At 40.6% G+C, this 1,153,433-nt stretch overlaps 3 protein-coding genes across 10 annotated transcripts in view; all 3 read left to right on the forward strand.

Moving 5' to 3' along the window:
- Positions 1-110,593: 110,593 nt before the first annotated feature.
- tenm4 (teneurin transmembrane protein 4) lies at positions 110,594-917,152 on the forward strand. Of its 4 annotated transcripts, none has more exons than XM_063053966.1 (31): positions 110,594-110,665; positions 465,559-465,834; positions 471,629-471,898; positions 624,742-624,951; positions 679,789-680,044; positions 681,161-681,256; positions 685,496-685,734; positions 702,076-702,246; positions 710,248-710,462; positions 715,122-715,335; positions 718,300-718,401; positions 727,899-728,093; positions 756,192-756,392; positions 764,215-764,400; positions 771,260-771,286; positions 785,740-785,886; positions 786,994-787,210; positions 829,565-829,684; positions 832,466-832,727; positions 833,909-834,176; positions 838,150-838,293; positions 839,511-839,760; positions 846,662-846,894; positions 854,166-854,320; positions 861,287-862,164; positions 865,117-865,289; positions 865,988-866,223; positions 885,621-885,917; positions 887,260-888,871; positions 892,646-892,788; positions 914,429-917,152. In XM_063053966.1, the coding sequence occupies exons 2-31, from the start codon at positions 465,609-465,611 to the stop codon at positions 915,185-915,187; spliced, it is 8,502 nt and encodes a 2,833-aa protein (XP_062910036.1). In that variant the 5' UTR covers positions 110,594-110,665; positions 465,559-465,608; the 3' UTR covers positions 915,188-917,152. The 4 variants fall into 4 exon arrangements, with proteins under 4 accessions (XP_062910036.1, XP_062910035.1, XP_062910034.1 ...); XM_063053965.1 differs by lacking the exon at positions 110,594-110,665 and adding an exon at positions 275,942-276,113; XM_063053964.1 differs by lacking the exon at positions 110,594-110,665 and adding an exon at positions 277,834-277,925.
- Positions 917,153-957,668: 40,516 nt separating this feature from the next.
- nars2 (asparaginyl-tRNA synthetase 2, mitochondrial) lies at positions 957,669-1,036,310 on the forward strand. 2 transcript variants are annotated; one of them, XM_063052847.1, is made up of 14 exons: positions 957,669-957,878; positions 961,084-961,193; positions 972,033-972,153; positions 976,306-976,446; positions 985,508-985,588; positions 988,981-989,081; positions 1,004,495-1,004,627; positions 1,009,559-1,009,657; positions 1,011,153-1,011,190; positions 1,011,463-1,011,529; positions 1,013,473-1,013,610; positions 1,020,308-1,020,405; positions 1,035,113-1,035,139; positions 1,035,969-1,036,308. In XM_063052847.1, the coding sequence occupies exons 1-14, from the start codon at positions 957,723-957,725 to the stop codon at positions 1,036,111-1,036,113; spliced, it is 1,455 nt and encodes a 484-aa protein (XP_062908917.1). In that variant the 5' UTR covers positions 957,669-957,722; the 3' UTR covers positions 1,036,114-1,036,308. The 2 variants fall into 2 exon arrangements, with proteins under 2 accessions (XP_062908917.1, XP_062908918.1); XM_063052848.1 differs by lacking the exon at positions 985,508-985,588 and having other exon boundaries at positions 1,035,969-1,036,310.
- Positions 1,036,311-1,046,305: 9,995 nt separating this feature from the next.
- gab2 (GRB2-associated binding protein 2) overlaps positions 1,046,306-1,153,433 on the forward strand; it is a 286,643-nt gene continuing 179,515 nt past the window's right edge. Inside the window, exons 1-2 of one of the 4 annotated variants that reach the window (XM_063052852.1) lie at positions 1,046,306-1,046,728; positions 1,151,112-1,151,206. In XM_063052852.1, the coding sequence (XP_062908922.1) occupies positions 1,151,192-1,151,206 (15 nt within the window). In that variant the 5' untranslated portion in view covers positions 1,046,306-1,046,728; positions 1,151,112-1,151,191. Of the gene's footprint in view, positions 1,046,729-1,047,189; positions 1,047,446-1,151,111; positions 1,151,207-1,153,433 lie in introns of those variants that run through there. The other 3 variants (XM_063052850.1, XM_063052851.1, XM_063052849.1) reach the window with 3 other exon arrangements.

Here is a 1,153,433-nt window from a genome sequence, read left to right on the forward strand (position 1 = left end):
AAGTGTTCCATGGTACACCTATAGAAATAGGTGTATTAAAAATGTTTTCAGGTGTCTATGGTGACATACCATGTCTCAAACTCGTAATGAAATATAGCCACCGTCATGCTGCCTTCTTTTCAGTTGCTTCAATATGCTGGGCCCAGAATAGATACTCAGAGATGTTGACACCCACAAACTTGAAACTGCTCACCCTTTCCACTGCTGATCCCTCGAAGAGGACTGATGTGTGTTCCCTCAACTTCCCTTTCCTGAAGACCACCATCAGAGATGTTCAGGTTTCCTCTTACCCCAGCTGTGTGCACTCCATTCAAGTTCAAATTCAAGTTTCTTGTCATCATACTGTACATATATACAAACAAGCCGAACATCATTCCTCCAGACTATGGTGCACAAGAAAATAAAATATACTTCAAAGTGCATATAATGCGCAGCACAGGTAAACAGTAAACAACTCACTGTCCGAGTGACAGGACCTCGGTGGTGGTAAGTAATTATAATTCATTAGTCTCACAGCTTGAGGGAGAAAGCTATTATCCAGTCTGGGAATCCTTCATGAGCCTAATCTGGCTGACCTCACTAATCAATCATCCAGCTACGAAAGTAAATCTGCGACAACTAGGATCACAGTCTCCTCACACTCAATCCCTAACCCTGACCAATGCTTGTGGGTTCCCCTGCACCAATCCCCCACCCCTCCAGCTACAGAATATGACCAAATCAAATTTCACAAGGAAAACTGTGGCTTAAGAGCAGCTTAGAGATAGGGCGTCCTGTCGCACGTGTCATCAAATTTCTAAGCAGCCCATAGTGAATAGCGAAGATGGCTGTCAAAGCATCGGGCGGAACATAGACCAGTTGGAAATGTGGCAGAGAAATCGCAGTTGGTGCTTAATCCAGAAAAATATAAAGTGTTGCATTTTCAGAGGTCAAATGTAAGAGGAAACTACTGTGCAGTAAATTTCAAGACCCTTAGGAGCATTGGTGTACAAAGTGGTGCAGGCGCATAGCTTCCCCCAAAGTGGCAACACAAGTGAATAAGGTGGTATAAAAGGTGTATGGTATACTTGCCTTCAGATGTGGGGATGTTGAGTATAGAAGTGAGAGAGGTGTATTGCAGCTGTATAAAATTTGACCCCACGTTTGGAGTTCTGACCACTGCATTTCCAGAATGATGTGGAGAATTTGGAGAGAGCGCAGAGAGCTTTGCCATGATGTGCCGAGTTTAAAAAGTATTAGCTATCTGGAGAGTTTGGACAAACCTGGATTGTTTTCTCTAGAGCCCCGGAGGCTGAGGGACAAACCTGGTAGAAGAATATAAAATTGTGAAAGACATAGACAGGGTAGATGGCCAAAGTCTTTTTCCCAGGGTGGGAATGTCAAAATTAGAGGGCATTGGTTAAAGCGTGAATGGGAAAGTTTAAAGGAGACATAAGAGGCATTTTTTTTTAACACAGAGAGTGATAGGTGCCTGAAATGTACTGCCAGGGGTGGTGTGGAGGCAGATGATGTGAGGCATTTAGACAGGCAACTGAAAAGGCAAGGAATGGAGCATGTAGACTATGTGAAGGCAGAAGGTGTTTAATCTAGAAAAAAGTGTAAGCTGCTGCGCACTTGGAGGTCAAATGTAAGAGGAAACTATACATTAAGTGGTTGGGTCAGAAAATAAACAAAGCTCTGAGATGTCCTGATTTTCTCATGCATGATTTGCAAAAGTTTGATAAGTAGGAATAGCAAGTAATCAGGAACACTACGGAATATTAATGTTATTTTTATTTTCCAAAATAATTGAATTCAAAAGTAAGGAGGTTATGCTTCAATTATATAAGGAATTGGTGAGACTACATGAGGCATACAGAGTACAGGACTGGTGTCCTTATAAATGTAAATATATTGGAAGCATCTCAGCAAGAGTTCACTGGAATGGTATGTAGTCGTTTGAGGAAAGTTATAAAAGGTTAGATTTGTATCAGCTGGGGTGCAGAAGACTGGGAGGAATCTTAATTGAAACACAGGGAAGGTCCCTATAAGGTGATTATGGAGATTTTTTTTTCTTCCGGACAAATATAAAATGAATCATTGTTTAAAAATAAGGGTGACCCACTTAAGAACAGAATGAAGTGAAATTATTTTTCTCAAATAATTACCTAACTCTGTCATTGATAAGTGGGATCAATGCTATCAAGATGATTATTTTACCAAAATTCTTATATTTATTTCAAGCGGTGCCAATTTTTATTCCGAAATCCTTTTTTGAATATGTTGATTCTAAAATCTCTTCATATATATAGCAGAATAAAAATCCTAGGTTAGGTAAAAGATATTTACAGAAGTCTAAAAAGGAGGGTGGTCTGGCATTGCTGAACTTTAGATTTTACTATTGGGCAATTAATATTCGACTTTTAAAATTTTGGTCATGGGACTTGGACATAATTTCAAGTCCACATTGGGTAAATCTTGAACGTAAATCTGTACAAGGGTTTTCACTGGGACTTCACTCCCCTTTGCTCTTTCTAAATTGCATAAACAAGTGGATAATCCAATAGTTAAATATACCTTACAAATATGGTTTCAATTTCGAAATTTTTTGGGTTGAATCAATTTATTCTAGCAAGTCCTATTATATCTAATTTTTTTTCAACCCTCTGTAATGGATCAAACCTATTTGGCTTGGAAAACCAGAGGTATATCACGATTTTGTGATCTATTTTTGGATAATTATTTCATGTCCTTTGAGCAATCATCTAATAAATATAATTTGCATAGATCCCATTTCTTTAGATATTTACAGATTAGAATCTTTTTAAATACTGTTCTTCCTACCTTCCCGAATCTATATCCATTGAATATTTTGGAAAAAAAATTAGATTTAAATCCTTTTCAGAAAGGTATAATAGCAACTATTTATAAAACAATTATGAAAATGCATCCAGACGTATCTAATAAAATTAAGAATGATTGGGAAAGGGAACTTGAGTTTACTTTACCTATTGAAAAATGGGAAAAAATTCTTCAATTAGTTAACTCATCCTCTATATGTGCTAAACATGCGTTGATACAGTTTAAAGTAGTGCATAGGGCTCATATGTCTAAGGATAAATTAGCTCATTATTACTCCCATATAAATCCTGTATGTGATAGATGTCACTCTGAGATAGCTTCTTTAACTCATATGTTTTGGTCATGTCCTTTTTTGAAAAAATACTGGAAAGATATCTTTGATATTATTTCAACTGTTCTGTGTATTGATTTACAACCTCACCCTATTACCGCAATTTTTGGTTTACCAATGGTAGAACCAAATCATTTAACCTCTTCAGCTCGTCGGATGATTGGATTTCTTACATTAATGGCTAGAAGGTCAATTTTGCTGAATTGGAAAGAGATCAATCCTCCCACCACATTTCATTGGTTCTCTCAAACTATATTGTGTTTAAATTTAGAAAAAATTAGAAATGTCATTTATGATCCTTCTATTAAATTCGAAAAGACTTGGAGGCCATTTATTCAACACTTCCATATGATGTAATTTGACCTTTTCCAAACCTATTCTATTTCTTTTAAATATATGCAGAGAGGAGCGGAGTGGAATAACACTAATGTTTCTTTCTGGCGTTACACAACAGCCCACGTCTTTTTCTTTTCCTTAGTTTAGTTGGTTAGCATTGTTTAGATTAGGTTTTTTTTTGGGGGGGATATTTTTTTCCCTTTTTCATGCAATTTCTGTTTTTTTTTATATATTATATTTGAATTTTGTGCGATTTTGGGAGGTTTAATACCTGAGTGCCAACTGTTTATATTTATATATGTTAATTATTAACAATGAAATCCCAATAGCTTTGTATTAATACTATGTTATGTTTAACATTTTGATGTTAATAAAAAGATTGAAGAAGAAAGGAATTACCTAACTCTACTTTTTTCTCTCTTTTTGCACTACCTACTTAATTTAACTTTTTTAATATATATATGTCTTACTGTAATTTACAGTTTTCTTTACTGTTATGTATTACACTGTACTGCTGCAATATAACAATAAATTTCATGACATATGTTAGTGATATTAAAATTGATTCTGATTAAGAATCCTCCAAGAGGACTTGCAAAAGGAGTAGCGAAAGCAGGGTCTTTGAATATTTTTAAAACAGAGGCGGATAGATCTTTGATAACCCAAAGGTTAAAACATAAGTGCCAGTAGACAGAATTGTGGAGTTAAGGTTACAGTCAGAATAATTATGACTTTATTTAATGATTCCAGCCATTAATCCTACACCATCTCTTAATTCAGGTGTGCTATATTCAGACTCACCTTAACACAGAATCAGTACACAGTAATCATCAATGATGGCCTCCATTCCAGAGTAAGAAAAAAAATCTTTCGGGCAACTATAATGACATGGTCAGAAGTGACACAAACCTCTGGGAAATCTTGATTTGCCAGGAGGGAGTAGGGAAATTTAACCAGCAGAACTCTTCTCCCAATAAACGTTTTTGCCACAGACTTGTCATAATGAACACATTGTGTTGTCAGAGATACCAATCACAAGACTACATGGAAAACACTAACATCTGTCATTTTCTAAGTAAGAAACCACAAGGATGTTTGCATCACCTTTGCCATTACAGTTTGGACAGATCACTGCCTAATCCTAATCCACTCTGCCATCTTCATCCACTTGGTCTCAGAACAACAAAGGCAACAGAATATTTCCTGCAAAAAAATCATTATTCAAAGTGTGAAGGAACTGCAAAGTCAGATCTTCTCAGACAGCATCTCACAGAGAGTCTGACAACTCTCACATCAGAGGAGTCTCAAAATCTCCACAGTACTCAGACTGTCCTGAATTCTGTCATAATTAGCAACAATGAAGAGCTATCTCAGCAAGAAAACACCAACTCTTATTTGATGAGAATAACCAAGAGATCCAGGAGCTAATTAGCAACAAATTCAAAGTATAGCTTTGGAAATGGCAACATGCCTCACTGCAAAAAGCATACAGACTGTCAAAGGCTGAGAAAACCCATGATCTAAAGAACAGAAGGGAGGTGGAAACAGGACAAGAGGTTCAGCAGTTTGCTGATAATAGTGATGTTCATTGATTCTTCAATAGTGTCAAGTCCCTTTCAGCAACGTGCTAGGACCCGTAACATTGAGAGCCAAGAAAAGAAGATATTTATCAAGGATAACAGGCAGACAGCAATCCAGAAAGGATCCCTTCAAAGAATTTCTTAAGCTTCATCTCTCGATGTCATCCCACAATATACTATCCAGTCTATCCTTGCCATCAACCCACACCGATAAAAAATTGAGAAGCCCATACTACAAACAAGCGCAGCCTGGACACCTACCTGATCCCTAAAACCCAGCAGCTAAGGACTTCATTCACAAATTCACCACATCATTTCCCATATCCATTTTTATTTCAAAGGAATGACCCTGCACCCCCAACCACTCCATCTCACTTCTCTTTAACGTGGTGACATAAGATCCCTGACAGGAAAGCGCCTGTAGAATGTGTTTTCAAAATCTCCAGAAATCTGGCACACTTTCCATTTAGGATGGGAATGTCAGCCCAGTTTTGAGCTCAAGGCTCTGGAGTAGAATTTGAACTCACAAACATCCAATTTGGTGCAGGGAATCACAGCAAAGTACTTCAAGAATTTTTTCACTCTCTGAATGAAACTGATTTCTGTATGTCACCAGAGATGAATTCAATGCTATTGAATGCAGCTACTGCAAATTAGAAATGCATGCTCATTTAAGAACTAATTTCCTGATTTCTAGTCAGGTAAGTTCCTCATTCAGCCCAGTTTTGTCTCTCATCTTGTGCTGTTCCTGGTTTGGATGAGTTACCATCTGGCAGTTTGTTGAAACATGGGATAACCAATTTCCCTCGGGATCAATAAAGTATGACTATGACTATGACTATGGATCTCAACAGAAGGTATTTATTGAGCACTTTTCATTGGAACCTCTTTGATAAGCTGGATAATAAATTGATAGTATAATAAAACTTACTTGGTTCATTTCAGGAAGCATATGTTTGGTTAAGATTTCAGTTCTCCCTCCCCACCGCACCCCAAAAACACCATCAAAAACTCAGGACATAGAAGAGTACAGCACAAGAACAGGCCCTTTGACCCACAATGTTGTGCTGATCCAGCTAAAAAGTGAATCAAAAAACCCCAAAAACTAATCCATCCTGCCTACACAATGCCCATATCCCTCCATCTTCCTCATCTTCATGTGTCTGTCTAAATGTCTCTTAGAAGCCTCTAATGTGTTTGCCTCTCCGACCATCCAAGACAAAGGAGCAGAAGAAGGCTATTAGGCCCATCGAGTCTGCTCCGCAGCTCCCCCATGAGCTAAACTATTCGCCCATCTAGTTCCAATTTCCGGCTTTTTCCCCATATCCCTTGATACCCTGACTAATTAGATACCTGTCAATCTCCTCCATAAACATCCTCAATGATCGGGCCTCCACAGCTGTATGTGGCAACGAATTCCACAAATCCACGACCCTCTGGCTAAAAAATATGTCTCCTCATCTCTGTTTTAACTGGGTACCCTCTAATTCTAAAACTATGGCCTCTTGTCCTGGACTCACCCACCAACGGAAACAACCTTTCCACATCTAATCTGTTTAATCCTTTCAACATTCAAAATGTTTCTATGAGATCCCCTCTCATTTTTCTATACTCTAATGAATACAGTCCAAGAGCTGACAAACGCTCCTCATATGTTAGCCCCTGCATTCCAGGAACCATCCTCATAAATCTTCTCTGAACTCTCTCCAACATCAGTACATCTATTCTAAGATAGGGGGCCCAAAACTGCACACAGTATTCCAAATGAGGTCTCACTAATGCCCCATAGAGCCTCATCAACACCTCCTTAACTCTTATACACTATTCCTCTTGAAATGAATGCCAACATAGCATTCGCTTTCCTTACCGCCAATCCAACTTGGTTGTTAACCTTTAGGGTATCCTGCACGAGGACCCCCAAGTCCCTTTGTACTTCCGATTTTTGAATTTTCTCCCCATCTAAATAATAATCTATCCGATTATTTCTTCTTCCAAAATGTACAACCGTACATTTGTCAACGTTGTATCTCATCTGCCATTTCTTTGCCCACTCTCTTAAACTGACTAAGTCTCTGCAACCTTTCCGTTTCTTCAACATTTCCTGCTCCTCCACCTATCTTGGTGTCATCCGCAAACTTAGCCACAAAACCATTTAATCCATAATCCAAATCATCGATATACTTCGTAAAAAGAAGTGGCCCCAACACCGACCCCTGTGGAACACCACTAGTAACCGGCAACCAATCAGAATAGGATCCCTTTATTCCCACCCTTTGCTTTCTGCCTATCAGCCAATGCTCCACTCATTTCAATATCTTTCCTATTATTCCATGGGCTCTCATCTTATGAAGCAACCTCATATGCGGCACCTTATCGAAGGCCTTTTGAAAATCCAAATACACAACATCCACAGCCTCTCCCTTGTCAATCTTATTCGAGATTACCTCAAAAAAATTCCAGTAGGTTGGTGAGGCAGGATCTTCCCTTCATGAAACCATGCTGGCTTCAGCCTATCTTGTCATGCACCTCGAGGTATTTCATAACCTCGTCCTTGAGGATTGACTCCAATATCTTTCCAACTACCAATGTCAGACTAATAGGTCTGTAATTTTCTTTTTGCTGCCTCCTTCCTTTCTTAAATAGCGGAACTACATTTGCGACCTTCCAGTCCTCCGGAACCATGCTAGAGTCTATTGATTCCTGGAAGATCATTTCCAATGCTTCCACAATCTCCAAAGCCACCTCCTTCAGAACCCTTGGGTGCACCTCATCCGGACCGGGAGACTTATCTATTCTTAGTCCACTTAGCTTCCCAAGCACTTTCTCTCTAGTAATCTTGACTGTACCTAAGTTTATTCCCTGATACCTCTGGCTATCAGGTATATTGCTCATGTCTTCCACTGTGAAGACTGATGCAAAATACTCATTCAGTTCCTCCGCCATCTCTTTGTTATCCATTATAATTTCTCCAGCATCATTTTCAATCGGTCCCATATCTACACTTGTCACTCTTTTACTCTTCGTATATTTAAAAAAACTCTTAGTGTCCTTTTTTATGTTAATCGCCAACTTCCTTTCATAGTTCATTTTTTCTTTCCTAATGACTTTCTTAGTTTCCTTCTGTAAGTTTTTAAAAGTCGTCCAGTCCTCAGTTTTCCCCACTAATTTTTGCTTCCTTGTACGCCGTTTCTTTTGCTTTTATTTTTGCCTTAACCTCTCTCGTTAGCCACATTTCTGCCATTTTTCCATTCATGATTTTCTTTCTTCTTGGAATATATTTTTCCTGCATTTTCCTTGTTTCTTGTAGGAATTTCATCCAATTCTGCTCTGCCGTCCCTCCATTTAGCTTACTTTTCCAATCGACTTGGGCCAGTTCCTCTCTCATACCATTGTAATTTCCCCTGTTCCACTGAAATATTGATACACCTGATACCAGCTTCTCCTTTTCAAATTTGAAACTGTACTCAATTATATTATCATCACTACTTCGAAGGGGTTCCTTTACCTCCGGCTCCCTAATCGCCTCAGGTTCGTTACACAGCACCCAATCCAAAACAGCCGGTCCCCTGGTGGGCTTCTGGACAAGCTGCTCCAAAAAGCCATCCTGTAGGCATTCTACAAACTCCCTCTTCTGAGATCCAGTGCCTTTCTGACTTTCCCAATCCATTTTCATATTAAAATCCCCCATAATTATCTTGACATTTTCCTTCTGACACGCTTTTTCTATTTCCAGCTGCAACTTGTATTCCACATCCCGGATGCTGTTTGGAGGCCTGTATATAACTGCTATTAGTGTCTATTTACCCTTGCCATTTCTTAATTCTACCCATAAGGATTCTACCTCTTCTGATCCTATGTCCCTTCTTTCTATTGATTTGACATTGTTACTTACCATCAGGGCCACGCCACCCCCTTTACCTACCTTCCTATCTTTCCTATACACTGTGTATCCTTGGATATTCAGCTCCCAATCGCATCCATCATTTAGCCATGACTCCGTGATGGCCACAATGTCATATCTTTTAACCTGCAGCTGTGCAGCAAGGTCATCCACTTTATTTCTAATGCTGCGTGCATTTAGATCAGTATCTGTTGCCGATTTTGCTATATTTCTATTTTGCAGCAAATTATCCTGTATATTCACTGGCCTGTCCTTCTTGCCATCTTTGCTGCATAGTATTTTTGACTTATTTCTGTTTTCCTCTTCCTCGACACTAACACCTTGGTTTCCTTCCCCTTGCCAACTTAGTTTAAACCCTCCCTAACAGCTATATTAAACAATCCCACCAGGATATTAGTACCTTTTGAGTTCAGGTGTAATCCATCTTTTTTATATAAGTCATACCTTCCCCAAAATAGACCCCAATGATTCAAGAATTTGAAGCCCTGCCCCCTGCACCAGTTACTTAGCCACACATTCATCTGCTTAATTCTGCTATTCTGCTATTTTACCATCATTAGCGCACAGCTCAGGCAGCAATCCTGATATTATTACTCTGGAGGTTCGGCTTCTCAATTTTCTTCCTAGCCCCCAGTAATTTTTCTTCAGGCAGTGCATACCAAGCATCCCACACTTTGAGTAAAAAACTTACCTCCCACATCCCCTTTGAACCTATCTCCTTTCACCTTCAATACTTGCCCCCTGGTATTAGACAATATCTGTCCTGGGAAAAAGATACTCCTTGTTTATTCTATCTATGTCTGTCATAATCTCATAAACCTCTATCAGATCTCCTCTCAGCCTCCACCACTCCCAAGAAAATAACCCATTTGTCCAGCCTCTTTTGATAACATATGCTCTCTAAACCAGGCAGCATCCCAGTAAACTTCTGCACCTGCTCCAAAGTCTCAGCATCCTTCCATAATAGGGTGATCAGAACTGTATTCAATACTCCAGATGAGGCCGAAGCAGAGTTTTATAAAGTTGCAACATAACCTCTTGATTTTTGAGCTCAATGCCTCAACTAATAAAAGCAAGCATTCCATAGGCTTTTTATCTGCCCTATTGACATGTGTAGACATTTTCATGGAGCTATGAGCCTGAATCCCAAGACCTCTGTGCTCAGCAACACTTAAGGAACTTGCCCTTAACAAGGTACTGTCTCCTTGCATTTGCCCAATGAAGGTGCAGCATTTTACATTTATCTACAACAGAAACAGTAGAATTAACACATCTTCAGGAAGTCAGCATCAATCAATAAGCTACCTTACCATTTTCACATACCCTCTTCTCATTACTACCATCAGGGAGTAGATACAGGATTCTGAAGACCCACACTGAATAGTTCAGAAAGAGGTTCTCCCCCTCTGCCATTAGATTTCTGAATGGTTCATGAAGCCATGATCATCGTTCCCTTTTATCTGCACTTTATTTATTTTGTAATGTATATTAATTTTGTACTCCTGCCTCAAAACAAATTTCAAACATGTAAGACAGTAATAATAAACCTAATTCTGATTCTGATCACAATTAAAATATTATAGAAGCCCTCCCTCTATCCTCTGTGTGGTTGTTCAATGTCCCTTTCATTCAATGTATGCTTGTCTGCAGCAAATGGACTTTCTTACAAACTTAAACATAGATATCTCACCTACATGAATTGTGAACAATGAATAGTGTATTTTAGTTGCTAAAATAAATTTGCTGAAAATGAATAGTTTACTTTCATAAAATTTGAGTGTATAGACTTTAACACTAAGTAAGAATGATTATCAGTAGGATATGTTCAAGTTGGTTAAACTTTTACAATGCTTGATAACTGTGCTTTCTAGCTACAGCCGCAAATTCTTGTCAAGTGGCAACAACTTCACTGCAGAGCTTTGGATTAACAGTTGCCAAAATGTCCTCTTTGGAATAGTTTGTTCCTACACTTTCTACAGTAGTCTACTTTCATGCTTGTCTTTCTTTCATCTAGGTGAGGAGCTAGCTGTGAATATATTGCAGGTTTTGCACTTCATTTAATTCCAGAATTGGTACTTGTTCCAAATATTCTATGTGCATCACCTCATCTTCAATGAGAGCATGAAGAATGAGACAGCAAGCAATTTATCTCAGACTGCATGATTAACAGAAAAAAGCATACCAATTAGAAAACTATCTTTTTTTTGCTTGAAAGAGTAGCATTTGGAGAACAACCACTTTAAAATGTTTTCTAGGTGTTATGCAATGTGATAAATAGTGGAAGGAGCCAATGAGTCCCGTTTTATTGTGGTACTGATTGGTTGCTCTTCTATGGAGTAATTCTCCCTCGTCAGGGACAGCCTCTGGATATTGTTGTCAACATGAAAGAAGCAACACAGACAGATAAAAACACTTTCCTTTGGATATATTGAAGCTGGAGCCAGCAGGTGAGAAACCAGTATCAGTCAGTCCGTGCCTGTCCTACACCTGTGATGTTAAAAAGGTAAATGACCCGTTATCACCTATTTTCCATTCCGCAGAAACTGGACAACAAAATAGTTGTTTTATATGGCAGTTTAATGAATGTAAGACATCCAAGATGTTGTTGAATTCTAACTGTTTCATTTGGTCTTAGTAGAAACAGAAAAGGCTAATGTTTTGAGCTATAGCTTAAAACATGTCAAAGTAGTACACAATCTTAAATTTCCAGAAAATATTATTCTCCAAGCTGGTTAAATATTCTTCATGGTATAAACTCACAATTTTGAGTTGAGACCTAAAGACAACATGATGAGCATCAGCAAACAACAGCTGGAAATTCAAGCAACACACATCAAAATTGCTGGTGAACGCAGCATGCCAGGCAGCATCTCTAGGAAGAGGTACAGTCGTCATTTCAGGCCGAGACCCTTCGTCAGGACTAACTGAAAGAAAAGTTAGTAAGAGATTTGAAAGTGGGAGGGAGAGGGGGAGATCCAAAATGACAGGAGAAGACAGGAGGGGGAGGGATAGAGCCAAGAGCTCGACAAGTGATTGGCAAAGGGGATACGAGAGGATCATGGGACAGGAGGTCCAGGGAGAAAGACAAGGGTGGGGGGGATCCCAAAGGATGGGCAAGGGGTATAGTCAGAGGGACAGAGGGAGAAAAAAGAGAGTGAGAGAAAGGATGTGTGTATAAAAATAAATAACGATGGAGTACGAGGGGGAGGTGGGGCATGAGCAGAAGTTAGAGAAGTCAATGTTCATGCCATCAGGTTGGAAGCTACCCAGATGGAATATAAGGTGTTGTTCTTCCAACCTGAGTGTGGCTTCATCTTTACAGTAGAGGAGGCCGTGGATAGACATGTCAGAATGGGAATGGGATGTGGAATTAAAACATGTGGCCACTGGGAGATCCTGCTTTCTCTGGCGGACAGAGCGTAGGTGTTCGGCAAAGCGGTCTCCTAGTCTGCGTTGGGTCTCGCCAATATATAGAAGGCCACATCGGGAGCACCGGACGCAGCATATCACCCCAGCCGACTCACAGGTGAAGTCTCACCTCACCTGGAGGGACTGTCTGGGGCCCTGAATGGTGGTAAGGGAGGAAGTGTAAGGGCATATGTAGTACTTGTTCCGCTTACAAGGATAAGTGCCAGGAGGGAGATCAGTGGGGAGGGATGGGGGGGACGAGTGGACAGGGAGTCGCAAAGAGAGCGATCCCTGCGGAAAGCGGGGGGGGGGGAGGGAAAGATGTGCTTAGTGGTGGGATCCCACTGGAGATGGCGGAAGTTACGGAGAATAATATGTTGGACCTGGAGGCTGGTGGGGTGGTAGGTGAGGACCAGGGGAACCCTATTCCTAGTGGGGTGGAGGAAGGATGGAGTGAGAGCAGATGTGCGTGAAATGGGGGAGATGCGTTTGAGAGCAGAGTTGATGGTGGAAGAAGGGAAGCCCCTTTCTTTAAAAAAGGAGGACATCTCCCTCGTCCTGGAATGAAAAGCCTCATCCTGACAGCAGATGCGGCGGAGACGGAGGAATTGCGAGAAGGGGATGGCATTTTTGCAAGAGACAGGGTGAGAAGAGGAATAGTCCTCAGACCTAATCAGTTCCCCTCTACCACCACTCTGCTCCGTCTAGCGGAGTTAGTCCTTGCTCTTAATAATTTCTCCTTTGGCTTCTCCCACTTCCTCCAAACTAAAGGTGTAGCTATGGGCACCCGCATGGGTCCTAGCTATGCCTGCCTTTTTGTTGGCTTTGTGGAACAACCTATGTTCCATACCTATTCTGGTATCTGTCCCCCACTTTTCCTTCGCTACATCGACGACTGCATTGGCGCTACTTCCTGCATGCATGCTGCGCTCGTTGACTTTATTAACTTTGCCTCCAACTTTCACCCTACCCTCAAGTTTACCTGGTCCATTTCCAACACCTCCCTCCCCTTTCTAGATCTTTCTGTCTCTGTCTCTGGAGACAGCTTATCCACTGATGTCTACTATAAGCCTACTGACTCTCGCAGCTATCTGGACTATTCCTCTTCTCACCCTGTCTCTTGCAAAAATGCCATCCCCTTCTCGCAATTCCTCCGTCTCCGCCACATCTGCTCTCAGGATGAGGTTTTAATTCCAGGATGATGGAGATGTCCTCCTTTTTTAAAGAAAGGGGCTTCCCTTCTTCCATCATCAACTCTGCTCTCAAATGCATCTCCCCCATTTCAAGCACATCTGCTCTCACTCCATCCTCCCGCCACCCCACTAGGAATAGGGTTCCCCTGGTCCTCATCTACCACCCCACCAGCCTCCGGGTCCAACATATTATTCTCCGTAACTTCCGCCACCTCCAACGGGATCCCACCAATAAGCATGTCATCCCTCCCACTCCCCTGCTTTCCGCTGGGATCACTCCCTTCGCGACTCCCTTGTTCATTCGTCTCCCCATCCCTCCCCACTGATCTCTCTCCTGGCGGTTATCGTTGTAAGCGGAACAAGTGCTACACATGCCCTTACACTTCCTCCCTTACCACCATTCAGGGCCCCAGACAGTCCCTCCAGGTGAGGCGACACTTCACCTGTGAGTTGGCTGGGGTGATATACTGCATCCGGTGCTCCCAATGTGGCCTTCTATATATTGGCGAGACCCAACGCAGACTGGGAGACCGCTTTGCTGAACACCTACGCTCTGTCCGCCAGAGAACGCAGGATCTCCCAGTGGCCCACATTTTAATTCCACATCCCATTCCCATTCTGACATGTCTATCCACGGCCTCCTCTACTTTAGAGATGAAGCCACACTCAGGTTGGAGGAACAACACCTTATGTTCCGTCTGGGTGGCCTCCAACCTGATGGCATGAATATTGGCTTCTCTGACTTCCGCTAATGCCCCACCTCCCCCTCGTACCCCATCTGTTATTTATTTATATACACACATTCTTTCTCTCTCTATCCTTTTTCTCCCTCTGTCCCTCTGACTATGCCCCTTGCCCATCCTCTGGGTTCCCCCCACATCTTGTCTTTCTCCCTGGGCCTCCTGTCCTGTGATCCTCTCATATCCCCTTTGCCAATCACCTTTCCAGCTCTTGGCTCCATCCCTCCCCCTCCTGTCTTCTCCTATCATTTTGGATCTTCCCCTCCCCCTCACACTTTCAAATCTCTTACTAACTTTTCCTTCAGTTAGTCCTGAAGAAGGGTCTTGGCCTGAAACGTTGACTGTACCTCTCCCTAGAGATGCTGCCTGGCCTGCTGCATTCACCAGCAGCTTTGATGATAAGCATCAGTTCTTGTTAATCAACAAAATTGTTGACTGGAGTTTTAGCATCATTCAATATCTGATCATGATAGCTGCAGATCTACTCTGCTTCCAGAACATGGAATGAGCATCTGGGCCTGTACTCATTGGAGTTTTGATGAATGAGGGGGGAGTCTCATTGAAACTGATTGAAATTTGAAAGGCCTAGATATAGTGGACATGGAGAGGACGTTTCCTATGGAAGCGATTTTAGGGCCAGAATTTACAGCCACAGAACGCAAGGATGCCCCATCAGAACAGAGTGGAGGAGGAATTTCTTCAGCCAGAGGGTGGTGAATGTGTGGAATTCATTGCCACAGAGGCCAAGTCATTGGCTATATTCAAAGCGGAGTTGATAGATGCTTGATTAGTAAGGGCGTCAAAGGTTATGGGGAGAAGGAAGAAGAATGGGGTTGAGAGGGATAATAACTCAGCCATGATGGAATGGTGGAGAACACTCAATGTGCAGAATGGCCTAATTCTGCTCCTACTGTCTTATGGTTGTAGGTGAATCAAATTTTGAAAGAGATTGGATTATGCAGTAAGAGGTTTAGTATTACTGACTAAGGATGAATGCTTGGAAGTTATTCAGGTTTGGCATGCAAAATGAATATCCAGATTATAGTTTTTTTCAAAATGAGTGCCTGATCATAGTAAAGTCTACATCTTCAAAAAAAATACCAAAATACATTGATTCAAGAGGGTACCATTAGTGCCAAAGGCAAAGATGATTTTCTATCCATTCAAATAATATTATGGACTTTTATTTGTCAACTTGACCTACATTCAAAGCCAGGTGTTTGAGAAAAATCAATATTTTGATTTCCTTGAGACCAAACTATTGAGTGCTTTCATGCCTCAAGATTATGTTCTGGCATTCAACACCCACATTTAACAATTGCTTAGAGCTAGGAATAGCAAAATTCTTTAGAATCCAATGAGACCTATTAGGATTCTGCTGAAATCTATGGTGATGACTTTTTTTTTGCATTAGGCACAGGGATCAGTTTTATTTTGTTGCTTTTCCTCACGAAGCATTCCTACCTTCTGTCAAAATATTACTGACTGAAGGCTGCTACAAACGGCCTAAAGGCAGGAACATTCATTTGTGCTGCAAATCTTACAGTAGAACTGCAAGATTTATTAGCCTAGAAATCCCCTTCATCAGTGAATTGTCTGCGCCGATCACTGAAATTCATAGTAAGCATGAATTTACCTTTCGCAAGTTGATCATTGTCACATTACGTTCTCAAACTAAAGCAATTCTCAACAATGAGATCTTCCATGTGCAAGTGCTATAACATAGAGTGGGGTAATTGAAAATATACTTTCAAAGAACCAAAATATGTAAATTAATATCATCCAAGACAATCTAAATGATCTAATATATGCGCTCTTGTAGCAATTCTTTTTCAAACATCTCAAACGACAGCAGGTTGGACCTGGCACAATTTCCATGGAACCCGATCCAAAATCACTGGTCTTCTGTCTCTTCCCCACTGGGCTTGAGTCACAGCACCGTGTAGCAGAGGAATTTGGTTAGTGCTTACAGTTTTGTTAGTACTACTGTTCAGTGCAGAACTGCCAGCCTTTTCCCAAAATTCCTTTCCCAAATTTCCATTTAAGTAGGCATTAGCTTCATTTCAGAAGTTAGAGTGAATTCACAGAACAAAAGACCAATTGAAGACCACATCAGTTTGATGGAATCAGTATCAATTTTGAAGTAAAAAGGAGTCCTATTCCGAATATTAAGCTATGATGGAATTCGACTTGTTCAGGCCATGTAAGTACTGTCTTGACTCAAGCAATTATTTCTACTCCGACATGCTTTGGTTAAAGAGTGGAATTGTGGATGATAGGTAGAAACCGTAAGGTTTAAGTCAAACACAGGAACATGTTTGGAACGTGGAACAGAGAAGTGTAAAGGACAAAAACTGCATCTTCAGCCTACAATGTCTGTGTTAACATGATTCAAATTTAAACTAGTCCCATCTGTCTGCACATGGTCTATATCCTTCAATCCCTGCCTGGTCATGTGCATGTCTAACTGCCTTTTAAATGTTGCTATCATATCTGCTCACCACCTCAGCTGTCAATGTTCTAGCATCCATTTCATAGTCTGTTAATTGGTTTTGTGGTAATATTATGTGTGTGTGTGTGTGTTATATGTACTGTGTTGTGCACCTTGGTCCAGAGGAAGGTTGTTACATTTGGTGGTATAGATGTGTACGGTTGAATGACAATAAACTTAAACTTAAACTTGAACACACTCTAGAAATCTACTAACCTTTGTGTAAAGAAAAACTTGTCTTGTAAATCTCCTTTAAATTTTCCCTGCTCATCCTGAGGCTATCCTTTCCATTCTGGGAAAAATAACTCTGACTATCATGTCCATCTTCAGTCAGGTTGTTCCTCTGCTTCTGACCCTCCAGAGAAAACAATCTATGTTCATCCAACCTCTCTTTATAGCTTATACAGTCAATTCCAGGTAAACCCCTGCTGTGCCTCCTCCAAAGTATTCACATCCTTCCTGTAATGTGCCGAACAGAATTGCAGACAAGACTCCAAATGTGGCTTAACCAAAGTTGTACATTGCTGTAAGATATCTTGCTACTTTTTATACTCTATATCCCAAAAGAGGATGAGGAGCATAGTGTATGACTTCAATGTGTGTTGCCTCTTTCAGGAAGCTAACAGATTGTATCCCAAGATCCCTCTGCAGATCAGTTGTCCTCAGGGATCCTGCCACTGACTATGCACTTTCCTCTCATTTCTTATTGTTTTACTTTGTTCTGCCTTAATGCACTGTGCATGAATAGTAATGCAAAACAAGCATTTCACTGTGCTTCAGTATATGCGACAGTTACAACCAATTTCAATTTCAATACCTCACACTTCTTCAGATTAAACTCTATCTGCCATTTCTCCACTTATGTCCTGTTGATTTACATCCTGTTGTATCCTATGACTCAGAATTATTACCGACATATGTCGTGAAATTTGTTGTCTTTGCAGCAGCAGTATAATGCAATACATAATAATAGAAAATAATAGAACAAGTGTGAATTACAGTAATTCGACATATGGCAGTGATATTAAATCTGATTCTGATTTTGACTAAGTTTACTATTTTCTGCAGCTTATTTTGATCCTGTGCAGTAGCCACTCCCCCATCGCCCCCCCCCCCCGTACCAGACAATGATGCAGCCACTTAGAATGCTGTCCACAGTACCTTTGGTGACATACTAAATCTCCTCAAACTCCTCATGAAATGTAGCTGCTATTGTGCCTTCTTTGTAGCTGCATTGATACGTTTAATCCAGGATGGATGCTCAGAGACAATGACACTCAAGAACTTGAAATTGCCCACTCTCCTCTTCTGATTCCTCTATGAGGACTGGTGGAAGTGACAACCTTCCTCACAGTCTACTGCTCTACCTACTTTTGTGACGTTTGCAAACTTGCTAATCCATCCACCCACATTTGTGTACATATCACCAACAACAGCGCCAATCCTTCCAAAACATTTCTGGTCATCACCATCCAGTCAGAATAACACCAATCCACCATTCACCCTTTGTTTTCTATGGCCAAGCCAATTTTGAATCCAACCTACCAAGTCAATTTGAATCCCATGTACTTTAATATTCTGATTCAGCTTACCATGTGGAAACTTGCAGAATATTTTACTAAAGTCTGTACAACTTCCATTGCCTACCCTTATCAATTATTTAGAACATCTTTTATCATCCATGGTTCCCAAACCTTGTCATCCTTATCTATCTTCCTGAATTTTTACCAGATGGCATTTAAATCACTCTCATATGTCTGATGTGAACTTACCCAACCCATCTGCTTCCAATCAACTTTCCCCAGCTCTTACTTAATACTGAGGTAATTAACCTTGCTCTGATTTAGCAATATCTCCCCAAGATCCAGCCTTATCCTTATCTTTATCTATCTGAAAACGTATGGAGTTATGACCATTGTACCCAAAATTCTCACTCACCGGAACTCCAATAACCTGGCCAAGTTAATATCCCAAAACAAGGTCCAGTATGGCCCTTTCACTGATAGGACTACCTGCATTTTCTTTCAAGAAACACTCCCGAAAGTACCTAACAAATGCTTCCCTATCTAAACGCCCCTTGTCAATACTGGGAATCTACAACAACTTTGCTGTCTTTACATCTTTCCATAACCTATCTACATATCTGTTCCTCTATCTTCCATTGGCTCTTGGGCAGGTTATAATATCAGCTGATCCTAATGATTGCACTTTTCTTGAATTTTACCCATGTTACCTCACTGGATGAGCTCCTCAGGATGTCATCTCTAAGTGCAGTTATGACATTCTCCCTGATCAATAGTGCAACTGCCCCACCCTCTTTTACATTCCTCATTATCATATCTGAAGCATCTAAATGCTGATCTGCCAGTCACTCAACAAATTCTTGGTAATGGCCACATCATCATACTTCCATTTATCTGGGCTCTGTTCATCTGCCTGACTTGTAATGCTCCTTGTTTTGAAAGAAGTGCATTTCAGCCTATCAGAGCTACCATGTTCATTAACCTGGCTTTACCTGCCCTTCCTTTCAGACCTACTTGACCTAACCACTATCTTCCTCTCAATCTCTCCACTCACTGACCTATTGCCATACTAGCTTAAACACTCCCACATAGCACAAGCAAACCAAGACACAACAGACTGGAGATGCTGAAATATGGAGCAAATTGGATTGAAACAAAATATTCTTTCAATTCCTTTCCTGGCCACAAATGCTGCTTGATCCATTGAGCTCCTCCAGTACGTTCTCCATCAGGACTTATCTGTTGCTGGTAGATATGGTTTAGCATACATCAAATCCACTTATTACCCTAAATCTTTTAAGAGATACCTTTATGCCCTCATCATTAACTGTACTCCCTGTTTTTGAGCTATCTCTTTAGGTTTGTTACTGTGTCCACAAACAATGACTCTCGATCTCTTGCTCCTCTCTTTCCCATAAACACAGACACAGATGTGTGTCTCTCTCAAACTCTCTTTTCTTCCCTCTCTCTGTTAGCTCTGAATATGAATGTGAAGCAGCATCACTTATTGCCCTTCACCAGCACATGCTAGTTTAGTGTGACAGCAAACTGTGCTTGCGTTCTCACTAAGTATTAACAAAGTTGCCTCTCAGGTCACAAATATCAGAGAGAAACTGGCATTGGTGTCAAATGCCTCGAGTCATACCTGAAATGTTGACTGTTTCTCTATACCCAGATGCTGTCTGACCAGCTGAGATTTGTAACATTTTCGGTTTTTGTTTCAGATTTCCAGCATCTGCAATTGTTTTGTTATTCTTATGGTATACTGTCAGCCTCTTTAATGTGATCGAAAGGTGATTGTCATTGTGATGGGCACCACAGTAGCATAGCTGTTAACACAATGCTACTACAGCTCGGAGTTTGCAGTTCAATTCAGGCGCTGTCTGTACATCCTCCCCATGGAATAAATGGGTTTTACCGAGGTTTTGTCCCACAGTCCAAAGATGTACCAGGTAGGTTAATTGGTGATTACAAATTGGCCCGTGATTATGTTAGAGTTAAATCGGGGTTGTTGGGGGTTGCTGTGACAATGTGGTTCCAAGGGCCAGAAGGGTCTACTCCACACTGTATCACAAAATATATAAATAAGTGGTTAACTTTAAATTCTGATTAGGTATTCAGAAACATTTGTGCACTTTCAGAGTGTGCTTACAGATAGAACTCACAACATTGACATAGACTTTGAAAAGAAAAATGATGATTTGTTGTAATGCTCAGGAAAATGCTATGCAATACGTTACATCAGTGTAAAGCAAGTGAACATCAAAATTAGGAGAACTAAACACAAATGTGCAGTGGTTTAATGGAGACAAGGAAATGGAAGAGGAAGGGATAGAGTATTTCTGAATGAAGCTGAGGTAACTGAAAGCACAACCAGTAATGCATTGGTATAAGATGGAGCAATGCTGATGGTGTTATTGTAAGAAGAAAACGTTTTTCAGGATAGGGGAGAGAAGAATAGAGTTTCCATACGAAGATATTATAGGCCATGTCAAGGCCATCGAAGAATTTAAACATAAAAATGTCAGGGATACGCCTTGTGGTTTATCAACTAACTAATGTGTCAACATACGACCCTGACTTTAACATTAGGCTTGTAGCGGGGAGGTCGCCCACTATGACATGAACTTCTGGCTCTCTTCAGTATTCTGTCAGCAGCTCATTCTAGTGAGAAATGAAGGTAAATCTGAGTTCAAAGTCCTGAAAGAGAAACAAAACTTCATCTTTCTCAGCTTCTCAGACCTAGCATTGGGCTTCAGTTAAAATTGCAGTGGTACAAATGTAAAGGCTTTTTGTTGATGCCTTTGCTGACAATGGGGTTTCAAATCACAGTGGAGATTGCAATGACTTTTTGACAGGTAAACAAGTTTTGAACTTCTCAGCTGTCTGTTTCTTATGGAGTGTTACAGCTAAAATATATCGATCAGATGTCAGACAAGGGATTTGGCAGGATTTTTCCACGAGTTGTCAAGATGGAGAGGCAGAGTTTAATGTCAACATGTGACGCTAATCCCAAGAGAAGCTAATTTAATGGATTCAGATCATGTCTCAAAGAGACTGTCAAATGGGTCTTTGGAAGACCCTAGATGCAATCTTACAGGAGGAAGAGAAATAAATACACTGCTTGAAATACATTGCCTGTAAATGCAGAGCAAGTATGGAAGGAAGACAGCAGGGGCAGACCCAGGAGCCAGACAGTGGTGAGAGACTCTGTGATTAATTGTGATAATCAGTTAAATGTATTAAAAACTGCAAAGGCTAAAACTCAGATGTTTCAAAAGCAGAGCTCCCATGATTGCCAGCCTTTTTTTTCCATTGCCCAAATCTCTTTTGTTAATTCTTTAATCACACTGAAGAACAAAATGATGCAATTTTGCCATTTTCTCCTGAAGAAACAAGGGTCAGAAAAGCTTCTTAACATTATCCTTTTATCATTACAGTTTAATGCCAGAAAAATACCAGATAAATGTACTGTCTGTCAGCTAGAATTTAACAATGAAAAGGTTACAGCAATTTAAGCAGCTGAATGTTACAGGGATGCGAACAGAGATGAAATCAAAGACTTCATTATGTTGTGGGTCAGGACACTGGGTGTTCTGTGTGACACTGATGTTTCTTTGCATTAAAAAAAGATTATCTACTGTTGGATTTTATGAATAACACTAAATTATAATTGTATTCATTATTAATTATTTTTTAAAATTCTTTTATTGTTATTTTATATTAGTATTGAAATAACTTCCAGGGAATACACTCTTAGTCTACAATATACCCAGACTTCATTGGATTATCAATGCAATAAACAGACAAAGGAGCTGAACTGTCCGTACAACGGCTATATCATTTTACCCAATAACAGATATTCAGTTTGTTCCACTCACTGCCCTCTCCCTGCTACTTTAATTATCATGGCAGTTTTTTTTTCACAGTTTCTTGACCTGAAATATTAACTGTTTCTCTTTCTGCAGTTACCACCTAAGCTGCTGACTTTTTCTGGTACTCTTCATGGCAAAATCTACACTCGTATTTAAAATTCATATTATGGTGAATTTTCACTGGACCCTCCTCAAGGTCGATGTTTCCTACATGAGATGCAGAGTCCAATATTGGAATCAGTGTTCCAGATTTTGTTTGAGCAAGACTCTGTTCAGTGAAAGTTGTGAGGAACCATCACCCAGCATATTGGCTCTCCCTATTGCTACCATAGAGGAGAAGGTACAGGAGCATGAAGACATACACTCAATGGTTTAGGAACAGCTTCTTCCCCTCTGCCATCAGATTTCTGAAGGGACAATGAACCCATGTATACTACCTCACCATTTTTTTGCTCGCTTTTGAAATACTTATTTAATTTATTTATATATTAAAACAACAAATTTCATGACTGATGTCAGTGATATTAAACCTGATTTTGATTCTGAACCATTGAAATAAAAATACAGGCAATAGAACCATTTTTTTTTTGCATTTGATTAAGATACACAACAGGTTTATAAAATAGTATTTTTCTGGGAAGAATTTCATGTTGTTTTACGTTTCCTTAACTTACTCTTCTTCTGCATTTGCTAACTCTATTCAGAATCAGAATCAGAATCCAAGTCATGTTTAAAATCACCAGCATCTGTAGAAATTTGCAAGTGTTTTAGGTGACATACCAAACCTCTTCAAACTCCTAATGAAATATAGCTGCTGTCTCACTTTCTTTATAGCAGCAGCAATATGTTGGGACTAAGTTTGGTCCTCAGAGATATTAACACCCTGGATCTTGAAATTGCTCACTCTCTTGACTTGTGATCCCTGTATGAAAACTGGTGCGTGGTCCCTCATCTTACTCTTTCTGAAGTCCACAATCAGTTCTTTGGTCTTACTGACACTGAGTTCAGGGTTGTTGTTGCAACACCACTCAACCAGCTGGTATATCTCACTCCTGTATGCCCTTGTATTCAGTGCTGCACATGTATTATGGTAACTAGTCACAATAGTTGCGGGCATGCTATAAGTGAAAGGAATAAATTACATATTCATGCTTATTTCGGGGCAGTTTGCAGCTTGGGACTGCAGAGGTCATATCTTTGCTGATTGCTGAGATAACACTCAATAATGCTTAACTCTATGTTTGCTAATTACTAATAAAAGTTTGAAATAAGGAAATTCAACTCTTTGAAGCATTCATTGGAGCTGTGCACATGTTACACAAGTATATCATCTTCGTGAGATCTCACGCAGGTGGCAATTATTTTGATTTTGAATCAAATGTTTGCCACCATATACGATATCCTGTGGAGATTTCAAACATCCTTAAAAACAGTTGATCAAAAGAAAAAGGGGAAGATCATATGCCCTATCAGTTCTAACACTTCATCCAACCAGTTTATTCCTGGGAAAGCCATTATCCTTTACTTTTTCCCTCCCTATTTGTGCCTAAATGTATGGTATTTTGCATCTTATGAAATTCTCTCTGTCATACAAAATTATCATAGCATTTCAAGAAACCTGGCAGGCAACAATGATGTGAGAAATCACCATTCTGTAACACAAACCAACAGCTGGAATAGGAGAGTTGAGAGTGAGTGGGAAGTTAAACTACCTGACTTTTGAATGCTTTTTTAATTCCGTTTCACTGTATTTAATTCCAGATCTAGTGGAAGTTGTTCTGATGATACATTTTGGCCTTTAATTGGAACTGGCAGGCGGGTGGCTATCAAGACAATTAACAGTCCTAAGTGAAGCTAACAAGGTATTTTAAGATAGAATTTCATTGACCTTTAAATTTAATGCTTCTGTTCCTTGGCTGTCTATCCACCTGACAGGCAATCAGATTCCTAACTGGTTAGCTGAAGTCAGTAAAGTTTACACATTATGCGATTTCAGTTGAGAAGGATCTTAAGGAAAATTGAATTTCCAGGTTTCCCAGTGCTTACCTCCACCACAACATTTCCCTCACAGTCATACACTCACACTCAAAGCTTTGAGTGACATCAGCAATACCTCTGCAAATGGTGCATACATTTGAATTGACTTTGCTATTTATATCCTTCATATACATGAGGAGTAAAAATAGTTACGTCTCCGTCTAATTGTACAATTTATAGTAATTTGTAATAAATAGTATGTACAACAGGACAGTCAATATAACATAGAAATACAATTGTATCAGCATGAATTAATCACTCTGACAACCTGGTGGGAGAAGCTGTCCCAGAGCCTGTTGGTCCTGGCTTTTACGCAGCAGAACTGTTTCTAGGATGGTAGCAGCTGGAACAGTTTGCGGTTGGAGTTACTTGGGCCCCTAGTGATCCTTTAGGCCCTTTTTACGCACCTGTCTCTGTAAATGCCCTGAATAGTGGAAAGTTCACATCTACAGACACGCTGGGCTGTCCGCACCACTCTCTACAGAGTCCTGCGATTGAGGGAAGTACAGTTCCCATACCAGGCTGTGATGCAGCCAGTCAGGATGCTCTCACTTGTGCCCCTGTAGAAAGTTCTTAGGATTTGGGGGGCCATACCAAACTTCTTCAACTGTCTGAGGTGAAAGAGGCGCTGTTGTGCCTTTTTCACCACACAGCCGGTATGTACAGACCACTTGAGATCCTCGGTGATGTTTACGCCGAGGAACTTAAAACTATTCACCCTCTCAACTCCAGATCCATTGATGTCAATAGGGTTTAGCCCATCTCCATTCCTCCTGTAGTCCACAACCAGCTCCTTTGTTTTTGTGTCATTGAGGGAGAGGTTGTTTTCTTGACACCACTACTCCTTCTCTTTAGGCTGCCTCATTATTGTTTGAGATTAGGCCAAACAATGTAATATCATCAGCAAATTTAATTAGCAGATTGGAGCTGTGGGTGACGACACAGTCATGGGTATACAAAGAGTAAAGGAGGGGGCTTAGGACACAGCTCTGAGGGACACCTGTGTTGAGGGTCAGAAGGGCAGAGGTGAGGGAGCCCACTCTTACCATCTGCCGGCGATCTGACAGGAAGTCCAGGATCTAGCTACACAAGGCAGGGTGAAGGCTGCTGTCTCTGAGCTTCTTGTCGAGCCTGGAGGGAATTAAGGTTTTGAATGCTGAACAGTAGTCCAAGAGCAGTATCCTCACATAAGCATCCTTCTTCTCCAGATGTGTAAGGTTGGTGTGTAGAGCTGTGGCTATTGCATCATCTATCGATCGGTTGTGTCAGTAGGTGAATTGTAGGGGGTCTGGTGTGGGTGGTAGCATGCTGCAGATGTAGTCCTTGACCAGCCTCTCAAAGCATTTGCTTATTATTGAGGTGAGTGTGACAGGACACCAGTCATTCAGACATGATACCTGTGTCTTTTTGGGTACAGGAACAATGGTGGATGTTTTGAAGCAGGAAGGTACTCTGCACTGGGAGAGGGAGAGATTAAAAATGTCTGTAAACATACCCGCCAGTTGTGCTGCACACATCCTGAGTACTCGCCCTGGGATGCAGTTCGGTCCTGCGGCCTTGTGACTGTCCACTCATTGGAAACACCTTAGAATGGGCAGTGATTAAATTGGGAATCAGACATAATTTGATATACAGTATGGAAGCAGTGTAACAAAATGATCCAACACATGAAAAATTAAGCCAAATTTTTCAATTAAATTGACAGCTTTTTCAGAAAAAAGTGGAGTTAATTAGGTTTTTTGCTCTTGATATATTGTTCGGCGCTTGCGCTGAACTGTGGGACAGATAGAACCTTGATGTAGGAACAATATGGAAATTCTTTCCACGTCCGTGTAGTAGGAGTTGAAACATTTCAAAATGAACAACGTCTATTTCGTCCTGGATAGACTGGCCATCATGTTTAATTGTTGAATCTGTGGTGAATGTCTCAAATGGTTGTTTCATTCCAATTTTTTTTTCTGAAAGTCATACAAATTTCAAGACTGAGGATTGGTTGTATGAATTCAAAAGCTTCAAGTCAGACAACTAAGGTTTTGAATCTATTCTCTCTGATTAATTTTGAATCTATTTTGAGTCTATTCTCTTTGATCAATCCACTGAAATTGTTCCTAAGATACCAGTGTCCTTAAATACCAGGCCTTTCTGTATCAGCTTTGTGTTACTCCTGAATTGTTAATCCACATTCTCCAACGTAAATGTGAAAAGAGGGACATGACCATTTTCAACTACATTTAAAACATATATTGTATGTGCATTTTTCCTGTAACTAAAGTGAGGTCTCCCAAGAGCAACATTGACCAAAAAAGCCTTGCAAAGAAGCCTCCATCTTCATTGTTTCAGTAAACAAAATTTCATGTGCCTCCTCATGCTAGTCGTTACTAATATTTCTTGTTTTCAAAAAGGAAGTGCCTATGTCCTTCAATAGACCATAAGACCATATAAGACCATAAGACATAGGAGCAGATTTAGGCCATTCAGCCCATTGAGTCTGCTCCACCATTTCATCATGACTGATTTATTATTCCTCCCAACACCATTCTCCTGCCTTCTCCCCATAAATTTTGATGTCCTGACTTGGCTTCCATGGCTGCCAATAGCAATGCACTCCACAGATTCACTAATCTCAGGCTAAATAAGTTCCTTCACATTTCTTTTCTAAGTGGACGTTCCTCTAGTATCAGGCTGTGTCCGAAATGTACACATTACATTCCCCTATATCCATTCTATCCAGACCTTTCAGTATTTTATTTTCACTAAGATCCCGCCCCCCCCATTCTTCTAATCTCCAGCGAGTGCAGGCCCAGAGACATTAAATGCTCCTCGTACATTAACCCTTTCATTCCCAGAATCATTCTCCTGAACTTCATCTGGACTCTGTCCAATTCCAGCACATCTTTTCCTAGATAAGTGGCCCAAAACTGTTCACAATACTCCAAGTGTGGTCTGAGCCTTAGTAAGCCTCAGCATTACATCCTTGCTCTTATATTTTAGTCTTCTCAAATTAAATGTTAAAATTGCATTTGCTTTCCTTACCAGTGAATGAACCTGCAAGGTAACCTTTAGGGAATCCTGCACAAGGACTCCCTAGTCCTTTTTCATCTCTGATTTTTGTAATTTCTCCCTGTTTAGAATATAGTCTATGCCTTTATCCCTTATACTAAAGTGTATGACCATACACTTCCCTGCACTATGTTTCTTCTGCTACTTCTTTGCCCATCATTCCAATCTGTTTAAGTCCTTCAGCGGCACCCTCCTTCCTCAGCACTACTTGCCTCTCCACCTAAATTTATATCATCTGCGTGGCCACAAAGCCATCAATTCTATCATCCACATCATTTGCATATAACTTGAAAAGAAGTGGTCCCAATGCCAACCCCTGCAGAACAATACTAGTCACCAGGAGCCAACCAGAAAAGGTCCCCTTTGTTCCCATTCTTTGTGAATAAAATACGGAGACAAACAGTTGATCTTTCTGTGAGAACCCAATAGACATTCTGACAATTATTTTGTTTATCTGCCCATCTGCATCATTGATGCACGTCCAGGAATAAACACTTTCCTCTGAGCTCTCATTACCAGCAAAGCAACCTGATGTGTCGTTCTGCAGGTAGTCACAATGCAGACACTGCAAGAGTAAATTACCTTGTCGGCAGTATCAGCAGGCTCTTGTCCAGTCTGACTAAGTTGGTGACAGGCTGGAATATTTGTTATGGGCACATGTCACAGACTGGGTGCCACAGTAGCATAGCTTTTGTCATGGCGTTAGAGGGCATCAGGGCATCAGAGTTCAGAGTTCAATCCCAGTGTCCACTGTAAGGAGTCTGTGGAATGGATAGGTTTTCCCTGGGCGCTCTGGTTTCCTCCCTCAGTCTAAAGACATACCAGGTAAATTGATTGGTCATTGTAAATTGTCCCATGATTTGGTTAGGCTTAAATCAGGGTTGTCAGGGGTTGCTGAGGCACCGTGGTTCGAAGGACTGAAAGGACCTACTCCGCAATGTATTACTAAGTAAATAAAAATAAATAAATGTAAATGGCTCCTATTCTTTATTCCAGTTTTCTCTGCAAGACTAGTATACATGAGGCACACAGCTCATGTATGAGAGATTCAGCATATGCTGGAAATCTTATACAACACCTACTTCAAGTCACCATTTTACAAATGTGAGCACATACCTTGATATTCACAAAGAGCAGTTGAAAGACATCAAAACTGAAGATGGAATTGATAGACAGGACAAGAGGGATGGGTTTGGAAGAGGAGAGGCTTACTCAGTGGGAACCAACAGGATTGCAGGGAAGATGATTGAGGATAGAGGGAGATCGGGCTTTTCTGAACGGCAGATGTCTTGTGGAGGCTTGGGTAGTGTCATGAAACATGAAGGGAAGCAGATGGCTTTGTGGTAGATGAACATCTACAATTCCTGGCAAGAATTGTAGGAGTTGAAGGAGAAAGAATTTCATGGGGAGAGGGAAGTGAGGTTTGAATGTGTGGAATTGGCCAAACATTGAGGAAAGAGGGAGTGTGAGAGGATGGGTGGAAGAAGAGTTGCGAGGCAGTGGTTGTAGGGAGAGGAGGTCATTAATGGTTTAGCAGTGGGAGGGAGAGTGAGGATCACCAAGGATGTGAGTGGAGAGATATTATGGTATCATAGTGGGGGGGGGGGTAAAGCATATTTAGTTTGGAGGCTGCTGTGTATTTAATACTTCAGTAGTATTTGAGTGATATTGTAAACATATTGTTTGGGTAAGCCTTCTTTATTTTAATAATTCATTACAGATTATATGTAAAATTACATGGATTGCATATGTCATGATGCTACCACATGCTCCACACACACCACACTTGAAGTAAAAATGGAACTAAGACATTACTTCTCAGCTCCCTTGTTTTCCTTTCCATTAGTTTTATGTCTTGGAATTACAAAACCTAACAGTGATGATGAGAAAGTTTTAAGGGAACCCTTGATGACTACCTACCTGTTGAAGTACAACAGGATTTTCAACTTTATAAAAAGCACAGTGAGACATTCGAGTTTTAAAAAAAGTGCAGCACTTTTTTTTTACTTCAGAACTGGACGTTTTCTTTGCAAAAGGACAAGACGGTCGAGTTAAAACAAAGGCAGAAAACAGACAAATTCACGAGTACATAAACAGTGAGTACTGGGCGTTGCTAATCATAAATAAAAATGAGCAGAAATAGCTGGTTACATTGGAAAAGTTGATGTATTCGATTGCAAAACAGCTAACTGTATTTTGTATACTGAGTGAATTGATCTGTATATTAAAGCAAATGGATTAGCCAATGTGAAATGATTAGCACCCCACCCCCCGAATAAAAAATTGGGCTGAGTGATTTAAAGGCATACAGTTTGCTTCAAAGTTTGTCTGCTCCAACCAAACCAGCTGAAATGAGCTTTGCTGATATTATGAATGTAATGCAGGAACATTTAGAACCAAAAACATTGTTGATTGCAGATGCTTTAGGCTTTATCAGCAGAATCAAAAGGAAGTGGAATCCATTTCAGCATGTGTGACTGAATTGAAGAAGACGCCTGAGTATTGTCAATTCAGTGATGGGCTTAATAATGCACTGAAAAATTGTTTAGATTGTAGCATTCAAAAATGTCTCCTAACAGAAGTACAACTTTCATTTAAAAGGGCAGTGGAAATAGCAGTATCAATGGAAAAAGCAGACAGATGTGATTGAGGTAAATTCAGAAATGAAAGTGAGCATGAACAAAATTGCAATGCCTAAACAGAAACCTGCCTGGCCAAGCAAATTGTGTTACCGTTGTGGCAGGGGCTCACATACACTATAAAAATGCAGATCTAAATGTGAAACTTGCAGAAAATATAACAAAGGATGACATACCCAAAGAACATGTTGGGCAGACAAAAATAAATGGACTTCACATAGAAGAGAAAAAGATAAAAAAATCAACTTGCAGTTTCAAAAAGAGTATAAATCTGCATTCTGGAGATGAATAATCTGATAATGATGAGAGGAACACAGGAGTGAGTAGCCTTGAGATTTACAGTGTGAAAACTAACCAGGAGACAAGTAATATGCCTTAAACCAGAAGTGAATGGCAAATTAATTAAAATAGAATTAGACACTGTCCCAGCTGTTTCAGTCATTCCACAAAATGAGTTTGAATGACATTTTGAAGATACTGAATTAAAATCTGCGGATATTTAACTGAGATCTTAAACTGAAGAAAAGACAACTCCTGTGGGAATGACATTCATAAATGTGAAATACAACAACCAGCAAGCCACATTGGTCATGTATGTGGTAAAAACAGGAAGCCCAGCATTATGGGGACATGATTGGTTAAGCCAACTATAACTTGATTGGAGATCCATGCACCATATTTATGCCACATTCTCTGTAATACAGTCAACTGAAAGTGAATTAAGAAAGATACTGGATGATGGTATAGCAGTGTTCAAAGATGGCATTGGAAAACTCAAACATAACACAAAGTGTTAAATGAAATCAGAAGTTTTCTGATGACTCTGCCATAGTTGGATGTATCAGCAAGGGAGATCAGGCTGAGTACAGGGCTACGGTAGGAAACTTTGTCACATGGTGTGAACAGAATTATCTGCAGCTTAATGTGAAAAAGACTAAGGAGCTGGTAGTAGACCTGAGGAGAGCTAAGGTACTGGTGACCCCTGTTTCCATCCAGGGGGTCAGTGTGGACATGGTAGAGGATTACAAATACCTGGGGATACGAATTGACAATAAACTGGACTGGTCAAAGAACACTGAGGCTGTCTACAAGAAGGGTCAGAGCTGTCTCTATTTCCTGAGGAGACTGAGGTCCTTTAACATCTGCCGGACGATGCTGAGGATGTTCTACGAGTCTGTGGTGGCCAGTGCGATCATGTTTGCTATTGTGTGCTGGGGCATCAGGCTGAGGGTAGCAGACACCAACAGAATCAACAAACTCATTCGTAAGGCCAGTGATGTTGTGGAGATGGAACTGGACTCTCTGACGGTGGTGTCAGAAAAGAGGATGCTGTCCAAGTTGCACGCCATCTTGGACAATGTCTCCCATCCACTACATAATGTACTGGTTGGGCACAGGAGTACATTCAGCCAGAGACTCATTCCACCGAGATGCAACACAGAGTGTAATAGGAAGTCATTCCTGCCTGTGGCCATCAAACTTTACAACTCCTCCCTTGGAGGGTCAGACACCCTGAGCCAATAGGCTGGTCCTGGACTTATTTCCTGGCTTAATTTACATATTACTGTTTAACTATTTATGGTTTTATTACTATTTAATTATTTATGGTGCAACTGTAACGAAAACCAATTTCCCCTGGGATCGATAAAGTATGACTATGACTACTATGACTATGACTAAATGCCACGCCAATGTTTTTTAAAGCTCGTCTGGTTTATTATAACATCCATGATAACGTAACCAGTCAGCTCGATGGCATGGAGCCCAAAGGAATTCTTTCCAAAGTTTAAATGGTCCCCATGTGTAACACCAGTGGTCCCAGTAGCCAAGAAGAATGGGTCTGTTAAGATCTGTGGTGATTTTACAGCCACCATCAACCCAGTACTAAAAGTGGATCAATACCCTCTGCCCAAGATGAAGGATTTCTTTGCAAACCTCTCTGGAAACAAAATGGACTTAGTGAAGTCTTCTTACAGATGGAGTTGAATGAAGAGTCCAAAGTGTTTCTCACCATAAACACTCACAAAGGGCTTTATCGCCACATTAGGCTTATTTTTGGAGTAGCATCTGCACCGGCACTCTGGCAGAATGTTATGGACCAGGTGTGCAAGGCTGTCCAGGCACTCAGTGTTAGCTGGGACATCTCCAAATTCTCAAGACAGTGTTAAAAAGATTAGAAGATTATGAGCTCAGAGTATGACACAACAAGTGTGAATTCTTTAAACCAAGCTTCTCTCGTTATGTTCACACCATTGACGCGCAAGGATTACGCAAGTGTGCTGAGGAAATTCAAACAATAGTGAATCCCCCAAGGCCATAGGACATGTCACAGTTGCAGTCCTTTTTAGAATTTGTCAATTACTATAATAGGTTCTTTCTCCACCCTTGAACTCACTACAATGGATCTGAAAGAAATGGCAATGGACAAAGCAGTGTGAGGTGGCTTTCCAGAGGCCAAAGGGTGATGTCAGACACTGTATTCACACATTATGATCCACATCGTCCAGTGAAGTTTGCCAAGCACTGTTCAGGATGCCAATACATTCAGACGAAAGTTTAGAACCATTTCCTGCAGTCCCAGAGTCAACTCCTACATCCACCAGTAAAGGAGGTCCCAGAGCCTAAGACTGTTTCACAACCACAAGTCTTTTCTGCGAAGCAGAGTGATCGCATTGTCAAAAAAGACATTATCTCACAAGAGTAAGAAGGCCTCCACAGTGATTAAATCTTTAGGCCTGAATGAGACAATTTAGAATTTACTATGCTTTGGATGCCTTTATAGTAGTTGTATTATATGGTATACTGTATGTATAGTTGAAGTGCATTCTCTATTGAGTTGGAGTTTACAGCTAAGCAGGGAGGAGTGTTATGCATTTAATATTTTGGTAGTATTTGAGTAATATTGTAAACATATTGCTTGAGTAAGCATTCTTTATTTCTTTAAATAATTTACTATAATATATATGTAAAAAATACATGAATTGCACATGTCATGACACTACCATGTGAAACGTGTTTGCCTCGCTTAAAGTAAAAATAAAACTACAGCATTATCTGTCAGCTCCCTTGTTTTCCTTTTGATTGGTTTTCTGTTTTGGAGTTACAAAACATAACAGAGAAGCTAGCATAAAGTGGACAAAGTCGGAGCAATGTCGAAGGAGGATGACAAAGCAATTGAAAGATTAAAGATCGGGTGTGTATCTGTCAAAGAAATGCTTGGAGTTGTGAAGAAATTATTGCAGGAAGATGATTAAGATGATTCATGGAGTGTATTCTGTGCTGGAGAAAGACAGAGGGTCCTGATGAATAGCAAAATGTATGATAACGGTAGCAGCAATAATCACCAATAATGTTAATCTTTCAATTAAGCCTCAGACTCCAAATAGTGGCCCAGGGAACAGTAATTCCTGTTAAATAACACTGAACTAGACATTAGTCCTCCAGTCAATGAATGAGGCCTGTGCATCACAGGACAATTCTTTAGAACAAGTGGTGCCTGCTGTTTGATGTCTCTGTGCACAATTGGAGAGCTCTGATTAACTGTAATACAAGCACAGGGATCCTGCACCCAGAACCATTCAATAGTGGATTTCTTAGTAACATTCTACTGTGGTTACAAATCAGTCGAACTTATAGCCAGTATCTGTATCCTATGGAATAATTGGTGAACAGATAATATATAGACTATCTGGGCTCTCTGGAATTAATATTGAATGCCCTAACGTTAGGTAACTTGCTCTTTTGTCTGTATCAAAACTCCCCATTTGAGCCATCTGTCCATCTGTGATTTTGGCTAATTATTTTTCTCTCCATCATTATAGCCAGGACTACAAGGCATATTCTACACTTGCTATTCACAATACATAAAGCAGGCAAACATCCAATATATATTTCTAACTAATATACTAATCTGGGTTTCCAAACAAATTATTAAGTCCTGATTAAGTCCTGATCTAAAGTTGGACCATTTCTTTGTCTACTGCCATCTCAATGCATGTGGACTTGGCTCCGCAGTGAGCTAAACAACTTCTCAAAAATCATCCAAGGTGGAAGCTTTCTTTCAAGGTTTTTAATGAGATTTCATTTTGGTGAAATTGCAGAGATTTAAGTAAAAATACTTTAAGTATTAAATTCTTGTAAAGATAGTGCTGGTGAGACATGGCATCGCTTTACAGGTAGCAAACAAAACTACTAACTTTCTCTGGACGGCGATCCCGCAGCCTGTAATTTCCCTTTGGGAGTTGTGCTTTTGAACTGTCTGTACGACCTGGCATTTTTGCAGTATCCTGAAGGACTCAGAGAACTGGACCCTCGAGAATGGGGGTATGGCTGCGGCACCCATTGTTGGAGCGGACTTTGGGTCAGATCAAAGCAGTGAGGCCAGGAGCAAAGAACAAGGTCAATGTTTAGCTGACTTAAGTGTCGAGTTTAATTAAAAAGATCAAGGCATCAAAGCCAAGAGTGAAGGACGAGCCGGCATTCTGCTCAGTACTCTGTGAGGTCCACTCACCTCAGTACTGAACTGACTCTGCAGCTGTGGCCTGCAGCCATCAAGCTGCTGGACCAGCTTTACTCACCTCAGCACTGAACCGGCTCAGTGGCTGCGTATTCACTTTCTGGGACCCTGCAGTTCATGTTCTCTGTGTTATTTGTATTCTTATTTATTGTTTACATGATTTGTTCTTTTTTTTTGCACATTAGGTGTTTGACGGTCATTGTTACGTAGGCTATTTTAATGGGTTCTTTTTTTTTTGTTTTGTGGCTGCCTGTAAGAAGATGAATTTCAAGGTCATATACAGATAAATACTTTGATAGTAAATGTACTTTCAACTTTGAAATTCAACACCTGTTCCTACAATAGGCATTAGCTAAGGTAAGTACATGTTTTGCAAATTCTCCATAACTATATAGTGTAAATATGAAGCACGAAGATCAACCTGAACAGAATACTTTTTGCAAATATGTTTACTACATGTTTGTCAACATTACTAAAACAGTTAATTCTGTTTCAAGGGCAAATAAAAAGTGGATGAAGATGTACGTCTTCCCACTGTATGCTTCAAATCAGAATTTAAAAAAACTATCCACGCAGGAAGTGATATAAAAACAGCTTACATATACAAAGTGATGCTGATATAAAATGAACTGCACCTCTAGAAACCAAAACATTTTGTGTGTAAAGGTACTGCTCCACCTGCAGCATTCTTCCAGCAGTTTTTCTTTAGCTTCATATTCCAGCATCTGCCTGCCATATTCATCTACCCACCCACCACTGCCTTTGCTTGCTGCTGTAAACAAACTCATTTTCTCTTTCCCAGTTCTGACAAACAGTCTTCGATACGAAATGTTAACTCTATTTCTCTTTCCTCGAAGACTACCTGACCTGCTGAGTGTTGCCAGAATTTTCTCATTTCATTACAGATTTCCAGTATCTGCATTTTTTTTCTATTTTCATGCATATTTTTGGACTTTTCCCTATTTATTTTATCAAGGATCATCTTTCTTCACCGTATACATTTACAAGTGTTTGGAATTTGCTGTGATACGTTGGCACGACATTCAACAATTATAAAGAATGAAGAATTATATAAAGTGCGGATATAGAATAAAATATGCATAAACACGTAACCACCAGCAGGTAATTTATAAAGTAAACAACATTATAAAAAGTGGTTTAAAGTGTAAAGTGCAGTGATTGAGATTAAAGCGGGGGACTGGGGGGCTAAATAAAATGGTTGATCAGATTAACTGCGCGGGGGTTGGGGGGGGCGGGGAAGAAATTTTGAAAACGTCATGAAGGTTTTGTTTTAAGAGCCCTATAGCGTTTTGCAGAAGGAAGCTTTTAGCAGAGGCAGTTTGCTGGGTCGGTAGTGTCAACAATGACTATTTCTGCCCACATCTTTGTCCTAGACACATACAAGTCCTGCAATGTGTTGACATCCTGTAAAATCTCTTTGAAAGACTTTGTTCCCTGCTATCAAAGGGTTGAATTTTGCAGATACTTAGAATCCAAACTTACTGTTCCAAGCAAAATATACTTTTGCTTCCTTCAATACTGAGTGTGACTAACTGAGGCAGATGCTAGTAGATTAATAGTATAATGCAATAACTGTGCTGGCAAAGATGACAATGCTGTCAACTCAAGACTAGTTTGCTCTTCACTCTAGCGTGCCATTCATAAGTAAATGTTTATCTTCACTGGGTTATTGAAAAGAATGCTGCTATATTTCAGTAATGCCTTAAAGCATAACTCAAAACGTTTACATATGCATTATTTTTATATAGAATCGCACCATTTATCATTATATTGTCTAATTTGCAAGAAAATAAATGGTAATGCTGTTCAACAGAGATACCAGCTCTCTTCTGAATTGTGTAATTAGCATGGAACAAGGACACTGTTGTTTTTCACCTTCATCCAAAGAATGGCACCTCTGATCATGCTAAGGTCTCTCTCAAGTACGCTAGGATGTTCAGTGAGTTGACCTGCTCATCATCAGTGATTGATCTTGAAGTCACAACCTTCTGATACGTTAGTGAACCAACCAGCACAGCACAAACTGATTTATCTTCTGTCAAAATTATTATTTTTTTTCTCTTCAGTAACATACACAAAATGCTGGGGAAACTCAGCAAGCCAGGCAGCATTTATGGATGGTCTCTGACATGAAGTGTTAATTAATTCTCTTTCCACAAATGCTTCCTGATCTGCTGAATGTTTTATTTAATATACTGCAGAATGAAATAGAAGAGAAACAATCGCACAAGAGACTCTGCAGATGATGGAAATCTTGAGCAAAAAACACACACAAAATGCAGGATTGTGTTGAGAACTGCATTTAAGTTTCTGATTGGACTGTTCCAGGAAATCATTCTGTTTTTGAATTTACTTATCGAGTTATTGAGCAAATAAGTTTGTTAGTGGCTTTCTCCATTATCTCAGCTATTCAGATCTGCTCAGGAAATAAAGTAAATTTAGCTCAATAGCAAATGATAAGGAAAATCATCACTTTAATTTTTAATTAATTCCTACCAAAATTCACAATCTGCTTCATTTATTTATCACATGTACATTGAAACATACAGTGCATTAACGGGCATTGCCATACATTCGACTGGCAACATAGCATGCCTACAATGCTCAGAAGAACAGCACAGAATGCAATAAATCAGAACATGACAAGCAACAAGGCAACAATAGCAAAATAAGCCCCATTTTTCCCTCCCACCCACACACATACGCAGAATTTAAATCCAAATACAGATGTTTAATAAGAAATAATATATGATAATATAAAATGTTTTCTTTTGTTTTTTCTGCCAAAATGGTCAAATTTCACATGTTGTCACACCATATCCCATTTAGTCATTATGACTCCTTCTTAATACAATTCTTTGGCATCTCACAGTATTGCAGCTTCCAGCAGATACACTTTCCATTACAGTTTGGGAACTGTAATGTACGATGGAATACCTCTTTATCTGCAATTTCCCTATCTATCTACCTATCTATCTATCTATCGACCTATTTATTTATTTTAAAAAAACATTTTAATCTTAAATTGGTTTGCAAACCCAAAACTATATTGATTTCAAATTAGTAAATTAGTGTTATAAAGCAAATTGTAATCTTTCAGGCACTCCAATTTGGAATGAAGCCTTTCATGTGCATCTGATGTCTCTAAATGAGAACCTGAACTTCTTCGTTTGTTCCGCCTCCTCTTGTTTTTTTCAACTCCTGAAAAATTCTGTTTGACTCGGCTTCAAAAGTGATATCCCAAATTCATGGGATTCTCCTGACAAGACTCCTTTGTAGTATTACAAAGCAAATTTTTTTGGGCTTGTCCAGGTTTTAAAAATGTTTTGGAACCCTGGTAAAGAGTCACTCATAATTAGTTTTACTCTTTCATTGTTAGTCCACCTCCAGCTCCCAGTTCTCACCCCACAACTCCTTGAGACACTAGCCTCCAATCCCCATAGATCTCAAAGTCCCAGTAGTCCCACTGTTCCACCATCAAGGGTCGAAGTTCATATTTGTAGACTATCCATTGCTAAAACTCCACTCTCTGGACATCCCCAAACATCTCCCAAGAAGGGAATAGAATCTCCTATTTCTAACCCCAGCTCTGTTGTTTACCTGACTAGTGCCCTAAGACAATCCATTTTGTACAGCCACTTACTTGATCTCCACACAGCCCTGTCTGCCCAGCAACACCCACCCCTACCCCCATAAGATCACCCCACCAAATCAGCCCCTAATGTTCAAACTTCCCTGCTTTCCTGCAGAGCCTGCTCATATATTTATAGAATATGATTTAATAAATCAATTTTAATAAAGTCACATTAACATACAAGCATTTTACTGAACTCATGTGACTTCACTGTATTTTCTTCAAATCGTAGTCTGTCCATTGGGAATCAGCACATCCTACAAATAGCTTTTAGACGTTACTTAAAAATAAGTCCTCACATCACACCTAAGCAACCTGATAATTGGAAATTTCAATTAATAGAACAACATTTTCTGACTTTAAAAGGGTGCAAGCTTGGGCACAAAAATTAAAAGTTTCATTTCTATTATCAGTTTCAAATCAAACAGTTTTCAAAGTGGAGAGCTGAAACAGTGGGGATGATTGAAAATAAAATGAATTTATTCCTAAACATTTTAAACTGCTTATGAATGCTTTACATGATACTACTAGGAACTGTAGTTATATGAGTGATGACCGTGAAATCTGAATAGTCAAAGAGTTTAATTTGTATGGATCCTTCATAATCATGGGGCACAAACTATTAGAACACAGAAACATAGAAAACCTAGAGCACAATACAGGCCCTTCGGCCCACAATGCTGTACCGAACATATACTTCCTTTAGACATTACCTAGGGTTACTCATAGCCCTCTATATTTCTAAGCTCCATGTACCTATCCAGGAGTCTCTTAAAAGTCCATATCCTATCCACCTCCACCACCATTGCTGGCAGCCCACTCCACACACCCACCATTCTCTACGTAAAAAATTTACCCCTGACATCTCCTCTGTACCTAGTTCCAAGAACCTTAAAAAACTGTACCCTCTCACATTAGCCATTTCAGTCCTGGGAAAAAGCATCTGACTATCTACATGATCAATGCCTCTCATCATCTTATACACTTCTATCAGGTCACCTCTCATCCTCCGTCGCTCCAAGGAGAAAAGGTCAAGTTCACTCAACCTGTTCTCGTAAGGCATGCTCCCCAATCCAGGCAACATCCTTGTAAATCTCCTCTGCACCCTTTCTGTAGTTTTCACATCCTTCCTGTAGTAAGGTGACCAGAATTGAGCACAGTACACCAAGTGGGATCTGACCTGGGTCCTACTTAACTGTAACATTACCTCTCAGCTCTTAAACTCAATCCCATGATTGATGAAGGCCAGTGCACCGTATGCCATCTTAACCACACAGTCAACCTGCGTAGCAACTTTGAGTGTTCTATAGACTCGGACCCCAAGATCCCTCTGATTCTCCACACTGCCAAGAGTCTTACCATTAATGCTATATTCTGCCGTCATATTTGACCTACCAAAATGAACAACCTCACACTTACCTGCATTGAACCCCATCTGCCACTTCTCAGCCCAGTTTTGCATCCTATCAATAAGGCACAACCTGCCTTTGTCAAAGCCATGCCGACTATCCTTAATCATATTATGCCTCTCCAAATGTTTATGAATTCCTGCCTCTCAGGATCTTTCCCATCAACTTACCAACTACTGAAGTAAGACTCACTGGTCTATAATCTCCTGGGCTATCATTACTCCCTTTCTTGAATAAGGGAACAACATCAGCAACCTTCCAATCCTCCAAAACCTCTCCTATCCCCATTGATGATGCAAAGATAATTGCCAGAGGCTTAGCAATCCTCTCCCTCGCTTCCCACAGTAGCCTGGAGTATATCTTGTTTGGTCCTGGAGATTTATCCAACTTCATGCTTTCCAAAAGCTCCAGTATATCCTCTTTCTTAATGTCTATATGCTCAAGTTTTCAATCCGCTGTAAGTCATCCCTACAATCACCAAGATCCTTTTCCGTAGTGAATACTGGAGCAAAGTATTCACAAAGTACCTCCGCTATTTCTTCAGGTTCCATACACACTTTTCCTCTGTCACACTTGATTGGTCCTATTCTCTCATGTCTTATCCTCTTGCTCTTCACATATTGTAGAATGCCTTGGGGTTTTCCTTAATCCTGCTCGCCAAGGCCTTCTCATGGCCCCTTCCGGCTCTCTTAATTTCATTCTTAAGCTCCTTCTTGCGAGCCTTATGATCTTCTAGATCTGTATCATTACCTTATCTCTTGAAATTTATTTATCTAAACATCAGGGGACTGGTGATCCTTTCCATAACTGAACCAGTTTTCAGATGTTGGTTCAATATATGTTACTGTTATTTATTTGGCGACAGAGTGTGAAACAGGCCCTTCTGGCCCAATGAGTCACGTCGACCAACAACCTACTTATTTCACATTAACCTAATCACAGGACAATTTACAATGACTGATTAAACTCATAACCAGTACACCTTTTGACTGTGGGAGGAAAGCAGAGCACCCAAAGGAAACCCACACATACACGGGGAGAACATATAAGCTCCTTGCAGACGACACCAGATTTGAACTTCAAACTCTGGCACCCAAAGCTGTAATGGCAACACTATTGTGATCCCCCAAAAGGCAAACATGAAAATAGATGGCAACAACATCAATAACACTGCACAACAATTTTTTTCAGAAATATTGCTCCCTCAGAATTTTTATTTAGTTTATGATAGATTGCTTGAAGCTGAACACAAATATCATTTCAGACTACTTGTATCACATAAGAATTTGAAGAAACAAGAAATTAACTTTTATGGAATATAATGAAATTAATTGCATAATGGTGCTAATGCGTTGCAACCGCTCAACTAAGCTAAAAATGTTCTGTTGATGATTTCCATTTATACTCTGAGGCTTCTCGCTTAAGTGTCCAACAATAATCAGCCAGCATTGATAGACTCCAGTTGCCATGATACCATTTCTCCATAACTGCAATGTCCTGGTGAATCCTTTCACCATGCTTGCCACTGACAGCAGGATTTGCAGGGAAGCGGTCTAAATGAGAATGCAGAAAATGAATCGTTAGTGCATATTTCACTTCATGGTTTTGTATGCTGGAAGCATGTTGTCAAGCAGCTGCATGTAATTTGGTGCTCTGTAGTTGCCAAGAAAATTTTTAACAACATCCTTCGAAGCCATTTTCTTCAGTCCCAATAGAAGTTCTTTGAATTGCCTGTCATTGCTGACCTGTTTGATTTGTGCACCAACAAAAAATGCCTTCTTTAATCTTGGCCTCAGTTATTCTGACTTGAATTATGCATAGACAAAAATGTAGGTGATTTCAAAAAACGGTGCATGATAAGGAAATTTCATGGTGAATTTCCTAATCAACAGCTCAAAATTTATAAGACACACTAAGAAGTATTCAGGAAGCAAAATCTTTGTTAACTAGAGTAATTGGAAAATAAATTTTAAATTCAACATTAAAGAGTTTGGTATCAATCAAAATGTTTACAAGGTGTCTTCATCTTGTTAACATTTTGATCAATAATAAACTTTTTAATTTCAGTTCCAAATAGTAAGTGATCCAGAAAGGATGATATCAACTGTCTCAACATTGTGGTGTATTGTGAGTCCTTACCTAACTCTGAAAACTCCCTGATCACTATAAAAGGATGAAAAAGGATGAAATAATTTATATGTAATGGTAAATGCTCATTGCTAAGGAGTGAAATTTGACTTTATTATATAGTCTACTCTATTATATTTTCATTCTCTATATTTCTTTGTCCACACAAAGTAGTCTAAAACATAGTGGAAAAAAACACTGAGGAAGTTTGAGAAGTTCAGAATCAATCAAATGGAAAGTCTGAAATTTCACAACTTCTAGATTGATTTTAATGGTCCACATTGTACTAAACCACAGCCAGTAGTGTTATGGAGAAATGCTGATTTAAAAGCATTGTGTGAGTCAGTCTGCCCATTAAAAGACAGTACCCGTGGTCTGATGCTGGCAGTCTGACCTCCTGCGCAGCTGATGGACAGGCTGCATTCAGGGAAGAGTAGAAGTGTGCTAACCTGAGAGCTAGGAGCACTTTAGAACTAACCTAACAGCTGTACATTAACCTAGACTGAAATATTTGTGCAGATTATATGGGTGTTATTATATATTAAAAATATAACGTACTGTTTGATGGTGGGACTTACATTACTGTATTGACACCCAAATTTCCTAGCCCAGAAATAAACCATTGAATCTATAATTTCAATCCTATAGGTAACACAGAATTTAAAATATTTTGTTCTTAATTCTTCTTTTTTCATCTATTTTAATCTTCTTTTTACACTCTTTGATGCTCTGTATCAAAATTCATTCTAATATTCCTATTATTTCAGTGCCAGTTCATACATATGCTGCCAAAAATTTCAAACTCAAGGATGGCAGAAAGCTAAACAAGATGTAGTCATTATGACTGCCTTCAACAATTTCTGTACCAATCTTCTGAAGTTTCTGAATAGATTTCAACTATCCCCAATTTAACAGACATGAGCTAGAGGAAGTTGTAAAGGAAATTGAAATTTAATGTGTTCACATTCTGTCACAGTTCTTTAGAAAATATAATCACTGCTGGCTCATATAATGCATATAATAGAGAAGGAATAATGGAGTGCCATAGTCATAATCATCACAAAATTGTGAGGTTCAAGATTAGGATCGAGAGTGATCAACAAAGGCGAAGACAATAAATTCAATAAAGGCCAAATTGTGAGGAAATTAGAATAGAAATAATAATGACAACTTGGAAAGACACATGTAGATAAATAAAGAAACCCTGGAAAATCATTGAAGGAATAATAAGTAAAACTAAAGAGAATTATATAGCTCGAATACATAAAGAAGCCAATTAATTGTGGGCATCATAGATAAGTTAACTGAAAGAAAATCTGTATCTGATGAAAAATGCATTTTACATACTTGGGTGCTGAAGGAAAGGAGGACAAACTGGAATCTGGAGACAACTTATAAAGAAGAGCTAGGAATGCAGACATACTGTACATTATGAAATCAAATTATCAAGCAGTATAATCAGGAAATAGCTAAGTGCTCTATCATCACTTAGGTTAGCCTGGGCACGTCTAGTCCAGTGGTATTTATACTGCCGTTGTCCGTCCCTCATCCAATCAGGTTTCCACTATCTTTTCACTCCTTGTTTACTATTGAATCCCAGTTCCTACTTAGAGCAAGAGCTTTGTCCTTGTTAAAATTCTTTTCCTCTAGATTTATTTCAATGGCTTCCTTCACCAGCTAGTCCCAAAAGCCATTGGCATGGCACAGTTGCTTTGTGCCGTTGAAGTCAATCCAATGGCCATTGTGAATGCAATGTTCTACCATTATCAATTTCTCTGGGTAACCCAAATGTATGCACCTCCTGTGCTCTTTGATGTGGGTTTGCACCATGCAACCCGTCTGGCTGATGTACGCTGCTCCGCATTCACAGGGAATCTGCTTTACTGAAGAAATTTGGACTGCCAGCAGACATATGCGAGACACTTCTGCCTCAGGTGCCAGTTACTCTAAGACTTTCTGGACTCCTTAAGAAACAGAAGAAGATATCCCTCCTGCAGCCTATTGTCAGCACAATAGATTTTCCAACTTACTACCTCGCTAAGCATTTAACAACCATGCTGTCTCCCTTCGTTGGGGGCTGTGAGCATCATATCACTAATTTTATCAACTTTGTAAAAATGATAACCAATGTCCAGCTGACCCCAGAGGACATAATCATCAATTTCAATGTTGCGTCCCTGTTGATGAGAGTTCCCATTAAGGACAGCTTAGTCCACCTGCAGTCAAGGATTGAGAAAGGCATCATTGACCTTTCTGAACACAACTTTACATCAACGTACTCCCTCGATAAGGGGAACTACTGTGAACAAACGGATAAAGTGGCCATGGGATCTCCCTTGTCGCCGGCTATTGCTAATTTCTACATGGAGGACTTTGAGGAGAGGGCTCTGAGTTCATCGCCTTACACCCCAAATGCTTCTTCAGATACATCGAGAATACCTTCGTAGTGTGGCCTCATGGACTCCAGACTCTCCAACAGTTCCATGACCATCTGAACAGTATACATCCAAACGTTCAACTTACAATAGAGATGGAGAAGAGTGGTTGCCTCCAGTTCCTGGACATTCCAAAATGATGGAAACTGAACGGTAGCCTCTGACTATAGACTATTGGAAACCTACTCACACGGACTTATACCTCAACAATAACAGCCACCATCACGCCTCCCACCGTAGAGCGGTTCTTCCTACTTTGATTAACCATGCGAAAACTATATCAGACCTGGAGAATCTCCATGAGGAAATAAGACAATTACGCACAATGTTCCTACAGAATGGCTGCAAGGTGAAGGAAATCAATTGGGTCCTTAAAAGGGCCAACGGAAAAACCAGGAAACCTAACAATGAGGAGGAACCCATCGCTAACACCTGTCTTCCCTATATTTCCACGTTTCTGGAAGGTTCACCAGGATACTGAAGAAACAGCCGTTTAATACCATCCACAAACCCGTAAGGAAGCTCAGAGTACTGTAGAGTGGAGTCACCCTTTGGTCGCTGGTTCGAATCCAGCTCGAAGCATTGGTACTTCTTTTTTGGTCACCGTGCATGGTGATTTCCTCATAACTCAAACTCTGAACTTTGAAGCTGAAAAAAAGACCTGGGACTCAGGATAGCTGTGACTTACAGGATTCCCTGTGAATGTGGAGTAGCGAATATCCACCAAACGGGAAAATGTGAAGGCTTTGCAATGGATGTTGATGATTTCAGTTATATCGATAGACCAAAGAAGCTGCAGTTGATCTCCCTGAGACAGTAGAGGCTATGACATCATATAGAAGTATTTAAAATCATGAAGAGTGGAACTGGTGTAGATATTATTCCCTTTGCTGAAGAAATAAAGGCAATGGACCTAAGAATGAAAATTGACATGAGAAAAAATTTTCTCGCTAGGTAGCACAGAGATGCAGCCAATAGTGCTGTTGCAACCCTAGTGGTCCTGGGGATCTGGCAAATTTTAGTTCTATTTTCGTACTGATATTATTTCATTTAATTTCTCACTCCAATTAGCTTATAGGTTGCAACTTTTTAAAATAGAATCAGATGTCCATTGTGGCACAGAGACCCCCTGGCCTATCATATTAATGCAGTTCTTCATAGAGCAATGTTAGCTCTTCTTTCCTTCTGCTCTCCTTTGTCCCATTTGAACTTCAGATTAACTTTGTTCTTCCACCTTTTCATCCAGTGAGATCAAAGTCAAAGCCACATTGTCAAGTCAAACTAGAGTTTCTAGAAAGGATTGGGACCTAGAGGTAAAATAAAATAAAATGTAAAAGTAATAGCAAGAATCCACTGATAGACCAGATGGAACTCACTGCCTGAGTGCTGCTTCTGCCCGGAACATCGGGAGGACCCGGCAGCATCACAGGGGCAGTCCGGGAGCAGCGTTGAAATCTGCAGTAAGATACTGAACTTTAAATAATTTTAGAGACTGTTTCATGAAAAAAAAGAGTACTGCTGTCACTGCGTTTTGGGTCAACGCTAGCTTCACGGCACAGGAATCATCGCGCGCAAGCGCTTCTGGGAAATGGCATGAGGTTTAAGAAGAGCTCGGGAACCTTCGGGAAGGGTCGCACAGTTTGAAGACATAACGGTCTATTAGGAACGAAGAGGTGCAGGTCGGAATCCGTCTACAAAGTCTAGCCAGTTTTTTCACCTAATGAGTAGTGTCTCGTGACCTAATGTCTAATAACTAATGACTAGTGACTTATGACTTATGGCTTATGACATATGACTAGTGTCTAATGACTTATGACTAGTGACTAATGCCTAATTTCTAATGGCTAATGGTTGATGGAACTAATGGAACTATCAAACTGCCGCACTTGCAAAAAATAAAAGGAAGAAAAAGGAAAAGTTGTTTGGTCATTGAGTGGAATCCAGTTAAAAACCTTCGGGTAGACTCATTCAATCTCTTTCAAGTGGGGAAGCTGCACATGTTCAAAGAAGAAAAAGAAATCCAACTTGACAGTGAAAAACTGGTTGACCGGGAAACTGGAGGACCAGGAAACAGAAATCTGGGAGCTTTGAGCTGGAACAGCAGGAGCAATAACCTGGAATCCTGAAAAAGGAAGAAAATGAAGTTAAGATAAAACAACATCAAAGCATCATTAAAAAGTTGTACTTACCTTCTCACCTGTGAACAGCCTGCAGAGGAAATCAAACATGCCTGATCAAGCTATTGGGAAATCAGTTGAGCAACTCAAGGTACAGTGAACGACAGCAAAAAGATGATTTTCTCGTCTGGTCAATAGTATTACCAGGACCTATCAAGACCTGTCTGAAGAGGAGCTCAGAGTCAGTTTCAATAAACTCTCAATAGAAGCCGAGAAAGCCATGGAAGCCGGTGATGATGTGGAGGCCGGATTCATTGCAGAACTGCAGGCGGAGCTGAAAACAGAGGAAGTAGCTGTGTTAACTGAACAGCAGAAAGCCGACCTGGCAAAGACGGCAAATGAGTGTGAGTTGAAACTAAAGGAGGTCAGAAGCCTAAACCAGGAGACAATTTGGACCAACTTTGGAAATGTTGATTTGCTCACAGCACTACAAGCAGCAGAGGATGAATGTGAAAACATGGTTGCTGTACAACCTGTGGCAACCAGGAGGCAAATAACTTCATGCTTAACCATCTGCAAGGACTGGTAAAGACAGCAAAGGAGGTGTATGGACAGTGGAAACAATAGATCCCGCCAGGAGATTAGAAGGATCTTCAGAGTCACCTAAAGGGGCTCGAACTCCACATCCCCAAGTTGGTTTCCAAGAAGGCCCACTTCATACAGGCAAGGAGAAAGGAGGATGCTGAAAGACTAACACCGACGGCGTTGGGCTTTTCCTCCAATTTTCCCACACCAGCCATCAGATTGAAACCGACGGCCCTTCCCAAGTTTACTGGCAGCAAACGTGATTTTCACAGGTGGAGAAAGGACTGGGAAGCACTCCAGAGGCAGGGAGAGCTGACCGGTTCAAGAGAGGTGAAAAAGGTTTAACTACTGGACAGTCTTGATGACAAAATCAGAAGAGACCTTCGCCTCACTACTTATAACACTGCAGATGACATCTTCTGTGTTCTAGAAAATCGCTATGGAAATCAACCATGCATTGCTATTGAAATAGTGGAAAAGTTACAGAAAATGCTAGCTGTCAGAAGTCATCAGTCACGGAAAATAGTGGAATTAATTCAAGCCGTGGAGAAGGCACTTCAAGAATTAAGTGACCTTGGTGACACCAGTGCTATCAAAAATCCGCTGGTGACAAAATCAATTGAAAGTAAGCTTCCAGAAGCTCTCAAAAAGGAATGGCTGGTCTATGTCGCTGACAGGAGAAATGATGTGGCACCAGATAATCGGTTTGACAGTCTCTTGGAATTCCTCAAAGGGCAAGACAGCATATAGGAGCAGCTCGAGCAACTGAGGGATGAAGAGCCAAGTACAGTAGAAACCAGGGCTGAGCCAAGACATGTCAGAACCAAGGCTACCAAGTCAGGCGACGACCATGCAGGGTGTGTAGTCTGCAGTGATGGAAAGCATAAAAGGAAGCTCTACTTTTGCAAATAGTTTCGAGCGCTAAAGCTACCAGAGAAAAAGGCTGCAGTAAGAAAGTTGGGGGCATGCAAGAGGTGCCTCGAGGTTCATGATGACAGTTCATACTGCAAACCCGCATATCTGTGTAAAAACCAAGACTGCAAGGATGAGCATACTCCTGAGCATCATAACTATCTGTGCCCCAATGCTGAAATAAAGAAAAGCAATACAGGTCAGAAAAAGAGCAGATTTGGTCCAGAGGAAGATAAAGGCAGGAAGAAATATACAGAGGATCAAGAGGAGTTCTTCAGCAAACTTTCACCAAAATTGGCCAAACAATGTCATGATGTATTTTCAAATATTGCATCCAGAGCCTTCAGCACTGTGAAAGATTAACCAAGCCTTCTGGTGGAAAGTGGATTGCAAGAGCTGCCAGTGATTATGATGCTTCTCAAAGTCACAGCTAATGCTGGACAAAAAATTGGGACGTTAATTGACTTGGCTTCAGACACCAATTATATAACCCACAAGGCTGCAAGCAGACTGAACCTCAGAAGTGAGGAAATCACTCTCGTTGTCCATGGAATTGGGGGGGTGGGAACGAAGGTTCAGGTGGAGACAAAGCAGTACCTTCGAAAAATCAGAGTAAACACTCAAATCACACCAATTGGATTGTTATGGACTAGACAGCATTGCAAATGTCCACAAATATGTGACACCGAAGCAACTGCAGAAATTCTTCCCAGACATACCGCCCGATGAACTTGTGAGACCCAGAGAAATAAATTTACTCATAAGCCATAGGGAAGGTCAGCTGGCGCTTCAGAGAACCAGAGCTGCTGGAGACCTTGTGCTGTGGGACGGACCACTGGGGAAGATGGTCGGAGGAGCACACATGTCCAAGACACATTTTGCAAGGTCAATTAGAGCGGCTGCTGTAAAGTACGAGGAGCTCACCAGCAGAGTCCCAGAGCAACTTCCACCAAACAAACAGGATGGCATCAAGCTCCAGGAGTCAGGTATTTCAAGCACCAACCAGGACTTCCTACAGTGGTGGAAGTGGGATAGTACTGGCGCAGCATGTGAGCCAAAATGCGGGGGTTGCTGCTGCGGAAACTGCCAGCCAGGCGGCAAAGGAATGACTCTTGCTGAGGAGAGGGAACTTGAAGTTGTAAGAAGAGGCCTCTCCTATGTCACAGGTGACCGCCACAGGAAGGAACCACATTGGCACGCCAGATATCCTTGGTTAGAAGATCCAGCTTCCTTGCCAAACAATAAAAGAACAGTCGAGGCTACATTTCTCAGGACAGAAAAGCAACTAGCCAAAGAACCCGAGTGGAAAGCTGCCTACGCTGCTCAAGTATGTGATATGGTCGATCGAAGGGTTGCAATGTAATTGTCCAAAGACACAGTCATCAACTGGAACAGGCCAGTCTGGTACGTGAGTCACCTTATTGCTCTGAATCCGCACTCTGTCACAACCCCAGTGAGACTGGTGTGGAACAGCAGCCAAAAGTTCAGGGGCATGAGCTTGAACGACCTGCTAATGAAAGGTCCAGATGTCCTCAACCAGATTCGTACTGTCCTACTCAAATTCAGGGGTGGAGTATACGCTGCTCTGGGTGACATTAAAAAATGTACAATTTGGTTTGGTTGGAAGACCGAGAAGTGCACCCACATAGATTCCTCTGGCGAGACTCCAAGGATGAGGAGCTGGGGGAATATGCAATCACAAGAGTGAACATCGGAGATAAACCAGAAGGGTGCATTGCGCAGCTAGCAATGCGTGAAACTGCTAACCTCCCTCCTTTCGCCCACCTCAAAGAGGAGCGGCAGCTGCTCCAACATGACAGCTACATCGGTGACATTCTCACATCCCACAACAACCTTGAGCAGCTGAAATCCATCACAGCAAATGTGGAGCAGATTCTGAAGGCCGGAGATTTCGAGCTCAAGCCTTGGGTCTTTTCTGGGCAAAGTGGGAGGAAAGCGTGCAATGACAAGCTGGAGAAGTCCAAGGCAGAAACCATGGTCTTGCCAAACCAAATGCACGATGATGACAACAAGGGCACTTGGCCAGGGCTACATAGTAGAAGAGGACAAGCTCCGTGTCATGATTGTAATTAATTTCTTGAAGAGAAAGAAACAACTAGACTTAACCAAGGCCTTCTACAAGAGCAAATCAGAGACCAGACGCCAAATCCCCTGACACGAAGAGAACTGCTCAGCCAAGTATCAGGGCTGTATGACCCAGTTGGCCTGGTAACTCCTGCTAAGCAGAAGGGAGCTATTCTGGTACGAAGGGCATTCCAAGAGGCAAAGGGCGAAAGGTGTCCAGTCAAAGAGACATAGGACATAGGACTCTCAGATGGCCTCAGAGAAGATGCAATTAAGCTCTTCGAGGAGTATGTTCAACTTGGCAAGGTAAAGTTCACCAGGGCACTGACTCCCCCATGCTTCACTGAGGAACCCTGGGCAATCGCGTTCTCTGATGGAAGCGAGCACGCCTATGGAGCAGTGATGGACCTCAGGTGGAACTCAGACCAGGGCTCAATCGTCAGGTTGGTGGAATCTAAAGCCAAATTAACTCCCTTGGATCACAAAGGTGATGCTGTCACGGCAGAGATGTGTGGAACAGTGTTTGCCTCACGCCTGAGAAAGTACTTTGAGCTGCATAGCCGAATCCAAGTTGGGAGGTGGTACCATTTTGTTGATAGCCAAACAGTCCTTGGTGCAGTACAGCAAGAAAGCTATGGCTATCAAACTTTCTTTGCAAGTAGGATCGGAGAGATTCAAAACAGCACAGGGATCCAGGACTGGCGGTGGATTCCTGGTCCGCAAAATATTGCCGATGTAATCACCAGAGGAGCCAGTCCTCAAGACCTGGATGAAGATTCAGAGTGGCAAAATGGGGCAAAGTTTTTAAGTTTGCTAGTGAATGAGTGGCCGGTGAAATCAGCCAAAGAACTAGCAGCCACTGCCAGGGAAAGCATCAACAAGTTGCAAAAGAAGGCATTTGTTGCTGCTTTGTCAAGGGCTAAGCAAAGAAACAAGAACCAGCACAAAAACAGTACCAGGTCAAAACAGAACAATGGAGACCACCTGCCGCGTCAGCCATCTGAAGCCTTGTGGACATCAAGCGGTTAAGTGTTCTAACTCAACTATTCAAAACAGTTGCATGGATCTGGAGAGCAGCAAAAGAGTTTATTGGACAAATCAAGCCGTGGACAGTCCAAAGCGGGAGGCAGTTTCTTTAGCAGGAGTCATCTCAGTAAGAAAACGAGAAGATGCTCTAAGAGTCATTTTTTAGCAGCACAAGAAGGCGTAACCTTCCCAAGCACCACTATAGACAGGCTGGTAGTCTACAAAAACCAAGACTCTGGGCTGTTAGTTTGCAGTGGCCGAGTACAAATCTTCAAAGAAGATCAAGTTGGTGTCCCCATCTTGCCCTATGATGCCTGGATGTCCACACTGTTAACTTGGGAGGCCCACAATGAGAGTCATGACGGAATGGCTAGAACCTTGCTCAAGATGAGAAGAAAGGCATGGGTCATGAGGGGAAGGAACATTGCCCAAAAAGTTGTTGATGACTGCATGCTCGGCAGGAAGGCAAAAGCAAGGGAATGTCAACAAGTAATGGGTGACTTGCCACCAGAAAGAACTGAACCTGCCACACCGTTCCAGTTCACAACAGTGGACCTCTTCGGACCCTACCAAGTAAAAGATGATGTCAAGAAAAGAGTAACACTGAAAGTCTGGGGAGTGGTCTTTTGCTGCATGGCCAGCAGAGCCATCCACACAGAGTTAGAAACACCCTATCAACCGAACAATTCCTGATGGCCTATCAAAGGTTCACAGCAATCAGGGGACATCCAAGAAAGATCTGGTCAGGTCCAGGCACCAATTACATTGGAGCAAAACCAGTCTTGGAGGAGCTGTACAGATTCTTCGACGGCTTGAATGAAGCAGCCCTGCAGGAGACTGCAGCAAAAAATGGAATGGAGTGGATGTGGAAAATCCATCTGCCTGATTCTCCACACAGGAATGGTGCTGCAGAAGCTGTCATACGCATTGTAAAGAGAGCACTCCAGAGTCTTGGGAAGGGGTCTGGGCTCAGTTGCAGCAAGTTCCAGACAACTCTTCACATAGCAGCCAACCTTGCCAATGAGCGCCCAATTGACGCCAGGGTACAGAGCCGGGAAGACTGTATTCAATATGTCACACCCAGCACTCTTCTACTCAGTCGAGCATCTCAAAGCGGGGATTTCAAAACCTTTCACTTTTCCAGCTACCCCAAGCAAATGCAGTTAGAAGTGACCAAGTTCTGGAGGTGCTGGAGCCAACTCGCTGGTCCTAATTTGTTTGTCAGGAGCAAGTGGCATACTGCACAGAGAAATGTCACTGTTGGGGACATCGTCTGGTTAAGCGACCAAAATGCACTGAGGACATTTCAAGCTTGGCAGAGTCGTCAATACTAATCCAGACAGTAATGGCATCGTGAGGGACGTCAACACCAGGATCTTCCCAAACTACAGTGTTCCTGTGACAAAAGCTCTGAGAGTAACAACAAGGCATCCAATCTCTGATGGGGGAGAAAAGATAGGATCCAAGCCACCATCCTTCACAGGGACGTCAGGTGGCTGGTTGTCTTACTACCTGCTGAGGAACAGAGGGAAAGTCAGGTCAACAATACATCGTAAGAACACCGAACTGGGACCACCAAGTTTGCCTTTGAAGCTAGCAATCTCCCCAGTGTCTCCATGGGAAGATCGAGTGGGAGGTGTCAAGTCAAACTAGAGTTTCTAGAAAGTATTGGGACCTAGGGGCAAAAGAAAATAAAATTTAAAAGTAATAGCAAGAATCCACTGATAGACCAGATGGAACTCACTGCCTGAGTGCTGCTTCTGCCCGGAACATCAGAGGGACACAGCAGCATCACAGGGGCAGTCCAGGAGCAGCATTGAAATCTGCAGTAAGATACTGAACTTTAAATAACTTTAGAGACTGATTCATGAAAAAAAGAGTACTGCTGTCACTGTGTTTTGGGTCAGCGCTAGCTTCACGGCACAGGGATCATCGCGCGCAGGCGCTTCTGGGAAATGGCGTGAGGTTTAAGAAGAGTTCAGGAACCTTCGGGAAGGATGGCCTGGTTTGAAGACATAACGGTCTATTAGGGATGGGTGAGGTGCAGGTTGAAATCCATCTACAAAGTCTGGAGAGGTAGCCAGTTTTTTCTCCTAATGACTAGTGTCTAGTGAGTGACCTAATGTCTAATAATTAATAACTAGTGACTTATGACTTATGACTAGTGACTAATGTCTAATGTCTAATGACTAATGGCTAATGGTTGATGGAACTGATGGAACTTTCATAGTCATAGTCATACTTTATTGATCCCAGGGGAAATTGGTTTTCGTTACAGTTGCACCATAAATAATAAATAGTAATAAAACCATAAATAGTTAAATAGTAATATGTAAATTATGCCACGAAATAAGTCCAGGACCAGCCTATTGGCTGCCGCACTTGCGAAAAATAAAAGGAGGAGAAAGGAAAAAGCTGCACATGTTCAAAGAACAAAAAGAAATCCAACTTGACACACATTGTATATAAAATAGTTTTTCTTCTTGTATCTCTTCACCTTCTGCTCATAATTTTGAATCTATGGTTTTTAATCAACTAATGGAAACTGCTTCCTCTTGAACCCCATGATGTCTTGTGCACTTCTCCATCATCTCTTCTCAACCTTCTTTCTCCAAAGAGACCAACTCAAGCTTCTCCAGGTTTACCTTGTAGCTAAAATTCCCTCAACCCCTGAATCTTTATAGGACCTGGATGTTGTGGTGATTAGAAACATAAAATTGACTGTATCTTGTGTCTTCCACTGTTAAATATTTGTTTAATGTCTCCGCCGTTTCCATATTCCTTATTATAATTTTTCTGTCTCTGCCTTTTAGCAACTATATTTTTTATATTTTTGGTTATTTACCTTTACTTTTATTTTTCCCTCTCTTACTAAAAGTCCCACCAATAATTTTGGATGCATAATAAGCCTCTTCTTTTAAATTAATTTGCTCTAATGAGAATATACACTCAGAGGCTACATTATTAGGTGTCTACGGTACCTGATAAAGTGGTTTCTGAGTGTATGTTCATGATCTTCTGCTGCTATAGCCCATCCATTTCAAGGTTCAACATCTTATGCACTCAGAGATGCTCTTCTTCACACTACAGTTGTAAAGCGTGGTTATTTGAGTTACTATCGCTTCCTTGTCAGCTTAAACCATTTTCGCCATTCTCCTCCGACCTCTTCATTAACAAGGCATTTTCACCCACAGAACTGTTGCTCACCGGATGTTGTGTTTTGTTTTTCACACCATGCTTTTTAAACTCTAGATACTGTTGTGTGTGAAAAATGCCAGCTCAGCAGTTTCTGAAATACTCAAATCACCCCGTCTGGCACCAATAATCATCTCATGATTAAAGTCACTTAAATCACATTTCTTCCCCATTATGATGTTTGGTCTGAACAACAAATATAGCTCTTGACCACGTCTACATGCTTTTATGCATTGAGTTGCTGACAAGTGATTGGCAGATTAGATATTTGCATTAACGAGGTGTATGGGCGCTCCTAATAAAGTGACCACTGAGTGTATGTTAGTGAGAAATATTAAATATTTCCTCAAATTTCTCAAATAACTTTTTTAAAACAATGCAAAGAGTGAGCACATCTATTTCATTCTGATGAAGTGGATGTTGAATATCTCTTTACTCCTGGTACAGTAGCATCATTTTAAAAGTGAGTTCCGACATCATCAATGGATATTCCTGTCAAGGTAGGAATGCAGGTGATTTCAGCATTAAACTACACTTCATGAGTCAATAAAAATTATGTGAACCTCAAAAGCAGGTATTACTTTGAAAGGAAGATTTGTTATTAGTTTCACATATAGAGATATCAGGTACAGCTGCCATTGTTAGTTATCTTAAAATAATTATGAGGCTTTGGAAAAATATGGCCACATCATAAGATTGCGGCAATGAAGGTTTAAGGTAGAATGGAATATTAAAATAGTGGTAGAGAAAAGGGCAAGAATGAATGACAGACTACCGCCATTAACCTCACCAGTCTCTGCCGCTGTGTAGTAGAAACTAGAAGGGAGATGAAAAGGAAAGGGACTGTGTGTGATCTGAATGGAAGGCAATAAAAGATGCATGGCAGTGCAATGCACTTGGGGGTTGTCATGGTGAGTGTACAAGTGCGACAGAAGGTAAAAAGAAGGATGCGTGCTTTCTGGGGTTCCTGTTGTCATGCACAGTGTGCAACTACTCAATACCACTGAAGTCAGTGGGCACTGATATCAGAGTTTGCAGTCCAGTAAGAAATATCCGCTTCTTGAGTCCCACTTTTGTTGTAAACCAGCTTGGTGCTCAACGTCTGTAAGATGAAAGAGCTGATTGTGGACTTCAGGAAGGGTGAGATGGAGGGTAAGACCAATCCTCATAGAGGGATCAGAAGTGGAGAGAGTAAGCAGCTTCAAGTTCCTGGGAGTGAAGATCTCTGAGGATCTAACCTGGTCCCAACCTATCAATGTAGTTATAAAGAAGGCATGACAGCGGCTATACTTCATTAGGAGTTTGAAGAGATTTGGCATGTCAACAAGTACGCTCAAAAATTTCTATAGAAGTACCATGGAAAGTATTCTGACAGGCTGCATCACTGTCTGGTATGGAGGGGCTACTGCACAGGACCAAAAGAAGCTGCAGAAGATTGTAAATCTAGTCAGCTTCATCTTGGGTACTAGCCTACAAAGTACCCAGGACATCTTCAGGGAGCAGTGTCTCAGAAAGGCAGCATCCATAATTAAGGACCTCCAGCACATAAGGCATGCCTTTTGTCACTATTACCATCAGGTAGGAGGTACAGAAGCCTGAAGGCACACGCTCAGAGATTCAGGAACAGCTTCTTCCCCTCTGCCATCCGATTCCTAAATGGACATTGAACCTTTGGACACTACCTCACTTTTTTTAATATACAGTATTTCTGTTTTTACACTTTTATAATCTATTCAATATATGCAATTGATTTACTTGTTTATGTATTATTATTATTTTTTTCTCTCTCTGTCAGATTATGTATTGCATTGAATTGCTGCTGCTAAATTAACAAATCTCACGTTACATGCCGGTGATAATAAACCTGATTCTGATCCTAATTCTCCTGCAAGAAGTTATGACATAAAGTTATTCTGTGCCTTGGGAAATGTTTGAATATGCATGAGGGAGCTTTTCTTAGTCTGAGCTGCTTCTGCCTGATCAAGTGCTTCCCACTTCTTCAGTCAATAGAGAGGAAGTGCAGTGAAGAAGTGGGAAGCATTTGTTCAGGCAGAATCAGCTCTGAATTCATGAATACAAGCAGAATGAGCCATGATCTACTAGAATGTTGGAAAAGGCTAGATGACCAATCCCTGTACATGTGTTCCCAGAAAGTGTCGCCAAGAAGTGTTCTGTTAGGGTTGAGGAGGAGGCAAAGGGAACAATTGTGAGAAAAATTGGCCTGGATGCCTCAGCTACTTCGAAACAATGCCATTGGATTAACCCATTCAGACCATTTGGCTAATTTGGCATTGAATTCAGCACTTTTTGAAACAGAATACCCGCCCATTCCACTTGCACTTTGCAAGCATTTAAACCATTACACAAACAATTCAGGGGCCATGCAAGATGTAAGGCTGCCCATTGTTTCTATAATTCAATCTTGGCGATCAAGCATTGGAAATTCTCCTTTAAGAATGTCAATGTGATTTTAAATACTGATCAACTCTCTAGATTTTTCAGTCTCTTCAGAGGAGGAGTTGCTCAGGAGGAGGATTTTCACAGGTGAATTATGGAAATAAGGTTTCACCATGATTGCTGTGATCATTTACTATGTGGTATTTTTGCTAACAGCAATCCTGTCTAATTTCAAATACGTTCTCAGAGTCTTCTGAGTTGCATATATTTATTTAGTCCTCTTTTTTGCTTGTCTTCTTAAATCTGTGCTTGCATATTATCCAGTCCTCCTCTGCTAATTAGAATTGTTAAAATTACAATTCTGTGTATTTTTCCAGGGATAGTTGCAGCTTTTGTTAGCAAATCAAGCCCCTTCCAAACTCAAATATGCACCCCTACTTGTGGCATAAACAAGCGTACCACAGAAATACCAACACGTTGTCTACAAACAGTACACAGAGATCAAATATGGCAATCACCAGATATTCCTGTTGCTTTTAAATATAATGAATGAAATACTACTGGACTGTTAGATTCATATTAGAGCAAACAGATTTATTTATATGTTAGGTAATAGACGCAGCAGGCTACTAATGAAAGTATTCCACTGAGTCCAATTAGAACTAGTTAGAAAACAATACTGATAGTCTATAAAAGGTTAATGTTCCACAGTACAATTATGTAAGAGTTTTGGATGAACAGACTTTCAGAGACTTCTCAGCGCAATGATGTGCATGCTAATGTGAAATTCCCACATCCAGCTGTCAATTGGACTGAATTAAAGATCGCTGGAAAAATCCAAGGTTCTTGAACAGCAGTTCAGTCTCCAAAGCCTGCAAAAGCAAAGACACTCCTTGGAGAATTGTTGCACAGCATACTAATCAGCAATTTGTCACAAATTATCTATGTTCTACACTTGCTAATCACCTTGAACAATGTATGTTTGGAACATAAATCAACGAATAAAGCCCATTTTCCCATGGAAAGCCAGGCGCTACTTTCCGTTTTGAAGATTCATGAGGAACGAAAGCAGTCACTTTATTTATGATCATTTTAACAGAAGCCTTTTTCCTATTTGATGCAGAACAAAAAACTCCGCTTTCATCACACTTCTTTGCAAACAAATGTACTCCCACGTTTCATGTCCCCAGAAATAAAGCAACCAGATGGGAGTTTGCTAGGATATTAATATTAAAGGAAAACTAACATCTGAAAAATACTATCAAGTGATCTGATGCAGAATTTGACCTCCTTTAAAAGATCTCTGTGCAGCTCCTTCTGTCCAAAATTTTGTAGTATTCTTCAAACAGCAAATCTAACTGCTAATTCTTGAATAAAGAAACATTTTTGCAGTTAAGATAAAAAAAAATCACAATAAGATGCAAGATATTAGATGTAAGATGCAGAAAAATGGGGTTGAGAGCGATAACAAATCAGCTGTAATGGAATGGCAGAACAGACTCAATGGGCTGAATAGCCTAATTCTGCTCCTATGTTTTATGGTCTCTAAATCTATATTTGGAATTATTTGAGCAAGGAGTTTTGATGAGGGGAACAAAAATCTGTACATTGAACAGTCCTTGCTGTTTTCAATGCCCACAGGTTTACATGGATATTTCACTTCACAAACTTCACAATGATTGCACTTGCTTTGATGAGACATGATCTGTCACCAAAACATGGTCTGCAGAAAGTGTTCACTCCACAATTTCTGTTATTCAGGGTTGCTGATACAGAAAGCACAGTAAAGCAAAGTCAGTGCAAAAAAGACATTTAAAAGTTGCAAAAAAACTGTACACGATTAATGATTAAATTGGATATGACAAATTTCCTGGCTCAAATCATCAACTCGTTCTTTATTATTCATTATTCCTGTTCTTTAGTTCAGAATAATATGCAAATACTTAAAGCTCTGCTTAAATTATGATATGACCTTCAAACAAATTACTGTATATCTGAATTGTGAAGAAAGCATAGAATATTGTATAAAAATCTAATGTTGCCTTTTAGTTAATATTGGTAATTTCCATAGGATGGTTGGCATTTTTGTTTTGGGGAGAGCAGTTTAAATTCTATAAGGACTGATAGATACAGGAGCAGAATTAAGCCATTCAACCCATTGAGTCTGCTCTGCCACTTAATCGCGGCTGATGGCTACGAAAGATATATTAGACACGGTATGTTATACTTTTCAAAAGTATTTAGAGAAACAACACATGCAGGACCCATCATTGGAGGCCCAAGGTTAGGATTGCTTTGGTTTCTCTCACGACCAGTCTAGGGGAGGCACAGGTCTGACTCCAGGCCATATTCAACCCAGGAGCAGTCCTCACCGCTTTAATTTCTAATTGCGACAGGAAGCTAGAAATCACTAATCCTGCCAAGGAGTTAGTGACTACGTGCAGAAAGTAATTCATTGTCCTAACAAAGGACCCCATGAAACCTCTGCAGGTAATCCATCACATCAATAATCGTTTCCATTCTCTGATGGCAACTGAATCTTTGCATATGCTGATTCCTCTGAATGCTCCCTCCCTCCCTCCCTCCCAAACTATAACAGTGAGAATCAGTAATGTTGGTTTGCATGTGTGTGCGTGCCTGTGTGAGAGACAGAGAGACAATGAGAGGGAGAGGGAGGGGGAGGGAGAGGGGGAGGGAGAGGGGGAGAGAAAGAGAGAGAGAGAGAGTATGTGTGTGTGTGTGTGTGAGAGAGAGAGAGAGAGAATGTGTGAGAGAGAGAATGTGTGAGAGAGAGAGTATGTGTGAGAGAGAGAGATTATGTGTGTGTGTGTGTGAGAGAGAGAGAGAGAGCTCAATAAATTTATGTCAAGATCTTTACTTTTTGCTGAAAGAAAGGAGGACTCTACAGTTTGCCTCAGGGAGTTATATAGTGCCACCTACATTAAGCAAATCACCTTTTGTTTGTAAAATGCAAGGTTTCAGTTCACTTATCTTAAATTTGCATTGCAGCAAGGGACTGGAAATTCACTGATCCTCCACAGGAGGTGGTGACAGCATTCATTGTCCTTGGTGTTAAGTCCTCAAATGAGCACTACTGGTGAAGAGAGATTGAAATAATTTGTTTGAGGTCCTTGAATTATTTAATAAACAGTCCTGCCCGTGTTTGAAATTCTATAATGCTACATTTGCAGTGACCTCTGTTTCCTGCTGTCTTCTACTAAAGGCAGTTCACAGTCAGAAATTCAACAATTGTGTAGGAATTCCAACAAGCAACAGAGCTTTCAGTGGTGAGAATTGAGCTGTTTAGCGTTATGATTATGCTGGCTTCCTACCCAAGTCAAACTCTCTATGATGGTTTCCTAACTCCACTGCTCATTACCACAGAATGAGCCAGACCTTACAAGAAGACATATACTCAAAGACCTGGACAGAGTGGACGTGGAGCAGATGTTTCCATTAGTAGGATAGCCTCGGATCCAAGGACATAACCTCAGATTAAAATGATAAGTCTTTAGAACTGAAATGATGAGGAATTTCTTCAGCCAGAGGGTTGAGAATCTATAGAATTCAATACCATAAAGGGCTTTGGCGGCCAAGTCACTAGCTAAATTTCAGACAGAGATATATAGTTCTTGATTGGAGAATTCTATATTAAAGGTTACGAGGAAAGTATGGGATAATGGGGTTCGAGAAAAAACAATATCAGTTATGATTGAATGGTGGAATGGATTCAAATGGGTCAAATGAGAACATTATGAAATGATGCTCAATTATACCTGCTTCATTGCTGCTGCCGCCAACCTTTAAAATTAACGTGGAGGTTCACTGAAATCGCTGGTCAGGGAAGGGAAATTAAAGGTATGTGACCAATTTTCTATGTATGTGACTGGACATTAGTTTTGGTTGCAGATGTTTGAAAAGAATAAAAGCAGTAAGTAAATACAATTGAAGGAACATTTGACTTACCAAAATTATTGCAGGCAAGGCTCTTGGAGGAATGCATTAAGTGCAAATTCTGTACATATGTGCATATGAACATCCTTATTATGCTTATTGATGAGGGAGAAAAGCTGATGAAAATGAACACCTTAGGCCTCCCCTCTTTCCCCTCTATCCATCCTCTCTCAATAAAATCTCTGATTGCACTAAGTTTGAAAATCTAGGCCCAGCTCATTTCTAGTGACTATATAGAGCGTTCACAATTGGATCCCAACTCATAACGATACAGAATTGAGTCATCTTGCAGCAAGGAGGCCTGGTGTACTTTTACTGTTAGAGTGACAGCACTGGCAATGATATTCCAAAGTTAGCTCCAGTTTTTCAACTAGATCTTGAAGATTGGGGATTACAGTGTAACCTTTATATCATAGGACTTAAGGGCTTCATTTAAGTTTAGAACTTCATGGCCAGCAAACCTAATACCATCGCACTACCCAGGGCTTTCAATATTCAGTGGGTTTCGAGACCCTCTCTCCTTCTTATAAACTCTAGCAAGTATAGGCGTGGAGCCATCGAATGCTCCTCATACATTATTAACCATTTATTTCCAGGATCATTCTCATAAACCTCCTCTGGATCCTCTCCAATGCCAGTCCATCTCCAGTCCCAAAGCTGCTGAAAATATTGTGAGCTAATATGGTACCATTGTTTAAAGAGAGAAGCAAACACCTGCTAAACTGGAGAAAGGACAATTTTAATGGTATCAGAAGTGATCTGGCAAGTGTGGATTGGGACAGGTTGTTTTCTGGCAAAGGAATACTTGGTAAATGGGAAGCCTTCAAAAGTGAAATTTTGAGTGTACAAAACTTGCATGTGCCTGTCAGACTAAAATGTAAAGATAACAAGTGTCGGGAACCTTGGTTTCAAGAGATATTGAGGCCCTGCTTCAGACAAGGAAGTACAAAGCAGGCATAGGCAGATTAGAACAAATGAGGTACTTATGGAATATAAAAAAATTCAACGGAACACTTAAGAAAGGATCAAGAGTGCTAAAAGAAGACACGAAGTTGCCCTAAAAGACAAGGTGAAGGAGAATTCTAGAGGATTGTACAGATATGTTAAGAGCAAAAGGATTGTAAGGGACAAAGCTGGTCCTCTGGAAGACCACGGAGTCTATAGGAGTGTGGAAAAGCAACAGGATGGAAAGAGTGGGAATAAAGGGAGCCTTTTCTGGTTGGATGCCAGTAACTAGTGGTGTTGCACAGGAGTCAGTGTTGGGACTGATTTTTTTTTACATTGTATGTCAATGATTTGGATGATGGAATTGATGGCTTTGTTGCAAAGTTTGCAGATGATATGAAGATAGGTGCAGGGGCAGGTAGTTCTGAGGAAGTACAGAGGCTACAGAAGGATTTAGACAGATTAGGAGAATGGGCAAAGAAGTGGCAAATGGTATACAGTGTTGGGAAGTGTATGGTCATGCACTTTGATAGGAGAAACAAAAGGGTTGACTGTTTTCTATATCAAGAGAAAATACAAATAAACTGAGGCAGAATGGAAATTGGGAGACTTTGTGCAGGATTCCTGAAGTATAATTTACAGGTTGAGTCTGTGGTGATGAAAGGAAATTTGATGTAGAATTCATTTCAACACTGAGTCAAGTCATCTGCAGAAATTTTCTGATGACTCAGCAATAGTTGGATGTATAAAGGGAGGGTGGAAGGATGAACACATGGCCCTGGTGGAGGACTTTGTCAAATGGTACAAGCTGAATCATCTGCAGCTCAACATTAGTAAGACAAAGGAAATGATGATGGACTTTAGGAAGACGAAAGCCCAGTTTATACTTCTGAGTCAAATGTATGCCGTAGGTACCGCGTACCCTACGCCATAGGGTGACATGCACCTCCCCAAAAATTAACTCGCGTCGCGGCGACGCAGACTGCAACAACTGTGATTGGTCCACTTGGTAGCATCGCATTTCCTCCTACCATTTCAGTTTGCTTTTTTCCGCCATGTCTGTACACTGATGCAAAATAAATGGTTGGAGACGATGAATCAAATCGTCAAATCTACCTGCCTACATCCGAAAATATTTGAAATGCATTTCCTCATCCATGTCTCTCACGAAGAAACTCAACACAGTGGCATAGAAACCCCACCGCCAACTAGCGTTTTGGCGATGAATTGCAGAGAGATGCACTCACAACAACGCATGCTCACTATGGCGTAGGGCTACGCAGTAGTATAAATCAGGCCTACAGCGTAGCCCGTACGCAGAAGTATTAATCAGCCTTAAGCCTGCACTGCTCCCTGTTACTATTGATAGTGAAAACGTTGATGCGGTGAGGATCTACAGGTACCTGGGGGTGCACCTGGATGACAGACTTACATGCAGCACCAACACAGAGGCTGTAGACAAGAAGGGTCAGAGTCTCCTCTACTTCCTGGGGAGACTGAGATCCCTTGGAGTATGTAGGCCTCTCCTTCACATGTTCTACCAGTCTGTTGTCACCAGTACAATCTTCTATGTGGTGGAGTGTGAGGGCAATGGCATCAACACGGGTGATGTCAACAGGCTCAATAGAGCGATTATAAAGGCTGGCTCTGTTATAGGAATCAAACTGGGCACACTAGAGGCTGTGGTAGACAAAAAACCCTAAGGAAAATCCTGGCATGCTACCTTGGCTGAACAGAGGAGCAGCATTAGTAATAGACTAAGACAACAGCATTGCTCCAAAGAACACTATATGAGTCATTCTTCCCTCAGCCATTAGACTCTATAATGAGTCAACCTTTAGCCGGGGAAGTGATGACCCCCTCATGTTAGACTTTTTAAAAAATTTTTCCACTTCCCTTCTAATATTAAACACAAAATAATCTGCAGATGCTGGGGTCAAAGCAACACTCACAACACGATGGAGGAACTCAGCAGGTCGGGCAGCAGGACAGTCCTGACGAAGGGTTCCGGCCCGAAACGTCGACTGACCTTTTCCACTGATGCTGCCCGACCTGCTGAGTTCCTCCAGCATGTTGTGAGTGTCTCTTCTAATATTTATATCTGTGCACTTGTAATGCTACTGTGACACTGTAATTTCCTTTGGGATCAATAAAGTATCTACAGTATCTATCTAAAAGCAAGGATGTAATATTGAGACTTCATAAAGCACCGGTGAGATTTCACTTGAGCAGTTTTAGACATCTTATCTTAGAAAGGATGTGCTGAAACTGGAGAGGGTTCAAAGGAGGTTCATGAGAATGATTCCAGGATTAAATGGTTTGCCATATGAAGAGCGTTTGATGGTTCAGGACCTGTATTCACTGGAATTCAGAAGAATGAGGGATGACCTCATTGAAACTTCCTTGATAGAGTGGATGTGGAGAGGATGTTTCCTATGACAGGAGGGTCTAAGACCAGAGCACACAGCCTCAGAATATAGGGGTGTCTTTTCAGAACAGAGATTAGGAGGAATTATTTTAGCTAGAGAGTGGTGAATCTGTGGAATTATTTACCACAGGCAGCTGTGCAGGCCAGGACGTCATGTATATTTAAGGCACAGCTAGATAGATTCTTAATTGGTCATTGCAAGAAGGTAGACAAGGAGAAAGTAGGAGCCTGGGGCTGTGAGGAAAATTGGATCAGTCATGATGAAATGGCGGAGAATACTCGATGGGCAAAATGGCCTAATTCTTCTCCCATATCCGATGGTCCTATGGTCTAATTACAGTAAGGTTATATATACAATTAAATTAAATAAATAATGCAAAGAGAGAGCAATAAAAAGATGTTTTTGAACATCTTCAACCTTTTGCTTCACATTCTGACATACTCATCTACTTCAAGCATACTGGAGCCCAAGAAAAACAGGGTAACCTGCCTCAGTGAATATCGTCCAGTAGTACTTAATGTGATGAAGTGCTTTGAAAGGTTGGTCATGAAGCATATCAAATCCTATCTGAGGAGTGACAAATTCCTCTCCACTTTGCCTACCATCACAACAGGTCAACAGCAGAATCCATTAAATTGGCTCTTCACTCAACTCTGTAATACCTGGACAATGATGGAACATGTATCAGGATGCTCTTCCTTAACTACAGTTCAGCATTCAGTACTATCATCTCCTCATGGCTCATCCCTAAACTTTGAGACCTAGGCCTCAATACCTCCCTGTGCAACCAGAACCTCAAATTCCTCACTTACAGACCCCTCCACATTCACAATCAGCACAGATGTGCCACAATGCTGTGTGCTTAGCTTCCCCCCCACCCACCCCACTCTACTCATTGTGTGGCTAAGTATAGCTCTGTTACTGGATGAATCAAAAAGTGGTGACAAATCAGCACATACATTGAAAAGCTGGTTGAGCGCTGCCACGACAACAACCTCTCACTCAATACCTGCAAAACCAAAGAGCTGATTACCAGCTACTGGCTGAAGAAGCTGTAGGCTCATGAGCAAGTCCTCATTTGGAGATCAAAGGTGGAGAAGGTCAGTAACTTTAAATTCCTTCTTGCTAACACATCAGAGGTTCAGTCCTAGAATTAGCATGTCAATGCCAAGAAGCCACGACAATGTCTCTACTTTCTTAGAAGTTTGTGCAGATCATCAACAACTTTAATGAACTTCTATCCAATCTGGTTGTATCACGGCCCAGTATGGAATCACCAATATCCAAGAATTAAAAAAAAGAATACAGAAACTGGTGAACGCAGCCCGGTCTATCACAGGCAAAGCCCTTCCCACTAATGAGTACATTTGCCTGAAGCCCTGCCGCAAGAAAGAAGCATTCAACATCAAAGACCTTCACCATCCAGGCCATGCTTTGTTCTTGTTGTTGCCTTCAGGAAGGTGGTACAGGAGCTTTAGGTCCCACACCACTGGATTCCATAACAGATATTATGCTTCAACCATCTGGTTCCTGAACTGGCTTGGATAACTTCACTCAACTCTGAACTGATTCTACAACCTACCGACTCAGTGTCAATTACACTTTACAACTCCTGTTCTCAGTATTATTTTTTGCAGTTTTTTTCTTCATTTATACTTTGGTTGTTTATCATTCTTTGTTTATGGTTTTTCATAGATTCAGGATTGCATAGTGTCATTTTCAGTGCACATGTGTAAAGGAGAATGAAATAATTGTAACTTGGATCTGATGCAACACAAAAAAAAACACAAGATAAAGAACACAACAACAATAAATGAAAAATTGCAATAAATACATAAGAAAGCTAAAATAAATAGATTGATTTTTTTGTCCATAAGGTAATGCAAGGCTATTATATTTCTTTACTTTTTCCTGTAAATGCCTCCAAGACAATGAATCTCAGAGTTGAATATGGTAAATATATGTACTTTGATTATAAATTTACTTTGAACTTTGTCTTTAATTGGCCCAGTTGAAGGAAGCACAGTGTCAAGGTCTCAGCCTGGAGACCGGTGTGCCACAGGAGTTCCTGCTTGGACTCTTGCTGTTTGATATTTATATAAGCTATTTGGATATTAATGTACAAGGTATGGTTAAAAAGATGCACGACAACTCTGGCAGCGTTTGCAAGACGTAACTTCCGACAAAGCGAAATCCAATAGCATGAATGGCAGTGATCTTAACTACCAGATGAACTCAGTGCCTTCTATGACCTCTTTGAAAGGGAGAATACAACTACAGCTGTGAAGATCCCTGCTGCACCTGATGACCCTGTGATCTCTGTCTTGGAGGCTGATGTTAGGTTCTCTTTAACGAAAGTGAACCATCGCAAGGCGGAAGATCCCGATGGAGTACCTGGTAAGGCTCTGAAAACCTGTGCCAACCAACTGGTGGGAATATTCAAGGACATTTTCAACCTCTCACTGCTATGGGTGGAAGTTCCCACCTTCTTCAAAAAGACAACAATATTGCCAGTGCCTAAGAAGAATAACGTGAGCTGCCTTAATGAATATTGCCCGGTAGCGCTCACATTTAGAGTGATGAAATGCTCTGAGAGGTTGGTCATGACTAGAATGAACTCCTGCCTCAGTAAGGACTATCACCACAAGAGGTCAATGGCAGATGCAATCTCAATGGACCTTTACACAGCTTTAGACCACCTGGACAACACGAAAACCTATGTCAGGATGCTGTTCATTGACAAAAACCCAGCATTTAATACCATCATTCCCACAATACTGATTGAGAAGTTGCAGAGCCTGGGCCTCTGTTCCTCCCTCTGCAATTGGATCCTCAACTTCCTAACCGGAAGACCACAATTTGTGCAGATTGGTGATAACATCTCCTCCTCGCTGATGCACCTCAGGGGTGTGTGCTTAGCCCACTGCTCTACTCTCTATATACCCATGACTGTGTGGCTAGGCATAGCTCAAATACCATCTATAAATTTGCTGATGATACAACCATTGTTGGTAGAATCTCAGGTGGTGACGAGCGAGCGTACAGGAGTGAGATATGCCAACTAGTGGAGTGGTGTCACAGCAACAACCTGGCACTCAACGTCAGTAAGATGAAAGAGCTGATTGTGGACTTCAGGGAGGGTAAGATGAAGGAACACATACCAATCCTCAGAAAGGGATCAGAAGTGGAGAGCGTGAGCAGTTTCAAGTTCCTGGGTGTCAAGATCTCTAAGGATCTGAGAAGCACAGAGGAACATCTGGAGAAACTTCTGAAATGCCTGCTTCGCTGCCACTGCTGCTGTGCGATCGAGAATCTCTGGAGGGGAAGGCCCCAAACCCTCGGCTTTGCCTATTGCCTGTTGCCGGGGCCGCGGTCGAAGCGCTTGGCAGAGATGGTGCTCGGTGCTCGGTGTCAGAGAGCTGGTCAGAGGCTCGAAGTTTTCGGACAGACTCGGAGTCAGACTGTGGTCGGATGATGCTGCATCGGCAAGTTTGCGGCACTGGAAGCTCATGGTAGGAAGAGTTTTCTTCCTTCAACCATCTGCGTGAGATGATGGGACTTTCGAGAGACTTTGAGATTTTTTTTAGCATGTCCATGGTCTGATCTTCATCAAATTATGGTATTGCTTTGCACTGTTGTAACTATATGTTATAATTATCTGGTTTTTGTCAGTTTTTTTTAGTTCTGGTTTGTCTTGTGTTTCTGTGATATCATTCTGGAAGAACAAATTGTATCATTTCTTAATGCATGCATTACTAACTGACAATAGAAGAAGACTGCGTGTCCTCATAATCTAATCTTATCTGGTCCCAACATAGCAATGCAGTTTTAAAGAAGGCAAGACAGCGGCTGTTCTTCATTAGGAGTTTGAAGAGATTTGGTATGTCAACAAGTACATACAAAAACTTCTATAGATGTACCGTGGAGAGCACTCTGACAGACTGCATCGCTGTTAGGTATGGGGGAGGCTAATGCACAGGACCGAACGAAGCTGCAGGGGGTTGTAAATTTAGTCAGCTCCATCTTGGTTACTAACCTACAAAGTACCCAGGACACCTTCAAGGAGCAGTGTCTGGGAAAGGTAGGATCCATTATTAAGGACCTCCAGAACCCAGGGCATGCCTTTTTCTCACTGTTACCATCAGCTAGGAAGTGCAGAAGCCTGAAGGCACACACTCAACGATTCAGGAACAGCTTCTTCCCCTCTACCATCTGATTCCTAAATGGACATTGAACCCTTGGACACTACCTCACCTTTTTAAATATATAGTATTTCTTTTTTTGCATGATTTTTAATCTATTCAATATACAGATACTGTAATTGATTTACTTATTTTTTATTATTATTATTATTATTATTATTATTATTATTTTATTTTGGTTTTTTATCCTTCTATATTATGTATTGCATTGAATTGCTGCTGCTAAGTTAACAAATTTCATGTCACATGCTGGTGATAATAAACCTGATTCTGATTCTGATTCTGAAAAGTATGGTTAAATCTGATCTCTCTGCTATCAGATTTCTGAACAGTCCGTGAGTCCATGAACACTACCTCGCTATATTGCAGTCTTTTTGCACTCTTTATTTATTGCTTTGATATTTCTTAATTGTAACTTAGAGTACAATTTTACATATTGCCCGGTACTGCTGTAAAACAACAAATTTCACAACGTATGTCAATGATAATAAATCTGGTCCGATTCTGAGTGATCTGCTAGAAACAGTGCCTGAGGTGTGTATTCTAATACACTTAAAAGCCATCTAAATGAGTACATAGATAGGAGTGCATGTACTGGTGGTGTGAGTACATGGATTCTAAATTCTCAAGGAAGTGGTATTTATGAGGGAAAGATGAAGAAGTATTCTAAAGGGAGAATGAGGTAACCATGTCTGACAAGTGAAATCAAAGATTCAAGTGAAATAAAAGCAAAAGGGAGGGCATATAATATTGCAAAGATTAGTGGGAAGGTAGAGGATTGGGAACCTTATAAAGATCAACAGAAGGCAACTAAAAAGTCATAAAGAGAAAAGATGAAATATGAAGGTAAGCTAGCAAATAATATAAAAAAAAGATACTAAAAATTTTCTTCAGATATATAAAAAGTAAAAGAGAGATGAGCGAGGATATTGGACCACTGGTGGGAGACAAAGAAATGGCGAAGTAACTTAGTGAATATGTACTTTGCTTCAGTCTTCACTGTGGAAGACACTAGCAGAATGTCAGAAATGCAAGAGTGTTGGGGACAGAAGTGAGTGTTCTTACTACTGTATTACCGAGGAAAAGGTGATTGGGAAGCTGAAAAGTCTGAAAGTAGGTAAATCACCTGGAACAGATGGACCACACCCCAGGCTTCGGAAAGAGGTAGCTGAAGAGACTGTAGAGACATTAGAAATGATCTTTAAAGAATCACTAGGTTCTGGAATGATCCTGGACTGGAATATTGGAAATGTCGCTCCACTTTTTAAGAAGGGAGGAAGGCAAAAGAAGGGAAATTATGAGCCAGTTAGCCACACTTTAGTGCTGGAAAGATGTTGGAGTCTATTATTAAGGGCGAGATGTTTGAGAACTTGGAGGCACAGGATAAAATAGAACAACATTTGCATGTTTTCCTTAAAAGGAAGTGTTGCCTGACAAATCTGTTGGAATTCTTTGAGGAAATAACAGGCAGGTAGACAAAGGGGAGTCAGTGGATGTTGTTTCCTTGGATCTTCAGAAGGCCTTTGACAAAGTGCCACAAATGAGGCTGCTTAACAAGATAAGAGCCAATGGAATTACAGAAAAGATACAAACATGGATAGAAGATTGTCTACCTGGGAAGAGGCAAAGAGTGGAGGTCATTCCTGGTTGGCTACTGTGACGAGTGATGTGCAGCAGGGGTTGGCACTGGGATCACTTCTTTTCACGTTCTAGGTCAATGATTTGGATGAAGGGATTGATGGCTTTGTGGCAAAATTTGTGGGTGATACAAAGATAGGTGGAGGGTAGGTAGTGTTGAGGAAGAAAAGTATCTACAGAAGGACAGATGGATTGGGAGAAAGGGCAAAGAAGTGGCAGATGGAATATAATGTAGGAAGTGCATGGTCATGTACTTTGCCAGAAGGAATAAAGGTATGGATTATTTTCTAAATGGGCAGAGAATTCAAAAATCAGAGCTGCAGAGAGACTTGGGAGTCTTCATGCAAGATTCTCGAAAGGTTAACTTGCAGGTGGCATCTTTGGTAAGGAAGGGAAATGCAATGTTAGCACTCATTTTGAAAGGAGGAGAATACAAAAGCAAGAATTTAATGCTAAGGATTTATAAAGCATTAGTCAGACCGCACTTGGTGATGATGTGAGCAGTGTAGGCCCCTTACATAAGGAAAGATATGCTGGCATTGGAGTGGATCCAGAGGAGGTTCACGAGAATAATCCCAGGAAATAAAGGTTTAACATCTGAGGAGCATTTGATAGCTCTGGAACTGTACTTGCTGGCATTTAGAAGAATGAGGGAGGATCTCATTGCAACCTATTGAATATTGCCAGGTCTGGATAAAATTGACAAGGAGAGGATGTTTCTAATAGCGGAGGACACTAGAACCAGAGGGCACAGATTCAGAATTGAGGGCCGCCCATTTAGAACAGAGATGAGGAAAACTTTTCTTAGCCAGAGGGTGGTGAATCTGTGAAATTCATTGCCACAAATAAGTATGCAGGCTAAGTCATTGGGTAAGGTGGAGGATAATAGATTCCTGATTGATCAGGTCAATAAAGGTTACAGGGAAAATGTAGGAAAATTAGGTTGAAAAGTATTTTTAAAAAGCAGCCAGGATGTAAAGGTGGAGCAGACTCAATGAACCAAATGGTCTATTCTGCTCCTATGTTATATGGTCTTATGGTGTAAGTGTTGAGTCAATTCAGTTGCAAAGGAGTGTGTTATATGACGGGGTTGGACAGTAGGAACAGAACAGTTGGACCAGGGAACAGTGTAGGGAATAGCCACTGAAGATGTTGGCAGTTGTTTATTCGACTAGGATAACTTATACAGTTGTTGTCCCCAACTGAGCTTCTTGATATGGTAGTGACTTCGACTCAAGTGTAATTGCAAAGCTTGCAGGCAGCATAAAAGTAGTGAACAGTGGAAAAAACAATTCAGTGCTTCAAGAGGCTACAGATATGGTCCTCCAGTGTTAAAGAGAAGCAAGACAGTTCTGCTACACCTCAGCTGGAGCATGGTGCCCAGTTCTAGGCACAACAATTTAGGAAAAATCATGAAAATCATATGCACAGAGTGATGGACATGAAGAGATTATTCTCCATGGATAGATGAGATCTAGATTCATAAGGTTAGATAGGTTGGAGAAAGATCTTCCAGTCCACTGTGTCAATCCTAACCATCAAGCAAAATAATCCCATTCTATCCCTCACATTCCCTTTAAATCTCCTCCTTAGGCTAAAGGGAAAATTGAAACTTGGGTATAAGTTTTTAAATAACATTTCCAGTGACAGAAAGTTAGTAACCAAACAAAATAGATTAGTGGTGGTGGTGAAAGGACCAGAGGTGTGATAAAGATTCATCTTTGGAGAGTGAATTGTCCTAGTAGGAAATGAGCTGATTGAAAGTAAGCAGTGGGAGAAAATACAAAGGTAAAATTCAAAAGAATAAATGAATACATTTCCCAAGGTTAAAGAAGAGTATGAAGAAGAGTAGTGGACCGGAAATTTGAGAGAGAACTGGTACAGGCACCATGGCTTCCTTTTCTGTTATATCAGTCTATGATTCCAGTATTCTAATAATTTTTTTATGACTTTCATGTGTTATTCAGCCTTCAGTGTTCTTCTGCTTTGCAAAAAAAAAAATGAGGAATTAACTCTTCATTTCTCATTCATTATTCCTTCTATTCATCCACTTCAAATTGCTACTTCGAAAACACTACCTTACCTTCCAGTTGCATGTTCTGATGTGCATTTGATATATCAACAGGTCTCTTCTCTTTCCAGCTGTTAATGGACTCCCAGTGCATTTTTCACACTTTCTATCTGAATTTGAATTTGAATTTCAATGTCCATCATTTTGAGAACCGAACTGTGTGATAGTTTCAGGCAGTAAGAATCACTGATCTTATTATCATGGGAACATTGTTTAATGTAGCAATATATAATTGGTATAAAACAGTAACTGCTGGAATACACATTGGAAGTTAGAGGTTAGATACAAATCATCTGTTTGAATCTCTTACATTTGGGAAAATATTCAGCATTTCATAGGGAACAATTATTAGTGTAAGAGTCAAAGCAAATGAAGTGGCTGCTCCACCTTAGCTTATGCATTTGCTACCACTGCATAGGTTTTCTTCTTGACTAATATCCTTGGTTACCCCTAACTGCACAGAAGTTTGAGCAGAATTCCAAACATGGCACTGCATGGTGCTGCAATGTGGGATGTAGCGTCTGTGGTGTTATACATTCTGCAAAGTCAAGGAACTCTTATTTTAAATTAACTAAGGATGACATCAGCATATTCAAATTGATGTGCTTATTCGAGAGGTCAGCAATTTTAGAAGAGTCTATCTTTTTACCTCTGTGACAATGAAAACAGTAGGTGGTGATTTTGTGTCAAACATACATGAGATTCTTCTGTTTTGCTGCAGAAGATCAAGAAGAGTAGCACATGTAAAAAACACTGGCATGAGTTTTCTTTTATAAGAAGAAGGAACGCCTTTTAAGTTCATGCCGTGGGCAGTAACTTTCCATCTGCATACCAGATTCATTTTTAATTACAGTGAAAGAACTACCCACCCCACAGCCCCGTCAGAGTCTAAAAGGCGTTTAATCCAGTAATTAATATAACTAACTGAATCCAAGTTCTGCGAATACATGATAAATTAAGCTTACAGACTCACAGATCAGTAAGTTATCTTTGTACCCCAGTCAGATGCAGCTCCAAAACACAAGTTGACATCCTTTCCAGTGCAGGATTTCTTGGGACATATCTAGATCCAAACATTGCAGTACATCCAGATGCACAATATTTCTCATTCCAGTACTTGTTTCTAGGCTCAAATACTTGTGTGGTGTCTACCATTTGAAGCTCTGTCAATCTACATAAAACCAACCAAACTGACAGTAATGTTTCATTTACTTGCAGAAGACAAGTATGACTGTGTCTCAAAATGGCAGTTCCTCTCTTTCTTTAAATTATTATTCATCCACAGGATTATCAACCTTATTCCGTATACCATCTGCATTTGAATATAACATCCTCAGTCCTGTATTCATAGCCCTTCTCAATTTTGGCCCCCTGTTACTTTTTAACATCCCACTGACTGCAAATTTGCTCTATCATCTGCCTGTCCTTCCACATAGTCTCACTACACGTTGCATCTGTTTGTACACCAACAACCCCATCCTGGTCCTATCACTCAGGACCTATCAATCAACCCCTTGCTGAAGTAGTTTAAACCTTCCCCAACAGCTCTAGCAAACCTGCCCACATGGATATTGGTCCTCCTCGGGTTCAGGTGTAACCCATCCTTTTTGTACCTTCCCCAGAAGAAATCCCAATGATCCAGAAATCTGAAGCCCTGCCGCAGTTCCTCAGCCATGCATTCATCCTCCAAATCATCCCATTCTTACCCTACAAGTCAAGGACAAATCTGTGATCAGTGCCTCTATACTGTAGGGGTTCCCAACCTTTTTTATGCCATAGACCAATATCATTAAGCAAGGGGACTGTGGATAAAGGGATCTAGGAATATAAGTACATAATTCTTTGAAAATGGCATCACAGGTAGATAGGGTCAAGAAGAAAGCATTTGGCACACTGGCTTTCATAAATCAATGTATTAAGAACAGAAGATGGGATGTTATGTTGAAGTTGTATAAGACATTTGGGAAGTTGTATAAATTGGATTATTGTGTGCAGTTTTGTCACCTACATACAGGAAAGATGTGAGCAAGTTTGAAAAAGTGCAAAGGAAACTTATGAAGATGTTGCCAGGTCTGAAGGACCTGAATTACAAGGATAGATAGAATAGGTTAGGACTGTATTCATTAAAGCGTAGAAAACTGAGAGGAGATTTGACAGAAGTATACAAAATTTTGAGGGAAATAGATAGGGTAAATGCAAGCAGGCTTTTACCATGGAGGTTGGGTGGGCCTACAACCAGAGATTATGGCTTAAGGGTGAATGGTGAGAAGTTTAAGGGGAACATGAGGGGAAACCTCTTTGCTCAGAGGGTTGTGAGAATTGGAATGAGCTGCCAGCACGAGTGGTGCATGTGAGCTCGATTTCAATGTTTAAGAGAAGTTTGGATGGGTACATGGATGGTAGGGTATGGAAGGCTATGGTCCTGGTGCAGGTCAATGGGAGTAGACAATTTAAGTGGTTTCAGCATAGACTAGATGGGCCTAAAGGCCTGTTTCTGTGCTGTACTTCTCTATGACAATGACCCCAGGTTAGGATTCCCTCCTCTACAGGTTGTACCATTACGTTCCTCAAAAATACATGATAAATCACATCCAATTCTAGCAATTCTTCTAATTTGCTACCAATCTTTGCAGTATTTTATTTTGACTATCCTAAAAATACATGGGTATAGTGAAAACGCCTATTTATGTTCACACTCATTTCCTGTCTCAGTTTTGTCACACTATAATCAGCTGGGTTCTCTTTTATATTCTGGACCTAATAGATGACATAAGTCTCCCCCTTTCTTTCATTTTAATCTTCCTGCTTTTCATCATTAAGACAGTATTAGTTTAAAAAGCTTTCCTTTTCAACCAGCATCATCCTTCTACCATCTCCACCCATTACCTTGGGAGGAAGAGGTTAAACAGGCCCAATCTTCTTCCTCTTTGAAGACTCCAGTCTATGGGCAGTAGTGTGTCCACGGTTTCTGAAAGGATCATCAGGATCCTGAAGAGTTACTGGATTAATACCATCCACAAACTTTCATAAGCTTTCATAAGTCGACGGATAGAGTTTAAGCATCGCAAGGTAATGATGCAGCTCTATAAAACTTTGGTTCGGCCACACTTAAAGTACTGTGTCCTCACTATAGGACGGGTGTGGAAGCATTGGAAAGGGTACAGAGGAGATTTACCAGGATGCTGCCTGGTTTAGAGAGTATGCATTATGATCAGAGATTAAGGGAGCTTGGACTTTCCTCTTTGGAGAGAAGGAGGATGAGAGGAGACATGATAGAGGTATACAAGATATTAAAAGGAATAGATAGAGTGGACAGCCAGCGCCTCTTCCCTAGGGCACCACTGCTCAGTACAAGAGGACATGGCTTTAAGGTAAGGGGTTGGAAGTTCAAGGGGGATATTAGAGGAAGGTTTTTTTATTCAGAGAGTGGTTGGTGTTTGGAATACACTGCCTGAGTCAGTGGTGGAGGCAGATACACTAGTGAAATTTAAGAGACTACTAGACAGGTATATGAAGGAATTTAAGGTGGGAGGCAGGGTTTAAGGGTTGGCACAACATTGTGGGCCGAAGGGCCTGTACTGTGCTGTACTATTCTATGTTCTATGTTCTAAACCATAAGGTAGCTCAAATCACAGCTTATGCAGGTCAAGGATGACCTGGGTCACATGACAGCTGGCATTTACAGGATTCCATGTGAATGCAGATCAGCATATATTGGCCAAACAGGACACACAGTGGAAACCCGCATCAAGGAGGTGTATCGGTTTGAATTAACCAGAGAAATCGGCAGTGGCAGAACATTGCATTTGCAATGACTATAGGATTGACTTCAACAGCCCAAAGCTACTGAGACAAGCCAATGGCTTTTGGGACTGTTCAGTGAAGAAAGCCATTGAAAGAAAACTAGAAGAAAAGAATTTTAACAAAGACAAGGGTACTGCTTTTAGTAAGAACTGGAATCTGAATTGTAACCAAGGTGGGACAGCAGTAACTTGATTGGATGAGGACTAACCAATCAGGAAGGACAAATGACGGGGGTATAAATACCACCAGACAAGCCATTCCCAGGTATCATCCCTGATGAAGATGGCAGAGCTTATCATTGAAATTTTGGTGAAAATCAATATCTGTACCAGACTGGAAGCCTAGGGAACAGTTTATTTGTGTTCTTGTATGGTTTTTGAAGGGTTTCTCTGAAGTACCTTTATTGCTCTTTGCTATGGTCTTTTCCCAATCTGTAGTGTAACAACTGAATTACATTACTTCTTTGTTCACACAGCTTTCTAAACTGGATAACAGTGGTAATAGAACCCATTAACCTAGAGAAGCATAGTGAGATCAATAACTACTTATCAACATGCTGAGGAGCCAAAAGCAAAGGTGAAGTAAAATACAACAAATAAGATAAAACTGCAAAAATTCTAGTTTTGAAGAAAAGGGTGATCAAGCTGAATTTCGAAGTCTGCCAACTTTTCTCTATAGTTGTTGCCTGTCCTGCTAGGAGTTTCCAACATTTTCTCTAATAATAGCAAAGAAACCTTTCCTTCTGTTCTTGCAAACTATCAGACCAATTTTGAGATCCACTCAGTGGCCACTTTATTTTGGTACACCTGTACAGCTGCTCATTAATACAAATATCTAATCAGCCAATTATGTGACAGCAACTCGATCCATTAAACACATGCAGACATGGGCAAGAGATTCAGTTGCTGTACAGACCAAACAGCAGAATAGAGAAAATGTGATCTAAATGAGTTTGACAATGACTTCTCTAACTTCCGCTAATGCCCCACCTCCCCCTCGTACCCCATCCGTTATTTATTTATATACGCACATTCTTTTTCTCTCTCTCTCTCTCTCCTTTTTCTCCCTCTGTCCCTCTGACTACACCCCTTGCCCTTCCTCTGGGTTTTCCCCCCCTCCCCCCTTTCCTTCTCCCTGGGCTTCCTGTCCCATGATCCTCTCATATCCCTTTTGCCAATCACCTGTCTAGCTCTTGGCTCCATCCCTCCCCCTCCTGTCTTCTCCTGTAATTTTGGATCTCCCCCTCTCCCTCCCACTTTCAAATCTCTTACTAGCTCTTCCTTCAGTTAGTCCTGACGAAGGATCTCAGCCCGAAACATCAACTGTACCTCTTCCTAGAGATGCTGCCTGGCCTGCTGTGTTCACCAGCAACCTTGATGTGTGTTGCTTGACAATGGAATTATTGTTTGTCCCAGACAGGACAGTTTCAGTATCTCAAAAACTGTTGATTTCCTGGGATTTTCATGCATAACAGTCTCTAGAGTTTACAGAGAATGGTGCAAATTTTTTTTTTAAAAATCCAGTGAGTAGCAGTTTGGTGGGCAAAAAAATGCCTTGTTAAGAGAGAGCTCAGAGGTGACTATCTGGACAAGTTAAAGCTGATAGGAAAGTGACAGTAATTCAAATAAACATGCATTATAACAGAGGTGTGCAAAAGAGCATCCTGAACACAAACAAGAGAAAATCTGTAGATGTTGGAAATCCAAGCAACACACACAAAATGCTGGAGGAACTCAGCAGGTCAGGCAGCATCTAGGAAAAGAGTACAGTTGACATTTCAGCCAAAACATTGACTGTACTCTTTTCCTAGATGCTGCATGGCCTGATGAGTTCCTCCAGCATTTTGTCTCTGAACACAAATGTTGTTTCCTTGAAGTGGATGGGCTACAGCAGCAGACAATCATGAACATATATATACACTGTAGTCACTTTATTAGGTACAAGAGGTACCTAATAAAGTTGCCACTGAGTTTTCAAACACTTGGAAAAATGAAACAAAGATTAATAAGTAATAAATAGGCTGTGTCAATTGTTTAGATTTGGACTTAAAACTGAAAATTAGAAAGCAAAGTGCTATTAACACACTCAGAATGCTGGAGGAACTCAGCAGGCCAGGCAGCATCTAGGAAAAGAGTAAACGTCACCTATACTCTTTTCCTAAATGCTGCGGGCCTGCTGAGACCCTCCAGTATTTTGAGTGTGTTGCTTGGATTTCCAGCATTTGCAGATTTTCTCTTGTTTGTTACACTACCCTATTGCAATTTTCTCACTGTGATGAAGAGTAATTTCAAACCTTAAACTGTTGGTTCATTCACAGATGTTGACTGAATTGCTCTGTGTCCTGCACATCCCTGCAGCATAACTCACAGCATGGTGGTCTTGATTTCATGCAAGGCAAAATGTGCTACTCAGGCATCGAGGTGGTTCAGTGCATAAAACATTCTGTCCCTTTAAGCGAACGTTGTCCCTTAGAAGATAATCATTTTTCATAGACTGGTAATTGCTTGTAAGTCTTGAGGTTCTCCTGAAAGTAAAAAGCCAACAGAAGTAGAAATGATGGGGCAGAGCCAGCTATGCCTCAGCAGTACTTGCATCATCTCCAAGAGAGAGAGGTTGTGGGTTCAAATCACACTTCAATCATAATTCACTACTAAGTATTTGAGTTAGGCTAAGGTTACGGCCACACTACGCCAGATAATTTTGAAAACAAAGCTTTTTCTCTTCGTTTTGACCCTCCATCCACACTAAAGCAGCGTTTTCATCCCCCGAAAAAGGAGATTTTCAGAAACGGTCTCCAAAGTGAATAAATCTGAAAACGCCTAATATCCGTTGTAGTGTGTACGGCGTAAACCGAGAGATATAAAAACGCTGTCATGACAACACCACAACAGCAATGCTTTTTCTGCTTCTGCTTGGTACTACGCAAGCACTGCCGTACGGCTGTTATAATGCGCAGTCGGTGTGAACGGCGTGAGAGTTAAATTGTAAAGTGAGCTTTTTTGACTATTTAAAAACGCTGTCATGACGTGCTGGAACAGATGGCTGCAGTGCGGCATTTCGTTGCTTTCTTGAACGCAACCTCCCACATAACCCAACAATTTCAGAACAGACGGCAACGAGACTGAAGCCAGAAGAGTTAGAGATGTACTCACCAAATACTTTGACCCATAGCTTACTGAATAAATAAGTATACTCACTTTGCCCTGTTTTCTGTCCTTGCTTGTATGACGGTGGTTTACCTATTTATGCAAGTACTTCTCTGACAATAGATGTGTAACAGCCTAATGTAATATGGTATGGAAATACAATATAACACTGATGCAGACATGTTTTATACATTTAACAAGGTGCTTTATTAATGCAACAGAGTTAGTCAGTTTTTCAATGTTCATCGTCAGCTGGGTCATACTGTCCATGAACTCCCTGTCGGTTGCCTCCATACGCTCCAGTATTTGTTGTTTTTTAGTTTTAAGTCCTCCTGCGCGAGAGCCAAGAGCAATTCCTTTGAAGTTTTTCTAGTCTGTAACTGGACAAGCGTGCACTAAGTATACCGTTTCCTCTTTGCTTGTTTTCTGTGCATCCTGCGCGTGCCCAGTAGAGGAGATTCACCCAAATATCCGTGTTAGTGTGGACAGAGATATTTTGAAAAACGCTTAGTGTGGACGCCTGTTGTTTTTACTCGAAACTGGCGTTTTCAAAATTATCCGGCGTAGTGTGGACATAGCCTAAGATTTCACTGCTGTACCGTAAGAACGTTGCATGTGAAATGAGATTTTGAACAAAGGCTACATCACAAAAGAATGTCAGTTTTTCCCTCGTACTAATGAAAAGAAATCAATGGTGTCCTGACCAAGATTTAATCTCTCAATTTACACCTGAATTAATTACTCAGCCAGTTTCCTAGCTGATTATTGAAGACCCTTGATGTATGCAAATTGATTGTCATGCTTCCTACTCCAAGACTACTTAACGCCTAATTGGACCTGGTGCTACTGAACAGTATAAAATTATAAAAGCACCCAAAGCTTTGCCTTCTTATTACTCATATGCTTATTCTTTTTACATAGACACGCAAAAATATGTGATAAGGTTGATCAGGAATGGATCTTCTTACACCTCTGTTTTGAATCATTCATTGACCTACATGTTCTCTGTATTCTCTTCTGTTCTAAACTAATGCTTTAAACCTCAATGTTCTGCTCACAAATTATATGACGATCAATGCTGACTTTCAATTTCTGATTTCTGAGCTAACCTTCTAAAGGACTGAGTGGCCTAAGAATGAATAAAGACACATTGAGGGGAAAAGTCTGATTTTAGTAGCTTAAGGAGGCACACATATGAATATCAGCCTCCTCCCCTGTACTCGCCTCTGAATGTTCAGTGACTAAATAAATAGAAGTGTAACTGGCGGTCAAAACCCGATACACTTCCAGTTGCAACTGTCAGAGTCAGTTTTTCTTCCATTATCCTACCAGTAATCCACCTGTACAGTGAATCTGATCAAAAGTGTAAATAAAACTTCATAAGACTATTTCATGAAGAAAAGTGGAACGAATAGAACATAGAACATTACAGCAAAGTATGGGTCTTTGGCCTATGATGTTTTTCCAACCACTCCACAATTAATCTAGCCCTTGCCTCCTACACAGCCCATAGCCCTCCATCTTTCTTTCATCCATGTGCTTACGTAAGTGTGTCATAAATGTCCTTATTATATCAGCCTCCACCACCAGCTCCTGACAGTGCATTCCAGGCACCCAACACTCAGTGTAAAACCCTATCTTTGACATCCTTCTTAAACTTTCCTCCACTCACCTTAAATGGATTTCTCCTGGTATTGACCATTGCCACTGGGCAAAAGGTGCTGGCTGTCCACTGTATCTGTGCCTCTCATCGTCTTATACACCTCTATTATCCTCCTTTCACTCCAAAGAGCCCTAGCCTGCTCAGCATAACCTCATAAGGCATGCCCTCTAGTCCAGACAGCATCCTGATAAATCTCCTCTGCACCGACTCAATAGCTTTTACCTCCTTCCCATAATGAGGTAACAAGAACTGAACATAATACTCCAATTTTGGACAACTGGAGTTTTGAGGAGTTCAGAATCAGAGTCTGAAACAGGTTTATTATCAATGGCATGTGCTGTGAAGTTTGTTAACTTAGTTACAGCAGTTCAATACAATGCATGATAATACAGAAAGAAGAAAAAATTAAATAAGTAAATCAATTACAGTAAGTATAGAGAGTGGATTAAAATGGCGCAAACACAGAAATTATATATATTTAAAAGAAAGTGAGGTAGTGTTCATGGGTTCAATGTCCATTTAGGGATCAAATGCAGAGGGAAAGAAGCTCTTCCTGAATCACTGAGTGTGCCTTCAGGCTTCTGTACCTCCTTCCTGATTTTAACAATGAGAAGAGAGCATGCCCTGGCTGATGGCAGTCCTTAATAATGGACGTTGCCTTTCTGAGGCACCGCTCCTTGAAGATGTCCTGAGATGTCTTGGGTACTATGGGAGCTAGTACCCAAGATGGAGCTGACGAATCTTATGACTTCCTGTAGCTTTCTTTGGTCCTGTGCAGTCAACCCAACCCATCCACTTATCAGGCAGTGATACGGCCTGTCAGAATGCTCTCCACTATATACCTATAGAAGTTTTCAAGTGTTTTAGTTGACAAACTAACTCTCTTCAAACTCCTAATAAAATATAGCGAGTTTCTTGCCTTCATTTTAGTTGCATCAATATGTTGCGACCAGGTTAGATCCTCAGAGGTATCAACACCCAGGAAATTGAAATTGCTCACTCTCTCCACTTCTGAGTACTGGTGTGTGTTCCCTCATTCTACTAGAGTTTCTGAAGCCCACAATCAATCCTTTGATCTTACTGACTTTGAATGCAAGGTTGTTTCTGTGATACCACTCAACCAGCTGGTATATATCGCTCCTGTGCGCCCTCTCATCCCCATCTGAGATTCTGCCAACAATGGTTGTATCATCGGCAAATTTATAGATGGCATTTGAACTATGCCTAGCCACACAATCATGGGTGTAGAGAGGAGAGCAGTGAGCTAAGCACACACCCCTGAGGTGCACCAGTGTTGATCGTCAGTAAGGGGAGTTGTTATTTCCAGCCCTCACAGATTGTGGTCATCCAGTTAGGATGTCAAGGATCCAGTAGCAGAGTGAAGTACAGAGGCCCAGGTACTGGAGCTTGTCAATCAGAAACGGTAGCAATGATGATGTTAAATGCTGAGTTGTAGCATCCTGACATAGGTATTTGTATTGTCCGGGACATCCAAGGCCACGTACAGAGCAAATTAGATCGCATCTGCCATAGACCTCTTGTGGCAATAGGCAAATAGCGGTGAATCCAGATCCTTGCTGAGACAGGAGTTGATTCTAACCATAACCAACCTTCTCAAAGCACTTCATCGCCACAGATGTGAGTACTACTGGGCAATAGGCATTAAGGCAGCTCACACTACTCTTCTTAGGCACTGGTATAATTTTTCCCTTTTTGAGTTGCAATATAACCTTTCAGCTCTTGGACTCAATCCCATGATTAATGAAGGCCATCACTACATACAAGTTGAAGTCAGAAGTTTACCTTAGCCAAATACATTTAAATTCAGTTTTTCACAATTCCTGACATTCAATCCTAGAAAAGGTTCCCTGTTTTAGGTCAGTTAGGATCACTACTTTATTTTAAGAATGTGAAATGTCAGAATAATAGCAGAGAGAATGATTTATTTCAGCTTTTATTTCTTTCAACATTTTCCCAGTGGGTCCGAAGTTTACATGCACTCTTAGTATTTGGTAGCATTGCCTTTAAATTGTTTTACTTGGGTCAAACATTTTGGTTAGCCTTCCACAAGCTTCTCACAGTTGCTGGAATTTTGTTCCATTCCTCCAGACAGAACTGGTCTAACTGAGTCAGGTTTGTAGGCCTCCTTGCTCGCACATGCTTTTTCAGTTCTGCCCACAAATCTTCTATTTGCACTGGGAAAGTGATGAAAGAAATAAAAGCTGAAATAAATCATTCTCTCTACTATTATTCTGACATTTCACATTCTTAAAATAAAGTAGTGATCCTAACTGACCTAAGACACGGAATATTTTCTAGGATTAAATGTCAGGAATTGTGAAAAACTGAGTTTAAATGTATTTGGCTAAGGTGTATGTAAACTTCTGACTTCAACTGTATATGTTCTTAGTCACCCTATCAACTTGTACAACTTTGAGAAATCAGTGTATATACACCCCAGCAACACACATCAAAGTTGCTGGTGAACGCAGCAGGCCAGGCAGCATCTGTAGGAAGAGGTGCAGTCGACGTTTCAGGCCGAGACCCTTCGTCAGGACTAACTGAAGGAAGAGTGAGTAAGAGTAAGAGTAAGTAAATCCCTTACTCACTCTTCCTTCAGTTAGTCCTGACGAAGGGTCTCGGCCTGAAACGTCGACTGCACCTCTTCCTACAGATGCTGCCTGGCCTGCTGCGTTCACCAGCAACTTTGATGTGTGTTGTTTGAATTTCCAGCATCTGCAGAATTCCTGTTATATACACCCCAGGATCCTTTTGTTCCTCTGCATTGCTGAGAATCCTCTATTAAGCTTGTACTCTGATTTCGTCTGATCTTCTAAATTGCATCACTTCACACTTTCCCAGATTGATCTGCCATTTCTCCATCAAACTCTGCATCCTGTTTGTATCGTATTGTAAACTCTGACAACTTTCGACACTAACCACATATTTTTCAACCTTCATGTCATCTGCAAACTTCCACTTCCTCAGTTATTATTTATAAGAATCACAAGGAGCAGAAGTCGGAGAACAGGTCCCTGTGGTAAATCACTTTGTAATTGATTATCAGGCAAAACGTGCTCATTAACTACCACTCCTGCCCCTCTGTGGACAAGCTAAGTCTGAATCAACGCAGCCAAGTTTCCATGTATCCCATGCCACGTGACTTTCTAGATGAGCCCACTATGGTGAACTTTGTCAAATGCAAACTTTATTCTGGCTTCTGCCCCTTATTTGAGAGATGATGCCTGAGTTCTTCCAGTATTTTGTGTGTGTTGCTCAAGATTTCCTACAGAATTTCTTTTGTTTATGTTCATCACTGCTGGTCAAAATGTATATATATTTTTTTAGTTCTACATGTAAATTCACTTGTGTGTAAAGTGGAAGAAAAGTTGGAATGAATTTCCTGATTTAAGGTGGTTCAGAAACTTGCCTTGCTATTCAATTAAAGAGAAACATTTTTTCTTGTTTTTGTGGATTATGTAAATCTGATGAAGCAATTTTGTAATAATTGTATGTCTACAACAAATAAATGATGTGTTAAAAATAAATGGTGTACCACTGGCATTTGGTATACTTTTGAAATCTCAATATTGCAATTGCTTGGATAATCAAAAATCCAATTTTCACAGAAAGCATGATCAGAATAACTCTTGAAATATTATCACTGATCAAATTTGATTTAGCTGAAATAAAACATTGCCATTATTAGAATATTATTTTTTGTCAAAATGTTTCTGATTTTCAACAGTTATTTGAAGCCTTGTACAGTTTGAAAGTGTCTTAATGACCTTGGAGAGTACAAACATTCATTTACTATTTCTTGTTATGGGGCAGAAAATAAACGAGAAAAGATTGACACCTTTGCTTATAACTTTTTCATTGGTGCTGACGCCTCATTACATCTACTTTGCAAAAGTAACATTTCGATGAATCCATCACAGCAGGTGGATATTCAGAGCGGCATGTTCCAGATATCATGGGAACTAAGAACAAACCCTCTCCCTCTGCACGAATAAACCCTTAACAACATTTCGGCGAGTTATAAGATTGCAAAAATAGTTAAAGATTAATATGCTTCTCCTATGCACCCAACTCCCCTAATTTCCACATTAATCCTATGAAGCATTGGTTGTCAATTAATGCACACTCCAGCCAGAAATGATTTGAACATAGACTACTACCCTGAGATTCATTTTCTTGTGGAAATTCACAGTAAATGCACAGAAACGCAAGACATTCAATGAAAAACAACACACAACAAAGATGGACAAACAACCAATGTGCAAAAGACAACAAACTGTGTAAATACGTTTGTACAAAATGAGAAAATAATGATAATAATGATGAAAGAAGCAATAAGTATTGATGAACATGAGTTGTACAGTCATTGAAAGTGAGTCCATAGGTTGTGGAACCAGTTCAGTATTGGGGGGGAGTAAAGTTCAGTGGAGTTATCGCCTCTAGTTCAAGAGCCTGATGGTTATGGGAAAATAGCTTTTGTAAGATACTCCATTCAAGGGCATTGGTGTTTCCATACCAGGTTATGATGCAACCAGTCAGTATACTCTTCATCACACATCTATAGATGTTTGTCAAAATTTTTTATGACATTCCAAATCATCGCAAACTTCTAAGAAAGTAGAAGCGCTTTTGTGCCTTCTTTGTAATGGCACTTACGTAGTGGACCCAGAACAGATCATCTGAAATAATAACACAGAAATTTAAAGTTGCTGACCTTCTCTATCTCTGATCCCTAATGAGGACTGGCTCATGGACCTCCAATTTCCTCCTCCTGTAGTAATTAATCTGCTCTTTGGTTTTGCTGACATTGACAGAGAGGTTGTTGCGGCAACATTCAGCCAGGTTTTCAATTTCCCTCCTAAAGGCTGATTCATCACCACCTTTGATTTGCCCAACAATAGTGGTGTCATCAGCAAATTCAAACGTGGCATTGGAGCTGTACTTAGCCTCACAGCCATAAGTATAAAGTGAGTAGAGCAGGAGGAGAAGCACACAGCCTTGTGATGTCCCTGTGCTGATAGTGATTGTGAAGAAGATGTTATTGCCAATCTGAACTGTCAAGTGAGGAAATTAAGGATCCAGTTGCCTAAGGAGGTATTGAGGTAAGGAGGTTTTGGAGTTATCGATTAGTTTTGAGGGGATGATAGCATTAAATTCAGAGCTGTAGTCAATGAAGAGCATCCTGATGTACGCATCTTCACTGTCCAGATGTTCCAGGGTTGACTAAAGAGCCAACGAAATGCCATCTGCTGTTCACTTCTTGTAATAGAAGGCAAATTGGAGTGGATCCAAGTCGCTCCTCAGACTGGAGTTGATTTGCATCTCCCAAAGCAGTTTATCACCATGGATTTGAGTGCTACTTGAAGATAGCTATTGAGATAGGTTACCATGTTCATCTTAGGCACCAGTATGTTTGAAGCCTGCTTGTAATAAGTGGGTACCTCAGATTGACAAAGTGAGAGCTTAAAGATATTGTTGAAGATATTGGTTACGAAGAAAAAGAATTTCAGGATGTATATTGTATACATTTCTCTGACATTAAATGTACCTTTGACCTTTGAATATTCCAGCCAGTTGATCAGCACAAGTCTTTAGTATTCAGCCAGGTACCCCATCTGGGTCAGATAGTTTCCCTGGGTTCACCCTCCTGAAGAATGGCTTCATGTTGGCCACAGGGACTGAAATAACAGGGTCATCAGAGGCTGTGAGATCCATGAAGGCACCTGCATGTTTTGTCAGTCAAAGTGAGCATAAAAGGCATTGAGCTCATCCAGGAGAAAGCCTTGTTGTCATATATGATGCTTAGTTTTAATTTATCGGAGATGATACCATTTAAGCACTGCCATAGCTTTCGAGCATACTTATGTGGTTCAAGGTTCATGTGTGAGGTAGATTTCTGAAGGTCCTACCTCAATCTCTTGTACTTTAATTGGTCGCCAGACCTGAACACCACAGATCTGCCCCTCAGCAAATTGTGGATCTCTTGCTTCATCCAGGGCTTCTGTGGGGACACTCTCATCCACAATTGTCCGTGACAACCACGATGTATTCATTCAGATCCTCTAATGAGTCCTTGAACACGGCTCAGACGAGCAACTCAGAGCAATCATGTAGATTAGATGAGATTGGATTCAACTTTATTGTCATTGTGCCAAGTACAGATACAAAGCCAATGAAATGCAGTTAGCATCTGACCAGAAATGCAAAGAATAGTGTTATTTACAAAATAACTGAATGTAACTGCTCGTCTGCCTCCCGTGACAAAGTCATTGTTGTTCTAACCTCTTTAGCCTTTGCCTGTGTGCAGGTAGAAGGGGAATAGCCAGATGATCATATTTCCTGAAATGTGGTCTAGCTGTGGAATGGTAGGCATTCCTAATTGCAGTGTAACTGTGGTCGAGTATTGGGACCCCTGGTGCTGCACGTGATATGCTGGTAATAATTGGGCAAAGAGGTATGATGGTTATTTGATCATAGAAATAATTTAATCAGTCCTCAAAATTTCAGTAACTCACAGTATTGCAGTTAAGAATATTAACTTATGTTCTCTAACCAATTACCTCATAATTTTTTTATCATAATCCAGAATGTTTTTCTTAATTTTCACTGCAGTTTGGGGTTATTCATTGCAACAGTACTGGATATTACAGCCGTAGCAGAAGTAAAAAGGTCCAACCATATTTTTGGTATATGTAATGTTTTCCAATCATTCTTACTTGCCTTACTGTACAGCAATTTGAAGAACTAATGGAGTCTATTCTGTCAATAAGTTTTAAATATTTCTGCTTGGGGACATGGTACAGCACAGAAATTGGTCCTTCTGTCCATGATGATGTGCCAAATTAATTAAACTAATGATGCCCACATAAAATAATCCCTTCTGCTTGCACATGGTCTATATCCCTCCATTATCTGCATTGTCACGTATCTGTTTAAGAACCTCTTGAACGCCTCTATCATATCTGCCTGACAGTGAATTCCAGGCACCCACTGTTCTCTGTGTGAAAGAACTTACCTTACACATCTCTTTTGTACTTTCTCCCTCTCACATTAAATGCATGTCCTGTAGTATTGGATTTTTCACACTGGGAAAACAATGCTCGCTATCTATTCTACCTATACCTCTCATAATCTTATAAACTTCTAACAGGACTCCCCCTAGCTAGAGAACAAATGCAGTCCTAGTTTGTCCAACCCCACCATACAATACATGCTGTCTAATCCAGACAGCACCCGAGTAAAGTTGTTCTGAATCCTCTCCATGGGATACTCCACAGGTATGTGAAAGACTTTGATAAGTCCTAACTTGGAAAGACAAGTGGAGAAAATAAAAGGAGACAGAAAACCAAGCAAAATGGCACAGATAACCAAGCTGGTTTCAAAAGAGGGAAACTCAAAATACTTTGCCTTGAAAAAGTATTCAGCCCCCACAAATATTTTCACAGTTTACTGTCTCATTTTCTGAATTTAAAAATATTCTGAAGTAGGATTTTAAAGCTAATTTCCATTGTGTATCGTGTCAAATTAAAGGAAAATTCCAAAACCTGTCAATAATTTAGTGAAATTTAAAAACCAAAATTGTGAGGCTGACAAAGCATTCATCCCCTTTGTAATTAATACTCTAATTTCTCTCAATGTTATCTTATGAATTCATCCTATTTGTTGATGTAGGAAATTGGAGGATCACCTGTTCTCAATGAATTAATAAGAATAACTAACCCCCTCCCTTGGTTAGGTCCAACATTATTGTAGGTTTTCATCAGGCCAAACCAAAAGAGCATTCAAGACAGTTCAGGTCGGGGAAGTGATAATAGGGAAGCAGAAATCTGTGGAAGGTACAAGACCATCTCAAAGGCACTAAACATACTTCAGAACTCAGTGCAGTCTATTGTGAAAAAGTGGGAAAAAATTGAAACTACAGCCACACTGTCTAGACCATGCTGCTGCTCTAAAATTAGTTGTTGCAAAAAATGACATTTGTAAGAAAGCCTACTGTGAAGCAAACAGTAACTCTGGGTGGCTACAAATGGAGATGAAGTTCATGGCTTCACAATCTCTAAGGCCTTGCACAAAAAGGGTAATTATGGAAGAGTGGCAAGAAAGAAGCCCTGGCTAAAAAAAAAGCATATCATTATTAGTAAAGTCTTTGCAAAGCATCACTTAGAAGATGTGGAAGAAGATCTTGATGTCGGATGAGACTGAAGTGGAACATTTTTTGCCTCAACACTAAGTGGCATATGCTGTAAATCTAATACTGTGCACCAGTCAGGTAACATTATCTCTACTGTAAAGTATGGTGGAGGTAGCATCATGCTATGGAGATCCTTTTCAGCAGCGGTGACTGGAAATCTGGTTAGGATTAATGGGAAGATGTATACTGCTGATAAATACAAAGAGATCCTGCATTAAAACCTGCTAGCCTCTGCCAGAAAGCTTAAACTTGGGAGCAAGTTCATCTTTCAGCAGGACAACAACCCAAAGCACCCTGCCAGAGCAACCATGGAGTGGCTTCAGATGAAGGAAATTGATGTCCCTGAGTGGCCCAGTCCAGAGTCCTGATCCAAACCTGAATGAACATCTGTCACAAGACCTGAAGATTGCTGTCCATTGCCGCAGCCCAACTAACCTGGCATAGCTTAAGCAATTTTGCGAGGTGGAATGGGCAATTCTTGCTCCACCATATTGTGCTAAGCTAATAGAGACTTAGCTAAACTGACTAGTGGTTGTAATAGCTGAAGGAAGTAGTTCAACTAAGTAGTGAGCAAAGGAGGATGAACACTTTTGAACTACTGACATTTCAGTTCTTGAATTTTTAGTTTTTCATGCCTTACAATTTTTGTGTTTTTTGGGCTCTACTGCGAAAGAAAGAGCACGTGATTCACAATTAAATACTCTCAGTTAAATTGATCAAAGTGCCTGGTTGTAATACTCACTTATGTGAATGAAAAGTTGGGGGGGGGGGCCTGATATCTTTTCAAAGCACCGTATTATGGAGGATTGTCGAGATGGAGCTGTGATGACCTTTTAGACTTGGGGTCAAGGATTATCTGGTAGAGATGGGTGATAGATGCCAAAAGGTGAAGCTTAATCAGATGGTGCAGCACATGGTGTTCACGAAGAAGGTGATGAAGTACATGATGGGTCTAGGATTGAGTCAGGAACAGTTCAGTGATGCAGCTGTTGCTGGACCATAACCGAAGCACAAGAGAAACAGAGAAGATAGTATGTAGCCAAGAAGAATAATAATTCATTGGATTCAGGGATTTCTTTGATCAGTAACTTGTGAATACCTAAAGTCCCTTACTATTGAACAGATTGCAGAGACTAGGGAAACATGCAGATTAATTAAATTTGACTGAATATTTGTATACAAATACCTAATTGCTTACTTGTAGTTGAATAATCAATAGTTGATATGATACAATGAATCTTGATAGTGACTATGAGTATAGATTTGATATGTTTCATGGGAAAGCATTGTAGTATATGTATAATGAATGTGAATGTATCTTTAAAAACTACGTGTAAGGTGTGATATGTCTTTTGTTACATAGCTGAATAAAACATGATTGTTCACTGTCGATACAGGATGTTAAATGTGAAGCTCAGCTTTTTATAACTTGCCTTCCTGAATGGGAGTACAGAAGAGTCTATGGACACTACAATATGCTGTGTAATTTCAGAGCTTGCATTAGAACCTCGCTATATTAGCAAAATTTAAATAAAACAGTGCTGAAGAGGGATTGAATTTAAATAAATAGGTAAGATAGATTCCCTGTATTTATCCCACTGTCTTTTGAAGCCAAAGGAGCAAAATGAGTTATTTTAATGAAGGCGTTATAAGTTTCACTGTGGGAGACTATTATTGGTGTTATTTCCTTCTCTCTCAGTGGGGAGTTTGTATGCTTTTCTCTCAGTGGGAGTGTTATATGCCACTCTCTCAGTGGGAGTGTTATATGCCACTCTCTCAATGGGAGTGTTACATGCCACTCTCTCAGTGGGAGTGTCATATGCCACTCTCTCAGTGGGAGTGTCATATGCCACTCTCTCAGTGGGAGTGTCATATGCCACTCTCTCAGTGGGAGTGTCATATGCCTCTCTCTCAGTGGGAGTGTCATATGCCACTCTCTCAGTGGGAGTGTCATATGCCACTCTCTCAGTGGGAGTGTCATATGCCACTCTCTCAGTGGGAGTGTCATATGCCACTCTCTCAGTGGGAGTGTCATATGCCACTCTCTCAGTGGGAGTGTCATATGCCACTCTCTCAGTGGGAGTGTCATATGCCTCTCTCTCAGTGGGAGTGTCATATGCCACTCTCTCAGTGGGAGTGTCATATGCCACTCTCTCAGTGGGACTGTTATATGCCACTCTCTCAGTGGGAGTGTTATATGCCACTCTCTCAGTCAGTGTTATGGTGCTGCTTTTGTCTTGCTCAAAGTGTTCAGGGTGTTACATATCCATCCCTCACAGTGGGTTGTTTTTGTGTCTGTCTCAGTGGGAAACACGTACAGTATAAGGGTGTTATACATTTATTTCTTGGTGGTGCAGTGTTACAGCTGCTGATGGCTTTGCTCTCAAGGATGAGAAAATCACTATTGTTTTTTCCAAGTTGAGGATATATATCAGATTCAGTTCCTCTATGTCAGACAGTGAACATGTGGGTTCTGTCTGCCTCTCTGTCACATGGGAGCTATTTACTGCCCTGATAACTGTCAAATGTAAAGGTGTTGCATGTTCACTTGGTTATTGAATGTGTGCTTGCTGTCTGCTCAGTCATGCACCGTACTTGATAGTCTTCTCTCACTTATGAAGCATGTGGTCTCAACGTCTTCCAAAAGACTCATGACTGTCTAAAAAAAATCAAATCACCCCACCTGTGTTTAAGTGGGTAGCTCTTTATTTTTAAACAGTGACATTTAGTTCTAGATTCTCCCACAAGAGTAGACATCATTTTTATATCATCCTTTCAAGACCAATAAGGATTTCACACTTCAATCAAGACCTCTATTTCAAATCACAAAAAAAATTAGCAGGCAAACGGTATGTCAGCCTTCATTGCAAGAAGATTAGAGATTAGAAATAGGGAAATGTTGTTACAATTGCACAGGGTAATGGGGAGGTCATGGCCAAAGTACAGAACACAATTTACTTAGGACTTTTAAATAAATTTAAAGCATTATTTAACAGTGGTAATTCATTGACGATTATTTACTATTGGGTTTAGAGGCATTCTAACCGAGATTTGCCAGGCTAATTCCTAGGATATAAGAATTGTCCAATTACATTCGGCAAAAGAAATTTGATCTATACTTTTAGGAGTTTAGAAGAATGAGGGGAGATGTTGAGATACAGTATTTCTATTTGTGGGGACATACTTACAAGATAAGACATTTGAAGAAACTTCTTTCCTCAGAGGGTAGTGAACCACTTACAATTTTCTACCACAGAAGCTGCATTAGTTGAGTAAAGAAGAAGTACATAATACATTTTTGAAAAATCAATGATTTAATGGCTTTAGAGACTTAGCACTGACAAGGTAGTGAGACCAGTGGCAGAGCTGTCATGTTCATATTGAATGGTGGGGCAGGCCTGAGATGCTTAATAGCCAACTTCTGCTTCTTTTTTATTATATATGTTTGCACTCTTATTTCCTCACTCTTCTAAAATTCCATCTTCTGTGAAATGTTTCTAATATCCTTCCTTAAATAAGGAAACCAATACTGTATATTGTCATCCTAATGTGCTCTCATTAATATCCTATATAACTGAGGCAAAAACATCCCTAACATTTGGAGTCAATTTTGCTAGTAATGAATGATACAACCTGTCAGCTTTCCTATTTACTTATTCTACCTGTATTCTAATCATCTGTAAGTCTTGAATATGCAGATCTTTCTGTAACTACAGGTAAATCATGTTTGGAACTCAGGAAAGAATAGTTCATGGGGACTGAATACTAGACTGCACATTTTCAAAATGTGTTACATAGTGGATTGGAGACTGGCTTTTCATTTCTGAGATGATTTCATCCTATCAATAAACTGGAATTGATTAGAGTGCTTAAGGTAAAAGAACCCTTAGGGGTAGGTGTTCGTAATATGATCGAATTCACCCTGAAATTTCAGAAGGAGAAGCTAAAGTCAGACGTATCAGTACTGCAGTCAAGTGAAGGGAATTACAGAGGCATGAGAAAGGAGCTGGCTGGGATTGAGTAGAAAAGAACACAGGCAGGGATGGAATTTCTGGAAGCAGTTTGGAAGGCACAGGATATATACATCCCAAGGAGGATTAAATATTCTAAAGGAAAGATGAAACAACCATGGCTAACAAGAGAAGTTAAAGCCAACATTAAAGCCAAAGGGAGGGCATATAATAGAGCAAAAAATAGTGGGAAGTTAGAGGATTAGGAAGCTTTTAAAAACTAACAGAAGGCAATTTAAAAAGTCATTAATATGGTAAAGGTAGAATACAGAAGTAAGCTAGCCAATAATATTAAAAAGGATACCTAAAGTTTCTTCAGATACATAGAGTGTAAAAGAGAGGCAAGAGTGCATATCGTACCATAGGAAAATGATACTGGAGAGGTAGTAATTTAAGACAACAAAATAGAAGATGAACTGAATAATTATTTTGCATCAGTCTTAAACTGTGGAAAACACTAGCAGTATGGTGGAAGTTCCAGGTGTCAGGGGGCATGAAATGTGTGAATTTACCATAATTAGAGAGAAGGTTCTTGGGAAACTGAAAGGTCTGAAGGTGGATAAGTCACCTGGATGGTGTACTGCCAAGAGTTCTGAAAGAGATGACTGAAGAGATTGTTGAGGCATTAGTAATAATCTTTCAAGAATCACTAGATTCCAGAATGGTTCCAGAAAACTGGAAGATTGAAAATATCACTCCACTCTTTGAGAAGGGAGAGAGGCAGAAGAAAGGAAACAACAGGCCAGTTAGCCTAACCTCAGTGGCTAGGAAGATGGAGTTGATTATTAAGGATTATTAGCCCATAGTCAGCATAGGCTGCTCAAGGGAAAAACTTGCCTGACAAATCTGTTGGAATTCTTTGAAGAAATCTTTTAGAATTCTTTGAATCAGGATAGACAAAGGAGACTACGTTGCTGTTGTATACTTGGATTTTCAGAAGGCTTTTGACAAGGTGCCACATATGAGGCTGCTTGGCAAGCTACAATCCATTGGTATTATAGGAAAGATTGAGGGGTAACCTCATTGAAACCGATTGAATGGTGAAAGGCCTTGATAGAGTCAATATGGAGAGGATGTTTCCAGTGGTGGCAGAGTCTAATGCCAAAAGACACAGCCCCAGAATAGATGGGCGTCCATTTAAAAAGGAGATGAGAAGTAATTTCTTTAGCCAGAGAATGGTGAATCTGAGGAATTCTTTGCCACAGCCAGCTGTGGAGACCAAGTTTTTCTTTATATTTAAGGCAGAGATTGATAGATTTTTGATTGGTCTGGGCATCAAGGGATACAGGGAGAAGATAAGAGATTGGGGATGAGAGGAAAACTTGATCTGCCATGATAAAATGGTGGAGCTGACTCGACGGGCCAGATGGCCTAATTCTGCTCCTATACCTTATGGTCTTATCAGGATCAGTCAATCCCTTCAGTATAATGTTGATGTTATTCCTCGCCGTGCCTTGTGGTGCATTTCTTTAGCATCTTGTCTGTTTTTACGAGGCTAGCTCGGCACTCAGCCCAGCATGGATGGAAAGCGTGCAAGGAGCCAGTCAGATTCAAACCTGGGACCATTCACCTCTAAGTCCGGTGCTGATTCCACTACACCTCGAATCGGCTTCTGTATAATATAAGTGCAATAAATCCACAAATAAAGACACAGTTGAAAAAAATTCCCTAAACATTCAATGTAACAGGTGAAATTATTTGCAAAATATCAGTTACAGATTATAATTGTTAAGAATTGGACTTTAAATACATCATGAAAGATTTTATTTGATGTCACCTGTTACAGAATTTTGGCAATCTCTGTACGTACCTCTAATTATTGAGCTGAGTATTATCGGCTAAAGAAAGATAACGATGGAAAAGTAAGTCAAGACTGAAAGATAAAAGAAAAGTCTTCATCCTAAATTAGATCACTGTTAATAGAAATTTAAGTACAGCAAATGTAATTCTGTCTATATACAGCGCTCTGTGATTCAAACAGAACCTGATATTCCTTTTCAATTTTATGAATTATAAATAACTTCTTAATTCCATTGTTTGGTCTGTTTGCCTCTGTAAGAAATTGCCTTTTTTTCCACAATGCTACACTGTGATGATGAATATTTCATTCACTGTCTTAAGAAAACCGCAAGTTAACCCAAAATGTTTCAGTAGTGCCTGGGCTGATTGATAGTTTAGGCCTCCACATAAAAATATGGCATAATGTTGGAACTGTTCCCAGCTTGACCAGTATCAGCAGGTGATTAAAATCAAATCACCTGCGAGTTTTATGTAAAGGCCAAGGGAAGCAGGAGTTCTTTTCCATACTCCCTAAAACTTCCTTGGTCTCTTACTCTGGAGCTTCTTAGCAATAAATAAACACTTCCTCCCAGCTCTCTCCCTCTGCACCAAAAGATGAAGCTTCCTCAGATTAAACCATTGAGAACTGCAGCCCCTTCTCCCCTCCCCTCCATGTAGACTGTCTGTTGAAGACAAATGAAATCATGCTTTGCAGAGTAACTTGGATTTCCTGTTGGGACAAAAGCCACCCAAAATCCAACACTGGATGAAAGCCTCTCCAAACACCATTGTCACCTTTCCCGGTCTGAATAACTCGGTATATCCATGCTAATGGCTTCAGTTGTCATGGGAATCAGTTTGTCCATACTTTTTTTTTGTTAATTTATCCTGAAATTAAAATAAAATCTATAAACCTTTTCAATTTAAACTTCCTTTGCTTTTGCTTAATGCAAGAAAATAGCGCAGCAGGTCATAAACAGTACGGACTGACTCTGATTGCAAGCAGCATGCCTCATTAGAGTTGGAATGGTGGATATCCTGTGGTGCCTCTTGTGAGGCTACGTTGTTGCTAAAGTAGCTGGACTGCACCACTATTAAAGGTACATTATAAGATCATATAATATTGGGCTGAAACTCTGTCTGCTCCTAAGAAATGAGCAGAAGAATCTGCCAATTTTTCTCCAAAGAATTGTTCAAGGACAAAACTGGGAAAAGAACATGTTACTTAACCGTGTCCGGTTCTAATTTGTTTTTGTCTATTACATCTTCCAGACATGTGGGGGTGGGAGAGAAAATGAGGAGCTAGATTCAGAATTAGGGGAACTTTTGGTGTGGATATAGTCAGTGAGGTGAAATACGTTGGTTTTCATGCATGTACGAATAAAGGCAGTGTGAATAAGATTCAGTTATCTGGCTCATGCACCCAGTTAGCCTGTGCCAGGATGAGGCCATCCTCAGGATGGAGGGGCAACACCTTATATTCCATCTGCGTAGCCTCAAACCTAATGGTATGAATACCGATTTCTCCTTCCAGTAAAAGGATTCCACCCACTCCCCTCACCTTCCTCTATTCCCCACTTTGACCTATTACCTCTTCTCACCTGCTTATCACTTCCCCATGGGTTCCCTCCTCCTTCCCTTTCTCCTGTGGTCCATTGCCCACTCCTATCTGATTCCTTCTTCTCCAGCCCTTGAACTTTCCCACCCACCTAGCTTCACCCATCACCTTCCAGCTAGCTTCCTTTCCTTCCCCCCACTTTTTTATTCTGGCATCTTCCCTCTTCCTTTACCATCCTGAAGAAGAGTCATGGCCTGAAATGTCGCCTGTTTATTCATTTCCATAGATGCTGCCTGATTTGCTGAGTTCCTCCGGCATTTTGTCTATGTAATGCAAATCTTGACTGACAAGAGTGCTAAAGGACAAGGATCTAACCAATGAGGTTGATGAACAACTTCTCTCTCTTCTCTCCCCACCCCACAAAAACAGAGCTTTCTGACTCCCTGAGACATGCACACACTGACCAAAAGGGGAACACTCTGGTGGGCTCTGACGCTATATCTCTGCTGGAAATACTGCAATCACTTTCCCATATATCTGAGACCACTGACATTGAATTAAAGAAATAAACATCTAGATAAAGAAATAAATGTCCTTGCTGCCGAAATGCAAAATGTAGGCAAGGTCAGGATACATTCGGAAGCTATTGTCAGGACTAATTAAAGAAGAGAGATTGGGTCAATTTTCTTTCGCTCGAGTTCAGAAGAATTATAGGGGAATCTCATAGAACCCTAGAAAACTATAAAAGGTCGGAAAGGTTAGATGCTGGAAGGATATACCTGATGGCAGGGGAGTCCAGGACCAAGGGTTACAATCCAGGAATAAGGGTTGAGACTAAATGAGTAAAACTTTCTTCTGCCATGGGGTGGTTAACCTGCAGAATTCTCTACGACTGCTCACAGTTGAAGCCATAAATATATTCGAGTTATTATAATATTGTATTATACTTTTATTATATTGCTGTATTTTAATTTAATTATAATATATTGCAATATTATATTACAATTTTATTAATGCATAATATTACACTATTTTAGGGCTAAAAGTGTGTGGAAAAGATGCACAATGATGTTCCTGGGACAGGAGAGCTTGAGTTAAAAGCAGAGAATGATAGGTTGGGACATTCCCTGGAAAAGGATGAGGGGCATAAATAAGGTGAATGATTAGAGTCTTTTTTTTCCTGGGTAGTGAAACCAAAACTAGAGGGCGTAGGTTTCAGGTGATAGGGAAAAGGCTTACAGGGGACCTGAGGGACAACTTTTCACGCAGAAAGTGGTGGGTATGTGAAATGAGTTGCCAGAGGAAATTTAAAAACGCAAACACAAGGAAATCTGCAGATGCTGGAATTTCAAGCAACACACATAAAAGTTGCTGGTGAACGCAACAGGCCAGGCAGCAGGTACAGTCTAGGAAGAGGAACAGTCGACCTTTCAGGCTGAGACCCTTTGTCAGGACTGACCCTTCCCTCTCCACTGACACCACCAGCCTCCCTCCTCCTCCTCCCCCCTCTGATCCCAGTTCTCATCCGTGCCGGGTCTTTACCATCCCCTCTGACCTTCAACTGTCAGAGGCAGAGCGCTCTGTCCTCAGTAAGGGCTTTACCTTTGTCCCCCTTCGCCCACACCTCAGTGAGTTCCGCGTTCGCCATGACACTGAACTCTTCTTCCACCGGCTCTGTCTCCAAGCCTACTTCTTCTGCAAGGACTCTCCCACCCCCACCGATGACCCCTTCTCCCGTCTTCAACCCTCTTCTTCATGGACACCCCACTCTGGTCTTCTGCCTGCTCTGGATCTCTTTATTGCTAACTGCCGATGGGACATCAACCGTCTCGACTTCACCGCACCTTGTCCCCATTCCAACCTCACTCCTTCGGAACGCTCTGCTCTCCACTCCCTCGGCACTAATCCTAACCTTACTATAAAACCCGCCGATAAGGGGGTTGCTGTTGTAGTCTGGCGTACTGACCTCTACCTTGCTGAGGCTCAGCGACAACTCATGGATACCTCCTCTTATTTACCCCTCGATTGTGACCCCACTAAGGAGCACCAGGCCATTTCTCCCACACCATCACCAACTTTATCCGCTCAGGGGATCTCCCATCCACTGCTACCAACCTTATAGTTCCCACAGCCCGCACTTCCCATTTCTACCTCCTACCCAAGATCCTCAAACCTGCCTGTCCTGGTAGACCTATTGTCTCAGCTTGCTCCTGCCCCACCGAACTCATTTCTGCATACCTCGACACGGTTTTATCACCCCTTGTTCAATCCCTTCCGACCTATGTTCGTGACACTTCTCACGCTCTTAAACTTTTCGATGATTTTAAGTTCCCTGGCCCCCACCGCTTTATTTTCACCATGGATGTCCAGTCCCTATATACTTCCATCCCCCATCAGGAAGGTCTCAAAGCTCTCCGCTTCTTTTTGGATTCCAGGCCTAACCAGTTCCCCTCTCCCACCACTTTGCTCCGTCCAGCGGAATTAGTCCTTACTCTTAATAATTTCTCCTTTGGCTCCTCCCACTTCCTCCAAACTAAAGGTGTAGCCATGGGCACCCGTATGGGTCCTAGCTATGCCTGCCTTTTTATTGGCTTTGTGGAACAATCTATGTTCCAAACCTATTCTGGTATCTGTCCCCCACTTTTCCTTCACTACATCAACAACTGCATTGGCGCTGCTTCCTGCACGCATGCTGAGCTCGTTGACTTCATTAACTTTGCCTCCAACTTTCACTCTGCCCTCAAGTTTACCTGGTCCATTTCCGACACCTCCCTCCCCTTTCTAGATCTTTCTGTCTCTATCTCTGGAGACAGCTTATCTACTGATGTCTACTATAAGCCTACTGACTCTCACAGCTATCTGGACTATTCCTCTTCTCACCCTGTGTCCTGTCGAAGGGACTCGGCCCAAAACATCAACTGTACCTCTTCCTAGAGATGCTGCCTGGTCTGCCGCATTCACCAGCAACTTTTATGTGTGTTGCCATAGGAAATTGTTGAACAGATGCAATAACAGCATTGAAAAGATATTTGGATATGTAAGTGATAGAGCAATAAGGACCAAATACTGGCAAATTGGACAACCCAGGTAGGCAAGTTGGTGGGGATTGACAGTTTTGGCCAAAGGACCTACATCTGTGCTGTAAGGCTCTGTGAGCCCAAGATTCTAAGAACTGGGCATGAATTCTTGCTGTGGTGTGCATTAGTGATCAGGTGTCCTGAAAGAGATGGAGCTCAGCCACCAAATCAGTGCAAGATACATTGCACAGGACCACTTAAACTGGTTAATAACAAGAGCATACTGAGCAGTTATCCGGGGGGTGGGGAGGGGTGGAATTCACAACACATTCAAAACAAAGAAGCTGTCTCCTTGATGGGCAGGAGTAAATAGATGTGGATTATCTCTGCAGAAACAATTGAACAAATCTAGAAGAAATTATAAGTAAATCTGTTTCCCCTTTTCTCATTGATTCGGAAAGATATCATGCGCTCCGAAGGCCTGCATATAGTTTGAAGCATTATATGCTTTATTGCATTAAAATAAAGCAACTTAGTCTGATTAGGTTATGCTTGTTAATTTAATATATGGATCATGAGAAAGAGAAGGTATGTTTTTTCTGTCTGGTGTCAAAGGTTATTCAGTAGTTGGAATATCTTTTCTGCAAAGTTAGAAATTTTAAAATACAAATTGGATACTTCATAGGAAAGCTGAAACCAGCAAGTGAATTATGGCTTTTAATGAACAGTTTTTTCTGCTTATGGAGAGGATTCCATCTTTGTGATCCTGAATACTGCCCTCCATTTTAATTTAATTGTAATATCCAGAACCATTCATAGGTGAAGAGTAGAAAACCAGATGAGTGACATCAGTTGAAATTTAAATCAGGTTTGGAATATTTTATGCTTTGAAGATGAACTCATCACAATAATTATTTTTCAATGAATAGTGCTGTGCCAATCATTTTACTTAACTTTAAATTAATGTAATTGAATATTTACAAAACTAAAAATACAACTTTAATATTTTGATGATTGGCTAAGAGAATTTTTTGCAACAATGGAGTGTACAGATAAATATAATTTCAATACTGTGCTCAGAAATACAGAGTACCATAATCAGTCAGTGTGAATGTGTGCTCACGTCTAACTGTAAAACCTGTTAATTTACATTTCATCATTCTTCTCATGTTCACAGCAAGATAACTAGTAATATAAACTAACAATGTAACCTCATTTGAAACTGCATACATTGTTGGAACTTACAAAGTTTTTCTTCATGAAGACAGCTTCTCCGGAGGCGTACTAAAGCTCTGGAATATTCTATTTTGAACATTATTGTTAAGCATACACAGGGAGCAACTTGTCACATGGTACTTGTACAGATCAATATTACACATTTTAGATGTCATAGTAGAGCATATAGTCACAAAATAATTTAATTTCTCACTTAAATTATAGGCCATTCTTTGAGATTCTAATAAATAATTTCCATATTGCCATTCTACACTGAAGAAACATGGCCAATAAACATTTGAGTACCTTTGATCAAACTGTAATCTCTTCATTCCTCATTTTCTTGATGGGATGTCAATACTTAACTTGTCATGTTGCAGACGCTGAGCAAAATGGAAATCCTCCAAAATGTATGAACATCATTAGCGGCTTTAAATTAAACGCAGTAGGTTGAAAAGAGATGGAATCAGCAAAAAGTAAATCAAAGATGTTTTAATAGATTTGTTACTTCATGCTATTATCTACTAAAATCTGATGTCCAAGTGTGTTTTCAGCAGGTCACAAGCAAATTAAAAATATGTTTAAGATCATGCTTTTGGGTTCTGTAAACCAGTTGTATTTGTAATTTTTCACAGAGGCAAAATAATTGCAACTTCAGATGCGTTGGTATAAACAGTTATATTTTACATCAGCTGATTTATTATATGGAGTTTGAATGATTAAAGTTAGACCTTAAGTGCTAAAAGGTTTCATGAAAAGGAGGAACAACTCTACTGTTCTGATACTGCCTCCCAATGTTATCAGGATCACACTTCACCAAGCTGCTGAAGTTGCAGTTCTTCATCCACTCAAATCACGAGAATCAATCCAGTGAAAATGTTAAATAACTAAAATGAAAAATAGTGCACATGCCATAAATCAGATTTAAAACATAAATCTTGGAAATATTCAACAGGATAGACCATAAGATATAAAGCATAGGAGCAGAATTTGCTCATTTGCCCTATCTGCTCCGTCATTCAATCATGGCTGATTTATTTTCCTTTTCAGTCCCATTAGAACACAGAACAGTACAGCACAGGAACAGAACCCCACAATGTTGTGCCGAATCAATTAAATTAATAATCAAATGGCCAATTGAACTAACCCCTGCCTTCTCCCTGTAAACTTGAACAACCTTACTAATGCATAACCTATCAACCTCCACTTTAAATATACCCAATGACTTGGCCTCTACAGTTGCCTGTGGCAATAAATCCCAGAGATTCATCACTGTCTGGCTGAAAAAACTCCTCCTGATCTCTGTTCTAGAAGGAATTCCTTCCATTCTGATGCTGCATACTCTGCTCTAGACTATTCCACTATTGGAAACATCCTTTCCATGTCAACTCTATCTAGGCTTTTCAATATTTGGTAGGTTTCATTTATATCCCCCCTCACTCTGCGAAACTCCAGTGAGTACAGGCCCAGAGCCATTAGACGCTCCTCTTTTGCAACGTTCGCTCTAATATTTTGTACAGCTGCACAGACCAACTATTGCTTCGTGCAAGAAATTTTTACGCCACCTGAAAACTGCACAGCATTTTCATAAAATATTATATAAAAGAAATTTTCAGCTGAGTGGCAACAAGCGCTACGCGCGTGGGAGCATTTCAGTTATTACACAGCCACGCACCCATGTAGCTTAGAGGGAAGTGTGTTCATGTTTTCTCTTCATTCCCGGGATCATTCTCGTGAAACTCCTCTGGATCCTGTCCAATGTCAACAAATTTTTTCTCAGATATGGGGCCCAGATGTTGACACTACTCAAAATGCAGTCTGACCAATGCCTTATAAAGGCTCAACATAACATCCTTGCTTCCCCTTGAAATAAATGATAACATTCCATTTGCCATCTTTAGTACTGACTCCACCTATCTTTGTATTGTCCACAAATTAGGCCACAAAGTGATCAATTCTGTCATCCAGATCTTTAGTATATAAAGTGAGAGGTGGCAAACCCAAAACCAGTGTCTGCAGAACACCGCTAGCCATTGGCAGCCAACCAGTAAAGGCCCACCTTTTTCCCCATTCTTTGCCTCCTGCCAGTCAGCCAGTCTTCTGTCCAAAAATCCAAGTAAGCAACATCTATTGACTCTCCCTTGTCAATAAGAGGAAATACTGCCTCTTATTTCCTCAAAGAATTCCAACAGATGCCATGCAAGATTTCCCCTTACTTCATGCTTACTTCAGTCTATTTTATCATGTGGCTTCAAGTACACCAAAAACCCCAGCGTTAATAATGGGCTCTAAAGTCTGGTTAGCTGGCCTATATCTTCTTGTCTTTTGCCCTTCTCTCTTCTTAAAGAGTGTAGTGACATTTGTGACTTCCCAGTTGTTTTGAAGCATTTTTTTTACACAAGTGTGTTTGGAATCTGGAACATATTGACTAAGGAGGTGGTGGAGGCAAGCACTTTTCACAACATTTAAGAAGCACCCAAACAAACACTTGAAACACCTTGGCATAGAAAGTTGTGAATCAAATACACTTAAATGGGATCAGTATACAAACGTTTGTCGATAAATACAATGGTCAGTGGAGATATATTTTGTTGAATGGCTGGTTTCTGTGCTATATAAATTATAATCGCTCTGACTAGTTTAAATTAAAGCCATTAAAACATATTTTAAACAAGGTAGTTTCTTGAGAGCAATTGTGTTTTATTGTTCAAAACCTTTGCTAAGGTTGAAAGGTTACAAATGCTGTATTAATCAAGCAGAATTAACCAGTAAAACATACCAGAACTGATATGTTCTATCCTGGAATGAACTTCGGGGAATCCAGGTGTGGGAAAAATATTTTCTCTGAAATATATGTGAAATTTAGTGTTCTAATAAACCAGGACTATATGGTTCTTAAGAATCAATTAATTACATTTACTTTAATTACTCTTAATTTTTTGGTACTTGACAGCAGAGTATTCACTTTTAAAGCGTTAATTAACACTAACATGAAAGTGCATAATCATATGATATGACTTACATTTTCAAGCATATTTAATAGAGTGTAGAGTCATAGAACATGACAGCACAGAAACAGGCTCTTTGTGTTCACATTGTCCATGTTGAACTATTATTCTGTCTAGTCCCTTTGACCCACACCTGGACCATAGACTTCCATACCTTTCCCATCCATATACTTATCCAAACTTCTCTTAAACATTGCAATCAAATCCGCAGCTCTGCTTCCACTAGCAGATCATTTCACACTCTTGCCATATTCTGAGTAAAGAATTTCCCCTCAAATATTTTTCATTTCATTTTTAACTCAAGTCCAACTAGTTCTAGTCTCACCCTACCTCAGTACAAAAAGCCTATTTGCATTTACCCTATGTATATCCCTCGTAATTTTTTTATAGCTCTAACATTTCTGCCGTCTTTCTCCTATGCCCCAGGGAATAGTTCTTACCTATTCAACCTTTCCCTACAATTCAGGTCCTCAAGTTCTGGCAATATCCTTGTAAATTTTCTCTGTACTCTTTCAATTTTATTGATCCCTTTTTCTGTAGGTAGGTAATCAGAACTACACACAATACTCCAAATTTGGCCTCACCTTCAAAATAACATCCCAACACCTGTTCTCAACACTCTGTTTGATGAAGGCCAATATGTGAAAAGCTCCCTTTATAACCCTCTCTACCTGTGACACCATTTCCAAGGATTAATGATCTGATTCCAAGATCTCTTTGTTCTTCCACATTCCTCAGTGCCCTACTATTCACTGTGCATGTCTTATCTTGGTTTGTCCTCCCAAAGTGCAACACCTCACACTTGTTAGTATAAAATTCCATCAAGCTCTGGGATTTATAGACCCTGCCATTTTTCAGTCCATTTTTCAAACTGATCCAGATCCTTCTGTAAACTATGATAGTATTCCTTGCTGTCCACTACACTCCCAATCTTGGTATCATCCACAAATTTGCTGCTCCAGCTTACCACATTATTATCCAGATCATTGATATAGATGACAAACAACAATGGACCCAGCACCGATCCCTGTGGCACTCCATTAGTCACAGACCTCCAGTCAGAGAGGGAACCATCTACTACCACTGTCTGGCTTTTCCTGCAAAGATAATATTGAATCGAATTTTCTACTTCATCCTGATTATCAAGTGACTGAACCTTCTGGAATTTGTCAAAGGCCTTGCTAAAGTCCATGTAGACAGCATCTACTGCCTTTCCTTCAACGTTTCTAGTAACCACCTCAAGACTCTAGACACAATCTACTGTACCATGTACAAAGCTGTATTGACTATTCTTAATCAGGCCTTATCAATCCAAATATTCATATATCGTGTCCCTTAGAATGCCTTCCAATAATTTACTCCCTACTGATGTTTGGCTCACTGGCCTTTAATTTCCTGGCTTATTCTTAGAACCTTTCTTGAACAACAAAACAAGATAAGCTACCCTCTAGCCTCCACCTGTATCTCTGCCAAGATACCTGCAGTTTATGAACTAGGCCCCCACAAGCTCCAAGGGGACACTATGTCAAGCCCTTGGACTTATCAACCCTAATTTGCTCAAGACAGCAAGCACCACCTCTTTTGTAATTTGTATCTGGCCCATAACCTCACTACTATTTAGCCTAAGTTCTATAAAATCTGTATTCATATTCTGGGTAATTAATTATGAGTTTTTCAGTTGATTACTTATAGCTTTTAATGGGATTTATAACTATGGCATGTATAGGGTGTTCATGGATCCAATACTTATTTTAAATCTATGCTTTAAATCAGGACTAGAAAATAGAAATTTTCCTGTGTAGGGATTGTGCTAAAATCCAACTCAGAATATCAAACCTTAAGAAAATGTAGCTTGAAAGGAAGAATAATGAGAGCTTTTATGGTGTGAATGTTCACATTTTTATAGAAGAAAATAATCACCTTGCCAGGGTTCAAAATGAAAGGTCTGTTGATCTGAAAAGTTAATACCATGGTGGTGCTTTTAGAATTTTCTGCTTTTAGATTTCTGACTTTTGCAGGGTTTTTCTTTTGTCTACACAAAAATCCTTTGTATTTTTCTAATGAATGTCAGTTTGACAGCTACACATTTTAGAAAGCAACATTTTGCTTGCTTAATCTCCTCATTATGACATCTCAAATTAATGTTGGATGTTCAATAATATAAATCACAACCTATGAGTCACCTGCATCCATTAACCACAATAAAGTCATTGAAAGTAGACTCTCTTTCACTTTCACTGACTTGATATTTAATTTGCTAAACTTTTTTCTGCTTATGGGTATGAAGATACAGAAAGAGGTGTATTTGTCCCTCTTGCCTTGATCATCAATTATAACACAGCCTACAAAATACGAAGAGATATTGACAAATACATAAATGCATCTAGTACTAATAAAACCAAGCTGCAGAATGTACCTGTTTCAACTAACTTAGAATGTTCTAAGATTTTTGCTTCTAATATCTAAACTTTCTTGGCTGATCCCAAATTAAATCTCAAGCTAATTAAAGTTATAATTAAATTTTGATGAGTATATTGTGGCTGCATAATATTGTGGCCCTAATTGTTTTATAATCAGTCTTTTCCCTGACTGATTTCTTTTTTCTTCTTTATTTCTTGTACACTTCCATATGAAGCCAAAAGTCGCAAGTTGTTTGACAGTTTAATACCTCTTCTCCCTGTATGACATGTACTATACCAAGTATGCCTCATTCATTTTATTGTAGTCTGCTTAACATCATAGCATCTGCCCCATGGTTCAGTAGAAGCTCTTAAAATTTCCCAATGTTATGTGCAAGCTGATTCGTTGACTCTAATTTGTATCAAAGACTGTAGTGGTTCAGAAAGGCAATGCTTCAAGAGCAATTAGACTTAGGCAATTACATGTTTGGCTCAGTTTGTGAATGAATGCAAAAAAAAATAGCAGAAGGGACCCACAGTGACCCACATTTTGGGTTTCTCAGAAAGGATAGGAGTGCAAGGGTAAAGGGTGAAGAGGTGGTTAGGTTAAGTATTCAGTCGTAACAAGATGACTGATGTAAATCCATTTTATTGAGATGTTTATTACTGGTTTAAAGACAATAGCTCCAGTGGTTACCCTAAACACAAATTACACTCTAACATCTAATGATTTGAAATTCCTGCTTATATTTGTTGATTATATTTTAATAATTGCATAGTGGAATTTTCCACACTAAATGAGATAATTGCTGCACTTTTTAATTTCACAATGAAATAACATAATGAAGTGAGATAAAGTATTGGGTTCCTATCCAAATAATGCAGATTTAATCTTATCTCAAGTAATTACTTTCTTTAAACATTTTGTGCGTAGTCTCACTGGGTTTGAAAGTTCACAAAAGGAGAGAGGACTAGTTGAAAGCAATTTAGAAATTCAAAGATATTAGCATTAGTGAAAACATATACTGGAGAGAGTAATGAGACTTAAAACCAATAAATCCCCATGACCTGATGAGATATAACCTATATTTTTGAAGGAGACGTCTATGGGGATAGTGGATGAACAGACCGTTACCTCCCAAAATTTCCAATGATTCAGGAATGGTTCATTCAGGTTCGCACATAGCAATTATAACCCCACTTTTTAAGAAGGAAGGAGACATAAAAATGGGAACAGTAGATTAGTTAGCCTGACATAAACAGTAGGGAAAATCCTGAAATCTATTATCAAGGGGCCAGTAGCTGTACAGTTCAAAAATAATATGATGGAGCTGAGTCAACACAACCATTGGAATTGGAAATCAAGTTTGACAAATCCAGTTATATAGAACCTGATAAAATCACATCTGGAATAATGTGTGCGGGTCTGGCCTTCCAACCTAAGGATATAGACACATACAAGAGAAAATTTGCAGATGCTGGAAATCCAAGCAACACACACAAATTGCTAGAGGAACTCAGCAGGCCAGGCAGCATCTGTGGAAAAGGGTACAGTCCACGTTTTGGGCTGAGACCCTTCAGCAGGAAAAATGTTTCTGTTGGCTGTGGTATCTTGAACCAGGAGTCACTGATTCAAAAAATAGGATTGACGATATAAGACAGAAACAGAAGAAAATACTTTGATCAGAGTAAGGTGAATCCGTGGAATTCATTGTCTATGAGAATAGTGGAGGCTAGATTGCTGAGTATAATCAAATTAGAGATTGAGTAACGACTTTATGTTAGGAACATCAAGGAAAATAGGGCTGCTGCATGAAAATATTATATTAAGTTCAACGATTATATTGAATCCTCATTTATTGCTGCTCAGAACATAACACAATTATGCATGACAGGCTGAATGGCCTGTTTCTGCCTTTACCTGTTATATTCTTAGCAGCAATAAATGAAGCATCTCATTAGATTTAACCATGATTATCCTCCAACCAATTCAGCTGTCAGGGACGTGGGGAGACAAATGGCAAGTACAATTAAATTAGTTAATGTACCTGCAGTTGTTACTTACTAATGGTGCCATAGTTCATCCCTCAACTGACCAATCACAGCACAGGAAACTCAAATGTCACTACAGAATTCTGCTGATTCTTACGTCAAGTGAAAGAGACACTGTAACAGTATCTAGAGAAAGCAGTAATTTACTCAAATGGGTCACGACATATTAAGTAATCTAGTCCACTTATTTTCTCCTAGCTGGCCATTGATCAATTGGGAAATTCATGTACAAATGCAGACATGTGATGATAATTATTTCTTGGCTTTAAACACATTCTCGTTCACCTTTCACTGAAGTCCATTATTGATTGTCACACCTGCCTGAGTTGTCATGATCCAGAGGTGTGCTGATCACTGAGCAGGAAATGACTACAGCTTAATGATAATGTGACGAACCCATCTTGGGAAAGAACATGTTCTTTCCCTGTCATGAGTCTGAGCAATAAAATCGTTTATAATCCAAGATTCAAGACTCAAGTACATTTATTATCATCAAAGAATTTATAAATTATACAACCTTAAGATTCATTTGCTCGCAGGTGACCACAAAGCAAGAAACACAAAAGAATCCAATTAAATACCAACACACGATGCACAAGAGAAAGAAAAAAAATACAAATCATGCAGACAATTAAAGCAAACGACAGCATTCTGAACCAAAATTGAGTCCTCAGATCTGAACCCCGGTGGAAGTGCAAAGCCTCATTTATCAGTTCATCATATTAGCAGCACAGAGAACAGCATCCCGGGCAGGTTTCATCGCCTCAGCACCATGGAGATGACCATTGCGGAGAACGAGCAAAATCGGCTCTCGTCCCAACCGACTTCTCAATCTATCAGGGCTGGTGTTTAAATTGACCAAACAATGGTCAGCAAAAGGCTCTGGAGCCCTGGAGAGAGGAGTGAAAATCGTGGCGAGCAAGAAAAAATGGCTTTTGCCTTCAATCTAGGCCAGCATTTAAATTGTCTAAACAGTATATTGTACCTCATACTACGACCTGTGCACCTCTGCTGTGAAAGGCTCTGGACCTAGACGACACCGCCCAATGATTCACTCAGGGCCCAGATTTCGTCACCTAGCCCGAAGCCTCTCTCAGGCTCTTCAAATCAGCACATCGCCCAGAACAATCCAAACACGCACCTGGGCCAGTTGTATAGGTGCTGAATCTCCTCTGCCCAGGCTCTGACTTCTGCTTTTAGCACCCAGAGTGATCCAAACTCAAACCCAGGCCCGTTTTAGGGGCATCAGAACTCCATCTGCAACACACCATCTCGGCTCAACCCCCAACTTGCCTCATCATCACTTGCCCCTTTACTGTTTGTGGCAATAATTTAACACAATTGACCTCAGAAAAGGTATTTTTAGTTACATTTTTGGATTTCTTAACTTTTTGACTACCAGAAAGCTGTTGCACACATTGGGAAGCACCACCTTAATCTGAAATTTGGATAATGGCATCTATATTTCTAATTGTCACTGTAAACTAAAAATAATTTGTCTTAAAATATGTTTTCTATTTTCCTTTCAGACCCACCAAATGGATTTATTATGCATATATCCATTATAAGTAGTTAACAAGATAAATGAGACACAAGAATATCTTTATGAAGTATTATATACACATTAAGCAAAATATTTGAAAGCTACAGTTTATTAATATTCACTAATATTTGTGTGGAGTATAATAATAACCTTTAAAACATTTGATTTATTTTTACACTATATAGAGCATTATAACTTTATAAAAATTAATTAAGAAGTGGCATAATCTGTCTATTAATATCTTGAAGCTGTGAAAGCCATTTTTAACTGGAATGACTGACATTTCTAGGATTGCTTCAGCTAGGATCTACCATGTGCTAAGTTGCTAATGCTAGTTCTATTATTTCCCGAACAGCAGACTTGAAATATTGCCATTTAGACAGACAATATAATGCATTAAGTACATATTTGTTACGGGTAGCATCTTACCACCTATGTTATTCTTCTATCCTCCACCTGACTGTCTTTGGTTTTCCCTTGCTTTGATTTTTAAACTTAGAATGAGTTATTCGCCAAGACCTTAACTGCTAACACTTACCTCAATTCTCACTTAAACCTCTCGTGAGTGTTGACTTTCCAGTTCTTGCATTTGTGACACAGCAGCAAACAATACAACATTCAGATTTAATAACAGACAATGATTTTCAATGGGTAAGAACACTTATTTGAAACCAAAACCTCAGGAAACATACAAAATCAAATCCTGGTCTTGCTGGAAGTCTAAAATAGAAACAGAAAACACTGGAATGTTCAGTAGGTTAGAAAGTGAGTGATTAGGAAATTAGTCACTGATCTTTCATCAGTGCACAGCAGGTGAATGTTTATTGACCTGAGATGATAGCTCTGTTTCTCTCTACACAGATACTGCCTCTCACTTGCCTTGCTGTTTTCAGAATAATCTATTTTACTTCAAATTTTAACAAATATAGACAATACATGTTTTATTAAAAGTTCATTTTTCAAACTTAATGGTCTGAAAATTGTATTGGAGATTATTGGCACCTACATTTTACGCATTAACAAAAATCATGCTCCTCAATTTTTTGAAGTGATATGTGAGTAATTGTTTCCCTATTTGAACTTTATACCTTGGGGAAAAGAAATTTTGTGAACAACTGGCTAATCCTAATTAATCAGCTGTATAACGTTGTTATCTTCTGTTGTATTGTGTGTTTAGAATTAGTCATCACTATATTGTAGTTTCAATTGATTCACTAATAGTTAACCATAGCGAAGGGAAGCACTGATTATAGTGTACACTCACATGCAGATAGAACACGAACTGCTGTTATGACATATAAAGGGCAGATTAAACCAATGGGAAAGAAAAGAATTAACATTTCACCCAGTTGGTGCATGTAGTGCTTATGCTCCCTCAATGCCAATTCTTTGTTTCTTTCTTCTTTAAGTGTTCAACAAGTTTTCATCTAAATATATATATATATTATATAATCCCATATTATGAGCGATACATATAATACATATTTAAATTGAAAAACATCCCTGGACATTCCACAGAGGAATGATGGCTTTTGCAGTCGCTGAGAACAGTTTTCCTTCATTGGCAACATGGTCAAAGCTTTAACAATCAGCAAACTATTGTAAGGTAGGTGGTAACACTGTCCTGATATGGTGTTTTGATAATATAACCATTTTGCTTTAGAGTTGGTGTCTGCTTTTGGGTTTCTGATTGTCAAGTGCAGAAATCAGAATGTTATGATTGTAACATTAATATTAATCCATTTAACCATTAATCATAATGTCTGCACCTGATAATTTGTCAGACAGTGAAAAAACAGATTCTGTTTACAGCAGTGTAACTTACCCATTCTAGGGGATTGTATTTCCTCAAAAGAAGTGCATACAAAATTATGTTGTGGGTATCTTACAAAGTCTAATTTTATCACAAAGAACAGAAAACTAGCTTGAAATATTCATAAAAATACAAAACTCCATTCACACTTCTTAACTAAGAAATCACTTATAAAGCACTCTTGAAAGTAACCCAGTTGGTGAGTCAAGATCTGTCAATATGATTGACAAATTAATATTTCAGTCCCTTCATCACACCTGATAGCAGTTCTACATATGAAGCATTAACTTGTCTACTCTCCACAGTTCCAATGACTTTCTGAGTGTTTTAGCATTTAACATTTTTGTTTGGATTCTCAGCATTCAAAGTGTTTTAATAATGTAGCTGAGAACTGTTTATCATGTCTCACAAGATACTGAAAAGCATCCTGACTTGCCTAGACTCACCCAGAAGATGTAAACATCATTCTTTACATTCCTAACAAATCTTGGTTCATATTATTATATTGGTGCATTGCTATTGCTGGTATCTTCAAGCCACCAAGTACAAGTACAAATTAGTGATGCCTCAGAAGAACCACTTCCAAATTAGTATACATATTTCAAAGTAAATGTATTATCAAAGTATGCATGTGTCACTGTATACAACCCTGATATTCATTTTCTTGTGGATATACTCAATAAATCCATAATAGAATAATCGTAATAGAATCAATGAAACACCACACCAATTTGGGCATTCAACCAGTGTTCAAAGGACAACAAACTGTGTAAATTTATATATATACAGACACACACACAATATATATGCAATAAATATCGAGAAAATGAGATGTAGAGCCCTTTAAAGTGAGTCCACAAGTTGTGGGGAAATTTCAATGATGTGGCACATGAAGTTGAGTGAAGTTATCCCCTTTGGTTCAAGAGTCTTATAGTTGAGGGGAAATAACTGCACCTGAGCCTGGTGGTGTGAGTTCTGAGGCTCCTGTACCTTCTTCCTGCAGAACCATTACAATTCAAATTAGGTCCTATCAACATCCCCTTGTTATTAGAGCCAGACGTTTGAAATGAATGATATGGGTGTTTCTTCAGCTCCTGTGAATTAGTTGATCATCTCAAAACTCACAACATTTTTTTGTTATTTGGATTACCTCTGTGTTATTGAGTGTAAGGGTCTGGATTCAATGATCTTTCACCCAATACAATCACGCAAGTTGCTTGAAATACTGTTTCTTCCATTTGTGTTATTTGTAACTTACAGTAAAGAAAGGCTTAGAAATTGAGCCACATAGATATATTTTTTACCATATGTTGAAAAAAGCAGCTTATTTCCAGAGTGGAATGTGATTGCAACTATTTCTGTCAAATCGCACCACTCTGGAAATCAAACTGGATACTTCACAAATCACTCATGCATCATTATTGCAGTTCCTGTATTGATCTCAGAATGACATTAATCTTCATGCATTGAGAATTACCTAGAACTTTAGATCATATTCTTGGCCCCTTCCAATAAATTATGTTGCTGCTGTTTCTGATTAGATAGGTCCCTTGAAATTTTTAGAACTTACTTGCTTTTCTTGGCTCTCCAGTCAAACTCTGCTCTTATCTATTCTAATCCATACTCACTGTGTTGAATTCCACACTCTCCAATAACTTCTCAATGCCTAAACCCTTCACTTTGGAGTACTGTTTAATCAGTTGTATCAATATGCTATTTGAAGTTTGCTGTTAAACTGGAGAGAGTACATAATTCAAAGAACCGTTACCTGGACTGGAGGGATTGAATTGTAAGGAGAGATTGGATAGGCTGGGGCTGGTTTCCTAGGAACAAACAAGGTTGACCTTATGAAGATTTATAAAATCATGAGGGTCAGAGATAAGGTGGATGATTGAGGGGTAAGTGAGTTTAAACTTCAAGGGAATAGTCTTAAGATGAAAGGTGACCCGAAGGGCAGATTTTTCACAAATGTACCGTATAAGGTGTAAGCCGCTCATCAAAGTGGTAGAGGCAGGCACAATTACATTTACAAAACACCTAGACAGATATATGGAAAGGAAAGTATTGTGGTCCAATCATAGATGAACAGGATTAGTGGAGATTTAGCTTCATGGACAGCCTAGCTGTGTGGAGCTGAAGAGTCTGTTTCTGCGTATAACTACGTGAATCTGTGAAATAAACCCAATGTCACTCCTCCACCTACCGTTCAACCTGGGCCCCCTATCTCATCTAAAAAGTACTTGTATATTGCATTGCCAGTCCTGACCAACTTTTAACCTTGTCTCTGTAATTGCAACAATGTTACATCCACAAATGTTAATCGACACTTACAGTGTTAAAATAAATGAAATTCATCGTGTCATTCCTTCCAGGTGCCTTGTCTATCTGTGCTCTGCCCTCTAGGTCAGTTCTGCTTTGGCTGTTCCTCATTCGTAATTCTACCCTATAGGAAGCAGCAGTAGCAAACCAAAGTAGTAGAAGAAGTCATTTGTTTTTTTGCAAATTTGTCATTATCAAAGTAAATGTGAGATTGTAAAATCTTTTGTAAATTTGTCTGCTATTTACTAAAAATATCTTGTCTGTGGCTGAAGCATTTTTACATCTTGCCAATTAATCTGAAGATATATTTTGCAGACTATTTGGAAGTTTCATATATGTACAGTGAATGGCTGATTCCAAAGATAGTTGTCTTATCATTTTTGTGATTAGCTACCTGTACACTGCATTTTACCAGTGAAAATCTGATCCATAACTTTTAAGGTAGCTTCAAATGAAATTCACTTGAGTACTAAAATGACAGGGAACACAAAATGTCACCTTAGTGCAAAACTGACAGTGAACCCAGACTCAGCTTATGCCATCCCAATGTTCCAAGAACCTTGGATTCCATATAATCATATCCTCGGTCCAAATCCTAAGCCTCTGTACCTCCCTCTGCAATGGGATCCTTGACTTCCTCACCAGGAGACCACAGTCTGGCCAGGTCAGAAATAACATTTCTTCCTCCCTGTCATTCAACACTGGTGCACCTTGGCCCATTACTCTACTCTCTCTCTACACTCACATTTGTGTGGTTCGGCTCAGCTTAAATGCCATATATAAATTCTTTTCACTAACCTTCATTAATAACCTTCAGAATGAGAGTGGAAGTAATGGATGTAAATGATAGGAAGTCATTTACCTTATATTTCTGCTTATATCTTCATTTAGCAGTGGAAAATATCTCCTACTCCAGCCGATGGAGCTGCTTATACCTTCATAGTAATCATAAAGATTTTGCCCCTGATCTTCACTTACACTGTATTACACAGGACTGCTTTCTACCATTTAGTACAGTACATGGTTTCTCAAATAGGCCTTTGTGCCTTTATGAGTTAAAGCAAAAGAATGTGCAAGACAAATATATAAAATGTAAGAAACCTGAAGGGAACACAAGAATATGAGGGAAAGGTAAGGCCAGCCAACCCAAACAACGTACTACTTTAGAACACAGAACAAGAACATGGAATCATACATTACAGGAACAGGCCAGTGGCCCATGATACTAGTTCGAGCTAATCTCATCCGCCTGCACACCTTTGCTAAACAAATGGTCTTGGAAATATGATGAAGTAGTGTGTGTTTTCTGCACACTGCAAAAGCATTGAGGAGGTGAACCCATCATAAATGGTGATCAGCTCCCCTTTCAGTGCACAGCATAGGACGTTGGATTATTTGCCTCGGTTCAAATAATGCAGGACAGACAACAATGATATCTGTTACAATCCACAGCTAAATTTGCATCACCGCATCTCAGCTACATGATTAGGAACATTGGACCAACCTCGAAGGAAACATGTACCTGCAACATTGTTTAGGAGGTTATTCCAGATCATAGAAGTGTATTCAGCTCCAATTCAGCGGTGAACTGATTTCCAGCATGTTGCAGGTGATGCCTCCCACAGTTTATAGGAGTACGGGAGTGGATGTGAAGGTCCTGCTGAGATCTTCAACCAACTTGTCTATGGCAACCACAACAACTGCCAATTTTGTTTATTTTTTGTTTTGGTTTTGTTTTAATATTGTCATAACTTGTCTGGCATAATGTTTATACAAGGCAAGTCATTACATAGAGCATCAAGCAAGAATAAAGTAAAACAGTAACAATTTAGAATAACATATAAAGGCTACCAAAAGAGTGTAGTGTAGGTATGCGATAAAGTGTTAGATCATAATGAGGGACATTGTGAGTCCATCTTATCATACAAGAAGTCCATTTGAGAGTTGGATCACAGAGGGATGGAAGCTGTCTTTAAGCCTGGTGGTATGTGCTTATAGGCTTTTGTAACTTCTGCCCAATAGGAGAGAGGAGAAGAGAGAACGTCTGGGGTGCATGGGGCCTTTGACTATGCTGGCTGCTTTACTGAGGCAGTGAGAAGTGCAGACAGAGGCTATAAAGATGATTCCTGTGATGTGTTGAGCTGTGTCCACAACCTTCTGCAGCTGCATCCAGACAGAATGTTTTCCATGGTGCATTGTATAAAAATTAGTAAGAGTCGGGGGGTGGGGGGGAACATGCTGAATTTCTTTAGTCTTCTGAGGAGGTTTTGTGGAGCTTCAGTGGAAGTTTAACCCCTCCTGTGACTATTCTAGCCCTATCCATAGTTGAAGAATTATTTAGGAGCACCAAGAAAAATACAACAACGTGTAAATTTACACCACACCTACTATTATGCTACTATTATATACTTAATATATGTAACTACACTTAAAGTCAGAAATCATGCAGCGTACACACATTGTGTCTTACACGCAATGCACACATGCAAATCACAGACCCCAATCCTTGAAGGGAAGTGAAATGGGTCCTCTGCAAAGGGACATCTTTAGGTACATTCTTATTTTCACTGTAAAATTGCTTTCACTCTTGGGATAGAATTATCAATTTATCCCTTTAAAAGGGAGGTTTGACTCAAATTATCATCTCAATAATCCCCATTCTTTTAATTTCCAACTTTATTCCCAGCCAAATGCTGATTCTACTCTTTCAAAAGGAGCTAACTGAGGAGATTGAGTCAAGCAGGGCCGCCTACCTCCATCTTGAATGAATTTTGCAGGAGCACCATTGACAGCATCCTGACAAGTTGCATCTCCATCTGCTGTGGGAGCAGAAGAGCATTGAACCAGAGGTCCCTACAAAGGACTGCGAGAACAGCTGAGAGGATCATAGGGGTCTCCCTACCATCTATCAGGGACTTATCAGGAGCACTGTGTATGCAGAGCCTTTAATATTATCAAGGATTCCACCCATCCATCCAGCCTCCTCTTTGACATCCTACCATCGGATGCAAAATATAAGAACGGTTAAGATTTAATTCTTACTTTCCTAAGTTAATGCGTGTCATATATGTGTTATGTGCTTTACACCCTGGTCTGGAGAAAGGTTGTCTTGTTTGGTGGTAAACATGTATATGGTTAAATGACAATAAACTCGACTTGACTTGAAGTGAGACAGTATCAATTATTTCATCTGAAGATTTTTTCCTGCATATCTATTGTTTATGAAGAAGAATGTTATCTTAAATCAAGCATTACTCAAAGTCACTTTATTTATAATGTTTTCCTTCAAATGTGTTCCAACCATTACATCATGTGTGCTTCCCAGTTACTTTGTACTCACTCACTTTCTTCCCTTTAGTCAAATGGAGAGGTAAAACCCATCTTGCAAATTAGAAATATAAGGAGGTCAAACAGTCTTAACTCTCTTTGAAGGAGACTAAAACAGAGAATTTTATCTTTGACTCTTCATGATTACTGAACAGTCCTGAATGTACAGTCACACAAAAAGTGCTGGAGGAACTCTGCATGACAGGCAGCATCTGTGGAGACAGGCATCCTCTCTAAGATTTCCGGCATCTGCAGAATCTTTTGTGCTTATGAATAGGCAGTCTTGGTTTAATTATCTACATATCTTCGTTTTGCAAAGGAGCTGCATTTACGGACATGAGTGAAAGTGGGAAACAACATTCTAGCATGCTTTTTAGGGTTTGCAACCAAAGGCAAATTTACCTCTATCTCTTCATTTTCGTAGAATATTGAACACGGTGCACAATAATCCTGAGAGTGACACACCAGTGATCTGCTCAATAGCAAAGGAGCAACTTTTGATTTTGCAATGAATGCCATTGAAATGTAGCTTTAATTAGCCTTGATTGTAATTGAGTTGTATTGGCAGGGAAGTTACAGTAGATAATCAATGTAACACCCAATTTCTTTGTCCTTTTTACCCTTTCATCACTTTAAAGTATATGATATGAAGGATCCAATGTGAGTACTCCACCATACACGTACTCTGGAGCAGATGTGATATTCTTTCACAGAACTGCTTAGCTGATGAAAACATTTTGAATTTTATTGGTTCCATTATACTTATGAAGTGACAAGCTAAATAATGAGTCAGTATCAGAAACAGGTTTATTATCACTGATGTATGCAACGTTTTTTTGTGTTTTATGTCAGCAGTACAGTGCAATACACAAAATATACTATCGATTACAATAAAAAATATAAAATTAACTAAGTAGTGCAAAAAGAGAGAAGAATAGTGAGATAGTATTCATGTGTTCAATGTCCATTCAGAAATCTTACTGTGGAGGGAAAGAAGCTACTCCTAAAGTATTGAGTGCTTCTCTTCAGGTTCCTGTACCCACTCCCTAATGGCTGTAATTGAAGTGCACATGTCTTCATTGGTGGAGGCCCTTAGTAATGGGTGCCGCCTTTTTGAGGAATTGACTTTTGAAGTTGTCTTTGGTAGTGAAGACAACCCATGCTGGAGCTGGTTGAGTTTAGAACCTTCTGCAGATATTTTCGATCCTGTGCAATGATCACACCATACCAGATGGAGAAACAGACTCCCCTATGCTGTGCTGCATCTCCTCAATGCCTAATGAAATATTGCCTCTGGTATGCCTTCTTTGTAATTGCATCAATATGTTGGACCCAATTTAAACAATTCTCACAATAGTGGAACCCTATTAAAGGAAATAGTGGAACCCCGTAAAAGGAACTTGTAAACAAAAGAGAGATTCAATTAAAATGATTGCATTTCGCTTTTGCTTCAGAAGGTTCTGGGTTCAAATTCCATCCGATGATCATATTTCTACAAAGTAACTGTATTATGTTACATGGACTGGAGTGCCACAAGTTGTGTCCAAATCATCTGATCTAATTGAATGGAAGAATAAACTCACAAAACCTCCTCTAACTCTTCTGTTCCTATTACACAAACAGGCACAATGGCAAACTGAATAAATGCTTGTGTATTTCTGAGGAGCTATTAATTCAGAGGCTTGCCTATCTATCAACAGATCATAACAATACGATAGCACTAATCTGGGAAGATACGCAGAGTTCTCTTGGTATCATAACCAGCATTAATTTTAAACCAATACCACAAAATCAAATTAACAGATCATCACATATATTTTACTGGGATTTTGCATTTACACATTGCCTGTCCATGTTAGCTATATCAATCGTTTATTTTTTATTTGCTTTGTAATATTCCGGTAATGTGAGTTGTGCTTCCATCCTGATTGGAGACAGCCAATGTCAATTCCTAAAAGAGTGGATTTTTTCCAGTTACCTTGTAGAGCTTTTTCTTCATTTGTTATTCCCTTCTACCTACATGACTGAGGTCAGCATGTGTTTGATCCTCTCCAGTCAGAGCCCAGGCTGAGCTTGACCCAGATACGAGTATTAGTTTTGCCTGAGGCAGAATACATTTTTAACCTCTCCGGGGACAACCTGTTCTGGTCTTTTACCTTTGGTAGTGCAATATATTTGTCACAGTGATGAAGTAGAAAACGTTATGTTTGGTTTCATATATTTCAAAGCCAGCTTGCTTACTTCTTGACTGGATATTTTTCTATATACATTTCCCACATTCTCCAATGCAATTTTCATCTCTATCTGAGCATTTAGAATATGGGTACACAACATTTTTTATGCCATGAGCCTCTACCATTAACTGAGAGGCCCATGGACCCCAGGTTAGGAACCTTTGCTTTAGACTATACTACAACATTTCTCCTTGCCTTCCTGGGACATTTTATATTCCTTTTGATTCTTTGGGTCCTTGGGCGCTTTGATCCTCTTTGACATGGTCAAAAGCACCCAGCGTTTATCTTCCATTATCCACCTTAAACAACTGTCCCAGTGTTGCCTATCGAGTTATGGTAAATATGTTTCTAAGACAGGCTTCCTATCCCAGAAGCTCACAAGGCCCACTCTCCTAGTTCAATACATGCATCGCTTTTGAGCCAGCAACAGTTAGAAATGGATATGCACCCAGCATTAGAAATAAAGTGGATGACCTTGTTGTACAGCTACAGGTTCAAAGATATGACATTGCAGACATCCCACCTCTCCCGGAAGTTCCGGGAGTCTCCCGCATATGAATAGTTGCTCCCTGATGCCCGCAAATTATATACAATATCACAGAAATCAATTTTTTTGAGAGCGAGCGAGCGAGAGAAAGCAAGCGAGAGCGCGAGAGCGAGAGAGCGACCACGAGAGAGAGAGAGAGCGAGAGCACGCCATGACAGAGTGTTCCAAAATAAAAAGAAAATATAAAACATACATCACCCCAGACTACCCTAAAGTGTACCTCTGCCTAATAGGGGTCAAAAATAATAACAGTGTTGCTCACTGCACTGTTTGCAACAGTGACTTTTCTATTGCCCATGGTGGGTTAAGACTGTAAAAGACATGTTGAGGTGAGACTAACAGGTGTCATTCGTTCATTAGCATAGCTAACGTTATTTAAACTAGCTGGCCAGCTGCTAAGGAGCTACTCTATTGCAGACATCCCACCTCTCCCGGAAGTCTCCGCAAATTGATGATGCTACCTCCCTGAAATGAGTTTTTGCAGGGCGAGATGTCTGACGTTGTGGCCATCGCCGAGTCATGGCTAAATGATGGATGTGATTGGGAGCTGAATGTCCAAGGGTACACTGTGTACAGGAAAGATAGGAAGGTATGTAAAGGGGGTGGCGTGGCCCTGATGGTAAACAAAGATATCAAATCACTAGAAAGAACGGACATAGGATCAGAAGAAGTAGAATCCTTATGGGTTGAGTTAAGAAATGGCAAGGGTAAAAAGACACTAATAGCAGTTATATACAGGCCTTCAAACAGCAGCCGGGATGTGGAATGCAAGTTACAGCGGTAATTAGAAAAAGTGTGCCAAAAGGAAAATGTCAAGATAATTATGGGGGATTTTAATATGAAAGTGGATTGGGAAAGTCAGGAAGGTACTGGATCTCAGAAGAGGGAGTTTGTAGAATGCCTACAGGATGGCTTTTTGGAGCAGCTTGTCCAGAAGCCCACCAGGGGACCGGCTGTTTTGGATTGGGTGCTGTGTAACGAACCTGAGGCGATTAGGGAGCTGGAGGTAATGAAACCCCTTGGAAGTAGTGATCATAATATGATTGAGTTCAGTTTCAAATTTGAAAAGGAGAAGCTGGTATCAGGTGTATCAATATTTCAATGGAACAAAGGAAATTACAGTGGTATGAGAGAGGAACTGGCCCAAGTCAATTGGAAAAGTAAGCTAGAGGGTGGGATGGTAGAGCAGAATTGGATGAAATTCCTACAAGAAATAAGGAAAGTGCAGGAAAAATATATTCCAAGAAAAACGAAAATCATGAGTGGAAAAATGGCACAAATATGGAAAACGAGAGAGGCTCAGGCTAAACTAAAAGCAAAAGAGACAGCGTACAAGGAAACAAAAATTAGTGGGAAAACTGAGGACTGGACGACTTTTAAAAACTTACAGAAGGAAACTAGGAAAGTCATTAGGAAAGAAAAAATGAATTACGAAAGGAAGTTGGCAATTAACAAGAGTTTTTTTAAAATATATGAAGAGTAAAAGAGTGACACGGGTAGATATAGGACCGATTGTAAATGATGCTGGAGAAAATATAACGGATAACAAAGAGATGGCAGAGGAACTAAATGAGTATTTTGCAACAGTCTTCACAGTGGAAGACATTAGCAACACATTTGATAGCCAGAGGTCTCAGGGAATAGAATTAGGTACAGTCAAGATTACTAGAGAGAAAGTGCTTGGGAAGCTAAGTGGACTAAGAATAGATAAGTCTCCCAGACCGGATGAGGTGCACCCACAGGTTCTGAAGGAGGTGGCTTTGGAGATTGTGGAAGCATTGGAAATGATCTTCCAGGAATCAATAGACTCTGGCATGGTTCCGGAGGACTGGAAGGTCGCAAATGTAGTTCCGCTGTTTAGGAAAGGAAGGAAGCAGCAAAAAGAAAATTACAGACCTATTAGTCTGACATCGGTAGTTGGAAAAGTTATTGGAGTCGGTCCTCAAGGACGAGGTTATGAAATACCTCGAGGTGCATGACTAGATAGGCCCAAGCCAACATGGTTTCATGAAGGGAAGATCCTGCCTCACCAACCTATTGGAATTTTTTGAGGTAATCTCATATAAGATTGACAAGGGAGAGGCTGTGGATGTTGTGTATTTGGATTTTCAAAAGGCCTTCGATATGGTGCCGCATATGAGGTTGCTTAATAAGATGAGAGCCCATGGAATTATAGGAAAGATATTGAAATGGGTGGAGCATTGGCTGATAGGCAGAAAGCAAAGGGTAGGAATAAAGGGATCCTATTCTGATTGGTTGTCAGTTACTAGTGGTGTTCCACAGGAGTCGGTGTTGGGGCCGCTTCTTTTTACGATGTATATCGATGATTTGGATTATGGATTAAATGGTTTTGTGGCTAAGTTTGCGGATGATACCAAGATAGGTGGAGGAGCAGGAAGTGTTGAGGAAACGGAAAGGTTGCAGAGAGACTTAGTCAGTTTAGGAGAGTGGGCAAAGAAATGATAGATGAGGTACAATGTTGAGAATTGTACGGTTGTACATTTTGGAAGAAGAAATAATCGGGCAGATTATTATTTGGATGGGGAGAAAATTCAAAAATCGGAAGTGCAAAGGGACTTGGGGGTCCTCATGCAGGATGCCCTAAAGGTTAACCACCATGTTGGATCGGCAGCAAGGAAAGCGAATGCTATGTTGGCATTCATTTCAAGAGGAATACAATAGTGTATAAGAGTAAGGAGGTGTTGATGAGGCTCTATGGGGCACTGGTGAGACCTCATTTGGAATACTGTGTGCAGTTTTGGGTCCCCTATCTTAGAAGGGATGTTCTGATATTGGAGAGAGTTCAGAGAAGATTTACGAGGATGATTCCTGGAATGCAGGGGCTAACATATGAGGAGTGTTTGTCGGCTCTTGGACAGTATTCATTAGAGTATAGAAGAATGAGAGGGGATCTCATAGAAACATTTCAAATATTGAAAGGCTTGGACAGAGTAGATGTGGAAAGGCTGTTTCCCTTGGTGGGTGAGTCCAGGACAAGAGGCCACAGTCTTAGAATTTGAGGGTACCCATTTAAGACAGAAATGAGGAGGATTTTTTTTTTAGCCAGAGCGTCATGGATTTGTGGAATTCGTTGCCACATACAGCTGTGGAGGCCTGATCATTGAGGGTGTTTAAGGAGGAGATTGATAGGTATCTAATTAGTCAGGGTATCAAGGGATATGGGGAAAAAGCTGGAAATTGGAACTAGATGGGAGAATAGTGGAGTGGCGGAGCAGACTCAATGGGCTGAATGGCCTACTTCTGCTCCTTTGTCTCGTGAACTTGTGATCCACACATAAGCTGGTGGAGTGCAGTATCATTACCTTACCGCTCCTCTTGATCAAGCCATTGGCACTGTCCTATTTTATTTCTAGTTTGAAGAATGAAGGCATGAACATCAGCCATGACCTTAACACTGACTCCATTTATTTCTCAGTCAAACAGTCCACAACCATCGTGCCTGAGATAATCCCAAATCTGACCATCTGACAATATATACTCATTAAGACACAGACTTCCACCTCCATATCAACAGTTGCTGCTGTGCCTCACAGTATAAGATCCACCTTATACTGAGGTCATCATTTCTGGATTTTATTGTCTCTATGTGGTTATTCCATTGTTCTTTTGATTGTCTTTCCATCCGCAATATTATGTAAACTTCCACTCTCATGAAACCAGTTGTCTTCTGGTGGCCAGAGTTTCCAATTTCAAGTTCTCATTCTCTGGTTTGAATTATTTCTTCAAAGTTCAAAGTTAAAAGCAAACGTATGTTACCCGTATACTACCTGGAGATTCATTTTCTTGCAGGCATTCACAGCAGAACATTCAAATACAATGAATCAATTAAAAAATCTACACACAAAGTCTGATAAACAACCAGAATGCAAAATAAGATAGACTATGCAAATAAAAAATAAATAAATAATACTGAGAATAAATAATACTTGGTCTCAAGACTACGTTTTCCAGTTGAACAATAATGTAAATAGTGGTCCAAAGTGTTCTGGTGTAATGAGGGAAAGGTCAAACTAATTTTAACAGTTTAGGGAAGTGGTTTGGGCGTACTGGAAATGGGTGTAGATGAGGTTAGAGCTTAAAGCATCCTCAATGATTTAGAGCTAACCCACCCCCAACAAGAGCTTAAAGCACCCTCAGTGATTTAGAGCTAACCCACCCCCCACCCCCCTGTGTGTGCAGCTGGCAGAGCAAAGCTGTGAACACCATCGTCCCTTTAGTGTTCCACTCTGAGCATTAAAATAACATCTTCATCTTCTAGATTCTTTCCCTTCTGATCCATTCTATAAACTTCTAAATTGTATTTTCTCTGGCTGTGGGGAAACCTGATAGAAGTTTAAAAACAGAGTAGACAGCTGGCATCTTTTTCCCAGGTTGAAAGGTTTAATACAGAAGGGCATGCATTTAAGTTGAGAGAAGGATAAGTCCAAAGGAGGTGTGTCAGGCAATTATTTTACACAGAGAGTGGTGGATGCTGGAACACGCTGTCAGGGTTGGTAGTGGAGACAAATGTCATAAGACTATAAGACACAGGAGCAGAATTATACCATTTGGCCCATTGAGTCTGCTCCTCCATTTCATCATGTCTGATCCATTTTTCCTCCCAGCCCCAATCTCCTGCCTTCTCTCCATATTGCTTCATGCCCTGACCAAGCAAGAATCTATCTATCTCTGCCTTAAATATACATACGGAGTTTGCCTCCATAGCTGCCTGTGGCAAAGAATTCCACAGATTCTAGCTGAAGAAATTCCTCCTCATCTCCATTCTAAAAGGATGCCCCTCTATTCTGAGGCTGTGTGCTCTGTCTTAGGTTCTCCCACCATAGGAAACATCCTCTCCACATACACTCTAATAAGGCCTTTCACCAATTTGATGGGTTTCAATGAGGTCACCACTCAGTCTTCTGAATTCCAGTGAATATGATAGAGGTATTTAAGGGGCTTTTAGAGAGCCACATGAATGTGCGGTGAATGGAGAGATATGAACTAATTTAGGCAGAAGGGACTAATTTAGTTCAGCATTTAAATACTAGTTTTGAAATGCAGTTTGGTAGTTTATAGAATGAATAAGAAGATAAAGAATGCCAGAAGATGAAGATGCTATCTTAATGCTTAGAGTGGAGCACTGAAGGGATATTTTTGCCTACAGCTTTGCTGCCCACATGCACACACCAGGAGAGAAGCTTTTTCAGATTGGGTTAGCTCTAAATTACTAAATGTGCTTTAAGCAGCAACCTCATCTGCACCCATTTCCAGCAGGTCAAAACACCTCCAAAAGGCTGTAAAGATGAGTTTGGAATCAGGGTAGAAACAGTTTAATCCTCTCTTCACCTTATCCCAAACAACCCTCCCCTCCTTAGCCCCATCTCCTCACAAATACAAAATAGAAGGAGGGCTTTCATTAGTTTACACTGTTGTTGATACAAACCTGTCTTACTGATCCTCAGCTATGTTTCCTTATGTAACACCCCCAGTGCGATTAATGGGTATAAGCAGCAATGTTATTTTCAGTCAAGGGCGGTGACAAATCAGCATATAGGAGCCTGACAACCTCTCCTTCAGCATCAGCATAACCAAAGAGGTGAGTATCAACTTTAGGAGGAAGAAGCTGGAGGTCTATGAACCAGTCCTCAGTAGGGTATTGGAGGATTGGAGGTGAAGAGGATCAGTAACTTTAAATTCCTTGTTGTTAACATATCATAGGATCTGTCCTCGGACCATCATGTAAGTGCCATCACAAAACAATGATAGGACTTCAACTTTCTTACAAGTTTGCACAGATTTGGTATGTCACCAAAAACTTTGACAGACTTCTATAGATGTACAGTAAGGAGTATCAAAACTGGTTGCATCAAGGCCTGGTATGGAAACACCAATGCCTAGTAACGGAAAAATCTATAAAAAGTGATGGATACAGCCCAGCCGATCACATGCAAAGCCCTTCCACCATTGAATACATTCACATGTAACACTGCCAGAAGATACCAGAATCAATTTGCAAAGACCCCCACCATACAGGCCATAGCCTCTCCTCGCTACTACCATAAGGAAGGAGGTGCATAAGCCTTAGGTCCCATACCACCAGGTTCAGGAACAGTTATTGCCCCACAACCATCAGGCTCTTGAACCAGTGAGGATGATTTCACTCCCTACAACTCTGAATTGATTCTACAACCTATAGACTTGCTTTCAGGGACACAACTTTAAGTTTTCAGTATTATTTTTCTATTTGCACAAATTGTCTTTTGCACAGTAGTTGTTGTCAGTCATTAAGTATAGAATTTTGTAAATCTGTTGTATTTATTTTTCCTTTAAATTTCTGCAAGAAAATGAATTTCAAGGTAGTATATGAAAACATATACTGTATGTATTTTGATTATAAATTTAATTTGAACTTTGAATGTATTCACATCACTCTATCACAGGAGTTACTGAAAATTACATGACGTAAGATAACTATTTTCTATTAATCACATAATTTGAATGACTTTGCCTTTTGTATCATACTCTGGTGAAAACTGGCACAGAAAAAGGTTTTAGAACAATTCTGCTGGGACCCATTTTGATACCACAGCAAGCATTTATAGCTTGTAATAAGACCATGAGACCATAAGACATAGGAGCAGAATTAGGCTATCTGGCCCATCAAGTAAGTCTGCTCCACCATTCAATTATGGCTGATCCACTTTTTTTCTGTCTCCTCCTCAACCCCAGTTGCCAGCCTTCTCCCAAGCTCCACAGCTGCATGTGGCAACAAATTCCACAAACTCACCACCCTTTGGCTCAAGAAATTTCTCCACATCACTGTTTTGAAAGGGCGCTGCTCTATCCTGAGACTATGCCCTTTTGCCCTAGCCCCTCTCACCATGGGAAACATCCTTTCCACATCTACTCTGTCTAGACCTGTCAACATTCAAAATGTTTCAATGAGATCCCCCCTCATCCTTCTGAATTCCAGCAAGTACAGACCCAGAGCCATCAAACGTTCCTCGTATGATAACACTTTCATTCCTGGAATCATCCTTGCGAACCACCTCTGGACCCTCTTCACTGCCAGCACATCTTTTCTAAGATAAGGGACCTAAAACTGTTCACAATACTCAAGGTGAGGCCTTATAGAGCCTCAACATGAAATGAATGCTAACATCACAGTTTCCTTCCTCCCCTAGTTGGTGGGGGGGGGGGTCCTCAGGAACAATTTGTGATGACCATGAGATTATAATGATGAGATTTGACTTTAATGTTACTTGAATTTTACGCTTAGACTTGATTGCAACCATTTCTTGCATCATTCTAGATCTTCAACCTAACTCTTGTCAAATTTCATACTATTATATCTGGCGTGTTTTCCAGTGTGCTCCTTGAACCTTGCTCTTGTATTCTAGACCTTTTGAATTTAATGCTAATATAGCATTTGCCTTCCTTACCACCAGCTCAACCTGCAAGTAAACCTTCAGGGTGTTCTACACAGGGATTCCCAAGTCCCTCTGCATCTCAGATTCCTGGATTTTCTCTCCGTTTAGAAAATAGTCTGCACATTTATTTCTACCACCAAAGTGTATGACCATGCATTTTCCAACATTCTATTTCATTTGCCACTTTCATTCCCATTCTCCTAATCTGTCTAAGTCCTTCTGCATCCCACCTGTTTCCTCAACACTACCTGCCCCTCCACCAATCTTCGTATCATCTGCAAACTTGGCAACAAAGCCATCTATTCCGTCATCTAAATCATTTATATACAGCATAAAAAGAAGTGGTCCCAACACTGACCCCTGTAGTATACCAGTCAATAACATTATCAATAATGTTATATTGAACGTCCATGAAGCCTTCATTTTCCAGATGATGTTTGAAAAAGAAAATCTGATATGGTGTCTAATGGCAACTGACCCAGCCCGAATCCTTTGTATTTCTGTACCCCCACCAAGCAGTATTACCTTCCCAGAGCAGATTAGGCAGGGGTCAGTCTAACAGTCATCAGTACTTGTCATTGTAAAAACTCGTAACAGTATCTGGATTGGTGATCTTGGCATGAGCGCTCATATTTGTATCTCTGACAACATAGGTGATGATTATGATGTGACTATGGAGAAAAATTCTGTTGGAATTATTTTCCATTCACTCTCCTTGCCAATGAAATCTTGCCTGAGGATTGAGTCTGTTCTTATCCTGAATTAAGATTGCTCAAGGTGATCAGTACGTCTCCCTCAGGCCAGACTTTTCAGGCAGATTATCCTTCTTGTTTTCCTGCTTCAGTTCAAAACCAAATGGATCGGTAAGAGTATATGCAAATTACACCACTGAGTTTTAGAGCAACAATGAAGGTCCTCCATCTCTGTCTGTCCTTGACAATTTGGTCTTGGCGGTGTTCAGGACTTCCTTCATCATGCCAGTTGCTTCCTCGTGGTTTTCACTACTGTCAGCCATGCAAGTCCTGAGCGGAGACTCAGGAATACTGTTGCACACAGATATGGAAGGATTCTTCATTGCTGTTTCAGTAAATATTTTTCTTTGACCAGCAGGGTTCTTACACCAGAGATGAACCCCCAAACATGGAGGATTGGTGGACCACTCTCAGTCTGACCTCTACAAAAACTAAGTTTGGCATGGTTGACCCTAACAAGAGCCAAAGCACAAGGCCCTGACTCCAGCCATATAGCCTCCAAACCCTATGACAAGGTTGTGGTCTTTTTGGAGGATATACAAAGAAAGTAGATTATATTTTACCAGCCAAAGACAGCAAAATATATATGGAAGCATTATCCGTAGAATTTGACTGTTTCTAAGCAGACCAGGGTCTACAAAATAAAATGTCAGAGATGAGATGGGGCAATTATGAATGGCTAAAAAAGGGGAATTTCATTCCAACAATTCGGAATGCCTTCAATGTATGATGTAACCTAAGTCTGTCTTGAACCAAATGTGATTAATAATATGGACGCCCTATAAATTAATTTAAAGTAGTTTTAGCTTTAGTTTGAATTCTCTTGAAAGTAAATGCTGCTGGTGAATTGGGGTGAGCAGCGTACTAATTAACATGAATAAGTTACTGACACTTTTGTGATGACTATTTGAAATCAACATTAACAGTAATGGACTGTAATTACATTTTCCACAAATCCACTTACCAGGTAATAGAAAGCAGCATTAAGACTAGTTTCACTTCTATGCTATTTTTCAGCCAGTCTATTGTAAATTAGTAACCTTTTTACAACCTCACATTGGAACCCATGTGAGATAGCACTTAGGATGTTCTGAAGAGGACTGCATACTCAAAAAAGTAAACCAATGGTCTTTATAAAATCCAGAAGATTTATTATACTTATTCGAAAGTCTAGCACTTTTTTTACTTTTCATTATTTGTCACTAGCATTGCAAAGATTATTGTCTACTTACATTTATCCTTGGCTGTCCTCTGAAAGGTTGAACATAGTACATATATAGTCAAATGACAATATGTTAAAACTATTGTAGCACTGGCATAAGGATTTATGGCAACTGCTTTGTACTTCAAACTGGTTTGCTAAGATGTTTTTCCTCTCAACTGGTCACTGATTGAACTTTAATCCATTTCTATCCTGACCTCTTGGTTTTGGGCTCACAGCCAGTCTGTGATGTATACTAGGATGATTCTAAGCAGAATGGAGAAACAGAGGGATATTAGGATCCAAGTCCCTAGATCACTCAAAGTTCTCACGCGTTGATAGGATGGTTAAGAAGGCATGTGGTGTGCTGGCCTTCATTAGTCAGGGCATTGAGTTCCAGAACTACAAGGTAACGTTGCTAAACTCTGGTTAGACCACACTTGGAGTATTGCGTTCAGTCCTAGTCACCTCATTATAGGAAGGATATGGAAAATTTAGAGATGTGCAGAGATTTACCCAGATTAGAGAACATGTCTTATGAGGAAAGGTTGAGCAAGCTAGGGCTTTTTCTTTTTGAGTGAAGGAGTCCGACTGGACAGTCAGCACCTTTTCTCCCCAGTAACAAAGGCAAATACCAGAAGACACCCATTTAAGGTGAGTTGGAGAAAGCATAGGGCAGATACAAATGTAGGTTTTATTACACATTGAGTAGTGGGTATCTGTTACCTGGAACACACAGCAGGGAGTGGTACTAGAACCTAATACTGTACGACAGGAACATTTAAGAGATGCTTAAATAAGCAGATGGATGTAAGAAAAATGGAGCATTTGGGGCTATGTAGGAGTGAAAGGTTAGATTGATCATGGAGTAGGTTTACATTGGTCAACACAACAGTTCTGCGCTGTACTGTTCCATGTTCAATGATATGAAGATGGAATTGAACAGAACAATTACGCAGGCAGGTGTCTTTGGTTAGCTATACACACTGAACTTTATCTTTGCCTGTTTTGCTTTAAGCAAGACAGCCCTTGCAGAAACTCATCTCATTGATAGTCTTGGCTCCCAGCCGGGCAGAAATATAGTTGGAGGTTGTTGGTGTAGGAGGCAAAAGTGGGTGGAAGTTATAAAGAACAGATGGCCAAGAGGCCCTGCAATTTCCCTTATGAGAGCATAATGGCAGGAACATCAAACTCAGGAGACAAAGATTCTAACTCTAACCCGAGTCTGGAGGATCTTTGGATGAAATGGAGACTGGGAATTCTGATAACCATTGGAGAAATGTGAGAATGGTAGGTGAAGGGTAAATACTTCTACTACATCTACCCCAGAAGCAGCACTGCAAAAGATGACAATTCCAAAAATCTGTCCTTACTTCCCTTTGTCTTCCATATTTCTGGGGAAGTCAGCCCAGCAATTCAACTGGTATTTCTATGAGCAGCCTCATAATACAACTTAATATTCAAAATTAATATTTAATAATTAAATGGACCCACACCTCCTGGAAGTGGGTGGGCTAATTGACTTTTGCCATGCCTGGTTCCTCTCAAAGTGGGTGGGTTGAAGCTAGGCTGGGTATCTGTGTGATATCTCATTATATACATCTCATTCAGATTTGCTAGTTCAAATTAACCAATAAAAATTTAGTTGAAGTAATACCATTATATCTGGATTCCAAACCTTTCTGAGATATATAGATATATAACTCAGTGGCCATTTTGTTAGGTACTCCTGTGCACCTGCTCGTTAATGCAAATAACTAATCAGTCAATCATGTGGCAGCAACACAATGCATAAAAGCAGGTAGACATGATCAAGAAATTTAGTTGTTACTCATACCAAACGTCAGAATGGAGAAGAAATGTGAACTAAGTGACTTTAACCGTAGAGTGATTGTTGGTGCCAGACGGGGTGGTTGAGTATCTCAGAAACTGCTGATCTTCAGGGATTTTCGCGCATGATAATTTCTAGAGTTTACAGAGAATGGAACAAAGAACAAAGACACCTAGTGAGTACTATTATGAATGAGAGAGGTTAGAGTAGAATGGTCAAACTCACTCAAGCTGAGAGGAAGGTGGCAATAACTAAAATAACCACACATTATAACAGTGGTGTGTAAATGAGCAACTTTGAATGCACAACATGTCAAACCTTGAAGTTTATGGGCTACAGCAGCAGAAGAGCACAGATATACACTCTGTGATCACTTGCTGCCATTCCTTTGACCTAGTTGGTTTAGTATCAGGATTTTTAATTGGTTCAAAATTATGAGATGTGGGACTCACATTTCTGAATTCAGTAGTATGGCAACCAGGACGGCTTTCCTCTTTTATCCTCGTTAGTTTTCTGAAGCTGACTTGTGGAACACTGAAGAATAACTGTGTCCTCTTTTCTCCATCTCTCCACAAATCCTAGCAACAGTGAAGTCCCTCATATGGTGTAAGTATTACTACTGAAAAGATGCTTGAAGTAATTGGATAGTGCACAGGTCAGAGTACTTATTATTCAAAGATATTGTGCAAATTCACTTACTCTTAACTTCCTGAGGCAGCTCTCCCTGGTTTGCTTATCTGCAGATTTCTCTGTTTATGTTGTTTGTTTACGCTTTACTTTAGCAACATTGGAAGATGCATTTTTAAATCAAATCATATTTATACTGGTGCAATACCTGACACTGTGGAGTGAGAAGCTACAAGACTGAAGCTTCATCCACAAAATGGAAGAGGAACTCAGCAGGCCAGGCAACAACTATTGAAAAGAGTAAACAGTCCAAGTGGGAGAACACTTTGCCGAGAATCTATGCTCTGTCTTCCCGAAAAAGCGGGAGCTGCTAGGATTTTAATTCTACTTCCCATTCCGACGTGTCAGTCCTTGGCCTTCTCTACTGTCGCTATGAGGCCACACTCAGGTTGGAGGAGCAACACATTATATTCTGTCTGGGGAGCATTCTCGAACTTCTGGTACAGTAATGCCCCCCACTTCACCATTCACCATTTCTGTTTTACTCTCTCACCTTATCTCCTTACCTGCCCATCACTTTCCTCTGGTTCTCCTCCCCCCTTCCCTTTCTTCCATGGTGTTCTGCCCTGTCCTTCATCTCCAGCCCTTTATCTCTCTCACCAATCAACTTCCCAGCATTTCACTTCACCCCTCCCACTCTCTCAGGCTCACCTATGACCTATCACCTTATAATTCTTCCTCCCCTCTCCCACCTTCCTACTCTGACTTCTCTTTCTTTTCAGTCCTGATGAAGGGTCTCGGCCTGAAACGTTGACTGTTTACTCTTTTCCATGGATGGTGCCTGGCCTGCTGAGTTCCTTCACCATTTGTGACTCCCGGATAATGAAGCAGTTCATACCGAAATGCAGGCTTCGGCTGACAAGTGGCAAGTAACATTCGAGCCATGCAAGTGCCAGGCAATAACCATCTTCAACAAGAGATGCTCTAACCACCATCCCTTGACATTCAGTGGCATCACCATCGCTGAATCCCCCAGTATCAACATCCTGGGGGTTACCATTGACAGCAAACTGAACTGGTCTAACCATATAAACACCATGGCTACCAAAGCAGGTCAAAGGCTAGGAATCCTGCAATGTGTAACTCACATCCTGACTCCCCAAAGCCTGTCCACCATCTACAAGGCTCAGGTCAGGAGTGTAATGGAATACTCACCACTCCCCTGGATGAGGGCAGCTCCATCAACACTCAAGAAGCTTGATACCACCCAGTACAAGGCAGCCCACTTGACTGGTACCCCTTCCACAAGCATCCAGTCCCTCCACCATCGATGAACAGTTGCAGCAGTGTGTACTATCGACAAGATGCACTGCAACAACACAGCAAAGTTCCTATGGAAGCACCTTCCAGTCCCACGACCACTACCATCTAGAAGGACAAGAACAGCAGATACCTGGGAACACCACCACTTGGAAATCCTCCTCCTAGTCACTTACCATCCTGACTTGGAAATATATCACTGTTCCTTCATTCAATGTCACTGCGTCAAAATCATGGAAGTCCCTCCTTAACAGCACTGTAGGTGTACCTACATCTCAGGGACTTCTGCAGTTCAAGAAGGCAGCTCATCACCACCTTCTCACCACTTTCAAAAGTCGATAGATTCTGGCATGGTTCTGGAGGACTGGAAGATTGCAAATGTCACTTCGCTATTTAAGAAGGGGACAAGGAAGCAAAAAGGAAATTATAGACCTATTAGCTTGGCATCGGTGGTTGGGAAGTTGTTGGAGTCGATTGTCAAGGATGAGGTTACAGAGTACCTGGAGGCATATGACAAGATAGGCAGAATTCAGCATGGTTTCCTTAGAGGAAAATCCTGCCTGACAAACCTATTGCAATTCTTTGATGAAATTACAAGTAGGCTGGACAAGGGAGATGTAGTGGATGTTGTATATTTGGATTTTCAGAAGGCCTTTGACAAGGTGCCACACATGAGGCTACTTAACAAGATAAGAGCCCATGGAATTACGGGAAAGTTACATACGTGGATAGAGCGTTGGTTGATCAGCAGGAAACAGAGAGTGGGAATAAAGGGATCCTATTCTGGTTGGCTGCCGGTTACCAGTGGTGTTCCACAGGGGTCCGTGTTGGGGCCGCTTCTTTTTACATTGTACATCAATGATTTAGATTATGGAATAGATGGCTCTGTGGCTAAGTTTGCTGACAATACAAAGATAGGTGGAGGGGCCGGTAGTGCTGAGGAAACGGAGAGTCTGCAGAGAGACTTGGATAGATTGGAAGAATGGGTAAAGAAGTGGCAAATGAAATAAAATGTTGGAAAGTGTATGGTTATGCACATTGGCAGAAGAAATAGACGGGCAGACTATTATTTAAATAGGGAAAGAATTCAAAGTTCTGAGATGCAACGGGACTTAGGAGTCCTCGTACAGGATACCCTTAAAGTTAACCTCCAGGTTGAGTCGGTGGTGAAGAAGGCGAATGCAATGTTGGCATTCATTTCTAGAGGAATAGAGTATAGGAGCAGGGATGTGATGTTGAGGCTCTATAAGGCGCTGGTGAGAGCTCACTTGCAGTACTGTGGGCAGTTTTGGTCTCCTTATTTAAGAAAGGATGTGCTGACGTTGGAGAGGGTACAGAGAAGATTCACTAGAATGATTCAGGGAATGAGAGGTTTAACATATGAGGAACATTCGTCCACTCTTGGACTGTATTCCTTGTAGTTTAGAAGAATGAGGGGAGACCTCATAGAAACTTTTCGAATGTTGAAAGGCATGGACAGAGTGGATGTGGCAAAGTTGTTTCCCATGATGGGGGAGTCTAGTACGAGAGGGCATGACTTAAGGATTGAAGGGCGCCCATTCAGAACAGAAATGCAAAGAAAGTTTTTTAGTCAGAGGGTGGTGAATCTATGGAATTTGTTGCCACGGGCAGCAGTGGAGGTCAAGTCATTGGGTGTATTTAAGGCAGAGATTGATAGGTATCTGAGTAGCCAGGGCATCAAAGGTGATGGTGAGAAGGCGGGGGAGTGGGACTAAATAGGAGAATGGATCAGCTCATGATAAAATGGTGGAGCAGCCTCGATGGGCCGAATGGCCTACTTCTGCTCCTTTGTCTTATGGTCTTCTCAAGGGCAATTAGGGATGGGCAATAAATTTTGGCTTAGCTGGTGATGCCCATATCCCATAAATTAATAAAAATTGCATTCCTAGTTTCCCTTTGTTCCTTTACGATCATAGTGCTGGACCCACGAGTCCAAAAGGACTTGACTTTTGAAAATGAATCACCTGATATTTATCTGTATTGAACTCAATTTGCCATTCTTCTGCCCATTTTCCAAATTGATGTAGATCCCGTTGTAATCTGTGGTAAATTTCTTCACTAGCAGCAATGCTCCCTAATTTCATGTCATCTGCATACTTACTATTAAGGCCTGTGCATTTGCTTCCAAATCACTTATATAAATAAAAAATAACAAGGGTCCTAATACGATCCCTGCAATACACCACTAGTTACTGGCCTTCCTTCTGAGAAACAAGCTTCAACCACCACTCTCTACTTCATACCTCTGAGCTAATTTGAAAATACCTAACTAGCTCTCTCTGGAATCCATGGAACTAATCCTCTGAACCAGCCTATCCATACAGGACTTTGACAAAGGATAGTAAATGTTATCCAAGTAGATAACATCCACTATCTTACTTTTATCTATCTTTTTGGATACTTCTTTAAAAATCTCTGAACGATTTGTTGTCTATCATCATCTATATAGTGCAACTTCAAACAAAACAAAAACAAGATGCTGAAAGAACTCAGCTAGTCAGGCAGCATCTATGGAGGGAAGGAGGCAGCTATTGAACATCATGTTTATTGCTCCATATTCTGTATCTGCAGCTTCTTATGCCTTTCTAATATAATTTCATTTGGTGTAAAATGATACAATGTTGGAGAATTGCTAGGGAAATGCATTCCCATTGGTCATTCTCAAAGCAACAATGGGAATTCGCACATCTTTGGATTGGGATCTGACTGAGCTAAGTCATTGACATCTGACTTTCCAACCTTCTGATGTCCCACTACACTGAACCCCAATCCTCCAATACCTTAATGGAAACTGTGATTCAGATCATCACCAACACAGCTCAGACCCTAGTCCAGCCCTCTAGCCATACTCAATCCCCTGATTGTCCTGTTTCTGGGACTTCCAACTGTTTGCCTCTCCTTCCCTATGATGTACCTGAAACAGTGAACTGTAATTTCAACCCCTAGTCACTTTCCCTTATATACAGTATGTTCTGTTTTCCTTTTGAGTTCTGTGAAAAGGGACATTGAGTTAATGTTTAAGGTTCAAGAGCTTTCATCAAAAGACGAGATACTACCTAACCTGCTGACTGTTTTCAGAATGCTTATATTTATTTCAGATTTTCAGCAACTACACCTTTTTGAATTTTTAATTTCTTTCACATGTTTCTCCTCAGCAGAGCACCTTGGTACATCTTACATTAGACTGCAATATAATTGTGATTGATATTGTTGTTCTGCACTTTCAATATTCTAGTTCACATATATGTATCTTCCACTTATCTTCTCAGTCTACAAGGAAATAACAAACCTTTCCAATTTTATGCTTAATTGGTCCCTTGGAATGAATTAAGATTTTTTTGAGATAAGATTAATCTATTTTCAGTGATTACATTTTATATGTTGCATAGTTGCACATTGAGTTCAGCTACTACCTCACTATCTTGAACAACGAATGTTCAATTTTGATATAGTGTGCAGTATGTGTAGAGTTCATATAGTCTGTCTATGACCATGTGTGTTTCCTCCAGGTGCTCCGATTTCCTACAATATTCTAAAGATATGTGGGTTGGCAGATTATTTTGTCACTATAAACTATAATATTCACAATAAATGATCCCATGTTCTATGATTCCATATTCTTTCTTTGATTACCTACTGATTGTAAGTAGCATTCGTTATTAAAAGGTGAGAAACTGGGACTTCTTATACATAATTTTCATTGTATAATTTGGAGTTGTGGGATAGTTTACTCAACATCATATCACATTCTTTTTAGAAGTGCTCAGGGAATTCAATTCAGCCTTTGACATTGGCACATTGTCCACGTGATTTGATGTCTGTGCTTCAGTGAGTAGGAGGTTTTAAGTTTCTACCACAAATTTGCCAAACAACGGGTACTTAATTGTACTGCACATATTTTATCCGTGGGCAGAAATGAACAGAGGTTGCTAGTAATTTTATTAGTAATTAATTTTATCCCTACCTTTGCTCTTCTGATGCAGCTATCTTGCAGGTGCTATGATCAAAATAAATATTTCACCATCTCAGGTACCCTTAAATTTTACAGCTTGAGTATGAGGATCCTGCCTTGAAGGAGAGAAAGCTACATCCGTTCTGTGCAAAGCAAACCACTTTTGTCAATCTATTCAACAGCAATTAGCATTTATATTATTACATTAACAGTAAAATATTTGAGCTGTTTCCCTTGATTATCAGACCACATTGGACATGCATCCATTTCATATCAGATCATATTAGACATACAGCTATTTATTTATATGGGTGAGCATGAAGCTTGGCCAATGAGTTACATTTTAAGGAGCATCATAAAGAGGTAAGGAGTCTTTTCGTAAAGGAATTCCAGAGTTGAGAGCCAAGGCAACTGCAATGGGAAGTATGTGGAAAATCTTTGATGCAAAAGAAGACTAATGTGGAGAAATGGTATTTAGACTAGAAGAGATCGCAAAGATAAGAAAGGACAAACGGAATCTTGAACATGAGGAGAAGAATTGAAGTTGCAGTGAGTGCAGATAAGCAAACATCAAGGTGAGGAATGAGCTGGCTGTTGTAAGTGGTGTAACCCTCTGGCTCACCCGCTCGCATTCGCTTAGGGGAATCAGCTTTCGGCTGTGCCAGACTGGGTATTCACGTTTGTGTGGATGCTGTGTAATGTATACCCAGTCACAAACCCACAATGCAAAATATCAGACAGTACACTATATGCAATTAAATGATAGACTTTATGAATCTTAATCTGAATATAGGGTTAGTATGAAAATAAATAAAACAAAAAAAGGGCCCAAAATTAAAGTCCCGGTATCAGTTGGAGCTCACTCAGTAGGCATTCCTCCACCATCGATCTCCACCGAAACGTCACCGGGTCTCCTCTAAATTTCCCGACACCTCTCCCTCCTTGGATACCCGTGGGCTTGCTCTCCGAGGGGCTTCCTGCCGCTCACATTCCTGCCGGAAGTGTCCCTCTTCCCCACAGTTATAGCACAGGAAGGGACCTTCCTGAATTAAGTTCCTACAGTTGTTCGAGCAAGAAAGTATCAGTTAAATCGAAGTTTGCAAAGCAAGTAGTAATGTGAATTATTGTCAGTTTGTCGTCTTTTGTACACTGGTCATCCACCCTGTTAGTGTAATCTTTCATTGATTCTATTATAATTATTGTATTTATTGAGCATGCTCACAAGAAGGTTAATCTGGATGTATAAGGTGACACATATATACTTTGATAATAAATTTACTTTGAACTTTGAACTCTGTGTTTGCCAAATAACAGATACACTACTGAAAGAAATTGACCTGATGTCTGTCAGCAAAAGTCTCAGTTGCATTAGGATTAGCATCCATGTCCGACATGGAAAATGATTCATCTACTGTATGCCAGTGTGATTCACTGCTAGAAATGTGTATCAAATTTCCAGAGTGGTGCAATTTCATCCAAAAACCATTGTTCTTGTTCACCACAGTAATAGACATCAGATTCCAACCAAGCTTCCAGATAAATAAGGTTTAATGATCAATCAGAAAGGATCCAAATTTAAGGCTGATTTATACTTGTACCATAGCCTAGCAAGTGGGCTACACTGTTGTGAACATCTATACTTGTGCGTTAGTGTGTCTGTGTCGCGCTGCAATTCACCACCAAAGCGCTAGTTGGCAATGGGGTTTCTATGCCACTGTGTTGAGTTTCTTCATGTTGAAACTCAACACGAAGAAACTCAAACTTCAAATAATGGTGACTGAAACTGAAGGAGGGCAAACTTTCTGTGCTTGTCCAGCCACTGAGAGACGTCGCGACACGTAGTTACATTTTGGGAGAGGTGCGCATTAGGCTATAGCGTACGGTTTGCATAGAGTACAGCGTAGGGTGCACCGCTATGCCGTACCTATGGCGTACATTTGACACACAAGTATAAATCTGATAAAAAATGTTATTTGACACCTGCTCTCAGATGCAAGTCTAATGTATGAAGGTGAGGCTTGTGGTCATGTAGCAGTCCCATGCATTGATAGCTTTAGCCATCAGTGCATGACAATTGTTCCGCATCAAATGAGGAATCTTTGTCAAAAAAAGGGCATTGAACTCCCAAAATCAAAGTGGCATTTTAAATCAATTAACATAAGACCCTCGAAAATATTTTGTTGGAAACAAGACTGATGATTACAAGGCTAAATATAGACTGAGGTAATTAAATATTCTATGTGATATATGTTAGTTTTACTGCAGGAATACAAATGTCTTATAGAGAAAGTAGATGCCTTTTATTGACGAGTGTAGCTTTCAAGTTAGATGGATGTTCACTTAAAGGCTGCTCAATAATTTTAAAGCAGAAAATATCAATAACGGTCCTAAATAACATAGATCGTGGGTGGGGTAAACTTGATGGTCTCAATGACATTTTTTATAATCCATCTTTTTACAATTATGATAGAAGAAGCCAAAATGAAATGACTTGTGAAGATACAGTATATGAAACGTAAAATCCATTGAGTCCTCAAATTCCAGCCTTATTTCAAATTGGAATTTGCATTTTTGCATTTCCAGTCAGGCTGAACTGTTGCAGTGTTTGTAGCTTTCGTGCTTTTCTGAACAGAATGCTTAATCCAGTTGCCAGTAAACACACATGTTATGCCAAGATCAATTTGTGTTTTAATTTCTCATAATTGGTTTAGAAATCAGTTAAAATAGTTTTCAAATAGTTAATAACATTGAATATTGGTGTAATAATAAATATGCAATCGCCATAGGTCCTCAAGAAAAAAAATACGGTGGATTCCAGTTAATTGGGACACATCAAGACCAGTATATTTTGGCCCAATTAAGTGGGCTATCCAATTAGCCGAAGTTTCATGGAGAAACTTAAAAATGTATAAAAAAGACAAACTGAGTAACACATTATGTATTTAAATGAAATACAGAACAATTTAGAACACTACCAACAGTACTACAGAACTATAAGAGGAATTCATCTGGTGTACGCAATGAACAAAATCAACGATGACACCTACAGCGGATAATGGACCGCCTTCATACAATGCTATCCACGATTCCATCCTCCAAATCTTCATTTTCATTGCAACATTCAGGATGATTGCTGATACTTTCAAATTCTTTTTAGTTCCTTACTTGCTGAAGTAGTGAAATGGTTTCATTTTCACTCCTGATTGTTTCTGGCAACTCCAAGCTTGAATGCTTGAAACATCATTGAGAAAAACAGTTCTGAATTCTCTTACTGCTTGTTTCTTGCCAAATATCAGTAACAAAAATTGCTGCTATATGAACAAAAGCACATGCAACTGATGCTATTTGAAAACTGTTCGCTCAAAGCATCGTGTAGCATCTAATGGCTGCACAAGTGTACATGACTGACACCACTTAGATTCTCCTGCCCAAGTAAGCAGCGTAGCGTCCCAAATAAACAAAGGGAAGCCCAGAAATTTTCTCGAATAGTTTTGTTTTTTACAAGTTATGCCAAGTAAGCGCCTGCCTCGATTAACCGATGGCCCAATTTACCGGAATCCACTGTACCAACAATTGAAGTCTAGTTTTTGTAATTAGCTTATGGAAAAATGATAAAAAGGAATAGGATATTGAGTTTTAATATTTTCAGGCAGTTTAAAATTCTGTAGTTATTGAAAACAAATTACAGCCAAAACAAGGCAGCACTGTCTCAGTTCATTCAGCAAGTTGTACTCAATGCAAAAAGAGAAAATCTGCATATGCTGGAAAACTAAGAAGCACACAGAATTGCTGGAGGAACTCAGCAGAGCAGGCAACATGTATGGAAAAGAGTATAAACGACATTTTGGGCTGAGGCCCTTCAGCAGGACAGGAGAAGAAAAGATAAGGAGTTGATTTCAGAGATGGGGGGAAGGTCGCCCCACTTTTTAAATCTACTCCTCATCATTTTTCTCCAGTCCTGCTGAAGGGTCTCAGCCCAAAACATCGACTGTACTCTTTCCCATAGATGCCACCTGGCCAGCTGAGTTCCTCCAGCTATTTGTGTGTGTTGCTTGGATTTCTAGCATCTGCAGATTTTCTCTTGTTTATCATTGTAATGAGACTCTGAATCTCCTGTCATGAAAAAGAATTAAACCCTGTATTATTGATAAATGGGAGGAGGAGGTTCATAGTTAAATCCTGCTGTGACCAGCTGCAGCTTCCCTCACTTTATTTTCCAAATCCAACATTAATGAAAGGTTTCAGAGTACAGATTTTGTCTAAGCCTACAGCATCCTTTACATCTGTACCTTCTCACCATTTGCTCTTTTAACCTTTTGAAATTACATGCAGTACTTACTCGAAATTAGAGTGAAATATATGGAGACATGAGAGTTTACCAGATTAGCTTCTCAATTCTAAAGACTCTCAATCATTATGAAGGAAAGTATTTATATGCAAAGAACTTGGACATACATAGTTATTGATTTCTGTTTATTTTTGAATGGGGATCAGCCAAAATATAACTTTCGTGGCACCTGGGTGTCACTATCTCAGAGGACCTGTCCTGGACCCATCATATAAATGCAATTGCAAAGAAAACATGACAACGTGTCCACCACTTTAGGAAGCTGCAGAGATTAGGCATGGCATCAAAAATCTTGACAAACATCTATGGATGTGGAGTGGAGAGTACATTGACTGGCTGCTCTGCAGCCTAGTATGGGAACACCAATGCATTTGAGTGGAAAGTCCAACAAGAGGTTGTGGATTCAGCCCTGTACATCACAGGCAAAGCCCTCTCAACCACTGTGCACATCTACATGAAACACTGTCGTAGGAAAGCAGCATCTATCATCAAAAATCCTCACCAGCTAAGCCGTGCTTTTTTCTCGCTGCTGCCATCAGGTAGAAAGTACTAGTACTCACACCACTAGGTGCAAGACCAGTTACTCAACCAACAGAGAATATCTACACTTTTCTATTGAGACGTTCCCACAACCAATGATCTCACTTTAAGGACTCTGTATCTTGTTATTTCATGCTCTCATTATTTATTGCTATTTACTTATATTTGCATTTGCACAGTTTGTTGTCTTCTGTGCTCTTGCTCCTTCATTGATCCTGTTTACAGTTACTGTTCTATCATTTTGCTGAGAATGCCTGCAGGAAAAAGAATATCAAGGGTGTATGTGGTGGCGTGTTTGCACTCTGTGAATAAATTTACTTTGAACTATGAATATACCTGTACACCTGCTCATTAATACAAATATCCAATCAGCCAATAATATGGCAGCAACTCAATGCATAAGGACATGCAGCCGTGGTAAAGAGTATCGGTTGTTGTTCAGACCAGACCAAACATCAGCATGGAGAAGAAAGGTGATCTGAGTGATGTTGACCATGGAATGATTGTTGATGCCAGAAGTGTGGTTGGAATACCTCAGAAACTGTTGATCTCCTTGGATTTTCACACACAACGGTCTCCAGACTTTACAGAGATTGGTGCGAAAAACAAAATACATCCTAAAGAACAGCAGTTCAGTGTGCAAAAATACCTTGTTAATTACAACAGTGGTGTGCAGAAGAGCATACGTGAATGCACAAAATGTCGAACCTTGAAGTGGATGGGCTACAGCAGCAAAAGGCCATAAGCATGCACTCAGGAACGCGACCATACTGAAGGTACCTGATAAAGTACAGTCACACAGTCAAAGACAACTACAGCACAGAATCAGGCCCTTCAGCCAACTAGTTCATGCCAAACCATTCAAAATGCCTAGTCCCATCGACCTGCGCCAGGACCAGAGCCCTCCATACCTCTCCCAAGCATATATCTGTCAAAACTTCTCTTAAACCGTGAAATCGAAATCACATTCACCACTTTTGCTGGCAACCCTCTGAGTGAATACATTTTCCCTCATGTTCCCCTTAAACATTTCACCGTTCACCCTTAACCTCTCATTGTAGTCTCACCGAACCTCAGTGGAAATAAGCCTGCTTGCATTAATCCTATCTATTTCCTCATAATTTTGTCTACCTCCATCAAATCTCCCCTCAATCTTCTACATTCCAAGGAACAAAGTTCTAACCAATTCAACCTTTCCTAATAACTCAGGTCCTGTAGTCAATAGACAATAGACAATAGGTGCAGGAGTAGGCCATTCGGCCCTTTGAGCCAGCACTGCCATTCACTGTGATCATGGCTGATCATCCACAATCAGTACCTCGTTCCTGCCTTCTCCTCATATCCCTTGACTCCACTATCACTAAGAGCTCTATCTAACTCTTTCTTGAAAGCATTCAGAGAATTGGCCTCAACTGCCCTCTGAGGCAGAGCATTCCACAGATCCACAACTCTCTGGGTGAAAAAGTTTTTCCTCTCCTCCGTTCTAAATAGCCTACCCATTATTCTTAAACTGTGGCCTCTGGTTCTGGACTCCCCCAACATCGGGAACATGCTTCCTGCCTCTAGCGTGTCCAATTCCTTAATAATCTTACATGTTTCAATCAGATCCCCTCTCATCCTTCTAAATTCCATTGTATACAAGCCCAGTCGCTCCAATCTTTCAACATATGACGGTCCCACCATCCCAGGAATTAACCTCGTGAACCTACACTGCACTCCTTCAATAGCAAGAATGTCCTTCCTCAAATTTGGAGTCCAAAACTGCACGCAATACTCCACATGTGGTCTCACCAGGGCCCTGTACAACTGCAGAAGGACCTCTTTGCTCCTATACTCAACTTCCCCGGTTATGAAGGCCATCATGCCATTAGCTTTCTTCACTGCCTGCTGTACCTGCATGTTTACTTTCAGTGACTGATGAACAAAGACACCTAGAACTCGATGTACTTCCCCTTTTCCTAACTTGACACCATTCAGATAGTAATCTGCCTACCCGTTCTGGAAACATCCTTGTAAAATTTCTCTATACTCTTTCTATCTTATTTACATCTTTCCTGTAGATATGTGATGAAAACTGCACACAATACTCCAAATTAGGCCTCACCAATATCTTATACAACTTCAACATAACATCCCAACTCCAGTACTTAAGGGCCAAATCTGGAGTATTGTGTAAAGTTCTGGTCACCGAATTATAGGAAAGATGTCAACAAAATAGAGAGAGTACAGAGGAGATTTACTAGAATGTTACCTGGGTTTCATCACCTAAGTTACAGAGAAAGGTTGAACAAGTTGGGTCTTTATTCTTTGGAACGTAGAAGGTTGAGGGGGAACTTGATAGAGGTATTTAAAATTATGAGGGGGGTAGATAGAGTTGACGTGGATATGCTTTTTCCATTGAGAGTGGGGGAGATTCAAACAAGAGGACATGACTTGTGAGTTAAGGGGCAAAAGTTTAGGAGTAACACAAGGGGTAACTTCTTTACTCAGAGAGTGGTAGCTGTGTGGAACGAGCTTCCAGTAGAAGCGGTAGAGGCAGGTTCGATTTTGTCATTTTAAAAAAAATTGGATAGGTAGATGGACTGGAAAGGAATGGAGGGTTATGGGCTGAGTGCAGGTAGATGGGACTAGGTGAGTGTAAGCGTTCGGCACAGACTAGAAGGGCCAAGATGGCCTGTTTCTGTGCTGTAATTGTTATATGTTATATGTTATGTTAATACATTGATCTATGAAGACCAATTTGCCCATAGCTTTCTTTATGACCCTATCTAACTGTAATACCACTTTAAATGAATTATGGACCTTTATTCCCAGATCCCTTTGTTCTACCACACTCCTCAATGCCCTACTGTGCACGGTTTAAGACCTACCCAGTTTGGTGCACCCAGATTGCAACACCTCACACTTGTCTGCATTAAATTCCATCTGCCATTTTTCAGCCCATTTTCCCAAATGTTCCAGATCCCACTGCAAGCTTTAGACTTCCTCACTGTCCACAATACTCCCTATCTTGGTATCATCTGCAAATTTGCTGATCTAGTTAAGCACATTATTATCCAGATCGTTGACATAGGTGACAAACAACAATGGACCCAGCACTGATCCATATGGCATTCCACTGGTCACAGGCAACCAAACAGAGAGGCAACTATCTACTACCACTCTCAGGCTACTCCTGCAAATCCAATTCCAATCTAATCTATTACATCATCTTGAATGCCAAGCAACTGAATCTTCTTGATTAACCTCCCATGTGGGTCCTTGTCAGATGCCTTGCTGAAGTCCATGTAGACAACATCCACTGCCTTGCTTTCATCAACTTTTCTGGTAACTTCCTTGAAAAACTCTGTAAGATTAGTCAGACATGACCTACCACACACAAGTATATGTTGACTATCCCCAATTGGTCCCTGTCTATCCAAATACTCATGTATCCAGTCTCTTAGAATACCTTCCAATAACTTTCCCACTACTGGTGTCAGGGCCACTGGCCTATAATTTCCTGTTTTATTCTCAAAGCCTTTCTCAAACAGTGGAATAACATTAGCTATCCTCCAATCCTCCAGTACCTCACCAGTCACTAAGGATGATTTAAATATCTCTGCTAGGGCCCCTGCAATTACCATACTGATCTTCCAGAGGACAAATTTTGTCCCTCACAATTCTTTTGCTCTTAATGTAACTGTCGAGGTACTTAAGATTCTCCTTCACCTTGTCTGCTAGACCAATCTCATGCATTTTTTTAGCCCTCCTGACTTCTTTCTGAAATATTCTCTTGTACTTATTATACTCCTCAAGTATCTCATTTGTTCCTGGCTATGTATACCTGCTATGCACCTCCTGTTTCTATCTTAACCAGGGCTTCTGAGTGTAGATTGATAATACTTAAATCAGAAAAGGTTGGAAGCACTCAGCAGGTCAAGCAGCATTGTTAGAAGTGAAACAATGTTCAAAGATTCAACGGCTCAAAGGTCCAATTTAATGTCAGAGAAATGTATACAAAATACATCCTGAAATGTTTTTTCTTCGCAAACATTCACGAAAACAGAGAAATGCCCCAAAGAATGAATGACAGTTAAATGTTTGAACCCAAAAAGTCCCCCCAGCTCCCCTCCCTCCTCCTCGTGCATAAGTGGCAGCAAGTAACAATCCCTACTCTCCCCACTGACCAAAAAAAAGCAACTGCACCACCACCAAGCACTCAAGCGTGAGCAATAGCAAAGACATAGACTTGCAGTTACCCCAAAAACTTCACATTTCACCTAGTATACGACAGTCTCTCTCTCTCTCTCTCGCACTCTCTCTCCCCCACCTCCCTCTCCCTCTCTCCCTCTGTCCTCCCCCGCACCAGTAAGGGAGAAGGAGGTGTCTCTGTTTTCCCAGCGACCAGGGAGACATAACAAACAACTTGCTGGTTGATGATGTTAAAAGTCCAGTACATCGCTTTGTTCGAGCTCAGTGCCAGAAGATCTCAAAATCTCAGGTCCTCAGGCACACAGCAGATATCCCGATTCCTCCAATGACACATAGGTCTCCTGCCGTGACACCGACCTTCGATCCGCCCATCTCCAGAGCCTTGAGATCCTAGGCTTCCAAATCCAAGCCGTAATCTGAGGCTGAGCCCTTGGTGAGCCGAGCAACAACGGTCGTTTATGAAACCCTGAGAGCAGGTCCCATTCCCGCAAAGAACTGAAGTCAGCGTGTAACTCCAGGTCAGGGTCTTCAAAAGAACCCTGAAAAGGAAAAACAAAGATATTAAAGATGGAAATAGAGCTGTTTCTGAAGATGCAATCAAAGGAGTCCCCGTTTTGTCCCAAAATTCAAAGTTCAAAGTTAAAAAGCTCATTTATTATCAAAATCTGTACACACTATATAACCTTGATTTGTCTTTTTGCAGGAAAAACAAAAAAAAGTATAAAAGAACTCTTTTAAAGAAAACGCTCACACAACAAGACCATCAGACATGCAAAAAAAGAACAAATCGCGCGAACGGCAAAAACGACGAACAGCACACAAAACATTAAACATCAAACCGTAGAGTCCCTAAGAGTGAGTTCACAGCCCACGAGCCACCAAGGTGAGTAGAGCTAGTCCAGGAGCCGATGGCTGTGGCTGCAGTCACCAAGTTAGTCAGTTCGGCGCTGTGTCAATGCCTGCAGACCTCAGTCAAATAGTGCAAATAGTAAAGCGTGTTCAGCACTGAGGACACTAAGCATCAAACTGCAGCCTAAAGTGAGTCCACAGACATGAGCCTTGAGTCTTCAAGGCAATCAAACCTTGCAGCGTGGGTCTCAAGACCCCTGCGGCTTCTGCTGGCAGCAGCGAGAGAGAAACCGGTCAAATGCAGGCCGGCGGTACTGACGACCTGTTCACTTTCTGCTCTCGTCCTTGTCGATTTTAATCTCGCGCAATGCTGTAATCAGAACAGAAAAATGGAGCCAGCCACAAATTTGTATTCTGCCATTAGGAATCGGTGAAGCAAACCTCCCCCACCCCCCAACTCCGTCTGTGATGGCCATAGCTGCACTCCACGCCAACTGCGCCAGGAGATCACAGAAGGGGCAGATCGTTCAGTCGGCCCAAAATTACATTCTTAAAAGGCTTCAATCAATCCTAGTTGAGAAGAAGAATAAATTTATTTAGGAAGAAAAGTACGCAGTAGTTTTGTAAGCCATCTGCATAATGTCCCCATTGGTAGCTGGCGACATCTTGCTGGAAGTTAAGAATTCCACCAATACAATTAACGCATAGATAGGAAACAATGCTCCCTTTATCTAATGAATGTTATGGCATTTTCTGTTTTAATTTTGGATTTCCTGCAGAAATCTACTGTTATTTGATTTTCAACTGCAGAATGATTAATACTTTACGATCAAATTTTAAATATTCCAGTATGTTAAAAATACCTATTTCTTGCATATTCTTAAATAGATTTAAATTAAGTAGTACATTAGGAACCAATGATAATTCAAATAAATCTACCAAGCTGTGTGGACTTCAAATGAGTTTATCCTGAAAATAACTGTTCTCATTCTATACAATGGTTATTCATGGCACCTATTGAAAATTTTCAAGGAGTAGGAAAACCTGATGATTTGCTATAACTTAGCTTCTTTCAGTCTGAGGGCAAAAAAATGGATCTGCCACTAATTCTATTCCCCTTCTGAGGGCATATTTCTTCTCTCTTGAACCACAGGTCATTCCTGAAATGTATACAGTTTATTCTTCGCCGCAATGTCCAACCATTTAACTTTGTGTACCTCATTGGCCAACCTGCCAATGAATCACTTGTCTACAACCTTGCCCTTCCAAGTCATTTCCAGTATTTTCCTGGATCGCCTTTGATTTCCTGCTTCTGCAAACCTAAACTCATACAAAACTCTCATTTGTAAATACTATTCTGTTCCTTAATCTGATTATCTATACCACAGGAGTTCCTGACATGTATTGGATCCACATGCCACAGTTTTTAAATTCTCATTCAAATGTGCTCCCTCTGAGTAAATTATGCCAAACCTCCAAATACTTTCTTCCTCTGGTGAACTAACCCTTCCCTATTTGCCATACCTTTCAGTCTTGCCTTTAACCCGAACAGCCTTCTGCTTTCAAATTGCATCTTTACCATATGTGCAATGCACTGTGTGCTGTGTGCTTGACCCAGAGGAACCTTGTTTTGCTTGGCTGTGTACATATACAGTTAAATTAAATTTCAAGCTGAACATGACCTTAAAGATAAAAACCTTCTGGATTATTTCTACGTACTTAAAGCTAATCTTCAAAACCATTGTGCACTAGAGTACCTCTAGAATAAGTGAGTTATGATGCAAACTTAAAGAGTCTTTAGTATAACAATATTTTCTTTTCACTTCCATTGTGCAGTTGCAGTTCTTTTTATTCTTGTGTCTTGGGCTCTAAGTCCTTTGTGATTCATTGCTGAATATACAGTATAATTAAAAGAATTTCAAATTAATCAATCTTGCACATCTGGAGAAGAAAGATGCTTATGTGAGAATATTGCTCTTGGACTACAGTTCAGCATTCAACACCATAATTACCTCCAAGCTCAACAAGAAGTTTAGAGACCTCAGCCTTCACCCTGCCTTGTGTGGCTAGATCCTGGATTTCCCATCAGATCCCAGGCAAGTGGTAAGAGTGGGCTCCCTCACCTCTGCCCCTCTGACCCTCAATACAGGTGACCCTCAACACATGCTCCCCTCAGGGCTGTGTCCTAAGTCCCCTCCTTTACTCTCTGTATATCCATGACTGCGTCACCTACAGCTCTAATCTGGTAATTAAATTTGCTGACAGCGTTACACTGTTTGGCCTAATCTCAAATAATAATGAGGCAGCCTGCAAAGAAGAAGTCATCTCTCTGACACAGTGGTGCCAGGAAAACAACCTCTCCCTCAATGTCGCAAAAACAAAGGAGCTAGTTGTGGACTACAGGAGGAATGGAGACAGGCTAACCTCTATTGACATCAATGGATTTGGGTTTGAGAGGGTGAACATCAGCATAAACATCACCGTGGATCTCATGTGGTCTGTACATACCAGCCGTGTGATAAAAAGGACACAGCAGCGGCTCATTCACCTCAGACGGATGAAGAAGTTTGGTATGGGCCCCCAAATCCTAAGAACTTTGTACAGGGACACAACTGAGAGTATCCTGACTGGCTGCATCACTGCCTGGTATGGGAACTGTACTTCCCTCAATCGCAGGACTTTGCAGAGAATGACGCGGACAGCCCAGCGCATCTGTAGATGTGAACTTGCCATTATTCAGGACTTTTACAAAGACAGGTGTGTAAAAAGGGCCCAAAGGATCATCGGGAACCCGAGTCACCCCAACCACAAACTGTTTCAGCTGTTACCATCCAGAAAACTGTAGTGCAGTATGAAAGCCAGGACCAACAGGCTCCGGGACAGCTTCTTCTATCAGGCCTTCAGACTGATCGATTCATGCTGACGCAATTGTATTTCTATGTTATATTGACTCTCCTGTTGAACATACAATTTATTATAAATTACTATAAATTGCACATTGCACATTGATACAGAGACGTGACGTAAAGGTTTTTACTCCTCATGTATATGAAGGATGTAAGTAATAAAGTCAGTTCAATTCAATTCATTTTTTGGAAATTCACACATTAGTCATAAATGCCAAAAATGGCAATGATTGGAATGAGCTCTAAAACCACTGCCAGCAGCATACCAAATTTTTTGCTGCCTGCTCACTTAAATTTCAGAAGTTGGTTCGAATTATCCTGGTGGTTGCCCTTTGTATCAACAGTGTCCTTTCTCATGAGGAGCCAGTGCCAAAGGTGTGTGAAAGGTGGTGTTGATGAAGTAGAGGGATGGTCTACCCCTATCCGGTTTCAAAGGAATATGTTCAATTTTTTGCATACGTAGGTTACTCCAAGCTTTGAGAACGTTCTGCTCTAAAAGCTGGAAAAATTAATTCCATCTGTACCAACTAAATCCAGTCTAGAAAATGGCAAAGCAATGTACTTTATACTCCCAGTTGGTAGGGAATGTAACCATGCACCCTGTCAAAATGATCATAATGTTATAGCATGCAGAGCATGTTCTGGTGGTAGATGGGGAATGAGATACTGTCTACTGTTGAACCAGCAAATCCTCCAGGAAATCACCATAGGAATAAAAGGTTAATAGAGGCTGTTAGTTTCAAAGCTGGTATTAACTGATCAGCATCAGAATATTCTTATTTTTGGCAGTGGTAATTGCCATGTGCACTGTGCTGGCATCCGTTAGTCTCGCAAGACCATGTATCTGCACCTGGAAAGTCTTGCTTCAGTCTGTGTTGGTAGAGCAGTGTCTGTTGTCGTGATGAGGCGATGCTGGAGTGTCCTCTCCAGGGCACAGGCCTGGGCTAGGTTGTATGGAAGACCGGCAGTTGCCCATGCAGCAAGTCTCCACGATACCAATGTTCTCCAAGGGAAGGGCAAGGGCTGATACGGCTTGGCACCAGTGTCGTCGCAGGAGTTGCCAAAGTGAGATTGAGGGCAATGTCGGACTGCCTTAGGGACTCCAGCTCCGGATTTGTCCTCAGGGTTTACTCCCGAAGCCTTTCCCATGAGTGGGTATGGCCGCAAGGCAGTGGAGGTTTGAAATCAGAGTTTTCCCTCTCTTTTGCCCTTGATAAAATGGTGGCTGGTATCAGTGATGATACATTTGCATACTGGTGCATGAGATACATAAAGCAGAGTGCCATTGAGAAACAAATAATGGCTCTATACAGGCAGCTCTGAGTATGGTCTTCACCAGATAGCTCAGAAGAAAAATGCATGAATGGGGAGGCCTCATTTTTTTAATCTACAATTTATGCTGAGATATTTGATCGCAACCAAAGAAACAGCAATTTCCCCTATTTAGAAAGGCAGATGGAGGAAAAGTAAGACAAAGCTTCCTCTTAGGGAAAGTGTACGGTCAAGAGTGTCATAAAGAATCAACAATCACTGGAGGTTATTGTAAAATTCGATTTCCCAGTCTCACCATAATTTGGTATCAGTCACAAATTCTATAAGGAAGATGTTTGGATCCTTTTGTAAAAAAGAACAGCTGTATATAAAAGCACTGCATTTTTGTTTGCTGTTTAGCTATCATAACAACCTCAACATTTGTTTTCGATTAAATATTTTTTGTTTGATTTGTTTTATGGTACTGTCACCTTTACACATGCATATTGACACGAGGCAAAAATTGAATGCTGAATGCTATAGTGTTGATGTTGTTGGGAATGTGAGGTGAGGATCAGCTCTTTATGGGGTCAGAAGCGTATATCTAAAGAGTGGGAAAAGCATTATTATACAGAATCCATTTGCTTAGCTCTACATTGTAGAAACACTTAGCATTATGGAGGTCCCCTAAGGCTAAAATGGCTGCCATTAAAACTAGAATGTGTGACCACCCAGAGGAAATAGGATGGCAGAGAAAATAGGAGTGCAAGAAGGAACAAGGGCTCAAGGTAGATTTTTGCCTTTGTTTTATTGTTCTAGTTTGGAATTTCTAATTCCTTTTTATCCTTCACCAGTTCTTAATAATTTGTTTTTGTATACCGCACATTCAAATTTTTTATAACCTGATTAGAGAAAATTTAGCTTGAAAAATGAAGGAATAATTCATTTGTTGGTGTGTACTGTTTACCATCTCTTTTGACCTACTTTGGGAAAATTTACTCCTACTCCTTTGCTTATTTGTACAATAAGGTCTAGATCTACATATTAGTGAGCTTCCTCAGTGCCACACCTGTGACTCAGCAGCTGAAAGACATCTATCATAAATAACACAGACTTATAAAATCAATCCTCCTCCAGATGATTATCAGTCACTTGAATGAACATAGTGAGAGGGACAAACACAGAATATTCTTTTGGGTGATACTGCTCTTTAAATTTGAAAATAAAAGTGTCTGCGTATTCCATGATAGGATTCTAAATCTGCTGAATTAATTTTGAACAAATAACAATGACAACTCTTTCAAATATTTTTCTGTAAAGCAGCTAATTAACATTCAGGTTCCAGTAAAAAGCTGTTCCTATCTTCACATTAGTCCCATTCTGCAGTTTGTTTCTTTGGCCATGGAGCTTACAGAACAGCTGGTGGTATTGAGCCTACCAAATTGTTTCTCAAGGTTTATTCAAAGTTCAGAGAATAACTTAATTGATTTCCTCCATCTCCAAGCACTTCACCATTTCTCCCCCCACCCCCCATTGTCCCACAGCCAGACTCTATGCATTGTCAGAGGCCATAATTACCTCCCAGACTGGTGGCAAGAATATCAGAGGAGGGTTTATCTGTAACCATTACGCTTTCTCCATGATCTTCTCTCTGGCATCTGTTCTTCTCTATTTTCTGATCACTTGTCCTGGTCATTCTTTTTTCCAGCGACTCCATTCTCATCCCAGGCTCAATGTACCTGGCTTTCTTCCACCCTCTCTGACATCACCGAATCACAGAATCTTATAGCAAGAATATACTGCCCACAGCAATCCTCTCTACCTTCCTACCTACTGATTATCTCCCTCCTTGAACATTTTCCACACTCACTCAATCCTCTCATCCCAGATAGTAATCTCAGATAGTAGTTTGCCTCCCAGGTGCCAGGGTCCGGGATGTTTCAGATCATGTCCAAGATATCCTGCAGTGGGAGGGAAAACAGCCAGAGATCATGGTACATATTGGTACCAATGACATAGGTAGAAAAAGGGAAGAAATCCTGAAAAAAGAGTACAGTGAGTTAGGAAGGAAGTTAAGAAGCAGGACCGCAAAGGTAGTAATCTTGGGATTACTGCCTAAACCACACAACAGTGAGAATAGAAATAGAATGAGGTGGAGGATAAATACGTGGCTGAGGGATTGGAGCAGGGGGCAGGGATTCAGATTTCTGGATCATTGAGACCTCTTTTGGGGCAGGTGTGACCTGTACAAAAAGAATGGGTTGCACTTGAATCCCGGGGGACCAATATCCTGGTGAGAAGGTTTGCTCAGGCTACTGGGGAGAGTTTAAGCTAGAATTGTTGGGGGGAGGGGAACCAAACTGAAGAGACTGGGGAAGAGGAGGTTGGCTCACAAATAGAGAAAGCTTGTAGACAGTGCGAGAGGGAGGATACGCAGGTGATAGAGAAGGGATGCGCTCAGACCGAAGGTTTGCGATGTGTCTATTTTAACGCAAAGAGTGTTGTGAACAAAGCCGATGAGCCTAGAGCGTGGATCAGTACTTGGAGATATGATGTGGTGGCCATTACAGAGACTTGGATAGCTCAGGGACAGGAATGGTTACTTCAGGTCCTGGGTTTTAGATGTTTCAGAAAGGACAAGGAGGGAGGCAAAAGAGGTGGGGGCATGGCACCGTTGATCGAAGATAGTGTCATGGCTTCAGAAAAGGTGGACGCCATGGAGGGGTTGTCTACGGAGTCTCTGTGGGCGGAGGTCAGGAACAGGAAGTGGTCAATAACTTTACTGGGTGTTTTTTATAGGCCGCCCAATAGTAACAGGGATATTGAGGAGCGGATAGGGAAACAGATCTGGAAAAGTGTAATAATAACAGAGTTGTCATGATGGGAGATTTTAATTTCCAAAATATCAATCGGCATCTCGCTAGAACAAGGAGTTTAGATGGGGTGGAGTTTGTTAGGTGTGTTCAAGAAGGTTTCCTGACACAGTATGTAGATAAGCCTACAAGGGGAGAGGCTGTACTTGATCTGGTATTGGGAAATGAACCTGGTCAGGTGTCAGATCTCTCAGTGGAAGAGCATTTTGGAGATAGTGATCATAATTAGGAACAGACAAGTTGGAAAAGTGTTTAATTGGAGTAAGGGGAATTATGAGGCTATCAGGTAGGAAATTGGAAGCTTAAATTGGAAACAGATGTTCTCAGGGAAAAGTATGGAAGAAATGTGGCAAATGTTCAGGGATATTTGTGTGGAGTTCTGCATAGGTACGTTCCAATGAGACAGGGAAGTTATGGTAGGGTACAGGAACCATGGTGTACAAAGGCTGTAATAAATCTAGTCAAGAAGAAAAGAAAAGCTTACAAAAGGTTCAGAGAGCTAGGTAATGTTAGAGACCTAGAATATTATAAGGCTAATAGGAAGGAGCTTAGGAAGGAAATTAGGAGAGCCAGAAGGGGCCATGAGAAGGCCTTGGCGGGCAGGATTAAGGAAAACCCCAAGGCATTCTACAAGTATGTGAAGAGCAAGAGAATAAGACGTGAAAGAATAGGACCTATCAGGTGTGACAGTGGGAAAGTGTGTATGGAACCGGAGGAAATAGCAGAGGTACTTAATGAATACTTTACTTCAGTATTCACTATGGAAAAGTATCTTGGTGATTGTAGTGATGACTTGCAGCAGACTGAAAAGCTTGAGCATGTAGCTATTAAGAAAGAGGGTGTGCTGGCGCTTTTGAAAAGCATCAAGTTGGATAAGTCGCTAGGACCGGATGAGATGTACCCCAGTCTACTGAGGGAGGTGAGGGAGGAGATTGCTGAGCCTCTGGCGATCATCTTTGCATCATCAATGAGGATGGGAGAGGTTCCGGAGGATTGGAGGGTTGCGGATGTTGTTCCTTTATTCAAGAAAGGGAGTAGAGATACCCAGGAAATTATAGACCAGTGAGTCTTACCTCAGTGGTTGGTAAGTTGATGGAGAAGATCCTGAGAGGCAGGATTTATGAATATTTGGAAAGGTATAATATGATTAGGAATAGTCGGCATGGCTTTGTCGAGGGCAGGTCATGCTCTACTAGCCTGATTGAATTTTTTGAGGATATGACTAAACACATCGATGAAGGAAGAGTAGCAGATATAGTGCATATGGATTTCAGCAAGGCATTTGATAAGGCAGCCCAGGCAAGACATAGAGAAAGTAAGGAAGCATGGGATCCAAAGGGACATTGCCTTGTGGATCCAGAACTGGAATGCCCACAGAAGGCAAAGAGTAGTTATAAATGGGTCATATTCTGCATGGAGATCGGTCACCAGTGGAGTGCCTCAGGGATCTGTTCTGGGACCCTTACTCTTCATGATTTTTATAAATGATCTGGATGAGGAAGTGGAGGGATGGGTTAGTATGTTTGCTGATGACACAAAGGTTGGAGGTGTTGTGGATAGTGTGGAGGGCTGTCAGAGGTTACAGCGGGACATAGATAGGATGCAAAACTGGGCTGAGAAGTGGCAGATGGAGTTCAACCCAGACAGGTGTGAAGTGGTTCATTTTGGTAGGTCAAATATGATGATAGAATATAGTATTAATGGTAAGACTCTTGGCAGTGTGGAGGATCAGAGGGACCTTGGGGTCCAAGTCCATAGGACTCTCAAAGCAACTGCAAAAGTTGACTCTGTGGTTAAGAAAGCGTACGGTGTATTGGCCTTCATCAATCATGGAATTGATTTTAGGAGCCGAGAGGTAATGTTGCAGCTATATAGGACCCTGGTCAGACCCCACTTGGAGTACTGTGCTCAGTTCTGGTCACCTCACTACAGGAAGGATGTGGAAGCCATAGAAAGGGAGCAAAGGAGATTTACAAGGATGTTGCCTGGATTGGAGAGCATGCCTCGTGAGAATAGGTTGAGTGAACTAGGCCTTTTTTCCTTGGAGTGACGGAGAATGAGAGGAGACCTGATAAAGGTGTATAAGATACACCTTATAAGATATAAGATATAAAAACGATATAACATATAAGAACGTTTGTCCGCTCTTGGACTGTATTCCTTGGAGTTTAGAAGAATGAGGGGAGACCTCATAGAAACATTTTGAATGTTGAAAGGCGTGGACAGAGTGGATGTGGCAAAGTTGTTTCCCATGATGGGGGAGTCTAGTACGAGAGGGCATGACTTAAGGATTGAAGGGTGCCCATTCAGAACAGAAATGCAAAGAAACTCTTTTAGTCAGAGGGTGGTGAATCTATGGAATTTGTTGCCACGGGCAGCAGTGGAGGCCAAGTCATTGGGTGTATTTAAGGCAGAGATTGATAGGTATCTGAGTAGCCAGGGCATCAAAGGTTATGGTGAGAAGGCGGGGGAGTGGGACTAAATGGGAGAATGGATCAGCTCATGATAAAATGGCGGCGCAGACTCAATGGGCCGAATGGCCAACTTCTGCTCCTTTGTCTTATGGACTTATAAGATTATGACAGGCATTGATCGTGTGGATAGTCAGAGGCTTTTTCTGAGGGCTGAAATGGTTGCCACAAGAAAACACAGGTTTAAGGTGCTGGGGTGTAGCTACAGAGGAGATGTCAGGGGAATCTTTTTTACGCAGAGAGTGGTGAGTGCATGGAATAGGCTGCCAGCAACGGTGGTGGAGGTGGATACAATAGGGTCTTTTAAGAGACTTTTGGATAGGTACATGGAGCTTAGGAAAAATAGAAACATAGAAACATAGAAAATAGGTGCAGGAGTAGGCCATTCGGCCCTTCGAGCCTGCACCGCCATTTATTATGATCATGGCTGATCATCCAACTCAGAACCCCACCCCAGCCTTCCCTCCATACCCCCTGACCCCCGTAGCCACAAGGGCCATATCTAACTCCCTCTTAAATATAGCCTATGAACTGGCCTCAACTGTTTCCTGTGGCAGAAAATTCCACAGATTCACCACTCTCTGTGTGAAGAAGTTTTTCCTAATCTTGGTCCTAAAAGGCTTCCCCTCTATCCTCAAACTGTGGCCCCTCGTTCTGGACTTCTCCAACATCGGGAACAATCTTCCTGCATCTAGCCTGTCCAATCCCTTTAGGATTTTATACGTTTCAATCAGATCCCCCCTCAATCTTCTAAATTCCAATGAGTACAAGCCCAGTTCATCCAGTCTTTCTTCATATGAAAGTCCTGCCATCCCAGGAATCAATCTGGTGAACCTTCTTTGTACTCCCTCTATGGCAAGGATGTCTTTCCTCAGATTAGGGGACCAAAACTGCACACAATACTCCAGGTGTGGTCTCACCAAGGCCTTGTACAACTGCAGTAGTACCTCCCTGCTCCTGTACTCGAATCCTCTCGTTATAAATGCCAGCATACCATTCGCCTTTTTCACCGCCTGCTGTACCTGCATGCCCACTTTCAATAACTGGTGTATAATGACACCCAGGTCTCGTTGCACCTCCCCTTTTCCTAATCGGCCACCATTCAGATAATAATCTGTTTTCCTATTTTTGCCACCAAAGTGGATAACTTCACATTTATCCACATTAAATTGCATCTGCCATGAATTTGCCCACTCACCCAACCTATCCAAGTCACCCTGCATCCTCTTAGCATCCTCCTCACTGCTAACACTGCCACCCAGCTTCGTGTCATCCGCAAACTTGGAGATGCTGCATTTAATTCCCTCATCCAAGTCATTAATATATATTGTAAACAACTGGGGTCCCAGCACTGAGCCTTGCGGTACCCCACTAGTCACCGCCTGCCATTCTGAAAAGGTCCCGTTTATTCCCACTCTTTGCTTCCTGTCTGCTAACCAATTCTCCACCCACACCAATACCTTACCCCCAATACCGTGTGCTTTAAGTTTGCACACTAATCTCCTGTGTGGGACCTTGTCAAAAGCCTTTTGAAAATCCAAATATACCACATCCACTGGTTCTCCACTATCCACTCTACTAGTTACATCCTCAAAAAATTCTATGAGATTCGTCAGACATGATTTTCCTTTCACAAATCCATGCTGACTTTGTCCGATGATTTCACTGCTTTCCAAATGTGCTGTTATCACATCCTTGATAACTGACTCCGGCAGTTTCCCCACCACCGACGTTAGGCTAACCGGTCTATAATTCCTCGGTTTCTCTCTCCCTCCTTTTTTAAAAAGTGGAGTTACATTAGCCATCCTCCAATCCTCAGGAACTAGTCCAAAATCTAACGAGTTTTGAAAAATTATCACTAATGCATCCACTATTTCTTGGGCTACTTCCTTAAGCACTCTAGGATGCAGACCATCTAGCCCTGGGGATTTATCTGCCTTCAATCCCTTCAATTTACCTAACACCACGTCCCTACTAACATGTACTTCGCTCAGTTCCTCCATCTCACTGGACCCTCTGTCCCCTACTATTTCTGGAAGATTATTTATGTCCTCCTTAGTGAAGACAGAACCAAAGTAATTATTCAATTGGTCTGCCATGTCCTTGCTCCCCATAATCAATTCACCTGTTTCTGTCTGCAGGGGACCTACATATGTCTTTACCAGTCTTTTCCTTTTTACATATCTATAAAAGCTTTTACAGTCCGTTTTTATGTTCCCTGCCAGTTTTCTCTCATAATCTTTTTTCCCCTTCCTAATTAAGCCCTTTGTCCTCCTTTGCTGAACTCTGAATTTCTCCCAGTCCTCAGGTGAGCCACTTTCTCTGGTTAATTTGTATGCTTCTTCTTTGAAATTGATACTATCCCTAATTTCTCTTGTCAGCCACGGGTGCACTACCTTCCTTGATTTATTCTTTTGCCAAACTGGGATGAACAATTGTTGAAGTTCATCCATGCAACCTTTAAATGCTTGCCATTGCATATCCACTGTCAATCCTTTAAGTGTCATTTGCCAGTATATCTTAGCTAATTCACGTCTCATACCTTCAAAGTTACCCCTCTTTAATAGAGGGCTATAGGTAAGCCTAGTAATTTCTAAGGTAGGGACATGTTCGGCACAATGTTGTGGGCTGAAAGGCCTGTATTGTGCTGTAGGTTTTCTATGTCTCTATGTTTCTAATCTACTCCCAAACTTTCCTCTTGATCGTTCCACCCTGCTACACTGCGAGAACAATGAGGCAAACCCCAGCATGCAGTTAGTCTATGCATAAGACAGAAAATTCTGGAAACATTCTAGCAATGGAGATGCTTATAGTCAAGAGAACATGTACAACTCACACCCCTCTTTACATTGACAGCACAGCAGAGGAAACTGCAAACAGTTTCAAATGCCTGGAAGTGGTCATCTTGCACCCCTCATGGTCCCAGAATACACCCTACGCAATCAAGAAAGCCTTTACCTTCTGAGGACACTGAAGAGAGTTGGGCGATGCACATCAATACCCACGACCTTCTACAGATGTGCGACAGAGAGCATCATAACATGCTGCATCACTGCATGGTATAGAAACTGCATTGTGATGCACAGGAAGGCTTTACGACAAGTCCTGAAAGCTGCCCAATACATCGCCAGCACCACCCTACCCTTCATCAAGGATATATAACAAAAAGATGCCGGAAAAAGACCAGCAATATCATAAAGGGTCCCGCCCACTCTGCTCAGAGAATGTTTATCCCACTCCCACTAGGGAGGAAGCTACATAGCATCCATGACAGGATCACTAGAATTAAAAACAGTTACTTTGCCCAGGCAGTGAGGCTAATCAACACTTCCACCCCATAACTCACCCTACCTCACCCCCACCACTAGTACTTTATTATTTCCTGATCTTATGTACAGACACCCTTGTACCTAGCGTCACCTAATGTACATATAATCAGGCTATGTATGTAAACTATCTAATGTATTTATATTTATGGTGTTTTTATCATTATTATTGTGTTCTTTATCTTAGTGTGTGGCTTTTATATGCGGCATCAGATCTACAGTAACAATTATTTTGCTCTCCTTTACACTTGTGTACTGGAAATGGCATTAAACAATGTCGAACTTTGAACCCTTAATCTTGAAACATTTGATGGGTCAGATGACACCTGCTGAGTGTTTACAGTGCTTTATTTCAGATTTACAGCATCTGCAGAATTTTTTAAAAATTATTTGTTCAGTTAGAACATGAGCCTGCACTGGGCCTAGAATTGCTGGCCCAGTGCCTAGTGATGTTTCAGGGTTTGTGCGTAATATAATTTTGGATCTTCACATCCTCGTACCAAAATGAAAACACACATTGGAGAATTTCTGTATATCACTGAGAGAAATTTCACTGTTCACAAGTCTCTAGACACTGCATGTTAAACACCTCGCATTTTAGGTTTTGGAATACAAGCAGACTGCAGCAGGTATTGACTGAAGAGTCAATATTAGCACTCACTTTGTGTTGCCATTTTTTTCTAACATTTGTTGGTATATGTCATCTACAAGCATCTTTAAAATTAGGTTTTCAGTGTGAAAGGGGAGATGATGCTTCAAAATTTGGTGTCTCCAGTGGAAAATTTGGGGAGAAGGCCTGGTATTTTTTAAAACTTACATAAATAAATATGATTTGACAAGGCTTGCACTGCACCGAAGACAACTACAATCTATTTTGTATACGCAGTTTTACACTTCGAATGTCACATGACATTACAGCAGTTCGTCAAAGCAGTGATTCAGAACAACAGCTTGCACTTATTTACTGCTTTAAGCATTGTAAAACGTTCTTGTACTGAAGTGATATCAGGAAAAAAAGCTTAATACCAAGTAAAAAGATATTATTAATTTGGATTTTTATGCTTTTTCTTCAAAATTTTCAGATAACACAATTACTTCTCTGTCCTCCTCTCAATGTTTTAATCACCTCTGCCCCATCTGCCCACCACTGTCTTGATCAGTACAATCCAAAATCTCAAGCATAGTATTTACTGAGGAAGATATCATTAAATTTAGAGGACAAAACCATGTTAGCTGATTGGCTGGAAATTTGGCACATAAAATTTAAGCAGAAAACTGTGAGGTGATATATTGCAAACAGAAGAATGAAAAGAGAGAATACATGCAAAATGGTGCTTTCTTAAAGACAGGGCAAAAACAAAGAGATTTACCATTGCTTATAGACAAAACGTTGATGGCAAATCTGGTAAACAAATCAATTAATAAGGGAAATCACTTCATTAAAGAATAGACAAGCAGCCAGTGTAGTTAAACAAATATAAGCTTGAACTTGCTCCTAGATGGAGTAATGTCTCCAGTTCTGGGCGGAATGCTTTAAAAAGAAAGGGAAGTCTTTGTACAAAATGCTAAAGAGTTTTTTTGGAATGTGCTTCAAGATGAGAGATTACAGTTATGTAAATAGACTAAAGAAGCTCTTTGGAGTAAGTAAGGTTAACAGGAATTCATCAAGTAACAAGCACTAAAACCTCAAGAAAAGCTCTGTAAAAAAGAGAAAGTGGTTTCCAGTGTCTAAAAGATTGATAACACTGGGCAAGGACTTAGAATTTCTTACCCAATAGTCTCGGGGATTAAAATACAAATTTAACCTTCCAAGAGGAGTTGGAAATGAAATAAAGTAACTAGGTTACTTTTCAAAAGAGCTGGAACAGGCTGAATGTTTTCAATGTGTCATCCTGAGCTGCACTACTTTAAAAATTCCAAACTGCAGATGATGATCAAAGACTTGGTGACAAAAAATGTTTGAAGGAAATTATTGTCTAAAAATCATATATAAAAAAGAGAAACATAAACAACCATTTGGTCCCTCAAGTCTGCTCAACAAGATCTTGGCTGATCTACTACCTGAAATCCATTCTCCTGCCCACTTCTCATAAGTATTGATTGTCTAAAGTATAGAAATCTTGAAAATCACTATCCCCTGAGGTGGACAATCTCAAAGATTCACCACCCTCTGAATGAGGAAACTTCTTTTCAACTCAGTCCAAAATATTCTATCGCTTACCTTGTGATGGTGACCATTACTCTGGACTCAACAGGCTGAAGAAAAAATTGTTTTTACCCTTTCAGTTCCTCTAAGAATTTTGTTTCAATGAGGCTGCCCCTCATCCTGTTCAATGCTATCGCAGAAATTCAGTCGCTCCTCATATTACAGATATATCAGTCCAAGAAACAACTCTGCTGAACATTCTCTCTCTTTCTTTAGACCTTTTTTTAATAAGGAGAGAACTGTAAGCAACTCAAGTGTAGTCTCATGTATGGTGCACATGATGGTTAAAAGACACGTTTACTCTTGTGAAGATCAAATAACCTGCAGATGTGGAAACATGAAACAAGATCGGAAAATGCTGCAGCAAGTAAGGCAGGATCTGTGGTAAGAAAAACAGTTAATGTTTCATGTCGAAGGACCTTCATCCAGACTGGTAAAGAAAAAAGTACAACTTTTCATTTTTAAATACTAGTTGGGTCTTGGTGTCAGGGGAATGGGTGGAACATATAGAATCTTACTGACAGAGGAAGATCAATGTATTACCTGTATACTCAGAGTAGCAGAAGCACATTAATTTTTTTGTCAGTGTACTGCATTGGCTGTAAATGTAAAAGGGAACTTATGGACATGCTAGCAGGTCAAACTATACTAATAGAAAAACTGACCCAAAAGAGTGGCCATTTCTCTGTGGGGAAAAAGAAAGAGGAAATTGCATAAAGTTGCATAACTCAATATTGAATGTGAAGGCTACTGAAACCCCGGTTTCCTCGGGCTATGGAAGTCTAGGGAATACATACACCGGCCCCGCAAAATCCATGAGATTGGGAGGGCTCTCCTATCCCAAACCCCAGTTTGTGTGGATGCTGGGTAATTTGCTACCCTGTTACAATTCGGTGCCAAGAAATAACACTGCAGACGATTAAAGGAATTGTATTTATGAATGTTAACTTAACTAAAGGGTTAGTGAAGAAAAGAAAGAGAAAAAAACAAAAAGGGCCCATTATTATTAAACAGTCAAATTTGCACAAGTTGGAGATCAACTCTTCCAAAAGTCTTATTCACCAATCCTCAGTAAACCTCCACACCTTGCTCCATCAAATCATGGTCCCACACTGGGTAGAATCCTACGATCAGTTCTCTCCAGCACCTTCACTCTTCACCTCCTGCCGAACAAAGTCCTAACTCACATCAGTGCCACGCAAACAAAAAAGATGTGCTCCCCTGATTGGCTGGCTCAAATTCCGAAGCACCCATTATCTCTAAACATAACCCAAACACTGCTTCCGCAGAAAGACCATTACGTTAGCAGTGAAACCTTTACCGGGGCATTACACTACAGTATATGCAGATGGAAGATGATGTGAAGATGAAGCTGAGACATGCATGGTACTGCATTCTAACATTGCAGGAGACCACAGACAGAAAGGTCAAAATAAGAATGGGGTGCTGTATTAAAATGGAAGGCATCAAGAAGCTTAGGGTCACACCTCCACAAAGAAATAACAGACAGTACATTACATACGATTAAAGGAATTATATTTATGAATGTTAACTTAACTAAAGAGCGCTCCACAGAGAAACCATCCAATCTTCATTTAGCTTCTCCAATGTAGAGCGAGCCGGTTGGTGGCATGGTGGCATCAGTGCTGGACTGCGGGGTGGAGGTTCCAAAGTTCAAATCCAGCCGGCTCCCCCTGACACGCTTTCCATCCATGCGGGGTTAAGAGCTGGTGATCTCTTTGGGAAAAAAACTCACCTGGCAAAAGGCAATGGCAAACCACTGCTGTAACTTGCCTCAGACGGCAAGTTACAGAACGGCGTGGGAGGAAGTCGTCCGCTACCCAGAAAAGTTCCAGATGCGACCTACATTTTAAAAAATCTAGAGGAGACCACATTGTGAACACTGAATCAGTGCTTCACCCAGAAGGACTGCTTGGGTGTTTGGATGATAGAAAGGGACGAGGTGAAAGGGCAGGGGTCGACTCTTCAGCAATATGAAGGTGCCATAAGCCTCGAATTGGTAGGTGGGGGGGAAAGATCAGGTCAGGGATTCACAAAAAGAGTGATCCATTCAAAAACCTAAAAGGGAAGAGTGGTGGAGTGGTGGGTGGGGGTGTGGGACATGGATGTGTCGCTATTGGTGGAATCTTGTTGGAGCTGGTGGAAACTGCAAAAGATGATCCATTTAAAATGGAGTCGTACCTTGCACTCAAATTGTCTCGGTGTAAAGGCCACCATGTCATTTGCCTTTCTAAATATCTGCTGCATCTGCATAAACACAAGATGTTCTGCAGATGCTGGAAATCTTGAGGAAGACATGCAAAGTACCAGAGGAAATCAGCAGGTCAGGCAACATCAGTGGATGGAGAGGAACAAACAGTCAACATTTATTTTTCTCTCTCCTTAAGTAGTGGAGTCACAATGTTAAAATCTTTAAAATGGATTGAATTTAGCAGAGTTCATCATTTGACGGTGAATCAGCCTAAGGGTGGCGCCTCACCAGTTGTCAGAGCCATCCTGCAAGTGCACCTGGCTCCCTGAACTGGGCAGGCTCCCACTGAATTTCATAAGGGACCATGCTGTAAGAAACAACAGGGCACAAAGCTAAGCAGTTAGTGACTTCAAGACAATGTAAAACTGCCTTGATGAGGCTTTGGAAGATGCTTGTGAGACAGCAGTGTTGTGACAAGCGAAGCTGGGGTCTCTGGAAACAAATACCAGTGATTTTCAAGCCATGGCTCAGTAGATACGGTTTGGATCAAGTGAGTAACAGCAGTGAAAGCCATTAACGTCGTCAATAATGTGGAATCAGAGCAAGGAGCTGGTTACTCAGCTGCTGGCGGGGAAAGGTTGGGAGCAGAGGGAAGGTCTCATGAATAAGATGTACTCAAGACAAAACATTAGTATCCTGGATAAATAACCAGACCTTTGAATGTTCTCGGGATCTAGACTTAAATCTGCAGCCTTTTATCCAGGGTTTGCATTTGTCTATGTTATAAGTTACCAACATTTGTTATCAAACAGTAAACATTCTTCGATCACTGCACAAATTAATGCAGAATTAAGTCAAAGTAAGCTTTTTCAGTCCTCTTCCAGGTTTTCTTTCACAACCTGATGAGAATAGGTAGGCTGAAGGTGCATCCTATGCAAATAATTGTGCCATCGTTGATCTATTTGTAATTTGACCAGATGTTGAAGTGCTTGTAGTTCAATTAGAAAAATGTTTCCCCAACACTGAAGCATATTTATTCCACTTCTGAAGTTCGCTGCTTTGGTGGGCAGGGGTGGATAAATATTAATGAATTTAAGTAGCATAGAGAAATGACGCAGTAAAGGAGTGGAGGTCAGCAGAGATCAGCCATGATCATGTTAAAAGACAGAACATACTTGAAGGGCTTGATGGCCTCTCCACCTCCTATTTCCTTGTGTTTTTGATTTAAGCAAGCATCTAATCTGTACCAGTCAATAAAAGCAAGTCAGAGATAGTTATCAACAACTGCTTTGTGCTTTAATAGTGCAATCGCTGATTTACTTTCTTGGTCAATCATTCAAGAGGTGAGCAATGTCAAAGTGGGATGCTGTAACCTATAGGATGTCATCTGAGATGTGCCCAGATTGGGAAATACTCATAGCTAAGGATGAACATGTAGCAATCCTTGAAAATAACAGGTCTATTTCAATGGTCTCTCAGTAGATTTCTCATGAAACCCCTTTGCATCTGCTGAAATAATGGCAGTGATGGATATATTGGGTAGGGAATTGTGGCTCTGTGGAAATGCAATATAGAGAGCAATCTTGCAAAACCATATAGCCAGCAGATGCAAGGAGCAAATGGCAAAGAAGAAAAAACATGTGATTCTATCAACTTACATATTGTAACCTCTCCCCATTACATTTACATCCTCACATGTTGGTTAGTTAAACATAAAAATTAATGGGAAATGATGTGACAGAAACCTAAAGTACTATAACAGTCGTCTACTGAAAGCAATACAACCTTAATGAACAATTAGCAGAAAGGATAAAAGAGTGAAATTGGATTATACATTGTTGGAAATTATTTCTGGCTGAGTTTTTTTTAAATATCATATTCCAAAAAACAAGCCTTGACTGTACATTTTCACCAAGCATTGAAAGGATCCACTCAGACCTATGGAGTTGAAATGGGTGCAGTTTGGCAACACTTCCACTGATTATCAAGGGCTTTTTCTGTTATTGCAGAAGTATGTTTCCTCATCTTCTAAAGATTGGTAAGCTTTGTGGCTTTATCCAAAGTAAAAATTGAATCAAGTGCAGATGAAATTTATTTTCTGAATTTGACTGCTCGTGTTCATTCTTCTTCTGTCATAAGCTACCCAGTGTGCAGCCCTAATGAGGTAACATTATGGCTAAAAGTATACTGTGCACTGCTCATGTTGTCACACTCTATTACAAATACTACACTCTTTATGCTCACGAAAAAAGTAACTGTTTTAAACTAGTCCATGATTTTGTAGTTTTAATTGGAATCAGGTTTATTATCACTGACTTATATGACATAAAATTCGTTTTGCAGCAGTAGTACTGTGAATTACAGAAAAAATTCTATATGTTACAAAATACTGTAAATAGTGCATAAAAAAGGAATAATGTTGCAGTGTTCATAGACCATTCAGGAATCTGATGATGAATGGGAAGAAGCTGTTCCTAAAGTTTTAATTATGATCTTCAGGTTCCTGTATGTACCTCCTCCCCAGTGGTAATAACAAGAAGCAGACAGGTTCTATTGAATTGAATTGACTATTTCTTACATCCTTCACATACATGAGGAGTAAAATCTTTATGTTACATCTTTGTCTAAATGTGCAATGTGCAATCATAGTAATTTATGATAATTTATAATAAATAGAACAGTCAATGTAACAGAAATACATTCAAATCAGCATAAGTTAATCAGTCTGATGGCCTGGTGGAAGAAGCTGTCCCGTGGCCTGTTGGTCCTGGCTTTTATGCAGCATTTCCTGGATGGTAGCAGCTGGAATAGATTGTGGTTGGGGTGACTTGGGTCTCCAAAGATCCTTTGGACTCTCTAGGTGGTGAAGGTGCTTAGTGATGGATGCTACCTTTGTGAGGAACTCCTTTTTGAAGATGTACTTGATGGTGGAGAAGAAAAAATTCCCTTGAGCTCCATAGTAGTAGCTGTGTTGATGGTATTGAACCTGAAGGCCCATCAGATTTGGCTAATGTCACATCCACCTCTTGACATTATTTATTCATTTTCTGCCTCAACTCTTCTTCAGTAACTGTACAACTTGCACCAGGAGTGTACGAAGACTCTGAATCTTCTTCACTATTTTCTTGAGAATCTTGTTCTGAGTTCAAGTGATCTATATAAACTTAGTTTTGGATCTCTCCCCTTCTCCCCTTATTTTTCAAAATCTTTCTTGGAACCACGTATCTTCATTTCATAGACTTTCTGTTATCCCATTTTCTCATTTCAACCAAACAGCAGAGCTCAACAAATAAACCTAATGTCATCTGAACTACTCTTCATACACTATGCCTTGATATTTACTTTATTTCAGTTTCCTTACTTTTGCCTCACATTCACCTTCCAGATTCAGCTGCACCAGATTCAGTTTTCTATGTATTAGCATTTTCTATATATTAGCATTTTTGCAGAATGTGGCATTGATCTGTAACTCAGGGGGAAAAAAACCTGTGTTGATGGTTCATAATGAGACCTGATCCACCTTGCTCCTTTTATTTCTTCAGCTGTTGGGCTTTGCTTCCAAATGAGCCCAATGCCTTCTATGCTTGCTTTGACCATCAAAACATGGACGATGTGTCATGAACTCCCACAGCCTCTGATGACCCTGTGATTTCAGTCTCTGAGAGCATCCTTCAAGTGGGTGAACCCACAGAAAGCATTCAGCTCACATGGTTACCTGGACAAGTACTAAAGACCTGTGCTGATCAGCTGGCTGGAGTGTTCACTGAGATCTTTAATCACACACTTTGGCTATCTGAGGTACCCACTTGCTTTAAGCAGGCTTTAATTATACCAGTGTAGAAGAAAAACATGGTGACCTGCATCAGGGACTATTGTCCAGTAGCACTTACGTCCACAATTATGAAGTTTTTGAGAGGTTTGGTGCTGAAACATATCAACTCCTGCCTGAGAAGTGATTTGAATCAATTCTGATTTGCCTACTGACACAACAGGTCCACAGCAGATGGCATTTCATTGGCTCGTCACTCAACCCAGTCCACCATGAGTAAAGCCCCACTCCCCGCCATTGAGCACGTGTACCTGGTGCATTGTCGCAGGCAAACAGCACCTGTCACCAAGGACCCCCACCACCCAGGACATGCTTTCTTCTGCCATCAGGAAGAAGGTACAGGAGTTTCAGTACTCAAACCATCAGCTTCAGGAACAGTTATTACCCTTCTACCATTAGGCTTCTGAACCAGCAGGGATGACTTCACTCAACTTCACTTGGCCCATCAATGAACTGTTCCCACAGCCTATGTTCTCATGTTCCTAATATTTATTGCTTAATTGTTATTATTATTTTTTTTTCCCTCTGTTTTTGTATTTGCACAATTTGCTGCTTTTGCCCACTGGTTGTCTGCCCTGTTTGTGTGGTCATTCTTTGATTCTGTTGTGGTCAATGGATTTATCGAGTATGCCACAAAAAATGATTCTCAGGATTGTATATGGTGACATATATGTACATGTGCTGGAGCATGGCCAAGTGGTTAAGGCGTTGGTCTAGTGATCTGAAGGTCGCTAGTTCGAGCCTCAGCTGAGGCAGCGTGTTGTGTCCTTGAGCAAGGCACTTAACCACACATTGCTCTGCGACGACACTAGTGCCAAGCTGTATCGGTCCTAGTGCCCTTCCCTTGGACAACATCGGTGATATGGAGAGGGGAGATTTGCAGCATGGGCAACCTTGCCCAGGCCTGCCCCCTGGAAACCTTCCAAGTTGCAAATCCATAGTCTCACAAGATTAATGGATGCCTATATTATATATATATCTACTTCCATAATACATTTACGTTGAACAATTAAACACTCAAAAGATACTGGAGAAACTCAGTTCAGATAGCATCTATTGAGATGAATAAACTGTTGATGTTTGGGCCAAGACCATTCATCAGCACTGGGAAGAAAGGGGGAAGAAGGCGGGGGAGGAGAAAGAAGACAACCTAGAAGGTGATAGGTGAAGGCAGGTATTTGGGGAGGGCAGATGAAATAATAAACAGTGAGGTGATAGGTGGAAAACCAAGAAGATAATGCTGGCGAGTCACAGTGACACTTCGTGGGTAGCTAACAAAACAATTCTACTAAATATATATTTTTTGGGACTGTAATCCACAGCCTGTAACTTCTTGTTGGGAGGGGTGCTTTTGAACCGTCTCTACTACCCAGCCCTTTTTTTGTGGTGTCCTGAGGGATTCTGCTCTCAAGGCAACCACAACTGAAGTGGACTGATACTTTGAGCCAGATTTACATAGTGGAGCCTGGGTCCGTGAGCAGAAAATGAACCAATCTTTGGGCATTTTAAGCACCAAGCCAGATTAAAATGATTAAGGTGTCGAGGCTGAGAGCAAGAGATGAACTGGTGGTCAGCTCACTGCTTCATGAGGCTTTATTCACCTCAGCGCCTGGCTCCACAGTTGTGGCCTGCAGCCATTTGGCTTCTGGACTTGTTCTGTGGATTGTTTGCCAGTCTTTTTTTTTATTGTTTGCACGATTTGTTCTTTCTTTTCGCATTTTGGATGATTAACTGGCTTTGTGGTGTGGAGTTTTTTTGTGAATTCTAATATGTTTCTTAGATTTGTGGCTGCCTGCAAGAAGATGAATTTCAAGGTTGTGCAGTCTATGGTATACATACTTTGATAATAAGTGTACTTTGAACTGTGAAGTTTGAAAAGGCAAAGGGCTGGAGAAGAAGGAATCTGATAAGAGAGAATAGTGGACCATGGGAGAAAGGAAAAGAGGAGGATTCTACAACCTGGAGCAAAGAAACATCAAACTGCTGGAAGAACTCTGCATGTGAAGCAGCATCTATGAAGAAGAAGAAATGGCTGACATTTTCAGTTGAGATCCTGAATCAGTAGCGGAGATTATAGAGGGGCAGAAGAACATGCCCAGTTGCACTGGGTTCAAAAAGTTACAAAACAATTTCTTCAAAATTAATAATCACTGATGGTCTTAACTAACCTTTGTTTTTTTTTTCATTTTAAATTTGTAGTTTTCTGTGATCTTTGGAAGTGCTTAGGTAAAGACTATCAGTCACACTTGCTCAAGTTTGCTTGTGACCAGTTGTAGTAGTGTGAACCCCAAAGGCCCTGTTACCAGTCAAGGACAGTAAATGCATCTTCCATATAATACAGCCATAAACTCAGCTGAAAGTGCCATACTGCGCTGATTTACCAACAATCTCAGAGTTTCTAAATCACCTTTATATAGTACTTCTCCACCTTGCACTCATTTACCATTGCTCCAAACCTCATGCCCGCATTTCACAGCTTTCAGATACTGTCAGATATTAAGTAATGACAGCCAAGTAAACCAAATGTTTTCCGTTGGATTGATTCATTGTCATACATTCCCCTCTCTTTTGGAATGAAGTGGCAATGATCCAAAACCCTAGCATAGCCCACCCAATGCACAAAATGACACTCACAGCACTTAGGTGATATATCAGTAATAGCAATTCGTCACTGGATCCTTTGGATCTTTGTTTGTGTCAGTGATGTATATCTACTGCCTGGTTTCCATCTGTGTTGCCACGATCCCAAAGGCTTGTAGTCTTGCAGACAAATGGTTTCAATCCTCATGTCAGCCGTGACTTGAGAGATCTGAAAAGTGAGAAGTACTTGAGATAAAGCATAAATATGAGAAAGTCTGCAATGCTGAAAATCCAGAGCAATGTATACAAAATGCAGGAGGAACTCAGCAGGTCAGGCAGCATCTATGGAAATGAACATACAGATGATGTTTCTGGCTGAGACCCTTCTTTAGGGCATGCTTTCCACTGTGGCCAGAAAACAAAGCATTGGTGTTTATTGGCACAATTAGCAGTCCCCTTTTAACTAATTTCACTGTTTAAAATTAGTGCAACTGGTGCGTCACTGGTTCTGGGCAGAAGCAGTAGTTGCAGCATCCAAATCTTTCAGTTGCGGCAAGTACCTAAAATTACCTGCTTATTTTTTACTGGAACAAATACAAATAATTTCATTATCTCCTCTTCTAGAATCAACAAAAAAGGAAAGCTACACATCCAACATTCTGTAATAGCATTATATTTTTCTTGCTACCAAAAACTTTTTCTTACCGCCAGTTAAAAGCAATTCTGTAGAAAGCAAATTTTTTTCATTCTGAGGCTTTCTGTCACCATGGCAATTCAGGTGGTCTGTACTTCTGTCAATGGAGTAAGTTGCTTTTATACAAAACACTTCGATCTACTACATGTAAAATTATACCACTAAGGTCATCTGACCAATTTGCTGTGCAACTCTGCTAATTGTCTGCACAAAGAGATTGCTTCCTTAGCAGGAAAGCCTGGACATCAGTAGTACAAGAAGACCTTAGGGTAGGCTATGCAATTTTTGAGCTTTTCCTTCTGTATTTCTCTTCCAAATGTTAACATGATTAGCCTCAGTAAAGGAAAACAAGAAATACATTTTCAAGATGTAACTTCTCTTATGAATGCACATGATGCATAGAAACAATCAATGAAAGATTCATTTGTGCAATTCATCATATTAATTAGATGCTAGCTCTTAAAGCATCTGAGATCACTATATGATTTTGTAGAAGATTAAGCCTCGAAGAGGAATTTCATCACTTCAGTTGATAAATTTGACATCATAAGCATTTTCAGCAAATGCACAAAGGAGTATTAATAATTCAGTCAACCAAGAAACATTTTGCATTGCCTTTCTCAAAACATTAACAAGTTTTGTATTTACCATGCAAAGAATTTTCTTCAGAAAGTTATTTTAGGATGTTTTGCAGTTTATTGAATGTGTTTGTCTGATTGGGACTGAATTAAATATATGCAAATTGACAACATTTTATTTGCATGACTTTTAGTCCTCATGGTAGAAACAAGTACAGCCTTTAACCCCATTATTATTGATACCAATTAATTACCAATTGTCTGCACACTAACTGCATGATCAGAAACCTGCAACTACTATCTCAGAGGCATAAGGAGGATTGAAGATGGCCCAAACAGTTCAGTAATGCCAATAAATTTTAAGAAGAGTTTAGACTGCAAAAAAAAAATGGCTCATTGATAAAGTGACTCAGGGCAAGGTTATTTACCACTTGCCAAAATCAGTTGATGCAAGCAGTATGCTCTACAACAGAAGCTCCAACCTCATGACACTGAGAGCAGTGCTTATTCATGCAGGAAAAGTTTGAAGTGGTTCTTTGTGCCATGTGTCTTGGATAAGCTGATCTTCCCAGAAACAAACTAAGGATCTTTCCAGAGGGAACACAATTATTGATGAAATATTCATAACATTCTTTAAGGACATTTCCTAGATTTCACTTTTATAAGAGTGATGGAGGATGGAGAAAAAGAATCTGTGAAAGCTTATGAGAGGACGTGTCTTGTGAAACACTGAAAGGCATTGCATTTTCCTGATGTGTTGGGCATAGTGGGTAGTAATTAAATTTTGAAAAATATTTGAGAGAATAGCATTAACTCATTGGAATGGATGACCACTGTGCACATTTATAAACATTTCATAAGCAGAGAGTTTTGAGCTCTATGGTCAGCAGCACTGCCGCTGGGGAGAAAGAAATGGAAAATAGATGCACTGCCAGGACCATTGACTTGCTGGATATCTTGAGGGAGCAGTGGGGATACTCAAGGTGATTATCTACCCATGGGATTGATATTGGAAACCCAGAGTTGATACCTAAAAACATAGGATTGGAATTGGCTACAGAAATCAGCAGAAAAATTGTGGCCCTTAACTCATGGATCCAGTGCTGCTAGCAATTTAATTACCTCAGTAGATCAGGTAGGTTTGCACTGAGGTAAATTCAGAAAATTCTGATTTATGTTCTATTCCAACAGGCCTCTTCACCCTTCTGAATGTCTTCCTGACTAACTGTGTTTCATTATGTCACATGCATGCTGAGCAGGCCATAGAGAGATCATTAAGTCAAAAGACCAAAAGATACAGAAGCAGAATTAGGCCATATTTGGCCGATCAAATCTACTCCATCATGGCTGATTATCCCTCTCAACCCTATTCTTCTCATAAGCTTTGACATCCTTACTAATTAAGAACTTGTCTCTCTCCACTTTATATACACCCAATGATTTGTCCTGCACCGCTACTGTGGCAATGAATTCCACAGATCGACTACCCTCTGACTAAAGAAATTCCTCCTCATTTCTGTTCTAAAGAGACATCCATTTATTCTGAGGCTGTGCTTTCTGGTCCTCAACTACCACCACTAACAGAACATCTCCTGCACATCCAGTCTATCTCAGCCTTTCAATATTCAATAGATTTCAATGAGATCTACATTCTTGCAAACTCCAGTGAGTACAGGCCCAGAGCCATCAAACACTCCTCAGACGTTAACACGTTCATTCCCAGAACCATTCATATAACTCTCCTCTGGACCCTCTCCAATGCCAGCATATAGTTTCTTAGATAAGGTGCCCAAAACTGCTCACAATAGTCCATGTGCCTTATAAAACCACAGAATGAAATTTTTGCTTTTATATTCTGGTCTCCTGAAAGGAATGCTAACATTGCATTTGTCTTACTTACCACTGACTCAATCTGAAAGTTAACCTGTAGGGAATCCTTCACGAGAACTCCTAATCTCTTTGCACCTCTAATTTATTTTCTCCTTGTTTGAAAAATAGTCTACACCTTTATTCCTTCTACCAAAGTGCAAGAAAACACAATAGACCATAGAGGATATTGGACAAGGTAAGTCCAGTTGTCATTGCACAGACACCAGCGGTCCCCCACAAGTTGTGCAGAAGCTGCTTTATAACAGTATGAAGAGTAAATGTATGTGGTAAAATGTGTTTTTTTCTTGTTTGTCCACCAGACAGTGGATGCTGCTGATAAACCAGTAAATGTTCTTGATCCACAATTCCCCTTCAATTAGGCCTTGCCTGATCACATTGGGGACATAAAGTCAGTGACGTTACTGGGTCAGATGATATACATAGGCTAGAAACTGAAAATCAAAAAAATATTGCAATTGCTAGAAATCTTAAATAGAAAATAGAAAGTTCTAGAAGCACTCAACAGGTCAGGCAGTATTTGCCGAATGAGAAACAGAAGACTCTGAAATTTTTTCAACCTGGATCATTATTTCTCTTCCTCTTTCTGCTTGCCCTGCTGGGTGTTGCCAGCACTTTTTTTGTTTCAAATATAGGTTAGACTAGAAAAGCAGATGCCTAACTTAAAGGTCATTGTTGGACTTGTATGGTTTTTCTACAGCATCTGACCAACTTCATTGTCACCTTTATTGATGCCTGCCTTTTAAATCCAAATGTCACAGCTGAAACAGTATGCTGCAAGTATTCTCATGCAACATAAGTATAAAGTTTCTATCTTATGCGATTATGTAAAAGGAATATTTGAAATCACTATACTTTCAGCAATTCTATTTCCTTTAAGAGCAAATGACGTATAGTTTGGGACTGCTTGGTTTTGCTGGGAGAGGGATGAAGAACAGAAGTGCCACCTCTATCTCTGTCATTACTGGAGTCTAACTGAACTTTGCTCCTGTTAGTGCATCTTAGGCAATGCATGCAACTTAAACTAGTCCTCCATGATGGCTATATCTTCTCCCTTTTCCTTTCTCTTTATCCTTCTCTCCAGCCCCTTCTTCCTCCACCTGTTCTTCAAACAGCAACACATTGCTATGCTATCTTGTGCAAAATGTGATTTTTTTGGTCACTGTACAGTGAAAAATCTCTGAGAGAGGTGAACATGGCAAAGATTCTCAGCTGTACATTCCAGGTAGAGAGATTGTCTTGTTTGTTGTGCTGCATTAATAGGCCTTGTCACTGCAATTACTCGCCTAGTTTTCAGTGGTTAGTTTTTGTTCCATAACAATCTGTCCCAGCTTTGAAGATTGCACAGATCACAGCGGACGGGGGAATCGTGGAAGCCATCCATGTATCTTGTTGGACCTGGAAACCATCAACTTGTGGTTTCAGTCATTTAGGAAGTAGGATCTTTTCCAACTGAGTAAAAGTCCATCCTGCACTAACAATGGTTTGTTTCTGAACTTATGTCAGCAAGAAGGCAATCAGACCAGCAAATCAAGGTATCCTTTCATGCTCCTGGCATCATCCATGGAAGTGTCAATGTGAGTAGTCGTCACAAACCAGGTACTTGTTACTTGGTAGAAACATTCCACAATGACGAACCATGAATCCTGCAGGTATCCCTAGTGCAACCCGGGAATGACCTCAAGGCATAGAACTTGAAAGCTATGATCACTTTACCAGTGAAAAGTAGGGCGTGTCTATTTAGTGCAAGTCCAGCACTAGGACCCCGTAGGAACTTGCGACCGCATGGTGTAACAGTCTAAGATGCTGCACGACTGACTTTTTGACAATTCAAGTCTCTTTTTATAAGCTATGTCTAGGTGTTCCTATGTCATGAACCCTTAAGTCACACATGGCATCATAATCAACAAAATCCACACTAATCCCCAAAAGGTTTCTTTCAAAGTCTGAACCAACACAATTCCAATTGAGGCAGGGGGGCGTGGTGGGGGAGGTGGTGAACTATTTACTACAACTCACTGTAAAGCTGTAAAATTATAACAAGATCAGCATTCCACTGGTACACTTCAGAACTCAGGTAATGCCTGTGCCCTCAGCAACATCCCAACACTCAAATTAATTCCATTTGCCATTTAAAAATTAACATTCTGCCTCCTCTGTATCAGACACCCACTTGCTGACTGATGTACTCATACATTTTGTTTTACTATCAGAGGGGTTTAGACCAGCAACAATTTTTTCAACAGCATTTTCTGTTTTAAGCCATAAGCCCTCTGGGAATTATAGCCATTCAGTGCAGGTAAAATCATTTTATTTTGCCCTATATCCTATTACCATGTTGTCCAGAGAATTCCCATGCCATGTAGATCACATAAGGATCTTACTGAGAGTTCTTGATGATAAGCCTGTTCTCCAGAGCAAGACGAAAACAAGCAGTGCCAACTATTGTATGAAGGCCTGTGGGTTAAATCATCTGATCAAAATACTGTTGTGACAAATCCCAACATATTCGGCATTTGTAGCATTGCTTTAATTCACAAAACCAAGGAAATCTGTGTCAAACCTCCCAGACTGATGCTCCAGAGCATATTATTTGAATAGCTGACACACTTATTAGGAGAGCAGGGGAATACAATGCAGCATTATGACAGAGCCATCACCTTTCATCACCTTGTCAGATTGCCCCAAAGTACAGAGTGCAGAAGTTGTTAGACACATGGCAATATAAACCCTAACTGTGTACTCTCTCAAACTTCATAGCCAATAAGGAAGCAGCATGTTGAGTGAATAGATTACATGAGACCTGATGCAAATTATCCATTTTATCAATCCCTATATTTTCTGCAAGTTGTCAAAGTGTATTTGTTCAAAGAATTTGTCCCCTCTAATCTCTTGAATAGAGATAGTCAAGCAAACAGATGGCTTGTGGGTGACGAGGCATAGCCTTTGTTGCCATAATCATTGATTCCACGAAGAAGCGCTTCAGAGAGCCACATGTCTCTACCAGAGCTGTCATAAAGCTGCATAACATAGACCATAGAAGAGTACAGCACAGGAACGGGTCATTCGGCCCATAATGTTGTGCCAAACCAGCTAAAAACGAAATCAAAAACACCAAAACATTAATCCTTCCTACCTACACCATGTCCCTATCCCTCCATCTTCCTTACATCCATGTTCCTATCCAAACAGCTATAAAAAGCTTCTAATGTACTTGTCTCTACCACCAGACCAGGCAGCACATCCCAGGAATCCACGACTTTCTAAGTAAAAATCTTACCCCACACATCCCCTTTGAACGTACCCCCTCTCACCTTCAAAGCATGCCCTCTGGTATTAGAGGGCATAGGGGAGGTTATACCACTTTGAAAAAATAGGACCAACTCTGCAGCAAGTTCCACAGTTTCAGAGTAAATTCAAGAAGTTTAATTCTGTAAATTAATTGAAATTTATAAATCAGAAGCAAAAACAGAACTTCAAGATTATCTTAAAGCAATGTGACACAGTATTATTTAAAAACCAATTTCTTTAACCTACATCTGCTAGCTTGTTTTTCAAAGGCTCATGACTGGGATAAAATGTGTACCTAAATGTTGAGAACAGCACTCAAGCAACAGTTTGTGTTATTCGAGATAAAATTGCTTCCTCATGTTAAATGGTGTTAGATTATAAAACATGATTTGATCATATTCTTAGAAGTGATGCGACCTTAGATATGTGTTTTTCACCATTCAACGTTTCTCTGAGTTTTAAATAGGCATTGTCCAATTCACTCCAAAAATAGATTTGTTTGCTTAATTATTTTCCTCCTGTTCTGGAAAATGTGAATAATTTGCATCAGAAAAATTACAGCCTTAAAAAAAATTGTGCACAATATCACTGTGACAAAGCTCATGACATGTGATGTGGCAGGTGATGGGGAAAATTTGCAGCCATTGGGATGAGTTGCAGTGCAAATAAAGCAAAAAGTACCAAATACTGGTCTTAAGGTGTTATACTTAAATGCACGCAGCATAAGGAATAAAGTGGATGATCTTGTTGTATAGCTACAGATTGGCAGGTGTGATATTGTGGCCACTACTGAGACGTGGCTAAAGGATGCATATCTCTGGGAGCCGAACATCCAAGCATACATGGTGTATCGAAGGATGGGCAGGTGGGCAGAGGGGGTGGTGTGGCTTTATTGGTAAGAAATGATATTAAATCATTAGAAAGAGGTGACATAGGATCGGAAGGTGCAGAATCTTTATGGGTTGAGCTAAGAAATCGCAGGGGTAAAAGGACCCTAATGGCAGTTATATACAGGCCTCCAAACAGCTGCAGTGATGTGGACTACAAATTACAACAGGAAATAGAAAAGGCTTGTCAGAAGGGCAGTGTTAATGATAATTGTGGGGGATTTTAACATGCGAGTAGATTGGGAAAATCAGGTCAGCACTGAGAGAGGTCATCAAGAGAGAGAATTTGTAGAATGTCTACGAGATGGCTTTTTAGAACAGCTTGTTGTTGAGCCCACTAGGGGATCGGCTGTACTGTTTTGGGTATTGTGTAATGAACCAGAGGAGATTAGAGAGATTGAGGTGAAGGAACCCTTAGGAGACAGTGATCATAACATGATTGAGATCACTGTGAAATTTGAGAAAGAGAAGCCGAAATCCAATGTGTCTGTATTTCAGTAGAGTAAAGGAAATTACAGTGGCATGAGAGAGGAACTGGCCAAAGTTGACTGGAAAGGGATACTAGCCGGAAGGATGGCAGAGCAGCAGTGGCTGGAGTTTGTGCAAGAAGTGCGGAAGGTGCAAGGCAGATATATTCCAAAAAAGAAGTTTTCGAATGGAAGAAGGATGAAACCATGGCTGACAAAAGAAGTCAAAGCTGAAATTAAAGCAAAGGAGAGGACAGACAAGGAAGCAAAAATTAGTGGGAAGACAGAGGATTGGGAAGTTTTTAAAAGCATACAAAAGGAAATTAAAGCAACACACATCAAAGTTGCTGGTGAACGCAGCAGGCCAAGCAGCATCTATAGGAAGAGGTGCAGTCGACGTTTCAGGCCGAGACCCTTGGTCTCGGCCTGAAACGTCGACTGCACCTCTTCCTATAGATGCTGCTTGGCCTGCTGCGTTCACCAGCAACTTTGATGTGTGTTGCTTGAATTTCCAGCATCTGCAGAATTCCTGTTGAAAAGGAAATTAAGCAGGTCATTAAGAGGGAAAAGATGAACTATGAAAGGGAAGCTAGCAAATAATATCAAAGAGGATACTAAAAGCTTTCTCAAGTATATAAAAAGTAAAAGACAGGTGAGAGTAGATACAGGACTGATAGAAAATGATGCTGGAGAAATTGTAATGGGAGATAAGGAGATGGTGGAGGAACTGAACGAGTATTTTGCATCAGTCTTCACTGAAGAAGACATCAGCAGTATACCGGACACTCAAAGGTGTCAGGGAAGAGAAGTGTGCGCAGTAACGACAGAGAAAGTACTCAGGAAGCTAAATAGTCTAAAGGTAGATAAATCTCCCGGTCCAGATGGAATGCACCCTCGAGTTCTGAAGGAAGTAGCTGTGGAGATTGCAGAGGCATTAGCGGCGATCTTTCAAAAGTCGATAGATTCTGGCATGGTTCCAGAGGACTGGAAGATTGCAAATGTCACTCCGCTATTTAAGAAGGGGGCAAGAAAGCAAAAAGGAAATTGTGGACCTGTTTGCTTGACATCGGTGGTTGGAAAGTTGTTGGAGTCGATTGTCAAGGATGAGGTTATGGAGTACCTGGAGGCATATGACAAGATAGGCAGAACTCAGCATGGTTTCCTTAAAGGAAAATCCTGCCTGACAAACCTATTGCAATTTTTTGAGGAAATTACAAGTAGGCTAGACAAGGGAGTTGCAGTGGATGTTGCGAATTTGGATTTCCAGAAGGCCTTTGACATGGTGCTGCACATGAGGCTACTTAACAAGATAAGAGCCCATAGAATTAGGGGAAAGTTACATACGTGGATAGAGCGTTGGCTGATTGGCAGGAAACAGAGAGTGGGAATAAAGGGATCCCATTCTGGTTGGCTGCCAGTTACCAGTGGTGTTCCACAGGAGTCCGTGTTGGGGCCGTTTCTTTTTACATTGTACATCAATGATTTGGATTATGGAATAGATGGCTTTGTGGCTAAGTTTGCTGATGATACAAAGATAGGTGGAGGGGCCGGTAGTGCTGAGGAAACAGAGAGTCTTCAGAGAGACTTGGATAGATTGGAAGAATGGGCAAAGAAGTGGCAAATGAAATACAATGTTGGAAAGTGTACGGTTATGCACTTTGGTAGCAGAAATAAACGGGCAGACTATTATTTAAATGGGGAGAGAATTCAGTCATGAGATACAACGGGACTTGGAAGTTCTCGTGCAGGATACTTTTAAGGTTAACCTCCAGGTTGAGTCAGTAGTGAAGAAAGCGAATGCAATGTTGGCATTCATTTCTAGAGGAATAGAGTATAGGAGCAGGGATGTGATATTGAGGCTCTATAAGGCACTGGTAAGACCTCACTTGGAGTACTGTGTGCAGTTTTGGGCTCCTTATTTAAGAAAGGATGTGCTGATGTTGGAGAGGGTTCAGAGAAGATTCACTAGAATGATTCTGGGAATTAGAGGGTTAACACATGAGGAACGTTTGACCGCTCTTGGACTATACTCCTTGGAGTTTAGAAGAATGAGGGGCGACCTCATAGAAACATTTCGAATGTTGAAAGGCAGGGACAGAGTGGATGTGACAAAGTTGTTTCCCATGATGGGGGAGTCTAGTACGGAAGGGCATGACTTAAGGATTGAAGGGTGCCCGTTCAGAACAGAGATGAGAAGAAATTTTTTTAGCCAGAGGGTGGTGAATCTGTGGAATTTGTTGCCACGGGCAGCAGTGGAGGTCATCATTGGGTGTCTTTAAGGCAGAGATCGATAGGTATCTTACGTAGCCAGGGCATCAAAGGTTATGGTGAGAAGGCGGGGGAGTGGGACTAAATGGGAGAATGGATCAGCTCATGATAAAATGGTGGAGCAGACTCGATAGGCTGAATAGCCGACTTCTGCTCCTTTGTCTTATGGTCTTATGGACATACCCTGGAGTACTTCCCTTGCCAGTACAACAGTTTATCTCCAACAATACGAACTCTTCGTTAATGATAAGCTACCAAATGTTTTCCTCAAGGCATCATGGGAACATCATTAAAATTAGCTTTTGTAATTTTAACCTATCTCTTTTCAGTGGTGACTTCTTGGGTCATGGTATCCTCCCGACCATCCTTACCCTGTGATATTATTTATATATATAATGTAGTTGGCTGCTCTTTTTGGGTGGCCTCTTCCAAGGCCACCTTTACAGATACACTAAATATAAATTGGATGCAGGGTCTTGAAGATTGTTCTTTTGGCCTTGCTTTGTACCTAGGGACCAGATAAAACAGAACATGTTTCTATTACTTTTCCATCTCAGCCTTGACAATGAAAGTGAGCAGGATCTTTGGTCATGTGAATTCCAGAGCTGAGCCTGTTTTGAAACACATTAAGTAAATGAAGGATCCCACCATGATAGCCTATTAGAGGAATTTTATTTCAAAACATTTCACCAGTTTTGAAAATAATACTGTGGAACAATTATTCTGAAGCAACAAATTCTTAAATAAGGTGCAGTGAGAAATATATTTAAATTACTCGAAGTATTCTAGGGTCCTGTAAACTTCCTCTTTAGATGCATGGTGGATTTTTAACAGTGGAAGTGTAAGTCATCAGCGAAGTCGAATCCTTGGTCAATGGAATTATTGATTTTTTTTGCTGGCAAGAAATTCACTTTGCAGTCAGCTGTAGAGTGCAAAAGACATAAAATTACTATAAATTACAAAATAAAAAGGAATAATGTGATAATGTTCACGGGTTCATGGACCATTCAGAAATCTGATGACAGAGGGGAAGAAGCTGACCTGAATAATGGAGTGTGGGTCTTCTAGCTCCTACACCAGCTCCATAGCAAAGAAGGCCCAGCAGCATCTCTACTTTCTGCGAAGGCTGAGAAAAGTCCATCTCCCATCCCCCTCCCCATCCTCACCACATTCTACAGAGGTTGTATTGAGAGCATCCTGAGCAGCTGCATCACTGCTTGGTTCAGAAATTGCACCATCTCAGATCACAAGACCCTGCAGCAGATAGTGAGGTGAGCTGAAAAGATCATCGGGGTCTCTCTTCCTGCCATTAGAGACATTTAAACCACATGTTGCATCTGTAAAGCAAACAGCATTATGAAGGACCCCACGCACCCCTCATACAAACGCTTCTCCCTCCTGCCATCCGGCAAAAGGCACCAAAGTATTCGGGCTCTTACGACCAGACTATGTAACAGTTTCTTCCCCCAAGTCATCAGACTCCTCAATACCCAGAGCCTGGAATGATACCAAACTACTACCCTCTACTGTGCCTATTGTCTTGTTTATTATTTATTGTAATGCCTGCACTGTTTTGTGCACTTTATGCAGTCCTGGGCAGGTCTGTAGTCTAGTGTAGTTTTGTGTTGTTTTACATAGTTCAGTGTAGTTTTTGCATTGTTTCATGTAGCACCATGGTCCTGAAAAACGTTGTCTCATTTTTACTGTGTACTGTACCAGCAGTTATGGTCAAAATGACAATAAAAAGTGACTTGATTTGAGGTCCCTGATGATAGTTACAAGAAGGGGGCCACCTCTTCAGGAACTACCTTTTGTAGATGTTCTCTGTGGTGGGGAGGGTTGTGCCAGTGATGGAGCCTGATGAGTCTGCAACTTCTACAGCCTCTTGTGATCCCGAGCATGGGAGCTGCCATGCCAGGCTGTGATGTAGCCAGTCAGAATGCTCTCTACTGTACATCTAGAGAAAATTGCAAGAACATTTGGCAACATACTGAGTCCTGTCAAACTCCTAACAAAGTAGAGGTGCTGGTGTGCCTTCTTCATTATAGCATCAGTGTATTGGGCCCAGGGCAAATCCTCAGAGATGCTGACATTAAGGACCTTGAAGCACCTCTCCCTTTTCACCCCAACTCCTCAATGAAGACTGGTGCATGTTCTTCTGAATTCCCCTTCCAGAAGTTCCTAGTCAATTCCTTGGACTTGGTGCTGTTGAGTGCAAAGCTGCTTTTGTGACACCAGTCAACCAGCCAATCTATCTCACTCCTGTACTGCTCCTCGTTGCCATCTGAGATTTTACCAACAACAGTGATGTCATCAGAAAATTTATGAATGACGTTTGAGCTGTGCTTAGCCACATAGTCATGGGTGTGAAGAGAACAGAGCTGTGGACTGAGTATGCATCCTTGACGTGTATTTGTGTTGATTGATCAGCAAGGAAGAGATATTAGTGTCAATCTGTACTGACTGTGATTTCCCAAAAAGGAAGTCAAGAAGGGAGTTGCACAGCTACAGAGGGAGGTACAGAGGCCCGTGTTTAGAAGCTTGGTGATTAATTCTGAGAGATGCTGCTATTGAATGCCAAGCTGTACTTTATCAACAGTACCCTGATGTATGTTTTGCAATTATCTATGTGCTCCAAAGCAGAGAGGAGAGCCAGTGTGTCCACTGTAGATCTGTTGTGGTGGAGGCACAGTAGGTCCAGGTCCTTGTTCAGGCAGGAGTTAATTCTCGCCACAACCAACCTTTCATTACGGTAGATGTGAGCACCACTCAGCCATAGTCATTGAGGCAGCTCTTCCTGCTCTTCTTAGGCACCAGCATGGTTGCTGTCCTTTTTGAAGCAAGTGAGAACCGCTGATTCTAGCAGTGAGAGGTTGAGTATGTCCTTGAACACCCCAGCCAGCTGGTCAGCACAGGTTTTCAGTACCTAAGGGGGTACACCACTGGGGTGTGAATCCTGTGAGGGTTCTTTATCCTGAAGGATGTTCTGACATTAACCTCTGAAACAAAGATCACACTGTCGCTGGTTGCTGTAGGGATTTGCACAGGTACAATGTTATTCTCCAGTGCTGAGCTGTTCTGGACTATGGAAGAAGACAGATGAATGACTTTCCTGGAACATTTAATCAATGGTGAGAGGTGGATTTCATCTGCACCATTTAAAATTGATAGCCTTATCTGTTATTAGTTCCATAGGTGTAGTTCAAAGCCTTGTTTTGGAAGATAATTATCTGCAACTTTTATGGATATTGTCATTTCCTTTTGTCAAGTTTTTTACATAATGTGTGTCCATGTGAGATTTTAAAGTATTTCTTTTAAATTTCTTATCTTGGTCAGCCATTGTTATAAATGAACCCATTTTCAAATTGAGTGAAATGGAACCATAATCATATAGGATCTAGTAATGCATCACTGGCAAATTTGAACACAAACTCTAGAGACAATGATTGGCACAAGCCCTCTCAGGACTTATGTCAAGAAAGAAGCATTATCACTTTGTCAGAAATTGTGTCTTGCCCCATCTGCAAACTTATAAACAGAATTTGTAAAACAAAGCCAAAGAAAAAAGATCGGAACAGTGAGTTAAATTAGTTCACCAATCCCTGTGCCAATGGTTCAAATCTACCTTCACAACTAAACTTCAAAAAGATTGGTGAATCTTTAAGGAGCTGATAGTGGCAACACATTTCGAATTCTATGGTTCACTTCTGATTAATGTTTACTCTATTATGTTTTGTAGTATGCAGAAGGACATTTCTGATAAAAGCTTGGGATTCCTCTTTATTTCTAGTCTCCCTTTTTCCCAGCAGAATCTGTAAGATTTTGTTGTCATTCCATTTATTTTTCAATTTGCTTTGAACAGTAATAAAATATGTTAAAGGGTACAAGATAGTCACAGTTTGCAACAAAGTCAGTCAGTTAGCATGTTCACTTAAGTTTCCATTATTGCCCTCCTGCATCACTTGCATGTTATTAAATGTCTTCCAGTACTCACAGTTTATGAGGACTTTGGTGTGTTCCCTCGACTACCCCTTCCTGAAGTCCTTAATTGATTCCTTGGTCTTGCTGTCATTGAGAGCAAGGTTGCAACTGTGACACCACTCAACAAGCTAATCTATATCGTTACCAAAATTTGATAGCCCTGAGCACAGCTGCAAAGATCACGATGCACGATTAATTCTTCCTGTTCAGCAAAGTATAGCCAACAGCCATTTAGCATGTCCATCCAGTGCTATTGTGTTATTGGTCGGCTGGAATCTTTAGTAGTCAGCCAATACTATGAGTGTCAAGCACTACAGCATACCAGATCTCACCTTTTTAAAAGTTGCAATGTGTATCATTTGGTGAGGGTTAACTGGGAAACTATAAGAGAGGACCTAAGAGCATGCTTATTGGTTTTCAATACAGCATCTAAATCTTGATCAAGAGGGTGGAGAGAGCGTTCTTTGGAATGCCCAGAGAGCCTCCAAACATACAGTCAAAAAGCTTTGCAAATAGATATCTAGCAAGACATGTTAAAAACAAATGTGTACTCCAAATATGATTCTGGTACCCAACTAGCACCAATGTTGCCCAAATAATCGGAGCTACCAATCCAAATTTCATGCCTACAGAGGATTATCTCAGTCTAATTAACAAGCAACTTTTGGATAAGTATATACAAACATTTGTAGATAAGAAAGGTTTAGTGCAGGTGTTTCCACACTTTTTTAAGGCATGGACCAATACCATTAACCAAAGGGTCTGTGAAACCCAACTTGGGAACTTCTGGTTTAGAGAGGTACAGTCCAATCATGGGCAAATGGACTTGCCTAGGTGGGTCATGTGGACAAGTTATGGTGAAGAGCCCATTTCCCTCCTCTATTTCTCTATATCTGAAACAGAGCAAAAGATTGGTCATAAGCAGAGCAGTATTTCCTACAAAATACACCGCAGTGCTTTTTTTATATATGAACAGAAAGACTGGAAGGATGTGGGAGCTCAGTGGTATCACACCAGTGTAACGAGCACAGTAAATGACAAATTGCTTCAAATTTGTCATTGATTATTTTTTAAGTTTATCAGAGTAGTACTGGACTAGGGTAGATGAAAGACCAGAAATATTTGACCAATAATGACTCTCTTTGAGCAGCACCTTCAAAACAAGCTGTTGCTTTCACCCAAACTAAATTAACCAGGATAAAATACTGTGCCGTCTGCTGGGATTTGGCTATTATCCATTAAAGGATGGATGAAATAGCAACTTCAATAGTAGTGAGAGGGAAAATCGTGTCTTAGAAAACTGAACAGGTTTCCATCTACTCTGTGGCTTATATTAATGAAAGCAAAGGAAATAAGAGCAACCAACTGCATCCCGGTTTTTTAGCCTTTGGGATCCATCGACATTCTTTGGCTTCTTTTTATAGATAGTAAACGTTACACATTGTGACAATGTGAATAAAATGTGACATAAGGATATAATTTTGAGACTGTTTTAAATATGGTACAGTTAGCTCAGGCAACGAATCCTGTGTGTCTATTCATAGGAGTCATCTGTTCATTCTGTAGACTGCACTTCAGTAGGTCAGATCTCAGTGACTGCATAAAACAGTTTTTCTGTTATTACATTCCCAATAAAGAATTGTCTCATTCACTGATTTTCAGAACTATGCAACATTTGCCTGAAACAATTACAAAATATTTCTTGAGAATGTTATTTTACAGAGGCACGGCATTGCCAGTGGCGAAGATTGTTAGTTGACCAGCCACTTCCAGAAGAGAACATAAGATATCCACAATCTTGCACAGTTTGCATTTTACTGTGGTTTATGGGATGTCATTTACACTATCCATTTAAAAAGAGTGATGTGTATTTCATTTCCACATGTAAGAGACTACCAGGCAGAGGAGTACAAGGCTTTGCTAGGATTATAGGCTTCCTCGTGATTGAATGTGTTATTGAGCACACATGGGGCACATTGCAAACTCCAGATGGTAACTTGTAGACCTACTGCAGCAGGAAGTGATCCAATCACTTAAGAGGGAGTTAGATATGGCCCTTGTGGCTACAGGGGTCAGGGGTATGGAGGGAAGGCTGGGTTCTGAGTTGGATGATCAGCCATGATCATAATAAATGGCGGTGCAGGCTCGAAGGGCCGAATGGCTTACTCCTGCACCTATTTTCTATGTTTCTACGTTTCTAATCCCTGAGCACCTATTGTAGCTGGTTTGTGAGCAAAGCCAATGATGCACACAGGTCGTCACCCATTACCCTTCCATCAATAACGATGATTTCATTTTGAGCCGGTCCATGGTGAGGACTGCATTTGCAGTGCCATGGTAAACTATGCTGGGCTGCACAGTAATTAGGTCTTTCCACTTAGCTCAAGACTCCAGGGAATAATAGACAGGAATGTAGAGCAAGCACTCAATGCTGACAGATTGAGTGTGATATAGAGCACATACTGTCACCACCACAGTGACACTCACACAACCTACTCTGTAATCGGAAGGCAGCACTCCACAATGTAGGCACCAAGTTTCATGATGGATTGCTGCTCGAGCAGCTTCTGTTTCCGGGCCCCAGGGTTCAAGGGAAGCATGTGCGATACACAAGCAGGAGGGGTAGTGTTATGCTTTATAACTCCAAAAACATAAAGAATAATTGAAAAGAAGACAAGGAGAGCACAGGAGAATGGGTCTTCGTATTGTTTTTACTTTTAGCAAGGTGCTCCAGTATGACGTGGTGGGTCCTGCCGAAGGGTCTCGGTCCGAAATATCGACTGCACCTTTTTCCATAGATGCTGCCTGGCTTGCTGAGTTCCTCTAACATTTTGTGTGTGTTGCTTATCCTTCCCGCATCTGCAGGTTTTCTCTTTAAGTTATCCCATTCAGGCCTAAAGATTTCATCACTGTGGAGGATTTCTTACTCTTGAGGGAAAACATCTTTCCTGACAAGGGGGTCACTTTGCTTGGCATGAGAGGCTCGCAGCTGTAAAACAGTCTCAGGTTCTGGGGCTTCCTCTGTGGTAGCTGTAGGACTTGACTCTGGGACTGCCGGAGGTGGTTCTGACTGTTCTGAACACCTTTCTTCCAGACGTCTTGGCATCCCAAGCAATGCATAGCAAGCTTCACTGGATAACGTGGATCATAATGTGTGAGTACAGCATTTGATGTCACTATATCCTTTACCTTTTGGAAACCCACCCCACACTGCTTTGTGAATTGCCATTTCTTCCCAATCTGTAGTAATGAGTTCAAAGAGTAGAGCACAGTAGCCAAATTTGGCAGGAACCTGTTATAGTAATTGACAAATTACCACAACTGTGACAAAAGATGTCCTTTGCATTGGGGTATCCAACACTGTTTGAATTTTCTCAGCATACCTGTGTAAATCTTGTGTGTCAATGGTGTGACAACAGTAAGTGATGATTGTTTTAAAGAATTCACAATTTTCGCGTCATGCTCTAGACATGTCTAGAAAGATATACGTTTCTTAAGAAACTTATAGTGGGGCCCAGACAGCATCTATTAGAATAGAAGGAGAAGTGAGTGAGTATTTGAATATCATGAGAGGAGTCAGGCAAGGTTGTGTCTTTTCGCCAGACTTATTCAACCTGTATAGTGAAAATATCCTAAGACGTATCAAAGATATCAAAGGATTCACAATTGGAGGCCATAAGATAAATAATATCAGATATGCTGATGACATCATGCTAATAGCTGACTCAGAAACAAAACTTCAAGAACTACTCACTATAGTGGCAGCAGAAAGTAATTGCAGAGGCCTCTCAATCAACGCCAGGAAGACAGAAAGCATGGTCATCTCCAGAAAGACAAACATCCCACAATGTGTGATCAAGATCAGAAATACAAACTTCAAACAAGTCAACAAATTCAAATATCTTGGCAGCCTAATAACAAGTAATGGCAGGTGCGACACAGATATCAAATACAGAATAGCAATGGCAAAAGAAGCTTTCCAAAAAATGAAGACCATATTAACAGACAGAAAGAAGAGCACGTACACTAAAAACAGAATACTGCAATGCTACATTTATTCTATCCTGACTTATGGAAGTGAATGCTGGACCATTTCTCCAGCAACGGAAAAGAGACTAGAAGCAAGCTGAATTATGGTTCTACAGGAGAATGTTAAAAATATCACGGACCAGACATACCTCAAATGAAGAAGTTCTCAGAAGAGCCCAAGAAGTTCGATCACTCATACCAACAATAAGAGAAAGACAACTCAGATTCCTAGGACACATCATGCGGGAAGATGAACTAGAAAAACACATACTCTCTGGAAAGATTGAGGGGAGTAAACCTAGAGGAAGACCTCGGCTTATGTACATCAAGAGCATAGCCAGGTGGCTACACATCGAGGAAATGGAAGTCATCCAAAAAATGAAGGATAGATCTATATGGAAAACCATGGTCACCAAAGTCCGCATTGGATATGGTACCTAGTCAGACAGACAGCTCTAGATCCATAATCATCTAATTTTTTAATACTGTCCTGAGATTTTGGAGATATTCCTTGTCATCCTTACAGGTAACAAAGATGTCATCCAGGTAACACTAAGTGCCTGGTCAGCCTTGCAGCACCTTGTCCATAGCTTTCTGTCAGGATGCCAGTGCAGGTGCTACTCCAAAAATAAGCAGATTTTAGTGATAAAACACTTTCTGAGTATTTATGGTGAGAAACACTTGGGACTCTTCTTCCATATCCATCTGTTGGTAGACCTCTGCTAAGTCCGCATTGCTGAAATGTTTCCCTCCAGAAAAGTTTGCAAAGATATTTGCTATTTTGGACAGACAGTATTGATCTATTTTCAGTATTGGGTTGATGGTGACCTTAAAATCACCATATATCCTGACAGACCCTTAGCTACTGGGAGCACCAGCATTGCCCACGGACTCCAGTCAACCTTCTAATGAATTCCCTCAGCCTCCATGTGTTCTAGCTCACTGGCTACTTTATCATGGATGGTATCAGAAATTGGATATGTTTTGTGAAACTTTGGTGTGACATTTTCATTTAACACTATTTTACCCTTGATATCACAAAAACAAGAAAATCTGCAGATGCTGGAAGTCCAAAGCAGCACATCCAAAATGCTGGAGAATTTCAGCAGGGCAGGAAGCATCTATAGAAAGGAGTAAACAGTTGATGTTTCAGGCCGAGAGCATTCATCAGGACTGGAAAGAAAGAGGAGAAGTCAGAGTAAGAAGGTGGGGAGAGTGGAGGAAGAAGTACAAGGTGGTAGGTGATAGGTGAAACTGGGAGAGGGGGACGGGGTGAAGTCAAGAGCTGGAAAGTCAATTGGTGAAAGAGGTACTGGGCTGGAAAAGGGGGAATCTGATAGGAGAGGACAAGAGACTCTTAGAAAATTGTAAACCAAATTCACTAAAAGTGCCTTTAAATGTCCAAAATAAAACGACCAAAGCATAGTAGACAAGATAAAATCTGTATATTAACCTGTGTTATATTGCATAAAGATCAACCAACTGCCCTTCTGCATTCACTTGGTCCCTATCTTAGTACATAAGTGAATGTGTGTGGCCTTTGCCAGTGGCTTCAGCTTGGGTGAAGGTTGTTACCTTTCATTGCAGGAAAATGCAGCTGACCTTCAGGGAAGACAGCCTTGTGCCTGTCTATAGACTCCATTTCCTCAGCATAAGCAGCAGCTGACTGGCTGGCAAGCAACAGCAAACTGATTGGTAGAACAGCCAAGGGGCCAAAGAGCAATGCAATTTTCCTAGAAGGTTTTGGCATACCACAGAGCTGCAGTTACTCCCTCAGCTGCCTATCACCCCCTCATTTGGATCCACCTATCTTCTGCCAGCTCTTGCTCCACTCCTCCCTCTCCCCACCCTTTTTATACTGGATATCTCCCCTCTTTCTTTCAAATCCTGATGAAGGGTTTTGACCCAGAACGTTGACTGACTATTGCCCTCTTTGGAATCTCCCTGACCCGCTGAGTTCCTCCAACATTATGCTGCCCCAGACTTACAGCATCTGCAATATCTCTTGTGTCTCCATGGGATCTATCATGTCCACCCAAGGGAGAACACAAGGCCTCAGAATACACTTTTTCAAAAGTTGACACTTCTGCCAATCTCAGTGCTGCACCAAATGTCAAGGGAAAGTTTTGGAGGTGGTTTTGAATGAACAATCCTCTGACTTAATGGCAAGAACACTGTCCACTGCTCTGTGTTTCAGAGTGTTTTGGTACAGGTAAAGGCTATTTTTGTGCCTGAAGAGGTAGTTAGTTGGTGAATGATGGTGCTTGTGGTGATCAAAGTGTCACCAAAGGCTGGTGTTGCAGCTGGTGGGATGCTGCATTTTAAGATGAATTCGCTGAGCTTAGTTATTTAAGGATATTGAATTTGTTGTGGTACCACTACTAGGTCATTGGGACTTGACCTCTGCTAGTAACTTCTTCTGTACTCTGTTCCCACTACCTTCTGAGCATAAAGGACCACCTGGCCCTTGCTGTGGATATAGGACATTTCCTTCCACTAAACCTTCAGAAGCGTTTCCAGTGATTCCCAGGCAAACTTCACTCATAGAATGCTTGCCAGTCATTGTGCCTGCCCCCTTTAGACTGTTCTGACTTGTTATAATTGTTTCCAATGGTTCCCATTGAATCAGTTCAGTCAATTAGAAGGTTGAGCGTAGAAGGTTGAGGGGGGACTTGATAGTGGTGTTTAAAATTATGAGGGGAATTGATAGAGTTGACGTGGATAGGCTTTTTCCATTGAGAATGGGGGAGATTCAAACAAGAGGACATGAGTTGAGAGTTAAAGGGCAAAAGTTGAGCGGTAACATGAGGGGGAACTTCTTTACTCAAAGAGTGGTAGCTGTGTGGAACGAGCTTCCAGCAGAAGTGGTTGAGGCAGGTTCGACATTGTCGTTTAAAGTTAAATTGGATAGATATATGGACAGGAAAGTAATGGAGGGTTATGGGCTGAGTGCAGGTCGGTAGGACTAGGTGAGAGTAAGAGTTCGGCATGGACTAGAAGGGCTGAGATGGCCTGTTTCCGTGCTGTAATTGTTATATGGTTATAATTAACATTGTGCTTACAGCAGGCTGGATATTGTAAGGGATAGTTGCATCTAAAATGCCATGTGTGTCTGCAGACCTCTCAAGTTTAGACCCCTCTAGTATAGGTCTGGAATTGTGACAAAATTATATTTCCTCGTGGAATCTGAATTTTAACAGAATTTGTTGTGTGTAAATTTATGTTCATATTTCCCATATTATAATCAAAAATACTTCAGTATTTTGAGTGAGCAAAGCTGGTTATGTACAAGTTCTTTATTTTTGAAACACGTAGAAATTACCATGAAAAGAAACATGGAATTTATATTATAATTCTTCAAACCTAGAAAGAGGCGACTCACTTATCAACGCTATGCTAATTTCCAGTCTCGTCATTCCCAAATCCCTACTTATTTGCCAGTAAATTGTTTCTTTCACATACCCACCATTTCTGCCCTTATTCCCACGTCACGCACCAACAAATGAAGTCATTTACGGCAGCGGATTAATTTACCAATCCACACGTGTTTGGGATGAGGTATGAAACCGGAGCACCCATGAGAAATCCACATGGTCACAGGATGAAGCTGATACCTTCACATGGGTAGTACTGGAAGTACTAGGGTGGCAAGTTAGCATAGTGGTCACCACAAGGTTTTACAGAACAGGTAACCCAGGTTCATTTCCTGACGCTGCCTGTAAGGAAGTTGTACGTTCTCCCTGTGACCATTTGGGTTTCCTCTGGGTGCTCTGATTTCTTCCATCAGTCCAAAGACATACTGGGTGATAGGCTAATTGGTCATTGTAAATTGTCCCAGGATTAGGCTTGGATTAAATCAGGGGATCGCTGGGCCCCGCTATATCTCAATAACTAAATAAATAATATTGAACTTGGGTTGTTGGAGCCACAGGGTAGCAGACCTACGTAGCTTCTGTGCACCCTCTGCTTATTGTTGCTACTGATCTATTTACTATAAGCGCTCAAGGGTGTCATGTCACAGCAAAACATTAGCAACATTTAATTCCAGGTGTTCAAGGAGTAGGCAGATTCTGTTATTGTCCTAGATTGGTTTGGAGTGCATTGCTAAAATGATAGTACAAACAGACTCATCCGGAAATCCAATGGACTATAAAGGAACGAATATAAAGAGGCAGAGAGAGTATACAAAATAGGCAGATTGGTCCCCTTTAGCGCTGTAAAATTCTGTGCCATTAATATTGTGATTCTACAATCTCAAGATTGCCAAGCATGGTTTTGGAGAAGTGTGATTCTCACGCATGGTTTCTTCATATTTTCTAAGCTGGGACCTTTCAATTATATAGGCAGCACTAACTCAATCAATTTGAGTAAAACTGCCATGTTGTGAAAACTAATAGTAAACATCTCCGCAATACTGCCATTAAGACTCGTGCCAATATTGTGGCATTTTATAGGATGGGTCCAATGCATTTCTTTTTGCAAAGGAGCCAATGAATTATATTGTAATTCAATGGCAGTGGATTACTAAAGTGAAGACTGACTGTAAAATGCAGCCATATGCTGATGCATTATCAAAATCATTAAAACAGTACTTCCACAGATTCTGAAATTGCAGCACTCAAAATGCTTGTGTTTCCCACGTGGAGCCCTTTCAACGCTTTTCTTTTTGATGCAACGGCATAAATTCCTACTGTAGGTTTATTTTTATCTTCCATCAGCAGAACACTGCAAAATCAATTTAGATCATGTTATTTCCCAAATTTTCCCACACGACATATCTTTCTCACCAACCGCTCCATCAGCCTCCATTATGGTGACCTTATTGATTAGTTGTACTATGCAGAGAGGTCGATTCTGAGCAAAGGTTTGAAGGTTAGCCACTTCTCCCCCATCTCATCTGAGGAATCCACGGTTTATCCAGGGAGGTAAAAGCAAACTTCAGATTTAACAAAGCAGAAAATATCAGAAGACAGCAAATGTCACACCAAGCTAACATATCTTCCAGCAGGGTACAGGAGTGAAGCCAGCAGCTTAAAGTTAACAGCTCTGACTCTATGCAGCCACTACAGGATGTTAATTACACTGGCAGAGAGATGGATAATGCTGTGAACCTAAATAAAATACTTTTGCATTGCATTTGGACAGAAGATATCTTTCCCCAGGCCAATGTCAATTGATAAGAAATTGACCAGTTCCATTGATTGCACTCAAGTGAGCTGAAAATGCAAATTTATGATCCACTGAAAGAAATGTGTGTAATGAGGACACTCCAGCATCATAGCAGATGGTGAGAGTTGGACCATTGCTTTCTATGAGCTGTTAATTAAGAGTGAGATTAAAGTTACAGTCATAACAAATACTCTGAAATTAATAAATTTTCAGATGTTTAATGCAAAAGAATATTTTGTGGATACTGTAATTTAGAAATACAACAAAAAAACTGCTGCAAATACACAGCACAGCAGATGCCATCTTTGGAGAGAAGTACACAGTTAATGTTTCAGATGAATGTTTAATTAACAGGGCAGTTTTACATTTCAATCTTCACAACATGCATTAGATTACATTTTGATGTCACATATTAACACAAAGAAAAGTATCGTAGGAAAGGCAGATGAGCTCAGAGCGTGGAATTATGATATTGTAGCCGTTAGTCAGTCTTGGGTGCAGGAGGGGCAGGACTGGCAGCTCAATATTCCAGGGTTCCATTGTTTTAGACACAACAGTGTGGGAAGGAATTAAAGGAGGAGGGGTGTCGTTACTTGTCAGGGAAAATGTCACAGCAGTGCTCAGTCAGAACAGACTAGAGAATTTGTCTAGTGAGATGTTATGGGTGGAACTGAGAAACAAGAAAGGTATGACCTTTAGTGGGGCTGTATTACAGACCACCCAACAGTCCAAAGGAGGGATTTAGAGGAACAAGTTTGCAGAGAGACTGCAGACTGTTGCAAGAAACATAGGTTGTTATAGTAGGTGATTTTAACTTTCCACATATTGACTGGGAATCCCATACTGTAAAAGAGTCTGGCTATTCAGAATTTGGAAAAGGACAGAAATTTTCACTCCGAGGATGGTGATTAATTATCTCTATCCTCCAGGGCTGTAGGAAGTCAGTGCTTGATAGTAGAAAAATAAAGATTTGATACTCAGGAAAGTTAAGTCAGGACTGGAAAATGGACATGAGGTAGATAAATCATGATTTTGATGAGTCAGGAGAGCAGACTGGAAAAGTCGACGTTAGTACTCTTGTTCCTTTTCCAAAGTCACAAAGTTGAGTTTATTGTCATATTACACACACACACACACACACACACACACACACACACACACACACACGCACACAGTGCTGGAGGAACTCAGCAGGTCAGGCAGCATCTGTGCAGGAAAATGAACAATCGCTGCAAGACAACAAATTTCATGACAAATATCAATGATAATAATAAGCCTGATTCTGATAAATGCTTCCTGACTCCTGCATGCATTGTGTGTTGCTCCTGTTTATCATATGCACAAGTGCAATGAAAACCTTAGTGTTCGGTAGCCTCTCTGACAGGAGGTCTGTGACTAGTTGAGTACCAAAGGAATTGGTGCTGGGTCTGTTGTTGTTTGTCATCTATATCAATGATCTGGATGATAATGTGGTAACTGGATCAGCAAATTTGTAGATGACACAAAGATTGAGGGTATAGAGGACAGCGAGGAAGGCTGTCATGACTTGCAGCTGCATCTGGACCAGCTGCAAAAATAGCAGATGGAATTTAATGCAGACAAGTGCAAGGCATTGCGTTCTAGTAGGACCAACCAGGGTAGATCATGCACAATGAACAGTAGGGCACTGAGGAGTGTGGCAAAACAAAGGAATCTGAGAATACAAGTCCATAATTCATTGAAAGTGGCATCACAGGTAGATAGAGTCATAAAGAAAGCTTTTGGCACATTGACCTTTGTAAATCAAAGTACTGAGTACAGGAGATGGGATGTTATGTTGAATTTGTATAAGACATTGCAGAGGTCTAATTTGGAATACTGCGTGCAGTTTTGCTCACCTACCTACAGGAAAGATGTAAGTAAGGTTGCAAGAGTGCAGAGAAAATTTATAAGGTGGTTGCCAGACTGGAAGACCCAAGTTATGAGGAAAGATTGAATAGGGTAGGACTTTATTCCTTGGAACATAGAAAACTGAGGGAAAATTTGATAGAGGTACATAAAATTATGAAGGGCATAGACAGGGTATATGCAAGCAAGCTTTTTCCACTGAGATTGGGTGGGACTACAGCCAGAGATTATGGGTTAAGAGTGGAAGGTAAATTTAAGGGAAACATGAAGGAAAACTTCTTCACTCAGAGGGTCATGAGAGTGTAGAACGAGTTGCCAGCACAACTGGTGCTTCAAGCTCAATTTCAATGTTTAAGTGAAGTTTCGTATGGTTATGGGGATGGTAGGAGTATGGTGAGTTATGGCACCAGTGCTGATCGATGGGCGTAGGAAGTTTAAATGTTTTGGCATGGACTAGATGGGCCAAAGGACCTGTTTCTTTGTTGTAGTTTTCTATGAATCTATGATACTAAAAGTGAAGTTAAGCAGAAAAGGGCTGAAATAACCACTCTGAGCTAAGTGGGTTAAAATTTGGGACCTCAGTACACCTCCAATCCACCCCATGTGGTTTAGCACATATGTGCAGAGAAATATTACTCTGTGTGCACCTTTCTTCGTTTTGAATAGGGCAGCTACTTAGGATAAACACAAATGTAATGGGTTATTTATTTTTCTGCTTGTCTACAATTTATTAATTGATAAATATTTTATCTTCTCTTATGGTTTGGCAAGAAAGTTTGTTATAGCTTCATTGCATAACTTTCAGGATAACATTCTTGTTCAGTTATGCAGCTACCATAATTGACAAAAAGACAGATTATTTGCAAGACTTGCACAGTTAAATGTTGCATTACACAAGATCCTCCAAAACCATTGAAATTAATTAAACTGTAATATTCCTATGGCATGTTCCTAAAAGATTGCTATTTTTAACAATATTTTTTTAAAATCAAAAGTAGTTGTCCAATGATTAATGTATGAAAAAGATATAAAGGCACATACTTAATATTTAATTGTGGTGCATGCTGTTGAAGATTATAAGAGATTTTAAGTTTACTCTAGCTGTTCCATTATAACCCTCTTTTACTACTTCTATAAATTGGCCACAAATGTTTTTAGAGCTTGTACTTCAATTATTAATTATTAATTTATTGTCAACATGTTTATAATTTTAAAACCCATTCAGCATGTGTGCTTCCTCTTGGTGCTCCAGTTTTCTCCCACATTCCAAAGACATGTGGGCTAGTAGGTGCATCGGTGTATTGGGCTCATTTGGCCAGAATGGCCTATTAACATGCTGTATCTCTAAATTTTAAAAAACTGTCAAGGCTGTTTGATCGATATTTTAACGGGTTAGCCAGGCCCAGCTTGCTACCTCTCCCCATTTCTGGAAGTCATTTTGCAGAGTTATCTGGATTCATTGTTCATAGTCGGCATCCTCAACATGTGGATTGACCAGAAACTCAGACATGCAGTGTGAAAAAAGAACCTTTTCTTCAAAAAGCAATCACTTTTCAGGTCTGAAAAAATATCCAGTATGTTATCATATTATCCTTGTGCTACATTTATATGATCTATTATAATAAAGACCTGATTTCTTGTGAAGATTACTCAGCAAAATGTTTCCCTTGCATTAGTCAATAATGGGCTTCTTTCTTCTCCAAAGATCTTGGTGCACTCATGCGAAGCACAAATCTTTAAACAGAAGCACAAGTCCACTCATTATCCATAATTTTGAAACTCTGGTAATAACTAAAAGTACACGTGAGGGAGTTAGACATAAGAACCTTGACCGTTATTAATCTCACCCCTTTTCACACAGGTCTGCTTTGTCTCATAACCATGCTCTGATTTGAGTTGCAAAAGCAGCAAGAAATGGAACCAGAGCTGAATACCAGTGGAAGCAAAGGAAATGACCTCGAGAGCGAGGCAGATGTAGCTCAAGGTTTTGTTGTTAGATCAAGGGAAGCTTTTCTGCTCACCTCATCTTCTCTAAAACTTATAAAAGTAAGACCAACTGTGAAATGATAATATATCTCCAATGGGCTCAAAGAAGTTTTAACAAATTCATAATTTTGAATAAGTCAATAGAGGACATCCAAGAATGGTTTGATTTTTATGAGTTGCAAAGTTAATGTCACTTCAAAGTGTTGATAACTAACATACATGTGTCTTTGATCCGTGTAATTTTACAACAGACACCTCCTTGAAGGTGTTTCAGAACGGGAGAAGGGAAGCAGAGCACAAAGCTGATTTATTTTATCTAAGGGATCTTTCGTATGAAGTATGAAAATGCAGAATAAACTGTTCAACGACGCAAGAAGTTATTTTGTTGATACTTGATAAAAGATGACAGAGTTCTATTATATTTTCTACTTATCTAGCATCAACTTTATGTCCCAGTTTAAAATATGATGCTTCACGTGCAATCAGTATCTCTTCCACAGATCGATACCACAACCAGGATATTAACCTTAAATTGTATGGTATATGAACATTCTGTGAATGAGAACAAGACAGAAATACATACATTACTGGCAACAATTGCCGCAGGAACTTTGTATTCTGTTGCTAAATTCAATGTTTTGTTGTTAGATAAATGCTAAACAAAAAAAAAGTTAAGAAATATGTGGGTATATTTATAGGACTTGCTGAGAATTGATTTCTTCTGAACTAACAGCTTCTTCTCCAGTGTTTTGGTGTAATGACTGAGACCACCCTGGAGGATAGCTGATCACAATGAAGTACAGTTGTCAATTCATAGCATGACAGACGAGAATTTAAAAAACTTTTATCTCTCTTTGTCAAACTTCCCTGGGGGATTTTAAAATAGACAGTGCTCCTTTATTTAAGTGAGTCCTTTGGTCAATTTGGGCTTAGTTTTGAAAATGTGATTATCCAGTCATAGCAGTGGGAGGTATTGCTTTTGATGATCAATGCTTCTGAGCGGAATGAAACCTTTTGACTCTGAGAAAGATCAGTTTAAACTGTTGTTGTGGCCTTCACTCCATCCCACAAAGCAGCCTAGTCTGGATGCATTACTTCCCACTGCACCTCTCTCATAAAAACATGGCAACCCATCACACTCTACTGGCATCAGTTCCATCCTTCTACAATACGATGTGTTCCCTGACTCACCAAGGGCATTGTCACAGGAAACTGTTTCATAATGTATTACAAAGTTACATCTTTCCAGATTTTCCTTTTTGTTAAAAAATGATTTTATTTTTACCCTAAACACGAGAAATTCTGCAGATTCCAGAGACCCAAAGCAACACACGCACAAAGAACTCAGCAGGTCAAGCAGCATCTAAGGAAGTGAATAAACTGTTGATGTTTTGGGCCAAGACCCTTCTTCAGAACTGAAAAGGAAAAGGGAAGATGGGCAGAGGGAAGAAGGAGGATAGCCAGAAGGTGATAGGTGAAGCCAGCTGCATAGGAAAGGTATCCAGCTGGAGAGGAAGGAATCTGATAGGAGAAGAGAGGGGACCATAGAAGAAAAAGAATGAGGAAGGGACACAGGGCATCTAGCAATGGATGTGCTATAATGCTACCATTGTCATGAATTCATAACATTATAAATTAACATGCCAAGCAACTGAAATCTCCTCTATACTGACAATAATTTAAGGCCAAATAATCAAGAGACATCTTTATAGGTAACTTAAGGATAAATCTTGAACAGGGAGACAGAATTATATATCTGAACTCCAAAAGCAGTTCCGGTCAGAATGGCCCCAGTGAGCAATGATTCCTCGGGTGACATCTTTCAGATATTCAAGCATTTCAGTTTTTCTACATCTTCTACTTATTCTTTTTTTATCTTAATTTTGTTTTTGAAGCTGCTGGAGTCTGGGATTTACAGTCTGTAGTTCAATCAAGTGAGCTAGCACTCTGCTGACCCCAAAAAAAGTCTAGAAGAGAAATACGAGCATGAGCTACCACAAGGAGAAGCTCAAAGATGAGATGAGGGGCCATAATCAACTATATTTCTTGCCAATTAAAGCATCAAGGAAGATTGAAACATCGAGACAAATGCGGAGGACAACAGAGAGGCTGCTGGAGAGCCACTGGGTCAAGTTGCTACCATTGGAGAGGCCACTGTTTCATGTTGCGACATTCAGAGAGGCCACCAGTTCATGTCAATAACCTTGGAGAGGCTGCTGGATCATGTTGCTTCACCTGAAGAGGCCGCAGGATCTCAATGCTCTCTGAGATGTTATCGAAATCCTGAGATTTATGGATTGGACAATAGTTCATATTGGCTTCTTTCAGTTCTATGTTGTTTTTCATGATCTTGCCCATTCTTTTCTTGTTGCTGAGTGTTGGGCCAGGGTTTTGAGTGATCTGTTAATTTTTGTGTGAGAGAGAGGTTGGGGGGGGTGGTTTGGGGTTTGAAAGTTTTTGTTACTTCTTTACATGAGGAGGGATTGATGTCTTTCTCTTAACTACTTCTTTCTTTCAACTATTTCGTGATTATCTGGAGAAGACAAATCTCAGAGTTGTACTCTGCATACATACTTTGATAATAAAATGAAACTTTTTGAAGCCTTTTGGTATTCTCAGTCCCTTCACACTTCAGCCTAAAAATTACATTCAGTCATAGGACATAAGCATCACTGAAAAGACCAGCATTAATTGCCCAACCAAAGCTTCGTTTTGCAACACCATTTGGGAGGAGAGCTGAGAGTCAACTTCATGGCTCTTATTCAGAACATGTAGAGTTTACCAGGTAAAAACAATATTTAAGATGATTGCAATCCTTCAATGTCGCCATTACCAGTGTCAAGTTCTTAATATAAGATTTCATTTTATGTCATAGTTCAAACTCTCCAACTTCCAAAGTGTGATTGGAGAAATGCTATCAGAGTTTTCTAAGTCAATGGAACAACAACTAAGTTCGGAGTGCAAACCCCAAAGTAGAGTGCAAATAATGTCTAAGTTTTGGAATATCATGAGCCCTGTATCTAAGGAAAGGTGTGCTGGAACTGGAGAAGATCCAGAGGAGGTTCACAAGAATGATCCCAGGAATGAATGGACTGAGATGGCTCTGTCCTGTACTATCTGAAGTTTAGAACAATGAGGGGGAATCTCGCTGAAACTGAAAGGCCTGGATAAATGGATTTTGAGGGGATGTTTCCATTAGTAGGAGAGTTTAGGACAGGCTGGCACTGCCTCAGAATAAAAGGATGTTCCTTTAAAACTTGGATGAGGAGGAATTTCTTTAGCCAGAGGGGGCTAAATTTGTGAGCTGTAGGTCTAAATCATTAGGTGTATTTGGGATTGAGATTCTTTATTGGTAACAAGATTAAGGGTTACAAGGAGAAGGTGGAAGAACAATATAGAAATTTGAAAGTCCCTCATGATTAAATGAAACAGCAGACTCAATGGGCCAAATTACCTAATTCTGCTCCTATATCTTATGATCTTAAGATATATATTTTACAGAGACGATCAATGGCATTCAATTTGATTAATAATGCTACGTTTTATATGGGGATTGCAATATGGAGCTGAGAAGCAAAGACTTCCAAAGGCCCCTAAGCAGTAACAGTCATACAGGCAGAGTATAGCTCAGGAAATTACATTTAACAATGGTAATATTTTAATTATGGAAACTTTAATAATCACTTAAATGGCACGATCCAAATTATCTGTAATAGTGCAGAGGACGAATCATGGAGAGTGGAAGAAGTAGTTTACAGATAACTGTGTTCAGGAACCAGTGAGTGAACAGATTATTTCAGATCTAATATAGAGTAATGAATAAAAGGTAATTGATGATCTCACACGGAGTCTTCAGGGAGCAGTAATCATAATATTGCAGAACTTTATATAAAAATTTGAAGCAATTTAGATTTAAATTAAAGTCTGAAGCTAGAATCTTAAATTTGAATAAGGCAATATATGAAAATGTGAATTGAGTTTAGTTATTTGGAAACTACATGATCAGAAATGATAGTATTTACCCTATCTAGTCTCTCATCATTTTATGTATCTTTGTCAGATCACCTTTCTCCAGTGAAAACCGTTCCAATCTGCATAACTTCTCTCTCATAACTTAGTCCCTCAAGCCCTCACAACACCTTTGTAAATCTCTTCTGCACTCTTCCCAGCTTAAGAGCATCTTTTGTATAGCAGGGTGATCAAAACTGAGCACAGTTTTCCAAATGCAACCTCATCAACATCTGGTTCAATGGCAACGGAGCATCCCGACTCAGCGCCCTGAGTGATGAAGGCCAGCCTGCCAAAACCCTTCTTCACCACACTGTAACAGGTCACAGGTGACAATATGGTGAAAAGGGTTTTAGCATGCTTCATTTCCTCTTGAAGTAAAAGAAAGTGAGGAAAACTTGGCCAAATAGCAATTATGATAGGTTTAAGGAAATTAGATCAAAGAGAAAAACTAATAACATTGCCAAAATGCAAGAATCCTGAGGCAAAAAAAGAGCGTCAAGACATTGAATTTAAGGGTGTAGTAAGAACATGAGATCTTCTTGGCAAGCACCATGAAAGCTGACTATACATGATGTCTCAAGGTTACAGGCATCCAACTTAAGGACATCTCTACTTATATAAAAGTTCAAAATTATTATTAGATTCAAAATTCTGCCATGCATGCATATTAATCCTTACAAATGGCAAGGTGAGGTTTCGCCTCTCCCTCTCTCTCTCCAGGTTCGGTCATTTTCTTTTGTAGTAGTCTTGTGTACTTTTGGTGCCGTTCATTACAATTATGCAGAGGAATGATTACTATATCAAGTGATTTACTTTTTTGTATTTTCTCACTTATGGGCAAATTAATTAAAATAGATAACTGTAAAACTGAAATCCATTCATTACTAAAGGACTGCTTGTAAACTCTCGAATATATGCATAAGCAATAGATTAAGTAAAGCTAAGATGGAGCTTACAAGCTTAGAAAGGAGAAAGTATGCAGTATTGGAATATGATGGGAATATAAAGAAGTCTCCCAGAGTTAGGGAACTGTAAGTCCAACGTGAATGGAGAGCTGAAAGAAACTAGTGGCAATAAAACACGCACAAATATTGAAATAACTCAGCAAATTAACTAACAAACCTGTTCACTGAAAAAAGAGAACATCTCAGATTTACAATATCCTTTCTTTTCAAAGAGTAGGGTTTCCTTTCTACCACTGTCAATTTTGCCTTCATCCGCATCTCGACCATTTCACAGACATCTGCACTCAGTCCCGTTCCCCGTCGTCATAACATCTACACGGTTCCCCTTGTTATTACCTCCTATCCCATAAGCCTCCCCTTCAAGTACATCATTCTCTAATCTGAAACAGAATCCTTCCACGAAGCACATCTTTCCCTCCCACATCCCCCTTGATATTTCCATAGTGATCATTTTCAATGTGACTCTTTGTCCACTCGTCCTTCCCCACTGTTCTCCCTCCTGGAACTTATCCTTGCAAACAGGACAAGTGCAGCACCTCCTCCTTAACACCATTCAGGGACCCAAATGGTCATTCCAGATGAGACAGCATTTCTGCTTGGGCCATCTATTGTATTTCGTGCTCTAAATGTGGTCTCCGCTATGTCAGTGATACATAATACATATTGAGCGGCTGCTTTGGCAAACACTGTTACTCCATCTGCAACATGGGGGATTTCCCAGTGCCCAACTGTTTTAATTCCTCTCCCCATTCCTATTTTGACATGTCTGTCCATTGCCTCCTCTGCTGCTATGATGAGGCCACACTCAGCTTGGAGGAGCAACATTTCATATTTCACCAGGGTAGCCTCCAACCTGATCACATGAATATCGATACTTCCAATTCTGGTCATTTCAAGCCCCTCCCTCCTTCTTTCTTTTTTCCGTTACCCATTCACCCCTTGCCTTCTCATCACCTGCACATTGGCTCTCCTACTCCTTCCCTTTCCTCCATGGTCCACTGTCCTCTTATACTGAGTTCATCTTCTTCAGCCCTTATCCTTCCACCTCTCTCCTCCCAGCTTCTTACTTCATTCCCCCTCGTCCACCCACCCACATTCCCCCCAATCTCATCTATCACCTGCCTGCTTATCACTCTTCCTCTCCCCCCACCTTCTTATTCTGTCTTCCGCTGCCTTCCTTTCCAGCCCTGGTAAAGGGTCTTGGCCCAAAACATTGACTGTTTATTCCACTCAATAGATTCTGACTAGCTTGCTGAATTCCTCCAGCAATTTGCGGGTGTTGCTGCAGAATCTCTTGTAAACAGATGCTGGAAATCCAGAACAACACACAAAATGCTGCCTCCCCCACCCCCACCCTTCCTTTCCAGTCCTGATGAAAGCTCTTGGTCTGAAGCAATAACTATTTATTCTCCTCCATAGATGGTGCCTGACCTGATGAATTCCTCCAGCATTTTGTGTGTTGCAGAAACTCTAACATCAGTGATAATAAGATCATTAATATTAAATATAGAATTAGTCTTGGAGATACAGTATTAATGAGGCTGAAAGGTGATAAATCCCCAGGACTTGATGACCTGCATCCCAGGGATATTAAAAGAGGTTACTATAGAGTAATGGGTTTCATCTTCCAACATTTCAGTTTCTACAATGTCTCCCACTAATTAGAAGGTAGCAAATGCAATCCAACGGTTCATTGGAAGGATGGAGGGGGGGAAAAAGAACAATAGATCCAGTTAGCCTGATGTCAGTAGGAGAGAAAGTGCAGGAATCCATTATTCAGGAGGTAGGAACAAGTGCACACAAGAAAATCAAAGTATCAGACAGAATAAAGTTATAGTTGTGGAAGCAAAATGATATCAGACAAATCTGCTGAAGTTTTTTTCAGAATCAGGTTTAATATGACTGGCATATGTGGTGAAATTTGTTAACTTTGCCGTAGCAGTATCATGCAATTCATAATAATGGAGAGAAAAAACCTATGAATTACAGTATATATATCTAATAATTAAATTAAATCAGTAGAGTAAAAAATAAAAAAAATAAAAAAGTAGTGAGATAGTGTTCATAGGTTCAATGTCCAATCAAAAATTGGATGGCGGAGGGGAAAAAGTTGTTCCTGAATCACTGAGTGTGTGCCCTCAAGCTTCTGTATGTCTTTCCCGATTGCAACAATGAGAAGGGGGCATGCCCTGGGTGACGGGAGTCCTTAATGATGCACGCAATCTTTTTGAGGCACTGCTCCTTGAAGATGTCCTGGATACCATAAAGGCCAGTGCCCATGATGGAGCTGACTAATTTTACAACCCTCTGCAAATTACTTCAATCCTGTTCAGTAGCCTCCTCGCACCCTACCCCACCACCCACCACCATACCAGACAGTGATGCAGCCAGTTGGCCAGTTTGTTTTGAGGTTGTTTCTAGTAGATCAGGAAAGGGAGAACCAGTGGATGTGGTGTTTTTAGACATTCAGAAAGCCTTCAATAAGGTATCGTGTAAGATATTATTTAGAGCCCACAGTATTGAGGTAATACATTGGCCAGGATTAAGATTCATTAAGAGAGGACAGACAGCGGAAATAAACAGGTTATTTTCAGGTCATCAGGCTATAATAATGCCTGAGAGCACTGGATACTGCGAAGGCTATGGGCCCAGACAAAATCTCGGCAATAGTCCCAAAGACTTGTGCTCCAGAACTTGCCACACGACTAGCCAAGCTGCTCCAGTACAGCTACAATACCAGCATCTACCCAGTAATGTGGAAAATTGCCCAGGTACGTCCTGTATACAAGAAACAGGACAAGTCCAACCCAGCCAATTACTGCCCTATCAGCCTACTCTCAATCACCAGCAAGGTAATGGAAAGGGTCATCTTTCTTTCTTTCTTTTCTTTTTCGATCTTTTTATTAGTTTCATAAAAATACAAACATAACATGGTAGTAGTATAAAGTTATTGGGAATACATTGTTATAATTAACGAGTGATTATAAAACCAGATAACACTTAAATGATAAAACTCCCAATCATATAGGATACAAATGAATAATATAAAATAAAGAAAAATATCTTTAAAAAATCATGAAAAAGGGAAAAAAAGTAATAACCCTCCCCCCAAAAAATCTAATCTAAACAGAATTAATCAACTAAACTAGAAATGGTCAAACAACAGGAATTCTGCAGATGCTGGAAATTCAAGCAACACACATCAAAGTTGCTGGTGAACACAGCAGGCCAGGCAGCATCTCTAGGAAGAGGTACAGTCGACGTTTCAGGCCGAGACCCTTCGTCAGGTCTAACTGAAGGAAGAGTTAGTAAGAGATTTGAAAGTGGGAGGGGGAGGGGAGATCCAAAATGATAGGAGAAGACAGAAGGGGGAGGGATGGAGCCAAGAGCTGGACAGGTGATTGGCAAAGGGGATATGAGAGGATCATGGGACAGGAGACCCAGGGAGAAAGACAAGGGCAGGGGGAACCTAGAGGATGGGCAAGGGGTATAGTCAGAGGGTCAGAGGGAGAAAAAGGAGAGTGAGAGAAAGAATGTGTGTATAAAAATAAATAACGGATGACATACGAGGGGGAGGTGGAGCATTAGCGGAAGTTAGGGAAGTCAATGTTCATGCCATCAGTTTGGGGGCTACCAAGATGGAATATAAGGTGTTGTTCCTCCAACCGGAGTGTGGCTTCATCTTTACAGTAGAGGAGGCCGTGGATAGACATGTCAGAATGCGAATGGGATGTGGAATTAAAATGTGTGGCCCCTGGGAGATCCTGCTTTCTCTGGCGGACAGAGCGTAGGTGTTCGGCAAAGCGGTATCCCAGTCTGCGTCGGGTCTCGCCAATATATAGAAGGACAGATCGGGAACACCGGATGCAGTATATCACCCCAGACTCACAGATGAAGTGTCGCCTCACCTGGAAGGACTGTCTGGGGCCCTGAATGGTGGTAAGGGAGGAAGTGTAAGGGCATGTGTAGCACTTGTTCCGCTTACACGGATAAGTGCCAGGAGGAAGATCAGTGGGGAGGGATGGGGGGGGGGATGAATGGACAAGGGAATTGCGTAGGGAGCGATCCCTGTGAAAAGCAGAGGGGGGGGGAGGGAAAGATGTGCTTAGTGGTGGGATCCCGTTGGAGGTGGCAGAAGTTACAGAGAATAATATGTTGGACCCGGAGACTGGTGGGGTGGTAGGTGAGGACAAGGGGAACCCTATTCCTAGTGGGGTGGCAGGAGGATGGAGTGAGAGCAGATGTGCGTGAGTTGGGGGGGATGCGTTTGAGAGCAGAGTTGATGGTGGAGGAAGGGAAGCCCCTTTCTTTAAAAAAGGACATCTCCCTCGTCTCGGAATGAAAAGCTTCATCCTGAGAGCAGATGCGGCGGAGACGGAGGAATTGCGAGAAGGGGATGGCATTTTTGCAAGAGACAGGGTGAGAAGAGGAATAGTCCAGATAGCTGTGAGAGTCAGTAGGCTTATAGTAGACATCAGTGGATAAGCTGTCTCCAGAGATAGAGACAGAAAGATCTAGAAAGGGTAGGGAGGTGTCAGAAATGGACCAGGTAAACTTAAGGGCAGGGTGAAAGTTGGAGGCAAAGTTAATAAAGTCAACGAGATCAGCATGCGTGTAGGAAGCATTCTGAGATAGCTTCTTTAACTCACATGTTTTGGTCATGTCCTTTGTTGAAAAAATATTGTAAAGATATTTTTGATATTATTTCAACGGTTTTGAATATAGACTTACAACCTCATCCAATCACTGCTATTTTTGGGTTACCAATGATAGAATCAAATCATTTAACTTAACTCTTTAGCTCATCGGATGATTGCATTGGAAATGGTCAAATTACATCATATGAAAATGCTGAATAAATAACCTCCAAGTCTTTTCAAATTTAATGGAGGGGTCACAACAACACTTCTAATTTTTTGCAAATTTAAACACAACATAGTTTGTGAAAACCAGCTAAATACAGTCGGAGGGTTAATCCCTTTCCAATTCAGCAAAATGGATCTTCTAGCCATTAGAGTAAGAAATGCAATCATCCGACAAGCTGAAGAGGTTAAATGATTTGATTCTATCATTGGTAACCCAAAAATAGCAGTAGCTGGATGAGGTTGTAAGTCTGCATTCAAAACCGTTGAAATAATATCAAAATTATCTTTCCAATATTTTTCCAACAAAGGACATGACCAAAACATGCGAGTAAAGAAGCTATCTCGGAATGACATCTATCACATATAGGATTAATATAAGAATAATAACGAGATAGTTTATCTTTGGACATATGAGCTCTGTGCACTACTTTAAACTGTATCAACGCATGTTTAGCACATATAGAGGATGAATTAACCAACTGAAGAATATTTTCCCATTTTTCAATCGGTACAGTAATCTTAAGTTCTCTTTCCCAATCAGTTTTAATTTTATTAGATACATCAGGACATAAATTCATAATTATATTATAAATAATTGCTACAACACCTTTCTGAGAAAGATTTAAATCTAAATTTTTTTCCAAAATATCCATTGGATATAAGTGTGGAAAATTAGGAGAAACAGTAATTAAAAAGTTTCTAACCTGTAGATATCTAAAAAAGTGAGATCTAGGTAAATTATATTTATTAGATAGATGATCAAAGGACATAAAACAGTTATCCAAAAATAAATCACGAAATCGTACTATACCTTTGATTCTCCAGGAAGGGGTCATCAACAGTGCTATCACGTAGCACCTACTCGGCAATAACCTGCTCACGGATGCCTTGTTTGGGGTCTGTCAAGGCCTCTCAGCTCCTGACCTCATCACCTCCTTGGTCCAAACATGGACCAAAGAACTAAATACCAGAGTTGAGGTGAGAGTGATAGCCCTCGACATCAAGGCAGCACTTGACCGAGTATGGAATCAAGGTGCCCTAGCTAAAATGGAGTCAATGGGAATTATGGGGAAAACCCTCCTCTGGTTGGAACAAAGGAAGATGGTTGTGGTGGTTGGAGGTCAATCATCTCATCCTCAGGACATCACTGCCGGAGTTCCTCAGAGAAGTGTCCTAGGACCAATCATCTTCAGCTGTTTCATTAATGACCTTCCTTCTGTAATAAGGTCAGAAATGGGGAAGTTCACAGATGGCTGCACAATGTTCTGCACCACTTGTGGCTCCTCAGATAGTGAAGCAGTTCATACTCAAATGCAGCAGGGCCTGGACAATATCCAGGCTTGGGCTGACAAGTGGCAAGTAACATTCGAGCCATGCATGTGCCAGGCAATGACCATCTTCAACAAGATAGTGGCATCACCATCACTGACTCCCCTACTATCAACATCCTGGCGGTTACAGGAACTGGTCTAACCATATAAACACTGTGGCTACCAGAGCAGGTCAAAGGCTAGGAATCCTGCAATGTGTAACTCACCTCCTGACTCCCCAAAGCCTGTCCACCATCTACAAGGCTCGGGCCAGTATAAAGGAATACTTGCCATTTGCCTGGATGAGTGCAGCTCCATCAACAGTCAAGAAGCTCGACACCACCCAGTACAAGGCAGCCCACTTGACTGGTACCCCTTCCACAAGTATCCAATCCCTCCACCATCAACACACACCAAAGTTCCTATGGAAGCACCTTCCAGTCCCACGACCACTACCATTTAGAAGGATGAGAACAGCAGACACCTGGGAACACCACTTTGAAATCCCCCTCCACACCACTCACCATCCTGACTTGGAAATATATATAACCATTCTTTCATTCTCACTGGGTCAAAATCTTAGAATTCCCTCTCTAACAGCAGTGTGGCTGTACCTACACCTCAGGGACTGTAGTGGTTCAAGAAGGCAGCTCATCACCACCTTCTCAAGGGCAGCTGGAGATGGACAATAAAAGCTGGTTTAGCTGGTGACGCCCACATCCTGTAAATGAATAAATAAATGTTTTATTTTCACATCGTCCAACTATACAAAGCTAGGGGCAGTGCAGACTCTGTGGAAGATGTACAGAGGAATCATGGAGACAACAATAGGCCAAGTGAATAGGCAAGGAGGGAATATATCATGAGATCATCCAAACTGGTTAATAAAATGAAGAAAGAGTATTTTTTGAATGATCGGAGTTAAAAGGTTTTGAGAGGGGCCTTGCACAGGTATTGCTAGTACATTGTTATTCATCTTTTGCACTACTTACAGTAATTTTTAATGTCTTGCACTGTACTGCTGCCAAGCAACGACAGATTTCACGATGTGTCAATGATAATAAACCTGTTTCTGATACTGATTTTGATTCTAGTTTGACAAGTAATAAAGAGGGCATATCATTTGCTAGCCATAACTACAAGAGGATGTGAGGACAAGGCTAGTAAGATCTTGTTCCAATTATATAGAGGCCTGCTGAGACAGCATCTGGAACATTGTGAGCGTGTTTGGTCTCCCGACATAAAGAGTGCAATGAAGTTTTGCCAGATTGAAACCAGGGACGGCGGGTTAAGTGTGAGATGTGATTAAGCAGACTGGGCCTATACTTGTTGAGTTTAGAAGAATGAGAGGTGTTCTGGTTGCAATATAAAAAAATTCTTTTGGGGCTTGAAAGAATGGATGTAAGGGTAATGTTTCCCGTGACTGGCTTTCCGGGCCAGGATTCACATTCTCAAAATAAGTGGCTCGACATTTAGAATGTAAAAAAAATCTTTGGAGTTTTCTGCCCAAGAGGGTTGTGGAGGTTCAGATGCTGAATGTATTCATGAGAGGGATTAATAAATATTTAGATATTGGAGTAATTGAGGAATATACAGGTATGACTAGTGGAGGAAGTTGGCATCATGGAAAAAGATCAACCATGTTCAATTTGAATGGCAAGTGGCCTTTTCTTGTTTTTTTTTTACATTCCATGATTGTAATTATCTTTATTCCTTAAGCCAGTGCAATCTCACTTGATTCACATTTATTATGAAAACATGTATACTTCATACAAGCTTGAGATTCCTCTCCTTACAGACAGCACAAAATAAAGAAACCCAAAAGAACCGATCAAAAAAGAACATCAAACACCAAATGAGCAGAGAAAAAGAACAAATTGTGCAAACAAAAAAAAAGCAAATAGCATTCAGAACTGAAGTTTATGAAAGTGACTCCATCCACAGACACAAAGTCAGGCATCACTGCAGCCGATTCAAGAGCAGGCTACAGCCTCAGTTCAGCACTATGCCGAATTAATGGCGTAGCACAGCAAGCTGAACTGGTTCATTCCTCACCTCCCGCCTGACACACTGATCTTTTCCCAGTGGTTAAGTTGATCAAACCTCGCGTCTTTCCTCGCTCTCGGACCGGGCCCAGGCTCTGCCTCAACTTCACCTTGCCTCCGTTCTGCCACATCTAATAGCCTCCCAATTAGCTCCAGCAATGTCCATACATTGGATCAGTCCCCGGTCTCCGGCCCAGAACTCACCAGCTCGATTTGGCCTGCCATGCCACAACAGTACTGCACCTTTGATGCCAGGTTGTAGAGGTGGTTCAAAACGACAGCTCTGAAAGGGAAGTTACGGGCAGTGATCATTTTTGAGAAGAGGTGTTATTAATGAAGTATTTAGTTGTTTTCTTTGTTCTGTTGTCACCGACAAGTAGTCGCTGAGCTTCAACCAGTGCCATCTTAAACCAGACTCTATCATCTGCAGTCTCCCTTACGAACAGTTCAATCACTTTTCAACGCATCTGAGAAAAGTTGGAATTCAAACAAGCTTTAAGTTTGCACAGGATGATTGGGGGGGGGGAGGGTGTGGAGAACAAAACAGTGCAGACAAAGAAGCAAATGCAGTTAGTGCTGGCTGAGAGAGGATGGTGCAGGCTTGTTAACTGCAGTTTGGAGGAATTTTAAAAGATGAATATAGGCAGAGGAGATGGGGAAACATGGTGCTGATAATGTGAAATCAAAACACTACAGATATAAAAGAGAAGTCTGACAATACCCAGCATTTCAGATGGCTGAGGGAATATTCCAAATGGAGACAATCTATTTTATACAGTCATAAGGAGTAGAGCTTGAAACCAGGCCCCTCATCCCACTGAATCTGCTGAATCTGCAACCATCAAGTATTCAAATTACAAAGTCAATGTATTATCCAAATATGGATATGTTACCATATACCACTCCGAGTTTCATTTTCCTGCAGGCATTTACAGGAAAATAAAGAGTAAAATAGAATTTCATGAAAAAGTATACATAAGTAGACAAAGACTAACTAACACCAATGTACAAAAGAAGACAAACTGTGCAAATAGCTGTGTACATATATCTATTAATGCTTCTGGACACACCTTCAGTGATGTTCCTGGAATCATCGGGTGTTTCGGGTCTTTCAACATCATACAACCTCCTCCAGGTGACCCAACCGGGGCTGATCAGACCCCAGCTCGTGTCCAGACGGCTAGCTACTTATGACTCCATGGCTCCCCTCTTTTGAGCCACAGCCATCTTGAGGCCCTCTCTGCCGCATCGGTGGTACTGCAGATGGCTCTCCTCTTCCTCTCTCCCTCGATGCCCAAAATGCTGAAGGCTCTAACTAAAGAATGGGCTACGAATCCCCTACAACCAACCTCCACTGGGAGACACCTCGCTCTCCATCCAGCCCGCTGACAGTTGCTGACCAGTCCTGCGTACTTGGAGAGCTTCCTTTCAAAGGTCTCTTTCAAGCTATCTTGCAATAATACTGGGAACATGAGTTGTAAGGAGCTCTTGAGAGTGAGTCTATAGGTCATAGAATCAGTTCAGAGTCATGGGGAATGAAGTTATCCACATCAGTTCAGGAGCCTGATGGTTGTAGGGTAACAACTGTTCCTGAGCCTGGTGGTGTGAGACCTCCCTGATAATAGTACCGCGAGGAGAGCATGGCCTGGATGGTGGTGGCTTTGATACTGGATGTAGCTTTCTTGTGGCAGCACTCTATGTAAATGTATTCAGTGGCAGAGAGGGCTTTGCTTGTGACGGACTAGGCTGTATACAACACTTTCTGTTCCTGAGCATTGGTGTTTCCATACAGGCCACGATTCAACCGGTCAGAATACTCTCCACCGGGCATCTGTAGAACTTTGTCAAAGTTTGGGTTGCATGCTGAATTGACACAAATGTTTAAGAAAGTAGAGGTGCTGTCATGCCTTCTTTGTGATGGCAGCTGCATGCTGGTCCCAGGATAAATCTCTGATATGTTAATGGCAAAGAATTTAAAGCTATTGACCTTCTCCATCTCCATTCCCCTAATGAGGGCTGCCTTATGGAACCCAACTTCTTCCTCTTGCAGCTCTTTGGTTTTGCTGATGTTGAGCGAAAGGTTATTGTTGTTCAACCAGATTTTCAGTCTCCCTCCTATACGTCAATTCATCACCACCTTTGATTCGACCAAAATTAGTGGTATCATTAGCAATCTCAGAGATGGCATTGGAACTAAACTTAGCCTTACAATCATAAGTATAAAAAGAGTAGAGTCAGGGACTAAGCACACAGCCTGTACCTGTGCTGATGGTGAGATTTTGTTGCCAATCCATACTGACTGGGGTCCGCCGGTGTGGAAATTGAGGATCCACTTGCACAGGAAGATACCCAGGTCTCGGAACTTAGTGATGTGTTTCAAGGGGATGATAATGCTGAATGCTAAGCTGTAGTCAGTGAAGAGCATCTTCATTATCCAGTTGTTCCAGAGGCGAGTAAAGGGCTAATGAAATGGCAACAACAGTTGTCCTGTTGTAATGGTAGGCGAATTGGAACAGATCCAGGTCACTTCTCAGCCAGGGATTGATATGCTTCATGGCTAACCTCTCAAAGCACTTCATCACGATGGAGGTATTTAATACTGGACAACACTGATTATCAAGTTCTTCTTGGCATTTTGAGACTAATTCCGTCCTAATTTATTTTACCCTCCCCACATTATCATAAATTTCCCCCACCCACAGATTCCATCACCCATTCACAGTCTGGAAGTAATTCGCTGTGGCCAATTAATTAATTCTCTATCCATTGTATTCTGGAAATATAAAAAGAAATTGAAGCATATGGCTACCAGTTCTTATCACAGCATCTCTTTTTAAACAATATAATATAACTCTTAGTTAACCAGAATCAGTCAAGTCGGAAATGTGGCAAGTAACAGTGCCTTGACTATGCTTACTATTTCTTGGAAACTACTGCTTTCTATTGAGAGTCCTTTTCTAAATCTTTTTGTGCAAACAGACCTGAACATTGTTTCAGGTGTTATTTTATAAAAAGGCAAAAATAGGTTCTAGAAAGTGGTAGATACAATGCTTATAATTGTATATTTCTTCCCTGAATGCAAGAAGAAGAGACTGAGATCGAGCACAACAAACACACAGTGAGTTATCCAAGTGCTAATCTGAACTATATATTATATCTAGATTTTAATGAGTCATTTGCAGTGCCTTACAAAATAAACTTGCAAATAACAGGCATTTAGGTCCTGTAAGGCAATTGTCTTATTGAACAACATGAAGGAACATGTGAATTATTTGTTATCATGTTGCAGTGATATTATAATTTTGAATGTGGTTATTGAAGAGAATAAGGTAAAGGTATGACTGACAGGAAGCTTGTTTTAGTCTCTTTAATTTTGTATTTTGCACAGTGATCGTGAAGATGGTGTTTGTCTTTATATCAACAGCCTCCCAGATTCCTTTGGAATAGTTATGGTAAATTTAACCTCCCTCCTGCTGACATGAGACTCACTGGTCTATAGTTTCCACAGGATAATCCCCAGTTCTCTTCTTGAATAATGGAACAACATAAACTACTTGCCTATCATACGGCACCTGGCCTATGATTAGAGAGGGCATACAGATCTAGTAAACTGGGGTGAAAAATAAACAAGCATGCCCAGCCAGTCTCCTGTAAAAAGCTATTCCTTTTTCACAGGCCCTTCATCTCCGCCACCAGCCTCTGTTCCAAGGATGAGGCTTTCCTTTTCAGGATATTAGAGATGTCCTCCTTCTTCAAAGAACACAGTTTCCCTTCCACCACCCTTGATGCTGGCTTAACCCTCCATCTCCTCCATTTCCCGGACTTCAGCACTCACCCTGCCTTTGCGCCACCTTAACAGGGATAGCGTTCTTCTTGTCCTCAGCTACTACCCCATGATCCTGTGAATTCAGTACATCATCCTCCATAACTTCCACCAGCTTCAACGGGGTCCTACTACCAAACACAACTTTACTTCCCCCCACTTCTCCATTGTGCACAGGGATCGCTTTCTCCATGAAGCCCTTGTCCATCAATCCCTCCCCACAAATCTCCCCCTGGAACATGTTCCTGCAGGTGACAATTTGCACAGGGATCACTTTCTCCATGAAGCCCTTGTCCATCAATCCCTCCCCACTAATATCCTCCCAGAACATGACAATTATGCTATATCTGCCTGTTCACCTCCTCCTCTCTCATTTCTGTTAAGGGCCCCAAACAGTCCTTCCAGGTGAGACATCACATCACCTACAAATCTGTTGGGGTCATCAACTGTATCCAGTACTCCAGATGTGACTCCTCTACATTGGTGAGACCCAACATAGATTGGAGGTTCACTTTGTCAAGCACCTCAGCTCCATCCGGCAAAAATGGAATTTCTCAGTGGACTACCATTTTAATTCTTATCCTATTTCCCATTCCAACATGTCAATCCATAGAATCCTCTTTTACCACATGAGACTACTCACAGGGTGGAGAAACAACACCTCATATTCCATCCAGGTAGCCTCCAACCTGATGGCATGAACAATTTCTCCTTCCTTTTTTTTCTGTTCTTTTTCTTTTCCCCTCCCCCTGCCCTCTTCTTCTATTCCCCACTCTGGCCTCTTGCCCTTTCTCCTCACCTGCCAATCACCTCCCGTTGGTGCCCTTCTTCTCCTCTTTCTCCCATGGTCCACTCGCCTCTCCTTTCAGATTCTTTCTTCTCCAGCCACCCACCTTCTAGTTTGTCCTCTTTTCCCTCCCCTCCCCCCCAACCTTTTTATTCTGGTGTCTAACCCCTTCCTTTCCAGTCATACTGAAGGATTTTGGCCCAAAATGTCAGCTGTTTATTTATTTTCATAGATGCTGCCTGACCTGCTGAGTTGCTCCAGCATTTATGTGTTGCTCTGGATTTCCAGCATCTGCAGAATATCTTGTGTTTATGATTTGATACACCTATTTGTTTCAGTTTCATACTTTTCCTTTGAAAATCCAGATTAAAAATTAAAAAATGATTTGGAATTAATTCTGATTTCACTATTAAGAATGAAGTTATGCACTTCATAATCTAACAAGATTGTAACGTGCATTCACTGAGCATATGTGCTGTACCTTCCCATCATGCTGGCTCATAGCTTCTTTTAAAAAATCTATATTCCTCTCCCCTTTTCCTTCAATTTTAGCACTATAAATGTCCTTATCTATTATGCTTGTTGTTTATTTTTATAATAAGCTCATTCACATTATATTTCAATTATCGATGACCTGTCCCTGACTTTGAAACCCAAATGAAATAAATTTCTGCATGAACATTTTTACGTCCTAAGAAACAAGTATAAATGCACAAAAGAAAGCTAAGGCTTTAGATCAGTTTGAAAATTTGACAAATCTTTAATCCCAAAGATTATCTGGAGTGCGAAGTTTAAGCCTACCATCAAATTCCTCTGTCTCATGTACAGTAAACTCTTTCAATGCACAATTTATGAATACCATTAGGAAGAGGAGCAGCTTCTAAGGAAGCACTTTATATAGGATTCTTATTGATAAAGGGCCTTAAAAGGTCCATGTATTAGATGGTCATGGTACATCAGAGAGACTTATAAAGAGTTGGTTGTATTACCAGAGTTTTACGGCAGTATTTTAATTGCAACATGAATAGAGCTTTTCTCTCTTTCATCTTTTCAAACTTTGCAGTCTGCTCACTCAGCACCATACATCAATTTCTAACTAGGAGGTCAAGACAGTAAAGGTTTCTCAATGAGGAGCAATCAGTGTGGCTCCGTGGTTAACTGGCAATAGCTGTGATACAGGTCGAGCCATCCAGTCAGTGGAATTTTTATTTTTGCCTCAAGACAGAGTGTAATAGGGAAAAGTGATGATCATCCTCTAACTGGGGTAGACCTGAGAGAAAAGCAGTCCCTGAACACGTGCTTAATGAAAGAAAACTGGCAGCAAATACTCAGGTCATTGGATTTCCTGGACGCATTTATGCCAATCCATATTTACAACACACATTGTAAGTTGAATTATTTTCCTGATCCAGTTGTATTTTCCAGCTTTCTAAACACCTTTGTTGTGAATGTAAACCCTAAAGTTAACTTAACTGTTTGCCTTTATAATACATGTACTTGTGTGTATAGACGAATTACATAACTCGTGTGCCAGTGAACTAAAAAGCACTGATTTAAAAATGGATCCTTTTGTAAATTCTGTATCTCTTTGCATTAAGCACTGAGCCTATAGTTTATGCAAATAATATTTTAGACCTCCAGCAATGTTTCTGATACTTACCTGACATTTTCTACTTTATATTAATTTTCCCCATAAAGTCAAGGCAATGAGTAACAAACATTACCTGAGGTTCCTTCCCAGGGTTTTGTGTAAATCCGTGAGTGTTCTGGCATGTTCCCTCATCTGCAGGAGTACACAAAGAGAAAACTAAAGAGCTGGAATCATGCCCAGTCATTCTAATCAGAGCACCTTCTATTCAAAGAACACGTTGCATTCTGCATGTGAATTTAGAGAAAAATATTTATGTCACTATACAATATCTAAGTTCCTATCCCTCTTATGGCAAAATGATGGCTAAACCTTTAATAGAAGTCCCTGCCTGCAAATGGAAAACACAGGCTGAAACAGAGCTGCCTAGCAAAGAGAGATCAGTTTTATTTGTCACATGTACATTGAAATGTACAGTGAAATGCGTTGTTTGCATCAAATCAAATCAGTGAGAATTGTGTTGAGCAACATGCAAGTGTCACCACGTTTCCGGTGCCAACATAGTGCAGCCACAACTCACTGAAGCTAACCATAGACCTTTGTAAAATGGGAGGAAACTGAAGCATGCAGTCATGGGGAGAACACTCCTTACAGGCAGTGGCAGAAATCGATCCCCGATCTTATAGCAGGCACTGTAAAGCATTGCGCTAACCGCTAGGCCACCGTGTCGCTGTTAGCTTTCACCATTTCCTGTATTGTGTATGTATGTATGTATCTTCAGTCCATGGACATTGCAGGGAAGGCTGGCAAGTATTTATCAAGCCTGACTTCTCTTGGAAAGATGGTGATGTTACTTCTTCAATCACTGCCTCTGTGTCACGAAGGCACTGCTGCAATAAGGTTAAGAGGAGAGTTTCTGGATTTCCTCTTGTCAAATATCACCTGCATTACTCCCTGGCTCTACTAGGTCAATTGTACTTAGTGAATCACCACACCGTCTCTCAAATCCAAAATGGAGTCCTTGTAGCTCGGAAATATTTTGATACCTTATAGTAATTTTTTATGTGTTGCACTGTACAGCCGGCACAAACACCAAATTTTTCATGACATATGTCAGTGATAATAAATTTGATTCTGATTCTGAGAATTAAGATTGAGGTGAAAATAAGTGGATTTGAATAGAAAGGGGAATGATAAGGAAGCTTATGCTAACTATAGATTGGAAGTTACTAAGTAATTGAATGATGGGCAAGTAGTGCTCGAGAGGAGTGATTAACATGAACATGCAGTAGTCTTCTACAAACTTCTACCCACCATTGGTCATTAATTCAGCAATGGTGAACACAACGAAGAAGAGAAATATCTCTTTCATGGGAAAAAGCAATAACCTTGGATTTACCCAGACCTGACTCTTTATTTCATCCACACTCGCTCCCCCTCTCATCTAGCAAAAGTGCAGTATTATGTGTAACTGAGTATTATGCATATATTTAGCTGATGTGCCTGTCACTGTTGAATGGCCTGCAACATGTGCAACCTGTAAGGCATGGATGTGAAGCTTGTGTGAGGGTGTAGGAAGCTATATGAATATAGATTTACAGCAGATGCTAGCAGGTGTGTGAAGTGAATATGGTATGTCGGGTAATGTGTGAAACCTGCACTCTGATTTCTGGGAGGTAGTAACTGATGATGCAGTCACTGCTGTCGTGAGGTTATTGAATACATTTCATCAGCAAGTTCTGATCCTTTGGGATTTGACTCCTGGCATGGACTGACACAGCCATCATCTCTGTCTGCCACTTGGGATATATTTGAAGGATTGCTACCATGTTTTCTGCACCAATGGAAAACTATATTGCTTGAAGCAATGGTCTCTGACTGGTATTAGCCATACATGGGTTTAGCCACCACCCCCTTCCCCCCACCCAGCTGACCTGATACTGTGATTGTTACAATGAACAAGCAAAGGAAATCAGGACTGTGGCCTGTATTAGAAGAAATTGAGCACAATTTATTGCACATTGGGACCTTTCCAAATTTCCTCTATACTGGCAGAATACAGTGCCGGATTAACCTAGTAGCAAAAGTAGCATATGCTACGGGCCCCGCATTTTTGACGGCCCCGTACTAAATGCTTGCAAGCTGCAGTCTGGTGAAATCGGCATCTCACCGTATTCTCACGATGATCTGGCAATGCTGTTGTTTTCATGTCGGGGGAGCTGCCGGCTGCAAGGTGCGTTGGCTCCTTGCTGTGTCGTGGTGACCTTTGTGCTATCTCCCACGCTCCCAAGCCGCTGCAGCGTATGCTGTTACACCGCTGGAGGGTGCGCCACTGACTTTGTGCACTATGTTTTGCTATCTAGACCAGTTGAAAGATTTGTGAAGTTTTTGGATATGGAAGGTCATAGTGCTGAACAGCTCACTCATAGTTTACTTGACTTTTTAAAGGAAAATAACATTGATATAAAAGATTGCCGTGGTCAAAGTTATGACAATGCCAGCAACATGAGTGGCAAGTATAGTGGCTTACAAGCACAAATTAAAGAGCTGAATGAGTTTGCTGATTACATTCCATGTTTTGCACATTCACTAAACTTAGTTGGAAAATGTGCTGCTGAATGTTGTCAAGAAGCATTAATTTTCTTTCACTTTGTAGAAAGCCTGCACACATTTTTTTCTGTTTCTACTTAGCGGTGGGATCTCCTTTCTGCTGCACTATCTGATGGTGGTGCTCATTTGCCCATTGTGAAAAGAATGTCAGATACCAGGTGGTCAGCTCATGCAGATGCAACAAAAGCACTTTCACACCGCTTTTCTGCAATTAAACAAGTCTTGGATGACATTTCAAATAACAATGATCAGAAGGCAGAGTGTCGACAACAGGCTCATGGACTACTTTCAACCATGATGAAGATGGAAACAGGAATAATGGTCATATTGTGGGATCAAGTACTACAGCATTTTCAAATGACCAGTGCTTTTTTGCAATCTTCTGGCCAAGACCTGAACACAGCTTGTGCACTTTATGAATCCTTGCACAGATATATTCAAGCTATGCGGTCTACTTTTTCAGACATTTAGTTAGATCCTTGACTTTTTGCTCAGTGTGAAGATTATCAACAGCAAACTCGAAGAAAGCACAAGCAAAATCGCATGTATGACGATTTCAGTGGTTCCAGCGCTCTTGATCCACTTGTTGAATCTCAAACGCCTTCTCAGAAGTTTAAAAGCCGAACATTTCTTGCCATTATTGACAGCTTGTTTTCTGCCCTGTCAAAAAGACAGAAAGCTTATCTAAAGGTGAATGGTGTTTTTGGATTCCTTCATCAGTTACAGTCGTTTACACCTGAAGAGATCGTAAAGAGGTCATCAAATCTTATTAAACCATATCCCAATGATCTGGAAGAAAGTCTTGATGAAGAATTTGTGCAGTTTACTGAACTGTTGAAAACTGATCTCGCTTCTCATATTGGCGCCAAACAAGACCTTGTAGAGTTACAGTTGTACCGTTTGATAACTGACAATTCTTTGGAGTCATGTTTTCCAAATGTAGAAAATGCCTTGCGCATCTATTTGTCACTCATGGTTACCAACTGCAACGGAGAATGCTCATTTTCAAAACTGAAAAGGATTAAAAATAAACTAAGGAGCACCATTGGTCAAAACAGATTGAACAATCTCCCTCTAATGAGCATTGAACATGAACTTCTGCGTGAAATAGACATTTCCAGTATCATCAACAAATTTGCTCATGCTAAATCTAGAAAATGTAACTTTTAAATCGTAGTTTTGTTACTTTTGACATTTGAAATTGATACCTACATGTAAGTAATACTATTACTGAAGTGTCAGGCATTTGTCGTATTATCTGGCTGTATAGCAAATGAAAAAATTGAATTACTTTACTATGCAAGTAAATAATTTATGTTTTAATACCTATGCACATTTTTTTTAATTTAGGGCTCCTTTACAACATACGCTACAGGCCCCGTGCTAGCTTAATCCGGCCCTGGCAGAATACAGCTAATATAACACATCCTACTCTGAGGCCTCCGCCGCTCAGGGTCAACCACGGATGTTGTGTCCAATCTGCCTAGATTCGCAAGCCTGGGCAGTACGATATGGAGAGCAAGCTGGTGCCCATATAGCAGGCTCCCACTCTCCATGCATCAGATGAACCCAAAGGAAGAGCAGAGGCCAATACAGTTTGGCACCAGCAGTGTCGTAGGAGTTGCCAGTCGGCGTTGAGCTCAACAGGGGACTGTCTATGGGACTCCAGCACTGGATTTTTCCTCAGGGTTTAATTCCGAAGCCTTCCCCATGAGTAGGTACAGCCACAAGGCAGCAGAGGTTTAAGATCAAGTGTTTTCCTTCTCCTAGTTGACCTGCCGACTGCAGATGATGAACCCCATCTTCCCAAAGGCTCCAGTAATCCATCTTTGTCACCTCTCCTGTCAGCAGAAACAGTTCCCCTGGGCTTAATAGCAAAGCCACACGTGAAGGCCAGGAGCTGGACTTGGTTGTTAGAGGCTATTTGAGGTGCACACCAGTGGGAGCATTTAATAGATAGTGGGAGCTTTTCCCTATTACCACCCCCTGGCTTTATCAGCCTTAAGGAACCTAACATATTATCATCAGCATGAAAATAAGATTAAATTTATATTTCACAGCCAAATGACAATACTATCAGCTCCACTCACACAATGAAGACACAATTGTCAAAATCCCTTTACCACACACTGTATAAAGCTCATAACAAAATAAGATATGCCCAAGTTAGTGACACTGTGGGTGGAAAACTCATGTTGGGAATCCAAACTTTCACTGTTTTTTTCATAATTACCTTATTATGATTGCATATGATCTTTATAAAAGCCGATTCCAAACAGTTGGTTGACAGAGACCTTGTCAAATGACAAATGATGCTTGTTGAAAGTTAGTTTAATGATTTCTTAAAACTCTAAATGTTGGAAAATAAATTTTGTGATGGATATTTACTGGAAAACTCCAGATTAGTATTGTTCTGAAACAAAACTACCTTAGAGCAAAATGCTTCTGAGCAATGTTAATTTTCATTTGTATTTACCCTGTTCTCTTCTAGCCACTGACAAATCTCTACTTTCTTAAAAGTTTGCAAAGATTCAGCATGTCAGCTAAAAGTTTGATACACTTCTATAGATGCACACTGGAGAGTACACTGACAGTTTGCATTACGGCCTGGTTTGGAAACACCAAACCCCCTGAATGAAAAAGCTAATAAACGTACTGGATACAACCCCGTCCATCAAAGATAAAGCCCTCCTCACCACTGAGCACATCTACAAGTAGCACTGTCACAGAAAAGAAACATCTATCAATAAGAAACCCCACTGTCCAGGCCACGCAGTCTTCTCACTTCTGCCCTCAGAAAGAAGGTATGAGAGCCTTAGGTCCTATACTACCAGATTTAAAAACAGTTACTGCCCCTCAATCATCAGAATCCTGAACTAAAGTGGATAACCTCACTCACCCCAACACTTAACCAATTCCACAACCTATGGACTCACTTTCAACGACCCTACAGCTTCAGTTCTTAATATTATTTATTATTTATTTATGTATCTATTAGTTTCTTTTTCAATTTGCACAATATGCTGTCTTTTGTCTTTTGGCTGTTTGTCCTTTCTGTTTGTGTAGTTTTTTTTTCATTGATTCTGTTGTGTTTCTATGTATTTACTGTGAATGCCCACTAGAAAATGAATCTCAGGGAAGTGTATGGTGACATACATGTACTTTGATAATAAACTTACTGTGTGCTTTAAGCTTCAGGTATCTGCTCCATGGAGGCTGCCCTTCCTTTCATAAACTCCAGCTTGATAGTACTTGCTTGGAAGATACTCACACAAATCTTTTGTTAATTCTACACACAGGCAAATGGCAAATTACTGTAGCTAATCTTCTACTTCATCAGTAAATCAGTAGGTCAGGGTTTGGCCTGTCAAGTGTAATGGCCTGGATTATTTTGTAGTTAAGCGATCTGGGCCTAGGATGGTCAGCAGAGTTGAGCGGGAGGTTCGTTGGAACATTCCTAACGTATTCGGAGTCAGGAAAGGGATGGTATAGGGTGGGAGAGGCAGGTGCATCATTGAAGGTGCAGGCCAGAAGTAGAAGAGGTAAGTAATGCAATTGGTAATTGTAGCTATCGGAACTGTGTATTTTGACTCTGAGAATGACAAACATAGACACTCCAGGTACAAGGAGCACACTGGAAGCAGGTATCATGGAAAACATGCCAGATGTAAAAGTGTGAAATTTGACAAGAGTTAGGTTGAAGATCTGGAATGATGCAGGAAATGGTTGCAATCATGTCTAAGATATCATTCGAGTAACATAAAGTCAAATCTCATCATTATAATCTCATGGTCATTACCAATTTTTCCTGAGACCCCCCCCCCCCCACTTTTAGGGGAGGAAGGAAACTGTGATGTTTCAAGAGGACTAGAAAATAAAAGTAAGGATGTAATTTTGAGGCTTTATAAAGCACTGGGGAAGCCTTGTTTGGAGTATTGTGAGCAGTTTTGGGCCCCTTATCTTAGAAAGGATGTGCTGAATCTGGAGAGGGTTCAGAGGAGGTTCACATAAATGATTCCAGGATTGAACAGCTTGCTATATGAAGAGCTTTTGATGACTCTGGGCCTGTAATCACTAGAATTCAGAAGAATCAGGGGATGACCTAATTGAAACCTATTGAATGGTGAAAGGTCTTGATAGAGTGGATGTGGAGAGGATTTTTCCTATGGTGTGAGAGTCTCGGACCAGAGGGCACAGCCTCAGGATAGAGGGGTGTCATTTTAGAATGGAAATGAGGAGGAATTTTTTTAGCCAGAGAGTGGTGAATCTGTGGAATTCATTGCCACAGACTGTGAATATATAAGGCAGAGGTTGATAGATTCTTGATTGGTCAGGGCATGAAGAGATACGGAGGGGAAGGTAGGAGATTGGGACTGAGAGGAATAATGGATCAGCCATGATGAAAGGCAGAACAGACTTGACAGGCCAAATTACCTAATTCTGCTTCTATATCTTATGATGTTATGGTCTTATTACAGAAATCCATCTTCATTAAGTGGCTAAGAGCTCTGGATTCAGCAATAGCTCTGGGACAATATCCCAGCTATAGTACTCTAGAATTAGCTGTTCCTCTAGCAAAGATTTTTCTAGAAGTTTGCCAATGTTGTGGGCCATGTTTCAAATAATAATAATAGAGAATACAGGAAGGTGATAGATGTCTTAGTAACATGGTGCTATAACAATAATCTTTCCCTCAATGTCAGGAAAACAAAAGAACTGCTCAACGACTTCAGGAAGGAAGACAGTATCCTGTCTACTTTAATGGGTTGAGACCTCAAGTGCCTAGGTGTAAACATCATCTCCGCAGGTCCTAGTCCAACCACACTAATGCCACAGCCATGAAAGTTCACCAATAGATTTACATCCTCAGGAGGCTAAAGAAATCTGGCTTATCCCCATCGACTCTTAGCAATTTTTATCAATGCACCATAGAAAGCATCCTAACCAGATGCATAGCTGAATGGCAATTACTCTGCCTGTGACAGCAAGAAACTGCGGAGAGTTGTGTACACAGCTCAGCTTATCTCAGAAATCAACCTCCCCTCCATGGACTTAGTCTACACATCTCAAAGGCAGAGTAAAGAAGCCAGCATAATGAAAGACCCCATGCACTCTGGATACTCTCCCTTCTCCCCTCTTCCATCACTCATGCCACCAGTCTCAAGGACAGCTTCTACCCTGCTGTTATAAGATTATTGAATGGGCCTCTTGAACAATAAAATGGACTCCTGACTTCACGCTCTACATTGCTTTAATCTTTCCAATGTTTAAGTTTTTTTTTACCAACAGTTTGAGCTCTGGAATGCCATTGGAATGCCTAGAGATGTCACCTATAGTAAGTACAAGTCTAAAAATCATATGTGAGGATGCTGGTTACTACTGCCCAGTAAACATGAGTTTCATGCATCTATCATCAAATAACTATCAAGCAGAAATGTAAGCCCATTTTCAAAAAGTGGGAGACTCGTGTATCATTTTGACTTGTAAGTTAATGGTGATTAACCCTCATTTCATTATCAGAGTTTGTAAGACTGTGCAATCTCCATATTTTGAATTTCTTAAAAACTGTTTCTCCCTTTTAATATACAAACAGTAACAATAGAAAAATCAATTCATACTAATAATGGTTCTGGATAAAATATTTGTAAGAAGTAATGATTCTATTGCAGCTGATGCTACAGAAATGTAAGGATATGAAACATAAGAACAGAGTCATCAAAATTGATAGCTATGGCAAGAGGAGACAGCTCCATTGTTGCAGCTTTACGACAATAGAGCCATTTCCAATTGCTATCACAATGCCATAGCACATCAATTATATGACTGTACTAAAGAAATAAATGGTGCTATTGATTTATGAATCAACTTCCACTTATAATCTGAATTAAATCAATTAGAAAATGTCTTCACGGAGACTTGGCGTTAAATTATTTAAGAGATGGATTCCAAACTTAAGTTATTCATTCTGTGTCAATGTCAGCGTCTGAAACATAGGGATGCTCTGAGCTTTTAGTGCAGAGACCAAGTTGTTGTTCACCAATGATGTCCTGATTTGCATATTATGCATGTTGATTCACCTTCATTGATTCTGCTTTGTCAGCTTCTGCACAGATCCTTTGGTGTCAGGGGTAGAATTCCGGCAGCCATTTTAATTACTGTTTTCATTTATATGCATATATTACATGTAAATGGAACGTACAATATTGGGACTGATTATAGCTCAGTGCAACATAATGCAACAATGAAAATTAGAATCAGAATCAGGTTGACTATCACTAGCATATGTCATGAAATTTGCTGTCTTTGAGGAGCAGTACAATGCAATATATAATAATAGGGGGAAAACATGATTTACAGCAAGTATATATGTGTGTGTATATACATATATATATTATAGTTAAATTAAATAAGTAATGCAAAATTTTAAAAAATATTTTTAAAGTAGTGAGGTAACGTTCATGGGTTCAATGTCCATTCAGAAATCGGATGGCAGATGGGAAGATATTGTTCCTGAATCATTGAGTCTGAGCCTTCAGGCAAGCTTAGCGAATGTAAGCTTATTTAAAAGTGCTTGCTCCACTCTTCTTTGAGATGAAGAGCAGCAGCCTTGAGCAATGTGTGCACATTCATTTATGTTGTTGTTCACTAAGATAAGTGATAAGCACAGAGTTCTAAACAAATTCTTTATTGAAAATTGTGCACTCAACTAACAGCAACGGATGGTATAACAATGTATCAAATGCTATCTAAAATTCTTAAAGGTACACTCACAGTTATGTATACAATACCTGCAGGCTAAACTCACCTAACCTCCAAGAAAGTAGGGAGAAGAGGTTTCAGAAGGCAATCTCACGAGAGAAGAATCTGAAGCGGGGAGCTAGGAAGAACTACCCTACAACTCTGGGCTGTATGAAAAAACAAGTTTGAAGTTTGTTTCCAAACTAAGTACAAACCGAATCATAAAAACAACTGTGGCTTCCTAACTTCATCCTTAGTTATAATTACAGCAAGGTCAGATGGAAGCATTGCAATTTGCCTATAATGTAATGAACCTGTGTCAATGAAACAACTCTTGGGTTATTGAAGTTTCTGGCTTCATTTTCCAGCATACCATGTCCACCTGTGACACACGGATGGTTAACATAGTGAATTGACTGCTTATGACATTGGAGGGGAGCTGCTCTCTAGAAAGTAACACAAGTGGTTTTCACGGAGTGAATATTTGATTAGATGGTGATTTGTATCACAGCAGAAATCAATAAACTCAACCAACCACTCTGGTAATTTCACTCCCAAGTTATTTAATAGCAAAATACCTGCAAGTTGACTTCCTCATTCCCTTCGTTTCCTACCAAGTACTCATTACCATAAATCTCCTAGCTGAGAAATTACCTCATGCTGGGAAAGACATTAAACCACTAGCATGGGCACCACCTCACAACACGAAATCTCTATTCCAAAGGATGCCAAATGTATAAGTGAACTGATTTGATAACAATTTGTGCACTTAAAACCCTTCCTCCACAATGGAGATTCCTGGGGAGGATAACAGGTGTGCATCATTTGGGCAGAATGGTTTGCCTCTGCTCTGTAAATACTCCTTAATATTACTTAAAATATATAGAGTCATAGAGCAATATCGAATGATACCGGCCCTTGAGCCTAAGCAGTTCACATCGACCTTGTTGTCCATGCAGCTAGCCCCAATTTCCTATATTCATCCATATCCCTCAAGCCCCACACTTTCCATGTGCTTCCAAAAAGAAACTATTGTACCTGCCTCAACCACTCCTCTGGCAGCTCATTCCATATACCCAACACCCTCTGTGTGGAAAAAGTTGCCCCTCAGGTACCTTTTAAATCTTTCCCCCTCACCCTAAACCTATGTCCCCTGATTTTGGACTCTCCTTAACTAGGGAAAAAAACTTTCGTGAGGTTGCCTCTGGATCTATGATGACACTTTGAAATCCTATGGGAGCTTAATCTGTGATGCCTTGAATATCATGCTCACTAAGAGCAACTGATCATATGCTGATAAAGGGAGCCTGAGATAAGGAAGCATTTCACTTTCCAACTTGAATGCTTCCTGATTCGGGAAGAAGAATGAGCATATTTTCAGTGGAAATGGTATTGTTTGAGTCTGTGTAATGCAGCAGAACTTATCAGCAGATTGTAACTTTGAATCAATTGGAAATAGCCTTCATCAGAGAACTTCACTGCCTGCCCTGCTGAGTACCTCCAGCATTTTGCGTGTGTCACACAGCACAGTTTTATAATTTATTTATCTTTCAGGATCTGTGCATTGCTAACAAGGCCAACATTTGTTGCTCTTTACTGATTGCCATTGAGCAGGTGGTGTGAAGACACCATTTTGAACAGCAAGTGAAGGTCATCCCTCAACTGAGTAGGGAGTTCCAGTATATAGTACCAGCAATATTGAAAGGGCAGCAATATCTTTCCATGTCAGGGTGATACGTGACTGAAAGGGAACCCATAGGTTGTGGTGTTCCCATGAGCCTGCTGTCCTTCATAGTGGAATATGTTGAGGGTTTGGGAGAATTTGCCAACTACTTAAGGCAAGGCACAGTAGACAGTACATACTGCAGTCATTGTGCACTAGTAATAAATGTTCAATTAAACAAACCAATTAAACAAGCTACTAGCCCTGGATGGTGTTGTGGTAGTTGAGAGTTGCTAGAGCTGAACTCTTCCAGGCAAGTGCAGAGTATTCCATCACACTGCTAAAGTATATTGAACATGATAGGAAGCCTCTGGATGAGTCTCTGAAGTGAATCACTTAGCTGAAGATACCAAACCTTTGATTGTTCTTGTAGTCACAGTTGTTATGATTAACGGTGACCCATAGAATGTTGAAGGCATGAGTATGGTGGTGCTAATAAAGTTAAATATCAAGGATAAGTGGTTAGACTTCATTAGTTGGAGATGGTGGTTGTCTGATGTTTGTGTGGAGCAAATGCTGCCATTGGCAATGCCATTTATAAGGCCAGGCTAGAATGTTGTGTTGGACCTTCTGCTTGCAGGTAGGGTCTACTTCACTTTCTGACAAACTGCAGATAGAATTGAACATTGTCCAACAATCAGTGATTGTCCCCACTTTTGATAGGTGGACGGTCATTGATGAAGCAGCACAAGGTGTTTGGAGTTAAGATCATTGCCATGGAGATAGGCTCTAAATGATGTTCTGTGGCTGGATGAGTGACTATCAACAACCACTGCACCTTCCTTTCTACAAGATTTGATTGCAAGCATTGGACTACTGTGGGGTTTTCCTTTCTTAGTTTTTTGTCTATTTTACATAAATATTCAAGCGGTGATATCACCATCTTCCTAATCACAAAACCATCCTGAATTGAATTTGATGTGTTGCCTAGAAACCACTGAAGCTATAAAAAAAGAAAAAAATTAGTGAGTATAAATATCAGTTCTCAAATGTAAAAGAAGCTCAAATATCAGATTAATGTGGATCAACGCCTTCAGTGATGGATCATAAAAATTAAGTTGCGCTGTTAACCCTCCTGTCGCCCTGCAATAATGAGCATTGTGTGGTATGTGATGGCTCAGAATAGAGGCAAAATACTAACTTCGCTAGTTGTAAAATTATAAAAGTCATTTAGCATAATAACAGGCCCTTCATCTCAACCAGTCCATGCCAACCAAATTTCCATTCTAAGCTGCTCGCATTCACCTACTTTTGCCCCATATCCCTCTAAACATTTCGTATCCGTGTACCAGTCCAAGTACAATCCAAATGTTGTCTATGTGGCTGCCCTTTGACAACTCATTTCATATACAGACAATTCTCTGGGTGAAAACCTTTATCCCTTAGGCTCCTATTAAATTTTCTGCCATCACTCAAAATCTATGACCTCTACTTCTTTATTCACCATACTCTAAGAAAAAGACTGTGTTTTCACCCACCAATGCACCTCATGATTTTATACACCTATATAATATCACCTTCATTCTCCCATACTTCAATGAATCGTTTTCACCTGCTCAGTCTGTCTCCATAACACAGTCTCTCAAGTCCCAGTAACATTCTCATAAATCTCCTTTGCACACTCTTCAGCTTAATGGCATCTTTTCCTATAGCAAGGTGATCAGAACTGAACAAAATATCCCAAATGCAGTCTTTCCAACATCTTGTGCAACTACTGCACAACATCCCAACTTCTACACTCATTACCAAGACTGGCAAAGTCTAATATGCCAAAAGCTGCCTAACTCCATCCTGTCTACCTGTAACACCACTTTAAGGAACCATGTAAATGCACTCCTAGTTACTCTGTTCCCCAAAACTCCCCAGGGCCAAACCATTCACTGTCAAAGTCCTACCCTCATTTGTCTTCCTAAATTGCAACACCTCACAATTATCCTCATTAAACTCCATTTGCCATTCCTTGGCCCACTTATCCAACTGAATGAAATTCCATTGTAAGTCCTCATCACCATCTTTACTGACAAAAGTTCATCTGGATTTTAAAATCCTAAATATCAGTGAGGGAGACCATCTATCCTTTGCCATGATAATGCAACAACCTCAAAAATATTGCCAAATTTATAGTTACTCAGAAGTTTATTAGTGTTTAATCTCGAGTTCTACCACCCTTCCTGATTTCCAGAGAGTCTCAGTTCCTGACTCACTTAGCTTGCTTTAGTGCCATTCAGATTCTGCCAGGAGCCAAACCAATCACGATCATTTAAGAGTTGGTCCTGAAGTATCTTGTACGAGCTTAACTTGGAAGCCAAATGTTATAGTAATTGTTATCCCACTGCAGAGCGACATAGTGACAAGCTGAAGAACTCATGGTTTAGTTCATCATTTTTCCCAATCTTAGTAAATGTGGTGGAAATGTAAGAAGAATTTGCTTAACTAGAATAAGAGATGAAAAATGTGCAAATGAATTGACCACAATTGTAATATCTCAAAACTTTAAATGACCAAGTGTGCAAGCAAATTCCCATTTGGTGTTTCTAATTGAGGAAGATCACTGTGAGAAAAATTAATTTAAAATGGAGAGGATCAGACTGGGAAAACAGTGAATTATAGACACATTAGGTAAACATGTCAAGAAATTAATAACACCTTTAATTAATTTCTTAAGAACTTTAAGATGTTTAGAAAAATTCAGCATGGTTTTGTAAAGTCTATGTTAAGCCATTAACATGAGTGAATATTTTGAAGGGGAGCTAAAGTAGTAGAAAGGGAATCATTATGGCCATCTCTCTTTTTTCTGAAAGCAATAGATAAACTCCCTTGTAAGAAAAGATGGGAAAGGAAATTTATTGAGCAGGATATAGGCTGAATGCCAGGAGATGGAATGTATTGATAAGAGATTTATATTCAAATTGGCAGACCATAGGATCTACTGTATGTTGGAAACACTATTATCCATTTCCCTAAAATTCCCCCTAATCAGAGCACTAAAAAGGCTGCAAGGTAACAGCATCCTGATGTACTCCATATCTCTTAAATCCAAAGTCCGTGGAGTCTTTGAAATTATAAAATATCTGAAATCATAGCAGAATTCTTCTGCATTATTCAGTAAGATCATTGTCGATATGATGTTGGCTTTACCTTCATTTTCCTGCCTATACCCCATAACCCTTGAATTCCCTATGGATCACAAATCTATCTATCTCAGCCTTAAATATATTTAATAACTCAACTTCGATAGATTTTTAGGTTAGAGAAATTTTAACAGTAACAAAGAAATTCCTGTTCATCTCCATCTTTAAAAAAGAAGCAAAACACCAAGGTTCTCAGATCCCCCTGATGGGAAATATTGTCTCAGAACTAATTTACCTGTGCTGATACATACCCTTTCATTCTGTTAATATCTAAACAAGCCTTCAATATCTTTCTGGAATATACTCAGTGGTTAGGTCTCTACAACTTTTTTAGGCAAATAATCATTCTCCTTTCTGTTCTGAATGGCTTAATATCTTATCTTGTGACTTTAACCCCAAGTTCTAGACATTCCAGCCAAGGGATTGTTGTGACTTGAATCTTGATTCTAGTGGCACCTCCACTAGATCCAACTTACCTCTCTGAAAGTCACCTGTCTATCTCAACTTTCTATTTACAGTTAGACCACCAATACTCTATCCAGGCATAAACACTCAGTGGCCACATTATTAGCGTTCAGAAATGTCTTGTACATTTAGAGAAGCTCTTCTACACACCACTGCTTTAACATGTGGTTATTTGAGTTAACTGTCACTTTCCTGACAGCTTGAATAGGTGTGACCGATGTCCTCTGATCTCCCTCATTAACAAGGTGTTTTCACCCACAGAACTGCCATTCATTGGATTTTTTTGTTTTTCACACCATTCTCTGAAAACTCTAGAGGCTGCTGTGTGTGAAAATCCAGGAGATCAGCAGCTTCTGACGCACTCAAACCACCCCATCTAGCACCAACAACCATTCCATGGTCAAAATCACATGGATCACATTTCTTCCCCATTCTGATGTTTAGTCCAAGCACCTGAACATCTTGACCATGTCTACATGCTTTCATACATTGATTTGCTTCCACATAGTTGGCTGATTAGATATTTGCATTAATGAGTAGTTGTACAGCTGTACCTAATAAAGTGGCCATAGAGTGTATTTGTGCCATTAGCTCTAGCGCATCAGCCTTTTCCATACCATCTTATTTAATGGCTTTTGAAAGTCCAAATACGCTGCATCTACTGGTTCTCATTTATCCAACATGCTAGTTTTATTTCAACAAACTGCAGTAGACTTTCATTTCATAAAATCATTTTGACCGAGTCTCTGTAGTTTGACCACTTTTAGTCCCTTCCCCCCCCCCCCCGCCGCCCTTCATTTCTACTACAATTTACTAAAGGCATTCTAGAAGTAGTGTGATCACTGGTGCCGAGTAAGGTGATCTCCTAAAGGATTGCCTGTTGGTGAGTCCTCAGGTGGCTGATCCAGGATCCACATATTCTGGTACAGTTTGGCCAAGAGTAAGTGGTGGCTCTGGTTAGTGGTTGGGTCTTTTGGTTTTTCAATCTCTCCTCACGCAGTTGCCACTTGTTCTCTCTGGCACAGCAGAGATTTCTTTCATGCAGTGTAGCTCCCTCTTGAACAGATTTCATTAAAATATATTTATTGCGTGCAATTAATTCCCAGTTTTTAGATGTAATCTTGAATTACTTCAGGCTGGTTTTGATGTTATCTTTCAAGCGTTTCCTTTGTCCATCATGGGCACACTGACCTTCTTTCATCTGGGAGTAAAGGATAAGTTTGGAGAGATGTGAGTTAGTCATCTGAATGACATGACCTATCCATTGGAGTTGATGTTGCTTTATCATGGTGGAGATATTATTCTTGTTAGCCTTCTCCAGTATACTGGTATTAGTGTTTCTGTCTTTCCCACTGATCTTCAAAATCTTCCGTAAGGTTCTTTAGTGGTATTGTTCCAGGGCTTTCAGGTGCCTACTGTGGGTGGTTCATGGTTCAGCTCCATACAGTAATGTAGGAAGGACTACTGCTCTATAGATCAAAAGTTTTGTTTGGACCTGAAGGTCGCGGTCTTCAAAGACTCTTTTCCTTAATCTTTCCTAGGCTCCAGTAGCACATTTCAGGCAATGGTTGATCTCTGAGCCGATGTCTGCTTTTTAGGAGAGAATGCTGTCAAGGTAGCAAAAGTGGTTGACATTTTCATGGGCAACATTGTCAACTTTTATGCAGGGCTTCATAAATGGCTGGTTGGGTGGTGACTGAGAAAGGATGTGTGTCTTTTTGATACTCAAAGCAAGACACAGGCCATATATGTCACAGTTCCTGAGGAGACATTGGAACGCATAGAGGCAGAAAGAGTTTAAAAGAACCAGGCAGAAGCAATTGGCACATTCAGAGTTCCTCAGTTCCCAAGCAGACATTGGATTGTGCATAATTAGGCACTTGGAACAGTCCAATATAAAGAAGTTGGGTTTAAGCAGAGCAGCCATTGTGTAAGTGGGCCAGTGTTAAAGTGGGAGTTGAGGATTTTGTTTATTGAGGCTTCAGCAAGGAGAGGTGCAAGTCATAGGTATTTCTTTTGATTATTTCTTTCTTTCTTTCTTATTGCATACTTAGAGCAGTGGGGATGCCAGGCAGGATCATGGAATGAGGGGTGTTGAAAGGTAGGGAGACATCCAGTGATCCTGATGACTACATCTGCAGAAAGTGCTTCCAGCTGCAGATTCTAATAGCTATTGGAGGAGTTGGAGCTGGAACTGAATAAACTCCAAATCATTTGGAAGGCTGAGGGGTTGATAGACGAGACATACAGGGAGATGGTTACACCCAAAGTGCAGAATACAGGTAACGGGGTGACTGTCAAGAAGGGGAAAGGAGATAGGCAGACAGTGCAGAGTACCCCTGTGGCATTCCCCTCAACAGGTATACAGCTTTGGACACTGTTGGGGGTGGGGGGGGCGTAGTGGAATGATCTAGCAGAGGAAAGACACAGCAGTTGGGTCTCTGGCACTAAGTCTGGCTCTGTGGCTCAGAAGGGAAGCAGGAAGAAGAGATGACCTATAGTGACAGGCAATGGGTAAGAGCGAGATTCCCGGATAGTGTGTTGCATCGTAGTTGCCAAGCTCAGGGACTTGTCGGCAGTCCCAGGGTCACTGCAGTACTCAGTCAGGACAGAATCAGAATCAGGTTTATTATCATCAACATGTGATGTGAAATTTGTTAACTTGGCAGCAGCAATTCAATGCAATACATAATCTAGCAGAGAGAAAAAAGTAATAAATAAAATATAATAAACAAATCAATTATGCATATTGAACAGATTTTTTAAGTACAAGAACAGAAATACTGTATATTTCAAAAAAGTGCGGTAGTGTCCAAAGTCTCAATGGCAATTTAGGAATTGGATGGCAGTGGGGAAGAAGCTGTTCCTGAATTGCTGAGTGTGTGCCTTCAGGCTTTTATATCTCCTGCCTGATGGTAACAGTGAGAAAAGGGCATGCCCTGGGTGCTGGAGGTCCTTAATTATGGACGCTGCCTTTCTGAGGCACCGCTCCCTAAAGATGTCCTAGGTACTTTGTAGGCTAGTGCCCAAGGTGAAGCTGACTAGATTTACAACCTTCTGCAGCTAGAGACCTCATCTACTAAGGCTTTATGGATAGAAATTAGGAATAAGAAGGGTATGATCACATTCAAGGGACTATATTATAAATTGCCCAATCATCTGCAGTTTTTAGAGGAGTCAATTTGTAGAGAGATCGCAGATTGCTGCATGAAATACAAGGTTGTGATATCAGGAGTTTTTAAATTTCCACATAATGACTGGAACTCACATCTTGTAAAAGGACTAGATGGGAAAGAGTTTGTCAAATGTGTTCAGGAAAGTTTCCTTCATCAGTGTATAGAAGTCCCAACAAGAGAGAGTGTGATACTAGATCTCCTATTAGGGAATGAGACAGGGCACATGTCAGAGGTTGTGTAGGGCAACAGTTTCCATCTAGTGATCATAGCGCCATTAGTTTGAAGGTAACTATGGAAAAGAATAGGTGTCGCCCTCGGGTTGAGATACTAAATTGGAGAAAGGCCAATTTTGACGGTACAAGTTGAGTACCCCGTATTGAAAATGCTTGGGGCCAGAAGTGTTTTGGATTTTTTTCAGATTTTGGAATATATGTTGTGATAGCTTGGGATCACCATCATTTTCCAACTCTAAATTCATATGCTACTGGTAAGCAATCTTTGGCTTACATTCGTTCATCACACACATGTACTAAACAGGAAAAATTATTATATACTGTAGCGATGTGCTACACACAGCCCTAGAATAACCACACGGAGTCGGTGAGTTTGAGTTGCGATGAAAGAGATTTATTCAAACTTCGCGGCCCGCTTTAAAGCCTTCCCGTTCCCGCCCTCCCTGGGCGGGACTACTGTGGGGAATGCATATTCCCAGACCCTTTCCACGCGCGGGATTTTCCCCCTGCTGGTGAAGATGGCTTGGCGCCCTTTTTGGGGCCGTCCCTCTGCCTGCGCGCGCTGTTTCGTGAGCCGGTTCGTGGGTGCCGGAAAGTGGGTCGCCACATAACGCCCCCCCAGAACCAGCAATACCTCCCCCAATGTCCACAGTCTCGATCGGCCTCTGTTTGGGAGGTCTGCCCCTGCGCCGCAGTGCCTGAGCCTGGACCGGTTGCGCCAAGTCCACATGGGCCGGTTTGAGTCGGTCCACCGTGAAAACCTCCTCACCCCCCCCCCCAGTGTCCAGCACGAACGTGGACCCGTTGTTCCTGATCACCTTAAACGGCCCCTCGTAGGGCCGCTGTAGCGGTGCCCGGTGTCCGCCCCGTCGTACAAAAAGAAACTTACAGTTCTGCAGGTCTTTGGGTATGCAGGTTGGGCTCTGTCCGTGCTGTGAAGTGGGTATGGGGGCCAGGTTACCGAGCCTCTCCCGTAGTCTGTCCAGGACTGCTGTGGGTTCTTCCTCTTGCCCCCTTGGGGCTGGTATGAACTCTCCTGGGACGACCAGGGGCGTGCCGTACACCAACTCGGCCGACGAGGTGTGTAGCTCCTCTTTGGGCGCCGTGCGGATTCCGAGGAGGACCCAGGGAAGTTCGTCCACCCAGTTAGGCCCCTCCCGGCGGGCCATGAGAGCCGATTTCAGGTAACGGTGGAAGCGCTCCACTAGTCCGTTCAACTGTGGGTGGTAGGCAGTTGTGTGGTGTAGCTGTGTTCCTAAAAGTCTGGCCATAGCCGACCACAGGCTGGAGGTGAACTGGGCGCCCCTGTCGGAGGTAATGTGGGCTGGTACCCCAAAGCGTGCTACCCAGGTTGCGATCAGTGCTCGGGCGCAGGATTCGGAGGTGGTGTCGCTGAGCGGGACTGCCTCTGGCCATCTGGTGAACCGGTCTATCATAGTTAGGAGGTACTGCGCTCCTCGTGACACTGGCAGGGGCCCCACGATATCCACATGGATGTGGTCGAACCTCCGGCGGGTGGGTTCGAACCGCTGCGGTGGAGCCTTGGTGTGCCGCTGCACCTTGGCCGTTTGGCACTGCATGCACGTTTTGGCCCATTCACTGACCTGTTTACGAAGTCCATGCCACACGAACCTGTTGGCGACCAACCGGACAGTTGTCCTGATGGAGGGGTGCGCTAAGTTGTGAATGGATTCGAACACCCGCCGGCGCCAGGCTGCTGGGACGACGGGGCGGGGTTGGCCAGTAGCTACGTCACATAGTAGGGTCCTCTCACCTGGGCCTACGGGGAGGTCTTGGAGCTGCAAACCGGAGACTGCAGTCCTGTAACTGGGGATCTCAGCGTCTGCCTGCTGTGCCTCTGCCAGCGCTGCATAGTCCACCCCCTGGGACAGGGCCTGTATGGTAGGTCTGGATAGTGCGTCTGCCACGACATTGTTCTTTCCAGAGACATGCCGGATGTCCGTCGTGTACTCGGAGATGTAGGACAGATGTCGCTGCTGGAGGGACGACCAGGGGTCGGACACCTTAGTGAACGCAAAGGTAAGCAGTTTGTGGTCTGTGAACGTGGTGAAGGGCCTACCTTCTAAGAAGTACCTGAAATGCCGGATTGCCAGGTATAGTGCCAATAGCTCCCGGTCGAAAGCACTGTATTTGAGTTCGGGTGGTCGTAGGTGTTTGCTGAAGAACGCCAGGGGTTGCCAGCGACCCTCTCTGAGTTGTTCCAGCACTCCACCGACTGCTGTGTTGGATGCGTCCACCGTGAGGGCAGTAGGAACGTCCGTTCTGGGGTGCACTAGCATCGCGGCGTCTGCCAAGGCTTCTTTGGTTTTAACGAAAGCGGTTGTGGCCTCTTCGTTCCAGGTAATGTCCTTGCCCTTACCCGACATTAGAGTGAACAAGGGGCGCATGGTTCGGGCTGCTGAGGAGAGGAAACGGTGGTAGAAATTCACCATACCCACGAATTCCTGCAGGCCTTTGATTGTGTTGGGTCGGGGGAAGTGGCGGACCGCGCCTACCTTGGCGGGCAGCGGGGTTGCCCCGTCTTTAGTAATCCTGTGGTCCAGGAAGTCGATGGTGTCGAGTCCGAACTGGCATTTGGCTGGATTGATTGTGAGGCCGAATTCACTCAGGCGGGAGTAGAGCTGGCGGAGGTGGGACAGATGCTCCTGCCGACTACTGCTGGCTATGAGGATGTCGTCCAAATAGATGAATGCAATGTCCAGGTCGCGTCCCACCGCGTCCATTAGCCGCTGGAAAGTCTGTGTGGCATTCTTTAGACCAAACGGCATTCGGAGGAATTCGAAAAGTCCAAACGGGGTGATAAGTGCTGTTTTGGGGATGTCGTCCGGATGTACAGGGATTTGATGGTATCCCCGGACGAGGTCTACCTTGGAAAAGATCCTTGCGCCGTGTAGGTTTGCTGCGAAGTCTTGAATGTGCGGCACAGGGTAGCGGTCTAGCGTTGTAGCCTCGTTCAGTCTGTGGTAGTCACCGCATGGTCTCCAGCCCCCCGTTGCCTTGGGCACCATGTGAAGGGGGGAGGCCCATGGGCTGTCGGACCGTCGTATGATCCCTAATTCCTCCATCTTCTTGAACTCCTCCTTCGCCAGTCGGAGCTTGTCCGGGGGAAGCCTTCGAGCACGGGCGTGGAGGGGTGGTCCCTGGGTCGGGATGTGGTGCTGTACTCCGTGTCTGGGCATGGCTGCCGTGAGCTGCGGTGTCAGTACTGATGGGAAATCCGCCAGGACCCTGGTGAATTCATCGTCGGACAGCGTGATGGAGTCCAGGTGTGGGGCTGGCAACTGTGCTTCACCCAGGGAGAATGTTTGAAAAGTCTTAGCGTGGACTAATCGCTTCCCTTGCAAGTCAACCAGCAGGCTGTGGGCTCGTAGAAAATCTGCCCCCAGCAGTGGTTGGGCCACGGCGGCCAGTGTGAAGTCCCACGTGAACCGGCTGGAGCTGAACTGTAGCCGCACCGTGCGGGTGCCGTAGGTTCATATTGTGCTGCCATTAGCGGCCCTCAGGGTGGGTCCCGGTTCTCTGTTGCGGGTGTCGTAACTCGTTGGAAGTAAGACACTGATCTCCGCTCTGGTGTTGACCAAAAAGCGGCGTCCCGACTGCTTGTCCCAGACGTACAGGAGGCTGTCCTGATGGCCAGCCGCCGTAGCCATCAGCGGCGGCTGGCCCTGGCGTTTCCCGGGAATTTGCAGGGCGGTCTGCAGCAGCGGGCCTCCGTGCCCCACCGCTGGTGGTAGAAACACCATTGTTCGTTGGGCTCCTCACTCCCGTCGCCGGGTTTTGTAGGCTCTGCTGCCAGGCCTGGTCTGATCTGTCGTTGGGCACGCGGCTTGGTGATCTGTGCGACGGATGCCCCTCTCTCTTTCCTGGCATTCCACAGCACATCTGCTCGGGCCGCCACCTCCCGGGGGTTGCTGAAATCTGCATCGGACAGCAGCAGGCATATGTCCTCGGGCAGTTGCTCTAGGAACGCCTGCTCAAACATGAGGCAGGGTTTGTGTCCTTCAGCCAGGGCCAGCATCTCGTTCATTAATGCTGACGGCGGCCTGTCTCCCAAACCGTCCAGCTGCATTAAGCGGCGTGCTCGTTCGCGCCGTGAGAGTCCGAAAGTCCTTATGAGCAGGGCTTTGAATGCTGTGTATTTGTCGTCCTCCGGGGGCGACTGTATAAACTCCTCAACTTGTGCAGCAGTCTCCTGGTCGAGGGAGCTCAGCACGTAGTAGTAGCGAGTGGACTCCAAGGTTATCTGCCGAATGTGGAATTGTGCTTCTGCTTGTTCGAACCATAAATGGGGTCGCAGCGTCCAGAAGCTTGGCAGTTTTAACAAAACTGCGTGAACAGATGCAGCGTCGGTCATCTCTGGTCCAAATATCGTTTGGGCCGTCGGGGTCACCAATTGTAGCGATGTGCTACACACAGCGCTAGAATAACCACACGGAGTCGGTGAGTTAGAGTTGCGATGAAAGAGATTTATTCAAACTTCGCGGCCCGCTTTAAAGCCTTCCCATTCCCGCCCTCCCTGGGCGGGACTACTGTGGGGAATGCATATTCCCAGACCCTTTCTGCGCGCAGGATTTTCCTCCTGCTGGTGAAGATGGCCTGGCGCCCTTTTTGGTGCCAGCCCTCTGCCTGCGCGCGCTGTTGTGAGCCGGTTCGTGTGTGCCAGAAAGTGGGTCACCACAATACCATATATATAATCTGTACAGGGTAACAAAAGCAGCACAGCAGCATCGGGAGAATACCTGAATCAGCTGTTGAACAAACAATGGCAGGTTTGCAGACTCCACCTACAATACCATGTTTTAAATAAAAGGTACAGCACACTATTCATATTTTACACTTTTTAACTTTTATGTAAAACATTAAAACAATCAGCATTGTGGATTTGTTCTGGTGTTAGACTTTCATCAGCAATGATCTTGGGAAACTCAATAAATTTCTTTACTGTTTCATGATCAGCAGACACTTTATCCTTAAGGTTCTTTAAAATCTTTAAAAATGTAATGCCATGCCTTTTCTTAACTTTCTGCAATCAGCCTGCTGAATATTCATAATTACCTTCAACTTCCAGTTCAGTGTGTAAATATTTGCTTGCTTCAGGATCAGCATTCCATTAAGTGGCATATGTTTACTCTGATGCTGACAAATCCATTCGTTTGATATACGTTCAAGATCTTCATCTTTTGCCTTATGCAGTATTTTTCATTAACTTCTGCTCATTCCATATGTGAGGTTACTTCTCAGCTATCTAGTGTGTAGAGACCTATGTGTCACCTGGGAACTCTCCCAGCACCTTGTGGAATTTTCCATTTGTGATGTATTTGTCAGCACTCAAAAAAGTTTCAGGTCTCAGAGGTTTTTGGATATTGGAATTTCAGATAAGGGATACTCAACCTGTATCAGGAAAGATCTGGCAAGTGTGGATTGGGACAAGTTGTTTGCTGAAAAATGTGTACTTGGTAAGTGAGAGGCCTTCAAAAAGTGTATTTTGAGAGTACAGAGTTTTTATGTTTCCATCAGAATAAAAGGCAAGGATTAAACTGTGGAGAACCTTGATGTTCAAGAGATATTGAGACCCTGGTTAAGAAAGAGAAGGAGGTGCAGAGCAGGTTAGAACAAATGTGGTACTTGAGGAGTAGAAGAACTGTAAGAGAACACCCAAGGAAGAAATCAGGAGAACTAAAAGGCGGCTCCAGCAGACAAGGTGAAGAAGAATCCTCAGGACTTCTAGAGATATTTTAAGAGTAAAAGGATTCACTCAAATTCGTTCACTCAGAGGTCAGAGTGGTAATCTATGCATGAAGCTGAAAGAGATAGGGGAGATCTTAAATGGATTTTTTACATCTGTATTTACTTGGGAGAAAGACACAGAGACTACAGAAGAGATGCAAAGCAGAAGTGAGGTCATCAATCCTATACAGATTACAGAAGAGAAGGTGTTTGCTGTCTTGAGGCAAATTAAGCAGTATAAATCCCTAAAGTCTGACAATGGGTTTCCTCAGACCCTGGGGAAGGCTCATTCAGAAATTTGCAGGACCCTAGCAGAGATATTTAAAATTTTCTGTCAAGACACTGGAGCAGGGATCCAATTGCAGAACCAGTACTGTGCACACAGTGATATTAATTGAGTAACAAATCCTGAGGTACAAACAAAGTCAGTGTCAAAGTTCAGGTGGCGATCAAAACATCCAGAGAAATCCAAAAACCAGAATCAATATTCAGACAGACACAGTTCAGATACAAATGCTGGAAAGGCTCAAGGAAAATTCACTGGTGTAATCTGGCAACAAGCAGGTGAAAACACAGGACTGAAATACACTGAGCTATAAACAGAGAGGCAGATGATAGGTGGAGCACAATGAGACACAGGTGACAGCAATACAGGTAATAATGAGAGACAGAGTCGGCAGTAATACAGGGGTCGGAGTAGAGCAGGAGCAGGGACAGGAACACATAGCAAAACAAAACCACAGACGGACAGTTTAGGGGAAACACACAAAAAGACAGAGTTCAACTGGAGGTCCTGACATATTCTTAGCTACAGGTGAGTTGCCAGAAGATTAAAGAATAGCTAATGTCGTTCCATTGTTTAGGAAGGTACTAAGAATAAACCAGAAAATTATAGGCCAGTGAGCCTGACATTAGCAGTGGGAAAGTCATTGGAAAATATTCTCAGGGACCAGATATATAAGTATTTCGATAGATCGGGGCTGGTTAAGGATAGTCAACATATCTTTCTGGGTGGTAGGTTACGTCTAACCAATCTTAAAGAACTTTTTGAGGAAGTTATGAGAAAAGCTGATAAAAGCAAGATGGTGAATGTTGTCTACATCAACTTTAGCAAGGGCTTTGAAAAGATCCCATACGGGAGATTGGTCAAGAAGGTTCAGTCGCTTGACTTTCAAGATGAGGTAGTAAATTGAATTACACATTGGCTTCACAGAGAATGGGAGAAGATGGTTGCCTCTTTGACTGGAAGTCTGCGACTAGTGGTGTGCCACAGCAATTAGTGCTGGATCCGTTGGTGTTTGTTATTTATATCAACAATCTGGATGATAACGTGGTAAACTGGATCGGCAAATTTGCTGATGACACCAACATTGCAGGTGTAGTGGACAGCAAGGTAGGCTATCATAGCTTACAGCAGGATCTGGACCAGCTAGAAAAATGGCAAATGGAATTTAACACAGATAAATGTGAAGTGTTGCACTTTCAGAGGACCAACCAGTGTAGGTCTTACACAGGGAATGGTAGGGCACTGAGAAGTGCAGTAGAACAAAGGGATCTGGCAATAGAGGTACATAATTCTTTGGAAGTGGAGTTACAGATAGGTAGGTTCATAGCTTTTAGCACATTGGCCTTCATATTCACTAAGATGGCGCTGCATATGAGCTTCATTCCAAATCTACAGTATTCTACTAATTTCTGTGATTTTCTTAGCATTTTCTGTTCAAGTAGCTGATAGTCACATCAGATATGATAGATTGACCCTTCTGAATGTCAGAAAGATGGCATTTACCCACTACGTGTCACTTTTCTTACATTGAGATCCCCTGCTTGCTTGATCTATGGGAGACTAATCTCTTACACCGCCACTACCTCGGAAGAAGCGCTGGAGGTGAGGGAGAAGAGCCGGCTTCCTGGTGAGGCTGAAATGGCATGAAAATTGACCACCATTCCCTAGCATACTCCTGGCTAATGTTCAGTCCCTGGATCACAAGCTTTGTGAACAGACAGCCAGAATCTCCTATCAGTAGGAAACAAAGGAATACAATATTTTGTGCAACTCCCAGAATGTGCGTGTACTCAATCCTTTTGTTCTCCAGACCTGGAATACCTGGTGCTGCTGTGCAGACCCTACTGGCTGCCTAGGGAGTTCACGGCTGTTATCATCACAGTGGTGTACATTCTGCCACAGGCTGATACTGATCTGGCTCTCAAGGATCTGTACGAGAACATCAACACCCTGGAGACCGCACACCCAGAAGCTGCCTTCGTCGTCACCGCTGACTTTAATCAAACGTCGCTGACAAAAGTCTTTCCGAAGTTTTGTCAGCACATCCAGGAGAGCACTTGTGGAGATAACACACTTGACCACTGCTACACTCCCTTCTGCAAGGCTTACAAAGCTCTCCTTTGCCCAGCTTATGGAAAATCAGATCACTCTTCGATCCTGCTTCTGCCAATGTACAAGTAGAAGCTGAAACAAGAGGCGGCCGTCGTTAAAACCATCCACTGCTGGTCTGACCAATCGGCCTCTATGCTGCAGGACAACTTCGATGATGTTGACTGGAATGTCTTCCATGAAGAGGATGTCTCTGATTTCACTGATGAAGTCACGTGCTTCATCCGGAAGTGCATCGACGATGTTGTCCCCCGGAAGTTGATCAGGGTCTTCCCAAACCAGAAGCCCTGGATCAGTAGTTCTGAGTGAGCAGCACTTACAGCGTGACATCGAGCTGACATCGCTGGAGATCAACTAGAGCTGAAGAAAAGCAGCTATGATCTGCACAAGGCTATCAAGGCTGTGAAACAACAATATAGGGAGAAGATTAGTCAAGGTTCACAAAAAAAGCAGCACACATGATTTGTGGGGGGGTGGCTGCATACCATCGCAGACTTCAAAGCCAAACATTATGGTGTCACCAACATCGCGGCCTCTCTCTCAGATGAGCTCAATCACCTTTACACTAGGTTCGATGTCACTAATTCTGAGCAACTTGGTCATCTCTGAGGCTGAGGTATGCAGATGTTTCCGAAGAGTGGACAGTCACAAGGCTGCGGGACCAGACGGCATCCCAGTGAGAGTACTTAGTATGTGCGCAGCACCACTGCCAGGTGTGCTTACAGGCATTTTTAATCTCTCCCTCTTCCAGTGCCCTCCTGCTTTGAAACATCCACCATTGTTCCTATACCAAAAAAGACCAAAGTAACACGCCTGAACGACTGGCGTCCTGTTGTACTCAACTCAATAATAAGCAAATGCTTTGAGAGGCTGGCCAAGGACTACATCTGCAGCATGCTACCACCCAGACATGACCCCCTGCAAGTCACTTACCAACACAACGGATAGCAGATGATGCAATAGCCACTGCTCTACATACCATTCTTACATAACCGGAGAAGGATGCTTATGTGAGAATGCTGTTCTTGGACTACAGTTCAGCATTTAACACCATAGTTCCATCCAGGCTTGACAAGAAGCTCAGAGACCTCTGCCTTGACCCTGCCTTGTGCAGCTGGATCCTAGACACTGTCAGATCACCAGCAGGTTGTAAGAGTGGGCTCCCTCACCTCCAACCCTCTGAATCTCAATACAGGAGCCCCTCAGGGCTGTGTACTGAGTCCCGTCCTTTACTCCCTGCATACCCATGACTATTGCCACCCACATCTCCAATCTGTTAACTAAATTTGCCAACAACACTATATTGATTGGCCTTATGTCAAACAATAATGAGGTGGCCTACAGGGAAGAAGTCATCTCTCTGACACAGTGGTATCAGAAAATAACCTCTCCCACAATGTCGCAAAAACAAAGGAGCTGGTTGTGGATTACAGGAGGATCGGAGAAAGGCTAACTACTATTGACATCAATGGATCTGGGGTTGAGAGGGTAAACAGTTTTAAGTTCCTTGGCATCCACAAAATCACCAAGGATCTCACATAGTCTGTACACACCAGCTGTGTGGTGAAAAAGGCACAACAGTGACTCCTTCACCTCAGACGGTTGAAGAAGTTTGGTATTGGCCCCCAAATCCTAAGAACTTTCTACAGGGGCACAATTGGGAGCATCCTGACTGGCTGCATCACTGCCTGGTATGGGAACTGTACTTCCCTCAATTGCAGGATTCTGCCGAGAGTGGTGCGGACACCCCAGCACACCTGTAGTTGTGAACTTCCCACTATTCAGGACATTAACAAAGACAGGTGTGAAAAAAGGGCCCATAGAATCATTGGGGACCCAAGCCATCCCAACCACAATCTATTCCAGCTGCTACCATCCAGGAAGCGGTACCGCATCATAAAAGCCAGGACCAACAGGCTCCCTGACAACTTCTTCCACCAGGCCATCAGTCTGATGAACTCATGTTGATTTGAGAGTACTCTGTATTACATTGACTGTTCTATTTATTATAAATTATTATAAATTACTATGATTGCACATTTAGATGGAGACATAACGTACAGATTTTTACTCGTATGTGAAGGATGTAAGAAATAAAGTCAATTCAATTCAATAAATCAATATATTGAGTACAGGAGTTGAGATTTATGTTGAAGTTGTGTAAGACGTTGGTGAGAGTCATTTGGTGAATTGCATGCAGTTTTGGTCACTTGGCTGCAGGGAAGATCTAAATAAGATAGAAAGAGTGCAGAGAAAATTACAAGGACGGTGCTGTGATTTGAGGACCTGAGTTATAGGGAAAGGTTGAATAGGTTAGAAATTTATTCCCTGGAACGTAGAAGACTGAGAGGAAAGTTGATAGAGGGATGTAAAATTATGAGGGTATAGATAGGGTATATGCAAGCAGGCTTTTTCCATTGAGTTTAAGTGAGACTACAACCAGAGGTCATTGGTTAAGGGTGAAGGGTGAAATACTGAGGGGTAATTTCAACTCTATTCACAAGGATTCTACATCTTCCAGTCCTACATTACCTGCTTCTAAGGCTTTGGCTTCAGAGCCACTGCATTCCATTTGCCTACCTATACAGCAGATAGAAGCATATCAGCAGCCAGGCCAGAAGCACTGTGGCCAGCTCTGAGGCTCAATAGGAAAAGATAACATCTGGCTGAGTAATAGTGATAGGAGTCTAAATAGTTAGGGGGACCAACAGAAGATTCTGTGGCCACGTAATAGATGCCAGGATGGTGTGTTGCCTCCCAGGAGCTTGGGTCCAGGATGTTTCAGAGGGGAAGATGTAGCAGAAGATTCTCGAGTGGGAGCGTGATCAGCCAGAGGTCATGGTGCACGTTGGCACCACTGGTGTAGGTAGAAGAAGGTGAAGTCCTGCACAGCGAAAATAGGGAGTTAGGGAAGAGGCTGAAGAGTGGGACCTCCAACGTTATGATCTCTGGATTGCTCTCAGTACCATGCGCTGGCCAAGGCAGGAATAAGATCAAACTACAGATGAATGAGTGGCTGAGGAAGTGGTGCAGGGGCAGGTTTTCAAAGTTCTGGATCGTTGGGTCTCTTCTGGGGAAGGGATGACCTCTACAAAAAGGACGATTACACCTGAACTCGAAGGGGATCAATATCCTCGCAGGGAGGTTTAGTAGAGCTGTTGGGAAGGATTTAAATGAATTTGTCAGATGAAAGGGAACTAGAGTGATAGGGCTTAGGATGGGGCAATTGTTGTACAAGTAAATGAAGTGTGTAGTGAGACTGTCAGGAAGGACAGGCAGGTGAAGGGCCAAAATTGAGGGATCAGTTGAACTGTAACATAGGGGCAAAATCTAAAAGGGTGATGAAAACAGGACTGAAGGTTTTATATTTTATACACACAATATGCTAAATAAGATAGATAATGTTGTTGAGATTGGAGACATGTTTTTGTGAGCATCACTAAGTCATGGTTGAAAGAAGAGCATAATTGGAAGCGTAGCATGCAAGAATACACAATATCACAAGAACAGGCAGGTGGACAAAAGGAGTGGGGTGGCCCTGTTGGTAAAAATATGAAATCAAATCCTTGGAAAGAGGTGACGTAGGAATGGAAGATGTACAATCCTTGTGGTAGAGGGAAGAAACTGCAAAGGTTAAAGGACCCTGATGGGAGTTATATACAAGCCTCTGAACAGTAATGAGGATGTGGGGTACAATTTACAATGGGAAATAGAAAAGGCATGTAAAAAGGGCAATGTTACAATTGTCATGGGAGATTTTAGGAGAGAGGGTATTGTAGAATGCCAACAAGATGGTGTTTTAGAGTAACTTGTGGTTGAGGCCAATGTGGAAAAGGCCATTCTGGATTGGATGTTGTGTAATGAACCAGATTTGATTCAGGATCTTAAAGTAAAGGAACCCTTAGGAAGCAGTGTTCATAATATGAGAGAATTCGCCCTGGAGTTGGAGAAGCTATCGGTATTATAGTGGAGTAAAGGGAATTACAAAGGTATGAGAGAGGAACTGGCCAAAGTTGATTCAAAGGGGACACGAAGAGGGATGACTGCAGACAGCAATGGCTGGAGTTTCTGCAAGCAATTCGAAAGGCCCAGGATAGATGAATCCCAAAGTAGAAAAAGTATTCTAAAAGGAGGTTGAAGCAACCGTGGCTGACAAGGGAAGTTAAAACAGCATAAAAGCAGAAGAGAAGACATATAATATAGCAAAAGTTAGTGAGAAGTTAGAGGTTTAGGAAGTTTTTAAAAACCAACAGAAGGCAATTAAAAATTCCATAAGGAGAGAAAAGATGAAACATGAAGGTAAACCTGCCAATAATGTAGAACAGGATACAAAAAGATTTTTCAGATATATTAAGAGTAAAAGAGAGGTGAGAGTGGATATCAAACCACTGGAAAATGACGCTGGAGAGTTTGTAATGGGGTAGAAAGAAATGGCGGATGAATTTAGTAAGTATTTTGCATCAGATTTATTGTGAAAAACACTAGTAATATGCCAAAATTCGAGAATGTCTGGGGGCAGAAGTGAGTGTAATTGCAATTACTAAGGAGAAGGTGCTTGAGAAGCTGAAAGGTCTGAAGATAGATAAGTCACCTGCACCAGATGGACTACACCCCAGGATTCTAATAGAAGTAGCAGTGGAGACTGCGGAGGCATCAGTTGTGATCTTTCAAGATTCACTAGACTTTGGAATGGTTCCAGAGAACTGAAAATGTTACTCCACTCTTAACGAAGGGAGGGAGGGAGGGAGGGGGGAGAAAAGGACATTAGAGGCCATTAGCCTGACTTCAATGGTTGGTAAAATGTTGAAATCCATTACTAAGGATGAGATTTCAGGGTACCTGGAGTCAATTGATAAAATAGACCAAAGCCAGCACAGATTCCAGCAGTCAGGATAGACAAAGGATTAATTTACCTGGATTTTCAGAAGGCCTTTGACAAGGTGCTGCACATGATGATGCTGACAAGATAAGATCCTATGGTATTACAGGAAAGATTCCATGGTATTGCATGGATAGAAGAGCGGAAATAAAGGGGACGTTTTTCTGGTTGGTGTCCAGGACAAGTGGTATTCCACTGGGGTCAGTGCTGGGACCACTTCTTTTCACGGTACAGTATAGGTCACTGACTTGGATGATGGAATTGATGGCTTTGTGGCCAGGTTTACTAATGATACAAAGAAAGGAGGAGGGGCAGGTAGTGTTGAGAAAGCAGGGGGTCTGCTGAAGAACTTAGATTAGAAAAGTGGGCAAAGAAGTGGCAGTTGGAATATAATGTAGGGAGTACATAGTCATGCACTTTGGTAGATGGAATAAAGGTGTAGACCCGGGTTCCCAACATTTTTTATGTAATGGACCCCTACCATTAAAAAGGAGGTCCGTGAACTCCAGGTTTGGATACCCTTGTGTATCTATTTTCTAAATGGAGAGGAAATTCAAAAATCAGAGGTGGGAAGGGACTTGCGAGTCTTTGTGCAAGATTCCCTAAACATTAATTTTCAGGTTGAGTTGGCGGTAAGGAAGGTAAATAGAAAGACAGAAAACCTACAGTACAATACAGGCCCTTCAGCCCACAAAGCTGTGCTGAACATGTCCTTACCTTAGAACTACCTAGGCTTTACCCATAGCCCAATATTTTTCTAAGCTCCACGTATCCATCCCGGAGTCTCTTAAAAGACCCTGTCACTTCCGCCTCCACCACCGCCGCCAGCAGCCCATTCCACACACTCACCACTCTCTGTGTAAAAACAACTTATCCCTGACATCTCCCCTGTACCTACTTCCAAGCACCTTAAAACTATGCCCTCTCGTGCTAGCCATTTCAGCCCTGGGAAAAAGCCTCTGACCATCCATACGATCAATGCCTCTCATTATACCTCTGCATTGTTAGCATTCATGTCAAGAGAACTAGAACGTAAAAGCAGGATGTAATGCTAAGGCTTTATAAGGCACTGATTAGACTGCACTTGGAGTATTGTAAGCGGTTTTTGGCCCCGTAAGAAAAGATGTTCTGGCATTGAAATGATTCCAGTGGAGGTTCTCTTGAATGATTCCAGGAGTGAAAGGAAACAGAGATGAGGATGAAGTTCTTTAATCAGAATTTAGCGAAACTGTGGAATTCATTGCCACGGATGACTCTGGAGGGCAAGTGATTGGCTATATTTAAAGCAAAGTTTGATAGGTTCCTGATATTTCAGTGTGTCAAAGGTTACAGGGAGAAGACAGGAGAACAGGGTTGAGATGAATAATAAATTAGCCATGATGGAATGGTGGGGCAGACTTGATGGGCCAGATGGTCTAATTCTCCTATTCTCCTATTTTCCTATGTCTTATGGTCTTATACAAAATATTTGTTTGGAGTCTGCTATTTCCTTCTCATTAATTCCTGAGTCACCCTCAGAGGAAGCAATCTTAGACTACAGTTTTTCTTTCCACATTTTCTGTTATGTTCTTATGTTCTATGTGATAATTATAGAAGATCTTACCATCTACTTTTTGTTTGTTTTCTTAGTTTACATTCAAACCTATTATCTTTGTTGTTTTCTTTTTCAATCCTCTGATAAACGACAAAATTTATTTGCCTTTTACATTTACTACCAGCCTTAGCTTCTTTATTTCTTCACAGATGGAGCATTTTTCTCAGTCTTTCCTTCTCACTGGTATATATGTCTCTTTTAAAACTATGAAGTACTTCGTATGACTGCTTATCTATCACATTTACTTTAATTTATTTTTCCAATTCACTTTAGCCAAATCTGCTGAAGTGGCTTTGTAACTTTCTTTTAGTTTTATACATAGGTTTGTAAATCCCAAACTGAACGTGAAATTCCTTCGTATTTTGACCACTCTTCACCAAGAAAACAGATCTGTGTAGATTAAAAAATCAAAATGGCTAATGAGGTGTTGCCCTATTATATCCAAAGACTGTAGTCATACTACCGCTGAACAATGCTCTGGTTATACAACATCTGATGAACTTGGTTCATTTCTGGTCATGCACTTCAGAAAAGATATATGCAGTGTAGAGTTAGCAGAATAATATTTGAATTCTACAGGTTAACTTATAAAGAGAAGCTTAATAAACTAAAATTTTATCTTCAAGAATTTAGGTTAGTGGTGATTTTATTGGCATTTTCACAATAAAAATGGAATTGATAGAATAAATAAGAGGAAATATTTCCACTTGGACAAGATGATATTGTCCAAGAAATAAAGTCCAGCCCTTCAGAAATAGTGAAGAAAAATGCAATAGCTGGTTGACATACGGTAATTACAGTTAAATCATTTGATGATATTACAACTGAGAAGGAAAAATGATGTAAGAAGTATTTGGAAAATAGTGAAATATAAGTAGTTGGATCATAAAGGTCTTAATCCTACTGAATGATAGAACTAGCTCAAAGAGCTAAATACTTTATATACAAATCTTTGCGAACTAGTTTATTTTGAAACGGAATCTGCATGTTTACAGTTTTGACCTCAAATCTCAATTAACTTAGATATCAGATATGGGAGAAGGGGCTAGTAACCATAGTTTTGTAATAATGCCATCGTAAAACAAGGAAGCAAATCAGCCAGGCTTCGTGCACCTGATCACCACCCAATGACCCGTGCTAGTGCTGGCTGTGGCTGTGGTGTTCTTAGATTATTTATTTGTCTGCTGGTTGTAATTATGTAAGTTCACATTTGAAAAGAATAACAAACGACCTCAAATGCCTGTGGAATGATTCTCCAGCATGAGTCAGCACCAATCGGGTATTTATTACTTTAATAACTGGTTACAGATAGAGGAGATGTCTGAAATAGCAGAATTGTGCTTTGAAATATATCATTGTTGATCATAACCATTGCATTACTTATATCGATTTATTTGTTTTCTTCCTTGTCCTGTTTTCATCAATAAGAATGATTTAACACTATTTTTCTTGGAGATAGACACATAGAGAACAATGGATGAAAACAAAAGATGCTTGATCTTTGTCAGTATGAAGTCAAGTGACAGCCATCTACAAGTACACTCAGGGGTGACTTTTTTTCTTTTTGTGAGCAACTGCTAAAATATTTCCAGCCACTAAAATAAATGCTGGTAGAGATTCAATCACCTTAACAGTGCCAGGGTATTTCATTAGTCTCTGTAAGCCCTTCCAACTCAAAATTTCCCAAAGGACCAATTACTTACTGAAATATTCCATCCTCTTGCAGTTCGGCCCATCAGATGTAGCATAGGGTATTTACTTCAAGGGGTAAATTCTTCCATGATGACCAAAGAATGCTCTTGCCACGCTGTAATATTTTGCAGTGCTTTGGACAAAAAGTGATCCTTCACAATCTGAAGAGCTTGAACAGGTCACATAACATACTGGAGCAGAAAATACAAGAGAATGACATCCCACTGTATATCCAGTTCACATTGGAGATCAAAGGTGGAGATGACTAGTGACTTAAATTCCCCTTGACATTATCGTATCAGAGGGTCTATCCTGGGACTAATATATAAGTGCCACTACAAAGAAGGCACAACAATGCCTCTACTTTCTTAGAAGTTTGCACAGATTCAGCATGTCATCTAAAACTTTGACATTTTTTCTATAGATGCACTGTGGAGAGGATCCTGACTAGTTATATCACAGCCTGGCATGGAATCACCAATGCCCAAGAACAGAAAAGCCTACAAAAAAAAGTGGTGGATACAGCCCAGTCCATCATAGTAAAGACCCCTCCCCCCCACCATTGAGCACATCCACTAGGAGCGTTGCCACAAGAAAGCAACATCAAGGACACCCACCATCCAAGCCATGGTCTCTTCTTACTCCTGCCATCAGGAAGGAGGTCCCACACTACCAGGTTCACAAACGCTTATAGTCATAGTAGGAGTCATACTTTATTGATCCCGGGGGGAAATGGTTTTCGTTACAGTTGCACCATAAATAATAAATAGTAATAGAACCATAAATAGTTAAATAGTAATATGTAAATTATGCCAGTAAATTATGAAGTAAGTCCAGGACCAGCCTATTGCCTCAGGGTGTCTGACCCTCCAAGAGAGGAGTTGTAAAGTTTGATGGCCACAGGCAGGAATGACTTCCTATGACGCTCTGTGCTGCTTCTTATTACCCTTCAACCATCCTGAACCAGCGTGGATAACTTCACTCACCTCAACACTGCACTGATTCCACACCCTATGGACTCACTTCCAATGACTCTACAATTTTATTTATTTATTTGCTGTTTTTGTGTTTGCACAGATCGTCTTCTTTTGCACAGTTGTTGCTTGTCAGTCTTTGTTGATTTTCATTGGTTCTACTGTGAATGCCAGCAAGAATATGAATTTCAGGGTAGTATATGGTGATATATATGTACTTTTGTAATAAATTTACTTTGAAATTTGAACTTGAAATGTTGCTATCATGGATGATTGGTGGTGAAGCTGTCCTTCTGCAGTCAGAAGAAGCCTCTTTATGTGACCATTCGAGATTAGTGACACTCCTGTTAAAGGGTGTTGCTTACTATTGTGAAGATGAGTTGGGCCTTTGGAGAAGAGTTTCAATGGAGATGATTCCAATTTTTCACTCTGAATTCCTATCTGCAGTACAAGCTGGATTCATTTTCACCACTCACTGGGCTGGTGTGTGCCTGGAATCTCAGATATTGTTTGGAAGGCTAAATGTCTTCTTGCCCCAGGCTCTTAAATTAATGAATTTGCTTCAAACAGTCTAAAGCTTTCGAAGCTTCTCTGACTGATAGACACTAAAATTGCATTGCAGGATTTTTAAAAAGTTAATTACATATTCAAATGTGCTAAATTTCCTCAAATTCTCATGGTTTCTGCAGGCCTTTCCAAATCTATGGTGGATGGGTAGAAATAGCTCCCTTTCTCCCTAGATACATCCTCCCAGAATAAGTTGATTTCTGTCATGCACACTGCAACTTAGCTGTTTCATAAATGCATCACAGGAGGTTGGCAAATGAGTTTCTCAACTAGTCGACTATTGACTGTTTTCAACTTACATTATGGCTTTGAAGGCAGGATTCCTAAATATCAGGGAGGGATTGGAAGAAATCCTCAACTGTAGTCCACTCTTCAAGTCTTGGACAATGTTTTCTTTGGGCTGGTATCAATTGGAAGACGGAAGTTACAATCACCAAAAATGCATACTCTAGAGTTCAACTGCAGGACGAGATCATTTTCTTTGCAGGGAAGAAGGTATTTTTTAAAAAGGAAGAACAAAGGAAGAAAAGATCTGAGTAATCCGTGATGTAATGGGAACAGAACCAGACAGAGGGTGCGGCTCAGGGGGAGGGGGCAGCTTAAAAGCCATTAATGTAGCTTCAACTAAAAACCTTCAAATGATAATTTACTCTAAAGCATATAATACCAAACCTTGTCAATGGGTTTTGGAGATGTTTAAATCAATGATAAATAATTCACAAGCACCAGAGATCCCGAGATCACTGCATCACAAACTTATCAGTTTTCAAACAGAGGTTTTATACTGATTTTTACCTTAATCCAAGATTGTTTTTAACCCTGGGATAAGGATACCGGCTGTTGGTTTTCATAAGCCTCTCATAAGCTTATAAACATCTATCAGGTCTTCCCTCAGCCTCCAAACACCTCTAGTTTGTCCAACTTCTCCTTATAGTACATACGCTCTAATCCAGACAGCATCCTAATAACGCAAACATGAGGAATTCTGCAGATGCTGAAAATTCAAGCAGCACACATCAAAGTTGCTGATGAACGCAGCAGGCCAGGCAGCATCTCTAGGAAGAGGTACAGTCGACGTTTCGGGCCGAGACCCTTCGTCAGGACTAACTGAAAGAAGAGCTAGTAAGAGATTTAAAAGTAGGTGGGGGAGGGTAGATCCAAAATGATAGGAGAAGACAGGAGGGGGAGGGATGGAGCCAAGAGCTAGACAGGTGATTGGCAAAAGGGGTATGAGAGGATCATGGGACAGGAGGCCTAGGGAGAAGGAAAAGGGAGGGGGGGGAAAAACCCAGAGGATGGGCAAGGGGTATATTGAGAGGGACAGAGGGAGAAAAAGGAAAGAGAGAGAAAGAATGTGTGTATATAAATAAATAATGGATGGGGTACAAGGGGAAGGTGGGGCATTAGCGGAAGTTAGATAAGTCAATGTTCATGCCATCAGGTTGGAGGCTACCCAGATGGAATATAAAGTGTTGTTCCTCCAACCTGAGTGTGGCTTCATCTTTACAGTAGAGGAGGCCGTGGATAGACATATCAGAATGGGAATGGGATGTGGAATTAAAATGTGTGGCCACTGGAAGATCCTGCTTTCTCTGGCGGACAGAGCGTAGGTGCTCAGCGAAACAATCTCCCAGTCTGCGTCGGGTCTCGCCAATATATAGAAGGCCGCATCGGGAGCACCAGATGCAGTATATCACCCCAGTCGACTCACAGGTGAAGTGTCGCCTCACCTGGAAGGACTGTCTGGGGCCCTGAATGGTGGTAAGGGAGGAAGTGTAAGGGCATGTGTAGCACTTGTTCCGCTTACAAGGATAAGTGCCAGGAAGGAGATCAGTGGGGAGGGATGGAAGGGACGAATGGACAAGCGAGTTGTGTAGGGAGCGATCCCTGCCGAAAGCGGGGGGGGGGGGGCAGGGATGGAAAGATGTGCTTCGTGGTAGGATCCCATTGGAGGTGGCGGAAGTTACAGAGAATAATATGTTGGACCCAGAGGCTGGTGAGGTGGTAGGTGAGGACAAGGGGAACCCTATTCCTAGTAGGGTGGCGGGAGGATGGAGTGAGAGCAATTGTGCGTGAAATGGGGGAGATGCGTTTGAGAGCAGAGTTGATGGTGGAGGAAGGGAAGCCCCTTTCTTTAAAAAAGGAGGACATCTCCCTCGTCCTGGAATGAAAAGCCTCATCCTGAGAGCAGATGCGGCGGAGACAGAGGAATTGCGAGAAGGGGATGGCATTTTTGCAAGAGACAGGGTGAGAAAAGGAATAGTCCAGATAGCTGTGAGAGTCAGTAGGCTTATAGTAGACATCAGTAGATAAACTGTCTCCAGGGATAGAGACAGAAAGATCTAGAAAGGGGAGGGAGGTGTCGGAAATGGACCAGGTAAACTTGAGGGCAGTATGAAAGTTGGAGGCAAAGTTAATGAAGTCAACGAGCTCAGCATGCATGCAAAAATGGTCAGTTGATCTTCCAGAGTCCATGGGCGATAACATTTTAAACTACCCCAGAGATGTATAGCTGTGTATCTCAGATTATCCCACCTCTACCTGCTGTTCTGATGTTGGTTATGGGTTGAGTGTCAGTCAGTTCTTTCAAGCCTCCCAGAGGAAAACCACAAGGAACAGAAAGAGACTTGCCAGAATCCAGAACCACTTCAAACATCTGGAAGATCACAACAACAAATAAGAAATACTTTCAGCATGCTGATCAGACACAAAATACCTGACTTGTAGAGATGTGTTTGAAATGTAGTGTGTTTGATTTTGTTGAAGTAAAATACTGCTGAGATATTGCCAGAGGAATGTTGTATTGTTCGGATCTGAAAAGGTTCCATTGCCATTAAGTTCCAGTGCCTCTGAAATGTTCACGTTCCGTTCTTGTTTCTATACTTTGACTGGACTTCAAAACAGACGTAAGTGACAAATGAAACTTTACTGCAGCTTTTGAATTGAATATTAGGATTGTGTGATTTGCTTCACCTACCTCAAAACACTACAGTAAGGAGGATTTTTAAAAAAGTATTTGTAACTCTGTTCACCATCAGTTTATAGATCACTTTAACCATCATTAAGACGTGGAATGACTTAAACTACTGCAGAAATTATTTAACACAAGGCCAATATAAGCTGGATGTGAAATGTGCATTAAAATGTTTAGTTATACCACCTCGAATACCTCATAAAATATCAACAAAAGGCAATCCTAAATAAAGTAAATGGTAACAAAGTGTAGAACTGTCAGTGAATGAAATGCCTTTGCAGGAAAGTACAATTGAGAATGGCAGTGGTTAGTTATAATCTGTAATGCTTTATTTTCTTCAGTATGTCAATGGGGTATTGTTTAATTCTTAAAATCAACCAGATGAAACACTACAACTAAGTGGGCAGGTTAAGAACTCATGGTCCATAAATAATGCTTTGGTGCATGGTAAAAAAAAATTAGAGGAAACACATTATCAAATGAAAGTGAATTAGTAAATAGTGACAAAATATACCAATCCAGAAAATACTATGAATTCATAGGTGCATGAGTTACCTGAAAAAGAGTAAACAACTGGCAGTAAAGTAAATTCTTTGGACGGATGGGAAATATAAAGATGGATGAAAAGACAGCGTAAGTGAAGAATAAGTATGTTCTAAAAATTAAACAAGACATTGTTACAAATTTAGATTTGTATAGATCATCACCTGTACGTGACATAAACACCTGATAAATGACTTCACCTTCCCTAATATTGATTGGCACCTCCTCAGAGCAAAGAGTTTAGATGGAGCAGAATTTGTTAGATTTGTCCAGAAAGGATTCCTATCACAGGCTGACTAGGGGGGAGACCGTTCTGGATCTGGTGCTAAACAATGAACCTGGTCAGATGACAATTCTCTCGGTGGATGAGTTCAGAGAAAGTGACGACAACTCCCTAACTTGTACCATTGTCTTGGACAGGGATAGGAGCAGACAGTATGGGAAAGTATTTATACTTTATACTTTATTGTCGCCAAACAATTGGTACTAGAACGTACAATCATCACAACAATATTTGATTCTGCGCTTCACACTCCCTGGATTACAAATATTAAAAATAGTTAAAATTAGTAAATATTAAAAATTTAAATTATAAATCATAAATAGAAAATAGAAAAATGGGAAGTAAGGTAGTTCCCAAAGAAGCTGTTCCCAAATCTGGCCGTACGAGTCTTCAAGCTCCTGAACCTTCTCCCGGAGGGAAGAGGGACGAAAAGTCTGATGGCTGGGTGGGTCGTGTCCTTGCTTATCCTGGCAGCACTGCTCCGACAACGTGCTGTGTAAAGTGAGTCCACGGACAGAAGATTGGTTTGTGTGATGTGCTGCGTCGTGTTCATGATCTTCTGCAGCTTCTTTCAGTCTTGGACAGGACAACTTCCATACCAGGTTGTGATGCACCCTAGAAGAATGCTTTCTACAGTGCATCTATAAAAATTAGTGAGGGTTTTAGGGACAGGCCAAATTTCTTTAGTTTTCTCAGCAAGTAAAGGCACTGGTGGGCCTTCTTGGCAGTGAACTCTGCTTGGGGAAAGATGAATTATCATGCTGAAAGGAATGAACTTCAAAGCAAAGCAATGGGTATGTTCAGGGAAATGCAGATTGTTTAGATCTGGAATGGGTTCCAGATAAGTTTGTCTAAAATTATGAGATGCAAAGATGGGGTAGACAGTCTTTTTCTTAATGTGTAAATATCAAGTACTAGAGGGAATAAATTTAAAATGGGGTGGAGGAGGGCAAAGTTTAAAGGTGATTTTCAAGACATTTTATTACACAGAGAATGTTACCTGTGGAGATGGTGGAAGCAGATAAAATAACAACATTAATGAAGCATTTGGACAGACACATAAACAGACAGGAAATGGTGGCATGCAGACACATGCAGGAAGTTGGGATTAGTTTAATTTGACAGCATAGTCAGTGCAGAAAAGATGGGCTGAAGGGCCTTTTTGTGTGCTGCTCTTTTCTACATCATGTATCTGAGAGTCCCAATCAGTTGCTAGGGTTGATGGTGGGGGAAATAATCAAGCCATAATTGGGTTTGGCTAATGATAATCCCAAAGGTAGAAGGGTCAAATTAAAATCTTAAAGAGGATAAATTCAAACCATGTGGTGACCAGGATTTCGTGCAAGAAAAATTGCTTCATATGCATTATGAAAACTTGTTTCTGCATGAGTCTCATGCTATTTGCAGACTACACATGTGTAATATATTTTAGGTGACAGATATCCAACTGTGTGTTGAATGCTGCTTAGTGCCAAAGCACATGACTGGATGTAAGCATGTTGGACCTTAACTAAAAATAATGATCTCTGCAACCTGCCAGCTAAAGTGAATATGATTGCTTTCAACTTAAATTCAGTCTTGGTGCTCACTTAATATTGTATTACATAATTGAATTTCTAGTCTAGAGTGTCTTACATTTATGTAGGCTGACACGCATTGTCGTCTTACCTATATAGTAGTCCGATAATCCCATGTTCTTATGACTTCAGCCAGCTAAACCTGGATACTGCTCAGATATTTCTGCAATACTTCATTGGTGAATTGAGTATCAACAGAGATGCGTCAAGCCTCAACGTGAATCATTTTTACTTTAGTGCAACAGTCAGAGAGATGATTAGACAGAGATTCACTTGGTTCAGCTGCTGTAACTTATCTGTGCATAACGTTGTTTTAAAAAATGATCAGGCTGTGTTAACTGCATCAATAGATTACTTTGATTAACTTAGCTTAAACCTTCCGAAATGAATCAAGTCCAGAACTACCCCTCTTTTTACAATGCTACCTTTTCAAATTTTTGAATGCCTCTCCAACCAAATTAAACCACAAGAGGCTCCAGCTACCTCCTCCTGCTCCAACCTTTCTCCCAAAAGAGTGCATAAGACTGATTCAACAATGACCCTTGCAGAGTTATTCACAATTGGACTGTTGCAGAGGTAACAACAATACAGTTGCTGTAAAGTTAAATGATCTTTCTTTGTTTAAAGAACATTTGGTTTTGGTACACCTTCTGAAAATTCATCTCCACTTTTCATTTAACACACACAGAATGCTGGAGGAACTCAGCAGACCAGACAGCATCTATGGAAAAGAGGACATGTGACGTTTTGGGCAAGACCCTTCAGCAGGACTGCAGAAAAAACTGGAGTCAGAGTAAAACAGTGGGGGGGGGGGAATGGGACGCACAAGGTGATAGGTGAAACAGGGAGGAGGAGAGGGGTGAATTAAAGAGTTGGGAAGTTGCTTGGAGAAAGAGATACAGGGTTGGAGAAGGGGAAATCTAATAGGAGAGGACAGAAGGCAGTGGAAGAAAGAAAAATGGGGAAGCACATTGAGGGAGGCGATGGGCAGTCAAGGAAATAAGGTGAGAGAGGGAAATGGGAATGGGGAATAGAGAAGTGGGGCGGGGGGGGTCATTACTGGAAGTTCGAGAAATCGACGATCATGCCACCATACAATTCTCCGATACTTCCATCATCTCCAACGGGATTCCACCACCAAACATACCTTTCTCTCCCCCCACTTTCTGCTTTCCGCAGAGATCACTCCCTATGCAACTCCCTTGTGCATTCGTCCCTCCCCACTGATCTCCCTCTTGGCACTTATCCTTGCAAGTGGAACAAGTGCTACATTTGCCCCTACACCACCTCCCTCACTACTATTCAGAGTCCCAAATAGTCCTTCCAGGTGAGGCGACACTTCACCTGTGAGTTAGTTGGTGTCATCTATTGTATCCGGTACTCCCGGTGTGGCCTCTTGTATATCGGTGAGACCCAACATAGATTGGGAGACCGCTTCACTGAGCACCTACGCTCCATCCACCAGAAAAAGAAGGATCTCACGGTGACGACCCATTTTAATTCCACTTCCCAATCCCATTCCAACATGTCCATCCATGGCCTCCTCTACTGTTGCCATGAGGCCACACTCAGGTTGAGGAGCAGCACCTTATGTTCTGTCTGAGCAGCCTCCAAACTTATGGCATGAACGTTGATTTCTAGAACTTCCGTTAATCCCCGCCCCCCCCTTCTCTATTCCCCATTCCCATTTCCTGCTCTCATCTTATCTCCTTGTCTGCCCATCACCTCCCTCTGGTACTCCTCCCCCTTTTTCTTTTTTCCATGGCCTTCTGTCCTCTCCTATTAGATTACCCCCTCTCCTGCCCTGTATCTTTTTCTCCAAGCAACTTCCTAACTCTTTACTTCACCCCTTCTCCCCCCACCCCCATGATCCTGGTTTCACCTATCATCTTGTGTTTCTCCCACCCCTCCCCACACCCTTTGACTCCTCATCTTCATTTCTCCAGTCCTGCTGAAGAATCTCGGCTGAAATGTCTACTGTACTCTTTTCCATAGTTGCTGCCTGGCCAGCCGGATTCCTCCGGCATTTTGTGTGTGTGTTGCTTGGATTTCCATCATCTGTACAATCTCTTGTTTGTGATTGGATCTCCACTTTTCAATCCTGCTAACCGTCTAAAACAATAGTATTGTTTTTAATGTGATATTGTTTTTTCTACCCGTTTGAGCCTTAACCTCAGATATGAGAACATGTCTTTGATGAATATAAATTAATATTATACAAAATCTCTTGTGTGAAAGGAAAGCCACAAAAAGAACATAAAAGTTGTACAGTATAGCAAAAATAGATATGGGAAAGGTATTTTATGTCCACACATATGTAAGCAATAAAGAGAAACAAATGAGGAAATTATAAAATATAATGACATAAGGATTATAAGTATTACTGTTCCAGTTGTAAGGTTGATGTTCATTTCCTGCCACAGTGTGTAAGGAGCTTCTGTGTTGTTCCTGGGATCATGGGGGTTTCCTCCAGGTAGTCCTATTTACTCCCACATTTCAAAGATGTAAACACATGACGTTGATATTCCCGAAACTTTCCAAATATGTATGGTTAGTGGTAGTGAGTTGTCAGCTTGCTATATTGGTACCAGAAGTGTGGTGAGACTTGTGGGCTGCCCATCACAATCCTCACTGATTTGATTTGATGCAAACGTTGCATTTCACGGCATGTTTCAATGTACATGTGACAAAGCTAATCTTTAATATGGTCAAAACATTTACCAATTCTGCCTGCAAACAAACAAATTCAGTGTGTTTCTACAACCCCTGGCCTTTGGACATTCTGTGGCTCCTCTGCATCAAGGTTGACCCTTGAATTGCCTTGTTATCTCGTCTGTTTTCTATTCAAACTGAAATTTCAATGCAACATAATAAATTCATTAAGGTGTGAACCATTTTTAAATTGGCTTCAAATATAAATATTGTTGGCTTCAATTTTTCATATTATTTTCTATAGTAAGGCCTTTCTCCTAGTGCAACAGGGGGTCTTTTTCACTGGGGCTGGAGCTTAGCTACAGTTCACTACCTGGCCAGTTTGGCATATTATAGTGAGAACACCTCAAAAGTAGCATGGAAAGGTGAGATTTAACACAGTGCTGCTTCTTACCCTTTTATATTTTGCTATGACTCATTTTTTTGCTGCTAAAGTTCTCCTTCACTCTGAAACCAATACAGGAAACAACACAGCATCCCTTCACTTTACACTTCAAATGCCAAGGAAATTTCTGATTGTTGTTCTGGTATAACAGAACAGTTCCGGCTTCATGATTAGCAAGAATTGTCCTTCCACTGTTGCCTTCTATGATGATCAAGACATTCCATGGTTTTCTTTGTTTTGTGGCTATCTGGAAAAGAAGAATCTCAGAGTTCTATACTGCATACATACTTTGATAATAAATGAACTTTTGAAACTTTTGAACCTTTGAGTAACACTGCTGGTTCACATGGATTTCCAGATTTTCTTCTCTCCCATTTCTACTCTCAGCTGCCTGCATTTATGGCTAAGTTTAGAAGTAAGTGTAGCCCCCCAGCCAGCCTCACGGTCGCTCGGCTCGCTGTCGTCTAGGGAAACAGCCCTCGGCCCCGTCAAACTGGGTAGTAAGTTTGTGTGGATGCTGTGTGATGTACCCCACACTGCCAAAATAACAGACAATACACCAGATACGATTAAATGATTTACAGTTTATAGATATTACTGGAACTATATAATTAATAGAGAATAAAATATAAAAGGAAAATAAAAGGCGCCACACTTATCAAAGTTCAATCTCTTCATGCACAAACAGTTGGAGCTCAGGACCCTTCTTCTTCACCCTGCGACCCCTCGGACCACCTCGACCGGCCGCCTGGGATCAACAACAGTGGTCGACCAGACGCTCCACATGAGTCCGTCTCCGTCTCCTCTCCTCGCCGAACCCGTTAGTGGACTCACAGCATCTGGTCCATCCTCTGTCTCTCTCTCCCACCTTCTGCCCCAAAACCCAGCGCATACAATATTGTACAGACACACCAAAAGCATAACAACTATCGTAATTGGTTCATTTGTCCTCTTATCAATAGATAATCCAAAACAAACTGCTAGCGGGAAGGACTTTCTCAGCAGTTAACATAACAAAGAAGCCCTTTCAATTATAACATAACAAAGAAGCCATTTTAATTAGACTACGCAGTGACATAAAAAAAGAAACCCCTTACATAAGGATACTTCTCAAAGCAGCCATTATTTCAGCTAAACCATCAACTCATTTGTCCAATTATGGGAATAACAGATGACAAAATAAATTTCTCTTAACTCAGATACCTACCCTGAAGCATTTATCTTCTTGTTTATATATTTGACTGCTTTCGGAGGATCTGAGCTAAGTAAATAGTTTCAAATAGCATCACCAGCATCACTTATCAACCTGACACATACTTTGCCAAGGTCTCCCTCTCTCCGGTCTATCACCCAGTTCTGCTGATAGCATTTGTTAAGCATTTCACTTAACTTCCAGATCTTGTTGACAAAGTTAAAATGATTATTGTTGGTTAGTTTCACAAGTATATGGGTTCTGGAGTTTCAGCTGTAATATTTGAACAAAGCTAAATTCAGAATTAAGCCAACCGTAACCTGAGTTATTTCTCACATGAAGGTGGTGTGTGGAGGCAGATATGGGAAAGTAAGTAACAAATGGAGACCAAGGCTTCTTGAGAAAAAAATAATTAGCGTAATTAGCTGACAGTTTAAAAAATAAGATGAGTTTTATCAATGCTTTTAGAATTAAAAGGAGAAATAAAGAAGGAGAAACATTTCAGATGGTACCACAGCAAGTGGGAATGTTACAGTTTAAGCCTTGGACAGTATTTGTGGGTAACAAAACTGAGGATAGCACACACAGGTAGAGAAGGTTGTTGGAGAGTCAAAATGGTACATTTTGACCAGGTCTCACATAATGAAACATCATAAAAGCTTCTCCTAATCCGGCTTTTGGGGATCGCTTTTGTCTGAGGAAGATGTTTTGAAATCGTGATGTCAGCTAGTAGGAAGGGTAGCGAGGAGTTTCATTCGATGTATCCATGTGGGAACACATCTGTCGCAATGTGCACTGGAAATGTCGGAACCCAAGTACAAAGGTAAGACAGACTCCAATCAAGAGATGGCGAACAAGGTTTCTTCATAAGAATTCCAACAGAAACATCAGTGGCTCGGATGAGCAACACCACGAGATGTAACGTTCTCAAAACTAGGACCCTGCGATTAGCACTAATCAGGAATTCCTGAGCCTATTAAAATAAACTTGGCAAGCTTAAACAGGAAGTGCCATGCACAGAAGATATGGAACCATTCGATATTGTCCACAAAGCATGCAAAATCACAAGCAAGTATCTGTTAAAATTCAGTGGCACGCTGCCCAGAAAAGTAGCACTCCTCAAAAGAATTTCTAGGCCAAGAATTTTAAAAGCAAATTATTAAGGAACGGGCAGCTAATGAAGATAGAGATTCTGGACGTGAATGATTTAGTATATAACAGAATGCAAACCATGAGTTTAAGCATGTTTGTATTTACAGTGTAAGGGGGCCAGAGACCATCAGCTAAGTCAACAGGCAATGAAAATGTGCATTAAGCTCCGGTGAATGAAAACGGAGACAGAAACAGGTGATGTTGCAGAAGTGGAAGTTAAAAATCTTGAAGATTTATTTGAACAGAAAATTATTTCCCCCAGTGACACAGAGTATTCTTCCCTCAGTTATTATCACCATTATGCATTAAATGATCATTCAACTTATTATTAGGACAGGCTTTTGATATGTACCGAATAGCTCCGTTTAACTGCAGAATGAGAGGCATTGTTTTGTGGAATAATTCTTCAGCTGTGAAGCACTGACAGTAATTTCTGAAATGTGTAAATAATAAAAATGCTTTCATTTATACTGTGATGAGAGTAACTGTGACATCTCATTGTTAAAGCACGTTTAATTTTGTGTTTCATTATAAAAAAAAAGTCGCGAATGAATCACTCCCATGAATTCTGCTATTTTTCCTCGAGTAAATGGTCAAAGCTTATAAGAGCCAGTGTGCCCTAAAGAGGGACGAATGGAAATAATAACAGCTTACTCTCAACTGTTTCAGTTGTGGGTTCACCAATGCAAACTTCAGTGGAGCCTAAGGCCACTGAGGTAGAAATTGCATTGCCCAGCCTAAGGACTGGTTGGGCATGTCGGTGGGGGGGGGGGGGGGAGTGGAGAGACAAGTCTTTGTGCTGCTTTAACTTGCAGGTAGGTATCCAGAAGTGTGTGCTGATGGCTGGAGGGGTATACATCATGTCTAATAGTTAAGCAAGATTGAGTTGGGAGGGAACAAGCACATCAGGGAGCAAGAGTTGGATAGGAGGCATGAAATGGGAGAAGAAGCAGAATTTTAGGTAAGTGGCTTTATTTGGCTGGAAGCTTGATTGGGGCAACAGGACATTGGAAGGAAGATTAGTCTGTCAGACAAGAGAATGAAGGGTTGAGAGGAAGTTGGGGAGAGTGTTGAATGGGGCGGGGGGTGGTGTCTGTGGATTCTTGGTACCAAAAGGACCAGATGTAAATTGAGACTTGCCTTTGCAGTGTTTCAATACAGCACTTTGAGGTGAGCCATGCATTGTCCCAGGAATGCTCAACCACAGGAACTCTCAGAATGATTATATACAATTTCTCTGCAATGCTCAAAAAGGTTTGCTGCAGAGCAACTTGTATCATCCATTGTACAACTGAAGCTAACGTTAGCTCAGACTGAGTCATGGCTGAGGTGGCTGGTAACATTTCTGCAGTTGTTTGACTTGAAATGGTATGATAGAAAATCACTCCAGCAGAAGAATCAATTTTTATACACAGAGCAGTGAAACAAACAAGGTTTTTGCATTTGACTTTTCAAGAGTGATTGTTTATGGTCAGTGTTTTCTTCGGAGTTCTGTACAGATGCTATGTTTTTTTCTAAATTAAAATTAGCTCATGTTGTTTCTTCGGTGATCACATGCCTCAGTTTTGTTTACTTGTTGAACAAATCCTGGAGAACCTTCCACCCACATGAAATAAGAGTAGTGCCCCTCAGGCTGACACAGGGCAACTGTAGTAGGGAAAATTGCTACAATGTCTTGAGGCAGAAATCACCATGGATATGAAGTGACAATTATGCAGGGTCAACCTGATTTATTCCACTGCACAAAATTGATAATGTTGCAGTATTTATGTGATATCTAAAGGACACAGAAATACATATTGAATAATACTTTTCCAAAAGAGAAGCGGTTATCACGGCTCTACTTAACTCCGCGTTTTACTATTTCACCAGTATTACAAATTACCCCAAATCTTATCCAAATACTAGTCAGGGAGAGAAAGTGAAAATGAAGCATCATCTAACCTGGTGCAAATAAGTCAGCAAAAAATTTATTCTGTATCTATAAAGATATTTCACTTTGTTTTTCTTCCTAAAAATTACTGTGACATCAATTGTGTGTGTTAAAGACATAGTGTCATAGAACATTCCAGCACAGAAACATTCCATGGCGACCTGTTTTTTCTGCCTAGTGCAATCAACCTACACTCGGACTGTAGACCTCCGTGTCCTTCTCAGAATCAGAATCAGGTTTAATTTCAATGGCATATGGCATGAAATTTGCTGCTTTGCAGCATCACTAAAATGCAATGTATAATACTAAAAAACTATATATTACAATAAGAAAAATAAATACTGTATAATTAAATTAAGTAGTGCAAAAAGAGAACAAATAAGAAGAAAAAAATAGTGAGGTAGTTTACCTGGGTTCGTTGCCCATTCAGAAATCTGATGGTGTCCATCCGTCATTCATCCACCTATCCAGCTATTTTTTTGCAAAAATGGATGGAGAGATGATGGCTAGGTCAAAGGGACTATCTCTGATAGGGTGAGGTCAGGATTGCAACAAGGATAAGAAAATGAAGTAAGTGAATTTGCTGTAGAATAAATAATACTTCACATACAGTAGATTACTCAGAAATCATTATTTTTAGAATCAGCCTCAGAATCAAGCTTATTATCACTGACATACTATATGCCATGAAATCTGTTGTTTAAACCAACAGTTTAATGATTGAACCAATAAACTGACTATTTTTTATTCTGAGCTGTATTTTTGTCTTCATAACTGACAATGTGCTTTGACATAATCCTGGATAACAGCTTAATATGTTTTAAATATTTCCCCCATTTCATTCATTGGCATTTTTTTTGTGAAATTCACGAAAGAAAAACCGGTGGTAGATATTGATAAGAATCAGAATGTCCATTTTTAAAGGAATGTTCTCCAATTTTAATGGACTTATTGGGAGACTGTACAATTTAGGGACGCTTCAAATTAAATAAGTAATATTAAGGCAACTTTTCCACGCAGTGCCAGTGCCCTACACAGGATCTGCCTGGAAACCTATGCAGAAGTTCCTGTTTCCAGCCTCCAGTTGATGCAGAGCAACTGTGGGAAGTTAATTTGGAGAAAATCAGTCAGGAAACTGAAAAGGTTTTTCTTTCATCATTTATTTGTAATTTTCCATGTTCTTAATTGACTTTTAGTGAGTGAATGTGATTTATATATCCACAAAAATAACAATTGTATTTTTCATTTTTTAACAGGTCCTCATTGTCACTAACTGTGAATGTCAAATACATTCAGAGGCATTCAGTAACACTGGCACCTTTGACAGCTGATGGGCCTGGGGGCAAAGCTCACCGGTTGTCAAAGCTGTTCTGTCAGGGCAGCCAGCTGCCTGTGCTGAGACAGTCTTATGTTGCACTGAGCCATGCCTAAGTGCCGGGAGCCCAGCTCCCTGCGACCAGTGATTTCAGGGCAACAGAAGGACTAGACCAAAGAGCTGTAGCAGCCTAGAAAGTGTATTTGTGACATTAGACAACGGCATTAGTGGCTTTAGCATTAGAAAAACAAAGAACGTGTAAATGTTACACTTCCTTTCCCGGGTCTTGGAAAGTTATCTTCATCGATGCATTTTTGACTCCTGTTGCAAAAGATGAGATGTAAGCACTGACAAATAATAATGGTGCTTCTTTTGCAAAATGCTGTTGTTGAAGCATTTATATTGACATCTTCAGTCCTGTATAGGAGACTATTATTTATATAGTCATGATTAGCAATCACCATCCACACTAAGAAAAACAAACAAAATGAATAAAACAGTGGAATCCTCACAAACCGAGGCATGATTTTCCTCTGGTATTTCCAAGCAGTGGAGATTGCATACATTCATTCACTCATTCCCTAAATACCAGCCCTATTTACTGTTTAGTAGGGTGAATGGTGCATAGCAGTAACTTATTTATGACTGCAGGAAAAAGTGGATACACATGATTCCAGGCCTGTCCCTTCTACAACTGGAATAATAGGTAACAGTTGAAGATCTAATACAAACAATGTTGTAAGCAGTTAACACGATTTCTAATGTTGCCTCAAAGTTCCAACAATGCGAGAACCTTTTGCTCAACTTTCTATTCATAGCCAAAGGGAGGGGAAGGGAAGGGGAACGTTGACTCAGACCATGAGAGGCCTGCGTCGGGCATTTTTTCATGCCTTACAAGGCACAGATTGGAAGTTTGTGTGGGCACCACTCCTTGCACAGACACTAGAGCAATGTGTGATTAAGTGCCTTGCTCAAGGACACAAACATACTGCCACAGCTGAGGCTGGAACTGGCGACCCTGAGATCACTAGACGAACGCCTTAACCACTTGTCCACGTGCCCACACGTGGCTTACTAGCCAAAAGGGGCTAGTAAGTACACCCCAGTGACATCTGCTTCATACCACCAGTAAGCTTGTACAGCATTGATGTGCCAGCAAATTGATATATTTAGTAGAATAAGATTCTCTTTTTTCGAGTCTTCTTTCAGTGTCAGGTAGAAGCCTGAATGACTCTATGTTCAGCTTCCATTTATTCCGTAACTGCAGGAACTGCGCCAAGGAGGTGCTGTTTATTTTAATGTTAATCTACAATAAACCGAACTTGGATTTATATGGTACCTCATGTCCTTAATTATCTGCAGAAACTTTATCAAATGATATTTGACACTGAACCACAATTTGGGATATCAGAACAGTAAGCTTTATCTTCATGTAACGCCCTGGTTCGGATTTTTACTGCTATGCTGCAGGTATTTCATTTTAGCAGTTCTGTAAGAGCAGTCTGTTCTGCTTTCAGCCTGTTTGGGTTTGAGCTGAGATAAGGGGCTTTGTTGTTCAACTTAGGGATGTTGTGTCAATCAAGCAGGATGGTGGAATTGGGAGAAGGCTCCAGAGAACGTTGGGAGGAGAGGATGTTGTGACAGACGCTGTTGTGCGTTGAGGTCTTTTTGGTGGGAACTGGAAGAAGACAGGAGGGAAGATGGGTGAAGCTGCCATCCCTGTCGTACAAGGTGCTTTGTGCAAATGAATGGCTTCAAGGAGGAAGGACCAATACTCCCATGGGGGAGCCCGTTTGTTCAAGATGGATTCAAGCGACATTCGGAAGATGGTGTGTGCTTTCACTCAGACTGAGGGTCCAGCACATGAGTTAACAACAGCTTCAAGATGTGCTCCAACTTATGTGCACATGGACTGTTTACTTATAATGGGCCCTTGTGTTTTTCTTTCCTTTCCTTAATAATTCTTTGGTTAAGTTAACATTCATAAATATACTTTCTTTATAGTAGTATGCAGTGCATAGTCTGTTATTTCTTGCAATGGGCGCTTGCTGGGGGCAGTAAATTACACAGATTCACACAAACTGGGGTTTAGGTGGGTGAGACATCCCAGCCTTGTGGGTATGGTGGGACCGAAGTCCTATCTACCCTAGATGTACGGAGCCCGAGAAAGATGCTTTCTCATCGCTGGCTGAGTCTGGTGGCTGTTAGTGAGGTGCTAATAAGCCGCATCCCTCGAGACTGTCATGGTCCAGATCGAGGTCCCTTTAAATTTACCTTGTTTATGTTACCATCCAGACCGTTGATTTCCTGTTTTCCCGTGTCCCTCGACTTTGGCGATTAGAGGCAATTAACGCTCGGCTGAACCAGTAGTTTATAGTCAGCTGTTTGGCACGGGAGCGTCTACAAAGTCATCAAAGGTACGGTGTGCCGATGTCATCTGGCCAGAGCAAGCCTAGTCTCTGCCGAAGCGAGTGCCGGTAATTCGCCTTTCCTCACCGGAACAACCCTGTCAAGTTACCTCGCCGAAGCGAGCCTGCAAAGTTTCCTCACCGAGGTGGGTCCGTCAGTTAACTCGCTGGAGGGAATCAAGAACCACTGTCTACTGTTTCCGGGCCACGTCGAGAGCTCGCCACTACCCGGAGGCTCCAAGTCAAGACCCGGCTCCGGCGGCATTCAAGTTCCAAGTCAAGTCCTGGCTCCGGCGGCATTCAAGCTCCAAGTTAAGTCCTGGCCCTGGCGGCAATCAAACACCAAGTCAAGTCCTGTCCCTGGCGGCCTTCAAGCACCAAGTCAAGTCCTGGCCCTGGCGGCTTCCCAGTTCTGAGTCAAGTCCTGGCCCTGGAGGTCTGTGATTCCTGTCCTACCCCCTTGTCTGAATCCCTTCTCTGCCCCTCTTGCCTCTAGCCCTTGTCTGCAGCCCCCGCCTGCACTTCAGTCTAGTTCCATCACTGGAGCTAGATAGGTACTGTCTGGTGTTCATTCGTGTTGGTCTTGTCTTGTCTTGTCCTCGCCTCCGTGGGGTAAGTCAGGCCGTCTTGCCATTGCCCCGCGGGGGGTCATGTCCTGTTGTGTCTTGTCCTCGCTTCCGTGGGGGGGGGGTCAGGCCGTCTTTCTGTTGCCCCGCGGAGGGTCATGAGTCCCGGCCCTATGTCCTGTACCCAAGGAGGGGTCCCAGCTCTCTGTTCTGTGTATGTGTCCATGATTCTATGTACCTGCTCCCCGAGACCGAGGCTCTGTGTTCCCATGTTCCTCCTCTCCCTAGCCCATGTCATGTCCTTGCCTGGTTCTGGGGTCCAAGCAAGACCCAGGTACTGGGTCCTTGCCCAGTCTCTAGCTCAGAGTCCATATTCTAGCCTCTTCATGTCTCCCCTAGTTCTGGGAGCCGATTCCGAGTCCTAGCCCAGACCCTTGGTCCCAGCCTAGTCGTAGTCCTCAGTCCTTGTCCAGTTCGCTACTCCTGCTCCTGCCTTGCTCTCTTGGTATCAAACAATAAACTAAATCTAATTAACCTCACAAGATGTGTCTTGCATTTGGGTCCACCCTTGCTCCCAGTGCCCCCACCATTGTGACAGAGATGCCCAGTCTAAAGGGGTTTCATTTATGTATTTTTAAAAGAACAGGAGATGGGGTGCTATACAGATTTATAGAAGTTAATAGGGAGGCAGTTAAATTCAGGGATAATCAAACTGAAGAAGGAAAAGAATAAAGCTTTACTGGCTAGAAGAAAAATGCAAGGATAGAGAGAGCTAAGGCTATGTAAACAATTAAAAACAAGGCTGTGAACTTTTAAGTCATAATGTAATTTAGTTGGAAACCAGGGTAGTTTTAATGCATCATGGCTTAATTCTAGCATAATCCTTAACTGCCTCAGATTTGAGTTAAATACTGATCAAAGACAAATGTATACAAAATGACTTAGTTCATTATTTCTGGGTCATCACATAGATTCTTTCCCTTTCGTCTAAAACAGTTTCTCTATTTGGAATGTAGCACAGGTGTTCTTGTTATTCATGAGATTCTGCTTTGAATTCTGTACACAAATCTATAGTGTATGTTGTTAATGCTTTTTACCTGCTACAGCTCAATTTGCACACTGAGAAACATAATTGGTGCAATTGGGCCATGTTTACAAACTGGTTTCGGATCTATTGTTTTTTTTATATATATGGATAATATGATCAATTTGTTCTGGAGGTGTTATCATACTTCTGGGTGGATCCTGTGTCCAATGAAAAGTTTTGAATGCGGTCAGAAATCACTGCAAAAACTTCTGTTGTGCAGTTGTGCAGTTCCTAATTTACACTGAAAATTCCAATGAACTAGTTTACCGATTTGAAGTGAATCGCCTGTATCGAAAGGAGCACAAAATGGCATAAGCTTCTGCCAGCTATCTTTTTCATCATGAGATTTCTTCAGAAGTGTTCCACGTGCAATATATTGCAACACAACCCTACAACTGAACTTTGAGGTAAATTATAAAAAAAAAGACACCACAGTTTTTTTAATGGTTCCAAATTAAAGGCAAATCCCAGATTGTAGCAGGTGGGTTAATCACCACAGACAATTGGATCTATGTTGGAAGATTCTTCAAAAACGTTATCTGTTCTGACACTCTGTTTGGCTGACAGATTTCTCAGAACTGATTTAACTTAATATTAGAGCCCTTTTGGGGAATCCATACTCAGACTTCAGGACAAAAATTTAAAGAAGTATTGTTTAAGATCAGGTTTCATAATGATGTAAACCATCATATGTGCAGTTATCCTCTCATGTGTGAAATTCAATCCCTGGCTGTAGTCATATGCTGAACTGTAATTTTCCCCATGGGATACGTGTAATGTGTATACAAATTTGTTTATCACGCGTTTTATTAGTGCTAACAGCTCTGTTACACTTATCTGGAGTTAATCACAATTTGGTCTCCTAAATGTACCTTTTAAATTCAGTTTACACTCGGTGTTTGGTTCTTAAATGAGCTCAGCATTGATTGAGCTCATATACTATTGTAGATGGCATCTACTTCAACCTTAATACCAAGCTGGACGATTCATTTACAAAAATCCCTCTACTTTTCCACCCTATCAGCCAAAGGAGTTTGTTGCACAAATGGCATATACCCTCTGGAATGACGTTCAAACATCATCCTTCATTTACACACAGCCACTATTTGCATATGCTGTACTGTAATCACACTAAGAACTGAGGGAAGAGGCAAACCAAAGCTGTTCAGCACAAACCAGTCTTCGATCAAATTCAGGACACTTAATAGTGCTAGTTACCTGATAGCCCTCCAATTTACCTACCCACTCCTCTACCACCAACATCAACCTTGCACTTCTTCTAACACAGGGCTGCTAAACCTTTGGATTGCTATTGTCAGACTGCTGCTTGTGATTGGACAGCACAGCAGGACTGGTCAGAGTGACACAAGGGACTACAGATGCTATAACTTGGAGCAAGTATCAAACTGCTGGATGAGCTCAGCAGGTCGGGCAGCATTTGTGGAGGCAAAGGGTCAGTAAACGTATCAGGTTGAAAGCCTGAAATCATGACTGGTCAAATTCAGTTTTCCCTTACTGATGGGACTGAAACCTTTTCAAAACCCTAAGAGTATGATAATAAAATGAAATAAAACTAACATCTAAAAATAATTGAAGCAGCGCAGAAGAAATTATATTGAATATACTTAATCACACTTATACTCAAGTGTGATAAATAGATTCTGTTTAATTCAGTTATTGATTTCAATAAACACCAATTCTTATTGAAACATATTTTCTCTCTGTAGCTCCTTGTGTCAAAGGTCTTTCCGACATTTGCTTGTTAGCTGTTGGATTCCTGGGGTATTTCACTTATGCTTGTAGGATTATAATAAATTATATCAAAACAAATTTGTAGCTCCAAAGATGGAGATAGTGATACTTTCAGACAGGAAGAAACCTTTGGTCCATTTTCTTCTCTTGGGTATTTCTTGTTTAGATCACTTTAAGTTCTCTTGTTCTACTGTTTCTGCCAATGATTTTTTTTCCATAGGTTAGGCTCTAGTTTAGAGGCAATTAATATTGATATTAGAATTAATGTTTTGTTATATTAATATTAGTATTAATGTTTTCTTCTGTTGGCCTTAATTTGTAAATTTCTTTTTGTGCTCTAATTTTTAAAATGGCACAAAACATGCTTCAATACAGTATACCCAAACCTTCCACAGTGTTATCCACACTTATCATAGCCCCTCAAAAGATGAGGCTCAGGGAAGTCCACCTTTCCTATTCCGTCAGCTAATGGGTTTCTGGGATCAACGCCGTATCCATTTTGAAATAAGGAGGTAATAGCTACAAGTGATGATCTGGTGATCTTTTCAGATCCAAATATGGTCATAAAATGAAAGCTGATTATCATTCTGTATGATTCTTTGCTCTGTTATGTTTAACAGCCTGCAGTGATGAATTGTCCCATAAAATTTGAAGATCTACTCTGAGACATAAGTAGTTTCTCATTTATCATCAAGCTTACCAGGCATTTTATATCTGCTTCCCTCTTATTACATGCAATTCCTTGTCTGGAGCTAAAAATAATGAAGATAAGGCCAGGGCTCATAAATAGGTAAATAATTCTGAATATTCTTTGGTTCCCTTCATGGTATCAAATTTTTCAGGAGATCACATTAGAAAAACATTAGCAATAAATTCTCTTATCAACTTTGTAGAATAAACTCCGTTCCAGTCAGAAACCCAGCAAGTTCTTTCTTGAGTCCACTTGCCATAGTTTTTGAGTCATCATTGCAGCTAGAATTGTAGTTTTTGAAGAAATAACCACATGAAATTCAAATTATTCCTATTATGATTCCCAAACAATTTCTTTGGTTCCTCCCAATCTATTGAAAGTAGAATGATATATCAATAGGAGTTCAATCCAATTCTTTTCAGAGACCTATGTCAATTCTGTTGGAAATACAACAAGGTCCTCGACCTTTCTGAATAAATGTGGTTTATTGAATTAGGAACTAATTTTTGTAACTCTTCACGGCAACTTTTCCAATTTAGCTCTGTTGTTCTCATATTTCCTCAATATTAGAGGCTAGCTCTGTAATTTGAGTTTAGAAGTTCTTATTCAAACAATATAACTGACAGCCAAGTGGACATACAAATTTAGTTAAGGAATGTTCCTGGTTTCTCTTGACCATTGTTCTATGAATTTAGCTCTAGAACACTGGGAGGGGGAAGTTCTGTGAACTTCTCACCTGCAATTGATGGTATAAACCCTTATGCTTATACCAAATACATAAAACAAATTCTTTCTATCTGTGAAATTGCATAGCAGCCTTAAAAATTTACTTGTGACATTACAGGCTAACAATAAAAACTAAACGCTTCATTTAGTGAAAAATGGGATTAGCTAATTTCATGGAAATCCTGTGAAAATACTGCCAGTTTAAAATTAGGCATAGAATGAAATTAAAATATAGATATATCATTATCAGTTTTTAAGAAGCTTATCATATTTCACCAACTGAATTCAGGTTTTTTGAGGAATGATGGCCATTGTAATACCAAGAAATGCTGTTTAAATTTACTCAGAAAGGAGCACTGGTGGGGATAATTGTAATACCAACAGCTGCAGATTGGTGTTTACACAGTTGGCAAACATTTTGTTCGTTTCTCTCCGCTAGATTTAAAATGTCAGCTTCCCCTCCCTTCCCCCATCCATACCTGAGGACCTGCATCTAGATTTGAGAAGAGGAATTTTCAGAAAATGGTACTAAGTTATGCAGGTCAGACTTCCCTTAAATTAAATTGTGGAACCTCATGTGCAGATGGAGGGTACAGGGCTGCACTAACAGATCAATTGTAAAACCAGCTCTGAAAGGACATGTTGGGGAAAAAATACGTTTTCGCTTGCCCAACCCCCACCTTGTCTTTTCACTAATGATTTCCTCCCCCTTTGCAACCCTTAGCAAATGCTGAAGGATGTTATGCAAATGCAACATTAACCGAACCTATTCACCAATTCATTCCTGTAGTTTTACATCTGAAAGAATGTTTAACTTTTCACTCCACTATTCACAGGCAAGCCTGGAAACCGTAAGTCTGTTTAAGATTAGCTCGAAAGATAATACATAGGGCTTGTATAGGTTTTTAGCTGGCTTCGTTCTTGTTCACAGGGCAACATAACACTGTATAGGCCAGCAGAGAGAAAACTTTAAACCAAAGCATGATATAGTCCACGTGGTTCATTTTCACTATTATGCAGAAGCAGAAAGTCCTTTCTGTCTAAATTGTTCGAATGGAAGTCCTGCACTGCTATCGTATTCAGTTTTCAATCAAGATTAATGAAAAAGATAAGCTCATTCCTTCCAAACTTAAACCGATTTATGATGGTCAAAATCAGAATAGCTTGATTAAAAAACATTACAACCACAACAGATTCTGTTTTTAAATGATCCACATGACGAACATGTACAGCCAAACAAACAAGTCGCAAATGATGTAGTGTTAATGTGAGGCAGCAGAACACTTTGAGAGTTCCTCTAAAACATTCAGGATAAATAGAGATTTTAAAAAGATTTTATTTTCATTCAGGGAGAGCCCATTCCAAAATCTTAGCTGCAGGTCAGTAAATTAGAGATCACCAGATGTTAAACCTGATGCAGCGTGACCTTTCTCAAAACAAGTATTTTTTTTCGTCTGATTTATAATTCAGATTTAACAATGTGCAAAGACAGATGTGATTGGCAACACAGCTTTTCAAGTCACCGGTTCGACAGTCTGTACACAACGCCGGCAAAGTACACGATATTTCACATCTTTTAAATCATCCTTCACAACTATTCCGTTATGGATATATAGTGGCAAATGAATGATAAACAGCTGGAATTAGTATAATTTTGCTGGATTGTCAAAACAGTTACACACTGAGACAGAGGTATGCAATGTCAACTTATAAAGCTGGTTAATAGACCAATAATGTCACCGAAACAATACAGTTTTCACGAATGTCTTCTGAGACTACTTCTGTGCTGCTTCTTTTGAAACCGCAGATTTGCAAAACTATTCTTCTGAGACTGCTGAGTGTAATACAATAACCATTGAACAGCAGGGACCTTAAACTGCATTTAAACCCTGCAGTAATTTATTAAAGCGCTATCAATGGTGCAGCTAATGGGAAAGAGTAAAAGAACTCTCAGTGACAATTTGACACATATGACAGGCTTAATGTAATTTTCTTTCAAAATTGACATTTGTTAATGACTACTCAGGTGCCATTCCCCCTTTTCCTTTTTTTGTTTTGGTATAACCCGATATTAGACTACATGTGTGCTTGTCATTCTGAAACATGCGGGGATTGGCTGCTGCCTCCCATTCATTTAGCGAGTGAGTGCATGTATCTGAAGCCTGGATTCCGCTGAGTGTTTGAGTCTGCGAAGATCACTTAATGCCTATGAATGATCTACATCTCCTGCGCAGTTGTTGCCTGATTAGTTCTTGCTATGAGCACAGTGCAGTGTGATGTTCAAAAGGACATAAAGGGGAAGAATTCTTATCTACTGCAGAAGGGTTGTTGGATAGCCAGTGCCTTCGGAATGGTAAGCCGATATTGTCTCTGATCTGAGGAATTGCGAAGAACACGCTGTTGTGGTGCCGTATACCGTTAGACATCAGAATCAGAATCAGATTTATTACTACTGCCATATGACGTGAAATTTATTATTTTGCAGCAGCAGTGCAGTGCCAAGACATAAAAATCTATAAATTACAAATTAAACATATAATATAAAATACTAAAGAGCCAGGGATCTGGGTTCATGGAGCGTTCAGAATGTCAGAGTGATATGTGTGCTTCTTCCTTAACATGCTGGATTCATTCTACTACGTGCAATACACCAGACAGGAATTTCGTGTTATCTTAACTGGAGTAGCAAGATTTTTTTCCTATCTAGTAGTATAAGCGTCTGATACGACCGCCTGTGCTCGCTGTCTTTATGCTCGTAATTCTGTATTGTGTCCTCCCGAATAGGTAGGTCATGAGTCAGAAAGTTAGTGTTTCAAAATGAGGGCTTGCTTTTTTTTTCCTGCAGCTGTGCATTTTTTAAAACATTTTAGAATTTCTTCTATTTGTGTGCTACGTTGTAGAACGTATGCAGCAAATCTGATACCGCCACCCAGTAAACTAGAGTCTGCAATTAAACTCTTCCGTCTTGCGTGAATGTTCAATGCTGTATTGACTTGTTAGGAAGGGGGGAAAGCGACAGACGAAACTTCATAAAACAAAAAGGATATCAGAGTATTTTAAGCATCTGTAACTATTCGAGTAGCAGAATGCTGCTACTTGGATAAACATCCATTATTTGTAACAAATCATTTTGAAAGGTTTTGTACGTAACAGATTTTCAGATTCAGCACTTCCTCTTAAGAGTCAAGCTGTCCATATTCTTAGCTGGAAAGTTATATTATTTTTCTCTCTTCAATGATCTAAGTAAGTGTTTTTTTAAGCAGGAAAAACAGATTGAACTGGATTATTGGATTCCGAGTTTGCCTATTCCCGTGAGCTAAAACCAATGGGAAATAACTGATGTGTTTTTGTGTGCAGTCATGTAGTCATGTTGGCTTTGCTAACAGTTTTTTTTTAGTTTTGCTTTTAAGTTAACATCAAGGCTGGGTGTAGAGAATGCAGGGTGGATATTTTGTCATAATTGTATTTGTTGGTGTATTCAGTACTCCCCCCCCCCACCCCATGCACAAAATGAAAGGCTTTGGAGGTCAGAAGGAGAAAGTTTTAAACTAATGCTGGGCAATAAAGAACCGTTGTTGTTGTCTCAGTCTTTCCCATTCTTCCAATTAAGTCTCTATGATTAGGCAAGATTTGCCTTGTTACAGATTTGGTGAGTGGTTGCTTGTTGCTTTGCAACTCTGGAAACAGAAGTGATGTGGTCATTTAGTATGTAATGGATTCATCTTTCGTATGTGCCAGCCAGTTTCTTACCCTCATAAACTGGGTCCTGATGGTTGGGCAGAGGTGCTGAAGACACAAGGAAGATTTTAGGTCTTTCTGAAACGGCGACCACTCACCGAGCTGATCCTTAAGGCGGGAGGAAAGCGCCGATCCGAATCCTACCTGTCCTCCCAACCCATGAAAGGAATGTGCGTTCCCCTCTGATCCTGCCCGCTTTCGCATATGAAAGTTTAATGAAGTGCCCTTCGAGACTGGAGGGAAATGGTAAACGCAATTAATTGTAAAAGTCTCCTCCTACAGTAAATTTCTTTTTTTTTGCAAAACGACACAAGCTGATTCCATCACGAGTGATGATTTGAAGCGGTAGCGTTATGGCAAAACCGTTGAAAGGTTTTTTTTCAACTGATGTGCAACTACAGCCAGCAGCCGGACCCCGGAGAAGTTGGTATGTTATGTTCGTGGGGTAACAGCAGGTTCTGGTTTTAAGGCAGCGTGCCGTTAATATTCCTGGTGTGCAGAAAGTTGCAACAGACTGTAGTGTACACGTTGGTTCTCCACGCCAGGTAGAGAACGTGCTTTTACTACAGAGGCTGATCTTAAGAAAATGTTTCTTTGAATTTTACATGAGGTCGGAACAGATCATTTGGAATCAGAGTTATTCAATGGGGGAACAGACAGGGTGTGAACAGACATAGTGAGTATATCCTAAAATATGTCGGCTTGGAATTAAGAAACTTCGTTTAATTTGCTGCTGTGTGAGCTGCGGCTGGATCAGTGGAGCCCTGTTTGTTTATGTCAACCCATGCTTTTGAAGTGGTGTCATTCATTTTCAGTATATGTATGAAAACGTGGATCAATATGTTGATAAGCAAGCCATTTGAAAGAAAAGTTTTGATTTTCATTTCCAGAAAGATCATTGCGCTGTCATTTTGTTAATCAGCAATGCATAACGATATATTCATAGTTGGTGCCTCCCAGTGGTTTCAAGAAGTTGCGTCATTAATATTCAGGAAGTCCAGGATTTTGCGCTGAAATTTTCAATTACAGAGTGATGTTAACCAGGTGTAACTGAAAGTGAAAAGAAACACATTGAAGGTTATTGGAAAATGAGATAGAAATAGACACACTTTACATCAAACCACAGTAATATCTTGACAGAAATGATGTAGAGATGTATAGCGTTTTATTTTTATTTGTTAAATATTATTTATTTATACCTGAACAACAGGGTCATGCCATTACTTTTTTGATATATTGATTGAAATCTTTCTTGTTAAGTTCTCTGACTCATTGATAACGACAGCTTGTGATCTTTAATAATGAATATTAGTTGAGAGTTCGGTCATTTTATATTGCAGTTGAATCTGATCCTCTTTCCGAGCTTATTTATGGGGCACTGAATAATTGTTAGGACGAGAATACCTTAGATGATTTGCAATTTTTCCTGAAATGAGATGAAAAACTATTATTTCATTAAACCATTTAGAATAACACAATGTAGTAATTCTCTAAACAGGATTCTTTCACTCTGTTTGGGTCTGAAGAACATTGTTTTCTGACATTGCAGCTTTAATTTGGGTGTTTTCAAGTTTCAAAGCTTAAAAAGTACAAAAATTTTCATTGTAATTAGTGCATTTTTACAATATTACTCAAAGCATTGTGTCAAATCTTGATTGAAAGCTACATAAAGTTCAAACAACGAACAAAAAAATTGTGTCCATTCACTTTTATATATTTTGGAATATTCTCGCTCTTTTCAGATGAGCTTTGAAAGAGAAATTTTGCAAAATTACTGGCAGAATAGCATTATTTGCCGAGGGTGTAAAAGTGATCAATAGAAATTGAACTGAATTGACTTTATTTCCTACATCCTTCACATACATGAGGAGTAAAAATCTTTACGTTAACGTACTTGAATTTAAGTGTACTTGGATTTTACAAAAAAAATCAAAACTAATCAGGCAAATGTTACCTCCTTAGCACGAGGAATTCTGCAGATGCTGGAAATTCAAGCAACACACATCAAAGTTGCTGGTGAACGCAGCAGTGCCAGGCAGCATCTCTAGGAAGAGGTACAGTCGTCATTTCAGGCCGAGACCCTTCGTCAGGACTAACTGAAGAAAGAGCTAGTAAGAGATTTGAAAGTGAGAGGGGGAGGGGGAGATCCGAAATGATAGGAGAAGACAGGAGGGGGAGGGATGGAGCCAAGAGCTGGGGACAGGTGAATGGCAAAAGGGGTATGAGAGGATCATGGGACAGGAGGCCCAGGGAGAAGGAAAAGAGGGGGGGAACCCAGAAGATGGGCAAGGGGTATAGTCAGAGGGACAGACGGAGAAAAAGGAGAGAGAGAGAATGAATGTGTGTAAATAAATAAATAACGGATGGGGTACGAGGGGGAGGTGGGGCATTAGTGGAAGTTAGAGAAGTCGATGTTCATGCCATCAGGTTGGAGGCTACCCAGACAGAATATAAGATGTTGTTCCTCCAACCTGAGTGTGGCTTCATCTTTACAGTAGAGGAGGCCGTGGATAGACATGTCAGAATGGGAATGGGATGTGGAATTAAAATGTGTGGCTACTGGGAGATCCTGCTTTCTCTAGCGGACAGAGCATAGGTGTTCAGCAAAACGATCTCCCAGTCTGCGTTGGGTCTCGCCAATATATATAAGGCCAGATCGGGAGCTCCGGACGCAGTATATCACCCCAGCCAACTCACAGGTGAAGTGTCGCCTCACCTGGAAGGACTGTCTGGGGCCCTGAATGGTGGTAAGGAAGGAAGTGTAAGGGCACGTGTAGCACTTGTTCCACTTACAAGGATGAGTGCCAGGAGGGAGATCAGTGGGGAGGGATGGGGGGGACGAATGGACTTCGTACCCCATCCGTTATTTATTTATATACACACATTCTTTCTCTCTCTCTCTCTCTCTCCTTTTTCTCCCTCTGTCCCTCTGACTATACCCCTTGCCCATCCTCTGGGTTTTCCCCCCCTTCCCCCTTTTCCTTCTCCCTGGGCCTCCTGTCCCATGATCTTTTCATACCCCTTTTGCCAATCAACTGTCCAGCTCTTGGCTCCATCCCTCCCCCTCCTGTCATCTCCTATAATTTTGGATCTCCCCCTCCCCCTCCCACTTTCAAATCTCTTACTAGCTGTTCCTTCAGTTAGTCCTGACGAAGGGTCTCGGCCTGAAACGTCGACTGTGCCTCTTCCTAGAGATGCTGCCTGGCCTGCTGCGTTCACCTGCAACTTTGATGTGTGTTGTTTTAAAAGATAACACTTTTTTTGAATTGAAGAGGTTTTAAGTAAAAGAAAGACACAGCAGGCAATTTGAAATAAAATTTATCCTCAAGTATATTAAACTGTCTCAAGTATGTAAACTGTTTGGAATGATCCCAGTAATGCTCTGATGTACAATTTTGATAATATGTGTGTGGTTGAAGAAGAATCTAATGGAAAGTTACAAAGACTACCAGGAACTACATTCATTAAGCTAAGAATCCAAACCTTAAGTTTCTCCAAGTCTGTAATATTGTGTAGGTTGAAATCTTTTTGCTGATGGTTTTGTGTTGCTGTACTCTTAATCTATTTGAGTTGTAGTCAAAATAGTGTTCTGGGTGAGTAAGTTGCCTGTTTTCCACATAATTTGTGCCTCCGGAAATTCCAATTTCCCCTCTGAGGTTGCATATTGAACTGATTGGGAGCTGTTGTAACAAATGGATATATCAAGGGATTTGGTAACTCAACATAAGGTTTTCCACAAGGTCTGATTTTTGCTTTAAAAACACTTCACATTCTGACAACAGAATCAAGCTAAATATCTGCATCCATGCTTTAATAAGCAATTTGTACAAAAGCATAGCTTTAATCATTGAACATAATAAAGAAATTGATGTGTTAAAGTTGGATTGAAGTTTCATTGAAAGGATCAACTGTTGTCATAGCAATAATTTTTCAGCTTTGAGAAAGTAACTATATAATTCTGAACTCATGACAAAATAATTTTCCTTTTATGAATTTGTTTTCCCATGGTAAGCCATTGGTCAAACTATCTTGATTTTTAAAGTTTCTGTAGAGAGATAATATGGTGTATAAAAATCTTTCATTAACTGATTAGTAACTTTCATTTGCCTTTATTTGGAAATTTTGGATTGTTAATAGCAGGGATGATTTTAGAATCAATTGAGTCATCATAGTTTCCTCATTGTTATGAAGTTTTGCCCAGCTGGTTACTGAATTGAATTATGTCAGAGTTGAAGCAATTCCCATTGGTATTGATGAAGGGTCTTGACCCGAAACGCAGACTACTCTTTTCCATAGATGCTGCCTGGCCTGCTGAGTTCCTTCAGTGTTTTATGCGTGTTGCCTGGACTTCCAACATCTGCAGATTTTCTTGTCCTATTGATATTGTATTATTAAGGGTAAAGCATTGAAATTTTTAAAAAAATTAGGGTTTCAAGAATGAATTTTGCTTATTCTTAGCCAAAATGATTTGCTTGTGCCCAATATTAAATAATCTGAATTTCTAACTAGCTTGATTTTTATCCACTAGAACTTTATCATTGGGAAACCTAGGTAGCAGTAGAAGGTTAAACTATTTCCACTATTGGTGCTTCAGTTAAAACCCAACAAGGTTTAAAGTATTCCATGCTTGTGTTTACTGAATTTTGGCAGTATTTCTCACTTCTAGTGGTTATGACTCCAAATACCAAAATTGCCTCTAATTTGCCAAAGAATATTCCATTACTTATTGGGACTATTGGAAAGCTTCTGTGGGAAATTAGCATATTGCTCATTTTTTCATGAAACTGAGATAAGGAAATTTTGCTACCATCTTGTAGACAACTGGGGATAATACTGACACTATATTCAAAATATTGTTTCCTTTCCCAACAGTTATATTCTTGCATGGCATGTCAGAAACTGCTGCTAATACTCTTCTAGCCAAGCGATTGGCGATGTCTGTCTGACATTTATTATGTTTCTGAACAACCTACTTTTCTCACTTGAAATCTCCTGTGTTACTTTCCTGATATTTGAAACCATTAACATGCTTTCTGACATTTCCAAATTCACATTTTTGCGTCATCTGAATCAAAGTAATACGAACAAAGCCATTCATCAGTATGAAGCTGTATTTTTAAAGCATTCACAACACTCCAACTAATGGTACCTTAAATGTGCTTTTTATGTAAAAAAAAACAGTACCAACAAAGAACTTTTTAAAAGTTAGGTTTGCAGAAGACCTTTAGGGAACTTATCAAAGTCATTAGAATAATTGTCTAAACTTGTGCAAACCTGTATCAGACTTCTTGCTGTACATTTGCAATGGCATCAAAGGATTTCACGTCATAAAGTATAGGATTGGCTTGATTAATTGTGAGTAATGCAAAACTATTCCTTGTAGCCTAGCTTGGGTTACAGAATATCTATCTGATAAAATAGAATTTTCAAAAACAAAAAAAATGCTCTCCAGTTTGTAAAGAGTAATGTTTGCATCTAGCTTATCCCAGGAGACGCTTTGAGTAATGCAAACAACACATTTTTGGTATGATTACCCTCTCATTTGACTATTCCCACAGGAATGCATGGTTCTCAGTTATCTGCAACCACATTGAAAATTATGTGTGTGTATGTGTGTGGGCTCTATTAAAACCATAGCCTGGTGTTATACTATACATGGGCCCCAATAAGTGTACTGGAAAACCTGGGTAATTTATTTTTTAAATTAATATTTATTTAGATATATTAAATTGAAATATGAAACAAATAAATGAGCAAAAATTAAGGATAATAAACGTAACAGTCTGTTAATTCACACATAAAAGTTGCTAGTGAACGCAGCAGGCCAGGCAGCATCTCTAGGAAGAGGTACAGTCGACGTTTCAGGCCAAGACCCTTCGTCAGGACTAACTGAAGGAAGAGTGAGTAAGGGATTTGAAAGTTGGAGGGGGAGGGGGAGATCCAAAATATATAGGAGAAGACAGGAGGGGGAGGGATGGAGCCAAGAGCTGGACAGGTGATAGGCAAAAGGGATACGAGAGGATCATGGGACAGGAGGTCCGGGAAGAAAGACAAGGGAGGGGGGACCCAGAGGATGGGCAAGGGGTATATTCAGAGGGACAGAGGGAGAAAAAGGAGAGTGAGAGAAAGAATGTGTGTATAAAAATAAGTAACAGATGGGGTACGAGAGGGAGGTGGGGCATTAACGGAAGTTAGAGAAGTCAATGTTCATGCCATCAGGTTGGAGGCTACCCAGACGGAATATAAGGTGTTTTTCCTCCAACCTGAGTGTGGCTTCATCTTTACAGTAGAGGAGGCCGTGGATAGACATGTCAGAATGGGAATGGGATGTGGAATTAAAATGTGTGGCCACTGGGAGATCCTGCTTTCTCTGGCGGACAGAGCGTAGGTGTTCGGCAAGGCGGTCTCCCAGTCTGTGTCGGGTCTCGCCAATATATAAAAGGCCAGATCGGGAGCACCGGATGCAGTATATCACCCCAGCCAACTCACAGGTGAAGCCACACTCAGGTTGGAGGAACAACACCTTATATTCCGTCTGGGTAGCCTCCAACCTGATGGCATGAACATCGACTTCTCTAACTTCCGCTAATGCCCCACCTCCCCCTCATACCCCATCTGTTACTTATTTTTATACACACATTCTTTCTCTCACTCTCCTTTTTCTCCCTCTGTCCCTCTGAATATACCCCTTGCCCATCCTCTGGGTCCCCCCCCCCTTGTCTTTCTCCCTGGGCCTCCTGTCCCATGATCCTCTCGTATCCCTTTTGCCTATCACCTGTCCAGCTCTTGGCTCCATCCCTCCCCCTCCTGTTTTCTCCTATCATTTTGGATCTCCCCCTCCCCCTCCTACTTTCAAATCCCTTACTCACTCTTCCTTCAGTTAGTCCTGACGAAGGGTCTCGGCCTGAAACGTCGACTGTACCTCTTCCTAGAGATGCTACCTGGCCTGCTGCGTTCACCAGGAACTTTGATGTGTGTTGCTTGAATCTCCAGCATCTGCAGAATTCCTGTAGTCTGTTAATTCAAATAGTTTGGGTCTTCTCATTTTTGATTTGGAATTGACTCCAGAACATAATAAACTTTATTTTGTGAAGTACGTTACATGACAGAATTCAGAATAGTTGAAGTGTTAAATTTCCCAACTTTTCAGTGTTACTACTTCTCAGCTCAGGGTTTCAGGCAATTGATGACCAATGATCTGAATACGATGGTTATAAAAATGGATCAACATTTTTAAATTTTGGTTTGACTGCAGCATACATAGCTGACAGAGCACACGACATATTAAAACAATGTATTTCCATTTATTGATCCAACACAGTACTGACGATTCTATGGCATTTGATATTCACTAAGTACTGTAAGGATTGCAGCAGGAAAGCCTGAAATTTGTAATTAAATGATGACTTCAAATCTAAGTCGGCATACCAAACCGACGTATGGTCAAATATGGAGATAGGCACAGAACTTGTGCTTCAGGTCAATCATCAGAAATAGCTCTCAGTAGAAAAGTGGCACTATGCTAAATGCAAAATAAAAGCAACTGTTTAGCAGATGCTGGAAATCTGATATAAAACAAAAAAAGTTGAAAATACTGATTAAATAGCACAGGGGTCCCCAAACTTTTTTGCACAATATTCTTGCGGACCGACCGAGCGGGGCGGGGGGGGGGTGGGGGGGGGGGGAGTGGTGTTCAAGTAGGGTTCTCACCTGAACATGTCTTTTACAGTTAGGGTTGCCAACTTTCTCAATAAAGCAGTCAAATCCCGGGACACTTTACCCCAGGAAAGACTACCATGACCATGAAACCTTCCGCGGGCACCTGTGTATGCATGCGTGATATGCGTATGTGATGTGCACGTGCGCGTACGTGCCGATTTTTTTTTCCCCTCACATATCGGTCCTGCCTTCATCTTCTCGACTATACTGTATATACATTATTTCTACTTTATATAGGCTGTGTATTTATCTTATCCTTCCTGCTTTTACTATATGTTGTTGTTATTTTCGATTTTATGTGTTATTTGGTATGATTTGGTAGGTTATTTTTTGGGTCTGGGAATGCTCAAAAATTTCTCCCATATAAATTAATGGTAATTGCTTCTTCGCTTTATGCCATTTCGGCATGAAAGGTTTCATAGAAACGCTCTACATTAGCGGGGGAAATACGGGACAAGGGCGGTCCCGTATGGGACAAACCAATTTAGCCCAATATACAGGATGTCTTGGCAAATACGGGACAGTTGGCAACCCTATGTTCAAGTTCAACAGCGCATGACAGGGAATGAGGAAAGGTGCAGCTGACTCATATCGTTCCCTCGTGGCCCGGTAGCACATGCTTTGCAGTCCTGTACTGGTCCGTGGCCCAGTGGTTGGGGACCACTGAAGTAGCACAAGCTGAGAGAAAACAAGTACAGATTTAAGACCTTGGGTTTTGTAGATTTTTCCTGTTCCAGCAGTGACAATAATGAATTTTATTTAAATATTTTATATAATTTGTGTTCACATAAAGTAATAAGTTCAGTTAACATATTTACTGCTAGACAAATGACGTTTGAAAAATAATATCAGCTGTGCTTTGCCAGTTCTGTGCCTATCTTCTTGGGTTAATCCTGAATCTGCAAGCGTGCTTTGAACAAAAACAAAAGTTAGGCAGTTGAGTCAACTAACATTGATGTATGACCATACCTCAAAGTGTTGTACAGCAAGCTCTTTTGCTAGTTTTCAATGAAATCCACCTTATTTTCATACTGTTTTGTATTGGTGAAAAGGATGACTGAGAACTATGTATATGTGAAAATAAACTTTCTCCTTAAATTACCCAATTAAAAATAAAGGTCATGCTGGAAGTCAGGAGAATCCTCTGAGTAAATATAATATTGGTAGTTACCACTGGTAGTGTATCTCTTCCTTAAGCCATTTATTGTTACTGAATTACAGTATGTTACAGGGTTGCCTTACCAATGCTGGTCTCCATTTAGCACATTATCAAAGTTGTCATTTTTTATCTATATGCATAAACAATCAATTCAGTCAAAAAGCACATCAAAACCAAGGTAGGTACTGCTTTTGAGCAATAGAAGCAGATGAATATCTTTTGGAAGGGTCACTAAATGAGCATGAACAAAGGTCACATCTTGCTTGGCCTCATGGATCCAATAACATTGAGACTAACGTTGGTATCAGGTCCAAATTGGTCTCAATTTAGCATGCATCTCAGCAACAAACTACATGAAGTGGCAATGCACAATGTAAATTAAGCCATAAGGTGACATGGATTCGGAGTATTTTTAAAAAATATATATATGTTATGAGTAAATCAGATGTGGTTGTAATAACATTCTTGCAAATTAAGTAGTACGTTTTTTGTAAGGTGGATGTAATGATTTCAACAGCAGCATTTTTAACTAGTGCTGACTGTTTATATAACATTTTATGGCCCTTGCATTTCTAGTTTGCAAACATCATAGAGCATAGGTAAGCTGTTTGCAGCCTGTAAAACACATGAAGTCTTCTTATGTTCCTCTTGGAACAGCTGTGACCCATTTAAAGTTTTTTTTTGTAATTCACTTTACACAGAAAAGAATTCCTGAGGTATGTGTAGATTTGCAGTTTATTTCCCTGAAGAACATGATTTTATAAATAATTATGCTGCCTTTTAAAAAAATCTTAGGGTTATATGAAGTTGAATATAGTTAGATGACCATTTATTCGCATTACCTGATAGATTATTTTGCACTTTTCAGAACATGCACAAAGAGCCTGTGAGAAATTTGTTTTTGTGAATAAGGCAGTAAAGACAAGAATTTTATAATAACACAGAAACTATCATAAAAACTATTCATGAACTATGTAGTTTGTATATTTTAGTATAATTAGTATAGCATATTCTCATTGTACATGTATGACAAGGTGATCGAATGCCATTACAAACAGAAACTGAATACCTCAATTATTGCATGTTTTTTTTACAATTTTTACGCATTACAATTTTAGCAGAATATACTGCACTTCAATGCTGTCCCTGAGCTAGGGCTATGATTTGTAACTCTACTGCAACTTGAATATGAATAAAAAATTATGTGAATTAAGCTGCATTAAATGTTAGGTGCCATTATCAATGTTTACAACAGCTTATTATATGCTTCCAATTAGTCATGTCATTCTATCAGTACTGTTCTGCTAGATTTCAAATGGTGTGTGTTGGTTACTTAAATCTAGTTCTCTTTATGTTAAGGGAATATATAAAAACAGAGTGAAAAATCAGTGAAGTTTCAAATTCATAGAGTCAAGGCTTGTAACTTGGTGCTAATTGACCAAACTAGACCTAGCAGGTTTGGTTCTTCAAATCAATTTGCATTGTGGTGATTTGTAACTATTTCATTACTTAATTGTATTGGTGTCAGGACACTGGAATGAGATCATTATTCTCCCTTTTTCTCCATCCTAGTAGAGAGACACCCAACACCCAACTTGTTTTATTAATTAAATAAATAATGTGATTTTAATGGGCCTCAGTTCCTTTTGGTCAGGCTTTGTATTGTTGTTATGTTTGTCTAATACGATATCAACTATTGAAACTGTCTTTAGAAGATAGGAATAGGAATTAGGACGTTTAAAACACAGATTCTCAGTACTGTGTGAATATATCACTGGCCATTTCCCACTCCTGTCAGACGCTTGTTGCTATAATTACTGTTAATTCTCCTGATGTTATCTCATATGAGCATAAGATTCACATTGCCATGCTTAAATGTCCTGTAGTAGCTCTGCAGCCTTTTTCTGGGGCTTCAACATAGCAGCACTATGACTACTTTGCACTACAATGGACTTCTTTTTGTTGTAGTTGTGTTCCATAATTTCTTATATAATTTCAGTTTCTTTGTGAATGTAGTGTATCTGACACAACGTGTGCCTTGCACTTGTTCACTTGAGCATATGATATTAAACCTAACTTTCTCTAAATTCATTTCCCTTCCACTAAATGAGCTAAATTACCCTCCCTGAACTTTTCTGGTTTTTTACTCTTTTTGACCTCCTCTCCATTTTCCACCCTTAAAATGTATCTCTTTGACCAAACGTTCCATTGCCATTCTGAATATCTTGTAATTTGAGTGCTGTCAAATAGGACTACAAATATTTCCAAGTAATCCCTTAGGAAATTTTCGAAGTAAACTTCCATTGGAATTTGGTTGTACAGGCTTGTGTTAATAACTAGAAGTGTGTGCTAATTTTCAGCAGTGTTTCCTTGCTACCACCTGTACGACTAATCCTTAGCTCAGGTGGGTTTTCTGTGAACCTTTCTTTGACTCAACCCATTCCTCCTGACACAGCTTAGTAGAGCTGACCACTAAATGGTCTCCTTGGTTACAACAGAGCTATAAATGCAGAATGTGTTCACAAGTAATTCTGTTAGCTATCTACGGAATCTCAATTGTATCAGAGGTACCAATTTAAAATCAATACAGAGTCTGTATGTTCCACTGCATTTCTTGCTGGTATATCAAATTAATTTAAATAGGCAGACTACTATTTCAGTTAAAGCCACCAGTGGGATGACCTCAACAAAGGCTGGCGATCACTGGAGCTGATTTGAGTTTTTGGCACTATTACTGAGGGTACCTCAGGTTGCACTCGGGAGAAGATTTTCCACCAACTCTTAACCTGTCAGAGCCTGGCAAACGTGTGCAAGCTTAAGAACTGTGAGCACTCATAAAAGCTGCTAAGTCTTTGCTCCTAGCATCAGCTTGTCTTGGTAGCAAAACCACCGGAAGACTGAAAAAGGGTGCAGTGAGGTGTTAGCAGCATTTTTATACCAAACTTTATTTCCTTTGCATGGAGCAAAGTAGGTACCTCCATTTTGGCAGATTATTGAGCTTGCACTTATTAATGTGATTTGCATTATCAAAGAGCCACATACAAGTTTTAAGCAGCATTGATTTTCAAGTGCAGTAGAAGTTCCTGAATATGTTAAAAACTGAAATCAGAAAATCATGACAATGGTTCAAAAACAAAACTTTCATATCCTTTCAGTCCTGAAGAAAGGTCTCAGCCCGAAACGTTGACTGTTTACTCTTTTTTCCATAGATGCTGCATGGTTTGCTGACTTCCTCCAGTACTTTGTGTGTGTTGCTTTGCATTTCCGGCATCTGCAGCATTTCTTATTTCTGTTTTATATCTTTTAGTCTTACTTCTTCTTTATGACATATTTCCAAAATATTATTCGCGCATGAAATGATTAAAGAAAATCCATTGGAATCTTGTATCAATTTTACAAAGGCATAGTTTTAATTTAAATAAAGTAACCAGTCCTAGCACGCAGAACTTCTCCTTTGGCCTGTGGCCTTTAATCGGATATGCACTGCATGCTCTGCCAAAGTTTGACAACTGCAATATTTAACTTGTGGAAGCTGGGGAAACTTGCATTGGTCTGCAAGTATGCTGTGGGAGGATCACTGATACAAGTGCCTTGAAATTACCTATTCTGACAAGTTCAGACACGTGAAGCTATTCTTTATTGTACGTATGTTGCTTGTTCCTTGTCTTCTAGAATAGTAGCTTTATTGAACCAGATTGGCTTTGGAGCATTACATACTTTCTCTTTCTTTTAGCTTACTTTATATTATCAAAAAGTGCCACATGAGATAACTAACGTACACAGCAGCTGCCACTGCGTGTGATAAACTACCTACAACAGATAAGGGAGCAGCTAATTGCTGGCCGACGTGGATGTTGCACATGGAGCACAAATATAAATCACGGCAAGACAGGTTGGCTGTTGCTTTTTTTATAGAATCGTAATCGAGTTTATTGTCACTGACATATATCTGTCTGTGTAAGAGATTATTGGCTTGTACTATTTTTCCACAAATATTCAACAAATAAAGAAATGTATCCAATATTTTGGTAGAGATTGATGTATCCTAGCGTGCTGTTATTTCCTGTAGATTGGGTCTTTATGAAATCGATCCATGTTTGGTATAATAAGAGAATTTGCCTCTGTACTGGCTTCTTCAGTTTTATGTAAATATGGTACTCTGTAAATTCACCCTCTGCACCTTATCACAACAGAGGATGTTTCAAGGATGGAACAGATGTTGCTTTGTATTAACACACTGCCTCAGGTTTTCTTAGAAATGTTACAGGGCTTGGATGTTCAATGTGAATGAGCTTTATCTGAAATTACTAAGCGTTTAACTTAGTTCCAACTGGATATGGAAAATTGTCTAGAGTTTGACACAAATTGACAGTATCACTGAGACCAGAAGGCTGCTGAAATATTTTGCTGATGCAGTGCACCTAGTTGCTTGTTAGTGTAGTATGATTCCTCAAATTTCTGTCCTCTGGTGTCTGTCTGGGTGCTGCCAGAGACCATCAGTAGATAGTTTCACAACAGTTGAGTGTATCAGTACTAGTCTTGTACTTATCAGCTTGAAGGCCAATATAGGGAGCTGAAGTTTCCCCAGTTTTGCTTTTCAAATGTCCAACATGTGGAGTGGGCCCAGTACTCTGGCCATTAGCTTGGATCAGAGAATTCATCTCGGTCTTATTATCACCAAACACTGACACACATTTCCTTGCCTTGCAGAAAAAGGTGGAACACAATTGCAGGCACCAACAGCAGATGGGTGTTCTATTCTCCTCATTTGGAGAGGCAAGTGTTCATGATTAGAGAGTTTATCAGGCAGGGACCACAGAAGTTACGGTATACTTAAGCCTAATCAGTCATACAGTATATTATCCACATTTCTCATTATCCATCCTGATGGCGTAGTCATGTCCTCCTTACTTCTCTCCGTCTCTGCAACAATGCTGTTACCATCTCCAAATGCAGAATAATGAAGAAGCCCACTCACCTCTGGATGTAGACTGAGCAAGATGGGACTTGCTATCTTGGAGGAAGGATCTGTCTGTGGCAAATCACTTACAGGAATGGGCTAGAGCTAAACCAGGGGAAAGATTCAAAGCCCATTTATTATCAAAAAATGTATATATGGAACAGCTTCCCACAGAAGGCTCCAATGAGGGATACAGTGAGCTGCTTACAACAGAAAGCTGACTGGCAAGTACAGCTTTATGTTGTGCTGATGACTAACTTGCGGCTCTGTTTTGGGAATGATTGGTACTGATGATGACACAACTCAATCTGTGATACCTCAAGAAGAAACAAAATTTTGCTTGCATTAATATCACATCTGTCATGCTATTCCGAATAATGACCTATTAGGACTGCAGTGCTGTTTTTTTAATGCAAGTAAATCCTTTTCTGTTTCTCCTGGAATCACCTGTCAAATGTGGAGAAGAAGCATAAAAAAAATTTCTTTCACTTATCCTCCTTCATGTTGGTGTCTCCCCATTCATTGTTAGATATGCCGGCTCTTGTCGCCCTTTAAATTGAGGGGCCAGGTATGAAGTGCATTTAGTTCATCAACTCAGCTCCACTGAGCTTTAACCCCTGTACTTGATTCTCAGTTCAGCAGCAGAGTGTAAGTTCATGAGCTTCATTGCAGTCGATACTTTTACACCAGGAAGTAATGAATGTGCTAACCCATGCAATGCTGAATAGGTGTATTTTCAAACGCATAAAAAATAGGTGTAACTTTATCATCATAAAGGATGAAAAGGAAGAATGCACTCTCTAAGGATATTTTCTAAATAATCTGGAATTGTTATATAGTCTACGCCGAAATGAGCCACCAGGATGAGTGATGTTGAATATTGTATGATATCTAAAGCTGCAATTTCTTTTATTAGAGGCAGTGTTTGAAGTCTTTCAGCAATATGATTCAGCGTATATTTGTTATGCTTTTGTCATTTTGATAAGCTGCTTTAAACTGGATTCAGACTAATAAACTTATTTTATTGTCTGCTTTTATTTTGAAGAAAGAGCTGGAGACTGCTTTATAGCTGGAGGGTATTAGAGAATGCATTCTCAGTAGAGAAGCTATTTATGAAGGAAATAAAATGATATTGTATCAAAACCTTGCTATCAATTTGGGTGTTTTAAAAATAAATAGTATGAATCCTTATCAGTGGTTGCTCTGTAATTGAACATTGAGACAATGTGGAGTTGATTTGTGGCACCACTCTTTGAGCACGATCTTTTACTATAGCCTAGGTCGGGTGATTAAGCTGAAATAACAATTTTCTGCACTGTTACCACAAGACTTTATAATAGAGGCTCTTATCAGTGTTAGGAAAACCCCGCAGAATCTTGACAAACAGCTAATTGCAAATTAACTTGTATTCTACTGCTTATTATACAGCCTGCAAAGTTTCCAACCAACATCCTAACCCAAAAGTAGTTGGCTGATTAAGTGTAAGCATACAACTGTTTGATTTTGAACTAGCCAGTGTGGTTATATTCTCTTTGGTGTTTATTCCAGGATTTAGACCTAGCGAGAATGAATAAATAAACAGCATATTTCCAAGCTCAGCAAGATGTCAGATGAACTAAGCACCTTTTTTTCACATGGGCTTCTTACCCTTTTCCTTCTAGATATTGTAAGCATGAAAGATGCCAATAAATAGGCATTGATACTTGCTACAGGGTTGAAAGGTGTAAATGCTTAGAGCAGTCGTTAGTGTGTGATCAACTGGTCTGCATTATGATGTGTTGTATTGTGCTTCTTGCAGGTTGAAAGTGCACTCATCCCGAATTGGTGGAGAGAATTCCACTTCAGAACTGACTTGTAGATGTTAGAAACGCCTTGAGTCATGATGTGAATCATTAGCAAAACTATAACTATATTCTGAACTGCAACATTAGCCATTATGCAGCTGGCCAAATTAATTGTGGGGTTCCCTGTTGACCCAAACACTTTGATAGTTAATTGGATGATGACAATATTATTGAATGACAGAGGGAGGTAAATTTCAACCAAGTTTGCATTAACTCTAGTTTGATTTTCATTACCAAGAAGGTTTCTTTTTAAGCTAAGAACCAAAAATACAAGGTGCCCTGAAATGATGACCTTGGTACGACTGCAGATAAACTAAGAGCCATATTTCACTGGCAATCCTAAGCAGAACTCTCAGTATTCTGCCTTTCAAACAACAGTATGTCCTGTACCTTTGCATCTGTGCAGACAAAGAAATCTGGTACTTAATAACAGTTTCCAGAGATGAATCTGTTGGTATAGTCGTCGCATGGGGTATAGTAATATGGTCCAGTTGTGCTGTCATTTCCCCAGCACTGTGGTAGTGACAGACCTTTCTTACTCTGCGTCAGACTTTGATGCAGTATCATGGACCCCAGTGATTTCAATGAGGATTAGAGACCAAGGTGAATATTGCTTGGATTTTTAATTATTCAGCTTACTTTAAAGTAGCACCTGATGAGTTATTGTAAAAGATGACCCAGTTTTTAGTTAATTAAAATTAAAAATAATTTTTAAATTTTAATTTAAAACATATAGGTATTGGAAACATTTAAAAAGAGTTAAACATCAGTTGTGCTTTTGCAGCCAGCCCCAGCTTTAATAGATGTCAGCAAATTTAAATTCCTCTGTGTTATAATTTTGGAGGACTTGTCTTAGGCCCTGTAAGTGCAATTACGAAGAAAGCTTATCAGGACCTTCACTTCCTTTGCAAAGAGTTTGCAAAGATTCAGCATGGCATCTAAAACTATGGCAAACTTCTATAGATGTGTAGTGGAGAGTATATTGACTAGTATGGAAACACCAGTGCACTTGAATGGAAAATCCTACAAAAAGTAGTGGACACAGCCCAGTCCATCAGGGGTAAAGCCCTCCCCACCACTGAGCACATCTACATGGAGTGTTGTCGCAGGAAAGCAGCATCTATCATCAGAGACCCCCACCACCAGGTCACGCTCTCTTCTCACTGCTGCCATCAGGAAGAAAGCACAGGAGCCTCAGGACTCATACCACCAGCTTCAGGAACAGTTATTATCCCTCAACCATCAGGGTCTTGAACCAAAGGGAATAATTTCACTCAGTTTCACTTGCCCCATCAGTGAAATGTTCGCACAACCTACGGACTTGCTTTCAAGGACTCTTCATCTCATTATTCTTGATATTTATTTATTTATTTATTTATTATTTCTTTCTTTTTGTATCTACACAGTTTGTTGTCTCTTGCACACTTGTACACCCAGTTGGTGCGGTCTTTCAATGATTCTATCATGCTTATTGGTTTACTGAGTATGCCCACAAGAAAATGAATCTCAGGGTTGTGTATGGTGGCATATATTTACTTCGAACTTTTTGAGCTTTGAATCCTTTCTTCCAAATTCTGATGGGTCAAAGTCCTTCTTGCTCAATGCTCCTCACCTTAGGAACTGCGGAAATCAATTCCCTGTACGTTCAACAGGACGTGTATAACTTTACCTCGATATGAAGACAAAAAGATGTACATTACTCTACATGTGGACTTGACAAAGCTTTGTAAATTGTGGGAAGATATCCTTTCTCTTGCAACAGAGGCCAGTGTAATCTGTTTTCTTAATTGGATTGCTGTGCCTACATTTTCATCTCGTATATGTGTTTGAATATTTCTTTAAACACTTTGTCATTATTTATTTTTCATCACTCTACTTAAATCATTTGCAATGTCATCAACTTCCCTTAGCTATGCATTTGCTTTTATTTCAATTTAAGATGTTACAACTTAATTATGTCATTTTCAAAACTCCATGTTAAATGTTATGATCAGTATTTGCTGAAGGATTTGGCTGATTAGTTTCAAGTAAACTTTGAAAGTGAATTAGATTACACTATGCAGAGTTATTCTAAACCCGTATTTAAATGCATTGTGATCGGGGGAGTGGAGGTTCTAGAGAGATGTGTGCTGAACGAACAGTTTTTAGCCCTTCAGAGACAATAGATTGGAAAGCAAATGGCAGATTCTAAAGAGACACAGTAACAACCAATCCCACTTGTTCTTTGCATTATAAATATTTACCAATGAATCTGTGTGCTGCTCTTCCAATATGCTTATTAGAGTTTGAATTTGAAGAGAAGGAAAATCAATTTATTAGAAATTGCCAGTTAAGAAGTCTAACAGAGATCAAAGCACCAGCCTGACCACATAACAAGGAAGAATATTTAAATAAAGCTGGCAAATTGTATTAGGATCACTATCTGTACTGCTCCTTCCAGAAATAGTAAATGTGATTTAAAGTAAAGAAGGAGGTAGAGCTAGATATAAGAACAGAGAAAACTCTGTCAGGATAATTTGGAGAGTCCAAAAGTATAGTGGGATCTGAGCCCTCATTGCAAACATAATATCAATGTGGAATTCAGAGAAACATATTAGCTGATACCTTCTGGCTGACCAGTACCATCAAGTACTAAGTCTATGGTGGATTCCAAAGTAACTTTAAAAAATAAACAGATTTAATGCTAGTTTGCTCATATTTCTCAAATAAAAGGCTTTTATTTGATGAAATCCATTTTAGACTGACCTTGAACTGGAATGTTTTCCCCAAAGAATGTTCAGTAGTTTTAGTTCACCAATAGGAGGAAGCGAGAAGAAATGAAAATCAAAGACCCCGTTCTTCATCTTCCTCATGTGCCTAGTATCTGGATGATGTTCTTGCATCTATAGAGTTGTGTACATGAGTACTGCAGCCCTTCTTCCATGCATAAATAGAGCGTGTTGTGGGGAAACAACTGAAAATGGGAGTGGAAGCTAATCTTCTGTTCTGTGGCAAGTGCACTTGTGTTGGCTGAACAGTGTGTCTGGATTTTTAGTTTCATTCTTCTGAAGTCAATGGAACTACTATTTCAATTATGACTGCTGAATGCAGCTGTTGCATTAGTGTACATTACAATGCGACCAAGGGAGAAATTTCCATACAACAGTGTCCTCACTATGGTTGCTGGTGACAATATTCAATGTAGTTGATGTTCTTGCAAATATCAGTAACAGCCATATAAAAGCAATGAAGAATGAACATGGTTCCTGGCCTTCATTTTTGCCTTTGAGTCAGGGTACCATTCCATACCATTGCATGTGTTCAAAAATACTTTCAGAGTTGTTTCTTGATCATAAATGTGAGCCTGGGATTATTTTGTGGCTTCATTTATGATAGCCTTCTAACCTGTTCAAATTAACAGGAAAAAATCAAGCTATGATTGAAATTGTGCTATTTTTGACAAACAATGTTTAACCCTCAGAAGGCTATAACTATATGTGTAGTACTTGGACAATGGAATTTATATGCACACAACAATGTACGTTTTGGCGTTCCCAACCTGTTTCACCTTACCCTGTCGACATTTATATGGTGTATTCAATATTTTAATAATATTTGATTAATATTGTAAACGTACTGTTTGATTAAGCTTTGTTTACATAATGCATTGTGGTTATAAGTAAGAAGTATGTGAATGGCATACGTCATTATGTCACCAGGTCATATGTATGTGCCTCACTAGAGAAAAGGAAAAGAAACTAAGTAGGCAAGTATTCCGGCTCCTGTGTTTTTCTTTGATTAGTTTTTGGAGTTACAGGACACAACACTTCACAGTGGCCCAGCCTATTAACTTTCTGTTTTCAGCAGCTGTTCACATTCTGTTCCTTCTCTTCGTGTTTATGTGATTGATCACAATGTGTCGAGTGCTGAGCAATCCATTTCAGTGGAAATAATCTAAAATGCTGTTCCAGTAATCAATAGCAGATGCTGGAAATCTCAAATAAAAACAGACATGTATGGAGATGCTCCTTAGGTCAGGCAGGAACTGCGGAGAGAGAAAAAGTAATTGACACTTTATCTCTTCATAGATGCTATCAGACATTTAAGTATTTCCAGTTTATTTCTTATTTTATTTCAGATGTTTTTGCATTTGGAATTCAAGGAAATTGGATAAAAATATACAGTATGGGAAGTAAGAAATTTTTTCTTAGAAGAAACATTCTCTTAGAATTTATTTCCCTAAAGCAAAACTATACTGAATTAAACAGCAAGTTATTACTGTAAAATTAATTCTAACCAGTTGTTGAAACTAAATTTAATTTTAAACATATTTTGTTTTGAAAGTATTGTTTGAAGTCAATATTTCACCTTTGCTCATGCACTGCTTTATTGGCATTATAATGCTAGTGCTTCAGTCAGCGCACTAATGATCTGCCAAAGTTCGTAGTCTTGTATAATGTTGTTGTGTTTTTAGGTTGTCCCAGAGAAAAAGAACTGCCTTCCATCATCTTTGAGTGGATAAGTGTCCACAATCAGGATAATGAACAAATGCATGTACGTGTTTGTATCATTTGTAAAAATGTACAGTACTCAGTGCGGATACTAGACCATGTATGTGGCAAGATGTTGCTCAAATTTGTGTTTTCTTATGGAAAGGCATACTAAAATGTACAAATGTATTCAACAATAAGAAGCTAGAATGATTTAGCATAGAATAAAGCCATTCAATTCACCACATTTGTGCTGGCCTCTAATTACAAAAGTCCCCAGGTTCTTTCCCAATAGATTAGCAAATGTTGCCTTCCATATTTCATTATTTTCGGGTGTATCCACATCTCTTCTACATGTCTTCAAAAGAGAAATTTGTCCTCGTAATTAGTAGTATATTAAAACTGCAACTGAAAAAGGTTTGTCACTTTTTATGTATGAACTGAAAAGATGACAATCCTAAATCCTTCTGTTATATTAGTCCTTCATAACAATAAGTAGATGATAGAAGATTAACATAAAAATCATATGAAGTAAACTATCATATGAAGTGCACTAGTATATTTTCTAGTGAAATTAATTGGGAATAAGATCATGTTTTTATTTCAGCACATGTGCATATACTATATTAGCAATCAAAGTAATATTAATTGTGTCAGAAAGGTGCCATTAATGAAAAGTCAGTTAATAAACAGGAAGCTGTTTTATTCTAGTTATAGCTGTCTTGTCAGAAGCATCTTGCCATACTGACATTTTTCCCTATCGGTACTCCAGATTTATACAGCCTTTCAAAAAGCATTGGTTGTCATGACTGTCTTGTCATTTTTTCAATCCTGCAACAATAGCAGAAAATATAACAGTAAAAGCTTATTCATTTGTTTTTTAATCAGTCAAATAGTAAATGTGTGATAACAGCGTATATATTTTTTTGGCCTAGGCATGTCCTGGTGTTGAAGTGGCAGGTGTTCGGTGAAACATTTAAGTAATATACACCTTTGTATCTGAACTTCCTTTTTTGCTTCATAATCATAACACAAACACTGAGATACTAACCATAAATCTGTTGTGAAGCAGATTTTTTTATCTGGATTGGATTGCTGGTGTAACATAGTAAGTTTGTTGATTCTACAATCCTGTGAAATGTCTTCCTGTCACATCATATGAGTTCTGCAGTAAAGAACATCTTCTGATGTATGCTGAAGTGAAAACTCTATTGCCAGTGAATGGAGACTAATACACAAGATTTAGCCAGGCAAAAGCTAGAGGAGATTGCAACTGTTTTCTTTTTTTTGACTACCATGTCAATTTCACATAGGAAACCAACCAATCACCAGGGAGAGACATGAGCCTGAAGATGCTGCAATCTGGTGCAAATAAAAAGCTCCTGAGGGAACTTAGTGGATCAAGCAGCATCTGTTGAGGGAAATGGACAGTCATCATTTCAGTTCAACACTGTTATCTGAAATATCTCAACACAAAACATCAGCTGTCCATTTTCCTTTATAGATGATGCTGACCTACTGAGTTGCACCAGTGTGTGTCCGACAGAGTGATCAGCAGCACTGGCGCTCCACAGGGGACTGTCTTGTCTCCCTTTCTCTTCACCATTTACACCTCGGGCTTCAACTACTGCACAGAGTCTTGTCATCTTCAGAAGTTTTCTGATGACTCTGCCATAGTTGGATGCGTCAGCAAGGGAGATGAGGCTGAGTACAGGGCTACGGTAGGAAACTTTGTCACATGGTGTGAGCAGAATTATCTGCAGCTTAATGCGAAAAAGACTAAGGAGCTGGTGGTAGACCTGAGGAGAGCTAAGGTACCTGTGACCCATGTTTCCATCCAGGGGGTCAGTGTGGATATGGTGGAGGATTACAAATACTGGGGATACAAATTGACAATAAACTGGACTGGTCAAAGAACACTGAGGCTGTCTACAAGAAGGGTCAGAGCTGTCTCTATTTCCTGAGGAGACTGAGGTCCTTTAACATCTGCCAGACGATGCTGAGGATGTTCTACGAGTCTGTGGTGGCCAGTGCTATCATGTTTGCTGTTGTGTGCTGGGGCAGCAGGCTGAGGGTAGCAGACACCAACAGAATCAACAAACTCATTTGTAAGGCCAGTGATGTTGTGGGGATGGAACTGGACTCTCTGACGGTGGTGTCTGAAGAGAGGATGCTGTCTAAGTTGCATGCCATCTTGGACAATGTCTCCTATCCACTACATAATGTACTGGGTGGGCACAGGAGTACATTCAGCCAGAGACTCATTCCACCGAGATGCAACACAGAGCATCATAGGAAGTCATTCCTGCCTGTGGCCATCAAACTTTACAACTCCTCCCTTGGAGGGTCAGACACCCTGAGCCAATAGGCTGGTCCTGGACTTATTTCCTGGCTTAATTTACATGTTACTATTTAACTATTTATGGTTTTATTACTATTTATTATTTATGGCGCAATTGTAACGAAAACCAATTTCCCCCAGGATCAATAAAGTATGACTATGACTATGTTGCAAGTGATCACTGAGTTTTGAGTCAAGCATGTTGGGATTTAATTTAATTTTCTTTTAATTGAGCTCAATTGATATTGAACCACATAGATTGTTGCTTGGAACGTGGCGAATGAGGCGAACCCAAGTACGGGACACAGGCACGGAGATTGAGTTAGGATGCTTACGCGGACGTAAACGCCAAACAGCAAACAGGAGGGATGCTGACACAGAGCCCAGATATACCTTGACGCGGGGCCTTGATGCGGAGCCCTGATATGGAGCCTTGACATGGGGCCCTGACACGGAGCCTTGACTCAGAGAGATGGAGTCTCATAGGTAAACCTTGAAACTGGAGCTAAGCTTAAAACAAGCAGTTCTAAGCGGTCAGGAAACGTTAGTTATCACACAGGAAAAAGACCAACGATCTGGCAACTAGGGTTGGTAACGCCGGGGTTCTTATACTGCAGGTCCTGATGGAAACCAGGTGTGCTGTCATTAAAGACAGTTAGAAGCAATTGGGAAATTAACGGTCGGAACCGTGGCACAATCAAAGGAAATTAGAGGAATCTAGGGAATAAACGATCAGGGCCATGACAATACCCCCTTCCCTCAACGAGAGCCTCCAGGCAAACCACCAGACTTGTCCGGATTGTCACGATGGAAATCACGGATGAGGGAAGGGTCCAGGATGAAGGAGCGGGGAATCCAGGACCATTCCTCTGGGCCGTATCCCTCCCAATCAACCAGGTACTGGAGGCCCCTGCCTCAGCGGCGCACATCCAGTATTCGCTGGACGGTGTATGCTAGGTGGTCATCAATGATCCGAGCGGGTGGAGGGGGTGGCAGGAGGGCACAAAGAGCTGACAGATACAGGTTTCAATTGGGAAACGTGGAACATAGGATGGATGTGCATGGATCCGGACAGTTTGAGTCTGACTGCCGAGGGGTTGATTATACTCTCAATCTCGAATGGTCCCGGGTAGCCAGTTTCCTGGTTTCATTCTTGAGGGGAATGTCTTTTGAAGAGAGCCAAACCTTCTGCCCAGGCCGATAATCAGGTGCAGCAATCCGATGGCGATCGGCAATCCTCCAGTTGTGGTCGGTTGAGCGGAACAGGGCCACACATGTGTCTTTCCAGATCTTAAGGCACCGGCGGAGATGGAACTGAACAGAAGGCACAGCAATATCATCTTTATGAGCGAAGAAGAGAGGGGGTTGGTAACCGAGGGAGCATTCCAAGGGAGACATTCCGGTGGCGGTGTAGACCAGGGAGTTGTGGGCATACTCTACCTAAGCGAGATGGGTGCTTCAGGAAGGCGGGTTGTTGGCGGTTAGCGCAATGCTGCTTCCAAGTCCTGGTTTGCTTGTTCTGTTTGACTATTCGTCTGTGGATGAAAGCCGGACGACAGACTTACTGAGGCTCCAAGGGCTTGACGAAAAGATCTCCAGACTTGAGAGATGAACTGGGGACCCCAGTCAGAAATAATGTCAGAGGGAATCCCATAAAGGCGGAAGACGTGATGGACGAGAAGGTCGGCTGTTACACGGGCTGTAGGGAGTTTGGGAAGGGCTATGAAGTGCATGGCTTTGGAGAAGCGGTCCACCATGGTGAGTACGGCAGTGTTCCCATGTGAAAGGGGGTAGTCACGTCACGAAATCCAGCGCAATGTGTGACCAAGGGTGGCTAGGGACAGGTAGGGGACGAAGCAATCCAACAGGTTTCCGCGGGCACAAACAGAACAGGCAGAGACGAAGGAACGGGTGTCAGCGTCCATGGAGGGCCACCAGAAATGTCTGTTTAGGAGGGACAGAGTTTGATTGATTCCGGGATGGCAGGCAAAATGAGAAGTGTGCCCCCACTGGAGAACCTGCGATCGGACAGAATCGGGTACAAAGAGGCGATTGGAGGCTCCATTGCCTGGGTCAGGTTAAGTCCGTTGGGTCTCTTTGACTGTGGATTCGATCTCCCAGGTGAGGGCAGCCACTACACAGGATGGTGGAAGGATGGTCTTGGGGTTGGGAAAGTCCTCCTCAGAGACGTATTGACAGGAGAGAGCATCAGGCTTCCCATTCTTAGACCCCGGACGATAGGTGAGTGTGAACCTGAACTGACCAAAAAATAATGCCCAATGGGCTTGGCAGGAATTCAGACGTTTGGCGGCTTGGATGTATGCGAGGCTCTTCCGATCGATCCAGATGTAAAACGGATGTTTTGCTCCCTCCAGCCAGTGCCTCCGCTCCTCCAAAGCAAGTTTGACAACCAGTAACTCCTGGTTCCCTACGTAGTAGTTCCGTTCGGCAGGGAACAGCTAGCGAGAAAAGAAGGCGCAGGGATGGAGTTTTTGGTCAGGGCCGGAATGTTGGGAGGGGACCGCTCCCACCCCAGAGTCGGAGGCATCAACCTCCACAATGAATTGACAAAAGGGGTCTGGTTGGACCAGGATGGGAGCTGAGGTGAAACGCCTCTTCAGCTCTGAGAATGTTAAGTCAGCTTTGGGGTCCCAGTGAAAAAGGGTCGTAGGTGAGGTGAGACGAGTAAGGGCCGCCGTCACCTGGCAGTAATCCCTGATGAAGCGACGATAGAAGTTTGCGAACCCCAGAAATCGCTGGAGTTGCTTGAGTGTTGTGGGTTTTGGCCACTCCGCTACCACCCGGATCTTTTCGGGATCCACCCTCACTCACCCACTCTCAATGATGAGAAGCTGACTGAGGGGACATGAAACTCTCACTTCTCAGCTTTAACGAATAGTTTGTTCTCCCAAAGCCTCTGCAGAACCTCACGGACATGGTGGGTGTGTTCCTGAAGACTGCTGGAGAAGATTAAGATGTCATCCAAATAAACAAACACAAAATGGTTAATAAAGTCTCTAAGGACTTCGTTTATCAGGGCTTGGAAGACGACGGGGGCATTGGTGAGGCCGAATGGCATGACCAAGTATTCGAAGTGACCAAGAGTGGTGTTAAATGCTGTTTTCCACTCATCTCCCTCCCTTATTCTGACCAAATGGTAGGCACTTCGTAGGTCCAACTTGGTGGCTCCGCGAAGAAGGTCAATAGCACAATCATAAGGTTGGTGTGGAGGCAGGGAAAGGGCCCGTTGTTTACTAAACACTTCTCCCAGGTCGTGATACTCTGCTGGAACCTTGGAGTCAGGGGTTTCAGAGGCAGACGAGGTCGCGATGACTTTCACAGGAGAAAGGGCCGACCGAAGACGTGGAGTGACAGAACAGACTCCAGCTGACTATCTTCCAATCAGTGTGGGGATTATGGCTGCTTAACCAGGGGTACCCAAGAACCATAGGAGCTTGAGGAGAGGAAATTAGGTTAATTTGTACTTGTTCTTGGTGGTTCCCAGACAGAGTAAGAGACAGGGGTGGTGTGCAGTGACTGACTCAAGCAAGAAGTCTACTGACCAGTGCCTGGGCTTCCAGAGGGGCACTCAACGGTTCCCGAGGAACTCCGGCCTGGGAAGCTATGTTTTCATCCAACAGGTTTCCCTCTGCACTGGAGTCCACTAGAGCGGACAGAGGCAGGGACTGTTGGTTGTAACATAAAGTAGCTTGGATCTGCATCCGGATTCGGGGGACGGAAGGGAATGTTGTCTGGCTCACCAGGGTCCCCCTTTGTACTGGTGAGCCCTCCCTTTTGGCCGAAGGGGACAAGTAGCACGGAAGTGGCCGGACTGGCCGCAATAGAGACACTCTCTGCTCTCAATCTCCAGAGTCGCTCTGTGGGAGAAAGACGGTTCCGTCCCAGCTGCATGGGTTCCTCTCCCGGGGCAGTGGAAACGGCCGGGCTGGGATCTATTCTGGGAGCAGGAGGAGATGAGAGGCTTGTGCTGGTGGGAGACGGTAAACAGTGCTGTGGAGTGGCCAAAGGTGGTGAATGACCATTTCTTTCCCTATGGCGTTCTCGAAGCTGACTGTCCAACCTGGTGGCTAGGGAGATCAATGAACCCAGGCTGTCAGTATCATTCCTTGCCGCCAACTCGTCTTTCACCATGTCTCTGAGACCGTTCCGAAATACCCCTTGCAATGCCTCATCGTTCCACCCCGAGTCGGCTGCTAACGTCGGAAACTCCACAGAATATCTGGCAACACTGGGTGAGCCCTGATGGAGAGTGAGTAGCTGCTTAGCGGCATCTTTACGACTGACGGGGTGGTCAAAGATCGTTCTCCTTTCTGTGATAAAGGTGGGTAATGATGAGCAGATATCCAGTTGGTTATCCCAAACAGCTATAGCCCACGCTAAGGCACTTCCCTGCAACAACCCCATGATATGAGCTATCTTCGACTTGTCCGTGGAGTACGTGGATGACTGCTGATTGAACACCAAGGAGCATTGCTGAAGGAAGGCCCGGCACTTCCCCAACTCCCCAGCGTAGGGTTCTGGTTCAGGTACGCACGGCTCTCTGGGCGGGGGTGTTGCTGACACGTAGGGGGTTGCCAGTAGGGTTGGTTTGACAGAGATCCAGGAGTGGATGGGGTAAGATGACTGGATACACGGTCCACCTGGTCACCGATCTTCTTTACATTAGCAGACAGCAGATAGGAGGTTCTCCATGAAATCCTGGAGAAGTTGATCGTGCAGACCCAGTAGGAAGCCCTGGCTGGCGAGGGCTTGATGCAGGGTATTCGTGTCTGCTGAGTCCATAGGGGCCAGATCGTTCTGTTGCAATGGAACGTGGAGAATGAGGCGAACCCAAGTGCAGGACACAGGCACGGAGATTGAGTTAGGATGCTCACACGGGTGTAAATGCTGAACAGCAAACAGGAGGGATCTTGACATGGGGCCTTGACTCAGAGAGACGGAGTCTCATAGGTAAACCTTGAAACTGGAGCTGAACTTAGAACAGACAGTTCTAAGAGGTCGGGAAACATTAGTTATCACACGGGAAAAAGACCAACGATCTGGCAACTAGGGTTTGTAACGCCGGGGTTCTTGTACTGCAGGTCCTGAAACCAGGTGTGCTGTCATCAAAGAAAATTAGAAGCAATTGGGAAATTAACGGTCGGAACCGTGGCACAATCAAAGGAAATTAGAGGAAACTAGGGAATAAACGATCAGGAGCATGACATAGATATTTAAAGAACAGTCAGTTTACTTCATTTTGTGCCACCCAGTACTATGTTTAATGATTTGATTTTTTTATTATTTCTGAATAATGCCTGGAGCCTAAAACTATGTTACTAAATTCTTTACACAGGTGGATTGAAGGTTAAATGCACTGGCAGTTTCGTTGTGATGGGAAACTGTCTCCAGTCCGACTGGTTTCTAAGACACCTCCTTATCATCCTCTGCAACCACAATACATTTTCATTTGGTTAGTGTTTGCAGAGTTATTGCCAGTATAAGAAGTGACTTGATCAGATTCATGATTCATTTTCACAAGATACTCTGCAGAGGTTGGAAATGCAGAATAAAATGCACGCATAAAAAGCTGGTGGTACTCAGCAGGTTAGGGAGCATCCGTGAAGAGCAATAAACAATAGATGTTTCAGTCCGAGACCCTTCATCACAGAACCGATGATCGGGACTCAGGACTTTCGATTCAGTTTGCCGCTTTGTGCTGTAATCTGTTACCCCTGGAATTTCCCCCTAAAATTGATCAGGCCAGAATTCCTCTCCATGTGTCACCTGAATTCACTGCTCTCTCATTTCTAGATGTATCTTAAGTTGCATAATCCCCAATCTCTGGAATTCCCTTCATAAATCTCTCAACAACTACATCCCACCCCCCCATGTCCCATCTTTCTTTTAAGGCATTCTTTAAAATCCACACTTCTGATGAAAAATAAGTCTGAATCTTTATGAATTAATTAAATCATTGACTTTATTCAGCATAGAGAGGGGTCACTTAATTTAATTTATCATAGGTTTTTATTCAGAACTAATTGCTAGATCTAGTGCCTATTCACAAGTATGTACCTTTTCTCTATTCATATCAAGTGAGTTAAGTTCATCGAAGGTTTCCTCTGTGAAACTGATGTAGCAGCAGAAATTACTTTGTTTAAAAAAAAAGGCTTGGACATTCATTACAATTGAATACACAGAGAAAAAAACTTTAGTCAATGATTGTTGCAAGCAAGGAAACATGACATAATGCATTTTAAATGGAGTAATTCTCTGGATATTTTGAGTGAACAAAAGGCACTTTCAGAATTTTAATTGTCATGACTCACCTTGCCATTTCAATACAAAAGTCAGGCATCTGGGCAGACTCACAGCAGCCCATTTCCAGTTTCCCTAAAGTTATTAATGCTACTTCCTTAACATATTTATTTGGTTTCATTTGTAGCTCCTATGTTTGATTTGGCTTCATTAGAAGGACATAATTCTAATTTATAAAGGTATGGTTTCTGCAGGAATTCCACAGTCCAATGCTAGTTTGAGATTCATTAACATAATTATTCAGCTGAGCCATTGCCAGGGATTACCTACTGCAAATATCTGTGTTATGCATCTTGCTGAGATGCAATACCTTTCTAACCCTCAACTCACCCATTTAGACATGATTTGTAAGACAATTAATTGACTAAAAGACATTGGCAAAAAGCCCTTGGTTCATGCAATTCTCAAATTAAAGATGCACTGGAATTTTCCACAGAGAAGCTGAAGTTCTTCTCTGATAGAACCCAAGAAATCCCTGAGGTGGATGTTTAATAGAAATTTAACGAGCAAGAGCTACCTTTATGTCACATGAAGCAAGTGCATTTCCTTTAATCTGACACCTTTCTTTTGTTGAGGGGAATTAGAGCAGCATATATTGAACGTAATAAACTGATTGATGAAACCTTATTGGAAATGATTTTAGTCTTTTACTGAGCAAAACATAATTTTTCAGTGAAGTTGGCACATGTTCAAAGTAAGGCATACAAAAAACACTGCACACTGAGGAACCCAACAAGGATGATTTCAAATGATAGAATTCTAAAAACAACTTCTCTGGAAACTCTGCTTTTTATTTTAATATATGCCAGCTAATGCTAATTTATTTTCAAGGTGAAGATTGTATTATCGAAGAATATTAGTTTAATATTTCTTTTAGTGCCTCGATTTTGCTTCCGAAAATATCCTGTGACTAATGGTTGGTGAGCAAGCAGTATGATTTGTAATACTGTAATACCTTGAGTGTACATGTATACTTGGGAAACAGATTGCTGGTAAACAAAGCAATTTTATTGAAATGTGGAATATTTCTGGTGATAATTGCATGTCTGCTGAAAATACCTAGTTGGATGTCAAGGAACAAATGTGGCAGAAAATAGCTTGTATTAAACAGATGATTTGGAGAATAGTAAATGAATTTTAATTTCAGTACAGGTTCTGGGGAGTTAAAATATGCAGTTATAATAACTAGGTGTCCATGATAATCCTAGGGATTTAGACATGATTGCCAATTCACTAAGCACCTATATAATCTGAAGCTGTTACACTAACATATCTGCTGAAATAATAGGATGTTTCTCAGATAATACTTGTTATTTTAACCGAATTGTGACTTACTGCTGAGGCTAGTTTGAAATACTTTCAGTGCAGATGCTGTGTTTATATAATGTTGATGAAATGGAAAGAGTTCAAAGAGAGTAGTTTGGGAAATTTAACAAGAAATCTTAGATGAGGGAAAGTTCATTTTAACAGACCCTCTATTTCCTGAAGAAAGGAATTCTATCTCCCATGCAAAATGAAGATTTTATCAGGTTTGTCTCTAATTGTCATGATGCAGAGCACTATGTTATGAAGATATCCTCTTGCACATGAATTGTTCTCTGCAAACAACATAATTTATGTTCTTATGTCAACCCACATCGATCTTGAGCACTGAAATTTAGTGCAGTCTTCAATGTCAGCTTGGAAATATTTCATCTAGAAACAGTTATTCTTTCATAAATCTTTCGAAGTATTCAATGCTATTCACTTTTCCAGACTTACTGTCACTTTATCACATTTTGGATGTTGTGATGTAATGACTCCTCATTGTGTGTGCGGAGCAGTATACCATTGGAACATTAAAAGACCTAATAAAAAAACTCCAAACTCCAGAATGTTGGGTCTACATTTAACATTAATAACAATAAACCAGCAAGCTGCTGGATGCTGTTTGTATGTTAGCAAGATGCCCATTCCCCTTCATTACATGTCAGACTTCACCTGAAATATGTTTGAAGGTAAAACATATGAACAGCATACTGGATGGACTCCAATTTGAATGACTAGATTCTTATCAAACGTACTTGCGATTTTTGACAAAATTCTGTGAAAAGCAACTGGATAACTGAACAATCATTATGAATGAGATTGAAGATTATAAGACTGTGAAAGAGATAGAACTCATGAAATAAAATGCTGTTTCATTTGAGCAATGGGGTTTTGAGCAATCAGAGTGCATTTGGAAGCATAAAATGTTGCTTACTATGATACTGGTATATCATTATTGTTCTGATTATAAGATTGGACTGGTTCAATTTGTAACATTAAAATAATAAAGATGTAAAATTGTATTGTTATGACTTACAATATTAGACAAATTCTGGCATTCCACGTACTTATTATAGGATCAGGAAGAACTTTTTGATACTGCATTTTGTCTGTCTGGAGATTCTATTTTCAATTTTCTGCTAACTTAGTAACATTGAAAATTGGATTAGTTCTATCATTTTGCAAAATGTTTCATGGCTTTTGGGAAAATGAGTAGTATTTGCCAATAAAGATTCCTATCCTCACTGTTCGCTTTTTTTCTGTTATTTGAAATTATTTTGGTGCAGAAGCTGATATTTTGCTATGTTTTTAGTTGTTTTTTAAAGTATTTGTAGGATAGTGAAATTGCTAGGTATTGTAATTATGTTCACTGCCTTCCCATAATGTCTCCTTAACTAAGGAAGCAGTTAAGATTTAACTAAACTTAAATTGTTTCTTGGCTTGTTTGATAGATACCTAGGCCTTTGGAGAAAGGAAATGATATTCGTTATCTCATTAAGTGTTTTGCTATAGGGTTATCTGCTTCCAAGCTGTGCAGGTACTACTGCAGCACACAAGATGTTGATTCAATATTTGGAAATCCTATTTGTTTGAATGTGGGTTTTCGAAGTGCCCATTTCAAAATAGCTGCACAGTAGTTCCTTTGAGTGAGCCATGTCTCCACCAACATTAAAGTGATAGTAATCGACTGTTGCAATCCAACCTAAAGATTAACACACTTGCAATAAAATGAATACAAGATAGAGATCCAAGATCTATGGTATGGTCCTTTAAGTGAATATTTTACTGAATGTAGCCCAAAGTTCCACAGACTAAAATTAAATGTGATTCTGCTTTCCAATCTAAAGAGGACCCAGGAGCATATATAGCAATTCATGAGAAAAATAAACATCACAAAATTTTCTCGCTTATTTGTAAATATTAGTTTGAGAGCTAAGAAATGTGCAATCTTTTATATGTCGTGTGGCTGTGTATACTTTACTTTATTGTCGCCAAACAATTGATACTAGAGCATACAATTATCAGAGCGATATTTGATTCTGCGCTTCACGCTCCCTGGAGTACAAATCAATAGTAAGTATTAAAAATTTAAATTATTTATCATAGATAGAAAATAGAAAAGGGAACGTAAGGTAGTGCAAAAATCCGAGAGGCAGGGGGTGTTTGAGGGTGTTGCAATCGATACAAATTTACAGGCTATTTTTTTCTGGAGAATTCTTGCATAAGCTCAATTCAACGTACCAACATAAACATTGGTAGATTATTAATACTGCTAGTAGGCCAAAATTTACTGTACAAACTAAGCTGATTTGAGAATGTGGTGGTAAGAAACACTCAGCAGTATATATTAAATTGAATTGTATTGTGCAGGACCATAGAGGAGATCACAGTGCACTTTAAGCTCCGCTGTTTTGGTTAGTGATGGTTTCAGATGGTTCAAATCTATTGTGTGCTAAGGTATTGGGTTCCATTATCATTGAGGGTACATGTGTTCAACTAGCCTTGTTCTTCTGTTCATACCACCATTCATTAGTGACTTAGGAGAACGTTGATCTACGCTGGTTATGAGTTGCTTAGCTCTGTCTATAATGTGCATCTGATCTTTAGCAAGCATGATGTGCTCTGCTAGTAGCTTCGCCAGGCTGGCACCTAATTTTTGAATAATGTCTGATTTGATCCTCTCCATTTTCACCAATATTCCTCATTGAATTAGGGTCACGGCACCAGCTTCGTGGTAATCACAGTGTGGAGGATATAGCAGAGAATGAGGCCACAGGTTGTGTCGAATACAATTCTGCTGCTGCAGGTAGTGCATGCCATCACTTGATATGCACAGTGATGTGAAATTAGGTGTGTGATCATCATTCCTTGAATACCAAGGTAGAATAAGTACTTTGATAATAAATTTGCTTTGAATTTTGAACAGCAAGCACAGCTCAACAACAATATGTGGGATTATTCCCTCTTGATGATTCCCTCACGAACCGTACCAGATCCAGGCTGTTAGTTCTGTTCTCCTGGATGTAACTAGTAGCAGATATCCCACCCTGCAAAAACTCATTTCAGGAAGGTAGCGCTGTCAATTTGCAGGAGACTCCCGGAATTTCTGGGAAAGGTGGGATGTCTGCAATAGAGTAGCTCCTTAGCAGCTGGCCAGCTAGTTTAAATAACGTTAGCTATGCTAATGAATGAATGACACCTGTTAAACTCACCTCAACATGTCTTTTACAGTCTTAACCCACCATGGGCAATAGAAAAGTCACTGTTGCAAACAGTGCAGTGAGCAACATTGTCATTTTTTTTTACCACTATTAGGTAGGGGTACACTTTAGTATAGTCTGGGGTGATGTACGTTTTATATTTTCTTTTTTTGGAACACTCTGCCATGGCGTGCGCTCTCTCTCTCTCTCAAAAAAATTGATTTCCGGGATATTGTATATAATTTGCGGGCATCAGGGAGCCGCTGTCAATATGTGGGAGACTCCCGGAACTTCCGGGAGAGGTGGGATGTCTGCTAGTAGTAATTATGAGAAGTGAAGGCATCACCCTGAAAACACTTTGTACTTGCTTTTCTCAATCCTCAAAATTATTATCACTTCATGTCATCTGCTGGTAGGAGGTGATGATAAACAAATTTCAGGCAGAATTGAGTTCAGTGACCAGATTTGATTTAAAGGTTGGGCACTGTCTGTGTGAAGATAAAACAATCTCCCTGTGACGAAGCTTTGTTTCTTCAGGTGCTTTGGTTATAGCCCACATCCCGACGATGTGCTTATAGGTTGGTTAATTGGCCACTAAAAGCTATTCCTAGTGTGAATGAGTGGTAGAGGACTCTTAAGTAAGCTGAAAGTCAGGTGAAAGAGAAAAAGGCACGGGTAAATAAATGAGAGAATGGGATTCTTCAGAGCGTCAGCAAAACCCCAGGGGGCAAATGGTCTCTGTTTATGCCATAAGAAAGTACATGGAAAATATGAAACAGAATGTTGAAAGCTGGGGTTTATTGCCATTGAGTACTCCCTCGGTCACTCATACACAGCTGTACACATTTCTGTTGTCATGTCTGGTTAGCGTGCTCTGCCATTGGGGCATATCTTATCAGGGATGTATGATGCAGTCTGGGACATTGTTAGAAAGGTGTAATTCTGTAAGTATGATGATATCAGGCTATGACTTTACAAGTCTTCATATATTGTATTAAGCCCCATTCATTGGTCAGGAGGACTTCCCAGGGTTGACGGATATTTTTTCGTGCTCAGGCCAAGATCACTGTTGGGTGAACCATCCAGGATTCTTTCTCTTAGCAATTTAGTACAATTGATTGTCATCTACCTTTTCAAAGGTATGCAGCCAAGAGCTGGACAGTTGATTGGCAGAAGGGATATGAGGGGATCATGGGATATGGGACAAGCACCATGCTGTGTTTGCTTCATTTATAGGCCATTCTGTGTAATGACGTGAAAGCTTGAAGCAGGAATCCAGTAACACACATAAAAGTTGCTGGTGAACGCAGCAGGCCAGGCAGCATCTCTAGGAAGAGGTACAGTCGACGTTTCAGGCTGAGACCCTTCGGTCAGGACTAACTGAAGGAAGAGTGAGTAAGGGATTTGAAAGTTGGAGGGGGAGGGGGAGATCCAAAATGATAGGAGAAGACAGGAGGGGGAGGGATGGAGCCAAGAGCTGGACAGGTGATAGGTAAAAGGGATACGAGAGGATCATGGGACAGGAGGTCCGGGAAGAAAGACAAGAGGAGTGGGAGGGACCCAGAGGATGGGCAAGGGGTATAGTCAGAGGGACAGAGGGAGAAAAAGGAGAGTGAGAGAAAGAATATGTGTATAAAAATAAGTAACAGATGGGGTACGAGGGGGAGGTGGGGCATTAGCGGAAGTTAGAGAAGTCGATGTTCATGCCATCAGGTTGGAGGCTACCCAGACGGAATATAAGGTGTTGTTCCTCCAACCTGAGTGTGGCTTCATCTTTACAGTAGAGGAGGCCGTGGATAGACATGTCAGAATGGGAATGGGATGTGGAATTAAAATGTGTGGCCACTGGGAGATCCTGCTTTCTCTGGCGGACAGAGCGTAGATGTTCAGCAAAGCGGTCTCCCAGTCTGCGTCGGGTCTCGCCAATATATAAAAGGCCACATCGGGAGCACCGGACGCAGTATATCACCGCAGCCGACTCACAGGTGAAGTGTTGCCTCACCTGGAAGGACTGTTTGGGGCCCTGAATGGTGGTAAGGGAGGAAGTGTAAGGGCATGTGTAGCACTTGTTCCGCTTACACGGATAAGTGCCAGGAGGGAGATCAGTGGGGAGGGTTGGGAGGGGACGAATGGACAAGGGAGTTGCATAGGGAGCGATCCCTGCAGAATGCAGAGAGAGGGGGGTAGGGAAAGATGTGCTTAGTGGTGGGATCCCGTTGGAGGTGGCGGAAGCTACGGAGAATAATATGTTGCACCCGGAGGCTGGTGGGGTGGTAGGTGAGGACCAGGGGAACCCTATTCCTAGTGGGGTGGCGGGAGGATGGAGTGAGAGCAGATGTACGTGAAATGGGGGAGATGCGTTTAAGAGCAGAGTTGATAGTGGAGGAAGGGAAGCCCCTTTCTTTAAAAAAGGAAGACATCTCCCTCGTCCTAGAATGAAAAGCCTCATCCTGAGAGCAGATGTGGCGGAGACGGAGGAATTGCGAGAAGGGGATGGCGTTTTTGCAAGAGACAGGGTGAGAAGAGGAATAGTCCCGATAGCTGTGAGAGTCAGTAGGCTTATAGTAGACATCAGTGGATAAGCTGTCTCCAGAGACAGCGACAGAAAGATCTAGAAAGGGGAGGGAGTGTCGGAAGTGGACCAGGTAAACTTGAGGGCAGGGTGAAAGTTGGAGGCAAAGTTAATAAAGTCAACGAGCTCTGCATGCGTGCAGGAAGCAGCGCCAATGCAGTCGTCAATGCAATCCAGTGGTTTTGTGGTCCCAGTTGCTATGTAATTTTCATGATTTAATTAACTGAGCTTAAATTGCTCAGCCACGTGAGATTTGCACACATGCACCCAGATCACTAGCTGAGACATCTTTGATTACTGGTCCAGTAACTCATGTTAATGTGCCCCTATGTTTTTTCTCTCTTGTGCAATCTACCATTGAAATGAAGGTGCAAAATTCAAAATTCTAAGTAAATTTATTATCAACGTATATGTATGTCACCATATACTGTACAACCCCGAGAGTCATTCTCTTTAGGGATACACAGTAACTCCAAGAAACACAGTAGAATCAATGAAAGACCATAGTAAACAGGACAGGCAATCAACCAACATATATATAAAAAAACAGACTGTGCAAATACATATAGAAAGAGAAAAATAAGTAAGTAATAAATATCAAGAACATGAGATTCTTATATTCAATAGTCCTTAAAAGTTAATCCATAGTTTGTGGGAGCAGTTCAGTGATGGGGCATATGAAGCTTTCCCCTCTTGTTCAAGAGCCTGATGGTTTATGGGTAATAATTGTTCCTGAACCTGGTGGTGTGGGTCCTAAGGGTCCTGTACCTTCCTCCTGATGGCAGCAGTGAGAAGAAAGCAATACTTGGGTGGTGGGGGCCCCTGATGATGAATGCTGCTTTCAGGTGACAGTCTTCATGTAGATGTGCTCAATAATAGGAAAGGCTTTATGCATGATGAACTGGACATATTTCCTAGTAGGATTTTACATTTAAGAGCATTGGTGTTTGCGTACCAGGTTGTGATGCAACCAGTCAATATGCTCTCCACAACATATCTGTAGAGGTTTGTCAGTTTTAGACGTCATGATGAATCTTCCTAAGGTTTCCAAGAAACCTTTGAAGATAGAAGAGATAAAATGAACAAAATGGTGAAATGAAAAGTCATTTCCAGAGTGTAAATTGGATTTCAACTTCAAGCAGTAAATGGATCTGAGAGTATCCACCTATATGTCAGTTCATGAGAACCTCAGCAGTCAATACTCCTCTTACTTAGAGATCAAAGACTAATTTTTCTGCTGGAGAATTTGTGGAATACTTTAGCACAGAGGGAAGCCAGTTGGCTCACCAAGTGTGTCTTGGCTCTTATTACGAACAAGCCAAGTTTATCCTTGCAAATTTCTCTGCAAGAATTTATCACATTTTTGAAAGTTGGTTCTGAATCTAAATCCTTCACCCTAAAATGCAGCATTTTCCAAATCCTTACTACATTTTGCATTTAAAACAAAATCCTCACCTCTTAGGCCTTTTCCCAGTTTCTTAATTTGTGATTTCTGCTTATCTATACTTGAGCCATTGGAAATATTTTGAAAATATATTCTTTATAAACATTTGTGAAACTTTTTTACACTTTTGTTACTTATTGATTTTATTTTGAATGACAGTGCTGAATAGGTGCTTTTGGCCCTTCGAGCCGTGCCACCAGCAACCCATAGATTAAACCCAAGCCTAAACATGGGATGATTTACAATGACCTATTAACCTACAATCAGAATGTTATTGGACTGTGGGAGGAAACTGGAGCACGTGGAGGAAGCACACGTGTTCACATGGAGGACATACAAAGTCTTTACAGATGACTTCAGAACTGAACTCCAAACTCTGACGCCCCAAACAGTAATAGTGTCGCTTTTGTTACCGTGGTGCCCTTGTATCTGGTTTTGGTCTTCCCTGCTTTGAATATCTCCAGATATGAATTAGGGCGGCATGGTAGCACAGTGGTTAGAGCGACGTTATTAGAGTACCAGCAGTCCGGGTTCGATTCCTCCATTGGGCTGTGAGGGGTTTGTATGTTCTCCCAATATGTATAATAATTGTTTTGGCAGGAGGTATTTGCCACTGCACAGATATTTAAGTTTGCTGATGACATCATTGTTGGCCGAATCAAAGGTGGTGATGAATTGGCATATAGGAGGGCGATGAAAAATTTGGTTGAGTGATGCCACAACAACAGCCTCTCGCAGCAAAACCAAAAAGCTGAATATCAACAACTGGAGGAAGAAGCCAGAGGTCCATGAGCTAGTCCTTTTAGGGAAGTGGATGGGAAGAGGAACGCCAACGCTCTGTCCACCAGAGAAAGCAGTGGCCACACATTTTAATTCCACATCCCATTCCCATTCTGATATGTCTATCCACGGCCTCCTCTACTGTCAAGATGAAGCCACTCTCAGGTTGGAGGAACAACACCTTATATTCCGTCTGGGAAGTCTACAACCTGATGGCATGAACATTGACTTCTCTAACTTCCATTACTGCCCCACCTCCCCTTCATACCCCATCCATTATCTATCTATTTATCTATCTATCTATCTATCTATCTATCTATCTATTTATTTATTTATTTATTTATCCCCCCCTCTCTCTCTCTCTCTCTCTCTCTCTCTCTCTCTCTCTCTCTCTCTCTCTCTCTCTCTCTCTCTCTCTCTCTCCCCCTCTCCTTTTTCTCCCTCTGTCCCTCTCACTATTCTCCTTGTCCATCCTCTGGGCTTCCCCCCTCCACCTTTCTTTCTCCTTAGGCCTCCCGTCCCATGATCCTCTCTTATCCCTTTTGCCAATCAACTTTCCAGCTCTTAGCTCCATCCCTCCCCCTCCCGTCTTCTCCTATCATTATGGATCTCCACCTCCCCCTCCCACTTTCAAATCTCTTACTCTCTCTTCTTTCAGTTAGTCCTGACGAAGGGTCTCGGCCTGAAACGTTGTCTGTATCTCTTCCTAGAGATGCTGCCCGGCCTGCTGCGTTCACCAGCATTTTTTATGTGTGTTGCTTGAAATTCCAGCATCTGCAGATTTTCTCATGTTTGGGAAGAGGATCAGTAGCTTTAAATTCCTTGGCATTAACATATCAGAGGGTCTGTCCTTGTACCAGCACCTAAGTGCTCGACAAAGAAGGCATGACTGAAGGACTGGAAAACTGCAAATGTCATTCCACTCTTCAACAAGGTGGAGGGGAAAAAGAAAGGAAATTATAGTCTAATTAGTCTGACCTCAGTGATTAGGAAGATGTTGGAGTTGATTATTAAAGATGTGATTTCAGGGTACTTGGAGGCACATGAAAAAATAGGCCGAACTCAGCCTGGTTTCCTTTCAGGGATAATCTTGCCTGTCAAATCTGTTGGAATTATTTGAAGAAATAACAAGCAGGATAGACAAAGGCGAATCAGATGTTGTGTACATGGATTTTCAGAAGGCATTTGACAAGGTGCCATACATGAGGCTGCTTAAAATGTTACGCGCCCATGGTATTAAAGGCAAGCCAGTAGCATGGATCAAGCATTGGCTGATTGGCAGGAGGCAAAGAGTGGGAATAAAAGGAGCCTTTTCTGGTTGACTGCCGGTGACTGGTGGTGTTCCACAGGGGCCTGTATTGGGACAGCTTTTTACATTATTTGTCAATGATTTGGACGACGGAATTCATGGCTTTGTGATTCAGTGTTTGCAGATGATATGAAGACAGGTGTTGGGGGCAGGTAGTGTTGAGGAAGCAGAGAGGCTACAGAATGATATAGACAGATTAAGAGAATGGGCAAAGAAGTGGCAGTGCTCATGGACTTTGGTAGAACAAATAAGAACATAGACTATTTTCTAAACAGAGAGAAAATTCAAAAATATGAGGTACAAAGACACTTGGGAGTCCTCGTGTATGATTCCCTAAAAGTTAATTTGCAGGTTATGTGGCTGGTGAGGAAGACAAATGCAACGTGAGCATTCATTTCAAGAGAACTAGAATATGAAAACAAGGATGTAACGTTAAAGCTTTATAAGGCATTAGTGAGGCCATACTTGGAGTATTCTGAGCAGTTTTGGGCCCTTTATCTTAGAAAGGATGTGCTGACACTGCAGAGAGTTCAAAGGAGGTTCATGAAAATTATTCTGGGATTAAGGAGTATTTGATGGCTCTGGGCCTGTACTCATTGGAATTCAGAAGAATGGGGGAGGGGGATCTCATTTAAACCTATAGATCGTTGAAAGGCCTCGATAGAGACGTGGAGAAAATATTTCCTATGATGGGGAGTCTAAGACAGAGAACACAGCCTCAGAATAGAGGGATGTCCATTTAGAATGGAGATGAGGAAGAATTTCTTTAGCCAGAGGGTGGTGAATCTGTGGAATTCGTTGCCACAGGCGGCTATGGAGGCCAAGTCATTGGGTATATTTAAGGCAGAGGTTAATAGATTTTTGATTAGACGGGGCATGAAGTGATAAGGGGAGAAGGCAGGAGTTGGGGCTGAGAGGGAAATGGTTCAACAATAATAAAATGGCAAAGAGAATTCATTAGACCAACTGACCTAATTCTGCTCCTATATCTTATGGTCTTATGATAGCACCTCGTCTTTCTTCCAAGTTTGTACGGATTCAGCATGTTACCAAAAGCTTTGACAGACTTCTGTAAATACAGTTGAGAGTATTCAAAGTGGCTACATCACAGCCAGGTATGGAAACACCAATCCCCAGGAGCAGAAAGGCCTACAAAAAGTGGTGGATACAGCCCAGTCTGTCACAGGCAAAGCCCTCCCCACCACTGCGTACATTCACATGGAGTGCTGCCACAAAAATGCAGCATTGATCATCAAAACCGCCACCATGCAAGCCATGTCCTCTTCTCTCTAATATCATCGGGTAGGAGGTATCTTTGCCTTGGGTCCCAGTCCTGCAGGTTCAGGAACAGTTATTACTTGACAGCCATCAGGCTCATGAACCAATGTGGATAACTTCATTCACCAGTACTCTGAACTGATTCTATGACCTACAGACTCACTTCCAAGGACTCTTTACAACTCATGTTCTCAGTATTTCTTGCAGTTCATCTTATTTTGCACATTTGTTGTTTGTCTGTATAGCTTTGTAAAATTCTGTTGTATTTCCTTTTCCCTGTAAATGCCAGCATGAAAATAAAACTTATACAGTATATGAGTAACATGTACTGTATGAACTTCAATAATAAATTTACTTTGAACTTGCTGAAATTTGAAAAGGGATAAGGTTTATGAACAAAAGGAGAAGAATGCTGAAGTTACTTAGCAGGCCAGTCGGCAGCTGTTGTGGAGGAAGGCATGGTTCAAATTTCCAGCTGAAGTTTTAACAAGCTTGGGATGCTTACATGGAGCTGTGTTTCACACGATGTGCTTCTCTAAGGTGTATGTTCAACCGTCTCCTTTGAGTTGTGTTTTAAAATGGCACAGCATAAAGTCAATTGAAGGCTAATGCTTGTCACAGAATCATTTTGCATGATTGGCAGCTCTCTGAATCATATCATAAGGAAAAGGCCAGTTTCCAATGTACCGCCATGCTATGATTTCATAACTGTGACTCTTCTCTTGCTCAGATAAGATTTCTTTAGTAATAACTGTGATATTACTCTAAATGTAAATAATACACTTTCATTAATATGCATTTAAAGGAGGTTGCTTCAGTTGGTTTTGTTTGCATACCATAACCAACTACATTTTACGGGTAGTATCTTTAATATCTTTTTTGTTCTTGAAAACTTATGCATTTAACATCTCATTTTCTTCACATGGGATATGGTGTTTGCTTGTCAACCATCTGCTGCCAATCAGTGAAGACTGCCACTAGACAAAGGACTTGGATCATTTGTTGGCTGTTGTTTGATTCTAGTTCCATTTCAGTCATTCCTAAACCATTTTTTCCCTTTAACTAATTATGCCTCACAGATGTACTTCGTAAATGTTTATCTTTGAGTAAGACAGAAGAGGTATTCCTCTCAGAGAAAGGAAGCCATGCTTGTAGCCCAGCTTGTCCACCACCCACAGTTAGGTAATATTTCTGAACTGAATTGCACGTACAACAGACCAGAGGTCAGACATACCTCAGATCTTTCCATTGTGGATTGACCTCATTTTATAGGTCGGCTAAGTCGAAAACCGAAAATGATGAACAAATGTCAGGATAAGGATTTCATTATGGAAACTATATAATGTTCTAAATCTGTTGGAAAATTCAATCCTACTTTTTTCTGAGAATACATTACATTAATATTAATTTTGCTCTTGAAACTTAAAATATGTTGAAACAAATATGTTAATCAGCTGAAAAGTAATTGCTGTATTTATAAATTATGATATTGTTTTTCATTAGACTTTCAATGTGACATTTTAATTCTGTAATGCATAGAAAATGCAAATGAAGCATATAAATTAATGGTTTGGAGGCTATGGAATTATCTGTGTACACAGTTGAATCTAGTAGCTTTACATTCTTGTAATCTACTAGTTGTTGCTGCATGACTGCTATTTTACTACCAAATATTTTAATACAAGCACATAGTTTGTAGAAAGCAGATTAAATATTTAATTTTATCCTCACACAGTTTTATTATCATTGTACGATTACGATTGTCTGTCATTTGTCTTGGCATGGGTGACCTTTCTAATGCCTTAATCATGTTGACATTATTTTTATGATATTATCTGAGATGGGTATTAAATTAAGTTTCCTGTCAGGGCTTTATTGGGTTGCCATAAGCAACATTTCTTGTGATAAATAGAGAACATGGCATTTCAGCCTTGCTCTGTTTTTAATATAAGTCATAGGTTTACAATATAAAATCTCCCAGCTTCAGATTAATTGGGCAGTAAAAGTTGTGTTGTATGAATGCAGGAAGAAAGATATAATAAAATAATCAATGTTTATGATATATATATAAAATGGACATTCACCTCCTGGGCCAGTGGGCTTAGTTTTTTCACAAAGCTCACTTTCTAAGCACAGCAGCTGCCACTTGTAAGATCAAATAAATATAAGTAAACTTTCAACTAAAATTTGTTTAGCTTCTGCTCATAAATGGGAGCCACTCTTCAGTTCTTAAAATACATAGCCCCTCAGATTTGCTGGCTCATACATTAAGGCTTACTGCTCAAGAGGTGCAGTATAAGATAATGGGTTATTTAATTTAGCTTGTTTCAAAACAGACAAGCTGACAAGTTGCTTAGTTCAAGGAAGCTTGCAGACCAGATGGATAATATCATTTAGCATATCAAATAACAGATGTGTTTATAGTTGGAAGGATTATGTACTCAGGGAATTTAGCTTTACAGTATTAGTGGAAGGTAGCTGGGGTCTATGTCTCCATAAAGCTTTAAAAGACTTTGTGTAAAAAGCGTATCTGAGGAAATATCATAGACATGTGAATCACCCAAGTGGCAAAGAAACAATATAAATAAAGAAAGTATTTCATGTTTATTAGAAATGGGGAAAGAAACACAGGGTGAACTAGAATCCATTCCTCTGGCTTTGATTTCTGTGATGGATGACCTGTTCATCTGCATCATTGGAATATCTTTTTAGATTATAGGAATTGTACCTGTATTTTGGAAATGATTATTGTTTTAGAAATGGCTTGTAATTTGGAAATATTGTGTAGGATAGAAATCCTCTGAGTTTTAAATGTGCTTAAAGAATGTTGTTTGGATTTAAATGTGTATCACTGAAAATAAATGAAATGTGTTTTAAAAGACCTTGTTAGCTGGAAGTATCTTCTCCTTGGTAGAGAGAAGGAACCCACTTGAGTAGTAAGTATTGGCAGCAAAACTCGCCATGGTGAATAAGTGGGGAAGTGAACTAGTCATTGAAGATTGGGCAGTTACTGTATAATCTCCCTTTGAGTATTTGTGGCTATTTCTATCTGATAGGGCTTAAGGTCTTTGTTTGAGTTTAGAACTTCAGTCAGCAGACCCAATCCCCTCACATATATACAATTCTAATGTTGAATTAAGAAATCAAAAGACAGGCTAGGGAAAAATACTTCAGGGTCTGGAATTCTCTGTCAAAAATTAATACCGAAGCACAGAATATACATAACCTCAGAGGATTTGCTTACATGGAAAGGTATGTCCTGAAGATTATGGAGACTGAACAGGTAATTTCAAAGTTCAAAGTAAATTTATTATCAAAGTGTATGCTACCATATACAACCCTGATATTAGTTTCCTTGTGGACATACTCAAAGAATCCAATAACCATAATAGAATCAATGAAAGATTACACACAACAGGGCAGACAACCAGTGTGCAAATAAAAAAGAAAAAAAATTGGAAATAATAATAATAAATAAATAAGCAATAAATGTCAAGAACATGAGATGAAAAGTCCTTGAAAGTGAACAGCTCATTGATGGGCATGTAAAGTTGAGTGAAGTTATCCCCTCTGGTTCAAGAGCCTGTTGGCTGTGAGGCAATAACTGTTCCTGAACCTGGCTGTGTGAGTCTTGAGGTGCTGTACCTTCTTTCTGAAAATAGCAACAAGAAGAGAGCCTGACCTGAGTGCTGGGGGTCCCTGATGATCGAAGCTGCTTTCCTGCAACAACACTCCATGTAGATCTGCTCAGTGTTGGGGCTTTACCCGTGATAGACTGGGTCATATCCACTACTTCTTGTAGGATTTTCCATTCGAGCATTGGTGTTTCCATACCAGGCTGTGATGCAGCCAGTCAATATATTCCCCACCGCACATCTATAGAAGTGTGTCAAAGTTTTAGATGTCATGCTGAATCTTTGCAAACTTCTAAGGATGAAGAGGAACTGCCATGCTTTCTTCAGAATTGTACTTGCATGCTGGGCCTAGAACAGGTCCTCTGAAATGATAACACTGAGGAATTTAAACTTGCTGACTCTTCTCCATCTCTAATTCTTCAATGAGGACTCATGGAAGTCCAGTTTCATCCTCCTGATGTCAATAATCAGCTCCTTAGTCTTGAAACATAGAAACATAGAAAACCTACAGCACAATACAGGCACCTTTGGCCCACAATGCAGTGCTGAACATGTACTTACTTTAGAAATTACCTCGGGTTACCCATAGCCCTCTATTTTTCTAAGCTCTATGTACCTATCCAGGAGTATCTTAAAAGACTCTATCGTATCCACCACCACCACTGCTGCTGGAAGCCCATTCCACACACTCACCACTTTCTGCATAAAAAACTTACCCCCGACATCTCCTCCTTCCAAGCACCTTAAAAATGTGCTCTCTCGTGTTTGCCATTTCAGCCCTGGGGAAAAAGCCTCTGACTATCCACATGATCAATGCCCCTTATTATCTTATACAACTCTATCAGGTCACCTCTCATCCTCCTCCGCTCCAAAGAGAAAAGGCCGAGTTCACTCAACCTTTTCACATAAGGCAACATCCTTGTAAATCTCCTCTGCACCCTTTCTATAGATTCCACATCCTTCCTGTAGTGAGGTGACCAGAACCGAGCCAGTATCCCAAGGGGGGTCTGACTAGGGTCTTATATAGCTGTAACATTACCTTGTGGCTCTTAAACTCAATCCCACGGTTCATGAAGACCAATGCACCATATGCTTTCTTAACCACAGAGCCAACCTGCTCAGTAGCTTTGAGTGTCCTATAGACTTGGACCCCAAGATGCCTCTGATCCTCCAAATTGCCAAGAATTTTACCAGTAATGCTACATTCTGCCATCAAATTTGACCTACCAAAATGAAGCACCTCACACTTATCTGGGTTGAACTCCAACTGCCACTTCTCAGCCTATCAATGTCCCGCTGTAACCTCTGACTGTCATGGTCCAGTCCGTGAAGACTGCATTCTGGTTCACTGTCCAGTCCATCGATCCTTGTTCCGGGTTTTCCTGTTTTCTCCCTTGCTCTGTTGCGTGCCTCAATTGAGGCACCTGATTCTCATTTTGGGCTGGCTACATAAATAGCTCCTGGGTTCAGCTTCATTTGTTGGACTGTTCCCTTCACTTCCCCTTCCGCCAGAAGCCTTGCCTGTGTCCTTGCCTGTAACGCCATCAAGTTCAACCGCCAGAGCAAGACCGGGGCCTTGCTATGTCAAGATAAGGAACATCTGTTCTTGTTTGGAATTGTCTCTTTGTGTCCTCACCTTTGCTAGGTAGGTCTGGCCGTTTGCCGCTACCTTGAGTTAGAAACTTTCTTTGTGTCCTCGTCTTCGCTAGGTAGGTCTGGCCATTTGCCGCTACCCTGAGTGGAGAACTGTCTCTTCGTGTTCAATGTACTGTGCATAGAAAGAGCCCTGGGCCTTGGTACTGTTCCCAAGGAGGGGGTCCTGGCTCTGTGTGCTGTGTACAAGTCCCGGCCCTATGTTCTGCTCCCAAGGAGGGGTCCTGGATCTGTGTTCCATGCTCCCGTGCTCAAGACCAAGGTTCCGAGGTTTCCGTGCTCAAGACCAAGGTTCCGAGGTTCCTGAGTTCCAAGTCCAAGGCTCCGAGGTTCCTGTCTCCCAAGACCAAGTCAAGGCTTTGTGTCCTCATCCTGTCCACGTGCCTTGCTCAGCCCAGGAGTACCTCACCCAGCCCTGTGCTGGAGTTCCCTCGTCCGGTGCTGGAGTTCCCTTGTCCGGTCCAGGAGTCTCACGTCCTGTCCTAGCCTAAACCCGGATTCTGGTTCTGAGTCAAGATCCAGGTTCCTAGTCCTAACCAAGACCCAGGTTCTGGGTCCCTGTCCAGGCTCTAGTTCTGGAGTCCCATGTCCCTAGTCCAGGCTCCTTGTTCCTAGTTCCTTGTCCGGCTTCCGTGTTTCTTATCCATGTCTTAGCCCAGGCCCTGCATTCTAATCTCGTCCGGGGCCTGTGTCAATGTCCAGCGTCCTTTCTTCCTGACTCCACTTGCTTTCTTGATAAACTTTGTCCTGTTCCTAATACTTCAGTGTCTGTGTCTTGCTTTTGGGTCCACCACCAACGCCCCCTTATGACACTGACAGCCCTCCACACTATCCACACCACCCCCAACCTTTGTGTCATCGGCAAATTTACTCCACTTCCTCATCCAGGTCATTTATAAAAATCACAAAGAGAATGGGTCCCAGAACAGATCCCTGAGGCATACCACTGGTCATTGACCTCCATGCAGAATATAACCCGTCTACAACCACTCTTCACCTTCTGTGGGCAAACCAATTCTGGATCCATAAAGCAAGGTCCCATTGGATCCTGTGCCTCCTTACTTTCTCAATAAGCCTTGCATGGGGTACCTTATCAAATGCCTTGCTGAAATACAAATACACCACATCTACTGCTCTACCTTCATCAATATGTTTAGCCACATACTCAAAAAATTCAATTAGGCTCTTAAGGCACAACCTGCCTTTGACAAAGCCATGCTGACTATTCCTAATCATATTATGCCTCTCCGAATGTTCATAAATCCTGCCTGTCAGGATCTTTTCCATTAACTTACCAACCACAGAAGTAAGACCCTCTGGTCTGTACTTTCCTGGGCTATCTCTACTCCCTTTCTTGAATAAGGGAACAACATCTGCAACCCTCCAATCCTCTAGAACCTTACCCATCCCCATTGATGATGCAAAGATCATTGCCAGAGGCTGAGCAATCTCCTCCCTTGCCTCCCATAGTAGCCTTGGGTACATCTCGTCCGGTCCCAGAGGCTAATCCAACTTGATGCTTTCCAAAAGCCCCAGCACATCTTCTTTCTTAATGTCTATTTGCTCGAGCTTTTCAATCTGCTGTAAGTCATCCCTATAATTGCCAAGATCCTTTTATGTAGTGAATACTGAAGCAAAATGTTCATTAAGTACCTCAGTTATCTCCTCCAGTTCCATACACACTTTTCCACTGTCACACCTGATTGGTCCTATTCTCTCACATCTTATCCTCTTGCTCTTCATATACCTGTAGAATGCTTTGGGATTTTCCTTAATTCTGCTCACCAAGGACTTCTCATGGTCCCTTCTGGTTCTCCTAATTTCATTCTTAAGCTCCTTCCTGCTAGCCTTATAATCTTCTAGATCTCTATCATTACGGAGTTTGAACTTTTCGTAAGCTTTTCTTTTTTTCTTGACTAGATTTTCAACAGCCTTTGTACACCATGGTTCCTGTATTCTGCCATCCTTTCCCTGTATCAATGCAGAATGCCACGCAAATATCCCCTGAACATTTGCCACATTTCTTCCGTACGTTTCCCTGAGAACATCTGTTCCCAATATATGATTAAAAGTTCTTGCCTGATAGTTTCATATCAGTCAGGAACTTACTCCAGTTAAACGCTTTCCTAACTTGTCTGTTCCTATCCCTCTCCAATGTTATGGTAAAGTAGTTAGAATTGTGATCACTTTCTCCAAAATGCTCTCCCACTGAGAGACCTGACACTTGACCAGGTTCATTTCCCAATACCAGATCAAGTACAGCCTCTCCTCTTGTAGGCTTATCTACATATTGTGTCAGGAAACCTTCTTGAACACACCTAACAAACTCCACCCCATCTAAACCCCTTGTTCTAGGGAGATGCCAATCAATACTTAGGAAATTAAAATCTCCCGCCATGACAACCCTGTTATTATTGCATCTTTCCAGAATCTGCTTCCCTATCTGCTCCTTGATGTCCCTGTTACTATTGGGTGGTATTTTAAAAACACCCAGTAGTTATTGACCCCTTCCTGTTACTAACTTCCACCCACAGAGACTCAGTAGACATTCCCTCTATGACTTCATCTTTTTCTGCAGCTGTGACACTATCTCTGATCAACAGTGCCACACACCCACCTCTTTTGCCTCCCTCCCTGTCCTTTCTGAAACTTCTAAAGCCTGGCACTCTTAAGTAACCATTCCTGCCCCTGAGCCATCCAAGTCTCTGTAATGACCACAATATTATAGCTCCAAGTATTGATCCACAACATTATAGCTCCAAGTACTGACCCACAGCATCATAGCTCCAAGTACTGATCCACAGTCAGTACTTACTTGCTGGCATTAAGTAAGAGATTATTGTCGTGGCACCACGTAGTCAAATTTCCAGTCTCCCTCCTATTTGCTGATTCGTCACGACAGTGGTGTCATCAGCAAATCTGTGTATGGCATTGGAGCTGTGCTTAGCTACACAGTCACAAGGGTACAGTAAGTAGAACAAGTGGCTAAGCACACAGCCTTGTGGTGTACCTCTGCTGATGGAGATTGTGGAGGAGGTGTTGTTGCCAGTCAACTGACAAGGGTTTGCAAGTGAGGAGATCAAGGATCCAACTGCATAAGAAGGTATCGAGGCGTAGGTCTTGAAGCTTATTGATTAGTTTGAGAGGATGTTAGTATTGTATGTCAAGCTGAGGTCAATATGGAGCATCCTGATATATAATTTGAATAAGACCAAGGGCGAGAGAGGAAGATTGGAAATTTTAACTATATACTATATAGTTTTATTTATTTATATAGAGTTTTATATATAAATATACTATATATTATACAATCGTATATTAACAATATACTATATACATAGTAACAAAATAGAAATTTTAAAAATTAGTGAGGTAGAGTTTGTGGGTTTAATGTCCATTCAGAAATTGGATGGCAGAGGGGAAGAAGCTGTTCCTGAATCATTGAGTGTGTGCTTTCAGGCTTCTGTACCTCTTTCCTGATGGTAGCAATGAAAACAAGGCATGACCTGTGTGATAGGATTCCTTAATGATGGACGCCACTTTTTCGAGGCATTGCTTCTTGAAGATGTCCTGGTTACTACAGCGGCTAGTGCCCATGATGGATCTGACCGAGTTTACAACTCTCTACAGCTTATTTTGATCCTGTGCAGTAGCCCCACCCCCCACCCCACCGCCACACCAGACGGTGATGCAGCCAGTTCAAAAATCTCCATGGTACATCTGTAGAGATTTGCGAGTCTTTTTGGTGACCTACCAAATTCTGAATGAAGTATAGCCGTTGTAGTGCCTTCTTTGTAGCTGCATCAATATGTTGGTCCAAGTTAGATCCTCAGAAATATTAACACCCAGGAACTTGAAATTATTTATTAATTTATTGAGGTGCAGTGCAGAATAAGCCCTTCCGGCCCTTCAATCAATGCCTGCCTAGCAATCCCCTAATTTAAAGCTCACCTAATCACAGAACAATTTACAATGCCTCATTAACCTACCAAAGATACGTTTTTGGACAGGAGGAGGAAATCAGAGCACCTGGAGGAAACCCATACGGTCACAGGAAGAATGTATAAAGTCCCTATAGCAGCGGCAAGAATTGAACCTGGGTCGCTGGTTTCGTAAAGTGTTGTGCTAACTACTACGCTACTGTGTCACCCAGTTGCTCACCCCTTCCATTTCTGATCCCTCTTTGAGGATTGGTGTGTGTTCCTTCATCTTATCCTTTATGAAATCCACAGTCAGCTCTTTGGTCTTACCAGCATTGAGTGCAAGGTTGTTGCTGCGATACCACTCAACCAGCTGATATATCTCGCTCCTGTACGCCCGCTCATCACCATCTGAAGTCCTGCCAACAGTAGTTATATCGTCAGCAAATTTATAGATGGCATTTGAGCTGTGCCTGGCCACATAGTCATAGTCATGAGAGCAGGGCAGTGGACTACACATACATCCCTAGGTGCTCCAGCAGTGAGGTGGAAATGTTATTTTTGATCCACACGGATTATTGTCTTCTGATTAGGAAGCTGAGGATCCAGCGCAGAGGCAGGCACAGATGCATAGGTTCTGTAGCTTCTTGATCAGATACGTAGGAATGATTGTGTTAAACACTGAGCTATAGTCAATAAAAGAACCCTAACATAGGTGTTTGTATTGGCCAGGTAATCCAAGCCGTGTGAAGAGCCAATGAAATTGCATCTGCTGTAGACCTATTTTGACAATAGGCAAATTGCAGTGACAGAGGTTGCCAGTTCATTTGCTGTAAAGAGCAAAGTCCCTGGGAATTTACTCCCAGTTTGTAGTTCTGAGCCCACTGTGTCTTGATGCTGGCAGATTCCACTCTGTCTCCAACATTTAATTCCCCAGTGAAAGAAATTTCAGAGAAAACATTCATGTTAAGATGCAGCCATGCAGTATAACTAGCCAGGGTTGAGTTTCAATGCGAGGTCACCTGCAAATAGTCAACAGCATGAAGAGAGAGCACCACAATTCATCAGAAACGTAAATCCCATACCAGCTTCCATTCCTTATTTTAAACATTGACATCTTTGTAAGCATGTGCATCAGCAGTTGTTTGTACAAGTTAATTTATGTGATGCTGTTTGAATTAAGTGCTGACAGTGATCGAGTGGACTGATCAAGTCAGTGGTTGAAAATTACAGATTGGCACAAGGAATCAAATAAATCCTGACTGCTTGATTATCCCAATATCCTGATAAGTCTGCATATGTTTTTTTAAGAAACAGCAGTGAAAACCATAGGTTTAACCCAAATATTGACTTCCATAGTTGAATGAAGTTTAATTTTAGTACTCATTAATTGGCTTTGCAAAGAACTTATTTATTTAAACCAATCACCCTTAGTGAGCATAGGCCACCAACAGCAGGTCATCAGAGCCTTCTGTCCTGGGCCAGTCTTTCAAGTTGTCCCCAGGTATCATCCATCTCCTTGGTATATCCTTCCACTCCCAGGGATGTGTCCATCTCCTTGGTATATCCTTCCACTCCCAGGGATGTGTCCATCTCCTTGGTATATCCTTCCACTCCCAGGGATGCGGTCTTTGGAGCTTCTGTTTGTGTTCCTGCAGTGAGGTAGTGTATGTGGGTTCATTCAGTAATCTGATGATGGTGGGAAGAACGTGTTCCTAAAACATTAAGTGTGTGTCTTTAGGCTCCTATATCATATCCTTTAGGGTAGAATTGAGAAGAGGGCATGTTATGTATGGGGGGGGGGGGGTGCCTGAATGACTGATGCAGCCTTCTTAAGGCGTTGCCTTTTGAAGATGTCCTCTGCTGAGGAGGCTAGTGCCCATGATGGAACTGCCTATGCTTGCAACTTTCTGCAGCCTTTTTCTAACGGCCCAGGCTTGAGCCGTAACCATTGAGTGTGATCGAGATATCAGCAATCCTGGCCTACTTCTCCTTAGCAGCACCTCGGCACTTTTAAAAGAACATAGGAAAATGGGACCAGGAACAAGCCACTCAATATTATCAAGGCTGATCTGTCCCTGGTCATGTTATTCTATTGGTTGGAGCTATAATTCCTAATAACCCCATACATCAGTGGTGATCACTTCCGTTAAGAGTGTTTTGAAGTTGCACTGTGTACAGTATAACCCCTAAGAATTTTCATTTTGTCAATGGACATTGATATAGGCTAGACAATTAAAATATTATTGATGTGAAAAGCATGTATGGTAGTATTGGTTTGTTGTTGTCAATACCAAAATATAGTGAAATTTTTTTTTATGTGCCATCCAGTCTGATCTTTCCATATGTAAGTGCTCTATGTCAAGGTAGTAGTAAGGAAAACAATGCAGAATAAAGTGATATATAGAGTGACATGAGAAGGTACAGTGTAAGTATATCATTCATTCACCTCAAGCTGAGACATAGTTCTGATTCATACCCAAACAAAAATGAGGAAAGCATTTGACTAAAATAAATTGGAACCAAGTTGTACACATCATAAGAAGTGAATCAATTTATTATTTAAATGGAACTCCGAGAAAGGCCCAACTTGATATTGGTTTTGCTACATGTATATAATTGCACTGTTCCAATAAAATATTGCAAAGTGCACAATATCTGAGATGCATGTCAAATTACTTGGGAGCAAATCAGTTTTGTGGTCCTCTGATAATTTAATTTAATTCTGCGTGCAAGTTGAAAATTGTGTATTATTAAAATGCAAAAAATACAAAATGGATTTATTATCACAATGTTATATTCACAATACATTGTAGCTGAGGGATTAGCTTTTATTAAGTTTTACTGGTGAATACTTTATTGGCAAATACACAATAGTTACAATATTACCTTAGAAATTTAATGTTCACCACATGTGATTAAAATGTCTATGTGCCATAACTTCTTCTACAGTATGGCGTCTGTGGGCTTCCTGCAATTTTATAGTTTTAACAAAAATAACTTCACTATTTTGATAAGCCTTAATGATAGTTTTATTTTCAAAAGTTTTGTTTAAATTGACTCCAATGCAAACATTGTTTTGGCTAAAATTCACTTTTTCTTTCAGGATTCCTTGATAATTCAATTGTATATGTCAAACCTAAAAAATATTTATTTTTCAAACACCATTCCCAAACTAATGGATTTCTTTTAAACAATTAGCACAAGGAGTATCAGGTAGAGATGCGACAATATAAAATTAGAGCTTACTTGCAAAATCCCAGGAAGTTCATGTTATTTGTGCCATATAATGCCTTATTTTGCTACCACCATAAAAGTAATTGGATTATCTGAATCTAAGCATTCTGTATGTATAAATATGAAAGGATAAAAAAATTGCAGATATGCTGAATGCTGAATGGGGGGGAATAAAATCAAGGTTTGTCAATAAATTAAAATGATCAGCATTTTTGTATGGTGCAGAAATTGCACATTCTATTTTGGAATCTCTAAGTGCATGCATTTTGGTTTCACATTGATCATTTAGGTTTGAATCCACTGTAAGTAGCATTCCTGGAACTGTGTGATAGAACTAGCATCTGATGTTGAATGAGATTCCCCCAAGTCAATTTCCATTATCTCTTCACAAGGAGAGTAAATTAAGATGTTTTTGACAATGCTGTTCCTCTTGTGAATCTGCATTGGTGGATTACTAAGCTATCAGGTTATTTATAGCAAAGTTCAATCACTCACTTGGATAAAGCTCAAAGATGACCCTCTCATCATTGATAATTGTCCAGTAGTTACCAACATATAGTCAGCAAAAAGTCCTGTAACTCATATTACAGTAATTTGTTCTGCCTGCACTGTACTGCTGCATGACCAATGTTAGTGACAATAAACCTGATTCTGGTTCCGAAATCTTAAGGCATTTTTTGTTCAAAGTCCATTGTCTAGTTGAGATGCCACTTCATTGGACTTCTTATCATCTGCAGTATATGTAGAAATGGAACAAAATAGTATCAGGTACATAGTATTTGTAGCTGCATGTTTTCTAGACCAGGTAATAGGATTCTTGATGGCAAAGTGTAGCTTGGGAATCCTATGGTTAATTATTCCTTTCATCCTCCTTTCTTCATTTCTCCTTCTCTTTTATCAAGGATAACATATTTCCACTTCCATTCTGTGTGGGTTATAAGGTGTCCGTGTGGGACCTGCAGACTGACAGGCTTGACATCAGGGCTGAGGAGGGTAGTTTGCAAGTTAGTAAACTCCTAGTGCCCTTTTTACTGGGCTTTCACGTGCTCTCCAAAGAAGACTGGCAAAGTACTCGGTGTCATACTAGACTGTTCTTTAGTCATGGGTCATGAGATGCCAGAATTTGCTAGTGATGTTCCATATTTTCAAGAAGGAATTGCAAATATTCCTGAATCCTTTCTTCTGTCTTACTGGTAACACCAATTTTAGTGATTGAGCTTGGAAGTGAGTACCTGTTTTAGGATTCTATTGTGATACCCGATGCCCATATTGCTGCTCGGTGCAACTGACGTTGTGTAATCAAGGTATTGATGCTGGGGAAGCCTATGAAAAGACGCAGATGTTGGACTTTTTCTTCAGATAGTGAACTGGGGAATTTTATGGGCTAAGCACTACTGATATCCCTCCATACTTTGAGGACCTTGCGATAGTTATTCTCTGTCTAATGGAATTTATGCTGGGTTTGAAGTCTTGATCTTCAAAAGCAGCTTGCAGAGAGACTAAAATCTATGTTGGGAATGATAATGAATTTCACCTTTAATGTCTGTCTTTGCTGAGAGGCATGGAAGGCGGTAACGTTTTTATCAAAAGACGGGAGTTAAACAGTGGGAGGTGCTGTGGCAGAGTATTTTGTCCCCTGGTGTTGGATGTAAGGCTCTTTATCTTGGATATTTGAGTCAATGTGTCATTGATAACCTGGGGCTTAGCCTCCTCATTTCCTTCATAGCAGCAACAGAATTTGGGTGACTTTGGTTCTGGAGCTTAGATGATGTAGGGTGAACAGTTTCCAGCACGTTGCTTGTAAGAGCAAAGGTGCAGCACAGTATAAGAAAGATAAGAAAAAGCTTCATGACCATAATAGTGCTCCCTTACTTGATGTGGGTCTGCAGTAAGATTGGGTCCGCTGTAAGTAAGGATTCAAGATTGTTTAATGTTATTTCCAGTACACAAGTGTAAAGGAGATCAAAATAATTGTCTCTCCGAATCTGATGCAGCACAAAAAACACAGTAAGGTAAACAACACAATAATAAAAAAACACGATGTAAATACATAAGATAACTTATATACATTGATTGTATGCCCATAAAGTGGCGCTAGGGACAGGAGTGTCTGTACAGGTGACTCTGACAGGATATTTTAAAGTAGTGGTGGTGGATGGAGCTGCTGGGGTGGGTTACTGAGTGGAAGTGTTGATCAATTTTACTTCTTGGGGACAGTATCTGTTTTTGAGCCTGGTGTTTCTGACGTGGATGCTACGTAGCCTCCCCCCTGATGAGAGTGGAACAAGCAGTCCGTGAGCAGGGTGAGTGGGATCCTTCATAATGTTCATCGTTGACATCAGTCTCAGCATGCTAACAATTAGTCGATTTAGGTTGATTGCCAATTGAACACTCAGTATTAAATTATAAAGTACAAAATGCTGGGCTGAGGCTGCAGGATTTTGACTTGTTGGGATCTGTGGAAGCTGTGATTCCACTGTTATCGTATTTCAATGGTTGCTATATAATGAACTTTAATATACATAACTTGCCACCTGTTACAAACTCAAAGTTCCATCAAGCAATTCGAGCTGTTTTCAGCACTGGAAGATACAAACTATTGGTTCATATGTGTTTCTAATAGCTCATCATGGCATCTCCTTGGCACCCTGGAAGCAGGCAAACACCATCTAAAAAACTAGTAAATAGACAAGTGTATACGCCAGGTGTGCAGCTTTCTCGCCCCAAACTCTTCACTGAATCTTTGTCAAAGATGGAGTGTAGAAGTAAATTAGCCTTAGCAAAACTGATTTCTTCTGCTTAAAAAATATGATTTAATTTTACTGAGGGGCATGAGAGCCACAGGGGTATTGCTGGCAATGTATTTTACATGGGCATTTTATGTGGTGGAACTGGAGCTTACTTAATCTGCCAGCCTTTATTATCATAGTTAGCAGCAGTCCAGGAGTAGCCCACAAGGAATGTGAACAGCAGATTAATTCAGCATAGTTTTGAAATCTGTAACAAGTGCATTTATTTTTGTTTACCATATATATCATCTAGCTATGCAATACATGCACAAATAACTCAGAAATTTAGTAGATATAAAAATTCTCTAGTTTAACTTATCACACAATTCACAAAGATGAACATTATTCTGTAATTCTTCTTCCATGCATTACAGTTGCACTGACATTTTCTTAATTATAGTTTAGTTTGATAATGAATTATTCTTTTTAGTTGTAGTATTAATTTTTATGTACTAGTGTTCTGCAAAGTTGGTCTACATTTTTAAAATCCAAAGCTGAAATCGAACTTTGAAATTTCGCCTTGGTTTCGGTTTTGAACCAGCAATCAGATAAAAGCCTGTGAACAGAAGTAATCATGGCCATTTTTGAATTCTTTATACACACTTGAGTTGAGTGGATTCAGTATGATGCAGAGGGGAAAAGGTGACCTCCAAGCACATTCTGATGAATTGCCAGATTGAGTAATATTTTATAAAGAATGCACGAGGAAATTGAAAGAGATAGTTTTATCACCCAACTGTGACACGTTTACTGAAGTCTCTTTATACTGATTTCTCTTCTAAGATTTATTAAGTAACAGTGGTGTACTACAGAATCTGGACCATTTTATCAGTGTCATACATAAAATCCAAGGACATGCACTTAGTAAATCAGGTGTTTAGACTCCACCTCTACACCAAAATTGTATCTTTTTTTGAATCATTGTCATTGAACTATTATTTATACTCGTTGTGGGTCCTCGATGGTACAAATGTGACCAATTCTCTCCATGATACTTTAAGTGCGAATCCTGTTGCATTTAGCTTGGTCTCAGTGTTGAGGCATACTGGTTTAGAAATCTATTTGCACATGAAGCTGTGTGTGAAAATGGTGCTGTGTGGAAAGATACACCAGTTTATTTGGGCTCCCCTAATGTTTGTACACATATTTCATGCATGCACCAGTGTTTTGATGGAATAATTGCAATCCTCTTCCCATTAATGAATGTTAAGACTAATCATATCAGGAATTGCAATCCTTTTCCCATTAAAGTATGTTTAGACTAATAATTTCAGGGACTAACCAGGACTACGTGACATAATTTCGAAGATGAGCTGATCAGTAAATTATTGGGCATTTTGAAGGATTAGCACAGGAATGTGAGTGCATGTGTTTTAATAACATCAATCCTCAGGTTTTGATGGAAGTGATGGACACTGGATGGAGTATTACCAGAAATCATCAAAACTCAAAATAGTGGTTGGCAAAGGCAATCAAGGGAAATGGGCTGCAGATTGGGACTGAACCAGAGGCCATAATGTCAGGCAATACAGAGCTCAGCTGCTCAACCATGGTTTTCGGTCGGGCGCCGGACACTCAGAGAGATTTGGCGGGGGGCGGGCGCCCGGCGCTTGGCCGGAGGCTGGGGTCGATTGGTCGGCGACTTGGGCCGGCTCCCCCACCGGACTTAGTCTGGTGACGAGGGTGTGAGGACACCCAGCAGGACTGAAGAAACAAGACCTGACGAAGGGTGGGCAAGCTCCTTGTGAGCCAACAGCCATCTTCCGTGGAAGAGATTAAAGCCTCACCACGTATCTACGAATCGTATGCTATGCATTTAGTAGGAAGAGACATGATGAACTTGGCACTGCACCGTGTGCCTGGACCTGCTCAGGAAGGGCCGAGCTCAAAGAAGCGGCCGCGACTGGAGGCCAACACAGCCTTGGGCTCGGGTTCAGTGGGGGCGGCAACGGGCAGTGTCAAGGCAGCCAGCGAGAACAAACTGGAGGAGAGGCTATACTTGGTGTTGTCGTAAGATCGAAGAAGATGGAGGTGCATAGCCGCCAACCCCAGATTCGGGATGGCACCCACTGACTGACAGACAGAGCTTCACATCTGCAAAGAGAACAGTTCAGCCATCAGCATTTGGCGGCAGCTCTGTCCACACAACCCTACACCTGGACATTGTACTGTGGTACCAATTGGAGAGTGTCGTGGTTAAGGATCGAAATACTCTGTGAAGGTTGGGAACCACCTGATGACATCTGCTCCTGGCTGAAGGCTACAGTTACCTTACAAGGTAACTGGAGAATGCACCCTAACAGGTGTATGTGACAAGACAAGTTGGAAATGAGACAGGGACTCTGGAAAGACTACTGAGGGACAGGCACTCTTGAACAGGCTCTTTGCTTAAACTCCTTCCTGTTCTCTTTAAGAGATTTCTTGCCTTTGACCTGCTCAAGATGGACTCCCAATCAGCCCACTATTAAGGCTCTAATTTGAAATTAGAAGAGACCTAAACTTGTTTCAAGGCACCCAATTTTAGTCTGAATGTCCTATTAGCATAGTTAGATTCTTTCCAGCTGTTTTTTTTTAAATACTTGCAAATAATCAATGATCCCACAAATAGCACAAGATTTGACCCCGCTGCTTTTCCAAAGATGGTCCACTCTGGGACTTCAACCTGAATTAATTATCTGAAGTGGTTCAGCTTGTACATTGAGATGCCTCAATGCCTTCATCTTCAGTAGTCCCTCAGGATAGAACTTGATTTGTTGAGGCAGTACATGAGGCTAATGTAGGATCCACAGACAATCCCACTGGCAGAGCCTGAGAGAATGAGCAAGTGTGTTATATGTGAGGTGTTGCACTCCCTCCACCATTTACACAGGGCCTCCTTGTGTTCCCAGTACATTGACTCAAAGGTCACAGAGCTGTCCTTCATTAGGCAGAGGTTTTCTTCAAGGTGAGTTTGGGCACTTTTCTGCCAGGCGATCTCTTCCTGTGGCGGTGCCTGGAATTGTGATTTTGTTTGTGAATCTGTTGTCAGATTTATGTACAATCTGATCCAGTCAGGGCGGCTGACTGAATGGAGTTAGGACCTAAGTGCTGGGAATGGCAATTCAAGAGAGAATGTTTCTATATGTATATGTACTGGAGCACACAATACACGATCTGAATATGTACACTAAACGTTGCAGTTACATTTAGTGACTCATTAATGTCGCATTTAAAATACACAAGCAGTAAGTCCACAGAAGCTTTGAGATAGTAATTCATCCTGTAACATATCTTCAATTTATTGTGCTTTGCGTTCAATGTTTAGTTGTGTTGAACTCAAAGGAGTAACATTTCAGAAATCAAGTTCAATGTGCATACGGATTCCAACATTCCACGCTGAATGCCTGCAACCATGGAATAATTTCTATCTCTGAATCTCAAACAATAGCTTTGGAGGGGGCTTTTGTTTTTGCTAGTTAATCCATCCATTTTATTTTTGTCCAGTGGCCAAAAAAGCCATAATCTTTTAATTTTGAAGTGACTGTTAATTGTCCATGTGTCTTGGTTGTTCCCCAGCCAAAATGATGGCTGGAGTGCAGAAAGGAATCAAGAAGAAATACAGTATCATTTCTCTCCAACAGTCAGAAGTGCTGTTCCTAACACAGTATGGACACATTTCTTGTAATAGTGAGTAGTCTTGTAATCCTGATTACATAATGAATTATTTTATCTCTGTGCCAAGCTTTACAGTTCATCACAGGAAACCTTTAGCCATTATCTACATTTTGGACCAGTTCTACGTGCTTCTCGCCAACTAATCGGTGTAGTGCAATTGACAACATTTTTTTTTGGTTCAAGTGGGTTTAAGTGGGTTACTCAATACTCAGTAAAAGTATCAAATATAGCTATTTTATTAAAAAACATTTGATTATGTAGTCACATTATTGGGATGTTAATGATGTTTAATGTTTTATTAAATAGTAACACATTACTTAAGTACATATTCTAATTTTAACCCCTGTTTGAAGCTATCCCCAGTATCCAGCAGATTTTAACCACTGGACCGAATTTGAATGGCACAACAAGTTGTGCAGATCAAAGGCTGGGTTCACACTGGCACCAGTCTAAAGCGGCCCTCAACTAAGTAGGCCCAACAAGGTATGAAAATCACTGGAAGAGGGAGTGAGGCAAAGTTTCCATGGCCTTGGTCTTTCTTTGTGAGTCTGAGAAGGTTCTACCTGAAATTCTCAGGAAGCTTACTTCTCCAACTTTAAGTAATCTTGCATATTTCCTCAAAATTGCTTTATCTGCCGTCCCATACAAGTTACACCTTAGCAAGAATGGGATCAAATGCCATAAGCATGATGATACCCTAGTTTGTATTTATTAATTTGATTTTTACAGAGCTAGATTAGGACTTTGCCCCAGTGACAATGGAACAGACCATGGGATTATTCCACCACGCCCGTTTACTGCTGTCGTTACTGTGTGGTGGGGAATCTTTTGGAGGGTAGGCCTCAAAATCCCTGGCCTTGCCTGCTTTTGGCAACCGAGAAGGAGGTCGAATCGTTCGGACAGAGATGGTGCTCAGTACTCAGTGTCGGAGAGCTGATCAGAGCTCGAGGTTTTCTGATGACTCAGAATCGGACTGTGGTCGGCATGGCAGGGAGAGTTTTTCTTCCTTCTCCCATCTGCGTGAGATGTGAGACATTTGAGAAACTTTGAACTTTACCGTGCTCATGGACTTCTTCATCAAGTTATGGTATTGTTGCACTGTTGTAACTATATGTTATAATTATGTGGTTTTGTCAGTTTTTTCAGTCTTGGTCTGTCCTGTGTTTTGTGATATCACACCGGAGGAGATAATGTATCATTCCTTAATGAATGCATTACTAAATGACAATAAAAGAGGACTACGTGTCTTCATAATCATCATAAATAGCTTCTCTGCTCTTCCTGTACCAACTCAGGCAAGTTCAAATTCCCTTTTTATTTTTCACCTGTCCGCTCAGTCTTGTTCTTGAAATACGTAGAACGAAAGTAAACATCTTGCATTTGCGTTTAGAGTATCAAAATCCCATTGGTCACTAGGTCATGGGTTTTTTTGCCACTGAGACAGTATTTTTGCATGTTTATACTCTTCTCATTTTGTGGAGAAGAAGAATATACGCAACATATTATTAAGCATTTATTTGCACCAACTGTTATATCTGACAGAAATTACAGAGTATGATTGTAGACTAATTACCTTATTTAATGCTGTTGGGTTATACCGGCAATGGGTTCAGTAACCAGATAACTGGCAAAATAAACCAGAGAAGAGATGAAGAAATTTTACTTCATGCATGCAATAGTTATAACCTAGAAAGCACTGCATAATGGAAACAAATTCCATTATGAGTAACTTGCAAAAGTGAATTGGATATGTTCACAGAAGGCACAGAGTTGCAGAATTGAGAGACAAGAGCAGGGAATCTAGAATAATTGGTTATTTCTTTCAAAGAACCAATGCACTAAGTTGAATTGCTGTATGATTCTAAATATTCCCTTTATTCCCAGTTACTCAAAAAAAGTCATTAGTTTTTTAAGCTTTGTTCAGTGGACAGGGTATAGCTTCTGGATGAGAATGGCCTCTTTGCTTTAACATTGAAAATATTATCAAAATATTTTTGAAGTATCGAGTGAAAAAGTTGTAATGATACAAACACGGTAATGATAAAGTGCCATTGTAATCTATTTATTCAGAAAAATTATGGATTATTGTCTCCTCTTTAACATTGATTTTGTTGGGAGAGTGAAAGAACTGTTTCCTACTTTTCTTAGGCTTGGTACCTCATGATATAACTGTAAGCTTTGATGACAGGGGTAGCAACACATCCAGGAAATTTTGAAAGAGAGGCTGGTGCTGCAGCTTGCAAGGACAGGCATTTGAGAACGTATTTTCAAATATATTGGTTGCGGTCCTTGAGCAAGGGAACCATTTGCAATGTCAGCAGGCTCTGGTGCCAAGAATGACATTGTTGTGAACTATTTCCTATTTTGTCTGCTTATGGAAATGACAGTAAAGACATGTCAGATCACGGACTTAATTTGGCATTTACCTGCCAATGGCTGAACATTGTTATGTAATTTTTGGTTTGTCTCTTTCTGCACTTGTCAAGAAAGTCTCTGGTAGCCAAACAGTTTCTGACATCTTTTAAAAAGCTATTTTTATTCACTGGACATAATTAATAATAACAGTGCTTGCAGAATAAAGTTTTACTATGTATCAAAATGAAAACTGCAATTGTCATACAACACATACGTAAAGACGCCCCAAAATCAGCAGTGGTATTGCTGTCATCTCAGTGTCTGATAAGCAGTCTTGCACATCAGCAGACTGGAGCTCTGTCTCTGTTGGTGGTCATCCTTTCTCTAGAGTAAGATCATTCTTGGTCCATGTCCCACTCCAAAGTGGTTTAGGCACGAGCTCTGGGTGCACATTCTGGGGTAGTGCTGAGTGAAGTACCTCTTCTGCCCTCCCAGCACTACTTGGAAGAAGAGCACACAGGACATTCTCCGCGTTCTGGCAAATTATTTGTGCTTCACAGATCACTCTTTTACTTGTTAGTAATTAATTAAGAACCTGGTGGCATGGTGCGAAGACAATAACCTATCTATCAACGTCAGCAAGATGAAGGAACTGGTTGTTGACTTCAGAAGGAGTAGCGGACTGCATGACCCAATTTACATCAGTGGTGCGCATGTGGAACGGGTCAAAAGCTTTAAGTTTCTTGGGGTCAATATCACAAATGACCTGACTTGGTCCAACCAAGCAGAGTTAACTGCCAAGAAGGCCCACCAGCACCTTTACTTCCCGAGAAAACTAAAGAAATTTGACCTGTCTCCTAAAACCCTTACTAATTTTTATAGATGCACCGTAGAAAGCATTCTTCTAGGGTGCATCATAACCTGATACGGAAGTTGTCCTGTCCAAGACCGAAAGAAGCTGCAGAAGATCTTGAACACGGCGCAACACATCACACAAACCAATCTTCCATCCGTGGACTCACTTTACACCGCACGCTGTCGGAGCAGTGCTGCAAGGATAATCAAGGACACGACCCACCCAGTCAAAACACTTTTTGTCCCTCTTCCCTCTGGGAGAAGGTTCAGGAGCTTGAAGACTCGTACAGCCAGATTTGGGAACAGCTTCTTTCCAACTGTGATAAGACTGCTGGACGGATCCTGACCCGGTTCTGGGCTGTACCCTCCAAATATCTGGACCTGCCTCTTGGGTTTTTTTGCACTACCTTACTTCCCATTTTTCTATTTTCTATTTATGATTTATAATTTAAATTTTTAATATTTACTAATTTTAATGATTTTTAATATTTAATATTTGTAATCCAGGGAGTGTGAAGCACAGAATCAAATATCGCTGTGATGATGGTACGTTCTAGTATCAATTGTTTGGTGACAATAAAGTATAAAATATAGTATATTGCAATTTATGGGCACATACAGTGTTGTTGTATTTACCATATTACAAAGCTGATCATTCTCGAAGTGTATTTCATTGCCTGTAAAACAACTTGAGGTTGTGCAAGACGCTACTGGAAGAATATTCTTCTCAATGACAAATTCTAGATGCTCTTTCAGTAATCAGAATCAGTAATCATATGTCATGAAATTTGTTGTCTTTGCAGCAGCAGTAGAATGCAATACATAATAATAGAGAAAAAAACATGAATTACTGTAAGTATATGTATTAACTAAGTAGTGCCAAAACAAAAATTTTTTTAAAAAGTAGTGAGGTAGGTTTCGTGGGTTCAATGTCCATTCAGAAATCGAATTGCAGAGGGGAACAAGATGTTCCTGAATCGTTGAGTAGCATGAAATCTTACCATTACATGCATTTGTGATGTTCATGGCACGTTTTAAAAACGAGATTTTCCTCTGGTGATTTGTTTCTTTTTATGAAAGTCTTTTTTATAATCTTTCCTCAGATTCATAGAAGTTCCCCTTTACTGCCCAGTGTTAATTTTATCCAATGACCTCGCAATGTTGCTGTCAGTAAAGCATCATTAAATGAACGGGACATTATCAAGCCTTCAATTTTAACCTGTAACCTTTTTAGTAAAAAGTGCACAACATAACCAACTTCCACTAATTATGGAAATATATTTCTAGTCACCTTGCTAACCATCTCATGTGATTTAGATTCTAGTTTAATTCTAATTTTGATTCCATAAACACCAAAGGAAACATTATCTGCTTAGAATAGTTAATGGCAATATAATAATAACAAATCTGTATGTTGTTTGATTGGAGTACACAAATACAATTATATTCTTTTGTTTTCCTGAGTAAAATATAATATACTGTTAATCTCATCTAACTTGTAAAAAATAATACCATCTCTAAGCCACACAGATCCCATATGTCTTGTGCTGTTGCTGATCTCAATCAGGCCAAATATCTCTACCATTGCAACAAGGGGAAGTCCTCTTTTTACCATGTACAAATGTCCGGTGTGGCTACGAGAAACCAGGAACTGTGATTAATAAATTAGTATTACTTTGTTTAGTTCAGTGATACAGTATGGGAAGAAGCCCTTCCAGGCCAGTGAGCCTGTGTCACCCAATTACACTGATGTGACAAACTAACCTACTAACCTGCAAGCGTTTGTAATGTGTGAAGGAAACTGGAGCATCCAGAGCAAATCCACACAGTCACGTGGAGAATGTACAAACTCCTTACACACTACAGTGGAATTGAACCAGGTCACTGACGCTGTAATAGCATCATGCTCACCTCTGTTAATAGCAGAGTACTGTTAAATATCTTCAGACAGGGAGTCAGTTGCGGTGCTGTTGGGGAGGGGTGAAGGAAAGTGGGAAAGTAATTCACAGACGAAATTGCATCTGTGCAGAATGCATTCTGCACAGACATAATCAATTCCGCAGACACCGTCTGTTCTGTTGAATTCGCTCTACCCATCTATAATCCTTTGTACTGTATCTCTGAGCTGGATTTAAATGCAGATCCTAGATGGAAATTGATTCTATAATAACAAATCGCGGTACTTAGGCTGCTGTAAAATAATTACTTTTAACGGTAAGTCGTGAAACTATAGTTGGGGAATTATTAACTGTCTTTCCAATGTCTTTAAAATAATGGGAGGAGAATTTTGAAAGCCATGCTCAACTTGGCAACAGTCATTTTTCACTTTGTATGCCACAGGGGAATTTTTATTTCGATGGACAGCTTAACCTTCCAAGATTTGCATCTTTTTATGTTTTGCCCCATCCTTGCAAAGCTATAAACTCATGCATGCATTCACGTTACTCAGTTACTTGCAATTGTCCATCATTTACCCTGCAGCAGTTACTTGATGTGTTTCAAATTTCAATACGTTTTAATGATTCTTGAATCAGTTTATTCATAGCACAGCTTTGTGTCAGCAATTGTTCAGCCTCTTGCACTTTGACCAAGAAGTCCCTTTGTGTTTATCAATTAGAGATTTATTTACCCTTCTAACTTATTTGTACACACAAAGTGGTCTGAAATGTGCCCAATCTGGCTCATAATTTGCACTTGCCTCCTGTACATTTACTTTGGCTACATAAATGTTGTGGATGCCCATGATTCAAATCAAGCTCCAGACTCGCTGCTGCAGCTGTTCCACATCGACTAAGCCTCAGGTGGTAGATCTGTGGCGCAGACCCAGACTACTCAAACCTCGTAGTTTCAAACATCTGATTTAAGAAAGTTGCTGACTGCATGTCACAGTTCACAAGTACAGAAGTTTGCAATGCCCTGGTCTGCACAATTTCATTAGCCTACATTTTCCTTTCGTTCTGCCAGCAGCAGTATCATTTGAAACATTAATATAATAATTTCTCAAGAATTCATTGGCCTGTGAAGTTGAACCTGTGCAGTAAATTTGATTTATTGTACACATAAACAATGTTATTGGTTGTCCATCATTTGTGATGATGATGTGCAGGAGGAGTTTGATAGTGAAAATGCCATTGAACTGGGGCAGTTCCACTCTTACAGCTGCAAAAATCTTGGCCCAATGGTATGAAAAATTGTCAGGACTGGAGACTTCCTCGACTGCAGTGGATAGCCATGACGCTTTCTGTGCCCTGTCATGCCGTTTGCTCTCCATGAAGCATTGCAGCACCACCTTCTTGGCCGTTGGATCTTGTAGTTAATCTCATCCGCTCCCAGTCTGCCGGAACTGGCTTCACATACTGTAGTAGGAATATCCCTATCTTACCAGGCTTAGAGGTTCCCGGCTACCCCCACCTGGTTTAGCCTGCCTGTCGAAGCAGTTTACATGCAAACAATTACTTGGAGCCACAGGAGAGAACTGGGTGGTAGGTGGGGACCAAAAACTGGTGAGCTTTCCTGGGTGGAGCACGACAAGCCCACCACCAGAGGTCTACCCCTCCCTGGACACCCCACACACCCCACAAATGAACTATATGCAGTTTATCCAAATATTTATCAGCAATTTTTCAAAGTTAAGCATAAGGAATCCAATTTTTGAAATCACTCAAACTTTAAATCACTTTAAATTGTGAACTTTTCTAATTGTGTTGATTCACCCCAATCATAATGACAAACAAGGATGCCATCTCTTTAGTTCTTAGTCCACTGGATAACTACGGATCCAGTGGTCTGAGAACTAAAGAGATGGTATGTGGTTTGCTACATTATATATAATCTTTCTAGCATTGCTAACCAGTAGATAAAAAAAATGTTGATTTTATTTCCATATGAGTGGACTACTAATCCTATTGCAAATTTGTACTTTTAGAGGATCCTGCACCTCCAAGACTGGATCTGCTGGAGGCAGTTATGAAAGGGTTGAGAACATGCCACCATTTCTCAATATGTCTAATCCCACAGAGTATATTGGCACCACACAGGGAAAATGATCCTGGGAGTGTATCCAAATTTACTGAAGTTTGTGACTTCAAATAATGATAGATGGGGAAACGTCTCGTCTGCTGTGTTTCCCTCTCATCTTCAACAGCAATCATGACAAAATCTATAACCAAAGATGTTAAAGTAGAACATTGAAGAAAGAACAGTATTGTATGCTGCTGAGGAGAACAGAAATATCATTGAGTTCTGAAGGGAAAATCAGGTTTTATTAATCAATTAGAGTTCTTTGAGGATTTAACTAATCAAGTAAATCAGAGTATGGGTTGGAACTAGTCCAAGTGATGTAAATATTTTAGAAAGTATACACAGAAATTTTGTCAACTATGTTACAACACATAGAATCGAGGTAATATATTGACATAAATTGAGTATTTGTTACCAGTCAGAGAGCAAAGAATGAGAATAAATTGGTTTTCCTCAGTTTGGCAGGCTGTATCCAATGGTGTACCATAGGGATCGATGCCTTGGACGCCTTTTATTCAAAATCCATATTAATGATATATCTAAAATGATAAAATTTCATGTTTCCAGGTTTGTTAATGCTGCAATATTAGGTGAAATTTTGAGTAGAAAGGAGGACATAAAGTTGTTTCAAAAAATATGGGTAAGCCAAGTCAGTGAGAGGGAACATGGCAAATGTGGAGGTCATCCATTTCATTCCAAAAAATGGACAAGCTTCTTTTTATGGTGAAAGATTGGACAATGATGATGATTAAAGGTCACTGAAGACTAACATGTAGGTAATTTGGGAGATAAATGGTATGTTAGCTTTCATTACCTGAAGATTTGAATTTGGGGCTAAAGACATTTTATTTCAATTTCCCAGCCCTCGGTGGGCAGCATCTGGGGTATTGATTTCAGTTCCATCTCTCACTTAAAAAAGAATATATTGGCCAGAGAAGATCGGCAACGAAGATGTATAGATTGGTTCTTGGGATGGCAGAGTTGTAGGAGATTGAGTAGAGAGAACCTATAGACTCACTTTCAAGGACTCTTCATCTCATATTCTCGATATTTATTCATTATTTATTTATTTGTTATTATTATTTCTTTCTTTTTGTATCGTACAACTTGTTGTCTTATGCTGTCTGGTTGAACGCCCAATTTGGCCAGTCTTTCATTATTTTGTTATGGTTTTTATTCTATAGATTTATTGAGCGTGCCCACAAGGAAATGAATCTTAGGGTTGTATATGGTGACATATACATACCTTGATAATAAATTTACTTTGAACTTTTTGAACTTTGAATCTTCTTTAGAGATTAGAAGAATGAGAGGTTACCTCATCAAAACTTAGAAACGTGGTTCCACAGGGCTATTTGGTTTAACAGGATGTGTACAGATTCACTCAGTCTCACTTGCTTATACACTGGGGTGCTCTCTTCAGTTACCTGATGAAGGAACCACAACCTTTGGCCAGGGACAGATGTCGTCAGGTGGTGCTCAACCTTCGGAGTGTTTCAACCCTTAACCACTACACTCTCCAGTTGGGGGTCAGCAGTAGTGGCCAAGTCATTGCCCATCTGCTCCTGACTTACTGCTCAACTCCTCTCTCCTGCTCCATATCCAGCAAGATGCTCTTTCTGCTTCCCCCACCATCCTGCAAGCTGCTTGGCTCTTGCTCTTCTCATCAAGGCCCTGTGCAGACAGCAAACTCCATGCTGACCTTGCCGGGGACCTTCTGCAGCCGATCTCCATGGGAAATAGCCACTTCTGCCACCCCTTTGCCCCTGCACTCCTGGACTAAGGATTGGTACTTCAGGGCCTTCATCTCATGACTCCCCTCGCATCATTCCTCCCATGGTACTGTGAGCTCCACCAGGATGATTTTCTTGTCATTGGTGGACCACAGTATGATGCCTGGTCGATGTGTGGTTTGTACCACCTCCGGGAACTCCAGCAGATTGGACTTAAGCCTCTTTGATATGACTGACGTGGCTCTCTCCTTGATGAGAATGACTGCCTGTTTGTCTCTCTGCCAGCTGGTCTCTTCTTACACCTCTCCCGCTCCAGTGTACCAGCGAGGGACAGCAGGACCTTGTCGTGGCGCCGCCTAAACTGTCTTTGAGTTAAAGCTGTTTTGGATCCTGACATTATGTATGCCAGTGAACCCGGCTGACCACACAGCTTGCAGTTAGGGTCTTCACTCAGTCCCCATGTGTGCAGCTGTGATGGTATAGAGAGAGTGTCATACATAGACAGCAGAAGGAAAGAAATGCGGAAGGGATCCAGCCACCAAAGCCGTGCCCAAGTGATCTTGTGCTTGGGAAGACACCCTGTGACCACAACACCACTGCCTTCGATAACCACTTTTCATCTTTGTGGCTCCGTACCTCTGCCTGGACCATGTCATGCCTACCCCTTGCACTTGCACTCTCCCATCATTGGAAGTGTGCTGAGCTGAGGCCTTGCCGTCCCAGGCATGGATTACCAATGATGTCTCTCAATTGCAGGGAGCTCACTGCCTGATCTATAGCCGAGTTGGCAGCCTACTTTCAGCCCGACCTCGTTGTGACTCCTGCTTGGTTTATTAGCCTGTCATCAAAGCCCTCCAGTGTTAACACAACTCTACATTTTCCCACCTTGAACTCCTCCACTACCAATGATAATGGTAGCTGTAGCTGGCCTGATCTTATGTAGAGCCCCAATGAAGAAAAACTTGAGGGGAATAAGGAGTAGACTAGTCAGAACGTAAGTGAGGAGAGATATTTTTGTATATCTAGAACCTGGTGGATCTTTGGAACTGTGAAGGCTCAGTCTTTGAGTTCGTTGAAAACTGCCATTGGTAGATTTCTGAATATTGGAGGAATCGAGGGATATTCTGTATGGAAAGAGCAGGAAAGTGGTGATGAAGTAGAAGGTCAGCTGTGATCTTGATGAATGGCAGAGCAAGGGCAAATGATCTGATGACCTACTATTGCTCTTTATCTTCTATCATGAAGTTTTTGAGGAAAGCAAGATTAAATGGACACATAATAGGGGCAGCACATTGATGACAGTGTTTTTAAAATCCCTGTCACTTCTTTGAGTTGCACCACAATCATCTTGGGAAGTTGCAAATTTTCTGAATTGGATTTGTCATATTAACACCATAAATGCATGTGCCTGATAGAATGTGAGTGCCTTGCGAAGGTTGCTTTTCCTCTCGACATCTCAGTGCTTCTTTACCATCTGTAACAGTCAAGTCAGCACTGTGATAAATGATGGGTACCACTATAACAATGCCCAAGGGCAGTTTTCTTTTGGTTCAGCCATTCACTTGATGGATGTCCCTGCTACTGGATTAAATATCTGTTCCCTCCTGTATTAGATTCTAATGACTACAGTACATAATGTGTTAAGGTTATTTAACAGTATCCCCCAACTTTTGACATGCACTCACATATACTCAGAACTGTTAAGGAGTACAGGAGCATTGAAATTCTTCAACCACTTTTCAAAGTCACACATCATCCTGATTTGGACATGGTTTTCCTTAGTTATTTCTGGGTTAGACCTACATTTATTGGTCCTCACCAGTTGCATCAAGAAGAACATAGGTGTAGTGTTTCCAGTTTGAATCATTGCCAAATGTGTCATGATTTCATGCGCAAAGAAATGTTGATTCCAACTCAGAAGTTTATTTTTGTGAAAGATAATATGCTGATAATGTATTGATTGCTTAAAGAGTGGGGAAAAGATGATGCCATTCAAATTTAGTTACTGGAAGTTGCATTAGGCATTTTGGATTGTAGGGAGGAAATTGGAAGGACAAAATCCAGGAAAGGATCACAAGTTCATTGTCGACACCAAAAATACTCGTGCAGCTTTTGCTTGGAATATTTAGTTTTCTGGATTTGGATTTTGACTCTGTCAGTTGCACTAATCCTGGTGGCTTTACTCCAGTCTGCGCTGTGATAAACTCTGTGGACTAAATGATATTTAGATGATATTGTGATTGGGAAAAGAAGTACATCCAAGCAAAAGCCTGTGATCTTAGAGCTCTGAATGCCCAGTGTTCAGCTCACCACTCTGGGAGTGTGTACTTGCCATTGAACTGACTCTGCAACAGCAGCCTGCAGCCATGGGCTGTAGCACCGGGCTGGCTGTGTGTCTCTGGACTTACTCTGCAGTCCGTGTGCTGTGGATTGTTTGTTTGCTTTTTTTTTATTGTTTGCATGATTTATCCTTTCTCGCATATTGGATGTACGATTGTCTTTGTGGTTTGGATTTATTTTCATGAATTCTATTGTTTTCCTTTGTTTTGTGGCTATGTGCAAGCAGATGAATCTTAATGTTGCATAGTGTATATATATATATTAGTTAATAAATGTACTTTGAACTTTGAATTTATAAGCCAAAAGACAACAGCAATCATCGTACAACCCAAATGACTATTTCACCCACTGTTAATTAATCCATCTGCCAAATAAGCATGATGAGATGATTATAGCTCAGGAGTATATTATGCTGCTAATCCTGTCTCACTTTGAATATATAAATTTTATAAATTTATAAATTTCCATTGGCATTATCAAATTTATGTCCTTATTCAAGACTAGAATTCAATAGTACTCCATTTCCTGAGAAGTGAACTAATTTATTAAGAGTACTCCTGAAGCATATTTTCTGGAAATGTTGATAACAAGTTGAGCTTTACATATGTTATTTTGAAAAGGGCAATAGCAATGACTTTTCTGGTGAAACATTATAAGCCACTATGTTGTGGCACAAATTACAGGTTTACAACATGATTGCTTAATATGTTGATAAATGGAACAGATTTTATTTTTATCTTTTGTTCTTCTGGAGGGTGAAAGTACTAGAATTATTTTCTGGCAGTGGTGAGTAATTGGAGGCTCTGCTTAATTTTCCATTTGCTTGGACCTTGGTTTCTAGTGGTACTACAAATTCTAGCAAATAATGTGGTGAAGAGGTGGCAGGAGATGTTATGGTTTGCCTCCATTTCATGTGGTTAATGTAAGCTTCAGACTGTAGGTATTTAAACCAACTTCCCTATTGCAAGTAAGTGTGTTTTTTGTAAGTACTTACACCAATGAGAGATAGAAATGTAGTAATAATTTTCTTTTGATCCAAAGTTGATTTTACTAGGTTTCTTTTATTGAAATCTTCTTTGAAGGAATATAACATGGAAGTAGAAGGGCACCTTATAAATTGACTTGTATAACCAGTGTAATCATGCAAAGATATATATTTAGTCTCCAAAAGTGGAGGGAGTTTGATTAGGTAAAGCTGTAATTGGCTTAATCCAGGTTGTATATAAAATGTATAGAATCCTAAACACAATAAGTATGCTAACAAAAATAGCTTTGATAGTGTCAATAGGACCGATACTGTGCTAAAGGTGCAACAGGAGAATCCACTGTAGACAAAGGTATAATACGTGTCAGGATTGTGAGGAACTTTGACTCGGTCAGAGTTACGACATTTCAATATATCAGGGAAGGCAGAGCTTACTGGGTATTTTTGATACAGGAGGCAGGCACATCCTTTTTGTTAGAATTATGTTGTATTTGATCAGAGACCAAAATTAATGATTACTTTTGAAACAGACAATGGGGCACAGGATGTTGAATTACAGTAACCTTGACATTTGACCTGGATGTGAATAAAAACTTTAGCGTGGGGCTGGAAGTGTGGGAGGAATTTAAAGGACGGTAACTGCTAAGGGACTGTACTCTTTTGAAAAACAGTTATTGCTGTCCATAACAGGAGTCCTGAAGGCTCTGTTTGCTGCTGTTGGGATTAAGGATGTCTCTTTAGACCAAGGGTTCCCAACCTAATGGTTCACAGTAAGACTCATTGGCATAAAAAAGGTTGGGAATTCCTGCTTTAGACAAAATAAGCATATGGAATGGAAGGAGGAGGTTTCAGTTGGTATGGTCTGTGTGGGAACCAGTGGCGGGGGTAGAAATAGTTCAGCTGAGAGAAATTGAAGAGCAAGGTGCAGAACATTTGCGGGATCAGGTATGGATTGACTTAAACATTTAGAAATATTTCAAGGTTGCTGTCGACTCCATCTCAATTTACAAAGATATCTTTCAATATAATGAAAGGTATGTCCCATAAAACATCTTGTGCAATACTTCCTCCCACGAGATTTTGTTATCGTTAAGAGGAATAGATAGAGTGGATAGCCAGCGCCTCTTCCCCAGGGCATCACTGCTCAGTACAAGAGGACATGGCTTTAAGGTAAGGGGTGGGAAGTTCAAGGGGGATATTAGAGGAAGGTTTTTTACTCAGAGAGTGGTTGGTGCGTGGAATGCACTGCCTGAGTCAGTGGTGGAGGCAGATACACTAGTGAAATTTTAGAGACTATTAGAAAGGTATATGGAGGAATTTAAGGTGGGGGGGTGGGTTATATGGGAGGCAGGGTTTAAGGGTCGGTATAATATTGTGGGCCGAAGGGCCTACACTGTGTTGTACTATTCTATGTTCTATCATTGCAGTGTTCTACTTTTGTTGTTATTGTTACTGGGATTTGTAAGGATGTACTGTGCATCCTTAAAAGTGGCTGTTCTAAGTGCTGCACCTCCTTGAAGAACATATGGCAAGCCAGAACTATTCATAATAGGCTGTATTTAATTAATAAATGAAAGGGAGATGTTTGGTGGACATTATCAACCTTTCAAGATGTAATAGATAGCTAATGCCAACAATGTCTAACAATGTTTAATTTACGAATTAAAACAAAATTAGTGACCAAAGGGTTATCCCTGAAAGTACATCACATGATATGAAGGGCTGAGGTGTTGTATTTCAGTGAATGGAAAAAGGCTTAAACATAATGTTAGAGAAACAGTGTAATGTATGGATCTATTTCTCTTAGAGCAGTGACAACCCCCCACCCCCCAACCCTTGGCACACCATATCGATCTGCTATCCACACAAGCATACTGTTCTCCTTCGCTCATTGCAATGTGAATACATCAGTGAAAGCCAAGTGTGCTTTTATTTAATTGAGATGTAGTTGTGCACAGACACAACAAATTGGCGATGAATACCAACTTGAGTGTCGGAGAATATCACCAACTGCACCAACAGTTTTGGGACGAAACACCGAGAGCTAAACAGTATGAGAAAGCTGAAGGACACGTGAGTAATAGCGAACAGCGCGCTGAATTTAAAGTGAAAATAATGTGGCGATGGCTTCAGTCGGGAAAGTTAACGAATTTGATAGCACTAATGAAGGCTGGAAGTTGTATGTCGAGAGGATGGAACTGTATTGTAACGTGAACAGCGTGGAGGAGCAAAAGAAAGCACGGAGCTTAATGAGCTTAAGTACCTACAGTCTCTTACGCAGCTTAGTAACCCCTGCAAAGCCAGCAAGCAAGACTTTCAATGAAATTGTTACAATTTTACAATATCACAAGAGCCCTAAATTGCTGGCAATAGCTGAGAAATTTAGATTTTACAGAAGGAACCATTACCGAAAACATTACTGAACACATTGCAGAACTGCGCAAACTTTCCTAGTACTGTGACCTTAGAGATGGACTTTCTGATGCATTAAGGGACAGGCTTGTATGTGGCATGAATAATCAAAGCACTCCAATGAGGCTACTGGCAGAAAGAGACCCAACCTTAGACCGGGCATTAGCCATTACAATATTGTTAGAGACTGCAGCAAAGGATGTAGCAGAACTACAGAAAAAGAGGTTAGAATGTGAAATGCACAAAATGTCCCTAAATGATGCAAAAATGTTATCAATGTGGCAAATCCTCCCATGATTCAAATGACTGTTGATTCAAAGAAAAAGTCCGCAGGAAGTGCCACAGACGAGGTCACATCGAGAGTGAAAAGCAGACAAAAAGCACAACCGAGTGAAAATTCTCAAATACAAAATGAAGCAAATGCATAAAGTTACTGAATGTAAAACAGAATCAGGCAACGTAGAGTCTGACAAAGGTGAATAGTCATGCTTAGAACTGCATAGTATAACTGAAGCAGATCACAAAGTCATCTGGATCACTATAGATGTGTCTGATATAAAACTGAAAATGGAGCTGGATACAGGGACAGCTTTGTTCATAATTCCCAAGGCTGACTACAACTGACTATTCATGAAGAAAAATGGCATCAGGCATTTCAAATCAGCTCCTCACCACCCAGTAATGAATGGGTTAGCTGAAAGGTTTATCCAAACCCTCAAGAACAGACTCGATGGGCCGAATGGCCTACTTCTGCTCCTATGTCATATGGTCTAAGTCCATTAAAGTTTTGGACAGGGAGGACATTTCTCTACAGCACAAGGTGGACAACTTCCTTTTGGTGTATCAGAACTCTGTTCATGCAACAACAAATCAACCAGCAATTCTGTTCAAGAGCAGGAATCTGAGATCTCTGTAGGCCTCCTGAAACCAGATCTACAGAGGGAAGTGCAGGATAAACAGTTCAGCTAGTTGCCGACTGAAGCAGCAAGGAGCTTCGAGATTGGACAGGAAGTCCTAGCATATGATTACCCAGAAGACAAGTGGGCACCCAGTAGGATAGCTACAAGAACTGGACCACTGATGTACACAGTGGAAGTTGGAAATCAGACGTGGAGACTTCATGTGGACCAGATACTGGATGCTCAACCAAAGAACACACCTGAGTAAAATTGCATCCAACAAGACGGGCACATTACAGTCACCGGACTTACCACTCAGTGATGATGTCACTGACAGCAAAATGACTCCACAAACTGAGAACGCTGTCTTAGACAAAATGCCTACCAAATCTGATGGCACTCCACAGGTCATGAGGTGCAAAGAGAACGTTGTCTTTGACAAGACACCTGCCAAACCTGATGCCACTCCACAGGTCCAGAGACGCTATCCTGAAAGAAACAGAGTGCTACCCAAATAACTGAACTTTTAGAACTGTGAAGTTAATTATGGACTGTTATTGTGAAAGCATGTTTACTTGGAATATGTGTTAATGAAAGGGAAATAGAAAGTTTTGTACATATACAGTTTTATGTGGCATTAATCTAAAGGGGAGGAAGTGTAATGTATGGATCTAGTTCTTTTAGAGCAATGACTCCACCCCCTTTAGCATTAAGTATTGATCTGTTGTCTGCACAAGCACTTTTGTCTACACATGCGCGTTTTCTCTCTCTTATCGCAACGTGAATACACCAGTTAACGCCATCTCCCACGTTTGTGCTTTTATTTAAGTGATATGTGGTTGTGCACAGACAGAACAACCAGAATCAAAGTCATGTTTCCATGAATTTGATAATTATGATCCGGGCGAGCACAAGCTGCTCACGGTATTGAACAAGCCCGAAGATCCAATACTTTCAGGCCAGTCATGGCTGGTTTGAGTATCTTTTAAAAAAACTTCCAGCCTGTGTAATTTTTGTCTTCAGGTGGACGGGTAAATGCAGATAGCTTTGTGGCAGAAGATCTCCTGAAGGGCCTGGAATAAATAATTGAGCTAATTTTATCATGTTATTTCTCTCCCCATTTATCAAGCAATATTGTGCAATTGCCTCGAGTATTTATCACCAATAATGCTCCTAAACATCTGGTTAATATCAAGGATATGGCTAAAAGTATTTATTATTGCACCCCATGGAACCTGGTGTAAGTGTTTAGTTCACAGTTTGTTACCATGTGATTAGGCATGTCTTCTCAGAATTGAATAGCAATGACAGGCTCATTCTTTAGGAAATTTGAAAGAGATACAATATCAAAATAAGCACAGAATACATCAATGCCTCTTGCGATGTTGTAAATGTATATAATAACGAATGGTCAAGCGGATAAAAGGGACCAGAGTGTATTCACAGCTTTGAGATTTGGTTTGATGACATAGATCAAGATGATGTAGAGGAGTTACTAGAAATCCATGAAGAAGATCTTGCTAGAGGTGATCTGGTAAAGCTTGCGCAGCACTGTTCACAAAAGGCTATGGTGTGGAACATTTGATAAGAGCATTATGATAGAAAATGCTGAGCTTTACTAAAAGGATAATTTCCAAATGAAGTAACGAGAAGTTCAGATTTCCACTGACTACTGAAAGCTGTGTTCATCAGGCATTTAAGAACAGTCACAAGAAGAACCCACACAGTCATTATCAAAAGCTCTATCAAACTCGGATTCACCACTACCATGGCTATTATCTGAACATCAACGACAATTGTTTCTTCCTTCTCCTGATATCATTTTGATGAGCACAACCCCCATTACCACTTGTATACAAAAATATGAAAATATGATTTAGGGCAAGAGAACACCACCCCCTGAGCTGTTCTATCTTTTAATAAGATCACTGCTCAGAGTAGAATCTCAATTCTACACTTCCACCAAAAGCAATTACTTTTTCTCCCCATTAGGAAACTGCCTTAAGGAACATTCTATATCTACCATCCTTAGTTCCAAAGACTCTGAGAGGAATCATGACTGTCCTCTGTGGGTGTGCCTTTATTTTATGATTCCTCTTCTGCAAGGGGATATTCATTCTGTCAAAACCCATCGGGTCTTTGCAAGAGCCGCTAATTGTGCACCATGAAAGGTGCATTGTGTGTGTTTTAGTATCTTGAAGATTTAATTTTAGAGATAATATTCAATTATATCAACATAATTATCTAAAATTCTTTTAAGTCTTTAGCTTATTTTGGCTGAGATTCTTCAGTTCTGGAGTTTTACCAGAATCTTTGAAATTAAAGGGAAGTGCCTTTCTAGTAAGTGGAATGTTTTTTGTCTCTCTTTGGAAAGCAGCACTATATATCGAGAAATAATCTGCATTTTTTTTCATGAGCCACACAAGTTGGCATAGATTTCAGTGGATCACAGAGTGGAGTGGAAGAGTGATTCATGGTTTACTGGCAACTACCGCCAGTAGCGAGAACTATCCTGTTAGTTTACATTTCTGTAAGTGCCAGATCGATCTCCTGGACAAGTTTTACATGTTCCATTCCTCTACTCACAGCAGTATTCTGGGGAAATTGCACCACTTTAATTTAAAAGGATGCAGTGGTTTCTGTTCTTCCACTGTCAAATAGACTTTGCTTTCTGAGTAGATGTATGTTGTTTGCTTCACCACAGAATGTAAAGTGGTGGTACAGATGCAACTCGATGGCTGAAGTAGTGGTATCAGTCAATACTCTATTTAAATAATGGACCAACATTTGTTGGAGTGAAAGAAACATTGTATGGAATGCCTTGAGGTGAACTGTTTATCCTTGAATTCAAACGTTGTTTAGAATAAATCGCTGAACGCGGAGCTGATGAAAGTACAATAAGCAAAGGTACATTTGGGATTTTGGTGTATGTTATCTACTCTTTTTTGTGTAAACCTGCAGGTCAAGATCAGAGGTTGATATCATGCATACTTATCATGGATGTTTTGCTTCTTCAATTATGTAGTACAGTTAACATTCACCCAACAGTAGCAGAGGTAGTTGGTACAGATGGACCTTCACTAATTCGACTACCTGTAATCCGGTTCCTTCCATAATCCGGCACTGATCATGCTTAATGCGATCCTTCTGTAGTTCGGCATTTTCACTAATCCGGCACTCCTCAGGTCCCAATGGTGCCGGATTAGTGAAGGTCGACCTGTATCAGGTTTGATTATTGATTTTATTAGATTTATTACCCCACACTTAAATGATGTGAAATTTATTGTTTTATGGCAGCAGTATAGTACAAAGAAATACAGCAAAATTACTATAAATTACAGAAAACATAGAACAGTACAGTGCAGTAGAGGCCCATTAGCCTATGTTGTGGTGCTGACCTGAAAGTGGTAAATGATATACAGTGTTGGAAAGTGCATGGTCATGCACTTTGGTAGTAGAAATAAATGTGCGGACTATTTTCTAAATGGGGAGAAAATCCAAAAATCTGAGATGCAAAGTGACTTGGGAGTCCTTGTGCAGAACACTTTAAAGGTCAATTTGCAGGTCGAGTCGGTGGTGAGGAAGGCAAATGGCATGTTAGCATTCATTTCAAGAGGTCTAGAATACAAGAGAAAGGATGTGATTGTGAAGCTTTATAAGGCACTGGTGAGGCCTCAACTTGAGTATTGTGAACAGTTTTGGGCCCCTCATCTTAGAAAAGATGTGCTGGCATTGGTGCGGTCTGGAGGAATGAAAGGGTTATTATACGAGGAAAGTTTGATGGCTCTTGGTCTGTACTCACTGGAATTCAGAAGGATGAGGTGGGATCTCAGTGAAACCCTTTGAATGTTGAAAAGGCTAGACAGAGTAGATGTGGAAAGGATGTTTCCAATGGTGGGAGAGTCTAGGACAAGAGGGCACAGCCTCAGGATAGAGGGGCGTCCATTCAAAACAGAGATGCAGAGGAATTTCTTTAGCCAGCGGCTGGTGAATTTATGGAATTTGTTGCCACATACAGCTGTGGAGACCAGGTCGTTGGGTGTATTTAAGACAGAGATTGATAGGTTCTTGATTGGACATGGCACCAAAAGTTACGGGGAGAAAGCCGGGAACTGGGGTTGAGGAGGGAAAAGAAAAGGATCGGCCATGATTGAATGGCGGAGCAAACTCGATGGACCAGATGGCCTAATGTCTTGTGGTCTATATGACCAATCTAGCCTTCCCCTTCTACAGAGCCCATAAGTGCCTATCTACCTGTTTCTTAAAAAGCTCTATTAGACCTGACGGTGTATCCCTGGCACGTACCACACTATGTTCATTTTTTTAATATATAGTGTGAAGAAAAAGGAATAACAATGTGTTCTTGAGTTCATTATCTGTTCAGAAATCTGATGGCAGAGGGGAAGAAGCTGTTCCTAAAACATTTGAGTGTGAGTCTTAAGGCTTCTGTACTTCCACCCTGATGGTAGACATGAAGAGGGCACATCCTAGATGGTGAGGGCCCTTAATGACGGATGCCACCTTCTTTAGTCACTGTCTCTTAAAAGGACGAATGGGAGGGTTGTGCCGGTGATGGAGCTGGCTAAGTCTACAACCCTCTGCGGCCTCTTGTGATCCTGTTTATTGGAGCCTCAATTTCAGTCTGTGATGCAAATCGTCAAAATGCTCTCCACTGTACAACTAAAGAAAATTGCAAGAGTCTTTGTTAGCATACTAAATCTGCTTAAACTCCTCATGAAGTAGAGCCACTTGTGTGCTTTCTTCATGATTGCATCAATATGTGGGCCTGTGATCGATCCTCAGATGTAATACTCAGGAACGCAAAGTTGCTCACCATTGACCTCTCAATGAAGACTGCTGCACGTTCTCCTGACTTCCCCTTCCTGAAGTACACAATCAATTCCTTTGTCTTTCTGATATTAAGTGAGAAGCTCTTGTTGGGAAACCACTCACCCAGCTAATTGGTCTCACTGATGTACACCTCCTTGTTGCCATCTGAGATTTTACCAACAACAGTGGTGACATCAGTGAGTTTGTGAATAGTATTTTGACTGTGCTTAGCCACACAGTCATGCGTGTGGGGAGAGTAGTGCAGTGGGCTAAGCACACATCCTTGACAAGTACCTGTGTTGATTCTTAGTGAGGGGTACACATTCTACTGATCTGTACTGACTGTAATTAAATGCATAGTTTGAGTTCCCTACAAAGCTGATAATATGTTTACTTCAAAAGTATTGCCTATACAGATCAGTTTGGTGAATAAATTAACCTTTATTTTCCAGAAGCCTGCATTATATTGATCAAGATTAATAAAGTACAAACATGCCCTGAATGTAACAGAAATACAACAAAGGCTGTAAAATGATTGTAGTGCTTGAAGAAGAGGCTTTTTCTCCTGTCAGTGATCAAGTACTTATGGGTACAATAGTACCATTGAGCAACAAAGCTGCATTTAAAGTGTGTGTGTGTGTGTGGTCCTTTCTATCGCAAGTGGAGGTGGTTCTCCCAATGATGTTCTCTTTTCAAAGCCCCTTTGATTGAATTTCTATACATATAACAAATGGCCTTTGCCACATCAACCTGGGCTTTTCAATGAGAGAAATATTTTTCATTTGTGGTGCACTACAAACAATGCTCGACAGTCAATAAGCAAGTCTGCTCCATCGGCTCCCATACGATTTATCAGCGCTTTTGCTAAGGATAGCCAAACGATTGGGTTTCAAAGATCAGCCACTGGGATTGCTCCAATTATCAGATTTTTGTGTCTGTAATTCGGTTTCTGAATTTATTTATTCATTAAAGTGCTAATCTGTTGCATTGAACAGCGGTAAACTGGAGATTGCTGGGTCTATGGTTTGTGATCTAACCTGCACCCATTTGATCTGGTGCCAACCACACACAATGTTCATACAGCTACCCTGTTGAAGTGATTCCAGGCAGCGACAGCCACACTACCTAAGCATGTCAGCATGGATTTTCATGAGTAGCTATCACCAGCTGAAGCATGTAATTGACGTTCTGATTAAGTCCAGCCGGTACCACGTAAAAGGAGGTGGTGGAAATCGTTCCACAGGTCCTGCAGGTCTGTAGGAAAACATGGCTGAAAACATGAGGCGAAAGTAGGCTTATTGCTCTTCCAGCGTCCCGTAGTTGATGAGTTAGAGAGGTCGTCTTCCTGTGGAGCACCTTGGAAAAGCCAAAACACAGCAGGATCAGTGGGAATCAGATCCATGCTTCAAGGTCCAAAGACATGAACAAACTACCATGGGAAAAGTCCACAGTTACATAATCAAATCCTGAAGGCACCAATGGCCTTATCTATTCCACTGCATACCCGTTCTCTGATATCATGCAACTGCCAGCAGTCACAATCCTTCAGGACTGAGATCTAATATTGAAAAATACAATAATATAAAGTTCTCCTGGAACTAATTATTTAAAGCCTCAACGGTATATTTTGCAACTTCCACGCTTTGCCATCTATTAGTCCATGAGAGAGCAAACATTGTGTGCATTTTCTAACACCTTTCTCCCTCCCCCTCACCTTCTGTTGTGTATTTAGTATTTCAGTAATATTTGAGTAATATTGTAAATAACTTGGTTGATTAAGTGTTCTTGTTCGTTTAAATGTTTCATTATGGGTTATATGTAAAAGCAAGTGCATCGTTACACCACCGCGTCATATGTGAGCACCTCACTTCACGTAAAACTAAGCGTACACGAATATCCCCAGGCTCCTGTGTTTTACTTTTGATTCGTTATTTGGAGTTTTAAAGTGGAGCACCCTCCTGCTCCCTCTAAACCTCCCTGCCACCACCCTCAGTTGCCCTGGTCTGTGGTCAGTAAAGGGCTCCTGAAATCACCAACTACCCACCTCTTCCTCAATCTTGTACTTGCCTTCCCCCTGCTCCTCAGCCACTGGCTAAAGTACCTAACTCCAGCCATTGGAAAATACAAAGGGCAACAAACAACTGGAAAATTGCCCTGTGCTGGAATAACCTAATCAGCAATGACTTTAGCAGGCAACTCTCTGCCCCAGAATATTGGCAAGTTACAATCTGGATGTGGCCATATTGTATTTATTCTTGTTCAGTGGAAGGTGCGAAGAGTCTAGAGTTGAGCAAATGTTCCTTCTGCAAGTTGCCGTTCAATGGGTCTGACATTGTGGTTGAAAAACACACAGCTGATTGGTGCATAATATAGAATTCATACCTATTCATACCTATTCTGCCGGCATTGGATGTTCAGCATCATTATATCCTGGGCACTGTTGCAGATGATTTAGACACCCTGATGGAGGGATCTGCAGGTATATCAATTCAGTTGGACCATAATTTTTATCGTCCAGGCGATATGCGTGTTCTGTATATTCTCTCTGTGTTTGTGGTAGATAGGACTTTTCATCCTTACCCTGTCTCCTCTCCCCCTTTCTGTCAGATAATCCTGCACTATGGTCCTTCACGACCTCATGTAATAGTCACCAAATCACCTATCCCCGACATCAACTAATTTAATTCAACTGAAGTTTAACCATAAGCTACAGTGCTCCCCTACATGTTCTAACCTCTCAATATATCTGAATAAACAAACTCTAAGAAATCTCTTCCAAATTAATTGCCACCATGCCATATATTATGGAGAATTATCTTTGTTGGTGGTGTGATAGGAATGTGCGGAATGAGGGAAACATTCTTTATTTTGAGGCAACTCAGGTTTTCCCTCATGACTTTCTCTGCTATGCTGCTAACTATTTTGTTATTGCTTCCTGTGCTTGCATTAAACTACAAAATGTCATCACCAATTGCTGCCAATTTCTACCCTGCTCTTATCTTCCCATGGTCTGTTTCTTTCTCGTTCCTCGGGTAAATTAGAAATTGTGTGCATCTCAAGCTTACTCTCACACATAACAATGTAAACCATATCTGTTCCCACATTGCTTTCTATAAGGACTTCATTCCATTCTCTCAGGTTCTCCCTATTCATAGTATCTATTATAACCTTCCATATAACAAAGCTTCCAAGAACTGCTGGCTGAAACTAAATATAATCTGACCCATTTAAAATACGGCACAGTGCTGAAATAGATATACAAAGTGGTGACAACTTACAGCACAAAGGAGGAAAGGTCAGTCCATCACATATATGCTGGTTTTTGAAAAGAATAAAGTGCTCAGTCCCACAACTTTGACATTGAATTCCATATTTTTGGGTTACTGTCCAACCCATTCTTAAAATAATTTCTCCATCACTTCAGATTCCATTTGTTACTTGAGTGGAAAAAAAAAACAAAATCATCTCATCTTCTTTTTTGAACTTGTGCCAGTGGGTTTAAACCTATGATCCTTGGTGAATAAATTTTCATTTGAAGCAGTTTTTATCTATCCTCTATATGGAAAATCTTCCATAAGACCATAGGAGCTGAATTAGGCTATTTGGCCCATCGAGTCTGCTCCACCACTTCACCATGGCTGAATCATTTCCCTCTCAACCCTATTTTCCTGCTTTAATCCCATAAACTTTCACACCTTGACTAATCTTTAACCTATCAACCTCCTCCTTAAGTACACCCAATGACCTGGCCTCCACAGCTGCCTGTGGCAATGAATTCCACAGACACACCACCCTCTGGCTACAGAAATTCCTCCTCATCTCCGTTATAAATGGACATGCCTTTGTTCAGTCTGTGCTCTCTGGTCCTCGACTCTCCTGCCATCAAAAGACCCTCTCCACATCCACTTTATCTAGGCCTTCCACCATTTGATTGATGTCAATGAGACCAACCCCCCCACCACCCCCATTCTTCTAAATTCCAGTGAGTAAAGGCTGCTCATATGATAAGCCTTTCATTCCCGGAATCATTCTTGTGAACCTCCTTTGAACCCTTTCCAATGTCAAAATCTTAGAAAAATGTTTCAAAACTGCTCACAGTACTCCACATGAGGCTTCACCAGTGCCTTATAAAGCCTCAGAGATAATGCTTGCTTTTATACTCTAGTCCTCTCAAAATTAATGCTAACATTACATTTGCCTTCCACAATACCAATTCAACCTGAAAATTAACCTGTATGGAACCCTGTATGAGGACTCCTAGATCCCTTTGCACAGCAGGGTCTTTTTACCCCTTACAGTTTCTTAGCTCTGCCCTCAAGGATTCCACATTTCCAATCCTATGTCACCTCTTCCTAATGATTGATTTCATTTTTTACCAATGCAGAGACATCACCCCCTCTGCCTACCCACCTGTCCTTTTGATACCCTGTGAATCCTTGGATGTTAAGCTCCCGACTATGATCTTCTTCCAGCAACAACTCAGATCTCCACAACATCATACCTGCCAATCTCTAATTGTACCACATGATAATCTACCTTTATTAGGCTGTGGACCCCTATCATTAACTGAAGGGTCCATGGGCCTCAAGTTGAGAACCCTTGATCTAACTTATTTAGTATACTCTGTGCATTCAAATATAATTCCTTCAGTCCTGTATCCATCATCCTTTTCAATGTTGTCCCCCGTTTACACTGCAATCATCCCACTGACTGCAATTTTGCCCAATCATCCTCCTGTCCTTCCAGACAGTCTCACTACACTCTGTCCCTGCTTGGAAACCAACAACCCTACCACTCCAGTTCTCATCCCCTTACCAAATTAGTTTAAACCCTTCCAAACAGCTCTAGCAAACCTGTATGAAGTATTTTGGTCCTCCTCAGGTTCAAGTGCAACCTGTCCCTTTTGTACAAGTCATACCTTCTGCAGAAGGTATCCCAATATTCCAGAAATCTGAAACCCTGCCCCCTCTATCAGTTTCTCTGCCACACATTCTCTTGCCAAGACATCCTATTCCTACCATCACTGGTACGTGGTACAGACAGAAATCCAGAGATTGCTACCCTAGAGGTCCTGCTTTTCAGCTTTCTACCTCGCTCCCTAAAATCTCTCTTCGGGACCTCCTCGCTTTATTGTCATTACATCAAAATTAAAAACCTAAATTTCAGTTGCTCTTAATTTCTAACTTGTTTTAGCCTCTTGTCATGACTGAAGCCTCTCAACCCTGGTAACATATTTTTAAATTTGCTCTGATCCTATCTTGGATACTAGCATCTTTCAAGAAGCCCGGTGATGAGAATTGTTCACGTTATTCCCACTGTCTAGTGAATACAACTTCCTACATACTCAATGCTTTTCAATTCACTGGTTTTATTTGTGCACTTCCAAATCTGCCAAATATTACCATTCAGAAGTGCACGGACAGGTGACACTCTGAAACATCTTGACTTTGCAATCTGCCTCCATTTTGTTCCATTGCTAGGTCAAACACTTCGCCATCTTATCATCCACAGTGTGACACCTCCTTCAACACTGAGACCCCAGTGACTGCAAGTGGGCAGCATATCAAGGCTATGAGAGTTGGCCTATGATTGCTGTGTGATTTACTTCTGAAGGAATTACCTGTGCTGATTAGTCAACCACTGGCATGTTAAGTTGTAACACCCTCTTCCTGGAAGCCAATATCTTTTTACTGTAAAAAAGCATGAAACCATATTTCATTTCATTTCTTCATCTCAACTTTGTGCCACATAAATATTTTGTATATGGACATTGAGATCTTTTCATGCCATTTTTTAAAATCATACCATACAGTATATTTCCATAAACACAAAATAATCTGCAGATGCTGGGGTCAGATGCTGATGAAGGGTTCCGGCCCGAAACGTTGACTGTTCTTTTCCACGGATGCTGCCCGACCTGCTGAGTTCCTCCAGCATGTTGTCGGTATATTTCCTTTATTTAAAAGCCCCTCCCAAGTGTATTGTTGCATCCCTCACAGCCCATATCAATGTTCTATTTGTCACCCTGAAAATGCTCTTTGTAACTTACAACTTTACCAAGTGTTAGTCATCTGCAAACTTTAAAATGCTGCTTCCTCCACTGAGGTTTACAAAAACTACAAGGAGTACTGGATCCTGACCTGCAAAATATCTCACAACCAGATAAAAGATATCAACCACTGCTGTTCGCTCTCTGACACTGCCAACTTCATCTTAGCTCTGTGATCTTCCTTTAATTCTGCAGATTTCCTTCTTAAGAAGCCCCTGTGTGGCATTCTGTTGTTCACCTACTGCATTACTTCCTCCATTGATCCTATTGACGAACTCAACCTTCAGATGAGATTTGTAATATTAGCTGTGAAGAAACCATGATGCATGCTGAATTACAGAAAATAGATAAACACTCCTGAGTGTTGGCAAGATTGGAATATTTTTGAAGATTTTGTCTTTTGATATTTAATATTTGATCTATCACAAGAAGGTAGCATAACAGAAGGAATATGAGCAGTGAATTTTTTACACTTGTACTATGATGACATGCTCCAAAATGACAGGGTAACTCATTACAAAGCTAATATAGTGTATATGGAACATATTTGGTATCTGTTAAGAGTATAGGCTTTTGGATAATATTCTCTTAAATGATATATCTATTTATTTCTGCAACGCAAATAGTAACAGAGTGTATAACTTACGAGCTGACAGTTTGATTTCTCAATCCCATCTTTTTTATTATCTGCCACATTCCATAAAATAGAAAAAAATCTCAATATATTGCTATTTATTCATTTAGACTGAAAAGAATGAGTTGATAATCTTTGCCTTCTGAATTAGTCTTTCTAAGTGTCTCATGCTATATTTTCCTTTTCTGTAAGAGGAAGATTGTATACCATCTTCCCGCATTATTGGTTGTAGATTGTGATTGTTCCATTACACAATCAATCACAGAATAAAGACTCATCCTTGTCCTGGCTTCAGTCCCTCTGGACCAGTGTAATAGGCTGGATAATCAAACTGGTTAGTGGAGCAGGTGAGCTGGGTTAATTGCATTGACGATAATGCTCTGCCATGCAAAACTGTGATGATCACTAATACCATCTGACTATGGAATCAGAGAAAAGTGGCATAAACTTTACAAATAGATTTAGTTTATACTTTAACAATCCAGCATTGGGTTTATCAGCACAGGTACAGAGATTCATTTAGAAGTAAAACACGTTGGCCATGAAATAAAATGTAACAAAGGAATCCTAAAGTCACTACTATAGTGTTGTTTATTTTAAACAGTTTTGCAAAATACAGTGCATGCAGTATAACTATTGCTTTTATGAAGATTCAAAGTTGTACAAATTAAATTTATAGATTAAAAATTTTAAAAACAGCTCGGAGAGCGTGTTAACGAAGTAAAAATTTTTTAAAAACTAAGGGTGCATGGATGTTTTTCAGGATGCAGTGCATAACCAAATGAATAATCCAATGTGAATCTGGTGGTCAACAGACACCATCTAACTCTCTCAATCACTTTCTCTGGTTTTCTCATTCTACATTCATATCTTCCATAATCTGATTGTGCTATTGCTCACCTCTTTGAGATACATTTGGTTTGGAGGCAGCTTGAATAAGGCGCAATGGTTTGGGATTAAAGAATTCCTTTGAGAAATGGCTGAGCAAGTTGGACTGCCACTGTCTAGAGTTTAGGAAATTGAGAGGGGATCTTATTGAAATTTAGGATTCTGAATAGTCTGGACAAGCTGTTCTGGGTAAATCCAGCTCAAGGGACTTAGTTCCAGATTAAGGTGTTGCCCATTTAATATTAGTAGAACATAGAACATAGAATATTACAGCACAGTACAGGCCCTTTGGCCCACATTGTTGTGCCGACCCTCAAACCCTGCTTCCCATATAACCCCCCCCGCACCTTAAATTCCTCCATATACCTGTCTAGTAGTCTCTTAAACTTCACTAGTGTATCTGCCTCCACCACTGACTCAGGCAGTGCATTCCACGGACCAACCACTGTCTGAGTAAAAACCTTCCTCTAATATCCCCCTTGAACTTCCCACCTTAAAGCCATGTCCCCTTGTATTGACCAGTGGTGCCCTGGGGAAGAGGCACTGGCTATCCACTCTATCTATTCCTCTTATTATCTTGTACACCTCTATCATGTCTCCTCTCATCCTCCTTCTCTCCAAAGAGTAAAGCCCTAGCTTCCTTAATCTCTGATCATAATGCATACTCTCTTAACCAGGCAGCATCCTAGTAAATCTCCTCTGTACCCTTTCCAATGCTTCCGTGACCAGAACTGGACACAGTACTCCAAGTGTGGCCTAACCAGAGTTTTATAGAGCTGCATCATTACATCGCGACTCTTAAACTCTATCCCTCGACTTATGAAAGCTAACACTCCATAAGCTTTCTTAACTACCCTATCTACCTGTGAGGCAACTTTCAGGGATCTGTGGACATGTACCCCCAGATCCCTCTGCTCCTCCACACTACCAAGTATCCTGCCATTTACTTTGTACTCTGCCTTGGAGTTTGTCCTTCCAAAGTGTGCCACCTCACACTTCTCCGGGTTGAACTCCATCTGCCACTTCTCTGCTCACTTTTGCATCCTATCAATGTCTCTCTGCAATCTTCGACAATGCTCTACACTATCTACAACACCACCAACCTTTGTGTCGTCTGCAAACTTGCCAAATTACCCTTCTACCCCCACATCCAGGTCGTTAATAAAAATCATGAAAAGTAGAGGTCCCAGAACCAATCCTCGTGGGACACCACTAGTCACAATCCTCCAATCTGAATGTACTCCCTGCACCACCACCCTCTGCCTTCTGCAGGCAAGCCAATTCTGAATCCACCTGGCCAAACTTCCCTGGATCCCATGCCTTCTGACTTTCTGAATAAGCCTACCATCTGGAACCTTGTCAAATGCCTTACTAAAATCCATATAGATCACATCCACTGCACTACCCTCATTTATATGCCTGGTCACCTCCTCAAAGAACTCTATCAGGCTTGTTAGACATGATCTGCCCTTCACAAAGCCATGCTGACTGTCCCTGATCAGACCATGATTCCCTAAATGCCCATAGATCCTATCTCTAAGAATCTTTTCCAACAGTTTTCCCAGCACAGATGTAAGGCTCACTGGTCTATAATTATCCGGACTATCCCTACTACCTTTTTTGAACAAGGGGACAACATTCGCCTCCCTCCAATCCTCTGGTACCATTCCCATGGACAACGAGGATATAAAGATCCTAGCCAGAGGCTCAGCATTCTCTTCCCTCACCACGTGGAGCAGCCTGAGGAATATTTCGTCAGGCCCCGGGGCTTATCCGTCCTAATGTATTTTAATAACTTCAACACCTCCTCTCCCTTATTATTAACGTGCTCCAGAACATAAACCTCACTCATATTGTCCTCACCGTCATCAAGTTCCCTCGAATTGGTGAATACCAAAGAGAAGTATTCATTGAGGACCTCGCTCACTTCCACAGCCTCCAGGCACATCTTCCCACCTTTATCTCTAATCGGTCTACCTTCACTCCTGTCATCCTTTTGTTCTTCATATAATTGAAGAATGCCTTGGGGTTTTCCTTTACCCTACTCGCCAAGGCCTTCTCATGCCCCCTTCTTGCTCTCCTCAGCCCCTTCTTAAGCTCCTTTCTTGCTTCCCTATATTCCTCAATAGGCCCATCTGATCCTTGCTTCCTAAACCTCATGTATGCTGCCTTCTTCCACCTGACTAGATTTTCCACCTCATTTGTCACCCATGGTTCCTTCACCCTACCATTCTTTGTCTTCTTCACAGGGAAGATTTTATCCCTAACAACCTGCAAGAGATCACTAAACATCGACCACATGTCCATAGTACATTTCCCTGCAAAAACATCATCCCAATTCACACCCGCAAGTTCTAGCATTATAGCCTCATAATTTGCCCTTCCCCAATTAAAAATTTTCCTGTCCTCTCTGATTCTATCCTTTTCCATGATAATGCTGAAGGCCAGGGAGTGGTGGTCACTGTCCCCCAGGTGCTCATCCACTGAGAGATCTGTGACCTGACCCACTTTGTTACCTAATACTACATCTAGTATGGCATTCCCCCTAGTCACCTGTCAACATACTGTGACAGGAATCCGTCCTGGACACACTTAACAAACTCTGCTCCCATCCAAACCCTTGGAACTAATCAGGTGCCAATCAATATTACGGAAGTCACCCATGATAACAACCCTGTTATTTTTGCACCTTTCGAAAATCTGCCACCCAATCTGCTCCTCGGTATCTCTGCTGCGACCAGGGGGCCTATAGAATACTCCCAATAGAGTAACTGTTCCCTTCCTGTTCCTGACTTCCACCCATACTGATTCAAAAGAGGATCCAGCTGCATTACCCACCCTTTCTGCAGCTGTAGTAGTATTCCTGACCAGTAATGCCACCCCTCCTCCCCTTTCCCCCCCTCTCTATCCCTTTTAAAGCACTGAAATCCAGGAATATTGAGAATTCATTTCTGCCCTGGTGCCAGCCAAATCTCTGTAATGGCCACTACATCATAATTCCATGTATGTATCCAAGCTCTCAGTTCATCACCTTTGTTCCTGATGCTTCTTGCATTGAAGTACACAGATTTTCGCCTTTCTACCTTCCTATCTTTACACCCTTTATTCTGCTTCTCTTTCCTCAAAGCCTTTCTCTATGTTAGATCTGGCTTTACTCCATGCACTTCTTTCACTGCTCTATCGCTCCAGATCCCATCCCCCTTGAAAATTTGTTTATACCCTCCCGAACCATACTAGCAAACCTACCTGCAGGGATATTGCTCCCCCTGGAGTTCAGGTGCAACCCATCCGATCTGTACAGGTCCCACCTTCTCCAGAAGTGATCCCAATGATCCAAAAATCTAAAACCCTGCTCCCTGCGCCAATTCCTCAGCCACGCATTCAACTGCCATCTCCTCCAATTCTTACCATCAGTGTCACGTAGCGCTGGCGGCAATCCCGAGAACACCACCCTTGAGGTCCTGTTCTTCAGCCTTCTGCCTAGTTCCCGAAACTCTCACTTCAAGACCTCATCCCTCTTCCTGCCAATGTCGTTGGTGCCAACATGTATCACGACTTCTGGTTGCTTTCCCTCTCATACCAGGATGTCGTGCATCCGGTCAGGGACATTCCAGACCCTGCCACCCGGGAGATAACAAACCATGGGGGTGTCCTTCACACGTCCACAAAATCTCCAGTCTGCTCCCCTGACTATCGAGTCTCCAATGACGACAGCTCTCCTCTTCTCCGTCCCACCCTTCTGCACCACAGGGTCAGACTCAGTGCCAGAGGCCCTGCCACCATGGCTCACACCTGGTCGGTCGTCCCCGTCATCAGTTTCCAGGACAGTAAACTTGTTATTCAGGGGAATGGCTACAGGGGTGCTCTGCACTACCTGTCTGCTCACCTTCACTTTCCCCCCCCGACTGTCACCCAACGACCTGCTTCTGGCAGCCTAGGTGTGACTACCTCCCTGTAGCTCTCATGTATGACTGCCTCGTTCTCCCTTATGAGTCGAAGGCCATCCAGCTGCTGCTCTAGATTCCTTACATAGTCTTCCAGATCGCCCAGCCGTATGCACTTCTGGCAGATGTGACTCTGCGGGAGAGGGGAGTTCCCCCAAGGCTGCCACATCTCACATGAGAGGCACATCACCATCTCAGGAGGTATTGTAAAGACTAACTGGGAGCAAGCTCGTCCTTCGCCTCTCGAGTCAAAGCCTCAAAGCTCCACTCCTTCACTGGCCCACTCACGCTCTGGCCGCTTTCCACAGGCCGCTCCGTTTGAGCTACCCCTCTGTTTATTTGTTTCTTCTTGATTTTAAATGTAAGAATTGCAAATCTTCAGCATTCTCTAACTTAGTGAGCTCTGGTGATTGTGTCCCTGAACGTGTTCAAAACTGGAACAGACAAATTTTGGTCTAGAGGGCCATTCAGTGATTTGGAGAACCCAACAGAAGGTGGAGATATAAACCATAACAGATCTGCCATGATCTGATTGACCAGTGAGTCAAGTTCACAATCCAGTTTAATATCACCAGCCATATGTTGTGAAATTCGTTAACTTTACGACAGCAGTACAATGAAATACATGGTAAAAAAAAGAAAAAAGTACTGAATTTCAGTAAATATATATCTCTATTGGGCCGGTTGGTGGTGTAGTGGCGTTAGCACTGAACTTCAGGCCAGATGGTCTTGAGTTCAAACCCAGCTGTGTCCTAACCTGGGCAACAGCAGTATCTGTGCGGAAGAAAGGTCTGGCAAACTACTTCTGTATCTTGTCATGAAAATCCTATGGATCCTATGGTCCATGAGGTCACAAAGAGTCAGACTCAACCTAACGACTGAACAACAACAACAAATGTATGTCTATTAAATAGTTAAGTTAAAAATAAGTACTGTACAGTAGTTCAAAAAAAAACAAATAAAAAGTAGTGTGGTAGTGTTCATGCGTTCAATGTCCATTTAGAAATCATATGGCAGAGGGGAAGAAACTGTTCCTGAATCACTGAGTGTGTCCCTTTAGACTTCTGTACCTCCTTCCTGATGGTGACAATGAGAAGAGGGTATGTGTTGGGAGGTGGAGGTCCTTAATGATGGACGCTACCTTCCTAAGGCACCATATGACTTTCTCTAACTGGTTAAAGTCTTTGTACCTGTTTCCCAGTACATTTTGTACTTTACATTGAACGCAGTTTTCAGATGTTTAGATAACTTGAGGTGCAATAAATATGTTCTTGATCAAGTTACATTTACCCATGATATACTAAATGTATTTCTATAAAACAAAATTTTGAAGATGCCTCGTGCGAAATGATCCATTCCTCAGCAAATTGGAGGTATGGTGTTTCCAAAGATCAGCACAGACCAACCATTGTAGTTGTGATGTACAGTTCCAATTTAGCATAACAACTGTGCAGCGAAGTGAGTCAGATTTTGATTGAAACAGAGAATAGATAATATCGTACAATAAATTTGGTACAAACACAAGTGAGAAGCCCACCGCATGAATAGACATAGGAGTAATGCATGATTATTGAGTAGGAGATATAAGGGGCAGATAATGTGGGAATAAGACATGGGGTTGACGGAGTGATGACAAGAGGATTGTTAAAACTGGAAGGTGAACATGGGTTTGGAATATTGAGGCCACGATTCAACTGACAAATTAAAGATGGAATCAATATAAATGGATTTTCGGGTAAGGAGAAGGTAAGAGTTGTCGAGTAATGGGGGTGAGGTTGGTATGTAATTTTAAAGAAAAGGTAATTTTGTCTTTGAGGCTAGCTAGAATCATACAAACTGCGTCATGTCATTAACTAACAATTTACTGTTCCTGTTGCTGATTCTAAGAGCTTTCCAAGCAGATGCCAAATTAAGAAAATCCTGTGTAGCTGAAATTTGCGTCCCTCTGTTTCTGCCTTATTTCTGTGTCAGAGCATCAGTCTGACACAGGAGTAAGTCAGAAACAGAACGTAGAATTTGATAACAGATGGTCTGTGCTTTGGAGGAACGTTGTCCCTTTATTTTGTATGAAACCAGTGTGTGAATTGATGTTTAGATGTACTATGGCAACTGAAGCCAATTCAATTAGCTTTCTGAATGACATGGTGTGGTCAAGTATAAAATGATTATTGTGAAAGACATATAAGGTTGTAACCTATTAGTTCACATGACCTATTAGTTCCCCACTTTCACTTTATTTTCAGTTTATGATATGATGATAACCTCCTTGATATATGTTGCTCTGTTATTTATTTTGAAACATGATTTATAATACCACTCGTATTCCATAGGTCTTTTTTTAACTGTGACTGTGGAGCTAGTTTAATTTATTTCTTGACTGATATCGAACAGCCTTGCATATTTTATACTACTACTTTACTGCATTCTCTGACTGAATGCAGTTTAGTCTGTTTGACTTGACTGAATTTTGTTCCCATTTCCGTGAAATGGAGCTAAATTCTATTTTAAGGTTAAATTAGTCACTGACATTCACTTGTGCATTTGTTTGGATAATCTGATACCGTTGTATTTTTTTCTATCACTCTCAATTAATTTTTTCTTGTCTTTGCATGATTTGCTAGGGTTGTGTACAAAATTAACACACCCATAGCCAATTCAGCTCCATTTCAAGCCTGACATGATCTAGATCTGAGTACGTCAGCTTACTGGACTCCATGGTAAAATTATATAACGAGAAAAAGAAAACGCATCCTGTACTAACTGCACCTCACTGATTATTTCCAGAGCAGTCACCCTATCATACCTCACAGTAAAGAATCCTCATGCAATTTTTGTGGTGAAAGGTTGACTTGTCTCTATCCAACCCAGGACTGAGGATGCTCTGTAGTTTTTTTTATTCTAAACTAACCCGAACCTGTCACATGTTGAAACAGTGCATGGCACATGGAATAGGTAACAGACTCATGTCGGCACTATAAACTCTAGTTGTACCGTGGGTTAATTTGGTTACAGCTATGGATTTTATTCACACTGTATGAAGTTATTAAATCGGATGCCTTGTTGCTCTCATCTCACAAGCTCACGCCGACAATATTTTACTGTAGAAATCACTGCCTCGTATTTCATTCAGTAGATCTAAGCATGAATTCTCGTAATTAGAAAGCTGCAGGACGATAGTCAATGTTCAACTCCATTTTGCCAATTAAAGCGAGGAAGGAGATTGAAACATCGAGGCAAATGCAGAAGGTGAGCACCAGCTGCCTATCTTTTGATCATTAGTGAGATTGCTCTGCAACTGGAGAGGGGAGACTGCATTTTGATCGCTGGTAGGAATGCTCTACAACTGAAAAGGGGAGACTATCTTTTGGTCGCTGGTGACATTACTCTGCTGCCAGAGAGGGAAGACCTGCCGCTGGGCCCGGAGAATGTTACGTAGGTTTTCTGCCTTTTGGATGTGGACTTGGACTTTTGGTGCACCAATGTCAGCATCCTCCCCTTGTGTTAAACCTCCACACCGGGTTCCTGATCGGGCTCAGCTAATTCCGGTGAATGAACTACATCTCCCATGTACCAAACACTAAATATTCACTCTGCTCTGCTCTAAGCTCTACGACTGCAAGAGATTTCCAGGACAGGAAACACCTGAAGGATGTTCTTGAAACCCTCTTGACGAAATGTAACATCCTCACTAACCCATAGGAGTAACTGCCAGGTAAAAAACAGAGAACAAGCATATTGAAGGTCGCGAGCAGTGCAGTTTCACAAATTTGGGAATACAAAGAGGCAATCATGCACAACCCAGATGGCGACCCAGGATGGGTTCTCCGGGCCTGTGCAAGCAAGCTAGCTGGAGTGTTTGCTGACATCTTCAACTGCTCCTTGCTTCAGTCTAAGGTCCCCTCGTGTTTTAAGAAAGCAACGATAATCCCAGTGCTGAAGAAGAGCAACCCCCATCAACCCCCAAGTCATTCCCCACAAAAAAATTAACAGAAACAGAACAGGCACATTAACCCCCAAATCCGCCTCCCCTGCACGCAAAAAAAAACGAGAAAGATCAGGTGATAAACAAAGAATATAAAAAAAAACTGAAAAAAAATCTATAGTCCAAGTCCTGCCATCTATGACAGTCTGTGAATCTCATATAGGTTCCTTCAGCCATCTCATTTACGAGGTTTAAACACAAATCATCATCAGTCCAACCTAGAAAGGACAAAATTCATGGGCTTTTACAGGTTTTCTACGGCACCCAAGTGGAAACTCATTGCTTTATATACTTTGGTCATGGATAGCCATAAACATTTGATACATTATTATGTCAGTTAAAACTAAGTATCTTTTGTACTGGTAGCATTCTTCAACCTGAGGTAGCATTCTTCATCTTGAAAAGACCTTTTCCAATTAGTGATTTTGCTGTAGGTAGAGTGGCTTTCACTGTAAGCTGTCAGCATGTCATATCAATGGATGGGTCTGTTCTCATCAAGCATGAATTACTGTACTCAAGCAAGGTGGCTTTAATCCCTCTTAATTGTCAAACTTAATGCACTCTGCTGGTAGCATTACTTCACACAGGTAAAACATTAGCTACAGCATTTTCCACTGTGCGACAATTTACTTAGCAGATTGAATCAGGCGTGGAACATGCAAAAGCCCCATGCTTTAACAGAGCGTGAGCATCTGCCAAGTCTTCTGTTTAGAGATGCAAATAAATTGAGGTTCTCCTCAATCCTCTGAGGGCAGCTCGCAAATACAATCATCTGAGTAAGTGTCTTACCAACTTGATTGAGTTTTTTGACAAGGTAACGAGAGAGATTGATGAAGGTAGGGTAGTGGATGTTGTCTACATGGAGTTTAGTAAAATATTTGATGAAGCCCCTCATGGGAGGCTAAACCAGAAGATTAAGGTGCATGTGGTCTGCGGTGAATCCTGTTTGGGTTCAGAATTGGCCTGTGCATAGAAGACAGAGTAGTGGTTGAAGGGACTTACTCAAGCTGGAGGTCTGTAATTAGTGGTGTTCCACAGGGATCTGTGGTGGGACCTCTGCTGCTTGTGATGTATTTGAATGACATGGTCAAAAATATAGATGGCTAGGTTTGTACATTTACGGATGATACCAAGATTGGTGGAGTTGTGGATAGTGTAGAAGACAGGCAAAGAATACAGCCCGATATAGATCAGTTGCAGATAAGGGCAGAGGAATGGCAGATGGAGTTTATCCCTGATAAATGTGAGGTGTTGCACCTTAGAAGGGCAAATGCAAGGAGACAGAACACTCTTAAGTGCAAGACCCTTAACAGCATTGCCGAGCAGAGAGATCTTGGGGTCCAAGTTTGTAGCTCCATGAAAGTGGCTACGCAGGTCGATAGAGTGGTTAAGAAGGCTTATGGAATGCTTGGTTTTTATTAGATGAGCCATTGAGTACAAAAGTCAAGGGGTTATATTGCAACTTTATAAAAGGTCTGGTTAGGCCGCATCTGGAGTATTGCATGCAGTTCTGGTTGCCCATTATGGGAAGGATGTTGAGGCTTTGGAGAGGGTGCAGAAGAGGTTTACTAGGATGCTGCCTGGTTTAGAGGGCATGTGCTATCATGATAGACTAGACAAACTTGGGTTGTTTTCTTTGGAGTGGCAGAGGTTGAAGGGAGATCTAATAGAGGTTTATAAGATTATGAGAGACATAGATAGTGCAGGCAGGAAGTATCTGTTTCCCAGTGTTGAACTGTCCAATGCCAGAGGGCATGCATTGAAGGTAAGAGGGGGTAGGTTCACCTCTTGCTTATACAAATCCCTGACCCCCTTCACCTAATGCACTACTTCCAACCTCCATCCACACTGGAGCCAGTAATATTTACGTGTATCTTTCTCAGTTCACAGGGGATGTGAGGCTAAGTTTTTTACTCAGAGAGTGGTTGATGCCTGGAATATGCTACCTGATATGCTGGTAGAGGCAAATGCATTAGAAGCTTTAAAGAGACGTTTCGATAGGTACATGAACATGAGGAAGATGGAGGGATATGAACATAGTAGGTGGGAGCGATTAGTTTTTGGGGGTTTTTGATTTATTTTTTTAGCTGGTTCAGCACAACATTGTGGGCCAAAGGGCCTGTTCCTATTATTGTACTCTTCTACGGTCTGTAAGTGCAAGAAACAAGCAGAATCCATAGAAAAAAATTGGCAATTGATGTTTCAATTGGAAACCCTTCGTCCATTTCCTTTGCAATTGTTGTCTGGCCCACTCAGTTCCTGCACATTCCAGCATCCACAGTATTTTGTGTTTCCACTCATCACCGACCTTCTAGTGCCTGTCCCTATCTTCCCCCTCCACACTTCTTACCTGGCACCATCTGCAGGGCTTATATCCTGAACAGAGAGATACTGAGAAAGATACACGTAAATATTACCGGCTCCAGTGTGGATGGAGGTTGGAAGTAGTGCATTAGGTGAAGGGGGTCAGGGATTTGTATAAGCAAGAGGTATTGATGGTGGCACATTCAAAAGGAGCAGTACATGAGAGGAAAGAAAAAGGGATATCACCAAGCATTAAAGACAAGAATCAGAACCAGGTTTATTATCACCAGCATGTGTTGCGAAATTTGTTAACTTAACAGCAGCCATACAATGCCATGCACGATAATATAGAAAAATAGAAAATCAGTCACATTAAGTGTGTGTATATATATATATACATATATATGTATATTAAATGGTTAAATTAAAAATAGTGCAAAAACAGAAATAACATTCAAAAGTTAGGTAGGTTTCATGGGTTCAATGTTGATTTAGGAGTTGTATGGCAGAAGGGAAGAAGCTGTTCCCGAATCACCGAATGTGTGTCTTCAGCCTCCTGTTCCTCCTCCTTGAGGGTAACCATGAGAAGAAGGCATGCCCTGGGCGATGGGCTTCCTTAATAATGGACATTGCCTTTCTGAGGTACGGCTCCTTGAAGAAGTTTTGGATACTATGGAGTCTATTACACAAGATGCAGATAACTAACTTTACAATTTTCTGTAGTTTCTTTCGGTTCTGTGCAGTAGCCCCCCCCAATACCAGACAGTGATGCAGCCTGTCAAAATGCTCTGCAAGGTGTATCTATAGAGGTTTTTGAGTGTTTTTGGTGACAAATCCACTCTCTTCAAATTCTTAATGAAATCTAGCCACTGTCTTGCCTCCTTTATAACTGCATCGATATGTCAATAAGGGGTGCTCAACACATTTATTAAGAGCAGTATCAAGGGACAAGGACAAGATGAGTAAGTAGAGGAAGTGAGTACAGAATGAGGGTGTTATGGGGAGAACAGGCTGGAAATCTTAGACATTTATCCTGGTGCACAAGAAAAAAGGGATGGGTAACAATTGAGGTATTGATATGTTGCCCACCTCCCGAACGCAAACAAGATATTCTGGATTTCTCTTTTGCATTACGTGGACCAACCCTCATGAATGTGATGATGAGCCGACTGCAATTGCAGAATTCTGAGGGAAGCTTGGGAGTATTTCTGAATGTAAATTTGGATTTATAGTTATAAAACATAGGGAGAAATCATATTTTGTTTTTGTCAGAATTCAGAGATCCATCCATTAATCTATAACTCTGATCTCAGACACTGTGGTAGTTTTACATAAGAACAGAAGGATGTAAGAACATGAATCAGGAAATAGAAGCCATTCAGCCCCTCGTGCATACTTTACCCTTCAATAAAATCATGGCATCTGCATTACTCCAATGGCATGTCCCTCCCCTAACCCCATAGGAAGGCAAGGAAAATGGCAATTCCTTGAGTTTGGCAGTGTCCACTCCTCCTCCTTCTTATTCTCTCCTTGGCCTGGTGATGGCGGTAAAAGCTATTTTCAATCTGCTACAGTGATTATCAGTGGTCAATTCCATTCTGGTCTCTGGTACCAGATTTTTATGTACTGGCCTCCGGGATGTTGCAGAATACCCATTAACTGTTGGCTGAGCCAAGCAAGCAGAGTACTGAGCCAAATCTAGGTGTGAAGAACAGCCACTGGTAGACTTTGCTATGAAAAAGGGTGATGCGATCAAGTGAGGGATCAGGCAGTTCCATGCAACTTATCGTTTCCACCAGGCAGCCAATCAAATTGCTAATTTAGGATATCATCACTTTGGGAAATCACTGTTGTATTTCTCACCTTTCAAAGCGTTGGAAGCTGATTTGGACACTTAAACGTGGCAACTGCTGCCTCGTGTGTGTCCTGCTATTGGGAAGCAAGTCATTGCTATAAAGGTGCTATCCATGGAGAGGAGGAACAATGTGGAGAAGTTGTGGAAGCAAATAGAGTGGGAAGGCGGTGAAGGTTAAATAGCAGTTCTGGTAAATGGGATACCCTTTCATACGGAGTGGTCCAGTTGGGTTGAATAATGTAGTGCAACGGGATTGTGAAAGGGTTGCTGCCACGGTGAGCATTGGGGTACAGTTTGAATCTAGTGCACTGAGACTTTCACGTTATTTTCCACGCTAGCTTTCCACTAAAAGGGCAGCACTTATAAATCAATAAAGGTGAGTCGATGAAAATAAAATTGCCTAGCGGAGACCTTCAATCATATACGGCTCTTGACTTTCTGCCTAATGTACTCCTTTTACAGTGAGTGAGGTTTAAATGTCGTTTGTCTCATCATTTTTATCTACTTTCTGTCTATAAGTTGGAAATATGCACTGCACATGTCAATGATGTCATTATGTACTAGAAGTAACCCCAGCATGGAAGTGAATGGTAACAAGAAGCACCAAAGAGTGAGACCTCTGACAATAGCCACATGCGCAGAAACATTCACAAGACTGTTCTATGCCTGTATTTTACAGATCAAAGAATAGGTGCAATTATGTTTTGATAATTTCAGAGACTGTCTATTTGATGATAAATCAATGTCATTCAAATAGATTAAGATCTCTGCAATCTAAGGGCAGGGAATTTTAAAATATTTGGAAATGGCTGTCAGCTTTCACCCATTTTCCTGGTGTATTGAAAAGATTCCATTTTATCAATTAGCAAACAGGTGCCAGGCAAGGCCTTTGTTTCGCAGACCAAGAAAAAAATCTCGGAAGACATAGGGCACCACAGTAGTGACATAATTACAGCTCAGGGCATTTTAAAGTTCAATTCTGGCTCTGTCTGTAAGGATTCTCCCTGTGCCCTCATGGGTTTTCTCCCACACACCCAAAATGTTATAGGTTAGTAGGTTAATCAATCATTGTAAATCTGTGGTTCCCGAACATTTCTGGGTTCCTGTCCTCTTGGTTCCCAGACCACATCCCTTGCCCTTTCCAGCCATCTCTTAAAATCTATAAAGAAGTTTGATTTACAATGCACAGTGAAAGAAACTACGAACTACGAATTCAAAGCAGTGGCAAATAATTATAAAAATTATTTAAATCTATTTAAAACTACAAATATGTTTGTTACTCTAATTACAGTAAAAACAGTTTTCATCAACAGTTTTAGAGCTTACATTAATAGTCAAACTATTCACAGCTTCTTTGCTTTTTCACCTTTCAGTGAGATGGATGGGCTTGGTGCATTGATATCAACTTCTGAACATCAGGCTGAATGTTACTCATAAGGAATTTTAGATCCCCACACTCAGTAATTTGCAGACTGTTTCATTGCTTTGAAGGAAGTTGGCGACTGCACTGAAACCGCACTCCACTAAATATGGTGTTGTAAAGGCAATTAAGAACATCATGACCTTTTTCCACCAAGTAGGATAGCATTCAAAGGTTTTGTTCTGCGACCAAAAGTCTTGATATGATTTTTTGAAATATGGCTTCAACTCCAAGTCATTTTGTAGCCAGTTCTGTTCTTCCTTCATCCTTGCTGTTAATTCCTCATTACAAGTGTTCAGGAATGGATTTCTTACCCTATCTGGAATTTGGATTGAGAGCAGATCCTGAAATCTCTCTGACATGTCTTTAAGCAGCTCAACCAGTATGCTTGAAGATAATTATTGGTATTTATTCTTCCTCTTCCCACTCACAAAGGCTCAGAAATTGGAAAATCTTGCAACAGCCATGTGTGTAAAATAGGGATGACTTGGACAGAAATGTGGAGACAACTGATATGACTTTGATAAGATTCACATAATTTCTTTGCAGTTGATGATTGATTTCATTGAACTTTGTTAAAAATTTTGACAAATCAGCAATGTCATGCCAAATATTTCTGAGTTGATTACTGAATGAATCATTTGAGTCTTAAAAGAATTGTATGACCGTTTCAAAAAGTGCATGGATGCATCTGAGTCAAATTTGTTTTGTGAGCCATCTGAGTTCTGTGTGCACCAGCAACCGTTCAATCTGTTCATCGTTCTCATACAAAGCTCCCGAAATAGTCGAGATTTGAGAACATGGGACCTGCTGTGAGAATGTTATTTAATGATTTGTGCAGCTGGTCAGTTAGGTAAGATTTTGTCTGTGAATCGCACCCAGTGAATGGTAAATATGTTACATACAGCTTTGTTTCACGGAAGTAATAACCTCACAGTGGTATTCCTGTCATTGCTGGTGCCCCATCTGTTGCACAAGCATGATTATCGTGAAAGGCATGTCTTTCTCTTTGAAAAATTTGCTCAACAATGAAAAATAGTAACTTCCCCTTCATATCCCTTGCAAATAACAACGCTTGAATTATGCTTTCATCTTTTATGAAGCAAACATAAATAAGAAGTAAAGATTCATTGCCCAGCGAAGTTGACTCATCCGACTGCAGAGCAAATTCTGTTGTCCTAAGAATGTTGCTCAGTGTGTCTTCCCATCTTCAGACATTTCCTCTATTCGTCATTGAACAGAGTAGCTGCTGAGCGGAATTGCTTTAATTATTTGGTCTGGTGACATATGCAAGACCATGCCAGAATGTCCCCTCCTGTTGGCAGAATCAGGTCTTCTCCAATTGTATGGGGTTTTCCAGATTTAGTAATGAGCAATGAATTATTGTATGAAGGACACGGACCATCAATGTTTTGTTGTGAAGTGCTGGCAAACATGTTTTGAAGTGTTTTCCATGTAACACCCTGGGAAAGGTTTCACAGCTAACGTAATGGTCTTTCTGTAGAAGCCGTGTTTAGGTTATGGTTAGAGATAACGGGTGCTTTGGAATGTGAGCTGTCCAATGAAGGGAGTGTGTTTATGCAGCTGACAGAAGCTGAGGGTAAAATCCATGTCTGAAAGTTCATGAAGTGACTAACAATAAGCCAAGTGCTTTTCTGCATTATCAGAGTGTACACTCTTCAAATGATGCCTGGATGGTTTCATTGCCTCGTGAGAAAACTCTTTCATATAACAAACATATTGGCTGCTGTTGGTTGCTTGGTGCTGGTATAAATCCATATTTCAGATACTCCTCATTATACTGTCTGCTCTTCTTTTTTTGTTTGGTCTGCTTCTGCCATTTTTGTTATGGATTAACAACCATGTCCAATTGCCTATTGTTTAAGTCCAGCCTCAAGTGCTGCAATCAATACAGGGGAAAGTTATGATGTCTTAATAGCTCAGGCAAAACCTGACTCTCTGCATAAAGGTACATAAAGTGGGTCTGCGATACCTTAGTTGGGCCATGGGTAGAGAAGTGCAGTCAAGGCCGTTTGAAAGAGCAGTTAATGAACATTACCCCATTGAACACCATATCCTAATTCACAGGAATTGAGTGACACTAGACTCTCTACTATAGGCAACATCCTCTCCATGTCTATTCTATTTAGGCCTTTCAATATTCGATAAGGTACAATGAGATTCCCCCCTCATTCTTCTGAACTCCAGGGAAGTATTTGCTCAGCGCCATCAAATGGGCACCACGGTATCATAGCGATTAGTGCGACATTATCACAGTGCGGCGTGTCTGAGTTCAGAATTCAATTCTGGTTCAGTAACCGATTTAAGCCAACTTAAGCAAGTTTGTATGTTCCTTCCCATGTATGTGCGTGTTTCCTCTGGGTGCCACGGTCCAAAGATGTACAAGTTGGTAGGTTAATTGGTCATTGTAAATTGTGATTTGTCTAGGGTTAAATCTGTATGGTGTAGCTTGGTGGTGGACCAGAAAGACCCGTTCCGTGCTTATCCATCATTCCTGGGATCATTCTCATGAACCTCCTCTTGACTCTCTCCCATGCCAGCACGTTCTTAAGTATGGAGCCTAAAATTGCTTACAAGTTTCCAAGTGTGGTCTGACCAATTGCCTTGTAAAGCCTTAGCATTTATGACAATAGTAAGTCGTTATATGGCAAATTTAATGTCCAAAGGCAGTCCACAGAAGTATTATCTGACAAAATTTGACACCTAGACCTATAAGGAAATGGTAGAGCAGAAGGCAAAAAGCTTAAACTTGGGGTAGTTTCCAAAGACTGCTTTCAATGTAGAACTTAGAGAGCCAGGAGATTTGGGAAGAATTGGAAGCACTGATCACTCAAAATCTTATTGCCCTAGTAGTAAAAGAAAGGTCAGGGAAAGGATTTCTTATAACCATATGACAATTACAGCACAGAAACAGCCCATCTCAGCCCTTCTAGTCCGTGCCGAAATAATTTTTAAAAATTAAAGTTCTATTTGACCTATCAAGATGATGAGCAGGGGAGACAGTGCAGGGGTTTGGAAGAATAGAAAGAACATTAAACAATTATAGAAAAGAAAAGCTGCATTCCCTCTCCATAAATACTTAAGCTGGTAATTGTAATGTGGGAAACAGAGAGGAATCAATTAGCCCAGAGTATGGTCAGCAATGATAATAGTGAGGTGACAAAGAAGACCATCATTGTACTTCTCCAAGTATGCCATGGGATATTTTGTCAACACCCGATAGGACAGAAGTGCTCTTGTTTTAAATATGAATGTATCAGAATGAAACAAACCAAATCTGCATTACATAGAAACATAGAAAATAGGTGCAGGAGTAGGCCATTCAGCCCTTCAAGCCTGCACCACCATTCAGTATGATCATGGCTGATCATCCAACTCAGAAACCTGTACCTGCTTTCTCTCCACCCCCCCGATCCCTTTAGCCACAAGGGCCATATATTTAAGACTCCCTCTTAAATATAGCCAATGAACTGGCCTCAACTACATGACTATCCAATTGATTCAACAAAATATAAGAGGCATATCATAAAAATAATTGGTCTTTTATAAGAAGACAATCAATCTGTTGTATCTCCCATTGTTTCTTGTTTTAACCTTGTACATTTTATCAAAAATCAGCATATGATTTTGTTCATAAAGTCTCATTTCATTTTACTCACAAAATCCCAATTAATTCCCCTAAAACCTTGTTGATCTTCAAAAAATAGCCATACATATAGTTGTGTTAAAATTAGTCATCAGAACTTTTGAATGTTGTTCATGCAAATACAATAAGAAACATACAAATCCAGTGAGATTGATCTAGGAAGTTCAGCATCTAACAGCTCAACTGCCCAGTTTTTTTTTTAATCTTTAAGGATAAAGTACTGTTCTTTTGTATTTCTTGCAGCAGTGAGATTTGTATACCTGTATCCACTGCTGCTTTTTCACATCTCCCTTTTGACTTCAGCTTCAAAACCTTTCCCACCATACTTTTGATCTTCAGTAATGCATTTTGTACGGGATTTAAAATCATTTCCCTGGAAGTTCTTGGCGGAGTATGTGATCATTGTAATCAACTATGCAGCACTGAAAATCAAAAGTTTATAGTAAGTAAGTAATTTCTTAAATTAAACCTATAATTCTATTTACCCTCCTTGCTAACAAGTGCCCCTCACTGTTCCATTTATCTTTATTGCACCCTTAGAAACTTACACTGCCCACAAAGCAGGAGATATCAAGCAACACACATCAAAGTTGCTGGTGAACACAGCAGGCCAGGCAGCATCTCTAGGAAGAGGTACAGGTGACCTTTCAGGCCAAGAGATGCTGCCTGGCCTGCTGCGTTCACCAGCAACTTTGATGTGTGTTGCTTGAATTTCCAGCATCTGCAGAATTCCTGTTGTTTGCGTTTTTAAAAAAGCAGGAGATATCACCCACTTTGGAAATGACTGTTGTAAATTGTCCTGTGATTAAGCTGATGTTAAATAGGTGGATTGCTGGGTGGTGACTCATTGGGCCACAAGGGCCTGTTTCACACTGTATCTGTTAATTTAAAAAATAGTTATTTCTTATTAACAATAAGGGGGGAGGGGAACCAGAGTGTAGGAACAGACGTAGGGGAGAAGGAAGAAAAAGAAAATAGTAAAGTTGTTTGCACCGTTAGTGGTAAACAGAGAGTAAGAGGTGGAAAATTTATTAAATGCATTTATTTTAATGCTAGGAGCATTATAAGAAAGGTGGATGAGCTTAAAGCATGGATTGATACTTGGAAGTATGATGTGGTGGCTATTAGTGAAACAGGGTTACAGGAGAGGTGTGATTGGCAACTAAATATTCCTAGATTTCATTCCTTCAGGTGTGATAGAATTGGAGGGACAAGAGGGGGAGGTGTTGCATTGCTTGCTAGAGAAAATATTATAGCTGTACTCTGGCAGGATAGATTAGAAGGCTCCTCTAGGGAGGCTATTTGGGTGGAATTGAGGAATGGGAAAGGTGTAGTAACACTTATAGTGGTGTATTATAGACCACCAAATGGGCAGGAAGGATTGGAGGAGCAAATTTGTTAGGAGATAGCAGATATTTATAGTAAGCGCAAGGCTGTGATTGTGGGAGATTTTAATTTTCCACATAAAGACTGGGAAGCCCATACTGTAAAAGGGCTGGATGGTTTGGAGTTTGTAAAATGTGTGCAGCATGGTTTTTTGCAGCAATACATAGAGGTACCAACTAGAGAAGGGGCAGTGTTGGATCTCCTGCTAGGGAATGAGATAGGGCAGGTGACGGAACTTTGTGTTGGGGAGCGCTTCAGGTCCAGTGATCACAATGCCATTAGTTTCAATATAATTATGGAGAAGGCTAGGTCTGGACCCAGGGTTGAGATTTTTGATTGGAGAAAGGCTAACTTTAAGGAGATGTGAAAGGATTCAGAAGGAGTGCATTGGGACAAGTTGTTTTATGGGAAAGATGTAATAGAGAAATGGAGGTCATTTAAAGGTGAAATTTTGAGTGTTCAGAATCTTTATGTTCCTGTTAGGTTGAAAGGAAAGGTTAAAAGTTTGAGAGAGCCATGGTTTTCAAGGGATAGTGGAAACTTGGTTCGGAAAAAGAGAGATATCTACAATAAATATAGGCAGCATGGAGTAAATGAGGTGCTAGAGGAATATAAAGAATGTAAAAAGAATCTTAAGAAAGAAATTAGAAAAGCTAATTGAAGATACAAGGTTGCTTTGGCAAGTAAGGTGAAAATAAATTCAAAGGGTTTCTACAGTTATGTTAGTGGCAAAAGGATAGTGAGGGATAAAATTGGTCCCTTACAGAATCAGAACCAGAGAGTGGTGGTGGATAACTGTTTGGCAGATTGGAGGCCGGTGACTAGTAGTGTGCCTCAGGGATCTGTACTGGGTCCAATGTTGTTTGTCATATACATTAATGATCTGGATTATGATCTGGATGATGGGGTGGTAAATTGGTTTAGTAAGTATACAGAGATTCTACCGTAGTTGTACAAGGCCTTGGTGAGACCACACCTGGAATATTGTGTGCAGTTTGGTCCCCTAATCTGAGGAAAGACATTCTTGTCATAGAGGGAGTACAAAGATGGTTCACCTGATTGATTCCTGGGATGGCAGGACTTTCATATGATGAAAGATTGGATCGACTAGGCTTATACTCGCTGGAATTTGGAAGATTGAGGGGGGATCTTATTGAAACGTATAAAATTCTAAAGGGATTGGACAGGCTAGTTGCAGAATGTTGGGGAAGTCCAGAACGAGGGGTCACAGTTTAAGGATAAAGGGGAAGCCTTTTAGGACCGAAATGAGGAAGAACTTCTTCAGACAGAGAGTGGTGAATCTCTGGAATTCTCTGCCACAGGAAACAGTTGAGGCCAGTTCATTGGCTATATTTAAGAGGGAGTTCGATATGGCCCTTGTGGCTAAAGGGATCAGGGGGTATGGAGAGAAAGCAGGTACAGAGTTCTGAGTTGGATGATCAGCCATGATCATACTGAATGGCGGTGCAGGCTCAAAGGGCCGAATGGCCTACTCCTGCACCTATTTTCTATGTTTCTATGATACTAAGATAGGTGGAGTTGTGGATAATGAAGTAGGTTTTCAAAGATTGCAGAGAGATTTAGGCCAGTTAGAAGAGTTCGCTGAAAGATGGCAGATGGAGTTTAATGCTGATAAATGTGAGATGCTACATTTTGGCAGGACTAATCAAAATAGGACATACATGGTAAATGGTAGGGCATTGAAGAATGCAGTAGAACAGAGAGATCTAGGAATAATGGTGCGTAGTTCCCTGAAGGTGGAATCTCATGTGGATAGGGTGGTGAAGAAAGCTTTTGGTATCAGAGCATTGACTATAGGAGTTGGGATGTAACGCTGAAATTGTACAAGGCTTTGGTAAAGCCAAATTTGGAGTATTGTGTACAGTTCTGGTCACCGAATTATAGGGAAGATGTCAACAAAATAGAGAGAGTACAGAGAAGATTTCCTAGAATGTTACCAGGGTTTCATCACCTAAGTTACAGAGAAAGGTTGAACAAGTTGGGTCTTTATTCTTTGGAATGTAGAAGGTTGAGGGGGGACTTGATAGAGGTATTTAAAATTATCAGGGGGATAGAGTTGACGTGGATAGGCTTTTTCCATTGAGAGTAGGGGAGATTCAAACAAGAGGACATGAGTTGAGAGTTAAAGGGCAAAAGTTGAGCGGTAACATGAGGGGGAACTTCTTTACTCAAAGAGTGGTAGCTGTGTGGAACGAGCTTCCAGCAGAAGTGGTTGAGGCAGGTTCGACATTGTCGTTTAAAGTTAAATTGGATAGCTATATGGACAGGAAAGGTATGGAGGGTTATGGGCTGAGTGCAGGTCAGTGGGACTAGGTGAGAGTAAGCGTTCAGCACGGACTAGAAGGGCCGAGATGGCCTGTTTCCATGCTGTAATTGTTATATGGATATAATATGATTTCAATATCCACAACACAACAATATTTTTGCTCCCCTCTCTCCCTCTCATTTTACCTGATAGTTGTTTCCCCATGGAAAGCACATCAATGGAATGGTAATATTTGAAATTCAGATGGCCAAGAGATTTCAAATCATATCCTTCTGCCTAAATTTGGTGTTTTATACTCACAAACATTCTCATTATTTAGTTGCCCTTGTTGCTTCTTTAGGCTTTGGAAATCAAATGTTTCACTGACATTCAAAGCTTTAACAGAGTAAAGGTAATTTTCACATTGCTTTTACATTTTAGGATTGGTACCTCCTGACTTTTTTTTGTATTTGTGGGAAAGAGACAAAGTAAACATTCAAAATGGTCCCCTAGAGTCATAGTATATTCATTTTCTCCTGAAGAAGATTACACCAGTGATCCAAGTTTACTCCTGATCTCTGGTGCTATCTTATGTGGAGTTTGTATGTCCTGCCTGTGTCTATGTGGATTTACCTGCATTGTGAAGGTGTATAAGTTGTAAGCTTGTTTGGAAACTGTAAATTTCCCCGAGTGTATAGGGAGCTGCTGGAATCTGAGGGAGCTGTTGGAAACATAAAGAGAATAAATAGGATTTTGTAAATTAGTGTTTGATGGTCAGTGTAGTCAGTAGTCCATGGGGCCTGTTTTTATGTTAAATAAATATACCAGTTTATGGCTCTAACATGATAAGTGATTCTCCTCTAGGGCAAAGTAAAATAAAGAAAGAAAAACTTATGAAGATTTGGCTATCTTTTGGGAATCATTTCATTGTATCAATCTTATTTGTGTTTTTGTGCTGTTCAAGCTTCCCTGGGTCATTAGTTGAGCTGCAGATTCTGGGTTCAAGTCTTCAGACTTCCAAATACATAATCAAAGTCTGACAGCTGAAATATCATAAATCTGAATTGATTCTTCAACCTACAGACTCACTATCAAGGACTCATTCTCAGTATTGTTTCTTTATTTTCACAATTCGTCTTATTTTGCACATTAGTTGTTTGTCACTCTTTTTATGTATAGCTTTTCATAAATTCTATTTTATTTCTTTATTTTCCTGAAAATACATGCACAAAATAGAATCTTAAGGTAGTATAGGGTGACATATACAGTACATATTTTGACAATACATTTACTTCGACTCGGACTAAATGCATCCGTCCTTCGGATGAGATGCAGTGAGAAAATTTATAATGGAAAGAATGCTCTTCTGCTCGAGGGGTAAGTTGTTCTCCTTAGTGGTAAATGAAACTAATAATCTCATTGTTATCACTTTGCTGTTTGTGGGATCCGTTCGTCCTGTTGCCAACATTAGAGTTACAATGAAATGAAATCATTTAGATTATGCTTAGGCTGTGCAAGGTGTTGTCAAATGCAACTTTTACATTCAGTTATATTAATCACATTGAGCAGGGGACAACTTTCCTAAATGTGTAAAAGCAGAATGTTTACTAGGAATTCAAAAACTCTTTCCAATCCTGATTCTGAAACCTCTGATAGAATATGGACACTCAATGCAAACATTTAATGTGACACTGAATTGTCTGAAACTTTTTTGGGGGGGGAGAAAGTAATTGCAGAATCATCATTAAAGGTAGCACACCTCACCAAAATCTTTACCCCAAAATTTCAATACTCACATTTCATTGACCTAGTAATCATTTTGTGCTTCAAAATTATATCAAATGTCCTGTAGTCCTCAGAGTTGTCTTCATTTCAACAATGGAAAAATCCTTTTGCAGCATATACATTTGTTTTGAATCAGGAAACCAGTGACAATAAGATGCTGCTGAAATTCAGGAGCAGAATTGTTTTAAGCCTGAATGCACCAGGAATGTTTAACAATTATGATATCCCTTTTATACCTAGTAAAGTAGCCACTGAGTGTATGTTTGTGGTCTTCTGCAGCTGTAGCCCATCCACTTCAAGGTCTGATGTGCAGTGCATTCAGAAATATTCTTCTGCAAACCACTATTGAAACGCGAGGTTATTTGAGTTACTGCCGCCTTCCTGTCAACTTGAACCACTCTGGCCATTCTCTTCTGACCTCATTAACAAGGCATTTTTGACCACAGAAATGTCATTCACTGAATGTCTTTTTTTTCACACCATTCTCTGTAAACTCTCAAGACTTGTGCTTGAAAATCCCAGGAGATCAACAGTTTCTGAGAAACCACCCTGTCTGTTACCAACAATCATTCCACAGTCAAAGGCAATTAAATCACATTTCTTCTCCATTCTGATGTTTGAACAATAACTGAACCTCTTGACCATGTCTGCATGCTTTTATGCATTGATTTCTGCCACATGATTGGTTGATTTGTTATTTGCATCAACACGCAAGTGTATGTAATAAAGTAGCCACTGAGTGTATACCCAGGTTATAAATGCTGCGAAAATTATCTTTTGTAACAGCAGTATATCACATTACGAGCATAATAAGCATAAATGTAATATAAAGTTAAATCAATGGCTGCCAAAATTTACTTGTCTGCTTGATTAGACAAATCAGTAAAGTCTCGTGCTGATCTATGAGTTGGTCATATTGACATCACTGCAATAGGTTCCAAAAATCCCAGACTGGGGAGAGTTAATCCAAGCATCCTTTCAAGATTTTTGTTTGTTATTCTGGACTCTTTTGTGAAGTGCATGTGTGCAATCACCAGCTGAGTATGGGACAACCATGGCTGTGTCACTGGCAGTGCTTGATTAGTCTGCCATCAAAACAGAATCATTATGGTGCTAGAGGTCTGACAGTATGCTGAGAACCAAATCAATTCCTTCACTGAAGGAAATCAAGATTCAGTATTCCCACTGAGATTCCCTGCCATTTCAGCTTCTGCCAATAATGTTTCTGACAATCTGCCACCTAGGTTAAAATGGAACGTTGGGGAGAATCCCTATAGACATTACTGACAATTACTCTGTTTTCATAAAGAGAATTATTCTGTGAATTAAATCTATTTTGCTTCGAAGACCAGGGAAAATGATTCTATAAATGAATTTGCTTAGGAATCTAGATGTGCATCTGCCCACCCAGGGATACTGCCAGTCTGAAAGCTTGAGATGGCAATGGTAGTATAGTGCTTGCGACCACTGACCGGGGTTCGATTCCCATTGCTGTCTGTGCGCTCACCCCGTGATGGCATAGCATTCCTCTGGGTTCTCTGGTTTCTTCCCACATCCCAACTATGTACAGGTGAGGGTTAGCAAATTGTGGGCATGCTATGTTGGTGTTAGAAGCATGGTGACACTTGCTGGATGCTCCTCACAGATTTCTTGGACTGTGCTAGTCGTTGAGGCAAAACAATGTATTTCACTCTATGCTTGGGTGTTTCAGTGTACATATGACAAATAAACCTGAAAACCTTATCTTAATCCTAAAAGCCTGTTTCCTACAATGAAAGACCCGTACTCTCTTCTTTGGAAGATATTGGACTTATCTCAGTCCAAAGAAGTATAAAAGCAAAATAAAAGCAGGCTAAGGGCAGTTCAGAGCCTACCTAGCAGTGGTGAACTTCAGTTGCAATCACATCTTTCCAGAAGAAACCACTACGATGCTATATGTCACTTATCCAATCTGGATCATTCCGAGAGTTTGAAAGCTTGGGCAACTGCAGACAGGATAACTTACGATCTTTTGAAAGAAACCCCTGCTCTTAGTCTCAGGCCAAAATTTACACAAAACAAGCACAAGAATGACATTTTGAATGTTAAGCAAAAGGATTAATATATTATTGCTTGTAAAAGGCACATGAAATAAAAGAACAAGTAAACCTCCTTCTCTCCCCCCACCCCCCCCCCATATCAATTTAGGATTGTGCTCAATTTTTTGGATATTGTATACATCTAGCTTCTGGGTGCTAATTATTCATTCTATTCACATAATAAGTTTTGAAACTATGTAATATGATATAGGTAGGCATTTTCACATCCTGTTTAACTGATGACAATAGAGAAGTCAGCAAGGTTGGGAAAAGAGATGAAGAAAATCTGTAAATGCCATTCCTATTGGCCTTCCAATGACTAATTTTGGAATTACACTGATATTGCCAAGGGATAGGTTATTTGCCTGCCTTCTCAGTCACATTGGTAAATTTAGTCAATCTAATCCTTTTATCAGAAGGAAATAAACATGATAATGGAAAAATAGATTAGATTATTTTTATCTTCTATTACTATCTGAACACCCACAAAAGCCATCAATTTTATAACATTACTGATAACAGTTTTATGAACAAGCTATACCTACACAAATGATTCACTTTGAATGAAATTAATTCATTTTAATCTAATTCTTTTCAAAATCAGATTTTATTTTTGAATTATAAGATGCTGGTGTCTGATTCATCTTACAATCTGAATGTGGAGTTATTCACTGACAGAACAAGTACAAATTGTTCAGAATAAACAGGAAATAATTGGATTTGTATATTGCTTTTTAAAGTCTCAGTCAGAACCAAACCGAATAAACAGTTGACTTTTTGCGCCGAGATCCTTCATCAGGGTTTATCTCATCCTGATAAAGGGTTTCAGCCTGAATTAGTTAAGAAGTTGATTGAGCCTGAAAGTTACTTTTTTCCATAGATAACCCTGACCTGCTGAACTCCTCCAGCATTTTGTATGTGAATTGCTCTACATTTCGAGCATTTGCAGAATCCCTTGAGTTTCTGATTTGCTGCAGGTCACTTGTGTCTTATGACTTCACTTCTCAAATTCCTTCTACTGAAATCAAAGGAAATGGAGTTCCAAAATTGACTGTAATACAAGTTTGTTTCTATACTTAGTGGTCACTTTATTAGGTATAGGAGTAAAACCTGGTGTGGTCTTCTGCTGCTGTAGCCCATCCACTTCAAGGTCCGATGTGTTGTGCATTCAGAGATGCTCTTCTGCACACCACTGTTGTAATGCAGAGTTATTTGAGTTACAGTCACTTTCCTGTCAGCTTGAACCAATCTGGTCATTGCCTTCTGACCTCTCTCATTGACAAGGCATTTTTGTCCATAAAACTGCCACTTACTAGATTTTTTTCTGTGTTTTGCACCATTCTCTGTAAGCTACAGAGATTGTTGTGCATGGAAATCTCACATGATCAGTAGTCTCTGAGATACTCATCCCACCCTGTCTGGCACCAACAATCATGCCATGGTCAAAGTCACTTTCCCATTCTGATATTTGATCTGGACAACAACTGAACCTCTTGGCTATGTCTACATGACTTTACGCATTGAGTTGCTGCCACATCTTTGGCTATTGGTATTTCTCACAGTCTTGGTTAAAATCTTCTAATTCAGGGGTTATCTCTGTGTGATCAGCACACATGAACAACTAGATAAATAACTCCTCTCTTCAGTAAATCTGCTGATTTGAAATCTGAACTGATCCAATTTTAATCTTGTGGTTAAAATCCTCAAGATTTGACAGATATTATGGTGCACCAGGGTGCTCTCAGCATGGCAGAATTGAGTACGCAGAGTTCAAACCCCTACCATACCAACCATACCACCCCCCCCCCGCCCTGGCTCAGCAACATTTATCAAAACTGTATCTACCTCTCCTTAACTGTGTAGACTTCCCTTTCACTGACCTTTGAGGAAGAGCGTTTCAAAGACTCACAACCAATGAGAGAGAGAATTTTGCGTTATTTTTGTCGTGAGTGCACAATCTCAATAATCATTTCAACCCTCCAAAGTTTAATTGCAATCATTTTACTGTAATTCCCATCTCCATCTTTTGAAGCTGTATAAAGGCTTGATTAAGCCAGATGAATCTTTTTCTGTGGCCACTAAAAGCATTCTTTTTCCATTTTGTGCTTGCTCTGCCAAAAATCAGCACTGTTAAGTAGGAGAAGGGGAATCTGAAGAGACACTTTATCTCTGAATAAATTTATGTACCAGGCGTAACCAAGCCACAGACTGTTTAGAGTTCAAAAAAAAATCTACCATCAGAATTATGGCCTTCCTTGTATTCTGTCACAAATCCAAGCACGTCATTAACCAGGATCCTACACATTATAATGCATTACCTTTATTAGTGAATTCACGAAATCCACTGTCTAATTTTAACACATTGATTTTTAGCTGACTTTTCTCCTTCTACTCCACTCCCTCAGTAAAATGTCCTTTTGGCTTTCGTGAATGTACAAACGTACTATCTTGGTCAGAGGCCCTCGGAGAATTTTCCCACTGTGCATTAATCCTCATGTTGTCCAATTCAATTTTCCTGATGGAAATTCACCTGCCAGTCCCAATTGTGTGAAATGGTTTCATCTCCAATCGAAATATACTCTTAAAAACACAGGGGCATGTTCTGCTATTAATTCCATCTCCTTCTGGATCAAATGTTACATTGTATTTTTGCACTCCCGGAGAAATTGTGTCCTAAACACTATATTTGATTTTATTTTTTAAAAAGTGGCCTTCAAACATCTGGACGATTTAGACTTAGCACTGGATCAATCAAGTAAAGTTGGAGATGTTGACGTTGTAAAATGGATAATGTGACATTTCTTCCTTTTTTAATGAAATGCCCCTTTATTCTTCATTATAAATTGTTCTGTGACGTACAATATGTGACATATTTTAATAAAGGGTAAGTCTAGTGGGCAAGCTCTTAATAACAAAATATTAGTAGATGACTATAACTGGAGTGCAGATACACCGTGGAGTTCCTAGCCTTCAGCCAGAGCCTGACTACCCAACCCAAACCAGCAGAGCATATGTAGTGATGTTGCTTGGATGTGTATATTCTCCTGAAACATTTGGGTTTGTGTCATGTTCAGGATAACCAATGTGTACTTTAGCTAGTCCAGCTTGACTGGCAGTCATGCCTGGTAGCTCTTTTAGACAGACATGAGAGGAGAGTTTTGACCTGGGATGGAGGCAGGTCCTTTTTAGTTGATTTGGAGTTTGAATCATTGTCAGTGACAAGGGACTGAATGTGGATTGAATGTGTTGTTTCAGGTTTGCCTTTGTGTCACAGTCAGGTTACATTTACCTTGTGAGTGAAAATTTATCACAAGATCAGCTCAATACCCACAGCTGGCAGTTGGATAGTGAACGGCTTTTAAACACCAGGAGAAATCTGTGAAATTTAAAGGATGAATGGGTACAGAGGTGAGAAACAGAAAGACGATGAGCAAGTTGAGAGATGCAGCGGAATCAGGAGTGATTGCTTGGCAAATACTGATGAACATAGCAGCATGTATGGTATGCAGCCTTCACAAATAGTCTGTCGAAGAGCAGACTTTATTCACGATGGAACAGTAACAAGATATTTACAGAAGAGATGAATCAGGATAGAGCATTTAAAAATTTATGAGGTATATTACATAAAACCATGTGCCTCCTTTATTTCTGCATTAAAAATGTAGGGAAACTTGGCATTAAGCATTCCATTAGCCTGAGCGTTTCCAGGCAGCAAATTTTTATAACTATTATATCAGTAGGAAGAAAAGTATATTCTCAAAATATTTTGTATTCCTAATGATGCCATAAAATCTACCAATAAACCGTAAGATATAAGAGCTGTATTCTATCTATTACTACAAGGTATGTCATCTGAAACATCCTGTGAGATCAATGCTATTGCAAACAAACCTTGTACAAGCAGCCAACACATGAATTGTGCATTTTGAGAGAATGCTGAGTATGTACAGCTGGCCTGTCTTGTCATCAGAATATTAGCTTGCACCAAAAGCACTCGCTCCTGAAGCACTCATTTCATTTAACAGGCTGAACTAGGCAACCACCATTCACCTTTTCTGCCCCCTCACCCACCTCTGTCCCTCTCCACCAATGATGTGGCCAGGTTTTGCTCATTTTTATCTCCTTTACAATGTAGATGCCAGACAATGGATCTCAGACTCTTCCTCATACCAACACTTGGACCAAGAGCTTACCAGTGAACATCAGACCCCTGCGCAGTCACAGATCTCATCACATCAGGAGATCCCCTTTCCACACAGCCTCAATCATGATTGTGTTCCAACCTTGCACTTCCTGCTTCTAACTCTAATCCACAACCCACTAACAGAATTGTCTTGGTAGCCCAATCACAAACAAGAGAAAAGCTGCAGATGCTGGAAGTCCAAGCAACACACACAGAAGGAACTCAGCAGGCCAGGCTGTAAATATGGAAAAGAGTACAGTCAACGTTTTGGGCCAAGACCCTTCATCAGAACAGGAAAAAAAATGAGGAGTCAGAGTAAGAAAGTGGGAAGAAGGGAGGAAGAAACACAAAGTGATAGGTGAAACTGAGGGTAGGGGGAGGGATGAAGTAAAGAGCTGGGAATCTGATTGGTGAAAGAGATACAGGGCTGAGAAGGGGGAATCTGATAGCAGAGGACAGGACAGACGGCCATAGAAGAAAGGAAAGTGTGAGGAGCACCAGAGGCCGGTGATAGGTAGGTAAGGAGATAAGGTGAGAGAGGGAAATGGGAATGGGGAATGGTGAAGGGGAGGGGGAAGGGAGCATTACTGAAAGTTCAAGAGATCAATGTTCATGCCATCAGGTTGGAGGCTACCTAGAAGGAATATAAGGTGTTGCTCCTCCATCCTGAGTGTGGCCTCAACGGGACAGTCGAGGAGACCATGGACTGACATGTCAGAATGGGAATAGGAAGTGGAATTAAAATTGGTGGCCACTGGGAGATCCCATTTTTTTCTGGCAGACGGAGTGTAGCTGTTCGGCGAAGCAGTCTCCCAATATACAGGAGGCCACACCGGGAGCACCGGACGCAGTATATGACCCCAACAGGCTTTCAGGTGAAGTGTCACCTCACCTGGAAGGACTGTTTGGGGCCCTGAATGGTAGTGAGAGAGGAGGAGGAGGGGCAGGTGTAGCATTTGTTCCGCTTGCAAGGATAAGTGCTGGGAGGGAGATCAGTGGGGAGGGACAAATGGACAAGGGAGCAATCCTTGCAGAAAGCAGAAAGTGGGGTGGAGGGGGGGAAAGATGTGCTTGGTGGTGGGATCCCATTTGAGATGACGGAAGTGAGAGAGAATTATGTGCTGGATGCAAAGGCTGGTGGGGTGGTGGGAGGATGGGGTGAGGGTAGACACACACAAAATGGAAGAGATGCTGTTGAGGCAGCTTTGATGGTGGAGGAAGGGAAGGCCTTCCTTTCTTTATAGGACGCGGACATCTCCTTAGTTCTGGAAAGAAAAACCTCATCCTGAGAGCAGATGCAGCGGAGCTGGAGCAATTGAGAGAAGGGATGGAATTTTTGTAGATAGTATGGGAAGAGGTATAGTCCAAGTAGCATTGAGAGTCAGTGGGTATATAAGCTATCTCCAGAGACAGAGAGATGAGAGATAGAGAAAGGGGAGAGGGAGGTGTCAGAAATGGATCGGGCAAATTTGACGGCAGGGTGGAAGTTAGAGGCAAAGTTGATAAAGTCAACGAGCTCCTCATGGGTGCAGGAAGCAGCACCAATTCAGTCATCGACATAGTGTAGGAAAAGTTGGGGAATGATACCAGTGTAGGCTTGGAACATGGACTGTTCCACGTAGCTGACAAACAGGCAGGCATTGCTGGGACCCATGTGAGCGCCCATGGCTACACCTTTTGTTTGAAGGAAGTGGGAGGAGCCACTGGAGAAATTATTAAGAGTGAGAACAATTCCACCAGATGGAGGAGAGAGGCGGTGGAAGGGAACTGTTTAGGTCTGGATATCCATAATGAAAATAAGATTATCAGGGCTGGGGAATTTGAAATCACTGGAAAGTTCAAGAGCATGTCAAGTGTGGGTAGGAAGGGACTGAACTAGGGGAGATAAAACTGACTCGAGGTGTGCAGATATAAGTTCAGTGGGGCAGAAACAACCAGAAACAATGGGCCTCCCTGGACAGGCAGGTTTGTGGATCTTGGGCAGGAGGTAGAAATGGCAGGTGCAGGGTGAGAGAACTATGAGGTTGGTGGCAGTGGATGGGAGATCCTAGAGTTAACATTCACAACACGCTGGAGGACCAGAGTTAATAAAGTTGGTGATGGTGTGGGAGACAACGGCCTGGTAGCCCATTGTTTCTACCTGCTCTTGCCCTACTGAACTATTTCCTCATATCTTTGCTTTCTTTCTTCTTTTCTCTTATAGAACCCCTTCCACCTCTATCTGACATCTTGAATTGACTTTATTTCTTACATCCTTCACATACATGAGGAGGAAAAATCTTTACGTTACATCTCCATCTAGCATGTCCACCACTATTTTGTTAACTTATTTTCTGGCCCCACTGCCTCACCTATGCTATGGATATCCAGTGTTTATATAACTTCAACTCCACTAGGAAGGCCATCAGCCATCCCCTTCTTTCTGCAACAAAGATCCAGACTGTTTTCCTTTATACTTATGTGCCTGGCAGAACTTGTAATTCCCTGAATAATTTGTCTTTTAACTCCTCTCACTTCCTACAAACCCACTAGCTACATAGAAAGGTTTTGCGTCAAATATTGTCTGGCACACGTTCGTATTCTTTCTGTATTGTTGATGAATGCATTCCTCCTGCACTCATGCAGAACTAATTATTTTTTTCACCTTTGCTATGAACTTTCACCCTTGCTATGAACTTGCACCCTTTCCTCAAATTCATTTGGATCATTTTTGACACCATTGTTTCGTTTTTGGATCTCTTTGCCTCCATCTCAGTGATCAATCTATCCACTGATATTTGCTGTAAGCCACCAACTCCCACAACTGCTTTGTCTGCATCTCTTTCCACACTGCTTCTCATAAGAATGCTATTTATTTTCCCAGTTTCTGTTTCCATTACTTCTGCTGTCAAGATTAGCCTGTCTATTCCAGGAGATCGGCTTTTCCAAGAAACGTGACTTCCTTTCTACATCGGTTGATGGAGCCATCACTCAGATTTCCAGCATTTCCCAAATTTCTGCTCTTACCACCTTTACTTTGAACAGGACAGAGGCAGAGTTCTCTTACTCTTCATCTTTCAGCTGACTAGCCTCTAGATTCTGTGCATCATCCTCTGTTACTTCCACTAAATGCAACAGGATCCCACCGCTTGTCACATCTTGTCCTCCCCACTCCTTTACACCTTCTGCAGGAGGCCATTTGCCGTAAATCCATGGTTTGGTTGTCCATTACACCCACTCCTCCTTGACTCCTGGTACTTTCTCCTCAACCACTGGAGACACTTGTTCCTAATCTCCTCCCTCACCACCATCCATGGACCTAAACAGTCCTTCCATGTGAGCCAAAGTTCACATGCACCCACTCTAACCTTGTCTACAGTATTTAGTACTCCCAGTGTGGCCTCCTCTACATAAGCATGACCAAGCAAAAACTGGGCAACCATATTGCGGGGGACCTGTGCTCTATCGACAATGGCTGCCCCAAGCTCCCAGTGGCATTCTATTTCAACTCATCTTCCCATTCTTACACAGAGCAGTCTGCCCTCACCCTTTTCCACTGGTAGGCTGAGGCCAAATTCAAACTAGAAGAACAGCACCTTATATTTCACCAGGTTAGCCCACAACCCAATGAGACTGACACTACATTTGTGGATCAAAGGTGTCCCTTCACCTTACCTTCAGCTAACCTCTAGTCCTTCCATTTCTGTTCCTTATCCCATACTTACCCACACTTTCCCACACTTTCCCCCACCATGTCCCCTCCTTCATCTATTTCCATCTGCCCATCACTCCCTTAATAGTTCTCTTTATCGCCTTTCTTACCTATCAATTCCAGGACTTGTAGCCTTTGTGTCTTAGCTTATAACTCTCCAGCCCTTGTCTCCATCATCAATCTCTATTCCCTTATCTAACTCCTTCCTTCCCCCTCCCTTTAATGCTTTCTACACTTTATATGTCTCTATTGTGTACCCACCTATCACCTTTGCCCCCTTTCTACCGGCTAGTTTCCCTCTCTGCTGTCAGTCCTGATGCTGTACCTTGACCTGAAACATTGACAATTCCTTTGCCACACTCGTGCTCCTCAATTTGTTGAGTTCCTCCTGTTTGCATTTTACTCCAGATTAAAGCATCCGCAGTGTCTTGTGCCTGCTTACCTCCTCCTGTCCTGGCTGGAGGGCCTGAAGTAATTCCTCTTTATTCTGTGCCTCTAATTCTGTACATGATTATCCTTGTGTGCAACCAAGTGATGGAGACCAAAAGGCTTTTCTCTCTACTCCTATGGCCTCCAACCCCTTCCCATAAAAGTAATATAGCACAAATAAGTAAAGACTAATTTGTTTCCACGAATAAAAAACTGTTGTTTTTCTATAAATTTTCTTATGTCATGTTATTCTGCCATCCAATCCCAATGAGACAGGACCAGTGTGGAAAAAATAAATAGAAAAGAGGGCATTGATACATCTGGGGTTTTTAAGGGCAGACACAATTTTCTCCAGAGCTTATCAAAACATAAAAAGTTTCATGTGTCTGTGGTAGTATTGTAAATGAGACTAGAAGTCCAGGTGTCTGTGGAAACCTTGCATTGTGGGGTTACTTGATGTGCTGTAAGACTTCACTTCCATTGTTTGTAGGTTTGAGCATTTTGCATAAAAAGCAAACTGAAAAATGATATGGTCTAAGTTCAAAATTTATCTTGTTGCAAGATTCACAAACTAACAGTCATATCCTATAAATGAAAGGGCATGTACTTTATTCCTTTTCCCAAATAAAGCATACTGGTCCGAAAAACTTAACTGGAACTTCTTGAAAGAAGATCCAGTGAAACAAACAACAAGCTTGGTCTGATTTTCATGGCAAAAATGGAAATATGGTCACAAGAAGAACATTCTGATGCATTAAATAAAATAATCAGAAAGCTGCCGCATGTGTAGTTAGTGGTGTCACAGTTTTGAACAGCAATGCCTACGCAGTGTCATTATTCCATTTAGAATAAATTCTAAGCCTGAAATTATTATTAAAAATGAAAAATATATGCACTTAATTTACACCACCTATATTTGAGGTTTATAAGCATCAATTGAAGATTAATATGGCCCAAAAAGTGCACATATTTTTTCTTGCAGGATACTTGAATGTCTATCTGTGAGATTTACATTATTCTTTGATGATGCTTTTATAATGCCAAATTTGATAACCTCAATTTCAATGTAGAGCCAAGTCAGCCAGAATGACCTAGTAAGTACTGGAAGTATTAGAATGATTTTTTAATGAAGCTCCAGTCATTCATCGCCCCCTTTAATAATGGATTAAATTCCAGTCTGGATTGTACTGTAAACCTTCAGTAAATACTGAAATGTTCTAATTTGAACTAAAATTTTCATCTACATTGAAATAATTTGGCACGGAAGATAACAGTTTATCGCAAACCTTGATTGAAATCGATTATCTCTGTAATGATAGAACGTTGAAAATTTGGCATTACAGCGGAGAACAGTTGGAGAAAATTAAATGCCAAGGATTCCTGTTGCATTTCAGCTCTGCCCTCCCTAATTGTTTTGTCCTCCTCAACCGTGTCCTTCTGCTGTTCCTAAGAGGGTGAGGGCACAGGTGCAGTGACTTCTCAAATTCCTTGCTCTCCAAAATTTGTTTTGAAGTAGAAATTTTCCTTGAGTAGTGTAACAATATTTACGTTCTTCTGGAGTTAATTTAATTTGAAAGAAGTGAACACAATCACTCTATTTGAAACACATACTGGGAACAGAGAGCATGTGTGCCTCTCATGACTGCTCTACTGCACTTGTGACACTGTTAGAACAGTACAGCTTTGTACAGGTCCTTCGGCTCATAATGTTGTACAGACCTTTATAAAGCTACTCCACGGTTAATTTAACCCTTCCCTCCCCTGTAGTCCAAATCCTTCCAGTTTTCTTCTGTTTATGTGCCTATCTAAGTGTCTCTTAAATAACCCTATTGTATTGGCCATTGCTACGATACATTCCAGAGACCTACCACACACTGTAAAAAAATAATCAACCTCTTATGTCTCCTTCAAAATTTCCACTCACCTTGTATGGATGTCTTCTAAAATTAAAATTTAAAAAAAACTGCAGATATTGGGAATCTAACACAAAAGCAGAAAATGCAGAAAATATGTAACAGGTGAGGCTGCATCTGTGTAAAAGTCTCGGGACTGAGTCTGTTTGTCAGAACTGGGAAAGAAAGACATAAGAGTTACCTTTAAATTGCAGAGCAGATGGCGGGAGAGGGGATGCGACAAAGGGAATATCTATGATAGCATGAGGCTATGGTTGCCGTGGGGATGAGTTGACAGGTCATATGGGTTAATGGGGCAGCTAGGGGCAACTACACTTTGTGTTGTATGTTATTTATGGGTGGCCATATGCAGGAGTTCAGACAGGACTAATGGAGAGAGAAAAACGGAACAAATATCACAACAGGATTACTTCCAGTCAAGAAGGCCAGTTCTGTTATAGACAAAGTTACATATTACTGGAGAATTTGATGTCGCTGCACTCTTAACTGGAGACTAGAAGCCTTCCATTGCCTCTCCCTAACTGGTTCATTGCTGGTTAGTTCAGCTTTGAGCTTCTTTGAGGAAGAATTCAGTCATTTTCCTTGCCAATCCTGTTTCTACACCCCCCCCCCCCAACAACTTGATGGATGCCTTCCTGGTCCCCCATATCTCTTCCCAACACATGCCAATTTTCTGCTCAATAGCCTCTGCTGTTCCCTGTGTTCCACACTGATTATTACCACTTGCCAACAAACATCCCATACTACCCCATAATGACCAGTGACCAAAACTCACCGTCTCCAAAGTCTTAAAGTCCATCTCACAGTCCCCTACCTCTACCCTTCACAAATGGTGGATATCACAGAGGAAAAGTTGCTTGTCCACGTGAGGTTGATTCTGCAGTGCATGAGCACAGTTGAAGTGTTTCCTACCAAGTGCGGTACTTTGGGCTCTGTGCATGGTAGAGTATTAGGGCCGTGGGGAATTGCACCAATATGACATGAGTCCTGCACGATGGTCCAGGACCGATACAGGGTTTCAGCCCGAAATGTTGACAATTCCTTTCCCTTGCCCCCACTGATTCTGCATGATTTGCTGAGACACTTTGAAGATTTAGGGTTAACATTTAAAATCAGTGACCTTTCATCAGAACAGGCTGGCCACCAACCTGAAATATTAGCATGATTTCTATTTCTACAAATGCTAGATGACTTGATGAGTATTTCCAGCATTTTCTGTTTATTATAAAATAAAGAAGCTTTCAATAACTTTTAATGAAGTAGGGGTCATTCATCGCCTTTTTAATTGCGTGTTCAGTTCCATCCAGGAGTATACTGTGAACCAGCTCACTGTACCAGATTGTGTTTCATTGTGTTTGTTCAAACCTTCAGTAAATACTGAAATGTTCCACAATGGAGTAAAATTTTCATCTACATTGAAGTAACTCAAAGTATTTTTTTATAAATCCTAATTTGATTTCTAGTGTTTGTTTTGAAAGAATGTTGAAATATTTTATTAGCTTTGCTTTTTGGATATCTATCAATATAACTGAGTGTAGTCAGATTAAAGCAAATGGGGAGGACCTCTGTCATCTGACAGTTTCAAAATGGATTTTCATTGTTTCCCTCAAAACAGAGAACAGCAGGATAACTGTGACCTTTTCATTTGAATACTAGAAATTATTTAAAAACATTCATAGATTAAAAACGCCCACAAATATGCACTAGCATTTCAACTGGAAGTCATCAATCTCATGCAGTCTGGTACCACATATGACAGTCATCCCTGGCATAAAGATTCAGAATGTAACCTTACCTTTGGTGTCTTCATTAAAATGATGTATACAAATTGCGGAAGGTTTAGGCTAGCACCTTTCCCTGTGGCACACCACCTATTACCACATGAACCATCAAGACAACCATTATGCCTCAATTGTTGTCTGTTAGAGCCCCAATCTTCTCTTCGGTTCCAGTACCTTCCTTTCTAGACCATGAGGTTTTATATTTTTACTTTCCACAATGATCTTATCAAACCCCTCAGCTGAGACCAGTGTAAGTGGAGATTCAGAAGCATAGTTACGATCTCCTTTTTTAAAAAAGGATATAGCATTATTGCAGTTAATTCAAAGGAGATTCACCAGGTAATTCTGATGAGGGGCGAGTTTCTCTGTCACGTGAGGGTGGACAATTTGGGTGGATCCTAAAGGATTTTCTACACGGTCAATGTTGAGATGTTTCCACAAGATGGAGAGTTACAAGCAAGGTGACGTAGTGACAAAGAATGGCCTTGTCTCTTAAAACAGGTATACAGAAATTTCTCGAAAGGGACATAACCTTTTAAATTCTCTAGGCATGACCATAGTGGAGGCATATTTAAGATGAACATATATAAATATTTTTGAAGATTGAGGAATTCAGATTATGAGGATCTAGCACAGTAGAGGAGTTGAAGCCAGCATAAATTGGCCATGATCCTATGTAATGGCAGGGTAGGCTTAAGGGGCATATTGAACCACCCCCTCTGCTTTCCTTGTGTTCTTGTCTCATTCCTGAATCTCCACATTGCAATTCCCAGGCATGGAGCTCATAGCCAAGCTAACACACAGTGCTGCTGTTAGCCAGAGGTTCAATAATTTATAGATTTTCAACTACATTTGCCCTTTTGAAGTGAGATTTTCTTTTCTGATGAAACAGCAGAACTTAACCTTTACACGTGATCTGGTAAGCTGTTTATTTTTAAGAAAGTAGTATTGTGGAATGTATTATTCCTTGAAAATACTCACTGCGTATGATTTATTAGCAAGGGGTGAGACTTTATTATTGTCACCATAAGGTTGATAACACCTCATCATATTTTCCTGATTTATGTGGCACACACTCGGCTCTGTTCACCCTTACTGTTGAACTGCATTACCCATCCTGGCCTTTTTAGCTGGCTTCTTCGATTTCAGTAGCAGTTAAATCCTTTGCTTGAACCTATGTGTCATCTATGAGTGCTTAATGTCACTATGTGTGTGGAACATAAAGACTGATATATTTGTAAAACTATAAGTGGAGTTATTTCAAAAATATAAAGTTAAAACAATGTCAACATTTCAAGATGCAATGGACAAAGCCTGAACAGTACTTAATGATAATAGCAATTCTATTTAAGATTTAATGAAGAACTTGTATATATATCATGTAACAGCTGTTTTTCTATGGCAACGGTCCACAAATGGCAGAGAAATAATCTGCTTCCTGGTGAGATGTTTAAGGATAATATTTTGGCCAGGACAATGGGGTCCTTCTCAGCATTTCTTCAAAAGAGCATCATATAATCTCTCGCAGCTGTGTTGTATGGGGCCTCGGTTTCACACTCGAAAGGTTTGGGTGCCCAGCAGTGAACTGCAGATTCAAAGCAGATTGAATTCAAGTCTTGAAGTAGAGTTCAAACCAACAGTCTTCTGACTCAGTGAGAGAGATCCAAGTGACCTGTGTCTGTACTTTAACAATTCTGTCTGAAAACTTCAGAACCAAATAGGAAACCTGCAGGAGGAAGGTTTCATTTACATTGAAAGGATTAATCAAATATGACAAGACATTTTTATTTCTATTATGAAAGAACAGATGAACGAACACACTTGGAATAAAAGTAAATGTACATTTAACTGGATACTGATTAAATATGAATTATCAGTAAACAATTGTATTAGTTTAATATGGGGATCTGCCATAAAGACATTGATGTTAACCATGGTGAAGTATGTCGGCAGGAGATGAGTGACGGGCAGACTTTCAATCAAGAAATAACTCAACTGCTTTCGTACGTCATCCTTGTTGAGCGGCTCACAGTTCACAGGTCAGCATGAGCATCACACTTAGCTTCCAATTGGGTGGTGGCGGCTCTGACGACCAAAACTGAAGAATTGGAAAATTTGTGGTTGGAGGAGGCGGGAGAAGGGTGTTGCTTGATACGGGAATGTTGGGGCTGTATTTCGGGACATGCCTAGATCCTGCCTCCAGTCACCTTCGTGGTTTTAAGGGAGTTAAACTTGGCTGGTCACCATGAGGCACTGCTGCACCTCTGGTCTACCATCTGGTTAGTGAGGAACATTTTCCCTAAAGTATTCTTCTGATAGCCTTATTTTAATATTTAACAACAACATGTGAATGGGCACTACTCTTCCCTCCACTAAATACAGAGGAGGTTAAGTTGGTGCCAAATGCTGACATTTCCTCCAGCCTAAAGTGAACTATGGGCGGGGAAATTTAACGTTACTATTTTGTTGCCTTGCAGTCACACTGAAGGATCATAACCCACAGTGTATTAGCATTCTAATCCAAAATAATGTTTTATTTAGCATGATACATACTTCTCAAAGTTGGGCAATCTTTGCATCGCAAACTCCACTTGGACTTCCCACAGGCCATCAGTGCTCCCATTCCCACATCTCAGATCTGAACCCAATCCCATTCCTTCCTGTATCTCACTCAGTCAGAACTCTCTCACCATTCCTTTTCCCTGGTGTACCAGGAGGTGAATATGCAGGAGTGTAAGCTAACAATTAGAGTGAGACTATGTGAGAGGTAGTTAAGAAGTAGTTGTGCTTGTAAAACGTGGTGAAATTTTGGAACTCTCACCCGCAGACAAGAGCAGATAATCAGACTGATCATTCAGCCTACACACATAAAAGTTGCTGGTGTATGTGGCAGGCCAGGCAGCATCTCTAGGAAGAGGTACAGTCGACGTTTCGGGCCCAGGCCCTTCGTCAGGACTAACTGAAAGAAGAGCTAGTAAGAGATTTGCCAATATCTGGTTCAACAATAGAATATGTTTAGAAGACTATATGGCCTACCCCTTTTCATAGGATTTTAACTAGTGAATGCCACCCAAAAATGGACCGCATGAACTGGCAAATCACAAACTCCCATTGCAATATTTGACCATTTAAAAATTATAACAGCACTGTATTCTGTTACCCCCTTCCTAATGCTGATCTTAAGTTGATGAAGAGCTTTTGTTGTCTTTATAGCAAATGCACTTTTGGGGCTCAGCTGTGTCCCGGGCTGTTTGAATTTCTGCCATAAAAAATTTATTTACAATATCCACTTCAGGGTCATTTTTCACTTGATGGCTTCTATTCCTTGTGTGTTAGAATGATAGAAAAATAGATTCATTTGTCTTGAGACTTGCTCAAGCTTCATTTTGTTTACAACTGCTGAAGTACTTTTTGAAAAGTAGTTACTGTTGTATTGTTGGAGGTATGGCTGGAATTTCACCAATACGGTAATTACTAGACAAGGTGGTGTTTTGTCACCATAAGCAGAGGGCTTTTGACCAGGACAGTGGTACAAATTCCTTTTTTGAAATACTGCCGCGGTTTCTTTTGCATTCATCACAGAGTGCAAAGAAGAAGTGTCATTTAAAAGGAAAGAAACTGAATAATCTCTTCAAAGAAGAAAAATAATTAAGGGCATAATGAAAGAGCAAAGAAATAAGACTGGAGTAGCTTCAATGTATCATTATTTATTCGGATAATCTGTACATTTTCATCGGGTGGGATAGGGTCACTTCACATTTTATTGTCCAACTGATTTCATGTTTCAAAGAAGTCTATAGACTTGATGCCATTGTTTCTTGTTGTGTAAAATAGGTTAAAATTAACTACTGTACTTCTAAATATAAATTGATGTCAGTGGAACAGTATTTCAGGCACGGAGTACACTGTACAGCTGCCTCTCCATGGATGCCTTAACCACAGGCTGCAAACGGCTGAATATCGACCTGATAATACTTTGAAAAAAAACTACAGAAGACAGTCTTATCTTGCAATTCCATCAGAACATCCAGATTCCTTCACAACGACTTTAGAGTTTATACTTTTGCAACCGTTCAAGTGGATGACAGAATTGTAATTCACATTAACATATCTACTATTCTGGTCATTAGCCAGGTCTAATTACCCTGCAGACAGTTCAAGCCATGACTGTTTTATTATTACTCTGCAATTGCACAATCAGTCAAGTATATGCAAATATGAAATTAGTTCTTTTTTATGCAGATTGCTTCAAATGGTCAGGCTGTATTGAGGTTCTCAGTGGTGAAAGGTTTTCTGATTAGAAATTGCTATGAGGGAAAAATTATGTCATAATGGAATTAATATAGGAACATAAACAACAAACTCCGATCTCTGTTAAGAATTACAGAACATTCATGGATATATATACTAGTTTCGTTTTTGCCTGAAGATTTTCAGGTCAGTTTTCAGACACAGTATTGGTAAAGGTCAATATTTCTTTGTTAGTGATGGCTCTGTCTGAGTTCAGGAGATGATAAATTCCAATGTTTCATTCAGTTGCTATGTTTTGTACTTTGCAATAGGCCTGTTTGCTCTAGGTTATAGCTTAGATCACATATTGATGATATACAATAGTGAGTTGATTTGTTTTGGATAATTAAGCCAAGTCCTAGTTGAAATATGAATGCTAAATAGGGTTGATAGATGTTTCAAAGCTGATATGGCGGGAGCAGCCAACCATGACACAAAATTAAATTGGTAGCTCAAAATTAATGGTGATGTGTTAGTTGAATTTACTGAAGAGCTTATTCAAGCAATTAAATAATTATAGTTTCATCAACTGTGAATGAAAGATTAGTTTGAGGTGAACGGTGAAATCTTATGATATTGCATATGAAAACACTTGGTATATAACTTTTGCAGAAATCAGGATTTTGCAGAAAGAAGCTTGTTTATAAATAGGTTATTGTCAAAAGATCGGGTAATCATCAGTTCTTGAATGTATCCATATTTCAAGTTTTTTATCAATATTGTGTGTGGATGTCAAATGATTTTTTTAAAAACATATGGCGGGGCTTAAAGCAACATTCTGAAAGTTGAATGTTCATCCTGGGACAGTTCATAATTACTGCTTCCAGGGTTGCCCTGAGGAAGGTTTGTGTAGGGATATGTAAATCAGATGTTCCCTGTCATGACCCCACTGAGCTCTGTACCCTTGAGCTTTCTGTGTAATTTTGTTTTCATCCATTCATGTGCAGCAAACTCTCCCTTTTCAAATTTCTATGTATCCTAGATACTGACTTCCATTCATTGGCCTCTTTGTATGTATTCAAACTGTTGCAGTCCTTGAACTTCATCTGTCATTTGTTTCAGTGTTCAGTTCTTCAGAGAGCTTCACTCAGTCATAAATACTAAAATTCAACAGGTCTCCTTCTCCCAGTGGGAATCGCAGTGGGAGAGGAGGGAGTGGGTTATCTGTTTATAACAAAAATAATATAGACATGTTAAAAACATCATTAAAGTTCTTGTAGAGGAAATTATGAAAACTTCAATGCTTGCATGCCCTGATTTTAAAAAAATGCCCATACAAATTCAAAGTGAGAGTTCTGTTGAACCATTTTCACATACCAATTCACGATAGCATGTTTTGTTCTCTCACTTGGATTATTCCTTTGCTACTGAGATGTCTGGTATTTTACTTAACCCACTGGTCGGCAATTATAAAGTAAAACTAAATGAATTCATGCTTCTCTAACTTTAAAATGTAGACTTAAATGGTCAAAACCTGTATCTCCATTAAGAAGAATCCCATTGAATTTATTCGTGATCGTAGCTGTATATTAACATTATCATGCAATTTGACTCCCAAATAAATACCTAAAAAAATCGATGTAAGAGAAACATAAATCAGGAGCTTTTTTATAGCTCATTTATGCTGTGGCTGTTTATTTAATAGGGGAAAGTCTGCATCTTGTCCAACATGATTGCTGAAATATAAAGTGGCTAGTGAAGTTGTTATTCAAAAGTGGTTCTAATTCAAGAAACTGGGAGATTACCAGCAAAAAGTTACAATTGTTCAAAATGAACTGCGAACTTTTCCTGTGAGCCTTGATGACTGCCTATAATCAGACTGTCTAGTGGCCCATGTGCATTCCACCAACTTTGAACAAGCAACCAGCTGGCAGTTAAAAGGGTTTGTGCTTCATATTGAGAAATCATCCAGTCACTGCATTAACTGAATACTGGCTGCTAAAATTAACTCCCGCATAAATTAGACCTTAAGTGGCTGAACTTGTTCATGGACAAACTTCAAATTTTCAAACAGGGAAAAAGGGAATATACGGTACATTTTTAAGCTTCCAGGCTCTGGAATTCAATCTTTAGCTCTTCATCTCTGTGAGTTACTTTCTGAGTAAGTCAGTCTTTGATTAAAACTTCAACCACATATTCTAACCGTTCAATGCATTTGTGATCTGACATTGAATTCTGCATGTGGTCCACCGGTAGGGCAGGAATTTCTGAAGTTTTCCCAGGACTGAGAAATCTGTTCTATGGTATCAAGTATATCTGACTGAGGGTTCTATAGCTGCATGGAAGAAAAAGGCAAGAATAAGGTAGACTGTATTTTAATTATTCAAAATTAGTTTAATGTTGTAAAATTTTCCAATTGTGTTCTGTTGATATTTCATTTTAATATTTTTAAAAGTTTATGGCATATTCTGAGTATTATAAACATTGGCAGTTTTAACGTCTGGGAAAGGTAGATGCAAAAAAAGTTGGTTCAGCTGGTGTAGAGATCTTTTTGTGTAGAAGGCTTGTTCTGGACAACCCATGTCACCAGTTTATCTTTCTCAGGCACTTGCTACCACAGTTCTGTATCATGCCACTTATTAATAGGACCGATAGCGCTAGGAAATTCCATCCTCTGGATCCAGGGTAGGTTAGTTAGGGAGAACTTTGGATGCAGTCAGTGAGATCCACTCAGGAACTGCTCAGCCAAGAAGTAACTCAGGAGGCAGTTGTATACACCTTGATTTGGTTGGATGCACTAAAACAAAAGACTACACTAGCAGCTGTTCATTCTACTCTGCTTCCAAACAGAGCTGAATTACAGAGGTAGCATAGTACCATTTCTATCTTGCATGATTAGCACTTTGCAGACCAAGGGCAATTTTCATGTCACAAAAAAGTAAAAGTGCTAAAGTGTCCAACAGTCAGGCAGCATCTGTGGAGAAACAACTATTTTGTGGAAGATCATCACATTGAAATATTGTCTGTTTCTTTCTCCAAAGATACTGCCTGGCCAATATATTGGATATTCTATGTTTTAATTTCAGATTTCCAGAATTTCAAGCACTTCTCTTTCGTATCACATTTTTTTATGTGTTTCATTTTCAAAAGTTACTCTAGATTTTGACAGAACTATATGTGGTCTAACCAGGATTACTTTTGCGGGAATGAATTCATAAAAATGCTGCAGCAAAATGTGAATCTCTTGCTGCAGTGATCTTAACAGGCACTGCACGCTCCTGACAAATTATAATTTTCAGTTTTGTGTTTCAGTTCATTACATGAAGTGAATGAACTGAAATTGATTCTTAAAATAAGTGAAAGTTGATACAAAGTAAACCACCCTTACAATATTAAAGCTACTATGAAAATGGAGTTCACATAAGAACCATGTACTTTAAAAAATATATACTTATAATTAGCCCTTAAGAGTCTTACATTTTATATTAGCTAATTCAACTGTGGGCTACTGTGCATCCTCTGTCAGATAAAAAATTATCATCAACAGCTGCTACCCTGCAATTAATTTAGCAGGAGGTGGAAAACTCTCAGTTTTAATCCTTAAGGGAACAAATAAATGGTGACTCGAACTTCTAACAGCTGTAATGGTTGCTAGTACTTATGTTTCTTCCAGAAGCCAACTAATTTATTTTGACCTTTGCTGAAAATCATGAGCAATATTAATCAAAATATTTTGTTTACAGGTATCAGTAAGCTTAGAAGCTTTTGACTGTACAGTGTTTTTCAATGAAATATCGCCAGAGCTAATTTGGTAAATCATTTTGAACTGGTGGTTTTGTGTACATTTGGCAACACATATATAGCAGTGTCCTTTATAACTACTTTGTGATAAGGCAAGGTACTACTGTGAGAGGAACATTGATTAGATCTTTATCTTTTCCTTATTTTAATCCACTAATTGCACTTCTGTGCCATAAGCACTGTGTCAACGTCTTTAGTTTTCTTGCTTGTTCCCTAAATAAGCTCAATAATTTACTTATTTGTGGTTAATTATTGTGAGCATTCCTTCTGATATGTAGAAAACCACTTGCTGTCACTAGATACACTGCAAAATGCAGATTAGGAACCTCCAAAGTGACTACATGGCAATGGGTCACAGAGCCCAAGGGACTCTTGGGTTACCCTGTTCTGCTCTCTTCAGCATTAACACTACAGATTAGCAGCCAGTCATCTGATCAATCCAAGCCACACACTGTGCTGGGATCAAAGAATGTTGTAGAGAAGGCAGATAGTGAATGCTGATAACTTAATGTACTTTAACAACCTCAGTAATATCTTATCATCATGCTATGTTGGTGCAAGAACAGAATTCTCACTCTAATTTAAAGGTAGCTAGAATACTGTTTATATAGTACTGGATTTCTATGACTATGATATAAAATACAGTTTGTGGATTTTCTGGTCGATTTAACACATTTCATCATATCAATAATCTGCACAGCTGAAAAACTAGAGCAGCAGAGTTGCATTGAGGCACATTAATGTGCCTGACACACTGCTGCCCTCTCTGAAATGCCGTGGCAAGCCAGTTGGTTCAGCTTGAATGTCTTAGAACATTCTAGGAGCAACAAAGCTGCCAACACTAGGTACTGGGTCTGAACTTAATCAGGAGCAGGTCTTCAAGATGTAAGTTGCCCACTCCAACATATTTTGGTGAGACCCTTTACCACATCAGATCTTCCAAATGTGGAAGATCTTCCAAAATTTGGGCAGAAAGGCTTCAAATGTCAATTAAATTTCACATCTTAATAGGAAAAAGTTGTCAGATGTATTTAAACATCCTGTGATAAATTTTCTGCTAAAAGTTTTGAATAGTTATTAACTATTAAAATAATTTAAGTGCTTAAATACCAGAATAATTTAGAGTTAAATTACCTGAAAAGATCCTTTATCAGCTGCAGCCGTTCCCTTCCTTTGGGATGAACAGAGTGGCTGAAACTGTGAGGAATCCAGGAGTTGAGCACAACTGGAAAATTGCCAGTGAGAACCTTCAAGAAATGTTGGACTTTTAACAACTGTGCAGAAAGCCTGAGCATCCTGACAGATTATAGAAAAATGTCAGTCATCTTGTGCTGAATTAACAGCATCTCTCTTTAATTAGCATTATCAATGACTGTACAGGCCTATTCCTGTGGCACTTTCGCTTTTCAACTTGAGGAAAGTTTAGGATATTCTGTCTGTGGGAGTATGAGGAACAAATGATAAAGTGTAAACTGATAATGAAAGAATTAAAATTTGAATTGAGTATTCAGAATTGAGAAAGAAAAATGAGAAAGAAGCACAAAGGATGTGGTTGAATGTTTAGCTTAGAAACATAGAAACATAGAAAATAGGTGCAGGAGTAGGCCATTCGGCCCTTCGAGCCTGCACCGCCATTCAGTATGATCATGGCTGATCATCCAACTCAGAACCCTGTATCTGCCTTCTCTCCATATCCCGTGATCCCTTTAGCCACAAGGGCCATATCTAACTCCCTCTTAAATATAGCCAATGAACTGGCCTCAACTGTTTTCTCTGGCACAGAATTCCACAGATTCACCACTCTCTGTGTGAAGAATTTTTTCCTCATCTCGGTCCTAAAAGGCTTCCCCTTTATACTTAAACTATGACCCCTCGTTCTGGACTTCCCCAACATTGGGAACAATCTTCCTGCATCTAGCCTGTCCAATCCCTTTCAATAAGATACCCCCTCAATCTTCTAAATTCCAGCGAGTATAAGCCTAGTCGATCCAGTCTTTCATCATATGAAAGTCCTGCCATCCCAGGAATCAATCTGGTGAACCTTCTTTGTACTCCCTCTATGGCAAGAATGTCTTTCCTCAGATTAGGGGACCAAAACTGCACACAGTACTCCAGGTGTGGTCTCACCAAGGCCTTGTACAACTGCAGTAGTACCTCCCTGCTCCTGTACTCGAATCCTCTTGCTATGAATGTCAGCATACCATTCACCTTTTTCACCGCCTGCTGTACCTGCATGCCCACTTTTAATGACTGGTGTGTAATGACACCCAGGTCTCGTTGCACCTCCCCTTTTCCTAATCGGCCACCATTCAGATAATAATCTGTTTTCCTGTTTTTGCCACCAAAGTGAATAACCTCACATTTATCCACATTAAATTGCATCTGCCATGAATTTGTCCACTCACCTAACCTATCTAAGTCACTCTGCATCCTCTTAGCATCCTCCTCACAGCTAACACTGCCGCCCAGCTTCGTGTCATCCGCAAACTTGGAGATGCTGCATTTAGTTCCCTCATCTAAGTCATTAATATATATTGTAAACAACTGGGGTCCCAGCACTGAGCCTTGCGGTACTCCACTAGTCACTGCCTGCCATTCTGAAAAGGTCCCGTTTATTCCCACTCTTTGCTTCCTGTCTGCCAACCAATTCTCTATCCACATCAATACCATACCCCCAATACCATGTGCTTTAAGTTTGCACATTTGTCTCCTGTGTGGGACCTTGTCAAAAGCATTTTGAAAATCCAAATATACCACATCCACTGGTTCTCCCCTATCCACTGTACTAGTTACATTCTCAAAAAATTCTATGAGATTCGTCAGACATGATTTTCCTTTCACAAATCCATGCTGACTTTGTCCGATGATTTCACCGCTTTCCAAATGTGCTGTTATCACATCTTTGCTAACTGACTCTAGCATTTTTCCCACCACCGATGTTAGGCTAACCGGTCTATAATTCCCCGGTTTCTCTCTCCCTCCTTTTTTAAAAAGCGGGGTTACATTGGCCACCCTCAAATCCTCAGGAACTAGTCCAGAATCTAAAGAGTTTTGAAAAATTATTACTAATGCATCCACTATTTCTTGGGCTACTTCCTTAAGCACTCTGGGATGCAGACCATCTGGCCCTGGGGATTTATCTGCCTTTAATCCCTTCAATTTACCTAACACCACTTCCCTACTAACATGTATTTCCTTCAGTTCCTCCATCTCACTAGACCCTCTGTCCTCTACTATTTCTGGAAGATTATTTATGTCCTCCTTAGTGAAGACAGAACCAAAGTAGTTATTCAATTGGTCTGCCATGTCCTTGTTCCCCATGATCAATTCACCTGTTTCTGACTATAAGGGACCTACATTTGTCTTAACCAATCTTTTTCTTTTCACACATCTATAAAAGCTTTCACAGTCAGTTTTTATGTTCCCTGCCAGTTTTTTCTCATAATCTTTTTTCCCTTTCCTTGTTAAGCCCTTTGTCCTCCTCTGCTGGACTCTGAATTCCTCCCAGTCCTCAGGTGAGCCTCTTTTTCTGGCTAATTTGTATGTTTCTTCTTTGGAATTGATACTATCCCTAATTTCCCTTCTCAGCCATGGGTGCACTAACTTCCCTGTTTTATTCTTTTGTCAAACTGGGGTGAACAATTGTTGTAGTTCATCCATGCGATCTTTAATGCTTACCATTCCATGTCCACCGTCAACCCTTTAAGTATCATTTGCCAGTTTATCTTAGCTAATTCACGTCTCATACCTTCAAAGTTACCCCTCTCTAAGTTCAGAACCTTTGTTTCTGAATTAACTATGTTACTCTCCATCTTAATGAAGAATTCCACCATATTATGGTCACTCTTACCCAAGGGGCCTCTCACGACAAGATTGCTAATTAACCCTTCCTCATTGCTCAATACCCAGTCTAGAATGGCCTGCTCTCTAGTTGGTTCCTCGACATGTTGGTTCCGAAAACCATCCCACGTACATTCCAAGAAATCCTCTTCCTCAGCACCCTTACCAATTTGGTTCACCGAATGTATATGTAGATTTACGTCACCCATTATAACTGCTGTTCCTATAATGCACACATTTCTAATTACCTGTTTAATGCCATCCCCAACCTCACTACTGCTGTTAGGTGGCCTGTACACAACTCCCACCAGCATTTTCCGCCCCTTAATGTTATGCAGCTCTACCCATATCGATTCCACATCCTCCCGGCTTAGACCAATTAGCTTTTGTCTGTGCAAACAGTTTACTGCTGTTCTTATTGAGAAACGCTGCCTGGGTAGTCTTTTTATGAAACCTTTCAATCATGTGCGAAGTTGACCACTCTATTTTCACTCCTGCATGTAATGTATAGTTTGGTGTGTAGACAGCCATTGAAGCCAGCATCTGGCTGCAGTGAATTTTATTTAACTTTGTGTCAGGATGAAATATTCTACCATGCATTAAAAATTTATATTTTTAAAAGCTACATTTCTCTGACAGGGCAAGACTTGAATTATTCTGCATAGGTGAACATAAGTAAACAGTTACAAATTGCTGTTTTTAAATGCAAAAAAAAGTCCTTGAAGCATAATCCATTATATATAATTATGCCCTAATGTTATTTTGTAAAGTGGCCTTTGTAAAGCAGGTTGTTAAAATGCCATTCTGGGTCCCCGGTTCCACACGAGAACTATGCATCTTGGAGAGAGTGCAACGATCTGCAGGAGGTAATCCCATGGAGGCGTACTGCTATATTGGCTGAAGTCCAAATACTTGATGCTATATAAGTAGTTTGGGAATAACTGCAGTAAATTCTTCTACATCTCCTTCTCCTCCTCCTTATTAAGTCCCCTGTATCAAGGATGACTTGCTTTCCCTCTGATCTTGTGGGTTCTGAAGTGACTGATAAGGAATTAACCGACTCTTCTATGGGGCAAGAGTACCTGAGAGGATGGGAAGGTAGATAGTTAGGAGAAAGTTACCCTGGGGCATTTGTCTGCCCACAGTGCATGAATATTTGGTTCTTGGTGCCATTTCAGATGCTCTTTGTGCATTCAGAGACAGGAGTTCTCAAGAGTTGGTGTATTTTGTTTCAAGGGAGCATTGGCAGGGAATATTAGGGAATGGGGTGATAAAGTGGAAATGATGGAATTTGAGAGGGAAAATAAGATTAGTTAAGATGGGTGCTTGGTGGCTGTCATGAGTACAGTGGGCTGCAGAATTGGATAACTCTTAAATTTAAGTTCAAGTTTAATTGTCATTCGACCATATATGAATACAGCCAAACAAAGTTGCATTACTCTGAGGCCAAAGTGTAACACTCAGTATCAACAGTCACACACAGCATGAAACACATATATCGTATATAAGATAGCAAGTACATATAATCTATCAGTAAAATACAGTCATACAGATAAATATAATCCAAGACCTTGAGTCGATGAATGTTGCAGAAATCTGCAGTCGAACACAATACAGCTTGTCTTCTGCTGGGCGCACACTGGGGGGCAGCACTGACTCCAGCTTTGATGCCGCACCACACTACCTCCGGTGGAGCGCTCCGATTCTGGGTAGCTGCAGACAGGCTTGAGGCCTAGTTCTCACTATGACCGAGGCCACGTGGTTCCCCCACTGTCTGCCAATAAGGCAGTGAATCAGCATTCCACATTGACAATGTCCAACAGAGTCTTGCGATCACAAGAAAAGCGACTAAGACGATCGCTCGCTGTTAACCTGCACACCTCCTTCATGCACCATGGCCTCCAAGGCCTCCTTGATGCTGGCAGCACACGTTCCACAGCAAGTTCAGCTCCTTCTGTTTCTCTGCCAACGAGCAACTCATGGATGGGGTCCTCCACGACTTGGATCGACACGTTGACGTCATGTGGAGGCTTGTGTGCTTCAAGGACTCCATCAGGTGATGCCAACTCAGGGCCACTTATGTTGCAACAGCTGTGGACGAGATGCCAGACGAAGATTGATCCAACACCGGCTCCCAAATGAACAGACTCACGTCTGCCCCTCTGGGCCTCACTTCATCATGGATCAAGTCAACTTTGACAAAAACCAATTAGAAATGTAAAGGCAAAGTCACCTGCCACACGAAACAACAACCTGACGGGGTAGACCTCCAGTACTTTTCCTGATGTCCAGCAGGATCTTGCGATCTTAAAAAATACGTTTAAAAAGGACAGTAAAACCTTTGTTGACCCTGTTGAAGCCACTGCGATTGAATGCGCCACCATTTTACCACCATATACTCTTATGACCGCTCAAAGTGGTGAAGGAGTGATAATTCTGAGAACTTTGAGTCTGCAGATTGGAAACACTCCACAGCTCAGCTGAAGTGGCAGAAAGAGTGAACCACCTCACAAGCTGCTCACCAGCTTGACAAATCATATTGTGTACTGTAATTCTCATGCCCAAAATGATCAGACACCTCCTGTTTCATCTGTCCAAGAGTGAATTTCCAACATTGGACTCACCACCCACCTTAGATCCCACGGAACTGTAAGGGAACTAAATTCTGTTTGACCCCCCCCCCCCCCGCCCAAAGGACTGGTTGAAAAGAAGAAGAACTGCAACTCAGTTTCTAGGATTGTTTCCTTGGTACAGTGCAGGTACTGTGAGTTGAACAAAGGAATAAATGAATCAAGCCAAAGTCAAGTTTATTGTTATATGCTCAGTACATGAGTGTAGTTGTCCTGTGAAAAACTCCCGGCACGCCGCATCATTTTAGCAATATTCACAAGAAAAGCATAAATTATACACAAAATTTACAAGGAAGAGCGCAAGTATAACAAAATTAAAAAGCTCAGTGACTTTGGTGATTCTAGCTCCTGCGATGACTGGCTATTATGCCCTTAGATAATGTGGCACTTGTGAAGAAGATTCAATGTACCATGTAGGCAAACTGCAGTTTGATATGGTTAAAACTGCTGTTGGCAAAATAATTAATGCCTGGCCTTTAGCAGAAGTCTTTGTTCTTCTGTCTGACATTCAGCACACACTCAGATAGAATTGTATCATATTGGATCATGCTAGTCATAATTTGTTTTAATATTTTCAGAAGGAGAGCATACAGTTCAATTAGCTTTGCTTAAATAAGTTCTGTCTGATATTGCCACCATAGGATAGCAGCAGATGTATTTAAATCAAAATTATTCTGGAGTATTATTGTAGGTAGTTACTGCCATGCCTCACTGGCTCAAGTCTCCAGAGATTGACTGTAATTATGAAATGCATTTGGATAAATCAGGTGTGCTTCATCAAGTCTGGTACAGCATAATTTGCTAAATCTGAGTGGGAATTCTGTTGACTGTACAACTTAATGTAAAATTCATGCAGCTACACTGAACATTTATTGGTGTGTGTAACTGGCAGGGTTGCTGTGCGTTGAACTGAATTAGGCCCCAGTGTTACAGGCCGCCAGCGTGTCCTGATCTTTGCCTACAGGGATTTATTTATCATGGCCTTGCAGGAATCAGGCTCAGCATTTCTGACAGATGTTTTATCAATGCATGAGGAGGAAGCTTCAAATAACCAGGCAACACCAAAGGGCTGGACGAGCTGAAAATGCTTTCATGTACAATTATGTATAACCCATGACTCGAGGTGTCTCACACTGCTTTTACAAAATGATACTTCCCCATTCTTTTTGTGTCATCTTGTCCCTACCCACATATCAGGAGATACATAAATCCGGCATCACTAATCTAAACGCAAAAATCTAGTGGAATATCCTCAACCTGAAATGAAGTGGAGAGTCCGTCATCGTGCCCAATGCTGGCCCCCTAGGCCTGAGTCGACGTAGTAGTAGTAGTGAAATGATATCAAATCAATCTTCCTCTCTATTTCCTGCAGAGCATTTACAGTACTTCCTGTTCTTTTTAAAAGTATACAGTGGATTCTGATTAATTGTGCTAATCAGGGCAGCCACTTATTTGGGACAAGTCTTAAAGAACAAGAAGTTATTGAGAAAATAGCCAGGATTCCCTTCATTTGGGACACTGCCACTTAATTGGGACAGGAAACTGTTGCCAAACAGTTTCTAGCTAACATCAGTCGCATGAATTTGCGTGGCCGCTAGAAAATATGCTGTGATTAGAGTGAGCAATTTTTAAGTAGTGTCAGTTGAATGTACTTCTGTTCAAAAAGTAGTGATTTCTGTCACATAGTGGGCAAGAAATAAGCAGTGAGGCAATTCAGAACTGTTTTGCTCTCTGCAATTGCAAGCATTCAGGCTTGGAGATGCCAGAAAATGATCGGAAGTAAAATTAAAACTATCTCACAACTTCAACTATGAAAAATTTGAAGATGTTGTCAATTGTCTTGAATGTTACAATAGAAATGAAGATTTGGAGGATGGAGTCAATTATCTGTACTAGGTGTCTGCACTAATGTTGTTTATTTACAGTCAATCAAAAGCACACAGCAGTGTGTTAATTGCCCATCAATCCCACGATCACTGTGAGCAGTGTGCACTGGAGTGGGAAAGCTGTTGCACTGTGCTAGTTCCACTCTCTCCACCTTGGAAGTCTGATTCCAGTGGTACAAGTAGTCATCAAAAACTAGCTTCTTCCTTGGTTGCAGTGGACAGCCATGAGATTTTCTGAGCCTTATACTGCCCTTTGCTCTCTGCAAAGCATCGCAGGACTGTTTTCTTGGCTGTTGGCTCTCACTTTGATATCATCCACCCAGTCTGCCGGAGCTAACTTCATATACTAGGTCAGGCGTGTCCCTATTTCACCAGGTGTGACCCGCCAGCTACCCTCACCTGGTTTAGCTCGTCTGTCAAAGCGGTGTACTCGGATGTGGCCGATGCCTCATGCAGTTACTTGGTGCTACAGGTGAGAGCTGAGTGTCAGGTAGAGACCAAAAGATTGAACTGACCCAAAATGGACATGACCAGCCCCTTCATTGGAGGTGCTGCCCCTCCCTGGACACCCCATTCAGAGCACTGTGAGCTGGATGAATTCATCCATCAATAACTATTAGGAATTAATCCACATTTTTCTGGTACCGTTGTAGCATTGGCAGTGTTTTAATTTGTTCTGTATTTCATTTTAATACATAATTTGATACTGAGTTAAATGGTAGTTAGTCTTCTTAGTTATTTCCATGAAACTTTGGCTAATTAGAACAGCCACTTAATTGGGCCAAGGTCCTGATGGGTCCCAATTAACCACAATCCACTGCATTTTGTGTCTTCAGTATCTGATTTATTTTCTTTTAAATACCGCGTGAGTATAATATTTTAAAGTTCAGATCTGACTGACATGTCCGTTTGAGAGCCCCGAGATGATCAAACCTACTAGTTTTTAATTTGAACCTGTCATAGGGTAATAAAACCAGGTTGAATGTTGTTTTACTCTCTGGCTTTGCAAAAAGCAGGGAGAGATAAGAAACTTGTTTTTAGATGAATTGTATGTATTGAATTGAGTGCCTTAATGTTAGCTGTCGAGCATCTATAGATATTTACAGTACATCAGATTGTCTCCAAGGCGAAGGAAAACTTCCCCATCGTTTGCTCAAGTTTTCTGCTATTTATCTAATGGAATTTTAGGTTTACCTGTAATCTGAATTGTGACATCCCCATGACTCAATAAATTTTAAATTCACTTCTTGTCAGGCACAGATCTCTGTCCTGGGTCTTTCTACACTGCATCTCCTGTTGTTGCAATTTTTAGGTTATAGATTAACATCATCTTTTTATATAATAATTATTTATTTATAGCACACTTTTCATACTGATGATGTAGTTCTAAGTGCTTCACAAAAGTATAAACATGAAAGTAAAAGACAAAAAGATGTTAAAAACAAGGCTGAATAACTAGGTTTTGAGCTGGCATTTTGAAAGTGTTAACTGAGTCTGCATCCCTTATAGTTTTAGGTATTGAATTCCACAGTTTAGGAGGGTAGTTCTAAAAAGCTGACCTACCAATTATCGAGACTGTTTAAATTTAAGAGACCAGCAGAAGAAGACTTGAGAGCTCGAGCAGGATTATAAAACAAAAATGAGTGAGCAGCTTCAAGTTCCTGGGTGTCAAGATCTCTGAGGATCTAACCTGGTCCCAACATATTGATGTAGTTATAAAGAAGGCAAGACAGCGGCTATACTTTGTTAGGAGTTTGAAGAGATTTGGCATGCCAACAAATACACTCAGAAACTTCTATAGTTGTACCTTGGAGAGCATTCTGACAGGCTGCATCACTGTCTGGTATGGAGGGGCTACTGCACAAACTGAAAGAAGCTACAGAAGGTTGTAAATCTAGTCAGCTCCATCTTGGGCACTAGCTTGTAAAGTACCCAGGACATTTTTAGGGAGTAGTGTCTCAGAAAGGTAGCGTCCATTATTAAGGACCTCCAGCACCCAGGGCATGCCCTTTTCTCACTGTTACCATCAGGTAGGAGGTACAGAAGCCTGAAGGCACACACTCAGTGATTCAGGAACAGCTTCTTCCCTTCTGCCATCTGATTACTAAATGGACATTGAATCTTTGGATACTACCTCACATTTTTTTAATATACAGTATATCTGTTTTTGCATGTAATTTTAAAATCTACTCAATATATGTAATTGATTTACTTGTTAATTTATTATTATGTTTTATTTTATTATTATTGTTTTTCTCTCTGCTAGATTATGTATTGCATTGAACTGCTGCCACTAAGTTAACAAATTTCACATCACGTGCTGGTGATAATAAACCTGATTCTGATTCTGTTGTGATGCACTCAGCTCCAGTTGCCATACTCAAGTTGGCTGATGACGCCACAGTCATAAGCTGAATTAACGCTGTGATGAAGCAGCATGAGGGAAGGAGATTGAGAATCTGGCTGAGTAGTGCTGCCACAACAACCTCTCACTCGATCTCAGCAAGTTGAAGGAGTTGATTATTAAGTTCAGGAGAAGGAAATTGGAGGTCCATGAGCCAGTCCTCATCAGGGGATCAGAGGTGGAGAGGGTCAGCAACTTTAAATTCCTCTGTGTTATCATTTCAGAGGACTTGTCCTGGGCACAGTATGTATGTGCAGTTACACTGAAACCATATCAGCACCTCTACTTCCTTAGGAGCTTGCTAAGATTTGCCATGACTTCTATAACTCTGACTAGCTTCTATAGATGTGTAGTGGAGGGTATATTGACTGGCTGCATCACAGCCTGGTATGGAAACACCAATGCCCTTGAACAGGAAATCCTACAAAAAAGTAGTGGATATGGCCCAGTCCATCATGGGCAAAGCCCTCCCCACCATTGAGCACATCTGTAGGGAGTGTGCTCACAGGAACAGAGCATCCTTCATCAGGGTCATGCTCTCTTTTCACAGCTGCCATTAAGAAGAATGTACAGGAACCTTAGGACTCACACCAGCAGGTTCAGGAACAGTTATTACCTCTCAACCATCAGGTTCTTGAACCAGAGGGGATATCTTCACTCATCTTCACTTACCCCATCACTGAACTGTTCCCACAACCTATAAACTCACTTTCAAGGACTCTTCATCTCATGTTCTCGATATTTATTGCTTGTCTGTCTATCTGTCTTTTTTTTGGATTTGTACAGTTTTTTGTCTTTTGCACACTGGTTGGGTGCATTATTTCATGGGTTCTATCATGGTTATTGGATTTATTGAGTATACCTGCAAGAAAATGAATCTTAGGGTTGTACATGGTGACATATACATATGTACTTCGGTAATAAATTTATTTTGAACTTTTATGATGATGTGTCCTAAGGGGAACGTGTATAAGGAAGAGAGTAGGAGACCAAGACAGCTTTCCTGAGCAACACCAAAGGTGTATTGTATCTCTTAGAAAATGGATAGACAAAAGAAAATTCTCTGTAAGATACATGAATGAAACCAATTATGGGCACCACCTGAGAGGCCAACCCATTGCTCAAGGCAACCCAGGAGAATGTTGTGTTTAATTGTATCAAAGGCAACATTTCTATATTCTCGAAGAATTAGAACTGAGAATTTGTTGGCATCAGTGCTGAGCCCGCTGTGGATTGCTCTAAAACCTGACTGAAACTCTGTTAGAACATTGTTTTCCATCAGAAAGATGCTGAATAGGTTGAGGTAGGTGACTGGAAATTGACTCTGCTTTGGATGATTCTAATCGGTGCCGTAGTGAGTAATTGCATTTGATTTTGCTTTTCTATGGTGGGAGCTCTGGATTAGATATAGTGTTTAATTACACTATAGCTTTCTATAGAAAGCATTGTTAAATGTTGATCTTCCATATTTAATTTTGTAACATAGTAGGTCTGATTGGTCAAGAACATCCGATCCTTATCAGATGTACTCTTGGAACAACTGCTACTAAATTTGAATATGTTATGGGTGTATGATCAGTCTTTGTCTTTTTCTTCTCATGTATATACAGTTTAGATTGGATTTCTGTCACGTACATGCAAGATTAATGGGATAGTAAAGCTGCTCATCTCAGAAGAGTAATTTGATAGTTATGTCACAGGTCAACTAACATATAACTGAAGTACAAGAGCACCATTTGTTAATTTCCTTCACATAAATGTCAGCAGTATCGGTCTCTATAACCATGATGGCTTTGTGCACATTTATATGAACTGATCAAAATTTTTGAAAGATAAAGTGCTGATTTGAGTACAGATATTTAGTCAGATCATCATTTACAGCAAGATTTGTCTATGGTTAGAATTTCCAAATGACAGAGATTCTAAGGAATTATTTTGGATCAGTAATCTCAAAAGAACACCGCAATAATAATGGGAAACCATAGACTTTCGGGAGAGAGAGAGGAATCTAAAGCAAGCCCTATCATTGGAAAACAAAGTACTGGTTAAATATAGTGGTCAAGGCAAGTAAATGCCCCAGACAAAATGGGGGGGTGGGGGTAGCCCAGCATCTTAAAGGAAATGGCTGCAGAGATTGTGAATGTAATGGTTATGGAGACACCCTAATGAACTTGCAAACCACTAATGTACCGCCACTATTCAAGAAAAGGAGAAGATAGAAAGCATTAGGTTGATTAAAATATGCCATTGGCAAAATGCTGGAATTCATGATTAAAGAGGCAATTGAAAGATACTTAGGAAATCACAAGCAAAGTCAATATAGTTTTATGAATGAAAAGTCATGTTTGGCAAGTTTGTTAGTTCTTTGAGGATTAACAGAGTGGGTAGAAGAGAATAGGGACTGTAGATCTAATGTATTTGAGTTTGAATAAAGCATTTATAACAGTGCCGCCAAGAGGGTTACTGAACAAGATGAGGACACATGGAGTTACACCAGAAGTTCATAAGATATAGGAGCAGAATAAGGCCATTCAGCCCATCGGTTTTGCTCCACCATGCCATCATGGCTGACTAATTATTCCTCTCAACCCAATTGTACTGTCTTCTCTTCGCAACCTTTGACACGCAGACTAAGAAAGAATCTATCATTCTCCGCTTTAAATATACCCAATGATTTGACCTCCACCTTCTGTGGGAATGAATTCCACATTCGCTACTCACTAGCTAAGGAAATTCCTCCTCATCTGTTCTAAATGAGCATCCCTCTAGTCTTAGACTCGTTCACTATAGGAAACATCCTCTCCACATCCACTCCATATAGGCCTTTCAATGCTCAATAGACTTCAGTGAGATCCTGCCCACTCCTGCCATTCTTCTGAACTCCAGCGAGTACAGGCACAGGGCCATCGAATGCTCTTCGTACATTAAACCTTTCATTCCCAGGATCATTTCTTATCCTTTCTTACATAAGGGACCCAAAACTACAACAAATACTACAAATACTCTGACAAGTGCTGTATGTAGCTTCAATGTAACGTCCTTGCTTTTATATTCTAGTCCTCTCAAAATGAATGCTAACATTACATTTGCCTTCCTTACCAACAACTCCACTTCAAGTTAACCTATAGGGCATCCTCAACAAGGATGCCTTTACACCACTGTTTTTTGAATTTTCTTCTTGTTTAGAAAATAGTCTACAACCTTCATTCCTTCTACCAAAGTGAATGATCATACACTTCCCAGCACAATATTCCATCTGCCCCTTCTTTACCCACTCTGTTTACGTCCTTCTGCAGACTCCCTGCTTACTCAGCTCTGCCTATCCCTCCACCTATTTGCATCATCTGCAAACTTGGCCACAAACCATCAATTCCGTCATCCAAATCATTTGCATATAACATGAAAAGAAGTGATCCGAGCACTGACCGCTACAGAACTTGATCAGTCACCGACAGCCAACCAGAAAAGGTCCTCTTTATTCCCACTCTGCTTCCTACCAGTCAGCCAATCCTGAGATCCTACCTTGTTAATAGCCTTATGTATGGCACCTTGTCAAAGGCCTTCTGAAAATCCATGTAAGCAACATCTACTGACTCTCCTTTGTCTATCCTGCTTGTTATTTCCTCAGAGTTGTAACAGATTTGTCAGGGAATATTTCTCCTAATGGAAACCATGCCAACTTTGGCCTATTTTATCATGTGCCTCCAAGTACCCTGAAACCTCATACTTATTTTTGGAACCTTACCAACCACTGAAGTCATGCTAATTGGCCTATAATTTCCTTTCTTCTGCCTCCTTCCCTTTTTAAACAGTAGAGTGACATTTGTAATTTTCCGGTCTCTAGGGATTCTTGTGAACCATTCTAGTATCTAGTGATTCTTGAAAAATTGCTAATGCCTCCATAATCTGTCAGCTACACCTTTCAGAAGCCAGGGTGTAGTTCACCTGGTCCAGGTGATGCATCTTCACACCTTTCAACTTCCCAAGTAACTTCTCCTCAGTCCAGGTTTGAGTATCCGTATCTGAACTGCTATAGACCAGAAGTGTTTTGGATTTTGGTATTTATGATGAGATAGCTTGGGATCACCATCATTTCCAACTCTGAATTGATGAGCCACCGGTAAACAGGTTTTGTCTTATACTTGTTCATCACACACATGTATTTAACAGTAAAAATGATTACATACCACTAATATAATGAATATATAATGTGTGCAGGGTAGCAAAAACAGCGCAGCAGCAGCATCGGGAGAATCAGCCGTTGATCAGCAACAAACAACAGCAGGCTTTCATTCTCCATCTATGATACTGTGTTTTGGTTAAAAGGTTACACAGTACACTGCATTTCTAGTTTACTTTTTTTTAGGTTTTATATGTATAAAAGCAATCAGCATTGTGGACTTGTTCTGGTGTTAGACTTTCACTAGCGATGATCTCGACAAACTCAATGAATTACTCTGCTGCTTTGTGATCGGCAGATGCTTCAAAATTTTAATGTTGTTCCTTTTTTTAAATTTCTGCAACCAGTCTGCTGAATAGTTACAATTACTTTCAATTTTCATTTCATCATGATAGATCTTTGCTTGTTTCATGATCAGCATACTGTTATAACCATATAACCATATAACAATTACAGCACGGAAAGAGGCCATCTCGGCCCTTCTAGTCCATGCCGAACTCTTACTCTCATCTAGTCCCACCGACCTGCACTCAGCCCATAACCCTCCATACCTTTCCTGTCCATATATCTATCCAATTTAACTTTAAATAACAACATCGAACCTGCCTCAACCACTTCTGCTGGAAGCTCGTTCCACAAAACATGTTCACTCCAGCGCTGATGAATTGACGCTTTCAGTACACAATTGAGATCTTTTTTTTTGCTTTATGCAGTGTTTTTTTTTATTTTTCATTAACTTCTGATCATTACATATGAGATCACTTCTCAGGACTGTGTTGCATGGAGACCTGCACCTTCTGGAATATTCCGTTTGTGACATGTCAGTGTTCAAAAAGAATTTCAGATTTCAGATGCTTTCAGATTTTGAAATTTCAGATAAGGGATATTCAACCTGTAGTAGCAACTACACTCACTTCCGTCCCCTGATTCTCTCAAATTTCTGGCATACTGCAAGTGTCTTCCAGAGTGAAGAATGACTCAAAATAGTGATTAAGTTCATCCGCCATTTCTTTGTTCCTCATTACTATCTCTCCAGCATCAAATTCCAGTGATGCGATATCCGCTGAACCAATGTGCAAAGCATAGGAAATAGGTGCAGGCGTAGGCCATTTGGCCCTTCGAGCCTGCACCGCCAAAAGAAGACAAACTGTGCTAGTACAAACTAAACAAATAAATAAATACTACTGGGAGCATGGTTTGTTGCATCCTTGAAACTGAGTGCCTAGTGGTTGAAGGATAATAACTGTTCCTGAACCTTAGGCTACTTTAGGGGCTGCTTTATTTCCTTCACACTGTAGTTGTAGTCCCTATCTGTATTACATTTGCAGCATCTTTTTATTTGTTTGAGTTGGCAGTTATTGTGCTTGAGCTATAGTTGATGTAAAGTAACAATATTTATTAGAATATGATTCACAACTTGTTAACCATCCATACCAGAAAATATTCTCAGGCACTTTATAACCAACTTATAACTTTATAACTCTTGATTTCATCCACCATTAACAATGCAATGTGAATTCCATGGCTTTGGTACTTGCAACCTTTAATGATGAATGTGATACCACCTTAATTCCAAAACAGAATGTAAACCTTTGCAGAGTCAAATAATTTGTGTTACATCCTATTTATCGATGCTTCTGGTTAAAATTTAGCCAGAGGTACAAATTTTGAAGCAACTGTGTAATTGTTACTTTTCATCTTTTTTTTTGTCAGATCAGTATTGTGGTCCTGTAGTTTGACTTTCAATTCAAAGTGATGTTTTCTGTCATATGCACACATACATTAGTATATAGTGCCGTAAAAACCGTAACAACAGCAGCATCGTAGGAACATAGCAGAATATAAGCAGCATTCACAAGAAAAATATAAATTATTGGAATTGGCTTACTATTGTCAAATGTACCAAGGTATGAAAAGCTTGCCTTCATATTTTTCACACAGATCAATACATTACTTAGTGCATTGAGATAGCACAAGGTACAACTATAACAGAAAGCAGAAAAATCTACATCTGCAAAGAAAGAAAGGTAGCCAGCACGGGGTAAGGTCATAATGAGGTATATTGTGAGGTCAAGAGTAGAAATTAAACACAATCTAAGCATAAAGTATACAAAAACAAGAGAAAATATGCAGATGCTGGAAATCCAAGCATCACACAAATTTTTTTGTGTTGAGAAAATATACACAGTTGTTACTGGAAGAACACAATTAGATTTTAAAAAAGTCCCCTTCAATGCAAAGTGATCAAAATAGTCATAGTATTCTTAAACTCTAGAGATTAGGGTTGTACCGATTGATTCAAGAACAAAATGATCTTCCAGAGAATTGCAGACCTTCACATTGTACCAAGATTTAATCACCATATGTTTCTGGCTCAGCTAAATAGTAAGTGTATTTTCCTTTAAACTGCTGTGCAGTACCCAACTCTTGCATCATGCTTGAAGGCATGGAATTAAATAGCATGCTAATACATTTGGCAAGTTGCATTTCAGTTAATTGAATTACAGAATCTCAATTACCAGTACAATTTCTGCACTATAACTTTTAATCCTGGAAATTTAGATTTCACCCTTATTTGCTGTACTAAATGGGTGCTGTGTTTATTTCTAATGCCCAATAACAGGGCACTCTAAGGTAACAAAATCTGGGCATTTAGTTTTTTTCAGAAATGGTTAATGAGCTTTGCATTATGTTAGTCATATCAAAAGACAGCTCTTACTATGCTTGGGAGACAAGTGAGTGCCTTAAGAGAGCTTTACCCATGGCAGGCAGAATAGCTGCCAATGAGATGAAGCAATATTTCATAGAAGGAGGAAATTCATCCCTCTCTCCTCACCACTCCACCCTCCTCCAGGCAGCATTTTGTACAGTGACTGGCCCCACGATACTGTAAGGCACACGGTCATTATTCCAACAGATATTACAGCATCGTTGTCTTGTGGAATAATCACTCGGAGACAAAGCAATGATGTTTCAAGAAAGCAGAGCAATGCACACTCAGGCAAGCAAATGCAATCAGCATTACTTGAGTGTCTCAGTCCAGATCCATCAGTATATGACTCCACAGTGACTTGCTGTGATGTCTGCTTCCTGCTTTTCTGGGAATTAAAATTAAAGTTAATAGGTCGGCCTTACAACGTTGGTAAGGTAAAAATAAGTTTAGCATATGTTGATGCCATTATCATCTGTGTGAATTTTGCTATGGTTCATTTCACTAGGAAGTGCACAATCTGATTTTTCTCTGGACAGGACTCCATCACACATAGGTTCAAATTATAGTAACATCTTTTATACTTGTGACTTATGTATAAAAAAACACAGGCAATGTGTATATAACAGGAATTCTGCAGATGCTGGAAATTCAAGCAACATACATCAAAGTTGCTGGTGAACGCAGCAGGCCAGGCAGCATCTATAGGAAGAGGCGCAGTCGACGTTTCAGGCCGAGACCCTTCGTCAGGACTAACTGAAGGAAGAGTGAGTAAGGGATTTGAAAGCTGGAGGGGGAGGGGGAGATGCAAAATGATAGGAGAAGACAGGAGGGGGAGGGATGGAGCCGAGAGCTGGACAGGTGATAGGCAGAAGGGGATACGAGAGGATCATGGGACAGGAGGTCCGGGAAGAAAGACGGGGGGCGGGGGGAGTGACCCAGAGGATGGGCAAGAGGTATATTCAGAGGGACAGAGGGAGAAAAAGGAGAGTGAGAGAAAGAATGTGTGCATAAAAAAGAGTAACAGATGGGGTACGAGGGGGAGGTGGGGCCTAGCGGAAGTTAGAGAAGTCAATGTTCATGCCATCAGGTTGGAGGCTACCCATACGGAATATAAGGTGTTGTTCCTCCAACCTGAGTGTGGCTTCATCTTTACAGTAGAGGAGGCCGTGGATAGACATGTCAGAATGGGAATGGGATGTGGAATTAAAATGTGTGGCCACTGGGAGATCCTGCTTTCTCTGGCGGACAGAGCGTAGATGTTCAGCAAAGCGGTCTCCCAGTCTGCGTCGGGTCTCACCAATATATAAAAGGCCACATCGGGAGCACCGGATGCAGTATATCACCCCAGTTGACTCACAGGTGAAGTGATGCCTCACCTGGAAGGACTGTTTGGGGCCCTGAATGGTGGTAAGGGAGGAAGTGTAAGGGCATGTGTAGCACTTGTTCCGCTTACACGGATAAGTGCCAGGAGGGAGATCAGTGGGGAGGGATGGGGGGGACGAATGAACAAGGGAGTTGTGTAGGGAGCGATCCCTGCGGAATGCAGAGAGAGGGGGGGAGGGAAAGATATGCTTAGTGGTGGGATCCCGTTGGAGGTGGCGGAAGTTACGGAGAATAATATGTTGGACCCGGAGGCTGGTGGGGTGGTAGGTGAGGACCAGGGGAACCCTATTCCTAATGGGGTGGTGGGAGGATGGAGTGAGAGCAGATGTACGTGAAATGGGGGAGATGCGTTTAAGAGCAGAGTTGATAGTGGAGGAAGGGAAGCCCCTTTCTTTAAAAAATGAAGACATCTCCCTCGTCCTAGAATGAAAAGCCTCATCCTGAGAGCAGATGCGGCGGAGACGGAGGAATTGCGAGAAGGGGATGGTGTTTTTGCAAGAGACAGGGTGAGAAGAGGAATAGTCCAGATAGCTGTGAGAGTCAGTAGGCTTATAGTAGACATCAGTGGATAAACTGTCTCCAGAGACAGAGACAGAAAGATCTAGAAAGGGGAGGGAGGTGTCGGAAATGGACCAGGTAAACTTGAGGGCAGGGTGAAAGTTGGAGGCAAAGTTAATAAAGTCAACGAGTTCTGCATGCGTGCAGGAAGCAGCGCCAATGCAGTCGTCGATGTAGCGAAGGAAAAGTGGGGGACAGATACCAGAATAGGCACGGAACATAGATTGTTCCACAAACCCAACAAAAAGGCAGGCATAGCTAGGACCCATACGGGTGCCCATAGCTACACCTTTAGTTTGGAGGAAATGGGAGGAGCAAAAGGAGAAATTATTAAGAGTAAGGACTAATTCTGCTAGACGGAGCAGAGTGGTGGTAGAGGAGAACTGATTAGGTCTGGAATCCAAAAAGAAGCGTAGAGCTTTGAGACCTTCCTGATGGGGGATGGAAGTATATAGGGACTGGACATCCATGGTGAAAATAAAGCGGTGGGGGCCAGGGAACTTAAAATCATCGAAAAGTTTAAGAGCGTGAGAAGTGTCACGAACATAGGTCGGAAGGGATTGAACAAGGGGTGATAAAACAGTGTCGAGGTATGCAGAAACGAGTTCGGTGGGGCAGGAGCAAGCTGAGACAATAGGTCGGCCAGGACAGGCAGGTTTGTGGATCTTGGGTAGGAGGTAGAAACGGGAAGTGCGGGGTGTGGGAACTATAAGGTTGGTAGCAGTGGAAGGGAGATCCCCTGAGCGGATAAAGTCGTTGATAGTGTGGGAGACAAAGGCCTGGTGCTCCTTAGTGGGGTCACGATCGAGGGGTAAATAAGAGGAGGTATCCGCGAGTTGTCGCTGTGCCTCGGCAAGGTAGAGGTCAGTACGCCAGACTACAACAGCACCCCCTTTATCAGCGGGTTTAATAATAATGTTAGGATTAGTGCGGAGGGAGTGGAGAGCAGAGCGTTCCGAAGGAGTGAGGTTGGAATGGGGACAAGGTGCGGTAAAGTCGAGACGGTTGATGTCCCGTCGGCAGTTGGCAATAAAGAGATCCAGAGCAGGCAGAAGACAATGTGTATATAATTTTCAGCACTTTGCAGTTCTCTCTTCATTAGCCTAGTCTGACTGAATTTGGTTTGCATCGGCTTGCTCTGCCCCGTCCCGCACTCTCTCCAGGTGGTCCCCTCACTTTCCAGTGCAGTTGGTAAAAGATTGCTTCAATCTTGTCAGCAGTGTCCGCACAGTAATATGTGTTAATTTCATTCAAGACCCTATTCCTATTTCAAGATGTTTGATTGTGTAAAACCACTCTCATTGATGACTAACTTTTGAATAAATTGGTCAGATTGTAATGTTGAGCCTGTTTTCACTTAGCATTCACATGAAAAGCAAGTTGAGCTGAGCAGAGCATGATGCTTGATGACCTGTTTTAAGATGTTATTCAATTGAGCCACAGCTGTGGGAAGTGGGATAGTGAGTGGATTGTCAGCAAAGAATGCAAAAGTAAACATGGTGAACATTTAGTGAGCTTCTTTACGTTCTCCATGTGCCTTTAACACAGGTAAATAGATACATATTGATGCAAATTTATGAAAGCCAGCAGTAATTGTGTAGCTTCTATATATGTTACTTTGGAAGCCATAAATTCAGCCACCAAGCGTAGAAAATGATTGACACTGTCTGCATAGTGGAACTGCTCCCCTCTTTCATTCTGGAAAGCCAATTGCAAGGTTGGTGTTTGACCCGACTTCCTCCTGTACATTGCTGGCAGACTCTCTAACGGATTTATCTGTTTATTGAGATAAAGTTCAGAGTAGACCCTTCTGGCCCCTTTGAGCCGTGCAGCCCAGCAACCCCTGATTTAACTTTAAACAGGTCAGGGGACAATTTACAATGACAAATTAACCAGGCAACTGGCACATTTTTTGCAACGTGGGAGGAAACTGCAGTATCTGGAGGAGACCCACGCAGTGGCGGTGAGAACATCCAAAGATCCGGCAGGAATTAAACCCGGATCGCTGGTACTGCAAAGCATTGTGCTAACCACTATGCTACTGTGCCATCCAGTGGACTAAGATCTGCCAATGGACTAAGCACTCCATTGTGTATCAACTTTCCCTGTAGGTTAAGCATCAAACTCCTCCAGTATAGAACTTCTGAATGATCTGACAGTACAGTGGCACTGCGAGTAGTAAAGCCACTTCTTCACAACTCCCTGGTGCTGGCTGTCCCAAAGATGTACAGGTTGGTAGTTTAATTGTCACTGCAAATTGCCTTTAACATGTAGGTCGAATCTGAAGGGAGTTGATGGGGATATGGAAAAAATGAGATGGGATTTAAGCTGGTTTACTGTAAGTTAGGTACTTGATGCTCAGCACAGACTTGTTGGGCTGAAGGATCTATTTTCATACCGTAAGACCTTGAATCTGTAATGTTGAAGTATTGCTTGCATGTGTACTTGAAGAGCTGTGGCTTGCAGGAATGTGGATTTAATACCAGAAGGTAAGATTAGGTTGATTAGTTCTTCAACTGGCACAGACTCAATAAATTGTGCTCACAATAACTTTCGCTGTTAGCAGACTGATAGAACATAAAACATGGAACAGCACAACACACAACAGGCGCTTTGGCCCAGGGCCGGATTAAGCTAGTGCGGGGTCTGTAGCATATGTTATAAAGGTGCTATAAATTTAAAAAATACACATAAGTATTAAAACATACATTGGCTTTTTGCTCAATGTCTGAAAAAGTAGACTGCGTAGCTTGAATATATCCATGCAAGGATTCATAGAGTGCACAAGCTGTGTTCAAGTCTTGGCCAGAAGATTGCAAAGAAGTACTGGTCATTTAAAAACGCTGTAATAGTTGATCCCACAATATGACCATCATTCTTGTTCCCAACTTCATCACGGTTGAAAGTAGTCCACGAGCCTGTTGTCGACACTCTGCCTTCTGATCATTCTTATTTGAAATGTCATCCAAGACTTGTTTTATCACAGAAAAGCGGTGTAAAAGTGCTTTTGTTGCATCTGCATGAGCTGACCACCTGGTATCTGACATTCTTTTCACAATGGGCAAATGAGCACCACCATCAGATAGTGCAGCAGAAAGGAGATCCCACTGATAAGTAGAAACAGAAAAAAATGTGTGCAGGCTTTCTACAAACAAAGAAAATTAATGCTTCTTGACAACATCCAGCAGCACATTTCAGCTAAGTAGCGGGATCAACAAAGACTAGTGAACAATAACAAATTTATGTGACTGTCGTGGCTATGAGTGCGTGTGGATCACATGCACTCAACAACCAACTAGGAATAGTGTTCTGAAAATTATCTGTTTAGTTGCTGATTGAAACTCATTTCAGTTGGGAAATACAGGTTGAAACTCTCAGTCTAATCTGATCTTGTATGTTCCTGAGCTGGTTCGGACTACCTAAAATCAGGAAAAAAATGAGGAATCATGAACTGGGTCACATAAAACTGTTGAGTTGCATATCCCTTGTCGCAGGCTCATTGTAGTGACGCACCCTCCGGCGGTGTAACAGCGCACGCTGCAGCGGGTTGGGAGTGTGGGAGATAGCACAAAGGTCACCACGACACAGCAAGGAGCCAATGCACACCTGCACACACATACCATGCAGCCGGCAGCTCCCCCGACATGAAAACAACAGCATTGCCAGATCGCCGTGAGAATACGGTGAGATGCCGATTTCACCAGACTGCAGCTTGCAAGCATTTAGTGCGGGACCCTCAAAAATGCGGGGCCCGTAGCATATGCTACTTCTGCTACTAGGTTAATCCGGCACTGCTTTGGCCAATGATGTCTGCTGATCATGATGACAATTTAAACTAATTCTTTAGTTAGCTAGACCAAAGAACTGATTGGGGACTTCAGGAAGGGAAAATTAAGTGAACGCACACCAGTCCTCATTGAGGGGTTATCAGTGAAAAGTGTGAGCAGCATCAAGTTCCTGGGCATCAACATCACAGACAGTCTAACCTGGGTGCAACATATTGATGCAATTATGAAGAAAACATGCCTGTGGCTACATGTCATTAGGAGTGTAAAGAGATTTGATATGTCTCCAAATTCTCTAGCAAATTTCTACAGAGGAACCGGGGGAGCATCCTGATTGGTATGGAGAGCATCACTGCCTGGTATGGAGGCTCCAGTGCACAGGATCGAAGGTGGATGCATATGGTTGTGGACTATCATTGAGGGTATCTTCAGAAGGCAGTGCCTCAGGAAGGCAGAATCCATTATTAAAGAACTTCACCATGCAGGACATACCTCTACTCATTATTATCAGCATGGAACAGGTACAGGAACCTGAAGATGCACACTTACAGTTTTAGGAACAGCTTCTTCCCCACCACCATCAGATTTCGGAATGGTCCATGAACTCATGAACACTACCTCACTGTTCTTTCTTTTCACTATTTATTTTATATTTTATTGTAACTTACAGTTTTTTTATATGTCTTGCATGGTACTGTAGCCACAAAAGCAAGTTTTACCACATGGTTAGTGATAACAAACCTGCTTCTGAATCTGTCTCTACTCTGTATATCTCTCCACTCCTTGGTCATTCATTTGCCTGTGTCAAATGTCTCTTGAAAATTGCTATTGTATCTGCTTCCTCCACATCCCTGGGCACCCTGCTGCAGAAGCCTTCTGCCCTTTGCATAAAAGAAAAACATCCTATAAATCTCCTCTAAACTTTCCCATCGTCTCCTTAAGTTAAGCCTTATAGAATTTAACATTTCCACCCTGGGGAAAATACACACCAAGTAGCCTATCTCTGCCTCTCATATTTCTGTAAACTTCTATCAGGTCATCCCTCAGGTCCAAGACCCCAGAGAAAACAATGCAGCTTTGTTCAAACCTGGACCTCTTTACGACTCTTTTCGAATCCAGGCAACATCCTGGTGAACCTCTCTTGCGCCCTCTCAACTGTTGGGCAGTGAGCTCCAGTCCATTATGACTTGCTGTTGGGATAAAAGAATTCTCCCTCTGTAACTCTTCTCCAAAACAAAGAATCTTTTAAATGTCCACAACGTACCTGCCACTACCACCATCCCTAGTAATGCCTTCCATCACCCACCATTTGCTCTGTAAAGATCCACCTTTGACATGGCCCCTAGATTTTAATTCCTATCACTTTAAATTCATGCCTCTCCTGTTAACCATTTCCACCCTGGGATAAAGGTGCTGGCTGTCCATTCTATCAATGTCTCTTATTATCTTCTACATTTCTATCAAGTTGTTTCTCATCCTCCTTTGCTTCAAAGAGAAAAGCCCTAGCTCATTCAACCTTTCCTCATAAGATGTAGTCTCTAATCCAGGCAGCATCCTGGTGAATCTCTCTCTAAAGCTTACATGTCCTTCCTGTAAATGAGGGGAGCAGAACTGAACACAATACACCCAAGTTTGGTCTAACCAGAGTTTTGGAGAGCGGCAAGATTACCTTGTGGCTTTTGAACTCAATCAAACTGCTTTCTTTCTTTTTAAATCTTTTTATTGAATAAGTACACAAAAGGTAAGCCATATAGGCACTAATACACAGTTAGAATATAATATATTACAGGAAATATTAATACAGAAAAAAATTAATACAACCAGTGCAATTTAAACATAAAATAACAAGGTAATATAATAGTATACTAATTTTTATATATATATCAATAGAAAAAGAAAAAAAAAACCCACCGTGCAACTAAACTAAAAAGCAAAGCAAAGCAATGGGCTAACTAGGAAACAAGTAGAGTTAAAGTACTTAAAATCACGTCCTCAAACCCGACCTCCATTAAAAAGTTAAAAAAAAACAAGAAGGGAATATAAATATGGACCGAGAGAAAAAAAATTACATTAAATGAAAATGTTGAATAAAAGATCTCCAGGTCTGATCGAATTTAACTGAAGAATCATAAAGATTACTTCTAATTTTCTCCAAATTTAAACATAATATCGTCTGGGAAAACCAAAAAAACGTAGTTGGAGCATTAGTCTCTTTCCAATGTTGTAAAATACATCTTTTCGCCATTAAAGTAAGAAATGCAATCATTCTACGGGCTGAAGGAGAAAGATTACTGTAAATTTTAGGTAATCCAAAGATAGCAGTAATAGGATGAGGAGAGATATCTATATTCAATACCTTTGAGATAATATTAAAAATGTCTCTCCAAAAAGTTTCCAGAGTAGGACAGGACCAAAACATATGAGTTAAAGAGGATATCTGCCCCTGACATCTATCACAAAAAGGATTAATATGAGAATAGAAACGAGCTAATTTATCTTTGGACATATGTGCTCTATGGACAACTTTAAATTGAATTAGGGAATGTTTAGCACAGATAGAGGAAGCATTGACTAGTTGTAAAATCTGCACTCAGTCATCTGCCGAAATAATAAAACCCAATTCCTGTTCCCAATCTGACCTAATCTTATCAAATGGAGCTTTCCTAAGTTTCATAATAATATTATAAATAATAGCCGTTGCACCTTTCTGACATGGATTAAGGTTAATTATAAATCAAACTGCTAAGATTTCTGCCATTAACCCTGTACTCTGTCTTCAGATTTGATCTTCTAAAGTTTTATCACTTCACACCTTTCCATATTGAACTCCACCTGCCATTTCTTAGCCAAGCTCTGCATCCTATCAATGACTCTTTTTAACCTACAACAACCTTCTACACTATCCACAACACCAGCATCCCTCATGTCAGCAGTAAACTTGCTAACCCACCTTTCCACTTCCTCATCCAAGTCATTTATAAAAATCACAAAGAGCAGAGGTCCCAGAACAGATTTCTGCTGAACAGCACTGGTAACCACTCTCCAGGTAGATACACTCCATCAATTTCTTCCCATTGTCCTCTGTGGGTAAGCCAATTTCAAATCCATGCAACCAAGTTTTCCTCGATCCCATGACTCTTGACTTTCTGAATAAACCTACCAAGGGGGACTTTGTCAAATGCCTTACTAAAATCCATGTACACCACATCCACCGGTCTACCTTCATCAATTTCAATCTATCTCATGAAGCACAGCCTGATCCTCACAAAGCCATGCTTACTTACCCTACTCAGACTGTGCTTCTCCAAGTACTCATAAATCCTGTCTCTAAGAATCCTTTTCAATACATTGCCCACCACTGATATAGCACTCACTGGTCTATAATTCCCAGGGTTATCCCTATTACTGTTTCCACCCTCCAATATTATGGTACTGGTACTGTGATCAGTGAGGATGCAAAACTCAGTGCCAAAAGCACAACAATCTCTTCCCTCACTTCCCATTGTAACCTTGGGCATATCCTGCCTGGCCCTGGGGTCTTATCTGTCCTAATGCTTTAAAAAAAGATCCAGCACATACTCTTTCTTAATGTTAAAATATTCCAGCATATTTATTGAATATTCAGAGTTTTAAAAAAAATTGGTGTGAATTGAAAGATCAATTCACAGAAACACGGATTGAGCACCACTGACAACACCAAAACTTAAGCAGTTATGTAGCAACGGGGTTGACAAGTAAAAGCAAAATTCATCTCATATCCATAGTCCTTATTGTTTTATTGGCTTTCAAGCAGTAATATTTTCTAAGAGTGGAACAGTCATTTAAATACTAACACAGATAGATTCCCATTGTGTTTAAGTCATTGTGAATGGTACTTAAAGAAATGAATTCCGTTAAAAATGTATTAAATGTTTCTTTTCTGTTTGCCAAATTCAGACTTCTTGAAAATCTTCAAAATCTGAAAATACATTGCACAACAGAAAGAAATCATTTGTCTCAAGCCCTCAGGACTCAATTTTATTTAATATCTTCATTATCCCCTTGAGTCTATTTTTAATAAGAACAATAAATCTATTTCAGCAAAACACTTGAGATCCAATTGGCATGCTGGTTACTTTCGTTTGCATCAGCCATGCTAAATTTTATGAATGCAGATTCACTTGTTCAATTTATACATATTAATACTCAGATATCAGATGAAAGTCTGGTGTTGAGGTTGCAACTTTTAATTATCACTGATAGTTAAAAAGTTATTTGTGCTTAATAGATCCTGATTCACTTCTTTTTTTTGAAGTCATGATGACCTCTATTGGGAAGTGGTCTTGTTACTAATTTATCTATGAAGCCCAGGTCAGTTTCAGTTAATTTAGAAGGTTGCTAATCAGGATTATAATGTTGTTACAGTATTCATAGGACATATTGTACATAGAAAATTGAGTAGCCTGGTAACATAGTGGTTAGTGCAAATGCTTTACAGTGCTGGTGATCGCCACTTGTGGTTTGATTCCTGCTGCTGTCTGTAAGGAGTTTGTATGTTGTTCTTGTGACCGTGTGGGTTTCCTCCAGGTCATCTGGCTTCATAGAACATATAGAACATAGAACATAGAATAGTACAGCATAGTACAGGCCCTTTGGCCCACAATGTTGTGCCAACCCTCAAACCCTGCCTCCCATATAAGCCCCCACCTTAAATTCCTCCATATACCTGTCTAATAGTCTCTTAAACTTCACTAGTGTATCTGCCTCCACCACTGACTCAGGCAGTGCATTCCACGCACCAACCACTCTCTGAGTAAAAAACCTTCCTCTAATATCCCCCTTGAACTTCCCACCACTTAACTTAAAGCCATGTCCTCTTGTATTGAGCAGTGGTGCCCTGGGGAAGAGGCGCTGGCTATCCACTCTATCTATTCCTCTTATTATCTTGTACACCTCTATCATGTCTCCTCTCATCCTCCTTCTCTCCAAAGAGTAAAGCCCTAGCTCCCTTAATCCCTGATCATAATGCATACTTTCTAAACCAGGCAGCATCCTAGTAAATCTCCTCTGTACCCTTTCCAATGCTTCCACATCCTTCCTATAGTGAGGTGACCAGAACGGGACACAGTACTCCAAGTGTGGCCTAACCAGAGTTTTATAGAGCTGCATCATTACATCGCGACTCTTAAACTCTATCCCTCGACTTATGAAAGCTAACACCCCATAAGCTTTCTTAACTACCCTATCCACCTGTGAGGCAACTTTCAGGGATCTGTGGACATGTACCCCAAGATCCCTCTGCTCCTCCACGCTACCAAGTATCCTGCCATTTACTTTGTATTCTGCCTTGGAGTTTGTCCTTCCAAAGTGTACCACCTCACACTTCTCTGGGTTGAACTCCATCTGCCACTTCTCAGCCCACTTCTGCATCCTATCAATGTCTCTCTGCAACTTTTGACAATCCTCTACACTATCTACAACACCACCAACCTTTGTGTCGTCTGCAAACTTGCCAACCCACCCTTCTACCCCAACATCCAGGTCGTTAATAAAAATCACGGAAAGTAGAGGTCCCAGAACAGATCCTTGTGGGACACCACTCATCACAATCCTCCAATCTGAATGTACTCCCTCCACCACCACCCTCTGCCTTCTGCAGGCAAGCCAATTCTGAATCCACCTGGCCAAACTTCCCTGGATCCCATGCCTTCTAACTTTCTGAATAAGCCTACCATGTGGAACCTTGTCAAATGCCTTACTGAAATCCATATAGATCACACCCACTGCACTACCCTCATCTATATGCCTGGTCACCTCCTCAAAGAACTCTATCAGGCTTGTTAGACACGATCTGCCCTTCACAAAGCCATGCTGACTGTCCCTGATCAGACCATGTTTCTCTAAATACCTATAGATCCTATCTCTAAGAATCTTTTCCAACAGCTTTCCCACCACAGACGTAAGGCTCACTGGTCTATAATTACCCGGACTATCCCTACTACCTTTTTTGAACAAGGGGACAACATTCGCCTCCCTCCAATCCTCCGGTACCATTCCCGTGGACAACAAGGACATAAAGATCCTAGCCAGAGGCTCAGCAATCTCTTCTCTCACCTCGTGGAGCAGCCTGAGGAATATTCCGTCAGGTGACTTATCTGTTCTAATGTATTTTAACAATTCCAACACCTCCTCTTCCTTAATATCAACATGCACCAGAACATCAACGTCACTCATATTGTCCTCACCATCATCAAGTTCCCTCTCATTGGTGAATACCAAAGAGAAGTATTCACTGAGGACCTCGCTCACTTCCACAGCCTCCAGGCACATCTTCCCACCTTTATCTCTAATCGGTCCTACCTTCACACCTGTCATCCTTTTTTTCTTCACATAATTGAAGAATGCCTTGGGGTTTTCCTTTACCCGCCAAGGCCTTCTCATGCCCCCTTCTTGCTTTTCTCAGCCCCTTCTTAAGCTCCTTTCTTGCTTCCCTATATACCTTAATTGACCCATCTGATCCTTGCTTCCTAAACCTCATGTATGCTGCCTTCTTCCAGCTGACTAGATTTTCCACCTTACTTGTCACCCATGGTTCCTTCACCCTACCATTCTTTATCTTCCTCACCAGGACAAATTTATCCCTAACATCTCGCAAGAGATCTCTAAACATCGACCACATGTCCATAGTACATTTCCCTGCAAAAACATCATCCCAGTTCACACCCGCAAGTTCTAGCCTTATAGCCTCATAATTTGCCTTTCCCCAAATAAAAATTTTCCTGTCCTCTCTGATTCTATCTTTTTCCATGATAATGCTGAAGGCCAGGGAGCGGTGGTCACTGTCCCCCAGATGCTCACCCACTGAGAGATCTGTGACCTGACCCGGTTCATTACCTAGTACTAGATCTAGTATGGCATTCCCCCTGGTCGGCCTGTCCACATACCGTGACAGGAATCCGTCCTGGACACACTTAACAAACTCTGCCCCATCTAAACCCTTGGAACTAATCAGGTGCCAATCAATATTAGGGAAGTTAAAGTCACTCATGATAACAACCCTGTTATTTTCGCACCTTTCCAAAATCTGCCTCCCAATCTGCTCGTCTGTATCTTTGCTGCTACCAGGGGGCCTATAGAATACTCCCAATAGAGTAACTGCTCCCTTCCTGAACCTGACTTCCACCCATATTGACTCAAAAGAGGATCCTGCTACATTACCCACCCTTTCAGTGGCTGTAATAGTATCCCTGACCAGTAATGCCACCCCTCCTCCCCTTTTTCCGCCCTCTCTATCCTTTTTAAAACACTGAAATCCAGGAATATTGAGAATCCATTCCTGCCCTGGTGCCAGCCAAGTCTCTGTAATGGCCACTACATCATAATTCCATGTATGTATCCAAGCTCTCAGTTCATCACCTTTGTTCCTGATGCTTCTTGCATTGAGATACGCACATTTCATCCCTTCTACCTTACTGTCTTTACACCGTTTATTCTGCTTCTCTTTCCTCAAAGCCTCTCTGTGTGTTAGATCTGGCTTTACTCCATGCACTTCTTTCACTGCTCTATCGCTCTGGGTCCCATCCCCCTCACAAATTAGTTTAAACCCTCCCAAACCATACTAGCAAACCTACCTGCAAGGATATTGATCCCCCTCGAGTTCAGGTGCGACCCATCCAATCTGTACAGGTCCCACCTTCCCCAGAAGAGATCCCAATGATCTAAAAATCTAAAACCCTGCTCCCTGCACCAACTCCTCAGCCATGCATTCAACTGCCATCTCCTCCAATTCTTACCATCACTGTCACGTAGCACTGGCAGCAATCCTGAGAACGCCACCCTTGAGGTCCTGTTCTTCAGCCTTCTGCCTAGTTCCCGAAACTCACACTTCAGGACCTCATCCCTCTTCCTGCCTACGTCGTTGGTCCCAACATCTATCACAACTTCTGGTTGCTTTCCCTCTTGTATCAGGATGTCATGCACCCGGTCAGAGACATCCCAGACCCTGGCACCCGGGAGGCAACAAACCATGCAGGTGTCCTTCTCACGTCCACAAAATCTCCTGTCTGCTCCCCTGACTATAGAGTCTCCAATGACGACAGCTCTCCTCTTCTCCATCCCACCCTTCTGCACCACAGGGTCAGACTCAGTGCTGGAGGGCCTGCCACCGTGGCTCACACCTGGTCGGTCGTCCCCGCCAACAGTATCCAGGACGGTAAACTTATTATTCAGGGGAATGGCTACAAGGGTGCTCTGCACTACCTGTCTGCTCACCTTCGCTTTCCCCCCTCTGACTGTCACCCAACAACCTGCTTCCGACAGCCTAGGTGTGACTACCTCCCTGTAGCTCTCATCTATGACTGCCTCATTCTCCCTTATGAGTTAAAGGTCATCCAGCTGCTGCTCCAGATTCCTTACACGGTCTTCCAGATCGCCAAGCCGTATGCACTTCTGGCAGATGTGACTCTGCGGGAGAGGGTAGTTCCCCCAAGACTGCCACATCTCACATGAGAGGCACATCACCGTCTCAGGAGGCATTGTAGAGACTAACTGCGAGCTAGCTTGTCCTCCGCCTCTTCTCGTCGAAGCCTCTCGAGTCAAAGCCTCAAAGCTCCACTCCTTCACTGGCCCACTCATTCCTTGCAAATTTTGAAGACATGCGGTAATGGTTAGTGAGTTGTGGGCGTGCTATGTTCGTGCTGGAAGAGTGGTGACATTTGGACTGTGCAATGCATTTCACTGTATGCTTCGACATTAGATTAGATTATGAGGACACGTAGTCCTCTTTTATTGTCATTTAGTAATGCATGCATTAAGAAATGATAGAATTTGTTCCTCCAGAATGATATCACAGAAACACAAGACAAACCAAGATTAAAGAAACTGACAAAAACCACATAATTATAACACATAGTTACAACAGTGCAAGCAATACCGTAATTTGATAGAAGAACAGACCATGGGCGTGGTAAAAAGTCTCAAAACCTCTCGAAAATCCCATCATCTCACGCAGACGGTTGATGGGAGAAACTCTCCCTGCCATGAACCTCCAACGCCGCAAACTTGCCAATGCAGCATCCTGGAAGCACTCGACTCTGAGTCCGTCCGAAAACTTCGAGCCTCCGACCAGCTCTCCTGCACCGAACACCGAGCACCATCTCTGCCGAGCGCTCGACCCCGGCCCCGGCAACAGGCAATAGGCAAAGCCGAGGATCTGGGGCCTACCCCTCTGGAAATTGTCAATCGTACAGTAGCAACGGCTGCAAAGCAGGCATTTCAGAAGTTTCCCCAGATGTTCCTCCATGCTTCTCGTGGCTGTCTCCATCAAATCAGGATTGTGCTCAGCATCCTAGTTCACAAATACGATGTCATTCGAAGTTGCCGCGCACGCTGCGTCATGCCGCCATCTTCTCCTCCTGCCATTTTGATGTATATGTGACAACTAAAGCTAATCTTAATCATGTTATTAATCTTATTGTTACTTTTATTTTGTGTGGAACTAGTTATCACTTACAACCAAAACTGCATGCACACTAATTTACAGACTTCAATTCATCTGTATACTCAGAGTGAACTCCTGCATTCTTTATTCTAACACAAGCACTTTTGCCACTGAACAGATCATAAACATGGTGCTTAGCCGTCACTGAGATTGTATTTCATACATAAGTATTCCTTTGATCTGGATCCAGGATAACATTACTTGGCATTATTACAGTTGCATCAAACAGGAATGCATTATCTATTCAAGTGCTGGATCTGAGACTAATATAGAATTGTTTTCCTGAGGTGCATGAGGAAAAGATCTGTAATTATCATTTGAAGAATGTCTTTGCAAACATTCGCCTGCCAATCATCATGGAAGTTGTTAGCAAGTTTTTTGGGAACAGGCATGATCTCAAACAGTAAAGAAATGGATGATTTCTTTCAAAGCCTTCAGGTCTGTCATGAAAAACATTTTCAGTGAATAGGAGCAACCACAACAGATGATGACATGGTTAAGGTTTATTTAGTCACATGAATGTAATACAAGGACCTGACCTGACCAAAGATATTTAATAAAAAAAAGTTTGGATTAAAAACAGCTTGTGAAGTTTTATTAAGATTCAATTTGATAAATCTTGTAAGGGAATGCTCAAGAAAGTTCTTGGTGGATGCTTGCATTTATGTACGTACACAAAGAAGTTTTAACTCCATAGTATTGTTACATTACAATGCTCAATTTAAAAGAATTTATGCCACAGCATCTTCTACTCCTTTGAACAAGAATGGAAACAAATCGTCTTCAAACACCAGGGATTCTCTGGAGAGGAAGGACATTCTAAAACCATTTTGCTTGTCCAGTACTTAATTACATTGTTAAGAATAGTGGGTGACCACAGATAAGAATAGACTTAGGCTACGTCCACACTACGCCGGATAATTTTGAAAACGCCGGTTTCGAGTAAAAACGACAGGCGTCCACACAAAGCGTTTTTCAAAATATCTCCATCCACATTAGGCGGATATTTGGGTGAATCTCCTCCTACTGGACATGCACAGGACACACAGAAAACAAGCGAAGAGGAAACGATGTACTTCGTACGCATTTGTCCAGTTACAGAGTAGAAAAACTTTAAAGGAATTGCTCTTGGCTCTGGCGCAGGAGGACTTAAAACTTAAAAAAAACAAATACTGGAGCGTATGGAGGCAACCGACAGGGAGTTCACGGACAGTATGGCCCAGCTGACGACGGACATTGAGAAACTAACTCTGTTACATTAATAAAGCACCTTGTTAAATGTATAAAACGTCTGCATCAGCGTTATCTTGTATTTCCATACAATGTTACATTAGGCTGTTACACATCTATTGTCAGAGAAGTACTTGCATAAATAGGTAAACCACCTTCATACAAGCAAGAACAGAAAACAGGGCGAAGTGGGTATATTTATTCGCTTCTTCACTTCATTGTTAAAACAATGAACATCTGTTCCAGCACGGCATGACAGTGTTTTTAAATAGTCAAAAAAGCTCACTTTACAATTTAACTCTCACGCCATTCACACCGACTGCCCGTTATAACAGCAGTACGGCAGTGCTTGCGCAGTACCAAGCAGAAGCAGAAAAAAGCATTGTTGTTGTGTTGTCATGACAACGTTTGTAAATCTCTCTGGTTATCCCGTACACACTACGCCCGATATTTAGCGTTTTCAGATTTATTCACTCTGGAGAGTGTTTTCGAAAATCTCCGTTTTCGGGGGCTGAAAATGCCGGGTCAGTGTGGACGGGAGGGCGAAATGAAGAGAAAAAGCTTTGTTTTCAAAATTATCTGGCGTAGTGTGGACGTACCCTTAGTGAAATAAGCAATAATAATGCATTCCTATGTTTTCAATTCTTGGCACAAGGGAGCCCCATATTGGAAGCACATGGACATTAAACAAGACAGGAAGCATCAGGATTAATCTAAAAAGATGATGGGATCCTTCACGCAGTATGTAAATTTCTTCTAGTCTTTGTAATAGTCAGTGTGTTGGCGCGTGGCCAAGTGGTTAAGCCGTTGGTCTAGTGATCTGAAGGTCGCTAGTTTGAGCCTCGGCTGAGGCAGTATGTTGTGTCCTTGAGCAAGGCACTTAACCACACGTTGCTCTGCAACGACACCAGTGCCAATCAGTATCGGCCCTAGTGCCCTTCCCTTGGACAACATCGGTGTCATGGAGAGGGGAGACTTGCAGCACGGACAACTGCCGGTCTTCCATACAACCTTGCCCAGGCCTGCGCCCTGGAAACCTTCCAGGGTGCAAATCCATGGTCTCACGAGACTTATGGATGCCTATATAGTCAGTATTTGTTATAGTCACTATTCAGTCAATTAAAACTGAATATTCCCAATATAAATAAATATTTAGCTGCTGCCTAGCTGTAAATTTACAAGCAATGCTGTGTTTAAAGTCATGTACTAATCCAGAGAGGCATAAATGAAGACCTAAATGCTTAGTTTTACTGAAAAGATGATGGTACACTCATAATTTCATCCGATCCATTAACATAATCTATTACTCATATTGCATACCAGAATGACAATAGTAATTAGGACCCAGCCAATTCAAAGTATTGAATTTCAGCAAGCAATGACATGGAAATTCAACCCAAACCGTAAAGAAGCAAGCTCTGATGGAAAAATGCCCTTTTCGTTAATGCTCCATTTAATTATCCAGCTGGAGAGAGGTAAGCAAAAGTTGACAGACATGAATGATTGCAAAGACAGAAGGGTGCCCAGGATTAAAATAATTCAAATAATTTCTGCATTTAAGATTAGGAGCTCTAATGCTCAAAAGTCTGATTAAAAAGTACAGCAATAAAATTTCAGTTTGAAGTGAAGATGAGCCAGGCCATAGCTTCTGTTTTCTCATGTTTAGTTTTGCCCTGACATCAACAGTTTTTGTTAATTGGTGCAGATTAATTTGAGCAAAATTTTATTTGTTGAAAATCCGCATAAGTCATGGCTTGTGCAGAGATAAAACCGTCATGGTAATAAACTTCTGATTTTTCAGAGGAATTGCATTTTTACTGAAAAATATAAAAAAGGTATTTTCAGGATAATAGAGGCTTTTGTTTGTGGAGCTAGAGCCACTGTTCAATAAAGCTTTGTGTCTGTCAAAGTTAGTAGAAGGCAATTTAGATTAACAAAGAGACCGTTTATCTCAAAGAAATCACTTGTTTCATTCAATCCAACATATTTTAGCGTCGAACTTTCTTTCACTAGTGCTGTGAATTACACAGCAAGTTTTGAGAAAGGTCCCAGCAGTGAAAACCTGCATTGCTGAATTATGCATAAAATATTTGATTGAAACTATTGTTGCTTAAATTGGCGCAGTTCTTCAGTGGTGTCATTGTAGCTTTTGTCTGAAATAACAACAAATTTCAAAATATTACATGTATTTTCTGTCACAAAACTGTAGATAAAAAATAGATTACACATTGGATTAGCAAATCAGTGCTTCACCAACACACTGTCCACAGAAAGTTGGAATGTCTCTTTGATCTTCATATTTGGCCATTGGCCATCACAGTTTGACATGCACCAGCCAGAATTTAGAAGGCAGGTTTGAGGTGAAAAACATAGAGAGAAAAAAATGAAAGAAAGTCATCATTTAAGAATAACAAAGAATGGAGGTAGTGTCAGCAAAATTACCCATCTGCTTGCCAGGCTTAAGCAAGTGAACGGTGTTCATATGCATTTATTCAGAGAGTAACTAAGCCAAATAGACAAAATGTTCTTGAGTATGATCAATATTGGTCAGTTGACCCCAATTAGGAGGACACCAGGGATGTTCTTTCAAATGCACTGACTGATAGAAACCGCTATATTCCCCTTTAATAGCTCTAAACTAGTGCCATGGATTGTACTGATGCTGCTTATGAATATTGAGAGCTTTTACAGCATATTATGAATATTAGTATTGTGGAGTATCCCTATATAATGCAGTTCTGTGACACCCTCACTGGGGGTGTATTTAATTTATCTATCTATCTATCACAAGTTAAGAAGGCTGCCAGCATTTAGCCCTGCCTGTGCATTTGCCGTAGCCCCCTCTCAAAGGGACCTACTTTCTAGCTACAAGCGAGTGTGACGTGTTTATGAATGGATTTTCCATAGATGTCAGCCAGGTAGAACAATGTTCCCAATTTGCAACAGAGACCTTGACAGGTTGGAGAAGAGACGATTGTAGGAAGCCAGTGTGCATCTGGCTGGAGGCGCAGAACACGGACTTAAGTGGAATGGATTTTAATGCCAGCTGAAGGAAATGTAGATGAGGTCTTCTGTAAGTTTGAAGCTTGGCTGACCTCCCTAATGCAGCAACATTGCGGAAAATTGAGGTGTGGTGGAGATGATTCGCATTGAACTTATCTCTGTGGACAAAGCAGTTAAGGCAAAGGAGAAGATGTATTTGATGTTACAATGGGTCAAAATCCTGTGAGAATAGAAAATGGAGTGTGACTCATCACCCTTTAAATCACACAATGTCAGGAAAAATGTGGTTAGTATAAGCTGGTTGTGCTATGAGTAAACAAGGACTGCCATTTATCAAACAATGAGGTTGGAGTTCACACTGTGTAAAGAGCAAAATTTGTCTCCAATGTTGACACTACTTGCGAGGCTGGTGGGGGGATTGAGGGCTTTAGAGACAGTTTTATATTCAGTAGGAAGGAGCTAGGAAAAATTCTGCTCTAATGTTAGGCGCTGAGTTTTCTATTAGGCTAATCCCCTTGGTTGTATCGGTAAGATATAACCAGTCTGTAACGTTTCCACAGTTTAATCTGTTGACATATAATGTGAATGCTCTACACTAATCACCATTGGATAAAGTAGTGGAGGGTTAATGGTGGTCATTGAACCCTACGCCAGGAATAAATCAATGTCTTCGGAAAAAGGCAGAGAGGAGAGCGCTGAAAAATTACTTCCTCTTCCTGAGTACTGTTAAAGAATTATTCTCCAGAATTGTGAAGACAATTGGATTCTCACACATATATTTTGAATTAATGTATGATGTTCAAGAGCACATTTGGTTATCTGAAAGTTTAACAAAAAGCTCAGCTATTTGTTTGAAGCAGTGCCGCACCTATGCTAGTAGGGTAAAGAAAGTAATTCTATATTAACAACATTAACAGTACTGCTGCGTTGTCTGAAAATATAATTTTAAGTTGAATGTAGATTGTCATTGAGATGATGCAGTTGAATTCTTTGTAACATTTAATTTCTAAAGATGATTTTGATTTGTTGGTTTGTACACCTCAGTGAATATCATTTAAATCTAGTCTGATTTATTTTCTTTGTTGTATTTGTTGCAAATCAACCGTCACAGAGGATGAGTTTGAAGAAACAGGCCTGGTATAGTTTTCAACTCGAGTCTTGTCTCATTTTGACAGAAATTCTCAGATGCATCCATGGTAGCTGTCAGCATTTTAAAATGAGAGTCAACACTTCAAACCATGAAAATATTTTAGGATTTCACTGGGAAAATAGGTGTTTTCTATAGGATTAGATATATTCTGTTATATTCTGTTAATCATTTTCTTTTAATAGTGGACTAACAGCTGTCAACACTAATCAAACAACTGGAAAGTGGAAATGATTGCACATATTATTTTCAGTCATTACAAACTTTTCACTGCCATAACAAAAAAATAAACTAGTCCCTTGCAAAAAAATTGTTGCTGTGGTAGCAATAGAGCTGGTAGAGCTTCCTCAACTTACTTGTAAAATTAATAGACCTCTTTGCCATCAATGATACTGCATAATGTCAACAATCCCATGAATCCCCAGTCTGCTCTCTTCTTGTAAGCCAACAATGGAGTATTTTGTATAGATACCAATTATTAATGTTGTGTCCAGTTTCAGAAAAAACGTTGGAGCAACAAGAGCATTACCAAGTTGATTTTAAAAAGCTTTCAATTGCAGAAGCCACCCAACAGAACAATGAATCGGTCTATGTGGTTTGATTCTTGCAGAATGGTCAGCTAAGTAAGATTGGTTTGCAAAGAAGCAAAACAAGGGGCTAAAGGGAGAGGCCCCTGGATAGCTCAGAGACAGTGCAAAACACAACAGCTCATTTGTCTGATGCTTATAAATGATTTCAACTGACTCACATCAATAGGAAGCCCAGTTGCATGAGGACAACCTTTCAAAGGGGAAGTGAGTTGTTGAGCAGCAAGTGATAGTAGTTGTTTATTGAACAGAATCTTAAGTTGGGATGCACTTAAGAATATAGGAAATATCACGCTTCCATTTTCTTTTGTGGAATGAGAAGTTATATTGAGAGAGATGGAGCAGGAGAGATGTCTTTCCACAAGTTGCTTGAAATCCTCCAGAGATGCTGAGATAGCAGAGGGAGGAGATCATAGTGTGCAATCAACAGAAATGCTCTGGATACAGTGATGGAGAGAGATCAGTAATTTTGCAAACAAGGAGGGTCAAGGATGGTGAACATTTCTTCAAATGTTGTATCCCATTACCTCCTTCCTCTTTGACGGACCACTGGGTCAAGGATCACTCTGGCTGTTTTAGCTCTCAAGTGATTGAAGAGTTTGCTGTGGGATCTATGGACTCTGCCATAGGTGGGATAAGTGGTGCTTCTCTGGGAGGGTAGGTGAGTAGTTTAGTGCAATGTGTAGTGACTCTGCTGTTTACACAAGGCCTCCAAGTGCCTCCATCAATGAAACTTGAGGGACTCAATGCCTTCCCAGGTGCTTTTCTCAATTTTAAGCAGTCACATGACAAGAATTCACTTTTCAGTCCCTGAGATCATGACAGTTTCTCTCTAAGCGGACTTTGAGAACATCCTCCTCGGTTGTTTTTTGGAATTCTGTTCCAATTTGGAGCTTGTAGTTGACGGCTTGTTTCCAAAACCCGGTATCAAGTGCATGGATGATGTGACTCACTCATTAATGCTGGTTAAGCGGACCAGAGCTTATTTTGTTAAGTATGAATCGAGGATTGTTGAGGCTTACGGACCATGCTCTGTATCTATTAGGGCTTGAAATGAGTATTCATATGCTTCAGCATGAGCTCAGACGTTTAGCACTGTGACAAGATTTATATCCACACATTACATCTTCTGCACACCGCCAGCTTTCAGCCATCACTGATTGCATGATATTCAGGCACAATTCTGAATCGTTCAGAATCACTGCATGACAATCACTGATATGCTGATGCATTACTTTGCAAGAAGTGCTGCCACACAACTGGAGGCTCTAGCTGATAAGAGGTAATGGATAGTTACGGCCACATCATTCCGAAGGGCATAAAAGACAACCGGGTCAAAAGTCAGTTTGCCACCAGGTAGCCCTTGTTACTCAGTGGACGTTAATGCACGTACGTGATGCACTGTCTGTAGTTAAATGTTAGCTAGGTATTGATAGAGTACAATTTTTCTGGGTGAGATTCATCTCTAAATTGCCATAGAGCAATGTCACCCCAAACCATACAGAACCTACAATCCTTAAAACCCCATACACTGTGTTCACCTGCTGTAGTCATTAGCTGCATGATGTTGCAAACATTTCCCGTTCCAGGAGCACAATACATAAATTTGCATGTTACTGACAGTCACTTCCAGCCCTCACTCCTCCTTGAAATAGGAGTTGTGGCTACTGTAGGTGGCAGATATTAGTGAAGACCTCCTCTATAACACATGGGTTAACCACACGTACTTACTTGCTGAGATTCTTGGAGAATGATTCCCCTTAAAGAGCTGGGTAAGCATGACCTCCCACTCAGAGTCCTTCTCTCTCCCTCCAAACCAGCAACTGCCGGGCAAGATAAGTTTCTGGTGGGGAAGGTAATGGACACAAAAGAACAAAGAAAATAGGAGAAGGACTAGACTATCTGACCCTTGAGCCTGCCCCACAATTCAGTATGATAGTTTCTGATCTACCTAAGGCCTCAGCGCCTCTTCTTCACCAGATCCCCATAGCTTCAATTACCTGATCTTTCAAAAACGTATCTGCATTTGCCTTTACACATCTCCAGTGATCTACCCTCCATAGACCTGTGGGACAAAGAATTCCAAAGATTTACTACCCTTTCGAGAAGAAATTTTTACTCTACACCTTTCTAAACAAGTACCCCCTTGTAACTATGTCCCTTGTTCGAGGACACCTAGCAGTGAAAATATCTACTATCCACTGTACCATGTCAAACTTCTCGGAAGAATGACCATTTATCATTCTTCTAAACTCTAGTGAGTGCAGACCCAAGCTGTTTTGCCTCTCTTCAGTGGTTTTTTTGTTCCATTTAATATCAGAGAATGTGTGCAGTATACAGCCTAGAAATTCTTACTCTTTGCAGACATCCATGAAACAGAAGAAAACTCCAAAGAATGAATGACAGGAAAATTTTAGAACCCCAAAGCCCCCCCGCCCCTCTCCCACACACAAGCATCAGCCCTACCCTTTTCCCATAACCCCACCTGTACTATCAGCACCCACCACCAACCAAGCAAGCCCCCAGAGAGCCCATGATCTGCAATCCAACAAAACAAAACTGTAGTCCATAACCCAGTACTTCAACATGCCGCAGGCTCTCTCTGTCACTAACAAGGGACAGAGAGGCATCACCCTTTCCACAGCAAGCGGGAGACCAACTTCTTGATAGGACAACCATCTTATCCCTGGTAAATCTCCCTTGGACTGCTTCTATTGCTGTTATATCCTCTTTAGATCAGGGTCAGCACTCGTGAGTGCGTCATCACTAATTTCCATTACGATTGCAAAAAAACCTTCCTATTCGTAATCTCCATGTCCTTTGGAATGAAACCCAAATGCTGTTTGCCTTCTTGTTGACCTGTTGGTCTTGCTTGCTAGCTTATTGTGATTTACATGGTAAAACACACACAAAATGCTGGAGGAACTCAGCAGGTCAGGCAGCATCTATGGAAATGAATAAAGAGTTGACGTTTCAGGCTGTCATCCTTCTTCAGGACTGGAAAGAAAGGAGGAAAATGCTAGAATAAAAAGGTGAGGGGAGGGGAAGGATAGTTAGAAAGTGATAGGTGAGGCCAGGTGGGTGGGAAAGGTAAAGGGCTGGAGAAGAAGGAATCTGATAGGAGAGGGGAGTTGGACCATGGGAGAAAAGGAAGAAAGAGGGACACTAAGGTGATGTAATAGACAGGTGAGAGGGGATTCAATGCCATGACCTCTGAATTCATGCTCCTCTTATGCAAAACTTTCCAAATGTCTTTTGGAAATTTGATTGCACTACTTCTACTGGTTTCCACCTATCACCTCTCCCTGAGACTATCTCCCATCTTCGAAGAATTTAGGCTTTCTTATATGATTGGTCCTTTCCTCCTTAGTTGATGACTCCATCATTATGTCAACATTAGATACTCAACTAACTGTCCTATAATTCCCCACCTGTTGTCTCCCTCCCTTCTTGAACAATAGAATCACATTTGCTGTTTTCCAGTCTTCTCGTATCCTCCTCAAATTTAGTGGATTTTGAAAAATTGCAGTCAATGGGGCCACTCTCTCTGCAGCCACTTCCTTTGAAGCTCTAGATTACAGGTCAACAGCTGCTGACAATTGGGTTGCATTCAATCCTCTGAGCTTTTCTAATATTTTGTCCTTTATAAGTTCTTCCATGTCACCTGAAATTAACCCATCTGCTACCTTTAGGCCATTATGGTGTCATGCACAATAAACAATTATGCCGAAGATTTATTTAATGATACTACCTTGATGATACTACATGCACTTAAGTGCACGTTTTGCTGTATAAAGTGAGGAGTAGATTTTTATTTGGAGCATTGATGACCAATTAGGTAATGCTGGCATAAATTCTCAAAACGTCTGTCCAATCTGATTTCTTCTTGATGATTATTTGCAACAGATGAGTTAATGCTCTGCTCCCTCGATACAATGATGGGGTGGAATAATATGTGAATATTTTGAGAAGAAGTCATATCATACATCCCTCTCTTATTTTAGTCCCTGAATTGCCCAACCTAACCAAACTGTCAGCGATCTGTGTACCATATCCATTGGTTAAACAGATGGGCCCAACTTACTGTCACCCCATCTGTCAAAACCAGTAGGGAATTCGTTAGCTGAATGTTCAAAGTCCTATAAAAATCACTCGCAATTTAAGTGACAAGTGCACTGGTTATTGTTTCAGTGCTTTGCTGTCATTGACTACATGTTTTTATATGTTACCTTGGTCTCCTTTCTTCACAAGTCTGTCATTGCTAAATTTGACAGACATTGTGGTTTGTTAAGAATAACGAACAGAAGAAATTGGCTGACTGCAGTGATTCTAGCAATTAGAAGGTACAAGTCCCTCAGTTCTCGCACCACCAGGCTCAAGAACAGTTACTACCCCTCAATCGTTAAGTACTTGAACAGAAGGGGATAATAGCACTCAATTTCACCTGCCCCACCATTGGAAAGTTCCCACAACCAATGAACTCACTTTCAAGGACTCATCATCTCATGTTCTTGTTTTTTATTGCTATTTATTTATGTTTGCATTTGCACATTTTGTTGTTTTCTGAACTCTGGTTGGTCTCTCATTGATCCTGTTATAGTTACTATTCTATAGATTTGTTGAGTATGCCCAAAAATGAACCTCAGGGTTGTATATGCTAACATATATTTACTTTAATAGTAAAATTTACTTTGAACTTTATAAGGTTCAAATGTTCCTCCTCAGGTTCATGTACCTCAATATTTATGTTGTCCAAAGTACTATGAATTGCAGTATAACAGAGTTCCTGACACAAAGTTCAAAATTCACTTTGTTACTTACTTCAGTCTTTTTACCTTGGGAAGAACCATAAGAAGATTTATAACTTTATCTCCAATTATGCCTTCATAGAGAGGTGTGGCAAGTGAATCAATCATGGTATGTATCATCAGCCACATTAGTGGAGTGTTTATCATTCTACATTTCAAAGTCAGGAAGTTTGTGAAGATTACATAACTAGGAATAAATTTGTTCTTTCCAATTTCAGAACGATAATCAGAATCAGGTCCATTATCATTGTCATGTCATGAAATTTGTTTTACAGGAGTAGGCCAGTGCAAGGCATATAAAACTATTATGTTACAAAAGCAAATAAATAGTGTAAGGGACAAATTACAAGTTAGTGTTACTGGGTTCATGACCCATTCAGAAATCTGATGGAGGAGGGGAAGAAGCTGTTCTTAAAATGTTGAATGTAGGTCTTCAGGCTCCTGTATTTCCTCACTGATGGTAGTCTTGTAAGAATTACCACTTATAACAATGATCAGTGAGGCACAGAGAGATCTATATTTTTCAACAAGTACCTTTATTGTTTAAACTAACAAGTACGTGAATTGATACACTAAATATCTTATGTGCACACCCGCTAAGTATCCGGAATAGTCAAATAATAGCAAAGATATTGCCCGAGCAAGGGAGTCTATGCTGGCCAGGCCACGTGTTCCACACAGGGTTGCTCACGCTTGTATCGGTGATGGTTATTCTTTGAAGTTACTGCTGCCAGCACACACGAAGCATCCACTATTATATCCATTTCTTATTAATTCAAATATTGCATTCCAGTGTCATTGGCCACAGGTCATGTGTCTGACCTTTAACACCTTGGTATTGGCTCTACTCCAAGCAGCATACTTCCTCCAAACTACAGGTGTAGCTATGGGCACCCTTATGGGTCCTAGCTATGCCTGCCTTTTTGTTGGCTTTGTGGAACAATCTATGTTCCAAACCTATTCTGGTACCTGTCCCCCACTTTTCCTTCGCTATATCGACGACTGCATTGGTGCTGCTTCCTGCACGTATGCTGAGCTCGTTGACTTCATTAACTTTGTCTCCAACTTTCACCCTGCCCTCAAGTTTACCTGGTCCATTTCCGACTCCTCCCTCCACTTTCTAGAGCTTTCTGTCTCTATCTCTGGAGACAGCTTATCTACTGATGTCTACTATAAGCCTACTGACTCTCACAGCTATCTGGACTATTCCTCTTCTCACCCTGTCTCTTGCAAAAACGCCATCCCCTTCTCGCAATTCCTCCGTCTCCGCCGCATCTGCTCTCAGGATGAGGCTTTTCATTCCAGGACGAGGGAGATGTCCTCCTTTTTTAAAGAAAGGGGCTTCCCTTCCTCCACCACCAACTCTGCTCTCAAACGCATCTCCCCCATTTCACCCACATCTGCTCTCACTCCATCCTCCCGCCACCCCACTAGGAATAGGGTTCCCCTTGTCCTCACCTACCACCCCACCAGCCTCCAGGTCCAACATATAATTCTCCATAACTTCCGCCACCTCCAACGGGATCCCACCTCTAAGCACATCTTTCCCTCCCCCCCCCACTTTCTGCAGGGATTTCTCCCTACGCGACTCCCTTGTCCATTCTTCCCCCCCCCCCCATCCCTCCCCACTGATCTCCCTCCTGGCACTTATCCTTGTAAGCGGAACAAGTGCTACACATGCCTTTATACTTCCTCCCTCACTACCACTCACGGCCCCAGACAGTCCTTCCAGGTGAGGCGACACTTCACCTGTGAGTCGGCTGGGAAGATATACTGTGTCCGGTGCTCCCGATGTGGCCTTCTATATATTGGCGAGACCTGACGCAGACTGGGAGATCGTTTCGCTGAACACCTATGCTCTGTCTGCTAGAGAAAGCAGGATCTTCCAATGGCCACACATTTTAATTCCACGTCCCATTTCCATTCTGATACGCCTATACACGGCCTCCTCTACTGTAAAGATGAAGCCACACTCAGGTTGGATGAACAACACTTATATTCCATCTGGGTAGCCTCTAACCTGATGGCATGAACACTGACTTATCAAACTTCCACTAATGCCCCACCACCCCCTTGTACCCCATCCGTTATTTATTTATATACACACATTCTTTTTCTCCCTCTGTCCCCCTCACTATACCCCTTGCCCATCCTCTGGTTTTTTCGCCCCCTCCCCCTTTTCTTTCTCCCTGGGCCTCCTGTCCCATGATCCTCTCATATCCCTTTTGCCATTCACCTGTCCAGCTCTTGGCTCCAACCCTACCCCTCCTGTCTTCTCCTATCATTTCGGATCTCCCCCTCCCCCTCCCACTTCAAATCTCTTACTAGTTCTTCTTTCATTTAGTCCTGACGAAGGGTCTTGGCCCAAAATGTCGAGTGTACCTCTTCCTAGAGATGCTGCCTGGCCTGCTGCGTTCACCAGCAACTTTTATGTGTGTTGCTTGAGCATCCATTTATTGCTGTCTTCACATCAAGTGATAGTTGATAATTTATGGCTTTTTGTTCTCAATCATCAACCAGCTCGAATCACTCCAGGTAGGCACCAGGCCCAAAGTTCACAAACCTGCATGTTATATTCAACCAAAGAACAAATGATCTCCAGTCCAGCAGTTTACCTGAAGTATCATTGTGTCTTTAAAACGTTGATCATGCCAAGCATGTCAAGCTCACAAAATGGAGAACAGAGTGACTTCACAAAATGGCAGCCTCCATCCCCAAACACGTAGCAGGAATGAAGACAATTGGTCTGTTTGCTTCCACTGTCCTTGATTCATCCGAATTCACTGATTTGTAGACTGCCGTTCTTTCTGGCCAACAGTAGTAAAGTAATTAATTGAGACACCACCTCCTGAAGATGCCATTGATGATGAGCAGGGTTTTGCCTGTTGTGGAGGTGGCTGAGTTCACAACCTTTGCAATCTTTTGTGATCCTGTGCATTGGAGGCTCCATACAACGCTGAGATACAACCAGTCAGAATGCCCTCCATCGTACATTTGTGGAAATTTGTAAGCCTTTGGTGACATACCAAATCTTCTCAAACTCCTCATGAACGAGAGCCACGGCAAGCCTTTTGTAATGATTGTAACAATGTGTTGGGATCAGGATAAATCCTCTGAGATGTTGTCAGTCAGGAACTTGAAACTGCCCACACTTGCCAATGCTGATCCCTCAACGAGGGCATTTATTGGGTTGGAAAAGCAAATTCTGAACCTTTGGTTGTGAAAGCTTATTTCTATCTAAAGTGCTATATCTATATGAATTTCTGATCTGTTATGTAAATTTCTAGTTCATCTGGTAAATACGTTGTTCCCATCTCCTATCTCCTTACAGTGAAGATCACACGCATAGGTGGTAATATACACACACACACGCGCGTGTGCGCACACGCACAGCAAATTGCAAATTCTGGCGGGGCTGTTGCTGAAGAAAATTGACCATATCCTCTTAAGAAGAAACTGTGCCTGAGAATGAGTAATCAGAATATAACATATAACATATAATAAATACAGCACGGAAACAGGCCATCTCGGCCCTTCTAGTCCGTGCCGAACTCTTGCCCTATCCTAGTCCCACCGACCTGCACTCAGCCCATAACCCTCCATTCCTTTCCTGTCCATATATCTGTCCAATTTAACTTTAAACGACAACATAGAACTTGCCTCAACCACTTCTGCTGGAAGCTCATTCCACACAGCTACCACTCTCTGAGTAAAGAAATTCCCCCTCATGTTACCCCTAAACTTTTGTCCTCTAACTCTCAACTCATGTCCTCTTGTTTGAATCTTCCCCACTCTCAATGGAAAAAGTCTAACCACGTCAACTCTATCAATCCCGCTCATAATTTTAAACACCTCTCTCAAGTCCCCCCCAACCTTCTATGTTCCAAAGTGTAAAGACCTAACTTGTTCAACCTTTCTCGGTAACTTAGGAGATGAAACCCAGGCAACATTTTAGTAAACCTCCTCTGTACTCTCTCAATTTTATAGCCATCTTTCCTATAATTCGGTGACCAGAACTGTACACAATACTCCAGATTTGGCCTTACCAATGCTTTATACAAATTCAACATTACATCCCAACTCCTATACTCAATGCTCTGATTAATAAAGGCCAGCAAACCAAAAGCTTTCTTCACCACCCTATCCACATGAGATTCCATCTTCAGGGAACTATGCATCTTTATTCCTAGATCCCTCTGTTCTACAGCATTCTTTAATGCCCTACCATTTACCATGTATGTCCTATTTTAATTAGTTCTACCAAAATGTAGCACCTCACATTTTTCTGCATTAAACTCCATCTGCCATCTTTTAGCCCACTCTTCTAACTGTCCTAAATCTCTCTGCAAGTTTTGAAAACCTACCTCATCATCCACAACACCACCTATCTTAGTATCATTTGCACACTTACTAATCCAATTTACCACCCCATCATCCAGATCATTAATATATATTACAAACAACATACAAAAAATCCCTGAGGCACACCTCTACACACCGTCCTCCAATCTGACACACAGTTATCCACCACTACTCTCTGGCGTCTCCCATCTAGCCACTGCTGAATCCATTTTAATACTTCCATATTAATGCCTAATGATAGAACCTTTCTAACTAACCTTCCGTGTGGAACCTTGTCAAAGGCCTTACTGAAGTCCATATAGACAACATCTACCATTTTACCCTCATCAACTTTCTTAGTAACCTCATCAAAAAATTCAATAAGATTTGTCAAACATGACCTTCCACGCACAAATCCATGTTGACTGTTCCTAATCAGACCCTGTCTATCCAGATAATTATATAAACCATCTCTAAGAATACTTGCCATCAATTTACCCACCACTGACGTCAAACTCAGAGGCTGATAATTGCCAGGTTTACTCTTAGAACCCTTTTTAAACAATGGAACCACATGAGCAATGCGCCAATCCTCCGGCACCATCACCGTTTCTAATGACATTTGAAATATTTCTGTCAGAGCCCCTGCTATTTCTACACTAACTTCCCTCAAGGTCCTAGGGAATACCTTGTCTGGACCTGGAGACTTACCCACTTTTATATTCCTTAAAAGTGCCAGTACTTCCTCTTCTATAATTGTCATACTTTCCATAACTACCCTACTTGTTTCCGTTACCTTACACAATTCAATATCCTTCTACTTAGTGAATACTGAAGAAAAGAAATTGTTCAAAATCTCCCCCATCTCTTTTGGCTCCACATATAGCCATCCACTTTGATTCTCCAAGGGACCAGTTTTATCCCTCACTGTCCTTTTGCCACTAACATAACTGTAGAAACCCTTTGGATTTATTTTCACCTTATTTGCCAAAGCAGCCTCATATCTTCTTGTCTTCTTCTATCATTTTGCATCTCCCCTTCCCCCTCCAGCTTTCAAATCCCTTACTCACTCTTCCTTCAGTTAGTCCTGACGAAGGGTCTCGGCCTGAAACGTCGACTGATGTCCAGTCCTTATATACTTCCATCCCCCATCAGGAAGGTCTCAAAGCTCTACGCTTCTTTTTGGATTCCAGACCTAATCAGTTCCCCTCTACCACCACTCTGCTCCGTCTAGCGGAATTAGTCCTTACTCTTAATAATTTCTCCTTTTGCTCCTCCCATTTCCTCCAAACTAAAGGTGTAGCTATGGGCACCCGTATGGGTCATAGCTATGCCTGCCTTTTTGTTGGGTTTGTGGAACAATCTATGTTCCGTGCCTATTCTGGTATCTGTCCCCCACTTTTCCTTCGCTACATCGACGACTGCATTGGCGCTGCTTCCTGCACGCATGCAGAACTCGTTGACTTTATTAACTTTACCTCCAACTTTCACCCTGCCCTCAAGTTTACCTGGTCCATTTCCGACACCTCCCTCCCCTTTCTAGATCTTTCTGCCTCTGTCTCTGGAGACAGCTTATCCACTGATGTCTACTATAAGCCTACTGACTCTCACAACTATCTGGACTATTCCTCTTCTCACCCTGTCTCTTGCAAAAACGCCATCCCCTTCTCGCAATTCCTCCGTCTCCGCCGCATCTGCTCTCAGGATGAGGCTTTTCATTCTAGGACGAGGGAGATGTCTTCATTTTTTAAAGAAAGGGGCTTCCCTTCCTCCACTATCAACTCTGCTCTTAAACGCATCTCCCCCATTTCACGTACATCTGCTCTCACTCCATCCTCCCACCACCCCACTAGGAATAGGGTTCCCCTGGTCCTCACCTACCACCCCACCAGCCTCCGGGTCCAACATACTATTCTCCGTAACTTCCGCCACCTCCAACGGGATCCCACCACTAAGCACATCTTTCCCTCCCCCCCCTCTCTGCATTCCGCAGGGATCGCTCCCTACACAACTCCCTTGTCCATTCGTCCCCCCCATCCCTCCCCACTGATCTCCCTCCTGGCACGTATCCGTGTAAGCGGAACAAGTGCTACACATGCCCTTACACTTCCTCCCTTACCACCATTCAGGGCCCCAAACAGTCCTTCCAGGTGAGGCATCACTTCACCTGTGAGTCGACTGGGGTGATATACTGCGTCCGGTGCTCCCGATGTGGCCTTTTATATATTGGTGAGACCCGACGCAGACTGGGAGACCGCTTTGCTGAACATCTACGCTCTGTACGCCAGAGAAAGCAGGATCTCCCAGTGGCCACACATTTTAATTCCACATCCCATTCTCATTCTGACATGTCTATCCACGGCCTCCTCTACTGTAAAGATGAAGCCACACTCAGGTTGGAGGAACAACACCTTATATTCCGTCTGGGTAGCCTCCAACCTGATGGCATGAACATTGACTTCTCTAACTTCCGCTAAGGCCCCACCTCCCCCTTGTACCCCATCTGTTACTCATTTTTATGCACACATTCTTTCTCTCACTCTCCTTTTTCTCCCTCTGTCCCTCTGAATATACCTCTTGCCCATCCTCTGGGTCACCCCCCGCCGTCTTTCTTCCCAGACCTCCTGTCCCATGATCCTCTCGTATCCCCTTTTGCCTATCACCTGTCCAGCTCTCGGCTCTATCCCTCCCCCTCCTGTCTTCTCCTATCATTTTGCATCTCCCCCTCCCCCTCCAGCTTTCAAATCCCTTACTCACTCTTCCTTCAGTTAGTCCTGACGAAGGGTCTCGGCCTGAAACGTCGACTGCGCCTCTTCCTATAGATGCTGCTTGGCCTGCTGCGTTCACCAGCAACTTTGATGTATGTTGCTCATATCTTCTTTTAGCTTTTCTAATTTCTTTCTTAAGATTCCTTTTACATTCTTTATATTCCTCGAGTACCTCATTAACTCCAAGCTTCCTATATTTATTGAAGATCCCTCTCTTTTTCTGAACCAAGTTTCTAATAGCTCTTGAAAACCATGGCTCTCTCAAACTTTTAACCTTTCCTTTCAACCCAACAGGAACATAAAGATTCTGAACACTCAAAACTTCACCTTTAAATGACCTCCATTTCTCTGTTACATCCTTCCCATAAAACAAATTTTCCCAATCCACTCCTTCTAAATCCTTTTGCAACTCCTTAGCCTTTATCCAATCAAAAATCTCAATCCTAGGTCCAGTCCTATCCTTCTCCATAATTACACTGAAACTAATTGTATTGTGATCACTGGACCCAAAGTGCTCCCCAGCACATACCTCCTTCACTTGCCCTATCTCATTCTCTAACAGGAGATCCAACCTGCCCCTTCTCTGGTTGGTACCTTTATATATTGCTGCAAAAAACTATCTTGCACAAATTTTGCAAACTCCAAACCATCCAGCCCTTTTACTGAATGGGCTTCTCAGTCTATGTGTGGAAAATTAAAATCTCCCACAATCACAACCTTGTGCTTACTACAAATATCTGCTATCTCCTTACAAATTCGCTCCTTCAGTTCTCGGTCCCCATTAGGTGGTCTATAATACATTCCTATAAGCGTCACAACACCTTTCCTATTCCTCAATTCCACCCAAACAGCCTCCCTAGGCAAGTCCACTAATCTATCCTGCCAGAGCACCACTGTAATATTTTCTCTGACAAGCAATGAAACACCTCCCCATCTTGCCCCTCCTATTCTATCACACCTGAAGCAACAAAATCCAGGAATATTTAGTTGCCAATCACACCCCTCCTGCAACCACGTTTCACTAATAGCTACAACATCATATTTCCAGGTATCAATCCATGCTCTAAGCTCATCCATTTTTCTTACAATGCTCTTAGCATTAAAATAGATGCATTTAAGAAACTCTCCACCTCCCACTCTCTGTTTATCCTTAACTGAGCAAACAACTTTGTTATCTTTTTTAAAAACGCAAACACGAGGAATTCTGCAGTTGCTGGAAATTCAAGCAACACACATTAAAGTTGCTGGTGAATGCAGCAGGCCAGGCTTTTTTAAAGAACGGGGCTTCCCTTCCTCCACCATCAACTCTGCTCTCAAAATCATCTCCCCCATTTCACGCACATCTGCTCTCACTCCATCCTCCCGCCACCCCACTAGGAATAGGGTTCCCCGGTCCTCACCTACCACCCCACCAGCCTTCGGGTCCAACTTATTATTCTCCGTAACTTCCGCCACCTCCAACGGGATCCCACCACTAAGCACATCTTTCCCTCCCTCCCGCTGCTTTCCGCAGGGATCGCTCCCTACGCGACTCATTGTCCATTCGTTCCCCCCCCCATCCCTCCCCACTGATCTTCCTCCTGGCGCTTTTCCTTGTAAGCGGAACAAGTGCTACACATGCCCTTACACTTCCTCCCTCACCACCATTCAGGGCCCCAGACAGTCCTTCCAGGTGAGGCGACACTTCACCTGTGAGTCGGCTGGGGTGATATACTGCATCCGGTGCTCCCGATGTGGCCTTCTATATATTGGTGAGACCCAACGCAGACTGGGAGATCGTTTTGCTGAACACCCACGCTCTGTCCGCCAGAGAAAGCAGGATCTCCCAGTGGCCACACATTTTAATTCCACATCCCATTCCCACTCTGACATGTCTATCCACAGCCTCCTCTACTGTAAAGATGAAGCCACACTCAGGTTGGATGAACAACACCTTATATTCTGTCTGGGTAGCCTCCAACCTGATGGCATAAACATTGACTTCTCTAACTTCCGCTAATGTCCCAACTCTCCCTCGTGCCCCATCCGTTATTTATTTATATACACACATTCTTTCTCTCACTCTCCTTTTTCTCCCTCTGTCCCTCTGACTATACCTCTTGCCCATCCTCTGGGTTTTTCCCCCCCTCCCCCTTTTCCTTCTCCCTGGGCCTCCTGTCCCATGATCCTCTCATATCCCTTTTGCCAATCACCTGTCCAGCTCTTGGCTCCACCCCTCTCCCTCCTGTCTTCTCCTATCATTTTGGATCTCCCCCTCCCCCTCCCACTTTCAAATCTCTTACTAGCTCTTCCTTCAGTTAGTCCTGACGAAGGGTCTCGTCCTGAAACGTCGACTGTACCTCTTCCTAGAGATGCAGCCTGGCCTGCTGCGTTCACCAGCAATTTTGATGTGTTTTGCTTGTTATCTTTTTCTTCCTTTTCCCCTACATCAACCTCCCCTCTCCTAGTCTCCTTAATTTGATTCCCTCCCCGCAACCATTCTAGTTTAAAGTCACCTCAGTAGCCCTCGCAAATCTCCCCGCCAGGATATTGGTCCCCCTAGGATTCAAGTGTAACCCATCCCCTTTGTACAGGTCACGCCTGCGCCAATAGTGGTCCCAATGATCCAAAAACCCGAATCCCTGGCCCTTGCTCCAATCTCTCAACCACGCATTTATCCTACATCTCATTGCATTCCTACTCTCACTGTCGCGTAGCACAGGCAGTAATCCTGAGATTACTACCTTTGGCGTCCTTTTTCTCAACTCCCTTCCTAACTCCCTATATTCTTCTTTCAGGACCTCTCCCCTTTTCCAACCTATATCATTGGTACCTATATGTACCACGACCTCTGGCTCCTCTCCCTCCCACTTCAGGATCTCTTGGACGCGATCAGAAACATCCCGGACCCTGGCACCAGAGAGGCAAACCACCATCCGGGTCTCCTGACTTCGTCTACAGAATCATCTATCTGACCCCCTAACTATTGAGTACCCTATTACTACTGCCCTCCTCTTCCGTTCCCTATCCTTCTTAGCTACAGGGCCAGACTCTGTGCCGGGGGCACAGCCAGTGTTGCTTCCCCCAGGTGTGCTGTCCCCCCCAACAGTACTCAAACAGGAGTACTTATTGTCAAGGGGCACAGCCACAGGGGTAATCTCTATTACCTGATTCTTCCTATTCCCCTTCGTAACCTTGGCCCACTTGTCTGCCTCCCAGGGCCCCGGTGTGACCACCTGAGAATATGAAAGGAATTTTTTTCTTGATGCTTGTCCTGTTCCATACCCATAATTCTTCAAGTTGTGCAGCAAAGCACAATTCCATAGATCTCTTGTTACTTTCAGGAGTCATCTTGGTGCCCTGTAAGGAGCAGAACTTCTGTCCAGTCTTTAAGTCTCTGCAATGCGAATGAGTGATGAAATAAGTGAGGGTACATTAAATTTGTATTTCAGACACTAGTTTGGAACGTGATGTTGTTCAACATTTGTATGCCAAGCGAGTGGGACCAGACCAAGCAATTACCTGCTCCCTGAAGAATTAGTGTTTTATTCTTTTAAAACACAGTTAAATTGGATGACAAATTACCGTATTTGACATAGGTTGTAAGTGACAATACTACATCCACTGGGTCTTAATGTTCTGCAGCCTGGAAGTCTGAGTCTCTCCAGAATTGAAGTCTCTTTTGTCCCAGAAGTACATTGTGTCTCCAAAGTTTGATCTGTTTTGTGTAGATTTCATAGATTTTTATGCTTTTGGAATGCTTATAAACACTTACTAGCAGTACTAAAAGCACAACCAATGGTTGATCTCGAGCAGGGCTTCCCAGCCACAGAGTCTTTCCATTAATTGATTCCACGAACCCCTTGGCAAATGGTAAGGCTCCATGATGTAGAAAAGGTTGGGAATTCCTGATCTAGAGTGATGTTTGGAAAGATAATTCCATCAATCTGATTGGTTGAGATTCTCTTTTATTTTAAATTGCTAGCTGTAGGTAGTTACTTATTGTTTTCATTTTTAAGTTCAGCTATCTGCAACTTGCAAGTATTATAAATTTATTATCTATTATCTCTCTTCCAGCACTTTGGGTGTCATAGTTTCATGTAAACTGAAAATTATGTTGTGACTGCTGAAACTCAGTGAAGCCATTTACCAATAGGATGGCATGTGCTTTAAAATTATTTAAGCCTCGGTTCCAGTTGTATCAGTAAGTATTATTACTTGACAGTTTAACCTGGTAGGATAATGAAATCACTAGAAGGAAAGGGTATTGTCAAAAAAAAATACACCTCTTTAACTGAGAGTTATATTAAAATTGCAGAGATTTCTGCCTTCATGGAACTCTTGTACAGCTAAATCTCAGTTATATATAGTGAGTTACTGTTAAACTCAGCATTATGCCACTTGTTCAATGCAGTTCTGAATGAACAAGTATTTTTGGACTGCCCTTTAAATGCTGCTTCTATCCTTGGCCACACATTTACTATTCAGCAGGCATGGATGAAGTTCATTTATAATGTGAGAATGCATATTAATAAGAGTTTCTGCAGGGCCTTAAGGATTGCCCGTGTCAGCATAAATCAAGTGGCTGGTGCCATAACAATAATATTCATGAATTCTTTCCCAGGATCACCAGTAAATAATTTCATCTATCAGGAAATGAGGAAGCAGCACCATGTCTACAACAGTGGGGAAGCCCATATAATCACTATCACGCAATTGGTCTGTTTGTAGATTGATTTTGAATTCATTTGCCTTTTGTAAAGAAGTCTCCAGCAAAAACAGAAAAGAAATACGTAATTGCTTGCTCTATATTGGACTGCAGGAAGCTCACTGTACACAATCAGAGCACTCCATGAGAATCCCCACACCTAACAGAAAAGTGTGTGTGTTTAATAATAGAAGGAAAAACATTAAACCGATTCGTAAAGAGGAAAGGACTTACCCAACCCGTTTTTTTAATGACAATCTGTTTGAACATCTGCGTAAGTCTTAGAACTCTCTGTTGACCCTATATGTTTTGATCTCTCTTGCAGAATATCCTTCACAGCTAATTATTGATGTTGAGAGGTCAGTCAGTCAAACCATGGATGTAAAAGAACGGAAACCTTACCGATCTTTAACTAAAAATAGGCGTGAAAAAGAGCGGCGATACACCAGTTCTTCAGTGGAAAGTGAAGACATCAAAATGCCTCACAAGTCCTACAGCTCCAGTGAAACGCTGAAAGCCTACGACCAGGACCCAAGGCTGGCCTATAGCAGCCGTGTCAAAGAGGCAGTTCATCAGGAGTCAGATGAATACTGCAGACCAGGTACTTTACATTTTTGTTTTAATTTGTGATTACTGCAAAGTGCAAGCATAAAGAATGAAACCAACCAGTTAAGAGAAACAATAACATCACAAGAACAAAGACACTGTAGAAAATGAGGTACATAGCCCGATGTGTTTCCAGGTTAAAAGTAACAGTAGTTACACCCCAATCAGAAAATCCCTTCATGCATCTATTATAGAAACGAACATTTCAGCTGTGGTCCCTGGTATAAAATAAATCAGGGGACTGAATTACAAAAGAGGTGAAGTAGCTTCAAGCAGGACAAAGGATTAAACATGTGCAGAATATGCCAAGAAAGAAAATGATTAAAGGGAAGTGGGGGGGGGGATTTATTTTAAAAGAATACTAGGGGAGAGAGGCATGTTGACTGCAAAGTTAGGGAGCAAAGTGAATGAAAGCGTGGATGAAGTAAGGTTAGAGTAGCCACCACTCTTATGCGTGCTGATTTTGGAAAGATCTGAAACCAGTATTGTATAAGGTGCCAGTAAGGGCCTGTCAGTGAAGAGTGTGCGGGACAGGATGCAGAATAAAAATCAGGTTTGCTTAGATGGACTAATGGTAGATAGGTGACATAATCGGGAGAGATCAATCTTTAAGTTAATACAAACTCAGGTGAATTAATTAATCGGAGCTGCAGTAGTGTAAAAGAGGTGTAACTGTAAAATGTTAAAAGAGAAAAGAGATATCAAGATTGATGTAGATTAATAATAAAAAGTGCAGTAACAGCTAATGTGGGGCCTTTAAAAACAGATGCAGGTTAAATGAAAATATTTATAAATGGCTATCTGATAAAGGGCCATATATCCAAGTTTGCCTTTGACACAAAGATGGGTGGCATAGTAAGTAGTGTGGATTGGAGCATAAAATTGCAAAGAGACGTTGATGGATGATGTGAGTGGGTAAATCTGTCACAGATGGATTTCAAGACAGGAAAATATGAGATCGTCCATTCTGGATAAAACTGAATAGATCAGAGTTTTTTATATGGATAAATAGCTGGCAATGGTGGAACTCCAAGGGGAGTGAAACATCTTGTACACAGCTCACAGAAACGAGGTAGTTCATGACAATATAGAAAATTTCATTGAAGCAAATACTAACATCGTTAGGTAGGGATTTAGAAGAAAGAGCGAAAGGGCTTTTTTGTTTATATCAATTCAAAGCTCTGAATAAACAATACTTCTGGATAACTCACTTTAAGGAGGATGTATTTATTGCTATTTGAAAGAAATGCAATACAAATTAACTTGAATGTAAATTACAGTTGCATCTGGTATATAGAAAGTTGAAGCATAATTTCATTGAGGATTTAGCAATATTTAGAGGAGGTTACTGAATATATAGGAAATAATTACATTAAAGGGGGGCTTAGCACACAGGATTTCAGAGACAGGTTATCAAAAGAAAACATTTTTCATTTAAATATCAGAGGAACATGGACCCAATCCCACAAGAACAATGGATAGAGGCTCAATAACTAATATTTTAAAGATTTTTTTAAAAGGTTAGCTTTATTTGTCGCATGTACATCAAAACAATGAAATGCTCCATTTGTGTCGACGACCAACAAAACCTGAGGATGTGCTGAAGGCAGCCTGCAAGTTTCATCATGCTTCTGGCACCAACATAGCATGACCACAACTTACGAAACCTAAACTGTGGATCTTTGGAATCTGGGAGGAAACCGGAGGACACAGAGGAAACCCACACAGTCATGGGGAGAACATACAGAGCCTTTATAGACAGCAGCAAGAATTGAACCCGGATTGCCTATCACTGGTGCTGTAATGAGTTGAACCAACTGCTGCACTACCATGCTGCCAACGTTAATAATATAAAGGCAGAAGTTGAAAATCAACAGGCTGTAAAGGGCTAGGGAGCCAATGTATTAGGGTGCAGGCAAGCTTTGACCTGATTGCATGGTACGTTTGTGGAGTTGGCAGGTCTGATGCTGGCTTTGTGTTTCTATGAAAGAATATATTTCACTTAACAAATCATGTATGTGATAGGAAACAGTTTGGATTCCAACAGGATGCTGAAGTTTCTCCATCTGTAGACCTATCTTCAGTAAGGCCGATGGAATCAAGGCTACTGGAAGCATGATGGATGATGACAAGATGCAGTAATAGAAGTCTCAAGTTTATTAGATATTATATTTTGCATGTATGACACTAAATCTTTGATTTTTACTTTTCATACAGTGATTATATTGAGAAGGAAAGTTAGTTCAGTATCTCATTTTGATGAAGGCAAATAAGGTCACCCCATTGCTGCATACTAAAGCGTGTTTACCACATTTTCACTTGCATGGATTTCACTTTCAAAATACCAATAGTTTCATTTCAATTCACCCATCCCCAAAAAACTACATTTGAATAATGACCTTCTCGTCCTGAATCAGTATGTGAAGTTATTATATAATTCCAATCCTTGGATTCCCTCCCCCTCATAAGAGGTACATTGGATAAATATAAAAGATTGTAGACTGAATGTCGCTTTGACAATCCACTTTAAGTAACAAATCGACCTAGATTTAAAGTCATCAGTGGGCTTAGAAGTTGAAGAAGGCTTTCAGCTCCTTGTGCATATTCCACTGTCAATTCATAAGATATGATTTGCAATACCTTATTGCACCTTACCAGGAGTTGCTAAAAAATAATCAGTGATCAGTGGGGGAAAATGCATTCCAGGTAACATATGGACACATTTACTGAAATTTTATACTTGCAATAAAAGTTGGTCTGTTCAGGAATGCATGAGGATAGGTGACATCACTGAACTTGTTTACTTCAATGGCGGGGAACGGTCTACCAAAAATTTCCTCTCTTAAATTACCGCTTGGTGAAATTCAAGCTCAATTCCATAGCCATAGACATACATATCCAGTGTATTAATGTTGTGAAAATTAGCTTTATGCAATAGTAGCCGAGGACATTACAAACATAATACAAATTTTCATAAATTGTAAATAATTTACACTGACATTATATGTATATTTTCTTTAGTTTGCCATGTAAGTTCAAAGAGAGTGCAAAAAAAATATATTGTCTGAGATGGCATTATGGTTTTCTGGTCCGACCAGCCAAGATTTCGAAGTTTTTATTCACTTCAAAGAGCTGATCAAAGTGTGTCAGATGTTCTCAGTGGTTGTTTATCAAAGGTTCAAAAGCCAGAGTCAATTCAATGTCAGAGAAATGTATACAATATATATCCTGAAATGCTTTTTCTTCACAACCATCCACGAAAACAGAGGAGTGTTATCATCTCTATAATGAAATACACTAAACTATATGTTGTACTATTTTTGAAATAATATTGAAAACAAATTCACCATCAATTATTTTGTAGTCTGTGACTCTTACCAAAAATCCCCAAAATAGCCTGCTTTTTAAACAACAGAAAGCCACAGAATTTCAAATTTCCATTTTTGCAACTCTCCAGCAGGTTAGTAAATTCTAAGGGTATCTCACAGAACTATAGCGCTACATGCTAACAACAAATGCAGACACTACTTGCAGTTTTTCAGCACTTGTATTTTACCAGATCAATGAGGATTTTAATTGTTACTGCAATTTAAATAATCCAAACAACAACAATGACTGCTGTGTTCCATCGAAAGCAGTTTGGAAGATCCTATCGATTTATTGGTTCCTCCTGTTGAGTTATGCCCTTTTTTTAAAGGGCAAATAGGACTCAGGGTATGAAATCAATTTATCCCATGGACGGCATTTGTTGTAAGAAGTTTTGTTTCCAGTTTTTGTGGCTGTATTTTTCTTCACAATTTATGAGAATATCTCCCAAAAGCAACTGCTAATATTGGGGTTAATAACTACTAATGCTCACATATCATGCTGAAATCAAAATAATTTTTGATGCTACAACATGCCACTATAGTTACCCTGAACTGCTGGTTTAAAAGGACACAGGAATTGCCGGACCTGTGGAAAAGTCATTATTTGTTAGTTGTTTATGCTTGAGTCTCTGCAGAAAATCAATATGTGGTAGCCTGTAATAACCAGCTGTTTATATTTGTGGTTTATATTCAGTATCAAACTTGGAGAAGTTGTTCTTTCTTGCAGCTTGTATTCATTTTATCCTGATGAGCCATATCTGTCACAGCTAACATAGGAGACAGAGAGATGAAGAAAATTATGAAAATTGAAAGCTATCTCTTTCTTCCTTTCTTTAACAAATAGACTTTTTCCTCTGTTCAAAAATATTAAATTTTTATTCATCTTGATATTTATAAAGATAGTTAAATCTATTGGGACAGTTGGATTACAAGAACCTGATGTAAATTAAACTGATTGAAGATTGGCATGCCCATATTTCTCCTTGAGAATTATTGTACTAGTACCAGAAGTGGACATGATATCATTTCATGTTACATATGAGTTAGTATGGAGTGGTCAATTCAAAAGCATCTAAGAGATTGGAAACAACAGATAGCTGCTAAAACTTTCACAGTAACATTCTACTGGATTTTACTGAAAAAAAGTGTTTGGGTGATGTACACTGATATTAATATGAAAATCAGCCAAAAGAAAGAGACTCTATCAACTGAAAATGATCACACTGGTCAATCCCCACTGCTCTATGATGAGTCTCATTGAAATGGTATCCTGTGCTTCAGAAATTTTCTGGTATATTTTGCATTTGTTGCATATTAGCACATACGTTAAATAATAATCAGCATCAACATCTGGTGCCATGTGTCTGTGATACTGTTGCAAATATGTTCTCCATTGCCGAATGTTTACACCTATCAATAATTGCAGGATACTCCAAGAGTGACTGATCTAGTGTTTCATAAGAGTTGTGACAATAAGTTGCAACATTATGTTTTTTGCACTGACCTGTGAAGGCAAGCATGCCATATGCCTTATTCACCATGTGAAACAGCCTGTGTTGCCATGCTCATTGAATTATAACAGTTTCCCCTTAACCTCTCTGTTCACCAACATTCTTTCGTGCCCTGCCATTTACTGTATGTGTCCTACTCCCTTTACAGTTGATTTATTTTGCTGCAGACATCTTAATTGCCTAATGCCGCCAACATGTATTTTTGCCAATGATCCACTGTTCCTTCCTTGTGTTGATCCCTAACACTACATGCTTTGTCATGTAAATGTATTTCTTTTCCCAATCTCATCATTTTGTATTCATCAGAAAGAATTATGTTATTTCTTTCCATGACTAGTTTTCCAATCCAGCAGGATTTGTTAGAATCTGATTGGGCTGATTTTGATTCCTTTTTTTTAAAGAAATAATTTCAACGAGACCAGGCATGTTAGCTCCTTTTATTTGCACTTCCAAATTGTTGATATGTAGTGTATCCAGCATTGGTCGCAAAGCTAATTTTCACCTCTCTTTACTGCCATGCAACTCTATTCAATAAATTGCATTTTTTGCCGCACTTGACATCCCTTTGAGCAAATGCAGATCTTAGATATCTCCTTGCCTGTTGAGCTTTTACGTGGCACTGTGGCCTTGTTGAAGTTTATGCGTACAAGACACAATTCACAACATCCGATGTATTGGCAAACAATTTTGGCAAGGAAATCGGCTAGGTACTGTACATAAATTTTTTTATAAAATCTCTGCTCTGTCTCCATCTTTGCATTAACTTCTTTAGTGATGGAACAAGTTTGTTTTCGCTCTTAAGTATGCTTGGCAAACATAGCCTCAATAGTATTCTTAATTAAGTAACTGAGAAAATCATCAATGTGAGAATATCGCAGTATTTTCTGATTTACGGGTTGTTGTGTTTCAGGAACAAATTTTTCTCTGCATGAGTTGGGACTGACCGAAACAACGCCTCAGCTCCCTGCTGGATATCATACAGAATTAGGTCTGTCACATCGTGGATACTCCCTAAGCACTGGCTCTGATGCTGACACAGAGACAGATGGAGTCATGTCTCCGGAAAATGCTCTGAGACTTTGGGGGAGAAATGTTAAATCCTCGCGCAGCTCCTGTATGTCGAGTCGAGCAAATTCTGCACTTACTCTTACAGACACAGAGCATGAGAACACAGAAAACGGTAAGAAGCCAAAGACGTACTTCCATTCTCCCATTTTAGTATTGTAGTTGGTTATCACAAATTGTACTGCATTCATTTCAATGACCAGGGCAGCTGAACCAGATTGGACAGCAAATTTATCATAGCCTGCAAGCTAATTTTTTAACATGATACTATGTTCCAAATAAGCTTGATTATTTTTTCTCTCTCTGAAGAACTATGACCTCAAATGTATCACCACAGTCGCTGCATATGACCATTGCAATAAAAATGGCAAGTACCTTTGCTGTTCTGGCCATAAAGCCAATGCCTTTTCAGCTGAAAGAAAATCAACACAAGCTTCTGATTCACAAAGAAATGTCAAATAAACATGATGATGTCATTGCATAGTAAAACCTTTAGTGAATGACCTGTGCAATTTACTGCTATTTGATTGTTGTAATGTATAACAATCGCTAATGGGTATAACCAGTGGGTCAAGTGAATGTTTTGTTCAATTTGCCAGCCCTTTCCTACAAAAAAAAGGTGGTAGTCCTTTCTCTTTCCATTTTGTTTCCTCCATCAGTTTTTATGCAAATACACCTCTTCCCATTTTTACTTGAATTTGTAAGAGTACAACCTTATAGTTTAACCTTGAAAAAGGCTCTTTGAATCTCAATTCTGCCCTTCCAGTGAATGAGTTTAAACAGCTCATCAATCAACCTGTCCTTGTCTTTGATCATCACATAACTCAGTCAATATCCACAACGTTTCTCCTCCTATAATTATGATTTTTCACACACTACGTGCATGAGATTTTGTCTAATGTTTCATTGATATCAATAAAAATCAGACTTTGTAAGCCCATTGGTAGAAAAGTGTTTCTTTTTTCAGTCACAGGCATGAAATATGCAATGTAGAAGCATGTGCATGTTGAATTCTAGTTTTGACATTCAACTTCATTGATGTCAAAGTTGTTCATTAGTTACTACGTTGCATGTTGAGGTCTTGCAGGCTGAGACATGCTTCTACTGTCTTGTCTAGTTTGGCAGTGCGATATTACTGATTCATTGTTTCTTCTTTGGTCCATTCACTGCTTGATCTTTTTCATCTCTCTAGAATAATGAAACAACTGACATAGTAAGATTTTCATACCTTCGTATATTGTATCTTGATTTATGTTATTCCTTTGTATCTCTTAATTAAGATGATGGAGTGCATTACATATGATGAACCAACTTTATCTCTGTTCCCAAGTTCCTTGAATTCAATCTTCAAGTAGCTTCTTTCAACAAGCTCTAATCAGTTACAGAATGTTTTTCTTCTAGTTTTCTTTCTTTTTGATCCCCTTATTCTCTCCACAGTGTTAATGGCACTGTTGCAAATTGGCTTCAAGAGAATGCTGATTGCTTCTTTGCTCTTCCATCTCTGACCATTCAAACAGTTTTTCTCCAAACTGTCTCACTAAGAGCAATAACTAATATATTGCTTCCCTCACCTTGTGCCCTGTACTCATTGTTGTAGCAGTGTTTGCATTAATCCCAACAATTAAACATAGGTGCAGATGGACCTACCATCATCCTGTAAAGTCATTCTGTTTTCTTCCTCAAGATTGTTTTAGCTTTTGAAATACTCTTTTTATAATATCCTGCCAAAATGACCCTTAGCCTGAGTAGTTTGATCCCACTGTCCTAAATTAGCCGTAAGTGCTGGACTATCAATATAATGGTGAATTTAATGTACAATCTAACTTGCCTGATTTTAGAGCTGTAAATTATAAAGCAACCTCAGGCAAGGTTCAGAGGCAGGGTTGAATTCGACTATTGGAAATATACTGTTCCAAGTTGTGCTTTTTCTTCAGTTGGTTTGTAAAAACGTTGTCTTGAACATGGAAACATGAATTCAGCCCATCACAGAATGTTCATTCCTGGCCATTTTTGTTCAGGCATTTATTTAATGAAATGGTTATTATTAATTACTATATTGGTATTAGTTACTGTTGGTTAATATTTATAGCTATTATTAATTAATTATGCCAAACAAATTAAAAATGTTGTAAATGTGAGAACGCCTTCCATGATATTTTTTAAAAAGCAAAACTTATTTAACCCCAATATTTTAAAATTATAGAATGTACTCTCAAGTTAACTAGTACCTTGGAAGATGTAGCCTAACAGTGACCATCAAAATAGTCTTCAGCAACACCATTCCACTGGTGACCTTACTTGTTACACTCCATAATGTAGGGATATATGAGAAGTACACCATCCTGTCTCTGAAGCCTGTCACTTAGTGGCTGCTCTATGCCATAAGTCCATCTTTACCAATTTTCTTGGTTATCAAACATTCATTAATTACTAATTTAAATTGTATAGCATCAGTTAGTGTTTCTGGAGGTAAGTAAGAATATTAATTTCCAACTTGGAGTCCCTTCTAAATTTGCTCCCAAAGATCTCCCACTAATGATTAGACTAGGCTCCATAATGCTGCAGCTCTCAACTAGTGGAAACATTTTCCCTCTGTCTGAAACACTGCTCTTTGATCCTTAATCAAATTATCCGCTTTTGTTTGAGAAATGTCAAAAAGCTTAAACAACGGCTGATCTTGCAATTTCAAGTAACCTTACTTCTTATTCATCAAAGCTATCTTCTTGGTGATACTTGTTTTCAAATTGTCCTCGCTTATCCTTGATTCCTTGTTCATCAACTGAGGAACTCTTCTGTGCTTTCAAAATTCTTTCACTCCATTTCTACCTTGCACTAAAAATTCCTGTTTATCTTCCACTATGGTCAATATATTTGCTGGTAATCTTTTCAATTTTAATGGCTTATTTCACACTGGATGGTTCTTGTGTGTAATTTTTCAGGTTTACTGCTATGCAGCCACACAATGCTGATCTCACCAAGCTGACTAATAGCAGTAATAATTTAAACTACATGTGGTTTGATTAGAAGCACGTACATCAAAGTGCAAGCACATTATAACATTTAAGCCATAAAGTTTAACATTTGTGCTATTCTAGGTCATGTTGTTTTACCTTAAGTAGTTATTGCATATTTATAATTCTTTAAAAAAATAAGTAATTTGTTTTACATCTGAGTATTCATGCAGATCATATTTTTCCTGGTACTACATACCATATGTGGTTAAACTGCTTGCTACAATAAAGTGTAATTAGGACTCGACATAATTATCTCATTTATTCTCAACTTAAAATCAACAGGAAAATGAAAAAAAAATAAGTTAATGCTATTTCCTGGTAGTGGCCTTTCAAGAGTTCTAAAGCACAAAAAAAGCTTAAGGATGAGCAAGTATTATTAAAAGGTCATTTTGCTACTTGAAATGGCACCAACTCTTGTGACTTGTTTCTAGAGTAGAATTCTTTGAACTGTCAGAATATTTAGATTGTTACACATGGAAGCAATTTTTTTTGCCATTGGTAGAAGTACAAACTAAGGTTATTCACAGCAAAGACTTGTGTATTTCACCTTTCCATATTTATTTACTCAGACTCAAACACTACTACAAAAGACCACTGTGACAGTGAAAAGGCAATTCTGTGTAAAGTTAAAGTAACAATTGGATGCATGACAGCCATGGCAGGCATTGCACGTCATTACTTTCTGTAAGGCAAAACCTAAAAGCATAAATGGCAGTGATGCTACACTCCCTGATGAACAAAATGCCTTTATGTGTATTTTGAAAGGGAGGAGTAACACTGCACCTGTACAAAACCCCACAGAGTCTGGCAAACAACCCTGTGATCTCTGTCTCGGAAGCCAACATGAGGACGTTCTTCACAAGGCGTCAGGGCCCAACAGTGTATCTGGCAGGGTACTAAATATCTGTGCCAACTACCTGGCTGGAGTGTTCAAAGACATATTCACCTCTCACTGCTGCAGTGAGAGATTCCCATTTGCTTCTGGAGGGTATCAATAATACCAGTGCTCAAGAAGAGCAGGGTAAGCTCCCTCAATGGCTATCGTCCATTAGAGGTCACATCTACTGTGATGAAGTGACCTGAGAGGTTGGTCATGGCTAGAATTAACTCCTGCCTGAGCAAGGATCTAGACCTGCTGCAATTCAGCTATTGTCACAACAGACCTACAGCAGATGCCATCTCACTGGCTCTCCACTTGGCCTTGGAACACCCGGACAACAGAAAAACATACATCATAGTGCTGTTTATTGATTACAGTTTGGAATTCCACACTGTCATCCCTTAGTATTTAATTGCAAGCTTCAAAACCAGGGCCGCTGTACCTCCATCTGCAATTGGATTCTTGATTTCCTTGACTGGAGACCAGAGTCGGTGTGGTTTGTTAATAACATCTCCTTCTCACTGATAGTGAACACAGGCACAATTCAGGGATGCATGCATAGCCCACTTCTCTACTGTCTTTACACTCGTGACTGAATGGCTAGGCATAGCTCAAACACCAAGCATAAATTCACCAATAACACAACTGTTGTTGGCAGAAGTCAGATGGCAACGAGGAGGTGTGCAAACATGAGATAGGTCAGCTGGTTGACTGGTGTCACAACAACAAATATGCATACAACATCAGCAACAGCAAGGAGTTGATAGTGGACTTCAGGAAGGAAAGTTGGAAGAACACACACCAATTTCCATTGAGAGGTCAGCGGTGGAAAGGATGAACAACTTCAAGTTCCTGGACATCAGCATCTTGGAGGATCTATCCAGAAGATCTAACACATTCATGCAATCAAAAAAGAGGGCACACCAGTGGCTCTCATCATTAGGAATTTGGAGTTTATGGTATGTCACCAAATTTCTACTGAAGTACAATGAAAGCTTTTTGACTGGATGCACTGCTGCTTGGTATGGTGCCTCAGTGCACAGGATTGCAAGAGCCTTCAGCCGATTGTAGGCTCAGTCTGCCCCATCACAGGCACAACCCTTCCTGCCATTAAAGATGTCTGCAAGAGGCAGTTCCTCAAGAAGGCAGCAACCATCATTAAAGACCCTCACCATCTGGGACAGCCATCTTTGCATTACTACCAAATGGGAAGGGCTTGAAGAACTACATTCAATGATTTAAGAGCACCATCAGATGTCTTAATAGTCTAGGAACACGACCTCATTATTCTCGTAACATCGTAATTTTTTGTGCTTTTCACTGTTCTGCTGCTGCAAAACAACAAATTTCGCAATATATCTCAGTGGTGATAAACCTGATTCTGTTTCTGATTTGGATATTAGTATTCTTTATTTTGTTTGTCAGCTGATGAACGTAATTTCTTTGTGAATCAGAAATATTCAGAGGCAATGAAGTGATGGCTGCCAGAACTGAGGATCCATTGCAGTCCATCCCTGGGTTATGAATGCCCCTGCGTATGAATGAGCTCCCATAATATTATTAATTTCAGCAGTGCAACAAACGTACATGTATTCATTTCTATGAATAGCAGAACTAGTTTCCCCTCTCTCTCCTCTTTTTCCTCTATCAGCATTTGAATATATACAGGCTCACTGTTTTCAATAGAACTGGAAACTAAAAGTTTCCTGCATTCTATATGATCTCGGGTGCACTCCAGACTCCGAAAGTAAAACTTTCTTCATGTGTGTATTTTGTGACCATGATACTGATGGAGCAGCAGGGGTGGAAATTGATTCATCGAGAATGATTAAGTGTTTAGGCATGGAGGGATAAAACAGGAAATCTAGATTTACCCTGATCAGAATGGTTGCTGCAAGCCTGCAGAAAGAATGCAGCAGGTTTTCTAAATAGAAGAGGCTGCAGTGCCAAGGCCATTGCTAACAATTGGTTATATTTAGGAGACTTTGTAAGCAATGCTGTCTCCATTACTCCTAGTTTGGAAAGTGCAGGTATGAAGATCCTCGTAGTTCATCTTTCATTGCAGTTGGTTGGTGGGAGAAAAAGTCAGATGAGTTGAAAACTCACATATGAACATAAAAAAAAGTTTAAGTATAAACCTTTCAACCCTTTTCCAATGCCAAAAGCTACTTTCAGTAACTTTCATTTTCTGACCCCCATAGCCCTTCATTCACTTAATGTCCAAAAATCTGTTTATCTCTAAGTTGAACATTCTTAATGACTGATCCTCCATGGATTTCCATATCTCTAGAGGTAGAATAGTTGTAGAACACTACAACACAGAAGCAGGCCCTTTGGCCCATCTAGTCTATGCAGAACCATTAATCCACGTCGTCCCATCGACCAGCACCCTGTATAGCCCTCCATACGCCTCTCATCCATACACCTATCCAATTTCCTCTTAAATATTGAAATTCACTGTGCATCCACCACTTCTGCTGGCAGCTCATTCCACACTCTCACCATGTTATGAGTGAAGTTTCCCCTCATGCCCTCATGTACCCCTTAAATATTTCACCTTTCACCCTTAACTCATGATCTCTGGTTATGGTTTCACTCAATCTCAGTGGAAAAAGCCTTCTGTCAATCATCTACGTTCTAGGGAATAAAGTTCTAATCAATTCAATCTATCTCCATAGCTCAGATCCACAAGTCCCAGCAACATCCTTGTAAATTTTATTCTGCACTCCTTAAATCCTATTTACATTTTTCCCAAGGGTTCAGTCTTATTTACATCTTTCCTGTAGGCTTAAAGAATAACCACAATTCAGGAGAACAAACCCACTCTCCGTCCGGGATGCCAGATTCCTTGTTCTGAGACAGTGACGCCTGGTCTTAAACTTTCCATCATCCATCGTTTGATCTGTTAATTCTCATTAGAAGTTTGTACATTCAGAATCAGAGAGTCACACAGCACAGAAACAAGCCCTTTCACCCAACCGGTCATAGAGTCATAGAACACCACAGTGCTGAAACAGGCCCTTTAGCCTGTGCTGAACTAGTAATCTGCCTAGTTACATAGACTTGCACTCGGACCATAGACCTCCATACCTCTCCCATCCATTTACCTATCCAAATTTCTCTTAAAAGTTGTAATTGAACCCACATCCACCACATAATGCTGGCAGATTGTTCCATGCTCTCACAACCCTCTGAATGAAAAAGTTCCCCTTAAGCATTTCACCTTTCATCCTTAACTCATGACATCTAGTTGTAGTTTCACCCAACCCCAGTGAAAAAAGATTGCTTGCATTTCCCCTATCTATCTATCTCATAGTTTTGTATACCTCTATCAAGTCTTCCCTCATTCTCCTACGCTTTCTGGAATTAAGTCCCAACCTATTCAAGCATTCCCTGTAACCCAGGTCCTCAATTCCTGGCAACATCCTTGTAAAATTTCTCTGTACACTTTCAATGTTATTGATCCTGTAGATAGGTGAGCAGAACTGCACACAATACTCCCAATTAGACCTCACCAAATGTCTTATACAACTTCAACATAACATCACAACCCCTGTATTCAATACTTTGATTTATGAAGGTCAGTGTATCAAAAGCTATGCCTAAAATGCCATCTACCTGTGATGTTATTCCAAGGAATAATGGATTTCTATTCCCAGATTCTTCTGTTCTATCACACTCCTTAATGCCCTCTCACAAAGCCCTACCCTGACTGGCCCTCCCAAAGTGCAACACGTCACACCTGTCTGCATTAAATTCCATCTGCCATTTTTCAGCCCATTTTTCCAACTGGCCTAGATCCCCCTGCAAGCTTGGATAGTCTTCCTCACTGTCCAGTACATCTACAATCTTGGGTGTCATCAACAAACTTACAGTTCCAATTTACCCATTATCATCCAGATCATTGATATAGATGACAAACAACAGTGGACCCAGCACCGATCCCTGCAGCACCCCAGTAGTGACAGGCCTGCAGTCAGAGAGGGCGCTATCCACTACCACTCACCAGCTGCTCCTGCGAAACCAATTTACTACCTCATCTTGAGTGCCAAGTGAATGAACCTTCTTGACCAATTACCCATGCAGGACCTTGTCAAATGCCTCGCTAAAGTCCATGTAGACAGCATCCACTGCCTTGTCTTCATTAACTTTTCTGGAACCTTCCTCAAGCCTGAAACGTCGACTGCGCCTCTTCCTATAGATGCTGCCTGGCCTGCTGCGTTCACCAGCAACTTTTATGTGTGTTGCTCAAACTCTATAAGATTGTTTAGACATGATCCACCATATACAGAGCCACGTTGACTATCCCTAATCAGTCAGTCAGCCAGTCTCTCTCTCTTTATATATATATATATATATACACACACACACACTCACTCTCTTATTTGTTTATTTATTTATTTATTTACAGGGCCAGTGACGGCTTGCTAGAGTCCTCTATCCTAGGCCACTCTTTCAAACTGTCCCCAGGTGTAGCCCATCTTCAACATCCTTCCTCTACCAGGCAGGAGGTCGTTGGGACTGTTGTTGTTGTTTCAGTAGCACTGGGGTTTTACACGATGGGGTTCCTAGCACCATACTGAACCCTTCTCTTTCTACAGTTAGTATTGGGACAATACATGGCAGAGTTCATCAGACTCACTGGCCTATAAATTCATGGCTTATTCTTAGAGCGATTCTTAAACAACTGAACAACATTAGCTATTCTCCAATTCTCTTGTTCATCCATGGCTAAAGACATTTTAACATGGGGTTCTGTTGATTTAGACATGATAGAGTGGTAACACCTTTGCACAGTACTCTAGTTCCAACCTCATGAGATTACCACTCATTCTTTTATATTCAGGGCAGTATAGGTCACATCTCTTCAAGTAGGGCAGTCCTCTAAAGCTAGAATCAATATGGCAAATGTTTACTGTGCTCTCTCTATAAGACATATTTACTTCCTTAGTTAGGGAGACGAGACCTGTGCCTAATGTTCCAGATCCCTGATGCAGTCACATCTGGCTGTATAAGACTCTGGTGAGGCCCAATTTGGATCAGCTACCTACAGGAAAGGGACCAGTAAGGTGGATCTCATTCTCATTCTCTCTCTCTCTCATTCTCTCGTTCATTCATTCTCTCTCTCTCTCTCATTTTCTCTCTCTGTTATTTTCTCTCTCACTGTCATATCCTCTCCCTTTCCTTCTCCTTCTCTCTCCCCCTCTCTCCTCCCCCCACTTCCGCTTCCCCTTCCCTTCCAACCACCAATTTTGATCCCCTCCCAGTCCCATTCCATTCACCCACTATCTACACATTTCACGCAACAGTTACCCTCCTTTATCTGGTTCTATCTGCCTGCTTCTCTTTAAAATAGTTCCCCTTATTACCGTACATTCTTATCTGATTCCAGCACTTGTGTTTTCTCGTCCTTGCTCTTCAAGCTCCAGTTTGTCTCCACCTTCACCCTCACTTCCTGCCATCTGGCTCCATCTACCCCCACCCCCCCCCCCACACCTCCACACACTTTATTCTTACCTCTCCTTTTTTCACTCTGCTACCACTTAACCCCCACCTGCCTGTCTTCCAACTCAACTCTCCTGCGTCCCCACCTAGCTCCTTCTGTCTGTCATTCCTCACCCCTCCTAAATCTACCTATTACTTTCCAGCCCTGTCTCACCTCTCCCCCGACTACCTTCCCTCTCCACTCTCAGTCCTGATGCAGGGTCTCAGCCACACTGCCAAAAATTCCTGTCCCCTCCACAGATGCTGCAGGGTCGACTGTGTTCCTCCAGCAGTTTGTTTTTCACTTGAGCATGCAGTCCTGATCAAAAGTCTCTTAAGTGTCTTGAACCCACAGACGGCCTGACTAGGGTCTGTTCTGAGCTAACAGAGGAGGAAAGGTGGCAAGGCCTCGGTGTTCTGAGCTTTTCAGTAAACTTTGCAGTGAGCCATTCACGAGCATCTGAGAGCTGCCGTGTGTCGACAAAACGAATATGGAAATGATTGTCCTCAGGCAAAAAGAAGGATTGTAATTGCCTTGGAATTTTTCAAGCAACTTTAAATAATGGAGTAGTTGTGTATAAACGAAATGAATTAAATATTGACGGCTGGCACATTTGATAAATATTATATGCATGTATCAAAATGTCTTGATTTAAAACTTTGGTTTGTGCTGTGATTGGATTTTAGCCGTGTTAGAAGTGAATATACTACAATGCTCAACACTTTCAGACACAGGGAGAAATCAGCCAGAAGTTAATAACCTTGACTGCAGTATAGTAACCCAACCTAGGTTATACACATATATCTTTGCATGTCTGATGAGGGCAAGATCGTCCTCATTTATCTTCCATAATTATTATCACTTTTGGTTCATGAAGTACAGGAAGATAATGATCTATGTGTTGAGTCCTTAACCCTGAAACTATGGAATTGTGTCTCAGTGGAAACAAGTAGATTGAAAATTCTGTATGTCTAAAGCATGCAGCAAAATGGCATCTTACCAGCACGAGATCCCATCAACTTTTAGCATAAATTCTTGAACTATAACCTGACCGATACAAAATTGAACACAATCTTAATCTGATAATTTTTTGATGAAATATCATCCAGAAGTACAAACATATTCTCTTCGGCATCCATTTTCAAGTGTTTACTGTAGTTTACAGGGATATATAATGGCCGAGCTTTTGCTGAGAAATGGCTTATCACCGTTCACTGAGTTTACTCTTCTGACCTAAATGAAAGTTCAAAAACTACGGACCTCATTGCGTGAATGCAGAATTTCTTCTCTAAGTCTACGTCCACACTACGCCGGATAATTTTGAAAACGCTGGTTTCGAGTAAAAACAACAGGCGTCCACACTAAGCGTTATTCAAAATATCAAAATATCTCTGTCCACATTAGACAGATATTTGGGCAAACCTCCTCCTACTGGGCATGTGCAGGACACACAGAAAACAAGCAAAGAGGAAATAGTATACTTGGTGCACTTTTGTCCAGTTACAGAGTAGAAAAACTTAAAAGGAATTGCTCTTGGCTCTCGCGCAGGAGGACTTAAAAGTAAAAAAAGACAAATCCTGAAGCGTATGGAGGCAACCGACAGGGAGTTCGCGGACAGTATGACCCGGCTGATGACGAACATTGAAAAACTGAGTAACTCTGTTGCATTAATAAAGCACCTTGTTAAATGTATAAAACATTTCTGCATCAGTGTTATCTTGTATTTCCATACAATGTTACATTAGGCTGTTACACATCTATTGTCAGAGAAGTAATTGCATAAATAGGTAAACCACCTTGGTTCTTGATCCTCCAAAATATTCCGCATGGAATTTAAACTGGAGGTGGTGGAGGGTGTTTTCTGTCCTTACCTTCATACAAGGAAGGACAGAAAACAGGGCAAAGTGAGTATATTTATTTATTCAGTAAGCTATGGGTCAAAGTATTTGGTGAGTACATTTCTAACTCTTCTGGCTTCAGTCTCATTGCCGTCTGTTCTGAAATTGTTAGGTTCTGCGAAGCGCAGAATCAAATATCGCTGTGATGATTGTACGCTCTAGTATCAATTGTTTGCCGACAATAAAGTAATAATAATAAGAAGAAGAAGAAGAAGAAGAAGAAGAAGAAGAAGAAGAAAACAATGAAATGCCACACTGCCACCATCTGTTGCGGCTCCTCATGACAATGGTTTTAAAAAGCTCAGTTTACCATGTTCTCACTGCAACGGATATTAGGCATTTTCAGATTTATTCACTCTGGAGACCGTTTCTGAAAATCTCCGTTTTCGGGGGATGAAAACTCCGTTTTAGTGTGGACAGAGGGTCAAAACAAAGAGAAAAAGCTTCGTTTTCAAAATTATCCAGCGTAGTGTGGACGTAGCCTAAGTCAGCAAGATAGGCTGTGTACTGGTATTAGAATCAACTCCAGGAGAAAGCAGGGTCTCAGGTTGTTCAGATAGGAATTCTGTACTTGATCTCGTTAAGACCAAATAGCCTTCTGTTAGTTTATTGAATGCAAAGGAAAGTATTTATTCATTTAAAATGACACTTTAATGGATTATAGTTTAACATGTTCTCATTAAACCTAAAAAGTTTCTTTTTGAAGTTTTATTGACTTGTTAATTTAATTATTTTAAAGTGGTTAAAAACGTTTCAATAACCTGCTGCTGCTTGTGAAGAAGTTGTATGTTCTCCCCGTGACCGTGTGGGTTTCCTCCAGGTGCTCTGGTTTCCAGCGGTTTACTGATTGGTAGGTTAATTGGTCATTGTAAATTGTCCTGTGAGTAGGCTCATATTAAATCCAGGTGTTGCTAGGCAACATGGCTTGAAGGTCCGGAAAGGCCTATTCTGCGCTGTATCTCAATAAATAAAAATAAATGTTTTTTTTAGTTTTTGAACTTCAATCTTTTTTCAACACTTATGTTTGAGTTTATAAGTTTTTGTATGTGTTCTGGGTGTTCAAAAAGGTTTATGTCTTTGATAGGCTTGGCTGGGTCTAGAGATATAGATTAACCTACTTTCATTTCTCCCTTTTATTTTGTGTTTAGAACCACTGCACATAATATCTGTTTTACAATGTTAAGCCCTTATGACAGGCAAGTATTTGCCTCAGTGAATCCATTCAGTGTTTCAGCTGAATTCCCATTTGGAGGATCACTGAACCTGGGTTGGTTGATCTTTACTAAATTCACTGGTGAACATTGTTTGTTCTCTGCTAACTGGAATGTCCATCCCATAAATGTACTGACATGTTCATGGGTGAGACAAAAGGTTGTGGTTAGCAGACAGTAATATTTTTACAACCAGTGAGAGATCATGCTTCCATAAACTCAGTTCAATTTTTGATGGAGTATGAAATTGAAAATCTTCTCCAGTGTTTGTAATTCTGTACTTGTTTCTCCACTTCTGGTGTGCTTTCACGTTTCCCTTTTATACTGGCATAGTGAGAAAGCATAGATAAAATTTTATTTAAACTGTGTTTACTTGCCAAAGGTTTGTAGTGTAGCTAATATTTTCCCTAGATATTTTTCAGTGCATATATATCTCTTTCATTGTTGTAAATGTTAATTTGTGACTAATGGAAGCTATCCACATTAGGAAAACTTTATTCTTGTGATAATCTGTAATTATAAATGAAAGCATGAATAAGATTCACCAGCTGTGTTTTCCTCTCGAAAGCAAAAGATGAAATAATAAATATGACACTGATCTTCAAAAAAGAGATAATCCATCAAATGCTCTTAATCCTTTAACACTTTTTAATCACAGTTTGACAGGTATTTGAAATTATTCCACTGAATAAATAAGGTAAAATATGCAGGGACATGAAAAATCAGAGACAACCAACATGATTTCGGAAGGAGAAAGTCCTGCCTGCCTGAAGCGTAGGATTTCTTTGAAGAGCTAAAAGACTTGGAAAAATAAGAAACATTCAGTGGTGGTTAAATGCTTGGATTTCATGCAAAATATTTTCTTCTTCTAAATTTTAGAAGTCGTGTTCAAAGTTCAATGTACAATTATTATGAAGGTATGTAAACGTTATACAACCTTGAGATTCGTCTCTTTACAAACAGCCACAAAATAAAGAAACCCAGAAGAACCTATTTTTTTTTAAAAAAAAGACCATCAAACACCCGATGTGCAGAGAGGGAAAATAACAAAACATGCAAAGAAATAGAAGTAAGCAAGTAGCATTCAGAACAAAAGTGAGTCCATGGTCACAAAGCCCAGAGCAGCTGCAGCAGGCCACAGTCTCAGTTCAGTGTAGAGCCAGGCAAATGTTACAGAGCAGTAAGCAGAACTGGCCTGATCCTCACCTCTGGTCCTGACACTATGTTTTCTCAAACTGGCTCAGCACTTAAATTGTCCTCACTCTGGGACGTCTCTGCCTGTACCCAACCTTTCCAAATTGGCCTGGCAGTTGAATTGATCAAACTTCAGGTCTCTCAGTTTTTGGTGGACGGGAATAGCCCTGCCTTTGCCTCACCTCCACACACCTCGATCCTCGACTCTGACTTGCTTCCACTCATCTCTCCATTGTTTGTGGTGAGTTTTTACCAGAGAAAGTGTTAGTAATAAGGTACTTAGTTGTATTCTTTGTTTTGTTTGCTGCTGATAAGTAGTCGCTGGGTTTCCCCTCTTATTTCAAATATTTCAAATATTTTCGGATGTCGGCAGGTAGATTTGACAATTTGGTTCATTGTCTCCAACCATTTATTTCGCATCAGTGTACAGACATGGCGGAGAAAAGCAATTGGAAGTGCGCAGGAGGAAATGTGATGCTACCAAGCGGACCAATCACAGTTGTTGCCGTCTGTGTCGCCGCGCCACGGGAGTTACATTTTTGGGGAGGTGCACATCACCCTACGGTGTACATTTGACACACAATTATAAATCAGCCTTAAACCAGATGTGATAGATGAGAATGCATGAGGACACTTATGCAAATGGTTATCATGTGAATAACACTATGAGTTTATGGTAACTAGTGGGCAGGCTTGCAAACGACCACAACGTTCAATGTTATATTCTTGTTGTGTATAATGGCCAGATAGAAGAAATACTGTGCAAGTTGAGAAATAATACCCAGTTAGTAGTTGTAGCACATGCCAATTATCAGTTATTTTGTGCCAAATATCAAATTCAAGGTGGGGTTATAAAAGCTGATTTCAGCCCATGAAGAGATAATCAATTTAATTTAAGAGGGGAAAATATAAACTTTTGAAATTTGATAGAGGGAGACTAATATGGAGTAGAATGTGTTGAGAGATATTTTCAGGAAGGGTTGTGTTTGTAGCAGATGGGCCATTAAATTTATTCCACAGTTATTCAAACAGTCATGGTGTGGGTTAAAACTTTTAAATTAAGAAAGGTAATTTTTAATAGCTATTATTGGAACGGCCTCGCTGGTGCAACTGCAGTTATGATTTTCTTGTTTGTAAATGGGATATTTAGTTATCGGGAGCATTACAAACAAGCCCCCAGAATTAAAGAAAGCTCATGGAAATCAAGGAATAGAACTAGGTTCATTGCAAATTTTAAATAAGGCACTAAAGTGTTAATGGGATTAAAGATATTATTACTCAAGGATTTCCAGACAGTACATTAAAAGTAGGAAACTTTTGATTTGAGAATTATCTCTAAATCTCAAACAACCAATGTAATGCCCTTAGTTAAGAACAGTAGGAAAAATACACTTGGAAATATTAGGCTAACCATTGGAATCTGCTATTGGGGTAGAAAGACAGTAATTTTGACAGGTTTGATCAGAGAATAACCATAATGGATTTATATGTGGTAAGTTAGAGAAACAGAAACATTGAAGCAGGGTTAGGCCATTTGGTCCTCCAAGACTGGTTCATCATTCAATAAGGTGCTTTCTGCCAGGACAGATTTTTGTTTAAAAAAACTTTTGAGCAGATAAAACTGGAGGCAACCTATAAGCTTGGAAAAGAGATTGATTTGAAAGTGAGAGAGGGAAAATGGAGATAATTGATATGTGGTCGAATGCCTTGAGACCTCACCTATTCACAATAAATATGAATAACTGAATAAGGGGTGATTTGCTCCAGTCATTGATCAACCCTGTAAGGTAACACAGTCAATAAATAGATGAAAGTTGCACACATTGGCAGATTCGGTAATTGGGCAGAACCATGGGAGTTGTAAGAAAGTGTAAAAATAATAGGACAATAAAAGCAGGGGATTTCAATTTCTCACAAGATATAAGTATTTATATTGAATTTTGAAACACTACAGCGTAGAAGGCCATGGAACAGGTGCTGGAAAATGGAATTAAACTTTAATAGGTACTTGATGGCTGATACAGGCACAGTTGACTGAAGAACCCACTTCCATGGTGCATGACTTTAATTATAATCATGACTAGTCTGAGATTATTGGCTTTGAATCCAAACTGGACACCCAGGAGTTTATCTTAAATGATAGGATCGGTGGGTGAGCAGTGAAGTGAATTGTCCAAGTATATTAATCAATAATCACAGTGAAGTACTGTATAAAAATAAATAAGAGCTCATAGACCGGTGGCCTTTATATTAAGAGGGTGAAATACAGAGTGGTGGAGGTCACACCACTGCTGTGCAGTTTGCTGTTTGGATCTATCTTGTGTACTTTATCTAATTCTGGATTTACTATCTCTTGGTTAGGAGCAGGTGTATTTAATACAAGTCTAATAAGGGTTATAAGAACAGTTCATTGACTTGTGTTCCTTTGAGTATCAAGATTAAAGGTGGTATAACTGAAGCGTTAAAGACAATTGAGGGATAGAGATTGGACGACCACTTCCGTTACTGGGAGAGTCCAAACAAAATGGTTTCAAGTTAGGGTGAGGTCATGTTGGAGTGATGCCCACTATAATGACAGTGGAAATCTTGAAGTAGTCCCCCAGAAAGCTGCTGATATTGAGTCAGTCAAAAAAGTTAAAAGCTAAAACTTACAGTAAATCTATATGCCTGCTTTCACCCTGTATATCTGTGGATATGGGTGCTAGAAAGTTTGTGAACGCGATAGAATTTTCTCTATTTATTTATAAATGTGACCTAAAATGAGATCAGATCTTCACGCAAGTCCTAAAACTAGATAAAGAGAACCCAATTAAATAAATAACACCTTGTTCACCTATTTATTGAGAAAAATCATCCAATATTACATGTATTTGTTGAAAAAAGAATGTGAACCTTTGCTTTCACTGACTGGTGTGATCTCCTTGAACAGCAATAACTTCAACCAAACATTTCTGATAACTGTTGATCAGTCCTGCACATTGGCTTGGAAGAATTTTAGGCCATTCATCCTTACAAAAGTGCCTTAACTCTGGGCTGTTGGTGGGCTTCCTCGCATGAACTGCTTGCTTCAGGTCTTGGACTCGACCATTCCAACACAAAATTTCTTCTTTTTAAACCATTCTGTGGTTGTTGTCTTTTGGATCATTGTCTTGTTGCATTATTCAACTTCTATTAATCTTCAGGTAACAAATTGCTTCCCTGACATTCTCCTGAAATTGCCTTGACACAACTTTGAATTTATTGTTCCCTCAACAATTGCAAGCTGTTCCAGGCCCTGAGGCATCAAAGCAGCCCCAAACCATGATACTCCTTCCATCATGCTTCACAGTTGGTATGAGGTTTTCATGTTGGTATGCAGTGCCCCTTTTCTTCAAAACATAACATTGTGCATTTCTGCCAAAGCATTCATCTGTCCACTCAACACTGTCCCAGAAGCATTGTAGAACATTCAGGCAGTCTTTCGCAAACTTGAGATGTGCAGCAATGTTTTTTTTTTGGAGAGCAGTGGTTTCCTCCCTGGTGTCTTTCCATGAACACCATTCCTGTTCAGTGTTTTTCTTATAGTGACACATGAACAGAGAATTTAGCAAGTTGTAGAGATTTCTGCAAGTCTTTCGCTGTTACCCTTGGGTTCTTTATCACCTCCTTCAGCATTGTACATTGTGCTCTTGGTGTGATCTTTGCATGATGGCTTCTCCAAGGCAGAGTAGCAACATTATCGAGATTCTTTCATTTGTAGACTATTTGGAGACATGGCTCCAGGGTGACCAAGGATGGGAGCTCAACGTTCAGGGATATTCAATATTCAGGAGGCATAGACATGAAAGAAAAGGAGGTGGGGTGGCGTTGCTGGTTAAAGAGGAGATTAACGCAATAGAAAGGAAGGACATAAGCCGGGAAGATGTGGAATCAATATGGGTAGAGCTGCGTAACACTAAGGGGCAGATAACGCTGGTGGGAGTTGTGTACAGGCCACCTAACAGTAGCAGTGAGGTCGGAGATGGTATTAAACAGGAAATTAGAAATGTGTGCAATAAAGGAACAGCAGTTATAGTGGGTGACTTCAATCTACATGTAGATTGGGTGAACCAAATTGGTAAAGGTGCTGAGGAAGAGGATTTCTTGGAATGTATGCGGGACGGTTTTTTGAACCAACGTGTCGAGGAACCAACTAGAGAGCAGGCTATTCTGGACTGGGTTTTGAGCAATGAGGAAGGGTTAATTAGCAATCTTGTCGTGAGAGGCCCCTTGGGTAAGAGTGACCATAATATGGTGGAATTCTTCATTAAGATGGAGAGTGACATAGTTAATTCAGAAACAAAGGTTCTGAACTTAAAGAGGGGTAACTTTGAAGGTATGAGACGTGAATTAGCTAAGATAGACTGGCAAATGACACTTGGATTGACGGTGGGTATGCAATGGCAAGCATTTAAAGATTGCATGGATGAACTACAACAATTGTTCATCCCAGTTTGGCAAAAGAATAAATCAAGGAAGGTAGTGCACCCGTGGCTGACAAGAGAAATTAGGGATAGTATCAATTCCAAAGAAGAAGCATACAAATTAGCCAGAGAAAGTGGCTCACCTGAGGACTGGGAGAAATTCAGAGTTCAACAGAGGAGGACAAAGGGCTTAATTAGGAAGGGGAAAAAAGATTATGAGAGAAAACTGGCAGGGAACATAAAGACTGACTGTAAAAGCTTTTATAGATATGTAAAAAGGAAAAGACTGGTAAAGACAAGTGTAGGTCCCCTACAGACAGAAACAGGTGAATTGATTATGGGGAGCAAGGACATGGCAGACCAATTGAATAATTACTTTGGTTCTGTCTTCACTAAGGAGGACATAAATAATCTTCCAGAAATAGTAGGGGACAGAGGGTCCAGTGAGATGGAGGAACTGAGCGAAATACATGTTAGTAGGGAAGTGGTGTTAGGTAAATTGAAGGGATTAAAGGCAGATAAATTCCCAGGGCCAGATGGTCTGCATCCCAGAGTGCTTAAGGAAGTAGCCCAAGAAATAGTGGATGCATTAGTGATAATTTTTCAAAACTCGTTAGATTCTGGACTAGTTCCTGAGGATTGGAGGGTGGCTAATGTAACTCCACTTTTTAAAAAAGGAGGGAGAGAGAAACCGGGGAATTATAGACCGGTTAGCCTAACGTCGGTGGTGGGGAAACTGCTGGAGTCAGTTATCAAAGTGTGATAACAGCACATTTGGAAAGCGGTGAAATCATCAGACAAAGTCAGCATGGATTTGTGAAAGGAAAATCATGTCTGACGAATCTCATAGAATTTTTTGAGGATGTAACTAGTAGAGTGGATAGGGGAGAACCAGTGGATGTGGTATATTTGGATTTTCTAAAGGCTTTTGATAAGGTCCCACACAAGAGATTAGTGTGCAAACTTAAAGCACATGGTATTGGGGGTAAGGTATTGAAGTAGATAGAGAATTGGTTAGCAGACAGGAAGCAAAGAGTGGGAATAAACGGGACCTTTTCAGAATGGCAGGCAGTGACTAGTGGGGTACCGCAAGGCTCAGTGCTGGGACCCCAGTTGTTTACAATATATATTAATGACTTGGATGAGGGAATTAAATGCAGCATCTCCGAGTTTGCGGATGACACGAAGCTGGGTGGCAGTGTTAGCTGTGAGGAGGATGCTAAGAGGATGCAGAGTGACTTGGATAGGTTGGGTGAGTGGGCAAATTCATGGCAGATGCAATTTAATGTAGATAAATGTGAAGTTATCCACTTTGGTGGCAAAAATAGGAAAACAAATTATTATCTGAATGGTGGCCGATTAGGAAAAGGGGAGGTGCAACGAGACCTGGGTGTCATTATACACCAGTCATTGAAAGTGGGCATGCAGGTACAGCAGGCAGTGAAAAAGGCGAATGGTATGCTGGCATTTATAGCGAGAGGATTCGAGTACAGGAGCAGGGAGGTACTACTGCAGTTGTACAAGGCCTTGGTGAGACCACACCTGGAGTATTGTGTGCAGTTTTGGTCCCCTAATCTGAGAAAAGACATCCTTGCCATAGACAGAGTACAAAGAAGGTTCACCAGATTGATTCCTGGGATGACAGGACTTTCATATGAAGAAAGACTGGATGAACTGGGCTTGTACTCGTTGGGATTTAGAAGATTGAGGGGGGATCTGATTGAAACGTATAAAATCCTAAAGGGATTGGACAGGCTAGATGCAGGAAGATTGTTCCTGATGTTGGGGATGTCCAGAACGAGGGGTCACAGTTTGAGGATAGAGGGGAAGCCTTTTAGGACCGAGATTAGGAAAAACTTCTTCACACAGAGAGTGGTGAATCTGTGGAATTCTCTGCCACAGGAAACAGTTGAGGCCAGTTCATTGGCTATATTTAAGAGGGAGTTAGATATGGCCCTTGTGGCTACGGGGGTCAGGGGGTATGGAGGGAAGGCTGGTACAGGGTTCTGAGTTGGATGATCAGCCATGATCATAATAAATGGCGGTGCAGGCTCGAAGGGCTGAATGTCCTACTCCTGCACCTATTTTCTATGTTTCTATGTTTCTATTTTTCTTACTGTGGACCAATGAACACTCAGGAGTTTAGAAATGTGTTTGTAGCCTTTTCCAGCTTCATGCATTTCTACATTTCTTCTTCTAAGGTCCTCTGAAAGTTGTTTTGATTGAGGCACGGTGACCATGAATAGATCTTTCTTGAGAAGAGCAGGCTCTGTCAGTAACCTGACTTTGTTGTGTGTCTTTTTTAAAGGGCAGGGCACCACTACAACCCACACCTCCAATCTCATCTCATTGATTGGAACACCCGACTCCAAATATCTTTCATAGAAGACATTACCCCAGAGGTTCACTTTCCCATAAATTCATGTAATATTGGATCATTTTCTCAATAAATAAATGAACAAATTTTTGTGTTATTTATTTAATTGGGTTCTCTTTATCTAGTTTTAACATGTGAAGATCTGATCACATTTTAAGTTATATTGATGCAGGAATAGTGAAAATTATACAGGGTTCACAAGCTTTCTAGTACCACTGTACCACGTAGTATGATTCCATTGGGTAGGATAGTCAAGGACTATGTCTGCCAATGATCTATATCCTCTTTTGGATATAGGCATACATGGCTGAACATTATGCTAACAAATAACAGACCTCAATCAATAATGATAGGCAGGAATATATGCGGCATGATTATTTTCAACACGGGTGGCCCACAGGGTTGTGTTTTCAGCTCCGTACTCTACTCTGTTTACACTCACAACTGCATGGTCAGATTGCGCTCTAGCTCCAACTACAAGTTTGCAGATGATACCTCTATAGTGAGCCAAACCACCAATAATAATGAACTGGAATGCAGGAGGGAAATAAAGCACCTCATGGCATGGTGTCATGACAACAGTCTTTCCCTCAATGTCAGCAAAGCAAAAGAGTTGGTTGTTGACTTCACAAGGGAAGTCAAAGGTTATCCAGTCTCCCCTGATACTTTATATCCTCTAATCCAGGCATCATCATGTTAAATCTCTTCAATACCTTTATCAAAGCTTCCACATCCTCCCTGTAATTGAGGTGCTAGAATTACACACGATACTTCAAGTCTTTTAGGAATATAACCAGGGATTGTGAGCAAGAGATCTGGCATGTTTTCTGAAAGGCATGGTTCTGTGACAACAATTATGGCAAGCTTGACTAGTCTGCAGGACATTGCTCTAAGTTTAAACATCAATCAATCGCCAGTTCTTTGTGAAGAGAATTTTATAAGGTCAACTGATTGGGTTCAATTTTGCTTTGTCTGAATTTAGTATCGAGAGCTATTCAGGTGCCCATCTTATTTCATCCTTTCTCATTTTCTCTGGAACAGTTATGGTGCAAATGAGTGGCTATTTGGGCCTTTTCGGTGGACATTCAGGGAGTCAATTTACATCCCTGTGGTTACCACTTAGGTTGAAAATCAGTAATTGTCAGGTAAAATGTCCAAGGGGATAAAGCTCTTTGAACACTCCTTCGCCATCCTTGAGGGATAACACCTTACAAAGTCAGTTTGTTCAATCTTGAATACAGTTATACATTCCATAAATATAATCCCCATTGTTTCAGCATGATAAGGCTTTGGCCTTCAAGAGTTCAATCACCCACATCAAATAAATAAAATAGTGAGATCAAGCATTTTGAAATGAAGAGCAGGAACATTACAAATACATGGCACATCTGTCAGCAGAAAAGATTGGTTACAATTTTATGCATAGACCCTTCATTAGGAATGAAAAATAAGTGAGTATTCAAATGTACTGAATAAAATGAAAAATGGGGTGCAGTAGATGAGAGATTTAATAGGTGAAATATTCAAATAGTTCTATTCAACAGCAGTAATGAAGTGGAAACTGATGGAAAACGCATGAAAATAATCCCAATAAGCCAGTAAAAATTCATTAAATGGGTAAAAGTGCATAAAATATTAATGAGAAAACCCGCAAATATTGGAAATATAAAACAAGAATAGGTATCAGAAGCTGCATGTGGAAGTTTAGAAGGTGATTTAAATGAGTTGATAAGATGATTAAGGAGTGAATATGAAATGAAAAGTCCCAAGCAATGTTTGTCAGTGATCTGAGTCAGAGTCATGGAACATGAAAACAGCTCTTTGGCCCACGCAGTATCTGCTACCCATCAAGTGCACATTTACAATAATCCGACTTTTTTCTTCCCGTATTCACTTAATTCCCCTCAGATTCAGGCACTTCACAGGTAATTTGCAAAGCCAAAGAACAGATTAATTGATTACAGGAGGAGGAACTCCGAAGTCCATGAGCCAGTCTTCATCAGAGGATTGGAGATGGAGAGGGTCTGTAGCTTTAAATTCCTCGGCATTACCTTTTCAGAGGGTATGTCCGGGAACCAGCATGTAAGTGCCTTTACAAAGAAAGCACAGCAGCATCTCTATTTTCATGGAAGTTTGTGCAGATTCAGCGTGTCATCTAAAATTTGACAAATTTCTGTAGGTGCACCTTGGAAATACCAATGCCCATGAATAGAAAGGCCTACACATGGTAATGAATACAGCCAGTCCATCACAGGAAAAGCCCTACCCACCACTGAGCCCACCTACAATGAAAGGTACTTTTCAATGGGTGTTACATGGACTGGTAATCCAAATTGTTCTATTCCATTGTGCCTAGTCTGTGGCAAATAATTTACAAATGCAACAACGCCCCCAGCAAAGTTGAAAAAGTACAAATCACAGCCACATGACATGTAAGTGTGCTGATTATTTTAAACAGCTATTGGAATCTAAAAACAAATAGGGTTAGGTACAGTGGAGATGTCAGGGGTAAGATTTTTATGCAGAGAGCGGTGAGTGCGTGGAATGGGCTGCCAGCGGCGGAGGCGGAAACGATAGGGTCTTTTAAGAAACTCCTGGATGGATACATGGAGCTTAGAAAAATAGAGGGCTATGGGTAAGCCTGGGTAGTTCTAAGGTAAGGACATGTTCGATACAGCATTGTGGGCCGAAGGGCCTATATTGTGCTGCAGGTTTTCTATGTTTCTCTGTAAAGCTTGTGTTAATAAAGTCACGTCAGTAAAAGGATTCATGAAGCAAGTTATTTAGTAGCAGAACTTACTACCCAGAAAAGGAAAAGTCACACAGTTGATGAGAACCTAATAATGCCAACATGTAAAATTATAGTGGGTAAAATGCTCGGACAAGATACAGTATGAGGAATTCAAAAGGTTTCACTCTCAAACAGTATGATAAGTCAACGCATTGGTGACATGTCACATGATGCATTGTGATAAACTGAAAAATAACAGCTTCTCTATTCAAGTTGATAATTCAATAGATTTCAACAATAAATGTTATTATGTCAGCATTTGAGAGATTTGTAAATGATGATGAAATTCAAGAAAACATTTTCTGTTGCAATGAGGTGCCTGAAACAAAATAAGGCCAAGTGTTTTGTCTTCATATCTAAAAACAAAAGGTTTGTCTTGGAGGAACTGTGTTGGTATCTGTGCTGATGTTGCCCCATCAATGGTTGGCTCCATGAGAAGTTTTGTTTCTCATGAAAAAAAGGAAATCCTGATGTTGTTATAACACACTGCCTACTTCACAGAGAGGTGCTGATGTCAAAAACTCTTGGAGGTGAAATGAAAGACATTCTGGATGATGCTACAAAGATGGTTAACTTTATTAGACAAAGACCAATTCACTAGAGAATATTTAAAAAACCGTGAAAACCTGGACAAAGAGCACACCACTCTCTTGCTACATACAGAAATCCAGTGGCTTAGCAGAAGAGCTCTCAACAGGGTGTTTGAGCTGAAAGGTGAATTTCAGGAGTGCTTTCAAAAAATAGTAGGGCAGATTTTGCCGTGTGCTTTGAAGATTAAGAATGGCTCCAGAAACTAGCCTATTTAGCAGACATTTTTATCATATGAACTAGTTGAACAAGTCTCTGCAAGACCCTGGAGAAAATGTTTTGGCTTCAAGTGACAGGATTCTTGGATTTAAAAGGAAACCGAATCTTTAGGAAAATCATGTTGCAAAAGGAAATCTTGAAATGTTTCCAGTGCTACTTGGGCTTGAGAGTGAAGGAAGATCAGAAAGTCTAGAGTCTTATTGAAAACCACCTGGAATAACTGCAGAACAAAATTGAACAGTATTTTTTCTCCCTTTCAACGTAAGTGTGTGACTGAGTGAGGAACCCTTTCTCTAAATCTTCTGCTCAGCCTGAGAACTTCACTTTGAAAGAAGAGGAAGAACTTTGTTAGCTGAAATCTGATCATGCACTCAAGCTGAGATTTACTGACCTGCCCCTGGACAAGTTCTGGATTTCTGTGAATGAAGATTTTCATGACATAGGAAAGCAATGAACATTTTGCTGCTGTTTTCAACTTAGATGTGTGAGCAAGCTTTTTCTTGTTTAACAAGCATCAAGTGCAAGGATAGAAGTCATCCCATTTCTGCTGAAGGTGAAATCCGTCTGTGTTCATCTCAAGTTCAACCCAGGATTGAGTATTTGTGCAGCAAAAGCAAGTACAGGTTTCATATGCAGGGCCTATATTTGAGCCTGATCATGTCACTTAGTAAGAAAATGTTTTTTCAAAGTTTTGTTTAAAATTGTGTCCTGGGCTATGTTTTTATTCACATTGCTTTGGCTTATGGTTTTTTAGTACTTTACTGTTCAATACTGTCAATAAGTTTTCATGATGTGAATAGCATGAATTAAAATCAATTTACAACCTTAAACCTACTGAGCCTACGATTAGAGAAATTAAATCCCATTTTGGCTTAAGCTAGTTATTTAGCCGAAGTTTATTATGTTTGCCTTATAAGTTTTTAAAAATTTATGAAAGGGAAAGAAGGATTAATTTCAAAAAAGGTAAACTAAGCTTAACTACCTGCTTTTTTTCCAAGAAAGGTTGACTAAAAATCCATTCTCTACTCAAAAAAGCATTGAAGTATTATATCTTCAACATACTGATCACACTAACATACGGTGAGCTATAGATATAATAATTTTTACGCAGGAGTTCCCTGAGACCTGAAAATTATTTCAAGGGTTCCTGCAGGGCAAAAAGGTGGAGAAAGTTTGCTTTAGGCCATAAGGCTTAGGAGCAGAATTAGGCCATTCAGCTTATCAAGTCTGTTCCGCCATTCCATCATGGCTGATCTATTATCCCTCTCAACCCCAGTAACATTTGATGCTTCTACTAATCAAGAACCTACCAACCTCCACTTTAAATACAATATATTCAATGGCTTGGACTCCATAATCATCTGTGGCAATGAATTCTGCAGATTCAACAAAATTCCTCCTCATCTCTGTTCCAAAGGGACACCCCTCATTTCTGATGCTATGCCCTCTGGTCATGGACTTCCGTATTATAGGAAACATTCTATCCACATCCACTCTATCTATGCCTTTCAATATTTGATAAGTTTCAATGAGATCCCCTCCTCATTCTATTAAACCCCAGCAAGTACAGGCCCAGAGCTATCAAAGTCTCCTCATACATTAACCATTTAATTCCTGGATTCATTCTTGTGCACCTCCTCTGGACCCTCTCTAAACCAACACATCTTTTGATAGATGAGGGGCCCAAATCTGCTCACAGTACTCCAAGTACAGTCTGCCAATGCCTTATAAAGCTTTAGCGTTACATCCTTGCTTTTATATTCTAGTTCTGTCGAAATGAATATTAACATTGCATTTTTCTTCTTTACCACTAACTGAATCTGCAAGTTAACCTTTAGGTAGTCCTGCACAAGGACTCCCAATTCCCTCTGCACCTCTGATTTTTTGAATGTTCTTCCCATTTAGAAAATAAACTATGCTTTTATTCCTTCTATCTAAGTGCATGACCATACACTTCCCTATAATCCATCTACTTCCCTATAGTCCATCTGCCATTTCTCTACCCATTCTCAAAATCTGCAGAGTCCCTGGTTTCTCATCTCAACCTGCCTCTCCACTTATCTTCACATCATTTGCAGCCTTGGCCACAAAGCTATCAATTCCATCATCCAAATCATTGATATACAATACTGTATAAATATCTTAAGCACATATATATAGCTATGTTCCACCACCCCCACACCCCTCCTGCGATGTTGCATCTTCACCTTTTCCAAAATCCTTTGCTCTCACTAGATTTAAAAACTTGCCCTCCACTCCACATTGACAAATACAGTACTGTGCATAAGTCTTAAGTATCCTGCATTATACATGGTCTGTGCCTAAGACTTTCACACAGTACTGTATAATGTGAAAAGAGGTGACCCCGACACCAACCCCTGCAGCACTCCATAAGTCACCAGCAGCTAATCCTTTTATTCCCACTATTTGCCTCCTGCCAATTGGCCAATGCTTTATCCATGCTAGTATCTTTCCTGAAATAGCATGAGCTCTTATCTTGCTAAGCAGCCTTATGTGCAGCACCTTGTCAAAGGCCTTCTGAAAATCCAAGTAAACAACATTCACTAACTCACCTTTGTCTAGTCTGCTTGTATTTTCTCAAATAATTCCAACAGATTTGTCAGGTAAGATTTCTCTTCAATGAACCATGGTCACTTGGGCTATTTTATCGTGTGCCTCCAAGTACTCCAAAACATTGTCCTTAATAATGGCCTTCAACATCTTCCCAACCACTGAAGACCAGCTAACTGGCCAGTAATTCCTTTATTCTTCCTTCCTCTGTTCTTAAAGAGTGGAGTGACAATTGGAATTTTCCAGTCCTCTGGAATAAAGTTTTTATTATACAATAATATTAAACATAAAGGAAGTGATGTAACTGGTTGGTGTGGGAACAGGAAGGAGAGTCAAAATGGCATGCACTCTCATATTCTGCTTGAGTAGTCTACAACCCACTGGTATGAATATTGAATTTTACAACGTCAGGTAACCCACACCCTTGCTATGTTCCTTTCTCTATTCTTCTGAACCATCCACTTTTCTCCAACCTAGTATCCACACCCTTAACTGGTTAATTATCCTACACCCCCCCCCCACCCACCCATTTCTATCTGCCTATAACACATGCACTTAACCTATTGGATCTGGTATCTCCTATCTCCTACCTCATACTCCAACTGCTTCTATCCATCCATTATTCCCCCTCCCCAATTGACTTATCACAATTACTTATCAGATTCCTGCAACTACAGCCTCTTTGTATCTCCACTTATCACTTCCTGGCCTCTGTCTCTGCTTTCAATCTCTCCTCTTCCACCTGACATCATCTGCCCCCAGCAACACACACAAAATGCTGGCGGAACTCAGCAGGTCGGGAAGTATCAATGAAAATGACTAAGCTGCCGATGTTACAGGCCAAGACCCTTCATCAGGACTGGAAAGGAAGGGGGAAGAAGCCAGAATAAGGTGGGGGGGGGGAGGGTAAGCTCAAAAGTAATAGGTGAGACCAGGTAGGTGGGGAAGGGGGAATGAAATAAGCTGGAATGTGATAGGTGGAAAAGGAAATGGACTGAAGAAGAAGGAATCTGATAGGAGAGGAGAGTAGATCATGGGAATAAGGGAAGGAGGAGTGGCACCAGGGGGAGGTGATAGGCAAGTGAGGAGAAGAGGTAAGAGGCCAGAGAAGGGAAATGAAGAAGGGGGAAGGGGCAACTTTACCAGAAGTTGAAGAATTCAATGTATATGTCATCAGGTTGGAGGCTACCTAGACAGAATATGAGGTGTTGCCTGTAAATGGCCTATTGTGTCAGGAGAGGAGGCCATGGACTGACATGTCAGAATGGGAATAGAGGTGGGATTAAAATGGTTGGCTACTGGGAAATACTGCTTTTTGCAGATGAAGCTGAGGTGCTTGACAAGGTGGTGCCCTAATCTATATCAGGATCCAACTATGTAGATGAGATTGCACTGGCAGTACCAGATACAGTGAGTCGACAACCCCAACAGGAAGGACTGTTTGTGGCCCTGAATGGAGGTGAGGAAGGAGGAAAATGGGCAGGTGTAGCACCTATGCCGCTTGCAGGGATAAATGTCAGGAGGAAGATGAGTGGCGAAGGGTTAATGGACAAGTGGATCACAGAGGGAGTGATCCCTGCTGAAGGTGGAGAATACCGGGGGGGGGGGGGGAGGAGGTAAAGACATGTTTGGTGGTAGGGTTCCACTGAAGATGGTGTAAGTTGTGGAGAATGATGTATTGGGTGCAGATGCTCATAAGGTGGTAGGCAAGAACAAGAGGAACTCTCTCCCTGTTAAGACAGCAGGAAGATGAGGTGAGCACAGATCATTTGTCCCCACCCCTTTATCTGTTCATACTTATCACCTACCAGCTGCTATTTCCAATCTCTGCACTCCTGTCTCCTCACATGGATCCATCTGCCCATCATCCCCCTTCTCACCTGGTTTCACAAGTGTCTACTTCAACCTCTCTTTGCCTTCGTTATACTGGCTATCTGCCCTTCATAGGTTTTCAGCCAGAAACGCTAGCCATCCTTTTGCTTCGACAGGTGCTTTCTAACTACTGAGTTCCTTCAGCAGTTTGTATCTTGCTTATGGACATTATGTAACATCTCCATTGTCATCGATTTTGTCACTTTCCCAAGAGGAAAATGGACAAAATCTTGGCAAGAGGCATGTTTTCTGCAGAAAAGATGCGGGGAAAAAAGGAACAGATAGTTTTTGTCAGTGAAAGTGTTGGGCCCTCCATACTCTCCATTCAGTGGTAATAGTTGATATAAGAAAAAAAACTGAGAAGTGGTTTATTATAAATATTTCTTTATTTCCAGTATCTTTCCCTTGATAATTGAACATTAACAATTCTGCACTTGTGCTGAGAGATGGTGGAGAAGGTGATTATAGCTATCTGTACTGACCCCTGGCAAACAATTTAAAAATTGATTCACTATATTATTGAGATAATGAAGAAACACTGCATCTTTGACTAGGACTTTGACTGCACCTAGGACTTTCCTGTACAGATTTTGGCTTTCACCTTTCCTTATGTTAGAACAATGATTGCACTTCATTATATATATTGGTATCGAAACCTTTTGTGCCATCACAAGCAAGAGAAAATCTGCAAATGCTGGAAATCCGAACAACACACACAAAACGCTGGAGGAACTCAGCAGGCCAGGCAGCAAAGTACAGTCGATGTTTCAGGCCGAAACCCTTCTTTTGTACTTTTGTATATTCTCTTCTGAGACAATTCTATTAATACCAGTTCAGGCAAATTTACGACGAATGAATTGAACTCATTGGGGACATCAGCGAAATAAGAAATTAATATGTTCAAAATTTCAGGACCATAACCATGAACTGCTCATTTGAATCACACAACATTTTCTGTTAATTAAGAGAGAATTAAAATTTTCATAATCACAAGAAATTCTGCAGATGCTGGAAATCATAAACAACGTACATAAAATGCTGGAGGAAATCAGAAGGTCAAGCAGTTGTTTTTATCAAAGTGAAGGTGTTGGGCCTGCTGAGCTGCTGAATTCCTCCAACATTTTGTATATGTTGCATCAAAAGTTTCAACTGGTTTACAGACCTTTTTAAGATCATGTACTGCCTCCTTTATGCTTATGCCAATTTTTCTAAGCAAATTCTCCCTACCTCAAAATATTTGGCAGAAGTGACGCATCATTACTATTGTTATCTGAGATATTATTAGGATTCCCTGAATGGTTCACGCAACTTCAAGAGAAACCTCACTGGTTATCTCTGATTTCCACTGATCTTTGCCCAAAATTTCAGCAGTCAAGGAAGAGAATTTTTCAAATTTTCTTTCCAGCTTCCAATATCGAATTTAGCAACATCACTATTTCATGGTGGCATTTTGAGATCTCTCCCGGTACTTTAGCTATGAAGTTTCAGTAAGCTTAAATAAAAATTCGGAGAAATACCCAGTGGGTCAGATAGCAAATGCAGAGGAAGAAACAGTTAATATTTCAAATCAATAAACTTCCATGAGAATTAGAAAAAAAATGGGGATATAAGATAAGATTTTTTAATCATATTTCCAGTGGGCACTTAATTTGGTATAGAAATATTCCACAACCATGTATTTTTTGCCAGTTAGGTAACACCTTATTGGTAAAGTTATATACACTTCACTAACTTTATTTATAATGAAAGCACATCAAAGTTCAAAGTAAATTTACTATCAAATTACATATATATCACCATATACAACCCCGTGATTCATTTCCTTGTGGGTATACTCAATAAATCTATAGAATAATTACTACAACAAAATCAATGAAAGACCACACCAGCTTGGGTATTCAACCAGTTTTAAAAGACGAAAAACTGTGCAAATTCAAAAAGAAATAAATAATAATAATAAGCAAATAAGCAATAAGCATCGATAAAATGAAATTAAGATTGCTTGAGAGTCCTCTGGTTGTGAGAACATTTCAAGCTGAGTGAAGTTATTCCCTTTGGTTCAAGAGAGTGATGGTTGAAGGATAGTAATTGTTCCTGAATTTGATGGTGTGAGTCCTAAAGCTCCTATGCCTTCTTCCCGATGGCAGCAGCAAGAAAAGAGCTTGTCCTGGGTGGTGGGGGACCCTAATGATGGATGCTGCTTTCCCACGACAAGACTGGGTAGATGAGGTCAATGGTGGGGAGGGCCTTACCGTCGATGGACTGGGCCATATCCACTACTTTTTGTAGGATTTTCCATTCAAGGCCATTGGTGCTTCCACACCAGGTTTGTAATGCAGCCAGTCAATATCATAATCAGAATCAAGTTTATTATCACTGGCATATGTTGTGAAATTTGTTAACATAGTAACAGCTGTACAATGCAATACATGATAATATAGAAAGAAAAATAAGTATATCAATTACAGAAGTACAAATACGTATAATAAATGGTTAGACTCTGGTGCACAGCAGAAATAATATATAAAAAAGTGAGGTAGTGTTTATGCATTCAATGTCCATTTAGGAAACATGGCAGAGGGGAAGAAGGTGTTCCTGAATCGTTTAGTGTGTGCCTTCAGGCTTCCGTACATCCTTCCTGATCGTAACACTGAGAAGAGGGCACGCCCTGGGTGATGAGGTCCATAATAATGGATGCCGTCTTTCTGAGGCGCTGCTCCTTGAAGATGTCGTGGATACTGCAGAGGCTCGTACCGCAGATAGAGCTGACTAATTTAACAACTTTCTGTAGCTTCTTTCAGTCTTGTTCAGTAGCCCCCCCCTCGCCCCCACCATACCAGACAGTGATGCAACCTGTCAGAATGCTCTCCATGGTACATGTATAGAAGTTTTTGAGTGTTCCAGGTGACAAACCAAATCTCTTCAAACTCCTAATGAAATATTGCCACTGTCTTACCTTTTTTATAGCTGCACTGATAGGTTGGGACCAGGTTGGATCCTCAGAGATCTTGACACCCAGGTACTTGAAACTGCTCACTCTCTCCACTTCTGATCTCTCTATGAGGATTGGATTGTGTTCCCTCGTCTTACCCTTTCTGAAGTCCAAAATCAGCTCCTTTGTCTTACTGATGTTAAATGCAAGGTTATTGCTGCAATATCACTCAACTAGCTGGTATACCTCGCTCCTGTACTACACTTATAGTCTCCACTACACTTCTATAGAAGTTTGCCAAAGTTTAGATGCATGCTGAATCCCTGCAAACCTAAGGAAGCGGAGGTGCTGCTGTGCTTCCTTTGTAATTGCACTTATGTGCTGGGCCCAGGACAGATCCTTCAAAATAATAAGACTGAGGAATTTTAAATTGCTGACCCTCTGATCCTTCGATGAGGACTGGCTCATGGACCTTCTGCTAAAGTCAATAATCAGCTCCTTGACTTGTTATGGGACCATTCAGACATATTTTCAATCTCGCTCTGGTATGCTGATTTGTCACCACCTTTGATCGGTCCTACGACAGTAGTGTTGTCAGCGCTGGAGCTGTGCTTGGCTTCACAGTCATGAGTAGAGCAGGGAGCTAAGCACGCTGCCTTGTGGTGCACCTTTGCTGATGGAGATCGGAAATGATTTTATACCTTTTGTACAATCACATTTAGAAAGGAAAGAGGAAATATGAAAACTATTTACAAAGCTCTGATCTCTCAATTTGCCAATGTTGACATTTGAAGGAAATTTATATATGGTGTCATAAGTCTCTTATTTGGAAAAAATGACAGCATGTAACAATTTTTTAAAAAAGAACTACGCTTTGAATTGCAGAGATTCAGAATTTGCAAATAGATTTCTACCACTCCATGATTTTCCTACACAAACATTGTCTTACCCTTAACATTCTCATTATTTTTAGGAATGTAACTAATATTTAATTAATTGTCTTTAAATTTCCATCAGAATTTTGTCTAGAATTAAAAGTGCACAATCATTTTTAATGATAATTATTAATAGAATGCTAATCAATTTCATTTGCATTTAATTTCATTCTCTCTTAATTCAGGCATTCTTTCATTTTCTTCCCTTTCTATCTGTGATTTTACTGTATTTGCCCATTATAATTTAACTTAAACAATTTTCTTTCTTTCCATGTTACCTTGCAATTACACTGAACCGTAGGAAAAGTGTTACCAATTCAGCAAGGTTTTATTGTAATGACTCCTGTGTGACACAAGTTACATTCCAGGTGGAAACAGCTAAACTGTTTTCTCATTTGCATCAGAATCGGGTTTATTATCACTGACATATGTCGTGAAATCTGTTGTTTTGTGGCAACACTACAGTGCAAGCCATAACAATTACTATAAGTTACAAAGATAAATAATACAAAAAGCAAAGAAGATGAAAAAGACATCTTTGATGTGAACTAATCAGGCAAATGACACTTACATACATCAAGTGTATATTCAATTGTTCCAGAATCTTCAAAATAACATGACAACAACTAGAAAACTGAACAAGATTCTGAGGTGCAAATATTCATGATTCCCATGGTATACTCATGACTTCTACAATATTTAAAATGTGGATGACACAGAGGCACAGTTGTTAATGCTGCTACCATACAGTCCTGGCAACCCAGGTCTCGGGAGTGTCCATTTGGAGTTTGCACCTTCGACCCATGACGCTATGGGTTTGCACCAGGTGTTCAGGTATCCTTCCATGTTCCAAAGATCAGCTAGCAGGTTAATTAGCTACTCTAAATATCTGCCGTTGTGTCAATGGGTGGCAGAAGAATAAGAATGAGTTGTGAGGCATATGAGAGACAATAGGTTACTGAAAAATTATTGAGCGAATAAGAATAACACAAACTGCAGGACGAACTCAACAGGTCAAGCAACATCAATGGAAAGGAATAAACAGTCGACATTTCGGGCTGAGATCCTTCATCAGGACTGGAAAGGAAGGGGGAAGAAGCCAGGATAGGAAGGTGGGAGGAGGGGAAGAAGAACCAGCTACAAGGTGATAGGTGAAGCCAGGTAGGTGAGGAAGGGCAGATCAAGTAAGAAGATGGGAGTTAATAGGTGAAAAAAGTAAAGGAATGAAGAAGAAGGAATCTGATAGGAGAGGAAACTGGTCCATGGGATAAAGGGAAGGAGGAGAGGCACCAGAGGGATGTGATAGGCAAGTGAGGAGAAGAGAAGAGTTAAGAGGAAAGCCAGAGTGGGGAATTGAAGAAGTGCGAAGGGGTGAGGGAATGAGAATGATCGGAATACACTGACAGCCAACATTGACTTGATGGGTCAAGTCATTTGTTGTAATGCAGCAAGTTCAAGAACAAGGCAGTGAAAACAGGTAAGAATAAACATCACACATCAAAGTTGCTGGTGAACGCAGCAGGCCAGGCTGCGTTCTTAAATGTTTATTTATGAATAAACATTATGTTCATTGAATAAGGGTAATTTATCTAGTGCTTTTCAGTAACTGATGAGTGGTTGGTTTGGGAATAATATGATAATAATATCAAGAGTCAGCATCAAGTACATTAATATCATAGAGAACATGTCTAAAATAGGCAAATCCTCTGTTTGGGTAAAGCACCCTACTGTATCACTTTTACAGTATATCTCCTTCACTTGCGTGCCTTTTGAGCAAAGTTCGAGATATCAAATATTAGTTTAATACTGGATCCATTAATTGAATAGGCATTCTTGAAGCAACTACTAAATCTCTATACCTTTGGTGCTAGAGCTGTATTTACTGTCTAGTATTGAACTATTTCTCATTACTTTTTGCTACTTTGTAGGTTATCTTTAATCTTCACTTAAGCAATGCAATATCCAGTTAGTCTTTTGTTTCAATCAACACTAACATAAGCAATGTACAGTTTGATTTTTGTGGCTTTTTTTTAAGAAGTCATTTCAGTGATGTACATGGGACCGATAAAACTTATATCAACGAAGCTTTGTAAGTCTGGGTTTTTGTAATCAAATCTATAACATCTTCTTCACATTGTTGTGCATGCTTGAGATTTGTGGCATGAGATCGTACCAACAGTCCCAGATAATACATGATCAAAAGTTTCTAGAAGGAAAATGTTTTTGACAAGAGCAAGATTACTTTTTTAAATTCTATACAGACAAAAGGATTTTGTTTCCCTAACAAGTACATTAATCAAGGGTGTAATCTGAGTAAAATGAAGTGTGTGTCATACGAGGCCTTCTCGTAGCTGTTAGCAACAATATTGAATAATTGAAATAATTCAGACTTTCTTAACAGCTCTGTATATTAATACTTCCATTGGGTTAGACCACTAAATATCATGAATCAAGACACTTTCTTCCATTAATGTCAGCCTAGCTGGCTCCATACTTTGATAATCAGCAGAGAGGATAGACACTCTTCATTACCAGCTGAATAAAGAGCAACACGTCAACTATCATTAGTGCTTTCAGTTTATTGAGCAGACTTTGAAATTTCCACTTGGAGTAACTCCACTGAGATTCATGTGGGACATTTTAGGAGAGTATTTAATCACTCAAAGAATAAAGACATGCACTGGTGCTGAGTCATTATGAATCTAATGGCACATACTTAAATTGATGGCTTTATCTGTGCTCTATCACATACCAAATATCAATTCCTTTTTTACAATCACATCAATTTTTTGCGTTGAATGTTTCCCAAAATTAGAATTTTACACTTGTAATAAGGTTTGCCTTATGATAAATTAAAATATTTTAAAAACAATTGTCTGAAGTATAAAACCTTCATAAATATGAACAATAGCGTAGCAAGGGCCACCTTTTATCTAAATTCATTGTTATGATCTGCGTGTGGCTGCAAGTCCAGCCCTTATTGCCCCTCTCTAATTGCCTGGTGAACTGCAGTACACCTTCCTGTGAAGGGATAACCTCAGTATTGCCAGGGAGGGAGTTTCAGAATGTAGACCCAAGGATGATGAAGGGCCAGTGGTAGCTTTCTGAGACAAGGTAGTGGGCACGGAGGCCATTGTTTCCATGTACCTGATGATCTTGTCCTTCTTGGTGACAGAGCTCTCAAGTTTGGGAGGTATGGGTTTCCTCTGAGTCATCTGGTTTCCCCCCACTGTCCAAAGACTTGCCAGGTAGGTTAATTTGTCATTGTAAGATTGTCCCGCGATTAAATTGGGGTTGTCGGGGGTTGTGGAGTGGTGTACCTGGAATGACCAGAAGGCCCTATTCCATGCTGTATCTCTAATTAAATAAATAATGTGAGTGAATAACTGGATTGAATTTGTAGATGCTTGACACTTCTCAACTCTTTGCCTGTGATGGAGGGAATAGATGATTAGTGCACTTAAATGGGTACTAATCATATGCACTACTTTGTCATGGATGGTATCAAACTTACTAAGATGCCAATGCACATTCAAGAAAGTCTAGAGTATTCCAGCATGCACCTGGTCTTGTTCATGTAGACATTAGAAAGGCCTTTGTGAGTTGGAATATAAGACATTCTCAGAAGTGAATCCAGTCTCTAATTTGCTGTTGTACCCAAAGTATTTATGTGGCAGATTTAGTTGAGTTTCTAGTCACTGGTGAACTGTTGGATATCGGAAGACTAGGGTGACCTTAATGCCATTGAACATCAAGGATATGTTCTCTTGTTGGTGACACTTCTATAGTATGATTGTTGATTGTCACTTATATAATGCATGCCTGCAGGTAGGCATGTGGTTCTTCATTTGTTGAGGTTTCAACCTACTCTCAATTACTTTCCAAGGCTGTGGAGTGTAACACTTGCAGTGTTATCGTAAACACCAATAATCTCTGGTGTGTATTCCGTTCGATGCCAATTGACATCATCTTTGCTAGAGCATCTTGATGGCACAAATCAAAGGCTGTCACTCGCACCTCCCATCTGGAAATATGTAGATAGATTGAAATTATTAGGCTTTTTGTGATCAGACTCAACTTGGTATTGTTGGGTAAGTGCTCGGGAACTACTTGGCTGGAACCAAACCAAATATGTATTGACCTTTCATGGCAAAATGATGATATTTGCTTTGATTGATCTGAATTTATAATGATATAAGTTATGTTTAAATTATGCAAACAATAACAATGTGAATTTAGATTTTTGTCTTCAGCACAGTCTCAAGAATGGAAACCAATGCTAAGAATATCAGTCAGTCTAGAATACATAAAAGGTATTTTGCCCTTTGAAGATGTCCTCGATGATGGGGAGGCTGGAGCACTAGATACAGGAGCCTGAAGACCCACACTCACCGTTATGGGAACACTACCTCACTATTTTTCAGTAATTTTCAGTTTCACTGTCCTGATGAAGGATCTCGACCCAAAATGTTGACTGTTTACTCTTTTCCTGGCCTGCTGAGTTCCTCCAGCACGTTGTGTATATCATCGATTATTTTTCATTCTTGCGTTACTGATTCAATTTTTTAAATATGTTTCTTATTGCAATTTATAGTTGATTTTATGTGTTGCACTGTACACAAAAAACAAATTTCATGACCTATGTCAGTGATAGTAAACCTGATTCTGATATTAAGCAGTTTTCCCCAAAGTTTGAAAATTATCGTTGTGTCGTTATTGCTATCAGGAGATCGTCATTGGCAGTGGGTGAACATAAGAACATAAGAAATAGAAGCTGGAGTAGGCCATCCTGCCCATCGAGCCTGTCCCCCCATTCAACAAGATGATGGCTAATCTGTCTGTAAGCTCAGCTCCATCTAGAAACATAGAAAACCTACAAAACCTACAGCACAATACAGGTCCTTTGGCCCACACAGTTGTGTCGAACATGTCCCTACCTTACAAATTACAAGATTTCCTCATGGCCCTCTATTTTTCTAAGCTTCATGTACCTATCCAAAAGTCTCTTAAAAAACCCCATCGTATCCGCCCCCACCACCATTGCCGGCAGCCCATTCCACGTACTCACCACCCTCTGAGTAAAAAACTTACCCCAGACATCACCTCTGTACCTACTCTCCAGCACCTTAATCCTGTGTTCTCTTGTGGCAACCATTTCAGCCCTGGGAAAAAGCCTCTGACTATCCACACGATCAATGCCTCTCACCATCTTATATACCTCTATCAGGTCACCTCTCATCCTCCGTCGCTCCAAGGAGAAAAGGCCAAGTTCACTCAACCTATTTTCATAAGGCATGTTCCCCAATCCAGGCAACATCCTTGTAAATCTCCTCTGCACCCTTTCTATGGCTTCCACATTCTTCCTGTAGTGAGGTGACCAGAACTGAGCACAGTACTCCAAGTGGGGTCTGATCAGGGTCCTATATAGCTGCAACATTACCTCTCAGCTCCTAAATTCAATTCCATGATTGATGAAGGCCAATACACGGTATGCCTTCTTAACCACAGCGTCAACCTATGCAGCTGCTTTGAGCGTCCTATGGATTTGGACTAAGATCCCTCTGATCCTCCACACTGCCAAGAGTCTTACCATTAATACTATATTCTGTCATCATATTTGACCTACCAAAATGAACCACCTCACACTTATCTAGGTTGAACTCCATCTGCCACTTCTCAACCCAGTTTTGCATCCTATCAATGTCCTGCTATAACCTCTGACAGCCCTCCACACTATCCACAACACCTCCAACCTTTGTGTCATTAGCAAACTTACTAACCCATCTCTCCACTTCCTCATCCAGGTCATTTATAAAAATCACGAAGAGTAAGGGTCCCAGCACGGATCCCTGAGGCACACCACCGGTCACCGACCTCCATGCAAAATATGACCCATCTACAACCACTCTTTGCCTTCTGTGGGCAAGCCAGTTCTGAATCCACAAAGGAATGTCCCCTTGGATCCCATGCCTCCTTACTTACTCAATAAGCCTTGCATGGGGTACCTTATCAAATGCCTTGCTGAAATCCATATATACTACATCTATTGCTCTTCCTTCATCAACGTGTTTAGTCACATCCTCAAAAAATTCAATCCGGCTCATAAGGCACAACCTGCCCTTGACAAAGCCATGCTGACTATTCCTAATCATATTATACTTCTCCAAATGTTCATAAATCCTGCCTCTCAGGATCTTCTCCATCAGCTTACCAACCACTGAAGTAAGACTCACTGGTCTATAATTTCCTGGGCGATCTCTACTCCCCTTCTTGAATAAAGGAACAACACCCACAACCCTCCAATCCTCTGGAACCTCTCCTGTCCCCATTGATGATTCAAAGATCACTGCCAGAAGCTCAGCAATCTCCTCCCTCGCCTCCCACAGTAGCCTGGGGTACACCTCATCCAGTTCCAGCGACTTATCCAACATGATGCTTTCCAAAAGCTCCAGCACATCCGCTTTCTTAATATCTACATGCTCAAGCTTTTCAGTCTGCTGCACGTCTGCACTGCAATCACCAAGATCTTTTTCCATAGTGAATACTGAAGTAAAGTATTCATTAAGTACCCCTGTTATTTCCTCCAGTTGCATACACACTTTCCCACTATCACGCTGTCACATCTACCTGCCTTCTCCCCATAACCCTTAATTCCCTTACTATGTAAGAACCTATATAACTGTATCTTAAATATATTCAGTAAGGAAGCCTCAACTGCTTCCCTGGGCAGAGAATTCCACAGATTCACCACTCTCTGGGAAAAACAGTTTCTCCTCATCTCCGTCCTAAATCTTCTCCCCTGAATCTTGAGGCAATGTCCCCTAGTTCTAGTATCGCCTACCAATGGAAACACTTTTCTACTTCTATCTTATCCATCCCTTCCAAAATTTTGTATGTTTCGATCAGATCCCCTCTCATTCTTCTGAACCCAAGCGGCTCAATCTCTCCTCATAGGTTAACCCCTTCATTCCTGGAAACAACCTGTTGAACCTCCTTTGCACTGCCTCCAAAGCCAGTATATCCTTCCTCAAGTATGGAGACCAGAACTGCACACAGTACTCCAGGTGCAACCTCACCAGTACCCTGTACAGTTGCAGCATGAACAAGCACTCCCAAGTCCCTCTGCACAACAGCATGCTGCAATCTTTCACCATTTAAATAATAATCTGCTCTTCTATTTGATGAGCCATGGATTGAGAGTGGGAGGAACTTCTCGGGATGTGAATTTTGTTAATTGTCCACATACATTTAGCTTTCCAGCAAAATAATTGAACTGCATCCTTTATGCTCTTGTCTGTTTTTATCAGTATCAGTACTTATTTCATTTCTCCATCCTTGAATATTTACACATTTGATTGAACTCCGTTTGTTAGTTTGTTAGTCCTTGTGGATTATCACTTTCCTAAAGAAATTAAATTACACAGCAACTTATACAAGTATTAACCACTTTCCATGACAACCAATTGAATTTTTTTTAATTTTGTAAGCACAATGTAAGTAAAGCAGAGCAAACAATTTTTACATCGAAAGATCTCTCAAGGAACACTGAGAGAGTTTACCAATAATCTATTTCACTGATATTGCTTCAGGAGTAAATATTGGGCATTTTACTTGGAATGTTCTGTTATGATGTTTCGGAAGCATCTGAGTGTGTCACAAAGCACTTTTAAAACCTAAAATATTTGAAACATTCTCTAATGTCACTGAAGTCTTAGCATAGATGTTACTGAATCAAAGAATATTCCTCAAATCCCTTTCTGAGAGAGCAGAAAGTTAATGCTATATGGGCAACCAAAGAGGAATTTGAGATTCACTGGACCAGCATGTTTGTAATCTTGTTGACCCAAATTCTATTGGGAGATAGGTGTCCTTTGCAGCAGTGCTGATATTTTTATCAATGCTATCCCACAAACCGAAATACGAATCTTCCCTCTAAATAAATTTCTGTTCTGTTCTGTCAAGTATATAAGAGGGGTTAAATGCACCTCACCCTACCCTACACTCATTCTCTTCCTGCTGTCTGCCATGATCACTCCCACTTCCTGCACCTGCTGCAGCCTCCCAGAGATTCGGATAGGATTCAGGAGATGGATTGGTTCTCTACTTACAATCGATAAAGTTATCTCAAGGAATTTCAGTCTCAGAGTTGTTGAGGTCAATGTCAGTTTTCTTTGTACTAACCTATGAGCATTTGTTTAAGAAAGTCAATGATTTTTTTTGTAAGAATTTTGGTTCAAGTGATAAATTAATTCTGTAATATCTGTACTAATTACTTCTTGGATTCTACAGTATAGATCTATTTATTCAGTGTTTGTTCTATTAAAAATACTTTTGTACAATGGCAGCAAAACACAGTCTAAAATACTTCCACTTGTTAGAGTATAAAACCTTTGCAATGAATATTTAATAAACAATAGTCATGATTGAACATACTCTTGTTTAGCCAGAAAGGAGATGCCATATTGTGTCAAGTGTGATAGCTTCTCCTCCATCACCTCTTCCACCAGTGAACTGAGTGCTCTGAGGCTGCTTTTGAGTAAGTTTCTAATCACAACGTATTGACCTCAGACAGTAATAACCACATCAGAGATCTTGTGTCATTGATGTTCATAAAACTGCCATTCAGGAAAAGTCAGGATAGTTCCTTTCCTCCAACAGCTTCTGCCTGAGCCACTGCCTTCTTTAGCAAGTTGTTTGTTGCTCCAGATTCCAGTGTTTGCAATCTCTTGTGTCTCCAAGGGCATGAGCTACTTTTGCATTCATCAGTGTTATTTCAAGCTCTTGGTTTCTCCTGTGGTTTTGTGCTTGTCTTTCGCTACAAGTCCTCTATGAATATCCAACTTGGGTACAGCACGTACATATCAGCAAGTGTTTCAAAGACCATCAGGTTGGATTTCCCAGGCGCTGTAGGTCTGCAATTATTATCTGCTGCCTGGGAAATTAATTTGTGGCTGCATTTCTGAACTATGGCCTGTAAGTGTTACGAAGAATCGAAACCTATCATAACTTGGGGAGGACCTGCATATTCCGCATTAGAATTTCAGAGAATTCAATTTAAACCCACAAAGGTCAAGGAGTTATCTTTATAATTCTACTTTTATTCTGAAAGCTATAATTTTTTACTACAATCTATTGCTAAAGAAAGGTTTCCTCCTTCAATAATATTGTTTTTTTACTTCTAGCGTTAATACGCATTCTACAATCATTTATTTACAATTAACTTCATTCTGTGGGCTGGAGTCAAACGTATCTCATCCAAGTAGGTAGGACAGCAGTTTTCTCTGTTGCATGACAATAATCACACAGTTGTTTTGAAATGACAAGACACTAGCTATAACATGTGGTTCTCTCCTACGCATCGCTGAATACATTGACCTTTCGTGTGACAAGAGTGGAAGTTTCTATGATTGCTAATTTTAATACTTAAGCTGTTATACAAAAAAAATTATGCAGTGTGGAGAGTGAAACGTATCAATATTTTTTATTTGATGAGCTTTCTGTCAGTCCATGGGGAAAATAGAGAGACATCAAGCTTTTAAAAATGCAGAAAGGTGGGTCAGGGTGGGAAGAACTGAACGGAAGGTCTCTGATAGGTGGACTGCAAAGGAGGTTGATAAAAGGAGATAGTGAAAATGAGATGAGTAGAAAAATAAACAGTTGATCTAGAGGAGATGCAGCTAAGAATAGCAAAGTGATTATCTGAAGCAGTTAGAGCTGGTTTGAGACTATGCCCCTTAAATATAAAGTAAGCTCTACTGGAGCGATGCACACCTAGCACAGAGATGTCTGACTGGGACAGTGTAGAAGAAGAAAGCAACAGTTGACATAAGTTAGGATTGCACTTGCACAATGACTGAAGGTATTTCAGAAAGCAATGAGCCATCCTGCTTTTGAGGCTGAGCACAGTACATCAAATGTGGGAAAATTGCGTAGCGTTCACTTTGCCTAGGGTACAATCACGGGGTAATAACCCTGCCCCTTCCCAGCCAAACCTAGCACTCTCCTTTGGGTGGGTGCTGTGTGATGTGTCCCCTGTTTCAAATCAGTACCCCGTAATAACATGCCGTACACAGTATGCAGTTAAACAATTAAGATTTTATAATGTTTACTTGAAATATGGGGTTAGTAGAAAACCAAAATATAAAATAAAAAGGCGCCACTATGTCTTTACTCAGTCCTGTGCACAATAGTTGTAGCTCACGTAATACAGTATCCTCTTCCACCAGCTGATCTCCTCCAAACTCTGCCGGGTACCGATCCCCCGCTCGGTGTCGCTCTGCTCACCGGGTCACTGCATCTCTTCAGGTGCGTCTTCTCTCTTCTTTCTCATGGCGCATTCCGCCCAAATCCTGCACAAACAACAGCTTACAGACACACAACAAAGAAAAACATCTATCCCAATTGGTTAGCAAATGAACTCAAGTCCCATTATCAGTAATTATAACCCAAACATGCTGCTACAGAGATCCCCTTACCTCAGCAGTTAAAATTACAAAGAAGCCATTTTATTATAACACTACAGAGAAGCCATTTTATTAGCCTTAGCAAGTAACATGAAAGAAGAAACGTCTTACAATGCTATATCAAATTAAAAGAAGGTTAAGTAAGTCAACAGAAATGTCGTTACTCAGATGAAAGTACATTTTGCCTGGTAAGTGGGCTTTGAATAGTGGAAAAGAAGGAGGTAAGAATTAATGTATAGATACAACCATTGTTGGTGGAAACTCAGGTGGTGATGAGAGGGCGTACAGGAGAGAGATATGCAAACTAGTGGAGTGGTGTCGCAGCAACAACCTGGCACTCAACGTCAGTAAAATGAAAGAGCTGATTGTGGACTTCACGAAGGGTAAGATACCAATCCTCATAGTGTGATCAGAAGTGGAGAGAGTGAGCAGTTTCAAGTTCCTGGGTGACAAGATCTCTGAGGATCTAACCTGGTCCCAACATATTGACCTAGTTGTAAAGAAGGCTATACTTCATTAGGAGTTTGAAGTGATTTGGCATGTCAACAAATATACTCAAAAACTTGTATAGATGTACCATGGAGAGGATTCTGACCGGCTGCATCACTGTTAGGTATAGGGGGGCTACTGTACGGGACCGAAAGAAGCTGCAGAGGGTTATAAATCTAGTCATCTCCATCTTAGGTACTAGCCGACAAAGTACCCTGGACACCTTTAGGGAGTGGTGTCTCAGAAAGGCAGCGCCCATTATTAAGGATCTCCAGCACCCAGGGCATGCCCTTTTCTCACTGTTACCATCAGGTAGGAGGTACAGAAGCCTGAAGGCACACACTCAGCGATTCAGGAACAGCTTCTTCCCCTCTGCCATCCGATTCCTAAATGGACATTGAATCCTTGGACACTACCTCACTTTTTTAATGCACAGTATTTCTGTTTTTTGTACATTTTAAAAATCTATTCAATATATGTATACAGTAATTGATTTACTTATTTATCATTTTTTCTCTTCTATATTATGTATTGCATTGAATGCTGCTGCTACGTTAACAAATTTCACATCACATGCTGGTGATAATAAACCTGATTCTGATTCTGATATATATATCCATATAAACTTTCAAACAATGTTACCAAAGTATGAAATAACAAAAAATGCTATATAAGTCAGTGACTGCAGATTAAACTTAAAGTTCAAAGTAAAATTTATTACCAGAGTACGTACACGTCCCCACATACAACCCTGAGATTCTTTTTCCTGTGGGCATACTTAGAAAATACTTCAGGTTGATAAAGATAAAGAATAGCTTGTGCATTGAAATATACAGCGGAAATGTATTGTTTTCTTTGAATGACCTGCACAGTCTGAGGATTGTGCTGGGGCCAGCCCGCAAGTGTTGCCTTGCTTCCAGCACTAATGTAGCATGTCTACAACTCCCTAACCCTAACTGTATGTGGGAGGAAACGCATGGGGTCATGGGGAGAACATACAAGCACCTTGTAGACGGTGGAGGGAATCAAATCCCAATCAGGGACCACTGGAGCCATAAAGCAGTTGTTCTGCTGATAATCTTTCATCAGAAATATTTAAAAACCCAGTTTTTAAATTTTAGATTGAAAGTACATTGTCTAGACACAGAATTCCCACTCAATAGCTCAGCCAAAGAACTATTTCTAATTTAATTCTGTGTTCCATCAAGTTATAATCTTAGTATTTGCCTTAGTTCATTTGCTTGTCATAATTATTAATTACTGTCAGATGTAGAGTCCTTGCTTCAATGGTGTAACTTTGCCTCCAATGCTGCTCTTCCCATATTTTGTTTGCCCTGGAAACATATTCCATCTTTTCAAACCGACAGGTTTCAGAACTTCTCACCTCCTCCGAAAGAAGCTGTTTTTAGTTCTTGTATGTGTCAAAAATAACAGTCCAGATAGTCTGCACACTCACTATTTCATGGTAGCATCACGTAATTCTCCAGAAAATCTTGTGAGCATCAGGAAAGATCGCTGAAATGGGTTGTCTAATCTTTGTCATTGCAAGTCTATGCTAATTAAAGCAATGAAGTCATGTACTATTCCGATCACAGAGGACAAATGAATAAAAAGTAATCTGCCCTCAATAGCCAAATTTTACAATATGGCTTTACAAAAGCAGAAAGATTGCTCTAAAAATTAATCCTCCAGCCAATGAAGGATCTTGGCCTAAAACGTCAACTGTCTTTTTCCCTCTGTAGATGCTGCCTGACCTGCTGAGTTCCTCCAGCATTTTGTGTGTGCCACTCAAGTACCTGGAGCTTTTTCACACCACTATCCTAGACAAATTAGAAGGGTACACCCTCAGGCTGAAGTAGCTCTGTAAAATCTTCTTGACTCCCCACTGCCCTACTTAATGTTCTATCTACCCTGTCTATAATTTTTCTTTGCACCTCACCAACATGAAGTTCTCAGATTGTTCATGTTCTTTTCAAAAGTGGTGCTTGAGTTAGGTGTAAGAGTTTTTATTTGAATGGGCCAGTCAAAGCACAACAGACACTTGGATCCCATAGAGCCCCTGGGGCTGGTCATGTGCCTTCTGCCAGTGTTTCACAGTACCGAAGCATTCTCCTCATTGGACCATTTAATAAAAATCATTCTTAAGCCAGCAAGGTCGTAAAGTTAACTCTATTAGCATAAGGGCCATGTGGGACACTGGCCAACAACCACCCTCAATGTGATGCCAGGGTAGTGGAGTAGAAACCACAGCAGGCGATTAGGTGGAACAAAGGTGGCAAGGCAGATGGGCCCATTGTGGTCCATGCATCACATGCTGAGCTCCAAGGAGTTATTTTCACATGCATGTTTTTTTCTCTTGCCATATTTTGAGCTAAGCCCATCATCACTTTGTGCAAACGCAGCAAATAGCAGTCTTGCCTGTCACCAATATGAGGAAGCCATAACACAGAAACAAAGCTGATGGTAAGCTATCAGTAAGTTTCTTTGGAAAAAAATGGAAATGATTGATGTCAGCAATTTGAATAAAAAAACTTGCACTTTTCTCCTCACAGGAATGCTATAGGCATCAGCAAAATGGAGTGTGCAAATTGTTGACAGCAGTATAAGAGGTGGTGGAAAATACAAAGTCAAATAAAATTGCCTGATGCACTCCATCGTATATAGATTATTAGCAAAAGAATATCCAGGAATGATGTCAAAGCTATTTTCAACAATTTTGAGGCTATAATGTAATTGTATGCTACATCTTTGCAGCTGTTGGCACCATCAAAACTCTTTATTACATTGCTGTCTTTTCATCTCTCCTAGCATTCTAATTTTACTTGTGCATTACACAGAAGTTTCTGTCAATTATTGAATTAGAACAAACCTTTTTGCTCTCTACAGGAAAACTCCTATAATCCAATACACTCGGGACTTTGGTTTCCAAATTTAACAGATTTTATAGATTGTTCGATGTTATTTCTATTGATACCCCAACACCTTTAATTCATGTTTTATCAGATTTTACACAGTGTTATTATAAATATTCCAGTAAAGCAATTAAGTTTAAAAGGAGTGCAGAAACTGGGGTCCCGTGAATGGAAGGGGTGCATGGGAATATAGTGTACAGTCAGACCGTATTCCGACATGGAAGCCAGGATGCAGAAGCACTGGATTTTCTGAAAGGTTGGAGAGCTGATTATCCAAGTTTTACTGCACTTGGATTTGTTCCCTTTATTTCCAAAAGATTAATGCTAGTTGTGTTCCAGCTTCTTTCACCCAAATTAAGATGCAATTCAACAATTAAATATGACTTTAATCTTGATTTTGTCAGCTGCTAGGTCATATGTTGGTGCTGTGTGTGATCATTACTATATTCTTTTTAAATATATTCTTGACGTTGATGTACATGCTTGCTAAGCTATTCCTTCTTTGTTAATTTTTGAAGGTTTAACATATTAACAACATCCTAAAAGGTAAAAGTCAAGTTCATTGTCATTTGACTATGTACATGTATTCTGTCAAATTACATGACGTTTCTCCAGACCAGGGTGTAAAGCACAGTAGTACACGTAACATGCACATAACCCACAATAACTTAGGAAAGTAACAATGAAATCTACAAATGAGTTATGCATAAATAAACAAAGTACATAAATTAAATATTAGAGGGTACAGACAAAGTAACCTTCTGAAATATTAGATTTTTTTTGTTGGAACTCACTGGACATGTAAACACTTTGGACTTTGTTACATATCAAGTGATGTGAGAACAGTGAAATTTATTCTGACATATAAAGTTGCTCTTTCAAAGTACAATCGCCAGTAACAATTGAAAATTCTGAAAAAAAGTTATAGAGTCTAAAGCAAGCTACTGCAGCCAGATCATTTTCAACAGAAAAGTGAGGAAATGATATGTTTTTTTCACATTTTTTGCATTTATTGTAATGTTGAATGTCAATATTGGTGATTATTATTGATACTAAATAAACATTACATGAAAGCTTGTGAGCTTAACGTGTTTTGTTTCCACTTAGCAGAATCTATGCATCAGTAAAATTGCATATGTTAAAGCACTTAGGCATCACCTTAGTCTACAGTAATAATTATGAAAGCGTAAAGTTCAGTTAGATTTATGGCAACTTCAAAACAGCCTTTTTTTTCTCATTAAAATTTTTAGTTTTTAGGGACTAAGCGAGCAGTTCCATGCATCTCAGTTTCCCTGTTTTCTGGTAAATTCCATACTCATCCCAATCTGACAGTGTGCAAGGTTACACTCTGTAGCAGCTTTGAACACAACTCTTTTTGGAATAGTACAAATTGTATTGTCCCTAAAGACTGAATTTACAATATACGTATATTTCTACGTTACTAAGTATGATGCAGATATGTATATGTTTTTGAATTAATTTCTTTCAACCTTTTGTTTTCAACACCATTGCACTGATAAATAGTCTAATATTGCTTGCTTTCCCTTATTCTTTTTTGCTCTTCCTTTCACAATGTTTTCCCAATTCCACCTAAAAATTCAACTTGTATTCAATTCCTTTTCTTTTACTCTAACGCAGTTTCTTGAAGGTGAGTATTATTCTTTTTTTGTATTTTACTCACTTACAGGATGTGGACATTGTCCATAATGATCACATGGCTCCTAAGCTTAGGAGGCAGTCAAGAGTTAACTGCATAATGGATGTGGGATTAGATCCTATAAAGCATATCATCCTTTCAATCTTCCTATTTTAAAAAGCATAGCTTATTTATCTCTGCAACAAGGATGCAGAATGTTTAATTGGTGTTGCATGCTTGGCGCATCATCGTCTCCAGGAATCATCATCATAAGTCAATCAGGAATCATCACTGGTGTGACTAGTGGGTGCTATACCCTTTAAGGTATGGTCCAGTCTCAAAACGTTAGCGCGAAGATCTACCTCCCACTTTCACAACAGTTCGACAATATGATGTTGTCTCAGTCTGATTAGGCTTTTCATCTCAGTCGCTCTGAAGTGTGTTGTGCTTCTGCTGCAAGGTTTGTCATTACTGATACAATCAACTGATGGTGAAAATGGATGTTAATTTTCACAAATGTACCATTTTAAAAATGTTTTATGATAATGTGCAAACGTTTTAATGGTTGTTCATTTCAACTTTTTACTTGGGACTGTTGGTATGGGCAGTTTTATGTAAAAGTACGGTGTAAATAATTTGGCTTCATGTCACATCGTATTGCTCTGAAGAGTCTTTCTGTGCATGTAAAAATGCCAATCTAAACTTGATTTAAACCACGGTCCACAGAGGTGAACAGATAATGGTGCGGTTTCAATTCTTCTCCCAGATAACTACAGCACAAAATGAAGACTTTTGGCTCATTGCATTTGCTGCTGAGCTAAGGTTTCAATATAGCTATTGACTCTAATTCCATAAACTTACTCAATGACGGTTCTCAGATAGCAAGGTCATTGTATATCAAGCAGTAGTAAATCAAGGCAACTGGACCTGCTGTGTTGTCTAGAACACCCCACCCCTGAACAGAGGAGGTGGGGTACGACACCACCTATCAGCACTTACAATGTAGTCCGAACATCTTTATCCCAGCATCTCCACAACAGTTTGCACCTTCATTCATGCAAAGATAAGTCTAATAACCCTCTCATTACCTCTATGACTCTTAACAATCCTCATGCGATTGCTATACCTTTAAACAACTCTCAGAGTTTATAAACTGGAAAACTATCCACCATGGATTAGAACTGAAGAAGCCTCTCAGATGAGTGGCGAAACATCTTCTAGACAAAACAGCAAGGCCAGTTGCCTTGATTTATTTCTGTTTGATATAAACTTAGCTAGTCACAGCTCAAATGACATTTATAAATTTGCCAACCACGTAACTATTGTTGGCAGAAGTTCAGATGGTGACAAGGAGGTGTGCAGAGGTGAAATAGATCAGATGGTTGAATGGTGTCACAGCAACAACTTTGTACTCAATGTCAGTAAGACCAAGGAATCAGTTATGGACTTCAGGGAGGGGAAGTCGAGGGAACACACACTCGTCCTCAGTGAGGGATCAGCAGTGGAAAGGGTGAGCAGTTTCAAGTTCCTGGGTGTAAACATCTCTGAAGATCTATCTGGGGTCCAACGTATTAATGCAATTACAAAGAAGGCATGACAGTGGCAGTATTTTATCTACGGTATCTATCTATCTATCTAGGACGAAGACGAACGGTCCTGGTATTAGAGGATGTGTGGATGGGAGGGAGGGGAAATGGGGCTTGTTTCGCTGTTGTTGCTCTGTTGCGTGTTGTGTTCTGTGTTGTTCTGCGGGTGCGGGCATTGTGGGCATGCTGTGTTGGCGACAGAATGTGTGACAACACTTGCGGGCTGCTCCCAGCACATCCTTGCATGTGCGGTTGTTAACAAAAGTTACACCTTTCACTGTATGTTTCGAAATACTTGTGATAAATAAATCTGAATATGATTGCATAAGTGCAGAATGTTCTAGATTTGCTTGAAGTTCTTTAGAAGAATATTACCGGTGCTGGCAGACTTTGTTGTGACTTTTTATCCACTGCATGTACCAGTTCTTCTGAGCAGTAAATGTGTAATGCTCTTCATTCTACCCTTGTGCTTCTCCCCCTTTACATAACCCAGATGTGAAACTGGGAAGACAATATTACAAGAGCACAATGACAAAGCAGGTGAAGGCGCACCCAGTTTAACATGTGCTACCATTATCTCAAGTAGGGTTGTCATGAGGAGGATGCAAATGGAGGAATATCAACTGATGGTTTCTGCCACCTGAAGCTTGTAAATTCAAAGAGATTGTGGCTTGAGGGGGGCGGATTTGTTTGTGAGATCAACAGCAAAGCCTGTTGACACTTGGATGGTTTCAGCAACACTATTGTCTATGCTCTAATAAGCTGGCGCTCCAATCATGGTCTGCCCCAGCCCTTCCTTGCTGGTAAGCTCATGCAGTGCCTTTGTTTCCCACTGCCAAAATCCCCCATCACCTTGACCCACAAGGCAGAAGAGAATGTGTCATGCAAAGCGTTTGAGTGATGTGTCTCATTTGACAGAGTAGCAAGCTGTTGTATTCAGTGTGGTTCACATCATTGCTAAAGGTGAAGTGAATCTGTAATTGTGAGATCGTCAGAAGAGAAGTGAAGCACACTGACCAGTGTGGGATGCTGAGCTTCCAATGTGATGTTTGAGTTTGCAGTCATTGATGTTAATAACAGGTGTGACGTCATTGAAATCCTAAAGCACTTGGCTCTCATTCTTAGACCTTGACATTGGGTATTGATCTTCACAGCTGTCTGTTTCCTTTATCTTTGTACATTTTTACAGAGGGCATCCTAATCGCATCAAGGTAAATCACACACCGCTTCCTTGCATTAGGGCTCCCAGTGTAGTGTTTGCAATCATGATATGTGCTCTATTCTCTTCAGTGCCATTCTTAAATTTCTCACTCACCTTTTACTGAGGAAAGCCCATGTCAGAGTTGAATAACCACCCTCGACCATGTCTTTTACTGGGTCCCAGCGCAGCAATTGGCTTTATATCCACCATCAATTTCAAATAGCCACCTGTTCCACAACAAACTACGATGGGAGGTGGCTAGTTTTTATAATATTTTTAATAATTTTGTGCATGAAGCAATAATGTGTACATTGAACCATCAGAAAGGTAAGCTATCACTACCTCGGCTGCCCAGGTGGCTGTTTGGCATCACTGTCATTCCTGACTCTGATTTTACACACTACTGGTGAACAGTCTTTATCTTACACTTGTTCATCACACATATGTACCGATGCAGCCATTCAGTGTGTTAGATTTTCAACAAAACTCATCAACAAATTTCTCTGCTGTTTCATGATCAGCAGGCACTTTATCACCACAAATATTTAATAATGTAATGCCATGCATCTTCTAAAATTTATCCAACCAGCCTACTGAATATTCACAAAAACCTTCAATTTTCAGTTTGCCATGATAGATTATTGCTTGTTTCATGATGAGCTTACCGTTAAGTGGCATATGTTCACTTCAACACTGATGAATCCACTCTTTTAGTACACCATCGAGATCTTCATTTTTCACCTTAATGCAGTGTTTTTTTGTTTTTTCATTAATTTCTGTTCATTACATACGTGATGTTATTTCTCAGAACTGTCTGGTGCGTAGAGATCTGCACCACCTGGGAACCTTCCCAGTGCCTTGGGGAACTTTCCATTTGTGACGTCATGTCAGTGCTCAAAAACATTTTGGATTTCAGAGGTATTTGGATTTTAGCATTTCGGACAAGGGGTTCTCAACTTCTATTTATAGTGGGTTGCTGTGGATTAGATTAGCACTGATGACCATTGACATCTGTCCACCACTTTAGTAGGGGAGGGGAATGTTATTAAATTGCAGCCTATATTTGTTCTGACAGCTTCTGATTTGAAATTTCTGTTAATTTTGTTTCAGTAATAATGTTAAAGCTTTCCCCCTTTCTATTAGCTTACTGTAAAGTTTTAGCTATCTTTTATTAGTCAAGTTCTGAAAGTCAAAATAATCTTGAAGAAGATGAGCAGTGAAGACAAGGCTGAAACATTTGCAGACATGTTCAGCCATAGCTGATCCTCCTGAGAAGCCGCTTTGACCCAGAGCAGCGCCAAGACTGAACTGGATCACGTGCTATGGAACTGAGTCAAGGATGCTCGTAGGAACGTTAAGAGTCATGGCTGAGGAGCTCATCAAAATGCTTGTTTCTGAAGAGGCAGACTGCCTTGTTATCCTTCAGCACTTAGTACTGCTCTTGGCTCTCAGCATGCAGGGTCCTGTGGGTAGTTAGGCCATAAATGATCTGAAAAATCTATGTATGTTAGTAAGTTGCTAGACAGCCTGTACAGTTTCAGCCCATTGCTTGTTCATTAGATCTCTGGCTTACACTAGGACCTTGGAGTTCAGGTGCTCCCACTTAAGTTAAATCTTAAATAGCTCTGATTATTATACATAGCTTTAAGTGGAGTGTGCATTCTAAACTGGACAACTATTTTATGATGGAATAGGACATATTACTACTGTTAAGGGACATTTGAACCCAAAAGTAGAACATTGAATGTGTAATATATTTTAAAATAATTTCAGCGAACTAAATCTATGTTTGTGCTTCATCTTTCACAGTTTCGGGCCTCCTCAAACTTTGTCTTGTAAGGAAATCATTTATCGAACTCCTGCTGTGATTAAAATAGGCCACTGCCACAGAGGAAATCTCCCACTCTCTGCTGGATATGCAGTTGTCTGTAGCTCCCTGAATCTTTATCTGCTTTCAGTAGAGCATTTGGACCACATGCCAAGCAGGCTTTGACAGCTTGTCCAGCTTTCCTCTTCTCTGACAGAAGCTTGATTAGTTTTACTCAAACAGCTAGTAATTTTCTGTCAAAAACATTCTGATAAAGGACTTTACTTAAGGAATAGCATACCTCTGAAGTGATTGAGATACACAGATTAAAAGGTGGCATTTAAATCAGGACCAAGTCAGCCCCCAGAATAAAATAGCAACTTCAGTGTTTTTTCTCTCTCTCTCTCTCTCATCATTCATCAAAAAGCAGGTCATTCACTATGAATTCTCACAGGAAAATGAAAAGTGAATGATTAGACACTGATGACTGAGGAGGTCAGACTATTGAATACTTAACGCCTAACTGGCGTTTATGTCCGGGTGTGCTTTCTCACCTCCAGTTTCCTGGGCTGAGTTTTCACAGTTCATAGTCAGCCCATTGAAGGACAAAACAGAAAGATGTAAAGGTAAAGCAGCAACAAAAAAATGCAGGCCCATTTGTAGCTCAAGATCTGACTTCAGCCATGGTGAAATAGGATCATAACATAATAGCTCGATCATTCAGTAGCATAAAAGAATGCAACATGTGCAACGTTGTTCTCCCAGGGGAAAGACAGACAGTATGGGAAAGGTCTTTGAACAACTGAACCAGATCAGCTGCACCCAGAGCTGCTTTTGATCTTTGGCTTCAAATGAAATTGCCTCCATGTTGATTATCAATTCGCCCTCAATGGCAAGAAATGTGAACAGAAATGATTTGAAGCTCAGGATAATGAAGTTATGATTTAGGATGAGTTATTTATCTAAACTTCCTTCAAAAATAACTTAATTGCAAAATCTCAGATATTTCACGTAATCATGGTTGAATATGCTATGATTAGACAGTAGTGCACTGTGCTTATGAGAGGAAGAAAAGAGTAATGGCTTTAGAATAAAATACGGCTGGTACTATGAGCGAGAAATTTCCTTGTACAGATCACCATCTTTATGCATGCCATTGAATGAAAACCCAATGGCAAAATAAGGTCAGGTACTCACGAATGCTTCGGGAAATTCTTCACTGATCCTCAGCATATATGAAGATGCAAGAGAAGGCAGCTGCTGGTGTTTGGAGCAAAGAAAAATTTGCTCAATGGGTTAAGCAGCATCTGTGAAGATAAAGGGATGGTTGAATTGAGAGTGCAGATGAATGATAGTCAGTATCATGGAAGAGAGACAGGTGGGGGAGGTGAAACACAGCTTGGAAGGTGATGGAAGGAACCAGTTGAAGAAGTGGTGGATATGATGGGCAGGTGCAGTCAGGTGGGAGATGGGTGGTGTTGACACAGAGGCTGGTAGGTGAAAGGTGGAGACATATATAAAAAAATACAGAGAGAGGAGGTGGAAGGGTAGATCATGGGTGCTAGACAAAACCAGATAAGGAAGGGATTTTGGGCAAGCGGAACCAGGCGAAGAAGAGTGCAGTAGAGAGGGAGGGAGGTGATGGGGAGAGGAATGGAAAAGGTGAACAAAGAGAGAGCGTGTGACTCTGGTGGGAATGGGAAAGGAACACAGGGAGTGAGTTACCTGAAAATGGAAAATTAAATGTTGGGCTGCAGGCTACATGAGTGAGATTTGGAGTGCTGTTCTTTTAGTTTGCTTCAGGTCTCCCCGTGACAATGGAGAGAGCTGAGGACAGACGGATCAGTGTGGGAGTGGGAAGCAGAATTGAAGTGATGTGCAACGAGAATACCTGGATGGCCATTGCAAACAGAGGGAATGTGCTCTGCAAAACACTTGTCTAGTCAACACTTGCTCTTCGCCATTTTGGAGGCAGCGACATTGCAAGCACCAAATGCAGTTGGAGGAAGTGCGTGTGAATCTCTGTCTCGTTTGGAATGTCTGTTTATGTTCCTGAGGGTGGTGAGGGAGGAGTTGTAGGAACAAGTGTTGCAGCCTTTGTAGTTGCAGGAGAAAGTGCTTCAAGATGGGAAGGGATGGCGAAGGATGAGCAGATCAGAGAGATGAAGAAGGGATGGTCCTGTGAAAGCAGCAGTTAGAGGAGAGGAGAAATTGAAACCGTTGATAAAATTCCTTTGGAGCTGGCAGAAGTGATAACTAATGATATGCTCAAATTTGCACACCAGTGCATTCAGAGACACTTAAGATCTTGAAGGCAAAATACAAGAAATCTAAGACCTCTTCCCTTGCAGTTCCTTTCAGAACACAGTGCATTCTTATTCCAGGAATACAGTTTTGGTGACTACAGTCCTCTCTACCTCATAGTCCCTGATGATTGGAATCATGCTTTTCTACTGATCCTCTCCATGGGTCGCTTCCAACCTACCACCTATCTCTGGTATCGGAGTATCTGTATGTTCAGTGCATTTGTATGTGATCTACAGCCTGCCTGGTGGACCTGCGTGGGGAGGAGAGCACGGGTGGCCATGAAGACAGATCTTTAGCACTTCAGACACATAAAAGTCTGCTGGCTTTGGAAGCTGTGCATGGATAATAGCAATCGGGTTGGAAGTCTTAACACCACCCAGGCATTGGCTTCAAGGGAGAAGCCAGATAGTGGTAGTAGATGGTAGCCTTTCTAACTAGAGCCTGTGACTAGTGGTGTGCCACAAGGATCGGTGCTGGATTGGTTGCTGTTTGTCATCTATATCAACAATCTGCGTTATAATGTAGTAAACTGGATCAGCAAATTTTGTGGATTACACCAAAGTTGGGGGCAAAGTGGAGAGCAAGGGTGTCTATCAAAGCTTGCAGCAGGGTCTTGGACCAACTGGAAGAATGAGCTGAAAAATGGCAGATGGAATTTAATTCAAACAAGTGTGAAGGACAAACCAGGGTAGGACTTATACCGTGAGTGGTAGGGCACTGACGAGTGCAGGAAAACAGAGGGATCTAGGAATACTCATCTATAATTCCTTGAAAGTGGCATCAAGCTAGATAGGGTCGTAAAGAAAGCTTTTGGCGTATTGGCCTTCATAAATCAAAATACTGAGTACAGGAGTTGGGATGTTATGTTGAAGTTGTATAAAATTTGGTGAGGCCTGATTTGGTGTATCCATTTCTGGTCACCTACCTATAGGCTCCAGAATCCAGAATTTGCAGTTTCATGTGTCTCCCTCTATGATAGAACGTTTTTGCACTCCGGGTTCTGGACAGACCATTGCACCTGGCTAGTTCCAAGCTCCCCCATGCTCCTAGAAGTTCAAGGGTATGCTTAAAAGCTGTGCAATGCCCCATGCACCTTACTGTGTAAACCTTCTGTAGCAGCCACCTTCCAGCCACTTTCTGTATCTTGCCCCACAGGTTCCTCATCCCTGGCAAAAATAACACTGCATTTTTCGTCCCTTTTTCTGGTGTTTCTTCAATGCTTGGCCAATTTGTGGCTCTGGAGTGCCTGCAAGGGAAAAGGAGAGAGGGTAAGGTTGTAATGTGAGGAAAAGGAAAAGTGTATTGCTACACCATATAGCAAGTCAAAGAAGAATGAATCAGATGAAGTGAGAGGAAGTGGGTTAGAACATAGAATTATAGAAAAGTGCAGCATGGGAGCAAGCCATTCTGTCCATCGTGTTGCCAAATTAAGATAATTCCATCTGCCCGCACACGATCTGTTTCCCTCAATTCTATGCCTGATTGTGTCTATCTAAATGTCTGAGAAAAAAACTCCAAAAAAAATCCAAGTTTTTCAAAATTCTCTTTATAGTTAACACACTCCAATCCAGGCAGCATCTGTAGAGGGTAAGAGCAGTCAATGTTTCAGGCCAAGACCCTTCATCAGCACTGGAAAGAAAGAAGGAAGATTGACTGTATAATAAGTAGGGAAAGGAGTGGAGCATGAGCTGACAGGTGATAGGCAGATGAGGGAGTGGGAATGGTGAGAAATGGGATGTGATACCTGGAAGTAACAGCTATGGAATCTGATCGGAGAGGACAGTGGAGAATGGGATAAAGGAAATGAGGGGAGGAAGGTATGGGCAATGTGCTGATGGAGAGGGTGGGTGGGCGGGGTAAGGAGTGAAGGGAGCTGGTAGGATCAGGGGAAAAAAGAAGTCAAAGAAAAAGGTGCAGGGGGGATTGGTTACCGAAAAGCAGAGAAATCAATATTCATTCCATAAGGTTGGAGATTACCGAGGCAGAAAATGTGCTGTATCTCTAATCTGCATTTAGCTTGAAGTTGGCAGTAGAGGAAGCTGTGGACAGACATGTTGGTGTGGGAATGGGAAGTGGAGTTAGAATGGCTAGCCACAGGGAATGGTGGATGTAGTGAAGCTGCTCAATCTGCGTCTCTTTTGCACCCGCTCCAAAGCCTGGGTGTGGGGATCATTTCATCGTCCATACCTTCAGTCCACCCTGGCCCTGATCTTGCCATTGCCCCATTGTTTCTGCCCGCAACTCCCTCCACTGTGGAGTTAGAACCTGTACATGCACCTTTCCTCCTCCAGTTAGTTCTTGGCTCCAGCCTTTTTCCGTACAGGAAATGCCAAAATATTTTACGGAAACAAAGGCAATACACATCAGTCAATGTTAGCTAAGAGTTATGTTATGAAATGAGATAGAGAAAAAAACGTGTTTTGTAATGTGGGAAATCCCGAGTGTAGAAAGGGATATGGAGCTGAGATACAGATCGGCCGTGATCTAATGGAATGATGGAACATGAACAAGTGGCTGAGTGGTCTACCTCTGTTCAGATTATAATTAATTGGATGGTGGAAGTACTTCCCTCACTGACACATTAATCCTTAGGTGGCAGAAATGCAGTGAAACCAAACTTTTGCCCCACCCTTTTCCTTGAATACCTTCGTATCAAATACTGCTTCCAATCAGACACATAGAAACAATATTGGTCAACCTCTGCAAAGTGCTCTAATATTTTAATAAGCATTTATTTATATCCTATTCTATGAAAGTAGATACTGTGTATCACTCATTCTAACTCTGTTCTGCATCAGGAAACCAGCCTGCTCTGTCTGCTTATGTGATGCAGGATGTTGAATCCAAATGGATTAGACTGTGTCCTGGCTGATTCATCAAGTGGTGAACATAACCCTTACATGTTTTTGATAGTATAAAATTCTGCAGTTTGACTTGTTTTATATAAAGTGTTACCTACCCCGTAACTGGGTTGCCAAACCAGCAGAAATGGACCACTTAGTTGGAGCCTGGATTACTGGAACTAAGAAAGTTTTATTAAAGAAATAAGTAACACAGTACTCTAATAGTAAGGATATAAATGCAATAGGTTAGCAATGAATAAACACACATGTACACAGAACTATGATAATAGGATCAATCAAGCTCTATCGCAGTCTAGGGGTAAATGATCAGTTTCAAGTGACGCAAAGTTCAGTTCAATTTAGTTCAGTTCAGTTCGCAGTAATCGCTGTTGTGCCGCTGGGGCAGGGAGAAGAGAGAGAACGAATGAATATGCAAATCAGATTCCAAACAGACCTTCGATATTCCTCGCAGTTAGCTTTCGGGCGAGCCCTTTGTAATGTCTTCTGAGGTCACCGACTATGACCCCTCCGTTCCAGATACGATCGTTCTTCTGCGGTGAACCTGGCACCCAGGCAAGGGTGGACACACACACCAGGTTCCCGCCGACCGTATCTTTCCACCCTGTGCATCTATGGCTGGTCCCGCGACCAGACCTCCAAAAAAAACTCCACCAACTTGTGGGGGCACACCGTTTCTAGGGTCTCGTTACCTCGTGGTGTCGTGTGTCTGTTGCCTTAGCGAACCTGTCCCTTTTTATCCCCCTGCTGGGGTATTGCCTGTCCATCAAACTTCAATCAGTTAAGGGTTCAAAGCCACCGGTCTCTGACAATACTTGGAACCGTGTCTCCTTTCGGTAATCTCTCTCGTCTCTCTCTTATTATTACCTTGCATGTTCCCCCATTGTCCTCTTACCGGCATCAGTCTTCTGATAACTGGTTCTTTTGTCACAAAAGAATGACAGCTTTTACAGGGAGAATTTTGTGTCTGCATTGAGCAATCTAAAAATACCTCTCAGATGCCATGTGGGTGATATCTTTCCTGAAGATTTTTCACACATTTGAAAATGTGAGTTGACCTGCTGAAGCTATGTGGCATTGTAAAGGTTACTACTGACTTAAGCATTAGATTAAACTCTTTCAGCAAGACCAAAGGCAGGTAAGCTATTGGTTCACAATGCACTTCTGTCATATAAGAAATGGGATGGAGGAGGTCTTCCAAGTGGGTTAGCAGAGGCCGAAATGGTGGAATTATTCAAAGGACTGTTAAAGTAAAGAGTTGACAACAATGACTTGAGTGTGTCAGTGATGAGAGATTCTCATGAAGGAATGTATTAGGTAGTTCATAGGGTCTCTTTTATCCCAAGTTGCCTTTGTGATCTCGGTTCGACTGCCTTTGTACCATGACAGGCCAGTGTCAGTGCCACCATGTGTGAGTACACCATGAAATACAGCATCTTCATAAATGAAACTGTGCAAGGGGCCCTGAATCTTTATTACACAGAAGCAGAGCAGCAACTTCCTTGCACAAATGACATACAGTTCTCTGTTGCAGTGATAAGTCTGGGCACAGTGGTTTTCAGAAGTGATGACTGGTGCAAACAGTACTGACCTACTCTGAGTGTTGGGACAGATACAAGAGTGGATACTTGGCTTCAGTTTTGTGAATTCTGGAAATAGCTAATGAAGCCAGTGTAGGATCTGCTAATCTTCCATGCCAAATATGCTTTTTATTTTGCATTGATTTGGGAATGGCACCTGCCTTTCCCTCCTGGAGACATTAAGAGGGGAGAGTGTTAATGGCGTATTTTTAGGCACAGAATACGTTTGGGATTTTCACTGGGAACTGCACAATCTCTCACCATAAAGATATATTGTGACTTCAGAAAGTATGTATAGATACTGTGTATAATAACACTAAAAGCTGATGAATTGGAAGTTTACATGTATGATGCCATGCACGTCCTGAGTGCAGGAAAATTCCTCCCGCAATAAAACAACTCGGGTGTCTTGCAGAGTTCCATTTTAGCTTATTTCAGAGTCAGAAAATGCCTCCAGTTTATTGTAACTGACCTATGTCATGAATTTTATCGTTTTTCAATACAGTATAGTATGATACATAAAATTATAATAAATTACCATCAGAAATATAAAAAATAGATAAGTAATGCAGAAAGAGTACAAGTTAGTGAGGTGGTGTTCATGGGATCATGGACTGTTCAGAAATCTGATGGTGGAGGGGAAGAAGCTGTTCCTAAAATGTAGAGTATGTGTTTTCAAGCTCCTTTACCTCCTTCCTGATGGTACTAATGAGAGGAGGGCATGTCCTGGAACATGAGGGTTCTTAATGATGGATGCCACCTTTTGGTGGCACTGCCTTTTGAGTCTGCCCTCAGTGGTGGATAGCCTAGTGCTCATGATGAAGCTGGTTGGGTTTTAAAGACAAAGATTAAAAATTAGCTTGATTTGTCACATGTACATTAAAACATATGTAAGACTCGCTTCGCCTAGTGGCATGATCTCGGGGGTGGTGCACCCTACCTGGCCAAACTTTAGCACTCTTGTTTGAGTGGATGCTGTGTGTTGTGTCCCCTGTGTAACATCCATACCCCAAAATAACATTCAGTCCACAATGTGCGGTTATAAACGATTAAGATTTTATATTTAAGTATGGGGTTAGTAGAGAGACAAAAGAAAAGGAAAACAAATAAAAGTTGCCAATAATCTCATAAACATGTCCAGTGCACAAAGGTTGGAGCTCACAGATTCCTTTTCGCTGATCCTCCTTTGCTCATCGTCAACCCCTGGGCTCCCGCCCCGAGCCCAGGCCCAGCGGGTTCGGCAACTGTTTCCTCAAGCCACGTCTTCTATCTTCATCCTCTTCGCGCCTTCTCCCCCAAGCCCGCGCAAACTAACAGCTTTCACACAGACAGAAAGAGTAACATCTATCCCAATTGGTTAGCAAATGAATACAAGTCCCATTATCACTAATTATAACCCAAACATGCTGCTATAGAGAACCACTGCCTCAGCAGTTAACAGTACAGAGAAGCCATTTTATTCACCTTAGCAGTAACATAAAAGAAGAAACCCTTACACATACAGTCAAATGCATTGCTTGTGGCAAATCAAATTGGCGAGGATTACACTGAGCATCCCGGAAGTGTCACCATGCTTCCAGAGCAAACATACTATGGTCACAACTCACCATCCTTAACCATGCATCTTTGGAAAGTTGGAGGAAATCAGTGCACCCAGAGGAAACCCACACAGTCACGGGGAGAGTGTAAAAACTCCTTAGAGACAGCAGTGGGAATTGAACCGAGATGTTACAGCTGGAACTATAATAGCATTACACTAACCACTGTACTACCATGTTGCCCTCCGTCGAGTTTATACCCTCTGCAGCTTTCTCCAATCCTGTGCATTGCTGCCTCCACATTTCTAAACATCCAGCCCAAATCTCTGGAGTGCTGTTTCATATGACACACCACTGATATTTCAGTGAACCACTGGAGTATGGAGTTATCACGAATATGTATCACAAAGGCAAATTGAAAGGAAAGAGACTATTTAATTTATTTTGTTTCACGCCGTCTGTATTTTAACTGCTCTTTGAATGACTCCCAATTTTTTGCCTGCAATGTCACAAAAATTTTGGATCCAAGGCTGAATCTAAATTGAAGTTCAATTATCCAGCAAATACCTAGAATTACCCAGAATGTCATTCACCTGCCTGGACACTGCTGATCTGCTGGTTTTTTTACCTTGCCAGTCAACAACTATTAGTAACAATCTTCATCAAAGTTCAGAGGATGTGGAAGGTGACACAAGTAAAGAAAAAGGTGCAAATGTCAACTTTTTTTAGTAAGACTATCAAGCAATTGTAAGTCAAATACAGGTCTTATTAATTAACAGAACCAGTCTCAGGAGATTCCTGATTTTCTACTGCTTGTGTGTTCCTATTATATGCTAAATTATACAGTTTAAAAAGTGCCTTTTTTTAAAAATCTGGTTAATGTTTTCTTTTGAACCGATTTTATCTGTGGAAGAATAGAGATGACAATATTGGCTTGAGCGTACCAGTAATGTAAGGGGAAGTGCATCATTTGAGATTTTAAGTGGTTTCAGAGAGGTGTGCAAGGGGTCCTTTAAGAGACATTTGTACAAAATTATTCAAGATCCAACACAAATGTTGAAGAATGTGCACTGATCATATCAAATTGTTTGGCATCACCATTTCCCAAGAGGGAGAGCACGCAAAACCAACAACTGTTTGTCCGCCCATTTCCGCGACAGGTTGAAAATGGTAAGAGTTCATAGCAGGAATAAGAACAGATGACAGCATTTTTTGCCCTGCTACTTGCCTGTTTAGCACAGGCAGATGACAGTAAAATCAAGGCTATTGAGTTTGATGAGTTTCTTTTGCTTGTTGCTTCCTTGATGCCAATGCCCCCTCATTGATGTTAAGTTGAATGAACTGCTCTTCAATTAAATTATTATATCCAAAAGATGCTGCCGTGAGAATCAGACATGAATTCAAGCTTAATGCAGAAATTTGTCTTTTTAACTTGTCTAGTTCTATTTTGTTCATAGATTCATAGAGCCACATAAAAGTCCTGCACAGAATTAGGCCCTGTGGCCCATCTAGTCCATGCAGAATCATTAATCTGCCTACTCCCATCGACCTGCACCCAGACCATAGCCCTCCATACCCCTACCATTCATGTTACCTATCCAAACTTTTCTTAAACATTGAAATCGAGCTCACATGCATCACTTGCACTGACAGCTCGTTCCACACTCTTATGACCCTCTAAGTGAAGAAAGTTGTCCATAAATTTTTCCCCTTTTACCCTTAACCAATGACCTCTAGTTATAGTCCCACCTGAGCTCAGTGGAAAAAACCTGCTTGAATTCACCATATCAGTACCTCTCATAATTTTGTATACCTCAATCAAATCTCCTCTCAGTGTTCTATGTTGCATGGAATAAAATCCTAACCTATTCAATCTTTCCTTATAACTTAGGTCCTCCAACATCACTGTAAACTTTCTCTGTACTCTTTCAATCTTACTTATATCTTACTTATACAGAATATACTTATTCCGTAGGTAGGTGACAAAAATAGCACACAATACTCCAAATAAGAACTCACCAACGTCTCGTACAACATCAACATAACATCCCTTCTCTTGTACTTAATACTTTGATTTATGAAAGCCATTGTGCCAAAAGCTTTCTTTACGACCCTATCTACCTGTGCTGCCGCTTTCAATGAATTATGGACCTTATTCCAAGATCCCTTTGTTCTTTGTACTCCTCAGTGCCCTACCACTCACTGTGTAAGACCTACCCTGGTTGGTCCTACCGAGGTGTAGCACCTCACACTTATCTGCATTAAATTCCATCTGCCATTTTTCTAGCTGGTCCAGATCCCACTGCAAGCTCTGATAATCTTCCTCGCTGTCCACTACACCTCCAATCTTGGTGTCATCTACGAATTTGCTGATCCAATTAATCACGTTATCATAGTTGATTTTTTCATGACCATGTATTTCTAAGGAGGTTGAGGCTTTCCAACTTGATATTCACAGCAGGTTTTATTAAATTGCACTGACATCACAGGTTTTACTAAGTAATGTTAAGGGGCTTGCTATGATTGTTGCTGAGGGTAAGATACTTAACAAGTTCTATAAAAGTTAAAAATATTTTCATATATATATGGTCATTGTGAAATTTGTTACTTTATTCTTTTTCTGTTGATATAGATTAGAATTTGTAATATGGACTGTATTAACAGGAGTGAGCTGTATCCATAATCTTGCTGACTGGACAAGGTTTTTCAAAGTGCCGTACGAACATAATATTCTAGCATTCAAAAGCAATAGCAGGAACAGGACTCCAGCATTCTTGTCTAAATCCAGCTGGATCAGAGAAAGCACATTTAGGCTCTATTCTCATGTTTCAATTTTATCCTGGAGTATAACGATTACACTAAACTTTTTATTTCTACTGTAAACCAGCATTTTAAACTGTTCTTTCTTCACCACACTCACCTCCAACAAGTGCAAGGAACATGTGGAATTCTTGTTTGATCCAATTCAATTCTTGTTCTTGCAGTTCTATTATCAGTAAAATGCTAGATATCCAACCCCAATTTTTGTCTCCTTGGCTACTTGATGTAGTTCACTCTCCTTGAAAATACACCCCTTTCCATCAAATCTGCCAACAAACCTGTCTACCCGTTATTTCATCCTCCGTCAGGTCCAACCCGTTATTTCATCCTCCGTCACCAGCATCTGCAGAACTCCTGTTGTTTGCTGTCAGAAATATAATCCTTTAATCCTTTTAACCTACTGCCCCTTGGGCCAATTTCTGTTCTTCTCTAAAGTCCTAATCCTGCTCAGTTCTCCAAATCCATGCTCAACTTTCTCAGAACTCCAGGCTCAGATTGTTCTAATCTAGCTGCAGTACTAAACGAGCTTGTAGTAATACCACAAGTTATACTCAATAAAACCTGGTCCAGGAAAATACGATAATCTTCGTCCTCCTCAATGTCTGCAGGTTTGACATACTGGATCCTATATAAGCCACAATTTTTAAATTAGTAATATTATTAATGTTCTCAATTCTTTCCATGACATCATTCTTTCTTTTCTCTGAAATCTCTTCCAACATTATAATACACAAAAATAAAAATCTTTGAGCATTCCCAGTTTAATTGTTAAATTGTTTAAGGTGATACCTTTAGCTGCCTTAGACACTGCTTTTAGACCCTTAGCTCTAAAATAATCTCTCTACACTTTCTTGCTTCCCTATATTTTCCACCTTCGGGACTGTCAAATACCTACTGTATTTGATAAAGATTTTCATCTTCCACCCTGATATATCCCTATGTGACTGGGTGTCAAATATTGTTTGGCAATATTCCTGGGAAGTAAACTATTTAGTATATTTACGACAGTAATGATGGATCATGAAGACATGCACGACCTTTGCATTTGCTGTAAGTGGTTGGCAAAGATTATGAAAGGTGGCATAGAGTTTAAAAGCTGAAATGTGAGATTTTTCCCTTTCAAATGATCACATCATTCACTGGGGATAAAGAAAGTTAACAGTGAAAAAGATGGAACTCTCTTTATCTAGAGTAGGGGCTCCCAACCTGGGGTCCATGGACCACTTGCTCAATGGTGTTGGTCCGTGGTATAAAAAACGTTGCAACCCCTGATCTAGAGACTGTTGTACTGTGTGAAATGAAACTACAGACTGTGCACAATCGACTTCTGTTAAGCGGGAGTTTAGAGGAGTAAGGAACAAAAGCAGGTAAAGGGAACTGAGAATACAGATTAGATTAGATCAATCCTTCACCTGGGATGAATGGCCTACTCATCCTCCAATGGAATACAGTACCTAAAATATCTGCACAAATTAATGTTCTCCATTGCACTATACTATATAATTTAACAGTAGCCTTCATGATATCCTGCATGTTGTGCAGAATAAAATGGGATTTTTACTGAGTTGGTGCATGCATTTCCTACAATATATCCATAAAGTAAATTTGTCTTGTATCCAGCACTCATTACCATACTATTATATTTTTTAAATTCTTGCCGGTCTCACTGTTTTCTTTCAACCAAAGGAATTGTGAATGTGATATCTAAGGCAAAGTAAGCGGCTCTAAAACTACCAATGATAACTCAGTAAGCACATAGTAAAATGGGTAGCCCAGAAAATCAAAGTGAGACAGCAGAATTAAAATCATTGGATTTCTGAGAGGCTTCGAAAAGTATTTCAGATGCCTTTTCCCCAGTAGGCATTTTCTTTAATCTGCAAAATAAGGTCCTAAATGAAAACAGTAAAACAAAAATACTTTATACAACAAGAATATTAAATTCTGTTGACTCATCTGTTTTCTCATAAACCATGTTTTGTGTTTTGTATGTGTGACAGAGAGCGCTCAGTAAACACACTCCTCTCAAATAGTATATATATAGAGAGACACACACTCACTCACTCTCTCTCTCACACACACACACTCACTTTCACACACACTCACTCACACACTCACTCACACACTCTCACACACAAACACTCTCACTCACACACTCTATGACACACACACAAACACACTCACTCACTCTCTCTCTCACACACACACACTCACTTTCACACACACACACACACTCACTCACACACTCTCACACACAAACACTCTCACTCACACACTCTATGACACACACACAAACACTCTCACTCACACTCTCTCTATCACACACACACAATCTCTCTCACACACACACACACACGTCACTCACACACACTCTCACTCACTCACACACACACTCACTCACTCACACACACTCTCTCTCTCTCTCTCACTCACACAGACACACTCTCACACACACTTTCACACACACACTCACACTCTCACTCACACACACACACTCTCTCTCTCACACACACACACACACACACACACACACACACACACACACACTCACACCCTGCCTTGTCATTCTGCTGTTATTGCGCTGAGTATATACACTTCAATTCCTTCTCAGAATATTCTCATAATTGGTCCTAAACTGAGCTGATACACTTGGATTGGCTTTATGGTGTCTTTTCTGCCATAAAGGATGGAATATTCCATTTCTTTAGTAATATGGATGGGCTAATGTATATACATTGTGTACTGTATTTAATGTAGATACTTATGTTTATTTTGTAATATGGTTGTAACTACATTGTGGGGTGCATCAAATTCCAATTCATGTGTCGTCTTAAGTTATCTTTGTGGGTAGTTAAAGATGGTGTGTCTTAGTGCCTAATGAAATGGGGCTCTTCGCCCTCAGTAGGAGAGAGAGAGAGAGGCTGTTGGGAGTTCACACTGGACAAGAACAGAGCAATTGTTGTGTTTTCTGGTAGATATCTTCTGTAAATATTGGCAGTTTTCTTTTTACTATTTTCACAAATTTTTGTAAGATTGATTTTTGATGCAACTGATAAACACCCTTGCACGAAAGTCCTAAGCGACTCAAGTCATTTTTACTTTGTTCATGACCCACATGTTTAACAGTTTGCTACAGAGTTATAGAAAACTACAGCACAGAATCAGGCTCTTCAGCCCATCCGGTCCATGTCAAAATCATTTAAACAGCCTAATCCCATCAACCTGCACTGGGACCATAGCCCTCCATGCCCTTACAATCCATGTACCTATCCAAACTTTGCTTTAACTTTGAGATCAAGCTCACATGCACCACTTATGCAGGCATCACCCTTCAAGTGAAGAAGTTTTCCTTCATCTTCCCCTTGAACTTTTCACCTTTCACCCTTAACCCATGACCTCTGGTTGTAGTCCCACCCAACCTCAGTGGAAAAAGCCTGCTGGTATTCACGCTTTCTATACCCTCATAATTCTGTATGCTTCTATCAAATCTCCTCTTAATCTTTTATGTTTTAAGGATTAAGATCCAAACCTATTCAATCTTATCTTATAACTCATGTCCTTAAGACCAGGTAACACCTTTGTAAGTTTTCTCTGTAGTACTTCAACCTTATTTACATCTTTCCCATAGGCAGGAGACCAAAAGTGCACATAATAATCCAAATCAGGCCTTACCAACATCTTATACAACTTCAACATAGCCTCCCATCTCCTGTACTCAATAATTTATGTAGCTCAATGTACCAAAAGCTTTCTTTACCTTTGTTTTATCACACTCCTCAGTTCCCTACTGTTCACTGATTAAGACCTACCTTGGTTGGTCCTACCAAAGTGCAGCACCTTGCACTCGTCTGCATTAAATTCCATGTGCCAATCATCAGCCATGGTAGCCTTCCTCACTGTCTATTACACCCCCAATCTTGGTGTCATCTGCAAATCTGTTAATCCAGTTAACCACATTATCATCCAGATCATTGATATAGATGACGAACAGTGAAGGACCCAGCACCATAAGACCATAAGACAAATGAGCAGAAGTCAGCCATTCGGCCCATCGAGTCTGCTCCGCCACTTTATCATGAGCTGATCCATTCTCCCATTGAGCCCCACTCCCCTGCCTTCTCACCATAACCTTTAATGCCCTGGCTACTCAGATACCTATGAATTTCTGCCTTAAATACACCCAATGACTTGGCCTCCACTGTTGCCAGTGGCAACAAACTCCATAGATTCACCACCCTCTGTCTAAAAAAATTTCTTCGCATCTCTGTTCTGAATGGGCGCCCTTCAATCCTTAAGTCATGCCCTCTCATACTAGATTCCCCCACCATGGGAAACAACTTTGCCACATCCACTGTGTCCATGCCTTTCAACATTCGAAATGTTTTTATGAGGTCCCCCCTCATTCTTCTAAACTCCAAGGAATACAGTCCAAGAGCGGACAAACGTTCCTCATATGATAACCCTCTCATTCCCAGAATCATTCTAGTGAATCTTCTCTGTACCCTTTCCAATGTCAGCACATCCTTTCTTAAATAAGGAGCCCAAAACTGCCCACAGTACTCTAAGTGAGGTCTCACCAGCACCCTGTAGAGCCTCAACATCACATCCCTGCTCCTATACTCTAATCCTCTAGAAATGAATGCCAACATTGCATTCGCCTTCTTCCCCACCGACTCAACCTGGAGGTTAGCCTTAAAGGTATCCTGCATGAGAACTCCCAAGTCCCGTTGCATCTCAGAACTTTGAATTCTCTCCCCATTTAAATAATAGTCTGCCCGTTTAATTTTTCTGCCAAAGTGCCTAACCATACTCTTTCCAACATTGTATTTCATTTGCCACTTCTTTGCCCATTCTTCCAATCTATCCAAGTCCCTCTGCAGACTCTCTGTTTCCTCAGCACTACTGGCCCTTCCACCTATCTTTGTATCGTCAGCAAACTTAGCCACAAAGCCATCTATTCCATAATCCAAATCGTTGATGTACAATGTAAAAAGAAGCGGCCCCAACACGGACCCCTGTGGAACACCACTGGTAACCGGCAGCCAATCAGAATAGGATCCCTTTATTCCCACTCTCTGTTTCCTGCCAATCAGCCAATGCCCTATCCACGTATGTAACTTTCCCGTAATTCCATGGGCTCTTATCTTGTTAAGCAGCCTCATGTGTGGCACCTTGTCAAAGGCATTCTGAAAATCCAAATATACAACATCCACTGCATCTCCCTTGTCTAGCCTACTTGTAATTTCCTGAAAAAATTGCAATAGGTTTGTCAGGCAGGATTTTCCTTTAAGGAATCCATGCTGAGTTCTGCCTATCTTGTCATGTGCCTCCAGGTACTCCATAACCTCATCCTTGACAATCGACTCCAACAACTTCCCAACCAACGATGTCAATGTAACAGGTCTATAATTTCCTTTTTGCTTCCTTGCTCCCTTCTTAAATAGCGGGGTGATATTTGCAATCTTCCAGTCCTCCGGAACCATGCCAGAATCTATCGACTTTTGAAAGATCATTGCTAATGTCTCCGCAGTCTCCACAGCTACTTCCTTCAGAACTCGAGGGCGCATTCCATCTGGTCCCGGAGATTTATCTACCCTTAGACTATTCAGCTTCCTGAGTACTTTCTCTGTCGTAATTGTGACTGTGCACACTTCTCTTCCCTGCCACCCTTGAGTGTCCGGTATACTGCTGATGTCTTCCTCTGTGAAGACTGATGCAAAACACTTGTTCAGTTCCTCCGCCATCTCCTTATCTCCCATTACAATTTCTCCAGCATCATTTTCTATCGGTCCTATATCTACTCTCACCTGTCTTTTCCTCTTTATAGTTGAAAAAGCTTTTAGTACAGGTTTCCCCTGCCATCCGAAGGTAGAGGGTTCCTATGAAACGGTTCGTAAGCCGGAATGTCGTAAAGCGAAGAAGCAATTACCATTTATTTATATGGGAAAAATTTGTGAGCGTTCGCAGACCCAAAAATAACCTGCCAAATAACACACAAAACCTAAAATAATAGTAACATATAGTAAAAGCAGGAATGATATGATAACTACACAACCTATATAAAGTAGAAATACTTTTCCACAATCATTGCTGCACTGTCCACCGTAGCGAAAATCTCACGCAAACACTCTCGGCAGAAATACGGTACAAGTGCCGTCGGCAAAAACACTCTCTCCAGTAACCTTTAAGCTATGAAGCTGCCAAATCATACCAAATAACACATAAAAATACACAGCCTATATAAAGTAGAAATAATGTATGTACAGTGTAGTATCACTTACTGGAATCAGGAAGACAGCGCCGAGCACACTGATGATGGTGTGTTAGGCTGAGTCATCGCAGGTTGAGGTGGTGTAGTGGCCCCCACTGTCTGGGTAGCGAACCAATACTGATCCGCGGAGAGTGCAGCGGTAGCTGGGACGCATCCAGCACATCTTTAAGAAAAAAGCCGAAATAAACATGCTAATTAATTAGGTGCTGCCCGGCACATAAATGTCGGCCCAGATCAGAGGCGATTGTCGATTGCATCGCCTCTGATCTGAGCAGACAATTACGTGCCGGGCGGCACCTAATTAATTAGCATGTTTATTTCGGCTTTTTTCTTAAAGATGTGCTGTGTGCCTCCCAGCTACCGCTGCATTCTCCGTGAATCAGTATCTGTCCACAGTCCGTTCGCTACTGCATTTGGTTTTGATTGTTATCCTTTCCTCTTCCAATTGCATCAGCTCTTCATCTATCAGTTCTTGGTCATGGGATGTCAAAACCTTTTCAACATCATCTTCGTCAACTTCCACAAGCCAAACTCACTTTGTCCTTACTTCGTTCACCACAATCGAAACGCTTAATTATGTCTAGTTTTACGCTAAGTGTAACACCCTTATGAGCTCTTTTAGGCTTTTCCGATGCCTTGGAACTCATCTTGCAAACGGCTACTCACAGGCACGTGTTTAAGCAATGCCGGCTAGAATGCAGTTCCGAATCCGGGGCAGAGTGGCTGCTTAGGACACTGCTTTTTTTCGTAACAGTGAAAACACCTTCTGTTAGCAAAAATGGAACTAATATAGGTCTTTCGTAACAGTGAGGTTTCGTAAAGCGAACGTTCGAAAAGCGGGGGACACCTGTATCCTCTTTGATATTATTTGCTAGCTTCCTTTCATAGTTCATCTTTTCCCTCTTAATGACCTTCTTAGTTTCCTTTTGTAAGTTTTTTAAAACTTCCCAATTCTCTGTCTTCCCACTAATTTTTGCTTTATTGTATGCCCTCTCCTTTGCTTTAACTTTGGCTTTGACTTCTCTTGTCAGCCACGGTTGTATCCTTTTACCATTCGAAAATTTCTTCTTTTTTGGAATATACCTGTCTTGCACATTCCTCATTTCTCGCATAAACTCCAGCCACTGCTGCTCTGCCGTCCTTCCCGCTAGTATCCCTTTCCAGTCAACTTTGGCCAGTTCCTCTCTCATGCCACTGTAATTTCCTTTACTCCACTGAAATACCGACACATCGGATTTCGGTTTCTCTTTTTCAAATTTCACAGTGAACTCAATCATATTATGATCACTGCCTCCGAAGGGTTCCTTCACCTCAATCTCTCTAATCACCTCTGGTTCATTACACAACACCCAATCCAGTACAGCCTATCCCCTAGTGGGCTCAACAACAAGCTGTTCTAAAAAGCCATCTCACAGACATTCTACAAATTCTCTCTCTTGAGATCCAGTGCCGACCTAATTTTCCCAATCCACTCGCATGTTGAAAGCCCCCACAATTATCATAACACTGCCCTTCTGACAAGCCTTTTCTATTTCCTGTTGTAATTTGTAGTCCACATCACTGCGGCTGTTTGGAGGCCTGTATATAACTGCCATCTGGGTCCTTATACCCCTGCTATTTCTTAGCTCAACCCATAAAGTTTCTGCACCTTCGGATCCTATATCACCTCTTTCTAATGATTTAATATCATTTCTTACCAATAAAACCACGCCACCCCCTCTGCCTACCTGCCTATCCTTCCGATACACCGTGTATCCTTGGACGTTCAGCTCCCAGAGACATGCATCCTTTAGCCATGTCTCTGTGATGGTCACAATATCATACCTGCCAATCTGTAGCTGTACGACAAGATCATCCACCTTATTGCTTATGCTGCGTGCATTTAAGTATAACACCTTAAGACCAGTATTTGGTACATTTTGCTTTGATTGCACTGCAACTCATCCCAATGGCTGCAAATATGCCCCATCACCTGCCTGTCTTTCCTGACATCTCTACTGCTCACTATCTTAGATTTAATTCTGTTTTCCCCTTCCTCCGCTCAATCATTCCGGTTCCCATCCCCCTGCCAAATTAGTTTAAACCCTCCCTAACAGCTCTATTAAACCTTCCGACCAGGATATTGGTCCCGTTTGAGTGCAGGTGTAACCCGTCCATTTTGAACAGGTCATACTTCCCCCAGAAGAGATCCCAATGATCCAAGAATCTGAAGCCCTGCCCCCTGCACCAGTCTCTCAGCCACACATTCATCTGCCTGATCCTACTATTCTTGCCCTCGCTAGCACGTGGCACAGGTAGCAATCCCGAGATTACTACCCTGGAGGTCCTGCTTCTCAGCTTCCTTCCTAACTCCCGGAAATCTCTCTTCAGGACCTCCTCCCTTCTCCTATCTATGTCATTTGTACCAACATGTACCAAGACAACTGGCTGCTCGCCCTCTCCATTCAGAATATTCTGGACCCGACCCGAGACATCCCATACCCTGGCACCTGGGAGGCAGCATACCATGCAGGTATCTCTGTCAGGCTCACAGAATCTCCAGTCTGTTCCCCTGACTATGGAATCCCCTATGTCTACCGCATTCCTCTTCTCCCTCCTTCCCTCCTGCACAACAGCGCCAGGCTCAGTGCCAGAGACCCGGTCACCGTGGCCGTCCCCTCTCAGGTCATCCCCCTCAACAGCATCCAGAACAAGGTACTTGTTGCTGAGGGGGACAGCCACAGGAGTGCTCTCCACTATCCCAGTCCCTGTAGCACATCACTAATCCCAGGCCTCCAGTCAGAGAGGCAACTATCTACTACCACTCTCTGGCTTCTCCCGCAAAGCCAATTTCTAATCAATTTTACTACCTCATCTTGAATGCCAAGTCGGTTGAACCTTCTTGACTAACCTCTCATGCGGGACCATCCTTTTCAAATGCTTTGCTGGAGTCCATGTAGACAACATCCACTGCCTTGTCTTCATCCACTTTCCTGGTAACTTCCGAGAAAAATTCTATAATATTGGTTAGACATGACCTACCATGCATGAAGCCATGCTGAGTATCCTTGACCAATCCATGTCCATCCAAATACTATATCTGGTCCCTTAGGTTACCTTATACTAACTTTTCACAACTGATATCAGACTCAGCAGGCTATAATTTGCTTGTTTATGTTTAACGCCTTTCTTAAACAGTGGAACAACATTGGCTGCCGTTCAATCCTCTGGTAGCTCTCCTGTCGTCAAGGATGACTTTAAATATCTCTGCTAGGGCCCAGGCAATTTCTGCTCTTGCCTCCTGCAGGGTCTGAGGGAACACTTTCTCGGGTCCTGGAGATTTTTCCACCCTGATTTGTCTCAATACAGCAAACATCTCCTCCTCTATAATCTGTATAGGGTCCATGAAGTTGATCCGCTTTGCCTTACTTCTATAGACTTTACGTCCATCTCCTGATCAAATACAGATGAAAAAATTATTTAAGATTTCACTCATCTGTTTTAGCTCCACACATGGATTACCATTCTGATCTTCAAGAGGACCAATTTCGTTCCTTGTAAATCTTTTGCTCTTAATATATCTGTAGAATCCCTTAGAATTCTCCTTCACCTTGTCTGCTAGGGCAACCTCATGCCTTCTTTTAGCCCTCCTGATTGCTCTCTTAAGTGTTCTCTTGTATTTCTTGTACTCCATAAGCACCTCATTTATTCCTACCTGCCTATACCTGCTTTGCACCTCCTTTTTAACTAGGGCCTCAATATCTCTTGAAAAGCAATAAAACCAAGGTACTTGGTTTATTTTGAAAGGCACATACAAACTTCGTACTTTCAATACCTCAGTCCTGAAGGCCTCCCACTTGCCAAGCGCTCCTTTGCCAGGAACCAGCCTGTCCCAATCCACACTTGCCAGATCATTTCTGATACCATGTTATCTAAACTTTATGTTAAATGTGAATTGTTTTTTTGTGCTCAGATTACGACTATTTTCTATTTAATCACATAGTGTCTACGGCAAAGAAGGAGGCCATTTGGTCCTTTGAATCCATATCACGTCTGGCAAGAGCTATTAAGCTAGCCTTGCGCTCCTTCTCCTTTTCCCACTCCTGCACAGATACTTTAGTGACCCTCATTTGAAAGTCTGCCTCCCTCCCAACCAAGGGCAGTGTATTCCACATCCTTATCATTTGCTTTCATTTTATATTCCCTGTTTCTTCACTCCTCAGGCACAGGGAACAGTTTCTCTATATCCAGTCTGTCTATATTATTCATAAGTTTTAATACCAGATCACCTTTTCTTTTCTAAGGAAAACAACCTTAGCTTCTTCACTCTATCAACATGACAAAAGTCAGTCACTCCTTAAGTCACTTTAAACATATGCCCTCTAATTACTTCTGCAGGTTCTTCAAAGCTGTCACAACATTGCTAAAGTATGAATCAGAATCAGGCTTATTACCACCGGCATGTGTCATGAAATTTGTTAGCTTAGCAGCAGCAGTTCAATACAATACATGATACAGAGCAAAAATAAATAAATAAATAAATAAATAACAGTATATGTATATTGAATAGATTAAAAATCGTGCAAAATACAGAAATAATATATATTTAAAAAGTGAGGTAGTGTCCAAGGGCTCAATGGGCATTTGGGAATCGGATGGTAGAGGGGAAGAAGCTGTTCCTAAATTGCTGAGTGTGCTCCTTCAGGCTTCTGTACCTCCTACCTGATGGTAACAGTGAGAAAAGGGCATGACCTGGGTGCTGGGGGTCCCTAATAATGGACACTGCCTTTCTCAGACACTGCTCCTTGAAGATGTCCTGGGTACTTTGTAGGCTAGTACCCAAGATGGAGCTGACTAAATTTACAACCCTCTGCAGCTTCTTTCAGTCCTGTACAGTAGCCCCCCACCCCCCAAACCAGACAGTGATGCAGCCTGTCAGAATGCTCTCCCAGAAATTGTGATACCCAGAAATGGACACAATGTACTGGTTATAACCAAACCAGTGTTTTAGAAAAGTTCATCATGACTTCATTCATTTCGTATTCTGTACCTTAACATATAAAGTCCAGGATTTCAGATGCTTTTTAGCTTCTTACTCAGTCTGACTCATCTGTTTTGATGAACTGCACTCATATACCACCAATCTGCTTACTCATATAACTCTTCTAAAATGATGCCCTTTAGTGTATATTGTGCCTGACTCCTTCACCTGTTATCTATATCTTATTAGAGGGCAAATGTTTAAAGTGAAGAGTATTAGAGGAAATATATTTAAAGTGAGAGATATTAGAAGGCATATGTTTAAAGTGCGGGGGGGGGTAGATTAATTGGAACTTGAGGGGCAACTTCTTCACCCAGAATGTGACCTGTATATGGAATGAACTGCCAGAGGAAATGGTGAGGCAGGTACATACTAACAATATTTTAACTTGAACAAGTACATGGATAAGGAAGGTTAGAAGGGAATATGGGCAAATGTAGGTAAATGAAACTTGTTTATGGAATTCTTGGTCAGCATAAATCAATTGATCAGAAGGGTCTGTCTCCGTACTTGTATGACTCTAGGGTTCTCTGACTCCATGCCAATCAAATATTTTGAATTTACATTGAAGTTTGCTGCCAGTCTTTCCCATGCTCTTCCTTGGCTTTCCAGAATTTCTTCTTTTACTTGCCTCCTGGTCATTCTCTAATCCCTTTCTCATTTGGCACCGGATGTGTGCTCCTTTATTCTGCTTTACTTTATTGTCTATTTACTCAGTCACAAGGTGGAATTTTCTCTTGGCCAACCATTTCAATTCCTATACCCATTCCCATTCCAACATGTTAGTCCATAGCCTCCTCTTCTGCCATGATGAGGCCACTCTCAGTTTTGGAAGAACAACACCTCATAGGTAGTCTCCAACCAAATGACATGATCATCGATTTCTCCACCTTCCAGTAGTTCTCCCTCTCCTCTTCCCTGTTCTTCATTTCCACACTCTGACCTCTTACCTCTCCTCTTCACCTGCCTATCAACCTCCTTGGTGCCCCATCTCCTTCCCTTTCTCCCACGATCAAATCTCCTTTCCTAGCAGATCCCTTCTTCTTCAGCCCTTTGCTTTTTCCACATCACCTCCCAGCTTCCTACTTTATAACTCCCCCCCACCCCAGCCATCTGGCTTCATCTATTACTGGCTAGCTTGTCCTCCTCCTATTCCCCCCACCTTCTTATTTTAGCTTCTTCCACCTTCCTTTCCAGTTCTGATGGAGGGCCTCAGTCTCAATGTCCACTGTTCATTCATTTCTATAGATGCTGCCTGACCTGCTGATTTCCGCCATAATTTTGTGAGTGTTGCTCTGGAATTCCAAAACCTGCAGGATCTCTTGTGTTTATTAATGGTGCTTGCAAGGGTTCCTGCTGATTGTGGATAGTGGCACAGTGGCTGGTAGAAATGCTTCCTCATAGCTCTGATCGCCTGAATTCATCCCTGACCGCCAGTGGCTTCTGAGTGGAACTTGCACACTCTCCCTCTCACCATGGCGGTTTCCCTGGGGTGCTTTAGTTAGGGAACACTCTGGAATTGGGAAGTTGATATGAGTGTGGGGAGAATGAAATGGATAGGCTCAATGGAGGGTCTCAGCCCAAAGTTCATTTCTGTCCATTCAGTAGATGCTGTCTGATCTGCTGAGTTCCTCCAGCACTTTGTGTGTGTTGCTCAAGATTTCCAGTATGTGCAGAATCTCCTGTGCTTCTGTTAGAGAAGGATTAATGTACAAAATGGGTGGTTGACTGATATCTGCAAAAAGAACAGGGGAGACTGGGCTTATTGTTTGCCATGTACAGATATAGTCTGGTTAGGTTTAGATTACAAGTCTTCTACTTGATCATGGTACCCCACTCTTTCCACTGCTGTATTGCATTTGCCACATCAAAGCTGTCAGTTATTGCAGATTTACAGGCAATTTAGTATTATGAGTTATTACTTGTTAAAAATTGAACTGAGGCTGTACAGACTCATGTCAGGTATCACCGTTAAATCCACAAAAAAAACTGTTCACAATTTCATAAGTATGTGAAAAATTACTGTAATATGACAGTGCTCCAAAAATTGATAACATCTAATTTAGTCGTAGCTCTATTAAAAGCAAAAGACCACAGGAAATATGAGCTGGAGTAGGCCATTTGGCCCCTTGAGCCTACTCTGCCAGTCAACAAGATCATCACTCATCTGCTACCTCAAATACCATCCCTTGAGTCCAGTTGTGTCCGGGAAGCTGTCAATCTCTGTTGTCAACACAGTGGCGTAGTTCTAGTTGCAGCCAACACGCGCAACCCAAAGGTACTGCAGCTTCACAGTAAGGTGGCAAATGGAATATAACTGGAAAGTAGATGGGGGGGCTGAAATTCGCTGTTCCTCCTTCAATCTTCCACCAAAGTGTTGGCAAGGGATCAACAGACACAAAGGACAATGTAACTGAAAATCAGAAAAACTACAGATACCAGAAATTTATTTTTATTCTTCTTTACTGAGATACAGAGCGGAGCAGGTCCTTTCAACCCTTCGAACCACACTGCCCAGCAATCCCCCGATTTAACCCTAGCTTTTAAACATGGGACAATTTACAATGGCCTCTGTTCCTCCCTCTGCAACTGGATCCTCAACTTCCTAACCAGAAGACCATAAACTGTGCAGATTGGTGAGAGCATATCCTCCTTGCTGACAATCAACACTGGCGCACCTCAGGGTTGTGTGCTTAGCCCACTGCTCTGCTCTCTATATACACATGACTGTGTGGCTAGGCATAGCTCAAATACCATCTATAAATTTGCTGGTGATACAACCATTATTGGTAGAACCTTAGGTGGTGACAAGAGGGGTGTACGGGAGTGAGATATGCCAACTAGTGGAGTGGTGTCGCAGCAACAACCTGGCACTCAATGTCAGTAAGACAAAAAAGTTGATTGTGGACTTCAGAAAGGGGAAGACGAAGGAACACATACCGATCCTCACAAAGGGATCAGAAGTGGAGAGAGTGAGCAGCTTCAAGTTCCTGGGTGTCAAGATCCCTCAGGATCTAACCTGGTCCCAACATATCGATGTAGTTATAAAGAAGGCAAGACAGCGGCTATACTTTGTTAGGAGTTTGAAGAGTTTTGGCATGTCAACAAATACACTCAAAAACTTCTATAGTCATACCGTGGAGAGCATTCTGACAGGCTGCATCACTGTCTGGTATGGAGTGGCTACTGCGCAGGACTGAAAGAAGCTGCAGGGGGTTGTATATCCAGTCAGCTCCATCTTGGGTACTAGCCTACAAAGTACCCGGGACATCTTCAAGGAGCGGTGTCTCAGAAAGGCAACTTTCATTATTAAGGACCTCCAACACCCAGGGCATGCCCTTTTCTCACTGTTACCATCAGGTAAGAGGTACAGAAGCCTGAAGGCACACACTCAGTGATTCAGGAACAGCTCCTTCCCCTCTGCCATCTGATTCCTAAATGGACATTGAAGCTTTGGACACTACCTCACTTTTGTTAAATATACGGTATTTCTGTTTTTGCACGTTTCAAATCTATTCAATATACTTGTACTGTAATTGATTTATTTATTATTTTTTAATTTTATTATTGTTATTTTTTCTCTCTGCTAGATTATGTATTTCATTAACTGTTTGCTGCTGAGTGAACAAATTTCACATCACATGCTGGTGATAAGAAACTTGATTCTGATTCTGACCAATTAACCTACTAACCGGAATGTTTTTGGACTGTGGATGGAAATTGGAGCACCCAGAGGAAACCCATGCAGTCACAGGAAAAATGTATAAACTCCTTACAGGCAGCAGCAGAATATGAACCTGGGTCACTGCTAATGTAAAGCATTGTGTTAACCACTATACTACAGCGCTGTTTTTACTTCATCTAAAATAAAAACAGAAAATGCTGGCAACATTATTCAACTTGTCAGGAAGCTTATGTGCAAAGAGAATTAGAATCATCTTTAGTCTATGTATCAGAATAGTTTAAATCATAGACACTTTGCTTATCAACATTTTCTGTTCTTATCGCAATGAAAATGTATCTAGTTGCATTATAGGTTTGTAGACAACACAATTAAACTTGTATTCAGCAGTATGAACATTGCAAGCTAGTTAGCACAGAACTTATCCATTGATCTACATTGGTTCTTTTTAATCTTGTGATGTATTGGAACAAGGAGCAGTCTTGCATATTCCTCTCCTCCACACTGGACCAGGCACATAAAATTGCAGCTATAGAAGAAAACAAGAGATTGGGTATCTCCTGTGGTGAATGACTCACCTCTTGGTGTCCTGAAGCCTTAGTATAGTACAAGTTAAGAACGTAATAGAATATCCTTCACTTGCCTGGTGAGTGCAATTTCAACAACATTTGAGAAGCTAAGCATTATACAGAGAAAATCAGTCCACTTAATTATCACTATATCCATCAGTTTACTCCTCCACCATCATGGAATTTTCAATTAAAATGGGTGGCCAGCACATACTCCTGCCACCCTAACAGGGATAGGGTTCCTCTTGTCCTCACCTACCACTCCACCAGCCTCCACATTCAACACGTAATTCTCCACAACTTCTGCCATCTCCAACAGGATCCCGCCAGCAAGAATATATTTCCCTCCCCCCCTACTTCCCGCTTTCCGCATGGATTGCTCGCTACTCGACTCTTTTGTCCATTTGTCCCACCCCACTGATCTCCCTCCTGGCACTTATCCTTGCGCACAGAACAAGTGATACACCTGCCTCTACACCTCCTCCCTCACTACCATTCAGGGCCCCAAACAGTCCTTCCAGGTGAGGTGACACTTCACCTGTGAGTCTTTTGGGGTCATCTACTGTATCCAGTGCTCCCATCGTGGCCTCCCCTATATCGGTGAGACCTGATGTATTTTGGGAGACTGGTTCGCCAAGCACTTACACGCCGCCAGAAAAAGCGGGATCACCCAGTGGCCACCTATTTTAATTCTACTTCGCATTCCCATTCCGAAATGCCTATCCATGGCCTCCGCCACTGCTGCGATGAGGCCACACTTTGGATGGAGTGACAACATCTTATATTCTGTCTGGGTAGTCTCCAACCTGATGGCATGAACACTGATTTCTCAAACTTACGGCAATACCTCCCCACCCCATCTCCCCTTCACCATTCACCATTCCCCATCCCCTTTTTCCTCTCTCACCTTATTTCCTTACCTGCCCATCACCTCCCTCTGGTGCTCCTCCTCCCTTTCTTTCTTCCATGGCCTTCTGTCCTCCTCTATAGACGCCCCCTTCTCCAGCCATGTATCTCTTTCACCAGTCAACTTCCCAGCTCTTTACTTCATCCTCCCCGCTTCAGGTTTCACCTATCAGCTTGTGTTTCTCTCTCTCCCTCTCTCTCTCTCCCCCACCCCCCACCATGTTTTAAATCTACTCCCCACATTTTTTCTACAGTCCTGTTCAAGGGTATTGGCCTGAAACAGTGGCTGTACTCTTTTCAATAGATGCTGCCTGACCTGCTGAGTTCCTCCAGCATTTTGTGTGTGATGCTTGGATTTCCAGCATCTGCAGATTTTCTCTTGTTTGTGATTGGATCAATAACTGTTTGCCAGCTATGCTGACAACACAAAAAATAAAAGATGCAAAAAAAGCAAAAGTAAATGGACAAAAAGAACTTACTTTACCAAAAATACTACAATTCACTTTGATAATTGGTAAAATTAACCTCTGTTGAAATGTTACTTGAAAAATCAAACTGTAAAGCAAAGGAAGACCTCAGTAAAGATTTACTAAAGCCTGTCTGTAACCTTTGATGTTTCACATTTTGGTTGGAGGGTCTTTTGAGTTCTCTGTGATAAAAAACCAACCAGAGAAGACTGGATTTTAAATAAATGAGCAAAAAGTAAAACATAATACTCTATGAAAGGATTATACCAAAGTGTTCTTAAAAAGAAATAAAACTATTTTTGGCCCAAACCATCAACTGTTTATTCCTCTCCATAGATGCTGCCTGACCTGCTGAGTTCCTGCAGCATTTACAACTCTGGAAACAGTGTGTATTGTAAATTAATGATATTGTTGGTGGCCTAGCTTCAGCATTAGGTTTACAAGTAAATATCTTAGGTTAGTGTTTTGGAGTGTTATGCATTTTTGTGCAGTAATAACCTATAGGTAATTTTTAGTACATCCACACAGGAATTTTGTGCTGTGTCTGTTCAATCTAACTGCAGGATAGATTTATGTTGGACTGGAATTGCTGTGTGGGTAAAATTCAACAGATTTAATTCAGTAAAGACTTGCCTGCTTTATCGCAGAAGAAATAGAAGTAATAAAATTGACGATTTACTGATAATTGGAATTATAGGAAAGAAAACCAAAGGCAACATCTGAGTAAACAAATATGTTACTGTATTACACGTGCAATGAGTAATGCTTTATATAATCATGAATTCTCCATAATTCATGGAACAACTTGTGACTATTTGGCTGTTTTTTCTGAGCTGGCTAAAAGTGAGCAGTATTGTTCTATTACATTTGCCAGCTCTCAGTTGATGGAACTTTACACTTGCATAATCAAATAATTTTTAAAATTTTAATAAGGATTTTTATGTCAACCATCTTTTAAGGCAGTAGGGTCGAATCCATTAGCCTCTGGGTGAAATAATCATCTATTTGCCTAAGGGAATTCGATATTCCCATTCCATCTATTCTTCCTTCAGCTTTATACAGCTCAATTAAACCTCTCCTTGGTTCCCTTTGTTACAAAGAAAACAACGTCAGTTTATTCAATCTTCTTTCATAATTCTTTGCTTTCCTATGCTTTAGACAACATTATTGATGCAATGTCTACACTGTCAGTCTAGGAAATGGATAAAATGCACCATGAGTTCATATCTAATTGCTGCAGTTGGAGAATTATTAAATAATCTGGAATTGTAGGGGGTAAAGAAACAATTGAGTCTCAGTGATGCAAGGTAGTGCTGGTGAACCATGATGATGTGTTGCAGGCAGCTTACAAAGCTTCTAACTATGCTTCTTTTGATCTACTCCCACTTCAATATGCAGCCTATAATTTCCTTTTCAGTAATGTACTTTTGAACTGTTTGTGAGCTAGCAATTTCTCGAACTTCTGACGGACTTGGCGGACTTATCTCTCAAGCATGCTTTAAACAAACAAAGGTATATCACCATGGCCAAAAGGGAGAAAGGAGTGGAAGACCCCAAGCTAGGCTAAATCGAAGGGGCGTGAAACTACCTCTGCCCAGCATCTTGTTAGAAACTGTACTGTCACTGGAGAATAAAATTGAGGACCTGGGGGAAGATTGTTGTATCAGAGGGAAATGAGGAATTGCTGCATTCTCTGATTCATTCCAGACATGCTGGATATGTTGGTTGTACCCAAAGACTTCGTAATTCACCAGACGGACCATGCTGCTGATTCAGAGAAGGAAAAACGGTGGGGTCTGTGTTTCATGATAAATTCTTTAGGGCAGCGGTCCCCAACTACCGGGCAGCAAAGCATGTGTTACCGGGCCGCGAGGAAACGATATGATTTGGCGATATGAGTCAGCTGCACCTTTCTTCATTCCCTGTCACGGCCACTGTTGCGCTTGAACGCACGCGTGGTCATTACCCGTGCGTTATTCATGTCAGCTCGGGAAGGAGATCAACTCCTCGAGTTTGCAAGTGACGGCGGGCTGAAAATTATGTTTGACATAACATCTCTGCCGGCATTCTGGATCAAAGTCAAGGCTAAATATCCTGAGATAGCCACGAAATCACTGAAAATGTTGCTTCCATTTCCAACATATCTCTGCAATGAATGCAACGAAAATAAATTGCGGAATAGACTGGACATAAGGAACCCCCTTCGAGTACCGCTGTCTCTCAGCACCCCTCGATGGACTGTCTTGTTGCTGGAAAACAAGCCCAGGACTCCAACTGATTCAGCGATATTGGTGTGTTGCAATGATTTTATATGTTCATACAGGGAAAATATGTGCTGTGTGTTTAATATCCAAACGTTACTTAAAATGTTATGATGCTATTGACTTATAAGTGACTTATATAACCATATAACAATTACAGCACGGAAACAGGCAATCTCTGCCCTTCTAGTCTGTGCCGAACTCTTACTCTCATCTAGTCCCACCGACCTGCACTCAGCCCATAACCCTCGATTCCTTTCCTGTCCATATACCTGTCCAATTTTTCTTTAAATGATAATATCGAACCTGCCTCTATCACTTCTACTGGAAGTTTGTTCAACATTTACTTCAAGCTCCCCTGTCCTCCCCTGATAATTGACTTATCACTATATTCATGCAGGAAAATATGCGCTGTGTGTTTAATATTAAATAAACCCATTTAGAAACGAAATTGAGCATATTAACCACTTATCATCTATATTCTGGTCGTGATTAACACCTTCCGCCCCCAACAGAATCGCCAAAAACGATTTGTAGAAAAAAATTGGCACGTACACGCGTGCGCACTGGTGCCCACCCAAGGCTTCATGGTCATTGTAGTCTTTCTCGGGGTAAACACAACATATTTGACTGCTACTTTTGTCCGTTGGCAACCCTACCCACCCCCCCACCCCCGCTGGGTCGGCCAGTCCGCAAGAATATTGTCAATAATAAACTGGTCCGCATTGCAAAAAAGGTTGGGGACCCCTGCTTTAGGGTGCTTGGACGCAGCAGTCTTGTTCCGCCAACCTGGAACATCTAATGATTAACTAACGACCATTCGTCTTACCAAGAGAGTTCCCCTCTATGATCCTGACTGTAGTTTACATACTGCCGAAGGCCAATATTAAACATGAACTCAATGTATTGATTGCAGCCATCAGCAAACAAGAAACAGCCTATCTCAGCACCTTTTTTTTTATATCATTATCGGGGACTTCATTCAGGGTTGTTTGAAGAAATCTCTACCCAATTATCATCAACAAATCACCAGGGGTCGCAATACACTCAACCTCTACTGTACTACAATTAGGAATGCCTATCATTCCATGCCTAGACTGCATTTCGGGAAGTCTGATCACTTGGCTGTCCTCCTTGTACCTGCACATAGGCAGAGGAGAAAGAGCAAAGCTCCCGAGGTGAGGATAACAAAGAGGAGGTCACAGGAGGTAGAGAAGCGGCTCTGGGATTACTTTGAGTCAGTGAACTGGGCCGTGTTCAAGGACTTAGCAGAGGATCTGAACCAATGTACTGCAGCTGAACAGTTGTAGACAAGTATGTCCGTAGACAATCATTCAGAGCCTTCCCCAACCAAAAGCCCTGGATGAACCATGAGATCCACAATGTGCTGAGGGCCATATCAGTGGCATTCAGGTCTGGCACCAAGTAAAATACAAGAGGTCCAGGTACAATCTCCAGAAAGCCACTTCTCATACAACATGGCAATTCCAGACCATACTGGAATCACAGAAGGATGCTCAACAGCTGTGGTAGGGCTTGAATGCCATCACCTCCTATAAAGTGAAACCAACCAACACGGGTGACATCAAGGCTTCACTCTCAGCGGAGCACAATAGCCTTTTAGTATGCTGGATGAACTCAGCAGGTCGGGCAGCATCAGTTACAAACGATGAGTCGACATTTCAGGCCGGAACCCTTCGTCAGGACTGAAGAATGAAAGATGGGGAAGGATTTGAAGAATGCTCGTAGCTTCAGTTGAAAGACCAGTAATTTGAAAGACAAAGGGGTGGGGGAGGGGAAGCATTGACGTCATAGCCCTGAAAACAATGGGTAGTAGAAGAAGGAGGCGGAACCATGAGGGAGCTGGGGGAGGGGGGTAGAGTGAAATAAGGATATAGGAAGGGAGGGGAGGGAATTACCGGAAGTTGGAGATTTCTATGTTCATACCGAGGGGCTGGAGACTACCTAGACGGTATATGAGGTGTTGCTCCTCCAAACTGAGTTTAGCCTCATCATGGCAGTAGAGGAGGCCATGTTCATCCAGCGTACTAAAAGTGTTGCTTTGATCACAGCATCTGCAGATTATTTTGTGTTCACAATAGCCTTTTATGCTCACTTTGACCATCAAAACATGGAGACACCTTCACAAACTCCCACAAGCCCTTCTAACCCTATGATTCTAGTCTCTGAGGCCGATGTGAGAGCATTCTTCATGAGGGTGAAACCCTGGAAAGCATTCGGCTGGGACAGAACTCCTAGCCAAGTACTACAGACCTGTGCTGATCAACTGGCTGGAGAGTTCGCTGATATCCTTAACCTCTCACTTTGGCATTCTGAGGTACCCACCAACTTCAAGCAGGCTTCAGGTGCCTAAGACAAACATGGTAACCTACCTCAGTAGCTGTCGTCCAATAGCACTTATGTCCGCAGTGATGAAGTGCTCTGAGAGGTTCGTGATGAAACATATCATCTGCTGTCACAAGAGATCAACAGCAGATCCCATTTCCTTAGCTCTTCACTCAACCCTGGAACATTTGGGCAGGGAAATGCATATTTCAGGCTGCTCTTCATCATCTACAGTTCAACATTTAATACTATCATTCCCTTAAAACTAATCAATATGCTGCAAGACCTTGACCTCAGTACCTCCTTGTGCAAATGGATCCTCCATTTCCTCACTTGCAGACCCCAGTCAGTTCAGATTGGCAACGACATCTCCTCCACAATCTCCATGAGCACAGGTACACCATGTCAGAGTGAGTTTTTGGGTAGATGATTCATTTACACTTAAATGACTCTGGCCACCAGTCTTCTGTTTGACAAAGTACTGTGGATTGAGTTCATAACAATACATTTCCTAAAAGCTGTGAATACCAGATGCTGTTGATGCCATAGTTTGACCAGATGTTATAGTTTCGAAGACGGTATTATCTATGCTTTATAAATATGAATTGTCCTCTATGTTAACATGTAAAATACCAAATAAATGTATGGCGGATTTGACTTGCATTCCTAAAGGCTGTGAGTACCAAACCAGACATATTGGCGTCAGGAGGAATGGATGAAGTCAGAAGGTGTGATGTTTTGTATGTAGCTTCAAAAGGAACCATTGTCTGTACTTTGCAAATAGGGATTGCCCCCCTTTATGTTTAGCAAATAAATATTGAGCCCACATTGGGCTATCAGACATTTTCACCAAAAGCGTCTCTGTCCATATGATGCCTGCTGTACATTGTTGTGTCGAATAAAGAAGCTGCTTTGTGTCTACCAATAACTCTGTCTCTCTGGTGATTTCATCCTCGCCGCAACACACCACAAGGCTGTGTGCTTAACCCCCTGTTTACTCGCTTTATACTTATGACTGAGGCTACGCGTAGCTCCAATTCTATAGTTAAATTTGCTGGTGACACCTCTGTTGTAGGCCGAATCAAAGGAGGTGATGAATTAGCATATAGGAAGGAGATTGCAAATCTGGCTGAGTGATGCCACAATAACAACCTCTCACACAATATCAGCAAGACCAAGGAGCTGATTATTGACTTCAGGAGGAGGACACTGGAGGTCTTGGAACCAGTCCTCGTCAGTGGACCAGAGGTGGAGAGAGCCAGCAACATTAAATTCCTCAGTGACATCATTTCAAAGGACCTGTCCTGGGCCCAGCACATAAATCCCATTACGAGGAAAGCACAGTAGTGCCTCTACTTCCTTAGGCATTTGCAAAGATTCAGCATGTCATTGAAAACTTTGACAAACTTGTATACTGTAGATGTATGATGGGAAGTATATTGACTGGTTGCATTATGGCCTGGTATGGAAACACTAATGCCCTTGAGCAGGAAATGGTAGTGGATACAGCTCAGTCCTTTACGAGCAAACCCTTGCCCACCATTGAGCACATCTACGCAGAGTAGTGTCTCAGGCCAGCAGCAGCCACCATCTAGGCTTACTATCTCCTTGCCACTGCTATCAGGAAGAAGATACTCGAGTAGGTTATTACTCCTCATCCATCAGAGTCTTGAACCAGAGGGGATAACTTCTCTCAACTTCATTCACCCCATCGCTGAACCGTTCCCACAACCTACGGATTCACTTTCAAGGACTCTTCATCTCATGTTGTCAATATTTATTGCCTATGGATTTATTATTTTATTTTCTGTTTGTATTTGCAGTTTGTTGTCTTATGCATATTGATTGTGTGCCCATCCTGTGGGGACAGGGTTTCATAGATTCTATTGTGCTTCCTGTATTTATTGTGAATGCCTACAGGAAAATGATTCTCAGGGTTGTATATAGTAACATATATGTACTGTGGTAATAAATTTACTTTCATCTTTGGTAACCATTGTGATAAATATCCATGGTAAGCTTGATTCCTTAAAGGGATGAAAGCTGGGTTCCTTTAGCTTGTTGTTTGGCTTATATATGATCTGGGCCCAGAGGAATATAGTGGACTGTGAAATGGCCTTGGAAGTCACTAACTCCTACACTAACACCAAGAAAGGATAATATTAATTGGACTACCTAGCATTGATCCTTGTACCAATTTCAGAGACAGCAGAAGAGCTCCCAGCTCAGTCAATTTTGTAAAGCCCTTCCCTCGAACACCCACGAAATTGTGTCTTAAAAGAACTGATGTGCAGACTAGCAGCAGTCTGGCATTGTCATATTCGCAGAATCATACAACATGCTAAGTTGCTGTCTGGCCACAATAGAACGTAGAATATAGAGCACAACAGCACAGTGTAGGCCCTTTGGCCTATGAACCTACTCTAAGATCCATCTATCCACGTCAACGTAGCGCTGCATTTTTCTGTTGTACATGTGCCTGCCTGAGAGTTTTTAATGATCTCTGATCTCAGTAGGTCACAGCAGAAGTGTAGAAGTGGGAGAGAATAGCTGTAAAAGTCCTCACCTATGATTTCTGACCCCATGAAATCTCATGGCATTGGGTGAAAACCTGAATATGGAACCAGCTTTCTGACTAGAACAATGTAATCTAAAATACTACAAAATATGAATTAATTTGACCTCACCCTCGGTACTCTAATGGCCTGAAACACCTTAAACATGAACCATACCTTCAACTTGCATCTACTGTGTCTCAGCCTGAGCACAAATAACTGAGTGGATCACTCGGAGCTCTCAATTGAAAGACCTGAGTCTGGAATCCATCCTGCCGACAGCTCTCTCCGGTTTGTCAAAGCTAGCCCTGAACCCTTAGCACTTTGTAAGACAAAATTCATACTCATGACAAGTTAGCACAACCATTTCCCTTGGAATTCCCTTCCACTGCCACTCATTGATTTACCTTGCTCTTTTATAAGTCCATGAATTGATTAATTTAGAAGTGTCACTCTGTTGACAGTTATGACAATCATTTCCTGTCAAGGTCACATTGTGTACAAGTACTCCTGTACCTAGGGTCACTTTATGTACATACAGTCAGTTTATGTATATAAGCTAATCTTATGCCTTTATATTTAATATTTTTAAAATTATGTTCTTCATGCTTATTGCATTTTTTTACGCTGCATTGGATCCGGACTATCAATCATTTTGTCTCCCTTTACACTTGCGTACTGACAAATGACAATAAACACTTGAATCTTGAACAGCTATGTTTTGATAGGTAAAAGTTTGAATTAATCATCATTTTGAAAAGTTGGTGAATAGATTGTACTCCTGCAACAGTTCTGATATTTATCGCTTTTAAAAGCTGATTGGGACAAATCCAGACTTAGTGGAACCATGGATTGTGTTTTACCTGTAGAACTTGTTGACAGCAACATCACAGGGAGTTAGATTGCATGGTAGTGAAGCAGTTAGAATAGCACTATTACAGCTCGAGGCATTCCCGACTTCCAAGTTCAATTCTGGTGCCATTCTGTATGGAGCAACACTCACAACACGCTGGAGGAACTCAGCAGGTCGGGCAGCATCCGTGGAAACGATCAGTCAACGTTTCGGGCCGGAATCCTTCGTCAGGACTGAAGAGGCCCTATAAAGAAGGTGGGGGGAGGGTGGGAAGGAGAAGGCAGGTAGGTGCCAGGTGAAAAACCAGTAAGGGGAAAGATAAAGGGGTGGGGGAGGGGAAACAGGGAGGGCATAGGCAGGAAAGATGAAGAACGAATAGGGGAAAGCACAATGGGTAGTAGAAGGAGGCAGAACCATAAGGGAGGTGATAGGCAGCTGGGGGAGGGGGCAGAGTGAAACTGGGATGGGGGACGGGAGGGGGAGGGAATTACCAGAATTCTGTAAGGAGTCTTTGTACATCCTCCCTATAGAATGCATGGGTTATCTCCAGGTCTTTTGGTTTCTCCCACAGTTCAAAGACGTACTGGGTAGGTTAATTGGTCATTGTGATTAGGTTAGGGTTATTAGGTTATTTATTGCTAGATAAATAGATAATTAGCTAAGTTCCCACTGCATCCTGTTTGTGTTTTTATGAATAGCTTCTCTGGCATTCCCTTTCAACTCAAAGCCTGCTTTAAAAGTCCATGGTAGAGTCCTTTGGTTTCCCACGACTGCTGTTTGTTTCACCCTCTACACATCAATGTCACTCTTTCCCTTCCTCTCAAGACCCAGCATCTCCCTCAATCTACCATTGCAATCAAGTCAGGGTATCAACCCTTGGTCAGTGAGGGGTGCACCACAGTAGTGTAGTGGTCAACACAACACTTTACAGTGCTTCAGATGTAAGATCAGGGTTGAATTCTTGCCGCTGTCTGTATGTTCTCTCTGTGACCATGTGGGCTTCCTCCAGGTGCTCTGATTTCCTCCCAAGTTCCAAAGAGATGCAGTTAGGATTAGTAAGATACATTGGTGCCAGAAGTGTGGCAAAACTTGCAGGCTGCCCCCAGCATATCCCCAACACAAGTGATTAATTTCACTGCAGCTTCAATGTTTCTATGTGCATGTCAACATAGATTTCTCTAATTTCCAGTAACTGCTCCTCTTTTCATTTTCCCTTATCCCTGTGGCCTGTTTTCCCTCCCCTGCCTTTATGACCTGCCCATTAGCTACATGTTCCTCCCAATGTTTTCCCATTTCCTTCCATTTATTCCCCAGTCTACTGTTCTTTCCTATGTCATTCTTCTTTTTTCAACCCTTTGCCTCTTTGACCTATCACATCCCAGCCTTTCACATCATTCTCTTCTTCCCCCACCTCCTACCTTCCTATCTTCCTCATTTCACTTGGACTCACCTATCATCTGCCAGCTCATGCTCCACCTCCTACCCCCATCCATTTATTCTGGCTTCTGCCATCTTCCTTTCTAGTGCTGATGAAGAGTCTTGGCCCAAAATGTGAACTGTTCATTTTCCTCCATAAGTGCTCTGTGACCATGTGAGTTCTGACTTTTGTGTATCTTTTGTTTCATTCTTTAAAGTTCTCTCAGTGTGTCATATCTGTTCCGATGATGAGACTTTTCAACAGAATGACTTTGAAGTTCAGAGTTCAAAATTCAAAGTAAATTTATTATCAAAGTACATATATATCACCATATACAACCCTGAGATTCATTTTCTTGCAGGCATACTCAGTAAAGCTATAGAATAATATTTTCCTTTTCTCTTAGCCATGACTTTTCCTCACCATAGTTGACATGGCCCTTGACTGCGTCTCATCTATGTCCTGCATGTTTGCTGTCAACCATTCCCTTCCTACTGAAAGAAAGATTGTGACCCTGAATCTTCCAGTCACCTACTATTACAGTTTTCTGTCTCATTCCCAATCTAACTTGCCTGCCTTTGATCTCCAATGAGGACTAATATGGACATGAGAAGAAACACCTCATCATCTGTCTAGCTACAGTACAGTTCTTGGGATTTGATATAGAATCTAGAATTTCAGGTAACCATCCTTGTGCTATCACCTTCCCTCCACGGTTGTGCTGCAGGTTGTATTTTAGTGTGCTTTCTTTTTTTCTTTTCTGTCTCTAATTGTTGGTTTATAAAGTAATTGTTACTTTGACAATTTTAGTCTGCACCTTATCATTCTCTCTGTTCACTCCCCCACCCTCCGAATGTAATAGGCATTTATTTTCTTGCTTTCTTGATGAAAGGTCCTTGACTGAAATGTGACTCTTGTTTCTCTCCTCACTGATACCACTTGACCTGCTGAGTGCTTCCAGCATTTTCTGCTCCCATAATAAATTATACCTGTCCAGATGGTTATTAATGAGTCTATTACCATAAACTCAGTTGCTTTTTTATCAATTGAATGAGAAAATCCAGCTGTTTATTGCTATTCAAAATAACTGGAGACCATATTAACTAAAATTCTACTTGCACACAGGAATTCTGCCTGTGCAAACAAGATCTTATTTGGATTAACAATAACAGGGCTAAAGTTGATAGTCAGTGTCTTTTAATTTTTTTGAAGGTGATCTGAACTGTGAGATGATATGCGTAACAGAAAGGTAACTGAACAAAGGATTAGAGGGACAGGAAGCAAAGTGGCAGAGAATGCTAACATAATCTGTGTGAACTGAGCTCCATTGGCTTTGAAGCAGCAATTAAATAGCTTGCATCAGATAATATGAAGGAATGTGAAGGTCAAAATTTCAGAACATCTGAAGAAGCAATGGAACAGCTACCACAGGACAACTGACTAAAAATAAGGGATTAAATATAGAGTTTAAGGTTTGTAGCACTCATTGGTATACATCATTAGCTATTGGAATACCTGCGGAGGAGCAAATTGAAACATTAGCCATATTTTTCCAGGCATCTTTTGAACACAACTTGTGCTACAAGAAACTAAAGAATAACAAATGTTCGATGCTGTTCATAATATATAGAAAATATGAAGAAGAAACAGGCTGAGTTGAGATGTTCTCCGATCTTGGCAATTAATTTGCAAACATTTCATCAGCCCGTAAAGAGATATTTTCAGTGCGCTGTTGATTATGGGGTGTCCTCCAAATGCTTGGCTTTTATATACTTTCCAATCAACTAATTTGATGTCATTTTGGAAACTCAATTGTGATGTGAGGAGTAATCTCGTCGCTGATTGGCTGTGTGGCAAACTTCCTGCATTGTGGGCTAGAAGTTTGCCAGCATCGGGTCAAGGTGTTTGCTTACAGAACTGCTCGCTGAAAACCAGGCTTCTAGGAATTCTCTTGAATGCCGTGTGTTCGCCTGCACCATGATTTTCACATGAACTTGTGCCCCTCCTGATCTTCATGAGTAGAGACCAGGGACAAGGATCCACAAACATCAATTGCCTGTAAACCAGCATGACCATCTCTCCCTAGTCTCTAATGAACCATCAACCACCCCAGTTACATATCTTCTGAATTATTTCCAGGAAACAGGCTGTTTGACTCAGTCTCTCTATGCTGACGTTTATCATTCATTTTGACAAACTACCTTTACATTGTTCCCATTGCTCTTCATCCCTGTTTCCTAAACAACTATTCAATCCTACATTGACGATTGACATGGTTATGTTTTCTTTTAAATCACTCTGGGACCTCCCCTCTCCCTGTTGCTATACCCTCGGTCCACAAGATTTTTTGGCATATAGTCACATTTATGCTAAAACAAGAAATTCTTTAGAATGATACCGAATATTTTATGATGACAAATGGTAGATGATGATAACAAATTAGTGAGTGCAAATACATTTGCATTCTGGAAAATTTAAGGCACTATATTTTGGAGTAAAATTTATGAAAGGAATTCCAACAAAAGGCATTGCTAAAATGCTGGGGGAACAGAATAATAAAACAGAAAATGGTAGGAATACACAGCAAGTTGGGCAGCATCTGTGGAGGGTAATGCAGTGCTACACTTTCAGGTTGATTGCCATTCATCTGAACAAAGCTGCATAAACTGTGCAAATGTCTCTAAAGATCAAAGATAATAATAATATCCCATTAAAAGATAACCGAGTTTGTCTTTTTCTTTAAGTTGTGGGTATGGTTAGCAAAGTGAGAATTTATTACTCACTGCCCTTACAAGGTAAATTTTCAGCATCAGAGGGCAATAATCATATAGATCTAGAGGTAGATATTTGGTGGACTGGATAAAATACAATCAGTCTTTAAGGATTGTATAACCTAATCGATAAAGCATCTGGCTTTTGATGTTTGATACAATGGGGGCTTTCAGAGGATTGCATGCTCCGGTCCTGTCACAGCCAGTTTCATTCAGAAAGCATGGTTTCCAGGGAATCTTGGCTGCAGAGATTCAGGACTGGCTTGCCTTCAGAAGGCTGAGGGTGGTAGTAGATGGAGCAAGTTCTGTCTGAGGTCAGTAACCAGTGGTGTTCCACAGGGATCTGTTCTAGGACCCCTGCTCTTTGTGAATTTTATAAAGAACTTGGGTAAGGAAGTGGAAGGGTGGGTTAGTTAAGTTTTCAGTTGACACAGCGTTGGTAGTGTTGTGGGTTACAACAGATGCTGACAGGATGCAGAGCTGGGCTGAGAAATGGAAGATGGAGTTCAATCTGGAGAAGTGTGAAGTGATTCACATTGGAAGGCTGACTTTGAAGGCAAAGTACAGAGTTAATGACAACATTCTTGGCAATGTGGAGGATCAGAGGGATCTTAGGGTCCATGTCCATCGGTTCCTCACAGAGGCCTCGCAAGTTGGTAGGAGTTGTTAAGAATGTGTATGGTGTGTGAGCTTACATTAGTTTGGGATTGAGCTCAGGAGCTGCAAAGTAATGTTGCAGCTCTAGAAAGCCCTGTTTGGACCACACTGGGAGTATTGTGTCCATTTCTGCTTGCCTCATTATGGAAGGGTGTGGAAGCATTAGAGAGGGTACAGAGGAGATTTAACAGGATGTTGCCTAGACTAAGGGTTGAGGCTAGGGCTTTTCCTGGAACAAAGGAAGATGTGATATGACTTGTTAGAGGTGTATAAGACAATAAAAGGCATTGACAGAGTGGACAGTCAGCACCTTTTTTCCCAGTGCAGAGTGACTAATATAATAAGGCATAATTCTAAGGTTATTGGAGGAAAGTTTAGGTGTGATATCCGAGGCAGGCTTTTTACACAGAGTGGTGGATGCATGGAACACACTGCCAGAGGAGGTGGTAGAGGCAGGTATATTTAAGAGGCACATGGATGAAAGAAGAATGAAGGGCAATGTGGGAGGGAAGGAGGGTTAGGCTGATCTTGGAGTAGATTAAAAGCTTGGCACATCACCGTGAGCTGAAGAGCCTGCTCCATGCTCCACATACTTCTCTGCAACCTCTGTCATCTCCAACGGGATCCCACCACCCAGCACATCTTGGCTCCCCCCCCCATTTTCCGCTTTCTGCAGAGATCACTCCCTACGTGACCCCCCCCCCCCCCGATCATTCATCCCTCCTCACCGATCTCCATCCTGGCACTTACCATTGCTACAGTGGAACAAGTGGTACACCTCCTCCCTCACTACCATTCAGGGCCCCAAACAATCCTTCCAGGTGAGGTGACACTTCACCTGTGAGGCTGTTGGGATGATCTACAGTATCCTGTGCTCCTGGTGTCATCTGCTGTATATTGATGAGACCCAATGTAGATTGGGAGACCGCTTCACTGAGCACCAATGCTCAATCTGCCAGATCAAAGTGGGATCTCACGGTGGCCACCCATTTCAATTCTACTTCCCATTCCCATTCTCACATGTCATTCCCTGGCCTCCTTTACTGCTGTGACGAGGCCACGCTTAGGTTGGAGGAGCAACACTTTATATGCTGTCTGGGTACCCTACAACCTGATGTCATTAACATTGATCTCTCCAACTTGTGGTATTCCTCCCCCCTCCCCCTTCAATTCATTCCCCCATTCTCATTTCCCTCTCTCTCCTATCTCCTCACCTCCCTATCTCCTCCCTCTGGTGATCCTCCTCGCCTTTCTTTCATGGTCTTCTGTATTCTCCTATCAGATCCCTCCTTCTCCAGTCCTTTATCTCTTTCACCAATCAACTTTCTAGCTCTTTACTTTCCCCCTCCCCCTCGCCCAGTTTCACCTATCACTACCACCTTGTACTTCTTCCTCCCCTACTCCTACCTTCTGGCTCTGACGTCCCATCTTTTTTTCCTGATGAAGGGTCTTGGCATGAAATGTCAACTGCTTATTCTTTTCTGAAGATACTGCCTGACCTGCTGAGTTTCTCTAGCATTTTTTGTGTGTGTTGATTTGATTTCCAGCATCTACGGATTTTTTCCATGTCTGTTCTGTGTTGTACTGTTCTATGTTCTGTCTTCTCTAAAAGCCATTGATTATAGAAAGCTCGGAAAAGTGGGAAATTCACATTGCAATAAAAAAGAAGCTAAAATAGTTTTCAATTTACGGAAACATTCTGAGAGAATAGCCATAGATCTTTTTGTGTGTTGTTAGATAATTAAGACTAAAGAGGTATAAGCTGAGAATTATCATTGTAAGAATGAAAGGGGAAGGTCAGCAGTGTTTAAGAATCATGGCTTTTCAAGCAGAAATTATATAATTTATTATTATTTAAAGATCAAGCACGGTAGCAACAAGCTCGAGCAGTCCATTTACTGCCACGTGACCATTTGACCTACTATACCGTACGTCTTTGGAATGTCGGAGGAAACTCTGGAGCAACCGGCAGATACCCACCTTTTCACAGGGAGCACGTACAAACTCCTTTCAGAGAGTGACGGAGTTGAACTCAGGTCGCTGGCACTGTAATAACATTGTGCTGGCCGCTAAACTACCATGCTGCCCTCCTACACTAACACCCCGTCCTTAAAACTGAATTAAAGGAGTTCTTGAGATAAAGGCATCTTAGAGGATGGACAAATAAGGATTAGATCGATTCGGGTAAAGAGTTAGTTCTGGTACGGGATCAGTAACAAGTTCCTGTGCTATAACGCCTATATTACAGTCTGGGAATTTTTCTCTCGAATGAAGCTGAGCCTTACACTTTCCAACATTGGCAGATGGAAGCACTGCATGCTTCTAATATGCCCTGACCTTCACTTTGAGTTCTTAGCTTGAAACAGCTGCACAGAACAGCTGCAATGCACTCAAGAGGGAACAAAATCGTCCAAGGGAAACAAGTCCAAAATTTGTGATGACAAATCAAAAAGTTGTTCAAATTGAGGACTTCCTCAATAATGTTTTATGGTCAGAGGAATCGGAGAAGATTATTTTGCTCATTAGGTCCATGTTACCATTCATTGATGTCATTGGAGACATATCAGTTGAACCCAATTCTCTGTAGGCCCCAATAACTGGTTAACAAAAATCTATCATAAACTCATCAAGGTCCCTCCTCATACCTGTTCTCTGGTGAAGAAGGGTTATCAGTCCATAATGTCGACTCTTTTTCTTTCTACAGTTGCTGCCTGATCTGCTGAGCTTTTCCCAGTATTTTGTGTTGTTTTGTTTCAGATTTCCAGCATCTGCATTTTTTCTTTTAATTTTCATTTAACTGTTGAATTCCAGAGTATTCCTCGTAGAACAGTCTTGAAAGTTATATTCTCTCATCCCTCAACCTTACCCTTTTGAAAGCACTAATTGACCCTGTTTTCTTCTGTGGAATTCCACAACATCATCACACGCTGGATAAAGCAAATAACTCTGTATCTTTCAAAATGGCTGGTTTGAAAATAGTTCTCCCTGGTACTGGAACCAGCATTTCACAAGAACAAGTTTGCACTTTAAACCTTGGTGATATTGGCCACCTGTATCAAACCACCTCTCCAAGTTTTGCTTTACTGGGATCAATCTCAACTCTAGCACTCTTAGATTTAATTTACATGACTGACACAACACCAATTCCTTTTTAACAAAGACTTACAAACCTTAAATATAGACGGCTTGTTGTAACTACAATTCTGACGTGTCACTGATAATATCATGGAGGCTGACTCTCATGTATTTTTTTTAATCTAACATAAAGTCTAAGGTTGTTCTATATAGAGCAAAGAAGTTTGAGAAAAGATTTGATGGAAGTGCCTAAATCAAGACTGATTTAGACAGAATAGATAGAAGGGTGCAATCCCATCAGCAGGTCAGCGGATAGGGATTGGAGTTTTCTATTGAAGATGCAGGGGGATGTGAGGAAAAACTATTATATTGCAGGTAATTACGATCTGTGGAGATTGTAGAAGGAAACTCATCACTATCAGATTTTTCATCAACAGCATGCAGAGTGGTGTTCTCTTTAAAACTGCAACTTGACTTTTTAGCATTTTCTCTTCCTTGTGCAGTCCATTTATTTTTGTCCGTTCGACATGCTCTTTGTATATAATGTACTTTGTTGCATTTTCTGCAAATTTCATCTTGAAGTCTGGTTTTGCTTGATGTCTGTGAGCCCTGCCACAATGTTAACGCAATTTGTTCGGTTGGGCTGGTTTCTGTTTAGACGCTGTAATTTTATTCACATTCACTTTCATTCCTGATTGCAACTCATTTGTCTCTCTGTCTGCAGTTTCTGTTGAAACAACAATTTCAATTGCTCTCTTGAATGTAACCTGTGCTTCAGTTAGGAGCCATTTTTGAATGCTTTCTTTTAAGATTACACAAACTAAATGATTTCTCGGTGCATCATTGAGCCCATTACCGAACTGACAATGCTCAGTCATTCTCCTCAGTTCAGCCATGTACACTGAAGTGAACTTCCCTTCCTTTTCATTTCGCATATGAAACCAAAAGCACTCTGCAATCAACAATGGCTTCAGTTCTAAATGTTCCTGCCTCACTTTTACAATAATAGCAAAACTAATTTCTGATGGTTTAGTTGGAGCACTCAAACTCCAAAGTAAACGGTATGCCTTTAAACCCAATGAACTCAGCAAAATTGGCACTCGCTTTTCATTGGCTATTTCATTTGCTTCAAAATACTGTTCCAATAGTTCAGTATAGATGAGCCAATTACCCAATGTGTAATCAAACTCATCATTCTTTCCAATGTATCTTGCCACTTCTGATCTTCTTGAATGATTATTATCACCCAGGACTCACTCTTTATGAAGGTGGAATTTTTTCACTTTCTGCGTTTTCTTTTAAAACTTGATCATGCCTTACCTTCTGAAGAACACGTGCTGCTCTGTTTCGACATTGCTCTTGCTGCATCTTATTTCAAATGTCTCACTGCACTCTTAACAGGTCGGGTTCGTTTTAAAAATTCCTCCTTGCCAATGTTACGCTTTGTAACTCCAAAACATTAAATTAATCCAAAGGAAAACACAGAAGTCTGAAATGCAGGTCCAGCTTCGTCTTTAAGCGAGGCGCATACGTATCCCCTGGTAGCGTGATGTCGTGTGCAATCAACGTATTTTTAAATATAACCTGTAATGAATTATTTAAACAAACAGGAATGCTTAATCAACTGATTATATATGCTTACTCAAATATTATTAAAATATCAAATATACAACCTATACAATTAATTTACTATCATATGCCTGATGGACTGAATAATCTCCTTCTATGCCATAACAATACTATGATTCTATGAATTTAATTCCAATTATTTAAGTCTACTTTAAATAAATTTTGTTCAAACTCAAGTGATTTCTTCTCTAGAATTATAGTACACGTTGCAAAATATTACTTAAATGAAGCACTTTAATTCAGAACTGTTTTGCTTACTGCGGTTTCAAGCATTCAGGCTTGGATTTGCCTGAAATAGCCGAGAGTGCAAATGAAATGATTTCACTACTTCAAGAAGATAGAGACTACAAAGAATTTGAAGGTATTGACAATCATCTTGAACGTTACAATGAACATGAATATTTGGAGGATGTAGTTGAAAGCACTGTTTGAAAGCAGTCTATTATCTGCACCAGGTGTTCATGCTGATTTTTATGTTCACTAACAGTCAATTAAAAGAACACATCAGCATTCACTCAAGGAGTTCCCCCATTGACCATTATTAAGAGCTAATACATAGTTTTATAGTACTGTAGTAGTTTTGATAGTGTTGTAATTTATTTCACTTAAATACAAAATTTGTTGCTCAGTTAAACAGTAGTTTGTCTTTTCTATATCTTTGTAGCAATTTTCGTGAAACCAGCTAATTGGGGCAGTCATTTAATTGGGCCAAAATGGATTTGTCCAGATGTGTCCCAATTAACCAGAATTCACTGTACCTATTGATAATACTTATTGTTAGTCCTAACGAAGGGTCTCGGCCTGAAACGTCGACTGCACCTCTTCCTAGAGATGCTGCCTGGCCTGCTGCGTTCACCAGCAACTTTTATGTCTGTTACTTATTGATAATGATGGTTTAATTTTGTTTAGATCGCATGCTAAAGTTGAGCTTTCTGGTGTTTTTATCAGGTTAAACCTGAACAGCAGAAGGTCTACATCTAACCAGTCATTAGATGTGAAGGTGAAAAAAATCTCAGTTATAATAACCAGAAAATGAAGCCTTTGCAGGGATAGCATAAAAATACATAGATGTTTTCATAAGTAGTCAGTATTAAAGTAAGTAACGGATGTTGAATCACTAATATTCTTTTTAAAAAATTCAGAATGAAGACCTTAGGCCAAGTTTGATCTTGTGTTGGATCAGATAAAAACTTGGACGATTGGTTCATAGGATAGCCTGATTTCTGATGGGAATTTCAACCCAAAATATAAACCAGGTCCTTCAGAATTTAAACTACCATTTTTGGCATGCAGTCACAATTAATTCTGTTGGGAACTACAAGAAAATACCCATCAACAGATGAAATATGAATGAGAAAATAATATGGATACAAAAATGTTGGCCTTGCTATCCTTTTTTTTAAAAATATGAAGTATAAGCACCAATACTTGACAATCCAAATGATGCAGTATTTCCCTGATGCTAGAATGTTCAACTAGACTCATATGCTTCACCAAAACTGAAACTTCCATTCCCGCTGAAAACGAGAATGATACTAATGATATAACATCATACGTGGCAAAAGGCATTGTTTGGATAGCAGGTCTTCGTCATACTTCTCCTTCAGAAACAATACACCATACATGCATTTTTTGAAGGGAAAGACACAGAAGTGGGTGACTTCAAGGTAAACATAACCACTCTCTGTATCTGTTATGCTGATATGTCTGAGAGAGCACTGCAGCTCAACCTAGACCTCACAGCATCTGTTTCCAGTTCATTGGCCAAAAGCTATTTTGATAAATTATGTGGGTTGTTCCATTTGAAGAAAACGTATCAGTGGTGTAAAGGCCAGTGGCAAAGAAACTTCCAGTTTTCTTCTAATTTCTGTCGTATCCTGAGTACGCACAAGAAATGTGAGCTACGTTAATTTTGTCTTCTACATGGCACCAGCGAACAGCTTTCTCATTTGGCCTCAGGCACAAGAGACTCAGGTGACTATTCTTCCAAGTCAACAACTTCCTGCCATGGAAGGTGCCTTACAAACTGCAAATGCTCCTGCCTGCAGAACAACTTGCCTTGTGATAACAAGTTGTGGTCCTTCTTGTGCTGTACATATTTTCCAGATAAGTTTGTTAGAGACCAAGGATAATTATTTTATCAGTCACAGAATGAAATCATCTGAGGGGATACTGCATAGAAACAAAATCTTTGACCCATCATGTCCACACCAGTCCCTGCATACCATGAATACTATTCCCATTTTCCGGGGTCTGCACCATAGCTGTCTATGCCCTGGTGGTTCAAAATGTTTCACTGAGTACTTCTTAAGTGTTGGGAGAGTCTCTAACTCCTCCAACCCTCATCAGTGTACTTCAGATTCCTTCCATCCTCTGGGTGAAAAAAGTCTTCCTCAGATCATCTCTTAATCTCTTTCTCCTTACTTAACTATGCCCTGTGGTTTGAACACCTCTGAATGAGGAAAAGTTTCTTCCTGCCGACACTATTTCTCTCCTAGTAATTTTGTGTTTCTTAATCAGGTCCCCTCAGCATTCTCCAGAGCAAAGAAAACATAGAAACATAGAAACCCTACAGCACAATACAGGCCCTTCAGCCCACAAAGCTGTGCCAAACATATCCTTACCTTAGAAATTACCGAGGGTTACACATAGCCCTCTATTTTTCTAAGCTCCATGTACCTATCCAGGAGTCTCTTAAAAGACCCTATCTTATCTGCCTCCACCACCATCGCCGGCAGCCCATTCCACACACTCACCACTCTCTACGTAAAAAACTTATCCCTGATATCTCCTCTGTACCTGCTTCCAAGCACCTTACAACTTTGCCCTCTCATACTAGCCATTTCAGCCCTGGGAAAAAGCCTCTGACTATCCACACGATCAATGCCTTTCATTATCTTGTACACTTCTATCAGGTCACCTCTCATCCTTCGTCGCTCCAAGGAAAAAAGGCCTAGTTCACTCAACCTATTCTCATAAGGCATGCTCCCCAATCCAGGCAACATCCTTGTAAATCTTCTCTGCACCCTTTCTATGGTTTCCACATCCTTCCTATAGTGAGGCGACCAGAACTGAGCACAGTGCTCCAAGTGGGGTTTGAACAGGGTCCTATATAGCTGCAGCATTACCTCTCGGCTCTTAAACTCAACCCCACGATTGATGAAGGCCAATGCACCGTATGCCTTCTTAACCATAGAGTCAATCTGCGTAGCAGCTTTCAGTGTCCTATGGACTCGGACTCCAAGACCCCTCTGATCCTCCACACTGCTAAGAGTCTTACCATTAATACTATATTCTGCCATCATACTTGACTTACCAAAATGAACCACCTCACACTTATCTGGGTTGAACTCCATCTGCCACTTCTCAGCCCAGTTTTGCATCCTATCACTGTCCCACTGTAACCTCTGACAGCCTTCCACACTATCCACAACACCTCCAACCTTTGTGTCATCTCAGACAAACTCAGTTTACGTAAGAACATAAGAAATAGGAGCAGGAGTAGGTCTTACGGCTCATCGAGCCTGCCCCGCCACTCAATAAGATCATGGCTGATCTGTCCGTAAACTCAGCTCTATCTACCTGCCTTTTCCCCATAACCCTTGATTCCCCTACTATGTAAAAATCTATCTAACTGTATCTTAAATATATTTAGTGAAGAAACCTCAACTGCTTCCCTGGGCAGAGAATTCCACAGATTCACCACTCGCTGGAGAAAAACAGTTTCTCCTCATCTCCGTTCTAAATCTTCTCCCTTGAATCTTAGGCAATGTCCCTTAGTTCTAGTCTCACCTACCAATGGAAACAACTTTCCTACTTCTATCTTATCTATCCCTTTCAAAATTTTGTATGTTTCTATAACATCCCCTCTCATTCTTATCCGTTCTCACCAGATAACCAAAGCATCCCATTCCAGGCCAAACTCTAGTTTATCTCCTCCTCGTTCTTTCTTATGTAATCACATTCTTCTTCTTGTATGATGAAATGCAAAAGTTGGTGTTGTTGTGGCCTAAAGATGCTTTAAAGAATTCTACCATGTCCCATCTGCTCCTTGATTCTGTATTCCAGTTTATGGAGACAAATATTCCTCAAGGCCTTCTTAACCACAAGGCCTTCTTGGCCCATTTGTTGCCATCTTCAGAGATCATTGGACTTGTATACCAAGGTGCTTTGTTCCTCAATATCCCCTTGGACCCCACCGTTCACTGAGTCTTCCCTACCCCTCATTACTACTCCCATAATCACCCCACACCAGTCAAGATTAATGCCCACACAAAATAATCTGCAGATACTGGGGTCAAAGCAACACTCACAACATGCTGGAGGAACTCAGCAGGTCGGGCAGCATCCGTGAAAAAGATTGGTTGACATTTCGGGCCCGAACCCTTCGTCAGGCCCCTTCCCTGTACAGTCTTGACGAAGGGTTCCGGCCTGAAACGTCGACCGATCTTTTCCACGGATGCTGCCCGACCTGCTGAGTTCCTCCAGCGTGCTGTGAGTGAAGATTAATGCCCATCTGTCAATGCTCTGCCCATCTTAAACACCAAATTAATATCATCCTCTGGCTTTAGAATTCCCTCTTCACTATCAATGACAACACTGCTAAAGGACTGACTCACTATTAAATCAGCTGGTGAATCCACTCCAGTTGCTGTTAAAGTAGTGTCATAGCAGACCAGCATTAATTTATCCTTTTTGGGAGCTGGAATCTTCTTTAAATGACTGAAGGCAGATTTTGAGATCATTTCCATTTTACTAAAATGTTGGATTAAGAAACGTCAGAATCTATTGACTATTTAGCATTAAAAAAGAAATATCATGGCATAATTTATATTCATTAAAGAATACACTCTTTTTAAATTCTATGATACTGACATTTACGATTCCTCAGAAACAAGAAAATTGATATGAGTAAATTGTTATAATCAGTGATATTGACTTAAAAGTTTGGAGATTCATGTTGTAGAAAACTGGAATTTGTACAAGCAAGGCCAGAAAACAATGAAGTTTGGGGTTATGAAAATCACTTGACCCGATGGCTAACTACTTGTGCAAAGGTCATTAACAAGCTTTGTAGAATTAATATTGCTGTGAAACCTAAAGGTTTTTTTTTACTGTAAGTGCAACATACCCAGTTTTTCCATTCAAAACAGCATCTCAGTGGCTTTGCCCTGTCTGGAAAAAGATATTTTAACACTGCTTGGTTCGCTTTTTGACTTAATTCAGTCCAATGTCATAGGATTTCTTTCCACTCTCAAGATAGATGTCTGATAATAGATGTCTTGTGATATAAGAAATAACTGAAGCCTGATTAACCAACTGTTCAGTAGTCTTACAATAGTGGGGTAGAAGTTGTCCTTGACTCGGATGGTACGTGTGTTCAGGATTTTGTTTCTTCTGCCCAATGGGAAGGGGGACAAGAGTGAATGTCTGGGGTGGGTGGGCTCTCGTGTTCATGCTGGCTGCTTTACTGAGCCAGTGTGAAATGTAGTCAGAGTCCATGGAGGGGAAGCTCATTTCAGTGATGAGCTGAGCTGTGACCATAACTTTCTGTAGTTACTTGCCATCAAGTGCAAACAGTTGCCATACCAAGCCATTATGCATCTAGACAGAATGCTTTCTATGGTGTATCAATAAAAATTGGTGAGGTTCAAAGCAACCATGCCAAATTTCTTTGTGCTCATAAGTAAGTAGGGGTGCTAGTGAGCTTTCTTGGCTGTGGCTGGACTGTACAGGCTATTGAACTTGAAACTCTCAACCATCCCCCTCCCTCCTGCACTCAGACATTGTTATTTGAGAAATGACCCACTCAAGATGGCACTGGCAATATATGGCAACGTTTTGAAGGCAACTCTCAAAACTACTAGATGTATTTCCTTTGAGCTATGAATGCTGCAATCTGCAGCCTGTCATTTCCCTTTAAGAAACTTTCATTTGAACTGCCAAAATGAACAAGCTTCTTTTGCACATTAGTTGTTTGTCAGTGTTTCATTGTGCATAGTTTTTCATTGATTCTATTGTATTTCTTTGTTCTACTGTGAATGTCCATAAGAAAATGAATATCAGATTAGTATATTGAGGTGTATATGTACTTTTATAATAAATTTATCCTGAGCTTTGAACTGTGAGCTTTGAATATTATCTGCATACTTGCATGTGAAGTCAAAGCAGAATCTGGCCATGTAGTTGTGAGTTTATAGGGAGCTGAGGACACCCAGTAAAGGATACTTTTTGAATGCAAGTTTTTAATGAGCTAGTTTTCCATTTGATTATTATTAGATTAGATTATGAGGACACGCAGTCCTCTTTTATTGTCATTTAGTAATGCATGTATTAAGAAATGATACAATATTCCTCCAGTGTGATATCACAGAAACACAGGACAGACCAAGACTGAAAAACTAACAAGAAATCACATAATTATAACATATAGTTACAACAGTGCAACAATACCATAACTTGATGAAGAACAGTCCATGGCACAGTAAAAAAGTTCAAAGTTTCTCGAAAGCCCCACATCTCACGCAGACGGGAGAAGGAACAAAAACTCTCCCTGCCATACCCGACCACAGTCCGACTCTGAGTCGTCCGAAAACTTCGAGCCTCCGATCAGCCCTCCGACACCGAGTACCGAGCACCATCTCTATCCGAGCGCTTCGACCTCAGCCTTGGTCGCCAGCAGCAGGCAAAGCCAGGGATTTTGGGGCCTTCCCTCCGGAAGATTCTCGATCGCACAGTAACAGCGGCAGCGAACCGGCATTTCAGAAATTTCTCCAGATGTTCCTCTGTGCTTTCACGTCTGTCTCCGTCAAATCAGAATTGTCCACGGCCCCTATTTAACAGATACGATATCATTTCACCGGAGGGCTGGGTCGCGCTGCCATTCTCTCCTCCCGCCTATCTGAGTGTCGAAACAAGTGAATGATCAAACATTTTTGTTTTTATTAATCTGTTTGGCCACTAAATTGAAATAGAAGCATGATAGAGTTTCATTTAATAATTTGTACATTCACCTGGGCCCAAAGCAAAGGAGCAGTGGGTTTATTCTTAACAAATGAGCATGTGCCTTCTGGATCGGTTAGTAAATGGTGCTCTTTCAATTTTTAATGTAACAGTTGAGTCAATGACATCTTATCATTGGAATTTTGCTCTGCCAAAGCATGGCTATGCATGGAACACATTTAGCATAAAGTAAGATTGTACAAATGCCTTATCCAAGGCAGCAGCTAAAGAGCAATAAGTTATTCTGAAGCACTTTTGTGATGGTGGGGGCAGAATTGGGTAACCTGATTCTGCCAGCTTTCTGTAACACACACAAAATGCTAGTGGAACACAGCAGGCCAAGCAGCATCTATAGGAAGAAGTACAGTCGACATTTCGGGCCGAGACCCTTCGTCAGGACTAACTGAAAGAAGAGATAGTAAGAGATTTGAAAGTGGGAGGGGGAGGGGAAGATCCAAAATGATAGGAGAAGACAGGAGGGAGAGGGATGAAGCTAAGAGCTGGAAAGCTGATTGGCAAAAGGGATACAAGGCTGGAGAAGGGAGAGGATCATGGGACGGGAGGCCTAGGGAGAAAGAAAGGGGGAGGGGAGCACCAGAGGAAGATAGAGAGCAGGCAAGGAGTTATTGTGAGAGGGACAGAGAGAGAAAAAAAGGGGGGAAATAAATAAATAAAGCTGTGATAAGAAGGGGACAAGGGGCATTAACGGAAGTTAGAGAAGTAAATGTTCATGCCATCAGGTTGGAGGCTACCCAGACAAAATATAATGTGTTGTTCCTCCAACCTGAGTGTGGCTTCATCTTGACAGTAGGGGAGGCGGTGGATAGACATATCAGAATGGGAATGGAATGTGGAATTAAAATGTGTGGCCACTGGGAGATCCTGCTCTTGACAGTAGAGGAGGCCATGGATAGACATATCAGAATGAGAATGGGACATGGAATTAAAATGTGTGGCCTCTCATTGACTTCTCTAACTTCTGTTAATGCCCCTCCTCCCCTTCTTACCCCATCCCTTATTTATTTATTTATTTATTATTTTTTCCCTTTTTCTCTCTCTCTGTCCCTCTCACTATAACTCCTTGCCTGCTCTCCATCTTACTCTGGTGCTCCCCTTCCCCTTTCTTTCTCACTAGGCCTCCCGTCCCATGATCCTCTCCCTTCTCCAGCCTTGTATCCCTTTTGCCAATCAGCTTTCCAGCTCTTAGCTTCATCCCTCCCCCTCCTGTCTTCTCCTATCATTTCGGATCTCCCCTCCCCCTCCCACTTCCAAATCTTGTACTATCTATTTTTCCAGTTAGTCCTGACGAAAGGTCTCAGCCTGAAACGTCGACTGTATTTCTCCCTATAGATGCTGTCTGGCCTGCTGCGTTCCACCAGCATTTTGTGTGTTTGTTTGAATTTCCAGCATCTACAGATTTCCTCGTGTCTGAGCTTTCTGTAAGTCTGTTTTCGCAACCAGTTTACCCCATTCAAAACTGTTGAGATCAATTGATCCTTCCACTTTACACACCTCTGAATTTTATTTCACTTTAACTTCAAAATTAGGTAAATATAAAACCAAGGTAGCTGATCCAATCCCACTGGATTCTAGCCTGGTGGGTGAGGTTAAAATTATTCTGCAGGCTCTTCCCAGTATTTATCTTGCTGGCCGTTTTAATCCGCAACCTCTTATTATTCCCTTCAATGTCAAAGAAAGGACAGTGTCTTTTGCCCTACTTCATCCCGTGAAGTCCCCACATTTTTACTAATTTGAAGTCCTTTTATTTCCTCATCTCCATGTGCTCGAGGCAACCTGCTGTGCTTTAGGAACAAGCTTTTATTACACTAAGCATGAAGTACCCAGTTTATATCATCAGCAGTATGCTCACCTAGTTCCATTTGAACATACTGTTGATTGGATGACATCTGGATTTGCTAATTGTAAGTGATTAGATATCCCTCACTGCATTTAAAAAGGTTGTGAAAACTGTCAGCTAGCTAGTCAAAGGAAATGGTACCAATACTTTTTATAGTCATTAAGTTAAAGATTGCATCCACAAGGGATACAGTGTGCAAATAAACCTTTTTAGAATAATGATAATTCCAATGTTTGTCATGAAGTTGCAAATGCATTAGTGGGAACAGAACCGGCAGTTTAGTTTAGAGCAAGACAATCCTTTTTATGTCACTTTACCATTATTTCCTGGTGATTTGAATTGATGCAAATCAAGGTGGCTCCAGATTGCCTGCCACCAAAGATGTTCTTTCTGCACAAGTTAATGGAGCGTGAACATGAGTTCTGGCTCAGCACACATAGATTGAGATCTTGTCATCTAATGGGAAATGTAAACCTTAAATCTGATCAGGACTCACTCTAGTGAATCAAAATAATAATTGACACCAAGAAGATAGTGAAAAGGTCGGCTGCTGTGTGAGTTAAACTCAGCTTGGTTGATGAAATATTCCGAGTGATGGAGCAGGTTTTTCAGTGATTTCACTGAGTCAAACTCATTGATATGAAATGCAAATCCTCTATGGCATGGTTGGTTGGTGTTTATGTTTAATCTCACGGCATCCTTCTGTAGTCACAGTTTATATAACATCTGAAAGGGAAGCATAATCCTCTTTAGTATTTGTACACCTGATCTGTACAAGGTTTTAATTAGTATGGACACTGAATTTCTGTTCATAGACCAATGTGCACCAGTGGAGCCAATAAGGTGGTGACAAGCAGGAGTGGCTGCCCTCCCCAACTATCCCAGGAATCTGCCCCCACCTCAGGCCCCCAAAATGTGGGTAGACCCTCCACAACTGCCTAAATGCCCATGTAGGGACACAGGGCTCAGAGTAAAATTTTGCACCTTTCCCCCCAACCTGATTTAGAGGTTGGCTTTGCTACTTCCCAGCATACCTATTGTTAATTCTATCCATCCAAAAATATATCTGAAACCTTAATGTGCTAAATCTACTAATTCCACACTACACACAGCCATATGTGAAGGGAGAGAGGTCAGAGTACTAACATGAGTCTTAAACAAGTCCTCTGAGCCACACACCCTTTGCATGCAGCTCAGCTTACTTGGGGAACATGGGATCATTGCACTTATTTTAACGTGAATGTCTGAATGATACTTGGAATTAGTTTGTTGTTGTTGTTGAGTGCCTTCGAGTCATCATCGACTCATGGCGACCCTATGGATAATGTAATTGCACAAAGGGTTTTCATTACACAGAAGTAGATTGCCAGGCCTTTCTTCCGCGCAGATACTGCTGCTGCCCAGGTTGGGACCCAGCCGGATTCGAACTCAGGACCATCCGCCTTGAAGTCTGCTGCTAATGCCACTACACCACTGGAGTTTGTTAGGGCATTTAAAAAAAAATTGTTATTCTTGTGCAGTATATTTTGTGATACCAATTGATTAAGCATATTGACCATAGTTATCTCTCAAAAATATGCAGTAAAAGTATGAGATTTCTAGTAAGGTGGCAGTGCACTTGGACACAGTGGCTACTCCAGGTCCAAATAAAAGTGTAATTTTTTTTCTCCTTTATATCTTTTGCACAATCAAAAGACACTGCTGGACATTAAGAACAAGCAGCTCTACCCCATCAGCAAGTTGCTCAATCGTGACAGAGCTGGACTTACTGCATACTGTTTTGTTGTGTCATCAGCTGGGCGTGTTGCGTACCATTGTTGCACTGAGGTGGTGTGTGGTGCAAGTGGTTGACCTGGACAATTTTCCAGTGCTTGCAGGACACGGTTGGACATTGGTAATGTGGAATACCTCAAGTCTGGTTCATTGGCGAGGCTGATGGCAGGGGAGCTGCAAGGCCTTGGCTGTTGCGCAGACCAGGCTCCCATGTGCCACAGGGGCGCCTCCTGCAGGGGAGGAGACACCGCGGGTGGTGTGGGAAGATGAGAGGCCTTTGAGAGTCTGTTGGAATACGTACTATGTTGTGCGATGGCCCCTCCAATCAGTGCTGCTTTCTAGTGTTCACTCAGTGCTGATCTGAAGCATTCGTGTGGTGGAAGAACACGCTGGATCAGGACAACATCCCATGCACCATCAATCTACAGGAACTTGAGCTATGTTATTTTTTTGTAACTGTTTTCATAACCATATGTGCTATATGTGCTGTGTTGGTAATGTGTTTTGCACCTTGGCCCCAGAGGGACGCTTTTTTCATTTGGCTATATTTATGTATAGTTGAATGATGATTAGACTTGAACTTGGAACTTGGTTAGCATTGTGTTCTGCTTGATAGAACTGATTTTTTTGAAAGGAAAATAGTTCCTTTGATGCTAAATTTACCTTATTTACACTAGCTATTGGAAACATTGGAACAACTGAACAAGTACATAAATATGACTAATCAATGCATATTCTTATTCCTTGGCACTGGGAACAAGGGTGCAGAATCCAACAGCAGCAAACTTGTATTTCTGTATGAACAAATGTTTATTTAGCATGTTGAATTTGATCTAGATTAAAATTAGTTGGCTTAATGTCCCTTTTGACTTTACTCCAACTTTTGAGGAATTTCAACAAATATCGTGAAACCTTCAGCATTTGGAATCATTTAGTCTGTGGAGAGACTTAGTAAAACATCACCAAAGCCAACAAGTCAAGTGATATCTGGGGGGAGAAGGGAAGGGTCTCAGCCTGAAACGTTGACTGTTTACTATTTTCCATAGATGCAGCCTGGCCTGCTAAATTCCTCCACCATTTTGTGTGTATTACTCTCATTTCCAGCATCTGCAGATCTTCTCTTGTTTGTGAAAGGAATTGTCAATGTTTCAGAGTTGAAATTCTGCATTAGCTTACTGAGTTCCTCCAGCAGATTGTTTATTGCTCGGATTCCAGAATCTGCAGTCTCTTGTGTCTCCAAAAACTAGAAATCCTGCAGAAGTGACGACTGCTAAACAACGTAAGATTGTACTAGAATAGAATGAAGATCAAGCGCAGGAAATTGAAGTATGTGGGTCATCAGATCACAGGAGAGAAAAAAGAACAGCTCTTTCTTACATTGTGTTTAAAATGATTAATCCCAGGCGCATACAATGTTTCCAGAAAATTCTAGAGATGCCCTGTCACATCAGACTATAGAGAGATTGAGTCAGTATTCTTGCAAGTTTAGAAGATTACGGGTGATTTAATTGAAATGTGTATGGTCCTATGAAGATTTGACAGGTTGATGTCGAGATAATTTCAGTTGTGGTAGAGTCTCAAATAAGAAGGCATTTAAAACTGTAATTGCATAGAAATTTCTTCTCACAAGGGATATTTAATCTCTGGAATTCACTGCCCAGTGCTTAGCAGCACTTGAAGTTAGATACATTTTTGAAAGGTCAGGGGTTTATTTACTATGGGGACTTGGGCACAGAAAATAATTAAGCCTGTGGTATTTCAGCCATGATCAGATTGAATGGTTGTCAAGCGTGAGGGATCAGTTGGCCTATTCCCGTTCCTATCTTGTTCTTGGAAGATTAAACACTGAATGGTTTAGTGGCACAGTGGCATAGCAGTTAGCATAACACTATTACAGCGCCAGTGACTTGGGTTCAATTCTGCCACTGCCTGTAAGGAGCTTATACCTTTTAGCTGTGATGCATGGGCTTCCTCTGGGTGCCTCAGTTTTGTCCCATATTCCTAAGATGTACTTGTCAGTAGGTCAGTTGGTCATATGGGTGTAACTGTGCAGCCAGAACTCGTTAGACTGGTATAGACTCTTACCATGCTGTATCTCTAAATTTAAAAAAATATATATTATTGCAAATAATTTCTTCTCATTATATTGCACTGAAGAAAAAGATGGTTGGAAATTCTTCAGGAGCTAATCAGACTGTTATTCTTTCATTAGAAGTGAAGTAAAAATCCACTTTAAAGCAATAAACAGGTTTTGGTGCAAGTACATTTTACAGTGACCTGGGTGAAAAACAATGATGAATTTTCCAACCATCATGACAAGGAAGGGTTGGGGAAATCACCTCTGAAGCAGCAGTGGAAAATACTTTGGAATGACATTATTATGGTCAAAGATCTATTTCAGACGAGACAGTGTAGTGCAGATCAGTTTGAGGCCTGTGGTTCAAGCTCTTCAACAGAATGCATTGTTTACAGATAACTTCAAGTAGAGTGTCTCTGGAAATGAAGTTATCATCGACTGCTTAGAGGCTTCTTGGAAGCAAGCCTAATTGGAAGAGTCAGAGAAGTTTGGCTTTGAGTGTCTGATGATATGTGTTCAGAAATATGTGTGTGATATCTCCCAGAACAGAGGGCTATTTCTTGCTGAGCAGAATCTATCCACCAGCTGCTCCAGAAACCATCAAATGGTACGATATTTTTACAGAGCTGGAATGATCAGGACTCAGAAAGTAATGCTGCAATGGAGATCTCAACTAGAAACATGAGCTTTAATTTTAACCCTGTATGTGCTGTGGTGGGGGAGGGGGCATTAAGAGGGTGGTCATTTGTGGTCCAGACTTGGTAACTTAAAATGAGCTTCCTGAGATCGTACCCAAAGGTCACAGGCCTAAATGGAGCTGGATCAGCCCCTTGGCCAGACTCGTTAACTGCAAACCGTAGTCTATTCTTGCTGACTTGGGACAGGGGGAGAGACAAGCCAAGTCAGGCCTAGCAAGATCTCAACTGGCCTACCATTAGTTACTCCCTACAAATTCCCTGATAGCCTTTGACAGGAGACAAGGCTGGAAGCCTCTACCAAGAATGGTAGGTATTCTTAACAGTCTTTATAATATTCTGATTCAGAAATAGATGAAAATTTTAAATTTTCTCTAAACAATTGATTTTTTTCAATTTTTAAAATCTCAAGGTTGGAAATCCCCATTGAAATCAGTAGAGATTCCAGTTTTATGCCAAGTCGACCTGGTGTTTTATCATGGAGGCATATTCTGTCTCCACTGCTGAATTCTGCTATAGGCTGGGGGAGATATAACTGTCCGATAACAGTGGAAGTGGTGGATGGGAGTTCAATTGTAACATTTACGAGAAGCCTGGATAGGTAAATAGATGGGAGAGGTGTGGAGCACTGTGGTCTGAGTGCTGGGAAATGGGACTAGACAGTAGACAAGATCAACACTGTTTGGCTGAAAGGGCCTGTTTTGTGTTGAAGTGCTCTGTGACTCTGTCACTCAGCTCATATTGGACTGACAGCAGGGGCACATGGAAACCTGGCACATGTGGACTATGAAGAGCTGAGAGAGAGGTCCTAGCCTCAGGCAGGCCTGTTGACAATAATGCCGAGATTTTCTTGATCAGGGCATCATCCTTCACCACTGATGCATCATATTTGCAGTCTTGAGCATCATCACTCTGAGCATCAGTTCAGAGCTTCGTTGACAAACAAGCAACCCCTATTACCTAGAGCACCTGCTACCCCAAGTATTCCTTCAAGATACACAACAATTCTAATCAAGAACTGTATTGATGTATATCTCTATATTCTTAAGGAGCTTGACGAGAGTGGGTGCAGGCACTATGTGTTATTTCATATAGTATTATAGTGAAGTTCAGAATTTCCCTGCCTTTTCTTACTGACCTGATGTTTGTTTTACAATTGCCAGCCCCATGAAATGACTGAATATTAAGCAACTCTGAGGATTTTGTCATGCTGTTACTGGCTGACCTTAATAATGTACACATTAATATCATGGAGACAGATATTTGTAACAGCAGGATTCTTTCATGTTCATTCCTCGTATCATAAGTATCAGCAGAACAAAATGGGGAGAGAAGTACTATAGTGTGGAGCTGACACTGAGTGATTTTAGCCCAAGAGGACTCAAAATAATTTGCCAATTTGCATTGTACCTCTCTGAATAGTCAGGATGCATTCTCATGAACAAGAGCATAAATGGAGCCTTCCAAACAGCACTACTGCGCCAATATCCTTTGCCCTCCACATTTCTGAGCTTTGTGTGCTGGAATCTAAGGCTGGAAACCCCACGGTGTTTAGAGGTTACCTGCGAGGGCTAATGCTAGATCTGCTAGGCTGAGAGATGTGGACACGGTGCAGGGATGCGGGGCTCAAAGCTTCACTTACATATAGGCTGTCGAATTCACTACACCTGCTCCATATGTAGATGGACTACGGTTTCTCACCTTCTGCTGCTGGATGTGACGGAAGCTGGTGCCTCCTGTTCACTCTAATTGGCCATAGAACTTGCTAATCTTTGAACTCGTTACATCTACATTACATCTAACAGAAGGCAATAAGAGAAGCCTCGGAACAGAAGAAAAAAGGGGCAGGAGAGGCCACCCGGCTACTCAAGCCTATCCCATCATTTAATTTGATCATGGCAGATCTGCCCCCAGGCTTCATCACTTTCACATCCCCTTCCTGATGGTGCTGCCACGTTATCGAACTCTTAATTCAATTTCTCTTAGTTACTCCTTTCATGTCACTTCAGCATTTTTTTTACACTCCTTCAGATTGCAGTACTATCTCAAAGGTTCAAGTAGTTTATAATTAAAATGCATATATATCACAACATACTGCCTGAGATTCATTTTCTTGCAGGCGGTCACAATAGAACCAAGAAATATAATAGAATCCATGAAAAAACTACACACTAAGACTGACAAACAAACAGTATGCAAAAGAAGACAAACTGTGCAAATACAAAAATAAATAAATAGTGCCGAGAAGGTGAATTATTAGGTCCTTGAATGTGAGCTCATAGTTTGGGAAATCAGTTCAGAGTTGAAGTGAGTGAAATTATCCACAGAGTTTCAGACGCTTTTCCCCGTGACTGCGTGGGTTTCCTCCATGTGCTCCAGTTTCCTCCCACATTCCAACGATATAAAGATTAGTAGGTTAATTAGTCACATGGGTGTAATTGGGTAGTGCGGGTTTGTTGGTCCAGTAGGGCCTGTTACCATGCTGTATCTCTAAACTTAAAACAAATATTTAAACTTAAAATCTAAATTTTATTGCCAAGTATACTGTTTACACTGTAAGCTACATGCAAATAAAGAATTTTGTTGCACCCTAATAAATATGATGATAAACTAGTCTAAGCTGATCTTTTCTGTGCCAGTTCCTCTTGGCTCTCAATTGTCTGATGTTTCAAATGTTTATCTACTTGCTCTCCAATGATTTCAACTCCATACCTTCTGGGGCAAAAAATTCCACTTCTGTGGGAAGAACTTCCCTCACAATCCCAGTGAACCCTGTGCACCTGGAGCAACCACTATGGCCCAAACTCTCAGCACCGACATCTCAGGCACTACTTGCCAGAGTCCACCCAACACCACCCCTCACAGGCAGCCTCCTCAGAGCAACTTCGGGCTAGTAGTGCTGTCAGTGCTCCAGAGAGGTCAGATATCAGTGCCAGGTTCCCAGATTAGCAGCTGCAGCAACATAGAGAGCAAGGCTTCCTGCCAGATTCCTGGCATAATAGCAGCAGTAGCCTGAATCTCTGTCATTTTTGTTAAAGTTGTGAACATTCTGCCAGTTCTAAACAGGGTAATAGAAGCATTCACAAAAATCTATCCCCTCAAGGAAACATCACATAACCAATGTGGTGTTTCAGCTGTTAAAAATAAAATTTTTGACAAAATTTAATTTTTTTCTCAAACAATGTGAAATTTCAAATGATTATACAGATTGTTTAGGGTGAATATAAAATCCATCACCTGTGATGAAAGAAAAAAATGAGAACTACTTTTTACTGCATCAAGTATCAATTTAAAATCCAACAATGGAGAAGGTATCACAAATAGTAGATGTGGCTGATCAGAGTTGAAAGAGGTAGGATATTATCTAAACTCATTAGGAGAAACATTGTTCTTCTTGGAATCTTGGAAAAGGCACAATCTGCTTAAATGTTGAATTCAAGAGGGCCTCCCTAATGATGCAAAATTCACTTGGCATTCTACACTGAAATCTCACCCTAAGTTGTGCACTCAAGTTGATTGGGAAAAGCTCTCAATGGCACTGCCAGAAAATGGTAGAGAGAGGGAGAGAGAAAGAGAGAATCATTTCAAGGAAGTTGTTAATCAGCATTGACAAAAAAAGTGGTGGTTAAATTATCGCCGGAGAAAACTAGGAAAAGATTGCAGAGTTCGGACTGTCACGTACCCCGTGACGGGAATAAAGAACCAGCAGAGATGGAAGACACTTTGGAGTCCAGTATTGCTATAAACTAATAATATTTATTAGTAACTACACAATACAGTAATATAAATGTAGATAAATCAAACAGGTTAGCAATGATTATACATATAAGTAAGTATATTAGTAAGTGTGGAAATATATGTATGAAAAACCAAGCTTCTTTAAGTCTACAGGTAAAAAGATACAGTCTTATGATAATGAGTAAAGTTCAGTTCAGTTCATTTCGTGGTATTGAGTTGAGTAGTGATGGAGAGAGAGAAAGGGAGAGATGTGAGTCTTCAGGTGAGCTGACGCTGTCGATCTTCTCGTTGTCCTCCGAAATCCTTTAAAAACTCACCAACTGTGACCACAACAAAGGGGACCCGTTTTCTGTGGTGGAGCTATCACCCAGGCGAGGGTGGACACATGGACAACTCCCCACCAGTCAACCCCTTTCCTTTTCACTACAAGAGCACCTGATCGATCCGCCCGATCAATCCTCCAAAAACCCACTTTTTCTGCGAGCTCAACAAAGCTCATTCAGTATCCAAAACATGTGTCTGAGGTCTATATCATCTGACCTCCTATTTATCTCACCGTACTGGATACCAGCTGTCATTCAAATAACTCCTCCTTCCTTTGTCTGTGTAAGAAATGTACAAGCAGGCAAATATCCTTGAAGAAAGTATAAACAACCTGTGAACAGTGTCTCTCTCTCTCTCTCTCTCTCTCTCTCTCTCTCTCTCTCTCTCTCTCTCTCTCTCTCCCTCTCTCCCTCTCTCCCTCTCTCCCCCTCTCCCCCTCTCCCCCTCTCCCCCTCTCCCCCTCTCCCCCTCTCCCCCTCTCCCCCTCTCTCCCCCTCTCCCCCTCTCCCCCTCTCTCTCTTTCTCTTCCAAAGCACAGTTCATAGGGGTAATCGAGCACAGTTTATAGGAGTAATTCAGGACCCTGTCACAGGACAAATGAGTTTGTCCATTGTCCATGTAAAAGTGCCAAAAAATAAAATCCCTATTTGTTTTGTGACTCTTATTTCACATGGAGGTATGAGAAAAATGTATCTCTGAGCTACTATACCACACTCCAAATTGCACATTCTCAGAAAGGCTTTGAAAACTCATAAAAGATGTTAAACTTTAATTTTCAACGTCAGACCCAATTTTACATTTTGTCCTGTGGAGATGAATAGAGTTTAGTGTCAAATCTTTGTTCTCAGTAGGTTCATGCTAAGAATATTGCTGAGTTCCTTTGAAAACACAGCTAGGATTTTCAAAGCCTACCCTGTAAAATCACTGGCTATTTCACTTTTCAGTTGCCAGCAGCCAGAGTTCCACTTGAGCAGAGAACAGCAAGTGTTGTGTCCAATTGGAAAATGAGAATCAAATTCTGACTTCAGAAGTTACAAACCTGTAAACCAACCAGCATGTCAATGTTCCTAAAAAAAAACCTAAGTCAGTAGCTTTAGCAGCACCTCAAGTGCAACAATTAAATGTTTTGGGTTTTAATTCATACAAGACAATTCACACTGATATTGATCCAATCATCAGTGTTCTTAAATCTCCACACAGACTTTCACAGTAAAACAGAATGTGCACAATCTTCACTAGAAGCAATCATTAAATCATTGTAAATAGAAAACCAGATTGGATTATTAATTCTTATCAAATCAGAGGTTATGGATTAGGCAATGAAAGACAATGCCATTAGATTACCTGCTCCAGCTTGTACAGGTCGACCTTCACTAGTCCGACTACCTGTAATCCAGTTCCTTCGATAATCCGGCACTGATTATGCTTAATGTGATCCTTCTGTAATTCGGCATTTTCACTAATCCGGCACTCCTCAGGTCCCAGTGGTGCTGGATTAGTGAAGGTCGACCTGTACTTTCATTTCACTCACCACCATTCTCACTGTGTTCCCTGCCAATAATCATGATATTGATATCTCAGTGTACCTCATTTCTGAACACCTCACTTCTACTTTCCCAGTTGTCATTAAAATGATGGCAAAAGGCATTAGGAAATGTCTTGTGATCTTCCTTGAAGAGAGAGACTGTCTACGACAGAGTATGCATCCTCTTTTCAAGCCTGTAGGCCTCAGGGGTTGATATTACCTTTGAGATGCTCCTGCTTCTTCACCAGCCCAGCACTTTTGTCTCTGTGAGATACTAAAATCAGAATGAGAAGCAGTGCAAGATAATTTGGACCCATGAGGCTGACTGGGTTTTGAATAAGGTCTTGGTTAATTGTCTAATTCAAGGCTGTTTTGTCTAGTGGTTTTGATTCTTTAATGTGGACTGAGAACTGAGCATTTTCTGCAGCAAGATTCTCCTCAGTCCTGTGTAACCCAGGTTAATTAAACCCAAAGATGGAACGTTAGAAAGTTCCATCTGCAGAGGGATGAAAACAAGGTATACTGATTTTTTTTTTTAAATGAGAATTTGAAAAAAAACGCTATGCCAGAGGAAGCGTGGCTGACACAAGTCAGACAAAGAGAAAAACGCAGCAATGATTAGAAGCTGAAGACATGAACTGTTAAAAGTGGAATTAGTAGTGAGAATCTTTACCCTACTAACTTGAAACCCGCAGGGTGAAACCCCTGGAGGAGAGACAATAATGATAAAAGATTTATTGAAACTACAGCTATAACACACAGCAGCTATAACAAGACAATATTGGCAGAGACGAGTCCCCAAAATCCCTACCGTGTAGTTGGGAATTAGTTCTGTAAAATCATACTGAGGGATTTGGTCAAGTTTTTGTTCACTGTTGTGAACTGACTTTCCGTGGATGATCAACTATTTCATCCAACAAACCAAGAAACAAGATGGTGAGCTACCCAGGATGACGAACCAGTGCGGGAACAAAATGTCTAATGATGCAGAGGATGTATGCTTATTTTCATTCAAAGAATCCAAATTTGATTTTCTGCAAGAACTGATTATTTTGCAAAGACTTTGATAAGGGACTGCCTCCCTGCTGGCCCGCCAAGTTTTATGTATCACCTGTGTAGCACCACGTGTGACTAGTCGCTGCACACTTTGAGAAAATCAAATTACACTAGGTGCTAGTAGGCCATCAGAAGATTCTAGTATCGGAAGGAGGCAGTGAACAGAAACCACACACTTCTGAAGATAAGTTTTGTTTATAAGAAAAAAAACAATATGTACAAATTGTTTACATTAGCAGGAACAATTCAAAATTCCAGCGTTCTGTTTAGGTTTCAAATCTCAGATATCAACAAATGCCAAATTCCTGTTTAGTTGAAATCAGTGATATTCGTTAGAATAACCTTGGTTACTCCAATTTTTCTAACTTATTAGACCTAGTGTTATTCCCTATTTAAAATTTTACAGACTAAACTTTCCTCTTTACTTATCCCTAGTTAGTTAGAAAACCAAATATAATTACTATTCTCAAGTATTATAGCTAACTTCAGTTTCAGTTCCAGACAGTATATATACAAGTTTAAATTCAAATTGAAAAATTATGTATACACAGTTTAACCCCTTTCACAACAATTCTCCAACATCACAACTTTTAAACAAAGTAAATCTCATACAGTAACTTATCGAAGTCTTTGCAAAATTAATCAGTTCTTGCAGAAAATCAAATCCAGATTCTTTGAATGAAAATAAACTTGTACACCCAACCATATTAAATCCTCTGCATCGTTACACATTTCATTCCCACGCTGGTTCATCATCCTGGGTGGGACACCATCTTGTTTCCTGGTTCGTTGGATGAAATAGTTGATCATCCATGGCAAATCAGTTCACAACCTTGCACAAAAACTTGACCAAATCCCTTGGTATGATTTTACAGAACTAATTCCCGACTACACGGTAGGGATTTTGGAGACTCACCTCTGCCAATATTGTCTTGTTATAGCTGCTGTGTGTTATAGCTGTAGCTTCAATAAGTCTTTGATCACAATTGTCTCTCCTCCAGGGGTTTCACCCTGAGGGTTTCACATTAGTAGGGTAAAGATACTCACTACCAATTCCGCTCTTAACAGTTCATGTTTTCAGCTTGTAATCGTTGCTACATTTCTCTCTGTCTGCCCTGCATCAGCCATGCCTCCTCTGGCATAGCGTTTTTTTCAAATTCTCTTTTTTTAAATCAGTAAAACTCGTTTTCATCCCTCCGCAGGTGGAACTTTATAACATTTCATCTTTGGGTTTAATTAACCAGGGTTACACCAGTCCAACTGAGATAGCCTCACAATTAAGTAAAGCTTTAAGTAGCTTATTCATGTTTACATTTTAAGACAAAAAAAAAAGAACTTGCAGGAGGACCTGCCTTGATATATGATATATTAGCACAGTTTTATTGATGCACAGACTTGAAACTTTGCTGAAGGAATGGTGTAGGCAGGCATGGTAGATATTAATATGAGTGATAACAAAGAGGTACAAAAAGACTAATTGTTTTCAATATGGATAAATCATCAGGTCCAGATTGGACTTACCTTGGGGAAGTATCAGTGGAAATTATGAAAATATTATCCATGTTTTTCCAAACATTGATAGATCTGGATATGATACCAAGACCAGTAATTTGTAAAAAGGAACATCAAGAAAGGTTGTTGATTTAACCCTGAGAACAAAGAACTCCACTACACATACCACTTACAACAAAGTATTCCTTCTGAATACATGACTTACATAGTAGACCTGACTGAAGGCTCTCAAACCAAAGCATCGATGCCAATTCCTTTTCCCCCACAAATGCTGCCTGACCTGCTGAGTTCCTCTAGCAAATTGTTTGTGACATTCTTACAAAACTATATACAAGTACACCTTAATGCTTTCCCTCTTGTGATCAATTTTGAGTGAACTCTTTCACAGTCTTTCACCATCATTGTGTAACAAACTTCCCTGGACATGTTGACTGTTGTTTTAGCTACATTGTGACTCTTGAGCAGGACTTAACACCACCTATATTCATAGCAAAGATTCAGTTCAGCTCTTTAATAGTTCATTTTGCAAGTACCAAACTGTCTGACTTCAATCTATGTTGAGTGCACAGTGAGTGCAAGGAAATGATTGTTCCCTTTGTGACAATAATTGACATAATAAAATGATCAATTCAGCTGTTTCATGATCATGGAAATTGCCTTGCATTGCTGATAAACAAAACATGGTGATATAGCTTCCTCTATCTTTTTATCGATATTTGCTTGATGCAGAAAAATCTTGAAAATGACCTTCAAATTGTTAAATCCGACAAGATTGATACATTACTCATCTATAAGATTTCTCCTGAAGAAACTTGGAATCATTTCTTGATATCCTAATCCTAAACACTTTTTTGTTGGTTGCTGATTCAAAGCTAAAATCGTCGAATTCTTCATTTAGACACTTTTCCATGTTCTCTTTCTTCACTGGCCTGCTTTAGCACGACATCGTCCTACACTGTTTGAGCAACTTCATTGACTATTGCTGGGAAATATATTTCAACAAGTTGGAGTGAGAAAATCTAACTTTTATGACCAAGATCTAATCAGTTATCCTCTAAGACTTTAAAAACTTGTCCTGATTAAGTTTTAATTCTGATCTTCTTCCTTATTAAGGCTACAGTATGTACTGAATTGTTTGTCCTATAATGGAACAAATTGTCATTTCATCAATCTACATCTCGATTTGCCATCAGACTCATGGCATCAAAGTCCACATTACAGTTGCTTGCAGCACTGCCACTGTTGAAGGTAAGCTCTGTGCCATCTGTGCCACCTGCAGTCAACGCAAGATTGCGTGGATTCTCTTTAAGGGACTCCTGAGAAAATCATTGTTCCTGTGTTGTTATTATTACATTTGGGACAAGGTTACTTGAGTAGTCTTGTGTTTAATATTATGAACCATCATTTTGATAGATGCCCTTTGACTCTAAGCTACACCTGCGGCCGACACAAAACCAAATATCTTTGGAGTCCTGGACTCATGAAAGTCACCAAATCAGACACAATGCACTTTGGCCCAACAGACTTGAATAGGTATTTTCATTTCTTAGACCACATCACTCTTTTTGAGTACGTAATCCATAAACAGTCTAAAGTTCAAAACATTTTCAGCCGTACAATATAATCACTCTCATTTCTCCCAGCTTTTTATTGTTTCTGCTGAGATTTTGCTTTCCATTACTGCAGATGATTGTGGCTTAAAGTATTCTTCAAGTAGTTGAATTGCTTTTGTAAGCAAAATACTGATAGCTTTCTTTGGAGCTGAGGTTCAGTGAATGTTTAATACACTTCAGAAATATTATCCATAAATATTGTTAGTTTCTTCTCCTTTCTCACTGCAGCTTTTAATGCCTGTGTTTTTAGTCCTACCTTCAAGCTCAATACAATTGCCAGTCACATAACACAATGCCATCCATCCAAGCTTTATCAACAGGCGTTGTTATACCACACCTTCCCACCTGCAAGCTGTTAATGGAGCTTGCTGAAACCTGAGGCACCACTTTCCTCTTTTTCTTGCCAAAGCAATGTCACAGCAATCAAATCTCCATGCACTTGCACTTTTATTCTCAGCTTGTTCCACTAGCTGCAGACTTGCATTGTTCTCCTTCCTTCAATTTTACCTCAAAACTTGGTTGCATTGTATATATAGAATCATAAGCCCTTATTGGGAATGTAGTGGAAGCAGACTCAATTGTCCCTTTCAAAAGTGAATTGGGGAAGTACGTGACAACTTCCTGCAGCTTTTTCTAATCCACTGCAGTGGCCCCTCCATACCCGGCAGTGATGTGACCAGTTAGTATGCTTTCCATGGTACACTTGTAGAAATTTGTGAGTGCCTATGGTGATATAGCATGTCTCCTCAAACTCCTAACAAAATATAGCCACTGTCATGCCTTCTTTGCAATTGCATCAATATGCTGGTCCCAGGATAGATCTTCAGAGATGTTGACACCCAGGAACTTGAAACTGTTCACCCTTTCCTCTGCTGATCTCTCGATAGGGACTGGTGTGTGTTCCCTCAACTTTCTCTTCCCGAGGTCCACAATCAATACCTTGGTTTTACTGATGTTGAGTGCAAAGTTGTTGTTATGGCACTACTGAACCAGCTGATCTATCTCACTAATATATGCCTCCTTGTCAGCATTGATAATTCTGCCAAAATCTATAGATGTGTCATGGGTAAATTTATAGATGGCATTTCAGCTGTGCCTAACCACGCAGTCATGGGTGTGAAGCGAGTAGAACAGTGGGCTAAGCACATGTCCTTGAGGTGTGCCAGTGTTAATTGTTAGCGAGGAGGAGATGTTACTTCCAACATCCACTGACTGTGGTCTCTGGGTGAGGATCCAGTTGCAGAGGGAGGTAAAGAGGCCCAGGATTTGGAGCTTGTTGATTAGAACTTGAGGGTATGATTGCATCTACTGTAGACCTGTTGTGGTGATAGGCAAATTGCAGTGTGTCCAGGTCTTTGCTTACGCAGGAGATGATTCCAGCCATGATCAACCTCTCAAAGCACTCATCACAGTAGATATGAGTACAACTGGGTGATGGTCGTTGAGGCAGCTCACCCTGCTCTTCTTGGGCACTGCACTGGTATGACTAACACCCTTTTGAAGCAGGTGGAAACACCTGACTGCAGCAGTGAGCTATTGACGACGTCTTTGAACACCCCTGCCAATTGGTTAGCATGGGTCTTCAATGTCCAACCAAATACACCATCAGGACCTGATGGCTTCCAAGGGTACACCCTCTCGAAAGATGTCGTGATATCGGCCTTCGAAATGGAGATCACAGTATCACCCGTTGTTGCAGGGCTGCACTCGGGTGTAGTTTTATTCTCCCTTCCAAAGTGTGTGTAAAAGGCGTTGAGTTCATCTGGGAGTGAAGCATCACAGCCGTTCATGATGTTAGGCTTCACCTTGTAGGACATGATAGCCTGCAAACCTTGTCAGAGCTGATGTGCATCTAACAGTAGAAATACTGAATACTTTCAGATAACAAAATGTGACTTGAAATTTTATTTGAAATGTATAACATAATGCACAATTATATTTTAAAACAATTGACTTGGGCTTTGCTTTATTTTGTGTCCATGAGGAAGCATAGCCAAGAGATATAACTAAGATGAAGGCGATGGTTGTCGAAATGTATAATTTGATGCAGCACTGGCTTGGACTAAGCTGCAGAATCCTTTGATAAGGTGTTCCTGTCATGTTCTTGTAAAACGTTAGCAGAAGAGCCAAAATCCTCTGATCTCTATGTTGATGAGTTCTACCAAGTACAGGTGCAATGAATGTTTTTTTCTTGTCAACCTGCCAAGTAGGGCTATAACACTCTAGTGTTTTGTGGCAGGTGACTTACAGAACAGTGTTGTTGCTACCGGTGACAAAGCTACGTTGTCCAACATCTCCTGCCATGATTACCACATGGTGAATCAGTGCACTTTAAATGTGATTAATAAACTCAACAACTGAAGAGAGCTTTCAAAGCCTATTGATCTGAGTGGACAATATCCTCACTAATTCTTTCCAACAAATATATTAACTTAATTTGCTTACAATTAGAGGATTTATCTATCATCACAATTTGTCTATCTGTTTTTATTTAATCCATTTACATCTCTCAGTAGAGATTTAGCCAAACAGTACCTTCATTGTGAGAACATTACCAATTATTAATTATGATCAAAAGACAACAATGTAAAACATTGTTTTCATAATATATAGCATGGTTGTCAATGCAAAGATTAACAATCGGTCAAAGTACATGATAGTTTTTTGCATTAAAGTTTTGTTATAATTAGAAAGACAGATGTATTCTTCTAGATCAGGGGTTCTCAATCTGGAGTTCATGGATCCCTTGCTTAATGGTGTTGGTCCATGGCATAAAAAAGTTTGGGAACCCCTGCTCTAGATCTTGCTGACTTGAGTATCCCAAGGAATGTCCTCCTTAGGGCCCTTGCTCAGTAGGTTGCTGAATATTGTTTTGGATTGTGAAGGTGTTGACACTTACTGTTGACCTCAAGAACATGAGATTAAGCATAAGAGATAATGAGTGTCCAACCATTGTGAAGTCACCAAGCTGTTTGGGTAACCTATCACTCTGAAGAATTCTTACAGCAAACAACAAAGGAAAATATAAAAGAGTTTGCTAAAAGTTGGCATGATATGCGATCACACAGATCACTGATTTGTGCTATGTGCACTGTGTTGTGTGTTGTTGGTAATGTGTTTTGCACCTTGTCCCAGAGGAATACTGTTTTCATTTGGTTAAACTTATGTATGGTTGAATGATAATTAAGCTTGAACGTGAACTTGATCGGGGTTTGATTTCTGCTGTTCTCTGTAATTTCTATTGGTTCTCCCCATGACCACGTGAGTAACCTCTGGGTTCACCAGCTTCCTCCCACACGATTAGGGTTAATGAGTTATAGGGCATGCTATGTTGGCACCAGAGGTGGGCTGCTCCCAGCACATCACAAAACCATGACACAAGCAACACATTTCCCTATATGTTTCATTGTGCATGAGACAAATAAAGATAAATTTATTTTTATTTTTTAAAATTTTAAACATCTTATAGATTGATAATGACAGATTAGAATACACTTACAGAAGGAAGTCTGTAAATTACAATTAAAAACTTGTTTTTCAGAAGTTCACTCTATTATTTAAAATCCATCAATGTGAGAAATTCACCTCTTATTCCTACTACCAAATGCTACTAAGAATATTTGCTTCTAGTTATATTCACCACCTCCTCATTCAACTCTGTTGACTTCAGAAAGATCAAATGATCAAGAGGTGCGTATAATCAATGATTTTTGTTCTTGCACATACTTCCTGAGAGTAACCAAGTCTAAGATCTCCCTATATTTTAAAATGTATATCTGAAACAAGTAAAATTATTTGAAGCAGAGCAGTACCTGATTTGAAACTCATAAACTTTTTTTAAGGTTAGCTTGTTTGCAAAGCAGTGATTTTTACTTAACAATGCTAAGCAAAATAAAATCTCATAGACCTTAAACAACAGGAATTCTGCAGATGCTGGAAATTCAAGCAACATACATCAAAGTTGCTGGTGAACGCAGCAGGCCAAGCAGCATCTATAGGAAGAGGCGCAGTCGACGTTTCAGGCCGAGACCCTTCATCAGGACTAACTGAAGGAAGAGTGAGTAAGGGATTTGAAAGCTGGAGGGGGAGGGGGAGATGCAAAATGATAGGAGAAGACAGGAGGGGGAGGAATAGAGCCGAGAGCTGGACAGGTGATAGGCAAAAGGGGATACGAGAGGATCATGGGACAGGAGGTCCGGGAAGAAAGACGGGGGGGGGGGGTGACCCAGAGGATGGGCAAGAGGTATATTCAGAGGGACAGAGGGAGAAAAAGGAGAGTGAGAGAAAGAATGTGTGCATAAAAATGAGTAACAGATGGGGTACGAGGAGGAGGTGGGGCCTAGCGGAAGTTAGAGAAGTCGATGTTCATGCCATCAGGTTGGAGGCTACCCAGACGGAATATAAGGTGTTGTTCCTCCAACCTGAGTGTGGCTTCATCTTTACAGTGGAGGAGGCCGTGGATAGACATGTCAGAATGGGAATGGGATATGGAATTAAAATGTGTGGCCACTGGGAGATCCTGCTTTCTCTGGCGGACAGAGCGTAGATGTTCAGCAAAGCGGTCTCCCAGTCTGCGTCGGGTCTCACCAATATATAAAAGGCCACATCGGGAGCACCGGACGCAGTATATCACCCCAGTCGACTCACAGGTGAAGTGATGCCTCACCTGGAAGGACTGTTTGGGGCCCTGAATGGTGGTAAGGGAGGAAGTGTAAGGGCATGTGTAGCACTTGTTCCGCTTACACGGATAAGTGCCAGGAGGGAGATCAGTGGGGAGGGATGGGGGGTACGAATGGACAAGGGAGTTGTGTAGGGAGCGATCCCTGCGGAATGCAGAGAGGGGGGGAGGGAAAGATGTGCTTAGTGGTGGGATCCCGTTGGAGGTGGCGGAAGTTACGGAGAATAATATGTTGGACCCGGAGGCTGGTGGGGTGGTAGGTGAGGACCAGGGGAACCCTATTCCTAGTGGGGTGGTGGGAGGATGGAGTGAGAGCAGATGTACGTGAAATGGGGGAGATGCGTTTAAGAGCAGAGTTGATAGTGGAGGAAGGGAAGCCCCTTTCTTTAAAAAATGAAGACATCTCCCTCGTCCTAGAATGAAAAGCCTCATCCTGAGAGCAGATGCGGCGGAGACGGAGGAATTGCGATAAGGGGATGGCGTTTTTGCAAGAGACAGGGTGAGAAGAGGAATAGTCCAGATAGCTGTGAGAGTCAGTAGGCTTATAGTAGACATCAGTGGATAAGCTGTCTCCAGAGACAGAGACAGAAAGATCTAGAAAGGGGAGGGAGGTGTCGGAAATGGACCAGGTAAACTTGAGGGCAGGGTGAAAGTTGGAGGCAAAGTTAATAAAGTCAACGAGTTCTGCATGCGTGCAGGAAGCAGCGCCAATGCAGTGTTTTCAGAGTATTTTTCAACAAAAAGAGTTTTGTAGTTTAGATACCTTGTCAATTCATTGATACGATTTGATTCGCCATGAGATGGCAGAAAACAGTGCTGACATTCAAGGAGCGGGGAATCAGAGGTAGTTGTTTCGGAATTTTTACATTTGGGTTCAGAAACTGCTGTCAATAAAACTGTGTGATGTAGCAAAGCTAGCTTTGTTATTACAGCAGAAGTATCTGGATGTAATTGAGGGAAAAAAGAGAAAGTATAATGGACAATTTAGAGTTTAATAAGGTTCAAAATGAGAATAAATCAAGAGGTGGAGAAGTGGATTAAGTGAGAAATATATAAGGGAGGAAATGGAAAACATAAACAAATTTTAACCTGCAAAATGTTATTATTTTATCTCAAATAATATTCACCAGTTTAAATTCCAAACAAGAGAATATCTGCAGATGCTGAAAATCTAAAAAACACACAAAAATGCTGGAGGAACTCAGCAGGCCAGGCAGCATCTATTGAAAACAGTACAGTCGACGTTTCAGGCTGAGATCCTTCAACAGGACTAGTTAAATTGTTCCCTCTATAGGACAAATAATTATCATGTTGCTTAAGGGGTAATTACATTGTTAAGTATGAGCATTAACTTTATATGTCATGTTTGATATCCAACTAGTATAAAAATCAAGTTTAAAAAGAAAGGGTAAATTCCTGGCATGTTGTGAATAACATGAGACATTTGATGAAGTAGGGTATAATAGCCAGCAGGTTATTGACAGTTGCATGTTAAAGATCATCTGTTGATTCTCTGAACCTGGCCAATTTGCACATTGAATTGGAGAACATAATTGAACACACAATGATTTTTTCCCAGGATTATTTGACTTCCAAGCTGGCATGCAGGAAATCAATCAAATATTTAAAACATATTCAAAGAGGATAGAACAACATGATTGTGCAGTAAATGCAAAAACAAAATTAAGGGGCAATTCAATGTGCAAATTGGCCAGGTTCAGAGAATCAACAGATGATTTTTGACGTGCAATTGTCAATAAACTACATATTTGATATAATACTTAATTGACCATTCTCTATAAAATTATAATATTAAACTTAATTTCTTAATTGTACAGCACTATGTAATTACAATTATTAATAAAGGGTTTGAGTGTCACTTGTTAAAACTGTAAAAACCAACAGATTTAAGGAATCCTTAATTCAATCTAGTGAAATTGTTCTGGATAAGTGCAGAACCCCTAAGGTAAATCTGAGGGCATTTTTCTGTTAAAAATGCACCAGCTGTTCATTTTTTCAAATTTCTTAATTTTCCTCAAGTAATTAATATTGAGTAATGGATAGCATACAGTAGTAGGAGACAGCATCTCAATGGATAGATCAGATGATACCATAAATTACAACATAATATTTGAGTGCAGTATTTTGTAGTTACCAGAGAAGTACTTTATAGAATCCAGAGTCATAATTACTGAAATCATTCCATATATCTGATATTTTAATATTGTGCCTTTTGGAGATAATTTAATTCTGTTTCCAATATTTTTGTGTAAATGGAAATATAATAGAAGACATCAGCCAGGAAGATGCTCCATAAAATGGATGCATGATCTATATGGCAAGGTTAATAACTGATGTAATCATTTGCATTGTGATAGTCTACAGTGCATTTCCAGACAGTAAGAAATAATGCAGTAGACTATAAATGATAAATTTAAAACATTCAAACACTTTGGATGAAATGTACGTAGGTTAAAATTTATATGTGGTTTTAGGGTTCCTTCGCTTCTGAAAAATGCCTTTAAATGCTGTTGTTATACTGCTGCACAGTGCAGTCATCTTTTGACTGTGCATTATACCTGATCATCTCTGGAGTCTCAGCTGTTTCCATTTATACAGAAAGACAATTAATTAAGTTTGGACTGAACAGATGAAACTGCTTGTGTGGAGTGTCAGGTTGCAACTGGGGCTTTTAGGGCTTGTAGTTGCTGGAGAGGCTTACAGGCCAGCTCTCCTGAGAGAAGCTGTCAAGAATTCCAGATGCAGCAGCTGGCCAGAATAATCTTAAAGCTAACAGTTGCTAGTTATGTTAATACACTGACAAACCAAACAGTCTACCCCTCTTTCTTTCTTATTCACTGTTTTATGGAAATTTACTCTTAGTGGTTTTTTGCTGCTTTATCAATATAACACTTTTTTTTTAAAGTACTTCAGGTAATATGAGATTAGATGGGACTCTTTAAATACATTATAAAGATAAGGTAATTCTAATGTTAATAATTTTTGTGACATGATTTGTATTATTCTACATGTGATGGATTCCTCCATTAGTAGAACTCTAACAAATGCTTGTAAAATTAAACTGGATAAAACCTTCAAGGTTTTCAATAATATTACTTTCATACTGCCCCTTTCCTTCATATACTTTTGGGTGTGGATACCCTTGGTGAATGATGAGTTCATTCCCGGTTATACAGGACAACAGTAGAGCTATACAGGAATCAAATAACTAGATGATAACTGGTGTGAATTAAATGTTAATCTAGAAATTGTGAGATTTTAATTCTAACCCCATGTAGATTATGTGGCTCAGATTAGAGAATACTGTGTTTTATTGTTTTATAAAGAAAGATCAATTCCCATAATTATTACAACACACAATTATGCTAAATAAGTAAATGACCTGATTGTAGACTTCAGGAGAGGGAAACTAGAGGATCTATGAGCTAGTAACAATCGGATTATCAGAGGTGGAAAGGGTCAGTAACTTTATATTCCAGTGTGTCCCTATCTCAGAGGACCTGTCCTGGAACCATCATATAAATATAATTGCAAAGAAAGCACAATAGCACCTCTACTTCTTCAGGAGTCTACAGAGATTCGGCGTGTCATCAAAAACTTTGGCAAACTTCGACAGATGTGTGGTGGGAAGTGTGCTGACTGGCTGCAATACGGCCTGGCATGGGAACACCAATGCCTTTGAGCAGAAGATCCTACAAAAGGTAGTGGATTCGACCCAGTACATCACGAGTAAAACCCTCCCAACCATTGAGCACATATATATGAAACTTCGCCATAAAAAAGCAGCATCCATCATCAAAGATCCTCACCACTCAGGCCAGGCTTTTTTCTCGCTGCTGCCATCATGTAGATTAGTGGTCGCCAACCCGATGATCGCAATCGACCGGTTGATCTTTGAGACTTTCCCTGTAGATAACAAAAAAAAATCAAAAATAAATACGCCAGTACTGTTGTAATGTGAGCATTATAAAAATAAGTAATACAAATTAGGATAATGGTAATATAGCAATACTTTCGCTACTGAAAGCTGTTTGTAAAGAGAGATTGTTTCTGGGTTGCGGGGTTTTAGTTCCGTTCTTTCTGCCCAGTGCGCGTGTGTAGCTCTCCCACCATGCACCATGGTTTCAGCGTAGCTTGTGCTGCATCAAAGTGACCAATTAGATTAGATAAGAGTACAGACTGTCGCAAACATCAATATACAGCACTCGCTCGTGATATCCTGATAGCATGGCGGAGGCTCCACGAAAGAAGGTGATGAATCCCTGGATGTAATGCAAACAGCTCAGCTTGTTATATTGTCAGAATGGCTTTGCAGTATTTTACAACAAAGGAGGACTTCCTCACTCTTTTGCAATTAAAGGAGAGAACGAGAGGTGAGGATATTTACAATGAGTTTAAAAAATATGTCCGTGAAAATTGACATCCCCATTCATAAACTGGTGACAAGTACAACTGATGGGGCCTCAGCAATGCATGGTGTGCACATGGTTTTATAGCACTAAAAGTCAGTGCCTACTTCGGGTCAACTTATCTATGTGAAATTGCATTTTCACAGAATGAAAATTATTAAATCTAAGTACAGGAGCTGTCTTACTGACAGACACCTCACAGACTGTCTCAGACTGGCTGTCTGTAGTTATGAGCCAAATTTCAGGGAAGTAGCAGAAAGTATTCAGCCCCAGTCATCACACTGAGTGCAACAGTCAATTTTTATTGATTTATTTTTTGTGTTGAAATAAAACTAAATAATGAAACTTAGAATTAAAGGTGTGAAGTATTGTAATATTCTTAAAGAAAGACAGCCATGGCCTGTTTGATATGGTAGTTACAGTGTTTTCTTGTTTGAATTAATTTGAAAGTTTGACAAAAGTATTTTGTGTAATTCAAATACAATTAGCCTAAATTAAAGGCCTCTAATTGGAAGTACAATCTGAGCTGTTTTTTCTCTAAATGAGTAGGTAGATCTTGCCTTTCACTTGGGCTTAAAAAGGTTGGTGACCACTAATGTAGATGGTACAAGTACCTCAGGACTCGCACCACCAGGGTCAAGAATAGTTACTATCCCTCAACCATCAAGCTCTTGAACAAAAGGGGCTAACTACACTTATTCTACTTCTGGTGTTCCCACAACCAATTACCTCACTTTAAGGACTCTTTATCTTGTTATTTCACGCTCATTATTTATTGCTATTTATTTATATCGGCATTTGCAGTTTGTTGTCTATTGATCCTGTTTACAGTTACTATTCTATAGATTTGCTAAGTATGCCCACAAAAAAAGAATCTCAGGGTTGTATGTGGTGGCATGTATGTACTCTAATAATAAATTTTAACTTGAACTTTGAAATAACATATAATTGTTTCTCTAAGTGGTTGGATGTACAAGGATCAATGTGTTTTGAATTTGGCAGAAACCAGCATGTTCTCAATTTAATTAAACTGTTATGGTAGTATTAGTTTCACGTTGAGAAGATTAGGGTTCACTGGCCTACATCCTACTCTGTGCTGCCTGTTTTTATGGTTAATTTAGCAGCAGGGAAGACACACTCAAAATCAACCTCTGTTTTAGATATATTCTTCAGCTCTCCCTTCGAGTTGCAACACAACAGGGAGCAGGATGGAATTCTCTTACCCTGCAAAACCTATCCCGGGACACCTGGCTTTATGTTTAGGTAACACATTTCAGGCCGAGACCCTTCGTCGACTGCACCTCTTCCTACAGATGCTGCCTGGCCTGCTGCGTTCACCAGCAACTTTGATGTGAGTTGCTTGAATTTCCAGCATCTGCAGAATTCCTGTTGTTTATGTTTAGGTACCTGGCTGTTATGTTTAAGTCAGATACTGAAATCAACGAGTCTAAGTTGTGCCAGCCACACACTTTAATTAATTCTGTTCTTTCACATCTGAACTTTTCCTCTGGTCTACGGTGGTGGTCCAGCAATGCCTTTCACGGCATGCTGACAAAACCAAGTTAGCTAGTTAACCCATGTATGTAGTTTGTTCACGTGATTATAGACAATTAATTTGCTGCCAAGCTATATTATATACACCCAGTATTAACGCATTTTCAATAAATCTATGCATTGGGTGGACAATTTGGATTACAGAAGTTCACAGGATTGTGATCACCTGATTTAGAAATTAATGTTCATGGGACAGCTTTCTCTGCACCATGCAACCATGCAAAGAGGCTTATTTTTTAAGTGGAATTGTGAAATGTTGTAGAGTATTTATCGTACAGGTTGAGTAACTCACTAAATTTGTTCCATGTATTTTGTGTCAATAGCACACCTAATCACACAGTACCCGGACAAGGTGCAGATAGTTATAGGAAGGACTTTGAAAATCTGGTTGAATGGTGCTACAGCAACATTCTCTCACTCAAAGTCAGCAAAGCTAAATAGTTGATTATTGTCTACAGGAGGAGGAATCCATGAACCAATCCTCATTAGAGGATCGGAGGTGGAGAGGGTTAGTAACTTCAAATTCCTTGGCATTACCATTTCTGTCATGGGACCAAGCACGCAAGTGTTGTTACAAAGAAGACGCGGCAGTGCCTCTACTTCCTTTGAAGGTGGCACAGATTCAGTATATCATCTAAGACTTTGACAAACAGCTATAGATCCACAGTGGAGAGTATCCTGATTGGTTGTATCATGACCTGATATTGAAACACCAATGCCCAAGAATGGAAAAGTCTACAAAATTTTGTGAGTACAGAAGATACATCACAGGAAAAGCATTCCCCTCCCAATTACAAGGAACGCTGCCACAAGAAAACAGCATCCATTATCAAGGACCCTCACCATAAGACCATAAGACATAGGAGCAGAATTAGAGCATTTGGTCCATTGAGTCTGCTGTGTCATTTCATCATGGCTGATCCAATTTTCCTCTCAACCCCAAATCCCTGCCTTACCCCCGTGTTCATTCATGCTCTGACCAATCAAGATTTTATCAACCTCTGCCTTAAATATAAAGATGTGGCCTCCAAAACTGACTGTGGCAAAAATTTCCGCAGATTCATCACACTCCAGCTCAAGAAATTCCTCCTCATCTCTGTTCTAAAAGGATGTGCCTCTATTCTGAGGCTGTGTCCTCCGCTCTTAGACTCTCCCATCGTAGGAAACATCTTGTCCACATCCACTCTATGAGGACTTTCACCAATTGATAGGTTTCAATGAGGTCACCCCTCATTCTTCTGAATTCTAGTGAATACAACTCCAGAGCCATCAAATGTTTTTCATATGACAAGTCATTGAATCCGGGAATCATTTTCTTGAACCTCTTTAGAACCCTCTCCAGTTTCATCATATCTTTTCTAAGATAAAGGGCCCAAACCAGTTCATAATACTCCAAGTGAGGCCCTCCACTGCTTTATAAAGTTTCAATGTTACATCTTTGCTTTTACATTCAAGTCTCATTGAAATGAATGCTAGCATCACATTTGTCTTCCTCACCACAGCCTCAACCTGTAAGTTAACCTTCAGGGAATCCTGCACAAGGACTCCCAATTCCTCTCGCAACTCGTTTTTTGTATTTTCTCTCCATTTAGAAAAATAGTCAACCCTTTCATTCCTTGTAACAAAGCACATGACTGTATTCCATCTGCCATTTCTTTGCCCATTCTCCTACTCTGTGTAAGTCCTGCTGAAGGTTCTCTACTTCCCCAAAACTACCTGCCCCTGCACCCATCTTCATATCATCGGCAAATTTTGTAACAAAGTCATCAATTCCGACAAGCTAATCCTTGGCATATAAAGCAAGAAGTATCGATCCCAATACAGACCCCTATGGAGCACCAATAGTCAATGGCAGCCAGTGAGAAAAGTTTCCCTTCATTCCTATTTTGCCTCCAGTCAATCAGCCACTGCTTTATCCATGCTTGAATCTTTCTCGTAACACCATGCGCTCACAACTTGTTAAGCAGCCTCATGTGGCACCTTGTCAAAGGCTTTCTGAAAATCCAAGTACACAGCATCAACCGATTCTCCTTTGTCTATCCTACTTGTTATTTCCTCAAGGAATTCCAACAGATTTGTCTGGTAAGATTTTTCCTTGAGGAAACCATGCTGACAACAGCCTATTTTGTCAAGTACCCTGAGACCTCATCCTCAATAATCGACTCCAACATCTTCCCAACCACAGAGATGGTCTATAATTTCCTTTCTTCTGCCTCTCTCCCTCCTTGAAGAGTAGAGTGACATTTGTAATTTTCCAGTCTTGTGGACTCATTCCAGAACCTAGTGATTCTTGAAAGATCATTTACTGATCTTCAGCCACCTCTTTCAGAACCCTGGGGTGTACACCATCTGGTCCAGGTAACTTATCTACCTTCAGACTTTTCAGTTTCCCAAGAACCTTCTCTCTAGTTATGGTAACTTCTCACACTTCATGCCCCCTGATACCTGGAACTTCCACCATACTGCTAGTGTCTTCCACAGTGAAGACTGATGCATCATACAGGCTATGCTACCTTGTCACTGTTGCCATTAGTAAGGGGGTACAGGAGCCTTAGGTCTCACGCCACCAGATTCAGAAACAGTTATACCAGGCTCCTGGACAATTGTGGATCACCTCAATCACTTCATCACTGAACTGATTCCACAACCTATGGACTCCTTTTCAAGGAGTCTACAACTCATGTTTTCAATATTATTAATTTACTATTTATTTTTTGGTATTATTTGATCTCTTTGTATTTGCACAGTTGGTGTTCTTTTGCACATTGTCAATCTGTGTGTGTGTAGTTTTTTTATTGATTCTATTGCTTTTCTTTCTTCTACTCCGAATGCCCACAAGAAAATGAATCTCAGGGTAGTATATGTTGACATATGTACATACGTCGGTAATAAATTTACTTTGAACTTGGAGCTTGTATAGTTTTATAAGCTCCAAATTTCCATCCTTGTCCCTCTTCTATTCTCCATTGATATACAATATGTTGCCTCCTATTCATACACTGTGACTGTGGTACAATACATTGCTGTGTTTTCATCGGCATTTTTCATGATTGGAAGGTTTCCTTGCTTTTCACATTAACAATGACTTTTCAATTACAAAGATTTGTGCTATTCTATATTTAAAACTTCAAGTTTTAAATGAATCCTTCAATGCTATAGTTGGTAGAATATTCGCACCACTGCTAACGCTGGACAATGATGCTGAAACATTGATAGCTAAGTTCAATGAAATGATGACAGAAACAGCTAATGAGATATTTGGAAAACACCGCTGGAAAATTCAATCCTGGGTAACAGAGGAGATCCTGAAAAGTCAGCATTGGAGGACAGATCATAACCAACCTTAGGTTTACCAATGACACTGATAGGCCGGCAGGAAGTGAGGATGAATTGGCTTGCCTTGTGAACCATCTGGACAATATGCTTACCAGATATGGCATGGAGATCAGGTCAGAGAAAACCAAGCTGATGAGAAACAGTGAGGAACCAATCACGACAAAAGTCACAGTCAGTGAACAAGAACTAGTGACTGTCAAACGGTTCAGTATCTTGGCGCCATAATCACCCAAGAAGGATAAAAACCTGAAGCCCTTACAAGGACAGCCCAAACAACAGCAACACTGGCTAAAATAAAATCAATCTGAAGAGACAATAACGTCGTGCTCAGATCCAAGTTGAAACTCCTGCATGCACTTGTGCTCTCCATCTTCTTGGATGAATGTGAATCATGGACTTTGACAGCAGAACTGGAAAGGAAGATCCAGGCAGTAGAAATGAGATGCTTCAGAAGACTCCTCGGCGTCTCCTATACAGACCACGTCTCAAATGATGAAGCACAAAGAACCATCACTCTGCACATGAGTCACTACGAAGATCTACTGTCCACAGTAAAGATGAGGAAACTGAGATGGTGTGGCCACATAACAAGATCAAGTGGACTCTCAAAGACTATTCTTCAGGGAACAGTGCAGGGGAAAAGAAAGGGCAGAGAGAGGAAGAAGTGGGCAGATAACATTGCAGAGTGGACCGGAGAGAGCTTTGCCACAACCCAGGCACTCACCCACAACTGTGAGAGATGGAGGCAACTGGTGCAGCGCTCGTCTGTACAGCACCCCTACGAGCCAGGCAGGTTGCAGGATCCCTGACCGTAACTGTAACACTTAAAACATTGTAGTAGATTCATGTCTCAAGATTGTTTAATGTCATTTCATGTACAGAAGTGTCAAGAAGAATGGAAATAATTGTAACTCCAGATGCAATGCGGCACAGAAAAACACGAAAGATAAAGAACAGTATAATAACTAAAAACAATAAATATAAATACGTAAGATAGCTTACATACATCAATTGATTATATGTCCATAAACTGACAGTAGGCTGTACGTAAGGCAACTAACAGGAAATAAACTAATGGTGGAGTTAGTGGGAGGAGGTGTTGATAATCCTTACTGCTTGGAGAAAGTACCTCATGGTCCTGGCATGGATGCTATCTAGCTTCCACCCTGATAGGACTGGAAGAAACAATCCATGGGCAGGGTGGGTGGGATCCTTCATGATGCTACTGGCCCTTTACCGGCACCTTTCTGTATATATGTCTCTGAAGGTGGGTAGGCTGGTGCCAGTGATGCATTGGGCAGTTTTGAATACCTGTTATAGAGCATTCCTGATGGCACAGTACATTTTCTGTACCAAGCAGTGATACAGTTTGTTAGGGTGCTCTCTACTGGGCATCTGTAGAATGAAGTGAGTGTGGTCCAAAATACAGCTCTTTTCAGCCACCTCAGAAAGTAGAGGCATTGATGAGCTCTCTTGTTGGTGTAGGGTGTGTTCTGGGACCGTGAAATTTTGTGTGTGATGTGGACTTCCAGGAGTTTGAAACTGCTTACAGTTTCCTGATGCTCACTAGTCTTGATGAAGGGTCTCAGCCCGAAACGTTGACTGTTTAACCTTTTCCATAGATGCTGCCTGGCCGGCTAAGTTCCTTCAGCATTTGTGGGTGTTGCTTGGATTTCCAGCCTCTGTAGATTTTCTTGTTTACAGTTTCCACTGCCGATGTAAAAGGGTGTGTGAGTGGTGCATGTTCTCCTAAAGTCGATAACCATCTCCTTTATCTTGTTGACATTAAGGAAGAGGTTATTTGCCTGTCGCCAGGCCTCGAGCTCTTCCAGGTTATTCAGTTAACCTATCTACTTTATTTCTTCCAAAACATATAATTGCAAAGTTCTCTATGTTGCTGCATAACTCTGCAAACCAAAAATCAAAGTTCTGTTACTGGAGTTTCCCTAGACTGAGATTAAATATTGCAGCAAAATCAGTGGCTGTTTCATCATTGACCTCTGCCAGTACGGAATCGTCAAGAAAAAGTTTTAATTTTAATCCCTGTCCTTCACAACTTTATATAATTCTTCATTTTCAAAAAAAATCAATTCTTCAAAATGATTTTATAGTCTCTGCCTAATAACTCTCAAGGTGAAAGAAATTCTGATAAATTACCTTTTCACTCTTCTTGGAAAATTATAAATCTGAAGCTAGTGTATTATGTATTCACTAATTGGATGGTACAGAGTGTATGGAGTCAGGTTGGAACGATGTAAGCGTTGGAGTGTCCTAAGGATCAGTTCTTCACCTTCAATTAGTTACAATTTTCATTAATAACTTTGAGAAGTGTTGGATGGGTATGTGCGGCAGAGCATAAAAGTGTCCAATTTGCTGATGATTGAAAGTAGGTGGGAGAGCATGTTATCACATGGATACAGTGGGATATCAGGAGGGTGAGTGAGTTGATATAAACTTGTCAAATGGAATCTACTGCAGGAAGCAGTAAAATTGTGTGAATGAATGGATTTATTTTAAATTCTGAATGAATTGAATTATGAATGAATTTATTTAAAATCTTATATCCATCCCACAATCTGAGGAAGTAAAAATCTTTGCATTATGACTCCATCACAAAGTGCAGACATGTGAATTTATAAGTCTAATGGCCTGTAGAAAGAAGCTGTCCCGTAGCCTGTTGGTCCTGACTTTAATGCTGTGGTACCGTTTGCCAGACGGAAGCAGTTGAAACAGTTTATGGTTGGGGTGACTGGTGTCGTCGATGGTCTTCCAGGCCTTCTTTATGCACCTGATGCTATAAATGTCCTGAATGGAGGGAAGTTCACATCCACCATTCTCTGCAGTGCCCAGCGATCAAAGTTGGTGTAGTTCCCATACCAGGTGGTGATACAGCCAGTCAGGATGCTTTCAGTGGTGTGAAAGGTAGTTGGACAGGTACATAGATAAGAAAAGTTTAGAGGAATATTGGCCAAACAGGATTAGTTTGGATGGGAATCTTGTTCGCGCCACAACCACGGATTTGGCAGCGCATCAGATTCGGCAATTGCACTTGTGAATATGCACGTGTCAGCTAACAATTACTTCACTATGATAATATTTAACTCCACTCATTCCATCATAGTATTTGTCAAGATTTGGACATGGCTACGCTTCATTATCTACATTCCGCCTTGCCTGAGAAATTGGACTATCGAGTCAACTGACTCTAAAGATTAGCGGTATTCATGTTATTCTTAGTTGTTCTTTTCAGCCACAGTGTCAGCTTCGTTTTCCATTTGAGTGTTTTAGTCAACGGCCCTGTTTGGCCTAGCGCTTATTGTTTTCTTTTTCCCTTTAACATTGTTCACATTAAAGTCTGTGGAATATCGACCAGTCTCAGTGTCTCTCTCTCCATACTTGGGCCATGTTCCCACCAGGTGACAGGTCAACATGGACCAGTCAAACTTTAGGGCTTTTTCTGTGACTCAGTATAGAAAGAATCAAAAGGAGAAATGGGGAGAGACTGTAAATGAGTGGAAAACAGGACACTTTTGTTCACAAAACACAAAATGTTAGTATGTAAATGAAACAAATAATTAAGAAGTCAAATGTCACTTCACCCTCTATTGTGAGCAAGCTGGAGTTTAAACATTGACCATCATTACAGTTAAGTTTATATTCTTTGGAGTTTAGAAGAATAGTAGGTGATTTTACTGAAACGAATAAAAACCTAATGGGGCAAGACAAGGTAAATGTTAAGATTACTTCACTTGTGAGAGATTCTTGAATGCAGGGACATAGTAAAAAGGAGCAGTCATTTAAAACCAAGGTGGGTAGGAATTTATTCTGACTAAGAGTGGTGAATCCTTTGAACTCCTGGAATTCTCTAATCTAGAGAACTATGGAGAAATTCAAAGAAGGGGTAGATGATTTTTGAAAGATGAAGAACGGAGGTCTATGGGGAACTGGTACAGAAGAGTTGAGGTCTATGGTGAATCAGCCATGATATTTTGTGTGAAGGTGCAAGGAGGCCTTCTGCTGTTCCTCTTTTTATTTTGTTCTTATTCTTCTTTTCTAACTTTGTATATATAGTCTAAATCTTTTACTAACAAGCTGTGTTATGCTGAGAAAGAAACATTTTCGTGAGTACTTTCTTTGTAATACAACCTCCCACTTCTACTAAATTTCTGGTGAAGTTTTGTTGTTACTTTTCCATGGTTGAGAAATCATCTTTATGATAACGTGCCATAGGTCTACACAATATTCTAAAAGTGTTCCAGTCTATATTTTCTACAAGTTCAACATTACTTCATATTTAAGGAACTCAGGATCTTATTTACCTTTTCATAATGCTTTTGCTACACTCTTTAAAATCCTTTTAATACTTCCCTTTTCCAATAATTTAAATGATTAACATTTAGAGATACTTCTGCACGTTTTCGGAAATTATACAGCTTAACCTCATTGCATCAACATACCTCACCCACGTTTATCTTTACTCTTCTAGTTGAGTTGCTGCTAGATTACCGTCATTAGTAAACCTAAATAAGTGCCAAGAACTTTGATTTACACCCAGAAATAAAATCCGCAGAGAACCAATTCTGCTGGGATGAAAGTTTGCCAACTCCTTCTGTGAACAGCAATTTGCCAGGATCACTGTGCCTGGTACAGTCAGGGGATGCCTGTGTGCAGCAAGTTATTTTGAGATCTGTATTGGAACCACTTTATGATGTTTTGGCTTGGATGCCTGGAAGACTAAAACATATCTGAATGAATGTGGGATGCCTCCTAATTCACACATGGTTAAGATACTATATATTGCATTGTAAAATTTGAACATCTGGTGTCAACTCCAACAGAGTGAACAGACAAAAGTTAATTCTACTTGCTATAAAGATCCTTCTGCAGAAAAACAGAGGGAAAGAGTCAGAATTTGGTTTGCAAAGTAATATGGTTTTGCTTCCAAAAAGTCTGCCACAATTTCTTTAGATCACCTTGCATCCCAGACGTGGTTTAGTACGACCCACTCCTTTCTCCATCATACTCTTACATGTCCACTCTGACATTACCTTTTCCCTCACCATTGATGTCTCTTATCATCACTGTACTCCCCTTCTCATCTCTATTGTCTGATTACAAACAGCATTCAGGACAGCCGCCAGGTTTTCCACACACAGCCTAGCAACTTCCCAAAGCATCTTTAATAATACCAATAACACAAGAAAGTCTGCTGATGTTGCCGATCCAGAGCAAGAAGGGTCTCAGCCCGAAACATCAACTGTTTATTCATTTCCATAGAGGCTGCCTGACCCGCTGAGTTCCTCCAGCACTTTTGTATGTGTTGCTTTAATAACCTCAGTGACATACACCACATGAGCATATTCCTTAGCAGGAGCCAACCGTATCTCCAGTTTATCCCCATCACCACCAGAAAGAATGTTTGAAATCAGCTGTATCACCTGATGTGAACAAAAGCCTGACACCATTGTGCTTTGGACCTCTTTCAGGGACAATGGAGTATTCACAAGTCTGGAGCTAACAAAGCAACAGCCAGTGTGTCTATTATGATTAACAGTTGGGCTTCATCTGTGATAGGATGTTGCTGACAAAACCTTCATAGAAAATTGGCACAGGACCTGTGTTGCATCGGTTTGACATGCCTTCTTGGTGCTAAAGAATTCCTTGGCCTAACTGGTATTAAAAAGTGAAATATCTATTCTGTTGGAGCATGTGGGCAGCGACTTGAAAGTTGGTCTCAAATGCCACAAAACTTCTGGCTTGACATCACCACAGTTTCATTAGGAGTGAATTCACCTCTGAAGTGAAAACTAGTAGCCTTATAGCAAATGAATACAGCTTTGGGCATGGAAGGAAATTTGCACCCAAATTGTACTTGATATTGAATTGCTTAGGATATAGTTCAAGATTCCAGTAAAAAAATTTATCATTATAAATGGAACATTTCATGAACCAACAGTTCTGCAGTCTAATAGGATGTAATTGTTGCTGATTTTTGTCGTCTGAAGTATTTGTGGGTGGCAAACCTGCAACTTCAATCAGATGAAAATTGATTTTTCACCAAAAATAACCATTATCAATAAGGATTCATTCTTTTTGTGCATCATCTGAAATTGACATAGAACTATATTGAACTTGTAATTACTTTCATTGCAAATTGGAGTCTGTTTTTAATAAGCTGAAGATCTTTCAGTGTGAAAATCTTTCATAATGTGCCTACTGACAGCGTGTGTACAAGTTGAGGAACTTTGCCCCTAACCATTGCAAAACCAAACACTCGCTGTGTTGACGACATGCAAGTTGGCTTGATTTTGTTTTGTCGATGATGTAGTCTGCTGAATATTCTTAAAATAATGCAAAATACAGCAGAAAATGTTTAAATTTTCTGATGAAAGGTTTTAGACCTGAAATGTCAGCTTCGTTTCTCATTCTACAATTGCTGCCTGACTTGCTGAGTATTTCTTGCATTTTCAGTTTTTATTTCAATTTCCCACTTTTTTTCTTGATTCAGAGATTCAAGCTTAGCAACTAGCTTCTAATTTCACTAGGATATGAATCGCTTTCTCTTTACCTTGCAAAATACAGAAAGATAGTAGATTACTGCATGCACGCCATCATCCCTTTGTTGGATTTGTTTCATAAAACAACTAAATTATAGAAAGTGATCCTCAATCCTGGATTAAAAATGCAAACCCCATGAGAGCTCCTGCAATATGCACACGTGCAGTTAAGGGGGAAACTCAGGGGGCTTGTAATTAAGTGTTAAACCTGTTTAACATGAGGTAGGCAACAGATGGACTGACCAATTAATCATGTAATTTTGAGATCTGATAGAAATTTCATCTGGGATTTAGGTGGGATCAGCATGTAAAATTACTCCTGACTTTAACAGAAAATCAGATTTGATTAATGTATATTTCAGAAAGCCATCATTTACAATATAGCACCCTGTCAATGTATCCCAGCAATGTTCTGTAAACATATCTTTCATGTGCAATACAGGTTGAATACCCTTATTCAAAAATCCAAAATCTGAAAACTTCTGCAATCAAAAATTTATTTGAGTGCTAACGTGACATCAGAAGTGGAAAATTCAACAAGGACCAGGGAAGGCTCCAAGGTGATGTGCAGGTCTCTGAAATATCGAAAAACACTGCATAAAGCAAAAAATGAAGATCTTGAATGTGTATTGAAAAAGTGGATTCCTCAGCATTGGAGGAAACATATGCTGATCGTGAAACAATCAAAGATTTGTCATGATGAACTGAAAATTGAAGGCAATTGTGAATATTCAGCAGGCTGTTTGCAGAATTTTAAGAAAAGGCGCAGCATTAAATTTTTAAATATCTGTGGTGATAAAGTGTCTGCTGAAGCAACCAAGAAATTCATTGATGAGTTTACCATGATCGTTACTAGTGAAAATCTAACACCAGAACAAGTGTACAATGTAGATAGTTTTTATATCTTACTTAAAAGCTAAAAAAAAGTAAAATACAGGTACAGTGTATTGTAACATTTTCATCAAGACACTTAATCATAGGTGGCAACTGAAAGCCTACCGTAGTTTAATGTTGTTCAATTGCTGATGCTGGTATTCTCCCAATGCTGCTGTAATCCTGAACACATCATATATTAATTATATTAATAGGATATAGTAATTTTTACATATGTGTGATGAACAAGTATAAGACAAAGGCTGCTTACAGGAAGCACATAAATTCAAAGTCAGAAATGATGGTTACCCCAACCTATCTCATTATATACTGCAAAATCTGAAAAAAACATTCAAAATCCGAAACACTTCCAGCCTCAAGCATTTTTGTCAAAGGATAACTTGTATATATATTTATGACAAATAGCCAGAGGTGTGCTTCTCCCTAGCCATTGTGTCTTTATCCATCTTTTCCTCTGCAATGTACCGTCGCCATAGATAATGGAATCCCCTGGTACTTCAAGGAAGTGCCCTTATGTGCAAACCTAGAATGTGATTCTTAGTTGGTTCTTTGAAAATGGTCATTGTAACAGCTGGACCTATTCATGTTCCTATACAAAGGAGGTAACTGGATATTTAGAAAATGGAATACGGACCAGATATTGAACTTTTAAGAGAATTTTGGTAGGTACATGGCTGGGAGGGGTATGAAGGTCTATGGTCCTGGTGCAAGTTGATAGGACTACGCAGAATAATAATTGGCATGTGCTGGATGGACTGCAGAGCCTGTTTCTGTGCTGTAGTGTTCCATGACTCGATAATTACAGCTATATAGGACCCTGGTCAGACCCCAGTTGGAATACTGTGCTCAGTTCTGGTCACCTCACAACAGGAAGGTTGTGGAAACCATAGAAAGGGTGCAGAGGAGATTTACAAGGATGTTGCCTGTATTGGGGAGCATGCCTTATGAGGATAGCTTGGGTGAACTTGGTCTTTTGTCCTTGGAGCGTAGTAGGATGAGAGGTGACCTGATAGAGGTGTATAAGATGATGAGAGGCATTGATCCGGTGGATAGTCAGAGGCTTTTTCCCAGGGCTGAAATGCCTAACCCAAGAGGACACAGTTTTAAGGTGCTTGGAAGTAGATACAGAGGAGATGTCAAGGCTAAGTATTTTAAACAAAGCGTAGTGAGTGCGTGGAATGGGCTGCCAACGACAGTGGTGGAGGTGGATACATTAGGGTTCTTTAAAAGGCTCCTGGATAAATACATGGAGCTTAGAAAAATAGAGGACTATGGGTAACCCTAGGTAATTTCTAAAGTCGGTACATGTTCAGCACAGAATTGTGGGCTGAAGGTCCTGTATTGTGCTGTAGGTTTTCTTTGTTCTATGTTTCTAATTCTATATTCTCTTTTCTGCAACTTATTCAAGAAAGATAGACATAGGTTTGACTTGTCTTCTGAGACCTTGTTTGTTCAAAGGACCTGAAAATGCCTTTGATCCTTAATAGCATTGCATACTGTAGCCATGAATTTAACTTTTGACCCATAGCAGAGTGTTGTACTCAATAGTTACAATCACCTTAAAAAACACATGCACAAAGTATGGGTGATTTAATGAATATCAACAGTATGAGAACTTTCATTATTACCTTAAGTGTATTATTCCAGTGTGACTGGCTGAATTTTGTTGTGCTTTGTGTTTAATGGGCACCTCAGAATTAGTATCAGCTAACTGAAAAGAGAGTGACAATGTTCACAAGGGTCTGTATTTATTAACATAACACTAAATGAAGCACTTCAATAGAAAAGACAATCTAGTGTTTATGGTACTCTTGGCAGAGACGAACAGAGTTAACAACAGAAGCCTCTTTAAATGATTATTTGACCTCCTATAAATGTAATTTTCTAACTGCCGGTTCTAACAGCAGTGCCACAGAGATTAGCACATCTGGCTGAAGTGATGATGCTTCAATATCACACTACATATAACTTCAGTGGTTGACAGCCAGCAAAGAAACAGACATACTGATATGAGCTGCAGAGTTGCTTCTTGATCTCTGCCACATTTGGTTAGGAATGGCAGGGAGAGCTCCAGAATTGGTGTTAGTTCTTCAGAACTGGTGATCAAAGAATTATCCATTGCAAACAGCATCTCCTGCTAGAAAAGGTAACTGAGTGAATAAGATACAAACTGAATTCAGCTGATATGCTGCCAGTACTCAAGAAGATTGCTGATACTGTCGAACTCTCATTAGGAGAATGTACACGGTACATTTGATGAGTTGTGCAAGAATTTAAATGGCTGCCTTTTGAAAGGCCACATGCAGACAAACATTATGAGCATGTGATAGTCTATGGCCACTCAATATTTTTATTGGTGGATTATTGAAGAGATCCATTCTCCTGCTGCCGTCCCCTCACGACTGTGCTGCAACACACAGCTCGAACCACATCAACAAGTTCGCCGATAACACGACTGTGGTGGGTCTCATCAGCAAGAACAATGAGTCAGCATACAGAGAGGAGGTGCAGCGGCTAATGGACAACCTGTCTCTGAATGTGAACAAAACAAAAGAGGTGGTTGTTGACTTTAGGAGGACACGGAACGATCACTCTCCGCTGAACATGGACAACTCCTCATTAGAGATCGTTAAGAGCACCAAATTTCTTGGTGTTCACCTGGCAGAGAATCTCACCTGGTCCCTCAACACCAGCTCCATAGCAAAGAAAGCCCAACAGTGTCTCTACTTTCTGCGTAGGCTGAGAAAAGTCCATCTCCCGCCCCCTCATCCTCACCACATTCTACAGAGGTTGTATTGAGAGCATCCTGAGCAGCTGTATCACTGCCTGGTGCGGGAATTGCACCATCTCGTATCACAAGACCCTGCAGCAGATAGTGAGGTCAGCTGAGAAGATCATCGGGGTCTCTCTTCTCACCATTAGAGACATTTACACCACACACTGCATCCGTAAAGCAAACAGCATTATGAAGGACCCCACGCACCCCTCATACAAACTCTTCTCCCTCCTGCCATCTGGCAAAAGGCACCAAAGTATTCAGGCTCTCACGACCAGACTATGTAACAGTTTCTTCCCCCAACTCATCTGACTCCTCAATACCCAAAGCCTGGACTGACACCAACCTACTGCCCTCTACTGTGCCTATTGTCTTGTTTATTATTTATTGTAATGCCTGCACTGTTTTGTGCACTTTATGCATTCCTGGGTAGGTCTGTAGTCTAGTGTAGTTTTGTGTTATTTTACGTAGTTCAGTGTAGTTTTTGTATTGTTCATGTAGCATCATGGTCCTGAAGAACATAATCTCGTTTTTACTGTGTACTGTACCAGCAATTATGGTCGAAATGACAATAAAAAGTGACTTGACTTGACCACAACCCTGCCTACTTGGATAAGGTGATGTACTTGTGGCTGACCCATGTAGCCCGGAATGAGAATCAAATCCTTCGGGCAAAGAAGGGAAAAACATTGTGATGGGAATAATATTATTTAGCATTGTATTATAATGTGCAAAGTTGTACACGAGAAAAGAAATGAATGTAATGATTGTTCACCAATGTCATTAATAAAAGATTTAAGCTAATGGTTTGAAAGTAATTCAACTTTGGACATATTTTAGATGTGTTAAGGAATGGATATAAATATTTTAATAGTGTAATGATCCCTTTATAAATAATAAGTTTAATATGAGTTCTAGAGATATTGTCTTTATTATGACATTTGGAATATTTGCATCATGGTTCTAGTTTCTAATGCAGTAATAACTGGAGTTCAGGATTATTAAAGGGGCTTACTAGCTTTTAATAAAAATCCAATGGGTACCAGTGCTTGAACTGTTAGACTCTGCTCCCCTGAGTGTAGAGACATTTTTATCTATGGGATTACATAACCACTACAACTGGTTTAAGTCACAGGATATATGTTTGAATGCTCTCCTTTCTTCCTCAGAGGATATGTGGAATGCAGCCAGTAACCGCAAGGCAGCCAGTAACTGCAAGTTTAATCTGCTGCTGACTTTCAATAGGTGTCCTCCAGGTGTCAGAATTTGCATGTGAACTGCTGAAGTAATTCCAAGTAGCAATAAAAAAAACTTTCAAAAGTGCCTAACTTTTGAGCAGAACTTTAGGGGGATAAAGTAACTTCAACAAGCTTGATAAATCTTCAAATACATCATGGTTTTGAAACTGAAGTTAGGTCGTAAGCTAGCCCATGGTCATCAGATGTCATGGAAAAAGGGATCTTAGGAGTATAGTAGTATTTGGAATGGTCTTTCTAGGCATAAAAATGTTTATAAACTACCAAGGAAACTGTGCTTTTGGGAGGAGAGAAGGTGGTGGTCATATTTTTAACAACTGCCGCCATTTGTTGGTTCTTACTTGACATAGGCCAAAGCCTGTACTTTCCCCTTGCACTATTCCAGCGGCTCAATTTAATTTTGAGATTAATTGACTTGGAGTTAAAGATTCTAGGATTATCGCATGGCACAGAGTGAGCCAAGAGGAAATGGATCATGAGGTCTTGCAAAGGAAAAGTATGGTTGTGGCCTGTGTTAAGAAAAATGTAACGAATTGCCTCCTACTTGTTTTTAAATAGCTTAAAGGTCTTTAAACTGCCATTAAGTATCTTTGCCAAAGAGATTTGAAAACAATTTGTTTCAAACTATTAAAAAGAATAAAAATCATTAAAATATAAAAGAATAAATATAATATTAACCCTTAAATATTCAAATTAATTAATATGGCAAGATCATTAAAACATTAAAATAAACTGACTGCTTTTATACATTTCTATTTTTACTCAAGGTTAATGGATCCCATTAAAGTGAATGCAATTGTTTTCATTTATTTGTGCCCGTCATGACAATTTGCGCTCCTATGCCCTGATCAGCTATTAAGGTCACCGTCACTGGCCTAGTTTACTCACCTCCCACCCCTGCCCTCCCCCACCCCGTAGATCTAGCCCTGTGACTTGCCATATTTTCATTTGCTTGTTGGTATGTAGGAACATTTACATTTGACAACGGGTGGCATCTGAGACCTGGGGCCTCCAGAACTCCTGACTATAACCAGGACAGGTTCATCACTGAAATGTGGCACAACGACACTTCAGCACAATATTGAAGATGCAGATGAAACTTTCAAATTTCCATAACTTCAAATCCAGCCACGCTGAATATAAACCACAAAATGATTGTTAAGTATGTTGCACAAATATACAATACAATGGAACAATGTATTGTTTGCCACTACACATATTTAGTGTTCATAGAACACAAATAAAGGACGCTAACCTTACCTGACTCTTGCTGGCGATGAGTTATGTGAGGCAGTCAGGAATTAGGAGCAAATCAGATATTGCACTGGAAAGGTCAAATGCTAAAGGCTGAATCAAAGTCTCTAGGTCATGTCCTCAGCAGACAGCATAGAGCTTTAGTAAATATTTTCCAGCCAACAGAATAGTCTGGAAAGGAAATTGTGCTGATGCAAGCCCCTTGGGTGGGGGGGCGGGAGATGAAGGGAGGGTTTGTGGTGGGGGTGGGTAGCAGTTCAACTCCATGAAGGTTACTTCCCCAGACAATTCCCCCTCGTAGAGGAAGCTGAAGTGCACCCAGTGTGGGTCACCTGGCAGCAAGATCAGAACCTACCTGAGCCCACAGACCAAGCTTAAGGCATATTCACAGGAAGGAGGACAGGTCAGTCCTGTGCTGCAGTTCTTATTTTATCTGCCTTTGAATAATTTTGTTCCGGTATTCCCCATTGTTAGAAATTAAGGCAAGGCCAAAGAAATCAGCCGTTTTATAAGGCTTTCTAAAACCAGGCAAGCTTCCCCTTTCCACTTAGAAACACAAGAGCAACATTACAATTTGTTTGTGCAACCAAGTCAGACTGCAATGCAGACTGCTGACAGTCAAATGCAATTGACTTGGAAATTTGCTCTGATTCATGAAGCTGTTCTGCAGTTGAGAGTAAGCTCTGTACTACAGGTCAGTGTGCTTGACATGTTCATGCCCCAAGGGTCGCTGCAGGCTAGTATTGCTCTCATGGGACTCCTCTGAACAGCATAGCAGTTGTCATCAAATGTATAATGCTACAGCTGTAATTTCTAAATTTAATAGTTATCAAACTCTGTTCGTGTTATTGCACTTCTTATCTATTTTCAACAGAATGCATCACTATTGTGTTCCATCGCTAACATTGGCATCATGAAATTAACACCAAAACACTACTGAAGACGGGGTAGTACAAAGGATTCAAAGTGCATTTATTATCAAAATATGTATAAATTATACAACCTTGCGATTCATCTGCTTGCAGACAGCAACAAACCACGAAACCCAAAAGAAGGGTTTAGGGGAAATTATAGAGAGAGTAACACACCATAAAATGTGCATCTATGGAAATAAATAATCAGTCGAGTCGGTGTTTCAGGCCGAGACCCTTCTTCGGGACTGGGAAGTAGAGAGTTAGTTCCAGGGAGTAGCATCAAGGCAGCTGATGACTCTGATGTGTGCAGGGCAACAACGATGCATTGAATCAGATCAGAGGAACAGAAGATTTTTCAATAAAAGAGACATTGGACTTTAGGCAACAGTATAGACAGGATTAGGCAAGGACAGGATATGGAAAGGGGCAGGCAAGACAAGGGGAGGCTTAAGGCAAGGATACAGTAGTGATTTTTACTGTGTGCATTAATTACAGGAGACCAGTTATGACAGAGGTAGAGGATAGGAAGGACTGAGTTATACAAGGTGGGAGATGGGAAGACAGAAGAAGAAGAATGTTCTGGTAGTAATGATGAAGGGTCTCAGTCTGAAACATCAATTACCTGCTGAATTCCTCCAGCATTTTGTGGTGGTTGTTCAGATAGTAGCAAGTTGTGAATACATAGAACATAAATTTATTGTCTAGGCACAACCACCTTGACTATAGTCAGAACTTGCTCCACTGGATCGATGTGATCAGATTTAGCTTTTGTGAACTGGATTTCTGACCATCATTTAGAACTCTGAATATCTTTATCTCCTCTGGCTGTCTCATATTGGCACATTTCTACATAATGATTTTGTGACCCTGGCTTGGTAGTAGCTCATTTCAACATGACCTGATCCAATGATGAACACGATAAGCCCACACAAGAGATCAGAGGGCATACTGAATGTTTGATGTGGAAGATTGATGTAACTTGGAGCAAACATGTAGTTAGACAGGTTGGGGTGCAAAGCTTAAGTAGCTCTGGTTATTCTGTATGAATCTGTATAAAGCTAGGCACATTTGAAAGTTAAACCGCAGCCTTTAGTGAAGTGTCATGCATATGAGGTGAGGTTAATAAACAGGAGGTATAATGCAAGAATTGTAGTGGTAATGGTAAAAGAGAATAAGTAATTCCTGAAGATTCACAAACTGCTTTCAAATATTGATGAATTTCTCCAAGGAGGATCCCATGAATCTAAATAGCTGAAGAGGGGTATGGTTATTGTAGAATGTTGCAACATGGTTATTAGAATTCTAACTGTTCTAGCTGCTTTTATAGATGGTAATGTGAAAATGTGCTTTATACGTTATCTTACTATGCTTACAGTGCAAACTTATCTTGATGTCTTACAAATTTCACCCTGGATTTTTTGATCATGAAAGTGCACCAGTAAAAGGAAGCAATAAGATTATCATCTATAACCTTATCCTTCATTACTTGCACTAAACATGCAATGTTAGAACACTTGTGTGTATGCTTCTCTTCAAAACACTTTGTTCTGTTGAAGTTAATCACTTTAGCCTATAGATAAAACCTGTGTCATTGCACTAGACAGCAGGCTTGTCTGGATGTTAAAAACGTTTGTACTGAAGTTCTATTTCCTGGAATGCAAAACTTGTTGCTTCCTTGAATTTTTATGCTTTGTGGGGTTTTTTTGTTGGTCCTTTCATGAATTAAATCCACCACCCAGTTGACTTCTATTCCAGCTGGGACAAAATTTGGATGCCCTTTGACGGTATTCATAGCTCAGAGATCTAAGGACTGGAGCCATACTTAATGACCTTTTTTGATTCTCTAAATCTTCCAAGAGTAAACACTACCTGCAGCAGTCACATTGACAACAACTGTCAAGTAACACTTCATAGCACAAACACACAGAGACCCAAATGTCCCATGAGCAGGCAGCAAAATGGGCCTTTGAATACCAGCAGCTTAATGCTAAGGGAACACCCTTTGACCCCTGGAGAATTTAAATTTGATGTTCCCTTATTTTGGGTGATTGGTTTCTTTGAAAATGCTTGTTTTATTGAAATGCATTAAATGTGAGAGAAGATGGTGCTACATGTTCTATGGCTCAGCTTAATGTGACATGTGATGTTTGGTAAGTAGCTAAAGCCTCATACTGAATTCTTTGGTACATTTTGATTTCAGCTTTAGTAGATCAGATCACCACTACTGCCACATTACTCTGATTAGAACTGAACAAAGCTGGATAAAGGGCACCATCTTCATGCATCAGATTGCTTCAAATACAAGCACATTTATCACCACATTCATCTTCCTCCACCGTATTCAAAAAAAAATCATCTGACTATTCTTTATTTCCTCTAAGAACTTGCCAGTCGCATTCAGTTTTGTAAGGTTCAATCAGACACACGTACGTGCTTGCTGAGGAAGAAGGAAATGAGTATCCCAGTTTTCTTCACACTGCGGAAAATGAGATGCACAGGCTTATCTGCAAGTGCAGACTATGCTAGCCTAACCACATGAGAGGCTTTGACTGGAGAACTTGGATATGCTCCTCTTAACTCAAAATCATACAATCTGTCAAAGCAGCATATATTTAAGAGTCATTAAAGATGATGTTCTGATGGGACAAAGTTGACCATAATAACATTAGCAGAAGATTGTTTCATTTGCTCTGATGTGCAGCATGGAAATTGCCCTTACTTAGGAGGAAAAGCAGTGGCTTCTAGTGAAAACACAGTGTGAAGTTTTGCAGGGAGGAAACTGCTAAAGCCCATTGTCGCCAGCTGAAACAAAGTATAAGCTGGAAGTCAAAGATCAGTGTCCTCCTCTCTATGTTCTGTTGAGGGGTTGATATACAAATCTCTCTCCATCCCGTGGTTTCAACACCAAGTACTTCAGATTTTGCCTCTACCTTATGGGACTGGAGTAGTGTGTGTATGCAGTCCACTGCTGTATGGAGTGATTGCAAGGAATTCATAGGTAAATAAACAAGGATGTAAAGAATACTTCAATGGCTGAGATGCTCCAATTTGAAGAAAAGATTAAATGCAATGGAAAGTTGGTGTTCTAGGTCATGAGCCTGTGTCAGGGGTCATGAGTGGTTTTCCCACCGCCCCACTCATGACCCCTGTCACCAGTAGCTTGTGACAAATTCCATTCCCCAACCCTCTTCACCCTCTTCCCATCATGCCCCGCTATTGATATTCCTTTCCATTTGCGATCCTCACTGTTGGTTTTAATCCCCTCCCTGGCTTCAAAATTCACCTATATGTCCCTCACCCATATACTTCTGATGACAGCTTTATCAAACACTATCCACTCTCCTGGTTACAACAGCAGAGACCCCAGCTCACCCTTGAGCCTTGCTACTGATCTCCTACTGTTTTCCAATTGACTCCACAAACTCCAGTCTTTTCTCCCCCTTGACATCCCCATACTTTCCTTCCACTGTTTCTACCTACTCTCCTGCAGAATTCAGACTCGACTGCTTTCCCCTGTGTATTCTTCATTGTCGAAGCATATTATGTAACGCCTGTTCATTAGCGTACGATGCACTGGAATTTGCAGCAGGGTTCTCTGAAATAAAGCACTCATTATCTGTTGGCAATGAGTTTGATATGCCTTAATAAATGCTCGTAATGACAATAGGTCTTGATTTACTGATTAAGGTCAATGTGGAGGTGTTTCTAAATGTCATTCCCAGCGTAGTGGTGGATGGAGATATTTGGACCTTAGAGATGGCATTACACAAATATTTGATGGGTTCTCATCAACTCTTACATAAAGCTAGATATAAGAGAGTATCATTGCTGTGTATAACTGTTGTAAGCGGCAAATAGAGATTTGGTAAGTATTCCAATCAAAAGAGGGGCAGATTCCAATTGGTACTTCACATTTTTGTATTTACAGCTTTTATTGCTTGCCAACAGTACTACAATTACACTTGTCCTATAGATCAGTTTGTCTCATTACTTGTCCTTAATGCCTTCCAAATCCCTAACTTTCATTTGTTTTTCTTTGTTGCATTCTCAGGTCCTCCCCTGCCTTGCTCCACTGCTTCATCGACCCCGGTGGAGCAGTACATCTCCCCTCCCCCTCCTCCTGAAGTCAACGAGAGCCAGCGAAGGTTGCTCAGCAATAAGATGACCCAGTCGAACCCAGATTCTGACTCTGATGAGGAGTTTGTCCCCAATTCTTTCTTAGTTAAAACTGACTCTGGAAGCCTGTATGTTCCCACAAATGGTAAGTTGATTTTTACTGTATTTGCCTTACTTGAAGTTAACTTGCCTTCTGTTCTGATGCCGTGCTCATAGAATAGCAAGTAACGCAAAATACGAAATTATTATTAACCTCAAATAATTCCAGTAAACTGCGAGTCTACATTGTGATTTTATGTTAACTAGTTGGCTGCAGTCTTTCAAAATTAGAAAGTGAACTAATAAATTAGAATAGTTTTGTTGCCTTGCATAAATGTACCTTCTTATGTTGATTTTAAACTGAATTCATTCTAGTGTTGCACATTTGTCTTCTATGACATTTCCTCAGCACTTCTTACAGTTTTAAGGAAAGAGCAGTGACGTACCAAGTGCTTAATTTTCAAAAGTTGCTGTTGCAGAAAACCACAAGACCTTTGATCCACTTTAAGCAGATTATTGGTTGGTTTGGGCAATTAATTTGATGCTTCTAAACAGGTTCACATTGGAAATATGAATTAGTTATTTTTCTGGTTTATACTATCAATAACAATTTGCAATTTTCACGTTCTTCCTGTGTAAAAGTGAGCCTCTTAATGCACAAGTTCTTAGATATCAGCATGTTAACTTTCGAAAAGGAATTGAAGGGAAAAGACATCATAACAATGATTGTATAATTATTGTATTTTGTAGAAATTTCATATGCACATAGAGGCATCATATCTGCTACACTTTAATGCTTCAACATGACTTATTTGACTTCTGAGCTGGACCCTGGATGCCTTTAGGTTCTGAAAGGGTTGATACAGAGGACAAAGTGCTTTTCTTTTAATGGCTGCGTGACTGGTTCCCAGTAATAGGGCAAGCAATAATCTACACTCTAAGGATCATGGTAATACCTCAAAAAAAGTGGACAAGACTGTGAAGAATTTAAATTTGAGGATAATGGCACAGATATGGAAATCTGTGTTGCTGGACAAAGATAAATGGGTTTGTGGAGCCTGTTCAGGGTAAGAGCGGGCAGCAAGTCCCGGAATAGATTATGTTTTGAAAGATGATGAGAAGAAATTTTGAAAAGTGAAACCTTGAGGTGAAAGCAATCTGTGAAAGAAGTTTTCATGAGTGATGGAGTGATATCCATAGGAGCTTGAGATTAAAAAGCTCTGCTAAATTGAACTGAATGCCAAGATTGAGCACCAAGGTCCTCAGATTGAATAAACAGCCAGAAAGATCTGTGACTGCTGATATTAGCTTGAACCGAACAAGATGCTGATGTTAAACTGCGGGGAAGCACCACAGGCCAAGTCCTGACATTAGACAAGAAATTGATACAACCTTGCTCTATAAATTTATTCTAGGTTCCTGATATATACCTCCCACCTCCCATGCAGTAAGACTCCACTAATAAGACTTTCAAAATAACCAGGCTATGTTTTTTGTGTTGTGGTTGAAAGATAAATATTGGCCAGAACATTGTGAAACTCTGTATTCTGCACATTTTCTGCTTATCTCAAATGAAATTTGCTAAATTATCTCTGATCCAAATATCCAGAATCTCATGTTTTATCAGTGCAATGGAAAATAGCAGGCACTATGGAACCACATAAGACACCTATTATTATTTTCTGAAGAGAAGGGAAGAACATTTCCAGGAGACATGAGAATAAATTGGAAAAAGATAAAGCAGTATTTTTATTAATAATTCAGCTCAAGAGTAGAAAGGCATCACAGGGTTCTTCACAGAGCTATTGTTTATAAAGAACAGTGGAAACCTTGGATTGGATGGACTCTGTGATGAACCTAGTGCATGAATCTACCATGGTACTCCAGACCCTTATCATCGTAAGTCTCATTCTTTCAAAGTTCAAAGTAAATTTATTATCAAAGTACATAAAGTATACGTCACCGTATATAACCCTGAATTAATTTTCTTGTCGGCATTCTCAATATATCTATAGAATAATAACTATAACAGAACTATAACAAAAAGACCACCCAACTTGGGCATTCAGCCAGACTGCAGTAGACAATATACTGTGCAAATACAAAAAGAACTAATAATAATAAATAAATAAGCAATAAATGTCAAGAACATGAGATGAAGTGGCCTTGAATGTGAGTCCATGGGTTATGGGGACATTTCAATGATGGGACAAGTGAAGTTGAGTGAAGTCATCCCCTTTGATTCAAGAGTCTGATGGTTGAGGGGTAATAACTGATCCTGAACCTGGTGGTGTGAGTCCTGAGGCTCCTGTACCTTCTTCCTGATGGCAGCAGAAAGAAGGGAGCATGTCCTGGGTGGTGGTGATCCATTAAAGCCCTCAATACAATATATCCATGTCAATAGTGCAGTAAGTCTGTGGTCATAGTAATACCTATACTGATGCAAGTTGCCAACATTATCCATTGGGGAAGAATTCAGCTTTCCAAATAATTGCTCCGGCATTGGAATTATTAAGATATTGTTCCTTTGATATCATTTTATTTTTGATCTATAGATTTTAGAATTCCCTTTTAAGCAGGAAGATATACTTTAACTGCTAGTTCTGAGGAACTCTCCATGAATTATAACTCATTAAAGTAAATTTTATGGCATGAGTTACCACCTATTAACTCAATGCAAAAAGAATGAAACATCCCTATGAAATTATTGAATCCAACACCAGAGATTTACTTAATTGATTTTTATAGAGGTCAATACTTGACCAGAATGATTGGGAGGCACTTATACTAAATTATAGGTCAGCATTAATTTGACTATTTAGTATTTTATTCATCTTCGTGTCCATTTTTTCTTTTATCATACGTTACTGAATTAAAATCTATTTTTCTTTAATTCATCTTGAAATTTAATATTTCAAAGTATCCTTATAAATGTTTTTAAAACATTGACTCTTAAAAATTGACTTCTGGAAATCATGAATTTAAAAAAATATATATTTCTCTGGTCATATTATTTCTAAAATGGAAACATACAGATACCATTGATAGTAATTTGGGCTGGAGTAGATTTGAATTAGGAGATTTCATCCCATACTGAAAGAAAACAATCTCCTGTTCATTCTTGCTTTTCTTTGGAAAAGTTCCCTGATATTGTTGTCCTCGAATCTTCAGAAAATCATTCCGCAAATGGAATCACCTAAAGGTTGCTGACCAGAATAACCATAACCTCCAGAACCACAGACGACAAGTTTGGGTCAGCCAATAGAATTCAAACAATCTCATAAACGATCTTGCCCAGTTTCAAGTTTGTGTTTAGTTTGTAAAAGCTGGCATTTACAAGCTTCACAAGACCCAGCAGGTAGAGAGATATGAAGGCTGAATCCTTCAAATATGTGCCTGTCCATCTGTTGTTAAACCTGTATCACTGGGAGCACATCCAGGAGAAGGTTTGAGGATCTCTCAGTCTGACTCTGTTATTCTTTAAGTTCATCATGGATCCTTTCCTTCATTTCCTGGATGAAATAAAGAGATAGGAGCAGGGATGGGCCACTCAGCCCTTCGTAGCTGCACAGAGCTCAAAAAAAAAATCATAGCTGATCTTTTCCAACATTTTCTTGCACTGCCCGTATACCTTGATTCCTCAAATTTCAAGAAAGCTTACAGGCTCAGCTTTGAATCCAAACAATGGCCAGCCCCAGAGTGGTACATTCCAAAGATTTGCTCCCCTTTAAATGAAAACGTTCCTCTGCATTTAATTTGTGACTGGCTTGTCTCCCATGTGATCACGTCCTGAATCAGGATAGACATCATCTACCTTTCCACCCATGAGAAATTTTTGTACATTTCCATTTCCTTCATTCCACCAGTGCCCAAACAATAATCAGTCACAGGTTTGAATAAGTTCAACAAGTGATTATACCCACAGCCCTCTGAGGTGGCAAATTCCAAAGATTTGCTGTAGTTAATCTGTGGAATGCTCTGCCACAGACTGCAGCAGAGGCCAAATCTGTGTGTTTATCTAAGGCGGAGATTCAGTGTTGCCTGATCGGTCAGGGCATCAAAGGATATGGTAAGAAGGCAGGTGTATGTGGTTGAGTGGGATCTGGGATCAGCCATGATCGAATGGCGGAGCAGGCTAAATGGGCTGAATTCTGCTCCTGTGTCTTATGGTCTTCTCTGTGAGGTGATTTCCTGTCACCTCAGTATTTAATGACCTACACCCAAGTCTAAAATATTACACTTTCATTCTGCATTTTCAAAGAACTATCACTCAGCATCTGTGTTGTCAAATCCTCCTCAGCATTTAGATCACATCTCATTTTTCTGAATATCTGGAATATAGGTCAATTTTCCTCAAACAGTTTGTTTAAGATGACCCACTCATCCCTAGAATTAGTCTGGTGATCAAAAGCTGCTTTGGCTCCTATGCTCAAGTACAGGGAATAATCAGCGCACAGAATTCTGAGTGTGATATCACTGAAGCCCTGTACAATCTCAGCAGGACTCTCTGTTTGCACTTCAATAAAGACCAACATACAGTTTGTCATCTTCATTGCTTATGTGTGTGCATGTTCATTTTCTGCTTCTCGTGAATAACCACACCGATATCTCTCTGTACACAAACATTTACCAGTTTCTCGCTATTTAAATAAGATTCATTTCTTCATTCTTCAGTAAATATCATGACTTTTTTTTTTAACAATCCCTTATTGCCCTTTCATTTCATCCAACATTATTGCAGACTTTTGCAAATTGTCCCATGCAGGTTTACAACATATTAAACGCTAACCAGTGCAGATCTGGCCACTATTGAATGCCACACAACGACCAGTGGATCTTTCTCTCATCCACACTAGAACTCCTCCACTAGCATTGGACACTCCTTATGAACATCACTATCCCTACTCACCAATCACCATCAACATCTCTCGTTCATTGGCTAGACATTCCTACCACAACTGGAGACTCTCTTGTAATTAAAAAACCTCTTCTCCATCCTCTTTAACCTTCCCTATTTCCCTTTGATGAGCTACCAAAATAAAAATTAATACTAGAGCTTTACGTCTTTTGTATCATGACTAGATAATAAAAGTTAAGCAACACACACTAAATGCTGGAGGAACTCAGTAGGCCAGGCAGCATCTGTGGAAAAAAGTTCAGTTGATGTTTCAGGCCAAGACTCTTCGGCAGGAAGCTACACTCTTTTCCATAGATGCTTCCTGGCCTGCTGAGTTCCTCCAGCATTTTGTGTGTGTTGCTTCGATTTCCAGCATCTGCAAATCCTTCCTTGTTTGTTATGAGGTAACAAAGTTAATCCAATTTGTTTTTATCAGGAAACCTATTTTGTTTTCCAGGATGGAAAGGTTACCAGAACAATTTCTGTTAGAACAAGTGGATACTAGAACGAATTTAGTTTTGAGAACCAAAAACCCTTTCTTCAAAATAAACGGTCTTGAAGTTAGGACAGAACTTCTCAGTGTGCTGGCCAGATTAACTGGAAGCAGATTCAATGGTAACTTCCAGAAGTGATTTTATTGTACACCATAAAAGAAAGCAAATGCCTGAATGGGGAAGATGAGAGGAATGGGACTTAAGTAAAGCACTTTCAAAGACACGAGGCATTGAGAGGCTTCCATTTGTGCTCTAGTACTCCACTCAGAACTCATCATTCCTCATCTTCTATATATCTGGACATGTTACAGCCTAAAGGAAATGAGGTATTGTTTCTTTGGATTACGTTAAACTTCGTTGTAGAAAACATAGAAAATAGGTGCAGAAGTAGGCCATTCGGCCCTTCGAGTCTGCACCGCCATTTATTATGATCATGGCTGATCATCCAACTCAGAACCCTGCACCAGCCTTCCCTCCCTCCATACCCTCTGATCCCCCTAGCCACAAGGGCCATATCTAACTCCCTCTTAAATATAGCCAATGAACTGGCCTCAACTGTTTCCTGTGGCAGAGAATTCCACAGATTCACCACTCTCTGTGTGAAGAAGTTTTTCCTAATCTCAGTCCTAAAAGGCTTTGCCTTTATCCTCAAACTGTGACCCGTCGTTCTGGACTTCCCCAACATCGGGAACAATCTTCCTGCATCTAGCCTGTCCAATCCCTTTAGGATTTTATACGTTTCAATCAGATCCCCCCTCAATCTTCTAAATTCCAACGAGTACAAGCCCAATTCATCCCGTCTTTCTTCATATGAAAGTCCTGCCATCCCAGGAATCAATCTGGTGAACCTTCTTTGTACTCCCTCTATGGCAAGGATGTCTTTCCTCAGATTAGGGGACCAAAACTGCACACAATACTCCAGGAGTGGTCTCACCAAGGCCTTGTACAACTGCAATAGTACCTCCCTGCTCCTGTACTCGAATCCTCTTGCTATAAATGCCAGCATACCATTCGTCCTTTTCACCGCCTGCTGTACCTGCATGCCCACTTTCAATGACTGGTGTATAATGACACCCAGGTCTCGTTGCACCTCCCCTTTTCCTAATCGGCCACCATTCAGATAATAATCTGTTTTCCTATTTTTGCCACCAAAGTGGATAACTTCACATTTATCCACATTAAATTGCATCTGCCATGAATTTGCCCACTCACCCAACCTATCCAAGTCACCCCGCATCCTCTTAGCATCCTCCTCACTGCTAACACTGCCACCCAGCTTCGTGTCATCCGCAAACTTGGAGATGCTGCATTTAATTCCCTCATCCAAGTCATTAATATATATTAGTGTGCTTTAAGTTTGCACACTAATCTCCTGTGTGGGACCTTGTCAAAAGCCTTTTGAAAATCCAAATGTACCACATCCACTGGTTCTCCCCTATCCACTCTACTAGTTACATCTTTAAAAAATTCTATGAGATTCGTTAGACATGATTTTCCTTTCACAAATCCATGCTGACTTTGTCCGATGATTTCACCGCTTTCCAAATGTGCTGTTATCACATCTTTGATAACTAACTCCAGCAGTTTCCCCACCACCGACGTTAGGCTAACCGGTCTATAATTCCCCGGTTTCTCTCTCCCTCCTTTTTTAAAAAGTGGAGTTACATTAGCCACCCTCCAATCCTCAGGAACTAGTCTAGAATCTAACGAGTTTTGAAAAATTATCACTAATGCATCCACTATTTCTTGGGCTACTTCCTTAAGCACTCTGGGATGCAGACCATCTGGCCCTGGGGATTTATCTGCCTTTAATCCCTTCAATTTACCTAACACCACTTCCCTACTAACAAGTATTTCGCTCAGTTCCTCCATCTCACTGGACCCTCTGTCCCCTACTATTTCTGGAAGATTATTTATGTCCTCCTTAGTGAAGACAGAACCAAAGTAATTATTCAATTGGTCTGCCATGTCCTTGCTCCCCATAATCAATTCACCTGTTTCTGTCTGTAGGGGACCTACATTTGTCTTTACCAGTCTTTTCCTTTTTACATATCTAAAAATGCTTTTACAGTCAGTTTTTATGTTCCCTGCCAGTTTTCTCTCATAATCTTTTTTCCCCTTCCTAATTAACCCCTTTGTCCTCCTCTGCTGAACTCTTAATCTCTCCCAGACCTCAGGTGAACCACTTTTTCTGGCTAATTTGTATGCTTCTTCTTTGGAATTGATACTATCCCTAATTTCTCTTGTCAGCCACGGGTGCACTACCTTCCTTGATTTATTCTTTTGCCAAACTGGGATGAACAATTGTTGTAGTTCATCCATGCAATCTTTCAATGCTTGCCATTGCATATCCACCATCATGCCAGTCTATCTTAGCTAATTCACGTCTCATACCTTCAAAGTTACCCCTCTTTAAGTTCAGAACCTTTGTTTCTGAATTAACTCTGTCACTCTCCATCTTAATGAAGAATTCCACCATATTGTAACAGTATAGGAAGACTCGGACTGAGAGGTCAGAAAGGGAGTGGCATGATCCAGGGTCATCAGTGAAGAAGAGAAAATGTTTTCATGAGTGTAACCTATGTGACAGAACAGCTTGATGCTACTCTAGATCCTACAAAGTGGGGACTGAGTATTTTCAGTATTTTCACGGGGACTTTACCTTAAGTGTTCAAGCAATCTTGCAGGTGATAGAGATGTATTTCTAATGATCAACATAATTTTTTTAAATATCTAATTAAAGGAGATCATTTCATTTTTATCATCATTTCATAAGTGGAACTGATATCAATAAGAGAAGAAATAGTGTTTTAAAATCTTCCTATCTTTGTTTTCCCTAAAAACATGTTAAAAATTAAAATACAGTTTATCTAACAAGTTTATTTAGTATTGATGACAACTTCACATTACAATGGAGCAGATGGGCTCCATTTTAGAAAGGATGTATTGACCTTGGGGAGGGTTCAGAGAAGATTCATGAGAATGATTCCAGGAATGCAAGGGTTACCATATGAGGAATGTCTGGCAGCTCTTGGGCTGTATTCCCTAGAGTTCTGGAGAATGAGGGGTATCTCATAGAAACATTCCAAATGTTAAAAGGCCTGAACAGATTAGATATGGCAAAGTTATTTCCCATGGTAGAGGAGTCTAGGACAAGAAGGCATGACTTCAGGATTGAAGGACGTCCATTTAGAACTGAGATGTGGAGAAATTACTTTAGTCCGTAAATCTGTGGAATTTGTTGCCATGAGCGGCTGTGGAGGCCAAGTCACTGGGTGTGTTTAAGGCAGAGAAAAATTGGTTCTTGATTAGCCAGGGCGTCAAAGGGTATGGGGAGAAGGCAAGGGAGGGGGGATGACTGGAAGAATTGGATCAGCCCATGATTGAGTGGCGGAGCAGACTTGATGGACCGAATGGCCTACTTCTGCTCCTGTATCTTATGGTCTTAGGTACAAATGAAACAGACTTTCGCCTTTTGTAAACACAAGCGATTCTGCAGATGCTGGAACATTGAGATTCTGCAGATGCTGGAACCTTGAGCAACAGACACAAGATGCTGGAGAAACACAGCAAGAGGGTCTCAGCCCAAAACATTGACTATTAATTCCCCTCCACAGATGCTGCCTAATTTGCTGAGTACCTCTGGTATTTTGTGTGTGTTTCCCCTTGTATATATTTACACATCCTAAGCTTCAGAAAATGACTAGAGAATGCTAGGAGAATGATGCCTTGTAATCATTATCTTTAAATGCAGCGATAGGAAGAAAAAAAGCAACCTGAAGCAAGTAACCATACAATTGTTAGCCAAGTAAAGACAGAGCAATGCACTTGGTCGTGGTTTTCTGATTAAGCGAAACGAATATCCAGCTGGATGCTGCACTTTAGTGGAAAGGCACTATTAAAGCTCACCATCTTGCATGTCTCTCACCCAACTCCCGAAGTGAATGTAAGAAATCTCATTGGACTCAATGAAAGATGAGCAAGGTAGTTATCCTGATGACCCAATCAATCGTCATCCCCTCAAACAGTCTTACTAAAGAGATTATCTGCTCCTGATCACAGAGTTGGATCTTTGCTTCGGATCCAAGCTGGCTACCACATTGTTCACGATGTAGTTGTGACCTCCCTTCAAAGAGTGAGTCATTGGCTAAAATCACTGAAAGGAAGGTGAAACCTTACTCTATAAATGCAAGTCATTCCTCCTTTCTTTAAGGATATTCAGTGAATAGAGGAGGCACCTGTTGGAAGTTAATGTTGATAGCCAACACCATACAAATTTCAGGATCAACTTGACAAACAGTTATGAGGTCAAAAAGGCGGCCACTAAACGTATGGAAATAAACAGTTCATTCTCTAATTTCTTCTCCTACTACAAAAAAATAAATTTACGTAACAATGCAGACATTTGCTTGAATTCACATCCCAGCAAATGGGCCTTTTTAATTTAATATTCCGTGTATTGTCCAGGGATTTCCTAGTGATGGTTCTTAAACCACTTAGAACATGTCATCTTACCTTACCTCATGTTAACCTATTTTATGCGAGGAGAAAAAAAATCAATTACACAGGATGCACAGATGTTCAATTAAACTTTTGAGAGGTTATTTTAGGTTCCTCCAGGCTTTTTTTTTGTGACAGGTTCTGATCACGGCACTGAAGCATATTCAGTAATTAACCAGCATGACGCTGAGGCTGATTGTTCCTTTCAACTTCTATCCATTTAAAGGCCTGACTGTGGCAGAGATCCTGGGCTTTGCAGAAATCTTTTGAAGTAAATCTGTAGCATGTAGGGTCATAGGGAGATACAGGACTGAAACAAGTTTTTTGACTTACAGAGTCTCTGCTGAACATCAGGCACTTACTTATTTACATTAATCTTATCAGCTCCTCAGATTCTATTACCATCATTATATTCATGTACAGATTAGAAGCAATTTATGGTGGTTGACTGACCTACCAGCTTGCAGATCTTTAGGATGTGGGTTAAAAGCAACAGCCAGGGAAAACTTGTATGGTCACAGAAGAGGTGTGCAGACTCCATATAGACAGTTCTAGGTTGAACAGAGTACCGGAATGCTGAAGCAGCAGTTACTCATATATTTATGTTATACAGGTATCCCCCGCTTTTCGAAAGTTTGCTTTATGCCACTTTGCTTTTACCAAGGACCTATATTAGTACCTGTTTTCACTAACCAAAAGAAATCTGGAGGATTTTCACTTTCACGAAAAAAGGCAAAAAGCGAAAATAGCGTTCAGCATTTGTTTTGTAGCGAGCCGTTATGGAGGCAGCGCGCACCCCGAGCAGCGAGCATGGCACCGCCAAGCTCCTTCCTCGGGAACTACACTCAGCATCAAGCCGCCATAGCTTTGAACTGTGTCTGTGAGCATCTGTGCTTTATCGCAATTTATTTTGTGCATCCATTAAAAAGATGTGTCCTAAGGTATCAGAAAAGCCTAAGAGAGCTCGTAGGGGTGTTACGCTTAGCGTAAAACTGGAACGTAATTAAACGTTTCAATCGTGGTGAACACTTCCTGTTGTGTTTCGTTCACATCCAAGCGGTTGGAATACCCAAGTGATTTTCTCTGAGTACATGAGTGGGTACGTTAGTCCTTTTGTTGTAATTGATGCAATTACTGATTGCATCAACTTCATCAATACTGATCCAATTGCAAGAGGAAAGGATACGAATTGAAACCAAATGCAATAGTGAATGGCCCGAAAGTGAAGTCGTCCAGGAACTGAACGTGAAGCACTTGCGTGAGATTTTCGCTACGATTGACAGTACTGCAATGATTGCAATGTATGACTACTTTATATAGGCTGTGTATTATCATATCATTCCTGCTTTTACTATACGTTAGTGTCATTTTAGGTTTTATGTGTTACTTGGTATGATTTGGTAAGTTATTTTTTGGGTCTGGGAACGCTCAAAAATTTTTCCCATATAAATTAATGGTAATTGCTTCTTCGCTTTGCGCCATTTTGGCTTACAAAAGGTTTCATAGGAACGCTCTACTTTCGAATAGCAGGGGAAACCTGTACTGACTTGTCCACTGTAGCAGAAAATTAAATAGTTAAGTAACTTTTTTACCTTATTACTTGAGCAATAAATGAAGAATATATTTGCTGTCCCAAACTAGGCAGTCAATTAAGAATGTATCACATTGGTGTGTCTCGTATGTAAAATGTAAAATCTTGTAAATGTAAGAATGTTACATTTCCTTCCCTAGAAATGTGACACTTTTAGAATAGTTCAGTTGTTACCAACTTTGTAGCTCTAGATCTGTTTAGCTATTGGCATTTAAATTCCCCGGCTACCTTGGAGGGATCCGTTCCGGTGTTTCTAAATCAATAGTTTAGAACTCCAGCGGTTCAGTAACCTACCATACTGTGGCTTATTCTCAATTATTTCTCTTGGTGATTCATTCCATTCCAAAATATTCCCATGGTTTATGAAATTTCTTCTATCCTTTGTCTGCAGTTTCTTAGTTATGATTTGAAATGCAAAGCGTATAATATTCTCAACACTTACAGTTTCTGATTGAAGGAGTAATTGAGGGAAGAGATGTTGAAATGAATGGATAAATTTTAATTATAAGCAGTCCTTTTGCCAGATTATTTATTGTGTAATAAAGCAAATTATAGGTTCATATCATAAACAAAGAAGCATCCAGAATTGTTCCATTGCTACATCTCCAAGTTATTTCCACCTCACACATACTGAATTTGAGAATGCTGCTAACAACCCACACGATTATGTCTTCAGTGTGATGCACTACAGTAAAGCAAATACACTGCATATCCAAATACAATTTTTTACCAAGTACCAGATTCCTGGAAGCAAATCCTTTCAAAAGAACTTACAATGATTTAACTGATACAGGTTTCGCCCGCCGTCCGAAGCTAGAGCATTCCTATGAAATGGTTCGTAAGCGGAAATGTCGTAAAGCGAAGCAATTACCATTTGTTTATATGGGAAAATTTTGTGAGCGTTCGCAGACCCAAAAATAACCTACCAAATCATGCCAAATAACACATAAAACCTAAAATAAGAGTAACATACAGTAAAAGCAGGAATGATATGATAAATACACAGCCTATATAAAGTAGAAATACTTTTCCACAATCATTGCCTGAACTGTTCTCTGTAGCGAAAATTTCACGCAAGCGCCTTCGGCAAAAACACAGTACAAGCGCTCTCCAGTAACCTTTAAGCTATGAAGCTGCCAAATCATACCAAATAACACGTAAAAATACACAGCCTATATAAAGTAGAAATAATGTATGTACAACATAGAATCACTTACCGGAATTGCGAAGACAGCGCCGAGCACACTGATGATGGTGTGTTAGGCTGAGTCGTCACAGGTTGGGGTGGTGCAGTGGCCCCCACCCTCCGGGTCGCCGACCGATCCTGATCCGCGAAGCATGCAGTGGTGCAGCGGTAGCCGGGAGGCACACAGCACATTTTTAAGAAAAAATCCGAAATGAACATGCTAATTAATTAGCTGCTGCCCAGCACGTAATTGTCGGCCCAGATCAGAGGTGATTGCCAATTGCATCATCTTTGATCTGGGCCAACATTTATGTGCCGGGCAGCATCTAATTAATTAGCATGTTCAATTAGGCTTTTTTCTTAAAGATGTGCTGTGTGCCTCCTGGCTACCTCTGCATTCTCCGCGAATTGGTATCTGTCGGCAGCCTGGGGGTTGGGGTGGTGGGACACTGGGGTGTCATCTCATCATCGTCGTCATCTGTTTCCATTAGGGCAGGCAGCTCACCTTCTTCTTTCTCTTCCTGCCTCGATGTCGAAGGTTGAGGTTCGTCATCTGCTGTGGCTGATGTGGAAGGCTTGCTTGACTGCTGAGCCTTGCGCATTTTTAGATCATACAGTTCTTTGTAAGGACTCAAACCATCTTGCAAATATGCCCTAATCTGATGTACCCTTTCAAAATTAAAGTCGTACTTTATCATTACTCATTCGGTTTCGATTGTTATCCTTTCCTCTTCCAATTGCATCAGCTCTTCATCTATCAGTTCTTCGTCACGAGATGCCAAAACCTCTTCAACATCATCTTCGTCAACTTCCACAAGCCAAGCTCACTTTGTCCTTACTTCGTTCACCACGATCAAAACGCTTAATTATGCCTAGTTTTACACTAAGTGTAACACCTTTACGAGCTCTTTCAGGCTTTTCCGATACCTGAGAACTCATCTTGCTAACGGCCGCTCACAGGCACGTGTTTAAGCAATGCCGGGGAGAATACAGTTCTGAATCTGGGGAAGAGCGACTGCTCGGGGCGCGCGCTGATTTTTTTTTATCGCGTGCTGCTTTTTTCACGCACTGCCTTTTTTTGTAACAATGAGGTTAGCAAAAACAGGGACCTAATGTAGGTCTTTCGTAACAGTGAGGTTTTGTAAAGCGAACGTTCGAAAAGCGGGGGACACCTATACTTGAAAGTGAATAAAGATCCTGTTAATAACAGAATTGGAGGTTAAAGGAAGAAAGACTGACATCAATGATCAAATATTCTTGCAAAATAATCCACCAAGGACCTTGTGGAAGTTCTCTTTGGAAGTAGCCGGTTATGGTTGAATAATGTAGATTATCATGTCAGGTAGAAGCCTTGGAGCTTATGCTTGATTACATTTTGAGGTTAGAGAGAAATTTTGTATATTTTCTTGGAAATTTTACCTGTCATTATTCAATTCCCTCAAGACATCGTAGAAATTAGTATCTGTCTATAATTGTCCAAATGATATATGGTCTGCTGGAAGGGGTTTGTATATTGGACAAGGTAACTTACTCACATTAACACTTCAGATTTTCATCTTGATGAACATATTGGCACCTTTAGATTTTCAGAGATCCATAAAATCCATTGGGGTGTTGGATGTGGATAAACAGAAGCGGAATGTCTTCTGTTTGCCAGACATTCCTCCTGCTGAGGATGGGGGGAATGCAAGCAGTTCTATTTTCTGATATTCAAGGTAGTGTATCTGTAAAAATTGAGGCAAAAGCCTCCAAACTAGAAAACTGACGTGCTATCTGTTATTCATATGTTTGAAATTAATAAGATATTGGTAGCACCCATATTAATTTTGTAAAATCTGTACATTTCATTTGATATACTATTTTATAAAGTTTAATTCATTTGTGTTCTTTAAGTTTATAATTGTCACATTCAGAGATCTCCTGTACCTAATAAAGTGGCCACTGAGTGTATATGTTCCTGGTCTTCTGCTGCTATAGCCCATCCATTTGAAGGTTCGACATGTTGTGCATTCAGAGATGTTCTTCTGTACACCACTGTTGTAACTTGAGGTTTCCTCAGTTACTGTCGACTTCCTGTCAGCTTGAAACAGCCCGGCCATTTTCTTCTGACCTCTCCCATTAACAAGGCATTTTTTGCCCACTGAACTGCTGTGCACTGGTTGTTTTTGTCTTTTGCACCATTCTCTGTAAGTTCTAGGGAATGTTGTGTGTGAAAATCCCAGGAGATCAGCAGTTTCTGAGACATGCGGACCACCCCATCTGACACTTACAATCACTCCACAGTCAAAATCACTTAAATCACCTTTCTTTTCAAGTCTGATATTTGGTCTGAACAACTGAGGTGCTTGACCATGTCTATGTCTGCATGCTTTTATGCATTGATTTGCTGCCACATGATTGGCTAATTAGATATTTACATAAATGAGCAGGTCTACAGGTTTACCTAATAAAGTGGCTACTGTGTGCATAACTATGGTGAAGTACTTTGGAGATCAATCTTCACTCGGAAATACAAATTTTAAAATGCATATGCTAAGACAGCATCTGAGAAGAGAGAAACACGGTTAACATTTCAGGTCATAAGAGTTTTGGTGAAAGGACTTTAACCTGAAATATTAATGCTGTTTCTCTTTTTGCAGATGCTACCTAAATTGCTGACTGTTTTCAGCATTTCCTGTTATTACTTAATTGGGAAACTGGCTTTTTCAGAGGGCTGTTCGATAATCTTAAATTGGAGATAACTGTGTGACCAAACAATTATTTGGAAGGATGTATGCAGTCAATACAATCCTGTGTTGTGTATAGAATATTCAAATTTATATGGAATGAAAATAGATGCAATCACCCTGTAACAATAGTGCTTTCAGTTTTCTATCATATCTGTCTTTCAAAGAGTCAACGCAAGTCTGATGGACCAAGTCTTTGGGCTGGGCAGAAAGACATGAAACCATTTGCAAAATTTGTATGTATGTAGTGATAGTGCACAATAATATTCCCTCTTTATGTTACATCAAAATAACAAAGGGTCTGTTTATTGGTATGTTTCACTGCTTCCTCTGTTGCTTAGGTTTTCTGAAACTGTCATCGATGCATTAAATTTTGTGTCACTACCAAACTTCCAAAGGAAAAACACTAAAACCACTTAAAGTGATTAAAATAATCCTCACCTGAACTCTGTCACAGTATTGCACTCAAGTAGAAACACATTTTGAAATTGCAATCTGCAGCTTATTTACAACAAAGGTTGTAATGGGATTTTGTGTTTGTCGTTCATGTCAGCAAGCAAGAGCAGCTATTGCTGTGTGTCGTCTCTGTAATTATTTTTGTGGCAGAGGGTTGGATTTAATTCAAACTCAAGATCTGCATGTCTGGTCAGTAATCTGACTCAATAATTAAGATATTAATCTTTCTTCCTTTCTTTTCAAATCTTTTTATTGTTATATTATACAAAAGAAATAACACGAGTACATGGAAGTAACAACACTTACGATGTCTCAAAGAAAAAAAAACATTATCTTAAAGACTGGAAAAAAAATTGTGATAATAAAAAAAATCCCTACTAAGCGGGAAAAATGGGGGGGGGAACCCATTAGGTGTACAACCCTGGAGCCATGCATCATACAAAAAGCTTCCAAAAATAAACATCAAACTGCCAGCAAGAAAGAAAGATATACCAAAAAATTTACAATTAGATCTTGGTGAAAAATTAATAAATTAGCTCAAATGATAATAACAAGCAAATGAGCCCCAACTTTTCTCAAAATCAAATAAAGGTTCAAAGGTTTGACTTCTAACTTGCTCCAAACTAAGACATAGCATCACTTGAGAGAACCATTGTAACAAAGTGGGAGCTGATGTATCCTTCCACTTCAACAAAATGGCCCTCCTAGCTATCAAAGTAACAGATGCAATAACATGTTGGTCAGACACAGAAATACGATATTAATCTTTTTGATGATAGTGGATTCCTTATTGTATGGAATTAATTTTGACCACTAAGAGTATGTGTTTGGAATAAAAGGTTGAAGCTGTATATACCCCACAACACGCACAAAATCCAGGAAAAACTTAGCCGATCAGGCTGCGTCTGTGGAAATGAATAAACAGTCGAAGTTTCGGACTGAGACTGTCCATCCGACTCTGATGAATTCCTGATGAAAGGTCTTAGTCTGAAACATTGACTGCTTATTCATTTCCATAGATACTGCTATGAGCTGTAGATATAATAATTTTTATGCAGGGGTTCCCTGAGACCTGAAAATTATTTCAAGGGTCCCTCCAGGGAGAACAGGTTGAGAAAGGCCGGTCTGGACTCTGAGAGACACAAGATATGGCCAACACTAATGGAGTATACATAATCCTATGGAATATTGGAACAGGCTTACAGGCCTAATGGCTTCTTCTCAGTCCTTTTCCCAATGTCCTAGTGTTCATAAACCTTCAAAATTAATTGTCACAATGGCAATATAATATGTGTTAAATGATGATTGCTGTGCATGCTGCTCTACTTCAGAATTAATTTTATCAAAACAAGGTTCAAAGTAAATTTATTATCGAAGTACAAATATGACACCATATAAATTAGATTAGATTATGAGGATACGCAGTCCTCTTTTATTGTCATTTAGTAATGCATTGCATTATAAAATAATACAATATTCCTCCAGTGTGGTATCACAGAAACACAGGACAGACCAAGACTGAAAAACTGTCAAAAACCACATAATTATAACATATAGTTACAACAGTGCAATCAATACTGTAACTTGATGAAGAACAGGCCATGAGCACGGTAAAAAAGTTCAAAGTCGCTCAAAAGTCCCACACCTCACGCAGACAGGAGAAGGAAGAAAACTCTCCCTGCCATACCCGGCAACAGTCCGACTCTGAGTCATCGGAAAACTTAGAGCTCCGACCAGTCCTCCAACACCGAGCACCGAGCACCATCTCTGCTGAACGCTTCGACCCCAGCCCCAGCCGCCAGCGGCAGGCAAAGCCGAGGATTTTGGGGCCTTCCCTCCAGAGATTCTCGATTGCACAGTAGCAGCGGCAGCGAACTGGGCATTTCAGAAGTTATTCCACATGTTCCCCCGTGCTCTCACGGCTGTCTCCAGCAATCAGAATTGTGCATGGCCCCTATTTAACAAATACGATATCATTTCACCGGAGAGGCTACGCGTGCTGTGTCGTGCCGCCATGTTCTGCTCCCTCCCTTTATACAACCCTGAGATTCATTTTCTTCTGGGCACACTCAATCAATTTATAGAATAATAAACATCACAGAATCAATGAAAGACCACCCAACTTTGGTATTCAACCAGAGTGCAGAAGACAACAAACTGTGCAAGTACAAAAAGAAATAAATAAGCAATAAATATTGAGAACATGAGATGAAGAGTCCTTGAAAGTGAGTCCATAGGTTATAGGAATATTTCGATGTGGCAGTTGAAGTTCAGTGAAGTGCTCCCCTTTGTGCCAAGATCTTGATGTTTGAAGGGTAATAACTGTTCTTGAAGTTGGTGGTGTGAGTCCTAAGGCTCCTGTACCTTCTTCCCAATAGCAGCAACGAGAAGAAAGCATGATCTAGGTGGTGGGGATCCTTGATGATGGATGCTGCTTTCCTACAATAGTGTTTCATGTAGATGTGCTCAATGGTGGGGAGGGCTTTACCAGTGATGGACTGGGCTGTATCCATTACATTTCGTGTGATTTTCCATTCAAGGGCATTGGTGTTTTCGAATACCAGGATGCGATGCAGTCAGTCAGAATACTTGCCACTACACATCTATAGAAGTTTGTCAAAGTTTTAGATGTGGTGCCGAACCTCTGCAAATTCCTGAGGATGTAGAGATGCTGGGCTTTCTTTGTAATGGCACTTGCGTGCTGGGCCCAAGACAGATCCTCCGAAAGAATAACACTGAGTTGCTGATCTTCTGGTGGTGAAGGACTGGCTCATGGACCCCTGGTTTCTCTCTCCTGAAGTCAAAATAAGCTTAGCCACACAGCAGTAAGTGTAACGCGAGTAGAGCAGGGGCTTAAGCACACAACCTTGTGGTGCACCTGCGCTGATGGAGATTGTGGAGGAATCATTTTTGTCAATCCTAGCTGATTGGGGTCTGCAAGTGAGGAAATCGAGGATCCAATTGCACAAGGTAGTATTGAGCTGTAGTCGATAAGGAGCATATTGATGTATGCATCTTTACGGTCTATATGTTCTAATTGTTCATCTGGACCTTCCAGTTGGAGAAGACTTGGAATGATTTTGTGGGATCACACCATATAAACTGTTTTGATAAACTCTGTTACAACAGTGGTGTATTCATTCAGATCCACAGATGAACACGGCCCAGTCCACTGACGAAGCAATCCTGTAGCGGCTCCTGTCTCCTGCAACCACCTCTTTGTTGCCCTCATCTCTGGAGCTTTGCTCTTTAGTCTCTGCCTGTATGAAGTTAGGAGAGGACAGCCAAGTGATCCAATTTACTGAAATAGAAACTATAGGGAATATCCAGCTCTACCCACCCATGATGATTTTTAGGCTATTATGTCTAACTCTAGGTGCATTCTGAAATTCTAGAGCAAGCCATTTGAAACCAGACCAGACAGTTGTTAATACGGAAACAAGCAGAACGTTCTGTGGCTTTGTAAAATGTTAAAAGTATCACTATAGAGCCACAGAAAAGCCTCTGAGTGAATGGGGACAAAACACAGAAAATGCTGTTGCCTACAGCCACTGGCTCCTGCTGTTCTGCTGCAGGGCACAAGGTCCTTTTAGAGCAGATGGATCAATAAATTTAATGCTTTTTACTTTGAAATTCAAATAGTAACAGGGAACCATGTGTAAGTTCCTACCCTCGATCATAGCATAGACATGGTCACCTCCCACAAGAAGCAAACTCAGACACCAGTGAGTTCATTCATACACTATTTTTATGATACAAAAGACTGATACTCCTTATCACATTCTCCCTTGTGTAAAACAGTGAATGCCTCTGCAGATCGAGCAGTCTCCAAGCCGCTTGCATTCATCTGATTTGCCCTGAGCCTTTCAGTTGCCTTGGAGCACTGCCTTTTTATTATAAATGATCAACAAACCCTAAGTAGCAAACCTCTATGCCCGGGGGCTGTAGTTCTGCTGTGGTTAAATTTATGGATTTGTCATGGTAAAAATATGATAAGTTTCAACAATCTTCTTTTAAAGGAAGGAAAACTGACAATTGTGATTTATTCGAGGAAGCCAAATCTATTTTATCATAATTCACTGGTTGCCGCCTTCTTTCTCTCTCGTGTTGGTCTGTGCTATTTGCTATGTGGAAGGGTTCAGCAAATATGGATTATCCTGCCTTGGACAAAATGATTTGAGAGGCAGTAGGAATAATGCAAAGTATTCATCAGGCACTGAGGATATTGCAAGGATTAGAAAATGTTAATCTGGAGCATTTTTCAAGTTAAAACACACTTAATGTCAAGCTGGCAACTGTTTTAATGCCAGCGAGTATTTGTGCAAGGACTGATTAGTATCATCAATAGTTAGGGATAGTGAAGGAAAGGATCTGCAGATATTTAAACAAGTAATTAGTTAGTTGACAGGATGATTGCAGATCTTCTTTAGAAAGATAAGCTTGATTGGTCAAATGGCCCTCATCTGTGCTTTTTCTTTTGTGAGCTTTGTCTTCTATGCTTTCCTTTCACTCTTTCTTGATGCTTTATTTATTTTCTCTGCCCTTTATTCCCTCTTCCTCTTTTAGTTTGTCTACTTTGAGTGTATTCTGTTGCACTTCAAACTCATGGGTTTAGAAATGCACCAATATTGTATAACAGTCGAATTAGCTGGCTGTAAATCTGTGTCTAAACAGATTCTAGTGAGAAGCACTGTGGCTACACCATGTGAGACTTAATAAAGCTTGACTAGGACGATGGCCTTTCTCAATGGGCCTCAGGTCTTCCCTTTCTCTGAAATGCTTTCTCACACTAGAATTTAAGAAAACAAGGAATATTAAAAGGACACATGAATGGGTTGGATTTGAACTAAAAATGGTCTGAGAAAGTTCCAGTGCAGAGCTAAATAACTTAGGCTACATCCACACTGGACCAGATAATTTCGAAAACGCCGGTTTCGCATAAAAATGATAGGCGTCCACACCAGGCGTTTTTGAAAATATCTCCGTCCACATTAAAAAGGATATTTGGGCGAATCTCCTCCTACTGGACACGCGCAGGACACACAGAAAACAAGCGAAGAGGAAACGGTATTCTTGATGTGCGTTTGTCTAGCTACAGACTAGAAAAACTTAAAAGGAAATTGCCAAACGAAGGACTTGGTGCGCGTTTGTCCAGAAACATTTCCTACAGCCATAGTCTCTTCACCGATGAAAGGGACGACAACTACAACTAAATGCAATAAGGCTTGTTACTGGGCAAAAGTGAAATTTGCTGTTACCTCATTTGTTTGCCTTTACTTTTGCCATGTCTTTGTGCATTATTTTGCTGTATTTAACATGTGCAATAAAATGAGTTACTGGGCAAAAGTGACAATTACATCTATTGAATGTTTGCACAAGCAATACATTAATAAAGCACCTTGTTAAATGTGTAAAACATGTCTGCATCAGTGTTATCTTGTATTTCCATACAATGTTACATATCTACTGTCAGATATTGTTGTTGTGGTGTTGGGGGTTGCGTTCAAGAAAACAATGAAATGCCACGCTGTCGCCACCATTTGTTCCGGCACGTCATGACAGCGGTTTTAAAAATAGCCGGTTACCCCGTACACACCATGCCGGATATTAGGCGTTTTCAGATTTATTCACTCTGGAGAGTAGTTCTGAAAAGCTTCACTTTCGGGGGAGGAAAACGCCATTTCAGTGTGGATAGAAGGTCAAAACGAAGAGAAAAAGCATCTGTTATGGATTTATCCAGTCTAGTGTGGACGTAGCATTAATAGTTTGCTTTTGTGCTGTCACATTGTATAATTCTATGAAATGAATCCCTTTTAAATTATCATCATCCTTTTGGTTTGTAACATCTTTTCTTCCTAACATTTTGTTTTTGTTGTCATTTAGCCAAAGAAAATCATAGTCAAATAGCATGTTCGTCACCCTTCAGCACATTGAGTCCACATTAACCATGAAACATCCATTACATTCATCTAATTGTGTTCTGCCCACATTTCCATCAATACCCCCAAATTCTACCATTCACCTTCACACAAGGGGCAATTTATTGCGGCCAAGTGACTTACCAATTTGCATGTCCTTGATGTAGAAGGAAACTAGAACCTCTGAGAATCCTATATGGTCACAAGGAGAATATACAAAGTCACAGTTCATGATTGAGCCCAGTTCCCTGAAGCTGTGAGACTGCAACTCTATGAGCTACGTCTCTGTCTTTATTAGATAGATAAAGGAGTACAAATGTGGGTTAATAGCCAAGTATCTCGATTTTAGGCTGTCACAGCTAATGTACAGGAGAGCACTGCATGCATGTCATTTTCACTGAATTGCATTCTTCTTGTGCTTTTGCTCAGGAAACACTTTGGAAGGCAGCAATAAATAATTGACATTTCTCACCATTTTCCTCAGTTGCTGACATAGATTATTCCTATGACTGCTAAATTCCCACTCTCAGAGTTTGCATTAACTGAAATTTGTGATTACTCAGCAAGGACTCAGCATTTTCGTTCAAAATGTTGTTTATGCAAGTTACTGAAAGTAAGATTATATATTGAAAAACAAATAATTCTATTATTTTGACTTCCTAGTTTAATTGAAGCCATTAAGTTCTGATTAATGTTTGGTACAAGCGGCATTTAATTTCTCGAACCAAATCCCAGCTATACTACTGGTGATGGCAGATGCCAGATGCATCTTAATACCTGTTCTGCAGATTTAAGCCTTCTTGTTTTGCAGTAATCATACACAAATACTTTCTTCAGTCAAAGCCTACAACAATAATTTGACCCAGGAGCTGAACAAGTAGGCAAGAATGAATTGAATCTCCAAACCAAATGCCAAGGTATTGTTATATCTGCAAGGTCATTTCTGTAATCTGAGGGGAATCATTTTTACTTTGCCAGACAAAAATTGTTTTCAATATTTGTTTGCAATACCCTTTGGCCAACTCAATGTTTGTAAATCTATCTCGTTGTATTTTTCTCAGGCTATGTTTAATTTCTGCTTTGTAATGTTAGCTTGCAGATGGCAGTTCATGATTTACCTCAACTCAGAGCCAGATGGGAAGTGACACTTTGTTCAAGGGTATAATAAATCTAATACATTTACCTGTAACTGGGGTGCATAAAGTGAGATAGCAATCCGGTTTCCTAATATTACAGTAATTCAATTGTTTTAGTGTTTTAATAGAAAGTAACACAGCAATTTAACTAGTATGATATCTTACCTGAAATATGGATGTCATTGCAATTCTCTTGCAACCCTGGAGGGAGAGATTGTAATAATAAATCTAATATCTGGTGCTTGAGATTCACTGCATATGAGACTATTTCCTAACCTGGTGGCATGTATATTCAAGAAAACAGCAAAATATCTGGTTAAAAATCTAAAAAGTGGAACATACCTGGATTTCTTAGAGAAGTCTTTATCTAGATGGTTCCCAAGATCACAATTGCCCTATCATTGCAACTGTGAAGCAGAGTTCCCTACGCGACTCCCTTGTCCATTCGTCCCTCCCCACTGATCTCCCTCCTGGCACTTACCTTTGCAAGCGGAACAAGTGCTACACCTGCCCCTACACTTCCTCCCCTACTACTAGTCAGGGCCCTAAGTAATCCTTCCAGGTGAGGCAACATTTCACCTGGGGGGTCTGTTGGGGTCCTTTACTGTGTTCGGTGCTCCTGGTGTGGCCTCCTGTATATCGGTGACACCCGGCATAGATTGGGAGACTGCTTCCCCGTGCATCTACACTCTGTCCGCCAGAACAAGTAGGGGCTCCCAGTGGCCACCCATTTTAATTCTACTTCCCATTCCCATTCCAATATGTCCATCCATGGTGTGATGAGGCCACACTTGGGTTGGCGTAACAAAACCTTATATTCCATTTGAGTAGGCTCCAACCTGATGGCATGAACATCGATTTCTCAATTTTTTGGTAATGCTCCCACCCTCCCCCCCCCTTCACTATTTCCCATCCCCTTTTTCCTCCCTCACCTTATCTCCTTGCCTGCCCATCGCCCACTTCTGGCAATCCTCCACCCTTTTTCTTTCTTCCATGGCCTTCTGTCTCTTTCACCAATCAACTTCCTAGCTCTTTGCTTCATCCCTCCCCCTTCAGGTTTCACCTATCACCTGGTGGTTCTCTCTTCCCTCCCCCCCCCCCACCTTTTAAATCTACTCCTCAGCTCTTTTTCTCCAATCCTGCCATAGGGTTTCAGCACAAAACATCAACTGTGTTTTTTCCCGTAGATGCTGCCTGGCCTGCTGAGCTCCTCCCACATTTTGTGTGTGTAACCCAGGTTACATACCTATATTTTTCTTAAAGTGTCTCAGAATGATTCAATAACACTTCATAATTAAAGTGAAAACTTAATATTTGTGCCTTGAATTTGATTCCATTGACACAGGTGTTTTATGGGCAAGTCACATACAAACAATATTTAACTCTCATAAGATTTCTCTGATCATTTTCCGGTTTATTAGCGACTACTGGGGAAGAATTGAACTTGTGTGGGTATGAAACCTCTCAGTGCTTCTCAGTCTTTCTAAGCATTTGATGCGTGTCTTGCAATGTTATTCAAAGAGCAATATCTGTTGTGCATTTAATATTTCAGTAATATTTCTATAATATTGTAAATATATCGTGTGTTTAAGCATTCTTTGCTTGCATAATTTCTTATGGGTTACATTTACAAAGTATATCAATGGCATATGTCATTATGCCACCATGTCATATGTGTGCAACTTACTAGAGTGAAAACGAAGAGTGTACATGTTATTCCTGGCTCCGTGTTTTTGTTTCGATCAGTTTCAAAGTTATAAAATAAAATAGAGGCAACGAGTTAGTTTTAAAATGAACCCAAAGTGACTACCTACATGTTGAAGCACAGCACATTTTCTCTTCGAAAGAGAAAAGAAATGTTAAAGTTCTCACTACACTTTTTAAAAAAAAATTTGAAGTTAAAGCCCAGCACATTTTTTTTCCTCACAAAGGGAAAAGACGTTTCAGTTTTTAAAAAAGGCAACAACTGGACAAAATTCAAGGGCTCATAAACAGTATGTACCAAGTGATAAATAATAATAATAATATTAATAAATAAAAATCAGAAATGGCTGGCTACATCAGAAAGACAGACACATTTGATTACACAAAAGATAACTGGGTGATGAATACTGAGTGAATTGAACAATGCTTTAAATCAAATGTAATAGCTGATAAGAAATGAGTATCAGTTTTGCTGAGTACAATTGGCAGAAGACAGTACAGTTTGCTCAGAAGTTTGACTACTGCAACTAAATGAATCAAAATGAGGATTGCTGATATCATAAGCATAATGCACAAAAAGGAGGGATGTCCATTTCAACACGTGGCTGAATAGAAGAGATTGTTTTAGCATTGTCAGTTCAGTAATGCATTGAGAGATCATATATTTTGTGGAACCTTACAAGAAAGCATTCAAAAACAGCTCCTAACTGAAGCAAAACTCATATTTAAAAGAGCAGTTGAAATCAATCTATCAATGGAAACAGAAGCCAGGGATGCAATTGTGTTGTAGTCAGGAATGAAAGTGAGTGTGAACAAAATTGCAGCATCTAAACAGAAACCAGTATGGCCAAACAAATTGTGTTATCTTTGTTGCAGGACCTCGCATACACCAGACCAATGTAGGATTAACAGTAAAACTTGCAGAAGATGCAATAAAGTAAGACACATACAAGGAGCATGTTGGGCAGACAAAAATAAATGGACTGCTCAGGGAAGAGAAAAATATAAAAAGTCAAGTTGCAGTTTCAAAAAGAGCAGTAATCTGCATGCGGTTGATGAAAAATCTGATAATGATGAGAATGACACAGCACAGATTAGCCTTAAGATTTACAATGTGAAAACTAACAATAGACAAGCAATAGGGCCTACAACATATGTGAATGGTAACTAAATTAAAATTTAAAAGGACACTTACTCGGCTGTTTCTGTCACTCCATAAAATGAATTTGAATGGTATTTTATCGATACTGAACTGAAGCATGCAGATATCCAACTAAGAAGTTATACTCGAGAAAAGATTATTCCTGTGGGAATGACAACCGTAACAGTGAAATACAACAACCAACAAGCCACTTTGGGCTTGTACGTTGTACAGACAGTAGGCCCAGCATTGTGGGCATGAGACTGTTTGAGACAACTACCACTTGATTGGGCTCAATCCACAATTTGCATGTCGCATCTCCTGCAACAGAGTCAACTAAAAGTGAATTAAGAAAGGTACTGGACGATCCCACAGCAGTGTTCAAGGATGGCATTGGAATACTTGAATAGATCAATAGTAAAAATTGTGTTGAATAAAAATGTCAATCCCAAGTTTTACAAAGCCTGTCCAATTCCTTATACCATCCATGATAAAGTAGCTAGTGAGTTAGATTGCATGGAGGCTGAAGGAATTCATTCCAAGGTTGAGTGGAGCCCATGGACAACACCAGTGCTCCCAGTAGCCAAGAAGGATGAGTCTGTCAGTACTTATGGTGACTTAAGGTCACCATCAACCCAGTACTGAAAGTAGACCGATAACCTCTGCCCAGAAAACCTTTCTGGGGAAAACCAATTCACCAAAGTGAGCTTAGCTGAGGCCCACCTACAGATGGAAATGGAAAAAGATTTTAAAGTGTTTCTCACCATAAGCAGTCAGAAATGGCTTTATTGCTATAATACGCTTATTTTTTTTGGAGTAGCACCTGCACCTGCACTGCGGCAGGAAGCTATGGACCAGGTGCTGCAAGGGTGTCAGGGCACTCAGTGTTACCTAGATGGCATCATTGTTTCTGGTAAGGATGCCAAGGAACATTTCCAAAACTAAAGACAGTGTTAAAAAGATTAGAAGATTATAGGCTCAGAGCACAACATGATGTGTGAATTTGTTAAACCAGGCATCACTTACTGTGGTCACACCATTGACACACAAGTTTTACATTCAGGCCGAAAGACTTAATGACTGTGACCCTACCATTAGATTTGGAAAAAACTTGGAGGCCATTCATTCAGCATTTTCATTTGATGTAATTTGACCATTTCCAAACTTGTTTTATTTCTCTGTACTGTTGGTTGAGAGGAATGGAGTCGTCAACACTAAGATTTTCTTCTTTCCCATTTTCAAGTTGTTAGTATTGCCCAAATCTTTTAGTTTAGTTGACTAATTCTGTTTAGTTTAGTTTTTTTTGGGATGGGGTTTGTTTTTTTTTCTTTTTCATGATTTTACTTCAGTTTTTTTTTGCTTTGTACTATTCATTATTATTCTACACGATTGGGAGCTTCGTCAATTTTTACTATTTGGTTTTACAATTACTCATTTTAAGTGTAACAATGTATCTCCTACTAGTATTTTTGCTTTGTTATGTTTTCATTCTATGAAATTAATAAAAAGATTGAAAAAGAAAAGAAAGATCTAATGACTGTGGAGAATATCTTACTCTTGTGGGTATTTCCCAACAGGATGGGGGGGTGGTAAGGGAGTGGGGTCACTCCCCTTGGCAGATGAGACTTGTGGCTGTGTAACAATCTCCGTTTCTGGGGCCACCTTCATGGTGGTTATAGGAGTTGACTCTGGGACTGCAGAGTACTCTCAGTAAAGGGAGATTATACTGTAAATACCCAATCTTCAATGACTATTTCACTTCCTTGTTTATTCTCCATGGAGAGTTCAGCTGCCAATACCCACTATCTGAACAGTGAGTCCCCTCTCCCTACCTAGGAGAAGATACTTCTAGTTACAAAGTACTTAAAACATATTTCATGTATTTTCAAGGATACACATTTAAATCCAAACAATATTCTTATGAAAAGGATCTAGTGCTTTCTTATAACACATTTGTCTGTTTTGAAACAAGCCAAATAAATAACCCATTGTCTTATTCTGCACCTCTTCAGCAGCAAGACAGAAGCTATGAGCCTGCAAATCTGTGCTCTAAACAGAGCTTGTTTACTATGTTCAGTTTTTAACTTTAAGCTGATTACTGCTTTCCATTTACATTTTAAGAACTGAAGACTGACTCCCATTTACAGCCAGAAGTCAAACAATGTCAGCTGAAAGTTTGCTCACAGCTGTATGATCTTACAAGTGGGAGCTGCTGCGTTTAGAAAGCCAGCTTGGCAAAACCATGAGGCCCCGTCAGGTATCCAGTGTACCTTCAAGCAGAAAGTCAGGTTTTGCCTGAGCTATAATGACATCAAAACTTTCCCCTTTATTGATCTCAGCACTTGAGGTGGGTCTTAAGCAATAGGTGATTGACTGTGGACATTAATTCATATTAAAAATGGCAGTAGCAGACCAAATGAAAATGAAGTGTAGACAGAATAGTGTTGAGTATGTTAAATATGTATTTCTACCAGCACCAATTAAACAACAGCAGCCCATGTGTCTGGTGTGTGGAAAATATACTCTCAAATGAGGCAATGAAACCATCCAGACTCCTTGAATATCTGAAGAGAATACACTCTGATAAAATAAACAAGAACTTGGCTTATTTTCAGTCATTTTGTCAAAAATTTCAGAAACCGGAAACACTTCAAAACATGTGATGGTTAGCATGCTCCATACATCACTTTGCCGTTCATTGCTAAATCTGGAAAGCCCCATACAATTGGAGAAGAACTAATTCTGCCAGCAGTAAGTGAGGTTCTGAGGAAGATTTTGCATAAGTCACCAGACCAAATAATTAAACGGATTCCATTCAGCGACAATTCTGTTCAAAGAATGCAGAAGACCCATTGTGCAACATACTTAGGACAACAGAATTTGCTCTGCAGTTTGATGAGTCAACTTTGCTAGTCAACGAATCATTGCTTGAATCATTGGTTATGTGCGCTTCATAAAAGATGAAAGTGTGGTTCAAGAGTCGTTATTTGCAAGGGGTCTAGAAACATACAAAGGGTGAGTCAATAGTTTGGATTGTTAAGCAATGTTTCAAAGGGAAGGACAATCCGCTTGCCAACATTCTTGCTTGTGCAGCAGATGGGGCACCGTCAATGACAGGACACCACTGTGGACTTCTCACTTTCTTGAAAAAAGCATACTTAACATATTTACCACTCACTGTGCAATTCACGGACAGCATCTTCTCACAAAAACCTATGTGATTGGTTGCACAAATCATTATGTAGTGTTATTACAATGGTAAATAAAATTAAATCCCATGCTCTCAATTCTTGACTATTTTGAGTTTTGTATTGAGAATGACAAATCACTTGAATGCTCTGTTACAGACAGAATTCAGATGGCTCTCAATAGGAAACTGTCTGAGATGCTTTTATGCACTTTTTGAAATTGTGATAAAATTCTTTGAAGACTCAAATGCTTCATTCAATAAGCAACTCAAGAATATTAGGTATGACTTTGCTTATTTGCCAGAATTGTTTGCAAAGTTTAATGAAATCAATCTTCAATTGCATGGAAATTATGTGAATCTTATCAAACTCAAATCAGTTATCTCTCATTTTTGTCTAAGTTAACCCTATTTAAGTACAACATTGGCCATCTCAACCTTTTCCAATTTCTGAGACTCTCTGAGTTGGAAGAAAAATAAAGAGTACCAAATGATGACCTTCTAATATATTGAGCCCACGTGGACAAGCTGACCTCTTGTTTAATTTCTTGTTTTAGTTCCTCAGTTTCTGGCTCAGTTTCTTCCTCTTCTTGTTTTTCTTCCATCTTGACATCTGTTTCAGAGGATCTTCATCTAAATTCCGGATTGGGTAATAAATCTATTCCTGAACATTTGTAATGAAGAATTGACAGAAAGGATATCACTAGAAAATGCCTTTGAGCCAAAGTTGAGGTTTAAAAAATCATATCAGGACTTTTGGTTGCAGAAAGAAATCTCTAATCACTTTCCTGCACTGTGTTCTTTATTGCCTTTCCAACATCGTGTTTAGTGGAGTGCAGATCAGTGCAGTAGCACAGCATCTTTCATAGAAACAAAACAAACTGTAAATTACTCTCGATGTGGGCATCTGAGATTCCTTCTGAGTGACATTCATCCTGATGTTGAGAAGCTGATATCACTGCACCAAGCCCATCCATCTCACTGAAAATTGAAAAACAAAGTAGTGAATAGTTGAACTACCGATGTATGCTCTAAAATTTGATGAGAATTGTTTTTACTCTAATTAAATAAAGAAATAATTTTATTTGTAACTTTAAATAGATTTGAATACATTTTGCAATTATTAGACACTGCTTTGAATTTGCAGTTCCTTTTCACTTTCACTGCACATTGTAAATCAAAATTATTTATAGTTTTTATATAATGGCCAGAATGGGAGAAGGCGGTGCTGTGGATGTGGTCTGGAGCCAAGGGGGTGGTAACACAAAAAAGTTTGGGAACCACTAGTCTAGACCAACTAAACTAGTTTCCTTCTTCCACTTTCCCAAGTAAAACTGACATACATTTTCATTTCCTTCTACTTAATCAAAGCAAGAGTATTTATTGACAGCACTGTGAACACCAGTGAGTTAGAGGAATTATAAATCTGAAAGTAGAATTTCCAAGGAAACAATACATCAAAGAGCATCTTTGCAGAAAAGTCATGAATTTTCTATCCAGGCAATGGAACCCTCATCAAATCAGAACCTTGCATCAGAAGGACGAAGTCTCACTCCCCTTCAATATTCTTCAGTCAGCCCCTTTGATAACAATCTCTTTTTTACAATTTTATTGCCATCTTGTGATTATTCATTGAGATCACTGGACTGAGCCTTCCTGCCTTCTTTGCATTCTCATAGCAGTGTCACGGGGCAGAGTTAAATCGAAATCAGTTTCTGTTGTTTTTGATTGAAAAGAATTTATCTACTCCCAACAAATGTAAAACCTGTACAACTATCGTTGATATTCAGACTTGAGTTGGAGCACTATACTTATCCTTTTAGCTTTACATACAACATTACTATGAATCTGTTTTGATTTCTCTTTATAAGCTAACCTCACTTTTACAGCCTGTGTGGGAAGTCTTGCTTCTAATATATTGACAGCAGTTGTACATAGATTATGTTTAACCTCAAATTAATTGTAACTCCTTCTTAATTCATCTTGTTTTTGGTCCTCTATGTTTACTGTCAAACAATCCTTCCTTCATCTCTTCCTTCACACAGTCTCTCAAACCCATACACACAGTCACCCCTTTACCTTCTCATCTCATGTGCTTTTTTAATCCCATAGCACTGATTTCTTCACTTTTAGAGCTGCCTCTGATTATTTCCCTGTGTTGCTCTCCACCCACATACAAGTGTACAGGGCAATCATGAGAAAATGCATAGGTTAATGCAGATGGTATTGACCTCCATATTTATGGAACAATGATCTTGCAACGAACACAATGTAGAGAAGTTTTACCAGGTTGGTTTTCAGGATAAAAAGCTGAGTTATGATCGGGAAGGATATGCCTACATTCAATGTGGTAGAGAATAATGAAAGGTTATCTTCTTGAAAACTATAATATTTTGAAGGGAAAAAAAGTAGATGCTGAATGGTAGAATGTGCAGAGGTGTCATAGACTGACTCATGCTCCTATTTCTTCTATTCTTTTACCTTTTCCTCCCCCAATCTTTCTTATTTCTGTGTCCCACCTGGTAGAAAAGCTCTTTTCCAATTCATAAACATTATGAGATCTGAGCTGCCCAAATATTGGTCCTTTCTTCATGTTGGAACCTTGAACTCATGCCTCTACCATTGATGAGTTATTATAAGGTCATTTTCTTACTCCGCCTGGCTACTCCCACAGTTCAGACAATGAACGAGTTGATGGGAAATGTTCTATACTGGGGACTTCTGAATTCCAACAAGCCCATCTCACTTCAGACTTCCCTTTTAATATGTGTAATGTCCCATTTGTATTGAATTAACCATAGCTCTTGGTTTGACTACCTCAATTAAAGTTCTGCCCCTGACACAGTATAGTCACTTCTGCTCCAAAGGATAGAAGGATCCATCTGAAGGGTCTTGACCCAAAACATCAACTGTCTACTTCTCTCCATAGATGCTGGCTGACCCATCGAGTTTTTCTTTGCATGCTGCTCCTATTTCCTCCAATATCTTCCAAGAATCTATCCTTGGTCTCCCTCTAATTCTCATCTACAAACTGGCCCTTCACACCACTATCTACAAATTCATGCATACGCACTGACCACATGGAATTAATGTTCTTCACCACCCCTCTTAAACTTTTCCTTGAGCCAGACTGAGTTGACAGTTTGCACCTCTTGTTCCAATTTGTTTGACCTATAGGTAAACTTGGTCTTTGCATCAGGTCCCTTAACATTACAATCGTGACAGCTGACCTAGAAATAGCTCCCCCATTCACGTAAATGCAACCACCAACTCTGGATGAGAATTTGAGTTTTTTTTTCTTTATATTATCCCTGTCCTCTTGCTTTAACACTACAGGCGCCCCCCGCTTTTCGAACGTTTGCTTTACAAAACTTCGCTGTTACGAAAGACCTACATTAGTTACCTGTTTTTGCTAACAGAAGGTGTTTTCACTATTATGAAAAAAGGCAACGCACGCCCCGAGCAGCCAAGCTCCTCCCCCAGAACTGCATTCTCGCCGGCATTGCTTAAACACGTGCCTGTGAGCAGCCGTTAGCAAGATGAGTTCTAAGGTATCGGAAAAGCCTGAAAGAGCTCATAAGGGAGTTACACTTAGCGTAAAACTAGACATAATTAAGCATTTCGATCGTGGTGAACGAAGCAAGGACAAAGTGAGTTTGACGGGTGGAAGTTGACGAAGATGATGTTGAAGAGGTTTTGGCATCCCATGACCAAGAATTGATAGATGAAGAGCTGATGCAATTGGAAGAGGAAAGGATAACAATCAAAACCGAATGCAGTAGTGAATGGACTGAAAGTGAAGTCGTCCAGGAACTGAATGTGAAGCAACTGCATGAGATGATAGAAAAATGCGTGAGACTAAGTAGTCAAACATACTGTCATTTTTCAAGCCTTCCACATCAGCCACAGCAGACGACAAACTTCGACGTTTGACATCGAGGCAAGCAGACATAGAAGAAGATGACCTGCCTGCCCTGATGGAAACAGACGACGATGAGATGACACCCCAGTGTCCCACCACCCCAACCCCTGGGCCATGGACCAATACATTGCCGCGGAGAATGCAGCAGTAGCCGGGATGCACCCAACACATCTTTAAGAAAAAAGCCGAAATAAACAAGCTAATTAATTAGGTGCCGCCCGGCACGTAAATGTCGGCCCAGATCAGAGGTGATGCAATCGGCTAATTATTAGGTGCCGCCTGGCACGTAAATGTCAGCCCAGATCAGAGGCGATTGCCGATTGCGTCACCTCTGATCTGGGCCGACATTTACGTGCCGGGTGGCACCTAATTAATTAGCTTGTTTATTTTGGCTTTTTTCTTAAAGATGTGTTGGGTGTGTCCTGGTCACCGCTGGACCACTGCATGCTTCACGGATCGGTATCGGTTCGCTGTACCCCTGCATGCTTCGTGGATCGGTATCAGTCAGTGGCCTGGAGATTAGGGACCACTGCACCACCCCAACCTCTGACGACTCAGCCTAACACACCATCATCAGTGTGCTCAGCGCTGTCTTCCCAATTCCGGTAAGTGATACTACACTATTCATACATGATTTCTACTTTATATAGGCTGTGTATTTTTATGTGTTATTTGGCATGATTTGGCAGCTTCATAGCTTAAAGGTTACTGGAGAGAGTGTTTCTGCTGAGAGTGCTTACGCCGTGTTTCTGCCGAGAGCACTAGCGTGAGATTTTCGCTACGGAGAACAGTGCGGCAATGTTTGTAGAAAAGTATTTCTACTTTATATAGACTGTGTATTTATTATATCATTCCTGCTTTTACTATATGTTACTGTTATTTTAGGTTTTATGTGTTATTTGGCATGATTTGGTAGGTTATTTTTTGGGTCTGCAAACGCTCACAAATTTTCCCCATCTAAATAAATGGTAATTGATTCTTCACTTTACGACATTCTGGCTTACCGTTTCATAGGAACGCTCTACCTTCGGATGGCGGAGGAAACCTGTACTCTATTTGTTACCAGATCTATTGTTGCTTTGTTGATTGGTCCCATAATTTGTTGGATAAAGAGCCACAGAGTCATAGAGAGCGCAGCACAGAAACTGGCTCTTCGGCCCATTGCATCCATACTGACCTTATTGCCCATCTGCATTAAAACTGTTTGCCCAGATTAGGCCTAAATCCTTGTTTGCCTTGCCTACTCAAATGCCACATGAATTACCTCTTAAATAAGGTGATTGCCTATCTGATTCCACCATCTCAGACAACGAGTTCAAGATATCAATCACTCTGTGTAAGCATGTTTTCCCCTCAGATCACCTTTAAAACTCATCCTTCTCATCTTAAACCTCCTGTTTTGGTATAATTAGCATGGAAAAAATAGATTCTGACTATCCATTTTATCAATCCCTCTTATAAATTTTATATGTCTCTGTCAGGTCACTCCCGAACTCATTCACTCCAGTAAGACAAGTCTAGGTTGTCCAATATCCAAAATTTCAAAATTTGAAAACCTCTAAAATGTGAAAAAAATTTTGAGTGCTGGCATGACATCGCAGATGAAAAATTCCACAAGGTGTTGGGCAGGTTCCCAGGCTATGGGCAGATCTCCGTGCATCACAGACAGTTCTGAGAAGTGACCTCAGATGTGGAGTGAACGGAAGTTAATGAAAATGAGAAATGCTGCAAAAAGTGAAAAATAAAGTTCTTGATCGTGTATTGAAAGGATGGATTAGTCAGCATCAGAGTGCCACTTAACAGGAGGCTGATTATGAAACAAGAAAATCCCTATCATGAACTGAAAATTGAAGGTAATTCTGAATATTCAGCAGGATGATTGCATAAATTTTAAAAATGTCACGGCATCATTTTTTAAAAGATTGGTGGTAAAGAGTCTGCTGATCAGGAAGCAGCAGAGAAATTCGTTGGTGAGTTAGCCAAGTTCATCATTGATGAAAATCTGACATGCTGAATAGCTGCATCGGTGCATATGAGTGATGAACAAGTGTAAAACAAAGGTTGCTTACCAGTAGCACATGAATAGTTGGGAATTTATGATAAGACCAACAGGACTGTTCACCTGTGCGGCTGAGGTAGTGTTAGCTTAACTTACTGATGGTTCAATTTACACAGTGTTTCATGCACAATATTATTAAAATATTATATAAAACTACCTGCAGGGTAGACCTTTAAGCTGTATATGTAATGTAATTGGATTTTGTTTTTAGACTTGTATCTCCAATCTGTCTCATTATATAGTTGCAAATATTCCAAAATCTGAAAAAATCCGAAAGCCGGAACACTTCCCACCCCAAGCATTTCTGATAAGGAGTACTTAAACTTCAAAAGCAACAAAGGTACAAGGGTCCCAGCGCTGATCCTTGCTGTACCCCATTGATCGCACACTTGGATATGTTGGTTATTAGCATAAACAGTGCATTTCACCGTATGTTGCGATGTACATGATAAATAAGTTTGAATCTGAATCAGAAATGCATCCTTTCACCACCACTCTTGGTATTTTATCACCAAGCAATTTTTAAATCCAGTTGGGCAACTCTGCTTAGATCGCATGTATCTCAACCTTAATGGTTCAAGTTCAAAAAACAAAATTGCAATGTTTTGGAAAGCATTCTGATTTTACTGCCCCTTTTCTGTTCTCTATAGGACAGTTTTGTGTGCAGTTTTGGTCAGCAAATTACAGGAAGGATATTAATAAGGCTGAAAGAGTGCAGAGAAGGTTTACAGGGATGTTGCTGGGACTTGAGAAAGTGAGTTACAGAGAAAGGTTGAATAGGTTAGGACTTTATTCCCTGGAGCGTAGAAGAATGAGGGGAGATTTGATAGAGGTATCTAAAATTATGATGGGTATAGATAGAGTGAATGCAAGCAGGCTTTTTCCACTGAGGCTAGGGGAGAAAAAAGACCAGAGGACATGGGTTAAGGGTGAAGGGGGAAAAGTTTAAAGGAAACATTAGGTGGGGCTTCTTCACACAGAGAGTGGTGGGAGTGTGAAATGAGCTGCCAGATGAAGTGGTAAATACAGGTTCACTTTTAACATCTAAGAAAAACTTGGACAGGTACATGGATGAGAGGTGTATGGAGGGATATGGTCCAGGTGCAGGTCAGTGGAAGGAAAATGGTTCGGCACAGCCAAGAAGGGCCAAAAGGCCTGTTTCTGTGCTGTAATGTTCTATGGTTCTAATCATTTACCCACACTTTGCTCTACCCAATCCAGAAGGATATCATTTTTAGCCATTCAATCCTTTATTCAAGTGAGGAAACCCTAAGCAACAGCAAGGTCTCACTTATTGAAATAATGCAGTCTGGGTGGGCACAGGTGTCTGCTCATAGAACTCCTCTAAAGAATATATATATATAAAATATAAGTAAAGAATATATATTTTAATAATAATAATAATATATTTTAAGAATAATTCTTTTTTGCAAGAAAAAGAAAATTAACAAAAACACTTGGCAACACTTCTAAATAACTCAACCCATTAAACAACAAGATTTCACTTAATTAATTTCCATTTGACTTCTTTCCCTGCCACTCTACAATCCCTGTTAAAGTCAGTGGATTTAGGGATCCTACACTAGGTCTGACCTGGAGTCAAGGGATGGAGGGTTGGTGGAAAGTGGTGGGAACTTCTTGTGTACTGGGGACCTCTGAATTCCATGCAAAGATTTCCGAATGAATTCCAACCCACTCTTTCCCATGAGTTTCCATTTGTACTCAATCACTCCTTGCCACAAATTGGTACAATTAGTCACATTGTTTCAAGAACTAATTTTAATTTACTTTCACTTGAAAATGAATCATTCAGCCTGGGAGTAAGGCTGACATCTGGCATGATATTTAAAGCAAGCACAAAGTATTATGAAAACTCAGTTTACATGGAACCTAAATTGCATTTATAATTCCAAGGTGTGTTTTTTTTTTCCATTTATGGTAATTTTGGCTGAATCAGCCAAAAAACACAGCACAATTGAGCAGGAGCTTAATCCCCAATGTGTACTGATCCAAGCCAGTTCTAAGCATGTTAAGATACTCCCAGAAGCTGTGGATCTGAATCCTCCAATGAAATCACAGAGAATATTTGCTTTGACATCTGGTTGCTTTGGGCCCAGGGGGTAATTAACTACTGGGACCTTGAATATCTGCATCCTGTGACTGGAAAGCCTACTGGCATTGGCATTAGTTCAGGTGGCAAACAAATCAATTAAAAATGTCATTATAGTGTACAGTTGGCATAAAAAATGCAAGACTTTACATTCGTTAACTACATTATTTATGTCATGCAGAACACTGATGTATTTTGGGAACTTCTACAGTATAACTGAAGATACATGAATCTAATGTGTTTTATGTTTGAAAGTTAGAAGTTAGTTCCATGGTGAAATGCTTCCAATATACTTCACTGTTTGGTTGCAAGTTTGGAATTAATTTTGATTTTACAGCAGCAATATATATTTTGAAAAATGGTTCCTTATAAAGAGAATATGATTAATGAATTTTTAGCTTTGAGTTTCATTTTAACTAATGTTATCATGTAAAATGCAAAACTGCAATACAGAAAAAGGATATTAATATTAAATAAACTGGTAAGTAAAACAGAGCATAATATAAGGGGATCCTTCAGCCTGCCATTTTAACAGATGTGTGAGCCCATTGCTAGAACCTAGGGGGATAACTATCACAGGAATGTACAAAGAATTCCATCCAGTATTGCTACCATCAGCTGTTTGTAGTGGCCAGTGCTATTTTGATTATCAAATAAGGTTTATTTCTTGTTCTAAAAACACCTGCTCCATGCAGGGAAGAGACCACACAGCATCCACTAGACTCAAAAACAGTTCTTTCCCAATCCTTCTCTGCCCATGAACCCAACCTACCACCCCCGCCACCACTACAGACGCATTCCCTCGCATCACTTTGTGTAGGTACAGTGAATCTATGTATGCAAGTTACTTGTACATTGTCTTTAAAAAGAATTGCTTTTATATTTATATTTATTGTGTTTTCTTTCTTTTATTGGGTTCATTATGCTTATTGTTTTTTTAAGCTGCATCAATCAGAGTTACAATAATTTTTATCCCTTTGCACTCCTGTACTGAAGAATGCCAATAAACATACAATCTTGAGTATTGAAATAATATTACTTCCTTTGTCAAATTTCAGTAAAAGTTGTTAAAGTTCAGTAAAATTTACATGTAGTAACAGACAAATGTTCACGTACAAATCTGATGGTCTCTAGTCCATCAGTGATAATTGTTTACTATTAGTTAGTATCAGCTCCATTTACTATTACAGAAACTCTACATTCCCCCATCAGCGTTGAAGGATATCTTGTACACCACTGCCAGTTCAAAGTTGCAACGGCTATTACATCTCATCAGAGAAGATCAACAATTCTAATCATGCATTACAGTAATCCTTTGATTTTGTTTTCACTTCATGCATAATTAAAAATCTAGGTTTGTTGTTTGGAAGTGGGCCAATCTATTTGATACACAATTCACAAACACAATGTGCTGTATTTTAAATATCTGTTATGTTTTAATTTGGTGACAAAAAGCTTTAGAACAGGTTTAATCAGCTATGATGAATAAAACATAAGATAAACAAAGCAGGCACAGGATCCAGGCAAAAACAAAGTCACTAAAGTAGATCATACTACAAAATACATATACCTGAGCATTTCTGTGACTTATTCTTTTTGACTATCTTGAATCTTCCAAACTGTGGCCTCGTCTGTAATGTTCTCCACCATTCATTTAAGGTAAAAACTTGGACTAAAATGTTTGTATCTTTTGAAGCTGTGTTTCCACATTCAAATTTGCCTGCTTTCTGTTTTATAATTATGGAGCCATAGTCCACTTGTCTATCCAAAGCTTTGAAGTTCATACATAACTAAATAATAGTTATTTGCAATTGTTCCTGCTTATAGACCCTGTTTTTTTCACACTTCATATCAAAGTGTAAAATTACATGAAATCCTTCTCATACTTATGGTCTCTTGAGAACGTCTGAATAAAGCCTTCAGAACTATCCCACCATCTCCATTTGATCATCACTTAACACCTATGTTCAGATTTTAGCCTTACTCTGCATCTCTTACAATTCCTCTCCAGTTAGTTTACTGACAGTGGGAAAAAATACACCTTTTACACGTTATCATCTCTTGGGAAATGACCAGCCAGGTTCAGATGCTGTTTAAAAATCTCCTCATTTGTTCTAACTAAAAAATTTAAAAGCTAACTTGATTATAAATATTTGCCTTTAATTTTAGTACTATTTCATGATCTAAATTCTTATTTCCCCCCCAGTTGAATAATGTTTATTATTTAATCTTTCTACGACAATATAACTAATGTTATTGATCATATTGCATATTCAACTTATAACAAATCCCTAAATATCCACATCACCAGAAATATCCATTCATCCACAACTGAAAAGCATATTAGATCAGGTGGCTGTATGGCTGACCTGGCTCTTTCAATATGTCTTGAGCCCAGCTTTCCACGGCAGGCTGTCAGCCAGCTGATGGAGAGACGCAGGGCAGCACAGATCTCCCCTTATGGTAACTGGCCAGCTGCACTCATGGAACCTCATGGACTGCCAACAGTGCCTCACCAGTAAGCTCACCATCCATCAAATTCGTTGCTGCGGTTGAAAGCTTATGAATGATTTTGATATTCTCAACATTCATGATCGCTAGGGACTTGATAAAAATAAAAAGTGAGTTTGAAGTAATGTATGTTATAAGACAGACACACACATTTTCACATAAGCAGTGAGTTAATAAAAAGCTTTACCTACCTTTCGCCCAAGAGCAGATTTCTCCAAATGATATTAAGAAGGTTGCTGTCCTTGTGCCAGCCCAAGGATCCCAGGCCTACTGCTCTGCTAGGCCCAAGACTGCACTTCGCACCATGCCTGGGAATAGCCCAGTGATGGATTTACCTGCCAGAAAATTCAGGTGGCACTCAAGAGAAGATCTACCTCAGCTAAGCATTGCACTCTTGTGATCGCATGAGAGCAAGCACAGAGAGCTTTTACAGGGAAATAGCCAGAGGTATTAGTGAGGTGAACAACACAGACAAGGAACATGAAATGAAACTGACTCAACCAGGTTGACAATCTCTCTTCGTTGATCGATCAGGGCTATAGAGAGGTTGAAAAAACCCATGGTGTAGTGATTGATATGCTCCCTGCAATTCTGGATGTGTCATATGGTAAAGATCACACTCATTGTACCTACAGATGGATGGAATCCACCTTGCATTTTCCCTCTCTCAGCTTATCTCCTTGCCCACCCTCTGGTGCATCTCCCCCCTTTTCTTTCTTCCATGGTCTTCTGTCTCTTTCACCAACAACTTCCCAGCTCTTTACTTCATCCCTCCCCTTCAGGTTTCACCTATCACCTTGTGTTTCTCTCTCCCCTCCCCGTACGTTTTTTTAATCTACTGCTTAGCTTTTTTTTTCTCCAGTCCTGCCGAAGGGTTTCAGCCCGAAACATCGACTGTGCTCTTTTCCATAGATGCTGCTTGGCCTGCTGATTTCCTCCAGCATTTTGTGTGTGTTGCATTTCAGGGAGCGGCTTTTTGACCAATAAAAGAAGGCAGATGAGTTTGACCCTGGAAATTACTCTCCCTATGGCAATCAGTAAGATGGCCAATATCTGCTTATCGCAGTTGAGTTTGTCGCATCATAATTATGGCATCTCTGAGGTACCTCAGCATATCCTTCTCTTTCCAAATGTGGGCAATGAGATCATGAATTTTGGTCTAAGCTCCTCACTGTTAAGCAGGAATACTACCTCTTCCTCAGGCTTTATTTTAAGTTGAGCCTTTGCCTTTATAACAGCATTTGTCAGTCAGTTACGGCAGCTGTATTGCACTCGATAAATCGCTGTGGGATGGAGACAAGAGTGCTTATGTCAAGTAAAGATGGTTGAGCAGATTTCGAAGTGCTCCTTCCAGCAGGTGCTGATCGCCCTTCTTGCACCTTTGTTCGTGCCCATCAGTGGGTGGGGCCTTGGTTGCTTAGGCTAAAAGCAGCCTTGACCTTGCTGAAGAAATCTGCACATGCGATAGTTACTGGCAAATCACTGATCCTTCTCTGCTGTTTCCACATACCTTCTGTTCTTCAGGTCACAAATTGTTGGTTCTTAGACTTGAGATTCTTTTTCCCTCAGGCAAGAGGTACATTCAAATCCAGGGATGCCTTATGTTTTGGGTTAGTTTCTGGATCTCTTGGTCATTTTTATCAATCCAAAACTGGTTGTTTCCGGTATGGAATTAAACAGCTTCTTCCCTGATGCTAATTTTTTTGAACTTCAGGGCAGCACAGGTATGGAGGCATTCTGTAGCTCCATTTGACTGCCTAAGAAGAACTTTCTTGGTCGAGTCCTTTGGAGCTTAGGCAATTAATTTCTTCTGACAATGCTCTTGCAATACTGTGGTTGTAGGGCCAAATTGAAGGTGATTACAGAGTGGATTGGATGATGATTAGTTCAATTGACATGAGTACCTGTAATGACACAGTTGATATGCAGGTCTTTCTTGCTTACATGATGACATAATCAGTGTACATATGACAGCAATGGACAGAATGAATCTATTTTCCTTGGTCGAGAGGTGAATAATAAGAGGACATTACTTTGGCTAAATGAAAGAATGGGGAACGTTTTTTTTCATGTGGAAATTGGTGACCATTTGGAATACGTGGAGTGGTAGGGCTGCTGAGGCAGAAACCCTCAGCACATTTAAAATGTACCCAGACGTAGCTGTAACCTGCAGGGCTATGGACCAACTGCTTGGTAATAAGATGAGTCAAAATGGCAATTGTTTTTGCCACTGGGAACACAACAGGAATTTATGGGGCTATGAATTTCTATGATTCTATGATTCAGTGTGTTCAAAATTGTAGTTTCAAATATAAGTCAATATTAAGGAACATCAGTTGGACAGAAAAACTTAGGTGGAAAGTCAAATAACTCAATTCACAGCCAGGTACTCTATTCATCTTTTAAAGAATGTGATCGGCAGTTTTCTAAACTAATACATTTTTGATTTTATTAATGGGTAGCAACCTAGTATAGTAATAAGATACAGGTTTCCCACGCTATCCGGAGGTAGAGCGTTCCTATGAAACCATTCATAAGCCAAAATGGCGTAAAGCGAAGAAGCAATTACTATTAAATTTTTGAGCATTCCCAGACCCAGAAAATAACCTACCAAATCATGCCAAATAACACATAAAACCTAAAATAACATTAACATATAGTAAAAGCAGGAATGATATGATAAATACACAGCCTATATAAAGTAGAAATACTTTTCTGCAATCATTGCAGCACTGTCAAGCGTAGCGAAAATCTCACGCAAGCGCTCTCAGTGGAAGTGCTCTCTCCAGTAACCTTTAAGTTATGAAGCTGCCGTCGCCTCAAAAACCAATCAAACCACCCACGACTACCTTTAAATTCCACTTTCGCAAAAATGTCTTTCATTTATATTGGTAAAATGTTTGCATGTTCCCAGACCCGAAAAATAACCTACCAAATCATACCAAATACACATAAAAATACACAGCCTATATAAAGTAGAAATAATGTATAGACAGTGTAGTTTCACTTACTGGAATCGGGAAGACAGCGAGCACACTGATGATGGTGTGTTAGGCTGAGGTTGTGGTGGTGAGAGGTACAGGAGACCAGACACTAAAGTTTTCTATGTCTGTCTGCCTCGATGTTGAAGGTCGAGGTTCGTTGTCTGCTGTGGCTGACGTGGAAGGCTTGAAAAACGACAGTATGCTTGACCGCTTAGCCTCACCCATTTTTCTATCATACAGTTCTTTGTAAGCACTCAAACCATCCTGCAAATATGCCCTAAACCTACATGCCCTTTCAGGAACCAGATTGATTCCTGGGATGGCAGGACTTTCATATGATGAAACACTGGATCAGCTAGGTTTATACTCTCTGGAGTTTAGAAGATTGAGGGGGGATCTTATTGAAACGTATAAAACTCTAAAGGGATTGGACAGGCTAGATGTAGGGAGATTGTTCCCAATGTTGGGGAAGTCCAGAACGAGGGGTCACAGTTTGAGGATAAAGGGGAAGCCTTTTAGGACAAAGATGAGGAAAAACTTCTTCACACAGAGAGTGCTGAATCTGTGGAACTCTTTGCCACAGGAAACAGTTGAGGCCAGTTCATTGGCTATAAGCCTTTGTGGCTAAGGGGATCAGGGGGTATGGAGAGAAGGCAGGGACAGGGTTCTGAGTTGGATGATCAGCCATGATCGTACTGAATGGCAGTGCAGGCTCGAAGGGATGAATGGCCTACTTCTGCACCTATTTTCTATGTTTCAAAATTAAAGTCATACTTTTCTGCAATCATTGCAGCGCTGTCAACCGCAGCGAAAATCTCACTCACGTGCTTCACGTTCAGTTCCTGGACGACTTCACTTTCGGGCCATTCGCTGCTGCGTTTGGTTGCAATTCGTATCCTTTCCTCTTGCAATTGCATCAGCTCTGCATCTGTCAGTTCTTGGTCATGGGATGCCAAAACCTCTTCAGCGTCATCTTCGTCAACTTCCACAAACACAGCCTCCTTAGCCAAAGTCACTATTGCCGTATTTATTGTTGATGGTTCGAAGCGTTTAAAATCGTTCACTGCTTTGGGACACAGTTTCGTCAAAATGCCGTTTCTCATCGAGACTGTTAGCCTATCAAGAGCATCTCCAAGATTGGTGATTGCCAATTTTAAATTGTATTCTTTTCCGATCTCTCGCAAAGATGCTTCGAAGTTGTCCTCTCTGTCAATGGTACTTACAATAAAAATTACATTACTTCCTTACATTATTTTCTTCAGTTCTGCTGGGAACTCTTCAGCAGCTTCAGAATCAGCCGAAGCTCTCTCTGCGGTAAACGTTAAACTATGAAGCTGCCCTCGCCTCGGAAACTGATCAAACCTCCCATGACTACCTTTAAATTCCACTTTCGCAACACTTTCACTACCATCGTCCAGTGCTTTCTGTTTCAGCTTATTAAAAAGACTGACTGATTTCTCCTTAAGTCTAAGAAAACTTAACGGAACACCACGCTTTGTACACCCATCAATCCACTCAAGCAATAGACTTTCCATTTTATCCATTATTGGATGCTGACTAAGAGAGACCACTTTGCTATGAGCAGAACCAATAGTAACATCGGCAGCTTTCAAGATTCTTTCTCTCTGCATGTAAATAGTGCGAATGGTGGACGCAGGCAAGTTCAACGTGCAGACAATGTCCTTACTTCATTGACCACGATCAACAGGCTTAATTATGTCCAGTTTTACGTTAAGCGTAACACCCTTCTGAGCTCTCTTAGGCTTTTCCGATACCTTGGAACTCATCTTGCTAATGGATGCACAAAATAAATCGAGATAAAGCACAGATACTCACAGACACGTGTCTAAGCTATGGCAGCTAGAATGCAGTTCTGGGAGAGGAGCTTGGCTGCTCAGGGCGCGCGCTGTCTTTTTTCGTAAAAGTGAAAACACTCTTCGGTTAGCGAAAACAGGTAACTAATGTAGGTCTTTCGTAACAGCAAGCTGTCGTAAAGCGAACGTTCGGAAAACAGGGGCCACCTGGTATATATATTGTAATAGTTCTGGGATTTTACTGAACTGACAAGCAAGCAGCATTCATTCTGAAGCTTGATAGACAGTTTAAGTAAAAGACTATATATGAGTTGACTGCCCTGTTAAATATATCCAGTCAAGGACCAGGCTTCAAGCTCTGTTCGTTATGAAGATTAACAGGGAGGAACTTTTTTTTCTGTATTTACTATATACTTTATGTTCAAATGGTTTAATTTAATATCAGAGAATGTATACAGTATACAACCTGAAATTCTTACTCTTCGCAGACATCCTCGAAACAAGAGACCACATAGAATGAATGATAGAAACATCAGAACCCTGAAGACCCCTGGGTCCCTCTCCCATTGTAGAAGCTGCAGCAGAACCATTGACCCTCCCCCTCTGCCACCTCGTCCCCCCATTTATGCCAGCAGAAACACTGACCCCCACCCCAACCCCACTATGCAAGCAATACCAAAAGCCCTCAAAGACACCTTGATTTAGAGTCCATCAGAAACTACAGTCCATAACCCAGCATTTTGGTATTTCAGACAGGCTCTCTTTCTCTCCATCGAGGGAAAGTGAAGTCACTTTCCTACAACAACAAGGGTGGAGATCAGCAACTCACTTTTCTGATGTTACAGTCTCAAGCCTCCTGACTCGAGGACCGACAGGCTCTCACCCAACATCAAAAGGGAGAGAGGAGTCTCTCCAGTACAGAGGCCTTCCTCCGAAAGCAGCACATATCACCTGCTGTCTCGATGTTTCAGTCTCCCATAATATTGCAGTCGGTGAAATCGGCAAGGAGCCAGGTCATCTACATGGCCACAGCCCAAAGTTGCACCCCCTCCGGGCCATTCCTGGAGAGAGAGAAGCACCAGGCTGCACAGCTGGTCCGAAAACCCAACGCTTGCATAGATCTGCAGATCACGGTTTCCGACAGAACCTGAACCACCTTGAAAAGAAGGGAAAGACATAAGAGAAGATGAATAAGCTGTTTCATGGACAAACTGGAAGAAGTTGCCTGGTCTGCAAAGAAGGCTGGCGCCATCTTTCCTAGTTCCTCTCAGTTCATACTTAATATACTTCAAAAAGCTGTTTGCTGTTCCGGAAATTAGCAAGGAGCAATTCGCAGCTGCAGTCTGATTTGTCTTTCCTTCTCCCTTTCCCTGGTAAACAATTGATGGGTTGAGTTGAAATTACAAAGCTGACTGTTCACTCTTGGTTTTAATGCGTTTGTTTGAATATTAATTGATATCTTTTTATATTCTGTACGATAAGTTCCAATCAATCCTGTGTTCAAATCAAGTAGTATGGAAAGCAACATGACAAGTAAGCCAGGAGCAAGGCTCAGATGGAGGGCTGGGAAGAAGAGATTGGCTGTGAGGGGGATGAGGAGCAGACTGGGCAGACAGTGCTAGGGTGCTGGGGATTGATTAGGGGGAAAATATTTGATGCTCCAAACAACGTGTGTCGGATTGAGCCAAAGAAGATAGGGTAAATCGTCTCAGAGAAAGGATGAGAGGGGTAGATGATGGAATAGACAATCTGGCACTCTGTTGGGGCCAATCTCACTGTCCACTCCCCGCAGTCCACCTCAAAGTGGCGTGGGGATCCATTTAGATTAGGACACAAATGCATCTTCACAAAGAAGTGGGGTTAAAATTGGAAAATGATTTCAGCTCTGTAGGGTCTAAAAGAACAGCATCATATGCTTTGGTCAATATTCACATTGCTAATATTTTGGGAAGGGATGTCCTGCCAAGAACTTAACAAGAAGCTTGAATATCAAGCACATTTAGGTATGAGTTACTATTGTTGTGGGGAGCAGGGTGGCACATTTCTTCGTGTGTGTGTGGTGGTAGGGCAATGTTTGTGGCATTGTAATTCATATTCCTGCTCCTTCATTTCCTATCACTTCATGCTTGTCCCCAGCCCTATTCCGTTAGCAAAGGACTTTTCTGATACAACTGCTGATTTTATCATGGCTTTATTTCTTTTACACCAGTACTCAGATCCATAACAAGATGTAGGAGATTTCTGAATAAATTTGATGTCAGGATTTTTGTATCTTTGCCTTTATTCTTTACTTCAAATTGCTGCAGACAAGGGGAGAACATTCACCGTGTAGAGGTTGATTTATATCTTCTGAATGGTCTTGGGGTGCATGAAATAGGAATAGGTAACATTTGTACCGTGGCCAAAAATACCAGAAAAATCCATGATCCTGAGCTTTATAAATTATTTTCATTGTCATATGGTATATATCACAAACTCAACTGAATGCTTCACGTACTGAAGACCAGCAAAAGGCATGTGTGACCATTGCAGTTAAATATAAGGGCAGCACAGTGGTGCAGCAAGTAGCACTGTTTATGCACAACTCTGGTGCCATCGGTTCAATCCTGGCCTTAGGTGCTATTTCAGTGGAGTGTTTGCATTCTTCCTTTTACCTTATGGGATTCCCTCAAGTGCTGCCCTTTCCTCCTACATCTCAAAGTTGAGTCAGTTGGTAGAATAATTGGTCACAGTAATTTGTACCCAGCCTAAGTGGGTGGCAGGAGAATTCAGAATTGATGTGCATAACAGAGGGAGAATAGGTTGCAGAGGAAAATTATGGGTGAAACAGATTGATGGGATCTCTCCAAGAGCTGGCAGAGCGTGAAGGAACTTGAATGTTCTCCTATGTTGCATGAACATATGAGACTATAGGGAAAAAATTGAATCAACTTGGGGATGCTTTCTTACACAGAGCACCCTTCTTATTTGAGATTGTAGGTTTATGGTAGGTTGGTATATAGGTCTGGCTTCAGCGGCCCAGTACCCAAGCACAATGGTTGCTAGCTGCAACTCCGGAGACAGCTAGCTGACAGTTGTAGAAGGCAGCAAGTCTAGAGCCTTCTTGGGGAAGTGGGCATTTGGGAAGAGGCTACTGGCAATGAGCAGTTACTTGTGGTCTGTAGGTAGAATTGGGAAGATGTCTCTTTTACCTCCTGGTTCCATCATAAAACAATTAATATTGTTCATCTTTAAGGGTTGTTGGTTTTTCTGCTGAGCACCTGAGTAAACCATCCTGACTGAAGAGGGCTGGTGCAGCAGTAACTCCTGATGTTTGTCTAGGGGAACACTTTGCACTTAGTGACCACAAGTCCATTAGTTTCGAACTGAACAGCAAAAAGATAAGTCTGGTTTGCAGGTTGGAATTCTAAATTGGAGAAAGGCCAATTTTGATGGTATCAGAAATGATCTGGCAAGTGAAAATTGGGACAGGCTGTTTTCTGGCAAAGGTGTACTTGGCAAGTGGGAGGCCTTCAAAAGTGAAATTCTGAGAGTACAAAGCTTGAATGTGCTTGTCAGAATAAAAGGTAAAGATAACAAATGTAGGGAATGGTGGGGTTTAAACTAGAGCTGCGGGAGATGGGAACCAGAGTGCCAGAACTGTTAGTGGAAAGGTTGTGGAGGCAGGTGTTGGTAAGACGACAGACAAAGTCCAGAATCAAAAGGTTGAGCATGGTGTGACTAGTGTCCTGAGTACTGTATATTTCAATGCAAGAAGTATCATAGGAAAGGCGGATGAGCTCATGGCATGGAGTAATACCTGGAATTATGACGTTGTAGCCATTAGTGAGACTTGGTTGCAGGAGGGGCGGGATTGGCAGCACAATATTCCGGGATCCTGTTATTTTAGATGTGACAGAGCAAAAGGGATTAAAGGAGGAGGGGTGGCGTTACCAATCAGGAAAAATGTCACTGCAGTGCTCCGTCAGTACAGACAGAGAACTCAACTAGTGAGGCATTAAAGCTGGAACTGAGAAATAAGAAAGGTATGAACACAGTATATTACAGACCATCCAACAGGCCAATTTTGATGTATCAGAAATGATCTGGCAAATGTAGATTGCGACAGGCCGTTTTCTAGCAAAGGTATACAGGTGTCCCCCGCTTTTCGAATGTTCGCTTTACGAAAATTCACGGTTACCAAAGACCTACATTAGTTCCCTGTTTTTGTTAACAGAAGGTGTTTTCACTGTTACGTAAAAAGGAAGCAAGCGAAACAAAAACAGCGCACGATAGAAGGCAGTGTGCGCCCCAAGCAGCCGCTCTCCTCCAGATTCGGAACTGCATTCTAGCCGGCATTGCTTAAACATATGCCTGTGAGCAGCCATTAGCAAGATGAGTTCTAAGGTACAGTATCAGAAAAGCCCGAAAGAGCTCGTAAGGGTGTTAAACTTAGCGTAAAACTAGACATAATTAAGCGTTTCAATTGTGGTGAACGAAGTAAGAACAAAGTGAGTTTGGCTTGTGGAAGTTGACGAAGATGATGTTGAAGAGGTTTTGGCATCCCATGACCAAGAACTGATAGATGAAGAGCTGATGCAATTGGAAGAGGAAAGGATAACAATCAAAACCGAATACAGTAGCGAATGGACTAAAAGTGAAGTCGAACAGGAACTGAACGTGAAGCAACTGCGTGAGATTTTCGCTGCAATGATAAAGTACAACCTTAATTTTGAAAGGGTACATCGGTTTAGGGCATATTTGCAAGATGGTTTGAATGCTTACAAAGAACTGTATGATAGAAAAATGCATGAGGCTCAGCAGTCAAGCAAGCCTTCCACATCAGCCACAGCAGACGACGAACCTTGACCTTCGACATCGAGGCGGGCAGTCATAGGAGAAGATGACCTGCCTGCCCTGATGGAAACAGATGACACCCCAATGTCCCACCAACCCAAACCCCGGGCCGCGGACAGATACTGATCCACGAAGAATGCAACGGTAGGCGGGAGGCACCCAGCACATCTTTAAGAAGAAAAGCCGAAATGAACAAGCTAATTAATTAGGTGTCGCCCGGCACGTAAATGTCGGCCCAGATCAGAGGAATAGCAACGAGGTGGCTACAGAGGAGAGGTGGAAGAGCTCATGGCCTGGTGCTGGGCATGTCATCGCCTGCTCCGTGTCAGCAAAACAAAGGAGGTGGTTATCAGCTTCAAGAGAACTCAGAACGCCCTCACACCTCTTTATATCGGCAGCACAGAAATGGAAACAGCGAGCAGTTTCAAACGCCTGGGGGTGCACATCTCACACAATCTCTCATGGTCCCAGAACATATCTTACACAATCAAGAAAGCTCACTCATGCCTCTGCTTTCAGAGGAGGCTGGAGAGAGTTGGACTATGCACCTTCTGCAGATGTGCAGTAGAAAGCATCCTGCGTCACTGCACAGGACAGGAGCTGCACTGTGGCAGACAGGAAAGCTTTACAACAGGTAGGCGAGCATCCTGCGTCACTGCACAGGACAGGAGCTGCACTGTGGCGGACAGGAAAGCTTTACAACAGGTAGGCAAAGCTGCCCAAAGCGTCCCCGGCACCAGCCCAACTACCATCAAGGTCATATTTATTTATTTATTCTGGTACAGCAGGGAATCGTCCCTTTGAGCCGCACCACCTAGCAATCCCATGATTTAAATCCTGGCCTAATCACAGGATAATTTACAATGACCAATTAACCTACAGATCAGTGCATCCTCGGACTGTAGGAGGTAACTGGAGCACCCAGGGGAAACCCATGCAGTCACGGGGAGAAGATTCAAACGCCAGGAGCAGAACCTGGGCTGCCTGTACTTTGAAGCATTGTGCTAACCACAGTGCTACCACGCCAGTAAAAGGCTGGCAATATCACGAAGAACCTCACCCTCCCTGCTCATTGTCCCACTCCCATCAGGAGTGGTTCTCGCCAGAACCACCAGACTCAAAAACAATACTTTCCCCAAGCTGTAAGACTGACCAACACCTCCACCCACAATCCACACCACCACCACTACTTTATTATTTCCTGCTAGGGTCAACTTATGTACAGACACTCCTGTACCTAGCACCACCTTATGGGCATACAGTCAATCTGTGTATATATCCTATCTTATGTGTTTACATTTATTGTGTTTTTTAATATTATGCTCTCTATCCTAACGCACTTTTTATACGCTACATCAGTTCCAGAGTTACAAATATTTTGCTTTCCTTTACAGTTGTGTACTGAAAATGACATTAAGCAATGTTGATTGATTACGCTGGGTCCCAGTGCTTCACAGTGGCAGAGTCCTGGCCTAGGCCAAGACCAGCCTACTGACATGGGCAGTCTGCTGCAGTAACAGAAAGGCTTTGACAGGCAGGGACACCTGCCTGTGTACTTATCATTTGTCAAAGCAATCACTTTTACTGAAACACGAGGAATTCTGTAGATGCTGGAAATTCAAGCAACACACATCAAAGTTGCTGGTGAACGCAGCAGGCCAGGCAGCATCTCCAGGAAAAGGTACAGTCGATGTTTCGGGCCGAGACCCTTCGTCAGGACTAACTGAAAGAAGAGCTAGTAAGAGATTTGAAAGTGGGAGATTTTTACTGAATCTTTGTGAATGTCTCCGACTTATAACAGCTGACACGGCTGAGGGGCAGCCAGCAGCAAAGGAAGCTGGAAGAACATAAATTGCCACTGCAGGCTTGGACCCACAGGGCTAAAAAATGGGACTTCTATGAGGATATTTCCTCAGATTGGTCTGGTCATGGAAATGGAAGATCTAGCTGAATCTCTGTTCCCAGTGATGCATTTTTTACAATTTAAATATTATGTTAACAGAGACACTGCACTGAACAAATTGCAATTAACCTGAAATCCCATTATCTGCATTAGTGCAGTACAATGAGTTTCAACTTGTATCCATGTGAATCATGATTTGGATATGTCCTACTTGACAGTCAAGTGATAATCACACGGACACAAACTATTGTTATATGTAAGAAGAACCTCAATGGCTAATCATATTTGTGATTTCTCACCTGTCAAAAAGTAAAGAGGGTTTAGTATATGCCCTTTGATTTCTGGTACCAGTGCAGTCATTTCAGCAGCAAATGAGAGAGAATAGGATAACATCCAAGACCGAGTAAAAAGCAACTCCCCACCAAAAAAGAGAGGTGAAGTACTATTTGATGCAATCATATTTCAATCTTTATATAACTATCAGTTGCTATTGAAGTAGTTATACGAGGGGTGATTGATAAGTTTGTGGCCTAAGGTAGACGGAGTCAATTTTAGAAAACCAAGCACATTTATTTTTCAACATAGTCCCCTCCTACATTTACACACTTAGTCCGGTGGTCGTGGAGCATACGGATCTTGGACCTCCAGAAAGTGTCCACAGCAGGGGTAATTGATAAGTTCGTGGCCTAAGGCAGAAGGAGATGAGTTATACAGCTCTTGTTACATGCACATGCAGTTCAACTCTTTGAGTGATTATGCAGAAAATTTGAAGTTAATAACTCATCTCCTTCTACCTTAGGCCACGAACATATCAATCGCCCCTCGTATTCTGTAACACTGATGGTGCTCTGGTGACTGCTGCTGAATGAGCCCCAAACTTTGGTAACTTCAACTAAATTAGTTAAGCCTCACTTCACAAATACTTAATTCTTCTATTTATTAAATTTGGCACAGGATTTGTTGGGAAATACCAGCAGGTCTATAGCCAAACATAAAATTCTGCAGTTTTCATGCATAAGTGCCAGGAAGTTTGGAACTGCTGTGATTGCTTACACAATGAAAATCCCAGACTCCCAAACTGGTATTTGCCAGAGAATTTCCAATGATGCTCCAGTGCTGTGCGCCACCACCAGCAGAGCAGAATTTGATGGTTATTTCCCATCATTTGGAGAATCCACTCCTGTAACCTACACCAAACCAGACCAAACAAAAGGGTACACCTCTGGTCATTTGAATGCAGAGAAATGGCTGCTGTAGATGAAGTACTAATTGCTTTAAATTGTTTTAGTTAAATTAAGTTACTTTAATGTTTAAAGTGAATTCAAACTGTTTCTCGCACTTCGCAAAAATAAAGTAATTACAATTTTAATTAATTTATTTCATTATGCAGGTGATCCTGGCAATACCCAGATTGCATTCCCAGAAAAAAGCCTATACCACAAATTTCTATAATGCAAGGTTGCATTATCTTTGCAGGCATCAAGAAATGCAAGCCAAAAAGCATATATTTTATGCTATACTTTTCACATGAATGTTGTGAAAGCAAATTGAAATTTGGTATATTCAATTTATGAGTATTGACATCTGAGTGTTTTGATCATGAGCAACACTCAGCTTTGATAGCTTTGCTGATGATATGGGTTAATGAAAATTGCTTTTCCCTTCGTATTGTAGGGAAAATTTTATTAGGTATGAACAGGTGCATACGGACAGCATTAAGTGCCAGCAGTTTTCTGCCATCGGCAGTTTTATTCTTATTATCTTCATCATTATTCCTGAGCTGTTTCCTTAGTAAAGAGCTTTTTTGACGCTTTCTTCCTTTTGTGTCACTTCCTTTGAAGAAACCTAATTGCAGCCCAAAACTGATGAGAAGCATCAATGATGTTTCACTTTTATCAGAACATGTGCATAAATTTATTCTTCTGTCAGAAATTTCTCTTTTAATCAACTGATGCCCATAATTAAGATTCCCGGATAGTTTGCACTGAAGTCAGTTATTGTGTTTTGTAATTACCTTGCAGCTGAATTTAACATAGTTGCACCCAATGGTTTCTGCTGTTTTTCTCATCATTTTAAATTACCATATTTCTTTTCTTCTATGTTCATTGGTGTTTTGTGCAATAAATAATGTCAAGACTTTGATAGCCATGACTTAAAAGCCATATTTTTCAAAATCTATTTCAAATCTAATTCCCTTATAAACAACTATTTCTTCAGTTTCACTGATGAAATACATCAAGGTTAGTGGCATCTGCCGGTGGCATTCAGAATATTTTATTTTCCTTTCCCACTTGAAACAGTTTTTAATGCAGAAGTCTCAGAAACTCATGAAAGAACCATCAACATTCAGTGGAAATGGTTTGGGTAACTACTATGGTTCTTCTATAGTCTCATTTCCAGCTCCTACTACTGAAGAATATACAGAACAATGCAAAATCCTCAGGGCACATACTGTATATACAGCCTCAGACTTTTGCACAGTACTGTATTTGTCAATGTGGAGCGGAGAATCTGGCGGGAGAAAAAGATGTTGTGAATGGCGAGGGTGGAGTGCTGAGGGAGGGGTTCGGGACAGGTGGCAGAGAGGGCGTGCCAAGTGTGGAGGATGCCACGGGTGCAAACACACCCAGCCCTGTGACTGAGCGTGGTCATTTTCTGGTCACTTGATTACAAACCATCAGTTAGTTGATCTTTACAGAATGTTTCTGATGCTTCCCGCTCCCTCCCCTATCCAGCCCCCCTTACCCAACCACAATTCCCCTCTCCCTGCCCCCTCCCCACTCTCAGTCCACAATAGAGACTCATATCAGAATCAGGTTTAGCATCACTCACCCATGTCATGAATTGTTGCTTGTGTGGCAGCTGTTCAGTGTAATACATAAGATTACTACAGTACTGTGCAAACAGAAGTCTTAGGCACTCTGGCTACATAGATGTGCCTTAGACTTTTGCACCGTAATGTACTTGACCCCATTCTCATTAATAGGTAATTCAGGACCAGAGGTGTTTTTCGCTCTATCAATCTTGGTTGATTGTTGACCATTGTGACTAGAGTCCATCCATCTCGGGCTTGATGTGCTGCACCCCAAGTGTACAGGGAACACTAGAGAGGTGTTCCCATTCTCCACCTCAAGGGCTGCAACAATTTTCTCATGAGGCTTTTCTGCCCTAGTTTTCATACTGCTGCTTTGGAATCTGCATAACATTTATTAGGAATGCTGGAATTATTTGAAAGATAAATGGACTCGTCAGTTTACGTATTACATATTTTTTCCTGTCATGATGCTGTGGGCATTGTAAATTATTAGATATATGATCATTCAGGCCTGTAATATAGCATTTCGCTACCTCTACTCTGTTTTCCTCATTTAACTCCTTGTCCTCTATCAACTTCCTCTTCTCCTCCCCAAGACAGAAATTGAGTTGGGAACTTGAATTATAGGATTAAATTGAATTGGTTTGTTATTGTCAGATGTTACCAAGATGCTGTGAAATGCTTGAGTGCATGCTGTTCATTCAGATCAAAGTATTACATGACAAGTTGAGGTGGAACAAGGTAAAACAGTACCTTAATGCAGAATAAGATGTAACTGCTACAGAGTGCAGTGCAGTGCAGTGCAGTGCGGGAAAGCAATAAAGTGCGATTAAAAGGTAGATTACGAGGAACAATGAATTTATTTGCAGCAGCAAATGTTGTCACATTCATTAGCAATTTAATAATTCTAATCTCTTAATTGAGATATTTAAACAAAGATATTAACTTCAATTCTTTGTAGAAGTAAAAGTATTTACAGAGATTGTGGTGGCTGCAGGGTAATTGTTTTAGTATAAATACCTCTAATCATCTATCTGGTGTTGTTTCTTTCAGAAGCTTCGACCAACGTTTCTCAGAATCACTCAATGCTCAGAACACCCCCTCCTCCAACATCGCATCCCCATTCGCTAAACCAGCCGCACGCCTCTTCAGTGAACTCGTTGAATAGGGGGAACTTCACCCCACATAGTAATCCCAGCCCTAGTCCAGCTGATCTCCCACCCCCTCCAGAGCCGCCTCCCAGCATACAGGAACCTGTCCACATGCAGGACAACTGGCTACTTAATAGTAACATCCCCTTGGAGACCAGGTGAGCTTCTTCATCAATAACTTATCTGAACTGCTGGGGTAGTTTACCATCGATATTGTGTAAAACCTCATAATGAAAATATGTAAACAACATGAAATTTTTCTATATCATGTTTCTTACAGTTTGTTTAAATTACAATATTTAAAAAGCAGAATATGATTGTTTTTAATTGATACTTTACACAGACATAATGACCTGGAGTTTCTGCTAGGTGTGGTCAGAGTAATGCTCAAGGAATATGCTAGATGGACATCATACTGGTTTTGTAAAGTTTCCCTACAAACTCATTAGCATAAAACCTTCCATAATAGTTGCATGAGCAACCTTATCAATAATAATTGATTATTGATTAGAACATGGTTTATTGACCCTGAAAATGACAACCCATTGGACTGATTTAAATTGAAAATGTGTTCAAATAATTTCTGCATCTAAAAGATCAGCCTCACAATCAGTGGTCTGAATTTGAACTCAATTAAATGGATATTAAAATAAATTAAAATAATTATCACTGCAGCCTCAAAAATGGACCTGAGTGATTCAATTAATTGCTAGCTGCATCCAACTATCGTTAATGATAGATAAATGTGACCCTGATAGTCTTTATGCCTGCAGTTTGGGTCGGAGTGTGATATATGGCCCCATACAGGCAGAATCAGTGATAACCCATTATGAAGACCTCATGAGGTGATCACATTTGTAAACAGGGTTGAAGCTGTGTGAAAGTAGGCAAAAACTCCAGCAGAAATGGTAATGTTTTGTTTAATTCCAAATTCAGCAATATTTTTTCATTTCTTTCATTGATTTTTGCATATTTTGGACAGAAACCATCGCAGAAACTCCAGGTAAATGATGGTGGGTTCAGGGTTCATTCATGTAATGTAATTTTATCTGCACCATTTTACATTATACCTTAAAACTATAAAAATGCTGATTTGAATATCATAATTTAAATAGGACATCAGTAATTTCTCTGCCACTTCTATTCCTATCATAGTACTGATGTCTGCTTTTATGTTTTCAGCCATTTTGTTGTTTTTGATTTTTGCTGTCTCCATTCACAACTTTATTCATATGCAGCTCATTGGCTTCATTCATTTTTCCATCTGAATGTAGAAATGTAGCAAAGCAGACATTCCTAGAGAGTTTGCAGGACAACCTAATTGAGATGGACGTATTTACTCCTGCTCGACATGAAGGTTACAATGATGGGTAGGTGATGTTTCTTGCTGGGTGTGATGACTTCTGTGCTCAGTTCTTCCTGTCTTACAAAGACCAACTTCAAGTTTTGTAGAGTAATCTCTCTGTTAGCCAATGAAAAAGGTTGCTGCAACCTTAGGTCATTACTTCATTGAAAGCAAAAGCTTTTGTGGTTTTAGTATTTTATCACGTCAAATCTAATATCTAAAATCAGTCTTCTCTGAGTAATAATTAAATTTGTTCAGAGAATTTCCATATTTTACAGATTTATTATGATTAGTTGCATTCAGAGAATGTCTAAGTTTTACAGATTTATTCATTGTCGTTTCAGCAACTGCAGCAAGGAATTGAAATTGTGGGTATTAGTTTTTGCTCTGGAACTGCTCTGGACTGATAACTACCTTAATATATTTCTAATTATAAATTTGAGAACATCACTACAAAAAAAATTAATCAATTTGTCCTGATCATAATATTACTTCTGCTAAATATTATTCCGGTTAATTTTATAACCTAATTTTGCTGACATTATCTATTTTCCATGACTACATTTGAAGTGTTCCAAAAATACAAATTGCAATCGGACTAAGCTCCAGTGAAACAGAAATGCAGTAAGGCAAACCTTGGTGTGATCCGGTTCAATCCCCTTTGTTGACGTTGAAGTCATATTTTTTTGGAACTATTGTTGCAGTTAGCTTACACTGAATACTAGCTTTCATATTTGCATAAAATGTCTAAAAGAGGCTCATAAAATTCCTGAAACTAATGAAACTGCAGATTGGATGGCAGTTGTAAAGCACTCAAGCTTTACCCCTGTGGTTTTATGACATTTTCTGAGCCCCTAGACTAAGTTATGGCTTTTTTTTAAGTGTACATTATTCTCTATTTCCTTACCAGTTTATTGAAATCTGCTGCAGGATTTCTTGTCTCTTTTACAGTCACTTACCACTGATTATATATTCCAAATTTCAGATTTTTTCAACAGCTGTTTTCATAAAAACTGCTATTTGTTAATAAGCTATCCTTTGAATGCACTTCCATTTGCTTGTAACTTCACTCTTAATTCATTTTACATGGGGGAATGCATACAGCTTTCATTGTACTTCTAGTCCACTCATTTGCCACTAATTGAAATTTTACATCTGAAAGCTACTATTTGCATTTAGTCATTTTATTAATACAATAGTATTGTGTTAACTTTGAAGCTGAAGCAGTGATTTATGCTGTAATACTCACACTTCACTTTTTGATGCCACCCTGCTGTAATCAACCGATACATATTCTAACCAGACAATTATTTTTTCATTTGAATATGTTCCAAACCACCAATTTTCTTCTTTGTATATTTGCAGAAGAGTCTGCCATCTGAATTTGATCCCTAATACATACCAATTTTATGTAAATTTTAATATATTGAAAGTATAGGAACATCCTCCATAGAAATAAAATAACAGTTCCTTCTATATGTTGTATTAGAGTGTTCAGTATCACTTTTACAACAACCGTTAGTTGTTGTCAGATAATAAATACTTGCCTTGCTGTAGCATATATGAATGAGTAAAAGAGAAATACTTCATCAGTGGTAGTTCTTTTTCCTATCAGATGATCTTGCCCTGAGAGGTAAGGAAGGCTATGGTCCAGGTGCAGTTCAATGGGACTAGGCAGAATAATAGTTTAGCATGGACTAGATGGGCCAAAGGACCTGTTTCTGTGCTGTTGTGCTCTATGACTCTAAGGTAAGGAGTAAGTTGTCGAAACCTCTCCCAATCATTAGCCTGTTCTAGTGCACTTCAGAAGTTTCCGTGGAGAGGTCTTGCAACAGCCAACTAGATGCCAGGAGTGCAAAATTAGACAACTGTTATCATTTGCTAAAGGAAATACCTGAGCAATGGTGATAATAAGACAGATTTCTTTAAACAGAAATTGAGCAGAATACCATGGATGCAGGAGATCTAAAATAGGAACAGACATTGCTGGGAAAAAAGAGCTAACATTTCAGGTGAATGAATTTGAGTAATAACTGAGAATGTTTAGAGATAGAACACGCTTTAAGTTGTGTAAAAAGGGAGGAGGGAGGACAGGACTAAAAGAAGAATGTGTGAATGGATAGACGCCTAAAGACGAAATGACTGTAGGATTGATAGTGCCAGGCAAAAAAGGACTGGGTGAGGTGCATGTGTAGAATGATTATCTAAAATTGCCCGAGCAATTTGAAAGGAATACTGCAAATCAGGAATTGCCGATTTTGGTGTTGTGCCCAGAATGTGCCAAGTTGAAAGAGTTTGGTCTGTTACTAAAGACAACCACTGAGTGTTCCCTGATGTTTGAAATGTTTTGCCAAGCCACTTAAAGCTCGATTTTGCATTACTTAATATGGTTATTTGGTCATTGTACTTCTCCTCCTGAAAAGGGAAAAATTCAGATTAGTTCACCTTACTGTGGAAACAGTGCCGATCAGATATTCCCTCACAGAGCTATAGATTCTGACTCAGGACGAGGTCACCAGGGAACTCTGCATTTTAAATATTTTTCTTGCACCTATATTAAAAAAAAAGTTACTCCTGGTTAGTCATTCGATGTCTTTTGTTTATGGAATCTGAAAATTGAAGTCGGTTTCACCACTCTTAAAGCAAACGTTAATTTGACACCATTTCCAGTGAAACCACAAATAATCATTTTGGGGAACATCTTTCTTTGGCTTGATTACTAAAGTTAATAAAGTGATGTTAAAGAACTGCACTGCACTCTGTCTTCAGTAAAAATATGAAGGGAAAATATTCTGCTGTGCTTCACTCCTGAGAAAAAAATGTTTTCTTAATATTTTGTGGCTGTAAGCATCTAGGATCTTGAAGAATGCCATCACTTGTATATTTTAATGGACACTGATCAAAGAGAACCTCACACTACATCAGTTAAAAGGGTCTCTGCTATACCCACTCAGCAATTAATACATTGATACTCTTTTATGTTCCATTAGATGCAAATAGATCTATTTCCTCTCATAGGAAAGAATATGCAACTTGATTTAAAGCACCTCTTCCAAGACTTGTGCTTTATTTTTCATTATTGGTTGGTTTGTTACAGTAAGAGTCACAGAACCGGTAAGAAAAGCCTTTGCAATAACTTAACACCTTTAATGGGCAACATTTTACACAGAAGAGGCAGTTGACAATCTGCTGCCTATTGTGTAACTGGGCTGGATCCTGTTGGCTAATGCCTACAGTTCCAAATGCAAATCTGTCAGTGGATTCCACATGGAATCCAGCACCAAAACCCTATCTTCCCGACAATTCCCAGTGTTAAGTTGCAGAATTGCCTTGGGATCTGAGAGTGACATTAGTTTACATGAAGGTGGTAAAGTAGAAAATATTTGTTATTAAATTTTATCTCTTTAAAATGATATGTTGATTTAGCTTTTCTAATTATTGTTTTAATTTACTTTTTTCCCACTTTTTTACATTTCTTAATTAATTACATTATTTTTATTAAGAGCTACTGAATACAAAAGACACTGAGAAACCATAAAAATCACTTGCAGTCTTCACAGTACCTCTGGCTTTTCCACCTGTCAAAACTTTCATCTGTGTTTTGGCAATAGTGCCAGATCACTAGCTGCTGCTGCTGCTTCTGAGCTCACATTATTTGCATTCAGGAAATTATGAGGCCAACAAAATTGTCCCTCATCGTCCAAAATGAGTAAGTACATGACCACAGGCAACAATCCCACATAAGATCTAGCTACAGCATTTGTTAAAATGTGACTCAGATGCAAAAATAGTTAATTCTTTATGCATGGCTTTGAGACATTCTGAAAACATGAAAGTCATTAGGTGGGTCGAATTTGAGATGATTTCATTTATAAAATGCAATTTACTGCTTATCAAATCAATATTAAGCCGCTGAATGTAATCACCCTTACGATAGAAAATACCCAAAAGGTTTCACTAAATGACAGCAAAATTGGGTTTATGCAGATCCAAGTAGTGATGAACTAATACTTTCAACTTCAGTCATTGTTGAAAAATATACTTTAGAATAAAACTCAGAAGCTAAATCATGTAATTGTTTTACTGTGTAATGTAATCCAGACCTATGTCATTACATGTTGTATATCTGTTGGAAATCTCCTATTATTTTAAATGTGACTAAAAGAACAAGTTAGAGTAATTAAACAGGGCAACAGAGTGACAGTGAGCAATCATGGTCAGGATCCCTGTAGCCTCTGATAAGTAATCTGTCTTTATTTGTTAGGCACTTCTTATTTAAACCTGGAACTGGATCCTCTCCACTTTTTTGTACAACTGGACCTGGTTACCCCCTCACTTCGAGCACTGTGTACTCTCCTCCACCTCGACCCTTACCCCGCAGCACGTTCACAAAGTCTGTCTTCAGTCTGAAAAAGCCCTACAAGTACTGTAACTGGAAATGTACAGCCTTGAGCGCCATCATCATTTCTGTAACACTAGTGATTCTACTCGCCTACTTCATTGGTAAGTTCTTTGTAAATATACTATTCCTGACCAATTCATCTTTCAGGGAAGAGCTGCAGAAAAACTGTGGGAGACACTCTGACTCTGCGTGCAGGTGTCTCCTTCAAGGTGTGATTAGCCAATCCTTTGCTTTTGAGTTTGTGATCACCTTGAGCTTTTCTCTAATGTAATTCTACTTGTATATTTTAAAATAAATGCAATAACAGCTCTGTGCAGAAGTGTTAGGCACCCTAGATTTTTTAATATGGTTTCGGATGGTATGGCCTCCACAGATCTCAACGTCATTGAGCCTGTCAGGGATTACCTGGAGGGACAGCAGCAAGTGAGACAGCCAAAGTCTGCAGAAGAACTGTGGCAAGTTCTCCAAGATGCTTGGACAACTTACCAGCTGTTTTACCTTCTAAATCTGCACGTCAGTGTACCTAGGAGAATTAATGCAGTTTTAAAGGCAAAGAGTTAGTCACGCCAAATACTGATTAATTTAGTTTTTACTGTTTATTGCTCTTTATAATGATTTTTTGACATTTAGAAACTTACCATTTCATTACTTTTGAGAGTATCTTGGCTTTTCAGAATATTTTCAGACTTTTGCACAGTATGGTCTGCAATTTGCTCCCCCTTTTTATTATTACAATTGGAAAACGAAAATTGGAATGGGGGATTTGACTGTTTTAATCTTTTGCATATCAGTGTAAAGATTGATAACAGACAAGAACACCTCATTTTGCACAGCAAGTCAGCACACCATATTAAATTTCTCTTGTGTGAGTTCAACCAAATAGCAATTGGGATGCTACAACTGACTATATAGCGTCCCCCACACCAAGTTGGTGAAAGGAAAATCTGTAATCATCTCATCTTCAAGCAGTTTGTGCTGCTGGACAAAGTTTATAAGTCATAAGAGAAGTGCTGTGATGATGATCATAATTGAACAGCTTGCTACACTCATTTTGTAGTCTCCCTCATGAAGAAAGCTTGGGTAAGGTACTGGCAGGCTCACTGTATTGTTCGACTCAGCCCTCCAGCAGATGAAGAAAGTAGATTGAAGATATTTCCTTAATAAAACATTTTGTTGAGAAATGTGGAATATCAGTAAAAGGACACTAAGGCTGCCTGTGATTGCCACATGATGAAAGATAAACAGCATCTTTTTATCAGTTAGTCATTCATTACAACATTGACTCATAACAATGTTATATTAACATGGATTTTGCTTGCTATGATTCTAAGAGCACTTCCCCTCTAAGGTTAGAAAAATTGCAAAAGAGTCTAAAACCTTCTAAAGTATCTTTTTACCTTTGATTTGAAGCTACCCAAGAAACTGACATAATCATCTTGTTTAAGTTGAAAACTGAAGTGCAACTTTTCAAACTTGAGTTTGATTAATCAGGACTCGGAATCCTTTGTTATCCTGAGTGTAAGCTGCTCTAACATACGTCTGCTCAGTTGCCTCATTCTGGGTAATGCCAAAGTTATCCAAAATTTTGCTGTATTATCACCATGCCAACGCTTCAGCATTGCCCTTTACCTTGCTAACCTTCACCAGCTCCTCGTTAGGTAGTATCTCAGTTTTAAAATGCCAACCCTTGTTTTCAAACTTCTCACATTCTCATGCCTCCCTCTCACTTTTTCCCATGTCATAATCTCCAAAATATCTCTAATTCCAAGCTCTTTCTGAACCCCAACTTTAGCCTCATTTCCACTGATTAGTTCTTCAGCTGACAAGGTATTAAACTGGAATTCTGCCCCTATGCTTCTTCCTCTCAGTGCTCCTCAGCCTTTTACGATGCTCCCTAACACTAAGGTCTTTGCCCATGCTTTTGGACAAACTTCTCCTTGTGCGACTTCGCATAATACTTTTTGTCACTGATGATCTCGTTAAGGGCCGGAGGTAATCATTAACTATTCTCCATATATGGAAATAGTTGGCGATTTTAAAAATAGGCAAAATCACAAGTTATACAGTATATCAATATCCAGCTAAATCTGATCCAAACGAATTTTCTTTTGAAAGCAAGTAATCTGAGAAGTAACTTAACCCAGGGGTCTAAGCAGGATTATCATTGGAAAGGTGCCAACAATTTTAGCAAGATAATTACTGGGACATTAAAACTATTAAATTATTAAACTAAAATTAATCTTTCTGTTCTCTTGCAGACATATTTAAAATGAGTTTTCAAAACCAGGGCCAATGACATGATAAAATAATTAATTACAATTTCTTAAAAGAAAACACTATGAAGTGCACTATTTTAAGTGTCGGGTGTGAGTGAGCAAATGCAACTAATTTAAAAAAGATAACTTCATTTATAAGAACCTGCTTAAATTGCAGGATGAACTTCAACCTATAATGCAGATAAATTGTGAATAAGCCAGACAAAATTACATAAAAGTAACTTTAACTTTTCATTTGGGAATTTATTTTTAAGTTAATGGATATATATTCATTTTGGGCAGTAGTGGGGAGGAATAGACTTTATACTTTCTAATCCCATTTGACAGCTTGTATTGTAGCTCCTGCTGAGAGCCAGTCAGGATGAGAGAATGCACAGCTAAATGCCAGCCTGGTGCAGCCAAGCATAAAGGTCCCATCATATAGGCGAGTCACTATGTGTATCTCTGTGTGAGAGAGAGAGAGCGTGTGCAACAGAGAGTCGGTGTATATGTGTGCTAACAGAGTCTGTGCAGGTGGGAAGAGGGGGCCAGTGGGTCTATGTGTGAGAGAGTGAGTGTGTCGGTGCTTGTCTGTTTATAAGAGATATAAAAGCAAAATCATCCTTGAAACAGTAAGTAGATTGGGTATCATCTGAGGAAAGGAATGGAGTATTAAGTTTTCAAGTCCAATCTCCTCATCAGAATTGGTTAAGAGAGAATATTTAGTTGAAGTGTGGGGTAGTAATGGATAGGACTAAAAGAATATCTCTGATAGGGTGAGGTCAGAACTTTAATGGAAATAAATTGTGGAAGACATCCAGGAAAAATACAGAGAAACATAAAAATAATGAATTGCAGGACTGAGGGACATGGCCAGAAAGTCAAGCTGTGCTAATGGACTTAGTAAAACTGATCTTGTATCAGGAATACATAAATTGCAACAGAAATGGGAAAATACATGAAGCTGTGTGAGGAAAAAATGTCAGTGTGTCAATATGTGAGAGTCAGTGTGGGGAGTGAATGTCAGTGAGTGAGAGAATACTGATTGGTTAGTTAGTGTGTGTGAGGAAGAGTATCGGTAAGCTGGTGTGTGAGAGAGTGTGTCGGTAGGTCAGTGCAAGGCTAGAAATTGACACTGGTGTCAAAAAATATGGCTGCAGTAACTGCAGTTGCAACAAATCATGATAGATTTGAGAGAGAAAATTCATTATGTTTTTAATTATGTGGGAATTTCTATTTTGTACACATTTTTAAAAATAATTATGGGCTGCCGGCGATGGTGATGGAGGCAGATACGATAGGGTCTTTCAAGATACTCCTGGACAGGCTCAGAAAAATAGAGGGCTATGGGTAATCCTAGGTAATTTCTACGGTAAGGACATGTTCGGCACAGCTTTGTGGGCAGAAGGGCCTGCATTGCGCTGTAGGTTTTTAAAAAATTACAATAATTTCAATTATTTAGAAGAAAAGGTCATCAACTAGCATTTGTCCCTTTGGCTCACCACGTCTGTAAATTGTATCTCCTTCCCGCTAAGTACTCCAGTCATAAAACCATCAACATAGAGTGGACTGCATGTTTCCATTCTTCAGCCCTTTGTTGCCTCCACCATCTACTCCTCCATCAACTTGTCACTATTTCCACTCTCCCCTCCTCTATCTGCCTATCACCCCTCCTCACCTGGATCCACCTGTTGCTTTCCTTCGCCGATTTCACCCCTTCACTTCAGCATGTAAAATTGGCTGTTTCTCCTCTATATTTCAGACCCTATTGTTACATACCCCGTAACTGGGTTGCCAAACCAGCAGAAATGGATCACTCAGTTGGAGTCTGAATTACTAGAACTAAGAAAGTTTTATTACAGAAACAAGCAACACAGTACTCTAATCAAAAGGATAATGAATGCAACAGTTCAGCAATGATAAACATACATGTACACAGAATTCAGATAACAGGATAAATCAAGCTCTATCGTTGTCTAGGGGTAAATGACCAGTTTCAAAGTGACGCAACGCAAAGTTCAGTTCAGTTCGGTAGTAATCGCTGCCGTGGCGATGGACAGTGGGGGAAGGGGGAAGGAGAGAGAGAGCAAAAACGAATGAATATTCAAAACGGCTTCGACACAGACCTTCGCAGTCAGCTTTCGGGCAAGTCCTTTGTGATGTCATCTGAGGTCACCGACTGTGACCCCTCCGTTTCCAGATGCGATCGTTTCTCTGCGGTGAACCCGGCACCCAGGCAAGGATGGACACACACCAGGTTCCTGCCGATCGTGCCTTTCCACCCTGAGCGTCTATGGCTTGATCCCGTGACCAGCCGTCCAAAAGTTTCCCACCGACTTGTGAGAGGCGCACCGCTTCCAGGGTCTCGTTACCTCGGGTGTCGTGTGTGTCCTGCCTTAGCGAACCTGTCCCTTTTTATCCCCCTGCTGGGGTATCGCCTGTCCATCACTTCAAACAGTTCAGGGTTCAAAGGGGGAGCCGATCTTGACAGCTCTCCTTCCCCTTCATTAACATCTCCAAATGCTGCTCCATTGTTTTCCTTATCTCTCTCTCTCCTGAAGACAGGTGGCAGACCAACTGCTGATCCCACTGGTGCCAGCACAGGACAGCTACATCTTAATCTATGTGTATTCTTGTCACACTATGAAGAGTCTCAATCTGAAACGGTATGTCCATTTCCCTCCACAGGTGCTGCTTAACCTGCTGAGTTCCTCCAGCTTCTTGCAACACACATCAAAGTTGCTGGTGAACGCAGCAGGCGAGGCAGCATCTCTAGGAAGAGGTACAGTCGACGTTTCAGGCCGAGACCCTTCATCAGGACTAACTGAAGGAAGAGTTAGTAAGAGATTTGAAAGTGGGAGGGGGAGGGGGAGAGCCAAAATGATAGGAGAAGACAGGAGGGGGAGGGATGGAGCCAAGAGCTGGACAGGTGATAGGCAAAAGGGGATACGAGAGGATCATGGGACAGGAGGTCTGGGAAGAAAGACAAGGGGGGGGTGACCCAGAGGATGGGCAAGAGGTATATTCAGAGGGACAGAGGGAGAAAAAGGAGAGTGAGAGAAAGAATGTGTGCATAAAAATAAGTAACAGATGGGGTACGAGGGGGAGGTGGGGCCTTAGCGGAAGTTAGAGAAGTCAATGTTCATGCCATCAGGTTGGAGGCTACCCAGACGGAATATGAGGTGTTGTTCCTCCAACCTGAGTGTGGCTTCATCTTTACAGTAGAGGAGGCCATGGATAGACATGTCAGAATGGGAATGGGACATGGAATTAAAATGTGTGGCCACTGGGAGATCCTGCTTTCTCTGGCGGACAGAGCGTAGATGTTCAGCAAAGCGGTCTCCCAGTCTGCGTCGGGTCTCACCAATATATAAAAGGCCACATCGGGAGCAGCGGACGCAGTATATCACCCCAGCCGACTCACAGGTGAAGTGTCGCCTCACCTGGAAGGACTGTCTGGGGCCCTGAATGGTGGTAAGGGAGGAAGTGTAAGGGCACGTGTAGCACTTGTTCTGTTTACAAGGATAAGTGCCAGGAGGGAGATTGGTGGGGAGGGATGGGGGGGACGAATGGACAAGGGAGTATGGTAGGGAGCCATCCCTTTGGAAAGCGGGGAGGAGGGGGGAGAGGGAAAGATGTGCTTAGTGGTTGGATTGATGTGTGTTGCTTGAATTTCCAGCATCTGCAGAATTCCTGTTGTTTGCGTCCTCCATCTTCTTGTTTTTTTTTGCTCCAGATTCCAGCATCTGCTGCCTCTTGTGTCTCCCTCCTAACCTGTAGATTTTATATGCCTTTTCAGCACTCACGAATAAATTGACACCTTTGGATCTGATTATCCATTCTCATTACTGCTACTTCTGCATTTTCAAACCACTTTCACGCTGCCTATCATTATAGCACAAACGTCTGTTGATTAATAATGAAGCATCATTGCTTGCATCTTCAGTGAGAGAAAAATGTTAATCACAGTCCATGTGAAGTGCATCTAAGAATAGTCCTCTGCTCAGACTGAAGGGAAAGGAAAAGACCTTAGTAATAGAAATAAGTTAACCCATTAACTGGTGGTGGCAGAGGTGTTCTTAGTGGATCAATAGCAGACCTAAATTTCCAATGCAAAGTTTTAAAAGTCTTCATAAAGGACTGCAAGTATTCTATATTTCCTGCATTTCCACTGTCATAACAGCAATAGAGTTCTTCAGTCCTTCACTGCCATTCTGCAAGCCTCCATATTCATCACATTATTCTCCGTAATTTCCACTATCTCTAACCGAATCCTACATATCTTCCCCCTCCCTCCCCACTCCAGTTTCTATAGGGATTGCTCCCTATGGGACTCCTACCCGTCCCTCCCCATTGATCACTCATCCCTGCAAGTGTGACAGGTGGTACACGTGTCCACCACTCTGCTCTCACCATCATTCGGAGCCCCAAGGTGTCCTTCCAAGTAAGCAATACTTCACCTGTGAGTCTGTGGGGGTCCTCTATTGTATCCAGTGTTCCCAGTGTGACCTTCTCTACATCAGTGAGACGTAGTGCGGATTGGGAGACTGCTTTGTCGAGCACCTTCTGCTGCAAAAAGCAGGCTATCCCGGTGGTCATCCATTTTAATTCTACTTCCCATTCTCATTCTGACTTGTCTGTCCGTGGCTTCCTCTGCCGCTATGTTTCGGCCAATCTCAGGTTGGAGGAACAGCACCTCATATTCTGCCCGGGTAGCGTCCAACCCGATGGCATGAACATTGATTTCTCCAACTTCCAGTCCTCTTTCTCCCCCCCGCCTCCTTTTCTCTTTTTCAGTTCCCCATTCTCTTCTCCTCACCTGCCCATTACCTCTCTCTGGTTCCCCTCCTCCTTCCCTTTCTTCCATGGTCCACTGTCTCCTCCTATCAGATTCTACCTTCTTCCCTTTATCTCTCCCACCTATTCCCTTCCAGCTTTTTACTTTGTCCCCTCCCCCCACCCACCCAGTCTCACCTGTCACCTGTCAGCTTGTGCTCCCCCCCTCCCCCACCTTATTCTGGCTTCTGCTCCCCTTCCTTCCCAGTCCTGATTGAGGGTCTCTGCTGGAAACATCAACTGTTTATTTCCCTCCATAGATGCTGCCTGGCTTACTGAATTCCTCTGGTGCTTTGTGTGTATTGCTCCAAGATTTCGAACGTTCTGCAGGACGTTCTGTGTTTATGACTGCCGGTATTGTTAGTTTCCTGTTTGAAATATTTAATTTTCCTGGCATGGTTGAGTAGAAGCATTCTGAAGCCAACATGTTCAACATCATTATTAGCTGAAGTGAATACTGGAGTTAAAATATAGATCTGTCCTCAAAAGACATCTGTGGTCAGGCTTCAAGTGTAAGGATGTCTACTAACAGTATTGCTGCAAGATAGTGTTGCAATAAAAAAAAATCCTCCATGATTGAATTATGCTTTTGTAAAATAAACCCATGAGCACACGAAACTGCAAGTAGTTTGATTGTTGTTTGTTTATTGAGATACATCGCGGAATAGGCCCTTCTGGCCCTTAGAGCCGCAATGCCCAGCAACTCCCGATTTAACTCTAACCTAATCATGGGACAATTTACAATGATCAATTAACCTCCCAACTGGTACACGTCTGGACTGTGGGAGGAAATTTACATGGTCATTGGGAGACTGTACGAACTCCTTACAGACAGCAGTGGTCTGCAAAGCGTTGTGCTAAACACTGTCCTACCACGCCGCCAAAATAAACTTAACAAATAAAGGAGTTGCTAACGTTTTTTTATTAGATTATGAAAAGCTTCATGAATAGTATGTGAAAGAATTCAAATGACAGTGAATGCCTCATGATGAAAATTTAAGCTGATTTAATGAATATAACAGTTTTGTAGAGTAGTTTGTGAAATATTAATTGATTTTTCGTTTAGATATCTATTGTATTCCACTGCATCTTTTAAAAATGCTTTGAATAAACATACTAAACCAGCAAAATCATACCAATGTTGACATAAACTTAACTGTTTTAAACCTTTAAAAAGCTCCTGTGGTAGGTGTGGTAGCCCTACTCCCAATCCCCTATAACTGATTCTGAGGGATCAGATTTGTCAGGAGGACAGGAAATGCAGCTGAGTTAAGGAGACATTCCACTTCCTCTGTATGTGTGGATGGATAATTCTCACATTCATCCCTTCCACATCGGCATGGCGGAGATGGTAAATTAGTGATAATATCACTTATAGTTCAAGGGCCTTGACTAATGATTCAGTTACAGGCTGGCAGCATCCGCACGGAAGCTAAGAAATTGAAATAAATAGCTAATTTCTTTAATGATGGCCATGAAATTGCCAATGAAATCCACATCTCACAAATGATCGTTCACTATCCATGTGAAGTAAATTTGAAGCAAATAAAAAGCAACCAAGAATCAAATTAACACTTTGCTTTCTAAAATCTATCACTTGCATCCTTTATCACCGATGGCAGGCAACATCTTTTAGTAGTTTTTCTGTTAATATTCTTCTTGTATTCCACTTTATAAAAATGTTGCTTGTCAGAATCAAACTGTTTGCTCCATTGCATTTATAACTTGTGATCAGCACATCACTTATGCAGATTTGCAAAGCACTGCATAGTCATTCATCTCCCGAAGCCCTAAGAACTTTACCAAACGTTCTGAATCATTGTAGTGCACATTTTATGGTGTGTTGTGTGGCCTCTATAAGTTTTGACTTATCACAGCTATGTATTGATCTGAACTGAATTTAGTTTCAGCAACAGTCCTGTGTTTATTCCAGTCTGTATCATGCTATTGTTTGGTGCATTTGTCGTGGTAGTAGCAAGATGAAGGTGGGGTAGAGGGGTGAGTGGTTGTGGAGCATGCAAAGTATACCTAAGAATGGAAAAGCCCAGAAAAAATGCTGGATAAGAGTGGTGGTTCATTATTAAGCACCCCCATCGTCCAGGCCATGCTCTCTTCTCTCTACTGCCATCAGGAAAGTGGTACAGCAACCTCAGGACCTGTATCACCAGGTTCAGGAACAATTATTACTCGTCAACATCAGGTTCTTGAACCAGAGGGGTTAACTTCACTCAACTTCACTCGCCCCATCACTGAACTGTCCCTGCTGAACTGGATTCACTTCCAAGGATTCTTCATATCCTGTTCTCGAAATTTGTTGCTCATTTATTTATTTCTTATATTATTTATTTCTTTTTTTTTTCTTCTTGTATTTGCTCAGTTTGCTGTTTTTTGTTTTGTCCTCTTGAGTGTGGTCTTTCATTGATTCTATTGTGCTTCTTGTATTTACTGTGATTACCCACAAGAAAAGGAATCCCAGGGTTGTACGTGGTGACATATACAGAATGCACTTTGAAAATAAGTTTACTTTGAACTTTGGATACAGCCCAGTCCATCACAGGAAAAACCCTCCCCAACTTTGAGCACATCGACAATAGCACTGCTACAAGAAACAGTATGCGTCATCAAGGACTCCACCACCTAGGCCTCGCTGTCTTCTTGCTGCTACCATCGGGAAGGAAGTATGGGAGCCTTAGCTCCCATACCAGCAGGTTCAGGATGCTTTATTACCCGTCAACCATCAGGCCCCTGAACGAGCGGAGATAACCACTCAGTACTGAACTGATCACTGAACACAATCTGTGGACAGACGTTCAAGGACTTGACAACCCATGTTCTCAGCTTTATTTATTTATTTTGTATTTGCGCTGCTCATCTTCTTTTGCACATTGTTGTCTATCGGTCTTTGGTAGATTTTCCATTGATTCTATTGTATTCTTTCTTCTACTGTGAATATTTACTTACTGCCCATTACACCGCTGGCATTTAGGGCAGCAACAAAGGCACTCCATCTCCGTCTGTCCATGCCGTCGCACACAGATAGAGAAGGATTCTTCATTGCTGTTTCTGTAACAATTTTTTTTTGGACCATTCAGGGTTGTTAGCCCAGAGCTGAACCCCGAGGACAGTTGGCCCACTCTTAGTCTGGCCTCTACCCTTTGACCTATTTGGCATTGTTTACCGTACCGCGAGCCAAACCACAAGTCCCTCACTCTAGCCACAGCTCTCAGGGTCATTGTGGCTGCAAGCCTCCAAACCCTACAACAAAGTTGTGATGACCTGGAAACTTTTGAGTCTAGCCAGTCAAGTTTGTTAGTTTCAAGCAATCTTCAAAGCAGCCTAGGAAAGTGTGAGTTTCCAATTGCAAACTGAAGATGCAAATATTTGCAGTGAACCTGGGAATATGGGCCAAAACAAAATTGAATTAAGATTAATTGAGCATTGAAAACCCAATTTTACAAGATAATATTACAACTATCAATAAATAATGACATATCAATAGTTACCATAACCAATGTTTTTACATCTTATTTTATTTGTGACCATTAACAACTGTCAAATATGTCATACATGAACAATTCTGGGAACTTCTGAAATATTTTCCCAAATTATTGATTTCATGAAGAACATGTCAAGTGTGTAATTCTCTGCATCATCAGGCTAGTAACTCTAGTAAACCACCTCCAGCAAATGTGATGTTTTCAGTCTGTGCCAAACCACTGTGAGAGGATTCTAGCCAGATGCCTTCGCAAAAATAATCAGTACAAAATTATAGCTGCTTCAGCACTCACGGATTGATGAATGCATATAAAATTTGCATATTAAATGTGGAATATTTCTGGAAGTATTGACCTGCAGTATGAAGTATAAGGCAAAGATGCATATATATGTATATCAGAAACAGCAAGTAGTTTTAAATTAATATTGGGCATATTAACATACCGCTTGAAGTATGCATCATTAAACATTAAGGCCAATGTATACATTTCATCACAAATTTTCAGATATTCACTATCTATTTCACATCTTTTATATTAAGTACTTAACACACCATTTTTTACCTGTATAGTTATTCTGTGAAGACAATTGCTTAAAATGTAAACAAAATAAGATATCTAATGTTCGCCTTTACCTTACCCAAATAAAAGAAGTGAGCCAGATTTGACCATTTATTTACCAAAATAATCTGTATACTATCATGATTAAGTGGGTTGACACAGGTCAGAGACAGAACCAGGAGTTAACATTGTCAACAGATGTACTTTTATTGTCAATTTCATTGTATTATTTCATTTTTCTATGAATAAAGGTATCCTTTAACGTTGCCAGCTACATAATCCATCGTACTGAAATATAAAGCACCTATTTTATGATTTCAGTTATTAAATGGTTAAGTCAGAATCAATTCTCACTTCTACCCCGCTTTTCCTGCTTGCTGGCTGAGAAAACAAATTACTAATTTTTTCATGTACTAGATCGATGCAATAATCTTGAAGTATGATGCATGGCTAACACCTTTATATATTAAACTCATAGTAGTGCACTTTTTCTCTTTGTACATATCATGCTTTGAATCACACGTTGCTATGTAATGTTCATGTTCTGTCAGATTGTCTCCTAAGATGATAATGAAACAAAACCTAATTATTAAAGCTATTAGTGTACTCTGAGCCAACCTAACTTGAATGTTTTTATGCTTGCTGGATTAGCATATCGCACGCAGTCAACTGCAAAAGACAGTTCATGTTACATCGGTGTGATCCAAAAGGAGTAGCATGCCAATCATTGATGTAATTTTCCTGTAGCTGCCTGAACAGATATGACAACAAAAGGCTGATTGTGGTGTTCACTATTAAAAACATATCACAATACATTTTCTCCATCTAAGTGCTACCTTTGCATAATTTGGACACAATAGTTTGTTTGTCATTGTGCACTTTCAAGATGAAATGCAATTCAAATTAGCCTGTGCTAAGATATATTACCCTTTTCTGCTACATAGAATAATACACAGGATCATTTGTTCATTTCTGCTACATGGAATATTGCACAGGATCTTTTGTTCATTAATAAATTAAAGCCAAGATCTTTAACACATTTACCACCAGCAAACAATGAAACTTCTTTTAATCTTAAATTTAAATTCATATGTTATAATTGTTTGGAAATTTATTATTGTACTCTGGTTAAACCAAGTCAGTAACCTTGTTGGAAGAAACCTGATGTGAATTACTGTATTTTGGTGTGACGTGTTTATTGGGGTTTACACTTCACTTGCTACCTCTCACTTTCTTGTCTCTCAGCAATCAGTCATGGTATTCTAATCTTGAGCACTCTTTCTCTTTCTCGTTCCATCAGTCTGTCCCAAAGGACCTTTTTCCATTGACCTTGTGAATTATCATTTTGTTGGTCTTCGTTTTGCCTTAACACTTTTTTTTCTGCTGAGTGCAGTAGTTGTCCTGCCTATCCAGCTGTGTGATGAATTAGCAAGGTGATAGGGCTAACAAAAGAACAATAGATTCCCTTAAGTCAGAACAGATCGGTGTCTAACGTACTATTTTAAAATTAGAAATAAGATTCATGTAGCTCTGTTCCCTCATACACTGAAAAATAACTCTTTCCCCTTGAGCTGCTAACTTTTGATTAACAGTCACATTGCTGCTTGCAATATTGGAAGTAACACCACAGCAAACTACTACCTTCCTTCAAATACTCACCAAGTCAGGCAGTATCAGTGGAAGGATAAACAGAATCAATGTTTCAAGTCAAGGGCTCTCCATCTGAACCACAGCAGTGAATTCTAACGAAGGGTCAGAAACATTAACATTGTTTTGTTTTCCATAAATGTCACTTGATATGCTATTATCAGCACTTCTTTAAAATTTTAGATTTCCAGAATCAACATTTTTAATTCTTTATGCTGCCATGAGTTTAGTTGGTGACCTGATGCCAAAAGTATCATAATACAATTAAAGAAAAGGAATTAATAAACTATGAGGTGAAAAATATTTTTTTGTAGGCCAATACAGGCATTTGGACTTGTGTAGGGCTAAACTGAGTGAAAATGGAAATCTCTAGGAGGGTGCACTGTAAAATATTAATGCAGATAGTTACCTTGAGGTTGCTAGGAGTTTGCAGTATTTGCTCTTCCCTGGGCATGAGCTTATTACATGTGATGCCACAAATAATCTGTGTCCTACACAGCGAGTTACCCAGTCAGCTTGCAGTGCCATGAGCTTCGGATGCATCTGACTTTCCTTTGTGAGCTACCTTACTAACTGCCTTCCAGAAGTATATATTTAAAATCATTTTTCCTTTTGCAAAAATTTGATTATTCTTATCAACATAATCTGCAGTTTACATTCCCATGTGCCCTTTTAAAGCAGGTGAGAATGTTACATGTTCCATCATAATGTCTTTAATTATAGTACCAATAATTGCCCACCCACAGTTGTTCAATTGATCAGTATATTTCACTCATTTTCCCTATTCTCAATTGGTAGAGTGAAATCCACTGTTTCCCATAGAAAGGAACTATGCCTTTAGAGCCCTTTATAAATTTGAAGTTGGAATGCCTGTATTTTATTCCCAATTTTCCTTTATAATGATTGAATTTAAACCATCTTGTCTTGAATTTGTCATACTTTTGTGCCATAATTTTCCTCGTCAATTACTTTGCTTCCATTAATTTTCTGTGATTCATGATTAGTTTACTTGAGATATTTTCTTCAGTGTGCCATCCGTTAGTTTTACCATAAATACTAATGCAACATGATTATTCTGCAGAATCTCTTGTATTTATTCAAAATGTTGACCATTTCTTATTTCAATTTACAATATCCTCTTTATTAGTTTCTGAGGCTGCATATTACTCTTGACTACCTTTTCCCCCTAATATTATGGTAAAATTTTGTACCTAATTTTTAATATTATAAATTTCCATTCATATTCTGTATTTCTATCTCTGTTTTGTTGCATTTTGGTGTTCTTTCCATGGTTGTCATTTAACATGGACAGCATTTGCTTCTTAGAAGTATGAAGTTGGGTGAGGGTCTCCTTTTGGTCTTCTGTCGTTTCACTCATGAATACATTTGCCCATTGTACCCTGAGCTGTTTCATGTGTAGTGTTCAAGTCAGTTTATCCAACTTGAGAATCTTAAACTCCATTGAAGTTAATTATATTCAATTTGCCAATATACAAAATGATCATGCACAACAGTAACACGAGGAAATCTGCAGATGGTGGAATTTCAAGCAACACACACAAAAACTGCTGGTGAACGCAGCAGGCCAGGCAGCATCTATAGGAAGAGGTACAGTTGACGTTTTGGGCTGAAACCCTTCGTCAGGACGAACTGAAAGAAAAGATAGTAAGTATAGATGCTGCCTGGCCTGCTGTGTTCACCAGCACTTTTTGTGTGATTTGATGCACAACAATATTTTAATTACTTTGCTAAACCCAGTATAGCATTCCTAAGTTTTGGTTCTATCAAATATGTTTAATTATGTGACCACTCAGAAATTTAACACTGGTTAGTACCATTAAATGTGCTATATTAAAAACAAAGAAACAAAATACAATAAATTGACATCCTATCTGGTCTGGCTAGTCCAACTCATAAGGTGTTCACACGGTCCATTTTTTTACATACTTGACTGACTTTTGTTCTGTCATCCCTCATCATTGAAATGACTTCATCCTTAATCATTTGGGCTATTTCACCTGCTCTGTCGTTTCTCATCTTTCCTGGAAACCCACTAATTTGATAAATTCAGTTCCTTGTCCTGACTGTCTTGCAGTCATATCATACCCTTCAAGCTGAATTTGTGTCACCTATTACTTTTTTAAAAAACATTTTTATACACTTCTATACAAAGAAACATTTATTTGTGAAACAGATCTTAATTTGTCCCCTCTGCTCATTTTTATTTTCTGCATTTGGTGTTATAATTTCCATCTAAAGAAGAGAGAATATTTCTAGAGAGAAAGATTATTGTTCCTGGGTGGTTTCTGCACAGCATACTTTTCAGGAGTCGAATAGCTCGTAACCAGCATTAAGTTATTAAATGTATAATTCATCTCATAAAACCAGAGCCAAATTTATGCAGCAATCATGGTAATAACTAGGAGCCAAACCATCAGCAACAATTCCTGATCTCATGCCCTCTCTGATTCCATAGGAAGAGTATTGAATATCGTCCGAACCAAAGGTGAATTCCTAAATTTATTATTGGGCTTGGAAACACTGGACTGTGATGAATAAAGTGAAAGTTAACTTCTCCCATGTAACAAAAAAAATCTTTAATTATCTACTGCTCAAGGTTAAGTTCTTGGAAAGTAATATTTTGTTTTAATTCAGAGACTCAAAAAATAATGCTGAAAATAACTTTGGCAGCTTTATGATTGATGATAGTGAAGTACAAAAAAGCCAGAACAAGACCTGTTCCAAAATTAAATAGTTGCTGACAGTTCCACTATAACAATGAGAACAAATAACATTTAACAAGATCATGTTAGTCTATTTACTTCTGTTTTCTAGGGCATTCATTTTAATACGTATTTTTAAATGATTATACACCAAACATGGATGTCATCCTATGAGCCCCCACGCAAAAAGATTTGTCCATTTGCTAATTACTGCTTTTATGCATCAGTGTTACAGACAATGTCCTAACAATAACCCCACTGAACCAATGCAGTAGGCTACTTCTGGTTATTCCATAATTGTACAAACCTGCAATAGGAAAGCGCAGTTAAATACTCCCAGTTAATGGCCAATTTTGTGATGTGGTTTACTTTGCAGTTCGTTCACTGCCACTGCAGATATATAGATTGCAAAATTTGACTTTGGACTGCAAAATGAGCCAAGCTAACTAACTCTTAGTCTTCCTGCTTATTTCCTGATGTACCCAAGATTGCTATCTGTTACCAAGCACCTAGGGTTCCTGCTGCATTTAAAAATGTGCTTGTAAAATATGCATGTCCTCTCGAAAAAGAGAAATTGATTGTGCCAGGATGCACAACAGTATTGTCAGATTATGTAAAGAATAAAGGAAGACATCATCATCAAGGAGATGCTACTAATATTTGTTATAAGTATGAAGTAACATGATACAGGGATTTTAACCTTTGTCAGCCTCTGTTAGACTAACTTTAATAGTAAAACTCTGCACATTTCCAGTTCCCTGAAATTTTTGGAGACAACTGGAGTATATAGAGTTGCAGACAGCACAATACTTAAAACTAGAAAAGCCCCAAGCCACCTCACTGCACTGTACATCGGTGCCTAATTTATCCAGAACTCCTGCAGTGATCCAGCCAGAAAAAGATGACTTTTCTCATTGCTATCACAGCCATGCACCTGTTTGGCCTAAACTGGCACCTGCAGCCAATGGAAGGGCAGATGTACCAGATCGGTGAGAACAAAGCCAGCAGTTGGCCAGTGCCAACGGACGTCACATTGTCTCCCTCTGGTGGCACAGGTTTAGACTTGCCTGAAAGGAAATTCAAAGGAACCAGAGAAGGTATGGTCTACTCTAAGCATAATCCATAATATGAACCTGCTCTTTGAATCTTCAGTGTTTAACATTCAAGGCTTTGTTTGTTGGTTATATTTTAAAACTTTACATGCAATGTTTCCTTTTAGTATTTTTCTGCCTTATTATTGTTGCATAATTTGAAAATGTTTCACAGATTCTCAACATCTTTCTTGCAAACTTCTATCACATTAATGTATTCAGCAAAAAATGTGCTTTAATGCAGCATAGTTATTTTATGACCATGAAATACTCGTCAAGAGAGCTGCTTTAAGAACATTATACACAGTTCCAGACAGACAGTCAGATATAACTTTTACATTAATGCCATATTCGTGTAATTATTTAGATGTAAAATCCGTTCAAAATCACTGAAATTCTAAATATAATGCTTGTTTGGGACTGAGTTGGATACCACTCAATTAATTCTTACATTCTGATATTATTATAATCCAGGATGCCACATCCTGAATCCAGAGGACTGTGCAACAAAGAATTTTTGATTTGCAATTCAAAATATTTTGATATTTTTTTTTGTCCTTAGACATATTTAAAATAATGTTCATTTCTGAAATGTCAGTGTTTCTTAAGGATTAAATACAGCTTTCATGTATGTATTTGCGATACAACTTGTGGAAAGGAACTGCGGTTCAAAAGTACATCGTTCTCAGTATACTGATTTAGGATGTCTTGAAGTTGTACAAGGAGTGTGCAAGCTCTTAAATCATTTTAGATATTGAGTAGTTAGTGTGTTTTGTTTTGAAAAGCTCCATAACACCAGCAATGAACTGGGTTGGTGGTGGTGGTTTATGTGAAGCACCCAGCAGTGATATTTGGCTGGATCTTCCTGAGGCTGGACCAGCACCAAAAGGTCGCAGCCCACAGTCCCCAAAGCCCACACACACACTTCGATGATCACCGAAGGTCAATTTCACTGATCCTCAGTACTCCAGGAATCAGCACTATGGTCCTCGCTTGGCATATCGAATGACCTCTCTTCTGTTATGCCCAGACAGGCCTTAACAAAAGACAAAACTGTGCAGAAGTATTTTCTCCTATTAAAGTTTGTCAGAGGCAGTTTCATGCTGATAATTTAAGCACTTTGAAAATAAAACTGTTATTTCTAAGTAATTCATAAAAATAAACTAAAGTTAAATAATTTATTATTATGTTAAACATTGACTACTATTCTGGAGATAGATAATTCCCATTGAAAGTAATATGGTCTAGGACCTGTATCAGGTGCAACCTGGTGTGGGACTGACATCCCACCATATAGTTGGATTATGGAATCTGGTGACAGAGATGTGTGATGCATGAGATGGTATTTTCTCATTCAGTAGGTATGAGCACAGTGAGTGGTACTTAAGTTTGGAATTGACTGTTCCACAAAAGGTTGATTATGATTCCCTTTGGAATGGAAAACAGGAATATCTACCTCATTCTACCTTGCCTGGTGTCAAGGCTTGATGCATGGTGGAGCCCAACTTGTGTATGTAAATGTGAACAAAGGCCTTTTTTCTACATTTCCAGGAATGAGGAGCTTGTTGCAGATGTTGGCTGGGCTGCATAATTCCGGGTGTGATGGAAACGACAGGAATGAAGAGAATTGGGAAAAGGGATATTCCTGGGACCAGACAGGGTTGACTGAAGGGATCCAGGGTAGGGGAGGAATTGGTTGATTAGCAGAGAGGTGATCTTGGAGTGAGTGATGAGGATCAGATCAGGAGGTCTGAGGGTGTTAACATTGAGGGAAGATGCTAAGAAGGGTTGGAACTGAAGTTAAGAAATCACTTACAAACCAAGCTACAGAAAGCCACTGCAACAGATTGGGTGAGGTGAGGATTCCTTTAAGCAATGTCTAGATCAAATTTCACATTTAATATCCTCTTGAGTATGCAAGTCCCACAACTTTCTACACAGATGCAACAGAACGAGCTTTGCACTCCAGTTAATGTCATTGTGCACACACAGCACCCTATGGATGTATACATGTTATATGTTCTGAGGACCCAGAGCATTGAATATGATCAGGTTTTCAATGAAATTCCACAGGAAACAGAACTTCTAGTCAAGATCTCAGATTGTCTTCTCGATTTCCATTTCCTAGCCCAACTCAGCCTTGACATCAAGGGTTCAGTACAGATGTTCTAAAATATATTGCTTAGGTATGTTTTACCTCTGTTCTTGCTATGCTGTAATATAATTCCAGCAGGGAGATACACAGCCATTCTACTTTGAGACGATTGACAGGCTGGAATGGAGCATTAATTTTGTTCAGCTATATTGTAAATTGAAGATATTATTGTCTCTGGCGTTCATCCTTGGTTGATAACATTACAACATTGTCCCATTGGCACATTGTACTCTGCCTCTGAAGTTCATTTTATTGCCTTCAAGGAAAATAAATATAAGAAACAGTCTACAACCCTGCTACCACAATTCAGCATGTTGGTGCTACTAATTGAGATGAATTCCCACAAATACATCTGTAATTATTGATTAGCTTTAACTTTGAGTTTCAAAGCCTGTGAATAGATTAAACTAAAATTAAACTAAATTATGTATAACATTTCCTCCCCTCCATGTATACTATAGGGTGCTTAAATTTCTCCCAGTGTTTCTTTTCCCCTGTTGACCTGGTGATGTTTCTATGTGTACGACTCCAAAAACGTTCAAATACTGTTAAAGAGCAGGTGAGCTAAAAAGATCGAGGAAGTGACAAGGTAATACCAAGCTGTAGTTTGACATACTAAGTATTAAAGAGGAAGGGAAGTTGTTGGGGAAAGGAAATAATTAGATAATCAAAGAAACTGAGTTAATAAAAGTAACCGTATAACATGTCTTGATCTCAGCACAGCTTGGCCTTTGGCAAGAGTCCAGCTGCTTGTCACACTGCATTCATTACGCTGAATGGCAAGAAGCACTGAAGCCAAGTTCTTCTCTACAATCATTGATGTTAGAGTTGGGGTAGAAAATTAGCCTTCAGAGCAGGAGCAGAATAGAAGTGAGGATTCACAGAAGTATTAATTGACATTTTGACAAAGGTTGTGAAAGAGCAACTGCTGGAACCACAGAAAGACATCGGTTAACACTTCACCCAATAAAGCAACATTCGGCAGTATTCTGTTTCAAAAGCATCTTATCAGCAAAGATCATATAGCTTCAAAATACTTCCGAAAGACTAAGATGCTAAGTGCCAAAGTATCGGCAGAGCTATTTAGAACACAAAGGAACAATATCTCAGGACACAGTTCTGCACTTGTCCCCTCTAGAAGGGTACAACACTGGAGGGTTACTAAATAACACTAGGCACATCTCTGTCACTGCATAACGCCATGATGCACTAAGAGAAAGATCTGTGTGATTTAATCACTTGTAGCACCATGGCAGCAGAATAGCTAAAATGCTAGCCCAAGTAACATCATTATATTTGACGTTGAAGTCTAGAGGCAACAATAGATCATAGATATGTAGCAAGGATATATCCACAGATTTCTCTTCAGATGCTCCCAAGACATCTTCACTCAGCTACAAGATGAAGAGTGCCGATACCAGCAACAATGAGAAGCATTAAAAATGCTGAAGCTTCAGAAATCCAACCTCACCCCCCCTTACCCCATTACAGTCATACCACCGGAACCCACAAACCTCTCCACTTCCCTACCTCTGTGCATACCTCTTCAACCAAGTTTGTGATCTACCTTAATGTCTCTCCTTTGGACTCAGTGGCTAGAGAGAGAGACACCAGGCCAATTTTACTAGCAATTAGCAATTTAAATACTGAGCAAAATACTGGAATAAATTGTAATTCTTAGTTTTTTTGTTTAATTTGCTTACTTTGGTTTTAAATATCAGAGAATGTCGAGAGATATGTGGGAACTATTAATACTCCAGCTCTCATAACAAGCAAACCAGGGAGTAGGATATTCTCAGCAGCCAAAGTCTTCCAAGAGCAGTTTGGCAGCAGAGTTTCTTCATGTTTAGGCCAAGACTTTGCCTTCATTCCACCCACACCCTTGGAATCCAGAAGGTGTCAGGCCTACCGGATTGTCCCTCCCTCCTCACCCCCACCTGGTAAACATGGGTTTGGAGCGACCGCCAGTGATGACTCTGGATGGGTACTTTCAGCCAGAAAGATGTGGCCATCAAAGATGTCGTTTGGTGCACAATTTTACTGGAGTTGAACTGACATAATAAACATTCACTTTGGTTGAAGTAGAACTATATGAATAAAGAACTGGAGTAGAAGAGAGGGAAAATTAGATTTCATTGTGAATCTAAAGCTGCGGCTGGGCAAGACCATGGGTCAGGAGATCTCATGAGGGCTGAAATGTCGGAGTAGGCTGCAGAGGACTGAGGCTGAGAACACTCTGCTTTAGTGCTGAATTATAGACCTTTAAAGTTTCTTCAAAAAAAGTTGTGATATCAGTAGAGAAACATAAAACTTAGTTATTTATTGAGATACAGCCCTTCGAGCCACTCCACCCAGCAATCCCCCAATTTAATCCTGCTCAATCACAGGACAATTTACAATGACCAATTAACCTACCAACCAGTATGTCTTTGGACTGCGGGAGGAAACAGGGGCACCTGGAGGAAACCCACGTGGTCACGGGGAGAATGTACAAACTCCTTGCAGGCAGTGATGGGAATTAAACCCAGGTTGCCTGTGCTAACCACTACACTACGATGTCACACTGTGGCTGTCACTGCTGCACAACACTGACCTGCTCTGTGCCCAGCCCCTGACCTCTCAGATTAAAATAAGTCTGAATTAAATGTAAGATTTCCAATCATGCATGAAAATGTACTGAAGGGATCCAAACTACTCTAATTCATAGACACTGATCCCACTCACCTATTCACCGAACTGTAGCAGTCTGCTAGATGCATTGTAGAACACCTGAACAGAGACACAAACTCAAGCTGCCTGTCACATCCAAAGTATGGCTTTTAATTTTATAAATCTCTTCAAATTGACTTCTGCAGCAATTCAGGGTGCATTAAGCATAATTGAAATTAAAAGTGCATGTTTTGTGTGGGAAGAAGTCGTCAATACTTCACACTAAGGCTGAAAATGATAAGAGAACTATGAAGGAACTCAGTAGAAGCAGAGCTCTGGGGGAAATTGATGGAAGTGGGGGAGAGTTGGATCATTGGATGCAGAATCAAGAAGGGCTTCCCCAGAATTGCCGAAGAGTTGCTGTGAACAATGGAACCATGGAAAAGAGATGAAGCCAATATCAGAGAAGTGAAGGAGGAATTTGGGAGATCCAGGACTGGTGGGGAAAAGTCATTGAACATCTACGGAAGCAATAGTTTATAGCTTGCGAAATGAAAGGAGTCTGGTAACTATGCAGCTGCAATTTCATAAGCTGAAATAGAAAAGTGTTGCAAAAAAAACAGGTCTTAAATAGTTGATTAATTTTGGAATTTTAAGTGAGTTTGTGGATACATGAAATCAGATTGATGACTCGGTTTATGATCTAGAAATCGCAGCATAAATTAAGCAGTCACTAAACTGAGTTGTGCAGTGGCTGACGAATATTATGTAGACGGGCATCAGTCATATAGTGTGATTGTGTGGTGGAGAGAGGTGGGGGAAAATGATGGAAATATCAGGAAAATGGGATGCTGGTAGTTTCATCAGGACATGAGGGGGTTGTGGCAATCAGTGAAGGGGGTTGGAATTAAAATGAGCTGGAATGAGAGACAGGCTACATTGTTGAGGGGCTTGAAGGTCACCCCCAGATAAGAGAGTGTAGAGTAAATAGCAAAGTTTAAGGGTACCTACCCTGTAGGAGGATCCATGAGCCAGACCTCATGGCTTTAGACATGCACAGGCAGGCCCCCTTGAAGATTCTGTTCTACACAAGTGGCTCATGCTGAATAAGAAATGAATAGCATCCTGAGTGTTCACTGGGCGCAGTTTCTGTTGTCTGTGGGCCAAATGACATCATACAAGCAGAGGAGTCTGAGAGTGGTGCATGACAGCGAGAAGCTGTCCCACTTTCAGTTGTGTATCATGCAAAAACTATGCACTAATCAGTAGAGTTTCCAGGCTTGCACCTTCAATAACAAAATCCTTAACGCAAAGAAGCATGCGATAAATAGCTGGCAGACTTGGGCCAGCCTCATTCAGGTCGATGGGAGAATGATCTTCACGCGTGTTTGACATGGAAGCTTTTGTGGGAGTGAGTGGTTGAATTCGCCTGGATGGCACACAGCTGCCACATGTAATTTCAGGAATTGTTAAGGAGCACACCTTATCTGCTTGATCTGCCATATGATGGGAACTCGTTGAATGACAGTTCGTGATGGGAACGACTGCAATAAGTGGTCATGCAGATTCCATGATTTATGGCAGGACTGGACACTGGAGTGAGCCTCAATGCCTGATTGGGTACTATGGCAGCAGAAGTGGGAACCCAGCCAAAAATCAATGTGGTTGGGGCCCTGTGAGCTGAGAAAATACAGGCTTTACCTGCAAAATCCAGTAGAATCTAGGCCATATGCAATAAGGAGAAGAATCCATAATTTTTTTCCATGATATAATCTCCAACAGTGGTTCAAGTAAGGACCATCCTTTTAAGTAACTCTCAAATCCCTACTGTTTTAAGGCTTGTTTTCCTAGTCAAGGCCACTGATATTTACCAGTCAATTCTACTCAGTCTAATGTTATAGTCATGATATTAAACAGGAGCTGAATGCTAATTGACATTACAACTGCTAGCCATTTAGTCTCTGTATGTAGATACTGCCAAGGACACAATTTAATTTTCTGTCACACAAGCTCAAACGTATTGGTAGCCTTAGTGCTCAAGTATATCATGGGCTGAAGGGCCTGTACTGTGCCGTAATGTTCTATGTTTTACACCTCAGTTCAATCATGAAGTGCATAAAACATACCCAACATCAATGATTTTTTTCTGCACTAAATCTGCTGAACTCAGATTATTAAATAATTAATTCTCTTTGCATTTAAATCCCCACCTGCTGCATTATTTATATTCTACAATACCAACTCCTAGAATATTTAAAGGAATTTCAAACCATTCAAATGTTGAATTATCACGAGCAAACTCTGCCAGTACTGGTTAAAATAGAACAATTGACATTTGATGCATTACTTGAAGTCAAGTCACTTTTCTTAATGACCACCTATTTGAACAGCAGTTAATGGATCATTTTTATTTCAATTCACAAAAGTAGAGCATGAATATAACCTGTCAAAAGTTACTGCAGTCTTCATTAGAAGGCAGAAGTATATTAAAAAGGAATTTTGCTATTACTTTTGGTTATTGAAAATATACCAACATCAAAATTCAGTTATTTTGCAAATCACAGTTGACGCACAAAATTGCAAAGCAACGGGCAGAGTTAAATATTAGGCTTCAATGTAATTACAGGATTGCTTTTATTCTGGGTCACACATTAGGATGAAAAAGTGAAATCGTATTTGTTTTTGCTAATGTTCTGGACCTGAGTGGTAGATGGTTAATGTTTGAAGCTCTTTTTTCAGTTAAAATGGCATTCTGGGTGCTCTTTACTATGAATCAAAATCAATAACCTGAGATAGAAAGCCATAGGATTGTCCATGATTTAGTGGAGATAAATGTGAGTGAAATAAAGTATAATTTCATTCCTTTGTTAACAACAGCATTAGAATATCACTGTTAACTGAAATAGCTTTTTGTGACAATTTGGCTCAACCTTTTGAAAATCTAAATTGCAAGTTTTTTAACAAAATAAAAGGTATTTGAAATGATTTTAATAGTATCTCAGATTCTAAGATAATTACACTGAGCTGGGTAATAAACACTGCATTTGGCTTTACACTCTACATATTTATGATTTTGCTTTCTCCAACTTTCTCTAATTTTTTCTCTAAATTTGGATTTTTTGTGCAGTTTCCTCCTGCTGATTTTGTTGCAATATTTTTCCCTCATTTAACAAGGAAGTACAATTTTCTTAATATCTTCACAGGAAAAACAGACAATTTAATCCCAGAAGACAGCTACATAGATACAGGAGAAATTGATATTGGGCGGCGTGTTACTCAGAAGATACCACCAGGTCTATTCTGGCGCACTCAAGTGTTCATAGATCATCCAATGTATCTGAAATTCAACGTGTCACTGGGAAAGGATGCACTGGTTGGAATTTATGGTCGACGTGGCCTTCCTCCATCTCACACCCAGGTAAGCACTTTGTACAATGAATGGACTTCTGACACCAGAAGAACTTCAACCATTTAAAAACATGTTATAAGGGCACTTAAGGAGAGGCATTAAATAGTTGTCATACTAGTGAAATCAACAATGAATTAAGAAGGATAGCATGTCATTTAATATTGTTTAAGTAAATTATTTTAGTAGATTTGAAGGCAACTGATCCTTGTACTTTTCCATAAGACCGTAAGATATAGGAGCAGAAGTAGGCCATTCGGCCCATCAGCCCATCCTTATGGAAATCAGTAAGAAAACCGTGGTAATAATTTCAAAAGCATTTCCAGTGTGCAGACAAATTAACATACTAACATTTAACAACAAGGAAAGGTCACAAAATCATTTTCTGTTCATTAATCTACTTTTACATGCCTTGTTTCTCAGAATATCCTGCATTCACCAGAACGTCAGCCCATTTACTTGTGCTGTTTTCTCCAATGGTCTTACCCGCAAAATTATTTCAACTAAAAGTCAACCTTAAAGCCCTAAAAAATGTAAAACTTCATTATGTTTTCTTGGTTAAAATTCCCTTAAATAAGTTAATTGTGTTCCATTGAAGTTAACACTGGAGGAGATTTTCAAGAAATTAACTCCAATTTAATTTTTCACCTTTGTCACCCTGACCTATCACCCCCAAGGTTCGGTAAAAATTCCCGCTCTCCCCTCCTCAGCAGGATCCACCTATCACTTACTAGCTCTGACACCACCCCTCCTTCTATCTATTTTATACTGGCTTTCACCCCTCTATCTTTCATTCCAGATGAAGGGTCTCAACCCAAAACATTGTTTATCCATTTTCTTTCATTGATGCTGCCTTACTCGCTCAGTTCCTCCAGCAATTTGTGTGTTGGTCCAGATTCTCGCAACTGCTGTCTCTTGTGTCTCCACTTTAATTTTGTTTCATACATGCAGAACACAATTTGTTTTTGAACCTCACACATCTACTACACCTGGGACATTTTTCTATTCACCAAGCAGTAAACTTTCTTTGAGCTGAAACTCTTATAATTGGCTTTGCTAGTTAAATAAAACAAGAAATTGTAGTGAGGGTGATAAAATTCCTCTGTGCATCAGGAGAACAAAGTCATAAATCTCATATTAAGGACAAGCTTGTCACATCCCGATATACAGAAAGAACCTCCTCATGTTGGACAAGTTTAAACATGCACAAGCAATTGTGGCTCAACAGTTGAACTCCATCACACTGTTTTAAAGTCAGTATCAGAATCAGAACATTATCTGGGCTAAACATCTAAAACAGAGAAGCAAGATTATGATACAAGCTTATTCTATATTACAAATTAGTGACGTAGATTTACATGGATTTCACTTGCTAGCAAAGTATGTGCCTACAAAAATTCAAATGATGTGAATTTCAGAACTGTCTCTTTTTACGTTATTAGCATTCTGAGAATATAATTTAAGAACCCAGGGACCCAATTCAACTGAAATTGGTATTCTATATGCAAATACTGTGGCATTTTTTTAAAGTAGCTTGCATTCAATTCAAATCAAGCTTCAAGAATTTTTCGGTTTTTAAGTCAAATCATCTAACAACAAGCCCCAGTCATGGACATGCCTATACATGTAGAGACTATCCATTAATGGTGCCCATTTGCCACCCTGGTGAAGGGTTTCAAATTAAGCTAATTCTTTTCAATGCCAGGAAGCCAACATATTTCTTAAGAATATTGGAGTTTCTGCAACAAAACCCATGAACTGACCATGACATTCCAGTCTCTGAGTACTTGCCTGTACTCAATCCATTTACCAGTATCTGGCTGTATCCCATGTTTTCAAGGGCTTATCTAAATACCTCTTAAAGGTTGTTAGTTGCCTGCCCTCTCATAATTGCGTACACGTCAGCCAGATCCTCTTTCAGTCTTCTCCATTCCTAACACAACAGATCTAAGTAAAATTCCCAATCCCAGAAACCATCCTGCTGATTCTGCTCTGCACTTCCTCAGGCACAATCATGTTTTTTCCTTTACTGTAAGGATCAGAACTGTGCAGGGTACACCCACTGTAGCCAAGCTAATGTTGTATATAGTTGCACCATTACCTCTTCACACTTGTATTCTATGCCCAGTTAATAAAGGTAAGTACTCTAATGCCTTCTGACCTCATCAACCTGTTTTTCTGGCTTCATGGATCTTTGGACGAATACGCCAAACAAAGAGCAGTAGATGACAGAACCAGGCCTTTCTGCATACACTGATTGTGTGGAGCATGATGCCATAGTGAACTACCACTCTCTGTGTTAAGAAAAAAACTACTTCTGACATTTCCTTCTAAACTTTCTTCCACTCACCTTAAATGGATATCCTTCCATTCTCTGCATATTCATGTGCCTATTTAAAGACTCTCTGTTCCTCAGTATTCTTAGAGTCATTCTATGCACTGTGTATATCCTATAGACTTACTATGCATTGTGTATATCATATAGCCCTCCTATGCGTTGTGTATATCCTATAGTTCTTCTGTGCACTGTGTATGTCCTATAGCTCTCCTATGCGCTGTGTATATCCTATAGCCCTCCTATGCGCTGTGTATATCCTATAGTCTTCCTATGCATTGCATATATCCTATAGTCCTCCTATGCACTGTGTATATCCTATAGTCTTCCTATGTATTGCATATATCTTATAGTCCTCCTATGCACTGAATTTCCTTTATTGGATGGTAAGGCTGACAAAACTCTTGAGTTCTACCAGCTTACAAATTTGGTCTCAATTTCAAATGTTTTTACATGTCACTGACATTCAGAAACCTATAAAACCTATTAAGAAATAAAATGCAAAATATCTGAAGCAATATATTTTAAAAACCTAAAATGAATTGAAATATTTAAAAATAGGTTAAATAAACTTTGAACAAGACTCTATAAAAATATAAAAGGAAGAAAACAATTTTTTTGCCTTTCTTTGCTAGAGCCATCCAATCCCTTTGAAGTGAATAAGGTCATGGATCCTGTAACAGGTCTAACCTAAAACAGGATTGTAATTTTCCCACGGCAAACTCTAGGGAAATTCAGCAGTACTCCACAGAGAGTATCATGATGGTAGGCAGTAAAATATGAATCACCAGCTATTGGTAAGTTTGGGACTACAGTATTTAACTAAGTAAGTGTAAATATAGAGGATCATTGTCAGTGCAATAGATACATATAATGTAATTATAAGCATATTTTATGGTGAAACAATTTTCAGCTATGGTAATCAACTTAAAGTCATCTCTTTTTCATGAGAACTTTTCTTTTAATCATTAATTTGGTCGGCTGATTAAACTGATTTGGTGTTATGCAAAAGAGTTTGAGTCCCAACCCCATGAAAATATATTTTTGAAAACAAGCGTAATTTTGGATATAATTTAAACTAGAATCAGCAATTTCCTCAAATCAGGAACCTTTGTTCAACACTGTGCCTTAAATCATTTCACTTCAAGTCAGTTTGTGAGCTTTAAAAATGTAGTGAAACTGCATTTTAAGGCAAAATAGAATTATGTAGGTTCTGTACTACACTGGCCCAGAACAGTGTTTACAGTAACCTGAAAAGAAATGATGCCTAGTTTAAGAATTCAAGCTAGATCACTGAAATAAAATTAATAGGATAGATTGAATGGAATAAAAGCACCTTAGGCAAGGGAATGGGCTGATTTTGAACATTAACCATTGTCTTGAACCAACCACTGAGCAATGCCACTTTCTTGTAGCGTTTGTACAAACATTGATGTTATAGGGTAGGAAACAGCTGGATATTGATGTATCACACATAAAAGTTGCTGGTGAACGCAGCAGGCCAGGCAGCATCTCTAGGAAGAGGTGCAGTTGACGTTTCAGGCTGAGACCCTTCGTCAGGACTAACTGAAGGAAGAGTGAGTAAGGGATTTGAAAGCTGGAGGGGGAGGGGGAGATGCAAAATGATAGGAGAAGACAGGAGGGGGAGGGATGGAGCCAAGAGCTGGACAGGTAATAGGCAAAAGGAATACGAGAGGATCATGGGACAGGAGGTCCGGGAAGAAAGACGGCGGGGGGGGGGAACCCAGAGGATGGGCAAGGGGTATATTCAGAGGGACAGAGGGAGAAAAAGGAGAGTGAGAGAAAGAATGTGTGCATAAAAATAAGTAACAGATGGGGTACGAGGGGGAGGTGGGGCATTAGCGGAAGTTAGAGAAGTCGATGTTCATGCCATCAGGTTGGAGGCTACCCAGACGGAATATAAGGTGTTGTTCCTCCAACCTGAGTGTGGCTTCATCTTTACAGTAGAGGAGGCCATGGATAGACATATCAGAATGGGAATGGGATGTGGAATTAAAATGTGTGGCCACTGGGAGATACTGCTTTCTCTGGCGGACAGAGCGTAGGTGTTCGGCAAAGCGGTCTCCCAGTCTGCATCGGGTCTCGCCAATATATAAAAGGCCACATCGGGAGCACCGGACGCAGTATATCACTCCAGCCGACTCACAGGTGAAGTGTTGCCTCACCTGGAAGGACTGTTTGGGGCCCTGAATGGTGGTAAGGGAGGAAGTGTAAGGGCATGTGTAGCACTTGTTCTGCTTAAACGGATAAGTGATGTATACTGTGGTGATTGTACAGCAATTAAATCAGAACGTTTTGCCATTCTTTTCTGCTAGTTTGGATTTGTGGAGTTATTGGATGGTAGAAGATTGATAGCACAGGAAATGAGAAGTCTGGAGGGATACCAGCAACACCAACAGAGGGTCCTGGTCCCTCTGACAAATCGTGAGACGGGATTCATCAGATATCTGGATTCTGGAATCTGGCATTTAGCTTTGTACAATGACGGGAAGCAGATGGAGCAGGTCTCCTTTATAACCACTGCCATAGGTAAGTTCTTACTGAAACCTGATGGCAATGAGATAAAAATATTTAAAAGTTACAAAAGTTATTGATTGTGGTTATTACTTGCTTTTTTTTTTAAAAAAGCATTATGTACATGACTCATCATTCAAAGAAAAGGATTTGGAATCAACTCTGCCATTACAGGACTTAGAGAGCCTCCTAAGTTGGACAAGGGCAAAGTGCCTATTTTAACATATTAATTCTTAAAATATAACCATTCCATTTCATGTTTATTTTATAATAATCTCCTTTGACCATTATTTGTAAGGGTTTTAAGTTTGAACTGAATATAGAAACACTCCTATTTTAGCTTAACATTAAAGCATATTCTTAATTTTTTTAAGTCTGCATTAATTTATCTATTTTAAACTGTTGTGTTAATCTCAAAATATTATTTGAGGATCTATACGTTATTATAGCCTTCCCAAACAGCTTTTAGATGGGATACTGAATCAAGCTTCTACATGCCTCTTTTGGTGAATACGATACCATGGCATAATTTCAAAAGAGAGGAGTGGATGTTTCTCCCATGATTGACCCAATATTTAGCATCCATGCTACATCATTAAATCTAATGGTCTGGTTATTTTGACATTGCTGTTTTTGTCAGAACTTTCTATGCATAAATTGCTTTCCTACATTAGCACAGTAACTACACTTAATGAGGGCATTAATTTGAAAGCTTTGGGAAAGCCTAATAAGGTTGTGAAAGGTTGCATTTTTAAACAGCAATTTTAATTTTGTGTTCAGCTCAACTAAAATTTAAACCATATTGTCAAAGTGCCTTTCCATTCCTGCATTGCCACAGGATCTTAATGCTGTAATCCCCTCTCCACAGCACTGTAGAAGTACCTTCAATGTCACACCTGCATTGTTGAGGAATGTGGCTCACCACCTCTTGAGTTAAAATTCCGAATTTTCTCCTTTCTGTATGCAAATTTAACATACAGATTTGTTTGGATTCTGACTCTGATGTGAAACTCTTTCCTTGTTAATGGACCTTTTTATTCATCTGAGACTAATGTAATTTTGGGAAAGATATAATTATCCCATTACTGTAAAACAGTAATTCTCTCTGTTGAAACTGTCTAATAAGAAAGGACTTGTGCACAATACCTTGTTCTGTGAATTACCTTTGAGACCTACCTGAATGCAAGGTGATTTACACTCCCTGTGTTCGTTTATTGTCTTGTAGACAAATCCCTGGACCAACGTTTAGAACTTTCCTAATCACACTTCCAGCAAACTTCTTTGGAGATTAGTTCCCTAGAGAATGGTAGTTCTGATGACATTACACAATAAGTATACTCTGTCCACAGCTGGTGGTCTCTCAGCGGCTTGCTCTGAAACTATTGGTGCTGTAATAGAGCATAAGAAATGTTTAGTTTCAAAAAATAATTGATTACCTGTAGATTCTACAGAATTCATCTTCTAACTCGTCAACTAATTTTATAGAATGGGACTCTGGGAAATAACTGGCCTACTTTCAGTCTCTAAACTGAGTTAGTTCCCTGTTGGAATAATAGGCTTCTCTGTGCTCCTCTAAACAAAACTTTAATAACTGTGTGGGGACTGTTACATCAACATTCCTTTCCATACACTGAAGTAGTGCATGTCAAAGGAAGTGATAAACAAGTAGGAAAGTATTGAAGACTGGCAACTCTAATCTGAAAAAGCAAACTTAAAATTTCAGTCAGATTTCTGGGAGCTTAACAAATCTTAATATTTTATTGGCCTGAATTTTATCCCTAAAAATAAAGATGAGGCAACTTTCATTGATTGCTTTTTAGGCATAAATCCCACCACTCACACAGGTACCGTTAAACATGGCAACAAAGAAGAACACCCCCTGCTCCCCACGTTTCACTACTTTAGTACACCTGCCAAAAGACATGTTTCTGAAACAAATTGAAGGTGTTGCACTTGCCAATCGAATCTGCATTAAACTCACCAAGAGCTATTCTTGGTCTAAGTGGATATTTAACAGTGATTGTCTTAGCATTCTGCCTGGCATGGAAATTAATTATTACAGGTTTGAGTAAAAATCTTTACTGTCTTATTTCCTGTCAGATTTTTTTCTCTAATTCATTACTTAGACAGTTTTCCCCCTCTAGCCCTCTTATTCCTTTAAATCCCAAGTTTACTATTTACTTTGGTATGTTACTTTGCAATGACTTAGCTATTAAAATCAATGCTGATCCAGACCGTAAAGGATCCATTCAGAATTCAGCAGTCCATTGAGTTGAAGAGACATACTTTTGATTGATCTTCGCACTCAGGTATTGGATTCTCTGTTGAGACTATGTGCCTCTTTGTTTGTCTGTAGTCCTCATAACTTACAAAGCATATGGACAAACTATGAGGAAAGGTATTAAATGACTGGCACTCTTCATTGAAAGCCACAGCCATTGTTTCTCCGCAGTTCTGTGTCACCCTTTTGTTAAATAATATTTTAAATAGAAATCTATGTTTCCATTTGACATTTCACTTACATCAGCACCTTCATCCGTTTGAGATCAAGTTAATATTAAGTTCTGGAGTTTTTTTTTGCAGGTGTGATTCAATAGCTCTTGTAGTCAGTATCCAAATAGCCTATTGTCCCACTGTGACCCCCTTAACCTACAGCCCGCAGCTCGCACCCTGCACCATCCTGAACCTGAAACCAGAATGTTACAGCTCTGTTGAGTTTTTGGATAAAAAAGTGACATGCTTCCCCACAGCAGTGCACTTGCATTGGTCAGTCATAAGCAGACATAACAAGTTCTAGTGAAACAGACAGAAGTCTCAAGTGATCCACCTCTGCAGGAGGGAATTGCATCGGCAAAAGGCAAAGTAAAAAACATAAACTTTTTTAAAAAGGGGAATGTATGTTTTAAAGTATTGCACCTTACTAATGTTTGTCTAGATTAAGAAAATCTAATGTCAACCTATGATTTCACTTCCTCTCAGAACCTGCAGATGAATGTCCAGCTAATTGTTACGGGAATGGAGAGTGTATTTCAGGAACATGCCATTGCTTTCTCGGTTACATTGGACCAGATTGTGCACGAGGTAATAGCTTCCTTTTATTGTGGTAGTGGTCAGTCTCAATTAAATTTGTAGTCTTCATAGAAAAATAAATAATCCATTGATTCTACCCTGAATATGTGTAAATGTAGAAAATGGTAACAATTTACAATGAGCAAAAATGTTGGTGCTGGACAGATAGCACACAGAATTGGCTTTGAAATTGGATTTCTTAGTGTAGTGCACATGGCCAACACCTGTAAGGCCAATGGCAGGAACGTGAAGTCTGAACCTATCAGGTGCAATTGCTTATTATAGTGTGATGTGGATTCCAGTGGGAAAACAAAGTATAGTTGGCCTAGCGAAGGACATTGAGGATTGACTGCCCCGTGCCTCCAAACATCATTTGTAACCAGATGGGAAAACAAGAGACCACAACAAACAATTTGCTGGAGAAACCTTTAACCTACTCTAAGATCAATCTCACACTTCATTCCTTTTTTCATTCCTCCATATGCCCATCTAAGAGTCTCTTAAATATATCCCTTATACATCTGCCTCTACCTCCACCCCTGGCGGCTCGTTCTGTGCACCTACCATTTTGTGTAAAAAAAAAACCTACCTCTGACATTCCCCACCATACTTTTTTCCATTTACCTTAAAAGTACTGTACTTAGCCATTTCTGCCTTTGAAAAAGCTCCCTGGCTGTCCACTATATCTATTTCTCTTATCATCTTGTCTACCTCTATCAAGTTACCACTTCAAAAGAGAAAAGGTCAAGCCCTCATCCTGCTCACTCTTCTCTGCACTCCGCATTCTTCTTATAATAAGGCAAACTGAACTAAACACAATATTCCAAGTGTGATCCAAGCAGTTTTATAGTGCTGCAACATTACCAGCTGCTCATGAACTCAGTCCCTTGACTAATGAAAGCCCATGCACCATACACCTTCTTAACCACCCTACCAACTTGCAGTGCAATCTTGAGAGATTAATGGATGTGTACCCCTTTATTGCTCCCCACTGCTAAGAAACTTGCCCTGTACTCTGACTTCCAGTTCAACCTTCCAAAGTGAATCACTCCACTCTTTTCCAGATTGAACTCCATTTGCTACTTCTCAGTCCAGCTCTACATTCTATCAATGACCCGTTGTAACCAACAACAACTTTCTACACTATCCACAACTCCACAAAGAACTAAGACACCCTTTCACTTCCTCATCCAAGTCATTTATAAACATCACAAAGAGCAGAGGTCCCTGCACAGATCCCTGAGGAACACCACAGGTTACCAACCTCCAGGTAGAATACACCACACTCTGCCCTCTGTGGGCAAGCCAATTTTGAATCCACACAGCCAAGTTTACCTCTACCCAAAGCCTCTCGCCTTTCTGAATGAAATTACCAAGGGAAACCTTGTCAAGTGCATTACTAAAATCCGTATACACCACACCCACTGCTCTACCTTCATCAATATGTTTTGCCACTTGCCCAAAGAATTTAGTCAGGCTCATGCAGCACAACCTGATGCTCAAATGCCACGCTGACTAGCCCTAATCATACTATGCTTCTCCAAATGCTTGTAAATCCTGTCTCTAAGAATCCTCTCCAATAGTTTGCCTACCACCAACATGACACTCACTGGTCTATAATTCCCAGGGAGATCCTCATTACTTTTCCTCACCAAAAGAATAACAATTGCCACCTTCCAATCTTCTGATACTACCCCTGTGGCCAGTGAGGGTGCAAAGATCATTGCCAAAGGCACAGCAATCTCTTCTGCTGCTTACTACAGTAACCTGAGGTATATCCTCCCAACCATAGGGACTTATCTATCCTGATGTTTTTCAAATGTTCCAACGGCCTTCTTTCTTAACGTTTGCATTTTTCCACTCTGTTTTCCACCAACCTCACATTCGTCAAGATCCCGCTCCTTGGTGAATACTGAAGCAAAGTATTCATTAAGGATCTCCTCTACCTCCTCCAACTCCAGGCATGTTTCCTCTTTGATCCCTGATTGGTCCTACCCTCACTCTAGTTATCTTCCTGTTGTTCTTGTACATATAGAATGCCTTGGGTGTTTTCGTAATCCTGGTTGCCAAGGCTTTCTCATATCCTGTTCTAGCTCTCCTGAGTCCCTTCCTGGTTGCCTTGTAACTCCTAGCCTCCACCTGTCCTCACTGAAGCCTCTTGAGCCAAAGTCTCCGTTCCCCACTCTAACTTTATCCACTCACACCATGACCACAGTTCTACAATGGCCACTCTGCTTGAACCTAACTCTTTATTGGCCGTTGCTTAAGTGCCTATACCCCAAACAATCTCGAGCTCTGCAGAAAGTCCCAACAGGCCCCACTCACTTTTTAAGTCTGGTGCTACACTCCACAAGTGGGTGGACAAAACTGTCAATATTGAGGGGGGGATCTGATTGAAACGTATAAAATCCTAAAGGGATTGGACAGGCTAGATGCAGGAAGATTGTTCCTGATGTTGGGGAAGTCCAGAACGAGGGATCAGAGTTTGAGGTTAAAGGGGAAGCCTTTTAGGACCGAGATTAGGAAAAACTTCTTCACACAGAGAGTGGTGAATCTGTGGAATTCTCTGCCACAGGAAACAGTTGAGGCCAGTTCATTGGCTATATTTAAGAGGGCGTTAGATATGGCCCTTGTGGCTAAAGGGATCGGGGGTATGGAGGGAAGGCTGGTACAGGGTTCTGAGTTGGATGATCAGCCATGATCATACTGAATGGCGGTGCAGGCTCAAAGGGCCGAATGACCTACTCCTGCACCTATTTTCTATGTTTCTATGTTTCTAATATAGTGGGTCTAAACCCTGCATCAGGACTGAGAGTGGAGACAATACACAGCCAGTAAAAATGGAGGAAGGGGAGTAGAGTGACAGTGGTTGTGGTGATTGGTGGTCTGTCAGAGGAGGGTGCAAAGGATGATGGGCAGATCAAGCTGCATATGGGAGGGGAAGTGGTGATTTGGGGGGACAGAGACCGATAGATGATAGATGGAGGCAGACAAACAAGGCAGATCATAAAAACAAGAACGTCTGCGGATGCTGAAAATCCAAAGCAACACACACAAAATACTGGAGGAACTCAGCAGGTCTGACAGCATCCATGGAAATTAAAAACAGTTGATGACTCGGACCAAGCCCCTCCTTCAAGACTGAAATAGCAGATGGAGCCAGGTGTGGGGTGGTGGGGAAGGTGAAGGGAGAGGTGGCTGCTGGAAGGGAGAGGTGGTAACATGAAGGCAGCCCATGTTGAAATCTGGTATAATAGAGAGGAAGTAATGGAAACCATCGGGGAGAGTTGAAAGGCAGGTGGGATGAGGACCGGATGGCAGGAGGGCTGCTGGCTAATATGTGTGGCAAGTAAGTCGAGGGAATCAGAAAGAGGAGGGAAGTGGAAAAGGATGAAGGAGGACTGGAGGGGAAAAAGAGTTTGGGAATGTGACAAAAATAGAGAGTGTGGGGCCATCAGGGACAGAGATGAGGGTTATCTCAAATTGGGAAATTCAATGCTCATACCATTGGGTTGTGGGTACCAAGACAGAATATGAGATATTGTTCCATTTGTGCTGGGCCTCATCCTGGTATTGGAGAAGTAATTTGTAAACAGACAGAGCACTCTGATTCCTGCCAACTACACAAGAGAGTTTACAAAAAAAGGTATAAACTTATCTTTTAGAAAGCAACCTTTGGCTTCCTTTCCAAGAAAATATTTTCTTGTAAACAAAAATGCCTGCTGCTTGTTCCAGCTTATTAATTGAGAATCAAACTGATCAGCACTGAGCTGTATTCTCCAGTGATTTCTTCACTGTTATTGAACTTTGAACATATTGGCAAAAGAGTCATCTCCAGTCACCCACATTAAACACACAAAATACCACTGACTACACAGTGTGCTCTATTTCTATTGACGGCAAAAGAACCTGATCTTGCCCTTATTCAATTACGTTACAGCAGCTGAGAAGGACAATTTTCTGTTTTCAAAGTAAAGGATGACACATTGCTTCATTTTAAATCTGAACGCAGGTGAATTTTATATTAAATGAAATTTAAAATGTTTGGCGTTAATGCCAGGAATAAGTATCATAAGTAGGTTGGAAACATAATTGTCTGTATTTTTGAGGCATTTCGTACAAGCAGCAAATGCAAAATGGAATTCATTTAATTTGGCATCATGGTTAGCACAGATATTGTGGGTCAAATGGCTGAATCTGTGTTGTATTTTCTTTGATCTATGTTCTACAAACTATGAAAGATAGCTTTTGCACAGATTCAGCCATTGCCTTTGCAGGACAACTAATTCCCATTCGGAAGGTATCTGAAATTAAGCTGAAGCAATACTTATGGCCCATTTGTTAGTCCATCCATTGGATGGGATAAATTATGAATGCGGGAGGTGCAAACAGGCTGTAAGCTGTTCAGGTGTAGAAAATACATTGCATAGTCAATGCTCATAGATTGTCCTTCTTCAAACTCATTAGCTCTTTCCGAACTATCCTCAAGCTATATTTAAATGGTTCAATTCTGAGCTTACTCACTTTTTGCCAGTAAAATTAAAAAAAACATGCTTCAACGTGCCTCCAATAGATTAAAGTTTATTATAACATAGAAACATAGAAAATAGGTGAAGGAGTAGGCCATCGGCACTTCGAGCCTGCACCGCCATTCAGTATGATCATGGATGACCATCCAACTCAGAACCCTGTACCACCCTTCCCTCCATACCCCCTGATCCCTTTAGCCACAAGGGCCATATCTAACTCCCTCTTAAATATAGCCAATGAGCTGGCCTCAACTGTTTCCTGTGGCAGAGAATTCCACAGATTCACCACTCTCTGTGTGAAGAAGTTTTTCCTAATCTTGGTCCTAAAAGGCTTCCCCTTTATCCTCAAACTGTGACCCCTCGTTCTGGACTTCCCCAACATCAGGAACAATCTTCCTGCATCTAGCCTGTCCAATCCCTTTAGGATTTAATGTGTTTCAATAAGATCCCCGCTCAATCTTCTAAATTCCAACGAGTATAAGCCTAGTCGATCCAGTCTTTCATCATATGAAAGTCCTGCCATCCCAGGAATCAATCTGGTGAACCTTCTTTGTACTCCCTCTATGGCAAGGATGTCTTTCCTCAGATTAGGGGACCAAAACTGCACACAATACTCCAGATGTGCTCTCACCAAGGCCTTGTACAACTGCAGTAGTACCTCCCTGCTCCTGTACTCGAATCCTCTTGCTATAAATGCCAGCATACCATTCACCTTTTTCACCGCCTGCTGTACCTGCATGCCCACTTTCAATGACTGGTGTATAATGACACCCAGGTCTCGTTGCACCTTCCCTTTTCTTAATCGGCCACTATTCAGATAATAATCTGTTTTCCTGTTTTTGCCACCAAAGTGGATAACCTCACATTTATCCACATTAAATTGCATCTGCCATGAATTTGCCTACTCACCTAACCTATCCAAGTCACCCTGCATCCTCTTAGCATCCTCCTCACAGCTAACACTGCCGCCCAACTTCGTGTCATCCGCAAACTTGGAGATGCTGCATTTAATTCCCTCGTCTAAGTCATTAATATATTTTGTAAACAACTGGGGTCCCAGCTCTGAGTCTTGTGGTACCCCACTAGTCACTGCCTGCCATTCTGAAAAGGTCCTGTTTATTCCCACTCTTTGCTTCCTGTCTGCCAACCAATTCTCTCTCCACATCAATACCTTACCCCCAATACCGTGTGCTTTAAGTATGCACACTAATTTCCTGTGTGGGACCTTGTCAAAAGCCTTTTGAAAATCCAAATATACCACATCCACTGGTTCTCCCCTATCCACTCTACTAGTTACATTCTCAAAAAATTTTACGAGATTCGTCAGACATGATTTTCCTTTCACAAATCCATGCTGACTTTGTCCGATGATTTCACTGCTTTCCAAATGAGCTGTTATCACATCTTTGATAACTGACTCTAGCATTTTCCCCACCACCGATGTTAGGCTAACCGGTCTATAATTCCCCGGTTTCTCTCTCCCTCCGTTTTTAAAAAGCGCGATTACATTAGCCAGCCTCCAATCCTCAGGAACTAGTCCAGAATCTAAAGAGTTTTGAAAAATTATTACTAATGCATCCACTATTTCTTGGGCTACTTCCTTAAGCACTCTGGGATGCAGACTATCTGGCCCTGGGGATTTATCTGCCTTTAATCCCTTCAATTTACCTAAAACCACTTCCCTACTAACATGTATTTCCCTCAGTTCCTCCATCTCACTGGACCCTCTGTCCCCTACTATTTCTGGAAGATTATTTATGTCCTCCTTAGTGAAGGCAGAACCAAAGTAGTTGTTCAATTGGTCTTCCGTGTCCTTTCTCCCCATAACCAGTTCACCTGTTACTGTCTGTTGGGGACCTACATTTGTCTTAACCAATCTTTTTCTTTTCACATATCTATAAAAGCTTTTACAGTCAGTTTTTATGTTCCCTGCCAGTTTTCTGTCATAATCTTTTTTCCCCTTCGTAATTAAGCCCTTTGCCCTCCTCTGCTGGGCTCTGAGTTTCTCCCAGTCCTCAGGTGAGCCACTTTTTCTGGCTAATTTGTATGCTTCTCCTTTGGAATTGATACTATCCCTAATTTCCCTTGTCAGCCACGGGTGCACTACCTTCCTTGATTTATTCTTTTGCCGAACTGGGATGAACAATTGTTGTAGTTCATCCATGCGATCTTTAAATGCTTGCCATTGCATATCCATCGTCAACCCTTTAAGTGTCATTTGCCAGTCTATCTTAGCTAATTCACGTCTCATACCTTCAAAGTTACCCTTCTTTAAGTTCAGAACCTTTGTTTCTGAATTAACTCTGTCACTCTCCATCTTAATGAAGAATTCCACCATATTATGGTCACTCTTACCCAAGGGGCCTCTCACGACAAGATTGCTAATTAACCCTTCCTCATTGCTCAATACCCAGTCTAGAATAGCCTGCTCTCTAGTTGGTTCCTCGACATGGTGGTTCAAAAAACCATCCCGCATACATTCCAAGAAATCCTCTTCCTCCGCACCCTTCCCAATTTGGTTCACCCACTCTATACGTAGATTGAAGTCACCCATTATAACTGCTGTTCCTTTATTGCACACGTTTCTAATTTCCTGTTTAATACCATCCCCAACCTCACTACTACTGTTAGGTGGCCTATACACAACACCCACCAGTGTTTTCTGCCCCTTAGTGTTATGCAGCTCTACCCATATCAATTCCACATCCTCCTGGCTAATGTCCTTCCTTTCTATAGCGTTAATCTTCTCTCTAACCAGCAATGCTACCCCACCTCCTTTTCTTTCATGTCTATCCCTCCTGAATATTGAATATCCCTGAATGTTGAACTCCCATCCTTGGTCACCCTGGAGTCATGTCTCTGTGATCCCAACTATATCATATTCATTAATAACAATCTGCACTTTTAATTCATCCACCTTGTTACGAATGCTCCTTGCATTGACGCACAAAGCCTTCAGGCTCCCTTTTACAACACTCTTAGCCCTTATACAATTATGTTGAAAAGTGGCCCTTTTTGATTTTTGCCCTGGATTTGCCGGCCTGCCACTTTTACTTTTCACCTTACTACTTTTTGCTTCTACCCTCATTTTATACCCCTCTGTCTCTCTGCACTGGTTCCCATCCTCCTGTTGTGAACTAACCTCCTCTCTCCTAGTCTCTTTAATTTGATTCCCACCCCCCAACCATTTTAGTTTAAAGTCACCTCAGTAGCCCCCGCTAATCTCCCTGCCAGGATATTGGTCCCCCTAGGATTCAAGTGTAACCCGTCCTTTTTGTACAAGTCACGCCTGCACCAAAAGAGGTCCCAATGATCCAAAAACTTGAATCCCTGCCCCCGCTCCAATCCCTCAGCCACGCATTTATCCTCCACCTCATTGCATTCCTACTCTCACTGTTGCGTAGCACAGGCAGTAATCCCAAGATTACTACCTTTGCGGTCCTTTTTCTCAACTCCCTTCCTAGCTCCCTATATTCTCCTTTGAGGACCTCTTCCCTTTTCCTACCTATGTCATTGGTACCTATATGTACCACGACCTCTCGCTCCTCACCCTCCCACTTCAGGATATCTTGGATGTGATCAGAAATATCTCGGACCCTGGCACCAGGGAGGCAAACTACCACCTGGGTCTCTGGACTGTGCCCACAGAATCGCCTATCTGACCCCCTTATTATCGAGTCCCCTATTGCAACTGCCCTCCTCTTCCTTTCCCTACCCTTCTGAGCTACAGGGCCGGACTCTGTGCCGGAGGCACGGCCACTGTCACTTCCCCCGGGTAAGCTGTCCCCCACAACAGTACTCAAACAGGAGTACCTATTGTTAAGGGGCACAGCCACCAGGGTACTCTCTATTACCTGACTCTTCCCTTTCCCCCTCCTAACCGTGACCCACTTGTCTGCCTCCCATGGCCCCGGTGTGACCACCTGCCTGTAACTCCTCTCTATCAACTCCTCACTCTCCCTGACCAGACGAAGGTCATCGAGCTGCAGCTCCAGTTCCCTAACGCGGTCCCTTAGGAACTGCATCTGGGCGCACCTGGCGCAGATCTGGACGTCTGGGAGGCTTGGAGACTCCAGGGCCTCCCACATCCGGCACCGAGAACAACAAACTGCCCTCACACTCATACTGCCCCTCTCCTCAAATAACAACAAAAAATGAATACCAAACCTTCCTCGCCTCGCCCGTTTCCGCCTAAGCCCGTTGAGCCAAAGCCGTTAAGCCATCATTCTGCTCCCGGCTCACTCCACCGCCCGTAAATTACGCTGCCCGCTGTATGAGGCTCTGTTCCTTTTAAATCTTCCACACTTCACTGCCCGATGTCACACGCCTGCGCAGTCCCGCCTCTCTGAACGCCGATGGAAAAAAAACCCGAAAAATTCAAAAATGGCTTCCTCCGCACTCCCGCTCCGATTCTCAGACAAGATTATATATCGTATTATCTGCAGGTGAAATATGTCATTACACCCTTGGTGTTAACAGTACAGTCCTTTAGCTTCTGGGTGTCAGTATATTCATCGGCAGCTACATTGTTCTGGTTGCTAATCACAACTCAGAACCTAGACGTATCTCAGAAGACCACTTGACCCCTGAAGGCCCCAGTACAAGGTTTGTGGAGGCACCAGCTTGAAATCAGGTTGCAGGAATGATGTTTCTTCTAACAAGAGGTGGATGGGAAAAGAGGAAGGCACCTGAAGTTGAAGGTTACTCCGTGTATAATTTATTCTGAAACTCTACAATCTTTAAGCCTATATTTTGTTTATAATCCTGTGAAAATCTTTGCTTAATTTTCCCCCAAACTCCTGTTCATCCATGATTAGTTCTACTCTTCTGTAGACAGACAATATTGGTAAAGTCTTGGGCTCTATAATAAACCATGATAATTTGAAGGTGACTCTATGAATTTATATGCTTCAAACATCTCAGCAAATGGCTTGCTGCCTCCATTGTCAATGTTTGATGTTCATGTACTTCTCTTCACAGCATCTTGCCCTGTGCTATGCAGTGGCAATGGGCAGTATTTGAAAGGACGCTGTTTGTGCCACAGTGGGTGGAAGGGAGCAGAGTGCGACGTTCCCACAAACCAGTGCCTTGACTCAACTTGTGGCAACCATGGCACCTGCATCATGGGGACGTGCATCTGTAACTCTGGCTATAAAGGAGAGAACTGTGAACAGGGTAAAAGACCAACCTTATCATTAATCATTTACTTGTCAATGTGACTGAATTTACTCAGAGAATCCAATCATCTCTCCAGCACTGCAGCTAAGAGAAATATTGAAAGGTTACAGCCAATAAAGAAAAGATTAACATAGTCACTGTGCTCCACTTTTAAAGGGCATGACAAAGCAGGTTGAAATATATAGCAGAGGTGAATTTAGACCTTAATGCATGTTATGACTACCTGGTATTCTGTTATTTGTTGTTAAGCCACATCTAAATTTCTTCTCCTTTTTCCTTCCCTTGTTGAGCTCCACTTAGGATTGTTAACTGTTAGAAAGTAGCCTCTTGTCAGGATATTTTCTATTCTTTATTTACTGGACACAATAATTGGGCAGCAGAGAGCAGATGCAGGCTTGCTTCTTGGGCATTTTTCTTTCTTAAGTACTGCGGATTCAGGTTAATCGGGGCAGCTGCTTATTTGGGACAACTCAAGGAACAAAAGCTATTCAAGAAAATAGCCGGGATTCCATTCATTTAGTTGGGACAGTATGCCACTTAATTGGAACAGGGGACTGTTGTAAAACAGATTCTAACTAGCTTCGGTCACATGCAGTTGTGTGGCTATTAGATGCTACACTGTACTTAGAGTGAATAGTTTCAAAATAACACAACAGTGGGATGAATTCCTCTGTCAATAAGTATTAGGAACTAATACACGGTTTTACAGTACTATTGGTAGTGTTATAATCTGTTTTGTATTTCATTTAAATATATCATTTGTTGCTCATTTTATCTTTTTTATACCTTTTTAACTATTTCCATGAAACTTCAGCTAATTGGGGCAGCCACTTAATTGGACCAAAGTGTACTGGCTCCAATGTGTCCTTATTAATGGGAATCCATTGTACTTTTTACTTCAGTTGGATGAGGTTAATGCACATTAACAAAAAGGATACTGTATGAATCAGCTACTCTCATGTGTCTCTTTTGTGCACAATTATTCTTCTGTCATCTGTTGACTTGTGTAACTATAGAACACACAGTTTCAACACTGCACATGTCCTCCTATGGACCTAACATGTTTGAAAATAACAAATCCTGGAACTTCTTGTACTGAGTTTTTGAATACATCAAAGAAGTTACCTCCAACTCTCAACCAGATGAGGTACATTACATAAGTTATCGAAATTTGTGCTTGTCTACAGTTGAGCAGCTGTAAATTATACCATTTCTTCCTATATTCCTGGTTCTCAGAACATCGCATTTTTTATGTTACTTAATCTTGGTCCCATAATTGTAGCATAAATTAACCATTTCTTCTGATTAGTACTGGTCTTATTGCTGCAATTGGATTAATGTATCATGGTTGTGTCATTAGTACATGACAGAATATGTTCTGAAATATTGAAAGGATATTATTGTAAAAGAAAAGCAAAGTTTTTCTGGGTTATATATGAAGCAAAGACAAGGCCTCATTATTTGAAATATTTTGACCCAGAAATCATTTGTGGAGTATCAAACAATGACTTAGCGAATTTGAAATTGCATTACCAAGAAATGAAGTAATTTTGCATATGTTTCTAAGTCCTTTAGCAATGATTGGTAATGTTGTAAGCTAATTATTGGTTAAGGTTTTCAAATTTGTTAGTGCTGTTTTTTTCAGCAGCAAACTCTTTTGAATGACAATCAAACTGGAACAAGGCCAATTGTTTCTTCCGATCTTTCCCGTTCAGTCGTATTGCTGTAGGGTTCCATATGTAAGACACTGTCACCTATAATTTTGTGAGCTTGAATGTGACTGGGGTATTATTACTGCAGTGCTTCAGCCAAAGAATAACATGATTTATTATCAATGTATAGTGCCTCTGGTTGTGCTTGAATTCCCTCAAATTTGTCGTCTATTTCATCACGAAGATCCGGATACCATAGAGCAGGGTTTCTCAACCAAGTTCCATTGAACCCTAGGGTTCCGTGAGAGCTTGCAGGGGTTCAGCGGGAGATCGTGACTAAATGAAAATAAACATCATTTTTTGAACTTTGCGCAAAGCGCAGTGTAAACTCTCACAGTGGTGGACAGTGACCGGACAGGCCCTTTAGCAATCTCGCTAGAGGCCTTTCAGCCCAGTATGGCGGTGTGCAGTAGGACCGTGTTTGTTTGCTTGAGTCCATTCTCAGTTTTTAAACACGAGATGGGGGAGGCCTTTAATAATCAGTGAGCACTGTATTGCAGGGAGGGGAGGACGATACGCTGGTGAGGAGGGTGAAGCGCATTTTCTGAGCATTGAATGGACTCGCCCAACTTGGGCTGTGACGTCAACCTCTCCCTCCCGAATTACCTCCCCCAACTTCCCCTTACGCGCCACTGACTGACTTATAGGAGTGAACAACTCTACCGGTGTAGTAGAAAATTAGAGGGATCTTTTTCATTCTAAAGATGGCCCAGTGTGGTGATTTATTGAAGAGGAGGTGTGAGATGGAAGAGGAGCATTCTGGGCCCAGGCCTACGGAAAATTATGATAAGGTTAATGATGAAGAATTAACTTTTAAGTTTATTTACACAACAAACACACAAAGGAGAAACATTAAATATTTACAAGATAGTGAATAAATTCAAATTAAAGTATGATTACTATTTTCTGTAAAGCAGTCATTTTCTATAAAGTGGGGATCCACCACTCCTGGAAATCCCTACTGTACCCATTGTGACCGCATGCTTCCTCTCCAAGGACTGCCGGTCATGAATGTATCCTCAAAAGAGGGGCAGGCAGTTGGCCCTGGCAGAGACCTCGACTTTTCGCTGTCTAGACCCATGAATAGCCATCTTGGCCAAGCCCAGGAGCAAGACCACCAGTAAATCCTTCTTGCAACCCGCCCCCTTCTGTACTGGGTGCCGTTATAGAAGGAGCGCAGGGCGGAAGTACAACCAGAACCTGAGCAGCAGCCCCTTCAGATACTCAAACAGGGACTGCAACCTCTCACACTCCATAAACGTGATACACTGACTCCTCTCAGCCGCAGAATGGACAGGTGAACCTGCTTAAAAACCAATTGCATGATACTGCCCTTTGCAGTCCCTTCCACCCAGGTCCCAATGTACAGGGGAAAGATCTCTGCATGAAGAGATTTCTGCCGGGGACCTCCTGGTATCCCGCATGACAGGCAATTCCGGCCGATCAGGAGGTGCTGCAGTCAGAACCCCACTATTTCTCTCAGCCCCCTCAGCACCCACCGTTCTAGGATGAGGACCAGTCCCCCTCGCATCCAGAGCACCGTCCCCCACCAGCGCAGGAGCACCCTGTCTGGATGAAACTAGACCCCCTACCCTCAACAGCTGGCGGTAAAAGTGAGGCAGATCCCTCAAAGCGGAGAGGTTGATGTTGTTGGCTGGAAGCCCCATGCCCTCCTGCAGGCACTGTCCCCAGTGGAGAAAGTGCATCGCCAGCGCGTGCCATCTTGGGGAGTGGTGACTGTACAGATATCTCTGCAGGGGAGAGCCTGAGGTGGAGAGCCGTCAGATGAGTGTGCGCATACACACCAATGACTGACCACCCTCTGCGATTGGAAGACTCAGGACTACAGTAGAGGCCCAGTGGCTCCTGTTGCCCCAGTAGTCCACCAGCCTCTTCTGGGTCCTGGAGACAAAAGCAGTAGGTGGGATTAAAGTAATCAGCCAGTACCATATCTTTACCATGAAAGCTACTTATTAATGGTTTTACATGGACTTGTGATCCATGTTGTACTATTCCATTGTGCCTAGTCTAAGGGAAACAACTTACAAACGGCTGCAGCAAAATTGAAAAGACACTTAACTACAGATCACAGCCACATAACATGTAAAAGGGCTGATTATTTTAAACAACCATTGGAATCTCAAAACAAACGGTTTAACGCTTTTGAAAATAAAGTCATAGTCTGTAGAAGGACTCAGGAAGTAAGTTATTTAATAGCATTAAGACCAGTTCACTCGAGAATGTTTAAAAAACTGTGTGAAAACCTGGACAAAGAGCACACCAAACTTCTGCTACATACGGATATCCGGTGGCTTAGCAGAGGAAGGTTTCTCATCAGGGTGTTTGAGTGGAAAGGTGAATTGCAGGAGTACTTTCGAGAAAATAGTAGGCCAGATTTTGCTAGGTGCTTTGAAGATGAAGATTGGCTGCAGAAGCTAGCCTGCTTAGTAGACTCTTTTCATTATATGAACAAGTCTCTGCAAGGCCCTGGAGAAAATGTTTTGACTTCAAGTGACAAGATTCTTGGATTTAAAAGGAAACTGAATCTTTTGGAAAATCATGCTGCAAATGAAATCATGAAATGTTTCCACTGCTGCTCGAGCTTGAGAGTGAGGAAGGCTATCAGAAAGTCTCGAGTCTTATTGAAAACCACCTGGAACAACTGCAGAACAAAACTGAACAGTATTTTCCCTCCCTTTCAACACAAGTGTATCACTGGGTGAAGGACCCTCTCTCTGAATCTTCTGCTCAGCCTGAGAACTTGACTTGAGAGAAGAAGAAGAACTTTGTGAGATGCAGTCTGATCATGCACTCAAGATGAAATTTACTGGCCTGCCCCGGACAAGTTCTGTTTTTCTGTGAAAGAAGAGTATCGTGACATTCATGGGAAAGCGATGAATATTTTGCTGCAGTTTTAACTTCTTACATGTGTGAGCAAGCTTTTTCTTGTTTAGCAAGCAGCAAGAACAAAGATAGAAATTGTCTCATTTCAGTTGAAGCTGAAATCGGTGTGTGCTCATCTCAAGTTCAACCCAGAATTGAGAAATTTATTATGTTTGCCTTATGAGTTTTTAAAATTTATGAATGAGAAAGAAAGAGTAATTTTTAGAAAGGTAAGCTAAGCTCAGCTATCTTTTTTTCAAGAAAGGTTGGCCAAAAATTCATCCTCTACTCAAAAAAGCATTGACAATTATTTTTGGATTATTATATCTTCAACTTACTGATCACACTAACGCACTATGAGATCTAGATATAATACTTTGTATGTGGGGGCTCCCTGAGACCTGAAAATTATTTCAATGGTTCCTCCAGGGCAAGAAGATTGAGAAAGGCTGCCATAGAGACACACTGAGATTGTTGGGTGTACCTTACTCTGCCATTGCAACACGTGTAGGACTACTCTACAGTCCTACTTCCTATCCTCATACCAGCAGCCACATAAAATTCCAGAGGTGTTTAGATTTTAAAACAGCCATATTTAAAGGAAAAGAAATAAACTTAAGAAATCAGATCAAACGGGTGTTCCAGAAGATCAAAATGTACGTTGTATCCCATGCATCTTTAGGCTACAGTAATACATTCCTCCCCAGAAACTCGACTGCAAGCTAATGGCCTTACTCCAAAAGGCAGTGACCCTCTGGGATAAAGAAAACCTTTTTCACATCAAAACAAGAACCAGAAGAAATAAGAAATAAGCACAAGAATCAGAAGTTTGTTCACATTGTGCATCAAGAACCAAACTGATGAGAGATTATACTAAGAACTCCCTGAATAGAGTAATGCATCCACAATATTTTACATTGCATAAATCCAATTAAAACCTGTCACCGGAGTCACCTTTATACATAGCAGCCAGTAGATATACCTGTTGACTGTACTTTATTGCTTTCAGAGTGACCAAACTAGTAATTGCTTTCTTGCACAATTGACTGGAAGAAATTTCATTTGAACATAATAAACAGTTCAAAACATTTTCAATCCCCAAAATACCCTTACCCTATATTGGAATAATTGGTCACTTATTAGGAGTTACCTTTTTAACAATTTCATGACTAAAGAATCACCACAAAATGACTAAAAACAGCCTAATATTTCAGTTCACTCAGCAAAAGACCTAGAAACATAGAAAACCTACAGCACAATACTGGCCCTTCAGCCCACAATGCTGTGCCAAACATGTACTGACTTTAGAAATTACCTGGGATTACTGATAGCCCTCTATATTTTTCTAAGCTCCATGTACCTATCCAGGAGTCTCTTAAAATACCCTATTGTATCTGCCTCCACCACCATTGCCAGCAGCCCATTTCATGCACTCACCACTCTCTGTGTAAAAAACTTGCCCCTGACATCTCCTCTGTACTTACTTCCAAGCATCTTAAAACTGTGCCCTCTCATCCTCCGTCGCTCCAAGGAAAAAAAGCTGAGTTCACTCAACCTATTCTCATAACCTATACTCCCCAATCCAAGCAACATCCTGGTAAATCTCCTTTGCACCCGTTCTATAGTTTCCACATCCTTCCTGTAGTGAGCATAGTTCCCTCTAAGCTGTGCGTGTGTGTGCGCGCATACGTTTTTCAACCAGCGCACAAAGAAATTAATGTGCACACAAAAGGTTAGTTACTTAAAATAATGTAGTAATTAATAATTATACTTACTGAAAATAATCTTTTAGCTAACTGTTTCTGCTAACTAGTTAGTCAGTTTTTCAAATACCTCAATGCATGGCACTAATTTACGTCACCTCACCTATCCTGTTCCGAGGGATGATATTTGGAAACTTGACATTTGAAGCGTCACTTGGCAAGTAAATCGCATTTGGATGGTGTACAAACGCTCAGGCAACAGAACCCATCATTACTCGTTACAGGAGTACTATGCATGTTACGGCTGAGTGCAGATGAGCGAGAGTGAAAACGATCAAAGTTGAGGTACAAGAATGGTCAGCTTTTGATTTCTCCGCAATTACAGTTTGTGACTTCACATTTGGCGATGAACAAGTTAATGCCTTATGTCTAAAGTATCATGATTTTCTAACTGAAAATACTGTAATAGTTAGACAGTTTAATGATTTCAAATTTTCCGTGCAAGAAAAAATTGAATCCAAACCAGTTTCAAACTTTGCTCAAATGGTGGCATTTGTACTTCAAAATGAACAGTTTTGCAACCATGCACAGTTGATGGACATTGGGGGAACCTTTCTTGCATCTAGTGCAGACTGTGAGCGAGGTTTTAGCCTAATGAATCAACTCAAAAACAAGCTGAGAAACCGTTTAGGTGAATGTCATTTGGATATGTTAATGAGAATCAAAAGCTATCAATTGGATGGAAGTTCTATTTTTCAAGATAGAGTTTACAAAGAATGGGTAAATGCCAAAGACAGGAAAGAGAAAAAGTAACTGAGTGACTTAAATATGTATGTTATTTTGTTGTTATTCTGTGCAGTTTTATGTCAAATATTTTGTAAACCTACATAAACTATGCCATGTGTGCATTCAGTGCACACATATTTTTGTCACAGGAACAAAATTTGCACAACATAATATTTTTGCACACACTGACTACTAAAAATTAGAGGGAACATTGGTAGTGAGGTGATCAGAAATGAGCACAGTACTCCAAGTGGGTCTGACCAGAGTCCTATATAGCTGTAACATTACCTCTCAGCTCTTGAACTCAATCCCACGGTTGATGAAGGCCAATGCACCATATGGTTTCTTAACTATACAGTCAACCTGCTCAGCAGCTTTGAGTGTCCTCTGAACTCGGACCCCAAGATCCCACTGATGCTCCACACTGCTAGGAGTCTTACAATTAATACTAGATTCTGCCATCATATTTGACCTACCAAAATGAGCCACCTCACACTTATCTGGGTTGAACTCCATCTGCCACTTCTCAGCCCAGTTTTGCATCCTATCAATGTCCCATTGTAACCTCTGACAGCCTTCCACACTATCCACAACACCCCCAACCTTTGTGTCATCAGCAAATTTACTAGCTGATCCCTCCCCTTCCTCATCCAGGTCATTTATAAAAATCACGAAGAGGAGAGGTCCCAGAACAGATCACTGAGGCACACCACTGGTCACCAACCTCCATGCAGAATATGACCCATTTACAAGCACTCTTTGCCTTCTGTGGGCAAGCCAATTCTGGATCCACAAACCAAGGTCCCCTTGGATCCCATGCCTCCTTATTTTCTCAATAAGCTTTACATGGGGTACCTTATCAAATGCTTTGCTGAAATCCATATACACTACATCTACTGCTCTACCTTCATCAATGTGTTTCGTCACATCCTCAGAGCATTCAATCAGGCTCATAAGGCACGACCTGCCTTTGACAAAGCCATGCTGACTATTCCTAATCATATTATGCCTCTCCAAAAGTTCAGGATCTTCTCCATCAACTTACCAACCATTGAAATAAGACTGACTGGTCTATAATTTCCTGGGCTATCTCTACTCCTTTCTTGAATAAGGGAACAACATCTGCAACCCTCCAATCCTCCGGAACCTCTCCTGGCCTCATTGATGATGCAATGATCATTGCCAGAGGCTCAGGAATCTCCTCCCTCACCTCCCACAATAGCCTTGGGTATATCTCATCCGGTCCTGGTGACTTATCCAACTTTCCAGAAGCTCCAGCATATCCTCTTCCTTGATATCTACATGCTCAAGCTTTTCAGTCTGCTGTAAGTCACCCCTGCAATCGCCAAGGCCCTTTTCCATAGTGAATACTGAAGCGAAGTATTCATTAAGTACCTCCGCTATCTCCTCCAGTTCCATACACACTTTTCCACTGTCACACTTGATTGATCCTATTCTCTCACATCTTATCCTCTTGCTCTTCATATACTTGTAGAATGCCTTGGGGTTTTCCTTAATCCTGCTCACCAAGGCCTTCTCATGGCCCCTTCTGGCTGTCCTGATTTCATTCTTAAGCTCCTGCCTGATAGCCTTATAACTTTCTAGATCTCTCATTACCTAGTTTTTTTAACCTTCTGTAAGCTTTTCCTTTCTTCTTAACTAGATTTTCAACAGCCTTTGTACACCATGGATCCTGTACCCTACCATCCTTTCCCTGTCTCATTGGAACGTACCTATGTAGAACGCCACACAAATATCCCCTGAACATTTCCCACATTTCTGCTGTACATTTCTCTGAGAACATCTGTTCCCAATTTATGCTTCCAGGTTCCTGCCTAATAGCTTCATACTTCCCCTTACTCCAATAAAAAGCTTTCCTAAGTTGTCTGTTCCTATCCCTCTCCAGTGCATTGGTAAAGGAGATAGAATAGTGATCACTATCTCCAAAATGCTCTCCCACTGAGAGAACTGACACCTGACCAGATTCATTTTCCAATACCAAATCAAGTACAGCCTCTCCTCTTGTAGGCTTAACTACCTTCTTGAACACACCCAAAAAACTCCACCCTATCTGAACCCCTTGCTCTAGGGAGATGCCAATCAATATTGGGGAAATTAAAATCTCCCACCACGACAACCCTGTTATTATTGTACCTCTGCTAGTTTCTAATACTGTAAATCAGAATGATTCATTTACACAAAATTTTATGTTTATGTTTTCTTTTAAGGATATAGATTTAGGGGGACTTCCGGTAGCGCTCATGGAGTGAAGTCGCGTTCTTGACTCGCTCCATTACCTCTGAGTTTTTTCTCTCTATGGTCAGCTATACTTTAATTAACTATTAAGGCATCAATTTTTACAATACTTTGAATTAAACTGAATTCTCTGACAATTGGATGATATTGAGATCGGCTATGTCTAAGAACGGGAAAGACGGCAAGGATGGTAAACCTTCGGTTAAACCGAAAGCTACGGATCTCCCTCCGACTGAATCACCGGTGACTTTGAAAGCGATATCGGAGTTAATTCAGAGGGAAATTTCAACCTCTGTTAGGGAGATGATTCGTACAGAAATTATGGGCTTTGTTAAAGACCTGATTCATACGGAAATCTCAACTAAGTTCCAGAAAATTGCCGATTTAATTGATAAGATGCAAACATGTATTGCGGAACATCAGTCGGCTATATCTGATCTTCAAAAATCCGCGCAACAAAGTGAGCTTAAGATGGGGAAAGTCGAAGAAACAATTAATGTAATGAAGAAGAAACTTGACTTTTTGACTTTTAAAAACTCTGACTTGGAATCTAGAATGCGACGGCAGAATTTACGAATGATTGGCGTCAGGGAAGCCGTGGAAGCTAACAACCCTATGAAATATTTCTCCCAACTTTTAAAAGATGCATTCCCTACTGTATTTCCTGACCAACCACCGCTACTGGATCGTGTTCACAGAATCCCATCATACTCGTCTAGGTCAGATAGACCGAGGCATGTTATCTTACGTTTTCATTACTTTCAAGACAAGGAGAGACTGTTTCGATTCGCTCGATCTAAAGGTTTCATTGATTTTTCGGATCTTAAGTTCCGATTCGTGGAAGATTTCAGTAAACCAATCTGGGACCAACGGGTCCGTTACAGATCCGTGATGTCGGAATTCTATAAGATGGATTTAAGACCAGCGCTGCTGTACCCTGCACGTCTAAGGATTCGCATGTTAGATGGAGCCCTTCGTTTTTTTTGATTCTCTATCGGATGCCCAGAGTTATCTGGATCAACTTTCATCTTCAACATCTTAATTGCCTTTTTTTTAAATTTTCTCCGTTGATCGGAGGCTGTGAATTGGTTGGTTTTAACTTTTCTGTGCCCTATTTGGGCAGAAAAGTTTACTTTCGATTTCTTAATATGGCTGCTAAACTTTCTTTTTAACTGCGTCATTTCTTTCTTTTCCCAGGGGATTCTGAGTGGTTACTTCCCTTTTGTCATCTTACGTATTTCCTGTGCGGCCTTAAATTTTGTAGTTTTTTTTAAATTTTATTCGGTTTTGTTTTTTATAATCATTTTATGTTAATAATCCTATTTTTTTTTTGTTGCTGTGTCTATTCATGAGTTTGAGGTTTATTGTGGTTTTTTTTTTAATATATACTTTCCGGCTTTTGTTCTGTTCTGTGTGTATTTTAATTGAGCTAACTTTTTTTTACTTTTTTTTTACTGTTTTACAATTAGCTGACCCTTTTCATATTTATACCTTTTTTTTAGGGAGCGTATACCGGAAGTCATGGGGGTAGTTTTAGCGCTTGCTTCTTTCTGGCGGGTCTGCTTTAGATTTCGCCTTGGGGTCTTGGGGTGGGGGGTGGTGGGAGGGGCTTCACGTTTTAGTTTGTTTCTCTTTGGGCTATATACATTATTGAAGTATTGGTTGCGTCCTTTTCCCCGGTATCTTTTGTATGTTCTGTTTCCTCTCCGGGTTTGTGGGTCGCGCCTATTGTCAATCCTCCTTGTTATGGGTTGACTTTAGGATTTATGGAGTCTATTATTAATTTTGTCTCCTGGAATACTAATGGTCTTAATCATCCTATTAAAAGGAAAAAAGTTTTTAAAGTGTTCCGGAGACTTAAAGCACAAATTTTATTTTTACAAGAGACCCATGTACGGAGGGGGGACAGACTACGTTTTTTCAAATTCTGGAAGGGACAACAATTTCATTCGAACTCCAATGCTAAGATTCGAGGCGTCTCTATTTTTATAGACTCCTCAGTTACTTTTATACAACAGGATATTATCTCTGATCCGAATGGTAGATTTTTACTGGTTAGTGGTTTACTATTTAATAAAAAAGTAGTTTTGGTTAATGTTTATGCTCCTAATATGGATTGTCCGGAATTTTATAAATCATTGTTTGATCAGTTTCCGAATTTGAACGAGTTTTCATTGATTTGGGGCGGAGATCTTAATACCTGTTTATCTCCAGCTTTGGACCGTTCGGCTCCTTTACGGACTTTACCTAATAAATCTGCAAATTTGATTAATTTTTTCCTTTCTGATTCTGGGTCGACGGACATTTGGCGTTTTCTGCATCCTCAGGAAAAAGATTTTTCCTTCTTTTCACATGTTCATCATTCCTATTCAAGAATTGATTATTTTTTCATTGATTCTCGTCTCATTCCTTCAGTGATTAAATGTGATTATGATTCTATAACCATTTCGGATCATGCTCCACTTAAGCTTTCTATTAAAATTATGGCCAATATACCAAACAATAGACAATGGCGTTTTAATTCGCTGTTGCTTCAGGACTCGGACTTTGTTAATTTTATGAATGAACAGATTGAGCTTTTTTTTACAATTAACCATACAGAAGATATTTCGGTTAACACTCTTTGGGACACTTTTAAAGCCTATATTCGGGGTCAGATTATTTCGTATTCCGTTGCTTTGAGGAAGAAACAGAAGCAGGAGGAGATGGCAATTGTGGACAAGATTAAAGAAATTGATAAGAAATATGTTATGGCTCCTTCTGAGGAGCTATACAAACAAAGAACTGAACTTCAAATGGAACACAGTTTACTACTCTCGTCCTCGATTGTAAACCAATTAAAGAAAACAAGAAGTGATTTTTATGTTCACAGTGATAAAATTGGCAAGCTGCTGGCTAATCAATTGAAATCTAATTATGTTAAATCTCAAATCAATCAGATTTATAACCAAAATGATCGATTGATATTGGATCATGTGGGGATTAATCAAACCTTTTGTGATTTTTATTCTTCTTTATATAAATCAGAGTCTCCTCGAGATTCTAAATATATGAATGATTTTTTAGATAAGTTAGACTTCCCTCAGATTTCACAGGATATGTCTTCTTTATTAGATACTTCCATTACAATGGATGAGATTAAGAATGTTATTTTTTCTATGAATCTGGGGAAAGCTCCTGGCCCTGATGGGTTTACCGTTGAATTTTATAAATGTTTTGCTTCTTTATTGATTCCTTGGCTCTATAAGGTTTTTGAGGCTTCTTTGAAACTTGGTAAACTTCCGGAATCTTTTAATAGAGCATCAATTTCTTTAATACTAAAGAAGGATAAAGACCCTGCTCAATGTGCATCTTATAGACCAATATCTTTATTAAATGTTGATTCTAAAGTTTTTTCCAAGTTATTAGCAAATAGACTAGAAAAAGTACTTCCTTCTATTATTTCGGAAGACCAAACGGGTTTTATTAAAGGTCGTTACTCTTTTTATAATATTCGTACATTGTTAAATATCGTTTATACTCCCTCACAAAATGTTCCTGAGTGTGTTATTTCTTTAGATGCCGAGAAAGCTTTTGATAGAGTAGAATGGCCTTATTTATTTAAGGTGCTTGAAATGTTTAATTTTAGCTTGAAATTTATATCCTGGATTAAACTGTTATATCACTCCCCTGTAGCCTCGGTTCGTACTAACTCCTTAAACTCACCTTTTTTTCCTCTCTTTCGTGGTACTCGACAAGGCTGTCCTCTTAGTCCCCTATTATTTGATATTGCATTAGAACCTCTTGCAATTGCTATTCGAGAATCTTCAAATATTACTGGGATAACTCGGGGATTAAAGTCCCATAAATTATCACTCTATGCTGATGATTTACTTTTATATATTTCTAATCCTGAGAGATCCATTCCTGCTGTTTTAGAGTTATTAGCACAATTTGGTCTTTTCTCAGGTTATAAATTAAATCTTAGTAAGAGTGAACTTTTTCCGATTAATAAACATCTTCCCTTATATTATAAATTTCCATTTAAATTGATTAATAATTACTTTTCATATCTTGGGATTAAAATTACTTGTAAACATAAAGATTTATTTAAGACTAACTTTTTACCATTAATAGACCATATTACTCAACTTTCATCTAAATGGTTTCCCTTATATTTAACTTTGATTGGTCGTATTAATGCAGTTAAGATGTTTTTTTTGCCAAAATTTTTATATGTGTTTCAGGCATTACCAATTTTCGTTCCTAAATCTTTTTTTGATAAAGTTGACTCTAAAATTTCTTCATTTATTTGGCAGAATAAGAATCCGAGACTGGGTAAAATACATTTACAGAAAGCTAAGAGAGATGGAGGTTTAGCATTACCTAACTTTAGATTTTATTATTGGGCTATTAATATTCGACATATGAAATTTTGGTTACTTGACCGGGACATACTATCTATTCCTAAATGGGTAGCATTGGAATTACAATCTGTTCAGGGTTATACACTTGGTTCTATTTTAGGTTCCTCTCTTCCTTTTGATTCGAAACGCCTTAAGCAGGTCTCTAACCCGATAGTTAAATATGCTTTGCGCATTTGGTTTCAATTCAGAAAATTTTTTGATCTTAATCAATTCGGGTTAGCGATTCCTATTTTAGGTAACATATTTTTTCCTCCCTCTTTTACGGATCGCGCTTTTCAAACTTGGAAGACTAAGGGTATTTTACGGTTTTTGGATTTATTTTTAGATGGTTCCCTTATGTCTTTTGAACAATTATCTAATAAATATAACTTATCAAGAATACATTTTTTTAGATATTTACAAGTTAGAAATTTCCTAAGTACTATACTTTCTTCCTTTCCAATGCTTCCTCCTATATATATTTTAGATTCGATAATTAACCTTAATCCATGTCAGAAAGGTGCATCGGCTATGATTTATAATATTATTATGAAACTTAGGAAAGCTCCATTTGATAAGATTAGGGTAGATTGGGAACAGGAATTGGGGCTTACCATTTCTGTGGATGATTGGGGGCAGATTTTACAATTAGTTAATACTTCCTCTATTTGTGCTAAACATTCCCTAATTCAATTTAAAGTGGTTCATAGAGCACATATGTCCAAAGATAAGTTAGCGCGTTTTTACTCGCATATTAATCCTTTCTGTGATAGATGTTCGGGGCAGATAGCCTCTTTAACTCATATGTTTTGGTCTTGCCCTACTTTGGAAACTTTTTGGAGAGATATTTTCAATATTATTTCTAAGGTATTAAATATAGATATCTCTCCTCACCCTATTACTGCTATCTTTGGACTACCTAAAATTTCTAGTAATCTTTCCCCTTCAGCCCGTAGAATGATTGCATTTCTTACTTTAATGGCGAAAAGATGTATTTTACAACATTGGAAAGAGCTTAATGCTCCAACTACCTTTTTTTGGTTTTCTCAGACGATTTTATGTTTGAATCTGGAGAAAATTAGAAGTAACCTTTATGATTCTTCATTTAAATTTGAACAGATTTGGGGACCTTTTATTCGATATTTTCATTTAATGTAATATTTACCCTTCTTGTTTTTTTTTCACTGTTTTAATGGAGGTCGGGATTGAGGACGTGATTTTAAGTTTAACTCTGTTTGGTTTCAAGTTAGCCCATTGCTTTGCTTTGCTTTTAGGTAGTTGCACGGTGGGTTTTTTTTTGGGGGGGTTTTTTTTTCTTTTTTCTTCTTTTTTCCATTGATATATATAAAATCTAGTATACTATTATGTTATCTTGGTTTCTTATGCTTAAATTACATTGTTTGTAGTATTTTCTTTTTGGTATTGTTATCTTTTGGAATTTTATTGTACTTTAACATTGTATTAATGTTTATATGGCTTACCTTTTTTGTATACTTATTCAATAAAAAGATTTAAAAAGAAAGAAAGGATATAGATTTAATATCACATTCAACAAATGACTAATAAACATCTCGTATTGATTTATGTGTAATATATCAGCTTTGGTCCTGCAGAAGTGAATTAATCTCCAAAGATTTCAATGTCACAGGCTCGTATTAACTAAAACAGAATTAATACAACATCTGACTGTGGAATGTAAGGGAGTGAAAAGTATTGTGTAACTAATATCATGCCAGATGCTAATTCAGTCTGTCTTGAAGTATTTTAAAAAATGCCTGTGTACAACTGAGTCAAACCAAGCAAATTCCATGTGGCAAAGAATTAATTAGCACTTCTGAAAAAATCTCTGTAATACATGCCCAAGTTTGAACTCACCAAGAACTTAACACAGCTAGCAAAGCATCTCAGATGTCATGTTTTGCACAGTATTGTAATGACAAATCTGTCGGAGCTTCATTTTGTTCACTTTATTGAATGATCTGTAGGAACATTATAAATGGTCTTAGGCTGATCCATTACACCGTAGAATCTTTGCTTCACAAATCTTTCACTGTAGATTCACCATTGTTGAAAGTAACAAGGAAAAATATTTGAAAGCAACAAATATTCTAATTCCCTGAAGTTTCCAGGAGTGCAGAGTCAATCAAATCATAGCATATTGACAAAATGTGATGCTATTTCTGTGGAGAGGATTGTTAATGGCCTCATTAAGGGATATTGCTTGTGTTACTAAATTGCAAATATCAGTGAAGGAAATAGAAAATCTCGTACATTGCTGTTTCAGGAAGTTGTAAGATCCCAGCTACTGCTTAAGAATAGGCTTGTTCTGAAATAGAATGGGTATCTATACTACCCACTTAGTGGCCGAAACCTTCACAGCAGTAGGTGGTAATGGAACAAATCTAGCCCAGTAAGTGAGGTTTGGGAATTTGACAATGAGATTTAGGCAGATATTAAAATGACCTCACACTCTGCAGTGTCATTTGCTAATTCTGTAACAGGTACCTATCAGAGTTGTGACCTCCATTTCTTTCTCTTCTTTTAACACAATATGATCATTTATGCAGTCACTTGCACTGTTTCAATTAATAAGTACCTAGGGAGAGAGGAACTGCTAATGATTCAAAACAAATCTTTCGGAAACCTTGGTGCTTCTAGTGTGATTGGTTATTTGATGTTTTGTCTGTCTGTACTGGAGATAGACCACACCTGTCAACTGTTGAGGAACTGCAGCCTGTGAATATTGTACTTTATTTTTTTTTCAATTGTAGTGTCGTTACATTATCTCCTTAATATTAAAGCTCTGTTGAATCTATTTTGAGTACAGGCCTCCCCAACCTAAAACCCTTTAATGCTGCTGGCATTTGACATTTCCATCTATTACTAAAATACTTCACAATTCTTTTTTATCCACAAATTGCAACTAGTATTACAGTGTGCCCCATGTGCCCTGGAGAATCTAGTCCTCAATATCTTTATCACCTTCTTTGAAGAAAAATTCTCAGGAGTATCCCAGTCTTGGTGATTGCTCTGGGATGTGGGTTTGTTTTATCAGCTCAACTGCTGATTTGATGTGCACCTGCCAGTACTTTGCACCACCAAAAAAACATCAGTTTCCATGGTAACATAGAAAGCAATCAGCTTTAGTTGGCAAGTCATCATCTGAAAAAGGATGTCAACAGCATTTTAAATAAATTGTTTCTTAAAAAAATAAATGAATTCTGCTTGTATTACTGTCAAAGTTGTAAATATCCATTCTTGCCTGTAGTTGTTTTTCAGAGAGGATTTCAAGCATGTTTCATTGGGAATTACAAATTACAATCAATTAAGAAAGCTATTCTCTATTATTAATAGTGCTGTAAAATGACCTGGGATGAGTATATTTAATTATTATTGCTCCAAAATTAAATTACGATATTTTTACAGTAAAATGCAGTGGAAAGTCAATTTTATGCAATGATGTGTGGTGCAATAATGCAGTGAAATGCAGTAATGTCTATTGGTAGGTCATTTACACCAGTTATCAAATTCATTTCCTGGAATAAGTCACTCTTGAGATCCTAATTTACTTACTGTTGGGGAAGTTATTGGAAGGGATTCTGAGAGGCAGGATTTAACTGCACTTGGAAAGTCAAGTACTAAGCAGACGTGTGTGGTTTTGTTCATGGGATATCGTGTTTCATATTTGAGAGTTATTTGAAGAGGTGCTAAAGGGGAATGATGAGGGCAAGATGGTAGATGTCGCCTACATGGACTCTAGTGAGGTTTTTGACAAGAGTGTCATGGTAAGCTAGTTAAGGAGATTAGAACGCATGGGGTCTAGGATGAGCTAGCAACTTGGATACAAAATTGGCTTGGTGATAGCAGGCAGTGGAGGGTTCTTTCTCAGGTTGGAGACCTGTGGACTAGCTTGTTCCTCAGGGATTCTTTCCAATCCACTGTGGTTGGTCATATAAACAATTCAGATCAGAATTTAGGTGACCTGATTCACAGGTTTGCAGGTGACAGAGTAAAGAAGGCTGAAACAATCTAGAACAAATGGGAAAATGGGCAAGAGAATGACAGGTCGAACTTAACTGGGACATTCACAGGGGATCTTGGCGACGGATTCTTCCTTGTTGTTAGGTTCAGCCAGGAAACCTAACAACGAGGAGGAACCCATCGTTATCGCCTGTCTTCCCAATATTTCCATGGTTTCTGGAAGGATTGCCAGGATCCTGAAGAAAAACCAGATTAATACCATCCACAAACCTGTAAGGAAGTTCAACTCATAGCTTAAGTGGGTCAAAGATGACCTGGAATTCAGGATGGCTGCCGTTTACCGGATTCCCTGGAACGCTGAGCATTGTATATCGGTCTGATTGGACACATGGTGGAAACACGCATCAATAAACACAGGAGGTGTATCTGTTTGGGTTACCCAGAGAAATCGGCGCTAGCAGAGTATTGCATTTGCAATGGACATAGGATTGACTTCAACAGCACAAAACTACTGTGCCAAGCCAATGGCTTCTGGGATTGCCTGGTGAAGGAAGCCATTGAAATAAAACTAGAGGAAAAGAATTTTAACAAAGACGAAGATCTCGCTCTAAGTAAAAACCAGAATTTGATTGTAAACAAGGTGGGACAGTGTAAATCTGATTGGATGAGGACTAACCAATCAGGAGGGACAGATGATGGGGGTATAAATACCACCAGACTAGAAATGCCTATGCATCATCTCTGATGAAGATGGCAGAGTTTGTCATCGAAATGTTGGCTAAAATCGGTACTTGTACCCGGCTGGAAGCCCAAGAAGACTTTATTTGTCATATATGCTGGGAAAGCACTAGATCCTCTTCCATTTTCTTCATTACCCTATAATGTGCCTGGTTGCATGGATCCAGTCTGAAGCTGGACGTAAGTGCTTGGATCCCATTTAAGGCAGCACCTGGACACTTGCATCCTAAGTCCCCAGCAAAAGGATACTGTTAGATGGTAACTCATGGTGCTTTGCTTGAGCCCCATTCAGTGCCAGGCCTGGGTGCTCAGATGCTGCTAGCTTCAGGAAAGAAAATAATTCCCTCATTATTCTCACCATGCACCAGAGATTTTTCTTGTTGGTTATTAAAGGAAAAGATTGTGCCTTCGTGAAGCCCCATTAAGAGTTGTTAAAGGTCTGGCTATCTGGAACAATTGGAGCCTTCTGTAACCCCAGTCCATAAAGAAAAGTATTAAAGTGCATGAAGAAATAAGCCTGGAGAATTTTTGCTTACTGCATTAATGACACATTGAGGAAAGTGCCAAGGAAGCTTTGGATGGGATGTATTCTGCACTTGAGCTTTGGAAAGCAAAAAGCAAATCTGGACACAAACAAGTGAAAATCTGCAGATGCTGGAAATCCAAGCAACACACACACACAATACTGGAAGAACACAGCAGGCCAGGAAGCATCTATGGAAAAAAGTACAGTGGATATTTCGAGCCGAGACCCTTCAGCAGGAAAATCTGGAAACCCTTTAAAAATGATCATTGAACTGATGAGCTTTATTGCCAAAGATGTTTGAAGAACGTTGTCTTTGAAATGCATGTTCCGTACTATAAATAATTGTGGAAAGTGTTTCCTTACATATTATGTGTAGCAAGGTCATAAATAGCTCCTTATAAATTCATTTCTAATTTTAGCATCAAAACTATGTTCTTCCCTTAACAAACTATACAGTACAGTTATACACCTCCATATCTGAGCAGCATGCTCCAGCCACAGAGGCAAAAAAAATCGAACTTGGCCACTTGTCTTCATGAATTCCAAACAGCAAGCCGACTGAAAGGTAGATAAACACAGTCGCAACTTCAACACTTCCCCTCGCTGAGGAAGCTTTTCTCCATGTTACTAGCTAATGGCAGTTTCTCACAATAACTTGCTTCATCTAAGACTATCTGCATCTCATTCTGGTCTTTATGCAGACAGACTTATCACAAGGCTTGATTCTGGCTGGAACTCACCCCAAGATCGAAGAAGCACTGAAGTAGCCATAGTACTGAGGAGCCCAACCAGGGTGAATCCATTTTAGGTCAACTGCCTGCATCCATTTATCTTCAGCTACCTAATCAAAAACAACATTGATTATATATCTCCTGATCCACTCTCAAGCCCCAATAACCCTGTCACATAGTAAGGTCTGACAGGCATCCAACCTCAAACAAAAAAGTGACAGGTAATATACATCCCACACAAGAAAAAACCTCCAACAATTAACTGAATCCTCCTGACTGCAGTCACATTGTTCAATTGATTTGAAACTCAAATTCATTCTTGAACTGCCTCTGATAGCACTTAATGCTTTGAGTGCAGGATGACATTTCAGTTGGGTGCTTCTGTGTGCATCATGTGCGTACTGGAGCTCTGGAGCATGAACTGGTGATGGTAATCTCCAGCATTTTGAGCCACCCACTATCAACATCACGGGGTTACTATGAATAAGAAGTTTTGTGAATCCACTCAAAGCAAAGTTCAAAGTAAATTTACTGTCAAAGCATGCGTACGTCACCATGTACTACCTTGAGATGTAATTTTTGCAGGCATTTACAGGGATAAAAGAAATAGGAAAAACTATGCAAACAACAAAGATGGACAAATAAATGTGCAAAAGCAGACGAACTGGGCAAATAGAATGCTGAGAACGTAAGTTGTAAAGAGTCTTTGAAGGTGAGTCTGTAGGTCATAGGATCAGTTCAGAGTAATGGTGAGTGAAGTTATCCATGCCAGTTCAGGAACCTAACAGTTGTTCAGTAATAACCGTTCCTGAATCTTGTCATGTTTAGCAGAGTAAAACAGAAAATAATTTTTGATGAGAGATTTAATTCCCAGCTCTTAAACCCTCTTCACAGCTTACAACACATGTCAAGAGTATGGATGAATATTCACCTTGTGCCTGACTGAGTAGATGCAACATCCCTTATAGATTGCTTCACTTGATTAGAATCTCTTCACTGGACTGAGAGAACACCCACTCCTCTATTAGCACAACATGGCTACAGTAGCTATCATCTACACAGGGTTATTAAGACAGCATTTTGTTCCTCTGTAGTAACCATAAAATGAACAAGAGCAGTAAGATTACAAAATCACAGTTACACACCATCTGGACATGTATCAATGTTGCTCGTAATTTTGAAATAACCCACATTGTTGGTGAGCCTTCACGTAATCACTCCAGCAGTTCAGCACAAAAACCCACAAACAAGTTCACAGATCAGCTATGGATCTTCAACAAATTAGTCTATCCAGAATGAAGAGATTCATTCTACATTCCCTAGTCTGCTGATTAGTGGTGAGCCAATTGAACTCTTGAGACAATCCAGTAGCCTTTCAGGATCATCTTTCTAATGCTAACCCAGAATTTCAGTGTTTGTCAACTTACTAGGTTTGAGTTTCCAAATGCAGTATTTCACTTTTCTACTCCAACTATGTTACTGTTGCTTCCTAGTAATCTTTGAGGAAAGAGAGGAAATACTTGCATGGCATGCTATCATCAAAAATTATGCAAATTTATGTACTGCTTATAATCACAATTTACAGCTCTAGAAATTTATCTTAGTTGTGAATAGTAACTTTTAATAGACAGGTAAACTACATTGTTGATTAAGTGCATTAAGATGGTGAGAAACAGTTATTAGATTTGCTGACAGTAATTACAACACACTACATGACAAATGGAAATGTTGATGTGGAAAAATTGTAAATTTGTTTCCCTGAGCTAAACTTTGTCATCATGTGATCACTGAATTCAAGATGATTTTCAATTAAACCTCTGTTTTTAGCCAGGATTTCCCGGGAACTGCCAGTGGCCACCCATTTCCACACTGGCATGTCTATCCGTGGCCTCCTCTACTGCCACAATGAGGCCAAATGCAGGTTGGAGGAGCAGCACCTTGTATTCCATTTTTGGTATCTCCAACCTGGTGGGATGAACATCAATTTCTCTAACTTCCAGTAACCAGTCCCCTCTGCCCCACCCATTTTGCTTTCTGTCATTCTAGTGGCCATCTCGCTGCTTCTCTTCCCATCACCTCCCTCTGGTTCCCTCCCTCCTATCAGATTCCTTCTTCAAGCCTCACTTGGACTCACCTTCCACCTGTCAGCTTGTCCTCACTCCCCCTGCTTTTTATTCTGGCTTCTGCCCTCTTCCCTACCAGTCCTGAAGAAGAGTCTAACAGTCTACTCTTTATTTCCCTCCGTAGATGCTGACTGACCTACTGAGCTCCTCCAGCATTTTGTCTGTGTTGCTTTTTTTTTGATTTGTTGTAATCCAAACATGTTTGTATCTTATTGTTGAAGTAATAACTCTATTAAATCTATAAGAAGGCTAGCACATCAGTGTTGATAGAACACTTTGCCAGCATTGGCAGAATCAGCCATAGCTCTGAATGAAGCGGCTCTCAACCTTAGCATTGCGATTGTTTTTCAGCTCTTGCAAAGGCAGTCAAAATACAAGGCCAAGTATTCAATTACTGCAGTTTATGGAACCCAGCCATGCCATGGTTTAATTTAGCTTTTGCCCAAGTCAGAGCAAAGCATCTGCCTCAAGGAGTGAGGTTCCTGCTCTACTCCTTGATTCCAAAAGAGCAGTTGTCAGACAATAATCAGATCTAGTTCACTCACAAGACTCTTGGGGAAAACTGCATTCTAACTGAGAACAACTAATTCAGGGTTGAGAGAATACTGGGAAGTATTAAACAGCACTGCATACAACATATTATGTGGAAACAGAAGGTTGACCTAACTGGTTCTTGGCAGTGCTTAAACTCCACACTCAGCACATGCTGCTCCTCTTTAGTCCATATTTGTTCAGCTTCCTCTAAAATCCCTGTTATTCAACTCAACTGGGTTTTTTTTGTGTGTGGGAACCATACAAAACTGGTAGTAAGTGATGTTATTTAAATTGTTCATATTCTGGGTGTATCCTCCTCCAAAGACCCTTTGATTGGTCTATGCTGTGTTAGTGCTCACCAGCGAAATGTGTGAATTGCTAATTCAGCTCCACAAAGGAGCTCTAATTAAGCACTGCTCAGGGATTAACATCAATATACATATTCTGGGTGTTTCACAATGTATCTCATGCAACAGAGAAACACCGGACTGAAGTATCATTCTGCACTTTTGGCATAATTTGTATTTCATGAATGAACTGGAGTTTTAAAATTATTAACATGGTTTAACCAATAACTGATTTTTTTTGCATGTGGCCGATCGAAATCCCTTCATAATTCTAAACTCCTCCATCAGATCTCACAAGAGCCTTCTCGTTTCTCCTTGGTGCTACATCTTTTGGGAAGTAATCTTCTTTGCTCTTCCATTAGTGCCACTGTATTCTTTTACTGACATAAACAGCTAGCTTGTACACTGCTTTTATGAAAATGATATTAAAGGTGTTGAAACACTTGATTCATTTATCTCTGATATATGATTTGTTATTTTCAGTGTCTCCTTGTTTCAAAGACAGTTAATTGGAAAAAAATGGTTTTCAGTTTCAGTAGAGGTCTAATTGAGAAGAATGGTAATTTATCTCACTCAGGCAGGGATATATTTATGTATGCTAATGGTAAATAACATATTTGCATATGAATTAGTAAAACCAGTGATATTTCTGACCGAATAGTCATAAAACTTCAGGATATAAACATATCCAAATTTCAGCTTCATGCTTCATGCAAGCAGTGATGGTGGAGTCAGAGAGAATGTTTTCCATGAAGGTTGGGGAGTTAATCTAAGGTAGTTTTAATGAATTGATTGAGAGGTGATCTTATGCTAAATTGAAATTCTTTTCAATGCCAAAGTGTGGACTGAGAATTCTTGCTACGATTTGCCTTGCAATAAGCCATTTGTAGAATGGATTACAACAAAATTGTGGATGTGTTGTTAACAAGACTGATGAAATTGAGGAAAATTATATTGATTTTCTCTTAATTACAGTAATTTTCAAAAAGTAAATAGGCATGTTTGTTTATGTGGACAAGCAGCTTAAAGAACATAAATTCCTTTAATGCTCATTAAAGGCATTTTATAGCCTGTTCTATCTTGTCTCCTACTAAGAACAGCTGCTGCCCTTCCTCAGCCTTTAGTAGTTATTACTAGGGAGTGAGCAGGGCAACTTTTAATGGCTTGGAGGCCAAGACAGTCTCACTTCCTCTCATGCTCATTCTGCTGGGGAAGGCCTAGACAGTCACACAACAGGTTAAAAGGCTCTCCACCCCCTTTTCCTCTATTCCCCATTCTGACCTTTTACCTCTTCTCACCTGCCTATTACTTCCCCTGGTCCACTCCTCTTTCCCTTCCTCCTGTGCTCCACTCTGCTCCCCCATCAGATCCCTTCATCTCCAACCCTTGACCTTTCCCACTGTGACGACAAACCCAGTTATCAGACGATTGATGCTAATGAGAGACATAAGGGAGACAAATGGAGAAAAGTTCAAAATGTTAATGAGAGAGGAGAGAGATAACGGAAAAGAAACACAATTCAGAATATTGACAGACCAGTTGCTTTGAACCTGAAATGTTTGAAGTTTGATGGAAAGGCGATACCCCAGCAGGGGGATAAAAAGAACAGGTTCGCTAAGGCTGAGATCACGAGATAACGGAACCCTGGAAGAGCGGTGTGCCCCCACAAGTTGGTGAGAGTTTGGAGGTCTGGTTTGAGGGAACCGACCCATAGACTCACAGGGTGAAAAGGTACGATCGGTGGGAATCTGGTGTGTGTGTCCGTTTTTGCCTGGGTGTCGGGTTCACCGAGGAAGAACGGTCGTATCCGGAACGGAGGGGTCACAGTCGGTGACCACAGCGGGATAGAAGACATAAAAGGGTCCGCCCGAAAGCCAACTGTGAAGAACATCAAAGATCTGCTTGAATCAAAATTTGCATCTCTCTCTCTCTCTCTCTCTCTCTCTCTCCAACGGCACAACAGCAATTACTGCGAACTGTACTAAGCTGAACTGAACTCTGCGTCACTTGAGACTGATCATTTTACCCCTAGACTGCGATAGAGCTTGGTTGATTCCTATTACCCTAGTTCTGTGTACATGTGTGTTTTATCATTGCTAACCTGTTGCATTTATATCCTTATGATTAGAGTACTGTGTTACTTATTTCTTTAATAAAACTTTATTAGTTTCCAGTAATCCAGACTCCAGCTAGTGGTCCATTTCTGCTGGTTTGGCAACCCAGTTACGGGGTACGTAACACCACCTACCAGACTTCACCTATCACCTTCCGGCTAGCCTCCTTTCCCCTCCCCCACACACATTTTTATTCTGGCATTTTCCTCCTTCCTTCTCAGACCTGAAGAAGGGTCTCTACCCGTAACATCAACTGTTTAATCATTTCATCTGCTGTCCACGCTGACCTTCAAGCACCCATTTATGCTGATCCTACGTTAATCCCATTCGTTTTATTTATCTCCCCATATTCCACCAACCTCCCTCAGATTCTACCACTCACCCATGTTCTGGGATCAGTTTGCACTGACCAATTAACCTACTAATCTGTACATCTTTGGGATGTATGGAGTAGGCACAGCACCCAGAGGAAACCATTGTATTCACAGGTAGAACATACACAGCCCACACAGATAGCACTGGAGGTCAGGATCGAACATGTGTCACGAGTTGTGAGGGAGCATCCCTGCTACCTGCCCGACTGTTCCCCCTCATGCAGCACTACACAGCCCCTCTACTAGATCCCACTGGCCTGCTGACACTCAAAACCTCTGCATGCAGTCCACCAACTCCTCCAAGGCCACCGTTCTCTGCTGGTTACCGACCCTTGACCAGGGCCTGTGGATACCAATCTTTTCATATGCTCCCTGCTGATATAATCATCAATATGTTCTGTCTCCTTTTCTGCATTCCTGATTGTGGGTCCAAGGCAGAAGTGGCCAGTGTATGTGAGAGAGTGAGACAGAGAATACTAGCCCATGGGACAGGATGGCACATAACACATGCTCAGCACTGGTGGCCAGGCCTAACCCTTACAGGGGACATCTTGTATTACCCATAACATCCATTGAATCACTATTTAGAAGTACATCATTCTTCTCCAGTGGATATTCTGGATGGTAACCTGACTAATTTTAATGTATTCTGGAGATAACATCGGACAGAAGTATTTACTGTCAAGCATATTATAAAAATGCATGTATACAATAGGTGTATAAAATTCAACTATAGCTGTTGAATATAAAGGGAACACTGCAGGTCAAGTAACTAGCTGTAAGAGCTGTTATCAAGAATTTTCCAGTGACATTTAGTTGATCATAGGCTTTAGTTATATCTTACCTCAGACTCGATGGGCTGAATGACCTAATTTTGCTTCTGTATTTTATAGTCTTATTGTCTTGTTTAATGGTCTAAGGAGCTGAAAATAGGGATGTATTGGTGTTTACAAGACCACAAGCCAATAGCTACATTTCAACAAACTTGCAGGTGCATTTGGCTAAATTGACCTGAGGAGGGCTTTGTGCCAGGTTATGGTGCAGTGCGAAGGTGAACAGGCAGGTCTGCAATCAGGCTTCAGCAAAGGAAGGGCATTACTGGGTGTGCTGCTTTTGTGCATATTGTTCACTTCAATCCTGCTGCCTTGCAAATTTTGAGGTCACGTCATCTGTATAAACTGTGCATTGCTCCTGGCCTCCTTTTGACCTCAGGGAACACTAATGTAATGTCAAACCAGAACAATCCACCGTGTGAATAACAATATCCATTTGCTCAGCCATAAAATTGGGTTTTCAGCAAGTCTGCCTCATCGATTAATCTTTTCAGTTTCCTTTCAATTTATTTGACCAGATTTTTTAATTTCCAGGCCCTTTATGAATTTTCAAAGTCGCCAAGAAATGTTGATGTTAAATTCTGCTTAAAAAAGCAATTTTCTGATTCCCTTTCATTCTCATTCTGTTTGTCAAAATTATTGCCATTGTCAAAATTATACAGAAGGTAGACACAAGTGAGCTGATCCTAAAAATCTTCCGTACCACCATGGCAGGCATTCAAAGCATTTCTATGTGTAGTGAGTTATTTTAGACTAATCACTGCAGGGACCCAAGATCTATTCTCTAAGTGTAAGACTGGAAGCAGCAACCCCATATGACTTAAGAAATATTGATTTCACAGTGGTGAGATTAAAGTGATAAAAATAGATGAAGTAAGGTAAGCTGGGTGACTATTTCTTCCTGTTTTGATCAGGTGAAATAGTTACTCAGCTCACTAATTAATTTTAGGCAGGACTTTAGCAACCATTATTTTGCATTTGTGAACACTTGCACTATTTATGGTAATAAAGCATGCTTTCTGAAACTAATTAGAACAATTTGAGTTGACCATGAAGGACTGGAGAATGGAGAATCGGCAGCAAGTAATCTCTGTAGCCCTTTTAATTGGTGGGAGTACTATAGAAGAAAGAAGAAAGTCCTTAACTCCGAGTGGAGTCATTGGGATGCTGTCACGATGGTGTTTTTTTAACAGGCCTTCTTATTTTTTTACGAGGCTGAGTTGATAGCTCCACGCACAACCCAGCATGGATGGAAAGCGTGCAAGGGAGCCGGCTGGATTTGAACTAGGGAGTCTTTGCTCCGAAGTCTGGCGCTGATGCCACTATGCCACCAGCCGGCGGGAGTACTATGGAACAGTAGAATTAGCTTTAACACGGCATCTTCACTTCTGTGCCCTGTGTTTTATATCCAAACCAGACAAGTGATAGGACAATCATGTGTGTAACCCCTTGGCAAGCCTTTCTACCTAGTTAAAAAAAACTCATCCTATGAATACCCACAATAAAACACAGCAAAAAAAGATGAAAATTTGCCAGTGGTAATATCAGTCATTTTGACAAACATGAAATTCACAAAAATAAATTGCTTTGCAATGTCTTCAGGATGTTAACATCAAAAAGAAAAAGAAACTATAAGTGTCAGTAGCTGCTTTCCAAGAAGCCTTCAGCATAACTCCATGATTATTGCTATAAATATTTTGCTTCACGCGGTGGTTTTCACTCTTCACCCATATCTTTTGCTTTCTGTAAAACCAAATTTCCTCGCAAAAAATAAGATATGCTTTGGGTCCAAAATACTCTCATATCTAATGCAGTTCAAATTGGCCTCTCATAATGAGCAGCATTGCCAGTAGGGAAGCAGACCTTTGACCTCAGAGTTTCCCTGGAGCTAAGGCGGTCATTTTTAACTAATATTTTTCCAACATAAATTTGATTGTTGCTGGTGTCTTATATGACCCTGAGAAGTTTTAAGTAACAGTGAACCTGCCTGTTATTTAATTGATATACTTTTTTTAAAAAGTTTGAGTAAAATAGGTTTAAATCCTGTTGCTGTTTCATTATTTTTTCAGTGGACTGCCTAGACTCAACGTGTTCAGGGCGAGGAATTTGCGTTCGTGGAGAATGTCACTGTGCCACTGGCTGGGGTGGACCAAACTGTGAGACTCCAAGGGCAGCTTGTGAAAATCAGTGTTCAGGACATGGGACTTTTCTACCTGATTCAAGGACCTGCAGCTGTGACCTCGGCTGGACAGGCCACGATTGCACAATTGGTAATATGCCCGACCACTGTAATAGAGGAACAATCACTTAATTACTAATTGAGTCAATCACTATCTCTGGCAACTTTTGTGATGTTTATTGGACAGAACTACCAGTATATTTTCAGGAGTACAAGATGATAAAAGGCATAGATCAAGTGGAGGACCCGAAACATTTTCAAAGGGTGAAAATGAATAATACGAGGTGGGGGGGGGGCGATAATTTTAAGGTGATTGGAGGGAAGTATAAGGGGAATGTCAGCAGTATGTTTTTTACAGAGAGTGGGTGTGTGGAACACACTGCTAGGTGTGGTGGTAAGGGTATATAATTAAGGACTTTTAAGAGACTCTTAGACTACATCCACACTAGACCGGATAAATCCATAACCGAAGCTTTTTCTCTTCATTTTGACCCTCCGTCCACACCGAAACGGTGTTTTCCTCCCCCGAAAACGGAGCTTTTCTAAAACACCCTCCAGAGTGTGTAAATTTGAAAATGCCGGTTGGGCAGAGTAATGTGGACGGGGTAAAGGGATATTTTTAAAAACACTGTCATGACGTGCCGGAACAGATGGCGGCAGCACGGCATTTTGTTGTTTTCTTGAACGCAACCCCCCTATACAACCTAACAATTTCAGAACAGACGGCAACGAGACTGAAGCCAGAAGAGTTAGAAATGTACTCACCAAATACTTTGACCCATAACTTACTGAATAAATAAGTATTCTCACATTGCCCTGTTTTCTGTCCTTGCTTGTATGAAGGTGGTTTACCTATCTATGCAAGTACTTCTCTGACGATAGATGTGTAACAGCCTAATGTAACATTGTATGGAAATACAAGATAACACTGATGCAGACATGTTTTATACATTTAACAAGGTGCTTTATTAATGCAACAGAGTTAGTCAGTTTTTCAATGTTCGTCGTCAGCTGGGTCATACTGTCCGTGAACTCCCTGTCGGTTGCCTCCATACACTCCAGTATTTGTTTTTTTTAGTTTTAAGTCCTCCTACGTGAGAACAAACAGCAATTCCTTTAAAATTTTTCTAGTCTGTAACTGGACAAACGTGCACCAGGTATACCGTTTCCTCTTCGCTTGTTTTCTGTGTGTCCTGTGCATGCTCAGTAGGAGGAGATTTACCCAAATATCCGTTCTAATGTGGATGGAGATATTTTGAAAAACACCTGGTGTGGACGCCTATCATTTTTATGCAAAACCAGTGTTTTCTAAATTATCCGGTCTAGTGTGGACGTAGCCTTAAATAGGCACATGGGTGATAGAAAAATGGAGGGCTATGTGGGAGGGAAAGGTCAGATTGATCTTAGAGCAGGTTAAAAGATTGGCACAACACCACAGGTCAAAGGGCCTATAACGTGTTTTAATGTTCTATATCGGGGCACAGGTATATTTAAAAAGAAACCAGCATGTCAGAATTTTTCAATATTCAGAATTGAATTCAAAACTATCACTAGTCATTAATTATTTAATTGTTTTAGAAATGCAAATCATATGATAATTTATTTTCCAGTTCCTTCATTCTATCTCACTTCTCATCCTTTGTTTCTAGGAGTTACCCAAATGAATTGTTCATATTTTACTTCCATGTTCTTGAGCGCTGTATGGAGTGTTTCAACAGTTCCTTTATGGGTGCTCTGCAAATTCACTGAAAGCATATTCCCCACTGACTTTTAATAGCTTCATGAAGCTTTAACATATTATTAAATTCCTCAGAAAATTAAAGGATAGGGTTCCCCAGTCTGGGATTTCTAGCGACGAATGGTCTGATCACAGGTTGCTGGTTGGGACTGTGCGCTATTGGTTTTTCTGCTTTTCAAACGTCTGCTCAAGTGAGCTAACAAAGCAGGGAACGCAGCAGGCCAGGCAGCATCTCTAGGAAGAGGTACAGTCGACGCTTCAGGCTGAGACCCTTCGTCAGGACTAACTGAAGGAAGAGTTAGTAAGAGATTTGAAAGTTGGAGGAGGAGGGGGAGATCCAAAATGATAAGAGAAGACAGGAGGGGGAGGGATGGAGCCAAGAGCTGGACAGGTGATTGGCAAAGGGGATACGAGAGGATCATGGGACAGGAGGCCCAGGGAGAAAGACAAGGGGGGGGACCCAGAGGATGGGCAAGGGGTATAGTCAGAGGGTCAGAGGGAGAAAAAGGAGAGTGAGAGAAAGAATGTGTGTATAAAAATAAATAACAGATGGGGTACGAGGGAGTGGTGGGGCATTAGCGGAAGTTAGAGAAGTCGATGTTCATGCCATCAGGTTGGAGGCTACCCAGACGGAATATAAGGTGTTGTTCCTCCAACCTGAGTGTGGCTTCATCTTTACAGTAGAGGAGGCCGTGGATAGACATGTCAGAATGGGAATGGGATGTGGAATTAAAATGTGTGACATGTCAGAATGGGAATGAGATAAGTGGTGTTAAACGCGACCAGAATATAGGTGATAAGTCAACTATAAGTCATTTGTAAGTGGCTAATATACTCAATTTCATTTCTAAAGGGGTTTATCTAACGAATTTAATATTAAACACACAGCGCATATTTTCCTTCCATGAACGTAGTGATAAGTCAATTACAACAGTGGTCCCAAACCTCTGGGCTGCAAAGAATGCAGCAGTACAGCGGTGGCCAGAACGCACCCAGCACATCTTTAAGAAAAAAGCCGAAATAATCGCTTCTGATCTGGGCTGACATTTACGTGCCGGGCGGCACCTAATTAATTAGCTTGTTTATTTCGGCTTTTTTCTCAAAGATGTGCTGGGTGCGTTCCGGCTACCGCTGTATTCTTCGCGGCCTGGAGGTTGGGGACCACTGAATTATAAGTCACTTATAAGTCAATAGCATCATAACATTTTAAGTAACGTTTGGATATTAAACACACAGCGCATATTTTCCCCATATGAACATATAAAATCATTGCAACACACCAATATCGCTGAAACAGTGGAAGCCCTGAGCTTGTTTTCCTGCAACAAGACGGTCCCATCGAGAGGTGATGGGAGACAGCGATACTCAAAGGGGGTTCCTTATGTCCAGTCTATTCTGCAAGTTAGTTTTCGTTGCATTCATTGCAGAAAACTCCACTTCACAGAAATATGTTGGAAATGGAAGCAACATTTTCAGTGCTTTCGTGGCTATCTCAGGATAGTCAGCCTTGACTTTGATCCAGAATGCCGGCAGAGATGTTATGTCAAACATACTTTTCAGCCCACCGTCATTTGCAAGCTCAAGGTGTTGATCTTTTTCCCCGTGCTGACATGGATGATTCACCGGGGACATTCACAAATGGGTTACGGACCCATTCTTTTGCACACCTAGGGTCACTGATGACCTCGCGTGCATTAAAATTCAACAGTGCATGACAGGGAATGAGGAAGGGTGCAGCTGACTCATATCGTTTCATATCGCCAGATCATATTGTTTCCTCGCAGCCCGGTGGTTGGGGACCACTCTTAGCACAAAGAGAGACCAATCAAGATGCTCGCTCTCCCTCTCAAAGAAATCTATTTCCCGGATATTGTATATAATTTCCGGGCGTCAGGGAGCCACTATCGATATGCACGAGAGTCCCGGAACTTCCGGAAGAGGTGGAATGTCTGAATATGTAGTGGGTTTTTTAAACTTAATGTTGGGTGTAAATCCCTGCCAGCCCTTACCTACCTACCTGAGTAGAGGTTAAAATGACTGCCAGAGAGTTATTAATGATGTTTAATCCATTTTTCATCAGCTGAAGCTGCTGAGAAACCAGTCCTAAACAAGAGAATAAATGCTGATGCTTGCAAATCCAAGCAACACACACAAAATGCTGGAGGAGCTCAGCAGGCCAGGCAGCACCTATGGAAAAAAGTACAGTGGACATTTTGGGCTGAAACCCTTTGGCAGGAAAATCTGGAAACCCTTCTCGGCCTGAAACATTGACTGTACCGTTATTCATAGATGCTGCCTGACCTGCTGAGCATCTCCAGTATTTGGTGTGTGTTGTTGAGAAACTAGTCCTTATGGGTTTTCTTTTACAGAGATCAAACTTCAAATAAATTGAATTATTGCTATGTGAATCAATTGCCAGATATTTGAGCAGGAATTTGAAACTGGGATTACACTTTTTTTGGAATGCACAACATTCAAGTGCAAAATGGAACTTACTAAAAAAGCATTAAATTGATAAAAAAAATCCCAATTATTAAGTCTTTTAAGGTGATTTTAACCCAAAAATCTTTTCCTGCATATTTCCCAAATGCAGCAGCCTGAAATGTTCACAACTGCTGCACTAGGAAGTGAGTATGGTTTGAAAGAACAATTTCCACTAGGAAGTGAGTACGGTTTGAAAGAACAATTTGCATGGCAGCTGCAGTAGAGCAGCATAAAGACACACCATAGAGATTAGGGAAAACGTTGTCATGGAGCCAGTGCTCTTACCTCTTACCTGTATGTCTCGCCTCCATCTGTGCAATTTGGCTGTATCCATCCCTGTACTCTGGGTGGAAACAACCCACAGTAAAGAATGAGTTTAGTCCTGATAAAGCCTCAGTAAAGTTCTGATGAAGGGTCTCAGTCCAAAACATCTTTTCAATAGATGTTGCCTGGCCTGCTGAGTTCCTCCAACATTTTGTGTTTTGCTTGGATTTACAGCATCTGCAGATTTTCTCCTGACGGTGAAGAATGGGGGTCTCAGCCTGAAATGCAGACAATTTATTCCTTTTCTTAGATGCTGCCTAACCAATTGAATTCCTCCAGTATTTTGTGTGTGTTGCTCAGGATTTCCAGCATCTACAGAATCTCTTGTGTTTACAATAATCTAATGTGTTTTTGCGAGCAAATTGGTCCAAATTACACAGACTGAGTGCATTGACTTCCCACCCGAATGCTACTATCTGCTTCCATTGGATAATCTCCTCTACAATGGGAATGAAAATTAAAAGTTTGTGTCATAATTTTATGTATGTTTCTGTGCAATTCAAATCTCTAATCTGTTTGCCCTCTGCCTTTTCATGGCCCACTGTACCCTCTTATCATTTCACAGTTGACGATGAATGCAGAATTTCAGCTCCTGGGCAATTAGCATTAGCAATTTGCAACCAGCTGTTTGCAAATTGGTTGTTTGCAGTGGTTCATGTTCACCTGCGTAACAACATTCCTTCTCTCCCTGCAGCAAAGTGCTTGGCCAACGCTGAAAGACTTCTCACAATAATCAAATTGAAATGGAGGAATCACTAATCAGTAACATATGGACACTGGCTGCTTAGGCAATGCAGTCTCACACCAAGTTTATCATAACAAATGCGCTCTTTCAAATTCATTCCACTTTTAAAGCTGCTATGCCCAACAAGCCTGTTTAGAATTTGAATATTTTATTGAACAAGGATCCTCTTTAATCCTTTTAAAGTTTATCACTACTTTTGTTTCACTTTCCCTTCCTTGAACTTTCTATTCTGAATTAGTAAGACTTGTTAGCCTTGACTGAGCTGTAATAACACAGTGATATCATTTAATTCATTGTATGATATTTTAGACGTGTATTTGCATTTTGACTTGAAACTCAGTATATTACGTAATTCTGAAGTGTTCAGGAGAGACAAATGGTTGAGAATGAAAGCAAAGGGTCATAGCCCAAAGCATCGACTGTTAATTCATTTCCATAGATGCTGCCTGACCTGCTGAGTTCCTCCAGCATTTTGTGTGTGTTGCTTTGCATTTCCAGCATCTTGTGGATATACGAAATGCTGTCTTTCCCAAGTAGTAAATTGCAGCAAGGCAGAACCTATAAACTGAAACATAATAACTCCCCCTTTGTTTTTAACATTATGCTATGATTGGTGACACTCACTCTGTCATTATTTAATAGACCTTCAGACCTCAATCCACAATATTCAATTTTAATTTTCTCATCCACAATTTATAATGCTGTTTATTGAACCCTGATTGTTAAGGATTGTTCTTTGTTTCGCCATGATTTTTTCATTTAGAACAGATTTAGCATGAATGTATAAGCCTATGTGATGTTACTAGGTGGACAGAATTCATCAGATCCTGATCATGTTGATGCAGATCTTGAGCTTCCTACAAGAAAAAAATCTGGAAAAATTCTAAAACCCATGTCGTTCTTTGTCACAATATCTTTGCAAGTAATTTGTCAATTTATTATTGGAAATTGATCCTTTAGATTTTAACCTTACATGCAGATTTGTCTTAAGAACTTCTAGCATCCAGCTTCTGTGAATATATCTGTTGAGATTGTATTTCAATTATTTAGAAACTATCTTATCGAAATTGATGTGAAACCTTCACAAAGGTCCACAAATGAATCTACAAAAATTTAGAATGTGTCTCCAACTTTATCTTCACTATTCTGTTTCTCCGCATTTCTTCTCGCAAGTTTATTTTAACATTCCAATTATTACCTACACAATTTGAAGGACGTGACGAAACCTATATTTATTTCTTTACATAATTGGTTTAATTTACACCAGCTTGAAGTTTGGATTTGTGGAGATCCGTATCTGTCTGATTAGTATAATAAATTCCAACAGATATGTTTACATCATTCAAATTATCTGCATTCAAGCAGTAGAGGTAATTAACCCAACATCATTCATTTGAATTATAATAGAAATAAGTCCATGATCAAAACCACATGCTCAGATGTAACTGAAGCATGAAACCAAGATATTCTATAATTAAAAATTGATAATTTGAGAATGATCTGTTTAAAACCTAAAAGCTTTTATTTCCAGATGGCTGCACAATGGTGCAAGTTACACACTGTATTTCACAGAGCACTGAGCAATATTTTTATTTCGAAAGATACATTTTCAAGTTTTAGCTCACACATAAGAACATTTTGAATAGTATTATATTATTTCAAATCTTTACCCACTGATCTGTTCTCCCTCTAGCTCAATGCTAGCTCATTTAGTAAAATTGTTTGCTGTTATGTTGAACCATTAACTTATTTCAAATAAGCAAGTTAATACACTACACATTTTTAAAAGACAACAAATTCTCATAAAATTCCCTTCCCTGTATTTTAATATGACTGTTACCTCTTGAGTTAACAGTTAATTATTCATTGAAACAATAGAAAAATGTCTATTATTGTACAATGCAAGTTTTGCTAAAACACATCAAATGTAAGTGTAAGAAAGTCTAATTTTTAAAAATAGAGGGCTATGGGTAACCCTAGGTAACTTCTGAAGTAAGTACATGTTCGGCACAGCATTGTAAGCCGAAGGGCCTGTATTGTACTGTAGGTTTTCAATGTTTATAATTTTGATGAAAATATATTTTAAAAGTATGTAAACTTTGAGATGTTGGATCCTGAAGAGAAGAAATATTTAGCATTTTTTGATCAACCAAATCCTAATTGATAAACTGAAGATGTTTTTCATAAGTTGGGACAAGGTATTAATTCTTTACTATCGATGTTAGAGTTACTTTTCTAGTACTACAGTTTCTAGTGCTATTCATTTGTGTGCTTTAATGTTTTAAGTGGGTGTCAAATTACTCCCCATCTGTTCAAGTTTGACAATTTTTAATTAAATGTAATGTTTCATACATTTCCTGCAGAATTTATCAACCATCCATTTTTATCTCAAAAGAACAGTGATGAAACATCAGTTAGCAGGAGTCTGTAAGTGAAGTAGGTGGACCATTTAAAGGTGCACTCTGTAATCTCTATTTTATTGTAATCTCCTTATTAAATCCTTTTTGTTGAAAGGAATTAAAAGTTCAGGGTGTAAAGAAGCTCCTTTTACTCTTGCTGAACAGGTCACTGAACTGCTATGTCTTTGATAATAATACAGGCATTTTCCCGTGTCTCCCACAGAGATTTGTGCAGTAGACTGTAGCAGCCATGGCATCTGCATTGGAGGCACCTGCCGCTGTGACGAAGGGTGGATGGGCAGTTCCTGTGATCAGCGAGCGTGTCACCCACGCTGCAATGAACATGGGACTTGTAAGAATGGCAAGTGTGAATGCAGCCCTGGGTGGAATGGAGAGCACTGCACTATTGGTAGGATTTAAGAAAAGCACATTTAATCTGTTTGTATTGCTGTCTGGCATGAGCAGATCGTTAAATGGAACTTTAAACTTTTGTTGTGATTTTTCATTTGTGGTTTATTGTTCTTTTGTGGCCAGAGAAGAAGGAGCACTTAGTCCATTGTGTTGTTAAACTTACTTTGCAATATCCTATTCTCTTCACTCTTTTACTCTTTCTATCACTGCATCATTGTAGTAAGATGTCGTAGTTCAATTCTAATAAATAAATTAATTGTGCGACATTGGTCAGAAATATGAGGCATGCTAAAATTGTCAACTAAAGTAGGATATTCCCATCTGTTTGTTTTAAATCATTAAATTTTAGATTAAAGTCAAAATCATATTGGATTCACTTTTATTGATAATTTAATTTCTGGGAGAACTTTTGAAACAATTTTACCAACAGGGCAGTACTTGTTCTGTTCAAATCCTCAAGGAACTAATTCCATACTATCAATAGATAGTCAAATCTATAGGATGTAGAAACGTTATCCAGAAACTTAAGACATATAGCACAATTTTTTCAACGATGTTGCTATGAAACGCAAATATATCTAGATAAGAATGGGATTACAGAAGTCTCTGGGTGGCATCATGCCACTACAAAATTAATTAGACACTTTAATATCAAATCACACTAGTTCCAATTATTCATTTTCTGTACCTGTCTTGCACTTAAGACCATAAGACATAGACACAGAATTAGGCCATTCGGCCCATTGATTCTCCATTTACCATTCCATCAGGGCCGAACTATCATCCCTCTCAACTCCAAGCTCCTGCCTTTTCCCCATAACCTTTGATGCCCCAACTAATCAAGAGCCTCTGCTTTAAGTATACTCAATGGCTTTGCCTCCACAGCCATATGTGGCAATGAATTACACAGATTCACCACCTACTGGTTAAAGAAATTCAATCTCATTTCATTTCTAAAGGGATGTCTTACTATTCCGAGTCTGTGTCCTCTGGTCCTCGACTATGAGAAACATCCTCTTCACATCCATTTGATGTAGGGCTTTGAATATTCAATAGGTGTCAATGAGATTCCCCACCCCCATCCTTATTCTTCTTAACATCAGCGAGCATAGGCCCAAGATCATCAAATGTTCCTCATACGTTAACCCTTTCACTCCTGGGATCATTCTCATGAATCACCTTTGGACCCTCTGCAATACCAGCACATCCTTCCTCAGCCAAGTGGTCCAAAACTGTTCACAGTATTTCAAGTGCAGTCTGACAATGCCTTACGTCACTTCAGAATTACATCCTTTCTTTTATTTTCCAGTCCTTTTGAAATTAATGCTAACTTTGCATTTACCTTCCTTACCACTGACTCAAGCTGCAAGTTAATCTGTAGATAATTCTGTATGAGGACTCCCAAGTTTCCTTGCAACTCCAGTTTCTGAATTACCTTCCTGTTTAATAATAACATTCACTGCACAATGTCACTTTAGAGTTTACTGGTGAAATTAATTCATATGGCCTGAGGGCCATTTACAGCAGTGCAATCTACAGAAATCCTCTCTAACCTAACCCTAAATTAGCCTCACACTGGTAATTTGATTGAGGTTAGTCCCTTTAATTTACTTAGCTGCTTGACTGAGACCCCATTCCATGCCTTAACTTGACTCAGTCCCCAATCCATGCCTTATCTTGACTCAGTCCCCAATCCATGCCTTATCTTAACTCAGACCCCAATCCATGCCTTATCTTGACTCAGTCCCCAATCCATGCCTTATCTTGACTGAGTCCCCAATCCATGCCTTATCTTAACTCAGACCCCAATCCATGCCTTATCTTGACTCAGTCCCCAATCCATGCCTTATCTTGACTCAGACCCCATTCCATGCCTTATCTTGACTCAGTCCCCAATCCATGCTTTATCTTGACTCAGACCCCAATCCATGCCTTATCTCGACTCAGACCCCCAATCCATGCCTTATCTTGACTCAGACCCCAATCCATGCCTTATCTTGACTCAGACCCCAATCCATGCCTTATCTTGACTCAGTCCCCAATCCATGCTTTATCTTGACTCAGACCCCCAATCCATGCCTTATCTTAACTCAGACCCCAATCCATGCCTTATCTTAACTCAGACCCCCAATCCATGCCTTATCTTGACTCAGTCCCCAATCCATGCCTTATCTTGACTCAGTCCCCAATCCATGCCTTATCTTGACTCAGACCCCAATCCATGCCTTATCTTGACTCAGTCCCCAATCCATGCTTTATCTTGACAGACCCCAATCCATGCCTTATCTCGACTCAGACCCCCAATCCATGCCTTATCTTAACTCAGACCCCAATCCATGCCTTATCTTGACTCAGACCCCAATCCATGCCTTATCTTGACTCAGTCCCCAATCCATGCTTTATCTTGACTCAGACCCCAATCCATGCCTTATCTCGACTCAGACCCCCAATCCATGCCTTATCTTAACTCAGACCCCAATCCATGCCTTATCTTGACTCAGTCCCCAATCCATGCTTTATCTTGACTGAGTCCCCAATCCATGCCTTATCTTAACTCAGACCCCAATCCATGCTTTATCTTGACTCAGACCCTAATCCATGTCGTGACATTCAGGCATGAATCCAAGTTGGTTCTGATCTATATGTTTATTTAATCCTGAAACTTAACCCTCAGTTCCCAGTTAAATGATTGCGCCAAGTGTCCTGTCCAGGTTAAGTTGCATTTAAAAGTGTTGGCTAAATTTAATAGACTTAATGCCTTAAATTTTTAAGTGTATTTGCAATTTATACAGAGCACAACTTTCCACTTACCACTCAATACATATTCTGTGAACCCAAGATTTTCTTTGAAAAGTTGCTATTGTAACACAGAAAAATGACAAGGTTGAAATCAGAACCAGGAATGCCCTCAGGGTAAAAAGGTTATCACGATAGGTCAATAACCTGTTGAAGCTAGAAGTACCACGAATGTAATAGGGTTTAATACTGTAAAAACAAGGTGAGGCAGGAAGGATGAACAAATGGGATAATCTATGATAGGAAGATACCGGTGATTAAATGACAGAAGTGATAATGGTGCTCAGAGAAAACATGGTAAGAAAACAAAGAAAGCACAAAAATTGGTTCAAGAAGGGATGTAAAATTTGATGCAATGTTCAGTGTTAAATGCGACATTAGAAATAGAGATGCTGTCCCTTAACCTTCTATTCAGTTTTATTGAACATTTATTGTGCTCTAAGGGCAAAAAGATCATGACAGGAGATAGAAATAGATGCCTTTTAAATGTGAAAGTGGCCAGTCCTTTTGTGTAATTAGATATTATTGAGTCATACAGCACTACAGAAGAGAAACTGGTCATTCAGTCCATTCCGCTTGTGCCAATTTGTTCCTCTGCCTAGTCCCATCGACCCACACCCCTCCCAACCATGTACTTATCCAAACTTCTTTTAAATGTTGCAATCAAATCCGCATCTACCACTTCCACTGGTGGCTCATTCCACACTCATGTCACCCTCTGAACGGAGAAGTTACACATCAGATTCCCCTTAACATTTAACCTTTCACCCTTGACTCATGACCTCTAGTAGTAGTCCTATCGAACCTCAGTAGAAAAAGCTTGCTTGTATTTACCCAGTCTATACCCCTAATAATTTTATATACCCCTGTCAAATCTCTGCTCATCCTGCTACATTCCAGAGAATAAAACCTTAACTAATTCAACCTTTCCTTATAACTCAACTTCTCAAGTACCAACAACATCCTTGTAAATTTTCTCTGTACTCTTTCAACATTACTGATATCTTTCTTCTAGGTAGGTGACCAGATCTGCACACAATTATCCAAATTTGAACTCACCAACTTTGTTAACAACTTCAACATAACATCACAACTCAATACTTTAATTTATGAAGGCCAATGTGCCTAAAGCTCCTTTGACTGTATCCACCTGTGATGCTGTGTTCAAGGAATTAATGATCTGTATTCCCATTCTACCGCACTTCTCAGTGCCCTACCGTTCACTAAGCACGATCCAACCTGGTTTATCCTTCCAAAGACAGACACATAACTTCCTCTGACTGAAGCATTGTCTCCAATTCAAAAATATTTAAAATAAAATAAAGGTATGTCTAGTGAGGATGCTTCATAGATATAAAATAAAAAGAAACAAATGCTTACAATATTGGCTAACAATATTGCTTCTTTTCCCATTTGTGTCTTTCCTTAGCCCTTGCTTTCTTTTGCTCTGATTCTGTCTGTATCAATATGTGACTAGCTTTACAAATGGACACAAATATTTCTGAAGTCTGGACTCTTTTTTTTTCCCCCTACTAAATAAGCATAACAGTTTAATTTCACATAACTGAACATAACATGAAAATTAATTGTTTTATTCTGTAAACTTTTGTATTAAGATTAATGTGAGACTGGCTTCCTAACAGAGACATACCATTCAACAGCATTGCATAACTAAGCTGTTTAATGCATAGAGGCAGATAGGGCAATAAATTATTTATTATTTTGTAAGGATAATTTAAATGTTAATATGTTTGAATCTATGTATAAATATACTAATGAACAGAACTGTCTTCCAAATTATCCTATGGATTAGCGTGCTAAATACATATTGTACAGTGTACAAAGGATACTTTCTCCATTCAGGTTACATCTTAGCTGAAAAGTAAAATGATGATTCTGACTCTGAAGGAGAAAATTCACAAATCTTTTCAAAGTTAAATCATAATAAATAATTATCAATCTGATTATTTTTGTTGTATATGTACCTAATTCATTTGCCATTGTGAATTGTTCTGTTACCTCCTTTAATCTTCTATTTACATTAAAGAATCATTGAGTCAGTAGCTAACCACCCAGCCTCTCAAAATGAACCAGCAGTGATTATATCACAGATAATCTGCATCTTAATTCCATATGCTAAATGCCCTTTGATATAATCTAACCTCTGAAAGATATCCATTAATACCATCTCAGAAATTTCAATCAGCCCCACATATATAACATTTTTTATGGACTGTTTTGCATGATTTCACAACATAGTTGACCTGATAATAATAAGTTCATTGTTCTGCACAGTCATTTATTTTAGAAGTAGAGATAGCAACTCATAATTTAATATTCCATATCCACCTGAGGGATATGCCCCACTTTCAAAAACACTAGATTTGATAACAATAAAATCATCTGATTTTGAAAAAATAAAATTTGCATTTATTTATCTTCTACTGAACAGCAACTTGTAAAAGCTGCAGTAATTTTGGAAATCTTTTAGAGTCCTCTCAGACATCAGTATACTTCCCCCCTCATTGAGTGGCAGTATTCCATGTGTCTGATCAAACTCTATTGAAATATAGCTACAACTCCTGAAATTTCAAACTTCTTGAAGTAAATGCAATATTCCACGAAACTTCCTGATTATGTCTTTCCTGTATCATTGTGATCTTCATGGGCACTCAGACCAGTCATTTCAAATACAGATGGAATATATCAAGGTTTTCGAGATTAGATCCATATGTCAGTTATCAATTCTCCTGATTGTGTATTTATTATTCTTCAGTTAAATGAATTGGTACCTTCTGTATTTAAATCTTTGCTAATAGGATATCCTAACAAAATGTTAATCTTTACCATGTGCAAAATATTCGGCTTTCACCACTCAAAAGAACTAAAACTATTGCTGAATTTCTACTGTGCAGCCTTTGATTCCACCATTATAAATCCTCCACTGAGTCTTAAAATTCCAGCAAATCTTTTCCGTGTAATTATCATTATCTTTCAATCTCTGCAGTTTATAATAATCAAACATGAGTAATGACCTCTAGCATCTAGCTTGATACTGATGCTTGTTCCTTAAGCTTCACCAGCAGAAAGTAATCATGCACTATTACCTGGTAATTTTAAAAACTGGAATTAATATAAATCTTCTATTGGGAATAAAACAGGGAGTTGTATAAAAATGGTAGATTGAGACGAACCAAAAATATAACTTTAATGTTGAAAATTATATGGTAAAACAAGGATATGCACAGGATATCCAGATTCCAATGTAACCTAAAAGCATCTTTGAGAAGGCAAACTATCCTGTAAGCTAATCATCAAACAACATATGACATCTGGCCACACAAGGTGATATTTGGCCATGACCAAAGGTTTATTCAGGAAGAGATGTTTTAAGGAGGCAAAGAGCAGTCAAAAAGAAAGGTTTAGACAATGAATTCCAGGCCACTGGATGTTAGTACTTGAATATATGGCTGCTGGATTGGAGAGATTTAATTTTGACGATGTGACCAGAATTCATGGAAAGTAGTAACTCAGAATGGCCGGCTGGTGGCATAGTGGCATCAGTGCTGGACTTCGGAGTGAAGGCTCTCGAGTTCGAATCCAGCCGGCTCCCTTGCATGCTTTCCATCCATGCTGAGTTGAGCGTCGAGCTAGCAACTCGGCCTCGTAAAAATAAGAAAGCCTGCTAAAAAAAAAAGCCATCATGATGGCATCCCGATGACTCCATTCGGAGTTAAGGGCTTTCTTCTTCTAGTAACTCAGAAAGTTAAACTGAAGCATCTATATAATCTGCATATTCTTTGTCACAAGAATTTTCAAGTGTTTCTTATATTGTACATGTAAATACTTGGTATGATATTGAAAAAATAGAATGAAAGCCAGAACACCAGATAAAGTATTTGCACAATCCTTTTTTTGTACCATAAATGTACTGTTTTTATTGACATTTTACTGCTAATGTTTCTTTTTGTTTTGTTTTGTAATGTAATGAATGAATAACCTCGGTAGAAATCTTGTCATTTCAATCTCTCCTGAATTACTTGTGTGCTTTATCTCTCAAGCTCACTATCTGGATAAGGTAGTGAAAGGTATGGTTTTCTTTCCTATGCCTTTTATAAACTCTTCATGGAATGTTTTAAAATGTGCCTTTTAAAATCAATTTGATTCTGCAATTGCATTATAATTCTGCTAATTCTTTATCAGTATGAATTTGTACTTTTATTTTCTTTTGCTGTTTGGAGGGTATTACAAGTAGATAGTCAATTGCTGCACTTTAGTTTGCTAACCTTCAGATCAGCTAATACTTCTGTTAATAATACAGCTGAGAACTACAGAAGAAAATGAAATGTTACTCTTAACATAGAACACAGCACCATACAGGCCCTTCAGCCCACGATGTTGTGCTGACTTTTAAATGCACTGAAATCAATTTAAACATCAGGCAGGAGGATCAGGGTCATTAGGTGCCACACCACCAGGTTCAGGCACAGTTAAAGCACCGTGGATAACTTCACTCACCAAAACACTGAATTAATTCTATAACCTACAGACTCCCTTTCAAGGATGCTACAACTCATGATCCCAATATTATTTTTTAATTTATTTGCACAATTTGTCTTATTTTGCACACTGGTTGTTTGTCAATATTTGTTTAGTCAAAGTCGAGGTAAAGTTATTATCAAAGTACATGTATGTCACCATATAGTAACCTTGTTGCAAGTATTTACATGCAAATAAAGAAATACAATAGAATTTATGAAAAACTGTACAGTTCAACTGTATTGAGTGCCAAGTTCAGTGCAGAGCTCTGTATTGAGTATCAGCCAGTGTCCTACATGATGATTGTCTCTCAGCACTATTTTTCTGAGATATTTTGCAGGATATCTGAACTCAATCAGATGCTTTCTGCACATGAACACATGAAATTCCTTCAGAGCAGAACTAGTGCACATTCTTGCCCTTTTGTGATCTGGCAACTTTTGTTGTCCTCTCTATTTTCTACACCATGGTGCCCAATTATTCACTACATGTAGACCCCCCCCCTCATTCCCAGCCCATGAAATATGCACCGTGCCTGTCTGAGAGCTGGCTGCATGTGCAAGATAAAGTACTACTTTGCAATCACCTTCTCTGCCTTTACCTGCTTCATCCAGTTCCTGGGTAACCACAGTAAATGTCAATGAGAGACATTCATTTGGTTCTAGTGAATGGGCAGCAGAGAGTTGAAGGTGCACAGTTACAACCTCTGTGACTTCCCAGTCAGAAGAGTTTGGGGAATGATAAAAATTGGGACACGAGAAGGTAACCTGAGTATTCAGATGCCTTCTTCACCAATTGCTTTATCTGTACAGGTGATCACTTACTCAGCAACATCCTTTTCTGAACTGGGATTACAATCTTCTTGGTGGAGTATTTAAAACTCAGACACAAACAGAGTATGTTCTTTGTAAAACCTTTTCTCCTAATTTTCTTAAATATATCACTCTTTATTGGCCTCCCTGTAAAGATAAGTATGTCCCTCCTCTTGAGCCTTTAATAAATTGCAGTTAAGTCTCCCTTCAGCCTCCACTGTTGCAATGGAAACAAGTTAACCCAATCCAATTTATAATTAAAGCTAACATTTTTTCCACTCTTGGCAACATTCCCATAAATTTCCTTAACACCCTCTTTAATGCAGTCACATCAGTCTTGAAATGTGGTGCTTAGAGTTGTCTGCAGCAGCTAATCCTATTGATGTTTTATGCTTGACATCCTCTTATGTTTGACATCCCAAAGTGCAACACCGCACACTTGTTTGGAGTAAACTCCATCTGCCATTTCTCTACCCATGTTTCCAGCTAAGCTATATACTACTGTTTACGTTGACAATCTTCCTCAGTATTCACAAGTCCACCCATTTTTTGTGTCATCTGCAAATTTACTCATCAGCCAACCTATATTTTCATTATCACCATTTAGATTTAAATTTTAGGTTCAGGTTTATTTATCAAGTGTACATTGTAACATTGAAATGTGTCATTTGTGTTATCAATCAACACACCTAAGGATGGCACACATTGTGGTGCCAACATAGACTGAATATTATGAACAGAAGAGGTTCCAACACTTATCATTGTAGAACAAAGCTCCAGTGAGAGTAGCACCCCTCCACCATTAACCTCTCTTTTCTATGCCCAAGCTAATTTTGAATCCAATCTACCAATGAAACCAATTTTATTTAATCTTCTGGATCAGCCTACCACAAAAGACCTCATTAAATACGATATATACAAAATCCCATTGCCCTGTCTTTGTCACTCCCATGGGGTATCTGCCTGTGGTTCCTGTTAGATTTCATCTTACATTTTTATCAGTACTGAAGGCCATTCAGCCCACAGTTTTGCCATGCAAGCCTACACAAAGGAGTCATTTCCAGTTGCCAATTATAAAACCAATAGCTTCAGGAGTAAAATTTGGCCATTATTCCCATCGAATCTGCTCTGCCATTTCATCATTGCTGATCCACTTTTTCCTCTCAGCCCCAATCCCCTTCCTTCTCCCTGTATCCTTTCATGCCCTGACCAATCAAGAATCTTATCAACCTCTACCATAAATATACTGAAAAACTTGGCGTCCTCAGCCACCTGTGGAGCGATTAAACTATCAATAGTTATTTGAGTTGTAGGACAGAACAAGAACACTCTCAGAAAACCCCCATGGTCACAGAGAGTACACACACCCTCTGTGTACACAGCACCCACAGTCAGAATCAAATTTTGGGTAGTCTTGACTGCTGTACCACTATAGACAGAGAATAATGGTTACCTGCTGCACTAACTGAGATCAGTTCTTTCAGCACAGAATGCAAATCTGAACAGGTGGTTCTTGTTTGGTACACATTTTGCAATAGAATCAATTGAAAGTTCCCTACCAAACATTGTTGATCGGTCACAAACTGTTTACAGTGATGGATGTGTTGCTACTGGTTTGGTAATTAATCATTCAGTGCATGCTGCTGTTATTAGCTCAGAAACACTGATGTTTGCCCCTTACTCTTGACTCTTTTTCTGCTTTTTAATCTATGCGTAGCTCATTAAATCTAATCTCACTTCATTTCAAATACCCAGGATGGAACCATTCTTCAAATGCATTGAACTTTGCGAACTGAAATTTTGTTTATCATTGTTGTCAGCTTGAATGTCTCACATTAACATTTACAATATCTTAACATAAAACATTAATAAACTGGAATTGAAGATCATTTGTACTAATTTAAAGTGCAAATGGGCAGTTTATTCTGCACACCACATGGAAGTATAACTGATTCCAATTTGGACACCTTTTCTACAGTTTAAAATATGCAGTTGCTGTTTGTCAAGTGCCTATTTTTCACAGGATGGTTTTGTGAAGTTATTGCTATATAATTACCTTGCTTGAAAGTGATGAAGATTTAAATCGATCTTAGTTCTAAATGTATTTTGTTACCTACCCCTTCCCCACTGGCATTTTAACATTCAACCCTTGCATATTCTACATGCGAAGCAATTAATTTGTTTATAACACCAGCTACAAAATTGTCATTCATTATAGTGTATTCCCTCAGGCATTTCTTAAAATTCTAACCTACATTAATATTACAATGAACATAGTGTTCATGAGAAAGAAAGAATATCTTTGCTTATTCAAATAAGCTTATCAATTTTCACAAACCTGTAATTTCTACCCAGTTTCCTGAGAATGTCAACATCACTTGAATGGTAGTCTAGAATGTGCATCACTTGCAATAAATATTATAGATGACTTTCAGACATTAATCTTGATGCAATTAATCTAATTCTGCAATCAGAACAGAACTTATATCTTCTTGCCAAAATAAATATTGTACTGCTGAAGTTTTCTGGCGAAAGTACAGAGCTGATCATGTTGTGGAACCACAGTTTAAATGTTATTACCTAACAGAAGTCCTACCAGAGTCAGATTTTTGTGGGTAGTAGAGCACTAAGTTTTGCAGTACAACAGAGGCATCCAGGAATTTAGATGCATAGTGGCATCACAGGTAAATAGGGTTGTTGAGAGCTTTTGGCACATTGGCCTGCAGAAATCAGAGCATTGGGTAAAGGAATTGGAATGTCATGTTGAAGTTGTTTAAGATGTTGGTGAGGCTGAAGATGGATTATTCTGGGTAGTTCTGGTCACTTACCTACGGGAAACATAGCAGTAAGATTGTAAGAGTGCAGAAAATTATTAGAATTAGAATTTTATTTCTTACATCCATCTCACAACATGAGGGAGTAAAAATCTTTTTGTTGCATCTCCGTCACAATGTACAAGCAATAAGGAAGGGAGATGTGGAAGGATATTGCCCAAACACTAAGATTGTGTACACCGGCTGGTGGCATCGTGGCATCAGCACCAGACTTCGGAGCGAAGGCTCCCGAGTTTGAATCCAGCTGGCTACCTTGCACGTTTTCCATCGTGCTGGGTTGAGCGTCGAGCTAGCAACCCGGCCTCATAAAAATAAGAAAGTCTGTTAAAAAAAATGGCATCCCGATGACTCCACTGGAGCTAAGGGCATTCTTCTACTAAGATTGTGTACATAATTGTATTGTATACATGTATGTACAGTCAGATACAATTGGGGCACAATTAAGAGCATCCTGACTGGCTGCATCACTGCCTGGTACGGGAGCTGTACTTCCCTCAGTCACAGGTTATTTCTTTGGCAGTTTGAATGGGGCACAACTGCGCAAGCTCATGGAGGTCAGCCAGTGAGAACAGCAGGAAGAGTTTAAAAACGAGCAGAGTTGAGAAGATGATGGTCATTTCTTCAGCAGTTTGAATGGGACACGACTGAGCAAGCGCGTGGAGGTTGGCCAGTGAGAACAGCGGGAAGAGTTTAAAAGGAAGACAGATTTACAGAGCGGGCAACGGAGTAGAGGGAGACAGAATAGGAAGGCTTTGGCTCAACAGGGCTTAGATGATAAAGGGTCAAGGCGAGGTTGGTTATCTGTTTAAAAGGAAGACAGAGAGTATGTGTGTCAGGCCGGTTTTCCGTGCTCAGTGTCAGATGTGGGAAGTCCTAGAGACTCCCAGCCTCCCGGATGACCTCATCTGCACCAGGTGCATCGATATGCAGCTCCTTAGAGATGACATTAGGGAACTGGAGCTGCAGCTCGATGACCTTCGTCTGGTCAGGGAGAGTGAGGAGGTGATAGAGAGGAGCTATAGGCAGGTAGTCACCCCGGGACCACAGGAGACAGAGAAGTGGGTAACAGTCAGGAGAGGGAAGGGCAAGAAGCAGGTACTAGAGAATACCCCAGTGGCTGTCCCCCTTCACAATAAGTATTCCTGCTTGAGTACTGCTGGGGGGAGACGGCCTACCTGGGGGAAGCAACAGTGGTCTCACCTCTGGCACAGAGTCTGGCCCTGTGGCTCAGATGGGTAGGGAAAGGAAGAGGACAGCAGCAGTGATAGGGGACTCTATAGTTAGGGGGTCAGACAGGTGACTCTGTGGATGCAGGAAAGAAACGCGGTTGGTAGTTTGCCTCACAGGTGCCAGGGTCCAGGATGTTTCTGATCGCGTCCAAAATATCTTGAAGTGGGAAGGAGAACAGCCAGAGGTTGTTGTACATATTGGTACCAACAACATAGCTAGGAAAAGGGAGGAGGTTCTGTAAAAAGACTACAGGGAGTTAGGAAAGAAGTTGAGAAGCAGGACCCCAAAGGTAGTAATCTCAGGATTACAGCCTATGCCACGTGACGGTGAGTATAGGAATAGAATGAGGAGGATGATAAATGCCTGGCTGAAGGATTGGAGCAGGAGGCAGGGATTCAGATTTCTGGATCATTGGGACCTCTTCTGGGGCGGGTGTGACCTGTACAAAAAGGATGAGTTGCACTTGAATCCGAGAGGGACCAATATCCTGGCGGGAAGGTTTGCTCAGGCTATTGGGGAGAGTTTAAACTAGAATTGCTGGGGGGTGGGAACTGAACTGAAGTGACGGAGGAAAGGGAGGTTGGCTCACAAATAGAGAAAGTTTGGAGAGCAGGAATGGCTACTTCAAGTGCCAGGCTTTAGATGTTCCAGAAAGGATAGGGAGGGAGACAAAAGGGTGGGGGTGTGGCACTGTTGATCAGAGATAGTGTCACGGCTGCAGAAAAGGAGGAAGTCATGGAGGGGTTGTCTACAGAGTCTCTGTGGGTGGAGTTAGGAATAGGAAGGGGTCAGTAACTCTACTGGGTGTTTTTTATAGACCACCCAATAGTAACAGGGACATCGAGGAGCAGATAGGGAGACAGATTCTGGAAAGGAAGAATAATAACAGGGTTGTGGTGGGAGATTTTAATTTCCCAGATATTGATTGGCATCTCCCTAGAGTGAGGGGTTTAGATGGGGTGGAGTTTGTTAGGTGTGTTCAGGAAGGTTTCTTGACACAATATGTAGATAGGCCTCCAAGAGGAGAGGCTGTACTTGATCTGGTATTGGGAAATGAACCTGGTCAGGTGTCAGGTCTCTCAGTGGGAGATCATTTTGGAGATGGTGACGATAATTCTATATCCTTTACCATAGCATTGGAGAGGGATAGGAACAGACAAGTTAGAGAAATGTTTAATTGGAGTAAGGGAACTATGAGGCTATCAGGCAGGAACTTGGAAACAAATTGGAAACAGATGTTCTCAGGGAAATGTACGGAAGAAATATGGCAAATGTTCAGGGGATATTTGCGTGGGGTTCTGAGTAGGTATGTTCCAATGAGACGTGGAAAGGATGGTAGGGTTCAGGAACCATGATGTACAAAGGCTGTTGTAAGTCTAGCTAAGAAGAAGAGTGTACAAAAGGTTCAAAAACTAAGTAATGATCTGAATCTAGAAGATTATAAGGCTAGCAGGAAGGAGTTTAAGAATGAAATTAGAAGAGCCAGAAGGGGCCATGAGAAGGCTTTGGTGGACAGGATTAAGAAAAATCCCAAGGCATTCTACAAGTATGTGAAGAGCAAGAGAATAAGACGTGAGAGAAGAGGACCAATCAAGTGTGACAATGTGAAAGTGTGTATGGAACCGGAGGAAATAGCGGAGGTACTTAATGAATACTTTGCTTCAGTATTCACTACAGAAAAGGATCTTGGCGATTGTAGGAATGACTTACAGCAGACTGAAAACCTTGATCATGTAGATATTAAGAAAGAGGATGTGCCCAAGCTTTTGGAAAGCATCAAGTTGGATAAGTCTCCGGGACCAGACAGGATGTACCCCAGGCTACTGTGGGAGGTGAGGGAGGAGATTGCTGAGCCTCTGGCAATGACCTTTGCATCATCGGTAAGGACGGGAGAGGTTCTGGAGGATGGAGGGTTGCGGTTATTGTTCCCTTATTCAAGAAAGGGAGTAGGGATAGCCCAGGAAATTATAGGCCAGTGAGTCTTACTTCAGTGGTTGGTAAGTTGATGGAAAAGATCCTGAGAGGCAGGATTTATAAACATTTGGAGAGGCATAATATGGTTAGGAATAGTCAGCATGGCTTTGTCAAAGGCAGGTCGTGCCTTACAAGCCTGATTGAATTTTGTGAGGATGTGACTAAACACATTGATGAAGGTAGAGCAGTAGATGTAGTGTATATGGATTTCAGCAAAGCATTTGATAAGGTACCCCATGCAAGGCTTATCGAGGGAGTAAGGAGGCATGGGTCCAAGGTGACCTTGCTTTATGGATCCAGAATTGGCTTGCCCACAGAAGGCAAAGAGTGGTTGTAGATGGGTCATATTCTGCATGGATCGGTGAGCAGTGGTGTGCCTCAGTAATCTGTAAGGTACCCCTTCTCTTCGTGATTTTTATAAATGACCTGGATGAGTAAGTGGAGGGATCAGCTAGTAAATTTGCGGATGACACACAGGTTGGGTGTGTTATGGATAGTGTGGAAGGCTGTCAGAGGTTACAATGGGACATTGATAGGATGCAAAACTGGGCTGAGAAGTGGCAGATGGAGTTCAACCCAGATTAAGTGTGAGGTGGTTCATTTTGGTAGGTCAAATATGATGGCAGGATATAGTATTAATGGTAAGACTCTTGGCAGTGTGGAGGATCAGAGGGATCTTGGGGTCTGAGTTGATAGGACACTCAAAGCTGCTACGCAAATTGACTCTGTGGTTAAGAAAGCATACGGTGCATTGGCCTTCATCAATCGTGGGATTGAGTTTAAGAGCCAAGAGGTAATTTTGCAGCTATATAGGACCCTGGTCACTTGGAATACTGTGCTCAATTCTGGTCGCCTCACTGTAGGAAGGACACTTTTGAAAGAGTGCAGAGGAGAATTACAAGGATGTTGCCTGGATTGGGGAGCATGCCTTATGAGAATAGGTTGAGTGAACTTGACCTTTTCTCCTTGGAGTGACGGAGGATGAGAGGTGACCTGATAGAGGTGTACAAGATTAAGAGAGGGATTGATCATGTGGATGATCAGAGGCTTTTCCCCAGGGCTGAAATGGTTAGCACGAGAGAGCATAGTTTTAAGATGCTTGGAAGTAGGTACAGAGGAGATATCAGGGTTAAGTGAGATATCAGAGTTAAGTTTTTTGCACATAGATTGGTGAGTGCGTGGAATGGGCTGCCGGCGGCGGTGGTGGAGGTGGAGATGATAGGGTCTTTTAAGAGACTCCTGGATAAGTACATGGTGCTTAGAAAAATAGAGGGCTATGGGTAAAGCCTAGGTAGTTCTAAGTTAGCGACATGTTCGGCACAGCTTTGTCGGCCGAAGGGCCTGTATTGTGCTGTATGTTTTCTATGTTTCTATGTCTCTATGACTGTGCAGAGAGTGGTGTGGACGGCCAAGCACATCTGTAGATGTGAACTTCCCATTATTAAGGACCTTTACAAAGACACGAACACGAGGAAATCTGCAGATGCTGGAAATTCAAGCAACACGCACAGAATGCTGGTGGAACGCAGCAGGCCAGACAGCATCCATAGGAAAAAGCACAGTTGACGTTTCAGGCTGAGACCCTTCGTCAGAACCCTTCGTCTAGTCCTGACGAAGGGTCTCGGCCTGAAACGTCGACGGTGCTTCTTCCTATGGATGCTGTCTGGCCTGCTGTGTTCCACCAGCATTTTGTGTGTGTTGCTTGCATTTACAAAGACAGGCGTGTAAAAAGAGGCTGAAGGATCATTGAAGACCCGAGTCACCCCAACTACAAACTGTTCCAGCTGCTGCCATCCGGGAAACGGTACCACAGCATAAAAGCCAGACCAACAGGCTCCAGGACAGCTTCAGACTGATTAGTTCATGCTGATACAATTGTATTTCTATGTTATATTGACTGTCCTGTTATAAATTACTATAAATTGCACATTGCACATTTAGACGGAGACATAACATGAAGATTTTTATTCTTCGTGTATATGAAGGACATAAGTAATAAAGTCAATTCAGTGCAATACAATGCACAGTCAGATATGCAATTATATCAATGTGTATTGATAAATCTGATGTCCTGGTGCAAGAAGCCTTTCCGGAGCCTGTTGGTCCTGGGCTTAATGCGGTGGTACCGTTTGCCGGATGGACGCAACTGAAACAGTTTGTGGTTGGGGTGGCTGGAATCCCTGATGATCCTCTGGGCCCTTTTTATGCACCTGCTGCTGAACTGAGGGAAGTTGAAGTTCACATCCACAGATGCGCTGGCTGTCTGCACCACTCTCTGCAGTGTCCTGTGATCGAGGGAGGTACAGTTCCCATACCAGGCAGTGACACATCCAGTCAGGATGCTCTCGATGGTGCCCCTGTAGAAAGTCCTGAGGATTTAGGGACTCATGCCAGATTTCTTCAGCCATCTGAGATGAAAGAAATGCTGTTACGATTTTTTCACCACATAGCCGGTATGTACAGTCCAGGTGAGATCCTCAGTGATGTGTACACCAAGGAACTTGAAACTACTCACCCTTCCAACTGCAATCCCACTGATGTCAATAGGGGCTAGCCTCTCTCGGTGTCTGCTGTAATCCACGATCCGTGATTGCAAGGTTCTTGCTGAGATTTGAGGACGTGAGTTATAAAGAAATCTTGATTAGTTTATGATGTTATTCCCTGGAGCATAGAAGAATGAAGGGAGATCTTATAGAGATATACAAAATTATGAGGGGTATAACTTGGGTAAATACATGCAAGCATTTTACCCTGAGGTTGGGTGAGACTGCTGCGAGAGGTTATAGGTTTAGGGGGAAAGGTGAAATCTTTAAGATTCTCTAATCTCTAAGAATCACTAAGGGGGATCTTCTTCACCAGAGGGTGCTGCAGATGTGGAATCAGCTGCCAGTGGAAGTGGTAGATGTAGGTTCAATGGCAACATTTAAGAGAAATTTAGATAGTTACATGGAGAAAGAGGGGTATGGAGGGTTATAGTCCAAGTGCAGGTAGATGGCGTAAGGTAGAGTAACAACTCGGCATGGACTAGATGGGCCAAAGGGCCTGTTTCTGTACTGCACGCCTCTGTGACTCTGTATATAGCTGTTGGTAGGTGGTAAGTCACTGACATCTTATTTCTAGTTACTGTGTAGTTTAGTGCTGGTGCTAAGAACCAACCTAATGGGGGATATGAAATAACAAGTCAGTATGCCACAGTAGCATAGCGGTTAGAGCATCACTATTACTGTTCAGAGTTCAGAGTTCAATACTGGCTCTGTTCCATAAGGAGTCCCTGTACGCCTTCCCCATGGTTCTGGTTTCCTCGCACAGTCCAAAGACATACCAGGTAGGCTAACTGATTATTGTAAATTGCCCTGTGATGAGGTTAGGGTTAATCGGGGTCGTGGGTTGCTGGGCAGTGTGGCTTGAAGGGCCAGAATGGCCTACTCCTCGCTGTTTTGCTGAATAAATAAATAAATCGCTCACTCAATTTAGAAGAATGTGTACACCCAAGATCTAGTCTGACCAGTTTTACTGCTAGTTTTACCAAGACTTAGAGTGAATACAGGAAAATTGCCAGGTAAAAAAAATGGGGTGAAATGAAACCCTCAATGAATATGAGACTATAAAAGTGGAGGACATAATATGTTATTGAATGATGATCATGAAATTTCATCATCATCATTACGTGCTATGTCTTACATTGTAGGTGATCATGGTGACAATGATTGTTCTTGGCAAATTTTTCTACAGAGGTGGTTTGCCCTTGCTTTCTTCTGGGCAGTGTCTTTACAAGGTGGGTGACCCCAACCATTATCAATACTCTTTTAGAGATGGTGGTTGCATAACCAGCACCTGTGATATGCACCACCTGCTCATATGACCATCCACCACCTCTTCCCATGGCTTCACGTGGGAAGGTAAATGGGTGCTACACCTTGCACAAGGGTTTCCTGCAGGCTAGCAGAGGGAAGGAGTCTCTGGTAGAGACATATCTCCACCCTGCCACCCGCATATTATCATAAACTGGCTGAAATAATCATGAGGAATTCTGGAACCTTTCCCATTATGTTTCATTGTAAACAGTGAGCTTGGCAGTGAGTGATATGTTGAGGGGAGAGGGGGACTCTTTCAAAGATATTTGAAAAGAAGAAGTCAGAAGAGCGGAGGGAATATCAGATTCAGAATCAGGATTATTATCACCGGCATGTGTCATGAAATTTGTTCACTTAGCAGCAGCAGTTCAATGTAATTCATGATATAGAAGAAAAAAAATTTTTAAATAAGTAAATCAATTACAGTATGTGTATATTGAGTAGATTAAAAATCGTGCAAAAACAGAAACAATATATATTGAAAAAGTGAGGTAGTGTTGACGGGTTCAATGTGAGGGGAAGAAGCTATTCCTGAATCGCTGAGTGTGTGCCTTCAGGCTTCTGTACCTCCTACCTGATGGAAACACTGAGAAAAGGGCATGCCCTGGGTGCTGGGGGTCCTTAATATGTTAGAATTTGGGGATAAATGACAGATAGGTTGTATCCAAGATATTTTGCAGCAGGTAGAAAACTATAATTAAATTGTTGCACACAGATGGAAATTTGGCTGATGATTATGAATCAACAAGTTAGGCTAAATGGTTTTTGCATAGATTAGTGTAAGATTATAGTCCGGAGAGTGGTTATTCTATGCTTGATTCTCTAGCCTGAGCATAAGAAGAAAGCTAACGACAACTTATATTGCTATACGTGATTCAGTATATAAAAAATTCTCGGTTGGTTTACTAAAATCAAATTGCAGAAAAATTGGCCTCGAATATTTTTGAATGGGTCATTAAAACAGTGAGAGTGATGGGAGCAGGAAAGTTCGGAGGAGGAATTTCAGAATTCAGGGTGGTTGGATCAAGGGATGGTAAATGCAAATAAATCAAACTCAAAACTTCCTATCAACATAAAAATACACATTTATCAGCAGTGAATAAATCTACACTGCAATCAATTGGGTATGGGGAAGTCTTGTGACTGTGATCCACGGCATCAGAGAGTCACTGAAGCTGGTGATATAGTCGGTATCTCTTGGTAGGAGAGGCCTCCCTGACCCAATATTACATTACACTTTTATATGCTACAGATCAAAGGTAACAGCAGGACAATTCTATAGTTACGACGTATCCACAATGCTTCCATTGAATTACATATAATTTTCAAACACCTCCATCTTCACACCCACACTCCAGACACCCAAAATAAATGTTAATCGCCACTGACTCTGGGCCGCGCCCATGCAGATGCAGGCACCTGAGGACAAATGGAATGTTTCTTTGTTTGCAGTTAGCCCCAGACTGCAGCTCCAAGATCACCATTGTTCTGGGTGCCTTTTAAACTCAGGCTACGCCCACACTCGACCGTAAATCCATAACCGAAGCTTTTTCTTTTTGTTTTGACCCTCTGTCCACACTGAAATGGCGTTTTCCTCCCCCGAAAACTGAGGTTTTCAGAACCACTCTCCAGAGTGAATAAATCTGAAAACGCCTAATATCCGGCATGGTGTGTACGGGGTAACCGGCTATTTTTAAAACCGCTGTCATGACGTGCCGGAACAAATAGTGGCAGCAGCACGGCATTTCATTGTTCTCTTGAACACAACCTCCAACACCACAACAACAATATCTGACAGTAGATGTGTAACGGCCTAATGTAACGTTGTATGGAAATACAAGATAACACTGATGCAGACATGTTTTATACATTTAACAAGGTGCTTTATTAATGTATTGCTTGTGCAAACATTCAATAGATGCAATTGTCACTTTTGCCCAGTAACAAGCGTTTTTGCATTTAGTTGTAGTTGTTGTCCCTTTCATCGGTGACGAGACTATGGCTGTAGGAAATGTTTCTGGACAAACGGGCACCAAGTCTTTCATTTGGCAATTTCCTTTTAAGTTTTTCTGGTCTGTAACTGAACAAATGCGCACCAAGTCTTTTGTTTGGCAATTTCCTTTTAAGTTTTTCCAGTCTGTAACTGGACAAACGTGCACCAAGTATACCATTTCCTCTTCGCTTGTTTTCTGTGTGTCCTGTGCATGCCCAGTAGGAGGAGATTTGCCCAATTATCCGTTTTAATGTGGACAGAGATATTTTTAAAAATGCCTAGTGTGGATGCCTGTCATTTTTATGCGAAACCAGCATTTTCAAAATTATCCGGTCTAGTGTGGACATAGCCTCAATCGACAATCTATATTCATGTTTGAAGACTGGTTGCTGTTGAAATTAATATTTGCTGTATACCATAACTCCAGAATATGACCTAACGGAGTAGTGAATAGCCAGAGCCTATTGCAATCTATTGTGGAAAACTATTAACCAAATACAATTCAGAAGGGAAAATAAATTTGGTTAGACAAACTTAAATTGTTCTCTGGTGTGTCAGAGCTTGAGGGGCAACATGGTAAAAGGTGGTGAAATGGTGAGAGGTATAGATGGGGTAAAGAGCCAGGGTGAGAATGTCAAATGCAACAAAGTGTAGTTTTCAGAAGAGGGAAAAGTTTAAAAAATAATTATGAGGCAAATATTTTCACAGAGTGGTAGGTGCCAGGAATATACTGCCAGGGGAGGTGATGAAAGCAGATATGATTGTAACATTTAAGAGGTGGTTGGACAGATGCATGAACAGGTGCAGGCAGATGGGGTTAATTTAATTGGTGCTATGGCTGGCACAGACATCATTGGCCAAAGGATGTGTTCCAGTGTTGTGCTGCTCTATGTTCTATGTTCTATACAATAGAAGTACAGTATATGTTCAATTGCAAAAGTATTCAAGTGATGGAGAACCTCTCCTTCAGCTAAGTGAAAAATACATATAGCTCAACAAAAGTGGATGTCTCCCGAAACATTGTTTGCCATTCATGTATAAAAAGGTAACATTAATTAATCTTATGTAGAGCAAATTATGTTTTGGGTTGTGGAAGCATAGTTTGTAGATCTTGGCCTTTGATCATCTGTACCTAATATTAATTCTACTGACATTGGGAAGTGGGAAAAGATAAATTACTCTGCCAATATCTTAACATTTCTTTTGATAACTCATTTAAAGTCCATATTTACACTGATATGTGTCATCTTAAACTGTGTTATTCGAAAATTAAAGAATCTGATGTGTAACCTTGTCTGTTGACAGAGGGTTGCCCAGGTTTATGCAATGGAAATGGCCGATGCACACTGGACCAAAATGGTTGGCATTGTGTATGCCAGCTGGGCTGGAGGGGTGCAGGGTGTGACACTTCCATGGAAACTGCTTGTGGAGATGGAAAAGATAACGATGGAGGTAAGAAGCTGTTTGCGTACTTTAAAATTGGAGTGGTACAATTAAAATACCTGACTTAGAGTTGGTGAGAATAAATCAACGGTTACTTGTGTTTAAATCTTCATGATTGCAACACTAGTCATTCATAAATATTTATATGAATTTAGCTTCAAACCTTAACCAAATCTCAGACAACCAGAAATGAAATCTGTTTCTTCAGAAATTCTGCTTAAGTTCACGGGTTCTTTATTGACAATGCAGCAAAGGATTCCCTTGCTTTAGAAATGTAATGGGTAAGATTTTCTTAAGCATACATAGTAGCATTTTCATTAATTCTCACATCATTTTGTGACCTTGAGAGAAACACCTACAAATATTAACAGAACTCTCATCATTGAATAAAGCTCTAGGTTTTCTGACATAGAATCAATTGTGCCTCTGAGGCAAAATTCCACTGCAAACATTGGGGTTACAGCCCTTTCTATAAATATGGTAAAAAAAAAGAAAATAATTGAACACAACTTCAAAAAGCACAATGAACCTCACAGAGGAAAAGCTAAGTAAAAATTCTATTATTATCTTGGTGTATTTACCCATAGCAGTCGGAATTGATAAGTGTTACAAGGCCCTAATGCCAGATCAGCTTTTTCTCCCCAGCTAAACCAATGTAGTTCTCCTGTTTTCAACTGTATGTAATGCTCATAATGCTACATACATTTTATTGACTTTTTTCTCCTCATGCTTAAATACTAGTTTATGAACTTTTAGATCTTGTGATATTGCTTGTGCTGCCTGACTTCCCTCTTTCTCCTTTGTATTTTCTAAAAGTATGGGATCTTCACTTTCCCATAGTGTGCTTCATGTACACATCCTGGCTGCAATGAGTTTTTACTTCCATCAACAATGTGAACTTGAAAGCAGATAGTGAACAAAAATGATTAGCTTGAAGATAAATTTTCACCATCCAGTTAAGTTCTTCCAAATTTTAATTTTCCTCTTGTTGCAAGAAAATTCATTGTCAGGGACAAGACCTTTGTTAATCTGCTCTCAGTTTACATCATCTTAGTGAATCTATCTTTGCTTTATAAGTTCATTTGTTAAAGTTGACTTTGTTCTTTTTTCTTTCAGATAGCTTAATAGATTGCACGGATCCTGACTGCTGCCTTCAGCCACTATGTCACAGTAATCCCCTCTGCCTCGGATCACCGGATCCTCTTGATGTTATTCAGCAGACTCGCATTCCAGCTGCACAACAGAACCTTCGCTCATTCTATGACAGAGTCAAGTTCCTCATCAGCAAGGATAGCACTCATGCGATTCCTGGTGAAAATCCTTTCAACAGTGGGTAAGGTCTTTGTGAAAAGACATCCTATCAAATTCATTAATGGAGTAATTAATTCTAAAATAGAATATACTGTAAAAATTTCCATTATACAGCAATGATTTGTTATCTGGCTGATCAAATATCCTGAGGTTTTGGCATCTGGCTCATCAGATGATGCCTGCATGCTCTGTTCCAATTCACTGGAGTCCTGGTTGCCGTAATCCTTGAAGCTAACAAAGTTCCCAGTTCATACAAAGCTCTTAAACTTGTTAGGATCACTGGGAAATTTACTAAAATAACATACATCATCAAGTAAAGGGAATTAAATGCATGTTAGTGAATGCAATAATCTCTGAACTCTACCAGTCCAACACCACCAACCTCGCGAGCAGTCCAGATTATTAGAGTTTTGCTATAAAACAAGACTCAATGTTTATGTCATAATTATGCAAATCTAATAGCTTCCAATGCATTCTCCTGCCAGTGGAGTTGCTGAAAGAGATGATGATGAAGTTACGTTCCACACAGGCTGACAACACTCTGCCTCTAATGTAATTGCATGCATAATAATTTATAATGGAAAGGAACATCATGGGCCAGATCTAAATGTTTATTCTCAGTGTTTCCAGTCATCAGTCAATGGTGTTCTACACTTACATGCAGAGGTAGAAACATATCAATCATGGTTTTGCATAGTAGTGCAACAAGCTCGAGTGGCTTTATGGCCGACTCCTGCATTTATTTCTTATGGAAGCAGGTAAAATCAGTCAGCTTGCTTGGCAGTGGACTCTGTCAACCAGCGGTGGAGCCAAACCTTGCTGGAACTTCCCAGGTAACTTTGGGGGGATCGCCTCTTTAACTCTGCACTGGATCAGAACTACCACAGGATCCAAAAGCACACTGATTTTAATAAAGATTATTCAGCAGTGATTCAGGAAGCCAAGTAGTAAAAAGTCACTTTTAAAAATATTTCATTTTATTTATTTTATCTAAATATCTATAAATAGAGAGAAAAAAAGTTTTTTAAAAAAAGGCTGGATGTAACTAGCTGTTGCCACTCCTTATGATTAGTACCGTATTTACTGATTGTTGTTAATTTACTTATAACTATTTTAATGTTTTTAATTACTTGATTGTTCATTATTTTTACCTGCCAGAGATATTTTGAAAATAATTAAAGTCATAGCATTTACAATTGGCAAAATTCTGCCTCCAGCTTTAAAGCTGCTAGAAGAGTTTGGGGGAACTATTTAGGCAGCGAGATCTGGCCCAATATATTGTTTGAAAATTAAGATTGAATTGTATCTACATCCAAAGTAGCTCCCAAGTCAAGCCTTGCACCGTTTTATTTTTTGGGTACATTTGATCTTGATTCGCTGCAATGTCATGGGTGATCATTTGGTATTTGTATGTAAAACAGAACTTCAAAAGAATATCTGATCAGAAAGAGGAACAAGAAACAGAGCATTTATTTGACTGTCATGTTTAGACATCGACAAAGTAGTTCAAATGGACAGAAAGACTGATTATATTATTTGCTTCTTTAATTTTCTTAATTCAGATCTATAATGGTAACATTACTTAATTACCATAATAAAGGAAAATTTTGTTTACATTCATGGAATCTGAAAATATAATGTGCCTAGATACAGAGCCACATGTCTGGTTAAATGGCATATCGCAAATGCGCTGTTTCATCATAGGATGTTACTGATGGTATTCCTGAAGAGTGCTCACAGGAGAATTCTTTAATGAGAATGTGGGTCATGTAAGTGATGAGTGGTGTGCTCGGAATCAGGATTTCCATTTTGTAAGTGCATGCACAGAGTTGGTTGATAGCAGAGATGAGCTGTCACACAGATACTAGTAGTTACGGGTTTTCTCTGTATTTTTAAATCAAAGTGAATTCTGTAAAATGTTTTGTAGAAGAATTTATTTTCCTTTCAAAGCAGTGAATCGTGTAGGTATTATTTGAAATGACAGAACCAGCAGCAACAAGGGCCACCACACTAAGCATGTGATGAATTGCCTAGGTTGCTTTTGGCAGCTTGTCAGTGTTGCTTTATGTCTTGCTACTCTTTGAGTCTTCTGCACAGAATAATTACCTCTTCCTCAGCATCTAATGCCACTTGCATAAGCAAGTAATGTCTCCTGCACTTGTATGGTGCTCGTTTTCAATTGTCGCGTATCTGGGTAAGTATACTGAGCTCGGGTTGAACATTAAACTCTCAATAGTAATCAAAAAGCAAGAAATTGCATCAATTGGAAATCTAAAATAATAACAAAAAATGCTGGAAATACACAGGCGATATCAGTGGAGAGAGAAACATCAACATGAAATTGTAACTCTGTTTTTGTTGCCTGTCTGTTGAGTATTCCACACTTCCTGTTTTTATTAATGGATTCCTGTCAATGTAATTCTTATCATCATAAATTCCTTCACTCTAGTACATGGAAGAGTAAGCATTCCATGAGAAAGTCGTATTTATACAATTTACATAATTAATAAGTAAAAAAAGTCCTCTTGGTTGGTCTTAAAGAGTGAAGGCTGATTGGAAGTGACACTTGCTAGTGACTTGCTAGTGAGTGTCAGCTTTTAGCTGCTGAAACGGAAATAAATCCCAGATTTCCAGTTGAGGGACAGTACCTATTGACCAATTCAGAAGGGTGAATCGACCAGTTTGCTCCATCACTAGACTCCTGAACGACACCAGTTGTATGTGGGATCCTGGATTATGCAGGGAAACTGCATCTTGCACCCCACACCAGGTCAGAATTGAGTTCAATGAGGATATGCAGGACAGAGGATTAAGAGGCAAAGGGAAATGTAAGCTATTAAAAAAACTATTTTGGTTTAGTTCAGTTTGCTTGAGTCACTTGTTTTCATTTGTTTTTAGTTCACTGTTTTATTGCCCACTCAAACCTTAATTTATTTAAATTATTTGCTGAATATTGATGTGTTTCAGATATCAGAGGCACATAAAATTAGTGACAGCTTTTACAGGCGGTATAGCCTTGCCCCCTGCTTAGCAGTTGTCAGGGCATTTCCACACATCAGAATCTGAGATTCAGTGCTGCTCGAATCACACTGCTGCATTGCAGAATGTGCAGGGCCAGGCCATGGACCCTTTGCTTCCAGACAGGTTAAACCATGAATGATCTTGAATGGTGACTGCGGGCAACATGATGGGGGTTATTGAAAGGATCCAGGACACATTCCAAATGCCCACGTTGCTTGATTGTTCATTTGATGGCTTGTTGCCATGAAAACTATGGGTTGCTCCTCTTTTGACAACTCAATTGCAAACTGGGAGAAATCCAACCTCAGAGTGCAGAACTATACTTTAAATGAAAGATTGAATGAATGGATGCTGCAAAGATTTTCTGTTACAATACTGGGAAATCATCCAATACATCTGCTAACTAGACATACACTAGACATTCTACACACCCTTGAACACTACGGCTTAACGTGAGTACAAGTCATTCAGTTTTGCTTTCCAAGTATTCAGTTATTTGCAGCAACATTGCAGCAGTTACTCAGCCACACTATTATGCCTTATCAATATTTATATAGGACCTTGAGCTATGTCTGAAGGGCTGAAACCATTTGCCTTTTGTAATATTGCCAGCCTTGTGACCATTTTAAAAGATGCTATCAGCGCCGAAGTTGATTCATCTTTTGGCGCAAAGCCACTGCCAGTGTGATTGGTTTGAGGCTTTGATGAGAAGGCATGAACAAAGGTGGAAGTAGACCAAGCTTCTCTGAATGTGTTAAGAGGATTGTGCGAGAGATTCTGTACATGAACTGAAAAACTGTGCTGAAAAGCTTCTTTTGAATATAATGATTATAATACAAAATAACAGACATAGACTCCATACAAGACCATGTTGCCCTTAGTACACACCAGATTCTGACAAAAGACGATAAATTATTTCCAAGATGAAATCAAATGAATGAAAATTATTGTTATTTAAGGATCTAAATGAATAGTTCTGTGTTTTCTTATCATTTTACATTTTGTTTTTTTTAAACTGGTCCCTGAAGCAGATGACAAAAAAGAAGTGAACATTTGAAGGGAGAGATCAATATTGTGAAGCATAAGACTGAAGACATCCTTTGTGATGGTTATCTGCAAACATGTAACCTAATTGTATGAATTCCTTTATACGCCATTTTAATAAGGGTGCTAAATAGCATATTGAAATCACACCATGTAATTTTCAAAGCCATACTCTGCTTCATGATTGAGAAATCCAAATTACTTCTCAATACATGTATGTGTGTTAACTTTTATGGCAGTCTTCAGGGACCTACAAATTGAATATAACTGAAGTGTGATTTTTAAATTATGGATACAGTATATATAACATCTTTTAAACAATTGGTTACTTGTTCACAGGCCCATTTTGTACTCAGGCCTATTGGAAGTCAGATGCTGCTGCCATGTAAATGAGCACGTTTGGCCTCTTTGCAACCACTTAATTGCACTGACAAAGGCTGAGATTTTGGGGCAGGAGTAACACTGAGGCCATCAGCACTAATCATCGTTGCAGAGTAAATGAGGCAGAAACTACCAGTGACTGCACATGTGTAGTTTAATGCAAAATCAAGGAGTTATTGTCCTTTTTGCTTTAATCTCTTCATCCTTTGTTATAGCAGTGACTTGCCAAATGATTTGGGATGAAAGTTATAGTGAAGATGCACACTAGCCTTTGAGAAAACCACTCTTAAAATAATACTCATCTTATTAATGATGAGTATTAATTGCAATTAGAGACATTCTCTGACACTGAGCGATTTAATTTACTCGTGTAGTCCCAGTCCTTCTGTTGTTAATTACTTTTGGATTTTGTTTAAGTTATGAATTTTTAATTCCTTGAAACTCTGCAATGCGATGTTTTGCAGTTCACCCCTCGCTAAGAACTGTCACCTGCTTCCGCCTTAACTTTAGACCAGGGCAAGAGTCGCATTGCAGGTGGTTGCCATGGTGATCTTGGCAAACTACACACAATTACACTCATTACTGCACTAGTAGGGCCTCTAAGATTCTTTTTTTCCCCTTGCTGGAGACCAGCAACCTGAAAGAACAGCAAACTCTCAATGAAGAGCCACCGTCCCCATGATGCTTGAGAACTATTAAATGCAGCACATCTGCTTGATATTGACTGCTTTTGTGGCATAATTTAAGTCTCTAAAGACTTAGATAGTCTTTGGAGTATGGTTGTTGATATTCACATCTCTGGCTTCTGTGGTCCATCTCCCTTTTCCTGTTGTGTCCAGAGGCCTTCCTGGTCCTTACAGACACATGATGCTTCTATTTACTACCAGCTCTTCCACCACAAGCCTGCATCATGGTGCACTCTGGCTTATATTTCTAACATACATCATATGGTGTCCAAGAGCCCCCTCACCACTCCCCTCAGGTACAAGCTGCACTTTACGTCAGCATGACACGAAGTTATTTCTTTTATATACATTACAGTACAAAGAATTTGAGCTTTCTTGCATGGGTTCTGGCAGCAGTTTCACCAAACTTCAGTGTGTATTGAAACACATGGTTACGGATCTAGGAATCGGCCAACATGTAATTGGTGGTAATTGAAAGTCAGCATGGACCCTGTGTTACTCTGATAATGTTTGGGCTTATCAAGCATTATGCAGTGTTTCAGAATCTTTAAATTTATCTACTAAGTGTCTCAGTTAAATTACTCGATTTAATTGATTGTGGAAGTACACTGTTGATTACCCAGTTTACACATCTACAAACCCCAGAGCATTGAAATTGCTTGTTTACAGCCGTACCTTGCCACATAAAATGTCGAGGTAGAGGGGCGGGTGGGGGGGGGTGGGATCTTGGAGTCCAAGTCCACAGCTCCCTGATGAAAGTGGCCACAAGATGACAGAGCAGTAAAGAAGGAGTACAGTATTCTTGCCTTCATTAGTCGAGGCATTGAGTACAAGAGTCGGGAAGTAAATCCCGCAGTAGTCTAAAACTTTGGTCAGGTTGCATGGTTGTGTGCAGTTCTGCTCACCCCAATACACGAAGGTTGTGGGGGCTTTGGAGAGGTGGAGAAGGGATTCACCAGGAGACTACCTGGATTAGAGGGTATGAGCAACAGGGAGAGGTGGAACAAACTTGGGTGTTTTTCTCTGGAGCGGCAGAAGTGGAAGGGAGATGTGATAGAGGTTTAAGAGAGGCAAAGACAGAGTGGACAGCTGGTAACTTTCTTCCCAGGGTAGAAATGTTATTCTAGAGTGCAGAGGTTTAAGATTTAAGGTTTAAGAGAGAAATGTAAAGGAGTTGTGGGGACAAATTCTTTTTTGACAGTGCCTGGAATGCACGGTGAGGGGCGTGGTGATGGAGGCAGATATGATAGAAGTGTTTAAGGTGCTGTTAGAAAGAGATGGGGGGAGACAGGGAGAGAGTTAGTCACACATTATAGCTCCCTCTGCATTGTCCCATCACACACTCCTGGGGTCGGTCACCACCTGAAGTTCCCTCTGCATTTGCAGTATCCTCTGAATTCTCTTCTGCATATTCAATGTCTATGTATTGCATTAGTTAAAAAACCATTCTCCTCATTCAGTGTGGATTCCCCTCTCTGTGGGAGACAAACACCATTACTGTGGTCGCAGAGACAGAAGGGCGTGGAGATAGAGAGGGGTGCATGGGAAGGAGGCAGTCGCAGAAGTGGGAAGTAATGCACAGAGGGAGAGGGTCACAGAGACAGGGAGGGAGGAGATAACAGAGATGGTGAGGCCTATTGACAAGGGTGGCCAACCTTTTTGAGGGTGTGTGCCCAAATTGTTGATAATCTGCTAAGACGGAGAGTTGAAATAAATGGTTGTTTCCTTGGCTGACAGTCAGTAGTGAGTGGAATGCAGCGGGGGAGTGCTGGGCCGACATCTGTTCATAATATACATTAACAATTTAGAAGAGGGGGCTGAGTATAGTGCATCTAAGTTTGCCAAACTGAGTGGAAAAGTTAGTTGTTGGGAGGATACAGAGAGTATGTAGCTTTCTACAAATTCCTTCAGAGAAGGGCGAGTGATTGGGAAGTGCCTGGTCAAATGAGTACAACATTGGGAAATGTGAGATTATCTGCTTTGATTTGGAAAATAGATTTATTATTATTTAAATGGTGTAAGGTTGTGGCATGTTGTTGTGCTGAGGGACTTGGGAGTGCTGGTGCAAGAATCGCAGGTGCAACAGGTTATCAAGAAAGCAAATGAAAAATTGGCCATTGCTGGAGGGATTGAATTTATGAGGGAGGTTATGCTGTACAGGGTACTGGTGAGGTTGCAGCTGGAGTACTATGCAAAGTTCCAGTCTACTTGTGTGAGCAAAGATAATTGGCTTTGGAGGTAGTCTGCTCTTGGTCTCACAAGGTTGGTAGAGGTGCATGTGAATCTCTTAACTCATCTGAAAGAGCTGTTTGCATCCCTAGATGGTAGTGAAGGAGGAAGTGTAGGGATAAGTGTTATAACTCCTACATTCTTACTTACGACTGTGTACCTGCATTTAACACCAATACCATCGTCAAATTCGCAGACGACAGAACAGTGATCGGGTTGATCTCCAACAGAGACGAATCAGTGTACAGAGCAGAGGTACAGAACTAGTGAGCTGGTGCTCAGAGAACAACCTGTCTCTTAATACAGCAAAGACTAAGGAGCTAATTATCAATTTTGGAAAGTCACGGGATGACAAGTACACTCCAGTCTACATTAACCGAGACATAGTGGAGAGACGGTCCAGTTTCAGGTTTCTGGGAATACATATCTCAGAAGACCTTACGTGGTCCACTAACACCACAACAATAGTTAAGAAAGCACAGCAATGCTTGTTTTTCCTCAGGACGCTGAAGAAAACTGGTCTACCTGAACAGATGCTGGTGACCTTTTACTGCTGCACCATAGAGAGCATCTTAACTTACTGCATCTCAGTGTGGTATCTCAGTTGTACAGCAGCTGATAGGAAAGCATTTCAGTGGGTCATCTTTAGCACACAGAAGATCATCGGGACACAGTTCCCAGCCCTGGAGGACACCTACAGCTCACAAGCATCTGTAAGGACAATACACACCCATGCAATCATCTGTTTGAACTTCTTCCATCTGGCAGACGTTATAAGATTTTCTATGCCCGCACTTCCAGACTGAAAAATAGCTTTTCCCCCAGAGCTATAATTGCTCTGAACCAATCGATCAAGTATCATCTATAAATTTGTTATATTGCTACATTAATTCTGGTTTTATGGCTGTCATGCGTCTGAGTTGTGCTTTTGTACTGCTGGACATTGCTTGTACCGGCAGGTTACTTGATTTTATTTATTGTTTATTTATTTTATTTGTTGTTGTATAGCATTGAGTATGAGAGTTGCAAACTCATTTTCACTGTTTGGTGCATGACAAATTGGACTATGCAATGACAATAAATATACTTCATTTCATTTCTACATTTGCATGGGGTCTGGGGGTGGTGAGGAATGAATTTGCCTAATCTGATACTATGACCCTGGCCAAATCCGATGAAGTGACTTGATGTGGTAAAGCAGCAAGCTGCTTTTGTCCTCCCAGGTGGAGAATGTCATATACTTAGAATTTATTGATAAAGAAGGCTTGGTGGTTAGCTGGACTAGTCACTGTACACTGCAGCCTTGATGTGCCAGTGACAGACAGTTGATTATTTAAGTGGGTGGCTGCTGTACCCTGTCTGACGTTGAATATTCCAGGTGCTGTAACAGCACACACCTGAGATGGCTATGGTTATGGACAGTCTTTGGAGGGTCAGAGGATAAAGCAATTACTGCAGAATGCCTAGCCTCTCTGCTGTTCTAATCATCACTGAAGTTCTGTTCCAGTTTTAACTGGATTTCTCATCCATAATGGCCTGATGGTGGTGAGGCTGACAGTAGAAATGCCATTAAATGTCGAGCAGGCTTAAGTAGGCTATTTTTCATTATGGATGGGTTTTCCCCAGAGGATTCAAATAACATTTGATGCTTATCAGCTCAAGCCTGGGTGTTGTTTAGCTTCTGACTCATTTGGGCACAGACTAAATGCTGTATTACCTTAGAAACTGCAGATGGCAGGACATTATCCAATCATCAGGAATCAGCTCCATCTCTAATCTTCACCTTCACCTTTCATGAAAACCACCTATGCCTTCAGTGACCTGGCTTGATTAAAACTACCTTTGGATCGTGATAATATATTTCCAGTTGATACAAATACAATTCATTTCACCCATTTGAAAGAATCAAAGCAGGGAGCAGCATAGAAGTAAGCCTTTTGGCCCTTTATGTCACTCAGTTAATCTCACTTTCCTACTCTTTCACAGTAGTCTAGTATATTTTATCCTTTAAAATAGTCATTCAGATGTTTTTTATTGTATGGTATTACTGAATGAGCTTCCATTACCACTACCAGCAGTACAATCCAAACAACAATTTGCTGAGTGGAAAAATTTAATTATCCCTCGTACCACACCTGATTCTTTTGACAATCAGCTTAAATCTGTCCTGAGATGAGTTTTGATGCAGGTTCTCAACCCAAAATGGTGAACTTCCCTTTGCTTCCACAGAAACCTCCTGACCCACTGAGTTTCCTTTGCAGCTTGTTTTTTTTTTCTCAGATTACAGCATCTGCAAGCTTTTGTGTCTCCGTCCTTAATCTATGCCACTGACTGCTATTCTTTCTACGACGGAAAATTCTTCCTCCTCGTTTATCAAAACAATTTATTGGTTTGACCATTTTCTTTTAAAGCTTCTCTGCTCTAGAATGAACAACCTCATCTCTCCCTATCTCTCCACACAATAAAAGTCATTCATCATTGGTTATCTCCCAGTACATTTCGTGTGCATCCTCTCCAAGTCCTTGCTAGAATAGTATTGCAGATTGAAATAGTAGTTTACACAGGTTTTGCATAACATTCCTGATACTGTGCTTTATTCTGTGATTAATGAAGCTGTAATATGTGGGTGCTCTTTAGTGCTGCAACATGCATTGACTAAAAAGAAACAGCATTGAAGTCACCCATTCTCAAAGTAAACAATTTTAAGAATGTTTTTAACGATATTAAGTTAATGCATGCAAACCATCATCTACATACTGCTTGTTCAATTACAGATCTACTGCATGAAATTATTATTTTATAAGGACATTTTATATATAGTTATAAATGTAATTAATACTATTTACTCAGTGTTTCTATCCAAGCTATTTTTCATACTAGCAATATATTACATCTCTTTGATTACATCTCTTTGATCATTAGAGCAGAGATACAGAGGAGCAGATTGGGAGGCAGATTTTGGAAAGGTGCAAAAGTAACAGGGTTGTTATCATGGGTGACTTTAACTTCCCTAATATTGATTGGCACCTGATTAGTTCCAAGGGTTTAGATGGGGCAGAGTTTGTTAAGTGTGTCCAGGACGGATTCCTGTCACAGTATGTGGACAGGCCGACCAGGGGGAATGCCATACTAGATCTAGTACTAGGTAATGAACTGGGTCAGGTCACAGATCTCTCAGTGGGTGAGCATCTGAGGGACAGTGACCACCGCTCCCTGGCCTTTAGCATTATCATGGAAAAGGATAGAATCAGAGAGGACAGGAAAATTCTTAATTGGGGAAGGGCAAATTATGAGGCTATAAGGCTAGAACTTGCTGGTGTGAATTGGGATGATGTTTTGCAGGGAAATGTACTATGGACATGTGGTCGATGTTTAGAGATCTCTTGCAGGATGTTAGGGACAAATTTGTCCCAGTGAGGAAGATAAAGAATGGTAGGGTGAAGGAACCATGGGTGAAAGGTGAGGTGGAAAATTTAGTCAGGTGGAAGAAGGCAGCATACATGAGGTTTAGGAAGCAAGGATCAGATGGGTCAATTAAGGAATATAGGGAAGCAAGAAAGTAGCTTAGGAAGGGGCTGAGAAGAGCAAGAAAGGGGCATGAGAAGGCCTTGGCGGGTAAAGGAAAACCACAAGGCATTCTTCAATTATGTGAAGAAAAAAAGGATGACAGAAGTGAAGGTAGGACCGATTAGAGATAAAGGTGGGAAGAGGTGCCTGTGGGGGCTGTGGAAGTGAGTGAGGTCCTCAATGAATACTTCTCTTCGGTAATCACCAATCTGATGGAACTTGATGATGGTGAGGACAATATGAGCAAGGTTGATGTTCTGGAGCATGTTGATATTAAGGGAGAGGAGGTGTTGGAGTTGTTAAAATACATTAGGATGGATAAGTCCCCAGGGCCTGACGGAATATTCCCCAGGCTACTCCATGAGGCGAGGGAAGAGATTGCTGAGCCTCTGGCTAGGATCTTTATGTCCTCATTGTCCATGGGAATGGTACCAGAGGATTGGAGGGAGGCGAATGTTGTCCCCTTGTTCATAAAAGGTAGTAGGGATAGTCCGGGTAATTATAGACCAGTGAGCCTTAGTAAGATTTTAGTAAGGCATTTGACAAGGTTCCACACGGTAGGCTTATTCAGAAAATCAGAAGGCTTGGGATCCAGGGAAGTTTGGCCAGATGGATTCAGAATTGGCTTGCCTGCAGAAGGCAGAGGGTGGTGGTGGAGGGAGTACATTCAGATTGGAGGATTGTGACTAGTGGTGTCCCACAAGGATCTGTTCTGGGACCTCTACTTTTTGTGATTTTTATTAACGACCTGGACGTGGGGTAGAAGGGTGGGTTGGCAAGTTTGCAGATGACACAAAGGTTGGTGGTGTTGTAGATAGTGTAGAGGATTGTCGAAGATTGCAGAGAGACATTGATAGGATGCAGAAGTGGGCTGAGAAGTGGCAGATGGAGTTCAACCTGGAGAAGTGTGAGGTGGTACACTTTGGAAGGGCAAACTCCAAGGCAGAGTACAAAGTAAATGGCAGGATACTTGGTAGTGTGGAGGAGCAGAGGGATCTGGGGGTACATGTCCACAGATCCCTGAAAGTTGCCTCACAGGTGGATAGGGTAGTTCAGAAAGCTTATGGGGTGTTAGCTTTCATAAGTCGAGGGATAGAGTTTAAGAGCCGCAATGTAATGATGCAGCTCTATAAAACTCTGGTTAGGCCACAACTGGAGTACTGTGTCCAGTTCTGGTCACCTCACTATAGGAAGGATGTGGAAGCATTGGAAAGGGTACAGAGGAGATTTACCAGGATGCTGCCTGGTTTAGAGAGTATGCATTATGATCAGAGATTAAGGGAGCTAGTGCTGTACTCTTTGGAGAGAAGGAGGATGAGAGGAGACATGATAGAGGTGTACAAGATAATAAGAGGAATAGATAGAGTGGATAGCCAGTGCCTCTTCCCCAGGGCACCACTGCTCAATACAAGAGGACATGGCTTTAAGGTAAGAGGTACGAAGTTCAAGGGGGATATTAGAGGAAGGTTTTTTACTCAGAGTGGTTGGTGCGTGGAATGCACTGCCTGAGTCAGTGATGGAGGCGGATACACTAGTGAAGTTTAAGAGATTACTAGACAGGTATATGGAGGGATTTCAGGTGGAGCGTTATATGGGAGGCAGGGTCTGAGGGTTGGCACAACATTGTGGGCTGAAGGGCCTGTACTGTGCTGTACTATTCTATGTTCTATGTTCTATTAAATTACTGTAATTTTGCAAGGATATTGTCTGAATTGGTGGGTTTGAGTTATCAGCAGTGATTAAGTAGACGGGGTCTGATTTTCTTGGAGCAAAGAAGGTGATATGAATCAGAATCAGATTTATTATCACCAGTATGTGTCATGAAATTTGTTAGCAGCAGCAGTTCAATGCAATGCATAATATACAAATGTTTGTAGAAGAAAAATAAATAATCAGTCAATCAATTACAGTATATGCACATTGGAGATTTAAGATAGCGCAAAAACAAAAATAATATGTATTGGAAAAAGTGAGGTTCATGAGTTCAATGTCCATTTAGGAATCGGATGGCAGAGGGGAAGAAGCTGTTCCTGAATCGCTGAGTGTGTGCCTTCAGGCTTCTGTACCTCCTACCTGATGGTAACAGTGAGAAAAGGGCATGCCCTGGGTGCTGGAGGTCCTTAATAATGGACACTGCCTTACTGAGACACCGCTCCTTGAAGATGGCCTGGGTGCTTTGTAAGCTAGTGCCCAAGATGGAGCCGACTAAATTTACAACCCCCTGCAGCTTCTTTCGGTCCTGTGCAGTAGCCTCCCTGCTATACCAGACAGTGATGCAGCCTGTCAGAATGCCCTCTATGGTACGTCTCTAAAAGTTTTTGAGTGTTTTTGTTGCCATTCCAAATCTCTTCAAACCCCTAGTGAAGTATAGTTGCCGTCCTGCCTTCTTTATAGCTGCATGGATATGTTAGGACCAGGTTAGGTCCTCAAAGATCTTGACACCCAGGAACTTGGAAACTGCTCACTCTCTCCACTTCTGATCCCTCTATGAGGATTGTTTCATGTTCTCTCGTTTTATCCTTCCACTGCTGTGTGGCAGCAGAACTCTCAATGGATACGATTAAATATGATAGAGATACATAAAATTCATATGGGTAGATAGCCACCATCTGTTTCCCATGCTAGAGGTATCTGCACTAATGGGAGAGGGAAGAGGTTTAAAGAGGATCTGAGGGCAGGTTACTGTCGGGGATGAGCTACCAGAAGAGGTGCCGCTGTCAGGAACCGAAACAATATTTGAACATTTTTAGACAGTGCTTGTATGAGCAAGGCAAGGAATGGAATGGAATTAATGTAGCCAAGTGAAGTTATAGGTTTTTGCAAGTAAAACAGTGGAGCCATTTTATGTTTCAGAAAAGCTGTAGCAACTCATTTATTGAACACCATAAAACTGAAAAAGCGCGCCAAAAACCTTTTGCGTAATTACCTAATCACGTCAGACCAGCCTCTTAAAGTGAAACCCCAACTCAATGTCGGAGGATGTGAATTATGTTCATTTCCACCAGTTACGTTACCGTACACAGGCACCCAGCGGAGTTCACTAAAACTGGCATTGTGAGCCTCTCCGGAACTCAGACAATCCGTCCAGCTTGGGTCCTATGCTCCAAAGGTGGGGGAAAAGCATGTGTCTCTAGCTTTTCCAGAGGTGCGTTGACACGTTCATGGTCATGATGTGACAGCAGGGACACGATAGCAAAATCCTCCGAATCTTGGTATAAGGCAATCTACCGAAACACATTCGGGTTTAACCCTCTTATCTATGATAAAATATATTTTCTCCCCATTCCAAAATGCAGAACAGGCTATCGTAAGGGGGCCCAAGGGGATGTTGGGGTGCATCATAGCAGATGAAAACAAACAAGGCAGAATGTGGGTCAACAAGAACCAAAGAGTGCTGTATGCCGTGATGGGAAGTAGGAAGAGGTGGAAGGAATTGAATTTACTGAGGAGGGTGGAACAATGCTGAGAGGGTGACCAGGCAGTCATACTGTCGGGAATGAAACCATCTGGCACTTGAAATGGCTCTCCGTATACCAACTCAGCCACAGACAACAGCAAGTCCTCTTTTGGAGCAGTTCTGAGCCCCAGCAGGACCCATGGGAGACGACCTTGCCAACACTCATCGGTCAGGGAAGCCCTCAGAGCTGCTTTTAAGCAGCAGTGAAACCGTTCACATAGGCCGTTGGTCTGCAGGTGATATGCCATGGTGAGATGTAGCCTAATGCCGAGGTTTTGAACAATCACAGCTCAGAGGTTTGATATGAATTGGGGACTGCAGTTGGAGGAAATATCAGACAGGGTGCCAAACCAAATCACCCAGGTGCCGATGAATACCCAAACTACGTCTGTGGCCGTCATCAGTGCTAGGGGGACGACCTCTGGTCAACTGGTGGTATGGTCCACACAGTAAGGAGGTGCATGAAATGGTGGGAAGGGAGAAGAGGACCAACAAGATCCACATTGACAACATCAAACTGTTACTCAGGGACCTCAAAAGGTGCCAATGGCACCTGAACATGACAGTTAATTTTTGCCCTCTCACTCTCCACACAAGCTGCAGTCTAATCACGCACTTCCTTTCGAAAGCCGTGTCACAAAAACTTTAGTGCAACCAGTTTCTGTGAGGCCTTCCAGCCCGGATGTGAGAGGCCATGTTAGTCTTCCTCTAGTTGTGAACATGATGGGACAAGGATGACCGGTTGAGACATAACACAGGAGAAAAATCTTAGCTTCCCCGAGCTGAACGTCAGCCAGCTGCAGGCCTGTAACTGCTGTTTGGTAAGCCTGGACCTCTGGTTGGCTGCCATGCCAGCATAGTCAACCTCTATGTGTACAGCCTCACTGGCTGGCCATGAGAGGCAATCAGTCACTGCATTATTTTTCTCCTTGATATGTTGTATATCAGTTGTGAACTCAGCTAGGCCAGGTGGCATTGCTGCCATGCAGACCAAGGGTCGATATTTTGGACATTATGTACACAAGGAGTTTGAGATGAACGCTGTGAAATTGTGACTCTCTAGAAGAAAATAAAAATGTCGGACAGCCAGATAGAGACTGAGAGGTTCATGGTCGAACATGCTGCACTTCTTTCTGGAGGGATGGAGCTGGCGGCTGAAGAAGGCAAGTGGCTGCCACGTGCCTCCGACCAACTCTTCGTGCACAGCACCCACAGCAAAGTCTGAAGCGTCAGTAGTAAAGGCTATGGGTGTGCTAATGTGGTTACGTTAGGAAGAGCTCATATGGCATCATCACACGCCCTGGTCATGTCTGCTGACCAGTCAAGCACGTGATTAGAGGTATTGTCTTTCAGCGCACTATACAGGGGAAACATCTGTTCAGACACTCGTAGAATGAAGCAGTGATAGAAATTCACCATGCCTAAAAACTCCTGGTGCTTTTTGGTAGTGCGGGGCAGTGGGAAATCCATAATAGCGGCTATCTTTGATGGGTGGGGTTTTGCACCATCTGTGGAGATGCGATGGCCGAGAATGTTAATGGCTGACAACCCAGACTTGCATTTAGCAGGGTTAATCATCAATCCATGTTGGCTTAAGTGCTTGACAGCATGCAGAGATGAGGGACATGCTCGGATGTGGATGCACTGGTGACAAGTATATCATCCAGGTAAATAAAAAGAAAATCTTAAGTCTTTTGAACGAGTCCATTAGCCATTGGAAAATCTGGGCTGCATTTTTCAGTCCAAACAGCATGCATAGAAACTCAAAGAGACCAAATGGGGTTATCATAGCTATTTTGGGAATGTCCTTCTAGCATACAGGCACCTGATAGTAACCCCTAATTAAATCAATTTTGGAAAAAATTGACTTTCTGGCTAAATATGCTGAAAGGTCTTGGATGTGTGGGACTGTGTAGCAACCGGGTTGGTGACCTCTTTAAGGAGTTGGTAATTGCCATGTGGGTGGCAACCGCTATTAGACATAGGGACCACATGGAGGGGTGAAGCCCAGGTGTACAATTCCAAGTCTCTCCATGTTGGCACGTTCTGACTTCACAGTTGTGCGCATGCATGGACTGGCGGGCCAGTTGTGGAAATACGGTGTTCAGCCCCACGTTTTGTGACTGTCATGGAGAATACGGGCTTGTTGAGGTTTGAGAATTCGCCCAGCAGTCAAGTAAGCTCACATGCATTGGTGCATGTGCTTAACAGAGTCCTTGTGGGGAACTTACTCAGGGAGCAGAGTAACAACCCAAAGTCTTTGACATCCACAAGCCGGCAGTTCTTCAGATCGATTAACAGTCCTTGGGCACACAGGAAATCTGCACTGAGCAGAGGTCTAGCCACGTTAGCCAGGACAAAGTCCCGTGTATAATGTCGCCCACTGAGGCAGAGTGTCAGCTGTCGTTATCCTGTAAGTTTGGATCTCGCTGCCGTTGGTGTCCTCGAGCGAGGTTTCGTCGCTCTTTGCTTTCTCATCAATAGGCAATGCTGGCAGCACACTCACTTGCACACCCATGTCACATAGGAAGTGTCACCATGAAAGGATGTACGTAATGAACAGTAGACAACCCAGGCAGCTGGAACCTATGGCATTCACGGACCTCTGATGTCCCAGTGCAGTGGCACTGTCAAAGCTGCAAGGCAGTTGGCACTTCCTAGCATTCCTACCAAAGCGAGCCTGGTAAAAGCACAGGTCCAGTGTTGTATGTTTCGCAGACGTCGGCAACCTTATGTTGGGGGCCTTCCTGACTGGGCTTATTGAGTAGAGAAAAGGGAAGGAATGATGCATCGCTGCCTGGCTGAGTGTAGACTAATAGCCACTTTAGCAAGCTCCCTATGGTCCATCATGGGTGCATTAGCGAGGGCCATACAAACTGGATCAGGCATTTGCTGCATGAAGAGTTCTTGAAAAATAAAACAAGGATGGTGATTTCCCAGGAGAGACATCATGTTGTTTATTAGCTAGGAGGGCTTAGCATTGCCAAAGCTGGGTAAGAACAGTAACTGTTTTGCTCACTCAGGCTCTGATAGTCCAAAAGTCTGTAAAGGGTGAGTTTTCAGCGATCGGCATTTATTGTGTTCAGGTGGATGTTCTAGTAGACTCAACACTCTTGCAGCTGTAGAGTTGCTGAGTGACGCTACTACATAGAAATATTTGGTGTTGTCAGTGGAGAATCCTCAAAGTGGTTGTACAAACCAAGCAATGGCATTTTGCTCCCAAAACTCTGGTTGTTTCAAAGTGACTGCATTGGCCAGCAGGTTCAATAACTCTGGAATCGTCCTAGAGCATCAGGGTCACTGTTGTAGGTTTTCACAAATAAAACAGCAGAGGCGTTTTATGTTTCAGAAAAGCCGTAACAACTCGGTTATTGACACTGAACACAAAGTGTGCTAAAAACCCTTTACGTAATTACATCATCACATCAGACCAGCCTTTTAAAGTAACACCCCAACTCAGTGTCGGTGATTGTGAATTATATACACCTCCACCAGTTATGTTACCCTACAGAGTTAGTTGTCATGATGGTTGACAAAGCCACAGTGCAGGACATGTTGCTATGCTATATAATTTTATAGATTAGCTTTATTTGTCAAAACATACAATGAAATGCGTCATTTGCATCAAATTCAATCAGCAGGGATGGTGCTGGGCAGCTTGTAAATGTTGTCAAGCTTTCGGCACCAGCATGGTTGCCCACAACTCACTAACTTTGGAATTTGGGAGGAAGCCAGAGCACTAGAAGGAAACCCACAACGTCAAGGGAAGAATGACCACACTCTTTAAGGAGAGCCGTGCGAATTGAACCTCGATCTTACAGCTAGCACTGTAATAACATTATACTAACCACCATGCTGCTGTACTGGCCCTGAAAGAGGAGAGTTAATAAATCAACCCCATGACTTAGACCGGGGTGGCCAACCTTTTAGATTCCATGCATCAATTTTTTCACACGAGTTCAGATGTGATTTTTTTCACGCACGAGTTCTATATTAACATATTTTTACAAGAATTGAATGGGGGTACAGGTGTCCCCCGCTTTTCGAACGTTCGCTTTACGAAACCTCACTGTTACGAAAGACCTACATTAGTACCCTGTTTTCACTTTCAGAAGGTATTTTCACTGTTATGAAAAAAAAAGCAGCTCGCGGGGAAAATCAGCGCGCGATAAAAGGCAGCACGTGCCCCGAGCAGCCGCTCTCCCCCGGATTCTCGCCAGCATTGCTTAAACACATGCCTGTGAGCAGCCGTTTGCAAGATGAGTTCTAAGGTATTGGAAAAGCCTAAAAGAGTTTGTAAGGGTGTTACACTTAGCATAAAACTAGACATAATTAAGCATTTTGATCGTGGTGAACGAAGTAAGGACTAAGTGAGTTTGACTTGTGGAAGCTGATGGACATGATGTTGAAGAGGTTTTGGCATCCCATGACCAAGAACTGATAGATGAAGAGCTGATGCAATTGGAAGAGGAAAGGATAGCAATTGAAACCGAATGCAGTAACGAAATGAACGTGAAGCAACTGCGTGAGATTTTCGCTGCAATGATAAAGTACGACTTTAATTTTGAAAGGGTACGTAGGTTTAGGGGATATTTGCAGGATGGCTTGAGTCCTTATAAAGAACTGTATGATAGAAAAATGCGTGAGGCTCAGCAGTCAAGCAAGCCTTCCGCATCAGTCACAGCAGACGATGAACCTCGAACTTCAACATCGAGGTGAGCAGTCATAGGAGAAGATGAGCTGCCTGCTCTAATGGAAACAGACGACGAGATAACACCCCAGTGTCCCACCACCCTGCGATTCGCGGAGAATGCAGCGGTAGCCAGGAGGCACACAGCACATCTTTAAGAAAAAAGCCAAAATAAACATGCTAATTAATTAGGTGCCGCCTGACACGTAATTAATTAGCATGTTTATTTCGGCTTTTTTCTTAAAGATGTGCTGGATGCCACCCGGCTACCGCTGCACCCTTGCATGCTTCACGGTTCGGTATCTGTCGGCGGCCTGGAGGGTGGGGGCCACTGCACCACCCCAACCTGCAACGACTCAGTCTAACACACCATCATCAGTGTGCTCGGCGCTGAACCAATTCCGGTAAGTGGTACTACACTGTACATACATTATTTCTACTTTATATAGGCTGTGTATTTTTACGTGTTACTTGGTATGATTTGGCAGCTTCATAGCTTAAAGGTTACTGGAGAGCACTTGCGCTGTGTTTTTGCCAACAGCGCTTGCGTGAGATTTTCTGCCGACGGCACTTGTGCGAGATTTTCGCTACAGAGAACAGTTCAGTAATGATTGTGGAAAAGTATTTCCACTTGATGTGGCTGTGTATTTATCATATCATTCCTGCTTTTACCATATGTTACTGTTATTTTAGGTTTTATGTGTTATTTGGCATGATTTGGTAGGTTATTTTTGGGTCTGTGAACGCTCACAAATTTTTCCCATATAAATAAATGGTAATTGCTTCTTTGCTTTACGACATTTCGGCTTACGAACCGTTTCATAGGAACACTCTACCTTCGGATGGCAGGGGAAACCTGTACAAGAGTTGTATGGCGCATCAGAACTTATGAGTGAAAAAATTGACGCATGGAATGTGAAAGGTTGGCCACCCCTGAATTAGACCATAAGACCATAAGATATAGGAGCAGAATTAGTCCATCTGGACCATCAAGTCTGCTCTGCCATCAATCATGGCTACTCCTTTTTTTTCCCTCCTCAACCGTAGTTCCCGGTCTTCTCCCCATAACCTTTGATGCCAAGTCCAATCAAGAACCTATCAATCTCTGTCTTAAATATACCCAACAACCTGGTCTCCATAGCCGCACGTGGCAACAAATTCAACAAATTCACCACCCTCTGGCTAAAGAAATTTCTCCGCATCTCTGTTTTGAATGGACGCCCCTCTATCCTGAGGCTGTGCCCTCTTGTCCTAGACCCTCCCACCAGGGGAAACATCCTTTCCACATCTACTCTGTCTAGGCCTTGCAACATTCGTAAGGTTTCAATGAGATCCCCTCTCACCCTTCTGAATTCCAGCGAGTACAGACCCAGAGCCATCAAACATTCCTCATGTAATAATCCTTTTGTTTCCAGAATCATCCTTGTGAAACCCCTCTGGACCCTCTCCAATGCCAGCACATCTTTTCTAAGATGAGGGCCCCAAAACTGTTCACAATACTCAAGGTGAGGCCTCACCAGTGCCTTAATAGCCTCAGCATCACATCCTTGCTCTTGTATTCTAAATTTCTTGAAATGAATGCTAACATGGCATTTGCTTTCCTCGAATGGACTTATTCCATCTGTAAAACTACAAAACATTAAAATGCAATATAGTTTGTGCAGACTTTAAAAGAAACATCTGATGAATTTAATAACAATAACAAATGTAATTATTTACTGTATTTGACGTATTACTAAATGTCATAAATTCAATGATTGTGGTCTCTTTTGGTAGCAATTCAGTATTCTTTGGCCTTTGGTTCCATGCTGTCTCACAGCCTTACTATGTCTCTTCTAATTGCAAACTGTGCTGCTCCCCTTTTCCCATAACCCCTTTTAGCCTTTGTCATGGATCGATGTACAGCTTTCTGTTTTGAAGCATGTGTCTTGGACTCAGCCTTCACCAGTTCTCTCCATTCACAGCTGTGCTGTGACTACAGCACATGACAAACCCCTGGTCCATGGGCAAAATAGCAACTTGTTTTCTTTTTTTAAATAATTCTGATGAAGGGTGATTGACCTGAAAGTACTTGATCCCACACACGCTGCCTGACCTGCTGAGTACTTACAGCAATTTCTTCTTTCATTTCAAAATTCTAGCAAGTGAATTTTTTAAAAATACTGTATACCCATAATCCACTGGGCTTAGTCTGCCTTTGCCCAGATTATGAATGAAAATGCTGGGCTTAAATTAACTTGCTGCTTCTTTTGTGAATTAAGTGTTCTTAGTATGAAGCTTCCAAAGCAAGATTGCAAAGATCTTTAGCAGGTAATGTGAATGATGAGGGCCAACTTTCATGTTCTCTTTAAACTTCCTTTATCCTGTCACGGTGATCTCTTTTAATACACCAGCCTTTGTCAATAACTTCTTTCATACCCTCATCGAAACCTATTGAATGTTGAAAGGCCTCGATAGAGTGGATGTGGAGAGGATGCTTCCTATGGATGGGGAGTCTATGAACAGAGAACGCAGCCTCAGAATAGAGGGACATCCAGTTATAAAGAAGATGAGGAAGAATTTTTTCAGCCAGTGAGTGGTGAATCTGTGGAATTTGTTGCCACAGGCGGCTGTGGAGGCTATGTCATTGGGTGCATGTAAGGCGGAGGTTGATAGGTTCTTGATTAGTCAGGGTTTGAAAGATTATGGGGAGAATGCGATTGAGAGGGAAATAGATCAGCCCTGATGAAATGGCAGAACAGACTCAGTGGGCCAAATGGCCTAATTCTGCTCCTATGTCTTATGGTAATGCTAAAGGCATTGACTGTAGTTGCTCTTCAGTCAAAGTCTACAGAAAATGTATGTCATAAATTAGATAACATGTCAATGGTATGTTACACTTTACTGTAGCATGAGAAATTAGAGCAGATAAGACACTATACAGTCATGGAGCAGGCTGTATTATTCAACAAGGTCAGAGCTGAAATGTCATGTTAGAATCATCTTCCTCTACAATACCTTTATCTTTTGATTTTCTTCGTGTTCAAAAAATGTTATATCATAGTTTTAACAGGTCACAACAATTGTGCATTCGCCTCCCTCCAGCAGACATTACATAGATTCACAATGCTTTGACCTGAGTCCTATAATCAGGGTTAGAGACACCAGGAAGGAAAAATGGTTTTTCATAATCTATGGAGGCAATTATTCTCAGAAACTTATTTGCCTCAATGAGATCTCTTCGCAACCTCCCATACTTGTAATATATGGTCCTATTCTATATCTTGTAGACCAGCTCTCTTATCACTCTATAAATTTAAGGACGCTTGTAAATCATAATAAATAAATTCCCTGCGATGAACCTAAATGCAGTAGCTCATTTGGGTTTCCAGTACATTCCCATTTATATCAAAAAGCAAAAAGCCAGAGATTCTAAAAACAGGGAAAAAAAAACACAAGCTCCTAGAAGCAGGCAATAAATCAGGCAGATTCTGTGAAAAGATAAACATAACTGAAGAAGCATTTAGAGATAAAACTTTTTTTAAGTAAATATAGAGTCACAGAGGCATTAAGTTATACTGCATGAAACCAGCCCCTAGAGCACACAAAAAATTCTGGAGGAACTCAGCAGGTTAGCCAGCATCTATGGAAATTAATAAACTATCCATGTTTTGGGTTAAGGCTCCTCAGCACAGCATGTTGAAGCTGACCAAGGTGCCTACATAAGCTTTTCCCATTTGCCTGTATTTGACCTTTATCTCCCTAAACCTTTCCTTTCCTTATACCTGTTTAAATGTCTTCTAAATTTTATAATTTGCATCAACCTCTACCACTTCCTGTGGCAGCTCATTCTAAATATCTACCACTCTCTGTGTGAAAACCTTGCTCCTCAGTTCCTCTTGAAATCTATCCCTCTTACCGGCTTAAACCAATGTTCTCCGATCTTAGACTCCCCTACCCTGGGAAAAATACTGCCACCATTCACTTTGTCCTACAACCCTCATGATATTACAAACTTTCTAAATTCACCCCTGAGCCTCCTTTACTCCTGGGAAAACTATTGCCGCTTATCCGATCTCTCCTTATAACTCAAGACCCCAGGTCCTGGCAACTTTCTGGTGAATCTTTTCTGCACCCTCCCAAGCTCACTCACATCCTTCCTATAGCATGGTGACCAGAAGTACATATAATACTCTAAACATGATCCAAGCAAAATTGTGCACAATTGTAACATGACATCCCAACTCATGTATTCAGTGCCTCAGTAAAGAAGGCAAGCATGTCATAGATCTTCATCAGAAAGCTTATTTCCTCATACTTGTTAGTCTCCCTCTTCGCCAATGCTCCACAGGGATCCTGCCATTCACTGTGCTGAGTATGATGTTCACCTGGTTTAACTTTCCAAATGCATACCTTCAAGTTTGCTTGAGTTAAGACCCATCTATCATTCCTTTGCCCACTTTCCCAGTTAATCAATATCCTCTTGTACTCTGAGACAACTTTCTTCATTGTCTACTATTTTGATCTCATCTGAAAACTTACTAATCATGCCATCTTATCCAAATCATTAGTAGGGAAAGGGAGGAAGATGAAGTAGAACAAAAGGGAAGAATCTTTGAAGGTGTGGTTGTCAACGCAGAGTGAATGGCAAATGAAGATTGAATGGAATGAACAAAATGATTCCACCCAATCCATTTTCAAAGAATTTGCTGGAAATCTGAATTACAGAGGAATTATCCCCTTCATTGAGTTTTTCTCTCTCCACATAAGTTTTACGATTCATTGGTACCTCCACCAATCTCTTGTTTAAGATTTCCAGCAACCAGTGAATTAAATATGCACATGAAGGAACCACCTCTCAAGGTTCTCTCTCTCATTCATTTGTAAACCAGGTGGACCCAAGAACGTTGGGTCACCCCGACAACTTTGCTGTCCGTCCCCTCTCAGAACTTCCCATCGTTCTCTCCATCCCTCTCCTTCTCTGCTGCTTAAACACATAATTGTTTTCTCATATCTCCAATTCTGATGAAGGGTCTCTGATCTGAAACATAAAATCGGGTTCTCTCTCCACAGAATTTCCAGCATTTTCTGTTTCTATTTCTGATTAAATGCTATAAACTTGAAATAAGAATTTTTTCCTCGCTCCACAGAATGCTGCGTGACCTGCTGAGTATTTCTAGAGATCTTCTGTTTTAATTTCAGAATTATAACATCGATTTTTTTTTTTCAGTTCCTTCTCACAGTCATTTCTGGTGCAACAGTTGGACGCGAAGTCAGTCAGTCAGTGGGTGCCGTCCCGAATCCGGGGTTGGCGGCTATGCACCTCCATTTTCTTCGATCTTGCACTCTTTTTCTGGCCTCAGTATAACCCAACCCAGTCCATTGCCTCACATTATCGTACCAAGTGGTTCGTTGCCTTCCTCTTTCCCTCTTTCCTTCTATCATCCCTTCCAATAACAATTTCTGCACTCCACGACCTCTTAACAAGTGCCCGGCATATTCCAGCTTCCTTTTCTGCACATTCTTCAGCAACTCCTTTTCTCTCCTCACCTTCTTCAACATTTCCATATTGCTGACCTTCATCACCCATCTAATTTTCTGCATTCTCCTTAAACACCACATTTCAAATGCCTCCAGTCGTCGTTGCGCTTCCTTGCATAAGGTCCACGATTCGACTCCATACAACAGACTGCGACAGACATAGCATTTCCAAATTCTACAATGCAGCCCAAAGTCCAACCTCTTGCCACACAGCATGTCACTCAGGCTCCAGAACGTTGATCTTGCAATCTCAATTCTTCATCTAATTTCTGTATCACAGGGGTCCCCCACCTTTTTTGCACCATGGACCGGTTTATTATTGACAGTATTCTTGCAGATCAGCCGACGGGGGTGGGGGGGGGGTAGGGTTGCCAATGGACAAGAGTAGCAGTCGAATACGTTGTGTTTACCCCGGGAAAGACTACCATGACCATGAAGCCTTGCGCGGGCACCTGTGTGCGCATGTGTGTACATGCTGATTTTTTTCTACAAATCGTTTTTGGCAATTCTGTTTGGGGGGGTGTTAATCACGACTGGAATATAAGTGATAAGTTAACTATGTCACTTATAAGTGGCTAATACACTCAATTTCATTTCTAAAACGGTTTATCTAACGAATTTAATATTAAACACACAGCGCATATTTTCCTCGCATGAATATAGTGATGAGTCAATTATATGTCACTTATAAGTCAATAGCATCATTACATTTTAAGTAATGTTTGGATATTAAACACAAAGCACATATTGTCCCCGTATGAACATATAAAATCATTGCAACACACCGATATCGCTGAATCAGTGGGAGCCCTGGGCTTGTTTCCCTGCAACAAGACAGTGCCATCGAGGGGTGATGAGAGACAGCGATACTCGAAGGGGGTTCCTTATGTCCAGTCTATTCCGCAATTTAGTTTTCATTGTATTCATTGCAGAGATATGTTGGAAATGGAAGCAACGTTTTCAGTGCTTTCGTGGCTATCTCACGATATTTAGCCTTGACTTTGATCTAGAATGCCGGCAGAGATGTTATGCCAAACATAATTTTCAGCCCGCCGTCATTTGCAAGCACAAGGAGTTGATCTTCCCCCGCTGACATGGATGACGCGTGCGGAATGACCTCGCGTGCGTTCAAGTTCGACAGTGGGCGTGGCGGGAATGAGGAAAGGTGCAGCTGACTCATATCGCCAAATCATATTGTTTCCTCGCGGCCCGGTAGCACATGCTTTGCGGCCCAGTACTGATCTGCAGCCTGGTGGTTGGGGACCGCTGCTGTATCAGATTTCCCATCCTCTGTGACCATCTGTCCCAAGTACACAAACTTCTTGACTTGCTCTATGCCTATGCCGTTAATTTTGATACTGATTTTGGGGACTTCTTTCTTCCACGACACTACCATCATCTTCGTCTTTGTAACATTTATTTTCATTCCAAATCATTCTCCTTCAGCATTTATCTTATCTACTATTCTGAGTAACTCATCCTCAGTCTCAGCTAACAACACTGGATCATCTGCATACCTCAAGTTGTTCACCCTCACTCCACCAATTTGGATGTGCAGTACTTGCCCTTTTACCACTTCCCCAATAGGGCCCCAAGCACATTTTACAGGTGAATCAGCAATATACGTATACACCCTGCAAATTTGCTGTCTGCATTCAGTGCTCACAAATTCAGATTCAATTACCACTTTTCAGAACACCTCTATTCAGTCTGCAGGGGTGACCCTGAGCTTCCAATCACTCATCACTTATTTTCCCCATCCCAGTCACACTCTGGCAGTTTTGTCTTTGGCCGTGTACACAAAGCTCAAAATAAGCTCAGGGAACAGCACCTCATCTTCTGACTTGCCATATTACAGGCATCAAGACTCAACACAAAATACCATTTCATATAATCATCTTTTTCCAGTGTTCATTTTTTTCTCATCTCTTGATACTCTTCATTATTTCCTTCATTTTGTGTTTTACTCTGCTTCCTAAATCTACTAATAATTATCTCTATTTGTGTGAGTAGTATCACCGTACCACATCAAGGATGTTTGTCACTCGAGCACAAAGTCAAAGCCAGCAGTTCAGTGGAGTATCACAGGAATGCAGAAATAGTACCCTTCAAAAGGCAAAACTGAGGCTTTGTCAATGCAAACATGAGGAAATCTGCAGACAAGTAACACACACAAAAAATGCTGGTGAACTCAGAAGGCCAGGCAGCCTCTATAGGAAGAGGTACAGTCGACGTTTCGGGCTGAGACTGTCATTTCTGTTAGATATAAAAGATAACCACAGCTCTTTTCAGAAAAATTCAAAGCACTTCTTCTAATGTCCAGAACAGTATTTACTACTCATTCAATCCTTAAAAACAGATAATTTGTTCCTTATTTCGTTATGTTTGTAGGACCATATTAGCTGCCATATTTTCTATATTGAACCTCAATAGACATTTTATTGCAATGCACATTGGAAGTTTCAATATTTGGAATAGGTGTTTTATAAATACAAACAGTTTCTCCTTTTTGTTTTGTGGTGGTTCCTTCATTGAAGATTCATCACCACTAGGTTTCCTAAGAAAAGTCATGAAACAGCAGAATGTTCTTGTAATTTATGAAACTATTCATTGAAGTCTTATGTATTAAAAATAATCTAAGTCTTAAACTGGTTTGGAGCTTTTAGTGTTTTATACTAACTATATAAAATCTTGTATTTTGATGCAAGCCTTTTATATTATAGGGTTATTTTTAAAATTTCTCAGTGAAAATCTATTAAGCAGAGCGTTGACTTCACATAGAAGACTTATGACATTAGAACTAAGTTGAGTGTAAAGATTCTGCACATTTTTCTCACAGATAACATTATGCAAATATTTGGAAGAATTGATGGCAGGTGGATTCTTTGTAGTTGCATTAGCTTGTTTTTGTAATGTAATTGCTTTTAGCCAAGGTCTCCTGAAGGAAACAAAACTGACTAAGTTAGCATTAACTTGGGTTTCCAGGGATTTGATATATTGTGAGAAGTTGATCTTGCCTCCAGTAAGGACAAGTTATCCTGCAGATTGCCAGATGCTTGGAAGACAGTGTTAATTGTTTTTTGAACGGGGCAAATGTATTTGCTAAGGGACTTAGAAATTTGCAGATCTAATTGAGCAAAGGCACTAAGACACTGCTGTGGGCAACATCTCCAAAAATGTTTGCTGAGGTAATAATTTATGCCAGAATTGACAGAAGCTAAACTTAAATATTACACACTGCATGAATATCATGCCATTTATAAGCCCTTGAGGGACCTGTTATAAGCAAAATAATGATTGTTTGGCAACTCCTGTGGCAGTGTTATTAGTGAACAAGGTTAGATTAAAATTTTGAGGGCAAATGCAAATTAAGTCAATTTAAATAAGGATTTAAGAATTTTTTTTGTCTTAGTTGTGGACCATGCAGTCTAATTTGCGCAAATTTCAGTCATGTTTTGCAAGAATAGGCTACATGATGGAAGTGTCACTGCTGGAATGCATTAGAAATGACTGCAGCATTTAAATGACTGAGCACAATAAAATGATATAAACTCTCTCCAAAATTAACCTATCATCTTTTTGTCAGAATTAAAACGTCCTTTCAAATGGAAATCAATAGGCTCATGGTGAGATCTTTATTAAACCAACATGGAAGCAGTACTACAACTAGCGACTGGAAAGAAGTCCACACTTTGAAATGAGGGTGTGAATGAAGTTATTGACAAAGATCTGTGCAAATAAGAGATCACCATTAAAAGATAAAGGAACTTTAAAGGGAGTATGGAACTTCATTCCCGTTACCCGTTACACATCTTTTCATTCTTGCTTAGGAAACTTCACATTGAAATATCTACAGTAATCCACAAAATGCCAATAATCAAAATTAAATTGTAGCACCGAGTACCAGAATTATCCTCGATAAGTTATATGATGTGAAGTTTGTTGTTCACAGCTAGACATTATCACTCACGATGTGATCAGATGAGGATTAAAGCCACAGGCAACTATGATTTACAGCTAATAGTTTTAAAAAGCACTTTCTGGAAATATGGAAAAGAAACGTAAAGCACTGGAAGCACTTAGCAAGTCAGACAGCATCTCTGGAAGGAGAAGATACAGTTCAAGTCAGGACCATAAGATATAGGAGCAGAATTAGGCCATTCAGTCCATCAAGTCTGCTCCACCATTTCATTTATCCCTCTCAACCCTATTCTCCCATCTTCTCCCAGTAATCTTTGATGCCCTGACTAATTAGCCTAACAGCCTCTGCTTTTAATATACCCAGTGCCTCTACAACCATCCATGGCAATGAATTCCACGCAGATTCACTACCCTCGAGCTGAAGAAATTCCTCCTCATCTCTGTTCTAAATGGACATCCCTCTGTTCTGAGTCTAGACTCACCCACTATAGGAAACATCCTTACCACATCAACCCTATCTAGGTAGGCCTTTCTATATATGATAGGTTTCATCTTCATTCTTCTAAACTCCAGCAAGTACAGACCCAAAGCCATCAAATGCTCCTCACGCAATAATCCTTCATTCCTGGAATCACTCTTATGAATCTCCTCTGAACCCTTTCCAATGCCAGCATGACTTTTCTTAGATAAGGAGTCCAAAACTGCTCATAATACTATAAGTGTGGTCTGACCAATGCATTGTAAGACCTCAGCATCACGTCTTTGTTCTTATATTCTAGCCCTCTTGAAATAAATGCTAACATTGCATTTGTCTTCTTTAACTGCAACCTGCAAGTTAACCTTTAAGGAATTTTGCACAAGGATTCCCAAGCTCCCTTTGAACCTCTGTTTTTTGTATGTTCTCCCCATTTAAAAAATAGTCTATGCCTCTATTCTTCTACTAAAGAGTATGACTAGACACTTCCCGACACTATATTCCATCTGCCACTTCTTTGTCTATTCTCCCAGTCTGTCTCAGCCCTTCTGCAGACTCCCTCTGCATCCTCAACAGTACCGGCCCCTCCACCTACAGCTCTTCATGTCGTCAGCAAACTTGGCCACAAAACCATCAATGCCATCATCCAAATCATTGATATATAACATGAAAGGAAGCGGTCCTAAACCTGACTCCTGCAGAACACCACTATTCACTGGCAGCCAACCAGAAAAGGCCTCTTTTATTCTCACACTTAGCCTTCTGTCAGTCAGCCAATCTTCTAACCATGCGACTACCTTTCCTGTAATACTTTGGGTTCTTATCTTGTTAAGCAGCCTCATGTGTGGCACCTTGTCAAAGGCCTTCTGAAAATCCAAGTAAACAATGTCCATTGATTCTCCTTTACCTATCCTGCCTATTAGTTCCTCAAAGAATTCCAACAGATTTCTCAGGTAAGAATTACCTTAAGGAAACCATGCTGACTTTGGCTTATTTTGTCATGTGCCTCCAAACACCCCGAAACCTCATCCTTAATAATGGACACCGACATCTTCCAAACAACAAAAGTCAGGCTAACTAGCCAATAATTTTATTTTTTTTCTGCCTCCCTCCTTTCTTAAAGGGTGGAGTGATATTTGCAAATCTCCAGTCCTCCAGAACCGGTTTGAATGTATTGATTCTTGACAGATCATTACTAATGTCTTCTAATTTTCTTCAGCCATCTCTATCAGAACCCTGGGGTGTAGTCCATCAGTTACAGGTGACTTAATCTACCTCCAGATCTTTCAGCTTCCCAAGCACTTTCTCCATAGTATTAACAACTACACTTACTTTTATCTCCTAACATGCCCAGGTTTCTGGAATACATCTAGAGCTTTCCACAGTGAAGATCGATGCAAAATACTATGAAGTTTTGCCATTATTTCTTTGTCCCCTATTACTACCTCTCCGGCATCATTTTCTGGCAGTCCAGTATCCACTCTTGCCTTTCTTTTACTCTTTAGAGATCTGAAAATGCTTTTTGTATCCTCTTTTATATTATTAGCTAGCTCACCTTCATATTTCATCTTTTATCTTCTTATGGCTTTCTTAATTACCTTCAGTTAGTTTTTAAAAGCTTCCCAATCCTCTAATTTTGCATTAATTTTTGCTATATTATATGCCCTCTCTTTTGCTTTTATATTGTCTTTGACTCCCTTGTTAGCCCCAGCTGCCTCATTCTTCATTTAGAGTACTTCTTTATCTTTAGGATGTAGCTAACCTGCACATTCTAGATTTTTCCCAGAAACTCCATCTACTGCACTTCTGCCATCAATCCTGCTGTTGTCCCCTACCAATTAACTTTCGCCTGTTCCTCTCTCTTGTCTGTAAGTCCCTTTTCTCCACTGTAATGCAAATACATCTCGCTTTATCTTATCCCTCTGAAACTGCGGGGTGAATTCTATTTTACCTTAAGCTTCCTGTTCAAACCTGGTTCATTACACAACACCCAGTCCTGAATTGCCTTCCCCCTAGTAGGCTCAACCACAAGCTGCTCTAAAAAACCATCTTGTAGGCATTCTACAAATTCTCTCTCTTGGGATCCAGCATCTGCCTGATTTTCCCAATCTACGTACATATTGAAATCCCCCATGACTACCATAACATTGCCCTTTTAGCAGGCCTTTTCTATCCTCAGTTTTAATTTGTATCTCAAATCCTGTCTATTGTTCAGAGACCTGGATTTAACTCCCATCAGGGTCTTTTTACCCTTGCAAATTATTAACCCTACCCACAAGGATTCTCCATCTTCTGAACCTAGGAAACCTATTTTTAAGGATTTGATTTCAATTTTTACTAACAGTGCCACCCCGACCCCGACCCCTTCCCCTACCTGTCAGTCCTTTCAATACAATGTGTATCCTTGGATGTTAAATTCTCAACTATGATCTTCTTTCAGCCATGACGCAGTGATGCCCACCATGTCATACCTTCCTACCTCTAACTGCACTACAAGATCTTCTGCCTTATTTTGCATACTGAGTGCATTCAAATGTAATGCGTTCAGTCCTATTTTCATCACCCTTTTTTGATTTTGCCCCCACGTTACACTTAAATTCATCCTACTGACTGCAATTTTGCCCCAACATCTGCCCGGCCTTCCTCACAGTCTCACTGCCCACTGTATCTACTTGTATACCGACTGCCCCATCCTCAGCTCTATCACTCTGGTTCCTATTCCCCTGTCAAATTAGTTTAAGCCCTTCACAACAGCTCCAGCGAATCTGCCTGCAAGGAGATTGGTCCCCATAGAGTTCAGGTATATCCCATCTTTTGTACAAGTCATACCTGCCCCAGAAGAAATCCCAATGACACACAGATCTGAAGCCCTGACCCCTGCACCAATTCCTCAGTCATGCATTCAGGCACAGGCAACAATCTAGAGATTAGTACCCTGGAGTTTCTGCTTTTCAGCTTTCTACCTAACTCCCTATATTCTTTCTTCAGGACCCACTCTGTATCGTTGGTACCAATATGTTCCATGACTTCCGGCTGCTCACCCTCCCCGTTTAGAATGCTGTGGACCTGATCCTGACCCTGGCACCTGGAAGGCAAGATACCATCCAGGTGTCTCTTTCATGTCCACAGAATCACCTGTTAGCTCCTCTAACTAGGAAATCCCATTTCTCCACTGCACTCCTCTTCCCCACCCCCCACCCCCCCGCCTTCCCCTCTGAGCCATAGAGCCAGACAATGCCAGAGACCCGGTTGCTGCAGCTACCCTTGGCTGGTTGTCCCCTCCCAATAGTATCCAAAGCAGTACACTTAGTATTGAGGGAACAGCCACAGGGATACCCTGCACTGCCAGCCAAATCCCTTTTCCCCTCCTTTCAGTCATCCAGCTATCTGCCTCCTGCATCTTAGGGGTGTCTACCTATCTGTGACTCCTATCTATTACCTCCTCTTTCCCCTCTATGAGCCAAAGGTCATCGAACTGCAGCTGCAATTGCTTTATACAGTCTCTAAGAAGCTGCAGCTGGATGCACCATTTCAAATGTAGTTATCAGAGACTGGAGGTCTCCCAGAGTCCCCACATCTCTCACAAAGAACTGTCCCTGGACAAATTCTCACTGGACTAGCTATGTATGTACAAGAGCCTTTGACTTGAAACACTAACTGTATTCCTCTTTCTACAGATGCTACCTACCAAATGCTTCCAGCATTTTCTGTTTATGCAGTACTGTGCAAAAATCACATACGTTTAGCTTGGGTTCAAAAGACTTTTGCACAGTCCTGTGTTTGTCAATGTGGAGCAGAGAGCTAGCTCGTCAATCTGGTGGGAGCAAAGGATGTTGGGGGTGGTGAGGGTGGAGCACCACGGGAAGGGTGTGGGACAGGTGGCAGAGAAGGAGTACCGGGGTGGGGATGGTGGCGCGACTGCAGACACGCCCAGTCCTGCGGCACCAGGCAAGGTCATTTGATTCCAAACAGTTGGTGTATTGATAAAGATTACAGAATGTCTCTCTGGTGCTTCCCGCTCCCGCCCCTGTCCCTCTCCCTTCTCGTTTTCCCAACCGTGATTTCCCTCTCCCTGCCCCCTTCCTTTTCTTAGTTCACAATAGAAACCCAAATCATCATTCATATATGTCAGGAATTTTTTCTGCAGTAGCAGCAGCAGTACTGTACAAAATTACTAGAGAACCATACAAAGTCTTAGGCACCCTAGCTATATATATATAATGTGTGTGTGTGTGTGTGTGTGTGTGTGTGTGTGTGTGTGTGTGTGTGTGTGTGTGTGAGACTGCACAGTACTGTATGTCCTTTCAAGAGTACATTATTCCATTATTCTTACTAGTTGGGGTTTAACCACACGGAAAGCTTAATTATTGTATCCAATTTTATCTGCCTGTCGCATCAAGCAAAAGTGCCAACATACCTGATCAGTGTTGACTCAGTTAAAAAGGAAGATCCAAGAAATATTTTTTTTTAATTCTTGTCGCTATAATGAACAGCTGGAATACTCTAGTTGGCTTTCAGTGTATTATTGATCCTTTTCCTCCTGGTGGAAGAAATGCAAGTTTTTTCAGATACAACATTCAGCAGTCTATTTGAGGAGTCACACTTCCCTTTTGCTTAATAATTTTAGTCAGAAAATAACATAAATATTTTATGATAAACCTTTCTTTGGTTTATATTAGCATTATGTTCTTTTCACTAAAATCTGCCCAGACAGAAAATAACACGGCCAGTAGTGTCTAATCTTTGTTTATGCCTACCATTGCATGTTGGTATTGACTTGCAACACGACAGAAAAATCTGTATTTACAACCCTGTTGTTTTCTGTGCTGTATAAAAATATCAGCTGACTGTTTCTGCAATCAAGTTAATTCTGTTCAATCCATCCATTTGAATATTAATCCTATTTATAGTCCTGCTTTCAGTATTATCAAGATACAGTATTTAATAATTGACTCAGGGTGAAGCAGATGATTGCTACAAACAAATTTCTGGTCATTCACAGCAATCATCTTGAGTGAGGATGGTGAACCCCTATGGCATCATGCACAAAATCTTGTTGGCAAATGGCATTCAGTGCCAACCCTTCATTCTTTAGATCCCACCCATAATAAAAAAGATACATAATGATTATCATGATAATCTCTGCTCAAGGTTACTATAGTGTGCTAGAGAATTATTTTCAAGATTATTGCCAATTTGGGCACACATTCTCAAAAAAGTTCATACCCCTGATATAAGACCATAAGACATAGGAGCAGTATTAGGCCATTTGGCCTTTTGAGGCTGCTCCACCAATTCATCATAGCTGATTTTTTCTCTCTTTTAACCCTATTCTCCTGCCCTGTCTCCATAACCTTTGATACCCTTACCAAACAAGAACCTGTCAACCTCTGCTTTCAATATACCCAATGACTTGGCCTCCACAGCCATCTGTAGCAATGAATTCCACAGATCAACCCCCCCACCCAGCTAAAGAAAGTTCTCCTCTTCACTGTTCTAAAGGGGACATTGTTCCATTCTGCGGCTGTGCACTCTGGTCCTAGCCCATGTCCACATGTAGTGATATAATTATAAATACAATGAATTGTGAATGACACAGAAACTTGTGCTGATGGCCCAGAAATTGGGGAAAATAAATCCTGAATTCATCCATGTGTTACCCATGCTAATTTTGATGGAGACCGGGGAGGAAGGATATTCCAGTGTCGTACCTATTAAGTTTGAGTAAAATATGCAACAGGCCCAAATCATGCACAAAGAGCAATCCTACCGAAATAATAACCTACTCTGGGTTCGGAACCACCACCCAAAATAATGTAGTCTTTCTCGGATAGGTTTGCCTTTTGAATATAAATTAGTAAATTTGTTTATTATTGTCGCATGTCACATTGTCACTGAGGTAGAGTGATAATTTTTGTTTTGCATGCAACCATTAAGATAGTTCCATTAAAACATTGCATTGAGGCAGTACAAGGGGAAACAAGAACAGAATGCAGAATAAAATGTTACAGTTGCAGAGAAAATGCAGTGCAGGTAGACAATAAAATATAAAAGTGTAGGATATGGTATTACAGCCTAGTATGGGAGCACCAATGCCCTTGACTGGCAGTCCTGCACAAGGTATTGGATTTGGCATCAGGAGTAAAACCCCCTCCCAACCATTGAGCACATCTACATGAAACATTGCTATAGAAAAGCAGCATCTATCATCAAAGAGCCTCCACCACCCATGCCATGCTCTCTTATCACTGCTGCCATCAGATAGAAGGTACAGATGCCTCAGGACTCGCACTCAAGAACAGTTACTACACCTCAACATCAGGCTCTTAAACAAAAGGGGATCACTGCACTTCTTCTGTTTCTGGTGTTCCCACAACCAAAGGTCTCACTTAATGACCCTTTATCACGTTATTTCATACTCATTATTTATTGCAATGTATTTATATTTGCATTTGCACAGTTTATTGTTCATTAATCCTGTTTACAGTTACCGTTCTATACATTTGCTAAGTATGCCCACAAGAAAAAGAATCTCCGGGTTGTACATGGTGACGTGTTTGTACCCTGATAATAAATTTTACTTTGAACTTTGAACTTTGGAGATAGTTACCATGCTTCTCTATCTGTCTATGGGACATGGTGCCTTAAGATACCCAGGACAGGGAGTGCAGTAACACCCCCCCCCCACCACCACCACCACCACCTCCATATTATACAGTACAAATTCTTGAGGATGTATAGAGCAGGGTGGATGAAAGACAATATCTGGACTTTTCAAAGATTTGATAAGGTCCCACATAAGAGGTTAGATGTGCAAAATTAAAGCAAATGTGAGGAGGAAACTAAAAGGCTTCAAGGTGATTTGGACAAGTTGAGTTAGTCAGCAAATACATAGTAATTGCAGTATAATATGAATAAATGTGAAGTTACCCATTTTGGTAGCCAAATAAATTAGGCAGATTATTAATTAACTGCTGATGGATTAGAAAATCTAGATATGCTTGTGTAACAATTTTAAAAATCCAGTTTAATAGAATTAGAGTAGATTTCACTGAAACATACGTAATCTGACAGTGTCCAACAGGCTGGATGCCAGAAGAATATTTCTACTGGCTAACAGTATCTACAACCAGGTCACAGTCTCAACATTTGAGGTAAAACATTTATGACTGAGGTGAAGAGGTATTTGTTTTAAACTTTGGGTGGTTAGATTTTGAGATTTTTTTTACCACAGAAGGTTATGGAGGCCATGTTGTTGAATAAAAGAACCATCAAGTGGTATGGGAAGAGAACAGCAATGTGTCACTGAGACAGAGGTTCAGCTGTCATCTTCAGAATATTCTTGTTGATAGCACAAGAGTATTGATTTTAACTGTACTGCCTCCATTAGTACAGTATATAATGCATTACTTCCACCTCAAGATGTCGTAGCACTAGCATCGCAAAATAAATACATTGAACAAGTGTTCCTTGCACAGAATCAGCCTGATTGGCATTAAATATATTGTGTCGTGTAATACTCTGAATCTGACTCCATCTCTGCCCTTCCAGGGCTCATTATATCCACTCAATGGTCTTTCAGTCATCACTGTAAATATTTGTGGGAATGATGTTCTAATTCACATTGTGCACCCTTTTTTTCCAAATGCAGGATATAACTCTTTGCCATCAACTAAGAAGTCTTCACAGTACTGTACCTGTTCCACATTTTGTGTGATTCCTTTTACGAAAATTTACCATTTCTCTCGTAACTTTGGAGAGGACTCTTTATACCCTATTTCTATGGACTTTTCAAGAGTTAACCTTTGTCTGACACAATAGCCCTTAGCTGGATCTGTGGATTCCACAACTCTACATTATCCAGGGTTCGATGCTGAAAAAATACATGTCAAATCAAATATGTATAACTATGACATTCCTGCCTCAATCAAGTAGTCCGCTGGAGCTCAGTCTTCACACGATGCTATGAGTGAGATATGCTGATACCTTTGGAATTACAATTCAACATGAATCGAAACTTTCAAATTAAGTAGATAGCTTGAAAGGCAAAGAAGCAAACTGGAGTCTGATTTCTGGAATTCTTGTTTAGTAATTGCAGTGCTAAAACTAACTCTTTACTACTGATAGTAATGGAAAGCAATGAATCAGCCTATTAACATTTTGAGTCTAGTGGGCCTCTCTTCTGCTCCTGCCTGCCTGTCATTGATGGGTATAGGCTACAAGTTTTGAACTGGTCACTAAATAAATGAATGCCATAAAGTTGGTTGCATTATGTTAGTGAGGTGATTTTGCGTCAATTTCACTGGGCATTCAGAGAGCAACAAGTTGCAGTTCTGTTAAAAAAAAATCGAAGTTCAACTCTTCTTGTTGAAGTATGCTTGAAGTCAAAAGGAAATGTGATTGTTATATGATTTTGTTATTTTTAATACTGCTGGAGGGAATGCACAAGAAGCGGACTAGGAAAGCAATATTAAAAATACCTGTACTGAGTCAAAATATTAAAAAAAGAATTCCTGAAATGTTGTGAAACAGAGGAATAAAGACTGGAATGGACTGATATGACAAAGAAACAAGTTAACATAGCCAGTTGGGCAATAAAATGCTGAAGTAAACCTTGAACCTTCTGCTGAGTTGACCATTCAGTCATAAAATGAAGCTGTCAAGGAAGGCTTCCCTCAGAGAGAAATGTTGTTTGAGGACTGCTCTCATGTACGGCAACTGTAAAGTGAAAATAAAGAGTATACCATCAAGAGGTGATGGTGACAAGGTAACAAAATAGCAGAAGCACTGAATATATAACTTTCACTGGGACACCAGGTTGCAGATGTTCAAAGCATTAGACCACATCCCGAATACGGTGTACAGTTCAGGTTGCCATCCTACAGGGATGATGTGGTAGCAATAGAGAGACTGCAGAAGTCATTGACATAATGTAGCCTAGAATGGAGGGCTGTAGTTATAAAGAGAGATTGGATAGGCTGGAATTATTCTCACGGGAACGTCGGAGGCTGAGGAGTGACCTTACAAGGTTTATACAATTATGAAGAACACAAATAGGATAGATAGTGAGAATCTTTTTCTCCAGGGTAGGCAAGTCAGAAACTAGAGAGAACAGACTTAAGGTAAGAGGAGAGAATTTTGAAAGTGTTTCACACAGCAGGTGCTTGGTATGTAGAACAAGGATCCGGTAGAGACGGAAACAGTAAAAATGTTCTTTAAAAGGCATTTGGAAAGGTACTTAGATAGGAAAGGCATAAAGTGATATGGACTTGATTCAAGATTCAACACTGTTTAATGTTACTTGTGTCATTTCCAGTAGACGAGTGTAAAGAAAAGGAAAATGAAATAATTTTTACTCTGGATCCAATGTAGCATAAAAAAAACACAATAAATATAAATACATAGCTTATGTACATAGATTAATTGTATGTCCATAAAGTGATGCTAGGTACAAGAGTGTCTGTACAAAGGTGACCCTAGTAGCAGTGGTGGGGGGTGTGGTGGGGTTGGTTAGTGGGTGGAGGTATTGATCAGCCTTATTGCTATGCCTTACCACGTAGGACAGGCTCCCTTCTCGCTGCTGCCATCAGGAAGATGGTACTGGAGTCTCAGGACAAACATTGTCCGGTTTAGGAACATTTATTACCGCTTCACTTGCCCCATCATTGAACTGTTTCCAAGACCAATGGACTCACTTTCAAGTACTTTTCATCTCATGTTCTCGATATTTATTGCTTATTTATTGTTATTTTACCTTTCATATCTGCACTGTTTATTGCCCCTTATACATTGGTTGTCCATCTTGTTGGGTGTAGTCTTTCAATGATTCTGTTGTGTTTCTTGGTTTTACTGAGCATGCCCAGAAGTAAACAAGTCTCAAGGTTGCATATGGTGACATCCATGTACTTCGATAATAAATTTAGTTGGAATTTACTTTGAACATTGCTTCAGCAAAGTAACTGATTTTGAGTCGTATTCCTGATGTGGATACTACATGGCCTCCTCCCTGATGGGAGTGGGACAAACAGACCATGAGCACGGTGAATGGGATCCTTCATGACATTGCTGGTCTATTCTGACGCCTTTCTGTATATATGTCCTTGATGGTGAGTAAGCTGGTGCCAGTGATACGTTGTGCAGTTTTGACTACCCATTGTAATGGGATTAGCGTTGGTAGACATCACGACTGGCATGGCTGATGTAGACAGAAAGGGCCTGCTGTGTGCTGTACAATTGTATGATTCGATTCCTATTCTCTTATGATGTCTCTTGTGAAAGCCAACATAGTGGAAGAAGTCAAAAGGGATATTTGCAGCAAATACAATACAAAGAAAATAAAATGGTGAATTGAAACAGTGGCTACGTCAAGAAACTATGCAGGAGAGAGCCAATACAGTAGCACCTCTACCTAAATGTTCAATAGGAGAAAGGGTGATCCTAGAGAACTGCCAACCAGTCTTCCTTAACGAATCTTCAAAAGGTGATTCCTCAAGATGGAGAGGAGCTACTGGAGCCTGAAGACCCAAACTCAATGTTCTAGAAACAGCTTCTTCCCCTCTGCCATTATATTTTTGAACAGTCCATGAACACCACCTTACTATTCCTCTTTGTACTATTAATCAATTAATTAATTTATTTATTCTTTATTGTAACTTAGTAATTTTTACACTCTACTGCTAAGAAAAAAAGAAAATGGCATGAATCAGTGATAATAAACCTGGTACTGATTCTGATTCAGTCAGAATAATCCTCTCAGTAAAAAAAGGTGGAGTTAATCCAGACAAAGTTATCTTAACATCTGTGGTAAGAAGTACATTGGAATTGTTTTTAAAGAATTAGATAGTAAGGCATACAGAGAAAATAAAAATATAATTTTGGATTTCTAAACAGAAGGTCAATTTTAATCGATCTTGTTGAAGAACAACAGAGGTATTATTCAAGGCAATGCAGTGGGGCAAGAATGCAGCGGTGCAAGAATGCAGCAACGTTCAGCAGGCTTTCAGTAAAACTTCTCAGTCTAACTGAAGGTGTCCTTCAGATATCTTTGCTGAACCCACTATCTATGCATATTTATCTGGAATTGAAGGTATGATATCAAAAATGTGAGGAGCCATACCAAAGCAAAGATAGGATAGGTAGACTTTCAAAATGGATAAGTACATGGCAAACTAATTCTCATGTAGCTATACCTCATTGAGTTCATTTGGTAGGAGGCATGATGTATGCTCTCATACCATTGATGGAAAGGATAAAAGAGTGCAGAAAAGAGATCTAAGAATCCTTCAAAATATTGACGCATATTGGTGAGGTCATAAAAAGTACAAAACACTGAGCTGACATTATGAAGTATGGAATAAAAAGCAGGAAGATAGTCTTGCTTTAATTTAGAATTTTGGTTAAACTACACTTGTTGGTAACATTGTTGGTTTTCATCGTATAAAAACAATATTGACCATGGGAGGAAGAACAGAAAAGATAAACAGCAGAACCATCAGCTGAGCTGTGGTTGAAGCTTAGTATAATGAATGACAATTACAAAAGAAGATATGAAATATAAAATGGGAATGTGAAACAAATGAGTTCGCACCAACCTGGTTGAAAATATCGAAGTGTTAGATTCTCATTTGTTGAAATACTGAGTGATGTGACATAAGGGTGATTAGGAGAGAGTGGTAAACGCTTGCCTTGGCCACCTTGTAAATGAATAGGAAAAGAACAATGATATTCCCCTCCTGCAACATTTATATCTCAATTTTTCAGAGTAATAACTTGGTTATGTTGTAAATTGGTTATAACCTTTGTCCATCATTATAAACATAGATCTTTCAAATGTTCTTTTCATCCTGTACTGACACTTCTTGCTTGGTTTCACAATTGGATAGAATGCAAAAAGCTGTCTCGGCAATCTCGGCAGTGATTGACAAGGCTCACAAGCTCGCTTTTATTTTTTTCTTTTATTGACACCACCATATTTTAGACAAAAGTGGCAATGGAAGTATTAACAATATGGAACTGTTAACACCTTCAATGCAAAAGGCATTTATTGAGAAGATCCAAGTTTCTGCTGAAAATAAATTGCTACTTAGGTGAATAATACAACCTTGCAAGATCTAATAAGCTGGAAGTCGTACGTTTCAAATAGATGCTGTTTTCCAGTTGATACAAGATAACAAACCAGTACTAAATTTGCTCATAAAACAGTATGAGTTATTTGAAGATCTTTGTCTTGTATTATTAACAGGCTCCAGGACAGCTTCTTCCACCAGGCTATCAGACTAATGAACTCATGCTGATTTGAGTGTACTCTATATTACACTGACTGTTCTATTTATTGTAAATTATTATAAATTACTATGCTTGCACATGGTACATTTAGATGGAGACATAACATAAAGATTTTTACCCCTCATGTATGTGAAGGATGTAAGAAATAGAGTCAATTCAATTCAATTCATTATCAGGAAAATATTTATCAGTATTTTAGTAATATTTTTGCTGAAGTCCATCCATGTCTTATGCAGTGATGGGAGAACATCCTCTGTAAATAAAAAGTGTCATTGTTTTGTCTGTATTGTCAGCTGATATTAATACAGTGAATGCACATTTGGATATACTTATCTTCTGATATGTGTAAAGAATACGTCTGTACTAATGCACTTTATTATCTGTGGCATCTAAGTGTTACAGAAACACATTAAATTATTTATTTAGAGGAGAATGCATAAAAGGCAGCAGTAAATGCATTTCTTCCTCTTCTTGGGCCCTTAGCTCCCATTGATGAACTCCCGTCTCCATGGTATGGTCCGAGTTCATCAATGTTTCTGTAATCCATTGTATCCCTGTACAAGGGATGAACCTATACAGCAGTAAATGTATTTGCAAAACATTTAAAGGTTTATCCCTGAGTTTCCTCTCAAGTATTCAACATAATTCTAGTTAGGACAAATTAAGGCATCCGTTAGTCTTGCGAGACCATGGAGACCTGGAAAGTCTTCACTTCACAGAGCAAGGCTGTATGGAAGACCAGCAGTTGCCCATGCTGCAAGTCTCCCCTCTCCATGACACTGATGTTGTCCAAGGAAAGGGCAAGAGCCGATACAGCTTGGCACCAGTGTCGTTGCAGAGCACTGTGTGGTTAAGTGCCTTGCTCAAGGACACAACGCGCTGCCTCGGCTGGGGCTCAAACTCACGACCTTCAGGTCGCTAGTTGAGTGCCTTAACCACTTGGCCACATGCCCATGACAGTTAGGACAAATACGGACAGGACAACTTGAAGGATGTCTGTTTTCTTCAAGATCAGAATGCTTATAAACCATAACTGTTTAATAATACATATAAGAAATTGTTGGTATTTAATTTCAATGTGTTATTTGTGATGCTTACAGCCATACATGTGTGATACGAGGCCAAGTAGAAACAGCAGATGGCACCCCCTTGGTTGGTGTTAATATCAGCTTTGTCAACAATCCCCACTATGGTTACACCATCAGCCGGCAGGATGGCAGGTATGGAGCCTATTTTTTGTCAAAGATCAGAATGTTATGACAAAACATGCAGTGTGTCATGTGAGCTTATATTCCGTGCCCCCCCCGCCCCCAGCAACTAAAGGTGCAAGATGAAAGATCATGAGGAACTGAAGTTAGTGATAAGTGCAGTTTCCCATCTCCTTTAGATGCTCTGCATGTCAGTTCAAGATGATTTGATGCTACCCATAACGAGTACTGTGCTCATCCTGTTGTCAATACCACCCAAATCCCCAGGTAGGAAGTGAAAGACTGAGACGATTAAAAGACTGACTGTTACCGAGGTGGTCACATTCAGAGTGCAAGCTTCAGAGAATAGATGGATGACCACCAGCAGAAGTTATGGGAGTGGGCAGCCAGTGCAGGGTTCCACGGCAGCCATTCACCTCAGCAACAAGTACTGGATGCTGCGTGGGTGGGCGAGGGGAATGAACTATCAGGGCAGTGGCCAGGCCAGTTGCACTGTTTCCGGTTCTGAGGCTCAGCAGGGAAGGGTAACTTCAGGCACTGTAGTGGTGATAGGAGACTCGATAGTTCGGGTAACACACAGGAGATTACATAGCTGCAAAATGATGCCAGGGTGGGGTGTTCCCTCGCAGATGCTAGGGTCCGGGATGTCTCAGAGCGGCGACAGAAGATTCTCAAGAGGGAGGGTGAGCTGCCAGAGGTCACGGTGCACATTGGCACCAATGGCATAGGTAGAAAAGGAGAAGAGGTTCAACGCAGTGAGTATAGAGAGGGAAGAAGCCGAAAAGCAGCACCTCTATGGTAGTAATCTCTGGATTAGGCCCAGTGTCATGCTCTGGATTAGGCCCAGTGTCATGTGCTAAGCAGAGCAGAAATAGGGTGATTATACAGATGAATGAGTGTCTGAGGAAGTAGTGCAGGGGGCTGGATTTCAGATTCCTGGATCATTGGAATCTCTTCTGAGGAAGGTATCACCTGTACGAAAAGGAAGGGCTGCACATGAACCCAAGGGAGACCAATATCCTTGCAGGCAAGTTTGTTGGGACTAAATTGGTTGGAGGAAGGGAACCAGACTGATAGGGCTGAAGATGAGGTAATTGGTGTACAAGTAAATGCCAAGGGCCCTGCGTACACAGTGCTCCTGTTAAATGTCTTGGATGGGTGAAAAAGAGATCCCAATGTTCCTCTCAGTAGTCTTCAAAATTCTTTGTAGGTCTTGCAGTCAGATGTCATACCAGATGGTAATTCAGGTAGTCAGGACACTCTTAATGATATCCTTGTAAAGATTGGTTAGATTGGTGGAGGGAGAGGGATGGGAGGAGCATTCACTCATCTCAAGTGGAAGTGGAGGTGCAGTGCCTTCGTGACTGAAGAAGGGGTGTTGAGGAACTAGGTGAGATTGTACGTTATGTGCACTCCCAGAAACTTGGTTCTCCTAATTCTCTCTACACAATGCCATTTATGTGCAGGAAGCAGTAGCTAACCTGCACCCTCCTAAAGTCCACAGTCATCTCTTTAGTCTTGTCCACACTGAGACTCAAGTTATTGTGCTCGCGTCGTTCTACAAGACACTCTACCTCCTCTCTGTACACTGTCTCTTCTTCATTGTTAATGAGGCCAACCACTGTTGGGCTATTGAGGACTCAAAGGTCATTGCCAAAGATGCAGCAGTCCCTTTGCTCACATTCAATAACAACCTGGGGTACATCTGGGGCCTTATCCATTCTAATGTTTGTCAAAAGTTCCAGCTCATTCTCTTTCTTAATGTCAACATGTTCAAGCATAATAGACAGTTCTGTGATGTCCTCACATTTGTCAAGGTCCCCTTCACTGGTGAATACTGAAGCAAAATATTCATTAAGGACTTGCCCTGCTTCCTCCAGCTCCAGACACATGTTTCTCATTCTCTCACAAAGAAAGCAAGGAAAATTACAGAGAAAATACTGGAAATTCTAAGCAGTTCAGACGGTATCAGTGGAGAAAGAAACAAAGTGAACCTTTCATCAGATCTGATATAAATCAGAATTCACTGTAGAGACAGGGTGAGATGGAGAAAACAAAGAGGAAGTCTGCAATAGTGTGAGACCGAGTGATTGACAGCAAACATAATGCTGGCTGAGAGGGGCTGGTGAAACTGATGAAAGAAAGCAGCTGACTGCACTTCAGTCAACAGCTAAGATATTTTGATAAACAAAGAAAGTTCATGAAAATTAAAATGAGATTTCAAACTGTGTGTGATATATTCACATCTAATATATATAATATACTCGAGCTGTGGTGAGCATGGATGACTGGACTTTTAAATTCAGTATGATATTTTGAGACAAACCTTTGAAAGATAAATGTTTCAGTAATTTTTTCTGAGTGCAGTCTCTGCTTTTGTTGTGATTCACTACAAAATGGGTTTGTTTTGCCAATGGATCAGCTTAATACAAGTGTGTGACTATTAATCCATTTGAGATGTCTGCCTCTTGATCAACAAGCTTGACCTTTACCTGATGCATCCTTTCCGAGGTTTAAGCTGTCAAGAAGCTGGCAGATGCTGTTGTGGTTAATTTTCCAACTTTGCAATCCTGGCAGGCCCCTCACCTGCCAGCAATATGGATCAGAAATTTATGCAATAGTTTCAGTCCATTTAAACTGATGGTTAGACAATTGTTCACATGGTGTCTACTGCATTGGTAATCCTGGCCTGATGGCAGAACAAAGTTGGAAAATTACACCTGTCGTGTTGTTTTATATAAAGTAGACCTTCTTTTGAAAACAAAATGTCTTGTTCTGTCCTCCAAATACTAGCTTTGATTTGATGACTAATGGAGGGGTTTCGGTCACGATACACTTTGAGCGCTCTCCATTCATCACTCAGGAGCATACTCTCTGGCTGCCATGGGACCGCTTCTTTGTCATGGACACTGTCATTATGAAGCATGAAGAGAATGAGATCCCCAGCTGTGACCTCAGCAATTTTGCTCGCCCCAATCCAATCGTCTCACCTGCGCCATTGACGGCATTTGCAGGGGCCTGCCCAGAGAAAGGCCCCATCGTTCCTGAAATACAGGTACTGTACCATTTACTTCTCTATTCAGACTTAATGCTAATATGGAAATGTGCAGTGAAGAAGTATTGTGTGATTGTTAATATAGTCATTTTGAAAATATTCCCAACCAAATTATAAAATATAAGGGTAATGACTGAGTGATGATGGTGCAAATCATTGCCTCTCCATAGCAGATCAGAAGTACAACAGTCAGATGTTGATTTCATGTGATATTCCTTACATGATGCATTGTTTAAATCATTAATACAATGAACTATGATCATAGAAAATAGAAATAAACACGAAGTTCTCTTTGACTATGTAGATGAAATTAAAGTATAGAACTCAGGGGGATTCAATGATAGAGTGGGACGTTATTTATTTATTCCAACATGAAACATGGGTGTCACTGGCAGAATCAGTGTTTATTGTTCATCCCAAATCACCCTTGTGGAAGTATCGATGACCTATTTTCTGGAAGTCTTGCAGTTCATGAATCAAAAGTGCATCCACTTTGCTTTAGGCATTGGGCAAAAGAATTTCAGTGTAGTCGCAGTGAGGAATGGCAGTATATATCCAAGTCCAGATACTTTGGGGATAACATGGAAGTGATGGGGATCCTATGCACTTGCTACTTTTGTTCTACGCTGTCAAAGTCATACCATGCAGGAAGGCTGAATGACTGTTGGGTATCTTGTTGATACAAACACTACAGGCCTTTGACACCAGTTGTGGAGGAGATAAATCGCTAAAGTTATGGATGTCAAAAAGGATCTAGAGCATATATTATGAATAAACTCTTCTCAGGCTTCCAGCCAGGTACCAGGTAGAGATTATAACCGATGTTCCAATGACAGACTCCACCATCTTCATCAGGGTGATGCCTGATGGAGATGGCAGAGTTTGTCATCGAAACATCGGTTATAACCGATACCTGAATCTGGCTGGAAAACCCGATAAGAGTTTATTCATTATGAAAGTCAATCACTCACACTATTTGAAAGCTTCACCCATTTAGAGAATCAAAAGCACAAGTTTTAGTTCTCCTCGTTCTAGGCTCGTTAATGTTGGAAAACTCTGCTGCAGACTGCTTCAAGCCTCAGTCTTTATTCCATGCACAGGTTGAAAGCACTGTGGCAGAATGTTGTCATTTTTTCCTACATTTTATTTGATGCAGCTCTTTCTATCTTTTATGTTCATAGGTTTTACGTGAAGAGATTAATATCCCAGGTAGTAAAATGAAGCTGAACTACGTCAGCAGCTGCACAGTCGGCTATAAATCTGTCATGCGGATTAGTCTGACCCAACCCTCCATCCCATTCAATCTGATGAAAGTACATCTCATGGTGGCTGTGGAAGGACGACTCTTCCAGAAATGGTTTCCTGCTACCCCGGATTTATCTTATTACTTCATCTGGGATAAAACTGATGTCTACAGCCAGAAGGTTTATGGACTTTCAGAGGCATTTGGTAAGTTTCATTACGTAACAGATTTTTTTAATGTTGGATGATGAGAGGATATGGTTTCCAGTAGTTGAAGAATCTAGGCCCAGGAGGCACAGCCTCAGAATAGAAGGATGCCCCTTTAGTATAGAGATGAAGAGGAATTTTTTTAGCCAGAGGATAGTGAATCTGAGGAATTTATTACCACAGATGGCCATGGAGGCCAAGTCATTGGGTACATTTAAAGTCGTGGTTGATAGGTTCCTGATTTGTTAGGGTGTCAAAGTTTATGAGGGAAGGCAGGAGAATGGAGTTGAGATAGAAAATAACTTAACCATGATTGAATGGCAGACCAACCTCAATGGGCTGAATGGCCTAATTCTGCTCCCCTGTCTTATGGTCTTAAAATTGTAAATTAGAAAATAATAGCTATATATTTCCCAGAGGTTTGACCACATATCATCTTATTATGTTTATATTATTTACTAACTTGCTGATTTGTTGTCTTTTCTGGTTAGAACATGAAATATCAAACAGCACAACACACGTTGTGTCTTTAAACCCATGATGTGCTGAACTAATTAAACTAGTAGTTATACATCCAACTGAACTAATCCCTTCTGCTTACAGAAGGTCCAGATTCCTCCATTCTCTGCACATTCATGTGCCTGTATAAATCCTCTTAAAACACCTCTTTTTATTTGCCTCAACTACCACCCCTGGCTGCACAGACATCACTCTTTGTGTAAAAAAAAAACCCTCATCCTTTACATCTCCTTTGAATTTACCCCCTCTCACCTTAAATGTATGTCTTTGAATATTAGACATTTTGACCCTGGGGATGAAGATACCTGCTGCCTATTTATGCCTCTCATAATCTTATAAACTTCTGTCAGGTCTCCTCTCAGCCTCCACTGGCACCATAAGAACTTCCTTGGGTTGGAAGAAGTTTACCTTTTTTCCGTCCTTCTACTGGCCAATGCCCATTTGCAAAGGTCAAGACAATAAAGGGAATAGCAGAGGTGGTTCACCTTCAAGTTTCACTTTCCACGAGGGAGTGCAATGTCCATTTCAACATCAGTGCCCTCACTCTGGATCAGATCACAAATTCACCAGAGGTTAAAGCAATAAAGAGGGACTCACTTCTGAATTCCATGACACTGTGTGTGTGTCATGGCCACCTATCTATCGCAAACCTGACTCCATGGAAAAGTTCCCAGTTAAATTAAAGTATACTGGAATTGTAGGGTTGTCAACAAGAATGGCTGAACACGATTTTTTTTGTTACAACAGTGAGATGCTCCTTCTAAACCAGAGCTTCCCAAGCTGGGGTCCACAGACCCCCCACCACACCCTCTGCTTAATGGTATTGGTCCATGGCATTAAAAACGTTTGAGAACCCCTGTCCTAAACAGATAGTGCAATCAAAATTTCTGTAACACCTGAAGAAACTATACTGCAAGATGAGAGTAAACTACATAATCCATGGTCTTGTAATATATTCAAATATCGAAATTAAGCATTCTGAATATAATTTATTTCCCATTTTTGGACAGTCTGGTCATTTCTTTCAGCTCTCCTGTTGTCTCTGCAATTTTAATAATGACACCTTCACTCAGCTGCTGAAATAATGATTATTTTGCTCAGCAGGTAATCACTTTAAATGGAATATCTAAGGTAATCATCTGAATTAAATAGTATTACATTCATAGTAGAACTTAAGCAGAAACTGAATTTTTAGTAAGGCATCAAATTATAACATTTGTAAAATGGAGTTAGTGAAAAAATGCAACATACATCAAAGTTGCTGGTGAACGCAGCAGGCCAAGCAGCATCTATAGGAAGAGGTGCAGTCGACGTTTCAGGCCGAGACCCTTCGTCAGGACTAACTGAAGGAAGAGTGAGTAAGGGATTTGAAAGCTGGAGGGGGAGGGGGAGATGCAAAATGATAGGAGAAGACAGGAGGGGGAGGGATGGAGCCGAGAGCTGGACAGGTGATAGGCAAAAGGGGATACGAGGGGATCATGGGACAGGAGGTCCGGGAAGAAGGACAAGGAGGGGGGGGGTGACCCAGAGGATGGGCAAGAGGTATATTCAGAGGGACAGAGGGAGAAAAAGGAGAGTGAGAGAAAGAATGTGTGCATAAAAATGAGTAACAGATGGGGTACGAGGGGGAGGTGGGGCCTTAGCGGAAGTTAGAGAAGTCGATGTTCATGCCATCAGGTTAGTGAAAAAATGACTGGTTCCTCTCTGTATAAATATCATGAAGAGAATTGACTTTTGCAAACAAGCAGAAATACCCAAGAATCTTATAGCAATTGTAGTTTCAGGATTATTATTTTTAATTCCAATATTAAAAATTATAATTTATTATATATGTTTGTATAATGATAAATATATCTTTAGTCACTGAATTTTGTCCCCAGATTTTATTCCAAGCTATTCCTTCCTAGACCTCATGCTTAGTTGCGATAATAGATGTGCCCAGACAGGGGACTCAGAAACATACTTGTCATATACCATGACAAGATGACATACCTCAACTTAATATGCATGAAGCATTTTCCTTCCGGCTGGCAACAATCAGAAATTGCCATTGAAACAGTAGTGTTCTTTGTGAGTCCATAGGGAGCACTACTATTAAGCTCCTAATACATAATCGTTTCATGCCGAAAAGGAAACATTATTTGTAGTTGACTAACAATTCCTCCTTCAATCAGGACCCAACAGAAATAGTATGACAGCAATCACAATGTATCACACAATATAGTTACAGACAGAAGAAGTTCCTAATATATTGTTAAAAGCTAGAATTAGTTTGTTATGCCAGTACGTGAAAAGTTGTCACAATCATGCACCTCACTCAGCTTTCAATTTTTATCTCAGTTGTTGTAAATGTCCTCATCCATTCTTCAAAGCAAGGAGCATGGAAGTTTAGAGAATCTGGGAACAACAGTAGGTATGCACTAATATTGGCAGCAGTAATTTTCAGAAGCAAACTATTAAGCTTTACAATGTTGTAGGTGTCTGGATATTTAAATTTCAACTTGAGTCGGACAAAAGGGAAATCTGGAGCTACACACCTTCAGCATCTACAAACGTATTTATGGCTGAGTAGGAATCTAGGAAAGAAATTGTGGAAAACTTTGGAAATTCAGGCTTCTAGACAGGTTAATCTCAGGTGTCTATTAGAATCAGAGACAGTAGGTGAGACAGAGAGAGAGATGGAACGTCAGATTTTTTTTAGTGAATGGAGAATATATTCCTGCTCTTTCAGACAACCAATATTGCAGAAACACACATAAAAGTTGCTGGTGAACGCAGCAGGTCAGGCGGCATCTCTAGGAAGAGGTGCAGTCGACGTTTCAGGCCGAGACCCTTCGTCAGGACTCATTGCAGAAAATGGCTTGTGGTTCTGGGCCTCTCTGAGTCTTTTTACTAGTGAGGATTTTCAAACCCTGAAAGAAATCCTGAATTAAAGAGCATAAGCTAAAAGTTATCTTGAAACTGTGATATGTGGTTTACTTAAAAGAATTTACTGACCAACTTCCTGACAGTTGGCATGTTTTTAGTCACCTTCGGAAGGTAAAATCAGAAGTGAGGAATTTGGGACTGGACCTGAGATTAACATCTTATATTAGTGCTTTTTTGTTCAATCACATCAAGAGGAAAGTTGATTGTAATTTTGCAGACCCAGATGTCTCTTGGATTGTGAAATAGGCTGCTGAAGCTTGTTTCAAAAGCATGTCTAATGAACATTTGGGAGAGGTGACCTTTATCCTCATACCTCAGTCAAACCCGTACATGTCATTCCTAGCTGAAAGACTGGATTAATATTAGTTCAAGGTTACATCTGTTCCCAAGATAACAAGGCGTTTTTCTGATGTCCACTTAGGTTAATTAAAAAAACTAGAATCTTGATGAAATTGATAAGAAGGAATAGGTATTTCCATAACTTGCTGTTTGTCAGTTTTATTTATATTTGATTGTACCCATGCAGTATCTGTAGGTTATGAATATGAATCATGTCCTGACCTGGTACTCTGGGAGAAGCGGACTGCTATTTTACAAGGCTATGAGATAGCTGCTTCTAACCTGGGTGGATGGACTTTGGACAAGCACCATGCCCTCAACATACAGAGTGGTAAGTAAACAACACAATGCTCATTGGAGTGGAAGAGATATCTCCAAATCATCCATTTAGCAAGATTAATACTAAATAAAACATTAAAAGAAACTTTTCAGTTACTATAACTCTGAAGTTAAAAAAAAAAGCAAAAATTCAAATAGATCTGTCTCTGGCAAGATTATAGACAGCAGACAGAAAATGTTTTGTGCTAGGTACAAGATTTAGATTGGAAAGATTTTTATAAATATTAAATGTCTTACCTCTTGCTGAATCTACTTGGTTTCTGATGACTTTATTTCTATTTTTTTAGCTATAAATTATACGTAAACCTAAATGCTTTTTTTCCCTTCAGGTTAGGGAAAATGCAAAGGAATTGGGTGTGACTCTACTGCAACTTGAGTACACTTTCCTGCTTCAGAATTTATCACTGAGCATGGCACTGAAAGTTTGGGCATGCGTATTCCCATGATATGTCCATATTAAGTGTATATGCTGCTGGTACTCAGCTTTGCCATGTTAGTGAAGGAAACTTAAAAAACTCGTGACGCTTTTTTGCAAATCCAATTTATTCCAAAGTAAGAGCAGAGTAAAGTCATGTTTTCATGAAGTGATGAATGTCAGAGGCCTCGATACACCACACCTACAGCAGCTGTGGAACTACAAACGTAATTCCCCTTAACTTTTTCCAAGGCAGAAGAACAAATTAACATTTAAAGGAACTTTACCTCACTCAATGCCATCATCTGGACTATGATGTTATAAAAATAGGCTGTTTTACATTTTAACATTGTGCCATAAAACACTGAGGTTTTAAATTTTTAAATCCCCATGACCTTTAAGCACTGATATTGCTTCTTAAGTTAATCTGGAAACCTAACAACAAAGTAAAAGCAGATTTGCATGAGTCAGACACATACAATATAATCAGTAGATACAACATTTTAATGAAGATTTATCTTTTGCTTGCATATTGCTGTTGTACATTTATTTTTATGATCTTTACTGTTCATAGTGAAGAATTTCTTGTTTGAACAACAACATCAGTTCTAATAATTGAAGTAAAATTTAGAAGTGTAAATCATCCAAAGACCCCAATCAGAACACAGCTTGTAAAAATAAATATTAATTGTTAAGAAGATTTAATATATGTTAAATGCATGCACAATTTTAATTGAATTTCTTGTCCTGCACTTAGTCAAATTTAAATATTAACTGGCAGTATTTTATTGCAGGTATCTTGCATAAGGGAAATGGGGAAAATAATTTTATATCCCAGCAGCCACCTATAATTGGAAGCATTATGGGAAATGGTCGAAGGCGTAGTACTTCCTGTCCAAGCTGTAATGGCCTTGCAGCTGGTAACAAGCTCCTTGCACCAATTGCCTTGGCATGTGGATCAGATGGCAGCATATATGTTGGTGATTTTAATTATGTTCGCCAGATCTTCCCCTCAGGCAATGTCACAAATATCTTGGAGTTAAGGTATGCCAAGTTTAAGTACAAGACTAATTTATGTGAACTTGCTGATGTTAATTAGTTGCAGAATGGAATTAAATTTATATAACCATTTTCTAATAATGATATTGTGGAACAACTAAAATACTGTATCAATAATATAAGGAATATTCATGTTTGTTTCAGATTAGATGAAATCAATTGGACAGAGGAGGGGAATAGAAAGGGGGAAAAAATAAGGGCTATTTTCTCCTGAGAAATCTGAAGAAAGGTTAAGGACAATTACATCTATGACCTGGTATTTTAGTAACTAAGTATAGTGCAGAAACACCTAAGGAAAATAAAATGCAAGAAAAATGAAAATCAGTTTCTTAAAATCTATATTAAGGTTTAACTGCCTTTCCAGCTATTAATTAATACTTTGCTAGCACTCGGGGGGGAAATAGAGACTTAATTTTTCCTTGCCGGGTTCCTAGTCTTACTTACTTGGGCCCTTAGATCCCAAGAGAGTATACCGTCCACATCGTCATCAGAAGTTGACGGTATGGTTGGAGTTCATCAATGCTTCTGCAATCCATTGCATCTACTGTACAGGGAATTGGCATTGTACAGCTTCACCAGAGCCCTGTTGGCTGGTCTTTCCCTTTTCCACCTCTCACAATGGGGACACAGGGTTAGACTTTGAGGCAGCTCCCCCATCTAGTGTAACACACTAACATCAGGCATGTTTTTTATAAGGTATAATTCAATTTCTGCCTAAAACTGGTTCTTTCATCCTTCTCGAACTTGACCTTCCAGAGCCATCTTGTAGCAGCTAGAGGTTTGAATGAATATCAGGACCATGACAGCATTTAAAGGTCATATTCTGTAGTTTAAGGAAGGATTGATACTTTGTTGTAGTGCTAGCTGGATCTGAGCTCAAAGACTGTAGTTCCAAACAAAATGCTGGTTGGATAAATTTTGGTTTAGCTAAATCATTAAATAAATTTTAATTACCACCACAGTCGTGTCTCTTGGAGATACGATACAAGAAAAGCTTTCTGCTGAGTCATGCATCAGGTGTCAGACTTTATATATGTATGTATTTCATGTGCAAGTGAGCATTTGATCAGGTATCAAACAAATTTTGAAAGGCCCAATGAAAAAATGTTAATTGCTTTCCCATATAACATGACCGGAAATTCAGAAGCTAGTATGTAATAAAAAATGAAAGACAGTAAAAGCTCATATAATTTCCATAAGACATAGGAGCAGAATTAGGCCATTTGGCCCTTGAGTCTGTTCTGCCATTCAGTCATGGATGATCCTTTTTCCCCACCTCAGCCTCACTCTCTGGCCTTCCCCCCATAACCTTTGATGCCGTGTCCAATCAAGAAACAATCAAGCTCTGCCTTAAATACATACAGCGACCTGGCCTCCACAACTGCCTGTGGTAATAAATTCTACAAATTCACCACCCTCTAGCTAAAGAAATTTCTTCACGTCTCCGTTTAAAATGGACGCAGATCTATCCTGAGGCTGTGTCCTCTCAGCCTTGATAGCCCGCCTTGGGGGTCACCAAGCCCCAAACTGTTCACAATATACAAGGTGAAGCCTCACCAGTGTCCCATAAAGCCTCAGCATCACAGCTCTGCTCTTGTATTCTAGATTCTAGACCTCTTTAAATGAATGCTAACTTTGCATTTGCCTTCTTCACCATCAACTCATCTGCAAGTTAATGTTTATGGTCTTCTGCATGAGGACTCCCAATTCCCATGCATTTTCCAACATTGTATTTCATATGCCACTTTCTTGCCCATTATTCTAGTCTGTCTAAGTCCTTCGGCATCCTACCTGTTTCCTCAACACTACCTGCCTCTCCACCAATCTTCTTATCATCTGCAAACTTGGCAACAAAGCCATCTATTCCATCATCTAAATCATTGACATACAGCATAAAAAGAAGTGGTCTCAACACCAATCCATGTAGAACACCACTAGTTACTGGGAGCCAACCAGACAAGGATCCTTTTATTCCCACTCACTGCCTCCTACCAGTCAGCCAATGCTCTAACCATGCTGGTAACTTTTCTATAATATCATGAGCTCCAGACTTGGTAAACAGCCTCAGGTGTGCTGCACCTTGTCAAAGGCCTTCTGAAAATTCAAATATACAACATCCACTGCATCACCTTGTAATCTCCTCAAATAATTCTACAGGTTCATCAGGCAATGTTTTCCCTTAAGGAAACCATGCTGACTTTGTCATATCTTGTCCTGTGTTTCCAAGTACTCTATCACCTCATCCTTACCAGTTGAATCAACATCTTCCCAACCGCTGAGGTCAGGCCAACTGGTCAAAAATTTCCTTTCTGGGGCCTTCCTCTTTTTTTAAAATGTGGAGTGACATTTGCAATTTTCCAGTCCTCTGGCACCAATGACTTTTGAAAGATCATTACTAATGCCTCCATCATTTTTACCACTACCTCTTTCAGAACCCGAGGGTGCAGTTCATCTGGTCTGGTTGACTTATGTAGCCTTTGGTCTTTCAGTTTTTTGAGCACCTTCTCCCTTGTAATAGTAACTGCACTCACTTCTCTTCCCACACAACCTTCAATATCTGGCACATTAGTAGTGTCTTCCACAATGAAGACTGGCGCAAAATACTCATTCTGTTTATCCCCCCGTTACTATTTCTCCAGTTTCATTTTCTAGCACTCCTATATCCACTCTCATCTCTCTATTTTTTACATACTTGAAAAAGCTTTTACTATCCACTTTGATATTGTTTGATAGCTTACTTTCATATTTCATCTTTTCCCTCTTAAAGATTCTTCTAGTAGCTCTCTGTAGGTTTTTAAAAGCTTTCCAATCCTCTATCTTCCCGCTAATTTTTGCTTTGTTATATGCCCTCTCTTTTTCAATTCTTTTTATTTCAAATTTAAAAAAATAAAATTTCTGAGGTCAGTTCTGCTTCTATTAGATTATTACCTATTAAATTATTTTCAAGATTATTCCAACAATTACTTTCTGATTGTGCCCACAATATTATCTTCACCTATTGAGGAATCTCAAAGTAGCTGCACTGAAGGCATATCCTGTTAATTTAAAATTATTTATATGCCAAATCATTAAGTATGGAGGTGATATTCAAAATGATTCTGTACTTGTCATTGGTAATGAATGAACTGAACTGAATTGGATTGAAACCACATGAACTGCTTTCCTTAGATCCATATTTCAGATCTGGCCAAAATATATATGTATCCTGTATTACAATTAAAGAAAAGGAGTTTAAACTGCATGCCTGAATTTAATGCAACTATATTCAGAATTGAAAATACATTTGTCAGTGACTTAATTCTTGACAACTGCTGAAACTCTACCTGTGTTACTATGGTGAATGCTCTATATCATGTAGTGCTAGCAATTGTGAATGGCTTTCTTGCTGTGCCATGTTAAAGTAAGGTAATACACTGACTAAATTACAAGGTGATAGCAAATAGATTCTGGCTTCATTAAATGGTCTAAACTCCATAAATGAAATTTATGTGAGTGCAGCATATTTTGTTCATAATAGAACTCATGATCATAATACAATGAAGTAACTTACACCAGCTCGCTTAAGAATCAAGTATTGTCTTGTGTGTCCTACAGCTAATGAATTCATTCAACAGGTGACGAGTCAGTTGGAAATCTCTAACCCTTTCTCGCAATAGCTAAAATTTATCCTACAGTGAGCACATAGTTGACTCCAGCTGGGTCAAATAGGGTAAAGTGTGCTGAAGTTCAGTATAAAACTGGAATCCTATATCAAACTATAATCAGTAAAACATGAATGTGGTTTGTAGATTTTGTTTTGTCCAAAAGCATAACTTAAAAGTCACAAGAATATCAGAAAGATGTTAATAGAAATTAACATGCAGAAGATGAATAGAACTAGCAGTTGGCACTCACATATGCACTTGTTGCTCATGATCAGAGATAATTTTTTTGCCTGTCCATCTTACTGAATCTGGGCCATTGGGATAGAGAATTAGTAAAGTATTTTGAGTAATGGAATGACGTTCAAGTAAAAGGTAAATTACTACTTTTTTTCCAGATAAAGTAATTCTTTAACAGATAGAACAGCAAGAGAGTTTATTGCCAACGTGTTGAAAAACCAAAGCCTTTAGTTTTCATTTCCTTTTGACAAATGTTTTATTTTCTCTTGTGATTTGATCGGCAGTAACTTGTTTCGGCTGTCTATTTTCTTGATTATTCGCAATTTTCTCAAAAACTAATACTGAATCCTTTTTCTGTTTCTTCTGTAAATGCTTTCTATCAGAAATAAAGATTTTAGGCACAGGTAAGGGACTGATACATAATGCATAATTGTAGGTTACTTGTTTTGTGAAACACTTTTGACAGGAGTCCAATGTACGAAGTAAGTTGCGTTTGTTACAATGTGATAATGGTTGGCAGAGTGGAACTGCTATCTGGATGAAAGAAAATCAGATAATATTGCTATAGTCATCTATCATTTGAAGCATCATTGGAAAATGAAAATAAATGGAGTATTTCATGCCACATGGTATTAGCCTTGACAGCTTTGAAGGTCATGGTGCTCGGATATAGAGATAAAAATGTCTCTGGAGAATCAAATGGAATAATTCAAAGATGGAGATTCCAATTAATAGATATATTGTTATTCTTTCAATACCCAGCTATAACCTGGAAGGGAACCCAGCTGTGTTAGAGTCTGAAGTAGAATTTTGTATCATTGAAAGTTGTTAAGATTTTATTTTGTCTTCATAAGAAGCTATCTTAGTGCAAGAGTACTGGATTAAATTGTCTTGGGAAATCTTAAGAGGCAATCCTGGAGGTCTGGTGCAGTGAACAGTAAAATGGAAATATTTCACATTATAGAAGCAAATAAATTGAAGTGAGGTGAGAGCCATTCAGGAAATAACATTTAAGTTATGAGCATTCTGCCATCAGATATTAGCACAGCAAAAAGGAAGATTTCCATTTTGATCCACCAAGTAGTCTTCATTTATTTTTATAAAGTGAAATGTACTGTCTGCTATAATAAGATTGACAGATCAATCACAGTGGACAACAAAACTGTGCATTCCTTTTTTTATTTGGATGTTGATATATAATCAACTTGAGAACCCTGATTAGAAAACTTATGATATCAATATTATGATATTATATCAATATTATGCACTTATGATATCAATATTATCCAATAAAATTTGATTTAATCGATTGGCTGGTTGCCAATATATTCCACAGTCCGAGTACTACATGACAAGATGGCCTCCAGTAGATTTCCTCTGGAAATGAAAACACATTGTATTTTCTAACTAAAGATCAATGAAACTCATCAGTTGGAGCTGGACAAAAGGGAAGACAGAACATTCACATCATTAAACGGCAAATTTGCTATTTGAATATGTTAGCTTCTCTCAAGAACAGTTGTTAATACCCAATAAAATTAAACTTAAAATAAAATTGGAGGTATCCTTGGCTTTATAGTAAGTAATAAGTTTCCTGTAAAGCTGAGTGCAGCTCCAACACTAAATTCTGCTGTATTGGTTAGAATGCTTAGAATACAGGCAGTGATAGGTGTGGCGAGAATAACTAAGTAGGAAGAAGGTGAAACATACAGCATGGATGCTGGGAATAAGGCAACCTGTGTGTTTTCACCCACAGAAATGGATGCTTTGTTTTGTTTTTCACATCATTCTCCTTAAACTCTAGAGACTTGTGTGTGAAAATCCAAAGAGATAGGCAGTTTCTGAGATAGTCTACTCACCTATCTCTCACCAACAATTATTCCACGTTCAAAGTCACTTAGATCATATTTTTCCCCATTCCGATGTTTGGGCTGAACAACAACTGAACCTTTTGACCATGTCTGCATGCTTTTATGAACTGAGTTGCTGCCACATGATTGGCTGACTAGATAGTTGCATTAACAAGCAGGTGTACTGGTGCACCTATTAAAGTGGCCACTGAGTGTATGTCAGTGCTTCTTGGCAGGTGGAGAATGAGTGCAATGTATCCAGATTTGCTGGATGGAAGTAAACCCATCAGGAGGACACAAAATAGATTGTAAGTAGATTTGGACCTTTGAAGTAATTAGATAAGAAGATGTTAACAGCAATCATTGAAAGGAGAGTTCTTCAGGGACAGAATTTTTTTGTACAATTGAGGCTCCTGGTTATTTGTATTATTGGAGATTTCATGTCTTAACACTAACGAGAATGTGTTAATATGCAGATACAACAAATAATTAGAAAGTGAAATTGTATCGTGCAAGAGACTTGAATGATAAACCTAAGAAGGTCTTGCATCCAGTGACCTCCAGGCTATGTTTAAAATACCATACATAATATTGATCCTTATGAAAGGTGATCATTTTATGAAGGCAACATAGTTTCATTATATTTTTTCAATGCAAGAGAACAATGGAACCATATTGGAAATCTAGCGGGGTCATAATTGCATGATTTGGGGAGGCGGGGGATAATGGAAAGCACTTGTATCACTTGTTCCATCACTCTGGGATGTCCCACTGTGCTCTACAGTCCCATCAAGCCAGTTAGCATTTACAACGAAGACAAGGAGAAATCTTTTCCCTTGGAAGATTGTCAGTGTCTGGAGATCTCTAGCACAGAGAGCTGTGGGTAACATTAAATGGTGAAGCAGACTGATTGGTTGTTTGGTCGACTCTGGCACCTACTTCTTTGGCTTTGGTGTTAAAAAGAGTGGGTACAAATTGGACTGAAGAAAATAGAAAAGTAGACCAAATGATAACCGGGAAACTAAGCAATTAGTGCAAATGTCTTTGACAACATTCAGGCATTTTTACTAGTAATCTTTATGGTAAATAAAAACTTAAGTTTTGTTTAAATATGGAGAAAATTTAAAGCTTAAAATGTTTTCAATCTCTTTTTAGTAACAGCCCAGCACACAAATACTACCTCTCAGTGGATGCAGTGTCAGGATCATTATACCTGTCTGATACAAATACCAGACGTGTCTATAAAATAAAGTCCCTTGCTGGCGTCAAGGACATCACTAAGAATGCTCAGGTAGTGGCTGGGACAGGAGATCAATGCCTTCCTTTTGATGAAGCGCGATGTGGTGATGGTGGAAAGGCGATCGAAGCCACTCTAACTAGTCCGAGAGGTGAGTCTCCAGCCAATTAGTTATGTCAACTGTGTTTCTTTTTGTCAGTGATCATGGAAAGTTTGATCGATATTCTTTGAATCATCAAAAGTTTTAAAGCACTCGGGTGCCTTAAGCCCAATGCCACAGCAGTACATCAGTTTTGAGATTACTGCTAAGATTGTAGTTATTTTAAAAGTGACCAGTAATTATAGTCAACAAACGCAGTGTACAAGGCTCAACTGATGGCTATGCTCGCTCCAACTAAAACTCATACTTGCCTGTCAACAGAAACCTCTGTGAATTTATATTCCTGATGTCAGTGGACAGCAGACAGCAACAATCAGTTTATTTTAGTGTCCAAATAACCAAGTTTCCAAAGTGATCCAGTGATTCATGTAATGTCACTTTAAACTTAGGTTCACCCACAATGAAATATTTCCTTTTATAACGTATCCTTCAAAACCTCAAGATGTGGCATATGCAACAGCCAAATTTCACAGAGCAATGTTCTATAAAGAAATCAAGTAAATTGACAATTATTTTGTTATAATCGAGGGGCATTGACCTATGTAGCAGAAGGACTCCCAATTTTTTGTGTCATTCCATGGGTGTGAACAGTATTACAAGATAAGCTTCGCATTATAAGGTCGGTTGATGGCACAGTGAGATCAGTGCCGGGCTCAAGAACAGAGGTTCCCAAGAACGATCCATTGACAGACTGCCCCTATGCGCGCTCTCCATCCGCGCCGGGCTGATATCGAGCTCGCAACTCGGCCTCGTAAAAATAATACTGCGAAATGTCTGTGCGAGGAGTGGAGCCCCACACAGCCTTTCGAACTGCGCCTTGTAAGGCATGAAAATGCCCAATGCTGGCCTCAGGTCTGAGTCAACATTATCACCATCATCATTCTCACTATACCTCGGTACATGTGACAATAATAAACCAATTCCAAATCCATTTCCATCAACCAAAGCACCATTTTAACATCCGCAAGAGGACATGGCCAACAAAACAAGCAAGCCCTTATATGTATCAACTTAGCTAATACTCTCATCTCTAAGTGCAACTTGAAACTATGATCATCTAACTGAGCTGAAAAATGTCAAACATGATGAGGAAAGTTCTGTAGGAGTTCTGGGATCTTGTTTTGCTTGGTTTTCAAAAACTCAGCGTGTAGAACAAGACTTAATTCCTGAATGTAGATACTGTATCTAGTTAATAAATTCCTGAAACTCATATCTATCACCAGCAAAAGGACGGTGTTATTACCAGAGGCTCTTGAACAAATAGCTAATTAGCTAACAGAACGATATGTTTAGTTTGGCACTAAAAATGCAAATCCTAAATGAAGATTAATGCAGGACAAAACTTATGTGGAGGTAGTATCTTGTGTAGTTCCACAGGGACTTTCACTAATAAATGTTACAGAGAATGCTGCTTCCAAAAAAATTACTATTTTTATAGCTGCTGCTATAAGATTTAATAATAACAACCAGCCAGATGGTTATATGTAAGCAACACACATCAAAGTTGCTGGTGAACGCAGCAGGCCAGGCAGCATCTGTAGGAAGAGGTGCAGTCGACGTTTCAGGCCGAGACCCTTCGTCAGGACTAACTGAAGGAAGGGTCTTGGCCTGAAACGTCAACTGCACCTCTTCCTACAGATGCTGCCTGGCCTGCTGCATTCACCAGCAACTTTGATGTGTGTTGCTTGAATTTCCAGCATCTGCAGAATTCCTATTGTTTGGTTATATGTAAAGGAGTTTTGAAGCATTCAAGGGGATCTGGACCAATTAAGGAAATGCAGAAAATAATTCATTGTGGATTTGAAACATAGTGCAATCAAAACTATTGAAGCATTTGTGGAGTTTCAAGGAAGAGCAACAAGATTACTAACAAACTGGGAATTACATAATAAAAGACCTTACTGCCAAATTCTTCTAAATTGTTATCCCTGGTCTTTGAGGTGTACAGCAAAACAGGCCCTTCGGCCCACAGACTCTGTACTGATTACCAGCACCCATTTACACTAACCTCACGCAAGGTTCTTCCTTTCACCTACGCAGTGAGCAATTAGTATTGACCATTTAACCTACCAACCTGCACATCTTTGGGATGTGAGAGCACCTGAACGAAATACACACAGTCAAACTCCAAAGAGACAGCACTGGAGGTCAGGATTAAATCAGGATCACTGAAGCAGTGAGAACAGCCTCAATATTTACTCATTTTTTTGGGATGAGTGTCATTTGAAATGCTCGGTTTAATTGCCCATCCCTAACAGCAGCAGTAAGATACAGATGGACGATATTGCAGTCATTGAGGTGTTAATGAGGTATCCTATTTCCAGGATTTAGAGCCCGCAGCTGCAATATGCAGTACTGTGCAAAAGTCTTGGGTGCCCAAGATTTCTTATATGGCTTCCAATGATATGACCTCCATAGAATCCTGATCTCAACAACATTAAGGCTGTCTGGGATTACCTGGAGAGACAGAGGCAACTGAGGCAGCCAAAGTCCACAGAAAAACTGTGACCAGTTCTCCAAGATGCTTGGAACAACCCACCAGCTGATTGTCATATAAAACTGCATGACAGTGTACCTAAGAGAGTTGATGCAGCTTGAAAGGCAAAGGGTGGTCGCCCCACATATTGATTCATTTAGTTTTTTACTGTTTATTGCTCATCATAGTCATTTTTTTTGATATTTAGAAACCCGGCATTTCATTAGTTCTGAAAGCATTTTCGCTCTACGGAATTTTTTTTATGTGCTAAAGACTCTGGCACAGTACTGTACTTCCAAATCAGGATGTGGTATAGCTTGAAGAAAAACTTGCAGAAGGTGGTGTCCTCATATCCTGAAGCCCTTGCCCTTTTGTATGGTGGAAGTTGTCTGCTTGTGATGTGCTGGTAGAGCAGCTGATGTGAGTGCAGGCTTTTTTGTAAATGACACATGATGTGCAATGGTGGTGCAGTAGTTAGATTCTTTCCTGTTGGGTATGGTACTTTTCTAATTTCATGATTGTTGCTTGCCATTTATAAAACCCCACCAGAATCTTGTGTAAATCTTGCTGCAGAATGCAAGAGATGAGACACAGAAGCAGAATTTGGCCATTTGGCCTATCGAGTCTGCTCTGCCATTTCATCATGGCTGATTCATTTCCCTGTCAACCCCAATCTCCTGCCTTCTCCCCATATCCCTTCATGTCCTGACTAATCAAGAATCTATCAACCTCTGCTTTAAATATACTCAGTTTACAGATGCCTGTGGCAACAAATTCTGCAGGTTCACCATCCTCTAGCTAAAGTAATTCCTCTGTTCTTAATGGACATCCCTATATTCTGAAGCTGTGTTCTTTGGTCTTAGACTCCCCCACCATTGGGAACATCCTCTCCACATCCACTGTATTGAGGCTTTTCAACGTTCGATAGGTTTCAATAAGATACCACCCCCTCCGCCCACCGCCCACCCTCATTCTTCTGAATTCCAGTGAGTACAAGCCCAGAGCCATCAAACACTCCTCATAAGATAAGTCTTTTAATCCTGTCATCATTTTCAGGAATCTCCTTTGAACCTCTCTGTTGTCAGCACATCATCTCTTACATAAGGGGCCTAAAATGGTTCACAATACTCCAAGTGAGGCCTCACCAGTGCCTTATAAAGCCTCAACATTACATCCCTACTTATATTTAGATTTTATTTATTAGATCCTTCATTTGCACCATATAATTATTAGCAAGAATACCCTCTACTGACCTTATGATGGAAGAAAGGTTATTGATGACGGACTGAAGATGGTTGGATCTAGGACCCTGTCACGAGGAACTCCTGCAATGGTGTCCTCAGCAAGCACTGATAGATCTCCAGCAGGCACAACCATCTTTCTTTATGTAAGCATTGCAGTGTTTTCTTCCTGATGCCCAGTTTTACCAGGGCTTCTTCATACCTCATTCAGGCTAATGTTTCCCTGATTAGGGATATACTCGCATCTCATCTCCGGAATTCAGTTCCGTGCTGTGTGTTTTGACTGTGGTATCTGGAACTATGTGGTACTGGTGAAATCCACACTGGGCATTGGTGAACAAGTTACCAGCGAGTGGGCACTGCCTGATAGCACTGTTGATGTCTTCTATCAATTCCCCGATGATTGGAGGTAGACTCATTGAGTGATAATTAGCTGGATTGGTTTTGTCCTACCTTGGTGGTAGATTACAATGTCCCAGCTTGACTAGAGCTGCAGCTTCAAGAGTGTAGGTTTCCAGTACGACATCCAGGGAGTTAACTAATTCAATGGCTTTGCTGTGTCTAGTGTTCTCAGGCAGAACTTTATTTCATATGGAGTGAATTGAATAGACTGTAGACAGGATTCCATGATGAGAGCCTCAGGAAGAAGCCATTCACTTCATATATTTTGCAAGTCTCCGCCTTTTTTTTAACCGCCACATGCAGTGCCATACCATCATTAAGGATGGAGTTCTTTGTGGAATTTCTTCCTCTTGATAACTGTTTACTTTTCCATCATCATTCAGGACATGATGTGACAGCAGTGCAGAGCTTTGATCTAATCCTTTGGTTGTAAGTTCATTAACACAATGTATTACATGTTTTTGTTGTTCGTATCATCCTCTTACAACTTCATCAGATCGGTAACTTATTTCTAGATCTGCCTGACTCTGCTCCTGGCATGCCCTTCCTCATTCTTTATTGATCCCTTGGCTTGGCTGTAATGGTAGGGTGACAATATGGCGGACCAGGAATTTCTTGAACTGCCAGTGAGGCCCACTGTGCCTAGAGGACGCCAGGTTTTATAATTTCAAACATTCTTATTTCACTCGGTCAGAATTGGTTGAATCACGGGATCAGAAATGGAAATAAAGGAAGCTATGTGGTGCTAGTTCTGTGTAAACAAACAAGCTACTCTGATGGGCTGCCATGTCCCTTTACCCCTGCAAGTTTTATTTTCCCAGTCGGATCTGTTTTGCAAGGTATGGTACAATCTGCTTCAACATCACACCAGGCAAAAGATTCCGAAATGCTAACACTCACCACGTAAAGATTTCCTGTGTCTCCTTTGGTTTGTTTGCCAGTCACTTTAAATCTGTTTCCAATACCTCCTGACCCTTCCATCAGTGGGAGAAGTTTATCTCTACCTATTCAATTTTGAGCACTCAGCCTTCTTTACAATCCCAGCTTCTCCAATTTTCCCTGTAACACAAGCTATGATCAGTATTATTATTGTAAATCTCTAATCCACATTTCCCAAGGCTTCAATATCCTTCCTTGACTGCAGTGATCAGAATTTGTGCTTGAAGAAGTTTCATCATAACTTATTTTTACTTCGTCCTTCTTGCATTTACTTATGAATGTCAGGATCACAGTGCTTTAAAACTATATTTTTCAACCAGTGTTGCCAATATCTAGGATGTGTGTAAATGTACACAGAAATTGCTGTATCTGTATTACCTTTGGAATCGTTCCCTGCTTTCCTAGAAGTTTGCGAAGATTCAGCATGTCATCAAGGATCCCCACCATTCCAGCCATGTTCTCTTCTTGTTGCTGCCATCAGGAAGGAGGTACAGGAGCCACAGAACCCACACCACCAAGTTCAGGAACAGTTATTATCTCTCAACCATCAGGCTTCTTGAACCAGCAGGGATAACTTCATTCAAAAGCACTCACCGCAACACTGAACCATTCCCACAACCCATGGGCACATGTTCAAGGACTCCGTATCTCATGTTCTCAATATTTTTTGCTTACTTATTTAGGATTGTTATTTTGTTTGTTTTTTCCCATTTTGTATTTGCAGAGTTTTTTGCACATTGTTGTATTTTTCACATTGGTTGTTCGTCCATTTTGTTGTGTGTGGCCTTTCACTGATTCCATTATGTTTAGGAAAGCAGAGGTCCTCCCATGCTTCCTTTGTAATAGCACTTACATGCTGACCCAGGACAGATCCTCTGAAATGATAAAACTGAGGAATTTAAAGTTGCTGACCCTCTCCACCTCTGATCCTCTGAGGACTGGCGCATGATTTCCTGGTTTCCTCCTCCTGAAGTCGATAATCAGCTCCTTGGTTTTACTGACGTTGAGTGAGAAATTGTTGTGACACCACTGAGCTGATTTTTAATCTCACTCCTATATGCTGACTTGTCACCACCTTTGATTCAGCCAATGATAATGGATAGTGTCTCACAGTCAAAAGTACAAAGCGAGTAGAGCAGGGGGCTAAGCACACAGCCTTGTGGTGCGCCTGTGCTGAAGGCAATGGTGTAGGAGAAGTTGTTGCCAATTCAAACTGACTGGGTCTGCAAGTGAGGAAATTGAGGATCCAATTGCACAACAAAGTATTGAGGCCTAGGACTTGGAACTTATTGATTGGTTTTGAGGGGATGATAATGCTGAATATTGAGCTGTAGTCAAAGAAGAGCATCCTGATGTATTCATCTTCACTGGCCAGATGTCTCAGGGTTGCGTGAATAGCCAATGAAATGGCTTCTGCTATGGACCTGTTTTGACAGTAGGTAAACTCCAAGGATCCAAGTAGCTCCTTAGGCAGGAGTTGATATGTTTTATCGCCTACATCTCAAAACACTTCATCACAGTGGATGTACTGTAAGTGCTACTGGACAATAATCGTTGAGGCAGGCTATCACCTTCTTCTTGGGCATGGGTATAATTGAAGCCTGCTTGAAGCAGGTGGGTACCTCAGACTACTGAAGTGAAAGGCTAAAGATATCAGTGAACACTCCAACCAGTTGATCAGCTCAGCTCTTTAGTGCTCAGTCAGGTACGTCATCTGGACCGGATGCTTTCTGTGGGTTCACCCTCCTGAAGGATGCTCTCATGTTGGCCACAGAAACTGAAACTACAGGGTCTTCAGTACATCCAAGTAAAGTCAGACAATCTGGTATCTGAGCTTTGGATAGGTAATCCACCAATTTAATCTTTGGTTCAGCAATGTTTTGAAAAGCAGTAGTGTTTTGCTAATTAATCCAGTGGTCGTCAAGCATTTCTGCAGGTGGAAACATTTGACATTATCAAAGTGTCTAGAGACCACCTGTCCTCATTTTCAAAAGAAAGTGAAAGCCACCAAAGATAAAGTAAAGCAAAAGATTTTAATAAGGTACCAAAATTATTATTAAGGTAAATAATACTCTGAACTGCATTAATATCTATAGTGATATTAATGTAATCCTACCAATTCCCTTCTTAGATGAAATCTTAAAGAAAAATCTACATTCTGAGCCCAGAAGTTTATTTGATTGTTCATTCTTTTCCTTCACCAGGTATAACAGTTGACAAATTTGGTCTGATATACTTTGTGGATGGGACCACAATACGCCGTATTGATCAGAATGGAATAATCTCCTCGGTGATTGGTTCTAATGACCTCACCTCAGCACGTCCTCTTAGTTGTGATTCAGTCATGGATATTTCCCAGGTAAAATGATTGTCATGCTGAGTATCTTTGACACAAAAATACCCCCTTTACAGTTTTGTGGACAATCTGCAGAAGAATCATTGGACTAAGCATTTAAGTAACAAATGGAAGGTACAAGCAGGCCCTCAATCACACATATTGAGTTTGAGGTGAACTCTCTAAGTGATTGTTCATGCCATTGTCTGAGACTTACAACAATCTTGTGCCTCGAATTTGATAGGACATTGTACAAACCCTGCATTAGTTCCACCCTGTTGTTCAGTGCCCAGAATTTCCACCCTGACTCGAGCATTAAATCTTGCAGTTAAATTGTTTGTGACCTTGGCCTAATAGGCCCCTAAAATTGATATAAATCATTCATAAATGGTTGTTCATGCTGTTCTATGGGACTTACTCAATGAGTTAATAAACTGAGTTCAAGGTGTGATTTTTCATTCAATGTTTGATTAAACATAAGGTTCTTGTTGGTCTTTAACATGGTTTTGAATTGTACGTGCATATTATTTAAGACAAAACTAGAAATAAAGCCTGTGCACTTTCACATAAGAAAAACAAAGAAGTTATATGTGGGTGCTTGAAAGGAAATTAAAAGTCACATACAGCGTAACAACTCTAGAATTGTATTCATCTGTAAGAGATTATAACTGAAAGTTATGCATCATATTTGACATGATTCTAAAGCCCACACAAGCAAAAAATTAAATCACTCTCCTTTTAAACGCTAAAGTAGACAAGCTAAAAGTAGGTTGGAAGCTCAGTTTCAGACTTTACAAATTTTCACATTTTTCCTAATTTAATCCCATTAATTGGGATGGTAATGTTCTATCTTGAAATTATATTTATCATGATTTTACTGACCCTTGATAATTCGGTCCCGAATTTTCCAGTTTTTGCATTTAGTTCATTTTAGAGATGTTGTTACCATTATTAACTAACATAAAAGTTTTCAAGGCCTCACATAACTTTCCTTGTTAGAGCCATTTTCTTCAGAACATACAAATCCAGAAAAAGTGCACGTCTCATATTGTGAGGGTCAATATATTACTTTATGTAAATTCAGTGTACTGTCTTTATCCTAACCAATGGGCAGATCTGCTGGAGATCACTCTCCCTTTATTAAACATATTTATCTTTTGTGCTGAGATTTTGTCATGTTTAAGAATTTAATAGAACTCTTCAAGTTTCATTCATGAAGTTTTATTGGAATATAAGTTCCTTCATCTATTAAAACTTCAAAGCATTTGGGTGAAGAACACTGCATTTTCTACAGCTCAAAATCATAATCCAGTCAGATTTGTTGAAGTGAGTACCTGACAGAAATTTTTTCTCTTTAGTAAGGAAAATATGAATAATCTTGAATAATTCTTTACTTATGATACAAAATGTATCTCAATCTTTCCTCCTGATTTTCTACAATCAAGATATTCACTACTTTCTTAACATTGCCTAAAGGTGAAAAGTATCTGAACGTTTAACAAAATAATGATACTCAGTTAGTTACGCTTTACTGGTTAACAATTTATATGCCAATTTGTGTGGCCAACCCACCAAGACAGATTAATCTCTTTAATGCTACCATGAAAGCAAATGGGAAAATGTCTTGAAACTATATTTTTTAAATGTTGCTTCATTTAGTTTGAAATTATGGCGTTTAACCTCCAAAAATATTGGAGATGAGAGAAATAAAAGCTATCTTGGCAGCGGAATAGTTGAATATGATGAAATTTCCTGGTGTCTTAAGATAATGTTCAACTTTTCAACAACTGGGTTATCCAAAGGATTGAACAGAACCATATTGTAAACCACATTATTATTGTTCCTCCGTGTTGATTTCAGTGGCAAGTAATATCCAGTGAGGTACATTGTACCCTGGGCCTTCAGCTTTCCACCATTTATTCTCCTTTTTTAATACCTACATACTTTAATCCTTATTTAAAATATGTCTGCCATTTTGAATAAAAAGTACGTTTATTCATAGTCATACTTTATTGATCCTGGGGGAAATTGGTTTTCATTACAGTTGCACTATAAATAATTAAATAGTAATAAACCATAAATAATTAAATAGTAATATGTATATTATGCCAGGAAATAAGTCCAGGACCAGCCTATTGGCTCAGGGTGTCTGACCCTCCAAGGGAGGAGTTCTAAAATTTGATGGCCACAGGCAGGAATGACTTCCTATGATGCTCTGTGTTGCACCTTGGTGGAATAAGTCTCGGGCTGAATGTACTCCTGTGCCCAACCAGTACATTTTGTAGTGGATGGGAGACATTGACCAAGATGGCATGCAACTTGGACAGCATCCTCTTTTCAGACACCACCATCAGAGAGTCCAGTTCCATCCCCACAACATCACTGGCCTTACAAATGAGTTTGTTGATTCTGTTAGTGTCTGCTACCCTCAGCCTGCTGCCCCAGCACACAACAGCAAATATGATTGCACTGGCCACCTCAGAGTCGTAGAACATCCTCAGCATCATCTGACAGATGTTGAAGGACCTCAGTCTCCTCAGGAAATAGAGACGGCTCTGACCCTTCTTGTAGACAGCCTCAGTGTTCCTTGACCAGTTCAGTTTATCGTCAATTCGTATCCCCAGGTATTTGTAATCCTCCACCATGTCCACACTGACCCCCTGGATGGAAACAGGGGTCACCAGTACCTTAGCTCTCCTCAGGTCTACCACCAGCTCCTTTGTCTTTTTCACATTAAGCTGCAGATAATTCTGCTCACATCATGTGCCAAAGTTTCCTACCGTAGCCCTGTACTCAGCCTCATCTCCCTTGCTGATGCATCCAACTATGGCACAGTCATCCGAAAACTTCCGAAGGTGACAAAACTCTGTGCAGTAGTTGAAGTCTGAAGTGTAAATGGTGAAGAGAAAGGGAGACAAGACCCTGTGGAGCTCCAGTGCTGCTGATCACTCTGTCAGACACACAGTGTTGCAAGCACACATAGTGTGGTCTGCCAGTCAGGTAATCAAGAATCCATGACACCGGGAAAGCAAACACCTGCATTGCTGTCAGCTTCTCCCCCAGCAGAGCAGGGCAGATGGTGTTGAACACACTGGAGAAGTCAAAAAACATGACCCTCACAGTACTCGCTGGCTTGTCCACATATTAGAAATCCTGTTACATAATTTAAGATAGAAATTAGGCAGCTTGACAACCAAGGCTGATTGAATTTGATGGATGGCAATAAACCTAGACATTCATCCAGTATCACCAACCGCAGCCTGAGGTGGCTGAATTTAAGTTGCTTTTTGACAAATTATGTTCTTCCTCAGTTATCCCATTGATTAGCAACTTCTGTCAGTCATGGACAGTAAGAGTTATACCGGCCCATCAATAGAACTGGGTGACTTTCCTCCATGAGCTCAGCTGATGGATTAGCAGACTGTAATGGTTTCACTAGTTTGACTCAAACCAAAAGAGGGCTCGTCTTTGGGTAACACAGCCATAAAATCTATATTAGGAATCTACGTGAATCAGAGGATTTCACATAATAATAGAGCTAAATCCTCAGGCAGGATCTTGGCCTGATTCATCGACAGTTTATTCCTCTCCATAGATGCAGTCTCACCTGCTGAGTTCCTCCTACATTTTGTGTGTGTTGCCCTGGGTTTCCAATATCCACAGAACCATCAGTGCTTAGGAGCTAAATCCTAATTGCTCAGGAGCGGTATGGTCTCTTTGGACCTCGATTACAATAGGAAAAGGCAGCAAAATGGAAGCAAAATATTATGTAAACGTATTATGGTAATTTTAACAACGTATGTTAATGTTATGGCCATTTCAAATTAAGTATTTTTGACAAAGTAAGAGCATTCCACTTGTGCAATTAACAGCAGTGTCTGTGATAGGATAATGAAAGCGGCAAAGTAATGAAAGGGTGAATACATTTACAATGGAAATGCAGGTTTTATTAGTAATAACTTGGTAACATACTGAAAATAGTCAATTTTGGCTGTTTGCCATGTTAACTGAGGCAAGACACCGCTTTTATCAGTTGGAAGAATAAAAAGCTTTTCAATTAGTTCTCAATGGTATTGTGAAACCACAGGCCATGAAATTTTAAAAAGGCAACTTTGATAGGAAGTAGATTTTAAATATTGAAAATTCACTAGTTATTTAAAAAGAAATTTGTTTCCTGATGCCAATGCTAATATTGGGAAAATTATGTGCAAGGTGTCAAATTCTGAACTTCAGTTATTATGATGTTATTTCCCAATTGTCAAGAAGATAATATTGTGGAGTTAATTTGATCATTATCTTAATACAAACTTCATTCATTGCAAATAAATTCTTTTTATTAAAGATATATCCTAGTGAGATTTTTAATTATTCTATTTCACACTCATTTTCCATTTCCTATAAGTCAGTTGAATATTTTTTGCAAAATAAAATTAGAGGCAAAATTCTAAAAGGGGAACTGAAACAAAGAGATAAAGGGTTGTATGCAAACAAATTATTGAAGGTGGTAGGGCAGGTTGAGAAAACATTTAAAACGTATGGAATCAACACACACTCAGTGGCCACCTAATTAGGTAAACCTGTACACCTACATGTTGATGCAAATATCTAATCAGCCAATCATGTGGCAGCAACACAATGCAGACATGGTCAAGAGGATCAATTGTTAATCAATCCAAATACCAGACTGGGAATAGAAATGCGATCAAAGTGACTTTGAGCATGAATGATTGTTGGTGCCAGATGGGGTGGTTTGAGTATCTCAGAAACTGCTAATCTCCTGGGATTTTCACATATAACAGTCTCTAGGGTTTACAAAGAATGGTGCAAGAAACAAAAATAAACATCCAGTGAGTGTCAGTTCTGTGGGTGAAAATGCCTTGTTAAAGCGGGAAGTCACAGGAGAATTGCCAGACTGGTTCAAACTGGCAGGAAGATGACAGTAACTTAAATAACCACGCGTCACAACAATGGTGTGTAGAAGTGTGTATTTGAATGCACTACATGTTGAACCTTGAAGTGGATGAGCTACAGCAGCAGAAGACCATAAGCATACACTCAGTGGCCACTTTATCTAGTACACGAGGTACCTAATAAAATGGCCTCTGAGTGTATCGAGGAATGGAGTTCAAAAGCAAGGAAATCATGATGATTAAACCACTGGTTTGGCCATAACTGGAATATGACATCCAGTTCTGAGCTTGACAATCTGAGTAAATCAACCTGAGGTTCTTGACAAGGGTGTAGAAGGACTTTGCTAAAATTATTCCAGGGAGATGTGACTTTGTTAGTGGAAGCCAGGATTGTCCTCTATAGAATAGAGGAAGTTAAGAAAGGATCTGACTAAGGTATTTAAAATAAAGATTTAGACAGAACAGGAACATTAAAAGATTGTTCTCGTTGGTGAAAGAACAAAGAGCCAGACAATAGATTCACAATTGGCAAAATATCCAAAAGTGACATGAGGCAAAGTGTTTTTATGTAGTGAGTGTTTAGGAAGTGGAGTCACATCAATGAGAAAACAGATTCATTTGTGGCATTCAAAAGTGAATGGGACAAAGAAAATTGTGGGACAGTGGTGTGTGATTCTTCGAATACCTTTGCACAGAGTTAATGTAGAGTTCATGGGCCAATGGCTTTCTCCCTTGTTATAAGCTTTCTGTGAACCTGTGAAGGAATAAAAAAGGTTAAGGTGCTGGCTTCCAGCACTGTTTGAACTATAAAATTACAGACCCGGTGAAGCTTTAATTCTAAAATAATAAATGCACTGATTGAAGTATTGTCACAAAATGTAAACTATTAAAATGGCTGTATTAGTCCTAAAAAAAGGTTAATTCAAATTTATAGAAATTCTACTACCATGACGTAAAGGTAGCTAAAGCATATGCCACTATAATTGAAATGATTCAACAGAACAGAATAATACACACAAAATGCTGGAGGAACTCAGTAGGTCAGGCAGTATCTATAGAGAGAAATAGGGTCAACGTTTCAGGCCAAGACCCTTCATCGGGACCTGATGGTGATCCTCCAGCATTTTGCATACATTACTCTGGATTTCTCGCATCTGCAGAGTCTCTTGTGTTTGCAACAGAATGCAAAAAGCTCATGAAGGGAAATTAACATTTTCATCAGAATCAGAATCAGGTTTATTATCACCAGCATGGGACATGAGCAGCAGCAGTTCAATGCAATACATAATCTAGCAGAGAAAAAAAAATAAATTAAATTAAATGATAATAATAGGTAAACAAGCAAACCAATTACATATATTGAATAGATGTTTTAAAAAGTGTAAAAACAGAAATGCTGTATATTTTTAAGAAAGGTGAGGTAGTGTCCAAAGATTCAATGTCTATTTAGGAATCGGATGGCAGAGGGGAAGAAGCTGTTTCTGAATCACTGAGTGTGTGCCTTCAGGCTTCTGTACCTCCTACCTGATGGTAACAGTGAGAAAAGGGCATGCCCTGGGTGCTGGAGGTCCTAAATAATGGACACTGCCTTTCTGAGACACCACTCCCTAAAGTTGTCCTGGGTACTTTGTAGGCTAATACCCAAGATGGAGCTGACTAGATTTAAAACCTTCTGCAGCTTCTTTTGGTCCTGTGCAGTAGCCCCTCCATACCAGACAGTGATGCAGCCTGTCAGAATGCTCTCCACTGTACAACTATAGAAGTTTTTGAGTATATTTGTTGACATGCCAAATCTCTTCAAACTCCTAATAAAGTATTGCCTTCTTTATAACAACATCGATACGTTGGGACCAGGTTAGATCCTCAGAGATCTTGACACCCAGGAACTTAAAGCTGCTCACTCTCTCATCATACAATCACAGTTTTTCAGGGCAGCAATTTATACAACCTTGGTTTTAACAATTTATTACTCATTTTCTGAGAGCAAATGTCATATTTTACCACCAGGCGTTTGTATATTACAGTACTAATTCTCAGAATTTTGTCAGATATTAATATGAACTGTTATCTTTTCCTTCAGGTGCGTTTGGAATGGCCCACAGACCTTGCAGTGAACCCTATGGACAATTCCCTTTATTTGCTGGATAACAATGTGGTACTACAGATTTCAGAAAATCACCAAGTTCGTATTGTGGCTGGGCGCCCAATGCATTGCCAAGTGCCTGGAATTGATCACTTCCTCCTTAGCAAGGTGGCTCTGCACTCCACCCTGGAGTCAGCCACTGCCATATCCATTTCCCATAATGGAATCTTATATATAGCCGAAACAGATGAGAGGAAAATTAATCGTGTGCGGCAAGTGACAACAAATGGTGAAATATCTCTGCTTGCTGGAGCACCAACGGGATGCGACTGTAAAAACGATGCTAACTGTGAATGTTATTCAGGAGATGATGGATATGCAAAGGATGCCAAACTAAATGCTCCCTCATCCCTGGCAACATGCCCCGAGGGAGATCTGTACATAGCAGACCTTGGGAACATCCGCATTAGATTTGTTCAGAAAAACAGGCCTTTCCTCAATTCTCAGAATCTCTACGAGGTCGCTTCAACCATTGATCAGGAGCTTTATTTATTTTCCATTAATGGTAGCCACCTGTTTACTCAGAGCCTTATCACTGGAGACTACCTTTATAATCTTACTTACACTGGGAGTGGAGATATAAGCACAATTAAAGATAATAATGGCAATTCATTAACTATTCGGCGTGATTCCTCTGGAATGCCACTATGGCTGGTGGTGCCAGACGGACAAGTTTACTGGCTGACAATTGGAGCAAATGGTGCGTTGAAGAGTGTATCCACCCAGGGACATGAACTGGCTATGATGACGTACCATGGTAGTACTAGTCTACTGGCAACTAAAAGCAATGAAAATGGATGGACCACTTTTTATGAGTAAATATCTAGTTTTTTATTTACTTATATAGAAAAAGATCTTGATTTCTCAATGAAACCTAATACCCAATAAATTGTAATCCTGTCTAGTCTGAACATCATTCAAGAGAAAATAAGGCTGAAAAAAATCTGATCCAGCTCATCATATCATGATTTAGAGCTAGTTCTAAGACATCCAGGTCTGGACATCATATGAGGTTGACTAAGATGCTGCATTACACAGTTGCTGCGTTAATGTCCGTCGTCACTGTAAAGTGGAACAGTATTTCCATAGCTGTCTGTAGAAGCAGGTTGTAGCTAGATTTTGATATTAACCAAACTTAGCTTTTCCTTTTTGAAATAAATTTCTTAAAATTGACAGAATGCTCAGAGGGACTTTGTTAATGTGGTTCCAACCACATCTGTGAGCACATAGAAGATTAGCCTTGATATAGAAGTTTTTTTAAAAAATAAGTTTTGGATGAAGGAGGTGGTGCATATTTTTTTGAAGAATCAAGAAGTGGCTTTCCTTTGCCAAGGTTAGTGCTAAAAAAGCAGATAGTTTATATTGCAAACACTGACAAAGTTGAACTATTGAGCAAATTTTGATTTTTCTAATTCCTGTCTTGGTTTTGAGTGACTAATGGCAAAATACCAATTTCCTCAAGTTACATTATGGAATTTTATCATGATTCTGCTTGGAGAGCAGCTGGTGCAAACTCCACTGGAAGTATTCAATATGTTAGAAATGTATTAGCATTAAGGGGAGATTGGATAAACTTAGATTTCTTTTACTGGAGTATCAGAGGCTAAAGGGCAACAAGATACATGTATATTAAATTATAGTTAAAGATGGTCTCAGCGTTGAAATGTCGGGTACAAAAGGGCATATGTTTAAAGGTGAGAGGAGGAAAGTTTAAGGGAGATTTGGGAGGTTGGTTATTCGTACAGACAGTGATGTGCACCTGGAGCATTTTTTTAGGGAAACTAGTAGAAGCAGATACAAAAGCGATGTTTAAGAGGCATTTAGACAGACCTGAACAGCTAAGGAATAAAGGGACGTGCAGGTGGATGGGATTAGTTTAAATCGGCATTATGGTCAGCACAGACATGATGGGCTGAAAAGCATGTTCCTGCACTATATTATTCTAGGCACAAAATACTCTGCAGATGCTGGGGTCAAAGCAACACTCAACACGCTAGAGGAACTCAGCAGGTTGGGCAGCATCCATGGAAATGATCAGTCAACATTTCGGGCCGGAACCTAACGAAGGGTTCCTGATGAAGGGTTCCGGCCCGAAACGTTGACTGATCGTTTCCATGGATGCTGCCCGACCTGCTGAGTTCCTCCAGCATGTTGTGAGTGTTGCTATATTATTCTAGTTCTAACCTGTGAATATGCTGAATGACTAAATATGATTCTTAAATTATTTTGTCAAAGTAGGACTAAGGTAACTACGTTTTCGAAATTGTTGCTTTTGTCTAAAAATTTACCAGTTATAATAACATTGTGCTTCCCACTTAATTGGCTTTAGAACTAACTCATTCAGTGTTAAGAGAGATTCCTCCTTTGCTCAACAGTAATTCTGGCTTAGGCAATGTTTTTTTTACTTTAAGCATTCCAGTTAAGTTTAATATTTTATTCACTGAAAATATTGTGAATAAGGGCAACTATTATTTTTTATTCTCAATGTTCCACTTTAACATAATACATTAAGTCAACATAATTATAGTTTCCTACATGGTGCATGTTTTGTGTTAACTGGTGATGCAAACATTCAATGCAAACAGATGGAAGAGTCTCCAGTTATCCCACAATAAATATTCAATACTGTAGCTGCAAAGGACATAACAATGCTAAGGTATAACTTTTATAACACTTCATCTGTTCTTAATGAATAAAATTGAAAGGGTGGGTATACATGTCAATTCAAAGGAGTCAGAATCTGTGCTCAAAATAAGGGCAATGCTGAGGAACCAATTGGTGGAAAAGCCTTTGTCCAAGCAATTTTCTGTATCCAAGCCTTCGCTAAACAACCTTGCCCTTTTTTAGCACTCCCAATGACAAGCTAAAATGTCAATTTTCTCCTTGTACATATCAATTAGGGTCCTCACATTTATCAAAGGGCTCCTTTAGAAAATAAGAGTAGGTTCCAAGGTAGATCTGCTCAGAATGCTTCAGATAGTGGCACAAGCAAATTGTTTGCCGAGTCATTACATACTTCTGTGCTTAATGTCTCAAAATAGAACAGGCAACTGATTTCAATTTTCACAAAGATTAGGTTTTAGTAATTTTAACTCTGTATTCATATTAATTCAAGTAATTCAGCAAAACAAACATAAAGCCAAAAACACATTTGAGAATATTTTTAAATGCCTTGAGTTTTATTTGTTTTATTTCACTGAAATGAACAGAAATATACAGTAAGTAACATCATTCTGATACTTTAGCTGAAATACTGTTATATGCTTGTGATTACAAATAATATTAAAAATGGAAAAATGATTGAAGTAGCTAGTGGTTATATCTGATGTTTTTTTTGGCTGTGAATTTTGGACTCACTAATTTCACTGTTGTAGTTCCAATAAAAATAGCAGAGAAAAAAATATGAGACGTTGTTGGTGAAGCATTTCATTAGTTAACTCTGAGTCCCAAGTGCCATTTTTGAAAAAAAAATTGCTCTGTTTGGTAAAAATAAATAATGGCTGAGAATTTGAGTTTCTTATGTAAAAAAAATTATCCTTACCTCAAGGAATTGTATTACTGATATTAATCCTAAAATAAATTAATTCTGCTTTCAGTGTGCTTATGATCCCAAATAGAAAAGTTCGAACTGAAATCTGAAGTAAATATAGGAAACTCTGTTTAGGAAAGCTGTAATGCATGTAAGATCATTGGCTGGAATATCAAATGTTGAAGTGTTTCAATAAAACAAAATACATAAGATATAAACACAATTACTTTCCACCTAGGTATGATAGTTATGGACGTCTTATCAATGCAACTTTTCCCACTGGGCACATTTACAGTTTCCATGGTGATATTGATAGTGCTGTCCAAGTACATGTTGAGACTTCTAACAAGAATGATGTTACCATAACAACTAATTTGTCAACTGCAGGTGCATTCTACACCCTAGTTCAAGGTAAAGTTTATTCACAATTACTTCCTCTTGACTAAGTATTCCCTTTTTTATCACTATGGAAAACAGTAAGCAAGGTTTCATGATAGTCAAAAACCAAAACAGAAATGCTCAGAATCTGTAATAAAATCTAGTGGATGTGATTAACCTGAAACATGAACTCTTGTTTCCCTTTCCAGAGATGATGCCCATTCTACTGAGTATCCTTAGCATTTTCTGTCTTATGACTAATAGTATAGTGGTTATGCTATATATGTTTTGCTTATTTACAAGTCAATCACTGCACTCTTATTTAAGACAACCAAATTCCAGCTATAATGTGAAATGAAAGCTGTCATTTTGGTTGGTGGTGACATGATCTGTCCAATTTCCCTTCTCTGCTGAAGCAATTGAATCAGGAGCCAATCTAAACAGTTAATCTGTCAACCGTTTGACAGTTTTGTCCTGAATTAACAGACCAACTTTATTTTATTTGTTTTGAATAAAATTACTAGGTGTGTGTTTCTGTTGGTTGCATTTGTACTTATCTCTCTGCACCAACTCTGACCACATGAGCATTGGATAATTTGCTGAAGTAAGCAAACACATTGAAAGAGAACTTCTAATATTGATTACCTGGTGTGAGGCACAAATATGCATTTTTCTCAAACAATGTCTATCATGATAATGATGTTAAAATAGTTATTTCTTTGTATTCTTAGACCAAGTTCGAAATGCATATCATGTTGGTGCAGATGGCTCACTGAGGCTTATGCTGGCTAATGGTATGGAAGTTACTTTGCAAACTGAACCGCATCTCTTGGGAGGCACTGTAAATCCTACTGTCGGAAAGCGCAATGTTACGTTGCCCATTGAGAACGGCTTAAACTTAGTGGAATGGAGACAACGAAAAGAACAAGCCAGGGGACAAGTCACTGTATTTGGAAGAAGGCTTCGGGTAAGTAAGACCCAAAATACACTAAATGTAAAACTGAATCCCCCAACAGTGCAACTTTTTGACCTACAACTGAATTGTGCTGGATATTGTGACAAGCCCGTTAGAGGTGGGGAAAGCTATTTTACCTGTCAATATTCTCTTCATAAAGATCTCAGCATGTTTCAATGAAGTAGTTAACTACCTCCAAAATAGCTTTCACCTCCACTGCTCTATCTGGATGCTAGACTTGTGCATTAGTTGTAAAGTCATGAAAATTTATAACATGAAGACCACTTGTCCGTTTTGTTTTCTGCCAGCTCTTAATCTGAACAAGTCAAAGCTGTCATCTGATGGGAAGGTGAAACTGCATTAGACTGGTTATGAATTTCACATTTATTGATTCAAACTGGTGTTTATATTATGTTTCCAATATCAATTAATATGTTGATGATTCAAATATAAAGTAATATTGTATATTTAGCTTTTCATTTTTTTTTTATGTATTCATTTGAAGGCCAGTTTTGCAACTCTGGGCCTTTGTTTAGCAAGTGGCTTTTGGCCTCAGTTCAGAACTAAGCCAAAAACAGAGTAGTGGGCCCTCCTCAGAGGGTTTCCTTTCTGATTCACTGGTGACCACATTCACTACTGTAACCCTGATACTGCTGGAGCCCTTTTTTAATGTGGAAGTACTCATCATAACACTGGATTCTATTTTCTATTGCAAAATGTAATTGTTTGAGTGATCCAACAAGAGGCTAAGGCAGTGTAAATTACAAGTAAGCCCTCTAATTTCTAGAGGCTTTATTTATTTGAGTTCTTGTTGGAATAAGTCAGAATGAGAAGGAATGTTGGACTTGTGCATTGAAGCAGCTCTGTACAGAGAGGACCGAAAGGATGAATATTCTAATGCTCTGTGCTAACCAACTGGTGGGTGTGTTCAAAGACGTTTTCATTCTCTCATTGCTACAGTTGGTAGTTTCCACCTGCTTCAAAAGGACAATAATCGTACGAGTGCCCAAGAAGAGCAGGGCGAGCTGCTTTAACAGCTATTATCTAGTAGCACTTACATCTATGGTGATGAAGTGCTTTGAAAGGTTGGTTATGGCTAGAATCAATGCCTGCCTAAGCAAGGACCTGGACCCACTACAATTTGCTTTTCTCCGCAATAGGTCTGCAGCAGCTGTGATCTCTTTGGCTCTTCACGCAGCCTTAGAAAACCTGTGCAATACTAATTCTTGCATATGTCAGGCTGCAGTCTCTTGTCTACAGTTCAGCATTTAACACAATCATTCCTACAGGTCTGATCAAAAACCTCCAAAACCTGGGCCTCTGTACTCCATTCTGCAGTTGGATCCTCGACTTCCTCACTGGAAGATCACAGTCTGCATGGTGGAGAAATAACATCCCCACCTTGCTGATAATCATAACTAGCGCACCTCAGGGGTGTGTGCTTAGCCCACTACTCTACTTCCTCTATACCCGTGACTGTGTGGCTAAGCACAGCTCAAACGCCATCTATAAATTTGCTGACAATGCAACTATTGTTGGCAGAATTTCAGATGGTGACAAGAAGACGTGCAGAAGTAAGACAGATCAGCTCGTTGAGTGGTGTTGCAGCAGGAACCTTGCACTCAACATCAGTAAGACCAAAGAATTGTCTGTGGACTTCAGAAAGTGCAACATGAAAGAACACACACTGGTCCTCATCCAGGGATTAGAAGTTGAAAGGGTGAGGAGTTTCAAGTTCCTGGGCAGCAACATCTCTGAGGAAATATCATGGGCCCAACATATTGATGCAGTTACGAAGAAAGCACGACAGTGGCTATACTTCATTATGAATTTGAGGAGATTTGGTATGTCATCAAAGGCACTCACAAATTTCTACAGATGTACCGTGGAGAGCTTTCTAACTAGCTGCATGACTGTCTGGTATGGGAGGGTGGGGCACTGCACACAATCAAAATAAACTGCAGGAAGTTGTAAACTCAGTCAACTCCACCATGGGCACTCGCCTCCCCAGCATCCAGGACATCTCCAAGGAGCGATACCTGAGAAAGGCGGCATCCATCATTAAGGAACCATCACCCAGGACATGCCCTTGTGCTACCATCAGGGAGGAGGTACACATATATTCTCATTGTAATTTACAGTTTTTATTAATATGTATTGTGATATGCTGCTGCAACATAACAACACATTTCACGACATATGCCAGTGATATTAAACCTGATTCTGATTCTGCATGCGGTAAAAGAGCATAATGTGAAATCAGCCATGTGCAGCATGTTAATTGATGTCATTCTCATGCTGAATCACCGCTCTGTATGTTCATGTCACATGCATGCATTTCTCCAGAGCATTTAGCAACCAAAGTTGTATGTGAAATTCACTCATACTGGACACTCATATGGAGGAACTTTGATCAGATGGTCAGCTCCAGGAACATCGCTTCCAGTACCTGAATCAAATGTACAAAACACAGCAATGGCCTCTCTTAATTAATAAGGGTGAGTACAGCTCCGCACTTCTTTAGCTCTCTCAATAACCCATGGCAACTGCCATGTTCACTGTCAACAACACCCCAGCATTCCAAAACATCCACCTTCCCCAAAGCCTCTATCCTACTACTACCTCTCCACACTTCCACCTTACCCATTGCTCGATGCCTATTAGTAGCACTTGCCTGTTCTACACATTTTCTTGAAAAACAGAAACTCTACTCATTTAAGCTTCCCTTCTCGAACCAGATTTTTCATTATTCCCTCCCCCTCCCCAGAAATCTACAAAAGAAATTCACAACCATGTGCTAACTGTGACAACTATCAACTGCTATTTCTCAAACGTCCAGTTGTTATCCTAACTTTCATTCCTCTTCTCTTTCATACAGGTTCTTTGACATGGCTCTAAAGAAGACACCTCAGAGGAGGAGGGAAAAAACTCCTTCTGAGGAAGCAGTCATGAACTCCTTCACTGCCAAATAGCAACGCAGATATCTGCACTGCTGGACTAGAGTGCAGGAGAGGAGTCTGAACACAGTGAAATACCTAACTCTGTAGACCAGCAACTAAGTTAACTCCAGGGATGGTCTCTGTAGAACAAAGCACTGTCAGTTTCGAGGAATATGGAAAGATGTATTTCAAAGCTCAGCATAGAAGAAAACGGCTTGCCAATCTCAAACATAATATTAGTGATCAGAAAGCCTTCCAGGGAGCATCACCACATTTGCAGGGAGTATGGAGTCCACTTCCAGTGCACTTATTTGGTCTGTCTTGGGGTGCCCTAAATTGTCCAAGTCCTGCTACAACCATTTCTGCCCATCAATAACTCTGCAGGCTTGACGTGACCAGTGTGCATTTTATGAAGTTATTGCTGCCCTATGATAGAGCCTTTGTGCTCTGTGTTAAGAGAGCAGAACACCTTTGCAATACATTGCAACACCAGCTTATCACAGCACAACACAAACCTGCCAATATCTTGGAAACACATTACTAGCACTCAGGTTTATTTTAGAAGTCGCTTGTTACAAGTTACAAGCTCGTAGGAGCAGGAGCAGCAGGGCACAATTCCATACGTGACTGTTGTGTCTGTGTGTGAATAATCCACATCTGTTTGAAACAGTATTTTCATAGCAACACCTCTGAGCAATGGCATTGACCCCTAATTTGGAACATGGGCCCTTTTGAAATCAGAAGCTTAGAATGGCCAGGAACCTAGGCCGGGATGTGGTCAGGACAGAATGTGGAGGAGAACATGTTCAGGTGTGTGGTCTGAAGCTGGGGCCACAGTGCAGTCACGATAAAATGCTGAATATTCGAGAAGGGCCTGGAACATGTGCCTCGAGGATTGGACAGATAGGTGGATGGGAAAGGTTTAAAAGCATATTGGCCAAAGGTGCAACTAGCTTGGATGAGCATTTTGGTTAGGATGGAGCTGTTGAGATATAGGGCGTGTTTCTGTGCTGTTAGACTCTACGACAAGAGGTGACGAAAGAGGAAAGTGAGCTGTAAGCCTGAAGGGAGAGTGTGTGTACAGTAGATAGATGGAGGCAGATGGATGTCAGGCCATAGAGGGAGGAGAAGGGAGGAAACTGGAACACACACATATGGGTGGTGTCACTATTATGGAGATCTCTCGCTCACTCTCTCTATATCTGTTACTCTCTCTAGAACATGCAAGTTACCCTTTCATTCCCACCCTCTGCTTACCTCTATTATTTAATTTTCAGTATACATTAATATAATCTAGTCCCAGGATTCAGAACTTTGAATAAGAGCTTCTTGGGGGAAGAAAAAGCTTACTGAATGCCTATTCAAGCTGACTTCCACTTTTATCTACCCAGCTAAATGTAGCCTTAAAGTACTCCATGGATTTGTGGGAAACAATTCTCCTTTCTTAAATTCCTCTTGATTTTTTTCCAATTATATTTTAATTCTCTAAATGCTCTGGATCCAGGTCTGTAATAATAGGTTACCACATTTTCCCTCATGCTAATGTCAGGCTATTTGGTGAACTTTTCACTTTCCCTTTCTCCATACTTCCTTAAATGACAGGAATGTCAGATCAGAGTCCGGTTCAATATCACTGGCATATGTGAAATTTTTTGTTTTGCAGCAGTAGTACAGTACAATACATAATAAATACTATAACTTACAAAAAGAAGAAGGGAAGAAGCTGTTCCTGAAATGTTGAGTCTTTACAATCTATGCAAGACTAAACCAGTGGAATCACTGCCTCTGTGGAGACCTCTTTAAATCCCAGATATATAGGTTGTAGAAGCAAGGAGATGTAAACACATTCATTATTGATTTAGTACTTTGCAAAGCCTAATTTGTCACCTTGAATAGATTCTCAGTCCCCACTCTTCCCAAAATGGTTTTGTAACTTCGATTGTGATGATAGATACAAACTGCATCTTTAAATTTTCAAACATTTTAATCTTCCCCTTATAAGTTTGCTACCTGTACCTGCAAGGAATCCATATTTATTGCTATTATTCTGTATTTTTATATGTTTCTAGAGTTTTTTAAAAGGTTTCTTCTTGAACTTTAATTTTGTTCTTCATGAATTATTTGGTCATATGTCACCCATTTCTAATTCTCAAGATTATTGCTTTTTTTTTTACTATTACTGTCCTTTTATCATTGAAGTGTTTTTTTTTGCCAAAACGCCTCCCTCCTTTGCAAAATAGTAAAAGTCACTGGTTTAAGGTGTCCTTTTTGATTTGTCAAATCTAATGTTTTACATATACCACTGCAAGTGTCCATTTCCAACCAGACAACTCAAACTGCATTGCAACAGCAACTGAAACTCCATTCCCTCAGCTGGGACTGAGGTATAATCATTACTGCTGCTGCTCTTGTATATCACACAAAACAAAGCGAGAGTAGAAAAAAAAGAAAAGAACTACTGTTCCCCCATCCTCCACCATCATTCCCCAGAGCAAATAAACTGTGTCCCAGCTGATCACAGAGCAACACTGATGACATGAACAATTTCTGAGAAGTCACTGAGCCAGATGTTTATACATTTGTGTCTGTGCCGGTGAGAAATATGTCAAGAGGAAAAGAGTTGTGGAATTATGGGAACTAAAATTAAAAACAAGAGGCACAACATAAAACACTGTAAATGCTAAGTAAGTCTCAAGTGTAACAAGGAGAACAGTAGAATTGGACTAAATAACACCTGATGGTTATGAACAAAAAGTGCCCCTTGCTGGTAGATGGCCTGCCAGTCCTTAAATTGAACAGTCAATAAACCCATTTCCATCTTCACACAACTGATGTTTCCCCAGCATTATTCTGACATATAAACATATCATCATGCAGGATACGCATCTCCACTTCAACAACAGAAATTGGGGCAATAATGTGCAATCCGTTATTTCTGTTTTTGACTCTCAGTAAACCGACGAACAAATCCCTTGAGCAAGCCAGCATCAATACACAAGTGAAAATAACTCTGCTAGAACATCAATGCCTTTGCCACAGACTCTGATCTACCATTATTAATTTTTATTCTGCACTTTCAGCATGGTAAATATTATCCATATTAGCTCAAAATACTCTGCTCACTGGCTTGGGGCTACTTGCTGCATTGAGATGTATTGAGTCACACCTCCAGGTCAGATGGGGTGACCACAGATTGCAGAGTACCTTGCCCCCACTCCCCTGATATTGCCCCCATCCCACAACAGTACTGTACATGACAGCCACGGCGATGTCCAGAGGTCAGGTTTAGAATGATGTGGCAGCTGCAAGCTCTGCAGGCAGCATCTGTCAAGAAATACAGAAGCAAAATTTTACTTTACAAACAAATACCTTTCTAAAAATTAATTTACAGGAATTTTCTACATTTATTTTTGTGTGATAGCTGGTTCTTCTTTTAGCACCTACACAAAAAAAGCCAAGTTCCAATTTCCAGACTGTATTGCTTAATCTCTAGATATGAGGTGTATTTTTAAGCAATGTATCAACTGTTTTTTTGTTTATTGGTATAATTTAGAGTTCAAAGAGTGGGGGTATTTAGATTTCATTAATAAAATTATTGCTGTCTCATAGAGATAGATAAAAGTGGAGGCAAATAGGTATGCAAACATTAAATGGAAGATAATCTGATGTTCCAGTATTCCCTATATTTGATTTGATGGTTAGGCATACTGTACCTCCATTAATATAAAAACATATTCTTATCATAATATCCATTGATAAATAAAAGAGAGATGAGAGTGGATACATGAACGCTAGAAAATGAGGCCGGAGATGTAATAACAGGGAACAAAGAGATGGCAGATGAACTAAATGAGTACTTTGTATCACTAGAAAATTGCAAATGACACTCCACTCTTTAAGAAAGGAGGAATGCAGCAGAAAGGAAATTATAGGCCACTTAGCTTGACCTGGGAGATGTTGGAGTCAATTGTTAAGGGGATGAGGTGATGGAGTACTTGGTGACACAGGACAAGATAGGACAAAGTCAGCATGGTTTCTGTAAGGGAAAATCTTGCCTGACAAACCTGTTGGAATTGTTTAAGGAGATTACAAGTAGGATAGATAAAGTGGATGCAGTGATGTTGTATATTTGGATTTTCAGAAGGCCTTTGACAAGGTGCTACACATGAGGCTAATTATCAAGTTAAGAGCCCATGATTTTACAGGAAAGTTACTGGAATGGTTAGAGCATTGACTGATTAGTAGGAGGTAGCGAGTGGGAATAAAAGGATCCTTGTCTGGTTGGCTGCCAGTGACTAGTGGTGTTCTACAGGGGTCAGTGTTGGGACCGCTTCTTTTTATGCTGTATATCAATGAGTTGGATGATGGAACAGATGGCTTTTTTGCCAAGTTTGCAGATGATACAAAGATTGGTGGAGGGGCAGGTAGTGTTGAGTCCGTTGGGCTGCAGAAGGACTTAGACAGATTAGAGGAACGGGCAAGTGAGTGGCAAACGAAATACAGTGTGGAAAAATGCATGGTCATGCACTTTGGTAGTAGAAATAAATACGCAGACTATTTTCTAAATGGGGATAAAATCGAAAAATCTGAGATGTAAAGGGACTTGGAAGTCCTTGTGCAGAACACCCTAAATGTTTACTTGCAGGTTGAGTCGATAGTGAGGAAGGCAAATACAATGTTAGCATTTATATCAAATGGTCTAGAACACAAGAGCAGGGATGTGATGTTGAGGCTTTATAAGGGACTGGTGAGGCCTCACTGTGAGTATTGTGAACAGTTTTGGGCTCCTCATCTAAGAAAAGATGTGCTGGTATTGGAGATGGTTCAGAGGAGGTTCACAAGGATGATTCTGGGAACAAAAGGGTTATCATACAAGGAATGTTTGATAGCTCTGGGTCAGTACTCACTGGAATTTAGAAGGATGAGGAGGGGATCACATTGAAATCTTTCAAATGTTGAAAGGTCTAGATAGAGTAGATGTGAAAAGGATGTTTCCCATGGTGGGGGAGTCTAGGGAAAAAGGGCACAGCCTCAGGATGGAGGGGTGTCCATTTAAAACAGAGATGAGGAGGTTTTTTCCCAGGGCTGAAATGGCTAACACGAGGGGGCATAGTTTTAAGGTGCTTGGAAGTAGGTACAGGGGATGGTGTCTGGGGTAAGTTTTTCACACAGAGGGTGGTGGGTGTATGGAGTGCACTGCCTTCGATGGTTAGAGGAGACTCTTAGATAGGTACATAGAGCTTAGGAAAATAGAGGGTTTTGCAGTAGGGAAATTCTAGGCAGTTTCTAGAGTAAGGTTACATGGTCAGCATAACATTGTGGGCCAAAGTCCTGTGTTCTATGTTCTACATTTCTTTAGCCAGAGGGTGGTGAATTTGTGGAATTTGTTACCACCGGCAGCTATGGAGGTCAAGTTGTTGGGTGTACTTAAGGGAGAGCTTGATGGGGTTTTGATTGGCATCAAAGGTTACAGTGAGAAGACCAGAGAGTGGGGCTGAGGAGAGGGGAAAAGGATCAGCGATGATTGAATGGCAGAGCAGACTCAATGGCCCAAATGACTGAATTCTGCTCCTTTCTCTCAAATCGAATTCTGGATGGCAGTGCAGGCACAATCTCTAGTGCTATGTTGTGAAATAAAATAGATACATTTCTGATCAACAAAATCATTTGTTGTGCAACCCTGTATATATCTGCACAGAATAAAGTATCTGATGTTTTTAAATGAAGTAAAGCCCCTGGCTCCTCACTATATATTCAACAAATATAGGGGTCTCCTAAAATAATAATAAATATTCTATAAATCTTGGTAGATTCCTACTTGATCCTGACAAGATACACACTGAGGCAGAATATAAAATTTAGCACATATATAATATACACAGTACTGTGCAAAAGTCCCAGGCACATATATACATCTAGGGTGCTGAAGACTTTTACTCAGTGTGAGTATATGTGTGTGTGTGTGTGTGTGTTTGTTTTATATATTGTTATATGTTTTAATCAGCACAACAGAAAATTAACACTTCATCTTTTCTGGATGTAATTTACTTTTTCATCTCAATAACTGAAAATGGTCTTTTCTTATACACAAGGTATTTCCAAAAATAGCTTTCCTCAGTCAATGATTTTATTTAGCTACAATTCAATCGTCCAGCAGCATTAGCAAGACAATCACGCTGAATGGAAAAACCCTGACTTTCCATTTGTGCCTCCCTCTTTGCTTTCTTCTTTTCTGAGAACCGATACGTAGTTAATTTCCACTGTGCACTTGGACACATTATACCATTGCATACCTAGCTGTTTACATCTCAATTAACAAATGAAGCTCATTACTCATGAGTCTTCAACATTGCAATGTCTTGTAAACCTCCTCTGCCAAAAATGTACAGTTATTTCAATGATGCCGAATGCAGTGTCTTAGAACAAAATGGCTACGTCCAACCATCCTCACAATTCCTCCTATTCATCCTCTTTATTTATTCCTCTCTTCCATTTCCTCTCCTAGTACTTTGAATTTCACATTTGGTCCTGTCCTATTTTCCTTCACTGTTTCCTCTGCTTACCCTTCAATCTACCTTGACATTTCTTCCTGTATCTATCTTGTGTTTCTCACCAAATGAGATTCATCTCATTATTCCCCACTTAAGAATCACTCAGTTCACTAACATTTATTTAAAGGATAACTGTATATGCAAAAGAGGCATCAGAAGTTAAGGGACAGATGCTTAATCAACGTAGAAATCAAAGCTCAGGTTAGAAAGTGTTATTCAGGACGACAAACAAGAGCTGCCTGGGTACAGTTCAATAGTTCTTTTAATTCTCATCAGATTATTTGTGCAGTAAAATTTTTGATAAACTCTGCAGCAAATATTTTTCTTGTGTTATTTAAACAGATTACTAAATTACTTAGTGATTTGGACAACAGCCCAATTCCAAAGGAAAATAGTAATCTGAACAAAATTATGGTTTATCTTATCGGAAGTTAATTTATGATCGTTAAGATATTCAGCTATATTTAGCAAGTACTGAACAGAGGTATGGACAAGAAACACATGTATTTCATTCAGTCAGAATGTTTTTATTCATCTTGGAAACTAAATTTGATTTCAAGTTATTTATTGATTAATGTGAAAATAAATATAATGTAGCTTGCTTTTATCAAGAACCTAAATTTAAATGAGTTATCGCTCTATGAAGTATCCCATATTGGCAGTCAAGTTCTATGATTAAGACAATTTTGAAAAAATGGTTTAAAGTATTTCACAGCTCTGTGTCAATGATGTTGAGATTGGTGAGGCAGAAGACTGAAATATGTGCATTAGCGATGACATTAATAAGATCTTCATGAACTTATGGAGTTCTAATAAAAGCAAGGACAAGCATGCTAATCACCACTGAGGTGTGAATGCAAGATTCAGCCTTAACAAAACCAGGCCAAGAAATTTCTTTGCACAACTCCAAAAAAAAAGTGTTGTATGTTTGAAACTTGGTCAAACCCAGAATCGAGCGATATTGCATGTGTTTCTAACTGTCTTAGCACCCATCCGGAATTTTGACACCTGCCTACTTCGGCAGAATTTTTATTTGGTTTGCACCATTCTTCTACTACAAAAAACATCAACAATAATGCGCACCAAAGATTTGCCTCCAGTATGATTTTCAATCTCACTGGTCTGAAAGAGGGCATTTCATATTTAGTAAAAGAATAATTTTGACATCACCAATTTCCTTGAAAGTGTGCAAGATAAAGGACATCCACACTTACTGAGATCTGTAGTTTCTCTATAACCTTAAATATTGGTTTACAGGTCTGCCTGAACAGCTTTGTCTGTGAAGGTCAAGGTCATAATTATTCTCAGCTCCCCACCCTCAGTCACTGCAGGAGTTGCTGCTGATTTCTGCCACATCTCAGTTTGATACAGACTGCTGCAACAGAGATGTCATTCAAACCCCAGGCTCAGGGAAGCAAGGCTTCATCTATATTTCCTTTAGCTCTCAGAAACATTTATAAGGACTTACAGTGCAGATATTCATGGGCTGCACTTAAATGGTATCAATCCATGCAGAAATCTCCAGGTCAAATACCTGCCATGAATGTCTTCAGGGAAGGTCTATATGGCCCACTTGCATAAGAGCATTCTTCCTGTGAGTACTATTCTTCACCCAAAATTCCAAGTCTCTATGCTGCCTGTACGGACTTACACAACTTCTTCCATTTTAAACATCCATTCCTTAAGCAGCACCTTACCCCAAGCACGAAGACCATAAGATATAGAAGCATAAGTAGGCTATTTGGCCCATCAAGTCTGCTCCACCATTCAATCATGGGCTGATCCAATTCTTCCAGTCATCCCCACTCCCCTGCCTTCTCCTTGGATACCCTGGCTAATCAAGAACCTATCTATCTCTGCCTTAAATGCACCCAATGACTTGGCCTCCACAGCTGCTCATGGCAACAAATTCTACAGATTTACCACCCTCTGACTAAAGTAATTTCTCCGTATCTCTGTTCTAAATGGACGTCCTTCAATCCTGAAGTTGTGCCTTCTTGTCCTTGACTCCCCTACCATGGGAAATGACTTTAACATATTTAATCTGTTCAGGCATTTTAACATTTGGAATCTTTCTATGAGATTCTCTCCTCATTCTCCTGAACTCCAGGGAATATAGTCCAAGAGCTGCCAGTCGTTCCTCATACGGTAACCCTTGCATTCCTGGAATCAATCTCGTGAATCTTCTCTGAACCCTCTCCAATGTCAGTATATTCTTTCTAAAATAAGGAGCCCAAAACTGCACACAATACTCCAGGTGTGGTCTCATGAGTGCCTTATAGAGCCTCAACATCACATCCCTGTTCTTATATGCTATACCTCTAGAAATGAATGCCAAAATTGCATTCGCCTTCTTCACCACTGACTCAACCCAGAGATTAATCTTTAGGGTATCCTGCACAAGGACTCTCAAGTCCCTTTTCATCTCTACATTTTGAATTCTCTCCCCATCTAAGTAATAGTCGGCTCATTTATTTCTTCCACCAAAGTGCATGACCATACACTTTCCAACATTGTATTTCATTTGCCACTTATTTGCCCATTCTCCTAAACTATCTAAGTCTCTCTGCAGGCTCTCTGTTTCCTCAACACTACCCACTCCTCCACTTATCTTTGTATCATCCGCAAATTTAGCCACAAATCCATTAATCCATTGTCCAAATCATTGACATTCATCGTAAGAAACAATGGTCCCAACACTGACTCCTATGGAAATCCACTGGTAACCTGCAGCCAGCCAGAATAAGATCCTTTTATTTCCGTTCTCTGTTTTCTGCCGATTAGCCAATGCTCCACCCAGGCTAGTAACTCCCCCGTAATTCCATGGACTCTTACCTTGCTAAGCAGCCTCACGTGCAGCACCTTGTCAAAGGTCTTCTGAAAATCCAAGTACACCACATATTCTGCATCTCCTTTGTCTACCCTGCTTGTAATTTCCACATAAAATTGCAGTAGGTTAGTCATGCACCTCCAGGTGTCCATAATCTCATCCCTAACAATTGATTCCATCAACCTCCCAACCACTGAAGTCAGGCTAACAGGTCTATAGTTTAAAGATCATTGTTAATGACTCCGCAATCTCTCCAGCTTTTTCTTCCAGAGCCTAAGGGTGCATTCCATCAGGTCCAGGAGATTTATCCACCCTCAGAACGTTAAGCTTCCTGAGCACCTTCTCAGTCATAATTTTCACAGCACATACTTCACTCTTGAATGTCTGGTATACTGCAAATGTCTTCCACTGTGAAGACTGATGCAAAATATGCATTCAGTTCCTCTGCCATCTCTGCATCTCTCATTACAATATCTCCAGCGTCACTTTCTATTGGTCCTATATCTACCCTCAACTCTGTTTTACCCTTTATATACTTAAAAAAGCTTTTAGTATCTTCTTTGATATTGGTCACCAACTTCCTTTCATAATTCATCTTTTCCTTCCTAATGACCTTCTTAGTTTCCTTCTGAAAGTTTTTAAAAGCTTCCCAATCCTCTATCTCCCCACTAGCTTTGGCTTCCTTGTATGCCCTCTCTTTTGCTTTTACTTTGGCTCTGACTTCACTTGTCAGCTACGATAGTGTCCTTCTTCCATCGAAAATTTCTTCTTATTTGGCATATACAGTATCTGTCTTGCAATTCCCTCAATTTTCGCAGAAACACCAGCCATTGCTGCTCTGCTATCCTTCCTGCTAGTAACCATTTCCTGTCAACCTTGGCCAGTTCCTCTCTCATGCCATTGTAATTTCCTTTATTCCATTGAAATACCGACATATGGGAATTTAGTTTCTCCTTCTCAAACTTCAGAGTGAACTCGATCATATTATGATCACTGTTCCCTAAGGGTTCCTTAAACTTATGCTTTCTGATCACCTCCGGTTCATTGCACAACACCCAATCCAGCACAGCCGATCCCATAGTGGGCTCAACAGCAAGCTGATCTAAAAAGCCATCCCTTAGACATTCTACAAATTCTTTCTCTTGAGGTCCAGTACTGCCCCTGGTTTTCCCAATCCACTTTCATGTTAAAATCCCCAACAATTATCATGACATTGCCCTTCTGACACACCTTTTCTATCTCCTGCTGTAGCTTGTAATCCACATCCTGGCTGCTGTTTGGAGGCCTGTATACAACTGCCATTAGGGTCCTTTTACCCTTGCCATTTCTTAACTCAACCCATAGAGACTCTACACCTTATGATCCTATGTCATTCCTTTCTAATGATTTAATATTATTTCTTATACACAGGGCCACACCACCCCTTCTGCCTACTAATCTATCTTTCCAAGACACCAGCTCCCAATGGGCGGCCATTCTTTAGCCAAGTTTCAGAGATGGCCACAATGTCATACTTGCCAAACTGTAGCTGAATTTCAAGATCGTCCATTTTATTTCTTATGCTGCGTGCATTCAAATAAAACACTTTTAGTCCAGTATTTGTTGCTCTCTGCTTTAACTGCGGGGAGTAGTGGGGAGACTGCAGCTGGTAATGTTGCACATCCCTCAAGGGCTTGCAGCAGAATCTGCATCCACCAGACTACGTGCTGGCAGCTGCAGGGTCTGGCAATAGATGAATAGAAGCTGAGGCTTTATAAAGCATGGGTCAGACCACATTTATGAGCAGTTTTGTGTTCCATATCTGAGAAAGGACAGGCTAACATTGGAGAAGATCCAGAGGAGATTTACAAGAATGATCCTGGGAATGAAAGAATTAATGTACGAGGAGCATTTGAAGACTGTTCCTGCAGTCACTGGAGTTTAGAAGAATGAGGGAGAATCTCACTGAACCTTACTGAATATTGAATAGCCTGGAATGGTGTTCATAGGGAGGATGTTTACAGTAGCACAAAGGACACAGCCTCAGAATAGAAGAACATCCCTTTAGAACTGAAATGAGGAAGAATCTCTTCAGCGAGAGGGTGGTGAAACTGTGAATTCATTGCCACAAACAGCCTTGGAGACCAAGTCATTGGGTATATTCATAGTGGAGGTTGACAGTTTCTTCATTATCAAGGATGTCGAAGGATATGGAGAGAAGGCATGAGAATGGGTCAAAGGGGGAAATAAATAGCCGTGATTGAATGACAGAGCAAACTAAATGGACTGAATGGCCTAATTCTGCTCCTATGTCTTATGGTCTTAGAGTAATGTATATTGAAACTGACAGTGTATAACTTGACACAAGGAAACCCCACATGGTGTTCTGGGACCTTCACATCTGGAGATTGCACTGTTTATAGGGATTTTATAAATAGCCTTAGGTGACATACTGTGCTATTTCATACCAATAAAATGCTGTGAACAATTTCCAGGCCAATAAACAAAAAAAACGTGATTTAAGTATCTAGTAGCTATCATTACTGAGGACACAGTATCTGAAGAGGAAGATAAGACCTGAATTGTCATTGTTCCCAATCAATTGACGAAACCAACACAAGTCAGAACAAATAGCAGTATTTCTCTGAATGGAAGGTTGCATTTGTTGTAAACCCTGGCCTGATCTATGGCTGTGAGGGAAAGTGCTCAAGTAAAGGTCAGAATAGGATTGAGACATTAGAAATCATTTGCTTTGGAAGGCTGCTGGACATCTCATATCCTGAGCACTTAGCCTGTCAGCAATGAGTTTATCAGGCAACAAATCATTCAAGGAATTGTGTAAAGCTAGCCAAGCACAGGAAGGATGCACAGGAGGAGGTTATGCAGCATCAGAGATGCCTCAACAACCCTCACAGCGGATTGGATTTGAAATGTTCTTTGGTGTAGTGTCCACAATTAACAACTAAGTTCACCTTTCATCCCGTTGAGCTGTTAAATAAGTCAATTAGAAGTGCTTTGTTGTAATATGTACTCATTAACACAACAAAAATGCCAGTAAATCTTCTTTTCCCAATCGTAAGCATTGAACCTAGTTAGCACTGAAAGCTGAAATTACTGGAAATACTAAGCAGGTCAGACAGCATCTCTTGGGAAAAATTTAACATTTCAGTTTGATGACTTTTTGTCAGAACACCATGAACTTGCAACTTTCTTTCTCTCTCAAATCTTTTTTAGCTACCATGTTAAATAATTATCTGCTTACCAGTTGTGCTATGTCTGAAATTACATATCATATTTCAGCATCTCCAGAACCTAAAATTCAGACAAGAAATAGGATGAAGCTGTGGACATGCAAGAAACTCACTGCTCCAGACTTTCTCCCTAAATTAAAATAAAGCGATTCACAAATGCGAAATGATTCTTTCCCACATTAACAAAACATAGGAATAGCGTGAGTGAAGTGAGATCTAATTTTTTCAGGATACATGTAATAGGGTAAAACCACCTCTCCAAAGAGGGTCAGGAAAAAAATACTTCTGCTCATTAGAACTTAGAGACAGGATGTTAAACAGAGGAGATTGTCCCAACAAAATGCCGCCAGGGTGCTCTACCAGGAGCACTGGAGGTACGACTTGATGCTGTGCAGCTCTCTCTCTGACTGTTGAGATCATAACCTCAAACCCTTTGATGCTACCATGCTACCATGTTACCATTCAAACAAACGTTGGAATTCTCTGCAGCATTAAGGATGATAGCTATCAAGTGACCTGCATACTTCCAATTGTTCTTGAAAATGATATGATAGCAAGCCAACAACCAATGGTGACGTTTTGCAGGCAGTTCACAAAACTACCGGATACTCTAATAGATATACTTCTTCTGAACTGTGATCGCTTCAGTCCGTAGTCTGTAATTTCATTTTTAAGGATATACTTTTGAACCGGCTGAACGATCTGGCACTTCTGTGATCTCCTGGGGGTTTCAGTGAATTAAAATCTCGAGAATGTGGTTACAGCGGGGCAGCCATCACTGTGGGGGGCACTGTGTCAAGGCAGATAGCAGGAGCCAAATCAATGGGCAGCTGAATTACTCCATGCCAACTAAAGCATCAAGCAAGATTAAAATCGTCGAGGATGAGAGTGGAAAACAAGCAGGTGTCCAGTGGCATCTATCTGAGATCAGTCTCCTTCTCTTCTCCATACCACCGTTGGGGGAGAGGAGCAGGAGTCTTCTGTCCCAGGCTGCTACATTCAGGACCAGTTGTTTCCCTGCAGCGATTGGGCTCCCAGACAGGCTTCACTTGCCTCAGCACTGAATAAGCCCCACAGCTGTGGAATCTCTTACAAGGATTTTGTAGTTCATGTTCCATGTGCTTTCATTTACTTTTTTTTTAACTATTTGTGCAATTTGTTTTCTCTTGCAAATTGGTTATGTGGCAGCCTTGTGTGTTTTTTAGTGAAGTCTATTGTTCTTCTCTGTTTTGTGAATGCCTGTATGAAGATGAATCTCAAGGTTGCATATGGTATACATATTTTGATAATAAACTTGATCTTTGATTATCCAATTACATTATAATTTTCTTTCTCTTGGTCCAGTATGCACTGGACTTGGACCACATTCAGAGCATTCTTATGTGGAATTAGTGTGTGAATGCTTTGAGTTCCTGTCAGAACATTGATTTATCTTGCACTGAAAGAAAGTTGTAAGACATCATGCTGCCTCTGGAAATCAGGAGCATGACAACACTTTTCAATTCTGCAATTAATTGTGTATATATGGTCTTCAGAATTTGATGGTTTCATGGTGTAATAATGAAGACCTTTATCAGTTTACTGTCATACAAAATCCAAACCACTATAATGCATTGCAGAAGTCAGTCTATTCTAAGCTGAAATCCAGGTACTGAAACAAGATTGAATCAGAAGCAGATTTAATATCATCCACATCCATTGTGAAATGTGTTAGCTTAGTGGCAACAGTACATTGCAATACATGGTAAATATAGAAAAAATAAATAAATTACAGTAAGTATATATATGTATTAAATAGTTAAATTAAAAATAGTGCAAAACAGAAATAATTTGTAAAAAGTGTGGTAGTGTTCATGGGTTCAATGTCCAGTTAGAAATCAGATGGCAGAGGGGAAGAAACTGTTCCTGAATCGCTGAGTGTGTGTCCTCAGGATTCTGTATCTCCTTCCTGATGGTAACAATGTCCTGCGTGATTAGCGTCCTTAATAATGGACACCGTCTTTCTGAGTCACCTTAAAGATTTCTTGGATACTACAGAGGCTAGTACCCATGATGGAGCTGACTAGTTTTACAACTTTCTGTAGCTTCTTTCAATCCCGTGCAGTAACCTCACCCCTCACTACCACCACCACCACCACCCCCACCCCGTCCCGATACCAGGTGGTGATGCAGCCTGTCAGAATGTTCTCTACAATACATCTGTAGAGGTTTCTCCTGTTCTAATGCTTTTTTCTTGATGTCACTGAGGACCGGTGTCAAAACAGTTATATCCACTGGAGATAGTGCCCAGTTCATCTGGTGTTTCTCCCCAAGCTCCAAAAATGTAGTATGCTGGAAAGGAAGGCCAAATGTCTGTTCCTATTCTCTGTGTTGAGAATATTGGCTTCTGGTGCATCTAGTCCTGATACCAGCTTTCCAGCATACCCAAAATAATAATCAGCAACACCTTTAGGGCCAGTAGAATATATGCTGGCCCCCAGGATCCAGTAGCGGGTGCAGAAGAGAATCACCAAGATGTTGCAAAAGATAGAGTATTCGAGTTTTGTGGAAATACTGGATAGGTTGGGATTGTTTTTACTGGAATAGAGTAGACAAAGTGGAGACCCGATTGAGGTATACAAAATTGTGAAGGGTATAGACAGGGTAGATAGGAAGTAAGTTTTCCCTGATAAGCAAAGATGTCTAAAACTAGAGAGTGTAGTATTAGGAAAAAGGGTACGAGATTTCAAGGAGATCCAAGGAGGAATATGTTTTCAAGGTGGTTGGAATCTGGAACACAGTGTCAGAGTGGGTGGTGAAGGCAGACGCTCTCATAACATTTAAGAAGTATCTGGATGAGCATTTGAATCACTGAGGCATAGAAGACTGCAGACTGAGTGCTGATAGATGGCGTTAGTGTAGATGGTCAGCGTCAACACGATGGTCCAAAGAGCTGTATGACTCCGTTACTCCTGTTATTTCTCCATTATATAATGGTCATTACAGCAGCCTTGTGTTTACATGTAGGGAACCAACCAGTCTATAGCTGTTCTTTAGCTTAAAGATTGCTTCATTTTTCAGTAGCATTTAAAGTTTAATTTTAAACATTTTAAAGATTTCAAATCATTGGAACATACGGTGAACTGCATTATTTGTGCAAGTAACTGATTCAGTCCAAGGATGGGCAAGGGTCGCCATGCTCCTGGCACCGACATAGTAGCATGCCAGCAACTTACTAGTCCAACACAGCCATGAACCCTGATCACTGATGCTATAAAGCTTATGCTAGCCGCTATGCTTCTATAGTATGTATCATTATTAATACAGTGAAGCCATTCAGCAAAAAATGAAGCTTCTCTTTTGTGGAATGAAGTTTAGAGTCAAAATAGTCAAATTCTACACAGTCTTGGAGGTTAACCTCAGAACCTATTAACAACTGTGGAGGTTTAGAAGTATTACTTTGTTCAGCATCTACGATTTCAAAGCCAATACATGGGCAGCCTTCTCCTTTACCTTTGTTGGAAAAGCTCTTGACTTACAAGGAGAGCATCAAGAAAATCAACAGGGATTCTGTATAACCAGGTTTTTCCACTTATGTACTTCAGTGCACTCTACGTAGTTTATGTAGCAACAATATGGAACTCAATTCCTTCCGAAGAGAAAGAGTAATCAAAACTCTATAATTCTTAAATTTAAATGGGTTACAGGGAAATTAGTCTATCTATTGTGTGCTCCAATAACATTTTAAGAACTTAAACTATCTTTGGGCAAACAATAACTGAATTCATAGCTGTACACCATATTTCTGTAACAAGCCAAATAGGATTTGTTCAAATTTGAGAGTTAAATGCATGTGTCTGTCTTCCATTTATTTTTACAGGTCCATAGTCGGAATCTGCTCTCTTTGGATTTTGACCGTGTGACTAGAACAGAAAAGATATACGATGACCATCGTAAGTTCACCCTCCGAATCCTGTATGATCAGTTGGGCCGACCTACGCTGTGGTCTCCAAGCAGCAAACTAAATGGTGTGAATGTAACATATTCATCAGCTGGTCTGGTGGCTGGTATCCAGAGAGGAACCATGTCAGAGAGAATCGAATATGACCAAGCAGGCAGGATCGTATCCAGAACATTTGCAGATGGAAAATCATGGAGCTACACTTATCTGGAAAAGGTACTGTCCTACTACAGTGATGTTCATCTCTCTCTAAGGTAACACAATTTACATCTTGAGAAAGATGAATCAACAATCCACCGACCCACTTTTCCATAAGAGGTTAACACATCTATTGGAGTTTGACAACTGGAATTCTTAATCAAAAAACATTTTGAATGCATATTCAACAGTAATATCATTTAAATAAAGTTACTAGAGGCATAATCCTTCTGTAACCATCAGAGAGCCATTGATAAACCATTAGGAGCAATAACCTTAATTAGTTTTTCATTACACTTAATTGGTTCAAATTTAAAATTTTGTCATGAGTGAAACGTAATGTGCGTATCTCTTGTAAGCGAACCAAAATGAAAAATACTTACAGGAAAGTGAAAATGTTTTGCAAACTCTATAGCTATGATTTTCATCCTGTTTAGTTTCGGAGTTTTGGATCTTTTGATCTTAAAATATACTCCACAAGGTTCTGCTATAAACTGCTTCAGCATGGCACAAAAAATAAATTCTGCAAATATAACTTGCAATGTCACATTCCCCTAGTGGATTTGCATTGTGTTCTGCTGTATCCTCTGAAGTCTGCCTGGTTCATTAAATCTTCGCATTGAAATTACCCCAACAATGTGTCACCCAAGGTTCTGTTCTAGAAACTAGTTATTCCAATTGGCATTGGTATGGACCCAGCTTCAACGTGTCTGGAATAGGTTCTGTTATTTTAATAGATTGAATCAATATCTGTCATGACAATATGATAAGAATCTGAAGAGACATACTAAACCTGAGCTATTTATTAGAATCATAGAAGGTGACTAATCATGTAAGAAAATTCTAAATGTAATTAGTTGCCTCAGTGCCTCTCTTTGACGGTACAAAGTATCAAATACATAGACATCAGCTGAGCATTTGGAATTTATTTCCTAGGTGGTGATGGAAGACTATTGCTCATGTGTTTAAATCTGTTGTTAAATGTTTTATGATATAGTTACCAGTCATTCAAAACTGTAAATGAAACTTAATTCATTCTGTTTTATCTTCCTCAAGGAGATGATTGAATATGCTGTGTAAATGTGGTTCATATCAGCTAGTGTACTTTAACATACATTGCTAACATGATTTATATAGATCAGATTAATTTCTTAGCAGTTGTATTCCAAACACCGGTTCAGGCTGAGTGACAGATTTAAGTTGTCATGAACTTGAATATATTTTACCTTATAATTAACTAAGCTGATCATGCTGACTGATGTCATTTTATGAAAAAGCACAAGAAATAGTTAATGGAATTCCTACAATTCATGCTGCATGATAAGTTACCATAAAATATGATTTCTCCTGTTTCTTTTAGTCCTCGGTGTTGCTTCTACATACTCAGAGACAGTACATCTTTGAATTTGACAAAAACGATCGCCTATCTTCTGTAACAATGCCAAATGTAGCTCAGCAAAATCTGGAAACCATCCGTTCTGTGGGCTATTATAGAAACATCTACAACTCACCAGAGGGAAATGCTTCAGTGATTCAGGACTTCACAGAGGATGATCAGCTATTGCAGACTTTATACCTCGGAACAGGACGTCGTGTACTCTACAAATATGGCAAGCTGTCCAAACTCTCTGAAATCCTTTATGATACCACAAGGATTGGGTACACTTATGATGAAACAGCTGGTATGCTCAAGACTGTCAACTTGCAAAATGAAGGCTTTACTTGCACGATACGTTTCAGGCAAATTGGCCCTCTTATTGACAGACAAATATTTCGCTTCAGCGAAGAGGGAATGGTGAATGCTCGCTTTGATTATAACTATGACAACAGCTTTCGGGTTACCAGTATGCAACCTGTCATCAATGAGAAACCTTTACCTATTGATCTGTACCAGTATGACGATGTGTCTGGGAAAATTGAACAGTTTGGAAAATTTGGTGTTATTTATTATGACATTAATCAAATCATCACCACTGCAGTGATGACTCACACAAAGCATTTTGATGCATTTGGACGAGTGAAAGAAGTCCAGTATGAAATTTTCAGATCACTCATGTACTGGATGACAGTGCAATATGACAACATGGGTAGAGTGATAAAACGAGAACTGAAGGTTGGCCCCTATGCCAATACATCCAGATATGCTTATGATTATGATGCAGACGGGCAGCTCCAGACGGTATCCTTGAATGACAAACCTCTCTGGCGCTACAGCTATGATTTAAATGGAAATCTCTATTTGCTAAGCCCTGGCAACAGTGCTCGTTTAACTCCACTGAGGTATGACCTGAGAGACCGGATTATTCGTCTGGGAGATATACAGTATAAAGTAGATGCAGATGGGTTCTTGCGCCAAAGAGGCAATGTTATCTTTGACTACAATTCAGCTGGTCTTCTTACCAAAGCATACAGTAAAATAAATGGTTGGAGAGTGCACTATCGATATGATGGAGTTGGAAGAAGAGTTTCAAGTAGAACCAGCTATGGGTTGTATTTGCAATTCTTCTATGCAGATCTGAGTAACCCTACAAGAGTGACTCATATGTATAATCATACAAGTTCTGAGGTGGCATCTCTATACTATGATCTTCAAGGCCATCTTTTTGCAATGGAAATTAGCAGTGGTGCTGAGTTCTACGTTGCCTGTGACAACACGGGTACGCCATTGGCTGTATTCAGTGCGACCGGTTTAATGATTAAGCAGATCACTTACACCGCGTACGGAGAAATTTATATGGACACAAACCCTGCCTTTCAACTCATTGTGGGCTATCATGGTGGCTTGTATGATCCCCTTACCAAACTGATACACTTTGGGCGGCGAGATTACGATGTGCTTTCTGGGAGATGGACAGCACCCGACCACAGTATTTGGAATCAGCTCAGCAACACTCTTGTACCTTTTAATTTGTACATGTTTAAAAATAACAACCCAGTCAGCAACATACAGGATATCAAATGCTACATGACAGGTGAGAAAGATTATGTATTAATGTTTTAGCGATTAGGTGTTCTGTTTCACACAGATAACTGCACTTAGATAATCCTTAAAGAGCCACATGATGGATGAAGCAGATACCTCCATTACATTTCAGTATACAAAAGCAACACCTATCTAAGATCTGCAATTAATTCATTGTAAAGCAAGCTAACCAGGATTCTTTGATCAATTGCTGGCATGAAATGTGATGCTAATTAAAATAGTTTGTTACTCTCTTGTTTATAATTTATAATACTTTCTAAACTGTAAATGTTTTATAAGAGGGAGATATTTCTGTGTCAGAGAAATGTAGGACAAAATTGCAACTCTTAAATATAATTTTGGAATATCAGTGTAGATGGGAATAAGAATAATAAAAATTAAAGGAATAACTTAAAATAGTAAGAAAGAACAAAGTATGCCTACTTAAAAGAATTTCAGTTCTACTGCAAGTTATGGAACTATAGGAAAAATAATTCTCTGTTGCAGAATGCTGTACATACAAGAATATTGAACACAAAATAATCTGCAGATGCTGGGGTCAAAGTAACACTCACAACATGCTGGAGGAACTCAGCAGGTCGGGCAGCATCCATGGAAACGTCGACTCATCGTTTCCACGGATGCTGCCCGACCTGCTGAGTTCCTCCAGCATGTTGTTAGTGTTGCATACAAGGATATTGTAGTTCTCTAAAATTTTACCAACATTATACAGCAATAACATGACACGACATTGTTGTTACTTCCAAATGGCTGGTAAGATTGATTCCAGAAATAGATTCAGAGTATCACAGCCAGTGAATGTTACATACTGCAGAATAAGGCAGATTCTATCTCAAGGACAAATTAAAATTAGTGCAGAAAAGCAAAAGATTAACTTGCATTGAAAATATGCTTAAAATGGTCTTGTATTTTGTACTCTAGGTTCACTGAAGTAATTATAGGCCAGTGGGCCATTAGATTTGTCATAGATTAAAAATTAAAGATTAAAGATTAGCTTTATTTGTCGCATGTACACCGAAAATCGAAATATACAGTGAAACGCATCGTTTGTATCCATGACCAACCCAGTCCAAGGATTGTGCTGGGGCAGCCCGCAAACGTTGCCACGTTTCCACCGCCAACATAGTATGCCCAAAACTCACCAACCCTAACCCTAGCTGTACCTCTTCAGAATGTGGGAGGAAATTGAACCACCCAGAGGTAATCTGTGTGGTCATGCAAAAAATGTACAAATTCCTTACAGGACAGTGTCAGGAGTCAAACACAGATCGGTGATCATTGGCTCTGTAAAGCAACTGTGCTAACCACTAAGCTACCGTGCTGGCCAATCGTAGACCTTATAACTGTACAGCATAGGGATAAGCCCTATAGTCCACCATTTTTACACCTATCATGCTGCCAATCAAATGAATCCCACCTGCCTATTCATGGTCTGTACCCTCTTAAATGTCTCTTAAATGTTGCTCTTCTATCTGCTTTCATCACTTCCCCTGGCAGCATATTCCAGGCACTTTGCACTCTCTGGGTAAAAAAAAAAGCCTTGCACATTTCCTTTAAACTTCTTCCCTCTCAATGTAAACCTATACCATCTACTATTTAACATCTCCAACCTCGAAGAAAGAGTCTGCCCCTCATAGTTTTATACACTTCTACAGGTCATCCTTCAGCCTCTGATGGCCCCAGAATAAACAATCCAAATTTATCCAACATATCCTTATAAGAAAAACCCACCAATTCAGGTAACATCCTGGTGAGCATTTCTGCAGCCTCTCCAGACCCCTCACTTTTTTCCGCCAGTGTGCAGCTAGATCTGCATATAATACTCCAAATATGGTCTAACCAAAGTCACTGCAACTTAACTTGACGACAGTGATATTCAATACTCCAGCCAATGAATGCAAACATGCCATCTGTGTTCTTTTTTGCCACTTTCAGAGAGCAAGAGACTTTCACCCCAAGATCCCTTTTGTACATAAGGGTCCTGTCATCTTTCCACCTTCCTCACTTTTCACAACTCCAGTAATCTTTACGTCATCTGCAAACTTAATAATGAAGCAACCCACCTTTTCATTCAGAATATATGATTCCATCAAGCACTGGACACTTATCCACCATAATGTTTTTCAAGACACCTGGCATCTTCCCCTCCTTAATATCTGCATATTATGTCCTCAAAGATCAACATACCTCTCCCTATCTCACCTGCAACCTTGTCCTTGTCATTGGTGAATATCAGTGCAAAAGTATTAAGGACCTCACCGACTTATTCTGCCATAAATTCTCTCCTTGTTCCTTTTCTCTAGCTATTCTTTTGCTATTAATATATGTATAAAATACCCTGGGATTCTCTTTAATCTTACCTACCAAGGACATTTCATAGCCTCTTAGCCCTCCTAATCCCTTGTTTTAAGTTATTTCCTGCTTACTTTATCTTCCTCAAGAGCCCTGTGTAATTTCAGCTTCCTAGGCCTTACATATTCTACCTTCTTTTTGACTAAACTTACAATATCCCTTGTTATTCAAGGTGTCCGAACCTCGTGATCATGACCTTCCATCCTTAAAGGATCATGCTGGTCTGAACTCAAACCTTTAGAAGAATCTCACTTGTCAGAGGTGCATTTACCCCTAAAACTGCTGCTCCAACTCATCTTTCCCCAGTTCCTGCCCAATATCATTATAATTAGCCTTCCCTCAATTTAACTACCTTATCCATAACTACCTTAAAATAATAGGATTATGATTACTGTTCCTACAATGCTCCTTAATTTAAACTTCAATCAGCTGTTATATAAAAAAGACTTCAGCTGCAAATCACTAACAACCATACTACAAGTTTAAACTTCTGAACTCATGTTAGTTGCATTTAGTTCTGTCAAAATGTTACATATTTAAATATTGTGCTGGGCTACAACTTATGTTTATTATTTTGGGGACCCAATTTTAAATCTAATACACATGAGTAGGGAACTTAGTTTTAATCTCAACCACTGATCTGTAAAGGAAATCCAAGTTACTTTAATTCCATCTCATAAATCCCACCAGCAGACTAGGCACCTGTTCCAGCCAGAAGTTACTTTAATTCCATTTCATAAATCCCACCAGCAGACTAGGCACCTGTTCCAGCCAGAAGTCATCAACAGATGGCAAAAAATCTCCGCAGCTGCTGTTTTGAAATCATTTGCTCTTTCTTTTTTTTTACATCCTCACACAGTCCTTTTCCTTTTAATTCCCTGAGTTCAGTTTCCTCCGCTGTAGTGATGGGGTGGAGGGTGGTGTTGTTTACCTAGCTGTTCATTTTCTGCCTTTTTGGTTGTCCCTGAGCATTTCAGCCATCTTCTTGCTTTCATGGATCAGTTCCTCCCCCTTCGCTTCAACTGTACATTTGGATTTCAGCCTTGGACATCCACATGTCTTTTTCCTTGTTGTCTCCTTGATATTCTTTTTTTTCCAACCTTGATGTAAAACCAGTTAAGACATCTGCTTTCTTTGTATGTATAAGAAATGCAACCTGTTTCTAAAAGTAATTTTACAGAGTATAACTTACCGCCAAATTTGAAACAACTGTTAATTGCCAATTAACATACCATACATAGAACAGTGTGCAATATTCTAAATGCATTTCCACATCTTTAAAGAAAGTTGCTAATGACTATCAGGTTTTCAGTGGTATCCCTGTAATGAGGTGAATAGTTAGCAGGTGTGTGTACATAAATACAATTACAATAAGAGCTTATGTGTGATTTTGTTACTCTGTGTATAACAGATGTGAACAGTTGGCTGCTGACATTTGGATTCCAGTTGCATAATGTGATCCCAGGATATCCAAAAACAGAAACTTCTTCAATGGAACCTTCCTACGAGCTTCTGAACACTCAGATGAAAACCCAGCAGTGGGACAATACTAAGGTAACAATCCACAAATGAAAACCATAGAATATTGTAAAGACAGAAAAGCAACATCCTCTTAAGACATCTATGGGCACATCAGTTCCAATTAGTATCAATGGACTTGGCCAATCCTAAAATCATGTTTATGTTCATTTATTTATTTTTCAGGTTTTGGGCATTACTGGCAAGGCTGACATTTATTGACTGTGATAATGAGCAGTCTTCTGAAATCGTTGCAGTCCTGCTGAATGTACTCATACATCTATTGTGTAGGAAGTCCTATGATTTTGACCCAGTAACAATAAAGGAACAAGAATTTATTTCCAAGTCAGGCTGGTGTGCACCTTGGAACAGAGTCAGCAAGCAGTGGTGTCCCGTCCCATGCATCTGAAGCCTTTATCCTTCTCAGTGGTAGTTACTGTTTGAGAGGTACTGTCACAAAGGTGTGGGCAAATACCTGCCATGCACATTGTAGCTGATACACACTGCAATCATTCATCACTTGTGGAGTTCAGGGTGGTGAATGCAAAATCAGTGAAGTGGATTGCTTTGTCCTAGATGGCAACAAGCTTCTGGAATATTGTTGAAGTTGTCTATCACACTCCTTGTAGATGGTGGAAAGGTTTTGGGGTGTTAGCAGGTGAGACACAAATACACAGCCTGTACCTGCTCTTGTAGACACAATGTCTCTGTGGTTCATCCAGTTGAGCTTATGGTCGTGGCAACCGTCAGGTTGTTGATAACAGGCATTCAACAGACAATTCAACCCCTCATTGGAGGCAGCATTGAGAAGCACTTTGGCGCTACAGATTTACTTACTACTTACTAACACGTACCTGAATTTTGTCAAATAACATTGAGCTCAGTTCAGTCACCTTCAAACAGTTTGCCTCATGACCTTCTGATGGAAGGAAGATCATTGATCAGAATAGAATCGAGTTTATTATCACTCATATGTTGTTCAATTTGTTGTTTTGTGGCAGCAGTGCAGTGCCAGACATTAAAAAAAGAGCAGAAGTTCCAAAATATGATGCTGCATTACAGTCTAGGATGTGCTGAGATACATCACAGAGATTAACCTGGGGTCACTGGCTGTTTTGAGTCATTCAACATCAAACACTCTTGCCAAGGCAACCCAGCCAGAGTCAATCAGGGCCCTGGCTTGTGTCCCAGTAGCATTGGTCCACAGGTCACACTTCATGATCCATAGGCATCTGGAGGCTCGCTCGGCAGCCTCAGTGGCTGTTTTGTAAAAATCAATAGTGTTAAAGAGAAATAGTGCAGTAGACTATGGACTATGCAGAAATCTGAAGGCGGAGGGAAGAAGTTATCCCAAAGCATTGAATGTGGGTTTTCAGGCTCCTGTACCTCCTCACTGATGGGAGTATTGAGAAGAGCGCATACTCCAGTTGGTGAGACTCCTTAATGATGGATGCCACCTTCTTGAGGCACCGCCTTTTGAAAATATCCTCCGGGTTGTGCCCATGATGGAAATGATCAAGTCTAAGCTCTCTGCAGCCAGCTCCACCATGATCATATCTGTAGCATCCTTCAGTCCCGTGGAGTCTCAATAACAGCTGGTGAATGTTCTTTACTGTACCCCTGTAGATACTTGCTAGAGTCTTTGATGACAATCCAAATCTCCTCCAACTCCTAATGAGGTATAGCCACTGGCATGCCTTCTTCGTGATTGCAATCGGGCCCAGGATAGATCCTCCGTGATGTTCACACCCAGGAACCTGAAGCTGCTCACCCTTTCAATCACTAACCTCTCAATGAGGTCTGCTGTGTGTTCTCCTGACTGCCTCTTCTTGGGAAAGTCAAGTTGCAGAAGGAGGTACAAAGGCTCAGGTTTTGAAGTGTAGAACATAGAACAGTACAGCACAGGAACAAGCTCTTTGGCCTGCAATGTTATGTCGAACCAATTAAATTAGTAATCGAATGGCTGGTTAAACTAATCTCTTTGGCCTACACAATATACATATCCTTCCATATTTCTCAAATTCATGTGTCTGTCTAAATGTCTCCTAAAAGTTTCAAATGTTCTGCCTCTCCACTATCCTTGGCAGCATATTCCAGGCACCCATCCCTCTCTGTGTATACACCTTGCCCCTTACATCACCTTTGAAAATACCCCCCCTCATGTTAAATACATGCCCTTTGGTATTAGACATTTCAACCCTTGGAAAAAGATATTGTCTATCTACTCTATCTATGCCTCTCATAATCTATAAACCTCTATCAGATCTCCCCTCAGCCTCCTCCATTCCAGAAAAACAGCCCAAGTGTGTCCAACCTCTTCTTGTGGCACGTGCCCTCTAATCCAGGCAACGTCCTGGTAAACCTCTTCTGTACCCTCTGTAAAACCTCATCATCCTTCCTATAATGCGGTGACCAGAAACCAACACTACCTCCTCCTTGACCTCAAAATACCTTAGCATATCAATATGCGCGGCACTGATCTCCCTATCCTCCGCGTCCTTAACCTTGGTAAGTAATAATGTAAAGTGCTCATTAAGGACCTCACCCATGTCCTCCACACCCATGCAACTGTTCCCGCCTTTATTCTTGTTTGATCCTACCCTTTCCCTAGTTATCCTCTTGCTCTTGATATATGTATAGAATGCCTTGGGATTCTTTATTCCTACCTGACAAGGACTTATCATTGTCCCTCCTAGTGTTCCTAATTTCTGCCTAGAGTTCTTTTCTGGCTTCTTTATAATCCTCAAAACCCCTGTTTGATTCTAGCTTCCTAAGCTTTTCATACTTTTCCTTTTACTCCTTGACTAAATTCATAACCTCTGTCAATGTCCAAGGTTCTCTTACCTTACTGTCATTGTCCTTCTTTCTGACTGGAACATACCTGTTCTGTACTCTGTGCAGTTGGTCCTTAAACATCTTCCAGATGTCAGATGTGGACTTGCCAAAAAAACAGCTGTTCCCAATTAACTCTCTCTAGTTCCTGCCTCATGCTCTTGTCATTTGTCCTGCTCCAATTTAATACTCTCCTGCAAGGTCCATACTTTTCCTGCTATAGCTGTGATCACTGTTCCCTAATTGTTCACCCACTGAAAAGTTGGTCACCTGGCCAGGCTCGTACACAAAACCAGGTCCTGTACAGTCACTCCTCTTGTTGGACTATCTACATATTGGTATAAGAAACCCACCTGGGTGCACCTAATAAATTCTGCTGCCACTTCTAAACCTCTTGTCCCAGTTTATACTAGAGTGTTATAGTCCCCATGACACCAACACAGTTGCTTTTACACCTTTCCTTAATCTGCCTGCATATAAATTCCTCAATGTCCCAGTGGCTATTGGAGAGGTGGGGGGGGGGGGCTGTGGTACAATCCCATCAGGGTGATTGCACCCTTCCTACTTTTGAGTTTTACCCATACAGACTCAGTGGATGAGCTTTCCATTATACCCCTCTGATGTTGTCCCTGATTAGTAGTGCAACACCTCCACCTCTTTTACCCCCTCTCTATCATTTCTAAAATATTGAAACCCTGGAATATTAAGAACCCATTCCAGTTCCTCTCTTAATCAAAGCTCTGTAATGGCCACAACATTATAGTTCCGTGTACTGATCGATGCTCTAAGTTTATCATCTCTGACCTGGTGCTGTGGTTCCAATCCCCCTGCCAAACTAGTTTAAACCCTACTGACTAGCACTAGTAAACCTGCCAGTCAGGATATTGGTTCCCCTCCAGTTTAGATGTAACCCGTCCCTCTTGTTCAGGTCACCTCTGTGCCAGAAAAGGTTCCAATTATCCAGGAACCTGAAACCCTGCCTCCTGCACCAGTCCCTCAGCCACTCATTCATATGTACTATCATCCTATTCCTCTCCTGACTAGCACGTGGCACTGGGAGTAATCCACAGGTTACTACCTTAGAGGTCCCACACTCCAGCCTCTTTCCTAACTCCCTATACTCACTATGACAGGCCACCTCTCTCTTTCTACCAGTGTCATTGGTGCCAATATGCACCACAACCTCTGGCTGCACACCCTCCCTCTTGAAAATCTTCTGCAGCCACTCTGAGGCACCTTGGACCCTAGCTCCCAGGAGGTAACATACAATCTTGGTGTCTCTTTCAAAACCCACAGAATCTTCAGTCTGTCTGTCCCCCTAACTATCGAACCTCTAATCGCTATCACTCTGTCTGACATCACCTTTCCCTGGTGAGCCTCGGAGCCGGCCACAGTGCCACTGGCCTGGCTGCCGCTGCTGTGCCCTGATAGGTCGTCCCCTCCAGCGCTATCCAAAGGGGTATATTTGTTGCGAAAGGGAATGGCCACAGGGGAACCCTGTATTGACTGCTTACTCCCCTTACTTCTGGTTTTCACTCATCTACTATCTGGGTCTGACCACCTCAGTAAAAGTTTCACCCATGAGGTTTTCAGCCTCCTGGATGGTCACCAGTACAGCCAGCTCCAGCTGCTGTTCCTTGACCTTGTCAATCTCAAGCTGAAGTTGGATGCACTTCCCACAGATCTAGACAACAGGGAGGCTATTAGGTACCCTGCAAACCCATATCTTACAAGAGGAGCATTCCACTGCCTTAAGCACCATCCTGCCTCCACATGTTATACCTCTAACTTCTCAAGCTTAAGTTCTAGCCTACGCCTGTTTTCATTGAAGCCTGTTGAGCCAAAGCCTGACCACTCTGACACCGGCCCAGTCCAACAATAGCCTTTCTGCTTACGCCTCTTCTTTTTGTTGGCCTCTGCCAAGTGCCTAAGAGACTGTTGTGATTGCAGCTCACTGAAAAGTTCAGAAAGGCCCCGAGCTCTTTTAAAACCTCGCACTGCCTCGCCAACAAATGAGTGCTCACGATGACTGCAGCCCACCAAAAAGTTCCAAAAGGCTCTGAGCTCTTTTTGAACCTGGTGCTGCCTCACCAACGAGCGAATTGTTGACTGAAACTGAGGGGATGATGGTGTTGAATGATGAGCTGTAACTGACAAACAGCAACCTGACTTATAATTAATTTGCTGTTGTCCAGGTGGTCCAAATCCAAGTGGGGACCCAGTAAGATTGTATCTGCTCTAGACCTGTTGTGACAGTAAGCAAATTGCAATGGGTCCAGACCCTTGTTCAGGCAGAAGTTAGTTTTAGCCATGACCAAATCGATGAAGTAGCTAAAGATCTTTGCATTTAGGATATTGTTGTGATAAACTCCTGCAGTGATGTGCTGGGACTAAGGCTACATCTACACTACGCCGGATAATTTTGAAAATGCCGGTTTTGAGTAAAAACGCAGGACACACAGAAAACAAGCGAAGAGGAAACGGTATACTTAGTGCGTGTTTGTCCAGTTACAGAGTAGAAAAACTTCAAAGGAATTGCTCTTGGCAAGGAGGACTTAAAACTAAAAAACAACAAATACTGGAGCGTATGGAGGCAACTGACAGGGAGTTCACGGACAGTATGACCAGGCTGACGACGAACATTGAAATACTGACTAACTCTGTTGCATTAATAAAGCACCTTGTTAAATGTATAAAACATGTTTGCATCAGTATTATCTTGTATTTCCATACAATGTTACATTAGGCTGTTACACATCTATTGTCAGAGAAGTACTTGCATAAGTAGGTAAGCCACCTTCATACAAGCAAGGACAGAAAACAGGGCGAAGTGGGTATACTTATTCGCTTCTTCACTTCATTGTTAAAACAACGAACATCTGTTCCGGCACGTCATGACAGCGTTTTTAAATAGTCAAAAAAGCTCACTTTACAATTTAACTCTCACACTGTTCACACCGACTGCGCGTTATAACAGCCGTACGGCAGTGCTTGCGCAGTACCAAGCAGAAGCAGAAAAAGCATTGTTGTTGTGGTGTTGTCATGACAGTGTTTTTAAATCTCTCCGTTTACCCTGTATACACTACAACGGATATTAGGCGTTTTCAGATTTATTCACTCTGGAAACCGTTTCTGAAAATTTCCGTTTTCGAGGGATGAAAACACCGTTTTAGTGTGGACAGAGGGTCAAAACGAAGAGAAAAAGCTTTGTTTTCAGAATTATCCGGCGTTATGTGGACGTAGCGTAAGATGATTAACCTCCAACAACCACAGCTAATATTGTTTTTGTGAAGTAATACTCTAATCATTAGAGCTCTTTTTCGTCTCATTGACCTCAGATTTACCACAATGCCTTGAGGCCACGTTCATTAAAATCCTGCTTTGAGTTCTTGATCAATCATTCTCACCTCTTCTCTGGAATTCAGCTCTTTCTTGCATATTGAAATAAAGATTGTGCTGAAGTGACCCTGATGAAACCCTAGTGAATAAGAAGGCCTTGGTAGCAGAACTGATGATGTCTTCTGTCATTTTAATGATGATTGAGAGTAGTCAGCACAGTAGTTATCCAGACAAAATTTATCCTGCAAAATGAATGAGACAAACCAGGCAATTTTTCACATTGAACAAGAAGATGCCAGGTTATATCAGTTCTGGGCTAGAGGAGCAGGTCTTCAGTCTTACAGTTGAGGTATTGTCTGGTCTGTATTCCTTGGAGTTTAGAAGAATGAGGGGAGACCTCATAGAAACATTTCGAATGTTAAAAGGCATGGACAGAGTGGATGTGGCAAAGTTGTTTCCCTTGATGGGGGAGTCTAGTACGAGAGGGCATGACTTAAGAATTGAAGGGTGCCCATTCAGAACAGAAATGTGAAGACATTTTTTTTAGTCAGAGGGTGGTGAATCTATGGAATTTGTTGCCATGGGCAGCAGTGGAGGCCAAGTCATTGGGTGTACTTAAGGCAGAGATTGATAGGTATCTGAGTAGTCAGGGCACCAAAGGTTATGGTGAGAAGGCGGGGGAGTGGGACTAAATGGGAGAATGGATCAGCTCATGATAAAATGGCGGAGCAGACTCGACGAGCCGAATGGCCTACTTCTGCTCCTTTGTCTTATGGTCTTATGGTCTAGACCCTTTGCTGAATCAAATGCTCACAGCCATTCTTTAGTATTAGGTGGAGTGAATGGAATTGCTGGAGGAATGCTTCTGTACTGTTAAGGATTGAAGGAGAAAGCTGAGATGGATCATTCATTTAGCATTTCTTTCTACAAATGTTTCAGCCTTGTCTTTACAGTCCCATGCCAGACCCCACTGTCATTAAAGATGAATGTTTTCAAGGAGATTCCTCCCATTTAGTTTAATTTTCCATCAGCATTCATATTTGCAATATTATGAGCAATTCTAGGCCCTGTGTTTAAGGTGGAATGTGCTGGGCCTGGAGATTGTCCAGATGAGGTTCCCAAGAATGATCCCTTAAATAAAAGGCTTATGAGGAGTATTTGATGTCTCTGGGTCTCTAGTCAATGGAATTCAGGAGGATGAGGGAAGATCTCATTGAAACCTACCAAATACTGAAATGCTGGATGGAGTGGAAATGAAGAGTATTATCTATGAATATGAGAATTGAGGATCCAAGCAGACAGACTCGGAATAAAGAGTCATTGCTTTAGAACTAACAAATTTCTTCAGACACAGTGTGTTGAATCTTGTGGAACTCACTGACATAGGGGGCTTTGAATTAAGTCATTGGATAAATTGAAAGCGGATACTGACAAATTCTTTATTGGTAAAGCAGTTAATGGTTTCCGGGAGAAAATGGGAGAATGGGGTTTTAAAAATCAGTTTGAATGGTGGATCAGATTTGAAATGCCAAGTGGCCTATTTGTGCCCCTATGTTTTTATCGTCTTATGGTCCTAACTAACAAAACAACAGAGCTTTGATCTGATCCAATCATTGTGAGATCACTTATCTCTGGTACTGCATGCTGCTTTTTCTGTTTCACCATCTTCACCAGGTTGGCACCTTATTTCCCAGCATTCTCCTCTCTCCTCACTGAAAGAAGCTGGATGTCCTTGTCGATATTAGCAGAGTGAGGAAAATGACAGATCATAGCTTACAGATTGCACTGCTACACACTCTCACCACTGCTGATGGACCACAGCACTTCATAGATTCACAATTCTGGGTTGTCAAATCTGAAACAGAATGAGAAACTGGTTTAATATCACTGTTGTAAAATTTGTTGTTTTACAGCAGCAGTATATTGCAACACATAATAATTCTAAAAGCTATAAATTACAATCAAACTATATATAAAATTGAATTAATTAAGTAATGCAAGAAGAGTGCAAAGAAAAAAGAAAAAAAATTGTGAGGTAGTAAACATGGGTTCAGAAATCTGACGGAGGAGGGAAAGAAGCTGTTTCTGAAACACTGAGTGTACATCTCCAGGCTCCCACACCTCCTTCCCAATGGCAGCATTGGGAAGAGGGCATGTCCTGGGCAATGAGGGCCCCTAATGATGGATGCTGCCCCCTTGAGGCACCACCCTCCAAAGGTGTTCTGAATGCTGGGTAGGCCAACGCTTATGATGAACCGATAGAGTCCACAACTCTCTGCGGCCTTTTCCGATACTGGTCCAGTGGCCCCCTCCGTACCTGACAGTGTTGCAACCAGCCAGAATGCTCTCCACGGCACATCTGCAGAAACCCGCGAGTCACCCGGATGACATTCTAACTCTCCCCAAACTCTCAATGAAGTACAACTGCTGTCATGCCCTCTTTGTAATTGCATCAATATGTTGGGCCCAGGACAGATATAAACCAAGCTGAGACTGTGCTGTACTGTTCTATGTTAAGAGACATTTAGATAGACACATGAATGTGAGGAAAATGGAAGGATATATACATTGTGTAAGCAGAAAAGATTCGTTCAGTTAGCCATTTAATTACTAACTTAATTGATTTGGCACAACATTGTGGGACGAAGGACCTGTTCCTGTGCTGTACTGTTCTATGAGAAAGATTTCATCCAGGGAAGAACATGGTGAACCTGATGGGTTTTTTAAGAGGGTATTCTAGTCATTACTACTTTGTGACTTCACACTGCCTTGGTGATTGTTAGGTTTAGGCTTCTGCATTACTGGGACAGTCAGCAATTGCTTTATATACCAAGTTAATACTATACAGTTCATCCATGAGATATGGACAAAATAGAACTTCCAAAAAAAGACAAATACTAGGTAGTGCAGATCTAATATTATACAGCTTCAGTGAATGATCCTCGGACATTAAACTGCAGCCAGTGCAGATCCATTAAATTTATAATTTCAAATAGAAAATTGCAACTACTATGGTAGAAAGTAATTCTAGTAATGAGTTTGTCGTTTTATCTCAGAATTATAAATACAGAATAAAGAATAAAGATTTATCCCTGTGCACTAAGTGGAACGATCTACTGTCATTCTACTCATGGACAATGTAATAATTTAAATAGAAACTAAACAAACACCTCCAGTTTGCATTCTTTATCCACCTATGTTTAAATTGTGTAATCATTTAAATCAGCCCAAATGCACTAACCAATTATCATTTCCATTATTGTCAATTACAAGCTTGTTGCTTCCAACATGTTATGTGTTCTCTATATTTCAAACAGAAGCAGGTGTGTACTTGTTAGTTCACACCTCATTAAGATGCAATTCCCGTGCATACTTAATCCCCTTTCACTGATGTCAGGTTATAGCTTGTAGCAGTCGGCAATGACTGCAATAACAAGCGTGGTCTATAAATAAATAGCTCTTTGTTACACTACATTTACGAACTGTACTTAATCTCTCCTATGTGGTGTGATATTACAGCTTCAATAATTTATTTAGTCTTGTTCAATAGCACCATCCAAAGCACCAAACTGAATTGCAATTTTGCAAAAATTGTACACATCGCAATATTAGATCCAACTTCAGTCTTTTAGCCGGAAGCATTAGTGTCCGGAGATGCCTCAGGAACTGATTAACCCTCCTCAAACTCACCTTCTCCCTGCCAAACACAGTCACTTCCTCCCTTACTCATCGACTGTCTCTCCCTCACTCACTGACACTTTCTTACTCGCATGTTGACTCTCTTCTCTGCTGACTATCCCTCACAGAGTCTCTCACACTTTCTTCACTTAGTAATTCTTCTCCCTCACTCACTGACTCTTTCTGTCTCACACACACACACACAATGACTCTCTAACCCTCTTTCACAAACTGACTCACTCACTCCCCCCTCACACACCGACACTCTTTCTTCTCCCTCATACACTTGCTCTCTCCCTCACACAGTGACCCTCCCTCCACTCTTACACACCTCACATGCTGCGTCTCTCTTCCTCTCTCAGACAAGGAGGGGAGGAGTGGAAACTGAGGGATGTTTGAGGCGACATGAAGGCATTAATCACAAAGGGATAAGTGATGTTTATGCATCAGTCTGTATAGTTGTCACCAAGCCTGTATAATCTGAATGTTCTACAACTTTATGTCTGTTGTCTGCAACTTAGCTGCGATATTTGGAAGATAATTCCACATTTTGTAATCCCTTTTACACCTCCCTGAGATTCCACCTGTGCATGAAATACCTGACAGGGATGGCTCTTCTCACCAGCATCCTGACAGGGTTTTTGGTCGTTGATAATTATTGCTCTGTTGGGACCAGAAGTGTGAAGACACTTGCACTCTACTCCCAGCACAATATTCAGACTCTACTGACACAAAATAATGCATTTCAGTGTACATTTTGATATTTCAATGTATATGTGACAAATAGAGCTAATGTTTATCCCTTTTACAAGTTGCATATGTTGGAAATCTGAAATGAAAAACAGTAAATGCTGGAACCATTCAGCATGTCAGGCAGCATCTGGGAAACAGAATTAACGTTTATGGTCTGACACATGGCAAAGGGTCTCAGAGCTGAAGCATATTACCTCTGGTACTCTGTCCACAGATGCATTCTGACACCCGGTGTGTTTCTAGCCTGGTTTTGATCCTTTTCAATCTTCTAGCAATAAGATATTCTGCCAATTAATGTTAAATAGCTGCTCGTGAAACTTTGTGACAGGATCTGTCATTTCCTTTGGAAGCTGGAAGATCTGAAGGTAAACTGGACCAGACGGACTACACCCAGGGGTTCTGAAACAGGTAGCTGAAGAGATTATGGAAGCATTAGTAGTGACCTTCAAGAATCACTAGATTCTGGAATGGTTCTGGGAGACTGGAAAATTGCAAATGTCACTCCACGCTTTAAGAAAGGAGGGAGGCAGAAGAAAGGAAGTTAAGACTAGTTAGTCTGACCAGTGTTTGGGAAGATGTTGGAGTCCATTATTAAGGATAAAATCTTGGGGGCACATGATAAAACAGGCCAGAGTCACCATGATTTCCTTAAGGGGAAATTTTGCCTGATGAACCTGTTGAACACCTTTGAGGAAATAACAAGCAGGATAGACAAAGGAGAGTCAGTGGATGTTGTTTACTTGAATTTTCAGAAGGCCTTTGACAAGGTACCGCACATGGGGTTCCTAAATAAGAGAAGGGCCCATGGTATTACAGGAAAGAAGCTAGCATGGATAGAAAATTGACTGACTGGAAGGAGGCAAATAGTGGGAATTAATGGGGTGTTTTCTGTTTGACTGCTAGTGATGTTCCGCAGAGATTGGTGTTGACACCATATCTTTTCACATTATTTGTCAACGATTTGGATAACTGAATTGATGGCTCTGTGCCAAGTTTCTGGACAATATAAAGATAGGTCGAGGGGAAGGTAGTCTTGAGGGAGCAGGGAGTCTGCAGAAGGACTTAAACAGATTAGGGGAATAGGCAAAGAAGTGGCAGATGAAAGACAGTGTGGGGAAGTGTATGGTCATCACTTTGGTAGAAGGAATAAAGGCACAGACTATTTTCCAAATGGGCAGAAAATCAGAGGTGCAAAGGGACTTGGGAGTCCACATGCAAGATTCCCTAAAGATTAACCTGCAGGTTAAGTCAGTGGTAAGAAAGGCAAATGCAATCTTAACATTTATTTTGAGAGGACTAGAATATAAAAGTAAGGATGTGATGCTGAGGCTTTATGAGGCATTAGTTAGACTGTTCTTGGAGTATTGTGAGCAGTTTTGGGCCCCTTATCTAAGAAAGGATTAGCTGGCATTGGAAAGCATCCAGAAGAGGTTCACAAGAATGATTCTAGGAATGAAAGGGTTAATGTATGAGGAGCTTTTGATGTCTCTGGACCTATACTTGCCAAAGTTTAGAAGAATGAGGGTGCATCTTATTGAATCCTATTGAATATTGAAATATCTACACAGAATGGATGCAGAGAGGATGTTTCCTATGGGGGGGGGGTCTATGACCAGTCGGTATTGCCTCAGGATAGAGAGACATCTACTTAGAACAGAGATGAGGAGAAATTTCTTTAACCAGAGGTTGGTGAATCTGTAGAATTCATTGCCACAAATGGCTGTGGAAGCCAAGTCATTGGATATATTTAAAGTGGAAGTTGATAGGTTTTTGATTTTCAGGGTGTTAAAGATTATGAGGAAAAAGCATGAGAATGGTGTTGGGAGGGATAATAAATCAACTATGATGGAATGGCAGAACATACCTGATGGGCTGAATGGCCTAATTCTGCTCCTATGTCTTATGATCTTTACCGACTGAGATTTTCCAGAATTTGCTGTTTCCTGGAAGAGTTGTACATCAACCAAAATGCTGTCATTGGATCTGGACCCTTGAACACCTGTTCAGATGCAATTCAGCTTATTGTGATGCTATATGAAGTCCAGATTGTTTCACATGACATGTGAGCAATGTTTTCCCCCAGCCAATATTGCCAAACAAATGGTCATCATCTTCATTCTCCTCCAGATGAAGGATCTCAACCCAAAATGACGATGATTCATGTCCCTCCACAGATGCTGCCTGGCTTGCTGAGATCCCCCAGCACCTCCAGCGTTGCAGCGTTCTCCTCATTGTGCCTTATCTTATTTCTGCATTTGTTTGTCCGCATTCCCTTGCAAAGGATTCAACCAACATCATACAATTTATCTTTCATCATCAAATTAGTCTAGTCTAATGATCATTGACTTACCAGTAGAGTAACAATGACATTTGCAGCAATTGCATCTACAAGTGATAAAGATCAAGATAAAACAGCTTATTTGCCATTAAACTATCAAACCTAATTAGACTGCATTCTGTTGGGACTGACTGCCACTCTTCTTAGAACATGTCCAGTTTTCAGATTTTTTAATTGAATTAACTTGCAATGGTTTCTTTCCCCCAAGCCCATCCAATCTGCCCCATCAGATTGCCACCCAGCTGGTGAAGATGCACGTCCACTCCAGTGACTTCCATCTATAAATGAGTAAAAAAAATTCTTGTCTCTCTTGGGCTTCTCGCTCTGTTGGGATACCCTGGCAAATTCCTTTTAAAACAACATTGCTTTACGAGCTTGAGCTCTCATCAGGAAATCATTCATGCCAGGCAGCTGAAAATGATATCGACTGTTCCTGCTGCTAAAAACACAGTCCAGTTAATTAGAGGCCAATTCATTGATATTTTATAATGCAATAGTGATGCACCTGAGTGCAGTCAATCTGATATAATGCCGTTATAACTCAGGCTTTTTCAGAAAGCTCTTTTAACATTTAAATTCAATATTTCTCACTTAAGCAATTTAGCTACAACTGAGAGTTTAGTTGATTATTTGTTCAACAAGAAGCGACTTCTTGGGCACTACAGTTCCTTTATCCACTTTTGCTTTGTCAATAATTATTGGTTGTGTCTCTAGTTGCACATTTATTTACAAATGCATCCAAAAAAACCTTGTATTCCGAATATTTTATAAAGGTGAAACAGAGCAGGTGGACTACTCTACCTCAACAGTTCCTCTGCACATCCTTTCTGTTCCACCTTTCCTTCGGTGTCAGCAAAATAAAGACCTGGTCATTGACTTCAGGAGGGGGTGGTGTACGTGCTTCTGTTTACATCAACAGTGCTGAGATCAAGAGGGCTTCAAGTTCCTACGAATGAACATCTCCAATACCCTGTCCTGATCCAACCACGTAGGTGCAACAGTCATGAAAGCTCACCAATGCTTTTACTTCTTCAGGAGGCTAAAGAAATTTGGCATGTCCCCGTTGACCCTAAACAATTTTATTGATGCACCATAGAAAACGTCTTTATCTGGTTGCCTTACAGCTTGGTAAGGCAACTGCTCTGCCTATGACACAAAGAAACTGCAGAGAGTTGTGGAAACTGCTCATCAAATCACAGAAGCCAGTCTCTGCCATGACTCTGTCTAAAGTTCTTTCTGCCTCAGTAAAGCAGCTGGCAGAACTAAAGACGACACCCGCCCCAGACATTCTCTCTTCTCCCTTCAGACAGAAGATACAAAAGTCTGAAAGCATGTACCATTAGACTCAAGGACAGTTTCTGCCCTGCTGTTACCAGACTTGTTGAATGGTTCCCTAGTATAATAAGATAGACTTGTGACCTCACAATCTGCCTTGCATCTTATTCTCTACCTACACTGTACTTTGTCTGTAGCTCTTGTATGTTATTCGCATTCTGTTATTGCTTTACCTTGTACTACCTCAGTGCACTATGTAAGGAATTGATCTGTATGAACAGTATGCAAGACAAGCTTTTCACTGTATATGTGACAATAATAATCCAATAGCAATGATACCAGGCGAAATGGCTCTACATTCTGAAGGACACTTCTCCTGGCCTTTCTCCTGGAAGGCTCAAGGCAAAAAGGGTTATGATACAAGGGATAAAGCCTGCTTTGCTCAGTTGCTACGTTACTGGCCTTGCCACTGACATTTTTGTTACCTTGCTGGAAGCTCTTTATGAAGTTCCAAACAATGGGAAGGAGATGGATAAATATTCCAATAATCATTGCATAAACCTTCCAATGTCAAGCAGAGTGCAATCTCATGGATCTTATTCCCTATTCCGCTCTTACATTGCATTTTATGTTCAGCACTGAGGGAGATGGGAATAAATACCTGCTCAACATTGTTCATTCTCTAACATTTTGACCTCTCCAAAATTCCATAAACTAGTTAAAACATCAGAAAATATTCTCATCATCTTAACACAACACCCTTACCCCCACTGCCCCCACTCCAATTATCCCCTTTACCTACACTTTAGAGGTAACTAGACAATGGGGTAACCTGTGGAGCACCCTTTGAGAGAAGGGTAGTGCAGTCTGATGTGACCAGAATGAACACTAAATTTTTCTGAATGCTATTGGTATCGCTTTGCTTTGGAGACTGAAGTAGAAAACCTCAGTTTATTAAAGAAAAATGATGCATAGCAAAGCAAATATAGCTCCTCCTCATTTAACGAAGGACACTTTTGATGGCATCATTTCTGGTTTATCTGCCACCCTCGTGCCTCTCATCATTCTGGAGACATGCAGTCCTTTCATCCCCCGTCTCTTCATCTCTTCTGCTGTTTGTTGTTTGTCTTTGATACTGGAGACGTGCATGCCTCTCCTCCTCTGTCTCTTCTTCTCTCATCTTTTTTTTGTCCTGTTTCTTTGATCCTGGAGTCATGCGGCCCTGGCCTCATCTGATTCTTGTTCTCTCCCTCTCCTTGCTGCTTCCCAACAACATTTGGCGTCATCTCTTGACCATAATGTCCCCCTTCCCTTTCCACGCGGCATAATTAGGTTGACCTTTTTTTTTTACCCTAATGCTGGATAGAAGATACGAAGCAGTAACACCAAAGGATGCTGATTATTCTTGATGATGTGGTTGGCGCTCTCCTAAATGGACGTGATATAGTCACCGCTGTCCTTCGACTGCAGCAAAGGGTTTTATGGGTGTCTCGAAGTACGTCATTACAATAAGATTTAATCATCTCTTATTGATGGGTAGCAGTTAGATCTGTCCCAATCCTGCACATGCTGATGGTGATTAGCAGAACGTAACCCCTGGAAATAGAGCTGCCCTGCCCTTTTGCTCTGGTAGGTGTTGCTGCTGAGGCTGGCCGTGCGCATGCGTCGGGCTGTCACGTCCCGATTTCCGTGATGGCGGATCGGCTCTCGGGTTAAAAGAGAGCCTGTTGATTTTTGCGAATGAGCAATTTTATACGAATATATAACCCTGAACCTTGCCTGGATTCTGTAAGTTAGCGTATTTTAATTTGATTGAGCTGAAAATAGTGCTGCTGTAATGCACCGTTTGTGCTAATTGGATGTCACAAACAGATAGACAGAGCATGAGAGTTTTAGTAGTATATGGATTTGCAGAGGGCAATCAGCCTCTCAACCTACACATCGTTGGGATGTGGGCAGAAACCAGACTACCCATGGAAACCCCATGGTCACATGGAGAACATGTGAAGACTGCACAGACAGAGCCCAGGCAGGTCAGCACTCCACACGGGTCTCTGGAGCTATGAGAACATAGGTGGTACAGCACAGAAAACAGAACAGTGCAGCACAGCAACAGGCCCTTTGCGCCATGATGTTGTGCCAAACTAATTAGCAAATGACTCCTAATTAAACTAATCCCTTCTGCCTGCACATGGTCCATTTCCTTCTGTTCTCTGCAAATTCATGTACCTATCTCTGAGCCTCCTAAACGCCTCCATCATATTTTTCTGCGCAACTACGCCTGGCAGCATATTCCAGGCACCCACTACACTCTGTGGGGGGGAAAGTTATGCCTCACTTCTCTTCTGAAATTCCCCCTCTCGCCTTAAATGCACGCCTTCTAGTATTAAACATTTTGACCCTGCAAAAGGATACTAGCTGTACATACCTCTGATAGACAGCAACTATTATTAGCTGCACCTCTGTGCCATACAGTTAAGATACCCACTTAAGTCATAGGATTAGGGAAAATCCATGGATGTATTATAAGCAAGGGTTGGTGGTGTAGTGGCATCAGCACTGGACTTCAAGGCAGATGGTCTTGAGTTCAAACCCAGCCAGGTCCCAACCTAGGCAGCTGCAGTATCCGCACAGAAGAAAGGCCGGGCAATCTACCTCCAAAAACCCTATGGTATATTAGGTCAGATCGAGTCGGACTCGACTAAATGACTGAACACAAAGAAAGACATGCGATTACTGTGCATCATGGAATCCTGGAAGGTTAGTGGTGTAAAGAAAGTTATTTAGTTCACATTGGTGACTCATATTTTGCAGGTTCTTTGTAACAGTTTCCTTTTACAGGAGAATCACACCCCCTTGCTGGCAATGTCTTCTTCCTCCACCCAACTAGGGTGTGCTTTTTTCTCCAGTCCTGCTGAAGGGTTCCCTTTTCCCTGTCTCACCTTATCGCTTTGCCTGCCCATCGCCTCCTTCTGGTGCTCCTCCCCCCTCTTCTTTCTTCCATGGCCTTCTGTCTCTTCCACCAATCAACATCCCAGCTCTTTACTTCCCTCCCCCTCCAGGTTTTACCGATCACCTTGTGTTTCTCTCTCCCCTTCCCCCCACCTTTTAAATCTACTCCTCAGCTTTTTTTCTCCAGTCCTGCCGAAGGATTTCGGCCTGAAATGTCGACTGTGCTCTTTTCCTAGATGCTGCCTGGCCTGCTGAGTTCCTCCAGCATTTTGTGTGTGCTGTTCGGATTTCCAGCATCTGCAGGTTTTCTCTTGTTTGTGATAGGAAATAAATGTTAACATTTGTTTGGGGCTTCCGCCACATAGGCTTGCTTGACCATAAGACCAAAAGACATAGGAGCTGAATTAGGCCGTTTGACTTACCTGCTCCGCCACTCGATCATGGCCACTCAATTTATTACCTCTCTGAACCCAATTCTCCTGCCTGCTTCCCATAAACTTTGACACACTTACTAATCAAAAACCTATGATCCTCCACTGCAAATATGACTTGGCCTCCACAGGCATCTCTGGCAATGAATTCCACAGATCCACGACCCTCTAGCTAAAGAATTTCCTCCTCATCTCTGTTCTAAAGGGATGTCCTTATATTCTGAGACTGTGCCCTCTGGTCCAAAACCCTCCTTCTATTGGAAACATCCTTTCCAGGTCCATTCTGTCAATAGTCTGCACTCCTTGCTTCTATTGCTGTTCAGACTGTACCTCAAACCCTCTGTTTCTGGGTGTTCTTTGCTTCCATTGCTCTAAGTTGTGGGGCATGCAGGATACCACAATGGAGTGTATATTACAGAATACCCCAGAAATGATGCAGGCAATGGGAGCACACTTTAAAAAGACCAATGGAATTTTCAAGAATGATGTGTGGATCTAGTTGAGTCAGTACTTGGTTGCTATGGATAGCAACCACATGAGTATGAGTACAAGGAATTAGAGAGCAAACCTTGCCTCCAGGATTCACACCTCAACTGAAAATGTTGGCAGTGTATTCTCCCTAAGGATAGAGCTGTTAAGTGCATTTCCTGGTCACATGGCTTTAAACAGGAGGAAGTACTTCTGATCCACAAATATTTGAACATTGATGTACTGGAAACCTTTCCATTAATGGAAACCATTCAGGTATTCTGTCAGTGCAAGCAGCACAAGTTGCTTTAAATAGCAAGAAAGTAACAGAATTAGAACTTGGTCTTAATTATATTGAGACTGTTCTACAACCATTGTTGAAGGCAAATTGCAATGGGAATTTCAGCCGATGGAGTAACAGAGAAATAAACTAATATCTGTGGCAAATACGAACAGAGCAACATCACAGGAGGCTGGTTAAGAAAATGAAACTAATAGAGTGGAGTAAATGGTGGCATAGATGTAAATTTGGTTTAGCAACAAGGAGGAGAGGGTGGAGGGTTTTATTTTTAAAGGTTTACAGCAGTGATCCCCAAGAATCAGTGGTAGGTTGGGTACTTAAGAATTTTTATGAGCATAGAACATTCAGGTGTAGTAGATTGCATGATAAATGTCACAACTGAATCGATAAAGCACTCGTTAGGCCTCAGCTGAGTACTGTGGATTAGGAAAGATGTCAAGATCTTGGAAAGTGCTCAACAATGTACCAGAATGTAACCAAGCAAGGGAGATTACAGTTTTCAGAAAAGTTGATGTCCAAGAGGAGAGGCTGTACTTGATCTAGTATTGGGAAGGAACCTGGTCAGGTGTCAGGTCTCTCAGTGGGAGAGCATTTTGGAGATAGTGATCACAATTCTACCTCCTTTACCATAGCATTGGAGAGGGATAGGAACAGACAAGTTAGAAAAGCATTTAATTGGAGTAATGGGAAATATGAGGCTATCAGGCAGGAACTTGGAAGCATAAATTGGAAACAGATGTTCTCAGGGAAACGTACGGAAGAAATGTGATAAATGCTCAGGGGATGTTTACGTGGGGTTTTGCATAGGTACATTCCAATGAGACAGGGATAGGGTGGTAGGGAACAGGAACTGTGGTGTACAAAGGCTGCTGTAAATCTAGTCAAGAAGAAGGGCTTACAAAAGGTTCAAAAAACTAGCTAATGATAGAGATCTAGAAGATTATAAGGCTAGCAGGAAGGAGCTTAAGAATGAAATTGGGAGATCCAGAAGGAGCCATGAGAAGGCATTGGTGGACAGGATTAAGGAAAACCCCAAGGCATTCTACAAGTACGAGGATATTACATGAGAGAATAGGACCAATCAAGTGTGACAGTGGAAAAGCATGTATGGAACCGGAGGAGACAGCAGAGGTACTTAATGAATACTTTGCTTCAGTATTCATTACGGAAAAGGACCTTGGCGATTGTAGGAATGACTTGCAGCGCACTGAAAAGCTTGAGCATGTACATGGAAGAGGATGTGCTGGATCTTTTGGAATGCATCAAGTTGGATAAGTCACAGACACCAGACGTGATGTACCCCAGGCTACTGTGAGAGGCGAGGGAGGAGATTGATGAGCCTCTGTCGATGATCTTTGCATTATCAATGAGGATGGGAGAGGTTCCGGAGGATTGGAAGGTTGCGGATGTTATTCCCTTATTCAAGAAAGGGAGTAGAGATAGCCCAAGAGATTATAGACCAGTGAGTTTTACTTCAGTGGTTGGTAAGTTGATGGAGAAGATCCTGAGAGGCAGGATTTATGAACATTTGAAAAGGCATAATATAATCAGGAATAGTCATAGTGGCTATGTCAAAGACAAGTCATGCCTTACGAGCCTGATTGAATTTTTTCTCTCTTTCAATATTACAGGAGTGGTTGTAGATGGGTCATATTCTTCATGGAGGTTGGTGACCAGTGGCGTGTCTCAGAGATCTGTTCTGGGACCGCTACTCTTCGTGATTTTTATAAATGACCTGGATAAGGAAGTGGACGGATGGGTTAGTAAGTTTGCTGATGACACAAAGGTTGGGGGTGTTGTGGATAGTATGGAGGGCTGTCAGAGGTTACAGTGGGACATTGATAGGGTGCAAAACTGGGCTGAGACGTAGCAGATGGAGTTCAACCCAGGTAAGTGTGAGGTGGTTCATTTTGGTAGGTCAAATATGATGGCAGAATATAGCATAAATGGTAAGACTCTTGGCAGTGTGGAGGATCAGAGGGATCTTGGGGTCTGAGTCCTTAAGACACTCAAAGCTGCTACGGAAGTTGACTCTGTGGTTAAGAAGGCATACGGTGTACTGGCCATCATTAACCGGGGATTGAGTTTAAGAGCTGAGAGGCAATGTTGCAGCTATATAGGACCCTAGTCAGACCCCACTTGGAGTACTGTGCTCAGTTCTGGTTGCCTCACTACAGGAAGGACGTGGAAACCATAGAAAGGGTGTAGAAGAGATTTACAAGGATGTTGCCTGTATTGGGGAGCATGCCTTATGAGAATAGGTTGAGTGAACTCGGACTTTTCTCCTTGGGGCGATGGAGGATGAGAGGTGACCTGATAGAGGTGTATAAGATAATGATAGGCATGGACCGTGTGGATAGTGCTTGGAAGTAGGTACAGAGGAGATGTCAGGGGTAGGTTTTTTTACATAGAGAGTGGTGAGTGTGTGGAATGGGCTGCCAGCAGCGGTGCTGGAGGTGGAAATGATAGGGTCCTTTAAGAGACTCCTGGATAGGTACATGGAGCTTATAAAAATAGAGGGCTATGGGTAAACCTAGCTAGTTCCAAAATAAGGACATGTTCGGCACAGCTTTGTGGGCCAAAGGGCCTGTATGGTACTGTAGGTTTTCTATGTTCTATAAACAGGTTTCTATCACTCATTGTCCAGCATCTTTATACATAACTTACATTTCTTTGGTTAAAAAATTAATAGACCGAAGTCAAAACTTGACGGGCATTAAATACTGTTTGTGAACATTTTTCTTTTATTTGTTTCATGAGAGAAATAAAGAAATTCCTGTCATTTCAGTTCATCATTAAAGCAATCATATTCTCAAATAAAAGTCACAAAAGTATTTTCTCAAAAATATCTTCTTGTTCGAATGCATTGAAATACATGGTTAAGCTGGTTACAGTTTTAATTAAAAACAAAACCAATAAATCTATTGATCCATTTACTGTCCCCAAGCAAACTGAAAGACAACCCAGAACTATTTCTATTGCTTTGGCTCATCTGTTGCTGTATATATCAGAATTATTCAAAAGTAAAATGGTAATTTTTTAACTATTTAAAAAAACACGACTTACTATTGAAAATTGTTCAAATGTTTTGAAATTAATTTCAAGTACAGTATCTTTACATTACTCTTGCAAAATATGTGGTAATCAGTAAAATTACAAACAGGTTTACACAAATGTTTTCCATTGAAATATAAAGAAACAATTCACTGGATCATTAGAAAAAATTCAAAATTAAGACTTTGTTCAGTGTTATGAATAACATCACTTTTTCCTGTAAGGATGACCATTAATGTTTTCTCCTTTTATTAGTCCATTTTAGGAGTCCAGTGTGTTGTTCAGAAACAGCTCAAAGCCTTTGTTACGCTAGAACATTTTGGACAGATTTATGGAGGAAGTGGGATTGGCTGTCAGCCAAAAGCACGTGTGAAAAAATTTGCAACAGGCGGTTCAATCTTTGGCAAAGGAGTGAAATTCGCTGTTCGAGGAGGCAGAGTAAGCACAGATATCATTAGTGTTGCCAATGAAGATGGAAGGAGAGTTGCTGCAATTTTAAATAATGCCTTTTACCTGGAAAATATCCACTTCACCATTGATGGAGTAGACACACATTATTTCATCAAAATGGGGTCTGCAGAAAAGGATCTCACTATCTTGGGCCTTACTGGTGGAAGGCGAACCCTGGAGAATGGTATTAATGTTACTGTGTCTCAAATTAATACTGTACTGAATGGAAGGACTAGAAGATACACTGATATTAAACTTCAGTATGGTCTGTTGTGTTTAAACACACGATATGGGACAACCTTGGATGAAGAGAAAGCTCGTGTCTTGGAGCTGGCTAGGATGCGGGCTGTAGCAGCCGCCTGGACTAGAGAAAGGCAAAGGTTACAGGATGGAGAGGAGGGGATTCGCTCATGGACCGAGGGAGAAAAACAGCAGCTATTGATCACTGGCAGAGTGCAAGGCTACGACGGCTATTTTATAAAAACTGTTGAGCAATATCCTGAATTGTCAGACAATGTAAATAATATCCATTTCATGAGACAGAGTGAAATGGGCAAGAGGTAACAGTAAAGGACTATGTGCCAACCACTTTGCCAAAGACAGCTGCTTATGTGGCCATTTTTCAGGCTGTGTTGTTACAATTATTTTTTAAAACTGTTGCATTGTAATTCTTGCAATGTGCTGAGTTTTTTTCCTCTTTTTTTGTCTTCACACATTTTGCATTGAGCAAAAAGTATTTTGCAGTAGTGTGATTACAGTAAATATTTGCTATTTTCTAACAATTTTTCCAACTGTGAACTATTGGTTTACAGTTCAGAGTCAGAACCAAGAGTGCAGGATGCATTACCAGTAAGGGAATATGCTCTCTCACTGTCCATTCAAAGGATTATTACAGACCTCTTTTGTTAATTCTTTGGGACTCCTTATGAGGTGTATTTTGATGCAGCAATGGACTACAACTGCATTTTATATCAACAAAGAAATTAATGACTTGCGTGAGAACTTTCCCAAGGTTCTGATGTGAAATGGAGACAGATCTCAACCCTTGTGTTTCTAACACTGTATTCTGATTGTGTAAATAAGCAAGGCTGTATATAAATGCAAATGTAGATAACTTCTAGAAATGCAACCGTGACTCTGAGTAGACTTCAGTGGAAAATAAAAAAAGTTATTTTGTGTTTTGATTTTTTTTTACTGATTTCAATCAGAAGTCATATCATAGGTAAATTGAGAGATTGGAAATATTTTAGTTTGGAGTTGTGTTTTAATTATCTGGGACTGCTTTTCTTGCTTATGTTTCTTCCTTATAGTTGGTTTAAGTTTAATTTAACTCCTTTAAAGTTTGATTTTTTTATTCAAAGTTAAAGGATACCCTGTTCCTTTGTTTAATCATTTATTTTTAAACCCAATTTGTTATTTAATTTTAATCACAATATAATTGGGTGATACCATATAAAATAAAATTCTCACTTGTTGCTGAACCAACATAAATGTGACTTGCAGCAAAAATCATTCATTCCTATCTCCAACTGAACCCGTTTAAATGCCCGATTAACACAAATTATGGACTGCTAAGTTGTGTTTTCATTCTTTGGGTTTCAAGTAAATGTTTAATGTTCTTTGAATTGGTCTAATGTGTGTTTTGGGATTGGACAATGTAGGTATGTGTGTATTTATAGGCATATGTGTATCACAATATTAATATCTCATGATATTGTTATTGTGACCCTATGTGTTTTGACCTTAGGAGGAGCATTTACATGATTATTGCTTTGTTACTGTGCAACTCAAGTATCACAATCATTTACTGTTAAGATATGGTGACTTATTTGGGCAGATTTTTATATTTGTTTATTTGAAAGTTGAAGTAACATAAATGCTGTAATATGCTGTTAAATGGAAATATTATATGAATCCCCCAAATTTATAATATCGACCAACTCCTATTTTTGTGTTCTTTTATATTTTTATGCATTTTGTATAACATACTGCAATCATTTTTAGACCGTAAGAACACCCAGTCCAGCAAATTTAATGTCTCCTGTTAAAAAGTGAATCATATAGTGTACACAACAAATAAAAACAGCTGTTAGCATACAGTGGGGGGTTAATCTTTGTATTTTTTACCGTAATCCAATACATGAAATGAACTAATAGTTAACACTTAACATGTGTCTGAAAAAAGCTGTGTGATAGTTTTAAAGAAAATCTCCTTTCAAAATAATTCCAGAGAACATTTTATTTAAATTTAGTGTAATACCTTTAATATCTTCTATTTCCCTGTATATGTGCAGTGACACTTGCATCTCCTTCAAGGAAGTATGAATACTTTTGACTGTGTTCAAGTAATCACTGAGTAACAACTACTCCTGAGTTTCATATCATGTTGTAGGGTTTATCGGATAATCAGTGCCTCCCCAAAATAATAAGTCCGAGGAATTCATCTGGGGTGTAAATATGCTCCTTTAGTGTCCAAGTCTACTTATTGTGTGGTTAAGTTGAAAATTCAGTATTAAATCATTAGCATTCTAACACAGATGACACAGATTTCTGCCTTGAATATATTACCCAGATTGTATTAAATATTCATGGAAAAATGATGTGTTTTACATGGAATGATTTCTCCCCATGAAGTATCGATGTGGCAATCATCACCTAGCTTCATGTTATGGTTAGGAGATATCTCATAAAGTAACAAGAAATTTTGACAGAGGATATGATCATGATATGCTTAAGGGTGTGCTTATTTAAGTAGGTGTCTCTAGGATTGAGTTGTTGGTAGAGCCAGAATTCCAAAAATCAAACGAAGACTGACTCACTTACAATGAATAAGTATACAAATCAAATGCTTTTAAAAAATATATGCATGCAACTTAATTTTCAGCAAGTAAAATGAGAAAGAGTGTTCTCTTGAGGTGTCCTAACTGGAACTAAATGGATAGAAGAGGCGCTGTGAAAAATGTGTCAAGGGACAGGTAAAAAAAATTAAATGATTGTTTTCAGCAGCTATGTGATAATTCGGGAACTAAGTACCTAGTTTTAATAATCAGAAGTAATTCAGCATAAAATTAAGCCAGGGAAAATGGAAATCATTTGAGTTCATTGACTCTGGAAGCTAACATCTTCAAAATTTGTGCTGATCATTAGTTATCCTTCTCACATGGGAGTTGTGTGTACCATAGAACCATAGAAACTACAGCACAGAAACAGGCCTTTTGGCCCTTCTTGGCTGTGCCGAACCATTTTCTGCCTAGTCCCACTGACCTGCACACGGACCATATCCCTCCATACACCTCCCATCCATGTATCTGTCCAATTTATTCTTAAATGTTAAAAAAGAACCCGCATTTACCACCTCGTCTGGCAGCTCATTCCATACTCCCACCACTCTCTGTGTGAAGAAGCCCCCCCCAATGTTCCCTTTAAACTTTTCCCACCTCACCCTTAACCCATGTCCTCTGGTTTTTTTCTCCCCTTGCCTCAGTGGAAAAAGCCTGCTTGCATTCACTCTATCTATACCCATCATAATTTCATATACCTCTATCAAATCTCCCCTCATTCTTCTACGCTCCAGGGAATAAAGTCCTAACCTATTCAACCTTTCTCTGCAACTGAGTTTCTCAAGTCCCGGCAACATCCTTGTAAACCTTCTCTGCACTCTTTCAATCTTATTTATATCCTTCCTGTAATTTGGTGACCAAAACTGAGCACAATACTCCAGATTCGGCCTCACCAATGCCTTATACAACCTCATCATAACATTCCAGCTCTTATACGCAATACTTTGATTAATAAAGGCCAATGTACCAAAAGCTCTCTTTACGACCCTATCTACCTGTGACGACACTTTTAGGGAATTTTGTATCTGTATTCCCAGATCCCTCTGTTCCACTGCACTCCTCAGTGCCTTACCATTAACCCTGTATGTTCTACCTTGGTTTGTCCTTCCAACGTGCAATACCTCACACTTGTCAGTATTAAACTCCATCTGCCATTTTTCAGCCCATTTTTCCAGATGGTCCAAGTCCCCCTGCAGGCTCTGAAAACCTTCCTCACTGTCTACTACACCTCCAATCTTTGTATCATCAGCAAACTTGCTGATCCAATTTATCACATTATCATCCAGATCATTGATATAGATGACAAATAACAATGGACCCAGCACTGATCCGTGTGGCACATCACTAGTCACAGGCCTCCACTCAGAGAAGCAATTCTCTACCACCACTCTCTGGCTTCTTCCATCGAGCCAATGTCTAATCCAATTTACCACCTCTCCATGTATACCTAGCGACTGAATTTTCCTAACTAACCTCCCATGCGGGACCTTGTCAAAGGCCTTACTGAAGTCCATGTAGACAATATCCACTGCCTTCCCTTCATCCACTTTCCTGGTAACCTCCTCGTAAAACTCCAACAGATTGGTCAAACATGACCTACCACGCACAAAGTCATGTTGAATCTCCCTAATAAGCCCCTGTCTATCCAAATGCTTGTAGATTCTGTCTCTTAGTACTCCCTCCAATAACTTACCTACTACTGATGTTAAACTCACCGGCCTATAATTTCCCGGATTACTTTTCGATCCTTTTTTAAACAAAGGAACAACATGAGCCACTCTCCAATCCTCCGGCACTTCACCCGTAGACAGCGACATTTTAAATATTTCCGCCAGGGCCCCTGCAATTTCAACACTAGTCTCCTTCAAGGTCCGAGGGAACACTCTGTCAGGTCCCGAGGATTTATCCACTTTAATTTTCCTCAAGACAGCAAGCACCTCCTCCTTTTCAATCTGTACAGTTTCCATGGTCTCACTACTTGATTCCCTCAATTCCATGGATTTCATGCCAGCTTCCTTAGTAAATACAGACGCAAAAAACCTATTTAAGATATCCCCCATTTCCTTTGGTTCCACACAAAGCCAACTACTCTGATCTTCAAGAGGACTAATTTTATCCCTTACAATCCTTTTGCTCTTAATATACTTGTAAAAGCCCTTTGGATTATCCTTCACTTTGACTGCCAAGGCAACCTCATGTCTTCTTTTAGCCCTCCTGATTTCTTTCTTAAGTATTTTCTTGCACTTCTTATACTCCTCAAGCACCTGATTTACCCCCTGTTTCCTATACATTTCATACAACTCCCTCTTCTTCTTTATCAGAGTTGCAATATCCCTTGAGAACCAAGGTTCCTTATTCCTATTCAATTTGCCTTTAATCCTGACAGGAACATACAAACTCTGTACTCTCAAAATTTCCCCTTTGAAGGCTTCCCACCTACCAATCACATCTTTGCCAGAGAACAACCTGTCCCAATCCACGCTTTTTAGATCCTTTCTCATTTCTTCAAATTTGGCCTTCTTCCAGTTCAGAACCTCAACCCTAGGACCAGATCTATCCTTGTCCATAATCAAATTGAAACTAATGGTGTTATGATCACTGGAACCAAAGTGCTCCCCTACACAGACTTCTGTCACTTGCCCTAATTCGTTACCTAACAGGAGATCCAATATTGCATCCCCTCTAGTACTTCGAAACATTGAACTAAAATTATAAAGACTTGTACTTACATATCACCTTTAGCATAGTCAAATATCCTTAGTGATTTTAAGGAGAATAATCAAATAAAATTGACACTAAGCTACATAATGAAATATCAGGCCAGATGAACAAAAGTAATATTCAAAAGCATCGTCCAAAAAGGTAGACCAAAGGAATTGTTTGGGTAGGACTTAAATGCTTATGGCTCAGTTAACTGGAAGTACAGCTGCTAATACTGGAACAATTAAATGTGGGCATTATCAAAATGTAAAACAAACAAGAATCTGCTGAATGCATGCATCTGAATGCATGCATCAGAGCAAGTGGAAGAAGCTGACCACAATAGACATTGACCACTACACCTTGAAACTGAAGAATTTGAGGTGACCAGTCAGCATATTTGGATTAGTGGGCTTATTGAAAAGCCTAGAATAGAGCAAATGTGGAGAGTATATTTCCAATAGTGAGAGATCCTAAAACCAATCTCAGAATACAAGGATGTCCCATTGGAACACATATGAGGAGGAATTTTTAGTCAGAGGGTGGTGAATCTGAGGAATTTGTTGCCATAGATGGCTGTGGAGGCCATGTCGTGGGATATATTTAAAGCAGAAGTTGATAAGTTCTTGATTAGTAAGGACATTAGATGTTACGGGGAGAAGGCAGGAGAATGGGGTTGAGAGGGGAAATAAATCAAGCATGATCGAATAGTAGAACAGACTCGATGGGCCAAATAGCATAATTTTGCTCCAAGATCTTATAGCCTTGCAGACTTAAAACCAGAAGGTTGTAGAGCAAGAAGAGAGTACAGCGGTTGGGGCAGGAGCATCATGGAAGGAATCGAAAACACGAATGACAATTTCAAAATCAAGTTGAAGTTTAACTGTAAGATATTATAGGTCAGCAAGAGAAGGTTTGTTGGGTAAATGGGATGTTTGTTAGGTATGTGGGGACATAGAAATCATAATTTTGGATGTCCATTACTTTTTCAGTTAAGATCAAACTGGTTTGCTTTGGAATAGCAAATGTAGAAGTCAGGATAAAGTGATTGTGTGCAGGTTTGGTAAAATGGGATAAATTAAAAATGTGTAAACATAAATAATGAGGATGGCGACAGTAATAAGTATCCCTCTTTGCCATTCTTACCTAGTCTGCAGACCTTGAAATGGCCAACTACTACCCAATTCTGTTCAGTCTCATCCAGCTGGGTAAGACCGCGGTTGCCTGGTACCATTCTTTATCTGTTAAGTTGTAGCCAGAGAATTGCCGAAAAACATTTTAAACCTATAATTGCTTGGTAGCCTTTGGATTCCCCCTTTGATTTCTTATCTGCTTGCAGGCCCTCAAGAGCGTCATCAGAAAGCACAATCTCACCCACCTCATCTATCTCTCATGATTTCTCCAGTGCCTCTAAATTTTCAGAGAACTCAGATAACATACAGAGCAGGGACTAGCAGCAATTTCCTCAGTGAAAGATGTCCTATGTTCCAGTCACAATTCAGTTTACCATCAGCAATTCTGTCCCACTTTCTGCATACATTTTGCTATTGGTTTACCCTAATTTGGCAGGGGGATGGGAACTGGAGTGTCAGAGCTGAGGATGGGAAAGTTGGTTTACAGGTCACTGCATTGTGTAGTGAGAATGTGAGGAAGGACCGGCAGATGACAGGACAAAATTGCAGTCAGTAGAATGAGTTGAAGTGTAGCATGGGGGCAAAATCAAAAAGGGTGATGAATACAGGACTAAAGGTGTTGCATTTGAATGCATGCAGTATACAGAATAAGATAGATAATCTTGTAGTGCAGTTTGAGTTGGCAGGTATGATGTTATGGACATCACTGAGTCAGGACTAAATGACAAATTCATAGACAGGCAGGTATGCAGATGGGGTAGTGTGGCTCTGTTGGTAAGAAAATGAAATCAAGTCATTAGAAAGTTGACATAGGATTAGAAGATGTAGAATCTGTAGGTAGAGTTAAAAAATTTCAAGGGTTAAAAGACACTGAATGGAGTCATATACAAACTGCTGAACAGTAGCAGTGGAATATAAATTACAATGGGGAATAGAAAAGGCATGTAAAAGGGCAATATTATGATAGTAATTGGAGATTTCAATATGCAGCTTGATTTGGAAAATCAAGTTGGTGCTGGATCCCAAAAGAGGGTATTTGTAGCATGCCTATGAGTTGGCTTTTTAGAGCATCTTGTGGTTGAGCCCACAAGGGGAAAGACAATTCTGGATTGGGTGAACCAGATTTATTTAGGAAGCTTAAGGTAAAGGAACCCTTAAGAGACAGTGATCAAAATATGATGGCACTCACCTTGAATTTTGAGAAAGTGAAGCCAAAGTCAGATGTTTCAGTATTAGAATGGAGTAAAGGGAATTACAGGGGCACAAGAGAGGAGCTGGCCAAAGTTGATTGGAAGGGGGAACAACAATGGCAGGAGTTTCTGGGGGCGATTCGGAAGGCACAGGATAGATACTTCTCAAAGATGAAGAAGTACTCTAAAGGGAGGATGAGGCAACCATAGCTGACAAGGGAAGTCAAGGATGGCATTACAGTAAAAGAGAGGGCATAAAATGTTTTTAATTAGTGGGAAGTTAGAGGATTGGGAAGCTTTTAAAAACCAACAGAAGGCTACTTAAAAGATGAAATTTGAAGGTAAGCTAGCCAATAATATGAAAGAGGATACCAATAGTGTTTTTCAGATACATAAAGAGTAAAAGAGTGGTGAGAGTGGATATTGGACGCTGGACGATAATCCTGGAGAGGTAGTAATAGGCAACAAATAAATGATGGGTGAACTTCATTAATATTTTGCATCAGTCTTCACTGTGAAAGGCACAAGCAGTATGCCTGAAATTTAAGAGTGTCAGCAGGCAGAAGCGAGTGGAGTTGGTATTACAAAGGAGAAGATGCTTAGGAGGCTAGAAGGTCTGAAGGTAGATAAGACAACTGGACTAGATGGACCAAGGTTCTGAAAGAGATTGTGGAGGCATTAGTAAAGATCTTTCAAGAATTTCTAGATTTTGGAATCGTTCTGGATGATTGGAAAATTGCAAATGTCATTCCATGAGGGAGGCAAAAGGAAGGAAATTACCAGACAGTTAGCCTGACTTTAGTAGTTGGGAAGTGGTTGGAGTTCATTAATAAGGATGAGGTTTTGGTTACTTGGAGACACATGATCAAATAGGCCAAAGTCAGCATGGTTTCCTTAAGGTAAAATCTTGCCTGACAAATCTGTTGGAATTCTTCGAGGAAATAATAGACAAGATAGACAAAGGGGAGTTAGTGGATGTTGTTTACTTGGATTTTCAGAAGGCTTTTGACGAGAGACTGTCAAAGATGAGACTGCTGAACAAGATAAGAGCCTATGCTATTACAGGAAAGATACTAATATATACAGAAGATTGGCTGACTGGTAGGAGCCAAAGAGTGGGAATAAAGGGCACCTATTCTGGTTGGCTGCCAGTGACTAGTGGTGTTCCGCAGAGTTTCGTATTGGGACCATTTCTTTTCACGTTTATGTGCTGAAGCTGGAGAGGGTTCAAAGGAGGTTCACAAAAATGATTCCAGAGTGTTTGATGGCTCTGGGCCTGTACTCACTAGAATTCAGAAGAATGAGAGGTGACCTCATTAAAACCTATCGAATGGTGAAAGGCCTCAATAGAGTGGATGTGAGGAGGATGTTTCCTATGATGGGAGCATATAAGACCAGAGACAACAGCCTCAGAATAGAGGGGCATCCTTTTAGAATGGAGATGAAGAGGAATTTCTTTAGTCAGAGAGTGGTGAATCTGTGGAATTCATTGCCACAGGCGGCTGCGGAGGCCAGGCCTTTATTGATACTTAAGGCAGAGTTTGGCAGATTCTTGATTAGTCAGGACATGAAGGGATATGGAGAGAAGACAGGAGACTGTACCTGAGGGGAAAATTGGATCAGCCATGATGAAATGGCAGAGCAGACTCAGTGGACCAAATGGCCTAATTCTGCACCTATATCTTATGGTCTTATGTTTTTATGTCATCTATTTGGATAATGGGATTGATGGCTTCATCACCAAGTTTGAAGACAATACGAAGATAGGTGAAGAAGTAGGGAGTCTGCAGAAGGATTGGATTGGATTGGATGGGCAAAGAAGTGGAAGATGGAATATAGTGCAGGGAAGTGTAAGGGCATGCACTTTGAGCGACTGAATAAAGGCATTGACTATTTTACTAAACTGGGGGAAAATTTAAAAAATCAGAGTAACAAGGGCTCTTGGGAGTCCTTACGCAGAATTCCGTAAAGGTTAACTTGCAGATTAAAACTGGTAAGGAAAAGAACTGCAATATTAGTATTCTTTTCAAGAGGACTAGAATTTAAGAGCAAGGATGTGATGCTGAGGCTTTATAAGGCATTGGTCAGACTGCACTTGGAGTATTGTGAGCAGTTTTGGGCCCTTATCTAAGAAAAGATGTGCTGGCATTGGAGAGGGTCCAGGAGAGGTTCACAAGAATAATTCCCTGAATGAAAGGGTTAACGTATGAGAAGCGTTGATAACTCTAGACCTGTACTTGCATGGATTTTAGCAGGATGAGAGGAGATCTCACTGAAACCTATTGAATATGGAGAGGATGTTTCACAAGGAGGGGCGGGGGACTAGGAGCAGAGGACACAGCATCAGAGTAGAGGGATGTCCATTTAGAAAAGAAATGGGGAGGAATTTCTTTAGCCAGATGGTGGTGAATCTGTGGAATTCATTGCCACACATGGCTGTGGAGGCCAAGTCATTCAAGATATTTAAAGGGGATTTAATATGTTCTTAATTAGTCAAAGGTTACAGGGAGAATGGGGTTGAGAGGGATAATACATACACTATGATCAAATGGCAGAGCAGACTCAATGGGCCGAGCAGCCTATTTCTGCTCTTACGTCTTATAGGCTATGGTTTATGAATTTATCCTGAAATAACACTGTATCAATGACCTATATCAGATTGGCAATTTCTATTTCTGCAGCAATACCTAATATCACTAATTCCTTAGCTAAACTGCCACTGGAACTATCTCTTATAAGTTACTAAGTAAGTTACTCTTAGGTTTGACAATTCATATGCATTCTTGGACATCCTGCTTTTTTCTATCCTCTGTAAAACTGAGCTTATCCAAAGCTCTGGTACCAGTATACCAGTTCAGACCAAACTGTTTATTAACCATCCCGGCTTTTAATAACTTACAACAGCATTGGTTTTAGCAAAACCTTCAAACTAACATCCTTTCATTTGATTTCAAACCCTTCCATGGTTTAACACTTCCAAATCTACAGTTTTATAATCCCAACCCTTCGCTAAATCCCACAACAAAGATCATTGTTCACTTAAATTCTCTTGACTATCTATACAAGTAAATGTTCCACTCTTGGCGATTGTATTTTCAGATGCTAAAGTCCTACCCTTAGAAATTCCCAACAAAATATTTCTCTACCTCTCTTTCCCCCTTTTAAGATATTCCTTCTTTCGGCATTCCAATGGTAATTTACCTTTCATCTTATAGCTCCATGCAAAGTTTTATTTATTACTATTTGGAACACCAAAGGCACCAAATAAATGCAAATTGTTGTTAGGAAGAATGAAGAGTGAAATCACAAGTCAATTACTAGCACTAAAAACTGACAATGTGTATCAACTAATGTCCTTGCTAAACTATCAATGCTGATGACAGATATTTGTGCATGATGACTCAAAGAAAATTACAGTACTGACTGTGCAAAACTTAAGTCAACCAAGGTACTTTGAAAAAGGGTAGATCAAAGGATGAGATAGTAATGTTGGATAAAGATTTTTGCACATATGCCCTTGGGTAGGTATGTAGTGCTGCATCAGCTGTTTGTTTTTATTTATGCAGTGGCCCACACATTGAATTGTGAATTGGAGCTGAACCTATTTACTGAAGGTACTTTAATGTTGTACATTTATCTTCATTGGAAATTTGCATATACTCCTTGAGACATGAGACACTTATCCTGCAGATCTCAGGTGGATTCACTTCATGGTCCCAGAGGAAACAAATTATTCTCTAATAGAATAAACCATCTGGTCTCCATTTGCTTGTAGCACAGAAGAAAACAACTGATTTTTACAGGTGAAATGTTTAAGTAATGGAATTCATTAAGTCAAGGGAACAGGGATTTTCCTTTCCCAATATCACAATGCTCCTACTGCACATAGGCTAACCAGAGCTGTCAACATCAGACTGATCCTATCATCTGAGGCACTGGAACTTGCTGTCAAGGCAATTACTATGTTTTGGCTACAGATAGGATCATTTCTCAGCTTTTCTCTGTGGGAAAGTAAGCAAATTCAAGAATGTATGTTTAGAATAATTGTATATGTGAAATCCTTTATTATGCATGTGAAATCCCAGTTGTACAAAGTTGCTATAAATCTACATTTGTGATACCACACTCAAATCCTGAACGTGCTTATTTTTTTTTCTGGAGTTGCTTTTACTCTCCACCACTCTGGGCATAAAAGACTACTTATAAAAGCAATAGTCCATATTTTCCAAAACCATAATGTAAAATTCAGGAGATTTGAGACATGTGTACAAGGTTTTTCAGACTACTGATGCCTCATAGAGGTCAGCGGCAGTACATTAACTTCCTGCAATTCCTTAACACATTGGTGAGTCTGCTTGCTGCAGGATAGGTAGCTCAGTGTGCTTCTACTGAAGAGGAACAGTTACAAGGAAAGTAGGTAAATAGTAGATACTAGATATTTAGATAAATTATTTTTAGTTATTTTCATTTTATTTTTAATTATTTCCTATTTAAGGTTTCTTCATAGTCTGATAAATATTTTAATATTCAAGACTTTTTAAAACATTCAAGTCCAAATATTGGATCAAAATGTGATTTAACTCTGGTTAGATCAAGCAGTAATAATTTTTAGATGAAATCGTCCCCATCAGAAATTGCATCAGGCACTAAAATTCCCTTTAGTAGCTGAGTACTGTATGTGGCAGCAGGGGCACATTTAATGATATCACTGCTCATTTCTGACCTTATCAGCATAATTTGAAGCTTCAAGATATCAGCTGTGACCATCACAGAACAAAGGGCAACTAAATGCACATTCCATTCATTTGTTGCCTGTATTGCTATTTAAAGGGACAACTGGATTAACATCAGGTGACTTGATTGTGCAAAATGCTGTATGGAGACTCCAACATTATAGAGTCATGGAATTATATGGCATGGAAACAGATACTTTGACCCAAGTCAACCAAGGTATCTTTCTGAGCTAGCCCTATTTGCCTACATTTGTCCATATCCCTTGAATCTTTCCTATCCATATACCTGCCCAAAGATCTTTTACATGTTGTAATTATACCTGCCTCTTCCACTTCCACCGACAGTTGGTCCCAGAGGGCGATGTGCATGCTGACCTGTTCTTTTCTTTTGCTTGAGAGGGTTCGGTATCATTACACCTCCATTAGGCCAACTGAAGAGTGAAGACAGTTACAGATCTGTTCCACCAACTTACCAGAAAGTTTTTCTCATTTACCTTAACTCATACTGATCCAACATATCACTCCCTCTAACCAAATTAATGACATACCTTGTGCCTTTTTGTTCCACAATTCTCTACATTAGCCCCAGGACCTGCGATCATTGCCCAAGTGTCAGGTAAACAGGGCACTGGTCTTATCTGTCTTTAATAAGCCCCCTTTGTGGCCACAAATGTCAGATAATCATTATCTCCAGATTTCTGCATAGTCAGTTACCTCACTTCTTTTAGTTCTTACTGACTTCTCTAGTCATAGAGTACTACAGCACAGAAATAGGCTGTCAGCCCATCTAGTCCATGCCAACCTCACCTTCTGCCTAGTCCCACCTAACTTCACCAAAATGAAATCCGTCCAATCCACATACCTCCCATTCCCACATCCACATACCTCATCATACTTTTCTTAACTGGTCTTAATAGTCTTTAAGTCATCTTAAATCAAACTTGTGGCTTCCACTGGCAGTTCATTTCACATTCACACCTTCCTCTGAGTGAAGAAGTTTTCCCTCAGATTCCCCTTAAATTTTTCACTTTCCACCCTAACCAAGTGACCTTTAGTTCTAGTCAGTTAAAAAAGCCCATGTGCATTCACCCTATCTATACTCCTCATTATTTTGTATACTTCTATAAGATCTCCCCTCATTCTCCTGTACTCCAAGGAACAGAATCCTAAACCTATTCAATGTTTCCCTATAATTCAGGTCCTCAAGTCCTGGCAATACCTAAAGTCAGCCTCTTTTCCTTTCATGTTTTATTGAGATTTAATGGTTAGCCACAGCATTACAGAAAAAATTGACAAGGGTGGGGTCAAGGTAGTCTGATCAGTGGATGATGGTTGTGGAAACTGGAGATACATCTACCCCCCCCCCCCACCGCCCAGGAGCACCTCAGTGTCTTCATCCTAATCATGTTCAATTGATTCATCAATGCGCTTTCTTCGTAATAATAATAGAAGTGTCGATACATTGCCCTACCCCCAAAATTCACCAAAGCCTGTATGGTGAGTCTTTCTGGAGCTTGTATGAGCCACCCGGCTCAGGTCTAATGTGCCTTGGTTGGGGTAACAGCAGGTGCCTCTGGCTCATCCAAAAGTGTGCTGACACACACGTGGTCATGTAATGATGTAGTGTGGATATAGTAGTAGAACCATCCAGGCCTTGGTAGGCCAGTTTAATGTGATCTATAGAAACACATTCAGATTGATCCTTTCTATCTACAATGAAGGTCTTTTCACCCCATTCCAAAATGTGAAATGGGCCGTTGTAAGGGGACTTAAGGGAATGAAGAGATGCATCATGGTGGACAAAAATGAATGAGGTAGAACATAAGTCAACTGGAACACAGGAGTGCGCTACACCAGATTGGGAGATAGGAATAGGTGTATTTTACTGAGGAGGGCAGAACACTGCCAATTTGCCAACCAGGTGATCATATTATCAGGAATAAAACCACCTGGCACCCGTAACAGCTGCCCATACCCCATCTCAGCTGCAGAGAACTGCAGGTCATCTTCTAGAGTTGTTCTGAGCCCCAGCACGACCCACAGGAGACAGTCATGCCAACACTCATCCATCAGGGAGGCACTCAGAGCAGCCTTTAGGAATGCGGGTGAAATGACATGGTGTGATGCAATTCAACACCGAAGTTCTGGGCCATCACAGCCCAGAGATCTGACATGAATTGGGGACTGTGGTAGGAAGAAATATCATAGTTAATTTTCGCCCGCTGACACACAACGCAGGCTGCACTCCAGTTTTGCATGTTCTTCTTAATGCTGTGCCCCACAAACTTTAAACCAATCTGTTTCTGTGAGGCCTTGCCACCCAGATGTGATAGGCCATGAATGGAATTAACAACAATACGCCTCCAGTTTGCAGGCACTATGGGTTGCTGGCAAATGGTTGAAAGATTGCACAGGAGAGAAACCGCTGCATCCTCTCTCTTGACATCAGCCAACCACAGGCCCGTGATTGCTGTCCTAGAAGCCCAGACCTCTGGGTCAGTAGCTTGGTCAGCTGCCACACCGGCATAGTCAACCTCGATTTGTATGGTATCGGCGGTAGTCTACAAGAGGCAATCAGTCACAGCATTATTTTTCCCTACAATGTGCTGTATGTTAGTCGCGAATTATGAAATTTAGGCCAAGTGGCATTCCCATTGTCTGACCCTTTGACCATCAAATTCACGAGGTTTTGGGGTCAACAAACACTGTGAAATGCCAACCCTCCAGTAGAAAACACAAATGGTGGATGTACAGACAGAGGCCAAGAGGTTCGGCGGGTGAGGCTGCAGGCTGAAGAAGGTGAGCGGCTGCCACATGCCTCCAACTGTTCATGCACTGCACCAATGGTATAGTCTGTGGCGTCAGTAGTGATGGCTATAGATGCACGGCTCCGGGTGCACCAGTAGGGTCATGCTCAAAAGAGCTCGTTTGGTGTCATCAATTGCTCTGGCCATGTCCACTGACCACTCAAGCATACAATTAGGGGCACTGCCATGAAGGGCACCATACAAGGAGAAGATAATTTCAGCAGCTCGCAGAATTAAATTGTGATAGAAATTCACCATTCCTAAAAACTCCTGCAGTGCTTTGTTAGTACAGGGCAGTGGAATGTCCATAATAGCAGCAACTTTTGATGACAAGGGGTGTTGCTCCTTCTACGAAGATGTGATTGCCAAGAAAGCTAATGGTAAACAACACTGAACGGGATTTAGCAGGGTTGATAATCATCCTATGCTGGCTTAAGTCTTTGAACAATTTACGGCATTTGGATGTGCTGATGACAAATATGTCATCTAGGTAAACAAAAGTAAATCAAAGTCTTTTTAACACAGCATCCTTTAGTCACTGGAAAATCTGTGCTGCATTTTTCAGCTCAAATAGCATGTGCAGAAGCTCAAATAGGCCAAAAGGGGTTATAACAGCATTTCTGGGAATCTCCTCAGCGCACACAGGTACTTGGTGGTAGCCCCTGACTAAGTCCACTTTGGCTGCAGTGGAACTACTTAGCAATCCTACGACGTAGTAAAACTTGGTGTTGTCTGTGGTGACTTCTCTCTGTGCAAGCTAGGCCTTCCACCTGTGCCAACCACGCAGTAGCATGCTGCTCCCAAAACTCCGGCAGCTTCGAAGCGACTGCATTGGTCGACGTGTCCTTGAGTAAATCTGGAATTGCCTGAGAGTGTGGGGGGGTCCCCAAAGTAGGATTTTGTGAATAAAACATTTGAGAGTCACTTAACGTTCTTAACAAAAGCCACAGCCCTTTTCTTAAATTACGAACAAACCAAAAGCAGTCATCATTACGTCAGACACTGTCTCTTAAAGTGAACAACTCAATGACAAAGTGAATTATGTAGAACAGTTTCTATTATGAATAATATATGCCATCTCACAAACGAGAGATTCTGTTGATGCTGGAATTCCAAGTAACACACACAAAGTGCTAGAGGAACTCAGCAGGCCAGGCAGGATCTATGGAAAAGAGTAAACAGTAGATGTTTAGGCCAAGACCATTCACCAGTTCTGATGAAGGGTCTCAGCCCAAAACATTGACTGTCTACTCTTTTCCATAAATGCTACCTGGCCTGCTGAGTTCCTCCAGCATTTTGTGTGTGTTAATATGTGTCATCTGTTACCCATTACATTACCCTACAGTAGTTAATGCCAGATATCGAAGGAGTCCATTTCTGCATGCAACACGACCTGTACAAGATTCAGGTAGTTGCAAGTAATGTTCACATCATGCAAATGTGGGATGATAATGATCTCCAATGAGTGAGCCCAATTACATCTCCTCGATGTTCAATGACTTACTCATTTTAGAATCTTTACCATCAAAATTCAGGGGATAACTCTTGACCTGAAATGTAATTTGGCTTATCTCACACATTTAGTTGACAGCTACTAGGAAAATCAAAGTAATAGGAGACTCACTCTGACTTCCCTACCCATCTGTCACAAGCTTGGAATATCATAATGGAATGCCCATCTAATTTGCATACTGATCTCATTAGCATCCAGTTTTCCGCATCTCACAATGGCCACCTCTACCACAGATATATTTTGAAGTAGTACACGGAATGGACAACAGCAATTTGCTAAGGCTTCATCTGCAGCAAATCCAAAGCAATCCCCACCAACTTGCATGGAATAGCATTTTCCAATTCATGGACAATCCCAAACTGGAAATACATTACTGTTCCTTCCTTATCAATGGGTCAATGTCATTAAGCTTACTACCCAACAGCACCATGGGAATATATTCATCATACAGACAGGAGGATATCAAGCATCCAGCTGACTGCCAAGATCAAAAATGTATAGGCAATAAATATTGCCCTTGCTCTCTATGCCCACATGTAGTAATTGAATAAAAATAAAATTATCTAATTGCCTTGATGCCTTTAGCAATTTGTGAACATGAACTCCATAACCCTTCCATTCCTCTGCAAGATTATCCTACAGTTTATTGCATTTTTTTTCGTTTGCTATCTCAAAATGTACTACTTTCCCAAACTGAATTTCATTTGTCATGTTTCTACCTACCTCACCCGTGCATTGATACTTTCTGCAGACAATAGCTTGTTTCCACACTATCAAATGATAGGCCAAATATTATTATAATCTTCAACCTTGTAAATCATACCATCTTCACTTAAGTCTAACTTGTTGATATGTACCAAAAAATATGAGAATCCTTGCACCAAGATTTGAGGAACACATTCCAACAGCTTTCTATTTACAATCACCATTCCCTTTTTATTTCTGCCACTGAACCAGTTTTAGGTCTAACTTGCCACTTTTTTATGTTTTTTTAATATTAACCTTCCTTCTGGGAGTTTATTAATGGCTAGCTAAAATCTATATACACTACGTTAAATATCCTACTCAAAAATTCAATTAGTTGTCAGACTTGGCCTTCCCTTAACAAATCCACATTTAATTGAACTTACTTTGTTAATTATAATTTACCCATCTTTCAGATATTTTTCCAATAATTTCTCCATGATTGCTCTGTAAGTATTTGACTTGACCCACTCTCACTTTTTTAACAATGACAGAATTTGCAGCTATCAGGCCAAGACCATCATGTTTGTAGCTATCAGGGATAAGACAATGATCATTAGGTCCTCTGATTTTGCTTTTTAAACACCCAGGATACTTTCAACTGTTCACTGTAATTCCGTATTCAAAAATGTTCAACTCCTTTATATTTCTAATGCTTTTGCCATCTAATTTTCCAAGCTCTTTATTTCTTTTTGTGATATGAGGTGTAAAATATTCATTTAGTAGCAAAACCATTTCTTGACTAATTGCTTTTTGGACTCTGCAACCAATCAAGATGAAAAAAAGATATAAATATACCTTGCACTGGTTCCTGTTGTCCATATGCTCTTTATTTTTTTTTTGTAGAGCGGAATCCTAAAGTATCGTTCTCAACACTGGCATTCAAATTAATGATGGTTGCAGCCAGAAGCTGCACAGCAGGAGACGGAGATCACAAAGCACATAAGTCTGTGCTTTAATTGCAGCACTCAGGAGAATTTTCTACTTGTATTGCGATGGATGTTCTGTCAGATACTGCATGATGGCTGAATCAACAAATGTTAAATGGAACAGACCACTACTTCCATGTTAGATAAAATGGGTTCAAAGCTGTGCAAGGTTGGAGTTCAACACTGGCAGAGTGTATATTCTTTCAGAGAGTGATGAGTGCAGCAGGATCATGAGAAGGAAGGAAGTTGCTAGAAGGATATCCAAACTTATGTACAGTAGATGGCAGGAAAACAAATCATTAAGTGACTCTATGGCTCTATGACTGCAGAAAAATGGTTCAGGAAAACATTCTCAAGGATAATTAGGGATGTGCAACAAATGCCAAAATCACCAACAATAACCAACAAAATAATATTGTTCTATGCATTTGCACTTTATAGCATCAAACTCTAATGCGTAGAAGCTTTCCATATTGAGATTTAACCACTTTGCTTTGATTATCCCTTAGAAATATTCACATTGCTCATTCACACACCATCTCACACCTCAGCAGAGGAGGAAGGTAATAAAGTCCTATTGTACAAAAGCAGGACTTCGTCCCACCAAACCTGAGCTCACCACCCATTCACAATCATCCTTCACAATCTTATTATATTCTAATCCCACACCCAGATTCCACTACAAACCTACGCACTGAGAAATTCATAGAGACCAATTAACATATCAGTCTGCATAGCTTTTGGATGTGGGTGAAAACAAGAGTACCTGAAATTCACAATGTGAAAGAAGGACTCTCTAGGTCAAAGATATGACCTATAAAGAACACGCAAATCCATTGCCTGTGTTGCAAACCAAGTGATCCTATCCATCTATCAGTGGTTATTATCAGGACAGTATACCAATAATCACCTGGGAAGCTCAAAGTTATATTTAATAACTCTTCACATGCTGCTTTGCAAGTCTAACTGCGCTTATTGAAAGTCTTCAATAAATGAGTCTCTGATTCAATGATTGAAATGGTTTGCTACAACTGTTCTCAGTGACTTACAGCTCACCCTAGCATTCTTAATGAGTAACTGAACTTTGTGCACAGCAACATCATGAAGGATCCCATCACCCTGCTCGTGGACTGTTTGTCCCACTCCCATCAGGGAGGAAGCTACGTAGCATCCATGCAAGGACCACCTGACTCAAAAGCAGTTACTTCCCCAAGCAGTAAGACTGATCAACCTACTAACTCCACCTCTACCTTATTGTTTCCCATCAATCACCTGATGTACAGCCTAGCGTCACTTTATGGATATACAATCAATCTATGTTATATAAGCTATCTTATGTATTATATTTATTGTTTTTTTAATTATTATTATGTTCTCTATCTTTTGTGATTTTGTGCTGCGTGGTATCCCAAGTAACAACTATTTTGTTCTCCTTACACTTGCATACAGCAAATGACCTTAAACAATCTTGAATCCTGTTAAATTCAATGGACTTTCTAAATCCAGAGAAGGCAACTGGAGCTGCTTCACACCAAGTTTTCTCCACAATTTTTGTGTCTCTGTTTAGATACTCCACTGCAAAGTCTCTTCAAGCTATGCCAGCTTTGAAGACATTTTCTTCATTTATTAGACGGGAGTTCTGTCAGAGCCTCACTCATTGGTTCCCTTCTGCGATCTCTGCTACTTCTCTGCTCTTCGACCATTTGCTCACTATTCCTTCCTTCCACCTTTTTATACTGACTTTTATATCTCCCTTTTATTTTTCAATCCAGATGAAGGGCCTCAAACAGGAAAGTCAACTATCCATTTCCATCCACAGATGCTGCCTGATCAGCTGTGTTGTTCAAGCATTTGTGTGTTGTTCTAAATTCTGGCATCTGCAAGATTTTGTGTCTCCTCAGGCCTTTTCTCCATTGGCTTTAACTTGTCTCCTAGCCCTTGGGCACAGCGTGACTACCATCCTTCTATTTACTGATAAAATTCTCCAGATTTTTCTCTTCACTAAATTTTTCTTTCTCTCCTCGACAGTGTGTTTCTCCATGGCAACCATCATGAGTATTCCTGCTGTTTTACTGCAAAGGAAAATGTATGCCTAAGGAGAGATGCACTTCTCAGAGTTGTGCACAGCAGATTATTTATAGTTGCATCTTACTGAGTGCATTCTCATTTAGAAACACGCAGGTCTCTTTCCAGTACAGGTTTATGTGTAATTCAGCCTGAAGTTATTTGAAATATTTTTCTAGACAGTTTTATAATCTTTTGCAAGGCAATTAAATAAGCATCAGCATAAACAAAGCATTACATCTGTGTTTGCCAAAAAAGGGTGATACACAATTCCACACGCCACTGATGGTCTTTAGTAACGTTTTTAAAAATCTGAATAAAGTATGAAGCTGGCAGAAGTTGAATTGAAGTTCGAAGTAAATTTATTATCATCGTACATATATGTCACCATGTACAACCCTTGTTTTCTTGCAGGCATACTCAGTAAATCCAAGAAGCATAGTAGAATCAATGAAAGACTGAACCCAGCAAGATGGACAAACAACCAATGTCCAAAAAACAACAAACTGTGCAAATACAAACAGAAAAAATAAATAAGCAATAATTATCGAGAACATGAGATGAAGAGTCCTTGAAAGTGAGTCCAAAGGTTGTGGGAACAGCTCAGTGATGGGGCGAGGGAAGTTGGAGTAAAGTTACCCTCCCTGGTTCAAGAGCCTGATGGCTGATGAATAATAACTTTTACCGAACCCGGGATGTGGGTCCTTGATGATGGTTGTTGCTTTCCTACGACAGAGATCCTTGCAAATGTGCTCAATGGTGGGGAGGGCTTTACTCATGATGGACTATGTCATATCAATGATTCAAGGGCATTGGTGTTTTCATACCAGGCCGTGATGTAACAAGTCAATATACTTTCCACCACACATCTATAAACGTTTGTCAAAGTTTTAGATGTCATGCTGAATCTTTGCTGATGAGCTTTCTTTGTAATTGTACTTATGTGCTGGGCTCAGGACAGATCCTCTGAAGTGATAACATGGAGGAATTTAAAGTTGCTGACTCTCTCCACCTTTGATCCCCCAATGAGAACTGGCTCATGGACTTCTGGTTTCCTCCTCCTGAAGTTAATAATCAGCTCCTTGATCTTGCTGACATTGAATGAGAGACGTTGTTGTGGCATCACTCAGCCAGATTTTCAATCTACCTCCTATATGCTGACTCATCACCACCTTTGATTTGGCCAATGACAGTGGTACTGTCAGCAAACCTAAACGTGACATTGGGGCTGTGCTTAGCCTCACAGTTATAAGTGTAAAGCGAGTGGAGCAAGGGGCTAAGCACATAGCCTTGCGGTGCACCTGTGCTGATGAAGATAGTGGAGAAGATGCTGCCAATCCAAACAGATTGAATGCAATTGAGGAAACTGAAATCCAATTGCACAAGGAGGTATTAAGGCCACAGTCTTGAAGTTTATTGCTTAGTTTTGAGGGGGGTGATAGCAGTGAATGCCGAGCTGTTGAAAATCTATTAGAAATGGTCAGAATCACTAACATGTGTAGTTCACCAAACATTCTTCTTAATCAGATTGTGGAAGTAGGTGCACTTAAGAGGTTGCCTATTTGTGGATCCTCAGGTAGCAGTAGAAGCCGATCCAGGATTCACATATTCTGGTGCAGTGAGGGTTCAAATAAGTGTGGGCATGTGTAAGTAGTGGTTATGGTTAGTGGTTGGGTCTTTTGGTCATGTATTGTCTCTTTTTGCGTCTGCCAATTGTTCTCTGCGGCACATTGGCTCTCATAGCACAGTGCCCTCTTGGACAGTTTTCTTCCAGGTGTATCTATTGAGTGCAATGTCTCCAAGTTTTTTGATGTAATCTTGAATTTATTCAGGCCAATTTTGATGTTATCTTTCAGGCATTTCCTTTGCCCTCCAGAGACTGGCTGATCTTCCTTCATCTGGGATTAAAGGATCTGTTTGGAAACATGTGAGTTAGGCATCCGAATGACATGACTTACCCATTGGAGTTGGTGTTGTTTTATTGTAGTAGAGATGCTGTTCATGTTGTCCTCCTCCAGTACAATGGTGTTTGTGTGTCTGTCCTTCCAGCTAATCCTCAAAATCTTTTGTAAGGTTCTTTGGTGGTATTGTTCCAGGGCTTTCAGGTGCCTACTACCGGTGATCCATGATTTGGCTCCATACAGTAATGTAGGAAGGAAAACTGGTCAATAGACAATTAATTTTGTGTTGACCTGAAGGTCGCAGTCTTCAAAGACCATTTTCCCTAATCTTTCATAGGCTCCACTAGCACCTCTCAGGCGGTGGTTGATCTTTGAGCTGATGTCTGCTTTTGAGGAGAGAATGCTGCCAACGTAAGGAAAGTGGTCTACATTTTCAAGGGCAACATCATCAACTTTTATGGAGAGCTGGATAAGTTGGTTGGCTGGGCATTGGCTGATATCGGACCTGCGTCGTTTTCAGGTTCAAATCAAGACCCAGGGTCCAGACTGCCTTTATTCTTAAGATAATTGAGAGATTATTCCAAGGTATCATTACATTTGATTTTCTGCAGATGCATAATAACTGACGATGGTAGCGAAAGAGAGGTAGCATGGCCCAGGTAATGGAGCTCTTTGATGCTAGGTATTGCTGACATTGAGTGACAAGTTGTTTTTTTGGCACCACTCAACCAAGTGACCTCTCCAGACAGTAGTAATTAGGGTTCTGCATGCTCTAGTAAGCTGACTTACCTGTGATTTATTCAACAACAGTAGTGTTGACAGTGAGTTTGAAGATAGCTTTGGAGCTATGCTTAGCCACACAGTCATGTACGTATTGAGAGTAGATTAGGAGGGTAAGCATGCAGTCTTGAGGTGCACCTGTGTTGATGGTCTGTGAAGAGAAGATGTTGTTACCAATCCTCACTAATTGATGTCCATTGTTGAGAATATCAAGTATCCAGTTGCAAAGGGAGGTACAGAGGTCCAGGCCTTGAAGTTTGATGATAAGCTTGGATGGGATGTTTGTGTTGAACTCTGAGATGTAGTTGATGAACAGCAGCTTGACATATGAGTTCCTGTTATCTAGATGATCCGGCTCAGAGAGAAGAGCCAGAAAAATTGCATCTTCAGTTGACCTGTTGTGGCTAAGGCAAATTGGAGTGGATCCAGGTCACCTCTGGGACAGGAGTTGATTTGCACCATAGCCAAACTCTCAAAGCACATCATTATGGCTGATGCAAGTACCACCAGACAGTAGTCATTCCAGCATCTCACCATGCTCTTCTTGGGCACCTGTGCAGAGATGCCTTTTTGAATCAGATGGGTACCTCAAACTGCAGAAGCTTGAAGTTGAACATGCTGTAAAAAAGCTCCAGCCAGTTTGTCCGCACAGATCTTTAGTACTCAGCTAGGTACACCATCCGGACCAGACAATTTTTGTGAAGGCTACTGTGACAAGAATACACATAGATAAGATGTTAGCTGTCCTGTGTGATCAGCAGTTGGTCTGCCACCTGTCTTCAGGAGAGAGAGAGAGATAAGGAAAAACAATGGAGCAGCATTTGGAGATGTGTAATGAAGGGACGGGAGAGAGAGCTGTTTAGAGCGGCTCCCCCTTTGAACCCTGAACTGTTTGAAGTGATGGACAGGCAGGGGGATAAAAAGGGACAGGTTCGCTAAGACAACACACACGACACCCGAGGTAACGAGACCCTGGAAGTGGTGCGCCTCTCACAAGTCGGTGGGAAGCTTTTGGACGGCTGATCGCGGGATCAGCCTTAGACGCTCAGGGTGGAAAGGCATGATTGGCGGGAACCTGGTGTGTGTCCACCCTTGCCTGGGTGCCAGGTTCAGCGCAGAGAAACGGTCGTATCTGGAAATGGAGGGGTCACGGTCGGTGAGCTCAGATAACATTACAAAGGGCTCACCCGAAAGCTGACTGCGAAGGTGTGTGTGGAAGCTGTGTTGAATATTCATTCGTTTTGCTCTCTCTCCTCCCTCTCCCCACTGTCCATCGCCATGGCAACGATTACTGTGAACTGAACTAAAATGAATTGGACTTTGTGTCACTTTGAAACTGGTCATTTATTCCTAGACAACGATAGAGCTTGATTAATCTTGTTATCTTAATTCTGTGTACATGTGTGTTTATCATTGCTGAACTGTTGCATTTATTATCCTTTTTTGATTAGAGTACTGTGTTGCTTGTTTCTTTAATAAAACTTTCTTAGTTCTAGTAATCCAGACTCCAACTGAGTGATCCATTTCTGCTGGTTTGGCAACCCAGTTACGGGGTACGTAACATAAGTGGGGTTCTCGTCCGGGACTTTGAACGCTAAATTTGGGACGGAGTAAATTGATTGGGTCAAAATTCCCGAAAGAAAGAAAAGTTAAACAGCAGAAATGGAGGCTGAGGAATTTATAAAGGCGTCGACCTTGGAGGCATTAGAGGATGCTAGGAAATCGGAATTGGTAGCTGTGGCCAAACGGTTGAATCTTGCTAAGGGGAAGTCGACAATGAGGCGAGAGGAGATAGACAGAGCTATCGTAGAGCACTATGTATCTAAAGGTGTGTTTCCCCAAGGCAAGCTGGAGGTGGTGTCTATTGAAAAACCTGCTGGAGACACGGTACAGGTGCAGCTTGAAAAACTGAGACTCGAGCACGAGTTCCGGGTACGACAGTTAGAACACGAAGAGAAGCAGTTAGAAAGGCGGGAGAAAGAGAAAGAGTTAGAAAGGCAAGAGAGAGAGAGGGAGAGAGAGAGACAGTGGGAGCGAGAGGAGAAACGGAGGGAAAGGGAATTCAAGCTGGTGAAGTTAAAGATAAGGGCAGAGCAGGGGCTCATGCCAAACCAAGGTGGAGGGTTCCGGGCAACCCAGGAGGTTAGGCTGGTTCCCCCATTTGATGATACCGACGTGGATCGGTACTTTCTCCATTTCGAAAAAGTGGCTACAAGTCAGGACTGGCCGAGGGATAAGTGGGCTGTTTTACTTCAGAGTGTACTGAAAGGGAAAGCCCAACAAGCTTACTCCGCTTTGTCCGCGGAAGATGCCGAGAGGTATGAGGTGGTGAACGAGGCCATCCTCAGGATTTATGAGTTGGTCCCGGAGGCATACCGGCAGAGGTTCCGGAATGCGAGGAAGCAGTGGGACCGCACGTATTTAGAGTTTGCCCGTGAGATGCAGACATATTGTGAGCGTTGGTGCGCCTCGAATGGGGTAGAGGGGGATTATGACAGACTGCTGCAGCTGATCCTGATTGAGCAGTTTAAAGGTTGTATCCCTGAGGGTATGAGACCCTACCTAGTTGAGAAAGAGGCAGCCACGTTAGCCGCAACTGTTAAGTTAGCGGATGAGTATGCGTTGACGCATAAAATGAAGTTTTCCCCGAGTAAAGGCTACCAGAAGTGTAGTCAGGACGGCGGGGAGAGTCCGCCGGAAAAGTCAGAAAGTAAGCCGGGGACTAGTGAAAAGGATAAGGTAGACCGGGAGCAGTCTGGTAGGAAGACTCCTGGGGTCGTCTGTTATAATTGTGGGAAAGCCGGACACTTTGCGTCCAGGTGCTTTGCCCCAAAGAAGGAGACGGGAAAAGGGAAAACAGCGATTTTGACTGGCTGTATCGAGCTGGTAAATGAACCACTAGGGAAGGACAGGTCTGCCAAAGTTCAGGAAGGGCGCAAGAGGTTTATCTCGGCCGGATTGGTGTCGGTGAAGGAGGGGTTAAAACCAGTTCCAGTGCGGATCTGGAGAGACACGGGAGCGTGTCAGTCACTAATACTGAAGAGTGTATTAGAGTTTAGCTCTAGACTGGGGAGGTAAAGGTCAAAGGTGTTGGGGAAGGGACAGAGTCAGTCCCTTTGCACCAGATACACTTACAAAGCAACCTGGTCTCTGGACTAGTCACGATCAGGGTGAGGTCCAAATTACCGATGAAAGGCGTGGAAGTCTTGCTCGGTAATGACGTCGCCGGGGGAATCGTGTTCCCAGTCATGAGATTGACAGGTCAGCCTGCCAGCATTGAGGCCCTGCCCATGGACTCACAGGTTCATCATGGGGCTGCGGTAGTAAATTTAGCTGAGACGTTTCTGCCAACCTTGTACGAGAAGGGGGTAGAAAATGAAAAGAAGGAGTGTAGTGAGACAAGAGGTAGTGAGGGAGCTGGGACAGGCATAGCATTAGCCAGGAAAGAATTTGTGCAGACGCAGGAGTGAGACGAGGGGCTGATGGTTTTGGCAGAGACAGCTCTCTCTGACACAGCTCTCTCTGACACAGACTTAACAAGGGAACTAGTAAGCTATTGTGTGGAGGAGGAAGTGCTAAGGAAGCAAGGGAGACCAAGTGCCGTGCCCACAGATGAGGAATGGGGGGGGTGGTGCAAAAGAGTTATGGGGATGAGGTTTTTAACCTGGCCCACAAGGTACCCCCCGGTGGACATTTTGCGGTACTGGAGGGAACAGTTGGTGGAATCATGAAAGAGGTTTACTGGCTGCCCAGGAGGAAGGATGTTACTGATTATGACCGACGCGAACTGAGACGGTCACAAGCTTTTGATATGCTAACAAACCTAGTCGATATTAGCGCGGAAATCAATGAAGCTAGGGAACCCCTGATAAGAGAAAAAAAACATTTTGAAAAGATGAGTATGGTATCGACCAGATGGGAGAAGGCTATTGTTTTGGCCAGGTCTGCTGATAAGGTCTCTCCCTTAATCCCCGAACAAAGCGACTCTTTAGGAGAAGTAATTAAACGACTCGCACCCGTGTGTTTGACTGTCCCGAGGCGATGCAAAGAACTGGGACGTTGGGTGGTGTCTATTACAATAGGTCAGCCTAGCATACAACATCTATATAGAATGAGTAATTCAGTGACTAAAGGGCTGACGAACACAGAGGTGTGTATTGGCAATTTAATACGGCTGTCTGAAGCCAGCTTGATAGTGAACCTTGAAAAAAATGAGTTCGGCCACACGAAGGTCACTTACCTGGGAATTGTGGTGACACAGGGGCAGCTGGCAGCGATGCAAGCTACAGTGCAGGCTATCGCTGACCTCCCAATCCCGACAGACAAGAGGGCCCTCAGAAGGCTCTTGGAGATGATGGGGTACTGTAGGAAGTTTTGCAATAACTCTGCGGTCACTACCCCTCCCCCTCCTACTAAGCCCTTGTGAGAGAAAACTAAGTCGGAATGGGACGACCCTTGTTATTGTGGTCCGGGACAAAACCAAATGAGAGGTTACATCGATCACAATTCATCAGTGTTTTTGGCCACTATGAAGTTTGCTAAGTTGGAGCCTGGTCTAAGGGATTATTAATAACACATATAAAAGGAACAGAAAATGTGATGGCTGACTGTCTGTCAGGTGTTGACAACTTCAAACTCACTGTATTAGCCAAATAGCTGATAAAGATGCATATTTGTGTGTGTATCAAATAATGTGTTCATGTTCGTAATTTTTACCCCCCGGTAAAAATCCTTAAAGGGGGGAAGTGTGACAAGAATACACATAGATAAGATGTTAGCTGTCCTGTGTGATCAGCAGTTGGTCTGCCACCTGTCTTCAGGAGAGAGAGAGAGAGATAAGGAAAAACAATGGAGCAGCATTTGGAGATGTGTAATGAAGGGACGGGAGAGAGAGCTGTCTAGAGCGGCTCCCCCTTTGAACCCTGAACTGTTTGAAGTGATGGACAGGCGATACCCCAGCAGGGGGATAAAAAGGGACAGGTTTGCTAAGGCAGGACACACACGACACCCGAGGTAACGAGACCCTGGAAGCGGTGCGCCTCTCACAAGTCGGTGGGAAGCTTTTGGACGGCTGATCACAGGATCAAGCCTTAGACGCTCAGGGTGGAAAGGCACGATCGGCGGGAACCTGGTGTGTGTCCACCCTTGCCTGGGTGCCAAGTTCAGCGCAGAGAAACGGTCGTATCTGGAAACGGAAGGGTCACGGTCGGTGAGCTCAGGTGACATCACAAAGGGCTCGCCCGAAAGCTGACTGCGAAGGTGTGTGTGGAAGCTGTGTTGAATATTCATTCGTTTTGCTCTCTCTCCTCCCCCCACACCTGTCCATCGCCACGGCAGCGATTACTGCGAACTGAACTAAATTGAACTGGACTTTGTGTCACTTTGAAACTGGTCGTTGACCCCTAGACAACGATAGAGCTTGATTAATCTTGTTATCTTAATTCTGTGTACATGTGTGTTTATCATTGCTGAACTGTTGCATTTATTATCCTTTTTTGATTAGAGTACTGTGTTGCTTGTTTCTTTAATAAAACTTTCTTAGTTCTAGTAATCCAGACTCCAAATGAGTGATCCATTTCTGCTGGTTTGGCAACCCAGTTACGGGGTACGTAACACTACCTAGAGTTCAGCATCAGAGACTGAAATTACAAGGTCATCTGAGATGTAGCAGCTCCTGTGAGTGTCGTCATTTTTCTCCCTATCAAATTGTGCATAAAAGGCACTGAGCTCATCTCGGAAAGATGGGTCATTTCCATTTATGCTACCTGATCTCTCCTTGTAGACACTTATATTATGCAAATACTGCCAAAGCTGCCAAGCTTCCACCTGATACTCCAGATTACTCTGAAATTGCCTCTTTGTGCTCACAATGGCCTTATGGAGTTCATTCTTGGACTTCCTATTTAACAAGTTCACCATCCCTAAATGCCACAGATCTGGCCCTCGGCAGATTACAAATCTCATGTTTCAACCAGGGCGTCTTATCTGGTTGGGGAGATTCAGAATGGTTCTATAGGTAATCACTTGCCTACACATGTCCTTATGAAGTCGGTGATGAATGTGGCACATTCATTTGGACCACAGACAAATCCTTGAACATGTTCCCGTCCATCAAATCATAGCAATCCTGAATTCACTCTTCCACCTCTGCTGTCCAACTCTTATAGTTCTCTTCACCAATGTCTCACTCTTCAGCCTCTGCCTGAAGAGGCACAGCCAGGTGGCCGGATTTACCAACGTGCAGATAAGGGATGGAGCAGTAGGCGTATAACAGGTGTAACAGTAGTTGAGTCCTCTTTATTGCCAATGATATGTTGATAGCATTTAGGTAGAGACTCCTTCAAGTTAGCCTGATTAAAGTCTCCCATCATGATGTGACAGGCATTGGGTTACACTGCTTCATACTTGTTGATCGCAGCACATAGGTCCTCAGTTGCTAACTTGATGTTTGCCTGAGGTGAGATGTAGACTGCAGTCAGCATGATGGCGGAGAACACTCACAGGAGATAGAACAGTTGGATGGCAGGAATTTCACTGTCAGGTGCTCCTGGTCATAGGTGGCAAGTAACATTAATGCCACACAAGCACCAGGCAATGACAAAATCCAGCTATCACCCCTGACATTTAATGGAACTATACCACTGAATCCCCTGCTATCATATGCCAAGGGTTACCATTTACTGGAAACTGAACTGGAACAGACATATACAAAAGTAGACCAGAGGCTAGGGACTCTGAGGCAAGTAACTCACATCCTGACTCCCAAACCCTGTACACCATCTGTAAGGCCCATTTCAGGAACATGATGGAATACTCTGCACTTGGCTTATTGAGTGGAGAGAAGTTCAATGCAAGGCAAAGCAGCCCACCTGAGAGGCACCTCATCCACAAACGTTCACTTACCTACCACTGATGCACGGTAGCAGCATATTATGCCGTCTACTGGCTGTACTGCAGCAATTCACCAAAATGCTTCAGACAGCACCTTCCAAAATAACAACCTCAACTGGCTAGAAGGACATGGCAGCAAAAACATCACTTAAAAGCTGTCATCACAGCTGGAAAAGCTGGAAAAGTATCAGCATTGGTGGGAAAAATCCTGGAACTTTCTCCCTAACAGCATTACCATACCTCAAGGACTGCAGTGGTTCGAGAAGGCAGGTTACCATCACCTTCTGAAGGACAATAAGGGATGGGCAATGCTAGGCCAGGCTGCAAAGCGCACATTTCCTTGAAAGGATAAAAAAGAAATTTGAATGTCTTTACTGCTGTACTACACTGCCATCTATGGGTGAAAAGCTGTGAAACATGCATCAACATCACTTAATTCAATGCCATTGTGCAGGACAGTACAAATAATAAAGCTAAATGTTAAAGCTATCAATTAAATCTTCCTTTTTCTTTGCTAGAATGAGTGTTACTTAGCACTAATCTGCATCAGAGTTACATTTCAATCTTTGATATTTCACCAGATGGTGATAAATTCAATGATATTTCAGCAGTCTCTTTCAAGTAAGGGTAAACTAAATGGAAAATATCAAATCAGCAAAGTGACTAATAACTGAAAAAAAACTTAGACCAAGTGCAGAAGGCAAAGGTGCTCAATAATTCTACTAATCACAAGCATTCAATTTATTTTATTAAGAAATTAATAGTTAAATGAATTAAGGTATAATCAAGGTAAATTGAGGAATTATGATTAAGCAGCACCCAACTTTGCTTTCAGAAGTTAAAGCCTATAGAAAAAAACGTGGAATGTCAATTATTTGATTTATTTTTTTAAGAATTGGTCAAATTTGGGGACTATATGTTGAACTGAAACTTGAATCTTATTCATAGGGTTCAGAGACACGTTCAGAAACAAACATCTCACGTTCCAAAGGTGCCTGCGGAATACTCATGCAACGTTACCGGTTCTTTTGGACACCCAGAGCACATCATTAGTCTCTTCCCTATTTTATTGTAGTCTTTACTCGGTTTGAGGAAATTGGGAAATGAATCAAATACACACGAAGTCTGCTCCAGTTGTTATTTATTGGTCTGTAAAGCAGTTCCCAAATCCTTAGCTTTCTGTGGGGCTGCTGGCACCCCTAGTCCTCCCAAACACCACTTGCCTAAAATGTATCCTTGCAGAGGACATGAGTTAGTTTGTGATTATGTGGGCAGTGGGAAAATCGTCCCATTTGTGCTTTCATGTCACACAACCTTGCCACTTTGATCTGGCCTATGCCTTCATTAACCAGATCCAACACTTGCCTTTATTGGGATCTTCCTCCTCCTCACTTAGATTTTAAGGTTTATGGCTATGAATACGCTAAGGTGATTACTTATGATTCATGTGGGGTGATGTTGGGTTGAGGTGTGGAAGGTGTTGCTAAGGGTTTGTGCCGGGGGGGGGTTGTCACTAAGTGTTTTGTGGAGGTATGTGACCAACATTAGGGATAGGGTTAGGGTGTAGTTATGCAGCCAGTGGTAAAATCATCCTTCTTATGCTTCTTGATATCACTACAGGAGATTCAGTGCCACTTGATCCGCTACTTTGGTGTGGCCCATGCCTTTCATAACATGATCCAACACCACTTGGCTTAATTAAGAAGGTGTGCACTGGGACACATCATCAGTAATGTAACCTGGGTCTTCAGGTCTTTCAAGATTAATAGACACCCTCACCCAGGAGACCCAGCCAGGCTTGATCAGGCCTGGCATATGTTTTTCCCATGGACCAAGACAATGCAAGCCAAGTAATTTCATGGGTTAGAGCAGTTTAATTGGTGCTGATGTTGAGGTCCAAGTGCTTGATGTTACACCTTGGCAGAGGGCGACTTCTTCAAGCTCATCTGCAAAAGAGCTTAAACTCCTCTCTTTAATGTCTCTTCTTACCTTTTCAAGGTGGCTGGGATTCTGTCGGAGTTAGTGATCTGCGGATGCACTCAAACTGCAGTCCTTCATGGCAGTTGGTGTCTGCTCACAGAGCTCACCGAATGGCCACATATTCAATATTTCCAGGAGCGGCTTGGAAGATGTGCATCTTCAGGGTGCAGCTTTGGGCAGCCCCCGTGGACAACCAATGTCCTCTCTCTCTCTTGATGGGGGAAGAGGCTGCTCATTGCCGAGGCAGATGAGCTTGAATAAACGTCGCTATAGACTGCAACATCAAAAAAGCAAGCTGTTGGTCTCCCCTCTCACTGTGGCAGGAGCAATACCTCTCTCACCTTTGTTAGTGAGAGAGAGAGAGAGAGAGAGAGAGAGAGAGAGAGAGAGAGAGAGAGAGAGAACGCGCCGCTGGCATGTTGAAGTGCTGGGTTATGGACTGTAATAGATCATAGTCTCTTTAGAGGCTTTGCTACTGCTTGCATGGTGGGTGGGGGGAGGTGGCTGATGCTTCCTGCTGGAACAAATGAGGGGAAGGAGAGGGTTGATGCTTTGCTGCTGCTTCTGCTTGGGGGGTGTTTTGGGGTTCTAATGTTTTTCTGTCATCATTCTTTGGGATTTTCTTCTGTTTCATGGATGTCTGCGAAGAGTAAAAGTTTAAAATTGTATACATTTTCTGATATTAAATGGAACCACTGAACTTTTAAAATATTATACATAAATTTTAAAGAAATTCCTCGAACCCATTGTGAAGTCAAAAGGCTTGGTCAGTTTTCAACCGTGTCTCCATTACTCTAAACCACTGAATGTCCTGAAACTATCCATTTTCGTTTTGGTCCTGTTACTCCAAGGCTGATAGAACTAACTGCCAAAAGAAACATTATGGTAGCTCTAAACATACTCTGAAATAAAATTAAGGATACATTTTTATTGCTTCATGTGATTTATGGACACCCAGGCATTTTTTTGATTTATATAACTGAGGATTTACAATTTAATGTCCTAACAAAAAACTTGCTGAGCAAATACAAGTAATCTGCATCTTTTAAAAAGTGCTGCTGAGTCAAAAGAAAGAGTTTAGGATGAGACATCATTGTTAGCTAATTTCATTTATCTCGTTTTGTTTGTACTTGAAGGAAGTAATCCCATTGCTAACCTGGGCACTCAAAAAAAGCAACTAAATCTGTAATTAATCACTGAAACCCCAGTAGAAATTCTGATTCTCTCTCCAATGATACTTCCTGACCTGCCAGGTATTTCTAGTATTTTTGTAGATTCAGTTTGTTCCCTAAAGGAACGTACACAATAGGAAGTAGTTGCTCTCTTTACCTCAATGTTCTCATTATCTCGATCATCGTTATGACAATGCCTTTCTGCCGGTGAAACCGTGGTCATGTCATTGTCAACTCCAGGATGGTTACTTACATGTTCTTCCACAACATCTCCAACTCTTTGCCCACCATAGACATCCACTCAGCCAGAATTCCACTCTTTGTCTCTTACTCACACGTATTGCTGGTGAGGTGTAAAGTTTGATTTTTGTGTTTCTTAACAAGTTACACGTATTCAGTTAGATTTAGTTTTATCCGTTATTATCTCAGAATTGGATTAAATAGTGCTGTTCTTTTCAGCAGCATGTAATCAGAAATATACAGTAATTAATATTCTAGTCCATGATGCTGCCTGGACTAGAGGCCATGTCTTATGAAGATAGGTTGAGCAAGCTAGTACTTTTCTCTTTGGAGTGAAAAGGATTAGAGAAGACTTAATAGAGGTGTACAAAATGACAAGAGCATAGATACAGTGCATACTGTGGCCAGAGACTTTCTGACAGGGCAGAAATGGCTAATACAACAGGTCATAATTTTAAGGTGATTGGAGGAAAGTATAAGGGGGGTGTCAGAGATCAGTTCTTTACACAGAGAGTGGTAGATGCATGGAACACTCCTCTGTTAGATATAGTGATAGGGTCATTTAGGAACTTCTTAGATAGACATCTCCAGGTAGAAAAATAGAGAGCTGTAAAAGAGGGAAGGGTTAGATTGATCTTAGAGTAGTTAAAAAGATTGGCACAACCTTGCAGGCTGAAGGGCCTGCACTATGCTGTAACGTTCAAAGTGCAGATGCCACAGAAGTAGGTGTGTTCACAGCTGATACAGGGCTGTGGATCACAAATGAGTAATAACAAAGCATACAGCAGCTTATTAATCAGATGGAGCATTTTAAGATAGAGTTTAATCCCAACTGTTATGTTTTCTAACTCTAAAACATAAAACTAATTGAAAGAAAAACATGGAGCCAGGAATAATGCAACTACTATATAGACATCCTCAACAGAATATATTTTAAATCGTCCCATTCAGGACTAAAGATTTATTCATTGTGGAAGATTTCAGCATGAATGGTACACTCTTTATCCCCACATGAGGCAATCTCCATCAAGGGAAAGTTTGTCCCAGCGCTGGTAAATTTGGGGAACTGAAATTCCTCTGCACATTATTCCAACTATTTGGGATAATATCTTTCCTGACACACTGTTTGGCAGGTGAGACTTGTGACTGCGAAATAATCTCAGGTTCTGGAGTCTCCTCCATGGTGGTTGTAGGAGTTTACTCTGGGATTGCAGGAAATGGTTCTGACAGCTCTGGACACCTTTCTTCTCCAAGATGTTCTTGGCATCTTCTGGACATGTTGGCCTCCCAAGCAACATGTCGGTGAGAGGCCTAATCTGCTGATCTATCCCACACCAGAAGACAAAGCTTCGAGCCAATGCTTTCATTTTGACCATGCCTAGTTGACCCACAAGTAGCTTCACCAACACTTTAGTTCTCAGCTTGGATGGTACAACAACTCTCAATCCCCATATGAGGCAATTTCCATCAGGGGAAAGTTCAGCCCTGCGCTGGTAAAAATGGGGGAACTAGAATTTCTGTTGCACATTCCACCCATTTTGAGTTTCCATGTAGACCTGAGACAAAGTGGGGTCTTTTCTGGTTTCTCTTTGGATCATTTCTGCCATAGTAGGGAGAATTTCAATTTGCATTTGGGAGATTACATCAAGAGGAATGTCCTCTTTGGTAAATTTTTCAGGTATTTCCTTTTCCAAGGGCACATGAGACCATCCATCAGCACTGCTATCATTACTTGTCCTCTTGAATTCGATCTTGTAACTGTATCCTCCAAGAAACAGAGTCCATCTCTGTATTTGTGATTCTGCTGTTAGAGGAACATCATTTTGTGGATGAAAATGGACACTAATAGTTGATGATCAGTACTGACGATAAACTCTCTCCCATACATGTACTGGTTTAAATGCTCTAAACACCAAACCAGACACAAGGCCTCTCTATCAATCTGTGCAATACTCACAACATGCTGGAGGAACCCTTCATCCGGCCCGAAACATCGACCGATCTTTTCCACGGATGCTGCCCGACCTGCTGAGTTCCTCCAGCGTGTTGTGAGTGTTGCTTTGACCCCAGCATCTGCAGATTATTTTGTGCTATCAATCTGTGCGTAGTTTTCCTCTGCAGCAGTCAGGGAATGTGATGCAAAAGCTATGGAATGTTCACTTCCATCACTCATTACGTGAGATGACTGTATCTATACCATAAGGCAAGGCATCACAAACAAGCTTCACTGGACGATGTGGATCATAATGTATGAGTACGGTGTCAGATGTCACCATTTCCTTTACCTGTTGGAAAGCCACCTCACACTGCTTTGACCATTGCCATTTCTTCCCGATCTGTGGTATGGAGCACAGTAGCCAGAATTGGCAGGAACTTGTTATGTTAGTTGACAAATCCTAAAAAGGACTGCAATTGTGACACATCCTTTGGCCTTGGGGCATCCACCACTGCTTGAATTTTCTCAGCACTCATATGGAAACCATGTGCATCAATAATGTGACCATAGTTAAGTAATGCTTGATTTAAAGAATTCACACATGTTGTGTTGTGCTCTGAGCCCATAATCTTCTAATCTTTTTAACACTGTATTGAGGTTTTGCAGATATTCCTTGTCATCCTTACTAGTAACAATTATGTCATCCAGGTAACACTGAGTGTCTGGCAGCCGTGCAGCACCTGGTCTATAGCTTTTTGTCAGAGTGCAGGTGCAGATATTACTCCAAAAGTAAGGCTATTATAGCAATAAAACCTTTTGTGAATGTTTATGGTGAGAAACACTTTGGATTCTTCTTCCATCTCTATCTATAGGTAGGCTTCAGCTAAGTCCACTTTGCTGAAGTGTTTTCCTCCAAAAAAAAATTTGCAAAGGTATCCTCTATCCTGAGCAGAATGGTACTGATCTACTTTCAGAACTGGGTTGATGGCGACTTTAAAACCACCACAGGTCCTGACAGACCCATTCTTCTTGACTACTGGGACCACTGGTGTTGCCCATGGGCTCCACTCAACCTTGCAAAGAATTCCTACAGCCTCCACGCTATCTAACTCACTGGCTACTTTATCACAGACAATATAAGCAAGTGGATGGGCTTTGCAAAACTTAGCTGTGGCGTTTTGATTTAGCACTATTTTTCCCTTGATAAGTTTGAGTTTTCCAATGCCGTCCTTGAACACTGCTGTAGCATCATCTAGTACCTTTCTTAATTCGCTTTCAGTTGACTCTACAGCATGGAATGTGGCATACAGATGGGGGATGGATCTCCAACCAAGTTGTAGTTGTTTCAGCCAATCACATCCCCACAATACTAGCCCTCCTGTTTTTACTACATACAAGCCCAAAATGACTTATTGGTTATTGTATTTCACTATTACAAATGTCATTCCCTTGGGAGTTATCTTTTCTCCATTATAAGTTGGATGACTGCAGGCTTCAATTCAATATCTTTGAAATGAAATTCACACTCATTTTGTGGAAAGATTGAAACAGCTGAACCAGTGTGCAAGTCTATTTTAATAAATTTGCCATTCACTTCTGATGTAAGCTTTATTGTTTGTCTATTGTTAGTTTTCATATTCTAGATCTCAAGAGTACTCAGTTCTGTGTCACTCTCATAATTATCAGATTTTTCATCAACAGCTTGCAGATTAGTGCTCTTTTTGAAATTACAGTTTGAACTTTCATCTTTTTCTCTTCCCTGTGCAGTCCATTTATTTTTGTCTACCGAACATGCTCTTTGGATGTGTCTTACAATGTTGCATTTTCTGCAAGCTGTACTGTTAAACCTGTGTTGGTCTGGTGTGTGTGAGCCCCTGCAACAATGATAACAGAATTTATTTGGCCAAGTCAGTTTCCGTTTAGACGTTGCAATTTTGTTCATGCTCACTATCATTCCTGCTTGCTTTTCTGTTTGCTGTTTCCATTGATACATCGAGTTCAACTGCACTTTTAAATGTGAATTGCGTTACAGTTAGGATCTGTTCTTGAATGCTTTGTTGTAAGATTTCACAAAATAAATGATCTCTCAGTGCATCATTAAGCCCATCACTGAACTGGCTATGCTCAGACAATTTCTTCAATTGAGCCACATATACTGAAATAGACTGCCTTTCCTTTTGTTTCCATTTATGAAGCCTAAAATGCTCTGCAATCAACAATAGTTTCAGTTCTAAATGTTACTGTATTAATTTCACAATATCAGCAAAGCTCATTTCAGCTGGTTTGGTTGGACAAGTCAAACCTCTAAGCAAAACTGGCACTCGAATACCTTTCCACCAAATGCACTCAGCAAAACTGGCATTCGTTCCTTATAAACTATTTAATTTGCTTCAAAATACTGCTCAATTTGCTCAATATACAATCTACAGTTATCTTTTTTTTTGCAATCGAATGCATCTATCTTTCCTATGTAGCCAGCCAGTTCTGCTGTTTTTTAAAATTTATGATTATTATCACTTGGTACTCATTGTATATGAACCTGTGAATTCATCCATTTTCTGCCTTTTTTAAAACTTGACCATCTTCCTTTTCCCCTTGTGAAGAAACAAGTGTGTTGCACGTTTTAAAAACCTCAACGTCTAGCTGATTTTTAAAACTCAAACGCCACACTGCACTTTTTTTTAGACTCAAACCTCTTGCTGCATTTCAGCAGGTAGGTGGTCACCCCTAGTTTGTTCATAGGATCAAAAGTTCATTTATTATCAAAACTACAGTATGTGTGCAGTATACAAGTCTGAGTTTCGCTTTCTCCAGATAGCCATACAAAAAAGAAAACCATGGATGTCATTCAAAGAAAAAGATCAACCCCGGCACAAAAAAAAATGTTGCAAACGGCAACACCATCATCAACCCCCCCCACCACACTAAAAACTGCACAAATGGTAACAAGAATATTAAATGCCTACGCAGAAAAACACATTGTGTAATTGGCAAGAACATTAAACTCTAAATCCCAACCCCACCCCCTTCAGAATAAAAACTAACGAATTGCACTAAATGGCAACAAGAAAGAACGGGCCAAAACTTAGAATATAAAAAACATCAAACTGTTAAAGAGTCCAGTCTAATCCATAAATCACAGGACTTCAGTAACAACCTCTGACAGCACTGAGGGGGAGAGAGAGACCACTCGTAAACGGAGGCCTTCCCTTGGGAGCAGTGAGCAATAGGCCGTCACAAACACCTATGCTCGGGAGCAGTGAACAAGAGATCTGTCACAGCACAAGCAAACAAGAAGCAGGTAGTTGGTGCTGGATACTCACTCACCTTCCACATTCACTTCAATATTTCAATCTTCCTCTATGCTTTAATCAGAGAGAAATGGATTTGATCATGGGCTTGCATCCTGTCTTTGAGCCTCTTTATTCGGCACTGTTGTGATTTGTAACTCAGAAACATAAAACTAATTGAAAGAAAAACAGAGCCGGGAATAACATGCGTACTCTAGTTTCATTTTAACTTTAGCAAGGTGCACACATATGATGTGGAGGCATGATGACATTTGTCATTTACATATTTTTACATATAATCTGTAATATATTAAACAAAGAATGCTTAATCAAACGATATATTTACAATATTACTGAAATATTAAATACAGAACACCAACAGGTCAAAGTGATGCATTTTGGGAAGACATATAGGGTAGGGAATTAAGGAATGTTGATGAATGGAGGGACTTTGGGATTCAAGTCGTAAGTTCCTTGGAAGTGGGAACATACATAGGTGGATAGGATGCTGAAGAAGGCATATGCCATGCTTGCCTTCATACAGTAGATCAGGGAATAGAAGATTCTGCAATTTTATAAAGCAGAGGTTTTGCCCTCCAGCAATTCACCAAGCCTTTCCACGTAGCCACCTACCAAGGTGTCTCGGATCTGCCCCCTAACATCTCCCCCACCTCAGCATTGCAATCGTTTGCAATCTTCGATCATCCCATTGGGCTGAACTGAAAGACATGCTTTTTACATCTCAACAGTATCTCCCCTCCTCCCCACCTATCCCCCAGTACAAGAGGCATTTCTAGGCTCTTTCCTTTTACCCTCATCCCAGCAACACAATATATATATGTACATTGGAGCACCAGTGATGCTGTTGAGTGGCCAATTCAAGAGCCTCATCCGCCCTCACCCACCACAGCCATAACCAGATTAATCTTTTTAGTCTAGATTTGGAAGAGGAGGATTGGGAAATATGATTTCAATCACTTTCTTAGTTTACATATGTCTTGTGTTTGTGTGGTTTCATGGTCTCCATACAACTATTGGCACAGCTACTCTCTCGGATATTTTATTCTAATTTATCCAGTTTCTTTTAAATTTGCTGTTATGGAGCACAAGGAACCCATCCAGACTAGCAGTAGACCCAATTTAACACTGTATCCTATGATACAAAATTGTTATGTTATACTTATCGCCATACCTTTCCATCAAAATATGAAGGTGTGACTTTGAAGCAGCAATGCTGCAATTGTGCTTCTAAGTTAGTTTGAATTGTCTCAGCCAGTCAGCTTTCACTGTCAGCTACAATTATTGGTAACCGTACTCACTACTTGTAGTGTTTCATTATGCTTTGTATTTGAGGTGATTTCTGTAAACCTCAATAGAGTAAGCTTTTAGAGTGAAGGTACCTTTCATCAATAGTAAAGTACTGAACATGTTAAAGACAGCAGCCTAAATTATTTGTAAATTATCTGCGGCGATATCAATTTGCGCCTGGCTATTAATGAATACTTTATTCAATAGTCTGTCCATTTGTTGCTGTTACTCCAGTGCCATTGTATAATCTCAAATGCCTGCATAAATGGTCAAATAATAAAATTCTCCTGGTGCTCTGTTGAAAAGCCACTGAAACTATTTTTGATACTTTTCTTAGCTTTGGATTTGAAGGCTGCTGAAATCTGTCTGTTTTTAGCAATTGAAATATTTGACTATTGACTGGACTAGGCTGCAGGTTAGCCTTTGCAACAGTAGGAGCTATTCCAGCTGGTCTCACCAGTACACTACAGGCTTCTTTTAATAGCTAAGGACTTATCTTGAATGCAGCTGTGCTTACTGCATGTGGTGAACAAAGTTCTCCGGAATTGTTGTATGCCATTTCCACTGACACAAATTTGAAGGTCAGGCTTGGCATGCTTAACATCTATGACTGGAATCCATATATAATCCCATCACATAAAGCAAAGACTAAGAATGCACCAGAAGTGCATTGTAATGAGTTCTTTCATGAAAGAATATACTCAGTATTTGTCTTAATCTGCTTCTGGCCTCATGTCCCAAAATTAGAATTTCTAATTTGAGCTAGAAGGAGTAAAAATAAGATGAGCTAAGAGGACTGAGGAATGACCGATATAGTACAAGAAATCCAGCTGTATTTTTCAATGCTCAGATGGCGAATGAGGTGCTATTCTCCGTGCCTGCTTTGGGTATCACCGTGAAAGTACAGGAGACAACAGACTAGTAAATCAGAGTGGAAGTGGATTGGGCAATTAAAGTGACAAGTGGAAGGACGACCAAGGTATGCAAAGCAATCACCCAAGTTGACTTGGTTTCTCCAGTGATGACAAGACCAATTTGTGAACACCAGATACAGTTCTCTATATTGGAAGAAGTGCAAGTGAAATGCTGCTTCATATGGAAAGACTGTGTCCCAGCATGATGGTGAAGGAATTGGTAAACGACCGCTACCCACCCCCCACCCCACCCCGCCCCCAGCAGCTTCATAAGCTTTTTTCACCTTTTCAGTTCTGACAAAGGGTCTCTGACTTGAAGTATTGATTGTTACCTTTCACACAGTTGCACCATGTTTTCTGTAACTTTTAGAGTTCCAGCATTTCTTATTTTTTAATGTACAGAACTTTCAGAAACTTGACAATTTAAAAAAATTACCGTGGTCACCATGTCAACTAAGAAATTCCATGTGAAGCTTTCATTTGTCTTTCAATATGTCTGACTTTTCTCTCCTGTGTTGTGCATTGCAGTGCTCTAAAAACAAACCTTCTCCACCCAGGTAACACTGACACCATAGCAGACTTCTATTTGACACAAACATGACAAAATCTACAGATGCTGGAAATCCAAAGCAACTCACACAAAATGCTGGAGGAACTCAGCAGGCCAGGCAGCATCTATGGAAAGGAGCAAAGACCCTTCATCAGAACTGGAAAAATAAAGATGTGAAGTCAGAGTAAGAAGGTGGTTGGAGGGGAGGAAAAAGTACAAGGTGGTAGGGGAGAGGGGGAGTGGGTGAAGTAAAGAGCTGCAAAGTTAATTGGTGAGAGACATAAAGGGCTGGAAAAAGGGGAATCTGATATGAGAGGATAGAAGACCATGGAAGAAAGGGAAGGATGAGGAGCACGAAAGGAAGTGATGGGAAGGGAAGGGAAGGAGATAAGGTGAGAGAGGGAAACAAGAATGGGGAATGGTGAAGGAGAAATGGGTAATTACTGGAAGTTTGATAGATCGATGTTTGTGCCATCAGGTTGACAGCTAACCAGACAGAATTTCAGGTGTTGCTCCTTCAACCTGAGTGTGGCCTTATCGCGGCAGAATTGAAATGGGTGGCTACAGAGATATCCCACTTTTTCTGGCGGACAGAGCATCGGTGCTCAGTGGTCTTCCAATCTAGGTCAGGTCACACCGCTGTATAGGAGGCCATACCAGGAGCACTGGATACAGTAGATGGCCCCCAACAGACTCACAGGTGAAGTGCTGCCTCACCTGGAAGGACTGTTGGGGGCTCTGAATGGTAGGGAGAGAGAAGGTGTAGGGGCAGGTGTTCTGTTTGTAAGGGTAAGTACCAGGATGGAGATGGTGGAGGTTATGGCGAATTATATGCTGGACACAGAGGCTAGTGGGGTGATAGGTGAGGACATGAGGAAATCTTCGAGTAAATTTGAGGGCAAGGTGGAAATTGGAGGCAAAGTAGATAAAATCGATCACCACGGCATGGGGGCAGGAAGCAGCACCAATGCAATCGTCGATGTAGTATAGGAAGAGTTGGAGAGTAATACCTGTGTACGAACAGGCAGGCATTGCTGAGACCCTTGTTTACATCTTTGGTTTGAAGAAAATGGGAGGAGAAGAAGGTGAAATTATTGAAAGTGAGGACCAGTTCTGCCAGACTAGGAGAGTAGAGGTGGAGGGGAACTGGTTGGGTCTGTTGTCCAGAAAGAGACGGAGAGGTTTAAGGCCCTCCTGATGGTGGCTGGAAGGGTAAACCTCCATCCCCCAGCAGGGGTAGGGGTGTGCGTTCACCCGTGTGTTTCCCCTCTATTTGACACACGCTCATTCCTCCGGATGGGTCCCGGCCTTGTACGCTTGCGCATTCTTCCGTACCGGTCCCGGCTCTGCACGCATGCGTATTCCGCCGTACTGCGCCCCCTCCCTCCCGTTTTTCACGCATGCGTGTTCTTCCGCGCCCGTCCCGGTTTTGTATGCATTTGCACGGCGTGAATGGTGTTGCGCAGACGCATTGAGTTAAGCGGATGTGGCGGAGCAGGCTGCTTGATGTCCGTGCTGGTCCGTGGCCAAAGAGCATTCTCTCCTTGCTCAATGGTTACACCAGTGACTCCAGACTGAAAGTCAGTGACGCGCTCTTAAGAGCGGCGAGCCAGAGTGAGCAAGAGGTAGTGCGGGTCCAGGTAACTGCGCCAGTCTTGTAGAGTGAGGGCCCTATCGCGGGAAGCTGGGAAACGTTTCTTCTCTCCCTGAATTACAGGGTCAGACACATCTACCCTTCCTTGTCTGGCCTTTGAATCATTAGTGAAGTAGTTCCTGGAGAGGTACAGAAGGCAATTCTGGAACAAAGGAGGTTTAGAGGAATATTACAGGAAGGAACAATGCATCTTGTCTGCTATAAATATTTATCCCACCTTGGTGTGACAGGTTTTAACCATGCTCTGGTGGAAAAAAATTATACAAGCCCCATTTAAGTCTCTTGCCCCTTTTTAAAAAATAGCTATTGGTTATGGACATCACTGCTAAGGGTAAAAGTGTACGCTACCTATGGCCCACATTTTTTTACATCTCATTGAACTCCTTGTCAACTTTATCGTAGATGAATGTTTTAGCTTTGATGAAATCTTGAATCTCTACACGTTTCCAATAGAATCTCAGTGGGCTGACAATTTATTGAGCAAGTATTTTTCCATTTTAAAGTATGTATATCAATTAGTGAACAGTAATGTTATTTCTCCCCTTAATGGGAAGATACAAAGATAGACACAGTTTGGGACTGAGTTAAGATCTACTGAGTTAACCAGGATACAGTGAAATTGCTTACATACTTGGCTATGGTAATTATTGCTAATAACCCTTGATGGTCAGGTGCATATTGATACATTAGATGTTTGAGGAGGTTTAGTATGTCACCAAAGATTTCTGCAAATTTTTATAGATGGAGAGTATTCTGACTGGTTGCATTACAGCCTCCAATGTTCAGAATTGTAAGAGGCTGCAAAGAGTTATGGACTCAGCCAGCACAATCAAAGACACAACCCTCTTCGTCAGCGAAGACATTTTCAAGAGATGGTGTCTCGAGAAGGTGCCATCCATCATTAAGGTGACCCTCATCATCCAGGATATGCCCTCTTCTCGCTTCTACCATTGGGAAGCTGGTACAGGAACTTGATGACCCAAACGATGATTTTGGAGCAATTTGTTTCTGCCATCAGATTTCTGAATGGTCCACGAGCATTGCCTTGTTACTTTTTTTTTAAAGCCCTATTTACTTCTGTCTATGGATTTTCATGTCTTTGCACTGTAGAGCTGCCACAAAACAACAAATTTTGCACGGTGTCAGTGACAGTAATTCTGATTACTATCTGCCACATAGCCAACAAGCAGTATCATATTGTAACTCTAGGGTTGTGTTCAAATATGCATCATTTTTTTTGTCTTTGAGCTTTCTTCAGCTTTATTGAGAAATTTTAGGTTGGTGGAAGGTACTTGGGAGTAGATGTGGAAAGAGCATAGAAGATAGGGAAGCTTATTAAAAAAAACAAAGTAACAAAAAGCAAACAAGGAGAGATAAAAATGAAATGTGAAGGGAAACTAACCAAAAATAGAGGATTTTTCAGATATATAAAGAGTAAAAGAGAGGTGAGACTGGATATTGGACTTCTGGAAAACGATGCTGGAGAGGTAGTAATGGGAACAAAGAAATAGTGGATGAGTTTAAGTACTTCACTGTGGAAGACACTAGCAGTATGTCAGAAATCTGAGAGTGTCTGCGGGCAGAAGTGAATGTAATTGCTAGTACTAACGAGGTGCTTGGGAGCCAAAAGGTCTGAAGGTAGTAAAGTCACCTGGACTGGATGGACTACACCCCATGGTTCTGAAAAGGTAGCTGAAGATATAGTGGAGACATTAGTAATGATCTTCGAAAATCACCAGATTCCAGAATGACTCCAGAGGACTGGAAAATTGCAACTGTCATTCCACTCGTTAAGAAGGGAGGGAGGCAGAAGAAAGAAAATTGTAGGCCAGTTAGTCTGGACTTCAGTTGTTGGGAAGATGTTGAAATCCATTATTAAGGATAAGATATCAAGGTACTTGGAGGCACCTGGTGAAGTAGGCCAAAGTCAGTGTGGTTTCCTTAAAGGGAAACCTTGCCTGACAAATCTGTTGGAATTCTTTGAGGAAATAACAAGCAGGATAGACAAAGGAGAGTCTGGGAATGATAACTTGAGTTTTCAGAAGGGCTTTTTCAAGATGCTTACATGAAACTGCTTAACAAGGTAAGAGCCCATAGCATCACAGAAAAAATACGAGCATGGATAGATTGGCTGACTGGCTTTTTTGGTTGGCTCCTGGCAACTCATGTATACTGCAGGGGTCTGTGTTGTGACAACTTCTTTTCAGATTATATGTCAATGATTTGGTTGATGGAGTTAGTGGTTTTGTGGCCAGGTTTGCAGATGATACAAATAGGTGGAGGGTCAGTGTTGAGGTAGCAGGGAGTCTGCAAAAGGACTGAGACAGATTGAGAGAATGGGCAAAAAAGTGGCAGATATAGTGTTGTGAAGTGTATGGCCGTGCACTTTATTAGAAAGGATAAAGGCAATAATTATTTTCTAACTGGGGAGAAAGTTCAAAAATCAGAGGTGCAAAGGGACTTGGGAGCCCTTTTGGAGGATTTTCAAAAGGTTAACTTAACCGGTTGAGTCGGTGGTAAGGAAGGCAGTTGCAATGTTATCATAAGAGCAAGGATGTAATGCTGAGACTTTATAAGGCATTTGTCAGGCCACACTTGGAATATTGTGAGCAGTTTTGGGCCCCTTATCTAAGAAAAAGTATGCTGGCTTTGGAGAGGGTTCAGAGGTTGTTCACGAGAATGTTTCCCGGAGTGAAAGGGTTAACATATGATGAATGTTTGACAGCTGTGGGCCTGTACTCACTGGAGTTCAGAATGTTGAGGGGATATCACATTGAAACCTGTTGAATTTTGAAAGGCCTAGGTGGTGTGGATGTATTTCTATGTGGATTCGTACCAGCATGAACTTGGCCCATGTGTTTTAAGTCCATAATTTTGATATTATTGAGAAACAATAACATTTGCCCAGTTAGTTGCAAAGAAAATTTCTATGTAAAAAACAGTGTGCAATTTTATTTGGCAAAAAATGTTAGTGCTGGGAGTGGGTTGTTACTGAAGTTGTTGGGGGTGTGATGGTGGCCGTGGAACAGCAGCAGTTGATGTTATTTAGAATATTGTGTTTATTTATTGTAAAATGTGTCCATAAAAATAAATAACGTATTACATTTTGTATAATAAACTTCTTGGGGCTTATTTTTCTTCACACCACTTCTTTTGAAAATTATTTCTGCCTGATGCTTTTTATCTTGAAGGGTTGGATACGGTCGGTACGTGCACAGAAGGACATTACATTTTTGCATATTAATGATGGAAGTTCACTGCAAAGTCTTCAAATAGTGGCACATCCAGATTTAGATATCAGGTAAGAGAATAGAATTATTTTTCTTCTAATAATGTAAATGCAGTGGAATATATCTAAATATTTTACGTAAGGTATAAAGTTTTGTTCCAAAGGACACCTCTTGCATAATAGTAGTAAAAACAAAGAGAAATTAGGTGTCACATGTAATTATGTCCTCAAGACCTTACAAAGTATTTCTCTAGTAATAAGGTATTTTTTTTGAAATGCAGACACTAAACGCTACATCCTACTACAAACACAAATTAAATCAAGAGCCATTTAATGTATTTTTAATGGACCAGCACAAGGGAACTTCTCAGCTGCTCTTTAAGTTGTGTAGCGGGATCTTTTACAACTAACTTAAGTACAGTCAATTATCTGGTAATGCACATCTTAAAGTTTGTACCAACTTTGTAATTCAAGAATTTAAATAGATTATGTAATTAAATCCCAAACTGTGATCATTAATAATTTGCATAACATGAGCTTTCCAAATGACTGAATAGATCAATTAATGTATTGTTTCAGGCAATTACTATTTTAGTTTCTATTCAGTTATTTTTTAAATCAGTAGATAAAAAGAACATTTCTGGTAGAATATAATTTTTCATGTTTTACAATAGCTGCTTCTGAACAATTAATAATATTTTAATTTTTCTTTATAATTTTATCATTCTTAACCAGAACTTACTACATTGGGGTAGTATAGTTCCTGTTATTGTATTCAGTGCACATTTTCTAATTTATTAATATTTTTATAAGTATAATTTTTATTTTGGTCATGTTGCTTGTGCTGTTACAAGTCTGAAGACTGATAAAGTATCAAAAGGCATAATTGCATTATTTTTATGAAAAATAACTATTTTGCATATATCTGCCTATATTGTTAAATGATTCCCACGATGTGGTATAGCCCATTGGTAGCTCATTGATTCAGACTAACTGGAGCTGTTGATGTTTTCAGCCCTCCAAATCAATTGTGGAGCTAAGTGGAGTTCACAGTTTTTTTTTGTCTTGCAATGAAACCCCTCCATCAGTGACAACACAATTGTGCTGAGATGGTAATAGATAAGAAATTACTTTTTGAAACATATTGGATTACAAATGTATCCATGGCTGCTTGTGCTAAATCGTAGCTGTACATTACATTGCAAATTCAATTTAAAGCCCCATTAATCTCAAAAAACTTTCCAATTCTCTTGATCATTCCTCAAATTTAACAATGCAACAACAAATTTCATGATGTATATCAGTGATAATAAACCTGATTCTGAATCTTCAGTTGTGATAATGCAGCACGGGGTAGAGCCGCTGCCTCACCGCCCAGAGATCTGAATTTGATCTGCACCTCCTGTACTGTCTCTGTGTGTGCAGTCTGCACATTCTCCCTGTGTCTGTGTGGTTTTCCCAGGAGGCTTCAGTTTCCTCCCATATTCCATTGGATTGGTAGGTCCCCGAGTATGTAGAGGAGATGATGGGAATGCTGAGAGGCATTAAATGGATTGTTTGGGTGCCATAGTAGTGTAGCGGTGCTCTGGTTTCCTCCCACAGTCGAAAGATGTGCCGGTTAGTAGGTTAATTGGTCATTGTAAATTGTCCCTCGAGGAGTTGCTGGGTGGCACGGTTTGAAGGGTCTGTTCCACAGTGTATCTCAATAAGTAAATAAACCGAAATTATATTCCATTCACAAGACTAGGGGAAATGTGCTGGCTTTGCACATAACAGCTTTCTTAAGTTAACAGATATCATTAAACTATTTAATAATTTATTAAGTGATATAGCAGCAGAGAATTGAAATGCAGAGAACACCAGCATAAGTATGTGTCTTGAACTTGGCTTACTAATGTTTTAGCCTGTCAATCTTGAAATTAATAGGTGAACACTTCCGGCTAAAGAAGAATTTCAAGCGCACTCACCAAGCAAATACTTGCCAGTTACAACAATTTGTTTAGACAATAATCTTTAATTATAATAAGTATGATAATTAGGGTGCTCAATAATATGTAGCTTTGTATTAATTTGGTGTGCTGACCGGTAGGCACATTTTGAATTGAATTGACTTTATTTCTCACATCCTTCACATATGTGAGGAGTAGAAATCTTTACATTGCATCTCAGTCTGAATGTGCAATGTGCAAATTATAGTAATTTGTAATATATACAGTACAGTAAGATATACAACAGAACAGTCAATATAACTTAGAGATACAATTGTGTCAGCGTGAATTAATCAGTCTGATGTCCTGGTGGAAGAAGCTGACTCAGAGCCTGTTGGTCCTGGTATTAATTCTGTGGTACAGTTTCCTGGATGTTAGCAGCTGGAACACTTTGCGGTTGGGGTGACTCAGGTCCCCAATGATCCTTTGGGCCCTTTTTACGCACCTGTCGCTGTAAATGTCCTGAATAATGGGAAGTTCACATCTACAGATGTGCTGGGCTGTTCATACCACTCTCTGCAGAGCGCTGTGATTGAGTGATACGGTCAGTCAAACTTCTCTCAGTTATGCCCCTGTAGAAAGTCCTTAGGATTTCGCGACTCATGCCGAACTTCAACCGTCTAAGGTGAAAGTGGTGGTGTTGTGCTTTTTTCACCATATAGCTGATATGTACAGACCAAGTGAGATCCTGGGTGATGTGTATACCAAAGAACTTGAAGCTATTCACACTCTCAGCCCCAGATCCATTGATGTCAATAGAGGTTAGCCTGTCTCCATTCCTCCTGTAGTCCACAACTAGCTCCTTTGTTTTTGCGACATTGAGGGAGAGGTTGTTTTCTTGACTCCACTGTGTCAAGACGATGACTTCTTCTCTGTAGGCTGCCTCGTTATTATTTGAGATAAGGCCAATTAATGTAGTATGATCTGCAAATTTAATTAGCAGATTGGAGCTGTGGGTGGCAACACAGACATGGGTGTACAGAGAGTAAAGGAGGGGGCTCCTTTACATTTACATTTTTGTGTAATGCTTGAACATTGTTCCAGTTATCATAGAGTCATCGAGACGTACAGCACAGAATCACGCCCTTCAGCCCACCTGGTCCACGCCAAAACCATTTGAACAGCCTAATCCCATGGACCTCCAGCAGGACCACAGCCCTCCATGTCCTACCATCCAGGTACCCATCCAAACTTCTCTTAAGCATTGAAATCAAGCTTGCACACACCACTTGTGCTGGCAGCTCATTCCACATTCTCACAACCCTCTGAGTGAGGAAGTTTCCCCTCATGTTCCCCTTAACTTCTTACCTATCACCCTTAAACATGACCTCTGGTTGTAGTCCCACCCAACCTCAGTGGAAAAAGCCTGCTTGCATTTACCCTATATATACCCCTTATAGTTCTGCATATGTCTCAAATCTCCTCTCAATCTTCTACGTTCTAAAGAATACAGTCCTAACCTATTCAATATTTCCTGATAACTCGGGTCCTCCGGACCCAGCAACATCTTTGTAAATTTTCTCTGTACTCCTTTCAACCTTGTTTACATCTTTTCTGTAGGTACGTGATTAAAACTGCACACAATACTCCAAATTCGGCCCCACCAACATCATAAACAATTTCAACATAACCACCCAAGTCCTTTACTAAATACATTGATTTATGAAGGGCAATGTGCTAAATGATTTCTTTACGACCGTATCTATCTGTGAAGCCACTTTCAACGAATTATAGACCTGTATTCCCAGATCCCTTTGTTTCACCACACTCCTCAGTGCCCTGCGGTTCACTATGTAAGAGCTACTCTGGTTGGTCCTACCAAAGTGCAACACCTCACATTTGTCTGCATTAAATTCCAACTGTCATTTTTCCAGCTGGTGTAGATCCCTCTACCAGCCATGATAGCCTTCCTCACTGTCCACTACACCCCCAATCTTTATGTCATCTGCAAATCTGCTGATCCAGTTAACAATATTATCATCAAGATCATTGATATACAACAAAGGACCCAGCACTGATCCCTGTAGCATACCACTGGTCACGCTGGCACGGGCACACAAGGCCAGCAACCTTGTGGGCAGCAATCGCAAGAGAGCACCACTCAAGCTACGACTAAACACGAAGAGCAATACCCCCAGAGTCTCCTGAGGGAGGGGAGGATGAGAGACTCAACAGGGCGGTCATACCGGCAACGGCCAGGACAGGAAACACGACTACGAGGAAGTTGAAGCAAACAACACTGACCGGAGAGGAATTCACAGTAAGATGTCATTGCGGGAAAGTCTGCAAAAACATCAGAGGGCTCCAGATACACCAGAGCAAGTCTAGATGTGGATCAATGGTGACCCAAGTGCAGCGCACAGACTTAGTGTCCGGTGAGACGAAGGAGAATTCCAGCCAGGAAGCATCCCACAGAGCTGAAGATCTCTCCACACTTGAGTCGCCTCAGCACCGAACAACAGACCTAGTGAGTTCCTCTTCGGCTACCCCAATCCACTCGTCAAGGAAAGACAGGATCAAATGGCCTAGATCGTCAGACAACGTCGCCTGGATGCAGTTCGATGATGATCTAGACGGCATCCTGGAAGCTGCCTTAGCAGGTCCAGTAACCAGAAAGATCAACTCACTCATAGCCATAGTGTACAATCTAGCTGAGGAACGATTTGGCCCAATGGAGTGGAGAAGCCAGCCCGAGTTACCATGGCAACCGAATAGGAGGGAAACGGAGATTCGTCGCTTGAGAGGCAAATTAAAAACGCTCAACAAGAGGTTTAAAACCAGGTCGCCGGCTGAAAATGAAGGTATTAAGGACTTAACCAGCATGCTGCGGGAAAAGCTGAGCAAACTCCGGAGGGCGGAACATCTGCGTCAGCAAAGAAGGAAGAAAAAGAAAAGGCGAGCACAGTTTGTCAGAGATCCATTCAGCTTCACCAGGACTCTTCTCAGCCAACAAAAATCTGGTATACTATCCAGCTTGAAGCCAGAGGTAGAGGAGTTCCTGCGGGAGGCACACAGCGACCCACGGAGGGGTCAGGGGCTAGGAACCAGTCGGGCTGTGCGTAGACCGGAAAATCCATCAGTTGAGCTGAATGTGAAGGAGCCTACGTGGCAGGAAATCCAGGACATCATCCGGAAAGCTAAAGCATCGGTTGCCCCAGGCCCAAGCGGCATACCTTATAAGGTGTACAGGAAATACCCAAAACTTCGGAAGCTGTGGAAGGTCATGAGAAAGATCTGGGCCAAAGGTACTATTCCATCAAGTTAGAAATTGGCAAAGGGATGCTTTATTCCAAAGGAAGAGGTTACTTCCACAATTGCTCAGTTTAGGACAATTTCTCTCCCGGATGGGGAATGTAAGATTTTCTTTTCTGTGCTCGCAAGAAGACTGACTTCTTACATGACGCAGAACTGCTATATCAACACATCCATCCAGAAAGGCGGTATTCCAGGCTTTTCGGGGTGTCTGGAACACACCTCAATGATTAGCCATTTGATCCGTGAGGCCAAGCAGAAAAAAGGCGACCTAACAGTTGTCTGGTTAGACCTCGCGAAGGCTTACAAGTCTATTCCACATGACCTCATCCTAGAAGGACTCGACCACTACTGCCTCCCAGTGGCTATTCGAGACATGATCACCAGCTACCTAGGAGGATTCAAACTCAGATTTACATCAGCCCATTTCACAACTAGTTGGCAGGACCTCCAGAAGGGGATTCCAACAGGGTGCACCATCTCCCCCATCCTATTTTTTATGGGAATGAACCTCCTATTATCAGCAGCAGAAGATGTAACCGGCAGCCCGACGCTGGAGTCGGGCATTGTTCAGCCAGGCTCTATGAGGGTTCATGGACGACATCACTATAACAACTGTGTCACATGTCCAAGCAAGATGGGTATTGGAAACCCTGGGTAATGTAGCCACTTGGGTGAGAATGTCCTTCAAGGCCAGGAAGTCCAGGTGCATGGTGATCAGAAAGGGCAAAGTTACTAGCAAGTTTAGCCTGCAAGTTCAGGGTGAGGTCATCCCTTCCATCGAAGATAGCCCGATAAAATGCTTGGGGAAGTGGTTTAATGTGTCACTTACAGATGGGGCCAATGTCACCAATGCTGTGAAGCAGACAGACGAATGGTTGAAGAAGATCGACAAATCCGGACTTCCAGGAAAATTCAAGACCTGGCTGTACTAATACGGCATTCTGCCCAGGCTTCTCTGGCTCTTCACACTTTACGAGTTCCCCATGACTGCCATAGGGGGCATCGAGAGGAAAACCAACAAGCACCCGCGGAGATGGTGGGGAGTTCCCCCAAGCTTCTCTTCAGTGGGCCTCTACATTCGTTCTGGGCAACTGCAGCTTCCCCTGTCATCTGTTGTGGAGGAATTCAAGGTGGCAAAATGCAGAGCCTTATTAAGCTTGAGAGATTCCAGTGATGTCTTGGTAAAACAAGCAGGCGTTACAACCAGATCTGGGCACAAGTGGGCAGCCAACGCAGCTGTGGAGGAAGCAGTTCTCTGAAACAGCGAGATATCATCGGCAACCCCTGCGTTGGGCGGCAAGGCCTCGGCTCAGTTCACTTCCAGAAGTGGGGAAACACAAGCATAAGGAACAGGCGAGACATGATACAGGCAGAAGTACGGATCCGTGAGGAAGAGAAGTGGATTTCAAAGGCAGTGGAACAAGGGTCCCAGGGTGCCTGGACAAGATGGGATCTGCCTAAGCGCAAGATCTCATGGGCAGAGTTATGGAGACTGGAGCCCTTCCGTATTTCCTTCCTCTTGCGATCCTTGTATGACACCCTTCTTTCACCATTACATCTGTACACATGGGGGATGAGAGAGGACCTGAACTGTAAGCCCTGTGGTCAAAAGGGGACATTGGCTCATATACTGTCCAGGTGTAAAACAGCTTTAACTCAAGGACGGTATAGGTGGTGCCAGGATAAGGTGCTTCAGGCTCTTGCTGACACACTAGAGCGGGAGAGGTGCAAGAAGAGGACGGCCGGCACAGATTTGAGGAAGACCATCACCTTCATCAAAGAGGGAGCCAAGCCTTTCGTAACCAAACAACCAAAGCCCAGTCTGTTGCTAACGGCCAGGTCCTGGGAGATGAGGGTCAATGTGGGAAGGAGGTTGCAGTTCCTGGATGTGGTGCACACAACCCTACGCCCGGACGTTGTACTGTGGTCAGCCGAAGACAAGAAAATAATTCTGGTTGAGCTGACTGTGCTGTGAGAGGAAGGATGGGAAGAGGCCCATGAGAGAAAGGCCTTGAAGTACCAGCCCTTAGTGCAGGAGTGTAAAGATAAGGGATGGCAGGCATGGTTGTTCCCTGTGGAGATCGGCTGCAGAGGTTTCCCAGCCAAAACAGCATGACACTTGTTGTCAGATCTGGGCCTGGACGAAAGGAGCAAAAAACAAGCAGCTCATAGGATGGGGGAAGAGGCAGAATGAGCCTCTTGTTGGATTTGGAGTAGGCGAGAGGAGGGGAGCTGGAAGCCAGGAACAGATGGGCAGTGATTTGGCCACCACTGCTGGCCCACCAACTGGAGAGTGTTCTGGTTAAGGGTCGAAACACTCGGTGAAGGTTGGGAACCACCTGATGACATCTGCTCCTGGCTGAAGGCTACAGTTACCTTATAAGGTAACTGGAAAATGCACCCTAACAGGTGTATGTAACAAGGTCGTTCCTACCAAAGTGCAACACCTCACACTTGTCTGCATTAAATTCCATCTGTCATTTTTCCAGCTGGTGCAGATCCCTCTACCAGTCATGATAGCCTTCCTCACTGTCCACTACATCCCAATCTTTGTGTCATCTGCAAATCTGCTGATCCAATTAACAATATTATCATCCAGATCTTTGATATTCAACAAAGGACCCAGCACTGATCCCTGCAGCATACCACTAATCACAGGCCTCCAGTCAGTGGCCACCCTCTACTACCACTCTCTGGCTTCTCCCACAAGCCAATGTCTAATCCAATTTATTACCTCATCCTGAATGGCAATCGACTTAAACTTCTTGACTTAGCCTCCCATGCATGACCTTGTCAAATGCCTTGACCATGTAGACAATATCCACTGCCTTGCCTTCATCCACTTTCCTGGTAACTTCCTCGAAAACCTCTAAGATTGGTTAGACATGGCCTACCACGCATGGAGCTGTGCAGACTATCCTTAAGCAGTCCATGTCTACCCAAATGCTTGTATATTCGGTCCCTAAGAATACCTTCCAGTAACTTTCCTACAACTGATGTCGGACTCACTGGTCTATAATTCTCTGGTTTATGTTCAGAGCCTTTTTTAAACCGCAGGACAATATTGGCTATTCTCCAATTCTCTGATACCTCTCCCGTTGGTAAGGCATCACTTGCTCGCAAACTTCCTATAGAAATCTGCATTAGGCTATGAGGAAAATGAAATATTTTTGTAAATTTCTGATGAACATATATTTCTAAGTTGTTTGAAAGGTTAATTTGTTAATGTATTCTATTGGTTTACAAAAACACCTTATTTTCTTCTTTCATTCAGCTGCACTGGGCAGTTAGGAAAATAAATGCATGTTGGCCTTGTTGAAAGAAGATCAGAATATAAGAATAAAGATACATTGCAAAAATTATATCATGCCTTGAAAAGGTTGCAACAGGAATATTGCATACAGTTTTGCTCACCTTGCCTAAGATATAGTTTAGCTGCTTTTGAGGGACTGCATTTGCCACACTGGTTTCTGGGATGACCCAAAATTCTCTGGAAGTATGGAAGGTGACCTTATTGAAACGTACAAAATTCTGAGATAAAACATTTCTCCTTTTGATCAGAAACTTAGAACTGGGGTCTCAGTCTCAATGGTCACCTATTGTAACAGCAGCCATCTTCACTCAGGGTACTGAATCTTGGAGGCTCAGTTCTTGATTATATTCAGAACTTGGGATACTAGGTTTAGAGTACAATTCAGGAATGGCCTCTACCCTTCTATCATCAGATTTTTGGATTGTCCACTATATTTTGTAATTTATAGTAATTTTACATCTTTGCACTGTTCTGCTGCCACAAAACAAATTGCATGTCATGTAGGGTGATAAATCTCAGAATCAAGTTTATTATTGCTGTCATGTGTCATGAATTTCTTATGGCACAGTACAGTGCAAGACAATTAATATAAGTTACAATTAAAAATATCAAAGGTTCAAAGGTCAAATTTAATGTCGGAGAAATATATACAATTTACATCCTGAAATGCTTTTTCTTTACAAACATCCACAAAAACAGAGAAATGCCCCAAAGAATGACAAGTTAAACATGAGAACCCCAAAATCCCCCTAGCTCCCCCCTCCCGCATGTAAGCGGCAGCAAACAATGATCCCCCTCCCCCCACCAGCAAAAAATATGCGCGTCGGTACCATTACCAAACCCAAGCGTGTACTAAGCAATAGCAAAGACGCAGACCAAAGTTACCCCAAAAGATTCGCATTTCATCCGACAATGGACAGATGAAGGGTTCTCTCTCTCTCTCTCTCCCCCTGGCAAGGGAGAGGGAGGTGTCCTCCATTTTCACAGTGAGCAGGAGATGAAACAATAACCCGCTGGTTTATGATGTTAAAAGTCCATTTCATCGCTTTTTTCGAGCTCTGTGTCCGAAGATTGCAAAGACCTTGAATCTTTGGGCCTACAGCGAAAGATTTTCCTTCCTCCCCAACGACGCACAAGTCTCCTGCCATGACACTGACCCTCGATCCGCCCATTTGCAGACCCCCGAGATTTTGGGCTTCTGAACATGATCGAAACTCAGGCTAAACCCTTGGCATGTCTAATAATGGGCAGTCGTGGAATCCTGAGAACGGGTCCCATTCCCGCAAAGAACCGAAGCCTGTGTGCAACTCCAAGTCAGGGTCTTCAAAAGAACCCTGAAAGGGAAAAATAAAGATATTAAAGGTAGAAATAGAGCTGTATCCGAAGATACAAGCAAAGGAGTCGACGTTAGGCGCCATTGTCTCTCCTGAGCTCCACCTCAAATCTAATGTAAAAAGGGGAGTAGTGAGAGTATTCATGAATTCATGGACCATTCAAAAATCTGAATGATAAAAAGCTATTCCAGTGTGGGTCTTCAGGTTCCTGTACCTCCTCCCTGATGATAGTAATGCAAAGAGGGCATGTCCTCGATGGTGGGGAGGGTCGTGCACATGATGGAGTTGGCTAAGTCAAAAACCCTTCGCAGCTTCTTGTGATCCTGTGCAATGGAGCCTGCATATTAGGTGGTAATGCAAACAGTCAGAAAGCTTTCACTGCACATCTGTGGAATCCTGATTGCACCTTGGTGGCAGACCAAATGTACTCAAAGTCCTAATGAATTATAGTTGCTGGCATGCCTTTGTCATGGTGGCATCAGTAGGGGCCCAAGATGGATCCTCCGAGATGTTGACGTCCTGCAGCTTGAAACTTCTCACCCTTTCCACTGCTGACCCCTCATTGAGGATTAGTGTGTGTTTTCCTGGCTTCCCCTTTCTGAAGTGTACAATCAATTACTTGGGCTTGTTGACATTGTGATACCACTCCACCAGCTAGTCTGTCTCACTCCTGTATGCCTCCTCATCATCTGAGATTTGGGATCGAGAAACATGCAGATAGGTCAGGAAAATGGTGTTGAAATGGAAGATCAGCCTTGACTTTGTTGTATGATGGGTGATTCTTGAGAGGTTGACTATCCAGTTCCTATTGTTTCTTATACTGATTTTATTTTCTCCAGCTGCCACTTTCCTTGCTTCTGCACTCCTGAAGTCTAGTTCAGTTGGAACCTCCTGAGTTCTCTGGATTTTATGTTGGAACTCTTGCTCTACACAGTTCAGTATTCCATTTTATTTTTCCTGCCAAATCTTCAATAGTTCTTTTGATCCTTGCATAAAATATAAACTCGTGTATGTTTTACAGCAAGGTAACCTTTGGCAGCGCAATTGAAGTTTGTGGAAAACTGGTACAGAGTCCACACAGGAAGCAGAGTACAGAACTTCTAGCAAGTAATGTCAGATTGATTGGATCATGTAATCCTGTGGTATGTTTACTTTAGATATTTATCTGTAGTCAAATTATTATAGCACCACCCAACTTGATTTTAATTTATCAGTTGTCAATATTTTGTAAACACTAATGCAAATCCTTATTAAATATCCATACGGATTTTTGTACCTTCTGCATTAACAGTGATACTCACTCTGGGTTTCATCTTGCAGTATTCTTTTCACTGGATTTTTTTCATTGAATACTTTTATTATTCCTTTTTAATTTGGACTGACTCAGTGGTAATAACTTCACCTCAGAAAGCAGTGAGTTCAGGCTAAATGGCAGAAACTTGAGCATACAGATTTGTCTAAATATTCTCTGTGATACTGAAGGTGGTCGCTGTCATTCAAATTAAATGCTGAATCAAAGGCCCATTTATCCCTGTCCCTCAGATGGATTTAGAAATCCTAGCACATTTTTTCAGCTGTCCTGATGAATATTTGTTCCTCATACCAGATTAAATAAGTGATCTTGTAAGTCATCTCGCTGTGCTTGTAGGATCCAGTTGTGTTTTCCTATAGAAGTGACTATATGAGTTGCATCATAAGCAGAAAAATATCTTTGGAACTTTCTGAGGTTGCGAAAGCACTTGTGTTACCATCTGCAATATTTCTGATCCTTTATTCATTCCTCCCTGTCCCTTTTTGTCCTTAAATTGTCTTCAAATGAATTTTGAGCTTCTCTACTGAGTTGTTTAATGGGCAGGACACTAAAGAAAATGTTTCCTTTCATTATATTAAATGAGGAAAAGTGCAAAGAAGAATAATGAGAACAAGCTCATCATGGAGAGCATTGTGATCTGTGCAATGATATAATAATTCGAAGTTTATCTTTCATTTTGAGGTTCTGAAAGGCACTATATCAGTACAAAACTTCATAATCATTTAAATATGCAATATATTAATCCTCACTGGGCTTGCTTTTCTTGTTTTTTGTGTGAATGTGTTTAATATCTTCAAAACAAGTTACCACTGGCAAATATTACTTGTATTTATCATAATTGTTCTTCCATTATCATATTATGTCTATTCTTAAATGCATAATCTAGATCTTTAGTTCATGATTTCTAAAAGTTTGTGTAGTTCTGAAGAACCTGAGTTATATTAAATTGTTTGATCTGCATGTAGTGTATCTTACTATTTCCATTCTTCGTAGAAATTGGCTATTACTTCCAAGGTTTGCATAGTTTGTTTTTGAACAGATGACAGCGTTGCTTGCAACTGCACACATCCATAGGTTGAAGATGGTCTGATTTATTAGGACTGCAAATCTCAGGATTTTTGCCCTCTGTAAAAATAATGCTTTATTTCTTAGTCAGGATAGAATGTATATATATTTCTTCAAGTCTCTGTTGTAAACAGTCATGCAAGTGAGAGTGACACTGTAGAGATCAAGAAGAAATCAAGCAGTATCACTCCAAGCAGATGCTGATGTAGACACTAAATTTTATGATGTCGACTAATGACTGCTATTAGCTAAGGTCTAAGAGCAAGTTAGCTTGCTTATTTACCTTAACAAAGGTAAGAGCCTTACCTTTATCCCCCTTTGCCCAGACCTCAGTGAGCTCTGTGACCACCATAGTGCCGAGTTCCTTTTTCATTGCTTCTGTCTCCGAGCCCGCTTATTTGACAAAATTCTGTACCCAGCACTGATGACTCCTTCTGTCTCCAACCACCTTCTGGGACATTCAGCTCTGGTTCTCTGTCTGCTCTGGATCTTTTCACCTCGAATTACCAACAAGAAATCAACCATCTTGAATTTAGTGCTCCTCTCTCTCTCCTCCTCAGATCTTGCCCTCTCTGAAAGCACTGCCCTCCACACTCTCAGCATCAATTCCAACTTTACCATCAAACTTGCAGACAAAGGAGATTCTGTTGTAGTGTGGCAAACTGACCTACCTTGCTGAGGCCAGGCGGTAATTCTCAGACACTTCCTCATACCTACCCTTTGAAGCGACCGCACTCCGGACCATCAGAAAACTGTTTCTGACACCCTCACTGACCTCATCAACTCCGGAGAACTCCTATCCACTACTACCGATCTCAGAGCTCCATTACCCCACACTGCTCGTTTCTACCTCCTACCCAAGATCAACAAACCTAACTTTCAGGGTATGCTCATTATTTCTGCCTGTTCCTGCCCCACTGAGCTCATGTCTTCATTACCTTGACTATATTTTAACCCTCTTGGTTCATTCTCTTCCATGACATTTCTCATGCTCATGATCTCCTCACCAACTTTCAATTCCCTGGCTCTGACTACCTCATTTTCACCATGGATGACCAGTCCCAATGCATCTCAATCCCCATCAAGAAGGCGTTAAAGCTCTCTGCTTCTTTTTCAATATAAAGAACCAACCAGTTCCCCTCTAGCACCACTCTTCTCCATCTCGCGGCCACATGGGCCCATGCTTTGCCTGCTTTTTCGTTGGCTACATAGAACAATCCATGTTCTAAGCTTTCCCCGGTAATGCTCCCCAACTCTTCCTCCATTACGTTAACGTCTGCGTTGGTGCTGTTTCATGCACCCGTGGTGAGCTCATCAATTTCATCAATTTTGCCTCCAACTTCCATCCTACCCTTAAATTTACTTGGTCCAGTTCTGACACCTTCCTCCCCTTTCTCTATCTCTGGAGACAAACTGTCGACTGACATATTTTATAAACCTTCCAATTCCCATTGTTATCTTGCTACCTCTTCCTACCTTGTCTCCTGTAAAAATGCTAATCCCTTTTCTTAGTTCCTTTGTCTCTGTCACATTTGTTCGCAGGATGCTGCTTTTCTTTCCAGGACATCAGAGATGTACTCCTTCTTCTAAGATCAGGGTTTCCCTTCCTCCATCATTGATGCTGTGCTCACCTACATCTCCTCCATTTCCCGAACATCTGTGTTCACCATCTTCGTGTCATCTTAACAGTGATAGAGTTCCTCTTCTTAGCTACCTCTCCATGAGCCTCCACATCCAAATCATTATTCTTCACGACTTCCACCATTTCCAAAGGGATCCTACCAGCAGACATATCTTCAATCCTGCCCTATCTCTGCTTTCCGCAGGGATTGCTCACTCCATGATTCCCTTGTCGATTCAACCCTCCCCACTAATTTCCCTCCCAGCACTTATCCCTGCAAGCAGCCTAAATACTACACCTGCCCGTTCACCATCTCCTCCTCCTTCATTCAGGGCCCCAAATAATCCTTCCAGGTGAGGCAACACTTCACCTGTGAATCTTCTGTGGTCATCTATTGTATCCGGTGCTCCGACATGGCCTCTACAGTGGTAAGATCCGTTGTAAATTGGGGGACGGCTTCAACTACCTCAGCTCCATCCGCCAAAAATGGAAATTCCCGGTGGCCAAACCTTTTAATTCTGATTCCTATTCCCATTCCGACATCTATGCCCATGGCCTCCTCTTTTCCACAATGAGCCCACCCTCAGGGTGGAGGAGTAATACTTCATATTCCATCTGGGTAGCCTCCAACTTGATGGCATGAATATCGATTTCTCCTCTGGTAAAAAGATTTTTCCCTCCCCCTTCCCTCCTCTTCTATTCCCCACTCTGGCCTCTTACCTCTTCTCATTTGTCTATCTCCTCCCCCTAGGTCCCCTCTTCCTTCCCTTTCTCCTGTGGTACACTCTCCTCTCCTATCAGATTCCTTCCTCTCCAACCCTAACCTTTCCTACCCACCTGACTTCACTTATCACCTTCTAGCCATCCACCTTCCCTTCCCCCATCTTTTTTATTCTGGTGTCTTCCCCCTTCATTTCCAGTCCTGAAAAAAGGGTCTTGGCTCAAAATGTTGTTTGTTCATTTCCATAGATGCTGCCTAAGCAGCTGAGATCCTCCAGCCTTTTCTGTATGCAGCTCATTTATCTGTCAGCTTGTTTTGTCTGGCATCAAAAGGGAAGAAATCTAAACTTGAATTTGTATTGCTGTTTTGTAGTCTCATTGTGCTATCTATAGCACGAGAGCTTATTCATAAACTTTGCTCAGATGATTTACTTTGAGTCAAAATCAAAAATTTTTTCTACTCTAGATTACTTACTTTGAATAAGTCTCGTATTAGGTTTATGGTACAGAACAAACTGGCTGAGAGATATGCTTGCAATATTATTCTGTACTGTATATGTTTGTATTCAATCATAGGATTTGCCATTCAAAATCAAGAAAAGGCATTCTTTAGATTACATAAGACAATTTCCTCATCTTCGTTGCAAAACAAATGTTTTCAGTTCACTGCTGAGAATACGAAGTGGGGCATCTGCAGCTATTCATTCATTTTTCATGGTAAGTAGATTATAACATGCTCAATTTTTTAATATAATCATGTTTTTGATATTTTAGTAATAAAGCTATAACTGAAAATCAAAAAAAGATCTAGATGTTGAAAATTTGAAATCAAAAAAGACATTTCTGGAAATGCTCTGTTCCTCCCACTTAAACCAAGGATAGGGTTTGTCTTGTCCTCATCTTTAGGTAAAAGAGATGGGGTGTGACATTGCTAATCAGAGATGGTATCACAGCTCTAGAAAGGGAGAACGTTGTGAAGGGATTGTCTACTGAGCAACACACAAAATGCTGGAGGAATTCAGCAGCAAATCAGGCTGCATCTATAGAGCTAAATATACAGTCCCTTCATCAGGACTGGTCAACTGTTTATTCGCCTCCATAGATGCTGCCTGACCTGCTGAGTTCCTCCAGCATTTGGAGTGTTACTCTGGATTTCCAGCATTTACAGTATCTCTTGTGTTTATGGTGGTCTACTGAGTCAGTGAGGGTGGAAGTCAGAAACGGAGGAGAGCAATTGCTCTATTTTATGGACTTCCTCACCCTCAAACCCTCAAATAGCAACAGAGAGTCACAGTGTGGTGTACATTGACAGAAAGGTTTTAGAAAAATTGCAAAAAAAATAACAGGGATGTTGCTATAGGTAACTTCAATTTCCCTAATATTGATTGGTACCTCCTTAGTGCAAAAAGTTTATATGGGGTGGAATTTGTCAGATGCATCCAAGAAGGATTCCAGAAACAATATGTTGACAAACCAGCTAAAGGATAGACCATATTGGATCTCATACTGGGCAATGATCCTGGTCACATGATAGATCTCTCAGCGGTGAGACAGTGACCACAACTCCCTGACCTTCACTGTAGCCTTGAGCAGGGACAGGACCAGACAATTTTGAAAACTATTTAACTGGGGGAGAGTAAATTATAGAACAAAGAATAGTACAGCACAGTACAGGCCCTTCGGCCCACAATATTGTGCCGACCCTTAAACCCTGCCTCCCATATAACCCCCCACCTTAAGTTCCTCCATATACCTGTCTAGTGGTCTCTTAAATTTCACTAGTGTATCTGCCCCTACCACTGACTCAAGCAGTGCATTCCATGCACCAACCACTCTGAGTAAAATAAACCTTCCTCTAATATCCCTCTTGAACTTCCCACCCCTTACCTTAAAACCATATCCTCTTGTATTGTGCAGTGGTGCCCTGGGGAAGAGGCGCTGGCTGTCCACTCCATCTATTCCTCTTAATATCTTGTATACCTCTATCATGTCTCCTTTCATTCTCCTTCTCTCCAGAGAGTAAAGCCCTAGCTCCCTTAATCTCTGATCATAATCTATACCCTCTAAACCAGGCAGCATCCTGGTAAATCTCCTCTGTACCCTTTCCAATGCTTCCACATCCTTCCTATAGTGAGGCGACCAGAACTGGACACGTGTGGCCTAACCAGAGTTTTAGAGAGCTGCATCATTCCCATGCGGCTCTTAAACTCTATCCCTCGACTTATGAAAGCTAGCACTCCATAAGCTTTCTTAACTACCCTATCTACCTGTGAAGCAACTTTCAGGGATCTGTGGACATGTACCCCCAGATCCTTCTGCTCCTCCACACTTCCAAGTATCCTGCCATGTACTTTTTACTCTGCCTTGGAGTTTGTCCTTCCAAAGTGTACCACCTCACACTTCTCCGGGTTGAACTCTATCTGCCGCTTCTCAGCCCACTTCTGCATCTTATCAATGTCTCTCTACAATCTGCACCAATCCTCTACACTATCCACAACACCACCAACTTTTGTGTCGTCTGCAAACTTGCCAATCCACCCTTCTACCCCTACATCCAGGTCATTAATAAAAATCATGAAAAGTAGAGGTCCCAGAACCGATCCTTGTGGGACACCACTAATCCCCACGTGACCGGCAACAATGAATACAGAATTGAGTCAGGTTTCATAAAAACAAACATTTATTAAACTCTGCTCAAAAATAGTGAAATGTATTTAAACGACTAACTTAACCGGAAGTTAACTGCTATATGGCAACTCTGGAACAGTTCTTAAAAGGGTAAATGCGAAAATAGTTCTTAAAATGGTAAGTTCGAACACAGTTCTTAGGATGGTAAATTTGAAAGTCCAAGAGATTTATACAGTCATTTAGGAGAGACTTTGCTGAAGTAAAGAATTCCTCGAAGACGTGATGTTACTGCTGATCCCAGCCGGAACCTGCCTTGTCCGCAGGATTCACAACGATGGAAATAAAACTGTTTAAAGGAACTGACCTTTTCCTCTGGAGAATAGACACTGTGCAATCCTTCCTGCTTTAGCAGGTCACTTTTTCTTGAACGAAGATTCAATAAAGGTCGATCCTCTCCAAAACCGCCAAACGATATCAGCTTTACTCGACTCAGCGAATTCCTGTACTTTGGTAAGGTCTTCACTCTCCAATACTACTTACAATAGAAAGTAGAACTCCACCTTAAAACGAAACTGCGTCATAAGACAAATACGCAGCATAACAGAGTATCTGACGAATTAAATAATGAACTAAATTTAAAACTCAACTGGAAAAACTAACTGTGTCACACCAGGGGTCTCCCTTTATATACCTGGTGAGAACATGTCATCACGAGACCTCACATCAGCGGGAAAATTACATTATGTGACCTCCACAAGACCATTGCATCATGCTCATCAGATACTCAATTACATCATGGTCATAAGACAGTCATAAGATACCCATGAGATATGTAACACTAGTCACAACCCTCCAATCTGAATGTACTCCCTCCACCATGACCCTCTGCTTTCTGCAGACAAGCCAATTCTGAATCCACCTGGCCAAACTTCCCTGGATCCCATGCCCTCTGACTTTCTGAATAAGCCCACTGTGTGGAATTTTGTCAAATGCCTTACTAAAATCCATGTAGATCACATCCCTCTTGGAAGCTGTCAGGACAGAAGATGATGCCAGCCTGAGAGGCAGTCAGGTCTGCGAGTCAACAATTGGCGCTGAAGCAAAGCCAAGGAGACGGACGTCAGGCAGAGCCGTGGTAGTAGGGGACTCCATAGTGAGAGGTACAGAAAGGGGTTTCTGTGGCAACAGGTGAGATTTAAGGATGGTGTGTTGCCTCCCTGGTGCCGGGATCCAGGATGTCACGGACCGATTGCAGGGAATCCTCAAGAGTGAAGGTGAACATCCAGAAGTGGTGGTGCATGTTGGCACATATGACGTGGGGAAGAAGAGGAAAGACATTCTACAGCGTGACTTCAGAGAACTCTGAAGAAGGCTGAAAAGCAGGACTTCCAGGGTGGTTATCTCCGGTTTGCTTCCAGTTCCCTGTGCTGGAGTGGTCAAGAACAGGGAGATAATGGATCTGAATGTGTGGCTGAGGAACTGGTGCAGGAAGCAAGGATTTACATTCTTGGACCATTGGGATATGTTTCGGGGTAAGGATGTATTGTATAAAAGGGACGGGTTGCACCTTAATAAGCGAGGCACCAGCATTCTGGCAGGCAGGTTTGCCTCTGCAACACAGGTGTGTTTAAACTAAGTAGTCGGGGGGAGGGGACGAACTGGAAATATAAGGATGGAAATAAAGGGAAAGTGAGAATAGGAAAAGTTAAGAAAGACAGCAGAATCAACAGAGCAGAAAGCTCAAGAAGGGATCGTACAGTATGGCCAAGTGAAATAGGAATTGATGTGGGAGGTGAGGGGAGTAATGAATTAAAAGTATTATATATGAATGCATGGAGTATAAGAAATAAAGTGGATGAGCTTGAGGCACAGCTGGAAATTGGTAAGTATGATGTTGTGGGAATAACAGAGACATGGCTTCAAGTGGACAGGGCCTGGGAAATGAATATTCAAGGGTATACATCTTATCGAAAGGACAGACTGATGGGCAGTGGGGGTGGGGTGGCTCTGTTGGTGAGGAATGATATTCAGTCCCTTGTGAGGGGGGGCATAGAATCAGGAGACGTAGAGTCAGTATGGATAGAACTGAGAAATTCTTAGGGTAGAAAGACCCTAATGGGAGTTATCTACAGGCCCCCAAACAGTAGTCTGGATGTAGGGTGTAGGTTGAATCAAGAGTTAAAATTGGCATGTCGCAAAGGTAATGCTACAGTTGTTATGGGGGATTTCAACATGCAGGTAGACTGGAGGAATCAGGTTGGTACTGGACCCCAAGAAAGGGAGTTTGTGGAGTCCCTACGAGATGGATTCTTAGAACAGTTTGTACTGGAGCCTACCAGAGAGAACGCAATTCTAGATTTAGTGTTGTGCAATAAACCGGATTTGATCAGGGACCTCGAGGTAAAGGAGCCATTAGGAGGTAGTGACCATAATATGATAAGTTTTAATCTGCAATTTGAGAGGGAGAAGGGAAACTCGGAAGTGTCAGTAATACAGTTGAACAAAGGGAACTATGGTGCTATGAGGGAGGAGCTGGCCAAAGTTCAATGGAACAATACCCTAGCAGGGATGACAGTGGAACAGCAATGGCAAGTGTTTCTGGGAATAATGCAGAAGGTGCAGGATCAGTTCATTCCAAAGAGGAAGAAAGATCCTAAGGGGAGTAAGGGGAGGCCGTGGCTGACAAGGGAAGTAATGGACAGTATAAAAATAAAAGAGAAGTATAAAATATCAACGACGAGTGGGAAGCCGGAGGATTGGGAAACTTTTAAAGAGCATCAGAAGGTAACTAAAAAGGGAACACGCTGAGAAAAAATGAGGTACGGAGGTAAACTAGCCAAGAATATAAAGGAGGATAGTAAAAGCTTCTTTAGGTATGTGAAAAGGAAAAAAATAGTTAAGAACAAAATTGGGCCCTTGAAGACAGAAGTGGGTGAATTTATTATGGGGAACAAGGAAATGGCAGACGAGTTGAACAGGTACTTTGGATCTGTCTTCACTAGGGAAGACACAAACGATCTCCCAGATATAATAGTGGCCAAAGGACCTAGGGTAATGGATGAATTGAAGGGAATTTATATTAGGCAGGAAATGGTATTGGATAGACTGTTGGGTCTGAAGGCTGATAAGTCCCCTGGACCTGATGGTCTGCATCCCAGGGTACTTAAGGAGGTGGCTTTAGAAATCATGGATGCATTGGTAATCATTTTCCAATGTTCTATAGATTCAGGATCAGTTCCTGTGGATTAGAGGGTGGATAATGTTGTCCCTCTCTTCAAGAAGGGAGGAAGAGAGAAAACAGGGAATTATAGACCGGTTAGCCTGACGTCGGTGGTGGGAAAGATGCTGGAGTCAATTATAAAAGATGAAATTACGACACATCTGGATAGCAGTAACAGAATCGGTCCGAGTCAGCATGGATTTACGAAGGGGAAATTGTGCTTAACTAATCTTCTGGAATTTTTTGAGGATGTATCTATGAAAATGGACAAGGGAGAGCCAGTGGATGTAGTGTACCTGGCCTTTCAGAAAGCCTTTGATAAAGTCCCACATAGGAGATTAGTGGGCAAAATTAGGGCACATGGTATTGGGGGCAGAGTGCTGACATGGATTGAAAATTGGCTGACAGAAAACAAAGAGTAGCGATTAATGGGTCCCTTTCGGAATGGCAGGCGGTGACCAGTGGGGTACCGCAGGGTTCAGTGCTGGGACTGCAGCTGTTTACAATATAAATGATTTAGTTGAGGGAATTAAAAGTAACATTAGCAAATTTGCCGATGACACACAGCTGGGTGGCAGTGTGAAATGTGAGGAGGATGTTATGAGAATGCAGGGTGACTTGGACAGGCTGGGTGAGTGGGCAGATGCATGGCAGATGCAGTTTAATGTGGATAAATGTGAGGTTATCCACTTTTGTGGTAAGAACAGGAATGCAGATTATTATCTTAATGGAGTCAAGTTAGGAAAAGGGGAAGTACAACGAGATCTAGGTGTTCTTGTACATCAGTCACTGAAAGCAAGCATGCAAGTACAGCAGGCAGTGAAGAAAGCTAATGGCATGCTGGCCTTCATAACAAGGGGAATTGAGTATAAGAGCAAAGAAGTCCTTCTGCAGCTGTGCAGGGCCCTGGTGAGACCACACCTGGAGTACTGTGTGTAGTTTTGGTCTCTAAATTTGAGGAAGGACATTCTTGCTATTGAGGGAGTGCAACGTAGGTTCACAAGGTTAATTCCCAGGATGGCGAGACTGTCTTAAGTCATAAGATTGGAGCGACTGGGCTTGTATACTCTGGAATTTAGAAGGCTGAGAGGGGATCTTATTGAAACATACAAGATTATTAAGGGATTGGACACGCTGCAGGCAGGAAGCATGTTCCCACTGATAGGTGAGTCCAGAACCAGAAGCCACAGTTTAAGAATAAGGGGTAGGCCATTTAGAACGGAGTTGAGGAAAATCTTTTTCACCCAGAGAGTGGTGGATGTATGGAATGCTCTGCCCCAGAACGCTGTGGAGGCCAAGTCTCTGGATGCTTTCAAGAAAGAGATGGATAGAGCTCTTAAGGATAGCGGAATCAAAGGTTATGGGGATAAGGCAGGAACTGGATACTGATTGTGGATGATCAGCCATGATCACAGTGAGTGGTGGTGCTGGCTCGAAGGGCCAAATGGCCTACTCCTGCACCTATTGTCTATCTACTGCACTACCCTCATCTATATACCTGGTCACCTCCTCAAAGAACTCTATCAGGCTTGTTAGACATGATCTGCCTTTCACAAAGCCATGCTGACTGTCCCTGATCAGATCTTGATTCTCTAAATGCCCATAGATCTGATCTCTGAGAATCTTTTCCAACAGCTATCCCACCACAAGCAGGAAGCCTCTCTGGTCTATAATTACCCGAACTATCCCTACTATCTTTTTTACAACATTCGCCACCCTCCAATCCTCCGGTACTATTCCTGTGGACAACGAGGACATAAAGATCCTAGCCAGAGGCTCAGCAATCTCTTCCCTCGCCTCGTGGAGCAACCTGGGGAATATTCCGTCAGGCCCCGGGGACTTATCCATCCTAATGTATTTTAACAACTCCAACACCTCCTCTCCCTTAATATCAACATGCTCCAGAACATCAACCTCACTCATATTGTCCTCACCGTCATCAAGTTCCCTCTCATTGGTGAATACCAAAGAGAAGTATTCATTGAGGACCTCGCTCACTTCCATAGCCTCCAGGCCCATCTTCCCACCTTTATCTCTAATTGGCCCTATCTTCACTCCTGTCATCCTTTTGTTCTTCACATAATTGAAGAATGCCATGGGGTTTTCCTTTACCCTACCCGGCAAGGCCTTCTCATGCCCCCTTCTTGCTCTCCTCAGCCCCTTCTTAAGCTCCTTTATTCCTCAATTGACCCATCTGATCCTTGCTTCTTAAACCTCATGTATGCTGCCTTCTTCCACCTGACTTGTCACCCACGCTTCCTTCACCCTACCATTCTTGATCTTCCTCACCGGGACAAACTTATCCCTAACATCCTGCAAGAGATCCCTAAACATCGACCACATGTCCATAGTACGTTTCCCTGCAAAAACTTCATCCCAATTCACACCTGCAAGTTCTAGCCTTATAGCCTCATAATTTGCCCTTCACCAATTAAAACTTCTCCTGTCCTCTCTGATTCTGTCCCTTTCCATGATAATGTTAAAGGCCAGGGAGCGGTGGTCACTGTCCCCCAGATGCTCACCCACTGAGAGATCTGTGACCTGACCCGGTTCGTTACCTAATACTAGACCTAGTATGGCATTCCCCCTTGTCGGCCTGTCAACATAATGTGACAGGAATCCGTCCTGGACACACTTAACGAACTCTGCCCTGTATAAACCAGTAGAATGAATCAGGTGCCAATCAATATTAGGGAAGTTAAAGTCACCCATGATAACAACCCTGTTATTTTTGCACCTTTCCAAAATCTGCCTCCCAATCTGCTCCTCGGTATCTCTGCTGCTACCAGGGGGCCTATAGAATACTCCCAATAGAGTTACTGCTCCGTTCCTGTTCCTGACTTCTACCCATACTGACTCAAAAGAGGATCCTGCTACATTACCCACCATATCTGTAGCTGTAATAGTATCCCTGACCAGTAATGCCACCTCTCCTCCCCTCCCCCCCCGCCATCCCTTTTAAAGCACTGAAATCCAGGAATATTGAGAATCCATTCAAATGTTTGACCTGAAATATTAGCTCTTGTTTCTCTTTCCATTGATGCTTCCTGGTAGTAAATGTTAACTTGATTTCTTTTGTTTTATAGCTCAGAACTGTGGAACAGTGCTAAGATCAATTTAATAATTATGTAAAGATAATTTCTTGCTTAGTTCTATGTCCTGGAAATTGAAAAAGTTACAAACTTGACTGGCAACATTTCACTTGGCTCAATAAATTTGCTTTATTCAAAGCTTACTGTGGCGCTGTTTCTCTGAAAAAGCCTTTTAGATCCTAGAAATAAAATATATTAAGTTGCCATACTGATTATTGTTTAATTTTACTTTGGATATAATAACGTATGTGTCGGATTCTTTTAAAATAACATTTGTTGCTTACTATATTCATTTATTATTGTTTGATATACATATATAAATGAATATTTTTATATACTATCCTTCTAATAATTTAGTTTTATTTCAGATATATACCCATGTTTTACAAGACAAAGTAATTTGATTTCTTGAGGTTCTGTTTGCAATAAACGTTACCTGATCAGGCCATTATACAACTCTAAATCTACCTTATGTGGGACTCTAAATACCCTCTCTAAAATGGCCTGGCAAGCCACTCAATTCAGGAGCAATTAAAAATGAAAATAATTGCTTGCCTTGGCATCAAAGACTGACTCCTGAAAAATTGATATAAAAAAATGAAATATCAACATGATCTATAGCAATTGACAGGCCTCTGCGGAGGGAAATTTTCCTAACATTGATCTGATCACTGAATTTGAATGGTCTAATTGTGGCCAGAATGGAAATTATGATAAAAGATGTATGTTCTTTAATGATATAAACAAGCTCAGTCTTCGATTATTTGGAACTAATTTTATTAATGTGCAGTACAGAGTTAAGTGAGCATACTATAAATGTTTTGACTTTAAATTATAGAATAATGGATTTGTTCAGATACACACACCTATTATAACATCAAATGATTGTGAAGGAGCTGGAGAGCTGTTCCAAGTTGAAGTGAGTATCCCACTGAGCCAGATGTTAAGTAGACTAGACTGATAACAATATTGTGTGCAATGTTTTCTTTCTGAATTTTTTAGTATTGATGGCAACTGAGAAACCAATAATTGGTTAATGTAATGAAGGAGAATTACGGATCAATAGGTTTAAGCATACGTATATGCCTTACATAGTTGATTGGATGCCTGTTGTCTGGCAAGTGTGCAAACATTCCCTCAGTGTACTAAGTCATGGTTGAATAATGAAGACCATAACATTAATCAGATATTACTTAATTACTGCCTGTTATGCCTGCTGGCATTAGCAGTGAAGGTTCAACATCTCAGTCTATCCTTGGGCATCATGCCATCGCACACGGATGTAAAAGGATTCATCATTGTTTGCATAACAGTTTTGTTTGACCAGTCAGGGTTGTTGACCCTGAGCTGAACCCCCAAACTTGGAGGACCAGTGGGCCACTCTTGGTCTGGCCTCTAATCATTATCAAGGACCCCCACCAGCCAGGTCATGCTCCCTTCTCACTGCTGCCACCAGGAAGGATTTACAGGAGCCTAAATTATTACCCCTCAACCATCAGGCTCTTGAAGCAGAGGGAATAATTTCACTTAACTTCACTCACCCCATCACTGAACTGTTCCCTGAACCTCTGAACTCACTTTCAAGGACTCTTCATCTCATGTTCTCGATACTTACTATTATCATGTTTATTTCTTTTTTTAATTGCACAGCTGTCATTTGCACATTGCTTGGGCATCCTGTTGGGAGCAGTCTTTCATTGATTCTATTTCTTGTATTTACTATTACATTTTATTTATTACAAATTACTATAAATTGCGCATTGCACATTTAGACAGAGACATAATGTAAAGATTTTTACTTCTCGTGTGTGAAGGATGCAAGTAATAAAGTCAATTCAATAAGACCATAAGACAAAGAAGCAGAAGTCGGCCATTCAGCCCATGCGTCTGCTCCACCATTTTATCATGAGCTGATCCATTCTCCTATTTAGTCCCACTCCCCCGCCTTCTCACCATAACCTTTGATGCCCTGGCTACTCAGATACCTATCAATCTCTGCCTTAAATACACCCAATGACTTGGCCTCCACTGTCGCACATGGCAACAACTTCCATAGATTCACAGTGAATGCCCACAGGAAAATTAATCTCAGGATTGTGTATAGTGACATATATGTACTGTATATATACTTTGACAACCTGCCAACTCCCCCCACCGCCCCAGTTTCCTTGGGCTGCGTAAGTCTAGGGAATACACACCTCCGGTCCCTCCAAACCCATGAAATTGAGATGGTTCTCCCATGCCAAACCCTGGTTTGTGTGGATGCTGTGAATTTGCTACCCTGTTGCAACTCAGCACCAAGAAATAACAGACAGCACATGGCATATGATCAAAGGAATTATATTTATGAATCTTAACTAAAGTGTTAGTAAAGAAAAGAAAAAACAAAACAGAACCATTATAATTGAACAGTCAAATGTGCACAGGTTGGAGATCACCTCTTCCAAAAGTCAAACATATTCACCGATCCTCAGTAATTCCCCGACACCTTGCTCCATCGAATCATGCCCCCCCCCACCCCCACCGGGTCAACTCCTACGAGGAGTTCTCTCCAGCATCTTCTCTCTTCCTCTCCCACCAAACCAAAGACCCAGCTCACACTGGTGTCAGGCCCACTCCCCTGACTGGAAGGCTCGCATTACAAAAGCACCCGTTATCTCTTACCACAACCCAAACACTGCTTCGACAGAAAGACCATTATGTTAGCAGTGAAACCTTTCCCGGGGGTTACATTGAGAATACATTTGCTTTGAACTTTGACTTGTTTCTCCTGCAAGTTAGTAGCAACCTGTTTTATGTAAAAATAGAAGAGTAATTGTATAGCATTTTAACTCCATCTTTAACAATAATTTCTTTAGCTCCATTTTTTGTTTTTGGCTGCATGCAAATAGTTCATGAAAATTGCTTGTTTACCATCTTATCTGTTCAGGCTAATTAGCTATTCTTCCACTTAAAGAAAACGGAATTTGCATAGGGAGGAACAGGTCAGTTGGCTTCTGAAAACAAACAGTGAGTTAATGCATTAGATAAAGAACCTCATTACAAATAATTTTATGATGTTATGTCTCACTGAATATTTAGAACATAAGGTTAGGATCTGATTATAGTGCAGGTGAAAACACTAAATCCATCTAATTGATGTATGTGTCTGATGTCTGACTAAATAAGTCGAGAGTAATTATTGTTTGAGAGTTTGATTATATAAATACAGCTCTTTCATGACTCCATGTATTCATTTAATTAAAAGTGGGGTCATTAGAGTAAAATGGATCATGTTTATAGTTTTGCTAAAGGAGGAAAGGTGTTGAGCCAGTATGTCTATGAAGAGAACACTAAAAGCCAGAACAAATAGACTGAGGAACAACTTCTATCCCAGAGCTGTGGCCTCCCTCACACCACTCCCACAGAACAATGACTGAAACTATGAGCACACACACAGGGACTCAAATACTTGCACTAACGGCACTTTGTGCATTACTGTGATATTCGGGTGCTGCTGCAACTTATTTTCTGTTGCTTATCTATTTAATACTGTTTTTCTATTACTGTCTTGTTTTTATCTACTGCTTTATTGAATTGCCTGAGAGGAAACCAAACAGAGTTTCATTGTGCCTATATATAATGACAATAAATAGATAGATAGATAGATTCAACTTTATTGTCATTGTGCCGAATACAGATACAAAGCCAATGAAATGCATTTACAAAATAACTGCGAATTAAAAAAAAGTGCTACAGCACACAAATATAAAAGTACCGAGACAGTACAATACGGATGCAATACTGCTTAGCGCTGTGATGAGAGGTTCAGCAGTGTCCCAGCCTCAGGGAAGAAGCTCTTCCTGTCCCTGATGGTGTGGGAGCCGAGGCTCCTGTAGCGCCTACCGGATGGGAGGAGAGTAAAAAGTCCGTGGTTAGAGATGCATTCAATTCAATTCCGAATTCAAGAATGTAGGACCCAAGTTGCTGAAAGAGGTTGGAAAGGGTCTGGCTCAGCTTGAAACAGTGACATTGAATTGGTGGTTCATAGTCATGAAGTTGTCAGGGGGGGTAAGGAATTGGGATTTGGTTTTCTCCGTGTTCAGCAAGAGGGAATTTACGGCACATCTGAATATGGATCTGGAGTGGCAGAGAGAAAAGCTATTTACTAGGAGAAACGTAAGTAAGAATAATTTTTACCAAGCAAATGATGGGGATATAGCCTGAATAAACTAGGCACATTTTAACATATAAAGATTGAAGCAAATATTTAAATACTGTGACTTATGAGATGGATGAAAATACAGCATAAATTGTTTATTTTTTTTGCAGCCTGCAAGCAAAACAACTGAAAAATGTCATCAGTCTCATTTTTTTGGTGTTCCATCCTTCTTAACTGTATCCGGACAGCTGCATTTGGAAGTAATGACAGGGTAAATGGCATTTTAACAAATCAGTAAGGTCTGTTTTCCAGCATTCATAGCTAAATACCAATAAATACGATAATTTTATAAGCATGGAACTGATGTTCTGCAAATCAAACATGAAAATAAGCAATGCAAGATCATTGGCATTTTGAAGAAAAACAGATCAGGTATGGCAGAGAGGAACAAATTAAATCCCAGAACATGTTTGTTGTAATTACTATTTCTTTAATTGATCCATATCATTAGAATGGGCAGCATAATAGCACTGCTTCCAGAACAGCTGCTTCACAGCATTAGAGATGCAGGATAAATTCTGACTTTGGGTGGTGTCTGTGTGGATTTTACACACCAGTCATTGAAAGTGGGCATGCAGGTACAGCAGGCGGTGAAAAAGGCGAATGGTATGCTGGCATTTATAGCGAGAGGATTCGAGTACAGGAGCAGGGAGTTACTACTGCAGTTGTACAAGGCCTTGGTGAGACCACACCTGGAGTATTGTGTGCAGTTTTGGTCCCCTAATCTGAGGAAAGACATCTTTGCCATAGAGGGAGTACAAAGAAGGTTCACCAGATTGATTCCTGGGATGGCAGGACTTTCATATGAAGAAAGACTGGATGAACTGGGCTTGTACTCGTTGGAATTTAAAAGATTGAGGGGGGATCTGATTGAAACGTATAAGATCCTAAAGGGATTGGACAGGCTAGATGCAGGAAGATTGTTCCCGATGTTGGGGAAGTCCAGAACGAGGGGCCATAGTTTGAGGATAGAGGGGAAGCCTTTTAGGACCGAGATTAGGAAAAACTTCTTCACACAGAGAGTGGTGAATCTGTGGAATTCTCTGCCACAGGAAACAGTTGAGGCCAGTTCACTGGCTATATTTAAGAGGGAGTTAGATATGGCCCTTGTGGCTACGGGGGTCAGGGGGTATGGAGGGAAGGCTGGGGCGGGGTTCTGAGTTGGAGGATCAGCCATGATCATAATAAATGGCGGTGCAGGCTCGAAGGGTCGAATGGCCTACTCCTGCACCTATTTTCTATTTTTTCTATGTTTCACTGTCCTTTCAATGACTTTTCTACTATGAACTTCATATTCAAAACATTCCTCCCTCAAATATGTCTATTTGCATCCTGTAATACAGTGGTCCCCAACCTCCAGGCCGCGAAGCATGCAGGAGTGCAGCGGTGGCCGGACCACACCAAGCACATCTTTAAGGAAAAAGCCGAAATAAACAAGCTAGTTAATTAGGTGCCGCCCGGCACGTGAATGTCAGCCCAGATCAGAGTTGATTGCTGATTTCACTTGCTCTACGCGATGTTCACTCCTCTTTCCAGGGCGCTGGAGCCTTTAGCTGTTCCATTGTTTGGTCAATTTAAACGCCAGCCCAGACAGGCTGTAAAGACAGGGCTGTCAGGATCGAGGTGACATGTTGAATCTACGCAAACTTCTAATAAAGTATAGGCGCTGCCGTGCTGTCTTTGTAATGACAGTTACGTGCTGGTCCCAGGACAGATCCTCTGACACTTTTCAGAGAGAGAAATGTCGGTCCTTAATGCTGAAGAATTTAAAGTTATTGACCCTCTCCACCTCAGTTTCTCTAATAAAGACTGGCTTCTGGGCGGCATCTAATTAATTAGCTTGTTTATTTTGGCTTTTTTCTTAAAGATGTGTTGGGTGTGCTCTGGCTACCACTTCGCGGCCCAGTGTTGGTCCGCAGCCCAGAGGTTGAGGACCACTGCTGTAATAATTAAAATTTTCTCAAACCATGTGTCAATCATGTTCTTGGGGTCCAAGAATAGAGCATGAAACAATGATTCTGATCTTTCTGAAGTGGAATAGTTGTTTGTAGTTCATATTTCCTGTTCCTTAAGTGGTCGAGCAGTATGTTGTAGAGAGTCCACTCTAATTATGCCCTGTAACAAAAAGCAAGTTTTGGAGCTGAGCTCTGCCCTCTGACAAAGGTGCCAATGAATGTAGTTGCTCTTTGCATGCCATTGAGCTCAAGAGACATTTAAAAAATACTTGGATATTTAAAAAGTAGTTGTTGGTAACAACATTTTTTCGTACTTTACTATTCCATTAAAATGTAAATTTGGCTTAATGTTCATGTTTCTGTTTCTAGCTTCAGGAATTTGGAACTGCTGTTTCTAGTTCCAACGTAAATCTTTGGGTTTTATTTAATTTTATAACGTTTTGTGATGACTTTCATTTAGCAACCTCAGCAAATCACTTTTCTTCATGCTCATTTCATACTTGCCGTGAATCATTTCAGGTTAAGGTAAAGCACTACAATGCTAGAGGGTTATGCAAGAAATCTCAAAAGTTTTAAGTACTGAAAGAAAGCTTGGACTTGCATTGTCCCTTTTCCACTCTGAAATTCCGAAGTTTTTTACAGGTGTTAAAATATTTTTGCCACGTCCTCGGAGTCATAATGTAGGAAAAACAACAGATGGCTTCTCTTTACCCAAGTGCTTTCCTAGTGGATAATAATCAAGACCTACTCTTTAATATGATATATGAAGTGACAATTCATGAATAATGAATACCAATTTTTATTAATAATTTAAATGCTTCACTTGGAGTTCCTTCTGGAAGATTTGAGATCTGTAGCTAGCAGGTACTGGAAACCCGAATTTGATCCATCTGCAAATATATAAAATAGTTTTTGGTTGGTGTTCTTTTTTTTACATCAGGTGATTATAGTGATTTGATAGTTTAGTTGTGAGCAAAGGCTGGAAAGTGGAAATAAAGTCTTTGTTTAGAAGTGCAGAAATAATTACTTTAGTTCAAATGGGTTAATGTAGTATCAGAAAATGTACAGCTGCAAGAAAAAGTTATTGAATTTTTTTCAAGTATCTGTTTTTCTTGATTAATTAGTCATAAAATGTGGTCTGATCTTCATCTAAGTCACAACAATAAACACATCCTATCTCAAAAATAGAAGCTTCTCTGTCAACATAGGCAAATTTTCTTCTTCTCCAGCTAGTTTCTCCTGCGGGATCCCACAAGGTTCCATCCTAGGTCCCATTTTTTTCTCTATATACATGCTTCCCCTCGGCCAAATCATTCAAAAACATGACATTTCCTTCCATTGTTATGCTGATGACACAGCTTTATCTCCCCTTGAAACCAAACGACCAGTCAAATCTAGTCAGCCTCATGAACTGCCTGGAGGACATAAAGTGTTGGATGGCACAAAACTTCCTACAGCTGAATGAAGGCAAGTTTGAAGTTGTCCTATTTGGCCCCCCTGACTCCATCAAAGTGATTACCACCAGTCCTGGTGACCTGTCCACCCTTGTCAAACCCCATGTCAAAAACCTTGGTGTGATATTTGATTCTGCCTTTAAGTTTGACAAAGTAAGTTTATGCAGTAATAAAAGCCAGTTTTTTTCCAGCTTTGTGCTATTGCCAAAATCAAGTTGTTTCTCTCTTTCAAAGATCTCGAGAAAGTCGTCCACGGTCTTATATCCTCCCGCTTGGACTACTCCACCTCCCTGTATACTGGGATTAGTCAGTCATCCCTGTCCTGTCTGCAACTGGTCCAGAATGCCACAGCCAGGCTCCTAACAGGTGCACGGAAGAGGGACCATATTACTTCTATCCTGGCCTCTCCCCACTGGCTACCAGTACGGTCTAGAATTGATTTTAAGGTTCTCCTGTTTGTTTATAAAGCCCTAAATGGGCTGGACCCCTCCTATATCGCAGACCTTCTAACCCCTTATTCTACTTTCAGGCCCCTCAGGTCACTGACTTGGGCCCCTGGCTGTCCCACGATCTAAATTTAAGTTCAGGGGGTGACCGCGCCTTTGCTGTTGTAGCCCCTAGACTGTGGAACAGCATTCCCTCCCTATCAGATATGCCCCCTCCATTAACTCTTTTAGTCCAGGCTCAAACTTACCTTTATTCACTAGCGTTTGAATCTTCCTGATGTGGCTGATTTTTGGCTTGTGCTTAGGCTCATGTGTTGTTTATTTTGTGCCTATAAGCTGTGTGCCTTGTTTATATCTGCGGTTCTTGTATTTGTGATTTTAGCTACCTGTTATGGTTTATACAGCACTTTGGTCAACATGGGTTGTTTTTAAATGTGCTTCTCGTTAGATTCTGGACTAGTTCCTGAGGATTGGAGGGTGGCTAATGTAACCCCACTTTTTAAAAAAGGAGGGAGAGAGAAACCGGGGAATTATAGGCCGGTTAGCCTAACGTCGGTGGTGGGGAAACTGCTGGAGTCAGTTATCAAGGATGTGATAACAGCACATTTGGAAAGCGGTGAAATGATCAGACAAAGTCAGCATGGATTTGTGAAAGGAAAATCATGTCTGACGAATCTCATAGAATTTTTTGAGGATGTAACTAGTAGAGTGGATAGGGGAGAACCAGTGGATGTGGTATATTTGGATTTTCAAAAGGCTTTTGACAAGGTCCCACACAGGAGATTAGTGTGCAAACTTAAAGCACACGGTATTGGGGGTAAGGTATTGGTGTGGGTGGAGAATTGGTTAGCAGACAGGAAGCAAAGAGTGGGAATAAACGGGACCTTTTCAGAATGGCAGGCGGTGACTAGTGGGGTACCGCAAGGCTCAGTGCTGGGACCCCAGTTGTTTACAATATATATTAATGACTTGGATGAGGGAATTAAATGCAGCATCTCCAAGTTTGCGGATGACACAAAGCTGGGTGGCAGTGTTAGCAGTGAGGAGGATGCTAAGAGGATGCAGGGTGACTTGGATAGGTTGGGTGAGTGGGCAAACTCCTGGCAGATGCAATTTAATGTGGATAAATGTGAAGTTATCCACTTTGGTGGCAAAAATAGGAAAACAGATTATTATCTGAATGGTGGCCGATTAGGAAAAGGGGAGGTGCAACGAGACCTGGGTGTCATTATACACCAGTCATTGAAAGTGGGCATGCAGGTACAGCAGGCGGTGAAAAAGGCGAACGGTATGCTGGCATTTATAGCGAGAGGATTCGAGGACAGGAGCAGGGAGGTACTACTGCAGTTGTACAAGGCCTTGGTGAGACCACACCTGGAGTATTGTGTGCAGTTTTGGTCCCCTAATCTGAGGAAAGACATCTTTGCCATAGAGGGAGTACAAAGAAGGTTCACCAGATTGATTCCTGGGATGGCAGGTCTTTCATATGAAGAAAGACTGGATGAACTGGGCTTGTACTCGTTGGAATTTAGAAGATTGAGGGGGGATCTGATTGAAACGTATAAGATCCTAAAGGGATTGGACAGGCTAGATGCGGGAAGATTGTTCCCGATGTTGGGGAGGTCTAGAACGAGGGGTCACAGTTTGAGGATAGAGGGGAAGCCTTTTAGGACCGAGGTTAGGAAAAACTTCTTCACACAGAGAGTGGTGAATCTGTGGAATTCTCTGCCACAGCAAACTGTTGAGGCCAGTTCATTAGCTATGTTTAAAAGGAAGTTAGATATGGCCCTTGTGGCTACAGGGGTCAGGGGGTATGGAGGGAAGGCTGGGTTCTGAGTTGGATGATCAGCCATGATCATAATAAATGGCGGTGCAGGCTCGAAGGGCCGAATGGCCTACTCCTGCACCTATTTTCTATGTTTCTATGTTTCTATAAATAAATTTGACTTGACTTCCTAAAATAATAACACACAAACAATTGTACTACTTCTTGTTAATACTGAGTACGCTATTCAAACAATCACAGTCTAGGTTAAAAAGTATGTGAACCTCAGGTAATGCCTTCTACAAAAGCTATTTGGAGTCAGGTGTTCCAATCAACGAGATGAGATTGAAAGTGCGCATTGTAGAGGTGTCCTACACTATATAAAAAAAGACGCACAAAGTCAGGTTTCTGACAGAGCCTGCTCTTCTCAAGAAATATTTGTTTATGTGCACCATGTCTCAATCAAAACAACATTCTGAGGATGTTAGAGCAAGAATTATAAAGATACATGAAGCTGGAAAAGGCTACAAAAGTGTCTGTAAAGACCTGAGTGTTCATCAGTCTACAGTCAGAGAAACTGTCTACAAATGGAGGAAACTCAGTACTGTTGCTGCTCTCCCTTGGAGTAAGCATCCTGCAAAGATCACACCAAGAGCATAACGTGCGACGTTGAAGGAGGTGAAAAAGAACCCAGGGGTAACAGCAAAAGACCTGCAGAAATCTCTAGAACTTGTGAAAGTCTCTGTTCACGTGCACTGAACAAGAATGGTGTTCATGGAAGGACACCACGAAGGAAACAACTGCTCTCCAAAAAAAATTGCTGCACGTCTCAAGATTGCAAAAGAGCACCACACACTTCTGGGACAAAGTTCTGTGGACAGATGAGACACAAAAATTGAACTTTCTGGCAGAAATGCACACCGTTATGTTTGGAGGAAAAAGGGCACTGCATGCCAACACCAAAACTTCATCTTAACTGTAAAGCGTGGTGCAAGGAGCAACGTGGTTTGGGGCTGCTTTGCTGCCTCAGGGCCTGGACAGCTTGCAGTCATTGAGGGAATAATGAATTCAAAATTGTATCAAGACATTATACAGGAGAATGTTAGGGTAGCGGTTCGTCACCTGAAGCTAAAGAAGTTGGATGATGCAACAAGACAATGATTTGAAACGAGGAAATCAACAACAGAATGGTTTAAAAAACAAAAGAAAAGTCATGTTTTGGAATGGCCAAGTCAGAGTCCAGACCTTAATCCAATTGAGATGCTGTGGCGTGACTTGAAGAGGGCTACGCATACAAGGTATCCCTAAATATCAATGAACTGAAACAGTTTTGGATGGAGGAATGGTCAAAAATTCCTCCTCGCTGTTGTGCAAGTCTGATCTGCAGCTACAGGAAATGTATGGTGGAGGTTATTGTTACTAAAGGAGGTTCTAGCTTTTATTAAATACAGGTGTCCCCCGCTTTTTGAACGTTCGCTTTACGAAACCTCACTGTTACGAAAGACCTATATTAGTACCCTGTTTTCGCTTTCAGAAAGTGTTTTCACTGTTAGGAAAAAAATCAGCGCGCAAAAAAATCAGCGCACGATAAAAGGCAGCGCGCGCCCCAGGCAGCCGCTCTCCCCCGGATTTGGAACGGCATTGATTTAACACGTGCCTGTGAGCAGCTGCTTGCAAGATGAGTTCTGAGGTATTGGAAAAGCCTGAAAGAGCTGGTTAAGGGTGTTACACTTAGCGTAAAACTAGACATAATTAAGCGTTTCGATCGTGGTGAACTAAGTAAGGACAACGTGAGTTTGGCTTGCAGAAGCTGACGAAGATGATGTTGAAGGGGTTTTGGCATCCCATGATCAAGAACTGATAGATGAAGAGCTAATGTAATTGGAAGAGGAAAGGATAGCAATCGAAACCGAATGCAGTAGCGAAATGAACGTGAAGTAACTGCGTGAGATTTTCGCTGCAATGATAAAGTACAACTTTAATTTTGAAATGGTACGTAGGTTTAGGGGATATTTGCAAGATGGTTTGAGTCCTTACAAAGAACTGTATGATAGAAAAATGCGCGAGGCTCAGCAGTCAAGCTTTCCACATCAGCCACAGCAGATGACAAACCTCGACCTTCGACATCGAGGCGGGCAGTCATAGGAGAAGATGAACTGCCTGGCGTAATGGAAACAGACGACGAGATGACACCCCAGTGTCCTACCACCCCAACCGCTGGACCACAGATACCAATTCGCGGAGAATGCAGTGATAGCCGGGAGGCACACAGCACATCTTTAAGAAAAAAGCCGAAATAAACATGCTAATTAATTAGGTGCCGCCCCGACACGTAAATGTCGGCCCAGATCAGAGGCGATGCAATTGACAATGATCTGGGCTGACAATTACGTGTCGGGTGGCACCTAATTAATTAGCATATTTATTTCGGCTTTTTTCTTAAAGATGTGCTGTGTGCCTCCCGGCTACCGCTGGACCCCTGCATGCTTCATGGCAATATATCGGTCGGTGGCTTGGAGGATGGGGGCCACTGCACCACCCAGCCTGCGACGACTAAGTCTAACACACCATCATCAGTGTGCTCTGCGCTGTCTTCCCAATTCCAGTAAGTGATACTACACTGTACATACATTATTTCTACTTTATATGCTGTGTATTTTTACGTGTTATTTGGTATGATTTGGCAGCTTCATAGCTTAAAGGTTACTGGAGAGCGCTTGGGCCGTGTTTTTGCCAACATCGCTTGCGTGAGATTTTCGCTTCGGCGAACAGTGCCGGCAATGATTGTGGAAAAGTATTTCTATTTTATATAGGCTGTGTATTTATCATATTATTCCTGCTTTTACTATATGTTACTGTTATTTTAGGTTTTATGTGTTATTTGGCATGATTTGGTAGGTTATTTTTGGGTCTGCGAATGCTCACAAAATTTTCCCATATAAATAAATGGTAATTGCGTCTTCGCTTTATGACATTTCGGCTTACGAACCGTTTCATAGGAATGCTGTACCTTCAAATGGCGGGGGAATCCTGTACAAGGGTTCACATTTTTTCCAACCTGGGCTGCGAATGATTAAACAATGTGTTCAATAAAGACATGAAAAGTACAATTGTTGGTGTGTTGTTAGTTTAGGCAGATTGTGTTTGACTATTATTGTGACTTAGATGAAGATCAGACCACATTTTATGAGTAATTAATGCAGAAAACCAGGTAATTGCAAAGGGTTCATAAACTTTTTCTTGCACCCATATACAGTATACAACCTGAAATTCTTACTCTTCACAGACATCTACAAAACAAGAAACCCCATAGAATAAATGAAAGAAATATCAGGATACCAAAGCCCCCTCTCTCCCACTACACACAAGAGGCAGCAGAAGCATCGAGCCTCCCCCTCTTGTGCCAGCTGAAACACCATTACCCTTCCGCCCACTAAGCAAGCAATAGCAAAAGCCCCCCAAAGGGACCTTGATCTAGAGTCCATCAAAAACTACAGTCCATAACCCAGCACTTCAGTATCTCAGACAGGCTCTTTCCCCCCGTCGAGGGAGAGGGAGGTTGCTCTCCTGCAACAACAAGAGTAGACACCAGCAACTCGCTGTTCCATTGTTACAATTTTCCACAGCACTTTTCCAAGCCCCGCTGACTCGAGGACCAACAGGCTCACTCTCTCCATCAGAGCGAGAGAGTTCTGACATTAAATGTCGTAAGATTTTGGGATATGAAAGTGGAGAAACCACCTTGTTTTACAGTGAGAGCTGTGAGTTGGAGGAATTCCAGAAACTGTTAAGACCATGTAAGCTGTTGATAACAGATTAGCTCGATAATGAAAGGAAGCAGACATTGGGGGTACAGAGAGTATTGTTAGAACGATGTTTCTTTACAGCATGACAAACCATGATAAGGACTGATTGAATTCAGAAATCTATCTCTACACTTTGTGGGTTTTCAGTGGATCTGACAACTGACTGATGCCTTAGAAATGTATCATTCTCTTGGATTCTTTCATTAAATTACAGAACTTGACAGCACACAAGGAAGCCATTTGACCTAAGAAGATAAGGATTGACTTTGGGTTAATCCCACCTCCCAGTCCTCAAAAAAAATGCATTTGTTCTTATGGGAGGTTTCTAGACATGAGATAATAAATTCATGATGGAATGACTCAAAAGATTATTTAAGTAATATCTAAACTTAGTTATTCAATCTGCTTGTAATGACAATTCAGACAATTTTCAGAAGTGTGTTTAGAGTGCATAATTGTACAAAATTTTGCAGTTAAAGAAACTTTGGTATGATTAGAAGAGTGAGACTGGCCTACTGTCTAGTGCTAATGAGGAACAGAATATGGCCTGCTAGTTCCTGGAGAGGGTCAGACTAAACGAGTAAATAGCACAGTAACAATGTATGGAAAGCAGCAATGTGTTATAGAGAAGATACACTACTCTTTAATTCTTTAAGTAATAAGAAATTTGCTAACTTATATCAGGTGATTGTTTAGGTTAGCTGCCTACAGTGTGGTATCATCTGCTTGTGCCATAATATTAATGATCAGCATATGCAACCAATTTTTGCAGGGATGTTCTGGCACATATTAGATTTGATTTTCCATTTATTCATTTCAATTGTGTAAAAACTTAATTGATTATGTGTACTGTTTGCACATAAACATTAATTTGAAGTAGTTATGCTGCAATGGAAAAAAATAGCTGTGAAAGGTGTTATTAAAAGTTCAGAACGTGACTTAATATATGTACAAAAAGTGTATTTTTAAAGATTAGCATGACTTTTCATATTATGCCAGTCTCGGGGGAGGTAAATCGTGGTTCAGTATCTGATGATCAGCAGGTAAAGAAACAATATACTGTAAAAATGCCATTTGAACTTTTTGATCATCCTTGTTGGCAATAATTATTGAGACAGAGTACCCAGATCTTTATAGACTTGCAAGGTATAATCATACCTAAATATGTGGAATAAAATCACTATCAATATTACACTCACTTCAACTTAAATTTTGTTGCACTATTATCACAGCATTTATTTTTAGATTCACATTGTTGAAACTGGCTTGTTAACTTTAGTAAAGTTCTCTTGATTCAAAATGTTTTGTTGATGGATCTGCACCAGATGCCCTACTGAATGGGGATCAAAATTTAAATTTTGTACATATTCCTATGTTTGGAAATTTTTGAGTATGACTGAACTCTGTGCATGTTTTCTTTAGAGATATCCCGTCTGGTGAATATTCTGAAATATTGAGTTGTCAGGAAGTAAAATTATCTGATTTATATATAAGACTGTTGTGTCTGAAGTACATGATGTGGTTGGTATATTTTCATTTATTTGTAGTTCTTCAACATTGAATGGGAAAAATATATAAGCAAGAATGTATGAAGTTTTGGAAGAGTAATATTTGTTTCAAAATTTGTAGGATGTCAAAACTCCATTCAGTGATGCTCCTCCATTAGCTTAAACCTAGGCCATTTGGTTAATAAATTTAAAAGGATAAATTCAAGCCAGCATTTGTCTTGAAGGTGGTATAGTTACACTGAGCGCTGAGCTATCTTATAAACACAATTATCTTGGAATAATCTATATCTATAATGGACACACCTGCACTCCAAATAACACTTGGATTACAACAGAAGTTATTTTGCGAAGTATTAACACATTCTAAGAGCATACTTGTAATTACTTCCTTTAACATTTTGAAGAGTAAACTGTGAAGAGTAAATGTGTTATTTTTTTACACTGAAGTATCTTAATCAAAATACTTATGTAAGTGTTTATTAAATATTTCCCTAATAACCAAATAAAATGTTGGCATAAAAACAGGAAAGATGTAAAATTTTCAGCATTTTTTTGGTGTAAACCTTTTCCAGTAATAACTTAATCTGGAAACCTGATATTTCAAAATCTTGGGGAAAATAATAAGTAAGCTGCTCTTATTTAATCTTTGGAGGTAGTATAGTAAATGTTTTAAGTAATTGTAAAAGTGATCAGTTATATTGCTACACCTGTTTTTTAGACACTGAAGTAATATATTGCAGGAACCTTTAAAAATGGCTAGTGTTTAATTTAGAATACAGAGGAATGTGATTTTGTTTTGAGCAAGTGATATCTGGAGCTCTTAGTAACATAGATCAGAAAGTTCATCACTCTTCTAATTCTAGTTATTTAAATTTTTTTGTTTCTTTTTCGTCTGTCACTTTTTCTCCTACATTCTGCCTATCTTTCTTTCCCCCCTTTTCCATCTCTTTCCCAACCTGTGCCATTTTCATAATGGATTGCCATTAGTCTTTCTCCCAACTGTAAAACATGAACATAGATTTAACATTTTGTAATGGACATAATTTATTTCCAACCTTGAGCTTAAAAGAATTCACAGCATGCTTTTGTTGGCTTTGTAATCGTTCATTAAAATTAAGGTGCAATTCTGGCCTTGAGTCCTGCATTTAATTGGGGACAATGAAACAGTTAATTTGATAACTTGATCTCTTCTGTATAATCGTTTTATGACTGATGTAACCTGGAAGCATGAGCGCAATTCTCACAACTAGAAAAGTCCACGAGAATAATGGGAGGCTGTCTAAGCCTTTCATTTCTTCTGAAGTTTAATTTCATGTATCTTGCAGTTGCCCATCTTGAATATATAATTGTTAGCTTAAAAATATGGATTGATATCAGTTTTATTAGTAAATTCAACAACTGTAGCTTATTGGGCTAGTGATTTCCTTGAACTTCTACATAGAAAGATCTTTTTTGATTTTTTTCATTGAAGTGGACCAGCTCTGATTTAAAAAAAAACCCTTGTTCTGCATTTCTAATCTGGATAAAATACAATGGGGAAAAAAAATGATCCTGCGCAGAACAAAGGAAGAAAACTTCCAGTTTAAGGTGACACTACTGAAGTTGAGCGGCAGTTTACTGGTAGTTCAAAAGGCAAGAAATAATGACTGAAAACATCATGATAACACCTTTTCTGAGGTAAATTGTGGTAAACTATCACCACAAACAATGAAGAGGCAAGTGAAGGTGACTTCAAGGATGAGCTGTGCAGATGATTTGCAAAGTCGGAATGGAACGTCTTCGGGCGGTTTCTCAGTCAGGAATGCAGTTGGAGAGGATTCGAGGTGGAGGAGCTTTGATGTCCATCCACCTAAACTGGGTGCAAGATTAGATTGATTGAAGTGAGGGGCCAATTTGAAAAGATCAAGAACGGCTTCAGGCTGTGCAGCGAGGTCTAGGCCCAGAGCATATCGCTAGAGTGGGGCCCGGGTCCCAATGCAAGGCACAACCTTTAATGCCGGCCCAGGTAGACTGGAAAGGTAGGATATCGGGTTCAGTGGCAAGGGTTGGGCTGATTCCAATCGCTCTCCCGTGATGTTCACCCCCTTTCCATGGCACTGAGGTTATAACACTGCTCCAGCACCTACGCACTTCATGTCTATGAGCTTCTCGGCAGTTTGTCCACTATATGATGAACTGAGACTGAGGCTTGGGCCTACTCCACTTGCTCTGGGTATGGGTTTATGGACTCAATTTGATTCGGAATGCTGTTGCTTACATTATTAATGTTTTTTTTTCTCTTTCTCCTGCACAATGGATGTTCGTCTTTTTTTTAAATTGGGTTCTTTTGGGTTTCCTGCATTTTGGCTGCCTCGAAGCAGAGGAATCTCAGGGTTTTATAATTTATACAAACGTTGATAATCAATGTACCTTGAGCTTTGATCCTTGAAAACTACTTGTCACATTTCACTATTATTCCAAAACCTCCAATTCTATGTATCTTACATCTTAGTTCTTTTTTGTGGAATTTTAGTGCTGGAGCTCCATGTTTACATCCAGCTAATCTCCCGTATCCAATGTGAAACACCCAAGAACTGAACAGTTACCCGTGAATGGGAAATTAGACCAGGCTGCATGTAAATGTAAAATTAGGGAAGTGTCTCACCAGCTTTCAGGGAAAGAAAATGAATTAAGATTTATTTAAAAACATTTCAACCAGTGTATCATTTTTATGATTTTTAACCTGTTCTACAGGTCTGCACAATTTAAGATGTAGCTAGTCTTGTGTTATAGACAATAAGCTAAATGCACTAATGCTTCCATGCATGACCTGGAGATAAAGCAGTGATATATTACATGTAAGAACCTGTTCAAAACGTGACTGTTACGTTAACAATATAAAAAGAATCACCTAGACTTGCCCCAATAAGAAATAGAATATGTTGTAAACCTTAAAAAAAGCTATCAACTGTATTTTAATTGAGTTGCTTGCTATTTCCACTGTCATATCCTGCATGTTATGGCACCATAATTTACCTTAGTAATGGGTTTATCTTACGAACATATTAAGGCTTTTTAAAAATTTCATGGATTGTGTATAGTTTATATCAATTGAAAGAAACATTACTAACCAAGTGCATCCTGTCAACTAGTAATTTTCCTTTGTTTTTGATGCTGTATTTCTTCTGAGATAAAAGATGCAATTGTTTTGTGAAAGAAACCACCTACATTTTGCATTTGGTGTCAGCCACTTGTTTGTTGTATATTAGGTTAAAAAGCTGAATAAAATTCCCACTCTCTGAACTAGTTAAATACTTTTATTCAACAGCGAAGAGTAGCAATATAGCACACTAGATATGTTTGTTTTCCATAGCATAAATTTAGAATTGTGCTGAGAGAGTCCGTATGGAGTCTTCAATGCTTTGACCTGTTGATTCACAGCTGCTTGCTTTGATGTGGCCTGGATTAACTCGGATTCAAAAAGATAAAAGTTAAATGTTGCATTTCAGTGGATAAGAGTGTTGTCAGTTTCCTTCTGCTTCACATTCTCTTTTTCAACAATGCGAAATGAAATTCAATTGTGTTTCTGTGCCAGTCAAGCGAAGATCCAGTAGTTGATTTGCCATTCAGGGATGAGAAGAAACATCTTCCCTTTAAGGACAGTAAAATCTTTGAAATTCTCTGGCCAAAAGGACTCTGGTGGCAGAGTAATTTGAGTACATTTACAACAGAATGATTGATATTTGGATATTAAAGGACTGAGGAATATGGCATTGATATAGTAAAGACTAAAGGTAGAAAGATGAGCCATGAACTTACTGAATAATGGAACTGGTGAAAGTGGCCATATGACCTTCGAGAGTTTAAGAAAATTTATGAATAAAATATTCTTTTCAATCAGCTTATCACCAGAATTCATAGAAATATGTATTAATGAAAAGTGCTTGTTACTAGATGAACCACCAAAGTATAATGAAAATATGTTCCTAAACATTGCACAATGCTGAGAGTGGTGTACTTCTTAGAAAAATTATGCAAATTATCAAATAAACTCTGTGGAGTTTCAAAATCATAATTGCACAGGTTGTGGAACCATTTGGGGAATTTTTTATCGATATATTGTCAAGTTATACTATAGCTGATAACATATTATATGCACATGAGCATTCCTTTCACTAATTAATGAAGTAGATCCTTAACAATTTTCTGGTTTAATGAATTGAACAATTTAATTGATCTGAAAAACAATAATTTGATCTGAATTGGGCAGATCGCTTCTTTGAACATCATTTCCATATGTAGATGCAATATTAAGTTGTGTCCATTTATCAATTATTTAGCAGTCTTCATATTAGTGCTTTAAGAAGCAATTATTCATTTTAAAATAATCTTTATTATAAATGTACAAGTATGTGTATAGTTAAAATAAATTATGCAGTTGAATTAAGTCTGCAAATCACAACAGATAAAAATCTAATGTTTCTCCCACTACAGCATTGCAATAAAATGGCTTATTTCTTTCTAACCTGATATCATGATTTCATTTCTCATATTTATGACATTATGATTTAATTGCTAGATATATAGGTATGTTATAACATGTAATTTTAAATCTTATGAATTTGTGAAGAAAAGTTAACTTTTTATATTTTGATTAATGCATAGTTTTATAATTATATACTGAAATAAAAGTACTTCACTAATTTCTTAGGGCTTTCACACAAGTATATTCCTTTGGGCCAACATTTCGAGCAGAAAATTCCCAGACCAGAAGACATTTAGCAGAGTTTTATATGGTAGAAGCTGAGCTTGCTTTCACTGAAAGCTTGAAGGACATCATGAAGGTAAAAATGTTATGCTACATCATTGACTTTGTATATTCTCACCATTATCTAAAATACTTTTGTAAGACTCGCTTCGCCTAGTGGCTTAATCTAGGGGGTGATAACCCCCTGCCCGGCCAAACTTATGAAATCTCATTTGGGTGTATGCTGTGCTATGTGTCCCCTGTTACAAATCAGTACCCTAAAATAACAGACAGTACACAATATGCGATTAAATGATTAAGCTTTATAACTCTTACTTTGACTATATGGTTAGTAGAAAAAGGGCCCAAATCTTATAGATTATTATTAGGATGAAACAGTCTGTGCACAAAGTTGGAGCTCACACAGTTGTTCTTCTTCCACCAGCAGTCTCCTCCAAGTGTCGCCAATCTTCAGACCCCGCTCAGAGTCCACCCCGTCCAGCGGTCTACCAAATCTCTCCATTCACGTCTTCTCTCTTCATCTCTCTCTCTCTCTCTTTCTCCCTCTCGCAAAAACCCACAAAATCAACTGCTTCCAGAATCACAAGACAGGGCAACAAAATCCTGATTGGCTAACATGCATCCACAGTCCTGTAATCTCCAACCATAACCCAAACATTGCTGGCTACACAAAAACCATTACATTAGCAGTGAACCCTCACAGCATGTTACACTTAATCTGCTGTGTGAGATGACATAATCATCAACATCTATGGCTTACACATATTTTATAAATTAGCATTGTCTTTTGAACAATACATAATCTGTAACTACTTTCAAAGCTTATGCATGTGATATTAGGTGTAAGAATAGCTTTACAACTTTGTTTTTGGATTAACTAGCAAACTAATATTCACCTTGTTCACAATAAAGCCAAAACTACACTTTTCTGATTGTACTGTTTATGTGTGCAATGCAATTGCCATGCCCATTATTTCAAAGTTAAGGTCTATTTGATATTTTTCTCAAATCGTACTACATTTTCTTAAAATGTCTGTTTATATCCCTCATCTCTCAATATTTCCTGTCCATTCTTCTTCACTCATTTTTAAAATTCATGAATTACTCAATCCTAATGGCAAGTCTAATCCAAATTCATGTGCATCAGCTGGTAAGAGTAGCAGAGTGTTCAGCACAATGCTTTACTGTTCAGGCGACGTGGGTTCAATTCCTACTGCTGCCCACAAGGAGTCTGTACGTCCTCCCCATGACAGCGTGGGTTTCCTCTGGGTGCTCCAGTTTCTTCCCACATTTCAAAGACTATACTGTAGGTTAATTGGTCATTGTAAATTATCCCGTGATTAGGTTAGGATTAAGTCAGTGAATTGCTGGGCAGCGTGACTTGAAGGGCCAGAAGAGCCTAGTCTCAATAAATATAATAAATAAGGTATATTGTTCTCAAATGGTTAAATCAATTTTGCTTGAAAGAACCATCCAACGCTCTTGCTGCTTTCACTTAGCCTTTTTAAATGGAGCTTTAGAAAAAAATAGGTATTTTCTGCTTTATGCTCATGAAATTTATAAGAATATTAAAGTACCCCTGTAGCAATTGCTACTGACTAATATGACAATTTCTGTGCTCTGGGTATGTTAAACAGCAACTTTTTCAGCACAAAAATGATGTGCTTTGCCTATAAAGATAGTTGTTTTTAAATCAATTGTTTTAGAACTAAAGTATAATAAACAGAAGTTGTTCTGCAGATACTAGAAATCCAGAGGAACAAATACAAAGTGCTGGAGGAGCTCAGCAAGTCAGGCTCATCTATGGGAAGGAATGAACAGTCGACGTTTTGAGCTGAAGCCCTTCATCAGGTCTCAGCCGGAAACTGACTATCATCCCTCTCCATGGATGATGCTTAACCTGCTGAGAGTTAGTCTGGCATTTTGAGTTTGTTCCTTAAAATTAAAGTAGTTGACAATTTCAGGTTTGTACATTATTCCATCTCCTACTTGAATTATTTGCATTCCTTTTCAAGAAAAGCCTGAAACAAAAGATAAATCTGAACTTGATCCAACAATCCTTTAATGGAATAATATCCAGGACTGAAAGCTATTGTGTCAATGATAAAACAATCCAAAAACTGCCCACTTCTCTTCCCACAAACCTGTATCTTTCATTTTAAATATTTACGGTTGATTTCCTAATGATGCAAGCTTTCCTAATACTCAAGCTTTGTCAGTCTTCCTTGTAAAAAAATTTACTCTAGTGCTCAGATCACTTTCGTAAATTAAAACATCCCTTACATCATCTCCCTTCTGTGATTAAGCAGTTTCTAAATGTCTGTGCCACCCTTCCTATGAAATAAAAATACAACCTTGGAAATACTCAGGAGGTCATCAGTATTTGAGGAGGTAGAAGCACAGTTAACATTATCAACAATTGAAACTCAGTTCACCTGGAACACGTCACTCAGTTTCTATTTCCACATGTTCCCAAAATACATTTCTAGTGTTTCCTGATTTTACTCCAGATTTTTTAGCAAATTTAGTATTTTCCTTTTGGGTTAAGTCAAGCACAATGTTCTAACCGGATTGGCCAGTGTTTTACATTCGGTCATTGCCGATTTCTTTTGTTGTTCATGAACCTTTTTGAACTCGTCACCTTTATTGATTTCAGTTCTCTATTGTGTCCTCCCTTTAAATGTATGCTCAACCTTCATTTTTAAAACTTTATTTAGAGGTACAGCACAGTAAAAGTTACTTTTGGCCCAAAAAATCCCCGGCACCTGATTACTCCCATGTGACCAATTAATCTACTAACCTATACATCTTTGAATGAAGCACCCGGATGAAACCCACATCATCACAGAGAGAACTTACAAACTACAGACAATGGCAGAATTGAACCTGGGTCACTGGCACCATAATAACATTATGCTAACTGTAACACTACCATGCCACCCTCATGGCTTTTCATTCATGTTACATTTTGAACACTATTTTGAAACATAGAAACATAGAAAACCTACAACACAATACAGGCCCTTAAGCCCCCAATGCTGTGCCGAACATGTACTTTAGAGATTACCTAGGGAAACCCATAGCCCTCTATTTTCCTAAGCTCCATGTACCTATCCAAGAGTCTCTTAAAAGACCCTATTGTATCCGCCTCCACCACTGTCGCTGGCAGCCCATTCCAAGCACTCACCACTCTCTGCATAAAAAAACTTCCCCCTGACACCTCCTCTGTACCTACTCCCAAGCACCTTAAAACTGTGCCCTCTCGTGTTAGCCATCTCAGCCCTGGGAAAAAGCCTCTGACTATCCACACGATGTGTGGTGCGTGGCCAAGTGGTTAGGGCGTTGGACTAGTGATCTGAAGGTCGTGGGTTCGAGCCTCAGCCGAGGCAGCATGTGTGTCCTTGAGCAAGGCACTTAACCACACAATGCTCCAGTCAACCCAGCTGAGAATGGGTACTGGCAAAAATGCTGGGAGTTAACCTCCCGATAGACTGGCGTCCTATCCGGGGGGAGTCTCGTACTCCCAGTCGCTTCACAGCACGGAAACCGGCATAAGCACCGGCCTGATGGGCCACAAGGCTCATGACAGACTTTCATTTTTATCTGCACAATCAATACCTTTCATTATCTTATACATCTCTATCAGGTCACCTTTCAACCTCTGTCACTCCAAGGAGCAAAGACCAAGTTCACTCAACCTATTCTGATAAGGCATGCTTCCCAATCCAGGCAACCTCCTTGTAAATCTCCTCTGCATCCTTTCTATAGTTTCCACATCCTTTCTGTAGTGAGGTGACCAGAACTGAGCACAGTACTCTAAGTGGGGTCTGACTAGGGTCCGATATAGCTGTAACATTACCTTTCGGCTCTTGAACTCAATCCCACGGTTGATGAAGGCCAATACACTGTATGTCTTCTTAACCACTCAGTCAACCTGCGCAGCAGCTTTGTGTGTCCTATGGACTCGAACCCCAAGATCCCTCTGATCCTTCACGCTGCCAAGAGTCTTACCGTTAGTACTATATTCTGCCATCATATTTGACCTACCAAAATGAACCACCTCGCACTTAATCTGGGTTGAACTCCATCTGCCACTTCTCAGCCCAATTTTGCATCCTATTGATGTCCCGCTGTAACCGATGTAACCTCTGACAGCTCTCTGCACTATCCACAACACCCCCAACCTTTGTGTCATCAGCAAATTTACTAGCTGATCCCTCCACTTCCTCATCCAGGTCATGTTTGCTGTGTACTTAAAATTTATTTCTACATCACTCATACCTATCTTTCATAGGTTCATTTTCCCCTTCACTGATTTCATCATACCTTTGAAAGCATTGGTTTTGATTCTCTTTACAGATTGTATATTCCCCTTTGGCATTCAAAGTCTTCATGATTTTGACATTTACCTCATTTGTAACCAGAGTTGGAACTTCTGAATTCTGGGGATATGCACAGGCCTTTTCTTATTCAGAAGACTATTTTTATATTCTGCAATATCCCTTTGGGCTGTGTTGTTTGATGGACATCGCTTTCAATATTTCCTATAGTTGTGATTGACAATATTATTAATGTCATTTTCTACAAATTACTGCCAATAAAAGTTAGTGATTTTTGTTTTTGGCTCATCTCAGCTTGTAAGCACAAGTGCTCTGTATTGTACATCAAAGCCCTTAGGGTTATTTAAAAGCATATTAGAATAATTATTCACACTTCTACTTTCTCCCAATAAATTTTCTGAAGTTATTTTGTGCTTATTTTTATCTTTTCTACTCTACCCACATACACTTTCTAAGGCATAACACATTGATTCAACAGCATGTTGAACTTGCAGATAACTTCTTCCTTGAACCAGAAAAATATTTATGCAGGACTAGTTAATACTGTGAAGGTGTAAAATTCATCATAAAATGCAGCAGTTGTAGATTATTTGGGAGGTTTCATTTTAATTTTACCAAAATTAAATTTCTCTGTTCTTTATTTTGACAGTGTCATTTTCTCTTCCAGGTGATAGAGCATCTCTTTAAGACTGTAACTTCTCAAATTCTTTCCGAATATCCAGAAGATGTTGAACTTTTCCACAAAGATGTGGCTCCAGGACTAAAGGTCTGATATTCTGTCTCATCTTCCAGTCACTATTTTCTGCACAAAGTTTTATAGAAATGCCAGGATATAGTAATGTTTGTAAGTTGTTATATTTGTCCGCCTGGCCTTTTGTCAGCTTTCGCAGTTCCTGGAATTATGCTTTTGCGCAGTGAAGTTCAAAAGTTTCAAGATTCTTAAACACACAGCTTTAAATTCAAGTTTATTGTCACCAGACTGTACATATAAACAACCAAACAAATGTTCTTCTGGACCATGGTGCACCCACAAAACATATATCACTGATTTAATGAATAAATTAGAACTTAATGTTATTTGTTGTCTACGTGCTTATTGTTTAAAACCTTTTAGTATTTCATTTTTTTTTCTTGCAACTTTGGGTGTATCATTTTGGTACTGTAAACGTTTATCAGGTCTAACAAAGAAAACTAAAATATTCATTTTGGTTCAATTGTTTCACTGTTACATTTCCCAAAGAACGTAAGAAATTTTATGCTGATGCATTCCTTATAAACCTGTTTAGTTTCTGAAATAGTTCAATGCTAAGAATTGTAAACTGATTCAGAGAAACTGTTGCAGCTGAAATAACATGGGGTGCCATGGTAGTTTAGCAGTTAGCATGACGCTGCCCTAGCTTAGGATATTGGAGTTCTGTGTTCAATCCTGGCGTCGCTTGTAAGGAGTTTGTCCTCCCCTTGGAATGCATGGGTTTTCTCTGGGTGCTGTGGTTTCCTCTCTCAGTCCAAAGATGTACCTTCTGGTAGGTTGGTTGGTCATTGTAAATTGTCTCATGATTAATTTCGGGTTAAATTGGGGATTGCTGGGTGGTGCTGCTTGAAAGGCCAGAAGAGCCTGTTCCATGTTGCATTCCTAAATAAATAAAATAAACATGATGGCTATAGAAACAGAATATAAGCTTGGTATTCTATAATGTTTGACTCGTATGGTTCCGCAAAGTCTTACTATTACCTGTCTGGCACAAGTCAGGAAAACCTTTCACTTACCCGGATGGATACTGTCAAGGACAGAAAGGCCTGCTGATTTGGAAGCCATCTACCCCTAAACATTGGCTTTCTCCATCATAGTACCCTGATAATTGTATCAATTATTGTTTGCAAAATACACTATATCAAACCATCAGTCTGGTTTTTAAAAAAGTGCTGAAGACATTCAGTGGGTTGAACAGCATCAATAACGAGAGAAGACATTGAATGTTTGGGTCAAGGACATCTGAATAGAATTATAGGAAATGCCAGGGTTGAATAGGTTTTATGGAAACTGCAATAGCAAAAGTTATGTTGGTAGTGCAATAAAAGAACAACTGAGTAGGCATGTGTGGAGTGGGGAAAGGGAGTAATTAAATGACGAGGGACTATGGTGAACTAAAGGGTATTAATAATAATTCTGTAAAATGCCTGAGCTTATTAGTTTAAAACATTTTGGGAAGGCTATTGTTCTACTTTCTGTAAAGACAATAATTCTATTTTTACATTTATAGGAACGAGTAGAACAGATGCTGAAAAGTCCATTTCAAGTGTAAGTAAATTAAATTTTTAGCCATAGTATTTCATGTTTGACTTTTTTTCTAAAGATATATTAAGATTTCTTCAGTTTCTCAATGGTGATTTTTTTTATATAGTTCATTTGCTGTTCACTCATGCATAATTTCTGTTTGCATTTTGTTCTAGTGCATTTAGCATAGTTATGATAGGCAGTCAGGGAAAGTTGATATCTCAGTGTACTAATAATCTGAATGTTAATCCATGTCAAAACGTGTTCAATATAATTATTGTAATTTAATTTTTTAGGCTTTCCTATACTGAAGCAATTGACATTTTGCAAAGAAGTGCAGAAATCTTCAAATTTGAACCCAAGGTAACAAAAAATTTAAATTAGTTTTATGAAGTGGAACAACTGGATAACCAAAATTTAACAACAAATTAGGCTGTTTTTGATATGGAACTGATAAACTTATTAAGGTAAAAAGTTTCATTTTTGGCAGTCATTTTAGAATCAAATTTATCATTATCTAATATGAAATTTGTTGTGTGGCTGAAGTGTGAAATTTTTATGTACTACTTTTGTAAAATGTTCCTTCACTGGTATATACAGTTTTAAAAGATATATTTTTCTCTCACTCAGTTTACATTTGGGCCTTGTAGGTCCTACAGGTATAAGAAGTATATTGAGAGCATTTTTTTTTTGTTATCTCTGGCTTCATGTCTTCTCTTCAAACCTCTTTCAGTGCTTTATGGATAAAGTTAGTTGTTGGTCCTTATAATTTCTGGAATCACAGGAGAATGCATTGATTAGGTATTTTCTAGAACCCACCTGGCACAAATTTGTGTTTGCACTGTTTTAGTCGTAGTGATTAAAAGCATGTTGTGTACGGTTTATTTCCACACAAAATATATCTTAAAACTAGTATCTACGACAGTGGGTTGCTAAAACAAAAGCATTGTTTAGGTTATCATTTGCTGAGGGATTTTTTGTTTAGAGTTTAACCTGGCTTCATGCAGTTTGAATAACATTTGTTTCTGCATTCCTTTTTTTGCAAAAGAGTGTATTTTGAAATAATGTGAACAGCTAGATATAAAAATAAGCAAGACATTTATTAACAATTTCCTTGTATTTGGGTGTAATACCTGAAAATTTTGTTTTCCTTTCCTTCCCATCTCCCTACCCCCATTTAAAATATATTGTCTCTGTATGTGCCATTGTAATCGTTTGAAGCACCATGTAAATACAGTGAAAGTACCATGTAAATTGGTGACATTCTGTAAGCATAGTACAATCTCACTTTCTGAATAAGGACATGACTCTATAACAGTTGATGCTGATTTAAATGTGTCTGGGATGTACAACCTTCAGTTGCTTAAGTTTCACCCAATTTCATCATTTGTTGGGGGAAGAAAGACTGGATAATACATTGTTCACAATAACAACTGTACAATCTTCATGACCAAAGCTGGTCAAAAAATATTGCTATTGTTATGCAGGTAATTTAATGTTCATAATAGAAGTTAATATTTTATGTTGGAGTGAGTAATTTTATTGTGAATGCTAAGTGTAGTGCAATGAATGCCAATTTGGATAAAGCTCTCCTAATTACATCCAGGGGTCTAGTGTAGGTAGTTTTTTTTAGACACAACTTGAGGGGTGTGAAGAGTAATTCTGCTCATGGAGAGTTTGCCTCCCACTCTCCTGTATTAACTTATTGTTCATTTGCCTCAGTTGTTTGGTATAAGGAAGTCCATAACAGAAGAAGGTTAATTGCTGATGTACCGAATTTTCTTGGTTTGTTTTGGTAGCTGAACTATTTTAATGAATTACTTGGATAATTTTAGTTAATTTATTAAAACAACATTTCATTTATTAATGAGTCCAAACACTTGTGTGTATCATATACTTTTGAAAATATATCTAGTGCATTATTTAGCTTTTATTTTCTTCGTTTAAAATTTGCAATTTGCCATTGAAAGAGAAGAGTAAAGGTGATGTCAGTCAATTTGATTCATGCTAGTAGTAATAACATTTTTCTGACATTGATCTGCAGGAATTTTTTACAATTATGTTTCAACTGCAATATTTTAATGCACGGGAGATGCTTAATCTTTCATTGTTTTATGAAACTGGAAAGTTAGTTTTAAAGCAGTAATTTAAAAGGACAACAATATTTTGATTAAAAAGTAATTTATGCAAATTTGAAAGCTGATTTGTATTAAATGGATGAATTTAATGCAATTGTAGACTAAATTATTTTGATCTAGATATTGTACATATGTGTTGAAGTAATTATTGACTATCATCTTTTACAGTGGGGCTGTGACCTACAGACTGAGCACGAGAATTATTTGGTGGCACACTGTGGCAATATCCCTGTTTTTGTAATTAATTATCCTTATGACATCAAGCCTTTTTACGCCCGAGATAATCAGGATAACCTTCAACATACAGTAAGCAGAAATAGCATGATTTATGTTGTATTATTGTATTTAACATCTTATTGAGTTATCCTTTGTAATATGAGGTATTGTTTAAAATCTATTAGTCCTTCAAATTCTAATTAAATAAGAAGTCTTTTTGTAAGTTGAATCTTCCCTGCAACTGATAAATATAGTTGGATTATATAACTAGATATGCATAAATGCCAGGTTTGTACAGGGATAAATGGAATGCCCCTGAATCCTGGCCCAGGGAGTCTCAGGGGCAAATAGGTTACCTAGTGTGGTCTTGAGGCCTTGCCCTGAGAACAGCTTGGAACACTTCAGCAAAAGGCAAGACTGGTGGCTTAGCACTCTGTCTCCTGTCAAATGTGACTGTTTTTAAAAAGTCTTTGGTGGTAAGAAGATTGGAAAATAGATAAGCCAACTTGGAGTTGTGAGTTCCTATACTTTGTTATGCTGCCTCTTTACAAAATATAACTGTATCAACCTCCAGCTTGCTATTTTTGATGAATTGAGGTAGTTTTATGATTAGAGACAAATACCTGTTGCTATTAATTGCTAATGAACCCAATGTACAATTCTTATTGAAGTTCCATTTTATTTCTGAAACAGAACTTAATTTTATTTCCTTGCAGTTCTGATGACATATGTTATAAACAAAATTGCTGAATATGGTAGCAATGAAATAACCTTAAAAGGTTTTGGATATCATTTGGTCTTCAGTTTGCTGTGAGGGAGAGAGATGCCAGTCTTGGTAATTATTGATTCTTGTACTAGTAGTACAGGACATTTATTTTCAACTGTAGTTTACAGAACATTTAAGTTGAACACTGAGTTTTCAAAACAAAATTGTCAGTGTGATGTGATTTTCTAATAGAATATAGAACAGTACAGCACAACACAGGCCCTCATTGTGCTAACCTTTTACTCCATAATCAAACTAACCCTTCCCCCACACAAAGCGTCTATGTGCCGAACTAAGGGTCTGTTAAATGTTCCTATTGTATCTGCTTCTACCATCCCTGGCAGTGTGTTTCATACAGCTACCGCTCCCTGTGTAAATATTTTAAACAAACTACCTCTGACATCGCCCTATACATTTCTCCAATCACCTCTCATATTAGCTGTTTCTGCTGGCTGGCTGTCTGCTCTATCTATGCCTGTTACCATCTTCTTGTACACTTCTGTCAAGTTACCTCTCATCTTCTTTGCTCCAAAGGATAAAGCCCTAGCTTGCTCAAACTTTCCGTGCAAAACATGCTCTCTAATCCAAGCAGCGTCCTGGTAAATCGCCTCTGCACCCTCTCTAAACTGCACACCCTTAAAAAAAAAAGGTGACCAGAGCTGAACACAATACTCCAAATGTGGTCTAACCAGAGTTTTATAGAGCTGCAATATTACCTTACAGCTCTTGAACTTAATCCCCTGATTAATGAAGGCCAACATACCATGTGCCTTCTTAACCAACTTTTCAATTTGCATGACATCTTTGAGAGATCTATGAATGTGAAACCCAAGACCCTGCTGTTCCTCCACACTGCTAAGAATCTTGCCATTCACACGGTACTGTATCTTCAGGTTCAACCTTCCAAAGTGACACTTCACACTTTTCGGATTGAACTCCACCTGCTACTTCTCAGCCCAGCTCTACGTCCTATCAATGCCCCTTTGTAACTTACAACACCACCAACCTTTGTGTCACTTGCACACTTACTAACCCACGTTTCCACTTCCTTATCCAAGTCATTTCTGAAATTTACAAAGAGCAGGGGTCCCAGAACAGTGTGGGGCATCATTGGTCACCAACCTTCAGGTAAAATATATTCCATCTACTACCATGCTTTGACTTTTGTGAGAAGCCAATTCTGAATCTATGTAGTCAAGAGTCCCTGGATCCCATATTTCCTGACTTTCTAAATGAGCCTACCAGGGGAAGCCTTGCAAAACACCTTACTGCAGTCTGCATACACCACATTCCATTGCTCTACCTACATCAAATTGTTTAGTAATTACCTCACAGAATTCAATCAGACTTGTAAGGTATATCCTATAAGACTATAAGACATAGGAGCAGAACTAGGCCATTTGGCCTTTCGACTCTGCACTGCCATTCAATCATGGCTGATCCTTTTTTCCCCTCCTTAGCCCCACTCCCTGACCTTCTCCCCATAACCTTTGATGCTGTGGCCAATCAAGAACCTATCAATCTCAGCCTTAAATACACCCAACAACTTGGCCTCCACAGCTACCTGTGGTAATAAATTCCACAAATTCATCACCCACTGGCTAAAGAGATTTCTTTGCATCTCTGTTTTAAATAGGTGCACCTCTATCCTGACGCTGTGCCCTCTTGCCCTATACCTCCCCCCCCCCCCACCACCACCACCATGGGAAACATCCTTTCCACATCTACTCTAAGTCTTTCAACATTCAAAAAGTTTCAATGAGATTCCGCCCCCCCCCCCATCTTTATAAATTCCAGCGAGTACAGGCCAGAGCCATCAAACATTCCTCATGTGATAACCCTTTCATTCCTGGAATCATCCTTGTGAATCTTCTCTAAACCTTCTCCAATGCCAACACATCTTTTCTTAGATAAGGAGCCCAAAAGTGTTCACAATATTTAAGGTGATGCCTCACCAGTGCCTTACAAAGCCTCGACATCGCATCCCTGCTCTTATTTTGTGGACCTCTTGAAATGAATGCTAACATTGCATTTGCCTTCCTCACCACCGATTCAACCTGCAATTTAATCTTTAGGGTGTTCTGCACAAGCTCTACAAGTCCCTTTGCAACCCAGATTTTTGGATTTTCTCGCCGTTTAGAAAATAGTCTGCACATTTGTTTCTTCTACCAAAGTGCATGACCGTGTATTTTCCCACATTGTATTTTATTTGCCACTTTTTTTTAACCCATTCTCCTAATCTGCCTAAGCCCTTTTGCAGCCTTCCTGTTTCCTCATGACTACCTGCCCCTCCCCCAATCTTTGTATCATCTGCAAACTTGGCAACAAAGCCATCTATTCCAAAATCTAAATCATTGATGAACAGCGTAAAAAGCAGTCCCAACGCTGACCCCTGCGGAACACCACTAGTCACTGGCAGCCAACTAGAAAAGGATCCTTTTATTCCCACTGGCTACCTCCTACCAATCAGCCAGTGCTCTAACCATGCTAGTAACTTTCCTGTAATACCATGGACTCTTAAGTTGGTAAGCAGCCTCATGCGTGGCATCTTGTCAAAGGCCTTCTGAAGATCCAGATATCCACCGTCCACTGCATTCCCTTTATCTATCCTACTTGTAATCTCCTCAAGGAATTCCAACAGGTTCATAAAGCAAGGTTTTCCCTTAAACAAACCATGCTGACTTTGTCCTATCTTGTTCTGTGTCTCCAAGTACTCTATAACCTCATCCTTAACAATTGACTCCAACATCTTTCCAACCACTGAGGTTAGCCTAACTGGTCTATAATTTCCTTTCTGCTGCCTTCCTCCTTTCTTAAAGAGTGGAGTGACATATGCAATTTTACAGTATTCTGGAACAATGCCAGAGTCAAGTGATTCTCGAAAGATCATTTCCAATGCTTCCACAATCTCTACTGAGAGCTCTTTCAGAACCCTAGGGTCTGGTCTGGGTAACTTACGCACCTTCAGGTCTTTGAGCTTTTTGAGCACCTTCTCCCTTGTAATAGCAACAGCACTCATTTCTCTTCCCTCACACCCTTCAACACCTGGCACACCGCTTGTGTCTTCCACAGTGAAGACTGATGCAAAATACTCATTTTATTCATCTGCCATCTCCTTGGCCCCTGTTAATATTTCTCTGGTCTCATTTTCTAGTTGTCCTGTATCCACTCTCATCTTTTATTTTTTATATACTTGAAAAAGCTTTTTCTATTCACTTTGATATTGTTTGCTAGCTTGCTTTTAATATTTCATCTTTTCTCTCCTACTGAGTCTTGTAGTTGCTTTCTGTAGGTTTTTAAAAGCTTCCCAATCCTATATCTTCCTGCTAATTTTTACTTTGTTGTGTGCCCTCTTTTGCTTTTACATTAGCTTTGACTTTCCTCCTTGGCCTAGTTCTACTATTTTGAGTATTTTTGGAATACATCTATCCTGTACCTTCATTTTTCCCAAAAACTCAAGCCATTGGTTCTCTGCTGTCATCCCTGCCAGAAACTCCTTCCAATTTACTTTGACCAATTCCTCATACCACTGTAATTTCCTTTACTCCACTGAAATACTGCTACATCAGACTTCACTTTCTCCCTATCAAATTTCAAGTTGAACTCAATCACATTGTGATCACTGTCTCCTTTACCTTAAGTTCCCTAATAGTGTCCAGTTCATTACATAGCACCCAATCCAGTATAGCTGATCCTCTAGTAGGCTCAATGACAAATTGCTCTAAGAAGCCATCTCGTAGGCATTCAACCTGATTTTCCCAATCTACCTGCATATTAAAATCTATCATAACATTGCCTTTTGACGTGCTATTTCCCTATCCCTCATAAAGCCACACTGACTGTTTCTAATCAGACTATGCTTTTCCAGATGTTATAAATCCTGTCTCTGAATATCCTTTCCAAAAGTGCCAATCAATATTAGGGATATTGAAGTTATTCATAATAACTAGTCTGTTATTTTCTATTTTTCCAAAAACTGCCTCCCAGTGTACTCCTCAGTATCTCTGTTACGATTGGGAGATCTATGGAATATTCCCAGTAGAGTGATTACTCCTTTCCTGAATTTGACTTCCACCCACATTGACTCAGTAATGATCATAAACACAGGGGATTCTGCAGATGCTGGACACCCAGAGCAGCACAGAAAATGCTGGAGGAGCTCAGCTAGTCGGTCAGCATCTATGGAGGTGAATTAACAGTAAACAGATGTTACACCCGATGATTCCAGGAACATCACTGAAGATGTGTCCGGAAGCATCAATAGATGTATGTACACAGATGATGGGTCTCAGCCCGAAATGTCTACGGTTTATTCCCCTCCATAGATATTGCTTGACTGTTTAGTTCCTCCAGTATTTTGTGTGTTGCTCAGTGGGTGATCCTTCCACAATGTCCTCCCTTTCTGCAGCAGATACTATCCCTGATTAGCAAAGCCGCTTCCCTATCTCCTTTACACCTAAATCTCAGAACACCCAGCTGCTATTCCTAACCTGTGACAGTCAAGTACCTGCAATGGTCACAACATCATTGTTCCAAGTACTGATTCATACTGAAAGTTCATCACCCTTGTTCTTGCTACTTCTCGCATTAAACCCATCCAACTGACTGCATTTATGCCTTCTCCACTGCCTGTCCCAGGGTCCCCAACCTTTTTTGCACTGCGGACTGGTTTATTATTGACAATACTCTTGCAGACCAGCCGACCTGGGGGGGGGGGCGGGGGGGGAGCGGAGGGGAGAGGGGGGTAGGGCTGCCAACGGAGGAGTAGCAGTGAAATAACATTGTGTTTACCCTGAGAAAGACTACAATGACCATGAAGCCTTCCGCGGGCACCAGTGCGCATACGTGTGTGCACGTGCCAATTTTTTTCTACAAATCATTTTTGGAGATTCTGTTCCGGGGGGGTGGGTGTTAATCACGACCAGAATATAGGTGATAAGTGCCTAATATACTCAATTTCATTTCTAAAAGGGTTTATCTAACGAATTTAATATTAAATACACAGCGCATATTTTCCTCCCATGAATATAGTGATAAGTCAATTATCAGGGGAGGACAGGGGAGCTTGAAGTAAGTGTTGAACGAACTTCCAGTAGAAATGATAGAGGCAGGTTCAAGATTATTATTTAAAGAAAGATTGGATAAATATATGGACAGGAAAGGAATGGAGAGTTACGGGCTGAGTGCGGGTCGGTGGGACTAGATGAGAGTAGCATTCGGCACGGACTAGAAGGGCAGAGATTGCCTGTTTCCGTGCTGTAATTGTTATATGGTTATATAAATCACTTATAAGTCAATAGCATCATAACATTTTAAGTAACGTTTGGATATTAAACACACAGCACTTATTTTCCCTGTATGAACATACAAAATCATTGCAACACACCAATATCGCTGAATCTGTGGGAGCCCTGGGCTTGTTTTCCTGCAACAAGGCAGTCCTATCGAGGGGTGATGGGAGACAGCAATACTCGAAGGGGGTTCCTTATGTCCAGTCTATTCCGCAATTTAGTTTTCGTTGCATTCATTGCAGAGATATGTTGGAAATGGAAGCAATGTTTTCAGTGCTTTCGTGGCTATCTCAGGATATTTAGCCTTGACTTTGTTCCGGAATGCCGGCAGAGATGTTATGTCAAACTTACTTTTCAGCCCGCCGTCATTTGCAAGCTCGAGGAATTGATTTCCTTCCCACGCTGACATGGATGACGTGTGGGTAATGACCTCGCATGTGTAATGGCTCAACAGTGGGCGTGACAGGGAATGAAGAAAGGTGTAGGTGGCTCATATCGCCAAATCATATCATTTCCTCGCGGCTAGAGATTGCTACCCTTGAGGTCCTGCTTTTTGGCTTCCTGCCTAGCTCCCTTTATTTGTTCTTCAATGTGAATCTAGTTAAGTATTTTTGTAAGGGATAAATTATATTTAAATATCTTTCAGACAAGAGAAAATAACTAAGTTTTCTTTAATTTGAAATGCTATTTATATTTGTGAGCTGCAACATTATGTAATATTCATTGCTAGGTGGCAGCAGTGGATCTTCTGGTGCCTGGAATAGGAGAACTATGTGGTGGTAGTTTAAGGGAGGAGCGACTTGATCTACTGCAAACACGGCTAAAGCAGTAAGTGTAAATGCCAGATGTCGTACTTAAAAGTAGTGTATTTGTCACTTACAGTTTTTTTAAATAATTTTGCAATTTTAACAGTTACCTGTGTTCATTCTTTTAAGCTACTTGTTTATGTAATGCCTAAGGAAAAATAGGCTTTAAATTATGTCTGTTTGCTGACTAGAACGCAAGACAGGATTTTTAAATCGAAAAATGAAAATTCAAATACATTTTTTTTACAATAATAGTCAAATATTATGAGTGACAATTTTGAACAGTGCCAAAGTAGGCAAGATCAAAAGAATCTACTAGTTCCTTTTTTTTTGGAAAAAAATCTGTTCTTGTCTGGATGTCAAGCATTCAGTAATGTTCCATTTCAATTTTTGGAAGAAATTCCATTTTATGTCTTGTTGAGGGAAGACACAAACTTATCACGCACTTTTATCTCCCTCTGTCCTCTGTGCCAAATGTTTTACCTGGTTCTGTGCCATTTGTAATGTCAGCTACTGCTAGTTTCACATTTGTGAGCAAGGGATATTGTTTGACGCAGGGGTTTGCTGACTTTCATTTCATCTCTGCATTTGATTTGACCTCTGATTAATGGGATGGGAATTTTCCCTTGGTGAGTATTGGGAGCTGTGAAACTAGACATTTCAGTTTCATGTGAGCACTTCCCTTTGACATAAAATTGAATAACATGGTGTAGAACAATTACATTTAAGCAGTTGTGGGAAATGGAAAATTTCAGTGATTCAGCAGATTGAGTTTCTAGCACAGCTTCAGGGCATACAGAATTTTATATATGTTTATTTACTTATTTATAAGCCCATCGAGCCACGCAGCCCTGCAATCCCCCAATTTAATCTGAGCCTAATCATGGAACAACTTACAGTGACCAATGAAACTACCAACCAGTACATCTTTGGACTGTGGGAGGAAACCAGAGCACCCGGAGGAAGCCAGTGCGATCACAGGGTGAATGTAAAGTCTCATTAAGGCAATGTGGGAAATTGAACCTGGGTTGCCTGTACTGTAAAGCATTGTGCTGGCTACTATGCTATCATATCTATCTAAAGTGAGGTATTTTTGCCTGTTTAACTGTATATCATTTGCTCATCATCTCTCATCATTCATCCCTCGTCCATAATATGCTTTTAATCACACAATGTCTCTGTGAATTTGAATGTAGTAGCATTCTGCTCTAACAAATTTGAATCATCTGTACCAATATGGGTTCTGTTATGTTATATGAAAACAGCATATTTGCTTATTACAGTAAATGGGGGTCTATGTCGACAGCAATCCATGAGTCCTATTCCTCTTATTTCCCAGTATGACCATGGCTAATGCTCTTGCATATGCCCATCAATTCTTCATTGACTCTATATTAAGGGGTAATTTACGGTTGCCATTTAATCTCGCAGCCTATGTTTTGGATGTGGGAAGACACCAGGACACCTAACAGAATCCCATGCAGTCAAAGGGAAAACCTGCATATTCTAAACAGTTACTGTCCAAGGTCAGGTTGCGTCACTGGAACTGTCCTGCATTACTTATGGCTTTGTTACCAGGCTGCCCTGTATTGTCAGTTAACTCAGGTTGGGATAGAACTATCAAACTTAAGTGGCCTTTCATGTACAAACAGTAATTTTGGAGAGTTGCTTAAGGTATATGAAGAAAAAAGACACTGACTGATGAAATAATTGAATCTAGAGTATAACTTGGTTAGGACATTGATTAATAGGTTATTTCATTCTTCGACATGGTAGTGTTGCATTAGCACAGTCCCTCTATCGCACCAGTGATCACAAATCAGAGTTCAATTCCCAATGCTGTCTGTAAGGCGTTTGTACATTTTCCCCATGACTGCATGGATTTCCTCCAGGTGCTCTGATGTCCTCCCACATTCCAAAAGCATATGATTAGGGATAGTCCGTTGTGTGCGTAAGATCAGGGATAGAACGTTGTGTGCGTATGATCAGGGATAGTCGGATGTGTGCGTATGATCAGAGATAGTCCGATGTGTGCGTATGATCAGGGATAGTCGGATGTGTGCGTATGATCAGGGATAGAACATTGCGTGAGTATGATCAGGGATAGAACATTGCGTGCGTATGATCAGGGTTAGTCCGATGTGTGCGTATGATCAGGGATAGAACATTGCGTGCGTATGATCAGGGTTAGTCCGTTGTGTGCGTATGATCAGGGATAGAACGTTGTGGGCGTATGATCAGGGATAGTCCGATGTGTGCGTAAGATCAGGGATAGTCCGATGTATGCGTATGATCAGGGATAGTCCGATGTGTGCGTATGATCAGGGATAGAACATTGCATGCGTATGATCAGGGTTAGTCCGATGTGTGCATATGATCAGGGATAGAACGTTGTGTGCGTATGATCAGGGTTAGTCCGATGTGTGCGTATGATCAGGGATAGAACATTGCGTGCGTATGATCAGGGTTAGTCCGATGTGTGCGTATGATCAGGGATAGAACATTGCGTGCGTATGATCAGGGATAGAACGTTGTGTGCGTATGATCAGGGTTAGTCCGATGTGTGCGTATGATCAGGGTTAGAACATTGCGTGCGTATGATCAGGGTTAGTCCGTTGTGTGCGTATGATCAGGGATAGAACATTGCGTGCGTATGATCAGGGTTAGTCCGATGTGTGCGTATGATCAGGGATAGAACATTGCATGCGTATGATCAGGGATAGTCCGATGTGTGCGTATGATCAGGGATAGTCAGATGTGTGCGTATGATCAGGGATAGTCGGATGTGTGCGTATGATCAGGGATAGTCGGATGTGTGCGTATGATCAGGGATAGTCGGATGTGTGCGTATGATCAGGGATAGTCCGATGTGTGCGTATGATCAGGGATAGTCCGATGTGTGCGTATGATCAGGGATAGAACGTTGTGTGCGTATGATCAGGGATAGAACGTTGTGTGCGTATGATCAGGGATAGTCCGATGTGTGCGTATGATCAGGGATAGAACGTTGTGTGCGTATGATCAGGGATAGAACGTTGCGTGCGTATGATCAGGGATAGTCCGATGTGTGCGTATGATCAGGGATAGAACGTTGCGTGCGTATGATCAGGGATAGAACGTTGCGTGCGTATGATCAGGGATAGTCCGATGTGTGCGTATGATCAGGAATCGTCGGATGTGTGCGTATGATCAGGGATAGAACATTGCGTGAGTATGATCAGGGATAGAACATTGCGTGCGTATGATCAGGGTTAGTCCGATGTGTGCGTATGATCAAGGATAGAACATTGCGTGCGTATGATCAGGGTTAGTCCGTTGTGTGCGTATGATCAGGGATAGAACGTTGTGGGCGTATGATCAGGGATAGTCCGTTGTGTGCGTATGATCAGGGATAGTCCGATGTGTGCGTAAGATCAGGGATAGTCTGATGTATGCGTATGATCAGGGATAGTCCGATGTGTGCGTATGATTAGGGATAGAACATTGCATGCGTATGATCAGGGATAGTCCGTTGTGTGCGTATGATCAGGGATAGAACGTTGTGTGCGTATGATCAGGGATAGTCGGATGCGTGCGTATGATCAGGGATAGAACATTGCGTGCGTATGATCAGGGTTAGTCCGATGTGTGCGTATGATCAGGGATAGAACATTGCATGCGTATGATCAGGGTTAGTCCGATGTGTGCATATGATCAGGGATAGAACGTTGTGTGCGTATGATCAGGGTTAGTCCGATGTGTGCGTATGATCAGGGATAGAACATTGCGTGCGTATGATCAGGGTTAGTCCGATGTGTGCGTATGATCAGAGATAGAACATTGCGTGCGTATGATCAGGGATAGAACGTTGTGTGCGTATGATCAGGGTTAGTCCGATGTGTGCGTATGATCAGGGTTAGAACATTGCGTGCGTATGATCAGGGTTAGTCCGTTGTGTGCGTATGATCAGGGATAGAACATTGCGTGCGTATGATCAGGGTTAGTCCGATGTGTGCGTATGATCAGGGATAGAACATTGCGTGCGTATGATCAGGGATAGTCTGTTGTGTGCGTATGATCAGGGATAGTCGGATATGTGCGTATGATCAGGGATAGTCGGATGTGTGCGTATGATCAGGGATAGTCCGATGTGTGCGTATGATCAGGGATAGTCCGATGTGTGCGTATGATCAGGGATAGAACGTTGTGTGCGTATGATCAGGGATAGAACGTTGTGTGCGTATGATCAGGGATAGTCCGATGTGTGCGTATGATCAGGGATAGAACGTTGCGTGCGTATGATCAGGGATAGAACGTTGCGTGCGTATGATCAGGGATAGTCGGATGTGTGCGTATGATCAGGGATAGTCGGATGTGTGCGTATGATCAGGGATAGTCCGATGTGTGCGTATGATCAGGGATAGTCCGATGTGTGCGTATGATCAGGGATAGTCGGATGTGTGCGTATGATCAGGGATAGTCCGATGTGTGCGTATGATCAGGGATAGTCCGATGTGTGCGTATGATCAGGGATAGTCGGATGTGTGCGTATGATCAGGGATAGTCCGATGTGTGCGTATGATCAGGGATAGAACGTTGTGTGCGTATGATCAGGGATAGTCCGTTGTGTGCGTATGATCAGGGATAGAACGTTGTGTGCGTATGATCAGGGATAGTCGGATGTGTGCGTATGATCAGGGTTAGTCCGATGCGTGCGTATGATCAGGGATAGTCGGATGCGTGCGTATGATCAGGGATAGAACATTGCGTGCGTATGATCAGGGATAGAACATTGCGTGCGTATGATCAGGGTTAGTCCGATGTGTGCGTATGATCAGGGTTAGTCCGATGTGTGCATATGATCAGGGATAGTCGGATGCGTGCGTATGATCAGGGATAGAACATTGCATGTGTATGATCAGGGATAGAACATTGCGTGCGTATGATCAGGGTTAGTCCGATGTGTGCGTATGATCAGGGATAGAACATTGCGTGCGTATGATCAGGGATAGAACGTTGTGTGCGTATGATCAGGGTTAGTCCGATGTGTGCGTATGATCAGGGTTAGAACATTGCGTGCGTATGATCAGGGTTAGTCAGTTGTGTGCGTATGATCAGGGATAGAACATTGCGTGCGTATGATCAGGGTTAGTCCGATGTGTGCGTATGATCAGGGATAGAACATTGCATGCGTATGATCAGGGATAGTCCGATGTGTGCGTATGATCAGGGATAGTCAGATGTGTGCGTATGATCAGGGATAGTCGGATGTGTGCGTATGATCAGGGATAGTCGGATGTGTGCGTATGATCAGGGATAGTCGGATGTGTGCGTATGATCAGGGATAGTCCGATGTGTGCGTATGATCAGGGATAGTCCGATGTGTGCGTATGATCAGGGATAGTCCGATGTGTGCGTATGATCAGGGATAGAACGTTGTGTGCGTATGATCAGGGATAGAACGTTGTGTGCGTATGATCAGGGATAGTCCGATGTGTGCGTATGATCAGGGATAGAACGTTGTGTGCGTATGATCAGGGATAGAACGTTGCGTGCGTATGATCAGGGATAGTCCGATGTGTGCGTATGATCAGGGATAGAACGTTGCGTGCGTATGATCAGGGATAGAACGTTGCATGCGTATGATCAGGGATAGAACGTTGCGTGCGTATGATCAGGGATAGTCCGATGTGTGCGTATGATCAGGAATCGTCGGATGTGTGCGTATGATCAGGGATAGAACATTGCATGAGTATGATCAGGGATAGAACATTGCGTGCGTATGATCAGGGTTAGTCCGATGTGTGCGTATGATCAAGGATAGAACATTGCGTGCGTATGATCAGGGTTAGTCCGTTGTGTGCGTATGATCAGGGATAGAACGTTGTGGGCGTATGATCAGGGATAGTCCGTTGTGTGCGTATGATCAGGGATAGTCCGATGTGTGCGTAAGATCAGGGATAGTCTGATGTATGCGTATGATCAGGGATAGTCCGATGTGTGCGTATGATTAGGGATAGAACATTGCATGCGTATGATCAGGGATAGTCCGTTGTGTGCGTATGATCAGGGATAGAACGTTGTGTGCGTATGATCAGGGATAGTCGGATGCGTGCGTATGATCAGGGATAGAACATTGCGTGCGTATGATCAGGGTTAGTCCGATGTGTGCGTATGATCAGGGATAGAACATTGCATGCGTATGATCAGGGTTAGTCCGATGTGTGCATATGATCAGGGATAGAACGTTGTGTGCGTATGATCAGGGTTAGTCCGATGTGTGCGTATGATCAGGGATAGAACATTGCGTGCGTATGATCAGGGTTAGTCCGATGTGTGCGTATGATCAGAGATAGAACATTGCGTGCGTATGATCAGGGATAGAACGTTGTGTGCGTATGATCAGGGTTAGTCCGATGTGTGCGTATGATCAGGGTTAGAACATTGCGTGCGTATGATCAGGGTTAGTCCGTTGTGTGCGTATGATCAGGGATAGAACATTGCGTGCGTATGATCAGGGTTAGTCCGATGTGTGCGTATGATCAGGGATAGAACATTGCGTGCGTATGATCAGGGATAGTCTGTTGTGTGCGTATGATCAGGGATAGTCGGATATGTGCGTATGATCAGGGATAGTCGGATGTGTGCGTATGATCAGGGATAGTCCGATGTGTGCGTATGATCAGGGATAGTCCGATGTGTGCGTATGATCAGGGATAGAACGATGTGTGCGTATGATCAGGGATAGAACGTTGTGTGCGTATGATCAGGGATAGTCCGATGTGTGCGTATGATCAGGGATAGAACGTTGCGTGCGTATGATCAGGGATAGAACGTTGCGTGCGTATGATCAGGGATAGTCGGATGTGTGCGTATGATCAGGGATAGTCGGATGTGTGCGTATGATCAGGGATAGTCCGATGTGTGCGTATGATCAGGGATAGTCCGATGTGTGCGTATGATCAGGGATAGTCCGATGTGTGCGTATGATCAGGGATAGTCCGATGTGTGCGTATGATCAGGGATAGTCCGATGTGTGCGTATGATCAGGGATAGTCGGATGTGTGCGTATGATCAGGGATAGTCCGATGTGTGCGTATGATCAGGGATAGAACGTTGTGTGCGTATGATCAGGGATAGTCCGTTGTGTGCGTATGATCAGGGATAGAACGTTGTGTGCGTATGATCAGGGATAGTCGGATGTGTGCGTATGATCAGGGTTAGTCCGATGCGTGCGTATGATCAGGGATAGTCGGATGCGTGCGTATGATCAGGGATAGAACATTGCGTGCGTATGATCAGGGATAGAACATTGCGTGCGTATGATCAGGGTTAGTCCGATGTGTGCGTATGATCAGGGTTAGTCCGATGTGTGCATATGATCAGGGATAGTCGGATGCGTGCGTATGATCAGGGATAGAACATTGCATGTGTATGATCAGGGATAGAACATTGCGTGCGTATGATCAGGGATAGAACATTGCGTGCGTATGATCAGGGATAGTCGGATGTGTGCGTATGATCAGGGATAGAACGTTGTGTGCGTATGATCAGGGATAGTCCAATGTGTGCGTATGATCAGGGATAGAACGTTGTGTGCGTATGTTCAGGGATAGAACGTTGTGTGCGTATGATCAGGGATAGAACGTTGTGTGCCTATGATCAGGGATAGTCCGTTGTGTGCGTATGATCAGGGATAGTCCGTTGTGTGCGTATGATAAGGGATAGTCGGATGTGTGCGTATGATCAGGGATAGAACGTTGCGTGCGTATGATCAGGGATAGAACGTTGCGTGCGTATGATCAGGGATCGTCCGATGTGTGCGTATGATCAGGGTTAGTCCGATGTGTGCGTATGATCAGGGATAGTCGGATGTGTGCGTATGATCAGGGATAGAACGTTGGGTGCGTATGATCAGGGATAGTCCGATGTGTGCGTATGATCAGGGTTAGTCCGATGTGTGCGTATGATCAGGGATAGAACATTGTGTGCGTATGATCAGGGTTAGTCCGATGTGTGCGTATGATCAGGGATAGAACATTGCGTGCGTATGATTAGGGTTAGTCCGATGTGTGCGTATGATCAGGGATAGAACGTTGTGTGCGTATGATCAGGGATAGTCGGATGTGTGCGTATGATCAGGGATAGAACGTTGTGTGCGTATGATCAGGGATAGTCGGATGTGTGCGTATGATCAGGGATAGAACGTTGTGTGCGTATGATCAGGGTTAGTCCGATGTGTGCGTATGATCAGGGATAGAACATTGCGTGCGTATGATCAGGGTTAGTCCGATGTGTGCGTATGATCAGGGATAGAACATTGCGTGTGTATGATCAGGGTTAGTCCGATGTGTGCGTATGATCAGGGATAGAACGTTGCGTGCGTATGATCAGGGATAGAACGTTGTGTGCGTATGATCAGGGATAGAACGTTGTGTGCGTATGATCAGGGATAGTCCGATGTGTGCGTAAGATCAGGGATAGTCCGATGTGTGCGTATGATCAGGGTTAGTCCGATGTGTGCGTATGATCAGGGATAGAACGTTGCGTGCGTATGATCAGGGATAGAACGTTGTGTGCGTATGATCAGGGATAGAACGTTGTGTGCGTATGATCAGGGATAGTCCGTTGTGTGCGTATGATCAGGGATAGTCCGATGTGTGCGTAAGATCAGGGATAGTCCGATGTGTGCGTAAGATCAGGGATAGTCCGATGTGTGCGTATGATCAGGGATAGAATGTTGTGTGCACGCTGTGTTGGTGCTGGAAGTGTGGCGACACTTGCAGAGTGCCCTAGCACAGTCGTCGGACTGTGTTGGCCATTGATGCAAAATGACACATTTCACTGTATTTTTTGATACTTCAATTCACATGCGACAAATAAAGATAAATAAGGCTAATCTTTTTTTCTCTAATCAGACCATTATGACATGGCATAAATGCATTGCAGCAATTTGCAATGTCCTTCCTTTGACCTTGTAACTCCATGAACATGAATGTACTACAGTTAGTACAGAAATGCCTTGAAAACCTAGACATAATACCTTTGCCAGACTTATCCTGCAGTAATTAAAGATACATTATCATCCTAGAGACAAAGTGAACAGTAATTGAATCTTAGCGCTATCTCGGCTCTTAAGGTGACCTCTGATCTTTTTGGTAATGCAGTTTAAGTAAGATCCTTTCTAAACAGCCTTGCTGGAGCAGTGAAACCATCTGAGCACCTCAGGGCGATGTTGATGGGTTATTTTTATTTTATTAACAGGAGCACATAATTCAGATTTCTTACTGCCTTTATGGTCATTCAATATTCTCAGAGGCATAGGGTCCACTGGGGTTGTCACAGATGCTGAGGAAAATTCCCAGAGATTTATACAGAGCTTTACTAATTTCTTACACCTCACCAATCTGTTTTAGTAGAATAAGTTATGGTGGAGTGTTTTTTCTGTGTAAAACAAAATACGTAACAATAAAATACCATTAATCTGCTATCTCGTTGTTCACAACATCAGCATTTCACTAACTGGGTAACTTACATTTCTTTATAAATTCACCAGACCCTGTTCCCTTACTTCCTATATAAACCCAGCAGGGCCCCATTCTCACGCTCCTTATAAACTAGCCTTGGCCCTGTTTTCCTGTACTCTCTTTAAACTAGCCATGTTTCCAGCACTCATTTTAAGAACATAGGTCCCATTCCTGCACTCTGCTCCTTTTCAACTCATCTGTTTATTGAAAAATTTAGATATCTTTGTGTTACTTTTTAAATTAATCAAAAGTGGGTTGGCGTCATAGTAGATATCAAAAAATCTACAAAAACTGCCAGTCTGGCAAAGCTAGAGGACAGCTTTTAAAAAACTGTTGAAATTTTCATGGCATGTAGTATAGTGTTAAAAAACATAATACTTAAGAGTCAGATCATAATCTTATTAAAACAGTCACAGCTTCATGCTTTAAGCATGATATCAAGGAAACAGACGATATCTTTACTTTTATACTGTACTCTATATCACAGTATACGATTAAAAGTATCCTCTGTTTCCTTGATATCAAATGCTGATATAGACCAATAAAAATCCTTTGAATGGAAAAATTAGGTGATTAACATTTTGTCAAGGGATTGATCATAGTTGATAGAAGCTACAGCTGCAAGAAAAATTCTATGAACCTTTTACAATTACCTGGTTTTCTGCATGAATTACTCATAAAATATGGTCTGATCTTCATCTGAATTACAGTAATAGATTTTCCATTAATAAACATAATCTGCCTAAACTAATAACATACAAAAAATTGTACTTTTCGTTAAAACCGGGTACAATCACAGTCTAGGTTCAAAAAAATATGTGAACCTCTGGGGTAATGCCTTCTACAAACGCTATTTGGAGTCAGGTGTTCCAGTCAATGAGATGAGATTGTAGGTGTGGGTTGGAGAGGTGCCCTGCTCTATAAGAAGTCACACAGTCAGGTTACTGACAGAGTCTGCTCTTCTCAAGAAAGATCTGTTTATGTACATCATGCCTTGATCAAAATAACATTCAAAGGACCTTATAAGAAGAATTGTAAGCATGTATGAATCTGGAAAAGGCTATAAAATCACTTCTAAAGACCTAAGTGCTCATCAGTCCACAGCAAGAGAAATGATCTACAAATGAGGAAAATTCAGTGCTGTTGCTACTCTCCCTTGAAGTAAGCATCCTGCAAAGATCACGCCAAGAGCACAACATGCAATGTTGAAGGAGGTGAAAAAGAACCCAAAGGTAACAGCAAAAGATCTGCAGAAATCTATAGAACTTGCAAAAGTCACTGTTCATGTGTCCACTTTAAGAAAAGCACTGAACAAGAATGGTGTTCATGAAAGGACACCACGAAGGAAACCACTGCTCTCCAAAAAATCATTGCTGCACATCTCAAGATTGAAAAAGAGCACCTGGATGTTCCACAACACTCCTGGGACAAAGTTCTGTGGCCAGATGAGACAAAAACTGAATTTTTTGGCAGAAATGCATCCCGCTATGTTTGGAGGAAAAAGGGCACTGCACACCAACACCAAAACCTCATCCCAATTGTGAAGCATAGTTGGAGCTGTTTTGCTATCTCAGGGCCTGGACAGTTTGCAATTGTTAAGGGAACAATGAATTCAAAATTGTATCAAAACATTTTACACGAGGATGTCAGGGTGGCGGTCCATCACCTCAAGCTTAATAGAAGTTGGATGATGCAACAAGACAATGATCCAAAACAAGAGTAAGTCAACAACAGAATGGTTTAAAAAGAATTCATGTTTTGGAACTGTGAGCTGGCTGTGGTTGGTGATTGATGAAGAACACTTAAAAATAGAAGCAGGAGTAGGCCAAACAAGAGAAAACCTGCTGATCCTGCTTATCCAAGCAACACACGCAAAATGCTGGAGGAACTCAGCAGGCTAGGCAGCATCTATGGAAAAACAAGTACAGACCCTTTGGCAGGACTGGAGAAAAAAAGATCAGTAGATTTAAAAGGTGGGTTGAGAGGAGAGAGAAACACAAGGTGATAGGTGAAACTGGGAGGAGGGATGGATGAGGTGAAGAGCTGGGAAGTTGATTGATGAAAGAGATACAGGGGTGGAGAAGGGGGGAGTCCAATAGGAGAGAACAGAAGGCCAAGGAAGATAGAAAAGTGGGGAGGAGCACCAGAGGGAGGAAATCGGCAGGCAATGAGATCAGGTGAGGGAGGGAGAAAGGAATGGGAAATGGTGAAGGAGAGGGGGCATGGGGGCATTACCGAAAGTTTGAGAAATCGATGTTCATGCCATCAGGTTGGAGGCTACCCAGATGGAATATAAGGTGTTCCTCCAACCTGAGTGTGGCCTCATCATGACAGTAGAGGAGGCCATGGATTTGAGACATCAGAATGGGAAGAATTTGAAATGGGTGGCCACTAGGAGATCCCGCTTCTTCTGGCGGATGGAGCATAGGTGCTTGGCTAAACATTCTCCCTATCTACGTTGGGTCTCACCGATATACAAGAGGCCATACCAGGAGGACTAGACACAGTATATGACCCCAACAGACTCACAGCTGAAGTGTCACTTGGGGGCCTGAATGGTAGTGAGAGAGGTGGTGTAGAGGCAGGTGTAGCACTTGTTCTGCTTGCAAGGATAAGTGCCAGGAGGGAGATCAGTGGGAGGGACGGATGAACAAGGGAGTCGCAAAGGGAGCCATCCCTGTGGAAAGCAGAAAGTGGGGGAGAGGGTAAGATGTGCTTGGTGGCAGGATCCCATTGGAGATAGCAGAAGTTCTGGAGAATTATGTGCTGGACGCAGAAGCTACTGAGGTCCTCTTGTCCTCACCTACCACCCCACCGACCTCCATATCCAGCACATAATTCTCCAGAATTTCGACCATCTCCAACGGGATCCCACCACCAGGCACATGTTTACCTTTCCCCCACTTTCTGCTGTCTTCAGGGATTGCTCCCTGCATGACTCCTTTGTTCACCCGGTTGGTCAACATATTTGAATCCATTTGTTTATGGAAGGAAAATCGTGTTTGAAGAGTTAGCTATGTTCTTTAAAAATGTAACAAGTAGAGTCTAGGAGAACCTTTAGGTGTTCAGGTTCTGATTGCAGTATGTGCATCCACTTGTGTTTGCATCATCATCAAACTTGGATAACTCGCACTTTTACTCCTCCATCATTAATGCTGATAATAAATAATCAAGGACCAAGAACTGTTCCTAGGCCACTCTACTAGTTACATCTTTCCAATCTGAGAAGGACTGATTTATTCTGACTCTATGTGCTAACCAGACCTCAGTCCATTTTAATACACTTCCCCCAGAAGAGTGAGCTCTTGTGCACCAATCTTTTGTGGCACTCCATTAAATCCCTTGTGACAATCCAAATGCAGACACCGACAGGTTCCCCCTCTACTTGTTACGTTCTCAAAGAACACAATATTTTCTTCAAACATGATTTTCCTTCCATAAATCAAAATGACTTGGTTTGATGATGTTACACCTCTGTATATAGCTAATTACTTTTTTTCATTAATTATAGTCTCCAGCATCTTACCAACAGTAGTTTACAAATAAAGCGAACTGATCTCTAGTCTAGATGAAATTACTAGGTACAAAAAGCTGAACTGTTCCAAATAATAACAATGGTTGCTAAACTGAATTTGGAAGCAGTAACAAAAGGGGCTATAGAATCTGAAATGTACTAAAAAACGAAGAAACTTGATTATTAGGTTAGCAAAATTATACTCAACTGAACATCAAAGTGATGTTCAACTGACCAGCTGGAAGCCAAAGAATAGGTTACAAGCTGGAGACTTTACACCTGATTTTTCATTGGACAATTTTTTTTAACGTTGGTAGTAATCCAGTACCATAAAATATATTAACATATTTCCTCTTATCAATAATTCCAAAAACCTTTATAGCTATATCTGTTACCTGGTGTTGATTGCAAGGCACTGCATATGTCATTGCCTTTTTAGTATTCTTCATATCAATCTTCACTTGTTCATTTAAGATTATTTTTCTTTATTGAATTGTATTTATATGTATACACTTACATAAAAGATTTGTAACTGTGAAGAACTATTTTTACTTGGGTATATCCACTTTGTATTTACCTACTACTTCTCCCTTTTAAGCATATGGATTTTAGATTATTATGTTAAGATATGGATGCTCCACAACCAATTAGTGGAGAAACTTGGTCAAAGTAGGTTTTCCTAGAGTCAGACTTGCTTCCATTTGGTGCAGAGAAGTGCTATTCCATAGATTTTGCTCTCAATAATAGTAAAATGATGATAATAGGCTGCATTACTTCTATCTGTGTTGACATACATATTTAATTACTACTACGACTACTACTACTCCTCCTCCTCCTACCAAAGCCATCACCCTTCACTGGAGTATAAACTACCAACAGCAGCTTGCCAGAGTTCTGACTAGGGCCAGTCTTTCAAGTTGTTCCCAGTTGTGTAGCCCATCTTCTTGCTGTCAGTTTCAGGGTTGCATCCCCAAGTGTTCTTAGGCCAGCCTCTCTTCTGCTTTCCCTGAGAATTCCATGTTAACACTTGCCAGGTGATATTAGTGGTTGGCTTACGCAGCATGTGCCTATCTATTCCCATCTTCTTTAACTTAATTCTTCTTCAAGTACAAACAGCAGGAATTCTGCAGATGCTGGAAATTCAAGCAACACACATAAAAGTTGCTAGTGAACGCAGCAGGCCAGGCAGCATCTCTAGGAAGAGGTGCTGCCTGGCCTGCTGCGTTCACCAGCAACTTTTATGTGTGTTTCTTCTTGAACTAGTAGCTCATGTAATCTCTGCTATAGATCGATGTTGCTGATGACTTCTGGCCAGGGGATTAAGAGGATTTTTTCTGCTGTTAATAAAAGTCTGCACTTTCCTGATGATAATCTTTGTGCCCCATACTGAAGAAATGCCTGATGTTACTGCACTATGACAACTTCTTGGAACACCAGATATTCAGTATAATTTCCTTCAAATGTTTATTTTTTATTGGGTTGGTTGTAGTATTGGGGATGGTTAATCACAGAAAAGGAAGGAAAATCTGATCATACATTGACACTGTCTTATAAAGAAGAGCTCATTTGTCACTTACTGGCACTAAATGGCCCCTCAAACAGTGCAATAAAAATGTCCTCCAAGTTTCTGTTAGAGTCTTAAATAAACCATGTTGTGACTTACTGAACTTAAACAGCAAAAGATTGAGCCACACTTTCTTCTATTGCAGGCTTGATCTTACAGACACTTACCGATGGTAAGTAGGTAGTTTTATACCCAAGTCTTGAAGTTGTGTTTTTCTTGAGCTTCTGACAGGAGTATATTGTCTGTTATAAAATTGCACTCTGGAGCCATAAGATATTGATTGTTGATAACTTTATTATTGAGTTCATATTCACACTCCTTTCATACATCTGCCTAAAGAAAATAAACCTCCTTTAATTCCTTTACCAATAGTCATTTTTCTTTCCACAACTGCAATGGGGCAGAAGGAATGTCAAGTTACTAAGTTCCTTACTTGACTCTACCTTTCAATACTTAAAAATTACCCATCTCCCATCCCAACTTTTAAATTTATACCTATGATCATTCCTCCTGTCCCATTATAATGCTGTCCATTTAACCCCAGCAAAGATCCATACCCTTGAATCATAGACGCTTGCATAAACCTGCAGCAGAGTTTCAAGCGTCACACTGTCCTAGCCATCATTTAGATAGCTCACACATTATATAATTGAGTGGTTTATCATCTTTCTTTATTTCAATTACTTTTACATTCATTATAGCTCAGAAAAAGAATCTTAATTCACTCTTTCCAATTTGTCTTTTCAAGGCACAACTGAACAAAATCATATATTCATATGCATTGCAGTTGCTCCCTATGTCGAGACTGGGACAACATTGTACAAAATCTAAAAATAAATGCATAAAACTGTAATTTTAATCCAAGAATAGTTGATTCTGTCGTAACTTGGCCAAATAGGCTTATTGGCAAATGCAGATATGTGCTTTGATTGATACATTGTGGTTAAAATCCAGGATATATGTGATGCTTTTGCTTTCAAAATTCAACTCCTCTTTTGTAGGTATGAGGAAATCCGTCAGTTTGGATCAGTGCCGCATGGTGGATTTGGATTGGGATTTGAGCGTTATTTACAGTGCATCTTGGGCATTGAGAACATTAAAGATGTTATTCCTTTTCCAAGATTTTCTCACTCTTGCCTTTTATAGTAATAGGAGTAAATCATATCTTACACTTAAGTTTTTCATTTAAATAGATTTCAGATTTGCTAAACAGTATTGTTTTTATGTGTAAAGAATTGTGTTTCTTAAATATTTATGTTTTCATTCAGTATTGAAGAATGTAAGTAGTCATTGTAATCAAATACCAAAATTATAACAAAAGATTTAAATGAAATTAAAGTAAAAATTCAAAAATATTTTGTGGAAACAATTTGTTAAAAATGTGGGTTATGACCTTTAACCAAAGAAAAGATGGCTGGAGTCGCTTAGCACTTTAGTGCACGGGTGTTTATTAGGTGCAACAAAAATCAAACTTACAAAAATTAGTGAAAATTGTGGGAAAAAATGCCAATATGTACAAAAAGGTATCTACACAATAATAGCTCCATACTTATTCTTATCCTGTGTGAACTCCTGGCAGCCCCTTTCTCTCTCCCATACTGAGGGTGATGAGTTCTTTTATAGACCCTAGGACAATGTCATCTTTAATTACCAAAAAAAATTAACTTAAGATTGCACATGAATTAAAATATTGGGCACCCCACAATGTAATTACAGTCATCTGGTGCTGTGGCTCAGAAGAGGAGACAGGTGAGGAGGATTGCAGCAGTGATAGGAGATTCCATAGTTAGAGGAATATAGATGAGATTCTGTGGATGCGACAGATACACCTTGATGGTATGTTGCCTCCCAGGTGCCAGGGTTAGGAATGTCTTGGATCGGGTCCACGGCATTCTAAAGTGGAGGGGGTGAGCAGCTAGAAGACTTGGTACATATCAGCACCAATAACAGATAGGAAAGGTGAGAAGGTCCTAAAGCGAGATTTTTCAGGGAGCTGGGCAGGAAGCTGAAAAACTGCACCTCAGGGATAGTAATCTCTGGATTGCTGCCAGTTCCAAGTGTCAGTGAGGAAAAGAATAGGATGACTTGGCAGATGAATGCAGGCTGAGGAACTGATGCAGGGGGCAGGTGTTCAGATTTCTGCATCATTGGGACTCCGGTGAAAGTACAACCTGTACAAAAGTGGGGAGGGGGTTACATCTGAACCTAAGAAGGTCCAATATCCTTGCGACAGGTTTGCTCGAGTTGCTCAGGAATGTTTAAACAAATTTGACAGGAGGATGGGAACTGGAGTAGTGGTGCTGAGGGTGAGGTAGTTGGTTTACAAACAAACACAATATTTTGTGAGACTGCTAGCAAGGACAGGCTGATGAAAGGGCAAAATTGCAGTCAACAGGATGAGTTGCAATGTAAAAGGGGGACAAAATCAAAAAGAGTGATGAAACAGGATTAAAGGTGTTATATTTGAATGCATGCAATATATGGAATGTGGTAGATGAACTTGTAGCACAGTAACAGATTGGCTTGTATTACATGAATCACTGAATCATGGCTGAGAGAAGGTTATAGCTGGGAGCTTAATGCCTTAGGATACACATTGTATTGCAAGGACAGTCAGTCAGGCAGAGGGGGTGGCATAACTCTGTTGGTAAAAAGTGAAATCAACTCATTACAAAGAATCGAGATCGGATCATTGTGGCTAGAGCTAGGAAACTACAAGGGTAAGAAGACCCTAATGTGAGTTTTATACAGATCTCCAAACAGTAGCAACAGTATAGTCTGCAAATTACAAATGTTTGTACAAACGGAGATAGAAAATGCATGTCAAAAGGGCAATGTTACGATAGTAATGGGGGATTTAAATATGCCAGTAGATTGGGAAAATCAGGTTGGTGCTCAATCCCAAGGGGGGAGGGGGGAATTTTTAGAATGCCTGCAAAATGGATGTTTAGAGCAGCTCATTCACCTTGCAATTTGAGAAAGAGAAGCTAAAGTCAGATGTATAAGTATTACAGTGTAGTAAACGAAATTACTGTGGCATGAGAGAGGAGCTGACAAAATTGATTCGAAGGGAACACTAGCAGGAATGATGGCTGAGCGGCAGTGGCTGGTGTTTCTGGGAACAATTCGGAAGGTGCAGGATAGATACATACCAAAGAAGTAGTAGTATTCTAAAGGCAGGTTGATGCAACTGTGGCTGACAAGAAGTCAAAGACAACATAAAAGCCAACACGGGGGGATATAATAAAGTTTAAAAATAGTGGGAAGTTAAGATGGAGAAGCTTTTAAAAACCAACAAAAGGCAACTAAAAGACTCATAGGAAAGGAAAAGATGAATACGAAGGTAAGCTGGCCAATAATATTAAAGAGGATACCAAATGTTTCTTCAGATGTATAAAAGAGGGGCAAGAGTGGAAGAACTGAAGAACTATTTTGCATCAGTTTTCACTATGGAAAACACTAGCAATTTGCTGCAAGTTTAACAGTGTCAGGAGACAGAGCTGAGTGAAGTTGCCATTATAGGGAGAAAGTGCCTGGGAAACTGAAAGGTAGATAAGTCATCGAGACCAGATGGTCTACAATCCCGGGTTCTTAAAGAGGTGGCTGTGGAGATAGTGGCAGCATTAGTAATGATCTTTCAAGAACCAATGGATTCTGGCATGGTTCCAGAGGACTGAAAAATTGCAAATGTTACCCCACTCTTCAAGAAGAGAGGGAGGCAGAAGAAAGGAAATTATAAGCCAGTTAGCTTGACCTCAGTGGTTGGGAAGATACTGGAATTGACTGTTAAGGATGTGGTTTTGATGTATTTGGAGGCACATGACAAAATATGCTCTAGCATGGTTTCCGTAAGGGAAAATCTTGCCTGACATGTCTGTTGGCATTTTTTGAGGAAATAACAAACAAGAGGGACAAAGAAGAATTGGTGGATGTTGTATACTTGGATTTTTGGAAAGCCTTTGACAGGATGCCACACATGAGGCTGCTTAATAAGGTAAGAGCCCATGTTATGACAGGAAGAATATTGGCATGCATAGAGCATTGACTGATTGGTAGGAGACAGAATAGGAATAAAGGGAATCTTTTCTGGTTGGCTAACAGTGACTAATAGTGTTTCACAGGGGTGCTTGTTGGGAATGCTTCTTTTCACGATATACATCAACGACAGAATTTATTGCTTTTTTGTAAAGTTTGTGGACGGTACAAGGATAGTGGAAGAGCAGGTAGTTTGAGGAAGCATTGAGACTGCAGAAGGACTTAGTGTTGGGAAGTGTATGGCCATGCACTTCAGCAGAAGAAATAAAAGCATAGACTATTTCTTAAATGGTGAGAAAATTCAAAAATCTGAGGTGCAAAGGGATTTGGGAGTCCTCGTGCAGGGTTCCCTAAAAGTTAATTTGCAGGTTGAGTTGGTGATGAGGAAGGCTAATGCAATGTTAGCATTCATTTAGAGGACTAGAATATATATAAAATCAGGAATATAATGTTGAAGCTTTAATGCACTGGTAAGGCCTCAGTTGGAATATTGTGAGCAGTTTTGGACCTCTTATCTAAAAGAAGATGTGCTGACATTGGAGAGGGTTCAAAGGAGGTTGATAAAAAATGATTCCGAGATTGAAAGGCTTATCATCTGAGGAGTGTTTGATGGCTCTGGTCCTGTACTTGCTGGAATTCAGAGGAGTGAGGGGGCTCTCATTGAAACGTATGGAATGTTGAAAAGTCTTGATAGACAGGATGTGGAGAGGATGTTACCATTGGTAGGGGAAATCTAAGACCAGAGGACACAACCTCAGAATCGAACAGAGATGAGGAGCAATTTCTTTAGCCAGAGAGTGGCGAATCTCTGGAATTCATTACCACAGTTGGCTGTCAAGGCTACGTCGCTGGGTATATTTAAGGCAGAGTTTGATGGATTCTTGATTAGTCAGGGCATTCAGGGATATGGGAAGAAGGCAGGAGATTGGTGCTGAGAGGGAAATGGATCAGCCATAATAAAATGGTGAAGCAGATTCATGGGCCAAATGGCCTAATTCTGCTCCTATATCTTATGGTCTTATTCACCAAATAAATGGAATATTCCCCCGTGTATGGCGGGAAAGGCACCATAAAGCCAACTGGATTGCATCAGCTTGGTTTAGGGCCCTGCAGATGTCACAGAACTGCCAGCAGACAGTCGCGTGAAACAGCAGAATGCTGAGTGCAATAGCACAGTTAAGTGCAAATAAAGAATGAAATTAAACTAAACTTTGATGAAACAATGTGGGTGGAAAACTGTAGGTTAAGTATGAGAATATACCAGGGAAGACATTCAAGTGGGTTGCAGTCACTGCAGTGACAGCAGAATGATAAGGCATGAGTTTGTAAGGAGTGCTCTTCTTCACAGTTATTAAACTCATTTGTTGGGAAACTCCACAGTACACCCAACTTATAGCTACTTAACTCTGCTTCAAAACCTTGTTGGTAAATTCTATCATCAGATTTGAAAGCAAAGCTATTTTTCTGAAATTCTAATGGCTTGGCATGTGAGGATTCCTGGTTGCTTTTCCCACACTCCCTGTTGACTTGCTGTACCCATTTGCCATGTTCCTGTCAGCTTGCCGAAGCCCCAGTTCCTGCACTCTCAGTAGATTCACCTGCTTCACTGGGAAATTTATTATATATTGTGCAACCTCCTCTTTAAAAAAAAGTGTGAAGACATATTAATAGGATATTATCCAAGATTGTGGAACGTCTGACAGTCTAGCACCATCCAAATATCTTAATATATTTTATATTCATTTTGTTATGTATCTTGAAGGCATATATGCATTAAAATATATATCTTTATTGCTCCCCTGATGTTTCACTGCCTGGATTAGAAGAATCCAGTTCCTTGGCCTGATTTGTGCAAAGAAATTTAATTTTGGAGTGGGTTTTGTGGGTTAAAGAGATGACATTGGTCTAGTCACTATTCAGTTGTTCCTTTCTGAAAAGCTCATATGTGGTCAAATTTAGGTGGGGTTAGAACTCATGACTGTGATGAACGTTGAATCTCTGCACATGAAAAATAGTGCTTGGGATAAGTGTCAAAGTAAATGATAGAAGATAATATCTTCGGGGGAAAAAGGTAAAGAATATTGCCTGAAAAATTTGATATTTTAGTATTTAATATAAATATGTACTTGAAAATTGCAATTTATATCTGTGTTGCAAGTTAAGAAATATACTAATAATTTCCTATAGCATTTTCTTCAAACATGTTGCTTACAGACCACTATTTCCCGATCAGTACCATATATTTTGTTTTGAAATCTGACAGAGGAAAACCTAGCCATTGGTACTGAGGAAAGGCTTGCAAATACTGCAGAATCCTATCTTGGCAGATGATTTAACATCCTGAAAATTGCAGTTATTCAAATGTTGCAAGATATGCACTAACCCTACCAAGTTAACCATCCTAAAAAGAGGGGGGTGATACTTGCTCTACTGAATGTTAAAAGCATATATATTTCAATGAAGTAGGGAGTTGCTTTACAAGTGGGAGTGTTGGTAGCTGTGGCCAAGAGCTCCATGTAAGCAGATGCACAAGTTGCTATACTTCCCAATGGGGTGTGGCTAAGGTGATACGATACAAAGGCAATTTATTAGATTTTGCACACTTTGATGATGAGATTTTAACGTTTTTGTGGAAGTGTATGCAATCAATCAGCTTTGTGCTTTTATTTATTTAAATCTTCTAAAAACAGCCATAAAACTATGTTGAAATGTTATATTCAATTTTAGTTTTAGTTACATTCCTGACAATAGCAAACATATAATACGAATTTTTAATTTTAAATAGATCCATTTGCAGCAATTTGTATTTGTTTAGTTTTTTTCACATTCCAAATGAAGTTGTTTCAAAGGAACATAATCCTACAATTCAATATCACACCAAAAGGAAATATTAAGGCAGTTGATTAGAAAGTTACCAAAGAGTTAGGTTAAGCTGAGGGAGCTGATTGGTGTAGGGAGGGAATCCCAGAAGTATATGGCTTTGGCAAATGAAAGCAAGGCTCTCAATGTAGAACAAATAGTTACACAATCATGAGATGAGGGTAACAGTTCATATATCTTGTAGGGTTTAATGGGCAGTAGGAGAATATGGTGATGCAAAGGGGTGAACACAAAGTTTTGAAAAAAATGAATTTTAAAGCAAAGAACAAACTGCGAGAGAAACTCAGCAGATTATGCAGTGTCTGTGGTGGGAGATAGCTGGTATAGAGGGAAGTAATGGTAAGACAGGCTGGTTGGTGATAGGAGGATTAGAGGTAGTGGCAGAAGGAGCCAGGAGTGGAGTTGTGAGACAGGGTAAATGGGTGAAAGGAGGAAACAGCTGAGGAAAAAGAAAGCCAGCTGGGAAAGGACAGGGTGAAGGTGGAGATGGAGGATGGCAAGCAGGGGAAAGACTAACAGGACTGGAATCTGATAAGTAAGGTGAGAGCAGGAGCCATCAAAGGAGAACTGAAGGGCAGGTGAACAATTAAGGTAGAAAATTTAAAATTGTAGCATTCAAGAATCACTCAAGGTCCAGGGACAAAATTATGATCTTACTTCAAATTACCACCTGGGAGGAAACGTTTACAAATGTCTCTCTAAGGTAGGAATGAGGTAAGATGTATCTGCTGACGCTGGAGAGGGTTCAAAGGAGCTTCAGGAAAATGATTCCAGGATTGAATGGCTTGACATACAAAGACGATTTGATGACTCTGGGCCTGTCTTCATTAGAATTCAGAAGAATGAGGGGTGACCTCATTGAAACCTATAGAATAGTGAAAGGCCTTGATAGAGTGGATGTGGAGAGGATGTTTCCTATGGTCGGAGAGTCCAAGACTAGAGGACACAGCCTCAGAATAGATCGGTATCCTTTCAGAATGGAGTTGAGGAGGAATTTCTTTGGCCACTGAGTGGTGAATCTGTGGAATTCTTTGCCACAGGCAACTGTGGAGGCCAGGTCTTTAAGGCAGAGGTTAATAGATTATTTATTGGTCAGGGAATGAAGAGATAAGGGAAGAAGGCAGGAGATTGGGGCTGAGAGGAAAATTGGATCAGCCATGATGAAATTGTGGAGCAGACTTGATGGGCCTAATTCTCCTCCTATATCTTATGGTCTTACAGATTGCAGTAGAATATTTAAGTCTGAAGTTAACATTGGCTTGAGTTAGGGCTTCAGCAAATGGCTTAGTGACGGTTGAAAATTAATGTTAGGGTTAACTTGGTCACTCAAGATTCACAGTTTCACTTTAAGACAATCTTTACGACAGGAACTAGATCAATATGTTGAGCTTATTGCCAAAAGAGGAGGTATAGGTACAACGAAAAACTTGCTCCCAGCAGCATCACATGCACATAGGTTCAGAATACACACAGAATATAAATTATGCATGACAAGGTATTAGTACAAAAAATACGATTAGAAACAAGTCCACAGTAGTCTAAGAGGTGGTCTGTCATGTTCCATTGCCAAACCAGGATTAGAGTTGTGCAGATCAGTTCAAGAACAGTAGGAAAGTAACTGATCCAGAACCTGTTGGTTGTGGAATGTAATGCTTCTGTACTTCCTGTCTGACTGTAGCAAAGGGAAACGGGCATGGCCCAGATGATGGAATTCCTTGATAAATACTGCCTTGAGGCAGTACCTCATGTGGATGCTTTCAGTGGCTGGGAGGGGTGTGCCCATGTGGGACAAGCTGTATCTCCTACTCTCTGTAGCCTCTTGCATTGAAATTGCCATACCAGGCCATGATGCATCCAGTCAGGAGGTACCTAATAAAGTGGCTACTGTGTGTAGTTCTGTGGCTTCGTGGTTCTGTACTGCTGTCGCCCATCCACATCAAGGTTCAAAACGTTGTGTTCAGAAATGTTCTTCTGTACATTACTGTTGTAGCATGTTATTATTTGAGTTACTGTCACCTTCCACTCAGCTGGAACCAGTCTGGCCATTCTCCTCTGACCTCTCTCATTGACAAGGCATTTTCACCCACAGAATTGCTACTAATTGGATGTTTTTTTTTTTGTTTTCCATACCCTTCCCTGCAAACTCTAGAGACTGTAATGTGTGAACTCTCAGGAGATCTTCAATTCTGAGATAATCAAATCACCCTATCTGGCACCAACAATCATTCCATGGTTAAAGTCACTTAGATTACATTTTTTGCCCATCATGATGTTTGGTCTGAACAACAACTAAATCTCTTGATCATGTCTGCATGATTTTATGTATTGAATTCTGCCACATGATTGGCTGATTATATATTTACATTAATGAGCAGCTGCACCTCATAAAGTGGCTACTGATGGTATATGCTGGGGTTGAGACAGCATGGTGTAGAAAGGAGCAAGAGCCTCCTGGTACTTATTAGATTTTTACTCATCTAATGTTGAACGTTGGGCATTGGTGTGACTGTTTAAAAACAGTGGCAGAGTCAAGAGAGTGGGTGGTAAATCAGGGACCAGCTTTCATAGAGTTTTTCAAGATTGCATTTTTGGATGCTACTGTTATGGGCAGAATGTTGGTGAGAAATAGAAACAGGCCAAAGGTTAACTCTTTGGAAACACTCATGGTGTGTGCTAGCATAGGAAAAGAAGCCGTTGTTGACTATTTTCAAAAGCCAAGTCTGAAGTTTGAGCTGAGTATACCTTGAAAGTTTAATCTGAAAGATGAGGGGAAATAGAAGGCACAGGGAGGTGAAGTGAATATTTGTAATTGAGTTGTGGGATGAATTCAGACTATATTTTGAACTTGGTTAAATACGTTGGAAGGCCTACTTTGGAATTCTGATGCACTTTTTAAAAAAACTTTATTCTGCTTCTAATAGAAGCAAACACTAATAGAATGTTAAGTGTAAATTACAGTTGATGGAACTTGAGATTCATTTGTCTGTTTTAATAAACTTTACACCAGAAACAAGGATAAATTTGCTATGCCCTATTGAGATTTTCTGCTATTTTTACCCGTTTAGGGGCTCTTTCAGGAGAACCTAAAAATTAAGCAGACATCTTTTCAATGAATCTACAAAATTGATGTAGCAGAAGCCTGATTATGATAACCCAATCTAACTAGAATTTAATTATGGGGGGGGGGTAATTTTAAAATGCATTTTAAAATTGGGTTACTTAGAACTGTTGATATGTCTTGATTTTAAATTACTTGTTTCCTGTTATCAAACCTTAAGTTACCAGTTACCACAATTAAACATGTTATCTATTTGTTTTGATTTATTTTTTACACTGCATTAAAATTTTGCCTGACTGCTCTTGTTCATTACACAGGACAACAAATATTTTGCTTCCTGAATACTTTGAGTGTATATTACGGATGTTGGGCTGCTGATCATGAAAATCATCATGAAATCTCCCTATCACCCACCATTTTTAAAAGTGCCTATATTTGTTATTTCAATTCAAAATTCAAGTCATAATAACTGATGCCAAGATTAAAGGAAGTCATTTTTTGGTAGTCCACAAATCAAACGAGTCATCAGTGACAGGCCATTCGAGGAGTTTCTAGTGGAACCGCTGAAAATTGCATGGAAGGCAATTCAAGGATGTTGTTGAAAATGTACTTGGCAACTACAGAACAACTACGTGCAGCTGGTTGACAACATACTTTAAGCATATCAAACTATAAAGGGCAACATGTCACTAAAGATTCATTTTCTGCATCCCCATCTAGACTTCATCCCCGTAAATCTGGGCACTATCAGTGAAGGGTTGCACCATGACAATGCAGTTATGGAGTAAAGGTATCAGGGCAACTGGAATCTATCAATGCTGGCCGATTATTGTTGGACACTTAAGCGGGAAACCTCAGACACCGAGTACAATCGAAAATCAGCAACAACATATTTTAACTTAGTTGAACTATTGCAAAGCGTCAACACCGTTATGCAATTAAAGGCATTATATTCAATAAAAGTTAAATTCTTGTTTCTCCAAATTCCTACGTGATACAAGTCTGAAAATATATTTGTGTTCAACTTCAAGCGGTCTACTATAAAACAAAAATTAAAAGGAAGCAACACTTCTGAATAAAAATGTTGTCCAGTGCAATTTTTCGCATTTTATTGTGTAAACGCTGCAGCTTATTGCCGATTACGTGCGGGTAGAAATTCTGCTCCGGAGATTTACCAGGTGATAATTCCTGAAATACTATTCCCAAAAATGTCCAGTAACTGGATTGAAAGTGGCGCTTTTATGAGATCATGGAATGCAGATATTCCGAGTAACCATAAAGATCGCGATGACAAGAAGTATGCACGTTGCAAATGTGATTTGAGAGCCGCGCCGCTCCCACTGCTCCAAGTCTCCGTACAAGGAAATGGTTGAGATACCTGATTTGCTTTCCAATAACTCCTGCAAAGAATGTGCGTGGCTGCGGATAACAACTGTCCTCATGTTGAATAACCACCAAACCGAATTTAATCTGCTTCAGTTTGTGCTAATTGGTCACTAGGGTGGTAGCAGAGAGCCGCTGGTGCGAATCAGGAACATCTCAAAATAGACGCTGCTGTAAACTTCAGAATGAGGAATTTTGTTTAAAGATTATCTGCTTTAAAAAAAAACCTGCTAATTCATTTTCTGCAAAATGACTGGATCTGGCTGCGGTAACCATTTGGGAAAATGTTCCGCAGAAATGTAGGGTCTTTCGACCTAATCAGAAAATGGAACAAGAATATCACAGTAATGTTTACAAGCGTAATTCTGTATCCCAACACAACTCGGTTAACTACGCCCCTTAAAGGTTAGTCTGAGCCAAAGGGAAATAAGAGTTTTAAAAATAAAATTCGGTGTACTGTGCTGTCTAAATTGGGAATTGCTAGGACATATAAACCGTCAAGCTTTCATGTGTTGTACTTAGAATGATTTGGTTAGTTGTGCGTTATTGGCCAATAATTCTGGTTTGACAACCTCCGCGTCTGTTTGTTTGAAATGTCAATGGGATTTGTGCTTTAAATTACTTAAAACAGCGGACTAACTCCACTGGCTTGAAGCCCGGACACTGCGGTGGCAATCGTCCTCTGCTGGTTCTCTATTTGAGATATATAAGGCTGTCATGTTCAATGATTTTATTCTAAGAAAACAAAAATATTTCGCTAACAGTTAACAGAATAGTTGGTGTATTTCCGTACCAAACATAGAAAGTGGAGTTCGCCTTTAAGAGCGGGATAGACGGGGGCGTGGCTCAACCCGAAACAATCGCTCTGCTCTCTACTTCCTACATGAGCCCGGCATCTGGGGCAAAGGAGTCTAGGGTTTGCCTTCGGTGGCGTTTAACGGAGTGCTTATCTGCTGTTTCACTGGGCAGCTTGCGATCTGAGGAGAAGACTGTCAACGTCTCCCTGAATGTGAGTGCACCGTCCGTCCCTGCGATATAGCCGCTGCCAAGATGAGCGGAGGAGAAGTGGTTTGCTGCGGCTGGTTAAGAAAATCCCCGCCAGAAAAGAAGTTGAGGCGATATGTGAGTAAGAAAGATTTTCCAGTGCGTTTCCAAGTGCCGGCAATTTCGGAACATAGACGCGTTAATGTAAGATGTCCTCACTCTTTGATGTATGCCGAATGGCATCCGATCAAACAAGAACAAGTTCCTAGGAGCCGATACTGTAATAGCATTCAAGGACAAGCTGGATGCAAAAATATCATACACTAACTGGGGTTTGTTTTAGTTGTCATAATTGTGCATCTAGACCACCAAAGGTAAACAATAAAATCGATACTAATTTCGACTGAATTTTCGAGGCATATGGATTTCAAAAGTAGAAACCATATGTAAACAGCTCTTATTGTCCGGTTCCAACTGTCGTTCGACAGAAGACGGGACAATACAAAATGACTTGGCCTTGAAATAGTATGGGCTTGTCAACATTGGACACCTGTTTTGTTTCCAGGTGCAGGGTACAGTAATTTCCATTTGGTCTCCACAAAGCTTCGGTTGACTCAGTATTTTGGGTATTAATATCAATGGCCCTATTCTAGAAGGTTGTCGTGCGTTAGAGGGAAATTCAAAAAGATGAGGGACGTTTGAATATATTTGCGGAATTCATTCCAAAATCCTCAAGACGGAGACAGTTAACCATAAAATGAGAGGAGGAGCTGCGCTTAAGTCGGATATTTTTGGTTGCATTAAATTTGAACAAGTCGTTGTCCTCTGTGCGGCTAAAGCCTATTTCTGTAAATGAACTTTTAATTATTCCCATGCAAATACATTGCTACAACTTTTACCCTGATGTTAAACAGTGTTTGGTTTATTCGAATCATGTTACTGTTTCTATCACGTCTCAATTCTGGTACTAGGTCCCTTGCAAAGACTTCCGTATAATATTGTAAGCAACACACATCAAAGTTGCTGGTGAACGCAACCATTCTGTTTTTTTTTCAAGTCTCGCACGTTGACTTTCAGCTGTTTTCTCGCGCTAGGATTGCAATTTATCTGATCAGGCCCCTCTCCAAAAACAATCTTCAGTTGTCTCGGCGCCAAGCAATCTCAATAAACGCTGTACTTCAACTGTTTTCTGTTTTAATTCCTGGCTGTGCCAGATGCAGAGGACTGTCGTCAATTTTACACTCGAAGCCTCCTCGAAATGAAAAGTGGCTTCTTCTTTCTTGGACTTTGGTTACTGTTGCAGTACCGGATTACAAATATGCAAAAATTGAATGTGGTCCACTTCAATCTGATACAGACGTTGTAATACCAATCACTGCCGTGCATGAGTTCGAACCTGCAATTGGGAATAGACTTCACTAACCAAAGTTGCCGATGAACGCAGCAGGCCGGGCAGCATCTCTAGGAAGAGGTACAGTCGACGTTTCGGGTCGAGACCCTTCGTCAGGACTAACTGAAGGAAGAGTTAGAGATTTGAAAGTGGGAGGGGGAGGGAGAGATCCAAAATGATAGGAGAAGACAGGAGGGGGAGGGATGGAGCCAAGAGCTGGACAGGTGATTGGCAAAGGGGATCCCGTCGACTGTGCCTCTTCCTAGAGATGCTGCCTGGCCTGCTGCGTTCACCAGCAACTTTGATGTGTGTTGCTTGAATTTCCAGCATCTGCAGAATTCCTGTTGTTATAGACTTCACTAATATCAGAGAAGCTGTTGAGCAGCCCAGTCAGAAACTAGGGTTTTTTTCTCCCTCTGCAAGAAGACATTCTGGTCGTTCTTGCTTACTGGTGACTGTTTATAGAACAAAATTGGCAGATTCTTGACAACAGATTGTTTCCCCCTATTGGAAGTGATTTATGTATGGTAGGTTCGAAAAAGGAGTATGTGTAATGACTTTATTTCAAAGAAGGTTAAAATTATGTCAGGTTTGGATGGAAGATGTGGGCAAATGTTATGTTGAATGCTGTACAATTTGGGCATAGTTCTAGCTAGATCTAGAAAAGATGCATTCTAAAGTCCTCCATTTCTAATCCATGATAGTTTATTTTGTTTTTCAAATGTTTCTTCCAATATTTATGATTTTATGATTTAAGATTGTTTGCAGTTTATTTCCCCAGAATAATAATGTTCCTCCTATGACATGGGCTATGTGACTAACATTCCCAGCACGTTGTCTTACAATGCATGCAAAATGCTGGAGGAACTCAGCAGGTCAGGAAGCATCCATGAAAGTGAACCGTCGATTGCTTCAGACCAAGACCCTTCTTCAGGACCGGAAAGAAAGGGGGAAGATGCCAGAATAAGAGGGTGGGGAGAAAGGAATCAGGACAAGCTAGAAGGTGATGGGTAAAGATAGATGGGTGGGAAGGGTACAAGTCTGGAGAGAAAGGAATCTGATAGGAAAGGAGAGTGGACCATAGGAGAAAGGGAAGTAGGAGAGGACCCAGAGGGAGGTGAGAAGAGGTAAGAGGCCAGAGTGTGGAATAGATGGGGGGGGGGGATTTTTTTTAACCAGATGGAGAAATCGAAATTTATGCCATCAGACTGGAGGCTATCCAGGCGGAATTTAAGGTGTTGCTCCATCACCCTGAGGGAAGGCCTCATCATGGCAGAGGAGACCATGTCAGAGCGGGATTGAGAATCGAAATTACTGTAAAATGTTTGGCCACCATGAGGTTCCGCTTTTGGCGGATGGAAGCAAGATGTGTTTGGTGGTAGGAGCCCTTTGGAGATGGCAGGTGTCATGGAAAATTATGTGTTGGATGTGGAGGCTCATAGGGTGGTGGGTAAGAACAAGAGGACCCCTGTCTCTGTTAAAATGGTGGGAACATGGGATGAGTGTTGATGTTCAGGAAATAGAGGAGATTCCTCCGGCTGCCTGATCTGCTGGAGTTCCTGCCACAATTGTATGTTTTGCAGAAGGAATTCTGTCTTTTCGTTTACTTTTTTAAATAAAAAAATTAAGGTGTATCTGATAAGTAATTAAGTGAAGTGTTCATGCCTCTGCCTCGTGCTCCAAATGTTATTCCAAAGAATGGCTTTTCTAACCACACGTTTAAGTTGTAAATTTAATGTTTGTTTCTTTGCTTCCACCTTTAGAACTTTGTTTCGTAGTTGACACTTCCATCTTGTTCCATCTGCCCATCATTCCTCCCTTAACTGGTTCCACCTATCTCTTACCAACCTTTCTCCCTAATCTCCATCCCTCTCCTTCCCACGTGATTCCATCTGTCTAATTCTTTAATTTGTTTTCACCTATCACTTACCAGCATCTGTCTTGCCACTTCCCACTTTTGTACACTGGCTATCTTCTCTCTACTCTGTCCTGATGTAGGGTCCAAACCCAAAACGTCAATTATCTATTTCCCTCCACAGATTGCTGCTCATGTAGGATGACAACCCAAAATGTAAATTGTCCCTGTCCCTCCACAGACTGTTGCTTCTTCACCCATGGACTTTTTCCAGCAGTTTATTTGTTCTGGTTTCATTTTCCAGCATGTGCAGTCTTTTATTTCTCCTGGAAAACATTCCTTCCTTTATGCATCTTAAGTTCTCTAGCTTCTCTTTCAGCCACTTCTTCAATCTCCGTTTGCTTTACAAATTCTCATCACAGCTTGACAATTGAATAGAATCACCTTTGTCACAATTGTAATGCTCTATATGATACCAAATTTATTTTATTTCCCAAAGCAAGATGTCTGCTGCTTGTCCTACTCTCTCTAAAATCTTTATACCTGTCTAAATCACTTCCAGTCTGCCTTCTTTTTGATTTCAAGCTATCCTTCAATTTAAATCCTCCTTGTCCAAAGGTATGCCACATTTTCTCACCACCCTTGGTCTCAATACCTCTTCAAAATGTAATTTGGTGGCTTATCTTTTATCTGCACCATAATATCCACTTATTTGGTTCTGTGCCATTTTACATTTGCTGATGCAATTGTGAAGTAAAGTGGGACAGATAATTGTTAAATGGAAGTTGTTATTTAAGCCTGTCACACTCATTGTGCCAGACAGAGTTAGTTTTTTCAGCTAGCCATGATCTTGCCCACAGTTTTGATCAATATGAGTCTGATATTTCTGCTTCATCTCCCCTCACAAGTGTTCTTATGATCTTTTATATTCCCTTCACATTCATTTTGGCAGCAGAGCGTTCAGCTAACTGTAAGCTCTTTTTGGTTTTTCCTTATTGTTGTCCTGACGAAGAGTCTTGGTCCAAAATAGCGAGTCTTTTATTCATTTTCTTAGACTCAACAGGTCAGGCAGAATTCCTCCAGCATTTTGTGTGTGTGTTACTCTGGATTTGAAGCATCTACAGAATCACTTGTTTGTATCCCTCTTTCTGGCTTCTGATTAGTTTTTAGTATTAATTGCTTTTAGTCAACCATTATTTTCCCAATCCTTTTGTGTCTTTATTTAATTCTTAGCAATTTTATTTGAGTCTCTGTGAATTTAGGATTTGACTTGTCTTTTATACCTGTCTGTTTGCAAAGTTCAATTTGTAAGTGACTGAGGTAGCTCTACCAAGTGAACATAGATTTATCATGTCGCCATGAGATAAATCCATTAATTCCAGACAAAACTTTGTGGCACCAGACATGTCAGCTTTCCCCAAAGCATTATCTTTGTAATTTGTCACAGAATGTGAGAAGCAGTTTGATCCTATTTTTTGAGGCACCTGAGTATTTGTAAATGACTTGAGACTGGTATTTCCTCAGAAATTAGTCAAATCTTTTTCCATTCTTTTTCTGTGATGACTCATTCACTTGCCTGCCTTACAACCATAAGCAATTCTCAAGCAAATAATTGCCAAATGTCTCAAAGTAGCTGTGGCTAAATGATAAACCATCTAATGTTTTGTCATCTGACATCTATTATATCTTTTTAAAAAATATCAAACATTTAGATTCAGAATCAGATTTATTATCACCGGCATGTGTTGTGAAATTTGTTCAATGCAATACATAATATAGAAGGAAAAAAACAAAATAAAATAATAAATAAATAAGTAAACCAGTGACAGTACTGCATATGTATATTGAATAGATTAAAAATCATGCAAAAAAAAGCAGAAATAATACAGATTTTAAAAGTGAGGTAGTGTCCAAGGGTTCAATGTCCATTTAGGAATCGGATGGCAGGGGGAAGAAGCTGTTTCTGAATCGCTGAGTGTGTGCCTTCAGGCTTCTGTATCTCCTACCTGCTGGTAACAGTGAGAAAAGGGCATGCCCTGGGTGCTGGAGGTCCTTAATAATGGACGATGCCTTTCTGAGGCACTGGTCCTTGAAGGTGCCCTAGGTACTTTGTAGGCTAATACCCAAGATGGAGGCAACTAAATTTACAGCCCTCTGCAGCTTCTTTCAGTCCTATGCAGTAGCACCCCCCCCCCATACTAGACAGTGATGCAGCCTGTCAGAATGTTCTCCATGATAGATTTATAGAAGTTTTTGAGTGTATTTGTTGACATACCAAATCTCTTCAAACTTATAATGAAGTATAGCTGCTGTCTTGCCTTCTTTATAACTGCATTGATATGTTGGGACCAAGTTAGATTATCAGATATCTTGTGATAAGACTTAAAAATTGCAGTCAGCAGTTGTTCTAAGATTTTACTGAATAAATTTAGGTCTGTCTTAATTCTTCCTCTTCAGTTGATATCAAAGCATATATTGAATGCAATAATTTGATAAATGCATAAGTTTCTTTACTCTCAAAGATTTCACTTTTGTTTTTGATTTGTACTGTACCCTTTTTCTGTCAAAAGCATTATTCCCAAAAGTGTTGTAACTTTCCTAGTATAGAATTAGACATTTTATCTTCAAATGAGAGCAACTTTGTTTAAAATTTATATGGATCGGTGTGGTATTTTCACATAAATTTAAGAAGGCTTTATCTCACCCGCAGATCTTGATCAGCAAGCACAGTGTTTGTATCATAGACAAGCAACCAAATCTGAAATGCCTGCCTTTAATAGTGCAATTTACACAATGTTGAACTGGATAGGTAGGTACTTGAATGAGCAAGGCAGGCTGGAATGATTGTTGGCATCATACCCGGGCCATGCTCTTTTCTCACTGCTGCCACCAGATAGAAGGTACGAGAGCCTCGGGACCCGTACCACCAGGTTCAAAAACAGTTACCACCTCAGAATCATCAGGCTCTTGAACAAAAGGGGATAACTACATTCATTTGCCCATCCATTGAGATAATCCCACAACCAATTACTGTATCTCACTTTAAGGACTCTTTATCTTGTTATTATTTATTTATTGCTATTTACTTATATATGCATTTGCACAGTTTGTTGTCTTCTGTACTCTAGTTGATCTTTGATCCTATTATAGTTACTATTCTATAGATTAGGTGAGTACGCCCGCAGGAAAATGAAATTAATCTCAGGGTTGTATATGACAAGATATATGTACTTTGATAATAAACTTGAACATGGGCTGAAGTCTGTTGTTATTACTCTGACTCTAAAGTGGAGTGTTTAATATTTCAGTAATAATTGAGAAATCATGTAATGTATTGTTTGATTAAGTATTCTTTATTTACAATTCATTGTGGGTTATACTCACATATTATGATCTACGTCGCCCAGTAAAGCTGGCCTGTGACGCCTTGCCTTATGGTATAGGTGCAGTCATGACACATGTTATGAGTGATGAAAGTGAATGCACCATGGACTTTACATCACATTCCCTAACTGCTACAGAGAAAAATTATGCACGGGTTGACAGAGGCCTTGAGTCTGGTTTGGGGTGTAAAACACTTCAACCAGTACTTTTATGGGAGAGAGTTTACCCTCATTACTGATCGTCAGTCACTAGTGGCCATTTTCAATCCACACAAGATGTTCTACCAACAGCAGCAGCACAAATGCAGAGATGGACTCTATTTCTTGGAGGACGCCATTACAAGATTGAATTCAAGATGTCAATTGATCATGGAAATGCTGATGGATTGTTCTGTTTGCTCTGGGAAAAGAAAATGCCTGAATAGTTGAGAAATAAAGACACACCTTTTGATGTATTCTCCCTATTGCAAATTGAAAGTCTCCCTATTATGGCAGAGATGACCCAAAGGGAAACCAGAAAAGACCCCACACTGTGTCAGATCTACATGGCAACCCATAATGGCTGGAATGTGCAGCAGAAATCGGAGATCCCCCATTTTTATCACTGCTGGGATGAACTAGACTTTGATGGGCGTCATCTTATGTGGAGATTGAGAGTCATTGTATCATCTAAGCTGAGAGCTAAAGTGCTGGAGGAGCTAAATTCTAGTCGTCTAGATGTGGTCAAAATGAAAGTTTTGTCTGTTTGCCTGGGATTGATCAGTTCGAGCAGCTTGCTGTTTGGGATGCCAGTACATCCAAAGATCTTGGCCAGCAGGGTATTATAGTGGTCAGCGCAACACTTTACAGTACAGGTGACCCAGGTTCATTACTCGCCACTGCCTGTCAGGAGTTTGTACGTTCTTCCTGTGACCACATGGGTTTCCTCTGGGTGCTACGGTTTCCTCCCACATTCCAACGGCATACTGGTTAGTACGTTATTTAGTACTGGTTAGGAGGTTATTTTGTCATTGCAAATTGTCCTGTGATTGGGCTTGGATTAAATCAGGGGATTGCTGGGCAGCACGGCTCAAAGGGCCAGAAAGGCCTATTCTGCACTGTATCTCAATAAATAAATAGATAGATAAGAGCAGTGCCTCTCCATCCTTGGGAATGGCCTGCCAGGGACTCGTAGATTTTGCCAGACCATTCATCTGTACAAATTTCTTGGTAGTCATGGGTGCAGCCGCAAGAAAATCTGCAGATGCTGGAATTCCAAAGCCACACAAATGCTGGTGGAGCTCAGCAGGTCAGGCAGCATCTATGGTAAAGAGTAAACAGACAATCTTTCAGGCCGAGACACTTCCTAAGGAGGTGAGGAGGGAGGGGGAGAAGTACAAGTTGGCAGGCGATAGGTGAAACCAGGGGGAGGGGGTGAAGTAAAGAGCTGGGAAGTTGGTGAAAGAATAGAGGGCTGGAAAAAGGGGAACCTGATAGGGAGAGGACAGAGGCCATGGAGAAAGGGAAGGGAGGGGAGCACCTGAGGGAGGTGATAGGTGGGTTAGAAGATGAGGTGAGGAAGGGAAACAGGAATTGGGAATGGTGAAGTAGAGGAAGGGGACTATTACCAGAATTTCGAGAAATCAATGTTCATGCCATCAGGTTGGTGGAACCTACCAGACAGAATATAAGTTGTTGCTCCTCGAACCTGAGTGTGGCCTCATCATGGCAGTAGAGAAGGTCATGGACTGATGTGTCAGAATAGGGAATGGGAAGTAGAACTGAAATATGTGGATATTAGGAAATCCCGCTCTTAGTGGACCGAAGGTGCTCGACAAATGCCCTCCCAATCTGCATCTTGTCTTACCAATATACAGGAAGCCACACGTGGAGCACCAGATTCCCAATGGCCTCCACTGCAGTCTCACACACTGATGTGTTGAGAAGCCTCTTCATGAGGACTAATTTTCTAGAACGCTTGGCAAGTGACAATGAGCCACAATTACAGCAATTCCTGAAAATGAATGGAATGAGACACATTACTTCTGCATCATACCACCCAGCTACAAATGGCCTGGCAGCAAGGGTTGTCCAGAGTATAAATAAAGAACTGCACTGAATCAGAAGCTTACCAATTTCCTCTTTGCATATTGCAATGCAGCACATTCCCCAGCTAACAACTCACCAACTGTGCTGTTCCAGGATCCTCCCTTGCGTTTACACTTGGATCTTCTCAAACCCAGTCAAAAGTTGAGACAAATCAAGGGCTCGTTAAACAAGGAAGTTGGATGCTCCACTCCTGGACAAGCAGTCCTGGTGAGTGACTGTAGAAATAATCAAAAGGGGATACTTGGAAAGATTAAGGACAAAACTGGATCACTCTCCTGCACAATGGAGGTTGTGACTGATGTTGTCTGAAGATGACACATCAATCAGTTGAGAGCAGAGTCAATTGTTAGAGGAAAAAGGTGCCCAGAGCTGTCAGAACCACTTCCTGCAGTCCCAGAGTCAATTCCTACGACTACCAGAGACTGGAGAGCAATGTATTACATGTTTGAGTTGAGATGCATTCTATATTGAGTTGCAGTTTACTCCCCTCCTTGCTTTGGTATAGTGTATTTAATATTTCAGTAATATTTGTGTAATATAAATATATTTGATTAAGCATTCTTTGTTTTAGATTATTCATTATGGGTTGTGGGTAAGAAGTACATGAATGGCATGTGCCATTACACCATCACTTAATATGTATGCGCCTCACTAAAAACGGGGAAAGAAAATATCCTGGCTGCTGTATTTTTCTTTCAATTAGTTTCTGGAATAACAAAGCATAAAATTAAGTACTTAAGGAAATGTATATACTTAAATACGTGTGTGTGTACACACACACACACACACACACACACACACACACACACACACACATATTTAAGTATATACATTTCCTTAAGTACTTAATTTTATGTTTTGTTACTCCAGAAGCTATATATATAACATGCAAACAAATTGGAGTTGTATTTCGGAAGGACTGTGGTATCAGTTGGACTTTAGAGCTGTGCTGTTAAATTTGAAAAAGAATTTCATTTTGGAGAACACTGATGTCTTGGGCCACAGTGGATTTATAGCTGGACAATGTTTCAGTGAATTCAGTTTTAGAAGTGGAGAGACTCTTCAAGCATGAAGTCATCCAGAGATATCATTTTCTTCTTTTTAAGGGCCAGTATGGCTGTTCTGCAGCCTCAGTACAAAGTTTCATAGATAATAAATCCTCATACATTCTCTGTCTAAGAATTGCAATTTCATCAGAAGCTGGATAGCATTTTTGGCTCTTGTTCTGTGCTGTTAAACAAATTGACTTTCAATCCAAGTATTAATGATGCAAACAAGAAAAAATCTGCAGATACTGGAAATCTGAGCAACACACACAAAATGCTGGAGGAACTCAGCAGGCCAGGCAGCGTCAATGGAAAAGAGTACTATCGACGTTTTGGGCCGAGACCATTCGACAGGACTGGAGAAAAAAAAGCTGAGGAGTAGATTTGAAAGAGAGGGGAGAGAAATGCCAGGCAGCAGGTGAAACCTGGAGGGGGAGGGATGAAACAAAGAGCTAGGAAGTTGATTGGTGTAAGAGACAGAAGTCCCTGGAAGAAAGGAAAAGGGGGGGGGGGAGGAGCACCAGAGGGAGGCAATGGGCAGGCAAGGAGACAACATGAGAGAGGGACAAGGGGATGGGAAATGGTGAGGGGGGGGGTGGTTGTGGAGACATTACTGGAAGTTTGAGAAATCAATGTTCATGCCATTAGGTTGGAGGCTACCCAAACGGGATATAAGGTGGTGTTCCTCCAACCTAAGTGTAGCCTTATCCCGGAGGTGGAGGAGGCCATGGATGGACATATCAGAATGGGATGTGGCATTAAAATGGGTGGCCACTGGGAAATCCCACGTTCTGGTGGACGGAGCATAGATGCTCGGTGAAGTGGTCTGCCAATCTACGTCGGGTCTCACCGATATACAAGTGGCCACACCAAGAGTACTGGACGCAGTATATGATTCCAAAGGACTCATGGGTGAAGCGTCACCTTACCTGGAAGGACTGTTTGAGGCTGTGAATGGTAGTGAAAGAGGTGGTGTAGAGGCAGATATAGCACTTGTTCCACTTGCAAGGATGAGTGCCAGCAGGGAGACCAGTTGGTGGGGGGGGGGGGAATGAATGGACAAGGGAGTCGTGTAGGGAGCAATCCCCCTGCAGAAAGCAGAAAGTTGGGGGTGGAAGAGGTGTTTGGTGGTGGGATCCAGTTGGAGGTGGAGGAAATTTCAGAGAATTATGTGCTGGACGCGGAGGCTGTTGGGGTGGTAGGTGAGGACAAGAGGAACCCTATCCCTGCTAGCATGGCAGGAGGGTGGGGTAAGAGCAGACATGCGTGAAGTGGAAGAGATTAATAATGCAATTTTGTATCCATTTAAGGATCAAGATAGGAAAAAAAAGTTGTTTGTGCAATCACATCAAAAGTTATGGACTTAATGTTGGTAAATGGGGTTTGTGTAGAGTGCAAACAACAGGAATTCTGCAGATGCTGGAAATTCAAGCAACACACATCAAAGTTGCTGGTGAGCGCAGCAGGCCAGGCAGCATCTCTAGGAAGAGGTGCAGTCGACGTTTCAGGCCGAGACCCTTTGTCAGGACTAACTGAAAAAAGAGTGAGTAAGGGATTTGAAAGTTGGAGGGGGAGGGGAAGATCCAAAATGATAGGAGAAGACAGGAGGGGGAGGGATGGAGCCAAGAGCTGGACAGGTGATAGGCAAAAGGGATACGAGAGGATCATGGGACAGGAGGTCCGGCAAGAAAGACACATTCTTTCTCTCACTCTCCTTTTTCTCCCTCTGTCCCTCTGAATATACCCCTTGCCCATCCTCTGGGTCCCCCCCCCCACCTTGTCTTTCTTCCCGGACCTCCTGTCCCATGATCCTCTCATATCCCTTTTGCCTATCACCTGTCCAGCTCTTGGCTCCATCCCTCCCCCTCCTGTCTTCTCCTATCATTTTGGATCTCCCCCTCCCCCTCCAACTTTCAAATTCCTTACTCACTCTTCCTTCAGTTAGTCCTGACGAAGGGTCTCGGCCTGAAATGTCGACTGCACCTCTTCCTAGAGATGCTGCCTGGCCTGCTGCGTTCACCAGCAACTTTTATTTGTGTAGAATGGATGTGATGTGCCAAAGGGCTGTTTCTCTGCTATACAACTCTCACTCTATAAACTTGAGTATTGCTTAACCAGTGTAACAGTTAATAGCAAGTAACCACCTGAGTTTTTCTTTTAGAAGAGTTCTGATTACCTGCTAGTGATGGTAAAATGAACACATGGAAGGGACAGAAGAAAGTAAGCTTTTATTGCCTAGTACCAGAACGAATGGTTGAAAGACATCCATTAATGGAACTTCTCAAGCTGTACTGAGCCATTGCCCAATAAATATTTTTTTGCTGTTAAAGATCTTGATAAAAAGAAGTGGTTTTACTTCCCAGAAATATGCTGAATCCAAGCTGTTGCCAACAGTCCCATTCTTAGGCCAAATACTAATGGTTAGTCTTGCTTGGCTTCCACATCCTGAAATTCTGTGATCAGGTCCAGACACCAGGACATCTTGGGCAGTGCTGTGCTGAGGCCCCATCTCTGAGCTGCCTTGATAGAGGTGAAGTTGAGAATGGTGTCTTTAAATATCTGACTTCCAAAAACATTGTCTTCAGATAAAAAGCACTGTAAACCAAGTAAAATAAAAGTATACTTAAAGTTAAATAAATTATTTCAATAATATTAGAACTATTAATGTAAATACAATGAACTCCAATTAATTGGGAGATATTGGGACCAGTACGTTTTGGCTCAGTTAAGAGACTGCTCCAATTAACTGAAGTTTCATAGTAAAAAAGACTAACTACCATTTAACTGAGTAACAATTAAAATGAAATATAGAACAAATTAGAACACTTCCAATACCTCTATAGTACTATAACACTGCATTTATTCCTAATAGTTATTGACGAAGGAATTCATCCATTGTATGCTGCTGTTTTTTTTTGATTAACTAAATGAAAATTGAAAGTAAATCAGTGCAGACACCTAGTGCAGATAATGAACGGCGTTATCTGCTTACATTCTTGACTTTTTTTTGTCTCACATAAGCAGTTGCCTTAATTAACCAATGGCCCAATTAACCAGATTCCATTCTGTATACTGTATCCAATCATTAAGAAATATGAAATGTTTTATTATTAGCTTGAAAAGGCTTTAAGAACACATAGGAGAATTTGTACAAGCAGGTCTTTTGTATTCTGGAAGCCATTATACATTAAAATGTTGATAGACTGATTGTAAGCTTTTCCAATGTAATTTGTATGAACAGAATAGAAAGCCCTGTTTGGGGGTTAGTGGGAGTGGGAAATTTACTGTCACTGTATTTTTCAGGTTTCTAAAGATAATTGTAAATGCTAAGAATTTTAGAATTGAAAGAAACATTCAGGCCATGGCTGGTATCTCTAGTGCTGAGGGATTTGATATGTCACCAAAGACTTTAGCAAGTTTCTACAGATGTACCGTGGAGAGCATTCTAACAGGTTGCACCACCATCTGGTATCGAGGGGCAGATGCACAGGTTTGGAAAAAGCTGCGGAGGAGTGTAAACTCAGCCAGCTTCATCAGGGTCACTAGCTTCCCCAGTGATGAGAAATCTTCAAAAGAAAATGCCTTAAAAAGGTACCATCCACCATTAAGGGCCCCCATCACCCAGAAAATGCTCTTATTACTACAATTAGAGAGGTAGTACAGGGGCCTGAAGACACACAAGCAATGTTTTAGGAACAGCTTCTTCCCCTCCATCACCAGATTTCTGAAAAGACAATAAACCAACCCATGACCTCTACCTCATATTTTTGTTCTCCTTTTACAATACTTATTTTTCTAATATTTCTAAAATTTATGATTTTTAAAATATATTGCACTGTACTACAGGTGCAAAACAACAAACTTCCCGACATCCGTGTCAGCGATAATAAACCTAATTTTGATTTGAAATGGAGGATTAATTTATGTTTAGTTACCCCGCTTATTTAAGTGGGGATTCTTAGCCCATTGAATAAAAAAGGCAAGTTTATATTTCCAGTTATTTGGGCCATCAGTTAATCGGGGCCATCACTTACTTTGGACAACTCTTAAAGAAAAAAAACTAACAGAAAATAGCCAGCATTTCCTTTGTTTATTTGGAACACTATGCTATTTAATTGCGGCAGGATTGCCAAACATTTACTCACTAGCGTCAGTCTCATGCACTTGCCTGGCCTTTAGTCATTACGACATACTTAGTGAACAATTCTTAAAATAGTGTCATTTGTGCGTGTTGGTGTTCAAAAGGCAACAGTGATTTTTGTCACTGATAGCTAATGAGAAATAAGCAGTAAGACTATCTGGAATTGCCTTACTCACTGTTGTTTCGAGCATTCAGGCTTGGAAATGCGGAAATCACTGAATGAAAATGAAATGATTTCACTACTTCAACAAGTTAGGAACTATGAAGGATTATTGAAGCTATCAACAATCATCATGAATGTTAGAATCAAAGTGAATATTTGGAGGATGCATTTATGAAAACCATTGTATTGAAGTCACTCCATTTTCTGCACTTCGTGCCTGGGCTGATTTTATTCATATACAAAATATCAAGAGAACACAGCAGCATAATGTAATTTTATAGTACTGTTCTGTTCTATTTTGTTCTTCATTTAATTTAAATAAATAATTTGTTACTCAGTTAAATGGTAGTTTATCTTTTTGTTTTAAATATACCTTTTAACTACTTCCATAAAATTTTGACTTATTGGGGCAGCCGGTTAATTGGGCCAAAATGTAGTGGATCTGATGTGTTCCAACTACAGTAACTGGAATCCACTGTATTCCATTAGTTATGGGTAGTGGTAAGGTGATTCTTGAAGGGCATAATTGCCATCGGCTTGTAAACAGTGATATGGTACTGCTTACAATAGAAAGTGTTTCTGACTTGTGGCAAAATTGGCTTATAGAGAGTTATCAGGAATAGAATCCTGTGTAGCCCAAGGACTACCTGTATTTACAAATTTTCACTGCGAAATGTTTTGAAAATATCACATTTTCATGGTATAAATTACTAAGATACAATTGTGGTTTAATCTCTCAGGCCTTCAGGTCATTAATTAAGTGTACATCCAAATTATCTCTGAAATAATTAAAAAATTGATCAGTTTTAGTATTTGCTAGAGATGAGAAATTTGCAACATGGTTGACTGGCTGGTAACACCAGAGAAGCAGCAAGGTATGAGATGAATTGTGGTACCTGACACTAGTAAAATTAAATCATGTGTGTGAGAATGCCACACCCTTGAGCAAATTTAGTTGCAGTGATTGGGAAAAGTGCTTGTAGAATCCAAGTCTTTTGTGTTCTTTTCTTCTTGATATCCATTGAGTCATGGCAAGGTGTGCAGAAAATTTGAAGGTTTACGAGAAGATATATTTCATGGTAAGTTACGTCAGCCTTTGAACTGTTATTTTAACTTGGCTGATGAGTTTTCTTTTTGGCAAATCTAACTTGCTTAATGTCCTTTGCTATGAGTTTAGAAGTCATGTTTACTGATTAGACACCTGAAAAGCTAGACTGTAGCTGATCAGTGCAAAGTAGGAATTGGTGACAAGAACAATATAATGATGCACCCGGAAGTAATCTCACTAGCCAGGTTTGATGTTCAGTAGCATCGACATCAACATTTTAAAGCAGGGGTTCCCAAGCTTTTCTGTAACATGGACCCCAGGTTGGGAACCCCTGTTCTAAAGGATCTTTATTAAGGAAAGTAGTTGCATAAATGTTGGAACTATGCTGTTTCCTGCAATGAGTAGCTTGGATCCTGACTCCCCAAGGGTTTTCTGTCATGTACAAACAAGGCCATTGTCAAGTTGATGAGATGCACTCCACTTGCCAGTATGGCTGTAGCTACAACACTTTAAAAAGCTTGATCTCATGTGAAAGGGAATAGTCCAACTGAACAACAGGCTATCCATACTATGAAATGCCTGTTTCTCCCACAGTTGTTCAAGGAGCCATACTTTATCAAGACAATTCTGTCAGTCTACTGTTGTCTTGTGGGCCACTGCAGTTCAAGTGGCTGAACCCTTTTTTAAAGACAGCTAGAGATGAGTGATAAATACTTTTTCCAAAGACAGGAAAAAGTTGTGTTACGTTCTCAAAATGTTGTTTCTGATCAATTTTATTCATTTTAAAATGTTTGTTCCAGCCAAATCATTGAATGTGGTCCATAAATGAAATTTCATTTGATTTCATTAAATTTATAATTTTATCAATTCTTAAAATAATAAAATATTCACAAAATACTGGAGGAACTCACTAGGTCAAGCAGCATCTATGAAAATGAATAAACAGTTGACATTTTGGGCCAAGACCTTTCTTCAGGACTGGAAAAGAAAAGGGAAGACGTCAAAACATTTAATACTTTTAGTAAGTTTTTCTTCCTGCTTCAGGTTTTCTTCAGTGCCTCGGTGTTAATGTCATTAATTTGTTAGGAACCATTGTTTTTCATTAAAATGGGTGGTGTAACCAGGGCATTGAGCTGTGTACAACTAGGAGCAAGCCTTGCAGTCTCTCAAGTGCTGATGTAATTATTGGCCCCATCTCCATTTTTCGCTGCTCGCCATAACAGTTATCTGTAGTCCAAAAACCACTACCTATTCATAGAGAAAATATTCCTCACCACATTCTTAATTAGCCATCCTTTTCTCTTAAGCCTATGCCCCAGTTCCATATTCCCCCAAACAGGAAAAACATGCTTGAGACATAGACACAATAAATCCTTTCAGGAATCTGTATATTTCAAAGGATTTTCATTCATTGTTTTAAATTCTAGAGATTATTGATGCAAATTACTCAAAAGATAACTGCTTCCCCCAACTAAGTTAGCTTTTTCATTGCCTTCTAAAGCAAGTGCATCCATCCTTAAAATAAGAATAATTCTGGATATGGAACTACAGATGTAGAAATGTCAAAGCTTTATAAATATGTGGCAAAGGCCAGCTTTTCATTTACTCTGCCAATTGAAGTAGGATCCTAATACCCCTTGGAGTAGCGGCATTGATTAGCCTGCTGACCTCATTTAGACTGTCTGTAATGTATTCCATTTGTCAGAACTTGGCTCACCTATTTAACCTGTCTATGCAATAGCTTTGAACAATGAATTTCTCTCTGTCCCAAACTAGGGTTAGCATACGAGGGGTGATTGATAAGTTTGTGGCCTAAGGCAGAAGGAGTCCATTTTAGAAAACCTAGAGCAGTTATTTTTCAGCATAGTCCCCTCCTGCATTTACACACCTAGTCCAGCAGTCATGGAGTATACGGATCTTGGACCTCCAGAAAGTGCCCACAGCAGGGGTGATTGATAAGTTTGTGGCCTAAGGTAGAAAGAGATGAGTTATACAGCTCTCGTTACACGCACATGCAGTTCAACTCTTTCAGTGATTATACAGAAAATTTGAAGTTAATAACTCATCTCCTTCTACCTTAGGCCACGAACGTATCAATCACCCCTGATGAGTTATTAACCTCAAAGAGCAGATGTGCGTGAAATGGGAGAGATGCGTTTGAGAGCAGAGCAAATGTAGGAGGGGACTATGTTGTAAAATAAATGTGCTAGGTTTTCTAAAATTGACTCCTACCTTGGGCCACAAACTTATCAATCACCCCGCGTCGATAGGTGCTTGATTGGCATGTATGATAAAGCTGACGGGCTGTTTCTGTGACTCTAAACAGACCAGTTTAGGATACTGCTGCAGCAATCTGAACTATGGGGACTGTGAAAATACTCCACTTTTAACCTGGGCACCTCAAGCAGTACACTGACATTGGTATAGTTGGAGTTTATTGTCTTAGATCGACAATTTTTTCAGCCTATTTATCTATCATACTTTCAGATGCGATGGATTCCTTTTAGAAAGAGCAGAAGATTGCGAATTCATGAATGTTTCAATGTTTCAGTTAATCTGATCAGCTGCCATTGTTGAAAAGCATTAGACTTGTATTCAGACTGTATAAATCAAATTATTTAACACCTTTTGAAGTCTACAGATTGTAATTAGAATTGGAATGCCTTAATGGAATAGTAAGGAAATTTTTAATCGAGAATTGGTTTTGTATTTAGGTTTGTAATGTAGGGCATTGCAATGCATTGTAGTGTTTATTTGTTTAAGGAATAGATTGGTGTCTGAGTCTGAAGGTAAATATATTAAAATTCTTTCAGTAAGTGACAAAATCCCACAGATACCCAGATTGAGCAGCCTCTGAGGAAAGAAAAATGTTCATGTTTCAGGTTCATGATCTCCAGAGCTGGGCAAAGTTAGGGGGAAATGGGAATTAAGATGCAGGGAAAGGTGCGCTGGTAAAGAGATCAAAAAAGAGCATTTGTAATTCAGTGACAGGCAGACAGGAATTAAATTATGAAAGGTAATGTTAAGTGAAAAAGGAGGTGGCAATTGAGCAAGTAAGGGAACGAAAGTTTGATCTCCAGGGATCACGAACAGAAATATAGATTAATTGTCTGCTGAAGGAAATCTCAAAACTCAGATTAAATGAAATTGTTGAACTAGGTGTTGTGTCTGAAAAACTCATCAGCTCTGTTCACCAAGCTTGTTTTGACTTTTGTTAGCAGAACTTAGAAGGTCAAGGGAAGAGTGGAATAGAATTTGTAAGACTCTAAATCGTACTTGTGAATAGTGGTGTTCCAAAAATGGTTGTACATTCTGCATTTGGCCTCCCCAATGCTGGGAGCAGAGCAATGAGTTATGATCACAAACCTTCTCACTAATCTGCATCTTAATCATTTCGTTTATTGAGCAATTTTGTATTTTTGAAATATGCACAGTGTTAGCTTAAGTATATACAGCTTACAGCTTTTCAGCCAATTTGTGCTTGCTGTGGAGTAGGCTTGAAAATTCCAATTACATTTCTAATTCATTGAGGTGAATGCGTTTTTCATGCTGAACTACATTTTGAATAATCAGAAGTTTGACTTCTTGGCTTTAAGTCAACATAGAGTAAAATTGCAAAGACCCATCTAATTTGACTTGCCTTGTCATCGTGGGGTGGGAGGGGGGTGAAGATCTAAAGATCTCAGTTTGGAATTAACTCATTCACTACAATAGGTTGGTTCTGTTTTATGTTACAATTAAATTCTTTATAATAATTCTATATGACTTGCTGTAGTGCATCACTGGGAATAAAATTTAAACCATGACCTCCAAACAAGTACAGCAGATTATTTTACCTGTATTATAATAGTCACATGGTTCAAATTGGCTTTGCTAATTTTTTGACAATAAAAGGAATGATGAAAAATAACAGTATTTATATAAATTTGCATTTATTTGGTGATTATGACATAACACGTCTCAAGTGCTTCTTTCCATATCCACTTAGAGGTGATGGGTATTATTGAAAATCATTCATTACTCATCCCCAAATACCCTTTGTAGTGAAGAAGAAGAAGAAGAAGAAAGCCTTTAACTCCGAGGGAAGCCGTCAGGACAGCGTGTTTTTTTAACAGGCTTTCTTATTTTTACGAGGCTGAGTTGCTAGCTCGACGCTCAACCCAGCACAGATGGAAAGCGTGCAAGGGAGCCGGCTGGATTCAAACTCGGGAGCCTTCGCTCCGAAGACCGGCGCTGATGCCACTACGCCATCAGCCAGCTACCCTTTGTAGTAGTGGGCTGCAGTCTTGAGCCCAGGTAAAGATGTGTCAACATTTCTGTTGGGTGAGAGTTCTAAAATTTAGACCCATCAATACATTTCCAACAGAAGGTGATATGTGACTTGGAGGGAAGTCTGTACTCATCTCTTGCACACCTGCTGTCCCTGATAATAGAGGTCACCGGTTTCAGAATGATGTTGGATTACCTTAAGGACAGGATTGCCATAATTTAAAAATTTTTTAGTTAATATATGATGACACTGTCGTTGGTAGTGGGGAGGGGGGGATACACAGGTACCTGTTGCTAGATGTCATTTAGCTTCAAGAATGATGTTAAAGCTACGTCTATTTTGGGCAAGTGTAGAATATTCAATTAAATGTTTGATTTGTTCCTTGAAGCTAGTCTTTTAGTGCATGGTAAAAGCTTTGTGGAGTCCCGTTGTTGTATTGTGGCCATAGCATTCAGTTCTCTTTGCTTTAAGGCATTGAGTGAAATCATTCAGGCAGGACTTTCCATGTAAGACTATTCATTATACTTGTAGTTTGGAGACATTTTTCTATTACCTTTTAGAAGGGATTTTATTATTTTTCCTAAGGTTATAAAATGTATGATTTATAATTCTGTTGAAATGTTATATCTCCCTACTTAAATATAGGCAGTCCACCTGTTCCCTGGTGCAATACCATATTAAAATCCAATATTAAAACTACATGATAGTGCCAGTTCCCTCCTTTGAAAATATATTGGTGTAACATCCAGATAAAGGGTTTGATTAATTTATTTAGTATTTCTTATTTTTAAAAGAGATTACCTCAAATCTTATTTCTTATGTCAAATCCAGCTGTATTGTCAACTTGATTTACCCCCTCGCTAAGTACTGAAGCAAAGCAATTAATTCAGGATTGTTTAATGTTGTTTCCAGTACACAAGTGTAAAGGAAAACAAAATACTTGTTACTCCGCAGCCAGTGCAGCACAAAAAAAATACAATAAGATAAGAACAAAATATTGATGAAACAAAAGATGCAATAAGTATAAAGACATAGTTTATATACATTGTATGTCCATAAAGTGGTGTAAGGCATATGTGTGTCTGTATATAATGAGACTGACAGGAAATCATAAAGTATTGGTAGTGGGAGTGCGTAGGAGTGGGTTAGTGGGTGGAGGTGTTGATCAGGCCTATTGCTTGGGGAAAGTAACTGTTCTTGAGTCTGGTGGTCGTGGTGTGAATGCTATGTAGCCTCCTCCCTGATGGGAGTGTGACCGTGATAGATCCTCTCTGCTTTTTTTTCACAGCTTCTCCTAACCTCTTAACTTTGTCATGTTTTCCTCAGTGCCAATGTACTTGGTGTGAGCCTTTATCATCACCTTCTTGTATTATTCAGCTGCAGTACCACTTTAATATTTTGCTTAATTTATGTTGTGTTTATTTTTTCAGGGCTCTAAACAATGTCTTAAACTGTAACATCACTGCAGTATCATTGTTTGCAATTTTTGTTTCAGAAGTTCTATTTTTAGCCCTTCAATTAGTTTTCATCTAATAACAAATCACTAAATTTAGTTAATTTGTTGGCTTACATATAGCCCTTTATAAGAAAAAAAGATTATTGTGCTTTTTTAATTAAAACGGTCATCTGTCATTTAGTCTTTTTTTGGTATTTAGATGCGATATAATATGTTTAAGGGATTCCTTTTCAAAACTCTTACTTGAGCATCTTATGAAATGCACTGGTCTTTTAGTGCACAGAGGAAAAGCTCGTAAGTCAACATAGATTTGAGTTCAGACAGACTTATATTAAATTTCAAAACTAAGGTCATGCCCTCAACTTCACATTTCAGGTTTTGGTTCAGTATTAATAATTCTAATTTTGTGCAGTGTTGTAAACATGTCAATAAAACATGGCATTGCATTCAGTCCAGTATTTAAAACTTGTAAGATTTTTTTTGACTGACTGGAAAGATGTGTCATTGATCTGACTTTTATTAAACATAATGTAATGTCTAGACATTTCAGCTTGAAACATTTTGTGTGTAGCATTGTTGAAGTTAATAGTTTCTTGTAATTTATAGATTTGGTGACAACATCATGCTCAATCTACAAGCTACCAGTAAACTTACATTCAGCTTTCAAATATAATTATTGCACTTGGTCATCAAATATTAATGAGAACTGATTAGTATGTCATCTAATAGCTGCTGTAGTTAATGTCCTATACTGTTGTATCAGAGATGGCAAAATCATTGATCTGTTATTCAAAGGTAACAGTAAAAACACATTCTTCTGTTATCTTTAGTATATTCTGAATTTACTGGCAATTCCCAAATCTAAACCTGCTGAATACTGTGCATTCTATTTGCTGTGTGGTTGACCATATTGCTATTAATGCTTCCATATTCCTTCAGAATCTTGCTCTACACTCTTCTCCCACTTCTCCAGTTCCTAGAGCTCAACCAGCTAGGTTACTGTGCATTTAACCTCCCCAGCTCAGCAAGGGAAACTTTGGTTATTATCTCTAGACCACAGCGAAGGTGACACCACCTTACCATCTTGCACTGTCTCACTACACTCACCTGTACAGGTCTACCATGTAGACTGCCCTCTGTCACTTCCATCGGTTTTACCAACTACAGCACTCATTTCTTTCTCTGTATCTGGAGTAAGAACTTCTGGGAAATCCAGTCACATGATGTTGACACAAATAGGGTTCAATTGACGAGTAACTGGAGGGTGGAAGAAGTGGAAGGACATGCTGACCTGGTTGGATGAAAGACTGGAAGCAGGGTCCTATGAAGAATCATCTTCAGCAGAGGTGAAATAGGCTGAATGTCATGTTACTACACTGTATGTGATGCTATGTAAAAGGTGCTTAATAATTACTAAATTGATTTATTGTTGAAGACTATTGTAGAGGGGAAACCTGCATACGTCAATTTGCCACATCCCACTATTAAAATCTGTGTTATGTTCAAATTTGAAGTTATATCTTCAGCCTTGATGCAGGGTCTCAACCAAAATTGTTCCTATCTTCCCCATCCTCCCATGGGTTGAGTTCCTCCAGTACTGATAGTTTTTACTCTACATCTGCTGTCTCTCTCCCTAAATTTCTCCTCATCTTAGTCGTAATTATCCCATATGCTGAGACCATGATTCCTGGTTCAAGAGTGCCTCCCAGTCAGAGAAAACATCCTGCCTACACCCTGTCTGTCTAGCTCTGTCAGAAGTGTGTAAGTTTCAATGAGATCCCCTCTTATTGTCGTCATCTCTAATGAGTAATAACATAGTCAACCTAATTTCTGCAGTAATCCTATTGTCCCAGTCTGTTTTTTTATTTCCTAAAAATTCAATGCATGAGGTTCCCGAATAATTGACTTGTTTAAGATGGTCAGGGTCTGTGCCTTGCATACACTAAGAAGGGATACATCTTGATACCCCTCTGTAATGAGTATATGTTATGTATTAACAGAGGGAACACAGGCTACAATTTCAACCCTGAATGATGCAAAGCAAATTATTGGACTGGACCTGGGTTGGGCTGTATTGTTTTTTGTCGTCGCTTACTGTCCTGAGCTTAAGCAGAATGGTTCAGGAGTATTCTAGAGTTGTGACTATAAGAGATATTAATTCAAGCAAGAACCAGTCTTCAGTTATTGTAAATTACAAGCAGTAAATTGAAGTTAAAAGCACAGGTTGGCCCACAGACCAAGAGATTGCACATATGTCAGCCAAACATTAAAACAATGGGGTTGTGTTAATTGGCCTGCAGCAACCCAGGCAGCTATGGAATTAAATAACTTGCACCATTGTAAATAACCGAGGTGGCGTCCCAGCAAAGATATTTGAACATTCAGAGGTGTCTCCACTGTAAATATCAATTTCAAAGGAAAAATTATCAACCCAAATTATTGAAGTAAGCAATATTGTAAATATTGAAATTGTATTGAATCACCTCCTGTTATCGTAAGGGTATAAAAAAGGGACGTACTTTTGAGTTTGTGAGACTCTACCACAGGTGTCTCCAGAAAAATGCTTGGAGTGATGAATAATGACTTCTATATCACCAGTATTAGTTTCTCTCCTGTGACTTAGTTCACGGTCACATTATGTGGTTGATGTTCAAAATTGAACCTGCACACAATGTAAATTATGGATCTTTTAATAATTCTTGGAATTATTCTAAGAATTAACAAAGTTCAAGTTCTAGTTTGTCATTCAACAGTACACATGTATACAGCCAAATGAGACAAAATTCCTCTGAACCATGGTGCACAAAACTATTAACTTCAACAATGGTATACCCGAAGTGTTTCAGGCTAAAATGTCCAGACATTAAATTAGTTTAATAAAAGTCACATCAATGACACATCTTTCCAGTCAGTCAAAAAGAAGAAAAGTCTTATAAATTATAACTCACACACATGAGGTAATATTACCACAAATGAATTAACAAATATTAAGGTGCATATGCAATACAAGTTACAAGGTAAACGCTATAATGCTGCTGATGCTTCATACGTGGTGAAACCTGGGTGGTGGCAGAGAGTTCAGTAATCTTACGGCCTGGGGGAAGAGGCTGTTCCACATCATAACAGATCTTAGACTAATGCTACAGTATGGTAATGAAGACAACAGGAATTCTGCAGATGCTGGAAATTCAAGCAACATACATCAAAGTTGCTGGTGAACGCAGCAGGCCAAGCAGCATCTATAGGAAGAGGCGCAGTCGACGTTTCAGGCCGAGACCCTTCGTCAGGACTAACTGAAGGAAGAGTGAGTAAGGGATTTGAAAGCTGGAGGGGGAGGGGGAGATCCAAAATGATAGGAGAAGACAGGAGGGGGAGGGATAGAGCCGAGAGCTGGACAGGTGATAGGCAAAAGGGGATACGAGAGGATCATGGGACAGGAGGTCCGGGAAGAAAGACGGGGGGGGGGGTGACCCAGAGGATGGGCAAGAGGTATATTCAGAGGGACAGAGGGAGAAAAAGGAGAGTGAGAGAAAGAATGTGTGCATAAAAATGAGTAACAGCTGGAGTACGAGGGGGAGGTGGGGCCTAGCGGAAGTTAGAGAAGTCAATGTTCATGCCATCAGGTTGGAGGCTACCCAGACGGAATATAAGGTGTTGTTCCTCCAACCTGAGTGTGGCTTCATCTTTACAGTAGAGGAGGCCGTGGATAGACATGTCAGAATGGGAATGGGATGTGGAATTAAAATGTGTGGCCACTGTGAGTCCAGATCTGGACTATTCCTCTTCTCACCCTGTCTCTTGCAAAAACGCCATCCCCTTCTCGCAATTCCTCCGTCTCCGCCGCATCTGCTCTCAGGATGAGGCTTTTCATTCTAGGACGAGGGAGATGTCTTCATTTTTTAAAGAAAGGGGCTTCCCTTCCTCCACTATCAACTCTGCTCTTAAACGCATCTCCCCCATTTCACGTACATCTGCTCTCACTCCATCCTCCCACCACCCCACTAGGAATAGGGTTCCCCTGGTCCTCACCTACCACCCCACCAGCCTCCGGGTCCAACATATTATTCTCCGTAACTTCCGCCACCTCCAACGGGATCCCACCACTAAGCACATCTTTCCCTCCCCCCCTCTCTCTGCATTCCGCAGGGATCGCTCCCTACACAACTCCCTTGTCCATTCGTCCCCCCCATCCCTCCCCACTGATCTCCCTCCTGGCACTTATCCGTGTAAGCGGAACAAGTGCTACACATGCCCTTACACTTCCTCCCTTACCACCATTCAGGGCCCCAAACAGTCCTTCCAGGTGAGGCATCACTTCACCTGTGAGTCGACTGGGGTGATATACTGCGTCCGGTGCTCCCGATGTGGCCTTTTATATATTGGTGAGACCCGACGCAGACTGGGAGACCGCTTTGCTGAACATCTACGCTCTGTCCGCCAGAGAAAGCAGGATCTCCCAGTGGCCACACATTTTAATTCCACATCCCATTCCCATTCTGACATGTCTATCCACGGCCTCCTCTACTGTAAAGATGAAGCCACACTCAGGTTGGAGGAACAACACCTTATATTCCGTCTGGGTAGCCTCCAACCTGATGGCATGAACATTGACTTCTCTAACTTCCGCTAGGCCCCACCTCCCCCTCGTACTCCAGCTGTTACTCATTTTTATGCACACATTCTTTCTCTCACTCTCCTTTTTCTCCCTCTGTCCCTCTGAATATACCTCTTGCCCATCCTCTGGGTCACCCCCCCCCCGTCTTTCTTCCCGGACCTCCTGTCCCATGATCCTCTCGTATCCCCTTTTGCCTATCACCTGTCCAGCTCTCGGCTCTATCCCTCCCCCTCCTGTCTTCTCCTATCATTTTGGATCTCCCCCTCCCCCTCCAGCTTTCAAATCCCTTACTCACTCTTCCTTCAGTTAGTCCTGACGAAGGGTCTCGGCCTGAAACGTCGACTGCGCCTCTTCCTATAGATGCTGCTTGGCCTGCTGCGTTCACCAGCAACTTTGATGTATGTTGTATGGTAATGAAGGGTGCTTTTTGCACACCTTTTTAGTGTTAGTGCAGCAGGTAAGCATGACTCATGGATCTTCGGCTATGTAAAATGCAGAGTGGAAAAGCATTAAGCCAATATATGCAATACATAATAGGTTGGTCCTGCTTGTATCCCTATCTGGACACCACAATTTCACCTATCAAGAGGATCTAAAAGTGATGGATTGGAAAAGCTGAGGGAAGATTTAAATGTATGAAGGATTTCAGTGAAGCAAGGAGAGACTTATTTCTAGTTGTTAATGAAGACATAAATTTAAGATATGTGGAAAATGTCACAGATTAATTATAACATTAGTGATTTAGAGTATATTGTTTGATACTGATTTGGTAATGCTGCTCCAAAGGGATAAGGTCAGTACTTGAACAGACACTCTTTGAAAGAGTTCCTTCATTTGGCCAAATGGTTGTTTCTCTATAGTAAATAACCCTGCTTTTAATATTGCTGTTATCAATATTTCTTGTGTAATACCATCCTTGAAATTCACTTCAGAATCTTGCTAACCCATGCTATTTGTCTTGAAGATCAGATGTGAAATTTGAACCTGTCATTTTGCTAGGTGCCTATGATATCTCATGTCAATCTGCAAAGAGAATTTGTACTGTGCAGAAGAATAAGTTTTTCTTTCATTCCTTTTGGTCCTCATTATTTCAAAGGATGCTGTAATTTGAAGATAACTGTTCCATTGGCTCACATACTCACATACTGAATCATATGTCAGTAGTTCACTCCTAACAGCTGTAGTTGTGCCTCTCCCCTCATCTGTGTAGTTTCCCAGGATTCTATGTGTGGTGTGGTTTGTTTTGGTGCGGTGAGGTCAGTGGAAAGGATGCATACTCTGAGGTTACAATAATTTGAATCCACCCCCAATTCCTGTGTAGACAGACAGCATTTTAACAAAAACATAGCCCTTTCAATGTTTTGCCTTTGGATCATTTCCATTTAGTTTGGGCTTTTTGCTTGCATAGTAATTGATAACATTGAATGAGAAAGATAGTGAATATGAGAAGTGTTCCTTGCAGAGATGTTGGGTGCTTAACTATTCAGAGTGTGTGTGTGTGTGTGTGTGTGTGTGTGTGTGTGAGAGAGACTATCTACTGTATACAAATCATAGTGCAATGGTATTGCCACGTGAAAGGAATCTAACAAAAATGCAGCCACCACATTTTAGTTAAAGGGGGGGAGTGCTAACTCTATCATACAGATTTTGCAAGATTGTGCTTGTAGATCAGCAACATTATTTTGGTTATTCCTTGTTAGCTCTGCACTGAATAGATGTGAATTGAGTTGATTCTAGTTGTGTGAAGAAGTTGAGATTGATGTGTGTATGTGTGAACCCCGGTTGCGATTGGACAGGGAAACTATGTAGTGTAAAACAGAAGCAATTATGGTTAAAGCCCCATTTTATTGTGAAGCATCTCTCCAACAATTGACTGTTTTGCAAAGCACCACTGTTTTGCGATAACTATGCAGTTGTGTCATTCTTGGTTCTTTGGGAGAGAAGGGAAAAATAATTGCATTTACTTAAACAATTTTTAACATTTTCTTTGGCTATAAAATAGTAGTGAAACACTTAGTGGAAGATAAACAGATAATATAAATCAATATCAATCTAATTTGTACTGATGGAAATATTATGAAACCAAAAGAAAAAGAAATCTGGTTAATGCAATGCCATAAAAACCATCACACTTGCTCCTAAAAGTGACAATAGGTTTTAATGAGATTTTTAATTTTTCTGCTTTCTATTTACAACAGATTTGAGTTACGGTCGATCAACATTATGATAGAAAAACTGCACAGAGCTTTGAACATTTGAAATATGGTTTAGATAGGTATATACTAATTAGTTCACTGTTTTAACAAAAATGAGTTAGCAGTCAATACTTTGAAGTAGTCTGAGTTATTGCATTGCACATGTATGTGCTAGAAACAAAGGTATATATTGAACACTTGTCACAAGTTTGAAACTTAAAATTGCCCATCTTTGTGCCTTGAATTGTGTGCTTCAATTTGAGCTGAGAGAACTAAATGAACCCAGAACCATAATGAAGAATTTACAGTTTCCAGAGGCAGTAGGACCTTGTGGATTACTGAATTTCATTTTGGCTTTTAACTCTAGCACTGACAGTTTATTTGTTTGTATAGTATGTGGTCAGCTACAGAGTTGTATGACAAATTTATCTGTTTCTGAAAGATCGCAGCCATCATGACACACACGTCTATTTATATCTGCAACTTCCAACATGTGTACTAATCTGGTGCCGTTACAATTTCCCTGAAGTTTAAAGTAAAATGACCCATTTACTTTTGAGTATTTGATATTGTTTTTGCATTTAAGTGTTCTTTTTTTTAGATGTTGCAATCTGAGCCAAGAGGCCAATTCAGCAGCTGGGCTGGCAATCCTCTCTGACCACTTGTAGTAGGTGGTGCACTGGAATGATGTGGGTGATTGCAATATTAAATATTTGTCTTTCTCACTCTGGGAAATACTCGACCTGTGCTTGACTTCCCACATAAGCGATACAAATGAAATCAGTAACTCACTGTGTGCTAAACTAGAGACAATTGTTTTGAAGTGTGACAGACTTGGCACTTAGCAGCCTTTATGCTGCTCATGATAAAAGCACTGTTAGGTGTTTGCTGTTGCATTGCTGCTAAAGTTTTGATCTATCAGACTTAAAATCTAGCATTATTTGGATTTTTGAGAATCGAACACCAACTCTGTCCCAACTTCTCTCATGATTTTTTGTTGTTTTTTATTGCACTTTTTCCCCTTCCGTCTTTCAGTTTTATATTTGACCGGAATTAGTTCTCTACAGCTTTTCACCATCTTTGCCTTCAGCTTCTGCATTGAGTTTCTTCATGTATCGGTTCTACTTTCCCAAACATGGATGCATTGCCTTGTTTGTATTTTGTAAGAAATTAGTTGTGTCTTGCTTAATGCATAACTGCCTGCAAATTAATCATATTCTTTGGAATGATCATTTCTGAATGTCATGTTCCAACCAAAACATTTCAGTAATAGTCAAAGACACATCAAATGTTTATGGTGTCTTCTTTTCAGATTTCTTGTATTTTGAATGCAAATGGTATTATGGGCTAGGAAGCTATTGCAATTTCTGTTTGAAGAAGTGTTGGTAGTCACAAGGACTGAGTGCAAGTGGAGAGATGTTTACCAGGACATTAAGAGACAAAATATGACTCTTGCGCCACCAACACTGTAATCCCAACAAAAAATGACTTTTCCAGCAATCTTGGTTTACTTGACAGAAGCTTTAAGTAGAAGCAACAGTGAATTGCTGGAGTAAGTGCATCTCAATAAAAAGAAGGCAGTTTATGTTTGATACTTGACTGCAAAGGATGTTGCTGAGTATATGGGACAGGCAGATAGATGAGAGAGTTCCAACTGGCCCATTAAGGTGCCGAATAGAAATATCAGGGAAGAAAATTAAAGGAAGGAGTAGTGACCTGGATACTGTGGGACAATTCTGAAGTTTTTGTGAATATTATGCTGTTTGACTGTTTCTCCATGTGAGCATGGAAGTCCTAATATGCTGATTGCTATGCAGCCTGATTTCTCCATCTTTCAGCAATTTCTCCCCCTTCTCTCTTTTTTCCATTCTCCATTGTGGCTCCCCTCTTGCCCTTTATCTTTTCCACCTGCCTATCACCTCCCTCTGGTGTCACTCCTCCTCCCCTTTCTCCCAAGATCCACTCTTCTCTCCTATCTAATTCCTTCTTCATTCAGCCCTTTACCTGTTCCACCGATCACCTCCCAATTTCTCACTTCATTCCCCCTCCCACATCAGCCTATCACCTTCCAGTTGGTACTCCTTCCCGTCCCCCAACATTCCTATTCTGGTTTCTTGCCCCTTCCTATTCAGTCCTGATTAAGGGTGGTGTCAGCCCAAAATATTGACTGTTTATTCCTCTCCAAAGCCGCTGCTTGACCTGCTGAGTTCCTCCAGCATTTTGTGTTTGTTGCTGTTGTGAAGTTTTGATTTGTGTAAATGAATGCCACATTTGGCTACATGACATTAATAGACATTGATTTAAAAGTGCATTGTTGCAGATATGGTGAGATGCGCTAATATTTTGTTTTTTTGAACCTGAATAGTCAGCTGAAGAAATTGTAATGTTATTTATCCCATGCCTGAAGAGGGAGCTCTATTTTCTTCAGGATAATATCCTTTCTATCCACTTTTTAAAAGTTTTATTCTTCTGATAATAGATTACCAAGTGGTGTTTCTCTCTGATATGAACATTGTTCCTTAAGTAGCAGAGAAAGGATATGACTTTGTTGAATTCTTTTTTTCTCAGTTCATTATATTAGTGATTTTGTGGTTCTGAGATAACTTCAATGTCCTGCCACGTATCTTCTGAAATCCGAGTCAATGAATAATAAGTTTTGCTTAAGTGTTATCAGATCTGTAGGGACTATGCTCTGTGACTAATTGCTTTGCAACAAAATGATGTAGGAAATTCAAGCAACACACATAAAAAATGCTTGAAAGAAATCAAGAGTAACAATGCTCTCTAGCTCTGTAATTTAGTTAATAATTTTAGTTATTGACTATCTTCCAGTGTCTTGTAGAGAAGAATGAGACAGAGATACTGAAATGAGGTGTCAGAATTATTAATTGATGAACTTGTGCTTCAAAGCTTTGTCTAAATAGGAATGCTTACAGTATGAATGTGATCCTTTCTAATTAAGATAGCACTTGTTCAAGGCTGATAGATGGGGAAACGGTAATTTCAGTTGAAAGGTTACATGATGGACCAAATGAAACATCCCTAACAACCCAATGAAATGACACATAACTTGTCTAAGGGCTTTTGGCATGCTAGCCTTCATTAGTTGAAACATTGAGCACAGGGGTTAGGATATTGTGTTACAGTTGTACAGGACATTTGTGAGGCTGCATTTGGTTTGGACACCTGGCTACAGAAAAGATGAAATTAAGTTGGAAAGAGTGCAGAGGAGATTTATGAGGGTATAGAAGGACTGAGTTATAGAGAGCTCGAGTAGACTAGAACTATATTTATATGAATGTTGGAGAATGTGGGACAGTATTACGGAGGTATGTACGATCATTGAGGGGCATAGATAGGGTGAGTGCACAAAGTCTTCCAGGGTTGGGGGATCAAACACTCGTGGACATAGTTTTGGGGTGAGAAGAGAGTTGTAAAAGGGAGCTGAAGGTGGTCAGTGTTTGGAATGGGCTGCCAATAGCAAGTACATTAACAACATTCCAAAGGTGCTTGGATGGGAAAGTTTTTGAGGTATATGAGCCAAATCTAAGCAAGTAGAACTAGCTTAGAGAGGCATCTTGGTCGGCCAGCTGGTCCAAAGGGCTTGTCTCTGAGTTGCATAACCCCATGACAGAAAGAGCAGAAGGAAGAACTTAGGCTGTACACTGTGGCAGATAAAGCAGATAAAATAAGTGACAATGTTATTGGTCACAAGGAGCATACTCATGAGGTCCTGGAGAATGCATTGGATCATTTCAAGCACATTGCAACCAACCAGAAATCAATCAAGGCAAACTGTCAGAGTAGGTAGAATCTTTGTAAAGCTAAGTTTATTAGCAGATCATTGCAACTTCACAAATTCTCAAAGAGAACTGACTTATCTGTGGAATCTAGAACTCCATGCCCATGCAGTGGCTACGACATAAGTTATGGTTGCCTGTTTCAAAAGTAAATGTGTGCGTGCAGACAAAACCGTTTAAGGGTAGGCAGAAAATGTTGGCTAGGTAACAGCAGGGGTTACAGGTGCTGATGCGAGTGAGAGCTGAAAAGGGGAGGGAATCTAAAGATTGCTTTGACATTGCAAATTGAGAAGCTGAGGTGGGAAAATGTGTGGAATCTGCATAATATGATCCAAGTAATCTCTACCTTCAGTGCATGGTGAGGAGGGCATCAAAATTCACAATGAGACCTGCTTAGGTTCAGAATACTGATTTGAAAACAAAGGGCCTATTTCAAATAAGGCCAAGTTTGTGGAAGGAGCACTCATTGTTTGTCGTACTGTATGTAGAAATTAGTATGGGACCAATGAAATTATAAATTGATATATCATGAATAATCATGAAAATTCATTCAACATGAGGATTATTTCAGCAGTAAAGATTCGGTAGTGTCTGGGCACAGGCCTGCTTGTGATCAACAAGCTTACCACAGAACATAACATACTGAAGACACGAAGCTGGAGACAATGAGCATTGCAGGAGATCAGGTAGACTACCATTTAAGCTGATAAAACTCTGTGTTCAAATGACTGATTTGAGGTGCAAAAAAGAGAGAGCTTGAATATGTTTTCAGATCATAGCCTGGAAAGAAGAACTGTGCACATGATAATCTGATTTTTAGAGACTAAAGAGTAATTATTCCAAAGTTACAATGAAATAACCTAAATAAAAATGCTTCCTTTTCATGTGGAAGTGTATGATTACCTCTTTCAAGGCAGCAAAGACCTACTGTTCAGGAATGAATTAGAAATTGGGATCTAACAACATTACTATCTCAAAGGATTTTGTGTCAAATTAAGACGTGTAGAGATCAGTTTTGCCTATTCTTAATTTGTGAATGGGGAATGTAATATTGATTTTTGAACAGTACTTGATACTTGTATACATAAATCCTTTCAAGCAGTGGTCCCCAGCCTCCGGGCTGCGGACCAATACTGGGCCGCAAAGAATGCAGCAGTGCAGTGGTTGCCAGAACACACCCAGCACATCTTTAAGAAAAGAGCCAAAATAAACGCTAATTAATTATGTGCCGCCTGGCACAGGTCTCGGCCTAAACGTTGACTGTTTATTCTTTTCTATAGATGCTTCCAGGCCTGCTGAGTTCCTCCAGCATTTTGTGTGTGTTGCTTTGGAGTTCCAGCACCTGCAGATTTTCTCGTGTTTGTGACATTAGCTCTTTCATGAATAAAGTCATTAATGCTTTTTCCTTCATTTACTTGTGAGATAAAATTAATGACTTTTACAGAAAGACACTTTATAATGAAAGAGTTTGGAGTTTAAGTACTTTACAAAAGTAAAGTACTTTTACAACTATTTTCATAGAAAAGAATTAACTAAGCATTTTGAAAATTAGCAAATAAGAGGATTTTGAAGCAGTTGCAGCCTTGGACAGGAAGCCTGAATACTATGGTGGCAGAATTTTAGTATCGTTTCTCAGAATTTTATGGATATACCAGTGGTTTCAAAGGCTTCTAAGAGGCATTATATTCATCTATGTTCACTTTTGTTTCATTGAGGACACCAGTTTGAATTTGTTTACTATTAAATGCAGAAAGTTGCATCTATCTTTAAGGTTTCATAACAGCCACTTGTCTCATACAGTATGTGTCGTGTTTTGTTTTCCAAATAATTGGTGCTTGTTTACTTGTGCATTTGGTGACAAGTAGTATCGGGCATTGTTCAGTTTGCTCCTCGTCCAGGGAGGCATCATCACTCAAGATGCAGGTTAGTTCACAGCTGTTCTCTAAACAACTGATTCTTACACAGCTGGGCCTCAGAGATTTGGGCTTTTGTTCCATCTTTCTCCCATCCTGCAATGAAGAAAAACTGTCATACATAGATCTGGCAGACAAAACTGTGAAACAATCCCAAACAGGGAAGTGGAGATTTGTCTATGGTATCCTTCCACTGTAAATCACGGTCCTATGATAGAACATATCACACTTTTGTGAATATAATTTTTTGACAAATTTTTATTCTTAAGCAAGTGATATCAGTTGTAATATTGATGTCTTGCTCATTCATCAGTAGTTTGTCAAGACTGTGCCTATAGTCTTTTTTATAGTCAACATGTCAGAAGAATATCATGTTGTATGTAGGATGAGGCCACAGGGACAAGAGTTTCTGATTAAGTTTATGACCAATCCATAATCTAATTCATCTCCAGTGTGTCAGCAATAACTAGGCAAGGCAACAACTTTATTCTACTCAAAGTCAAGTATTTTTAAAAAAAAGCAAAGCCAATGATAACTATTTTTGAGAAAGTTTCTAATGGCCAGAACCATTGCCAGATTTCTGACTAAGACATTGGGGTGCATTAGCGCGTAAGCATACATGGTACTAATTTCACTAGAAGAGTAGAGGCATTATTGTATGCTTAAGCTTTTAGCATTCTGAAATATGGCTGTTAATGCAAGCCAGCTGACACTTGGACGTTACAGCTAAACAGAGTCATGTCTGAAACAGTCCTCTGGTAGTGATAGTAATTCTGGTTTTTTCACAATTGGAAAAAGGGTAGAAGCCTTTAAAAAAAATATGGTGTGTGTTGTGTGCAGTTAAAGAATTTTTACCTTTGGTGTAAGAATCTGTGGAAGTGAAGTTCTCAGGCACTATTCTTAAGATGGGCAGTGGTACACATGTGGATTTATTTCTGCTAATTTATCAGCTAATCCTCTATCACGTTCTTATTGGCTGGCATTGGGAATAGATTTGTTCTACAGTGTTGGTATTTTCTTTTAAATATGCCTTCAAGCTTTGTCCACAAAATAGCAGGGCCGAAGAACTTGAACAGCTGGCTGAACAACTCCCCCTAGACACAGCTATCAAACGTCTAAAGGGCCTGGAGTATTTCTAAACACACTTGACATTGGGAACATTCAAAAGCTATTTTAAAACATGAAAAATTAATATATGTATTTTAAATACTCAAATGTGTTAAAATCTTAACTTCAAAACGTATTAAATTCGATGAATCCAGACAGTGTAAGCTCCATTTCAGATGTTCCTCTCCAATAGAACGGAATTACAGTTCTACATGAGATCTCATCCAGCGCAGGTTCTGTGGGAGGGAAAATCACAGCGTTAATTTGATGCAATTATGATGAGAAATCCTACCGTGTACAGTTGAGAAGTCATTGTCAAAGAGCAGTCTTCAAGTTCAGGACTCTGTTCACCTTGAGTTGCAACTTCCTGACACTTAGAGTAGATGTGTTGAGCCCATTGAAAATGGTTTATGGTTTTATAGTGTCAGACTCTTACTTCAGAAAGATATTACCTTATTCACTCAACATTATTATCTGCCTTCAATGAGGGATAAGAATGTAAATATTTATGTAGATTGGACAAAGTGATTTGAGGTGAGTTAAATAAGCCACATTTAATTTTTTTACTATTTTCCTTGACCGCGAATGACTCTTTTACAATGAGGACAAATATCATACACCCGACTTCTGCCTTTCTAAATTCTGCACTGCTTTGCACAGATGTGGACGTCTGGAGTACACTAACACGGGTGCTGTAAATGACAGGCAATTTCTACAAAACTGCTGCCAAGCTGTTATTGACATTGTAATGTATTGTGTGAGTACTCTTCAGGTATAAATATTCTTTTTTAATATTTTAAAATGATTTCGATTTTGTTTAAGTGCTTGAGGAATTTAAAAACTGAAGAGTGCTTGAAGTAGGACAATATAGGACACCGAAGCATGCTTGTTACTTCAAGGGCCCTTGGGAGCTTGGTGGACTATGCAGAAGCATGTGCAAGTGATAGGTCACCTCATACACGATACTGCTCATCACATTGGCGTAGATAACACCTGCCTGGAAGTTCAGATGCAGAGTGCTGTTTCCTCCTGCACTATATACACTCAATCAACACACACAAAATGCTGGTGGAACTCAGCAGGCCAGGCAGCATCTCTAGGAAGAGGTACAGTCGACGTTTCGGGCCGAGACCCTTCGTCAGGACTAACTGAAAGAAGAGCTAGTAAGAAATTTGAAAGTGGGAGGGGGAGGGGGAGATCTGAAAGGATAGGAGAAGACAGGTGGGGGAGGGATGAAGCTAAGACCTGGGTAGTTGATTGGCAAAAGGGATATGAAAGGAGAAGGACAGAGGGAGAAAAAGAGAGGAGTCTGTGGATAGACATATCAGAACAGGAATGGGATGTGGAATTAAAATGTGTGGCCACTGGGAGATCCTGCTTTCTCTGGCAGACAGGCTCAGGTTGGAGGAACAACACCTTTATATTCCATCTGGGTAGCCTCCAAACTGATGGCATGAACATTGACTTCTCAAACTTCCGTTAATGCCCCACCTCCCCTTCATACCCCCATCTGTTATTTATTTATTTATCTATTTATCTATTTATTATATATATATATATTTTTTTTTCTCTCTCTCTCTCTTTTTCTCCCTTTGTCCTTCTCACTATACTCCTTGCCCATCCTCTGGGACCCTGGGATTCCCCCCTCCCCCTTTCTTTCTCCCTAGGCCTCTCGTCCCATGATCCTTTCATATCCCTTTTGCCAATCAACTTTCCAGCTCTTAACTTCATCCCTCCCCCTCCTGTCTTCTCCTATCATTTCAGATCTCCCCCTCCCTCTCCCACTTTCAAATCTCTTACTATTGCTTCTTTCAGTTAGTCCTGACGAAGGGTCTCGGCCCAAAATGTCGACTGTACCTCTTCCTATAGATGCTGCCCGGCCTGCTGCGTTCACCAGCAATTTTTATGTTTGTTGCTTGAAATTCCAGCATCTGCAGATTTCCTCGTGTTTGTGTGTGTACACTCATTGGCCACTTGTTAGGCAAATCCAGTATCTCCTGTACCTAATGAAGTAGCCACTGTTCCTGTAGTCCATCCACTTCAAGGTGTGACATGTGTGATCAGAGATGCTCTTCTGCACACCACTGTTGTTATGTGTGAATATTTGAGTTACTGATGCTTTTCTATCAGCTTGAATCAGCCTGGCCATTCTCCTCTGAACTCTCGCATTAACAAGGCATTTGCGCCCACAGAACAGCCACTCACCAGACGGTTTTGTGTGTAAACGCTAGAGACTGTTGTGCGTGAAAACTCCAGTAGATCAGCCTTTTCTGAGATATTCCAAACATGAGAAAATCTTCAGTTGCTGAAAATCCAAAGCTACACACACAAAAATGCTGGAGGAACTTAGTAGGTCAGGCAGCATCTGTGGAATAGAGGAAACAGTCAATGTTTCAACCCGGAACCCTTCATTAGGAAGCCACCCTATCTGGCACCAACAACCATTCCATTGTCAAAGTCACTTGGATCACATTTCTTCCCCATTCTGATGTTTGAACTGAACCTCTTGACCATGTATGCATGATTTTATGCATTGTTGCTGCGACGTGATTGGTTGATTAGATATTTGCATTAAGAAGCAACTGTACCTAATAAAGTGGCCACTGTGTGTGCGTGCATGCATGTATATACTTTTTAAAATATATATAATTTAAAGAAAACAATGGACTGTAGTTTCAGTGATTTCTGGTCTGAAATGCACCAATCCAACAACTTACCTGGGTACTTTATGTTGCAAGGTATGCTTGTGCGATTTCTGCATCAAACGTAATGACATTGACAGTACAATGCATGTTTAAACCTTTGCTAGGAGGAATTAATCCACAAGGCCATGAAGTGTGCTATGGCCCAATTAGATTTAAATTGCTGCTTTCCAGGTCAGAGTTGTACTGTTGGTATTTTTGTAGAGCATTTTAATATATTGTGCTATTGTGAGAGCCTACATAGATCACATGGTACATGATGTAAGCTCCTGGTGTGGGGAACACTATTGCCTAAGAGTTTGCAGAATGAAGCTGCATTAAACAGACATCAGCTGCCTTTGGGAGACTTTGGAGTAGGGTCTTTCAGAACAGGAGCCTTTGTCCCTCCACAAAGGTTGCCATATACCATGGGTCCCCAACCTTTTTCGCACCGCGGACCGGTTTAATATTGACAATATTCTTGTGGACCGGTGCAACCGGGGGGGGGGGGTGAATGGTGGTGTTCAAGTAGGGTTGCCAACTTTCTCACTCCCAAATAAGGGACAATAGTAGCAGTCAAATATGGGACACTTGTGTTTACCCCGAGAAAGACTACCATGACCATGAAGCCTTGCGCGGGCACCTGTGTGCACATGCGTGACGTGCACATGTGTGTACGTGCCGATTTTTTTTTTCTACAAATCGTTTTTGGCGATTCTGTTCGGGTGGGGGTGGTGGTGTTAATCACAACAGGAATATAGGTGATAGTGCCTAATACACTCAATTTCGTTTCTAAAAGGGTTTATCTAACGAATTTAATGTTAAACACACAGCGCATGTTTTCCTCGCATGAATATAGTGATAAGTTAATTATCAGGGGAGGACAGGGGAGCTTGACGTAAGTGTTGAATGAACTTCCAGTAGAAGTGGTAGAGGCAGGTTCGATATTATCATTTAAAGAAAAATTGGATAGGTATATGGACAGGAAAGGAATGGAGGGTTATGGGCTGAGTGCAGGTCGGTGGGACTAGGTGAGAGTAGCGTTCGGCACAGACTAGAAGGGCAGAGATGGCCTGTTTCCGTGCTGTACTTTTTATATGGTTATATAAGTCACTTATAAGTCAATAGCATCATAACATTTTAAGTAACGTTTGGATATCAAACACACAACACATATTTTCCCTGTATGAACATATAAAATCATTGCAACACACCAATATCGCTGAATCAGTGGGAGCCCTGGTCTTGTTTCCCTGCAGCAAGACGGTGCCATCGAGGGGTGCTGAGAGACAGCGATACTCGAATGGGTTCCTTATGTCCACTCTATTCCGCAATTTAATTTTCGTTGCATTCATTGCAGAGATATGTTGGAAATGGAAGCAACGTTTTCAGTGCTTTCGTGGTTATCTCAGGATATTTAGCCTTGACTTTGATCCAGAATGCCGGCAGAGATGTTATGTCAAACACACTTTTCAGCCCGCCGTCATTTGCAAATTCGAGGAGTTGATCTCCTTCCCGCACTGACATGGATGATGCGTGGTTAATGACCTCACATGCGTTCAAGCTCAACAGTGGGCATGACAGGGAATGAGGAAAGGTTTCCTCGCGGCCTGGTAGCACATGCTTTGCGGCCCAGTGGTTGGGGACCGCTGACCTACAGCCATCACATCAAGTCCTTGGAGCGCTTCCACATAAGCTGCCTCCAGTGCATCCTGGGAGTTACCTAGCATGAGCGGGTACCTCACACTGAAATACTTGTAAAGATCAACTGCAGAAGTATTGAGGCCACAATCACCCAGCGCCAGCTGCAGTGGTTGGGGCACATGATAAGGATACCCCCATGTCAGCTAGCCCGCAGAGTATTATATGGCCAGCTACATCATGGTCGACACTCAACTGGAGGCAGAAGAAGCACTATAAGGATCAGATGAAGAAGGCTTTAAGGAAGTGCAAGATTAGACCCGAGGACCTGGAGGATGTTGCTGCTGACTGTACTACTTGGCGACAGCTGTGTACGGACGGGGTTCGTATTCTGGAGATGGAAAGAGCAACCAGAAGACAGCAGAAGAGAGCCAAGAGAAATGCAGCCATGGTTGCCACCACTACCACAAATACACGTCCCACCTGCATTAGAGCTTGTGGGTCCAGGATAGGACTGTATAGTCATCAAAGATCTTGCCGTTAAAGGAGTGGACATCGTCATCGGATTTCGATGGACAACCGAAGAAAAAGAGTTTGTACAATCATATATGGAATCAGCCAGGCTCCAGGTATTAAATCTCCCTGTTATTTGGTAGACAAAGCAGTGTGGCATTTAGAAGTAAAATGCAAGGAAAACTCTTGGTCTACAACGGTGGAACAAGCTCACATTAAAGGATTGACTGCTGCAACACATTTGCAGGGGAAGGTGGAAGGAGGGAATTAAATAGCTCAAGCACAAATTAACTTTGCAGGTGGCTCAGGCTACTAAACAAAGTGTTTCTCATGGCCAGTGGTAGTCTTCAGTGGGAAAGCAGTATGGAAAATGTGTCAAACGCTGATTCTGTCACAGAGAACCAAAAGAAAGCAAGGTAGCTAAGGGAATTGGGTTCAAAATATTTTGCCCTCTGTTTTAGAAAGCTGTACATTCCTTGATGTTGGAGGTAGTTCGGAGCCAGGAGGAATATTTCACTGTGCAGAGGATTGAGATGGCCAAATATGACACATCAAATCAAAGGCCAATGTAAAACAGGAGGTGATTGCTTGGTCTTGCTGAGTAACCTATCCAGGTATAGGGTAATTGTACTGTGCACTGAGAGAAGGAAAAGGTCCACTCAAAGCCGTTGGCACCAGGAAGCTTTGTGTTTGTTTTTGATTATAGGATTTCAACTTCCACGGAGGTGACAGTCAACATTTCTAAGGGATTTCATTCTGTGCTGATGTTGGATGTAGCAGTTCCCTACAGTCAAGCAGCAGCTCCCAAAAACTTTGGCTTAAGATCCAGGAGGATACAGTTGATAATGAATCACAGGTGCGGACATATATTTTGAAGAATGTAGGTATTACTCGCGTAAGAATTAAAGATAAATAGAAGTCTCAAGTAAGGTAAAATTGAAGTGTAGTCTCAAATACTTCTCAACACAGAGAGGAAGATTTTCTCCTAAGTCACAGAATCTGCCAAACATTACAATGGCTGACATTTGCACAGAAGAAACTTTCTAGGGTATTACAAACAACTATGGTGTAAGATTATAAGACCTTAAAGGTCACAGTCATGATTGACGTGAGATGTGAAAATTTATTTGATCAATGGCAGACTGTCCCTTTATGGGCAAGGATCCTAATGATTAAATGGTTTCCGATATATCCACATCTTGAAATGCCCATGGTTGTCAATGATTCTAGATGATCAGCAACGATTGAAGCAATACCAGAAATTGTTTAGGCAAAAACTTTGTGCTCTGTCCAAATTACTGCATGAATTGTCGAAATTGATGACGAAAGTTTGATTTCTTAATAACAGCCACTAAAGTTATTCAGGAAGCTCAGCAAGATGTGATATTAAAGTCTACAAACTCATTTTCAGAATTTTGATCAAGTAGGTTTGAAATGTAACTGCGAAGGCAAGTCAGACTTAACAGATGAGCAGCCATTCTAAAAAAGGAGAAATGAATAGTTATCTAAAGTCGCAATGGTATTGGGTTTGCTGTCCCTGAAGTTCTGAATTCAAACGAAGATCTTAAGCCCTATCCGATATAGATAGCTACGGGTACTGTCAGAAAAGGGAGGTTATACTGTAGCCACCTACTCTTCAAAGGCTAGATCACTTCCCACTTTATCCTCTGTGGTAAATTTAGCTGCCAGTACCCAAGTTGAGCAGGGTCTCCCCCCCACCCCCAATTAAGGAGAAGTCATTGCCAGTTAAAGAAATAGCTGAAGCCAAAACGTCGACTGTTCTCTTTTCCATAGATGCTGCCTGGCTTGTTGAGTTCCTCCAGCTTTTTTTTTGTGTGCTGCTTGAATTTCCAGCATCTCCAGATTTTCTCTTATTTGTAGCTTAAACACAGTTCATTTATTTTAGTGATACATGTTTAAATTTACATAAAATTCTTAAAACACATTGGGATTCTCTATCTTAAAGATTTCCAAATTACAATTTCTAAAACACATGCACAATTCCTATAAGCAAAAACGACATACCCTTGAGTTGCAGATGAACAAGTTTTCTGCCTCAGAAATCGAAGGCAGAGGAATGGGTTCTAGTCACCCCATCTTTCTGTCAGTCTTCTTGTCATCCTTTGAACAGTCCTAACAAACCTGACTGCTCTTTTAACTTCAGATTGATTAATGCTTGTCATTTGCACTAAGAACTGAAGACTGGCTCCTGTTTATGACAAGAAGCTGAACAAAGAACGCTGATTGGAAGTTTATCTTATTCAAAAACAACTCTGATCTGTAGACATGTCAGCTGTTGTGTTAGAAAGCTGACCTTGACAAAAAGCCACCATTCCTCAGCCCTGGACAGAGAATATGCATAACAAGTCCCGTCAGCAAAATAATTATAGTCAAACTCAGCACAATGGAGACAACAATGTGAAGTTCATTCTCAATAATTTTTCAGCGTTGGTTGAACATTTCAAAAATGTTTGCAAGCTGTAGCACGAATGTCCTATTTGTCAGCAATGTTAAAGCAGTACTATCTAAGGTACTATCGCAGCTGTGGTTAAAGTCCAATTAACCATTCCAACATGTTCATTTTGATCTTGCTCATTTTGATCACTTCTGTGGTGTTAATGATGCATCGAAAGGCATGCATGGACTTGAACTGCAGCAGACTATAGCACTTAAGATCTGTGAATGAAATAAATGGAAATGGCCGCTGAAGGACTGCAGTTCCCTTCCCCATTTGAGTTTTCTTCTGTGTGGCCTGGCATGGAGTGGACTCAGCAGGCCCAATTGTGGTCTGACTAAGCGGTATGTAAACTGGGTGTGCCTGGTGGATGTTGGTATTAAATACCTAAAATGGGAAATTGTTCCATCATGCAGTGCCTCATTTCTCACCTTCAACACATGAGCAAAGAACAATACCTTTATAAAATTGAAGTGGCTGCATTTCTGATGTGTAGCCAAAAGCATATTTTTTTCAGAATACCTTCTTTATGTCAACTCTCTTATTAAATGAAGAGGTTTACAAGAAAGCTAATGCTTTTAAAAATTATGCAAGGCAGCATTTCCTCTATCTGAGAACACAGGCCCACACAAAAAATCAAGTCTTAAGTGTTACAAAGGTGAAAGAATAATTTTATTTTAAACTGCTCTCTATAATGTGTAAGGCTCTGCAATTGGTGATAGATGAGTCTGTGATCAACTACAGGAATATGTTAGTTTTGAGCTTTGATTGGATTGTGGACTATTTAATTTAAACTAACATTTTAGAGTAACAAGGAAAGTTATCTAATTTAACAAACTGCTGGAGGAATTTAGTGAATTTAGCAGTACCCATAGGGTTGTGGTGAGGAAGGAGGATGCTTCCAGCAGATTGTTGTTCCAGATTTCAGCATGTGCTGTCTCTTGTCGAGTGTGGCTAACGTCGCAGATTAGATCTAGTCACACGTTCTCGGGCAGCCTTGAAAGATTGCGAAACTGAGCAAGGCAATGTCTGCGATAAGCATTATATCACAGGGTGGCTCAACGAGTAGAGCTTCTACAACACATCCAAAATGCCAGAGGAACACAGCAGGTCAGATAACATCTATAAAATGAATAAACAGTTAATTGCTTCCAGCAGAGACTCTTCATCAGAACTGCCTTGAAGCACCAGAGATTTAGGTTCCAATCTGATGTTGAGTGTTGTCTGCATGGAGTTTGCATATTTTTGTTGTGACCTTAAGTTTTGTCTGGGGGCTCCACTTTTCTCCCACATCCCAAACATGTACAGTTGCTGGGTTAGTTGTCCACAGTAAGTTGCTTTTGGTGTGTAAGTGACTAGTAAAAGTCATCTGGTGTGTGGGGGGGGGGGGGGGGGAGGGGCGCAAGTTGGTGAAAATGCTGGGAGATTTTTTTTAAATGGTTCGAAGTATTAGGGTAAGGGGTGATTAATGGTAGATGCAGACTTGGTTCACCAAAGGGCCTGTTCTCGTGCTGTATGACTCATGGAGTAAATCACAATATGTTTTAAGCAACTTACCATTATAGTAGTTATTTGACCAAACAATGCCTAATGTAACATGTTTAAATATGGAGAAGATATACAACTGTTTGCATTCAGATTTGGGTAGATTCAGGGGAATTGAAAATATTGAAACTTTGGGGTCTTTCTGTTTTAAAGATGAAAGCATTTATGCAGATGTTTTGCAGTTAAAATATAAAGTGGTAACAACTTAGAACTTAAGGTCTTGTTTTGATGAACAACTTTGCCTCATTTCTACTTAATTTGGTATTTACCTTGTGCTTTCATCATATTCACGAGCCAAAAGTGTACATATTTCAGTCTATTGAACTTTGGTTCTGTCTTATTTATGGAGATGTAGCGCAGAATAGGCCCTTCCAGTTTCAAGCCACGCCGCCAGCAATTGCCTGATTTAACCCTAGCCTAATCACGGAACAATTTACAATGACCAATTAACCTACCAACCAAGTATTATATACCAAGTAATCGAATTTATGATACTTTCATCTGTATTTTGTACAGGTGGCAAGAGATAACATTTTCCAGGCAATATTTGGGTACTAAAGAATGTGCCGACTACAGTCTGAGTAATTCAGTAGATTCTAAGTTTACTTTGAATTTATTTCTTTTAGTTCATTGATTTGCATCTTTATATCTTGTTCTTTGAAATTTAAAACCTGAAATATTGCTCCCAAATATGCAAAAAGGAAGTTTGTTACTTGCTGCAAGTTAAGGTACTGGCATCTTGAAGGGTTTTGTCAGTGGCTCAAAAGTGTCAGATGTGGAAAGTAGGAGAATGACTACTAGATCACTGGATTAATGAACAAAATTAGCAAGAAAGCTGAGGGATTGCAAAATTGAGTAGTATGATAGACCTGGATGGCTTGATGGAATGGCTATAGTGTCAGATACAATACCAGAGGTGTGAATGGTCCAGTTCCCTGCCAGTAAATTGGCAGGAAGAAGAAGGATGTTAGTGGGAAGAAAATGCAGTTCGTCGGTGTTATAGCAATAGTGAAACTTCACTGAGGGATTTAGACACAGGAGTTTTGAGAAAGAAGCAGTGGCAGTGAATTATTTTAGTAATTTTCAAATTGTGTCCAAAACTGTCTAATTCTTATTTTGTGTTGAGCTGGTTAATCCAGCTAAAGCTATAATAAACATATCATGCTCTGTATCCACATTGGAAGCATGAAAAGAAATCCACTATTCATTTGTAAATTCTAGCTAGTGGACCTAGATCAGTAGGTAATCTCACCCTGTTAGGGCAACGGGAGCTTCTAAGGGGGTGATTGGGGGGGCATTCAGTAGCAAGGCGAATAGCTGAAGGATTACAGGTTTCATTTAAGAAGTAAATAGTTTATTATAAGTCATTAGTCCTTGATGCCTCATAATTAATTACAATGATCATGTAATCATCTCATTTTTTGTGAACCCACCATTCCTTAGATTTTGCTTCAAGCATATTATAGTTATTGAAAAGCAATGTGACACTTATGTTTTGGGCATGTGCTGAGAAATCTGGACTGAAGAAATTGTGTTATTTCTCGGCCCATCCCACATATTAGTGCTGTTCACTACTGTAGTACAGTGTTAGCTAGTACAATTTCCATACTCCGATCATGCGGTGATGCAATTCCTGTGAAATAGGATATGGCATACAATGGGTTAAAGTTCAGAAGATGCCCTTTTGAATGGTCTTCACTGCATTTTCTCTGTGATATTGTGCCCCACTTTCTGTACCTTCAGGCAGCGAGTCAGATTTTGCTTGAGCTACAATACTGTGCTAAAGATGTAGGGCACATATATATAGCTAGGCTGCATAAGGCTTTTGCACAGTACTGTGTTTGTTACGTGAAACGGAGAGTGAGTTTGTAAATCTGGCAGGAGCAAAGAATGTGGGGAATGATGAGGATGGAGCAGTGTGGGACAGGCAGCAGAGGAGTGCTGGGGTGGGGGGGGGTGTGCTGGCATGGGTGTACACTCACCCAGTAGGGAGACACCAGGCAAGAGTGCTTCCCTCTTCCTTCCCCTTTTCCCAACCATGATTCCCCTCTCCCTGTGGCCTTCTCACTTGCAGTCCAAAATAGAGACCGATAACTGAATCAGCACTAACATATTCTGAAACTATTTTTATTTTGTGGCAGCAGTACAGTGAAATGCATAAAATTACTATAGTATTGTGCCAATGTCTTAGGCATCCTAGCTATATGTGTCAAAGACTTTTGCACAGCCCTCTATGATGTCATAGTCTTCCCCTTTATTGATTACACCTTTGAGATTGGACTTAAACAACAGGTAATTGACTGTGGTCATTAATCCATAGCAAAAATGGCAGAAGCAAACCAAACAAACAAGTGTAGACAGTGTAGTGTGGAGTATGTGAAATGTGGATTTGTACCAGCACCAAACAATCAAGAGCAACCAAAGTGTCTGTTGTATGCAAACGTTTTCTCAAATGACTCAGTGAAACCATCCAGGCTTCTTGAGCACTTGAAGAGAATACTTTCTGATAAAGCAAACAAGAACTTGGCTTGTTTTCAGTCACTTTGTGAAGACTTTCAGAAATGGAAAACACTTCAAAACAAACCAGTGATGAAGTCTGTGCTTCATACAACATATCATTGCTCTTTGCTATATCTAGAAAGCCCCATACAATTGGAGAAGAACTGGTTCAGCTAGCAGAAAGCAAGGTTCTGAGTATGGTTTTGCATAAGTTAACCAATAAAATAATTAAAGTGACAACTTTCCAAAGACGAATAGATGAAATGTCTGAAAATGTGCAACATACTTAGGGTGTTAGAATCTGCTGTGCGTTGGATGAGTCAACTTTGTCCAGCAATGAATCTTTTCTCTTTGGCTGTATTTACTTCATAAAAGATGAAACTATGGTCCAAGAGTTGTTATTTGTCAGGGGACTAAAATCAGATACAAAGGGGAAGTCAATATTTTGAGTTGTTGAGCAATATTTCCATTCTGCTCACCAACATCCTTGATTGTGCAACAGATGGGCACCATCAATAACAGCATACCACCATAGCGTTATTATTTTCTTGAAAACATCTGTACCTAACATATTTGTCATTCGCTGTGTAGTTGAAAGGCAACGTTTTGTTGCAAAAAACCTAAGTGTTCGTCTGCACAGATTGTTAAATACTGTTATCACAGCGGTACATAAAATCAAGTCCCATGCTCACAATTCTCGACTATTTTGATAGCTTTGTATTGAGAATGATGAACACTTTGAATGCTTGCTGTTGCACACAGAACTCAGATGGCTCTCAAAAAGAAATTGACTAAGATGCTTTTATGTGCTTTTTAAAGCTGTGATAAAATTCGTTGAAGACTTGTATGCTTCATTCAGTAATCAACTCAAGAATATTAGGCATGATATTGCTCATTTGTCAGAATTATTTGCAAAGTTTCATGAACTCAGTCTTCAAATGTAAGGAAATGATGTGAATCTTATCAAAGTCAAATCAGTTGTCTCCACATTTCTGTTCAAGTTAACCCTATTTAAGCGTGACATTGGCTATTGTGACCTTTTCTGATTTCTGAGCCTCTGAGTTGAAAGAGAAAGAAAAAATACCAGATGATGACCTTCAAGTATACAGTGCCTACCCAGGTGAGCTACATAAAGACATTTCAGAGGGAATTCAGGATCTTCTCCCTATCTAAATTCCAGATTGGGTAATAAATCCATTCTTAAACACTTATTATAAAGAATTAATAGGAGGGATGTTTTAATAGGAAGTTTTAAGAATAAATTGGATAGATACATGGATGGGAGAGGTCTGGAGGGTTATGAACTGGATGCAGGTCAATGGGGCTAGCGGAATAATGTTTCAGCACGGACTAGAAGGGCCAAATGGCCTGTTTTCTGTGCTGTAGTGTACCATGGTTCTATGATGGAGGAAGAACTGATCATGCTACAAAAAGACTTTGAGCTGAAGCCGAGGTTCAAAAAATCATATCAAGACATTTGGTTGAAGAAAGAAATCTCGAAACACTATCCTGCACTGTGGAGAAAGGTCAAGATGTTCTTTATTACCTTTCCAACATCATATTTTGTGGAGCACTGTTTCAGTGCAGTCGCTCAAATTCTTTCAAAGCAATGAAACAGACCCCAAATTGCATATCATGGGGATCTAAGACTCCATCTGAGTGAAATTCAGCCTGATGTTAAGAATGAAGTTGAAAAGCAATGAAATCGTGAATAGTTGGACTACGAATGTATGCTCCAAAATTGTTAGTGAAAATTGCTTTTATTGTAATTAAATAAAGAAATAATTTTATTTGTAGCTTTAAATAGATTTGGATATTTTTTGCAATGATTTTTGCAAATCATCTTGCAAAGCTGGGAGGCAGTGTGCAATGTGAGGAGGATGTTATGAGAATGCAGGGTGACTTGGACAGGCTGGGTGAGTGGGCAGATGCATGGCAGATGCAGTTTAATGTGGATAAATGTGAGGTTATCCACTTTGGTGGTAAGAACGGGAAGGCAGATTATTATCTAAATGGAGTCAAGTTAGGAAAAGGGGAAGGTGTTCTTGTTCTTGTACATCAGTCACTGAAAGCAAGCATGCAAGTACAGCAGGCAGTGAAAAAAGCTAATGGCATGCTGGCCTTCATAACAAGGGGAATTGAGTATAAGAGCAAAGGGGTCCTTCTGCAGCTGTACAGGGCCCTGGTGAGACCACATCTGGAGTACTGTGTGCAGTTTTGATCTCCAAATTTGAGGAAGGACATTCTTGCTATTGAGGGAGTGCAGCATAGGTTCACAAGGTTAATTCCCGGGATGGCGGGACTGTCATATGTCGAAAGATTGGAGCGACTGGGCTTGTATACTCTGGAATTTAGAAGGCTGAGAGGGGATTTTATTGAAACATATAAGATTATTAAGGGATTGGACACGCTGCAGGCAGGAAGCATGTTCCCGCTGATGGGTGAGTCCAGAACCAGAGGCCACAGTTTAAGAATTAGGGGTAGGCCATTTAGAACGGAGTTGAGGAAAAACTTTTTCACCCAGAGAGTGGTGGATATATGGAATGCTGTGGCCCAGAAGGCTGTAAGAGGCCAAGTCTCTGGATGCTTTCAAAAGAGAGATGGATAGAGCTCTTAAAGATACTGGAATCAAAGTTTATGGGGATAATTGTGTGCAGTTGTGTGGAGTTTATTGTGTGCAGTTTTGGTCCCCTAATCTGAGGAAAGACACCTTTGCCATAGAGGGAGTACAAAGAAGGTTCACCAGATTGATTCCTGGGATGGCAGGACTTTCATATGAAGAAAGACTGGATGAACTGGGCTTGTACTCGTTGGAATTTAGAAGATTGAGGGGGGATCTGATTGAAACGTATAAGATCCTAAAGGGATTGGACAGGCTAGATGCAGGAAGATTGTTCGCGATGTTGGGGAAGTCCAGAACGAGGGGTCACAGTTTGAGGATAGAGGGGAAGCCTTTTAGGACCGAGATTAGGAAAAACTTCTTCACACAGAGAGTGGTGAATCTGTGGAATTCTCTGCCACAGGAAACTGTTGAGGCCAGTTCATTGGCTATATTTAAGAGGGAGTTAGATATGGCCCTTGTGGCTACAGGGGTCAGGGGGTATGGAGGGAAGGCTGCGGCGGGGTTCTGAGTTGGATGATCAGCCATGATCATAATAAATGGCGGTGCAGGCTCGAAGGGCCGAATGGCCTACTCCTGCACCTATTTTCTATGTTTCTATGTTTCTATAAGGCAAGAACTGGATACTGATTGTGGATGATCAGCCATGATCACAGTGAATGGCGGTGCAGGCTCGAAGGGCCGAATGGCCTACTCCTGCACCTATTGTCTATTGATTTGTCACTGCTTTGAATTTGCAGTTCCTATTTTCTTTCATTGTGCATCATAAATCAAAATTCTGTATATATTTTATGTAATGGCTGAAAAGGGAGTGGGAGGCACCGGGGATGTGGTCTGGGAGCCAAGGGAGCGGGAACCCAATAGTTTGAGAACCGCAGCTAGATAATAAGGCAAGTGGTTGTATTAAAATCAATACTGGAAACACTCAGAAGGTCAGGCAGCATCTCAGACATCCCACCCTGCAAAAACTCATTTCAGGGAGGTATCACCACCATTTCAGGGAGGTAGCAGCCCCCACCCTGCCCGTCAACCTCCAAGGGTGTATGTAATACAGTACTTTGTTTAGTGATTTTGTCTAATCTGTAAACCAAGTTGGGTATATGCAGCAAATGTGACATTAAAATATGTACTTATATTATCATGTTTATTCTATTACAACTTTAAGCAAGTCTACAGGGAGTTTGGCCTCATCACGTAGGACATCAATAGCGTAGCTCCTTAGCAGCCAGCCAGCTAGTTTAAATAACGTTAACTATGCTGTAATGACACCTGTTAAACTCACCTCAACATGTCTTTTACATTTTAACCCACCATGGGCAATAGAAAAGTCACTGTTGCAAACAGTGCAGTGAGCAACACTGTCATTATTTTTGAGGTCGACTGTAAAGCCCGCCTACAGAGAAAACTCACATAAAAGTTGCTGGTGAACGCAGCAGGCCAGGCAGCATCTCTAGGAAGAGGTGCAGTCGACGTTTCAGGCCGAGACCCTTCGTCAGGACTAACTGAAGGAAGAGTTAGCAAATCTCTTAATAACTCTTCCTTCAGTTAGTCCTGACGAAGGGTCTCGGCCTGAAACGTCGACTGCACCTCTTCCTACAGATGCTGTCTGGCCTGCTGCGTTCACCAGCAACTTTTATGTGTGTTGCTTGAATTTCCAGCATCTGCAGAATTCCTGTTGTCTACAGAGAAAACTGATAAGGCTACTTAGCAGGGGTCCCCAACATTTTTTTCACCGCAGACCGGTTTAATATTGACAATATTCTTGCAGACCGGCGGACCCGGGGGGCAGGGTGTTAATCACGACTGGAATATAGGTGATAAGTCAACAACATCATAACATTTTAAGTAATGTTTGGATATTAAACACACAGCGCATATTTTCCCCGTATAAACATATAAAATCATTGCAACACACCAATATCGCTGAATCAGTGCGAGCCCTGGGTTTGTTTTCCTGCAACAAGACGGCCCCATCGGGGGGTGATTGGAGACAGCGATACTCGAAGGGGGTTCCAATCTATTCCGCAATTTAGTTTTCGTTGCATTCATTGCAGAAAACTCCGCTTTGCAGCGATATGATGTTGGAAATGGAAGCAACGTTTTCAGTGCTTTCGTGGCTATCTCAGGATATTTAGCCTTGACTTTGATCCAGAATGCTGGCAGAGATGTTATGATACTTTTCAGCCCGCTGTCATTTACAAGCTCGAGGAGTTGATCTTTTTCCCACGCTGACATGGATGACGCGTGCGTAATAACCTCGCGTGCATTCAAGCTCAACAGTGCGTGACAGGGAATGAGGAAAGGTGCAAATGACTCATATCGTTTCGTATCGCCAAATCATATTGTTTCCTTACAGCCCGGTGGTTGGGGACCACTCTTAGCACGAAGAGAGACCAATCAGGATGCTCGCTCTCCCTCTCCCTCCCACTCTCCCTCTCAAAAAAATCTATTTCCGGGATATTGTATATAATTTCCAGGCGTCAGGGAGCCGCTATCGATATGCGGGAGACTCCCGGATCTTCCGGGAGAGGTGGGATGTCTGGCATCTGTAGGAAAAGAAACTTAACAGTTCAGGTACGGGACCCCACATTGATTGTGTACAGTTGGGTATCAGTGGGATTAATTTGGTTCATTATGATTGGCCCTTCATCCCTCTTACATGGTGGAAGATCTAAACAGAATTCAACATAACATTCTATTCCCAAAAAATTGGGTCTCAGCAGGGTTGGTGGTGAACTGTAACTGTTAATATGTACACTGTATTCAATTTCAGTGAAGTGCAAACACAGCTGTAAGCTGATTGCATTTGGAAAATGCTCTGTTGCATTACATTGTTATTATTAATCAGTAAAAGGATCATTTTATGAAGTGCGTTCAATACCCTGTGTCCTCCAGCTGGCATTTTACCCATTGGCTGATTCTGTTGGATTAGTTTAAATGTGCACTCAAATGTGGTTGGAATTTTCCATTCTTTTTGCAAAAAATATGTTACTGCTGTAAATCCAACTATTTAATCAAATCACTTGGCTTATTTCCTACAGTGGAAATTACTGCAGTGCCTTATTAATTGTGTTGTTCTTGACTTTGTATTGTACAATCTTAAAGGAAAAACCTAGCAGAGGCCCGAGTTGCATGACAGGATCCATAATTTGCTGACACTGATAAATCATGCCTGTGTCATCCACAGCCCTGATTTGAATTTGCAGCAGAGGTCAGGTACAGTTTACAGTGAAATGTATGGCCGGGCTGTTTGTCAGATCTCAGCTGTAGCAGCAGCTTTGTTGACCTATTAGTAAAATGGTTTGAGTGCATGTTTTAGATTTTCATTTTAGAAGTTAATGAGTCATCAATGGAAATTTTATTCACTGCACTTCACAATGAGAAACCTGCAACAATGCTGATGTACATTATTAGAGGGTGACAGCCAGAGTACACTACAAATGACTCCGAACTGCAGTTGGAGAGTGAATACCTGTGATTAATATTTAAGTTCTCTCCAAGGGTCCAGGCCATTCAGGATCATCAGACAAACTCCCATAAATGGAGTGCTTTCAAGTCTCTGAATTCCAAGATTCAGGTACAGTGTAATAATGCAATATTATGCAATCTGATATTTCTGCCTTGTTAATAGTTAAATAAGTAAACCTAGCTGTAGATAGACCCTAATGAATCATCCAGTGAGATACAGAAATTATCCAATTTTATTGTCATAAATTTATGATAATGTGACTTTTAGCAGCGGGATTGGGGTTTGCTTCTTTGATTTCTAACTTGGCCACTGCTTTCGGCATTAGTGTAGAATGCATGTTTTCCTTAATTACTGGCTGAACGTTCCACTTAACCAGAGCCAGTGGAACACAGCTGCTGCCCGAAAATAAGAAAATGTTAAACATGCAAACAAAGTTTTGTTTTGGAACAGTGGAATATGGCTCGTGAAACTCAAGTGATATTCTACGTATCTTTCCGTGTTCTATTCCAGCCATGCTCCTGCTTCCGGATGTTTAAAGTGAATTGTTTTTTAATGGTCATGTTCCAACAAAAGGGAGGTTTGATATTTATGATCATGCTCTCATTTTTGACATTTTGTGTCATCTCTTTTGAAGTGATAATTTGGTTATAATTGCCTGGCGATTTTGAAGAATTATGTTGGCACAGTGAAGATTTTTGTATCACTTATTGTATCCATGGGAAATTGAAAGCTACTGCGTAAAACATGATAGATTCAGAAAATTTAACGAATAATTAGCACTCATATCCGACCAAAACATTGTTCCTTTCTCCTAGCTTCCATTGCAGTATCTTCTTAGCCAGTGATTGTGCCTTTAAGTCTACATATTTCATGAAATACTGTACCTTCATGGATCAACTTAAATATTGATCCTTTGTTTCTTCAGGTCTGGGCTCTTAATAAAAGCTAATGAACACAGACAAGCAGTAGATGCAATTTATTGATTTATTAGTGCTTCATTAAACAAAGTACATCCTGCTATGGTACTCATCATGTTAGATGAAAGCAGTTTTATTTTATCCATACAGCCCAAAGGTACAATAAAGACAAATGCACATTGCAAATGGGGGTAATAATTGGTGAGCTATTGTCCCTTAGGCCGTGGAAGTAACCTCTTGTGTAAAATAATGTCTGTATTCTTTTTGATATAGCGCAGTCAATGTATATCTATCAAGTGTAGTCAATTTCTGGAGACATCAAATTACCTCATCAGTACTTCAAACTCAACTAGAAGCAAAAGTGATGGAATCTCATAGTATGTCATTTGACGTCCAAAAGAGAAAAGCAAATACCACAAATGTTAAATGTGAAATAACATTCTACAATTTTTTTTAAATTTGAAAGGCGGTTGCAATTTTCCCTCTTGAGTAACTTGAGCAAAGTTGTCACTTAATGATTGCTGATGGTAAAAGTATGCACCTCAAGGATGTGTGCTTAGCCTATTGCTTTACTCTCTACACTCAAGAACATGTGGCTGAGCACAGCTCACATGCTGTTTATAAGCTTGCAGTTGACACCACTATTACTAAAATTGAAGATGCATAGGAGTGAGATAGACTGGTTGGTTGAGTGGATTCACAACACACTTGCACAGGCTGTTAGCAAGGGCTTGTGGACTTCACAAAGGGAAAGTCAGGAGACCATGCACCAGTCCTTATTGAGGGCCAGTGGTTGAAAGGGTTCCTGGATGGCAACATCTTGGAGGAACTGTCTTGGGCCAAGCACACCTGCAGCTCTACTTAAGGTTTTAAAGGCCTTTTGGTATGTCATTAAGACTCTTGTAAATTTCTATTGATCTATTGTGGAAAGCTTTTTGACTGGTTGCATCACAGCCTGTTATGGAAGCTCCATTGCAAAGGATCACAGGAGACTGCAGAGGATTGTACACTTTGCCAGCAGCACATCGTCAATAGGTGATGCCTTAAGAAGGTGACATCCATCATTGAAGACCCTTGCCATCTTCTTATTACTACCATCAGGGAGGGGTTGCAAGAACCTGAAGATCCACATTCAACAATTGTAGACCAGCTTTTTCCTCTCTGCCATCTGAATGGTCCATGAACACTGCCTAATTACTTTTTGTATTTTTTATATAAATATTGTAATATATAGTAATTTTATGTTTTTGTACTACTACTACTGCAAAACAACAAATTTCGTGTCATATAAGAGTGTTATTCTGATTTAAATGGAAATTTTAATTTACTTACTTTCTAATATGCATTTTTCAGCCATCTTTACATGTTAAGCACCACTACAATGAGAAGATGTTAATAAGTATTAACAGTACTTTTCTATGAGAACATGAATCCATAGCCTAGAAATTCATCCTTGGTAGTGCTAAATGTAGCCTATCCCAGCACCAGCACATACACTAAATTGAAATTCATTCCATTGACTTTGATGGAATGACTTGAGAGGCTTTTAATACAGTTTAGCATAACTAATCATAAGTGAGTTTCTTGCACATGAAACGAGTTTCTTGTTTTGTGTTCTACAATATAATTCGCAAAGGTGTAGTGAAGGCACTCCGATGGTGATATTGGGTAGTGAGTTCCAGGATTTAAACTGAGTAAACAACAATAAACTATTTCAGTCAAAATAGTGTGAGACTTGGAGATCTTGCAGGGAATAATGTACCCATGCAACTGTTGCCTTTGGCTTTTTTGGTAGTCAGGTCTCGTATTTGGAAGTTGGAGTGCCCTGTGACAGTAACTGTGGCACATTTTATAAATGGTACACATTGTACTCACTATGGAGCTGTGGTGGAGAAAATAAGTATTAAGGTGGCAGATAGTGCCAATCAAGTGGATGGCTTTATTTAAGATGCTTCAGAGCTTTGTGAGTTAAAGCTGCAACAATGAGGGTAAATGCCTTTCAGAGGACAGAGGTTCTTGATTTTCAGATGGCTGGTCATTGGAATACAGTTCTTTAATACTGCAACTGGGATGTTATTTGTTCTAAAGCCTCTTCTGTATCCAGAGCTCTCAATGATTATCACATGGAATGAATTGAATTGGCTGGATGCAGTCTTTGGTGAGGCAAGAATCTGAAGAGGAATCTGAGATAAAGGATCAATATTTGCTCTTCTGCATAAATTTAAAATTTTTTTCATTGATTTTCTCTTGGCCCTGACATTGTTGAGCATGGAGACATCCTATGTGCTTCCTTCTTCATTTAGCTTTAATCACCATTCATGATTAAGTGCAAGGACTGCAGGGCTTTGATATGATCTGTTGGTTCAGAGGCTATTTGGCCTTCTGATTAGCATGCACATACTAGGCTGTCATAATCATTATTTCTAGGTATGCCTGGCACTGCTTCTGACATGGCCTTGTGCACTTTACATTGAAGCAGGGTTGAATCCCTAGCTCGCTATTAATGGTAGCATAAAAGATTTGCAGGCCATAAGGTTACAGCATGGTCTACATCAAAACGCATTCCACTTACACAATCAAAATGATAATATGTCCCAGAGCACTTCATGGAAATATCAACAAGCAAAGACAAATGATATGAAGTCCTCCAAGATGACATTAAGTCAGATAACTGTTTGACCAAATCTTTTGTTATGTTTTGAGTAGCATCTAAAGGGACAAAAGAGGTAGAGTTCAGATCTAAAGGCCTGACTTCCTGTAGTCACCAGTTCTCTTTGCAACTATCTTAGTATGATGAGGCAACATTGTAGTTATTGTTTAAGAGTTGAGACCCTGTAACAAGTTATGAAACTGAGTTCAATAAATTTAATAATACAAAGAAGAAAATATATAGTTAAAATGTAAATATCCATCCTCTTTGGTTGGTGTGTGACTAGTCCTCTCTGATCAATTCCCCAGTGATGAAATAAAATCCTAAATCACCATGTAGTGCCACTAACAAATACTGGTGCTTTATCAGAGCAGTGTTAAGTGGACACAGCAGCTTCACCATGTCCCAAAAATGTTTAAATTTATAGAAACAGCCTGGTTTCCTGAGTCATATTTTACAACCCTTTCTTGTTTGTCTCAACCGTCTCAAAATCACTTAATTATAGATGCCAACAAGATATTTTAAGTCTAGGTTGTCAACAGGTTTTAGTGTAATGTTTACCTGTTGAATTTAAATAAAACATCACTCTCTTCAGTCCTCACCCATTGTTTCTTGCTTCATTTTCCATGCTCCAAATAGGATCTTTCTGAACCTATTTAGCAAGATATTAGATATGTAATTGTTCTTCAGCTGTTGAAGATTCAAAAGCTAAATGAAGCATATTATTTGAATTGTGCATTAATTTTGAATCAGACCTTTTTGATCAATGAACAACATTTGTGGAGTGATGGCAAAATGCTCATGCTGATGACGGAGGTTGTGATCATCAGCAGATGAGAGCTTTGCCCCTCAACTTTAAATATCAAGGTTACAGCTGGGAAAATTGTTTTGTTCTTTTTTCCTCGTGAGTTCAGTGATCCACAATGGCACCGTGTCCGTTGACAAGAACCTGAGTAATAACACTGCTTTGATAGATTTTATCCATTCCTAAACAACCACAAAAAATTAATGAACTTTGTAGGAAGGGAGTATTAAATTTATCATTCAAACTGTAGCTGGTTCAGGAATAACCTGATTTGTGGCCTAACAAGGCACAGCCCAAGAATGGTGATAATTTTTTTCTGCTTCCACCTCAATGTCAAGTTTCCCCAAAAAGCATATTCCATATAACTCTTTTGATTTCTCCTCCAAATCACTGCAAACTTCAGTCTTTTTCTCATTTTTTTTCAATTCTTTCTGCTTATTCTGAGCTCTGACAGCTCTCCAATTTAAAAAAAAATTAAAGCCAGCTCAACAAGAGTAGCATGTGAGATAATGAAATGTACACTTAAGGAGGGTTCTCTCTCTCTACCTTCCCTGTGCATTGATCTACCACTGAAAATCAAAAAGAGCCATAAGCTATTTAGGGGGAAAAATTGTGCAATTACCAACAGTATCTAGACTGGGTGGCCACTTTATTAGTTACAGGTCTGGAACTTGGTGTGGTCTTCTGCTGTCGCTCATCCACTTCAAGGTTCATGTGTGTTCAGAGCTGTTCTTCTGCACACCACTGTTGTAACGTGTGGTTATTCATCTTACTGTCACCTTCCTGTCAGCTTGAATTAGTCTGGCCATTCTCCTCTGATTTCTCTCATTAACAAGGAGTTTTCGTCCAGAGAACTGCCACTCACTGGATTTTTTAAAAACTTCTTCGAAGCATTCTCTGTGAACTCTAGAGACTTGTGGTTGAAAATCCCAGCAGATCAACAGTTTCTGAGATATTTGAACCACTCCATTGAGCATCAACAATCATTCCATGGTCAAAGTCACTTAGATCACATTTCTTCCCCATTCTCACACTTGTTTTGAACAACAATTAAATCTCTTGACCATGTCAGCATGCCTTTTATGCATTGAGTTGCTGCCACATGGTTAGCTGATTAGATATTTGCATTAACAAACAGATGTGCCTAATAAAGTAGCAACTGAGTGTAAGTGTACTCCTGTGATAGGGTGTATTTAAGCTCCGTATTATTGCCAAGGTTGTTTTATTGGTCGAGTTATCATTGTTTCTAGTTACTGGACTTAATATATTCTCAATTAGAAAAATTAAATGATATCATATCAACAGTAAACTGCAACCTGATCTAATTTACTAATATGCAAAGAATCTTACCTGTCTTCTTGAATTGGATTGTCTGACAGTTTCTCAATTATAGCCAAGCACCCCGTCTTAAATTCCTTTTGAATTTGTACATGTATGTCAAAATATGCTTTACATAGAGTGTTTACTGTACCATCTGCTTAAAATATTTTGGTTTATGAAAATGAACAACCGGAACTATAATCAATTCTCATTACTCCAGTGTCATTTACTGCCGCAGAGTTTCTGAAGTGTGCCGTATTTTTCATTTCCCAAATGGGAGTATGATCACCTCCATCTGAAATGTCATTCACACTCTTAATTGAATATTGAAATAAAACTGCCTGAACTGTATGTCCAGGCAGAAAATGAATGGGAATAGTGGAAGTCCAGGTTTACATCATGTATTGAGCAGGTTATGGCAGATGCATCGGAACAGACTAAAGTGAAGATGTTACTTTATCTCAGATACAAGTGGACATAATTGTTCCAAACCATTATTAACAGCACTACACAATACTGAAGTCTCACCAGAAGGGCCAACTTTTATGAGTTGGAACTCCAGAAATTGCAAGCAGAAACTATTGATCCCCCCCAGGTGCAAAATGTTGGATGACTATCAGAAGAAAGTATGCTTCATGAAACCCGAGACAAAGAAAAGCAATAAAAGTCAACTAAGCACGGTTGCTCTCTGTGCCTTGAGGTGGACTGACTGGCCAACCATGCCATTTCTTTAGCATTTGTCTATTTATTTTACGAGGTCAAGTTGCTAGCTCGACACTCAACCCAGCACAGGTGGAAAGCATGCAAGGATCTAGCTAGATTCAAACCGGGAACCACTGACCTTGAAGACTCTTGTGGATACCACTACACCACTGGCCAGATCAAGGTTGCTTTGCTTCTGTAACATGATCAAAGGCAATGGGAAATGCTGAACAAGAAATACCCTGGGAAACCAGTGGATTGGAAAGTCATTTGTGAACATTGCACAGTGAAAAGGATACCAAAAGTCCATGGATTGATGAGGTAAGCTCTGCAAAGGCATATAATCCGACGCAGATTTGGTGCTAGACAGGATCAATGCTACAAAACAAGAATCTGTAAGCTATACCTAGATGATGGTGCAAGGACAACCAGTGACATGGTCCTCCAATTGAAATGTTTCCTCAAACCAAGGGAAGGTTTGAACTGGAGGACCTTGTCACTGGTTGATCTCGGCAACATTTATAAAATCAACAAGTTGTGCTATCAATATGCAACAAGACTGCACTGATGCTTGTTGAATAGTTTTTCTTAAAGTTCAAACCAAAGGCTCAGTGTATTAGTGCGGCTTTCTTAGTGAAGTCCTAAAAGATGTTGCATCAATACATGATGATTTATTCATCTCCTCTGATTCAAGTACACAGATGCTCTGATGCTTTGAGCAATAAACAAGTGCTTTTCATAGAATGGGGATTCCAGAAGGCAAATCCCATACTGTACAAAAAAATCATCTGAGACTGTTTGTGAAGGTACAGGCATACAGTGTAGAGATTTGGTTCTGTTGGAGCAAAGATATCCATATGACCGATGTACTGAGCTGAACCTCCCTCAAGGTCATGAGTTGCTAATTGGTAGTGTTTGAAATGATCAGCTTGGCTAAACCCTTTCCAGTATTTCAGCCATTGATGCAGGAAACTGGGGAGGCCACCACACGGGATAAAATACAACTTCTGAAGCAAATCTGTGCAAGTATAGAATTTTTGAAAAAGAGGTGTTGAAACTCATCCTCTCACAACTTATCTTCAAGTGACACTTGACCAGGACTCTAAAGGGTGATCTGATTTTGAGAGGTGAAAGGGTATTTGTGCCAAAGTTCTGAAGAAGCAGCATGATCAAACACGTTCACTCTTTGCATTTGAGAGGAAATGATTGTCTCTGCAGAGTGGACGTATCTGCTGACCAGTAAACAGGGAGATCAGATAGTGCATAGAAATGTGAGACGGATCTGAACAAATGAACTCATCCACCAAAAAGTTCGAGATGCATCCTGACTCTGATTTGTTTTATCTAGATCAGGGATTCCCTGTCTGAAGTCCACAGACCCCTTGCTTAATGGTATTGGTCCATGGCATTAAAAAATTGGGAACCCCTGATCTAGATGGAAATGTACAGTATATTTTGTGACTGTTCATTATCTCCCTTGAATTTGAATGGTAGGTTTGTTAAACAACACCAATTTATCGTTACTTGGATATTTGCTGGACATGGCATCCCTGAGGTGCTGATGGCAAATAATGGGCCACAATTCACAGCAAACATCTTTTATGGTTCTGTAAAGAGTGGCAGGTTTATAAACAGCAACTCAACAACAGCATCTTGACTGTTCACAGAATGTTTGAAAGCAGCAGATGCTCTGAAGGGAACCCTGTGTTTGAGCATAGCAGCCTTTGGCATCATCTCAAATCCAAGGGATGGCATGGAGCCCTGTACCAACACTTGAACGTGAAAAGGAGTTCGATCCCAACAGTAGAGCCTGATAGAACAAGAAATGCTAAAATAAGTACAGGAGGACAATTAGACAATTTAAAAGCAAATGAAAGCACTTCTATATACAAGTGGCAAAGGCTTAACACCGCTATGGAAAAACTCACATTTGATCCCAGATATGCAAGAGGACTGTGATGATGCAAGAAACATCACGCCTAAGATTATTGAAGGCAGCCATGAGCAAGGTTATTCCTTGGAGAAGAAACAAACATCTCAGTCAGAAGAAGCTGCTCAACAAAGGTTGCTACAGAGATGCTAATGGGTGAACCACCAATCATGTAGAGCAGAATATTACAGCTTAACCAAGGGCTCAAGACACCTGAACCCAGTTAAAACCAGATCTGGAATGCTACTGCATCCATGCTACTATCTGGAAGACTGGCAATTTAAGGAAGTGGGATTGTAGGGTTACTTTGGATGTTTGTCCTGCTTTAACTGAACAATTTATCAATATTGTAATACAGCTGTTCACTGCATTGTTATCATTGTTCAATGATTAGATTTGAAATCCCTCCATCCCTACATAGAAAGCTGCAGCTTAAGAAACAATGGTCTTAACACAAGTCTATTAGATTCAAGAAAATACCTTTTGTTGTTAGTTAGAGTTATTGATTAATTTCCAGTACCTTGGAGAGATACTGTGAACAGCTGCAGAAATAATGATGGAATCTTTCAAAACTACCTAGATTTTGGAAAGGTCCTATAAAGGTAAGAGAAAGGAGGGAAAGAGGAACTGGGAAACTGGAGAGAGGAAGTGCTAATATTGACTGCTAAGAAAGAGGTATTTACACTTGTTAAATCATAATGCAACTTGGTGGAGTTGACCTTCTGAAAGGATTTTAATAATTGTCCACATTTATTTGAACTATTTGAGGATGTAACTTCCAGGGTGAATAAAGGAGAGGAAGCTGAGATATTTTTGATTTTCTTCAAGGTATTCATTAAAATGCTAGCTTGAAAACACATACATTTTGTGGTTAATGTTTTCATATAGGGTAAAGGGGAGTCATGTTTGTCTTGTAAAAAAGAAAATGGAGGGATGTGATAAATGGGTTTTTTTTAGCTCGCTAAATGTAGCAAACTGGAAGTCATGGAGATGAGCATTGGGGCCTAAGCTACTTGCAGACTTCATTTTTAAAAAACTTAAATGAAGAAGCCAAAGGTGTTGTCGCCAAATTTACTGATGTTACAATATTGAGAAGACAAGTTGTACAAGGGACAGAATATGTAAAGGCATACATTTGGCAATTAAAGCAGAAAGTGGAGAAATAGCATTATTCACATGGCAGGAAGATTTGAAATTTGAGATGAGAATACAAAGTCTGCTGTACAGAGACGCCTGCTTGTTCTCATCAAAATCAGGAAGGCAATTGGCGTCTATTGCAAGGGGAACTGAGTGCAAAAATAGGTGTATTTGACATTGCAACCATAAGTACTGAAGCTATTTATTCCTTTAGAAACAGAAGGAAGTATGGTAGCCTTTTTATAGCTATATCAGAGTAGTACAAGGCACATCAGGATCACTTATTTCAAGGCAGTACAAAATTTTGGCGAGGGCATTGTTCAAAGTGATATTCTGGAACAATGCAGTAATTGATGCTGTGATGGTGAAAAATCTAATAATATACAAGTTCACAAATGTCATCTATCATTGGTAAAGTTTATTATACCTGGGAAGCCAATTCAAACTTTTGCCAGGTCTGAGTCAATTGCTCACTTCTATTCTGTGTCCTAATAGGAAAACACGCAAGCCCAGAATGGGCCTCATAAGAGAGAAAGGATGGAAGCATAAAGTGTTATGCTGTGTACTTAATGTTAGCAGAGTGCATAGAATGAAAGATGATTTTATTCTAATCTCACACTATGAAATGCAGAAAATAGCCAAGCAACATCCAAGGGGGAAACAGAAGTTAATGTTTTTGTTTAATAATCTGGCCTGAAATGTTAATTCTGTTCCTTTCCCACAGATGCTCATTGACCATTGGTGGCATGCTCTGTTTATTTAAAATCCCCAAAGGTAAATTCATAAAATGTCATGGATGAAAATACACGGAACTGTTTACAATCAGATTATATTGTTTCAGGTATAGATATCTTGTATCTGGTTATGGAAGTACATGGTTAAAATTCAGGATGATGTCATCATAGGCATGTAGCTCCCAAGGTTTCCAATGAACTATTCCCAGAATTGTTTGGCTGCAAGATGACCAGAAAAAACATGAAAAGCAGTGGTTAATAACTGAGATTGCTATTTCTAATAATCCCTTACTTATTACCTTGATTATGTGTTTTCTCACTCTCCAAAATTAGGCACACGAGGTGACAGAAGCATGAAAGAATTAGTAACAGCGGTCAAACCACGTATAACTAAGTTACAACTACAAACCACCTGGTATCATTTTCACACCCAAATGCAGAGTATTTTTTTATGCTGGAACTCTAAAATAAAAGAGAAAATCCTCAGAATACTCACTCAGCATGTCTTTTCTAATTTTGCATGGTTTACTTGCTTGTAATACTGGCATCATTTAAATCTTTAGCTAAGCTTTTGAAACAGTGCGGTTTATTCCGCAATGCATATATTTAGTTCTTTCTTAGAAGCAGTACGAGGGGTGATTGCTAAGTTCGTGGCCTAAGGTAGAAGGAGTCAATTTTAGAAAACCTAGCACACTTATTTTTCAACATAGTCCCCTCCTACATGTGCACACTTAGTCCGGCGGTCGTGGAGCATACGGATCCCTTCTTTGTAGAAGTGGTCCACAGCAGGGGTGATTGATAAGTTCATGGCCTAAGGTAGCAGGAGATGAGTTATACAGCTCTCGTTACATGCACGTGCAGTTCAACTCTTTGAGTGAAAAAGCAGAAAGTTTGAAGTTAATAACTCATCTCCTTCTACCTTAGGCCACGAACTTATCAATCACCCCTGCTGTGGACCACTTTCTGGAGGTCCAAGAGGCCTACTGATACAAAGAAGGTATCCATATGTTCCACGACCGCTGGACTAAGTGTGTAAATGTTGGAGGGGACTACGTTGAAAAATAAACGTGCTAGGTTTTCTAAAATTGACTCCTTCTACCTTAGGCCACAAACTTATCAATCACCCCTCGTAGTGTGACATTTGTATACTAATATAGGTCTCAACAAGGAGATTCTCTTCTGCATTGAACACATTGTCTCATTCTTGAGTAGATAGATGTAATTCTGTTGGAAAATAACTGATTAGAAATCAGGTAGTCTTGGTCAAGAATGATAAGCTAGTTTCCTTCAAACTTTCTTGCTTTAAATTTGTTTATCTGGCAGTATATTTTTACTGGAATGTATAAAGTATCTTGCAGTCTGGAGTCTAACCCCTCCTCAAAGCTTCTGGACCCTTTTTAATTTGTCTTCACAAAGCTAAATCTAAGAGTAAACAGTTGATCTTTTGTCTCGCTCCTCTGTTTTGCTGCGCCCACCCAAGATGTTAAACAAGCATGCGAATCCAGAAATATTTGTAGTTTAATGGCCAAACATAGCAAAAGTAATGGGTTTTACAAGCCTTGCTTTGGAAAAATGATATAACTCAAAAACAAAAGATGTTTCTCTGTCCTTTATATCCTTTTTGACCACTGATCAACTGCATATTTTTACATTACAACAGATCAGAGAGTTCAACTTGTCTCTTCCATTAATTTCAATCTTTTATTCAGACAGCAGGCTTTCAGAAAAGCAATAGAACTTTGGCTGACAATTATTAGTTCTCTCTAGTGTATCATTTCACAGATGATGCTCAGCTGATTGAATTACATTATAACCAGGCTAATGTCACTAGTCATATGCTGCATCATCTTCCGTAAAAGCAAGGGTGTCATCAGTGTGTAAGCTTGTATACCAAACATCTAATTGTCTCAGGTAACTCCCACGTGTATACAAGAAAGCAGATGACACACTGGAAAATGTTGACAGTTTTTCACTGCAGGCACTGTGCTACATAATGTCTGGAATGGTAGCAGGATTTTTCAACAGATTGTACACTTCTCCATAAACATCTGTGTTTTTGACCTAAATTAATCATCTGCAACAGGAGATGATGAGCACCTGATATTGAGACCCAGAGTGATGCCATACTCACAAAGTGCCATATGTTACTTCCAAGGCCTACCCACTGGCTGGAGAATTGTTAGTTAAAAAGTCCTATGACATTACATATAAAATGCTTCTTGCCATGTTATATTATCAGAAGCATTGGCAAAGAATAGATCTCATTTCAATGTTCAAAACTGCAAAGTAATTTAATATTTCTTCATTTGTTTGTATTTAACACATTTCTCCCTGCCTTCTTTCTTTATAGATCTGTATTATAAAAATGGCGAACTGTTGTCTGGACTTGGCAAAGCCAATTGGAAGTAATTGAGGCCTTCCAAACCAATACAGGAAATAATTTGCCTTCAGAACACCTCAGTTTGATATGTGAATTGAGGGAGCCTTTGGAGAAGTATATAAACCTCCCGTGCCTCAGTGATTATATTCAGGAAAACACATTTTCTTTTAAAAATGTGTTTGTATTGGAGTTTCCAAAAATCTCATTTGTCCCTCTCCCTCTTTCTTTCAGTGATACGAGAGTTTACAAGTTCAGCTGCACCACCTGCCAAGCACCATCATTTTTCAAGTAGCAAGATCAAACTTGCAGGGAATGTAGAGGGGAAGAAGCTGCTGTCATGTGGGGTTACGATAAAGCCCAAATGGGCTTGTGAGGATCAATACTCTTGGTGAATAGCTAAACAATCAGCAGATTCCTCTGTTTTAAGGTTTATTTTTCTGGCTGTCAGTAAAGCAACTTGTTCATATGTATTCAACAGCATCACCATGGAAGTGTCTTCAAAAGAATTAACTGCAGGCTGATATCTGATTTCTTTGCTCCACAGAGGGATGATTTTGATAAGCAGCTGACCCTGATGGTCAGGCAAGCTAGCAGTCTGGGGAGTCATAGGCCCACCCTTTATTGATGTAATATGTTGGAAGGCAGTGGACTGTTCCATCATCCAGTCCCTTTCAAAGTGAAAATGGATCAATAACATTAGCACAATTAGAGCCCTAGGGCTATGTTATAAAATGTTCCACTCTTTATGCAAGTGTTCCATAAAGCAGGAGCTCTTTGGAAAATAAACCACTTCAGAATGAATTTCCAGGTCAGGAAGGTACAGAACTCTATCTGAAATAAAACAGTTATCCAGCCTGCCTTTATGGCTGATGTACATGGGATGAATGCTAATATATTGCTATTAGCTCATGTTCATGGCTCAGCTATGGAGTTGCCAAGAACATCATTTTGGGCAACTGCCACATTGTTGAAAAGAATTACATAAGGCTTGAAAGCAAAATTCTTGGAAAGCTTTTGAAGGAAAACATTTGCAGGGTTTCCATGGAAATGATTTTAAAGTTAATGAGTAATGCCACCATTAATAACTTTAGTAGAAATACCTATTTTTCAAAATGTTGTATTTTTTAAAACCCGATTTTTTTTTCTTATTCATTTATTGTAATAAAATTTCCCATTTGAACAATTAAAATAAATATTTAAACAGTGAAATCTTAACACAGCTTTGAATTTGTACAACTACAGGACTGTCAAAATTAAACAAAACCCTGAACTCCCAATTCAAAAACAAGAGAAAATCTGCATATGCTGGAAATCCAAGCAACACACACAAAATGCTGGAGGAACTCAGCAGGCCAGGCAGCATCAATGGAAAAAAGTATGGTCAACGTCTTGGGCCGAGACCCTTCCGTTCTGTCAAAGGGTTTCAGCCCAAAATGACGATTGTACTTTTTTCCATCGATGATGCCTGGCTTGCTAAGTTCCTCCATCATTTTGTGTGTCTAACTCCCAATCCAGTGACACTTTAAGAGTACCTTCTCCAAAGGGTCTGCTTTAATTCAGAATGGCAGCTCACCTCTTTCTTGAAGGTGGATAGTTGCAACTACAAAAAAAAAATCAGAGTTTAAAGACTTAATTTTTTTGAAAGAAAATCATAGAAATATAAAATAGTAAAAATTCCTGATTATTGTCAACAAGAGACCCAAGATATCAACTTCATTTTTGCATAAATTCTGAGCGGGTTAAAACTAACCTCAAAGAGCCTTGAAAATTATGAAGAATAATTATGAAAAGAGATTGTTTACACTAAATGATAATAATGGAAAGATATAAATTATAAAAATGCAAAGCAGTGGAAGGTTAGGAATGACATTTGTCTGCCAACAAAACTTTGAAAGCATGTCGATAAATTATCTTGTATACAAGTTTTGTAGTTTCTTAAAAAAGAGTAGGAATGTGTATGTAGTGAGCAGATGGGCAGTGTTAGTGGGAAAAAATCACTAGCATAGACTTTATTGCTTGTTTCTGAGATAAATGGTCACTTTGGCATTTGAGACCAGTTTAGAAATTAGTAAAAGAAATGAAATGCAAAACTTTGAGAAATATAAGAAATGTAAGCAGAGATGATTTTTCATCAAAGATTAACTTTATTCACCATTAACATGAGGAAATCTGTAGATGCTGGAAATCCAAAGCAACACACACACACAATACTGGACGTTTTGAACTGTGCCCCTTCGTCAGGACTGGGGGATAAAAGATGGGAAGTCGGAGAAAGAAGGTGGGGGGAGCCTCTACTTACTTGCTTTGACTTTCCATCTTTTTTTCTCTCAGTCCTGATGAAGAGTCTTGGCCTAAAATGTTGACTATTTACTCTTTTCCATAGATGCCGTCTGCCCTGCTGAGTTACACCAGCATTTTGTGTGTATTGCTTTATTCACCATATATATTTACATGAACTGTATTTGGAATTTGCTTTGATGGGACATGCACAAAAAAAAATCAGCTATTATAAAGAATTATATAAAAGGGAAGTTAGAGTAAGCATATGAAAGTTAGAGGTTAAAGTAAGGATATGAAATAAAATGTGCATAAACACATACATACCAGGAAGTATTTACAATGTAAACAGCACTATAAAAAGTAGTCTTAAGTTTTTGTAAAGATTGAAGTAATAGGTAACGGGAATGGGGGAGGAGCTAACTAGACAGTTGATCAGATTAACTGCCTGGGGAATGTGATGGTGTGAAAATCTTGTTTAAATAGCCCTATAGCGCTTTCTAGAAGGAAGCTTTTAGAAAAGGCAGTTCACTGGGTGGGTGGTGTCCACAGTTGTCTTTCCTGCTCACTTCAGTGTGCTGGACACATACAAGTCGTACAGTAATGGTGGACTGCACCCAGTGATGCTTTCTGTTGTCCTAACAGTTCACTGTGATTTTCATATATTGTGAGAGGATGCTCAGGCAAGACAGTAATGGCTGACTTGAGGATGCTTTCTATGATGGCAGTGCAGAACTGCACCAGTATGTTCTGGGATGATGGAATTTTACAAGCCTTTTTGTTAACGAAAGCGATATGGTTCTCCCACATGAGCAACTGAAAACAGTGATGTCTAGGAAGCTGAATGTTAAAATGATGTTAATGGTAGAGTCATTGATGAGTGGGTGGAAAGGAAATGCATTTCTCCTGAAGTCAATATGTGTCTCCATGGTTTTGAGGGCATTCAGCTCCAAGTTGTTGTCACTAGCTTGTTTACTTCCTGGTGTTACTTAGATTCATTGCCTCTTCTGATTGGTCCAATAACTGAAGATGCAGTCAATGGTGTATAGCAGCGGTCCCCAACCACCGGGCCGCAGACCAGTACAGGGCCACAAAGCATGTGCTACTGGGCCACGAGGTAACGATATGAGTCAGCTGCACCTTTCCTCATTCCCTGTCACGCACTGTTGAACTTGAACATAGGGTTGCCAACTGTCCCGTATTTGCCGGGACATCCTGTATATTGGGCTAAATTGGTTTGTCCTATATGGGACCGCCCTTGTCCCGTATTTTCCCTGCTAAGGTGGAGCATTCCTATGAAACCTTTCGTGCCGAAATGGTGTAAAGCGAAGATGCAATTACCATTAATTTATATGGGAAAAATTTTTGAGCGTTCCCAGACCCAAAAAATAGCCTACCCAGTAACACATAAAACTGAAAATAACTCTAACATATAGTAAAAGCAGGAATTATATGATGAATACACAGCCTATATAAGGTAGAAATAATGTATGTACATTGTAGTCGGGAAGATTAAGCCAAAACCGATTTGTGGGAAAAAAATCGGCACGTATGCGCATGCGCACATCACATATGCGCACACAGGTGCCCGTGCAAGGCTTCACACCAATGGTAGTCTTTCTCGGGGTAAACACAAGTGTCCTGGGATTTGACTGCTACTTTTGTCCCTTATTTGGGAGTGAGAAAGTTGGCAACCCTAACTGTAAAAGACACGTTGAGGTGAGTTTAACCCTACTTGAACACCACCCCCACCTCCCCGTTCGGCCGGTCCGCAAGAATATTGTCAATATTAAACCGGTCCGTGGTGCAAAAAAAGTTGGGGACCCCTGGTGTATAGAGCAAGTAGGAGAAGGGAGAGAGCACACCCCTCTGGCACTCCAGTGTTGACTGAGTGGGACGTGGGGATGTGTTTTCCCTATTTTCACATACTGTCAGGTGGGACCAGGTACATTAAGTTTGGAGAGTTTCTCTTGCGGAAGTTCATATGCTTCCTCCCCAGAACTGTGCAGAAATTTGGTTGAGAGCTTTCAGCTGCTTCCGCTGTAAGTGGAACCTTACAAAGCAACTTTTATTCGCACAATGTAATAAATTGAATATGTTGCATTGTCCCACATTTAGTGGCTATCTTGTTTTGGTTAATAAAATCTGATCCCCATCTGGAGAGTGGGCGAAATTGTTGCTTTCCTATTTATAAATTCGTTCACCATTTCTCTCTCCCCCCGCCCGCGTCTTCTGGTTTTCTTGTCATTCCTTCCATCAAAAGCCTGAAAGCAACTAATTCCAGGCTTGAGCTGTCCCATTGTTATAAAAGTATTGAATGGTCTTCTAGTATGATAAGATGGAATTTTGACCTCACAATCTACCTCATTATGGCCTTGCACCTTATTATCTGCTCTGCACTGCACTTTCTCAGTAACGCTAACACTGTATTATACATTTTATGGTTTTCCCCTGTACTGCCTCAAAGCACTGTAGTAATGAAATGATCTATATAGATGGCATACCTCAGTAAATGTGACAATAATAAAACAAATTTACCGCTATCTCTTAAAATATTTTGTTTCTGCAATTACACGTTCTTGTCTGTCACATTAATTAGCCTAATTTTGTCCTAAATTGATAATTAATCCAAGTTTTAACTAGAAATTGTGTAACAATGAGATTTAGCAACATAATCAGATTTATTTTCACTGACGTATGATGTGAAATGTGGCAGCGGTACAATGCAAAGACATTAAAATCTATAAATTTCAAAAACACAATGTACCAAGAAAAGGGAAAAATGGAGGCTCATTCATGGACCATTCAGCAGTCTGGCAGAGGAGAAGAAGATGCTCACATATCATTTACACTGGGTCTTCAGCCTCCTTTGCCTGCCTGATGTTAAGAACAAGAAGGTAGTCCCAGATGGTGAAGATTATAAATGATATAATCTTGAGGCATCACCTCTTGACGATGGAAAAGGTTGTGCCCATGGTGGAGCTGTCTGAGACGATAAATTCTCTACAGCCTCTTTCAGTTCTGTGCGTTGGAGTGTCTCTACCAGGCTGTGGTGCAACCAGTCAGAATGCTCTTCACCGTACACGGGTAGAAATTTGTAAGAGTCTTTGACATGCAAATCTCCTCAAACTGCTAATGAAGTAGAGCCGCATAATTTGCCTTCTTTATGATAACATCAACATGTAAGGACCGGGACAGATCCTTTGAGATATTGATACCCAGGAGCTTGAAACTGCTCACTGTTTCAATGAACCTTCAGTGAAAACTGGTGTGCCCTGACCTTCCCTTCCCAGAATCAATTGTGTGGTCTTGCAGATATTGAATGTGAGATTGTTGTTGTGACACCACTCAACCAGCTAATCTATCTCATTCCTGTAAGCCTTCTCATCACTCTCTGAAATTCTGCCAACAAGAGTGGTGTCATCGGTGTATGTATAGATGGCTTTTAAGCTGTGACTAACCACACAGTCATGAATGTAAAGAGAGTAGAGCAGTGAGCTAAGTCAACATCCTTGAGGTATGTCTTTTATTATGTTTTGTAACTTCAAAGTATAAAACTGATAGAGAAACACAGAGCTGGGAATAAGCAACACACATCAAAGTTGCTGGTGAACGCAGCAGGCCAGGCAGCATCTGTAGGAAGAGGTACAGTCAACGTTTCAGGCCGAGACCCTTCGTCAGGACTAACTGAAGGAAGAGTTAATAAGAGATTTGCTAACTCTTCCTTCAGTTAGTCCTGACGAAGGGTCTCAGCCTGAAACGTCGACTGTACCTCTTCCTACAGATGCTGCCTGGCCTTCTGCGTTCACCAGCAACTTTGATGTGTGTTGCTTGATTTTCCAGCATCTGCAGAATTCCTGTTGTGAGCTGGGAATAACATGTCTTGGTTTCATTTTTACTTCAGCAAGCCATGATGTATGATATGGTGCGATGACATAGGCCATTCAAATACTTTTACCTATAACCCACAATCCATTATGTAAACACCAAAGAATGCTTATTCAAACAATATATTTACAATATATTGCTGTTTCTCATTTAAGATTGTGCTACTGAAGACGGGTGACACCTTACTGGTGGTTCATAAAGGAAGAAATGCAACAAAATACTTTATTAATAAACACGTTTTCTGTGGAAAATTGAGGTAAACTATCACCACAAACAATGAAGGGTGAGTGAAGGCAAGGCTTACTCGAGGACCAAGGCGTGTGGGTGTGGTGCTAAATCAGAGTGAAGTCGAGGCATGTTCACGACAGAGTTGGAGCGAGTGGAGTGGAAGAGTTTCAGAGCCTGTCCGCCTAAACAGAGAGTGGGTTGGATTGGTCTGAGTACCGAGTCGGTTTAAAAGGGTCAGATACTGGCAGAACGTGGCACAGGGTCCAGGCCCAGAGCGTATCGATGCAGCAGGGCTGGGTCCTAGGATGGGGGAAATGACCCAGTGTTTGGACAATTCAGATGGACTGAACAGGCCGGGTGTCTAGACTGGAGGTGAGGGTCGGGCAGGTTTTGCTTGTTGCTCCATGACATTTACTTCGCCCTCTGCGGTGCTGAGTCTGTGTCCTGTTTTGGCTGCTCCGGGCTTTGTGTCTACAAGCTTCACAATTTACCCTGCCATGCGATGAACTGAGGCGGAGGCTATGGGCCTGCTCTGGCTGCTCCAGGCTTGGGGTCTCCTTTCGTTCTAAATGCAGTTGCTGACTTTTATTGTTTGCATGATTTGTTTTTTTTTCTCTCTGCAGATAGGGTGTGGGTCTCTTTTTAATTGGTTTCTTTCATGTTTCTTGTTTTGTGGCTGCCTGTAAGCAGATGAATCTCAAGGTTGTATAATTTATACGTACTATAATAATATTTGCACTTTTGTACCCTTGAACCATTGATACAGCAATCTTAACTTCTCTTTTAAATATAACGTGTCACCTAGCAGCAGTCTTTGAATGTTTTCTTGTAAGATTCCACAAACCAAATGATCTCTCAGGGCATCATTAAACCTATCACTGACAATCTCTTCAATTCGGTCATGCACACTGAAATTGACTCCTCTTCCTTTTGATTCCACTGAAGCGTTCTGCAGTCAGCAAAGTTTTTGGTTCTAAATGTTCCTTCATAACTTTCACGATATCAGCAAAGTTCATTTCAACTGATTTTGGTGGAGCTATGAAATTAAGCAAGCTGTATGCTCTTTCACCAATAGCACTCACCAAAACTGGCACTCATTTTTCCTTGGGTATTTCATCTGCTTCAAAATATTGCTCAATTCACTCTGTATACAATATCTATTTATCTCTTGTGCAATTGAACACGTCTATCTTTCCAAGGTAGCCAATCATTTCTGCTTTTTTAATTTATGGTTATTATCACCTAATACTCATTGTTTATGAACCTGTGAATTTGTCCTCTTTCTGCCTTTTTTTCACTCTAATGTTTTCTGTTCTTTTCTGAAGAAGTACAAGCTCTGTCGTTTTTTTGCTCGACTGTTTCTCGGTTTTTAAAAAATTCCAACATCTCGCTGTCCTCAACAGGTAGGTGGTCGTCTCGGGTTCGTTTAAAACTTGCTCATTGCCACTGTTATGTCTTGTAACTCTAAAACGTATAAAACTAATTGAAATAAAAATGCGGAGCTGGGAATAACGTGTCTTAGTTTCGTTTTTACTTTAGCCAGACACGCACATATGACGTGATGTAATGACATGTGCCATTCATATATTTAGATATAACCCATAATGCATTATTTAAACACAGATTACTTAAGTGTCTTATTTACAATATTACTCAAATATTACTGAAATACTAAATACACAACACCTTTGATGATTAGCGAGGAGGAGATGGTAATACTGTGGTCTTCCAAAATAGAAGTCGAGGATCCAGTTGCAGATGGAGATACTGTGGCTCAGGCTTTGAAGCTTGGTTATTAATGCTGAAGGAATGATGGTGTTGAACGCGAAGTTGTAATCAGTAAACAGCAGCCTAATGTATGTCTTACTGTTGCCTTGGTGCTCTGAGAGGAGAGCCAGTGAGGTTGTGTCTACTGCACACTTGTTGTGGTAGGCGCATCGCAGTGGATCCTCGTCCTTGCTCACGTAGCCATAACCAACCCCTCCAAGCACTTCATTATGGTAGATGTGAGTGCTACTGGTTGGTGGTTATTGACAAGTGTTATTTGTCAAAAGGAAGGCTAGTTTTTGAAATGTCCCTTCATCGCAACAAACATCCATGCATTTGCTTGAAGAACAGCAAAAGCAAAGGTAGAAAATTGACTGATCGGCCAGCCAAAAACTTGCTGCATAATTGATGTTTGGCCTTGCTTTTGGAAAGCTATCATGCATGAGAGCCTTTGAGGTAATGAAGGTTCGTCTTGCAGTGGTGCTTCCTTCAGTGGAGTAATGTCAATGACATAGCTGCTTTCTAGATTGTGCATGATTCTCTCGGTTTTTAAATTTCTAGTTTGTAATTACACAGAGGATAAACAAGATTATAATAGGGACAAGAAATGTTTGTTAAGATGTTTATTTTTAACCATCCTAGCTCTTCTGTGAATTGACTGTTGAACTCGTGACACTATGTTAGATATTGAAAGATAACTGTCACTGAACCCACACTGAACAGGTGTAACCATCAATTGCTGCAGTTGCCTGATTAGTATTGTCTTGGTTACTAAAACATGAAAACATAACCACTTCTGTCAGCCATTTTACATCATTTTAGAAGATGATTTATGAGAGGATAGAGGAAGTTGTGCTTGCACAGACACCTCTCTTGACTGCTCCTGTTACAAAAGTTGTTATCTTGAAACAATTCAGGCTTCATATTTCTGGTTTGGAAATTTACTAGAATTGCTTCTCAGGTTTAGGTCATTAATACAGTTCTTCAGTTAATGTGCCTTTGAAACAACGATAATCTGAATGCCACACTTGTGTACAAGAGCAGATACTTTTTCTTTCTAGGAAAATTCTTTTTCCAGTATCAACCCATTGATTATAAATAGTAAACAGCAATTGCATTTGTATTAGTAGATTTAATCTTGTAATATGTCTTGAGGATTTTCCAAAACAAAACTTGATTCAGTTACATAGGATAAATTGGGATGATTGGGCTAAGCAAGTAAATTTTAAGGACGGAGTGTTCTGAAAGTTCACGCAGCCAAATGCCTGTTCACCAAAGCTGGAATGATGAAAGTCTTGGCTGCAAAATCAAGTTGTAGATGTTAGTTCAAATATGAAAAGGTTCCTGGAAGGTAAATTATAAGAATCATGAAAAAAAATCATCAGTCTAAAATTGATATATAAAGGTATGCATTAATGAATATGCAACAATGCAGTTATATTTTTAACAAAACTGGAGATTGAAAGGTAGAATTGCAATTTTGCAATTCTCCCCCATATACTGTATAAGTGATGTATAGTTCTGAATTTCTGTCAAATGCTGAGTCAAATGCAGGTTGAATTTTGGCAAAGTATTGATTTGGAAGTAAGTGTAGAAAAATTTACTTCCCTTTGTTAATAAGAGTTGAAGGTTGCATTGCAAGTAATTTCCAAGATATTTATCACTATTCCAAATTTGCCAAGCTTGAGGGCGACTTAAACCATTGGGAGTGCTATAAAGTGCATTGGTAAGCATTGCTACATTCTGCTGATATTTACCGCCATTGACATGAATAAAGAGGAACAAGGGTGGAGTATCCAATATTGCCTGATTTACACATTCACCCTCCTTGTCTGGGAAACAAATAAAAACTTCTGCTTTTTTTCCTCCAGTGATCAAGTTATAAATTATTACTTCAAAAGTCATCGCAAACTTCAATATAATTAACTAAGATGTAGTACATTTTGTTATGAAGCATTGATGTCATAATTCTTGAAAAGCAGTTTTCTGAGCATCACTGAAGTACAAATTTACCTCAAGTACAGACACACAGAAATCACTCAAAATAACATTTTTGCAGGAGGTATAAGATTGAAATGAGATTTTAAATAGAAATGTGGTTATTTTGTAACTAGCATGGTATTAAAGATTCTGATCTCCATTTTAGAGGATATAAAGTTATTGTAGAGAATGCATAAAAATTCAGATGCTAGAAGATGGAAATGAAACTGAAAATACTGAAAACATTCAGCAGGTCAGGTAGTATCTGTAGGAGAGAAAAAGAACAGTTAAAATTTCAGCTAGGAGTCCCTTCACAATAGCTGAGAATGAAAGAAAAACAAGTTAGTTTTCAGTAGCAGCGGAGGTGAGAGGGGATGGATAGAACAGGGGATATCTCTGTTAGGGTGAGATCAAATGAGCTAATGTAGTATTTTGGTGCTTCTTTGCCTTCCTAATGGCAAAGCTGTAGGGCAATACCTAGCAAGTCAGCCTGTACGATGGACAAAGGCAGGGGTGGCCAACCTTTTACATTCCATGCGTCAATTTTTTCACCCACAAGTTCGGATGAGATTTTTTCATGCATGAGTTCTATATTAACATATTTTTACAAGAATTGAATGGGGGTACAAGAGTTGTATGGCACATCTGAACTCGTGAGTGAATGTAAAAGGTTGGTCACCCCCGGACTAAGGAAATCTGAGCCAAAATGATGATAGGCAGAAATGGAGAAGGTGCAGTTTAGATTTCCTTGGAGGCCAGATCTGAGAAGTTACGACTGTTAGGAAAAGATAGGGTGAAGGATGACCCAAATTGCCTTTCAGTTCACAAGCAGAGCAGATATTTCCCTGACACTACAGTTGTGACCAGAGCTCGAGCCTATAAATATAATAAGTAATTAGGTGGAAACTTCCTCATCTAGGTGAGGTTAATAAGTAATATTTATCGTGTGTGTGTGTGTAAAAGTAGCTGAATTAATACACAAGGGGGGAGGACAATAAGGATATTATATGTGATGAACACCCAAATTGTATACAGCCTGTCCTTACAGTCATGTGCTTAGGAGACCAGTAAGATAGATTTTCCAGGCATAAGGCAGCAGACATCTTCTTCCACACAAGAACTCAATTTGAGGGAGTGTCTGAATAATGATGAACACACTAGTTTAACTACACATTACCATTGGTTGGCCCGTGTTTGTTTTTAAATATATTGCCCTGTTGTGGGAAACAGGTGAACCCAAACGCAGGACAGTGACACGGAGGTAGAGTAATCTAAAGAGTGTTTGTTAACGGTTGCAGGGAAGGCTGGGGAGCGAGGATTAAGCAAAGGAAAGCCAAGGAGTGTGCGAGGCTTGACCGGGGTTCGAACCCAGGTCGCTGCGGTGAGAGTGCGGCATTTAACCACCGAGCCAACGGACAGTGTAGGCAGGCGGCGGAACGAGGCAGAGCAGGGATGCAGATAAGGGTGTGAGCGTGGCTGGAGGAGAACGGCAGGCAGGAGGATGAATGGGAAGGCAGGTGGCATGTAATGCTCCTGTTAACATGGAGGGACAGAGTTAACACAGGCAAACAACAGCGCGGAAATTAAACTCAGAATACACAATTCTAAGCGGTCGAGAGACAGGGTTAACACAGGCAAACAGCGCAGATACAAAGCTTAGAATACACAATACACAACGGGCTGACAGACACAGGTTTCAATTGGGAGACATGGAACGTAGGAACGCATGGATCTCGATAGCTTGAGTTTTATGTTGTTGTCTTGTGCGTTCTGGACTTGCTTCTTTTTTACGCCTTTTTTAATTACAGGAGATGGTTGATTTCTTGATCTTGTAACTGATACTGGTGCTGGAGATTTTTCCGACTTTAAATCAGTTGTTGGTTTCTCTCTTGTGGAAGTCAGTGAACACTTTTCTTGCTCCATTCCAGACAAATACTCAGGACTGCTTACTTTCTTAGCTGCACAAGTGGTTGGTTTATTCTGGCTACTTACATCACTGATCAAGTTTCTTGCTTTACCTTCAACCTTTGTAGTCTTTTCTTGCGATTGTATTGGACTTTCCTCCCCTTGTGCTTGAACTGGTATGGCTTCAATAGTTTCATCCACTACAGCCGATTTTTCCTCTTCAGATTTATCAATTTTTCAATTTGCACCATGTTATCTTAACATGGGGCATTGCTGGAGCTGAACGGCAAACAGAAAGGCAGGCGGCAGGCAATACTTACCACCTTGACACGGAGAGACAGAGTTACACAGGCAAACCTCGGTTCTGAAGTAAAACTTAAAATACACAATCCTAAGTGGCCGGGATCTAGAAGGGCGGAATGGACTTTAGATTCTTCATCAACCAACTCGCGAGTTCCAGCTAAACATTTATACTGGTTGTGGTTTATAAACATCAGATACTTCTGTAACTGTTTTCATAGCTTTCTTTCCTTTGCTTGAAGTCATCATTCTCAAGCAAACTGTGTGTTTTCTGAAACTGAGATATTGAAAATGCCCAAATACAATCTCCCATCTCATCTCTGGTTTCAATAGCACGTTTTACCAACCATTGTACAACAGGGGATATGTGTATGAAGTCCAGACTCTGAACTTGATGTGGTTCCAAACGGTCTGGGCACTTCATGTTTGGCAACACAGACACAATTTTCTCAGTCAAGGCTATTTTCTGACCAATTGTAGAATTTTCTTGAAAAAACAAATCAACATCAGTATCAAAGTTGCATGTTGTAATACACCATGTCATACCACCCCCTACCTTGTCAAATGGCGACAATCCCTTAATCCTTGCTCTGAAGTATGATTCAGTTCGTAACAAAACATTAGCTACTTCTAATTGTCTTTGTAATTGCACAATTTTCTCATTTGATAGCTGGGAGCTCTGAGTCACTTTCTTCAAATCTTCAAGTTGCTCCTTTAACATAGAACCCTCATGTTTCAAATTGCACCTCTTTTCAACCTCTTGTTGTAATTTCATTAGCTATTCATCGGCCTTCTGCTCCGGCTCTGGTACATGAGGCTCACTGGGCGGGGTTCCAGTAGGGAACTCCGGCTGGCGAGGGCTTGTAGGATGGTGTTTGTGTCTGCTGGGTCCATCATGGCCAGATCGTTCTGTTGTGGGGAACGGGTGAACCCAAACGCAGGACACTGACACGGAGGTGGAGTAATCTAAAGAGTGTTTATTGATGGTTATAGGGAAGGCCGGGGAGCGAGGATCAGGCTGAGGAAAGCCGAGGAGTGAGCTAGGCTTGACCGGGGATCGAACCCGGGTCGCTGTGGTGGGAGCGCGGCGTTTAACCACCGAGCCAACGGAGAGTGTAGGTGGGCGGTGGGACGAGGCAGAGCAGGGATGCAGATAAGGGTGTGAGCGTGGCTGGAGGAGAACGGCAGGCGGGAGGGTGAACGGGAGGGCAGGCGGCATGTAATGCTCCTGTTAACACAGAGAGATAGAGTTAACACAGGCAAACAACAGCCCAGAAACGAAACAATTCTAAGGGGCCGAGAGACAGGTTTAACACAGGCAAGCAGCGTGGAAATAAAGCTTAGAATACATAATTCTAAGTGGCCTAGAACGCGAACAACCACACGGGCTGAAGCAACGATCTGGCGATGAGTGGATGCAAAACCGGGGTATTTATGCTGCAGGTTTAGATGAGAATCAGGTGCCGCAATCAAGGAGCCCAGGAGAACACGGGGAAAAGGGGATTAAGAGAACATGAGGAATCAACAGTCGGGACTGTGACATGCCCATCAGCCACATATCTGAGTTGCAAACTGTTGGGGCTCCCAACAGTCCTAACTTTGGTGGACTATGTTAATGGGGCAAGATAAAAGGGAGTCAGTGCTCTTGTAAATAGACCTGCATAATCTTGTTGGACATAGGGCTTGCTTGCTCTAAATACTTTTTCTGAAGTAGGAAAGGTTGAAGCTGAAGGCTGGTAGCCTTGGCCTTGCAAGGAGCTAGTATTTGCCTCTTCTTATCAGTTGCATCTGCAGCCTGCTGTGATTCTTCTTGTCAGATCTTGTTCAACAATTTTCTGACAAAAAATTGAACATGCTGGAGCTAAATACCCCTTGTTCCAGTCCTGAATTCTGTCTATGCAATATTGGGGAGGCTCCCTCTGCCACTTCAACTCCTACCCAGCATGCCTGCCTTCCTTTCTTCTTTCCCTCTTTCCCTCACCCTCCCACCTGCATTTCCATAACCATGCAACTAATTACCCGACCACCTCTATTTCTCCTGCCATCATGAAAAGATACTTTATCTTAGCCACTGTTTCCACCATTTAAACCTTTGACAAGTTTTATCAAAATCCATCCTCTTTTTGTCTCTGAACTTATTGGACATGATTCTACCTGCTTAGTTCCCCACAGGCCTCATTGCATTTGAGTCTGCCTTTCACCCTTGTAACAGTGATTTTCATCACCAATATTACAAATGGTAGTCTTTGAGTAATCTCATGGTTGCATTAGTATTCTTCCTTGAATGGCTTTCATTATTATCCAGCTGCTGCTATTTCATGTAACAATTGTATCAAATCTGATGCCTTCCTAACCCATCCCATACCTATATTTTGTTTTTACTGTATTCCTTGTACCAGTGTAGAAATGCACATGCAAACACCACCAATATCACTTCCAATGGTGTGGAATCAGTTCCCTGATGAATTTCAGAATATGGGGCCATCCTTGTTTTATCACTGACAGCAATTAGTGGTTGAGTTTGTAAATCTTGTGAATAATAAAAGGACAATGGTCTGCCTACTTCTGTTTTCTTCTGCTGTCGCTGGTTTCTGCTACAGGTTTCCTTTTAACATCTTCCTTTACCTCAAATGAGAACAAAGCACTAATGACAATCCTTACAATTTTCTTCTCTGCTTGTAAACAGTCTCCATCCTTTAAGAGATCATCTTTTGTAGGCAGACATCTTGCGGGTGGTGCTCGACATCCATTTTCAGTAGATCAGGATCACACACCATATATGCAAGATGTGCAAAGGGAAAATTGGCAGGCACCCCTCACTTAAATAATTAATTTAAATTTCCATCATTCTTGAAGCAAATGCACATTTTTTTGCTGCACAGTGCCAGGAGTTTTAGTTGGGTATTGTGAGTAAGATCCTAATTTCAGCTGGCACAGTGCAATAAGACATAGAATGTAGAATTATACAGCACAGTACAGGTCCTTCGGCCCACAAAGTTGTGTCGACTATGTAACCTACTCTAGAAACTGCCTAGAATTTCCCTACCACATAGCTGTCTATTTTTCTAAGCTCCATGCACCTATCTAAGAGTCTCTTAAGAGACCCTACTGTATCCACCTCTATCACCATCGCTGGCAGTGCATTCCACACACCCACCTTCAAAGTAAATTTCAAAGTTCAAAGTAAATTTATTATCAAAATATATATGTCACGATATACAACTGTGAGATTCATTTTCTTGTTGGAATTCACAGTAACTACAAGAAACTATTAGAAAAACGGAAGGCTATGGGTAACCCTATGTAATTTCTAAAGTAAGTATATGTTCGGCACAGCATTGTGGGCCGAAGGGCCTGTATTGTGCTGTAGGTTTTCTATGTTTCTAAACACAATAGAATCAATCTGGACAGGACAAGTGACCAGTGTGCAAGAGACAACTGTGCAAATACAAACAGGAAGAAATGAAATAATAAAATAAATATCGGTAATATGAGATGAAGAGTCCTTGTGAGTCTATAGGTTTTAGAAACAGTTAAGTGATGGGGTGAGTGAAGTTATCCTCTCTGGTTTGGTTGAGGGGTAATAACTTAAACAGTTATTAAGTTTCCAGTTAATAGCTTTAGCTAAATGCAGCTCTGTAAATAATGCTACCGTGGGATGCTCCAATCAAATTTTGAAAGACAATCAAATTGCGATCAATATTTTAATTTGTAATCATATCGGGAACAATTCTCTGATGCATTCAATGAATCATTCAACATGTACTAAATAGAAGTAAGCTGAAAAGTAATTCAGTACTTAACATTCTGCCTCCCAAGCCACCATTTTAGGACTGAGTATGTGCAGCTGAAATCTGAATTCCGGCAGAATTCTCTAATTTTATAAACCATTTCCCTCCCTCCCCCATTCAAAAAAGTGGGGGAAAATGCTTAGATCTTTAAGGCACAGGAGCCATTCTGGAGAAAAAAAAATTGTGTTGAAACTCTGTGGTTTTGCCACATGTAAACTAGAGCTGTGCTCTGACAGGTTTCAAAATAAGATGATGAGGGTGTTTCAAGTTCACTCAAATGTAAACACTGTCAATACCACAACTAGTAACAGGAAAATTGCTTTCTATCTTCAGAGTTGTTGAATAAATGTGTTTAGCAATTTCTGTCACCATGAATTTTGTTGTAGTTAGATTTCTAAGAAATTGTAAGAATAAGATTATTATTACTTTTAATTTTATCCTTTAAATTCTGGAATTTGCAGTACACTTTTGTTATATGAAACTTTTGTCGGCTTTCTGTAATACACAAAAGAATGAATCAAAACACTGTGCTTGGTACATTTGATCTGAGGTAGCGCACCAACTAGTCACATCTTAACATCAATTGGTCAATTAATGAATCCAGTTCAAATATACTGTACTTCTGAGTTCTTTCAAGGTCCTTCTATCAAATCCCTGTATTTAGTTTCGTGGAAACAATATGGACTGTTGGACGTGCTGCGTCCATTGCTGCTTGGTCTCTGGAGTTTTAAACGTCTGAAGTATGTGTAATAGAATAAAGAAAGAAGAAAAAATGATGCACATTGCAAATGAATTTGAAATGTATGAAAAGAATATTGAGCACAATGCCGTAGGGTCTTTTATTCAGCATATTGGGAGAAAGTATGTCAACTGGCAATTAAGAGATTTCATTGCATCAGAAATTCTGTCCACAATTCGTAGAGAAAAAAATTATTCCCACTGTCTTTTTCTGTTCCTCTCATATGGGAAGTATTAAGTTCATGTTGAAAGAATCTTGAAATTTGAGTACCTTACCAGTGATTCAGTTCAAGAAGACATTATTCATTCCTACTGTTTCTTTGTGCAACATTGCAGCTAAATCATATCCTGCCTGTACATTGCCGTCAGTCAGTAGCCATTGCCAGTATGACTGGATTTGTGAAGTCTGGTGCTGTTTCTTCTCACTGTTGACCAGCAAAAGCTGAGGTCAACTGACATGTACTTAACATCATGTGACAGGTATCAACAAACTTGAGACAAACCTAGGGGAAAACTGTATAACCCAACTGCTCCCTAGTAAACTTACTTAAACTATTGAGCTATCCGCTCCTGGCCTGAAACCATAATTGGCATTGATTATAAACCAGCATGCTAGCTTTTAAGAGCTTTGCCCAAATAGCCATTTCCTATTTAAGTATTTTGATGTGTCCATGTGCTACTTTAGTTGAGATCCTAGTGTTTTTTTAAGCTGCTATCTCTGAAGTTCCATTTTCTGAAAAGACTGATTGGAAAGTCATCAGGAAAAGAAATGTTGTCTGCCTTTTGCATGCATGTTTCAGGGATTCTGAAATTCATGTAGTACTGTTTCCATTACATTATGGTTTCCTGTTCTGCTGTTTATGTCATACTGTAGTTCAGCCAACTGAGCAACCTACGAGGGGTGATTGATAAGTTCGTGGCCTAAGGTGGAAGGCATCAATTTTAGAAAACCTAACATATTTATTTTTCAACATAGTCCCCTCCTACATTTACACACTTAGTCCAGCGGTTGTGGAGCATACGGGTCCCTTCTTTGTAGAAGTCGGCGTCTTGGACCTCCAGAAAGCGGTCCACAGCAGGGGTGATTGATAAGTTCATGACCTAGGGTAGAAGGAGGAGTTATACAACTCTCGTTACATGCACGTGCAGTACAACTCTTTAAGTGATTATACAGAAAGTTTGAAGTTAATAACTCATCTCCATTGCAGATTGGAGACTCGCTGTCTCATATCTGTTCATTGAGTAAATTGTGCTTATGAAATCTGTTGGAGATTTTTGTTTTATCATTCTTAACAAAGTTCCTTTTTGATTTTGTCATGGCAAATCACAGAAGTCAAATCATTTTCTAGAATGTATGTCCACCAGATTCCAGCACAGCATGGGATCACGCATCTTGGTCTGATGCCACAATTGCATTTATCTGCCTTTTGAAACTAGCGATGGAAGCCAGTGAAAGAGGTTTACAGCCACTGTAGACAGGCCAAATGAACAGGTGAGGATGAAGCTAGCAGACATAACATTGAAATAATGTGAATATAGAAGTTATTTTTCTAGCAATTTGTAAAATGTTGCTCAGAGGATCTTGGTGCCCTTGACTATGAATCATTGAAAAATAACTTACTGATACAGTAACCAATTAGAAAGGCAAACAATGTTTTTTTAATATATCACAAATTGATTTCAAGTACAAGTGTAATACCATCATTCATCATTAATATAGAGTCTTGGTGAGACCGTATCTGGAACAGGCCTGGCTTCTCAGCCTAAGGAAGTGTATATCTATGACAAAAGAAATGGGGGGGAATAAAAGAAATAAGAGTCATTGAAGTGAGATTGAGAGGTGAATGCATTGAAATATACGAATATTTTTAAGCATAGCTGCAAGGATGATATTAACTCTATGTTGGATATCCAGAACTAGGGACTGTTGCTGAATGTGAGAGTTAGTCTTTTAGGACTGAAATGTGAAATTTCTTCCACCGAAGTTCAGTGAATTTTTGGAGTTCCGTACCTCAAAGAGCAGTGCTGGTTCAGCCACAGACTAAATAAAAGACATAGATTAACTTCTGGATATTACAGGCTATGGGAGGAGAATAGGGAAGTGTTTTGAGGTAGTGGATCTTACTAAATAGTGCAGTTGGAACCACTTTCACAGAGGCACGCAAGAATGCAAGTGCTGGAGTCTGGAACAAAAGGAGAGAAATAGCTGGAGAAATTTGGCAGGTCAGGCAGCATGTGTGGAGTTCCATGTTTCAGGTCGGGACCCTTCATCTGGACCCGATCTTGTGCTGTCTTTAGACTCTCTAGTACAGTGAAAACCTGCACAAATTTTGGGAAGCAGTTCCCTCTTGTATATTTTTACTTTGTATTTGAGTACAAGAGTTAGGATGTCATGTCACAACTGTACAAGATATTGGCGAAACAGTGCTTGGAGTATTAAGCACAATTCTAGTCATTCAGCTTGAAACCTGGATATTAAGCTGAAAAGGGCGCAGAAGAGATTCATAAGGATGTTACTGGGACTGGATGGCTCGAGTTGTATGGGGAACCTGGATAGGCTGGTGCTTTTTTCCCCCTGCATATAGAGGAGGAGTGACTTTGTAACGATGTATACAAATTATGAGATGAATTGTCAGTCTTTTTCCCCAGGGTAGCAAAATATAAAACTGAAGGGCATAGATCAAAGGTAAGAGAGAAAAATATTTAAAGAGGACCCACATAGCAAATTATTAACACATATAGTGAGGCAGGTGAGTCAAATGAGCTGCCAAAAGAAGTGGTGGGCTCTGGTACTAAAGAAAATTTAAGGTCATTTAGACAGCTATATGGATAAGCAAAGTACATAGGAATATGGCAGATAGACAACTTGGTCAGCATGGACAAGTTGAGCCGAAAGGCCTACTTCTGTGCTGTATAAATCTGACTATACTTGTTCTGTTTCAGTGGCTTCTTATAAGAAATTCCACAAATATTCCTGCTCCCAAATGAAATGCTTAAAAAAACACTCACAGCAGCATCAAATATTTACAGAGCTGGTGAAGAAGATTTGTTGCTGTTCTCTTTGGCCAGCTGAAAAATCCCATATCTTCCAGTAAATTGAGACTCATTTCTTTTTTGGCGTCCTAACTTGAACAAACAGGCAACTATCCATCTCCATTTTTATGCAAGTTTCATTATTCTTCTTTGTAGTTTTGGCTCCTCTGATGAATATCATTGCTCATGAGATCAGTCGAGGCATGAATACAATAAAGTTTGTCCTGTCCACTCTGGGAAGGAGCTAATTGGAGTCTGCAGAATTGGCTGCATTTGCAAGCGTATCATTTGATTTATGAGAGAATAACAATCCTCAAAATTGTTAATGCTCAGAGCAAATTGTTTTACTCAAGTTCAATTGACTTCTTCACTGCCACTAGAACCTTACTTAAAGGTTCGAAGGTTCATTTATTATCAAATATACAACTCCGAAATTATTCTTCTCTGGGTAGCCATGAAACCAAGAAGGAAAAGAAAGGCAGCACAATGATCAATTCTCAAATCACGTGCACAAAAAAGCGACCAAAATAGAACAGGCATGTTGACCCCAAAGTCCCTCGTCTCGCAAAAAGAACAAAGTAGAACAGGCACATTGACCCCAAAATCCCTTCTCTCACACAAAAAAAACAAACAAAACAGAACAAGCACATCATCTCCCCCTCCCTGCACAAATAAATGAGAAAGATCAAATGAAAAACACAGAATATACAAAAAACTATTAAGACTGGAAAAAAAAAGTCTGTAGTCCAAGTCCATATCCAAAACGCAGAAAACCTGGGCAACACTCTCCAGGGACAGCAGCAGGCTCTCCCCTCTCCAGTACAGAGCAGTCAAAAGATAGGCAGCCGGCACTCGCCTTCAGCATTCGCCTTTACGTTTCAATATCCCTTGTCGCTTTAATCAGTAAACAATGGAATCTTTAATCAACAAAATTGAGTCAAACACCGGCTCGTGCCCGTCCCACAGCCTGCCTGCCATGAGGTTCACTCACGTGGCCTCTGCCTCCCGGAATCCTCTTGGAGTCTAAAGGAAGGATGTTAGCACATTGGAATAATTTACTAGATTAATAATTGGGTTGAACACAGCGTGGAGAGGTTGTAAAGTCTGGGCTGTATCCACTAGAAGGGAGAAGGGACCAGACTAGAAGCTTTTGAAGAATCTTGACAGGTGGATGTGAATGTATCCCCTTGTAGGAGAATCGAACCAGGTTAACTGATTTAAAATACTTACGAGGACATCCATTTAAGATGGAAATGAGGCTTTTTTTTTATCGTCAGTGGATTGCAAGACTTTGGAACTTCCAGCTGTGTGTGGCAAGGGAAGCAGAGTGGTGGAAATTTCTAAGACAGAAATGTAGACTCTTGGTAAGGAACGGGAAGATTAATGTGGAGAGGAGGATACAATCAGACCAATCAGGAATGGGAGAACAGGCTCAAGGGGCTGAGTGTTGCACTATACCTTCTAAATAATGTTTGTATCAGCAGTGCATGACTTGAGCAGTACCATGCAATATGAGTGATCATGAGGCACATACTGTTCCTCATTATCGTACGTGCTCTTTCACTGCAAGCACTCAGTTCTCCAAGTGCTGAGATCTTTGTCGAGACACGAGAAGGAATCAGAAAATGTGCAAAAATTATATAGATATATATTGAGTTTGGATTCTCATAACTCTTGGTATTAAGTGGTGGGTGATAATTGGCTGAGAGCCAAGAAAAAACAGGCTGAGGTGTATCTCAGTAAAATTCAAAAGATGAGTTATATCAACGAATGAGAATGTTCAGATCTACTTAGTTTTTTTTAAAAGAAGTAAGTTATGCACAGAAAGTTTAAATTTGGAACTATCTGTTGTCATCAACAGTCAACTTTGCTTTCTATAAACACATTGTTTTTGAGCTTGCGCAGACCAATTAAAGAATTATACAAAGCGGCTTTGTGCATAATGTCTTGATGTAGGGTCTCGGCCCAAAACATCAGCTATCTATTCATTTCCATAGATGCTGCCTGACCTGAATTCCTTCAGCATTTTGTGAGTGTTTCTTAAGATTTCTAGCATCCACAGAATTTCTTGTGTCTTCAGGCATACATTGACATGCTGCTGTCTTATGTGATAAATATGCTAACCTAATATTCCCATTGTTAGAGACACTGCAAGAAATCATTTTTGTTCAAAAATCCATTTGTAAACATGAAAACTGTCATAATAAAGATAGTGGATTGTTCACCAAACCATGTAACGACTTGGTGAGTAAAAGTAATCCTGATGCAAAATATATCTTCCTACCTTTTAAATGTGTAGCTAATTTTAACTTACAAGGGCACAGCGGTCTCTACTCCAACCACTTCCTGTAACAACCTATTTAATGTTTCCAACAAACCTCCACTTGAATTTTCTCTAAGCTTCTATTGCAGATTGCATTAAATCGGTGAGCGCATGTTGCCAACTGCTAATTAAGTTCAAGTTTATTGTCATCTGACTGGACATGTATATGACCAAATAAAACAATGTTCCTCCGGACTAAACATATAACACCCACAGCACATAAATCAAAATATTCCCATTAATATTACCATAAATACTCAACTCTGCTTTGGGCCTTTTGTCTGCAATGCTGCCGGTAAATGTCACAAATAGGGGGAGAGAGATCCTCTTGGCACTCTCAATGGTGCACCTGTAGAAAGATGTTAGAATGGGGGCACTCCTCCATCTCCTCAGAATATGTAGACACTGCCATGCCTTCTTGACTAGTGAGAAGGTGTTGAGGGTTCAGGTGATGAGAATACCAAGGAACTTTGTGCTTTTCACTCTCTCCACGGCAGAGCCATTGATATGTAATGCAGAGTGGTCAATCTCCACCTTCCTGAAGTACACAATCAGCTCTTGTGTCCTGTCCATATTGTGACTCAGGTTATTGAATTGGGAGATGGGGAGTAGGTTTGGTAACTGTGGTCTTGCCATAATCGTCCGTCCTCCCTCAGTATAGTAGAGCTGCCAGGGAACTGGCAAATGAAACATCTTTGTTCAAACCAGGTGCATTTAGTTAGTTTAGCCTTGGTTATGGGAAGGTGTTTAAGAACAATAATCAGAAAGAAAGTCATCTGGATATATTTGAGTTGATAAAGAGCCAATCTGGAACTTTTAAAGGAAAGCCACATTAAATTGACATGAGATTTTTGAGTTCTCAGAAAACATGGGAAGAAGAAATGTAGCAGACATTTTATGATGTGGATTTTCAGAGGTGCATAATAAAGTTCCACACAGGGCTAGATAGTGAAATTGAGTTTGTCAGTTGCAACAGGAACAGAAATGTGTTTGATTAAAGGCAGAAATGCAGAAAGTAAAGTTAAAGTTTTGTTTATCAAGCTAGACGATGTTAAACAGTGGTACTTTGCAGAGTTTGATGTGGGGTGGGGCCACTTCTGAATCAGAATCAGGTTTATTATCACTGACATACATCATAAAGTTGTGTTTCAGCAATATAGTGCAAGACACAAAAATTTCTAAAGTAACTGTAGAACCATTGCCCAGCACATGAGACACTATGAAGAGGAAACTGAGATGGTGTGGCCACATAACAAGATCAACTGGACTCTCAAAGACTACTCTTCAGGGAACAGTGCAGGGAAAAAGAAAGGGCAGAGAGAGGAAGAAGTGGGCAGACAACATTGCAGAGTGGACCGGAGCGAGCTTTGCCACAACCCAGGCACTCACCCACAACCATGAGAGATGGAGGCAACTGGTGCAGTGCTCGTCTGTACAGCACCCCTACGAGCCAGGCAGGTTGCAGGATCCGTGACCATAACTGTACAAAGATAAATAGTTTAAAAGACATGTGATGAGGTAATATGCATGGATCAGTCAGAATTCTGATGACAGACAAGAAGATGTTCTTAAAATTGAGTGCAGTTCTTCAGACCATCTCCTTCCTCAGTGGTAGTATCAGGAAGAGTTAATGCCCAGGATGGCAAGGGTCTTTAATGATGGATGCTGCCTTCTTGGTGCAGGGTAGAATGTTGTAATTTGTGAATGGTGCAGAACTTGGTGTGCTTAAACAGCAAGAAGGATTATAATAGACCACAAGAGGATATAAGCAAGCAGAAAAGTTGGACAGGTGGCAGTGGAAATTTAGTCTGGAAAAGTATGCAGTGATGCAGTTTGTCAGAAAGAATGATAAAAGAGGGATTGGCACAATTGAATTGAATTGACATTATTACTTACATCCTTCATATACATGACGAGTAAAAATCTTTACGTTACATCTCCATTCAAATGTGCATTGTGCAATTTCTTTTGTGCGTGTGCCATACTCTGCCAGAGCCTCGGCGACGACTTTTTCAAAATGGTTGTCTTGGAGGAAAGATTCTGTGAGTGGTCCCCCACGTTCTTCTCACAGGGCAATTTTTTTTTTAACGAGGCCGACACTCAAGCCGGCACGGATGGAAAGCGTGCCCGGGAGCAGCCCGACTGGATTCGAACTCAGGAACCTTCGCTCCGGAGTCCGGCACTGATCTCGCTGCGCCACCAATTATAGTAATTTATAATAAATATTATGTACAAGAGGGTAGTCAATATAACATAGATATAATATAACATAATCCCAAAAGATGCACATGATCAGAGAGAACAGGGTGTGTGTATGCATAAATCTTTTTTAAAGTGACAGTATAATTTGGGAAATTAACTAGAGCAGATAAAATTCTGAATTCATAAATTCAGGGAGGTGATACAGTGGTAATACTAGTTTGGCTACATCTTGAATATTGTTTTCAATTTTTGGTCATCTCTCATTAGGAATGATGTGAATGTTCCAGAGAGGGAACAGAAACTGTTTCTCAGAATAGTTCCCCCACATAAATGATGCCAGTTACAAGGTTAGACTTGGAAAAACTACTCTTAATAATTTCTCCTTTGGCTCCTCCCACTTCCTCCAAACTAAAGGTGTAGCTATGGGCACTCGTATGGGTCCCAGCTATGCCTGCCTTTTTGTTGGCTTTGTGGAGCAATCTATGTTCCGTGCCTATTCTGGTATCTGTCCCCCACTTTTCCTTCGCTACATCGACGACTGCATTGGCACTGCTTCCTGCACGCATGCAGAACTCGTTGACTTTATTAACTTTGCCTCCAACTTTCACTCTGCCCTCAAGTTTACCTGGTCCATTTCCGACACCTCCCTCCCCTTTCTAGATCTTTCTGTCTCTGTCTCTGGAGACAGTTTATCCACTGATGTCTACTATAAGCCTACTGACTCTCACAGCTATCTGGACTATTCCTCTTCTCACCTTGTCTCTTGCAAAAACGCCATCCCCTTCTCGCAATTCCTCCGTCTCCGCCGCATCTGCTCTCAGGATGAGGCTTTTCATTCTAGGACGAGGGAGATGTCTTCCTTTTTTAAAGAAAGGGACTTCCCTTTTCCACTATCAACTCTGCTCTTAAACACATCTCCCCCATTTCACGTACATCTGCTCTCACTCCATCCTCCCGCCACCCCACTAGGAAGAGTTCCCCTGGTCCTCACCTACCACCCCACCAGCCTCCGGGTCCAACATATTATTCTCCGTAACTTCCGCCACCTCCAACGGGAGCCCACCACTAAGCACATCTTTCCCTCCCCGCCGCTCTCTGCATTCCGCAGGGATCGCTCCCTACACAACTCCCTTGTCCATTCGTCCCCCCCATCTCTCCCCACTGACCTCCTTCCTGGCACTTATCCGTGTAAGCGGAACAAGTGCTACACATGCCCTTACACTTCCTCCCTTACCACCATTCAGGGCCCCAAACAGTCCTTCCAGGTGAGGCAACACTTCACCTGTGAGTCGACTGGGGTGATATACTGTGTCTGGTGCTCCCGATGTGGCCTTTTATATATTGGCGAGACCCGACGCAGACTGGGAGACCGCTTTGCTGAACATTTACGCTCTGTCTGCCAGAGAAAGCAGGATCTCCCAGTGGCCACACATTTTAATTCCACATCCCATTCCCATTCTGACATGTCTATCCACAGCCTCCTCTACTGTAAAGATGAAGCCACACTCAGGTTGGAGGAACAACACCTTATATTCCGTCTGGGTAGCCTCCAACCTGATAGCGTGAACATCGACTTCTCTAACTTCCGCTAAGGCCCCACCTCCCCCTCCTACCCCATCTGTTACTCATTTTTATGCACACATTCTTTCTCTCACTCTCTTTTTTCTCCCTCTGTCCCTCTGAATATACCTCTTGCCCATCCTCTGGGTCCCCACCCCCAGTCTTTCTTCCCGGACCTCCTGTCCCATGATCCTCTCGTATCCCCTTTTGCCTATCACCTGTCCAGCTCTCGGCTCTATCCCTCCCCCTCCTGTCTTCTCCTATCATTTTGAATCTCCCCTTCCCCCTCCAACTTTCAAATCCCTTACTCACTCTTCCTTCAGTTAGTCCTGACGAAGGGTCTCGGCCTGAAACGTCGACTACACCTCTTCCTACAGATGCTGCTTGGCCTGCTGCGTTCACCAGCAACTTTGATGTGTGTTGCTTGGAAAAACTAGATCTTTTCTTTGAAAAAAAGAAAAAAATGCTATGAAATTTGACAGAAGTGGACTAAACCATAGCTAATTTAGATCGGGTTATTAAAGGGATTAGTGAATGGTTCACAAACTAGGGGCAAATATTTAATGTTGGAGGGAAAGGACTAGAGGAGAAAAAACAATGTTTTTTACAGAGCAGATTTGTTTTGGACCTGGCATCTGTAAATATGGTGTAAAAGTCAGAGTTTACAGAAGTGATTAGGATAGGCATGTCAGGAAAATTAATCTGCAGAACGATTGCAAAGCACAGGTGGAAGCATCAGTGGGGTTGCTCTACTAGCTGCCAGTGCAGGGTTTAATGGACTGAATGCTTAATTCTGAATGCAAGCATGAGACAGACAGTACGCTGCATATTTTGGTCCCTTCATCACCCAGTATGCCAATAATGACTTAACCAGTTAAAGAACCCTCAAAGTGTTGCCTTTGAACTTTTGAGTTGTACCCTTGAATTCTATTACTTACATCATTTCTGTATTTTTTATAATACTCTTGCATCAATAGTTTCCAGAACTTAGTGGACTATTTTTAATATTTAATGGTCAATTTACTTGGGGCTGAATTTGACTACAAAGATAATAATCCAAATCATTCCAATCAGGATTTTATGCACACACTGAGAGGTGGGCTTACTCACAGTTTTGCCATGAAGGAACTGAATCTATCAGTTGACTCTACCCCCTGTTCCCATGCATAGAGAACAGCAGTGGGTCCTGGTTTGCCAGGCTTCTCTATCATTCCGGTGGCCACCACCTCTCAGTTATTGAGTTCGGCAGGTCTGGTGCAGGAATCTGCGACCCATTCATTCTAACCTGGCAAATTAGAAGGCGGAAAGTATTTCTTTCTTTTGTAAGTTATTAATGTTTTCAATCATTTCTGAAATTTCAAAAATATATCAATTTCTTTTTGATTTTTACTTCCATATTGTTTTCAAATATGGAAGTAAATAATCTTAAATCCTGTTTAAAATTCAATGTTGAATTTGACATCTGGCAAAATTCTACTTTCCAAATTTGCCTCTTGTCAAAGCCCAATAGAAATTGCCTGTGGAACAGAGTGTCAGTACCACACAATGATGTCCTAGCTCTCATCCAAACCATGCTGCTATTTTTAGGTGTTGAGAGCCAATACAACCAAATCATTACATCTGGATCAGCTACCTATGGACATATGGAGACCACAGGCAGCAAGCCAGGTCGAGTAAAATTTGACCCAGACTTTTCATAACTCTTGAAAGCAATTGGTAAAGTTCATTGCAAGATGTTCTTTGTGACTGTTGTTTGATTATGATTAAGTAGTACATCAGAGGTGCTTTCTCCTTTGAGATCATGTAATCTGCTGAGAGCATTGATCAAAATCCCAACTCATCATTCAAACATGTGATTCTAAAATGTAATATATTTCATACATTTTCTGGTATTTATTGTGGTAAATAGGCCAATCAAAAAAATTTATGATCTTGTAAGTTAAAATTATGTTTCAAATCTATCATTGCAAATGAACCTAATATAAAAGCAGCAGAGGGTTTTAGCAGTAAGGATACATTTTTCTGAATCGTTTTAACAAACCCAATTTCCAACAAACTTAGACTTAAATACTGTAGAAACTTGATGTAAATCTCTAATTTTAACCAATTATTTTTGATTTAATTGTTTGAAGTTTGATCGTGATGTCCCAAGCCATATGTAGATGAGCTAAACCTTGTGTTAGCTGTTGTCATATTCTGTTGAAGAAAGATCCATGCTTTTACCAGACATCTGCAATGAAGCTACAGAAGTTATACATTCAGTAGATTCCCTGGTTTATGTATTTAATGGTTTAAGTACAATACCTGGGGATATATCTTAAAGCTAATCAGAATGAATAGGTACTCAGTTTTATTTATACCTTGTGCAACACACACAATGCTGGAGAAACTCAGCAAGTCAGGCAGCACCTGTGGAGGGGGAATAAACAGTCAATGTGCAACATCATTCATTCCAATATTGATGTCTCTTTTTGGTATTTTTTTACAATGCGCTACTGACATTGGGCCCAAAGGCATTAACTTACTAAAACAAAAAGAAGAGAAAATTAAAGTCACAGCAAATCAGATACAAATCTGATTTCAGTGCTAGACCACTTATTATTGTTTTCACAGAGAAAAATTCTTCAAAATCAATGGGATTTTATTTGAAGTATTCTGCTTCCTAATCGTACAAAAAGTAGCATTACAATATTTCCAAAGTATTTATTAATATATTACATTTGAGAAAAGATGACAATAAACATGATGCCTATGGCAGAGTTTGCTGCCAAAGTAACACAAATTAACGTTGCTTGTAATCATTTATGTGCAACCAGAGGGTGAGCCCCATATGGAGCACGTGCCAATATCCGGAATATTGATGTTCAGGTTTAGCTGATCTTTCTTTCTTTGCAAATGCATTCACTTTTGTGAAGTTGCTAAATTGGTGTGGTAGAGGCTAACCACATTCACGCATTCTAAATATCTGTTAGCACATTTCACAATATAGTAAGCACAATTACCAATCAACCTCTTTAGGACCTAAAATTATGTGTGAATTTCTATCTTTTACAGTTCAAAATCATTTTGAAAAATGTTAAAACTATCACATTTTGAAAGGACATTCTTGCTTGTGTTTTTTGCCTCTCTTCTGGCATAAGATGATTTTCTTTCCTTCCTGTGTGCGTGTGTGTGTGTGTGTCTTTCTCTCTCTCTCTCTCTCTCTCTCTCACTCACTCGCTCATTTATTTATTTATTAGTTTCTTCAATCCATTTTCTTTTTAGTCCTTCCAAAACCTCCTGTCTTTCACAAGTGTCCTCTGCCCCATTTGTTTCTGCCACACCATTACCAGCTCACATGTTCACCAACCAAAGGGACTTTTTGACTTGACTTTTGCAGGGGCATGTCTTCACCTGGCTCGAAACTTCAAACAGGTGTTAGTTGAGGTATCTTTTACCTGGTTCTACAGTCTGGCAATCCAGAGAGGAGGGCAGTTCAGTTGAAATGGAGAAATTTTAAGGGAGACAAATTTCTTGTCTGATCATCACCACATAAACCCATCTATAAAGTAGGTTTAATCATTTTATATAATTTTAAATAGGTGATTATGATAATAGCACCAGTTTAAAGTGTTTTTAAAAAAACAGAAGTTGATCAAATTAAATGTGCCGAGAACTTTATAAAGTGGAGAGTTTATTAGTAATCATTCATTATTAACACTAAGCAACATTTGTTTTTTTTTGTGTGACAGCTGTCATAGATATGGAAGGTGATGCTAACCCTGCCAGCACCATCTGTTCTCACTTCCACCACATATGTGAAATACATGTCTACCAAACAAGTGACAGCTTATCTCCATTCCTGATTGCATTTCTGTTCTAGATCATTTTTAGCACTAGTGGTAACTTGAGCTTATGTTCCCTTTCATATGAGCATAGATACAGCAATAACAAATTGGATAATAATTTTATGTAACAGTTAAAGTGGTAAAATACCTCAAATTATAGTTACAATATTGAACAGAATTTGACTTCAAGTAATCACTGATGGTTTAAAAGGGTGGTTTGTAGATTGCAATTTGAAGAAAGCGGAAGTTGTTGAAGAGAATTCTTTGGGATAGGGTTTGTATACATTTAAAAGGCATGGCCTGACTGGGGGCAGTCACTATAGCTCTGTATGGGACAGGTCATGTCTTACAAAAGATTTGAGTTGTTTAAGGAAGTGATAGGTGAAGATAGGGCAGTAGATGTTACCTAGTAAGGCATCTGACAATGTCCCGCAATGTACACTGATCCAGAAAATTAAAATGGGATCCACGGTGACCTGGTAGTTTGGGTTCAGAATTGGCTTGCCCATCAAAGGCAGACGTTAGCAAAAGGGTGCTATTTTGATTAGAGACCACCCCCCCCCCCCAATGGCTAGTGATGTTCTGAGGCCTTTGATGTTTGTAATATTTATATGGGTGGGTTAGTAGGTCTGCAGATGACACAAAGATGGAAGTTGTGGATAATGCAGAAGGTTGTAAAAGGATACAGCAGAATATCGATCAGCTACAGATACTGTATGAGTGGAGAAATGTCAGATGAAGTTTAATCAGGCAGGTATGAGCTATTCCACTTGAGAGGTCAAATGTAAGGGGAAAGGATACAGTTAACGGCAGGAATACATGGAGGGATCTAGGGGTCCACATCAGTAGCTCCCTGAAAGTGGCTATTCAAGTAGATAGAGTGTTGGAAAAGGTATATGGCATGCTTGTATTAGTTGGGGTATTGAGTATAAGAGTAAGGAAGTTATGTTGCATTTTAGATATGCCATTATGTGTCCAATTATGGTAACTCTATTACAGGAAGAATGTTGGAGGCTTTGAAATCGGTGCAGAAGAATTTTACTGGGATGCTGCCTGGATTAGAAGGTGTGAGCTTTCGGAAGTGTTCGAACAGATTTTAGTTGTTTTCTCTGAAGCTTCGGAGGCTGAGTGGAGACCAGATAGAAACGTGTAAAAACAAGAGAGGCATAGATATGGTAGAAATGAAAACATGCATTTAAGTCGAGAGTGGAATTTTTAAAATGAGATTTGTAGGGTAAGTAATTTTTTACGCAGTGGTTTGTATTTAATATTTGGGATTTGAGGAAAATTTGATTTCCAGAGCCTGATTTTATCCAGCGACTTTCACAAATATGATTTATGCTATTATTGCTCATGACAAGCAGGTATGTACTAATTTGGAAAACAAACCATTAATTTCAGTCTCTTGAGTGTCAGTGGTGCCAAGTACTGGGGTGTCTATATTGGCCACCTACAGTAGTGAAGAAGAAAGAGGAATGTCAATTATTCCAACCAATCCTGCACAGTTGCCTTGCTTTTTAAGGAGGGCAATTATAAAATGCTACTAATAGGCTAGACATTTGAGGGGCATGAAATGGTTGTTAATGAAGCAGCAACAGGGTTGAATTGTTCTGTGCATAATAATTAATATTTTGGCTCAAAAATTCCTTCATTACTGCAGATGATTTTTAATGTGTTATATTGGGCTTAGCTTGCTGCTTGTTTAGAACATGTACGAAGGAACTGTTTTTTACTTTTGGTTCTATACAAATGGGGCAGCAAAGACTTCAGGAGGGAGGAAAGTTTCTTCTTTCAAAAAAAAAGTTGAGATTTTTTGATGTGGCCTTCCTACCCACCTATCATCCCCCACTCTTTCCAATGCATACGTTATGTAAAATACTTCAGAAGGATACAGTACTGACTAGTCTGTGAATGTTTGAAAGCTGCAGTAAGTGCATTTTTTGCATAGAATGTTAAATTTTCTTTCTAACTTTTGAATGCGCTGCCTTGCTATCCAACAGATAGTGACTATTAGTAAATAAAAGACTGATCCTGAGTCATGCAGGGCAGAATTTGAGAAATGACTAGAACTCAGAGCTGTTATAATAGTAATCACCAAGCAATGAGGATAGACCAGTACCAGTACCATCATATTTTGCAATGTGCTAACCTTAAAAGCCTAAAAGGCTTCAGTAACATCAATTGACAGACCTATGTAGGTCACGTCAAGAGAAAAATTGGGATCTGAAATGAGGCATGAATCCATTAATATCGGACATCTGAGCTTTTTTCAGAGAAACCATTTATCTCTTCTATTGATCTCAGATAGATCAATGAAATTTTGTAAAGAGGGTTCTGTGAAAACCTCACTTGTGCTGAAAAGCTTCATGCAACTATAAAATTGTGCATTTTGTATAACATAATGTGTCACAGCATAACATAGAAGGAACGATCTGAAGTGCATGTTCATATGTGGATGAGGAAATGTCATTGTGTTGTGGACCAACTATCTGAAACATTGTGTACTTTTGCTAAAATATTGCTAAAAGCTAAAGTTCAAAGAGCTTTTTGTGCCATGGGTTATTATACAAATCAGTGAGATGTATATTTTTTCTGTTATGTCTCCATTTACAGAGCCCAGAGGAAATATTAATGTGATAATCCAAACCTTACACTTTTTTTAACTAACATACATCAAAGTTGCTGGTGAACGCAGCAGGCCAAGCAGCATCTATAGGAAGAGGCGCAGTCGACGTTTCAGGCCGAGACCCTTCGTCCGGCCTGAAACGTCGACTGCACCTCTTCCTATAGATGCTGCTTGGCCTGCTGCGTTCACCAGCAACTTTGATGTATGTTGCTTGAATTTCCAGCATCTGCAGAATTCCTGTTGTTTACTTTTTTTAACTGCTGTATTCATTAAAAAAACACGACAGATGAACCCATCATTCTTCATCACTTCAGGCAGTCTCTCAGGATTGAGGATTTACTATCACTCTGGCTGTTACACCAGGATCTTCCACAAATGGGCAGAAGATGCCAGCCAGGGCAGATGGGTCAGTAGTTCAAGTGATGTGACCCTTCCTCCACTCATACAGGTGAACCTTCAAAGGTTCTCAACACTATATCAAGTGCTCCTTCTCTACACCTGTACATCAGAGATTCTCAGGAGATGGTGGGAATATTACACTTGTTCAGGGAGGCTTTGGGCACATTCTTAAACCTTTTCCTCTCTACTTGTTAATCTCTTCCCAAGACGGAGCTTGGAAAAGAGTCTTTGCTGTGGAACTTGGTGCCGGGTACTTCAACAGCCAGGTCTGCTCAGTGGAGTGGACTGAACATAATGAGGGCTACCGTGCTGCGGCAGCTAGCCTGGTAATTTGGTAGGATTTTACAAAAATGGCTTTGGTAGTGTTTTTCCTGTGCATTGAGGCACGCCTTGTTGGTATTGTAGGTTGATCTGTACCAAACACGACACCCATCCAGGCTCGTCCCAGTTGCCTATGTTTACCTCAAACCCAATAAATTTTTGCTGTTTATGTCCAACTATCTTTTAAGATGTTATTGTACCTATTCAGCTACTTCCCTTTGCAACTTATTTGCATATGAGCCATTCTCTGTGTAAAATAATGCTACCCTTCAGGTTCCTATTAAATCTTTCCCCTCTCATTTTAAACTTATGCCCACAAGACTTGATTCTCCAGCCCTGGGGAAAAAGACTGTGTGCATTCACCCTGATGACTATATATACTTTTATATGATTACCTCAGACTCCTATGTTCCAAAGTCATGCTGGCTTACTGAAGGCAAATGTTAATTTCATAATTGATGCCTGGTGGTTCTTGAAATATGATAAGTGATTCACTTTTTACAAAATCTTTACTATGAACCTACATTGTCAGAGTACAAGTGGGTATAGTTTGGGTAGATTGGTAGAGGATTTTTGCTTTGTGGATGCAGAGGATAAGGCTCATCATATTGTACTGCATGCTTCAGTGAACGAAGTGCTGATGGCTTAGAGCTTGGCTGCCAAGTGCACACAAAAGCGAGAGCCATCTGTGTCCTGAAGCTGCTCTGCTGAGATTTGGGAGACCTTGATTCTGGAATGTGGTCACCTTAAGGTGAAAATCTCATTTTAAGAAGCCACATATATGGAAGTCTAGAACTCTGGTATCAAGACTCTAGGCAGACCCAAAAGTGACAGACTAAAATGATGTTCTCACTATCATGATGCTTAGCAGAATTACTTGGATGAGATTTTAATAGCAGCAAGCGGCCAGATTAAAGGACAGGGTGAAGGGGAAAACTAAAAGAGCAACACTGTTTCCTTGCGTGAGCTTAATTGTCCGGCATCGCAGTGACTCCAGGTTTAATCGGTTTGGGATTGGACTCTGTCGTTCATGTTATGATGTGTTTCTGATTTCTGGTCACTCCTTTTTTTTGGTTGCATGGTTTTTTTGTTTCTTGGCTGTCTGTGGGAAGGCGAATATCAGAGTTGTATACTGCAAACATACTTTGATAATATATCTACTTAGAAACTTTGAAACCATCAGTGGAATTAGTGAGTGCTTCTGGGCCTTCAGCTCATGCAAGTACTATGATCATCAGTGCAGATGCCCCAATCCTTGAAGCTTTAAATGAAGACTTCTACTCCAAATTTGATAAAATCCTGATCCACATCCGAGTGGGAGACAAACTACAGTTCTTGTGCAAATTCAGCACAAGTGTGGAAAAAAACAAGATGTGATCACAGACTAAAACTTGTTAAAAAGTTGAGAGTAAGGTGCTGACGTAACCAACAACCTTTTTAGTCAGAAGCACAAGAGTGTGTGGCAATATCTCCGCTTCTAGGCTAGCTGCAGACGCAGGAAGCATTGCTTCAAACTGACGCATGTGCTGTACCTAGAGAAATTTCTGAGAAATATGGAAAAAATTCTATTAACCTTACCCCAACTTGAAGGTATAATTTGAGAGAATATGGAACATGTTCTCAAGGCTTACAATGTATTTCTCATTTCAAATTAACAGCCAAGTAAGTGTGTGTGGGTGTGTGTATGAAAATAACTGACTTTTTAATGTTTATTGACAAATAATAATAAGAAACAGAATATGACAAACATTAACATTTCTAAATAGTCAGTTCAGGTATTACATGTTATATCTTAAAGATTTTTTAAAAATCTTCATGTACTTTAGTGTTTGACATAAACTGGTGTGATTCCATTTTAAATCATTATTTTGTTAGACTGTTAATAGATTCGTTCAGATGTGCTAATCCTTAAGACTCATTTAATATGCTCTTTGTCAGCGAGTATTTCACAGGAGTGAGGAACTTTACACTATTTTGATGAGCATTATCCCTACAATTGTTTAAGTAGCTGATCAATTAAGTAACAGTGATTGAGTCTACCCTTTACCATCAGGTTATGTCCAGAGTTTAAAAATACCTCTCAGTTAATTATTTGCCTCGAGTTTCTTCACATTTCTGTGTTTTTTTAAAGTATCTTTTTTCTGCCATAAATTTTGGATGAAGGCGCCCAGTGGAAATCCAATGTTTAAATATTATAGCTTGTGAGATTGTTATTTGAACTAATGTTTCTGCATGTCGCTGCTTCTATCTTTTCTGTGCTGTTCAAACATTTTATGAAAGATTTAACGTATCTCAAAAGGGAATCTGTTCTGTTTTGCTTATAGATGGTTTTCAGTTTTCCTGATAACAAAAACTTACAATCCTTAATAGTGAAATGTCTGGCTGTCTAAACCATAGTGGTGTTTTTTAAAAAATACTAACTTTCTTGTCCCAAAAGTCCCAAAAATATGATTCACACAACAAAATAGGAAGAAGACTATAGTTGGCAGTGAGAGGTACAGATGAAATGATTACTGGTGGACTAACAGTTCATCTGTTCCTCCCTGATGAAACCGGCTGGCCTCAATTCAGATCTTCACTGCGGAGTCTTCATTTTCATTATTGTTTGGTTCCTGGGGTGATGGCAGATGGATGATGCGACCACAATTAATTGTGGATTGCATTAATTCTGAGATACAGTCTAAACTTCTCACTACATCAATTGAAACAACAACCTTTCGAGGTTTTAACTTGTGGATTCCAAACTGAAGGTGCTAGTTTTGGGAGAAAAAAATTAACCATCTTGACGAAGGGTCTCGGCCTGAAACGTCGACTGCACCTCTTCCTACAGATGCTGCCTGGCCTACTGCATTCACCAGCAACTTTGATGTGTGTTGCTTAACCATCTTTATTTGGTTGAATTGGTCCCTAACAAGATGAGACACAAATATAAATTATTAAATCAATAATATAATCAATCTCAGAAACTGTCACAGTAACCAGCTCTGTTGTTATGTTCATTTTGGAACATTATATAATCTATTAGGGATATTGGTACTGTAACCATGTCTCAGTACAAAGAATTAAGTTGTAGCTTTAAATGAACCTCTATTGAACCACAAAGGATTCAGAGATTAACTGACAGTATAGGGAAGTGGACCACAATCATATAGGATATTTTCTTAAATACATATTTAATGAAAGCAATATAAATATTGATGCCTGATGTTACATCTAGATTTGACTATTTCAACATAATCCTGGTTAATTTTTCTTGTAAACCTGGTCATCACAATTCTGTTCCCCCTTACATAATTTCAACCATCTTGTCCCATTTTGTTTTTACATTGGCTCACAGTTAAGCAACATAACGTGTTTAAAGTTTATATTTCATTTGCAGCCTTGACCACCCTGTTGCTGTCATTTGTATTAAAATATCAGAACTTTTTGCTTATCTGACTGTTTGAAAATAATGCTTAATTGAATTACAACAGCCATGTAACTCTCAGGTAATTCCAAAAGCAAACTTGTACATTCCAAAATGTTTTAATACATCACGAGACGTCAACTAGCTCTACTTTAGCACTCCTCTCTTCTCCTTGAACCTTACCCCCTCTGCAGGCACTGCCATCCACTCTCTCTGCCCCAATCCCAATCTTGCCATCAAACCCCCTGACAAAGGGGGTGCTGTTGTAATGTGGTGGACTGACCTTGACCTTGCTGAGGCCAGGTGGTAACTCTCAGACACCTCATACCTACTGCTTTTAAGCAGACCCCATTTCAGACTGTCAGAAAACTGTGTCCAGCACCAACACTGCCCTCCTCAACAAAGTTCCCTCTAATTTGTAATGACCAGTGTGCGCAAAAATCTTGTGCTGTGCAATTTTTTGCCCAGTGGCAACATGTGCGCACTGAATAATTTCTTCAATAAAAACAGTTTAAATAAGTCAGCTCTAAAACCTACAGGCAAATCATCGCAAACATTGTCAACAGTGTCCGCATCAGAAACCGGAAAAGGAAATCTGATTGCGTACAATTGTGGAATATATTTAACATGCCAACAAGGTAGAGGGTGATGACCTTTTGTGCGCAGTTTAAATTCCTTTGTGCTAGTAGGAGAAGATGTGTGTATGCACACACCTTAGAGGGAACATTGCTCATCAACTCTGGAGAATTCCCATCCACTGCCACCAAACTCATAGTTCCCGTACTCTGCATTGCTCAGCTCTATCTCTACCCAAGATCTACAAACCTGACTGTCTGGATAGGCCATTTCCTCTGCCTGCTTCTGCCCCACTGAACTCGTGTCCTCGTACCTTGACGCCATTCTATTCCCCTTTGGGTCAATTCCTTCCCACCTACATCTGCAACATTTCTCATGCTCTTGCTCTCCTCACTAACTTTCAATTCCCTGATCCCTACTGCCTCGTTTTCACCTTCATCTTGAAAATTTCATTTGTCCTTGCATTCACAACTTTTGTAGAAATGCTGTATGTTCTTTTACGTGCGGGAGGAAAAATAGTTACAAATTCAATTTTTAAGTTTAATTACTATTCAACATACATGAATATATCGAAACAAAACAGCATTACTCTGGGCATGGGCTCCTACAATGGCTCTTAGCAACACAACCTGCATCGTGTTGTTCCTTCAGTTTCTCTCCCAACGAGCAACTTGCTGATGGAGTTGACATGCAGCACTTTAAATTCTTAATGTCCAGCAGGGTCTTGTGATCATAAAAAAATACTTTTAAAAAGGGCAATAACATCTTTGGTTGACCCTGTTTGAAGTCGCTACGATCGAATGCACCATCACCTTACTGGTTTTATTCTTAATTCAAATATTGTGGAACAGGATAGTTGCATTTCTGAAAGGACCACAAATTGGGTGGGTGATGAAAGTCTAGCTGTAATGCTGGTTGGATGGATTGCACTATTTGTGAAAGTTGACCAAACTTAAAGTTGCACTGACAAATTGGCAGAATTACCTTCTATTCATAATAACATTAAAGTCAGCCAATGTACATTTTTCCCCCAGGTACCTTGACAGCGTGCCCAAAAAAAAATTACTTACTGAAAAGGACTCCCCAAGAGCCAAATCAATAAAGTTTGTTTGTAAATAAAATCACCACACTATTTCTATAAATGCTTTCTTTTACACCACGTATTTTGGCAGCTTTTCCCAATGTCCTATCAAGTCCCTGTTTTCTGTCTCTTTTTTTAAATTATCACATTAAAAACAAAAACATGGGCTAAATATTTGTGGTTGACATGTTGATTTTGGAATCAAAATGCTTCCTGCTTAAATTAGATCCATTTGCTATGATTTCTATTTATTAAAATTTTCCACGTACTTCAGAATTGAAATGTGTTTTTCTGATGTTGCATTTTAATTCATGCTTTAACTTTCATCAGGTGTGAATGTGTGAGACAAATAAAATCATGCTTTTATTGTGGTTCTGTAATTTCAGCAATTGTGTGCACATAGTGATAATACTCAGAATAACATGGTCAGGATGTGTAGGGTTCTGGTCAGCTTGGCACTATACAGTACAGCTACTGTATCTACCCAAACAATGTTCAGAGATCAGATATATCCAATTTATCTGCTCTTAGTTGATAGCTTTTTGTGAGTTTTTGTCTGGAATTATCAGAATACAGGGAAACAGATTGAACAAATTATCATAACTCCATTCCAGATCTGTACTTTTGTAATAGTTTCTGCCTTCCGGATATAAGTTATATGTTAATAAAGCTCTTTAAAAGATATAAAAGCATTCAGATTCCTGCTGGTCAAATGTAAGACTTTCTTATTGCAATTATAAAAACACTTTTTACTCTCCCGCTCGCTCCTTATCCTACATAGAATTGATTTCTTTTAATATTCATTTTTCAAGTCTGAGAGATTTTCTTCAAGGAAATGTGCTGTCATGTTTGCAAACAGTACCTAATCATCTACATAATTGATTTTGTGAAAGCTGCACATGGAAGCACTAATGCAATATAAAAGTTACTTGCAGAGGCATCACAGGCATATAGCATCATGTAGGTAGCATGCACAAGGAAAACAAATTATACACAATTTTTAAAGAAAGAACACAATTAGAACAAAGTCCTTTTTTGTGCAAAATAATCAAAGTGATGATAAGTGTTGCTAAATATCAATGTTTAGGTCTGTGCTTGTTGATTCCAGAACTGAATGGCTGTTCTTGAACCTGGTAGCGGTGATCTTCAGTGGTGGACATTACGTTTCTGATGCAGTGCCTGCTGTAGATGCTATTGATGGTGGTGAGGAATGTATTGAGCTATCTATTACTCTTTGCAGCTTCTTGCATCCCTGCACATTCTAATTGCTGTACAGTACACCTTTTCAACGTAGTAAGTTTGCTCAAATTTCTCCAACGTTGAGGAAGTTAATGCAGTTCCCTGCCTTGGTCTCCTTAAACTCATCAGTTTGGGAGGGTTGTATAGGTAGGAAATATTTTGATCCTGATTGATTCCCTGTCAGACCAGCAGAATAGAGAGGCAGCAAAGTTATAGGTGAACATAAATACCATTTGGAAGCTTGTGTTGTTTATCAGCAATGTAAACTCCTTGGATTGTGGTCCACCTGATTAGATTTTTATTTTAGACTCACTGATGATGAGCATATTCCTGCTCTAAACCTCTCTGGTTACACAAGTGAATGCTGAGTGGTTGTGGTATCAGTAGTTTGACACTGTATTGGCTAGGAGGGTTAGAATATTGGTTTAGAATAACAGAAGTGAAGTGGTACAGCGTTGCTGCTGATGGAAAAAATGACATGACCAATAATCATAAGGGCTGAAAATTACCAGTGGAAAGTCCTACACAGCAGTTACATCATAACTCAAATTGTATAACTTGCACCTTATTCTGAGGAATGTCAACACATGCAGTTTATCTAGTATAATCGTTAGATTTTACTTCAAAAGTATCATGGTCTTAACGGTTATCTTTAACCTCTTTTTTCGGCAGTCTGAGGTACCCACCTGCTTCAAGCAGGCCTTAAACATACTGGTGCCCAAGGAGAACAGGGTAAACTGCTTCAATGCCCTTTATCACCCAGTAGCAGTTACATCTACAGTGATAAAGTGTTTTGACAGGTTGTTGATGAAACACATAATTTCCTGCCTGAGAAGCAACTTGGATCTGCTCCAGTTATTTCTACTGGCACAACAGATCCACAGAAGATACCATTTTGTGGGCTCTTCATTTAACCCTGGAATATCTAGACAGCAAAGATACATACATCAGGATGTGTTTTATTGCATGCAGCTCAGCATTCGAAACTATCATCCCCTGAAAACTAATCAATAAGCTTCAGGGCCTTGGCCTCAATACCTCCTAATGCAATTGGATCTTCGTTTTCCTTACTTGCAATTCCCAGTCAGTTCAGATTGGCAACAACATCTCTTCCACAATCTCTATCAGCATAGTGTGATTAACATCCCTGCTCTACTCTCATTACATAGAAAATAGAACATAGAAACTTACAGCACATTACAGGCTCTTCGGCCCACAATGTTGTGCCAAACATATAACCTACTCTAGAAACTGCCTAGAATTTCTCTAGCGCATAGCCCTCTATTTTTCTAGGCTCTATGTACTTATCTAAGAGGCCCTTAAAAGACCTTATTGTATCCGTTTCCACGCCCACCACCGGCAGTGTATTCCATGCACCCACCACTCTCTGTGTGGAAAAACTTGCCCCCGACATCCCCTCAGTACTTACTTCCAAGCACCTTAAAACTATGCCTCTCGTGTTAGCCATTTCAGCCCTGGGAAGAAGCCTCTGGCTATCCACACAATCAATGCCCCTCATCATCTTGTACACCTCTATCAGGTCACCTCTCCTCCATTGCTCCAAGGAGAAAAGGCCAAGTACACTCAATCTATTCTTATTAGGTATGCCCTCCAGTCCAGTCAACATCCTTGTCAGTCTCCTCTGCACTCTCTCTATAGTATCCACATTCTTCCTGTAGTAAGGTGACCAGAACTGAACACAATACTCCCAAGTAATTACCTTAGGACTGTGTGGGAAAGCACAGCTCCAATACCATATTTCAGTTTGCTGATGACACCACTGGCATTGGCCGAGTCCAAGGTGGTGATGAATCAACATGGTGGAGGGAGACTGGAAATCTGGCTGAGTGCTGCCACAGCAATCTCTCACTCAATGTCAGCCAGACCAAGGAGCTGATTATTGACTTCAGGAGGAGGAAACCAGAGGTCCTTGAACCAGTCCTCATTGGGGGAATCAAAGGTGGAGAGCATTAGCAACTTTAAATTCTTCGCTGTTATAATTTCAGAGGACCTTTCCTGGGCCCAGCATGTAAGAACAATTATGAAGAAAGTACAGCAGCACCTCTTATTTCTTTAGTAGTTTGTGAAAATTTGGCATGACTTCTAATACTTTGACAAACTTCTATAGATATGTGGTGGTGGAGAGTATATTGACTGGCTGTATCACAGCCTGGTATGGAAACACCAATAC

The sequence above is a fragment of the Mobula hypostoma genome, chromosome 7 (assembly GCF_963921235.1).
Source record: "Mobula hypostoma chromosome 7, sMobHyp1.1, whole genome shotgun sequence".
NCBI lineage: Eukaryota > Metazoa > Chordata > Chondrichthyes > Myliobatiformes > Myliobatidae > Mobula > Mobula hypostoma.

Coding starts and splice junctions, on each gene's coding strand:
- nars2 (XM_063052847.1), top strand. CDS start 957,723: ATGTGGCGGAGCAGGCTGCTTGATGTCCGTGCTGGTCCGTGGCCAAAG. Junction 957,879..961,083: donor AAGAGGTAGTGCGGGTCCAG/GTAACTGCGCCA, acceptor TTTATCTTGAAG/GGTTGGATACGGTCGGTACG. Junction 1,009,658..1,011,152: donor ATGTGGCTCCAGGACTAAAG/GTCTGATATTCT, acceptor TTACATTTATAG/GAACGAGTAGAACAGATGCT.
- tenm4 (XM_063053964.1), top strand. CDS start 277,886: ATGTGCAACTACAGCCAGCAGCCGGACCCCGGAGAAGTTG. Junction 702,247..710,247: donor ATTCAAAGGAACCAGAGAAG/GTATGGTCTACT, acceptor ATATCTTCACAG/GAAAAACAGACAATTTAATC. Junction 834,177..838,149: donor TGGACTTTCAGAGGCATTTG/GTAAGTTTCATT, acceptor GTACCCATGCAG/TATCTGTAGGTTATGAATAT.